Below are 824,446 nucleotides of genomic sequence, written 5' to 3'. Positions count from 1 at the left end.
CAATCAACCCTCCCGGCGATGCGCAACGCACTCCACGCGCAAGACAACATCAGGAAGATGCGCCGCCCAACGGAAACGCGACCGACCGAACCTCCGACCAGGAGCAAGAGCAAGAACAACAACAGCCACGACAACCGAGTCCCCCCAGCAGCGATGTCTTCGGATACACCCAAGCTACTGGCCCTGCCATCAACACTTTCGATGCTGGCGGCCCAATTGCCAGCGAAGCCAGTGACAGACTCCAAGCTAGAGTCCAGGTCTTCGCGACACTCTGCAAGGCAATTGACGAGGCCACCAAACAATTCACCACCGGACCGGCGTACCATGCCGCAAAGGAATTCTCTGAGACCTTCCTCGAACACTGGAACAATACATTGAATGGCGAGCCGAGCGCAACCGTCGCCGAAGCCCAGACTCGTCTTAAGTCCAACACCTACGCCGACTCCCTCAGACGCCTAGCGCATGGGGCCCAGCGAGACCCCGAAAATACCCAACCGCGCACGCGACAACCAAAACAAAAACAGCAGTGTGCCCCTGAAGTGCCAACTGACGATATCCGCGTTTTCATTCGTCTAGACCCGGACTCCCCTGCCTGGGGAAATGAACCATTTGCGATCCGTACCTTTGTCGCGGAACACTGCAACCTCACGATCGGAAAAATTCCGCAGGCGACTAGGACCAAGACCGGCTGGGCGGTACGGCCCGTCGACGCCACCACCCGGGACCATATCCTTGCAAAAGCCAGCACAATTGGAGCGAACCTCGGTGCCGACAAAGTCGAACCGATGGTCAAGTGGCACACCTATGTCGTGCAGGACTGCCCCACCGGCTTCCAATCCCTAGGAGGCGAGAGGGTAGACCTAATCGAGAGAATCCAAGAAGAGGTACAAGCCCAGACTGGACTTAAGCCAGTAAAATGCCACCCGACGAAGAAGTCCCTAACCGCCACTGGACTCGCCAACGTTGTCGTCGCGTTCGACCAGAAACCGAAAAGCCGCTTTTGCCTCTTTGGCACTAGCAAGCTCGCGCGACCAATCACTAAAGTGAGCAAACCGAAACAATGCGTCAATTGCTGGGACTTCCACACTCAACTGAACTGCACGAGAATCACCAAGTGCCGGATCTGTGGACGAAACGGACACGACGCTGAAACATGCCCCAACCCCGAGCGGATCCAGTGCGCCAATTGCGCTGCACCACACGCCGCCGACTACAATAAGTGCCCGGGGAGACCTAGGAGAACGCCCCAAGGCACTACTCGACGACTGACGAAGAGAGAGAAGACGCTGGTCCGCCGGGCCGGCGCGAAGCAGTACCGACAAGCCAACCCTCCGGAGCCACTATTGATTCCGAGTCGTGACCTAAGGCCATCCTCTCCATGCGAACAACAGACTGCCAGGCGTGCTGCCGGATGGCGCACCCAGCCGACCTCTTCTGGCAGTAGCGGATGGGAATAAACCGGCGCTCCCACACCAAACGAACAAACAAGCCCATCCGGATCTTCCAAGCGAACGTGGCGAAGACCCGGGAGGCGCACAACACCGCGCTTGCCCTCGCGGAAAGGAACGGCTTCGACCTGGTGATGATCCAGGAGCCACTGACCGAGATCATCAACGGAGAATGCAAAACAGTGAACAACCGAGCGTACGACACGTACGGGCCAGTGCACAAGTGGAAAGACACCGACACACGCCCCAGGGTCATGACCTACGTGCGGCGGGCAAGCTGCCTACCGGCAGAGCAGCTTGAGTATGACAAATGCCGGGACATCCTTATCCTGCGGGTCGCGCAGGTGACATACATCAACATCTACCGCCAACCACTGTTCGATGGCGCCCTCGAACTCCTTTTCGCCCGGAATATTGCTGGCCCACACGTGGTAGCAGGTGACTTCAACGCCTGCCATCACTCCTGGCAAGCGGATACCCAAAGACACAGAGGAGGTGAGATCGCCCGGTGGGCATCACGAAATGACCTACTGATACTGAATCCACCGAACCAACCAACCAATCCACACGGCAACACAATCGACCTCGCCTGGTCAAATATACCGGGTGCTGATGCCACAATCGAAGACCATCTAGCAACCAGCTCAGACCATTTTACGATCGCAATCTCGCTGCCGATCACACGACCGGAGCTTCCTGAGCCCACTAGGATCAGGATTACAAGCCCCGAGGACGTCCAGCGCTTTGCAGAAATCGTCGAGGAAGGCGCCCTCTGGCTTCCCGGGGCAGTAACGACCACAGACGAATTAGATGAAGCCGCAAGACAGCTCTCGGAGCTACTAGCGGACGCGATCAACACGGTGGGTCATCCACCAAAGAAGAGCTCCCCATCGACGAGATGGTGGAACGAGGAGTGCACCGAAGCCCACGAGCACCTGCTAGAAGTCCGGCGGAGACATCCGTTGGGCTTCTGCAAGGAAGTACAGTCCGCCCGACGAGAGTTCCGACGTGCCTGCCGACGGATCAAGCGAAGATCCCTCAACGGCTACATCGACAATATAAGTGAGCCCAAGGACATCTGGCCGATGTGCAGATGGGTTCATAGCCGCGGGGCTTTCCAGTCCCCGCCGATCGAGTTCAACGGGGAAGTCTTTGTGACGCAGGCCGAGAAGGCCAGGGCGCTACGGATGGCGACCCTCGAGCGAAGGACGGCGGCGGACGACATCGAAGACCCCTGGAGGGACATCACGCCCAAACGAAAATTGCAGTTCTGCACGACAGTTACGTACGAAGAGGCTCAGCACGCCGCCACCTCGACGGGAAACACCTCCCCAGGCTCTGACAATATCACGGTAGCGCTTATCAAAGCGTGCTGGCTCTCTATTGGAGAATACACTCGGCGACTCTACGAGGCCTGCCTCCGCCTCGGTCACCACCCTCCGGTGTTCAAGCAAGCAGAGGTCGTAATGATCCCCAAGCCGAACAAACGGGACCTGACATCCCCCCGGTCCTGGAGACCAATCTCACTCCTTTCCTGCCTTTCGAAGGGGCTGGAACGACTGATTGCGAGACGGCTGGCCTATGCTGCGATCGGGCAAGACGTCCTACACCCCCAACAAATTGGCGCACTGCCGAAAAGATCAGCGGTCGATCTTGTTGCCGCTCTGATACACGAAATTGAAGCCGCTCTGGATGCCGGACTGGTCGCGACCCTCGTGACGATGGACGTGCTAGGCGCCTTTGATGCGGTGATGCGGAACCGCCTCCTTCTCCGCCTAAGGGAACAAGGGTGGCCGCCATCTCTCGCGAGATGGGCCGGCTCCTTTATGACCGACAGAAGAGCCATGGTCCGGCTACAAGACACCGTAACAGAGATGGCGCCTCTCAGCTGCGGACTTCCACAGGGCTCACCTGCCTCCCCGATCCTCTTCTTGCTCTACACCGAGCCAATATACCGACTTGGTGCGCAAACCTTCTCCCACCCGAGTATAAAGGTCACTGCCCAGCCAGCCCGGCGCTTCGGCTACGCGGACGACACGGCGATGCTTAGGATCGGCCGCACGTTGAAGGACACAGCGACCGAGTCAGACGGCGATATCAGTGACCTAACGGGCTGGGGGAGAGAGAACGGAGTGACCTTTGACATTGAGAAAACCGAAGTAATGCACTTCTCGCGCAAGGGAAATAAAGATTCCCCCCGATCCACCACGACGGTACGGCGAAGTACGCCGAAGAAGCGATGAGGTGGCTAGGGGTCTGGCTCGACCGAAAACTCAGCTTCAAGACGCACGTCATGAAGTGGGCTGTTAAGGCGCGCAAAATCACTAACCTCCTACGAAGCTTCACGAGCACAACCAGAGGCCTAGGCCCTGCGGCGGTCCAGAAGGCGGTAAGAGCATGTGTTGAACCGACCCTCCTTTACGCTGCGGAAGCATGGTATGCCGGCCGTACGGTCCAGCGGATAATCCCCTCACAACCACAAGATACACGCACGGTCAGCACTTGCTCGGAGTCCCTCATTAGGTACATCGATAGTACTATCAAGACCTCGATCCGAGCTGTGCTTCCGGTCTGGAAGACCACGCCACTCGCCGCAATCCACCGCGAGAGCGGGATCCCACCAGCCGAGCAACTCCTTGAGTCTGTTCGTCAACGGTTTTCTGCCAGAATCCAGTCACTTGATCAAAAACATCCACTCACACAGAGGGCCACGGCGGAGGTCCTCCAAGGCGCTAGGCGACGAAGAGGCCCGACCAAACTACAGCGCACCGCGGCCCTCCTCCCGCGCGCCCCTAGACCAATCCTTCTACCGAAGAAAAACCTCCGCCTTCCACCGCTGAAAGGCGATTACACGAAGAGCCACGGGGCCCTGATCTTCCGCGCCTGGCTCCGGTCGACAAACGGGAAAGACCTAGTTGTGTACTCTGACGGGTCACAAGCACCTTCGGGGGCCACTAGCTACGGCTACGCCATCTACCGCCGGAAGCTTCTGGTCGACGAGGGTTGCGGCCGGCTAGGGCCAGCCGAAGTCTTCGACGGGGAAGCGGCAGGAGCGTTGGAGGGGCTCAAAGCCGCTGCGCGGTTTGCGGGTCCCACCGACCGAATCTGGGTCTGCCTGGACAACACGTCAGCGGCCGAGTGCCTGCGAGGCAATCCCTCAGACTCTTCACAATCTATATTCCTCGAATTCCAGGCCATCGCTGCGGCGCACGGCTGGGTTAGAGTGAAGTGGTGCCCTGGGCACGAGGGAATCGAAGGCAACGAACGAGCCGACGCCCTTGCAAAGGCTGGAAGCACACTACCAGAGCCACCTGGAGCCCAGCCTACGCTGGCCTTTGTACGCCGCCAAGCCAAGGCAAGACCGAGGGCCAAGTTCAGCACTTGGTGGGCAGCAAATACGCCAGAAGCCTACAAGCCGTTGAGGCTCAAGGCCCTGCTGAAATGCCCCAAGGAGCTTCAAGTGCCTAGAGGCGCCCTGCATCACCTTCTGGCCGCGCGATCGACACACGGAGACTTTGCCGGATATCATGAACGGTTCCAACACGAAGACGCCCGCCTCAACTGCTCCTGCGGCCGGCGGAAATCGCCCGACCACCTTTTCTACTGCCGTAAAATCATCCCTTCCAAGCGGCCGCGGTTGGCCCCCGCACCCAGGAAGGCGATTGAGCGCATAATAGGCCGAGACTTCGAGGACTATATCAAATTTACAAAGGCTACCGCGTTTTTCACCGTGGTCTGCCCACGCTATTGATAAGGACCTCCGCTTGCGCTGGAAGCAAGCTGACCACCCCCCCTAGGCCCTTTACTTTTACTTCTTCTTCTTTTATCAATATTTTCCCGTGGCGACGTCTGACGCGTTATCCTGCTACATGTTAGCGTGGAAAGAAGGCCGACGACGTACCGCCAACACAGGCTGCCGGCAGCTCCCTGATTCTGGTTTGCAACGATTTCATCGCCTTAAAAATCGGATGTCCCTGCGGCGAATGCTGTGTCTGACGCTCCCGCTGACGGAAGCCAGACCCACGAAAAACCGCGGCCCTGGTAGCCGAAGCTTTGCTAAATAACGGGGGAGAGAGTAGGAGGCGGGAGACTCGGTATACATCTGCGGATGGAGAAGGGAGACCACGCGACCTACCCTGTATCTCCAGCCGGAGAAGGAAGTTTGTGCTTAGCGACTTGCCGGAGTGGGAAGGAGCTGCCCTATACCTATGTATCTACCTACGTTAGCTTAGCACGTCTCTTTGCTCCCGCGCGGAGATTGGCTGGGGGAATCCCAGTGGGACGGAAAATAATACAACAACAACAACAACAACCCACCAACAATGCCGAGCCGACAACCCGGTCATGTGAAATAAAAGCTCAATACAAGAAGAAGTCCGTATCTTATAGGGAGTGCGGGCACTGTGCACGAGGCCCGCAGCCAGCCAATACCATACCAAAGGCAGCAAAACGGTTGAGCCAAAAGTATCAACGGGCGGGCGGATTTCAGACACAGTTACCAGGGGTATTCGATATCTAGTTGGTCGCGGTAACGAGAATCTAATGCCTGAGGTAGTAAGCCGCCTAGTGGTGTTTCCCGGGATTGGCATTGTTCATCGGTAGGCAGAGGAGCTTCGCTGGCGACACTCGTGAAGATGCATATTGAAGTCGATGAAACTGATCATGCTAGATGAATGCGACTAGCTCCGTGAAAAACTTATATTTGCTCTCGCCTGGCAGCCTAGGTAAGAAAAATATTAAGAGGCAGGCGTTGATCGCAATCTTAGTCACGATTGTAAGGAGCAGTGCGAGGCAGCATCTGCTCTGACGAACCATGGGATTCAGGATCCAATTGTGCCCCCCTGGTAAACATTTGTCATGTAAACACCTGGGATTGGTAACCAACTAAAGCACGTATGCTCTGACCATTGCAGTTATTACCTCTTGCCAGATCTCGCCTCTTTAATCCAGCATTGTGTTTGCATATTAACCCCCCTTGGACCAGCCTAACCATCTAGAATAACCCTCTATCTATTCTATCTCCACTTCCTAATTGGGGTTTGTATGTATGCTTCGAACCTGGCTGACCAATAGGGCGTTCCCCAAAATTCATAATGTGCTACCCACGCCAGGATCTCCGATCCCCTTGCTAAAGCTATCCCTTCTGTGTTTTAGTGCTCGAACGGCGCGTGCCGTTTTAGCCCGCGCGAGTGAATGCACGGATACTAGGCCTGACCGGTCGATGCTATTCCAGCGCCGCTATATTTCTGGCACCGCCCCTCCCGGCAAATTGCATGTGAGTCAGGCTGTGAGGAGTGATGGCCCTTGAATAGGATGCCAGGTCGAGGAATGCGGGTTCAAAGCCAAGCCACCTGTTTTCAAACGTGTGGTGAGTTCTGACCTTTTAAAGGTGCCTGTGAAACCCAACCACGGCCTCTGGTCCACGCACTTTGGTAGCCTTCAAGCTCTGTCTTCCTGCCACCCTCTGAGTTATAATATATATGAGCGGCTAAAAGAGCTCTCTTGCCGGCTCTTCTACGCCTTGCTTGTTAACTATACTATATACCATAAGTCTTTTCGTTTATATTAACTTACGAGAGTCAATATATTTTTTACCACCTCCGATCATCTCGAACTTCTCATTATAGGGTTTTCTATCAACCCAAAGCCACCATCGCCACCACAGAACTATAGCCAACGACCTATTTTAGGCTCTTAAAATAGTCAAAGCCCCCCACCCTCTTTTTTTTTTTTTTTTCGCTATTCTTCTTTTTTCTTCAACCTTGGTTGAATCTCTTGCAAGAGACATACCTCTCGATCCCTCTCCATTTTATGAGCGATAGAGCCTTAGGCGTGCTGAATCCCATGGAAGACGGCTTACCCTTTGGGACAGCATATATTTCTCAATCTTTCCAATGGGGGCGATGGTGGCCTGTGGATGAGTCAACGCTGCTACATTTGTCAGCAGACACCAGTAGCGCTGCAAACGGCGTCTATACGTGGGCTGGTCCTTCACTTAATGGCTTCGCCTATAACTTCTATGCCGACTCGACTGACCATTGCAATGATATTAACACTGTAACCCACTTTACCAGTTGGTGGAATGGCCCTGATCCTACTACGGAGGACACGACTCTATCTCTAACTTCTAGGCATATCGTTGCTAAGGAATTGCCTCTAGTCTAGGGCTTCGGATACTCGCTATTAACAGCAAAGAATCCGAGTTTGAAGCGGAATGGTGACTCTGACGTCCTTCCGACTCGCAAATCCGCTGGATAAAACTTAATAGGCGACGGAAAACTTGATCCACTGGCAGAGAAGGCGAAATATTTAACTGCTCGGGCCAAAAGAAATGCTGCCGGCACCGGCAATCCATCAGCCCCACAGCATATCGCCCAAATCAATAGGATTTAAGAACGGAATCGAATTGCATCCACCAAATTCTGTATCAAGAAGAGGGAAGACATATCGATTCTCGAGTCTAGCAATCAGAACTTAGAACGCATCTACCGCAATCTGTCCGCCTGCGTGGTCGACCTAATATTCGAGGTATATAAACTTAAGATGCAACTTCTACAGCACTCGGGATGTAATTGCACCCTCATTCAGAACTACCTCGCCTATGACTCCCGTCATTATATACAAAGCTAGGAAAAGTGCCAAGGCGCTATCACGGAGATTACTTTGAGGGATGCAGGGAGGAGGGATGTCAAAGCAATGTGAAATAATAGGAGGAGGGTGGCCGGTCTGATGTATTAAAATACGATAAGGGTCGGGCAGGTGAGGGCTCGACGAACAGCGGCATGGGAATATCTCAGAAGGTGGTCCGAGACCACTCCTCCGCAACTCCGCGGCTAGGAGGAGGGCTTTTATGGTACAGGCTAGAGGCAACGGCAGGGAGGTCCTCGACATGTCTGTAAGCTGATCGAGCCGAGTCGACGGATAAAGCAATAAACGCAATGGGATTGGTTCCGCGTTAAAGGCATCTTTTTCTCTTCGCCTATGTCTCCCTTACTTTCGAAATCGAAGTCCGGATAAAAACCAAACTATAGTCACGGTGGGGTAGGCAATGCATGTAAGGTTAATTACTACCATGCACAACCACTCTTTCGCCAACCCCACTCTTTCGCCAGGCGAAAAAAAAAGCACCACCAAAACTCGTCAACTTCACTTACACGAAAGTTGGCCAAAATAAATAGCTACGTAAAAGAAGTTACCTCTATTGATTATAGAAATGATTGGAGGTGATTGTTTTGACTCCGTAATGTTGTGTGGGGTACGCGATATATGCAGGCCGTGCTATTGAAATATTGTTAGTCCGATCACCAAGCCGCTCACCGCTCCTTCTCGTGTTTTTTGGTCTTTGTCTTTGACAGCGACAAAAAAATGCCTATCTCGCGACTTCGATGGGAATATACAGAGGACGACATGGCTGAGGCTATATTGGATATTACTGATAATGGCTTTTCACCCTCTCAAGCGGCTGAGAGACGGGGAGTGCCCCGAAGGACTCTAATCGACAGACTTAACGGCCGGGGAGCCGTGAAAGAGCAGATTCACCCTCGCCGACGTTTGTCCAAGGATCAAGAGGACAGATTGGCTTTCTGGATACTCCGTCAGGAATCCTTGGGCTATGCTCCGTCCCACGATCAGATCCGCGCTTGCGTCATGGGCTTGTTGAGACGGCAGGGCGAACATCCCGAGTTAGGACGCAATTGGGTGACCAGATTTATCAATCGCCGCACAGACCTCAAGACCAAGATGGGTAGACGCCAGGAAGCTAAAAGGTTCGACGCTTTCACGCCCAAGGCAGTTCACTGGTACTTTGATATCAGGGAGGGCCAGTATGGCTGGATTAAGCCTGAAAACACCGTCAACGTTGACGAAGGGGGTATTATGACTGGTTTCGGCAAGCATCTATCTGTATACCTTGTCAGTGCTTGAAATCTGACCGACTAATCCTTTTTATTTAGGCTTAGATGGCCTGGTTGTTGGAAGCGCGGACCCAAAGCGGAAGGCATTTCTCAAGGGACCACAGACTCGGAATTGGACTTCATTTATCGAGGCTATCACTGCTGACGGCCGCGCTTTAATCCCTGGCATAATCTTCAAGGGGAAGGAACTCCAGAAACAGTGGTTTCTTGAGGAATTCAAGACGATAGCAGACTGGTATTACATAACTTCGCCTAACGGGTGGACTGACGATCATATTGGCGTTGAATGGCTTGAAAGAGTCTATCTGCCCCAGACCACGCCTGCCGACGACTCCGACGCGAGACTGATCATTTTAGATGGTCATGGGAGTCATGCAACGGTATGTTCTTCATTCTCTTCAGCCCAAGATCACTACTGAGCGACGGAAGGATGAATGGATGGCCACGTGCTTTCTGAACAACGTTTACTGTTGCTATCTGCCAGCACACTGCTCTCATGGGCTCCAGCCGTTGGACAATGGAGTATTCAATGCCTCCAAAGCCGCATATCGACGAGAGTTGGAAAAGTTCGCTTCATTGACTGATTCCACTCCAATGGACAAGGTTAATTTCATCAGGGCCTACGCCAAGGCGCGTCGAGTTGGAATGACTAAGAAGAACATACTCTCCGGCTGGAGGGTTACTGGGAATTGGCCGATCTCACGTGCCAAAGCGCTGCGGCATCCAGAAATCCAACAGGATAGGCCAAATGGCAGCCCAAGAGCGACTCCCGAACCCAGGCCGTATTTTGACTCGGACGATACACCACAGACGAGCCGCCAAATTCGCGATCTTGGGCTAAACAAAACACCAAAGACACGAAGACGGTACAACGTAATAGCCAAGGGGTTTGAGGCTCAACAGCAGACGGTAGCGGCGCATACTGCGAGGATTGCTAGCCTAGAGGAGGAATTGGCTCGCCTGAAGAGAGGGAAGAAGAGGAAGGCGGTGCCGAATCCTAACAAGCGTTTTATGACTCTTGGCGAGACTCTAGCTGCTGGAGAGGCCATAGCCGAAGAGGAGACTCAAATTATGCCTGTTGTGGTGGAATGTGGCAGCTCAAGCGAGCCGGAGTCAGAATCGGAGGCTGGCTCGGTCATTGAAGTCAGAGAGGAAACCATACCCCATCAACCAACCACGCGATCAGGGCGGGTTATCAAAAGACCAAGGATTCAATAGATATGTGCATTTATTATTTATAAAACGAAAATTTTTGCGCATATCTATCATTTTGGTCAAGTTCTGTGTAAGTAAAGTTGTTGATTTTTGGTGGTGCTTTTTTTTTTTGCGTGGCGAAAGAGTGGGGTTGGCGAAAGAGTGGTTGTGCATGGTACCTTCGCATATGATATATTGCTTCTTGCAGAGGCATAGAGTGAGCTGATGTGGGTTGACCCTTGATGCCGCGAACTGACGTAGGGGAAGGGGAGGGTGCATGTGGCCCTAGCCCCTGCAGCGGCCTCGTTGCTCCCATCGCTTAGCCTCTCACCTCGGAAGACAGGTGACCGTCCAGACGCGAGCTGGCTAGATCTCCCCTCTCGAGGCGTTGGAGGGGAACCCGTGTATGAGAATACATTCCCCGTATGCAAGACGCTATCACCGACAGCTATGCGCCTGTGCGAGTCGGCGTACAGGATATCGCCCGACCCCTGGTGAGTCACCGATATGTACGTCCTGGATTCAGGCGGCCTCCTGAAGTGAAAATTTTCAATATAGGTAGATACCGCCTTGACGAGGCACCGGAATTTGTATCGCACGGGAGTCGGAATTTATCTGGAGTCCAGCCTTGTAGACCAGTGCGACTCGGTCTGCCAACTCCTAACCGGTAAGGCAAGACAACCGGCCGACTTACGGCAGGAGTACAATCGTAAGGAAGCTAGAGGGAGAGTGGATGTCGAGGTCCGGATGTGTCGTCGTATGTGGGGAGCCGTGTTAGAAGTGCCGCGACCCGTGAAGACTGACTAGGGGACGAACTTGGGCAGACGGCTTGATTAGCGGCCAAGCTAACGTACTCTCTGGAATCTTGGATGATGCAATGAAACGCTAATGCTTGGACTGTTGCGCCAGCGGGCCGGTCCGCAGACCGATCGCCGCAGGTTCGAAAATCATGCAGCAGTCGCCCAAGGCGTTTAGTGATTTTGGATGAGAAATGCTGCAAATTCTTCATTTCACCCGTCTTGGCTGCAGTATAAGCGTGTTGGCGCTGGAGCTGTCGATTCTAAGTCCGGAGGGGAGACACACTTGGTCTGATGATCGCCTAGAGCTTCAAGTTTCCGTTCTCTGTTGTCAAGCTCGAGATAGCAATGATTGCGATGCTGTGTAAGTAAGAATCCACTTTGTGGATGGACTATAGTTTTAGCCTCTCACGGAATTCGCATCAAGGCAGTGAATGGCAGCTTAAGCAGTTATTTATCACATTCCTTTGATTGCTATGGCCTTCATAGATTAAAGTCACTGTCTAGCTTCTCTTCCAAGTCGTAGTACGCCCGAAACTCGGCATAGCACGAATCCGAATCACTTTAGGCATCAAAGTGCTTCTTTGTCGCTAATGGGTTTCTTCATAACTTAGTTGGCCGCCGCCGCTCGTTTATCATCTATCTTTGCACGACACCAGTGCCTCGCCCATTGCAGTAAGCCTATTAACTCCGACTGCTTGACCCTCTTATTTCTCGTCCAAGCTTCGAACGTTGGGGTTCCTGCACCTTCCCCCCTGCGCCCGCCCACCCAATAGGTCATTTGGACCCGATTGCACCAATTTTGCAGAGGTGGACTCCGCGGTTCGTAAATAAAGAAGGGATAACTGTTGCTATTATTATGGAAAGACTTGCTAAGTGAGTAAAAAGTAAGAGAGTAGTTTAGTACTGTAGAGGCCGAAACCACTGCTACCTTAGTGTAAAAAAATCAGGCATGAACCATTTTCTGTAATGCATATGGCTTAGTATAATGTCTTTGCTCGTCGGTACGTTGAGGCTCATAACCTTGCGTGCTCTAAGAGGCCTCTGGGTTGACGGCGTACATCATGAGGCGCAGCAAGCCACAGCTGAGCTGTATACCCTCTGTCTCTGCGTTCTTGCAACTGCATCTTAGCGTCGTTGTCTCTGCGTTGCCTCCTGCAGCCAAATTCTGTAGATCGGTGCCAGTGGCGCTGACGCTATCGATCGCCATAGTCTGGTCGGGCCTGATGTGACCCCTCCTGTAGGTGTATTGTACATATTAAACCAGCCACTGTGATTTCCTGATGAATTCGGGGGCCGGACACTGGTCGGGATCTTGATCACAGCATCCCGGCTCGAAAGCGCTGGTGGTTGGCAGACGGGTGAAGAGCTAGGCATCGCGGTCGACAGACGATTTGCAGACGAGAGCTTGTCACTTGTGCAATGAGGGCCTCTGGTATATTGACACGATGAATCCGTTAATACCTGGATACTGCGTATCATGGTAAATTGGTGTCATTAGATGTTATTTATTGATCAGCAACCTTAGCACTGCGGCAGGCTCTAGGGCTCTCTGTGCTCGGATCTAGGCTCGGCCTTCTCCTCTCGTTGCATTCTATTTCTTCAGGTCACTGCTCCCTCTAATCTGCCGTCCTTGCCTATGTTCGCGGTGGGCGGTGGCGCTTTTACTGGCTTGCTGCCGTTCGAGGCAGGCGGCTGGCCAGGGATATTTATCAATACCTGACTTCGTGATACTGTTGTCTGAGAATTCACCATAGATGTCGTTACCCTGGAGGGCAGTTAGTTAACTGAAATGGCTAGGATGCACAACCTTCCCTTGTAATCACACTTTCTTGGCATGCAAGTGTTAAGAAAGTAGCCTTATCTACACCTTAGTCCTTAACAATCGCACACCAAACGTCCCAACCTGCGCGTTGCGCAGCCGCACGCGGCGGCGATGGCATCGTCTACGACGAACCCGCCCGCTGCTCCGGATCCCTTTGACCTGGGTATCCACACCCCCGCCAACCTGAACCGAGGAGCCCGTGCAGCTCTCTTGCAGAACAGCCCCGCGATCGTGAACGGCCCAATTGGCGTCTCACCCGATCCCCGGCGCATGGCTCAAACGCCGTCCTCGCCACTTAATGCCACCACCACCACTGCCGCAGCTACGGAAGGAGCTCGCCCTGACCCCCTCATCACCTCCTGGACAACGACCGGTCTCTATTATCGAGTCAGCCAATAGGCTCGCACACGAACGTGTAGAGGAGTATAACGCCAAACTGACGGTCTTCCAGGCTTTCTGTGCCAAGTTCGAAGAAGCTGCGCAACAATTCACCACTGGACCGGAACGACAATTCGCCCAACAATTCGCCAACAGCTTTCTAGACTCCTGGAGCCGCGAGCTCTCCGGTGCTGGACCAACCCCCAAGCCTACGTACAGCAGCGCCGCTACCTCACCTCCTGCGGCTGATCCCGGCCATCTGCCTCCCCAACGCCAACGACAACAACAACATCGACAACAATTCGACGCCCCGCGTCGCCAGGGACGACCGGCGACTATCGCCCCACCCCGCGAGGACCTCCGCGTCTTCATCCGCCTAGAAGCTAGCGCCCCGGCCCGGACCCAGAGTTGCTATGCGATCCGGACCCACATCTGCGAAAAACTCGGCGCCATCTCAAACAAGATCCGGCAGGTATTCCCCGTCAGATCGGGATGGGCCGTCCAGACTGCCGACCCTGAGACCCGCGACTACCTCGTAGAGAAGCAGTCCGAGTGGGCGGCGGACCTGGGCGCCACGGCCATAGAGACTAACAAGACATGGTTCACCTATGTGATCTCGGACTTTCCCCGAAGACTGACTGACTTCCACGGCAAGGAGGTTGACGTTGACAGTATTGTCAGCGATGAGATAGAGATCCAGACGGGGCTCAAGCCCGTCGACGTGCGCCTCTCGCGACAGGCCTCGGAAGACCCCTTGACCAAGACCCTGCTTGTGTCTTTCCTAAAGCCAATCAGGAAATATTGGTCTGTCTTTGGCAGCCGTCCGGCTAGATTTTTCGACAAGACCGACCGCCCCAGACAGTGCGAAACATGCTGGGACTACCATCCCATCCGGATGTGCCATAGACAGCCTCGCTGTCAACGATGCGGCAAGACGGGCCACGCCCTGGATGACTGTGTCGCAGCAGAGCAGTGCGCCAACTGCTCGGGCCCCCACCGGGCCAACTTCCACAAGTGTCCGGCTCGACCAAGGAAAGTGCACGGCGTCTTCCGCCGACTAAATAGGGAGCAAAGAGAACATATCCGGACGATAGGTGCCGAGACATACCGTCAGCGCAACCCAGAACCGCAACGCGACACCAATACACCGCAAGAACAGCTGGACGCTCACGCATCTAGCCCAACCGCATCAAGAGCGCCCTCATGCATAATGGTGGCTACAACCTCCGAAGTAGAGGAGGAACCGGAGCATCCCAGACCTGGCTCACCAAGGAAACGCCGCATAGTCCTTATCACCCGTCCTCATGACCAGGAATAGATATCAGCAAACACTAAAGAAGGATAGACAGCCACTCAGGATCTTTCAGGCTAACGTCGGTAAGATCCCCCGGCCCACGACTGCGCCCTGGCATTAGCCGATTCCGAACGATACGACGTCGTCCTCCTACAGGAACCATGGACGGCCTTCACAAGCTCGCAATGCATCACCAAAACACACCCGGCGTACGACACATTCGCGCCAGTCGACACATGGAACAGCAACGACACTCGGCCCAGAGTTATGACGTATGTCCGACGGGACCCAAGGCTCCTAGCGGACCAGATCCGGCCCTTTCAGACCCGAGACACTCTTTGGCTCAGGGTCAACGAAGTGACCATGGTCAACTTCTACCGCCAGAGCGACGAGAAAGACGCCCTGAACAATCTGCTACGATGGCCTGTGCCGGAGCGCTGTCTCGTTGCTGGCGACTTCAACGCCAGACATCATACCTGGCAGACCGGGCAGACTACCAACCGGGGACAAGACATCGCCTCCTGGGCCTCGGAAAACGACCTAAGCCTACTGAATACCCCAGATATCCCGACAAACCCACATGGAAACACCATCGACCTCGCCTTTACCAATATACCACTGGCTGAAGCCGCAATCGAGGACCATCTCGCGACCAGCTCTGATCACTTCACACTCAAACTCACCCTCCCCGATATAAAACCGGTCCCGATGCAACTAGGCCGGATACGCGTGACAACAGATGACGAGCTCAAACGCTTTGTCGAAATCGTAGAACTCGGAGCTGCACAAATCCCCCTCGCAGACTCGTCCCCATCAGAGCTTGACGAGCTCGCTTCGAGGCTTGTGAACCTCCTAACATCGGCGGCGAGAGCGGCCGGCCGACCTTCGCGGAAGGGGGCGCGTACTGCACCCTGGTGGACCGAAGAATGCGCCAGCGCCGCAACCGAATTTCGCGCCATAAGAAGACTCTACCCCCTCGGGTTTAACCAAGAAGTCCAATTTGCCAAACGAGACTTCCACCGTGTCGTCCGCCGAGCAAAAAGACTCTACTGGCGGAACCTCATCGACAGCTTCTCGGATAGTAGCTCTGTCTTCAAAGCAGTGCGATGGCTAAAGTCCCCAGGGGCCTTCCAACCACCACCACTGCAGGTTGGCGACGTCGTTTACGAAACCCAGATAGACAAGGCAAACGCACTCCGCAGGGCTGCGTTAGAGCGACGAACCGCAGAAGACGATATCCAGGACCCCTGGATCGAGGTGCACCCTCCTAGATCGATACCATTCCCACTAGCAATCTCCCTGGAAGAGGCACAGTACGCGACCCTCCATACGGGAAACACTTCCCCAGGAACAGACAACATCACAGTCAAACTCCTCGAGGCCGTGTGGCATATCATCGGGACGCACGTCCGCCGCCTATTTCAGGCATGCCTCACTATAGGCCATCACCCAGAACCATTTAGGGAGGCGGAGGTGGTCATGATTGCGAAGCCGGGACGAAGGGACCTCACGAAGCCGCGGGCGTGGCGGCCCATCTCACTGCTCTCCTGCCTCGGCAAAGGGCTAGAACGACTAATTACACGCCGGCTAGCATGGGCTGCCATCCACTACCAGGTCCTCCACCCGCAACAGGCCGGGGCACTTCCGAAGAGGTCTGCAACGGACCTAGTGACTGCCTTGATCCACGACATCGAAGAGGCATTCGCACGCAACAAGGTGGCCACATTGGTCACGATGGACATCCAAGGTGCGTTCGACACCGTCATGCGCAACAGGCTGGTTCTGCGCCTACGCGAACAAGGCTGGCCCGATCATCTGGCCAGATGGGCTGGATCTTTCATGGGCGGCCGATCTGCGCGTGTCAGGTACCAAGACACCGTCACCGCCTCCTCTCCCCTCCAGTGTGGCCTCCCTCAGGGGTCGCCGGTATCGCCGATACTGTTTCTGCTCTACACGGAGCCCATCTACCGTCTAAGCAACCCCCAAAGCCGCTTCGGCTACGCAGACGACACAGCCATCCTGGTCACAGGCGACACGGTAGACGAGACCGCCGCGGCGGCGTCCAAGTCCATCGAAGAAATGATCCGCTGGGGCACGGCAAATGGTATCTCCTTTGACCCCGAAAAGACCGAAGTCATGCACTTCTCTCGCAGCAAACTTAGGTCCTCGCCGGCGATACGCCACGGCGACGTCGTGAAACAGCCCGAATCGGCCCTGCGCTGGCTGGGCATTTGGCTTGACAGCAGACTATCATTCCGAGTCCACGTTGAGAAGTGGGCGGCGAAAGCAAAAGCGGTGGCCTACCACTTGCGGGGACTCGCCAACACGAAACACGGTCCGCTGCCGAGCGCCGTGCGAAGCGCCGTCAGAGCATGCGTCGAGCCGGTGCTGCTCCACGGCGCCGAGGCGTGGTACCCGGGCACAAGCCGGCCGCGGTGGAGCCAACCATCCAAGGACGTACCATCGAGCAACCAGCATCTCATCCAGAGAATGACCGAGGCCATGAACCAATCCATGAGAGCCATCCTACCTGTCTGGAAGACAACACCCATCGCCGCCCTCCACCGGGAAAGCGGAATACCACCAGTCGCCCAGCTTCTCGAAGCAAGGCGGCTCCGCTTCTCTGCACGACTCAAGTCGCTTGATGAGGCTCACCCCCTGGCGAGCCGAACATGCCTACCCCGCCAACCTACCTACCACGACCTTATTAAACGAAAATACCAAGCACTGCCAGAGGGCAACTCTAGGACACGTCTTCGACGCACTGATAAGCTTCTCGCACCCTGCGCACGACCAAAGCTCATCCAGCAACGCTTTAGCGATGAGCAAATGACGCCGCTGCAGATAGCATCGAAAGAAGAGACAGCTGGAGCCTTCCTTCATTGGGCCCAGACACTCGACCCGCTCACCCTGGTTGTATACTCAGATGGCTCTCTATCCTCAGATGGAGCCGCCAGCTATGGCTATACTATCCACCAAAATAGCCTCCCGATCCTTGATGGATCAGGACGACTCGGACCGGCTGAGGTCTTTGATGCCGAAGCCACAGGGGCATTAGAAGGCTTGAAAGCCGCCCTACACTTGCAAGAATCAGCAACCCGAGACATCTTCATCTGCCTAGACAACCTCGCTGCCGCTACATGCCTGCGGGGCACACCATCAGACTCCTCCCAGGAAGTCTTTCTCGAGTTCCAGTCCCTAGTAGTATCCCATGGGGCCACTCAAGTGCGCTGGGTACCCGGTCACACCAAAATCCCCGGTAACGAACAAGCCGATAAGCTAGCAAAAGCAGCATCCTCGCTGCCCGAGCCCGAGGGCGCGCGACCCACGCTGGCCTACCTGCGAAGAATCGCGAGGCAGAAACCAAAAGAAGCATTCAGAACCTGGTGGCCCTCCGCCTCCCCTGAGCAGTATAAGAGATTGAATCTCAAGGCGACAATAGCCTGCCCGCCGGAGCTCTCGCTCCCGCGTACAGTCTTGCACCACTTACTCGCTGCAAGGTCCCTTCACGGGGATTTTGCCGCATATCACGAGAGGTTCAATCATACTGAAGCACGAGTACTCTGCTCATGCAATCGACGCAAAACACCTGACCATATCTTCTACTGCAGAAAGGTACCGCCACGGAAGCGAGCGAGGCTCGCTCCATCGCCGAATACGGCAGTGAATCTGGCATTAGGAAAAGACTTTGATAAGTTCGTCAAGCTGGCCAAGACAAGCGCCTTCTTTGATAGGATCTGCCCTCGCTACTAGACAGGGGCCGACCTGAGATGCAGTGGCGTCTGCCCCCTCCTTTATTCTCCTTTCTCTTCTTTTGTCACCTCTTTCTATTACATAGGCTTGGCCAGACAGGGAGCCGCAACGCTCTCTGTCTGGCTGCGGCCATCCTTAACCACAACCCTCCACCATGACTATCCTAGTCATGAGCTGCCCCGCGGCTACTATTTACTAGCCGTGCCTGGACCGCCCGCTGACGGGTAACAGGCTCGATGTAATGCGCCATTTGTGCCGATGATATGCTGGATAGGGGACACTGTATGGTTAGATCATAGGTAGACTCCCGTAGCTCAGCACGTCCTGTGCTCCCTTAGGAGACTTCTGGGGCCTCACGGCCCCCCGGACGAAAAATATACATACATACATACATACATGGCTAGGATGCACACCTTCCTTTGTCATCACACTTTCTTGGCATACAAGTGTTAAGAAAGTGGCTCTGTCTACACCTAATTCCTTAAGTGCACAACAAACGTCCCAATCTGCGCTTTGCGCAGCTGCAAGCTGCGGCGATGGCTTCGTCAATGACGAACCCGCCTGCTGCCCCGGACCCCTTCGATCTGGGGGTCCACACTCCCGCCAATCTCAATCGAGGAGCCCGTGCAGCCCTCTTGCAGAACAGCCCGGCGGCCGTCAACGCCCCCGTCGGTGTTTCACCTAGACCCGGGCGGACGGCCCAGACACCGTCTTCACCACTCATCGCCGCCACCACTGCTGCAGCTACGGAAGGAACTGCACGCGAACACCCCTCATCGATCTTCGAACAACGACCAGTTTCTATCATCGAATCAGCCAATGATCTCGCGCGCGAGCGCGTTGAAGAATACAACGCCAAGTTGATGGTCTTCCAGGCCTTTTGCGCCAAGTTTGAAGAAGCCGCCCAGCAATTCACCACCGGACCGCAACGGCGTTTCGCTCAACAATTTGCCGACAGCTTCCTTGACTCCTGGAAGCGGGAGCTCTCCAGCCACGGATCTACCTCTAAGCCCACGTACAGCAGCGTCACTGCCGCCTCGCCTCCCGTTGCAGGCGACCGTCGGACCCACCCGCATCAGCAACATCGTCAGCAACAACAACAGCGCCAACAGATTCACCCACCTCATCGTCAGGGGCAACCGACGACCGCCGCCCCACCCCGACAGGATCTCCGTGTCTTCATCCGTCTAGAAGCCGAAGCTCCGGCCCGGGCTCAGAGTAGCTACGCGATCCGGACCCTAATTCGGGAGAAACTCGGTGCCGTTTCAGATAAGATTCGACAAGTATTCCAAGTCAGGTCTGGATGGGCCATCCAGACTGCCGACCCTGAGACTCGCGACTTCCTCGTAGAAAAGCAGGCCGAGTGGGCGGCTGAATTGGGGGCTACGACAGTAGAAACGAATAAGGAATGGTTCACCTATGTGGTCTCAGACTTTCCCACAAAACTGACTGACTTTCGTGGTAACGAGGTGGACAGCGACAGTATTGTCAGCGACGAGATAGAAATTCAGACCGGACTCAAGCCTGTTAGTGTACGTCCTGTGCGACAAGTTTCGGATAACCCCTGGACTAAGACCTTACTTGTGTCCTTCTTGAAGCCTACGAAGAGATACTGGTCTCTCTTTGGCAGCCGCGCGGCTAGACTTCTCGATAAGACTGACCGCCTCAGACAATGTGAAACATGCTGGGACTACCATTTAGCCCGCAACTGCCACAGACAGCCAGTCTGCCAACGCTGCGGTAAGACTGGACACAGTGCAGACGACTGCGCTGCATCAGAGCAGTGCATCAACTGCTTAGGTCCTCATCCGGCCTGCTTCCGAGGGTGCCCTGCTCGGCCGAGGAAAGTGCACGGCGTCTTCCGCCGGCTCACCAGAGAGCAACGAGAACACGTCCGGGCAGTGGGCGCACAGACATACCGACAACGTCACCTGGAATCACGACTAGAAACTCAACAAGACAACGCGACTATTCTACAAAGAAACGACAGCACATCATCTGAACAGCTGAGCGTTCGTGCTCCAAGTCCAGCGGCATCAGGCGCACCTTCGTGCATCATGGTGGCCACGACCCCCCAGGCCGGCTACGAAGGGGAGGAGGAGCCCGAGCAACCCAGACCAGGCTCACCAAGGAAACGTCGAATAGTACTTATCACCCGTACTCATGACCAGGAATAAGTACTCACGGACTCAAAAGAACGACAGGAAGCCGCTCAGGATCTTCCAGGCAAACGTCGGCAAGATCCCTCAGGCCCACGACTGCGCCCTGGCGCTGGCCGACTCTGAACGATACGACATCGTCCTTCTGCAGGAGCCATGGACGGCCCACACAGACAGCCTCTCCCTGACCAAAACCCACCCGGCATACGACGCATTCGCACCTGTCGAGATGTGGGATAGTAACGACACTCGGCCGAGGGTCATGACATATGTCCGAAGAGACCCAAGGCTCCTGGCTGATCAGATCAGGCCCTTCCAGACTCGAGACATTCTCTGGCTGGCGATCAACGGCATGACGATAGTCAACTTCTATCGTCAGAACGATGAGCATGACGCCCTGGAGACACTGCTGCAGTGGCCTGTCCCAGGACGCTGCCTCGTTGCTGGCGACTTCAATGCCAGACATCGTAGTTGGCAGACAGGCCCTACTACCAACCGCGGCCAGGAGATCGCAGCCTGGTCATCAGAAAACGATCTAAACCTACTCAACTCTCTGGACATCCCAACAAACCCATATGGCAATACGATCGATCTCGCCTTCACGAATATGCCATTGGCCGAGGCTATCGTCGAGGACCATCTCGCCACTAGCTCCGACCACTTCACGCTTAGCCTGACGCTGCCCGACGTCAGGCCAGCTCCGACTCAGCTGGGCAAGGTACGGGTGACAGCAGACGACGAGCTCAAACGATTTGTAGAGATCGTAGAGCTCGGGGCCGCAGAAATCCCCTCGCGGATTCGACTCCGGCGGACCTAGATGAGCTAGCCTCCGCACTCGTGAATCTCTTGATGTCGGCAGCGAAGGCAGCCGGACGGCCTTCACGGAAGAGCACGCGTTCTGCTCCGTGGTGGACCGAGGAGTGTGTCGGCGCCGCCGCAGCTTTTCGTGCCGTCAGAAGACTCTACCCTCGCGGCTTCAATCAGGATGTCCAGATCGCCAAGAGGGACCTCCATCGCGTGGTCCGCCGGGCTAAAAGACAGTATTGGCGAAACCTCATCGATAGTTTCTCCGACAGCAGTGCTGTTTTCAAAGCTGTCCGCTGGCTAAAATCTCCAGGACCTTTCCAGCCCCCACCGCTACAGGTCGACGATGTCGTATACGAGTCTCAGATGGATAAGGCCAACGCACTTCGGCAAGCCACACTGGAACGACGGACTGCTGAAGACGACATCACAAACCCCTGGATATCAGTCTCTTCTCCTAGATCGATCCCATTCCCGCTGGAGATTTCGCCGGACGAGGTTCAGTACGCGACTCTTCACACAGGCAATACATCTCCAGGATCAGATAGCATCACAGTGGATCTCCTCAAGGCTGTATGGCACATCATCGGGACGCACGTCTGCCGCTTGTTTAAAGGATGCCTGACGACAGGCCACCACCCGAAACCGTTCAAGGAGGCGGAAGTGGTCATGATCGCCAAACCCGGACGCCGCGACCTCACGTCGCCAAGGGCCTGGCGACCTGTCTCTCTGCTCTCCTGCCTCGGCAAAGGGCTGGAACGTCTGATCGCACGCCGTCTATCGTGGGCAGCTGTCCACTACAGCGTCCTTCACCCACAGCAAGCCGGGGCTCTCCCAAAAGGTCAGCAACAGACCTGGTGGCCGCCCTGATCCATGATATCGAAGAAGCGTTTGCACGCAAGAAGGTGGCCACCCTGGTCACGATGGACATCCAAGGTGCTTTCGACACCGTCATGTGCAACAGACTGGTCTTGCGTCTTCGCGAACAAGGCTGGCCTGACCATCTGGCTAGATGGGCCGAGTCCTTCATGAGGGATCGATCAGCCCGTGTCAGGTATCAAGACACCCTTACCCCCTTCACCCCTCTCCAGTGCGGCCTCCCCCAAGGCTCACCGGTATCGCCGATCCTCTTCCTGCTCTATACCGAACCAATCTACCGACTGGGCAACCCCCAAGGCCGCTTCGGCTACGCAGATGACACGGCCATCCTATCCATAGGCGACACAGTAGACGAGAGTGCTGCCATGGCATCCAGCGCCATCGCGGAGATGGTGCGTTGGGGCGCGGAAAATGGCGTGTCCTTCGACCCGAAGAAGACTGAAGTCATGCACTTCTCCCGCGGCAAACTCAGGACGGCACCGGCAGTAAGTCACGGCGATGTCGAGAAACACCCCGAGTCAGCTCTACGCTGGCTTGGCATCTGGCTCGATAGCAGGCTGTCGTTCCGGATCCATGTCGAAAAGTGGGCGGCGAAGGCACAGGCCGTCGCCTACCACCTGCGAGGACTGACCAACACGATACACGGTCCTCTCCCGAGCGCCGTGCGAAGCGCCGTCAGAGCGTGTGTCGAGCCAGTGCTACTGCACGGCTCCGAGGCGTGGTACCCGGGCAGGACTAGGCCGCGGTGGACTCAGCCAGCCAAGGACATGCCATCAAGTAATCAGCATCTCATACAAAGAATGACGAAAGCCATGAACCAGGCCATGAGAGCCATACTTCCCGTCTGGAGGACAACACCAATCGCTGCTCTCCACCGAGAAAGCGGGATACCGCCGGTTGATCAGCTACTCGAAGCAAGGCGACTCAGATTCTCGGCGCGACTCAAGTCGCTTGATGAGGCTCACCCTCTGGCGAGTCGGACTCGCCCGCCTAGCCAACCTACTTACCACGATCTCATCAAGCGGAAATATCAAGTACAGGTAGAAAGCAGCTTCAGGACACGTCTCTATCGCACAGACGAACTCTTTGCACCCTGCGCGCGGCCAAAGCTCGTTCAGCGACGCTTCCATCAAGAACAGATGGCGCCGCTGCAGACAGCGTCGAAAGAGCAATCGGCCAACACCTTCTCTCGCTGGGTCGAGACACTCGACTCGCACACCTTGGTTGTGTACTCGGATGGCTCTCTATCCTCGGAAGGAGCTGCGAGCTACGGCTTTACCATCCACCAGAATAACACCCCCATCCTCGACGGATCCGGCCGGCTTGGACCGGCCGAGGTCTTCGATGCCGAAGCGGCGGGAGCATTAGAGGGTTTGAAGGCCGCCCTGAATCTGCAAGAATCATCAGCCCGAGACATCTTCATCTGCCTAGATAACCTCGCTGCTGCTACATGCCTGCGAGGCACACCATCAGACTCCTCCCAGGAGGTCTTCCTCGAATTCCAAGCCTTGGCAGCATCGCATGGTGCTACGAAAGTACGCTGGGTACCGGGTCATACCAACATTCCCGGCAACGAACAAGCCGATAAACTGGCAAAAGCAGCATCCTCGCTGCCCGAGCCCGAGGGCGCTAGGCCAACGCTGGCCTACTTACGAAGACTCGCGAGGCAGAAACCAAGAGAAGCATTCGAAGCCTGGTGGTCTTCCGCCTCCCCCGAGCAGTACAAGAGATTGAATCTCAAGGCAACAGTAGCCTGCCCTCCGGAGCTATCGCTCCCGCGTACAGTCTTACACCACTTACTCGCCGCAAGGTCCCTCCACGGGGACTTTGCCGCATACCACGAGAAGTTCAATCACAGCGAAGCACGAGTGGTCTGCTCATGCAACCGACGCAAATCACCTGACCATATCTTCTACTGTAGAAAGGTGCCGCCACGGCATCGAGCGAGGCTCGCTCCCTCGCCAAACACGGCAGTGAGTCTAGCGTTAGGGAAAGACTTTGACAAGTTCGTCAAGTTGGCCAAGACAAGCGCCTTCTTTAATAGGATCTGCCCTCGCTACTGAGCGAGACCGACTCGAGACGTACTGGCGTCTGCTCCCTCCCTTATCTTCTCTTGTATTCCTTTGTTACCTCTTGCTATTATCTAGGCTCGGCCAGATAGAGAGCCGCAACGCTCTCCATCCGACTGTGGCCATCGGCGACCACGGCCTCCCGTCATGACTGCCCTAGTCATGAGCTGCCCCGCGGCTACTGTTTACTAGCCGTGCCTGGACCACCCGCTGACGGGTAACAGGCTCGATGTAATGCGCCATTTGTGCCGATGACATGCTGGATAGGGGACGCTATATGGTCAAATCACAGGTAGACTCCCGTAGCTCAGCACGTCCTGTGCTCCCTTAGGAGACTTCTGGGGCCTCACGGCCCCCCGGACGAAAAATATACATACATACATACATACATATGGCTAGGATGCCAAGTACGCTTACCAATATTGCCTGCTAACAATCGTCGGTAGGCACCTTCGCTCTGTCTCAACATATTTGGGGCACTATGATTCCACTAGGTAATAGTGGTGCTGACAGCTTAGCTCTTTCTGCGCGAGGCAGGTGTCAGCATGAAACGTGACAGCCGGAGCAGTTCTCACATAGATGTAATTGCACATCCTGCTATGGGTCCGACGTCGTGAAGACAAGCGTCAAATCAGCGTCCCCAAGAAAGAAGTCGTACTATCGCGTTGCATAACTATAGCTACAGAGGACTCAGTCGGAACAGATGGGGGATTCCTTTATATGTAGCGTCCCCACTGATTGAGACTGGAGGCCATTCTGTGGGAGAGAATTGAGGTCGTGGCAGCTGCGTCGCAAGGCGCGGGCGGTGCTGATTCGTGGTGTAGTCACAGAGGAAGAGCATCCGGGGCTCCTTAAGTCAAGGTTAATGAGCCGAGGGGCGCCAGGTGGGCTGGTCAAGGCAGATGCTATATCTCCCTCGCGCTTGTGCAGGGCGAGGATATAGATTCAGCAATGCAATGGTGAGGAATTTATGATATCGGAGGCGGCTTTCTTTAGAATACGATGCTAAGAAACTTTGAAAGGGTGGAACCTTTAGGTGGCTGCTGCCACGGATTATGCCGGATGTGTTTCTTAATTTATTGATACTGAGTGAAGAAAGGGGGTTACTAGTTATTGCGCAGCTTTGTCATAATTCTTGTCATAGCTGCCGTCTTATTGGAAAATTCGCAGTACGGCTTGAAGGGCTATTTTCTCAATTCGTGTCGCTGTCAACTAAACGCTTTCTTTACTTTGTGCAGGACCCAGCGTGTCGAGTACGGACCAATAACGCGTGCGTGAGTCTGGTCAACAAGGGTTGGCTTGAGGGAACTTGTGTTGCATGCCACAACTCAGGGGTGGCTGGGTGCGCCTGACGAAAACTCGACGTTGCAAACGCCACATTGCCCAACCCGCACCCAAAGAGGCAAGCCACGCAGAATTGTTGGCTGGAGAGAACCTTGTGTATGGACAACATCATCGCGCGGGGCCAGGGAATAGGAACAGGGACGTCGAATTCTGGGGTTTGTTGCTAGCCGGGATGTGGATGCACTTAGGTCTCCCAACGCTTGGCGTCACGTTTGGTGGTTGGCTGTTTTTAGTTTAGGCCTATTTTGTGATTCACCAGTGGGCCTCGGGTGATTGTGCTGCTTTGTGCTACCCTCTCTCGATGAATCTTGCTGACCGCTTTCTTGATCTCTCGTCGAGGAGAAATCGGGTGGGGGCGCATATTGCAGCACAGCCGCTGCCAGTGCCACATCTGCCACATCAACCTCTATGTCTGCACGTATTGTGCCAGGGCTCCGCGAATCGAGTCCTGGGTTTGAGATTCAATCCATCGCTATACCTTAGCATCTGAGACATCCATCCTGCCCGTCTGGAAGGCATCCATGAGCTGCTTTGCTGTGGTGGGCCTTTGGTTTGGGTATCTTGGAAGTGCCCCTGTCGTTTCATGTCTCCGCAGAAGGTAGAAGGAATAAAGATCGCCGAGAACACGGCTCGGCGCGTGCCGCCCTTCGTGATATGAGCGAGGTCGCTCCATGACTTGAACAACTTCAAGGTCGCGGCGCCCCGCGTACCACATTCCCTAGACGCAATCCCATGAACTGTTCCCATTGTCGCATCTACCCTCCACTGCCCCGGATAGGGCCCTGTGCATTCTAGACCGTCGCGCCCAGACGACGCACTTAGGGTTGTCCATATTAGGGTGGGTTGCAAACCGCTGGATCGCCAAGTCATAAATCCCCTGCAGGCTTAGTCCCAAAGCGCTAGCAATCAATAGCTCCCAGCCTCACCACTGCCGATCCCTAAATGTCGGGAAATGATCGGCTCAGCCCTCCTGAACTGGACATCGACGTCCATGACTTGCTTCTTCCTTTAAGCCACTGCTGTCCGAGCCGTGCCATGAGTTCAACTTCAGCCAATTAAATCCTGGGCTTGCAGCGCCCGTCTCCCACCAGCAGCCAACGCGACGAATAACACCTCCAGTACAAGCAATCACTCCACCAGGCCGTCAGCCCAAGTAATTCCACGCTTATCGGGTGTGTGGCGGGGGCGTGTGAAGTAGTCGACTGGTAATCAAATACCCTCCATATCTCGTGACGGGGCTGAGGCTATGATATGGTTCCCCATCTAAAGGAAGTCGTCAAGATGGGTGGTGAGCTCAATACCCATAAGCGGAAACTTCTCATAACTGCTTTTAAGAACATGGTCGGCACCGCCGTGTCAGGTGGCTCATTATCTCCCCGATCGAGCGAAAAAAGCTAAGGGGTAATGAAAAGCATATTGCTACTCTCCATGGAGACCGGAGAATGAGCTTGAGCAGGTCTGCCGGGACGTCTTTGGATCTGCTAGACGGAAATTTGATTCCCAATGGCAGGAATGCCGCACCAAGCCAGCGGGGTGGTCCGGCGCAGATGGTCATGACTAAGAGGCCCATCTTATCCACCACAATTAATGATTAGATTGCATACCACATCGCATTCATTAACGTCGTCCAGATACATTTGCCCCATTGCCCAGTCCTGCGGGAATTTCCCTGGCCATGCATTCATCTCTCGTGCTTGCTCTATCAGCACCATCTACAGCGTATTTCCAATCCTCGATGATTCATCGCCTCCCTTGCCATTCGTGATTGGCACCGCTAGAAGGGTTTCAACCCGTACCCCACGCCCCTTATTCATGAATCCTCGCTCCTCTAAACTCTGTCAAACGGTCATTGCAGCATCGTGTCTAACTAGGCACCCTTTTCTATCAACCAAACCCCCTCGGCCCCTACACTCACCCGTTCTCACCTGCCAAAAACAAAATAAATAAACCTCCCAAATCGCCTTCAATGAGGTTATTGTCCGCCTTTCGTGAGATTTTACCCTGATCGCTACTAGAAAGACCGACAATACAAAATAAAATGCGAAATAATATCAAGCGACCAAACAATGCGTATTACTATCAATGCCATGTGCTTGCACAGGTAGGGCCTCGAACAAACTGGAATAGTAATGCGTGAAATTAAAAAATAAAATAAAAATAAAAAAATAAAAAAAAATAAGAGAAAAAGAAAAAAGAAAAAAAAGGGGGGTCGTCAGAACACCGACAACTGCCCAAGGAGAGTTTGCTTAGCCCAGGCATAGTCATAGAAGAAACAGGAAAGCCGGCCCGTTCTCAAACGCTCTAGACCTGGGTAACAGCGCAAGAACGCCGAGAAATGCTTCCAAGTCGGGATTGTTATAAGTCCCATCCAATCCACAATGATTTCGGCGCCCCCTAGCATCGTCTGGGTTATCTGCTCGCATTAATTCCCGTATAGCTATCCCAAGTGATATATCCAATAAAATTAAAAACCGGGATAATATTTGCCTGGTCCATCCTGGGTACAATATAGATATAGAGATAGGCTCAATTAGGAACCAAGTCATGCAATTATGCCTAGGTAGCACGCTATCGAGGGGTTTTAAATGGTCTCGAGTCTGCTGCTAGGCAATTGCATGGTGGGATCGTCAAACTCGATCTTTAGACCACAAAAGTCATAGACAGCAGCGCCATAGGCGGGCAACTAGCCAATAGTGGTCACTTTAGTCGGGGAGTGGTATAGAGGCCAATATTCCTCCTGAGGCTGACAAGTCGGCTGAGGGTAGTTATTGGTCGCGGAAACTGGGCTTTGCTGCCGTGCCTGGGCAGTGACGGTCTGCTGAGCCTGAGACATGGCCTGGTGCATCGGTTGAGGGTAGGTGGGCAATCTCTGACGAGAGTCGACGTGGGAAGCAGCCTGAATGGTGTACGAAGGTGGGTGTTGCTTTTGGGGCGGATAGAAGCCGCTATCCTGCATCAGGGTGCTCTGCACAGAGGCAGCCGAAAAAGCACTAGGACTGCTTTGGATAAACGGCTTCGCCGCCATGCCTGGGGTCGAGTAAGGCATCTCGATGGGAGGTCGCTCAACCTGCTGCTGAGCAAGCTGGTACTGGGACGAGACAGGGTTGGTCGTCATGGTCGTGATTCCAGGGTTGCTCTGGTCAGTAACATAACGGGCTTGTCGAGGAATGCTCGCTGTTCGAGGGATCATATGCATGTCGACTTGCTGTTCACCAACCGTGTGCGACTGGAATTTGGGAGTAACATTGGAGCGGATTGTTTGGCGGCCAACGTATTGCTGGTGGTGCTGGAGAGGGTAATCATGCATTTGCTGTCCGAAGTCAGGGTAGGAACTGGCACGATGCAACGCGCCCTGGAGCATTGACGAGTTGGCGGCCATCAGAGGAGACCAAGTCATCGAGGAGGTCTGAGGAGTCAACGGGAATTCATCAGAGTCAGAGTCCGACGAGCAGTCGTCCAAAGGATTGTGGGGGTCCATTCCTTTCTGGTGCGATCTACGCTGATGCTTGGTCATCGTGGTCTTCCTGCAGAAACTGCCCCTTCGTTAGCTGGAGGGCTTTAGCAAGGGCTAAATTGCTGACCTCTTCAAGCAGCCATTGTGGCCACACTTGTAAGGGCGCTCTCTAGTGTGGATTCGGCGGTGTCGGGCGAGACTGGAAGACTGTTGAACTGGTTAATTGCGGCAGGGATTTCTAGCTCTACGAACTACTCACGTCGGAGAAGCGCTTTCCACAGCCAATATATTGACACTGGTGAGGCTTTTCACCAGTATGCGTTCGGACATGGACAGTCAGGGCACTTCGTTGAATGAAGCTCTTGCCACAACCAGGGATTGTGCAAGCGTAAGGACGCTCATTCGTGTGAATTCGGTAATGCCTCTGCAGGTCAGACTTGCGGTTGAAGCTCTGTATCCGAAGTGTCAGCTTCCAAAAGGCTCAAAGAGGAAGAAGTACACGAACCTTGATGCATTCTTCCCAGTTGCACCGGAATGGGTGGGCCGTAGGCTCGTCCTCAACAAGTTCTAGAAGTTCCATTATAAATTCATAGATACCGCTCTAAGAGCCGTGGTTGCAAGCGATTAAATGCGTTGAAGCTCTTAAATAGGTCGGTGAAGCGTCAAGTCTTCCAATAGGGGCATGCTTAGGTTCAGGAGGCGTGATGCAGGTCTCAAGGGGTCAGATAATAAGCCTGGCCCGTACCGGTGACAAAGAGACCAGGTCGAATTATACAGGGAGTAGTCCAGGGGGAGAGCCGCGGCCTTAGGACGGGGGAGTCGGAAATGATGTTTTGCTTCCGGACGATGGTGCCCTTAGCCGCTCTCGTTTCCAGACGAAGGATTTGAATGATCCCAGGCTACAGCAAATTAGAGCACAGGAACGCCGAGGCCGAGATCCGGCTGGCCAGAGTGCGATTGAATTAAGAGCTCGAATGTAAGGGAGATCTTGTAACTGGGACAGCCCTTGGCAGAGCGATGATTTGCAGAGCCGTTGATTCGCGACTTCGGTGGTGGTAGGATCTGTTGCAGAAGAATATCGAACCGACTCTGAGTGCGAGGACTTGTGGTGAGGAGTGACTCCACCAGGGTTTTTTTTATATCAACCAAGTCGGCAACTAGGTGGCTTGTGGTGGAGAGGGAAGTGAAGAATTAGAGAAACTAGAGAAGAGATGAAGGTGTATTAACTAGTTAAACAGGGCGATTATTGTGAAGTAGAAGTTGTTGAAGAAACATGGGGAGGATCAAGTCGAACTTGAAGAGGCGACCTAAGAGCCTGCAGAGGAGAAGTGGATGAAGTCGAGAGTTGAGGGCATGTGGTGCTTTAATACTGTATTAGAAGCCGCAGAGAAAGAGGTACAATAGAGTTGACCTGTGCTTAGGATGCGGTGGAGGGCCGATTTAGTCTATTGGAGACAATCCAGGATGAGTGTCGTGAACTGAGCTGGGGAAATCAGCGGAGATATCGATGAGCTGAGTGGGTGATGCGTCTTGATCAAGCTCGACAGGGATCGGGAGGGTAAGGGCTGGGAAACGTTGTGATGTCGGCCTAAGACCACGGCTGGGCGATGTAAAATACTAAAACTGAAGGGGGACAGGGAAGGAGGCGCAAGCGTGAATCTCTACCTTCCAAACCGGAGATTCAGCGACCTTTACGAGGTAAGCTGAGTACTTTACCATTGCGACCATCATTGGCCAGTCCAACTGCTGTTTCAGAATCCAAGCCACTTACGCTCTAAGCTTGGGGGTTTCTGATGAATCTTGCGTAACTGAGGATCATGAACACCAGTAACTGGGGAAAGGGGCGGCTTGCCTTCTCCGTAAAGTGCCTTGAGTTCTGAGTTGCATCCTACCTTCGTCTGAGCACAAGAAATTGCCTCACTTCATTGGTCCAAGGAGTTGGGATCAGCACAGAAACCGAGCATGTGTTAGCGCTCCGACCGCCATGTTGCCCATGATGCCCATGGCCTTACACTCACGTCCTTGAGCCTGGCCTGGCCGAGATCGTGACGTTGGGTTGGGAGCTTAGGTACACCACTAGCAGGCTGTCTGCAGTGACCCATTTTACGTCATCACATCATCGACCGCGACAGTTTTCAGGGAATCGGGCTTGTGAGGCATCAGCCAGCGAACCGCGGCAAACGACAATCTGTGGTCGATCTTACTACCCCGGCAACTTTTCGGTAGCGCCACTACTGGTGGCTTTTGCGTCTGTCGAGGCTCTGGGGGGATGTGCCCTTGAGGTGACGCGCACCTTGTTAAAGCTCCCCTCCCCGCTAGAGCACTCGAACAGTGCCCGAGACTCGAGTTCCACAGAGCTTTACTTGGTGCTTGGATTGGCTGGCGCCGGTAGTTGACGCTTCATTCGGGACGTTGATGTTGAAGATGTCTGGGATACGGCCGTCAGAGTGGACATCCCTTGGGCAAGGCCCGTTCGCGAGAAGCAGATGGAGCTTTGATGCCGATGGATGAACACCAACCTAAATAGTGCTTTCTTTCGAATGCAACCTACATCCACTGGGGACAGCAACCGCATGAGTCAACGATGGAAGGGGCCCACTATCCATCAATTCAGGGTGGAGCTAGTGCTGGCAAGCTGGAAGGAGGTGATGGTTGAGGGACCAGGGATGAGAGCTTATGCCTAACTTCGATCCACGTTCGCAGCCTCTACTAATCCAGCAAATGTCCAGAGAGCACATACAACTATCTGGCCAGCCCAGCCTCGCGCGCTGATTGTGCGATCGAGAATCCTTTTGATAGAGACCGAAGCATGCTTGGGCTGTTCATGCCCCCGCCCCCCGCTCTCCCCCTTCCCTCAAACACCTTCAAAAAAAAGAAGAAAAAAAAGAAAAAAAAAAGAAGCCATGAAAGTTTACGTAGTTATCGTATCAAACAATTGAATCCCACATCAAACATTACAACAACAATCATGAAAGGCGTCCTAGACGGTGCCAGTCGATTGATGAGAATTATCTAAAGGGCAAGAACTCAGGAACAAGGTGCACTGAGTCGTGCAGCTCTTTATACACAAATGAAAGCGTTGCCAGTTTAGGCAGCTGCTCTAGTGGGGCCAAGGCTTGATATGCGACATGTCGCTCTCGCCAACGATTGAGCGCTGCGCTCCATTGACTGCCTATGTGACGACTCTCAGTTGGGAGTCAGTATCGTTGCTGGCAGGATCAGCGGAGGGTGCGGGTATTTTGTACTCGGGCCAATCCCATCTTAGGAGTCGGGAGTTCCGCTGTCATCCCAAGTTTTGTTGTGTAAGGGAGGCGTTGCATCGAGGGGGATGTCTCTTATGAATGGCACTTGTCCCGGATAAAGCTTCCGCAGCACTCTGTTGCATGGAGGGGAGTTCTAGACTTCGCAGGACTGTTTGGGCCGTTGTGCGCAGCTTCTAGACTTATGCCAGTTGCCTGAGCTCCTCCTGCTCCAACAAGCATCTGACTGTCTTCAGTCCACGATCTTATGGTCTGGCACCGGGATCGGCACCAGAGGTTCTTCTCCTGGTCTCTTGCCCTAAAATTGGGCTCTTTAGCGCTCAAATCTGGCGTTTTGTCCCGGCGGGCCGGAGTTGAGAGATACACCAACGCGACGCGACATCACTCTGGGGTCCCCAACAACCCAGGACTAGGAGATTTCGGGACTAACTTCGCTGTGCCTTGAATAACGAAAGGACTTTGCCCCAGCCAGCTACCTCAACCCTCAATCTCCCGCTTTTTGGTCGTTGGTGCCTTTTTTTCCTTGTGTGTTGTCCACCCCCTCATCCCCTCTCCTGTGATGACCTCAATTGGTGAAAACCCGACTAGACTTGGGAGCAAAGGGTTGGCAAAAATTATTCGCACTGTATCACATCTACCTTATAAGTTCTTGGGACATAGAAATTTCCCTTTCCCCATTTTTTTCTGCCCTCATTGCGGTGTTATCATACTTGCAAGTTGTCAACCTCGTCGTCGCTCTGTCGTCTGCTGGCCAATCAGAATTTTGTATATCAATACTAAACCTCTTTTGGTTTTCATATTCAAAACTAAACTGTATCTGACCTAGCGCAATTACCCGTTGCGCTAAACGCTAATCAAGTCGCGCCCAATCGATCAGACCCTCAATCGAATCGGGATCGCGGAAAACCTGATTGAATTGCGATTGAATCGGACTCTCAATCGCCGAGCTCAGTCCCGACTGCCTCGGCCAGTTGGTCTGGGGACCACCCTGAAATGCACTAATCCTGCCAGAAGCTCGATCGATGACTGGGCCTTGTCGCTCTAGGCTCTCCCGATGAAATTGATCCCGACTCTTTTCGAAGTAGGGCTGTCCCGGAGAGATCCGGTGCTCCTATTTAACATCTACCAGTCCCCGAAGTTTGGGCGCGTTACCATTTTTGCCGGCAGCGGGCCCCAGCTCCCCCAGACGCTCAGACGGGGTCTTATCGCTAGCCCCTGCCCCGCCCATGCATGATATTGCCTTTCCATTGGCGGAGGGACTCGGACTGACATCTGTAGTCAAAGGCCTACCTACATACGGTTGGCCGTCAAAGGCTCTACCGATGGCGCCAACGCCACATCCCCCTACGTCCCTTTGATCAACAACAGCTGAGACCAAATGCCATAAAACGTTAGGGGCGTAGGGGGTTTCCTTTTTGGGAACCACTAGAGACTATGATACTCTATCTGCCGTTTAGCGGTACCGAATTGGACTCAAGTATCTCAGTACTCTTTATTTTACCGTAGTTGTGGCGTTGTTCTTGCTTTTTCATGAACCAAGGCTATTATTGACTCGGTCCTCCGTAAATTGGCGGCAGATCGATACGGAAAGCCCAGCAGTAGACCCTGGTATTCTCCCGACTTGTCACCCCTGGGGTTAATTTGTAGCTTAGACTAAGAACAGTGCTACGCGGGACTAGCAGTTACGTTGGGCTAACTAATTACTTAACATCGGCGGACTAAGTGATGAAATGACGGGTCGATGCCTGGCCATCGCTCTTCAGCGAAGCTTTGGGGCAGCCTGGATCGAGCGGCCCGGCCCTTGCCCACTAATCCAAGGATACTATTGAGCGGTGCGCGCACGTTCATACCACGCGACAACCTGGGAAACGCAGTTGGGAGAACCCCTGGTCTCGCGAATTGAGAGGTAACTCAGTTCGCGAACTCCACACGGCACACTTGGACACAAACGTGCAGTCAACAACGGCATTTTCAGGGCGAAGGAAAATATGGGCCGCAAGTAGGCCCAATCTGATTTCATCACTATATTGAGGCGCCTCAATGTTGTTTGATGGCGGAAGACGGGAGCTGTGGCATATTCGAATCACTCAAAGGAGCAACTTTGGCTGACAGGAGAAGGGTAAATAGCCCCCGTCAGTTGTCACATAACTGACTTAAAACCGAGAGCCTGTTCAATGAAAAATTTCGCCGTTATTCTCTATGCATGGCGCTATCGGAAAGGCCTCGGCGTTACTTCCACCAGACAAGCATCCGTGACATGGGAGCACGTCACATGTGTTGTGCTTTGTGTAACCTCTTGAGTATTTCTTTGCTGGTATGTTTCAGCCTTATGGAGACGGATGATTCCCCCGGCAGGAGATGCAGGTTGATGACGGTAGCTAAGAAGCCAAAGCTCATTCTAGCCTAGAAGGAAGGAGTTTTCAGTTGGGGCTTCGGGCACGGACCCATCACGCCTTTACCACCAACCCCGGTCTTCACACTGGCCCACCCTAACAATGCCTTCCGCTCCTTTGGGCAACGTTGACGGGGGGGTTCTAACGGCTCCGCTTTGTCAATGTGGCTATATGTTGGTGAAGGAAAGATCCGCAGAGTTCTGCAGCCTCTTCCTGATTAAGGGTCATCTTCATTTCCAGAGCTGTGGCCACAGATGGGCACAGACCCGCCAATGCTGCGGGTGGGTTTTATTGTCCTTGTTGGATTGTGCATGGAGGGTTATGAAGGGCGAGGCTTTGCAGAGGCTTTGAAAGGACCATATATGTGGCCCCTTGCAAGTCCAAAAACAACATGCTGCATGGTGAGGCTGAGCGACGGGAGCAGTAAGGTCGCTACAGGGGCCAGGGCACCATGCATCCTCCCTTTGCCCTGGGTGGGCTCGCGAAATCAAGGGTCAACGTGTAGAGGTAAGCTCTGTGTCTGCGAAAAGCGATGTGTCATACGCGGACGTGGTGATTAAACTTGCATGCATTGCCTCCTTCATCGGGCCTATGGCTTGGTTCTCATACGAACTTCGATTTCGATCGTAAGGGAGACATACACAAAGAGAAAAAGAAGCTCATTATCGTAGAATCAATCCCACTGCATTTATCCTTCCGTCAATCGATTCGGCTCGCTCAGCTTACATATTGAGAACTTCCCTGCCACTGCCTCTAGCCTGTACTACGAAAGTCCTACTCATAGACGCCGCGGAGATGCGGAGGACTTGTCTCAGACATCTTTGTGTGACAGTCCCACGCCGCCGTTCGTTACGCCTTAACTGGACCGGCGCCTATCACATGTTGATATATCATTCAGGCCATCCTCCCGAGGGATTAGCTTAGTCAACCGCCTCTAGAACCTGGGAGTGTCAGACAATTGGCTCCACAGGGATCATTGATGGCACCAGTCAATTGATGAGAATTATCTAAGGAGCAATTGTACTATACAAAAGAGAATGACGTTGTTGTCTTATATAGAAGACGGAAATCCGTGTGGAACGGAAATTCCGAGTGGAATTCCGGAAATAATCCGGTGGGCTATGCCGTGTGTGCGACGGGCTGATATGCGACAGGGAGCCCATAAGGCTAGGTTCTTCGCCCCGCGACACCGACCTAACGGCAGTTAAAGAGGGAAGGAAAGAGAAATTAGTATTCTGTAGCTCTCAAGCCTGCTGCCACCTATTGGTTTCACATTGCTTTGACATCCCTCGTCCCCCACAACCCTCAAACAACCGGACGGAGCTCCATGATGGTGTCTTCGCATCTTTCCGAGCCCCGTTTTAATCCCCGCATTAATTTTGCTTGCATCGCCCGGGGCTACACCTGCGAAAACAAGGCCGCTCACTGCGACTCCTCCATTATCGCTTGCACGTATCGCTGGGACTCATGGGCGAGGTAGTTCTGAATGAGGGTGCAATTGCATCCCGAGTGCTGTAGAAGTTGCATCTTAAGCTCATACACCTCGAACGTCAGGTCGGCCATGTAGGTGGAAAGATCGCGGTGGATGCGTTCCAAGTCCTGATTGCTAGACTCAAGTCTCAGCTGTTCTTCCCTCTGCTTGACACGGAGCTTCTTGGCAGCGATTCGGTTTCGTTTCTGGGTGTAGATGCCGTTTGCAGCTGTACCCTTGACTCCAGACAAACCAAGCGGGGCTGGATGATACGCCGACCACCATTGCTCCCATGGAAGAGGTTGAAATATGTATGTTGTCCCAGAGGGTAGGTTGTCTTCCATGACGTTCAGCACACCTGAGGCTCTGTCGCCCATGAGATGGAGGGGGATCAAAAGGTACGTCTCTTGCAAGATGTTCGGTCGATGGCCGAAGCAGTGGAAAGAATAGGTACAGAAATGCTTTAACTATTTTGAAACCCCTTAAATAGATCGGTGGCTATAGTTCTGTGCCAGTGATGATGGTTTTGTGTTGATGGAGAACCGTGTAGGGGGAGATAAGGATGATTGGAGGTGGAAGAAGATAACATGCTGTTGCTCATAAGTCGTTGCAAACGAAATGACTCCCGTTATATAACATAGTTAACAAGCAAGATGTGGAGAAACAGACAAGAGTATGCTTTTAACTGCTCATATATACCAGGACTCGAAGAGCGGCAGGAAAAGTGAGGTTGAAGGATATCAACGCGCGTGGACAAGAAGAGGCCATGGCTCAGCCTCATAGGCACCTTTAAACATAAGATTCACAGCAAGTTTGGAAAAGGTTGCTTGGCCCTAGAACCCAGATTCCTCGACCTAGCGCCCTATTCGAGGACCATCATCCGTCATAACCCGACTCAGCCATTTGCCGGGAGGGACGGTGCCAGAGGAATGACGGCGCTGGAACGGCATTTGGATCATCCACACTTGCAAGAGACTGATCAGGACTGCTATCCGTGCACTCGCTCGTGCTGGCTGAAACAGCGCGCACTTTTTTCTTACCAGCACAGAGAGGGGATAGTTTTGGCCAGGAGATTGGAGATCCTGGCGTGGATACCAAATCACCAATTTTGGAGACGATCCGAGAGTGTTTGGAGAACCTGCCCTATTAGACAGCCAAGTTCGAAGCATGCATGCAGATCCCAATTGGGCAGTTGAAAAGGAGTACCATGCAGTAGGCAAGATCGGCATGCGTGCCTATCTCTCTGGTATCAACAAAGCCGACACCGACAAGTGCCAATGCGGACATGGGCGCCAGATAGTGCGTCACATCCTGCTCGAATGCAGAAACTGGATGGACGCACGACACCGAATGTGGGCAGGCAAAACTCCTTGCATATCAAATGCATTCTCTGTAGCTCGTCAATGGCAGTACAAGCAGCCAAGATGATGTTGAGGACGGCACTACTGGAGCAATTCCGGGCCGTTTTGTCCACAGTACTCAAATACTTATAGCGTGGACGAGTGATTATCGGTATATAGAAGCAGGGGAGGGTCAGGAAAGGCCTGAAGAGTGCACAGATACAGAACAGTTACCAACACTGTGAGTTACGATATAACCGGCTGGAGCTGAAGGGGAAGCAATTCTGGAAGGAACGGCTTGGGCTCTGAAAGCGAGAGGCGGGGACACCAGTATTTATAGTCGAACGCTGCATAGCTGCCACTAGGGCGGCTGGGTCAGCCTATGAATAAACCAAACAAACAAGAGTACCGGTAGATGGGGGGTTGTTCTAGATGGTTTGGGATATTCCAAGGGGGTTTGTATACACAGCACAGTACTGGGATGAAGGGGTGAGATGGGACAAGAGGAAACAACCGCGATGGTCAGAGTATACCCGCGTTTGCTACAAATGCCAGGTATCTCCACAATCAATGTTTATCAAGGACGCGGAACTGGATCCTGGATCTCATGGTTCATCGGATCAGGTGCTGCCTCGCACTGCTCCTTACAGTTGTGACCGAGGCTGCGACTAAATGTTTCCTTTTTAAGGTTATTCTACGTTAGGCTGCTAGGTGATGACAACCCTGAGCTTTTTGTTGAGTTGCTTGCATTCCTTTAACATGAGCGGTTTCACTGTTTTTAATATGGAGATGCACGAGTGTCGCTGGGGAAGCCCCTCTGCCTACCGACGAACGATGTAAATCCCTAGAAAACATACTACCTCTAGGCATCAGATTCACGTGACTGCGACTAACCAAAATTCAATACGTCCAAGGTAACTGTTTTGGCACCCACATGGCCGGTGATGCTTCTGGCTCAACCGTTTTGCTGCCTCTGGTATGGTATTACCTGGTTGCTGGTCTCGCGCGCAGTGCCCACACTTACTATAAGACGCAAAGCTCTTGGGTTGAGCTTTTGTTGTATATGATGAGGTTTTCGGTGTTGGTAGTGTTGGCGAGCAGGTCGGGATCGTTATGGTGTGAGGGATCTTGGATGAGCATGTCGTCCGAGGCTGCGGCTTCGGTGTGAAGAAATTGCATAAGAGGGATAACTCAGGCTAAGTACATGGACCATCGACGACAGCCAGAGTTATAGCGAGGTCGCCAGCAGACTGCCCCTCGATAAGGTTGTCCCGGACCACACTAATTACAGTGCAACCGAGAATAATTCCATAGGTGCCCAAGCCAATGCATATCGGCAGTTGTTAGCTGCTGGTTATATATATCGACATAGTGTGACCGCAACGGAATCCAGCGCAGTCGATGCCGGACTCAATAAAATCATAAATGCAGGACACGGAGCGCGGCATCGCATATAGTAACGTAGTGAACTAAGATCTGGTTACCAGTTACGTTGTGCATACAAATGCCGATGAACCCGAGCCTCGTCGATGATAACGCGGTGTTATCAATGACTCGGTTATTAGTCGAGCCAACCATGAGAAACCCGTACCGTCCGCCGCCAGCGAGCCTGTTCTCAATCACTCGAGCGTTTGGACCACCGACTACCGCCCTGTTCGCACCGAGAAGTGGCTGAACTGTAAGTCGGTGATTAGCATGTCCTCTAATGGCTCTCCCACCGAGCTGACCAGAAACGGCGCTGTGTCAAATTTAGGCTATATTGTGTAGATACCGGAACCACTTAGGATAAAGGAGCAACTTATAATAGTAAGGGTAGTGGTACGAGAATGGCGTCGAGCCCGACCAAAGCAGTCTCGCCTTTCTTAATTGCCAGCTGCTTGGCGTAGGTGCCGCCTTTAAGAAGGATCTGATCCTAGCAACAGGCAGCGTCGATCGCATCCGGAATGGACTGGCAGAGTCGGACGTGTATGGTGCGACAGTCCTTGTTATGGTATTACTTGCTCGCTGCATGGTCTCTGGCACTGCGTTTCATGTCGGTACCGAGGTGTAGGCAACGCGGCTCATCCATCCTATTGCACTCTTACGCTTATGTTTGTCCCATAGATGATAGAAACGTCAATCTTTCCACTTGAATAGGGCACCGCCCCAGGACTATAAATGTTAGTAGCTAACACGTTGTGATGTCGAGGAAGTTGATAGACCTTTGAGGCCGGCGGAATGGCCAGAGCTTGTGAAGGGTGTAGCAGTGACGAGGTCAACCAAAAGGGTCTCGAGGACTACACAGTTGAGCTTTATGATGCCCAAGCTACGGAGAGAGATATGTGAGTAGAATTGGCAAAGTGCGGCAAGCTTTAAGGAAGAGAAGATAAGTAATAGTCGAATCAAATGATTGGACTTGAAAAATGGTTACCGGTACATATGATCATGAGATATACCGTAATATCACCTCTCTTGTAGGGAATGAAGGTGCCGCGTTGCGTGCAGGAGATGATAGTCAATAGTATATGTTTGCGTTCGTTTCTGGGTGTTTTAACCGCAAACGAGCAATTGAGATTTGAATGCAGGAAGTCGATGCGTCATGTACTCTCATTATACTATCATTGATGACAAACTTATGCAGTGAGCCAAGACTTCTGGGACTAACAGTAGATAGATCCTCAGCAGGTATGAGCCTCTCCAGGTTTCACGTGGATCGACCTCGCTTCAAGCTGTTGCTTCCTTAATTTGGCATAACGTAGGCCGCACGCATTGCACAACGTCCTCGCTCCATCAGGACCCCGTCGCCATTCGGGTGTGTCAACTCGGTTGCAATTATGACATTGGTCAAGGGGAGCCGCACGCTATCCACGTGTGAGTTTTTTTTTTTTCTTTTCTCCCTCAAATGATTGAACCTACCCTCAATCGCGTGCTGGCCTCTGTCATACCATGTTGGGGCTTCATCGCATCTCCGTGCATGGGCTCATCGTGATCCTCCTCGTACGGGCTCTTCATCTTGGCTGCTTCACGAGCCCGCTCGTTCTGGCTCAATGCTTGCAACAGACTCCTTACTTGCTCCAAATGCCGCTCGATGCGCTCGACGTTGCCGAGCATATCGCTGATATCCCGTTCTGTCGGTAGTCTACTCAGGATGGGGTGAGCTCCATGCTGCTCTTGAGTGATTCGGGTATATACTTCGGAGAAGTTAAGAATCTTGTGGGAGCAGGAACCGATCTAAAGTCAGTTAATATTGCCGCCCTTCTATGCGAGCTTATTTCGACATACTTGGCTTAAAGAATCTTGGTAGCTCCAGCTTTCAAAGTGCTTAGTCACGGTAGCATCATGTCTAGCTCGAGGAGCACACACTCCCTTTTCCGTATCGGGAGGTTCCCATGGATTATAGGGCTTTGAGACATGGGGCGGAACCGCGTGCTTGGGAGAGATCCGAGAAACGGGCAGACGCATTTGACTAGGAGGTTGTTGGCCAGGTTGATAAACACGCGTAGGAGGCGGCGGCGGATGAGGAAGCGTATACACCACGTTGAAGGGATAGTGAGCCCGCGGAGGCCTCTGCTGTTGAGGATGATGTTGCTGGGGAGGAATGTGTGGGCGGAGCGAAATTTTGGTTATCCATTAGGTGGTCCTGAATGGTATGTCGATGACCGCCGGGCATGAATTGAGAAGCGATACAACACCAAGAAAAGAGGGAAAAGAGCGAAGCCAGTAGGCGATTTCAGTCATAACGTTAGTCTGCAGGAGATTCGAGAACAACAGGAGGAGGGTATCGCCGAAACCCGGCAGAAGGAGGAGAAGGCACAGGTCCGGACCGCTCGCAGCCTCGTCATACAGGAGATGAAGAGAATGAAGGATCAATGGCGGCAGGATAAAGAGATCACTGTCAACGGCGTGAAAAGGAAGGCATCGTGGGCTCAGTGGCTGGAGCACACAGGGAAGGATGTTGAGTATTATTCTATGGAGACACAACGCTCGGCTATGCACCAGATGCTTACCCAAAAGCCTGACAGCTTTATGATAGATACGCAACTGCCGCGAGAAGTCAACGAAGCTATTCACAACGCTAGTTTTGCTCCGAAACCCCTCAGCTCGATGGACTGGACCGCTCTCGCAGGAAGTGACGATAGTGTCACTTTCCAGCTCGATCCGGCTCTTGCCGACGAAGAAGAAGAAGAAGAGGAAGAGGAAGATGACGATGAACTCCCTCTATTTGAACCTCTTCGACATCTACAGCAGATACCCTCGTCACCGCTGGTTACAGCCTCATCGCCGCGGCTGCCGTCTTTGCCACCTGAACCCCCCTCCACGCCGTGCCCGATACGGGCTCAACACCACATATCAGGAATACTGAGGATCAAGAGCATCGTCACGCAAGCAAGAGCCGCACGAGAAGCCAGCCCGAGGGGCTGAAGAGACGCTCTCACAGCCAAATTTGTATGGCGAACCGTCCAGAAAGGCGGCGGCCTTGGAGGCTTAGGCGGCGGCCTTGGAGGCTTAGGCGGCGGCTTCTATCATAGATGTTATCAATATCATCAATATCATCACATCAGGAATCGCCAATTGCTTCAACTGTTGGAAGAACTGAGAGTTCCCCCTAAGCTTCAGGATCAAGATTAAAGTTTGAAGTCCTACGATGAAGGTTCAAAGTCCTAGATGGGATCATTCAAAGATATAAGGCCCCAAAGGGCCTCTCATTGAGATTATAAAAAAAAAAACTTAACGAAGAACAATCACAATCACTACAACAAGAACTACCTTTTGTCAAGTGCACTCAGCATCCCTGCGCGACACAACAACAGTTGCCAGTTTGATTTGTCCTGGAGACCCCTTCTTGATGACACCTTTGAAGCGGGGATCATTTTCAGAGAGCCCTGACATTAGCATCACAACCGGCGCGACAAAGCGAGCTTGTACAGAGTCTGCGAGGCAAGTTTGGGTCCCTACTAGGCTCTTGAACTATCGACTAACCCAGACGGCGCGCTCTTGAGGCCGGGCTTTCCTGGCCACCTTCCGAGTCAGGGAATCCTCTCGAGTGCTGGTGGCCGAGTTTGTAGGTCTTGCCTTGGAAACCCGTTGGGAGCTGCTGAGCGCCAGATCACGTCGTGATCATGCCGAGTCCATACCGGGGATCGGGTTGCCGAAGCACTCGGTCAACCTCGGCGGGGCTGAAGACTTGCTCGAAGATGTGTCGATCGGTGGGAGCGCTGCCATCGTCCTTGCTTGAACTCGATGAACTCGAGGATCCAGCCCGAGGCTTGGCTTTGGAGCCACTCTCGTTCTTGGTGATCCCATCGAGAATATAGCGCGTCGTGCTTTGAAGGGGGTTCTCGAATACGAAAACCACATAGGCAAATTGACCGCGAAGATCCGGGTCAAATAGAAAGACATCCCGCCAAAGCTCCGCCAACTCTTGAGGTGGGTTGCGATAACCGCTGCCCAAGCCAAAGTCGCCAATGACCACACGATCATATCCATTGTAGAGGCAGATACGGAGCGCGCCACGGAGCTTGTCGCGAGTCATCTCGCGCTCCTCCGCAAAGGAATACTTATGGCCGTTGTTCTTGAGTTTCGGCCACCGGGTTGGTGGAACCGACACAACAGGTAGGTCAAACCAGCTGTCCAACCTATCGTAGCGGTCATGAGGCCCGCGACAAACTACGACAACATCGGACAGGATGCCGCCCTGCGATGGGATAGGGTAGTTGTTTGGTTCCGGCGAATTGGGCCAAGGTGTGTTGAGAGTGGCTGAGAGGTTACTTCGTCGGCAAAGCTTCTCTTCATATCCGACACGACCAATCTCCCAATCTCCCCCAGGTCTTCGTTCATTGGCGGCACAGATGAAAGGAATTCGCACACGGGGGCCACCGACTGCCTCGCTCGCTTGCGTATCCATTGCAGCGTAGGCAAGGGCCTTCATGACCGGATCGCCAACCTCGATTCTGAAGGAGGGCGGCCGGGTACTAGGTTTTGAACGCTGAATGGTGAGCTGTGCGATAGGTTGCCGATAAAGGTAGGAGTAAGGTGGAAAGATGTCGCCGTAGTTCTTCTTGACAAGTGGGATGAAATTCCTTTTGGTATCGGCTGCGACTTCGGAAGGCCGTACCCGGCTAGATCTGGGTGGAGCCATGGAGAGGGCAATTATCAACCAAGCTGGGATGGAAGTGACGTCGTTACGAGTAACAAAATCGTAGTTAGATACTTCGTGGTCAATGATTAATGATGAAGTGAGGCTATATAGAGAGGTTTCAAAGAAGCTTCGCCGGCCAAGAAAGAGAAGCTGAAAGTGAGCAACAGCGATTTGAGTGAGCACGGAAGAGCGGTGCATTGATTCATGCTGAAGGGTGGCGAGGCCCTTATATGCACATTGGGCAGTGAGGCTGAAAAAGCAACACGGTGGAGGAGTCTGTCACCAGACAAATTCAATGTCTCAGTCTGGTTAACTGGCTGCTCCAGCACAAGAGAGAGGGGAGGGATGGCACAGGCTGTGTGACCTACTATGTCTAAGTTCTGAACCACTTGTTTAGGACAGACTCGGCCAGAGGCGAGCCTGCAGGCCAAAAAACGGAGAGAGGAGAAAGAAACCAGCATGGCTTTTACGGTTACGAGAAGACGTAGGTACTGAGATGGGATCCGTCGCTTGACGACCGAGCCTAACAAAGATATACTCTGTACATACAACTCGGTACAAGCAACAAAGTGCACAGCGCAAAGCCAGACATGGCAACGCAAAGCAAATGCAAGGCCAGACGAATTAAGACAAGCCAAAAGCAGGGACAAGGACAGGACCAATCAGAAAGAGGGCCCAGGGACTAGGGACTATCAGTCGCCAGCCGCGGGTACCAGATCGTGACCACCGTAGACGTAGGGGCGCCGGCATCCAAGTTGACGGAACCAGGGTGGGATACACTGAGTGTCAACTGTCGGGAACCGTGGAGCAGCTGCAAGATCTCACGGGAACGCAGACGACGCCGCCATTTCAGACGGGGCGAGTAATCATGCTGGTTGGGTAGTTTGACGATCGGGGTCGGGAGCATTGCGATATCCATCGGCGGGCGTCAGACATGGTGGCCGGGATCTTATTGCGAATCAAGATCTGTGACACCCCTTCATCTCGCCTGCTCGAAGTGTCCAAGCGGACAGTCGGGGCTGCGGAGCAGTTGTGGAAGACAAGTGTGTGGGTGGGGGGATACGTGACGAGGAGGCTCGGCGATGAGTCCGAGCACACGGAAGAGTCGAGAGACTGTGCGTTAGGAAACTGAGGGTATAGGAAGCTCGAGGTCACAGTCAGCACTACTCGATCTCCACCTCGCCTGGCGCAAGAGGCGGAAAAGGTGAGGAGTGCGCAATCGATCGGTTCACGATGTGAGACATGGAAGACCGCATCGGGCCCAGTCACGATGCTAGGTTTAAGACAGTGACGTAGCCGGCGCTCGAAATGGTGAGGGAGATGCGATGTAGACTTTCTTTTTCCTCCCGAATAATGTCGGGGCTTGAAAACTTGGGAGGAAATCTACGGTCGCACATTACCACATGGGTGACAAAACCACGTACGAAAATGACTGGAGCTATTTCGCACATAGGCTTTAGGCGTTTTTATATAGGGCTACAGTATTGATATGGTAGCGCACTGTTTCTAATGTAGCAGAGCTGATGCCATACCAAGCGGTGCTGATGCCATTCCATCGGCGCCGAAGCTCCGATAATGCCGGTTCAGAGGGGCCGGGATGTTGCAGCTGGAAGCCTTGGAAGGAGGTATGAACTCCGACCTCTACCACGATCTCGACCCCCTGGTCTGCGTCTCGCACAATGCCGAGGCCCCGTAAGGACTTGGAGCGCGTCAAGGACTTGATCCTCGAGCAGCGGCGAGAAGGACTATCCATTGACACTATATGTGCCCATCTCCGCGACGATGGGCACGTACTCGACGTCAGAACCCTGAAAAGGAGGTTAGCGGAATGGGGTGCCCAGGAGTACTCCCCCCTTCACTTTAAGATTGATACCAACACCTTCGTCGAGCTGGTCAAAGGCTACTTCTACCGATACGGATATAGCGACACTTCCATCGTCCGTGATCTCAAGCGACGCGGCATCGAGATCTCCGAGCGGACTGTACAGGAGTATCGTCTGAAGCATGGCATGAAGCGGCGCTTCCGAGATCTGGCTGAACGACAGGAAGCTATTCAAAAAGCAAGAGAGTTCCTCTTCCAAGACGACCGTCAGTCTTCCAGCATCAGAGGATTTGGCAGGGGGTATCTATACCATTACGTCCGCATCCGTGCCGGCGTCCTTGTCGGCCAGAATACCTTATATCGCGAGTACCAAACGAACCCAGAGTGGAAGAAGCGGGCCGAACAAAGACGCCTTGCTGATTGGAAGCACCGGAAGGACTTCCAGGTTCCTGGGCCTAACTTTATGTGGTCTCTCGATGGGTACGAGAAGCTCAAGAACTTCGGCTTCTCTATCTACGCCTGTATCGACACGTACTCCAGAGCCATCATCTGGATATATGTCGGCAGGGGGAACATGACTGCGCTGAGTTCACTCAAACAATTTCTACGGACTGTGTCGTACTCAGGGGTCCGCCCCCTTTTCACCCGCTCGGATCATGGTATCGAGACTCCTCTTTGGGCCGGAGCCCAGGCGATTCTCGCCGACCTTGATCAGACAGAGCTTCGGTATACCACCGAGGATAACGACCAACGAGTCCACAGGCAGGGAGCGAGACTGAGCTCCTGTCATATCTGGGGCCCAAGCACATCTAACCAACGGATCGAGTCTTGGTGGGAAAAGCTCCTCAAAGGTGTCAGTCAGCGCTGGATCGCGTTCTCACACGAGCTGATTGATAGCGGCCTCTTCCAACCAAACCGTCTTGCTCACCAGATCGCGATGTATGCTCTCTATGGACCCATGATCCGTCAAGAGGTTGCGGACTTCACGGAGATGTGGAACGGCTATCGCATCTGGCCATAGAAGAATAGGGAGCATCTCGTCGCTGGGATCCCGATGGATCTGTATAATACAAGCGAAGTGGAGAACTGGGCAGTCCATCTAGGGCCTGCGGCTCGAGATGGGCTTGCCCAGATGATGACCGCTGTCGATTCTATCGATATAGACGATCTGCTTGACCCAATAACAACGGACTGGTGTGATCAACAGCTCCGGGATCTTCAGTTCGACGGCCAGCTAGATGGGGAGCTTGATCATAAGCGGCCACACCTCGCGGTCTACTTACGGCTTAGAGACAAGATTCAGGTTCATCTCGACTACGGGGCAAGTCCGGTGCTGAGCATCCCAGAGAGTCCAGTTGGAGGGCAAGAGAGATTCGTACGTAAAGAAGTACTACATCGCACTCAAAAGCTAGCTGACAATGCTTTAGCTTCAGCTCCTCGAGCAGAACTACCTTGAGCCTATTAACAATAGCCCCTCCGGAACTGAGCTACCCGGCGATATTATCAATAGTGTGGACGAGCTGATGGGGGACCTGGGTCACCTTGAGCTAGAGTAGCTACTATTTCCTCGTCTGTTTACGAGGATGCCGACTACTTGGCCTCCTCGTATCAATTCCTCGGGTTCCAGCAGCGGGACCATGGGCAGTGAAGGCAGGGTCAGCCGAGAGCTCCTCATCCTCTGCCTCTACCGAGAGTGCTGAGCTTATAGAGCCTCGAGCCCGTTTCTGACCCACGCGGGTCTCGTCCACGTCGCTAGTAATAACCTCGATCTGGTCTTCTGCGCTAGCTCTCGAAGGAGGTAGAACTGGGCTCAGAGAGGGGCTCAAGGAGGGCGAGTTGAACTCGCTCCCGATTAATAAGGCTGGCTGTACCTTCACCTCGGTCTTGACTAACTCTTTCTTGATTCCCTTCTCCTTTTTGAACGGCTTTACGGCTGACCTCGCCGTCTTGATATGACGAGGGGCCGGGACTTGTGGTCGAGGAGGCAATGGCTCATAGAAAACAAGGAAAAGGAGATATCTGCCCTCTGTTTTACTGAAACGAAAAGGGCAGTCCTCGCCGAAAAGCTCTGCGACTGTCTGTCTCTCCCAGTCGAGGTCGCTCAGCTCCGTGATACCCTCTTTAATATGGGCGTTCTGAACGAGTCTCTTGTCGAATTGAAGAACAGAAGAGAGGGCAGGCTTATCCTTGAACTGAGGGAAGAAGATGCTGTCGAACCAGGAGTGGACAGGTAAAGATGGTTCCTCGTCGACGAAGGGGCGCAAAGCGACCTTCAGCAGCTCTCTAGCCAAAGACCACTGGGGCTCCTCGTCTTCGTCTAGTATTTCCCATGGGTCAGGCCTCGCAAGGAAGACAGTGGGACGCATCGAGATCTTCCGTCTGCTCTTGTTTTGGCTCTGTTTAGCCACAGCCTCACTGAGTTGCGACGAGCTCGCCCTTATGCCCCTCGCGATCCGACTCTGGGTAAGTTTGGCATCTCGATACACGGCTGAGGGCCGCGATGCTGCGAGGATACGGCCAGGGCCGTCTCCAGAGCCGGTGAAGATCGTCTGTGAGGGCGTGGAACGATCAGAGGCTGTTAGGTCGATAGACTGTATAGCGGAGGAGGTGGAAGCTGTCCCAACGTCTCGAAACGGGACTGGCGAGCTGTCGAGGATGGAGATACTCGTGGGCCAACGTCTCCCGCAATATGGACAAAGATTCGACTCTGGGTAGCTATCGCGGATGAAATCGTGGCTCCGTTGGTACGATTTAGGGGCCACGGTCTTCGGAACATCGGGACATATCTGCGATAGGACGTGATCGGGCATATCTACGTACAAGACAAGGCCAGTCACACAATCTCATGATGGATAGACCCGAGCTTACTTGGGGAATGGATGGGGATAGCCCATGACTGCTACGAGGTGGCGATGGGCTGGGTATTGATGCTGGTGTGTATGTGTGAGTGAGTGAGTGAGTGAGTGAAAAAATTGTGACGCGTCACCAGGAATTATCACGACATATTCCCTAGTGGAGATGCCATCCAAATGGAGAGATACCTTCCGGATAGTGTGCAGTACTGTAGTCTTGCAAGGGTCCACAAAATTACTAAGTATTTTAACATGGTTGAGGCTTCCCAAAAGGGTTTTGTCACCCATGTGGTAATATGCAACCGTAGAAATCGGTGAGTTTGCGTTTTGGCTTTAGCCCAGTTGAGAGAAACACGCTTGTGTGTAGGTGGACGTCTCGCTCAGTGTCTGTGAGATGCAAAGGTCTTGGGCGTCTCAACGTCGTAATCTGCCATAAATCGTCGGGGCTTCTCGACTTGGATGTGAGATCGCGAAGAAGATGAATTGTTGTTGAGGATAAGTTGCAAGAGAAAAAGAGGACCTGCATTGGTAACTGTCCATGCCGTTGAATCAGCGCTCGCAGGTGCTATAGCCCTGTGCGCCTGCCTTGCAACTTTGGTGCCTTAGCTGTGGTAAGCTTTAAGCATGGAAGGTCCGTCCCGGTGCATTGGCTTGTGCACCTGCGCACACTAAGCCGTGATCTGTATCGGGAAGCGGCCTGTTAAACCAGCCACAGACGCAACACAAAACATTCAGATGTTATTTTCGGATACTTTAATGTAAGGCTTTGGCGAGATGGAAAAAGAAAAAAAGGTCAGTTGCCCCTGAATAAGGAATCACATAAAGTTAATATCTTTAATCAAACTAGTATAACTAGCCAAATAAGAAAAAAGAAAGATAAAAATGGAAAAGAAAAGGAAGAGCCCCAAACAGTCATGAGACATGGTAAGGCTGTAACTAATGGAGCACGACAGAATGAAAGTTTTCCGTTGCCGGTGCAGGTGACAGCTGCAGATGTTGCGCGTGAGAGAGAAGTGAAAATTCGGTGCGAGGCCCCAACCGTGGATGGATTGATTACATAACAAGATGCCTCGTGGATTGACGTTGACGTGGGATGGAAGTCAAGAGATGGGAAAAAGAGACAATGAATCAAGTAATTACCTGCCGGCGATTTCGGGTGACCTGGGTGAACCCCATGGCGCGGTGACTCCAATCACCTAGCTGGTGGGGCAGACCACTTAGTGCCACATCATTTCACAGGGGAAGGGGATGAGTCGGTCCTTGCTACAGGGACCCTGTCATGAACGTTATCTGATTGGTAGCTGGTGAGCGAGACCACCCATTGCATGACCATAACCCCCTCTCGTTCCAAGATACACATCGTACCCACGTCCACACCAATGACATCTTGGCACTGGACATCCGCCGACACTTCAATCCCGGGCAAGACTATCTTGCACAGTCTGAACCAGGAAGCAATGACGAGGTGATCGATCAGCATCATGACACGAAGGGCATGCAGACCGCCATACGTATCAATGGTACGGTATTGCTCTCACATTCGTAGCATCGCTCGAGTGCCCTGTAGCCAGCTTCCAAAGCTCTCAGGCCTTGGCTTCGACGCGGAGCGGGGGAACCAGGGACCCTGATGGGATGATCTACGTTATCTCCTCTCCGGGAAAAGAGAAAACTGCGTCGATCTATTGCCGTTTTTGGTCTTGATAGAAACCCTTGTCGAAGACCCCATTGACGGCTTGTTTGACCGGCCGCAACCACAACAGCCCCGTCGGAGGGGTCTTACAAGCAGGGCGGATATGAACACACGCCAGGTTGGTGCCTAATTGCAGGCGACTGATCAAGTCGTGGCGGGGACACATGGGTACCAGACCTTCGGTGGCGCTTGATCAACAGACAAATAGAGAGGTGAGCGACCCTAAAGCCAAGAAAGCGTTTATTAAGCTTGGCCGGTTACATACCGTGGTGTGAGGGGGCAAGATATAATTGTCTTGAAGGAAGGTGCACAAAGAAATCGTAGTGGGGCAGCGAGGGGAGAACCGTCGACGAAGCAACAAGTGCAGGTATTGGTTGTACCGAGCTTCCTGTCTTACCTCACCGGTCCGAAGACCCATGGGTTGCTTGTCTACCGGCAGCAGCCAAGGCGGCAGGATGCGGTGTTTTTCTCAGCCAACGTTGCCGGAAATGCATTGACCCATGGCTGCCTGATGCTCAAACCTGCAGCAACAGCAAAACAGTCATGCACTTTGCCGTCCGAAATGCACGTTGCCTTGGTCGAGCTGAGGTGGCTTACTGGGGGGTTGCGGGGGCGCCTGATCGGCCGTGCTACGTTTGAGGGAGGCCCGAGCGGTGCTCTGTGTTGTTCCAGACGTGCATCCGAGAGAGGCCGGACCGCCGAAATGGACAAGTGGGGTTTTAATAAAAATTTATCCCGCCCAGCAGAATTAACCTCATCTCCTGAGCTGTCCGAACCCTCCAAGCCGGTCACGGCGGTGGGTCCAGACCAACCAGAGCACTCGGTAGCCACGACACCTTTATCATCTGCGATATTCTACCCGAGACAAAGGTAGACCTATAATAACACCTTAACAGTCACGCGCCTTATGACACCCTATAGCAGGTGCTAATCTGTTAAGGATCTAACAATGGGGCGAGGTACGGCTTGGAGAGCTCGGACAGCTCAGGAGGTAGTGGGTTCTGATCAAAACAGCGCATCCGCGATTAAAGGTAATCGCGATTTTATAAAAAAAAAAAAAAGAAAAAAAAATCGTAAAGTTAACAAGCTAAGCGTAAAATGGATAATTGTCAAACAGTACGTGTATTCGGTTCATTGGTTAAATCAGTGTATTCGTGTTGTGTTCGTGTTCTCGTTAAGTATCTGCCCCTGAAGGACCTGCTTTTAATCTTAAGATCCTTGACCCACACGTGACACCCCACATATTCAACAATAATGGCCCCAGCCCGCTGAGGCGAGCCGGTGTTACATCCTATCACCAATCAAGCATGATCCGGTGGTCATCATCATCTGAGGTTTGTCCTCGGGGCGGAATAAATTTCATTCATTCATACATCTGACGTTCTCACTCGTCGACCTCTCCGTCTAAGCCTGAGCCATGGGGATCCTTACTCGACTCGGCCTCAGGCGCAGCAGCATCTGGGAGCCATACACTATTCTGGACTACCTGTTATCGTCGCCGCTTGTCTATTTCAGCATAAAGTTCTACTACTTCATTCTGTTCCTTCGAGCATGCCCAGTCTATCCTCCCAAGGATAAGCCCGCTCTCCGTGTTGAGATCCGTTGTTTTGACGGATCAATGGCTATTCCGATCCATTGGTGGCTGGGATGTGGACGTCTTGTCTATAGCTTCCGCTGGTTAGAGCTAGCCTTTCTTTAACAAAAAATACAACATGCTCATTTCAACAATTCTTCCTCTCTTATAAAGCTCTCTAACAATAACCACAGTATGCTATTAAGCAGGCACTCGATGCGATGCAAACCACTTCTCAGCAAACTTGACTGCCTGCGACAGGGAGAACAACCAACACTCTGCTCCACCAATCTTACCATTGGTGAGGCCGGTTTCAGCGACAAAATCCTTCCCTAGCTCGAGAAAATCGTCGTTACTCACAGCGACGTCCAACACCGTCATCCATGTCCGCTTTCCGTCCACCAGAGCCGCAAACGAGTTATCAGCCTTTCGTGAATTGATTCTATACTCGGCCAGATGAAAACACGTGCAAACGTCGAACCCAACTCCCAAGAGTAGAACTTTCGCATCCACGTCTTCCAATCGTGTTAGGGGGCTCTCGTCACCGAACAGGCTATCCAGTGCATGCGCCTCCGTAACAACTTTCGAATTCGCACCAATCGCACTGAACGATGTCTGAGGATGCATACTCCTCACTGCACCTGGCCAAGTTCGGACCGTTTCCGATACAACACCCATACACTCGGTTCGACTGGTTCGCACGTCGAATACAGGCATAGTATCTCGAATAGTCTGCCACCATGCTTGGGGAACAGGCGGGTTAACCCACCCTGCTGGGTCTGAGTTGCTACCGGTATGCGTGGGAACGACTAGAGTGCCTTGGGGAGCGAGGACATCGAGAAGAGAGTGGACAAGGGTTTCGGCTCCACCATTAATCCAGCCAATACGACTGAGAGAGGAATGGACGAGAACTGTCTCCCCTGGGCTGAGGCCGAGACTGCGAAGGTTGTTGGCCAGGGAGGACCTGGTGCAGAGCGGCCCTTTGGGGAGTGACGGATGCATGGCTACAACATGAGCTGGAGTTGCGTAATGAATATTTACAACCGTTATTAAACAATGTTGAATCTTCAGGCTAGATACATTTTCAGGACTGAAGCAGGTATCAACAGATAGGTAGTTGGACCAACGTCAAGAATATAAAGGGAGTAGTTTTATTGGGGTCGCCTCACGTGATGACCACACTGCACAATAGACTTCCCGGCTCGGAAGGTTCACTGAGGGGTTCTCTTCCCTCCTGCAACTGCCTCACGGGGAGTCAATTGCTCGCCTCGGCAGGTGTCTCGTCATCTCTCACGCAGTCAAGACTCGACTTTCAGTCTCCAAGTCATTCTCTCGCAACTATAGCACTAACAAGGCTGCATATACCCCCCTTTCCGCCCCCTCCCCCCCGCTGTGCGATGACGCCCTCCAGCGAGTCCATCACCGTCGCGCCCGCCCCACAGGACTCCGCATGGCCTCCACCCCACATCTGGGAGACCATGAGCGCCGCAGACCGCGCCAGCTGGCTAGGTCAAATACAGCGGGACAGGGCCAGGCGTCTGGAATTAGATATAGCCGAGACCGACCTCCGCCGGAGGAGGCCTCAGGGGGACCTGCAAATCGACGAGGATAACCAAGAGGAATACCGTGAGCCACCCCCTGAAGTGAAACCACTCATCGACATGTTCCCGGGTGTCTCCGCCGCCCTCCTTACTCGCATCTTCGAGAGGAAGCTGAAGGCAACCGAACTCATACGCCTTAAAGAAAAATCGGTCACCGATCTAGATCAGGAAGACAGGGTCTTCAAGATGACCGAGTCAGGAGGGGCAGTAGGCTTCAAGAAGACAGCGCCATCGCTCAAGGACTGGGGCCCCAACCCCCAAATATGGACCGGCTGCTTCCTCACCTACCTGGCAGCCATAGGATACCTCTTCGGCGACAAGTACCCTAAGGCGGTCCCCAATATGCTCATGTTCATGAGGCAGATCCTGGACTTTGCTCAGACCTATCACTGGTCGGAAGCGGTACTCCCGCTTGCTCTTAACTTTCATCAATATATACTGGATAAGGGAGAGCTGTCGACGGATAGCTACCTGGTCACGGCCCAATTCCGCGAGAAATACCTCCGCCACAACCTCACCCTGCCAGCCAAGTCACCACCGCATTCCCCAGCAGCCCGACCCCGACAGGCGAGACGGGCCAGATCTTCAAACAGTGAGACAGAGGTTTGCGACAAATTCAACACGACAGGGTGCCTCTGGGAAGGCTGCAAGAGACGTCACGAGTGCACGGTATGCGGTTTAGGCGACCACGGTGCCTCGTCCTGCCGCAAGAAGAAATAGCAAGCCAGCCGAGCGGTGAGGAGAGGCCCTAACGAAAACAACGGGATAGCCTCCTACCTACCAGCGACAGGCGCGATACCGTGTGGTCAGCCGGCGAGGCCTAACACAGCCACCCAGTACCCCGTCTTCAACCCAGAACTCCCGAAACTAGAGTTCTCTCCTTCACCACTACACACGCAAAGCTGGAGCAACTTCCTCCGCTACTACCCCGGAAACCTCGGGCCCACCCTCGTGGGCATCCTAACGCACGGTGTCCAGATAGGCTACAGAGGCAAGAGGCAGTCTTACCATTCCACCAACCACCACATACACGAACCCAACATTATCACGGAAAAGTTAGCAGAGGATCTTAGGCTCTGTCGGGTTAGATTGACCTCTGAACCTTCCTTCATCTCGCCGCTTGGGTTAGTTCCTAAACAGGATGGGGGATGGCGCCGCATCCACGACCTATCATGGCCCCCTGACCGAGGCGTCAACCAGGGTATACCAGACAGCTGGTCAACCATCGAGTATATGAATATCGACGATATATACGACCAGGTTGTGCAGGCCGGCCCAGGCTGCACAATCATCAAAAGGGACATCAAGGACGCTTTCCGAATAGTCCCCGTTGCTGAGGATAACCAGCACCTCCTAGCCTTTCGGTGGAACGATTCCACCTACGTCGAGTGCTGCCTCCCATTTGGCCTGGCAACAGCCCCATTTCTATTCAACCTCTTTGCGGAGGCTCTCCACTGGATACTCCAGTGCCTCCTCCCTGCATTCTACATGAACCATTACCTAGACGACTTCATCGCCATCACAAGATCGCCCTCAGTGTCCGACCCTGCGGGTGCCTTCGACGAGGTCTATAACATGGTAACCGACCGCCTAGGCATCCCTCGCAACACCAAAAAGGACGAGCAAGGGACATGCGTCGCGGTCCTAGGTATCCAAATCGACTCCATTGCGATGGAAGCTCGCCTGCCACCAGAGAAGTTGTGCCGCGCCACATTGGACGCCGCAGCTGCCCTGAACGCAGCGAGTCTCAGCCTCAAGCAAACCGAGAGTCTTACAGGCTTACTAGCCTTCTGCTCAAGAGTCGTCCGGCTAGGAAGAACAAGGCTGCAGTCTCTATACACCTTCCAAGCCGCCTTCCCACGTGGGAAGAGCGCGCGCCGCCGTATCCCCTACGAGGTACGTGACGATTTGGAATGGTGGAGGGACTCCTTGTCTCTCTTCAACGGCGTACTCCTAATCGACCCCTGCCGCCGCCACATCACGCATCTATACACAGATGCCTCCACCACAGGCCAGGGGCTCTTCTTCTTTTCTTCCAAGTCCACATCGGACTGCTGGCTGGCCCATTGCCACCAGCTTCATGCAAGCAATGCTGCCACATTGGCCCTTGCTCAAGACGCACATGCGCACATCAACACCAACGAAGTAGACGCCATCCTACAAGGCTTCCTACTCTTCAGCCAACATTGGCTTCATCACACCCTCGTGGTCCACACGGACAGCTCTACAGCGCACACAGGACTCAGTAAAGGCTTCCTTCATGGTCCGCCCAATGCACCTCTGAAGAGCCTGCTTATCCTAGCCGCGGCGAGGGACATCCAAATCGTGCCACATTGGCTACCCTCCGGGGAAAACACATTAGCAGACGCGCTCTCGCGTAGTAACCTTCAACAGATTGCTAACATTTGCCCTCACTGGCAGGACCTCTCGGTATTGAACCGCCCGCGTGGTTCTCCTCACGAGCTCATCAGCTCAACGCAGGCCACCTGAAGCTGCTCTGGAACGGGCTCGGCGCCAACACGCGCTCCGTGTACCTCTCTGCCCAGCGCAACTACGAGAGGCACTGCGCGCTACAAAACTTGCCAGCGTGGCCAGCTTCGAGGCACTCGCTGATCTCGTGGCTAACCTCACGACTCCTTGGCAATTCCGGCCAGAAATCAGTCAAGCCGGACACGGCCCTGGCAGACTTAGCCGCCCTCCGGGCCTACCACATTGATAACTTTCTTGATGATAACCTCTTTGATAACAAGCACTTCCGCCGTCTCATCGATGGCGCGAGAAGACTCAGCCCAACGGCCAAAGTACGAGTCAGAAAGCCGATTTCGCGTGAGGCCATCACAGCGCTATCCGCGGGCTTAGACACACTTCCGCTACAGCCCTCGCAGATGACCGCTGACCTCAGGGATGATCTGAACTTCGCAGCCGCCTGCCGGGTGGCATTTGCTGGATTCCTCCGCGTCGGAGAATTCACATACAAGAGAGAAGACGTTGGCACACCTTCCATCTTCTTAGCAACGAAACTGACGCGCTCAGACATCAGATTCTCGTCTTCGTCCGACCATGCCCAACTCACACTCAAGAGGAGTAAGACGGACCGCCGCCACGAAGGAGTGCAGATCATCCTCGCGAGAACAGGAGACGGAGCATGCCCAGTCGACGCGCTTCAAAAGCTGCTGCTCCTCGACCCCAAGGAGCACGACGCCCCGTTATTCTCCTTCCACGGAAGACCATTCAGTCGCAGCAACTTCCTATCTACCCTCTCTACCAAACCGAGAACTCTTGGGTTACAAACGGACGGGTACTCAGGCCACAGCTTTCGGAAAGGTGCAGCGCAACATGCGCACGATAGTGGGATTCTCAACGACCAGATTCAGATGCTCGGGAGATGGACCTCGGAGGCATTCAGAGTTTATTTCACGACGAACGCGTCAGTCTTGTATCAGCTCAACCACCAGTTCCAGACGGGCTCGCCGGCGCCGCTGTCTCTGGTTCAACCACCGTCCCCTCCACCATCCTAGTTTGGCCCGGGTCATTTGGGCCCTCTCTAACGCTGCGGTCTAACGCGCTTACGCATAAGACCGCAGTGACAGGTGACCCGTTGCGGCCAAACTACACACACTCTGTCCCTCTTGACTGCGTGAGGTCACCAATAAAGCTGTTAACTATTTGGGTATCTATTAAATGTAACTAATTTAGCTACCTATGTGACATAAGAAAAGTGGTCGCCGTCTGACTCATAGTAGCCACCGACCGACTCACTACCACCTGTACCCGTTGACCCTCGGGCCCCCATGAGTCAACGGGTAATAAAAAAAAAAAAAAAACACTGTATGCAGCTGATGGATGGAGCATCTTGTCGGAAAGCACGTGTGGCACCAAGATGACTACAATTGTGTTGTTGTTCTTGAGTTCAATCTGACTGTCTGAGGTCATCGCCGCTTATGATACGCAGCTCCCCCTCCTTCTTGCCTAATTGGGCCAATTTCCTTCTTCGGGTTCCACGTGAGCTTGTTGCGTACAGGGCCCAATTCAACACATCTACCAATCGGATAAATCCACCAACTAATCTTTCAAACACTAACAAGGTCCCCTTAATAATATTTTGATGTCTACTTAATAAGTCAATCAAAACGCGACTCACGAATTTACCATTAATTCTTAGCGCTTTTAAATAGTTCATGAGACCAAGGCCATACCGATGGAGATGTTGGCTTATGTTTCACTTGATGATGTGGTCTTGAACATTTCGATCTAAGGCTGAAACACCTCTGCAATTGCTACAATCGCAATTATGGCCCAATCTTTTGCCCTGTGGCTGAGCGGTTGGGTGCGACCGTTACATAGTTTGCTAGATATTCACTTAAGATTATTCCGCGCGATCTTGATGTGTAATATGTCGAGGCTTCTAGCTTATAATATCATTTCTAAGCTTGTAGTAGAACGTATTCCAAAAGCGAGCGGGCCACTATCCCCTCGATTGTGTTGAGGCTCCAGAAGGTATTCCGCCCCACATCACCCCTGTCACATGATTGGTACATGCGGGGAACCTAACGATGCATCATCAATCATTGTCGCACTGAGCGTGCTAAAAGGATCAAGGGTCAGGTAAACGATAATGAGCAGCAGCAGTGTGTTGATTGATTGTTGTCTGAAGTTGTCTCTTTGTGCGGGTACTCCATCCCGCAGAGCTACTTATAGCATACGGCTAGATTACTAACGCACTTGTTTCATGAGGCCGTGAAGATCATGCCTACCCTGCGACACAACCCCCCCCCCCCCAGATTTCACTCTGTATCAGATGAGGTCTGAATGTCATCTTCATCAGCATCTTCCCCTGAAGCATATTCTGGATCAACTCGCGATGAGATATCAACCAGACCTAGTTGCTTGACGAAGTGAGAATGCTTTTCTGCTGAATGAGGTTTTGTGAAGCCATCTGCGGGCATGTCTGTTGTTGGAACCCATTGTACTGTAAATTTGCCGTCTCGATGGACCTGTCTTAGCCAGAAGTTGTGGATGTCGACGTGTCTCAACTTCGATGTCAGTTGTGGTCTCTCTTTCTGGACCAGTCCCACTGTTTGTTGATTGTCACAGAGGATGCGTGATTGGTGTTCCGGATCGAACTGTATCTGTTCGAACAGTCGGTATAGAGCTATTGTCTCCCTCGCTGTATGAGATAGCGATAAGAGCTCCGCTTCAGTTGTTGACGTGGTTACAGTCTTCTGCTTCGAAGACTGCCACATGATAGCTCCGCTAAACAACTTCATGAGGTAGCCCTGGGTGGATTTTCGAGTCTCTGGATCATCCGCGAACGATGCGTCGCTTGACTGCTGTAGCACCTCATCATCGCCTGTCTCTATCTCTGCAGCTTTATCTACAGAGCCTGAGAAGTCGATGGCATAGTACTGTGTGGTCCGGAGATATGAGAGAACTCGGTTTGCATACCGCAGGTGCTCAGGTGAAGGGTTCATGGCTTGCTGGCTTAACTGGCTGGCTGCATAGGAGACATCTGGTCTTGATACCACTGCTGCGTACAGAATTGATCCTACCTTTTCTTGCATCTCCGTGATCTGTTGTATAGTGGCCTGTCCTTCGAAAGGTTGGGGACGATACGATGAAGTGAGAGGAGTTGCCGTTCTCATTGACTGATCAATCCCGAACTTGACACAGAGTTTGTCGATATATCCATCTTGGCAGATCCAGAACTTCTTGGCTTTGATGTCTCGAAGGATTCTGATGTTGAGGAAGGAGATTGCTTCGCCCAAATCCTTGATCCCGTATTTGCTGTGTACTGCTGCTTTGAATTCGTTGACTTGTTGAAGGTATTCAGGTTGTGCGATGATGAGGAGATCATCCACGTAAAGAAACAGAATGAGTTGAGTCTCATTGTTGATGAGGGTACAAGGTTCATCTGGGCAATATTCAAATCCCAGATCTTTGAGGAACGATACAAGCTCATTGAACCAGAGCTTTGGTGACTTACGCAGACCGTAGAGCGCTTTGAGCAGTCTCCAGACCTTTCCTGATTGACCATATGCCGGTGGGCATGTGGTGTAGACCTCCTCGTCCATGTCAGCGTTGACGAAGGCGTTCTTGAAGTCAACTCGATGACATATCAGCCCAAACGCACAGACGAGAGCCATCAGAATCCGGAAGCTTCGATAAGCACCGGTTGCTGCGTAGATATCTTCACCAGAGTGGTGTTGAAGATCACCTCTGACACAGATGCGGGCTTTGTGACGAATGAGATAACCTGCATCGTCCAGTTTGTAGGTAAAGACCCATTTGACTGGCAGGATTTGTTTGCCTTCTGGACAATCAACTAGCTGGAAGGATCCTTTCTCCTCGAGGGACTTGATCTCGGCACCTGCGGCTCGTTTGAAGCCTTGTCTCTCAGGATGTCGCTTCAGTTGATGCCAAAAATCAGGCGGTGGTAACAAGTCCCTCCGATGAGTTCGGATTGACCGCGCTGTTGCGAAAGCGTGGGCGATCTGTTGTCCCAGCTTAGCGCGTTCCAATCGTAGGGCGTATGCCTGTCTTCGCGCTCGCTTCTGAACTCGATGCAGAGTGGAGCGTGGTCTGAGTGTTTCGATTGTATCTTGACCTCTCTGAGACAGTTTGATGTTCCTCCCAGATGTTGTTCGAAGGTTCTGGAGCACTACAGCGTCCGTTATCTTTTCCTTTCTGGGTACCTCTGGCCTTGACACGTTTGTCTGAGGACGCGGTGATGCTTGATGGAGAGCTTCTGGGTTCGAAGGCTGTGGCGGTGGCGATTCGTCCACAGGCGCTTCGACCTGTATCTCCCCTACTGTTGCTCGTTCAGGCGATTCTTGCGGCGTAAGAAGAGGCCGTGGTGGAGGTGGCTCTGCTTCTGTTTGCATCGGAACAGGAACCGATGTTGCTGCATCTTCCATAATGAGCAATGGTTCGATATCATCTTCGTCTAGATCAACTTCATTGATCGTGATCGCGAGAGCCTGTCCTGATTCGGGGAGAGTTGTAGCAAGCTGTGGATCGTACATAACTTTCTCGTCAACTTGAACATCCCGAGATACAATGACACGATCAAGGTGTGGGATCCAAACTTTATGGATGTTGGTTGCGTCGAATCCGACAAGCCATCCCATGAGCGCGTTCTCTTGTAATTTTGCTCTGGCTGGACGAGCCTTCTTGTTCTTGATCAAGACATAGGCAAGAGAGCCAATGATTTTGAGATGAGAGATGTTTGGTTTTCGGCCGTGGACCATTTCGTATGGAGTTCGCCATTGTTTTCGTTGAACTGGGATGCGATTGAGGAGGCGAGTGGCATGAGCAACGATCTAGAGCCAGAGCTTCTGAGGTAGATTGCCCTGTATTCGTAGCTTGCGAGCGATCGTCATGATCACCCCCAGAACGTTCGGCAGGACCGTTCTGATCTGGCGTATCTGGCGGAGATGGGTTGAAGGTAATTCCCTTCATTGCGATGAAATTCTTCCACTTCTTCCCAGACCTTTCTCGCCATCTGATTGGATGTATCGCGTAGTGAAACCCCAGTTGTCATTTGTTATGGCCAAAAACTCCTGTGTTACAGACAGAAGTTCATCTTGATTCTTGTTTGGAAGATTGAAGGAGATATAATAAGCTGAGTAGTCGCAATAGAAGTGAGCGACCCAGGTGTTCGCGTTGAATGCCTCCTCAATGTCGATAAGATCAAGGTGTATCTTCTTGAAGGGGTAAGTTCCTCTCCACGTTGGCATGCGGGAGATTTGCTGATGCGCTTGTCCGAGTTGACATTCAGTGTTGGAATAATTGGGAGCTTCCCCCTCACTTCAGGGTCACATCACAGAGTCCTAGATTGAAAGTTGAAAGTCCTAGATGGAATCGCATGGGATATAAACCCCTAGGGAGCTCTCACCATGACAATAACAATAATAACCTTGATTTTATCAATCACACCCAGCATCACTGCGCAATTCAACAACAAAGGATCGCTCGATGCTCTCGGCCTTGATGGAAAGACCTGACGTCGGACCTCGCGGTCTAGGTCACGATCTTGTCCTCGGCAATAGCAGTACAGACAGTTCAGGAAAGGACGTCATTATCAGCCCAGCCGCAGATGAGCGAAAGATATCTGCCACCCTGGATATGTTCGATCGAGTGATGGATCGGTGCGAGGAGACAGCAAGAAAGACCAGCCGGGGCATCCTCTGCTGGTTGCGGAGCAATCGAGCGTTGTCGTGCTACCCAAAGCCATTTACGTTCGTGAGCAGCCCCTCGACCACGAAGGTGTATCGCCTTTGGTTCAAGAGATGCCTTGCTCTGACGCTGCGAGTCTATCGTATGGACTCAGCCAATCGAGTGAAGTTCATCGGGTCCCGCCTCAGCAAGAAGCAGCTACGACACTTGGAGCTAGTATGGAACCATGCCTACTGGGCGAGTCAATTGGCAGATGCAGGCGACGCTGGAGCAGTAGATGAACAAGCAGTTCTCAGCTCTGCTAGGGAGAATCGCGGTCCTCTTGAAATGGATGGTGACATGGCGAGTGTTAATGGCGACGGCGGTGAGGAAAGGTGGACAGATGATGACGATGATAGTGATGTTGACGAAGATGACGACTACGACTACGACTACGACATGACGAGGAGGAGGAGGAGGAGGATGCCGCCGAAGAGACCCAAGAAGATGCGGCAGACAATGCCGATGCATTGATCAGAAGTCGGACGGGAACCACGAATTCTTCGAAAGAGGACCAACTGGCAGAGCTGCTAGAATACTTATTTGGGCTGGCTATATCCCTCTGCACTCAGACTCTAATCAATAGCCAGCCGAGCTCGACAATCTTAATCTATGCTAGCGGAATCCTTGGCTTCTCTTCTACTTCGAAAGTCTTTCTCCCCACCCGATCTTTTACGAAATACTTATATGGATTGATATATATCCAGCGGCTCATCTTCCTCGAACTCGCTCTTCCTCTACGTCGTTATACAAGGCTCGGGATTGCTCAACGGCCGCGCATCAACCAGCTTCAGCGGCTTGAGGCCGTACGACGGTCCTATATGGTAAACGGCGCTCAGTCGCCTTTCGAGGAGATGATGAGTCTGCGGAACTACGGCCGCGTCTTGGCTCGAACAGACAGCCCTGCATTGCTCTTCCGCTGGAGTGACGATGCCCAAACCATATTCCACGCTATCATATTTTACCCGCCTCAAACTAGACGCTGAATCTGTAATAAAACTACTACGCATGGAACCCAAGCGTACAGTAGGGTATTTAAATTCATCTTACCTATACATTAATAAGTTTTTATTCCTTATTGTTGTTATATTCGTCTTGCAAGTTGTTGACCTTGTTGTCGACTTAATTACTGCAACCAATTAGAATTTAGCGGTCAAGATGTGGCCGTTTTTGGAAAGGTGGGACTGAAACTCAGCCAATCATGAATTTCGCGGTCACAATCCATCCATTTTCAGAAGCGTAGAGCTACTAACGTGGAGACCCCACCTTTGGCCAGCACCCCCCTTTAGCCACATCATCATAGACTTCATCCTTGGCGATGCGAATAATTGAGTCGGCCACAGAATTATCATTTTACGTCGTATGAAGCTCAAAAATATATCATTATAATCGGAAATGGATAAAGAACGTGAATATCGAATTTCTTGCGCTCTCAAAGACCTCAAACACGCTCCGCTCGTGCAAGTTGCTTCTACGCACGCCATCTCACGCGGGAGTCTTCGCAACCGCAAAAAAGGCGGCACCAACGCTCGCGATGCTCAAATTCCGGCTCAAAAGTTAAATCCGGACCAAGAGAAGAATCTAGTCAGTTGGATTCTGAACGAAGAAGCTGCTGGCCGTGGCCAAAGCAAGGCAAATATACGCAAGTTTGCGGACCTCATACCCAAGCACGATGGACGAGACGAACACGTCGGCCACAACTGGGTCAACCGCTTTATTGCGCGCCATAAGGACGTCAAAATGAAGCCATCACGACCTACAGACGCTGTACGAGCGAATGAGACTACGGAGGAGCAGTTACAGCGCTTTTTTCGACTCCTAGAGCACCAAATCGAGGATAAGGATATCGACTGGATCACGTTGCATAATATCGACGAACATGGAGTTGCTGAACGGGAGACTGAGGCCGGAAGAGTCGTAGGGACTTCCTTTACATCCTTTGCAACTGTCTCGACGAGCGATTCTCGTACCTGGGTCTCGATAATCGAGTGTATTTCAGCTTGTGGCACCAGTACGACGCCGGTGGTGATTTTCACCGGTCAGAACCTTCAGGGCCAGTGGTTTGACCCTCCGTGGCCGGATTGGAAGTACGACTGCACATCTACAGGCTGGTCGAATAGCCTAATCTTCAGGAAATGGTTCGTCGAGGTATTTCTGCCGGAAACAGAGCCTGCTCCCGGGAAATGGCGACTCCTTATTCTCGACGGCCACACCTCTCATGTGACAGTAGAGATAATGTTCCTGGCTTGGTTAAATAAGGTACAGCTTCTTTACTTACCGCCACACTCGTCTCATACCACACAACCTCTCGACGTTGGGATCTTTGCGGTTCTTAAGCGATTTTTTCACCAGGAGACCGAGAAGTATGCAACCTTCGCAGCCAGGTCTCCCATTCAGAAACGACGCTTCATACACTCTTATGAAATAGCTCGAAAGAAAGCCCTGACCGAGAGGAACATCCGGCACTCATTCCGGGGCTCAGGAATTTATCCTATCGACGTTGAGAAGCCGATGAAGCAGGTTGTCAGACTTGCGTATTGTGATATAACGTGCTAAAGTGATATTCATATTCATATTCACATATTCGCAAAAAGTGTGCTAGAATATCACCCTAGCACTTTAGCACGATTGATATCACTATAGCACTTTAGCACGATTGATATCACTATAGCACTTTAGCACGATTGATATCACTATAGCACTCTAGCACGATTGATATCACCCTAGCACTTTAGCACGATTGATATCACTATGGCACTCTAGCACGATTGATATCACTATAGCACTTTAGAACAATTGGTATCACTATAGCACTTTAGAACAATTGGTATCACTATAGTACTTTACCACCTATGCTGTCAGACATCCGCAAATCAATCAAAATTAACATCAGAGTCTTCATCGCCGCCACTGTCAAAACCCGTATCAGTAATTACACCCATACCACCATGAACAGTCTTCTGGATATGGCCTTCACGCAGCCAGTTACCTATACACTCAACCTTCTCAAGATTCTCGCAGGTCATTCGTTCTCTATCCCAGGAGAGAGTACGTCGACCACCAGAGAAAGCAGATTCCGGATCAGCTGATTCAGGCGCGATTGAGAGGATATCAATAGCCATTCGACTTAGCTGAGGATAAGTCTTCCGCTGATCCTTATGACACCACCATTGAAGTGGTGATCCACTTATTTTGATGGGTGTTGCCTTGATAAAGTCTTCAAGATCGTCCATACTATCACCCCGATCCTCGGTGACTTCCAACTCTTCAAGTAAAGCGTCCCACTCGTTCGGCTGCCACTTTTGCGAAGCAGATACCTCATCAACCGACTCTGCAGGTCCAGTCTCAGGCTGAGTTTTGTACTCTTCTTCCCAAATTGTACGGACACCAGCAATGGCGTTCTCGTGCCATGCCTCTGGCCAGTGGCGCTCAATGTACCTGATTCGCTTTGAAGGATCAAGAAGGAGGGCGGCAGCGTAAACAGGCGCATCTTCGGTCATAGTATAATACTTGTCGAGAATGAACCAGCCCATCTCAATTGAATGAAGGATACGGCGATCAAGCGTCTCTGGCTTCGAGTAATGTGCCTAAATTGGATAATTAGCCAAGTTAGGGTTTAGAGTCTCTCAAGTGACAGCAAACCTTGTTCTTTTCATAGTGGCGTAATAAACCATCCATAATTGTCAATATTTGCGACAAGGTAGAATTCTTACCCTCAGCCCATAAAGTTGCCGACGCGAATGGGTGGAGAAATCTATGTGTTTTTTCAAGGTAATCCCAATCTGATGAGTTGAGGATATTATCGTTGATCTCCTTATCGTAATCAAGCAAGAATTGCTTGATCTGTGATTGTCTTCGGATAAGATTATCGATCAGCTTATACCAAGAGTTCCATCGGGTGTCGTTATCGATCCCAAGCCGCAAGCTTACTCGATCCTCCCATAGATCACTGTGGATAGATGAATTTCGAAGCCAGACCGCAATGTTATGTAGTTTACGCATCGCCGGGATGGTTTGCCAGCCTCTGAATTTGTCATCCTTGAAATCGGGGGGCTTCCGAGCGGCCCTTTTAGCCTTTCCCTTCCATGTCTTACTGAAAGACTGTTCTTGCTGTCCCGAAGCTTCGGACCGCGATGTTGGCTCATTGGCGGATACATCATAGAGTGTAAAGTAGAATTGTTCGTACATCTCGGCGCCGGTTACGTCACTAGCAGCGGCAAGTGCTGCGCGTAAAGCTTCTTTCGAGGACGCAAGGAGAAAGGCTTGAAGGGAGAGATTTATGATATGAGCGATACATCGGATTCGACGCTGGTTGGGATGGAAAGATATCTAGATTCAGTTAACCAACTACCTATTAATCAACGTTCTAAATAACATACATCGTATTTATCCTGTAGCATCTGAGAGAGATGCTTTAAACAGGTATCGTTTGAAGTAGCATTATCGCCGGTATGATAGCCGATTTGCCTCGCAATACCGTATTCTTCGATTGCTTCCGCCATTAGAGTTGCTTGGCGCTCGCCACTGTGGCTGTATCGACATTCAGGCATGGCTAGCAGGGCCTTTTGAAGTCGATAGCCATTATCAACCCATCTAGCGCATACTGCTAAAATGCCATGCCGATGAGGCGATGTCCAGAGATCGGTCGAGAGATGGATCTTCGATACGGACGCCTGAAGCTTTGCTTTCAATTGGGATCGGTATAAGTCGAAAGTAGTGGTAATATGACGCATAGCTGCGTCGCGGGACGTGAGGAGAAGATCCTCAATAGCCGGATTGCATGCCAATATGATATCCTGCATCTCATCCCATTTCACCGCGGAGAATGGTAAACGACGGCGTGTGAGAAGACCGACAATCGATTCTATATATTGCTGTCGGTTAAAGACGCGGCGTAAAGTGGTATCTGATGGCCGACTCTGAAAAAAATTGTCCATCCGAGGCTGCTTTGACGGCCGGGTAATAATATCTGAGTCGTGCTCGTCTACGGTACTGGCCCCCGTCTGAAGAATAGAGGCATGCTTCCTTTTCGCGTGGTAAATAGCATTGCCACGCTTTCCATTTGACCATGGACTATCTGGGGGACAATGAAGGCATTCATACATAACACGACCAGACGTCTTTCGTTTGCCAGATGGGCCTAGTTTGGCCTTCTCTGGATGAGCGGTGCGGAAAATGACGTCGAAGCTAGATGATTCGAAGGGCAGATCATCGGGTGATGCTCTAGTCTGTGATCGAGTAAGGGCATCAGTGATAATTTTTGAAGATGAACTCATAATTCAATATTGAAAATCGAGGCAGCAGACTGTCGGACAGGGCGCTCTCACCAGGTAACTCATAATCTAAAGAGGATCGGAATGATTGTCTTCTGTCTCTTTCTCATCATGGTTGTTCTTGCTCTCCTCCTTCTTATAGGTAAAGAGGCGAGGCTATGATACTAGACCTGCTGACCCTGCAACAGACCTGCAACACTGTTCTGACGATTCACATGTAATCGTGAGACACCCGTTTCCTGTGGCTGCCTATGCAACACTATCATCTATGCCACTTCTCCAACACCAGGAATGGACATCTTACGAACGGGAATCGAATTGATAGATTCATTCGATGCCAAGTCTTACGAATATCGAATCGAATTTCTTGGCGTTCGATTCGATGTCGAATCGAACGGGCCCAAACGTTCGATCTCAATCGATCGATTCGGTCGAACGAGTGTGAACGCGTCAACCCACCCCTGACGCTACCTGACGCGATCGAGCTTGATTTGGTGTCTTGAATCTGTGGATGTGCTAAGATATGTTAGTGTATACATCTAAACCGCCGAGACTTACACGTCAGAATAGGTATCGTGCAACTGCAGCATTCATGCTTCCCCGCAACCCATAAACGACTGCTTTCCAAAATTTCAACGGTAATTTATTGAATGAGACCATTTCCCAATTCCCATGAGGACTATGTCCAGCGTGGGAGAGGTTGAAAAGCGAATCCTCGTGGCCATGAAATGCGACTAGTGCTGTTTAGGGGGTACTTGCGCAAGTATGGGGCAATACGTGAGCACCCTGGTATCTTTCTAGCACTGAGGTATAGGGTAGGTCCGTCTTGCAAAAACTCACACGATGAACTTCGACATATGCTGATTTGCCGTAGATTGGAGGCAATGCAAACAGAAACTGGTCCGTTTAGATATCTCCCGTCAGGAGCTTTCGATCGGTGCCAGTGTTCTCACGGTCAGAAGACCATTTCGACCTTGGAGTCTCACATGCCTCCTGTATCCTCAACCGTCCCGTACGAGGTTACTGACTTTGTTCAGAGGCAACGCGGAAGGAAATGTCCCGTTGTGCGCCTCGATGGTCTGTGCACGATGACACAAGCCAATAGGGGTGCTGCAAAAGCTTATTACAGTAGATCCAACAAAAGTAGATAAGATTAGATGGCGTTATCAGATAAGGGTGCTGCAGGGGTAGTCACGGGCGATAGCATTTTAGCTATCGTGATATCACATTTAGCTGAAAAAAAGTGTGATATATATTCACGGTGATATATATCACTTTAGCACTTTAGCACAGTGTGATATCACTTTAGCATATCACAATACGCAAGTCTGTACAGACATACCTTTGCTGGGTCTCCGCCTTCATTTTGGGGGTAGCATAGATGGAACCGGTCTTTTGCCGGGTGGTGTGTGGTGTGCATGTGTTGAAATATAAGACCCAACAGGCTCCTAGGTCCTAACCCTTTTTGTTTCAACAGCATGTAGGAATTGGCCCATGGTTCTTGGATGGCTAGGATGTCGAATTTTATTACCCTTGGATCCCGTATGAGGGTAGCTATGGTGATGTCTCTTGATTTCCTGACGTTGTATTGTAGTATTGAGAGCAATTCCATGTGTTTTATTCGCGTCGACGTCTATGTTGTCCGCTTGGTAGGTGCTGTGTAATCCTGCCGAGTTTGCATCGAGGACTTCTAGTGCCCTTCTAGATGGCGTTATGATTCTTTGGGGCCGTTGGCTGCCTGTATTGACTGTGTTTATGTTTTTGACCTCGTTTGGGGCGACTGCGTTGCCTCTAGGATTGGCTCTTTTTGCCCTCTCTTCGTCGGTGACCTACTTCTTCCTTGCCGGCTCTGCTGACTGCGGTCGGGTGAAAGAGATGGTGCTCCTTCCCGGATGATTTGTCCGGTTGGTTCCTCCTGAGCTCTCACAGTTGGGTTCGCCTAGCTGGCTGCCATGCTGCTTTGTGGCTCTAGGTGGTACCTAGGACGTGCTTCATAGGCGGCCTTGACCTTGGCCATCTCATCCTTCCTGATCGCACACTGATTGCTCCAGGCCTCATGTTGGCCTTTGCAGTTAGCGCATTTTCTGGGCTCGCTCTTGTCGGGCTTGACAGGGCATTCGCGGGACGCATGTTCTTGAGCGCAGTAGCCGCATCTCGTTGTTGCCTTGCACTGGGTTCCTATGTGGCCGTATGCTTGGCAGCCAAAGCATTGCCTCAGTCGGCACGACCTGTCGTACAGCTCGCACTGAAATGCTTCCCCTTGCCAGATCAGACCCTCGACTATGATCTTGTTGGCATCTTGGGGCCTCGTGAACTCAATGACAATAGAGGAGGCACTCTTTGTTGCAGAAGTTCTCGTGAGCCATCCGATATATTTTATCCCGGCGCTCGGGATGAACGGTCTGTTCTCCTGGACAATGATGTCTCTGATGTCCTCAAATTGGTTCACATCCATCAAGCTGGTACAGATGCCGTGTACAAGAACTCCGTATGTTGGAATGCGCACTGCGGCTCCATTGTCGAGCCTGCGCTCCCAGTCCTCAGCGAACTGTCGGAGTACCTTCCATGTCAGAGGTCGTAGCCGTCTTGATGCTAAGGTCACCGCTTTTGAATTGGCTAGTTGACACCGTCTTGATGTTCTCTATGTGCTCGTTTCCACTTTGTTCTATAGCACGGTCTACGTGTGCTTTCAGGCTACGGGGGTTCATCGCCCGTAGGCTAGCTATGGTGAGTGGGTTCCGAATGTTTACGATGATCTCACGGAGCACTTGCGCGGGCGGCGCCTTGAGCTGGTTCAATGGGTTATGTATGCTAGTGGCTAGCCCATTCCCGGCTGTTACAGATGCGTAAGTCCGTAGCGGGCTCGGTCGGTTATGCTGGTCCGCGTTCTTGATATCTCTCACCATCGTGATGACTGTTCTGCCAATATCGGTCGATTCTCTGGCTGCCGCTTTCGTCTCGTTCTGTGCTTCATGGCTCTCGCGTATTCCTTCCAATGCCTGTTGGCTCGTGTTCGTTACCTGTTTGAGTTCCGTCTTGATGTCGTTGAGAGCCTGCGTCGTGCTTTCCGCCGCGATCTTCGATTCGGTTCTCGCCATTTGGAGCGCGTCACGTACGGTGTCGAGGTCTGGGATATTGTGGATCTTGTTGACGAGGGATAGTGCGCCCATGGCCATGACTTTGACCAGGCCTTGGGGAACGGGTTGGTCTCTCGCGCGTTCGATGCACAGGAGGGCGTCCCTGAGGTATTTGCCGAGTTGTGTGGCGTGCTCGCGGAATTCGGCGGGCCAGGCCACCTCTTGGGGCCACGAGGTCGCCATGTGTCAGACAACTGGCTCCACAGGGATCATTGATGGCACCAGTCAATTGATGAGAATTATCTAAAGAACAAAAGAAATCGAACAGCCATGAGTTCGGGCACAGGTATTTAAGCTCATATCGTCAGGATTGGAACCCTTGATGCGACAAGCCGGATATGAAACCGGGTACACGACCCCAAAGTACGGGCCGCGTTTCATATCCCGTCGCACGAACTTAGTTGTATATACGACACTGTTACCAAGAGAAAGGCGATTGCACAAGCGGCAGCCGTACCAAGTCTGCTTACGAATCTTTACAATCTTTACAATCTTTTTGAGGGACGTAGAGGTCGGTGCGACCGTGGGCGCGGTGTCGCGAAATGGACGCGACTGCTGACGAGATCCTGGTGCGAGGCGGAGATTCAATCACCGTGGCGCGTCGGTCCTCGAGACCAGTGAAACCGACTGCAAAACTACAGGAAAGGCTACAGGCGATTGAGAAGAGGAATGATACAGTGAGGAGGAACGGGCCACAACAGCCGCGGGATGGTGAAAATGAAGGTGAGACTGGATTGGTCGACGGGGCCAGAGAAACGCAGACGACGGAAGGCGCGACGGGCAACCACGCGTCGCCCATGCAGATCATGTTCCGAGCGATGCTCCAGGAGACGTCGACCCATTTGATGAGTGAGCAGAGGAAGATGCTAGAGAGGCTCTGGGACGCGTTGATGGAGAACCAGCGAACGGCAACGCGGATGATGAGCGAACAGCTGGAGATGATACGCCAACTCCAGCAGGAAATCCAGACGATCAAGGCCCAGGCAGCCGAGGAATTGAAGAAGGCGGACGAGCTCAGACGCTCGCACGAACAAGCCACCAGGCAGCTCAAAGCCATGCGTGAACAGGCTGCAAGAGACCTTGAGCAGATGCGAGAGCAAGTTATGAAAGAGCTAGGGAGAACACAACCCCAGACGGCAGAGGAGTTGAAACAAGTGAAAGAAGAAATGAAACAGGTGAAGGAACAGCTAAACACGATGGCCGACAGCATCTCCAGCAGTGCTCAGATGAGCCCACAGCCATCGTATGCAGACGTAGCCCGCACCCCGCCTACGAGCCAGCCAAGCAATGTCCGCACACTATCGTCCATGCGCACGACCCCATCCTCATTCACGGATACCTTGTTCTGCACCATCGACACCTCGCGGGTCAGCGAAGAGGACAGAGGCAAGGCGCAAGTTGGAGAAGTTCGTCAAGCGATCGAAGAGAAGGTGCGGGCCAGGGAAGGCCAACAGAGCTGGCGGTGCGCAGCCGTGGTGAAAGACGCGAGGAACGCAGACCGCATCAAGGTGATCTGCCGGGATGAAGCAGAGATGCAGCTTGTCAGGGAGGTGGCAGAGAAGACGGTGGTCAAGGGCGCAAGAGTCCTCAGGGACCAACTGTACCCGGTCAAGGTCGACGGCGCAAATAGGACTGCGGTGCTGGACTCGTACGGCAATGTGCTGCCAGGTGCGGCGGAGGCACTAGGGAAGGAAAACGAGGTGACGATCGCCAAGATGCACTGGCTCAGCGACAAGGTAAATGGTAAGATGTACGGCTCGATGGTGATCTACGTCACCAAAGCGAGTGATGCGCGACGGCTGCTCGAAGAGAGGTATTTTCACCTTGCGGGAGAGTCGGCCAGCACCAACGTCTTTGAGCGGCGCCAAGGCCCGGCTCAGTGCTACAACTGCTGGGAGATTGGCCATAAAGCTTTCGCATGCAGCAAGGCGCAACGATGCGGCAAGTGCGCGGAGACGGGCCATCGACACCGAGACTGCCAGGCGGTCGAGCCAAAGTGCATTCTCTGTGGAGGGCCACACGAGTCGCTCAGCCGAAACTGTCGGATGCGACAACTGCATATGACTGATGGCCACTAACCTCCAGATCCTACAGCTCAACGTGCGGAAGAGAGATGTGGTGCAGCTGAGCATGATGAACGATAGGGACTTGCAGGACTATGCAGTACTGGCGGTGGCCGAGCCATACGCGCTGAACATCGATAGGACGCTGATGACGACACCGAACCACCACAGGAACTGGACGAGATTCGTACCATCAAAGAGACACGAGACGCAGTGGCCGATCCGGAGTATGCTCTGGATACGCAGCGATCTAGAGACTGAGCAGGTGCCCATCCCTTCGGCTGACCTGACCGGGGCGATACTTAGATGGCCCGACCGAGAAGTCTTGGTGGTGTCAGTGTACGTGGCAGGAAAAGATGAAGACGCTTTGCGCTCTACCATGAGACAGTTGCACACGACAATCACAAGTTTTCGCAACAGCACGGGGAAAAGAACGGACGTTATCCTGGCCGGCGACTTCAACCGCCACGACCAGCTCTGGGGAGGTGATGAGGTGACAGGCAGGAGGCAAGGCGAAGCGAGCCCGATCATCGACCTCATGGACGAGCATGGCTTGCTCAGCCTCCTACCACGAGGGACGAAGACGTGGGAAGGAGCGGACTGCGAGAGCACGATCGACCTGATGCTTGCATCGACCGAGCTAGCAGATGAGATGGTCCATTGCGGCATCCACCCGACCGAACACGGATCAGACCACAGGGCAATCCAAACCGAGTTTGACCTCACAACGCCTGAGAGGACAGCGAGCCCGAGGCTGCTGTTCAAAAACGCACCGTGGAATGCAATCAGGGAGAGAGTGAACGATAAGCTCGCACCACTCCCGTGGAACGGCGGAGTCCAGACGCAGACGGACAGGTTGATGGAGGTGGTCCTCGATGCGATCGACAAACTAGTTCCACGAGCAAAGCCGTCACCATACGCAAAGAGATGGTGGACAACCGATCTCACGAGGCTTCGTAGAACGTACACGCTCTGGAGGAACCTGGCAAGGGCCCGGCGTCGGGCCGGTCAGCGAAGCGAGAACCTAGAAAACCGAGCCAAGGAAGCGGCCAAAGAGTACCATGACGCCATTAGAAGACAAAAGAAGGCGCACTGGGAAGACTTCCTCGCCGATGGGACCACCATCTGGCAAGCTGCCAAGTACCTGAAACCCGGAGACGAAATGAACGGCGATAAAGTGCCTCCGCTGAGAAGAGCAGACGGGACGACGACGCAGGACAAGGCCGAACAAGCGGAAGAGCTCCTCAGCGTCTTCTTCCCACCACTACCGGCCAGCATAGAAGATGAAGGCCCACGACCGCGGCGCAGGGAAGTAGCCATGCCGAACCTGACGATGGAGGAGGTCGAGGAGAAGGTCATGGAAGCCAAAGCGTGGAAAGCCCCCGGACAAGACGGGCTGCCGGCTATGGTGTGGAAGCAGCTGTGGCCGGTGGTGAAGGAGCGGGTGCTGCATCTGTTCCGTACATCACTAGGCGAAGGACAACTACCGGACCAGTGGAGGGCTACCAAGATCATCCCGCTCAAGAAACCAGGTAAAGATGACTACAAGAAGGCAAAATCGTGGAGACCGATCTCGCTGCTGTCGACACTAGGCAAGATTCTCGAAGCAGTAGTGGCGGACCGCATCTCGTACGCCGTCGAAACGTACGGACTGTTGCCCACCAACCACTTTGGTGCAAGAAAGCGGCGGTCGGCAGAGCAGGCACTGCTGCTCTTCCAGGAACAGGTCTACAAAGCATGGCGGAACCGCAAAGTGGTCAGCTTGGTCAGCTTTGACGTCAAGGGAGCCTACAACGGTGTGTTCAAGGACAGGCTGATGCAGAGGCTGGAAGCACGAGGCATCCCCAAGGGGCTTGTGAAGTGGATAGATGCGTTTTGCTCGAACCGCACGGCCACCATCATGGTGAACGGCTACACTTCTGAGCGACGGGAGCTGCCACAGGCCGGCCTTCCGCAAGGGTCGCCACTGTCGCCTGTGCTCTTCCTCTTCTTCAACGCAGACCTAGTGCAGAGCAGGATCGACTCGAAGGGCGGCTCGATCGCGTTCGTTGACGACTACTCAGCCTGGGTCACAGGGCCGACGGCGGAGGCGAACAGGGACGGCATACAGGCCATCATTGACCGAGCACTAGCGTGGGAGAGACGCAGTGGAGCGACGTTTGAATGTGACAAGACGGCTATCATCCACTTCACACGCGTCGCTGAACGCACCAGTGATGCGCCGTTCATAATCAATGGTGAGGAAGTCAAGCCGAAGCAGAAGGTCAAGATCTTGGGAGTGGTTATGGACACGAAGCTCAGGTTCAAGCAACATATAGCCGAGGCCGCTTCCAAAGGTCTCTCGGCAGCTATGTGTCTGAGGAGACTCAAGATGCTTCCACCGCACACTGCCAGACAGCTCTTCGTCGCCACCGTTGCTCCGGCCATGGACTACGCTTCTGTCGTGTGGTCGCATGCACGCGGAGAAAGAGAACTAACCTGGCTCAACAGGGCACAGAAAACAGGGGCACAGGCGATCACGGGCGCCTTTCGAACGGTGTCGACGGCAGTGGCTGAAGCGGAGGCTAGCATCCAGCCAATATGCGAGCGGCATGCTCAGGCCGGTACAAGGCTATACATCAACGTCCGAACTCTACCAAATACACACCCGCTGGCAACATTAAAAGTGTCAGTAAGCCGAAGATACATATCGCCGATGAAGAGACTGGCACTTGCACATACCGAGAGCGGAATCGAGCGAATGGAAACGATCCAAGCCTATGCGGTACCACCGTGGCACGGCCGCATGTCGCTGGTGTGCGAGGCTGATCGGGAAGCGGCGGTGGCAGCAGCCGAGAGTGCCGACGATATTGTCATTGCGACTAGTGCTTCCGACAGGGGAGGACTAGTAAGCATGGGAGGCGTCATCTGCCACAAATCGCCTGGCCGGGCAGATAAGGTAGTCGCCAGGTACGCGGTCACTCTCGGTTCGCGAGACGACCAGAACCCATACACGGCCGAGCTGGAGGCGATAGCAATGGCACTTCGATGTATGCCCGACGGACTTCGATACCGAGAGCTTACGGTATTATCAAGCAGCCAGTCATCCCTAAAGGCGATTGCACGACCACGACAGCAGTCAGGTCAGGGCACCATTCGGCAGATCTATGATCACATCGAACGACTGGGAAAAGCAAATAACAGGGTCAAGATGATGTGGATACCGTCTCGAAGCGATGACTTCACCATGGGCCACATAGCAAAGAGGCAAGCCCGAAGAGCAATCGCGGCAGAGCGCACACCGGAGTCGTTACCATACCAGGCTCGCTCCACCCGGACCAGATTGGCGAGGTTGCAACTGCGGCAGCAACGGGCACTGCCCGACAGAGTAGGCGGCTACTCCAAGAGGATCGACAAAGCTTTGCCAGGCAAACACACGGAAGCGCTATACGATGGACTAAAAAGAGGAGAAGCAGACGTGCTCTCGCAGCTCCGTACGGGAATGGCGAGGATCAACAGTTACCTGTGCAAGATAGGCGCGGTGGAGTCGGACATGTGTGACTGTGGACAAGCAGCCGAGACGATGGAACATTTTCTGTTCCGGTGCACAAAGTGGGAGGCAGAGCGTGAAGGCATGCGACAGGTTGGACAAAACATGATGGGAAACCTTTCGTTCTTTCTGGGAGGCAAGTCGACGTCGGATGGGCAGAAATGGGCACCTAACCTACAGGCGGTGCGGGCGACGGTCAAGTTTGCAACGGAGACGGGAAGACTGGGAGCGAATCGAGGGATATAACATACTAATCATCGAACCTAGGAGATACTAACATCCAACAGCCTCAGGTTGACAGACCATGCTTCAGCTGCTGAAGATAGGATGCTGAACACTTGGAGAAATCGGCCTTCAAGCAGGCCTGTCAAACAGAGTCAAGCGAGGCTGGAACAAAAAGAATCGGAGATAGTTGGGCTTTCTTTTGTGGTCAGGATCAACACGACGGAAGTGTAAATGGCTTAGCGTATCTAGCGGCCCTATGAGATTAGTTCTCCCGGGCGTAATAAAACATACTAATACTAAGAGAAAGGCGCTGGGTTAGGGTCATGGTCTGTGCGTGATAATCCATTTTAAGTGTTACGGCATTTGTTTGGCTAGTTTCTGAGCCGGAAGAGTGAAACTGTGTTAAAATTGAGGAGACTTTTTGACTGCTTTCGTCAAGAGTGGATTAGAAAAATTTCAGCTATTGGTTCAATATGGAGAGTAAGAAAGTCAATTCATCGAATGATGAACAGTTTCAAAGTCGAGTCACCAGATAGAAATTGCACCTCACATGACTGATAGCCATCAAGGTCATTCCCAAGTACCAAAGCTATAGTGAAGTGGCATTCCCATCCTTGTCCATCTCTAGGAGGAATAACACAAAGTGGAGGTGCGTTCAATTCCTTCCTAATGATGCAAATAGTGGATCATTATATTTTTATTCAGCATCCGTCTGCTGAATTGTCATAAATGGAACGCTCCAAAAGGCCACCCAGGAACTCGTTGCCAGATTCCTCTACCCTTGAACTTGTCAATTAGAGGATGCCAAGAACCATAACGCGTACCATTGGTCCTTTGGAAAAACGAAAGAGAGTATCTCGCTGTCATTCCTGTGCAAAGCGACGCATCCTGGTCCGGAAAACTTCGCTTTTGGAGCCGTCAGGATGTTTACGGCTAACGCAAAGCAATTAGTGCGAAAGAAACTTCCCCTGCAAGTATTGTATTCGAATACACAAGACATGTCAGCCCCAACAGCCGGTCTCTCATGAGGTGAAGTTTGTCGCGGTCACCGCGGAGCTTGCACATGTCGCTAGCACGGATGGATAATGATCAAGCGAGTGCTTGATTTCCTATCTAAAGGAGCTACGAGGGTCGGTCTCTTATACCTATGTTTAGTCTACTGATCTCCTAGGCAGCAGGCTGTTGCCTGACGCCAGTTATGATGTAGCGTTCACGCTGACTGTGAAGCTATTCACGATGGTTGTGATCCTTGCCCATGACAGCACATGTCCCTGCGAGGGCGAAACTGCCTATACAAGTATAGATTCACCGTGATAACCTCTACTTGCATCACTCTGCAGTGTTCATGCAGCGTTGCCAATTCACGAGAGGGTTTACTGCTATAAGATCTCATCTCCTGCCGCTTATACATACATCGCCGCCGCTCCGAGACTTAACGCTGGCAATTGGTACACTTGAAGCTAGTAGAAGAGGTTCAGTCGAGTCGCTTGTTTACCGAGCCTTGCCTGAATATGTTGCATTCAGCATATCCGGCAAGTCGATCCAGACACTCCACAGCCGACTAAACTTGGCGGACGCGCCGCATGTTGTTGAATTGCGCAGTGATGCTGGGTGTGATTGATAAAATCAAGGTTGTTATTATTATTGTCATGGTGAGAGCTCCCTAGGGGTTTATATCCCATGCGATTCCATCTAGGACTTTGTGATGTGACCCTGAAGTGAGGGGGAAGCTCCCGATTATTCCAACAGCCGTCAAGGAGGCATGTATAGCATGACAATAAAGGAGAACTGGTGGCTCAGAAAAGGCATTGTACAGAGATTATTTCCACGGAATATTATTTTGATACCGCTTAGCATACAACCACAGACGCAGGTCTACCACCGCTAACTATCCAATCAATCACCACCTGCCACGATGACAGTAGCAGGGCGCCGTCACGGCAATACGATGTGGAAGATACGTGTATCTACATCTCTGCGCAGGGCGTCCCTCTCCTGTCCTACCCGCTGCCATGATATAAACATGCATTTCTTTATCAGCTGACCATTGGGCTTCTTGGATGTTCTCTGTCTACGTCTGTCCGGCCTCTTCTCTGCTGCTTTTGACTCCTGCTTCCGATCTTGATCTCGCCCCGATTTTCTCTCTTGCTTTGGCTTAGGCTTTTGTGTTTGTACCTCGGGATAAAGTGACGTGAGAAACCTCCCATCGCCTTGAGACAGTACACATGCATGGGGGACAGACATTACACTACTCTGAGTGTCCCCCGGGGCGACAGGATAGTGCATCATAGACTCTGGGTCATGGGGGGCAAGCTTCGCATCTCAAATAACACCTCGGTCGTAGTTGTTGTGTATCTGCTGGGTGTTCCACCCTGTCCTGGCTTGTGTGACTCAATAGTCCCAGAAGGCCGTGCAATCAGGGTGCTGATGTTCATGCTGCATGCCCAAGGCGTGTCCAAATTCGTGCAAGATATCAACCTGTCTCCGCTGGCGTCCTTCCTGGGACCCCTGATGCTATTATCCCGGTACATATTGAGCCACATGGTTGGTTGCTTTGGGTAGTTTTCAGCATCGCGTCCTATATAGGCCTTTGACTCGTTGTCGAAGGTTATCCAGATATCAGATGGGCCAGGGTCACCCGGCTTGAGGAACTCAAACCGCAACTGCATTGGGATGGAGTTGTAGTGTTTTCACGCAAGCCGTGACAGTCTCCCGATCGAAGGTATCCCCATTGAGGAAGCGTACTTTGAGGCCACGCTTCTCAGTAGGCCAGAGGAGGCTGTTTGCCGCCACTCCATTCAGTGTATCTTCAGACGCCGTGTTGTGTAGTGTCTGGGTATGTCCTACTGGCTCGATATCCTGGTTGTGGATGCTGTTCTGCCAGCCATGGTCGTCAGGAGTACTCTGTGCAAGGCCAACCCCTCCATAGTAGTGGCAAGGTGAGCTAGCATGGGGGTGGAGATTACGAAGCATCACCATCGGGCCGTGATGCTTCGTGATCAGAGCTGCTGGCGAGGCAGTCCATAATATCGGCATTGAGTCCATCGAAGTTATCGAGTTTCGGGACACGAGGCATAACCTTCCAGTTGGATAGTAGCGGCGTGTACTAGATCTTATCAAAATATAAAGAGCAGTCGCGTGTTGCTGCGAGATCTAGATCATTAAAGAAAATGAGGGACAAACCCTTCAGAGGGGTTCGTCTGGTCGTCCCATGCCTCGCCCGACGCCCAAAAGCTCGTTAGGCCAAAAAGAAAGTTGCGAGTGCCAGAGAAACCGTCTGCAAGGGTGGTTTTGCAGCCTCTAGGGCCAATAGGTGTTGGCAATTTGGACACCAGACTTGAAAGGCGAAGAAGGCGTCGACACAGCCTCCGGTAAGGGTTCTGCTTGTACACGTCGACTTGCATTGAAAGTCAAAATTACAAAGATTCAAGCTGCAATTGGTCAGTCTAGCCATCAGACACCGAGTGGTCACCGACTTACAGGTAAAGTAGTTCGCCCAGAAAAGGGAAATAACTTAGAACGGCCATTGAGAAGCTACGTACTGTGCCTGGCAATCCTCAGGCTTCCTTGAGGGTACTAACTTCATTGCCTTGGTTATCTGTCGTCCCATCGAGTCGTGATGCCCAGCGTTCCCAAAGCTGCATGCACGCATGGTGTAAGCAGAGAAATAACCCTCTATTTTACGCGGGGGAGTAACGTTCCCCGCTGGAGAGGCACGTTGCTTCGGCATTGCGGTAGGTTCAACGATGCCAAGAGCAGGCTGGATGCATTAGAACTCAACTCTGACCTCAGCCCGGCTGCAATTGTCCCAGCAACTGGCTCACTAGAGGGAAATCCTTGTTTTACTTTGCCTTGCTAGTGCTGATAATGGACATTCGTGTTACAGAGCCGGGTTTGGCGCGTAAGATGTCCTAGAATGTAGGTAAGTATGTCCGCTGATCTCCATCTCTCGAGTTCCGGACACCCATGCATACCTTGGCTTTGAGCCGGGGATTTCCTGCCCTCTCTTATTTTGGTGTAATGAATAAAATGGCCATGTAAAATTAGACATAGTCTAACTACCGTCCAGTGGATTTGGTGACATCAACTGGGACAACTTCCATTGCTGTTCTGCTGGTCGACTGTGTTGGAGTGAATAAAGGTCTAGGACCATTCATTGACCTTGTGTGAGGCGTTGAAGCCACTCGAGGGAAACTGATGCTTTTGCCATTGTTCCCCTTGAGTATACTCGAGCGGTATGGAGTGGGTTACGCTTCACCATCTACCGGTACTCTTGTTACAGTGCTGCCCTGAGTTTTGACATCTATGATTGACTTGGTATCAAGACATAATCTCCATGGTAATGTCGAGATATTGCCAAGCAGCAATCGTAGTCAAACCATACGCCCGCATCGTGAGAGTTTATATATATCAGGTATCTTTCCGTTTGACTCTTCCAACCCATGATCGTCCCAGAACCGTCACAGCTCTGACCAGACAGGTTCTGTTTTCCTTTGCTTTGTGGCTGACCTGCCAGACGGCTTCAGTCCCACAGATGAAACAGGTCTCAGAACTTCATCAAACGCGAGGGGCTCAACGGGGATGGGGGGTCGGGCTGCCGTAGGCATCATTGGGCGTCAAGTGACCCAACCGCTGACCAACCTCATTACCAGCATCATGCCGAATACAGGACAGCACAACGCAAGGCCAGACGCTGAGTAGGACTGTCTGAATCACGATCAGCTGCCAGAATAACGGCCACGGTATGCTGCACTGCGGCCATCCCAGTACTCCAAAGCATGACATGAATCCATCGTTCTAAATCGAATGCTTGACAAGCTGGTTTACATTCCCAACATGCAATAACTTCAGTTCCATTCTCCCAGCGGTATTCAGAAAACCATTGGAACTCCGGCAACATGTGGGCGCGCATGTTCTTATTTGCCGACCTTGGCCTTCTCCCTCAACATGACGATCGAATAGCTAAGGAGAATTAGCCATGAAACTGGTAACAGGGGAAGAAGGAATACTCACGCAATGATGCCAAGCAGAGCCATTAGCAGGCCAATGACACACTTGTCAGCCACAGTTCGTCCAGAGTAGACCCAGCCAAGAGCCACAATGATACACGTCTTGCTGTGGGCAACCACGGTACTCGTGACGGGGCCCATTTCAGCAACAATGAAGAACTGGGAAACGTTGATCAAGACGGCGAAGAAGCCAGACTAGCACGGAAAGTTAGCAAGGTTGCTATTTTCACACGTCAACTCGGTGTATGCTCACCATGAGGATCAACACCCAGCGGTTAAGTGAGACGTCGCCCCAGACCGGGAACCTATCGACAAAGGGAATGACGTAGAGAAGCATAAAGGCCGAGATAGGGGCCTGGTTGAAGAGCAGCTGCATGCTCGTCATGTTCAGGCGCCGTCGGAAGGCAGAGATCCAGACAGTGTAAAGGGACGAGAAGAAGACACCCAGAAAGGCAAACATGACGCCCAGCTCAGAGGTCGTCTTGATGGTGGTGTTGTTGGTCGGCCTCGAGTCATAATACGACACCATACCGACGCCGAGGCAAGCGGGAATCAAGGTGAGGCAAGCTCGAAGAGGCAGGGTGACCTTGTACATGACGTAGTCCATGGCCGCAACAGCAGGCGTCATGAGAATCCGGGCAATCTGGTAGAATGCGACGGATGAATAGGCAAGAGAGAGGTTAGGGAAGACGACGTTGAGGGCCATGGCGATAGACAGGGGCGCCGTGCGACCAAAGGAGGCGTTCTGAGGGGTGAAGAATCCAAAGCGCTCGTGTGAGAGGACATAGAGAGCGAGCCAGGTGATAGTAAAGTGAAAGGTAGCAAACGAGAGCTGTACATGCTTGAGCGATTTATCTGAGAAGATGGCTTTGTTGGTAAAGACCTGACGAGGTTAGCATCATGATGTCAAGATGGTAGAGAGAGAGCTTACGATCAAGACTGTGGCCAGCACGTTCACCAGCGTCCATACTACCGACTTGAGGGTTGAAGACTTCTTGACGGGCTCGGCCTCGGGCGTCTCAGGCTTATCGACCTTCTCCTGCTCATATGGGAGGAGAGATGCATCCTCCTCGTCATGGTACAGCTCATTCAGCTCAAACTCACTGGGCGACCTGGTCAAGTCGCGGTCATGATCCTTGTGATCAAACAAAGTCGTCTCCTCAATGACCCTGGGCGAGGCAGAAGACGACGAGGAGGACTCGGAGTCTGCATACAGCTTGTGGCCAGCTTCCTTGGACATGGTGAAGGAGATGCGCGCTGTTGAAGAGAAGGAGCGACTGTAGTTAGGGAACAGCAGTTACGAGCAGCAAGGTGAACGAGCAGTGAAACAGACAGCAAGCTCCTATCTGGTAAGGCAGAGGGGATGCTGAAGAGACAAGAGCGTGGGATAAAGCAGCACACTGAGGAGAACGGAAAGTCGCCAACCGATCGACCACCCCTCCCCCTGAGGTATTCGTATTGCTTACTGGTCTGCAGGAGCAATGGTCGTCTAATCAAGTCTCTAGGACATGCCCAATGATGGAAGTACCAGTGCTTGAGTCTACTGGTATGAAGGAATGCCTCTTGAGACCGCCACTAACGCCATAGACCCCTACAATAGGAGAAGGCTTGCTTTTCTCCTTTTCCTACCTCTCTTTTATTCTTCTGGCATAGCCTACAGGCAACTAGCCCATACGCCCGGCCATTGCAGATCTATTTGGTGCTAGTCTATCAGCCAGCTTGTGATAGACGAGCATAAATACGAGACTAGACTAACCGGATGCAATGGCAAAAACTTTTCCCCCTGGAGAAGGTTGTTTCTCGATTTTGTCTTTAAGGGGGTTCAGGGCTATGACGATGGCATGTGTGGGTGGCTGCACCAATGGGGCCATTGTGCATTGTGATCAACTAATGCAGCCACGCCGATCTGCTGGTAGGTAGGGTGGTAAGTTTGAGGAGTGTCCGAGGGGTTGAGGGGCGGGGGGGAGTTGAAGGGAGCCTGATGAAGCAAACACGCAGCGCCTTGGGTGAGCTGGTGTTTGCTTGCTGGGAGACAGCCTCACAAAAGAATTCATGTCATTATTCCGACCAGGGATATCTAGGTAATACAGACTGTCGTAGCTATTACACTCTCTGCTACTACCTACACGAGGGCAGTGGAACTGTATCAACCCCCCTCTCATTCCGTGCCTGCCACATTGCCAAATTCTATCGGCAGCGACGGAGCAACCATTAACCCTCGGGACATCTCTCCTTCTCCAGCTTCATATCCAATATCATGTGCATCTCGGGGCAATACTCGAGCGCCGCCTTCCGTGTCTCAACCTTACCCCAGACCTCCTTGTCCAGGCCCCTGCCGCGACCCAGAGCGTGGTAACCCATTGCGTTTGCCGAAATATTATTTTGAACAGCAAATACCTGGTTGGTGAGGTTGGCGAGCTTGGCGTCGGGGAGGATGTAGAGTCGCGTGCCGAACCATGTGTCCTCCTGGTCGGTGTCGTTGTAGCGCTTCTGGAAGCTGAGCACCCGCTGAATGGCCGAGACGCGTCGTAGCGAGAGACGTCCGTATCCTGCAAATTCCTTGACGTCGGATCTTTGAGAGTGTTAGCAGTCTAGCACTGAAGCAGCGCATGATGGGGTCTTACCTGGCAGCACCAGCCCAGGTGTAGTCCAGCCAGTCGTTCAAGCTTAACTGCGCGTTGGCGCATAGAATGCTCTCCGAGTTAAAAGTCAAGAGCCACTCGACTCCTGGCAAAAACTCATTATAGAACCTCGAGTCTGTATAGAGACGGTTCAGGTCCTCCTCCGTCTTGATAGACCAAGGGCTTGGCAACCTCATGAGGTCAATCTTGCCTAGACCCTGCTGAAGCTGGATACCATACTCGCGGCCGACGGTGAAGACGCTCTTCTTGGATCCGATAAATACGAATCGCCAGTCCGGCGGCACGACGGCGATCATATGCAGGATCAAGGGCACCAGGAGTGGAAGCGGCTCGGACTCGATGATAAGTGCTACCTTTGACGCGTTGTAGTTCTTGCGAGGGTCATTATTTGGCGACCAGTCGATTCTGACAGAGGGGAGTTTTTGCCGGGCTTCATCGATCTGGGAGGTGATGGTGGGTTTGTATTGAGGGACGAGGACGGTCGCAAAGATCCATCTGGAGACTGTCAGGTGAGAGGAGCCGTGATTGAGGCATCACTTACGTCGAGATGAGGGAGACGACGATGAGAATGGTAGACCTCGAGATTGTCATGGGAAGCCTCCCCTTGAGGTTCCTCGTTGCCATGACTGGCAAGTCGGCCCATTGCGACAAGTCAACATGCGGCCTGGCCATCTTGGCGACTTGGCTTGAAGATGAGAAGTTTGAAGTTGTACAGGTCGCAAAGACCTACGCTCTCATCAACTAGGTACCGTTGATAACCCCCGGCCAGCACGGGGTGTGTTATCAGCTCTATATGATGCGATCTGACTCCTCCAGCCCAAGTACAGTACCCCTTCGCTTGGGCCCCTCGTGTCCGTGTAGAGAACCCCCCGTAATTTTGTATTCCAGGCTCCGTCTCGAAGCGGCGGCGCCACGATCCACCCCACCCAGCGCTCAAAACGATAGTTTCCATCCCTAGCACACCTTGTGGAGAGGCGGTCTAGAGCTACTGCGGCAGAGGCAAGCCTCCAGTTCAGCCGAGTAGACGCTGCACTCCCTTGGGTACAGTGACAATCGAGAAGCAGGCAGTCAAAGACGCCGTGTACAATCTACATAATCAAGAGAAGCCCCATATGTTGGACGAGAGTCCCCCTGTCTCGTGCCCCTCGACTCTTCGCTGGATTCTCTCTCTCGCCGCAGGCTTTGACTTGGAGCTGGGCGATGATTTGACCTTTTTGCTTCTGTTAAGCTGCAGATGAAATAATTGACGACGGCAGCTTCATTGTCTCATTTTTCCGTCTTTTTCTGTCCTTCCTGTCACTCCTTCATCGTTGGGCATCATGTTCCCCTCAACGCAGCGACTCATGTCGCCGAAGTTTCTGCGCATCACGATCGCATTAGGAGTTACCATTGGGTGAGTGCGACTCTAGAGAAGATATGGTTATAGATAACCTGACCGTGATGGCTTCAGAATCATCATCTTTCTTTCAGTGACAGCGACTTTCCTCCCTCACCCGTTGCTCCCCAAAATCACCCTCACATACGCCAACCAGTCCATCTACAATGAATCCAAGGTGGCTCTCCTCATTGAGAGCCGACCGCAGCCCATCATCGTCCCTCTGATGCTCAAGTTCATGTACCAGATGCCTCCCGACTGGCGCTTCCGCTTCATGGGCTCCCCAGAGTCCGTGGCCTTTGTCAATCAATCAGCCGCCATGCGCGAGCACGTCAAGTCTGGCAAGGTTGATCTGACGTATATTCCCTCCAACATGAGCACCGCCGGTCAGGAGATGATCAGCCGTTTCTTGACGACGCTGCGGCTATACGATACTGTACTGCAGCCTGCCGAGATCCTCCTCGTATTCCAAACCGACTCGATGGTCTGCGCCAACAACAAGCGCTCCATGGATGACTTTATTGGTTACGACTGGGTCGGCGCACCTTGGAGTGTCGAAGGACGTTATGGTGGAAATGGAGGACTCTCTATCCGTCGCGTGAGCCGCATCATCGATATCCTCCGCAACCAGCGCCGCATCGCAGACAGCGACCCTGAAGATGTCTGGCTGTCGGAACGTCTTGGACATCACAACGCCGGCAGCGTCGCCAACGGATCTATATCATCGACCTTTTCCGGCGAGATGAACGGAGGCCCGGCTGAGATTGTGCCTGAGCCCGAATGTGATGCCGACCTCAATGATGATCAGGAGGAGTGCAAGCACGAGAACCTGAGGAAGAAGCTGGACGAGCAAGGTCGACCAGGCGAATGGGTCAAGGGCCTTGACGACTGGAGGAATGGATTCTATGAGCCCATGGGCTACCACATTGGCGGTGCCGGCCAGCTTCACGGCGCCGTCTGGGGAAAAAAGGAGAAGCGCGATCACATCTACAAGTACTGCCCCGAGGCGAAGATGATATTGAAGATGGACTGGGCAGAGTACATACCAGGTAACTGCGAAGAGTCCTGGTAAGATGTAATTATAGTGTAATATAGATGGTTTATGTGATTCATTTCAAGCTGAGCAATGTCGGTTACTCAAGAGACGGTTGGAACAAATTGGAGGCTCTTAGAATGGGTGTTAAAGTGGCGGCTTGGAGGGATGGATCTATGACGAAATGGCGTTGACACTGAATTAATTCGTTGATTGTTTTATCTAGACTTTACAGCTGTTCTTTTATAACTAGTGATGAAGAAAACACAACGAGACCACGTCAACAAAGAGCATCGAAGCTCTATTGAACGCCAGCAGCCTTCATCCGCTCAAAGCACTGCCTGTAGGCATCGTGAACCTCGGGAACCTCGTAGTTGTACTCCTTGAGCTTGTTGACCAGCTTGGTGGTGTCGAGCTTGCAGTTGCTGCGACCGGCCTTGATGACCTTGGACTGCTCCTCGAGGCTAAAGTTCTTCCACGTGTAGTCGGGGCGCACGATCTCCTTGAACAGGGCAAGCACCTCGTTGTGCGAGATGGCGCCCGGGTTGGTGAAGTTATAGACGCCCGTGTTGTTATGCTCGGCCAGCAGGATGGAGCTGGGGAGGAGGTCGTGGAGAATGGTGTTGCTGTTGGGGATGTCGACGACGCGATCGTACTTGGAGATCTTGGTGACAAAGTTGCGGGGGTGAAGATCGTCGCTGACAGGCATGCGGAGGCGGAGGATAAGGACTCCGTTGTAGCTGGCCAGGATCTATCGTCACATCAGAGGCGTCTTCACTCGATCAAGCTCTATAAATACTCACAGGCTCAACGTGGCCCTTGGTCATGGAGTAGAAGCTTCCGACAAAGTTGGGAGCATCCTCCTCCTTGAAGCCAGCACCACCCATGGAGTGCTTCTCGTCATACTGGTAGATGCACCCGGTCGCAAATATGGTGCAGTGAATACCTCGCTGGGCGCACTGATCGGCCAGCGTCAGAGTGCCAATGACGTTAGAGCGAACCGTCTGCTCCTTGTTGCCCTCGCACCAGTCGACGTTGGGTCGGCCGGTGCAGCCGGCAGCGTTGAGGACGTGGGTGGGCTTGATTTTGTCGAGCTCCTCAGCGACGCCGGCCGTGTTCTCCATGCGGACCGTGGTGGTGAAGACCTCCTTGCCCTGCTTCTCGAGGAGCTCCTTGAGGTGGCCAGCCACCCAGCCCTTGCCGCCCCAGATGAGGAAGCGGTTGCTTGAGTTGCCGTTGGAAGCCATGTTTGACGGTTGAGGTGGTGAGCTTGTATGAGAGGTTGGTCGAGGTGTAGTCAATTGGTTACGAGAAGCAAATGCCGATCGGGATGAGGTCAAGCAGGCCCAAAGATATACAGACGTAGCGGGTGATGTCCAGCTCTGAGACAGCTCAACGCACGCCAAAGTACCGGCCTACAAGCCTCTACGCTGTCACTCTGTGATTCAGGGGGCCTGTTAGCCGCATCGAGGCAAGACGAAGGCTCTGGAGAGAAGGCCTCACGGCAGCCACACACCGTAGTCTCCGGCGGACACACACCCCCGGCTCACTAGCCCACGCTGCCAATAATACATCCAGTAGCTCGGTTTGCGAGCGGCTGGTCCGTGATGTCTAATGCAGGTGAATCAAATGGTCTTGGGACCGCTTATCGCAGTTTTACGTGGTACTGCCGATCTGTCTAGATCGTCTCTCGCGTGGCAAAAGGAATCAGACACCGGACTTGATCTGGCTTTTGTCCCCCTTTTTCACTGTTTGCAAAGATACAGAACCTACAGTCTGCAGGCGTTTAAAGGAGTAAATGTGCAAATGCAGGTTGCCATCGTACAAGCTGACGGCAGGATGTTTGCTTCGTTTAGTACCCCGGTTCATCTGTCGATCCCAGCCGCAAAACAGCCCGCATTGACACTAATTAACCTTTCTACCCCTGTCGGTTGTACGAGCGGCAAGTTTCGTGTACTTTGCCAAAGCTGTCCCAAGCCTCAATTGTAAAGATTATATCACCGAACGACACGGCACAATTGGGCGAGCGGCGGAAGCAATCCAACTCCTGGAGCACGGCGAGGAGGCAAGGGGCCCTTTTGCACTGCTACAACGTCGCAGAATGGCTGAAGCATTTGGTCTCGCCCTTGGAATGTCTAGTCTCACACCCATTGCTTCTACGATGCCCCTGATTTTTTCTCCCTCTCTCATGTGGGTAGGCTAGCCGTTAGCCGTTGAATGGGCCGTTAGTTGGCTTGCGATAATAAAAGATGTCTTTTCTCTTCGGAGCCTTCCCTCCAGTTTAAACTGAGACTGCTTTGGTGTTTCTACTCCCGCCAGGTCTCATCAGGGCCAACATCCAAGACTGTAATTCTTTCTGCTCAGTCTCTTTGCCTGCTGTCCCCATTCTCCGGTAAACGGTGTCTTGTTGCAGTCCTTCAACTTCATCTTTAATAACTACGATCCTTCTCAGGTCGCATCGTCAGTGACAGACATCCACCTCAACTCAAGGCCTCAGCTAACATGGGCTCCAGCATCTCAGACCAAGCTATGCACTACAACTTCCTCCAGGACGCCGACGTCTGGCAAGGCGCGCCCGTCCTGACGGGCAGCACCAAGTTTGAGCCACACCCAGATGTCAAGAACATCATGATCACTGGTGGCGCCGGCTTCATGTGAGAACAAGCAGACACCTATTCTTCATGCGCCCATGCTAACACGACGCAACAGCGCTTCTTGGCTGGTGCGACACCTCACCCTCACCTATCCCAACGCCTACAATGTCGTGTCCTTCGACAAGCTCGACTACTGCGCCTCCCTCAACAACACGCGCGTCCTCAACGAGAAGCGCAACTTTAGCTTCTACCAGGGCGACATCACCAACCCCGTCGAGGTCGTCGACTGCCTCGAGCGCTACAACATCGACACCATCTTCCACTTTGCCGCCCAGTCCCATGTCGACCTAAGCTTTGGCAACTCGTACGGCTTCACCCATACCAACGTCTACGGCACCCACGTCCTCATCGAGAGCGCCAAGAAGGTCGGCATTAAGCGCCTGATCCACATCTCGACCGACGAGGTCTACGGAGAGGTCAATGATGACGACGATGATCTGCTCGAGGCGAGCATCCTTGCGCCTACGAACCCTTATGCCGCAAGCAAGGCGGCTGCCGAGATGCTTGTGAATTCTTATCAGCGCAGCTTCAAGCTTCCCGTTATTATCGTTCGGAGTAATAACGTCTACGGACCGCATCAGTTCCCAGAGAGTAAGTCATGTCAATTCCAACTTAATATGGACACCGAGCCGACTCGAACCTCTCTGTATAGAGATCATCCCCAAGTTCGCCTCATTGCTACACCGCGGCCAGCCCGTAGTCCTTCACGGAGACGGCAGCCCAACGCGCCGATATCTCTACGCCGGAGATGCCGCCGACGCCTTCGACACCATCCTCCACAAGGGCGAGATGGGCCAGATCTACAACGTCGGCTCCTACGACGAAATCTCCAATATCACACTCTGCCACAAGCTCCTCGCCGAGATGGGCATCGACGACAAGGACACGGCCGAGTTCAAGAAATGGGTCAAGTACACGCACGACCGCCCGTTCAACGACCACAGATACGCTGTCGATGCCACCAAGCTCAAGCAGCTGGGCTGGACGCAGAAGACGCCCTTCGAGAAGGGGCTCAAGGCCACCGTGGACTGGTATCAGCGCTACGGCAACAGGTGGTGGGGTGATATCTCCGCTGTGCTCAGTCCGTTCCCTCTTGTTGTTAACAAGAATGTGAAATCGGACAACGAACCCATCATGGATTCTCCATGAGTGGTGTTGCAGGGCGAAGGGAGGCGATATTTGCAATACTAGACGAGCACTGACATCCGTGGGTTATAGGTTTAATATGAGACAGCGTGCCACATGGCCCTTACAACTAGTTTCTTCTGCCGTGTAAGTTGGCATGATCTCCAAGACTGAGTCTTGGTAATGGACGGTGCTACTCTAGGGTACGATTCTGCCATCTTGAACCATTCTTAAAAACTCCATGTGATATCTAGTGATGATGGATTGACACGTGAGGTTCACTCTCATCGTACGAGGTTACATTTGCTCAGATGTTGTGGCTATAACTGTATCTGCAGAATCATGGGATGCTTCTTTTGGAAGTACCGTAGGATCTCCAGAAATTCGGACGCTCTAGCTCCTCCACTTTTCCACTTTTTAACCTCTAAACCGTTAAGTTACCGTTGGTTAATTGGCTGATACGGAGTTTTGTGGCGACGCTAGAGTGTCCGAATTTCTCGAGACCCTACGGTACTTGAGTCCCTCCTCCATGTATCTCGACCGACCGTAAAGTCTCTGAACTGTTCGCGTTCCGCTGTTGGTTTTTTTTCCTAGGTTTTTCCCCCTGGAACCAAGACGCCACAAACTCATTGGCCGTCTTCAATTTGGTCCTCTTGACTTTGTGGCTTATCGCCCGATTCGACATGGCAGTTGTGACGTGAAAATTCGGTAATTGGCTACGGTTGAGCCCCTGGCAAAGGCGTTAACCCTTCGTGGTTTGATTAACGGCAGCCACAGGAGAAGCCTCTCAGTTGAGGCCACGCAAGATAGGGTTTGAACTACCACATGCGAGTCCGTGAATCCAATTTCACGTCTTGAGATCTATCGTGTCTGTGATTTGCTCCGTCGTGGCTATGAGCCAGAGCCCATTCTACGCCACATGCACCAGGCATTGCCAGTTACCTTAGAGGTGGCTGAAAGTATGGATGGCTGTCAGACAATTGGCTCCACAGGGATCATTGATGGCACCAGTCAATTTATGAGAATTATCTGAAGAATAAAGGAAATTGAACAGCCATGTGTTCGGGCATAGCTATTTAAGCTCATGTCGTTAGGATTGGAATCCTTGATGCGACAAGTGGGATGTGAAACCGGATACACGACGCCAAAGCACGGGCCGCGTTTCATATCCAGTCGCACGAACCTAGTGGTGATATGCGACAATGGCCTCATCAGCGACAGTTTGCGGCAGCTTGCTAAAGACAGTAGAGTTGTGAAACAAATGTAGTGCTTGCAGAGGTACTAGGAGCTATTTGAAATTGACCGTAATAGTTTTCCCACCTGAAATCGCCCATGAAACCATAGTGACTGCTGGGCCATGCGTGCATGGCCTGTACAGTACGGTTCCTCTTGCAACCGGCCTAGTCCAAAGCATGTTCCATTCAAGAGCATCCAGTTCTGAATGTGGCAGACCATCACTTGCTCAGACTCTATCCAAGTACTGAACAACAGCCTCTCTCATCAGTGATCACAAATCTACACCGTTGTGAATAACTTGCTGATTGGCTCTATATATACGGAGCTTCCCGACAAGCAGGAACTTTGATAGCGGCGAGTTACACTATTGCAAACATCAGCAGCCTTGCAAATCCTCAACTGAATCTGACCTGACTTAGCACTGCAACCATGCCCAAGCCCGCACCCACCACCAAGGTCCGCGATGACCACAAGTACCGGAGGTGCAACCAATCCTTCGGAGATGGCAAGGTCTGCGGCGATGAGAACGAAATGACGGACAAGCAGTGTGTGGAATGCAAGAGCAAACGGAATGTCAACTATGACGCGCTTGACATATACTCAAGGAAGCTTGGAACTCTCATCAAGGTCGATGACAAAGGAACCGAGTGGTGGCAGTATTCCTGGTGATATCTGGTATGCCTGCTTATGCGAGTTGCCATCGACAACTTGGACTTTCCCATCTATGGAAATGATTCGCCAGTAATAGCTTAAACCTTATGAATAATTTATAGACTGCAGAATAGCAATTGACTTTGGATACCTCGCGAAACCTACAAGCCACAACTAGGATGGCACTCTACCATTGACGCCGTGTTTCGCCGTGGGCAAAAAGCTTCGCGGGTCTATCTGAGACTTTTTGGTTTGAGACATTTGCGTCATCATGTCGTTGTCGGTGGGTGAGTGGTGGTGGTGGTGGTGGCTGTTACAGTAGCAATGAGTGTCTCAAGATGATGCCGCTCGTTTCGAGACACTTGCGTTGCAGTGATTTGTCATGATTGCACGGCGAAACTCATGTTGATCACTGGCTATATGCATGTGCTTTGACCCTTGATAACTGTTTTGCATAGTCATTGTCGATAACATTTCCGAGGCACGCGCTGGGCGCTCACGCGCTCTGCCACTTTGCCTGACCGCCATCAACAAGGACAAGCACGGCCTGAGGGCGCCGGTTACGGCATCTTTGTCAACATCACCAGGCCGTTTTCTTACTGGCGCATAATCGTCGACTTGTCCAAGGACCCACCAACGGCGCAGCTGGAGAGGTTCATCGCGACCTACTGAAAGAGGCGAAAGTGCCGGCCATCATGGCGCTGGCAAGCGACAAGAACAAGGCCACAGAAGAGATTAGTATCGTATTTGCCACACTACAGCATGTAGACGCTACTAGGGCCTTAGCTAGATATCGGACTAGGAGAAAAGCAAGATTGTGGGTTAATTATTGAGAGGAAACCGTGCTGAATCTGATTAGGCTAGCCGGGTCTACCTATGGTCTATGTAACATGTCTCGATAGGTTCCCCAACCCTTACCTCTTGGGGTTGAGAGCATCATTGCAGACACCCTGGCCGCAGTTGTTGGTAACATAGTTGACGGTCAACTCTCCCTTGTCAACATCGTTGTCAATAAAGGGGTACGACCCGCAAGCCTTGCATCCGTGGTTTCTGAGCTTGACGATGCCGCCCGTGACTTCTTGTCCCCAGGCACCGTTGGAGGCTTTCTGCAAGAAAGCGCCGATGTGTCCGGCGCAAGCGATTTGCTCGCCGTTGGAGAAGTGGTAGTTGGGATCGACTCCGTTGATGTTGTCGGTGACGATGTCAGTGAGCTTCTCCAGGAAGCCCTTCTGGTCACCGCAGAGGGTGCTGTCATCGCAGTTGATTCCCTTGGCCGCTGCTGACTGGATCGGGGCCAAGCAGGCGAGAGCTGACACCATGGAGAACTTCATCTAGTCTCTATATGGAGTTAGCAGCGTTCTGAACAGGAACCCAGACCTGATTCCATCAGAACTTACGTGGCTGTTGATAAATGTGATAGAACGAGCTTATCAGCTAAGTAGAGGGTGGTCGAAGATTTAATGGATAGAGGATGGAGAACTGTTGTTATTCGAGATGGGTTCCTGACTTTGCGTCTGCAGACTCTGCCGTTTCTTATACCTCTTCGACCTGATGGCAACTTGGAAGCAATATTCTTGATCTGTCAACTCACCGCCGACGACCCGGCGACTTCTAAGGATGAGTTCCTTGAATGAGCTCCTTGAGTGTAGATCCGTCAGCGCTAATACCAAGTTCCTGGCCTATATGGCATGGAAAGTGCGGGCTCAAGCCGACCATCGCGATCATAACAACGCTGTATGGGTTCCCCGGATGTAGTGTTGATGCAGCGCGGAAACTTGTTGTGCCCATTCGGATGTCTTGCTCTGTCGAGCGATCCACTGTCTTGACTGGAGGAGTCTATGTTCAATGCTTACAAGCCGGTTAAGACGGAGACGACGTCTAACATAGCAGGTAACGTTGGTGACCAGCGAGTAGAGTCGTCAGTTCTACTGGATCTGAACCCTTGTTGTGATGGATTTTCATTAGTCACGAGGCAACCCTTACTAGGGCAACTATAGACACTTTCAGTTTAAAAATGTCTTGAGAGATAACATGGGTTGTTTTGGGCTCGCAGTATCTCATTGCTGCGCTCAAGGCATGTCCGCTGTTGCTTGGTTCAGCGCAAAACTGCAATACTCAGTTGCTTGGGAGCACTCTGGGGATATGACAGGTCAGCAATCAAATAAGACTCGGGCTGTCCATTTGCGCGGGACACACAATCGACCTGTAATAGAGAAATGCATTGCAGTGTTACGCAACAGCGCGCAGTACCGATCACCAAAGTTCATGGCCGCGGCGGGTCGCGGTAGTTACAATCTCCCGCTATCCGCCCAGCGCTTACCTGGCATGTTTGAGGCTCAGTCAATGCCGTCCGTCCAGCGGCAATAAAACATCCGCGGCAACTGCGAATTGCGGGAGATTAAGCATGATCAAAAGCTTTGGCCCGTAGAAGTGTCGCGGAGGAATCATTCGAGTCCCGTAGTCCGAAACGGCCAGCATCAACGCCAGCAAGGCGGAAGCTGAGTATCATACGCTGTAGACCTATGTGATGAGTAGAAAGGGTGACACAGCAGATGCTATGGCGGTTTGATAACATTGTTGGACCTAAGTCGCAAGTGAATTGTTACTAAAACTTGGAGTCTCAACATGTCGACAGCGCTGACCTCAATTCAAGTATCAAGTCAAGTATTTCAAGTAAGTCAAGTAAGTTGACGGCCCAATATATTTCAAGTAAGTAAGTTCATAATGCCTTAAACTTGATTTACTTGAAATACTATATTTTATGGGTTTTCCTGTGCGACGGTCCTGGGAGTGCCGAGGCTATTTGGGGCTCGTCGGGCCCAAGGCGTAGGGTAATGAATTTGGTGTGGTACGGAATGTGGCCATAGGCTGATTGCACCAATAATAATCCAGGGACGCAGTAGGGGTGGCGCGGATTTATTGTTTTGTTCGCCCGCGTGTTCGAGACGTGTCGCACTTGACTCAGAACCTAAGTCTTTGTGAGAAGTATCTACGATCCGCAATTCGCCAATGATCCGCTATGGCAGCACAACAGCAGTCGCTAGAAACGCTCCTGGGCATTAGCAGTCAGCGCAAATCACTGAAACAGCAACTTGACGCTGCGTCCATCAAGGCCGAATCTGGGAGAACGACTCTTGCTGACCTCCCAACGGTCCAGATCGGCTGCAAGAGGTATATACCAGAGGAGTATATTGCCAACAAGAATCGCAAAGGCCGGCGGAGCTAGATTTAAGCCCACGGATTCTTCCTCACGGAAGTCAGCCCTGATTTGCGGATGTTATAGACCTACTAGGCTTGCTCGAAATGTGATGAACGCGGGAAGAGCTCGGTATTCGTCGCGATAAACACCACGTCGCTAATTGAACATCTCCGAAGGTATACGACATGCATATAAGTCCGACACTTATTCTTTTTCAGCGTCTTACTAGATATAGGCCATATATGATCACTGAGGCGGATAGCAATGCAGATGAAGATTTGTCTCGCGCTAATAGTTAACCCCCTTCGAAACAGCGCTGCCTAGAGCTTCCTACTACAAGATCCAATATTAATAAAGCAAAGGAGCTAATGGTCGGCTAGATCGTTACTACTAATCTTCCTTTCACGGCGCCGTTAAATCTATACTTGCGACGAATGCTCGACTTATACGATGCGTCATTGGCGAAAGAGGTGCCATAGAGCCAGCAGTTAGTGCGTGATACTATGCGGAAATTATTCAAGGTAAAGAAAGGAGTAATATCGAGTTAATTAGAGAAGGTAGTTATAAAGATTAGCTTTAGCTTTGATATATGGACTTCTCTAAACTTGTATGCTTTCCTTAGCCTCCATGCTCACTATCTCGACGCCTCCTATCAAGTCCAATCGCGACTTCTTGCCCTGCGCCGTATATAGGGAGCTCATTCCGGAGATAACTAAGCAACGACAATATATGACATCTTCGGCGAGTATGGGATATAAGATTAGATTAACGCGGGTATCTGCGACAATATCTCGTCCAATGACACATGCTTAGCGAGCCTCTATCGTCAACTTTCTCCTGCGATGGCCGAGGAGGATATTAGAAACAATCAAACACGTGCTTTGGGCATATTGTCAACCTTGCAGCTCAAGCGTTCCTCTGGGGGAAAAACCCTAACTCGTTTGAGCGAGAAGCCTTCACTGAGGCGGCTTTCCAAGTTGAAGAGCGTGAGCTTCGACTTTGGCGGAAACGGGGAGCAGTGGGCAAGCTGCATAACATCGTCCGGCTCGTCAGGGCTTCTACGCAACGGCGAGAGTTGATGAAATCTCTGGCATGCAGCCAGCGCAATGAAGACGATTATCACCTCTTTGAGGAGGACCGAGCTGCCATCGATCTCGAACTGATGTAGAACAATGAAACCAGATGGAATTCGACGTTTCTGATGATCCAGCGTGCAATTCGAAAACGGGAGCAGATTAACCATTTCATCACATATCTCGACACGAAGGCAGCAGAGCCCCGACAACGGGTGCCTGTCCAAGATCATCTTTCACAGCAGGACTAGCCTCTCTTAGCGGAGATCTAGAGTCTACTAAAACCACTCTATAAGATCACCATGAGGTGCCAGGGTTGGGCTAAAGAAGGCCGTTACGGCGCCTTGTGGGAAGTGATGATCGGAATGGAATATTTACTCAACTTCTTCGAGGAGCAAAAGCTGATATTCTCGCCTCCGGATGGCACTGCTGATGAGCTACAGATTGCCAGAGCCTCGGTAACGACGAGTACGGCTTTCCAGTTCATATTCGTTCTTCTTATGTCTATTTTACTAAGACTTTCGCAGGATGTAGTCCTCCACGAGCTGACCAGGGTCGCGGACGCGAGAAACACTTGCCACAGCACACTCGAGACGAATATACCGGTGCATTCTCGCAAGCTGAGAGTCTTGATGATGACCACCGACGATGCATACAAATCTCTATCAATAACTGTTGGGTAAAACTTGACGAGTATTACAGTCTACTTGGCCAATCGCCACTTTACCCGGCTGCCGTTATTCTTCACCCGCGCTGGAACGTGTCCTGGCTTGAGGCTAACTGGACTAGTCACGAGCAACTAGTGTGGCTACGGGATGCTAAGAACAGTGTCCGGGAATTCTTTGAACAACAGTATCCCCGTAAGGAGCAGTCTGAGGCAGCGAGAACCGTGATAGGAAAAGCGATGCGGCAAGACGAGCCCAGCCAATTCGACCAGTGGATGCAGAGCTACGATCGGTACATGATGGAGGAAGAAGATGAGCTTGGAGTTTATATGAGGCAAGGTCCAGTCCGGCGAGAGAACTTGAACCCCATTCTATGGTGGAAGGGACACCAAGAAGAATATCCACGTTTGAGCAAGTTTGCCCTCGACATCCTGGCAATTCCTGCTATGTCTGTCGATCCTGAGCGGACGTTTAGTGTCACGAAGTTGACAATAAGCTCGCAAAGGCACAGCGTAAGCCCCAAGATAATAGAGGAAATACAGTGCCTACGGAATTGGCTAGGCCATCAAGCGATCACTGTGGGCGAGGTCGTCAGCTTTGGTGGGGCCTGATGGGGTGGGATGGAGGGGAGGCGTGAGAGTACCAATAGCTTCATCCTGGCCTCAGGTCAGCGCTTTCAATTCGAGTATATCAATTCAATTCAAGTTAAGTAAGTTCACGGACGATTTTATTTCAAGTAATCAAGTTACGCCCCCGAACTTGACTTACTTGAATTGAAGTCAGCGCTGGTTCTCCATGCGAAAGGAATCAATTTTCCAGTACCAAAGCCCTCTTTAGACGAAGACCACAAAACGAGCGATGACAAGACCGATGAGAGCTCCCTTGAGTTTCGATATACCAGTCCGTCTACCGAAGATGCAAGCGTTGATGGGGAGAGTAATGGAGGAAGTACCCCAGGTGGGCGAGTGATTCCTGAGGAAATTGACATCCACAGTTCATACGTCACGGAAGTCCTCGAGCTACTATTGCAAACCAAACAGAGACAAAAGGAGATTGGTGCGAAAACCATCATGGATATGGCAAAACGCCGCTGGGCAATGCCATTGGACTGGCGAAGAGAACACCATGTATTGGCAAGTGCATTCCTTAACAGGTATGCTCGCCATTTGCCGATGGACACCAACAACTCAGACGCATCTCAAGCGTCTAGAGGCGAGCTTTGGAAGGAGCTGGAGTGGGATCTGATGGGTTATCAGTTGCTGGGCATTTGATCCAAAGTGATGGTGTTTCGTCATATAGGATGAGATATATTGTGATGCTGAAGGATTGCAATACATATTTTTCATTTGCGCGCTCTGGAGGTTCGTGGAACCCTTATCACTCTCCTATTTCTTCATCGCTACTTGATCAAGAACGCTCGATAGGAGGGGTCTTCAGGGCAGCCCAACAGAAATAACACAGCAGCAACTGATGTTTCATGGCATTAAGCCTTAGGCCTCTTTATATCAGACTTTCTAAGCCATATATAAAATCCTTTTATCAAGTTACTTTTTATACTCTTTACTATAAGAGACTATTAAGATATTTATTATGTCCCAAGTTGAGTTTGTTACTCTATACCTCTTATTTAATAACTTACGTGATAAGCGAGTGGATCAAACAAGCGAGTGGATCAGCCATACTGTGCACCTAAAAATCATAAACCTTAAATTTCTAAAAACTTCTATGAAATAGCTATAGATCTAAAAAGAGTAATTCTATAAATCTAACTAAAATAGCTATAAGCTTATAATTTTCTTAGATTTTTAAAAAATCTCTTTAATTTTTTAAAAATAAAAAACTATAAAAAAACAGTGCGAATAAGGAATTCTTAAATAACTTATTAATAAATTATTTTAAAAGTCTAAAAAAATTACTAAGATAATTTAGATTTTTTAATAAACCTTATTTTATATTCTTAGCATATATAGATTTTAATTAGATTATTTAGAAACTTTTTAACTTGTTTTAGATTTAGGTGAGATTTACACTATCCCTTGAGTTGTGTTGAACCTCCCGGCCGTACCAGGCCCCACATACCCACCATCTTCTAGGAGGTACATGGGTGGAACCTCGTGATAGAATGGGAACGTGAGCAGTGTGAAGTAGTGATTTGTAACTCGAGAGATTGCTGGTACTTCTATCACAGGCTGAAATAGGGGGGCGACAGGTATCTTTTGATTGACGCATTTTAATTGGCTACACCTCCTTGCCGCGACCTGGCGGGAGGTTCAACACAACTCAAGGGATAGGGTAAAAGTGATCCACTCGCTTGTTTGATCCACTCGCTTATCACGTACGTTATCTTTCAATTAGGCTAATACCCTGGTCGTGCCCTTACTATCCCTTCAATTGTCGAAAGCCTCCGTCATGTACCTCGCCCCACACCACCCCTGTCACATGACCAGTACATGAGGGGAACCTAAGACGCATCATCAATGATTCTCACTAAAATCATCATATGAATCATTCTGCAGCCGTCAATGAGCCCTCAATCAATCCCTGCAGAGGCAATAAATGCCTATGACGACCGTAGCTTTATCAATGAAGCTAACAGCCGCCGCGAGCATGAGTGCGACAGCACCCGGCGCCCCGTTTTCCCCCTTCTGACACCCGAGGCTTCAATTTTCAACCTTTCGCTATAGAAAGGCGCGATCTCAAGGTCAAAGAGCTGCCCCAGGGGCCGCTACAGCTATTCCAATACTTTGTGCCTCTATCCCTAGTTGAAAGCTGGGCTCAATACACCAACAAATGGGTCGATAGCCTGTTAGAGAGAGGCGTTATTGATAGCGCTAACCATGAACTAAAAGACGGCTCACGACTGCGAGAGTGGAAGCCAACTACCGCGGCAGAAGTATATATCTGGCTTGCAATCCTGATTTACCTAGGAATACATAAGGAAATCGCGATTGAGGACCATTGGAAGACCCCTGAGCTACAGGATCAGCGCCCTGAGCACTCTATCATTAAGTTCATGACATATAACAGGTTTCAACTCCTTCACCGCCACCTTCGCCCTTTTGACCATACTAAATTCGAAGATGACGAATGCTTCCCTGAGGTCTTCCAATGCGCGCAACCGTGGTCTGAGCATATACAACAAGCTACAACGCAGCTCTGTGAGCCGGGCTCTCATCTAGCTGTAGATGAGGGCATGATCCGTTATACAGGGAGGAACTCAGAGGTCACATATATACCGGGCAAGCCTACTGACCAGGGATGGACATCTTACGAACGGGAATCGAATCGATAGATTCATTCGATGCCAAGTCTTACGAATATCGAATCGAATTTCTTGGCGTTCGATTCGATGTCGAATCTGCCACAGGCCCGTTCGATTCGATGCGAATCGAACGTGGAATGTCTCATTCGATATTCGATTGCGTCGAATCGAATGTGGTGGTTCTCATTCGACATACGAATCGAACAGGGCACATTTTATTCGCTCTCGAATCGAATGGGCCCAAGCGTTCGATCGAAAATCGATCGATTCGGTCGAACGAGTGACGCGGTTCGCTGAAACTCACGCGCGGCTCGTTTTAGCGTCACTTCTTGAACGCGTCAACCGGCCCCTGGCGGTACCTGACGCGACCGAGCGTGATTTGTCGAAGGCCCAGGGTCCGTGTAGGTGCTAAGATGTGTTAGTGTATACATCTAAACCCCCGAGATTTACAGGTCAGAATAGGTATCGTGCAACTGCAGTAATCATGCTTGGCCGCAACCCACAAACGACTGCTTTCTAAAATATCAAAAGTAATTTATTGAATGGGACCATTTCATAATTTCCACGAGGACTATGTCAAGCGTGGGCGAGGTTGAAAAGCGAATCCTCGCGGCCATGAAATGCGACTAGTGCTGTTTAGGGGTTACTTGCGTAGCTGTGGGAGAATACGTGAGTACCCTGGTATCTTTCTAGCACATTGGTATAGGGTAGGCCCGTCTTGCAATTACTCCCACCATGAACATCTAAACACATGCCGATTTTCTGTAGATTGGAAGTAATGCAAACAAAAACTGCTCCATTTAGACATCTCCCTCAAGAGCTTTCTATCGGCGCCAGTGTTCTCACGCTCAGAAGACCATTTCGACCTTGAAGTCTCACATGTCTGTTGCATCTTCAACCTGTATTGGTCGACTAACTGTCCAGACCCAACATAGTTATTCCCCGCTTTGGTCAAAGGAACTTGCGGCCAAACCCAGCCAGCCCCTAGGTGGATATACTAGCGACTTCATAATCCTCCCGCAGCTGCGACCACTTACAGCATTAAAATTACGCCCTCACCGCTACACCTCACGTGGCAACACGACGAGCTCCGGCCAGCTCAAACGAGCTTAAGAGCCCATTCAGAGGCGACGCCAGGATGGAACGAGACGGGCCAGCGCGGAAGGAAAGTTCCAGTTGTGTGCCTCGGCGGTCTGTGCACGACGACATGAGCCAATAGGGGCACTTGAAACGAGATGACCAGGGACCATACCAGACTGGGCTGTCAGAGTCTGCCGACTTGAGTGACAAGACCTTCGATTTAATTGGTTGCTAGCGCAGGTGTATATAGCACCTGGAGAACCGTCGAGCACCAGTGGTTGAGCCAAGAGGCGTCTTCGCGTGGGCCGTCGGACATGGTGCGCGAGGTCATCATTCTCATTGCTGGCGGATGCCCCTTTCATTCGTACAAGACTTAGCCAATGTAACGGAGATGGCGACCTGGGATTTTTTTTTCGTTTTCGCGTCGACAACGTGCGTACATACGCGTTATGCTGGCCTCACTGAGTTTTGCTGTCATGGAAGCGGTATAAGTTGGGCACCGGCGAAGCCTCGATGACTCCAACCTTCCTCTACAAGCTGGCTCGATTCGCGCGACCGACCTAACGTCACGATGTCCGAACCATTCTCTTCAAGCCGTCCCCCATCGATTGGGTCAGGCGCAATGGAGTGCGTCGAGTACTCGTCTTCGCCGCCTGTGTCTTCTCCAGGAATCTCGTTACCAGCGACACCATCACCCCGTTCTCGCGGAACGGCTGCCGACTTTATTCAGGTTGATTGGACACTTTGGGGCCGCCAAGAGTGGGCCAAATGGCCCGGATTCGAGCGCTATACTGGCGGTCAGGACACGAGGGCGTGGTGGCAGCAATATGGGTATCGTGTTGAGGACCGTTCCACCTCGCGGCAGGGCAATAAGCTCAAGTGGATCTGTGCCGACTGCTTCGCCCGAGGCTTCAAAAAGAAGTCAGACTTCTGCTTCGTCTGCTCGACCGGAGCCGCTATCAAGAACCACCTTCGCAACGCCCACGGGATTTTGGTAAGTACGTGCCTTTCGTGGATAGCTCAGCAACATGCGTGTTCATTTGGCAGGCCCCAAACGACGTTGCCCGGGGCGTGCGAGCCTCATCTCTGGGCGGCCAGACTATCACCCACTTCATCGATGCCGACTTGAATAATCCTCACGACCAGTTTCTTGTCAGCAAGCTGCGTGGAAGATTCAGCAGCAAAGGCCTCCGAATACTCCTCCTCGACTGGATTACCTACCATAATCTGCCGTTCAACATTGTCAATACCGAGCGGTTCCAGCGGATCCTTCTCTACGGCAATCCCCTCATTGATGTGACCCACATTCCCTCTGCGAAGACGCTGCTTCGCATGCTCGAATCCGAGTATAGGGGTGCCGTTGGGCCGGTAACCGAAGTATTGCGCAGCGCTCGATCCCAGATCCATTTCTCCTTCGACGGTTGGACATCCAAGTCGTACACTTCGTTTCTTGGGATCAACGCTCAATTCATTGATAACCACTTTGTCCAACACCGAATCCTCCTTGGGCTTCGACCTCTCTCGGGCAGACACAATGGTGCTTCACTTGCTGATGAGGTCGCTGATACGCTCGCATTCTGGCAAATCAACGACCCGGACAAGATTGGCTACTTCACGCTGGACAATGCTGCCAACAATGACACCTGCATGGACGATCTTGCCTTTGAACACGGCTTCTCACCTGAAGAGCGACGGATTCGCTGCGCTGCGCATATCTTCAACCTCTGCGTGCGGGCAATACTATACGGTTCGAAGCGAGAGAACTTCGCGGCAATCATCGCTGCCGATGGTGACGATCAAGATGACGATGAGGAGCTTGTTGATCAAGCTATCGACGAGGCCCTGGATGTAGAGATGGAAGACGGCACGGACGAAGACTTTGAAGCGAACACTGCCGTTGGTATCCCAGAAGAGGACCTCCTATCATCCCACCCAGCTCCGGAGGAGATCAATGGAGCCACTTTCAGGGAGTACAGCCAGAACGGCGCCCCAGGAATGCTTCACAACACCGGGATTCAGCTGCGAGCGAGTCAACAGCTGTACGAGCAGTTTCTTCAGTCTCAGCGCAAGGAATCCGGCCATGAATCAACACTACACTGGGTCTTCAACAATGCCACCAGATGGAACTCGGACATGCGGATGATGGAGAGGGCACTTCGTCTCCGCCCGGCTCTCAATACCTTCTTCAATGACGTTCAGAACCGTTGGGAAACTGAGGGCCTTGGTGACAAACCGAAACCGGCAGTTCTGCAATACCGCTTAAGTGCGTACGACTGGAAGGTTATCGAGGTACTTGTCAAGCTTCTGAAGCCTTTTGAAATCGCCACCAAGCAACTTCAGGGCGACGGTATTCCCGGCGCGAGGTTGACGTGTGGTAGTTTCGATGAATACTTCCCTGTCTTCGAGATCCTACTTGACCACCTCGAAGGTGCTATCGAAGGTACAATCTTTGAAGAAGTTGAGGATCCGGTGAGCAAGGAGAAGAAGGACGTCGAAGTCGCCATCTACGACGGGCTCGATAGCAGAACCCGTAGATTGCTCAAGGTCTTTATCAAGCTCGGATGGAAGAAGCTGCACAAGTACTACAACCGTCTGACTAGCGCAGCTTATGTCGGCGCTGTTGTCTTCAACCCGGCGAAGAAGTGGCGCCTTCTCGATCAACTGTGGTCTCGAGTGCCTTCTCGTAAGGCTAAGAGTTGGCGATTAGAGTACGAAGCCAAGCTCAGAGAGATCTGGGAGAGTTACAGGGAACGCGACGTTGGCTGCGAAGTCTTCGCTACGTCTGACGAGGCCTCAATGGATTACATTGAGCGGAGACTTGCTAGGAGTGTAGCTGGGTCGCCATGCGCCCAGGGTTCGTCCTTGGCAGCGTCCAGTGCCCGCAAGAGCACCCGGAAGACGAAACACACGACGGCGGGAGCGACTGCTGATGACGAATATGCTCGGTACTGTGCTGAGGATGTTGTCAACAGTCACTACTACAGGAGTAGACCGATTGACTGGTGGAAAATCAACAGGAATCGGTACCCGCGGCTGTCTCTGATGGCGGTTGATATGCTCACCATCCCATCGTCGTCTGCGGAGAGCGAGAGGACGTTTAGCAGTGCAGGGCGTATGACAGCACCATTGAGAAGCCGGCTGAGGAGGGAGATAGTAGCGATGGCTCAGTGCATTCGATCGTGGAGTAAAGCTGGAATCTACACGCCTTCACTGCCGCTGGTTAGCCTTAGTGATGATCAATGGGTTGACGCACTTGCGTCGCTGAAGGGGACGAGTGACATTTAATCTGCCTATTACCTGCCTTTGCACAATTGAAAATGTTCTGCGACGCCTCATCTACAGCCGTGACGTTCTCTAAAACCCCTCTGCATCTCTTACCCTTCGTACGTCGGGGTATGAAGTCACGAATGCCTGGTGATGATGACAACGATCCATTTGGTCCTAGGTCCTATTGGTGTTTCGGTCTCCGCCGGGATTAGGTTTACGTTCGATCGAGTTCGAATCGAATTCGATCGAATCTTGGCATTCGATAGATATCGAATCTACGGAGGACACATTCGATTCGATGCGAATCTACTGGAGGCACGTTCGATTCGAGTCGAATCTACAGGACAAGAATTTCTTGGCGTTCGATTCGATGCGAATCTACGGGAGGCACATTCGATTCGATACGAATCTGCGGGAGATGCGTTCGATTCGATTCGAATCAACGGGGGTCACATTCGATTCGAACGCCAAGGCTTGGCGTTCGATTCGATAGATTCGTAAGATGTCCCTGCCTGCCTATGGTACACTTGCCCGATGATCTGGAGCAGAAAAGGTGGCAGATGCTGGTGAAACTTGGCGCACACGCTAATACGCAGGTTTCCCTCTAAATCGAGTCACATGAGCACCGTTGGAGGCTGTGTACCTAGTAGAAGCGGGAACGAAGTGGATCATAACCTGCACAGTGATTTTCTCCGTTTTCGGTCCCGCAAAACCACCGAGAAAAAGATATTTTTGGCGCTCTTCCCGTCGGTGTAGGAAGGAAGTCGTTCCGGCTTCTGTTTGTTTCCTTTTTTTCCTTCTCATATGATCGAAATCTCAACATTACCATGGACCACTCATACTGCTTCTCTAGCCCTCAGCCCTACCATGACTTTATACAGATTCCACCCATCTCCAGCTTAGATGATCTTGGCACCTCCTTGGCGGTGAGTTTATGGTGCGACGGCTATTTCCTTCCCAATAGGAAGATAGAAACCTGTTCTCACGCTCCTAGACTTGGGCTACTTGACTGACTGTTTCCCGCCTTTGCCCACGACTAGGGATTCAGTACCAGCCTTCATCAGACCACTCACAGTTTTCCCAATTCTCCTATTTCTCCTATACACGTTCCCCTGAGCCCTCAGCAATCTCAATATTCTCACCAGCCTCATGACGGAATAACGGTGAAGCCCGTGAGGGGTGATAGCGGAACCAGCGAAGTGGACGATGACCTCATCTCATCTCAGTCACGGCAAAGGGCCCAGAGAAAGGCCCAGAACCGCGCCGCGTAGGTCTCCTTCCAACCACTCAACCCAGCTAATTCACATTTGCTTCAAGCTACTTCAAGCCAGTCCGCAGGAACCCCGTTTTATAGGCAGTCGAGTTTTCATCGGGCCTCGGTAGCTCCTAGCTATTCCCGATCAACATCTTTTGTCTACCTTATTAACGTTCCTCTTTGACAGCCAACAAGCCTTCCGTAAGAGAAAGGAGATGCACGTCAAGGACCTCGAAACGAAAATTGCAAGCTTAGAAGCCGCGCAACAACAAATCCTGGTTGAGAACGAGCACCTCAAGCAAAAGCTCCAAAATATCGCAGAAAGCTCCCCCTTCCCAGATAAGCCAAATACCTCTACTCCTTGGACCTGCCTACCTTCAACGCTGCCAAGTTTTACCCCAATTTTCTCGCAGATCAACATGCTAAGAACCCTTCACGTTCCATCATCACCAGGGACGGTGAGCGTCTTCTCGACGCTGGTGCTGCGTGGGACTTTATCATCAACCACCAGCTGTTCAAGAAGGGTCTCGTGGACATCGGAGATTTAAGCGAACGACTGAAACTCTGTGCCCGCTACGACAACCATAGCCTTGCCCTTTCAGAGCGCTCCATTATCGCAGCAATAGAGCAGAGCGTTGCGAGTAGAACTGATGATCTGCTCTAAGGATTGGGGCGGCAGGAGCGAAAAGCAGCGCTACTGTCAGATCAATCAAACCAGGTCAGGGCCCAAGTCTCATCTGAACTGATAATTTACCCTCTATATCTGATCTGATTGATTGACTGATAGATATCTGATACTTCATAGGTCAGGTGAAGCTATCCCCAGCTTCGGCATCCTCTCCTAGGTTCTAACTGGCTTATTGCTCAAGCATAAGCACCCCTAGAGTAACACGCCCTCCCCTAATCCAGTTCTTCAGTAATTGGACCGACTCAATGCTCGATCCAAGTAGGGAAGGCCTCTGTGAGGTGACTGTAAGCTTCGCAAGACTGAATGCTCTCTCACAGTCAGTTGCCATGGCCGGAATAGCAAGGACGTCCAATGCAAATCTGCTTAGACACGGAAAAGCGTTCCTATGATCGGTCCACCACTGAATGGGATCATCCACTTGCTCCGGCTCAAGCCTGTAGTATCGCTCAAGCTCACTGCCCGTTGCTGAAAGCTTAGGCTGCAGGCTTTTACCCACTGCTCGAACTTGATTTGCTCAGGTCGGGGCGTTAACGAGGGCATGGCCACAATGCTCTCCTCGGACGCGTCATCGTCGTTTGAGTACCAACGCTCAAAGTAGCCTTTGATGCCATCCCTTGCATCCCGAAGCCACTGTAGCTGCTCTGGAGAGGTCCAATTAGCCTCGAGCCATCGGAGACCCAGGTCCGGGTTCAAAACAACGGAGGCCGCAAACAGAGGCGACTGCCCGAGGAGGGTATAGTACTCGTTAAGCTTAATCCAAGCATTATTGATGCTCGCCTTGATGCTTACACGCTCTTGACCCTCCATACTAGCAATAGTACTTATAGAGCGAGCATCGCCCTGTAGGTAGTCGTTTCGAGATTGCGCGGGGAGGGCATCTTCGTTAAACTGTGGGCTGGCATGTGGATGAGCCGGACGACCTGTGTCGCGACGGCGGCGTAACGGCGTGATCTCACACCCTTGAAGCCTTGATGGTAGTCGCGGCTGGCGTGATGGCCGCTCTCGGGTTTGGCCGACTGCCGGTGACCGCGCAGATGTCGATTTCACACCCATAGCTAGCTCAGGCTCCTCTCCCTGGCTTCTTTGTCCCACTTCCGCAGCTAGATGAGCGGATTTCCCGTCGTAGAGAGCCCGCCAGTCTTCGAGATGTTCCAGAATAAACTCCATCCCTGTCATGACTTCCCAGAGCCGGCCGTGACTCCCACTTGTTGTTGGAAGAACTGAGAGTTCCCCCTAAGCTTCAGGATCAAGATTAAAGTTTGAAGTCCTACGATTAAGGTTCAAAGTCCTAGATGGGATCATTCAAGGATATAAGGCCCCAAAGGGCCTCTCATTGAGATAATGGAAACTTAACGAAGAATAATTACAATCACGACAACAAGAACTACCTTTTGTCAAGTGCACTCAGCATCCCTGCGTGACACAGCAACATCTCCCCATCAACCTATCTTTGCTAATCGTTTCTAGTAGAACCGTGACCGTATATACACTTTGCATCAGAACAGCCATCACATCGATCCTTGAAACAACGGCCCTGGCGGGCGATATACCACAGAGCATCAAACTCAACGTCGCTCAATGGTGGGTGACGATGATTCCTTGGGCAACCCCTACATTCTCCCCGCAGAAAAAGCCAGCTGCAAAGGTTGAGTCGTTTCATCCTTTCAACCGGCTGTTGTTCAACACTTAGAGGCGGATCCGCACGCCTCCCATTGTTTGCTGATATCGGCCCTAGGTGTGCGATGTACCAATTTGTAATAACCAGAATTGTTGGGACTTTTGGCATAACCAAATTTAGGTAGGGCACTGCGTTGACGAGATAGTGTAATTTTGAGGTTCTGCCTGGTGTCGGTGGACGGCATGTTCTGACAAAACAGTCTCTCTAGAGTTCACGTAGAGACCGTCGCCTCCAATGTATAGGTGGGCAACGAGGTTTCCTGTGGGATCATAGAGATCGTTGCCGTCTATCCAACCACCATGCTCGAACCGGGAAGGGGGCCATTCCGAGCCTCAAAAAGAATTTACAGTTCGTAGAGCTGTGATTGGTCCAAAGTTGGAATGAAACCCTTCCGAGCATCAATATTAGAGTAGGCAAAGCAGCCTCACGACGCCGTCTCCATCATGTCCATGCTCCATTTCCACAACGTCTCCATTAGCTCGTCATTCCTAGCGGCATCTGAGAGTTTGGCCTCGGTGGCGTCCCAGCTATACCCATACCAGAACTTCCCCGACAGTGGACCAACGTCAAAATACCTGCCGCTCAACTTCCGTGACGCGATCTCTGGGTCCGTAGCAAGTAGGAGCGTGGTGCGGGCGCCGTCCTGGATGGGGATGCTTGTCATTCGCACGACCGACGACGTGAGGAAGGCGATCCAGGACGGGATGGCAGCGGAGTCGGTGGCGGCGGACGTGCCTATAGTACCTGGACATTGGAGCAGTTAGCGGCGGAAGAGGTGGAGGAAGTGGAGGGTAATGACCTGGGTTGAGGCAGTTGACGACGATTTTACCCTGTCCTGTTTCCTGGAGATGTTTGTGAAGAGCGCGAGCGAAGAGGATATTTGCGAGTTTCGAGCGGGCGTATCTGAGTTCTTTGTTAGTATCAAATCCTTGTCATATGTAGTTCAACTTTTCAGTATTAACAGCGCATACCTTTGCAAGCTTGCTTGAACATCCGCTATTGTCTGGAGGCTTGTTACCCCTTCAACACGCAAGTCCTGAAAGTCGATGACGTCGCCTGGTACGGGTTTATACATTGCATGAGCGTGAGATGCGACAACGACGACCCTGGCGTCGCCGAAGCGTTTGGACGTTTCCTTGATGAGATGCTTCATTTCGTCCTTGTGAGTACGATTCTAGCAACGAATAGAGTAGGATAGCCCACCAGGCACCTACCAAGAGGTTGTAAATAAATACAAAGTGTCCGAGATGCTAGAGTTTGTAATGATTAGCGTCTGCCCATCGAGATCGGCAATTCCGCCACTCTCACGTTGGTCTAATGTCGAGTTAGCCATATATCACACATGCAGCAGTATTATAAGCCTACACCAAACTGGATCTCAAACCCGTCCATCGTCAGAGTCTGAGGCTATAGAGTGTTAGTAGCCGTGCCTGTCAGAGCTATAAAAGGAATTTTCTTTTTCAGGCTTAGTCCTACCATCACAGAGAGAGCGGCGTTAGCGACCACGACGTCAAGCCTCGTCTCGAGCTTCTTAAACTGCTCCGCCGCGTGAATGCAGCTCTTCATGTCTGACAAGTCCAGTTCCAGGAATCTCAAAGAAGTCTCGTATTTATCGGGAACTGATGAGTCTTCTAACAACTCTTGAAATTTCTTCTTTGACCGGGATGCCACGTATACTCGAGCATTACGTCGCAGAAGTTGGGTCACCGTTTCCTTGCCGATTCCAGTTGCGCCTCTGTAGCCACACGGCCATTAGTCAGGTCCAATGCAGTTGGTTTGTACTTGCCCTGTCACAATAATGACTTTTCCTGATAGATCAGGAACGTCTTCTGGTGAAAATTGCTTCCTGAATGGCTCCATATTGCAAGCCCTCCACTGTTCTGGGTTAATCGAGCGTCACAACCCAAAGTCGAATTAACTGACGCTTCTTATATACTGAAAGGTCAAGTGTGCCAAAGGTCAAAGCCCCCTACTGGGTGGGGATGTCCTGGGCACCTTGATTCGTTAAGCCGAAGAAGCTTGTGGAACCAGGCCGGACATAGGGAGTAGCAGCTTCCCGACCCTGGGTATAGATATCTTAGGTCCGGTATCTCCTCAAACAACTGCTTTACTCTAGAAACGTTAGCGGCGCCGTCTAGGCGCACAGGACCCGTGTGCTCGAGGCACAGCCCCCCCTGTCAGCGGGCTAGGGGCACAGTCCCTTGACTAAGCATTTCTCGTTGAATGGGAGCCCATGTATGTATGTATGTTTTATTACGCCCGGGAGAACTAATCTCATAGGGCCGCTAGATACGCTAAGCCAATTACACTTCCGTCGTGTTGATCCTGACCACAAAAGAAAGCCCAACTTCTCTCTCCGATTCTTTTTGTTCCAGCCTCGCTTGACTCTGTTTGACAGGCCTGCTTGAAGGCCGGTTTCTCCAAGTGTTCAGCATCCTATCCCTAGCAGCTGAAGCATGGTCTGTCAACTTGAGGCTGTTCAATATTAGTAGTCAGCTGTGGTGTTAGTGTTTAGCATATTCTGTTTCCCTTTTCACCTCAGTCTTCCTGTCGCCATTGCAAACTTGACTGCCGCTCGCACCGCCTCTAGGTTAGGTGCCCATTTGGACCCATCCGCCGCCGACTTTCCACCCAGAAAGAAGGAAAGGTTTCCCATCATGCCTTGTCCCGCTTGTCGCATGCCTTCATGTTCGGTGTCCCATCTCGAGCATCGGAAAAGGAAGTGCTCCATCGTCTCAGGTGCGCGTCCGCACTCACACACGTCCGACTCCGCGGCTCCTATCTTGCTCAGGTAACTGTTGATCCTCGCCATTCCTGTACGAAGCTGCGAGAGCACGTCGGCTTCTTGCCTCTTCAGGATATCGTACAGCGCTTTCGTGTGCTTGCCTGGTAGGGCTCGGTCGATCCGCTTAGAGTAGCCGCCCACTCTGTCGGGTAGTCTCTGTTGCTGACGCAGCTGCGCCGCCACCAGTCTGGTCCGAGTGGAGCGGGCCTGGTACGGCAGCGATTGTGGCGTGCATTCTGCTCTGGTTGCTCTCTGCGCCTGTCTCTTCGCCTTGCGGCCGATGATGAGGTCGTCGTCCCGGGATGGTATCCATATCATCTTGACCCTGTTATTTCCCTTTCCCAGTCGTTCGGTGTGCTCATGGATCTGTCGGATGGTGATCTGACCGGATTGCTGTCGTGGCCGTGCGATCGCTTTCAGTGACGGCTGGCTGCTTGACAGCACCGTGAGTTCTCGATGCTGCAGACCATCGGGCATGCATCGCAACGCCATCGCCATCGCCATCGCCTCCAGCTCGGCCGTGTATGGTTTCTGGTCGTCTCGTGAACCGAGAGTGACCGAGTACCTGGCTACTACCTTATCTGCCCGGCCAGGCGATTTGTGGCAGATGACGCCTCCCATGCCTACTAGTCCTCCCCTGTCGGAAGCACTAGTCGCAATGACAATATCGTCGGCACTCTCGGCTGCTGCCACCGCCGCTTCCCGATCAGCCTCGCACACCAGCGACATGCGGCCGTGCCATGGTGGTACCGCATAGGCTTGGATCGTTTCCATTCGCTCGATTCCGCTCTCGGTATGTGCAAGTGCCAGTCTCTTCATCGGCGATATGTATCTTCGGCTTACTGTCACTTTTAATGTTGCCAGCGGGTGTGTCTTTGGTAGAGTCCGGACGTTGATGTATAGCCTTATACCGGCCTGAGCATGCCGCTCGCATACTGTCTGGATGCTGGCCTCCGCTTCAGCCACTGCCGTCGACACCGTTCGAAAGACGCCGGTGATCGCCTGTGCCCCTGTTTTCTGTGCCCTGTTGAGCCAGGTTAGTTCTCTTTCTCCGCGTGCATGCGACCACGCGACAGAAGCGTAGTCCATGGCCGGAGCAACGGTGGCGACGAAGAGCTGTCTGGCAGTGTGCGGTGGAAGCATCTTGAGTCTCCTCAGACACATAGCTGCCGAGAGACCTTTGGAAGCGGCCTCGGCTATATGTTGCTTGAACCTGAGCTTCGTGTCCATAACCACTCCCAAGACCTTGACCTTCTGCTTCGGCTTGACTTCCTCTCCCTTGATCGTGAACGGCGCATCACTGGAGCGTTCAGCGACACGTGTGAAGTGGATGACGGTTGTCTTGTCGCATTCAAACGTCGCTCCACTGCGTCTCTCCCACGCTAGTGCTCGGTCAATGATGGCCTGTATGCCGTCCCTGTTCGCCTCCGCCGTCGGCCCTGTGACCTAGGCTGAGTAGTCGTCAACGAACGCGATCGAGCCGCCCTTCGAGTTGATCCTGCTCTGCACCAGGTCTGCGTTGAAGAAGAGGAAGAGCACAGGCGACAGTGGCGACCCTTGCGGAAGGCCGGCCTGTGGCAGCTCCCGTCGCTCAGAAGTGTAGCCGTTCACGACGATGGTGGCCGTGCGGTTTGAGCAAAACGCATCTATCCACTTCACAAGCCCCTTGGGGATGCCTCTTGCTTCGAGTCTTTGCAGTAATCTGTCCTTGAACACTCCGTTGTAGGCACCCTTGACGTCGAAGCTAACCAGACTGACCACTTGGCGGTTCCGCCATGCTTTGTAGACCTGTTCCTGGAAGAGCAGCAGTGCCTGCTCTGCCGACCGCCGTTTTCTCGCCCCAAAATGGTTTGTGGGTAAGAGTCCGAACCTCTCGACGACGTACGAAATTCTGTCAGCTACTACTGCTTCGAGGATCTTGCCCAGCGTCGACAAAAGCGAGATCGGCCTCCATGCCTTTGCGATCCTGTAGTTTCCCTTGTCCGGTTTCTTGAGCGGAATGATCTTGGCGCTCCTCCACTGGTCCGGTAGTTGTCCTTCGCCCAGTGAAGTGTAGAACAGATGCATAACGCGCTCCTTCACCACCGGCCACAGCTGTTTCCACACCATTGCCGGCAGCCCGTCTTCCCCGGGCGCTTTCCACGCCTTGGCTTCCATGATCTTCTCCTCCACTTCCTCCATCGTCAAGTTCGGCATGGCCACTTCTCTCCGCCGCGGTCGCGGGCCTTCGTCTTCTATGGTTGCCGGCAGCGGTGGGAAGAATGCACTGAGCAATTCTTCCGCCTGCTCGGCCTTGTCCTGCGTCGTCGTCCCGTCCGCTCTTTTCAATGGGGGAATCTTGTCACTGGCCATCCCACCTCCGGGTTTGAGGTACGTGGCGGCTTGCCAGATGTTGGTCCCGTCTGCGAGGAAATCATCCCAATGGGCCTTCTTCTGCCTTTTGATGGTGTCGTGATACTCCTTGGCTGCTTCCTTGGCTCTGTTTTCTAGGTTGTCGATCCGGCGGCCTACACGGCGCTGGGACCTCGCCAGGTTCCTCCAGAACGTATACGCCCTTCGAAGCCTCGTAAGATCTGTTGTCCACCACCTCTTCGCGTACGGCGATGGTTTAGCCCGTGGAACCAGTTCGTGGACCGCATCGAGAACCACCTCCATCAGCCTGTCCGTCTGTGCCTGAACTCCGCCGTCCCACGGAAGTGGTGCGAGCTTGTCTTTCACCCTCTCCCTGATCGCATTCCACGGTGCATTCTTGAAAAGTAATCTTGGCTCAACCGTCCTTTCAGGCGTCGAGAGGTCAAACTCTGTTCGGATTGCCCTGTGATCTGACCCGTGTTCGGTCGGGTGGATGCCGCAGTGGACCACCTCTTCTGCCAACTCGGACGATGCAAGCATCAGGTCGATCGTGCTTTCGCAATCTGGCCCTTCCCAAGTCTTCGTCCCTCGCGGGAGAAGACTGAGTAGGCCATGTTCGTCCATGAGGTCGATGATCGGGCCCGCCTCGCCTTGCCTCCTGCCTGTCACCTCATCGCCTCCCCAGAGTTGGTCATGTCGGTTGAAGTCGCCGGCCAGAACGACATCCGTTCTTCTGCCGGTGCCGTTGCGGAAGTCCACTATCGTCGTGTGCAGTTGTCTCACGGCCGTGCGTAAAGCATTCTCGTCCCTCCCTTCCACGTACACAGATACCACCAAGACTTCCCGGTCGGGCAACCGGAGTACTGCTCCGGTTAGGTCAGCCGAGGGTATCGGTACCTGCTCCGCTTCTAGATCACCGCGGATCCAAAGCATGCTGCGAACCGCCCATTGCATCTCATGTCTCTTTGTCGGTAGGAATCTCGTCCAGTTTCTGTGATTGTTCGGTACTGTCACCAACGCTCCATCAATGCTCAAAGCGTATGGTTCGGCTACCGCCAGCACCGAATAGTCCCGCAAGTCTCTGTCGTTCATCATGCTCAGCTGTACCACATCCCTCTTCCGCACGTTGAGCTGGAAGATTTTCAGATTAGTGCACATCACCATGTAGTCGCCGCACTCGGCAGTGTCGACTGAACGACTCGTGCGGCCCTCCGCATAGAACGCACTTCGGCTCGACCGCCTGGCACTGCCCGTGGTGATGTCCCGTCTCCGCGCACTTGCCGCACCGCTGTGCTTTCTTGCAAGCGAACGCCTTGTGACCGGCATCCCAGCAGTTATAGCACTGGGCCGGACCCTGGCGTCGCTCAAAGACGTTGGTGCTGGCTGACTCTCCGGCAAGATGGAAGTACCTCTCCTCCAGTAGACGTCGCGCATCGCCCGCCTTCGTAATGTAGATCACCATCGAACCGTACATTTTCCCATTCTCCTTGTCACTGAGCCAGTGCATCTTGGCGATTGTCACCTCATTCTCCTTTCCTAGTGCCTCCGCCGCACCTGGCAGCACGTTGCCGGATGGATCCAGCACCGCAGTCCTGTTTGCGCCGTCAACCTTAACCGGGTACAGTTGGTCCCTGAGGACTCTGGCGCCCTTGACCACCGTCTTCTCTGCCACCTCCCTGACAAGCTGCATCTCTGCTTCATCCCGGCAGATCACCTTGATGCGGTCTGCGTTCCTCGCGTCTTTCACCACGGCTGCACACCTCCAGCTTTGTCGGCCGTCTATTGTCCGCACCTTCTCTTCGATCGCTTGACGGACTTCCCCGACTTGCGCCTTGCCTTTGTCCTCTTCGCTGACTCGAGATGTGTCAATGGTACAAAACAGAGTATCCGTGAATGATGATGGTGTTGTGCGCATGGATGAGAGAGTTTGGACGTTGCTCGGCTGGCTCGTTGGCGGGGTGCGGGCTACATCTGCATACGATGGTTGTGGGCTCGCCTGGGCACCGCTGGTGATACCGTCGGCCATCGCATTTAGTTGTTCCCTCATCTGTTTCATTTCTTCCGCCGCCTGGTTGCGCGCCTGTTCTAGCTGCTCCATCATCTGTTGCCGCATTTGCTCAAGGTCTTTTGCTGCCTGTTCTCGCATGGTTCTAAGCTGCTCAGCCGTCTGTTCTCGCATTATTCTCAGTTGCCTGGTGGTCTGTTCGTGCATGCGTCTAAACTCTTCTGCCTTCTTCAGCTCTTCGGCTGCCTGCATCTTGATCGTCTGGATTTCCTGCTGGAGTTGTCGAATCATCTCCAGCTGATCACTCATCATCTGAGTTGCTGTTCGCTGGTTCTCCATCAACGCGTCCCACAGCCTCTCCAGCATTTGCTTCTGTTCGCTCATGAGATGGGTTGATGTTTCCTGGAGCATTGTGCGGAGCATCATCTGTGCCTGTGATGCTCCGGCCCCGTCGCCAAACTCACCCGCTCCTTCTCGCATTTGCCCCGAACCGGCCTTCTTTGACGCACCCATCTTTCTCGCAGCCGCCTACGGGTTTTCCTGCAGTTTTGCTGTCGGTTTCGCGGGTCTTGAGGACCGACGCGTCGCGGCGACCGAACCTCCACCTTCGACCAGGATCTCAACGGTCGCGTCCATTTCGCGGGGCAACGCTCCCGGCAGCACCGGCGTCTACGCCTACGCCCACTAGCTAGTGTAAAGAGTGTAAAGAGTGTAAAGAGTGTAAAGAGTGTAAAGAGTGTAAAGAGTGTAAAGAGTGTAAAGAGTGTAAAGAGTGTAAAGAGTGTAAAGAGTGTAAAGAGTGTAAAGAGTGTAAAGAGTGTAAAGAGTGTAAAGAGTGTAAAGAGTGTAAAGAGTGTAAAGAGTGTAAAGAGTGTAAAGAGTGTAAAGAGTGTAAAGAGTGTAAAGAGTGTAAAGATTGTAAAGATTCCGCAATTGACATTGTGCAGGTGTTCACGCACTCAGGAGATGGTAGAGAAGGGAAATAAGCCTTCTCAGTTTATTCCCGGCTGCCGGAGCCGGGATGATGTGGGTGTTTGTGCCAAAAAGGCGTTGCCCCGCGCGATGAGGCTAAATTCATGCCATCACATGTCCGCCCACTTCTCCAGATCATCATCAAAACCCAGCCGACGATGGAATCAACAGCAACCCCAGCCGCCTCGTATTCACTTGCTCTCCTCTTCTGAACATGGACTACAGCCATATTGAAGCTTGGATTGCAGAAGCCTCCGCGTTCTTCCCCTTGCACGAGCCATCATCTCCATTGTTATCATCACCGAACCTCACGACACCGACCAAGCGCAAGCAATCACACGAGACGACTACCATCATGTCGCCGCCTTTCAGTGAAGACCTTCCCTTTCCTGTTGATCCGAGAGACATACCGCGACCGGAATCTCCGCCGAAGAAGCGCCGTTTAGATCAACCTGCCGCACCCAAGCCGACTCCAGTCACCGCCGCCCCGAAACCGTCCATCCCCTTCCGATCACCAGGCTTGTCTGCCGACACTCGCTCAGAACAATCTATCGGAGGTACGAATTCATTCACGGGCGATGGCGATGGCGATGACGGTACCTCGATGACGGAATCGGCGCCGGCCGTAACAATTCCTCCAGCCACCTCGACAAGCAAAAAGTCGGGCCGTCGCAGCCCTGTTAGAGGCATGGCCGACCTTGCACTCGCTGAGAAGGAAATAAAGCACACGATCTTGAAGAGGCTCGACCAGCTCTCACTGGATGTTCTGCCGCTCTTCCGCAAGTCCAAGGATGCATCCGAGCTTCGCGAGATTGTGCCACGCGAAGTCCACGATGCCATCCTGGCTGACCGCGGCCCGTTAGAGAAAACTCTCGCACCGGATACATTTTATGATGCGGAGGCATGGGCAAAGGAGCACAGAGCTAGCCCGTGGAACGCTTTCGACGAATTACGCGAACTCAGGCTCGTGTGCGATCGGACCCAAGAAGCTATCGAACTTGACCTCCCCGAGCCCTGTTGGAACGCGCGCATCCACGAGCGGCTCCTCGACGTGGCCTTGAAACCATTCGAAAACCTTTCGCACTGGGATGTGACGCGGGCTACCATCAATAAGCTGTATCTCGGCAAGCACCGTTCCGGCGTAGACCTCCAGGCTAAGCTCGTCGACTTCTGCATCACCCTCAGCGGCCCAACCGTCCGCGACGTCCACAACCGCCTCGCAACAGCCAACGACCCCTACTCCATCAACCATTCCTCAACTTCACCTCTGCGCTACCAACCCATCGCCATCAGCATCGAGACAAAGGTGCGAGCCGGCTCGGAACAGGAGAGCAAGGCGCAGCTCGCCGTGTGGGCGACCTCGCACCTCAAGCGGCTGCGGCTGCTCTCCGTCACATCGACGACGCACATCACGGTCGACACGACGCTGCCGCTGGTGCAGGTCAACGGCGGCGTGTGGATGCTGCTGTTCCTGCGGGACGGGGACGGGGACGAGGTGCACCTTTTTGAGACGGTCATGATTGGCGATACCAAGACGGTGCTGGGGTGTTATCAGGTGGTTGCTTTTCTACGGCACTTAGGGCATTGGGCTCAGACGGTTTATAAGAAGTGGTTATACGATAATTGTTTGAAGGTTTGAGAATTTAGTTAATACATGATACCCTAGTAGCCAATGACAAGATTAACTAGCTGATCCAAGTGAATCCACCACTTTCTCCATGGAAGTTGGAATAATGTCCAACCTCGAGGCTGCTTCACATTGACGGTGTCAGTTCCTGGCTCGTGCCGGTGTGGAGTGCTACACCTACATACGACTTTGAGAGACAGTAACTCCTGCCCAAAAGAAAAAGGCTGGCAGGGATGTCATTGGGGTTTTCAAAATAACGCCTTCTCCTGCGCCGGCTTCAACGTCGCCGTCAAACACACCACCGGCACCCCGAAATCCTGCAACGTCTCCCCTAACCGCCCCATCTGTGGCCGGAACGTCTTGCGGTACTGCAATGTCGCGTGACACTCGTCTACCACGATCCAGTCCAACTTCTGCTACCCGTGCATCCGCTCCACGAACGTCCGGAACCCCTTGCTGACGGCTGACTCCGGCGTCACAAACACCAACGAAGCTGCTCGCTGGACCCCGCCGCTCCTCCACACGTATGCGTTGATGCCCATCTTGGCGCACCGCACCGCCATATCGTCCTGCAACGACACCAACGGCGTGACCACCACGATGGACTGGAATGCTTCGTGCACCGGGTAATAAGGTCGCCATACTCCTCGCAAACACGCCCTTATGGCATACGTGTTCCTGCGTCAGAATATCCATCATTGCCTCATTTGGAAACCGAGGCTTCAGATCGTCTGCTCCACTACAGTAAACTCATAAATGATTCATGCACTATTTATAGAGGCCTTCTCAAGTATATGAGGATGATGCCAGGGTGCCAAGATGGCAAGACGATCCAGCAGTTTATCAATCCACGATCCAGCAATCACCATCATGGTACGACTCAGCCCTATCGTTCTGGCCCTGGCAGCCAACAGAGCCTTTGCCGCCCTTGCCCCTGCTCCTGACTCTGAGCTTGTTCTAACACTTATTCCGCGTGACAACACGACTGAGACCTCTCTGAAAGCCGTCGGCAACACTTGGATGCTGTCTCCTACCCGATGTGCGGAAGATACCTCTACAACCGATAGTGTCCAAGCCATCATGGACGATGTCAACCCTCCTGCCCGGTTTGACATCATGCTGACGACGTTCCCTAACGGAGAGTCGGACTGGCTCAACAAACTGTGGACTACCGTCTTCCCCAACCAAGGGTTTCCGCCTCATACAGTTGGAAATTAGGTAGATTCTTGGCTACCTAGGATAGAATGATAGCTCCATGGTTTCCAGCGTTGCATTTGTCCAGATAAAGCGAATCATAGATATTCCGCTCAAGCTGCTCATCTAGCAATGAAATCCACATGAACGAGTTCAGTGTCTTGTGCATCTCTTTCCATCTTTTTACTCCGCATTTCTCGGCGTACTCTCGCAAATCATTCTTCAGCCATTCTTCGTCGCCAAACACCGAAATAGCCCCAGCCATCAATAGCCAAAGAATCAGCTGGGGAGACACCGCATCGACAGCCTTGAGGTACTGGATGCACTCCCGGTAGACTGTTGGAAAGTAGTGATATGGTAGCTTAATATCCTGCCACTGCAAAAAGACGTGATGGCAAAAGGCCAATAAGCCGTGCCGTATCGCTTCATCCGTTGACGCACTGGCAAGTTTCATGCGAAGTAGGCGATACGTCACTGCAGTCATGGATTCGTGGATGAGATCTAGACGCATCAGCCGTTGAGTTTGTGCCCCGAGATTTACCAGCAGGCAGAATCTTCTCATAGCTCGCCATGCTGTCGCCAGTTCGCTGTCCATGTTTTGAAGGAATTCGGAACTATTCTGCAGACTCAGACTATCGTCAGAGGTAGGCATGAGCTTGGCGGGATAGTCAGGCAGTTTTTCTGACGGCTGACAGTAGAAGACAGGGTCTGAGCCGTTGAGTAATGCAATATCGAGATCATACCTGCCAGGATTAATATTTCATACCAATCAATGTGAGCACTCATCATCACGTACCTCAGCATCTCCAACAGAAGCCGTGTGCCGTTAAAGACATCCAGACCTCCCCTCAAATCCACCATCTTTCGCAGACCATCCATGTGTTGCTTAGAGGCCTCATAATCTCCATTGAAGTGTGCCGCACTAGCCAGTTTCAACACCACTCCGATCGTAGAGTCTGAAATTTTCGGCTCGTCGTCTTCTCCCACTAGCCTCTCGCGGAGAAGCCTCAGCCCTGTGTGGAGATGCAGGATTGCCGTCGGATTGGTGCCGTCTTCCCAGCGACGCAAGACCCTGTCGATGAAGATCTCCACTGCAAATGCTGTGATATGCAAGGCTGCTGCATCTTTCCCAACGAGGTATAGCCACTCCTTGTTTTCTGCCTGGAAGCCAATGGCTGCGAGGAGAGGGAAGATGACCTTGGTCGCCACTGTTGACACTGGGATTATCGAGTTAACCATCGCAACTTCAAAGCCCGCAACGCCAACCTTTTGTGATATTTAGAAGCATAGAGAACTCGATGTCTTCGGCAAAGTCGATGAAAGAGAGATCCCCACCAATGCGGGTGGGTATTTGAGGCGTGTACGTCTGGATCACCTCGTCCAGGTTGATTCGTTCAACCTGAGTGCAGCTGGTAAGCTTACCCCCTTTCGGACCGTGTGAAACCTTTTCGGGGTATCGTTTTCTCTTCTTTTTCCCTCGCATTACATGACTTCTGATAAGCTTCCGGGTGGCTGGATCGGCTTTGTCAACGCTGGATGATACAATGAAAGGCATCCTGGTTGACGGAGCAGGAAACCCTCCGAATTCGTGCCGTGTTGTCATCTCGTGAGACTTGTCGTTTGGATTTGTTTGCCTGACTTGGTAAAGATTGAAATGGTCCAAGATGAAGGTAGGTAGGTAGGTAGGTTTTTATTCGCCCGGGGGGACACACCCCAGAGGGCCTTTCGCACTAAGCTGTTTCCGTTTCGTACAGAGCTTCCACAATCACCCGAAGCCCCACAATTCAAGATGAAGCGCTCGAGGCCAAGGATGATGGGAGGTGATGCTTACAAACCATAAGACGGCTTGCCATCCGTGCAAAATGCCAAGACCGTTTTTTGTTTGCCGTTTTTGGTTTAGTGGATGAGATTGACAGGGATGAAGCTTCTTGTTGCGGACGGAGCCATCTGGACCGACGCGCTCTTTGGTCTATCCAGTGACAACGGCTTTTCTATAAAGCCTGAAGAAATATCATGTTAAATCATGGAAGTTGTTCACAGTTGTCACGCATCCAACACAGCGACGACATATCTCTTACAATGGCTTCTCTTCGCAAATCTGTCTTAATCACCGGCTGCTCCAAAGGCGGCATCGGCTCAGCTTTGGCTGAGGTATTCCAGGAGAAGGGATACCATGTCTTTGCAACAGTCAGAAACCCTTCAAAAATCTCACCAAATCTCTCCAGAGCAAAGAATGTTACAGTGTTGAATCTGGACGTGTTATCCTCCGGGTCCATTGCTGCTGCTGTCCAGAGTGTCGAAACAGCAACTGACGGCAAACTGGATGTTCTTGTCAACAACAGCGGCAGCACAATGTTAGTTCCAGCCTTGGATGCCTCGATTGATGAGAGTAAGAAGCTGTTTGACCTCAACTTCTGGGCTCCGATGGCCATGCTTCAGGCCTTTGCCCCTCTCCTGATCAATGCTAAAGGCTGCGTTGTGAACAACACATCCGTCAACGCACAAGTCCCAATGGGTTTTATGAGTGTGTTCTCTGCAACTACTACCGTCTATCGCTAAAAGTTGGTTTAGGTATATACAATTCATCGAAAGCCGCTCTTGCAGCAGCCAGCGAGACTTGGCGTCACGAGCTCCAACCTCTTGGAGTTCGCACCATCACTCTCCTCACCTCCGGCGTCAAGACCGGGTCGTTCGCTGATTATGAGGACATCCCGTTACCTGAGACTTCTCACTACTATAAGGTCCGTCAGTTCATTCATGATATTGCGGATGGCCGCCTGCAAGAAGGTGCCATCACACCGAGACAGTACGCCACAAAGGTAGTGCGAGAGGTCGAGAAGGGCACAGCAGGAACGGTTTGGGCGGGTACAAGCGCTTTCATGATTCGCTTGGCATGCTGGCTCTCGCCGCAGTCAGTAATGGTGAGTTTTAGAACTCTCAAACCCAGATGGTCATCTAATAGACTTAGGATATGCTGGTGGAGAGTATTGTTCCTGTTGGCAAAGAAATGTCCCAGGCCGCCCAGAAAAAAAGCGCCTGATCGTTGGCTCATTGAATATGATCTAAGAACTTCATTGGTATCAATGTAGTTCTAGGCTCTAGGGAGGAGGCCTCTTTGATTGACAATCATCACCGTCGGGTATTGATTTCCTTTTATAGGGTTTGGGTCCTCGCGGAGGGAGAATGGTCAGCACACTTCTTGGATCGTCCTTTATCTTGTCTTTTTGTCGGATTCAGAATGGATATTCATTGCCCTGGCTCCAATTCAAGGTGTTTTATCCGAGGCCTCACTATGATTCCATCTCTTTCACTAAGAAGTTGTTCGCATATTTGGTCATGGCAGAAGCAAGCCAGCCAGCCTGCATAGGTAGAGACAACACACCAGCAACTTGCTTGACTTCGTATCTACCTGAGAGACTGGCTCAATAGTGTTGTGCTTGGAGTTCCAGGCAAGGAGCGTTTCCGCCGGCGATCTAGTGTCTTCTTGGCTCATATTTCGGCACCCCGCCCATGTGCTCTTCCTGCAGTGGGTGGGTGATTGCCGGCAACACCAGCGGGCTGATACTTTCATAAACCTCCGAAGAAACACGTCGACAATCTGGATGCATTATTAGCATATCCGTGAAGCCATTCTCGGTCAGAACGATATTCTTGAATGCCACCTTCCTACGTCATGTATCAACACATAGCCCTTCTTACAGCTTGATGAACGTGGCCAAGATCAGGCGTGCTCTGTAATTTGACAATGAGGGAAAGCGCCCCGATGAGCGCGATTTTAACCCCATGAGGCGCGAGGGGTTGGTCGTTTCCATTGTCGATGCTTGACAGCGCTCTCTGAAGGTATTGCTCAGATTTGTGGCGTGCTCTCTGTAGTCGGTGGGCCAGACTTCGTCCCCGGGCCACGGGGTCGCCATGATGCCTAAATCGCACTGGGCGACGCGACTGGCACTGGGCTATCCAATTGACCTTCATGATTGCTTACCGGCATGAGAGTATTTCAGTCATGCTAGGGCAGCGACCGGGTTGGCCAGCGCCCTTGAAGCCACAGCTGGGCTTCCAGCACGAAGAAAATTCGAGCTCAAAGGATCGGCCATAGAAGCCCAAGCCGAGTACAGTGATGGAAGGCTCAACGCCAACCTGCTAGAACTGCAAGGGCTTTGTGTGCCAGTCAAAGGTGCTGTATAGATGCCAAGTGGTCTAGTGATACCTGCCAGGTCCCAGGCAGTGTGGCTAACAGACCGACCGACCCAGACCGGCCGCTTCGGTCTGTCGGTCTGGGTTTGTCGAGGCTCCCGGTCTGTCGGTCTAGGTCTGTCTGGGTTAGCAACCTGGTCGGTCTAGGTCTGATTTTCTGATGCCCTCATTGGCTACCCTTGCCATGCCCCACTTAATTTGGCGCTGCGAACTCGAACCCGCAAAAAGAGTGGGACTGGTACGGGTGCGCCAAGGCTGAGTCGGCCAATGGGAGCCCTGGAAACCCCTAACCCAGACCAAATCAGACCACCCAATCCGACCAGCAGCTCCGGTCTGTCGGTCTGATGACAATTGCCGGTCGGTCGGTCTGCGGTCTGAAGATGGTCTGTCAGACGGTCTGTCAGACGGTCGGTCTGTTAGCCACACTGGTCCCAGGAGTAGTCAATTTCGAACAGGTTGGTATGCGACAAAACCCGGTTTCCGATATTTCCGATAGCCGTAGTTGTCGCCATCCCAGCCGTAGTACAACTCATAAGACATGAGATTAATCCAATCAATATGGGCCTCGATGCCCTTAAAATTGAAATGGCCAAGAGCTAGTATAAAGCAGGATTTAAAATGCCTCGGTAGCCCTCTTCGCCGCCGCTTGCGGCTGCGCAGAGCGCAGGTTGGAACGTCTGTTGTGCACTTGTTAAGGAATAGTGTAGATAAAGCCACCTTCTTAACACTTGCATGCCAAGAAAGTGAGATGGCAAAGGAAGATGTAATGATGTATCGCTATGTATGTATGTATGTATGTATTTTTTCGTCCGGGAGGCCGTGAGGCCTCAGAAGTCTCCTAAGGGAGCACAGGACGTGCTGAGCTACGGGAGTCTATATATGATCTAACTATATAGTGTCCCCTATCCAGCATATAATCGGCACAAATGGCGCTTTATATCGAGCCTGTTACCCGTCAGCGGGCGGTCCAGGCACGGCTAGTGAATAGTAGCCGCGGGGCAGCTCATGACTAGGATAGTCATGGTGGAGGGCCGTGGTTGAGGATGGCCGCAGCCAGACGGAGAACGTTATGGCTCCCTGCCTGGCCGAGCCTGTGCAATAGAAAGAGGTAACAAAAGAAGAGAAGAGAGAATAAAGGAGGGAGCGGACGTAACTGCGTCTCGGGGCGGTCCCGTCTAGTAGCGAGGGCAGATCCTATCAAAGAAGGCGCTTATCTTGGCCAGTTTGACGAACTTGTCAAAGTCTTTTCCCAAAGCTAGATTCACTGCCGTATTCGGCGAGGGAGCGAGCCTCGCTCGCTTCCGTGGCGGTACCTTTCTGCAGTAGAAGATATGGTCAGGTGTTTTGCGTCGATTGCATGAGCAGAGTACTCGTGCTTCAGTGTGATTGAACCTCTCGTGATATGCGGCAAAATCCCCGTGAAGGGACCTTGCAGCGAGTAAGTGGTGCAAGACTGTACGCGGGAGCGAGAGCTCCCGCGGGCAGGCTATTGTCGCCTTGAGATTGAATCTCTTATACTGCTCAGGGGAGGCGGAGGGCCACCAGGTTCTGAATGCTTCTTTTGGTTTCTGCCTCGCGATTCTTCGCAGCTAGGCCAGCGTGGGTCGGGCGCCCTCGGGCTCGGGCAGCGAGGACGCTGCTTTTGCTAGTTTATCGGCTTGTTCGTTACCGGGGATTTGGGTGTGACCGGGTACCCAGCGCACTTGAGTGGCCCCGTGCGATGCTACTAGGGACTGGAACTCGAGAAAGACTTCCTGGGAGGAGTCTGATAGTGTGCCCCGCAGGCATGTAGCGGCAGCGAGGTTGTCTAGGCAGATGAAGATGTCTCGGGTTGCTGATTCCTGCAGGTGTAGGGCGGCGTTCAAGCCTTCTAATGCCCCTGTGGCTTCGGCATCAAAGACCTCAGCCGGTCCGAGTCGTCCTGATCCATCAAGGATCGGGAGGCTATTTTGGTGGATAGTATAGCCATAGCTGGCGGCTCCATCTGAGTATACGACCAGGGTGAGCGGGTCGAGTGTCTGGACCCAGTGAAGGAAGGCCTCAGCCGTCTTCTCTTTCGATGCTGTCTGTAGCGGTGTCGTTTGCTCATCGCCAAAGCGTTGCTGGATGAGCTTTGGTCGTGCGCAGGGTGCGAGGAGCTCGTCGGTGCGTCGAAGACGTGCCCTGAAGCTGCTCTCTGGCGGTGCTTGGTATTTTCGCTTGATAAGGTCGTGGTAAGTAGGTTGGCGGGGTAGGCATGTTCGGCTCGCCAGGGGGTGAGCCACATCAAGCGACTTAAGTCGTGCTGAGAAGCGGAGCTGCCGTGCTTCAAGAAGCTGGGCGACTGGTGGTATCCCGCATTCTCGGTGGAGGGCGGCAATAGGTGTTGTCTTCCAGACAGGTAGGATAGCTCTCATGGATTGGTTCATGGCCTCGGTCATTCTCTGGATAAGATGCTGGTTGCTCGATGGTACGTCTTTGGATGGTTGGTTCCACCGCGGCCGGCTTGTGCCCGGGTACCACGCCTCGGCGCCGTGGAGCAGCACCGGCTCGACGCATGCTCTGACGGCGCTTCGCACGGCGCTCGGAAGCGGACCGTGTTTCGTGTTGGCGAGTCCCCGCAAGTGGTAGGCCACCGCCTTTGCTTTCGCCGCCCACTTTTCAACGTGGACTCGGAATGACAGTCTACTGTCAAGCCAGATGCCCAGCCAGCGCAGGGCCGATTCGGGCTGTTTCACGACGTCACCGTGGCGTATCGCCGGGGAGGACCTGAGTTTGCTGCGAGAGAAGTGCATGACTTCGGTCTTTTCGGGGTCGAAGGAGACCCCGTTTGCCGCGCCCCAGCGGATCACATCTTCGATGGACGCAGACGCCGCAGCGGTGGTCTCGTCTACCGTGTCGCCTGTGAACAGGATGGCTGTGTCGTCTGCGTAGCCGAAGCGGCCTTGGGGGTTGCTTAGACGGTAGATGGGCTCCGTGTAGAGCAGAAACAGTATCGGCGATACCGGCGACCCCTGAGGGAGGCCACACTGGAGGGCAGAGGAGGCGGTGACGGTGTCTTGGTACCTGACACGCGCAGATCGGCCGCCCATGAAAGATCCAGCCCATCTGGCCAGATGATCGGGCCAGCCTTGTTCGCGTAGGCGCAGAACCAGCCTGTTGCGCATGACGGTGTCGAACGCGCCTTGGATGTCCATCGTGACCAATGTGGCCACCTTGTTTCGTGCGAATGCTTCTTCGATGTCGTGGATCAAGGCAGTCACCAGGTCCGTCGCAGACCTCTTCGGGAGTGCCCCGGCCTGTTGCGGGTGGAGGACTTGGTAGTGGATGGCTGCCCATGCTAGCCGGCGTGCAATTAGTCGTTCTAGCCCTTTGCCGAGGCAGGAGAGCAGTGAGATGGGCCGCCACGCCCGCGGCTTCGTGAGGTCCCTTCGTCCCGGTTTCGCAATCATGACCACCTCCGCCTCCCTAAATGGTTCTGGGTGATGGCCTACAGTGAGGCATGCCTGAAATAGGCGGCGGACGTGCGTCCCGATGATATGCCACACGGCCTCGAGGAGTTTGACTGTGATGTTGTCTGATCCTGGGGAAGTGTTTCCCGTATGGAGGGTCGCGTACTGCGCCTCTTCCAGGGAGATTTCTAGTGGGAATGGTATCGATCTAGGAGGGTGCACCTCGATCCAGGGGTCCTGGATATCGTCTTCTGCGGTTCGTCGCTCTAACGCAGCCCTGCGGAGTGCGTTTGCCTTGTCTATCTGGGTTTCGTAAACGACGTCGCCAACCTGCAGTGGTGGTGGTTGGAAGGCCCCTGGGGACTTTAGCCATCGCACTGCTTTGAAGACAGAGCTACTATCCGAGAAGCTATCGATGAGGTTCCGCCAGTAGAGTCTTTTTGCTCGGCGCACGACACGGTGGAAGCCTCGTTTGGCAAATTGGACTTCTTGGTTAAACCCGAGGGGGTAGCGTCTTCTTATGGCGCGGAATTCGGCCGCGGCGCTGGCGCATTCTTCGGTCCGCCAGGGTGCAGTACGCGCTCCCTTCCGCGAAGGTCGGCCGGCCGCTCTCGCCGCCGATGTTAGGAGGTTCACAAGCCTCGAGGCGAGCTCGTCAAGCTCTGATGGGGACGAGTCTGCGAGGGGATTTGTGCAGCTCCAAGCTCTACGATTTCGACAAAGCGTTTGAGCTCGTCTTCTGTTGTCACGCGGATCCGGCCCGGTTGCATCGGGACCGGTGTTATGTCGGGGAGGGTGAGCTTGAGTGTGAAGTGATCAGAGCTGGTCGCGAGATGGTCCTCGATTGCGGCTTCAGCCAGTGGTATATTAGTAAAGGCGAGGTCGATGGTGTTTCCATGCGGGTTTGTTGGGATATCTGGGGTATTCAGTAGGGTTAGATCGTTTTCCGAGGCCCAGGAGGCGATGTCTTGTCCCCGGTTAGTAGCCTGCCCGGTCTGCCAGGTATGATGTCTGGCGTTAAAGTCGCCAGCAACGAGACAACGCTCCGGGACAGGCCATCGTAGCAGATTGTTCAGTGCGTCCTTCTCGTCGCTCTGGCGGTAGAAGTTGACCATGATCACTTCGTTAACCCTGAGCCAAAGAGTGTCTCGGGTCTGAAAGGGCCGGATCTGGTCCGCTAGGAGCCTTGGGTCCCGTCGGACATACGTCATAACTCTGGGCCGAGTGTCGTTGCTGTTCCATGTGTCGACTGGCGCGAATGTGTCGTACGCCGGGTGTGTTTTGGTGATGCATTGCAAGCTTGTGAAGGCCGTCCATGGTTCCTGTAGGAGGACGACGTCGTATCGTTCGGAATCGGCTAGTGCCAGGGCGCAATCGTGGGCCGGGGGGATCTTACCGACGTTGGCCTGAAAGATCCTGAGTGGCTGTCTATCCTTCTTTAGTGTTTGCAGATATCTATTCCTGGTCATGAGGACGGGTGATAAGGACTATGCGGCGTTTCCTTGGTGAGCCAGGTCTGGGATGCTCCGGTTCCTCCTCTACTTCGGAGGTTGTAGCCACCATTATGCATGAGGGCGCTCTTGATGCGGTTGGGCTAGATGCGTGGGCGTCCAGCTGTTCTTGCGGTGTATTGGTGTCGCGTTGCGGTTCTGGGTTGCGCTGACGGTACGTCTCAGCACCTATCGTCCGGATATGTTCTCTCTGCTCCCTATTTAGTCGGCGAAAGACGCCGTGCACTTTCCTCGGTCGAGCCGGACACTTGTGGAAGTTGGCCTGGTGGGGGCCCGAGCAGTTGGCGCACTGCTCTGCTGCGACACAGTCATCCAGGGCGTGGCCCGTCTTGCCGCATCGTTGACAGCGAGGCTGTCTATGGCACATCCGGATGGGATGGTAGTCCCAGCATGTTTCGCACTGCCTGGGGCGGTCGGTTTTGTCGAAAAATCTAGCCGGACGGCTGCCAAAGACAGACCAATATTTCCTGATTGGCTTTAGGAAAGACACAAGCAGGGTCTTGGTCAGGGGGTCTTCCGAGGCCTGTCGCGAGGGGCGCACGTCGACGGGCTTGAGCCCCGTCTGGATCTCTATCTCATCGCTGACAATACTGTCAACGTCAACCTCCTTGCCGTGGAAGTCAGTCAGTCTTCGGGGAAAGTCCGAGATCACATAGGTGAACCATGTCTTGTTAGTCTCTATGGCCGTGGCGCCCAGGTCCGCCGCCCACTCGGACTGCTTCCCCACGAGGAAGTCGCGGGTCTCAGGGTCGGCGGCCTGGACGGCCCATCCCGATCTGACGGGGAATACCTGCCGGATCTTGTTTGAGATGGCGCCCAGTTTTTCGCAGATGTGGGTCCGGATCGCGTAGCAACTCTGGGTCCGGGCCGGGGCGCTAGCTTCTAGGCGGATGAAGACGCGGAGGTCCTCGCGGGGTGGGGCGATAGTCGCCGGTTGTCCCTGGCGACGCGGGGCGTCAGATTGTTGTCGATGTTGTTGTTGTCGTTGGCGTTGGGGAGGCAGATGACCGGGATCAGCCGCAGGAGGTGAGGCAGCGACGCTGCTGTACGTAGGCTTGGGGGTTGGTCCAGCACCGGAGAGCTCGCGGCTCCAGGAGTCTAGAAAGCTGTTGGCGAACTGTTGGGCGAATTGTTGTTCCGGTCCAGTGGTAAATTGTTGCGCAGCTTCTTCGAACTTGGCACAGAAGGTCTGGAAGACCGTCAGTTTGGCGTTATACTCCTCTACACGTTCGCGTGCGAGCCTATTGGCTGGCTCGACAATAGAGACTGGTCGTTGTCCAGGAGGTGATGAGGGGGGTCAGGGCGAGCTCCTTCCGTAGCTGCGGCAGTGGTGGTGGTGGCATTGAGTGGCGAGGACGGCGTTTGAGCCATGCGCCCGGGATCGGGTGAGACACCATTTGGGCCGTTCACGATCGCGGGGCTGTTCTGCAAGAGAGCTGGACGGGCTCCTCGGTTCAGGTTGGCGGGGGTGTGGATACCCAGGTCAAAGGGATCCGGAGCAGCGGGCGGGTTCGTCGTAGACGATGCCATCGCCGCCGCGTGCGGCTGCGCAACGCGCAGGTTGGGACGTTTGGTGTGCGATTGTTAAGGATTAAGGTGTAGATAAGGCCACTTTCTTAACACTTGCATGCCAAGAAAGTGTGATTACAAGGGAAGGTGCGGAGTCGGAGCATATAAATGATCCGGCAGTTCTAGGGTAACCGCTCTCTGTGCAAGGGATATCAGACATATCAGATGTATAGACACTTGTATCTGAATTGATTGATCTGATGAAATTCCATATCTGATTTGAATTGATTGATCTGATTGATATATCTGATTGTTAATCTGATCTGACGGCAGCCCTGTTTCAACTCCTTCACCGCCACCTTCGCCCTTTTGACCATACTAAATTCGAAGATGACGAATGCTTCCCTGAGGTCTTCCAATGCGCGCAACCGTGGTCTGAGCATATACAACAAGCTACAACGCAGCTCTGTGAGCCGGGCTCTCATCTAGCTGTAGATGAGGGCATGATCCGTTATACAGGGAGGAACTCAGAGGTCACATATATACCGGGCAAGCCTACTGACACAGGGTTCAGGGTATGGGTTGTGGCCCAACTTGGTATCTTCTTGCGTTGGATTTGGCACCAACCTGGCGCAAAATACGGTCCAGTTGGTGTTGAGAGGAAGAAGCCGGCATCACAACGAAGGAGGAGGAAAGGCAAGGGAAAAGGCAGCCAACGGAGGGCTCCTAACGAGGTTGACGAGGTCAAGGAAGTTATCCACGTCATCACAGAAGCTGGGAATAAGATCATAGCGTTGAACTCGACTCAAAGCGTCGTTATTGCCCTTATTAAACTGTTGCTGGAGTCGACATATCACGTCTTCGTGGATAACCTCTTCTCGTCGCCAGACTTCTTCCGCTCCCTTCGTCAGCACGGCCACGGTGCAACCGGCACAGCTCGGCCTAATTGTGGCATCTACAAAGGTCTTGCAGACGCCAAAAAGGCCGATAAGGCAGGGAAGTCAGGGTTCCAATTTAATGAGATCAAGGTCATCCCAACGGCCGATAATCAGGTAGGAAGACTCGACACTCTTCCTTACAATTCGGCTGATAACTTATCGTCTTCTTCTCTAGGCCAGTCAGATCGCTTGGAAGGATATTGCCCTCGTATTGCTCCTTTCAACCGTCTTTACTGGCGATGAGAGATGTGATCGTTGGAGGAAGAGACCGTCAACGAAGACCCCAATGGCACGGCCAATACAGCGCTTTTTTAGTGGCGAGCCGGTCAAGCTTATATCGATCCCTACTATCGCCGCTTCCTACAACGACGAAATGAATCATGTTGACCGAGGCGACCAAAGGAGGTCATATCTAGGCTATGATCATCCTATCCGCCGGGGCGCTTGGCAGGCTATTGCTTGGACCTTCTTATTGGATATAGTCCTAGTGAATAGCTTCCTCTTACAGCTGCACGGGGAGCCGGCTTGGGTGCGTTATACAAGCCAGAAGAAGTGGAGGGAATGCTTATATAACGCGGTCTTCAAGACCTTCCATCCGCAAAGCTAGTCAAGGCGGACTTTTCGAGCCGGAGACGAATTTACGCCCGTGACACAACATAAACACGTCCGAAGAGGTAAAAAGTCGGATTGCCTTGCTTGTAAGGGACTTCAATTAGGGCAGCCGAGGTCAAGAAGTGCAAGGAGGCCCTTGGCCCCGGTCAGCTACAACAAAAGAAGGCGTCAATCGATTTGGGGATGTGAGCAGTGTGATGTAGCGATTTGTAACTCGAGAGATTGCTGGTACTTCTATCATAGGCTAAAATAGGGGGGGTCCAACAGGTATCTTTGATATGGCGCATTTTAATTGGCTGCACCCCCCGCCGTGACCTGGCGGGAGGTTTTCCACAGCTCAAGGGATACGAGATGGCGTCGACAACGCCGCAGTCTCTCCTTTTCCCCCGATCGTCGATTCTTCGCGCATCTAGGTGTTCCCACGGAATCTGACCGTTACTATAGAGCCTTGTCGAAATTGGACAGTCATATAATTAATTGATTATATATTAGACCTGTGTTTATCATACTTTCGAGGTGAACTTCCACCTTGCTCTCGTCGAACCTATTCTCCCTCACACCTGGATCCATTGTGACCATATCCAAGCCATGAAGTACATTCTCATTTGCTTGATTTACCTCTTTGGCGGCACCTCCATGGCATCCTTGTGCCCGGGCTCACGGCATCACGCAGGAGCACAGCTGGTTGGTCACTCCACATCATATGAATCCATACATCTTGTCATCTCTGATCTAGCATGTAAATATAGGCCTGTGTGGAAGTTGCCGTCTCACTGCATGATTACGAGACGCGATATTGGTGGCTGCAGACTTTGTGAGAACTACGAGTTTCAGTGTGGCCTGCAGGTATTTACGTAATGGTAGGATTAGTTAAGACACCCTTAGATACGCTATTGAGTTGGACAGCTCAAGGCTTAGCCTCCGGTCAGTGTCGTCTTGACAGATTCTGCCTTGATATGTCCGGAGCTACTCTGAGCATTTGCTTAGACAGCTGTGACTCGGCGCTATAAAGCTGGGCTGCCGCAGGTGCCCATTTCCGACTCTTTTTTCCTCAAGCAGTCCAAAGAAGGCCGTCTTTTCCAATTTCGAGTGGCAACCATCTATGTGTACCATAATCTATTCCCAATGGCACCTCGGATAGTTGTCCTCTGCGATGGCACTTGGTGTGGTCGCGAGACTAACACCGAAACCAACATCTATCGCCTGGCCCAGCTTTTTCAAGTCCCTATCGCCAACCCCAATTCCACGGATACGTATATTCGGCAAGTCAATCCGGCCGATCCGGCTGGAAGTCGGATCGTCGCACGGTATCGTCATGGCGTCGGCCTCGGCGCTGGCTTCCTGGACTACCTGTTTGACGGAGCAACGGCTTCTGACCTCAAAGAGGAAGTCATCTTGGCGTACCAATTCATCGTCGATCACTATACTCCAAACCATGAGATCTGGATGTTCGGTCTAAGTCGCGGTGCATACACCGTCCGCTCGGTTGCCGGGCTAATCAACTACGGCATACTCCGCCCGTTTGGGTTTGAATACCAATCGAGATCTGGATGTTCGAATAACAAGTCTCGAGATCTTATCAACGCGCCGCACGCGCCTGACTCCGTCAACTTTCGGCAGATGAACTCCTGCGTATTGATCGGTGACCCTGTTCCCAATGGAGCGGCGCCCCCCCAACCACCGGTGAGGTTCATGGGCCTGTTTGATACCGTTGGATCGCTGGGGATTCCAACGTTTACGGGTGGTCTGGGACTGGACTACCCCCAATTCTACGACGATGTGGTATCTTCCGTGGTAATGAATGTCTGTCATTTAGTCTCGGTTCACGACCGTCTTTGGGCTTTTCAACCATGTCTGGCGAAGAGGGGGGACGGTGGCGCAGTAGGCATCTATGAGGAATGGCTTCCTGGTTGTCATTACGATCTGGGCCGGCAGAAATTCCGGTTCTGGAGAAGCGGAGGAGGCGTGCTTGAGAAATTGGTGAGCATTGCCAGCTATATCCCCATTATTGGACAAGGGAGAACGGTCTATCCAAACCTGGTTCTGTCGGATTTTGCTCTGCTGAAGATGCTCGAGCAGATTTGGAATAACGACACGGGCAACATACTACTCCTGCAACCGCCTCCGATTGTGTTGGCTACTCTTAATTCCCCCATCACGCCAGGACCGATTCCCCTCATCCCGAGCTCCCACTTAGGCAATGGTGATGTGTACGCAAACATCTTGGACTACGGCCCGTTCGGCAGTCTGTTTGGGAGCCTGGTGACTCAACTTCTTGGGGGACTGGCCATATGGAAAGTGCTTTTTGAGTTGCGCGAGAGAGTAATTCCCACAGAAAACGCCACTGTCTATCGCTATGGCTGGGCTGACATGAGCCTGCCGGGTGGGCAGGATCTAGATGGACTCGGTAACATTACCGGAGGTGGGCACAGAAGATATCCATCCAGGACGGCGGAATCCTGGGCACTGCGGAGCGGCCAGCCATGGCCTTGAATTCGCAGTCTTACAGTCCGCGGAGGGGAGGGTGGTGTCAAGCTCCGGAGACCTTCACTTACTGTTGGAGGAAACTTGTCAAGATCAGGTTGTTGGAATGAGGCCAGAATTAGGCAAAGATTACGTTCATCGTGAACAAGTTCACGATGAACGTGAACGATCTCAACTAGCATCAGGCAGCAGCCTGCTGCCTATGAGATCAACAGATTGAACACGAGTATAAGAGACCAACCTTCGTCGCTCCTTAAATATCGGGGGAGAGCAATACAATCTACACACTGATCTTTTATTTCAATGTCCGCATTCGTGTATCAGTGCTAGGTTGACATAAACCACGTGTAACTGGGATCCGCTTGGTTCATCAGCGGTTGCGCTGAAAAGGAACGGTTCGAAAATGGTGGTTGGCGGTGCAGATTCTGCCCCTGTGATGCTGCCTAAGGGGTATGCTTGCATATGTCAGGAATCAAAGTCTAAGGATGCTAAAGGCATCAAGGCAATTGGCCACCGCACGACTGACCCTCTCTTGAAACCTGAGAAGATCCAGTGCCATATCAACTCCTCTCCTTGAGTCTGCCTTATCCATTGATGAATAACGTACATGATAAGCAGAACTTATCAGGCGTCGCGCACACGATTTCACGGGCCGCCTTTTGCGGGGGATAAGTTGTCACGTGGTCTAAGCGAATTACGACGTAATTGCGGGCACCATCGATAAGCATGTGTCCCAGACAAGCATGTCTTTTTCATTCTACACCTTAAAGCAGGGTTTTTAACAATTATTCTAAAATTCGTTTTACCTCCAAAATAGCCAAAACTCTGATAGAAGATTTATTATATAGTAAATGTCCAGCATGAATTTTCCTGTATTTTACAAGAAATGTCTTTATAACTTTGTAGAGAAACCCCGTATTCGCACTGTATACTTGCCAGTTTCTATATCCCTTCAAATGTGTTAAGGCTCCCGCCAGGTCACTGCAAGGATGTCTGCCCAATTAAAAAGCAAGGGTGAAAGGTACATGATTCGCCACCTAATTTAGCCTATGTCACTTGTCCCAACAATTTTTAGAGTTACAAATCGCGACATCACACTGCTCACATCCCCAAATTGATTGATGCCTCTTCTTATTATTGCTGACCGGCGCCAAAGGCTTCCTTGAGCTTCTTGACCTTGGCTGCCCAACCCAGTGGCCCTGACAAGCAACGCAATTAGCTTTTTTCCCCCTTCGGACAAGTTTATGCTGTCCCATAGGCGTAAATTCGTCTCCGGTCAGAAACCTCTCTCTTGACTGACTTTCATTATCCCTTCAATTGTGATAAGCCTCCCGCCAGGTCACTACAGGGGTGTCTGACCAATTAAAATGTGAGCATAAAAGATACATCTATTCTAACGTAAATTAGCCCGTGGTCTTTGTCCCAGCAATTCTTCTTGTTACAAAGTGCGACTTCGCATTGATAATGATTGATGACGCGTCGCGAGGTTTCTCTGATGTACTAGTCATGGGACAGAGTTATGTGGGGCGAGTTACATCCGGGAGGCTTATCACAATTGAAGGGATAGAACGCCCTAAATAACCCGTTATGAATGCGTCGGCGCCATTCTTTCTGGCTCGTATATCGCTTCCAATGAGGCTGGCCGTGGAGTTGAAGAAGATAACTATTCACAAGGACCACATCGAGTAGGAAGGTCAAAGTGAGAGCCTGCCAAGCGCCGCGGCGAATAGCATGATCGTAGCCCTGATATGCCATCCTCTGGTCTCCTCGATCCACATGATTCATCTCATCATTATAAGAAGCAGCCACTGTAGGGATTGATATAAGCTTGACTGGCTCGTCACCAAAAAATCGCTGTATTGGCCGTGCTGTAGAAGTCGTTGTTGATGGCCGCTTCCTCCAACGCTCACATCTTTCATCGCCCTTAAATAGGTGGATCACGTAAATGGACGTATCCACCCAAGCCCCAAGGCCCCGTTGAACTCGGTCGCAGGTGATAAAGTGCGGCCTGGAGAGCGGTGGCGAACGCGACAGCATGAGCGCGCGCTCCACGCCTCCGCCTTCCTCCCCCTTCATATCCCCACATCAGGCTGGAGGGCGGTGGGCGAAGAGGACGACGTGGGCGACTGGTTATCTGTGCTCTCACTGCACGAATCTGGCGGCCCCGAAGCTTAGAGCGATATGGTCCCGCGCGCGTGGCTGACGGCAAATGCACCGGCCTGATCCATTTACTCGATCCTCATCGAGGAGGCTAGGTACGACACAGGCAAACATCATCAAGAGGCAGCGAGACGGAGTGCTAGCGTCGTGGCCCGCGGGGACGGGAAGTAAGGAGGCAGATTCGAGCTGAGCTCTCACCATATATGGCTTTCTGAATCAAGGGGTCTCCAGCTCCAAGGCCTGACTGGTAGAAGACAACCTGCTTCACGAGATTGCCACTGGCGTCGAGACCAGTCTTGGAAATTGCTCGGGTAATCTTGGCGACGTTAGAAGGCACCGACTTGTTGCCTTGGTCGGACGAAAGCCACATGCCGTCTGCGCAGAGAATGATGCGCTTGTAGCCTGCGACTTTACATGTCTCCTGCGCCATGGTAGAAGAAGTCTTGATAACTACTACACAGTGGAGAAGTAGACACTGTTCGCCTGCGAGGCCGCCTTTTATCGTCTTCAAGCCTAGGAAAATGCGGCAGAACTGCTTACGATAAATCACGCTGACGCATGGGAAATCAAACTTTTTAAGAACAATCTCGACTAAATCAGTTGCTTGATAGCATTTACGATAGATCCGAGCACGACGTGCAAGTTGATGGCATAAACAAAATGAACGAATAGGAGAGTCAAGTAGCAATCAAGTTGGATTCGAACCTTAACGCCGTGAAGGTTCCCGAATTATGTCGATATCTCGAAATAATCCATTACACTGGATGGCCTGTGATCGGAGGATGACGATAGAGAGACGTGTGAGGTCAGAGTTACCTTGGATTAAGGTTCAGTTACACGACGTGGCCTCATCTCCGGAGGGCCGCACAGACAGTTCATGTTTGCTAAGATTAGTGCTGATGTAGATGATATAGAGTCTTACGCATATATTAAGTTTGTTGGCACCAATTGCGTTGTGGGGTTGAAGTCATTGTGGACGATTGTTGTCACACACCATGGCCATTCACGATCGGTATTGGCTAGAAGGAGTTCGAAGAAAACAACATCCTTCCCCTTTATGCTCTGAATTCTCTTGCCTTTACTCTAGGAAAAATTCGATTCACATGTCTGCCGAGGCGACCTTCATATAACATTTTGACTCTCGACTTTCATCAACGCATGTACTGTAACCACGGCAATGCAATACGGGGAATAGACTTTAGGCATACGATGGCCCTCAACTTTGTGAGTCGAAGTTGAGATGATACGCGGCTCGGATCACAGTCAGCCTTATAAAAAGGCTACACAATGTCGGGTTCTGGAAGTATCATCATCAGTCGGACAGAAAGTTAGACCATGGCGTAGTGAATCTCCCTGAGATTATGTTTGGCCAAGCCTGGACAGATGCCCTAAAATCCATTATATTGGTCAATTTAGAGGGCATTTCCTTCCGCTGAAAGATTAGATTTGACATGTGAAACAAAAACAAGTCTGGTAGGGAGGTATGATGATTTCATGATGGAGACCTCAGCCGGCATCTCCACTGCCGCGCATCGCGTGCTCGTGAGTTCATGTGAATTTATGTATTTATCTATCCCGGAGCTTTCGCACCTGGGATAAAAAACACACCTTGGACTTGAACCACGATATTCTATCATCTGAATAGCAACCCTAAAAAGCAACTAATATCGACATCATGGCCGCAAACAAAAGCGAGCCCGGCAACGCAAGAGACGTACAGGCGAACTTGGCCGATCTCCTCAGTGAAGTTCGCCGTGATATCCTCAGCCAGGCTGGCCGCCTCGTGCCGGATTTGCGTATTCTTCATGGCGGGACGGAGGCAGCCTTAGCCGGTGGCATAGTAGATGATCGCGAGTACTTCGTACGTGTCGCTGGTCTAGTTATGTCGTTGAACTAAAGAGTACTGACCTTTTGTAACAAGGTTGAAAACATCATGCAGCTTGCAGCGTCGCTACCCAATGGCTCTAGAGTTAGGAATGACCTCAACGCCGCGTTTATTAACAGGTTGTGGAACAACCTTCGACACCCGCCCCTTTCGTACTTGGGCGACGAGTTTAGGTACCGCACCGCTGACGGGTCGAATAACGTAAGGCTAAGCCACCCTTCGGCTTATACATCCAAAACTTGACTGATTAACTCTGTAGAACATTTTATACCCTCACCTCGGCGCGGCGGGAAGCCACTACGCCCGAAGCGTGGTGTCCAAGCACAAACGGACTTCTATCCTTCCTGACCCATCTCTTATTTTTGATAGTCAGCCGTGTTCCCCAGGTAAATATATTTTCTGAACGGAGACTTACGTGTCGTAGGTCTCCTGGCCCGAAACGGCACTGTAAGGGAGAGTCCCAGCAAAGTATCAAGCTGTCTCTTCTACCTTGCAACCGTCATAATCCACGGTACGTACAAACATGAAACTATTGGTGAGTTTAATAAACGACAGGCTGACCGACTCACATATCTCTTCCACACCGATGAGGGAGACATGAACAAGTTAAGAAACTCATCATATCTTGATCTGTCACCTCTCTACGGAAAAAACGCGGAAGAGCAAACCAAGGTCCGGACTTTCAAGGATGGGCGCCTAAAGAATGATGCCTTTTCCGAGGACAGGCTCCTTACGCAACCTCCTGGTGTTTGCGCTCTGATAATCGCCTTCAATCGTTTCCACAACTACATAGTTGGAGAATTGGCAACCATCAACGAGGACGGGCGTTTCAGCCTTGCTGACGGCGTGACACCTGGCCATGCAGACTACGACGAAGCACAGCGGAAGCGCGACAATGATCTGTTCCAGACAGGGAGACTGTAGGTTCTCCACTCCGAACTAAAGGATGTATTCAGCTAATGTCTCTGCAGTGTCACATGTGGTCTCTACGTGAATATGATCCTGTCAGACTACCTCCGCACTATTCTCAATCTCAACCGCAATCCCGTTCCTTCTGATTGGAAACTGGACCCTCGAGAGGATTCCAGTCAAGTCTTCGATTCACAGGGGACTCCACGGGGAATCGGGAACCAGGTAAGCGTCGAATTTAACATGATATACAGGTGGCACAGCGCTGTGAGCAGGCAAGACGAAGCGTGGGCGAATGACTTTTTCAAAGAAGTATTCGGTCCCCATACTAATCCTGGTAAAGCATTTGCAGCTCCACAAAGAATCCTCGCTATAATACTGACCACATACATCCTTAAGATACCATGTCCACCGACGAATTCCTGCAAGGCATCCGCAAATGGGGCTCTAGTCTGCCAGGGGATCCGGAGAAGTGGACCTTTGGTGGCCTTACGCGGCTAGAAGATGGGACATTTCCGGATGCCGAGTTGGTTCGGCTCCTGCAAGAAGGAACTGAGAATGTTGCCGGCATGTATTCCCGCAATGAGCTTTATTGCCGCCGACCAGTCAAGCGTACTTACAAATATCTCTTTTCATTCTAGGAGCCTTTGGAGCTAGAAATATTCCCCGTGTTCTCAAGGCCGTGGAAGTCTACGGGATACAGCAAGGACGTCAATGGGGTTTGGCGACGTTGAACGAATTCAGGCTGTTCTTCAAGCTGAAGCCATACACCACTTTTAGTAAGTCCGCAACTATGCGTATACTGGCGATAACTCGTGCTGACTCTCCTTAGCGGACATTAACCCGGATCCGTCTGTGGCTGAAGCGCGTAAGACAACGATCTGTAGGCCGTGTGGTTGGTGGGACGGTGCTAATTTCACGAAACAGTCGAGGCGATGTATGGACACCCAGACAATGTCGAACTCTATCCAGGGCTTCTAGCCGAAGAGACCAAGAAACCCATGGTTCCGGGCTCTGGATTGTGTCCAGGATTCACTACCTCCTTTGCAATCCTGTCCGATGCTGTTGCACTCGTCCGCGGAGATAGGTTTTTCACGGTTGACTACAGCCCCTCAAACCTAACCAGCTTTGGGTAAGACACCTCGTTTGAACTTATCATGTGCACTGCCCTGAAATCGAAACAGCTATACAGAAGTTAGCTCTGACTTTGATGTTGCTGGCGGCGGAGTGATGTACAAGCTCTTGATGCGGGCATTTCCTGGGTGGTACCGCTCAAACAGCGTCTACGCTCTGTATCCCTTCACTGTACCTGAAGCAAACCTTGAAGCCTTCAAGAAGCTCGGTACGTCACAGAACTTTGACTACAGCAAGCCTTCGTTCATTGAGCAGCCGACTCCAATAACTACGTGGCAGGGGGTGGTGGATGTCCTCAGTGACCAGGAGCGCTTTCATGTACCATGTGAGATATCCCCACGCAACTCTAACCTTTCTGGCAAGACTCACAATTCATAAGGGGGAAATCACACTTTCCAACTGACCCACCATGACTACATGCTCAGCGGAGACGCCCTAGCGAACGCCGAACAAAGACAATTTGTCAAACAGTGCCTCTACAGCCCAGAGAAGGGCCTAGAGGAAGTAAGACAGTTTTACGAGTCCATTACTGCCACACTGTTACGCCAGCATGGCCGCAAGATTGGCGAATCCTACCAGGTGGACATAGTAAGGGAGTAAGCATGAGAGTCAGAAGCATCCCGGCCGTTGGGCTAATATTTTCTATAGCATTGGAAACCTTGCCCATGCCCATTTTGTCTCGAGATTCTTTGACATTCCTCTCCAGGAAGATGGGGCAGCACCCGATAGCTACACAGCTAGGGCGCTAAGCGATACGCTCGCTGATCTCTTCGGTTACGTCTTCCTCGACTTAGACACTGCGGCGTCATTTAAGAACCGCCTTATAGCTGCAGCAGGAACCAAAAAGCTTGGTGAGAAGATGCAAAGAACGGTTGGGGGGATCAAAGCGCAAAGCTTCCCTTCCCTACGTCATGTGCTGCGAACGGCCTCCAGTGACGGAGTCCTAGAAAGCTACGGCGAGGAGCTGGTTGAAAGACTGCTCGGGCCCGGAAAAGGCATCGATGAGGCTGTGTGGGCAATTATTCCTACTGCTGCAGCAGCATGTGCTACCCAGGCTCAGGGTGTAAGTAAATGGCTTCTGTGATGAATGTTCGCGGATCTAACTAGATGCCCAGTGGGCTCAGATGATTGATCTGTACTTGTCTGACAAGTACTGCTCTCATTGGCCTGCGATTCAGAAGCTTGCCATGTCGGACGAGCTGGAAGCCTTCGAGAAGCTGAAGAAGTACGCCCTGGAAGGGTACGTGTCTCATTCCTACTTCCCCATACAACATGAACAATGCTTACACGCATCAGCTTCCGCCTCTCGACTCCCGCCTTCGGGGTTCTCCGAACCGTGGTTGCAGACAAAGTTGACGTACGAGATGGTGCTCGCGTTGTACCTTTGAAGAAGGGCGACTCCATATTCACAGATTTTGTGACCGCCGGTTTGGACCCATCCAAGTTTCCTGATCCATACGACATCAAGTTGGACCGGCCGGATGACCTGTACATCCACCACGGCTGGGGTCCTCATGCATGTCTCGGTCGTCCGATTGTGACCGTTGCCGGTGCTAGTATGCTACGTGTGTGCGCTCGGTTGAGCAATTTGAGAAGAGCGCCAGGCCCCGCTGGGGAGATGAAGAGCAAAACGGTAAATGGCGCGTTTAAGATGTACTTGGCTGAAGATGGGAGCAAGTGGACGCCGTTTCCTCTTTGTGAGTTATCTTGAACCCCTGGAGCGTGATTGGCGTATACTGACACGCTGTTAGCCAAAAAGGTCATCTTCGACAAGACCGCTAAGATGTGAGACGGGGTTAGGAGGTTCCAGCAGTTCCGAACTAGTATAGTAGCACAGCAGCTGGTTTTGCTTGACACGCGGCGAACTGGTTTCTTTCTGCCCTGTCGCACTCTGCCATGAACTAAAGTCGGATGATTCGTGGCTTTTCGAGTGTATTTCTCTTTATGATCTTAGATTGAATAGTATATCTTTCTCTTGGACCCCAGGATGGAGTAAAATCTTACGCAAAAAGTTTGGAATCACCCCACCCCCATTATACGGCCTCATTTTTCACCCTTCAACAACACTCTGCAATTACTCGATAATTAATTATTATATAAAGTCAAAAGCTATATCAATTTGAAGCCCTGATTCCGTAAATTAATATTTGGTATACCAACCGCGCGCAAATAACTGCGCGTAGCCGACGTTCCATTGAGTTAGTCAGCTTCTCAATCAGGTCTGTAGATAACGCCTCCCGCGCTTCCTGTATCCATTTTATCATCAAGGCCGTATCGGCCTCGCTTTTCCCTAGCCTAGTAAACTGAGGGTATAATCTTCTTAATTTGACCTTTAATGCCTTCCAAAGATGCTCGATGGGGTTTAAATCGGGTGAGTGTGCGGGCCAGTGGATGATGGGCCGGATGCCATGGAGAAGAAGCCAATCAGGGGACTGCTTTGATATATGAATACGGGCATTATATTGCTGAAATTGGCCAAATTCATCGAGGAAGGGAAGAAGACCTTCTGTCTATGCCCTGCAATAGCCGCAGCTTGAAAATCCGTTCCGTTTTGCCGTTGGATCCCTCGTCATGACGATGAGATGAGACTTCTTCCTTCCAACGATACCAGCCCACACCACAATTGACTGACGGGGCTTTCCGTGTGATTGAATATTAACAAGTTCCTTCCGATACTTCTCATCGGGTCGGCGAAAGACCCAGCCGTCAGGGTTATTCGGGGCGTTTTGGATTATACACTCATCGCCGAAGCAAATCTACGTGGAGAGGTCAGCAAGAACCCCATAACTTTGAGGGTTCCTACCTTGATATAATCACCAGGATGACGGATCCAAAATCGAGCGTATTCTAGTCTCTCTTTCGCATCTTCTTCTGATAGCTTGATTCGTCTTTTTGACCGCCATTTACGACGCCAATGGCTATGAAGACGGTTCTTGAGGGTCTTGATACTAACATCTAATTGAAGCTCAATTAATATATCATTCCATGTAAGAGAACGGTGTCGGTTAATATACGAATTGATACGTATAATCTGCAAAGGCGTAAGCTTCTTTGGACGCCCTTTTCTTGGCCTAGAAGGGTTGTTGTGGTCTTGATCCCATCGTCTCTTTGTCTTGGATACCGTTTCTTATGATGTGTGATGCCAAAGGCAAGGATCACAACCATCGTGAATAGCCCCACGGTTAGCGTGAACGCTACACTATAACTAGCACTAGGCAATAGCCTGCTGCCTATGAGATCGGTAGACTGAACATAGGTATAAGAGACCGGCTCTCGTCACTCCTTTAGATAGAAAATCAAGCGCTCATTTGATCCTCATAGCCCATCAGTACCTGCGACAACAAATCTCCGGAACGAGCCTTACTGTAGCAGTTAGGCAATTATTGCATTCAATGGTGGGTGGCTGGGCCCAAGGACCCTTACTGAGCTACGCAGGAGTGCCGCAAGGACTCAACTGCCGGGCTCCTAGCCGCCGGACGACTCCCCATCCGCCCAACGGCGCACTCAACTGATACAGCAGCGAGTGCCGTGCTATTACGCTGAACGTGGATGTTGGGTCAAGAACTGCCGAGATGAGGAATGTTGTTGCATGGAGCCGGTTGCAGTGACATTCCTGGACCCCAGGCCACCCGGTGGTGGGGAACCAGTTGTTAACAACCGAGCTAAGCTGCTGAACCAATCCCCAACCTTCAGCTAATAGCCGTGGTAGGTCCTTGCTTCGGAAGGTTCGCTATTGCCATGTCATGCCGTTGCAACGCCGTATAAGTGATAGCGGGCTGACCAAATCGTGCATATGGAAAGTTCCGTGCACCCCCGCTCAAGCCTGCGGTAACAGGTAGGAGGGACTAGTCTAGCTGAAGCAACCCATGTGTGACCAGGTAAAATGAGCCTCCCGCAGGACAACTAATCTTGGCTAGGAAATTCCCGAGCCGTAAAGGGATCCGGCTCCTGACCCCGTCCAGGGCTACATGTCGAGGGCCAGGGGCGGTCGCAAACTCAACGTCGTAGGATTATGTCTGTACAGGTTGTCCACTCCGCAGGGCTAGGCCTGGAAGAGTTATACGGAACGTATAGACGTAAGCTTCCGTGATGTCCTACTGTCCACCCTCTCCCCCCACTTTTTTGTATTTCGACAAAATGCACACAAACGGGCCCGTGCGTATAGTCTTTTTCCCCGAGTTCTCCATGCTTCTTGCCACGATGCGACAAGATTCAAGTACTTTATACCTCTACTATTTTTTGTAAATTTGTTTAAACTATAGCAGGTAGCTTGAATAAACTTTAACGAAAATATTGCTGTAATGTTTTTATCAATGTATATTAACATCTAGACTCTCGAAAAGTTATATTCAAAAGCATGAGTTAAAAGGGAAGACTATTATTAATTTCAAACTTCGTCGATTGTCAAGGTAGGGCATGCTATTATCACCTTTTCCGCAAACCTTTTAACTTGACGACTTGAATCGTGGCGCCTAGCTCTAATAGCCTCTCGATACAGAGCTAACTGACTCTTTTATTGAAGACAGAATTTAATGGCCAACGTACTCCACTACCTCGAGACCCTACAGGGTGTGTGTAGTGCGTGGACAGTGCCAATGCCCACCCCCTTTTCCTGGAAATGTCCGTGCGCCGAAAGTATGACAGTGGAGAATGGACAACCTATTCGAATACCTATTACTGTACTACCGTAAAGAGCGGAAGCCAAAAGGGCCGTAGTAGTGGAATGGTGACACAGCCTATGTAAATCTTGCCTAAGAAGCAAACGCCAGTTTTGGACTTTTTGCTCCCTGGTTGTGGATACTTTAGGGAAGTAAAGGCTATTTTTAGCAATTGTACTGTGGGGTAAGCAACCTGGCACCTTATCTAGCCCTACACGCTCCGGGCGGCCCAATTTGTCTCCACCTGCTCAAGAGCCTCAACCCTGTCTCAACGACATCCACTGACGAAGCATCAACGCAAGGAAAAGGGATGAGCTAGGCCTTACAATATTGGCCTGCTCAACCATGGAATATGAAATGGGATAAGTTTCTTGTTTTTGACTAATACTCTTCTATCCTTATTTAACTCTTCAATAATTCTTCAATGAAGCAGAGATTTTATACCCAGTGTAATTTTTGTGGCTGATCACTGACATTATTTTCGAACGCATGTAAGCCAATGCGAACGAGCCATCCTACATATTTTTTTCGTCAGACGATTCGATTGTAGCGTCATGGCTGCATATGGCTTCGGTTACCGGCATTTTGCGGCGTGAGTGGTCAGCAACATCTGCTTGTAGTGCAGTGCACCCACCAATTAAATAACCAGAATCTGTGGCTTGAATCTTGGAAATCCTAATAGCAGCTCGAGCTCGCAGTTTAAAGACAGTCCAATTGAATCTGCAGCCTCCAAGGCTATCCATGCAGGTGTTGACGCAACGGGTACACCATAAAACAAGAAGACTTTTGGTGGTTCGGCGATATAGAAGCCGAGAGAAGCCATGTAGGCCCACTTTATATTTAATGTGCCACCACCAGCTGGCGTAAGCTGTGTCACCGCTCAGAGTGACGCTTCGCTGAGCCATAGCAAACCTTACTATTTCTGGTCAAGATACAACATGTGAATGCAAAGAAGAGCCTATGTACTTGAAGCGCTATACTTTTTGAGACCTTCATGTCCATGATTGGAGTCCAGATGTCTTCCACTCCCAAAGCATCGTCTCTTGCTACCGCTAGGTATCCATCATCCCATTCCACTCCCGCCGCGCTGCCCTGAACTCAATGTTTGGGTTCACTAGGGACATAGTCCAAGGTTTCGTGACTGTTGTCGCAGAAGTTGCGTGTAATATTGCCGGGATAGTTCACAAGGTGACAACTGACACGCGCACTACTGCGGAGAAAATCTGCAGGCGATAGTGCCAGCATAGCCCTAAAGGTGGCGGGAGATATCACCTTCACCGGGGTGAAGATCATGCGTAATTCAGTCAGTACCTCTGCTAAGGTTGGATCCGACGTCGCGGCACCGTACATAAGATTGCGAACGATGCCAGCGATAGCCTCCTAGACACGTATATCACTAGCATCCCGAATAAGGCGCTTAGAGGGTGAATTTTACGAGTTTATACAGTAGTCATAGGGCTCTATTAGCTTGCGAAGTCTTCCCCTATTCCAATAGCATAGACAGCATAAAAGCTAACACTCAGGCCATCATTAGATGGAGAAATCAAGAGTCCTTCTTTGCCTATATTCATCCGCAAAGTGTGATAGGTTTTCGCCACACGTTATCACATGTTTGAGATTAAGAATGTGAAAAGTAAAAAACCGAATAGAAGGGCCCGACCAGTGTCTTTTCCCCGCAGTGGCTTGGAACTCAAAGAATGCTTCCGCGGCCCGTATTGAGCTGATCCAACTTCATGTGGAGGCTGGAGGGGGCTAGCTGAATGGCTTTTGGCACACTTGTAAATCTACTGGCGGCCAGAGTTTACGTGCATTACAGTCACAGTAGGAAAGAAGCTTAGTACTTGATGCAGCTCTAATGTCGGAGGGGGTCGTGAGGCCCTTAACAGGTTCCGTGGTCATAAGCTGCGGCAGTATCAATGCCTAATATCCTGACGATCCTGACGGTGTGACAAAACCAAAAGCGTAAGACACGGGAACATAGTCATTCTCTTAAATGTGTCCAATGATGATCAACAGCGTGAGACACGGCTCGCATTGGATGGAGATTGGGACAACGAGGCTGGCTGAGATAACGATGGCGCTGTAAGCTGACTCTGCTACAGGCCTCAAGCTCGAGGAATGTGCACCAAATCAATGTTACACTTGAGCTTACAGATGTCACGTCAGAATCACCGTGGTGGCTGAGAGCCTCAAAACTAGCTCGTGTCTTTAAGCACTCCTGAAAAGTATAAAATTGGGTGTCGCTCGCGTCTTAAGCCTGTCCACCAGAGACTTCAACCAAGACTTCTGCCAATTGCGTATTTGGCTTCTTTCAGAAAGCAATCATGGTCCGAATTCAAGATTTTGAGGGGATGCAATACTCCCGCGATGGCACTCCAGCTCAGAAACAGGACTACGCCTACTTCAACCAGCAATATGCGACCTCAACTCACCAGGATGATCACAACATGTACCCAGATCTCATCGTTCAGCCGAAACGAGACGAAGACGTCATCAGGGCTGTGATCTGGGCCAGAGAGAACAAAGTCGCTATCGCTGTCAAGAGCGGCGGTCACCAGTACAGTGGTGCGTCGTCTACCAGTGGAAAGAACATTCAGGTCGACCTTAGCAACACGTACAAGGACTTGATGGTTCTGAATCCCCGCGACCCCATTGACAAAGATAGAGCACTGGTGTACGTTGGCGTCAGCAATCAACTCAAGGAGTTGAACGCATATCTCAAGCACAACCAACTGTTTGTCCCCCACGGAGATTGCGCTTATGTATGCGTGGGTGGGCATGGCCAAACTGGTGGTTATGGCCAGCTTGGCCGTAGCTTTGGCCTTTTTAGCGATCACATCAGAACCATTCGCATGGTCTGTCACGACGGTGTCATTCGAGATATCTCTATGAAGAACGACGCCGAGCTTTTCTACGCCATACTCGGGGGCAGTCCAGGTAATTTTGGCATTATCACACACTATATCGTTGAGGTGTACCAGGCCAAGAGCTACATGGGGACCGTTGCCGGCCCAAACGGATTCAAGGGACCGCATGGCATCAAAGGACTTTGGATCTACTCCCCTAAAGTCCTCAAAAAGCTGCTTACCGCCGTCGCACAAATGGCCGACAATGCCAAGGTCCCGCGAGGCTTTGACCTCACTGTTAATGTCCTCAGCACCGACTTTCCCATCGCGATGCTATTTCCCACATTGAATAATGCTGGTATTTGGGAACACATTCAAAACAAGATCAAGAGCACACTTGCGGATGAATTTCTTGAGTGGCTTAATGGTCGCTTCCCCGCCGTCATCATCGTCAATGCGCAATGGTGCCCGACCAGCAGAGATGATAAGTATGACGAGAGTGTTGATCAATGGTTCAACAAGTTCCGGGCCCTCAAGGGTTTCTTCGAAAATGAGACTCTCTCCATCGACGAGTTCGAAGAGGACATGTCCCAGATGACTGGAAGATGGATCCTCCCCAGGCGGCGAGAGTTTGATCTCCCTTACGTCAAGCGCACCCACTCTACCAACTCGAAGACTCTCGAAAAGGACGGCTGGGTCGACTCTATAATTGATCGCATCGACTTGATCTATAGTCCGAACCAGTTGCTCGATAATAACCCAGGGGATAAGGAGTACGAGGTCTACACCCATTGCAAGCTTGTAACGCAGATCCAATGCTTTGGAGGCGCCAATTCGCGTTTCTATCTAAACAAGGATAACGGCACTTCCTACAGCTGGAGGGACACCTCGGTTGTCCAGACGCTGGACTGTTTTCATGAAGTGGGTGACAAGTATAAGGAGTATGCCGAAAAGTGGCAGGCCAAGAATGACTCTATTATGGCTGGTCCCTCGAGCCCGTTTAGTAAGCAGGACAGACGTTTGCTCTGGGGCTCTTATGGTGACTGGGACTTGGGGAAGCAGGAGGTTTGGAAATGTTATTATGAGGATGCGGAGAAGTACCAGAGATTGGGTAGGGCAAGGGGGAAGGCTGATCCTAACGGTACCTTCACTGCAAACCCGTTCGCTGTTTCCGCTGTTCGAGAAACTTAAAATACAATACTGATTCGGTGGACAGTCTGATGAGAGGACTGCTACGGCAGAGAAACATACGGCGGGAGGGGTTTGAGGTCTTTTAAGTCTGGAAAATAAAGTGTTTACTTCAGCTACTCTAACTCACTATGGGAAAACAGTTCCTTCCAATATTACACACCATCTCATTCCCAGGATGCTACAAGTAACTTAGGGATCTTTCCACCGATCGTGTTGCTTGGCTCGGGATTCATGCCTGAGCCACGACGCAAACACCAGTCCCTGTTATATCAATCTTGATTCGTGTGCGACGGCAGATTTAACCAGAGTGACGGTATTATTAATACATTTTGTGGCGATCTCCCCGGCGGACATTTAAAGTGATATGAACTATTTAATAAGATGATAAGATGGCGTCCCCAATGTCTAGGTGGTAGTCAGATTGCCCGGATGGTTGTGAGAGATGACGAACGTTTGAACATGCGAGAAAGCATCCACAGAACGTAGAGCTCACTAGTCTCGCCCTCCTCCAAGGTGCCATTTTTCCTGGCATCAATCATTTTAAATTTCACGGACCTCCGTGTCAGAAACGGGGCGCGATTCGCGTTTTTGTTACACGTCCCGAGAGCGGAAACGTGGCCCGTTTCTGTCTTTTATACTTGAGTAGGGATTGTCTGGGATTGTGGGATAGAGGGTCACTGTCCAAACACAAAGCTCCCAAAGAAGTTGAAGGGGACGCTGCTTGCTATCTGTAGGAGGGGGCTAAAGCCTGGGAGTGGGCCAGGTCCCGGAATAGGATCCAGGCTGCCCAACACACCCCGCTAGACAAGGCGACCATCCCGTTTAACTAGGGTCAAGGATTCCATAGCTGTGCCGTCTCACACAACCTCCAAGATGCGGTGCTCCAAGGTCTGGTCAAACTTCCCGGTCTTTCCTCGTTCCGGCAGACACTAGTGGAGTCCCGGGCCTTCCATAAGGACGTCGAAGATACCAAGGGCCTTCAACTGTGCGAGTTTTTGCGTGCTCGGAGTGGTAGCTGTGGCGATTGCCCCGCTTCAACAGCAAGGTTGACAGCGGCCCTCCGCTTCGTCCCCCAGACTACCTGCGTCCTACTTGTCACTTATGGCTCATTCCGATTGCGAAGAACGTAAAAGGCTAGAATGGCACGACAGCTCGCAAACAATATGACATGTTCTTGGGTTCATTCAACGGCAAACTAAATCATCATGCCCCGTCCTAAAACCGATGCCCACTTGTAAGTTTGAGATACTCTTTAGCAGTTCATGCTCTCATGCAGGCATTGGCATGCCGTCAGCACATGCGAACAACCTCGAGCTGTTTCCATCCACATACTCTTGTGCTCTGAGGCTGTATTGGGTCCCGAACAGGTGACCTATCCAGTCTCCGCCGCGGTTGATGAAGAGCGACGATTTTGCGTGTAGGTAGCCGCGATCTCGTAGGACGTCCTTCTTATCCGTCCTCAGCACTCCAAGCCGTGCCACGAAATCCCTCTCATTTGCGAAATGCTCAGTGTAGTTGACGTGTTCGCACAGAGGGATCCTGTTTCCCCCGACATCCGTACCCATCCAGTCGATGCTCGGATTCCCGAACGTGAAGACCTTTAGTCGAGCCTCCATCGCATCTCGATACATGTTTTTCCTTACAAAATTTTGCAAAACAAGCCTCAACAAGAGACACCCCTGGGAGTAAGCAATCATCACGATATAGCCTTTGGACCCCTTATTTCGAAGCGCAGCCGACAATTCATGGCTCAGGGCCTCCTGGGCGGCCATGCTGCTCGCTGTCCTTTCAATGAGAGTCTTTTTTTGCTTTCTGTCGATGTCTCTCTCTCCCGCACACTCGATCAAGTCCCAAAGGATACCGTCGCTCCTGTTGAAGACGCCCCGGATATCTCTCTTGAAAGTGTCTCGCAACTTTTCGCAGTACAATCGAAGCCAGAAGTATTCTCCAGCAATCCCATTAACAAAAAGCCATTGCTCGCCGTGATTGGGGGTGTTGTCGGGAGCTCTGATCGTGAGTGCTGGTGGAAGTATGACGGTTCCATTGTTGTCAAAGTCGCTCCTCAGAGTTGTGTTCATGAGGAGCTTGTCGAGAGGCCTGTCTTGCTCGCCCGTCGGGGGGATTTGAGAAAGCGATTTACCTAGGCGTTGTAGCTGACAAATCAAAGTATGCCTGTTCATCGCCCTCGTCAGGTCCAACTCGTTGTAGGCGTTGTATCTCCCGTGCGAGTTTTCGCCGTTCGGACTGCCATCTATCGAAAGTGCCGTGGCATAGAGTTTTGCTGGCTCTATTAGGTCGATCAGAAATAAGGCCAAATCGGATTTGTGTCCCAGTATGAATGCCAGGGTCTCTGTATTGGCATCATTGGTGAATATTCCTTTCCATATCAGGAGGGCCTGCGCAAAGTCTTTCTGGCCAATTGCGTCGAGGGTGTGCCTCGTGACTTCGAAGACTACACTCTTCACAACAGTCCCCGTCCCTTTGCAGAAGATTGTGCTTGCTGCGTTCAGGATTTTGTCCGCCTGTATCCCGCCAACTGCCCGTTGAATGCGACACGCCACTTGAGACAGCACGCTTCGCAACGTGCCATCCTTCGCGTCGCAGAATATACGTCCGGCGGTTTCCACGTTCACGTCCGAATCAGACAGCACTCGAAAAGTGGTGTCAACGACTGGGGTAACAATTGCGGACGCCTGGCGAAATGCAACAACAGCAGCACCAGGGATTCCGAGACCGTTCCCAAACATACTTCTCGATCTCATCACAGGATAGTGGCAAATGAAAAAAAAGTAATAGCCTTTGGAGAGCGTCGATGAAGAAGGGAGCTGAAGTGAGAAACTTATAGAAGTTGGTTTGGTAAGAATCTCTATGCTGACTTTAATATCATGACAGAATATATTGAGCGGATTAGGGTAGGGCGGGAGCGCGTTGAATCTTATATCTCTATTAAGACCAAATAGCCTGAGAGATGAAGCTTCGCATGTCATGTCAATAGCAATAGATCTGTCGCTACTATGTATACTGATAGGCCCGAAGACGTGCACACACCAGAATTGCGTTTAGCATGTGAAAGACATCTTATACGACGATGTCGCCTTACTTGCGAGGATACATAAGCTCCTTCCAGCTGAGTGGGCGCCGCATCACAATGACACATCGAACCAGTTCAAGAGGAGAGGGTAAGCTACCTGAGCGGTCCAATGGTGAGGAGGATAAGGACTACCACACACCTAAAGTTGCCGAGAGCGTTCAGAGCACCCTACTATCCGTTTTAATGCTAATAAAGTAAGTTAACCAAAAATAACATATGACGCACCTCTTATGACATAGATCTAGATGGTCCTCGTGTTGGCTGACGGGAGATGCATAAATTTCGCCAATGACGACGCTATGAGACTGCGGGCAGAAGCTCATTTCGGTTAAGGTGCCTTGCCCGTCGCATTTGATCATTTCCTCACTAATTATCACGGATATTACCTTAACGTTACGTGAATTAAGTGTCTCCTATAGAGACTAGCTGGACTGGTAGGCGATTCTGACTGGGATAGTCAGCCCCAAGGCAGATGAAGCGAAACCAATGAATGCAAATCGAAGTAAGAGTCGTTAGACCCAAAGTCATGAATATTTGAATCCTAAGGCGGGTGGTCAGAATCTACCGCACCCAGTGGTGCGTCGTCCTTAATGGCGTGCCGAGTTCCGTGTAGGGATATAGAAATGTACACGATGCCTGGTAGAGCAGGCGCTCGACGACATTGATTATAATTGTTGGAGGAACCATGAGCTGCCATTATAACTAATCTTATAAACATAACTCCATTCCCTTACCACACGATGTACAAAATACTGCATATGAAGGATTGGATGTATCCGTGTATTGATAAATGAGAGGGTTCAGCGAGCCATATTCAAGCCCGCCTGATTACTCTCAGTGCCTACACGGGCTGACGGACCATGTTTTTGGCACTATAGGCCCTGATGGTTATACATTAATAGATGATATGTCTCGAGGTTTATCCTGAGCTGGAAACTTTTATACGGGGGGTTAGCTAGAAACATGACAATATGGGCGAATTTGGTCTTCGAAATAGAGTTAACCCCACTATAGCCTTGTAAATCAGTATTACGGTGGGGTGCGTACCTGCCGGTAAGCTTAGCCTCAAAAGATTTAAGGTTCGGGGCGACCGTCAGCGTCAAGTCAGCGGCGATCAGAACGAATGGATCCGATTGGATGCGATCAAGGACGCCTGCGAGGTCTTGGCTTAGACCCATGAGCAAGTGCCGGCCCTTGGGATGTTAGCGAGTCCCCAGCCCGTAGCAGGGGTCAGAAAAGGTCACTTTTCAGCCTCGCAGTATGTCTAACATGGGTCAATTTAAACCTACCGTAGAAACTCGAAAAATTGAGCCTCTTGGCAAAGTGGAACCGGGCCAATTTCCCCGCCCACCTTTCCTGATTAGGAATAGTGTGTCTATCATCATCCGACCTCAATCCCTCTGATCATAGCTTCTCAAAATACCCTCACAACAGCTCCTCACGAGGCCCTCAAAAACACTCTTCTAATATGACTCTCAACCCGGCCGGCTTCATTGATATCATCTGTATGTGGCCTCTCATTGGTCAGATTGCATAATCAATATCGGCAGATGTGACGGATGATTTCGCCAACGCGGCCTGCTTTGAAGTCGGACAGACTTGCCGCCTCACGTACAGAGATCCCTCCAGCCCAGGTATAAAACCGGCATTTCCCTTACAAATGAAGGCATCCACTACGCTTGGTTAAGAGAGTTAAGTCGGCGAGGCTTTGACGATATCTTGGAAGCAGGAAAGGTGGTGTTATGTAAGGTTGAGAGCCGGGGTCGGCGATGGACGAAGTGGGACTTCAGGCTAGGGGTCGAGAGGGAGTGGCAAGAAGGAATTGCGTTCTATTGGATCGAGGATGGGGTCCCCAATGACAAAGTGACTTCTTCCTCCATAGTAATTTCGCCCTGAGAGAAGGTACTAAAGTCCACAAGCCGATTTATTAGTTCTTCCCTGACATCTGACCTTGTGAAGTTGACCGTGACTCCTTTCTCCACAGCTATCCGTGCCAACTCTTCTGTAGAAAGAGAGGTCAGAGACTCAATAAGGTCATCTTCTGGGAGGCCTAGTTGTTCATCATCAAATGTAGAAGCTATTTCTTGGTGTTGATCCTCTCCTTCTTCCGGATTTGAAGCTATTTCCCAGTTGCTGAAGTCAATCTCTTCTTTCTTCATGTCTTCGATGCTGATCCTTTCTTCTTCACTTCTATCAGGCCGTAAGCCAATTCCACAGGTGGAAAAGGACTTCTGAATCAACTCAGGTCGCTCTAGAAGTCGCTCCCAAGCCCGGCCGACGATGTGGGTTGTCATGACTCGCTTCTCAGTAGGGGTCCACTGCTTGGAATTGCGATCCGGGTCATTCTCTCTCTCTATGATCCACTCATCGGCATACTGCTGTAACCACGCTTTGAAGACCTTGTTGATAGATACGTCAAGCGGTTGAAGAAGGCTCGTACAGCCCGGGGGTATCATCGCCGGCAGGATCTTCGACTCCTTCAGTAACGCGTTCACGTCGTCAGTCTTATGAAAACTCGCTACATCCATAACGAGCATAAATTCCCTGTGTTCTCTCTTGCAGGGGATAACCTCCTCGTTCAGCCACTTCAGGAATAACTTCTCGTTATTGTAGGCCGTCGGGTTGAACTCTACGGTAACCCCCGGATGATATAGATGACCTTCTCGCTGCATGATCTTCCCCTTCGGTGGTTCAGCGCCCTCGAATATGAGCTTTGGTTTGAGACGTCCCAGTCCATTAGCGAAAATAGATAGTAGAAGAGTCGCTTTTCTCTTGCTCCAGCCGCTTCTGTCGGTCTTCCCGGAGACAGTCTTATCACCCTCGAGGGCGTAGGTTGATCCATCAAGGTATTCAAAAGGAATTGGTGTTTCATCAACGTTGAGGATACAGTTATTGTGAAACCGGCGTTTTGGGGAGTCGAGAAGATCAGGGATCTTTTCCCCTAGCTGGTAGGGGTATTTGGGAGGGTCCATAGGGACTGGTGATGCCCTCCTTTGAGAGTTGCGTAAGACGAAGCGAAGGAAACTATTGACAATGCGACGGTACTCTGCCGGGGTCTTCTGGGCTTGGTTGGTGACTCGCCGCTTCACGATACGGTGCCGCTTCTTAAAGTTCAAGAACCATCCATTAGAGAATGCGAATAGCTGCTTATGTTCTGGATAGACCTCTTTGAAGAGGGATTTAGCTGTAGACCGGAACCAAGAGACTGTAATGATTTTCTTCTCTGATCGCCGCTGAACGAACTGTCTGAATAGCTCTTCTTCAAGCTTCGGCCAAAAGGGTCTCCACGAGGGATCTGAGGCGATGATACCGAGGATCTTGTCTCGCCGCTTCCACCACCCGCGAACGGTCTTTTCCTTGACCTTGAACCACGTTGCCGCCTCAGAAATATACGGTTGACGATATCCATCAATAACTTGAACCCGCCTTGAACCCCTAGTATTCGCTTTTGGGTCATAAATGCGGTGGTTAATGAGAAACTGAAGAACCCGGACCTGCTTGGCGGGAGAGTGTGTTTCTTCCTTCCTTTGCAGTGGGGCGAATGGCCGTGATTTGCGCTCAGAAATTGGCTTGGGCTTTGGACCACGCTTACGCCTCGGCGTCACTTGTAAATTGGGCTCGCACTGTTCGAGGACCATGATGACTCTCTGAAGATATATCAGAATGCTTCATTCCATGAAAAAGAGTGAATTTTGATCCCTTCATCAAGGGATTACTCTGATATCCGATTCATGAAGAGCCTCACGAGGCTTGACCCGAGAGGGCATAGCGGGCGGGAAATTGGCCCGGTTCCACTTTGCCAAGAGGCTCAATTTTTCGAGTTTCTACGGTATACGCGTCTCTCATTTCCCGGGGTGGGGAATCTCCGAGCGGGCCGGCCTATGGGGATTTGCTCCACGCATGCATGTTCGGGGTCCACCGGTAAGACAGGGGAGGCAGGGGCAGCAGCGGCGCCGTCGATCGGTATCGGATCGGAGAGAAAGAGGGGGAAAAGTAGTTTACAGTGAAAAAGCAGGTCCCTGTAGTGGCAATGGCTTCATGTGATTGGCTAGGACAGCATGGCGGCGAATAGCAGGGTCGGGGAGCGACAGGGGGGACTGGGGAAGGCAGGGGCTCAGGGGCCAGGGGTCTGACTTTTCGCCGGAAGAGCCGAGCGGAATACAGACAGTAGTAGTAGTAGTAGGATTAAAATGAGAATTGAATGACCGAGCATACGAAGCGACTCTCTTTCTACTTAAAAATATTTTTTTTCGTGTGAAATAAGCTTTTTCGGATTTTTAATGGATTTAAATGTCGATTTTTTACCGAGTATGTGATTTCACTGTCCCACGCGACCTCGCCAACCCGACCACACTTCTATGCGCGGATATCACGGGGTGTAGAATATATATATTGATGTCCTATGTCCTATGTCCTATGTCCTATGGGGCCGCGGAAGCATTGTGGCTCGAACGGAAGCGAGCTTCATTAGTCTGGATGTAGCGTTCCAGAATTGCCTTGGACGCCGACGCCGCCGTCGCCGCCGCAAAGTTCTGCCACCCTTTGTGCTTGTGGCTGTCCGCATAGTCGCACACTCCCTTGACCACGATGCACGGCACGTCGTCCCAGACCTCAGCGCTCTCCATCTCGAACGCAATCACGCCTGCTTCCCTCGAGAGCCTGTCCCGGTCCGCAGCCGACTTCATCACCCTATCTCCCGACGCGACAACTCCCACATGCACCGCAGGCTGCGGAGACGTATCGCCACCCTCGTGTTCTGACTGTGGTTGTGCCTGAAGCCGTTTCCTCGCAATAAGATGTTTGTCGTCGCATCCGAGACTCGCGCATGACGAGCTGAGCGCCTCGTCGCAAACGGGGTCGAAGTCGCTGAAGCAATCGCGGCAGATACAGGTCGGCGACAGGTGGTGCTTGTGGCGATAAGTCGGCTCGAAAAGCTTGTCTTCCGCCCTTCCGGGGTAGTCGTACTTGCCCCGTCGCCTTGTCTGGGCAACGCTAGCCTGGAGCTGCCGAAGAAAATCGGCAGTCCGTTGTTCGAGCCGGTCGAGGCCCCGATCGGTCTCGAATGTGGCGACCAGGTTGCGGGCGTCTTTATTCGGCCGGCCAAGATTGTCCTCGACAGTGTTCTTGCGTACAAACTTGTCTGGATACTTCCGGCCGAAATCGTACTGGATGACGGTCTTGCTGATGACAACGTCGCCCAGCAAGATTTCGCCGTCTCGGCCGCGAGGCATACCACCACACACTCCGACAAGGAGGGCTAGTCGCAAGCCGCCATAGCTCGATCGCATGCTGGCGGCCGCGCTCGCCGCGGTTGCCTTGCCCATATGCGGTAGGAGGGCCAGAACGACATTGCACTTGCCCACACGGCCAGTCGTATAACTATTTGGGTCTCCCGTCGCTCGTCCGTACTGGTCGCCATTTTCGTCCCAGAACTCGTCAAAGATGTAGGTAACGGCGTCGTACTCGAGTGGCAGCGCGCAGATGATTGCAATCTCGAAATCAGCCCGGCTAGCAGGAGGGGACGCCTGCTCGAATCTGCCCTGGTCAGCATCATCCACAAAGCTGAGCTCCACTCCCAAGTCCTCCGCTCGGGAACCGTCCGAATCGAAATTAGCGACAGCGGATCTAACATCTTTGCCGTCATCGACCCATCGTGGCATGGAAAACAACGCGAATCGCTCCAGATGCAGCGCGATGTGGCTCTGCATCTTCTCTGCGGTCTCCACTGCCAGAGAACAGACCGGGCAGCACCGGTCCGCCTCCGCCAGCGTCGACTCGCTGACTTGAGTGAGGATGCTCTCGTCGGACAGGGAGCCGCCGCCATGCTGCTCGTGGGTGTGCTCCTGATACGACGCGAGGGTGGTGAAGATGCGGTCCTCGTGCTCCGGGCATCGGAAGATCCTTCGGTGGGAGGCGTTCTCGTGCTGAATCCAGTCCCGTTGGGTGTCGTATAGCTGGTCTGGATTCCGACAATGTTCGTAAGTGCAGATGTACGGACGCAGATCGTGTATCAGATGAGCTCTGTGTATAACCGCCATCAGCTCAACATCCATTTTGCTTTTCCAGCGATACCTCTCTTCTTCATCAGGGCTCCGCTTACTTCCACGCTTTCTCAGCCAGGAGGGCCTTGGAACAGAGAGTGAAGCAGTAAGGACACTCGAAAAACTGCTCGGTAGGGTCTATACTAGGCGGCGGAGGGAAGTCGACGACGTCTTTGCTAGGCTGCCAGGCTGATGGCGCATACTCGGACACGGAAACATTGGACATGTTCTCCCTCATGGGTGCCTGAGGAAGGTTCAGACGACTAGCGGTTGTCACTGACAGGTTGCCTGGGGCGTCAGCAGGTAGGGCACTGCCATCGATTATAGGCTCGGTGCTGGCTTGGATGGGGTCCTGGGCCAGGCCGCTTGTTGAGACCTGTTGTATCGCGGCTGTGGCATGCTGATGAAGTTTGTCTCGATGTTTCCTCCAGTACGCGAATTGCTGTCGTCTGCGGCCGTTTGCTCTGGCTATCCGGCGTACCAGGTATGACTCAGTGCCATCGGCGATATTGTTCTCGTGCTGCAAAAGAACCGTCCGTATAGGCTCCCACACGTAATCGTTGCCCTCGTCCTCTTCATCTTCGTCATACTTTCCCTCTTTCTCTTCGACAGGAGGAAGCGTCGGCTTCTCCTGGAGCGCCGCGTGCTTCCTGTACTGCAAGAAAAGGGATCTGACATGGTCGAGGTCAAACGCCTCAAATACATCGAGGAGGTTGACGTTGGTCTCTTCGTCGATCTGCCGGAAATGCTGGGCCTTCGAGGATGCTAGCCGGGTAGCCGGGTTACGAATCCAGATGGACAGTTTGAACAGTCGGTCGATGGGATCCCTTACGCCGCTGAGGAGGAGGCCCATGTCAGATTCAGGCTCTGACTCCGTGTCAGAAGCATCATCCTCTTCCATGAATAGTTGAGCCTCTCCATTGAGATATTCGAGGGCTAACGGGTCTGGGGTTAGCTGTGCTTGAGGATGTAGCAAAGTGCAGCCAGCGGAGAGCTCAAGAGGCAAGAGTAAGATGATAGGCAAGGCAAATCGAGAAATATTGCACCTTCTTTCAAGGATTCGATGAGACTTTTCGTAAATCTGTACAGGGTATCTCTTATGCTGCCGGCATCTCTGATCCGATAGTCGAGGGACCCATGCCCTGATACGAAGACACCAAGATTTACTGCCCACAGCTCGAACCGATCGGCCTCGGCTGCGAACTTAGCCTTTGGCCATTCGTCTGATTTTTGGTCAACACCGAGCTGCCTTGGGTTATTGACGTTGTTGATCTGCCTGAAAAGTTTCAATGCTTCCAGGCAGAGAGGAGCAAGGGACTCCATGACTGTCGTTCCTGGGCCACAGGGGTGTAATATGACCGTATGATTTAGTATCGATTAGAATAGAGATTAGTCTAGTCGAGGAATAACTAGCGTTGGTCTATCGCAAACGTTCAGGGAGGATACCCCATCTTTTGAGGGAATAAAGCAAACCGGCTGTCAACCCGGAGTGGTATTATTGCGGGGTTCCGGGATAACGCCATGGTTTTACCCCGCTCAGGCAGGGCTAGCCGTGACAGCCCAAGTGGAGATCAGCTTTGACACCTAACCTTTCTCCAACTACTAAGAAAACACCAGATCGAGCTTCATGTCAGGAATCGAGATAGCAGGTCTTGTTCTCGGCGCCGCGCCTATCATCATCTCCGCGTTGTCAGGGAGAGAGAACATCGTCATTCCGTTCCGCAAGCGGAGCCATGTTACCAAGCTCACCCAGTGATCGGAATGGTCTGGTATGAGTTGGTATTGGTATGGTATATACCGCCAAGACTTGGTATGGTTTGAAGAAATCTCAATACCATGGTATTACCGGTATACCAAGTCATACCGGTAAGGCTAAAATAGACTAAAAATAGGCCGAGTTGGTGGCGCTAGGCGGCTGGGTTATGGACTAAACTGGCTAGCGCCTCCTTAAGGTCAACATTTTCTCGGCTTAGAACTTATAATCCTACGACACATAACCTATTTACAATATTAAGGTATTACCTATGGAATCTCTAGTTCCAACCTCGCTGTCACGAACTCATTTGATCACGTGCTATCGCACGTGATACTGAAGATTTTCCCTGAACCAGGGACAGATTGATCTTGTTTTCCCTTTTACTTCTCTTTTACGCTACGTCTTGTATCTAGAACCCAACCCTTACTGCCAATTGAACTCGATTGACCTCGAATCCTCACAGTCTTAACAGTCTTGGCATCCTTAATGGTATTATTGGTCTTACCGGTAATACCATACCGGTTATTATATAAGCAGCTGGTATGGTGTGGGGCCCCATAGGGACACGCCTAGGCGCGCCTCCACTCGCAAACGCGTAGGCGTGCAGATTATGTCAGCCCTCAATTTGGCCCAAACTGTCACGGCCCATGCCGCGATCGAATGCGTGTCGCCACACGGCACGGATCAACGTATTCCGCTCACTCGCACCGAGTGAGCGGGACCCATTTTCTCACTCCGGGCAAGTGAGAATGTAACACTATCTCACGATGGGCATCGTGAGATGCTCCCCAGACCCTGCCTATAAAAAACCACACAATATCCCTTAGACAGACACTCTCGCTACCTCAGCTTTCAATACAACTTGATTACTCAAGAATACTTCTTGACATTATCAGACGTGATTCGCCACCCTACGCTCAGTACTACGCCCCGTTACAACTGCCAACATAAACCAATTAGGTTACGGTTTACTACGTTGGGAACCTTGACCGTCACACAAACCCCACAGTCGCAGTTTCAGGGGCTCCGTCTGTTGCTGCCACTGCTGAACACAACTACAGTCTCCAGGAGCGGGCTTCCGCTATGGCCCAAGCAACATTTCCTGATGATGTGCTCCCGCCGGAGGGTACATACGATTCACGAGAGGCTCTACTCGCAGCTATCAACGAATGGGCAGCACCCAGAGGATACGCATTCATAACTGGGAGATCTTCGCGATCAACTAGTGGCAGGCAGATTGTTACATACGCATGTGATCGGTGGTGTCGTCCACCTAGCGCCTCAAAAGATCGCCAGCGCAAGACTACTACACGAGGAACCAATTGTCGGTTCTCAATCATTGCGAAGGAATCCCTGGATAAGGCGACCTGGTCTTTAAGGCATCGTCCGGACAGCCGATTTTCCTTACACAACCACGAGCCAAGCTGGCACAAATCGGCTCATCCAGTCCATCGGCAGCTCTCTGATGCGGACAAGTCAACAATCAGCCGCCTTACGAATGCCGGGGTAGCGCCAAAGGATATCAGGACATATATCCGTCAGAACTCGAACACCATTGCAACCCAGCAAGATATCTATAATCGTATCGCAGATAGCAAACGAGAGCTGTGTGAGGGACAGAGCACTATACACGCCTTTGCTAACCAGATGGATAAGGAAGGGTTCTGGAGCCGGATGCGGCTCGATTCAGATGACCGAGTCACGGCTGTGTTATTCGCCCACCCAGAGTCATTGGCGTACCTCCAGGCTTATCCAGACCTACTTTTCCTCGACTGCACATACAAGACGAACAAATATGGGATGCCACTGCTTGATATGATTGGCGTCGACGCCTGCCAGCGATCATTCTGTATCGCCTTTGCATTTCTTAGTGGCGAGACTGAGCAGGACTACCTATGGGCCTTGGACCGGCTCAGGTCCCTGTATGAACTCTGCAATACAAGGCTTCCATCTGTTATCCTAACAGACCGCGATAAGGCTTGTATGAATGCCGCAGAGATCTGCTTCCCATCTTCAATTTCTCTCTTATGCCTATGGCACGCGAACAAGGCAGTCCTCCGCTATTGCCAGCCGACATTCGTGCGCCACCAACAAGGATCGGAGGCCTATCAGCAGGGTCTGAGCGATTGGAGTGAGTTTTTCAACCACTGGCACTCAATTATGAAGTCACCAGACGAAGAGGCCTTTGATCAGCGCGTACAGGAGCTTGAAAGGTGCTACCTACCGCAATACATTGAAGAGGTTGGCTATATCAAGGCCAATTGGCTCGATCCGTACAAGGAAAAGCTGGTGAAGGCTTGGGTTGATCAGCACCCTCATTTTGGTAATGTAGTTACCTCGCGGGTTGAGGGTATCCATGGGCTCCTTAAGAGCCACCTCAAGAAATCTACGCTGGATCTCTTCGAGGCTTGGAGGGCTATGAAGCATGCGCTCCTTAATCAATTAGCCGAACTGCGATCCAACCAAGCGAGCCAGCAAATGAGAATACCGATTGAGCTCTCTGGATCACTATATAGTGCCATACGTGGCTGGGTATCTCACGAAGCTTTACGCAAAGTTGAAGAACAGCGGAAGCTGCTCTTGAAAGAAAACCTGCCTGGTTGCACCGGCGCATTCTCTCGATCTCACGGCCTCCCTTGCGCCCATACTCTCAAGGCTCTACAAGAACAAGGTCAAGCCCTTCGCCTGGAGCATTTTCACACGCATTGGCACCTCAATCGCCATGGTGTTCATCAGTTACTACTAGAGCCTCGGCATCGACCTGATCGAATAGCCGCCGGCTCGACTACTGGTAGACCGCAATCAAGCACCCAGAGAGAGCCAAGTGCATTCGAGGCAGTTCAGGCAACAGTACGGCCAAAGGCACAACCCAAATGCAGCAGATGCCACCAAGTAGGTCATAGAATGACTTCAAAGGCATGCCCTCAGCGATACGAGGAACTTTTGCAGTCGTCAGCATCGTCGGCGCACGTAGGGGCAATGCCAGCGGCGTTGCCGTCGGCATTATCAGGGCAGGTACGACCAGTGCCGACGACATTTTCATCAGCACCATCTTTGGAGGCAGGGGAAGCTCTAAGACCAATGTCTTCAGGGTCATCAGGGCAGGAAAGGCCAATTAGGGATAGTGCTAGCTGCATTGTTGTTAGTATCGACGACACAGATAGTACAATGCCGGCAGCATCATCATCAGCACCGTCGGCTCAGGCAAGGATGGTGCCGGCACCTAGGTATGATGACCCGCGGGCTATCTATCAGAAATATGTTGCTGCTCGAGATGCTTGGTATAAGGCGCAGCCTCGTGGCAGTATTAAAACCAACCAGCAATATCGGAGGGCGCTAGGTCTACCTCTGCGGTATGATAAATCAAGCTATCAGTGGTGTCTCGATTGGAAACAGATGGGCAAGCGCTGCGATACGCCAACTGGCTCTAGAGATTGGACTAAAGAGGAGATGATGGCCTACCTAGATTGGAGCAAAGCAGAAGATGACCGGGTCGAGGCTCAGGTAGCTACGGAGATGGAACGCATCCCTTTTTCTAGTAGAAGAGGTATGTGTGATATTTGGGAGGCGGCAGCGGCAGATGGCGAGGCCCAGCAGGCTATTTATTCAGGTAGATAATCAATTATGCCTCACCGTTCGGGATCATAGGATTTTAGTACTCAGTAGTAGTAGTAGAGTTGATAGGATTTTAAGAACCACCTCAGAACTCGGAATTACAGCTGTGCGGGGTTTGGGCCAAATTGAGTGCGGCAGCCTATAGAGGTCACTGTTGCAAAACCCAAAAAGCACGTTCCAACTGACAAAATGGGTTAGCGCGAATGCATTGACGGCCCCACAGTACATTGAGACATGTACCTTAGAACCGTGATTCCTTTAGTTTGACACGCAAGAGTAGGTTCGGCAACAGCAGCGGGGTCGCAGCGGACCAGCGAAGAGCAGCTTCGTTGTACGATGGATATAAAGACCCCCTGTTATGGCCCCCGCCCCGTAACGACCCTCCACATCGGACAATAATCAAGACTTAGTTATCTTCGTCCTCTCCATCTTCATCCTCCTCCACGCTCTCCTCGTCTAGCTTGTTAAGTTGCTAGGCGTTAAGTTAATAGTGGAACTTAGCTGGCGAGTTTGATTCACCTACAGTCCAGAGCCGAGCAGCCTCAGCAATAGCCTCCAACGCTGCAACCTTTCGCTGCTCGAGAGTCTTTTCATCTGCTTCACCACGTGGAGCCAGAGCCGGAGCTGAAGCGGCACTGCAGGCACGAAGCTGCTGTGCTGCACGCTGCGCGGCGGAGCGCCAGGCATCGCCAGGATCATCGCCAGGATCCTCGCTCATGTCGTCAATCTGCCGGTTCAGCTCCCAAAAGGCACGCACAGTAGCGACTGCACCAGCAGGGACCTAGATAGCAGCTAATTAGCAGCTCACTAACCGAGAGCTGGAGAAGACTACTTACAGGCCTACAGGTATGACCATTCTTTGCGCAGGCCCAGCAAGCGGCACCAGTATCTATCCCATATATGTTGGCCTGGCAAGCTTAAATAGCAAAACAAGCTACTTACTGTCCTGGGAGGCGCACTCATACCCTGGGCTCTTGGTAGCGCGAGTAACGCAGGGGCGGCAGGGGAAGTCACGCGCAGAGCCAATGGGAGGGGCCTTCTTCTTTTGCTTCTTCTTCTTCTGCTCAAACAGAGTGTTAGTAGCGGTCTCTTGGCTGTATAGCAGCTGACTGGATTTACCATAATTCTGCCCGCGAATTTGCGGCCACTAGGCTGAACCTTTCCTTTTTCCTTGCTGTTTTGGTTCTGGGAGGGATCCCCACCCGCTGAGACAGAGGCCGCCGCTCCAGACATCGGGGATCGGCAGCGATGACGCTGCTGATTATCAGCTTATTCGCTACGAGAGCGGTGCTCGCGGGAGGCCGCTCAATGTATTTGGCGATGATAATAGCGCAGGGGGTCCAAGCTAAATAAGTATATTAAAGTTGTACTTTGAAGGCGAGGAGCCAAGCACACTTCTTAGCCACATGGTGGAGAAGGAGAGGGAGGAAAGAGGTTGGAAGGGATTTGATGTTTTTTTAAAAACTTGCAGTCACTTCCAAAGGTGGGGTCCTAATTGTTCCCATTCCCCAATAGTGGCATTGCATTTCGTCTGATTCACTGGTTGCCCAGTCCGCACCGGGCCAGCTATTGAGCCGCTGCGGGGTAGTGCAAATTAGCCAATTCGCCCTGCTTAAATAGGGGCTCCGTCCTAACAGTCCACCTTTTCCAACACCAAGAGATCACCCCTACCTACATACTCACCTCCAACGCCATGGCACGGCCACCCAGTCCCATCGATCAGTACCGTGACTATATCACCTTTCTGTACCTCAATGGCGCCTCGCGAAGCAAGATCAGGCATAAGCTTCGGAAGCGTCACCATATCGCTGTCGACCTCAGCACAATCTCCCGGCGGATAGCCAGCTGGGGACTTCCGCGTCAGCAATCACGTACCATTGAGACGCCTGAGCTTGTAGAAGCTATCCGCGACCTTATCTTCCGCGTTGGCCTTACCGAGAAGCAGACCTTGAGTGTCCTTCAGAGGCAAGGCTGGCCCATCACCAAAAGAGGTTTAAAACGGATCAGACTTCACCCGGACCGCCGCTGGGTTCGTCGCATCAATAGCGATGAAGAACGCCTTGCCTTATTGGAGAAGACAGAGCAGGTTATTGTCGAGATGGCGCAGCGGTCCAATGCCATTGCAGGATACGGCAGAAGGTTTCTCCAGCCATATCTGCGCCAGCAACAGCAGCTCTGGGTACCAAGAGATCCCCTCTTTGAGATGTACAAAATTATGTTCCCAAACGAGGTTGAGATGCGCAAAAGGATGATGCGGAGGAAAAAAGGGCAGTTCCTTGTCCCGGGGCCAAACTACCAGTGGTGTATTGACGGCCACGATAAGCTCAAGGCGTATGGATTCGAGATATACGCCGCAATCGATGCCTACTCACGCAACATTATCTGGTTCTATGTTGGCCACTCTGCTACAACCGCCTTGAGTGTGTTGAAGCAGTATTTGGCTGCATGCGACACCTATGGCTTCCGCCCGTGGTTTCTGCAAGCAGACAGGGGCAGTGAAACGCCATTAGTCGCAGCAGCCCACTGGAACTTTGCTTTGGCTGCAGGCGGATGCGTGGAATGGAATGGACAGGTCTTCCAACGGGGCAAACGATTGAAGGATTCCTACAAGGCGGCACCGAGTACGAAGAATGTCAAAATCGAGGGTTGGTGGGAACGCATGCTTCACGTCTGTTCCCGACAGTGGGTAGACTACTTTGGAGAGCTTGCTAGGGATGGGGATTTTGACGGCAGCATGCTTGAGGACCAGATTGCTATCTACGCTGTCTTCGAAGGTGTACTGCGTCAAGAGCTCTTCGACTTCGTCGAAGCGTGGAATCTACACAAAATACGCCTCCAGAAGAACCGTCCCCACGTTGTCCACGGCCAGCCCTGGATGAATTATCATTACCCTGACCCAGACAAGGCCTGCAATTGGGGGATCCCTATCGACCGCCCGGTTCTAGGCGAAATGCTACGACCCCTGGCTGGCATCGATATCAGCACATGTCTAGAGCCAGAGACGAAGGAGTGGTGCCGCGGTGTCCTCACAGAAATGGGCTACGATGACGTAGTCCTTGGCAATCACCAGGACCCTGATAAGCTGCGTCCATTCAAGCGCTTCTACCTTGCCCTTCGCGACAGGATCATTCAACACATCGAAAGTAGACAGCCACCTGTGCTGGCGTACCGTAGGGCTCCAACTGGGGGAGTTGCTGAATATGTAAGCTACCGCGTCTGTCTGCGCATTAAATTGTCTAACTACATATAGGAAGGATTACTTGCACGAGCAGATCAAGCCCGACAAGACGAATTGGAAGATGGGGAACCAGCAGAACAACCACTTGTTGAGTTTAGTGTTGAAGACGAAGAAGGAAATGACATCGAGGAAATAAGTGATGATGGGGAGGATGGTGACCGGTCTGATGGGGAACCTGAGTAGTCAATCCTTCCTTTTTCTGGGTCGAGAGGCAAAGGTCATGGGAATCTTTGTGCCTCTAAAACGTGTAGACTGGGCGGGGGGGAGTCCTTCAACAGCACCATCCGCGTATTGTTGGGTTTGGGCTCCTTCGATGGAGTCAGGGATGATTGCCGAGTTGAACTTGATCACCGTATCTTTTAGAGGCAGCACTGTCTCTGGGACCTCTACCGCAAGACCATTGAAGTACCTGGTCTCCAAGCTCATGAGTAGGAGACTGATGTGGACCCATTGGTAGCCAGTACGCTGCCTCGTAGGCTTTCTGGTGCTGCTTTTAGTGTTCTGAATGGCTTGACTAGCCGCCGAGGCAATCGCCATGAACTGCGGATGGGGAGGACCGCTTGACGGCTTGAAAGGATGTTGGCGTGCCCGTGTATTCGCAGTCACCCCGTTGGGGACAGACACTGCGTTGGGGAGTAGTTGTGCATACCCAATACCGGCAGATGACACTGGTTTTGGTTTGTTGCGCATAAGCTGACTTGCCGGGCTGACTGGGTGTGGCGGAGAGTCATCCACCTCAACCACCTCATCATACGGGCCAGGAAGGGCTGGAGTCCTAGACCTGGCCCGGCGTTGGGATTGAAAGGGGTTGGCTAAGCCGCAACGGCCACAATAGTTTTCGCCAGCGTATATGGTGGTAAAGAGATCATGATGCTTCTTCCCAGCTTTGACGCAGTAGACGTACTCAGGGGGGATGTCTGGGGGTGCCATTCTGTTTGAAGAGAGACGTTGAGAAAATGGAGGCAAAAAAAAGAACCAAACTGACGTTGGGAACGAGATTTAATGTTTACAAACCATAACAATGTTGCCCTTTGCTACGGTGGATGATGATCACTAGACTGTCCTGAGCATGAGATCGCCGCGCTAGTCCGCTGCTGACCCGGCGCGGGGAACACTGCGCTAAGCCGCTGCTGGCATATCACGCTGTGTGCTCACACATAGATGTTGGCACCTGGAGTGAAAATCGCTTATGCAAGAATTGTGCCTGTTACTCAAATGGAGTTCGCAACGCGAGTCTCTGAATTGAAATTTGAGGCTATAGAAAAGGGGACGCTAGCATATACACGTCCACAGCTTTTGAAGCTGGACAAAGTGATTATCATCCGGCACAGCGCCGTTCGACTTGCAACCACAGCCAATGAAAATCAGGTTGATTACAATACCGTATCGCTCGCTAAGCCAATTGCTTGATATACACGTCCACAGCTTTTGAACACATTGTGTAGATCGAGGTTCTAGAACGTCGCGCGGGCCCGTTGCTACTTCGCAGTATTTGCGATGGGGGTTGCTTGGGCGGGACGGATATGTACCGCGCGGGCCCGCTGCTGGTCCGCAGTACCTGCTCTACTACTCATGCCTAAGTATCTGGACTAATAAGGTGTGGGGTGATTTCTGGCTTAAGAGTGGGGAAGGGACCCAAAAGACAACTGACAGGGGGGTTTTGCAACAGTGTTCCCTATCGGCCTCCGTAGCCTCCCGCCAGGTCACGGCGGGGGGGTGCAGCCAATTAAAATGCATCGGATCAACGATACCTAATCCCCCCTTATTTTAGCCTATGATAGAAGTACCAGCAATCTCTCGAGTTACAAATCGCTACATCACACTGCTCACATCCCCAAATTGACTGGCGCCTTCTTTTGTTGTAGCTCACCGGCGCCAAAGGCTTCCTTGCACTTCTTGACCTTGGCTGCCCTAATTGAAGCCCTTTGCAAGTAAGGCAGTTTGATTTTTTCCCTCTTTGGACGTGCTTATGTTGTGCCACGGGCGTAAATTCGTCTCCGGCTCGAAAAGTCCGCCTTGACTGGCTCTGTGGATGGAAGGTCTTGAAGACCGCGTTGTATAGGCATTCCCTCCACTTCTTCTGGCTTGTATAACGCTCCCAAGCCGGCTCCCCGTGCAGCTGTAAGAGGAAGCTATTCACTAGGACTATATCCAATAAGAAGGTCCAAGCAATAGCCTGCCAAGCGCCCCGGCGGATAGGATGATCATAGCCTAGATATGACCTCCTTTGGTCGCCTCGGTCAACATGATTCATTTCGTCGTTGTAGGAAGCGGCGATAGTAGGGATCGATATGAGCTTGACCGGCTCGCCACTAAAAAAGCGTTGTATTGGCCGTGCCATTGGGGTCTTCGTTGACGGTCTCTTCCTCCAACGATCACACCTCTCATCGCCAGTAAAGACGGTTGAAAGGAGCAATACGAGGGCATTATCCTTCCAAGCGATCTGATTGACCTAGAGAAGAAGAAGATAAGTTATTAGCCGAATTGTCAGGAAGAATGTCGAGTCTTCCTACCTGATTATCGGCCGATGGGATGACATTTATCTCATTAAATTGGAAGCCTGACTTCCCTGCCTTATCGGCCTTTTTGGCGTCTGCAAGACCTTTGTAGATGCCACAATTAGGCCTGGCTGTGCCGGTTGCACCGTGGCCGTGCTGACGAAGGGAGCGGAAGAGGTCTGGCGACGAGAAGAGGTTATCCACGAAGACGTGATATGTCGACTCCGGCAATAGGTTAATAAGGGCAATAACGACGCTTTGGGTCGAGTTCAACGCCATGATCTTATCCCCAGCTTCTGTGATGACGTGGATAACTTCCTTGACCTCGTCAACCTCGTTAGGAGCCCTCCGTTGGCTACCTCGTCCCTTGCCTTTCCTCCTCCCTCGTTGTGATGCCGGCTTCTTCCTCTTAACGCCAACTGGGCCGTATTTTGCGCTAGGTTGGTGCCAAATCCACCTCATGAAGAGGCCTAGCTGGGCAGCTATCTAGACTTTGAGGCCTGTGTCGATAGGCTTATTGGGGACGTATGTAACTTGCTTATTCCTTCCGGAATATCGGATTATTGTTACAACCCCCATCACACGAGAACTCGCCACTGCCCTTGCACGTGACCCCCAGGAAAGCAACCAATCACGAAAGGAGCGACCACCCATTTCGCTCCAACACCCCAGGAGCGACTTTCTGATGTCGCTCCCTCGAAGAAGGAGCGACTTTTCAATGTCGCTCCCGTACAAAGAGATGTAGTATATAAAGTCCCTCATTCGCACATTTCCTGTCAATCTAGTTCTCTAGCTTTCAATACAACTTGATTACTCAAGAATACTTCTTGATATTATCAGACGTGATTCGCCACCCTACGCTCAGTACGTTACGCCCCGTTACAACTGCCAACACAAACCTATTCGGTTACGGTTTACTACGTTGGGAACCTTGACCGTCACAATTATGCCCTCGTCTACGGCAAGATGTGAGCCTGGATCACAAAGCTCTGTTGTTGTGAGTTGAATATGTTGAGACCACCGCTTAACGCACTGGAAGACGATAGGAAAATCGTTATCGTTAGTGAATTTGGTGTGATTAAAGAGCCGGAGATGACGATGAAGGAGTTGAAATCGGTCATAAGTCATGAACTTAATTATCGAGTGTTCAGGCCGCTGATCCTCTAGCTGAGAGGTCTTCCAATGGTCTTCGACTGATATTTCGCTGTGGACTCCTATATAAATAAGGATCCCAAGCCAGATATATATCTCCGCAGCCGTAGTTGGCTTCTAGGCGCGGAGGCGGGTCTTTTCTGTTATTTCGTGTTCTTGGCTATTAATAACGCTGCTCTGGAGTAGGCTATTGACCTAGTTATTAGTGTATTTGACCTAGCTATTGACTAGGGAAATAGGTATAAAGTGTTGGAAAAGGAATAGCGGGTTCTGGGGCAGCTGCTTGATAATAAGCTCTCGTCGCGGCACTTGGAAGGGTTGAAAATCGAAGCCTCGGTCTTCGGCAGGCAGAAAAGCCGGTCTCCGGGTGCTATCACCCTCATGCTCTTGAAGGCTATTATCTTCATTGATAAAGCTGCTGTCATCATACGCGTTGAGAGCCTCCGCCGAGATCTCCATAGGTACCGATTGGGAAGTCATTGATCAATCCGAAAGAATTTCTATGAGGATGTAGGTGGAATCAATCAATGACGCATCATAAGGTTCCCCTATGTACCTCTCAGAAGTTGGGGCGGATGTGGGGCTCGGTACGGCCGGGAGGTTTTCCACAGCTCAAGGGATAGTGATATCAATCGTGCTAAAGTGCTAGGGTGATATTCTAGCACACTTTTTGCGAATATGTGAATATGAATATGAATATCACTTTAGCACGTTATATCACAATACGCAAGTCTGAGTCGTGATAATGTCAAAGTTGGGTAATGTTGGTGATGTTAGGGCGGGGTTGTTGAGACGCGTGTGCAAAATGCGGGTTTATTCTTAAAAACGAGGTATATAGGATTTGGTGGGGATGCCTCCTATTCAGAGGTATCTTTTTTCTTTTGCGAATCAAGGGCCCCTTTTGCTAGTCAGTGAACCCCCCGTGGGAGCGGCAGCTCCCACGGGGGAGCCGAGATACAGGCCCCCACAAGTAGTAGGGCACAAAAATCAACTCTAGTACAATTGTAATAGTCATTGTGCAGTAGGCCACGGTCAGGAAGCCGGCTTTTTCACACACAATTAAGAGATTACATAGGAATTCAACTGATCGATTGAAACTGGTGATAATTATAGATCCTCTTCGTTGTCTTCACCCTTGCACGAACTGGGGACCAAAGTCGGAGCTCCGACAACAGCCGTAGGGTCCTTCTCGAGTGTGCCGTACGAGACCGAACCCACCCCCTTGATTGCCAATGAAGACATAGCGATTATCCTCGCTTGAGTTCATCATGCGAGGAACAAGACCTTCAGCAGAAACACTGCTAGCGAAGCTCAGTCTGAGGGAGCTACAGGTAGGCGTAGAAATCTTGAAATGTGCTATAGAATCGGTCCTGTTCCCTGTAAAACGATTCGAGATGTATAGGTCTTTATCATCAGGCGGGACGAAATTTTCAAAGGAGCTTTCTCAATAACTAGGTGAAGATTTCCGGATATACAAAGACGCTTAAATTTTAGAATGTGTTCTCTGAGTTATGGTAAAGGAATAACGTAATGGTTGAATCGAACATGATCTAGCAGTCTCCTTACGCCATTATACCCCAAGACATCGACTAGCGCTATACCAAGCTTCCCTTTCTCCCAAGAGGACCATTTAGCTCAACTGTTTGAATAAAGTAAGGAGGACTTAAAGGCGGGAAGAGGGTCTGAGCTACATGAAGTCTCATTCTCACCTGTGTTGCGATGCGAAGCCTGATGCCATTGTGAATGGATAACCACACTGCAGTCCAGGATGTAGCACTGCCGAGGCGGAACCTCCTGGCTTTGAAACAGGGTAGTTGCGTCGATTGGAAGATATGAAGTGTCCGTATCAAGTTGAAAGTTCATACCGCCGCTGTGATGAATTAGGTAACCATCAAGTCATTCACTGGCATGGTTCACGGCTTACCTCATGGTAATTTCAGATCCCAACCAGGGAGGTGAAGCCGGTGTGCCTTGAAGCTGCGCAAGACTCTGCCAAACATACCAGGATACTCCCTGGAGATGGTGGGACGGAATCGTAGCCTGAGATGCTGCTGAAGGAAATGTGACTACACTCCTCGTCATCCGCCGAACTCCCAAGGGATGCCTGTTTTATGGTTTCAACTGCTGGTCAATGTGATTTCCCAGCGTCTTGAGTTCGAATAATTCTTTTCGAGCGTCTTAGCAAGCTTTAAGCGAGTGATATAATATCTGTATCGTGGGTTATGTCGTTAGGGGAGCCGTTAATAGTTGAATCGTTGGTGGTGTTGTCGGCGGCATCAGATTTCTTCTTGTTGTCCCTCTTATCCTCTTTCGATTCAGCCACATCCTTTTAGTCATAAGCGTCGGCCTTAGGAGTATCGTATTCATCCTTATTCTCCTTCTTATCCTTCTTATCCTTCTTCTTGCTACTTTGTTTTTCCACGTCATTTTACGGGGCCGACCCATTTTAGTTATGGATCTACAATATATTGGAGGGCTGTAGGATACCTCGTGGGCATATGTGCCCAAATATTCCAAAGCAACCACAAACCCCTGAAAACAGCATAAAGAATGATGCCCCCCCAACGCAGTCCGAGGTCAACTATTGGGTGAAGGTCCAAAGCAGTCTCTTCATAACCTATGTAAGGGGGGTTCGTCGTAAGAAGTTGGAATTGTCCCCCCTGTTTGTGTAGCCAAATCGGTGTTCCCACATGTCGGTATCTTGTAGTAGTGCGGCACACTCTGAAGTACGGACTGATAGTTGAAATCCGGATCGGAAAGGTCTCCGTATATCTGTTTGGTAAGGTTGGAATTGGGTCAGAATCCGCCATGACTCGATAGCAGCATATCTGGCGTCTTCGAAATTCGTCGACGAAGCGTGCATCTCCAACCCTGGGTGAGCCAATTGTGACGCAAGTGACGTCTGCATCTGACCAGCGTGTTTTGCACCATAAGGCACACAATGTCGCCAACGCTCCGCCGAGGCTGTGACCACAGACTTCGATGTGCCTCGGTTGCTGCTGTTCCATCAGCGCGTTAATCCGCCAAGCCAACCTGTCCCGCAGGTTGTTGAAAGCAATCAGGAAGCCTCTGTGCACAAGCACATCTTGAAGGCTTGCAGCACCATCCCATTCAATGCTACTTGTCCCGAAGCTCAAGTCTGTCAGGACGTTACCACAGAGTCCTCGCCATCTTTTTATCTTTGCCCAGTTCTCCACGGTCAAGGGGAAATCGGTTCCTCTGAATGCTAGTACTAGAATGTTGCCATCGCGAATACCCAAGTGCACGTGCGTATTCCACCTGATGACGTTCCACAAGATTGAGCCCTTGTCTTGAAAGTATCGGGCCCCAATAGGTCCACCCTCTAGTTCATATGCGTGGTATCTGAACTGCCTGTCGTTGTGGTATGCCCACTCGGCGTATGCCACAGGACGCTTAATGCGATTCGCAATATCGATCTCCAATTGGGCTGCCATTGCTGTTGTTGTAGTCCTTTGCGTCCTCGTCTTTTAGCTTTCGACAAGAATATCAGAGTTTGTGTGCGAATAGACGTACGCGTTGATCTTGTGCTAAGTTATCGAGATTGTGAGAATGGTCGTCGAAGTTGGGGCTGAGATCGCTAATTACAATCGTCCTTAAGTCCACGCGGAGAGAATATCCGTTGAATTGCACGTCTGATTTTTGGGAAAGGTTTTTATGGAAATTGTACGAGACCCCTGCTGGTATACTTTATCTGCTCAAGCTCAGTAAGTGGATCCGAACCTGGCAAAACGTCAACATGTCAGAACAATCGTCATAGGTACGTATCATGACGTTAGGTAATTTTCACATGGTTCTTATGATGTTGAGTTCGGTAAGTTACTAGATGCAGCTTTACTAAAAGCTTCTTCGAACGGCCAAGGCATCCCTTGACCGAACCGATTCTCGCAATACTATTGAACGATGGTATCAGTTGTGGCGCAAATACGCCTCCGCTCGGCGGGAAGGTTGATGAAGTGCGTAATCGCCGCGTAATGTGGCGCATGAAAGCTAACGCTCTTCGGCGGGTAGATGCTCCAGAACCTTCAGCCGCATGGCGGTGTTGCATGTCCTCGATACTTGCCAAGGACTGATGATGTTCGAGCTGGGAAGCAAGCAAGATTTGGGGATAGAGAGGGCATCCCTGCGATCCCATCAAGGGCCTGGCTGACGGGTAGACTGTGCGTAACCAGTCGCTCGGGGCGCTGAAATTGCAGGAACATAGCGCGAATTTGGTAGAAAAGTCGTTGTCGGTTGAGCAGTTAGGACAGATGTGGTGACTCGAAGAGTCACGCACATGCTGCTGCAGGCTCGAGAGAGAGCCAAATGGGCGTTCACACCTTATGCAATAGGTACGGCGGCTTGAACCGCGCCTGTGTTGCTCAAGCGCCCCCTCAGACACGAAACCTCTATCACAACTTTCGCAGTAACTCATCATGGGGAGTAGAAGCAAAGGTGACCGCTCGCGATGTGCACGGATGAAGGGTGAATGCTGTGGGGTGCAGGGAACAAGTTGGGCGGTACTCTGTTCACTGGGTGAAAAGGATAGTGATCGGGCGCGTAATAAGCGAATGCCGTTGGTTCTGGTAACCAGGTGTTTGCTACAACCAACTTTTCGGTCATTAGCCGTTAAACCACAATACACGCCCTGAAGCCGAGATAGTAAAAGGCCAATAAATGCCTGAAATATAAAATTCTAGATATATTACGAGCTTGGAGTAAGCTCCGGGCCACTAATAGTATGCTAAGGTCCCTCGGCACTTCGGCTTCTTGCGGTAACGCACTTGAAGAGGCCCGCGCGATCGTCGCCCCGGAAATCTTTCATTAAACAGCGGATGGATCTCCAGCCACGTGAGCTGCTGTTGACAAGGCCGGCCGCCCTCTCCGTTCTTCAATTCGATGAGGAAGCCATCTTCTTCTGGTGTGAACTTGGCTTTCATACCTGCGCCTCCTCGTGGACGGTATCGCCTAAGTTGTCATGCTTCGAGCACAAGTCCCAGTCAAACTGTAACTGAAAGGTTGCTACATCGTCCAGAACAACCCGCTTCAATGTGACATTCTCAAGTTACCAATCCTGAAATGTCACAACATCAGGCCCAGTACCTGAATCGTCGGATGTGGTGTATGACAATGACGGGCTGAGGATGCGAGGCGCCGGCGTCCGATCCCTTGCTACTGATCGTGTGGCGTTCGTTGAGTGTTGGCGAGGGGTGTGCCCATAGCGACGGCGCTTGATGCTAGCCGAGGGCTCGTGGGAACGACGGCGTTTGCGTCGACGTTGTCATGAGCATCATCATCATCCTCATCGTCATCCTTATCCCGCTTGCTGTCCTCGGCGCTTTCAGCAGGACGGCATTCTGCATCGTCACGCATGGCCTCAAGAGGGGCGACCACTGCGCCGCTTCGACCTACCAGTTCCATCGAGCGCTGGAGACTTTTGAGACCTTCGCTAACTTGTCTCCGAAGTCGTTGAGTTTCTGTTTCAGCGGCGTCTGGTCCAAGATTTGGGCAGTGATGCCGCCATTCTTAGGATTACGATATATGTGTTGCCGTCTGGTGGTGGTTGATTCCTATAGTGACGTAGGCTCGGGCATAATGAGTGGAAGTAAACGGTGACCAGAGGTAGGATGAGAGAATCTCGGCAAACAAATAATATATATTTTGCAGCTATCAGTTCTAATATTCAGGCAAGCCATTGAGTGAACCACTCAATCGCCTGCTGCTCTGCCTTCTCTGCACACTCCATTTCGTGCTCATTATCTGGGCGTGCCCGAACAGCGAATCCGTGCCTTGCGCCTGGGAAGATCGTAACTTCATGGTTGCCTTCATTTTCGGTCTCGAGCACCTCCTTCATTTGTTGGGCCGACGATAGCTTCATGAATGTATCCTCATCACCAATAGCCACACTTGTCGGAGTTGCTATGCCATTAATGTCGCGAGGGATTTTGATTGGTGCGGGGTGGGCAGTGAAAGCACAATCTACCAACTTCTCGGGGCTTGTAGAATTAATCTGAGAATTATGTCGGCACACTCGAGAGGATGGATCGTCTTGCGCGAGAAGGAGGGTGTGTTTACCCCCATAACAGAAGCCTGCAACACCGATCTTGAGATTATCTGTTGGAAATGGAGGCGCAGATGTTCTCAGGGCTTGAATGAAGGAGAAGACTCGGCATTTGGTGACCGGGAGGCGAGTCGTGATCATCCAAGGGGCGGCTATGGATAACCATTTGAACGCGTTGATGGGTTTGTAGAAAAGAGTGTCAAACCAGGGAGCTGGTTCCATGATATTGTCCAGGAGACCAATTGCTCGAGGATCCATGGACCGGCCTGTCAAGGTATTAGGAATGTGTGTGAAGGGAAGAAAGAGCAATTGAAGGATATACCATTCATGAAATCTGGACAATACACTAGAAATCCACCTCTCTTTGCGTAGCGATCGCATAGGGCTCTATTATTTACGAATTTCCACCCAAAGGCATCAGTGATAACGACGATTATACCTTTCGGTATGGCTCCATTTTCAGGTTCAGCAACATAAGTAGGGTCGCCGCGAATAGTTGTTTCTATGCCCTTTGTCTGCGTGTTGGAGACAGGTCCTCGAGAGCAGTCTGGACAAGACATTTTACGGGATGATTGCCCTAAATAGAGTACAGTTGTGGCAGAGAGCCAAGATATTTCAATCGAGAATGATGGCTCAAGGTACGAATAACAAATGTGCGGCCATCTTGGCATGTGATTCGGTACCCACGATAGGCAAAATGGCCTAAATATTGCGCCGGATGAAGCAAAAGAGCAGTTAGGACGAAAGCAGCTGACCTTCAGTGGCGTCCGGTGTCACTAGCTGCAGTGTGCGCGCGTTGCTCGGTGGCTGCGTCAAATCATGGTTGTGGGCTGTCATGAACTTTCTCGACACCATCGAACCCACAAACAGACCGCGCAGGGCAACCACCACCACGAGTGTCTCACCGGGCAGCAAGCTAACAAGCTGTAAGAGGGATACTGGGATACGAAAACCACCCGACTTGAAACCGTTCTGGCAACGAGACAGGGCACCCTCGAACCAGTCTGACTCGGGGAGTCGATGCGTGAGGTGGCATAAGTGGGGTTGAAGCGACGGCGGCCCGAGGGCTTAGAAGAAGCCTAAGTGCTTGATTCGGACGTAATGGAAGTTGTTAAGACTGACGGGGGCAGGTGGTTGTCGCATCTGTTAAGGAAGTGATCAAATGTGATTGCAATGACTACAGGGTTTAGATTAGAATCTCGCCGTTATATTCAGACTTTACATCAGAATAACTCAGGAATGACTTCAAAAAATAAGGAGTATAATACATCGTTGGAAAGCTTGGAGTTTATGCTTATAATGATATTCCTTACTATCCGATTGGCCTCAAAGAGCCTCCCTGCAGTGCTAGATAGCCACACGTATTGTTTTATACTAGTTCATATAAAACTAAAATAGTCCCTAGACCCGGTTTCATATAAAACTATAACTCCCCTAGTTTTATATATTTCAGTCGGTTTTATATATTTCATATATACCCGATAATGTGACGATCGTGTGTATTCCCAAGGGATAAACCGGTCGTGCTGGGTTTATGTTGGCAGAGGATTATTGGCGCTGTGCTTGAACAAGGGGGTGTCACGTCTGGTAATGTGCTCAAAGGTATTGAGTGTAACCAAGTTGTATTGATAGCTGAGGTAGCTACTACATAAGAAAGTGTAATGAGTGTGTTCTATATACTTGTGATGCCTTGCTGGATCAGTGGCCTTGTGGTTGGGTCAGTACTGATTGCTCACGATCAGTCCTGATCATGATGTCTTGGCACTGATCGTGCTGTGATAGGCGGGGGTTTTGTGGGGCGGTGTGGCATGTGCGTGCCACGTGACCCGCGCCTTACCTTGGCCGTGACAATAGTGGCTCACTCGCTTGTCTGGCTCACTCGCTTATCATATACGTTATATTAACGCCCGGTTTCATAAAACTAAAACTCCCCCTAGTTTCAGTTTCATAGCGTGGCTATCCAGCATTGCTTCCCTGCATTTTCAGCGGGAGAACCTGGCCTTCACATCTGTCAGCCACACTTGCTGAGGTGGCGCTTCTGATATCCTCCTTTCTGAGTTTCCCAGCCTGGAATTGGGCATCTATCACATGTGTTTTGGCCCGGACAGACATGACAGGACTGCATTGTGTCGATGGCCTCTGGGCAGGAACGCTCAGTCCGACAGGCTCCAACTCTAATTCTACGGCCGCGGAGGACCACCAAATTTCAAAATCCGCTAACTAATGAAGACAGGGGGTCTTTACCGTTGAAACAGGTGAACGTAACTTCCGTAGACTTGTTTTGCTGCAAAACTAGAAAGCAAGATACCAATGGAAAGCGACAAGCTAAGTGAGCTCAGACATCTATTTTCACGTCGTCTACTCCCCGGGAAGTGTTTATTTTATCAATTTTCTTTTGTAGTGCTTGATAAGGTGAGGTTGGGCTTTGGGCGGGGAAGTGGGGTTAGGCTAAGAGGCGCGAGCCTTTAATAGCACTAGCAAATTAATGAGATGCAAGCGATGAGACAGGGAATGAAGAGATTAATAGAGGCAGGCAATTGAGACAGGAGTGTGCAAGGAACAGTCACATCGCCGCTGCCGCCACCTGTGCAGGGGATGACGTTATGCAAACTGGTGTAATAGGCGGCTTTCTTAACAATCCAATGCTAGGAGAGTAAGAAAGCGGAGGGAGGTGAGTCCTACCAAGTGGGAGTTACTAGTAGTAAGGGCTTAGTCCCAGCTGGCAATGCGAACGAGAAGTCGAACCGAATCCCCTACGGCGTCCCAATCCCCACCCCTCGGAGAGGGTTTCTGTTTGGGAGGGTCTGAATTTTGTGCAAAGCTTTGTTGCTCTCGGTATTACTAGGGGGCCCTTCAAGTCGGCCGTCCCCGCCATTCCTACGTCATGGACCGGGGGTCCGCTGACCTACAAAAACGCTCTTGATATGGTGTTTTATGAATGGTGTGGCAGGAGGCTTAAGCCATGTTTGCAGGCTTGATGTTACGGTAGCTCCTGCTGCCAGCCAACCATCATGATCAATGTTGGCGCTCGACTAGCATCGTGCACTTTTCTGTATCCTTACACAGCCAAGCCTGGAGTTCGGCAGATCCCGACCACGAGGATTTCCACCCAAGTCGACTAGCAGCGGGAGTAGTATTCCTTTGTAACACAATGAGAACACAAGGGCGAGCGAAAGACGAGGACAAAGAGAAACATGACCTTTTCCGTTGTTTGATTCCTCCTTGTGCACGTCCTACTATGTTCTTCTACCCCCATTTAACTATTTGATGAATTCTTCAGGAAGCTTTTGTGGCTTATGACTGGCCCTCTTTTTCAGACGCATGTAAATCGATGTAACCGACAAGTCCTATATTTTCAGTCGGGCGATACGATGATAGCTTTGTGGCTACTTATGTTTTCTGTTACTGAAACATGTACTGTCAAGGGCAAGGTTCACTACCATCGTGAATAGCTTCACGGTCAGCGTGAACGCTGCACCATAACTAGCATCAGGCAACAGCCTGCTGCCTATGAGATCGGCAGACTGAACACAGGGATAAGAGACTGACTCTCGTCACTCCTTTAGATAGAAAATCAAGCGCTCATTTGATCCTCATGGCCCATCAGTACCTGCGACATGTACCATGAGTGGAACTTCCCACTCCCAGGCCATCACATGTCGGCAACATCCACTTGTGGCGCAGTACACCCACCAATTGAATAACCAGAATCTGCGGCCTGAAATCTGAAAATATGAACAGCGGTTTAAGCTCACGGTTCAAAGGCAGTCCAATTGAACCTGCAGCCTCCAATGCAACCCTTGCAGATGTTTGACGCAACTGGCAAACCATAAAACAAGAAGGCTTTTTGTGGTTGGGAAATATAGAAGAGGAGGCAAGGCCTGTCAGCCCACTTCACGTTTAATGTGCCACCGCCTGCTGCCGTAAGACGCGTCACCGCTCAGAGTGATGCTTCGCTGACCTATGGCAAACCTTACCATTTCTGGTCAAGATACAACATGTGAATGAAAAGAAGAGTCTATGTGCCGCGCCGCAAACCTGCGCTTTGAGTACATTGCCACGGAATGGCTACTATGAGCCTCAACCCCTCCGGGCCAGCGACAGTATGGGCAGATCCAACATTCGAGATGCCATCGGACGACGGAATACCGAGTAGAGACGTAGGCGGCGTTCTCCACGTTCTTACTACCGACGGGGCAACTGGTCCTGCCTTTCGCTATCATCCGACATTCAGCATAGGACTCTTTCTCTCCTCGAGCTTAGCATCACATGATCGTTCTAATAGTATCACATGCCTTCTCAAGTTTAAGGTTTAGTTCCTCATGTTCTTCCATCTTCCTGGCTTGCTCCCCACTTGAGATGCATATAGTTGCATATTGCCTTCGACTGGGGGTAGTTCCGGATTCACACGATCGGGCAGTTTCGTATTCGTTGATTTAGTGCTTGGTGTGACAGTCGTTTGATTCGAGACGGCCCTATCAACTCCGAACAATGACAAGGTTAGGGAAAGTTCCACTTCAACGACGGCTTAGTGGTGTTAGTTTAAGGTCGTATGGCGTGTTATGAGGCGACTCGTATTCCTATAAGTAGCTTTGAAGGAGCGTAAGGAGTAGCAGTAACTTGGGCTCTCTTTTTCACTTATTTCGCGCTTCCATAAGGTTTGGGCGCATGCCACGCACGTTCACCACTGAGGTTGAAGTGTACTCATTATATCTTGCCCTTCCATAATGTCCGACACATCGGTGTTAGCAACGGCGCAAGCCGAGCCCAGACCACTCGTCCTCCTCGGCGATGGCAGCTGGTGTGGCCGCGAGGCGGACACACGGTCGAACATCTACCTACTGGCCAGGATGATCGGAATCGATATAGAAAGCACCACAGACACAGACGTGCACGTGATGGACGGCAAGGCGTGGTATATCCACGGTGTTGGTCTTGGAAGTACGTTCCTTGAGTATGTCGCCAACAATCATTCAAAGATTGGCCATACATCAACCTACATCAATCGCTAAAAATGATGTAGTTATGTTTTCAACGGAATAACAGCGCAAGACATTGCCATGCAATGCATAGCAGCTTACAAATTCATTGTTGATCATTACAGCTATCCCGATCACCAGATCTGGATGTTTGGCCTTTCCAGGGGCGCATTCATGGTACGGTCGGTTGCCGGTATGATCAACAATTGCGGAATCGTCAAGCGTATAATGAACTCCGACGGCACCGTCAACGACGTCGAGACCGATCTGCTGTGCCACCTAGTCTACAGAATTTACCGCTCCGACGATCCCATCAACCGCCCGCGTTCACCCCAGTCCGTACAGTTCCGTCGAAGGGCCAGCTGGCCACTGATAGGCGACGAAGAACCCGGAGCCCCGAAGCTGCTACCGCCCGTGAAATTCTTGGGCCTTCTCGACACTGTAGGCAGCCTAGGGATTCCGGACTTCGTTGGTGGCGTGGGGCTGGACTGGCCTCAATTCCATGACCAAAAGGTCTCAAGTGTAGTCGAGCTCGTGTACCACGCAGTGTCGTTGCACGATGATCTGTACGTTTTCCCTCCCTGTCTCGCCGAACGGAACCCACACCCCGGGAGGCCAAAAGACTTCGGCATCGCCCAGTGTTGGTTCCCCGGCGTACACTATGACCTGGGGCGGCAGCGCTTCCGGTTCTTACGCATGTTCGGTGGTGGGCGGTTAGAACGCCTCTTGGCGAGGTGGAACTGGGCGAGCAAGGTGATTCAGCCAAACGAGGTAGTTTCGGACCTCGTGTTGAAGTGGATCCTTGAGGCTGTGAAGGCAAACGACCCAGGCGGGCAGGTTATCTCGACTCCAAAAGTTGACAAGGAGATCAAGGCCGCGAATCAGAGAATGGTCTCCCAAAACCGGCAGCTTGGCGATGGAGATGTATACCAGAATATCGTCGCATATGCCCCGTTTGGCACCGCGATTGTGGGGTTGTTAACGACATTGTATGGGACAAGATGGCAGACGAATCAGATCTACCAGCTTTTCTTTGCGCTGCGGGATCGTCTTGTGGCTGACCTAGATTCGCGGGTCTATAACTACACGGCGGTCGATGGATCCATCCCGAACTCCCAAGGGCAGACCATTCACGAGTTGGCAGGAATAAACAGGTCAAGATATCCGTCGCAAACCTACGAAGCTTGGAGATTATCCCGCTAAGATACTCTTGAAGCATTTCGAAACTTTCCATAGCCGTACAGCTAGGTGTTTCCTCATTCCTTTTTCAGGTTGATTGGCAGTATCTATCCCTTGAGTTGTGTTGAGCCTCCCGGCCGTACCGAGCCCCACATCCCCCGATTTGTCAGGAGGTACATGAGGGGGGTCTCATACGTTCGCAGCCCCGTACACGCACAGCTGGTTTGATTAGTCAGCAATAGCTCCTAAAAATCTCCCCCAAGTGCCCTAAGGGTCCTATAACAGTAACTGTTTTATGAGCTATCTTGACTATGTAAAATACAGCTTTTTGCACCCCTTCTATGGCCTTCTATATGACATTTGCTACAGGTAGGCAATTTCTTCTCTAGCGGCTCGGGCTCTCGGGGCTGCTGGGGCCCATGGTTGTGGTAGGAAAATCCGGCTCTAGTGCGATGTTTGAGATGCCATAAGCTGTAAGAGTCTTCTTTGGGATAGGATTGAAAATTGGCAGCCTTGATGCCAGCGATTGCAAGCGTATAAGATAGTAGGCCGCTCAGAGCCATGCCAAAATGAACGTGAGCGTCGAATAATAAATTTTTAGCTACCAATTGCTGCGTAAATTGCAAGATCTAATACAAGGTCTTCTTGTGAATTATAAAGCTGTTGAGGTGGGAGGTCCGTCATGGGTGCTAGCTCAGAGCCCTTAGGGCACTTGGGGGAGATTTTTAGGAGCTATTGCTGACTAATCAAACCAGCTGTGCGTGAACGTATGAGACCCGGGGCTGCGAACGTATGAGACCCCGGGCCAAATTGAGGGCTGACATAATCTGCACGCCTACGCGTTCGCGAGTGGAGGCGCGCCTAGGCGTGTCCCTATCTCATGAGTGCCCACAAGCCTGCATCGAGGTATTTGCAGGGGGGTGGGGCCAATTAAAATGCGCCAAAGAAGAGATACATTAGCTTCCACCTATTTCTCTATGGTGATAAATGTACCAACACTTCTGATTGTTACAAAGTGCGACTTTGCACACACTACACCAAAATCTCGTCTGTGATCTCGTGATGTCGTTGTTGACCGTCCCGAGAGGCTTCCTTTTGCCCTTTGACCTTATTTCGCCTTGCCGATATCCTTGACAAGCGAGGCAATCTGAATTTGTCTTCCGGCGGATAAGATTATGTTCTTTTTGCTGTATTTCAGGGTCAGATTCGTCGCCAGCTCGATACCTCTGCCTTGACTGGCTTTCTCTATGATATTCATTAAATAAGGCGTTGAAAATGCACTCTCGCCACTCTCTGTGATTCGTATATCTCTCCCAATTTGGCTGTGGCCCGTGAAGCTGAGCAAGATAGCTGTTAATAAGCACTACATCAAGAAGGAAGGTCCAACAGAGAGCCTGCCAAGGGCCCCGGCGTAAGGGATGATCGTATGCATAATATGACCTCAACTGGTCACCCCGATCAACGTGATTCATCTCGTCGTTATAAGCAGCAGCGACTGTCGGGATCGAGATGACTTTGACAGCTTCGTCACCAAAAAAGCGGCGTATTGGCTTGGCCTCGGGCTTCTGTGAGGACGGCTTCTTCCTCTTCCGGCAGACACGCTCCTCGCCTGTGAAAACGGTTGTAAGGAATAATATAAGGCGATTGTCTTTCCAAGCGATCTGATTGACCTAATTAGATGGCGCAAGGACATATTAGTAAGGAATTCACATAGAAAAGTGTCTTAGATTAATACCTTATTGTCAGGGGTTGGGATTATCTTGACCTGGTTGAAGTCATAGCTGGTCTTAGCTCCCCCCATCAGCCTTCTTATCCTGTTGAAGTTCCTTGTGTATGCCACAGTTAGGCCGGGCTGTGCCTGTGGCCCCGTGGCCATGTGTGCGGAGGCTGTGGAAGAGGTCTGCCGACGAGAAGAGGTTATCCACAAAGACGTGATATGTCGCTTTTGGCAGTGTATTTGCTAGGGCAACAACGACGCCTTGGGTCGAGTTTAAGGCGATAGGCTTGTCTTCTTCTTTAGGCTCCTTCTTTGGTGCTTGTGATGCCCTCTTGCCGCGACCTCGTGAGGATGACTCCGGCTTTGGAAGCTCAACACCAACGGCACCGTATTTTTCGCCCTTGATGTGCCACAGCCAGTGAATAAAGAAGCCCTGTTGTGCTATGACCCAGATCTTGAACCCTAGGGGGATAGGCTTGCCCTTGACGACTGTTGTCTCGTTCGATCTACCCGTATAGCGGATCATACACTCATCCACAGCCAGATGAGAGCCCGGGAAGAAGATCTCCGCAGACGCGGCCTGTATATGATCAGACCACTCATCACAAGCTTGGAATACCTTCGGAAGAGGCCCGGTCTCATCGATCTTGGTGTGGTCAAAGGGGCGAAGGTGACGATGAAGGATCTGAAACTTCCAATACGGCATGAATTTGATGATTGAGTGTTCAGGGCGTTGCTGCCCCGGCTTCGGGGTACTCCAGTGGCTCTTAATCGTCTTTTCCTTGTGTATACCCATATAAATTAGCATTCCAAGCCAGACATATACTTCTGCAACAGAGGTCCCTTGCCAAACTCGTAGCCTCGCGTTCTTCGTCATCGGGTGCTTGCAGCTATCAACAACGTCATTTTCCTTCAGCCACGAGATCCAGCTTTTGGTGTATTGGACCCATTTCTCAACGAGGGAAATAGGAAGGAAAAGCTGGAATAGCTGCAGAGGTGTTGGCGGCAGTGTGATGATGCGAAAGTTGCGTGTTTCTACGTGGAAAGGCTCGAAGTTGGTGCCGCGGTCAGTTTCGGCCGGAAAAACAGCTATCCGGGTAGGGTCATTTGGGTGCAGCTGGTGACTATGATCCTCCTTGATAAAGCTCTTGTCATCATAGGCATTGAATGCCTGACTCTCTTCTAGAATTGATTGGGAATTCATTGTTGACTTCAAAATGATTTGTATGGTGTTTTGGCGGGAATTGCTTCATTGAACTAACTTTCCGTACCCCGCTTGTACCCTCGTGATGTCAGGGGTGGTGTGGGGCGAGGTACGCGGTGCAGGCTTGTGGGCACTCATGAGATGGGGCCCCCAATTAGGGTGCAGGCTTAGTAATCGGTTTCTTATTCGCACAGCCAGCTGTGCAAAAGATCACGTGATATTAAACGCACAGTACACGCACAGCCCGGCTGTGCGTGTATGAGGACCCCAGGCAGACGTGCTTGACACTGTCAGCCTGCATGAAGTGGAGTCGTCCGTCGTGTCGCGTCGCGTCACGCCACCCGAAGGCAGCAGCTTCTTGCTTGATCATCATCGTGCTGGATCGCCTATTGCGCCTTTTTACGGCACCAAAGCAACAGCCATCGCTGAACAGACTGACGTCGCCGGGTTTTAGGCCTCGACGACTCTTGTAATCCGGCTGGAACCCACTGTTGAATCACCACTCACCTTTCGACAATCGACATGGTGAGCAAAGCGAATCATTCTGCACCCTCAGCAGCAGTCACTCTGAGCACACCTGCAGTTCATTCTTGCGCCCACTGTCCTTTAATTTCTATAAAAGCAGAGCCGTTTTATATGCCTAGCACTTATGTAACTTTGTACCAGGCTTTAGTAGCCGCCAACGACGGGTGTCAATTCTTTCAAAAGCAAATGCAGCAACTCATAAATGTCGTTCACGAGCAACCCATAAATGTCATTCACGAGTCCCCTGGGCGAGGTCTCGTGCTTCGGGTTCGAGCAAACATGCTTGACTCTGACGTTTGCATCGTGGATTGCAACTGGTTGGAAGACGGAATCGAGCTGGGGAGCGACGGCGATGGAGATAAGTTGCTCGCTTATGCAGAAAAAGGAAAGCTGTCTCTATTCGACTCACATATGTAGACGCTGACTATATAATCAGACAGTCTAGCAGCCCGTTACATCCGAACTCGTCCGCCGACCCTAGAACCAGGCTCGCCAGCCAACATGCGGAAACTGAGAAAGTTACTACGCGAATGTTACAAGGATCATGCTACCTGCAGGAGCCGTCGACAAGAGTCGGCGGCAAATACCTTGCCTAAATACCTGCTGTATCTAGGGTCCAGCAGTCCTAATCGACTCTACTTAGTTGATACCGCAAACCTTAAGGAGGTGGACATGCGGTTCGCCGCGTTGACTTACTGCTGGGGGAAGGCCCAAGCTGTGTAACCACCTCAGTAAACGTTCGAGAACGAATTGCCGGTTTTTTTCTACCTGAACTACCAAAGACTGTCCGTGATGCTGTGGCTGTTGCCCGGCAAGCCGGTGTGCAGTATCTCTTCGTAGATGCTCTTTGCATCTTGCAAGACCAAGGACAGAGTATAGAGGCAGATCTAGCGGACTTACCGGCTCTCTATGCAAAAGCAGACTTGGTCATCGATGCGGCAAGTGCTGCACATAGCGACGCAGGGTTCCTCCAGACTCGTCATCCACACAGAGAGTACGAAATTCCTGTCGTCCTGACAACAAAGAACGCAGCCGAGCGAGATCGCATTCGACTGATTGAACGGGTTGCGAATGGGGACGAGCCTACTGACACGAGATGCTGGACCTTTCAAGAACAGCACAACGCCATAGCTACAGCCCGTTTCACAACAGACTACTTTGAGTGGAGATGTCAAGAGAAGGAATATCAGGATAGCGATATTCACGAGTTATGGGACGATGACGAATGGGTATTTCCGGCGTCCTATTTCGATGGCTCAATTGTCTTGTGCCGGATGGCTCAAGACCAAGAGCTCGACGCCAGCGATCATCTGACGGCCTGGTTGAACATGACATGCAAGTATTCTCGTCGTGATATACGAAGTCGGGATGACAAGCTCTACGCCTTAGCCTCCGCTGCGGAGACATTCGCCAGTGTAGTAGGATATGGGCCATCGGAATACAAAGCGGGTTGTTGGATGCAGGATTTGCACCGACAGATCCTTTGGAAACGTGACGTGTACCGGTACAGAGATCGTGCAGCCCGGCCTCTGGCGGAAACGGAAACGTCTTTGCCATCTTGGGCTTGGCCCTCGAGCCAGTCAGCCATATCATGGTTTGACGATGATCTTGCGTTGGACTGGAAGGATTATACTTTAGATATCATGCAGTGCGAGGTGGCACTTGTGGATCCGACAAAACCTTTTGAGCATGTGCGGGGCGGAAAGTTGACGGTAAACGGGTATTTTCGAGATGCATACTGGGATGGCGACGTTGTAGTCGAGATCGCCAGGCATGTAAGCCCAGTCCCAATCCCCACATCACACTCGCGCTACGTCAGGTTCAGGAGGATACAGAAGCAAAGATTTCGGGCTTTTGCTGCAAGTGGTCAACAACACCGGAGCATGACTGCAACACTGGACTTCGGGATAACGTGGGATACTCGGCAAAAGCCAAAGCCGCAACGCATCAAGTGCTTGGAGGTCCGCGCGGCGATGGCAACCCATCGTAAGTCCTATGGAATCATCCTCAGCTGCGATGAGGAGCCCAGGAGGCTCGGCTACTTTGTGTTTTATCATCAGAGGGAACATAGGTCGCGAGGAGACGAGGAATGGGTCTGGGCTAGTCCGGAGGTTGAAGCAGCGTTTGATAGATGGCGGGAAGGGGCAAAGAGGAACTGGCTACATCAGGAGAAACGAAGAATAATCTGTATAGTTTAGGCAGGATGCTTGTATCGGAAAATTAATACTTTTCATTGTCATGCCTCTATTTTAGAAGCTGTATGCACGGGTTGGCAAGGTCGTCAGAGAGATGTGTTGGGGGCTGACCCGTGCTTATCTCGAGAATTTCACCAGCAGCTCGTCACCTCTCAACCTTCCTGAGGTTGGCGTTTATCAGCAATACCCTCGCCCTGGAGCTGCTTTGACGCGACCTTGAATGGTTAAAGGATCTTCTGAACCGCAGAAACAACCTTCCATTCCTCAAGGGAAAGGTTTTCTTTCAATATCGCTGGTTTGTCTTGTTCTTTGCCGCCTTGACTAACCCAACGTTCCTCGATGATGGAAAACATCCTGTTTAGAGCCGTACGTTTCAGCAGAGCGCGCGAGGCCATGGCCTCATCGTACTGCCAGCGAGTACAGACGTTTTGAACCCATGTAAGGACAGGTTCAGCTGGGCCAGTTTGTCGTTGAGCTTCATAAAAGTCCTCGACAAGTTGACTGCTCGTTCTAAGAGCAATGCCAATATTGTGAAGCTTTCCAAATGGCCCAAACTTGCGGTACTTGTCCACTTCCTCGGCGTTAATGGTCTGGGGTGGGTACTCATCTGACTCCCTTCTGGGACTGTCTCAAGATCGGAGCTTTCTTCCATGCTCGGCGCACCGAAGTCCTCATCGGTCGCCAGCGCATTAATAGTGTCGGACAACTGGCGCTGCTCATCTTCTTCCCTCATGAAGTCCTTATCGCCCCAGTGAGCGAGTAGTTCGTCGAAATTGTCACTTTTGCTGCCATACATCATAGCCCTGACTACCAGGTTCAGAAAATGAGGTGCATAGCGAATGTGACGCTCATCCTTGTCGAAATCGAACTCAGCGGCAAGCGCTTCCATAGCCGTATCATTATTCGTAGCGTTGTCAAGCGTGTAGTACCCGATTCTGAACCCGAATAACGGTTAACATTGTCAGTTTACTAACCCAAGACGTGTTGACCATGGGTCTATACCTCTCTTGAAGACCAAACGCGCATATTGTATCTGCAACTTCATCTGCAAGTGCTGCCCCAGTATGACGCTTCCTGAGAGCTGGCAAAGCCAAAAGGATTCTCCATTGTTTCCAATCTCGGTCGATAAAGTGGGCGTTGATACCAAGGAATGATGTGTTTTTTCGGGAAGTCCAGCCGTCGAAAGTAAAATGAATCATGCTTCTCGCTCAGTGAAGCAGCATTTGAATCGGGCCAAGAGCTCGGTTGTACTCTTTTGTTAGCAGATTTACAAGCGTCTTGCCGGTTGGTATCTGCCCTTCCTGAAGAGGCGGGTTGTTGTAGAGAAGGAGTCGTTTGAAACGCTCAGAGTTTACGAGATTGAAGGGGAGGTTATGGTATGTAAGCCAGTCGAGCAGCAGCAGTTGATTCATCTTCGGATCGAATAACGTCTGTAGATTGCCGAGAAGGGTTTGATCTCGAGGGTTCGTTGGGTCGGCGTGAAGCATACCTATCAGGTATGTTTCGGTCTGCACCTTCACTCCTGGGAACTGGTCCTGCACGCTGTCTAGAGGATGGCTGACTAGTTAGCAGGCTAATCGAACGACGTGGACAGAGGGCACGGAGGGATGGCACAAACCACGACCTTGTGCTCCTTTCTCAGATGTCGGACAATGCTCCCGGCAGTCGAAGCGATAAAGACGTAATGTGTAGTCTTCACCCTGTTGCGAAGGAAACACCTCTCGCATATCCATACGATCTTATGCGGCTAAGACCTGTTATCCTTCATCCTAAATCCGAATTACCACCGCCATGTCCGCTCTCAAGAAGAGTCGTGACATATCGTGAATCCGGGGAACCGCTCGAATTTATCAGTTGTCCGAGTGCCATAATCCGGAAACCTGCTGGGTACATAGTTCGTTGAGGCTGAACTGGTTGACGGCTCAGAAGGCGGCGGCGTTGAGGAGATATCCTCGATCTCGTCATCAAACGGGTCCATGGCGATTGGAAATGCCCACAAACAGTCCAGAGGTCAAATCCCAGGTTGCGACGCCGGCAAGGGTCGAATCTATGAGGTCTCGTTGGGCAAAGTTGATTCGTGTTTGCGAACGGTCAGAGTCCATTGACCATGCATTGGCGGACCTGTAAGCGTGGAGAGAAAAGGAGACCATGGCGCGGTATAAGGTAGAGAATCCTCTGCCCCATCAAATTAACTGCCCAGCCCCTTTTCTTCGAGTCATATCACGTTCCGCAGGTTCCGTTGTGGCTGCTTGGTGGCTTACAAGGGTGTTTTTGCAGACGCGTCCAGCGATGGAACCGTCGCGTCCGAACCGCCCTCCGCAACCTACCCGGGACACCTTCAAAGTATGTGGCGATCGACGATCAAATCGATCGATTGAGGGCTGGATCGATACGATTTCGGACAGGTTGGTATGCGACAAAGCCCGGTTTCCGATAGAATTGTCGCTGTTCCAGACGCCGTGCAGGTCGTAGGACATGAGGTTAATCCAATCGACATGGGCACTCGATGCCCTTGAGGTCGAAATGGCGAAGGTACCATATGAAGAGGGTGCAGTAAAGGTGACAACGTAGTCGCGATCGCTCGCGATAATGGCCTCCCGCAGCTCTTCATGAGAGCCCCGTAGTTCTTGCCATCCCGTCTTAGCCGCCGCGGTCATCAGCGCTGGGACGTTCCCAGTCTGTGACAATGCCGGTAATCTTTCTGCGTAGAATACTGTTAAAACAAAAATGGGGTTACCCCCAGAAGACTGTTGAGACTTATACTTCAACAAATACTCATAGGCTTAATTCGATCTCCAGAGACGTCACTCTTGGCACACGGCTAGAATGAAAGACTTTAGACAAGACCGCCAGGGGCAGGATATGCATAGCGCGCAAATGCAGCACTCACCGAAATCTGCGAAGAGCAATCAATTAGCATCAGGTCTGAATCACCTGTGGCATGATAATATATGATACTTACCAACACCGTCATCGCCATACTGGGAAAGAAATCCCAAAAGGTTATTTGTCAGGGTGGCCCTGTTCTCCTTCTTGGAGGCGTGCGAAGGGGAGATAATCTTGCCAAGGGCCGGGGTCGCTGAAAGTCCAACCACGGAGGGCAATGACAATCTTGAGATCCGGGTTCCTGGCCTTGACTTTCGATGGTCTTGTAAATGTTAGGGTCGATGACCGATGATGATCAGGGGTTGAATTGACGGAAAACCCTGGCGGACAAACTTTTCTGTCATATCCGTATGTTCTTATAGATCACTGTAGGTATCTTGATCACTTTCGCGTCCCGCCCGAACAACTAGGGACTTACCCGAGAGTGCGTAGGCTTGCTGGCCTCGCTGTCTCATTACTACGTCCACCACCAGTTGCCTGATAAGTCCTCGATTGATGCCCTACTCTCACTTTCAGAAACCTCGCCACATGGTTTGGAGGTACGTTACATTTGTAGCGAGGTGGCCAAGCGGCTTTGATCGACTACCCGATCCCCAGGTGAGGGATTGCTCAATAAAAACTGCATCGGCCATGCCAAAGGATTCAGGAAATCGTCCCTGAATGATCTTTCTTTGTTCCACCAAGGGTAGTATGCTGGGACAAATGTAAGTCTGTCGGCTTCTCAAAGCTCAGTCGTATATACTTCACCTCATATCGATATTAACATAAATATCCAACGGGTACTCAACCTGACTCGCACGTGCACTTCAAGACTTAGATAGCCTTTTGCTTACGATTAGCTATGCATGTGTTTTCCTTTCTTCGAAAATGCATTCTGCAGCTTTCTGTCAGCCAAGGGACTTGGGACTATCACAATGACGATCTACGTGATTGTCGGCAATAGCCCTACAATCATCTGTGGGTACTGAGTCATCAGCACGCAGAAATACCGAACTGACTACGCTTCCAGCGTGGGCAAATCCAAAATCGAGCTTCGGACGGTACGTCTCGCAAGCTGCTGAAAGTTATTAGAATCGTACTTTCCCATCGACTGATCGCCGCGTGATGGAGGGGAGACCCTCTTTGTCGCTACGTAAGCACGTAAGCCTTTTGAAAGGTGATGCAGAAGATAAATGCCGTCACTACCGGGTCGTGAGTTCTCTGTGCCTTCTAGACGAAAAGAGGGAGTTCAGGCGAACAACCTCACGTTACTACCGGTAGCCCTTAGCCCTTCCAGAAGAATTCAATCGGTTACAAATTTCTGTCTACATGGACGCCGATTGGTTAGGTATCTCTCGTTTCCGCCTTTGAGAAGGAGAAATACAAGTTGCGCGCCTCCTCTGAGGGCCTGCGGCTTTGCGGTCAGGGCGAGGACGACGGTCTCTTCCTCGAGCTTTATGACAAGGAATTGGTCGAGAAGAATGGATTATCTGGAAGCCTGGGTCGTCTGCAGCTCGTTATCAACTCAACGACGTTGGTACATGACATGGAGGCAAGCTGTTTGCGTTTCCCAGAGCTAACTCTACGACGCAAGTACATGATCCTGCCCCGTCCTAACGGTACCGTCCATGAGAGCGTCTTGAAGTACGAGGATGTCCTATAGTCCTTTTTGTCTTGTTGACGTGCGCAACGTGATTACGGATGATGGATTGCCCTCCAACACGTCTAATTGTTCCGAGTCATGGCACTGGCCACTAACTGAGAGAAAGGGAGCGTCCTCTTGGTTACGTCTCTCGTCTCGCTTTCGCAAATGATGGCAATGAAAGCTGAGATGCTGTATGAGAGGGCCTAGAGGATAGTTTCTTTTTCCAACGATCAAAGGGGAAAGAAAAAAAAAAAAATACGGCATATACAAAGGCGTCCAGGAAGTCAAAAGATCAACCTAATTAGATCCCTCCCAAGCAGAAGTAAACATATTCCAAACCTCGTATCGCTTGATCCGAAGCCTTGGCTGGTGAGAGTGAAAGAATACAAGGCGTATGCTTCTTGAAGATAAAGCAAGTGATTCCCTCAGTCCCCTCCCCAACCGCGCAAGGGGTAAGCACAAGACCTTACCTGTGTAGTGAGTGAGCTGGATGGCTCGTTGTCTAACCTCAATCAACAGGAGGAACTAAGCCAGGAGTGTGTACTCCTGACAAGAGAGAATCAAGGTAGACTTCGCGTATTGTTGATTTTCATTGTTTCCATCATTCAGCTTGCCAAACTCGTGAAAAGTCATTCGACATGCCTTGAATTCGAAATCACGACGAATTCGCATTCATCCTCGGATACACTCTAAGGAGAGGCAGCGAATGTTAGGGACCAAGCCCGAGGAGGTATATATAGTGAGATGGCGAGCCATTTTAGGACACTTGACAATGAGGCGGAAAGGACAGTGGTGCTTGACTAGGTATCTTGTAGGGCGGTGTAAATTGGACTTCGGCGGCGGTGTATCCTCATTTCAGACGACGGCCTAAAAATGACCTTCGGCCTACTTGTCTAAAGCAGCCGCCGTGCTGGGACTGCGATTCGAGACCACCCAATCCGTTCGCCCCAATAAGCTTCCACTTTTTCTCTCTCCGTTCGCTGGAAAAACAATCTATTTTGGCCGTTCGTGGCCATGACCTTGACACGCGTAAATGGTATCACGTGCGCCAGCACGTGATGCATCTATTTACCCCTTGGGGCAGACTGATTTTGATCTCTTCGCGCTACTGTACGTGCTGTATCTAGTTGACCTTCCATTGACCATGGTCGCTCACAATGAGACATGCTACATTTTTGCCACTTTGGGTCTTCTGGGCCATCCATCGATTTCTGCTCCGTATTGGCCACATTCACAGTCGCACCCTCGGAAATGCTGCCGCGGCTTGGCACAGCGTAGTATGAAGACTCGCCCGTCTATTTGGCTGGAGTTCCAACATTCAAAGAACGTTTGTTGGCTGCGGGGGGTTCCTTTCATGAAATGATCTGTCACTCCATTTCTGCACTCCGGCCTGCGAACGAAGCTGATACGCGCGTTCCCGCTCAAACGACAACTCAGCACCCCGCTCCTCATACAGAAACTAGCGTCATTCCTCCCCAACATCGGGGACAACTGACGCGCTGTGGAGCCCGGCCCAGGGTGTGTGAATGCCGATCGCCTGTGGGACAAGCTTCAAGGCCTGGTGTCCGTCCGGGGTGGGGGGTGGGGAGAGTACCAGGCCCTACAGGAGAATTATTCCACGACGATAATCCTCCACATTGGCGGCTCCCTCGTCGCGCTCACGGCCGAAGCAGACAAGACAAGAGAGCCGAGCGGTTCAGCCGCAGCAGATCGAGTCTCAGCAACGGAAGGGGGCACAGGAAGCGGCGATCCGCGGGCCATGCTAAGGCCAAATAGTGGACCGAAGAGACATGCTGCCAGCGACAGGTCTTAAATCCTGTGAATACTGCACGCCATGGAGACCAAACGGGACGACTTCAGACCACCCAACTTGAGTGGACCAGTTAGGTGCCTTCCTTGCCCCACACACCCTTCGCCAGCACTGTCATATGAAACGTGGCGCAGAGCGGCATGGCCCGTGCCGCACGAAAGACCCCTTTGTTCGGCGGCATCCCATGGCATTCCCGAGTTCAGTGTGACTCTCTTGAAAGCGTGCCTCGAGATGTGATGGGCGGTACTCCCATACGTCTCGTACGTCTTATCTCTCTTCCGCCTCACACGCTCGAGTTGCGCCCGATTGGCCGCCACGGATGCGGGCCAGCTGTCTTTGCGTCCGAAGGTGCCATATCCATCATCGCTCTCCGTCACTCGCCAACGCCCTTCTGTGACTGCTCCGTGGACGAAGCCATTGATGATTTGCTCAATGTAGCTCGCGCCATCCAGTCGCAGGGCGAAATCGCGCCAAGAAACGCGGTTCGATGCGTGCTACCTCTGCTCGGTGAGGCGGAGCAAACCTTTGAGGGAGGCCCGAAGCGGAGCTGACCCACTTTGTGTTGTTCAAGACGTGCATCCTAGTGGGGGTCGCAATGAAATTTATCCGTCCGGGAGGACTAACCTCATAGGGCCAGTGTGGGGTTCTGATCAAAACTGCGCGTCCGTGATTACCTAGCTAGGAAATGAGAGGGACTTCATGCGTGTACGGGCCAAGTTGTAGGTAATTTCGGACCATGGTCAAGACGAAATCCCCTTGACTGTGTTAAGGCGGGGCGAAGGCATAAGACGGCGGATCAGTTACGATTTTTAAACGCACCAAAAGGGAATCAGAAGACCGTGGTTGGTTCGACCAGAAAGTGTGTGTGGAGGTTGGTTAGCCGACCGTCATGGCGGATCCAGTGGGGGCCGAGATCGTGGTGGAGCAGGACACCCCCTTTTCGACGCCAAAGCGATCGAGTCGCGTGGTGAAGCCCACGAGCAAAGTCCGAGACACGGCACGACAACTTGAAGACACCGCGAAAGAAACGAAAAAGAGCACCCGATATGCGACGCGAACGACACCTGCCGAAGAGCAGATCGACCGACCGACCGAAGCACGAAGGAGCAGCAGCAACAGCAGCAGCAACGATGGAAGGGCAATGCTTCAGAAGGCCTTGGACCTCCTGGGCGAGTCGCGTAGGGAGACCAAATGGCTGAAGGAAGCGCTAAAGGAACAGATGGAAAAGACCAGGGAACTCAAGGAAATTGTTAAGAGGCAGGAAGAGATGGTGCAGGAAATGGGTAGACAGGTGGTTGAGATCAAGAAGCAGATGACCGAGGAGCTACAGCAAGCCCGCGAGCAGCTCGAAACCATCGCGACGAACGCGACAGATGGACCCCAACGATCATACGCCGACATCACGCGATCGACGCCATTTCCTGAGCACAACAGTGCCAGGGTCTCGGCCCCAACCGCTTCACCGAATCCCATAGACGCGCTCTACTGCACGATTGACGTATCGCGAACAGATGGAGATGACGACAGATCCTCAGCCGGGGCGATCCGGACGATGGTAGAAAGTGGAGTCCGTTCCGAGCTAGACAACCCGACGTGGCGATGCCGAGCGGTCACCAAGGACCCAAAGAACCCCCACCGTATCAGGATCACCTGCAGGGACGAAAGCGAGTATGAAGTCGTGAAGCGGACAGCGGAAGGAAGGCTGGCTCGAGGAGCCCGTATCCTGCGAGACGATCTCTACCCCATCAGGGTGGACAACGTCAATCGAACCGCTGTGCTAGACGAGATGGACGAAGTCCGATCAGGAGCCGCTGAAGCCTTTAGCCAAGAGAACGACACCCAGGTTGCAAAGATAGCGTGGCTCAGCAGAAGAGACATTCCCAAGGCGTATGGTTCAATGGTTGTGTACCTACAAAGACGCTCGGAAGCAAGACGACTCATCGACGAAGGGTTCTTCTTTGCCGGGGGAGAGTCCGGAACCACCAAGACGTTTGAACGCCGGGACCGCCCAAAACAGTGCTATAATTGCCAACAAATCACGGATCATAAAGCCTATCAATGCGACAGACCACAAGTTTGTGGCAGATGTGCTAAAGAAGGCCATCACCACAGCGGATGCATGGAAACGATCCCAAGATGTGTCCCGTGCGGAGGCCCCCACGAGTCGTTCAGCAGAAACTGCCGGAAACTCTACCCGGTCCAGCATGAGTAGAACGTTTCAGCTGTTCCAACTGAATGTGAGGAAGCAAGGCGCAGTGCATGATTCAGCCCGAAGGGCGTTTGCCTTGAGGAACGAAAGGTCTATGCCCCGCCTCCGATGCCAAAAGAACCCCTCTCATTGGTCGGTTTCCTCGCCTCTCATTGGTTCCGTAGGATCGGGATCCGCGGCCTCCGGTGCACCACGTTCTCTCGGTAACGAGGGCCTTTGAAACTGACTCGGTGGCTGATGCTGCGCGGAACCTCCGGTAGCTGACAACGAGCAGGCTCCCACATGGCCAACCGCTTCATGCTGCTGCCTTCTCGACATCGATGACTCCAGGCGGACGGTAGATCACAAGGCTTCCGCGTCGGACTCTCTTTAGTTGCACGATTTCGCTTCTCGACGATGATGATTATGCTCCTTAATACGGCATTGGTTCCTGCAGTATCCGAGCGGTCCACTAATGGTCCCCTTAACCAACCCACAACCCTTCCTGTATGCCTACAACCCAGACTCTTGCTCAACTGCCGACGTTGCCCTTTGTGGCGCCGCAACTCCCATCCTTCAAGTCGGTGCCACACTCAAGCCGAAACCGTTGCTACCCCGATATTAGCTGATTCCATGTCGGCACTTCGCTTTTCATTCACAAGCTTCACAGGAAAAGAACACTACTCCATCCCCTACAGTCACATCTCACTTGTGACATTTGACATACATCACTTTCAATGACGTCTCTGCCGCCAATCGACCTTGCCCATGACCCAAACCCCGCATTCTTCATCTATCCCTTCGAGTGTCGAGGAGCTCGTGGGGGCGCGCTCAACCCAATGAACGATTGACGATAAAGAGTGACTTGATAAGAGACCTAAGTTGCGGCGAAATTTCTCAATAACTAAAGTACTTTGTACCTTTTATGGGGACAGGTTGCCCCACGAGCTCCTCGACACTCGAAGGGATTTGAAACCTGAAGCTTTCCCGGACCGTCGTCCGTCTGGGCTCTGATCTGCCGAACCCCGCACCCCAGATGCTGCGGCCCGCGAGAAACTACCCCTGCATTCTATATCCATAGAGACCAAGCCATCGTCACCTCGCCCACTTCCTATTCTGCTCTCCCTACCGCGGCATCTACCATCCCGTTACTTCTAGCGTTCGTCCAGGGTATCCCTAGTTCTTATCCGACACCCACCACTCCCGCGTGTCCATGTCTACCCCCGCTCCCGTCAGCAATGGCCCATCGAATCCTCGCAAGCCCCTCGAGACCAGACGAACACGGGCAGTGATATGTCCATGATGTTTTTCGTCCAGGCAAATTGCCCGTCCGAGTTCGCCTATCAGGACCGGCGTCGCGTCAAGGGGCTCAACGCAGAAACCTGCCATTACCTGTCGTCCAGATGCGCCTGAGTCCGATTCAATCACGGCCCTCGCGTCAGACTCGCCCCGACCGCATCGCAACCGTCATCTCCCAAAAAATTATTAGGAAGTTGTCTAAGAACCCATTGGAACATACCTTACAGAGCATGTCTTCCATCATGCATGCTAGATGCATGATTCTGCAGATGCAAGATTGCGTCTCCATTGCATGACATTTTCACTCTTGCATTTTCATGACCCCTCACTTCCTACACTACCTCGAGGATGCTGCCGGGATTACCCCTGAGAGGGTTCTGGTCTCCCAGCGTGTATATTTATGGCCAACACCAACTCAAAACCAAGGTTTGAACTTGGCTTTTCCTTTTCCAACATATCTCATCTCAATTACCGAACAAACTCCCACAGCCATCTTTCGTTCCTCAAGGCCTTTGCGCAACCCGTGGTCGGGTTACTCAGTCAGAAAAAAAGAGCATAAAACCTTTTCTGATTGGCTAATTGGCATGGTCTGTGCTCAACTCGTGCTTGAATTGGTCAGTTGTCAACGCTAACGACGCCACTACATGGGAAAGCCCGTGATCGTTGACTAGGTAACGCTTTTGGCAAGCTCTCCAGGAGCTTTAAGGTTGTCCTTCAATCAACTCCGGCCTCCAAGCGCGATTCTGGCCGAAGCACCGACATGGCATCTGCTTTCCCCTTTCCCGTCAAAACTATTATCCACCAAACCTTACGAGGTTGCTAACGACGTCTCGGCTCACGTATCACCTGCCTCCGGTCGAGCGGTGAAGTGTCCCCTCCTTCCCTGATCGTTCGAACCTAATCAAAACACCCTACAGACAACCTCCCATATCGAGATCTGTCACGCTACGGTACATCTAAGCAAACCCTCGCTGCCCAAGCGGTACCTACCCGGTCGTCTGCATGGGTAAGAGGCGGATAACAATATATGCAGCCGGATGGAGAATGATATACCCCAGGCAGTTCGGAACTGCCATACTTGCAAGCAAGACCTGCCCGAGGTCGAGTTTCGAAGCGTCAAGGACCCTGCGAGGCTTACGAGACAGTGTAGTAGCTGTAGGGCACGCCAAAAGGAGCGAGTGGCCGAATCCCGAGCCGCCGTTGCCGCCATGCGGAACATCGCCTCGAGGCTATCGCCGCGCAGAACGACGAAGAGGACCGATTCTCAGGCTCAATTGACGCCTCCACGGCGAAACGTGCAAGCGCTCGTGTCCATCAATAGCTCACAACCCCCTGCAACGCCTGCTGTATTCCGTGGTCTGGCGCCCGTCCTCCAGGGACTGCCTAGACCTCTGCTGGGCCCATCTACCCCAAGCGCAGCGGAAGGAGCCCTCCCTATCCCTCCCACCTTAAGCCCGCCAAGAGTAGTTCTGGGCACGCCGATTCCTAGTGACACGGCCACAACGGCTCCTATTGTGCTAGGCACGCCTGTGCCACAGGAATCGTTCCCTACCACTGCTTCATTACTGCCACAGGGTCATCGCCGCGGCCGCTATACACGTCAAGGCATCGTGAACCGACGGCCACGGCCACAGCTTCAAGAACGACAGTTTGATCAGATAGTTGATCCACCTTTTACAGGGGACCTTGATTTGCCTGCCCTTAGTGAGAGGAGGATCGGGCGCTTGTGCGGGAGTTCTATACTGCCCTGAATGACGACAAGATGCATAGTTGCATTCGCTGCCGGGAGCATTGGTTCGATATGAAGAAAAACAGCTTAGGAGTCTGCAGCCGCTGCATTAGTCGAGATAGGGGAGAGAAACCGCTGACGAGCCCTACTTCTTTAGCGCTGCGAATAACCTTGACTTCGGGGAAGTCCCCGGTAATCTACCTAGCCTAACGATGGTTGAGGAGATGCTGATTGCTAGGGTTCACGTACACGTGAAGGTCCTACAGGTACGTGGCTCTCAGTATAAATACCGCGGCCATGTTGTCCACTTCCTTCGCAATGTTGGTAGGCTATTTGAAGAGCTCCCGGTCCTACCTGAAGAGCTAGATATCGTGCTCCTGCGGCCTCCTAATATGGAGGGCGACCCTCACTTCCAGCAGCAGTTTGCTCGCGATTTCCGGGTACGCCGCTCATGCCTGTTGACCTGGCTGCATTACCTACAGCGCCACCACCCGGGCTATCGCGATATCGTTGTGAGGCAGGATCGCTTGCAACGGCTTCCTCTTGACGGCAGCATAGTTGCTTCCGTTGCTAACCAAGTGGCTGACATACCTGACGGCGAGGCCCCCCAAGGTCCCGTTGAGGAGGATGTAGAAGAGGACCCAGCAGATGCAGATGCATCGGCGATCCCCGATTTGCAGGTTACAGACACCGAATTAAACGCCCTGCAGTCCCGATTGCTTCATGGTACCCCTGACCCTGAGCGTATGGCCGATCTTGAGCATATACCGCCTAACGCGCAGGCTCAACACCAGATGCCACTACCTTCCATTCGCAGGACTCCTATCAACGAATTCAACCGTTCCCAGCCGCTGTTGACGCTCGCGTTCCCCACCCTCTACCCCGACGGCAAGGCCGACTTCGTGGAGCCTCGCCTACGGAGCGTCACGTACCAGGACTACCTTGCCCATGCGATGAGATGGCAAGACGGACGTTTTGCCCGCCATAAGACGTGGCCTTTCGTCGCCCTCAACACGCTGTTACGTGCGCAGGTCAGAAAGCGAAGCAACTACTCAGTCAAGCAACACGAAGGCCGCCGTCAACCCCTTACGCGCGCTGACATAGAGGAAGCGATGGCTAAGCCTGACGAGCCAGAGGCTCAGGCCCTGATCCAGTCGATCACGCGCCAAGCGGCCGTAATCAGGGGCACCCGTCCATATTGGTATAAGCAAAGGAAGGAATTGGAGGCATGTGCCTACAATCTAGGCAGGCCTGGCCTTTTCGTTACAGCAAGTGCGGCTGATTACCACTGGGAGTCCCTATATCGTCATATGCCTCGATTCCAAGAGTGGAAAGCAGCTCCTGAGGCGGCGCGAATGGCTCTATCCCGGCAACTGCTGCGAGACAACGCCCACATTGCCGCTTATCACTTCCATAAGCGATATACGCTCTTTAGGACTATTGTCCTGAGGCAGAAGTTCAACCTAACGGACTTTTGGGGTCGCTACGAGTGGCAGGGCAGGGGTTCCAGTCACCACCACGGCCTATATTGGCTAAGTGGCCACCCGGACTTGGATCCCGATGACAGCCAGTCCCGGGAGCGATTTGCCCGAATCTGGGGATATCACGTATCCGCTGTCAACCCAGAGCCTCAGAGGGTGCAGGCACCTGGGGAAGGGAATCCCTTGATCAGTAATCTATTGGAACATCCCCTTACCGTCCAGTTCCTGTCGATGGTGGTAAACCGCGTGCAGCGCCATCGCTGCAACAACTACTGTATGCAGCTCAGCAAGCATACCAAGCAGGTGGAGTGCCGCTTTGGATTTCCTCACGCGCAGCGCCTGCTAGCCTCCCTTGAAAAGGTTCCTCATTCTAAGCACTGGAGCTTTAGGGGCGAGCGGAACGATAACCAGATGAACCACTACAACCGCTTACTTGCCGTTGCGTGGCTAGCCAATACAGATGTCTCACCCTGCACGAGCCTGCAGCAGGTGATCGATTACGCAGCTAAATACTGCTCCAAGTCGGAGAAGAAGAGTGAGTCTTTTGCCCAGATTGGGAAGGCCCTGATGCCCCGGGTCAAGGACCACAACCCGCTGATTTCCTTCACGTCAAAGCTCCTAAATCAGCTAGTTGCTGAGCGAGACTACTCGAAGCAGGAGGTTAGCCACTTGCTCCTCGGTCTGCCGTTACAAGAGGGCTCACGAACCTGCTTACACATTGATTGCCGTAATCCTGACATGCATTCCCGCTCTTTACGGATTGACGCCGATGAGGTTGACGAGGCGCCGAACGTCTACGAAAAGTACTGTCAACGCCCCGAATCCCTAGAGGACCTGACCTATGTTTCCTTTCTCAAATACTGGAATTTCCACTCTAGGGACCCTTCCAAGTGGAAGCAATGGCAGCCAGGCAACGTCAACGGCAGGCCGCGTGTATTGGTCTACTTTCCTCGCTATCAGGCTGATCCAGAAGGCCAACAGTGGCCAGATTACTGCCGCGTAAAGCTGACATTGAACCACCCACATCGTCGGCATGATGAGCTCCTCATGTTTGACGGCCATCGTTTTAATTCTCACGCTCAGGCCTTCTCCTATTGTTGGCAGCACCACAGTCATGGTGATGACCATTACGGCCGGCCAAAAGAGGTTCGATTACAACCTCAAGAGGATCAGTACGAGGCTTTGCCGGTGGAGGAGGAAATTTGATGACGAAGACTGGATCCGTCTCGCCGCCCTTTTACCTGACAACCCCCTTACCCAGGAAGGTCTTGACCTACTTGGCCGCCGCGATATCGATGTCAATTACGACTGGACACGGCATGTGGGCACTTATCCAGAGTTTCGAGACAGCTACTGGAAAGACCTCATCGCTAGCAACCCTATAGCCAACGATGTGGAGGTCCTTGGCCCTAACTGGCGTGACCAGCTCAACCCGCAACAGCGGTTAGTGTACGATACCTTCATGGGTCACTTCCAGGCGCAAAATCCTACTCAAATCCTTCTCCACGTTGACGGCGGCGGTGGCACGGGCAAGTCCTTCCTTATCAAGGTGCTTTCCTCCCACCTTCAGGCGGCTGCCCTGCCCAATCCTAGCCCTATTTGCCGCGTAGCGCCAACAGGCGTTGCGAGTAACCAGATACAGGGCAGCACCATACATTCGCTGCTCCGTCTCCCAGTAGGCGGTGCCTTTACCGACCTTCGCCCAGCTGACGCTGCTGCCCTTCAGTCCCGCCTACGGCACGTCAGGTACCTCGTCATCGATGAAAAGAGCATGCTAGGACTTGAGCAGCTCGGGCGAATTGATTCTCGCCTGCGACAGGCCTTTCCACAGCGTAGCCTCGAGTTCTTTGGTGGTGTGAGCGTCTTGCTTGTGGGCGATTTCTTCCAGCTACCACCCGTCCGACAAAAGCCGCTGTATTCAACCGCCAGCACTGGCCTGTCTTCGTTGGAAAGGAGAGGACAGGTGGCCTACCGGCTGTTTGACCGCACCGTCTTCCTGACCACGGTACAGCGCCAGGCTGGTGATGACCAGGCCCGGTTCCGTCAGGCCTTGCAAGAACTGCGTGAAGTCAAGTTATCTATACCCTCCTGGGACCTCCTTAGCAGTCGGGTGCAGGCCAAGCTAACACAGAGCGAGGTTGACAGATTCAAGGCCGCTATGCGGGTGTATTCTACAAAGGCCCGCGTTAACGAATACAATTACGAGCATATGGTGCACCTTAACGCCCCGGCAATACAGGTGGAGGCAAAGAACCAGGGCAAAGGCGCGGGGCAGGCGGCAAGCGACAACGCTGGCAATCTATCCAACAAGTTTGCTGTTGCTAGAGGCGCCAGGGTAATGCTCACAACTAATTTGTGGCAACCAGCTGGCCTGGTTAATGGCGCCCAGGGTACGATATATGATGTCGCTTGGAATGAAGGCGCCAACCCGTGGCAAGATCCCCCGGACGTTATCATGGTGGACTTCGATAACTACGACGGACCGCCGTATCTGACAACTGACGAGGGCAGGAAAATCATACCCATCCTTCCCGTCACGCGTGATTTCCTAGTGGGCAACGAGACCTGCTCTCGCACCCAGTTTCCCCTGATCGTGGCATTTGCCATCACTGTTCACAAAATGCCAGAGCCTAACGAAGGATCAGATAGTTACTGACCTCGCTACACGCGACTTCCAGGCCGGTATCAGTTATGTTGCAGTGTCACGAGTTACCTCGTTGCAAGGCCTACTCCTCGAGGCGCCATTCGACCGTCAGAACCTCTATAACCACACGCCCACGGAAGGTTTATACGCCTGCGTTTCCTACGTACTGCGATTATGGCTCACTACAACGTAGGGATGAAGATGCGCCTTGCTGACCAACAACGCCGTCAGGCTCAGCAGCTGATCGATCCGCCATATCCACCACGGTACATTGACTAAATGACGTTTTCCTATAAGCTACAGGGAAGGGGGAACTCGATATACGGTATATAGTTGATTGGGCCTGGAAGGAAGTGGTAGAGGGACCCCTATGTCTATCAGTCAACTCCCTTACTACAGGTTTGAAGTGGTTCTGATAGCTGGTTATCGCCACAGTCGAAAGGGGGCCTCCCAGAAGAGTTTAATAGCAGGTAGACGGTATTTACCCTTCGGGCTGAATATTCAGCCGTTAAGCCCCTTGCCTTGGCAACTTAACGGGTGTTCGAAGTATTTTATCTGGGCACTCGATTGGGGGTGGATATACGTATCCTTCCACGTCCGAGAGGTCCGCTTGACATGGGGGCGGGAAGAAGGACTGGCGCAGCACCTCAGCCTTTTCTTCGGGCTGCTGGACAAGCTCTCCGTCTGGTTTAACTAGCGCCGGGGTGCATGCTGCCGCCGTGTTGTGCCTGTTCTTGGCCCATTTGACTAGGTTCCATAGACCCTGCTGTGATGAGGATGCCTCCTCTACTCTTTCGCGGTGAATGTCGCGGAGGAGTTTTTGAATATGTCGACCTTTCCTGTTGCGTGCCTGGCGGTACACCTCGTAGTCGTCTTCTTGCCTTGTCCGCTGCCACGTTCGTCGGAGTTGCTGAACTTCTGTACAGATCTGTTTGCACTCCTGGTTGAACCCTGCAATGGATCGGGGGGATGGGTTGGACCACGGGGTTGATGCCTCGATACCTGCCTCCAGTGCATTGACGATCGATGAGACAAGTCCATCCATGCTTTCCTTGTCGTTCAACTCTGTGCTATCACCCAGCTGCTGAAGGCGCTGTTCGACGGTGTGTCGGAGTTTTGTTACGTCAGTCTTCGCCCATAGGCGCTTCCTCACTACGGTTGCCGGTTTCCAGTTCCAATCAATCACCAGGGAAATTGGGAGGTGATCAGAGTCGCAATCCAGGTTCCTGTCGATCCTGCAGTGGATCACATGGGATGCCACGACCCCCGTGGCAAAGGTCAGGTCGATCGTTGTTTCCCCACCGTTCCACCGGTGGGTCGGGGTGCCTGGTACTGTGAGCAGCTGTAGGCCAAATTCCTCTATGACTGCGAGCAAGGGCTGAGTACTCGGTCCATATCCTGGACGTCGGTGTTCTGCAGACCATAGGGGGTGATGTATGTTAAAGTCCCCAAGCACGATAGTTCCGTCGTGCGAGGTCTGCGCATTCATGGCTTCGGCTAGTGTTGAGAGCGTGTCTGTGCCCACTTCATTGTAGACATTGAAGATATGGATGGTCTTGTCGATGTGGGGATTGGAGAGTTTTAATAATATGATGTCCTTGGAAATGTATGAAACACACCAAGTACCGGAATCGATTCGTTTGTTGATGTAGAAGCAAACCCGCGTTTCCGCGTTGTCGAGGTAGGTTAGTTGGAAATGCGTTTTCAAGGGGTGATAGGACGTGGCGATGACTGGGTTTCGCCAGGGTTCCTGGATGGCTAGGATGTCGTATTCTAGGGTCCTGTTGTCTTGGAACAGGCTGGCCATGACGACGTCTCTCGACTTCTGAACGTTGTACTGTAAGATTCGTAGTTCCCGGTGTTCCGCCATTAACGTGAGGCGGTTGTGGCACTGTGTGTGAGAGCTTGACTCCGAGTCGTCCTGGCGTTCGGTTGATGTCCCAGAGGCTCTGTTGCCGGCTGAGAGGACCCAGTCTCGGGTTCTCTGTGGGTCCAGCCAGGAGTGGTGGCGGAACCTCGTCCCCGGCTTCCCGGCAATTATCTCCAGGTTTCTGTGGCTGCATTCCGACCTGATCATGTGCTTCCGGAGGTTTGTCGTTGATGTGCAGTCCCTGCCACAGTAGGTGCATATCTTCATGCAGGTGGCGATGACCAGGTTGGCGTTGCGTGTCGGCCAGGTGTCATAGATGTCTTGGTGCCGAGGGCATCTGCATACTTTGTAGATCTTTCCTTGAGCCGTGCGAGTGTCAGTCGCCATGGAGGTTGGTGGAGATATCTCAGTCTCTATTGCATCGGTTTCTGCTGTGTCAGGCAGCCAGTCGTTGCCGTCATTGATTGTTATGTTGGCCAGCCAGGCGTCTGCGTCGTCCATACTGAACTCTTCCTGTATTCCAGCAATGGGATATAGAGATGGCTGAGCTGACTCTGCATCTGCTGGCGTTATTTCATTGGTCTCTAGGGCCGGGACGTCGTCCTCTGTGAGAATGATTGCGGGCGGTTGTTCTGTTGCCAGTATCTGTGGGTCGGTGAGCGGGTGTTGCTCTGTATCCTCTTGTTGGGTCGCCGGTGTCGCCCATTCCTCTACACTGGGCAAATCGATAGGTGCTGGTATCTCTGTGGTTTCCGGGGATGCATGAGGTTCCTGGAAGGTATGTCTTGCCTGTCTCATCGGTGGCTCTAGGGTGTTGGTTGCTTGACCTGGGGGTTCCGCCGTAGGGGTATCCAGTATCGTGACGGTTTGGTTGCTGTCAGGGTTGCGCGTGCATCGACGGGTTGTCTGTGTATTGTCATGTTTGGGTGGTTCCTCTTTGGAGAAGACGGGCCAGTAGGTGTTCCGGATCTGCTTGGCTTGCTCTACTCTACCCATCTTTTTCTTCCTTTCCGGGCAGGCATTGCTCCATGCTGTGTGGACACCTTTGCAGACTGTGCACTTGGGAGTAAAGCCTTCTACTCCCTTCTGGCCGCAGTTCTTGGTCTCGTGTAGTTCGGCGCAATAGCCGCATGTCTGAGCTGCGTCGCATTGAGCGCCGATGTGACCGCAATTGTAACAGCGGAAGCATTGCTTTATTCTGCAGGCGCGGTCATAGAGTTGGCATACGTGGATCTGTCCCTCCCATGCCATTCCTGTGTAGATGATGGTGTTGGCCATTTCGGGGTCCTTGAATTCTACCACAATCGAGGATGCGCGCTTGAGGGGGGATTCCCGAGTTAACCACCCTACGTATGAGATTTCGGCCTGAGGGATGACTGTATGGTTGTCTGCGAGTATGTGTTGGATGGTTGCTTTCTGGTCTTTAACGTTGATGGAATTCGTGGAGATGCCGTGGACGATGACTCCGTAGGTCGGTACAATCAGTTCTGCGTGTTCTCCAAGACCGCTGATCCACCCTCTGTGTTCCCTGAGTTTCGTGGCTTCCGCTGTGGAGGATGTAAAGATCTGTATGTCGCCGCTCTTGAGCTGGTGCGCAGCTACTATCTTTACTGACTTGGTGTCTGTATTTTCCCGGATTGACGCTTCTACTTTGTGATTTATCATGACTGCAGATAGCGTTCGGAATCTCTGAGAGATCCCGTGATCCTTGAGCTTGACGGTTACTGCTCTGTCTTTGTATGCTGTAACTGTGGGCGGAGTCTTGGTGGAACGCGCGTTTTGTGGGATTGGTGGCGGTATGGGATGAGGGCCATTGACCTGCGCTGCCACCTGCGCCCAGGTTGCAGCTGCGGCTCTGTCGCCGCTGAAGTTGGCTGAGTTCAGCGGGGTGGTACCTGTTCCCACGGAGTTTTTGATGACCGAGACGTCTCGTTGGATGTTCTGCGTGCATTTGGCGGTATCCTGGATGTGGTGGAGGATCTCGCTCATTGCAGGCTGCTGGAGCACCTTGCCTGCGAGCTCTATGGTGGATGCGATGAATGAGTGCACTATGTTCCATGGCACTTGGTTCTGCCTGCCTCTATCTACGGCCTGCAATTGGTTGCATGCATCTCTGAAGTATGCGGCGTGCTCGTTGATGTGTTCAGGGCCATTGTTTACCTGTGGCCACTTAGGCGCCATCACGACAGATAGACGCGTTTTAGACGCGTTATCCGTAGTAATTGCCTAGTAGGATACAGGTAAACTGTAGGGAATACAAAAATGGACGTGTTTTCAAAAATGTGTTCTGAGCTGGTGGTGGTGTTTTTTTGAGAGAACGGATCTCATAGGGCCGGTGGCTACGCTAAGCTGTTCTTCGCTTCCCCGCTATTCGTCCGGACCACCCAAGAGAGCCCCACTCTTCTTGCCAGCTCGTCTCTTTTCCAGCCCCGCTTGCTTGACTCTGCTCGACAGGCCTGCTTGAAGGCCGATTTCTCCAAGTGTTCAGCATCCTATCCCAGCAGCTGAAGCATGGTCTGTCAACTTGAGGCTGTTCAATGTTAGTAGCCAGCTGTGGTGTTAGTGTTTAGCATGTTCTGTTTCCCCTTTTCACCTCAGTCTTCCCGTCGCCTTTGCAAACTTGACTGCCGCTCGCACCGCCTCTAGGTTAGGTGCCCATTTGGGCCCGTCCGACGCCGACTTTCCACCCAGAAAGAAGGAAAGGTTTCCCAACATGCTTTGTCCCGCTTGTCGCATGACTTCACGTTCGGTATCCCATCTCGAGCATCGGAAAAGGAAGTGCTCCATCGTCTCTGGTGCGCGTCCGCACTCACATACGTCCGACTCTGCGGCTCCTATCTTGCTCAGGTAACTGTTGATCCTTGCCATTCCTGTGCGAAGTTGCGAGAGCACGTCGGCTTCTCGTCTTTTTAGGTTACCGTAAAGCGCTTTCGTATGCTTGCCCGGTAGGGCTCGGTCGACCCGCTTGGAGTAGCCGCCCACTCTGTCGGGTAGTCTTCGTTGCTGGTGCAGCTGCGCTGCTACTAGCCTGGTCCGAGTGGAGCGAGCCTGGTATGGCAGCGATTGCGGCGTGCATTCTGCTCTGGCTGCTTTCTGCGCTTGTCTCTTCGCCTTGCGGCCGATGGCGAGGCCATCGTCCCGGGATGGTATCCATACCATTCTGACCCTGTTACTTCCCTTTCCCAGTCGTTTAATGTGCTCATAGATCTGTCGGATGGTGATCTGACCGGATTGCTGCCGTGGTCGTGCGATCGCTTTCAGTGACGACTGGCTGCTTGACAGCACCGTGAGTTCTCGATGTTGCAGCTCATCGGGCATGCAACGCAATGCCATCGCTATCGCCTCCAGCTCGGCCGTGTATGGGTTCTAGTCGTCTCGCGACCCGAGGGTGACCGAGTATCTGGCCACTATCTTGACTGTCCGGTCCGGCGATCTGTATGCTACGATGCCACCTATACCTACGAGCCCTTCTCTGTCGGAAGCACTGGTCGCAATGACGATGTCGTTGGCGCTTTTGGCTGCTGTTATCGCCGCGTCACGATCGGCCTCGCATACTGTCGACACACGGCTGTGCCACGGTGGTACCGTATAAGCCTGGATCGTTTCCATCCGCTCGATATCGCTCCCTTCGTGCGCAAGCGCCAGTCGCTTCAACGGTGACATGTATCTTCGACTCACTGACACCCGGAGTGTTGCGAGCGGATGCGTCTTTGGCAGGGTCTGGATGTTGATGTATGATCTCGAACCTGCCTGGGCATGTCGCTCGCCTACCGTCTGAATGCTAGCTTCCGCTTCCGCCACTGCTGTCGCGACCGTTCGAAAGGCGCCTGTGATGGCTCGTGCCCCCATCTTCTGAGCCCTGTTGAGCCAGGTCAGCTCTCTTTCACCTCGTGCATGCGACCAGACGGTGGAGGCGTAGTCCATGGTCGGCGCAACGGTCGCCACGAAGAGCTGTCTAGCCGTACGCGGGGATAGCATCTTCAGCCTCCTCAGGCACATGGCCGCCGAGAGACCCTTGGTGGCGGCCTCGGCCATGTGCTTCTTGAACCTGAGCTTCGTGTCCATGACCACTCCTAAGATCTTGGCCTTCTGCTTCGGTTTGACTTCTTCCCCTTTGATCGTAAACGGTGTGTGGCTGGTGCGCTCGGCGACACGTGTGAAGTGCACGATGGTTGTCTTGTCGCACTCAAACGTCGCTCCGCTACGCCTCTCCCACGCCAGTGCACGGTCAATGATGGTCTGTATGCCGTCTCTGTTCGCTTCTGCCGTTGGACCTGTGACCCAGGCTGAGTAGTCGTCGACGAACGCGATCGAGCCTCCCCTTGAGTCTATCCTACTCTGCACCAGCTCTGCATTGAAGAAAAGGAAGAGAACTGGCGACAGTGGTGAGCCTTGCGGGAGGCCCGCCTGCGGCAGCTCCTGTAACCCAGAGGTGTAGCCGTTCACCGTGATGGTGGCCCTGCGGTCCGAGCAGAACGCATCTATCGACTTGACCAGTTTCTTGGGTATACGTCGTGCTTGCAGCCTCTGCATCAGCCTGTCTTGAACACGCCGTTGTAGGCTCCCTTGACGTCAAAGCTGACCAAGCTGACCACTTTGCGGTTCCGCCATGCTTTGTAGACCTGTTCCTGGAAGAGCAGCAGTGCCTGCTCTGCCGACCGCCGCTTTCTTGCACCAAAGTGGTTGGTGGGCAACAGTCCGTACGTTTCGACGGCGTACGAGATGCGGTCCGCCACTACTGCTTCGAGAATCTTGCCTAGTGTCGACAGCAGCGAGATCGGTCTCCACGATTTTGCCTTCTTGTAGTCATCTTTACCTGGTTTCTTGAGCGGGATGATCTTGGCAGTCCTCCACTGGTCCGGTAGTTGTCCGTCGTCTAGTGATGTACGGAACAGGTGCAGCACCCGTTCCTTCACCACCGGCCACAGCTGCTTCCACACCATGGCCGGCAGCCCGTCTTGTCCGGGGCTTTCCACGCTTTGGCTTCCATGACCTTCTCCTCGACCTCCCCCATCGTCAGGTTCGGCATGGCTACTTCCCTGCGCCGCGGTCGCGGGCTTTCGTCTTCTATGCTGGCCGGTAGTGGTGGGAAGAAGACGCTGAGGAGCTCTTCTGCTTGTTCGGCCTTACCCTGCGTCGTCGTCCCGTCTGCTCTTCTCAGCGGAGGCACTTTATCGCCGTTCGTTTCGTCTCCGGGTTTCAGGTACTTGGCAGCTTGCCAGATGTTGGTCCCGTCGGCGAGGAAGTCTTCCCAGTGCGCCTTCTTTTGCCTTCTGATGGCGTCATGGTACTCTTTGGCTGTTTCCATGGCTCGGTTTTCTAGGTTGTCGATTCGCTGGCCGGCCCGACGCCGGGCCCTCGCCAGGTTCCTCCAGAACGTGTATGTTCTGCGAAGCCTCGTGAGATCGGTTGTCCACCATCTCTTCGCGTATGGCGATGGTTTTGCCCGTGGAACTAGTTTGTCGATCGCATCGAGGATCACCCCCATCAACCTGTCCGTCTGCTCCTGGACTCCGCCGTCCCACGGAAGAGGTGCGAGCTTGTCGCTCACCCTATCCCTGATTGCAATCCATGGAGCGTTCTTGAACAGCAGCCTCGGGTTTGCTGTCCTCTCAGGTGTTGTGAGATCAAACTCGGTTCGGATCGCCCTATGGTCTGATCCGTGTTCGGTCGGGTGGATGCCGCAATGGACCATCTCATCTGCTAGTTCGGTCGATGCAAGCATCAGGTCGATCGTGCTCTCGCAGTCCGCTCCTTCCCACGTCTTCGTCCCTCGTGGTAGGAGGCTGAGCAAGCCATGCTCGTCCATGAGGTCGATGATCAGGCTCGCTTCGCCTTGCCTCCTGCCTATCACCTCATCGCCTCCCCAGAGCTGGTCGTGGCGGTTAAAGTCACCGGCCAGGATAACGTCCGTTCTTTTCCCCGTGCTATTGCGAAAACTTGTGATTGCCGTGTGCAACTGTCTCATGGTAGTGTGCAAAGCGTCTTCATCTTTTCCTACCACGTACACCGACACCACCAAGACTTCTCGGTCGGGCCATCTAAGTATCGCCCCGGTCAGGTCAGCCGAAGGGATGGGCACCTGCTCAGTCTCTAGATCGCTGCGTATCCAGAGCATACTCCGGATCGGCCACTGCGTCTCGTGTCTCTTTGATGGTACGAATCTCGTCCAGTTCCTGTGGTGGCTCGGCGTCGTCATCAGCGTCCCATCGATGTTCAGCGCGTATGGCTCGGCCATCGCCAGTACTGCATAGTCCTGCAAGTCCCTATCGTTCATCATGCTCAGCTGCACCACATCTCTCTTCCGCACGTTGAGCTGTAGGATCTGGAGGTTAGTGGCCATCGGTCATATGCAGTTGTCGCATCCGACAGTTTCGGCTGAGCGACTCGTGTGGCCCTCCACAGAGAATGCACTTTGGCTCGACCGCCTGGCAGTCTCGGTGTCGATGGCCCGTCTCCGCGCACTTGCCGCATCGTTGCGCCTTGCTGCATGCGAAAGCTTTATGGCCAATCTCCCAGCAGTTGTAGCACTGAGCCGGGCCTTGGCGCCGCTCAAAGACGTTGGTGCTGGCCGACTCTCCCGCAAGGTGGAAATACCTCTCTTCAAGCAGCCGTCGCGCATCACTCGCTTTGGTGACTTAGCTCACCATCGAGCCGTACATCTTATCATTTACCTTGTCGCTGAGCCAGTGCATCTTGGCAATTGTCACCTCGTTTCCCTTCCCTAGTGCCTCCGCTGCACCTGGCAGCACATTACTGGACGAGTCTGGCACCGCAGTCCTGTTTGCGCCGTCGACCTTGACCGGGTATAGCTGGTCTCTGAGCACTCTGGCGCCCTTCACCACCGTCTTCTCCGCCGCCTCTCTGATAAGCTGCATCTCTGCTTCGTCTCGGCACGCCACCTTGATGCGGTCTGCGTTCCTCGCGTCTTTCACCACGGCTGCGCACCGCCAGCTCTGTTGGCCTTCCCTGGCCCGCACCTTCTCTTCGATCGCTTGACGAACTTCTCCGACTTGCGCCTTGCCTCTGTCCTCTTCGCTGACCCGCGAGGTGTCGATGGTGCAGAACAAGGTATCCGTGAATGAGGATGGGGTCGTGCGCATGGACGATAGTGTGCGGACATTGCTTGGCTGGCTCGTAGGCGGGGTGCGGGCTACATCTGCATACGATGGCTGTGGGCTCGTCTGAGCACTGCTGGAGATGCTGTCGGCCATCGTGTTTAGCTGTTCCTTCACCTGTTTCATTTCTTCTTTCACTTGCTTCAACCCCTCTGCCGTCTGTGGTTGTGTTCTCCCTAGCTCTTTCATAACTTGCTCTCGCATCTGCTCAAGGTCTCTTGCAGCCTGTTCACGCATGGCTTTGAGCTGCTCGTCCGCCTTCTTCAATTCCTCGGCTGCCTGGGCCTTGATCGTCCGGATTTCCTGCTGGAGTTGGCGTATCATCTCCAGCTGTTCGCTCATCATCCGCGTTGCCGTTCGCTGGTTCTCCATCAACGCGTCCCAGAGCCTCTCTAGCATCTTCCTCTGCCCACTCATCAAATGGGTCGACGTCTCCTGGAGCATCGCTCGGAACATGATCTGCATGGGCGACGCGTGGTTGCCCGTCGCGCCTTCCGTCATCTGCGATTCTCTGGTCCCGTCGACCAATGCAGTCTCGCCTACATTTTCACCATCCCGCGGCTGTTGTGGCCCGTTCCTCCTCACTGTATCATTCCTCTTCTCAATCGCCTGCAACCTTTCTTGTAGTTTTTCAGTCGGCTTCACGGGTCTCGATGTTGAAGCAATACTGCGGGAGTAGAAGGTGTTATGTTGTTGAAAGGTCTAAGTTACATACCGGTATTGGCTCTGAGGAAGAAGGTTGATGAGGGCAGGAACGACGCTCTGCGTGGGGTTGAGAGCTATCTTCTCTGACTTTTTCTTGGTGTTTTCCTTCCCCTTCTTCTTCCTGATCTTCTCATATCGCTCTTGGCCGTGGCCATAGTCGATGAAGCTTCTGTCGATGTGTGTTCTTCTTGATATACCAACTGGACCGTTCTTCTTGCCGGGACGGTGCCAAATCCACCGTAAGAGGATTCCCTGCTGCGCAACGCTCCAGACTTTGAAACCCTGCTTTATCGGCTTATTCTTCATCTTGGTCTTCTGTTTGGATCGTCCTGTATATCGTATCATAGCCTCGTCGACGGAAAGGTGGGAACCAAGGTCAAGAAATTGCGCCGTGACGATCTGGAGGAGGTCAGACCAGTTATTCACAGCTTGGAACGTTCGAGGAAGCTTGTCATAAGGATCAAGAAGTGGGAAGATGCGGATATGGCGAAAGAGCAGCCACCAGCGGTTGAAAGTCATATATTTAATAATGCTGTGATCTGGCCGTTGGTGCCCATCGCCAGAGGTCTTCCAGAAGTCCTGAACCTTGCTCTGTTGAAAGATTCCTATGTATATAAGAATCGCCAGGAAGACGTAGATCTCAGGAGCCGTGGTGGGTTTCCACTTGCGCAGGCGAGCCCGGGCACGGAGAGGGCGCTCATGAAGGAGGCTGGTGACCCAGCTATTGGTGTATTGAACCCATCTCTCGACGAGGGAATAAGGAATAAAGGATAAGAAGAAGTCAATAGGCGCGTTGGGCAGCTCCTTGACCCGTAAGGCACGAGTGTTGATGTGAAGAAGTTGGAAGTGGTAGCCTCGCTCGTTGGTGGCGGGCAGGCTCGGTGCGCACGTGACATCCGCGGGCTGCAGCGGGCTGCAATTGCGGTCTTCAATAAAGCTATTATCATCGTATTCATTGAAAGCCGGTAGTTCCTCTGGTACCGAAGGCATAGTTGATGCTTCAATTTGACCTAAATGGACGATATTCCCTAGTAAATTCTATGGTGTTGTGTCAAAGGGCAACTCGAAGGTTGCATGAGGTACCTTCTCAATGACGCCGCAAAGTGGGGCCCGAGACCTGCTGTAGTCTTGTGACACCCCAGGAGATACGGGCATGACTTTTGTAACATCTGATTGGATAGGACCCTCTTTTGTTAGCACATCTCGGTTCTGCCGACAGCTCTAATTTGTACCTAGAGTTTTTTTCATCCCTTGGTGACTGACGCGACGCTCTCCATCAGATAATTAGTTATCCATTGCTAGTCTCCCAGCCCTTAACGATAAAAACTTTCATGATGTCCCAATCCGAGCCTCCTCATAGCTCAGCAATTCAAGACGCCGAACCCGAAGGCCTAGCCCGAGCGATCGATCACATCCTCGAAAACGACAGCGACAGACCCGACCGGCCAGGTTCGGCCCACCACTACTTCCGGATAGACCAGTCAGCTACCAGCACCGCGACAAGTATCGACGCAACCAAGCACCCGGAGGCGAAGGAGTCAGTGGGAGCTGGTTGAGAGCGACGAGGAGGTTCTTTCTTGTATAACAGTTAGGAAATAGAGGTGTAGATAGCTGCCTTCGAGGGCGTAATAGAGTTGGCCTTGTTCTGTATAGAAAACCAGACCTTATTTTGACACCTGTGCAAGACCTGTTCAAGGGGGCTGGCCCGACCTAATTGCTTCTACACTGAAAAGGAGATCTTGTTAGCGAAACTGGTTTCACCGCCTTTGCGGGGATGTATCTATGGGTCGACGGAAATCTAGCGAATCAGATGTTACGAAACTCATGCCCGTGTAAGAGTCATGCCCGTGTAGCCAAAATGTCATGCCCGTATAGCAATTCCCATCAATAATGCCCCTTTCTTGCAAGCTGTTGACCCAGCTATTGGTATACTCGGCCCAGCTGCTAACTAGGGAAAGTGGCACGAAGTGTTGGAAGAGGTATAGGGGCTCTTGGGGCAGTTGGTTGACCTTAAGATCGCGCCTTTCCACCCTGAAAGGTTGAAAATTGAAGCCTCGGTGTGTGGCGGGAGGAAAATCCGGCTGCCGCGTGCTATCCCCTTCTTGCTCGCGGCGGCTGCCATCTTCTCTGATGAAGCTGCTATCATCATATGCATTGAGGGCCTCGCCCGGTATTGATTGAGAATTCATATATGACTTTGAAATGATTTGTATGACGATTTTGGCGAGAATGGTTAATGATGCATCTTGAGGTTCCCCTCATGTACCTGTCATGTGACAGGGGTCATGTGGGGCAAGGTACTTTCGGAAGTGTCGCACTGAGCGTGCTAAAAGGACCAAGGGTCAGGTAATCGATAATGAGCAGCAGCAGTGTGTTGATTGATTGTTGTCTAAGGTTGTCTCTTGTGCGGGGTACTCCATCCCGCAGAGTTACTTAAAGCATACGGCTAGATTACTAACGCAGTTGTTTCCTGAGGCCGTGAAGATCATGCCTACCCTGCGACAGGAAGCCTTTCGACAATTGAGGGGATGATGCATTCGTGCCAAAGGGCAGCTTTCCCCGCATTCTACCAGCCTCGAGTAGGCAAAAAAGTGTCTATGAAATTTACCTCGAGGCTAATGTGATGACTCACTTTTAGGCATACAATCGCGACCAGGCCCGACAAAGCATTCGCTAGGGCTAAAAGGAAGAGGTAAAAGAACGGGAATAGCACAAATACTTGTTCATGACTACAAATCCTCTACTGTGCGAAGACTACAGCAGGTCACTCGCCCCGCAGTTAGTATCTTAACTGATCTTAGAGTGTCGACTCGATATTAAGATAGAGCATTAACTTCCCGGTACTCGCCACCCCTCCTGAGAGCAGTGCTTCACGAAGTCACGGAAAACACGCTGGTCTCAATTGGGCTAGATCCTTGCGGGTGACTCAGCTGTAGTCTTCGCACAGTAGAGGAGATACGTCCTGGGCCATTTTTTGCCCTCCACTTTTCCTCATCCCTTGAGCCAAATGATTGACTTTGTCTCTAGATGGATCATTCCAAGGACAATGATGTGCCCGTGACGAAGGCCTGAGAGAACCGCTCTCCTCGCAGAATCGGGTCCTCAGAGCCGGTGCATCGGCGAACCAAGTGAGATAGGGCATTGCAAGGAAGGAATGTGTGATCGTTGAACCGAATCTTTGCGCTCAAGCGTCCGTTGACGGGTCCTAAATTTTGTTGGTATGAGCGCTGGATGCTGATGCCAAATGCTTGGGGCTGCCGAACTTGACCATTTAGTTGTTTTCGTTCATTATTATTCTACTATTGTAGAAAGGAGCGCAAGCACCATACTAGGAAAGCAAGGCAAGTCATCAATATTCCATGCGTTGACCAATCTCACCAAAGACCAATTCCATGCCAGAAATCTGAGCTGTTAAACAGCCTTCGTCATGAGAAGAGCAAAAAATAGCGCCGGGCTGTCATAATTCGGAAGCTGCCGTTGATCGCTTAACTAATAGCAATGCGTCTCGACTCGTGCTTCTTGGCCTTGGGGACCATAATGTTGAGGATGCCATCCTTGAAGTTTGCGCTTACAGATTCTTGATCGACCTGAGTAGGGAAGTTGAAGCTGCGAGAGAACTCGCCGACGCTGCGCTCGGTGAGCCAGTACTTGGCCTTGTCGACGGGCTTCTTGGCCTTGGGCTTTTCCTTCTCAGTAGTCTCGGTGCCGGTCTCGTGTGAGACAGACTCGTATTCCTTCTCAGTAGCCTTCTTGCTCTCCTCGCCACCTTCGGTAATGGCACCGCTCATGGTAGTGCCCTCGACAAGGCCTGCAGGGGGGGTACCAGCAGTGTAGGTGCGCTCAGCCTTGCCGCGTATGAGCATGGTCTGGGGCTCGGTGAACTCGATGTGTACATTCTCCTTGTCGATGCCAGGGAGTTCGCCATGGAGTTCATATGCTTCCCCGGTCTCGCGGACGTCGAACTTGGGCTGCCAGCTGGGTATACTAGTGCGGCGGCCGCTCATTCCCTGACGAGAGTAGTTGTCGAAGTCGTCAAGGAGACGGAAGAGGGGAGCGAAAGAGGCGTCGGAGTCGTAGAGGTTTCGCGGGAAGAAAGCCATTGTGCGTGTTTGGTTGAGGGTAAGCTTGAGAGCTAGGTGCTTCAGGTTTCGTGTAAGTGTTCGAGAAAGGCTTGATTTGCAGCCGTGCATAAAATGCTTTGCAGGTTTGGTTGTTGTTTCCTGTTCTGTGGGTGTTCTGATGATGAAAGGATCCGAGGACAAGGACGTGAAGCATTGTTTTATACTCGGTCGGTGGAAGGGAAATCGAGACCAAAGGTCTCCATCTTCGCGAAGGATCATGAAACCTGCCGATCGAGAGCTCAGTTCAGGCAGAAGCAAGGAATAAACAGATACTGACGTGTTTTGTCATAATGATGACATTTGCAGTCGCAAATGGTCTCTCGTTTCCTGCTGGTGGTTGCGAGAAACCGCCAGATAGCTCTCGAAGATTCTGGCAGTTGCCACCGCTGCGAAAGGGATTTCGAGTACCTCCGTACTCGCCTTGCCTGCAACTCAGCACCAAAAATGGCTGTAGTGTGCACAATCACATGGGAAACTTCGACTAATACTTGTCGCCTCCTTCGCACCCATGTTTGCATCACTTCGAAATCTATTGGATTGATCAGAACCATACTAAGCAGATGGTCGGGCAACTTGCACCTGGCATGTACACCAAACTGCAGAGCATATAATCCCTCACACCACGCGCTTCGTGCATTTCGGTAAGCTAGAACAGGTGGATGTTATTGATCGATCGCGAACTAATCATGACGATATCAAATACTTCCCCAAGTAGCCTCGACGACCAAACATCGATGCGGCCAATCGAGAGATGGCTCTTCACACTTATCTTGTTCGGCGTTATGTGTGTCTTTTATATCATTCCTGCCATGTAAGTATATTCGTCCGCAAACCGACGAGTACCGGTCTGTATTTCTAGGCCTAACGATAGGAAAGATACAGATATAAAATCGCCAGAAGTAACCAGCTCGCAAGCCCAGAGGATCTCGAGGACGCACAGTCGTCAAGCAGCATAAACTCCGAGACTAGCGATCTGAAGCAGCTAGACTTAATAGCTCCGCCGAGGACGTATCCCTTGAGTTGTGTTGAACCTCCCGCCAGGTCGCGGCAAGGAGGTGTAGCCAATTAAAATGCGTCAATCAAAAGATACCTGTCGCCCCCATATTTCAGCCTGTGATAGAAGTACCAGCAATCTCTCGAGTTACAAATCGCTACATCACACTGCTCACGTTCCCATTCTATCACAAGGTTCCATTCATGTACCTCCTAGAAGGTGGTGGGTATGTGGGGCCTGGTACGGCCGGGAGGTTCAACACAACTCAAGGGATAAGCAAGTGAAAAAGGAGGCACAACTTCAAGGCACAGGAGGGTATTTGGCCTGGCCCGACTCGTTTGTCACCTGGTAAGTTAATCTCCAAACGAGATGATGCATTCGTGATCTCGAACTAACCGCTCCCTTATTATATACAGTGTTATATGCTTGGAGGCGATGCTAGATAGCGATACCGTCCGCCGCTTATCATGTGGGCATAGCTTCCATTCGAGTTGCATTGTTTTATGGTATCTAAGGCATCATTACACTTGTCCTCTATGTATGTCATGCTACATCCCAAATGCGACAGCGAGTTCATAGTCATTACATTCATGAAAGCGATTCGGTCCAAATACAGGAGCAATAGAGTATATGCGTCCATCTCAGGCTCGTCCTCGCCCTTGAGCGACGAAACCGCGTGAGAGTCGCCGATGACGAGGACGGAACCAAATCCAGTTCTGGTTGGGACTGATCTCACCGGCACTGGCATTGCCGTCGAAGTTGATGTAAGCGTAGTTGACCGCATCCGCCCGGGGGGGGGGCCATTTCAGCGGGGAAGATCCGCTCGAGGCCGACCAGCGAGCCACCCCAATATGCTCGCCCTATTAGAGAATATGTGTCATAGGTGGTGAAAAATTCACCGCTCGCTTAACTGACGATCCACTGGGCGAATTCTCTAAGCTGCTCATACGTCGGAGCTAAGCCACGAGCGCGCTATGCGAGAGCCCAGTCGGCGAGGCGTTGTTCTTAAGGGAAAGGCATTGCCTATGACTTTGTGCCTCAGCGCGCGTGTCTGCGCCCCTTAAGGCGGCCGCGTAGTGTTGAACATTGTAGTTCCAGCTTCTCCGCAGCGGCTTATATGTTTCCCATGAAATAGCTTTGTCAATTGCTTGCTACTGTAAAGTTAATATTCACATATTTCGACATCACTGATTCTAAATTTCAACAGGATTAAAACTGCGCCTTGTGGCATGAGAAATCGCTGTGTTCATTCCGTGTGAAAATTATGTGTCGCACTGAGCGTGCTAAAAGGATCAAGGGTCAGGTAAACGATAAGGAGCAGCAGCAGTGTCTTGATTGATTGTAGTCTGAGGTTGTCTCTGGTAGTAGTAGTAGTAGTAGTAGGCTTTATTACGCCCGGGAGAACTAGTCTCATAGGGCCGTTAGATACGCTTTGCCATTTACACTTCCGCCATCTTGATCCTGACCACAAAAGAAAACCCCACTTCTCTCTCCGATTCTTTTCCAGCCTCGCTTGACTCTGTTTGACAGACCTGCTTGGAGGCCGATTTCTCCGAGTGTTCAGCATCCTATCTTCAGCAGCTGAAGCATGGACTGTCCACCTGAGGCTGTTGGATGTTAGTACCATGCAGTACCCACCTGCCGTACGTACCCACCTGCCGTACAGCAAAAAAAAAAAATTTCCCCATACAAAATGCCTAATTTTACTTGTAGAGTACGTTATTAAAATGAAAGATATTTCCATGAGAAAATGTCTGTTATGTTAAGAATTGCATGGAATTTAATATTTTAACTTTGCTTCCACAGTGACGCATGCGGTATGGTCGCACGGAACTAATATAAAATATCTCAAAATGCCTCCCTTATTAACCAGCCTCCTCGAAGCTTCATCCAAAGTTTTCTCTTCCCCATCCTTCCTTGGTCGCCTCAAACATGCCTCAAACATCTTATACGGAGGACGATGTTATTCAGGACATACTAGATGTCACAGAAAATGGCCTCTCCCAGAACCAGGCCGCCCAGAAGAATGGCGTGCCTCAAACCACGCTCTCTGACCGATTAAGAGGCCTACCGTCAAAATCCGAGGTCACCCAGCCTGCTCAGCTGCTATCCAAGTCGGAAGAGTCCAGATTGGTTATCTGGATACTTCGACAAGAGGCCTTGGGCTATGCTCCTTCTCACAGTCAAGTTCGCGCCACCGTCGCTGCCCTCTTGAGACAGCAAGGACGGGAAAGGCCTATCGGTGTACACTGGCTAGCCAGGTTCATTAAACGCCATGAAGATATCAAGACGAAGGTGGGAAAACGCCAGGAAGCTGCAAGGTTCAATTCCTTTACCCCAATGGCGGTCAATTGGTACTTTGATATCCGCGAGAGCGAATATGGCTGGATCAAACCGGAGAACACGGTTAATGTTGACGAGGGCGGTATCATGGCTGGATTTGGTGAGTATTGATTATTTTTGCTACCAAACTCACTAATCCACTGAAAAATATAGGCTTGGATTCCTTGGTCATTGGCAGTAGCGATCCTAGGAGGAAGGCCTTCCTCAAGGGCTCGCAGTCCCGCACTTGGACTACCTTTATCGAAGCCGTCACCGCAGATGGTCGTCTTCTGAAGCCGGGGATTATCTTCAAAGGTAAAGAGCTTCAGCAACAGTGGTTTATCGACGAGCTCCGGGGGATCGCCGACTGGTATTATATCACGTCCGACAATGGCTGGACGGACAACCATATCGCAGTCGAGTGGCTCAAGGAGGTCTATCTGCCTCAAACGCAACCGGCGGATGAGTCTGATGCAAGACTCATCATATTAGATGGCCATGGAAGCCATGTATCTGTGAGTATCTACCTGTTCTAGATCGGAAATGCCGCTGACGGCGCTGACTGAAAATCCAGGATGAGTGGATGGCTACGTGCTTTTTGAACAACGTATATTGCTGTTACCTGCCTGCACACTGCTCTCATGGGCTGCAGCCGCTGGATAATGGCGTCTTCAATGTATCTAAGGCTGCCTACCGAAAAGAACTGCAGAAACTCGCCAGCCTGACCGATTCTGCGCCGGTAGACAAGGTAAACTTCATCAAGGCCTATGCCAAGGCCAGGGAAGTGGGTATGACGAAGAAAAATATACTCTCAGGCTGGAGAGTGACTGGAAACTGGCCGATTTCACGGCGGAAAGCGCTCATACATCCTGAGATTCAGCCGGACAAGAAGGAAACGACGCCCGGGTCGGACGGCCACCGAGACGGGCAAGTCGACTCTGATAATACGCCAAAGACCAGCCGCCACATCCGAGATCTGGGGAAGAACAAGAGCCCGTCAACAAGAAGGCGCTATTCTGTGATATCGAAAGGGTTTGAAGCTCAAGAGTCAAAGATCGCCTCTCTGAGCACCAGAATAGCCAGTCTGGAGGAGGAAGTTGGCCGGTTGAGCAGAGGCAAGAAGAGGAAGGCGATACCGAATCCCAACAAAAGATTCATGACATTGGCAGAAGCTCTGGTAACTGGTGAGACTATTTCCGAGGCAAACGAAGCAATTGAAGAGGCGGATGCTGTTGAGGATGTGATCGAGGTGGGAGGGATGGAAGAAGTTGAGAGTTCAAATTCGGAGGAGGAAGAATTAGCTGTGGTACGCACACGCGCAGGGCGTGAAGTCAAAATACCGCGAAAATATTAAAATCCACTTGATTCTAAAACGAAATTCGAAAATCATTTCACGGGTTTTATTTTTGGTGAAATTTCAACATATGGTTGAAAAATAGCATTTTGTATGGGGGAATTTTTTTTTTGCTGTACGGTAGGTGGGTACGTACGGCAGGTGGGTACTGCATGGTAGCCGTAAGTCTTCCGCATGTTATGGAAGACTTTGTCTTCGAAATGAATTGATCTGCCGGCTTCACCTGCTTGCAGTTCCTGCAAACCTTCGTTGAAGGGGTAGAATCAGCCATGAGTATGTTAGATTGGAGGGACGGTTTGATGAGGAAGGAGCTTGCATCATTACCCTCTTGTCCGTTCCCAGCTGACGACGAGCAGGCTCCCACATGAGCAACCGCCTCATGTGGCTTCGCCGCTGGACTATCCATCCTGCTGCTGCCTTGACATCGCTGACTCTAGGCGGACGGTAGACCACAAGGCTTCCGCGTCGGACTCTCTGTAGTTGCACGATTTCGCTTCTGGATGATGATTATGCTCCTTAATACGACATTGCGCATCCAAGAGATCCGCTAATAGTCCCCTTAACCACCTACGGCCCAACGCTGCGCTCTCCTCCGCGTCCCTCCGTAATTTTGAGGAGGCCGGTGCGCATCGTTGCCTTTTCGCCCACCACACTGCTGCTGTCAAGAATAGATAGCTCGGGAGCCATTACGTCACCCTCCATCTCAACATGAGAACAGTCCGATATCGAACGGATATCGTCTAGTATATATATAGAACAGCCTAATTTTACCTCTCGTTTTGGTACAAACCAAGAAGTCATGATGCACCCATTTCCATTATTCTTCCCATCTAATCAGTGCCTGAGTATAATACCCTGAAACCTCACTGCACCCGTCACCCTCCAAGGGAATAGCTAGAAGTTGACTAAGAACAGATCCGAAGGAATTGTCGTTTGTAAGCTAGAATGGCCATCTCTCCAAAAGATGAAAAAGTTGACACTATCTCTTTCCCGCTGGTCAGCATCAGCAGTGACCCTCGATGTCTCCAAAGGACGGGGACAAGCATACCTTTTCAGCCACTTTACCCGCCCTTGTAAATACAAATCTTCTTGTGAATCTTCCAGTCAGCCTTCTGGTGCTCCTTCCCACAATATCCAACAACTTTACACCGACCACATCTCTTGATCCCTTCCGTTGTCCCACATACTTTGCACGGCAAAATTTCCATACAAGTACTCCGCCTTCGGTGCGGGTCCTCTTGAACAATTCCAGCCATTGTATCCTGGATTTCCTGCCGTATCCGCGTCTCACATCCCCCTTTCCCACACACGGGACTGACCCAGATGCCAACGAAGGGATCCTCCCCCACGTGAAGCCAAGACATAGGGCTTTGCAAGATGTTCATTGCAAATAACCCACAGTTTTCACAAAATGGACTCGAAGCAGCACGGCACGCCGCCTCATGCTCCTTCATGAAAGGCTGCACTGCTGTCACAAACAGATGGTTATACCCGGCATTTTGCCCTGCAGTCTGAGCCTCACTGACAAGACTGCGGGGAAGGTCGTGGGTGTATTTGAGCTCTTGAGTCTCGCCGCAGTAGAACTCAAAGCGAACTGGGCAGCTGGCCATAGTGCAATGACAAAAGGATTCTGGGAACACAATAGGTCTTCTGTTTGAAGGAAGGCCTCGGATGATTTCTGGTTCTTATAATAAAACTCTCTGAAAGTTTCATCATGCTTATCTCACCATCCCCTCATTTTCTCACCCTTTCAAACTGTCATTAGACTTTATTTTGATGTCACAGTGCATAGCGTGCCGTGCGCCACCAGGATACCCGGATACCCCTGGACAGATGCAAGCCACCAAAGACAATTTGGGACGGAAAATATAAGACGACCCCACGCAACCTTGGGAGTAGCATGGCTGAAAATCTCCACACCAGGCTCTTGGCTTTCAATGGCGCCCTAGCCATTTTCTTCGTTCCTCAAGGCTCTATGCGCAAGCCGCTCGCGGCTTGCCTCTCCTGTTTCAGGAAATCACTGTGGAGCAAACAAGGATACCGTCCGGTCCAAGCCCTCCTTTCATTGGTTTGAGGTCTAGGCCAAGCGACCAGGGTGTAACGATATTCCGTAAGCAGCCTCTGAGCTCAGACCATGCTTTCGTCTCGACACCGAGTTAGATGCTTTCTTCTGCGTATTTGTTAGCCAACGATAAAATAAAAAATGACTCTATAGAGATTGATCAATCAATTGCTTTCTTCTCTATCGTTCTATATACATATCGCTAGATGCATCGTTGTGGTTGAATTTTGACAAAATAAAATGCCTTTGTTGACTACCCGCGCGAATTCCATCGAGTCCCCCAGGACTCAAGCCTGGGGGGAGCCCGATTCGCATGTCCTATATATAGATAGGCCAAAGAGGCATAACTTTTAACCCTAACCGGGACCTATTCGGGGTGTTTTTTGACTGCAATAAGCTCGCATCGGTGATATACCAAGCCGGTGTGTCGCAATATGGTCATGCATTCTTAGTCGACGAATAGTAAAGAAACGGCAGAGATTGCATCGGAAGGCTTCCTGTATTTGGAGGCCGGGGACGGCGGTAACCTTCTCCCCTGGGACGTCGAGCTCTTCAAATGGCCGAAGGGGGAACTTGTTCAGCCTCTCAAGTAAGTCTTTACATATTTGGCCGGTGATGCGATGCTGGCTGTTCAGGTGTTTATAGAGAGATGCTCGCCCGGGTTGGATCATAGACTTGCATGGCACGCATATGAGGATCCCATATTGGCGATTAAAGATGAAACCGTTTATCGCGTCTGCTCCGGGGTAGGCCCCCCTCGACTGGTCTGTATTTTGCACCTTCCTCCTCTTCTGTATCCGCACGTCCTCGGAATGACTGCCTTGCCTCTTCTGTTTCCCAGCAGACGGCATGGTAGACGGAGGCGCGGACGGCTCTGCGGCGGCGACTCCTCGGTCTATGCAGTAGTCTCGAAAGTACCGCCAGTTCCAATCCTGCCAGAGGGTAGAGAGCTGGCGATACATCTCAAGTAGCTCCGGCTGCAGCCGTGCGGGCAAGGCTGTGTCGATGGCGTAGGCCGTAAGCAGTGTGCGTGGGTGGTGACCGACGCCTGCGGCGATCATGCGAATCGGCGTGCTAGCATCGGAAGGATAGTAGAAGTTCCTCTTCGTTATAAGGTCGCTTATATACCGCTTGGCGATTGCAAGCGCCGCCTGCCGATAGAGCGATAGCGTCCACGGTGTCCGCAAATGTCGGGTCAGGCTCTGGAGGGCTTTCGTCGCCTGCATAGGAGTTAGGTGCCTCTTTGCATGCTTCGGATTCGGATCCGGGTCCGGGAAGAAAAACTCGGTGCTAAGGTACTGTGATAGCTGAAGCTGATTCGCCAGGAAATCGAGGAATGGCCGGATATAGGCGAGGTAGGCGAATACATATAAGCCTAGACTGTTCGGAAGGTAACGCACGGTATAAAAGGCGTAGTTATTCGAGGCCCGAGCTTTGTTGTAACTGATGACAATAAGAACCTGTCCCTCGCGGATGAAGAGGTTCCTGATCGCCAGCTTCGTGTTTCGAAGCCGGATGCTCGTTACCTCGGTGCCCCGGCCGGGCAGCCCTGCGGTTAAGTGGAACGCGGCGAAGATCATCGTGGTAAGCTCGGCACCCGCTTCTAAGTACGCCTGGCAGGAGCCGGGCAACCAGTGGCCGCTCTTAGCAAGGGCCTGGCCGCGGAAGGAGGATGACCACGCACGGCGCGCCATCGCCTTGTAGAAGCCCATCAGCCCATTCTCCGGCTTCTCGAGGAAGCACCAACCGGGTAGCCGGCAGGTCAGGTCGTCACGGATCGCGGAAAGATCCACCGCCGGCTTCCACCCCAGCATCATCTCGTCGACTCGCTCCTGCACTCGCGTGATGGCGGCGTGGTGGGCTACGCAGAAGTCAGAGAGCTCTACCACCTTATCGTTGCCGATGGTGAATGATCGGCCGTCTTGGGCCCAGGTCAGGTTGCCCGCGGACCCTTCCTGCTTGATGATGCTCTTTGCGAAAGCTTTTAGCTCTAGAATCTCGCCGAGAGGTGAATGACAACCTCTGAGCATATGCTTTGTCCGGATCGCCTCGAGACGTTCTGGCTGCGAGGGGTAGATATCTCGGGCTGGCCAGATCTGCACGAGGGTAGTGTAGCTATATAGCGGCAGGCTGTACTCGAGGAAGAATAGCCGCCCTATCCACACGAGAGCAGCGAAACCCGGCGTTGAGGAATATGCGCTTCGGTAGGCGAGAGAGCGCGGGTGGATCCCCATGACGGCTGTGAAGTGTATCAGTGCCGAGGAGGCCATAACCCCAGCTTGGCATTGGTGCGTCCAAAACATCATCGAGAGCTGGAATAGAGCCTCGGAGAGCTTGAGCTTAGTGCCGCGGGAGATGCGGAAAGTATGCTGTCCCTGGGCGCAGTCTTGCTCGTCTTTTCCTCCGTTGCCATCTTCCTCTCCGGCCCCATCGTGGTCATGATTCTCTCCTTCGCCATCGCTCTCATCGTAGCCATCTGCCTCTGCCTCATCTTCTTCTTCGCCCTCGCTGCCTTCCCCCTGGTCGCTCCAATCGCCGTAGGCCTCTTCCTCTTCCTCTTCCTCTTCCTCTTCCTCTTCCTCTTCCTCTTCTTCCTCTTCTTCCTCCTCCTCCTCCTCCTCCTCCCCCTTCAGTTGTGATACAAGGTCTAGGATGTGCCGCATCATCGCAATCTCATCTGCACGTAGCGGCACATTGTAGATCTCTCGGCGCTGCCGTGGCTTTAGCGTAAAGGCCCGGAAGAGGTAGCAGGTAAAGTGCTTCCATCTCGACTTATACTTCTCCCTGGTACGTCGTGGCAGAATACGGAGCGGGCGGTTGCAGAACGTCTCCTGCCAGTAGCTCGATAGCCAGCAGCGTGACCGATAGGACGTGCATGCAAGGGTAGCCTCGGCTCGATCAAATATATCATCGACAGCTCGCATCAGCAGCCGCAGCCGCGCCTCTGCGGCAGCGGGACTCCGAAGCGGGACGCCCCGCCAGACCCCTAGTACATAGTCCTCATTGTTTTGGTTAGGACCTTGCGCAGGCTGCCGCGTAGAGGCCGCAATGATGTCGACCGGTCGGTTCCGGAAAAGCTCTGGCCATTTTGTGTGCTGGAGCCATGGCGTCGTCTCGTTGTCTTCTGCGCATGAGTATTCTTGACTATCCCGCCATATCTGCTCCGCCTGAGCGCGTAAACGACGGTCTTCGGCCGCCTCCTGCGCAAGCAGGATATGTTCGTGGTGCGGTTGGGGCGTTTGCGTTGACTCTCCGAATGGGCCTTCCTTATGCGGCGAAGAGGCAGGGCTCGTGGGAGGTGGAGTCGTCGGATAGGTAGGCGGCGGCGGCGGCGGCAGTAGGCCAGGCCGAAGGGTAGGTAGGGACATATCAGTAGTTGAGGGATAGATAGGATATAGTTGGAGGGAGTGAGAGCCAGAGCGTGTCGTATCGTATCATATCGTACCTATCTAGATAGTAGAGAGAATAGTAGATAGAGAGAGAGGCTTAAGCTGGGTGGATAACCCCTAGAACTCCCCTTCTTCTTCTTCTTTCCGTACATACGCGTTTCTCATTTCCCGGGGTGGGGATCTCCAGGCGGGCCGGCCTATGGGGATTTGCTCCACGCATGCATGTTCAGGGTCCGGTAAGTCAGGGGCAGCAGCGGCGCCGTCGATCGGGGGATCGGATCGGGGGAGGGGGGAAAGAAAAGTAAAAGAGGGGGCACCTACCATTTGACGGTGAAAAAGCAGTCCCCTGTAAGGGTAAGGGCTTCATGCGATTGGCTGGGACGGCATGGTGGCGAATAGCAGCGTCGGGAAGCGACAGGGGACAGGGGCCAGGGTACGCTTTTTCGGGCAAAGAGGGTCGGTCTATACAAACAGTAGGGTCAAATCTGGGATATTTGCTAGCCCTCGACGCTGGATTTGTTGTTTGAAATATTTAGTCAAATATTTCAAATATTTCAAATCTCAGCATCGTGCTCTCCATACCGCTATTTCCAATCTTCCACTGGAGCTCATCTCTCCCACGTGCTGTCGGGCCCAGCATCACCGCACCATGCCCGACCCAGTTCTTGAGGCACTGCAACTTCTCCAATGTTTCTGTCGTCATTGAAAGCCTCTGCGACGTCAACTGCAACTTGGCCAGGCTGAACGACCTTTCGCAATCAGTCGCCATCGCCGGTATGGCAAGTATATCAAGAGCCAACTGGCTGACCATTGGGAACTGCCCCTGGCGAGCCATCCACCACTCAATTGGATCCTCGATTTCTTGTGGTTCTAACCGCAGATACCGCTCGAGCTCGCTGCCCATCACCGTAGTCTTCGCTGTCTTGTTTTTGACCCACTGCTTGAACACACTGTCTTTAGGTGTTTTCCGTAGCACGCTTGGGGATGCCATAGTCTCCGCAATCGCCTTTCGCTGCTCATCCACCGGCCGCTTGCAGCGGTACCAGCGGTCGAGGTAGTCAGAGAGTCTAATTTTGGCGTCTCTTACCTACACAAGTTCAAGATACGTCCGTAGCAGCGCATACGTCTGGCCCGGATGTCCGCCGGTCCCATCTCTACGTTGAGGCTTCCATAGAAGTTTTAGAGACAGTTATCGTTCGAGGATACGTTGTCCGAGATCACTGTCCCAACTCGACCCTCTATCTCGAATTCCCGTACAACTCATGCAAGTGTTACGGCGAGGTTTTCACCGCTATGGCACCCGAGCTGGCGTCGGAGTGCCAATAGGCGCGACTGGTGCTTGCCTTGGCGGTCAAGAAAGTGAGCAGTAGCCGCCATGATAGTGTGCCGATTGGGCGAGGTCCACATGTCAAACCCGAGATGGATTTTGGTGAGGGCATCTAAGAGCTCCTGCTTGACCCTATCCTTCTTGGGCTTGTACATGTCATCCAGCAGACTCATCGATTGCCGGCTCCATGGTACCTGGCCAGACAGATGAGGGTCGAGCTGCCAGGCCAGCTGTTCGAAAAATGGATCGGTAAAGAAAGAAAAGGGAACATCGGTGTTAATCAGAAGCCCCAGGTTCAGTTCCCGGATCATCTTGACATTGGCCCACGGCACGGCGCTGTACTACAAGCGCGGTCGCTTAGGACGGTCGAAATCGTCGGTTGATAGGTCTGTGTCGGCACTTTGACTGCTTTCGAAGATTCAGTGTGACCCGCATATGGTTAATGTTGCTCAAGCTCGCGATATCTCATTCTCATACTTGCGGAGGTGGTCAGCTACTGAACTGGTAGCAGCAGCGGCGAAGAACTCGGGCTGGCCCTTCGCGTCGCACAAACGACAGGCCCAGTAAGGGTTCAACGGGCTGTCGTTAGCGTCAATTTCAACAAGAAAAAAAATCCATGCCGCTTGATCAGAGCTCCTAATAGTCCAAACTGCAGTCCAGACTAATAGTCCACAGACTATTGGTCCAGTTTGCGTCTCTCGGGCTAAACTGACGGTCCAGTCCGCGTCTCTCGGACTTGGCTGACAGTCCAGTCTACGTCTCTCGGACTGGACGGATGGTTCAGTCTGACTTCTACCAGACCGACCAGTAGTCCAGTCCGAGGGTCGCAGACTAACGGTCTGACTATTAGTCCGTCCCAAGATTCGGGGTGACTCAGGCAACGTCTTTCTAAATCTGTGGCCTGCTGCAGAGTGCCAATTCAACAACTACGCGATCCAACGCGTCCAACGTGTGACACGCGTTTGGTAAAAACTTCGACGCAGTGCTAAGACATATTAGCCGGTACAGCCCAGCACAGCGTTAATCTATGGCATACCAAGTACCTTGCAACTGAAACCATCGGCCGAACAAGATCCCAGAATTACATGTTTCGACCTGTTCAACAGCATCCTAATTTTATTGCTTTGAAATGGCTACCTGGACCTGCGCCAAGGCCAAAATACACCCCTGGACCGATGTGCCAGCGACCGCAGATCCCCCGCATACCTTCTCGTGGATGCTCAACTTCCGAGCCCCCGTCAACCATACGTGCGCAAGCCGAATAACGAACTCAAGAATCAATTCTAATCAGACACCAAGCTGTCGCGAGAAGAGCGCGAAACCGGTGCGGGTGGAACAGTGCAACGACGATCCAAGGTTTTTCGTGAAGCATGACGGGATGGCGCCAGGTGGGCAGTTTCACGGTGGCCCCCAGACGGAGGAATCGGTTGGTTGCTGAGCGCAGGGAGTGAGATCTCAGACGAGTTGGGCCACAGATGGAGGATCCAACGCCTCCAACGATTGGAAGTAGTTCGTTGATTACGCACCCTGCGGCTTCGCCCGAATGGCTACCGAAAGTCATGTCTGGCTATTTATACTCATTCACTCTCTCGTGTCCAGAATGGTCTGAGAGAAAGTCGTCTGCTACATAATCTCTGTGCGCACCACCATCGAAGTCGCCAGATAATTCTCTCCCACGGTGTTCTGTCATCACCACCCTTGTTGTCTACTTGCCATCTCCTGAATCATGTCTTCTATCCTGGATTTCTCTGAGACTGCCAGTGCTATTGGCAGCGTCAGCCACCTGGATGATTCTGAACTTACAGTAGCCACCCGTGCGCTGACACCATCGTCTTCGTCAACTCCTAGCATCTGCCGCCCAAAGACATCTCCTGTTTGGGAGTATTGTCGAATAGAAGAAGGCAAGAGCACTCCAGCAGCCTGGGTCAATTCCAACGGAACGAAATGGTGGCATTGCCAGCCCTGCTTCGACAAGAAAAGAGAGAAGAAATACAATTACTCAGGTGGATCGTCCACCATCGTCAATCATTTGCGCAAGCAGCATAACATTCTGATCTCTGGAAGACAAGAAATCCGGCGGGAAGTCACGCAAAATCGTCTTGGAGACATCACTGCATTCCTGGCCAATGAAACTCTACACTCCGCCAAGAAACGCAAGGCGACGGCAGAGGCAGATGCACTTGACCAAGCCACCCTGCGCGAGCTGTACTGCCGCTACACCGTCGCCTGCAGTCTCCCCTTTGCTCACGTCGAACAGCCGGCCTTTCGCGACTTTATCCGGTACATTTGTCCGGCTGCGGATGACTTCCTCCCGAGGTCTGGTGATACGGTTAAAAACGACTTACAATGGGGCTACGACAACAAAAAGGAGTTTGTGAAGCGCGCTCTCCAAAATGCCCTTTCCTCGATCCACATTGTTCCGGACAATTGGACATCGCCAAATTGTTTGGGCGTAATAGGATTCACAGTCCAATTCGTTACCGAAGATCATGGCCTGCAGTCCCTTGTGGTGAGGATTAAAGAATTGGAAGGGCAGCACAGCGGCGAGAACATGGCAGAAGCCATCATGGAGTTCATACGAGAATATGGAATCGCATCGAAAGTTGGATACTTCATGATGGATAATGCCACCAACATGAACACCATGATCGACAAAGTCTCCGACGACTTGGAACACGAGTTCGATGTTTTCTACGACCCTCTTCCACATCGACTTCGTTGTTTCGGCCACATCATTAATCTGGCTGTGATGGAGTTTCTCATAGGAAAGCGACCACCGACGACAGATTCCTACCGTGGGCCGTCCGACGAGGAAGTTGAACAATGGAGAAAGCGAGGAGCGATAGGGAAACTTCACAATATCGTGGTCTACATCATGTGGACCCCTCAGCGGCTTCAAACGTTTACTGGTCTCAGCGACGGTCTGAGGTTACGTCGCGACAACGAGACTCGTTGGAATTCGTGGTACAAAATGGTTGAGTGGGTACTCAGGCCTAAAGTCCGGCAAGCCATCACCATATTTTGTGCGCAAGAGCCGGCCCTGCAGGGGGATGTGCTGACGTCCTCTGACTGGGTAACTTTGGCTGAGACACACAAATTTCTTGAGCCATTTCACGATGCTACAATGGCCAACGAAGGCATGGGAGACTCCATATCTGACGTTCTGCCTACCATGGATTACCTCCTGCATCACATCGAGGCCGCCAAGAAGGCCACCACCCTACCCCACTTGGCTACAATGATGGAGACGGCCTGGGCCAAACTGGCCGACTACTATGAACTGACGGAAGATTCACCAGTCTATTCAGCAGCAACAGTATTACATCCTTCTCTCAAGTGGGCTTACATGGAAAAGACGTGGGAGGACAGGAATGAGTGGATTGAGAAAGCTAAAGCTCGTGTGGGGGAACTGTGGAGGGAGATATACAAGTCAACCACCTCCTCCTGCCCTGTTTTTCGACCAAGCTCGGCACAAGGACCATCTACCGGACGACCAAATGGTTACAAAGTGTGGATGAAAGAGCAAAAGGCTACGATCTTCAACATGGATGATGACGAGTACGAAGTGTACTGCCGCGAGCCTGTGCTGATGGTATCGGATCCGTTGAAATGGTGGCTAGAACCGGCCCAGCGAAGGCGATTCCCTAACTTATCTATGATGGCCATCGACATTCTATCGATTGCGCCTATGTCTACTGAGACAGAGCGACTCTTCTCCAAAGCCAAACTTACGGTAACTGACCAGCGAGGATCTATGAATATTGAAACTTTGAATCTCTTGGAATGTTTGCGGTCCTGGGACAGGAGCACTCTGATAGTCCCTTCAGAAGTAAGCATTCCGCTTCGTGAGGTGTTCGATTGTCTAATTATGGGCTCTAGTATTGCTATGTCGATCCGGCAACCACGGCTGCTATCTCCGATGCCTATGATTCAGAACGTGAGAAGGAGAGTGGCCGAGGAGACATTTCGACGATGTCATTGGAGGGCTTGGACGTCACACACGAGGGAGGATAATTGAGGGCCATCGAGCGCCCGATTCCATGTAGAAGAGTATAGGAAGCTCATTCTTTATATCATGCCAGCTTCCGTTTAGCGACGGAATTGCGTTGTGTGGTTACGGAGGTATTCCGTGATGCCTTGGACCATTATCATGTGATGTGTCACATTCAGGCCATAAGGCATGATTAACGACCGCACTAATGGTGTGCGCATTCCCTTTTGCCTCAGTTGGTAAAGCGACATGATGCCTTCAACATTGGAGGCCGGTATGGAGAAGGGCCACCAGTTACGTGTCTAGACTAATAGTCTAGACCGCAGTTTGCACTGCAGTCTGGTCTGACGGTGACGGACGGACCGATAGTTCAGTGTGCACATCTCGGTCAAACTGCCAGTCCAGTCTGCACACCTCAGCCAGACTGCTAGTCCCGTCTGACCAAAGTCAGACGGACTGCTGGTTTAGTTTAGCCAAGTCAAACGGACTAAATGGGCAGTCTGAGGCATCCAGACGGACTGATTGGACTATTAGGAGCGCTGACCCCCCTGCGGCATCTCTTCCCGAGATAGAAAACACATTGCTGAGTCGATGCTCAATGCCACGCCCTAGCCCCTGGCAACACGGTCGTCAATAGCCGGAATCCCCCGAAGACCCATCAAAGGAGGAAACGGACTAGTCGCACTGTTATCACCTCCGTGCACTTATGAGCAGATGTATAACATACCTCAACCTCAGTAAGGATGTGAACGGAGACTATATGGAAGATTGAGCTGAAATCTTTTGTTGGAACGGGCATAAATACCTTGGCTATTGTTGGAATTCTCCTGTGGGGTGCAAGTTAGACATTGTCCTGTCGACCAAACACTTGTAATAAGTGCTTACCTTGATGTGAAATACCTCAGCAACCGCAACCATTCTGCGAAAGTCGGAAAGGAAGAGAGCCTTCACAATCATATTTACTCATCCGCGTTCGCCGACCCGAGGATGCAAGGAGAATTTATCATAAGGCACCAGTGGACTGTAAGACTGGTTAATGACGATTCTTCCTTGGTTGGTCGTAGACATGTACGTACAGTGTATATATATTATTTTGGCCCTGCAGTGCTGGACTTGCGGCATGTTGGGTAGCCCATGCTTTAAAAAAAAAATTATGATTGCGACCAGGCTGAGCGACACAATCGCATTTTCCATCTGGAGAGCTGTACAATGCGGCCAGCATCGACGGTGCCTTGGGTTGCTCGGCGTAAGCCACCGACGCAGGCACTGGGAGAAGCGCGGGCGCCTCTGACATCTTGAAACATGGTGTGGTCGTCAGGGTTAACGATACCTGCCTGTCGAATGTAACGGGAACATCGGCGAGCATACAGCATACTTACATTTTTACGAGCAGCTATTATGAAACAGCTTACTGTGTAAAATATCATCCTGTGGAGACACGAAGATATGTCTACATAACCAAGGAGCAAGCGAATTGCGAGACTACAAGCATAGCTAAAGTGTTAGGGCTCGCATGATGTACACAAAACTGCTTCGGCTGCAATAGGGTGGTGCATGGGTTTAGCATGTGAGCCTTCCATCTAGCCAGCTAAGCATGAATGAATGAATGAAATTTATTCCGCCCGGGAGGACTAACCTCATAGGGCCAAGTACGTTGGGCTATTTACAGTTCCAAGCTTTCCTGCTCGCATGAGCCAGTGTGCACGGATCTTTCCATATGCACGATTTGGTCAGCAAGCTGTCACTCATACCCCTGTACAACGACGTGACATGGTAACGGCGAACTCTCTGAAACAAGAGGCTACCGCCACAATTAGCGGAAGGTTTGGGATTGGTTCAGGATCTTGGCTCGGCTGTTGAGAACTGATTCCCCACCATCAGGTAGACACAGAATTATCACTACAACCGGCTCCATGAAGCAAGATTATTCTTCGCCTCGGCAGTTTTGACCCAACACCCACGTTCCGCGTAAGTAGCACGCATACCTCCCCTAACGCCACACCTGAGTTGCCCCACCAACACGACGGCCATCCTCAACAACAAAACCTCTTTGTCACTCATGCCATTTCTTGGCCTTCTACATCCCTTTTTACGTCTTGTTCAGATCACTCCCAGGCCACTGTTTTCAGACTATTTCTAACTCACTCGTTTTTCAATCCCGGTCTCTTCCACTCAATCCTAAAGTCACTGCAACGTCACTCATTTAACCAGTCTCTGGCCCCTCTGTCAATCCTCTCTCCAACCACTCATCTCAAACGCCCCAGGCCATCCGGTTTAACGTTAATAGCAATGTGCCTTTCAACCACGCAGAAGCCGCATTCTGGTCAATTCCCTACGAACCCGCAGAATCTACCCTTCCCTTCCGTAGCTGTTTGCTTAGAGGTAGAAGAGTATAAACCTACCATAATTATGGGGATAATTATAAACAGTAGCTAACCATATTTCGGCAGAATTTCCTTCCCCATGCCGACCTCGAAAGACGCGTCTTTGTCGGGGACTCGTTGTGGATACAGGACGCCGACGAACTGAATGAAGGTGAACACTATGAGTTATTCCTACCCATTCGTGTTTATGTAAGGTTCCTTGACACGCCGACTTCTTCCCCCATTCCTGCACCTGTCCCTTCACTATCGGCCTATATGAGACTCTGAGATCTTCACTCCTTATTCAAGTCACTCTCATGTTTGGGACGTGGATTTGACCTCGTCTTGGGCACTACGAAGAATCTTTGATGTGTAGAGAGAGATCGGCCGGTTGAATGATGGCAAGCCCAGGCAAGCTATGACGAGAAATCGGAAGGCTTTTTATCCTCTTCAGCTCAAGGCGCCATACTCCAAATTCATTCATCTTTTGGGCCTATGTGTTGCAGCGACATAGTTCCTCCAACGCTTTGCTCTGACCTCGAACCTTTATCTGTAGGGTACTCACCCCAACATTTGCCACACTGGGTATCAAAACTGCGTCTGGGTTTACATTGCTTGCCAATCTCGAAGTTAGGAAGCTCGTGGACTTGGCTCGTTGAGGCTTTAATCCGGCTCTACGAGTATTGGGTTATCGTTTGGTAGCACATCAACATTCAACACTGGTACAGCGGCATGCTAAGACGAAGCTAATCGTTATATAATCAGGCAAAGAAGAGACGGGTTGTTTTTGTTTGGACATGTTGCTTGTGTCCTTGTTCAGGAATGCGCGCCTCAGTAGAGCACTGTCCTGGTTGCGGGAATGCTCGCTGTCCGAATTGCGAAGTGCGAAAGACTACTGTCAGAGAATGATCTTTTCCGCGCAGCAATTCGTACCGTTTCCGTTCTCTACAAGAAAAAGAGGCAAATACGATGCGCTCTTGCATATGCGCTGTCGCTTGAAGGCCCACCATGAGAGAGGGACTTCTGGATGCGTTTGTCCATCTTGACCTTTCCACTTGCATTTGGATACCCCACTAATTCGATAATCTCTAATGTACTCCGTACCTCCGATATAGTTTTCTTGATGGGAGGAAGGGATAAAGGTCTGTCTGGGAACAGCCTTCTAGGAGGCAATTGTTGGGTCTATTTTTTGTCACAGTGGTCGAGGAGTAATACTGAATCGCCAGACTGCGGTATTTCATTTGTACTCTAAAAGTTTATCACTCTAGAATTCGTCCGTTCGCGGGAAGGATTTACATTTAAATTGACTGATCGCGATATGTGGAATTGCTGCAGGAACTGCCATTAGTCAATATCCGTGTTAATTTATCTCACACTCAAGATATTTGTCTTTTATTTTAGGGCCAAGTATCCTGAATCTCCAGACTACACCATAAGTTACGCAATGCTAAACTATTACAATAGTTAATAAGTTTCTCTAACTGCTAGGCTTTCTACTCTTATCATTCGCTGGCCTGTAATTAGATCCAAGTTGTCCCTGTATCTTGAGTATTTTCATTTTCCCTCACTCAGGCTAGGCTTATTTAGCTCATCATTAGCTAGTACTCTGATGCAATCTTGTCCCAGACATCGTCGTCTGCACGTATCAGGGTAGCCTTTATATACCTTCGCCTACGTACTATCGACCAGGAACATCCAGCTATCCCCCGCATCCCACAGCAACGAGGCAGAGCGAGTTGGGAGCTACAACCCGTGCGCACAAAACTTCAACCTGCTGCTCGGCTGCTTCCAGAGCTCCCGAGACTACAGCTGCAGACCAAGCGTCACATACCAAACTCCCAGGTGCCGATCGCACAACACTCCAAAGCCGACACGGCAACCTCCTTCCGAGAATGGCAGCGATCGCTTCCAGCAGGCCACCTCGTGGTCTTCTCGGACGGATCAAAAACCAGCTCTGGCAACGTGGGTAGGGGCTACGCGATTTATGTTAAGCGCAAGAACGTTGCCTAAGGGAAAGGCCGGCTCGGAATTGCAGAAGTCTTTGATGAAGAAGCCGCCCAAACGGCAACATACATTTCTGCTTAGACAACACAGCGGTCGTACAAGGGCTTAGAGGCGAAATGCCAAAAAGGTCGCAGGCAGCCTTCCAAGAGTTCCACGACGCTTGCATAATTGCAGACGTTCACACACATTGGGTTCCAGGGCACGAGGGAATCAAAGGAAACAAGGAAGCTGACCGTCTAGCAAAAGAAGGCAGAGCACTTGACACACCACCGAACTGCCAGCCGACCTTTGCAGGCGCTCTTGGTTTAGTCCGCGCACGCACGAGGAACCAGTTCTCCGCGTGGTGGGATTCAGAGAAAACTCCGCACGAGCGATTTCACACGCTAGGCCTTACCACTGCTTCCCTCCGATGCCCGCGGGAGCTAGAGTTACCACGCCCTATCATACATCGGCTGCTTGCCTGTGGACCAGACACAGCGACTTTGACTAGTATCACAAGATGTATAATCACGACAACACAAGGAACTGCACATGCGGAGGTATTAAGACCATAGAACACCCCGTATACTGCCGCAAGGCTCGGAAATTCAGAGCGCTTCGGCCGAAGTACAAACCTGAGCCTCAAAAGCTTAGGGAATATTAGCAACATCTGATTGCTAGCCCAAAGGATTCCGCCGCTTTCCTGGAGATTACAAGCTTTTACGAAAAGATATGCCCCCGCTAGCCCGATATGTAGGGACTATCTAGTCGCTTACTCTCATCTCATTCTCTTTATTCTCTTTGTCTTCTTTTCACTACGAACTATGAGCCTCTACTAGCTAGGACTCGACGCCAACCGCAGGACATATAGCCCCTACTGAAGCAGGACTGGGCGTATCGAAAGGTATTCCAGCTCCAAACGCCCAATAGCCGGATACAAACTCGAATAGCGGAGCCTGGGAACGGTATGACTTTCAAGTGCGCCACTGGGTTTGATTTGCAGTTTGTTCTAGATAGCCAAGGAATTTGTACAGGAACTAGCTCTCTAGACCTAAAATAATCTGCTTAATAACTAATGCAGATATTACAAGAATCAACAATATGGAATTAAATAGTGCCGGTTACGTCCACAACCAGACAAAGCATAGGTCATGTTTGCTGCACAACTAAGCCACGACCATCCATGAACAAGTTCGATCCCGCAAAATTACAGTGACATGTGTGGAAAGAGGGGACGTATTTCACACACAATAACGAGTTTGGGAAGACTGGGACAGATGGGTGAGTCACGATGCAACATGCCGAGTTCTACGCCCACCTCTCGAAGAAGCACCTCCAATTATAAGATGTATATAATTTCTCGGCATTTTCCGATGCCACACTTCGCAGGCTGTGTCTGAGGACCCCAGTCTCACATTCGGTGAGCGCAGCCCAATGGCCCGATGATGTCAATTGTTGGTACCCAAAATCGCACATGTTGGCATCCTGCGCCTGGAGGCTTGCTAAGCCCCGCCTTTGATCACGGGAACTGTATAAGTAGGCACATTCCGCCTCTCTTAGAAAAGACTGGTGGAGGTTGGGCAACATTTGAGGTGACTGTCCCGGTGAATTCGAATAAGGACTTGCCACGTCGTTATCGGACTCGGCCTGAAAAGCCATATGTAAGCCTTATGTTGTCGGGCCTCATTGTGGCAAGAAGGCAACCGTCGGCTTGTGTGCGCCTCTGTAAATATGCGAGGCAACTGATTTGAACCTCATCATGGACATTCCAGCAGGTTTGTCAGATATGGAGTTAACCATGATGGGAATTATTGAAGGAGCCCGAAACGCAAAACGTATATTTTTGAGATTAGTGCAATACTTATCCTAAGGACCTCCCCCACCTCCCCTTTACGCCGCAAGTCATTTTTCCCATCTACAGCACTCGAGATGTATTGCCTCGACCTCGTATTATTTGTGACGATGTTTATCTTTTCTCATCTTGTCTCTGCTTTCAGCTAGATCCAAGGTGCTACCAACTCCAACATCCTCAGCTGCCCAGCCAGGGGCCCAAAGGGTACGCTTTCAGTTCGCATCGATGCGCTGAAGCTAGATCGAGATATTTTCAGAATGAGGCCGATCAAGGGTGGAATAAAGCTCGGGATCATATGGGCATATCCTCAAGGACCAAGTCGAAATGCTAAGTACACTTCTCAAGTTCGGAGTTATCCTTTCAGAAGACGCCCGAAGAAAAAGAAGAGAAGATGGCAACAAAAACAGTCAAATAGAAAAGAACGAGAACAACAACTAAGTAACCCAACACTAGGGCATGGAACTTCGGATGGAAGTCGTCGCGGTGATTTGGGAACCAGTGGGCCTGTCTCGGAAGCGCAACCCTATCGACGCGATTTTCGACCAGAATACCAGTTCTCTCAATTTTGTCGATTGGCAAATACTCCCTGGTATAGACTCTCAGACTATGAATTCGATGGTCAAGACGAGGAGGACGATGATGGCGACGACTGCGACGACAAGAGCGACAACGAAAAAAGCAACGAAGATGATGGCTTAGTTGAAGAGTTCATGCAGAACCCTTTGTCTTTTTCTCAGTCCGAGGATCAGGTTACCTTACTGCTTTCGTTTTGTCCAGAAAAGACACGGCAAGAGCTAGAGCATGGTTCCTTAGCAGCCCTGTCTGAGAAGGTCTGCCTTTTCGATGATCGATCAAGTGACGGCACCCGGTGGCAAACGAGAACTTGTCTTCGACCCTTAACTGTGCTTGAACTCTGGTCAGAGCTTTCGAAAGAGGTAAGTAGGATCCACTAGAACTGAATAATCAAAGCTAATTAAGTGGAAAGAGATTTATTCCGGACGACCCACCTCTCATCAGTAGTAATTCCGATGCTGGCAACAACCATCCGTCGAATACACAGCAAAGAATCAGCGCAGATCGGCGCTTGATGTGAATCACCTCGTTGACCCGTGACAACTAATACTGATGTCTCCTTAGATTCGTTACCAACCTCAACCGTTGGGGAGTGATGGCCCTCATTACCACAGCATCTAGGATCGAGGCTGATGCACTCCGAGGCTCACTCTACCGGCATTTATCCTTCCAAACTTACATTGGAGTTTGCCTGAATGCTGTAAGTTCCTATTAACCAGGTCAAGGATTCTTAGCTCTGACTAGGAGTTAGTCAATGGGCTTCCCGTTTCTTCGATTCGCATTTGATTTGCCATTCTTTGTGTGGAGGGCTACACGGCCTAGCCAGAAACCATATGATGTTCGAGAAAATCGCCACGGACAATCTTTAAGGGCGATAAAAGATTTATCGTTTCTGAAAAGGCAGGAAAGTACCACAAACGACTCTGCCGGAATCGACTCGGTGGAAGTCGACTATCTCTGCCAAGCTCACATATCGATTGTTATTTCAATAATTGACAACCGAAGATGGACGGCATACGGATTTATCGATACGTATTTTCGCACCAATAGTGAAGACAGCGTCGAGGCGTACTGCTCTGATCAATGCAATGGACCCATCAAGCCTGACCCCCTAACTAAAGGGTCTCGCGATGCCGACAAGCCAGTCTTGGACCCTAGGGCGTACGCCTGGGCCGTTATGGAAGCAAGGATAGGGCAAGTCAATGGCGAATGGCAGTCTGTTGTAAATAAACTGCAAGATCGGGTACAATCATACGTAAGATACCTTGTTTTTGAGGCCCTGTTCTCTGCTCTTTCACTTACTCGGTTCGTTATGAACTTGACAGCATGCTGAAGACGCTCTAGATTAATACATGTCCCTCCAACACTGCGTCGTTTTCAAGCATCGTCTCGCAGCAATGCTTGACTTGGATTGGGGCTACTCGTAAATTGCTGAGCGATTTGACGGAGACTATCAAGCCCCTGATCAGAGAATGGGATTCATTTGACGGAACCGAGTTCTTTCCCTTGGATGATGTGATCCTGACGCGAATTCGTTTCAGAATCCAAGGGTCTTTTAGGGAGTTGGGGAAGTGCCTGGACAAGCTCGAGTCCCTTCAAAGACGTTGTGAATGCTATGCTGATAATGTAAGTCGGAATTCGCAACCCCTCTCGCAAATAACTGATAAAAGCTCTCTTGTAGATCGATCTTTACATGAGCGGCGCAGGTCATCAAGACGCGCGGCGCCAAACAGAGACGACCCAGTCAATGCACAGCCTGACGAATGTTATGCTATATGTAAGTCCGACCTTCCCAATAATTATGCCTTTAACATAAAGGATCACTAAGCTTGTTCGGTTCGGGCAGTTCGTCTACCCTACAACCTTAGCGGCCACATTGCTATCTATGCAAGCGGATGCGATACCTAGATTGTTCGGACCAACCAAACTGTCATTTCCCGTTCTTGCCACTGTCCTGACAGTTCTGGTCTTCGTGTTACTGAAATTGTTCAGTCAATGGGAGCACATTCAAACATTTCTTTTGCAACAATATGCAGTCATGTCTAAAAGTCACTTGAGTCACTTGAGTCACTTTTTGCTGAATTCTCGAGAACACAGACCCCATACCGAGGATGTAGAACTAGGTAGCAACGAGAATCAAACCTCAGGGGATTTAGATTGAGTGACCATATGATTTAATTCTCCCCCTCAAACCTCTTTCAATCGAGAGCTACAGCGGATGTATTAACGGACTGCGATATTAATGACGGGGATGCGGATGCAAGCCACATCAAGAGCAACCGTACCCTACTATACAGACAGACAAGTCTATTACGCCCGTTAGGCCATGCCCAAAGGGCTCTGAAGCTAAAAATACATACACCACTCTAGTTCTTGCCTTGATCTCGCCAAGCCCTTACGGATCTTGCCTTATTCTTTTGGTCTAGTCATCGCTTTCTTCTTGGTCCTCGTGAAGGTTAGTAGCAAGTCAACTTAAAGCCCAATTCCTCCAAGTGTTCAGTTTCCTATTTTCGGCGGCTAAAGCAATGCCTGCTTTTAATTATACGAGGGGTTTATAATTAACGTACTCCACCAGCGAGTGCAACAAACCTACATCTCTATCGTTCCTTCCACTTTCACTGAAAGAGGAGACCCCGGTCTGGGTTGGGTTGTACCTAGCGCACTGAAATTTGCGGGGGAAATGACATGGCGTCGAGAGCCCGTAAGCAGGTGTGAAAGGGTATGAGCTGATTGGTTCCAAATCGCCAGAGGGACCCGGGGGGAGGCCTGTGCGAACTAAATTCCTGATAAGTGTCATGGAACAACATACGAGAGCGTCGGTAGAAGCCACGTGCCATTGGCAATTCGTATATGCCGCTCTGAGTCCTCGAGGTTTTTGATCTGTTCCTCGGTGTCATCGATATGGACGCCGATTCGGTGACGATGACGTCTGTCATGTCATTAGGTGGCAGGTAGATTTCCTTGGGCGCCATTTGACCAAGAAAGGCAGAGCGAGAACAGTGTCGAAGATTCTCAGCTTGGATGTCGAGCCGTGCTCTTCCGCCTACAAGACACGTTCGTAGAGACTCTTAACAATGTCCCAGCACTTGGAGTGGATGGGCTCGCTGGTTGGCAAGGCATTGTAGGCGTGGAGATGGTGGAACATGGTTCAAATGGTCAGGATCGTATAGAAGAGGATTGGTTCGTAAACGGCCAGGAGCTCGTGGGTTTACGGGTCGCAGAAGTTCGAGGTGATGGGGGGTCAGGGAAGCAGTGTTTATGAAGAATCCGCCGGAAAATGTCAAGCACTCCTTGTACGAAGGGCTATGATCACCTGATCCAGGAGTATTGGTGGTACTCACTCATCATCATACCAGGCTGCATCTTCAGGACGTAGGCATTTCTTACGGACAAGCTAGCACATCTTTGGTTCAGGAATCTCCAAGAACCACTCCCTCTAGCCATTCCCGATACGTGGTCGCAATCCAATTGGCAATCTTTCGAAGGACGGCATTCAGCTGATATATCCCCATGAGGGTTGTTGTGTTCCCGATGACATGTTCCCCCACAATCTCGATGCGGTCTCCACGATGGACTGCAAACGACAACGTCCAGCTGTGACCCACTACCTGGATAAGCGGGAGCGTCACTATTGCACTCCCCTGTGGGAGGATTATTCGCATGCGCTGATACCAAGCTGCAGTCCATACAGAAAGTTGCAATTGGCCGTCTCGGCTCGAGGTTGCTATCTTGGTTTCGATGCTGCATGCAATGGGGGCAAATTGGAGTGGGCTGTAGACTGTCTGGTTGAAAGTCTGACTATCACCTGGTTGTGCCCAGACTCTGTTTGCAATGGCTTTCATGAGTCGAGCATCAGCCTCCGGTACATTCTCCTGGATGGGATCCGGTGTCCCCTGATTAAGCCGAAGAACCAGAGAGAAATCGATCATTTTGCTCTCGATGACATTACCACCTCCTCGGCCACCAGTGGAAGGAACGAACTGAGGTGCGATTCTCGCTGACATTGACGGTTCGACATGAACAGTTGGATGTCCAGAAAGAGCATGCTGCAGCAGAGGCAGGTGCACCAACATGTTCCAAGCCAACTCAGAACACTCACGGAGTTTGCAGCCTTGGGCCTCGACTTCGATGTCGCGCAAAGTATCCAGCTCTGCAATGGCAATATCGGTCGGCAACCTCGGTTTGCGTGTCCGTGGACGAGCGTCGTCATTGTCAGGAGTAGACACGTCGTCGCGTGGAAGAAACCAGCCGTTTTTGGCGCGGGGAATTATGGCCCTAATGTCCTCCTTGATCTCTGACGGAATGAAGCATTCATGGTCGTCGGTAATGTCCTGTATGCTTTGGAATAAACCGTGGACGTCCGGAGGCAAGGTATTGGCAGGATCGTTCCCCAAAGCCACGGAAATAACAGGCAGTTCCATGGCGCGAAGGCTGTTGGCATTCTTGACTGGGCTCTTCTGGCGTTTTCCCCTAGTTGGGGAACCCTCTGGCCTGGGTGGCGAGGCCTCGGATGGTGGAACAGATGTCGTTGCATGCGAGGCATTGGACGATTGAGAAGGCGGAAGGCTGGGAACATTGCTCAGACCTCGAATCGGGATAGGCCGATGGTCTAGAGAAGCGTTTCCCGGGCCCGGGTTTGATCGAGGGGTGCGCTGCGTGTCCTCGCCACAGGTCATGTCGTTGTCTTCGGCCTCGGGAGAATCAAGTCTTGGCCTTTTCGGGGAACCCCGGGGCGTCCTCTGCTGGAGTTACTTGGACCCGATGGAGGAGGAGTCATTTGAGCCCAGTAGTCGTCGGTACTGGCGCGATGGTATGGCTTTGACTGCGTCGCTTCTCGAGCAGTTGCAGGATTGGGAATGGCGTCAAGCCAATGTTCAATCCACCTCAGTTCCGTAAAATTCATGGAGCTGAATTGGCGGGTGCTTGAGAGAAGGTCTGTCAAGTTGGCTGAACGTTATATGTGGTGGTCACTGAGCAGGTTTGTAGGTGAAATGAATTTGCGAATGAGAATGCGACGATGGAATTGGGCCGTTGAATTTATTGTCGAAGTGGGACTTGTTTATATTTGATGTGGAGATGAAGTTGGCCGGGCGATTATCGTGCCTCTGTGGTGATAATGCCCGCTTTAGACAATCGTGGTTTCAAAGCCAATCAGCGCCAACACATATGCCCCACAGCTCTAGATCCCTGGATGACCGTGGATATTCGCGAAAAATCCAGCGCTGACCTCAATTCAAGTATCAAGACAAGTATTTCAAGTAAGTCAAGTAAGTTGACGGCCCAATATATTTTAAGTAAGTAAGCTCATAATGCCTCAAACTTGATTTACTTGAAATACTATATTTTATGGGTTTTCCTGTGCGACGGTCCTGGGAGTGCCGAGGCTATTCGGGGCTCGTCGGGCCCAAGGTGTAGGGTAATGAATTTGGTGTGGTACGGAATGTGGCCACAAGCTGATTGCACCAATGATAATCCAGGGACGCGGTAAGGGTGGCGCGGATTTGTTGTTTTGTTGGCCCGCGTGTTCGAGACGTGTCGCACCTGACTCCGAACCCAAGTCTGTGAGAAGCATCCACGATCCGCGATTCGCAAATGATCCGCTATGGCAGCACAACAGCAGTCGCTAGAAACGCTCCTGGGCATTAGCAGTCAGCGCAAATCACTGAAACAGCAGCTTGACGCTGCGTCCATCAAGGCTGAATCTGGGAGAACGACTCTTGTTGACCTCCCAACGGTCCAGATCGGCTGCAAGAGGTATATACCAGAGGTGTATATTGCCAACAAGAATCGCAAAGGCCGGCGGAGCTGGATTAAAGCCCACGGATTCTTCCTCACGGAAGTCAGCCCTGATTTGCGGGCGTTGCAGACCTACTGGGCTTGCTCGAAATGTGATGAACGCGGGAAGAGCTCGTTATTCGTCGCGACAAACACCACGTCGTCAATTGAACATCTCCGAAGGTATATGACATGCGTATGAGTCCGACATTTATTCTTTTTTCCAGCGCCTTACTGGATATAGGTCACATATGATCACTGAGGCGGACGGCAATGCGGCGCGCTGACAGTCAATCCCCTTCGAAACGGCGCTGCCTAGAGCTTCCTACTACAAGATCCAATGTTAATAAAGCGAAGGAGCTGACGGTCGGCTGGATCGTTACAGCCAATCTTCCTTTCACGGCGCCGTCGAATCCGTACTTGCGACGAATGCTCGACTTACATGATGCGTCATTGGCGAAAGAGGTGCCGTGGAGCCGGCAGTCGGTGCGTGATACCATGCGGAAATTATTCGAGGTGAAGAAGGGAGCAATATCGAGTCAATTGGAGAAGGCAGTCACAAAGATTAGCTTCAGCTTTGACATGTGGACTTCTCCCAACCGGTACGCTTTCCTTGGCCTCCACGCTCACTATCTCGACGCCTCCTATCAAGTCCAATCGCGACTTCTTGCCCTGCGCCGTGTGTAGGGAGCTCATTCCGGAGATAACCAAGCAACGACAATATATGACATCTTCGGCGAGTACGGAATACGAGATCGGATTGGCGCGGGTGTCTGCGACAATGTCTCGTCCAATGACACATGCTTAGCGAGCCTCTATCGTCAACTTTCTCCTGCGATGGCCGAGGAGGATATTAGAAACAATCGAAGACGGTGCTTTGGGCATATTGTCAACCTTGCAGCTCGAGCGTTCCTCTGGGGGAAAGACCCTGACTCGTTTGAGCGAGAAGCCTTCACCGAGGCGGCTTTCCAAGTTTAAGAGCGTGAGCTTCGACTTTGGCGGAAACGGGGAGCAGTGGGCAAGCTGCATAACATCGTCCGGCTCGTCAGGGCTTCTACGCAACGGCGAGAGTTGATGAAATCTCTGGCATGCAGCCAGCGCAATGAAGACGATTATCACCTCTTTGAGGAGGACCGAGCTGCCATCGATCTCGAACTGATGTAGAACAATGAAACCAGATGGAATTCGACGTTTCTGATGATCCAGCGTGCAATTCGAAAACGGGAGCAGATTAACCATTTCATCACATATCTCGACACGAAGGCAGCAGAGCCCCGACAACGGGTGCCTGTCCAAGATCATCTTTCACAGCAGGACTAGCCTCTCTTAGCGGAGATCTAGAGTCTACTAAAACCACTCTATAAGATCACCATGAGGTGCCAGGGTTGGGCTAAAGAAGGCCGTTACGGCGCCTTGTGGGAAGTGATGATCGGAATGGAATATTTACTCAACTTCTTCGAGGAGCAAAAGCTGATATTCTCGCCTCCGGATGGCACTGCTGATGAGCTACAGATTGCCAGAGCCTCGGTAACGACGAGTACGGCTTTCCAGTTCATATTCGTTCTTCTTATGTCTATTTTACTAAGACTTTCGCAGGATGTAGTCCTCCACGAGCTGACCAGGGTCGCGGACGCGAGAAACACTTGCCACAGCACACTCGAGACGAATATACCGGTGCATTCTCGCAAGCTGAGAGTCTTGATGATGACCACCGACGATGCATACAAATCTCTATCAATAACTGTTGGGTAAAACTTGACGAGTATTACAGTCTACTTGGCCAATCGCCACTTTACCCGGCTGCCGTTATTCTTCACCCGCGCTGGAACGTGTCCTGGCTTGAGGCTAACTGGACTAGTCACGAGCAACTAGTGTGGCTACGGGATGCTAAGAACAGTGTCCGGGAATTCTTTGAACAACAGTATCCCCGTAAGGAGCAGTCTGAGGCAGCGAGAACCGTGATAGGAAAAGCGATGCGGCAAGACGAGCCCAGCCAATTCGACCAGTGGATGCAGAGCTACGATCGGTACATGATGGAGGAAGAAGATGAGCTTGGAGTTTATATGAGGCAAGGGCCAGTCCGGCGAGAGAACTTGAACCCCATTCTATGGTGGAAGGGACACCAAGAAGAATATCCACGTTTGAGCAAGTTTGCCCTCGACATCCTGGCAATTCCTGCTATGTCTGTCGATCCTGAGCGGACGTTTAGTGTCACGAAGTTGACAATAAGCTCGCAAAGGCACAGCGTAAGCCCCAAGATAATAGAGGAAATACAGTGCCTACGGAATTGGCTAGGCCATCAAGCGATCACTGTGGGCGAGGTCGTCAGCTTTGGTGGGGCCTGATGGGGTGGGATGGAGGGGAGGCGTGAGAGTACCAATAGCTTCATCCTGGCCTCAGGTCAGCGCTTTCAATTCGAGTATATCAATTCAATTCAAGTTAAGTAAGTTCACGGACGATTTTATTTCAAGTAATCAAGTTACACCCCCGAACTTGACTTACTTGAATTGAAGTCAGCGCTGAGGAGTAGAGGGAGCTCTAGAGACGCGACGTACGGTTGCATATTACCACATGGGTGACAAAACCCTTTTGGGAAGCCTCAACCATGTTAAAATACTTAGTAATTTTGTGGACCCTTGCAAGACTACAGTACTGCACACTATCCGGAAGGTACCTCTCCATTTGGATGGCATCTCCACTAGGGAATATGTCGTGATAATTCCTGGTGACGCGTCACAATTTTTTCACTCACTCACTCACTCACTCACACATACACACCAGCATCAATACCCAGCCCATCGCCACCTCGTAGCAGTCATGGGCTATCCCCATCCATTCCCCAAGTAAGCTCGGGTCTATCCATCATGAGATTGTGTGACTGACCTTGTCTTGCACGTAGATATGCCCGATCACGTCCTATCGCAGATATGTCCCGATGTTCCGAAGACCGTGGCCCCTAAATCGTACCAACGGAGCCACGATTTCATCCGCGATAGCTACCCAGGGTCCAGTCTTTGTCCATCTTGCGGCAGACGTTGGCCCACGAGCATCCCCATCCTCGACAGCTCGCCAGTCCCGTTTCGAGACGTTGAGACAGCCTCCACCTCCTCCGCTATACAGTCTATCGACCTAACAGCCTCTGATCGTTCCACGCCCTCACAGACGATCTTCACCGGCTCTGGAGACGGCCCTGGCCGTATCCTCGCAGCATCGCGGCCCTCAGCCGTGTATCGAGATGCCAAACTTACCCAGAGTCGGATCGCGAGGGGCATGAGGGCGAGCTCGTCGCAACTCAGTGAGGCTGTGGCTAAACAGAGCCAAAACAAGAGCAGACGGAAGATCTCGATGCGTCTCACTGTCTTCCTTGCGAGGCCTGACCCATGGGAAATACTAGACGAAGACGAGGAGCCCCAGTGGTCTTTGGCTAGAGAGCTGCTGAAGGTCGCTTTGCGCCCCTTCGTCGATGAGGAACCATCTTTACCTGTCCACTTCTGGTTCGACAGCATCTTCTTCCCTCAGTTCAAGGACAAGCCTGCCCTCTCTTCTGTTCTTCAATTCGACAAGAGACTCGTTCAGAACGCCCATATTAAAGAGGGTATCACGGAGCTGAGCGACCTCGACTGGGAGAGACAGACAGTCGCAGAGCTTTTCGGCGAGGACTGCCCTTTTCGTTTCAGTAAAACAGAGGGCAGATATCTCCTTTTCCTTGTTTTCTATGAGCCATTGCCTCCTCGACCACAAGTCCCGGCCCCTCGTCATATCAAGACGGCGAGGTCAGCCGTAAAGCCGTTCAAAAAGGAGAAGGGAATCAAGAAAGAGTTAGTCAAGACCGAGGTGAAGGTACAGCCAGCCTTATTAATCGGGAGCGAGTTCAACTCGCCCTCCTTGAGCCCCTCTCTGAGCCCAGTTCTACCTCCTTCGAGAGCTAGCGCAGAAGACCAGATCGAGGTTATTACTAGCGACGTGGACGAGACCCGCGTGGGTCAGAAACGGGCTCGAGGCTCTATAAGCTCAGCACTCTCGGTAGAGGCAGAGGATGAGGAGCTCTCGGCTGACCCTGCCTTCACTGCCCATGGTCCCGCTGCTGGAACCCGAGGAATTGATACGAGGAGGCCAAGTAGTCGGCATCCTCGTAAACAGACGAGGAAATAGTAGCTACTCTAGCTCAAGGTGACCCAGGTCCCCCATCAGCTCGTCCACACTATTGATAATATCGCCGGGTAGCTCAGTTCCGGAGGGGCTATTGTTAATAGGCTCAAGGTAGTTCTGCTCGAGGAGCTGAAGCTAAAGCATTGTCAGCTAGCTTTTGAGTGCGATGTAGTACTTCTTTACGTACGAATCTCTCTTGCCCTCCAACTGGACTCTCTGGGATGCTCAGCACCGGACTTGCCCCGTAGTCGAGATGAACCTGAATCTTGTCTCTAAGCCGTAAGTAGACCGCGAGGTGTGGCCGCTTATGATCAAGCTCCCCATCTAGCTGGCCGTCGAACTGAAGATCCCGGAGCTGTTGATCACACCAGTCCGTTGTTATTGGGTCAAGCAGATCGTCTATATCGATAGAATCGACAGCGGTCATCATCTGGGCAAGCCCATCTCGAGCCGCAGGCCCTAGATGGACTGCCCAGTTCTCCACTTCGCTTGTATTATACAGATCCATCGGGATCCCAGCGACGAGATGCTCCCTATTCTTCTATGGCCAGATGCGATAGCCGTTCCACATCTCCGTGAAGTCCGCAACCTCTTGACGGATCATGGGTCCATAGAGAGCATACATCGCGATCTGGTGAGCAAGACGGTTTGGTTGGAAGAGGCCGCTATCAATCAGCTCGTGTGAGAACGCGATCCAGCGCTGACTGACACCTTTGAGGAGCTTTTCCCACCAAGACTCGATCCGTTGGTTAGATGTGCTTGGGCCCCAGATATGACAGGAGCTCAGTCTCGCTCCCTGCCTGTGGACTCGTTGGTCGTTATCCTCGGTGGTATACCGAAGCTCTGTCTGATCAAGGTCGGCGAGAATCGCCTGGGCTCCGGCCCAAAGAGGAGTCTCGATACCATGATCCGAGCGGGTGAAAAGGGGGCGGACCCCTGAGTACGACACAGTCCGTAGAAACTGTTTGAGTGAACTCAGCGCAGTCATGTTCCCCCTGCCGACATATATCCAGATGATGGCTCTCGAGTACGTGTCGATACAGGCGTAGATAGAGAAGCCGAAGTTCTTGAGCTTCTCGTACCCATCGAGAGACCACATAAAGTTAGGCCCAGGAACCTGGAAGTCCTTCCGGTGCTTCCAGTCAGCAAGGCGTCTTTGTTCGGCCCGCTTCTTCCACTCTGGGTTCGTTTGGTACTCGCGATATAAGGTATTCTGGCCGATAAGGACGCCGGCACGGATGCGGACGTAATGGTATAGATACCCCCTGCCAAATCCTCTGATGCTTGAAGACTGACGGTCGTCTTGGAAGAGGAACTCTCTCGCTTTTTGAATAGCTTCCTGTCGTTCAGCCAGATCTCGGAAGCGCCGCTTCATGCCATGCTTCAGACGATACTCCTGTACAGTCCGCTCGGAGATCTCGATGCCGCGTCGCTTGAGATCACGGACGATGGAAGTGTCGCTATATCCGTATCGGTAGAAGTAGCCTTTGACCAGCTCGACGAAGGTGTTGGTATTAATCTTTGAGTGAAGGGGGGAGTACTCCTGGGCACTCTATTCCGCTAACCTCCTTTTCAGGGTTCTGACGTCGAGTACGTGGCCATCGTCGCGGAGATGGGCACATATAGTGTCAATAGATAGTCCTTCTCGCCGCTGCTCGAGGATCAAGTCCTTGACGCGCTCCAAGTCCTTGCGGGGCCTCGGCATTGTGCGAGACGCAGACCAGGGGGTCGAGATCGTGGTAGAGGTCGGAGTTCATACCTCCTTCCAAGGCTTCCAGCTGCAATATCCCGCCCCCTCTGAACCGGCATTATCGGAGCTTCGGCGCCGATGGAATAGCATCAGCACCGTTTGGTATGGCATCAGCTCTGCTACATTAGAAACAGTGCGCTATCATATCAATACTATAGCCCTATATAAAAACGCCTAAAGCCTATGTGCGAAATAGCTCCAGTCATTTTCGTACGTGGTTTTGTCACCCATGTGGTAATGTGCGACCGTAGCGACGCGTGCACGGGCCAGTTCCTGTGTAATTGAATGAAATACAAGATGCGACGCGTGCACGGACGAACCAGCAACGTGCACCGACCAGTTTCTGTGTAATTGAACGAATTACCAGCACGACTGCGTACAGTAGGCTGAAGCAAGCCGTAAGCCTTGGCGCAAACCCTGTTTTTCTCGGGCATGATCTTGTCAGCTTCTTTAACGGTGCCGACTCTCCTATGAATCTTGCCTTGATATCTATGGAATTTACTGGCGACCTTCACTACTCAGAACTTCTTAGATCTCTCAAAGAACCAAAACACTTCAACGAAGAGCTGGCCGAATACTCTCTTAAAGAGTCAAACGTCACCTTATATATCTGGGAAGCTCTCAAACGGGCCGACCATACACAGATTCCCAGCTTCGAAAAGCTATTCAAGCAAGATTCAACGAGTCTTAGAACGGCTGTCCTATATTATAACGAAGGGGCCGGAAACCTTCAGAGCCTATCGATAAAGAACCATTCACTGCCCTGGAAGAAACGGTATAGGGTGCCTCTTCCGCTATGCAGAGATATCGATGATCCTGCAAGGAGTCTCGATTGGGTGTTCACCCTGTATGTGGACGAACGGTCCGGCAAGGATTTCCAGCATATGGATTCCCGACTGCTGTTAGGGAACGAAGACATATTTCTCCCCGGAGGGCCACTAGACCCGGATTTCGTAAAACTTGCTCAGCCGTTATTTCAAGGACTGAGGCCTCTCTGCAACGCGAGTGAATTGTCCGGTGAATATGGGGCCTAGGGCTGTATGTGAAGTTTAACTATATAGTTATATAGAATAAAGAGACTAGTTTATTAGGCGCAAAGTTGTCGCTCTCTAGAACCAAGTTCCCAATAATAGTATTAAACTGGGGATCGGTGTACTCGATGCAAGGAATAGAAATGTAAACAATATTCTCAAAGACAGTCAGGGGGGTTGCCACCTCTCAGATCCTTAACAACGATTTTATTCGCCCCGTATTCTTGCTGTTATGAGCTCGACGCGTTCAATCTAATTTCGACGCCCTCCATGCCCTATCCGTATATCCCTTATTGCCCGATTCCGTCTCCACAGTAAGTATCTCTTTCAAGTCTTCCAGAATATCTTGAAAACTGTATCCAAACTCCGACGGAATCTTAACTACAATATTATCAGAGTTGCTGACTGTGGCGTACTTCAAATCCCACCCCTTGTTGAACATCTCATCCTTGATATCATCAATTGACTGCAAAGAGGTGCCAATAAGAATCGTATACTTCTCCTCTCGAACAAGTCTCTCTTCCCGCGTGATTTTCAATGGCCCTTCAACATAAGAGTCTACCTTCCATGGAGTAGGCAGTGAGTCTTTAAAGGGCCCTCCTTTGAAGCGCTTTACTGGTGAGGACGTTAGATCCATTACCATAAGGAAAGGGCACCGGTACCTTCTTGTCTTTCTTCACTTTCTCTCTGCCTCTTTCTTATGTTTGGTGCTTTGTCGGAGGCACCCACGTCTTGTATTTGCCGAACACCAGGAAGAATCTTATTTGCCAATTCCTTTTCATCGATGAATGATTCCTGCAAGACTGACTTGGAAACAGGCAAGGTGGCAATAAGATGCTGTTGAGCGCTCATGATGCTGATCTGTCGAGTATCAGGTGGGAAGTATGGCGGGCGACTGTTAAGTGTTCAGAGCAGTTGGAGAGGTCGTGCAGTTTATAGTTGCACTCCCACTCTGCCAATGTGTGGCAATTTCAAGTTGAGAGCCACTGACTGATAACTGATGGTAAGGCACAATCGCTTGCTGTGGTTGTAAGAACCATGGGTGCCAAGTCGTCAGGGACTGGGACACCACCAGTGAGCCGCAGGCATCACAGTCAGGATTCAGAATTAAGAGATCTCGCCCAGCCCCTTTTGCAAAAGAATACTGGCGGCAGTCAGGAGTGGAGCCCAGCATGGAGCCCAAAAACAGGAACAGCTCATGGCCGCGACACGCCATTTAGGTAAGAATCCGTCACCAGGCGGCGTGGAGGAGAGAAGCCTCCTGATATCCATATGCAACCATAACCCCGTGCCCTCGAAACCTTGCAGCATCTTGCCGAAACCTCCTACCTATTCTTTAATCCTTGGAAGGGATCCAATCTCCCATGTCATAGAATCCTCTAGATGATTATGCCTTGCGTGAATCCTTTGGGTCACTCGGCCAGTCCATTGCCGCAAAGATATCTCAGATACACGCAATAGTATATGAATGTTAAGTGAGTGATAACGGCAGTATATCTCCTTCTCTTCTGCATCCATTACCAACCTCTCTCTGTTCTTCCCTTTACCTCACCGGCCCTAAGTATCAAGACCTCAGGGTAACCCAGGAGGGCCAGAAAGGATTAGGTCTTAGGGCTACAACACGTCTTGAGCCGTCCCAGCTCGTGGTGGTTTACAAGGGAGAGGTTCTTAATGACAGCAAATCTTCTATCGCACACGGGTAGACCGCACATACTCGATCCAACGAGGCAGCTTCACGAACAGGTTTTTTTTATCCACATGAAGGACAAAGAGCTGGCACAAAGAACTCGTGTTGGGTGAATGATGCAAGCACAAATGCACTAGTTGGTCTTATTTGTAATTTCTGCCTCAATGTAATCAGGCTGCGACGCCGCAATCTGTCACGGAGGCGGCCGAAGGGCCCTGCTCACCTTCGATACTTGCATCATCACCATATTTAGGAGATATAAGGTGCACCTCGGTACGCTTAGATAGCCGGGGATTTGGGATCCAAATTGAATCTACAATGAAACAGTGCAGCCAGGCCGATCATGGCCTTCAACCCCCCCCAAGTGCCGTGATCTACCATAGCGACGGACATAGGTCTCAGAGTCGCGCTCATGCCTCTTCCTCTTACCAGTTAACTTCGATACCTGCTTATGTCGCGCCGGGCGCAATAGGGTCGCCAAGTTGAAATCGATGAGCATGATGCGGTCATGTTCGTCGTTCCAGAGGAGGTTCCCCTGCCGTATGTCGTTGTGTACAACGCCTTGCTTGCGAAGCAGCTCCCGTAGTCGTGTCTTCTCTTCTTGGATACTATCGTTCATTACAACCGTATCCCCTACCCATGACATCAGCAACATGTGAACTATGTCAGCCAATACCAACGGGTAGGGCGTCTCCAAATCGATGCTGCCCAAGCAAACAGGGACAAAGTGACCCTGCATTGGTTCCAGATGCGAGTAGACATCCGCTTCGTGTTGCAACCTTGTGACAGCCGCGGCGAATGTTCCTTTCCCAACAAATGTATACCCGTAGCAGCCGAGTGTCAGCTTAAAGAGCGCCCCTGTATCACCGTATTTGCCATCGCTGTCCAAGGGTTTCAAATAGCGAAGGCGGTAGACGGGACGAGCTAGTTTCTTGCATAATAGCTCTCTGAGACGAGTGGCATTGATGGGATGCGACAAGTCGCCTTTGGCACGGCGATGTAGAGCCACATTCGGACATTTCTCATCGAGAAGCCCATCCCCTTTGAGGCCCAGCAGACATCTTTGCGTGCAATACGGTCGAGCCTCGAGTTCCGACGCTTCGCTGCCTGTGGACCCGTCGTTTCCCGATGTCATGTCTTTTCGCTTTTTCGAACTGAGGGCTGACACTTGTGGTGATGACCGCGCACCTTGAGTCCGTCTACCTTCATTAACCAGAGGCTCGTCATCGCCACTACTGCTATCGCTGGCATCAATTTTCGGCAGGGGTTCAGAGTCCTTGCATGATGCCCTTGTCGTTTGTCGCAGCTCTACTGTGAGTTTCTGAGCAGCAACTATAGACCCAGCATAAGACGAGACAGAGCGTGTTGACTCTGGCGATGCTTCCTCCTCCGTTGTTCCACCGCACATCTCAGCATATGGCTGTGGCCATTTGTTGAGCAGTGAGATTGCCTTCTCTCTCCACTGATCAGACTTCCCAGAGCACCGGCAGGTCCGCAAGCAGAATGCAGCGAGTTGCGCAACGGCGGTGTAGAAAGGATCGACTGTCCCGTCCTCACCCTCGGCATCATTCTCTGGCTGGGCCATATGGTAATACAGCACTGTGGGATCGTCTCCAATGTGCAAGAAGATCAGCGACTTTCCAGCGGTAAGGTATCCATAGCTACTGCCGAGTCGAATCATGTAGTGGAATGTCTGTGCCAATGCTTTGGCAACCGTTTCCTCAATCTGTTCTTGTAGATGACTCTCCCCGTCAGTGCTAGCTTTCCCGCTGGAGATTCTTGAGATGACGCGGATAAATAGGTCCTCTCTATGCATGGCCGCCTGAAAACTTTCGACCGGGATTTTATGTGCTGCTTTGTACTCGCTGGGAAATGCGGTATTCTTTTCCCCGAATTCCTGGCTCGAATACACCATCTATCTGGCCCTTTTCTTCTTGAGGCTCTGCGTTGCCGTGCCACCCTTTTCTTTGACCCGGATTGCACTTGTACGGTCTCGAAGACTACCTCGTCATCGTTGCGATCGATCTCGTCGGTTTCCGTCAGGCTGAGAGGGTGGTTCTCGAATGTGATCGCTTTGCAGTCGAGTTCCCGTCCGATCGGGTGGTTTTGGGATCGAGGACCAAGCGCGGCAAAAACGTTCTCCACGGGATCTTCTACAGCTAGATGCTCAAAAGTCCTGAGGTCGTCCTCACTGGCCACCGGCCTTTTGCTTGTAGCTTGCGCTATCGCGCGGACAGCTAGTCGTGAGGGCAGATGGAAGCCTTGTAGTATTGCCTTAATGATGAGGTGACACGATTTCTGCTCGTCGAGAAATCCATCCCAAGGTCGCAACCATAAAGGGTAGTGTTTACCCGTTACATCGGTTGTGCCGCCGCCAGATGACTTCGACTTGTCCTGCACTTTGAGGGTCGTGAAGAGCTCTTCGTGGCAAAGTCGCAGGTACTCGTCGTATGAGGTGTCTCGTTGATCGCGTCTAAGATTTTCCTCTCGTGCCCTTGCCAATTCTTCACGTTCTCTTGCTGCCGCTTCTCGTTCTCTTGCTGCTGCTTCTCGTTCTCTTGCTGCCGCTTCGCGTTCTTTCGTCTCCTTCAGCTCACGCCGGAGGTTTTGAATCTCGTCATCGCGGTCGGTCATCGTGGTTGGTCTTCGTCTGCAAAGTTGATGTTCAGGAAGCAAGCAAGCTCGGCTCTACGTATCACCGTTCGGATAAACAACGGCAATAGTACCGATCAATCCGATTGGTGGGGCTCACTCTTGAGAGGGAAGCACTCAGCTCGCGTCTTCACGTGCTTCCGGGTAAACGGGGGCTTAATTCTCTGGCGTGGAACGGGTCAACTTCACAGACGTTTGAGGAACGAGATCGAAGCCGGGTAACTGGCGTAGCAAAGGACAGGACGGGAGCTGGTGGAAACAGGCGTCATGCAGCACAAGCAAGCGTGAATGGAGCTCGCCAGCCAGCTATATCTCCCCCTCGGCCATTGAACCAATGGACCCTTCGATCAGTTGTTGACGGACCTCGCTTCGCCCTGTCGACTTGACATGTTTTGATACGGTCGACTGTATATTACCTGTTGATGTGATGTCAGCTCTAAGACTATAAACAGGCCAGGATTTGTGCCTCGATAAGAGCGATTGACTTCTACCCGATGGCGGAAACGTCCTGCCTCGTCAAAAAAGCCATATACCTGCCCGTTGGAGTCTCTTGCACGACCTATCCGAACATTCTGGTTTCTTATCGACACTGATATCATTGTGCAACCTGAGCTTTTGCCCCCTTGGTTGATTTGGTTTCTCTGCCAGGATCCTTGTGGTGGAGCCGGCTGGGCCTATTCTCCTTGGGTTTGTGGATTCTGCTAGTGGTTGTGGTGATGTCTCCCGCTCAGACCTATCGCTGACAACGAGACCCGCTGGAACTCTCGCCATCGTATGATGGTCCGCGCGCTGCTTCTCCGTACATACTTTTATTGGTGACCTCACGCAGTCAAGAAGGACAGAGTGTGTGTAGTTTGGCCGCAACGGGTCACCTGTCACTGCGGTCTTATGCGTAAGCGTGTTAGACCGCAGCGTCAGAGAGGGCCCGTCCGCGCTCCCTCGTAGGGAGGCAAGTGTCTGTATATTGTAGTAGTGCTATATACAGAGGGAAGGTGGGGGGGTGAAAGTCGAGTCTTGACTGCGTGAGAGATGACGAGACACCTGCCGAGGCGAGCAATTGACTCCCCGTGAGGCAGTTGCAGGAGGGAAGAAAAACCCCTCAGTGAACCTTCCGAGCCGGGAAGTCTGTTGTGCAGTGTGGTCATCACGTGAGGCAACCCCAATAAAACTACTCCCTCAATCGGATTGTCGAAAAGGCGGAAAGGACGTGGGAAAGGAGCAAGAGAAAACCAATGAAGCCTTCTATAATTGACGACAAGCTGTCAGAAGAGGATTGGGACGTGGTTGAGGTTTTTATTCAGGTCTTGCGGCCGTTTGATGAGATCTCCGTTCGTCTACAAGGCAACCCGAAGACTAGCGAGGATGATCATGTTAACACTGGCTCCTTTTGGGAATATTTTCCCTCCTTTGAGTATCTCTTGACGCATTTAGAGGAGCTCAAGCAGAATCATGACCTCCTTGATGGCTTGGGAGAGGACAGCGCTGATATGGTTGCTACCCACATCAACCTTGCGTGGATGAAGCTTAACGAGTATTACGATAAGCTCTGGCCTGTTGCATATATTGGTGCTGTAGTCCTTCACCCTTGCTTTGGGTGGCCGGCGCTTCAATACCACTGGGAAGGATATGCGGATGCGACGCAGTGGGAAGAGGATTACTCGACGAGACTCCAGAAGATGTGGAAGGAGGAGTACGCTAATCGCGAGGTTCCTGGCTTAGCGATGCTGCCGACAGCGGGCAGCCGAACGGGGCTCTCTGGATACGACGCGTTCCTGGCACAGTCGCTCGGCAAACGCAAAAGGGCGCATCCAGATGGCAGAGCGAAATATCCTTCGCAACGGCGCCCAGCGCTTGATGAGTACGAACGTTATATCCACACTTTTACCCCCGCCGACGACAAATACCAATTCAGCCCTCTTTCTTAGTGGCAGGAGCACGAAATGGAGTATCCGAACCTCTCTCGAATGGCCTCTGACTTGCTGTCTATCCCTACAATGTCAGCAGAAACTGACAGGTCGTTCAGTAGCGCGGGAAAGATGGTTTCACCTTTACGAACTCGTCTTGATCGACACACTATTGGGATGGCGCAGAGTATGCGATCATGGAGTAGGGAGGGTATTGTCCTGCCCTCGTGGTAGTGATAAGTGGGATTGGTGTTAGGACGTGAAGATCGGAGATATCCGTTGGTCCGAAACAACCAACTGCAATCCAACTGAGAGCAGCCTCGTCCAACTCCAATCCAACTGAAACATACTTGCCCGGATGTCAATCCAACTGCGAGGAGGTACCAGTTGAGTTGAATTGGTTGATTACGCACTCTGCGATGGCCACGGTAAGAGAATAATAACAACCAGTTTATTCTACGCCCTATTGCCAATAACCAGCAAGCAGCCCCCCTTTCCCTCGCCATCGGCAGGCTCCGGAGCAGGAACTGGACCACTGGGTCCGGCAGGCGAGGGATGATGCTGCTCGGTCGACACAGTGACCTCCGTATGGCAGGGCTCGTCGGCGGGATGGGGGTGTACAGAGGTAAGGAGTTCTTCAATACTTGTGAACCGGTTGTCTTCCAAACCTCGATCGGTATCTGGGACTATGTGGTCCGTCTGCGTCTTCTCAGCAGCAGACGGCTCCTCCCTCCGCATGCTATCCATGATGAGGATTGGGACATTGGAACCGTCTGCATACCGCCAGCCGTCTATCTCGCCGTGGTCGATCGTGACGTGCTCGTAAAGGGGGTTGTTCCTTTGGAGCCATGACAAGGCAGTCCGTACGCGGGATTTGCGCACCTGAAGAAGATGCCCAACGTCTGCAGGGCCGGGCTTGCTCGAGCCGCTCCAAGAGACGTGGATGTTCTCGATGGTCTCCAGAAGGGAGTGGGGGAGAACCGTAGTAACGAGGTGTTCCACTTTGTTTGGAAATATGACGATATGGCCCTTCACGTGCTTCCGGTAAATGAGTCCCGATGGGGTCTTGTTGTCAACGGTAAACTTTGTGATGTAGCCGAAAGGGGCCTGGAGAGCAATCAGCCTCTCCTCAACAGGAGAGAGGCCATCAAGCTCTTCTGGGTACCGATGCTCACATCCGATGTCCATATTGTTGACCGAGCAGGCTTTGGGCAGCTTTCCGCCCTCCAAGCCGGTGCGGCACTCGCGGCACACGTGAACTCCAGCACCGTCGTCCTGTGGCAGGCACTTTCGCACTGCTGAAGAGTCCTCGTTGCCTGCAGCAAGGAGGGCGTCAACTGGCCCTTCCACTGGATGGTAGTGAGTTCGCGAGGACTTTGCTTTCTGTAGCAAAAGATGCAATGCGAAATTGGCAACATCTTTTCATCTGTAAACGCCTGGTAGAACGACTTGGAAACCTCTACCTGCAGGGCGAGCGGGACCTCCTTGCACCATGATCTTGTTGTTGATGCCTCATCCTTGTCGCGGAAGCAAGATTCATGGTATTGTAGAATAGATTTGAGAGACTCCTGCTGAAGTTGGACAGTTCCCAGCATCGGCCGCCGCCGCCTCTTCGGGGAGCGGTTTTGTTGAGTTGCCAGCGGAGTCGGAAGCGCTTCCTGTGCCCTGGGGCGCTTTGGCGAAGAAAGGGTATGTGGAGGGCGGTACAACCGGTTGGGAGTCGTCGGTCGCCGTATCTGTTCGGCCTCTTCAGCCCTTAGCCGGGCTCGGTCTTCGGCGTGCTGGCGGTCCAGATGCTGCAACATGCGGAGGATCTCCTCATGAGGGACTCTAACAAGCTCTTGCCGGCGCTGGGCGGCTGTCTGAAATGTCGAGGAATTCGGAACATTCGATGGAGAAGTCCGCTGCGTCTCTCGGGCACTGTTCTGGATGCGTCGCCGATCCAGAGCTTCCAGTGTACGGCGGATCTCATCAGTTGAGACTCTGACTGGCTCTTCCCAGGGTATGATAATAAGTAGGTGTCAGCCACGGGTGCGGCGAGGAGGGAAGAGAGCAAATGCCTGCCATCGAAGCTAGAAATTACGAGACAACGACAGAGACTCACGGGAAAGGGCCTTAACTTAATTGCCGACAATGTCAAAGTAGGAGAAGCTCAGCGCAACTGGTGGCTTTGCAGGACGAAAAGCAGGCGTTGGGTCGCCCCTCCAGTTGGAAGTTGACATGGTACATAGCGACAAGAAAGATGCAGCAGAGACAGGCTTCGCGGCGAGAGTAGGTCGTGATCAGGCCTTGGAAACGGGCCGTGTTTCAGACCCCGCAATGATAGAAACGGTGATTGGAGACAGCCATCAAATGAAACGACTGACATCCACGCTGGGGAGGAGAGGACGTTGTTCCGTGCCACCGAGGACTAATTGCCACCATTTTCTGCGTAAGGCCAGGTCGAATAGGGTAGGAAAGGCGCGGAAGGAAGAACCTTAAGAACCTTTCGTTCCTCAAGGCACACTGATTCGGGATCAATGGACCGAACACACGTACTGTCTGACAATAATCAGCTCTCGGAGTAACTACCGACCGGCTCATGCCTCTTTGGAGTAAAGAACAAGCAGGAAACATGGCCTTAATTTAGGCTATGAACCCCTGCTTCCCCATCGCGAGGCACTTTCGGGTGACCCGCCGAGCTGAAAAATGCAAATTTTCCAGGGTCCCTTAACTTCAAGCCGTCTCAGAACCCTGATGACGCCTCGTGACATTGTCTCATTGCACTCGTTACCTATTTTGCTTGCATGTCACACCCTGGGACAGTTTTTTCAACAAAGTCGGTAGAATTTATGACCCATTTCAGCGAATATTATAAGCGTCGGCTTTTCTTTCGGCAAGTCCTTTAGCTGCAAAATGGCTTTAATCTCTGATGACTGGATGGCCTGTACTCGCTGAAGCGGTCGGTCAAGCCACGATTCTAAAAGCAGATGAAGGGCAGCCCGAGATTGCTTTAGGTCATGCTTAGAGACCCGAGTTAGTCCAAGTACGGTAGAGTCTAAAAACAAGCATCTTCTGATCTGCATAGGCCCCACTGACCAACATGTAAGCAAATTTAAGCGTATTGCTCGGGTCTTGATGGCGATCTGGGCTTGATCCATGTGCTCTATTTTAGCCGAGCAAGGCAGATTTTTCGTCGTTACAGAGATCCAACGAGCCAGCGAATGTTGACCGTTCGTTAGAAGTATAAAGACCCTGGCACCTCGCCGGCTGAGTCGAGCTACGGAGTCTTGTTCTGCCATCTCTCTTATTTGCGTCGAGTTATACCGGATCCGTTTCTCCATTTCTCTCATTCACTCAACAACATGGCACGGTTTCTCTTCTTTCTCGCCCTTTTGGGGCTTACAACGGCGAACCTGACTGGCTTCTCTGGCCGAAAGGGCGCATTAAACCGCGACTTCGCAGGCATGGGCGGCATCTCGTTGGCTTTATCCGCCTCCTGCTCTTCTTCCGAGATCGACTGCGGCGGATCCTGCATTGCTGGCTCAGGAGAATGCTGCTCTGCGAGCGAGGGGTCCTACTGCGAATCGGGAAAATACTGTACCGACGATGGATGCTGCCCCAAGGGCGAAATCTGCACTGGAGAGGCTGCTGGTTGCGACGCCGGTAGACAGCTTTGCGGCGAATATTGCATACCAAATAGCGCTGTTTGTTGCAGCGATGGCAGCTATTGCAATAGCGGCGAAACCTGCACCAGCGACGGATTCTGCTCCAAGGGCAAGGGCAGCGGCAGTAACGACGATAACGACGAACCTACCGAGACAGACGACAACGACAGTCCCACCGAGACAGACGACGATAGCGACACACCTATCGAGACAGACAATGATAACGACGATCCCACAGAGACATTCCAACCGCAACCAACAATCACCTCCGCAAGTGAAGACAGCGATCAGGGAAACACGCTTTGCAAGCGTAAGAGTCGAAGTGGAGGCAGTGACGGCGATGATGGTGACGACGGTGACGATGACGGCTGCAGCGATAATGGTGCTGGGTCGATGCTTGCGCCGAGTTTCGCAAGTGTCCTGTTGGCAGTCTTTGTTTTCATGCTGTAATTAATAAGGACGGTTTACTTAAGAGTAGTATCCATATCTTGATCAATAATACTCCTTGATAGTGGAATCCCTGCCCAGCTCCCAATTCCTCTAAGTTCCAAGCAGGTGCAAATGTTTTACCTGAAGGTGATGAGTTACCATGCAGTACCCCTCCACCGGTAAGACCCCTCTACCGGTAAGCAAAAACAAAATTTCCCCATACAAAATTCACTCTTTCAACCTCATGGGAAAAACTTAAAAAAGCAGTGAAAATAAATTTATTTCCAGAATTTGGGTTAGAATCGAATGAATTTTAATATTTTCTCGGTCTTTTTACTTCACGGCCTGTGCGGGTGCATACGACGGGTAACTCTTCCGCCTCCGGATTGGAACTTCCATCCTCTTGCATCCCTCCCACCTCAATCATATCCTCAACAACCCGTGTCTGTTCAATTGCCTGGTTTGGCTCGGAAATAGTTTCACCAGTCACTAGAGCCTCGGCCAATGTCATGAACTTCTTGTTGGGATTGGGTATCGCCTTCCTCCTCTTGCCTCTACTCAACCGGCCGACTTCCTCCTCCAGACTGGTGATTCTTGCGCTCAGGGAGGCTATCTTTGACTCCTGGGCTTCAAACCCTTTCGATATCACAGAATACCGTCTTCTGGTTGAAGGGCTCTTGTTCTTTCCTAGATCTCTGATATGACAGCTGGTCTTTGGCGTATTATCAGAGTTGCGTTGTCCGTCACTGAGGCCCTCTGATGCAGGCGTCGTTTCCTTCTTGTCTGGCTGAATCTCTGGATGTATGAGTGCTTTCCGTCGTGAAATTGGCCAATTTCCAGTTACTCTCCAGCCTGAGAGGATATTCTTCTTCGTCATACCCACTTCCCTGGCTTTGGCATATGCCTTAATAAAGTTGACATTATCCACCGGCGCAGAATCAGTCAGGCTTGCCAGTTTTTGCAGTTCTTTGCGATATGCAGCTATGGAGGCATTAAAAACGCCATTGTCCAGCGGCTGGAGGCCATGAGATCAATGAGCCGACAGGTAACAACAATATACGTTGTTCAGAAAACAGGTAGCCATCCACTCATCCTGGATTTCGAGTCAGCGGCGTGGATGATTCAGACCAGCTAGATACTCACAGATACGTGGCTTCCATGACCATCTAATATAATAATCCTAGCATCAGACTCATATTCTGGCCGGGTTTGAGGTAGATAGACCTCTTTGAGCCACTCGACTGCGATATGGTTGTCCGTCCAGCCGTTTTCAGAGGTGATATAATACCAGTCGGCTATCTTCTTGAACTCATCGATAAACCACTGCTGCTGAAGTTCTTTGCCCTTGAAAATAATCCCAGGTTTCAGAAGACGGCCATCTGCAGTCACGGCTTCGATAAAGCTAGTCCAAGCGCGGGACTGAAAGCCTTTGAGGAAGGCCTTCCTCTTGGGATCGCTACTGCCAATAACCAAGGAATCCAAGCCTAGATTCGGAGCGTATTAGTGAGTTTTATAACAAAAACGATAAAAACTCACCAAATCCAGCCATGATGCCGCCCTCGTCGACATTAACGGTGTTCTCAGGCTTGATCCAGCCATACTCGCTCTCCCGGATATCAAAGTACCAATTGACGGCCATTGGGGTGAAAGAATTGAACCTTGACGCCTCCTGACGATTTTCGATCTTCGTCTTTATGGATGGATGTCGTTTCATGAACCTGGCTAGCCAGTGTATACCGATAGGCCTTTCCCTGCTCTGTTGTCGTAGGAGGGCAGTGACGGTGGCGCGAACTTGACTGTGAGAAGGAGCATAGCCCAAGGCCTCTTGTCGAAGTACCCAGGCAACCAATCTAGGCTCCTGAGGCTTAGATAACAGCTGGACAGGCTGGGTGGCCTCGGACCTTGACGGTACGCCTCTTAATCGGTCAGAGAGGGTGGTCGGAGGCATGCCATTCTTCTGGGCGGCCTGGTTCTGCGAGAGGCCATTACCTGTGACATCTAGTATGGCACCAATAACATTATTCTCTGTATAAGATGTCTGAGGCATTTTCGAGGCGATTAAGGAAGGCTGGTGTAGAGAAAAATTCGATGAAGCTTCGGGGAGGCTGGGTGATGAGGGAGGCATTTTGAGACGTTTTATATTAGTGCCATGCGACCATACCGTATACGTCATCGAAAAAGCAATCTAATAATATCAAACTTCATGAAATTCTCAATAAAACAGACATTGTTTCATGTTAATAGATTCAATTTTGGGCAAGCATCGTGTAAGTGAAAATGAGCATTTTGTATGGGGGAAAAGTTTTTTGTTGTACGGCAGGTGGGTACTGCATGGTAACCGACAGGCGGTGGGGGCGGCGATTAGGTTCGCCATGGACACGAAGAGACTTGATGCAAACCAGACTGGATGACGTACTAACCAACAGCATTTAACGGCCAAAACTGGCGATACTAACACCAAACAGCCTCAAGCTGGCAGACCATGCTTCAGCTGCTGAAGATAGGATGCTGAACATTGGAGAAATTGGCCTCCAAGCAGGCCTCAGAGTCAAGCGAGGCGAGACCAACCAGCGGATGAGGAAGAACGTGGGGCTTCTGGGAGACGTGAACGATAAACTTAGGACTGTAAATAGCCTAGCGCACCTGGCCCTATGAGGTTAGTCCTCCCGGGCGGAATAAATTTCATTCATTCGTTAATTCATATATTAGTGGATCTCAACTCGATGTAAAAACATGGCTATTCCTATTTAGATCTTAGTTCAAGGAACGGTGTCCTTTAACCCTTGCTTAGCGCATTAATCCCTGTCACTTGACTGTCCCAGCCTGACTTTCCCGGCCTGACTGTCCCGAGCCATTCCGGTCTCGCCATCTCAACCTAGTCTCGCGATTGCGTTGAGGTCCTTGGTCTGGATGACGTTTCCATTGACGGACCCGAGTTAGATGTCGAGTAATATGAGGATGAGATATGAGAAGAAGACTCTTCGTCCGGCTGATTTCCAGGTGGACTCGATCGCCTAGCTAGCCAGCGGAAAAATCGTTGTCCACGTTTCTTCTCCCCTTGAGGTGCGTCAGCATCTAGTAGCGTTGCTCTATGTGCATTCCTGGACCCACTTGGCTTGGCATCTCGTTTCTCTCTCGAGGCCTATGTTCTTCAAAGACCGCAGGAATGTAGGAAGTGCCTCTCGCCGCTCTGCCTTGCTCACCCACCATAGGGCGATACCAGATAGGATCCAAGTAACAATGGCAATGAGAACGATTGATTTGAAGAATGCAACCCGAGTCTTGGCTATGTCTTTATCATCAAAGAGATGCATCCCGAAGAGTGTCTGCCCACACGTGTTAACCTAATAGTACCAACAATAGTTTCCAGGAAAGTAATCGGGGTCATACAGCCACAAAGCTCAACGGCAGATAGAAGATCGTGGCGACCGTGAAGACGAATATGTAGTGGTTGAGCTTGCCGCTCCTCGTCGCTTCTGACACTGACGTTGCGTTAAAGAGCTGTAAGGGTGACGCTGGTGAGTGTCAAAAATTCCCGACCAGTGCCGAAGGTTGAGTATAAACCTACCGTGTCACGGAGGCTACTGATGTCATCGGTCTGGCGGTCGATACTGTCGATCAAAGCCTTCACCTGCTTAGCATGAAAAGCTATCAAGGCATCCCAGTTTGAGTTGATTGCAGCTTCGTCCATTTCCTGAACCCTAGGAGTTTGCCCAAAATACTTTCCACGGTCACTATCCCATTCGTGTCGTAACTTCTCAAGATCGCTGACACTATCGTTAATCCAATTTCTCATCACACGAAGCAGGTGAAGAACTGTAAAGTAGAATTCAGATCTATCCAACGAACTGTTATCGAGCATGACACTTCGTCTCTCTTTACGATCAAAGACCGCAGCAAACTTAAGCAAACCGTTAGCTTGGGTCCGAATTGACACAATCATAAAACGTGCCTGAATTTGTACGATCTGCTCGATTCGTTGGAGTGAACGTGTCCATTCACTTCCCCATAAATCGATAGTGTGGTGTAACGCGAGCTGGAAGACCGCAATGCCCTTGTAATGTCTTCCAGGTAGGGGTCGAAACCTCTTCCTATTCAAAGATGGCTCTGAGAAACCTCCAAACAATGATGATGAGGAGCGGTCTGCGATGATAACTACGGAAAATAGCGGCCGTGGCGATGTAACGTCCGCATTTACCGCTACGGACAGCCGTCGTTCTTTGATCCAGAACTCAGTGGACTGCCAGGCCTTGGGCAGAGCAAGTAAATGAAGTAGGCGATCGCACTGGAGGCCTTCCGAGACAGTGACAGAGGTGCGATCATCCCACTCCCATCCTAGGGGACTCTTAGAATCCACAAACTCAAGGACACGAAAGTGATGTTGAATATGGATCCATCCTTTCAAAACCTCTTGCCACAGGGCGGCTGACCCTGATTCCGGCCATGCCCCCGCGAATGCCATGGCAAAGATTATGGACATCTTGCCCATTGTTGTAAGCTTGCCCGGTGGAACAGGGTCCGCACTGTCGTATGACTTGAGTATATTTCCCGTGAGATCTGCAGACTCAGGATCTTCAGTTGGACCCGGCAATCTGGGGTCATCGAGTAGGAGAAGGAGACAGGCTAGATCCTCCATCCGTATCGTCCGGCCGACACACTCGTGAATCCTGTTTATAAAGTCACTAGGCAGCCCAAGTCACATATTTCGAGAGATACAGCATTAGGCATCCGTACCTAAGACCTCCATATACTGCCTCCGATGTCTTTCCGGTATTGAATTCCGGTGCGGGATTGTGAATCTGGGTGGGTGTCCTGTTGACAGCACCTAGTGGACCCGGTAATTCCGATAGGTAACCACTCTCATCGTAGCCGAATCTTATGGGATGTCGGCTGCCAAATGAGACGTGGGCAAGCGCAGGCATCATTGGTTTGGTGTCTGATCCCTCCCCTTGGTTCTTCAGCCAAGCTTGTCGTATTTTGTCTATATCTGGTATTGTCATTTTCGCTGAGGTTTCCGGTTCCTTCAAGGGAACCCATGCAAAGCGAGTGTTGTCCTGTAAGGTTTCTGGTATTTTGGTAGGGCCCCATTCCATTTCATACAATCCATTGTTGTTATCCAAGTCATTGTTGTTATCCAAGTCATTGTTGTTATCCAAGTCTGCAATGACGAACCGTGGCTTAGCCAGGCCTTTCATGTGGAAGTCTGGAAACGAGTCCATCCCGATGATGTAGGCACCCACACCATCTATATGGAAAGCTGCAAGGAACAGCTCTAAAGCCGCTGTTAACGTTTCCTCATGTAACGGATTTAGGGTCTTCGAGAACAGCTTGGCTCTTTCCATGGCCCTCTCCAGCTCGACGTCGGTCATGTCGTCAAACCCGAGATCTGGTTCCTCATCAATGCCGGGCCTGTCATTAATCTTCAGTACCTTTGCTACCAATTGAACAAGGCAGTCTTGTCGTTTGTTGAGCTCACGAATCTCGAACGCTAGAGTCGCGAGATCACCTGAGTCCTGCTTCACCGTCTGGCACACCTGGTTGATTCTCTTGGACTCCTCGCACTCGCCGTTCTTCACCTCCTCAATCGTAGGATGTGTGTCGTTCATGCTGACGGATGGATTCGACTCGGCCCTTGTGTCGTCGATGGGATGAACTTCTCGGGGTCCCTCCTGCCATCGGGGGATCAAGTGGGAAGGTGGCAGCGGTACATATTTTCTCCAGCAAGTCTTGTCGCAGACGCGTTCTGGTCATCGGACCATGGACACGTGGAGCGGACTGATTGGCAGGAATTTCCTTCAGGACCATTGCTATCCTGCATCCTGAGGGTGATGAGCATCAGCATCCTGCAGGTAGGCACATTTGCACCCAATCGGTCGCTGTTGCAGGTTTTGCACTATCCCTTCGGCTATGTGAAGCCTCCAGCAGCGTACCCCCGCCCCAACGACCCGGTCATGACGAAGGTACATAAGGGGTACCCGACCGAGTGCCATATAAGGGTTGCTCACCTCTACATTTGTCGGTTGATCGAGCGCTTCCGGATGTCTGATGCCCACGTGTCCTCGCCACGACCTAATCAGCTGCCTGCAATAAGGCGCCGCGTGTGCTCACATCTGCCCTGCTTGTAACTAGGGTTATCGAAACCCTATGACGGGGCTGTTGTGGCTGCAGCCGGTCAAACAAGCCATTTATGGGGTCTTCGACAGGGGTTTCCATCAAAACCAAAAACGGTAATAGATCGACCCAGTTTACTCTTTCCCGGGAGGAAAGAACGTGGATCTTCCCATCAGGGTCCCTGGCCTGCCCGCTCCGCGTCAGAGCCTCCGGCATATTGTAATCGTGGACGCGCTGTTTTGACCAGAACCTCACTTGTCCATTAGAGTACCGTATCGACTCAGCAAATTGACCCAAGTCGGTGGGGCCATATACCCTTGCAAAGCCTCAGTCGTGATTTATTGGTTAGCTCTTTGGCTAGCTAATGCAGCCATTGCCGCGAACCAAGCTGCCAGTCAGAGCCTTTGCTGCGGGATAACGAATCAAGAGCTCTGAAGTCAGGGCTTGCAAGGGTATGTAGCCCAACCGGCTTGGGTCAATTTGCTGAGTCGATACGGTAATCGCGGACACGCTGTTGAGATCTGAGCCCCACTTGCGTCTGGCCTCATTCCTCCCCCTGGACCACAGAGAGCGGTCCACAATAATGATCTACAAAACAAGACCTATTAGGCTGCAACGACGGAATGGTCTCCCCTACCGGATCCAATGTCTCGTCAGGATGCGCGTCTTGAGCAACACAAGGAGGGGGGTCGTTTGTTCACTGACCACCGCTCAGGCCCCCTCAAATGTAGCACGGCCGATCACGCGGCCCCCAGTAAGCCACTTCAGCTCAACCAAAGCAATATGCAGTTCGGATGACAAAGCGCATGTCTGTTTTGGTCTTGCTGCAGGTTTGACCATCAGGCAGCAATGGGTCAATGCATTTCCGGCGACGTTGGCCGGGAAAACACCGCATCCTGGCGGTTTTATCTGCCTTGGCTGGCGCCGGCAGACAAGCAACTCATGGGTCTCCTCTATCCAGAGCCTTGTCGAAATTCCCTGTCGGCAAGTTAATATAGAAGTCGCGTCCATCTGCCCACTCGCATCAATACTGCTCTCATTGTCCCTTCACACCAAGTCTCATTTTCGCATCCATAAATCCCGTTCCAATATGTTGCTTTTTAAACTTTTGGCTTTCAGCGCCATGTCTCTCCTTAGTGGCATCTCTGCTCAGGGGAGTAGTACTTGTCCTGAGGATTGGGATGGAATTGCTATGAACGGCGTGTTCTGCTGTCCAGGCTTCGCTATTTTCCCGATCCCGAGTGGCACTGCACAGCTGCAGACGGATGCTTACTGCTGTGTCTGCGACTACTCGGATAAAACACGCTGCGGTTGGGACTGCACTGACACCGGAATATGCAAGACCACCGTGCCATTTTCTGCTACGGACTATGACAGACTCGTCACCTCCGCGGCCAATAGTATTCATTATGGTGGTGCTATAGCCTCGAACACCGTATCGGCAACGGCTGCAGCGACTGCAGCTTCCTCGGCGGCCCCAAAAACCGGTTCGTCAGACAACGCGGCCGGTCCCCAGGCGACACAGATGCCGTTAAAGTACGTTGCGGCGGCTATTCTCGCCGCTCTCTAGAGGGTTTGCCAACTCATGGTGTTTGGCAACGATCGTCCTATCGAACGAGATATTATTGTGGGAAAGTTACATAGGAGGCATAGGGAGGTTGGGTCTCGCGACCTCCCCACGTCGCCAATCCAGGGGGATCTTGCTTAGGAGGTATGCCTTGCTTCGAGGGAAGGAACAGTCGAGGGAAGGAATGTGTTGAAATGAGCATATTATGTTGTATTAAAGAAGAAGAAAGACTGGTGTTAACCACCGGAAACTATTGACAAGAAGACATCCACATCCTCGCCACCAATGGATCGGAATAGCCATTAATCCGTTAAACAATGGATCTCAACAGAGTGAACTGCAATGAGCTGGTGGATCAGAGCTCATCGAGCCAAGCCCCGAGCCTTACATTGGTACATTGTAAAGCCAGGCAGCGTCTGTAGAATTGTTATTGCGGGGAGAGAAAGGAGAGGTGTCGCACTGAGCGTGCTGAAAGGATCAAGGATCAGGTAAAGAATAATGGGCAGCAGCAGTGTGTTGATTGATTGTTGTCTGAGGTTATCTCTTGTGCGGGGTATTCCATCCCGCAGAGTTACTTAAAGCATACGGCTAGATTACTAACGCAGTTGTTTCATGAGGCCGCGAAGATCATGCCTACCCTGCGACAAGAGGATAGGAGAGAGCCTGTGAAAAGGGTGTTGGTGTGCCATAACGTATGACCCATCCACCATCGGGTGCAGAGAGGCTTGGCGGAGAGGAGTACGCAACACCAAGGCCTTGTCCGAGGCAGAATTGACGAACACGGGAAATGGTAAGGCTGGCATAGGCAGAAGCATAGGACACAAGATCAAGCGTCTGAGATTTGCGAGAGAAGAAGAAAGGGAAACGAAGTCGAGGATTAAAATCATGGGGGAGTATAGGCGCTTGCCCTTTTATACGTGCTGGCAGGTAGGGCATTGGTCTGATAGAGAGCGGTGAGAATGCCTTACTTAACTGTATAGTTACAGTACCTAGTAGTAACTTATTTTTTATATAAATCTTTTTTTATAATTTTACTTTTTTTTTTTTTTTTTTTTTTTTTTCATCAGCTGTAATGGGGTTTTCCTTACTATCTGTTTTATCCAAGTTTAATCCTTCTTGGTCAAACAGCCTGTGTGTCGGAGCAGCCTTAGTACGTGATACGATGTGACCCGGAAACTGTCAGTAGCTGGTCAAACCAGATATCCACCACCACCACACGGAGTCGCGTAACGCCAACCTGAAACCTGCGAATCTGACCAGGGGGTGCAGCTACACGCCCCTAGCTACTGGGAGAGTGCCCATACGGCCCAGCCTAGATAGAGGGGTCTGGGGTCTGGGGTCTTTTGCAGTGAGGCTCAAATGGTGGCGTTCAAGGGGGGACACGGTCGGTCTCGTAGATAGCAACCTTGACAGGGACGCAGCGCAAACTTTCCGCACCAGCCCATCACTTTTTTATTATCCTTTATCAAGTTCGGCAAGGACAGTTGGACAGTTGATCACAAATCCCCAGCCTTTTCATCATGGCATTTTGTCAACACGACGAGTCAACCTTTGCCCTCTCCCATACTTCTTGGGTGGCATATTTTCACCTTTCTTCTGCCCGGTCATTGCTCAAGTGGTTGCCAGCACCTTGCTTGGTGACGGCGGTGACGACTTCTCGTCGTGAGGATGCGAAGACTTAGGTCGTGAAGGTGGCATATTGGTTCATGTTTGAAGAGGACTACCCTCGGGTTGTGCCTGGGCCTGTTCTTATTGACTTGGCTCCGTCAACTCCGGTGGCTCTTCTGATGCCTCCTCTGGGCCGCCTGCCTCGGCATGTTCTCCCCAGTAACTCAAGAGCTGAGGGGCATCGTTGTCGTCACTTTATCAAAAAGGCTGGATTCTTCTGAGGTGTCCTGTTCTTCATGTCATCATATAATGGCCATCCTTTTCATACCATCTCTTGATGAGGGGGATGAATATGCGTTATGGCAGCTCCTGGTCTCTAGTTCTTCGTTTTGTCTTTCAATTTGACTTCTGTGAGTGGGTCTACGTCGTAACTAAAACATGCACTGCAACATCGTATAACTAACCTTCATCCCTCTAACATCTTCGCCTGTCTCGCCCCTTAGCTCTTCAATGACACGAGTGGCGCCGCATGAAAATGGATCACGAAGGGACACATGGGAGACACTGGAAGATACTGGACTGGAGAGTTTGTTAGGTTCTAAATTGAAGGATAGCAAATAAGCCAAGGCACGGGGGCCCAACGAGATCTAGCGCATATCAGGGCCACCTGTCCTGGAGGTCTCTGAAAATCCAGGAATGCAGCTCGCGTTCCAAACTGAATGTGATGATATATGCTTTCTGAGTTTTAAAGAAGATCCTTAGCAAAAACCTTTCGTCAGTATTCAGTCACCCTGCATACTCATATATGAGCAACAGTCATGCTTACTCGTCTATACGAACTACGTCATCTGCTTGCATAATATGAGACCCAGCAATCTGTCCTGCTAGAATCGCTCATTATCATGCAGGTGGCTGAAAGATCATGACGAAGTCTACGGATGGGCTGCTAATATGCCGTCTGGAGGCGTATATAAGGATGCCGTTGTTCCTCCCGCAACGAAGACTTCTGTTTCATCACTGACCCTCGCTCAACACCATAACCAACAAAGCAATCCCCATAAGCCTCTCATTTCGCTCAACAACAACCAAGCAAGCCATTTTGGCTCCATTTCTACCTCCAAACAGCCACCATCACCAAAATGAAGTTCACCATCACTCTCATGGCCGCCTTCGCTTCCATCGCTGCTGCCGCCTCCAAGGAATGCACGCCCGGAACCTATGCTTGCACTAGCGATGCCAAAGGCTGGCAGGTCTGTGACGTCTCTGGCAAGTTTGTGGTAAGTAGTTCCATGCCTTATCGTCTTGCTACAAAGAGATACCTATGCTAATAACACACAATTCTAGCTCGCTGGCTCTTGCCCTCCCAGCACCTCGTGCAAGTTCTTTCAAGCTAGCAAGAGCCCCTATTGCGTTCCCCCTGACTTTAAGTTCCCTTAATGGAGCCATTTATGAAGTTACATTGGCCGATCGAAAGAAGTGTATTAGGTAGAGCGCGCCTTATCAAGGGAGCCTTTGCCCTTCCTATCGCTTCTTTGTTATATTCTTGTTTCTCCGTACCTGTCCTAGCCTTTAATCGACGCGTCTTGTATGACGATAACGATAGTAGCCATCGGATGATGGATGGAGGTTGATTGATTGGTTGATTGATTTTGTCAAGGGCAAGGACCACAACCATCGTGAATAGCCTCACGGTCAGCGTGAACGCTACACCATAACTAGCATCAGGCAACAGCCTGCTGCCTATGAGATCGGCAGACTGAACACAGGTATAAGAGACTGACTTTCGTCACTCCTTTAGATAGAAAATCAAGCGCTCATTTGATCCTCGATTCCTCGTGGCCCATCAGTACCTGCGATAGATTGTATCCTCGGCGGTTGTAATCGTCTAAACGATTATGCCCGGATAGCGGGGTCCGGCGAACAGCCGAAGCCCTTCGGATCAGTGTTGATCCGCGGTGCCCCACTTCGCCAACGTCAACGACGCTGACCAGCTGTAAGCTGCCATAGCACGATCACCGAGAATGAAATTTTTGAACAATACGATATAAAACAGTACAAAAGCCCTCGTCAGTAAGGCTTTGAGAAGTACTTTGACGTCCTGTCACATAGCCCTGTGTGATAGAGACATTATGGCGACCTCGTGGCCAGACAACGTGGCTTTGTTGGAATCTCTTTGCTTGCGCGAAGACATCCAATGCGTACTCGCCCCACTGCTAACGCACTATCTAGGTGTCTCGAAAGTTCAGTAGAGGGCTGTTATTATCATATTGCAGCCAAAGTGAGCTAAATGAGCCGCTAACTATAATTGGTTTAGATCCTTGCGAAGTACGCGTTGGATGTCTTCGCGCAAGCAAAGAGATAATTGGGAGCTTCCCCCTCACTTCAGGGTCACATCACAAAGTCCTAGATTGAAAGTTGAAAGTCCTAGATGGAATCGCATGGGATATAAACCCCTAGGGAGCTCTCACCATGACAATAATAATAACAACCTTGATTTTATCAATCACACCCAGCATCACTGCGCAATTCGACAACAGGCTTGGGCCACCGGATACCAAGAGCACGCCACTCAACTGGGCACGTATCTAAGGCAGGCCCTACTCTACCTCAATGCAGACGGAAGCCGACCTATGACGCCTGAACAAGCCAAGAATGCCATCATCGGTTCCCTATCCCTTGTCACAAAGCTACAGAATATCCCGGATATGTCTGGTTTCCACACCGCCCTCCAGACTATTCATCCTGATGTAAAAGCGGGGTTAGCAACAACCCAACAGATAGCTCAAGCGGTCTATATTGAGATACAGAATGCCACAAGCGCAACGACCCGGGCCATGGCAGAGACACATACAGCAACTAAGGAAGCTATTGAGCTAGGAAAAACAACAGTCAAACTAGCCCGGGACCTCAGGGCCTCAGAGCCACAGAGGACATACGCAAGCATCGCAGCAAGAGGAATAACGCAGGCAACGACTACTCCGCCCAACCTGAACCCAAGAGTATCCCCATCCCAGACCCTCCGAGAGGTTATCGTAAACATTAGGGACCCAACCACTATAACTAGCCTCAGGGCCATGAACCCTAGAAACCTCAAAGCACACGTAGACCGGGCTATTGAACAGAGCGGCAACGAGCATATCCAGAAGATCAAGATCGCCTCCTCTAACCAGCTCAAGAGTGGAGACCTGAGCATCAAGACCACCAATACCACAGATACAGCAGCTCTAAAGGAATTTGCTGAGGACTGGGAGCATCGGCTGGGTCAGGGGGCCTCTGTCAGGATCCCCACGTACGGAGTACTAGCCCACGGCATCCGCATTAGCTCTATGCATATGGAGAAGTTCGAGGACAACAAGAGGAGCCTACTGCAAGAGAACAAACCATTCATCTCGACGCTCTAAAGCGGAATCTTAGGCAAAAGGCCACAGCAACGGCATCGTCCCTAGCGCAGCCGTTGTCCGACGCACAGTACGACGCTGGCTTCGGCATCTTCATACGGGACTCAGGATGGGTGACGTACAGAGACTTCATCATCCCTCAACTATCTCTGTTGTTAGCCCCTCTCTTCAACTCGCGTACCCATACCTCGGTGCTAGAAATCGGACCCGGCCCGAAGAGCGTACTTGGATATCTGCCCGGCTACCTGAGACGGAAGGTCAGCAGATACGCTACATTTGAGCCCAACGACTTGTTTGCTACAAGGTTGGAAGAATGGCTTTGCTCTGCCTCGGACACGGAGTCATCGCTGCCCTGTCTACAAAGCTCACCGGGCGTTCATCGAAGCCCATTCGTTCTAAACAGCAACATAAAGAGCTGTACCGGCACAGGGACAAGTGATGGCGTCGAAAAATTCGATGTCATTCTATTCTGCCACAGCATGTATGGCATGAAATCCAAACGCAGGTTCATCGAACAGGCGCTGGAAATGCTCGTTGAGCGACCAGAAGGCGGAATGGTGGTGGTTTTCCATCGCGACGGGGCCCTACATTTTGACGGGTTAGAGTGCCATCGAACGGCTTCTTTCCCTACCGGAGTCATTCGCGTCGCAAATGACGACGAGGTACTGGACTGTTTTGCTCCTTTCGTCGCGGGATTTTTCATGCAGGATGTGGACGTGAACAAGGCTATCCGAGTCGAGTGGCGTAAGATATGCCGCGCCTTGGGCCGTCGCGAGGAAGCCCACCCAGACCATCTCTTGTTCAGCTCTCCCAACGTTATGGCGGCCTTTACTCAACATGCGACCACGTTGCCGGAGCTGACGGCGCAGGTGCCATTGGTGAATGGGGACTGTCGCGGGTGCTGATGGGCCATGAGGATCAGATGAGCGCTTGATCTTCTATCTAAAGGAGCGACGAGAGTCGGTCTCTTATACCTGTGTTCAGTCTGCCGATCTCATAGACAGCAGGCTGTTGCCTGATGCTAGTTATGGTGTAGCGTTCACGCTGACCGTGAGGCTATTCACGATGGTTGTGATCCTTGCCCTTGACAGAATCGACAGGGCAATACCAGGCACACACACACGCCCCCTGTACGATGGACTGAAGAGACGCGAATCAGATATGCTCTCACAGCTGCGCACGGGAATGGCTAGGATCAACAGCTACCTGCACAGAATTGGAGCAGTGGAATCGGACATATGCAACTGTGGACAAGCAGCAGAGACGATAAAATATTTCCTATTCCGGTGTACGAAATGGGACGCGCAGCGAGAAGGCATGCGACGAGTCGGACAAACAATGATGGGAAACCTCTCGTTCTTTTTGGGAGGAAAGGCGGCATCGGATGGAACCGAGTGGGCACCTAACTTACGGGCGGTGCGGGCGGCGATTAGGTTCGCCATGAATACGAAGAGGCGATGCAAACCAGACTGGATGGTTTACTAACCAATAGCATTTAGCGGCCAAACCTAGCGATACTAACACCAAACAGCCCCAAGCTAGCAGACCACGCTTCAGCTGCTGAAGATAGGATGCTGAACACTTGGAGAAATTGGCCTTCAAGCAGGCCTGTCACATAGAGTCAAGCGAGGCGAGACCAACTACCGGTAGCGGATGAGGAAGAACGTGGAGCTTCTGGGAGACGCGAGCAGGAAAGTTTGGAACTGTAAATAGCCTAACGTACTTGGCCCTATAAAGTTAGTCCTCCTGGGCGGAATAAATTTCATTGGCCACCCCACGGATCTCACTGCGTGCACGGGCCAGATTTGTTATATTTCACGCAGCCTGTCGCATAACACCCGTGCGACCGGGTGTAACTATCCGATTTCACATCTGGCCTGTCGCATAATCCTAACGACATGAACTTGAATAGCTGTGCCCGAACACATGGCTGTTCGATTTCTTTTGTTCTTTAGATAATTCTCATCAATCGACTGGTGCCAACAATGATCCCTGCGGAACTAATTGTCTGACAGAAAGGCCATAGAGTAAATACTCAACTATCCGAAATGGTCGAAGGGGAGGTCATATCCTCGCAGCTCTGGGCCGGAGTTGGTAGGTAAATGTAAACTTCGCCCAAGGGCGTTGAAGTACAATCTTGATCGCTGTCCGCTGCTAGAGAAGGAGCCGAAAGTGATGCGACAGTGGGGTTAGAATGCTAGTACGTGACTGGCGACTTTTGTCGGCGTGCCTCCAGAAGAGACGAGAGTATCAGACAGACAGTCGGTGAGGTTGTGTCGACAGAAAGGGGCTTGCAGGACCTCCAGGTTCATTTAAAAACAGCAACACCTTTACTGCTTGAGTTGAATTGTGTGTGCGTGTGCGTGAACGAGAGTGTGTGTTGTAGAGTTCAGGGGGGTGTCGCAACAAAGGTGGATCCCTCGACAGCTCCGCCGGGGGCGTGCTTATCTCATGAGTGCCCACAAGCCTGCACCGAGGTATTTGCAAGGGGGTGGGGCCAATTAAAATGCGCCAAAGAAGAGATACATTAGCTTCCACCTATTTCTCTATGGTGATAAATGTACCAACACTTCTGATTGTTACAAAGTGCGACTTTGCACACACTACACCAAAATCTCGTCTGTGATCTCGTGATGTTGTTGTTGACCGTCCCGAGAGGCTTCCTTTTGCCCTTTGACCTTATTTCGCCTTGCCGATATCCTTGACAAGCGAGGCAATCTGAATTTGTCTTCCGGCGGACAAGATTATGTTCTTTTTGCTGTATTTCAGGGTCAGATTCGTCGCCAGCTCGATACCTCTGCCTTGACTGGCTTTCTCCATGATATTCATTAAATAAGGCGTTGAAAATGCACTCTCGCCACTCTCTGTGATTCGTATATCTCTCCCAATTTGGCTGTGGCCCGTGAAGCTGAGCAAGATAGCTGTTAATAAGCACTACATCAAGAAGGAAGGTCCAACAGAGAGCCTGCCAAGGGCCCCGGCGTAAGGGATGATTGTATGCATAATATGACCTCAACTGGTCACCCCGATCAACGTGATTCATCTCGTCGTTATAAGCAGCAGCGACTGTCGGGATCGAGATGACTTTGACAGCTTCGTCACCAAAAAAGCGGCGTATTGGCTTGGCCTCGGGCTTCTGTGAGGACGGCTTCTTCCTCTTCCGGCAGACACGCTCCTCGCCTGTGAAAACGGTTGTAAGGAATAATATAAGGCGATTGTCTTTCCAAGCGATCTGATTGACCTAATTAGATGGCGCAAGGACATATTAGTAAGGAATTCACATAGAAAAGCGCCTTAGATTAATACCTTATTGTCAGGGGTTGGGATTATCTTGACCTGGTTGAAGTCATAGCTGGTCTTAGCCCCCCCATCAGCCTTCTTATCCCGTTGAAGTTCCTTGTGTATGCCACAGTTAGGCCGGGCTGTGCCTGTGGCCCCGTGGCCATGTGTGCGGAGGCTGCGGAAGAGGTCTGCCGACGAGAAGAGGTTATCGACAAAGACGTGATATGTCGCTTTTGGCAGTGTATTTGCTAGGGCAACAACGACGCCTTGGGTCGAGTTTAAGGCGATAGCATACTTGGGCATTGTAGAGTAGAGTGGAGCCCGGGTAGAGTGGGTAGAGTGGTGGGTAGAGTGGGTAGAGTGGTGGATAGAGTAGTGGGTAGAGTAGTGGGTAGAGACCCACTCTACTCTACAATGCCCAAGTATGGGCGATAGGCTTCTCTTCTTCTTTAGGCTCCTTCTTTGGTGCTTGTGATGCCCTCTTGCCGCGACCTCGTGAGGATGACTCCGGCTTTGGAAGCTCAACACCAACGGCACCGTATTTTTCGCCCTTGATGTGCCACAGCCAGTGAATAAAGAAGCCCTGTTGTGCTATGACCCAGATCTTGAACCCTAGGGGATAGGCTTGCCCTTGACGACTGTTGTCTCGTTCGATCTACCCGTATAGCGGATCATACACTCATCCACAGCCAGATGAGAGCCCGGGAAGAAGATCTCCGCAGACGCGGCCTGTATATGATCAGACCACTCATCACAAGCTTGGAATACCTTCGGAAGAGGCCCGGTCTCATCGATCTTGGTGTGGTCAAAGGGGCGAAGGTGACGATGAAGGATCTGAAACTTCCAATACGGCATGAACTTGATGATTGAGTGTTCAGGGCGTTGCTGCCCCGGCTTCGGGGTACTCCAGTGGCTCTTAATCGTCTTTTCCTTATGTATACCCATATAACTTAGCATTCCAAGCCAGACATATACTTCTGCAATAGAGGTCCCTTGCCAAACTCGTAGCCTTGCGTTCTTCGTCATCGGGTGCTTCCAGCTATCAACAACGTCATTTTCCTTCAGCCACGAGATCCAGCTTTTGGTGTATTGGACCCATTTCTCAACGAGGGAAATAGGAAGGAAAAGCTGGAATAGCTGCAGAGGTGTTGGCGGCAGTGTGCTGATGCGAAAGTTGCGTGTTTCTACATAGAAAGGCTCGAAGTTGGTGCCGCGGTCAGTTTCGGCCGGAAAAACAGCTATCCGGGTAGGGTCATTTGGGTGCAGCTGATGACTATGATCCTCCTTGATAAAGCTCTTGTCATCATAGGCATTGAATGCCTGACTCTCTTCTAGAATTGATTGGGAATTCATTGTTGACTTCAAAATGATTTGTATGGTGTTTTGGCGGGAATTGCTTCATTGAACTAACTTTCCGTACCCCGCTTGTACCCTCGTGATGTCAGGGGTGGTGTGTACGGTCGCACATTACCACATGGGTGACAAAACCACGTACGAAAATGACTGGAGCTATTTCGCACATAGGCTTTAGGCGTTTTTATATAGGGCTACAGTATTGATATGGTAGCGCACTGTTTCTAATGTAGCAGAGCTGATGCCATACCAAGCGGTGCTGATGCCATTCCATCGGCGCCGAAGCTCCGATAATGCCGGTTCAGAGGGGCCGGGATGTTGCAGCTGGAAGCCTTGGAAGGAGGTATGAACTCCGACCCAGCGCTCCTAATAGTCCAGACCGTTTGGACTATTAGTCCAGACTGCAGATCAGGGCAGGGGAATACAGACGCCCGGTGTGGACGCTAAGTACGCTAAATCCAGGGTACCCATGTTTGTTGCTGTGCCAACCATTTTGTTGTGGATATTTCCGATCAATTTACTGGTGCGATCCAGATCAACAAGGCCCGTTTCAAGGGACGCGTCATCCTAGTCGTCAATCCACGAACGCCCGTCGTGGATTGATTATTGATCTTGGATTGCAGTCTGGACTAATAGTCCAAACGGTCTGGACTATTAGGAGCGCTGCTCCGACCTCTACCACGATCTCGACCCCCTGGTCTGCGTCTCGCACAATGCCGAGGCCCCGTAAGGACTTGGAGCGCGTCAAGGACTTGATCCTCGAGCAGCGGCGAGAAGGACTATCCATTGACACTATATGTGCCCATCTCCGCGACGATGGGCACGTACTCGACGTCAGAACCCTGAAAAGGAGGTTAGCGGAATGGGGTGCCCAGGAGTACTCCCCCTTCACTTTAAGATTGATACCAACACCTTCGTCGAGCTGGTCAAAGGCTACTTCTACCGATACGGATATAGCGACACTTCCATCGTCCGTGATCTCAAGCGACGCGGCATCGAGATCTCCGAGCGGACTGTACAGGAGTATCGTCTGAAGCATGGCATGAAGCGGCGCTTCCGAGATCTGGCTGAACGACAGGAAGCTATTCAAAAAGCAAGAGAGTTCCTCTTCCAAGACGACCGTCAGTCTTCCAGCATCAGAGGATTTGGCAGGGGGTATCTATACCATTACGTCCGCATCCGTGCCGGCGTCCTTGTCGGCCAGAATACCTTATATCGCGAGTACCAAACGAACCCAGAGTGGAAGAAGCGGGCCGAACAAAGACGCCTTGCTGATTGGAAGCACCGGAAGGACTTCCAGGTTCCTGGGCCTAACTTTATGTGGTCTCTCGATGGGTACGAGAAGCTCAAGAACTTCGGCTTCTCTATCTACGCCTGTATCGACACGTACTCCAGAGCCATCATCTGGATATATGTCGGCAGGGGGAACATGACTGCGCTGAGTTCACTCAAACAATTTCTACGGACTGTGTCGTACTCAGGGGTCCGCCCCCTTTTCACCCGCTCGGATCATGGTATCGAGACTCCTCTTTGGGCCGGAGCCCAGGCGATTCTCGCCGACCTTGATCAGACAGAGCTTCGGTATACCACCGAGGATAACGACCAACGAGTCCACAGGCAGGGAGCGAGACTGAGCTCCTGTCATATCTGGGGCCCAAGCACATCTAACCAACGGATCGAGTCTTGGTGGGAAAAGCTCCTCAAAGGTGTCAGTCAGCGCTGGATCGCGTTCTCACACGAGCTGATTGATAGCGGCCTCTTCCAACCAAACCGTCTTGCTCACCAGATCGCGATGTATGCTCTCTATGGACCCATGATCCGTCAAGAGGTTGCGGACTTCACGGAGATGTGGAACGGCTATCGCATCTGGCCATAGAAGAATAGGGAGCATCTCGTCGCTGGGATCCCGATGGATCTGTATAATACAAGCGAAGTGGAGAACTGGGCAGTCCATCTAGGGCCTGCGGCTCGAGATGGGCTTGCCCAGATGATGACCGCTGTCGATTCTATCGATATAGACGATCTGCTTGACCCAATAACAACGGACTGGTGTGATCAACAGCTCCGGGATCTTCAGTTCGACGGCCAGCTAGATGGGGAGCTTGATCATAAGCGGCCACACCTCGCGGTCTACTTACGGCTTAGAGACAAGATTCAGGTTCATCTCGACTACGGGGCAAGTCCGGTGCTGAGCATCCCAGAGAGTCCAGTTGGAGGGCAAGAGAGATTCGTACGTAAAGAAGTACTACATCGCACTCAAAAGCTAGCTGACAATGCTTTAGCTTCAGCTCCTCGAGCAGAACTACCTTGAGCCTATTAACAATAGCCCCTCCGGAACTGAGCTACCCGGCGATATTATCAATAGTGTGGACGAGCTGATGGGGGACCTGGGTCACCTTGAGCTAGAGTAGCTACTATTTCCTCGTCTGTTTACGAGGATGCCGACTACTTGGCCTCCTCGTATCAATTCCTCGGGTTCCAGCAGCGGGACCATGGGCAGTGAAGGCAGGGTCAGCCGAGAGCTCCTCATCCTCTGCCTCTACCGAGAGTGCTGAGCTTATAGAGCCTCGAGCCCGTTTCTGACCCACGCGGGTCTCGTCCACGTCGCTAGTAATAACCTCGATCTGGTCTTCTGCGCTAGCTCTCGAAGGAGGTAGAACTGGGCTCAGAGAGGGGCTCAAGGAGGGCGAGTTGAACTCGCTCCCGATTAATAAGGCTGGCTGTACCTTCACCTCGGTCTTGACTAACTCTTTTTCTTGATTCCCTTCTCCTTTTTGAACGGCTTTACGGCTGACCTCGCCGTCTTGATATGACGAGGGGCCGGGACTTGTGGTCGAGGAGGCAATGGCTCATAGAAAACAAGGAAAAGGAGATATCTGCCCTCTGTTTTACTGAAACGAAAAGGGCAGTCCTCGCCGAAAAGCTCTGCGACTGTCTGTCTCTCCCAGTCGAGGTCGCTCAGCTCCGTGATACCCTCTTTAATATGGGCGTTCTGAACGAGTCTCTTGTCGAATTGAAGAACAGAAGAGAGGGCAGGCTTGTCCTTGAACTGAGGGAAGAAGATGCTGTCGAACCAGAAGTGGACAGGTAAAGATGGTTCCTCATCGACGAAGGGGCGCAAAGCGACCTTCAGCAGCTCTCTAGCCAAAGACCACTGGGGCTCCTCGTCTTCGTCTAGTATTTCCCATGGGTCAGGCCTCGCAAGGAAGACAGTGAGACGCATCGAGATCTTCCGTCTGCTCTTGTTTTGGCTCTGTTTAGCCACAGCCTCACTGAGTTGCGACGAGCTCGCCCTCATGCCCCTCGCGATCCGACTCTGGGTAAGTTTGGCATCTCGATACACGGCTGAGGGCCGCGATGCTGCGAGGATACGGCCAGGGCCGTCTCCAGAGCCGGTGAAGATCGTCTGTGAGGGCGTGGAACGATCAGAGGCTGTTAGGTCGATAGACTGTATAGCGGAGGAGGTGGAGGCTGTCTCAACGTCTCGAAACGGGACTGGCGAGCTGTCGAGGATGGGGATGCTCGTGGGCCAACGTCTGCCGCAAGATGGACAAAGACTGGACCCTGGGTAGCTATCGCGGATGAAATCGTGGCTCCGTTGGTACGATTTAGGGGCCACGGTCTTCGGAACATCGGGACATATCTGCGATAGGACGTGATCGGGCATATCTACGTGCAAGACAAGGTCAGTCACACAATCTCATGATGGATAGACCCGAGCTTACTTGGGGAATGGATGGGGATAGCCCATGACTGCTACGAGGTGGCGATGGGCTGGGTATTGATGCTGGTGTGTATGTGTGAGTGAGTGAGTGAGTGAGTGAAAAAATTGTGACGCGTCACCAGGAATTATCACGACATATTCCCTAGTGGAGATGCCATCCAAATGGAGAGATACCTTCCGGATAGTGTGCAGTACTGTAGTCTTGCAAGGGTCCACAAAATTACTAAGTATTTTAACATGGTTGAGGCTTCCCAAAAGGGTTTTGTCACCCATGTGGTAATATGCGACCGTAAACCTGTCCAGGGGCCTTGACACTGCATTAGTCTACCGAGGACGGCGCCTTGATGTATGTAGCAGGTGAAGAGGGTCAGTGCTACAACGTCCAGGGTTCATATTTGCTGACAGCCAGACTACAATTGCTTTTTTTACGTCTCTCGGCTATCCAGCACAAGGATCTCTACAGAAACTTTCAAGGTGGTTTCTTAGACACTCAACTTGGCCTATAGAGCTGCGCAATTCGGCTTCATCGGAAGGAGCACTACTTCCCACCCTGACTCAAGGAGACGGTTGCCTCGGGCACCGGAGAGATCATCAAGCAATTGAGCGGCGACGTCATACGGCATTATGAGGCGCTTTGGGAAGACGCCACATGGAAAGTTGACATCCTTCATGCTCCATTCCAGGTCAAAGCGCCCCCTTGTCCGATCTAATACCCAATCCGCCCTTTCCTATCCAGTCACGTTGCCAAGTTGGCACCACCTCCGTTTTCACCCAGCCCCTGTCATGTCCGTGCTACTATGTATACAAGCATTCTCTTAAATGGCTGCCATCCCGAACTACTCCTGTGGCTAGCATGCGGCAAACATGTACAAAACCTGTTCCCCTATGAATTGAATTACCTCTGCCATGGCTCATCAACATGTTGGATCCTCGCTTTGGCCCCCTGCAGAGTGGTGCATCATCTTGATGCCTCTTCACGCCCTCAGCTTCCCGGATGATTTCGCTCTTGTCAAGATTGAGGATTCAAGCTGTCCGACCCCTTGATCGATTTCCATTCACGACGCTGGTCTACAATGTTTCCCTGTGCGTGAGATCCAAAGCGCTGTGCCTCCTTTAGCGGGGAAAGAGAAATTCTCTTCAATCTTCCCCAAGGGCTCTTTCGTGCATGCTCCGCACTTCCACTTGTCATGTCTGGAGGATGAGGATTGACTGACTTGAGTGGCTCGTGCGGCGGCTTTGCCCCTCCGAAGCAGCACCCTGCTGCTCCGTCGTCGTTTTTACAGCCCCTCGTGAGTTTGACTTAGAGAAGTCAGCCAACTCGAATACTTGGCTATGCTGTGGTTCAATCGTGACAGGCTCCTCGATCAACCTGAACGGCCGTGACCCAGTGCCTAGAGGGGGGCTCCGGCTTGACTTGTTTCCACTGTACCCCGGCCTCCCACTCGGGTAGCCGTTGGTGCTAGTCTTGCCCTGTCGCCGAAGGTCATCCATACGGATCTGGCCGGATTCCACGCTGTCGAGAAAGGGCTTGAAGCTGGGAATGCAAACGGTGAGGATGGAGAGACACTGGACTAGCTGTAAAGCGATAGCGGCTTTCCAGATCGAGAAAGTGAAATCGGTGGCACCAAAGGCCTTGTTGGAAAAATAGATTTGAACCGCAATTGCGGGCATAACACTTTTCCGTCTTTGTTAGCGTTTTTCTATTGCACAAATTCTAGATAGATTAATCGCAATTGCGTGATTGAAACGTACAGGATACGGCTGCCAAAAACACCCATCACCAAAGCCTTCTTGGACCATGATGTTTGGATTTTCAGAACGCTTTCACACATGATGACAACAATAGCAATGTCCGAGGCAATATTCGTGATGGAATAGTAAGTCCAGAAAGCAGTTCGGTCGATGCAGTCTGTGTCGTCAGCGTACCTCCACGGCGTAGGTAGTCGGCACTGGAAGAGGTTGACAACGAGCGCAGAGAATCCCCACCCGCCGACGACAGCCTCACAGCCAAAAATGATCCATTTCTGGCCTTCCCGGCTCATAATCCGGAGACCGACGATGCCTGATAGCTTGCAACAGAAAAGGGAGGTGATGAACATGATGTTGGCCGCGTATTGGCTCTACAATCGGAATACTCGATCAGTCCTTCTGTCCATGATTCTGCGGGTTGCGGTCAACGCATCTACCTTGAAGAATGTGTCGATTTCGCGGGAGTTCAATGTGTGTTGAAATGCCGCCCCAGTCCATTATCACATCCCGCGAACACAGCGATGGACTGGCCGATTGCAAGGACCTGCGGGTACGGGCGTGAGCACACAGCGGTTGGATGTTTCGCTAGGTGAATCGCGTTGACAGGTCTATCTATGTTGAGACCGTATGACTAAGATGGTCCGATCAGCTGGTGGCTGGGATGTGGATACTATGTGAGGAGCTGTGCTCCTCTGAGACATATGTAACTTAGACCTTTCAACAACATAACACCTTCTACTCCCGCAGTATTGCTTCAACAATCTACTTACACTTGCAACAATGGTGAGGATATCATCGGCCCTCAGGGTTTTGATCATGCGGATCTTGGTTCCCGTGCGGACAGAGCATGCGAGAAGAGCGATGACGAGGAACATCAAGGTTAAGACCTGGACTAGCGGAGACTTGTTGGTGTCGGTGATAACCTTTTGTGTAGGATTCATGTCAGGCGAAGCAGCGGTTGTTACGGTTACAATGGTGGGAGTAACGGAAGAATCGAGTGAAAAGGATGGAGGGGAACCATGACGATTGAGGAAAAGCACGACGGTTGGGGGAGAACAAATAGAAACAATAGCTGCCCGCAGGAAAGGTGAGGAAGAAAGTCAAGGGCCTCAACACCCGAGGTTGGGGAACGTTGATTGTGTGAAAAATCCCAGAGCCGCTTCTTGGAAGCGGCGCGGGAAGAGGGCAGGGCGGCATTGTTGACCTAGATAGCAGTTGAGATTGCCAGGATCGCCTTCACTTACTTGGCTTGGCACAGTTTGTCGTTAGTGTCTGGGCTGAGCCTTGTGGGTGCAAACGAGACTTGGCTAGATTCAATCACTGCTCCTCCCCAGCCCAAAACACGAAACAGGAGCACGGTCCGCCGACGACGGAACACCTTCGGCACCCGGCCGAGGTCTGGAACAGCCCCCTGGAAAGGACGTAGCTGAGTGGTTCCATGATGCATCGTGATGAATTGAAAAACCTGCCCGTGACTTGATTACTCAGGACCAGTTCATAAGGGTGTAATGTTGATGGATGTCTAAGCTTCCAGTTCGAATTAAGGTATCTTGGCATAGAAAGTGTGCGGAGAAGATACTTCGCCACCAATCTGTAAGCTTGGCCGAAAACAGGCAAGCTTCACCAAGACTGAGTTCAGGCACAGTGATAAGAGCCACATTTCAAGGGCTCATATCCTTCTGACATGTGCATTGACACTCCATTCGACCAGGATGTGAGATATGAGATATGATATCACCAAATTGCCCCGTGCGTGCCTTTGCGGCTGTCGATCAATCGGTCCGCGGAGAACTATCCGGGAGGGCCCGCGCACCATGTAACCTTCATGATTGGTCCTAAACCCCGGCCCTCAAGTTTGGCTCAGGAATTCACTCACCTTAGTTCAAGGTTAGATGTCAGAGAACACAGTTCCCGTTGGTTATACTCCGTTCAAAAGGCACAACCACCGTCCTGCCGTGTGCTTGGACGCAGGAGAAACTTCATGGGGGTAATTCCCGTCAGGCGTGGCGCACCATCCTCTCGATCCATTTGTGGAACCAGCACCGTGAGAAAAATGGTAGAAACTTTTGAGGCTTGAGAGGTAATCAGTCGATCTTTCGGAGTCTCGGCATGCATTGACTTTGGCCCTGTCTGGACTCAAAATGAACCCATCTTCGTATGCGATTCTGCGCATCAACAAGCTCCTATGTCTCAACCCACAAGATCAGCATCATGCCTTTCAAGTTGCTCGAGGTGGACACCGCCACTGACTTTGAAGAAGTCATCGAGTGCCAATGGGCCGCATATGAGAATCCCTTTCAAAGTTTCTTCCGCCTCTTCTGTCCAGTTCATGGCGACGGCCCTACTGCCCGAGCAGAGTCAATTAAGGAATGCATAGCTCGCCAGCTAGACTGGCACAATTCGGATCCAACGAGTTACTGGGGAAGGTCATTGATGACAACGGCAAGATTGTTGGCGCTTGTCTATGGAAGATCTGTCCAACCAACCCTTTCGAAAAGCACGATGGCTATTCTGAAGCCTATTGGTACCCGGAAGGAGAGACGCGGGAATATGTTAGCAAGTGTTTGGAGCAGTTCGACGCACCAAGACGCAAGATGGGGGCAAGACCGCAACTTTGTAAGTCAAAGCCCAAATATTCCTTTCGATCCTCTCTGTCGTCGAGCTTCAAATTGGCCGCTACTTAGTAATTTGGAAAGTTTGCTGATGGTGCAAGACCTCAATATCATCTATACACACCCAGACTTCCGACGTCAGGGCGTGGCAGACTTGATAATGGACTGGGGTAAGCAGAAAGCTGACGAGATGGGCGTTGAGATGTGGCTGGATGCCACCGAGTATGGTGTACCTGTCTACAAGAAGCACGGGTTCACTATTGTCAACGTTAACCGACTGCAACCGACAAAGACGGCCCCTGGCGAGGCGTGGAGGAAGATTGACGAGGAGTTGCAACCCATGACCTTCTGGCAGATGTGGAGACCCGCTGGTGGCAGCTACGACGAGGGTAAAAGTGTAAAGCCGTGGGAGTGAGCCGCATTCGCAGATGACATACCAGGCTATATCGCTCAAGCTATCTCTATTCCATTCACGGCTTTCAATAGCTATGAATTCTCCCCACCGTAATAAGCATTAACCCCGAGAGAATAATATATACCGAATAGATGCGCCTTTCCCGCCTTGTTATAGAAAACCAAGTTTGGGTCATAACCCTAGTCCTAGTCGTCGCGGTGCATCACAACGCCTAGCATGGCCACAAAGTCGGCCTCGTTCGCAAAATGCTCTGTAGTGTTGACGTATTTGCTCAAAGGGTGTTCTGTCCCATTTTTCACCTTCCAGTCGACACTTGGGTTCCCAAAGGTGAATATTCTTAGCCTTTCCTTAATGATTCGTCTCTGAGGGGAGCCTTTCGGAATCTCTGTTACCAGCGTCTGTAGCGCTAGGCGCAAGACCAGGCAAGCCTGAGAGTGCGCGATCATAACGATTTTATCGGGGACCTTACCAGCGGCGGGCCATAGAGCACCCCTAGGCTCTTGCTCGAGGGCCTTCTGACCAGCCTTGCTACTCTGCGTGTTTTCGATAAGAGTATTTGGCTCAGCGGCCCTGCGTTCACCGCAACACTCGATAAAGTTCCAGAGGATGCCGTCACTTCTGTTGTATACTCCTGTGACTTCTCTGTTGAAGGCATCACGGATCTTGTCGCACAACCGTTAAAACCAGAAGAATTTGTTTGCAATTCCGTTGATGAAGAGCCATTTCTCATTTGGTGAAGACGGCGGCCCGCCGTGAAGCGCTGAAATGTACGTTGGTGATGGAGGGTTGGCATTTGCATCAAAGTCGCTGCGTAGACTGGCGTTTAGTTGAAGGTCGTCGAGCCTGTTTGGCATTTTGCCTCTGCCCATCTTCAGAATGTCAACAATGGTCAAAGCTACTCTCTGTGCTTGGGAAACCACAACATTTCTGTTCTCCGGTAGCTGTAAGACGAGTTCATTGTACGGATTGTCCATGCCTGGGAACTCGGCATCTGGGGTTTTGGTCGCACCGTCAGTGGCCGGAAATCTACCCAAGACGCTCCCAGGTTTGACGAGGTCGTATAACCACTGGCCCAATTCGGGCAGATCGTTCAATATGAAGTTTAGGAAGGGCTTGTTGACGCCTTTGGTAAAGATAGCCCTCTAAATGAGGGCTGCGCCGCTGAGGCTTTGCGTCATGGCTTCGATACCATGTAGTACCCACCCGCCGTATATACCCACCTAATATATAGCAAAAATAAAAATTCCCTATATAAAATATCTACTTTTACTTATATAATACTTAGCTAAAATTAAAGCTATTACTATTAAATAATATTTGCTTTATTAAGAATTTTATAATATTTAATATTCTTACCTTAATTTTTTAATTATATAAGTGGTATAACGTACATGATAAGCGAGTGCACCGGACAAGTGAGTGCACCAAAAATCCCTCAACCTACATCACTTCCATTTGATCAATTAATTCTGAACGACCAAACATGCCTCAATCAAATAAAGAAGCTAGATTGCTTCTTGCACTTCAAGCCCTTCAAAATAACCCAAAATTAAAGCTGCGACCTACTGCAAGACTCTATCAGGTTGACTATTATGCCTTGCGTCGTCGGCACAATGGCATTCAGTCTCAGCGCGATACTACTCCCAAATCACGCAAATTATCCGATCTAGAGGAACAGATCATAGTTCAGTTCATTCTCGACCTAGATTCGCGAGGGTTTCCCCCGCGACTACGTGGTGTGGAAGAAATGGCCAACCAACTGCTCGCTGACCGCGACGCGCCACCCGTCGGCAAGCGCTGGGCTTCCAACTTCGTCAAGCGACACGATGAGCTCAAGACGCGGTTTTTTCGTAGATACGACTACCAGAGGGCCAAATGCGAAGATCCAGCCGAGATTCGAAAGTGGTTCAAGCTCGTGGAGAACACAATCGCGAATTATGGTATCGACCTTGCCGATATCTACAACTTTGATGAGGTTGGCTTTCTAATGGGCGTCATTGCAAGCGGAATGGTCGTCACGGGCTCCGAAAGACGTGAAAAACCGAAATCAGTGCAGCCTGGAAACAGGGAATGGATTACTGTCATCCAGGCGATCAATGCGGAAGGCCGAGCGATCCCGCCGTTCATCATAGGTGCGGGCCAATATCACCTCGTCAACTGGTACCGAGACAGCAACCTCCCGGACGACTGGGTTATTGCAACGTCTCCCAATGGCTGGACCGATAATGAGCTAGGGCTTGAGTGGCTGAAGCACTTTGACCGGTGCACAAAGACGCGATCAGTTGGTCGCTATCGTCTTCTGATCCTCGATGGTCACGAAAGTCACCATTCTCTCGAGTTTGAGAAATATTGCCAGGCAAACAAGATTGTTACACTCTGTATGCCGCCTCATTCGTCTCACCTGCTTCAGCCCCTTGATGTCGGGTACTTTAGCCTACTCAAGAAGGCATATGGTCGAGAAATCGAATATCTGATCCGATGCTCGATAACCCACGTTTCCAAGACCGAGTTCTTTCCCGCCTTTTACGCCGCATTCCAGGCCACTATGACGGAGAAAGACATCAAGGCGGCTTTTAGAGGGGCCGGGCTTGTTCCACTTGACGCGGAAAGCGTGATTTCGAAGCTTGATGTGCAGCTACGGACGCCGACGCCGGTTGAGGAGGAGGCCGGCCCCCCTACCACATGGGTTTCAAAGACGCCAAAGACCGTCCTTGAGGCCGAATCTCAGTCTGAATACCTCGATAGACGAATCAGAAGGCATAAAAGTAGCTCTCCAGAGTCAATTCTGGAGGCATTAAAGTCTCTTTCTAAGGGAACAAAGACAATGATGCATGAGAATGCCTTATTGAGGGCAGAGAACCGCGACCTTCGACAAGCAAATGACCTACTAAGTCGACGCCGGAGGGCAAAAAGGACCCGATTACAAAAAGGAGGAGTGATGACAGTAGGGGAAGCAAGGGGAGCAATTGATCAGATTAGTGTAGATGGGCGGGTAGAGGGCGAATCGTCGAGAAGTGGTGGTCAAGGAGGGTCAGCGAGACCGAGGGAAAGGCGCTGTGGAGGATGCGGAAAGACAGGACATAATGCAAGAACATGTCAGATAGTTGTGGAAATATCTGAAGAAGAGTGCAGCGATTAATTTTAATTAATTAGGTGACTTGTTGTGTTTTTCTGGTGATTCCTATTTTAAAGGTTAAGATTTTTGGTGCACTCACTTGTCCGGTGCACTCGCTTATCATGTACGTTAATTGCATAATACTAATATAAATTATCTTAAACTGCCTCCCTTATTACCTAGCCCTATTATCTATAAAAACCGTCGGTTAAGCTATTAATAGTTTTTTTCTATAAGAGGATTTTTTTTATATTAGTAGACTATAGGGTAGCTAATGGTTTTTTTCTTAATTAGCTAATAATTTCTAAAAAATAGGGTTCTAATAAGGTTAAGGTTCTATAAAAAAGATATATATAACTTTAAGTTATAAGGATTTTAGAAATTAAGTCCTTTTTATTATATTTTATTTCCTTATTTTTTTAAGAATTATTTAAAGATAAAAGAAAGAAATTTTAATAAGATAATTAATGCAACTAATATAATACTAAAAACCAATTAGTGATACGTAGAGGGTGCGGGTTAAGGCGGCGTCGGTTGAGTCTTAGTTAAATCTAAAGGTCGGCTAAGTAGTAGGATAAAATTTCATGATAAATTAATTATACTAATATATATAATAAAAAGTATATTAATTAATAGCAATAAGTATATTTAATTCGATTAAGCTATATATAAGAATTTAAATATAATATATTATAATTTACTTTTAATTAAAGAGAGAATTTATCACGGCCTAATAGAGACGCTTATTACGTGCTAGGGAATCTGTGACGGTCAAGGTTCCCAACGTAGTAAACCGTAACCTGATTTGGTTTATGTTGGCAGTTGCAACGGGGCGTAACGTACTGAGCGTAGGGTGGCAAATCACGTCTGATAATATCAAGAAGTATTCTTGAGTAATCAAGTTGTATTGAAAGCTGGAGAGCTATCCAGACATAGGAAAGTGGGAATGAGCGAGACTATATATACTTATTCTGATTTACTTGGTCGATCGTGGTCGAACGCGCTCTTGTTCGACCTGTTCGACCATTTAAGGTTAAGGTTTCACTTTTGGTCGAACGTGGTCGAACTCGTTCCCGTTCGACCAGTTCGACCACACACCACTTCCACCGGGGCCTGTTTGTTCCATTCCGAGCTCCGACGTTTTCCGTTCGTATCCTGGTTGATCTTCCTACTCGTAACACAACTGCGCAAAGCGTGGCCCGTCAAGATCAGGTAGATCAGGCCGCTCATTCAATTCATAGTGTCACACGGATAGGACCTATCCGAGCCGGATAGAGACTAACGTACATGATAAGCGAGTCGGAAATACAAGCGAGTCGGAAATACAAGCGAGTCGGAAATTAGAATTTATACCTTAAATCGCGATTTTAAAATAATTCTTAAAAATTCAAGCTTAGCCTAAAATAGCTATAAATCTTAGACTAGCTCTATTAGGTAAGTCCTTATATATAAAATTTTTTCTAAATTTTATATATATTTTTAAATAGTTATTAAGAAAAAGCATATTCGCACTGTTTTTTTTTTAAAAACTTTTAATATTAATTAGCTTAATAGTTTTTTTAAAAAATCTAAAAAAAAATTATTGTATGACTTTTTTCTTAAGAAGTCTAAAAGTAATTTTTTTTCAGTTTTTATTAATTATATAGCTAGTTTTAGAAAATCTAATATTTGTACTTTTAGCTGTACAGTATAATTTCCGACTCGCTTGTATTTCCGACTCGCTTATCATGTACGTTATCCGAAGGATCAAAACACATAGCAGTCTCAGCTCTGGCAGGCAGCGGCTCGGCTCGCGTGGTGGCACAAATTGTGGCTCAACCCCCAAAGATGGCGCATGGGTTGTGGTGTAGAAAGGGGAGGATCTGTGGAGCAGCTCGCACGGATCGTTTAGCGGCCCGAGTTTACGAAGGAGGGCGCGGAAGAAAGAACCTTTCTCCTCTTCGTTCCGAAAGGCATATTAGAGACTTCTTCGACTTCACCCATGCCTTACGTGACAAAAATGCCCTCAAATCGAAGTAGCTCCTTTAGGACCCAACCGCCGCCAACCGGTCGTCCTCTTCACCGATGCAATTCGTCCGAGAAGCCTGTTGATTACTGTTTGGCTTGCGAGGCCTCGCTTGGAGCCAGTCCTCGCCGCAACTCTTCCAGCAACAGTCATGGGACCGGGCAAAGCGACCCCCAGAAGTGGTTTGACCACTCGAACCAGAACCCGACCGCCACTATCGGCAACAATCCCATAGACAGTATGGACTGCCTGTACTGGGACTGAGGGTTATTTCGGAAGATACTGATGCGATGCTGTAGTTGACCCCCCTTCTTCCAGCCAGAATCTAGTTCGTCGAATTCGGAGAATCCATACTCCCAAAATCAATACCAGCTCGCCTCTCCGAATCTCAGCACGGCGCATAGCAGTAGCGCTGATGACTAGGTATCGCAGTGTTATTGACGACCTAACGATTGAGATTCAACAGCTTAAGGAGGAATTGAAGCGCTATAGGCAAACAGGTCCGGACATCCTTCGTAAAGACACGCTCTTTGAGATCAGGATCCATGGGCTGCCCGAAAAGAAGAAGAGAGAGCTCGAGGCTATTCTAAGAGACTTTGCCGCCAATCTCGATAGGCCCCCAGATGCATCATCGTTGAGGAGGAAAAAGTCATCTCGACACAACCGCGATCACATACACTCGGGATCTGGAACCCGGCCGAAACATGCTTCTTCTTCTCCACCATCCAACTTCCGGCCAGCCGACTCCGCCTACGCCTCCATGTCAACTGGTACCAAGTCTGCGAGCACGTGTCTTAGCGGTCCTATCATGAGTTCAAACAAATCATCGAAGCAAAAGGTGGAGGATTATCTGCGAAACATTCCCGATGGCCTATACCCGCGACACATGATCATGACAGACAAGGAGCGGAAGAATCTCGTTGTTCGTCGTCTTGAACAGCTTTTCACGTGTAAGGTCAGTACTCGCCGCATGTCGAAGAAGCAGTCTATGGAGCCGGGTGACAGCTTCGCTTTTGCACGCGTTGTAGGGGATGCACAGACGACGGGCTTATCAACAGCCCTTGAACCACCCACTCTTGGAGCCGAGCCTATCCGGGAGGCAAGAATTCTCCCTCTGGAGCAACAATCCCGGCGCTTGAGAAACATGAGCCGTTTTGGAGGCCATGGGTCGGCTTCTAATCCCGATGAGGATCACACGGGCACCGGAGGCAATGGTAACAGCACCGGTTCTGGTATCAAGCCGTCTCCCCCAGTGCCGCCTCTGCCGGAGCAGCGGCGACCCTGTGATTTGGACCCCGATCGTGCTCAAATTTCGTCCGAGATTATGAACTACATCCGGCATATGGGTCTTGTGCCGTCGCCCGAGTTACTGCCCGATCAGGACAACATCCATCCTGACGCTGAGGGCTGGGTGTACCTGAACCTGCTCTGCAACTTGCCCCAACTCCAGATAATGAACATGACACCAGAATTCGTTCGCTCTGCCGTCTCAGAAATCAGCACCAACTTTCAGTTGTCCCCTGACGGGCGCAAGATTCGATGGCGATGTGGATCCGAAGGTACCAAATTCAGTAGAGACAGCTCTGATTACAACTCACAAAAAAATCCTTTTGTCGATGACATCGCAGGTTCGGAGAAGAAACGCAGGCGTCCGAAGACTAGCCGTTCCACCGGCAACAAGCTCCAATCTGGCGGTTCAAGTAAGGATACGCCTAAATTTGATCCGCGACTTTACGCTCCATTCGACAACTTTCACTACAAACCACCGCTCGTTCAGCAGGATTCATCCGGCGGGCACACTCCAATGGATGAGACGGATTGTCCTGTTGGACCAGCGAAGGGCGACAATCTCGGCGAGCCGGGATTGGACTTGAATTGCACCGGCGGGTCAACTCGCGAAAAGCAACGTCATGAAGGTGCTATCATCTACTACAGCGGCGCACCTTTCTGCATCGATTTATCGGGTGACCCAGTTGATATGTCACCGGCCACTCACATGGTCTCGCGCGGTCAAACCCACAAGAATTACCAGCAGGCATCAGACGTCACTCCGTCTCCCTCCACGGCGAACAGCGTCTGGCTCCTTCATCAACCACAGACCGTTGACTGATCGAGGCCAGATCCTACGTCAGCAGAGTTCAGCCATGGATGAGGATAATAATGGACTTCGGGGTCTGACATATGATGACAGCGAACCAGTAAGCGATATCGAGCTGGATTTGATTTGGCCCGACGATCAGCAGTACATAGAGTACCCGCCCTTGGAACCCTCCGGACTTTGGCGGCGTTTTCCCCGAAGATCACTTTATGGTGGTTATTGCTACTAAGCGGCCGAAGCAAGATACCCTCCCATCGACTTCTGAGTCCCCAAGTTCAGGGGTTGAACGAAAGCACAGAAGGGATCATTCATCGGCTGGCGACGGTGTCAACTTCTTGCCCTGTCCTTGGCGGCTTAAAAACAAGACCAAGCGAAGAACTACCGCCCATCGAATTTGAGTATCTGTCGGGGCGCATCAAGAGGCTAGCGCCGGTCCAACTGCCATCTCCGGCTATTTTCTTCCCGCCGTTTAGCACTGACGACTCCACGTCTGACGAAGATGACGGCGTACCTGCAGATATAGACAATACTGGATCTTCAGAGGAGCGTGTGAGCCGATGGGAGAACCCATATCATTCCGATAGCTATCCCGATGGCCTCGATGTCAGCAGTGGTGTTGAGGAAGGTGGCGATCCAGACGAATCGTCCCAAGATCAGAAGATTGACCATGTCAATAGAGATACTGAGACAAAAATGTTACCTAACCGCACTCGGCAGGCCACTCGCCGCACCAGCAGCGTCGCAGCTACAGGAAGGAAGGGTACCGCCGCAGGTATCCCGCAAGCAGACGATAGCAGTGGTGAGGACACTTCCTGAACAGCTTATGCCGCTGGTATACCATACTTCTTTCCCTAAGGGCAAGAGACATTTTTAGCACGGAGATTCTAAGGACAAATTGGCTATTAAGATTGATTGACACCTTCTATATCTGGCAAGTTGGTGCTATATCTTGAGTATTTCCGGCTGCAGTCTTGCGGGTAGCGCTTAACGTCGCGCCCCACCTTTCCACGCAAATTGATGAACACAACGTTCAACTTTGCGATTGAATTCCTCCCACCAAAACAACGTAAATTAACTAGCTACTCCTGGGATTGATTCCTCATATTGTTTACAACCGCAACAGTTATTTCTTCTGCAGCCAGCTCAATTGGTTCCTTCCCAGTTCAACGTTTTCTCTTCTTGGTCTGTTCCTTCCATTTCTTCTTGGTTCCCGGATCTCTTCCCTCGTCGGATAACCTAGTAGGGGGTTATAGTTAACTGCCTTCTTCGCAGTTGGCTTCTGTCAGTAGCTTGTGAAAGTGTTACCATGCACAACCACCCTTTCGCCAACCCCACCCTTTCGCCAGGCCAAAAAAAAAAAAAAAAAAAAAAACCACCACCACCACCACCACCAAAAATCAACAAGTTTACTTACACAGAACTTGGCCAAATTGATAGATGCGTGCAAAAATTTGCGTCTTATGGATAATAATTGCATCTCTCTATTGAATCCTGGGTCTTTTGATAAGCCGCCCTGATCGCGTGGTTGGTTGATGGGGCATGGTTTCATCTTTGACCTCAATGACCGAGGCAGCCTCCGATTCTGACTCCGGCTCGCCTGAACAGCCATATTCCACCGCAACAGGCATATTTTGAGTCTCTTCTCCGGCTATGGCTTCTCCAGCAGCTAGAGTCTCACCAAGAGTCATAAAACGTTTGTTAGGATTCGGCACGGCCTTCCTCTTCTTCCCCCCTTTGGGCGACCTAATTCCTCCTTGGTACAATGTAGAACACCAACCAAGAGCGATCGGCCCCCATGATGTGCCTTCGGCGCGTGCCTACGTGGTAACGAGATGTATCACGCAATGGCTGTTAAGCTGACCTAAGAATAACCTATCTCCTGAGTGCGCAAACACCTCCAAGGCGTACCTCGCCCCACATGATCACGGGCACCTCGGAAGTACGTGAGGGGTACGAAAAGTTTAATCCGATAAGAAATTGTCGCACTGAGCGTGCTAAAAAGATCAAGGGTCAGGTAAAGAATAATGAGCAGCAGCAGTGTGTTGATTGATTGTTGTCTGAGGTTATCTCTTGTGCGGGGTATTCCATCCCGCAGAGTTACTTAAAGCATACGGCTAGATTACTAACGCAGTTGTTTCATGAGGCCGCGAAGATCATGCCTACCCTGCGACACACCCCCCCAGATTTCACTCTGTATCAGATGAGGTCTGAATGTCATCTTCATCAGCATCCTCTCCTGAAGCATATTCTGGATCAATCCGCGATGAGATATCAACCAGACCTAATTGCTTGACGAAGTGAGAATGCTTTTCTGCTGAAAGAGGTTTTGTGAAGCCATCTGCAGGCATGTCTGTTGTTGGAACCCATTGTACTGTAATTTCGCCGTCTCGATGGACCTGTCTTAGCCAGAAGTTGTGGATGTCGACGTGTCTCAACTTCGATGTCAGTTGTGGTCTCTTTTCTGGACCAGTCCCACTGTTTGTTGATTGTCACAGAGGATGCGTGGTTGGTGTTCCGGATCGAACTGTATCTGTTCGAACAGTCGGTATAGAGCTATTGTTTCCCTCGCTGTATGAGATAGCGATAAGAGCTCCGCTTCAGTTGTTGACGTGGTTACAGTCTTCTGCTTCGAAGACTGCCACATGATAGCTCCGCTAAACAACTTCATGAGGTAGCCCTGGGTGGATTTTCGAGTCTCTGGATCATCCGCGAACGATGCGTCGCTTGACTGCTGTAGCACTTCATCATCGCCTGTCTCTATCTCTGCAGCTTTATCTACAGAGCCTGAGAACTCGATGGCATAGTACTGTGTGGTCTGGAGATATGAGAGAACTCGGTTTGCATACCGCAGGTGTTCAGATGAAGGGTTCATGGCGTGCTGGCTTAACTGGCTGGCTGCATAGGAGACATCTGGTCTTGATACCACTGCTGCGTACAGAATTGATCCTACCTTTTCTTGCATCTCCGTGATCTGTTGTATAGTGGCCTGTCCTTCGAAAGGTTGGGGACGATACGATGAAGTGAGAGGAGTTGCCGTTCTCATTGACTGATCAATCCCGAACTTGACACAGAGTTTGTCGATATATCCATCTTGGCAGATCCAGAGCTTCTTGGCTTTGATGTCTCGAAGGATTCTGATGTTGAGGAAGGAGATTGCTTCGCCCAAATCCTTGATCCCGTATTTGCTGTGTACTGCTGCTTTGAATTCGTTGACTTGTTGAAGGTATTCAGGTTGTGCGATGATGAGAAGATCATCCACGTAAAGAAATAGAATGAGTTGAGTTTCATTGTTGATGAGGATGCAGGGTTCATCTGGGCAATATTCAAATCCCAGATCTTTGAGGAACGATACAAGCTCATTGAACCAGAGCTTTGGTGACTTACGCAGACCGTAGAGCGCTTTGAGCAGTCTCCAGACCTTTCCTGATTGACCATATCCCGGTGGGCATGTGGTGTAGACCTCCTCGTCCATGTCAGCGTTGACGAAGGCGTTCTTGAAGTCAACTTGATGACATATCAGCCCAAACGCACAGACGAGAGCCATCAGAATCCGGAAGCTTCGATAAGCACCGGTTGCTGCGTAGATATCTTCACCAGAGTGGTGTTGAAGATCACCTCTGACACAGACGCGAGCTTTGTGACGAATGAGATAACCTGCATCGTCCAGTTTGTAGGTAAAGACCCATTTGAGTGGCAGGATTTGTTTGCCTTCTGGACAATCAACTAGCTGGAAGGATCCTTTCTCCTCGAGTGACTTGATCTCGGCACCTGCGGCTCGTTTGAAGCCTTGTCTCTCAGGATGTCGCTTCAGTTGATGCCAAAAATCAGGCGGTGGTAACAAGTCCCTCCGATGAGTTCGGATTGACTGCGCTGTTGCGAAAGCGTGGGCGATCTGTTGTCCCAGCTTAGCGCGTTCCAATCGTAGGGCGTATGCCTGTCTCCGCGCTCGCTTCTGAACTCGATGCAGAGTGGAGCGTGGTCTGAGTGTTTCGATTGTATCTTGACCTCTCTGAGACAGTTTGATGTTCCTCCCAGATGTTGTTCGAAGGTTCTGGAGCACTACAGCGTCCGTTATCTTTTCCTTTCTGGGTGCCTCTGGTCTTGACAAGTTTGTCTGAGGACGCGGTGATACTTGATGGAGAGCTTCTGGGTTCGAAGGCCGTGGCGGTGGCGATTCGTCCACAGGTGCTTCGACCTGTATCTCCCCTGCTATTGCTCGTTCAGGCGATTCTTGCGGCGTAAGAAGAGGCCGTGGTGGAGGTGGCTCTGCTTCTGCTTGCATCGGAACAGGAACCGATGTTGCTGCATCTTCCATAATGAGCAATGGTTCGATATCATCTTCGTCTAGATCAACTTCATTGATCGTGATCGCGAGAGCCTGTCCTGATTCGGGGAGAGTTGTAGCAAGCTGTGGATCGTACATAACTTTCTCGTCAACTTGAACATCCCGAGATACAATGACACGATCAAGGTGTGGGATCCAAACTTTATGGATGTTGGTTGCGTCGAATCCGACAAGCCATCCCATGAGCGCGTTCTCTTGTAATTTTGCTCTGGCTGGACGAGCCTTCTTGTTCTTGATCAAGACATAGGCAAGAGAGCCAATGATTTTGAGATGAGAGATGTTGGGTTTTCGGTCGTGGACCATTTCGTATGGAGTTTGCCATTGTTTTCGTTGAACTGGGATGCGATTGAGGAGGCGAGTAGCATGAGCTACGATGTAGGGCCAGAGCTTTTGAGGTAGATTACCCTGTATTCGTAGCTTGCGAGCGATAGTCATGATCACCCCCCCCCAGAACGTTCGGCAGGACCGTTCTGATCTGGCGTATCTGGCGGAGATGGGTTGAAAGTAATTCCCTTCATTGCGATGAAATGCTTCCACTTCTTCCCCAGACCTTTTCTCGCCATCTGATTGGATGTATCGCGTAGTGAAACCCCAGTTGTCATTTGTTATGGCCAGAAACTCCCGTGTTACAGACAGAAGTTCATCTTGATTCTTATTTGGAAGATTGAAGGAGACATGGTAAGCTGAGTAGTCGCAATAGAAGTGAGCGACCCAGGAGTTAGCGTTGAATGCTTCCTCCATGTCGATAAGATCAAGGTGTATCTTCTCGAAGGGGTAAGTTCCTCTCCACGTTGGTATGCGGGAGATTTGCTGATGCGCTTGTCCGAGTTGACATTCAGGACATAGTTCTGACTTTCGCTCGAAGTCGCGAGTGCCAAGTGCGACTCCTTCGACTACTTGAGGCACATGTTCAAGAGCTTCTTTTCGGATATGACCCAGCCTTGCATGCCAGGTGTCCATAGAAGCTGTGGCCACTCGAGGCGTTCTCGATTTGGTAGCCATCGCAAAGGACTGCGCTGCCTCTTCATGAGATTCGGCCTTCAAGACAGCGTCCTTAATGTGAGGTTCAACCACTCGAAAAGCACCATGTTTGGTTGCTTTGAAGGCATTTGATCCATCCGAGTATTCCATCCAACAGGTTCTGGTATTGAAGTAGAGGCCTTGTTGTTCGAGAGAGAGTGTGTGTTGATGAGGTTCCAGTGGAATCCAGGAACATGAGCAACGTTCTCGATCTGAATTAGACCTGGGCCCGATGGAGTGTCGACATGGACCGTGACATTGCCGATGCCTGCGATGTACGTGCCTGAGTCGCCAAACTCTATGATTTCACCATCCAGAGGTTTGTAGTTAGTGAAGCGAGACAGGTCGTTGCAGACATGTGTATCCGCGCAGTTGTCAAGTCGGAAACAGTCGCCGTACTCGTCTTTTGCAGTTGTGCCAAACGCGAACCTTGACGTAATAAATGCAGCTCTTGATCTGGATGGCGATGTAGCAGTGTTTGAAGTCTCGTCTTCTGCTTGATTCTTAGGTTGATTCTGCCAGAACTTAGGCAGGTCGATGTTGTTTCTCTTGAAGTTCTTTTCAATGTTTGCCCGAAGCCGCCTGCTCCCTTTGACTGCAGTGATGACTTTCGATTGGACTTGAATGATTGGTGACCATCCCTCCGGTGCATTCGAAGGATTGAGGTAGTAGCAATCAGCGTATTTGTGAGACATGCCACAGACGCAGTCTCGAAGGTTTGTGTTCGAGGATGAAGGTTCTGTTCGGTGTCTTTTCTCTGTTGAGGCTGATTCTCCTCGTTGTGCGAGTCTGAATCATTGCCATGCTTCCTGCCTTGAAGAGTGGCGTGGGCTGCTCGTCCTCTGGTAGCGTTCTCCTTCGGTGGTGCCATTGTCCTGAACTGCCTAATGCAGAATCCGATCGTGATCTTCTTCTCGGAGAGGGTTGGATTGAGCTTGCGAAAGGTCTTGAGAGCTCTATTAACTGTATTCTGAGCTTTCTGAACAATGGTGACATCGTCATCTTCATCGTTTTCGTCCCCTTCAGAATCAGTCGAGCTTGCGATGGTGACAGAACCGTTACTGGCGTGATCAGGGTTAATCTCGTTGAGCGCAGTGAGGAATGCGTTTGAGATCTTCTCCATGGTTCTTGCAGCCTCCTTGACGAGATTCTTCTCATTCTCGACCTGAGCTTCCTTGGACTTCATATAGTTGTAGAACGGTGGGTTGGCTTCGCGAGATGCTTCAATGAACGCATCACAGATCTGCGACTCGCTGAGGTTCTCAATCTTGTAACGCTTGGCGTTGTTAACGAGCGCTGGCCAGCGGCTGAGCCATTTGTCGAGACTGGTGTTGCTAGGGCCTTTCTTAAGCTTTTCAAACTCGGCCCTGACATTGTGCTTCTGATCCTTCGCGGTGGGCTGGATGCTGTCAGCCAGCGCGATGAGTTTGCCGCGGACGTCATGGATTCCGAGGTAGTGTTGCTTGTACTCCTGGCACACCGTGAGGTCGATGCGATCGGAGACCTTGTCATATTTCTTCTTCTCGGTGTCATGGATGGCCTGGAGGCTGTGATATTTCTGGATTGTGTCTTTGCTTGCTGAGTCCGATGGTTTGGTCGCAGTGAAGACCAAGGTTTCAGTCCCTTCTGGATCACAGTAGCTCCAGACGTCGTTGCGAACAGCCAGGTCCTCAATAGAGTTGATCCAGTTCGTCCAGTCCTCACGGGCGTTGAGCATGGTGAGATTATGGTCTCTGATCGACATTTTGATGATTTTCAGTCAAAAGACGATGACTTCGTTTTCAGTTGACTTCTGATCAATGCGTTAGCAATTTTTGTTAAGTTGAAGAGATCATGCAAAAATGTTAGTTATTCTTGTTTTTAAAGTCTTCTCTGTCAAATCTGTTGCGGGTTTCAAGTTGCTGTTTCGCATCGCTTCATCTGACACATCCGACAATGATCCGGAAGTCAGTATTGCGCGGTCGGCCTAACTTCGTGCCGGTTCCCCTGAGGAGGTTTCCACGTTGAAAGAATGAGCTCATTGCGACGGACTTGACAGCAGAAGGTGTTGGTGGTGATAGATCTGGCGTGCGACGCAGCGGAAGAGTCTCCGGGCTCATAACTGTCGCACTGAGCGTGCTAAAAAGATCAAGGGTCAGGTAAAGAATAATGAGCAGCAGCAGTGTGTTGATTGATTGTTGTCTGAGGTTATCTCTCTTGTGCGGGGTATTCCATCCCGCAGAGTTACTTAAAGCATACGGCTAGATTACTAACGCAGTTGTTTCATGAGGCCGCGAAGATCATGCCTACCCTGCGACAGAAATTAATGCTATTTCCTACCTTAAACACCATCAAATTATTTTGATTTCATCAATGACTTCCCCTCCGATTCTAGAAGAGATACAGGTCATCAACCCCTATGATGACAGGAGCTTTATCAGGGAGGAGCACAGTCGCCGCCTGTGGCCAAATGACCCTACGCGCGCCGTTGATTTTCCGGCTGAAAATGGTCGAGGCACCAACTTTGAGCCTTTCCACGTAGAAACACGCTCTTTTCACATTAACACACTGCCTCCAACGCCTCTACAACTATTCCAGCTTTTTCTACCCATATCACTCGTTGAGAAATGGGTATCTTACACAAATTCCTGGATCACGTGGCTTAAAGAAAACGGCGTTATTGACAGCTGGAATACCCCGATGGAGCGGACTTCAAAACTACACAAATGGGAAGGAACAACGGTCTCAGAGGTGTTAACGACGATTGGTGCGCTAATTTATATGGGTGTGCATAAAGAAAAGACGATACGAAGCTATTGGAAACCCCCCAAGCCCGGTGATCAACGTCCTGCGCACTCATTTATCAAGTTCATCTCATATAACAAGTTTCAGCTTATCCACAGGCACCTTCGTCCCTTTGACCACACCAAATATGACGAAACTGCACCTATTCCGAAGGTATTCCAATGCGTTGAAGAGTGGTCTGACCATATGCAAGCCGTATCCATGCAGATATTCCGGCCCGGGTCTCACCTTGCCGTCGATGAGTGTATGATTCGTTATACCGGCAAAAGCGACGACATAACGGTTATCAAAAGCAAGCCTGACCCCGTGGGCTTCAAGATATGGGTTATCGCTCAATGCGGCTTCTTTTTTCGGTGGATTTGGTACGTCAAGGAGAAACCACATGGTGCCGTTGGCGATGAAATTTCAACGCAGAAGTCATCATCACGAGGTCGGCCAAGCAAGCGAAGAAAAGTCACAGCCAAAGCCCCTAGTACAGAAGACAAGTCTTTCACACCGAATTCGACTCAGGCTGTCGTCGTTGCCCTTACAAATATGCTGCCAGAAGCGACATATCACGTATTTGTGGATAACCTTTTCTCATCGTCTCCCCTCTTCCGCAACCTCCGCAGCCACGGCTTCGGTGCCACAGGCACGGCTCGTACAAATAGCGGCATCAACCAGGAACTAGTGGATGATAAGAATAATGACGGCAAGGTCAAAAAAAATGTACGAATTCAATACCGTCAAGGCGATCCCAACTCCTGACAACCAGGTACTAGCTTCAGACACTTTTGGCTGAGAAATTCCTACTAATTCGTCTTCGTTCTGTATCTATAGGTCAACCAAATCGCTTGGAAAGACAACAAGCTTGTGTTATTTTTAACTACCGTGTTTACCGGCGCCGATGATGAGCGTGTCGTCCGGCAGAGGAAGAAGCCGTCATCACGGAAGTCAGAAGCCAAGCCAATACGGCGTTTTTTTGGTAACGAAGCTACCAAAGAGATCAACATACCGACAGTGGCTGCTACTTATAACGACGAGATGAACCAGGTTGACCGTGGTGACCAATTGAGGTCATATTATAAGTACGATCATCCCCTACGCCGTGGACCGTGGCAGGCACTTGCATGGACTTTCCTCCTTGACGTGGCCCTCGTTAACAGTTATATTGCTCAACTTCACGGACCGCAGCCAAATTGGAAGAGATATACGAATCAAAGGGAGTGGCGAGAGTGTATTTATAACGAATTATTTAATACCTACGGCCATAACAGTCAAGCAAGGAGGCATTACCGAGCCGGAGACGAGCGTGATCTACAACCACCCGAATTACAGAGGGAACACATCGATCGCAAGATCAATCATGTCAACCGCAAGGTAAAGTCAGACTGCCTAGCCTGTCAGGGCTGTCGGCAGGGGCAGCTAAGAGTAAGAGCCCCGGAATTGAGCCCTCTTACGGAGGTCAGCGGCAATGAGGAAAAGAAGAAGATGAAGAGGCCGGATGTGCGGAGTCAGACCTCTCACGGATGCCGTATTTGTGATGTTGCGATTTGTAATACGAAGCATTGTTGGGACTTCTATCACCACCTAATTTAGCAGAGGAATTATGTACCCTTTTTTGGCGCCTTCTGATTGGATCGAACCCCTCGTCGTGACCTGGTTGGAGGTGTTTGCGCACTCAGGAGATACGGGTTTAGCGTCCACAATCCATATGATGGGCTGGTGAAGTGGAAGCTTAATCCATGATCTGATGGGGTCGTGTGACCATGAACCGAGGTTTCCGAGACGCCTATAATAGGGTCTCATCTTGGCCAACAGCTTCTCGGCCTTGGCCAATGATTCTGTAACCACTGCCAACATTATTTCCCAAAAATCTTTCAAGACAAACAAACATTCCATCATGTCCACATACTCCGATCTTCTGTATCATACCACCCTCACCGTCATCGACTACCATGAGGACCCCTCTGGAGCCAAGCACTCGGCCTACGTCCTCGCAACGCATGCCAGCATTGAGGCGGCCAAAACTTTTGCCCGAGAGGCTCTACATCTCCTCAAATACGAGCCTGACGACTTTGAGGAGTACTCCGTCTACTCAAGCTCTCACGAGTGGAAGCATGGCGATGGGGTAGTTGTCTATGCTCGTGCACCCGCCGGGCAGGTCTTCCAAATTGGAGTCCGCACAACGCCGAACAATGAGTCTCTGCTGGCGAACCCCGACGGTACTGTCGTCCTCCCCAAGGGCGCAGACCTTCTGCACTATGTGGTGCAGACTACGATCGACTACAACAAGGACCGAACTGGCTGCGCGCAAGAAGTCGACATCGAAGGGTCATATGTCCTTCGTACCGATGCTCTTGCTGCCGCCAAAGCGTGCCTTGCGCAGGAAAATTTCACCGAGTATGATTTGCGCGACGAGTTCAAGAACGAGTGGCCGTTTGGTGAGGATGTCGTTGTGCATGCTGTATCTGAGACTGGGCAGAACTACACTGTGGCTGTGACAACAGTGCCAGGAGCACACAAGAGGCACAGCAAGAAGAACTGACTCGTATTATTGCGACCGAAGACTGTTAATTATTGGGATCAGGGTCAAGGCATCTGGTGGAGTGATATTGGGGGAGGAAGAGGTTCTGTGGTTGCACCCTATTGTGTATCTATCTCATGACGATCACTACTTTAAACTAAATGGCATAATGCAGTAGGCGTCTCTTTGGAGCCCTTTTTTCCCGTGTTGTTAAAAGACTATCCCTTCAATTGTCGAAAACCTCCGTAGTCACTACAGGGGTGTCTAGCCAATTAAAATCCAAACATGAAAGGTACATTACTTCCCACCTAAATTAGCCTATGATAGAAGTCCCAACAATAATCTGAGTTACAAAGCGCGACATCGCATTGCTTACATCCTTTCGTTGATTGTCGGCGCCGCTGCCCCCTTCTGTTATTACTGACCGGCGCCAACGGCCGCCTCGAGCTCCTCGATCTCGGCTGCCCAAGGCGATAACCCTGACAGGGTACGCAGTCCGATTTTTTCCCTCTCGCGATAAATTCATGCTGTACAATAGGCGTAAATTCGTCTCCGGTCCGAAACTTTCTCCTTGACTGACTGGTCGTATGGAACGCCTTGAAGAGCTCGTTATGAATGCATCCGCGCTACTCTTTCTGACTTGTATATCGCTTCCAACTTGGCTGTCCATGGAGTTGAAGAAGGTAACTATTCACAAGGGCCACGTCAAGAAGGAAGGTCCAAGTGAGAGCCAGCCAAGCGCCTCTGCGGATCGAGTGATCATAACCTTGATATGCCCTCATTTGGTCTCCTCGATCCACATGATTCATTTCATCATTATAGGAAGCAGCCACCGTAGGGATAGATATCAGCTTGACTGGCTCACCGCCAAAGAAATGCTGTATCGGCCGCGCTGTAGCCTTTTTCGTTGATGGTTTCTTCCTCCAACGGTCGGTCCTCTCATCGCCCTTGAACACAGTTGATAAGAATAATACGAGGGCATTATCTTTCCAGGCGATTTGATTCACCTGTTAGATAAGTAGATAAGTTAGTAAGGGAAATATAGCTAGAAGAGTCGAAGCTTCCTACCTGGTTATCAGGGGTAGGTACAACCTTGATCTCATTAAATTGGAAGCCTGATTTACCAGTCTGATCCCTTAACTTAGAGTTTGCGAGCTCTTTGTAAATGCCGCAGTTAGGGCGAGCTGTGCCTGTAGCCCCGTGGCCGTGCTGACGAAGGGAGCGGAAGAGATCCGGTGACGCGAAGAGGTTGTCCACAAAGACGTGATAGAGAGCTTTTGGTAGCAAATTTAGCAGGGCAATAACCACGCTCTGGGTCGAATTAAGGGCGATAGCCTGTCCTCCGTTTGTCGTAGCGACCTCAATGACTTCTTCGATCTTATCAGCCTCATTATCCTTCCTCTTTAAGCCGCCTCTCCCTCTGCCTCTGGCCCTGCCCCTGCCTCTCCCTCGTGTTGGTGACTTCTTCTTAGGACGTTCGACGCCGATAGGGCCATATTTCGCGCCGGGTTGGTGCCAAATCCAACGCAAAAAGATACCAAGTTGGGCCACAACCCATACCTTGAACCCTGTGTCAGTAGCAGGCAGGGACATCTTACGAATCTATCGAATCGAACGCCAAGCCTTGGCGTTCGAATCGAATGTGACCCCCATTGATTCGAATCGAATCGAACGCATCTCCCGCAGATTCGTATCGAATCGAATGTGCCTCCCGTAGATTCGCATCGAATCGAACGCCAAGAAATTCTTGTCCTGTAGATTCGACTCGAATCGAACGTGCCTCCAGTAGATTCGCATCGAATCGAATGTGTCCTCCGTAGATTCGATATCTATCGAATGCCAAGATTCGATCGAATTCGATTCGAACTCGATCGAACGTAGACCTAATCCCGGCGGAGACCGAAACACCAATAGGACCTAGGACCAAATGGATCGTTGTCATCATCACCAGGCATTCGTGACTTCATACCCCGACGTACGAAGGGTAAGAGATGCAGAGGGGTTTTAGAGAACATCACGGCTGTAGATGAGGCGTCGCAGAACATTTTCAATTGTGCAAAGGCAGGTAATAGGCAGATTAAATGTCACTCGTCCCCTTCAGCGACGCAAGTGCGTCAACCCATTGATCATCACTAAGGCTAACCAGCGGCAGTGAAGGCGTGTAGATTCCAGCTTTACTCCACGATCGAATGCACTGAGCCATCGCTACTATCTCCCTCCTCAGCCGGCTTCTCAATGGTGCTGTCATACGCCCTGCACTGCTAAACGTCCTCTCGCTCTCCGCAGACGACGATGGGATGGTGAGCATATCAACCGCCATCAGAGACAGCCGCGGGTACCGATTCCTGTTGATTTTCCACCAGTCAATCGGTCTACTCCTGTAGTAGTGACTGTTGACAACATCCTCAGCACAGTACCGAGCATATTCGTCATCAGCAGTCGCTCCCGCCGTCGTGTGTTTCGTCTTCCGGGTGCTCTTGCGGGCACTGGACGCTGCCAAGGACGAACCCTGGGCGCATGGCGACCCAGCTACACTCCTAGCAAGTCTCCGCTCAATGTAATCCATTGAGGCCTCGTCAGACGTAGCGAAGACTTCGCAGTCAACGTCGCGTTCCCTGTAACTCTCCCAGATCTCTCTGAGCTTGGCTTCGTACTCTAATCGCCAACTCTTAGCCTTACGAGAAGGCACTCGAGACCACAGTTGATCGAGAAGGCGCCACTTCTTCGCCGGGTTGAAGACAACAGCGCCGACATAAGCTGCGCTAGTCAGACGGTTGTAGTACTTGTGCAGCTTCTTCCATCCGAGCTTGATAAAGACCTTGAGCAATCTACGGGTTCTGCTATCGAGCCCGTCGTAGATGGCGACTTCGACGTCCTTCTTCTCCTTGCTCACCGGATCCTCAACTTCTTCAAAGATTGTACCTTCGATAGCACCTTCGAGGTGGTCAAGTAGGATCTCGAAGACAGGGAAGTATTCATCGAAACTACCACACGTCAACCTCGCGCCGGGAATACCGTCGCCCTGAAGTTGCTTGGTGGCGATTTCAAAAGGCTTCAGAAGCTTGACAAGTACCTCGATAACCTTCCAGTCGTACGCACTTAAGCGGTATTGCAGAACTGCCGGTTTCGGTTTGTCACCAAGGCCCTCAGTTTCCCAACGGTTCTGAACGTCATTGAAGAAGGTATTGAGAGCCGGGCGGAGACGAAGTGCCCTCTCCATCATCCGCATGTCCGAGTTCCATCTGGTGGCATTGTTGAAGACCCAGTGTAGTGTTGATTCATGGCCGGATTCCTTGCGCTGAGACTGAAGAAACTGCTCGTACAGCTGTTGACTCGCTCGCAGCTGAATCCCGGTGTTGTGAAGCATTCCTGGGGCGCCGTTCTGGCTGTACTCCCTGAAAGTGGCTCCATTGATCTCCTCCGGAGCTGGGTGGGATGATAGGAGGTCCTCTTCTGGGATACCAACGGCAGTGTTCGCTTCAAAGTCTTCGTCCGTGCCGTCTTCCATCTCTACATCCAGGGCCTCGTCGATAGCTTGATCAACAAGCTCCTCATCGTCATCTTGATCGTCACCATCGGCAGCGATGATTGCCGCGAAGTTCTCTCGCTTCGAACCGTATAGTATTGCCCGCACGCAGAGGTTGAAGATATGCGCAGCGCAGCGAATCCGTCGCTCTTCAGGTGAGAAGCCGTGTTCAAAGGCAAGATCGTCCATGCAGGTGTCATTGTTGGCAGCATTGTCCAGCGTGAAGTAGCCAATCTTGTCCGGGTCGTTGATTTGCCAGAATGCGAGCGTATCAGCGACCTCATCAGCAAGTGAAGCACCATTGTGTCTGCCCGAGAGAGGTCGAAGCCCAAGGAGGATTCGGTGTTGGACAAAGTGGTTATCAATGAATTGAGCGTTGATCCCAAGAAACGAAGTGTACGACTTGGATGTCCAACCGTCGAAGGAGAAATGGATCTGGGATCGAGCGCTGCGCAATACTTCGGTTACCGGCCCAACGGCACCCCTATACTCGGATTCGAGCATGCGAAGCAGCGTCTTCGCAGAGGGAATGTGGGTCACATCAATGAGGGGATTGCCGTAGAGAAGGATCCGCTGGAACCGCTCGGTATTGACAATGTTGAACGGCAGATTATGGTAGGTAATCCAGTCGAGGAGGAGTATTCGGAGGCCTTTGCTGCTGAATCTTCCACGCAGCTTGCTGACAAGAAACTGGTCGTGAGGATTATTCAAGTCGGCATCGATGAAGTGGGTGATAGTCTGGCCGCCCAGAGATGAGGCTCGCACGCCCCGGGCAACGTCGTTTGGGGCCTGCCAAATGAACACGCATGTTGCTGAGCTATCCACGAAAGGCACGTACTTACCAAAATCCCGTGGGCGTTGCGAAGGTGGTTCTTGATAGCGGCTCCGGTCGAGCAGACGAAGCAGAAGTCTGACTTCTTTTTGAAGCCTCGGGCGAAGCAGTCGGCACAGATCCACTTGAGCTTATTGCCCTGCCGCGAGGTGGAACGGTCCTCAACACGATACCCATATTGCTGCCACCACGCCCTCGTGTCCTGACCGCCAGTATAGCGCTCGAATCCGGGCCATTTGGCCCACTCTTGGCGGCCCCAAAGTGTCCAATCAACCTGAATAAAGTCGGCAGCCGTTCCGCGAGAACGGGGTGATGGTGTCGCTGGTAACGAGATTCCTGGAGAAGACACAGGCGGCGAAGACGAGTACTCGACGCACTCCATTGCGCCTGACCCAATCGATGGGGGACGGCTTGAAGAGAATGGTTCGGACATCGTGACGTTAGGTCGGTCGCGCGAATCGAGCCAGCTTGTAGAGGAAGGTTGGAGTCATCGAGGCTTCGCCGGTGCCCAACTTATACCGCTTCCATGACAGCAAAACTCAGTGAGGCCAGCATAACGCGTATGTACGCACGTTGTCGACGCGAAAACGAAAAAAAAATCCCAGGTCGCCATCTCCGTTACATTGGCTAAGTCTTGTACGAATGAAAGGGGCATCCGCCAGCAATGAGAATGATGACCTCGCGCACCATGTCCGACGGCCCACGCGAAGACGCCTCTTGGCTCAACCACTGGTGCTCGACGGTTCTCCAGGTGCTATATACACCTGCGCTAGCAACCAATTAAATCGAAGGTCTTGTCACTCAAGTCGGCAGACTCTGACAGCCCAGTCTGGTATGGTCCCTGGTCATCTCGTTTCAAGTGCCCCTATTGGCTCATGTCGTCGTGCACAGACCGCCGAGGCACACAACTGGAACTTTCCTTCCGCGCTGGCCCGTCTCGTTCCATCCTGGCGTCGCCTCTGAATGGGCTCTTAAGCTCGTTTGAGCTGGCCGGAGCTCGTCGTGTTGCCACGTGAGGTGTAGCGGTGAGGGCGTAATTTTAATGCTGTAAGTGGTCGCAGCTGCGGGAGGATTATGAAGTCGCTAGTATATCCACCTAGGGGCTGGCTGGGTTTGGCCGCAAGTTCCTTTGACCAAAGCGGGGAATAACTATGTTGGGTCTGGACAGTTAGTCGACCAATACAGGTTGAAGATGCAACAGACATGTGAGACTTCAAGGTCGAAATGGTCTTCTGAGCGTGAGAACACTGGCGCCGATAGAAAGCTCTTGAGGGAGATGTCTAAATGGAGCAGTTTTTGTTTGCATTACTTCCAATCTACAGAAAATCGGCATGTGTTTAGATGTTCATGGTGGGAGTAATTGCAAGACGGGCCTACCCTATACCAATGTGCTAGAAAGATACCAGGGTACTCACGTATTCTCCCACAGCTACGCAAGTAACCCCTAAACAGCACTAGTCGCATTTCATGGCCGCGAGGATTCGCTTTTCAACCTCGCCCACGCTTGACATAGTCCTCGTGGAAATTATGAAATGGTCCCATTCAATAAATTACTTTTGATATTTTAGAAAGCAGTCGTTTGTGGGTTGCGGCCAAGCATGATTACTGCAGTTGCACGATACCTATTCTGACCTGTAAATCTCGGGGGTTTAGATGTATACACTAACACATCTTAGCACTTACACGGACCCTGGGCCTTCAAGACGACAAATCACGCTCGGTCGCGTCAGGTACCGCCAGGGGCCGGTTGACGCGTTCAAGAAGTGACGCTAAAACGAGCCGCGCGTGAGTTTCAGCGAACCGCGTCACTCGTTCGACCGAATCGATCGATTTTCGATCGAACGCTTGGGCCCATTCGATTCGATAGCGAATAAAATGTGCCCTGTTCGATTCGTATGTCGAATGAGAACCACCACATTCGATTCGACGCAATCGAATATCGAATGAGACATTCCACGTTCGATTCGCATCGAATCGAACGGGCCTGTGGCAGATTCGACATCGAATCGAACGCCAAGAAATTCGATTCGATATTCGTAAGACTTGGCATCGAATGAATCTATCGATTCGATTCCCGTTCGTAAGATGTCCATCCCTGACCATAGGTCAGCACTGTCTGATTTCAATTCTCCGTATAAAAAAAATAAAATAAAAAAAAGTCAGGCGACGAACTGGAGGAATGTTTGAGCCTCTTGTCTAACAGGCCTAGACGCTTGTCACAAAACATTACAAGGCCCCAGATGTCGGAGTCACGGATGGATACAGGATCAAATGAGCGCTTAATTTGCTATCTAAAGGAGCGACGAGAGTCGGTCTCTTATACCTATGTTCAGTCTGCCGATCTCATAGACAGCAGGCTGTTGCCTGACGCTAGGTATTTGTAGCGTTCACGCTTGCCGTGGAGCTATTTACGATGGTTGTGATCCGTGCTGCCCTTGACACCAGACTTATGAGAATTGTCCCAGCAACAGTTCCGACAGTCCCCCCAATAGCATGGCCGAGCGACTATTTCGAAAATGCCTTGTCCTTAATATTTATAGCGGGTTTGCTTGCTGCCACCTTCCCAGTAGGGTTGTGTTTGACTCACAGATAGAAAATGATTCCCTATTTTTAGGATCTCTGAGCGTGCAGTTCCAGGATACGGATTTCCCCGCCAGTGGAGCCTCATGTGTCACATGACGAACAAGTTCTGGCCGAGCTATCCCGGTAACAATTGCCTTAATCTCATCCCGGCTAAGTAGATGAGGGGCTGCTCGGAGCTATATCTGGATGAATAACGGCTAGGTTTCCTAGTCTAATAACCCTAACCGTACTGGGTTTATATTGGCCCTCAACGATATGGCACTCACGGAACAAATCTGAAGTATATCTATCGAGAATTATTTCATCCGAATGAGAAATTCCAGGATATTCGAATAGTGCTTCCTGTATTGTATGCATTTTAAAATTACGCTATTCAGAAGCTTCGTAGTGTTTTTGGCATAGGGTAGCAATATTGCAGAAATATAGGGGCACATTAGTATCTATTACCCCACTTCTAATCCACCCAATCCACCGAGATTTTGCCAGTGGAGCGGATAGTGGAATCCACGAGTGGATCCACTATGTGGATTGAGTGGAGTGGCTTTTAACCCTGCCTCTGCAATTAGCCGCCGTTGTTTGGGGGGCCTTGCACGCCCTCCAATACCTCGATCTGCCTTGGTTCCGAAGGCAGTTGCGAGGTCCGGCTGCGTGTCGAGACCAGCTTTGCAAAGGTAGGTGACCTCTCCCGAGGTCTTTGTGCTTGCTAGGCCCCGATAGGACCTTGAAGGCAAAAGCGTGGCCGGGTGGCTTGAAAAATGCCCCTCCGGTAGCACTGCTAACAGCTGCGGGAAAGAAATAATTTTTACAGGGAAGAGTTGCGTAGAATTAAGTATATGTTCCGTCCGGGCAGGTCCCCTGTTGGGTCACAGGGCGTGCTGGGCTAGTGTTTATCTACCGGTTGGTTAGAAACAGGTGAGTGGGGGGCGCCATATTACAAATGTGTCGTGGAGTGTCGTGGGTTTGAACCCTGCCAGTTGACGCTTTCGAGGACGTTGCAAGAGTAAGAACCTTCTTCTGCTTTGTGCATAGATCAAGTGCTCATACCTAGGAATGTAGTATTGTCGCCTTCAATATTGAAGCTTTCCCGCGTGATACCGTAAGAACTCGTTAAATTCGCGCTTTTTTGAGTTCAACTGGCGTCTCTTGGCAAGCCACACTGAGGGCGGGGATGGGCGGCAGAACGGATCCCCTACCAAAAATAGGTAGGCGGCTTGTTCCCACTTCCAACCTCCACCTTCTATTGAAGCTGCCCTCCGACATCGTGATAACGAAGATGGCCGCCGCAAAGGAAAGAGGTGGGGGAAGATGGACTGGAGGTTAAGAAAGGAACGTGAATAGCAAGAGGGAATAGCCTTCTTTTGGCAAGATAACAAGGTCAATAAGACTTCTGAAGGCGCTGATTCTGATGGTCTAGTCAGCTAATATATATCGTATCTCCTTCTCGAGGTTTCTGCGAGTCATCATCATCTCGCAGTCGTTGGATCAGATCCGCCTTCTTCCCTGATACCCTGAGGCCCCTCTTCCGTAGCCGCTCTTGCAGCTGCTTGACGACTTCTTCATGATATCGTGTACGCAGAAGAAGCTCGTCATCGTCAGCAACGAGGAATTCCTCGTCGTCGCATAGGGGATCCACGGGGTCCTCGTCTTTAACGATGACTTCCTCGGCTTCTTCCCACCCAGTGAAGTCAATCTGATCAGAAGGTATATCCTTGATCCGGATCAGCCAGTCCTCAGTCCCGTCAGGGCGTATGCTTATTCCGCAGTTCAAGAACGCTTTTTTAACCATCTCTGACTGTGCATTAAGACGCTTTAAAGCAGAAGCAACTACATAAGTAACCATAACTCTCTTATCACTAACTGACCACTTGAAATCCTCCCCTTTCTCTCTTTCCATTTGCTCAACATACTCGTCAGTTGCCTCCTGTAACCACCGCTTAAAAGGAGCGTTGATAGCGGTGTCAAGGGGTTGCAAAAGACTCGTACAACCGGGAGGGATAAGTGCAAGGGAGATACCGTTATCCCTCAGTTTCTTCTTGATCCCTTGAGTCTTGTGGAATGTGGCTGCATCCATCACGAGCAATAGATCCTCTTCTTCATCCTTAGTAAGGGGAAGACGCTTGTTGTTAATCCAGGAAGAAAAAAGCTCCTCGTTATTGTATGCTGTCTTATTGAACTCTACGTCGACGTCAGGGGAATAAAGATGCTGCTCCTTCTCGTAATTCTGGCCGCCTTCATCGGTAGGGGTACCATGAAATATGATAGTCGGTCGAAGCCTGAATTCGCCATCTGCGAATATATAAAGAATCAAGGTGGCCTGCCGTTTATTCCACCCGCTGCGGTCGCTTTTCCCGGAGACTGATTTTGCGCCGCGTATTTCCCAAGTGAAGCCATCGAGATACTCAAATGGTATTGGGGTCTCGTCTAGGTTGAGTATTAGGCGCCGATAAAACCGGCGTTTTGGCGAGTTCAAGATCATCGTGATGGCCCGAGATTGGAATCGTAATGTAGAGATGCGCCTGATGAATCGTAAGAACCTATTCACGACGTCGATATAATCCTCTGGCCTCTTGGTTGACTGCTTTGTCACTCGTCGCTTTACGATGTTGTGACGCCGAAGGAAGCCCCGCCACCAACCGGTGGAGAAAGGGAACCGGGAGCTTTGGTCCGGGTATAACTCCTTGTAAATAGCCTGTGCCTTCCGGCGGAACCAAGAGGTCGTAGCTACTTTCCCTTGGGCGCGGCGCTCTAAGAAAGAGAGGTACACTTGATCTTTGAGGCCTGGCCACTTGGGGCAGAGTTTCCGATGATATTCTTCGAGGAAAAACTCACGCTTTTGTCGCCATCCACGGATCGTTCCTTCCGGTATTTTGAAGTGCCTCGAGGCATCATAAACCGTAGGCTTCCTTTTCCAACCCTTCTTTATAACGTGGCCGTGGATCAACCACGCGAGGACTTCCGCCTTCTGCTCCGGTGAATAGCTTCTTTCCGGGCGTTGGATTGGCAGGATCCTCTTTGGCTTCCGCTCTGCAAGAGGCTTGGGCTTTGGGCCGGGCTTTTTCCTTGGTGTTGAGGCCACAGTCCAGCCGGCATTGGGATCAACCTCATCAAGCGGCGGCATCGTGTGAAAAACGCGGTGGTGATAGCTTCAGATCGGATGAAAGAGAAACTGCAAAAATCCTGGCCGGGGGGAACATCTGATCTTCTGATATTACCCCTCGAATGATCACTTCCACATACTAACTGTATGAGGAAGTGATCATCCGGGAAGTAATGCGCCAAGACCGACGGTTGAACTCAAAACAGCGCGAATTTAACGAGTTCTTACGGTAGTTACAATTGCTTAGTCTGCCGTCCGGATACTCGTCCCACCGCAACCCAAAGCGGCTATTGACTTGGCAAGAGGTGATGTCTTCATCCGTTTGGGGAATCTTTCCATCCCAGAGACAATTTCGAGAGCACTGGGGAGACTGCTAGAACAATTTTGGGGTTCGTCTGACGCTAGCTGACTCGTGAAGATTACCAACGCCTTCAATGTAACCATGATTCACAATATGCAGGCAACACTGACAGGTCCATCCCTGCAATACGGGGGGCATTTTCGGCATCAATATCCGTACTTTCAAAAAGGACCTTCTCTTTCCAGCCCAGAGTGGAGGATCCGTCATCCTGTCAAACCACGTGCTGTCGATCACGCCCACCTGCGACGCGATTGATGCCCACTCGACTCGCCCAGGAACCGGCTGCATTGGAAAAACTTTTCACAACAGCGAGAACAAATTTTTTGAAACAACAGCCCCAAAACAGAACTCATACGCCTCTCCGACGGGTCAATTGAATAGCCTGAAGTCTAGCGCATCGCCCAGTGCGTTTTTAGACCATCATGGCGACCTCGTGGCCCCAAGAGGTGGCCTGGCCCGCCGAATTCCGCGAGCACGCCACGCAACTTGGCAAATACCTCAGGGATGCCCTCCTGTGCATCGAACGCGCGAGAGACCAGCTCGTTCCCCAAGGCCTGGTCAAAGTCATGGCCATGGGCGCACTATCCCTCGTCAACAAGATCCACAATATCCCAGACCTCGACACCGTACGCGACGCGCTCCAAATGGCAAGAACCGAATCGAAGATCGCGGCGGAAAGCACGACGCAGGCTCTCAACGACATCAAGACGGAACTCAAACAGGTAGCGAACACAAGCCAACAGGCATTGGAAGGAATACGCGAGAGCCATGAAGCACAGAACGAGACGAAAGCGGCAGCCAGAGAATCGACCGATATTGGCAGAACAGTCATCATGATGGTGAGAGATATCAAGAACGCGGACCAGCGTAACCGACCGAGCCCGCTACGGACTTACGCATCTGTAGCAGCCGGGAATGGGCTAGCCACTAGTATACATAACCCATTGCAGCGCTCCTAATAGTCCAGACCGTTTGGACTATTAGTCCAGACTGCAGATCAGGGCAGGGGAATACAGACGCCCGGTGTGGACGCTAAGTACGCTAAATCCAGGGTACCCATGTTTGTTGCTGTGCCAACCATTTTGTTGTGGATATTTCCGATCAATTTACTGGTGCGATCCAGATCAACAAGGCCCGTTTCAAGGGACGCGTCATCCTAGTCGTCAATCCACGAACGCCCGTCGTGGATTGATTATTGATCTTGGATTGCAGTCTGGACTAATAGTCCAAACGGTCTGGACTATTAGGAGCGCTGGTAGAATCCAAGAAGCTTAGCCAGGTGTTCCAGGACTGCCCAGTCATTGACCGTAAGCTGGTTTTCCTCCAAGCAAATCCGGGGTTCCCTCGCAGACTTTCTGAGATTCCCTGTCCTCTTTGATCTGTTGTCCTGCTCCCACTGTTGACGATGCTTCAAGACGAGTTGTTCGATGAATGGTCGAAGAATGATGGCGCGTCTAATCATGTATAGTTGAGAAAGCCACCGGGTATCGTTGTCAATGACCAAATCGACCGGCTGCCTCGCTCTAATCCTGGGATCCGAGGATAGATCGAATTCGGAGCGTTGTATACTCCGTAGTAAATAAGTAAGCTGGTCCGACCTTCGGACGTCAACCACCAGATTGTGCAGCTTTCCGACAGGTCCTTTGCGCCGCCAAAGTGTGTGCTCCGCCTCAGACAGAGCAGCTTCCCCTGACAACTGCTCTTCGAAAGCCTCGACGTTGTGGCCAAACAGCAGTGCTTTGGCCGAGAGATTTAGCGTATGGCCGAAGCAGCGCCCACGCCTCGTCGACCCGACGAACCTGAGCTCGCCACCAATTATCTCCATGGCCTTGTCGTTGCTTTCCGCGTTGTCCAGTGTGAAGTACCCAATCTTATCCTGGATCCCATAGGCGTCAAGGACGTCCAGTATTTCGGCCGCAATGTTGTGTCCGAAATGGCGAGTCCGCAATTCCGGCACACCAAGCGTCAGCTTGCGTGGCTGGCTATTCTCATCCCGAAAGAAACAAGCAATCCCGTACATGCTGTGCCTGTTGCCTGACTTCCACCCGTCAAAGGAGACGTGAATCAGGCCGCATGACTGCTTCAGCGCTGCGATGACCTTATCCTTGTGCATTTCATAGGCCGAGAGAACTTTGCGGCGGATGGTTGTTCTGGTAATATTGGCATCCGTGATCTTGACAAGTGGGTTGAGGTATTCGAATATCTGGCGTAGTCTTCCTTGCTCACAGACGCTAAATGCGTGGTTTTCTTCGATGATCCATTCGAGTAGAAGGCGCTGGAGATGCTTGCGGTCGAAACCCTTGGCCAGACTGTTCGCAATGTCTTGTTCGCGCGGGAGTCGCGTATCGAGCTTCATCACTTCGGCGATGGACCTCTGATCCTTGGCCTTCAACTTTTCGGCTTTTTTCTCAGCGGCTGATTTCGTCTTGTCAGGGGGAGCGCGTATTCCATGGCCCTTGAATAAATGGGCGTTCGCATTCTGGATTCCCTTCTCCGCGAAGCTTCTGGGTTTGGGATTCTTGTTCTGGATGCAGCGCCTGCAGACCCACCGCCGACTACCAGAAGAATCCTCAACATCGTACCCAAAACCCCATACCCACGATGGCGTATCTCGGACGCGTTGGGACCACACGTAATCCGGGAAGCATCGCCAGAGGTACTGATGCTCTACTTCTTCATGTGGTGTTTCCTCTCGCAGGCTGGGAGCTGGCGTCGCTAAAGAAGCCACTGCAAGTGTTGCGGAAGATAACACGTCAACGTCGTTCGTGGAGGGCGCTGTAGACTCCATTCCTTCTGGTTCAGAGCGTCCAGCCGGATCAAGGTCGCGGAGGAACGCGATCATGGAACGCGTCGGCACTGATCCAATAGGGAAAGAAAACCAAGGTGGTGAACTAAACCATATTAAGGCTAGTGTGACGGGAAGGGTAGATCGCAAGGACTAAACCTATTCAAGATGCCCAAAACCACTTCAGGAATCACGAGTCCTATTACCAGCTACCCTAAATCCACCACCTTCAATCCATTCAATCAATGATAACTCAAAATGGATTGATGTTTATGTAACCCGTATTCGATGTTGATTGACGTTGAGTTGACGTTGATCGTCAATCCATTCAACATATTGAAATACGTTGAGTTGAGCACACCCTTGTGCCCGCCCACAACGAGCAACTCTTCTGGAGAACGATGTGGATGAACCATCATCAATTTAACACGGCAGAAGTCGTTAAACTGGGAAGAGGCCTCCATAGACTTGTATCGAGGGAAGTAAGACAGGACTCTCTTCTTCGCTTGAGCAGCGAGTCTCCTCCACGTGTTGAGATTGTACGATTGCAGGTATTCGAGATAGGTTATATCCTCATGCTGGTCCTTTCTCTCTAGATATTTCCTGTAGCTGCCGATGGCCTCGTTGACATCTCCGTCCACACGATACGAACGTGCCTGTCGCTCTAACGGACGGCAGTCCACGGTGACAACCATACGGGTGCCTTCTTGCAGAGGGATGTTAAGTAGAAGGTGGGAAATCTCCTGCGCCGAATAATCTCTCTCGGCAATCAGCTTATTCATGAGGCGAGAGGAGAAGGACAATAGGGGCTGAAGATGTGCCGTATGCGGCAAAACTTGATCTGCAAGCTTGCAGTAAGGCTCCGTCTTCTTCTCAGATTTGCTGCAGTACTTCGCAGCGTACGTGATTACCGCCTGTAAGCTGGTGCAAGGAGATATGTCGATATTGGCTAGCCACCCTAGGATAATAGCCGGATTGAAGTGGTTCATGAGGCTGTCGTTCCGGGCCGCCTCGAAGACGTAGTATGACATTCCTTCCTTCCTGATGACTGCGGCCAGCTCCCGTAAGGCACGAGGGAAGTCAAAACGACACTCCCTCTCTGGATTGGCAACGTTGGCCGCCTCGATATCTGCAGCAGCGCCTTCCATATCCCTCGCTAGGTCACCGGTTCTCTTCCTCACCCGCAAGCAGTACGTGGTATTGCACTTGTGGCGCTGGCAACGGTTCACGATTTGTGAGAGCCGCAAGAATGTCATCTCTATGCTCAGGGGATCCACGCTCAGGGGATTACCTTCGCCCTGCGGCATTGCCCTACTCGGCTCGGGGTTAATCGCCGTGACGTGGAACCCCCACGTTCGTGCAAATACATCACGAGCGGCTTCGTCGTCCATGTCGGTTCCGGGGCAATTATCCATCCAGTACAGGCCGTGGTTGTGTGGGCTACCACGGCCTTGCCATTCGTACCGATCCCAGTAATCCGTGATGTTGAACTTCTTGCTTAGCACGATATCCCGAAAGAGGCAGTATCGGCGGTAGAAGTGGAAGGCAGCAATGTGAGGGTTCTGCCGCAATAGACGGTGCGATAGAGCCATCCTCTCCGGCTCGGAGGCGGCTAGCCAGTCTTCATACCGGGGCATGTGCTGGTAGAGACTCCGCCAGTGTAAATCTGCTGGGCTAAACGTGATGAATGCGCCAGGACATCCAAGGTTATAGGCATAAGCTTCGAGGTCCTGTCAACCTAGCACCGATACATGAATGCAGACATCAAACAAAAGATTAGTGTAGATTGAGGATTAAAAGGAGCGTCTGATTTTTTTATCTAAAGGAGCGACGAGAGTCGGTCTCTTTATACCCGTGTTCAGTCTGCCGATTCATAGACAGCAGGCTGTTGCCTGACACTAGTTGTGGTCGTTCACTCTCATCGTGATCCTTGCCTCCAACAGTAAGCGAAGGTCTCCGGAGCTTGACAGGTCCTGCCTCTTTTTGTTCCAGAAGGGACGCGTACCGCGAATAGAGACTGCATGTCTCGCGATCGAGTTGATCAGCGCCTGTGCCTCGGGTTCCTCATTGTGGTCGAGCGCCTGAATAAGCTGCTCTCGCGTGAGCGGCTGATGCATCCCATCATGTTGCTTCACGAAGAATTTGGACCGTGTACGTGCTTGTGACCGCATTAGAGTATTGAATGCGACGAAGCGGAAGGTCTACGGTTGCATATTACCACATGGGTGACAAAACCCTTTTGGGAAGTCTCAACCATGTTAAAATACTTAGTAATTTTGTGGACCCTTGCAAGACTACAGTACTGCACACTATCCGGAAGGTATCTCTCCATTTGGATGGCATCTCCACTAGGGAATATGTCGTGATAATTCCTGGTGACGCGTCACAATTTTTTCACTCACTCACTCACTCACACATACACACCAGCATCAATACCCAGCCCATCGCCACCTCGTAGCAGTCATGGGCCATCCCCATCCATTCCCAAAGTAAGCTCGGGTCTATCCATCATGAGATTGTGTGACTGACCTTGTCTTGTACGTAGATATTCCCGATCACGTCCTATCGCAGACGTGTCCCGATGTTCCGAAGACCGTGGCCCCTAAATCGTACCAACGGAGCCACGATTTCATCCGCGATAGCTACCCAGGGTCCAATCTTTGTCCATATTGCGGCAGACGTTGGCCCACGAGCATCCCCATCCTCGACAGCTCGCCAGTCCCGTTTCGAGACGTTGAGACAGCCTCCACCTCCTCCGCTATACAGTCTATCGACCTAACAGCCTCTGATCGTTCCACGCCCTGACAGACGATCTTCACCGGCTCTGGAGACGGCCCTGGCCGTATCCTCGCAGCATCGCGGCCCTCAGCCGTGTATCGAGATGCCAAACTTACCCAGAGTCGGATCGCGAGGGGCATGAGGGCGAGCTCGTCGCAACTCAGTGAGGCTGTGGCTAAACAGAGCCAAAACAAGAGCAGACGGAAGATCTCGATGCGTCTCACTGTCTTCCTTGCGAGGCCTGACCCATGGGAAATACTAGACGAAGACGAGGAGCCCCAGTGGTCTTTGGCTAGAGAGCTACTGAAGGTCGCTTTGCGCCCCTTCGTCGACGAGGAACCATCTTTACCTGTCCACTTCTGGTTCGACAGCATCTTCTTCCCTCAGTTCAAGGACAAGCCTGCCCTCTCTTCTGTTCTTCAATTCGACAAGAGACTCGTTCAGAACGCCCATATTAAAGAGGGTATCACGGAGCTGAGCGACCTCGACTGGGAGAGACAGACAGTCGCAGAGCTTTTCGGCGAGGACTGCCCTTTTCGTTTCAGTAAAACAGAGGGCAGATATCTCCTTTTCCTTGTTTTCTATGAGCCATTGCCTCCTCGACCACAAGTCCCGGCCCCTCGTCATATCAAGACGGCGAGGTCAGCCGTAAAGCCGTTCAAAAAGGAGAAGGGAATCAAGAAAAGAGTTAGTCAAGACCGAGGTGAAGGTACAGCCAGCCTTGTTAATCGGGAGCGAGTTCAACTCCCCCTCCTTGAGCCCCTCTCTGAGCCCAGTTCTACCTCCTTCGAGAGCTAGCGCAGAAGACCAGATCGAGGTTATTACTAGCGACGTGGACGAGACCCGCGCGGGTCAGAAACGGGCTCGAGACTCTATAAGCTCAGCACTCTCGGTAGAGGCAGAGGATGAGGAGCTCTCGGCTGACCCTGCCTTCACTGCCCATGGTCCCGCTGCTGGAACCCGAGGAGTTGATACGAGGAGGCCAAGTAGTCGGCATCCTCGTGAACAGACGAGGAAATAGTAGCTACTCTAGCTCAAGGTGACCCAGGTCCCCCATCAGCTCGTCCACACTATTGATAATATCGCCGGGTAGCTCAGTTCCGGAGAGGCTATTGTTAATCGGCTCAAGGTAGTTCAGCTCGAGGAGCTGAAGCTAAAGCATTGTCAGCTAGCTTTTGAGTGCGATGGAGTACTTCTTTACGTACGAATCTCTCTTGCCCTCCAACTGGACTCTCTGGGATGCTCAGCACCGGACTTGCCCCGCAGTCGAGATGAACCTGAATCTTGTCTCTAAGCCGTAAGTAGATCGCGAGGTGTGGCCGCTTATGATCAAGCTCCCCATCTAGCTGACCATCGAACTGAAGATCCCGGAGCTGTTGATCACACCAGTCCGTTGTTATTGGGTCAAGAAGATCGTCTATATCGATAGAATCGACAGCGGTCATCATCTGGGCAAGCCCATCTCGAGCCGCAGGCCCTAGATGGACTGCCCAGTTCTCCACTTCGCTTGTATTATACAGATCCATCGGGATCCCGGCGACGAGATGCTCCCTATTCTTCTGTGGCCGGATGCGATGGCCGTTCCACATCTCCGTGAAGTCCGCAACCTCTTGACGGATCATGGGTCCATAGAGAGCATACACCGCGATCTGGTGAGCAAGACGGTTTGGTTGGAAGAGGCCGCTATCAATCAGCTCGTGTGAGAACGCGATCCAGCGCTGACTGACACCTTTGAGTAGCTTTTCCCACCAAGACTCGATCCGTTGGTTAGATGTGCTTGGGCCCCAGATATGACAGGAGCTCAGTCTCGCTCCCTGCCTGTGGACTCGTTGGTCGTTATCCTCGGTGGTATACCGAAGCTCTGTCTGATCAAGGTCGGCGAGAATCGCCTGGGCTCCGGCCCAAAGAGGAGTCTCGATACCATGATCCGAGCGGGTGAAAAGGGGCGGACCCCTGAGTACGACACAGTCCGTAGAAACTGTTTGAGTGAACTCAGCGCAGTCATGTTCCCCCTGCCGACATATATCCAGATGATGGCTCTCGAGTACGTGTCGATACAGGCGTAGATAGAGAAGCCGAAGTTCTCGAGCTTCTCGTACCCATCGAGAGACCACATAAAGTTAGGCCCAGGAACATGGAAGTTCTTCCGGTGCTTCCAATCAGCAAGGCGTCTTTGCTCGGCCCGCTTCTTCCACTCTGGGTTCGTTTGGTACTCGCGATATAAGGTATTCTGGCCGACAAGGACGCCGGCACGGATGCGGAGGTAATGGTATAGATACCCCCTGCCAAATCCTCTGATGCTTGAAGACTGACGGTCGTCTTGGAAGAGGAACTCTCTCGCTTTTTGAATAGCTTCCTGTCGTTCAGCCAGATCTCGGAAGCGCCGCTTCATGCCATGCTTCAGACGATACTCCTGTACAGTCCGCTCGGAGATCTCGATGCCGCGTCGCTTGAGATCACGGACGATGGAAGTGTCGCTATATCCGTATCGGTAGAAGTAGCCTTTGACCAGCTCGACGAAGGTGTTGGTATCAATCTTTGAGTGAAGGGGAGTACTCCTGGGCACCCCATTCCGCTAGCCTCCTTTTCAGGGTTCTGATGTCGAGTACGTGCCCATCGTCGCGGAGATGGGCACATATAGTGTCAATGGACAGTCCTTCTCGCCGCTGCTCGAGGATCAAGTCCTTGACGCGCTCCAAGTCCTTACGGGGCCTCGGCATTGTGCGAGACGCAGACCAGGGGGTCGAGATCGTGGTAGAGGTCGGAGTTCATACCTCCTTCCAAGGCTTCCAGCTGTAATATCCGGCCCCCTCTGAAGCGGCATTATCGGAGCTTCGGCGCCGATAGAATGGCATCAGCACCGCTTGCTATGGCATCAGCTCTGCTACAATAAAAACAGTGCGCTATCATATCAATACTGTAACCCTGTATAAAAACGCCTAAAGCCTACGTGCGAAATAGCTCTGGTCATTTTCGTACATGGTTTTGTCACCCATGTGGTAATGTGCGACCGTAAAGGTCAGGTGACGTGCAAAACGCCCGTCGTGCCGGCGCATCGCGTGCTCGATGTAATCCTTGTAATCAATGGAGCGTAATCGAGGCTCAACAAAGTCGGCTCTACCGTCGGGAAAGAGACAGGGAAACGCTAAGGAGAGCAGGGCATGAGAGTGATTGAACTCATTAATGGGTGTGTGCCGTATATTCGGGAGTTGCAGCTCGTGTTGCGCCAGCGCCTGGGAGCATGTAGAAAGCGAAAGCCCTGGATCAGCTTCTGATTCTCCGGCGAGAATGGACCGCAGAGCATTGAGCTCCGTGTCCTTGGCCAAGAGGTCCGGTACCGCAGCCTCTTCCTCCAGGTCAGGTTCTGCCTCGTGATCTTCCTCGGGTCCAACATCGGCTGCCTCCACCTGACTCTGGGGGATAGCATCCAGGGCATTGCCGTCCTGGGGCAATTGGCTCAGCCGCTCTTCATCGATGACGACGCATCGATAGCCAGGATGATGACGTCGGAGGTAGTTTAGCCATATGGCAACCGGCTGGCGACGAACGCGGAACTGGTGGGTGAATTGTCGACGGAGCATTGCGTGGGACGACGTATTGGCAGGACGTAGCAATACAGTGTTCAACTCCTGCGGCAAAAGCGGGAGCTGGTTGTACACCAAGCCAACCTCGCGGAGAAAGTGAACCACGTGCCCGCGATACTTGTACTGCTGCCCTCGCACAAGCATAATGTTCACGTGGACGTGAACACGGGCAATCAAAGACTCCTCGGTAGGCGTAAGCTGCGGCAATCGGGCCGGTACAGGGCCAAAGTCGAGCTGATTATCCGCAGAGAAGAAATACGGCTCGTCGGGGCGGCGTTTCCTATCCTTTCGATAGCAACGCTCACAAATGCCATCAGAATCTATCTTCATCTGGAACCAACACTCTTGGCATCTAGTGCAGTATTCCATCTGGTCATTGTCGAGCGTGGTCCAGAACTCGCGGAGGGTGGCCTTGTCGCGGTCAGTCAAGGCGCAAGCGTCAAGGTCGCCATTCCACACCGGATCTTGTGCATGAAAGACCACCAATTCTTCGGGTGGAATTATCACCGGACTCCGAATACGTCGTGGCGGCATCGACGATTGAGCTTGCCTTGGAGATTTTCTCGGCCGCCCTCCTGTACCAGGGGCAGGACCACGGCGACCACGCCTTGGCCGTGCGGAAGGCTGCCGCAAGCGATGGCGAAGAGGGCTTCCATCCACGCAATCGTTATCGCTGTTCTCATCTTCGTCCCCTAGATCAGGATCGGACTCTACCCCTAATTGTTTGAGGTACCTCCGTGGTCGAGCAGGTGAAAGCAGCAAGTTAAAGTAGTCCTCAGCATCAATATCGGACTCAGAGAACTGGCCCCTGTCATCTCTTTCCTTCCTTATCTCATCCCCACCTAGGAGCTCACTCGGCTGTAGTCGGTCTTGACTCGCATCTACGTTTCGTGGTTAGCCCGGATAAACCACTGGGACCACAGGACAAGGATACCTTCTCCAGGACCCTCAAAATCTCCAAAGACGCCGAGTTGAGATATTGTGGGAGTCAGTGACACAGTCTCCCCTACACGGCGTCGTGAACGATGGTCGCGCTGGATAGCGGCCTGCTTGGCCCTCGCCACGGCCTTGGAGGGTTCATCTTGTGAGTCCTTCCCGCCCTTGTGGAACCTAGCAGCCAAGTAAGAGTAACCCAAACCAGTTGTGCTGCTTCGGATAGTAGATGGGTCAGAATGTGAGGCTATTGGATGGGCCGTGGGCTGCACGGGAGGTGAGGGAGCTAGAGCACGGAAACGTCGCGTGCTTTGTTGGGTTGGTGGAATTGGCGTCCCCAGCACTACGTGCGGCTGGCTAAGTGACTCTCTGAATAGCCTCCTAGCTGCATGACGTTGCCGTAGTTTCTCTGGCGACGTAGGCTGGGTTCCGGATCTCTCGTTAGGAGGCGGTAAGCCAGCATCCCCGTCGGTTCTCTTCGGGGCACATCTCTCAGCTGAGGCTAGGTTTCTCAGCGTCAAGGTCGCGTCTCTGGATCTGGAATACTTCATTTAGTTAGCATTGATATTACAGAGTGGGGAGACAGAGCTGACATGAGAATTGTTCTTATTACGACAATCAAGGCAGTTCTTCGTGTTCCCAGCAGATTTCCTTTTGCTGACGAAGTCGCCCGCCGGTCTCTCCTTGCCACAGCGGGCACAGACAATGGGAATTATGTCCATTATACAGCTACCGGGAAGTAGATTTAGGACCCATTGCCTAACGAAAAGAAGACACGCAGAAGCGTTGAAGCAGACGAAATGGCTGTCTTCAGCCAAGTGTAACGTAAACAAATTGTCAAGCTCCGGAGACCCTCGCTTACTGTTGGAGGCAAGGATCACGATCATCGTGAACTTGTTCACGATGAGAGTGAACGACCACAACTAGCGTCAGGCAACAGCCTGCTGTCTATGAATCGGCAGACTGAACACGGGTATAAGAGACAGACTCTTGTCGCTCCTTTAGATAAGAGAGGAGACGCTCATTTTTTAATCCTCAATCTACACTGATCTTTTGTTCGATATCTGCATTTATGTTTCGGTGCTAGGTTGACACAAATCATCTTTCTGAGTAAACAAACGGCGAGATGGTGCAGAGGGGCTGAGGCCCACTTCTCTAGAACCGACAGCCAATTGTCGAACGATTTGCGGCTGGCAATACAAAACTTGGGCCAATCAGAGCCCGAGAAACTTATTACCCTTGTCTGCACCAAACCCTCATTATTCTGGAAACTTATGGATTACTTGTGGGGGCCTCCAATTCGGCACCCCCGTGGTCGCTGCCGCTCCCACGGGGGGCGCGCTGACCAGCAAAAGGGGCCCTTGACTCGCAAAAAAAAGGTACTTCTGAACAGGAGGGGCTTCCACAAATTTGGAAGTTACTTCATTATGAGAATAATATGTGATATTTGCGACCGGGGGCATGTCATGTATTTACACCAGTCAACTTAATACTTCAACTTCCTCCTCCTTTGGCACCGTAAATACGCCCTGGCCGACTTCAATGCAGTCTTCAACTGTTATTTCCAAGCCGTCAGCCTCCAATGTAAGCACCTTGCGACCTGCACGGCGTTCCCGTTCCCCAAAGTGAGGAATTTGACTGCCGACGCAACGGTCTCGGCGTCATACGCAGGGGGCCAAGTTATCCCGGTCAACCGTTCCAACGGGGCTTGCAATTCCTGTGAGAACTCGCGAATGAGGGCATATCTATTACTCATATCTTCATTTGAAGATAGAAGCTGCCGGCGTGCCGCTTTCACCCACCAACCTCGCCTTGCGTCGACCCCTGATGCCTCGTTAAAGCTGGCTCGAACAATATTGCGTACATCTTTCATCCAACGATGTATATACTTCACTTCGTCAATTGCTTCTTTCTTCCTATATCGTCGTTCTTCTTCAGCCTGAGCAGCTCGTCGATGGTAATCATCCTTAGCAATGCGAAGTCTCGCATCACTAACGCGAATTGGGCCGTAGTTACTTACAATAGAAGTCCCTTCCTGTAGTGCCCGTCGACGCAAATTCTTCTCTTTCAAACGTTTCATCTCCTGAGTCGACGTAACGCCATTTATCATGAGAACTTCAGTTGCTTTCCTCGACTTCTCATGAACACGGGCAACCGAGGGAGTCAGCCGGATGCCGGAGACGATAGATGCCTCGATCCGCAGGGCAACATACTCCTGGTAACGCTGGATGACACGTATGTTGAAAGGTGGCGTGTCGACGGTGTTCCAGTTCATCATTTCTGGTGTTTTGGGTGTCTCTGGCTGTTCCTCCTCACTCTCATCGTCATTGCCGGCTTCGGTATGACTTCCGGTCTCGTCCCCGCCGTCAGAAGCGCTATCAGAAGTCTCTCCAAGTGTGATATAACCAGGGAGGTCTTGCTCGTTGACTTCTTGGCTCAGAGATGACAACGGATCGACAATCTGATCCAAAACCACTGACGGGTCGAAAGGATAGATACCGCACTTCCTCCAAGCAGAGACTATCGTCGACTTCTTAAAGGTTCGATTCCTCATCTCCTGAAAGTAGAAGAGGAAGTCAGCCTTATTAAAGTCGGTAGCACCATCACTGATTTCCCGATATAAGACATGCTGTTGCCAATGCTTGTAAGGGCTGAACACTCCGACATCCAAAGGCTGCATAAAATGCGTCAAATGGGCGGGAAAAGGGAAGAGGTCGATATTGTGCTGTTCACAATATACATAGAGTTCCTTGGTGAAGTGACTCTCGCATCCATCTAGGAGTATGACTCGTTTTTCGTTGGGATTTGAAGGTCTCGTCAGTTTCTCAAAGTGTTCAATCCATTCTAAGGCGAGCATATCAGTGATATAGCCCTTAGGGCTCGTGGCAACGACGGTATCGTCATGTAGGTCGTTGTCAAACCACTTGATCGGGAGCTGGACTCCGGGCATGATTTGGAATGGTGCAATCGTCTTCCCAGTTGCCGAGATAGCCTCTATGACTGTCATAGAGACGAGTTCATGAGCATCAGTGAGAATTGGCCGGTCAATCTCTGCGAAAGTCCATAGGAACGTGCCTTGCAGGAGGTATCCAATCATGAAGCCAATCTCATCGACGTTCCACACGTTCTCGGGCTTGACATAACGCATATACTCTCGCCAAGCGTGGAACCACTTCTCAACGAGGCCGCGGTCTTCCATTGACTTCCTTTTGGCATCTCGAGTAGTTGACTTCTTCCTATGAAAGGTGTGCTTCCAACGTCTCATAAATCGTCTTGCCCACTTCCGAGATGCAGTTGGCGACCGCCCCTTGGCCCTCAGAACTGAATTAGCATGTTGACGGAGGGCACGAATCGTGATATGATGTCCGTGAGTGACGCGGCGATGTGCCCAGATAACTATCGCACCCTCCTCTTCCTTTGAAAATAAGGTACGGTTGCCACCATTCCGACTGATTGGATGAGAGCCCTTGGACCGAGAATACAGTCTCCAATAACTGACTTTGAGCTCACGGCTTGCGGCAGCGAGACTCTTATAGTAACCGGCTCGAAATAGCTCGACACCGGCTACCGTGCGCAGTTTGAGGTTCTCATTAGTAAACCGCGGAAAGTTTGGCTTCCTAGTCTCTGAGTTGATCCAAAGGGGCACTACGTCTTCTCCTGATCTAGGGCTATCACATGATATAGTTTCCGTCGTCATTGGTGCAGGATTGCAATAGTTGTGGCCGTATTTGCGATAGTGGTGAGGACGGAATATTATCAAAGATGACCGAAGTTGGTGATATCATGAGCGGGGTTGCAGATAACAGGGTCATTTGTGCAACAATGCGGGATTATTCATGAAAAAGAGGTACTTCTATTTTGGCGGTATCAGCTCCGTTGTAGAGGTATCTTTTCTTTTTGCGAGTCAAGGGCCCCTTTTGCTGGTCAGCGCGCCCCCCGTGGGAGCGGCAGCGACCACGGGGGTGCCGAATTGGAGGCCCCCACAAGTAATGTAGAGTCAGCCTTCGGCTGAATCAAACGCCAAAGTGAACATAAGGAACCCAGAGCGGCTGTTTCGACTCCAAACCCTGGCTCAATTCAGCGTCCCTTTGCGCTTCTGACGTGGATGAATTTTCGCACCCGCCATCCTCGCCGTCCGCCCACTCGTCTCGGATCGTCCTCATCGCCCGGTGAAGCCCCCGGCTTACGCTCTTATCCTGGATACCCTCATCCCGCAGAACCTCATACGTCATTCTCGCCATGTCCACACATAACCCGTCATCGACGCTCCAAAGTGTGCCCACCACGTGACGGAACCCCGCTAGCTGACAAGCATTGGCAAGGTGGATGTTCTCATCAACCGACCCCTCATCTAGAATCTGACCAGTCCCGCATGCCGAGAGATAGGCGAGGAATGGCGGCTTCGCAGTGAGGTTGGTCTCCAGGAGACTCGCCACCGTGAATGGCTCCCGATCCCAGTCATCAAGGAGCAGCTGGCTCTGCAGCGGTTCTGTGAGATGCGTGCTGCCGTGGCCGGCAAAGTGGAACATCCTGCAGGCCTCCAAGGCCGACGAAACATCGGCCTTGAGCGGTCGAGGTCGGTCGTGCGGCAAACCCATCGACTCGCAAACAGCCACTACCGCATCAACCTCGTCGCTCGCATGTTTGAGTGGTTCCTGTTTTGGCGTGTTCTGCATGGCAACGACAACGGCATTCCGGGACTCTCCGGCTGCCGGCGCTTGCTGTGGCCGTCGCCGGCTATGTATGATCGCCTTGACGGACGAGGCGTAGGATGAGACGACCCGATCGACCGCCGTCTCGCCGGTGCGCCTTAGATGGTGTCCCGCTGCATGGAGTGGAAACCGGGTCAGTGTGCCGGTGGGGACCCACCACACGTGCGGCCACTGACTGTTCGACGGAGGCCCAGTAAAGCCTAAAGCATTAAGAACGGGACAGACGATGGCATCCCAGAGCCACCCAAGCGTGTCGAGAGATTTAAGTTCCCGGATATGGTCGTTAATGGCGTCTCGGGAAAGGTGTGGCAGCTCCAGCAGTCGGATGCCGGACTGCTCAATGAGCAAGGCATCGCAGCGATACGAGCTCACATTCAGGACGACGATCGGGCCGGGCCGTGCAGCCTCCAGCATATCGGCTTCCGACGCGGCGAGCAGGAAGCGCTCAAAACCGGACTTGGAACGGATTGTCTCAAGAAGACCGGTAAGCTGGGTTCCAGCATCGCGGCGCCGATCGCCTTCCGTCTCTGCGGCCGCAGTGGGGCGCTCGGCTGTATCAAGAGAGTCTGCCGGCGGCGGCGCGTCTAGTTGATCTCGCAGGTCGATAAAGGAACGCGTCAGGTCGGGATGCTCGCGTTCGAGAGCGGCAAGGTCGAATTGCTCGAAAAGAGCTCCCGCGATGACACCACGACCAGTCTCGAGCAGTTCGATAGCAGCAGCAGGGCCTCTGTTGGCATGAAGAGCAATGGCTGCCGTGTCCGACGACAGTCCGACAGCTGCGGAGAGGAGGTGCCGCTTGTCTGAGTTCTGCAGAGAACGGGGCGTCAATAAGGGAACCAAGTCAATTGTTGTTTTGGCAATGGCGTATGCTTGTTGATCTTGAAGTATGGCCGGGGATGATAGAAAATGACGTCCAGCTGTGACACGCGTGCTCACATCAGAGGTGGAGTGACGTAAGGCAGCGAGGAAGCATTCCTTGGCCTCCTTAAGGTCTGCTGTCGCTCTAGTTCGTGAGTATCTATAGACTAGACGAACTCCGAGGTTGTTCAGCCATCCAGCCCGGCTCGGATGGTCCCGGCTCGGATGGTCTGGCGGGGTGGCATCGATAACTTCTCGTCCTACCCGGATGGCTTCCTCGAGGTCTGCCATCGTTGCAGTCCGTGAGTATCTGTCGCAGAGACGAGTTCCGAGGTTGTTTAAGAACATAGCCCGGTCCGGACGATCTAGTGGGGTGGCATCGATGGCTTCGCGTGTCAGGCGAATGGCTTCCTCGAGGTCTGTCATCGCTCCAGTTCGTGAGTATCTATCACCTATATAATTTCCGAGATTGTTCAGCAATCCAGCCCGCTTCGGATGATTTAGGGGGTGGCATCGACGGCTTCTCGTCCCACTCGGATAGCTTCCTCGAGGTCTGCCATCGCTCCAGTCCGTGAGTATCTGACGCCTAGATGAATTCCAAGGCTATTCAAGAACATAGCCCGGTCCGGACGATCTAGTGGGGTGGCATCGACGGCTTCTCGTCCCACTCGGATAGCTTCCTCGAGGTCTGCCATCGCTCCAGTCCGTGAGTATCTGTCGCCTAGATGAATTCCAAGGCTATTCAAGAACATAGCCCGGTCCGGACGATCTAGTGGGGTGGCATCGACGGCTTCTCGTCCCACTCGGATAGCTTCCTCGAGGTCTGCCATCGCTCCAGTCTGTGAGTAGTGTCTGTCGCGTAGACGAAATCCAAGGTTGTTCAGCCATCCAGCCCGGCTCGGATGGTCTGGCGGGGTGGCGTCGATGGCTTCGCGTGTCAGGCGAATGGCTTCCTCGAGGTCTGCCATCTCTCCAGTCCGTGAGTGTCTGTCGCCTAGACGAATTCCGTATCTGTCGCCTAGACGAATTCCGTATCTGTCGCCTAGATATTTTCCAAGGTTGTTCAGCAATCCAGCCCGGTTCGGATGATCTAGGGGGGTGGCATCGATAACTTCTCGTCCTACCTGGATGGCTTCCTCGAGGTCTGCCATCTCTCCAGTCCGTGAGAATCTGTCGCCTAGACGAATTCCGAGGTTGTTCAGCCGCCCAGCCCGGCTCGGATGGTCTGGCGGGGTGGCATCGATGGCTTTGCGTATAAGGCGAATGGCTTCCTCGAGGTCTGCCATCTCTCCAGTCCGTGAGTATCTGTCGCCTAGACGAATTCCGAGGTTGCTTAAGAACATAGCCCGGTTCGGATGATCAAGAGGCGTGGCATCGATGGCATCTCGTCCTACCCGGATGGCTTCCTCGAGGTCTGCCATCTCTCCAGTCCGTGAGTATCTGTCGCCTAGATGACTTCCGAGGTTGCTTAAGAACATAGGCCGGGTCGAATGATCTGACGGGGTGGTATCAATGGCTTCCCGTGTCGCCCGAATGGCTTCCTCGAGGTCGACCACTGCGCCTGTGCGTGAGTATCGGTTTCTTAGATGATTTCCGAGGTTGTTCAGCCATCTAGCCCGGTTCCGATGATGTAGCGGGGTGACATCGATGGCTTCTCGTCCTACTTGGATCGCTTCCTCGAGGTCTGTCATCACCCCCGTCCGTGAGAATCTGTGGCCTAGATGGGCTCCAAGGTTGTTCAAGAACCCAGCCCGGTCCGGATGATCAAGAGGGTGGTATCAATGGCTTCCCGTGTCGCCCGAATGGCTTCCTCGAGGTCTGCCATCGCTCCAGTTCGTAAGTATCTGTCGCCTAGACGAAATCCAAGGTTGTTCAGCCATCCAGCCCGATCTGGATGATCATGAGGGGTGGCATCGATAGCCTCGCGTATCAGGCGAATGGATTCCTCGAGGTCTGCCATCGCTCCAGTTTGTAAGTATCTGTCGCCTAGACGAAGTCCAAGGTTGTTCAGCCGTCCAGCCCGATCTGGATGATCATGAGGGGTGGCATCGATAGCCTCGCGTATCAGGCGAATGGATTCCTCGAGGTCTGTCATGGCTCCAGTCCGTGAGTACCTGTCGCCTAGACTGTTTCCGAGGTTCTTCAAGAATGTAGCTCGGTTCGGATTATCAAGAGGAGTGGCGTCGACGGCTTCCCGTCCTACTTTGATGGCTTCGTCGAGGTCTGCTATCGCTCCGGTTCGTGAGAATCTATCGCCTAGATAAGCTCCGAAGTTGCTCAACCGTCCAGCCCGGTCCGGATGATCTAGAGGGACAGCATCGATGGCTTCCCGTGTCACGCGAATGGCTTCCTCGAGGTCTGCCATCGCTCCAGTCCGTGAGTATCTATCGCTTAGAAAAATTCCGAGGTTGTTCAACCGTCCAGCCCGGTCCGAATGATCAAGAGGAGTGGCATCGATGGCTTCCCGTATCAGGTGAATGGCTTCCTCGAGGTCTGCCATCGCTCCAGTCCGTGAGTACCTGTTGCCTAGACGAACTCCGAGGTTGTTCAACAACCTAGCTCGGTCTGGGTCGTCTGGCGCGAGAGCATCGACGGCTTCCCGCGCCATGCAAATACTTTCCTCGAGGTCTGCCATCGCTGTGGCCCGTGAGTACCTGCCGCCTAAAGAACTGGCTGTCCCGGTAATTCGAAGCGGCTCGTTAGTAGTCCGAAATCTTTGCAAGGGAGAAAACTTATCCCCCAGTCTTCGAAGCTTTAAAAAACAGAGGAGAATCGGTCTTGGTGTCGAATGATAGTGGAAGATGCATAATTCCCTTCGACCTGCGCCCCTGCCTAGAATCAAGGCCGAGCCACGCACCCACTGCGGCGAGCTATCACATGCTTCATTGCCATTGGCAACTGCTGACACTCAATTCTGACTTTACATCTTCGTGGCTTGGCGCACTCAGCTTTCAGCTGGCAGAAGCTGCGTTCGTTGTAACCACCCTTCGGAAAAACTGAGTTCTTGGGATGGAGGCCCTCTAATCATAAGCAGCGTCATGGCTCATCTCAAGACTTTCAGCTGACAGGTCAGCTCGCGGTATGTATTCCGGATGCTGACTGCACATCTCGGTGACTTGGCGCTGCATTGTGCTATGCGACAGCTTTCGGCTGGCAAAATCCGCGTCGTGGCTCGTCTCAAGTCTTTAAGTTGCCAGGTCAGCGCGTGCTATGCCGGAAGGTGCCCGCGAGGTTTTGTTGATTTGTGACTTCGCGAATCCATCAGTGAATGGTCTCCAATTTACTCTACCCTGCTGCATTTGTCATTCATTTATGCGAGCGCATTCGGGCTGGCCGAAGGCATGCGGGCGCCTCCGTGGAATATGTCTTTCGGAATGGTGTTCGGTGAAGCCGACCTCGCCAGACCTGGCAAGTTCGCCTGTACAGGTCCGAAACTCTTTGTGAAAGTAAGTTCCCGCGCGAATTGGACGAGGATCACAGGCGACGGCACGGTGATCAGACATGGTCAACAAAGTTTATGTACTTCCTCGTGTACGGCAAACTCCGTACGCCACTGAGGGACTGGCTCCCCCAGTGATCTCCCAGAAAATGGGGACTCAGTGTGCCGATGATCGTACGCTTCCTCCACAGCCTAGTGCGACAAAGGTTTAGGTACCTGCCTGCCTACGGCTCCACCTGCTCCCCCAGTCAACCCCCCTGTTGCGTTGTGTTTTATCACGCTAAGCGCAGCGGTACTTTGGACTTTATGCATATTGGCATTGTGTGCACCTCGCAACCCCACTCCTCGACCTGCAGGGCCAAATATATTCCAGCGCTCCTAATAGTCCAGACCGTTTGGACTATTAGTCCAGACTGCAATCCAAGATCAATAATCAATCCACGACGGGCGTTCGTGGATTGACGACTAGGATGACGCGTCCCTTGAAACGGGCCTTGTTGATCTGGATCGCACCAGTAAATTGATCGGAAATATCCACAACAAAATGGTTGGCACAGCAACAAACATGGGTACCCTGGATTTAGCGTACTTAGCGTCCACACCGGGCGTCTGTATTCCCCTGCCCTGATCTGCAGTCTGGACTAATAGTCCAAACGGTCTGGACTATTAGGAGCGCTGATTCGCGCCTCCGAACGGTGCAAGAGGCTGGAACTTCCGTCGGCAAACGGAGGCAAGAGAAGCGAAACATTGTCCCATTAATCAACTAAGTGTGACATCCAGTAGACCTTGTCTCCTCCACCTTGTTTTGTTGTTATTATTACATTGTCCTTGACCCACAGGCTACACTCGGACCGCAACCTCGCGTCCCTCCCCGAGCCACTGCGCTTGTGGGCCAGCTGATCAGCGTTCCAGATGTCAGGCAGTTCCAGGCTCTTCCAGGAAAGCCGCCTGCCTTCCGTGACAACTGTACGAACTATGTCTCGCTGCTCTCCATAACCGTTGAGCCGGTCAGGTATCGTCAGGTTAAAGGTGAACGAAACGTCGCGGCCCGGATCCACCGATTTTGGAAAATCCTCTGAAGGGTAAAGCTGCTTCACATGAAATCCAGGACTGAGCACCAAGACCGTGAAGTGGAGCTGAGATTTGGATGTGTTCCTGAACACGAAGTCTATTTCCTGGCCACCCGAGAGGTTGCCCCCAACCAGCTTTGGTTTCAGAGTAAGCTCGAATGGTCCAAGCTGTTGAGACGCGTTTCCACTGAGACTGAGGATTTGTCTGAACCGAGTCAAGTGAGCCAAAGCAATGGCAGACCTTGTGCCCAGCTGAGCGGTGTTGACGCCTTGGATGTCCAACCCGCGCACCGGACCTTCGTACCCAGTCAAAGACGGAGATCCGGCGATGTCAATGCCGTCATTGCCACGTTTTGTCACCATGAAAACGTCGGAGTCAGGTTCGTAACTGTCGTTGAGTTCGGTGATCTCGATATCTCCAACGATCCTATCCTGAAGAGTGGCACGAAGCGCCTGCTGGAATTCGCTCCCCAGAGGGGGATGGACAAGCACTTGGAGAATGTCGTCTCCTAAACTCCACCGACGCGGAACGATCTGACAGTGGTGCTGTTGCAAAGTCTGCGCGTGGGTGTCCGATGGCACCGAGGCGCTACATTCGAAGTCGTCGACTCGATCCACCGAAAACGTTGCGTGCGATGTAGGCGGATAAGTTGTGAATTCGGACCTCTCCCGAACACCGTGAACTTTTCCGATGGGAAGATGAATCTTCGCTCCTTCGAGTCGCACGACGAGGGGTGTTGCCGAGAATGGTTCCTCGTCTCCGAAGAATACCAGCCTGTCTCGACCGTACACCCGAGGAGTCTGTCCGTGGACCCGCTTGACTATCTGGTCGCGCAGATTCCGATAAGTCACAATTGTCTCGCTTGGCCGGTTCTGCTTGAGGCACGCCAAGAGTCCATGGGTGAATGCGCCGTAGGATATGCCGTTGAGAGTCTTCTCTGCGGCCAGCTCGTGACTTTCGCAGGCTGCCATCAGCGTGAATCCGTCCGGGTTGATGGACCAGGACCTTTCCAACTCCCCATCGCGGCTGCCCAATTCGGTAGCGGTCTCTGTGATGGCCTCTTCGTCGGCGGGAAGGTTGGAGATGCTCTTCCAGCCTTCTGGAGTTCGACAGCTTTTTTACCAGTCCTAAAGGCGCCGCCAGAGTGGCAGCTGTCGAGTATGACAATGGTCCGAATCTTCTTCTCGTTGAGCCTTTTCAGCCACTCGTTCAGCTGCCATCCTCTCACTGCAGGTTTTCCGCAGCAAAAGTCCATCGTCATCAGGGATGGGTCTGTCGGCCTCCCGGGGGGCGATTTGCTTGTCGGTTGCAGCCGTGCCCCATGCCCAGAGAAGTGAAAAAAGAAGAGGTCACCAGGACCAGCCTGCTCAGCCACGGTGTCGAATTCCCTCTTGATGTTGTCAAATGTAGGTCGACGATCTGACGGCTCAGTCGGCTCAGTGGGACACGTGAAGCTTGACGGGGTCAAGGGAGAAGTGAGGATGCGAGGCTCCTCCAGTTGGAATTCATTTCGAAGTAACTCCGCAACCCCCCGGACATCGTTGACACAGCCTCGAAGCTTTCCGAGAGAGAGTGGTTCTCCATTTTCATTCTTTCTTGAGCCGTTATTCAAGTACAGGTCGATGCCGACGAGCAAGGCAAATCGCTTTGGGGATATTGGGAAGGCCATGATGCACTGCTGGTTACTATTCAGATAGCAGTGGGCGTCCCTATTTATATGTATGTTTTCGGCGGCGGCGGAGCCTGAGTCCATCCATGGCTTGAAGGTGTCTGGGCTTGTGGGGTAGTGAGCCATTCCGCGCATCTAGCCAGGGATCCTTACAAACAGGACTTCGACGGACATATTCCACCGTGGCACCAGCATGCATGTCAGTCAGTCCGAATGATAATGAACAATCGCACCAGGTTCGAGCATCTAGCGACCATGCACTAGTGGATTTGCGAGGAGTCACATCTAACTTCGGAGCCTTGCGGACACATGACGACATAGCACGGGCTGACCTGTCAGCTGAAAGTCTCGAGACGAGCCATGACGCTGCGTATGACGAGAGGGCCTTCATCCCAAGAACTCATTTTTTCCAAAGCGTCAGCTGAAAACTAAGTGCGCCAAGCCACGAAGATGCCCAGCCAACATTGAGTGTCAGCAGTTCCCAATGGCAATTAAGCATGTGATAGCTCGCGAGCAGTGGTGCGTGGCTCGGCCGTGATTCTAGGCAGGGAATGAGGTGGAAGGGAATGATGCATCTTCCCCTATCATTCAACACGGGGACCGATTCTACTCTGGGTTTTAAAGCTTCGAAGACCGGGGGATAAGTTTCCTCCCTAGCAAAGACTTCAGGCTACTAACGAGCCGCTTCGAATTACCGGAACAACCAATTCTTTCGGTGACAGGTGCTCACGGACCACACTGATGGCAGACCTCGAGGAAAGTATTCGCATGGCGCGGGAAGCCGTCGATGCTCTCGCGCCGGACGACCCAAACCGAGCTGGGTTGTTAAACAACCTTGGACATCATCTAGGCGACAGATACTCACACACTGGAGCGATGGCAGACCTCGAGGAAGCCATTCGCGTGGCACGGGAGGCCATCGATGCCACCCCGTCAGACCATCCGGGCCGCGCTATGTTCTTAGGCAACCTCGTAATTCATCTAGGCAAGATATACTCACTGACTGGAGCGATGGCAGACCTCGAGGAAGCTATCCGGGTAGGACGAGAAGCTATCGATGCCATCCCACTAGACCATCCAGGCCGGGCTATATTCTTAAATAGCCTTGGATATCATTTAGGCGACAGATACTCACGGAGTGGAGCGATGGCAGACCTCGAGGAAGCCATTCGCGTGGCACGCGAAGCCATCAATGCCACCCCGTCAGACCATCCGAACCGGGCTATGTTCTTGCACAACTTTGGACTTCATCTAGGCAAGAGATCCTCACGCACTGGAGCGATGGCAGACCTCGAGGAAGCCATTCGCGTGACACGTAAAACCATCAATGCCACCCCGTCAGATCATCCAGACTGGGCTATGTTCTTGAACAACCTTGGATGTCATCTATTCAACAGATACTCGCGAACTGGAGCCCTGACAGACCTCGAGGAAGCAATCCAAGTAGGACGAGAAGCCATCGATGCCACCCCTCTAGATCATCCGAAGAGGGCTGGGTTCTTGAACAACCTTGGATTTCATCTAGGCGACAAATACTCACGGGCTGGAGCGATGACAGACCTCGAGGAAGCAATCCGAGTAGGACGAGAAGCCATCGATGCCACCCCTCTTGATCATCCGGACCGGGCTGGACGGTTGAACAACCTCGGAAATCGTCTAGGCGACAGGTACTCACGCACTGGCGCGATGGCAGACCTCGAGGAAGCCATTCGCGTGGCACGCGAAGCCATCAATGCCACCCCGTCAGACCATCCGAACCGGGCTATGTTCTTGCACAACTTTGGACTTCATCTAGGCAAGAGATCCTCACGCACTGGAGCGATGGCAGACCTCGAGGAAGCCATTCGCGTGACACGCAAAGCCATCGATGCCTCCCCTCTAGATCATCCGAACCGGGTTAAGTTCTTAAGCAACCTTGGACTTCGTCTAGGCGACAGATACTCACGGACTGGAGCGATGATAGACCTCGAGGAAGCTGTCCGAGTAGGACGAGAAGCCATCGATGCCACCCCTCTTGATCATCCGGACCGGGCTGGGTTCTTGAGCAACCTCGGAAATCGTCTAGGCGAGAGATACCCACGCACTGGAGCGATGGCAGACCTCGAGGAAGCCATCAAAGTAGGACGAGAAGCCATTGATGCCACCCCATTAGATCATCCGGACCGGGCTGGATGGCTGAACAACCTTGGGGCTCGTCTAGCCAACGGATACTTACGGACTGGAGCGATAACAGACCTCGAGGAAGCTATTAAAGTAGGACGAAAAGCCATTGATGCCACCCCGTCAGATCATCCGGGCCGGGCTAGACGGTTAAACAACCTCGGAGTTTATCTAGGCGACAAATACTCACGGACTGGAGCGATGGCAGACCTCGAGGAAGCAATCCGAGTAGGACGAGAAGCCATCGATGCCACCCCTCTTGATCATCTGGACCGGGCTGGATCGCTGAATAACCTCGGAACTCATCTAGGCGACAGATACTCACGCACAGGCGCGATGGCAGACCTCGAGGAAGCCATTCGCGTAGCACTTAAAGCCATCGATGCCACCCCTCTAGATCATCCGAACCGGGCTAAGTTCTTAAACAACCTTGGAAATCGTCTAGGAGAGAGATACTCACAGACCGGAGCGATGGCAGACCTCGAGGAAGCGATTCAGGCGGCACGGGAAGCCATCGATGCCGCCCGGTCAGGTGATCCGGACCGGGCTAGGTTCTTAAGCAACCTTGGAATTCGTCTTGGCGACAGATACTCGCGCACTCGAGCGATGGAAGACCTCGAGGAAGCCGTTCGCGTCACACGGGAAGCTGTCGATGCCACCCCGGTAGATCATGTGGACCGGGCTGCGTTCTTGAACAACCTCGGAGTTCGTCTAGCCAACAGATACTCACGGACTGGAGCGATGGCAGACCTCGAGGAAGCCAAGGAATGCTTCGTCACTGCCTTGCGTCACTCTGCCTCCGCCGTGAGCTTGCGTGTTGCAGCCGGCCGTCGTATTCTCTCATCCCCAGGCATACTTCAAGATCAACAAGCATACGCCATTGCCAAAACAACAATCGACTTGATTCCCTTATTGACGCCCCGCTCTCTGCAGAACTCGGACAAGCGGCACCTCCTCTCCGCCGCTGTCGGACTCTCGTCGGACGCCGCAGCCATTGCTCTTCATGCCAACAGAGGCCCTGCTGCTGCTATCGAACTGCTTGAGACTGGTCGTGGTGTCATCGCGGGAGCTCTTTTTGAGCAATCCGACCTTTCCGCTCTCGAACGCGAGCATCCCGACCTGGCGCGCTCCTTTATCGACCTGCGAGATCAACTAGACGCGCCGGCGCCGGCGGACTCCCTCGCTACAGCCGAGCGCCCCACTGCGGCCGCAGAGACGGATGGCTATCGGCGCCGCGATGCTGGACCCCAGCTTGCCGCTCTCCTTGAGAAAATCCGTGCCAAGTCCGGTTTTGAGCGATTCCTGCTCTCCGCGTCGGAAGCCGATATTCTGGAGGCTGCACGGCACGGCCCCATCGTCGTCCTGAATGTGAGCGTCGGATCGCTGCGATGCCTTGCTCATTGAGCAGTCCGGCATCCGACTGCTGGAGCTGCCACACCTCTCCCGAGATGCCATCAACGGCCATGTCCGGGAACTTGAAACTCTCGACACGCTTGGATGGCTCTGGGATGATATCGTCAGTCCCGTTCTTAATGCTCTAGACTTTACTAGGCCTCCGCCGGACGGTCAGTGGCCGCACGTGTGGTGGGTCCCCACCGGCACACTGACCCGGTTTCCACTCCATTCGGCGGGACACCATCTAAGGCGCACCGGCGAGACGGCGGTCGATCGGGTCGTCTCATCCTACGCCTCGTCCGTCAAGGCGATCATACATAGCCGGCGACGGCCACAGCAAGCGCTGGCAGCCGGAGAGTCCCGGAATGTCGTTGTCGTTGCCATGCAAGACACGCCAAAACAGACGCCGCTCAAACATGCGAGCAACGAGGTTGATGCGGTCGCGGCTGTTTGCAAGTCGATGGGATTGCCGCACGGCCAGCCTCGAGCGTGCAAGACCGACGTCTTGTCGGCCTTGGAGGCCTGCAGGATGTTCCACTTTGCCGGCCACGGCAGCACGCATCCCACAGAACCGCTGCAGAGCCAGCTGCTCCTCGATGACTGGGATCGGGAGCCATTCACGGTGAGGAGCCTCCTAGAGACCAACCTTACCTCGAAGCCGCCATTCCTCGCCTATCTCTCGGCATGTGGGACTGGTCAGATCCTGGATGAGGGGTCGGTTGATGAGAGCATCCATCTTGCCAATGCTTGCCAGCTGGCGGGGTTCCGTCACGTGGTGGGCACGCTTTGGAGCGTCGATGACGCGTTATGTGTGGACATGGCGAGAATGACGTATGAGTTTCTGCGGGATGAAGGGATAAGGGATGAGTGCGTGAGCCGGGGGCTTCACCAGGCGATGAGGACGGTCCGAGACCGGTGGGTGAACGGCGAGGATGGCGGACGCGGAAAGTCATGGCTGTCGGGACCGGAAAGGGACGCTAAATTGGGACGCGGGTCGGAGGCGAGGCGGCCGCTCTGGGTTCCTTATGTCCACTTTGGCGTTTGATATTGAAGTCATGTAATGCTTGCCCAGGGCTGCCGTCAGATCAGATTAACTATCAGATATATCAATCAGATCAATCAATTCAAATCAGATATGGAATTTCATCAGATCAATCAATTCAGATACAAGCGTCTATACATCTGATATATCTGATATCCCTTGCACAGAGAGCGGTTACCCTAGAACTGCCCGATCAGATATCTATATGCTCCGACTCCGGAGAGTAAGGCTCTCTCCGAAAAGCAACGGTGTTACAGGGGTCAGCCGAGCTGATTGGTCCTGGACCCCTGCTTGCCTGGGTCCTGGCCGGAGGCAAATCTGAAGGAAGATTCCCCCTTTTTCCTACAGTGTTGCTAATAATATGGCAATAAAGTAGTATATTGCAATATAACCCATATGATATGGACTTTCTCATATTGTGACAATATGATATGAAGTTTTTGATATTATGGCAATATAACATGAGGATGTCCATATTGGCAATATATTATTTATATTAGGTTATCGGTACTAGGGCGAAATTGCCTCTTGACAGTAGCCGGGCATGCCTTACCCTATACCCGCGCGGCAGGGATACTTGGCATTTTATTGGCGAGCATTCACCTCAACACGCGTCTTTATTGACAATCAGTCCTAACACGCGACCACGCGTTTCTTCCACGCGTCAGGGGAGGTACGATTGGTACGGACCATGTTGGGCTGGGCCTACCGGTGGTTGCCTGTCGACATTGGCCATCGTCACCTCTGCCCATTTTCTTTATCACTGTCGAGCCTAGACAACCGTAAGCTTGCGCGAGACAACGACACAAGATGGAGCTCGTGGTGTACCATGTTGAGAGCGGCCTTGAATCTTAGAGACGCAATTGACGGTTATTTCAACAAATGGATGGAAGCAGATTGCGCTGGAGACGAGCTCTCTTCGGAGGACTGGACCATCTTGGAGAAGATCAAGTCCTTCTTAGAGAAGCTGAAGATGACGACCAAGGCTCTCGAGTCATCGTTTGCAACACTTGACAATGTCCTCCTGGCTATGGACCAAGGATGCAAGCAACTCAATTCAATTCAACTTAATTCAACCCACATCAACATTTTGTCAAGGAGCCAATAGAATATGTGTATTTTAGCTCACCCCACATATAATCTACACATCCTATTGGCTCCTTGACAAAATGTTGATGTGGGTTGAATTAAGTTGAATTGAATCGAGTTGCTTGCATCCTTGCAGTATGGACTTCGTATTGGCACAATTCGAAGCCGGCAAGGAGGCGAATATCGACGATCCGGTGATGGCACCGATGTATAACTCGGGCTGGGCGAAGCTGGACAAGTATTATCGCCTTACTGATGAATCACCTGCCTACGTTGCAGCTATCGTGCTCCACCCTTCGCATAAATGGCACTACATCCAGGAGAACTGGAAAAAGGAGTGGGTTGAGTCGTCGAAGGAGTTGCTTGAGACGCTGTGGAACGAATATAAACCCGTGGAATCACCTCTTCCACTCTGCGAGGTCCCATCGGCGACCACGAACGAGTTCTTGAATTGGCGGAACAAGCACCTGCAGCCGTCACTCATCACGGACGAATACGAGCGCTATTGCAAGTCTGAACGGGTTTATGGTTTTACGAGCGCCCTTGCATGGTGGCTAGAGGAGACGCAGCAGAAAAACTACCCGAGTCTGTGTTGTTGTGTCGCGCAGGGATGCTGAGTGCACTTGACAAAAGGTAGGTCTTGTTGTAGTGATTGTAATTATTCTTGGTTAAGTTTTTTTTTTTTTTTTTTTTTTTATGATCTCAATGAGAGGCCCTTTGGGGCCTTATATCTTTAAATGATCCCATCTGGGACTTTGAACCTTAATCGTAGGACTTCAAACTTTAATCTTGATCCTGAAGCTTAGGGGGAACTCTCAGTTCTTCCAACAGAGCCTGCGCAGAATGCTTCCAAGACCACCGGTTGAACTCCCGTAACCACTCTAGTGAGATTTCCTTATTGCTAAAGCCTGATTCTGACTTAGCGAAACGCATACCAGGAATACAGTCGATTTCGGCCCATGACTCGCTTGGGAAGGACTTAAATATAAGCCACGGTGGAATAGAGTCTCCGACGGCATTCCCGGCGCCGATAAGAGTCATCGACTCACGGTTATTGGGATCCACGATCTCAGGGCGTTGACTGCGGGTTGTGCGAGTAACGAGGACTTCCGTACGCTCGGCGAGGCATCCTAAGCGGATTCCACACTCGTCTTCATTCCAAATCTCTGAGGGACCGATTCGATAGTTCAAAATGATATGTTGAAGATTCTCAAAGTAGGTCTTCACATCCTCAATATCAGAGGCTTCGAAGGACTTGCGAGCAGCGCTCCTAATAGTCCAATCAGTCCGTCTGGATGCCTCAGACTGCCCATTTAGTCCGTTTGACTTGGCTAAACTAAACCAGCAGTCCGTCTGACTTTGGTCAGACGGGACTAGCAGTCTGGCTGAGGTGTGCAGACTGGACTGGCAGTTTGACCGAGATGTGCACACTGAACTATCGGTCCGTCCGTCACCGTCAGACCAGACTGCAGTGCAAACTGCGGTCTAGACTATTAGTCTAGACACGTGACTGGTGGCCCTTCTCCATACCGGCCTCCAATGTTGAAGGCATCATGTCGCTTTACCAACTGAGGCAAAAGGGAATGCGCACACCATTAGTGCGGTCGTTAATCATGCCTTATGGCCTGAATGTGACACATCACATGATAATGGTCCAAGGCATCACGGAATACCTCCGTAACCACACAACGCAATTCCGTCGCTAAACGGAAGCTGGCATGATATAAAGAATGAGCTTCCTATACTCTTCTACATGGAATCGGGCACTCGATGGCCCTCAATTATCCTCCCTCGTGTGTGACGTCCAAGCCCTCCAATGACATCGTCGAAATGTCTCCTCGGCCACTCTCCTTCTCACGTTCTGAATCATAGGCATCGGAGATAGCAGCCGTGGTTGCCGGATCGACATAGCAATACTAGAGCCCATAATTAGACAATCGAACACCTCACGAAGCGGAATGCTTACTTCTGAAGGGACTATCAGAGTGCTCCTGTCCCAGGACCGCAAACATTCCAAGAGATTCAAAGTTTCAATATTCATAGATCCTCGCTGGTCAGTTACCGTAAGTTTGGCTTTGGAGAAGAGTCGCTCTGTCTCAGTAGACATAGGCGCAATCGATAGAATGTCGATGGCCATCATAGATAAGTTAGGGAATCGCCTTCGCTGGGCCGGTTCTAGCCACCATTTCAACGGATCCGATACCATCAGCACAGGCTCGCGGCAGTACACTTCGTACTCGTCATCATCCATGTTGAAGATCGTAGCCTTTTGCTCTTTCATCCACACTTTGTAACCATTTGGTCGTCCGGTAGATGGTCCTTGTGCCGAGCTTGGTCGAAAAACAGGGCAGGAGGAGGTGGTTGACTTGTATATCTCCCTCCACAGTTCCCCCACACGAGCTTTAGCTTTCTCAATCCACTCATTCCTGTCCTCCCACGTCTTTTCCATGTAAGCCCACTTGAGAGAAGGATGTAATACTGTTGCTGCTGAATAGACTGGTGAATCTTCCGTCAGTTCATAGTAGTCGGCCAGTTTGGCCCAGGCCGTCTCCATCATTGTAGCCAAGTGGGGTAGGGTGGTGGCCTTCTTGGCGGCCTCGATGTGATGCAGGAGGTAATCCATGGTAGGCAGAACGTCAGATATGGAGTCTCCCATGCCTTCGTTGGCCATTGTAGCATCGTGAAATGGCTCAAGAAATTTGTGTGTCTCAGCCAAAGTTACCCAGTCAGAGGACGTCAGCACATCCCCCTGCAGGGCCGGCTCTTGCGCACAAAATATGGTGATGGCTTGCCGGACTTTAGGCCTGAGTACCCACTCAACCATTTTGTACCACGAATTCCAACGAGTCTCGTTGTCGCGACGTAACCTCAGACCGTCGCTGAGACCAGTAAACGTTTGAAGCCGCTGAGGGGTCCACATGATGTAGACCACGATATTGTGAAGTTTCCCTATCGCTCCTCGCTTTCTCCATTGTTCAACTTCCTCGTCGGACGGCCCACGGTAGGAATCTGTCGTCGGTGGTCGCTTTCCTATGAGAAACTCCATCACAGCCAGATTAATGATGTGGCCGAAACAACGAAGTCGATGTGGAAGAGGGTCGTAGAAAACATCGAACTCGTGTTCCAAGTCGTCGGAGACTTTGTCGATCATGGTGTTCATGTTGGTGGCATTATCCATCATGAAGTATCCAACTTTCGATGCGATTCCATATTCTCGTATGAACTCCATGATGGCTTCTGCCATGTTCTCGCCGCTGTGCTGCCCTTCCAATTCTTTAATCCTCACCACAAGGGACTGCAGGCCATGATCTTCGGTAACGAATTGGACTGTGAATCCTATTACGCCCAAACAATTTGGCGATGTCCAATTGTCCGGAACAATGTGGATCGAGGAAAGGGCATTTTGGAGAGCGCGCTTCACAAACTCCTTTTTGTTGTCGTAGCCCCATTGTAAGTCGTTTTTAACCGTATCACCAGACCTCGGGAGGAAGTCATCCGCAGCCGGACAAATGTACCGGATAAAGTCGCGAAAGGCCGGCTGTTCGACGTGAGCAAAGGGGAGACTGCAGGCGACGGTGTAGCGGCAGTACAGCTCGCGCAGGGTGGCTTGGTCAAGTGCATCTGCCTCTGCCGTCGCCTTGCGTTTCTTGGCGGAGTGTAGAGTTTCATTGGCCAGGAATGCAGTGATGTCTCCAAGACGATTTTGCGTGACTTCCCGCCGGATTTCTTGTCTTCCAGAGATCAGAATGTTATGCTGCTTGCGCAAATGATTGACGATGGTGGACGATCCACCTGAGTAATTGTATTTCTTCTCTCTTTTCTTGTCGAAGCAGGGCTGGCAATGCCACCATTTCGTTCCGTTGGAATTGACCCAGGCTGCTGGAGTGCTCTTGCCTTCTTCTATTCGACAATACTCCCAAACAGGAGATGTCTTTGGGCGGCAGATGCTAGGAGTTGACGAAGACGATGGTGTCAGCGCACGGGTGGCTACTGTAAGTTCAGAATCATCCAGGTGGCTGACGCTGCCAATAGCACTGGCAGTCTCAGAGAAATCCAGGATAGAAGACATGATTCAGGAGATGGCAAGTAGACAACAAGGGTGGTGATGACAGAACACCGTGGGAGAGAATTATCTGGCGACTTCGATGGTGGTGCGCACAGAGATTATGTAGCAGACGACTTTCTCTCAGACCATTCTGGACACGAGAGAGTGAATGAGTACAAATAGCCAGACATGACTTTCGGTAGCCATTCGGGCGAAGCCGCAGGGTGCGTAATCAACGAACTACTTCCAATCGTTGGAGGCGTTGGATCCTCCATCTGTGGCCCAACTCGTCTGAGATCTCACTCCCTGCGCTCAGCAACCAACCGATTCCTCCGTCTGGGGGCCACCGTGAAACTGCCCGCCTGGCGCCATCCCGTCATGCTTCACGAAAAACCTTGGATCGTCGTTGCACTGTTCCACCCGCGCCGGTTTCGCGCTCTTCTCGCGGCAGCTTGGTGTCTGATTAGAATTGATTCTTGAGTTCGTTATTCGGCTTGCGCACGTATGGTTGACGGGGGCTCGGAAGTTGAGCATCCACGAGAAGGTATGCGGGGGATCTGCGGTCGCTGGCACATCGGTCCAGGGGTGTATTTTGGTCTTGGCGCAGGTCCAGGTAGCCATTTCAAAGCAATAAAATTAGGATGCTGTTGAACAGGTCGAAACATGTAATTCTGGGATCTTGTTCGGCCGATGGTTTCAGTTGCAAGGTACTTGGTATGCCATAGATTAACGCTGTGCTGGGCTGTACCGGCTAACATGTCTTAGCACTGCGTCGAAGTTTTTACCAAACGCGTGTCACACGTTGGACGCGTTGGATCGCGTAGTTGTTGAATTGGCACTCTGCAGCAGGCCACAGATTTGGAAAGACGTTGCCTGAGTCACCCCGAATCTTGGGACGGACTAATAGTCAGACCGTTAGTCTGCGACCCTCGGACTGGACTACTGGTCGGTCTGGTAGAAGTCAGACTGAACCATCCGTCCAGTCCGAGAGACGTAGACTGGACCAGTGTGGCTAACAGACCGACCGACCCAGACCGACCCCTCCGGTCTGTCGGTCTGGGTTTGTCGGGGCCCCCGGTCTGTCGGTCTAGGTCTGCCTGGCTTCAGTGGCCCGGTCGGTCTAGGTCTGGCAGTCTGATCACGTACTGCTTAAAAAAAAGGGGGGCTTGTCAAATGACTACAAAATGAAACCCTTTTGCTCTTCGTACCCAAGCATTAACTCCTACACTACTAGCCCTCTCATCAACCAGTGCTTTTGGAGTTGATCTGCCTCGACTATATCAGGTGCTAGCCTATTGCGCTCATCCGTGATCATCTTCTTTGTCTGGCTAAACACTCTCTCGCATTCAGCACTCATGCCAGGAATTGAGAACAGATCTAGCGCCATTCGATACAAGACTGGATATTCTAATTGATGTCGGCTCCACCATTCAAGAGGGTTTGCAACGTCTAGATCTTGGGGGTAGATTGGCCGTGCCTGGAACAAGTCAAGCTCGCTAACTGCCTTGGCCTTCTTTCGTTGTGTATGCAATGAGCGGATTGACCTCTTCCCAAATGAACTGTAGTCGTTAACATCAGCTTCGATCTCATCGGGTTCGTCTTCCCAAAGACCCGCTTGGGCTTGAGTTTCAACTTCATCCTGTCGAACGTATTCATCAAATAGGCCACCCACAGCGGACTCCATGTCGCTATACCACTGCGGTCTATTCATCGCGTTTTTCCAGTGCCGCTCAAAGTAGTCAAACCCATAAGATGGGTGAAGCGCTAGCGCTGCTCGGTAGACGGGTGTATGGTCCGTTTTGACGTAATAGTCTTCAAGCTTCGCCCATCCGCAGTCAATTCCTGACTTAAAGTGGGAGGCTTCCTCGAACCGAGTTTCCTCCGCGGCCTGCTTGAATTTGACGAACAAATAGTCCATGGTCTTGAGAGTTTCCCATATGGCACCATGCCCGCCCTCTGCGCCCGGTTTACTGGCGTTGCCCTCCATAGTCTTCGTAAGGATGTAAAACGGCTTCAGGAAGTCGTGGAAACGCTCCAGTTCAGCCCAGTCCGTGGCGTTCAGGAAATCTTTCGTCAAGTCACGGTGAACAGGATCACTTTTGGGCTTTTGCCAGCGAGATTGATAGAGCTCGATGGCGCTGCGCAGTTCGAGTGCTAGGATAAGCCGGTCCTACGTCAGCACAAACGTCCAGTAGAGGCGGATGACGGAAATTTACCGCGTCTGATCATAATGTAAATGGAATTCCAGCGTGTCTTGCCATCAACGACGACCTCCAATGTAAATATCACATCGTCCCCTGCGAGCTCGGTCTGTAAACGCCGCAGCGCCTGTCGTCGCTGGTCCGTCCGACGGATATAGGTAGCAAGGTTGTGGAGCCGACCAATGGCCCCCTTCTTAGCCCAAATATCGAAACTGAATTCATCCGTAGCCCCACGAAGCTCCGCCTCGAATTTAGCGACGTTTGAGCCGAAGATAACAGCCCGGACAACCAGATTGATAATGTGGCCTATGCAGCGTAAGCGACGGCGGCCGACGTCCATCGGGAACCATCTAGCCAGAGCCTCTAGGCAAGTATCGTTGCTTTCGGCGTTATCAAGCATGAAGTATCCAAGCTTTGACCCCATTTCATAGCGATCGATTACCTCCTTGACATACGGAGCCATATTCTCTCCAGAGTGTGGACCAACGAGGCGTGGCAGTCCAAGAAGGACATCCCGCTTTTCGCCCTCGCTGTCAACAAAGTGACCGACAATGCCGATATAGTGGAACCCGTTTGAAGCAGTCCAGAGATCAAAGCTTAGGTGAGTGGAGCTCTTTGCGCCCTGAACAAGATTGAAGATGATCTGTTGTCTGGATTCAAAGGTTTGACGGATCCACGAGCAGACCGTTGTGTGATGCTCAGGAAGCAGCCGACTCGCAAGCTCCCCACCGTTTGCTATCAGCCACCGAAGCCGCTCGCTTGATGCTTGCCGGAAGGTGATATCTTCGAGGATGACCCAATCCACGAAGCGAGATTTCCATGACCTTTCATCGAAGTGGGAGGCCAGCTGAAAGCCTAGGCTAGCCTGTCGCGACAAAGGACGCACAGAAGAGGGCGTTGACGTGGCTGCCAAGGTAAACGGAGTTGTCAAGCTGGGATTGATGCCACCAAATTCTGTGATCTGGTGCTGACGGAGTAGGTGCCTCGCGGCGTGGGCTGTCCCCGATGAGGCGTACAGAGCCGTCGAATAGCTCCTCTTTTCATGGCAGAGTCTGCAAAGCCAGTAACGTACCCCCTTGTGCTCTAAATTTGCACCATGTTGATATATCCATGACTCCTTCATCTTTGTGCCGACGACCCGTCTATGACGAGGTCTCTTTTTGACGCCCACAAGTCTTTTTCCACAGTGCCATATATTCTCCCAATCGATGTTGAATTCACACTGGGAAGCATCGCCTGCCGTGGTCCCCGGGGTGGTATCGGTCGAGGTTGAAGGCAAATAAGACGTAAGAGACTGTGGTATAGACGGCACGGGGCTCGAATTCCTGCTAGAAGATATCATGATGCGGGTATGGATATGGATGCGCACATACAGAACATGAGCGAGAATGTTTGCAATAGTTTGTTCGCAAGTGCCGACGCGCCAGGTGAGTAAACAAAAACCTACCCCTGATTCCTAGGGGCATAGGGGGCCAGTGGCGGCACTGAAACACACTAGCCCATTTCGGCCAACCCAGGCCGACTCAGACCACCCAGTCAGACCGGCCTGTCCGGTCTGACGGTCTGACGAGAATTGGCCGGTCTGTCGGTCTGCGGTCTGTCAGACGGACTCAGACGGTCTGCCAGACGGTCTGTCTGTTAGCCACACTGTCGGAAAGTCTGCCCCGTCGATTTACTCACAACAGCCTTCCGCAGGCTCTCCTGTAGAGTCCTCTGACTCTTCTGTGGGCGCGGATTCGCTTCAGAATCAGTCGAATCGCTTCCCTCTGCAGAAGAGGTACGAGAGCGAAGAAGTCTGTGATGCTGCCGCAAGTGGTCCAGCGGTCCAGAAGTCGTACCTCTAGGCAGGGAAAAAATCGTTGTTATACCCTGCTCATCACAGAGATCACAGAGCCAGTATTCGCCACGGTTTCGGTGTTCGCGATCGAGCTTCACGAAGCGTGAGCCGTACGGTTCGATCGGGGACCTTTTCTTCCGTTTTTTATCCACCCACTCCGACCGAATATAGGGCTTGCTGTTAATTAGGATCCTCGGCATATCGCATACTGCACTTGGGAGGTTTGCTTCGTCGACATCGTCAAGTTGGTTCTTTACGCTGCGAGCTCGGCGAAGAACTGAAAAGGCGCCACCACCGGCGTGCGGAATGTTTGTGAGAGAGCCGGAAGACTGACTGGCTGACTGGCTAGGCGTCAGGCTCGATACCGACGAGGAATCGTCGAAAAATGGATCGTTGGGGTTAGCCATCTTGACGATGTTGGCGATGGGCCCATGTCCAAAAATTTGACTGGAAAAGTGGATTTTTGGGCCTTCGGAAGCACTTACCCTATGGCCAACTGACAGGGGGGATGTTACCAAAGTATACCAAAACTACCAATACAAAACGGTAGGCTAGTATTGTTTTGAATAGCTTCAATTTTGCTTTGTTTTGTATTGATTTATATTGATTTGATTTGGTAGTGTTTTGTTTTGTTCGGAGCGCTGAGCATTAGGCAGGATACTCAAGAAAACCGGGCCAATATGAGTGCAGTTCAACAACTGCACAACACCTGCGCCAGTACAAGAAGAACAAGTTGGCTGACAGACGGTGCAACAAGCCGCAGGTGGGCATGGGCATGGGCAAGGGCCTGTGGGTAGACGGCCAGTGGACTTGATACGTACTTTGCCCCTAGACGAGCCTCCCCCTTTATTTTCCGCGGGAACAATATAGCGCCGATCCTGGGTCTAGACCAAGCCACATCACTCTAATGGCGCAACACTGTTGATTTACATTAAATTACCGATTTAGGTCATACTCTTTAGGTAGACAGCAGCCACCATGAGGAGAGTTCAGAAAATGCCGCGAATCTTGGTAGATCCTTGACTAAATAGAAGGTCCGTGGCACAATAGACTGATTTAGGCCTGCATCATTTAGGAGGCTTCTTGAGACATCATTCAACCACAGCGTACGGAGTATACTCCCACAAGTACCGGTAAAATCTAGCGGATGCTCGGGATAACTTCCTCCAGGGGCCCGTGCCCGTTATAGGTACAGACAAATGGAACTTCCGGCAAACAAAGACATCAAAATATAATGAGGAGGCGCCATCAGAGATCATTACTATCATCAATATTTAACGCCAAGGCGAATGATGCAGGCTAGGCCGCATGGAAATCCAGGGCGGTGGAATGATTTACCCGAACGACCACTTTATCAACAAAAATGACTGGTCACTGTACCATAGCATGGATTGCTTGAGGGGTCCTTGGTAGCCTTTCACACATGACTGGGGCCTCTCGTCTGCTAAAAATCCCTGGTAGAATGGCCAGGGCCGGCGTGGAGACAAGAGACAACAAGCAATACTGACGCTCAGGTCGGGGCGTGTGTGACAGCGGCAATGACCCCTGCATGTCTGGAATTGGATGTTATCCACGTTGGACTTCGCACCTCCAGTAATCACCACATAATAGCCGCTAGAGACAAGCCATCACATCGTTATCCTGACATGAAGCCCGTGCGTTCATATCCGTGACAGCCCAGCTTCGTCGAGGTCTAGAGAAAGCTGGCGAATAAACCTGCAACCCGACCTTAAGAGCCTCCCACACCTTAGGCGCAGGGCCCCCCTTTTTTTTTAATACGTTTCGGTAAATTTTTGGGGTTGGGTTAGAGTGCACCACCTTCACGGGTAAGGATCAAGGGATCCCAGGCTTATGAGACAGAAGGAAGAGGCTGCAGCAGGGTGCCACTATTGGATAGTTCTCATCCATTGACAGTAAAGGGGATCCAAAATGAGCGCGAAAAGACAGGAGAAAGGGATAACAAGGGGGGCCGGGCCTCATCGTTTCACCTATAACCTACACGGAGGCAATACTCTCACCACATCTCCTACGTAGGGTTGCACTACCAATATCGTCGCATATGAGTGGATTCACCACTTTGAGAAGCTTACACAGTCCTCTAATCTGATCGAAAAGAGAGGCATTCGTATGGGGAGGATGTAAAAAGAGAGGAAATACCCCGCGATCGGAAGACTCAGCTCGATTTTGGGTCTAGCATATTCGCTCACGACATCCTCGCCATCCAGGAACCATAGAAGAACCCATTCAGCACAATAACCCATCCTCCAACCAAGAACCAGCTCCACTTCTGCTATCCAGCTAATAATCAGGATGGCCGAGCAAGGTCTCCTTTTTCATTAACAAAACACTAGACCACTCCAAATGGCACTTCAACGAAGAGAGCAGGGACCTATGCTCACTAAAGCTGACAGCCAGTACGGATGATGATCGTTAAATTGTTATACACAACGTCTACAATCCTCTGATCATATAGCAAGCTCACCGTTGCAAGGCTGCTTACACATGGACAACTTTCGTATTTCATACCACGGATGGACCATAAGCCTCCCGCTGCTCCTAGGCAAGCCACTCGAGTTTCGTCATCATACTCCCTCCTATCACATTTGAACCAACCAAAATCATGGCGCACCGCAGCTCGTCAGGGCAGACGGCACAGTTACAATCCCAAACCCCTGATCGTCGTTCAGCCGTTTCTTCACCGCCGCGACCGTGATGGGTCTGTAATAGGCAGTGATGCGTTATATCAGGCCATGATTCCCCGTAAGTTGCATTCATCGACCCAGTCGGTTGGTCTGGGCCCCATTGATCGGCAAGCTGACACAGAACACATCCAATAATCGGCTAGAACCATAAAGCCTTTTTAAGTTTGCGTGGGGTAGTCAAAAGGTGGTGGCGCGACTGGGTACCACTTTGTACCGCCTGTTCTGTGTTAGTGGACAGGTCATATCGCTTTGCTAGGTCATGTCGAGAAAGAAACCTGCAGATACATCAAGGTGCAAAGTGTCGGGCGACATTTTTCGAGCCGTTGTTTCAGCGCACCCGAACTGAGTTTGAGGTGTTCATGGCGTTACAATACTACTATGGACTCAAGTGCCGCGGTGACCTAAGAATATATCCCATCCCTTTCTCGAAGCCAACTGTCTTCGCGCCGCACTTGACCATTCCTCGGGACCTTCCGACCTACAGAGACCGTATAGACCGACGCCATTGCCACTCTCCTCCAGCATGATAGTCAAGCCCGGGTCTTCTGCTGCACCGGCACGCAACTCCGGCCGTCACGAACCAACACCCCTTCCTCCCAGGCGCACAATCGAGAAGCGCGACGACACGGAGTTGAATGATACATTTACCAAACTACGGGATAGTGTCCCTAGCATGAGAGCTATAATGGGAAAGGAAGCAGAGGAAAATGCAACTACGGATCCGCAAAAAGGAACGCTTAAAACAATAGTGGATCAGGTTAGTTAGCACGCAACTCATGATGCAACGATTCTTACCTAGAATGCAGGAGGCAGTTATATGCAGGGCCATGGCGTATATCGCGCTCCTCGAGGAGAGAAATAGATCTCTTCTAAAAGAGCACCTAGCGCTGCAGTCGACAGTTGCTTCGCTTGAGATGTTGTTTTCACGTTACTGACCTTCCCACGTATGCTTTGTGAATCCATATGGTCGGTCTTCACTTGGATATCGGGCGGGTGTTGAGGGACCTCCGGGTCACCAGGCTATTGGTAACAGCCTGGGCAAGAAGGATTGGGAGACTAGATAATGTGTAATGGATACTAGCCCCAGAGCGACGGCCCCGTAAGACCAAATTCTTTGCATGTCGGGGCGTATATTATTCTGTAATTATCCGCAATGCAATGAATCCGCGGGCTTAGCTCGGCAATGAGACGCTTAAAGATGGGCCTTCTAGCTATTAGCCTAGTCTTTAAACCTTCTTAGCCCATCTTGGCACCAAATTTATACCAGTTGACCAGCTGCATGAGAGGGCGCCTATCTAGGTTTAACGAGGTGTCCAATCGTAGTTACAAGATTATTATAAACATCATAAAGATGCCAGCTCCATGCCAGTTGTTACAGGCTTGGTCCCCCTGTAAGCGATAGGCTTCATAAGCAGCTGAAGCACCTACTGTACTTGCTACAAGAGCGATTATAGCCCAATCTTTTGCCCTGTGGCGTAGCGGCTTAGGTGCCCGCAACTGTGACTGCCGTCACACTAGTAACCCTTTATCTTAGTATTTATATTCTTCTTCTTTCCTGCCTGACTAAGCACTTTCAGTATGGCTTTATAGCCATTTCTCTCCTAAGGTGTCTCAAGAGCTAGTATAATAACTAATCTAGCTAGTTCCATAAGTCTTATAAACTATTAAAGAGCTCGGGTCTAATATAGTCTTATATTATTATACCTATAGGTAGCTATATTATATAATTCTATACCTAATAAAAGTCATTGCAATATATCTAGAATTTAACAAAGTCAGTATATACCTATATTTTAAACAAAAATAAGTCTTTCTACACAGCTAACTATGTTGATTTTTTAAACTCCTTCTTAGTAAGGCAAAACCTGACTAGACCTCTCCTACAGCAATATCTCATGTAGCTACACCTGGTCGTTATACTGTAAGATCTTGAGAAATTCGGACACTCTAATATCTCCATAAATGCACACTAATGCCCGTCTTGGCCAACCAATAAATAATATCTTGACATTTTAGCGGTTAAAAGTGGAAAAGTGGAGTAGCTAGAGTGTTCGGATTTCTTGAGATCCTACGGTACTCATCAGACCTATAGGGCTCCCTAGTTGGCTTCTTCTGCAGGTCCCCTGCCTACATATAGATTCAGCTGCACTCCCTCTTAACCAGGTTAATAGATATTGTTAATCCTCTATTATCCTTTTCTACACCTTCAAAAGAAGACATCTTCGCATATCACAGTAATAGCTCTCAAGCAACCGCCCATATCTCGATGGAATATGCCCAAGCGCGTCCGTGCACACATCCGTGCCCCAAGCATTGCCGATATTTCATCAAAAATACACGCTTTTCGCCCGTGCACGCTTGCAGGGTTCTTCCCCTGGTAGGTACTGCGCCACCGGCGAGCTTCCAGCAGTCCCGGGCAAACACATCCGTACCATCCACATCCGATCCAATGCTTGGTGAGCCGGACTCAGAGGACCATGGACAGAGCCAAGCAAGATATAGAGTATAAGCGAACAATAATTATCGGCTTCATCGAGTGAGAGAGCTTGCCACCCGAAACTGAAGGTAATCTCTTTATCAACTCACCCATCTTTAATTTGACTTCAATTTGTCCTTGCGCTTCTGGTGTGGGCTGTATATGCACGCCGTTGGTTGGCTGATGCTGATCCGGCCAGATCGGATCCAGGCAGTTATCATCTAATGCAGATGAGAATGCTGCGCATCGTCTCTAAAGCATGCAGACATCTGTATAAAGTCCTCATTTCCTGATACAATTCATTCAAGCCGATATATTGATGTTCTGCACATCTCTCGGGTGCAGCAAAGTGTGGGCCTGCGCGTGCCGTTAGGACGCAACGTCAACCTTCAGTCAGCGGCTTGGTGCGCAACCCATTACATCTGCCCGACTATGGCGTAGCCCCGGGGTAGCCCTCCACATATCACTGGCGCCTCTCGCCCGCTGATCACCCCTGGTAGAATGGGGGCCGGAATGGAGACAAGAGACAACAAGCAGTAGTAAAGCTCAGACATCTGGGGAATGTGTAAACAACGGCAATGACCCCTGCAAGTCAGGAATTTAGATGTAATGTATACGATAAGTGAGTTGGTCAGACAAGTGAGTCGGTCAATTTGTACCTTTTAGCGGGGTATAGCGGGGTAAAAAATACCTAAAAATTGCGAGAAGGCGCTAACAATTTCCAGGTACCTTTTAGTTAAGCTTATCATGTACGTTATCCTAACATGGCTACTCTTGGCACACCGCGGCCTTGCGGTAGTTATCTTGGACACCTGTTCGACTCAGGAGGTCACGATCTGCCAGTGCCCTACGATCGAGAATAACCCCGCGCCACTTGTCCCCAGAGACAGTGACACATGCCCAGACAACTCGCCTCCTTGCTGCGTTGCAAAGGACCCTCCCGCTTTGAAAGTTTCTTCTTCGACCAGCCAAACCAATCTCCAGTGCGGCGACAAGTATGGAGACGATCAGCGGGATGTTAAGTTCCAGCGCCCTGGAGGAGTTTCTCAGGGGTTGGTCTGGAACATGCTGTTGGTCTTTCTGGTCGGGTATGTGCTTCCCATCTTTGTTTCAATGTCGAAGTACTGATTCGCCAGTACAGGGACGATGCTGCTTATGGGCGGCTGGAACGTCTACTTGGGCCTCGCTTATGGAAAATGTAAGCCAGGGATCTTGTTGCTACACTGCACAGACTGACGCTGCTTAGGGTCCTCGCGAACCCGGTCCGATTTTTACTCCCACAACAGGAGATGAGGCCTGTTCGTCAGTCGAGATGCAGGCCAAGATAGAAAGGGAATCGTATTTCTGGGAGAGACAATTTTACAACAGGCGGATCCAAGTCGAGAGTCATTCACCCATTCACCCCATCCTCGATGCAGTGCGCTGTCAGAGTAGTTCAATATTCCAGCTACAACTCTCACAGATATCTCACTCTCTCATCCCAGCCTCTCTACAAGCCCAGCCTCCTTGACAAGTTGGTAAAAAGCTCCCTTCTGTTGCATCAGCGTCGAAGGTGTGTCAAACTCAACAGTCTCGCCCTTTTCAAGAACCACGATGCGGTCTGAGTCAACAACGGTGTTGATCCGATGCGCAATTGTGATGACGGTCCGATTGCTGAAGATATTCTCTCGAAGTGTCTCCTGGAGATGCATGTCGGTTTGGGTATCTACGGCAGCCTGTAATCCCAAGTTAGCTTGTGTGCTGGGCGATTCTACGTCGCTGCTTACAGTCGCTTCGTCCAGCACAAGGATGGTCGACGGCTTGAGCATGGCGCGGGCCAATGATACGAGCTGTTTCTGGCCCTGGCTGAGATTGGATCCTAACAACTGTTAGCATCAGTGTAATCTATCTGCCTTGAAGAAGTAGCAGTAGCGCAAGTATTACCTCCTTCGTAGATCTTGGCATCCAATCCACCAGCCATGCTGGAGACATGTTCTTTGAGTCGTGCAAGCCCTTGTCTCACAGTTAACATGTAGATCCGAGAAGGGAAGCAGATAGGCCATACCAAGAGCAGTCCAAAGCTCTGTGTCGTCATGTTCCTCTCCGGGGTCAAGATTCTCCCGGACAGTCCCTTTAAACAACGCAGGATCTTGGGGGATGACGGTGAGTCGCTTCCGCAGATCCAAGAGGCCGATAGTCGAGATATCAACATCGTCGACGTGAATGCTTCCAGCCGACGGCTCAATGATTCTGAATAGTGCCAGAGCTAGTGAACTCTTCCCAGCACCAGTGCGGCCCACCACGCCAATCTTCTCGCCGGGCTTAAAAGTGAGGTTGAGGTTCCGTAGAACCAAGCCCAGCTCAGGTCGATAACGCGTGCTGTAGTCAACAAAATCCACAGAACCTCTAGCGGGCCAGCTGATCCCAGGGCGGCGGTGAGGTACAACATCTGGCGCCTCGCTAGGGAGATGGGTATACTCTAGCACACGCTCGGCTGAGACGATGTTTGTCTCGACCTCCCCGGTAGCTCGGACAAGAGAGCTGAAAGACTGAGTGATGTGTCTATGATAGAGTCAGTATGGAAAATAAACCAAGTTGGGACCTTGAGATGAAACCGACAGGGCATAAGATATCATCAAACCAACCATGCCTGCAGACAAGTGTTTGCCCAGGGACAACCGAGCAAGTGCAAGTCCGGCGGCAGAGAGAATAATGATCGATCCAATGAACTCCAAACGGATTCCAAGCCACCGATTCGCAGTGATAGAAGGGACATAGGCCTTCATGTTCGCATCCAACCGTTTTTCACTCTCAAGCGAGAACCGTTCCTGCTGAGAATATGCTCTGATAGTCGTGAGGCCGCCAAGGGACTCTTGGAAATGGGCGAATACTGGACTGCGACTAACTCCGTCGAGGCGCTTCAACTCTCGCTTTGCCCCCAGGTAGTACTGTTGCATGGAGCTGTACAAGAACACAAGAGGGATGGCTAGGATGATGAAGGCAGGCGTTCCAGAAGAGATGACGGCGAGGCTGAATATGGCTTTGACTGTGTTGATGAAGAGGGTGTTGAACTGGCGAGGCAGAGACTGGTCAATGCGGTAAATGTCGCTGAAAAGTATTGTCAGTATCTGAGAACTCCAGCTTCATGGACGAATAACGGCATGGTGGGTTGGCTCTCACCTGGAAAATCGATTGAGGATTTGACCTGTTGGGGTTGTCTCGAAGAAGGTCATTGGCGCTCTCAAGATAGCAATGATCATGCTTTCATGAAGTTTGCGAGAGGCCTATACCACCGAAGAGTATCAGCCACTGCCCCAAAGACAACCGTGGTACCGCTGAAACGTAAGATAATTACTTACCTTGATCGAACACCACAACCACAATGTCGACGACTGCAAAATCACCAAACCAGCTGAACCAAGCCCAAAGGCGACATATATGCCAAGATACTTCTTGACAGCGACATCAGGGTTTGGATCATCATTAGCCTCAGACCACTGCTTCAGCCAAACGTTTCCTCCTGGTAATTGCCAGCCATCACTCGTCATGATAAACAGGCTCTAGGACTTACTAATCTCAGTGACTTGAGCGCCTACCAATGTGACAGCGTACAAGGACACGGCCTAGAGACTGCTTGCCTTGGCGTAGTCGCCGTAGACCTTCCACTTGACACTTCCCTACTGGGTGAGTTCCTTGCGACGTTTGGGCTTCTTGATGGCGGCTTCAACATCGAGAATTTTCCTCCCAGCATCGGCGCTCCTGGGAGCGTTCGCACGACTCTCGACGGCGGAATCATGTCCTGTGGGTTTGGATGTTTTGTCCTTACCGGGTTCCTGTTGCCCATTGACGGTGCCCTCTCCAGCACCGGGTCTCGCAGTAGTCGACTCCTGGGTTTTGTCAGCTTGACCGATGAGGCCGGCAAAGTCTCTTCCCCTGACGACAAGCTGATCGTATGTTCCTTGCTCCGAGATCTTTCCCTCGCGAATCAGAACGATCGAGTTAGCCTCCAACAAAACTGGCGTCGAGTTCGTTGCCAAAATTCTGGTCCTGTCCTTGAGAAGACCCCCCGCCCGAAAACCTCTTCAATCAAATGCCTTCCGACATGCTGGTCCACCGCCGAAAGACAGTCATCCAGCAGATAGATATCCGCTCTGGCGTAGACAGCCCTAGCCAAGGTCAACCGCGCCTTCTGCCCCCCACTCAACGTGATGCCCTTGTCGCCAACCTCGGTCTGGTCTCCGTTTGGTAGTTGAGCGAGATCATCTACCAAGGCACATGCCTTGACCGTCTCGACGTAAAAGTCAGGGTCCCACGGCTTGCCGAAGGTGATGTTGTCTCTCACGCTCGCGTTCAGCACCCACGGCTGTTGTGCGACGTAGGCAACCGAGCCGCGAAGAGTGACGGTGCCGGTGGCTTTGTAGAGATCTCCAAGGAGGGCGTGGAGGATGGAGGACTTTCCGGCTCCGACGCGGCCGACGAGACAGACTAGCTCTCCTTTGTCGGCGGACAGGGTGATTTCTTCGAGTGCTGTTCCGGTTTCGTGCAAGCTCCATTTGAAGGTTGCGGTCTGAATACTGACAGATTCTTCACCTGATGCTGTGACAGCCTCTTCGTGAATGACCGCATCTGCCTGGAGCTCATCCGCAGTGAAGAAGGCCACCAGACGGCTCACAGCAACGCTAGCTTCAGTAATAGAAGAGATCGCCGCAGGAAGGATCGTCAGAGGCGAAGTCAACAGTTGAAACAAGGCAATAGCAGGAAAGACGATCTCGGTTGTCAATGGCTTCCTTTGGACTAGAACCCTCACTGCAAAGGCCGAGCAAGCCACCAAGAACGGAGTCACCGAGCCAACGAAACTGGACACAGCCTGTAGAGCACCAGTCTTTCGCAGAGTAACAAGTTCCCTATCGTTGCGAATATGCCCGATTCGGTTTGCAAATGCAGCGCCCCAAGCGAAAAGCTTGATGGATTTCATGTTGGCGATGACCTCGGCCGTGAGCTTCGACCTCGCATCTTTGTTTTTCATCTGCTGCTTTTGTAGAACCTTCATCGACTTGGTGATGCTCCCGTTGATAGGAATCGTGACGATCATCAGCGCGACGCCGGCGAACATGCTGTACCCCAAGAGACCGTAAAGGGAGACTGTGCATAGAACGATCTGCAGTGGCGCTGACAAGAGATGTTGGCTGAACTGCGTGACGTCTTGGAGGCGCTGGCTGTCCACGGCCATGAGGTTGACAATGTCACCGGTTGATTTCGTGCCACTGGCCTCGTTCGAGAGTCTGAGTGATTTCCTGTAAATTGTCGAGACGAGCGAGGACTTCAATTTGATTCCAGTCTGTGATAGGCGCTGGAAGCATTGGTGAAGACACAGGCTCTGCCCTACTGAGACAAAGAACATGCTCAAGGCGATGGCAGCACCGAGGGTCAAAGGCTGAGGCTGCTGACTTCGATATGAATCCACGAATGAGATGAAGAACCGCAGGAGTTGTGGCTGCAGGATTGCAAGAACGTCTGCAACAGCCTTAAACAAAGCACCCTGAGCATACGCTGCTCCAAAGCCACGGAACAGCGCAACCCACAAAGACGGCTTCTCCTTACACGCTTGCTCGTGAGCCCAGGCGCTTTGGAAGGTGTCGGCAGCGGCCCGGGCAGTATCTTGCTTGGCTAGGTCCCAAAGGTCGTCTTCGGTGATGTACTGCTTGTAGCCATGCCTCATCATCGGGGTCATCCAGTTGAAGGTAAGGGTTGAGATGATGGTTGCACGCTCGCTCGGGCACTCGTTTTCACTGCTTTCCAGTGGCTGATAGACCGCTTGTCTAGGGAGTGTCCAAGTGAGCAGGAATTGGATGCAGACGAGCCCGAAACTGATGCAAATGACGATGAAAACAGAAAGGTCTTGTTCGTACACGCGTCGGGTAACTGATGAGTGCAGTTTTGCGCCAGAGACAAGCAACAGCAGCAGCCAGTACGAAGCAACGAATGCTCCCACGCTACGGGAGCGTGCCTTTTCAAGGTATTGAAGGAAGCTGATGGTGAGCAGAGAGGCAATAAGGGCCGTAGACGCCAATATTCTCATATCATTGACCCAGACATGAGGATGTCTAGCCGTTTGAACGGCGACTTGCACAACTGTAAGGGAGAGTATAGCGACAGTGATAGGCTGGATTCGTCAGAGAATGTCAGTAAAACGCTTAATTAACTCATGCGAGAGAAAGGAGGCCATTGCTTACCAACTTCGCCCAGAACCGCCAGTTTGTCCGAATCGCCTCCTCATTCTTTCTCCTGGATAGCCACCATAGCGTGGGCACTCCGCCAACAATGCCAAAGGCAGAAACGAAAAGTATCAAGGAGCTCAGAAAACAGGGAGTAAAGTCATTCCGGCCGGGGTTCAGCGGCCCCCAGCCTTCAGAATCGCAACAGAGCAGCCGGGATGAGGCTGTTGTGACTTTAGTGAGATAATTCTCGTCCTCGTGATGAAAGCTGCTCAGTGTGGACGCAGATACCGGCTCGATTACGATTTGATGGGGTATCATCGCTACGACGACGACATTCGTGCGCTCTGAGTGTAAGGTCGGCTCAGTGCAGATGGTGTAAGGCAGAAAAGAAGGGATGACGCGGTCGGAGTGTCGGAGATAGTGTGGTTGGTTAGTTAGCGAATCACATCGCCTGTAATGACGCGTGGGAGAGTGGTGGCAGAAAGCAAGAGACTGCGTGAAGTCAAGATGGTGACTGGATATGGATAAATGGCAGCTGGACGATGACGACTTGGTGAATTTAGCGAAAACTGGTCAAAGAAGGTCTTGTATTGTGCGTCAGACTCGAGGGTAAGAATTTGGGGTCGGGAACAAGCAGTAAGCAGGGCCAGGTGAGACTGCTGAAAAGTCGCCAACCCAGATTATGATAACATCCCAAACCCAAGCGTTGAATCTTGCAAGGGTGAAAACGTCCCGGTAGCGTTTGCTCTCCCACCAACCAGTCATCCGCAGTGACATTAACCTAAGATAGACCCCCCGCTGTCAAAGTTATCCCCATCCTTCCCCACACTCAGGCCCTCGAGCAGTTCCCTTGTCACATGCGGCCACGGGTTATTTACCCGGCGTCGCTATTGCACCTCTAACCCAATGATGACTTCCCTTGTGGCAGCGAACCCGACACGCGGAGCTAGGAGAGATCCGGTGATGAGCCGCTTGAGCCCTTGGTTGAGGGAGTGTACTTACTTCCACATGCGTGGGCGTTAAAACAGTCACCGATAAGAAACTGCCTGAAACAAAGAGAAAGAGGGGCATGTCGGTGGTCGATGATAAGAGTCACCAAGATACCTTCCATTTGATGTTGCAGTGGCTGTACTAACAGGTCTAGGAAAGCTACCCTGGAGTACGCCCGCCGTATGCTTAATAACGATACTCGACGTAATCATGGCCTGACGGCCTCCGCGTCCCTCCTTTCCAGGTTCCAATCTTTTGACTTTCCAATCTCTCCGTGGCGATGTCGCCGCAAGCCCGAATCCGCTGTGACGCCAACCTACGCCATTCGATCGGGCGGAGTTAGAAGCAACGAGATATCACAATGATCTCGGATCTCCCTCTCGCGCCATGTTTTTCCGCTGCGGCTGATGCATCCTCCCCGGAGAGACAAACCATTTGCAGCGTCCTCTCCGCCGCTGCATAAGCCCCACCTCACCAAGGCGGGGCTCTAAAGCACCTCGAGGCAAGTTTATGGTACTGGTACCTTAGCGTAGCGCAAGAGGGTGGACGGATGGAATAGTGATATAATACCACGGAAACGGCTTCTTCCCGCCCACCTTCTTTGGCTCTGTCGCCTTCTAGACTATAAAGTGTGACTTGAAGTTGCCGTGGAATCAATCCTTGTCGTGAAATTCTCCAGGGTCAGCCTCAATTCCTTTGTGTTCTTAGCTAGACTGTAACCCTGTCTCCTCTCCGACCCACGAGCCTCTAGCTTCACCACAACGGCCAGCCCACGCTCACTGACTGAGGCCGCCCGCTTTCTTGCTTTCGAACCACACGCTTGTCCAACTCGTCCCCGTTTCATATTGAAATCCCGGGAACCTCGCTCTTACGACTTTTCTCTCCTCTTTCTACCCGTCGTCCTCTCGCCTGCTGCCTAATCCTCTTGCAGCACGGGGGACCGAGGGGCCGGCTTTAGAGTCTTCCACTCTTCCGTCCGTGCTGCAATTGGTGACTGAGGCCATTCGCAAAATATGAAATACGGCCAGCGGCTCAAGTACGAGTCCGTCCCAGAATGGAGTCTCCGTACGTTGCCTATATTCCCTTCTCTAGCCTCGGCGGCCGGCTACCTGCATCATGAAAGAAGGGGCCAAAACCGGCTGACAGGAATGACCTGCAGATAACCTCGACTACAACTCCCTCAAGCATGAGATTAAAGCCCATACGACCCGAGATCAGGTCACCGCCGTAGCCATCCCGGGACACCAGGATACCGCCCTTCAGCGGTTCGAGGACGATCTTCACGCCGAGCTGAATCACCAGCACGACCGACTCGGTCTCTTCGTTGCGAGCAAGGCCGATGAGATATCTCGTCGTTTAGGTGCGTCACCCCCCGCGACTTCCACGACGCCAATTATGCTGACGAGCACGATAGTAGACTCTCAAAGAGCATTGGTCGGTGGCTCTCTAAGTCTCACGATCAGTTGGACGCGGAACAGTCGATAAAGGACCAGAGGTTGTTCGTCAAATACGAGCGGGAGCTACTACGCTGCGGAAGAGATATTCAATCCCTCCCGCGGTTCGCCAATGCCCAAGTCGTCGCCTTCCGAAAAATCATCAAGAAATACAAGGTTAATGTTTTGCACCCACGACTTATCGCTCCTCTTGGCTCTAACTCTATGGATACAGAAATGGACCGGCTCGACAACCCTCGGTTCCCGCTTCAGCAAGAGCATCTTGTCCGACCCTCAGAGTTTCACAAGATGCGACTTCACTCCTCTCCAAAACCGATACGACGAAATCTCTTCAACTCTCCACGGCTCTATGCCCATTATGAGCGAACCCAGTTGTCCCGAATCCCTCGCGCGGCCCTCTACCTCCGATATACCAAGACCTAGGAGTAGCAGGAGTAGGCCGCAACCTACGTTTCAGCCTCTGTCTCCGCCGCAATTGGCCGGGCAAGTGAAGTATTGGAACGAGTACGATGATGTCAGCGAGTACCGGAGCTCTGATGAGGACTATGCCATTTACGTGAACCCCGGCGACAGTACGAGCTTCCCAGGACTCGGCTATGTACAGGGTATTTTCAGGGTCCCTCTAGAGAAGGCCAGGAAGTGGTTCAAGCTCGACAAATCCCCAGAACAACAACCCCTCCTTAGAGCTAATCACTTGTCGGTTGGATACTCGTCCATCGCCGTCGCCAGCGAGTCTAACGAAGAAGCCTACGCCAGCTCGGAATGCTATCCCTCGCATAGTTACCATATCCTTTACGCCCTCCCCAGCCTCGACCAGCAAAAGGTCAACCGCTACCGCGAAAACGTCCTCTTCTGGGGCACCATTAGCTGCTTTATTACATCCTTTATCCTCCTCGCCGTGGCCGGCATCTTGATGTCCACTGGCAGGCATAAACTCCGAGCCGAGGTCGACGCAGGCGTTACTGTTGGCGCCGTTGCCAGCTTGTTCTCCGCAGGTATAGCTCTAGGTATGAGTATATACCGGCGAGGTCCTCTCGCTCTATTCTACCAGCTGGTAGTCTGGAGTGCCTTCATAGCCTCATGCTTCCTAAACGGCATGCTATTGGTCCTCGTCGTGGGTAACGCCCCATAACCTTAACCACACCATATATCATTTTATCCCTAAATTGTGCCATGATAGTTGGCTTGACGAATCCTTCATGTGTCAAGCATTGGGAAATTTCACGTGTGGGCAGGAGGCAGTCGCTCCTAGAGCGACTGCGCTATAAAACCAAAGCAATTGAAGCTTAGATACGATCCGGGACGAAATCATCCAATATATACTCTACCAATTTTCTATGTAGAACACCACGCCCCTTATTAATTACAGTTTGGTTACTACAATCCACTTGTGCATATTAGACGTAACACTCACAACTCATCGCTCGGTATAACGTCCTGAGCTATCTGCCAATGTAAACCAGTCACAGCCCGGTTTACCATTGAGAATCAACGTGACCGTTGCGCAGCTAAATGAACATCTAAATAGTTTATGCATAGGTACAATTAAGTAAAGAGAATATAGTAGCTTTGATACTTGGAGGATACTTTATCTTTTATATTTCCCCGACTCTAGCAAGTATAATAGCACTTACCGTTTTGCACCTACTAGTAACACAAAGGTTTGGAGCGACGCATTGCTGCATCAGTGCAGCAGGCGTATCAAACTCAACGGCCTCGCCCTTTTTAATTACCACGATGCAGTCAGGGAGTTAATAATTATATTCATGCGATGCGCGATTGCGATGACTGTCCGATTACAGAAGCTGCTCTCGCGGAGTGTCTCCTGGAGGTGTGTATCTGTTTCCGCATCCACGGCCGACTGCAACTCTCAAGTGTGCTTGTTTAATTACTTCAGCGTTAAAAATGCCAAGAATGACGATACCGGCCATGCCAACAAGGTCAGATTCACATCCCCGGTAAGTATCGCTCACAGTTGCTTCGCCTAGCACAAGAATGGTTGTGGGCTTGAGCATCGCGCGGGCAAAGATACGAGCTGTTTTCGGCCCTGACTGATATTCGAACCTAAAGAATGTTGGCCTCGCATAGTGTAACTGCCTTAAAAAGGCAGATATCGCGCAGGCTTTACCTCCTTCGAAAGCCTTGGCATCCCATCCGTGTTCTTCGAGTCCTGCAATTTCTTGACACATGCTTGGCAATACTGACTAGCGAGCAACTTCGGCTTCTTCTAGCGTTATCGCATCTAGATCATGCCCTGAGCTCGCGAGGGTTACTGTGTTTGGAGATCTAGCCAAGATTGGAGGCTTGACGGATTTAGTTAGGCACAGTCCCTGTAGGCAGATTCCATCAAGTCTTTCCAGAAAAACAGTCAGCTAGTGATGGTAGTGTTTCGCTAGTTAATTAGGTTCTTTGATGGCCAGAGGCCAAAATCAACAATAGAACTATGCATTGGAAGAATTTTGGCCATATAATCATTGTGATTGATCCTGGCTAGATTCACGGAAGGATACGGCTCCAGTACCAAAGATGTCCACTCCGCAATAGACTCCTCAATATTGCATGTAATTCAAGTGCTGATACTATCGTTAGCCTGATCTCAACGAGTCGAAGTTCTTGCTAAGTAAAGATGCGTTATCGAGCTTAGATAGCTGTGGTATGAGTACATTATTGATTATTCACTCTGGCCAAATAGTAAGTCCGAGTACGATATAGAGGAAGCGATTACTAGGATGCTATTAAGATGATGGTATTCCCAGACCTAACTAAGCCCCAAACAACCGGGGAAAGACCAGTTCAACTGGATACCAGTGTTACGTGAAAAATCCGATTCTTCATCGAGGAGGCTGATTCCCTTTGCCAATACTGGCGAACTGAACGAAACGCTTGTCAGAACTCTTGACCAGGCTGAGGCCCGAGTAATTTGGCTTCTAGTTCTCTCCCATGTTTGTGTTTTGTTCGAATCCGATGAACGTGATGGCGGGATTTTCGGGCATGTTGTACCACACGTCAAGAGTGACGCGAAGGATGGCGATCGTGGACTCCGGGAGCGCTTGGAACATCTCCTTGATCTCGATTCTCCCAAGGTTGAGATTGACATTGTGATGAACCCATATCCTCAACTCTCCAAGGGTGTGTTTGTTTGCGTCCCGGAGGTATAGATGGAGGATGACATTGACGGGCTGCATGGATGTACTCAAGACTGGCCCGCAAATCCAGGTCTTGTGAGGGAACATGGGGGCTAGGAAGATTTGCCTCCGATCTTCATGGCGGTGATGGTAGTAGGGCAGAGTGCTGAGCTTGGCCATGCCCTCTTCCTTGATGACTGCGTTGGCCATGAGGCAGTTATAAAGCTGCGCAGTTGTCAAGACGTGCTGCTTCTTAACAGCCTCTTCCAGGATCTGGATTAGAACTATTGAGAAATCATGCTGGCTCCTGGGTTGGTCAAAAGCAGAGGCCGAGATGAGCTCCTTTCCGCGGCCGATAGACCCTCCGACAGCACTGGAGCAGTCCAGAAGCATCAGAACGTCGGGTGCAGCTGGATCAATGATGTCGCGACGAACCTGGTCGAAGTCGATGAGTGGCAGTAGACACCTATAACTAGTAGTCGGCCCCAGATAAAGATGGGTGTTACCCGTGATACCTACAACCGACTCGCTGTGTCCGACGTAGTAGACGATAGCCAAGTCATCTCGCTGAAGGCCTCTCATCAGGTGCTCAAGTTGTTCTTCCAAAATAGTCTTTTCGTGGCCACCTGACCGAAGGAGAAAGACGAGCACATCATATCGATAGGAACTGAAAATGCGCCCTACGCGAGCAGTCAAGCTTCTGATTTTGTCGTCTGCCTGATCTGCTGCCCAACCAAGGAGGAGAACATTGACAGTGCCATACCGACGGCCGTTATTTTGTCCGTAGAAGTTGCTGCAGGCCTGATCGAGGGTATGGCGGAACCCGTCAACCGTCGTGTGGCGATCTCGAGGTCGCCAGGCGTCCAAAAGGTGGGTAACCGGGTGTATGGGAGGGAAAGGATCGCTTGTTTCGTTGGATGCCATCTTGAACCGACAAAACAAATAGATATCAGTGTCAGATAAGGGCCCAGGGAAACTGGGGCGAAAGGAAACCAGACTAACCTTTGGATCTTTTCGAAACCTTTACAGGAATGTTCAGGTGTCCCAAAGACACATTTGTCGTCTGCAGTGTCAAAGAAGACGCTGTTTTGACTGCCTGGACCGTTTAGTGATTGCCTCGACGGGAAAAAAAGCATAAGGGAAGGCGAAAGGTCTTCTGATGCCTAGCAAACTTTTGGCCTAGCAATTTGCCCGACATTGTAAGTACCGTCTTGAAATTTAGGTAGCGAAGCATCAGAATTGGTAGTACAGTTGTGTCGAATCCGATGATGTATCCATTACGCTTGTTTGGCGTTGTGCGGATGTAGCCTAGGGGCGCCACCGCGTCGCGCAATGCGAATGGATTCGTGGCGATGTAGTGCCCGGTACATGGCGATGATTCGCTTGCTTGTGGTCTAGGCAAGCAGGTGCTCGCTCTAGCTGATAAGTGCTATCAGGGTATTTTGACGGGGAGGCAAGTTCAACTCTACCCAGGATGAGATAACGCCCTGATGAAGTTCCTACTGTACTTTTCCAGAGACAGCTCCAAAGACAGCTCCGATTTTCATGTCCAGCATGGCACGCGACTCCAGCTTCACAAGCTCATTGACGCGATGGCTGAATCTACAGGCATGCCTTACAGCCTTCATGAACTCGCTACATCCGCCTTTGGGTCTAGCAACAAGCTTTCCAGCACCAGGCAGGAATTTGGACCTCCTCCTCCTCCATCCACATTCTCGAAAAGGACCTCGCAGTTTTGAGTGTGATTCTAGGCGCGCTCACCAGCGCAGGCAATGCTAGTACTGGCTGCATACGCGTCTACTATCGAGGTTGCGCTCATTGCTGTAAACCTGCGAGTGTCCGTGATTCTATGAATACCTCAAACAGGCTCTAACACTTGGCCCGCGAAGTCCAAAATCATCCGCGACAGCTCAGAGCATCCAAGATCATGGAAAGCTGATAAAGAATGTCAATGATAATCTCGAAGCAACCCCACGTCTTGGTTAGGCGGTCAGGCACGGCAGAATACGAGGAGGACTGCATGGCTAAAACTACCAGGAACCAATGGGGAGGAGCGACCGTTCATCGGAGCAAAGTACCTCCAGTGAGCACACCGGATGCTGCTTAAGAGAGCAATAGGACGAAAGCAACCGACCTTCGTGTGGTCTCCAGGTGTCAGTGAACGGCTGGCCGCTACATCCGCAACTCTTCTGCTTATGCGCGATCGTATGATGGCATATGATTTTTCCTAGTTTAGGTTACCGATGAGTTTGGCCTCATTCCAAATCTATGTAACCGGGTCCCACGTCAGTCCTGATGGTGTGAACGAGGCAATGGGGGGAGGTCATGATGGTAAATTGACGTTACACCAGAAAGCACTTCTTCATACGTACCCCGCAACCCCCAAGAGGATCATCAATATGTAATGGATGGTATGAATTACTAAAAAAGGCGCTGGATACCAGGGCTTCAGTTGATCATTTTAGACCGTTCTTCCCCGGGGTGAAACTCGGCTCAAAGTTTCGCTCATTGCTCGTATCCACGCTCCTCTTACAGTGCTGCCACGCCTGCAAAATGATTGTAAATGCACATACAACCCGCACGGGGGTTGGTCCCATTCCAACCGCCGTCCGTACGTTTAGGGGATGACTGTTTACTTGGAACTGTCAGTGCTAATCAGCCTTAGCCACATCAACCACTTACCAAGTCGTCGGTCATGACGGCATGCGTGCATTCTGGATCGTCTTCGGGATTATGGTCATCGCGTCCGCTGCCTTCGCTCTACGGTCCTCTAACATTATCATCTCTCGTCGATTGTACCATGTTATTACTACCTTGATCATGACTATTTCTGCTCTTTCTTACTTCGCCATGGCATCAGGCCATGCTGCAGCCTTCAACTGCCAAACAGTAAGAGAAGGTCATAAGCATGTACCCGATATACATCGCTATGTTTGTCGTGAGGTATTTTGGGCTCGTTTTGTTGATTGGAGCTTGTCAACTCCTCTATTGTTTCTGGAGCTCTGCCTTCTCGCTGGGATTGATGGCGCTCACACCTTAATGGCTATTGTGGCTGTTCTTGTTATGGTCTTGTCGGGGCTCTTTGCGGCCTTCGGCCGTGATAATACCGCGCAGACATGGGGGTGGCTCGCGATTGCATGCTTTTCTTATCTCTTTGTCATCTGGTATGTTGCAGTTCATGGTTCTAAGACGGTGGACGCCAAGGGTGCCAAGGTCACCAAGCTTTTTAGTTCCATGGCCACCTTCATTCTGATTCTCTGGACGATTTACCCAATGTAGGTCCTCTATTTCTAGTTTATAACTGGCTGATTTGACCTGTCACCAGTGTCTGGGGTATCGCAGACGGCGCAAAGAAGATATCTGTGGACTCGGCAATTATCGCCTACGCCGTTCTAGATGTATTGACGAAACCAGTCTTTGGTGCTTGGCTCCTTATAGCCCATCATCAGATTCCGGAGATTAATTTCGAAGTAGGAGGGTATTGGTCGCAAGGTTTGAGTTCCGAGGGACGAATTCGCATTGGCGATGATGAAGAGGGTACTGAAAGGAGAGCTGGGATTGATTAAGTTCAAATCCAAGGGAGCAACTTATGGAGGAGACATTATGGGCGGATGCGGGAGTAATGCGCCTCATTATATTCACATAAGGTATGTCGTTGCAGCCGAAAACATCGGGGCTGCGTCTGGAGTTGAACCGTAAAAGTTGGGTAGTGATGGGTAGTTATTACCGACCCTTTCGAGTGTTATGAACTAAGGCAAACCATTGCGGCATATTATCTTGGGCTTCTGTTGACTGCCTTGGAGAATCATACCTGCACTGAAATTCCTCTTCAAGGTACCAGGCTTGTATGATCTTCTCGTGTTTCGGCCCGCTTATGCTAGAACCTGGCCAGATCGCCTCGTGAGTGATATTTGATCTGAAACCCTTAAGAACTACTTCCCTCGCATAAGGTTTTCCACGGCGTTGTAGATATGCCAGATCTCTTCCTGTCCCGATTATTGCCGGGATTGGCCGACTGTCAACGCTGCAGCCTTGTTGCTGGTGAAGACTGTGATGACCTGATAGCAGAGCTGGGTTGGTAGAGAGTCCAATGCTTTTGCTATTGCTACCAGCTCTGCCATGTATGGGTGTTGTTCAGCTCTCGTGCCGAGTGTGGCTGAGAACGTATGAAGTCCACCGCCCCGTCTGCACGACTCCGGGATTCGAATCGCCCCGCCTATGCCTACGGTGTCGTTCCTTGCAGAGCTACTCGTTGCGATTCGCACGGCCCAAGCCCGCATTGGCTGCCTCAGTCACCTTCTCCTCATCATCCTCAGCAAACAGTTGTACACGTTCTTCCCAAGGCCCCAGCGCAAACGGGTGAATGGCCTCCATCCTGTCTACAGGTACCCCCTGATGCGCGCTGGCGATCCGCTGTAAGGGTGAGACAAATCTTCTGAATGTCCGGCCTCCAACTCTTCGGAGGGGGTTACTATTCGGTAGCGTTTGGAGGTCTATCCACAGCTTGGTCGCCCTCTTAGCGAACCGTTCTCGAACTGGAAGTATGCTCGCCTCTGCCTCGGCCACGGCGGTCGCCACCGTGTGGAAGGTGCCGACTATCGCTTGTGCTCCTAGCCTCTGAACTCTATTGATGGCCCTTATAGACGTCTCCCTGCACGCATGCATCCAGATGTTGGAGGCGTAGTCTGTCACCGGAGCCACCATCGCCACAAATAGGTGTCTGGCGACCGACCGGGACAGCCCCTTAAGTCGTCTCAGTGCCATCGCTGCTTCGAGGCCTTTGGTTACTGCCATTGCAATGTGTTGTTTGTATAGAAGCTATGAGTCCATCACGACGCCTAGGATCTTGACCTGGTCTTTAGGTTAAACCGTCTCTCCTTTAATAGTGAACGGGATAGAGTCCACCCGACTTGCCTTTCTGGTAAAATGTATGATTGCCGTTTTCTCCGCCTCGAATGTAGCTCCACTCCGCCGTTCCTAGTCTAGAGCTTTCTGGATAATCGCCTGGATCCCTTCGCGGTTGGATTGAGCCGATGGTCCTGTGACCCATGCCGTGTAATCGTCTACGAATGCGACCGACCCTCCCCTCTTGTAGATGTGGTGCTGCACCAAGTCTGCATTGAAGAAGAGGAACAGGATGGGTGATAGGGGTGATCCTTGGAGGAGCCCGGCTTGTGGTAAGACGCGAGTTTCAGAGCTTTGGCCATTTACTTCGATAGTTGCTGTGCGCTTTGAGCAGAACGCATCGATCCAGCGTAGTAGCTTCTGCGGGATGCCACGTGCGTCCAACCTCTGGAGCAGTCTCTCCTTGCATACACCGTTGTACGCCCCCTTCACGTTGAAGCTGATCAGACTGACGACCTGCCGAGATCGCCAGGCCTTGTAGATATATTCTTGCAGTAGCATCAGCGCCTGCTCTGCGGATCGTTTCTTTCGAGCTCCGAAGTGATTCATGGGCAGCAGTCCGAACGCCTCAACCAAATATGATATCTTTTCTGCTACTACCGACTCCAGCACCTTACCGAGCGTCGATAGGAGCGAGATTGGTCTCCACGCTTTCGCAACCGTGTAATCTCCCTTATGTGGTTTCTTGAATGGTATGATCTTGGCGTGTCGCCATTGAGTGGGTAGTTCTCCTTTTTGCAGCGATGTACGAAATAGTGCCAGGACCCTGTGTTTTACCACCGGCCATGTTTGCCTCCATACCATTGCTGGCAGGCCATCCTCCCCAGGGGCCTTCCATGGCTTTGCAATAAAGAGCTATCGTTCCACTTCTTCCAATGTGATGTCTGGTGTTGGTACCGGCAGCAGCCGGGGTCGTGTCCCTTCGTCCGCAGCACGCATCGATATGAGTTACCAAAGTAACTGAACATGGCCACAGAAGCCATCCTGTCGCCAGCAGAGCCGCGCTGTTGCGGCCGATTGTCCGTGCGATTGTTCCTCGATACTTCCAAGGCCGTAGTACAGGCCCCTCCCTTCCCTTCCCATAGAGGGGCCTACACATCCCGTCCTTCTCCGACACCTAACTACGTATCACACGATTAACCAACATGAAGATCACCCTCTTTCTCCGAGACCAACATACTACACCGTCGAAAGACAACTGACGAATTGCACTCCTTCTGCTGCGCCAACAGCACTTCACTCAAAGCCTTTGATAGCGCCACACTCCGAGCGGGCCAAACTCTCGATAAGGGCGAGGAACTGTTCAGAGCGGACAGTCATATCCCCCAAATGGTCGGAGACTAGCCAGCAAGAACCCGCTGGAGGACAAACAGCTAGCTTTCGACATACTATGAAACGGCAATGGTCCTACCCCGCCGTAGTCAAGACGTACGACGTAATAGTGCTCATTCGCTCGCTGGTGAGCTTCAAGGATATTCTCAACAGCTCCCGCGCGACGTCAGGCTCCTTCGCCTGTATCTTGGCCCAATGTTCTCGATCCATAAGCCAGACCACACAATCTCTCAACACTACAGCTGTTGCCGTCCGATCTGTGTCCGAGAAGAAAGGCAGCTCGCCGCATGTCGTTCCTGCTACGATGGTCTCACACAGCCATCCCTGGGGAAGATCGTACTCAGCGCGGACGATGCCCCGTTCCACAAGATAAAACCCATTGGCTTGCTCTCCGCGCCGGAAGATGACGGTGTCGGCAGGATATTCCCGGCGGGTAAAGTATGTGGCCGCCGGAAACCAAAAGTTCTCGTTCTTGTCGCTCAGGCCCTGAAAGATCTGCAGCATAAGCCTGAGAGGCTGCTCGAAACTTTGCCACTTGATTGGGTGCTGGATATCGATACTGCTGAGAACATCGTAAGCCGCCTTGACGAGATGGTTCCGACGAGGCGAGTTGAACGGTGGGTCGAAGGACGACAGAACCGAGGACTTCGCTGCAGGGACATCCAGATTTTGGACGGAAAGCTGCTTCAGGGAATTCAATTCCTCCTGCCTAGCATAGAGAGTCTTGAGAAGCTCGTTTTCGCAGCTTTCCAATGCAGAATTGAGACTGGGGAGCATCAACACCTCGATCCCATCGCTCCCTAAGCCAACAGCCCTCAGACTTCGCCCAAGCTGGCTTTCGACGTCCACGCCGCTTAGGACTAGAAAAACGTCCTTATTATTGAGCAACCGGCTGATGGTATTGAAGGCCTCGGCGGCAGAGTAATCGAGCCCAGTGACGTGCCACAAATCCAAAATCAGAAACTTGATGAGCTGATCGGAAAAGGCGCTACCATCCAAAAGGCCTCGAATCTTCTCTTCCACTCTCACAATCGTACCAAAAAAGAGGTACCCCGTAAGTTTCACGATATAAATCTGCCGGCCGACTTCATGCAGATAATGGTGCTGCGAGGGATTGCGCCTCACTGTGGATGTGACAATGTCGCCGGAATGGACTGCACAGACAGCCGACACCCGGGACATCTGCGGGATTAGCGACACAAAGGCCAGTAGAATACCGACCCCGATTCCCACCACAAAGTCATAAATGCCCATGACAAGGACAATCACGACGACAGTAAGGTTCTCGGACAGCTTCAGCTTCTTGCGAGGGAGCCATAGCGACTCCAGCAACAGCTCAAAGCCTAGATCGAATATTAGGGTGCCCACCATCATTACAGGAATGAATCGAATAAGTGATGGACCCGCGACCATAACTCCGAAGGTTGCTGCTGCTAGCATGTAGCCTGCAAGCCGAGAATTCCCGCCTGATCGTATGAAGAGGACGGTGTTAGCGTAGACTAGGTAATTCTGAATGCTGCCGAAGCAACTAGACAGGACGTTAGAATAGCCGTGAAGCCTCAGCTCTTTATCGAGATCGGCATGGTCCTCGCCGCAATTGAGAGCCAAGGCAGGGACGTTGATCGGAACGTGGAGAATACCGAAGAAGGTCAAAGCGAGCATTGCGGGAATGGTCTCAATGACAGCATCCCAACGCACAAGATCGAACTCTGATGCAGTTAGCAGCAACGTCATTGAAGGAAACGTGATTCCCATGGGCCCGAGAGACTTACTGTAGAGCGTGTAGAAGTACCACCACGGCTCACCAGCGGGTGGGCCTTCAAAGATCCATCCATGGTCGCGCAGCACATCCACATCCAAGACGTCGAGTGCCAGTACAAAGAAGTAGAAGGTCAGGGGAACCGCCAGAATGTACAGAGACAAGAAGAACTTGGATGTGATCTTGGACTGGCCATAGAAGAGAATGATAGCCAACACAAGGGGAGTGACCCAGAGCGGCACGGTCGCCGAATCTGCCAGCTTCTTCAGCGTGTCGAGGTCGTACTGAAGACTACCGTCGAGACGGGCCGAAACCTCGAACCCAGTAGCGATCAAGAACCATCCAACACCGCCGATGCAGCCAATCAAGATGTGCCTGGGGATGAACCCTACCAGGTATCCAACCTTGAACCATCCCATGAGAAAGAAGACGAGACCGGTGATCATGGAGCTGACGGAATATGACACAATAGTGGTGGCAATCACTGCATCGGGGTTGTCTGCGCCAACAGTGTCGGTGATCGTCGCTGCCATGTTGTGGAAGAAGGGAATCACTTCGATCTGTGCCGTGTCAATCGACCGGGTTGTTGAATCCAGGGCCGAGGATACTGACAAGCTCAGAACCCACCGAGCCTTTGAAGGCGCTCCCAGATGAGAACGTGATTTGGGACACAATGGTGCTGACGTAGAAGACCGAGATTCCGGCGGAACCGAGATGAGCAAAAACCGGCTTCCCCAGAGGGAAAAGAATCATGCCTACAGCCGTCGGCGATGGATAAGAGCCTTTAGGAACAGGCAGACATACCGTAGGATAAAGCATCCAGGATGTTGAGCAGGAGGCCCACTGCCACGGCAGGCAGGCAAGAGGCGGGGGCGACCACAGCGCCGTGCCATAATGCCTTGCGATCCCAGCGACGAGGGTTGATGACCACTGCACCGCTATGGGTCATCCGCTCTTCCATCTTGTGGCCGGCTTCCACCAAACCACTTATCCATGGACGCTTTGTTCGAGACTTTTGTTGTCCCTCGAGGTCCCCTGTATAGGATCGCTTGCCGCCCGAATCCACTCTCAATAGCAATGGCATCTGCTCCGAGGCCGCGTCCGTGGGGTGGATGTCCCGCTGTTGTCCAACTCGTGTCTGGTCGTCGCCATCGACTTCGCCATTATCGGAGCCGTGGGGGTGATCTTGCGCAATCGACTGAGGAGATGGCCCCTTGAATAGATTTGCTCCCACTGAGGGGCCAGCTGGCGCTTCGGTTTCGGGCTCCTGGGCCTCTGGCGATGGGGGTTCAGAAGCCTCAACAGTCGTCACCGTGTTGCGGGCATGCTCGCCCGTGGACGTATCATCGCTGGGATCGGATCCCACACGTTCATGGCAAGAAGATCTCGCCCGTTGTAGGAATGCAAGACTCGACTGGGCCTGTCCGCCCAAGAGAAGGTAGCTCGCAAGCTCCGCCGTCTCTTCCCTCACACTTCGCGCATTCTGTTCCTTGTCGACAGGCACTGTCCCGGTGTTAATAGAGCTCAAGAAGCGCGGGCCTATATATGAATGCGGGGAAGCCCAGGGCGAAAGGCCTGAGGTCATGGATCATGGATGCACATACATAAGCTCTCTCGTACGGAGCCGTGGATGAAGGACCGGATCGGCTCCCGGTGGCAAGGGGCGGAGCTGATGGAGGATGGCCGTGCCGAAGCAATTGGGTGCTGGGATTCGTGGGAGGGACTGGAGCTGGAGACAGCATCCTCAGCTAGCGACTGCAGTTGGTCGCGCTGTGAATTCGAGCTCAAAGCCCTCCTCCTCCACGGAGTGAAGCCCAGCGGCGAAGACATGGCTGTAAACCTAATCCACAGGCCACAGAGCTCCTCGAGGGCGGATGTAGCCGGATGGATCTTATTACCGCATGAGAGCGATGAAGGGAGGCGACAAGAATTCCGGGTAATCGGATCGTGGGGTTGAAAGTAAATAAAGAAGCGTGTTAGCTTGAGGTTTTCTTCGCAGTCTAAAATTCGGGTTTCTTCACCTATTTAGGCCAGAGTTTCAAGGTGGCTATGTCACCCCAAACAGATATTATTTTGCTCTTGTGGAGACAAGGAAGGTTCGTTTACGTCTATTAACCAACCATCGAGGGAGCGTGCTACGAAGTACTTAATCACACCTCGGAAAATGTCGGCGGGAGCAAGCTGACGGAGTACGACTGTAGGTGTGCCTGTGCGCGAGGGTTTGAGCTAGGGATTTCCTTATCGCGCGACAACGATGCTCCTGCGATGGATTGGTGAGTCGGTGGGTTTTCCTCCGTGAGTTGGAGGACATGACGAAACAATGACTGGGCTTCTTTGTGGGGAAGGCAAGGCACAATGATGCCTTGCTCCGGTGTTTTGCATTTCGCGCTTTTCTGAGGGTAGCCCCAGCCTTTTTTTAGTCCAGACTAACCCAGGGAAGGCGTGCAGTGCACTTCGGGCACTCACTCCACGCTGGCCTTTCCAGTGAACAAACGGTACTGCTCTTCGCTTCGTAACATCACCCCCCGCTCACACCAAAATGCGTCGGAAATCACCCGGCGGGGGCAGGCCCCAAGAGCCTTTTCGTCTCTTCGTTTCACTTCGTTCCTCAAGGCATTAACGCGCTACGAATCTCGTCTCATTAAACCGCCTCTCGACAACATCGTCATGACAGACGAACACGAACCAATACCCAATGCGCCCGACTCTAGAGTGGGGCACCCAGGTCTCGCCACAACCCCAGTCTCGACATCCCGAAATCCCTCACCGGCGATCAACACCACAACATTCAATCGACGATTTCTCAACGAAATGACAATCAATTTAAATAGTTAAAGCTGGAAATTAATATACATAGATTCCTTTTCCATTCGTGCAATTTCCATCGCCTCATCATAAAGATTGGGACCGTGAGCTTCCTCGTAACGTGAAGCTGCTTGTATTGCTTCAAAATGCGCAACTGCAATTTCTGGGATGCGTGCGAAGGTCTTATTGGGGTCATAGTCGACAGCCTTGCGCCCGGTCGTCTCCTTTGACTTCAATTTCTCCTCGAGGAATGTCATACGGAACTGTAAGGCTGCAATCATGGTGTTCTTCCTATCTAATTCCCTTGCGTGTGAATTCATGATATCCCGTAGGTCCCGCGGGAAGGTATCACGACTCTGATCGAGGCGTTGAGCTTGCTCTTTCACGTCTTTTCCGCTCTTTGGCGTACGCCAAAGCTCGGTATCACCAACTTTCCTCTTCTTCGGTGTGTGCGGCGGCGCCAATGAAGATGGTGGCTCTTCGACGTCAACAGCTCGGTCTAGAAGTCTCTTCTTATCAAGAGGGAATATTCCTGCGGCCCGGAACCCTGATCGTATATTCCGGCTCGTAAAAGCTTGGTCTGACGCCTGTTTATAAGCTTCAATAAACCGCTGCTTCTGTATTGGGGCCGTGGTGTTGAATGACGCGAAGTCCCTAGTTGCGCGACGAAAATAGGACTTGACAGGCGAGAATAAACCCACATCCAGCGGCTGGGAGATGTGTGACGAGTGCGCCGGTAGGTATATGAGTTGAACCTTATTCACCCATGCCATGTACATAATTTCAATCGTAATATGCGTACGGTGGCCGTCTAAGATGAGCATACGCCAAGCCGTCGTGTCCTTCGGTCGGGTCTCCTGGAGGAAGATTTCGGTAAACCACTTCCTGAAGATGACAATGTTCGACCAACCCGTAGGAGAACAGTCAAAGAACCAATTTGGCGTGTTTTCCCCTGGAAACCACTGTCCTTGGAGGTTCGTGCCGGTCAGAATAAGGGCAGGGGTCAACCGTACGCCTGCTGCGCTGATACACTCGAGAATCGTGGCCCAGGTGCGAGAATCGCTATCCGTGACAATAGAGTATCTCGTGAGAGTAGATCCACACACTCTGCCGGCCCGGGTCTCCCCTTCTGCAAGCCCGTGTTCGTCGACATTGTAGGTATTGTCATTTTGAATCCCCAGAGACTGAACACCATAGGAAACTCGGTCTATGTGTTCTTCGAGCTTTTCTTTCGTCGTGGAATACGTACGGCAGGCCTCAATCGATCGTGATAGCTTCATTTTGACGTCCTCGTGGCGGTCTAGGAACCGGTCCACCCAGTTATGTCCAATGGGTTCTTCTTCCCCGGCTACACTCACAACTAACTGTGCGAATCCTTGGATGTGTGCTTTCGAGGGAGCCCGGCCAGTTGCTTCTTCTTGTAAAATCCATCGCACTAGGTCTTCTTCTTGCTCTTTTGACAGTCTTTGGAACGGTTCCATCGCCTTGTGGATATTCGTACATCCTTGAAGCCGACTGCGTAAGGTTGAACGCGGGATGCCGTGGGCTGCAGCTGACGAGTCGACTGTGTCCCATTCAGTCTGCGCAATCGCGCTTTCAATTAGATATTCACGATCTTCATCGATTCGAGAAGACATATTGAAGATTTCATTTAATTTGCTCAAGAATTGATAATGTTGTGGTTGATTTCCTCAACCCCTTCTTTAGTGAGGGGTAACATAATACCAATTATCACGATGACGAAAAGGGGGTTGTGGCGAAACCTGGGTGCCCCACTCTACTACTGGGACCTTTGAGCCCGAGGATTCGCAGAGTGATACCAAGAGCGCTGCAAGCAACCTAAGCACCAACACCTACTGTGTTGATCTTAAGGAAGAACTCCTCGCCGCTCTCTCGAACATCCAGGCCTTAGGATCGTTCGCATCGTTGCTGGAATATCCAATACCCCGCCGGCCCTGTTTGCAGGCTTTCTAACCATACGCCATACGCCATACGCCATACGGACCTATATGGTTTATGGTGTATGGTTTATTCTCGTATGGCGAACTAAACCATATATTGCCAATACGGCAAATGACGTCAAAGGCCCATATCTTCCTCTAGAGCGCTGGTGCTTCCCTCCTTTTCTATGTACTCGTATTGTTCGACCTCCTCTACTTGTAGCCCTGCCGTTATGCCGCTGCGAATCCAGCTCTTTAAACACTCCCCCTTTTCAATTGTCGATGCTCCAAGGAGCATTCGGTCCCATGAAATTGTACGCCGTGCTCCAGAGAATGTACGCTCGGGGTCAGCAGACATGGCGGGTATTGAGAGAATGTCTATTGCCATCTTTGATAATCGAGGAAAGCGCTCCTTCTGTTCATCGCGGAGCCACCAGGCAAGGGGGGAGCAGTCGATTGGAATGGGTGACTGGGAGGTGTAGGTTTCGTATTCGTCAACGTCGGGCTCTGTGCCTATGACATCAAGCTCCTGTGCAAGCAGATCATACTCATCCAGTTCCAGTACCGGAATAAGGGAAGGAGTAGTATAAACGGTTGGCAGGTTCTTGTATTCGTCTTCCCATAACTTCTTCACTCCTGTAAAGGTCTTCTTATGCCATGACTTTGGCCAATTTTTCTGTATATGAGCCTTTCCTCGGGATGGATGGAGAATAAGCGCTGCACCGTATGCCGGGCTCTCATCGGAGAGCTGGTAGTATTTGTCGAAGACATGCCAGCTCGCCAGCACTGGACCGAGTAGCTGTTGGTTCATCTTGTATTTGTTGAAAGCTTGCTGGTAGTGCTTGTGGAGGACGTCCATCGTAAATAACGTACGGTCAAGCGTTGAACGATAGCCCTCAGTAAGGAGAGTTATCTTCCAAAACGGCTGTAGGAAGTTCCGTGTCTCGCGGAGGTTTTGCCAGTCCTGTGGTGCTAAGTAGTCGTCCACAAGAGCGTCGTAGTACTTGCCCTGATACCACTTGATATGCTCTTCCTTATCAAGAGCGGTATCCAACAGGAGAAACCATGAGTTCCAACGTGTATCGTTGTCGAGCCCGAGGACTTTGCCGGCACGCCTCCGAAAGAGGCTGTACCTGTAATCGTTCGCTCTAATATGGATAGCAGTATTATGCAACTTGCCGAGCGGACCGAGTTGACTCCAGCGGCGCTCCTTTCGCTTCTTCCAACCCTGCATCATGTCCATGTTGAATGAAGCTTGGTCCATCTCTTCAATCTGCCTGCAGGCCTCAAGCACAGCCTCTTTGCTATCCATGAAGAGAAAGGCTTGGACGCAAAGGTTGACAACGTGGCCATGGCAACGAATTCGTCGGTGTTTTGCATTCCAGGCGATGCCTCGTCCCTCAAGGAAGTGGCTCAATAGACGACAGAGCGCGTCATTGGAACCGTGGTTATCTCCTGTATTATAGCCCAGCTGGCGTAAGATGCCGTACTCCTCAAGAACTGGCTGAAGGAGCTTCCATTGCTCAGCTCCGCTGTGGCTTCCAGGGCCGTCTATGCCAGGAAGTTCAGGTAAGGCCAGCAGTGCTTGGCAGGGATTTTTCGTGCCTTCCTGCATAAATTGCACACATATTCCAAGGAAGGCTTTATGGTTTGGTGCGCTCCATACGTCAGCGGAGAGGTGAAGCTTGGCAGGTGATGATTGCAGCTTTTTTCGAAGAATATCTTTGTGGATCGCGTATGAGTTTGAGCAGAGTTTTTGGACATGGCCGTGGGAGGTATTGATAAGCTCTTCTGCCGTATAGTTTGCTGCCATAAGCAGAGCGTGCAACTCTGGCCATGTGTTGCAATTGTATGGAAGATTGCGGACAGTAACCAGCTGGACTAAGGCTTCCATTGCAGCCTTTGGATTCAGTGCGTTCCGAAGCACTTGCTCCTCTTTTTCTTGAAGCTTAGCAACCTCAATCTCGCCAGCTTTGTTGAAAGCCTCTTTAATGAGGCTGGTCCGCGCTTTCTTGGTTGAATTTGGCTCTGAGCCAGCGGCTTCAACTGAGTGTATCTTAAGTAGGTGGTTGCGGAATGTGGTAGACACGTATGTGGAGTATGGTGGGTTGCTGCAGTATTTGCAGTAGAATACTAAGTCTTGTTTTGGCCCAGCGCGCTCGGGCTCGGATCCTTGAGGTTTTCGAGTGTGTTGCCACGTGGCATCCGCCGTAGTGATACGTTTGCGCTTTGGAGTTGTTGAGGCGGAAGATTCAACGGAGGGTAAGCTCCGCCCATCAGGTACTTCAGAAGCGGTCTCGACTGTTGCGGCTATTGAGGGCTCGCGGTCACTAGGCGTGCTGATGAGGAAGGAGTCCATCGCAAGCAATCAACGGCATAACCGCGTGGATTGAGATGGGTAGCTGGCAAATGGCAGGGCAGAAGGTCCCTCAGTGAATCGGGTAACGAATGACTCTTGATTTCTATCTAAAGGAGCGGAATCGTATGAGACTATATGCTCTGGAATACTGCTGCTGCCTGCAAGGCAGCAGCTGTTGCATACTAGGCAGGGTCGTACTGCCTGTTTGCTATAAGTGAGCGACTGGATCTTGACATGAAGTCTGACAATGTGACTCTGAGCGACGTTGATAGTTGCCCAGGGTCGGAGCGACGGAGACATTGAACAGCAGTCCAAGTTGCCCAGACCTAGCTTAAGCAACTGACTTGCCATTCAAGTATCCTCTCTGCCTAATGGATCTATCGGGAAGAGAGGCCTTTCAGGACTAGGAGGGTGGTCAAGTGTCGTGGCGCCGCCGATTTCCTTACGTGACCATTTTTTTACCTCGGACCAACTTCATCCCGCGTATGGCCATATATGGTCATACGCCTTAGGCCGTATGGTATAGGTGTATGGGCAATATATGGGCAATATATGGGCAATATATGGTTTAACTAAACCATACGCGTATGGTTAGAAAGCCTGATTCATCCTTCTGCAGGAACCATGGACGACTTTCACAGACACCTGCTTTCTCACCAAAACCCACCCGGCATACGACACATTCACACCTGTCGAGACATGGGATGGCAACGACACTCGGCCTAGAGTCATGACATATGTCCGACGAGACCCGAGGCTTCTAGCGGACCAGATTCGACCCTTTCAGACTCGAGATACTCTTTGGCTTACAATCAACGGCATGACGGTAGTCAACTTCTATCGTCAGAATGACGAGAGCGATGCCCTGAATATACTGCTACGATGGCCTGTTCCGGAACGCTGCCTCGTCGCCGGTGACTTTAACGCCAGACACCATGCTTGGCAGACGGGACATACCACCAACCGGGGACAAGACATTGTGGACTGGTCGTCAGAAAATGACCTTCACCTACTGAACACTCCAGGTATACCGACAAATACGCACGGAAACACCATTGACCTTGCCTTTACAAACATACCCCTCGCCGAGGCCGTTGTCGAAGATCACCTCGCGACAAGCTCTGACCACTTCACACTCAGCCTAACCCTCCCTGACGCAAGACCAGCCCCGATGCAACCAGGTCGGATACGTGTGACAACAGACGACGAGCTCAAACGATTCGTCAGAATCATAGAGCTCGGGGTCGCTGGACTTCCCACAGCTGGCTCCACCCCATCGGAGCTTGACGAGCTCGCCTCGGCGCTCGTGCGCCTCCTAGAATCAGCAGCGAAGGCAGCCGGCCGACCTACACGGAAGGGGGCACGTACTGCTCCCTGGTGGACGGAAGAGTGTGCCGGCACCGCTGCGGCATTTCGTGCAATCAGACGACTCTACCCTCTCGGCTTCAATCAGGAGGTCCAAATCGCCAAAAGGGACTTCCATCGCGTAGTCCGTCGGGCTAAAAGTGTTGGAGATCACAAGTGTGAGGCGACCAAGTCGGTGGCAAGGTGTGGAAGAAGGAGGAACATTCTACAAGAAATCGTGCCTGTACATAAATAGTGGTTCCCCTACTTCACTTTGAGATAGAATTAAGCAATTAGCATCTTCTCATTTCAACAGATTTCTGAGTGGCAAGACAAACCCAACAGCCAGTACCCTCAAGGAGGAACATACAGGGAAGCATCCTGGCGCACAGTAATGTGCGACATGTACAAGGGCCAGGGTTCTTACAGAAGGCTTACCCCAAGTGACTACTCCGAGAAAATAGTAAATAATGAGCTGGAGAAATTGCCGCACGAAGTCCTTCTCGGCGCCAGGAATAAGAAGGGGTTTTCCACGAATACAGGCATGATTGGGCTTGGAAACCGAGACATACGAGTCGGAGATTGCATTTGTATTCTAGGAGGAGGTAACATGCCATTCATACTGCGCCAGGTTGAGGGACATGGAGGCGACATTGCTTATCAGTACATCGGACAGGCCTACGTCCACGGAATCATGGATGGAGAGATTATGGAAGAGGGCCGAGACTTGGAGTGGATAAGCCTCGTTTGAGAAAGACCTGATTGCAGATAGATCTGGAGTACTGTACATGAGTCAAGTCGAAGGATTCTCCTACTCATCTAGCCTGCTGCGATCCACCTATGCAATCCAGTTCCAGATCTTCTACCAAATGTTATTGGGCTTGTCATCCTCCCAAATCTCGTCTAGAGCATCAATCCCCGCCTTTCCGGTGAAAAGATGCCGCTCTTGGGGTGGCAGCCATTGGGTACGACGGACAACCTTCCACCCGATAAAGAATACACTTTTTAGTGAGACTCTGAAACCAGGGGCGTTTCAGCATCAAATCGTAGTAGGGCAGACAGATGCGCTTCGTGAAGGTCGCTTAAAGCTGACTAAATGATCTGCGTTATCTGTTCGCCATCAGAGGAAGACAGTTGCGGCTGCATTGCAGACATTGGTTATAACCGAACCTCGTGTCTTACCCCCGAAATCGAGTGCAAGAACCCCAGCTCGGGTCAGATAATTGGACTGATGAGCCCCAGCCAGCGACATGACGCCATGTTACAACCGACGTCATGGTCGTTCGTTCCTGGAGGTGTTGTTTCACATGCCAAATTTTAACCGACTGTCGGTGCGTTGGAGAATGGAGAGATAAGCGGCCACACGCCGCGCAAGTCGGCAGTTTAACGTTCCTCAACAAACAACGGGTGCTGTGCTCAACAGAAATTCACATGCCCAACTTGTTCGATGGACATATCACTGATATAAACACTATTTTCATCGAGTTTCCTTCCGGGCGATATGACCACGCATTGAGTAACCAATCTACACGGACCTCAAGCTTCTACCATAGCGGTTGTACACCTGCCTTCGCCATGATAGGTATATCCGCCTGGGACTACATTTTCATTCGAACATGTATATTTGTCCTGCACCTCGTTGCACCTCTTAGCGTGCTCTATTCGCTGGTCAGCTGGCTGCTCCATCTTCCGTTCCGTATCCCACGTGTGCTGGAAGTCTGGCTCGCTCTCGAGGCAGTCTTCTACCTTCTCGTCTACCTCCCGCGCAGAACCTACCTCCAGGCAGTCGTGGCACATCCCGCCGGCGGCCGTGACGAGCGCCGGAGGTTGTTCTGGCGCTGCCACATAAACATTCCAGATCCGGAACGGTACTTGAAAAGATGGTTCAGGGACGCGCCGACAGCAGAGATTAAGCGGGAGAATGTCAAAGACTTCTTCCGGTGGGCGTTCCTGCACTCCGGCGAGCCTGATCCGGCGTACGACGAGGAACTGGAAGAGTATGTTGGAGAGATGGAGAAATTACTTGGGAGGAAGCTGGAACCTGGCCGCGGGAACGCGCAGAGCCTTAGATTGACACTTGATAAGGTCGAAATGCTGCATCGGAGCTTGACGTGGTATCTGGTAAGATTTCATGGTGGGCTCTGCAATGAACTTCTCGCCCACAGTCCCATCCATAGAGGTCTGCTAACTTGTTTCTATAGTGTGTGTTTGTTGTCGATACGTTGGCATCCATCTATTTGCGCTACTACTCCTTCTCCTTCTACCGCACGTCGTTATTTCGATTTCTCGCAGTCTTCCCCACGCGCCTGCTCACTCTGCTCACTACCTATCGTTCGCCTGCGAGAACTCTCACATACTGGTACCGGCCGCACACCTCCAGGACCAGGCTCCCTGTCTTGTTCATACACGGTATCGGTGTTGGACTCTACCCGTACATACCCTTCTTAGCCGACCTCAATGCCACAAATGGCGAGGACCTGTCCGATGGGCAGGTGGGGATCATCGCTATAGAGATTTTGCCAATCAGCTCTAGGATAACAGCTGAGGCTCTGTTGAAGGATGAGATGTGCGAGGAGGTTCATTGCATTCTAAAGGCACACGGGTGGGAAAGGTTTGTACTAGTGTCACACTCGTGAGTCGCCCCCCTGTACTCTCTAGATCTGTGTCTTGGCCAATGCCGCATATTGACTTCATCTCTGTGAAGCTACGGAAGCGTTGTGGCTACGCATCTCCTCCACACGCCACGGATCGCAGGCAAGATCGGGCCGATTTTGTTTGTCGATCCTGTGTCATTTCTGCTGCATCTCCCCGACGTAGCATACAACTTTGTAACGTTTCCCCTGCATGATTGCTAACCGTCTCCGCTGACCTCGACACTTCAGCTCTGGCGGAAGCCGACCCTTCCTAGCGAACACCTGCTCTCCTACTTCGGCTCCAAAGACATGGGCGTCGCGCATACACTATTCCGACGTTTCATCTGGTCTGATAATGCATTATGGAAAGAGGATGTCCAGGGCCATCACGTAGCTGTTGTGCTAGCCGGCAAGGACGTCATCGTGGACACGAAAGTAATTGGGGCGTATCTCACGGGCGCAGATTACTGGCCTCCTGATACTGGGAGCTGGGAGAATGGAATATGGAAAGGGGACGGGCTGGATGTACTGTGGTTTCAAGAGTTAGATCATGGAGAGGCCTTTAGCAGGAGGAGGACGAGAAAGAGGCTGGTGGATATTGTTAGGAGATTCGTTGTGGAGAGCTAGCTGTCTAATAACGGCCGCGAGCTGAAATCTTTCACAGCTGGTAGCTTCAACTCTTAGTCGCACACTGGTGGAGGCGAAACGAAATTGATGGTGATTCGATAATTTCGGCAGGAGCCGAAGCAAAGGCAAATTGCGGTCAGTCATTGAGAATCGAGGGTGGATAAGGGGAGAAGAGTTTATGAAGTAGAGTAATAACAAGGAAGCCAATACCTGCAGGGCGAAGGGCAGAAAGCACATGGCCCATGTAGATCAAGCGGAGAACTTCTGTCTCTGAAAAACAATCTGCTATTGGCTGGGATGTAGATACTATAGCACGGCGTAACTCTCTCACAGAAGCAGACAACTTATTAGACCTTTGATCATCAACAACATCCATTTCCTGCTTTAATGTGAACTGTAGTATAACTTCAACGCGTTTCAACCAAATCACACATAAAGTCCCTTCCCGCTGAGTTGTGAGTGCAGCCCAATCATAGCATAGGTGGTTGCAGGGAGGGCGTGTCCTTAGTGGAGGGTGAGTCACGAGGTCTTGCCCAAATACCGATTATCAAGTTAGAAGCTTGGAGCAATTGCTTCACCGCTCGCGGCTTGATTCAAAGGCCGAGTACTACATCTCGGGGCGCCGAGTGCTACCCTATGTAGTCCATGGTCATGAAGTCGTCCTTGAAGCAAGGCAGCCGCGCTCGAGGATGTTGCAGTATAGGCATTGAAACTGCATCTTAACATAGCGCGACATTCGGAGCGCGACATAGTAATCTACACAGGCTACGGAGCCGAGATGGCATTAATCTAGAGGTCCTTTTATCCTAGATAGAGTACTGTTCGACCCAAGCCCGTTGTCGCCACCCCACCCTCTCTCAAGGCTGGTGATGTCCTTGGTATGACGAAACAATTGGCAATTCTCCAGTTAATTCCAAACACAAGCCTGAGGTTCAAAAGGGGCGATATTACTGCGTCATTTTCTTTCTTCTACTAAAACGAATATCATCTGATAAATGAAAACTTGCCATACACACTCCCCTTTTACTTCTCACTTTGCTGAACTGGAACCTGCAGCAAGTCGGTCGCGATACCAACCATGACCATTCACACCATCACCAACGTCCCCATCTTCAACGGCCGCAAGGTTGACACTGCGGCTAATGTCACTTTCCGTGCCAGCCCTGGCGACATTGTCAGCATCGAGGCGGGAGCCAGGGATCTCGCCAGCGTCGACACTGTGATTGACGGGAGAGGCTGCACGCTCCTCCCAGCCTTCATTGATGCGAATGTTGACACTGCAGCAACGAATACGGACCTCCCCATATTTGCCTCTTACGGCATCGGCACAGTCTTCGACATGAGCAGCACCAAGGCCGAGATCCAGGCTATGCGAGCAGAGTCTCATGCCGAGGTCGGACTACCTACCTACCTAGCATCGGGCCCCATCGCCACTGCGCAGACCACGGATGGAGCACAGATTCATCCGCGGCGAGAAACTAAAGTTGTCCGGGTCCCCGCAGCGGCCGAAACGTGGGTTGCCTCTGTCATGGACGGTCCGGACAAGTCTGACTACATCAAGGTGCTCGTCGATCTACCTGGGATAGACGGCCCAACACTCATCGCTCTTGTTCATGCAGCACATGCCCATGGCAAGTTGGCCGTCGCATACTCGTTTCAAAAGGTCGGATACTCCCGGGCTCTTCAGGCGGGATTTGATGTCATCACTCTCGTGCCTATAGACGGCCTCATAGAAACCGAGATAGCCGAGGGCCTCGCCGCGCGCAACATAGCGTGCATCCCTACACTTTGCATGGCACGAGCCATGGTTCCCTTACTGCGCCGAGAGGCAAGGGACGATTTGGAGGATGTCAGCTTCGACTACGCGCTCGCCAACGTCAAGAAGCTGTATGACGCTGGCGTGCGCATCTGTGCCGGAACGGAGGCGAACCAGATATCCCATGTGCCTATACCGATCGGGGAGAGCCTTCACGAGGAGATGGAGCTGCTCGTGCGCGCAGGGCTGTCGAACCTCGACGCACTCAGGGCAGCTACGGTTGTTCCGACGATGGTGTTTGGGCTGAGAGACCGCGGTGAGATCTCGCTCGGGCAGAGAGCAGACATGGTATTGGTCGAAGGGGATCCATTGCAAGATATCACGGCTACGAGGAGGATTCGAAATGTATGGATCGGTGGGGTTGAGATGGACGGATGGGATGCACTTGCATCAACAGATCTATAGCTGCGACAGCGTATTTGAAGATTCTGTGGAAATTCTTTTGAATTGTTTTATTTCGAGCCTTGTGACCGTTCTTAGGTGACTGAGCGGTGTCTTGGCTGTTCCACGAGCCGTGCCTATCATGGTTCGGCGGAGCCAGCTCCGTACATCCAATCTTTATCAACCTGCACAAATAGTTACCCCTCGATGAAGCTCGTCGCCCTGACGCCACTATGAGCTAATTTATTGGTGACCTCACGCAGTCAAGAGGGACAGAGTGTGTGTAGTTTGGCCGCAACGGGTCACCTGTCACTGCGGTCTTATGCGTAAGCGTGTTAGACCGCAGCGTCAGAGAGGGCCCAAATGACCCGGGCCAAACTAGGATGGTGGAGGGGACGGTGGTTGAACCAGAGACAGCGGCGCCGGCGAGCCCGTCTGGAACTGGTGGTTGAGCTGATACAAGACTGACGCGTTCGTCGTGAAATAAACTCTGAATGCCTCCGAGGTCCATCTCCCGAGCATCTGAATCTGGTCGTTGAGGATCCCACTATCGTGCGCATGTTGCGCTGCACCTTTCCGAAAGCTGTGGCCTGAGTACCCGTCCGTTTGTAACCCAAGAGTTCTCAGTTTGGTAGAGAGGGTAGATAGGAAGTTGCTGCGACTGAATGGTCTTCTGTGGAAGGAGAATAACGGGGCGTCGTGCTCCTTGGGGTCGAGGAGCAGCAGCTTTTGAAGCGCGTCGATTGGGCATGCTCCGTCTCCTGTTCTCGCGAGGATGATCTGCACTCCTTCGTGGCGGCGGTCCGTCTTACTCCTCTTGAGTGTGAGTTGAGCATGGTCGGACGAAGACGAGAATCTGATGTCTGAGCGCGTCAGTTTCGTTGCTAAGAAGATGGAAGGTGTGCCAAGGTCTTCTCTCTTGTATGTGAATTCTCCGACGCGGAGGAATCCAGCAAATGCCACCCGGCAGGCGGCTGCGAAGTTCAGATCATCCCTGAGGTCAACGGTCATCTGCGAGGGCTGCAGCGGAAGTGTGTCTAAGCCCGCGGATAGCGCTGTGATGGCCTCACGCGAAATCGGCTTTCTGACTCGTACTTTGGCCGTTGGGCTGAGTCTTCTCGCGCCATCGATGAGACGGCGGAAGTGCTTGTTATCAAAGAGTTTATCATCAAGAAAGTTATCAATGTGGTAGGCCCGGAGGGCGGCTAAGTCTGCCAGGGCCGTGTCTGGCTTGACTGATTTCTGGCCGGAATTGCCAAGGAGTCGTGAGGTTAGCCACGAGATCAGCGAGCGCCTCGAAGCTGGCCACGCTGGCAAGTTTTGCAGCGCGCAGTGTCTCTCGTAGTTGCGCTGGGCAGAGAGGTACACGGAGCGCGTGTTGGCGCCGAGCCCGTTCCAGAGCAGCTTCAGGTGGCCTGCGTTGAGCTGATGAGCTCGTGAGGAGAACCACGCGGGCGGTTCAATACCGAGAGGTCCTGCCAGTGAGGGCAAATGTTAGCAATCTGTTGAAGGTTATTACGCGAGAGCGCGTCTGCTAATGTGTTTTCCCCGGAGGGTAGCCAATGTGGCACGATTTGGATGTCCCTCGCCGCGGCTAGGATAAGCAGGCTCTTCAGAGGTGCATTAGGCGGACCATGAAGGAAGCCTTTACTTAGTCCTGTGTGCGCTGTAGAGCTGTCCGTGTGGACCACGAGGGTGTGATGAAGCCAATGTTGGCTGAAGAGTAGGAAGCCTTGTAGGATGGCGTCTACTTCGTTGGTGTTGATGTGCGCATGTGCGTCTTGAGCAAGGGCCAATGTGGCAGCATTGCTTGCATGAAGCTGGTGGCAATGGGCCAGCCAGCAGTCCGATGTGGACTTGGAAGAAAAGAAGAAGAGCCCCTGGCCTGTGGTGGAGGCATCTGTGTATAGATGCGTGATGTGGCGGCGGCAGGGGTCGATTAGGAGTACGCCGTTGAAGAGAGACAAGGAGTCCCTCCACCATTCCAAATCGTCACGTACCTCGTAGGGGATACGGCGGCGCGCGCTCTTCCCACGTGGGAAGGCGGCTTGGAAGGTGTATAGAGACTGTAGCCTTGTTCTTCCTAGCCGGACGACTCTTGAGCAGAAGGCTAGTAAGCCTGTAAGACTCTCGGTTTGCTTGAGGCTGAGACTCGCTGCGTTCAGGGCAGCTGCGGCGTCCAATGTGGCGCGGCACAACTTCTCTGGTGGCAGGCGAGCTTCCATCGCAATGGAGTCGATTTGGATACCTAGGACCGCGACGCATGTCCCTTGCTCGTCCTTTTTGGTGTTGCGAGGGATGCCTAGGCGGTCGGTTACGATGTTGTAGACCTCGTCGAAGGCACCCGCAGGGTCGGACACTGAGGGCGATCTTGTGATGGCGATGAAGTCGTCTAGGTAATGGTTCATGTAGAATGCAGGGAGGAGGCACTGGAGTATCCAGTGGAGAGCCTCCGCAAAGAGGTTGAATAGAAATGGGGCTGTTGCCAGGCCAAATGGGAGGCAGCACTCGACGTAGGTGGAATCGTTCCACCGAAAGGCTAGGAGGTGCTGGTTATCCTCAGCAACGGGGACTATTCGGAAAGCGTCCTTGATGTCCCTTTTGATGATTGTACAGCCTGGGCCGGCCTGCACAACCTGGTCGTATATATCGTCGATATTCATATACTCGATGGTTGACCAGCTGTCTGGTATACCCTGGTTGACGCCTCGGTCAGGGGGCCATGATAGGTCGTGGATGCGGCGCCATCCCCCATCCTGTTTAGGAACTAACCCAAGCGGCGAGATGAAGGAAGGTTCAGAGGTCAATCTAACCCGACAGAGCCTAAGATCCTCTGCTAATTTTTCCGTGATAATGTTGGGTTCGTGTATGTGGTGGTTGGTGGAATGGTAAGACTGCCTCTTGCCTCTGTAGCCTATCTGGACACCGTGCGTTAGGATGCCCACGAGGGTGGGCCCAAGGTTTCCGGGATAGTAGCGGAGGAAGTTGCTCCAGCTTTGCGTGTGTAGTGGTGAAGGAGAGAACTCTAGTTTCGGGAGTTCTGGGTTGAAGACGGGGTACTGGGTGGCTGTGTTAGGCCTCGCCGGTTGACCACACGGTATCGCGCCTGTCGCTGGTATGTAGGAGGCTATCCCGTTGTTTTCGCTAGGGCCTCTCCTCACCGCTCGGCTGGCTTGCTATTTCTTCTTGCGGCAGGACGAGGCACCATGGTCGCCTAAACCGCATACCGTGCATTCGTGACGTCTCTTGCAGCCTTCCCAGAGGCACCCTGTCGTGTTGAACTTGTCGCAAACCTCTGTCTCACTGTTTGAAGATCTGGCCCGTCTCGCCTGTCGGGGTCGGGCTGCTGGGGAATGCGGTGGAGACTTGGCTGGCAGGGTGAGGTTGTGGCGGAGGTATTTTCTCGCGGAATTGGGCCGTGACCAGGTAGCTATCCGTCGACAGCTCTCCCTTATCCAGTATATATTGATGAAAGTTAAGAGCAAGCGGGAGTACCGCTTCCGACCAGTGATAGGTCTGAGCAAAGTCCAGGATCTGCCTCATAAACATGAGCAGGTTAGGGACCGCCTTAGGGTACTTGTCGCCGAAGAGGTATCCTATGGCTGCCAGGTAGGTGAGGAAGCAGCCGGTCCATATTTGGGGGTTGGGGCCCCAGTCCTTGAGCGATGGCGCTGTCTTCTTGAAGCCTACTGCCCCTCCTGACTCGGTCATCTTGAAGACCCTGTCTTCCTGATCTAGATCGGTGACCGATTTTTGGTATTCCTCTTGGTTATCCTCGTCGATTTGCAGGTCCCCCTGAGGCCTCCTCCGGCGGAGGTCGGTCTCGGCTATATCTAATTCCAGACGCCTGGCCCTGTCCCGCTGTATTTGACCTAGCCAGCTGGCGCGGTCTGCGGCGCTCATGGTCTCCCAGATGTGGGGTGGAGGCCATGCGGAGTCCTGTGGGGCGGGCGCGACGGTGATGGACTCGCTGGAGGGCGTCATCGTACAGCGGGGGGAGGGGGCGGAAAGGGGGGTATATGCAGCCTTGTTAGTGCTATAGTTGCGAGAGAATGACTTGGAGACTGAAAGTCGAGTCTTGACTGCGTGAGAGATGACGAGACACCTGCCGAGGCGAGCAATTGACTCCCCGTGAGGCAGTTGCAGGAGGGAAGAAAACCCCTCAGTGAACCTTCCGAGCCGGGAAGTCTATTGTGCAGTGTGGTCATCACGTGAGGCAACCCCAATAAAACTACTCCCTTATGCTTACGTCACACCCAACATTTGGCAACTCGAACTTCAACGTTGCACCTCAAATCAAGTTATACATGACACTAATCATTGCTCGCTGAATACGGTAATATTCTACCAACTTTGTTATTCTTCCCTCTCTGCCTCAGAGGAAGCCCTTGCGTACAGGCGAAATGCGGAAGCTCCTCCCAAAGTCTCCAGACCAGAACCCGCCGCCGGCAACGCCAGGCCTTGGGAAGCGCAAGCGTCCAATGGTTTCTATGGCTTGCGAATGTTAGTCCTGGCAATAGCTTGAGTCTAGGGTTTACTTGCTGACGACGCTATCCAGCCTGCCGAAAGCGCAAAATCAAAGTCCAACTTTCCCAAGCTCGCCGCGCAAGAGCAGGGTAACTAACTGCATCAGTGCGATAATCGACGCCCGGCCTGTTCACAATGTGTTCGCTCCTTGAGGGAATGCCGCTTCGCCATCAACGAGACCAAGACCGATAACGAGACGCTGAACCACCAGCTTCGAGCCGCTTCCCTAGCCGAAAGCTCCCTAAAGACGATTCTCGACCAGCTGCGCGGTGGCTCGCAAGACGAGTCCGTCGAGCTCCTGCATAGGATTCGACAGGAGCAGTCAGTTGATGACCTTGTCAAGACATTCTCTGATGCTAGCCTGCTGCTACCTCCTGCTCCACCACCATCTGGTTAGTTCCGATGGCCCTTGTCTCAGGTCGAATCTTGAATTTTCCGAGTTTGGATGGCTAACTATGGTGAATCATATGAGATCCTCAGAACTCACCTACTTTGCCTTTCAAGACTCCCATTCCCTTGAGCGTCGAAAACGTTTCCTCGTAAGTACTCTTCCTATCTCTCTTTCTTTCCATCGTCAAGATTGACGGGTACACTAGAGCGAACCCTTGGACAAGCAAGGACGGCTTGGAAGCAAAATACGTCTTGCCTCTCTCCCAGTGGACTACTCTGTCTACTGATGACAGCTACCTAACACATCTGCTAAACCTTTTCTTTGCCTGGGACCATACGCTTAGCCACGCCATCCCTCGATCTGGGTTTCTGCAAGGCCTCAAGGCCGGGCCAAAAGAAGGAGGAAAGTTTTGTTCGAAATTCCTCGTCAATTCTATCCTTGCCACTTCTCATGTACGTTTAATCTCGCGGGAGTTGGGGCAGTCATGGTTCGTTTTTGCTAATTGTGTAGCTTTTCATGTCGCAAGGAGAATCATCACGCAAGTGCGAGGAGTTGCGCTCCAGAGGTGCCATGTTCGCTGACGAGGCCCGACGAATGCTTGAAGATGAGCGAAAGCGTCCGTCAATATCTCTGCTCCAGGGCTTACTGGTTCTCTGGATTCATGAAATCAACTATGGGGTAAAAGCCGAGGCCGAAGTTCTGCTAGAACAGTTTTACCGCTTTCATGATGCTTTAGGACTCAGCGATCTAGCCGTGTCACCCGTCAACCATGCAATCCCCAACGAAACTTCAACTTTGCGTCTCATGGAGGAGGGACAGGTTCTATCTTGCATCGTCTGGGGCTTTTTCTGCTTGGAGGCGTAAGTGCCAAGTTCCTCAGATTCTTCCCTGAAACACGCCGATGCTAACAGGCTAATCTAACCAGTAAACTCTCCTTGACTTCCTCGCGTCCGATGAGAATCGCCAAACCCAAGATGGCCAAGACTTTCGAGGATGCCTATACATCTATATTCGCCAGGCCTGGCGCGCCCGAGTATTTCTGGTTCCCCTATCCCCGGCAGTCTGCACCGCGGCAATCGTTTTTTCGAGAAGTCATCTCACTCGAGTGCCAACTTGCCGAGATGATACATGAGTTTTCCGAGGTATTCGCGCCGACATACTCCGGAATACCGGCTTCAAGCTACAACGAGACGAGGGCGTTCTACGACAGGATCCTGAGATGGGGTACACGTGCTACACAGCGATTCCATACGAATGGCATCTTTCCCCCTTCGTTTCTTTTCCTTGAGTAAGTTCTGACTCCACGAGTACATAAACCGACTGGTTTGCTAGCATTGCTAACACAATAACAAGGACTACGTATGACATGATGCTCTTAAAAGTCTTGGACCACCTCTCTCGTTTTCCTCTCCATAATGGCACCCACAAATCGATACTGTCCAAGCGAGCGTCACACGGAGCCTCGATTATCTCCAACCTTTGGGTATACCGGGCCACCTTTGGGCTCCGTCACGAGTTCTGGCTCACGCAGGCGTGTTTGGCAGCAACCACAGCCGTCATCTTCAACCTTGGTGATACTCCAAGCTTGTCCAAGTCAGTGGTAATAGCCTGCCAGCTGCTCTATGGGATAGGAGAGTTTCTACCCGTGGCCAATCAGTGTCTCCTAGTCATTAAGGCGCTTTCCAGTCACCAGGATGCAGCGTTTCCGACATCTTATAAGATAATTTACTCTAAGTTAGCCATAAGAATGGGACGAATCATCATTAGAAGTGTTTCACTGCTGGACATTGAGCCCGGCGAGGATAATCGGGGTGTTAGACAATTTGGAGGTTCCTCCCACGATGTTGCGTTTTCCAGTCAAATTGAAGGTATTTCCGACCTTGCTAAAAGGAGTTCTTAGTCAAATACCATATCAAAGCTTCATGTTGAATAATGCCTCTACCAGTCTTCAAAGGCTCAGTGTTAATCCGGCTCTTTTCACCTAAATCAGGTTTCGAGGAAACTGTTCCCTCCGAAAGTTCTTCGTTTCAAGTAGCGAGATGTGAAAATAACATCAACCGTATTGAAATCTCCAAGCAAATAACTCCTCAGTTCCTCATCTTGGACCACAATTGGTCGCTACATCTGCATGCTTTTCTGCTCCTATTTCTTTGCCCTGCTATGCGAGCTGGCCCCCTCCTGGCGGACACGCAACAGTTTCTGAATGTAGACGCCAAAATGACTAACAAAAGTTCGTGGCAACTAAATCAGGGTCCAGTTCCCGCTCAATTCTTCTTTCTTGTCATCAATGACGTCTCCAAAAGAGGCCATCAGCCACAACAGCAAAAGACACAGTTATCGATTGTCACGGCCCATGCCGCGATCGAATGCGTGTCGCCACACGGCACGGATCAACGTATTCCGCTCACTCGGTGCGAGTGAGCGGGACCCATTTTCTCACTCCGGACAAGTGAGAATGTAACACTATCTCACGATGGGCATCGTGAGATGCTCCCCAGACCCTGCCTATAAAAAACCACACAACATCCCTTAGACAGACACTCTCGCTACCTCAGCTTTCAATACAATTTGATTACTCAAGAATACTTCTTGATATTATCAGACGTGATTCGCCACCCTACGCTCAGTACGACGCCCCGTCACAACTGCCAACATAAACCAATTGGGTTACGGTTTACTACGTTGGGAACCTTGACCGTCACACCTACCTACCATTATAATCGTCCCTTACTCAAGGGACATTTTATTTATATGGGACTTTAGCGCGGCACTAATATGCCCCCTATGAAGGAATATTTAATTTTATAAATAAGGGATATCTTCTTAAAAACTAGGTTCCTAATGTCATAGTCTTATAAAACTTACCTAACTATAATTTAAAAGAGTATTTAATTAGTTAGATAACGTACTTCATAAGCGAGTCAGATGCACAAGTGTATCAGTCTTAAGGTAACGTACATGATAAGCTTATGTCCCATATGTTACGAGTAGGAAGATCAACCAGGATACGAACGGAAAACGTCGGAGCTCGGAATGGAACAAACAAACCCCGGTGGAAGTGGTGTGTGGTCGAACGGGTCGAACGGGAACGAGTTCGACCACGTTCGACCAAAAGTGAAACCTTAACCTTAAAGGGTCGAACAGGTCGAACAAGAGCACGTTCGACCACGATCGACCAGGCAAATCAGAATAAGTATATATAGCCTCGCTCATTTCCACTTTCCTATGTCTAGATAGCTCTCCAGCTTTCAATACAACTTGATTACTCAAGAATACTTCTTGATATTATCAGACGTGATTCGCCACCCTATGCTCAGTACGTTACGCCCCGTTTCAACTGCCAACATAAACCCATCAGGTTACGGTTTACTACGTTGGGAACCTTGACCGTCACATTATAGAAGAATTATTCCTTTTTACCTTCTAATAATTTCTTTAATTTCTTAATTATTAGGTGGAAGGTTTAGGTTATGACTGCTAGAGTGAGTTAATCTATGGGAGGAAAGTTAGGTTAAGTAGCTAGAATATCCCTTCAATTGTGCGAAGCCTCCCTAATGTAACTTGGCCCAGTGTTACTGCGCTAGCAGGAACCTAGTTTTATCACCGCGATAACGTCTTATCTGTTATAATCTTACGCGCAGTCGACTCAAGGTGTCGTTGAAAATCAGTGCTGATACAGGTATAGGCTAGAGAGCTAGTTCTTATTGGGTTAGATCCTTGCCAGTGACCACTTGGGAGGCTTCGCACAATTGAAGGGATAATATCTCGGCAAATTGCTAAACTTTGATTAGCCACATAATAACTTTGAACATAATAGTAGATAGGCAGATAATCCAAGAGAGTGTCGAGGTTACGGTGTTTTATGGTATTGATGCCGTCATGTATCGATGTGACGGTCAAGGTTCCCAACGTAGTAAACCGTAACCCAATTGGTTTATGTTGGCAGTTGTGACGGGGCGTCGTACTGAGCGTAGGGTGGCGAATCACGTCTGATAATATCAAGAAGTATTCTTGAGTAATCAAATTGTATTGAAAGCTGAGGTAGCGAGAGTGTCTGTCTAAGGGATGTTGTGTGGTTTTTTATAGGCAGGGTCTGGGGAGCATCTCACGATGCCCATCGTGAGATAGTGTTACATTCTCACTTGTCCGGAGTGAGAAAATGGGTCCCGCTCACTCGCACCGAGTGAGCGGAATACGTTGATCCGTGCCGTGTGGCGACACGCATTCGATCGCGGCATGGGCCGTGACACCGGGCGCCGCGATAAGATTTTAGCGGGGCATCCTGTCTTCTGATTGGTCACCAGCTCCAGATTCAACCCCAGCAAAACAATTCATCGTTTATGTACTCCGCGGGCGGCCATGTAACAATGAATGGATTGGAATATTTACGCTACAGAATACCGCGCTTCTTGAACTCTTGTATCCTCTTCCGCCTCCCTAAAAATCTCCGCCATGCCGCGTCGAGACTTTTCTTTGCTATTGTTTCCCAGCTGCTGTTGGACCTGAGCATCCGTGCGTCGAATTTCTTCGTAGTCCCAGTCGATGTAGGCCATCATTTCTTCTCTCGTCCATTCTCTTCGTCCTCCTTGTGGCAAATAACAAAACCGTCCCATTTGTTTATAGTCTTGGCACCAAGCGTATGTTTCCTTGCTGTACCGTTGCGGAAGACCCATTGCCCCACGGTATGCCTGGTTGGTCTTTAGGCTCCCAGCAGGTTGGCTCTTGTACCATGCAGCCCTTGCAGCGACATATCGTTGATATACAGCCTCGGGCGCATAATACGGTAGCACTTGAGCTTTTCGGCTTGTCGGTAGTGTGGATGAAGGTAGTGGCGTTGACTGTGATGGCATGGGCAGTTCTGGTTCCTCTGAAGCCCGTGATGGCTGCGGCGATGTGCCCCCCACTACTACCCAGGGGATTAGGTGATGTACGCAACCCCTCTCTTCATCAGAGAGGGGCGTCAAAACCTGTAACTCCGTCACTCCTGTAACCACTGTCAACCTATAGAAAATTAGCTGTCGGACAAAAATAAGCGATCAAAAAAGAATAAGCTTTAGGCCCACTTTTAAAATAAATATTTTGCAGGGTTATTTTTGTCAAGCAGCTAATTTTATATGGGTTGACACGGTTACAGGAGCGACGGAGTTACAGGTTTTGACCCCCCCTCTCTGATGAAGAGAGGGGTTGCGTACATCATTTACCTAACCCCCTGGGTATCCCTTCAATTGTCGAGGAGCTCCGGCAAGTACCCCGCCCCACACCACCCCTGTCAACGAGGAGGTACATGAGGGGAACCACACGATGCGTCATTAATTATCACCACCTAAATCCTCATACAAACCATTCTCAATTAAATGATGACTTCCCAATCGGTACCTTCATCACTACCTATAGAGGCAGTCAACGCGTATGATGATAATAGCTTTATCAATGAAGATAATAGCCACCAAGAACATGAGGGTGATAGCACCCGGAGACCGGCTTTTCCGGCTACCGACGACCGAGGCTTCAATTTTCAACCTCTCGAGGTGCCACGACGAGAGCTTCTCGTCAATAAGCTGCCCCAGAACCCGCTGTTACTTTTCCAACACTTTATACCCATTTCCCTAGTTAATGACTGGGTTAAGTACACCAATAACTGGGTCAGCAGCCTCCTCCAAAGCGGCGTTATTGATAGCCAAGAACACGAAATAACAGAACAGTCACGCCTCCACGCCTGGAAGCCAACCACGGCTGCAGAGGTATATGTCTGGCTTGGAATCCTTATTTATATGGGAGTCCACAGCGAAATAACGGTTGAAGACCATTGGAAGACCTCTCAGCTAGAGGATCAGCGGGCTGAACACTCGATAATCAAGTTCATGACTTACAATCGATTCCAGCTTCTTTATCGTCATATCCGCCGTTTTGACCACACCAAATTCACTGATGATTACGACGACTTCCCTATCGTCTTCCAATGCGTTGAGTCATGGTCTCAGCACGTTCAACTTGCAACAACAGAGCTCTGTGAGCCGGGCTCGCATCTTGCCGTCGACGAGGCTATGATCCGATATACGGGAAGGAATAAGCAAGTTACGTATATCCCCAATAAGCCTATCGACACAGGCTTCAAGGTGTGGATAGCTGCCCAGCTAGGCCTCTTTATGAGGTGGATATGGCACCAGCCCGGCGCAAAATACGGCCCTGTTGGCATTCAGAAGAAGCCGGCATCACAAAAGAAGAAAAGCAAGGGAAAAGGCAAGGCCGATAAGGCTGACGAGGTTAAGGAGGTTATCTACGTGGCTACGGAAGCCGGAGCTAAGATCATAGCTCTCAACTCGACTCAAAGCGTCGTTATTGCCCTTATTAACCTATTGCCGATATCGATATATCACGTCTTCGTGGATAACCTCTTCTCGTCGCCGGACCTCTTCCGCTCCCTTCGTCAGCACGGCCACGGTGCTACCGGCACAGCCCGGCCTAACTGTGGCATCTACAAAGGTCTTGTAGAGGCCAAAAAGGCCGATAAGGCAGGGAAGTCAGGGTTCCAATTCAATGAGATCAAGGTCATCCCAACGGCTGATAATCAGGTAAGATAATTTGATCTTCTTCTTATCTATCTGCTGACTAGTCTTCTTCCTTAGGTCAACCAAATCGCGTGGAAGGATAATGCCCTCGTATTATTCCTTTCAACCGTCTTCACTGGCGATGAGATGACTGAGCGTTGGAGGAAGAGACCATTAACAAAGACCCCAATGGCACGGCCAATACAGCACTTTTTTGGTAGTGAGCCGGTCAAGCTTATATCGATCCCTACAATCGCTGCTTCTTATAACGACGAAATGAACCATGTTGACCGAGGCGACTAAAGAAGGTCATATCTAGGATACGATCATCCAATCCGCCGGGGCGCTTGGCAGGCTATTGCTTGGACCTTCTTATTAGATGTGGTCCTTGTGAACAGCTTCCTCTTACAGCTACACGGCCAGCCGGCTTGGAGCCGTTATACTAACCAGAAGAAGTGGAGGGAACGCCTTTACAACGAGGTCTTTAAAGCCTTCCATCCGAAAAGTCAATCGAGGCAGCTTTTTCAAGCTGGGGATGAATTTACGCCTGTTGCACAACATAAGCACGTCCGAAGAGGGAAAAAGTCGAATTGCCACGCTTGTCAGGGACTTCAATTAGGGCAGCCAAGGTCAAGAAGCTCATGGAGGCCGTTGGCGCCGGTCAGTCGTAATAAAAGGAGGCGCCAGACAGTTTGGGGATGTGAGCAGTGTGATGTAGCGATTTGTAACTCGAGAGATTGCTGGTACTTCTATCATAGGCTAAAATAGGTGAGAGGCTAGGTACCTTCAATCCGATGCATTTTTATTGGCTGCCAACCCCTGCTGTGACCCGACCGGAGCTCCTCGACAATTGAAGGGATACGAACACGCGTGCGTGTCTGACACGATTAGCACCAGACAGCAGGCTGCTGCCTAAACAGGCAATACTTTCATTTGTGTATAAAAGAGCTGACCAGTCTCGGTGCATCCTCTCGAGAAATTCTTGCTCTTTAGATAATTCTCATCAATTTACTGATGCCATCTCTGATCCCTGTGGAGCCAATTGTCTGACAAACCGCGAATATGAAGATCCAATGAAGCGGCGCGATTAGATTGGCGCTAGCAAACTCTCACGAAATGCCCGCCTCGCGCTCCGGATCAGTCGGGTGATATGATGAGACCACCTATGCCGTACCAGTGTGCTTAACGGGTTAAAGCGAATATGACGAGCAGCAGCAGTGTGTTGATTGATTGATGTCTCAAGTGTGGGGTGCTCTAGCCCGCAGGTTTTTACTTTAAGCACGTAGCTGGATTATCAAGTACAGTTGTTTTCTGAGGCTCGTTGAGATTATGCGTGGCCTACGTCAGATCATTTGCACCTGACATAACATACCAAGCCGCAAAGTACATAAAATGTAGACTCCACGCGTTTCGTGCATTTTCCTGAAGCCAGCCTCTCTAATATTACTGATTAACTGCCAAGTAATCATGACGATATCGAACAATTCCCTAAGTAGCCTCGACGACGACCAAACGCCGACGCAGCCGACGGAGGAATGGCTCCGATGGCTTCCCATAATGATCATATTCGGGGTTATTTTTGTCGTTTATTTCATTATTATGTACGCATGTGTCGTTCCCAAATAACGAGTCAGGGTCCCTGTAGGTCCCTGTATCTAGAGCTAACGATGGGAAAGGTCCAATTATCTAATCGTTAGAAGCATCAACCTCGCGAGACCAGATGATTCCGAAGATACATGGTCATCAGGTAGCGCAAGCTCCGAGACTAGCGATCTACAGATGCTAGACTCAGCAGCTCCGCCAAAGACGTATAAGCAAGTGAAAATGGAGATGAAACTCGAAGGCACAGGAGGGCATTTGGCCTGGCCCGACTCGTTTGTCACCTGGTACGCAACTCAATCGCTAAATGAGAGGGTTAAATGGTCATCTCAAACTAACCGCTCCCGTTACCATATATCAGTGCTATATGCTTGGAGGCGATGGGGGATAGCGATTCCGTCCGCCGCTTATCGTGTGGACATGGTTTCCATTCGGACTGTATCGCTTCATGGTATCGGAGGCGTCATTATACTTGTCCTCTGTGTATGTCGTGCTTCATCAACAGTAGAGTTCCTGAACCTCGGAGCTGAGTCGTGTTAAGGGCAAGGTGTACGGGGTCTTTGATACCTCGTGACCACGAACTTTATTCCCTGCTCCCTTGCAAACTGTCGTAGGCTAAAATCACGTGCCAAAAGTCTGACAACGCCCCGCCCCGACCCCGCTTCACGACGCGACTTCGCGACATAGGCTTCAATTTCAACACCAGAATAACCACCCAAAATAGCACCTAAGACACGCAGTTTTAGCACTAAAATAAGCGGAAATCGCGAAAGAAATCATAAATTTACTCCCGAGCAAAGATCTGCGATAGTAGCCGAGTTATACGGCAAATTGTACTGTGAACGGCCTCTAGTAACTGTATTCCAGCTATCTAGTCCAGGATGCTATTTACATCAAAGATGAAGAAGAAAGAAAGAAGTTCTCAAGTGCCTCTGAGCTATGGGACAATTTCCCATCCCTGGCGCGCACGAGCCCAGTACGTCTTGCGGCACAGCCGCAAGGATATGGGCCCTGGCCCGTGACATTACCAGGGCTGCCGTCAGATCAGATTAACAATCAGATATATCAATCAGATCAATCAATTCAAATCAGATCTGGAATTTCATTAGATCAATCAATTCAGATACAAGCGTCTATACATCTGATATATCTGATATCCCTTGCAAAGAGAGCGGTTACCCTAGAACTGCCAGATCATCTAACGTGTGGCCCGGGAAGTCCGTGCACCCCCCATCTCCGCACATCGTGATGCCCTCACGGTCGGAAGAAGCGGTTAGCGACAGTCATTGATTTCTCGGCCAATATAACTTCAAATTATTAATTAAATAGCAAATTAACTAAAGAAAGCACTATCAACAGTCTGGCTCTTTTTGCGCCTTTTTCTCGCCGGTTTACGTGTGCTAGTTGCCTTCCTTTTCTTAACCTGATTTTCAGCCTCATCACGAGCATCTATTATTTTATGGATCTGAGGGAACGCCTTATTGGGGTCAAATTGGACGGGTTTTCTTCCTGAAGGCTTCTCAGCCGCTGCTTTCGCCTTCAGGAGAGCGACTTCTTGCCTCAGATAGATAATTTCGTAATTATCACGATCTGCGCAGTCTTGTGCCTTTTTAAGGACCCTCCTTATGCCTCGAGTCGACTCATTTTCGCCCAGATTAAGCTGTTCAACTTGTCGTTCAATATCGCGGCCGCAATGAGGCGTATTCCACAGCCCGGGGGCATCGTCGATCTGGTTCTTTGGTGTTGAGGGCCCCGCCTTTTGTGCTTTGGGGACCTTTAGTTTCTTGACGCCGGCAAGAGCCTTCGTCACGTCAAGAGGATATATTCCAGAAGCCCGAAAACCAGCTCGGATATTCTTCTCGGTCATAGCTTTCATTGAAGCCCTTTTATAAGCTGATACGAAGAGTTGTTTTTGGCGTGGCGATGTGATACTGTAGATGGCCCACCCACGAGTCTCCTCATGATAAAAGACCTTCAACGGTCCAAAAACCGCAACGTCAAGCGGCTGCGTAAGGTGTGAAGAGTGTGACGGGAGCCAACTGAGCCAGACCTTGTTCTTCCAAGCTGTCTTCATAAGGTCTCCTGTTATATGCGTCTTATGTTGATCGAGGACCAAGATACGCCACTGGTCTGGCTTTTTTGGCTTTGTCTCAGGAAGAAAGACGAGTTCGAACCACTTGAGGAAGATATCTGCAGTTGACCAGCCGGAAGGGCTACAGTCATACTTCCAGTCCGGAATCTCCTTAGGAAACCACTGTCCTTGAAGGTTATGACCCGTAAAGACAACGCACGGCGTCAGGCGGCGACCATCAGCGCTCCCACACTCGAGAATCGTGATCCAAGCAGTTGAATCGCTCTCCATGGCTTCTGCCGCCGTCGTCAATGATGTTCCGGCTACTTTCCCGGCTTGGGTTTCCCCTTCTTTGACACCAGTCTCGTCGACATTATATAGACGATCCTCCTCGATGTCACAGTCGTCAAAAAGGTCGCCAAGGCCGCGCCAATGCTCCCTAAGTCCTTCTTCTGTGACAGCCTTCTTGCGAGCGGCATCAATAAGTCGAGATGGCTTCATTTTGACCTCCTCGTGGCGAGTAAAAAAGCGGTTAACCCAATGCTTGCCGACGGGTTTATCATCGCCGCCCTCCTTCGCTATCGCTGAGGCAAAAGCTCGTATCTCAGACTTATTGGCAGGCATATGAAAAGCCTCTCTTTGAAGTATCCGTTTGGCGATATCCTTCTCTTGCAAAGGACTCAACTTTTGAGTCTTTTCCTTGGCGGTGTGAATGTCGGTGGCTCCTTCGATCCGGTCTTTCAATGTCGAGGGCCCCAGACCGTGCTTGCGCGCCGAGCCGCGAATTCCGATGCTTTTCGCATCCTCGATAGCCATAGAAAGATTTACCTCTTTATCAGTGCTTTGAGAAGTCATATTAAAAATTTGGTATTGATTGAAGCAAAATTGCGCCCGTGAGAGCTATATTACATGATGTTGTGGTGATGCAATTGAGACATTCACGTGTGCGGAGATGGGGGGTGCACGGACTTCCCGGGTCACACGTTATATGCTCCGACTTCCTACTCTGCTCATGCAATCGACGCAAAACACCTGACCATATCTTCTACTGCAGAAAGGTACCGCCACGGAAGCGAGCGAGGCTCGCTCTATCGCCGAATACGGCAGTGAATCTGGCATTAGGAAAAGACTTTGATAAGTTCGTCAAGCTGGCCAAGACAAGCGCCTTCTTTGATAGGATCTGCCCTCGCTACTAGACAGGGGCCGACCTGAGATGCAGTGGCGTCTGCCCCCTCCTTTATTCTCTTTTCTCTTCTTTTGTTACCTCTTTCTATTACATAGGCTTGGCCAGACAGGGAGCCGCAACGCTCTCTGTCTGGCTGCGGCCATCCTCAACCACAGCCCTCCACCATGACTATCCTAGTCATGAGCTGCCCGCGGCTACTATTTACTTAGCCGTGCCTGGACCGCCCGCTGACGGGTAACAGGCTCGATGTAATGCGCCATTTGTGCCGATGATATGCTGGATAGGGGACACTGTATGGTTAGATCATAGGTAGACTCCCGTAGCTCAGCACGTCCTGTGCTCCCTTAGGAGACTTCTGGGGCCTCACAGCCCCCCAGACGAAAAATATACATACATACATACATATATTGCAGTGGTTCTATATACAGAGGGAAGGTGGGAGGGAAAATCGAGTCTTGACTGCGTGAGAGATGACGAGCTACTTACAGAGGCGAGCAATTGACTCCCGTGAGGCAGTTGCAGGAGGGAAGAAACCCCTCAGTAAGCCCTCCGAAGCCGGGAAGCCTATTCGGCAGTGTGGTCGTCCGTTCCCGCGATCTGCCGACCACTGACGCTGGTAGCGCACGCAGGGTTTTTCAGGGTTCTATTCAGCAGTTTGATCAAAGCTTTCCCAGCGTCCTTCTCGCGTCGAAACAGAATTGGATTGCTCCGTACTCGTGCTCCATAAAGCGCATAGACACAAACCCCGACGTCATGCTTTTGAAATCGATCAGCCACTTAAAAACCTAGCGCTCACACAGTGCAGCATGTAGGTGTGGTACCTGGGGAGCATGAAGGCAGGGGTAGCTTCCACGCACGAGCCTGGCCATGCGAGCAAGCACATCTGGTGATTGGAATTGCATGCAGGCTCTTGCACAGCTTCACACAATAAATCTGGGAGCTGGTGCCCACCCAATTGCTGCTCTCAGCTTGCAGTTTTGCCCAGCTATTACTTAACATATTTGAATCCATTCGCCCAGTTAGAGAGTACTGGTTCGGTATGGCGAGTCTCATCGTGTCTGGTGTGTGTGACATGTTGATGACACTCTGTCGGACGGAATGTTGAGAGGGCTGCGGAAAAGAACCTCGGAAATGAGCGAATGTTGCACACAAGAATTCGCCAAGGAGTCAATGGAGAAAAATGGTTCACATGCCATGAAGAAACGTCTCGTTCTCTCGCCACGCAACGACGTAGGGTCATCAATGACAGCTTCTAGGGCTGTTTCCAACAAACGCCAATCCCCAACAGCTTTTCCGTCCTGATTGCACAGTACATTCGAGACCAGCAAAGATTGTTGGAAGAACCAGGTCCTCTCCTAGCAACTCGGGTCCTGGACAGCCACATTGCACCGCCGATTATGTCACCAACGTGTTGGTGACGTCCGCGTCACCAGCTCCCTCCTCCAAGCGACCAAGCCTCCCCAATAACAAGCCCCAAGCCCCCACGAAACCAAACACACGCCCTTTGCCTCGTCACGATCCAGGTCTTGGTGTCGTCATTCCTAGCGCTTGAGGTGTTTTATAATGTACATCTGTGTACCCCTCCTAACCCCATCAATACTACAATACCTAACCAGATCAACATATTCGCCATGGCTTCCAACGCTACTGTTCACGTCAAGAACATCGCTTCTTCGACCGGCGACAGCGAGATCAAGGATTTCCTCAGCCTCTGGTAGGTTTACCTTACTCCGAGCTTCACTCCCCCGCCAGCTTGAAACGTATCGCTAACATCTCCCTCATAGCGGCAAGATCGCTGATATCAAGGTCACCGAAGAGGGCGAGACCAAGTCCGCCGAAGTCACCTTTGAGAAGGAGACGGCCAGGAAGACCGCTCTCCTCCTACACAACGCCCAGCTCGGCCCCAACCACCTCGAGGTCACCAGCGCCGGCGCCGATGTCGATGATGATGCCGCCCACCCCACTAAGAATGCGGACCGCGACTCCGACGAGATCACACAAGAGGAAAAGCCCCGTGCCCGCATCCTGGCCGAGTACCTCGCCTACGGCTACGTGATCGGAGACGCCGCCATCCAGCGCGGCCTTGAGCTCGACCACAAGCACAACGTCTCCCACCGCTTCCTGACCACCCTTCAGAACCTCGACCAGAAGTACCATGCTACCGACCGCGCCAAGGCCACCGACCAGAGGTACGGCATCACCCAGCGAGCCAACAGCTTCTGGCTCGGTCTGAACTCGTACTTTGAGAAGGCCGCCAACACGCCCACCGGCAAGAAGATCGCCCAGTTCTACACGGATAGCAGCCGACAAGTCCACGAGGTCCACGCCGAGGCTCGACGTCTGGCCGACTTGAAGGAGGAGGAGCACGGCGGAAGCCCTTATAAGGCCGCCGGTCTCGAGAAGGTCTTTGGTAAGGAGAAAACCGCTGGTGCCCCGGCGCCTGAGACTGGCCCAGGTAATGCCACTGAGACCTCCACTCAGCCCGCTCCTACGGACAATGTTCCCAGCTTCAGCGCTCCTGAGGGTGGAGAGAAGCACAAAGATTAATGAAAATTGATGAATGAGGGTTATTGGGCTTTGAGAAGATGGCTTTTATTGTGGCTTTTGTAACGAGTTATCACGACCTTCACGCATGGCGCACGTTGACGATGATTTCAAATTGCTTCCTCAATCATGATTTCTATCAATTCTTGCGCATCGTGAAGTTTCATTCTAGTATAGGTGTATTAGCACAAAGATCAAGAATCCAACGTTTTCTTGAGAACAACCATGTCGCACTGAGCGTGCTAAAAGGATCAAAGGTCAGGTAAACGATAAGCGCCCCTGGGATTCCGCGCATCTGGGGAAACCGCGCGCCTTCACTACTTGAAGGGGCCTTGAGTTCGACCCACCCTGGCGCCTGCACAACCAGGCTTGCACCAGCAAGCACGGGAGATTGTGACGGGACAAGAGCACGAACGAGGTCGAGTGCGACTTGAGCAAAATGATTGTTTACGAGGAGAGAAAGAGATTCCTAAGGAAAACTCTGACTTAAGCTATTTACACAATGTTTTTCATAAAGGGGGTAGTTTTATTAGGGATGGATTTAATACCGTATTATTAAATAAAATGCGCTTTTTGTATTAAATATTTAAAACAGGCGCGTTTTATATGTATTATATTCTATTCCATATTAGGCTTAGCTCCTTACAGAACTGGCTTAGTGTACAGGATCAATATAATCCCTGTTCCGACCTCCTTTTCTCCACAGCCTTCAACAGCCTTTCGCTGTATCTCCTGAAACTTCCCAATCCGACTTCCCACTACCTTCAGACCCTTCGTGCTTCTTCTACAATGCCTAGAACCTCTGGAAGGCCAGCCGACCACCAGGTCCACCGAGAATTTATCACGATTTCCTCGGACGCTAGCTCAGGGTTCAAGAACTCACGAGTCAAGTGCAAGCACTGCGGCCACGAGACAGCCAAGGGCACTACTCGTCAGAAGAAGCACTTACTTCGCCATTGCCCCAATTACAGAGGGCATCAACAGTCTGAGCAGTCTCAACTTACTCAGCACTTTCCTGTGGTAGACAAGACTTTTAAGCAGATGCTTGATGAGCTTGCTGCTAGAGCAATTTTCGCTGATGGCCGTCCATTTAACCTATTCGAGTCCAAACGAATGCGGATTCTGTTGGGCAGGCTAAATACTGCCTGGCAACCACCGTCTCGCCGCCGAGTACAGCGACTGCTAGCCCCGACTTATTCTGAGTACCATAACCAAGTCCAAGCTATCCTCGACCAAACAGAACGTATCAACGTGATCTTTGACGCCTCAGACAATATCACAAGTCATCGAATTATCAATATCTCGGTACAGGTGGCAAATAGTACGGCGTTCTACTGGAAGACGTTTGATACAGGACAGATTCAACACACGGCTGAGCACTACATCGATCTTTTGTATCCTGAGCTGGAGATAATTTGCAAGGGTAACTTCTTGCGAATTAACTCGTTTTGCACAGATACGGATAGCGTGATGAGGAAAGTTCATGTCCATTTGGCTGCAAGAAAGGAATTCCAGCATTGCTTCTTTTCCCTCTGCGATTCACATGGGTTACAGCTACTCATCAAGGACATCCTAGAGCTGCCGTTCTTTGAGGAGACATTCAAAAGCGCTACATTAATTGTCACCTTCTTCAAGAAGTCGAAACTGCAGTTGGCTCGATTGTGAGAGGCACAAAAGGCAGCTTGGGGCCACCATAAGGCGTTTTTATCTGCGTGGGTCTTTAAGTTTTTCTGACTCCTAGCTATAACTAACCGCTCGCTTTAGTGTAATCACACGCTGGGGCAGTCAGTTCAATGCTTTGCAGTCAGTTTTACGCTGTAAAGAGCCTCTCCAAACATACGCTCGCCGTCCTGACGTGAGGGCAGAGGTAGCCTCCGGCTCTCTCGAGCTTCTTCCAAAGGTGCTGGAGTCTGTCAATAACCCTCACTTCTGGATACGCCTAGAGACTGTTTTGGCTATAATTAAGCCTGTCAGCAGTCGTCAGCGTGCCTCAGAAGCTGATCGGGCTCATATCGGCCATGTGATTCCTCGTTGGCTAGAGATTAAAGCAGAATGGAAAGCACTTGACGAATCTCAGCAACATCAAGATGTGAATTTCAGCGACCTGTATTCTGTATGGTTAAACCGTATGGATAAACAGACATATGATATTCATTATGCGGGATTTGCATTACGGCCTGACACAGTCGGGACTAAGCTTGAAGAACAGCAGATGATGAAAGTGCTGCGGTTCTTTAAGTCAGCAGTTAATCCTGCTGACTACCTTCATATTGTTCGAGAATTTAACCACTTCCGAGCACAATCGGGGGGCCAGTTTGCTGCCGGGGGCTTAGTCTATTCAAAAGAATGGACGCCATTAGATGCTTGGATGTTTCTTGATAACCAGGGCAGCAAGCTGGCTGCACTTGCAGTCCGAATCTTTGGAACCATAGCCAATTCAGTTCCCTCAGAGAGATCATTCTCGGCGGTTAACTTCCTCCACAGCAAGGCACGCAACAGGCTCACACCAGCCAACGCTGACAAGTTGGCCTTCATCTACATGAACGAACGGGTGCTAGAGAGGATAACGCAGTCTCAGAATCAACCTCTTGATCATCGCAATGAGGTTGATTCTACAGTGGTTAGCTGGGAAGATTTGACAGAAGACGGTTGGCTTACTCTCGAAGATACGTATATGGAAATCCATTGCGCATCAAGTCTGGAAGTTGACGCTGTTATCGGCGAGTTCACTCGCCAACCCGCCTCCGACGGAGAGGAGACGATTGTGGAAAAATTTGAGGTCCAAGATGGGTCAGAGAGTGAAGGAACGGGGGAAAAATTGACCTAATTTGGCTTGGTTATTTGTATTATATGACCCTTGGGCACCTTCATATATGGGTAGTTATATTGCAATAAAAGCGCGCTTTTTATTCGGAATTAAAAACTGCTTCATTATAATTAAAAGCAGTTTAATACACATGTGTATTAAAGACGTGCCCATCCCTACAGTCATTGAGGCCAGCTGGGCTCAGCAGAGGTTTCAGAGGTGAATATGGTCAGATGAGAGCCAGTTGTTTGTGAGTTGGGAGACGCGAGTAACGAAACGCCAAGTAAAGCAACCATATCAGTTGATTCTACAAACTATCTGTTTTTGGGCTCCCACTTCCCTCAGTATTGTCAATCGAGAAGCGAGTTAGCGAGAATAGAAAAACAAGACAAGTTAAACCGGCCTTCGTGGCCAGATGACCAACTTTTCTTTATACCTCTCCTACCGAGGTATTGAAACCTAATACAACAGGTTCGTGCCACCGTTTTCGGCGTTTCGCGCGTCCTCCGAGTCCATAGAGGGCGACAGCATAGGGGAGTCGTTGGCGGGGACGTAGTTGCTGACAGAATATTCTCCCAAACATACTCTGCTAGGGAATCGGCAGTAGCCTTTGCCACCTCGGTGACGACAATCGGCCTTTTGGCAGATGTGCCCGTATACGCAGTTAGCCTTCCTGCACCCGCCGCGCCTAGAGCACGGGACCGAGCGCGCGAGGCACTCGAGGGCCGGCTTGAGCTCCTCGGCGATTGGGCTGTGCTCGTACTCGCAGTCGTCATTGCCGCAGGCGTCAAACAGCTGCTTATTGTTGCAGAACCTCTTCTCGGCGGATAACGCCTTGAGTCGCTTGATAGAGTCGGCGGAAGGGGTAGGCAGTAAGGCGTCGAGGCGGTCGTCGACGTGGTTGATGGCTACAAAGCCTTCTGGGACATCTTCCCTCTTGGGCAATGATTCGATATTGGCCTTGGAGAGGGAGTTGCTGGAGCCGCGGCGCCAGTCGCTGTTGAGGTTTCTATCCGGCTTTGAGCCATTACCGATAGAAGGTAGAAGGAGGTGACGGGGTGCTGTTCTGGCTCGTATGAGACGAAGTTTTGGTGTCGATATGGGCCAGTCGGCAGCTGTTTCCATATCGGCATTTGCCGAGGCTATAAAACTGACAGACGGCGTTGCCATCGTTGCTGGCGGTTCCCCCGTTAGACAGGTTCGTAGATGCCAGGTTGAGTTTGGTGGATGAGTTATTGGGCTTGATCTGAGACGAAGCAGCGTACGTGAGGGGAGTCTGGCGGAAGACGCCGTGTAGTTCCTCAATGTTCATGCCGAGCTTCTCAAACTCCTTGTGGAAGAGCAAGCTCGGAGTGCGGATCAGGGTAAACCTGTCTTGGTTACCCCTATAGGGGGTAAGGTCGGAGACATAGCCCACGTCGTGGCAGGCGGCAAAGTAGATGTGCTTGCACTGGGCATTGTCGGCGTAGAGGCGGAGGATAGCTTTGAGCTTGAAGTCGGCATTTTCTTTTAGTTCACCGGCGTCGATAAAGTCGGCGAGGCCATAAGATCTGTTGAAGCCTGCGACAAAGGACGAGAGGGAACGCTTTTCGGCGCCGCAAAGCCCGTTCTTACAGAGAGACTTGGACAAGCCCACGAGGTTAGCGTAGACGCGCACCATGACCTCGCAGCTTTCGAGTCCCTTGCGGCGGAGGCTGCTCTTGACGCTGTCGATGAGTTGCTTGACGGCTCTGCTGCCGCCCTCTTCTCCCACGCCGACAAAGTGTTCGTCAAAGACATAGCCGTCTCCGTCAATGACGACGAGGGCAAAAGGGTTGCGCTCCTGGCCGCGGGCGAGCTGCTTGTATCGCTCTCTTCCCTCGCGCTCCTCTTCGTAGTCGCTCTTCAGGCGGCGGTAGTTTTCAATGAGGGCCTGATACTGGTCTAGGATCTCGGAGAGGGCATCGTTGCTCCGATACGCGGCAAGCTTGTCAGCCGCCCTGTTGATTGTCTCATCAGGAAGCATGGTCGCGACAAAGGGCCCTTGGCGATCGGCCCCGCATCGCCGGTTGATGCGCAACCAATCTCGCAATCTCGACGAGATGAATGCTGTCGCAAGTATGCGCAGCTGATGATGCTCTGCTAGAAATGCTCAGGGAGAGAGACAAGATGACGCTGTCGTCGCTGCTGATGCAGTATGCGGGACAAAGGCTGCCTGACAATGAGGTGAGAAGAGCAGAGCCTGCCGGGAGCCCATAGGCTCGCGGTACCCGCGAATTTAAAATTTCGCGGCTACCGCGAAAATGACTAAGCATAAGTTTCATACGTAAGGATACTCTATTACGAGATAATCTTAACGCGTATACCGGTTTAATATATTGATAAAGTTGTAAAACGCACTTGACGGTATTGTGATTATTTTTAGTAAGTCTTAACCGTGATATAGGTAGAAGTTGTTGAATTGGGCCCTGTATGCAACAAGGTCACGTGGAACCCGAAGAAGGAAATTGGCCCCCCAATTAGGCAAGAAGGAGGGGGAGCTGCGTATATCATAAGTGGCGATGACCTCAGACAGTCAGATTGAACTCAACAAGAACAACAACACAATTGTAGTCATCTTGGTGCCACACGTGCTTTCCGACAGAAGTATCTTATCCAGCGATAGCCATCTCGGAGACAATAGCCTATACCCTTGCTGCTTTACTAGCCAATTTTGGAACTGGCAATGAGTAATCTATATGATGTGGGGTTTCTAGGAGTTGCTGCCTTTCAAGAGCTAAAATCGTAGCTTTGCAGGGGGTTTAAATTGCGTTGTAGAGTATTGGTTGAAGAGATGCTGGAAATGTCCGCATTAAATATAGAAATTCTGGCAAAAGGGCACCCGAAGAAGCAAAAAGAAGTGACGGAGTGAAAGGAGCCTGATGTCTTGTATTGGATTGATACACTTATAAAGCAGTGCCATGCAACCAGTCTCATGAGAGAAAACAGTGTGAAAAATGAGAAATCGCTAGTAACTTAGCTTATATACACTGTGCTTAGTCATTTTCGCGGTACCCGCGAAATTTTAAATTCGCGGGTACCGCGAGCCTATGGGCTCCCGAGCCTGCCTGATGGCTGAGCTGCCACAGGCTGGCCTTCCGCAAGGATCGCCACTGTCGCCCGTGCTCTTTCTCTTCTTCAACGCAGACCTGGTTCAGAGCAAGATAGACGCAAAGGGAGGCTCGATCGCATTCGTCGACGACTACTCAGCCTGGGTCACAGGCCCGACGGCGGAAGCGAACAGAGACGGAATACAGGCCATTATTGACCGCGCACTGGAATGGGAGAAGCGCAGCGGGGCGACATTTGAATGTGACAAGACGACCATCGTCCACTTCACACGCGTGGCCGAGCGTACCAGCTGCACGCCGTTCATGGTCAAAGGGAAGGAGATCAAGCCGAAGCAGGAGGCCAAGATCCTGGGAGTGGTCATGGACGCGAAGCTCAGGTTCAAGAAACACATGGCCGAGGCGGCCACCAAAGGCCTCTCGGTAGCCATGTGCCTGAGGAGACTCAAGATGCTGTCCCCACGCACGGCTAGGCAGCTCTTCATCACGGCTGTGGCGCCGGCCATGGACTACGCCTCGGTCGTCTGGTCGCACGCACGTGGCGAGAAGGAACTGACCTGGCTCAACAGGGCTCAGAAGATGGGAGCACAGGCCATCACGGGAGCCTTTCGGACAGTGTCGCGGGCGGTCGCGGAAGCGGAGGCCGGTATCCAGACAGTAGACGGACGACACGCCCAAGCCGGCATGAAGCTGTACATCAACGTCCGGACGTTGCCAAAGACGCATCCGCTCGCAACGCTCAAAGTATCAGTGAGCCGGAGATACTTGTCACCGCTCAAGAGGTTGGCACTTGCATTTGAGAAGAGCGGAATCGAGCGAATGGAAACGATCCAAGCCTATGCAGTACCGCCGTGGCACAGCCGAGTGTCACTGGTATGCGAGGCCGACCGTGAGGCGGCGATAGCAGCAGCTAACGATGCCAAAGATATCGTCATCGCGACCAGTGCCTCTGACAGAGAAGGGCTTGTAGCTATGGGAGGCCTCGTCACGCAAGAGTCAACTGGTCAAGTTGGTAGGATGGTGGCCAGGTACTCGGTCACCCTCGGGTCGCGAGACGACCAGAACCCGTACACGGCCGAACTGGAGGCAATAGCGATGGCGTTACGATGCATGCCTGACGGACTGCAATGTCGAGAGCTCACCGTGGTATCAAGCTGCCAGTCGTCACTGAAAGCGATCGCACGACCGCGACAGCAATCTGGCCAGACCACCATCCGACAGATCTACGAACACATCGAACGACTGGCGAGAGGAAACAACAGGGTCAAGATGATCTGGGCTCCGTCCCGAAACGACGGTTTCGCCATGGGCCGCAAGGCGAAGAGACAAGCCAAGAAAGCGACCAAAGCAGGATGCACCCCAGAGTCGCCGCCGTACCAGGCTCGGTCGACACGGACCAGGCTGGCGACGTCGCAATTGCGGCGGCAGCGGGCACTCCCCGACAAAGTAGGCGGCTACTCCAAGCGGATCGATCGAGCCCTACCAGGCGAACATACGAAAGCGCTATATGACGGCCTAAAGAGACGGGAAGCTGACGTGCTCTCGCAGCTCCGCACGGGAATGGCGAGGATCAACAGCTATCTGTGCAAGATAGGAACCGCCGAATCGGACATGTGTGAGTGCGGACGAGCACCAGAGACGGTGGAACACTTTCTGTTCCGATGCACGAGATGGGAGACGGAGCGTGAAGTCATGCGACAAGCTGGACAAAGCATGATGGGAAACCTTTCCTACTTCCTTGGTGGAAAGTCAGCGTCGGACGGACCGAAATGGACACCTAACCTGAAGGCGGTGCGAGCGGCGGTAAAGTTTGCAATGGCGACGGGAAGACTGAGGTGAAAAAAGGGAAACAGAACATACTAAACACCAACACTACAGCTGACTACTAACATTAAACAGCCTCATGTTGACAGACCATGCTTCAGCTGCTGGGGATAGGATGCTGAACACTTGGAGAAATCGGCCTTCGAGCAGGCCTGTCAAGCAGAGTCAAGCAAGCGGGGCTGGAAAAGAGACGAGCTGGCAAGAAGAGTGGGGGCTCTCTTAGGTGGTCAGGATCAACACGACGGAAGTGTAAATGGCTTAGCGTATCTAGCGGCCCTATGAGATTAGTTCTCCCGGGCGTAATAAAACATACAGACATACATTCTACTAACGTAAGTGGAATTATTGTGGGTCATGTGGCCGATTCGCCTTGTCTGGGAAGCACAGCACAGAAGCTCTGGGGAGGATCGGCACACACAAGCAAGGCCGGTTATGGCCGGGTGAAAAGGTCCGAGTTCATCCGTTTTGGCTTCAATCTGGTCGAAGCTTTCGAGCTATCGATTATTCATCGTATTCAGAAGGCATCTTTAGACTTCAGGGATGAAGTACCGTTTACGAAATGAAGACGTTCGAAGCATGAGCTGGAGGGATATTTCCATTGAATCCAACCGTTCGGAAGCAAAACTCTGCTCACGCTTCAACCATACATTTTGCGAGAGGAAAGTATTGTCTCCGTAGATGATAGCCCTGCTGAGTTCTAGGAAACGAAATGCCTCAAAAAAATTTCTGATTGGGCCGGGATAACTTCGTTGTTGGGCCCGTCAACTGAAGCATCTTGGCAATGCTATAGACCATGTGCTTGGACCATCGGTCTCGGGATGATTCAGAAAATTAACTATGAGAGAAAATCAGCATCGCATGTCTATGGAAGCGATGAAATCAAGACCGCTCAAATAGCCCGACCAAAAATATGATCCATAAGGTGTCTTCGCCGTGCGGCGCGTCCGCCAAGTTTAGTCGGCTGTGGGGCGTCTGGATCGACTTGCCGGATATGCTGAATGCAACATATTCAGGCAAGGCTCGTTAAACAAGCGACTCGAATGAACCTCTTCTACTAGCTTCAAGTGTACCAATTGCCAGCGTTAAGTCTCGAGCGGCGGCGATGTATGTATAAGCGGCAGGATATGAGAGCTTATAGCAGTAAACCCTCTCGTGAATTGGCAACGCTGCATGAACAATGCAGAGTGATGCAAGTAGATGTTATCACGGTGAATCTGTACTTGTATAGGCAGTTTCGCCCTCGCAGGGACGTGTGCTGTCATGGGCAAGGATCACAACCATCGTGAATAGCTTCATAGTCAGCGTGAACGCTACATCATAACTGGCGTCAGGCAACAGCCTGCTGCCTATGAGATCAGCAGACTAAACATAGGTATAAGAGACCGACCCTCGTCGCTCCTTTAGATAGGAAATCAAGCACTCGCTTGATCATTATCGATCGGTGCCAGCGACATGTGCAAGCTCCGCGGTGATCGCGACAAACTTCACCTCATGAGAGGCCGGCTGTTGGGGCTGACATGTCTTGTGTATTCGAATACAATACTTGCAGGGGAAGTTTCTTTCGCACTAATTGCTTTGCGTTAGCCGTAAACATCCTGACGGCTTCAAAAGCGAAGTTTTCCGGACCAGGATGCGGCGCTTTGCACAGGAATGACAGCGAGATACTCTCTTTCGTTTTTCCAAGGGACCAATGGTACGCGTTATGGTTCTTGGCATCCTCTAATTGACAATTTCAAGGGCAGAGGAATCTGGCAACGAGTTCCTTGGTGGCCTTTTGGAGCGTCCCATTTATGACAATTCAGCAGACGGATGCTGAATAAAAATATAATGATCCACTATTTGCATCATTAGGAAGTAATTGAACGCACCTCCACTTTGTGTTATTCCTCCTAGAGATGGACAAGGATGGGAATGCCACTTCACTGTAGCTTTGGTACTTGGGAATGACCTTGATGGCTATCAGTCATGTGAGGTGCAATTTCTATCTGGTGACTCGACTTTGAAACTGTTCATCATTCGATGAGTTGACTTTCTTAATCTCCATATTGAACCAATAGCTGAAATTTTTCTAATCCACTCTTGACGAAAGCAGTCACAAAGTCTCCTCAATTTTAACACAGTTTCACTCTTCCGGCTCAGAAACTAGCCAAACAAATGCCGTAACACTTAAAATGGATTATCACGCACAGACCAAGACCCTAACCCAGCGCCTTTCTCTTGGTAACAGTGAACGCGGCCCGTACTTTGGGGTCGCGTACCCGGTTTCATATCCGGCTTGTCGCATCAAGGGTTCCAATCCTGACGATATGAGCTTAAATAGCTGTGCCCGAACTCATGGCTGTTCAATTTCTTTTGTTCTTTAGATAATTCTCATCAATTGACTGGTACCATCAATGATCCCTGTGGAGCCAATTATCTGACAGAGTTGTCTTGGTCGAGGGGCTGTGGGGGCGCGTGATCGGCCGTGCTACGTTTGAGGGAGGCCCGAGCGTTGGTCAGTGATCAAACGACCCTCTTTGTGTTGCTCAAGACGTTCATCCTGACGAGACATTGGATCTGGGAGGGGAGATCGTTCCGTCGTTGCAGCCTGATGGCTCAGTGCTGTGGATCATTATTGTGGATCACTCTGTTGTTGCATATGCCTCTACCCAGATTGTCACACGAGTGCAACACAAGAGTCAGAGTGGTGTTACAGATCTGTTGCAGGTCCGGCAGGTCTCGTATCACAGCCTCGTCTCGTCGAATATAATGAGGACGAGGAAGGACGAAGACGAAGGGAGGGAGTTGAATCAAGGAATAATCTGTTCTTCTCCATCTTGAGATCATCATTCATCTTGACTGACCACCCTCGTATCCGACATCTGTGTGGTACGAGGGAATGTCAGACCGCAAGTGGGTCAGGTCAAAACAGCGTGTCCGCGATTACTATATAAATTTTAAAATAAAATTTTTTAATTTTTTATTAATTATATAGCTAGTTTTAGAAAATCTAATATTTTTACTTTTAGCTGTACAGTATGAGTGATCCGCTCACTGATTTGATCCTGTTGAATAGCTCGTATGGCACAAAGATGACAACTTGTGTTGTATTATGTTCTGTTCTGGAGGCTATCTCGAAGGCTGGTTTGACGCGTATGCCTTTTATCCCTTCCTGATTAGGCTTAGCCTCGCCGACCGGTTGCCGATGTGGCACCGACGACGGTCCCGTGACCTTCCTGCACCACAGGCTTCCACATGGTCCAATTCAACAGAAATGTGTTGCATACTTGAATGCGCGGCATGCTTATCATTTACGTTAATTACAATCACGACAACAAGAACTACCAGTTGTCAAGTGCACTCAGCATCCCTGCGTGACACAACAACAGGTGGACCGCTGCTGCTGGCGAGTCGATAGCGTGCCGATACAAACGCTTTAGTGGCTGGCTAGCATACTGTAGGCAGTCGTGCTGGTAATTCGTTCAGATTAAGAAAGGGTTGCGACACGACAGTGGATACCAGACCCTCTTAGCGCTCGGGACACATAGCGCCCAATGCTTTCCAGATCACACCTGTAGGCCGCGTTCCGAAAGGCGTTGGCGGGACCGGTCACCTGTTGAAATTTCTTTCCCGTCACTTATCACCGGGAACATCGCGCGCCACGGTCGTGCAACGTTTCACGCAACGCGTTGCGCGCTCTTCATTCAGTCTCTCCAGCCTAGGAATCTCCTTTTCTGTCGGCTTGTTGGTTTCACTACTTTTCTCGTTCACACGCCCTCCCTCTTTTCGTTTTCGCTCCCTTCGAGCAAGTTAGGAAAACGAGGTGCGCTCCAACCAGGGGGGCCGGCGCGACGGCGCGTGAAGTGTGGGCTCGTTTGCGCGACGGAGGTGGAAGGGATTTCGAAGTGACTGTGTTGAGGCCGGTTTTTCCCAAGCCACGCCATTGACGACGCCGGGAGAAAAAAAAAAGAGCTGGGTGCCAACCGGGACGACTAACGAGCGACAAGTGACGGGGATTTGACCGCTTTCGCAAAATTGCGCTTTGCGCGTGAGGGGATTGGAGGTGCCTATCGGCCGGTCCCCATCAATCGGATTACCAACTACGATTCCATTGTCAGGCTTTCGTCCTACGCGCCCTTCGGTTACTCATTTCCAACTTCCAATCTATCACCTCAGCTTGTCCTTTGGGTGGCTCGACCGATTCCCGCCCGCCTTGGAGCACGCGCCCCACGACTCTATTTCGGCCCTCGGACTATCGGACTGTAGCTGGAACCACAGCGATCTTCCAATTCCTCCGACTCGATCTGGCCTTTCTTCTCTTTTTCTGGCCTAGGTTGTGGGACTTGCTCGGCCACCAGCAGCTTGCCCACCCGAGCCGCACTTTTCTCCAGCTGGAGGCGGTCATGTGCGTCCCGCATTCGACATTGACTGAAACCATCACTTACGCCAACATCCGCCAACACATACGACATTTGATCTTTCTTTGGATCTCAATCATATTCGACGATTCTTCAAGGGCGACTTTCAGCCTCAACGCGGCCCAAAATGGCCACCGTGGATGATGCCGCGGCCTCGGAGGCGCTCCCAGTGGAGGAACACAAGTCCGTTTGGGACAAGACAGAACGGAATTTCTGGGCCAACCTTCATCGCCAACGAGACGCAGAAAACAACATGATCGAGCAAGAGTTTCAACAATCTACGGCCGAGCTCCGAATCAAACTTCGTGAGCTCACCGGACAACGAAGCCAGCTGAGCGAGTCGCAAGCGCGGCTAGCTCGAGAACTCGCTAAGGTCGAGGCCGAGCTAGCCCGCGTGACTGAGGAGTGTGAAGTGAAGACAGATCGACTGAAGCGCATTGAACAAGACTACCACGAGTCGCGACAGGCGAGGATCGAAACTCAGCAGAAGATCTGGAAGACGATGCGTCGGTTTTTCAAGGAGAAGAGGGGCGAGGACCCCGACGTCGAGGACTCCGAAGACCCCGACATGGAAGCCCTTGGCCTTCCTCACGAATTACCGGAACTCTCAAACGTCAGTGGAAATGTTACTCGGAGAGAGGTCGCCGATGATTCCATCCAAGTGAGAACCTATCAATCGGCTGCCCATGAAGAGAGCATGGAAGGTGTTGAGCATCACGACAACGAGAACGCCATTGACAAACCCGCATCTGATGTTATAGTGGACGTTGTCGATGCTGATGGCAATGTGATCGGACCGGTGGAACGCATCGAGCCGTGGAATCAATGGGTGGAAGGAATCCAGGAACTCGAAATTCGGAGACCCGTCAAGATCCGTCGCGGTCGCCGTTTCAACGACTCGCATCTTGCTAGCATTTATGAGCGAACCGAAGCCAAGGGCGTCAAGTGGCTATCCTGCATGATCCAGGCCACCGGAGAGATTCAGTCCAAGCGATGCTGGTCGTGCAATAAGAATCAGGGAGCTTTTGATGATTGTATTATTGTCGGTGGTGACCTCTTTCAGAGATGTGGCAACTGTGAGTGGAACCGTCAGCGTTGCCACGGCGCGTCTGGAGATACGATTGACATACTGGCTTCGAGGGAAAGGTCGCGACAGCAGAGGGAGGCCAAGGGGTCGCACACCAGACCTGAGCCTGCACCCGAACCACAACCCGAACAGGCACCTCGAACTGAGGAACCAGTCTGCGTGTCTTCGCATCATCCTTCGCCCCAGCCTGTGCATCAGCTTGTTCCCCCGCCGGCTCCTGAACGAGGTCCTGAGCAAGCTCCCGAACCAACTTACAGGCGTGCCTACGAGCCTCCTCCCGCACCAGTCAGCCGCCCTGCTCCCGTACCCAGGCCCGATCTTGCTCCAGAGCGTATGGTAGAGGCTGTGGTAACACCATCTCAGTCTCAACCTCAACCTAGGCCTGAAGCCCCACGTTCCGCCCTTCCTTCGCATGTGTCGCGACCTACACGGCCTGGCATCCTTCAGCCTACTACCGAGTTCGACACGCCCATGGAAGACATGCCGGCTCCCAATAGCACTCAACCAACGCGGGAGCCTGAGCAGACGCCGATACCGCAAGAGTATCGAGTTAACCCTGGATTCACGCCGGCCAACGTTCGCAGTAGATCCCCACCAGCCGAGCACGCGGAGCGACCAACACCGGCTTCCATCGAACTGTCGCCTCAGCCGACGGAATCTCCTTCTGAGGAGCCTCTGGAGGAGATCACCCGAGATAATCTGGTGCTCCGGCACAATGGAGAAGTCTACACTTACCCTGAGTGCGTTGAGGGTGTACCCCTGGTCAAGATCAACGAAAACCACCCCTATTGGGAGCCCAACTGGCCGAATGTGAGAACACTGATTGAGCCGCAGCTCGCTCGATGGCGCGAGAAACACCAGGCTGCAATCGATGCCGGTCCGAAACAAGAAAAGGGTGGCTCATCCAAGTATCAGATCGGTCAGCTGGTCAATCGGGGCGTCAAAATCCTTGAGTTTCACGAACAGGGCCCGATCAGCCCGTATCAGCTCCTCAATAAGAAGTACATCCAGTCAGGAAAGGGCAGCATCACGTCCTACGACGCGCTCTTCCGATTGTCTGAGACGATGTCGGAGTTGGAGAAGTTCAAGTTGGATATCCAGCCAATTGAGTGGATGCGACAGCGCCTGCACGAGCTAATCCTGGCCGAGGGCGCCAGCTTCAGCTTGACTCGAACGATCCATGACTTCTATCGCGACCCGAAGCTGACTGCCCTTCGATATAAGCATGGCTTCAAGAACATCGGCCGTCCCTTTAGATTGAAGGCGCGTCGGAGCCAGGGCAGTCCAGGAGACACGCCCAAGCCTCTGGAGAAGCGCAAGAGCATGCATTCAGTTGCTAGCACGCCTCGTGAAACGTCCTTTATCGACCAATCTCCCTTGGCTACTCAAGTTCCCATGGGGCCTGAGAGCCCATTTAACACTCATCTTCATAAGCGACCCAAGTTCTTGTCGCCCGCCTCCGGTCCGGTTCACGACGAGTTCCACATCGACGCATGGTCTGATACGGACTCACATAGTGGTGGCGAAATCACCAAGTATGACTGGCGCCTTTACCAGGTCAAAAACCGATTATTCACGAGCTCGACGGCAGTCACTCAGTATTGGACCTGGATTGAGCAAGCCGGTTGCTTCCAGCACCAAGTCCTTAAGAACGTCAGCCCTGCCTCGTGGGGTTTGTTTAAGGATCACATTGACTTCCATGTTAACCTCGACGAGATTGAGGAAGTGATCTGGAATATTGAGGCGCTTCGCATTCACATCATCATGCGCAAGGTCAACGTTACGATGGACAAGTCGGATGGAGCACCTCGTGGCGATGTGATGGCATCTTTCAAGCGGGATCGAACTATGCGGCGGTTCCTGTTCTTTTGTAGGGAGAAGGGAGTCAGGATGCTGAAGCAGACGACGTACGTACCAATCTTGCCTCCACAGCTCATTTGCATGGAGCCTCCAAGCATTGCATGTGGAAAGGTAACTAACAAGGTTGACAGGGAGGAGCTCGACCATCGCTGGCAGATGATGCAATCAGACCTGCTTCCAGACGTCGATGACCGCGGCGAGTCTAACAAACACCTGCTGGAATAGTTTTCTCACCTGGAACGAGAGCCGCCCCTATCGCCCGTGCACTGAATGCTTTCAATATCTCCAAGACTTGGGGATGGGATTGAAGCTCAGTTAATCCCTATCCCCTGAGTGCGCGTAGCCCTCCCAAGATGTCACGAGACCCACCCGACCGCGGTAACCCCGGAAGTACGTGAGGGGTACGAAAAGCTTAATCTCGGAAGGAATTCCTGCTAATTCCCCGCCAAAACACCATCAATTCATTTTGATATCATCAATGAATTCCCCTCCAATTCTAGAAGGGATACAGGTCATCAACCCCTATGATGACAACAGCTTTATCAAGGAAGAGCACAGTCATTGCTTGTGGCAGGGAGACCCCACCCGGGCCGTTGATCTTCCGGCCGAAAATGACCGAGGCACCAACTTCAGGCCTTTCCACGTAGAAACACGCCACTTTCGCATCAGCCCACTGCCTCCAACGCCTCTGCAACTATTCCAGCTTCTCCTACCCATATCACTCGTTGAAAAATGGGTATCTTACACCAATTCATGGATCACGTGGCTCAAAGAACACGGCGTCGTTGACAGCTGGAAGAACCCGATGGGGACGACCTCAAAACTGCACAAATGGGAAGGAACAACAGTCTCAGAGGTATTGACGACGATAGGTGTGCTAATATATATGGGTGTGCATAAGGAAAAGACGATACGAAGCTATTGGAATCCCCCTAAGCCCGGTGATCAACGCCCTGCGCACTCATTTACCATGCAGTACCCACCTGCCGTACGTACCCACCTACCGTACAGCAAAAAAAATTTTCCCCATACAAAATGCCCAATTTCACTTATAGAGTACGTTGTCAAAATGAAAGACATTTTGATGAGAAAATGTCTGTTATATTAAGAATTGCATGGAATTTAATATTTCCACTTTGCTTCCACAGTGACGCTTGCGGTGTGGTCGCACGGAACTAATATAAAATGTCTCAAAATGCCTCCCTTATCAACCAGCCTCCTCGAAGCTTCACAAGGATGCAAGCAACTCAATTCAATTCAACTTAATTCAACCCACATCAACATTTTGTCAAGGAGCCAATAGGATGTATAGATTATATGTGGGGTGAGCTAAAATACACATATTCTATTGGCTCCCTGACAAAATGTTGATGTGGGTTGAATTAAGTTGAATTGAATTGAGTTGCTTGCATCCTTGAAGCTTCATCCAAAACTTTCTCTTCCCCATCTTTCCTTGGTCACCTCAAACATGCCTCAGTCATCTTATACGGAGGGCGATGTTATCCAGGCCATACTGGATGTCACAGAAAATGGCCTCTCCCAGAACCAGGCCGCCCAGAAGAACGGCGTGCCTCCGACCACTCTCTCTGACCGATTAAGAGGCCTACCGTCAAAATCCGAGGTCACCCAGCCTGCTCAGCTGCTATCCAAGTCGGAAGAGTCCAGATTGGGTACCTGGATACTTCGACAAGAGGCCTTGGGCTATGCTCCTTCCCACAGTCAAGTTCGCGCCACCGTAGCTGCCCTCTTGAGACAGCAAGAACGGGAAAGGCCTATCGGTGTACACTGGCTAACCAGGTTCATTAAACGCCATGACGACATCAAGACGAAGGTGGGGAAACGCCAGGAAGCTGCAAGGTTTAATTCCTTTACCCCAATGGCCGTCAATTGGTACTTTGATATCCGGGAGAGCGAATATGGCTGGATCAAACCGGAGAACACGGTTAATGTTGACGAGGGCGGTATCATGGCTGGATTTGGTGAGTATTGATCATTTTTGGTACTAAACTCACTAATCCACTGAAAAATATAGGCTTGGATTCCTTGGTCATTGGCAGTAGCGATCCTAGGAGGAAGGCCTTCCTCAAGGGCTCACAGTCCCGCACTTGGACTACCTTTATCGAAGCCGTCACCGCAGATGGTCGTCTTCTGAAGCCGGGGATTATCTTCAAAGGTAAAGAGCTTCAGCAACAGTGGTTTATCGATGAGCTCCGGGGATCGCCGACTGGTATTATATCACGCTCGACAATGGCTGGACGGACAACCATATCGCAGTCGAGTGGCTCAAGGAGGTCTATCTGCCTCAAACGCAACCGGCGGATGAGTCTGATGCAAGGCTCATCATATTAGATGGCCATGGAAGCCATGTATCTGTGAGTACCTACCTGTTCTAGATCGGAAATGCCGCTGACGGCGCTGACTGAAAATCCAGGATGAGTGGATGGCTACGTGCTTTTTGAACAACGTATATTGCTGTTACCTGCCTGCACACTGCTCTCATGGGCTGCAGCCGCTGGATAATGGCGTCTTCAATGTATCCAAGGCTGCCTACCGAAAAGAACTGCAGAAACTCGCCAGCCTGACCGATTCTGCGCCGGTAGACAAGGTCAACTTCATCAAGGCCTATGCCAAGGCCAGGGAAGTGGGTATGACGAAGAAAAATATACTCTCAGGCTGGAGAGTGACTGGAAACTGGCCGATTTCACGGCGGAAAGCGCTCATACATCCTGAGATTCAGCCAGATAAGAAGGAAACCTCTCCTGAATCAGAGGGCCGCAGAGACGGGCAGGTCGACTCTGATAATACGCCAAAGACCAGCCGCCACATCCGAGATCTGGGAAAGAACAAGAGCCCGTCAACAAGAAGGCGCTATTCTGTGATATCGAAAGGGTTTGAAGCTCAAGAGTCAAAGATCGCCTCTCTGAGCACCAGAATAGCCAGTCTGGAGGAGGAAGTTGGCCGGTTGAGCAGAGGCAAGAAGAGGAAGGCGATACTGAATCCCAACAAAAGATTCATGACATTGGCAGAAGCTCTGGTAACTGGTGAGACTATTTCCGAGGCAAACGAAGCAATTGAAGGGGCGGATGCTGTTGAGGATGTGATCGAGGTGGGAGGGATGGAAGAAGTTGAGAGTTCAAATTCGGAGGAGGAAGAATTAGGTGTGGTACGCACACGCGCAGGGCGTGAAGTCAAAATACCGCGAAAATATTAAAATCCACTTGATTCTAAAACGAAATTCGAAAATCATTTCACGGGTTTTATTTTTGGTGAATTTTCAACATATGGTTGAAAAATTGCATTTTGTATGGGGGAATTTTTTTTTTGCTGTACGGTAGGTGGGTACGTACGGCAGGTGGGTACTGCATGGTATCAAGTGCATGCCATACAACCAGTTTCAGCTCGTCCACAGACACCTTCGTCCCTTTGACCGCACCAAATATGACGAAACCACACCTATTCCGAAGGTATTCCAATGCGTTGAAGAGTGGTCTGACCACATACAAGCCGTATCCATGCAGATATTCCGGCCCGGGTCTCACCCTGCCGTCGATGAGTGCATAATCCGCTATACGGGCAAAAGCGATGACATAACGGTCATCAAAGGCAAGCCTGACCCCATAGGCTTCAAGATATGGGTCATCTCCCAATGCGGCTTCTTTATTCGGTGGATTTGGCACGTTAAGGAGAAGCCACACGGTGCCGCTGGCGTTGAAATTTCAACGCAGGAGTCATCATCGCAATGTCGGTCAAGCAAGCGAAGAAAAGTCACAGTCGAAGCCCCTGATACAGAAGACGAGTCTTTCTTACCGAATTCGACTCAGGCTATTGTTGTTGCCCTTACAAATATGCTGCCAAAAGCGACATATCACGTCTTTGTGGATAACCTCTTCTCGTCGTCTCCCCTCTTCCGCAACCTCCGCAACCACGGCCTCGGGGCCACAGGCACGGCTCGCACGAATAGCGGCATCCATAAGGAACTCATACAAGATAAGAGCAATGACGGCAGAGTCAAGAAAATGTACGAATTTAATACGGTCAAGGCGATACCAACCCCTGACAACCAGGTACTGTCGACAGACTTCAGACACTTTTCACTGAGAAATCCTTACTAATTCGGCTTCGTGCTGTGACCCTAGGTCAACCAAATCGCTTGGAAAGACAACAAGCTTATGTTATTTTTGACCACCGTGTTCACTGGTGCCGACGATGAGCGTGTCATGCGGCAGAGGAAGAAGCCGTCATCACGGAAGTCAGAAGCCAAGCCAATACGCCGCTTTTTCGGTGACGAAGCTGTCAAGATGATCAAAATCCCGATAGTGGCTGCTGAGTATAACGACCAAATGAATCACGTTGACCGTGGTGACCAATTGAGGCCATATTATAAGTACGATCATCCCCTGCGCCGTGGACCGTGGCAGGCACTTGCATGGACTTTCCTCCTTGACGTGGCCCTCGTTAATAGCTATATTGCTCAACTTCACGGACCGCAGCCAAATTGGAAGAGATATACCAATCAGAGGGAATGGCGAGAGTGCATTTATAACGAATTATTCAACGCCTATGGTCATGACAGTCAGGCAAGGCAGCGATACCGACCAGGAGACGAGCGTGATCTACAAAAGCCCGAATTACAGAGGGAACACATTATCCGTGAGATCAATCATATCGACCGTCATATCAAATCAGACTGCCTAGCCTGTCAGGGCTGTCGACAGGGGCAGCTGAGAGCAAAAAGTGAGGCTTGGAGCCCTCTTACGGAGACCAGCGGTAATAAGAAGAAGAGGCCCAATGTACGGAGTCAGACCTCTCATGGCTGCCGTATTTGCAAGGTTGCGATTTGTAATGACCAATATTGTTGGGACTTCTATCACCACCTAATTTAGCAGAGGAATTGAGTATCCTTTGTTTGGCGCCTTCTGATTGGACCAGACCCCTCATCGTGACATCTTGGGAGGGCTACGCGCACTCAGGAGATGAGATCCGTTCTCCCGGGCGTAATAAATACTGATACTGATACTGATACATCCTTGGGCGCCTGGGCGCTCCCCCTGACTAAGCCCCCAAAATGGCGCTCAGATCCATCCATCCAACTTTCTTCGCTATTTGTCGCAGGGTAGGCATGATCTTCACGGCCTCATGAAACAACTGCGTTAGTAATCTAGCCGTATGCTTTAAGTAACTCTGCGGGATGGAGTACCCCGCACAAGAGACCACCTCAGACAACAATCAATCAACACACTGCTGCTGCTCATTATCGTTTACCTGACCCTTGATCCTTGATCCTTTTAGCACCCTCAGTGCGACAGATAACTACTGCCGCCGGCTGAAACCGAGAGATAACCAGGACGCCTCGATCATGTATCACGTAACCGCGCCCTAACGTCTGAAAGATAACAAGGTGGAGTGGGATGACCATGTGTCTAGCGTGCTCCCTACGCTCGACATAATGCCGTAATGTCCTATTACGTAACCACGCTCTCACGTCTGAAAGATAACAAGGTGGAGTGGAATGACCATCCATGTTTCTAGCGTGCTCCCTACGTTTGACATGACGCGAATGTGTATTACGTGATTAGCGGACCTTCACTTATAATCAACTCTCATCAGTTCTTTTATTCCAGTAGAACGAGCTACTGCGTCACTCATCGAAACCTGTTGCGGTTTTCGCCTTTTTCGTTTCTATTAAAACCGTCTCCTACTATGTCTAAGCCCACCGAGCCCAGACCTCAAGGTCAGGTCGCCTCCCCGACCGAGGACATGGTTGAAGAAGGCGAGTCCCGTGAGCCGCGTCGTGAGGAATGGCGTACAAGTATCATAGGTTTGTTCTCGCTTCTTGGTCTCATAAATAATTAATTAAGTATCTGGTAGTGGTTCTTTGTTCTCACTTCGTTGTCATGAATACCTGGGGCTTTACAAACTCCTTTGGAGCGTTCCAAACCTATTTCACTGACGCATTGGATCGTCCGCCATCAACGATTGCATGGATTGGCTCTATGCAAATATTTCTACTTTTCTTCCTCGGCACAATCACAGGGCGTCTCACAGATGCCGGGCACTTCAGAAAGGTATTCTTTATCGGATCACTTGCGACTGTTATTGGCATTTTTACATCCTCATTTTGTCATCGATTCGAGGAACATTTAGCCACTCTTGGCATTGCCGTGGGTGTGGGTAATGGATGCCTATTTTGCCCTATGCTTACTGTTATGTCCTCATATTTCGATAAGAGACGTGCGATAGCAATTGGAGTTGCTGCGTGCGGCTCAGCCTCGGGGGGGTTAGTTTATTCAGGGATGGCGCGTCAGCTTGTGCCATCTATTGGATATCCGTGGACGATGCGTGCGATCGCCCTGATCCAACTCGCTCTGCTCGCTGTCGCGAACCTCTATCTACGTCCGAGGATGGCCAGAAAAACCTCCGCTGAGTTGATCGACTGGTCGGCTTTTCGAAACACAAGTTATAATTTTTACGCCGCCGCTTCCTTCTTTGTGAGTGAGCTACTGACCCATAAAATTGCTCTATTTCTTAAGCCTATAAGGGCAGTGTTGACGCATCCAGTATTTGATCATGTCTTGCTAACTGTCACCAGTCTTTGCTCAGCTTATACTTCTCTTTCTTCTTTCTTGCTTCTTACTCTCGTACCGTTCTAACACCGCCATTGTCTTATGAGGATTCTCTCAACCTGCTCTTGATACTCAATGGCGTCAGTGTAGTTGGTCGTCTAGGTTCCAACTACGCTGCGGATCTGTTTGGAACGATATATGTCTTCACACCTGTAGCTGGTGCCACAGCCACCGTGTTGCTTGCATGGATTGCTGTTAAAAACGTGGCAGGAATATACTGCTGGGCAGTTGCATGCGGAATCTGTTCTGGCGGCGTTCAAAGTCTATTCCCTGCCGCTCTTGCTTCCCTTACAGCTGACCCTCAGAAACTTGGCATCCGAATTGGTATGATTTTTACCATAGTTAGCTTTTCTAGTTTGATAGGCCCCCCAATCGGTGGAGCTCTGATCAGTGCCCTAGGTGGAAGGTATCTCGGCGCCCAGGCTTTTGCTGGTGTTTCTATGTCTCTCAGTACATTGTTCCTCGTGGCTGCGCAGAGAGCAAGCCATCAAGCCAAACCAGGGCTCCCGGCTTGAGCCTTATATGTGACGGTCGGGTTGGGTCCAAGGGATAAACCTGGTCGTACTGGGTTTATGTTGGTAGAGGGGACGCTGGCGTTGTCTTGAACAAGGGGTTTGTCACGTCTGGTAATGTGCCCAAAGGTATTGAGTGTGACCAAGTTGCATTGATAGCTGAGGTAGCTGCTACATAGGGAAGTACAAATGAGTGCGTCCTATATACTTTGCGTATTTTCCGGGACCGAGGTATTTCTGCTTCGGTCCAAAGCAGGACTGGAGTGAACGAGTTTCGGTCCTTTCGGTCTCACGCAACCGGCATCAGAGCAGCAGTACAGCACCTTGCGCTCTTCGTCCCATGGGAAATGTTTCTATGCGAGACATCCGATGACATTAATAACATCTGGGAGAGGTATAAGGCGTGTCTTCCCAAGCGCATCGCGTGGCTAGCAGATAACATATAACTGCTGCGGCGATCCGCCGAGGACGTGGCGCTGGATGCCCGGCAGTGGGGGGTCTAGTCTAGCGAAAGCGATCTGATTGCCGATGCAACCGAATCGCGCAGCACCGAAAGTGACGGCTCGCAGAGCGTAGCAGTATACTGGCCGGATGACATCGGTATGGCGACCCGCCTGATTGATGTATTGAGGAATGCGATAACGGGAAAGGGGATAATGGCCGGGTCGAAAGAGATCTCTGCGATGGTTGGGCCAATGTACCGGTTCTAGGAGACCGCATTGGTCTCTGAGGAGGACCTTTATGCCGCGATCATCCTGGATAATGGCCCGAGCCCTCTTGAAGGGACGGCCCCGGGCACGGGGATGCCCGGGCAAGAGCAACTAAGGTCTATTAAGTCGCAGCAAATCAGCCTCTCCCGCGAGCGAGAAAAGGCGATTCAGGGTATGCAGAGTCGGCCGGGCGCTGCGATAGCCATCGACGGAGCCACGGAGCGCGGCGGGTCGGAAGGCTTAGGCTAGCAGAGCGACCGAGTCGCGACTGCCGACCGGATGGAGGGCACAGGACCATCCACGAGCATCATGTTCGGCCCGTCGACATCGTTTTGCGAGGTTGGGAGATAAGTGACTAAGTCCCTGACGCTCAATAGAAGATAGAGCATCGCCTTCTGGTTAATCTGCCGCCAACTTGACCAGGTGCGCCGAGATGAGCATCGCACCCCGTAGCTATGCCTATTTATCGGAGGCGAAGGAGGTACTGGTAAATCGCGGGTGATCGCCGCTATCGCCGAGCTATTCGCCCGTAGGGCATAGTCGTATCGCTTGCTAGTGACTATAATGTCTGGCATAGCAGCGGTAAATATTAATAAAATTATATCTATTAGCTTATAAGTTCTCTAAAGATATAGGCATAAGAGTAGGCCGCGTAAGAGAGCTAGATAGCTTTGCGTCGTCTAGCTTAGCAGCTCTATATATCGACAGGTAGACTAAGATAGACTAGCAAGAGAAATATATACTTATTATAGACGAGGTTAGTATATTAGTTACGCCGATGCTATATGCTATTAATAAGTAGCTCCGGGGGCTCTAGGAGTTGGCTGAAGATTTTAGCGGAATCCTAGTAGTTATCTTTTACGGGGACTTCCACTAGTTCCGCCTAGTATAAGAGAGGTCAATACTGCTCCCAAGCTTAAGCTTCCTATAGGAGCAAGGTCATGGCTTTGGCCCTGAGTAGCGCAGGTAATACCGGTATAACATTGCTTATGCCCTGTGGAGGAAGTTTACTATGGTGATGCTTAAGAAGCAAGTCCATGCAATATAAGATGAGAGAGGGGTTTAGCATTTCGATAAGCACACTAAACTGCGAACTACGGGCAGCTACCGTCTCCTCATCGTGGATGGCCATGAAAGTTACCTTTCTGTTGACTTCGAGCTTTACTGCAAGCAAAACAAGATCGTCACACTTTGTATGACTTCTCATTCATCCCAAATCCCTCAGCCTCTTGATGTCGGGTGTTTTGGCCCGCTCAAGCAAGCATACGGGCGACAAATCGAGAAGAAGATGCGGGCAGGTACAACGCATATCAACAAGGAGGATTTCTTTCCGGCATTTATGGCAGCGTTCCAAGAGTCTATGACAGAAAAGAACATCCGAGGAGGTTTTCGGGGGGCAGGCCTCGTCCCTCTGAGCCCAGTCAGCGTAATATCTAGGCTCGATGTGAAGCTATGTACGCCCACGCTAGTGGAGGAGGTTGACGAGCTACCCGCACCTTGGGTTTCTAAGACGCTAAATAGCCCGATAGAGGCGAGCTCGCAAACCGAATTTATTAAGCACCGGATCTCTCGATACTAAGGAAGCTCGCCGATATAGATTCTGGTTGCTGTTGACTAATTTGCCAAAGGGACTTAGGGAATCATGCACCAGATCGCCTTACTCAAGTCTGAGGTTCAGATCCTTCGACAAGAGAATGAGGTGCTTAGCCGGCGCCGACGGGCTAAAAAGAAGCTTTTGTGGAAAGGGGGAAGTCTGACTTTAGCTGAAGGGCAGGATTTGTAAGATCAGAAGGAAGTAAATGTGCAGTTAGAAGAAGAAAGCCATCGAAATGGGGGTCGGAAACGTAGGCCACAAACGAAGGAACGACGATGTGGCGTTTGCGGTAAGATAGGATATAACGCGTATAGATGCTAGATAGAAGTAGTAGTGTCTTAAGAATAGAGTGCTAATTGATTTGAGCAGATTTAGAGTGTTGTGGTTGATTTTGCAAGGTAGGGAGTCGCGAGCATGCGACTTAGTGCGACATTCGCTAATCTGCGACATTCGCTTATTAAGTACGTTATGGATTATTTTTTTTTTTTTTTTTTTTTTTTTTTACAGAAAAAAGGGTGGGGTTCACGAATAATAATACTAATAATGATGATAATGGAACTTCTAAAGTTACTAAAATTAATAGAATTGCAATTAATCTACGTAGGGGGACGCATTAGACTTATTTTAACACTATAAACTCAAATTAATTAATAAGTAATAGGGACTTCAGTTACCATACCCAAGTTATTAAGATACGGGTAGGGTGCGTCGTGCGGTATAAGAAGCCTGTGAACGGCCTCTAGTAACTGTATTCCAGCTATCTAGTCCAGGATGCTATTTACATCAAAGATGAAGAAGAAAGAAAGAAGTTCTCAAGTGCCCCTGAGCTGTGGGGTAACCCCCCACCCCCGGCGCGCACGAGCTCAGTACGCCCTGCGGCACAGCCGCAAGGATATGGGCCCTGGCCCGTGACAAAGCCTAGCTAATTAAGGAGCCAGAATCCCACTTTAATAAGATAGTTTAATCAGGGAGTCATATGGAGAATCTTTCTAGTGAAAGTAGACTATGGGGAATCACAGGGGTCATGGGCCAATAGCGACGCGTTCAAACCACTTTTAACAAAAGTGGGAGAGACAATAGGGATGTAGGGTGCCTTTGTAGACTATGCGGGCTCTAGAGTGGTAGAGTGAGACAATGATAAGTAGGACAATGGATCTACCTATGCAGATGCCGTACAGGTCAGTGTTCTCCATGATGGATAGTGTAAGAGTAAGGAAACAAAACGGCAGCGTCCCTTGGACGGGGGGCCATTCCAACTATAACCAGGTCAGTTACGGAACTGGCCCCGGCGCTAATGTGTCACAGGTTTACTTACATGATGTTAGACGTGGGAGGTGGGTGCCGAAACGTACCATCCGGAGATACATAAATTGCCGTGTAGTTCGCCGACCATCTGTAGTCAGACACAAGCGGCATTAAGCGTGCACCACGATGACAGCCAGAAGTGATCAGAAAGAAGATCGCGGGGACGGTTGTCTGAGGACCGCTAAGGTCTTTGGACCAGACGAATCGGTTTCATCGTATCATCAGATGATTGTGGAATCTCAGGATGTCCGCAAACGCTGGAATATTCTTGCCGCATTCTCCAACTGGATTCTCCTTGATGGCTTCGTTGTTTTCCCTGGAACCTTTACTTCAATGAGCCGTAGCGGGGCGCTCAATCGTTACCAGGCCGGCCGAATCATACAACACGCCGTTCGAAATGTACCCCTGCTGTACGTAGGGGGGTTCACCTGTCTCTCCGGTGTTTTAGGTGTTATCACTTAGAGATATAAAGGTCCAAAGGGCCTCCCAGTAAGATTATAATAACCGAGAATATTTACAATCATTTTTACAATGAACTGCCTTTTATCAAAGTGCACACCCTGCGCAATCCAACAACATGGATTGGATGGATCGGAGAAGAATTGTTGGGGTTGATACTGACAAACAACAAGCGCTACCAGGTCAGACACACGGTGATCGAGTTCAGGACCGAATCTAAGAGCTGGGTGAACCTAGATCATGAGACTGAGGGTTTTGGGTATGGCAGCAGTTATCCAAACAATGATTGGACTGAGCTTCTCAAACAACACCAAGGTAGGATCAATCACTTGAAGCACAGATATTAGCTACAACGCTTTCTTAGGTCGCTCTTCATCTATACCTCTCTATCCAGTCGCAATGCCATTATGATGCCTGTTCGAGTTCTGTATTTCTCCGACAACTCCCCTTTGGGGATCAACTCGCCGTCCCCATTTGCCTTCAAAGCCTCCTCCAGAGTGCAAAGTCCCGTCTCGTCGAATCCGAGTCGATTATACAGCCGAATAGTTGCAGTATTTTCGGGCTTGACCATAATGCGAACGATAACGCGAGGAGCCTTGGTTACCCGCCGACGCACCAAGAATTGGAATGCCTCCATACAGAGCCTTTGTGCCAATCCCTTTCCCCTGTGGCTAGGCAAGGAGTAGAGACTCAGCATTTGCCATTTCTCTTCTGTCTGATCATCTGCTGGTGAGGGCTGGCCCGACGCGGACGGAAGTGCGAATTCTTCAGCTGATACAGGTCCTCGTAAGGTGACCTGAGCGACCCATTCCGAGGTCCCATCACCTTCACGGACGCATACAAATGTCTCTTTTTCCGGGATTCGGAGCCGTGAGATCCAGACATCATCGGTAAATTGCGATTCCGTTTCCAAAGTCGACGAGAACGCGGTTGGTGATTGTCGTAGGCCCTCGAGTCGAAGGGCTTTGTACTTGGCAGCCATAGACGCCAGGTTGACATCGTCCCGGTCAATATGGAGGAAGGAGTAATTCATGAGGAGCGGTTTTGTTCGTGTGAGAGCTTTGCTGCTTCCTGGTACTGGTCTGAATGGTTTCTTGCTCAGTCTGCGGGTAGGCATTGATGAGTATTTATATCATCTTAGACAGTAGAATGGCGCCATAACTGGGTCCAGAGCATGCAACTTCACTTATCAATACGCTACCATCACCACCGTCGCCTGCTCCCTATCATTGACATGACCCATTGTTGAGTAATCTCTGCTGACTTAGTCTCGGAGTTCTTACATCAGGGCTCCGAGCCTGCATGATGGCTTTTCCGAAAGAGGCAAAGTGGCATGATCGGAGACGGGTCGATATAAATATTGCCACACTTGAGGTTGAAAACTGCCGTAAATTGTATGCTTTATTTTAGCAACTAGTATCCAGCTCCTCCCGGACTCGCATGTCGTAAGGCTAAACTTGACATGATTTTTGTGGGCCATCGCCTCTTCACTCATTCCAGTCTGAATGAAGCTGATGACTCGATTCTTGATACCAACTCCCACGATCGAGACAAGGCCTTCGTTATGGCAGAGCATTTTGAGTCGGAATTTCCGCGCTTTATTCCTGTTTCCTCTGCTCCCGATCTCCCTGGTGATGCCATCGACGACACCAACTCGACGCTCAATGACATCAACTGGGCCCTCGATCTAGATCCCTCTTGTCTTGTGGCCGAGGCTCACGCTTCCTCGGAGATGTTCTCTGTCGAACTTGACACTCCAAGTTGGGCTAGGAACCAGGGCCATGATGCTACGACGCAAATCTTGTCCCAGAACAATGAAGACCAAGACAGCTCGCTCCCAGGCAGATTATTCGGAAGCAAAGAGCGCGCAAGCGACCATCCCAACTCGTCAACTCCTGCGAATGATATGTCTACAGCTCCCAAGATCGGAAAGCGGTTTTCCTCTGGGTCAGTCAGAGTTTTGAACAACTGGCTCCTAAGTCACATCCACCGTCCATACCCTTCAGTGGGAGACGTTGAAAGACTCGAGAAACTATCTGGTCTCAACAAACAACAAATCCTAAACTGGTTCGCCAATGCTCGTCGGCGCAAGAAATTCCCCCTATGCCAGGTCCCAGCATCCGATCCACAACTCCCAGAGACTCCGCCACTCGAGATAACGCGTGGACGTCCAGCTACCCCTGTTCCCGAGCATATGAATCCTTTCGAGAGATGGCGCAATTCGCCGCCCGAGAACGAACCGGCCAATGTGGCTGCCATTGCTCGTGCAGTATCTGGGTTGCCCTTGGGCGAGATGGCTGGTACTCACTCAGCCGACGGTGGACCTTCACGCTCCCCGGACAATGCGTACTCCATCACCAGCACAGGCACATCAGACTCAAGCCGAAGCTCTCGTACTTCTGCTTACTCTTACACTTCGAAAGCTTCACAAAACTCCATTGGATACCTCAGGAAGGCTAGGAAGCGAAGGAAAAGGCCCAATGCCGGGGTGGAACGCAGCCGTTCGGGGGCTTTATTCCAGATCTGTCACCGATTCCAGTGCACGTTCTGCACGGAAACCTTCAAAACAAAACACAACTGGCAGCGCCATGAAAAATCATTGCACTTGTCACTGGAGCAGTGGCAGTGTTCGCCAAATGGCCCTACTTCCAAGAATGCCGATCAAGTCGATGAATGTGTCTATTGTGGCATTGTCAATCCAGATTCAGGCCACCTCGATAATCACAACCACGCCTCTTGCCTGGAACGTCAAAGTGAAGAACGCACATTCTACCGAAAAGATCATCTCATCCAGCACTTGAGGCTCATGCACGGTGCTCGATTCAGGAAGTGGCCGATGGGGGAGTGGAAGGTTACCAGCGGAGAGATACTGTCTCGATGCGGGTTCTGCAACCTCGATATGGATACATGGGCTGAAAGAGGCGATCATTTGGCTGAACACTTTAAAGAGGGCAAGACAATGGCTGATTGGAAGGGAGACTGGGGGTTTGAACCACATGTGCTCGAAATGGTCGAGAACTCTGTGCCTCCATGTGGGTGTTGGCCTCTTCTCCTAATGCAACCTGATTGACAGGTACTAATAGGATTGTAGATCTTATTCACTACGAGAGAAACTCACCTCTGCCATTCACCACACAGCAAGGAGCTCCAAATAGCCCATCCAGTGCATTTGAACTCATCCAGCTAGAGTTGGACTACTTCTCTACTAACCAGATCGAAGCTGGCCACAGCGCCCCTTCAAACAAGCTACTTCAATATGAGGCCTGCTGTATCATCTTTGGGGCCGAGATCATATTTCGGCATGATAGTGCGCCTACGCCGTCTTGGCTACGCGACCTGCTTCTGTCGTCAGAGAAGATTACCAGGGACGCTCGACTCCGGCCCATGAAGAATGCCGCCAAATCTCGATATACGCAGTTAAAGATTCACGGCAAGAGGGACATCTTTGAAGACTGCAAACTCGAGAGTCTCTTGCGTCAGCACGTCGACATGTTGCAGCTGCTCAACTTTGAGATTGGGAATGATGAGCTCCAACTCGAGGCATGCAATATCGTCAATCAAATGCCAAACTCTTCACCAATGTTTGTCAAGCTGTTATGCGACTTGGCCTATGACTCAAGTCATTGGTTAGAGCCATTTCGTCTCCGTGCCAGGCTGTCACCTACCACTACTGCAAGTCATACCGCGCCAAATCACTCTCCAACACAACATACCTTCACAACTAACACAACACTTGACTTGCCTCTTCCGGGAGTTCCGGGAGAGGGGGGCTCCTGGATGGGAGGTCGTAACAAATCTGCTGCCCTCTACACAACAAGTTTTGTCACCGGCGGATTTGGGACAGTTGCTGGCCCAAAAGCCACGAAGGTCGTTCTTCTCAACGACAGCAACATGTACAGGGCGCTCACTAGAGAGTTGTCTCGGTTTGTAGCGAGTGCTATATCCCCTCTAAATCCAAACAACCATGCTCCCACCGACGAGGAACTTCAGTACCAAGCGCGATGGATCATGTATGATGAGTGAGTTGGGTCCCAGTATTGCTGGAAACATTTCACGGCTTGCTAACTATTTCAGTGGCGACCCATGGAATCAGACGCCAGCTGATAACCCTGACTGGCTTCGAGAGTTTAAAAGAGACATTGGACTTTAAACACTGCATCTTCTCTTTTCCACTGTTGGAAAGGACTCAAGCCAGCACGTCTCGATTTCCCGCTAAGTATTCTCGGCATCGTTGCAGTGGATGAACGACACTTTGCAGCATATCCTTCTTCCACCGTTCAGGAGGTCTGGATTTACGCCTGTCTAAACGCCATCCAACCGCTTCGGCATAGTCAGGACCAGCCTCCTGGGGTACCTGGCACTGCCAGTCTCGTGCCGCTGGGAGATTAAAGCCGGCTATCTCCCTCGCATTTGTCCCCTTAGGGCACTGCTTTCTATAAGTATGCTACTTAAGTAGCTTTCCAAAGCAAAGCTCCAAGAGTATAATGCCGAGGTAGTCCAGCGCATTGGTGAACTCGGTAGCTCCTAGCGTTGAGTCGGATGCTGTCTTTTTGAGAGAGTTGTCGAAATCTCGACGTATATGCGGCTGATCTAGCTGGAAAATAGTCGAGTCGCGAGGGTCACTCTTGAAATTTCCGTCTTCTTGAGCGTAGTAGGGAGCCATTGGGAATCCAACAGTTGTTGAAAGGATGAAGCCAAGACCAGCGCAATCGTGTACCAATGCGGTCGAGTTGGTTGGGGGTGAACCTCGGCCCGGAGGATCTGTTGTTTGTATTGCGCAGCTGTGCTGGGTGAAGATGTTTTTTTTGAACTTGATTATATTATTATTATTGATATAAGAGTTCTTCTCAAGTTTATATCTCTGAATGATTCCATCTAGGACTTTGAACTCTAAATCTAGGACTTTCAGACTGCTAGTCTGAATCCTGAAAGGAAGGGGGATCCTCGGATTTCCAACAGGATCTAAGAGCGTCACGCATGGGGGAGAGGCTATCGTATTTTCCTGAGAGAGAGGATAGACATAGAATCTGCAGTCGTCTTCCCTTAAATACCCACAGCAAGTCCCTTCAGTTTTTCGGATAGCTGAGCAAAGAACAGATATCTCCTGGGTGATGCTGAATTGTATGTATGTATGTATGTATGTATGTATGTATGTATGTATGTATGTATGTATGTATGTATGTATGTATGTATATTTTTCGTCCGGGAGGCCGTGAGGCCTCAGAAGTCTCCTAAGGGAGCACAGGACGTGCTGAGCTACGGGAGTCTACCTATGATCTAACCGTATAGTGTCCCCTATCCAGCATATAATCGGCACAAATGGCGCTTTATATCGGGCCTGTTACCCGTCAGCGGGCGGTCCAGGCACGGCTAGTGAATAGTAGCCGCGGGGCAGCTCATGACTAGGATAGTCATGGTGGAGGGCCGTGGTTGAGGATGGCCGCAGCCAGACGGAGAGCGTTGCGGCTCCCTGCCTGGCCGAGCCTGTGCAATAGAAAGAGGTAACAAAAGAAGAGAAGAGAGAACAAAGGAGGGAGCAGACGCAACTGCGTCTCAGGTCAACCCCGTCTAGTAGCGAGGGCAGCTCCTATCAAAGAAGGGGCTTGTCTTGGCCAGCTTGACAAACTTGTCAAAGTCTTTTCCTAATGCTAGATTCACTGCCGTATCCGGCGAGGGAGCGAGCCTCTCTCGCTTCCGTGGCGGTACCTTTCTGCAGTAGAAGATATGGTCAGGTGTTTTGCGTCGGTTGCATGAGCAGACCACTCGTGCTTCGCTATGGTTGAACCTCTCGTGGTATGCGGCAAAATCCCCGTGAAGGGACCTTGCGGCGAGTAAGTGGTGCAAGACTGTACGCGGGAGCTCTCGCTCCCGCGGGCAGGCTATTGTCGCCTTCAGACCTGCGTATATCGATTTCCACCGAAATTCTGGCCATTATATCGATATCCAGATAAGTGGGAGAAATTATCTGGATATCGATATATCCAGGCAGATATCCATACAGCCACATAGCCACTTTAGCAAGGTTGATATCCAGATAAACCACATATAATTCTTGTAGGCTAGAAGAAAGAACAAGAAAGTGCCCTAATCTAGAAAGTCCTCTGCCTCTGTTTCAACGCTAAATTCAACAGCAACGCTGGAAATAACGCCCCTGCCACCGTGAGACTTGGGTACAATGATACCCTCGCGCATCCAGTTGCCCACACACTCAACCTTCGCCAGGTTCTCGCAGGTCATGCTCTCTCTATCCCATGATAGCGTACGCCGCGCCGATGAGAAGTGAGACTCAACATCAGATGATTCAGGAGGGATTGAGAGGATATCAATTGCCATGCGGGATAACCGCGGATATGCTTTCCTTTGATCTCGATGTAGCCACCACTGGAGAGGAGAGCCAGTTATCCGGGTCGGTGGTGCATCAATAAAGGTTTCGAAGTCATCGGCGTCGTCTAAGATAGGGCCAGTAACAGCAATATCGCTCAACAACTCATCCAGCTCGTTGTGCTGCCTCCCAGATGAAGAGGACACATCTAGAGGTACCCGCAAGGATTCTGGGATTGGCGCGGCATTATATTCATCTAGCCAAATTTGCTGGGCGGCGGCAATAGCAGGCGCGTGCCAGGATTCTTGCCAATTCCGCTCAATGTATTTTCTTCGTTTCGAGGGATCGAGAAGGAGTGCGGCGGCATACACAGGTGTCTGGTCTGATAAGGTGTAGTACTTATTAAGTACAAACCAGCCCATATCGATGCAGTGTACCATGTGGGGATCATGGTTTTCCTTTGAACTATAAAGCTCCTAAATAAGACAATTAGTTAGCCGATCAATTAGATAAAAGAAAAAACATCGCCACCGACCTTATACTTCTCGTACTGTCGCAATAAAACATCCATTATCGAGAGTGATTGGGAGAGTGTAGATCGCGCCCCTTCGGCCAACAACGTAGCTGAGGCAAACGGCTGTAGGAAACGATGCGTCCGTTCAATAAACTCCCACTCTGAAGCTAGCAGGATATCGTCTTGAAGCTCTCTATCATGGTCAATTAGGAACTGTTTTACACGGGATTGATACCGCAGAAAATTATCCAACAATCGATACCATGAATTCCAGCGTGTGGCATTATCTATGCCTAGTCGGAGCTTTATTTCATCGTCCCATATAGCCGAATGAAGCGTAGATTTACGTATCCAGACCGCGATGTTGTGTACTTTCCGTAGGGGCGCGATATGCTGCCATCCAGTGAAGTTCTCAAGTATACGATTGCCTCTTCGCGAAGCTGATGGGCCTCATCTGTTCTTGTTGTCTGTCCGGCGTCGTGCAAGGTGTCGTAGAACTGTGCAAACAACTGATCGTTTGAGGTATCATCGGTGGCATCAAGAGCGGCGATTAGTGCCTCTTTTGAAGACGCGAGAAGAAATGCTTGAAGGGATAGGTTAATAATGTGGGCGACGCAGCGGATACGGCGCTTAGAGGGATCAAACGTCAACTAGCAACCAATTAATCCTAATCCAGAGATAAGGGAAGGGTTATCGTACCCCATAGTCTTCTCGTAACCGCCGTGAGAGATAAGACAAGCAGGTATCATTTGAAGTGGCATTATCCCCTACATGGTAGCCCACTTTAGAAGCAATGCCGTACTTTGCCAGTGTATCGATAATTAGAGATGCCTGGGTTTCACCACTATGGCTATAGCGACATTCTGGCATCGCTAGCAGTGCCCTTCGTGGCTGATAATCCTGATCAACCCATCGCGCAGAGATGGCGAGTATCCCATGGCGATGGGGCGATGTCCAGAGATCAGAGAGGATATGGATCTTTGAGATGGAAGCTTCAAGAGTTGCCATGAGCTGAGAAGTGAGAAGAATATAACTCATATGTGGCATCAATTAGTCGCATTAGAGCACTTCGGTTGGTCACTAAAAGGTCCTCTATAGCAGGATTAGCTGCTAGCATAATCTCTTGCATCTCATCCCAGGTAATTGCTGAGAAGGCAAGCCGGCGGCGTGTGATTAGGCTGATTATTGCATCTAAATACCGATCGCGGTCGAACATACGGCGGAGAGAGACATCCGAGTAACGAGAGGGAAAGAAAGCATCAATCCGAGGACGTTTGGCTTCCCTTTCATCATCTAGAACATCAGAACTGCCCCCAATGAGCGTGCGATCGAGGGAAGAGATAATATCGGCATGGCACCGCCGGGCGTGATGCCATGCGTTGTCCCGCTTCCGATTCGCCCAGGGCTTATCGGCAGGGCAATGGAGACATCGATACATCACCATACCCCTAGATTTGCGCTTACGTGACCCGCCGGTGGCGTTCTGGGTGTCCTCATCAGGATACGTTGCTTTGAAGAAGAGGAAAAAGTCCAGAGACGTCCCAGTAATGGGCTGGTCCGAAATCGAGGGCGTAGAGGCGGCGGTGGTCTGAGATGATGCCATGGTCGATAAATCACCTGGATAAGCTAATTGTGCTAGAATACCTAGAGCCGTTTGAACGAGTACTGAGATGGTGGTGCTGATGTTGAAATTGAGAGAAGTTGTCAGACAATTGGCTCCACAGGAATCATTGATGGCACCAGTCAATTGATGAGAGTTATCTAAAGAACAAAAGAAATCGAACAGCCATGTGTTCGGGAACAGCTATTTGAGCTCATATTAGGATTATGCGACAGGCCAGATGTGAAACCGGATACGCGACCCCAAGGTACGCCCCGTGTTTCATATCCAGTCGCACGAACCTAGTGGTGATGTGCGACAGAAGCCTTTTCATCATCTGATCAATTGATAAGATCTTTTCAGCCAATCAGAGAGCGGTATTTAGGTGGATATCAATCTGGATATCCATTTAAGAAGCAGAGAGTTATATCGATATCGATATATATCAATATCGATATATCCAGATAGCACAGTTGATATCGATATATCATATCCAAATACGCAGGTCTGTTTTGCCCTGTGGCGTGACGGCTTAGGTGCACCGTTACAAGATCCATTCTTCACCATGGAATGTCTTAGCAACCCCTCATTTCTCCTCCCCCCTCACCATCCTTGATTGCTTTCCCAATGAGACAATACAGCGTGAGACACGGGATGACATCCCAGTTGAAACAATCACCCCCTCGTTTGGCCCAACAAAGGCTTGTTTTAGCCCTACTGCAAAGCCACGTTGATCGATTGTTACTTTATCTTGTTCTCAATTCCCAAGGTTAGTAACTCGCATATCTAGTACAGCCTCGGATTTGAAGCCAAATTCAAGGAAATTGAAATTGACCACTTCAAGCTTCGTTCCTCAAGGCTGCTTTGCGCAACCCGCGATCGGGTTGCCTCTCCTGTTATGCGACATTGAGCTTCCAAACGGGGGTAGATATCTATAGGCTGTGATTGGAGGAAAAGTCGAAACGGGGCGCGTTTTGAGCAGGAATACTTGAGTAGGGCGGCAATTCTCTCCCTCAGACCATGAACGTTCGAGATATACTCCCTATACGTCTCGGAAATAGACTTGTTAATGGCTTCTGACAAGTTGTTTATGGCTTTGTATCTCGTACGATAGTCATCCTTCTTTTGGTCAATGGAAGTTGCCAATCAGCCCAGATTTGGCGCTTGATCCTGTAGATTTCGAGGGCTTCTTTCTGGGCATCCTTTGGAAGGAATTCCCAGCCTTCCTACGGCTCCGGTGGTTCTTCCGGATCCCCAGGGTCTTCCAATTTAATCGTTGAATCTTGATTGACACATTCCCAGATTTCTCAGCTTTTGGCGATGCGGGCGATATCGTCGAACCAAGGTGTCCAGTCCGATCGTCCGTTTAGACGGGTAATTAGGGCTATTTCCTTCGTTTCCTTGGTTGGAGACATCATGGCGGGTTTAGGAAGGCGATTTCAGCAGTATCGAGAGTGTAAATTTGCTTTCCTGATGAGCAGGCCTCTCCTGACCACGGTTATTGCGCAGTTGCTTAGTGAGAGCTCCTGATCTCAACACCACAAATTCTCTCACAACCTCCTAACTAGGAAATCGGAACGGCGTCTCTCTGACGGCGTGATCTGGGATTGATGTGATTGAGCAGTTGGTTGGGTCACACAAGCCGGCAGACCGGGCTCATAACACTCAGAAGTTTGAGGTGTGCAACATAGGTGGGGGCAGAAGAGATGATTGACATTGCCCTGCTTGATCCTATCTAAGGAAGCGACGAAGGTCGGTCTCTTGTACCTATGTTCAAACTGCCGATATCATAGGCAGCAGCCTGCTGCCTGATGCGAGTTGTGGTCATTCACTCTCACCGTGAGCCTTGCCTCATTTCTATCCTCACCCCAACAGGTTGTGCTGCGTATAGCTGCTCGTGCTGACATCGGGTGGCGCCTGGCTATGGCTGAACTCAGCACCTCGGATCTCGTCATTCGAGTTGTCGCCCGTCGGGCCTGTGTACTGCCATGTTTTGATCGGAGGACCGGTAAAGCCGAGCTGAACATCGGGGAAGCTGGGATTCTCCGGCATCGTTGGACGCGAGCCTCTGGAAGACACGCTTGTAGAGCGGTCGGCAGACCGGAATACCAATGCATACCATTGTTACGACGATCTCGGCGGCAGACCAAACGATCGCGCGGACGGTGTCCTCTGCTCACAGGTGGGTTGGTCAGTAATACCTCTTGGCCACTTTTGTACCGCAATCCGTCGGTGATAATAAGGAGCTACACACTAAGGTAATTCTGCTTGGTCAGGTTGGGTAACTCCATTGTCCTCTTGATACCGCAGGCGCCGGCACTGTGGTTGTGCGTAAGTCAGCATAGCAATGACGATAAGCCTGGTCAAGAAGTGAATCGTGACCTACAAGACACCGAGGCTCATACTGCCGGCAATAATAACCTTTTCCCTCTTGTTCATGTTAAGGTTCCAGAGTAATACCCAGGGGAAAATGGCGAAGAAGAAGTCGACAATGATGCAGAAAACTTTATGGGCATCATGTTAGCAATTAGACAAGAAGCCTTCGACTGCCGCATGGTGGTACTTCCGACTTCCTCGGTAGGCACGTACGTACTGGAAAGTGTGAAAGCAGCCGGGACGGACTTGATGTGGCAGAAGCCCCCCCGAATTCGGTGATCCCAGAGGTACGCGGGTGGAGTACATTGCAGCCAATAGACGAAGACGACCGAGATGGAAGTCAACATAAGGCCTGCCATGGTAGCCCAGATTGCCATCCTGTGCCATATCATGTTGACGCTGACAAGGCGCAGGAGAAAAAGACCAAGAGAGCACTTCGCGACTGCCATACCAATAATGGCAAATGTTTGCCCGATTACCTCGAGCAGTACTGCCCGAACCGCATCCTCAACGTCTTCAATCTCGAACATGTTCTGGCCGAAGCCATAGTTTGCCGACAAATGTATGAACACTGTGTATAAGAGTAAGAGAATCTGGACAGACTCCATGAGCAAATGACTGCTTTGCAGCGATGGAGTTAAGGGCGGACTCGACTTACGAAGGCAAAGTTGTACACAAAGTCGTCGACACCAGAGGTTTTGACAATGACGACACGCGTGTAGACTCTAAGGATCACGAAGACGAGAGTGATGAATGTCAACGTCCACATAACACCTAACGCCCACGGTGCATCGCCCTCCATAGGCTTTCTCGAGTTGTCTTGCGACTTGTTCGACTGGGCTCAGAATTTCGATGGAAGTTGTCCAACCAAGATTAAAAATAATTAAACCCTCTATGATTTTCCTTGACCAATATATCACAGTTCTCTGGAGTTGCTGGGGCCCAACTGTAGCGTGCGAAAAAAGTTGGTAGATGACGTTCGGCTGACCTCATACCCGTGAATGTCAGTCGTCATCGCTGGCATAATTCCATACCTCCCTTCCGGCCGCCAATCAGGCGGCAGGCTGCCATGGATCACGTGTTACCATGAGCCATGCATCGCTATCCCTTGAGCTGTGGAAAACCTCCCGCCAGGTCACGGCGGGGGGGTGCAGCCAATTAAAATGCATCGCCGGGGCCAAGGGCCTCCTTGCACTTCTTGACCTCGGCTGCCCTACCGTAAGATCTCGCGAAATTCGAACACTTTTGACTTCGCTAGCGCCTCTTAGCCCGCCACAGCCGGGGCGGGGATGGGCGGCAGAACAAGCCCCCAACTAAAAATAGGTGGGCGGCTTGTTCCCATTTCCAACCTCATCCCTCCCTAGAAGCTGCTTCTCAGACATCCCAATAATGAATAAATACATAATAATGCCATATTCTTATGTATTCATAGCCGTGCCCTTATATTCTTATCTATTCTTAAGCTTATGAATTATTCCTAATATAACTTGAGGGCCCACTTATATCGTCGTCGTCGCTTGCGACTTCCATGACCTTGTCATCTACTGCCACGTAGACTTTGCGGATCAAGTCATTCTTCACCCAGTTGCTCAGGCATTGAAGCTTCTCGATAGTGTCAGCCGAGAGCCGTGCCCTGTCCCATGAAATTGTCCGCCTTGCGCAAGAGAATACCCGTTCCGGGTCGTCGGACATCGCCGGTACACTTAGTATGTCAATGGCCAATTGGTGTAAACGTGGATACTCGATCCTCTGTTCTTCTCGGCACCACCATTCCAGCGGTGTTTTTGTTGTCATAGGTCTTGGCGGAGAATTGACGAATTTTTCGAATTCATCCTCATCTCCGGGTTCATCCAAGACACTCATTGACTGCTTGATACGCTCGTACGGTGTTACTTCCCGTCGTTCGTCGTTCAGCCGAGCCGCGGACTCCGACGGGAGTGGCCGGTCCTTGTACTTCGCCCAAAGCTGCCGTGCACCAGCAATGGCGGTCTGTCTCCATTCCTCTGCCCAGTGGCGGTCAAGGTACCTCCGGCGCTTTTCTGGATGGAGCAACAATGCCGTGGCATATATTGGGTTTCTGTCACTCTCTTCATAATACTTCGAGAGAACCCACCAACCCATGTGAATGGAATGAACCTTACGCGCGTTGCTGGCGTATTTGACCTGCTCTAACATCAGTACAGGTCTGGTAATAGATCGTACTGGCCGTCTATAACTTACCTTGGCATTCTCAAACTGCATGAAAAGAATATCCATATTTTCTAGCACCTGATCTATTGATGCCCACTCCATTTGCTGCTCCAAGGTCGCTTGGTAAAACGGCTGCAAGAACTCGTGAGTCATTTTGAGTACTTGCCAATCATCATCCGTGAGGATGTCGTCTTCCAGCTCGTTGTGGTATTGGTTGAGGAATATTGACAATGGACCCTCTTGGCTGATAGCCGCATCAAGCAACTTGAACCATGAGTTCCAACGGGTGATATTGTCAATTCCAAGCGCCTTTCCTGCAATGTCATCCCATGCATCGTTGCGCACCGTGGAATTACGGATGAACACCGCAATGTTGTGGAGTTTACCCATTGGGCCGATGCTCCTCCAGCCGGCAGTGTCATGGCGTTTCTTGCGCCTGTCGTGACTCTTGTGGCAAGTATTCGACTGAATCTGGTCGTGTAGCGCGTCCGCAACTGTTACATCATTTGCTTCGTGTTGCGCCTGCGCAATTGCGGCCTGCAGAGCGTCCTCACTAGTTGCAAAGAGAAAGGCTTGAAGGGATAAGTTAATGATGTGGCCGGCACACCGCGTTCGAGAGGACACTGGATCAAGTGTAAGGCCGTACTCTTGCGACAGCTCAACAGCAAGTTGGCGGAGACAGGTGTCATTCTTTGCGTCATTGTCCCCAGTGAAGTAGCCGATTCGGTGCGCTAGGTTGTACTGTCGGATAATCGTCATCAAGTGAGGTGCCATAGCCGCTCCGGCGTGAGAGCGGCGGAGGTTTGGTAGCCCTAGCAATGCTTTCCGAGGTTTGTAGGCCTCGTCAACCCATTGGGCGTGAACAGCGATATAGGCCTTGCGCTGAGGAGAAGACCATACGTCCATGGCAATATGTACGAGGCTCCGGGCACGTTCTAGCCATTCCTTTACGGATTGTTGATGCGCATCGTAGGCCCTGTCCAAGTCTGCCGCAACTGTGCTACCGGAATCAGTCAGGAACTCTTCAACGGCAGGGTTTATCGCGGCTAGAAGTGCCTGGTATTCCGGCCACGTTACGAAGTTGAGCGGCAAATGTTTATGTGCGGATAGCAGCATCTGTGCCTCTCGAAAGGCATCGACATTGATTACACTCCGTAGAGTGTTCATCTCATTCTCCCTGACTTGCTGCAGCTGCTTGCTAGTTGTTCTTGCGAAGGCATTTTCGATGGCTAGTTGGCGCCTGTTTTGAGATTTTGAATCCTCTCGAATAAGTACGTGATGAGCCTTCTCGAGATGATAGCGGGCGTTGCCAGATATGTGGGTTGACCAGGATGGATTGCGACAACGCGTGCAGTAGTGGAGTAATTTCCCACTTATAGTGCGTGGCTCGTCGCCTTGAGCTTCTCGAAAGTGATCCCATGTTGATGTGGCTCTTAGTTTCCTTCTCTTGACCGTATGCTGAGCTGACGACGCCTCGGGTTCCGACAGTGTGCTGGCAACTTGTGAGGCACTGTCAGAGGGTAGCACGGAGGAAGAACTTGACGGGGCATTGAATTGGGGCAGTGAGGATATGTTGACGTCCATTGTCGTGTGTGGAGATATGTCGCTGATGTACTTCTAACAGCGTACTTGCAACGTGACGGGTATGGCGAAGCAGCAGTTTCGGTTGCTAGGAGTTACAAACATTGGAGGAGTTCACCTCCTACCTAGGGGCCTGATAGGCAGCAATATGCGTACAGGACTGCAATTTAACCTGAAACACGCTGGGGAAATTGGCCCTGGAAAATAGCGGGTCCATATTATTAAGAGTTAATAATATATATTTTTTGGCAGCGCCTATATTCTTATCCTTATGGATAAGCTTAATAATAAATATGCCCTTAACAATAAATATATATTCATTACTGGGATGTCTGGTGGAGGAAGATAGACTCGAGGTTAGGAAAGGAACGTGAATGGCAAGAGGGAACGGCCTTCTTTTGGCAAGCCGACGAGGTCGATAAGACTTCTGAACCTGCTGATTCTTCTAGTCTAATTGGATAACGTATATCGTATCTCCTTCTTGTGATCTTTGCGAGTGATGATGATCTTGCAGTCGTTGGATCAGATCTGCCTTCTTTCCTGAGACTTTGAGTCCCTTTTTTCTTCAGTCTTTCTTGTAGCTTCTTAACGGCTTCTTCGTGGTATCGTGTCCTCAGCAATAACTCGTCGTCATCAGCGGCCAGTAGCTCCTCGTCGTCATATAAGTTATCCACAGGGTCTTCATCATTGACTATGATTTCCTCAGCTTCTTCCCAACCTGTGAAGTCAATCTGATCAGATGGAATATCCTTGATCCGTATCAGCCAGTCCTCAGTCCCGTCAGAACGTATACTTATTCCGCAGTTTAGAAAAGCTTTCTAGACCATCTCTGACTGTGAATTTAGACGCTTTAAAGCAGCAGCAACTACATGAGTAACCATAACTCTCTTATCACTAACTGACCACTTAAAATCCTCTCCTTTCTCCTTCTCAATCCGCTCGACATACTCGTCAGTCGCCTCCTGTAGCCACTGTTTAAAAGGGGCGTTGATGGCGGTGTCCAGTGGTTGCAGAAGACTCGTACAGCCAGGGGGGATAAGGGCAAGGGAGACGCCGTTGTCCTTCAGTTTTTTCTTGATCCCTTCAGTCTTATGGAAGGTGGCTGCGTCCATCACGAGGAGCATATCTTCTTCTTCGTCTTTGATAAGCGGTAGAAGCAGGGATGGACATCTTACGAACGGGAATCGAATCGATAGATTCATTCGATGCCAAGTCTTACGAATATCGAATCGAATTTCTTGGCGTTCGATTCGATGTCGAATCTGCCACAGACCCGTTCGATTCGATGCGAATCGAACGTGGAATGTCTCATTCGATATTCGATTGCGTCGAATCGAATGTGGTGGTTCTCATTCGACATACGAATCGAACAGGGCACATTTTATTCGCTATCGAATCGAATGGGCCCAAGCGTTCGATCGAAAATCGATCGATTCGGTCGAACGAGTGACGCGGTTCGCTGAAACTCACGCGCGGCTCGTTTTAGCGTCACTTCTTGAACGCGTCAACCGGCCCCTGGCGGTACCTGACGCGACCGGGCGTGATTTGTCGTCTTGAAGGCCCAGGGTCCGTGTAAGTGCTAAGATGTGTTAGTGTATACATCTAAACCCCCGAGATTTACAGGTCAGAATAGGTATCGTGCAACTGCAGTAATCATGCTTGGCCGCAACCCACAAACGACTGCTTTCTAAAATATCAAAAGTAATTTATTGAATGGGACCATTTCATAATCTCCACGAGGACTATGTCAAGCGTGGGCGAGGTTGAAAAGCGAATCCTCGCGGCCATGAAATGCGACTAGTGCTGTTTAGGGGTTACTTGCGTAGCTGTGGGAGAATACGTGAGTACCCTGGTATCTTTCTAGCACATTGGTATAGGGTAGGCCCGTCTTGCAATTACTCCCACCATGAACATCTAAACACATGCCGATTTTCTGTAGATTGGAAGTAATGCAAACAAAAACTGCTCCATTTAGACATCTCCCTCAAGAGCTTTCTATCGGCGCCAGTGTTCTCACGCTCAGAAGACCATTTCGACCTTGAAGTCTCACATGTCTGTTGCATCTTCAACCTGTATTGGTCGACTAACTGTCCAGACCCAACATAGTTATTCCCCGCTTTGGTCAAAGGCACTTGCGGCCAAACCCAGCCAGCCCCTAGGTGGATATACTAGCGACTTCATAATCCTCCCGCAGCTGCGACCACTTACAGCATTAAAATTACGCCCTCACCGCTACACCTCACGTGGCAACACGACGAGCTCCGGCCAGCTCAAACGAGCTTAAGAGCCCATTCAGAGGCGACGCCAGGATGGAACGAGACGGGCCAGCGCGGAAGGAAAGTTCCAGTTGTGTGCCTCGGCGGTCTGTGCACGACGACATGAGCCAATAGGGGCACTTGAAACGAGATGACCAGGGACCATACCAGACTGGGCTGTCAGAGTCTGCCGACTTGAGTGACAAGACCTTCGATTTAATTGGTTGCTAGCGCAGGTGTATATAGCACCTGGAGAACCGTCGAGCACCAGTGGTTGAGCCAAGAGGCGTCTTCGCGTGGGCCGTCGGACATGGTGCGCGAGGTCATCATTCTCATTGCTGGCGGATGCCCCTTTCATTCGTACAAGACTTAGCCAATGTAACGGAGATGGCGACCTGGGATTTTTTTTTCGTTTTCGCGTCGACAACGTGCGTACATACGCGTTATGCTGGCCTCACTGAGTTTTGCTGTCATGGAAGCGGTATAAGTTGGGCACCGGCGAAGCCTCGATGACTCCAACCTTCCTCTACAAGCTGGCTCGATTCGCGCGACCGACCTAACGTCACGATGTCCGAACCATTCTCTTCAAGCCGTCCCCCATCGATTGGGTCAGGCGCAATGGAGTGCGTCGAGTACTCGTCTTCGCCGCCTGTGTCTTCTCCAGGAATCTCGTTACCAGCGACACCATCACCCCGTTCTCGCGGAACGGCTGCCGACTTTATTCAGGTTGATTGGACACTTTGGGGCCGCCAAGAGTGGGCCAAATGGCCCGGATTCGAGCGCTATACTGGCGGTCAGGACACGAGGGCGTGGTGGCAGCAATATGGGTATCGTGTTGAGGACCGTTCCACCTCGCGGCAGGGCAATAAGCTCAAGTGGATCTGTGCCGACTGCTTCGCCCGAGGCTTCAAAAAGAAGTCAGACTTCTGCTTCGTCTGCTCGACCGGAGCCGCTATCAAGAACCACCTTCGCAACGCCCACGGGATTTTGGTAAGTACGTGCCTTTCGTGGATAGCTCAGCAACATGCGTGTTCATTTGGCAGGCCCCAAACGACGTTGCCCGGGGCGTGCGAGCCTCATCTCTGGGCGGCCAGACTATCACCCACTTCATCGATGCCGACTTGAATAATCCTCACGACCAGTTTCTTGTCAGCAAGCTGCGTGGAAGATTCAGCAGCAAAGGCCTCCGAATACTCCTCCTCGACTGGATTACCTACCATAATCTGCCGTTCAACATTGTCAATACCGAGCGGTTCCAGCGGATCCTTCTCTACGGCAATCCCCTCATTGATGTGACCCACATTCCCTCTGCGAAGACGCTGCTTCGCATGCTCGAATCCGAGTATAGGGGTGCCGTTGGGCCGGTAACCGAAGTATTGCGCAGCGCTCGATCCCAGATCCATTTCTCCTTCGACGGTTGGACATCCAAGTCGTACACTTCGTTTCTTGGGATCAACGCTCAATTCATTGATAACCACTTTGTCCAACACCGAATCCTCCTTGGGCTTCGACCTCTCTCGGGCAGACACAATGGTGCTTCACTTGCTGATGAGGTCGCTGATACGCTCGCATTCTGGCAAATCAACGACCCGGACAAGATTGGCTACTTCACGCTGGACAATGCTGCCAACAATGACACCTGCATGGACGATCTTGCCTTTGAACACGGCTTCTCACCTGAAGAGCGACGGATTCGCTGCGCTGCGCATATCTTCAACCTCTGCGTGCGGGCAATACTATACGGTTCGAAGCGAGAGAACTTCGCGGCAATCATCGCTGCCGATGGTGACGATCAAGATGACGATGAGGAGCTTGTTGATCAAGCTATCGACGAGGCCCTGGATGTAGAGATGGAAGACGGCACGGACGAAGACTTTGAAGCGAACACTGCCGTTGGTATCCCAGAAGAGGACCTCCTATCATCCCACCCAGCTCCGGAGGAGATCAATGGAGCCACTTTCAGGGAGTACAGCCAGAACGGCGCCCCAGGAATGCTTCACAACACCGGGATTCAGCTGCGAGCGAGTCAACAGCTGTACGAGCAGTTTCTTCAGTCTCAGCGCAAGGAATCCGGCCATGAATCAACACTACACTGGGTCTTCAACAATGCCACCAGATGGAACTCGGACATGCGGATGATGGAGAGGGCACTTCGTCTCCGCCCGGCTCTCAATACCTTCTTCAATGACGTTCAGAACCGTTGGGAAACTGAGGGCCTTGGTGACAAACCGAAACCGGCAGTTCTGCAATACCGCTTAAGTGCGTACGACTGGAAGGTTATCGAGGTACTTGTCAAGCTTCTGAAGCCTTTTGAAATCGCCACCAAGCAACTTCAGGGCGACGGTATTCCCGGCGCGAGGTTGACGTGTGGTAGTTTCGATGAATACTTCCCTGTCTTCGAGATCCTACTTGACCACCTCGAAGGTGCTATCGAAGGTACAATCTTTGAAGAAGTTGAGGATCCGGTGAGCAAGGAGAAGAAGGACGTCGAAGTCGCCATCTACGACGGGCTCGATAGCAGAATCCGTAGATTGCTCAAGGTCTTTATCAAGCTCGGATGGAAGAAGCTGCACAAGTACTACAACCGTCTGACTAGCGCAGCTTATGTCGGCGCTGTTGTCTTCAACCCGACGAAGAAGTGGCGCCTTCTCGATCAACTGTGGTCTCGAGTGCCTTCTCGTAAGGCTAAGAGTTGGCGATTAGAGTACGAAGCCAAGCTCAGAGAGATCTGGGAGAGTTACAGGGAACGCGACGTTGGCTGCGAAGTCTTCGCTACGTCTGACGAGGCCTCAATGGATTACATTGAGCGGAGACTTGCTAGGAGTGTAGCTGGGTCGCCATGCGCCCAGGGTTCGTCCTTGGCAGCGTCTAGTGCCCGCAAGAGCACCCGGAAGACGAAACACACGACGGCGGGAGCGACTGCTGATGACGAATATGCTCGGTACTGTGCTGAGGATGTTGTCAACAGTCACTACTACAGGAGTAGACCGATTGACTGGTGGAAAATCAACAGGAATCGGTACCCGCGGCTGTCTCTGATGGCGGTTGATATGCTCACCATCCCATCGTCGTCTGCGGAGAGCGAGAGGACGTTTAGCAGTGCAGGGCGTATGACAGCACCATTGAGAAGCCGGCTGAGGAGGGAGATAGTAGCGATGGCTCAGTGCATTCGATCGTGGAGTAAAGCTGGAATCTACACGCCTTCACTGCCGCTGGTTAGCCTTAGTGATGATCAATGGGTTGACGCACTTGCGTCGCTGAAGGGGACGAGTGACATTTAATCTGCCTATTACCTGCCTTTGCACAATTGAAAATGTTCTGCGACGCCTCATCTACAGCCGTGATGTTCTCTAAAACCCCTCTGCATCTCTTACCCTTCGTACGTCGGGGTATGAAGTCACGAATGCCTGGTGATGATGACAACGATCCATTTGGTCCTAGGTCCTATTGGTGTTTCGGTCTCCGCCGGGATTAGGTCTACGTTCGATCGAGTTCGAATCGAATTCGATCGAATCTTGGCATTCGATAGATATCGAATCTACGGAGGACACATTCGATTCGATGCGAATCTACTGGAGGCACGTTCGATTCGAGTCGAATCTACAGGACAAGAATTTCTTGGCGTTCGATTCGATGCGAATCTACGGGAGGCACATTCGATTCGATACGAATCTGCGGGAGATGCGTTCGATTCGATTCGAATCAACGGGGGTCACATTCGATTCGAACGCCAAGGCTTGGCGTTCGATTCGATAGATTCGTAAGATGTCCCTGCCTGGGTAGAAGCTTCTCATCAATCCACGAAGAGAAAAGGTCCTCATTATTGTACGCGGTTTTGTTGAACTCCACGTCGACGTCAGGGGAATAAAGATGCTTCTCCTTTTCGTAATTCTGGCCGCCGTCATCGGTAGGGGTACCATGAAAGATTATAGTCGGACGAAGCCTGAACTTCCCGTCTGCGAATATATATAAAATCAGGGTGGCTTGCCGCTTATTCCATCCGCTACGGTCGCTTTTCCCGGGCACCGATTTTGCGCCGCGCATTTCCCAAGTGAAGCCATCGAGATACTCAAAGGGGATTGGGGTCTCGTCTAGGTTGAGTATCAGGCGCCGATAAAAGCGGCGTTTTGGCGAGTTCAGGATCATCGTGATGCCTCGAGACTGGAATCGTAATCAGAGTGGCGCGTCTATCATTATCAATCATTGTGACAAGGATAATGAAATGAAATGATTGCTGATTAAGCAAGACTATAATGACAATGATCATTGAGGGGCAATGAATGAAATGATAATGATTGAAACACCTCAATGAACGGAATTTCCCGGTGGACCGTACTGTATGTCCTATAACACTGCAAAACATCATGTTTGGTCCGGCTCTTCCGCCGCCAGATCCTTCAACAATCCGTCATAATCCTCCAGCAAGCCCGCTCTCAACCAGGATTTCACTGTTTGCGTAATTGCGATCGTTTCTGCTTGTAACCGGCAGCGTTTCGCTGACACCATATTCCCACAGGAAGAAAACACTCTCTCGCACTCAGCAGCCATTGGAGGCACAGAGAGTACGTCTATAGCCATCCGCGTTAAACGCGGATATTCAAACCTCTTGTTGAACCAGTATAAAAACGGATCGCAGTCCTTTTCAACAGGGTCGGCGAGGCGTAACCATCTATCGAGCTCATCGTCCATTTTATCCTCGCACGGTGCTGGCTGTGCTGTGCCTGTAGACTTGAAGCTATCCAAATAGGAAGAGAAGGAGTCGACTTCTACTTTCTTTGCTTTCTTCATTGGTCTCAGGTCGTCAGGGTCTTCCCGTTCGAATTGAACAGGAAACTGCTTGTATTCCTGCCATAGGCCGCTGATGAGCTCTTGAGATTTCTCAATCCAATCTGGCCTCTGTCGATAGGCACGATAAAGGAAATCCCATCGGATCGCTGGGTGAAGAACCGTAGCAGCATAGTAAGCAGGAGACTGGTCAATGGTGCTGTAATATTTGTTCAGCTTGACCCACGCGAGGTTGATGTTCGTCCTAAAATGAGCAGGTTCTGGTGTTTGATCTGCATAGAGCTTTGCTTCCTCCAAATGGCCCATCAGCCACTCATATGCAGGGCAAATGTCTTGCATTAAACCATACGCGGCTTCTTTTCCGCCGGTTCGGATCCGCTGTTTCCCATCACCTTCGAGCTTCTTGACACAGGTCTCGAAATGGCGCAGAAGATCCTGATAGAGTCCAATAGTCTGCCAATCTTCTTCTGTAAGCAAAGCATCGTCTTCGAGGCACCGTGGTAAAAGTTTCTGCCTGGCTCCCTTTCTCCTCGGCTTCGACACTTCGTAGCGCACATCCGAAATGACGGCTTCAATGTAAGGGCGTAGCTTGATCGCACGGCTCATCATGTAGAATTGGGAGAGCCATCGGGTATTGTTGTCGACGATGACGTCGAGTAAACCAGGCCAGCACTTCTCTCTGTCCTGTCTCTGAGCTTCCCGAAGCATCTCGGTGACTCTGTTGGAGCGGTTTATCCAGACCATTAGGTTGTGAAGCTTTCCGACTGGGCCGCGCTTCAGCCATGCGTCGTGCGCTTCGGTATCGATCTCATCCTCAATTACGCTGCTCGTATCGTCTTTCCCAAGAAGCATCGTCCTAGCTACCAAATGGACGACATGACCAAAGCAGCGAATTCTCCGCGCCATTGGGCAGGCCCACTGGAAGCCATGCGCTAGGCGTTCCATTGCTGCGTCATTATTGGAAGCATTGTCAAGGGTGAAGTAACCAATCTTATCCCGGCGGAGCTCGAAAGTCTCGAGAATGTTCTGGACACTCTCAGCAATGTTCTCACCTGTATGGCGATCTGTGAGATTGGGTAGTCCGAGCACAATCTTTTGTGGCCGGAAATTCCGATCGAGGAAAAATGCGACGATGCCAAATAACGGATGTCGGTTGCGGGAAGTCCATCCATCAAACGCGATGTGGATGGCGCTGGGACTTTGGTGCAGGGTCTTGATGATATGGAGACGGAAGAAGTGGTATTCCTCTATAACCCGGCGTCGGATTGCATCGTGAGAAAGGTGAGCGTTGGTCGCGCTGATTATTGGGTTGAGATAGTCAAGCATATTGCGAAAAGTCTCGTTCTCGGCCACTCTGAACGATTGATTGGTCTGCACGATCCACCTCACGAGCTTCCGTTGAAACACATCTTTGTCGAACTGCTTCTTTAAGCTGTTGCGGAACTGGAAGTCTGCAATTGTCGTCTCGCCCGTTTTGTGAGAAAGCATCTGCCCGATGCTTCTCTTCCTCCCCTGTCGTGGTTGGGTCTTTCCGCCGTATATGTTGTGCTGATTGCCAAGATGGGTTTCGATGTTGGCCGTCGCTGATGCAAGATGAGCAGTAATCTTTGGGTCTTTCTTCCGGACACACTCGAAGCAAACCCATCGGTGCCGTGTCTCATCCTTGACTTCCTGGAGGTCGTAGCCATGCCGCCAAATCCATGACTTAGGCCGCCCACGTCTCTCAGATAACGTGCATGATAAGCATGCGGCGCATCCAAGTATGCGGCGCATTTTTCCTAACCTTCAATACAAGACCTTAAATAAAAACACAACAAAGCATATAATTACTTAAAATCAATCACTCTACTATTCCTCAGATATCGCAATAACAATCTGACAGGTTCTTGAGTTATGGCCGGTCTTGCCACATGTTCCACAGCGCCTTTCCCTCGGCGGCGCCCACATTCCTTGACCACCACTTCTCGACGATTCGGCCACTATCTGCGCATCAATGCCCTTCTGATCAATTTCATCCCTTCCCTCATCTAGAGTCATCTTCCCTCCTTTACGAAGGCGGGTTTTTTTGACTCTGCGCCGTTTACTGAGCGTCTCATTTGCTTGTCGAAGGATCTGGTTCTCAGACTTCAATAATGCCATCTGATGCATTATTGCCTTTGTTCCCTTAGAAAATGACTCGAGCGCCTCGAGAATAGATGCTGGAGAGCTGCTTTGATGCCTTCTAACTCGTCTTTTAAGGTATTCGGACTGCGAGCTGGCCTCAAGCACCGTCTTTGGGGTCTTTGAGACCCAAGGGTCAGGGAGGCTGACCTCCTCCTCAACCGGTGTTGGAGTCCGTAGCTGCACATCAAGCTTTGATATGACATTTTCTGGGTCTAAAGGAACAAGTCCGGCCCCTCGAAAACCTCCCTCAATATTACTCTTTGTCATGGCGGCTTCGTGGGCGGCATAAAAGGCCGGAAAGAACTCAGTCTTGGAAACATGGGTTATAGAGCATCTGATCAACTGCTCAATTTCTCGACCGTAGGCCTTTTTGAGCGGACCAAAGCACCCGACGTCAAGAGGCTGAAGTAGATGAGACGAATGAGGCGGCATACAAAGCGTAATGATGTTGTTCTCTTCGCAATATTTCTCAAAGTCGGTCGAGTGGTGGCTTTCATGCCCATCGAGGATCAGAAGACGATAGCTACCGGTTGATCGGGCCTTTGTGTGTCGATCAAAGTGCTTTAGCCATTCGAGACCTGTATTGTTATCGGTCCAACCATTTTGAGTCGTCGCAATAGCCCAATCGCCCGGGAGGTTGCTTTCTTGGTACCAGCTGGCGAGGTGATATTGGCCCGCAACCACAATGAACGGCTGGATCGCCCAGCCTTCCGCATTGATCGCCTGGATGACTGTAACCTATTCCCGGTTTCCAGGCTGCACTGATTTCGGGTTTCCACGCCTTTCTGCGCCTGTGACAACCATTCCGCTTGCAATCAGGCCCATCATAAAGCCAGTCTCATCGAAGTTGTAGATATCTGCTAGTTGGATACCATATTTCGCGATTGTGTTCTCCACGAGCCTGAACCAATTGCGAATAATAGCCGTATCTTCGCATTTGGCCCTCTGATAGTCGTATTTCCGAAAAAAACGCGTCTTAAGCTTTGGGTGTCGCCTGACGAAGTTAGAAGCCCAGCGCTTGCCGACAGGTGACGCGTCGCGGTCAGCGAGGAGTCGGTTGGCCATTTCTTCAACACCACGCAGTCGCGGGGGAAATCCTCGCGAATCTAGGTCGAGAATGAACTGAACAATGATCTGTTCCTCTAGATCAGATAGGCGACGCGATTTCGGGATCCAATCGCGTCGAGATTGAATGCCATTCTGTCGGCGACGAAGCCTTTGCTCCTTGACCTCATAGATGCTAGCAGCGCGTCGGACACTTAATTTTGGGTCATTTTGAAGGGCTTGAAGGGCAAGAAGGGTCTTTGCCTCGGTATTTGACTGTGACATGTTGGGTGGTTGAGAAATGTGTGTTTGAATGAAAAGGTGAGAGTTTCTGGGGAAAATGCGCCGCATACTTGGATGCGCCGCATGCTTATCATGCACGTTACCGTGAGGTTGGGGAAACGATGCCAAGGGAAGATGTCCCAGTCACCGGACGGTCGGGGATGAATTGAACTGCCTGAGAGGCTTGACGAGGCTGGCGAAGAGGCGTTGAAGGGCGTCCTGGGCTCAGAGAAAGCATCTTCGATTTGGCCGGGAGACGATGTGGCCACTTCAGCAGACGCCAGGGAGATGGATTATTCTGACATCTTGCCAGTATAGCATTGTAGATGTCAAACGTGAAAAGGGGTCGGGAAACCAATATTTTCCCAAACCAGACCATGTTTGCTTTTTTCGAGAACAGCAGGGGTCCACCCTGCCCGTCATTTCATTATTGTCATTTCATTGCGGTGCTTTCAATGCAATGATCATTGTGTAGGGTAGGGCATCAATGAAATGATTGACAATGATAGCTATCAATCATTAACTTTCATTTCAATCATTATTAATGAAAGATGCGCCACTCTGATCGTAATGTAGATATGCGCCTGACGAATCGTAAGAACTTATTCACGACCTCGATATAGTCCTCTGGCCTCTTCGTAGCTTGCTTTGTCACTCGCCGCTTTACGATGTTATGACGCCGAAGGAATCCCCTCCACCAGCCGGTAGAAAAAGGGAACCGGGAGCTTTGGTCCGGATATAACTCCTTATAAATGGCCTGTGCCTTCCGGCGGAACCAGGAGGTCGTGACTACCTTCCCTTTGGTGCGGCGCTCTAAGAAATAGAAGTACACTTGAGCTTCTAATTCTGGCCATTTGGGGCATAATTTGCGGGTATGTTCTTCGATGAAGGACTCACGGTCAACGTTCCATCCCTGGATCGTGCTCAACGGTATCTGGAAGTGTTGCACGGCATCCCTTAGTGAAGGTAACTTCTCCCTTCCTTTCTTTGTGATACGGCCAAAAATCAACCGCTTGAGGACTTCTTCTTTCTTCTCTTTTGAGTACGTCCTTTCAGGGCGTTGGATTGGGTTTGACGGCTTGAACTTGCGATCTTTAAGAGGTTTTGGTCTTGGCCCTGGCTTCTTCCTTGGCCTAGGTGCCGCTGCCCAAGATATATTAGGGTCAACTTCTTGAAGAGGCGGCATGATGAGAAAAAACGCGAAGACGATAGCTTCAATAATGAGACAATGACGAAGAGGGAAAATCCCGGGCGGGGGGACATCTGATCCTCTGATATTACCCCTCAGATGTTCACTTTCACATACTAACTGTGTGTGGAAGTGATCAGCCGGAAGGCAATGCGCTTAGACCGCTAGTCGAAGTCAAAAGTGTTCGAATTTCGCGAGATCCTACGGTAATTGAAGCCCCTTGCAAGCAAGGCAATCTGATTTTTCCCTCTTCGGGACGTGCTTATGTTGTGCCACGGGCGTAAATTCGTCTCCGGCTCGAAAAGTCCGCCTTGACTGGCTTTGCGGATGGAAGGTCTTGAAGACCGCGTTATAGGCATTCCCTCCACTTCTTCTGGCTTGTATAACGCTCCCAAGCCGGCTCCCCGTGCAGCTGTAAGAGGAAGCTATTCACTAGGACTATATCCAATAAGAAGGTCCAAGCAATAGCCTGCTAAGCGCCCCGGCGGATAGGATGATCATAGCCTAGATATGACCTCCTTTGGTCGCCTCGGTCAACATGATTCATTTCGTCGTTGTAGGAAGCGGCGATAGTAGGGATCGATATGAGCTTGACCGGCTCGCCACTAAAAAAGCGCTGTATTGGCCGTGCCATTGGGGTCTTCGTTGACGGTCTCTTCCTCCAACGATCACACCTCTCATCGCTAGTAAAGACGGTTGAAAGGAGCAATACGAGGGCATTATCCTTCCAAGCGATCTGATTGACCTAGAGAAGAAGAAGATAAGTTATTAGCCGAATTGTCAGGAAAAATGTCGAGTCTTCCTACCTGATTATCGGACGTTGGGATGACCTTGATCTCATTAAATTGGAACCCTGACTTCCCTGCCTTATCGGCCTTTTTGGCGTCTGCAAGACCTTTGTAGATGCCACAATTAGGCCTGGCTGTGTCGGTTGCACCGTGGCCGTGCTGACGAAGGGAGCGGAAGAGGTCTGGCGACGAGAAGAGGTTATCCACAAAGACGTGAGATGTCGACTCCGGCAACAGGTTAATAAGGGCAATAACGACGCTTTGGGTCGAGTTCAACGCCATGATCTTATCCCCAGCTTCTGTGATGACGTGGATAACTTCCTTGACCTCGTCAACCTCGTCAGGAGCCCTCCGTTGGCTACCTCTTCCCTTGTCTTTCCTCCTCCCTCGTTGTGATGCCGGCTTCTTCCTCTCAACGCCAACTGGGCCGTATTTTGCGCCAGGTTGGTGCCAAATCCACCTCATAAAGAGGCCTAGCTGGGCAGCTATCCAGACTTTGAGGCCTGTGTCGATAGGCTTATTGGGGACGTATGTAACTTGCTTATTCCTTCCGGTATATCGGATCATGCCCTCGTCTACGGCAAGATGTGAGCCCGGATCACAAAGCTCTGTTGTCGCGAGTTGAATATGTTGAGACCACCGCTCAACGCACTGGAAGACGATAGGAAAATCGTCATCGTCAGTGAATTTGGTGTGATCAAAGAGCCGGAGATGACGATGAAGGAGTTGAAATCGGTCATAAGTCATGAACTTAATTATCGAGTGTTCAGGCCGCTGATCCTCTAGCTGAGAGGTCTTCCAATGGTCTTCGACTGATATTTCGCCGTGGACTCCTATATAAATAAGGATCCCAAGCCAGATATATATCTCTGCAGCCGTAGTTGGCTTCCAGGCGCGGAGGCGTGACTTTTCTGTTATTTCGTGTTCTTGGCTATCAATAACGCCGCTCTGGAGTAGGCTATTGACCCAGTCATTAGTGTATTTGACCCAGCTATTGACTAGGGAAATAGGTATAAAGTGTTGGAAAAGGGACAGCGGGTTCTGGGGCAGCTGCTTGACAACAAGCTCTCGTCGCGGCACTTGGAAGGGCTGAAAATCGAAGCCTCGGTCTTCGACAGGCAGAAAAGCCGGTCTCCGGGTGCTATCACCCTCATGCTCTTGAAGGCTATTATCTTCATTGATAAAGCTGCTGTCATCATACGCGTTGAGAGCCTCCGCCGAGATCTCTATAGGTACCGATTGGGAAGTCATTGATTAATCCGAAAGAATTTCTATGAGGATGTAGGTGGAATCATGTTGGAGATCACAAGTGTGAGGCGACCAAGTCGGTGGCAAGGTGTGGAAGAAGGAGGAACATTCTACAAGAAATCGTGCCTGTACATAAATAGTGGTTCCCCTACTTCACTTTGAGAGATGAATCAAGCAATTAGCATCTTCTCATTTCAACAGGTTATGAGCCCGGAAAGCTAAACCATACTCAAAAAAAAAAAAAAAAGCTGAGTCTCCTACCTACTTATTTGTCTCTTACTCACAAGGACTTCACAGTCCCCTTCCACTGCAGCGGAGACTCAAGGAGTCAAGGGCTTCCCGCAGATTCTACCAGCTTCTCGTTCACAGATTTCACTATACTCTCGCTGATTCTACTACCTTCTAGCTGACTACACTAACCCCTCGGTTTGTCAACGCTCTCTTTGCCACTGGGCTTCTATCACCTTCTGTGTTGGCAGGCACTGGCCATAAGAAGCACGCCCTGGACTCGCTCTTGCGATTCAGTTCACGAAACAACATCAGCACATTACACTACTTCAATATGTCAGACGGCAAAGACTCGAATCTGAGCGGAAATCTTTCCGGAGTTGCCAAGCTTGAATCCTCTGAAGGCTGGATCAACTGGAACGAGGAAATCCGAGATCTACTGGCCCTGTCCGGTTATGACGATCTCCTGGAGAGAAAACGAGACCCACCGGTTCAAGGCAATCTCTCGGACGTCGACTTCGAAGAAAAGCTAGATGCTTGGCACAGTAGACAAGCACGGGCGTGCGGAGCAATTCGATATCGGCTTGGTTTCCGTCCCAAACAGGAAGTCCAAGGTCTCAGCAACTTGGCGGACATCCTTAAAACGCTGGAGCAGCACTTCAAACCCAAGGGTAGCAGTGTATTCCACGACCTCCAGCAAAAGTTTGATTGGCTCACTCTTGACAACTGCGAAAGTGTATCCGATTTCTCTCGGCAATTACAGAAGACCCGAGACCAAATACTTCAACTAGACGAAACTAGTCAGATTGGACAACCACAACTGATAGACAAGTTTCTCAATGGACTTGGGCCCAAATATCAAGTGTTCCTTACTGCATTTCTTCAGAGCCACAGCCTGCTACCCGAACGGAACCTCGAAGGCATCATCATCAAGGCAGCTACTACTATTGAAGAAGCTACTAGAGCTGCGGAGCAGGAGGAACACAGTCAGCGGATGCAACAACAAAACCAAGACCAAGAGGCAATCAAGCACGCTGCTATGGTCGCTGCCATCAGGGAGCAAAATTTCACGACCTGCAGCGGCTGCAAGAAGCTTGGGCATACCTCAGATGCCTGCTGGTTACTTCATCCAGAGCTCAAGAAACGCCTGAACGACAAGCGATTCAGGAGAAAGCAGCGCCAAGATCATCCAAGAACCAACAACCGAGCCAGAGACGTGGACCAGGACGAAGTTACAAATGCTCTCGCCATCCATGCGGAACCCGTCATACAGCTGATGGCATACCAGGGCCAAAGGGTGAGCGATTTACTCGAGCAAGTACATGTGCTGGACAGCGGAGCTTCGATGCATACCTTTTGCAAAAGAGAAAACTTCAGTACCCTTCACCCCTGGAACGGCGGACAGACAGTTGGAATCGGCGAAACACAAATCACTCCTCAGGGTCTGGGAAACTACCATCCAGTACCCCTCTGCCGATAAGACCCCTCTACTGATAAGCAAAAAAAAAGTTTCCCCATACAAACTGCTAATTTTCAACCCCCCCACAAGGAGTCACCAGAAATACGAAAAACAAATTGGTTCCTATTTTTTAGCTTAGAATCGAATGTATTTTAATATTCTCTTGGTCTTTTAACTGCGCGGCCTGCGCGGGTCCGTATAACTAGTAACTCTTCCGCCTCCGAATTTGAGCCCTCATCCTCTTCCACTCCTCCCACCTCAATCACTTCCTCAACAGCCTCTATCTCTTTAATTGCTTCGTTTGGCTCGGAAATAGTATCACCAGCTACTAGAGCCTCGGCTAGTATTATGAACTTCCTATTGGGATTCAGTATCGCCTTTCTCTTCTTGCCTCTACTTAACCGCCCGACTTCCTCCTCTAAACTAGCTACTCTTAAACTTAGGGAGGCGATCTTTAACTCTTATGCTTCGAAACCTTTCGATATCACAGAATAGCGCCTTCTTATTAAAGGGCTTTTATTCTTCCTTAGATCCCTGATATGACGGCTGGTCTTTAGCGTATTATCAGAGTCGCGTTGCCCGTCGCTAAGGCCGTCTAATACGGGCGTCGTTTCCTTCTTATTAGGCTAGATCTTAGGATATATGAGCGCTTTCCGTCGTGAAATCGCCCAGTTTCTAGTCACTCTCTAACCAGAAAGGATATTTTTCTTCGTCATACCCACTTCTCTGCCTTTAGCATAGGCCTTGATGAAGTTAACCTTATCCACCGGCGCAGAATCGGTCAGGCTTATCAGCTTTTGGAGTTCTTTGCGATAGGCCGCCTTGGATGCATTAAATGGACCATTGTCGAGTGGTTGTAGGCCGTGGGAGCAGTGAGCCGGCAGGTAACAACAATACACGTTGTTCAAAAAGCACGTAGCCATCCACTCATCCTAGATTTACGGTCAGCGACATCCCCGGCCCAGGTGGCCCGGAAAAGGCGGATACAAACAGATACATGGCTTCGATGACCATCTAGTATGATAAGCCTCGCATCTGACTCATCTTCCGGTTGTGTTTGGGGAAGATAGACCTGTTTGAGCCACTCGACCGCGATATGGTTGTCTGTCCAGCCGTTGTCAGACGTGATGTAATACCAGTCAGCCACTTCCTTGAGCTTATCAATAAACCACTGTTGCTGAAGCCCTTTGCCTTTAAAGATAATCCCCGGCTTCAAAAGACGGCCAGTTGCAGTTGCGGCTTCGAGAAAGCTGGTCTAAGTGCGGGACTAGGAGCCTTTAAGGAAGGCTTTCTTCTTAGGGTCACTACTGCCAATAACTAAGGAATCTAAGCCTATATTAGCAGCTGGTTAGTTTATCTCATGAAAGAAACGACAAAATACTCACCAAATCCGGCTATGATGCCGCCCTCGTCAACATTAATAGTATTCTCAGGTTTAATCCAGCCATATTCGCTCTCGCGGATATCAAAGTACTAATTAACGGCGGTCAGGGTAAAATAATTAAACCTCGACGCCTCCTAGCGTTTTCCTATCTTGGTCTTTATAGACGGATATCATTTCATAAACCTAGCTAGCCAATGTACGCCAATAGGCTTTTCCCTGCCTTGCTATTATAAGAGGGCAGCGACGGTAGCGCGAACTTGACTATGAGAAGGAACATAGCCTAAGGCCTCTTGTCGAAGTATCTAGGAAACTAATCTAGACTCCTGAGACTTGAATAACAGCTGGGCGGGATAGGTGACCTCGGACTTTGGCGGTATACCTCTTAATCGGTTCGAAAGAGTCGGCTAAGGGATGCCGTGCTTCTGGGCGGATTGGTTCTACGAGAGACCGTTATCCGTGACATCCAATATTGCTTCAATAATGTCATCCTCTGTGTAAGAAGCTCGAGCCATTTTTCAAGGCGATTATGGAAGGCCGGCGCAGATAAAAGTCCTACAAGCTTTGGGGAGGAGTGTTCGTGGAGGAGGCATTGATAGAAATTTTGCGATAGTTCCATGCGGCCAAACCGCCCATATAGCGTAAGCAACAATAGCATAATACGAAACAGCATGAAACTCTCAATAAGACACAACTTGTTTCACGTAAATAACTTCAATTTTGGCCAAGCACCGTGTAAGTGAAATTGGGCATTTTGTATGGGGAAACTTTTTTTTTGCTTATCAGTAGAGGGGTCTTATCGGCAGAGGGGTACTGGATGGTACATCCTGCGGCTAAAAGGACTTGACGGTCCGCGACACCTGGCGCTCGACAACTCAGTATACTCCCCAGAAGGACGTGTCAACCTTGTTTCGATATCTGCCTTAACAAAGAAGGGCGCAAAAATCTCTTTCGACGACAACCAAGCCAGGGTGATACACAACAATCGAGTAATCCTGACAGCCACTGTACGATCAGGGATCTATGTTGTGGACCAACCAGACGAAGCGATCAACGCTGCCTTGGCGTCACTTGTTATTAGCGACCCCGAACTTCAAATATGGCACGAAAGACTTGGACATCTAAGCGAGAGCGGAATCAAGGCACTGAGGGGGATGGCACACGGCATTCACCCCATTCTACGCGGACAAAATTGCGAACCTTGCATAGCTGGAAAACAGAAAGAGAGACCACACCGAAAGTCAATCCGGAAAGGGACGTATCCGCTAGAATGCGTCCATGCAGACATTGCAGGACCATTTCCAGACACAGCATATGACGGCTCGCGATATTGGGTTGTCTTCGTGGACGATTTTACCCGCATGGGCTGGGCATACGCAGTCAAGGAAAAGTCTGAGTTCACAAGGCGTTTCAAACATCTCCTCGATACATACGAGAGACCGGAACGTCGATGCCATTACCTCCACGTCGACCAGGGTGGCGAAAACCGCAGTGATCAGCTATGCACCCTCTGCGATAGCAAGGGCATCACAATTTATTACACCGCGACCGATCAGCATGAGCAGAATGGGATTGCGGAGGCCTTCAACCGAGTGCTTCAAGAAAAGGTTACACCTACACTCGAACGATCAAACCTGCCGCGAAAACTCTGGCCGTATATCCTCTACGCGGCTGTGTATGTACGGAACAGGAGTCCTAGCAAGGCCCTGAACAAGACGCCATATGAGGCGTGGTTCGGAGACAAACCAGACCTCTCCCACCTCCGTGTTATTGGTGCGAATGGATGGGCAATATTGCCATCCGTCAAGAGACAAAAGCTGCGTGCAAAGACGATTCAATGCCGACTTCTTGGATATCAAGGCTCCAGTAACTACATTGTTGTGGACAATAACAACCGAGTCTTCATCGCCAACAATGTCATCTTCGACGAATCCAGCTTCCACAAGGTACCAGGAACACCTACTGGAACAAAGAGAACGAGAAACGAAGGACCTACCTTGTACCCAGAGTTAGAACTTCCACGCAAAAAGGCAGCTCTGCCACCACACGATACCAACCCACAGGCTGAGGAGATTATGTCGGAGAATGAAACAGACACTATTCATGTACGAACATCCGAGCCTCGCCATGACTCGACCGGGGTGACAGACCAGGACGAAGAGCTCCGAGTCTCACAGAGATCAACCAAAGCAAAACTTCCTTCGAGGTACCTGCTCCTAGGAACCAATACTCTCACTAACCTCATGTGCGCCCACGTTAATCTTGCGGCTTCCGTGGAAGACGAGGCGGAGCCCCGAACGATAAAAGAAGCCCGAGATTCTCTTCAGTGGGAGAACTGGTTCAAGGGAATGACTGCCGAGATAGACTCCATTAAGGAGAACGGAGTCTACACCTTGGCAAATCTGCCACCAGACCGAAAGGCACTGAGGGGCAAGTGGGTGTTCAAACTCAAAAGGGGAGCTAATGGAGAAATCCTGCGGTTCAAAGCACGCTATGTGGTCCGAGGCTTCGAGCAACAAGAAGGAATCGACTACAACGAGACGTTTGCCTCAGTCGTCAAGCCTATGACTTATAAGGCAATTTTTGCTATAGCCGCAGCGCTTGACCTCGAGCTCGAACAAATGGATGTCAAAACTGCCTTTCTCTATGGGAAAATCGACGAGGAAATCTACGTTGGGCAACCAGAGGGCTTCGATGACGGAACCGGAAGAGTCTGGAAACTGCGAAAAGCCTTATACGGGCTGAAGCAATCACCTAGAATATGGTACCAGACTCTCTCTTCTTTCCTCCAAGATCAGGGATTCCAGCCTCTCGTCTCCGACATGGGTGTCTTCGTTAAGAGCCAAACCTACATTGCCGTTTACGTTGATGACCTGCTCATCGCAGGACCATCAAAAGGGAACATCGAGATGATAAAACAAAGCCTCAACCGGCGGTTCAGCATGACAGACCTGGGGCCTTGCCACTTCTACCTAGGGATGTCCATCACTCGGAACCGCAGACAGCGAAGACTGAGCCTCTCGCAAAAAGGGTACATCGAGAAAGTCCTCAAGGAATTCGGACTATGGGACTCCAAACCGACTGCGACCCCAGTGGCAACAGCGAAGCTAGAACCCGCTCCTGACGATGACGAAGCTCACCCAGATCGCAAGCGCTGGTACGCTAAAGCGATCGGATGTCTGATGTACGCAATGCTAGGGACCAGACCAGACATTGCATTCGGCGTCTCCCTATGCAGCCGCCATCTCGCAAAGCCCACTAAGGCCCACGAAGCCGCAGTAAAGCGCATAATGAGGTACCTACGAGGAACCTGCGACTTCAAGCTCGAGTTCCGAGGAGATCTGCGCCCGTTGACCGGCTACACGGACTCGGACTGGGCCGGAGACACTGAGACTCGAAGGTCCACTGCGGGATATATCTTCAATGTTGGCAGCGGTGCGATAAGCTGGGCCGCAAAGCGACAACAATCAGTGGCGCTGTCTACCTGCGAAGCTGAATACATGGGGCAGACACAAGCAACCAAGGAAGCCATCTGGTTGCGAACCCTGCTAAAAGAACTACTGGGAGGTCTAAACGCCACAGACCAAATCGCTGCCACAATTATCTACGGAGACAACCAAGGGGCAATAGCAATGGCTAAGAACCCCCAATACCACTCCCGCACAAAGCACATTGCGATTCAGGAACACTTTGTGCGAGAAAAGACGGCCAGCGGAGAAGTTGAGATGAACTATATCCCAACCGACAAACAAGTGGCTGATGGACTTACAAAAGCACTTCCCAAGGACCGGTTCCAGTTGTTCCGGAAGGCTCTGGGAGTTGTCGGATCGGACGAGTAAAGCTATTCGGGCCAGAAAGGGGATCCACGCTACGAGGCTGTGCGATTTCTGGAACATATTCAACACATTGTTACCCCTAGCTCACTCCGCGAGGATCCAGTGGGAGTCTACTACCCGATTATCACATACAACGGCAGCTCGTCCGACTCACTCCAACCACCGCTAGAAGGCCAATAAATGGCCCGGCCGCATAGGTTGCAATTCCCGACCAGACCAAGACCCAGACATCTGGCAAAAGACGACTCGAAGGCTTTGGGGACTGTACACAGTGGACCGAAGCCGGGAAGGAAAGCTGCTTGGGTTGCAAGTCCCGAACTGGACCATGGACCTTGGTACTGCCAGCAGCCGCAGTGATTGCCAACGAGCACCAAGGACCCGAGGCTGCTAACACGGCCTGGTGCGCTGCTAACACGGCGTAATGGATCCGGCAAAAGACGACTCGAAGGCTCGGGGGCTGTATTCAGTGGACCGAAGCCGGGAAGTATAATGTATTAGAAGCGCATATAGCGCTCATTGAGGACGATACGGAGGTGGGCTGCAGTGGGAGCCTTGTCATATCTAAGACAATATTCCCCACGCGCCCAGGACTGTGTCGAGCCTTGACGGGTCCAACAGTACTCTTTCCTCTTTCACCCACGAAGGTGTTTTAAGGTTTTAATGAGACTGCTGAGATCTTAGATAGTCTAAGAACCCACCGCCTTGCTCGAGTGGGAGTGTTGGAGATCACAAGTGTGAGGCGACCAAGTCGGTGGCAAGGTGTGGAAGAAGGAGGAACATTCTACAAGAAATCGTGCCTGTACATAAATAGTGGTTCCCCTACTTCACTTTGAGAGATGAATCAAGCAATTAGCATCTTCTCATTTCAACAAATCAATCAATGACGCATCATAAGGTTCCCCTCATGTACCTCTCAGAAGTTGGGGCGGATGTGGGGCTAGGTACGGCTGGGAGGTTTTCCACAGCTCAAGGGATAGTACCATGTCGCATATCAGCCTGTCGCACACACGGCATAGCCCACCGGATTATTTCCGGAATTCCACTCGGAATTTCCGTTCCACACGGATTTCCGTCTTCTATATAAGACAGCAACGTCTTTCTCTTTTGTATAGTACAATTGCTCCTTAGATAATTCTCATCAATTGACTGGTGCCATCAATGATCCCTGTGGAGCCAATTGTCTGACACCCAGCAACGTGCACGGGCCAAAATGGTGAAAATTAGATGAATTACAGGAATCCACGACACGTGCACAGACGTTCTAGTAGCGTGCACAGACCAGTTTCTATGTAATTGAACGAGTTACTTCACGACTGCGTACAGTAGTAGGGCGACAACCAGGGTATCATCTAGTGCTTATATTCTGGTGGGCTACTTACCGAGCTCCGGGAAGGTTCTAGCCCTGAGTCTGCCGTCCATTAGATTGAAACAGTCAAATGTCTCAGGGCGTCTGCTTGCACTGCCCATTTACTGGAAGCGCGCCTGACCGACATTGGGGGATTCATTTTGTCGTATACATGCTAAGCCGTGCTAGGCTTGCTGTTCGCTGCCTAGTAGCCATTGACACGTTGGTCAGCTGAGTCTTCAAAGGCCATGGCCAAATCGATGGCATACCTCAGCACGAGCCTCGTACAAGAGGCGATCCAATGAACTGCATTGGTGTCAGGTACGTCCAAAGAGAGCTCCCGGAGATATTGGCGAAACGCTTGGAGTAATTCAGAGTGCCTTCGAACTCGTAGATTAGTCAGATTGGCACGACAAGCTGTGGAGATAATTACCTTCGCGGTTCACAGCTCCAAGTGTAACTCGGCGCAAATGCTGGCCATCTTTTTCGAGTGGTTGGTGGAAAGAGTTGACAACGTTGACCAGTCCTGGTTAGGCTTGACATGCATACGACAATGACCTCAAGGTCGGTTGCCCGCTTCCTGTCGCAGGGGTACCGGTAGTGCAGTCAGACGTCCTAGGCCGTTTGGCTGTTTCATCTAATTGATAGTACTCTCGGAGCTAAAACACGCTGGAGCTCTCGGTGAAGGAATATCCCACCTTGAGATTCGTAATGGATTTGGTTTCGTACAATAAATTCTCAATTCCCATTCTCTGTAATTGAGAACGGAGTAAAGGCTTCCCAGCTGCGATTCCTCATGGATGAAGCACGGACGGGGCACCACGCGACAAGTGGAGTAACGAGGCGAGTCGTATTCCCACTTTTGATTCCAGAAGGTATTTCAAGGGTTGACAACTATTTTCCATTCTAGGTAATAAAAATGAAGTAGAGTAAGCCAATCGGGGGAATTACACGTGAGACCTTCCCCACATTTCCAGGTAGAGTCGATGGAATCGCCACGACAAGGAGACATGACAGAACAAATTTCTCGTGCAGAACCATTCTGTCCAGATCGGGCATGCGGCATGACGATTATGACCGAACCAGCTGCCGCTCCCATGTCAGCATCCTAAGCATCACGCCGTCTCGCACTACGCGCCGCGCAGACTCTCCACAGGTCGAAATGATCGACATGGCCACAGCTGATGCGAACTGGGCCATTTGTCTCGGAAGGAGACACCTTCTGATCCTAGTCCGTTGCTCAGGCCGCATGACCAATCCTGCCAAATTGGGTTACGCGAGGAATATAGAAATGTCGCCATCATATGTAGGAGGTATTCCAGTCCACGGTTATTTCTTATGTACAAGCTACCTCGGATACGGTGGCAACACATGGCAGTCTCCATCCATGCCGCCCAACTGAGGTTTTAAACCGTGCACCTGCCCGCAACATGTGCTCACTTGGGAAAAGATGAGCTCGTTCAAGGACATTAATCGAGTGTCTGCCGTCACTGCAACCATGCTCAACTTCCTACGCCAGGTGCGGCCACCACCGCCCACCTTCACTGAGAAGGAGATCCCCGATCTCGCTGGGCGCGTCATTGTAGTTACAGGTGGTAATTCTGGCATCGGCAAGGAAGTCTGTGGTCTCTTGTACTCCAAAAATGCCACCGTCTACATGACCGCCCGTAACGCCGAGAAGGCCGAAGCCGCCGTCACCGCCCTCCGGAAAGCTCACCCGACATCCACCGGCTCCCTGGGCTACGTGATCCTCGACTTCGACGACCTCACATCCATACAGGCCTCCGCCAATGCGCTCAAAGGCAAGACTTCGAGCATCGACGTCCTGATCAACAACGCAGGCATAATGGTCCCGCCAGCGGGGAGTGTTTCAACGCAGGGCTACGAACTGCAACTCAGCACAAATTGCCTTGGACCTTTTCTCTTCACCAAACTGCTTACACCAGTACTCGTCCAGACGGCCAAGTACGCCCCACCGGGCAGGACGCGGGTCGTGTGGGTTAGCAGCTCGGCGGCAGACCTTCTCTCACCGACGGGTGGCATCGAGATGGACAACATTGACTACAAAAAAGACCAATCGCAGGCTTTAAAATATGGCGTCAGCAAGGCGGGAAACTACTTCCAGAGCACAGAGTTTGCGCGCCGATATCGTGAAGCGGGAATTGTTAGCGTGGTACGTCTTGGCATCAGGGTCAGCCAGGTCGAGGATGCGAGAGCCAGCTAAATGACGCGCAACAGTCTCTCAATCCCGGAAATCTCGAATCAGACTTGGACCGGCACACCACGGGCATGCAGCTCCTGCTGCGCAAGGCCTTGACACACCCAACCATATTTGGGGCATACACCGAGCTGTTCGCGGCGTTGTCGCTGGAGGTGACTTTGGAGAAGTCTGGGTCGTGGAGTAAGGACCCCGCCCTTTCTTCCTTCGACCGCAGCAGCTCACTGACTCTTCCTAGTTATCCCATGGGGGCGATTCGGTTCAATCAGGAAAGACGTGGAGAAGGCCGCAAAATCCCCTGAAGAGGGCGGCACTGGTATCGCCGAGCAGTTCTGGAACTGGTGCGAGGAGCAGGTCAAGCCGTATTGTTGAGGAATAATCGAGAGCCTTCACGAGAACTACGTAGTAAGGCAACACGACTGTGTAGACCCACAAAAGATAGCTGATATACCTTTGATTCGGCCATTCAATTATGAAAGGAAGCCACTGGTTGCTGACCCAGTCTATCGTGTTGCCACCTCTCCTCCCTCTGAGGCCCATCGATTGCCGACCTAATATTTCCCCTTTAGGAAAAAGGTTCTTGGGCTGACAGCACGCCGGGTCGCCAACCCAGGGAAGGATCATGTTCCGGACATCCCGAGCGTCTGCCATGTAACATGGCGGCTGTCTCCGAAAGTGCTGCGCTGATTAATCCACGATACGGCTCGCCTTCTCGGCAACAGCAATGGGGCAAGTCAGTTAGCATTTCATTTGTCAGCTGGCCGGAGATGTCTTCGTCCTGCGTAATTAATTGTCGTATTGGCATAATAGTGGCTGACACTTGCACCTGCCACATGCCATTCACCATCCTTCTTGAGGAATTTCCGCGCAGAGGGAGGGGCCGCCTCCACAATCGATTTCGCTCGAATCACAGGGATACCAAAAATGTGGTACACATCCCGAATTCACGCATTCGATGATTCGGGCAAGTATATGTACGTCACCGTCCATGACGGGAACATCAGCATCATCCAACATTCATGCACACAACAAAGGTCGGAGCCACGAAACCACTCTGATAGAATCAACACAACACCATGGCAGGACTCGATATTCCCTTCGGCATGTCTACCCCAACTACGGTGTATCATCGGCGAGCCTACCCAGCAATCGACCCAAAACGGCCGGAACTTTCCACCAAGGGCAAGAATGTCGTCGTAACCGGTAGCGGATCCGGCATAGGCGCGGAAATCGCCAAGGCGTTCGCCCGATCTGGGGCGGCCAATGTGGCCCTTGTCGGCCGCACCGCGGCGACCCTGCAATCAACGAAGATCGCCATAGAGAAAGAAAGCCCCGAGACAAGTGTGCACATAATCACCGCTGATCTCACCGATGCAGGGCATATCTCTGAGGCCCTGGCGACGTTCACCCAAGCCGTTCCAAGAGGAACGATTGATGTCCTTGTCGCCAACGCTGGCTATCTCCACGCTCTTGTCCAGTTGGCAGACCTGGAACACGACGACTTTTGGCGAACCTTCGAGATTAATGTCAAGGGCAACTTCAACTTGTTGCGGGCTTTCAGGACATATGCGGCAGTGAATGCCACTGTGATAAGCGTCAACTCGGCTGTCGCGCATGTAGGGTTCCTGCCAGGGCATTCGGGTTATGCAGCGGCCAAGGCAGCCTCGGCCAAAATGTTCGACTATTTCCGCGCCGAGAATCCTGGTATCCGGGTCGTGCAGTTCCATCCGGGTGTTGTTATGACAGAGATGGCGAGTAAGTCAGTGGATGCCGGCACGGACTTGCCGTTTGACGATGGTGAGTCTCTTCATGAAGTCAATGTTGTACGCTGTTCCTGATTGATACAAGTGAGTCTACCCGCGGCCTTCGCAGTCTGGTCTGCTAGCCCCGAGGCTGGCTTCTTGAATGGGAAGTATGTGTGGCCACACTGGGACGTAGATGAGTTGAAGGTTATGTCGTCTGAGATCGAAGAATCGGACAGGTTTACTATCGGACTTGGCCTTTCAGCAAGGCAGTAAGTCGGCAGCAGAGGACCGATCCTACTGTAAGCGATGAGGCTTACTGGTCAGGCAGTCAGCGCAAAGGAGTTTACAGAATGGGGTGTCTGTAACCACGTGGTGGAAGATCATGGACGGAGTGTCGTGGAAGCGGCCATCGAGTATGCCAAGATGATCGCAGACAACAGCCCGGATGCTGTGGTGGTATCCAGGAAAGGGCTCAAGCTTGGCTGGGAAGGCCTGGGTGTTGGAGACGTTAGTTCTTTGTATCTTGATGGATGGTCCAGGCGAATATATGAATGGCGCAGGCTTCGAAATCGATCGTATGATCGATTTGATCGATTCGATTAATCGATTCGATTTCGATTTCGATCATATCGATCGGACCTGTCAATCGATCGATATCGATCGAATAGACGCACCGCTCGATCGATATCGTATCGATCCAGCCCTCAATCGATCGATTTGATCGTCGATCGCCTCATACATTGAAGGAGTCCCGGGTAGGCTGCGAAGCGCAGTTCAAACGCGACGATTTTGTCGCCAGACGCGTCCGCCAAACATCCTTGTAAGCCACTAAGCAGCCAGTAAGCAACGCGCAACGCACGGCAGTGGAGAAAAGGGTCGGCCAGTTACTTTGAATGGGGAAAAGGGGTAGAGGACTCCATACTCTGTATACTGCATCACGGTACCTTTTTTCTTAACGCCTTCAGGTCCGCCACTACGCGGTCGCTGCTCTGTCCGAAGGCGAGCACCAGTTCTAGCCTGCCCGAGTAGGCCTATATAAGTGACCCTTCCGGCCTCACAGTATTCGATTCGACCTTTACGCTGTTTGTGGATGCTGCCTATCACCATGGACTCGTTTGACGAAGAGTTAGAGGATATCTCCTCAACACCGCCGCCTTCCGAGCCGTCCACCAGTTCTGCCTCAACTAAATATATACCCAGCAGGGTTCCAGATTATGAAGCTTGGACGACTGACAAATTCAAGCGGTTCCCCGGCTTCACGACATGCCACGACCCTTCTCGAGAGCGGACATGGTGGTGGCAATTCGGATTCAGAATGAAGGACAATACCTCCAAGTCCCACAAGATCGTATGGGTCTGCGAGAGATGCTTCCTCCGTGGCAAGCCGAAGGCTACATATTATACCTTCATCGCTTCAACTGCTGGAAGCATTGTCCGACATCTGAAAAAAGAGCACAAGATCATGGTTGGTGCCATCTCTCCCTGCCCTGTCTCCACGTCGTCCAAAATGCCTGCTAACTTGTCAGCCACCTTCTGGACGAGATTCCAGCCCGGTTGCCGGGAGTGGAGGTACAGAACGGAACCTGCTTGATATGCTTCGAGCCGATCCGACGAACCCTCGAGACCAAAGCCTTCTTAGCAATCTGCATACGTTATTCGATCCCGCGATGAATCAGCTGCTCCTCCTCGACTGGCTTACATACCATAACCTTCCCTTCAATCTCGTAAACTCCGAGCGCTTCAGACGACTCCTGCTCTATAATAACCCCTCTCTTCGGGAAGGGCAGATACCAAGCGACAGGACCCTCGTCAACCTCCTAACAAACGAGTATAATCGAGCACTTGGTCCTGTTCACGAGCTTCTTCAAAGAGCGAGAAGCATGATCCATTTTACTTTCGACGGCTGGACTTCCCGACAAAACGCATCATTCCTTGGCATCAACGCCCGCTTTATCGACCGAGATTGGAAACAATGGAGAATCCTTTTGGCGCTACCAGCTCTCAGGAAGCGCCATACTGGAGCGGCACTTGCAGATGAAGTTGCTGATACGATTTGTGCTTTTGGCCTTCAAGAAAAGTACAAAACCATGCCTAACAATTTCATGGGTCAGCAAACTGAGTATGCTAACTATTATTCGGCTTTAGAATCGGGTACTATACGCTTGATAATGCTACGAATAATGATACAGCTATGGAAGCACTTGCCAGTGAGTTCGATTTCGACAAGGACGAACGTCGCATTCGCTGCGCCCCTCATTTTCTGAATCTGGCAGTCAAGACCATGATGTACGGCAGCAAAAAGGATAATTTCAACGAGCTGCTTGCGCATTGGGGCGATACGGACTTTATGACTGAAGAAGACGAGCAGCGCCAGTTGTCCGACGCTATCAATGAGCTACGGACCGACGACGACTTTGGCGCGCCGAGCATGGAAGAAGATTTCGAGCTTGATATAGCCCCAGAAGAGAGCCAGGATCGGTACCCAGTCCCTGAGATCATCACCGCCGAGAAATTAGACAAGTACCGCAAGTTTGGACCATTTGGCAAGCTGCACAATATTGGCGTCGCTCTTCGAATGAGCAGTCAACTTCTCGAGGACTTTCATGAAGCTCAACGGCAAACCGCCCCTGCTGAACCCGTCCTCGCGTGGGCACAAAATGTCTGTACTCGCTGGCAATCCGATGAGGCAATGGCGTCGCGCGCTTTGCTTAAACGTTCAGCGTTAAGCAGGATGCTTTCCATCATCGAGGAGCGATGGGTTAGCCAAGGTGGCAAAGAACAAGACAGACCGGCGGTATTGAAGGAAAGGCTTTCCCTTGAGGAGTGGAAGGTTGTTGCTGCGGTCCAGAAGATCCTCCAGCCGTTCAAGGTCGCCTCGAAGCAACTCCAGGGCGAGGGAATTGCCGGTAAACGCTCAACCTCAGGAGGGTTCGATGAGTATTTCCAAGTAGTGGAGATGCTTCTTGACCACCTCGAGCTGGCCGTTCAAGGTGTGATAATAGAAGAGAATGACGACCAGATCATGGAAGAGGTTCATCTGTTCGATGATATGGATGCGAAGACCCGGAGGCTTTTGAAGCTTTACATCAAGCTCGGGTGGAAGAAGCTGAACGACTACTATGGCAAGCTGACCTCTACCGCCTACATAGCGGCAGTTGTATTCCACCCGTGCAAGAAATGGCGAGCTCTAGAGCAGCTTTGGAACCAGCTGCCGTCTCGTCAGACCTCGGAATGGAAGAAGACTTATGAGGGAAACTTGACGAGACTCTGGACAGAGAAGTACAAGAATATGGCTCACGAGGAAGCCTGCAATGCCGTTTCGGCGTCTGGGAGCAGTAGTGCCTTGGACTATATTGAGCGACGGTTGGCATTTAGTCGATCACTTGTCCGTCCTAACTCTCGAGGGCGACAAAGCACACAGCCAACGCAGCCAACCGCGATGCCAGCACAGGACGAGCTTGATCAGTATCTATCAGAACCACCGGTAGACAACATCGCATACAAAGCTGACCCGATTGCTTGGTGGAGGGATGTCGGCGTTGTGCGTTTTCCTCGGCTGTCTTATATGGCTGTTGACTTCCTCACTATCGCGTCGTCTTCCGCCGAAACGGAGAGAGATTTCAGCAGTTGCGGGAGGATGGTAACGCCACTTAGGTCTCGCCTGCGGCGCCATATAGTGGCTATGGCTCAGTGTCTTCGTTCATGGAGCAAGGCTGGCATTTATCAGCCGACTCTTCCTCTGAGTCTCCTTGAAGGGGACAATTGGAGGCAGGTACTTCAATTGGTAGGCAGGATCAGCGTAGATAGGGATAATGAAGACCAGCCCTGAATCCCCTGATCGATTTGATCGTCGATCGATTCGATTTCAATTTGTGATCGATCGATATCGATCGACTGAGAGGCCCGCTCGATCGATATCGATCCATTGAAGGTCACGATCGATATAAATCGATCGATCAGGGCTCGATAATCGATCGATTCGATCGATTTCGAAGCCTGGGCATGGCACCGCCGGGCGTGATGCCATGCGTTGTCCCGCTTCCGATTCGCCCAGGGCTTATCGGCAGGGCAATGGAGACATCGATACATCACCATACCCCTAGATTTGCGCTTACGTGACCCGCCGGTGGCGTTCTGGGTGTCCTCATCAGGATACGTTGCTTTGAAGAAGAGGAAAAAGTCCAGAGACGTCCCAGTAATGGGCTGGTCCGAAATCGAGGGCGTAGAGGCGGCGGTGGTCTGAGATGATGCCATGGTCGATAAATCACCTGGATAAGCTAATTGTGCTAGAATACCTAGAGCCGTTTGAACGAGTACTGAGATGGTGGTGCTGATGTTGAAATTGAGAGAAGTTGTCAGACAATTGGCTCCACAGGAATCATTGATGGCACCAGTCAATTGATGAGAGTTATCTAAAGAACAAAAGAAATCGAACAGCCATGTGTTCGGGAACAGCTATTTGAGCTCATATTAGGATTATGCGACAGGCCAGATGTGAAACCGGATACGCGACCCCAAGGTACGCCCCGTGTTTCATATCCAGTCGCACGAACCTAGTGGTGATGTGCGACAGAAGCCTTTTCATCATCTGATCAATTGATAAGATCTTTTCAGCCAATCAGAGAGCGGTATTTAGGTGGATATCAATCTGGATATCCATTTAAGAAGCAGAGAGTTATATCGATATCGATATATATCAATATCGATATATCCAGATAGCACAGTTGATATCGATATATCATATCCAAATACGCAGGTCTGCACACGAAGCTTTCAGCCGAAACTGCTGGGCACGAGAAGCACCGGGCGATGCATACTAAACTGCAAACATGCCAACTCAACTTAAGGAAGAGAGACGCGGTCCAACTAAGCGTGATAAACGATCAGGGCATTCAGCAATACGCAGTGCTGGCCGTTGCCGGACCTTACACACGAACCATTGACGATGCGGTGGTGACGACCCCAAACAGCCATAACAACTGGACCTAGATAATACCAACGCAGACGCATGATGCGCAGTGGCCGATCCACAGCATGCTATGGATTCGCCGAGACATAGAGGCGGAGCAGATACTGTTGGAAGAACTGAGAGTTCCCCCTTAACTTCAGGATCAAGATTAAAGTTTGAAGTCCTACGATTAAGGTTCAAAGTCCTAGATGGGATCATTCAAAGATATAAGGCCCCAAAGGGCCTCTTATTGAGATTAGGAAAAAAAACTTAACTAAGAATGATTACAATCTCGACCACAAGAACTGCCTGTTGTCAAGCGCACTCAGCATCCCTGCGTGATACAACAACAGATACCGATACCATCAGCAGACCTAACTGGGGGCGGTCCTGCGACTCCCTGACAGGGATGTGCTGGTGATCTCGGTGTATGTGGAGGGGAAAACGAGGAGACGCTGCTGAGCACAATGCAGATACTGCATACCCAAGCGCCGACGTTCCGCAACGCACCAGGGAGAAGAACGGACGTGATCTTAGTGGGCGACTTCAATCGTCACGACCATCTTTGGCGAGGAGAAGACGTGACAGGCAAGAGACAAGGCGAGGCAGCGCCGATTATCGGCCTCTGAGGAGCACAGCTTGCTCATCCTTCTCCACCGGAGGACGAAGGCGTGGGAGAACCCGGAGCACTCAAGCACGATAGACTTGGTACTGGCGTCTGCCAAGTAGGCTGAGGAGATGGTAGAATGCGGGATCCACCTGACGGAACATGGTTCAGATCGCAGAGCAATCCGAACCGAGTTCGACCTCGGTGTGTCGGAAAGGAGAATTGGCGAATGATGGCTGTTCAAGAACGCACCGTGGACAGTGATCAGAAAAGGAAAGGAGAAAAAGCTCCGGTGGCTGCCATGGGACGGCAGTGTCCAGAGCCAAATGGACGGGCTCATGGGAGTTTTGCTCGAAGCGATCGATACTGGAGAAACCAGACGAGATCACAACGCCGAAGAGGCCAAAGGTCGCCGGATCTGGAAAAGAGAGCCAAGAAAGCAGGCAAAGAATACCATGATGCGATCAGGAGGCAGAGGAAGGCACAGTGGGATGACTTTCTCGCGGACGGAGCCAATATTTGGCAGTCGGCAAGATATCTCAAACCGGCAGGCGATACCACGAGCGACAAGATCCCACCGCTCAAGAGGACGGATGGAACAAAGGCAAGGGACAAAGCAGAACAGGCAAAGGAGCTGCTCAGCGCATTCTTCCCACCACTGCTGGCCGTCATCGAAGACGAGGATACCCATTCCCGCCGGACGGAGGTGGAGATGCCGAACATAACCTTAGACGAAGTGGAGCAAAAGGTCAAGGCGGCCAAAGCATGGAAAGCACCCGGGGAAGACGGTGTACCAGCGATGGGATGGAAATAACTCTAGCCAGCGGTCCAATACCGGGTACGGTATTTATTCCGAACGTTGTTGGTGGATGGAGAACTGCTGGAACAGTGGAGAAGCGCCAAGCTCATCCCGCTCAAGAAAACCAGACAGGGTGACTATACGATCGCCAAGGCATGGAGACCTATCTCACTGCTGTCCACGCTGGGCAAGATCCTCTAGGCGGCCGTGGCGGATAGGATCTCAACGCCGCCGAGACGTTCGGACTTCTACCGACAAACCACTTTGGAGCAAGAAAACGGCTATCGACAGAGCAGGCCCTGCTGCTCCTGCAGGAACAAATCTACTGGCATGGAGAAACCGCAAGATGGTCAGCCTGATCGGCTGCGATGTCAAAGGCGCATACAGCGGCGTATTCAAGGATCGACTTTTGCAGAGACTGGAGGCTAGAGGCATACCACTGTGGCTGGTCAAATGGATCGATACATTCTGCTCAAATCGCACAGCAAGCATCGTAGTGAACGACCATAAATCGGAGCAACGGCCGCTACCACAAGCGGGCCTTCGGCAGGGTTCACCGCTGTCACCGGTCCTGTTCCAGTTTTTCAACGTGGAACTGGTACAGAGCAAAATCAATTCAACGGGCGGTTCGAGGGCATTCGTCGACGACTACTCGGCCTGGGCGACGGGGCCAACGGCGGAGGCAAATAGGTCAGGCATTCAGGCCATCATCGACAGAGCACTAGAATGGGAAAGGCGGAGCGGTGCAACATTCGAAGGCGACAAGATGACCATCATACACTTCACCCGCAATTCCGAGCCCACCAGCGATGCGCCATTCGTGATCAAGGGGAAGGAGGTTAATCCAATACAAAGCGCCAAAACCCTGGGATTGGTGATGGATGCAACGCTACGGTACAAGGAACACATGGACAGAGCAGCAGCCAAAGGGCTGTCGGCGGCCATGTGTCTGAGAACGCTCAAGATTCTATCGCCTCGGACAGCAGGGCAGTTTTTCATGGCAACGGTGGCACCAACCATGGAGTATTCCTCCACCGTACGGGCTCATGCATGCGGGATAGCGAACTGAGCTGGCTGAACAGAGCGCAGAAGGGAGGTGCGCAAGCGATCACAGGCGCCTTCCGAACGACAGCGACGGCGATGGCGAAAGCAGGGGCTAGCATTCCCCACGATTGGGGAATGTTATGCCCGAGCCTGTACTAGGCTCTACATTAACCTGCACACTCTACCAAAGACACATCCACTCGCGGGTCTCAAGATGTCAAGCAACTGGAGATATATGTCACCGATGAAGAAGCTCACGCTGGCACATGAAGGGAACACAGTTGAGCGAATGGAGACAATCTAGGCACATGCACTACTACTATGGTACAGCCGCCTGCCCGTCGGGTACGACCTCGACGGGGATATGGCGACAGAAATCGCCAGTAGGATGGAGGGCATCCTGGTGGCAACCAGTGCTTCTGAAAGGGCAGGAAGGGTAGGCATGCGCGGTATCGTTCGTGATACCCTGGGCAGCAGACCGGGAGAAGCGGTAGCTAGATACTCGATTACGATCGGCTCGGGAGACGACCAGAACGTGTATGCGGCAGAGCTGGAAGCTATAGCGATGGCATTGAGATGCATGCCGGATGCACTTCAACATCGACAGTTGACCGTTATGACAAGCAGCCGATCGACACTAGAAGTGATCGCGCGGCCGCAACAGCAGACTATTCGAAGCGAATCGATAAAGCGTTACCAGGCACACACACACGCTCCCTGTATGATGGACTGAAGAGACGCGAATCAGACATGCTCACCGAGTTGCGCACGGAAATGGCTAGGATCAACAGCTACATGCATAGGATAGGAGCAGTGGAATCGGTCATGTGCGACCGTGGACAAGCAGCAGAAACGATGGAACATTTTCTATTCCGGTGCACGAAATGAGACGCGCAGCTAGAAGTGATGAAACAAAAATGGGTTACCCCCAGAAGACTGTTGAGACTTATACTTCAACACTCCCGCGGGCTCAATAGGCTTCTGGCTCAGTGGCTCTCTGGCACTCTAGCGGGTCTCAGGTCTCTCTTCCGGGGCATTTTTGAATTTGGTGGCTTATTTCTCCGGCAGCAGAAGTGTGGCTTCGGTGTGAATCGAACTCGCAACCTCTGCGGGCTTAGCTTTCTTTTAGCTTTTACGCTCTATCCACTAGGCTAACCGGGCTCATAACCTGATGAAACAAAAATGGGTTATCCCCAGAAGACTGTTGAGACTTATACTTCAACAAGAAGGCATGCGACAAGTCGGACGAACAATGATAGGCAACCTCTCATTCTGTTTGTGCGGAAAGGCAGCATCGGATGGACCTAATAGTCCTCCCGGGGCGGATCAAATTTCATTCATTCATTCGAATCGGCGTATCGGCCGTGTCGGCCGGCGCCTCTAATCCATCTTACGATATACAAGCCTAGATCTAACGATAGTAATAGTAAAAGGCTACTAACTCAGTATGTGCTAGTCAAGCTTGCGATCAGATGTTCTCATTTCCTGCCTTTTTTGAGACCCCGGAATTCGGACAGTTCCTACCATGCAACCCTACAATAACATGCCATACGACAAGTCAGGGCTTACCCGACTTGGAAGCATTTCGCGAATGGTGGCTGAGCATCTACGATAACTCCCCGTAGTGGGGCTCTCTGAGGATCCTGTGGGGCATGTGTCGACCAGTACATCCGATGCATGCATCGGTCAAGATTAACCGGTTTCGGCGCTATTTCCCGAAGATCACAAGCAAGTCCGACTAAATGTACAAATACACCTAACGTACATGATAAACGAGCTTTACATGCATGTTGGACGATCGTGCTTGACCGAGGATGCTTACTTTGCAGATGTTACAGATTCGATTCCACGGGTAGTCTGCTCGATTCGTTAGTTATCGCGCCTAAGACAAAGTTCCAGGGAAAAAGAAGTTGTACGTGTGAAACGGTGTCTCGCCAGATCGCGTTTTTGCGCGAACCTTTTTGGGCAGTGATACTATGGACACTGGTAGCGCCGCTGTCTTCCTTGTTGATTTCTGACTGTATAAATATCTGACTCTTGTAGCTCGGTCGCAGGACCTACAGAGCCGCCAGGGCTCGCAGCCTTCATCGGGCTCTTGACAAAGTTCCTTGGCTAGGGAGACGACTTCGGACTGCGTTACGTCAAAGAGTCTCGAAGTGGATGGGAAGATATCTGTACTTGATGTCAAAGCACATGAACTCGAATGTCTCATCGTGGTATCGTCTGAGCAACAATGGTATTTCATGGGATAGCCTGTCATTCTGCGATGTTTGAAGACAGTGAAAACACTCCGACACCAGGACGGTGCCACGTCTTCGTCATAATCAGGGCGACTCTATCACCTGCACAGAAGGCGGTTATCTGAATATCGTTACTTATGACGTTCATAGCGCGAGCCCCTCCGGCGCCCCAGCTCTGTTATTGGTCGCCAACGGCAGAAGTACGGAGAGGTGGCCTGAGCTGTTATGGTTAAGCTACATACTCCTGCAGACCGGAATTTGGAAACCATCCCTTCTCCACCTTCCTGTGGCTACGCACACGCCCTATTGCCAAGTCCAGAAATCAGGGCACCTTGAGAGTTTCCTTCCCAGCATCACGTTGAGCGCCTGGAAGGTTAAGCGAAAAAGGACGATATGATGGGCGGAGTCCGAGTAAGCCAATGGCAATACAGGGAATCAGGCTAATGTTAGAATCTAAACTTCGTTGGGCAAATTCGCCGATGGGAAGGATGACATTGATTACTGTGTGACTCAAAGCGGCTCTAACCGTCAGCTGAGCAACCCTGTAAGAGGGCGGCGGATGAGTTCACGGCGCCCGAGCAATTCGATATTTGTCAGCGATTTCGTTGGACACCATTGTAACTGGCTTATAAATGAGGAGGGGTTGCCAAAGACCCAAGTAGCTTGTTGTTCTCTCCCGTTACACCTGGCATCTCTTCCAATACACAGTTTTTTATCCCATACACGCCTAATACAGATACTCAAAGATGGCAACGCTGGTTATTATCCCTGCATCTTTTGCTTCAGCCACGTCATACAAGAACTTCACTGATGCCTTGAGCCGACATGGCGTTGAGTCAGAAGTCATCGACACTCCTTCGGTCGGACGGCGGGAAAGCGGGCCGAAGACCATGAGCGACGATGTGGCTGAGATTACCAGAGTGGCCTCAACGCTGCTTAACCAAGGCAAGGAGGTCGTTTTGATGACACACTCTTACGGCGGTATTCCGGGAACACAGAGTCTAGAAAAGCTGTCCAAAAAGGCGCGAGAAGCCGAGGGCAAGGCAGGAGGCGTCGATAAAATCGTTTATCTAACATCTGTGGTTCTGCCAGTGGGCACAAGTAACTTGGAAACCTTCGGGTCTAATGCCCCTCATCTTCTTACTATCGGAGTAAGTGTTTGATAAGAATGAGTCTTATAGCTACTAACATATTCGCAGGATGACTATATGAGCCTCAATCCAGAAGGTAACGCCCCGCTGACCTTCTCTGATCTGCCTGTAGAGGAGGGCTTAGCATGGGCAAAGGAGATGCCTGACCACTCTACGGCAAGTTTCAGGGAGAAGTTGACATATCCTGGGTACAACGATGTTGATGTGCATTATATCGTATGTGAGGAGGACAGGATTATTCCACCTGAGCATCAATACGGAATGATCGAGTTTCTCAGATCTTCGACCGGAAACGAAGTCAAGGTTCATAAGCTCAACAGCGGTCATGCGCCAAATGCCAGTCAGCCCGACAACCTCGCACAGATTGTAAAGGGAATTATCTAGACTTCGTGCTCAGCAGACTTGCCTATCCTGATATAATACCTGATAGGATAAATTATCCTGATATGATATCAGCTTATCAGGATAGAAGAGATGATATCAGGCTAGCAGCTTAAGCAGCTTGAGCAGAGATTATATAACAATATATACCATGCAGTACCCCTCCACCGGTCATATCCCTCTACCGGTCAGCAAAACAAAAATTGCCTCATACAAAATATCCAATTTCATTTGCACAGTGCTTGGCCAAAATTGAAGCTATTGCCATGAAACAATATCTGTTTTATTAAGAGTTTCATGGCGTTTGATATTCTCACATTACTTTTTTGATCACATCAGCAGTATGGTCGCATGGCACTAATGTAAAATTTCTGCAAATGCCTGTTGTTGTGTCACGCAGGGATGCTGAGTGCACTTGACAAAAGGTAGTTCTTGTTGTCGTGATTGTAATTATTCTTGGTTAAGTTGTCCATAATCTCAATGAGAGGCCCTTTGGGGCCTTATATCTTTGAATGATCCCATCTAGGACTTCAAACTTTAATCTTGATCCTGAAGTTAAGGGGGAACTCTCAGTTCTTCCAACAATGCCTCCTTCATCACCCAGCGTCCCCGAAGCTTCATCGAATTTTTATCTACACCAACCTTCCATAATTGCCTTGAAAATGTCTCCAACGTCTTATATGGAGAACGGTGTTATTGAAGCCATGCTGGATGTCACAGATAATGACCTCTCGCAGCACCAGGCCGCCCAGAAGAATGGCATGCCTCAGACCACTCTTTCTGACAGATTAAGAGGCCTACCGTCAAAGTCCGAGGTCACCCATCCTGCCCAACTGTTATCTAAGTCTCAGGAGGCCAGATTAGTTACATGGATACATCGACAAGAGGCCTTAGGCTATGCTCCTTCTCACATTCAAGTTCGCGCCACCGTCGCTGCCCTCTTGAGGCAACAAGGCCGGGAAAGGACTATCGGTGTACACTGGGTAGCTAGGTTCATGAAACGGCATCCGTCCATAAAGACGAATATAGGGAAACGTCAGGAGGCGTCGAGATTCAATTCTTTTACCCCAATGGCTGTCAATTGGTACTTTGATATCTGGGAGAGCGAGTATGGCTGGATCAAGCCTGAGAACACAGTTAATGTTGACGAGGGCGGTATCATGGCGGGATTTGGTGGGTATTTATCGTTTTTGTCATAAACCTCACTAATCCATTCTGAATCTAGGCTTGGATTCCTTGGTTATCGGCAGTAGCGATCCCAAGAGGAGGGCCTTCCTCAAAGGCTCTCAATCCCGCGCTTGGACTAGCTTTATTGAAGCCGTGACTGCAGATGGCCGTCTTCTGAAACCGGGGATTATTTTCAAAGGCAAAGAACTGCAGCAGCAGTGGTTTATCGATGAGTTCAAGGAGATTGCCGACTGGTATTATATCACTTCTGAGAACGGCTGGACAGATAACCATATCGCAGTTGAGTGGCTCAAAGAGGTCTATCTACCTCAAACCCAACCGGCAGATGAGTCTGATGCCAGACTTATTATATTAGATGGCCATGGAAATCATGTATCTGCGAGTACCTGCCTGGTCTGAATCTTCTGGATCAAAAATGTCGCTGACTCATAATCCAGGATGAGTGGATGGCAACGTGCTTTTTGAACAACGTATATTGTTGTTACCTGCCGGCTCATTGCTCTCATGGCCTCCAACCGCTAGACAATGGCGTTTTCAATGCCTCCAAGGCTGCCTATCGCAAAGAACTCCAAAAACTGGCAAGCCTGACCGATTCTGCGCCGGTAGACAAGGTCAACTTCATCAAGGCCTATGCCAAAGCCAGGGAAGTGGGTATGACGAAGAAAAATATCCTCTCAGGCTGGCGAGTGACTGGAAACTGGCCGGTTTCTCGACGGAAAGCACTCATACATCCAGAGATTCAGCCAGATAAGAAGGAAACCTCTCCTGAATCAGAGGGCCGCAGAGACGGGCAACTCGACTCTGATAATACGCCAAAGGCCAGCCGTCATATCAGAGACCTCGGCAAAAACAAGAGCCCTTCAACCAGAAGACGGTATTCTGTGATATCGAAAGGGTTTGAAGCCCAAGAGTCAAAGATAGCCTCCCTGAGCACAAGAATAGCCAGTCTGGAGGAGGAAGTCGGCCGGTTGAGTAGAGGCAAGAAGAGGAAGGCGATACCCAATCCCAACAAGAAGTTCATGACATTAGACGAGGCTCTAGTGGCTGATGTAACTATTCCCGAGCCAATCCAAGCAAGTGAAGAGACGGGAGCTGTTGAGGATGTGATCGAGGTGGGAGGGATGCAGGAGGATGAAAGTTCGAATTCGGACGGGGAAGAGTTACCCGTCGTATACACTCGCACATGCCATGAGGTAAAAAGACCGAGAAAATATTAAAATATATTCAATTCTAATTTGAATTCTGGAAATAAACTTATTTTTATTATTTTTGTTAATTTTTTCCCGTGAGGTTGAAAAAGAGCATTTTGTATGGGGAAATTTTTTTTTGCTGACCGGTAGAGGGGTATGACTGGTGGAGGGGTACTGCATGGTACACAGCTTAAAGGGCAATATGTCATTCAATTCTAATCTAGGTCATTATCTGAATCAACCCAAAGACTACCGTTTATCTCACCATCCACGACAAGCCGCAGTGTGTCCAACAACCAAGTAAAGCAAAAATCGGACCCCTTACTTGACTTGGTTGACAGTACCCCCTTGCTTGACTTGGTTTACTCGACGAGAGTGCCATCCTTTACTTGATTGGTTGATATTACTCGACTATTTACCATCTATATTCGTTTTTCTCTTTCTGCTCCTGGTGGTAGATCTACGCCAACATGCCGCTTCGAAGCAGGTGCTTCTGGCATTCGATCGCTGCTACTGTGTCTGAACTGAGCCGGTTCCGTTCATCCGTGATGACCTTCTTTGTCTGTGAGAAAACACGCTCACACTCAGCGCTCATTGCTGGACAACTGAACAAGTCAAACGCCATCTTGGACAGGATAGGGTAGTCAGATGCATGGCGAACCCACCACTCCAGAGGATCCTCAACATCCAGATCAGCCTTATTAGTCCTCGCCATAAACTCATCCAGCTCAGACGTCAGTTTTGCTCGCTTCTTTCCTCGTGTAGCTGACATCGCAGTGACAGCAAGCCTCTGACGACGCTTACGAGCTTGCTGGAGTGGATCAAGAGTCACACTGTTGTCAGCAATAGCCTCCTCCTCCAGCTCCTCCAGCTCCTCCTCCTGTCGTGCTCCGTCCATTAGGTCCACTTCCGCAGCTGCTGCCTCGTATTGTGCAAAAACCTCCTGCACCACTCTCTTTGCCCCGCCGATCCATTGCTTATTGTGACTCCATTCAAGCTCGAAATAGGTAAACTTGTTGGCCGGATGCAGGGCAACTGCACACCGGTATGCAGGAGTGGCATCTGTGAGGTCAAAATATTCCTCAAGCTTGATACGAGCAGCATCAATAGCATGGGAATAGTATGTTGACACCACGTCAGGGTGATCATCTGCGAACTTCCCAGCCTCCTGGAGCTTCTTGAAGAGCACATCCAGCGACTCGAGAGTCTCGTGAAGTGAGCCATGTGATCCTTCCGAGCCAGCTTTGTTAGCTCGTCCCTCCATGCGTTTTGTTAGATCCTTGAAAGGCTTGAGGATATTGAGGAAGTGGTCGAGATCGGCCCAATCCTGCGGAGTCAGGATATCTTGTGAGATATCATATCCTTCGGCGCCGACGTGGCGATAGTTGAGAAAGAATAGATCAATGGCGTGGCGGAGTTTCAGAGCTCTTTCAATCATGGAATATACAGAGTTCCAGCGGATGCCACCATCGACCAGGACCCTGGTGTAGAGGTGTTCGATACTGCCTTCGTCGTAAGCCCGCAGGATGTACTGTTTCAGCCGCTCCCGTCGCTGGTCGCTTCTGTTGATCCACACGCAGAAGTTGTGGAGCTTGCCAATACAGCTTTGCTTCCTCCATATCTCAAACCGCTCGTCATCGGATGCAGCGCGGAGCTGTTTCTCCAGCTTGCTAACGCCCTGCCCAAAGAGTAGAGCTTTAACGATGAGGTTCAGCATATGGCCGACGCACCGAAGGCGATTTTCGCGTCGGATTGTAGGGTACTGTTCTGCTAGCTCCTGAATGCATACGTCGTTGCTTGCAGCGTTGTACATCATGAAGAAGCCAATGATTGGTGATACGTCGTAAAAGTCGATGACGGTCGACAACACTTTGGCAATGTTCTCACCGGAATGAGGACCCTTTAGAGGTGGGAGGTCTAGAAGAGCTGTTTGTAACTTGTGGCGCTCATCCAGGAAGTGAGCGACAACGGCAAGATAGTTTGTCCCTTCTTCAGATGTCCATGCATCCATCGAGATATGGACCTTGCTTTTGGCGGAATGGAGCTTTGCCCTTAGCCAAACGCGTCTCCCACCATCGCCAAGCCACTTCTCTTTGACCCAACTGCTAAGAGTAAACGGGCTTCTGGGAAGGATCTTGTCAATATCCTCCAGATAATTGATAAAAATCTCATTCGTGCGCTGATGAGTCGCCTGACGAAATGTGAGGCCAAGGTCAATCACCCAGTCAGTAAAATCGTCCTTGAATTTCAGGTCGTTGAACACCGCGCGCCGGCTTCCGAGGTATGGCGTGAGACTTGTTGTCCTCTTCGCTATGCTGAAAGGATCGGATCCAGTTGCTTTGTAACCGAATTCTTCCAGTCTATGCTGCTGTTTAAGGTGGTAAATGATACTGGTCGTGCTCTCACTGGCAAACAGCGCAGCATCGTGATGGCCACTAATACAGCAATACTTGCAGAGCCAAAACTTATTGTTCCCGTCTGTGGTAAGTTGTGCGCCGTGCCTGTAGATTGCCGAAGGCTAGGATTTGGAGTTGATGGCGCGCTTATGGGGCTGGCGGTATCGAATGGATGGTACTGGCTTCCTGTTGTAGCGGATTTTGTCCCAGTCGATTAGTGATGCAATTTCCTGTACACGTACGTACGTACGTACTGTATTTTAGCCGCTGTACGTACGTACAGAAAAGTTGTACGTACAAAGTTGTGCCATACAAACTTCCTCCTTCCCTTTTGGGTAATTCTGGTAGCTTAGCAGGCTTCTCACCGTTCTCGTCCTCTGCCATTCTAGCCTCAAACCTCTGTATCCACCTCAGTGCCAACCCCCAATACATCACCCGTTGACTGTAATACACCTTCCCACCCACAATCTTCATTGGTGGACACCATCGCGCCATCCATCCATACCTTCTTGCCCTGCGCATTCACAAATAACTCCAGATATGAATCTTCGAGTTCTAGCCAGTCCTTCTCCTCAAGATCCGCCCAGCGCTTTTTATGCGCGTACTTATGATCCTTAAGGCGATCTAACACGCGGTCGTTCATGAAAATGAAGGCCTGCATGTCAGCGTGCATGGGAGTAAGGCGATTCCGAGCTTTCGTATGTATGAAACTAATAGCAGAGAAACTTCGTTCTGAGGGTACCGAGTTCGCAAGTGTGCTCATGACCTTTACAGCTACTCTAGCCAGGATCGAGCCCTGGTTGAGGAGGCACTGCCACGCCATTGCTGGCGTGAAACCATCGTCGTACACAGCGCTGTGCTTATTAAATAAGCCGTCCGGGCCGCCTGTACGCATTCGGAAGTGGGTGAATTCGGAAAGGGCACGGCGATATTCGTCATCGTTCTTCAGCTGTTTCTTCAAATACTCTTGTACGCGCGCAAAGACGCTAGGCGGCAGCTTCGAATTTGGGCCGGTTGTGTCTGGCCGGAGGGCATCGGCGATCCAATGGATGTCGTACGTTTGCTTATCAAGCCGGGCTTTGAATATGGCGTCAACATCGTCCCACGGAATATCAGGGAACTGATCAGCCTCTCTCATCTCAGCCCATTTGCTTTTGATTTGCAGCCAGCGATTTATAACGTGTGCGATCCCCGCCCCATCAGCCTCGGAAGCGTGTTGAAATTCATTCACGGGCTTTAGTACCGCGATCGCAGCCTCGAGTTTTAGCCAGAAGCCGTTGTCTTTGATGATTCGAACCGTTTCGGGCAGGAGGACAGGGCAATCTTGAGATCGCAGCTCCTCGCGTACATCTTTCCGAACAGACCAGTCTTTGGCAGGGTCTCGAGAACGGAGGAGGGAGAAGAAAGAATTGTACTGAGAGCCCCAGCGTGTAATTACACTATTTGGGATGAGCAAGTCAGTGTAAGTTACTGACAATGATTTCCTAGTAACAGCTGGTGATTCACCGGTACCTTCTGATCAGCGCGCGAGTTACTCCGTTCCACCTTGTGCGCTGGCATATCCTCAACCTTTGCAACTGTAATTTAGAACGTGAGAAGAATGTGAGAAGGATGCCGGCGTTATTCAAGAGATCCTCAAGGAACGGAAGAAGAAGGATATCTTTAATGAGAAGCTGAAGGCCGTGGGAATCGAGAGAAGTTGATATGTGAGAGCTCGGGGTGTCTCCCTAGTAAGTCGTGTACGGAGCGCATCGTATTCTCGGTATCTGTACAGATAGAATTGATTCTGGAGAAATCATTTCCGCACAGTTTTTGCATTTCTCTCCATATCAACTCCACCCAATTCCCCGCTGTGTGCTGTGTATCTCCCGTGTCAAGAGTCTTCCAGTAGAAGGCTGGGCCATCTGGCAGTTGTACCGAGATATTGACGATTCTATGTCCCGAGACATTATCGGAGGCGTCAAATATGACATTGAACCATTCTGAGCTGGTGATGCGCTTGAAAACCTCATCATAGAGTTCCTGATAGAAGTCGGGAAGAATTCTTGTGATAACGGCACGGCTGGGAGGCTTCCAGCCAGGCTTGATACGAGTGAAGAAATAACGCCAACGACGGCTCTCGAAGAGGCTGAAGGGGCGGCCACCCGCGATTACAGCAGCAGCGGCATCATAGGCGAAGCTGTGACTCTCGTCTTGCGAGATATGCTGAATTCCGACCTCGGTTATCTTCTTTTGTGTAGCCTCAGAGTATGATGAAAGGCAACCAGTGTTATCTTGAGCCTGGCGCTCTTGTCGCTGCTTGGCTTGCCATTTCTCACACACAGCGAGATGCTCTTTCGGCCTCCCAATAGAAGTTGCAGCGAAATCCTTCTGGCAGTGGCGGCATCTGTACCGCTTGCTTTTCTTGGGGTTAGAGCGGCCGAGGTCGATAAACTGTCGCCAAATGAAGGCCGTGTTAGCTTTGGCAGGGGCCATGTTTTTGGTGGTACCTTCAATTGGGAGAGAATGGCAGAGTTACGTTGAGTTGTAAGGCCAGCAAAGTTTTGTACAGCTCCGTACTTGTACGACATGGCCCATAAATTACCTGATTTGGAATATAATGGGTCCAATTGTACGTACATCGTACACGTACGTACATTTTCTTTTTGTACGTACGTACGTACAACAAGGTTGTACATACTGTACAACATCACTAGTGATTAGGCTAGAGGGGACCTTGTGCCTGTAGGTGAGCGTCTTGGTCTCGCCGCAGAAGAAGTCGAAGCGAACCGTGCAAGCGGCCATGATAAAAAAAGGTTCTCGATAAATAGGCAAATGCTAATTCTGATCAAGCTAGATTATTGAGGGGAGGTGAAATAGACTGCCGCCAGAGGAGGCAGGTCGTTGTTTGACGATGAGATCCATTCTTCGCCGTGGAATGTCTTAGCAACCCCTCATTTCTCCCTTTCCCCACTTCACAATCCTTGATTGCTTCCTCAATGAGACAATACAGCGTGAGACACGGGACGACATCACAGTTGAAATAATCGCCCTCTCGTGTGGCCCGACAAAGGCTTGTTTTAGCCCTACTGCAAGCCACGTTGATCGATGGCTACTTTATCTTGTTCTCAATCTCCGAGGTTAGTAACCTGTAGGTCTAGTACAGCCTCGAATTTTGAAGCCAAATTTAAGAAAATTGAAATCGATCACTTCAAGCTTCGTTCCTCAAGGCTGTTTTGCGCAACCCGCGATCGGGTTGCCTCTCCTGTATGTGCGCTACTTGCCTATGAGGCATATTAAGAAGGTAAAGTTCCTAGAGCTGTGGTTGGTCTAAAAGGTTGGAACGAGTCCCGTTCTTAGTTATTATTTGAGTAAGAATGCTTGGGCACAATAAACTGATCGCCCTCACACCAAAGCACCTAATTACTTCTCTCCCAGAGCGTCTTACAATCTCAGTAAACAATAAGATGCTTACTCTTCCCCGAGTTACCTTTCCACTCTTCTATCTATAACCAATGATCACTTCGAAATCCCAAACCCAGGTTCGGGCTCTGGTTCTGAGAAATGTTATATTCCTGTCCCGTGCTGAGCTCCTGCACTGCCGTCGTCATGCCGTCCATCTCCTGGACTGGCGTCGTCTGCGCATTGCCATAGGTCTGTATATAGCCTCTGTTCTGGCCAGCGATAGAGCCGTTGCTTGAAAGGTTGTCGATGGGTTGGGAACGCACGAACTGAGACGCCTGGGGCGAGTACTTTTGCTGGTACAATTCACTAGAGGAGACGCCACTGGGATAGTATGGTGTGATGGTAGGCGTTAAAGTAAAGGATGCTGGAACATGTCAGTATTCAACGTTGCAGGACTGTCTCGAAAGGGGGGGACTTACCTTGATGGTTACTCATAGGTGATTGCTCAGGCATGCCACCAGGGGGAAGCGGGCAGGAATATCGGGTTGATGAGCCATCTCGTTGATAGCCTGGAATGGCTGTCCTTCTTGCTTTCTCTTGCGTGACTGCCACCAAAATTTCCTGATCAAGAACGCAAGGAGCAGGAGGCCAACTACGGTTGCGCCAGCAGCGACACCGGGGATAACCCCCGTACCCAAACCACCGTCATCGTTTTCGCTGCCTTTTGGTGATGATGAACTCGTGCTGCTGCTAGTGCTAGCAGCAGTGGAAGTTGAACCACTACTGTCAGGCTCGAGAAATCCAAGCCTGTGGTTCTCATTTTCAGACAACTTGGCCGGCACCAACCTGCTCCTGGAACAGCCACCGTTGGCACAGGCATTCTCGGCGCAACATCCCATGAACGGCGGGTTGTTGAACTTGCAACTGTACCAGATGTCCGTCCCTCGGGCGTCATCGCAGTCCTGGGTGGGAAGGTCCTCGTAGGCATCGGCGTTGAAGCTGGACGCTCGCAAGCTGCCGTCTGGACAAGTGCCATTCCCAGGACCACAAGGGTCACTAGTACAGCAACCTATAAATTGGGTCCCAGCATCCTCACAGATGTAGAATTTCCCGCCACTGGCGCAATTGAGGCCGAAATACCCGCGTGCCTCGGTATGGGACATGCGGTTGGTGGGTGAATTAAGCTCCCTACGCTGGGCTTGTTGCAACGAGACCAAGGCTGAGGAGAGATATTCGATTAAAGTTAAGTTCATAGATGGAAGGTAACGATAAGAGAAGCAACGAGGAAAAGAATAATGGGAGGGAAAGTCAAGCCTGGAGGCCAGGAGACGCGAGCGGGTGCGGCTCTTTCATTAATGCGCTGGCGGTTTTAGCTGTAAGGAGAAGTAAGGTACTCCATGTTCCCATGGTCAGCATGCAGCGGAATATCACCAATCGAGGGGGGCGTGGTTACCCGGAGGTGTGGCAATATTCATGGTGGCCTTGAAGGCCAACCTCTTTTGTGTCCGGGGCCTGTGAGGTGGTCGGGCTGAGCGCCTTTGTTCCAACGTGCCGGCGTCGATGCAGATGTGTTTTTTTTTTTGGCCCCCATTTCTCGTACAAGCACGCTCTCATATTGTGAAGTTTCATCTGGACCGTGGCAATGCTAGTGCTTATTACAAGCTGCTTATGGGGAATGCATATAGAACGTTTTCATGCTTCTTGGAATTCTCTTTGATTTGAGATTGTCATTAACGTTAGAAGAGCCGGGGCAATATGCGACTACCATTCATGAGTATCGTTATGCTAGGAGCTGTTGGTTCTCGCGAGAAGCGGATGCGAGGGTTGTATGCCATCCTGCCCATGCTCCTTGTCGTTATGGAAAACTATCAACAGCTACTGAAGTCACCTGGTCTGTCTTGCGATCTCCCCGGAGCCGACAAAGACATAGGTGGTGGTCTTATTCAGCTCACTTCCGTTACACGCTCTCAACATGGCTGGCCTTTGCTTAGACCTCGAACCCCTTGAGCTGTTGAATGGTTGACAAGTTGATACAGGATGTGCATGCGACTATCTCTGCCCCTTCAGCATCTTGTCCCTGAAAGTGCGAGCCTTGCCCAGTTTAGGAAGCTCGTTAAGTCGAGTTCGGCCCAGGAGAGAAGTTGCGAAAATATGCTCCCCGCGAGGTCATACCGATGTCGAATGTGCATTGACAACCTACTGCCCCAGATACGCGACATGTCTTCTAAGACAACAGAACGTAGGTCTCCACCTTGTACGCCACCATCTGCACCACGGTCCTGCATGTGCAGCTTGACTGGCGGTAGAAGCAGCCCAACCCGAAACAAGGCGACAAAAGTCCTTATCTGGGATGCCTCGTCATCTTGTCGGGATCTTTGTCATACAACTGGCTATGCGGCTATACCGTTGTAGGTGTTACCTCCGCGCCGAGCGCACAGCTTGCGGAATCCTTCGGTGTGTCACATATCATGGACAGGCACTCGGCTAACCACGAGGGGAGAACTCATTTCACTAGGGGCCATATGAGGCTATGCTCGTTGCTGCTGACCCAGCTGAGGATCAGAACCTTGTCGGGAAGGTTTTGGCATGGAAGCACAGGGAGCGGGGGGAGCATCTCTCTACGATGTGTACTAGGGCTGGCATTAGTCTTCGAATGGGTGGATTCTTTACCCAGTACTTGGATGATTATCTGCACCCTGATAACCAGAAATTCACGCATCAGGTGTGGTAGGGCCACCTAGAAGACGCCTCGGTGACAGGGAGTCGATAAAGCTACTGTTGGTACAAAGCTTGGGTGGCCTGACAAAGCTGCAGGAGGCCTGTGACATTCTCCACCAGGGAAATTGAGTAGTCAGAGGCTGGTGATATTCGTTGATCTAGAACAAAGCAATGGTTCAAACTCCGATGACGGGAAATAGCTTCGCGGCGTTTGTGCGTCTGTCTTAACCTTTACCAGAACGCTGTGCATGAATAGCCCCACATAGATCGGCAGGGACAAGGCTACTTTGGCAACCATCCCCTGCTCCTTAGATATGCCAAGAAAAAACTAGCCTATTTTAGGTGCATTCTGCGAAACTTTGGGTTATCGCCCATCTCTCTATGTCGGCTGCGCCCATAGGACTTTACAGCCGCGGTCGACACCAGCCGGCATCAAGGTGGCATGCCGTAGTTTCGTAGTCGACAAGAGCGCATATAATTCGCCACTGTTGTCCTCGCTAACTTATGGTCACTCCCCGGTGCCATACCGCTACCGTTTTGCACCTTAACATCGTTTGGCTGCTCCCTACCAACATTGAAAGTCGTTAAGTCATATGATAATGGCTGGCACAAGCCCTGTCTGGTTCATCACAGCAGCGAGCTCAGGCTTCGGATACGAGATCGCCTTCTCGGCGCTCAGGCGCGGCCACAGAGTTATCGCAACAGCGCGCAACCCTGAAAAGATCCAGGACCTCCAAATCGCCGGGGCGGACACGATCGCTTTCGACGTGACATCACCACTCTCCAACATTGAAGCAATCGCGTCTTCCGTCGAAGAAAAGTATGGGCGGGTCGACTATCTCATCAATGCGGCTGGCTACATTTTAGAGGCCGCCGTTGAGGAAGCTACTCCGGACGAGGTGTATCAACAATTCCACACAAATGTGTTCGGAACCATCAACACCATTCGCGCCTTCCTGCCCCTGCTTCGCAAACAGGCATTAGCCCCGTCGGGCACAAGGTCTACCATTGCGACATTTGGTAGCCTAGGTTCCTGGCAAGGCGGCGCGAGCTTTTCAATCTACGCAATGACAAAGATATGTGCGTCATCGTTGGCCGAGTCCTTGCGTGAAGAGCTCGCTCCGTTTGCCATCGCTGTCACCGTCATCGAGCCAGGGTATTTTCGCACCGGATTCCTGAACCCTGGCGCTAAGATATCCGCAGCAAAAAGGATTGCCGTATATGAAGATGAAGCCACGCCGTCGGGTCGCATCCGGGGAGCGCTGATGCAAACGGACGGTAAGCAGCTGGGAGATGTCAAGAAGGGGGCGGAGGTATGTGTTGACGTGTTGACGGGGACCGCGCCTGGAGCTGGGAAGCCTTTGCCCCCTAGGGTTGTTCTTGGGAGTGATTGCGAGGTGGTAATCAGGGAGAAATGCCGTAGCGTTCTCAAGTTGATAGATGAGTGGGCGCCAATAGCGAGGAGCACGGATTATCGCGAGGGCGACTAGGGATGAGGTAGATTGCTCTATCCAGTTCTATGCGAGACCATACCACCTGTGTAAAGTTGCCCCGCGATGCATTCTCTCGTTGATTAAACCTCGATTTTAAACCTCGATTCTCATGGATTGTGTGCTTTGGGCGTGTTCACAAAAACCGTTCCGGTGACTTTGGGGGGACTCACTCACTACTTGCTACTTTTGAGGGGGAATAAATAGATTGGAAGATCATTTCATGATCGACGAGGATTGTTGTCGATTCTATGTATTGCAGCAAGTTTGAACCGCATCCTTCGTCGAGAGGTTGATAAGCACGCCAGATATTTGCATTCCACGACCAGCTAATTCCTTCAACACTTCGACACAGTATGATTCCTTTGGACGAGAAAGGCCAGAGTCGTCGTTCGCGTATGTGTCTTTCGCAATCCAGAGAGGAAATAGCAGCATGATAGGACCAGCCATGCCTTTGTCATGATCACTACTGTAAGCCGCCGAGTGACAGATGTTATCCGCGAAGTGTGACGCAACGGCGCTTGGCTCTGAAAGTGCGATATCGCCAGTGAGATGCGGGCTATAGACGAGCTTCTGGTAGTCGTATGCGAACGTCTGGGCTGAACGGGTAACACCTGCGCTACTGCTCTGACAGACCATGATACACCTCATCAAGATGACCATGGCCGCCCAATAATGAATCAGGGACTGTGCCGCTAGTAAATTCGGGAACTGGAAACGCAGCGGAAACACGCTGCTATTAGCGGGGCATGGGGAGGCTGTCTCCGAGGCTGGGATAGTCCATGTGTACGGCAAGACGTATTTTGATGAGAAGCCAGCGAGCCAGTTGCGTAGCTTCTCCGCAATAGTCACTGCCCTTAAGAAAACCTGTCGAGCGATGGCCCCCAGCCGCAACGCATCACCGCGAAGCGCGGATAGGACGTTAACGTCATGCAGCAACCCGGGTATATCCACCATTCCGTCGATCAGCATATCGTAGTGAGAGTTCTGGCTCGCTATTTGGGAGATGCTCCGTAAGCTCGGGTCGGCAAATGGGAAGGGCTTCCTTTTGCCGGCCGGGATGCTGGTTTGAAATTTAAGCAGAATTGATGCCTCAAAGACAAGTTGAGTCCACAGACCAGTTACTCGGAAGCGGAGAAAGAGGCCCTTGCCGAGTTGGCTCTGTAGAATGCTCGCTCCGCGAGTTTTGAGCAGCTCGCCGCCGCCCTTGTTATGGCTGACCCAGCCGTGATCTACCGCAGCCCGCGAAGGTGGAGAGTAAATCTAGATTTCCAGTCATGTTAGTCCTTGCTGAGTTCTCCATCCTTTAACCAAATGATAGCTGGCCCGGGCATTCAAATACCACTTACTTCGGACATTCCCAGACACATGATTGCTGCCAGAACGGCGTCATTGGGGCAAAAGTTCGCTACCGACATGACTCTGGACAAATCACTGATGGTGTGCCCGTACATAACCATGGATAGCTTCTGCAAACGCTCATCACCCACCATTCGCCCGAGAAACGCGGCCGAAAGGGTCAACATGGCCCGGTCAAGCAAGTCGACGGTGCCATGAATCTGCGGCAGAACGTAGACCCAGTAGTGATGCAGGCGTTCGCATGCGTTAAGGGTTGGATCTAGCTTGGGGCAAAAGTCGTCTATGAATCGAGCGATGAGCTGTCTCTGCTCGTGTATCTTCAAGTCTGGTGACTTCGGGATAGGGGCTGGATCGTCCTCGGGAGGCGGCACATAGAACTTCCAGCGACGTGGCCTCCCCGAAACTGCAGCTGGCGGCGGCGACGACGCCTGTGTCGGTGTGCCGGCCTCTTGGAACCGATGGACAAAGACACGCGGCCGTTCATAGCCGCCACATGCTCGACCGTTCCTTGTGCATCGGGCACAATACGGCTTCTCGAGCCCACACTTGTACGGGCTGTCGTCAGTGGCGTTGGAGCAAGGTTTCTGCTGTATCGCTCACCTTAATTTTCCTCTCGCGGCAATTAACGCAGGCCTTTGATCTGCCAGGCACTCCAACCATCCTGGCGCGGTTGCGGACGTAATCAGTTGATGCTCGTGATGCGTTGAGGTATTATGTTCCTTTCCTGACTCGTATACATTTCGCGCATCTTGGGTGGCTGAGCATTCCCGATAAGTTTATGGCTCAACACTAACCTGTTTCGGCGCCATTTCCCGAAGATCACCCATGCGAATCCGGCTAAATGCGGAATTTTACCATCGGACTTAGGGTATTGGCGTTTTGGATCGTTTCGGCGATATCCTCAGTCGCTTCCCTCTCCGGTCGTCAGTCGGTAGGATCGGACTGACTACGCCAAGAATGTCCTAGTCAACCGTCGGTTTCTTGATTTCGGATTTAATTGATCACGTTTCATGTCGTGGCCAAGGCAAATTCAATCTTGAGCAATAGGGATCTACGTCATTCCACTGGTAAATTCTGTCCTTGATTTAAGGTGATGCGAATCTCTTCGGGTATATAAATGACTTGGCTTCATCACCAATGATGTGAGGCACTGGTAACTTCAGTGAAGAACCAAGATCATCAAAGCAGCCTACCAACTCGTCAAAATTCTCTGACTGTTAGGCAATATTGATATACCGATCGCTGTTGCCAATCGCCTCGACTTCAAATTCTAACCCAAGCTTGGGCGACATGGCAGCTCCTTCGAGTCTTCCACCTAACCACCCGACTCTTTCGGGCAAAGTGGCAATAGTTACCGGCGCATCTAGGGGGATTGGAGCTGGAATTGCGCTAGAACTGGCGCGGCGGGGTGCAAAGGTACGTTATTCGTTCCCCATCAATGTGTTAAGCCACGGACAAACTCGCTAATATCTAGAAGATAGCTGCCACATACACCTCGCCAAGTAGTGAAGAAGCGGTGGACTCCCTGGTCGAACGGATTGCCGGCCTCGGGAATGGCTCCAGTGCTATCAAGATCAAGGCCGACCTCCGACATCCGTCCGCAGCTAAAGAAATCGTCGAAATGGCCACCCACGCCCTCGGCAGCCACGTCGACATCCTCGTCAACAACGCCGGTGCCGAGCTTGTGAAGCCCTTACAAGACATATCGACGGAGGATTTTGCCTACATCTATGACTTGAACGTGAGGGGGCCTCTGCTCATGGTCCAAGCTGTGCTACCCCACCTTCGCGCTCCTGGCCGCATCATCAACATCAGCTCTGTCGGCGCACGGTATGGCTTCAAGGATCTTTCAGTCTACTGCTCTTCAAAGGCTGCTCTGGAAGGCCTTACGCGGTGCTGGGCTGCTGAGTTGGGCATTGCCGGACACACAGTCAACGCGGTGAACCCGGGACCGGTGCAGACCCAGTTGATGGATAATATCCCGAAAGAGATCATTGAAATGCAGAAGTCGCAAACACCGATCGAGAACCGCATAGGTACCGTGGATGATATCGTACAGGTCGTTGCCTGGTTAGCCAGTGAAGAGAGTCGATGGATCACTGGACAGGTCGTATCCGCAAGTGGTGGATTTGCCATGTACTAGCATGCTAGCTGGATCGTGTTGGAATAATTGGGAGCTTCCCCCTCACTTCAGGGTCACATCACAAACTCCTAGATTGAAAGTTGAAAGTCCTAGATGGAATCGCATGGGATATAAACCCCTAGGGAGCTCTCACCATGACAATAACAATAACAACCTTGATTTTATCAATCACACCCAGCATCACTGCGCAATTCAACAACAGATCGTTGATATCTAGAATACTATCATTAGGCTGCTTATTATATGTTGTCATACTTTGCGATCGTTCATGCGTCTGTGAGATCCCGGTGCCAGTGGATATTGGGAAATCTGGGCTACACTAGTTCAATGGTTGGGATTGAGGTGATGAAGCAATACTGCGGGAGTAGAAGGTGTTGTTCTTGAAAGGTCTAAGTTACATGTATCTGAGAGGAGCACAGCTCCTCACGTAGTATCCACATCCCAGCCATCAGCAGATCGGACCACCTTAGTCATACGGTCTCAACATGAGGTCAGCCCCCGACAAAGCGTTCGTGGTTTTCATGTGCAAAATTTGGTGGGAAATCGGGCAGGGTCGCGGAATGTCTCCTGAACAGGCTAAAGTGCATTTAGCGCCCCACATAGCATACAAAGCTCAGTCCTTGTGTCGCACTGAGCGTGCTAAAAGGATCAAGGGTCAGGTAAACGATAATGAGCAGCAGCAGTGTGTTGATTGATTGTTGTCTGAGGTTGTCTCTTGTGCGGGGTATTCCATCCCGCAGAGTTACTTAAAGTATACGGCTAGATTACTAACGCAGTTGTTTCATGAGGCCGTGAAGATCATGCCTACCCTGCGACACCTTGTTACGGAACAGGATGGACAGCTTGCAAGCGAGCCAGCGTACCAGGGATTGCAGATTGCCGAACATCTGCGCGTCTGGGTGGTCGACAAGCGCTGCCCTCAAATCAAACAAATCAAACCCGGGGTCATATTTGGGATATTTGATAGCCCTCGACGCTTGATTTGTTGTTTGAAATATTTAATCAAATATTTCAAATCAGCATCCGCGCTCTCCATACCGCTATTTCCAATCTCCCACTGGAGCTCATCTCTCCCACCTGCTGTCGGGCCCAGCTTCACCGCACCATGCCTCACCCAGTTCTTGAGGCATTGCAACTTCTCCAGTGTTTCCGCCGTCATTGAAAGCCTCTGCGACGTCAACGTCAACTTGGCCAGGCTGAACGACCTCTCACAATCAGTCGCCATCGCCGGTATGGCAAGTATATCAAGAGCCAACTGGCTGACCATTGGGAACTGCCCCTGGCGAGCCATCCACCACTCAATTGGATCCTCGATTTCTTGTGGTTCTAACCGCAGATACCGCTCGAGCTCGCTGCCCATCACCGTAGTCTTCGCTGTCCTGTTTTTGACCCACTGCTTGAACACACTGTCTTCAGGTGTTTTCCGTAGCACGCTTGGGGATGCCACAGTCTCCGCAATCGCCTTTCGCTGCTCATCCACCGGCCGGTTGCAGCGGTACCAGCGGTCGAGGTAGTCAGAGAGTCCAATTTTGGCGTCCCTCACCCACACAAGCTGCTCCTCCGAGGCCCAATTCACCTCCAGGTAGCTCATGCCGAGTGATGGATGGAGGATGATGGATGCGGCAAACAACGGCGACTCTCCAAGCTTGGTGTAGTACTCATTGAGTTTCTGCCAGGCGGTGATGATTGAGAGTCTCAGATAGCGTCGATGATCCTTTCCGATGTCGTTAATTCCCGATAATTCTGATGGCTTGTCCGATCCATCACATTGTGCCAAGCCACGACCCGGCAAAGAGCTTTCCGTTGACTTTCGCGAATGTATAATGTCCATCTCGCAGTCCCTGAACCGAGCAGGAAGCTGCCGATTTCGGTCTGGTCGCCCTCGGGGCAGCTGAACCTGCGAGTTGGTGTTCTCCCCTGCTGCCTCGTCTGGGGCAGCCTGATAGAACAGCTTCCGGTCTTCCAAGTGTTCCAGCAAGTATTCCATGCCTGTCATCACCTCCCAAAGCCGTCCATTACCTCCCTCACTGCCCCACCCCTGCGTTCTCATGATCTGCAGATAGAATGGCTCCAGGATATGTTTCACTTCTTCCAAAAGCCTCCAGTCATCTCCCTTCAACGTGTCGGCCTCGGGTAGCCATCTCTCCACGTCTGGATGGACCAAGAACGCCCTAATGTCTCCCTGCTTGACGAGTGCTCGAGAGATCATAAGATAAATGGAATTCCATCTCGTGTCGTTGTTCATGACGACCTCTAGCTCCGCCGTCGACTCACCCGCCAGGAGGTATCCCTGTGCTTCGTCCTTCTCGCGTGAGATCCTCTTGAAGAGTTCGCACCTCTGAGGGGATGATCTGATGAACTTGACAACATTGTGCAGCTTTCCCACCGGCCCTTTCTTTCTCCAGTGTCGTAGGTCATCCTCGTGGCGGCCGAGAAGGTTGAAAACCTGCGATTCAGCCTCGAAAGCCTCGAAATCTTCGCCGTAGAGGAACGCACGAGCCACCAGGTTCAAGATATGTCCGTAGCAGCGCATACGTCTGGCCCGGATATCCGCCGGTCCCATCTCTACGTTGAGGCTTCCGTAGAAGTTTTGGAGACAGTTATCGTTCGAGGATACGTTGTCCGAAATCACTGTCCCAACTCGACCCTCTATCACGAATTCCCGTACAACTCGTGAAAGCGTTACGGCGAGGTTTTCACCGCTATGGCACCCGAGCTGGCGTCGGAGTGCCAATAGGCGCGACTGGTGCTTGCCTTGGCGGTCAAGAAAGTGAGCAGTAACCGCCATGGTAGCGTGCCGATTGGGCGAGGTCCACAGGTCAAACCCGAGATGGATTTTGGTGAGGGCATCTAAGAGCTCCTGCTTGACCCTATCCTTCTTGGACTTGTACATGTCATCCAGCAGACGGCTCATCGATTGCCGGCTCCACGGTACCTGGCCAGACAGATGAGGGTCGAGCTGCCAGGCCAGCTGTTCGAAAAATGGATCGGTAAAGAAAGAAAAGGGAACATCGGTGTTGATCAGAAGCCCCAGGCTCAGTTCTCGGATCATCTTGACCTTAGCCCGCGGCACGGCGCTGTACTGCAAGCGCGGTCGCTTGGGACGGTCAAAATCGTCGGTTGATGGGTCTATGTCGGCGCTTTGACTGCTCTCGAAGATCCTGTGGGACCTGCACATGGTCAATGTTGCTCAAGCTCGCGATATCTCATTCTCATACTTGCGGAGGTGGTCAGTTGCTCAACTGGTAGCAGCAGCGGTGAAGAACTCGTGCTGGCCCTTCGCGTCGCACAAACGACAGGCCCAGTAAGGGTTCAACGGGCTGTCGTTAGCGTCAACTTCAACAAGAAAAAATCCATGGCGCTTGATCCAGCTCTTCCGTCCCTTCGAGCCCTTTCGAGACAAGGACTCTTCCAAAACATATCGTTTGTTCCTCCATACAGCTTGCGGGAGATCTGCAACGGTAGGATGACCCGGCAATGCCGTTCTGCGTCGTCGATTCAAACTGACTCGCCAAGTTCCTCGGCCGTCGGAGAAGAGCAAAGGCGGAGGGTGGAGAAGGAAGCATGATGCTGTGGGGTTCCGTTGGGTTGGGTGCGGTCTGATGATGTGGGGGCGAACAGCAGGGAAATTAAGGAGCTACTTTATCTCTAGCGCATTTAGAGTGATGTCTGAAGGTAGCTCACTAATAGCGACTGTGGGCAATGGCTCTGATTGGCCAGGCCACTAACCGGATTCTGCCTCTCGCCAGGTTCCGGGTAAGCTCACTCGGCAGCCCAGCCAGTTGGACGTCAACCTCATATCACGTATCAAATATATCAAATGGCATTTCAAATTCGGGATTTTGTATTTGTTTGATTTGAAATAAGATTTTGGCATATTTGGTTGATTTATTTGGCAGTTTGTTTGATTGCATTTGATATATGGGCAGCGCGCTGTGGTCGACCTGTTGGCCATGCATCATTTAGCATATCTTGACGACATGCACCGGAGGCTCCGGTATTTCCCATTGCAACTCCACTTTCCGAACCTGTTGGCGGCCCAGGGGCTGATTCACTCTTGAGCGGCAATAGCGATCTAGCCAGATGCTTTGTAATGCGCCAGAGCGTCCATATGGGCATACCCAACTCAACGCGCAGCTCTATTTACGATATCAGGGATTTGGTAGACGACATGGGCGAACTTTATCTTCTGGGTTTCCCATCGGATATTTCAGTTCCGCTGGGACTCGAAGAGCTTGCCCTATATTTCTGACAAGATATGCTGTTCGGCTACGTATTGTACTTGACACGACAAAAGGATGGTGGGACGCCTGGTGCTCCTGTTCCCGCTTTAAATAGCCAAAGACACGTACGCCAATGGGCAACATGCACCGTCGAGTCAAAAAGAAGCGTTCTGCACTGATCGTTTCAGAGGTTTCGCTAGGCGTGGGATGCAGTTCTCAGGGGTACTTGAGAAACTATCCACCAAGGGTGATGTTTGATTTGAACTGATATTTGCTGCAATGGGTTCCTTAACCAGTAATGCAGGCGAGGCTAATGCGGATATTTGATAATGGTCTTGGACCTTGCTGCAAATTGTGTTGGAAGAACTGAGGGTTCCCCCTCAACTTCAGGATCAAGATTAAAGTTTGAAGTCCTACAATTAAGGTTCAAAGTCCTAGATGGGATCATTCAAAGATATAAGACCCCAAAGGGCCTCTCATTGAGATAAAAAAAAAAAACTTAACCAAGAATAATTACAATCACTACAACAAGAACTACCCTTTGTCAAGTGCACTCAGCATCCCTGCGCGACACAACAACAAATTTCATAGTCCAAATCAGCAACCTTTTACAGAGCAGATGGAATATGAAACACCGCATGCTCTGTCGAGCACTCCTCTAGGTGCCTTCTGCCCTCAGCGATAACATCATATCTGGGATATCCTTAGCATTCCGGGTCCCGAAGGATAACCAGGACTGGGGTAGTGATACTGACGCGTTTGTAAACTCAAGGGTCTCCAGTGGCCCAGAGAAGGGTTTTCCTCCGGGCAAGAGCCGAGCCCTCTTCTCGTCCATTCCGCTTTCCTGGCCAAGCAGGATCCCTGATGTGGCATGCACAGGTATTACCCTTTGCCGTCGGAAGACTTGGAACATTTGCAGACGGACTGAGAGATCCGCTTGGCTGCTGAGATTGCCCAGGAATACACCAAGGGCAGCCGCGTCTTCAAGGCACTGGCATGCACCTTGTCCTGTCGTTGGAAACATCTTTACACGTACGATGAGAATGGTTGGTCAACGGGTACAGATGGAAACACCTACAGAGTGGACAGCGTCGCCAATTAACACAGCTTTTCCTTTCGTCCAGCATAATGGAGGGGTGCTGAAATTGATATCCCAGCTCGAAACCTGCTTGGCTTTGCTGGCAGAATGAGAGGCATTAGCCAAGAGCATGAAGCAACTTGTTCTAGGGCAACACAAACCTCAAAGCTCGACCTAAGATAGGGTGAAAACCCTTGTACTCAGATAATAACGCTTCTGAGAAACATCCTTCCTTGTAGTCTAGATTCTCCCACGTTAGAAAATCTTGTCGGAGGATAGGAGAAGCAGTGAAACCACCTTTCAGAAACCCTGTTGAGTCACGCCTAAGGTAGCTTGCTTCTAAGTCTTGCATCTCGCCGCTAAGAGGGTCAGCGATTGACAATATAATAGCAATCCGCAGCGGATACGGAAGTATAACCTTACCCTCTGCATCCCCACCACGTCAGAATCTTAATCCCGTCGGTATATGCTGTAAGAGAATGTCGCTTCTGCTCCAAGTACGGCCGAAGGACTTCATCCTCTTCAAACTCCTTCGTGGGGATCATGCATCGGAAAATCTTGAAGGGACTTTCGCGAACTATGGAAGTGCCGTTGAGCCCTTCAGCTGTCCGTACAATGGACTGCGACACTTATAAGTCAATGAGCTAAAGAACTCCTAGCACACGTAACATACATTCTCGCCGTCGGCTCCCACCACCAGGTCGGCAGTATATTTCATACCGTCTTCTAGCGTGATGGTTGCTGATTCGATGTCCTTGGGCCGATTAATGGAACTCTGCTTTGGCCTTCCAAATATGCAACATACCACGGAGACGATTTTGGCGCCGAGCTTAAGCTCCGGCACTATGCTTCGGCCATCAATCTCAAAAGCGAGCCGCTGCAATTCCTCGTGGAGATCTGGCCGGAAAAGAACTACCCACGGAGCTTGCATTTGCTGGTACACGGACATGTTAGGCAAGCAAAACGGTTTTGGGGGAGCTTATACCTTGAGGTGATCGTCAAGTCCAATCTCAATCATGCTTTCTAGGTTGGGGCCACCATATACCTCGACCTAAAGACACAATCAATCCCCAAGCCAGCGTGGGAGGTGCTTTAATGTCGCTACCTTAGTGCAGCCCAAAGCCCGGGCACGGTCATAGTTAAATCCTTCCGAATACTGTTAGCTCTCATGAGTACTGTGACATTGTGGCCTCCGGAAGAGAATTTTAAACCAGAGGGGTCAGTACCAAAGGAATTCAACACCCTCGTGCCATTGGGGGCTATTGAGACAGCAAAGCCCGCCTCACGGGAGAACGCCGACTTTTCAAAGATCTTTGCTCAATTAGTTCTTCAGGAACTTCAATAGGAGTCTGGGACGTCTTCACCGTAACCACGTGGCCAGCTCTTCTCAAAGCAATCGCTGCAGACAAGCCTGCGATGCCAGCGCCAACAATGCTGACCTTCAAGCTCTTTTGACCAGACATGACAATACACAAGAGCAGAAAATGTGAATGGGGGACCAGGCATTAACGACGCGGTTGCTTGGGCGCCGCAAGGTATGGTCGCCGCGGTCAGCATTTATACGTGTGAAGAAATAATGACAGTAGGGGAGGTTTCCAAGGTGTATTGCAGGGAGAAACAATGTTTGAGGAGAGCATGGCTCTTGCTGTCAAGGCGCCAGTCCACCAGGCAGCGAGGTGCCGAAAGAGACCGACGATTCTTTATCCGAACTTACCGCTCCATCATCCAGAATGCCTGACGTCGAAGTAAAATTGAAAGACAGGGTCGCAGAATGTTTCCCATTAAGGCAAAGTTTCGGATAATGCATGAAGCCCGCGCTTACGAGATGGCCTAGTGTTGGCTGACAAAGATAAGGCCCCTCCGCACAGAGACAGCTGAGTAAGTCTTGAAGACCGAGTGCGGGGTTTAAAAGGGCCAGTCGTTCGACATGGGCCATAAACGTGTTTTACCGCCCGAGTGACTCGTACAAGTCTCACTGGAATACAACTTTATCTATTATTCATCCGCCGAAGGTCCAAATGATTTCCACCCAGAACACTGCAGCATGGCTTCCAGGCGTTGGAAAGCTGTTAGAAGTTCGTCCAGCAGAAACCCCTTTCCCAGCGAAGGGTGAACTGTTGGTTGAAGTAAGTGAACGATTGCCAAATTTTCCCAAGTATGGCGCTTGCAAAATCTGGATGATAAATATTCTTGGTCTAAGCTCGACTCTATTGGAGCTCTATGCTTAAAGTCTGTTATGAGCGGTTGGGAACTGACGCTGTTCATGGTGCAGGTCAAGGCTGTTGCCGTCCAGCCAGCAGAGTACAAGATCCAAGATGGTCTGCTGCCGTTTCAGCTGGAATACCCTACAATCATCGGGCGTCAGTTACATTTCCTCCTCAACGTGACTGTCGAGCACATGCTAAAGCCTAAGGATTCGCAGTGTCATTTTCAGGAATAGTTGTCAAAGTTGGTTCCGCCGTAACCAGATTCAAAGTCGGCGACCGTGTGGTCACAAACAGTAGCGGAACGATCCGGAACGACTCAAGATTTGGAGCTTACCAAAGATATGCCCTGACCACGCAGGAGCTCACAGCCAAGGTAAGCAACTCTCGCCCGCTAAAAGCATACTTCCGGCACCAGTATTTACACATGTGGGCTTAAGATAGGAGATCTACCTTTCGAAACCGCGAGCTCGGTCTCCAATCTGTACGGTGCCGCCAGCGCCCTGTTCCTCCATCTTCAACTTGAAAAGCCATCAGGGGAGCCCAAGTCTGGCAAAAAGGCCGAGAAAGTCCTCATTTGGGGCGCCTCGTCGTCTTTTGGAGCGTATGCAACGCAGTTGGCTGCGGAAGCTGGCTACACTGTTGTGGGAGTTGCATCCGCACGGAACGCAGAACTGGTCCAATCTTTTGGCGCCGCACACTTCGTCGACCGAGAATCGCCCGGAACCTTGCAAGAACTGATTGCGCTGGGACCTTTCAAGGCGGTCCTTGCAGCTGCTGACTCAGCACTAGATCAGGGAGTGATCGCGGCGATTTTGGCCGCGCATGGGGGCGGTTCGTTCTTATCAACGATGGGCTTGAGACCAGGCGTAACGCTTCCGCCAGGAGTAAGTGGGCATTTTGCACAGTTCATAGATGATTACTTGGACCCCAAGAACGGGGAGTTCACCAAGTGGCTGTGGTGGCAGTACCTGGAGAATGCACTCCAGTCCGAGAAGCTAAAGCTCCTTCCCGTTCGAGTTATCGGTGGCCTATCACAGGTGCAGGCCGCATGGGACCTTCTCAAGCAAGGGAAAGTTAGTGGCCAGAGACTAGTGATAGTTCCGAACTTGGAATAGGGCCATTCGGAGGCGAGTTTGGATCCGTATGGATTGATGTAAAGCGTACCCCTGCGGGAATGGATGCCTCGGGGGGGTTACGAAATAAGACAGAGTAGGAGAACTTTTGTTATAACTGCCAATTTTGGAGAAGCTAGTTTCTGGTTCACTATTCATCTTGCCCTTTGGAAAAACTGGGAAATAAAATCACGTTGAAGTTGCCCTTAGCTCTCTGGGTGTCACAGAGTAGGAAGGTTCCCCATAACTGGACGGCGAGAATTCATGGGTTCCTAGAATCAAATCAATTATCCTCGGGATACATTGCTACATCTAGTTAGCGTCTCCACAGAACATCTTACTCATGTAGCGCAGGTAGTATTGATTATCGTGCATGGTATGGAAGTGCATTCAACGGCGCATCCAGGCCCCTCCGATGCCCTCTGTCATTCTTCGGAATGCTGATTACGCGTAATTTTAAAGCGTCCCAACACCTTTGCTGGCTGATTAGTTCGTGACCGGCATGCACATGACTTGGAAAATTGTTGGGATGATTGTTGGGATGACGTATATAAGCGTTGACGAACATGAAGGTTGCCTGGTCCTCGGATGCCACTTTTAGTATCCCATCTCAACTTTATCCTGAACACCAGAGAGTCAGCAATCCTAACTAACTTACCCCACGATTGTCGTCGATTTCTACGATGGAACTTAAGCTACAAAATTTTCACCAACTGGAAGCTGTCTATAAAATTATGAACGGGGTCCCATTTGGCGTAAACATTTTGGTACCGAAGCATTTAACATCTTCCGAGGAGGCTAAGTGCCCATTGCTCGTCCACTTTCACGGCGGCGGCCTTGTCATCGGCGCACGCCTGGATGCGCCAATAATGCCGCTGTGGTATGTACCATACCCTCCACTAGTACGACTCTGACAGGCTTGAGTAAGGGAAACCCAATTTGCCAATTATCAGAGTGCCGTTCTGGTTTCGCCCTCTTATCGCCTGTTACCGGAAGCGACTGGCACGGACATTCTGTGCGACATCTCGGAGTTCTGGGCTTGGGTCCACAGCGGCCTCCCTGCGGCTGTGTCTGCAAAGTTGCCTAATATTGTCATAGATCTAACGCGCATTGCCGCAGGTGGCGAAAGTGCAGGTGGCTATCTCGCAATACAGTCTGCCTTTCTCTTCCCAGAGATGGCTATCCGTCTTGTCATGGCCCAGTACCCTACCCTGGACATATCCCATCCCAGATTCCATTCAGACGCCTTCCAAGCACCTTCGAAAGCATCTGTAGTGGATGAGTATTTGAAGGGTCTGAAACCAGGAGCTATAAGACTGTCATCCCCGTTCCCAGAGAAGTGGGAATTAATGATGGCAATTTTAGACGAAGGCCGCTTGCCTGAGATCATGGGACCAGATGAACGAATGGTTCTCTCTACGAGCATGGAAAGGAGCAAGAGTTTACCTGCCATCTGGATTGCTCAAGGGGAGAGTGACCACCTGGTAAGTTCTGAGCTTTCCCTCGTGCACATAATTCAGACAGTTGACATGGGGCGTCGGGAGTAGATCCCCAAAGAAGTTACAGACAGCTTTGTAGCTAAGATGCGAAGGAAACATCCTACAGCTCAGGTCCATTACAGTGTGCAGCCAGGGGGGCATGGGTTCGATGTGGGGATTTCGATTGATGAGCCCTGGGTTCAGATGGGTATTAAGTTCAGTCAGACATTCTGGTAACGAACACATGTGAGCCGCAATCTCAACGTGAGTAGAACGTATCTTGATAGAGAGTTTTGGGGTCTGCTAGCAAAACCGTCACCGTCGTCTCTAGCCGAGAAGTATGCGCGCTTAGTCGTAACCGTAGATATTTCTGGGTGCGTCATGTTGGTACGAATACCTCGCTGCAGGGAACTTTGTGAGATTACAACACTAATTTTGCGCAGGAGAACATCAGCTACTCCGTACACTCGAGTGATTATAATTTGACGGAGTGTCTCGATAGCCTAGGGTCTAGAACCATCCGGAGAACGAATTGGTTCGGCCAAGGCGCTTAGTAATGCCAATTCTTGTTCATTGGGCAAGAGTGCCGATCCGCCATGAGGGCGCAAGTTGTTAGCTAGGCTAAAAATGACTTGCACTTATTTGAACACACTGTCCGGGCTAGACAATCTAGCCGTTTCGGGTGCCATTGTGCGGCCCTGTCAACCAACACATTGTATCAGTGGAAGGGTCGCTTAACGGCAGGTTCCACTCCTGTAGATGACAATGGCTTACGTCTGAAATGCTACTGATGGTTGCAGATACTTTCCTTGGGAGGATATTCAACTAGAGTCGAGGGGCTTTTCCCATCTCTATCGCCTCGCCGGCTTGGCTGTTCGTCTAGTAACCCCAAGCTGGTTTATTTTTAGCAATACATGAGGCATTTGTAACGGTGTCGCACAACGGAGAAAGGTTCAGATGCATGTGCCGCTGAGCATGAGAGGGATGACACATACTTTCCGTTCCATAGCCGACATATTTGTAAGGGTCACACTTAAGTTAGATTCTTGAAATGGGAGAGCAAAATTAGCTCTAAAATTGATCAACGGCATTGAACACATGGCAAGCCCCGCCTTTTGTTAACCACTCGTGAGCCATGTCGCCATAACCAGGTTGCGCCACCTACAGTGGTCAAGTTCGTGTAATTAGTCGTTGCTGCAGGCGGATGTACAATCTGGGCGACATCTGCTAACTAAGAATAGCCAAGCAGCGGTCATTGCCTCGGCTTGACTTAGCAAGCATGAAAGGATCCATAGGCGAAAAGAATGAGGTGAGCGGAGAGGATAAGGACTTGGGTGGCATAGGAGGGGATGACTTTCGATGAGTCTTACTCTGTCAGTAACTCTACAAAGGAACGAGGTTATGATGGCACTAGACTAGAGAATGAACACTTTTAAAGGTAAAAATGGCAATATGAGTTACTTCCCCTGCCTTGTCAAGCTGTTGTTAATGAGGCTTGTTGGAGATTCCCCGATGGACGGGGCGAGCGGAAGATGGAGATCCTGAGAGTGATTGTAGCCAATAATATCATGCCTACCTAGGTACCTTGTCCATCGCTTTGTAATACTTTTTGGAAAGATAAGCAAGCTTCAAAGTGGAGCGTGAAAAGCTCGCAGCTATAAGACGATCGAGTCCTCGCTCTCGTTCCGAGACTCTTTAGGTTCCCACAAGTCCTGTTACCTAGTCCTTACTTTCTTTTGGCAGCATTCATCTGGACGCCCAGATAAATATACTCACAATGGCCCCCAAGATTGCCATCGTTTATGTATGTTTCTCTTCCCCACCTCTCAAGATTCTTGCCGTCCTCCCCGCCAGGCCGTCAATAATAACCTCACTTCAACATGCACCCAGCGACCTCAGCAAGAATATCACCGCCATTTCAAGCTATTGTAATGATACTGACTCTTTCTTCTCTCCCCAGTACTCCATGTATGGCCACATCAAGCAGCTGGCTGAGGCCGAGAAGGCCGGCATCGAGAAGGCTGGTGGCTCAGCCGACGTCTTCCAGATCCCGGAAACGCTATCCGAAGACGTCCTCGCAAAGATGCATGCCCCCCAAAAGGACACCGCCATCTCCGTCCTCGAGGATCCCGCCAGCCTTGAGTCCTACGACGCATTCCTTATTGGAATCCCCACCCGCTACGGCAACTTCCCCGCCCAGTGGAAGGCCTTCTGGGATAAGACCGGCAAACAGTGGGCTGCCGGTAGCTTCTGGGGCAAGATGGCTGGTGTGTTCGTCTCCACCGCCTCCATGGGTGGTGGCCAGGAGAGCACTGCTCTCGCTGCCATGTCTACCTTCGCCCACCACGGTATTATCTACGTTCCCTTCGGCTATGCCAAGGCTTTCGGCCAGTTGACCGACCTATCTGAGGTCCGCGGTGGCAGCGCCTGGGGTGCCGGCACTTTCGCCGGCGGTGATGGCTCCCGACAGCCCTCGGCCAAGGAGCTCGAGATCGCATCCATCCAGGGCGAGCACTTTTACCAGACCGCTGCAAAGTACACTGGTTGACTGCATGGCAGCAGTCCTGCGCCTGTGAAGAAACTTGCTGCGGGTGAGTCCGTGAGCAAGGCGCTTGAGGCGGCAAAGGAGGCGTCCAGGAAGGTGGAGGATGTCAAGGAACTCAGAGAGCGGAAGAAGTACAAGGAGGGTCCGTGTGGACTTTTGGCGAAATGCACTGTTCAATAGGAGAGTGAAATGATTAAACAGCTGCCTAGAAATATATTATGATCAAGTAAACCGCTTTTCCTTTAGAATATCTGCTGCCTTGGTATCTGAAAACCCATCAACACCGGTTGCCCCTCTCATACGGGGTCTACTGTTGGAAGAACCGAGAGTTCCCCCTAAGCTTCAGGATCAAGATTAAAGTTTGAAGTCCTACGATTAAGATTCAAAGTCCTAGATGGGATCATTCAAAGATACAAGGCCCCAAAGGACCTCTCATTGAGATCATAAAAACCTTAACTAAGAATAATTACAATCACTACAACAAGAACTACCAGTACCTTTTGTCAAGTGCACTCAGCATCCCTGCGCGACACAACAACAGACTGTGGGCCTTTGAGGAAGGCCTTCCTCTTGGGATCGCTACTGCCGATAACCAAGGAATCCAAGCCTAAGTTGGGCATAAATTAGTGAGTTTTATGACAAAAACGATAAATGCTTACCAAATCCAGCCATGATACCGCCCTCGTCAACATTAACTGTGTTCTCAGGCTTGATCCAGCCATACTCGCTCTCCCGGATATCAAAGTACCAATTGACGGCCATTGGGGCAAAAGAATTGAATCTCGACGCCTCCTGACGTTTCCCTATCTTCGTCTTTATGGACGGATGCCGTTTCATGAACCTGGCTACCCAGTGTACACCGATAGTCCTTTCCCGGCCTTGTTGCCTCAAGAGGGCAGCGACGGTGGCGCGAACTTGACTGTGAGAAGGAGCATAGCCCAAGGCCTCTTGTCGAAGTATCCAGGTGACTAATCTAGACCCCTGAGACTTAGATAACAGCTGGGCAGGCTGGGTGACCTCGGACCTTGACGGTACGCCTCTTAATCGGTCAGAGAGGGTGGTCTGAGGCATGCCATTCTTCTGGGCGGCCTGGTTCTGCAAGAGGCCATTATCTGTGACATCTAGTATGGCATCAATAACATTATCCTCTGTATAAGATGTCTGAGGCATTTTCGAGGCGATTAAGGAAGGCTGGTGTAGAAAAGAATTCGATGAAGCTTCGGGGAGGCTGGGTGATGAGGGGGGCATTTTGAGACTTGTTATATTAGTGCCATGCGACCATACCGCATAAGTCATCGAAAAATCAATATCATAATATCAAACTTCATGAAATTCTCAATAAAACAGACATTGTTTCATGTCAATAGCTTCAATTTTGGGCAAGCACCGTGTAAGTGAAAATGAGCATTTTGTATGGGGGAAAATTTTTTGCTGTACGGTAGGTGGGTACGTACGGCAGGTGGGGGTACTGCATGGTAGGTCGAGACAACGGCGATTCCATTCTGCTCTGCAGTGAGAAATCAGGCGACAGAGGCTCTGCATTATCCACCCGATATCGCCGGGAGACCAGGACTGAAAGCGCATTGATTCTTCTTGGAAAGGGCGAAGCAGATCAATAATCTCTTGTGATACCTTCCGATCGTCAGTGTTCAGTTCTCCGTCGGCAGGCGACAGTCTTTCTTCTCCATCGAATTTGCTACAACCCATAGCTGCAGAGGCTCCCTCAGGCGAAGGGCTCGTTCAGTCATATAAAAAGTTGAGTTCCACCGTGCGTTATTGTTATTGCAAAGCTGCAGGCTGAGGTGGGCATGGAAAAGGGGATTTGTTGAAATGAGAAGATGCAGATTGCTTGATTCATCCTAAAAGTGCAGTAGGGGAACCACTGTTTATGTACAGGCACGATCTCTTGTAGAATATTCCTCCTTCTTCCACACCTTGCCACCGCCTTGGTCGCCTCACACTTGTGATCTCCAACAGGATTATCTTCATCAGAAGAAGAGATAAGGCCGGGGCCGGCAAGCTGACGAGAAAACTTGTAGAGAAAAAGCTTCCCGACGCGGTGGAGAGCGGCGGAAGAAAGATGCAAAATCTGAGAGCTTGGCCACGGGGCCACTATTGAGCCATCTAGTCATAAGCTCTTTTTCGAAACCAAGTAAAGCTGCTTGTCGATATTCATGCGAATTTGTATGGGGAGTTCATCATTTATTGCGTTTTCTGTACTTATCTAATGGCAGCGTGTTAATTGGTAGCGAGTATATTCATATCTACTTTTGCAGCTAACTATCATATTGGATCATATGCTTTCTATTTCGCGTCTGATCAAACTTTCAGTTTCTTATTTAATCAATCTATTTCCTTCATCCAAGGAGGAACAAAGTAGTAACATATGCCATGGGTGATACACGCAATTCCGTCCGCAACCCTACAAAGGTCGGTCAGCTTCAAATTTGTTATTATTGTCACAATATTTCACGTACCAGTGGATCCAGTGCCAGCTTGGGAATCTGCTTCCAACAAACACACCCATGCATCTAGCAGGGTTGAAAGATGGACCGCCATATCCGTACCTCGTATACGCTGTGGCGAAACTCAGGGTTCCAAAACTGAGTCCGACGAGGAACGGAGCCAATGTTGGTCCGACGACCTGGGCTTGTCGTGGGTCGAGACCTAGGCCGAATGCGAGAAATAGAAGGATGGTAGTCGAGACGAGTTCAACGACAAAAGCTTCCCTCGCGGGGACGGCATCGAGATATAGCCAGCATCCTCCGACTTTGAAGTCTCTGTTTCCGTAGCTGGCTCTGATTAACAGGCCAGCTAACACACTGCCTCCGATTTGGGCGGAGATGTAAAGTATCAGTCGAGGTAGTGAGCAAAGTCTGGCGCAGAAAGTCGCAAAGGTAATGAGTGGATTGAAGTGCGCTCCGGTGACTGCTCCAAAGGAGGTAATAAATAACGAAAGAAAGATGAAGCTGGTGATGCCGCCTATAAGAGGACCGAGAAAGGTGGAATTGTTGAAATTACCTAGCGGCGTATTCGGTTTGACGGGGATCTCGGCTGATGAAAGGCTGGCCCAGGTAGTAATGTATACTAACAATAATGAACCTGACGCGGATTAGAGCCAGTTCGATTCATCGTATATTAGAAAAGAAGGGGCTTACCGATTCCCTCGATGAGAGCTGCTTTCCACAAATGAGTATTGGTGATTGGCCGCAAATCCACCAACTCCCGGAATGGCATATGGGGAGTTGCATCCGGCTCTCGTTCCAGCAGCTTTTCATCTTCTGAAGTTCTCCCTTCGATTGTAAATGCCTGATTGGCTCCGAGTCGGCCCGCAAACGGATGGCTAGAGCTGCGATATCGTGGGATTGTAGGCTCGGGATTTGGTACCAATTCAACCGGTCGACTGGACTCCACATCGCCATCGTAACTCGACGTCCCATGAACGGGACTTTGCATTCTCTTTTATGTCAGCAGAGCGGTTTATGTCCTCTGAAAAGGCTAGCTGACCAGTGCATTGGAACAGCTTTAGATAGCGAAATGTCTTATATATGAGCACCCCCGGGCCGCCGTCTTTACTAATCATCACGAAGACAGATGTGCTGACGTTGCCGATGCTGGATTAGTTGGGACTTGCTTGGTGGTCTTCGGGAAATAGCGCCGAAACCGGTTAATCTTGACCGATGCATGTATCGAATGTACTGGTCGACACATGCCCCACAGGATCCTCTCAGAGTCCCACTACGGGGAGTTATCGTCGATGCTCAGCCACCATTCGCGAAATGCTTCCAAGTCGGGTAAGCCCTGACCTGTCGTATGGCATGTTATTGTAGGGTTGCATGGTAGGAACTGTCCGAATTCCGGTGTCTCAAAAAGGCAGGAAATGAGAACATCTGATCGCAAGCTTGACTAGCACATACTGAGTTGGTAGCCTTTTAGTATTACTATCGTTAGATCTAGGCTTGTATATCGTAAGATGGATTAGAGGCGCCGGCCGACACGGCCGATACGCCGACAGTGCTGACTTAAGAAGGGCTCCCCTAAAGTGGACCTTGCTGACCGAGATTTGAAGGGGTTTAATGACTTGAGTCCTAAGAACATGTCCTTCATTAACTTGCAGTCAGTAGAGCGTAATCTAGAATTTAAGAGGCAAGTCAAGAAGTGAGGCATGATCTTGTACAGCTCGTACTTAGACATTTAATATTGCACGACTACTAAGAGTTATGGCTGAGGAAAACGGTGCGCAACCATTATAACCGGGTATGATTTTGAAACCTATCTTTCATCAGTGACTGCATTAGGTTCTCAACTTGAAAATCTGTGCGAGTTAGCGAACCGCCTGGCAGCAATAGCCAATGCCCACGTCCACCGCGATATATAGGCAAACTAAGCCACGACTGGCCACATAATCGACTCTCTTCTGCGCCTTAGGGTTGACCTATGCTCTCCATCATGGCTAAGGAATGACCGACACTCCCGAAGCTTGATCCAGTATATTTTCTAACGGGCCGGCGTTAGAACGCTTACTCATGGCCATTGCCGAGACGCTTCACATTTCACGGGACGATATCCTCCTGTGTGATTCATTCTGGGGCCTCGGAGGCGATAAAGAAGCTGCTGAAGCGTTGAGGCTTGCTTGCAAGAGGAAAGGAATTGAGGCTAAGGCACAGGACACCATGGACTGTTCCACACTGTCCCAGCTTCAGAGGCGAATAACACCATTTCCATCCTATGCTCCCCTCAGTGCATCCAGTGTTGGAACCCGAGGCTCTGAGGCTTCCATTGAAGAGTCAGGACCGTCAAGTCTACGCACAAACGCAGAAACAGACAATGTCTTTTATGAATTAAGCAGAACGGACCCATTCCGTGTTCAGCTACGGGCCGTTGTCAATTCAATCGAGCAGTGGCGATACTTGCACTTATCTACAAAGTTGGCTAGCCAAGATTTGGAGCGTTTACTTATGGCAGCTCCAAGAGTCAGCTCTGCCTGCTTGTTGACTGCCAGAGGGGGTCCTTTCGACGAGCATCTTGTTACCCTCATCAACTTCTCCGAAACATCGCCACCTAAGACCAAGGACGTTTTGCTGCCATCGCGGTCCGAATATGATATTCTAAGAACGGAGATTGCTTTACTGTGACTGGCTGTGAAGGAATGGGCAACCGACTCATGGCAACCCCTGGTATAGGTTCCCCTACAGTGGATACCAGAGAATGACGACGGGCACCTGACACGCGACGCTTGTAGACCTGGGTCAAGAATATCAACGAGATAATTTATGGGGAGGTTATGAAGTTCCAAATCCCCGAGCCTCGAGGGCGGGCCATGAACCGCTTCCCCAAAAGAAGCAGTTCGAGCCAACTCCAGAGTCTCCGAAATTACTTTGGCAAAATGATGAGTAAAATTCGATTGACTGCAATGAAATGGAATACTTCCCTCTTGCGCCTATGCAGCTCCTCTACTCCCAGGTGAAGCTCCAGTGCAATCAACGAATCAGGCTATCAGTATAGCCAAATCATCATGTTCCGAGCCCCGAGAGAAGTTGATGAGTTCGATATAGAGGTTGCTGTGGAAGCCATCGTTGCCCGCCATGCCATGCTCCGCGCCCGGTTTAGGTCGGTCTGTGACAACTTGGTATAACTGATCCTTTTCCAAGCTTCGAAGTCATACCTATTTGGATATCATACCGATGTCGACTATGAGGAGATTGTGGTCCTCGTCGAGAATGCTGAGGCAGCCACCAATCCGATACAAGGCCGTGTCATTGCAGCAGTGCGCGTGAAGAACGACAATAAACAACTGCTCTAACTTATCGCGCACCAACTTGTAGTCGATACGATATCATGGCGCATCATGATATACGACCTTGTTGGGCTACCCCAGGAAGGAACTCTCCTTTCTGAGAGCTCCATTCTGTTCCCTCGTTGGGTTGAGTACCAGAGTTATGTATGAACGAGATGCTTTTTGAACCCACACTTCCATTCGAGGCCCTGCCAGCTGACTTGAACGACGGGGTTTTAAAGGAAAACCAGAACTTTCATAGCAACTCTCAACAAACAAGCTGCTCCTTAACTACGGAGCAATCGTTGGAGTCACGGAAGTCGTGCAAAGAGGTGGTACGAATGGACACCGTAGATGCCTTCCTAGCAACCTTATCACTCTCATACTACCAGGTGTTTCCCGATCGCAGGTCGCCAACCCTATGGAAACAGGAACATGGACGGGATACAGTTCAAGCTGAGTTCAGCTTGATGGAGAGATTTGGATGGTTTACAACTTTATACCCGGTTGACATTGGACTAAATGACACGAAGGTCTTGATTGAGGCCATTAAACTGGCAAAGGGCACTTGTCATGCGATTCCACGCGACGTAACCCACTTTACCTCCGCGCTCTCGAATTTGGAGTGTGCCTCTGCCACTGTCCTCGTGAAGGTAATAATACTTAACTGGGTCGATAGCTTTCAACAGATCCAATGGCAGTGCGGCATTCTGGATCCAGTGCCTATTTCTTGACAAAATTTCGGTTTGATAAGGTCCGATATTGGTGGAAAAGTGGGAAGACTTGGTCTCTTCAAGGTATCGGTGAGGACTAACGATTCAGGAACTCTTGTGGAATTCATCTATCAGACGAACTGTGACGGTACAAGGGCACGAACGAGGCCGGGTGCGACTTGGGTAAAATGATTGTTTACAAGGAGAGAAAGAGATTCCTAAGGAAAACTCTGACTTAAGCTATTTACACAATATTCATAAGCGAGACTATTCATAAAGTATGAAAGTCACATGATCGTTCCCTCACACGAACTGCAACGATCAGGGTAACATCCAAGTATGATGCATGGCTTTGAGAATTTGGTCCTTCAGACTATTAGCAGGCCCAGGAAGCGCGAGTTCGAGTTCACCCGACCTGACGTTTCCCTTCTGAGGACCTCCTACTGGGCGTTTCAGAGGCTTTTCGAGGGTTCACTTCCCCGGCTCTCGCCTTCCGAGTGTTAAGAATATTGAGTCAATCTATCCCGTGACACCGGTACAGCAGGAAATTTGATGGGCCAGAGTGAAGACATCCACAGTTTCTATATCCACGCGATTTACGAGTTACATGTGCCCAACGCCAGGCTGTTGAGGCGACCCGTCTTGATAAGGCATTGGCGACTATCGTTGCCAGGAATCCCGCCTTGCAGAGCATCTTCATCGACAGTATGTCTGGAGGGGGCGTCTTTAACGAGGTAGTGTTGGGGAGGATGCCGCCAACCATGCTATTCATTGACTCCTGGGGGGAAGAAGCGTTGTCGCAGTTGTTAATAGCTCAGATGTCATTGATAGAGCCGTGCCATCGGCTTTCTTTGTGTCATACGCCCGCAAAAATGTTGGTGAGAATAGATGTTCGCCAAGCAAGCTGTGAATACAGGGGTTCTTGTACCTTTTTTTAATAGCTTCTGTTCATCAAACAGATTACGAAGTGTCTTTCATGATCATTTTCATCCACAATCACCTTCACGCTAATCTAAGCTCTCGTCTTCTCTCTCGCAATCAGATCGAGAGGATGATGAACAGCTTTTCGCGAGCCATCAACAGCATCATTGAGCACCAACTCACTCAGTCTCGGCTATCGACCTCCTCACTGATCAAGATCATGCCCAACTTGCCGTTCGGAACTGGAAAATTGACCAAGAATTTGAGAAAATGTCACCATGCCTTTACGAGGTGATTCTTTATTACAGCCATGGTCGCCCTGAGGCTCCAGCCATTCACTCCTGGGACGGTGAATGACCTATCTCCAACTGGCTACGCCCGCGATGAGACTCGGAACTCACCTCGTGCACCTTCGGTAGGGTCCGGAATGACTATACCTATCGTTCTTGAGAAGAGTCGCTGGGTTCCAGTTATGATTCTTGGTGTGATACAGGCCGGCGCAAGCTTTGTCATGCTCGATTACCAGCACCGAATCACCATAATATCGACTATTGTTTATCTTAAGCCCTCATTTATTCTTGCTATAGCGTCGGCATGGAATCGACTAGGCACGATCGTCCCTGATGCAGTTATCAGCAGTAATGCCTTTTTGTTATGCTGTCAACTCAAGTGCCCTGTCCCGCTCGTAAGTCAAGCCCCCAACACGCGGCATGCGTTTTCATTTCCCCGAAGGAGATAACGATAGTAGCTTCGAGGAGCGTCTGCTTCACACACTCGTCGCTATGTTCCGCCTTCACTCGGCGTTAAAGCTCAACAGCGAGAGCCGGGTTCTGCAACGCTCATCTTCTAATGTCGACATGTCCTTGTTCGAGAGTCTCGGGACAATGTTTCATGGCGGCTGTATTTGCATCTCATCACCTGAAGAGCGGACGAATAATTTGGCCGGAGCAATTTCAAGGACGGCGACATGAACATACATGACAGGCGAGCTAGCCCGTAGAATCAACGCGAAAGCAGCGCCCACTCTTAGGACTCTCTGCTTCCGCACACGCAATCTCGATTCTGACACCTACAGCCCTTTGTGGGAAAACAGGAACATCCTGCATACATATGGCGCACCTGATACTCTGCATCATCCGCCGCCTCTAACGGGCCGCTTTTTGGTTCTTAACCCTCACGATCCCCGAAAACTGGTGCCCAAAGTAGTAATCGGCGAGCTGACATCGATAGTCCGACTGTTGCATCCCACACGTTTGCTACAGATCTACCCCTTGTCGCTCAGGTGCCGCGCCACAGCCACATTGAGAAGCAGATGCGGGAGTACAGAAATACAGGCCATCGTGTGCGATATTTGTACAATGGTGAAGTTCAATTTATTCCAAGTGTCCAGTAAGAGGCTATTGTCGATGACTTTCTTGTCGATATTCCAGAGGTAGAATGGCAAATTCGACGATGTCTTGGAGATGGCCTCGAAGTTGTTGTTGATAAGATCACCACTAGGGACTCGCTCAGAGTTCTTTTCGCTTTCAGAGAACTTGGAGAGGCGTTCTTTCAAAGCCTGAATGGGTTCAAAAATGTTAGCTCCCAGTCAAGGAGGGCACCTTCCTCTTCAAGCAGCTCTTCGAAGCGTCAATCATGAATCTCGAGGCTCGCGCAACTATGTTCCCAAAACAATCCATCCCCGCCGTCTTCATCCCGATCAAAACCTTTTCGATATCAACATATCTCAAGATCAACCGCAAGAAGCTCCAGCGCATTGCCGCAGAGCTAACCTAATCGAACTCCTCCAGATGGCGAACGATCTGAACCCACAAGAAGTCCAGCGTGTGGTCCTAGCCCAGAAGCCCTTGTCGTTAACTCGCCCTAAAGAAAAGAAATGAGGGCAATTCGGGCGCGTTCTTAGCACCTCACCTTCTGAAACCGAGAGCACAAGCAAAAAGGGCGTTCAAAGAAGCTCTCAGGAGTACAGGTTATATACATCAATTCGTATATCAACCGAAACCGTCACCTTACCTGGCATGATGTGTTAATCGAGCTCAATATGGATATCAGTACCGGTATCAAATGACGAAGTTGCACTCACTCAGCCCCTCGAGACAATAGTTCCGCCCACAAAAATAGGCTGTTCCGTGCTAAATTTCGGAATGTCCCCGAAGATTTCCTGCGTCCCCTCCAGTGCAAGGGCAGCTTCACAGCTGGCCTGATCCTTCCAAGTCAAGATGGCCGCCACGTTGAAGGCTGGCTTGGCCCCTTGGGGCGCGAGGTTCATCTCGACCACTTCCCACTTCTGTAGACCGGCAGGCTTCCAGTGCTTGGCCACCAGTGGCATGTGGGTGTCAAGGTAATACTTCATCTTGAACGTTGCGCCGTCGCGTTGGGGGTAGAGGACATTCGAGACGTAACACATGGTGATTTGGGTGGAGGATAGCTGCAAAGGTTGGTGCCTGGCGCTTGGATGATTGTGTGCTTGACAAATGTTGTGTTTGAGAATATGGGATAGACCAAAAAAGTCCAAGACGATGGTTTTCTAGGCTATTTATAGGAGGCTCGTCTCCTTTCAATGAGATGGAGCGGGAGAGCCGGTAAACAGGTCGGGCTTCACTTCGTACCGAGCCTTAGTTGAGCAGCGCTCCGCAGCTCCAACCGGACCTATCTGCCCCACGGCGTGAGCTGGCGTCAGCTCCAATCACATCGCCAGGAATCCGAACTTATCATACCGAAGGGCTCCGAAATTCTGGGCGGGGAATCGTGCCTTGGCCCCTCATTCCTTGAAGTTCCGGATCTACGTGTGTGTGTAGTTACTGTAATCATGCGACCGAGCACCGGAAGTTAGGCCGCACGTACGGCCGCACGTCCGCGGACAGGCATCCAAGCTTTGAAATACCCACTCCTCCGCAACTTCCGTTGCGGTATACACTATCATGGTTCGCATTGCCTCATACCTCGCGCATTCAGCTCATTCCATGGCTGGTCCAGAGCAGCAGCCGCACCAGGCTTGCCAGTTTTGTCGTAGGCAGAAGCAGCGATGCGACAAACGATTCCCCCAATGCATGACCTACCGCTGCAGCGGCCGGGACTGCGAGTACTCGTACGCGGCCAAGAAGAACGACGAGGTTAATTAGCTGCGGACACGGGTGGTGTCCTTGGAAGCAGCCCTCCGGGGTGCCTCTTCGGCAGGGTTCAAAGCCACTACGCTCCACTACACATCCGAGGATATGGGATTGATGTGGAAGATGACTAAGACTATGGATGGATATGGATCCATTACGGAGAGGGTTGCAAACAAATAAATCAAATCAAATCGAGCCTTTAAGTTGAGTTGATTTGATTTGATTTGATTTGATTTGATTTGATTTGGATCGATGTGATTATTTTGGATAACCCCACTTGATTCCCCGCGATGAGATGCCTTGATTGGCTGCTATGTCCGCCTGGGAGTCGGCCTCCCTGAGCTGTAACCATCTGCCCTGCGAGACTGAATATTCACTTTAACCCGGAAGATATCGCAGGAATTGAACAGAGCTCAATCGCCATTCGTGACAGACGTGGATACTTGGCCATTTCCCGGAGTCTTCACCGTGCAATGGGCGGCACCAAGGCCAAAACTATGGCATGAAAATTGGGGAGGTACGAGCCCGGTTACCAAAATAGGCAGGAACTCGACGTAAATGTGGAGCTACCAGCCCTCCTCACACGAGCGCTGATTGGACAATACGTTTTCCAAATGAATTCAAATATCCAAATAAATCTGGGCGTCCCGATTTGATTTGATTTGGGACAAATTTGGTTTGATTTGAATAGATTTAAATTTTATTTCTTTGTTTGCAACCCTCATTATGGATGTGAATCCACAGTGTGGAAAGGATTTCCGCATAGAGAGAGAGGCGATTGTCTAGAGGTTCGCAGAATGCGTCCGGAATAGGCTAGCTTTTCTTGGCACATGGGAGGAGCAGGAGGATGGAGCATAGCTTGCTACCTACATGGCTGACTGTTGCAAAAGCAGCCCTGTCGGCGCCGAGCTATGTGGGGATATTCATGCGTAGCATCCTGGTAAAAACTAAGATACAGACGCACAAACGCCGCCGAAGCGTCCTTGGAGCTTGAGCCGTTGCTTAGCCTAGATTCACTAACATCATCTGCCTCTGACCGCTCAATTTTCCCTAGTGGAGAATGTCCCAGGCCTCCTGCAGCTTTGTCAGGCCACCGAAGACTTACACCGGCAGTAGCTTTATCGACCCCGTCGCCAAGACGACTTCTAGGCAGTCCCAGCACACCTAATGCGCGAATTGCGGGTTACTAAGATCCAGGTAATCCTCCAAGGAATGCGCCAAAACTCACCCAACCCCGGCAGAACGGCCGACGCCAACCCTGACGCCTATCGTAAGCACCGAGATCGAATACGATGGTGACAATGGTACATTACGCCCATGATTAGAGAGGGGCAACCACGTAAGATTCGCTAAGCCTATTCTAGAAGCGCCCAATACTCGAGATGCAATACGTCCGCCAAGCCCTAGTAACTGCTCGGCCAAACTTAGAATCAATTGGCCATCGTATCGTATGGATGTTTCTTTCGATTTTGAGTGTGCCGAGTACAAGTAAGGGGCCGGACTCTCCACAGCCACGAACGACCGAGATTCCTGAATTCTCAATTTTCCGCTGTTCCAGCACAACTACCCCCGCGCGGGATTTCGACCTTCAAGCGTCCAGTATGCGGGCTCAGCTCAAGCATGGCCGACTCTACCCCGTCAAGCAGCTTGCTCTCGGTAAGTTCCAGCCCTTCCGCATCCGGCATTAATGATCCCCACATACTGCCAAGGTGACTGGCATGCTCCAGATGCACAACGGTTGATGGATCTCGGTAGTGTAGGACATGTAAGCTAAAAAGGTATGCTTTTGCGTTTTTACCCTCGGTTGTAAACTTGTTCACCACTGGCAGGTCCGTTGCAATCGGATTATTCCCACCTGTGACAGGTGTAAGGCCCACGGGCTCGAGTGTAGCTATCCTGAGCGGGCCAAAAGGAGATCTAGAACAGGGGCCGTCGCCCGCCTAGTGTAAGGTTGCCGCTTCGAGTCCGACTTCCAAGATTCTGACGGTCAATCTGAGCTCAGGCCATTTAACAGCTCCCTGTCAGTAATACTCGAGCGGCTGAAAAAGCTTGAGCAGCATGTCATCAGCTTCGATGGTTTGCCGCGTGGGCAGAATATCGAGTCAGGAGCATCGCGGGTTGATGAATCATCATCGCAAACAAGAGCTGAGTTGCTGCATGAAGCTCTATGTTCTGATATTGTCTCAGCTTCAAGTCCATCATTTTCCACAGCTGCGAGTATTCCAACCCCAGGCATTAATATGCCCCAGACATATGACTTGACAAATCCATTCGCAAACAATGACATCACAAAAGCGCTCATGGATGCTATCTCTCAAGTCCAGAAGTTCAGACTTCAAGACATTGCGAAGTCTGCTATAACGGCCCGAATCACCTTACCAACTCCGCTACTGAGAAGTTGGATTCACAGTACGTCTCACATCTTTCCCGTGGGGCCGTTTCACTATCATCCGCGAAAGGTTCGCTGACAATAGCATGACTTGTCTAGACTACTTCGCACATGTGCGCACCGAGTCATTCCTCACTCTCGTGGATTCGAGGTTGATCAAGATGCTTCCCGACATCATCGACATGCCTCATGTGCACCTGGATGCGGGTATAATCGTTGTCTATCATACCATTCTATATCATGGTTGTGTGTTACCTGCAGCCTTCGTCGATGCTAATGATGCCAAATACGCTCGGCAAATCTATCTATGCTGTCTGCGGGCGCTCCCAAACTGGCAACGAGAAGCAAGGGGCACCATGACTGATTTTGTCGCTGCTACCTTAATGGTGTGTATATCGCGCTACCTCGTGGAAGATTTCCGACTTAACTGTTTCCTCAGGCCCGGGCGGCAGCAGAGTGCTTCGACTATGAGATGAGTTGGCAAATGTATAAGTTGGCGTGCGAGTACGCCACTGGACTCAACATGCATAAGCTTGACAGTGAAGATGATCTCCCAGACTCAGACCAGTCCAAGGTTGATGAAGATAGAAAGGGTTTGTGGGAGCTGATCCAACTAGATCTATTCTTCCGATTACTCTACAACAAGCCGCCAACCCTCACTTCTTCCATGAGCAACTGGCGTGTCAATTTTCCATGGCTATCAGCCAACTCTCAACCAAACATGCACGCAATACCAACAATGACGTTTTTAGTGGGCTCTCGAATTACGCTCACCCTTATCCAGTTTTTCAAGCTGCTGGAAGAGGAGGGACATGATGCGCATGTCCTTCCTAAGGTTCAAAAACTGTGCGAGGATATTAACCATTTGTTCCAAGATTGGCAGCTCGTAAGCACCTTGGACTAGCCAATCCTAATCCTGAAGAGTTATTGACAACATACAGGAACAGTGGCTTCAACAGGACCAAGACAATGACATCTATTGGTGGATGGTTGCCGACGTCTTTTTGATGGGATATACGTGCATCATCTTTATGCTCCGAAAGCTTAACAATCACCCGCACACCTCTCCCAGCGCCTCATGTTTCAAAAGCTATTCCCCACCATCGACTCTGATAATCAACGCATCGCGAAAGATTCTAGACATCATCTACCGGCTTCTGACTAGGTATCCAGTTGCGGAAACCATGTCTATGATGGTGGGCTTTTTCCAGGCTTTTATCCCCTACGGTTTCGTGGCCAATAATGTCTTGAGATCACCCAATCCTAGAGATTTTGTCTCTGACTTGGAGTTGCTAGAGCGGGTTGCTGAGAGGATCATTGCACTTTCTGAAGTTGAGACGGATTTTAAACCTATTGCACGAGCTCTGCAGCGTTCAAACAACGAGGTACGGGAATGGGTAAACGTGAGGGGAGTTGCCTAGTCGCAATGCAACATAGGTGGAATAAAATTGTATAAAAAAAGACAAAATAACTATCACTCTTCAAGGTGTACTGTAGGTCATCGATACCAAGGGTATAAGGATTGGTGGCGGGTCAAGCACCAGAAGAACGAATGTTACCTATTGGCCCGCAACCACGATGAACGGCTGGATCGCCCTGCCTTCCGCATTGATCGCCTGAATGACTGTAACCCATTCCCGGTTTCCAGGCTGCACTGATTTCGGATTTCCACGCCTTTCTGCGCCTGTAACAACCATTCCGCTTGCAATGAGGCCCATCATAAAGCCAGTCTCATCAAAGTTATAGATGTCGGCTAGGTTGATACCATACTTCGCGATTGTGTTCTCCACAAGCCTGAACCAATCGCGAATAATGGTTGGATCTTCGCATTTAGCTCTTTGGTAGTCGTATTTACGAAAAAAAACGCGTCTTGAGCTCCTCGTGCCGCTTGACGAAGTTGGAAGCCCAGCGCTTGCCGACAGGTGACGCGTCGCAGTCAGCGAGCAGCCGGTTGGCCATTTCTTCAACACCACGCAGTCGCGGGGGAAATCCTCGCGAATCCAGGTCGAGAATGAACTGAACAATGATCTGTTCCTCTAGATCAGACAGTCGACGCGATGGGTTGATCCAATCGCGTCGAGATTGAATGCCCTTCCGCCGGCGACGTAGCCTATGCTCATTGACTTCATAGATGCCAGCAGCGCCTCGGACACTTAGTTTTGGGTCATTTTGAAGGGCTTGAAGGGCAAGGAGGGTTTTTGCCTCAGTATTTGATTGTGACATGCTTGGTGGTAGAGATTTGATTAATGAAGTGAAAAGTTAGGTGGAAGAGGGAAAAGTGCGACGCATGGTTGGATGCGACGCATGGGTGACATATACGTTAAAGAAGATATAAAAAAGATGAATGAGATTTCCCTGATGACCTAGGTCCCGTCTCCCGAGTCAAGAGGGCTGCTCAAAGCAAGGGTCTTTTCAGGGACCTGTTAGGCCCTAGCAGCATGTGGCTGCCATTTTGGCGCAGAGAAAAATTTTCCTTAACGTGGGGCTAACAGCCCGTGTCAAGGAAAATTTTTTACAGGAGAGAGTTGGAAGGATTTAAGTGTCTGGATACCTACGCTCTCCAGGTTGCATCTTCACTCAACTCTTACAAGAGCTTTCGAATAGTCAATATGACTTGGTCAGATGCTGTAGGCCGCTTGGCCTTTGCAAAGAAACATGACAGGACTCCAGAGGAGCGTGCCTTTGTTCGCAGGCTGGACTTGTTCCTCATGACATTCGGATGCATTTCCCAGGGTAAACCAACCCGTTTTCAACCTTATATTCTACCCCCCAACTCATGCTTCGTGTCCAGTCATCAAGTTCTTGGATCAGACAAACATCACATCCGCGTATGTGAGCGGCATGAAGGAAGATCTTGAACTGTTTGGGAATGAGCTGAATTTGTGAGTGAAACAAGCGCGATACTGGAGCATCCACTGACCACAGCCAGCTTCACGACCTACTTCAACATCGGCTACTGCATCATGCTCATTCCCTCTCAAATCATACTGACCTACGTGCGGCCAAGCCTGTGGCTTTCGACCCTCGAGATAGCTTGGGGCGTCATCACTGGTCTCATTGCAATTGTCCACAATGAGAAGCAGATTTATGCACTCCGGTTTGTCCTCGGTCTACTGGAGAGCAGCGCGTGGCCGGGAATGATCACCTTGCTGAGTGAGTGGCCCTTCCTTCTGGCCTTATATGCGACATAAGCTGACTATTAGTTCTCAGTGCTCTGGTATACTCCCTCTGAACTGGCAAAACGAATGGGATTCTACCACTCTGCGCGGGCAGTTGGTGGTATGATGTCTGGGGCGCTTCAGGTTGCAATCTTGAACACTCTTGACGGGCACAGCGGTCTCCCAGGTTGGAGGTAAGGAAGCCTTCTCCACGGTTCAGACAGCAACTAATGGCAATATCCACAGATGGCTTTTCATCATCAACGCCATCATGACCATCGTGCTTGGATTCTTCGGCTACGTCATGCTTCCTGATACGCCCAAGAGTCCGAACCCTTGGGCAAAGTGGTGGTTCAATGATACCCATGCTCAAATCGCCATGAAAAGACTTGAGCGACACGGTCGAGTTGAATCCAGAAGGATCACTTGGGCAGCGTCCAAGTAAGCATGGCCCACATACGACAAACTCAGTCCACCACTAACAGATGCGTCTAGGCGAGCGGCTCGGATGTGGATTACTTATTATATCCCCGTCTACTGGGTCGTCAGCGGAATGAGCGCTGGAGCATTGGGATACTTCAATGTCTTCCTCCGATTATTGGTTAATGGCCAAGGCCAGCCTGTCTGGACAAAGACGCAGGTCAATGCAATCCCCATTGGTGGAGGTGCTATCCAAGTCGTTTGCAGTACGTCTATCCCTTCACCCGGGTAACTTCTTCTGACTCTTGATCAAGTTTGGTTTTGGTGCATTCTGTCAGATCTGCTGCAGGTTCGATGGCAGCTTATCGTCACTCAGAGTGAGATATCCGCTCCTACACTCGTAACTGGCCTGTATTAACACAGTCAGGTTGCATCGGTCTGATCCCAGCCATCATTATGACGATTTGGACGAGGAACGCCGACAGTGTGCCTATCAGCGCAGCTTATGCGAGCTACTTCATGACTTACATGGTCCAAGCCTCGGGTCTCATCCTTCTGGCCTGGTTTACCGACATGTGAGTCCCTTAGTCTGGATATGCGTCCTTGAGGTTGATGATGAGTCTAATCTGCGTACATAATAGGTTCCCAGGGGAGCCCGAGGCTCGGGCCCTGATCGTTGGAATCTCGGTTGTCGCCATTTACGCTGTTGACGCTGGCAGCCAAGTATCTGTTTGGCCAGCAACCCAAGCACCGTACTGTATGTATTATCAAACACCCTTTCTGGCTAAGAGAGGCCATGAACGAACTCTAACTGTCTCTCTTACCAGATAAAACGGGTTGGGTTGTCATGCTCTCAATGTGGACTGCAGGCATTATCCTTATCATCACTCTGCATTTGATCGACAAACGATATGTTACGTTCGTACTTCCCTCCTCAATGGCCGGTTGTAAATGTTTTCTAACAAATCATCCCATACCTAGACCGAAGCGAATCGCCGCTTCCGAGCCCATCCAGACCGTGGAGTCTGAGAATGACTTGGATGGATCTGATAAGAACGAGAAGCGTGTTCAAGTCAGTAGCTTGGCGTAGCGGAGTTGGAAGACCTCCTGGAATAACCTAAGCTTGTTCGAGACACGGTCTTCGCTGAAGTGGCGATATCAGGGAGGTGATGGCAAATAACACACTGCACAACAAGAGTAGATGATCAACCCGTGCAGTAGCCGGAAAAATCTGTCATTTGCAGTCGCAATTACATCCAGGCTCCCTTCCATCAATCTTTTAGTCCAGGCCATGTCTCAGACAGCCACCTATTCGCGCTCACGATCCTAGACCAATAAACGTCACAGACCGACTCTTCGCGGAGCTAACATCAGCACTTGTGAGATAACATAGAGCAAGGGCACATAGATATTATTGGTAGCCACTGCCTGGAGACAATTCACAGTTTGTAGCTACAAACTACCCACAATGCCATACCCAACTCCCTATCCTCCACCCATCTTCCTCCTGAAATGACTGGTAAAGTCTGGTCTTGCCGTTTGCAGGATGTCAACGCAGTTGGCAAGCGCGATGTTGATCAGAGTGCCCTGCTCATATTAGATAAGGACTACTTGAGGCGTGAAGAAGAGTCACTTACGGTAGCAGCTCCAGTGTTGCAGCGGTAAGCATTGCCGCCCTTGCATTCCTCTCCGAGAACCTGGACAGCGCAGGCGAGAAGACCAGTGCAGCAGACCTGCTGGTTCTCAACAGAGCAAACCTTGTTGGTGGTGGTGGTGGTGGTGTTACCGTTGTTGGAACCGCCGGGGATGCCGGCACGGCCACTGCCTTCATCACCACCAAGGATGAGCAGACCAAGAGCAGGTGCTGCGGTGACGGCAGCGGCCATGGCGAGGACGGAAGCGAGAGTGAAGAACTGCATGGTGAAGATGGGTGGTAAAGATTGGATAAGACGAGCGAGTCGTATCATATATAACTGTGGTAGCCATCTGGTATCGTTGTCCAAAATAACATCCAATGGCTTTCTGGCTTTGAGTTTGGGGTCAGTTGACTTGAAGGCTTCTTGTTGAATATTGCGAAGCATGCCAGTCAACAAGTCAGATCTGTGGATAGCTACCACAAGATTGTGCAATTTGCCTGCTGGCCCCTTCTTGCGCCAAATCAAGTGTTCTGCTTCAGTAAGAGGCTCTGCCCCTGATATCCGCCGCTCAAAAGCGTCAGCATCGTGCCCAAATAGAACGGCTTTGGCGGAGAGGTTCAAGGTATGCCCAAAACAGCGTCCTCGCCTGCGGGCCCTTACGAAGCCGAGCTCTCCACCAATAATCTCCATGGCGGTATCATTGTTTTTCGCGTTGTCAAGCGTGAAATAGCCAACCTTGTCTTGGATCTGATATGATTCAATTATGTCGAGGATTTCGGCGGCGATATTAGGCAGTGTGCCTGGCGCTAACTTCGGGGAGCCCAAGCGTAATCTTGCAAGGCTTGTTGTTTTCGTCCCTAAAGAAGCAACAGATACCATATAAGGCATATCGGTTTCCAGACCGCCAGCCGTCGAAGGACATGTGGACAAGGCCAGGCGCCTTGCTCAAGGCCTCTATGACCTTCTGCTTGTGTTGTTCGAATGTGGCGACGATCTTTTCTCGAACTGTTGTGTGGGTAATATTGGCTTTACGTGCCGAAACTGACGGGTTTAAGTAATCGAAGATAGCATGGAGTCAGGGTGGTCATCAATTCCACCTTCCACTCCACATTTTCAATTTTGTGGAAGTTGAAGTCACGTGCGTCAATTCCATCAACTCCATTTCACCTTCAGGTTGATGGGCTCAATTCCATCTAGATGCCTTCAACGTTGACCACTGGTTGAAACCGTCAAGGAATGGCGGTGGTTCCGGGTAGCATCTGCAGCCCCCACGAGACACGTCGGCTAGACTTTGTCGCTGGTACTTCTTGCCCCTCAACTTTTGTGCACGTGCCAACTGTACCCAGTACTAGGGGCTCGCGAACGCGTCTCGACTCGTCGTCGTCGCGCCTTAGGTCCTCCAGCAAAAACATTATGTGCGTCCCGTTCCTTCCTGGGATCCAAATGGACGCCAACGTACCTATCAAGCGCCGGCAGCCTTCGGACTGCAACGCATCCAGTGCCACGCTTATCAACTTGGATGCTTTGCCAGACGATTGGAAAATCTTCCCATGGAACAAGTTCCCGGGTTTTTCGATTTCTGAACGTGTTGGCAGGCAGACCTCGTGGGTCTGGCAGCATGGCTTTGACATTCAAGCCCGCGATTCTCCCACAAAGCGGAAATGGGTTTGCGGACCTTGCCTCCAGAAGCCTAAGCCCAAGACAACGGACTTCTCTGCTGTTGGCACACAGAATATCGAGAAGCATCTATTCAGGGAGCACGGACTTGTCGACGAGTCCGGGAAGAGGAAGCCGCCCGCTCTTTGGAAGGGAATGCAGGAGAAGACTCCCTCAAGGAACATCGTGGAGATGCTGAATCTTGACACTTCAGACCCCAAAGAGCAAGCTATCGCGAACGCTCTTATCCAACGTTTCGATAGGGACCACTTCCAGAGACTGCTACTCGAGTGAGTGGTCGACGCCAACATCTCCTTTCGCCAGCCCGAGCGCTGTCGACTTCGACGCATATTCGAATACCTGAATCCATCGGTCGCAGCGACGAATGCCCATATTTCCCACAACACTGTGCGAAAGCGAATTGTCGACCTTCATCTCCAACACAAGGCGCACATAATTGACTACCTGAGGAAGGTCCCAGGTCAAATCCATATTGCGTTCGATGGCTGGCGCTCCAGGAACCGGCACGCTCTATATGGCATAGTCTGTTTTTACATCGATAACAACGGAGCACCGTCGAAGCTGGTCCTTGGCCTGCCGGAGCTGAAGATTTCGCACTCTGGGGAGAACATTGCAGCGCAGATCCTGGAGATCCTAGAGAGCTACGAGATTCTTGACAGGGTGGGGTATATCACACTGGACAACGCTGCCAATATGGACACAGCCGCGGAGGAGATTGCGGAAGCGCTGGGCTTGGATCCGAAGAAACGGAGAGTGCGATGCTTCGGCCACGTGCTGAACTTGGTGGTTAAAGTCCTGTTATTTGGGCATAAGGCTGAGGCTTTCGAAGCCGAGGTTGATGGGGAGCCTGGTTTTGATGCCATCCAGCACGAAATCTGGCGAAAGAAAGGCCCCGTCGGCAAGCTTCACAATCTGGTTCACTGGATCCATCGGTCCGACAAGCTGACGTATCGACTTCGTGCTCTTCAGGAAGAGTTCTTTCAACACTCTGACAGTCCGAAGACTCGAGCAAGGAAACCTTTGGACGTTGTCCGCGATAACCAGACTCGCTGGTTGTCGACGCTCTACATGATGCGGCGCGGCCTTAAGCAGAGCTCCTAATAGTCCAGACCAAAAACTGTACTATTAGTCCAAACTGCAGTCCAGACTAATAGTCCACAGACTATTGGTCCAGTTTGCGTCTCTCGGGCTAAACTGACGGTCCAGTCCGCGTCTCTCGGACTTGGCTGACAGTCCAGTCTACGTCTCTCGGACTGGACGGATGGTTCAGTCTGACTTCTACCAGACCGACCAGTAGTCCAGTCCGAGGGTCGCAGACTAACGGTCTGACTATTAGTCCGTCCCAAGATTCGGGGTGACTCAGGCAACGTCTTTCCAAATCTGTGGCCTGCTGCAGAGTGCCAATTCAACAACTACGCGATCCAACGCGTCCAACGTGTGACACGCGTTTGGTAAAAACTTCGACGCAGTGCAACGACATGTTAGCCGGTACAGCCCAGCACAGCGTTAATCTATGGCATACCAAGTACCTTGCAACTGAAACCATCGGCCGAACAAGATCCCAGAATTACATGTTTCGACCTGTTCAACAGCATCCTAATTTTATTGCTTTGAAATGGCTACCTGGACCTGCGCCAAGGCCAAAATACACCCCTGGACCGATGTGCCAGCGACCGCAGATCCCCCGCATACCTTCTCGTGGATGCTCAACTTCCGAGCCCCCGTCAACCATACGTGCGCAAGCCGAATAACGAACTCAAGAATCAATTCTAATCAGACACCAAGCTGCCGCGAGAAGAGCGCGAAACCGGCGCGGGTGGAACAGTGCAACGACGATCCAAGGTTTTTCGTGAAGCATGACGGGATGGCGCCAGGCGGGCAGTTTCACGGTGGCCCCCAGACGGAGGAATCGGTTGGTTGCTGAGCGCAGGGAGTGAGATCTCAGACGAGTTGGGCCACAGATGGAGGATCCAACGCCTCCAACGATTGGAAGTAGTTCGTTGATTACGCACCCTGCGGCTTCGCCCGAATGGCTACCGAAAGTCATGTCTGGCTATTTGTACTCATTCACTCTCTCGTGTCCAGAATGGTCTGAGAGAAAGTCGTCTGCTACATAATCTCTGTGCGCACCACCATCGAAGTCGCCAGATAATTCTCTCCCACGGTGTTCTGTCATCACCACCCTTGTTGTCTACTTGCCATCTCCTGAATCATGTCTTCTATCCTGGATTTCTCTGAGACTGCCAGTGCTATTGGCAGCGTCAGCCACCTGGATGATTCTGAACTTACAGTAGCCACCCGTGCGCTGACACCATCGTCTTCGTCAACTCCTACTGCTACATACCAAAATCAACTTTAGTAGAGTTGATTTATTTTGCCCCACTTCACAGGGGGTAGAGTTGATTTATGCCGGGGGGTAGAGTTGAATTTCAGAAAATCACTCTACAGGTCAACAGGGGGGGTAGAGTTGATATTTACCAGGGGTAGAGTTCATTTAAGCAAGGGGTAGAGTTGAATTTATGATTGGCCATAAACCTTGCCATCCAATTGAGGCGCGTCATACGCGAGGAACGCTGGTACGCGTCGCCTGGGGCTCGTCGTGATTATTTAAGGGGAGGAACCGCAATCTGAAAGAAATTGGAATTTTTAACTGTGGCACTTTAACTTTTCGATCACCACTGCGCCACGACGATGAGTTTTATCATAGAACGAGGCTCGTCTAGTGCCATCTACCCGTTCATTCTACTTCTTGAATACAAACTCCTTGTGTGCCAGTTGTGCCAGTTTGGGTGTGTTGCAGATGAAGTTGCCACGCACTTGCGAACACGACATGACGACATAGACCCGGAAAGTCGGCGCAAGCTGGTGGAAACCATACAAAAATTGCCCCATGTGTTACAAAATCAGTCTCAGCTGGATCAGCTGCAGTATCCACCACCGACAATCGAGCCCATTGCTTGTCTCGGCGCACCGAAGCCGGATGGACTAAAGTGTCGAGCATGCGGCCTCATCTTACGTCAGGTTCAGAAAATTCAAGCTCATTGTGCCAAAGCCCATCAATGGGTCAATCCAAGGTGCAGAGGACGACCATCAAAGGGATGCCCAATACCTCCCACTGAATTGCCGTGGATCGAAAACATCACATGCCAACGCTTTTTCCCTTCCAGGGCGGGCAGCAGATGGTTTGAAGTCAGTCAAAATACCAGTCGGCAGAGAAAGAAGAAGAAGAAGTCGCAAGCGAAGGCAGCTTCCTCAAAGCCGCAGGCGACGATTCAAAGTCTTCCCCTAGAAGCGTCCGTCCACCTGAGACAGATATTGGAACGAGAAGAGGGATACCGGGACGCCATGAATCAGCCACGTATAACCAGCAAGGATTCAGGCAGTGAAACTTTCGCAGCTACAAGTCTCTGGTTGGAGAGAACTCAATGGCCCTCTACGTACCAAAACGCTCGGCGAGACATATTACGGGTGTTGACCAGACTACCAAACCGGCAATCCCTGACGACAGATTATATTTTGGGTCAGGGAACCCTTGAGGGCGACGCCGACTTTACAAGCCCACACGAGGACGAACAGAAGATATCATGTATTATGGGAGCATTGGACTCGGTCATAGATCGTTGCGAGGATACGGTTCGCCACACCAGCCGTACCCTTCTCTGCTGGCTGCTCAGCTCACGACTTCAAACCCCCCGGGAAATACCCTTCGGTCTCGTGGCAGAGAGGAATACCGAGCTCAGATACAGGCAGATTGAGAAAAAACTCTTGGCCTTCACTTTTCGGACGTACCGAATGCCAAGCAATGCTCGACAAGAAATTGCAGACATCAGGCTGAATTCGACACTCTCCGGTCGACTAGAGCAGATCTGGAACCATAGAGTCTGGGACCTATTTGACACGTCGAAGGGGCTCTGGCCTAGACGTGCAAAGGGCGGATTTTGGACTCGAACGTCAGTTAGGGTTAGCTAGCTAGGCTAGGGAAAAGAAAAAGAAAGGAAAGAAAAGAAAGAGGAAAGAAATAAGAATTAAAAACATTCAAAATTAAATTTTAAAAGACAAATGTTGAGGGTTAAATGATGTTTCGTATGCTTCATTTCCACAAGACATCGTTGGCGTAGAACAACCCTACTCAAGAATGTACGCCAGAAACGCAGTGTGTTTCCCCTTTCTGACCAATTAGCGTCTAGAATTTCCGCCCCGTATTTCCCCCTCTAGAAACGCACTGCGTTTCTCACAGAGCGCCAATAAAATCAGAAAACCTAAAACGCGAAACGCGTCGCGTTTCCGTCTTCTGACCCCTGTTGAATTTAATGACTTCGCTACTCCAGAACTAAACAACAACATTCATCATCATCCACTATATTCGCATACCTATCCTCTCTATATATAATATCTCCTTAGCTTCTACCTATTCATTCTATCTATCATATAGGTCTAGTGGTAATGGCCCGCTTCTCTATCGACGAGAATGGGAATGACCAGCAAGAACAACATAGCTATCCCACTCTACCCCTGGCAAAGCTGCAGAAGCTCGAGACGCTCAGTCTTTATTACAACCTGCCGGAAGCAGCCATCATATGTACCAAGTGCGGCTTTGCTCTCAGTCCTAAACGTGCATCGGAGCATCCGGGCAAGAAGCACGGCATTGCTAGGTCTGCTCGGCATGGTCTCAAGCCCTTCCTATCGTCGTTGAATCTCCCAGATCCAGACGCCTTGGCCCTACTGTACACACACAAGTCTATTACGCCCGGTAGGCCAGGCCCAAAGGGCTCTGAAGCTAAAAATACATACGCCACTCTAGTTCTTGCCTTGATCTCGCCAAGCCCTTGTGGATCTCGCCTTGTTCTTTTGGTCTAGTCATCGCTCTTCTTCTTGGTCCTCGTGAAGGTTAGTAGCAAGTCAACTTGAAGCCCAATTCCTCCAAGTGTTCAGTTTCCTATTTTCGGCGGCTGAAGCAGTGCCTGCTTTTGATTGTGCGAGGGGTTTATTAAGTCCGAAGGACTTCTATTACGACGATAACTTCTTACCACGACAACTTGAATTGAAAAAGCTCCACTCGACGTGGATTGGTCAGATGCGTCTCCACTCAACATGGACTGGTGTCATGGCGGGTGCACGGTCTTTGCTGTCGGCCTGCCAACGAACGCGTGTCGCCAACGCGCAGTCCTTCCTCATTCTCATTCTTCCTCATCAAAACGTCCCTCCAATCTAACATCCTCATGGCTGATTCTATCCCATTACCGAAGGTTTGCAGGAATTGCAAGCAGATGAAACCGGCAGATCAATTCATTTCGAAGACGAAGTCCTCCATAACATGTGGAAGACTTACGGCTAACTGTCTCGACTGCAGGAATCGGCAAGCCTCACTCGCCTCTAAGCGTACTGCGGAACAAGCTGAGTTATCCCCAATACGTCGAGAAGGACTGCCATTGATAGACTTGCAACTATGCACACCAATTCACTCACAAGGGTCTATTTTGCTGGGGACACCAATTGCGACGTCAACACGAGCAGGCGCGCCGGTGACTTCCCGACCAGGTTCCTTGATTGCTTCTCAAGAAGGCGTACGACTTGGAACTCCGATCGAATCTCCGATGTCGAGCCCTTCTATTTGGCCAAGACCAGCCCGGGAAAGACACTCCCGCCCACCTGTGCAGCTGCAGCAGTCGGCTATTGAACGCCCGGGCATGGAACCTCGAGATTTCGAGCTCGCAGATCCTAATTGGACGCGTGATCTGTCGCATTGCCCGTTGTCTGACAGAGATAAGGAGCTATTGGAGAAGTTCTGGACGGAGCTGGAAAACGACCGGATGGAAAACTGCGTCCGCTGTCAGGAGACATGGTTCGACATGGGCTTGAAAGACGGCGTTTGCAAGCGTTGCATAGCCAAGGATAAGACCAAACAGGAGGATGAGCCTCTGTTTTTTTCGGCCGAAAATCAGTTGGATTTTGGCTCGATCCCCGCATTCCTCCCTCAGTTGACAAGAATAGAAGAGATGCTAATCGCTCGAGTTCATGTGTTCGTGAACGTCATGCAGGTCCGGGGCCAGCAATACAAGTATCGTGGCCATATCGTGCACTTTCTCCGCGATGTTGGCAAGGTGTATCGCCAACTTCCTCTTCTACCCTCTGAACTAGATGTTATCCTGCTACGCCCTCCGAATGCAAGCGAGCATGCCCACCTTGACCGCCAATTCAGACGCCAGTTCCGCGTACGCCGTCGCTGTCTACAGGCGTGGCTGGATTTCCTGCGTCATAGCCACCCGGGTTACCGAGATATTACCGTCTGCCAGAAGCGGATATTAGTGCTACCCGAAGACGGTGATGTGCTTGATGAGGTTGCTGCTGTAGATGTTACTGATCCTCTTTCAACTGATTTGGGTGTCACGGAGAATGACGACGTTGAGCCGGATGAGGTTGACCAGTCTGCAGTGCCAGATCTGCTACCAGAGGATACCGAGATGGAAGCACTACATTCGCACATTCTCGGCGAAGAGCGCGATGAACCGATCCCTGTACGACCGTCAACACAACATCAGCTTGAAATGCCAGATATTCGGAGGACACCAATCAATGAGTTTAACCGATCACAAGCGCTCCTGTCCCTGGCCTTTCCCACACTATTCCCTCGTGGTCAAGCCGATTTCGTCGAGCCGAGGTTGCGGCCCATCAAGTATGCAGACTACATACAGCATGCCCTACGATGGCATGATGGCAGATTTGCCCGCCATCCCACTTTCCGGTTTGTGGTTTTCAACACGCTGATGCGAGCACAGGCGCGGGCCAAAAGCAGCTATTTCGTCAAGCAACACCAGCAAAGGCAGGGTCCAATAACGCGGGATGATCTACTGAGGGCTTTCCAGGACGCTGAATCGGCAGAAGCGCAGCAGTTGCTCAATTCGATCAACCGCCAGACAGCGCAGCTTCGCGGGACACGGCCTTATTGGTACCAAAAGCGTCGAGAGCTTGAATCTTATGCCTACAACCTCGACTGTCCTGGAGCCTTTATTACTTTCACCCCGGCAGACTTACATTGGAGGAGCCTCTATCAGCATCTGCCCCAGTTCCGAGACTGGCAAGAGTTGCCCGAGCAACAACGAATGGGCATGTCCAGCAAGCTTCTTAGGGACAATCCACATATTGCAGCTTGGCACTTCTACAGGCGGTTTGGTCTATTCAGGGATATTGTTCTGAAGCGGAAATTCAACGTGACTGATTATTGGAACAGGTATGAATGGCAGGGCCGCGGAAGTAGCCATTGCCATGGCCTATTCTGGATGGACGGTGCGCCCAGTGTTGAGCTGGGGAACGAGCATACACGTAAGGAGTTTGTCCGTATCTGGGGGTCCCATGTGACAGCTCTCAATCCCGAGCCAGCTCGAGTGCAGCAGCAAGGAGAAGGCAACCCCCTGGCCATAAATCCCTTGCGGTATCCCCTGACGTTCCAATGGCTCTCGCAGGTTTTGAACCGTTGCCAACGCCACCATTGCAGTGAGACATACTGCCTACGGAAGAAGAAGGATTCAGGGGAGATCTCTTGCCGCTTTTTCTTTCCACGGGATACGAGAGATACGGCCGACGTTGTTCGGCGACAGGGACAGTCTTACTTTTCCTTCGAGGCGGCCAGGAACGACAGCCTGATGAATCACTACAACCGGTGCCTCAGTCTTGGCTGGTTAGCCAACATTGATATATCCCCCTGCACCAGCCTTCAGGCTGTGATCAATTATGCAGCCAAGTATTGCAGTAAGATGGAGAAGCGGACCGACAGCTATGCCAGCCTCGGGCGGCAAATCTTGCCCCACGTCTCGCACCATAACCCTCTTCTATCTTTTGCCTCGCGTCTAATGAACAAATTGCTTGCGGAGAGGGATTTCTCGGGGCAAGAGATCTGTCACATCTTGCTCAACTGCGAGTTGCAGGAGGGCACTCGTGTTGTCAGAGCTGTTGATTGCCGTCCATACGAGCAGCAGGGACGGTCTCTCCGCCTCCAGGGTGATCATGACGACGGTGAGGTCGTTGGGGTATATGACAAGTATCTTTCTCGCCCTAACCTTCATGAAGAACTCACCTATCTTGACTTTCTAGCCAACTGGAATACAAGCAAGAGGGACGGGACAAAGTGGACACGTTGGGGTCGTCAAGCCAAGCCTCGTGTTCTATACTGCTTCCCGCGGTATAACTCTAGCCGTCAGCATGACCAATACGGTGATTTTTGCCGCGTCAAGCTGATGCTGGCCCATCCACATCGCGATCCCAACCAACTGCGCAAGATCAACGGCGTTGAGTACGCCTCTTACGCATCTGCCGCCGAATTCTGTTACGGAAACCACCAACACCCTGACGATTACTACGGCACACCTGACGCGGAGGAACGCCGGCCGGATCCGGATGAGTTCGAGCAAGAATATCACGAACCTGACCTTGTGGAGGAGGACTGGCTCGAGCTTGCCCGCCAGCTCCCCGACTGCCCACCAAGCCAGGAGGCAATAGATCTTCTTGGCAGACGGGATATCGACATCCAATACGATTGGACACCCCACATCGGCCGCTATGGTGACCCAGCAATCATTCAAGGCGACTATTGGCGCCGTCAGATTGAGCAACATCGTCTCGATATGGATGTTGAAGACCTGCTTTTAGAGGTCCGCGATACGCTCAACCCAGAGCAGCGGATAGTATACGATACCTTTATTGGACACTTCCAAAGCGGCAGCGAAGAGCAGATTCTGCTCCAAGTTGACGGTGGTGGCGGGACAGGCAAGTCCTACATGATCAAGGTTCTGTCTTCGCATCTTCAGAGGCTCGCTGGTGGGCGGCCCAGTCCGATCTGGAGAGCTGCACCCACGGGTGTTGCAAGCAACCAGATCATGGGGACGACCCTACACTCTCTCCTCCGGCTACCTGTTGATAGGGCTTTTGCAGAGCTATCGCCAGCAGATGCTAATGCTATCCAGAAGAAGCTGCGGGACGTTCGGTATCTCGTAATCGATGAAAAGAGTATGCTGGGTCTGCGCCAACTTTCGTGGGTTGACAAACGCCTCCGCCAAGTCTTTCCCGACAGAGCAGCCGACTTATTTGGTGGCATGAGCATCATCCTCGTTGGTGACTTCTTCCAGCTGCCGCCGGTTGCGAACAAGCCCCTCTACTTTGATGGGCCACTCAAGGACCTGCATGAGATCTCTGGCCAGATAGCGTATAGGGCATTCAGCCACACCGTCTTCTTGAAGAAGATCGAGAGGCAGCAGGGCGATGACCAGACTGGTTTTCGTCTCGCGCTTGAAGAACTGCGCGGTCTGAAGTTATCCGTCGAATCATGGAAACTTCTGAGCCAGCGCGTGCAGGTCAAGCTAAGCCAGTGCGAGGTAGATAAGTTCGATGCTGCTCTCCGGATCTACAGCAAGAAAGCTCGTGTCAATGAGTACAACTACGAGCACCTCATCCATCTGAAGCAGCCAGCAATCCAGGCCATGGCCGAGAACATCGGTAATGGTGCTGATAAGGCAACATCTGAACAGGCTGGCAACCTGGTTGGCCAGTTTCCGGTATGTATCGGTGCTCGTCTCATGCTGACCCAGAACATCTGGCAGCCAGCCGGTCTGGTTAACGGGGCACAGGGGACAGTGTATGATATCGGTTGGGCCCCCGGCGCTGATACACTTCGTGACCCGCCGTGTGTCATTATGATGGTGATGGATAAGTATACCGGGCCGCCTTATCTAACCACCGGTGACGGGCGTGAGGTAGTACCCATAACCCCCGTGAGGCGAGACTTCTTTCTTGGGACATCTGCCTGCACACGAAAACAGTTTCCGCTTATAGTATCGTATGCCATTACGGTTCACAAGTCACAGAGCATCACGGTGGACAAGATGGTGACGGATCTGTCTGAACGGGACTTTCAGACAGGGCTTAGCTATGTTGCGGTGTCGAGGGTCAAGATGCTAGAGGGGTTAATGATCGATGCCCCATTTGAACGGGCATCTCTCTGCTATGAGAAGCTACCTGATGGCAAGAATAGTTCCACGAGGCTAACACGCCTGAGGCTATATAAGTCCTAACCGATTAGTAGGTGTTTTGATGAAGGTCCGCGACTAGGACCGGCGGAGGCAACAGCAACTTGATCAGCCCCTTTTCCATCCTCTTTTTTCTTAAAATCTTAACGATATCCAGAGTTAGCAACATTAGCAGTACAGCATGAAATTTCATCCTAGGCAATCCTCCACAACATAGAGATACATCCTTCGGACTTTATTACGCCCTCCCCACCTCCGGTGAGGGTGTCACCATATTTTAGTTAGTATTGGTAGATTGGTGGGTTAGTACCATGCACAACCACTCTTTCGCCATACCCACTCTTTCGCCACGCAAAAAAAAAAAACACCACCAAAACTCATCAACTTTACTTACACAGAACTTGACCAAAATGAGGGATGTGTGTAAAATCTTTAATCTCATAAATAATAATAAAATTCCTACATCAAATCCTGAGTTTTTTGATAACCCTTCCTGATCGCGTGGTTGGTTGATGGGACATGGTTTCTTCTCTGACTTCGATGACCGAGCCAGCCTCCGATTCTGACTCCTCCTCGCCTGAACAGACAGATTCCACCACAACAGGCATGTTTTGGGTCTCTTCTCCGGCTATGGCTTCTCCACCAGCTAGAGTCTCACCAAGAGTCATAAAACGTTTGTTAGGATTCGGCACCGCCTTCCTCTTCTTCCCTCTCTTCAGGCGAGCCAATTCCTCCTCTAGGCTAGCAATCCTCGCAGTATGCGCCGCTACCGTCTGCTGTTGAGCCTCAAAGCCCTTGGCTATTACGTTATACCGTCTTCGTGTCTTTGGTGATTTGTTCAGCCCAAGATCGCGAATTTGGCGGCTCGTCTGTGGTGTATCGTCCAAGTCAAAATACGGCCTGGGTTCGGGAGTCGCTCTTGGGCTGCCATTTGGCCTATCTTGTTGGATTTCTGGGTGTCGCAGCGCTTTGGTACGTGAGATCGGCCAATTCCCAGTAACCCTCCAGCCGGAGAGTATGTTCTTCTCAGTCATTCCAACTCGACGAGCCTTGGCGTAGGCCCTGATGAAATTGACCTTATCCATTGGAGTGGAATCAGTCAGTGAAGCGAACTTTTCCAACTCTCGTCGATATGCGGCTTTGGAGGCATTGAATACTCCATTGTCCAGCGGCTGGAGCCCATGAGAGCAGTGTGCTAGCAGATAGCAACAATAAACGTTGTTCAAAAAGCACGTGGCCATCCATTCATCCTTCCGTCGCTCAGTAGTGATCTTGAGCTGAAGAAAACGAAGAACATACCGTTGCATGACTCCCATGACCATCTAAAATGATCAGTCTCGCGTCAGAGTCGTCGGCAGGCCTGGTCTGGGGCAGATAGACTCTTTCAAGCCATTCAACGCCAATGTGGTCGTCAGTCCACCCGTTAGGCGAAGTTATGTAATACCAGTCTGCTATCTTCTTGAATTCCTCAAGAAACCACTGTTTCTGGAGTTCTTTCCCCTTGAAGATTATGCCAGGGATTAAGGCGCGGCCGTCAGCAGTGACAGCTTCGATAAATGAAGTCCAGTTTCGAGTTTGTGGTCCCTTGAGAAATGCCTTCCGCCTTGGGTCCGCGCTTCCAACAACCAGGCTATCTAAGCCTAAATAAAAAGGATTAGTAAGTCAAATTTCAAGCACTGACAAGGTATACAGATAGATGCTTACCGAAACCAGTCATAATACCCCCTTCGTCAACGTTGACGGTGTTTTCAGGCTTGATCCAGCCATACTGGCCCTCCCTGATATCAAAGTACCAGTGAACTGCCTTGGGTGTGAAAGAGTCGAACCTTTTAGCTTCTTGGCGTCTACCCATCTTGGTCTTGAGGTCTGCACGGCGATTGATAAATCTGGCCACCCAATTGCGTCCTAACTCGGGATGTTCGCCCTGCTGTCTCAACAAGCCCATGACGCAAGCGCGGATCTGATCGTGGGACGGAGCATAGCCTAAGGATTCCTGACGGAGTATCCAGAAAGTCAGTCTGTCCTCTTGATTCTTGGATAAACGCCGGCGAGGCTGAATCTGCTCTTTCACGGCTCCCCGGCCGTTAAGTCTGTCGATGAGAGTCCCTCGGGGCACTCCCCGTCTCTGAGCGGCTTGAGAGGGTGAAAAGCCATTATCAGTAATATCCAATATAGCCTCAGCCATGTCGTCCTCTGTATATTCCCATCGAGGCCGCGAGATAGGCATTTTTTTGTCGCTGTCAAAGACAAAGACCAAAAAACACGAGAAAGAGCGGTGAGGAGCTTGGTGATTAAACTGACAATATTTCAATAGCATGGCCTGCTTATATCGCGTACCCCGCACAGCCTTACAGAGTCAAAACAATTACCTCCAATCATTTCTATAATCAATAGAGGTAACTTCTTTTAGGCAAATATTTATTTTGGCTAACTTTCGTGTAAGTGAAATTGACGAGTTTTGGTGGTGCTTTTTTTGTTTTGCGTGGCGAAAGAGTGGGGGTGTCGAAAGGGTGGTTGTGCATGGTACTGGGTGTCCTCCCAAGCATTCTTGTGAGAACCCAACCTCAGCCTCTCACCAGTCCCAACATAATCTTCGCTTGGCCTCCCTTCCATCTTCATCGAAATCAAGTGTTCCGCTTCGCTTCAGACAAAGTGCAGGGACACTGTCACCTGGCGGTGGCTCTTCGTCGCGTAGGGCTCGATCAATCAGATGTTGATACCTGTCCAGTGGCCACGATGCCTTGTGGGCGCATGCCAAGATCTTTTTGAGCAATTTGGCGAGAAAGAGACGCTGTGGCTTCTGGTCAAAGGCATCAACTAGATCCAGCTTTGCCTCGAGACGGCCAAAGATAACCTCGTGGTGTCCCTGGGCAGGTTCCGCGGCAGTTGTACGCGTGAAGGAATCAAACCCAGCAAAGTCGATCGTGGAGAATTCAACGAGAGTCTGGTCCAAGCCAGAGGGTCGAGACTCATTACGAGAATTCTCACTGCTATCAAAACTAGCCCCTCCTTGGATGAACGAGTCCAGTGCTTTGAAGTACATTTCTTCAGCTCGGTCGTGCCATTCCATGTCGAAAGCAGCGGCCACGAACAAAGTGAAGGCAGGGGCAACGTTAACAGAGTCCAACCAGATCCTAGCCTGGGGATTGGCACCAAAATCCAGGAATACCTGCACCAACCCGTGTTCGATCGCGTCTTGGAACTTGGGGCCGGCTCTTGTCCATCGCGTTGAAGATCCTTTTGGGAGAATCTCCGACAGGAACTTCTCCCATATCGTGATCATGTGCATCGAGCCCGCGGTCAGTTCGTTTGGGCTCGACCCAGCTTTGAGCACGTACTCGAGCTTTTGACGACTTGCAATCGGCCATGTTGTGTGTGACAGGGTTGGAGTCCATAGCACCATGGATATCGGTGACTGGCTGAAGATAGAGAGAAAGCTTGGTTCTGCCATAAGCTTCCTGGAAAGATAACCCATCAAAGGCAGGTCAAGGGCAATTATCCGAATCAGTCCAGAAACGTTTTCAGATGTCTCCAGAAGATGCCCAACAAGTGTTGGTTTAATATCCCTGGCCATGTCGGCCAGTCTAAGGTCCATCTCATTGACAAGCGAGTCCAAGGTCGTTTTGGGAACTTCAGCGTCCAGTTCAAGGTATGAAGCATATCTGAGGGCTGTGCGAACTCCCAGGTAGAGCGGGCTTTCGCAGAAAGCGAGATCTTGTAGCCCGCTCTCTTCAAACAGCATAAAGTTTCCGCCTTCAAGATTGGATAGCTTGAGCCACGCTACATAGGCTTTTAGTATCGACAATCCAGTATTGAAATATCTTGGACGTTTTGATTCGAGAAAATCTGACATTTCTCGAGTTCTGAGAAACTCCCCTACTGTTCGGTGGAGGAACTGAATCTTTCCCAGTTGCTCCTCCAGAAGTCCACGACACCACCCCCTGAGTCGACGGACAATTTGTTTGTGTCGCGCTTTCAACTGATCCTGGTGGTCATCTGGATTCGTGTTGTTTTCTTGGTCCAAGGGATGTCGGAAGTAGTCTGGATCTTCGTATTCGTCACCAATAAAGCTGTATATCATGGAATCCAGCGGTTCTCTTGCATAGAGTGCCACTTGGAGTGCGCCCGCCATTTTCTCATGGTAGAAGCTTGAAACAGACTCCAAAATTTGCTTGAAGAATGCTTCTAGCTCCATCGGTAAGCCCAAAAGCCTCTTCTCCAGGTCAGTGAAGCTATCATCGTTGGCCAGACCCTCCCTGAGGAGCCTTGTCACGAGGAAAACCCAAAGAAAGACCCCTTGGGCTCTCGTCACAACTGTTGTAGCTAGGGAGCCGGCTTTCTTTGTCTGTGATTCCAATGACTTCCAGCGTGGGTGCCGATGAAGCCTATATTGAGTGTAGAGCAATATGTCGTCCCATGTTAGCTCATGAATGAAGATTCTTGACGCTGGATCTTGGCCAAATGCGTCGTTGAACTCATTCCATGGCCTGCTCGACAAGCAGAGCTTGATGTCTCGACTCGAGATTGTCGTGAGATATTCGCAGAAATCGCTGTGGTCGCCGTTGGCGCTGTCGTATTCGTCCAGTCCGTCGATGAAGAAGCAGAACCTGAAAGGTGTGTCGGGCTGCTCCGAGATTCGTGATAGAGTAGCTCGTAGCTCACTCTTTGTCCATTTCTCTCCATGTGGTACCTCTCCTGACCATCGAGAAGGACAAACACTCTGAATTAACTGTGGACAACATCTGAACACATCGTACAGGAGCGTCTGTAGAAGCCCGACCAGTGACTTCTGCATCTCGGACCCTGAGCTCCAGAAGTAGCAACTGGAAATAATGACTCGACGTGGATGAGCCCATCGTGAAAGTGCTTCTACTGTCCTCTGGTGATCTGCAACAAATTTCATAAAGGTCGACTTGCCCGACCCAGGCTTCCCGGAAACCCAGAATACTCCGCTGCCGTGCTCAAGCCACTTTAGAAGCTTCGTCTGAGACTCTCGCTGCTTTGTACTTAGGTGCGTTTCCTGATCGCTTGGGGGTGTAAAGACCCATTGGAAGGTTTCATGGTGCGCGTCACAGATGGCGTTGTGGCGGAATTGTCTCGTCTTGAAGCTCAGTGATCGTATGATATCAAGCTCCTTACGCACCCTAGCCTCAGACAGTGAAGACTGGCGCATCATTTTCTCCAGAGTGTCGATCTCATCTTTGAACGCTTCGGCACTCGGAGAGAATTTTCTCCCCTTTTCGATATTTCTCAGTGTGTTTTGCATGTCCGAGAGCTGCTCCGAGTATCTCGCGCCCAAAAGTTGACTCTCTCTCCGCAGCGCAGCCAACTCTCGAGATGCTGAGTGTGGTAGATACTACGACACGTTAGAATTTTGCATGTATGTGGGCAACGTGGTCGTTACATACTTGGATATGCGAGCCATGGTGGCAATCAAAATAGCCTGAGACCGCTTGAGCCTCTCGTCTACTCTCTGGATTTCATCCTTCTTCCAGATCATTTTGATTGCCACTTTGAAGCTTTTGGTTAAAGATCCGACACCACTCTCTGGCTTTAGCTTTGAGAGGAGGGAGAGAATGAGGGCGGAGTCCTGTTCGCAACTCTTGACGACATCCTGAAGAGTAGAGTACACGTTTTGCAATTCCGGCAAGGTATTGCCCATGCGTAATTCGACTTCACTTGTACCATCAAGAACGCCTGTATGACCTCCTTGCGCAAGTGGATTGAAGGTGGGTGCAGCGTGATATGTGTCGGTGGTGGTTGTTTGAGAACTTGTTGCGGCTTGATCTCTGGACACTTTCTGGGATGCTTGGTTCAGATTCTGGCAAAGTCTTTGTAGCTGGGAATAAACAGTGCCCAAGTTGGAGATGTATGCGGAGGCGTCGCTTGCTGAGTCGTAGATGTCTGCGGTGGCGGATATCAATTGTGAGGCAAAGGTAACAAACTGGGCACTGGCACTCGCGATGCCAAGAGCCGAAACGGGGTCCATGGTGAGTTAAAGCTTGGTATGGGACGAAATATTCAACAAAGGCGGACAAGACTGGGCTCCTGGATGGGTATTATGAGCCACGGTAAAGATCGGGGAAGACGCATTTTCAAGCCGGTAGTCTGCCTTGCGAGTGCCCATGTGTCCGATATCCCGCCTTGAAAAACCATTGGAGCTGATTGATGCATTGCCCAACGACCACCTGCACGTTGAATGCAGCCCGTCGCCTGCCTGTCACATTATAGGTACTCAGCCACTCTGCCTCAGCTGATCACCTCATAACGGTAAAAGTGGCAGTACCGAAAATGCGCCTGTAGTAGCAAAATAGCCGATTTTGACAGGCCGGCTTCGTGGCCGCTGGGTCTCCTCTTGACGATCTCAACATTCTTGTTGAGTAAACCGGACTGAGAGGGTGTCGGACGCGTCGTCTGCTCGAAGTGACGTCGTAACGATTCCAGTTTCTCGCGGCGACGATCCTTGGGGCGTGCCTGTTCACCTTCGTAACTGGGCTCCATTTATAGCACCAGGAAAAGTAGTGCGGAAGAGGGAGAACAGAAGTAAAAGGGCAGAGGGAGGGAGGGAGGGAGGGAGGGAGAGGAAGGGAGGGGGTCAGCCGAACCCCTCACCTTCTGTCGTTAGCACTGGTTACATCACAGAGGACCAACAGGGGTGAAAGCGCGAACTGGATTATTGACCCCGCACTATCGCAACCCCTCGGGCTGACTTTCAAGGCAGCAACACTGGGCTGGCATAATCTGACCTGTGCGGGGTGAATGAGTCACTGAGCCAACAAACTAATTACAGGTTATCCCCGTATCGCCGAGAAGCTCATGATGTGGCAACCAATCTAGGTATTTGTGTTAGAGTTCGTCTTGGTTGGTCTTCGTCCAGCCATTGCTGAGTTTCTTTTTCTATAGCTAGTTGACCCTACTGTACGCAGTCGTGCTAGTAATTCGCTCAATTACACAGAAACCAGTCCGTGCACGTTACCGGGTCGACCATGCACGCGTCGCGTCTTCCTGTATTTCATTTAATTACAACACTGGCGAGTTTGGCGACAGTGGCGCTCGGGCCAGCCGCCACGCTCTGCCGTAGAGCACGTAAGATACATCACGTGCAACTCAGAATTACCCCGCCAACTGCAGGGTAAGATAACGAAACTGCGGAAACAAACATTCTCATCCATCGCAGACTGCCCATCGCGCGTTTGGACATGGACATTCATGCCTGGCTAGAGAATGTCGGAGTCAGTCGCCATTGCGCAGTTGCAGGTTCTCGGACCATCAAGCGACGACGCCTCAATCCGCCGACACCCGAAACTTCCATTACATCTGGTAGCAAGGCTTCACCAAACATGCCCAATACACCCATCTTAGGAGTGTGAAAGCGTGCTAACCTGATTAGGAAATTGTAACACTCGCACCAATAGTATACTAACCCAGAATAGGAAAATGTAACGCTCAACCGCACTTTGTTCCCGATGGCCTTCGAGGTCATCAAGTTTAACCGTGTAATACAACAGCAACATAGATCTGAAACAGAAAAGAATGCATTTCCATGTTATTGAGGCATTTAACTACCCACTTAAGCTATACAAGACGGGGAATTCTGGTTGTGGCCTTGAAGACCTAAGTCGCAATTGCCTACTAGAGTAAAGGGGAAAGACAAAAAAAAAATACGGCATATACAAAGGCGTCTAGGAAGTCAAAAGATCAACCTAATTAGATCCCTCCCAAGCAGAAGTAAACATATTCCAAACCTCGTATCGCTTGATCCGAAGCCTTGACTGGTGAGAGTGAGAGAATACAAGGCGTATGCTTCTTGAAGATAAAGCAAGTGATTCCCTCACTCCCCTCCCCAACCGCGCCAAGGGGTAAGCACAAGACCTTACCTGTGTAGTGAGTGAGCTGGATGGCTCGTTGTCTAACCTCAATCAACAGGAGGAACTAAGCGAGGAGTGTGTACTCCTGACAAGGGAATCAAGGTAGATTTCGCGTATTGTTGATTTTCATTGCTTCCATCATTCAGCTAGTCAAACTCGTGAAGAGTCATTCGACATGCCTTGAATTCGAAATCACGACGAATTCGCATTCATCCTCGGATACACTCTAAGGAGAGGCAGCGAATGTTAGGGACCAAGCCCGAGGAGGTATATATAGTGAGATCGCGAGCCATTTTAGGACACTTGACAATGAGGCGGAAAGGACAGTGGTGCTTGACTAGGTATCTTGTAGGGCGGTGTAAATTGGACTTCGGCGGCGGTGTATCTGTCAAATGTAAACACACGAAACGGAGTCTTATTGGCATTAATCACTGCTTAAGTCAAGAGGACGAAGGTCCCAGTTATATACACAACAATGGTGCCCAAGTGGATCGGGACGCCTCCTCGGCTGGGGCGGAATATCGTTGACAGTATCCTCATTTCAGACGACGGCCTAAAAATGACCTTCGGCCTACTTGTCTAAAGCAGCCGCCGTGCTGAGACTGCGATTCGAGACCACTCAATCCGTTCGCCCCAATAAGCTTCCACTTTTCTCTCTCTCCGTTCGCTGGAAAAACAGTCTATTTTGGCCGTTCGTGACCATGACTTTGACACGTGTAAAGGGTATCACGTGCGCCTGGCGCACGTGACACTGTATATTTACCCCTGAAATTGGGGCAGACTGATTTTGATCTCTTCGCGCTACGTCTTGTATCTAGTGGACCTTCAATTGACCATGATCGCTCACAATGAGACATGCTACATTTTTGCTACTTTTGGGTCTTTGTGGGCCATCCATCGATTTCTGCTCCGGATTGGCCACATTCACACTGTCGCACTCCAGGGATGCTGCCGATCGTAGCATGAAGGCTCGCCCGTCGATTGGCTGGATTTCCAACATTCAAAGAACGTTGTTGGCTGCGGGGGTGTGAAACGGCTCAGCGGGATCTAGCCCCTCTCTGGGGAAAGAGAAAACTGCGTCGATCCATTGCCGTCTTTGGTTTTGATGGAAACCCTTGTCGAAGACCCCATTGACGGCTTGTTTGGCCACAACAGCCCCGTCGCAGGGGTCGAATCTTACGAGCAGGGCGGACATGAGCACACGCTAGACAGGTGCCTAATTGCAGGCGGCTAATCAAGTCGTGGCGGGGACACATGCGTATACCACCAATCAGAGGGTGTGATGGGAGCTTCAAAAAGCTGCGCAGTGGTCCAATCAGGAAGAGGATCTAGGCGGCGGAATGATTGGCCCAGGGAACCAGGAGAAGGGGGAAACGGAAGGAGGCCCTAAGAGCCTTTCGTCACCTCGTTCCTCGTTCCTCAAGGCACGTTCCTCAAGGCATGAATGCCATCATTTGGGAATGAAAACAAAACATCGCCCAGTGGTTACCAGGATTGGCCACTGGGAGAGCGGATCCTTTTGACACAACGAACCAATCGGTCGATGTTTTTCAAGCGGGGAAATTAGTGGCGCAGGGAGACGTGTCTTGGCCAAACCCTTGTTTTTCTTTGCCCGCCTCCGTTTTTCGTTTTTTTATTTTCATTTATTTTCATTTAAGGGCATGCAGCGCATGGCTCTTGCGTTGGCGACCTTGACCTTCACTCATCCTGCGGCCTTACTAGACCCCGCTTGTCATTGATTTCTTGTTTTCATTCGCCTATTGATCTTTGACGCAAATCATGCCTCCTTCGAATATGAGTTCCAATGAGACGCTAGTCATTTCGCCGAGCCCTCGAGGCCAGCTCTCGCCTTATAAACGCAAACAGGAAAAATGCAAGACGACATTGACTCAACTTTGGGGCGATCAGGAGTGGTACCCGGAAAGAGTGCGGTCGCAACACAAGCACAGAGAAATTCAGCCTGTCGTCCTGGAAAAGCTAATAGCTGTCACGAACTTGGCATTGCGGAAGGGCATCGAGAAGGAAGATCTGCCAACCCTATGGGATGAGGATGGCGCTTTATCCTGGGCTATGGCCCAGCAGGATAGCCGGTTACTGACTGTCGATGTCTGTAATAAAGCTATGGAATACCTGAAGAACCATCGTGAGGCCGATGAAGCCGGCAACCAAGCCAAGAGCCCAACAGCACTGCATCATCGCCAGGACATCGAGCAAGAAGTCCTGGTCAAGGTTGAACCAAGCAATAGTAGCGGTGCGGACGAGGACTTGCTAGCAGATTCAGAGCCAACTCAACACAGTTCGCCGACGAAGAAGCGTAAGGCTTCTTCTGATCCCATCGACCTTACCAACCGCACGCCGCCTCCAGAGCGAGACCGCTTGACCAAAGAACGGCAACAAAATGCGCGCCTCGCGGCCGAAGAACTTTATTCACAGTTACACAGCAATGCTCGGCTTGAAGACGAACCGATATTTCACATGTGTGAAGTCTCGTTCGCCCTATATCACACAGAAAAACAGTACCTGTTGGACTGCCTGTGGTTCGAAGTTGACTCTGGCTCGCTGCCTGCGAAGCTGCAGGATTTCCCCCAACTGGAAGGAGAGCATTATCTTCCGTTGCATCACCGGGACCCCGAGCATTGGACGCTCTGTGTCTTGGTGGTCACGGAGGGCCGCGTGCACTGCGCCTTCTACGACCCCTTAGAAGGGGGAAGTACCTGGCGTGCTAAAGTAACCGAAAGCCGATTGAAAGAGTGGATAGACGAGCATTACCCCAGCCTCACATTTGCATTCGAGAAAAAGGTCTGTGTGCTATACCAAATTCTGGGAGCCCTGCTAACCGGAACAGACATGCGTTGAACAAGATGATGGTGTGAGCTGCGGAGTCTTTGTGTTGGTTTACCTTCGACGTCTGTTGATGTCGGAATCTGTCAACAAGACGCTGGATCCAATCAAGGCTCGGGCGGAGCTGTGGGATGACGTGCTTCGGGCGGATGCGTCGTCCTTGCTGCTGAAAGAAGGGACTCGTTCACTCCTGCGAGAAATACAAGCACTCGAGAAGGAGAAAAACGATAGCGATGCTGTTGCCCAGGTTTCTGCACCCGGAGACATCACGGGTGAACCACTAAACAGCTACCCTCTTTTTGAGAAACTCACCAGGCCGGGTAACCTTGACGTTTTTCGGGAGGAATGTCAAAAGAAGATGCAAGCTCTTGAGACTGCCCAGTCCAACCTCCAGGCTGCACGACGAGCCCATCTAAACGCAGCCGAGAAAGCAGCGTGGACGCAAGAGGCGTTCGATGATGTCTTTCATTCCCTCGCTAAAATAGGGGAAAGCTGCAGCACCGGTGGTGTCCCCTCCCGGGCACCAGAGAAGGATTTGACCGTCACTCTTGAGGATTCTCATCCCGCAGATCCGATGAGATCTTCCGACACTCCGGTTAGGGACATGTCCGTCATCATCTCGAAGGCGGTCACAGACTGCGAACGCGTAGCCCAGGAGATGCAAAGGGAAAGGTTCAACCGCGTCATAGAAAAGAAGATTGCTGCTGGTCGCCAGAGGGTCAAAATAGAGGAGCAGAGGGAGTCCGAGCTATCGAAAGAGATGAAGACGGCGACGAACGAGGTAGCTGCGTTACAACGCGTTATCAAAGTAGCTGAGGGGCGATTGGAGCTCGAGAACGAGGAATCTCGTGCCTATCTTGAACGGTTTTATACTAGCATGTAGTGTTCTGGCTAAAGATTATTCGACCGCCGTTATGGTTGCATAAAACAAATAACGTACATGATAAGCGAGTCGATCAGACAAGTGAGTCGATCAAAAATCCCTCAACCCCCTCTCTTTCCATTTGATTAATTATTTCTCAACCACCCAACATGTCACAATTAAGCAAAGAGGCAAATATTATTCTTGCCATTCAGGCTCTTCAAAAAATGACCCAAATTACGGATCCGACCCGCTGCAAGGATGTATAAAGTACCTTTTACTACCCTCTATGACCGATATCAGGCTTGTCAATAAATAAATTCAAATCAAATTGACCCTAGTTGGATTTGATTTGGATACAGACGACTCGATTTGAATTTGATTTGAATTGATTTGGGCACATTTGGATTTATTTGGATTTATTTGGATATAATGGCCCCACTTTTCTCCCACGATGAGATGCACCGCGCTGCTTCGACAATATCTGCTTGCAGCCGTCTTCTCGGAGGCGTGACCATCTGCCCTGCAAGACTAAATATCCGTTCTGGCTCAGAAGACATCGCGGGAACTGAAAACAGGTCAATTGCCATTCGTGGCAAGCGCGGATACTGCCGTCGTCGGAGAAGCCAGTATTGAATCGGACTATCCACCAAGCAATCGCTAGGGTCGGAAGTGGACAACCATTCGGTGTACTCATCTCGTGTAGGCGAGGGCGCACGCTGAGTACTGAGCTTCCTGACTGGCGCCATAAAATCATCCAGGTCTGTTGGTTTTCTCTCAGCAGCCGGTTGTTCCGGTATCGTATCCTGCTCGACGGGCAATTTTCGATACTCCGGCCGTGGTGTCGAGATCGCTGTTGGCTGTAGAAGGAGTTGTTGAAAGCAGCGCTGCTGAGATGTTGGTATTCGTAGACGGCGCCATTGTAAGCGAGAATGGACACAATTCTGAATGTTGCAGGTAGCAACGCGTGTACGTCAGGCAACACGAAACGCGACGGACGGGTGGGTCAACCTGTCATGGGTTACCAGCTGTGATTGGCCAGTACTTTTATCCAAATGAATCCAGATATCCAAATAAATTGACCCTGCGATTTGATTTGAGTTGAATTCGTTCCGACTCGATTTGATTTGATTTGGATTTGGATTTATTTGAATTTATTTGAACTCATTTATTTGTTGACAAGCCTGGTCAATGACCGATATCACGGCAAACCTTCTCGAAGCGATACTATCCCTAAATCACGCAAACTATCTGATCTAGAGGAACAGATTATTCTTGACTATATTCTCGACCTAGACTCACGAGGGTTTCCTCCGCGACTTCGTGATGTGGAAGAAATGGCTAACCGACTGCTTGCCGACCGCGACGCGTCACCTGTTGGCAAGCGCTGGGCTTCCAACTTCGTCAAGCGACACTCAGAACTTAAGACGCGTTTTAATCGTAAATATGACTATCAGAGGGCCAAATGCGAAGATCCGACTATTATTCGCGATTGGTTTACGCTCGTGGCGAACACAATCGCGAAATATGGTATCACCCTTGCTGATATCTATAACTTTGATGAGACCGGCTTTATGATGGGCATGATTGCAAGCGGAATGGTCGTCACAGGCGCAGAAAGGCGTGGAAAACCGAAATCAGTCCAGCCTGGGAACCGGGAATGGGTTACAGTCATTCAGGCTATCAATGCCGAAGGCTGGGCGATCCAGCCATTTATCGTGGTTGCGGGCCAATATCACCTCTCTAGCTGGTACCAAGAAAGCAACCTTCCGGGCGATTGGGCTATCGCCACGACTCAAAATGGCTGGACCGATAATGAGACGGGCCTTGAGTGGATCAAGCACTTCAACCGGCATACAAAGACCAGATATCCCAGTAATGAATATATATCCATTCTTAAGAGCATATTCATTCTTAAGCTTATGCATAAGGATAAGAATATAGAGGCTGCCAATGAATACATAATTCTTATATTCTTAAGAATATGGATCCACCACCCCCCCACAGGGATGCCCCAACCACCCTTGCTTACACGAGCGTGTTTCATGTTGATTGCAGCCGTGACGCGCATTGCTGCCGACGAAGCCTCTAGAAGGATTTGGACGAGCTCCTCCAATGTTTCGTGCTTGGCCATCGACCCACTCAGCGCACCAGCGACGTCAGACGACCTGGAACCGGTATTCTCTTGCGCACGACGGACAATTTCATGGGACAGGGCACGGCTCTCGGCTGATACTGTCGAGAAACTTCAATGCCTGAGCAATTGGGTGAAGAACGACTTGATCCGCAAAGTCTATGTGGCAGTAGATGACGAGGTCATGGAAGTCGCCAGTGACGACGACGATAAAAGTGGGCCCTCAAGCTTATATTACGAATACTTCATAAGCTTAAGAATAGATAAGAATATAAAGGTACGACTATGAATACATAAGAATAAGGCAATATTATGTATTTATTCATTATTGGGATGTCTGATCTTGGGATATGAGCAGAGAAACCGCAAGGAATAAGCTTAATAATTATTAGGAAAACCTAAAACCCAAATGATCTAATTTGCGAATCAATGCAGAGCACTCTAAGGTAGTATTCAATTTCAATAAACGCCCGCAACTGCGAAAGGACAGGGGAAGAGACGGTGGCTTATCAACATTTGTAATAAGAATAAGTTACCGATATACTAAAATTAAGCATACTTTGATTTAACAAACTAGAATCCTCGTCTACCAAACTGTACCCGGTATGGCTGGGTAGCATCTGCGTCTCCTTTGTGTTCAAACTAGGCGCGTGGCCGCCACTAGGCGTCAGAGAATGGACGTCGAGACAACCTGCAACCGGAGCGGTTTCTTGGAGCTCCTTAAGGGGGCTTATGAAGACAATGTTTTCGCGCGCAAAAGCGGTTATCGCTGTCGTGGCTAGCTGTTTCACATCTAACCCGGTGCCAAGTGTCAGAGAACTGTTTTGGACTCCCCTGGTGGGACACCACCGAACCCCTGCACAATCGACCAAACCATGTGCCGCGCGTGCAATTTTCAGCGTCTCCGTGTCCGAGATTCTGCCCGTTTAGCTTCCCCGGATACTGAGTTTATCGTGTTTAGGCGCGTCTTGACACGTCGCAATGTCGTTTTAACCTGAGATCCAGTGACGCACGAATCGATGAGCTCCAACCTTAAACCCAAGAGGCAACGTAGACGAATAATGCTATTCCTGGAATCAAGGGGCTCGATTGTTTGGTGGTTTGCGTCTACTACCACGTAGTCGATATCCGCAATGCGACGCTGGAACATCATAAGAATCGCCCACGCTGCCCATCAACGCTGTTTTGTCTTTCTTGACCTCTTCATTCTTCTTCGCTTCGAGGCCTGTTCCTTGCTTCCTTTTACTCTATACTTGATTCCTTCGTTCCAGTTCCCCATTTGCGCCGGCGCATTACCCTTCGTTTTCTCCCATTGGGTTTTTATCTTGCATCTAATCAACGCACCAATGGCTGGCTTCGTGTCCCTGACGGCATGGCTTCTGATTGCCTTTGCTCCCAATGCTTGGGCGTCTTGCGCGTATGGAACTCTGCTACACCCAAGAGCAGAGGGGGGCACCGTTGAAGTCAATGACTTTGGATACACCGGCAAAACTGTAGGTTCCTACCAGTCCTCTCCCCTATCTGGACTATAAAATGGTCAAACGTGATGTATGTACGACAATCTACACGAATAAATGGTAACCATGATCATCCTTACAGGGTCCGACGAACTGGGTGGCCCTCGACCCCGAAGCCAACGCGCTCTGCTCGACCGGCAAGAACCAATCTCCCATCGACATGGTCTCTGGATCTTTCACTACCATCCCTGCTGCTGAACTTGCGCTCTCCATCCCCGACGTTACCGAAGGCACCGAATTCGAAAATCTGGGTACCACAGTCGAGGTAGTTGCCAGACAGGGCAATATGACTTTCGACGGCGTCAGCTATACCCTTCAACAGTTCCATTTCCATCTGCCGAGTGAGCACTTGGACAATGGAACAAGCATGGCAATGGAGATGCACATGGTCTGGGAGGGCCCTAATGCAGAGGTTGCTGTTGTTGGTGTCTTTGTTGACCTTGAGGACGGGGCTGGAGGTGCAGGCGGAGAGGCTGCTCCTGCGGCGCCAGGCGGAGGAAACGCTACCACGCTAGAGCCCTTGCCAGCCTCTACTCCAGAGGCTCGCCAAGTAAAGGCCAAGGACGGTTTTGTGAAGAAGCTTCGGAAGAGGGCAGTCGAGAAGCAGGACAAGCGGCAACTCCCCGGCATTGAAGGCAGCTTTTTCCACATCAACGCTCCGTCAACAGCTGCCGTGTCGTCTTCTGCCCTCCTTGAAACTGTTCTGGGCTCAGTTGGGGAGATTTCGCAGCCTGGAACGGTAACCAAGACAAAGCCTCTCGTCATGTCCGAGTTGGTCAACATCTTGGCTGCAGGGTCGTTCCAAACGTGAGTTCACCCTCCAAGTCGTAATATCTATTTTAACAGAACGGAAATGCTGATTTTAAAACCAGATACGAAGGGTCTTTGACTACTCCTCCCTGCAGTGAAGGTGTCAGATGGCTGGTATCGGATCAGAAGCTCTCCATCCAGACATCGACGTTCACTCAGGTTCGGTCTGTGATAGGATTCAACTCTAGGTTTCCGCAGGGAGAACTTGGTGAGGCCAATCTCCTCTCGCTGTAAACTGTTCCCGGGATGATTTTGCTCGAAGAACCGGAGGCCAACCGGCGCGGACAACAGACTCCGTCCGGTCTCCCATAAGCCCATGTGATACCTTGGGACCGTCGAGGTATTGGATATTATGTCAGAGATTTGGTTACTCAAGTCTTTGTAAAGCAATATCCATTGTAGTGTGTCACGTATGGATTAGCAATGTACTATCGATAGCTATGTTCACCTGATCCTAGAAGAACGGCAAGTTATGGAGAAAATCGTCGGAATCTACCAAAGAGTGACACGCAATCATGAATTTGAAAATTGTATAAGATAGAAACTAAGAAAAACCTTGTGAATTTAATGCAATTTCCTATCCCATCAGATGTAAACAAAACATGCTCGGACAATGAGTTGCCATCGAAATGGTATGAAGTTTGGTTTCTCTCCTTATTTTTAGCTAAGAGGCTACTTGAAACTCGCTCAAGTCATAGCTAAGACTAAGGCATCTTGGCTAACAGCACTTCATATCTTGTTATCATCGGCATTCGAATATCTGGATCTTAGTGCCGACAAATATTTTCCTCCAGTCCACTCCCCAACTGGTGATAGTGTCCATCGTACTTTGTCAACCCAATATATCTGCGAGCCAGAAATTCCAATACTCTCTCATCCTTGTCCTTGTCCTCTGACAGAAAAATGACATCTTGAAGCTCACTGAGGATGGAATCATGAAGCACCAGTTGTACCTGCTGGTGTTGCCGCCTCGAGGTCCTGGCTCGCTCATTTTGCGTGATGGCACCTCCCATGGCGATGATGAGGAGTATGACTGAAAAAACCCCATTGGAAGCGTATATAGGCTCCTGACGCATGGTCTTGTAGTGCCCGGTCATACCAGCTGGCGTGAGGTCCTGGGCGGCCGATGGGTATGAGTTGGAGGTCGGCCATCCCGATCGGGAATTCGTCATACCTGGCTCGACAGAGGGACGCTTGAAAGCCTAGCCAACATTGTAATAATCATACATCTTCCGTTTGCTTTGATCGCTGAGAAGCTCGTGGGCGGCGACAATGAGATGGTATCGCTCCAAGCGAGTTGTACGCGGGAGAGAGTTGATGGCAGAGTTTTGGCCATGCACGTCAGGGTGATAGAGCTTGACAAGGCTTCGAAAGTTTGCTTTGTTGTAGGCTTTGCCAGCTTCAATGCCAAGGACTTCGTAAGGTGACGGACAAGGATTTCGAGGCCACGGCGGAAGACGATTGCATGTCGAAGGACCATCCAACGAATGCAGTCTTTTGGCAACACAGGGTCTATTTCCAGAGCGGAGAGATTCTGTTCGAAGCAGATTCTTGGAAAAGAAGGGCATGGCGGAAGGATTCAGTTGTGGGCTGGGGTAAGGGTCAAACGCTACAGAGCGAGGAGAAGGGCTAGCAAACTCGGTGAGGTCGGTAGCCTTTTAATTGACAAAACACGTCTCTGCAAATTACTCGGGAAACAGCATATACGCGCAGTCTGGAATGCGAATCGGAATACCTAGGTAGGTATCCTGCTCGGCCTAGGCGGGGTTATGAGATCAACCAGGTGGCTTAACTGGCTCATACTTGCTCACGCAGAAACTGAGTGTCGCACAATCGGGTGAGGCGTGAGGTTGATGACGCCGTCGCCAACTAACTCCTGCAAACATCAAACGTTATTTGCGTTGGGATTGATTGTCCTAGAACCATGCCCTTTGTTAACCGCTGAGGTCGGGAGAGCCGTGCTTACAGCTCGGCACTCAAACTGAAACACCACGTAACCCTGGCATGCGGGGAGAGGTCTCTTGTACGACATCAGCTCTGCATATATCAACAGACGTCGGGGTTAAATCGAACGAAGCCCCGACTTCATCATACCATATTTTGTCCATCCAGATTACTTGACCTGACTGATAGCCGCTTCGCTGACCCTGCTGTCCCGTCTCTGCATGGTGACGACGCGCAACGACCACGTCCCAGCGCGTACCAAATATGCCACACCAATACCAACTCATACCAGACCATTCCGATCACTGAGACCATCCCACATGGCCCTCTGTACTACGCAATAAAACTGCACTTGACGGACGCGGCAATTTCCCTGATCACTGAACAAAACGTGAATGAGACTAGCAGCCTGGGAAGGTCGGCTCTTGGCATTACCTGCACCAACGGGTCCATAGAAGTTGTTAAACTTTTTTTTTTTTTTCCCAACTTAAAAGGAGAATACCGACCTAACTTAGGTATTACAACACAATATCCCGCCTATTGTGACGAATTAAGCAACCATTTAGAAGGGTAAGGCGTAAAGAACAAGTAGCAATAAGTTAGCTGAAAGATTAATAACTGTCGCAGGTACTGATGGGCCATGAGGATCAAATGAGCGCTTGATTTTCTATCTAAAGGAGTGACGAGAGTCGGTCTCTTATACCTGTGTTCAGTCTGCCGATCTCATAGGCAGCAGGCTGTTGCCTGATGCTAGTTATGGTGTAGCGTTCACGCTGACCGTGAAGCTATTCACGATGGTTGTGATCCTTGCCCTTGATACCTCCAACAGTAAGCGAAGGTCTCCAGAGCTTGACAACAGCCAACTTTCGGGGCAGGCTTCGCACCCCTCAGTTGGTCACAAAATTCTCAGACAGCAGATTTACTAACGTATGTGATAAGCGAGTGAATCAGACAAGTGAGTGCAACAGTTATACTGTACAGCTAAAAGTAACTAAGCGTTGAGTGATCAACGCTGCTTGAAGCTACCAGTATCACAACCATCCAGATGATCATCATCTTCCCATCTCATTGCTTTCTCGTCCAAGTTTACCTCCCTCTTGATATCGGTCAAGTTCAGCATCGACCGGAAGTGCTCAAACTTCGATCTTGACAGGTTGTAACAGAACTGCTAAGATATGTCGTTGGATGAGACCTTGTCACCGCGATTCAATACAGCGGCAGCTTTTGGTCTCCTGCTACCATACAATCTGTCCGCCCACGTGTTCGACATCGGTATTCCTCCTGAAATTACATAGACCCCTCCCTCTAACTGTGGTGAGTGATGTTCCCCGTCGTGTTGTCGATCGTGGACATCTTCATATCTCCCAAGTTTCCCTGCTCCCTAGCAACCATCAACTTTCTCATGGGCGTTCCGCTCTGACCTCCCGGCCCGCGCTGAAGAGCAGCTTCGGCAAACATGCGCAGCTGCATGGGGAATTGAGGATCACCGTAATGTTCGATAATGTCGCTCTTCTCAATAGCGCACTTGAGGTTCTGCCACACATCCTCGTCCATACCAAACATCTCGCAGTTCCTTCGCTTCTCCGCGTTCCACCATTCAGGAAGTAGACCAGAGCGACGTTCAGCAGCGCTCAAAAACCGCCGAAAGCCAGGGAGTCCATCGGGGTTCCCAGCGTACAAACTATCAAAGTCCACATCGCCTTCCACGGTGTAGTCATCCTCCGTCCTGAGACGATATGCTTCGAGGAGCAGTCTGTACACGTCCGTTTCCGAGCGGCCATGCAGCCAGGTATTGTTGTCGAGGCGCGTGAATGGGTCAGGGATGCCTTTGTCGAGACCTTTGGGTGGGGATAATACCGGTCGTGAAGGGCCCGGTGGAGAGTCGGACAGAGGAGATTGGGGAGTGGTGGATTTTCCGCAGATTTTTTTATGGACTTTCCAATCAGCCTTTTGGCATTCTCGAGAGCAGTACGGCGTGTCGGTGCATTTGCCGCAGCGTTTGATGCTTGTTTCCGCTGAGGTTTTCTTGCAAACAGTGCAGGCGAGGGCCATGATGGACAGATGTCGAGATGAGACCGGGTGTGGCGATGGGCTTCGAACTGGGGGTCTGAGCTTTGACGCGATATCTCGATGCTGCTACCTGGGACGCAGGGTTGTTTTGCACGGCGATATCGTACCCCAAAGCAGAACTTGGCACTCTTTGATCCCTTCTAATGTTGAAGAGAAAAAAAAAAGGTAGATGTGGATGTTTGGCTGCGAATTGAGATGTCGCGTCACGTTTGGGAGATGTGTGCCCAATGAACGGCATTCTCAATCTTTGAGTGCCTCAGGCACAAAGTCGCTTCGACATCGCCTCGACATCGCCTGAGACCAAATCACTGAACCAATGATTGGCTCCACTTACCTCAGCGAGCTCAGACCATTTCCAAGAGAAGTTTAGCAATTCTGAGAATGACGATGCTTTTTGCTTTTTCGGGTTCAACGTCGGCCCGGAGTGACGGTGTGGTGTTTCAACATTGATACGGACCTCGCACTTTGACAATTACCTCTCATTGAACATCATCGAAGTCTTCTTTTAATGCCAACTGGCATCTAATTCTGTCACGATGCTGCCGATCCAACTCTTGGGCATCTACAGGCAGTACAAGCAGGACACTGACTCGGTCGCTTCATGGCTCGCCTCAACTGCCAAGGCCTGCGGCTACCCCGCTGATCTGCTCACCACTACGGGTTCCAAGTCGGGAGAAACACAGGCACCAAAAAGCGGACGATTGAAGGGCAAGCAGAGAAGCAAGGCTCGCGGTGGCGGCAGGGCAAAGCCGAAGCCAAAGCCAGCGGAGAAGAAGACGGCCAAGCACGTCATTGCCATCAAGGACTTCCTACCACTCGCCAACTTCATCGCTGGTCGCCGAGATCCGGCCGTGTCGGTGCCAGATGTCTTCTCTACCACAATTGATCGGCTCATCACTCTTCGGTCTGGGTTTGGTAGCAAATTGAGCGATAATGGAGTTCAGCCAGATCCCAAGTCCGACGAAAAGCATGGATATTTCGTTGGCGTTCTCGAGGCGGTCAGAGAGGCGTTGCGACCGGGAATGACTTCTACGACAGCAACTGTGGCGGTAGATGCAGCCATAGACGCTAGCAATGATGCCTCTAGAGATGCGACCAAGGATCTCGGCAGCAGGTTCGCTGCTTTGTCTGTCGACGAGCCGTCTCAGGTCTTCCTCGACGCGTTCCGCAACGCGCTCCATGAGAGACCAAAACCACGCGATGATGACCATGTCTCTTACGAAGCAGAGCCCCAGACTTCCCTGGAGGATGTCTTGTTTGCCTTTACAGCTCTGATCAACGATCTGAACAGAATCAGGTCATGCATCGAATGGATCTGGTCCAACCATTGTGATGGTAGGTTCGACCTCGCTGCTGCTGCCGTTGCCACCAATACGGCCATTTCCCTTGCTCGCGGTTTGATCGAAGAAGTAGCTCCTCTTTTGAACAAGCAAGACGGAGGCGCTTGGGGGGTTCTGAATAAGTTCTACCTCATGATCTGCCTGAGGAAGGGATACAAACCAGAACAAGTCTACCTCAACAACAGTAAAGACAACTTCAATTACGACTTGTACGACACGGCCAACGAATGCTACGTCGTTGCCTTCCGGCTCTTGAACAGCTTTGTCGACGTCCTCGATCCTAGAGACCTTCCCTTGATCAAGGAAGGCATGTTTGGCAAATACGACCCCAACAGCAACCCTGCCTCCAAGACGGGTCGGGAGAAGTTCCAGGAAGACCAAATCCTCCTCATGGAATTTTTCACGGAGCTCATTACCGTGATTCGATTGATCCCCAACTACCCAGTCGAAGACGAGTTCCTGCGCGAAATGAAAGTGCTTGAAAAGTCGTCTACCGTTCCCTTTTCGCTCGTGTTCGCTGCCCAGATCTTTCTTGACATTCATCACACCATGCGTGCTGTGACGCGACAAAGCTTCGTGACCATGGTTGATGAAGTTACCATAATGGACAATTCGCTGGGACGACATCTTGAGTTTCACGAGAACCTGAAGATCCAGAATTGGCCTGCTTCCAACGACCACCAGCTGCGAGAACTGAGTCGGTTGATGAAATGGATGGGCAAGGATCCTGTGCACGGTGCAAAGGCGAGGGTGTACACGCGAGCAGGCTTGCCTATACCCTCGGAGATGGAGGCTCATCGTATCTTGATCTACTCCCCTGTTCTGTCTGGTCTGTACCTCTTCCGTCTTCGTACAGAGGTGTACGACGTGGGTCTTGCCGTCGCAAATGCTTGGGGCTCAATCACTTACACTGCTCACCTCTACAATGCCCTGCTCAAAGAGAGGTTGTTGGAAAGTCAGTGGCCGGATATGGATGTTGTGCTCACTATGCTTGGCGATTCCAACATCTGGGTTGGAGGTGAGCGGCCAAGGACGACTGGAGATTACTTCCAGAAATTCTGTCTTCAGATGGGCATCTCAGCTGCCGCCTTCACAGCAAACCGCCGATGCAAGACTGCCATCGCCTCGCGCGCTGGTCCGCGAGGCATTAATGAGGGCGCGCCCGTGTCGTCCATGTTCAAGACCCAGATTTGCTCGGGAGCCGAAATGAACTGGACGCCTGAGCTGATCGATGACATTGTCGCGCGCAGCGCCTATCAGTGGGAGGGCTCGGTCGACAACGGAGACTTGATCATGACACAAATTGACGATCCACAAGAATTGAGAGCGAAAGATCGACTTCGGCAGCAAAAGGCCAAGGCTAGGGCTGCCGGGAAAGACACGGCCACCGATGGTCTTGTGCCCGAGGAACTTGCCAAAACACTCGTTTTGGCACTCAACTCCGAGTCCCTCGAAATGGCATTCCCGTACTTGTTGATGCATCGCTGGTGCTGGATCTTGCTGCGATCGGTCAAAGACAATTGCGACCCCGTCCTGAGAGAGCTTTACACACCTGCTTACATGGAGAAGGAGAGCGAGCTGCCCTGGGTGGTCGGGTACATTCTCACGGCTGCAAGTGGCGTTGATGGAGTACGTGACTTGAGACTGCTGAATCTCGCAGCGGAGCCTTTCAATGGCATGATTAGTTCGGGGGCTGGCCAGATAGCGATTGAGATTGCTCGTAAGATCGGCAAGGATATTCAGTTTGAGAACGACTCCGAGGATGAGACAGAGGAGCTGGAGGGAGCAGAAGAAGTGTACTAAGAAACGGGACTTGTGCTACGGTAAGGCATTACCATGCACAACCACTCTTTCGCCAACCCCACTCTTTCGCCACGCAAAAAAAAAAAGCACCACCAAAACTCGTCAACTTCACTCACACGAAAGTCGGCCAAAATAAATAGCTACGTAAAAGAAGTTACCTCTATTGATTATAGAAATGATTGGAGGTTATTGTTTTGACTCCGTAATGTTGTGTGGGGTACGCGATATATGCAGGCCGTGCTATTGAAATATTGTTAGTCCGATCACCAAGCCGCTCACCGCTCCTTCTCGTGTTTTTTGGTCTTTGTCTTTGACAGCGACAAAAAAATGCCTATCTCGCGACTTCGATGGGAATATACAGAGGACGACATGGCTGAGGCTATATTAGATATTACTGATAATGGCTTTTCGCCCTCTCAAGCGACTGAGAGACGGGGAGTGCCTCGAAGGACTCTAATCGACAGACTTAACGGCCGGGGAGCCGTTAAAGAGCAGATTCACCCTCGCCGACGTTTGTCCAAGGATCAAGAGGACAGATTGGCTTTCTGGATCCTCCGTCAGGAATCTCTGGGCTATGCTCCGTCCCACAATCAGATCCGCGCTTGCGTCACGGGCTTGTTGAGACAGGAGGGCGAACATCTCGAGTTAGGACGCAATTGGGTGACTAGATTTATCAAGCGCCGCACAGACCTGACGACCAAGATGGGTAGACACCAAGAAGCCAAAAGGTTCGACTCTTTCACGCCTAAGGCAGTTCATTGGTACTTTGATATCAGGGAGGGCCAGTATGGCTAGATCAAGCCTAAAAACACCGTCAACGTTGGCGAAGGGGGTTATTATGACTGGTTTCGGTAAGCATCTATCTGTATACCTTGTCAGTGCTTGAAATTTGACCGACTAATCCTTTTTATTTAGGCTTAGATAGCCTGGTTGTTGGAAGCGCGGACCCGAAGCGGAAGGCATTTCTCAAGGGACCACAGACTCGAAACTGGACTTCATTTATCGAAGCTGTCACTACTGACGGCCGCGCTTTGATTCCAGGCATAATCTTCAAGGGGAAAGAACTGCAGAAACAGTGGTTTCTTGAGGAATTCAAGAAGATAGCAGACTGGTATTACATAACTTCGCCTAACGGGTGGACTGACGATCATATTGGCGTTGAATGGCTTGAAAGAGTCTATCTGCCCCAGACCACGCCTGCCGACGACTCAGACGCGAGACTGATCATTTTAGATGGTCATGGGAGTCATGCAACGGTATGTTCTTCGTCCTCTTCAGCCCAAGATCACTACTGAGCGACGGAAGGATGAATGGATGGCCGCGTGCTTTCTGAACAACGTTTACTGTTGCTATCTGCCAGCACACTGCTCTCATGGGCTCCAGCCGTTGGACAATGGAGTATTCAATGCCTCCAAAGCCGCATATCGACGAGAGTTGGAAAAGTTCGCTTCATTGACTGATTCCACTCCAATGGACAAGGTTAATTTCATCAGGGCCTACGCCAAGGCGCGTCGAGTTGGAATGACTAAGAAGAACATACTCTCCGGCTGGAGGGTTACTGGGAACTGGCCGATCTCACGTGCCAAAGCGCTGCGGCATCCAGAAATCCAACAAGATAGGCCAAAGGGCAGCCCAAGAGCGACTCCCGAACCCAGGCCGTATTTTGACTCGGACGATACACCACAGACGAGCCGCCAAATTCGCGATCTTGGGCTAAACAAAACACCAAAGACACGAAGACGGTACAACGTAATAGCCAAGGGGTTTGAGGCTCAACAGCAGACAGTAGCGGCGCATACGCTGAGGATTGCTAGCCTAGAGGAAGAATTGGCTCGCTTGAAAAGAGGGAAGAAGAGGAAGGCGGTACCGAAACTTAACAAACGTTTTATGACTCTTGGGGAGACCCTATCCGGTGGAGAAGCTATAATAGAAGAGGAGACCCAAAATATGGCTGTTGGACTGGAATCGGTCTGTTCAAGCGAGCAGGAGTCAGAATCGGAGGCTGGCTCGGTCATTGAAGTCAGAGAGGAAACCATACCCCATCAACCAACCACGCGATCAGGGAGAGTTATCAAAAGACCCAGGATTCAATAGATATGTGCATTTATTATTTATAAAACGAAAATTTTTGCGCATATCTATCATTTTGGTCAAGTTCTGTATAAGTAAAGTTGTTGATTTTTGGTGGTGCTTTTTTTTTTTTGCGTGGCGAAAGAGTGGGGTTGGCGAAAGAGTGGTTGTGCATGGTAGCTTGAGCATTGGAGATTGGTAGCGTGGGGAGTGGTTCAATGGTAAAAGATCCAATCACTAGCCTCTCTCCCTAACGTACATGATAAGCAGAACTTATTGTCGCATATCACCACTAGGTTCGTGCGACTGGATATGAAACGCGGCCCATACTTTGGAGTCGTGTATCCGGTTTCACATCCGGCTTGTCGCATCAAGGATTCCAATCCTAACGACATGAGCTTAAATAGTGTTGAAGTGGCATGCATGATGATGTTACACAGGCATGCCACCACCAGAAGTGTCAGAACGGGCGTTACAGATCTGTTGCAGGATCAGCAGGTCTAGTAACTTGGCCTGCTTCCTCAGATAAAGAGACGAGGAGGGAGAGCGAAGAAGAAGGACAACACATCCACAGATCAGACACAGGTCATTCTTGGTTCTCTATATTCCATATACACTTCTCCATCTTCTGATCATCTATCTCTGTCATTATATGAACACGCGTGTCTAACAAATAGCTGTGCCCGAACAAATGGCTGTTCAGTTTCTTTTGTTCTTTAGATAATTCTCATCAATTGACTGGTGCCATCAATGATCCCTGTGAAGCCAGCTGTCTGACAGTCTGCCTACGTGCCTTCTGACAATCAGTTATCAGCCACGTCCCTTTCCACTACCATGACAGATCCTCCAGGCCTTTCCGAGTTGCAGCGACCGTCAGGCCACAGCAGTAATGTGCCTATTGACAACACGCCACCCCCACCGTACGATGATGCATATAGGGATGGGTACTTGTTTAATACACATGTGTATTAAACCGCTTTTTATAATAATGAAGCAGCTTTTTATTGCAATATAACTACCCATATATGAAGCTGCCCAAGGGTCATATAATACAAATAACCAAGCCAAATTAGGTCAATTTTTTCCCTGTTCCTTCGCTCTCTGACACATCTTGGACCTCAAATTTGTCCACAATTGTCTCTTCTCCGTCGGAGGCGGGTTGGTGAGTGAACTCGCCGATAACAGCGTCAACTTCCAGACTTGATGCGCAATGGATTTCCATATACGTATCTTCGAGAGTAAGCCAGCTGTCTTCTGTCAAATCTTCCCAGCTAACCACTGTAGAATCAACCTCATTGCGATGATGTTGTTGTATCACGCAGGGATGCTGGGTGTACTTGACAAAAGGTAGTTCTTGTTGTAGTGATTGTTATTATTCTTTGTTAAGTTTTCATAATCTCAATGAGAGGCCCTTTGGGGCCTTATATCTTTGAATGATCCCATCTAGGACTTTAAACCTTAATCGTAGGACTTCAAACTTTAATCTTGATCCTGAAGCTTAGGGGGAACTCTCAGTTCTTCCAACAGATGATCAAGAGGTTGATTCTGAGACTGCGTTATCCTCTCTAGCGCCCGTTCGTCCATGTAGATGAAGACCAACTTGTCAGCGTTGGCTGGTGCGAGCCTGTTGCGTGCCTTGCTGTGGAGGAAGTTAACCGCCGAGAATGATCTCTCTGAGGGAACTGAATTGGCTATGGTTCCAAAGGTTCGGACTGCAAGTGCAGCCAGCTTGCTGCCCTGGTTATCAAGAAGCATCCAAGCATCTAATGGCGTCCATTCTTTTGAATAGACTAAGCCCCCTGTAGCAAACTGGCCGCCCGATTGTGCTCGGAAGTGGTTAAATTCTCGAACAATATGAAGGTAGTCAGCAGGATTGACTGCTGACTTAAAGAACTGAAGCACTTTCATCATCAGCTGTTCTTCAAGCTTAGTCCCGACTGTGTCAGGCCTTAATGCAAATCCTGCATAATGAATATCATATGTCTGTTTACCCATACGGTTTAACCATACGGAATACAGCTCGCTGAAATTCACGTCTTTATGTTGCTGAGAATCGTCAAGTGCTTTCCATTCTGCTTTAATCTCCAGCCAACGAGGAATCACATGGCCGATGTGAGCCCGATCGGCTTCTGAGGCGTGCTGACGGCTGCTGACAGGCTTAATTATAGCCAAAACAGTCTCTAGGCGTATCCAGAAGTGAGGGTTATTGACAGACTCCAGCACCTTTGGAAGAAGCTCGAGAGAACCGGAGGCTACCTCTGCCCTCACGTCAGGACGGCGAGCGTATGTTTGGAGAGGCTCTTTACAGCGTAAAACTGACTGCAAAGCATTGAACTGGCTGCCCCAGCGTGTGATTACACTAAAGCGAGCGTTAGTTATAGCCAGGAGTCAGAAAAAATTAAAGACCCACGCGGATAAAAACGCCTTATGGTGGCCCCAAGCTGCCTTTTGTGCCTCTCTCAATCGAGCCAACTGCAGTTTCGACTTCTTGAAGAAGGTGACAATTAATGTAGCGCTTTTGAATGTCTCCTCAAAGAACGGCAGCTCTAGGATGTCCTTGATGAGTAGCTGTAACCCATGTGAATCGCGGAGGGAAAAGAAGCAATGCTGGAATTCCTTTCTTGCAGCCAAATGCACATGAGCTTTCCTCATCATGCTATCCGTATCTGTGCAAAACGAGTTAATTCGCAAGAAGTTACCCTTGCGAATTATCTCTAGCTCAGGATACAAAAGATCGATGTAGTGCTCAGCCGTGTGTTGAATCTGTCCTGTATCAAACGTCTTCCAATAGAACGCCGGACCATTTGCCACCTGTATCGAGATATTGATAATTCGATGACTTGTGATATTGTCTGAGCCGTCAAAGATCACGTTGATACGTTCTGTCTGGTCGAGGATATCTTGGACTTGGTTGTGGTACTCAGAATAAGTCGGGGCTAGCAGCCGCTGCACTCGGCGACGAGGCGGTGGTTGCCAGGCAGTATTCAGCTTGCTCAACAGAATCCGCATTCGTTTGGACTCGAAGAGGTTAAATGGACTGCCATCAGCAAAAATTGCTCTAGCAGCAAGCTCATCAAGCATCTGCTTAAAGGTCTTGTCCACCACAGGAAAGTGCTGAGTAAGTTGAGACTGCTGAGACTGTTGCTGCCCTCTGTAATTGGGGCAATAGCGAAGTACCTATTCATATATTCATGCCGTTGCTAACGCTCACCCGAGCGCTCTTCGCCCACAAACTTTCGGTAAGTTTAAGTGGCTCAAACGAACCGCCACCAGACGGCGCTAACGGGACGAGAATGTCGTTCCCCCTCTGAAAACGCCCAGGCACGAACTGGCACTCTGGATTGTCCTGTTCAATGCACGGACTTGAAAGGATGTTGTTTTCACGAATTAATACCCATGGTCCTTGCTTGTTGCGCTAGTGTAGCTCAGCTGGAGCTCAACTGTTCGCGCTCTTATGATCAATGCTAAGCTGAGAAACATTCAGCGCTTGTCAACATCGTCGCGCTTAGATCGTTGCCGGAGACAGCTAGGTACTATGTATCAGGGCTAATCTCAGTGTCAACCAGAGATTTAATAGTCACTATTTCTCATCAAGGTCCTCTATCCTAACAGTTACTTCACCGGGCTCAGAACCTCGAGCCCGAAAAGACATCGGCATTGGTAAAATGGCGGTGATTGACCGATGATGTCGTCATGCTCTCGTAGCTTTGGTGACTCCCAGCGTCTCACGCGTGTGCTGCCAGCTCTGAAACAAAGCGTGAACTTTCGTTCTCTCGCGCTTTGGCCTCCGCTTGGTCCCACTAGGTCAAAGCGGTCCAGTCTTGGCCTACGGAGGCCGATAGGGAACACTGTTGCAAAACCCCCCTGTCAGTTGTCTTTTGGGCCCCTTCCCCACTCTTAAGCCAGAAATCACCCCACACCTTATTAGTCCAGATACTTGGGCATGAGTAGTAGAGCAGGTACTGCGGACCAGCAGCGGGCCCGCGTGGTACATATCCGTCCAGCCCAAGCAACCCCCATCGCAAATACTGCGAAGTAGCAACGGGCCCGCGCGACGTTCTAGAACCTCGATCTACATAATGTGGTCTAAGCAGTTTAGTTCTTTTCAAGCAATTCTTAGCGAGCGATACGGTATTATAATCAACCTGATTTTCATTGGCTGTGGTTGCAAGTCGAACGGCGCTGTGCCGGATGATAATCACTTTGTCCAGCTTCAAAAGCTGTGGACGTGCATATGCTAGCGTCCCCTTTTCCATAGCCTCAAATTTCAATTCAGAGACTCGCATCGAACCCCATTTGAGTAACAGGCACAATTCTTGCATAAGCGATTTTCACTCCAGGTGCCAACATCTATGTGTGAGCACACAGCGTGATATGCCAGCAGCGGCTTAGCGCAGTGTTCCCCGCGCCGGGTCAGCAGCGGACTAGCGCGGCGATCTCATGCTCAGGAGAGTCTAGTGATCATCATCCACCGTAGCAAAGGGCAATATTGTTATGGTTTGTAAAATATTAAATCTCGTTCCCAACGTCAGTTTGGTTCTTTTTTTGCCTCCATTTTCTCAACGTCTCTCTTCAAACAGAATGGCACCCCCAGACATCCCCCCTGAGTACGTCTACTGCGTCAAAGCTGGGAAGAAGCATCATGATCTCTTTACCACCATATATGCTGGCGAAAACTATTGTGGCCGTTGCGGCTTAGCCAACCCCTTTCAATCCCAATGCCGGGCCAGGTCTAGGACTCCAGCCCTTCCTGGCCCGTATGATGAGGTGGTTGAGGTGGATGACTCTCCGCCACACCCAGTCAGCCCGGCAAGTCAGCTTATGCGCGACAAACCAAAACCAGTGTCATCTGCCGGTATTGGGTATGCACAACTACTCCCCAACGCAGTGTCTGTCCCCAACGGGGTGACTGCGAATACACGGGCACGCCAACATCCTTTCAAGCCGTCAAGCGGTCCTCCCCATCCGCAGTTCATGGCGATTGCCTCGGCGGCTAGTCAAGCCATTCAGAACACTAAAAGCAGCACCAGAAAGCCTACGAGGCAGCGTACTGGCTACCAATGGGTCCACATCAGTCTCCTACTCATGAGCTTGGAGACAAGGTACTTCAATGGTCTTGCGGTAGAGGTCCCAGAGACAGTGCTGCCTCTAAAAGATACGGTGATCAAGTTCAGCTCGGCAGACCTCCTTACCTGGCCCTCGTTCACTCAGACCTTATTTGAACACCTACATCCGCTCCCGAGCACCATAGACCCCACCAACCAAGAGCTTTGGAAGCTTTCTTACGCTTCGTCTTTCTCCGGAAAGAAAATCGTCACCGTTCCCAATACCGATAAGTTCACGACGCCCTCAAGCATGCTCACTTCTGGGCACTTTTCGAACAACCAAGCAGGCCAGTTAAAGGTGCTCGTCGTCCTGACATCGACAGACGTGGGTGACAAGCAGGAGCCAATCACACCGCTAAGGCCAGATGAATATTCAACACCGGCCAAGGACGGCAAGAAACGGAAGGTCAAACAGGAGGATTCGAGCCCAGCTCCTGGGCTCAAGAAACGTATCAAGCAAGAGAGGCAGATCAATCAGGACAATGGTACGAAGAATAGGGAACAGGTCAAGCAGGAAAAGGCAGTTCTAGCTTCCACCTACCTGAACTTGGCGTATGAGGACCGTAACGATATCCTCGACAACATCGTTGTGAAGGGGGATGTGGTTGACCTCAGCGAATCCGAAGACGCGGTCACCGAGCTAATGCTTGATAGCGTCTCTGATGGGGAGGGAGATGAGCGTGATGCAGACCAAGAGGACGAGGTCGACTGTGAGAGCGAGACAAGTCTTTTCAAGGAGTTCGTATGCAACCAGACTAAGCTCTTGCCTATAGAAATACTGATCTCAGCAGGTAAGCCCGCAGTCGGCAGTCATCCCTGACTCCATCGAAGGAGCCCAAACCCAACAATACGCGGATGGTGCTGTTGAAGGACTTCCCCCCGCCCAGTCTACACGTTTTAGAGGCGCAAAGATTCCCATGACCTTTGCCTCTCGACCCAGAAAAAGGAAGGATTGACTACTCAGGTTCCCCATCAGACCGGTCACCATCCTCCCCATCATCACTTATTTCCTCGATGTCATTTCCTTCTTCGTCTTCAACACTAAACTCAACAAGTGGTTATTCTGCTAGTTCCCCATCTTCCAATTCGTCTTGTCGGGCTTGATCTGCTCGTGCAAGTAATGCTTCCTATATGTAGTTAGACAATTTAATGCGCAGACAGACGCGGTAGCTTACATATTCAGCAACTCCCCCAGTTGGAGCCCTACGGTACGCCAGCACAGGTGGCTGCCTACTTTCGATGTGTTGAATGATCCTGTCCCGAAGGGCAAGGTAGAAGCGCTTGAATGGACGCAGCTTATCAGGGTCCTGGTGATTGCCAAGGACTACGTCATCGTAGCCCATTTCTGTGAGGACACCGCGGCACCACTCCTTCGTCTCTGGCTCTAGACATGTGCTGATATCGATACCAGCCAGGGGTCGTAGCATTTCGCCTAGAACCGGGCGGTCGATAGGGATCCCCCAATTGCAGGCCTTGTCTGGGTCAGGGTAATGATAATTCATCCAGGGCTGGCCGTGGACAACGTGGGGACGGTTCTTCTGGAGGCGTATTTTGTGTAGATTCCACGCTTCGACGAAGTCGAAGAGCTCTTGACGCAGTACACCTTCGAAGACAGCGTAGATAGCAATCTGGTCCTCAAGCATGCTGCCGTCAAAATCCCCATCCCTAGCAAGCTCTCCAAAGTAGTCTACCCACTGTCGGGAACAGACGTGAAGCATGCGTTCCCACCAACCCTCGATTTTGACATTCTTCGTACTCGGTGCCGCCTTGTAGGAATCCTTCAATCGTTTGCCCTGTTGGAAGACCTGTCCATTCCATTCCACGCATCCGCCTGCAGCCAAAGCAAAGTTCCAGTGGGCTGCTGCGACTAATGGCGTTTCACTGCCCCTGTCTGCTTGCAGAAACCACGGGCGGAAGCCATAGGTGTCGCATGCAGCCAAATACTGCTTCAACACACTCAAGGCGGTTGTAGCAGAGTGGCCAACATAGAACCAGATAATGTTGCGTGAGTAGGCATCGATTGCGGCGTATATCTCGAATCCATACGCCTTGAGCTTATCGTGGCCGTCAATACACCACTGGTAGTTTGGCCCCGGGACAAGGAACTGCCCTTTCTTCCTCCGCATCATCCTTTTGCGCATCTCAACCTCGTTTGGGAACATAATTTTGTACATCTCAAAGAGGGGATCTCTTGGTACCCAGAGCTGCTATTGCTGGCGCAGATATGGCTAGAGAAACCTTCTGCCGTATCCTGCAATGGCATTGGACCGCTGCGCCATCTCGACAATAACCTACTCTGTCTTCTCCAATAAGGCAAGGCATTCTTCATCGCTATTGATGCGACGAACCCAGCGGCGGTCCGGGTAAAGTCTGATCCGTTTTAAACCTCTTTTAGTGATAGGCCAGCCTTGCCTCTAAAGGACACTCAAGGTCTGCTTCTCGGTAAGGCCAACGCGGAAGATAAGGTCGCGGATAGCTTCTACAAGCTCAGGCGTCTCAATGGTACGTGATTACTGACGCGGAAGTCCCCAGCTGGCTATCCGCCGGGAGATTGTGCTGAGGTCGACAGCGATATAGTGACGCTTCCGAAGCTTATGCCTGATCTTACTTCGCGAGGCGCCATTGAGGTACAGAAAGGTGATATAGTCACGGTACTGATCGATGGGACTGGGTGGCCGTGCCATGGCGTTGGAGGTGAGTATGTAGGTAGGGGTGATCTCTTGGTGTTGGAAAAGGTGGACTGTTAGGACGGAGCCCCTATTTAAGCAGGGCGAATTAGCTAATTTGCACTACCCCGCAGCGGCTCAATAGCTGGCCCGGTGCGGACTAGGCAACCAGTGAATCAGACGAAATGCAATGCCACTATTGGGGAATGGGAACAATTAGGACCCCACCTTTGGAAGTGACTGCAAGTTTTTAAAAAAACATCAAATCCCTTCCAACCTCTTTCCTCCCTCTCCTTCTCCACCATGTGGCTAAGAAGTGTGCTTGGCTCCTCGCCTTCAAAGTACAACTTTAATATACTTATTTAGCTTGGACCCCCTGCGCTATTATCATCGCCAAATACATTAAGCGGCCTCCCACGAGCACCGCTCTCGTAGCGAATAAGCTGATAATCAGCAGCGTCATCGCTGCCGATCCCCAATGTCTGGAGCGGCGGCCTCTGTCTCAGCGGGTGGGGATCCCTCCCAGAACCAAAACAGCAAGGACAAAGGAAAGGTTCAGCCTAGTGGCCGCAAATTCGCGGGCAGAATTATGGTAAATCCAGTCAGCTGCTATACAGCCAAGAGACCGCTACTAACACTCTGTTTGAGCAGAAGAAGAAGAAGCAAAAGAAGAAGGCCCCTCCCATTGGCTCTGCGCGTGACTTCCCCTGCCGCCCCTGCGTTACTCGCGCTACCAAGAGCCCAGGGTATGAGTGCGCCTCCCAGGACAGTAAGTAGCTTGTTTTGCTATTTAAGCTTGCCAGGCCAACATATATGGGATAGATACTGGTGCCGCTTGCTGGGCCTGCGCAAAGAATGGTCATACCTGTAGGCCTGTAAGTAGTCTTCTCCAGCTCTCGGTTAGTGAGCTGCTAATTAGCTGCTATCTAGGTCCCTGCTGGTGCAGTCGCTACTGTGCGTGCCTTTTGGGAGCTGAACCGGCAGATTGACGACATGAGCGAGGATCCTGGCGATGCCTGGCGCTCCGCCGCGCAGCGTGCAGCACAGCAGCTTCGTGCCTGCAGTGCCGCTCCAGCTCCGGCTCTGGCTCCACGTGGTGAAGCAGATGAAAAGACTCTCGAGGAGCGAAAGGTTGCAGCGTTGGAGGCTATTGCTGAGGCTGCTCGGCTCTGGACTGTAGGTGAATCAAACTCGCCAGCTAAGTTCCACTATTAACTTAACGCCTAGCAACTTAACAAGCTAGACGAGGAGAGCGTGGAGGAGGATGAAGATGGAGAGGACGAAGATAACTAAGTCTTGATTATTGTCCGATGTGGAGGGTGGTTACGGGGCGGGGGCCATGACAGGGGGTCTTTATATCCATCGTACAACGAAGCTGCTCTTCGCTGGTCCGCTGCGACCCCGCTGCTGTTGCCGAACCTACTCTTGCGTGTCAAACTAAAGGAATCACGGTTCTAAGGTACATGTCTCAATGTACTGTGGGGCCGTCAATGCATTCGCGCTAACCTATTTTGTCAGTTGGAACGTGCTTTTTGGGTTTTGCAACAGTGACCTCTATAGGCTGCCGCAGACGAGGTTGAGCAGCAAGCGAAGAGACGACGATCCGTGGGGCTTGGGGTATCAGGTACCAAATGTACTGAAATGTGAACTAGATTGTGCCAAGGCCCTATAGGGACTTCCCTCCGGGCGAAATAAAATCCATCCATCCAACCGTAGTACATAACGTGGGGACCCTAGCTTTGGCCACCACCCCCCTCTGGCCAGTGGAAATTGCCTCAACACCAAAATGCACACATCACGTAAACCAGCTATTTCTCAACGAAAAATAATGCAATCAATTCAGTTGAACCTGGAATACACTCTGCAGACCCTGCTCTTTCTTTTCTGCTACTTTGATGGAATTCTCTTGTAATTTGGGCGCCTCACGGTCGCGGTATTCCGTAGGTGCCTTCGCCGCCTCATAATGAGCGTACGCAATTTCCTCGATGCGCGCAAACCTCTCGTTAGGGTCATAATCAACGGCCTTCCTGCCGGTGGGCTTCTGCGACTCCAGCTTGTCCTCTAGGAACTCAATTCTCTGCTTCTGGCTGGCGATAATGCTGTTTAAATGAGTGATCTGCTTGCCGTTCTGGTTAATCAGATGTCGGGCTTCACGCTTGACGCCGCCATCGCCATTCCGGGCCCGATCCAGCCGTCTTTTGACATCCCTCTCGTTCTTCGGCTTACGGAGATTATCACGAACTAGCGACTTCTGCTTTTTTGGTGTTGATGGTATCAAATCCGGCGGGGGAGGGCGCTTGGTATTAACAACCTGCTTCATCGGCTTCTCAACATCGACAGGATAAATTCCTGAGCCCCGGAATGAGTGTCGGATGCTCCTCTCGGTCAGGGCTTTCTTTCGAGCTATTTCATAAGAGTGTACGAAGCGTCGTTTCTGAATGGGAGATCTGGCTGCGAAGGTTGCATACTTCTCAGTCTCCTGGTGAAAAAATCGCTTAAGAACCGCAAAGATCCCAACGTCGAGAGGTTGTGTGGTATGAGACGAGTGTGGCGGTAAGTAAAGAAGCTGTACCTTATTTAACCAAGCCAGGAACATTATCTCTACTGTCACATGAGAGGTGTGGCCGTCGAGAATAAGGAGTCGCCATTTCCCGGGAGCAGGCTCTGTTTCCGGCAGAAATACCTCGACGAACCATTTCCTGAAGATTAGGCTATTCGACCAGCCTGTAGATGTGCAGTCGTACTTCCAATCCGGCCACGGAGGGTCAAACCACTGGCCCTGAAGGTTCTGACCGGTGAAAATCACCACCGGCGTCGTACTGGTGCCACAAGCTGAAATACACTCGATTATCGAGACCCAGGTACGAGAATCGCTCGTCGAGACAGTTGCAAAGGATGTAAGGGAAGTCCCTACGACTCTTCCGGCCTCAGTCTCCCCTTCAGCAACTCCATGTTCGTCGATATTATGCAACGTGGTCCAGTCGATATCCTTATCCTCGATTTGGTGCTCCAGGAGTCGAAAAAAGCGCTGTAACTGCTCCTCCGTAGTCTCATTCTCTCGTACAGCGTCTGTAGGTCGTGATGGTTTCATTTTGACGTCCTTATGGCGCGCAATAAAGCGGTTGACCCAGTTGTGGCCGACGTGTTCGTCTCGTCCATCGTGCTTGAGTATGAGGTCCGCAAACTTGCGTATATTTGCCTTGCTTTGGCCGCGGCCAGCAGCTTCTTCGTTCAGAATCCAACTGACTAGATTCTTCTCTTGGTCCGGATTTAACTTTTGAGCCGGAATTTGAGCATCGCGAGCGTTGGTGCCGCCTTTTTTGCGGTTGCGAAGACTCCCGCGTGAGATGGCGTGCGTAGAAGCAACTTGCACGAGCGGAGCGTGTTTGAGGTCTTTGAGAGCGCAAGAAATTCGATATTCACGTTCTTTATCCATTTCCGATTATAATGATATATTTTTGAGCTTCATACGACGTAAAATGATAATTCTGTGGCCGACTCAATTATTCGCATCGCCAAGGATGAAGTCTATGATGATGTGGCTAAAGGGGGGTGCTGGCCAAAGGTGGGGTCTCCACGTTATGTGACGAAATAGGAAACTTAAAGAATTAACGTTACGAAGCAACCCCACCCCAAAACAGCATAAACACTAATTTGAGTTGTCCACCATGCATGGTTGATTACTCTTCACACCTCATGACATAACCACCATCCTCTTAGCCCGGGCTTTGCAAGTCCAATAACTGTAGTGGCTGCTTCAAGATGGCCACCACGAAAGGTATACTTCAAAAGACAGATACCGTTATTGGTGCGCAATTCCAACCTTCATTTTGCTATCCATGATGCCATCCTTTACGGCTCCTTGAACCATCGAAACTGCCATATGCGCTAGAGGATGCTTCTTTGGATCAGTATCTAGCAATAAGTCGATGGTTGCTGACGCCATGGCCGCACTGGCAACTTTGATCCCCTTCTCACCAACCCAGGATCCTGAACCATTTCGAATTCGGAATGCTACTTCCGCCGCCGTACCGATAGCATTTCTAATGGCGTGCTCGCTCTTGCTGCGCTTTTTGGGGGCGCGGTCAACCCTGTGGCAGCTCGTCCGACTCGCCCGACTCGCCCGACTCGCCCCAGCTGGTGAGGTGCTGTGCGAGCGTCGATGGTGAGACAATTTAGTTTGTAAATGTGCCTCACTAATTAGCCTCTCCCCACTCCGCCGGTTACCGATGCATTCCCACCCTCTTGGCCGTCGGTGTTTACCAGTCGCGTTGTCGCCCGGTGGACCCCCATGAGTACGATGATGATTAGACTCGTCTTCATCATCGGGGGAAGGGTGGGATCGCCAACCTTGCTTGGGGTGACGACCTCGGTCACATTGATAATTGTGGTATTCCATGTTGATGGAGGTGAAGCAAGACTCTGAAGAGACAAGTCCCAATTTATATATCCTTGCTGCAACCCAGGTGGGCTAAAGACATTCACTGATGCTATCGCAGCAGACACGTGTACCTAGCTGGTGGTGTGATACCAAACTAGCAAGAAACTTCAGAAAATTGGCACTTGCTTGTACGTTGATACGTGCCGCCTTAGGGATCTGTGTGAATATTGACGCTAACTCGTAGTGATCCTTGTCCCAAGTGATGCTAGCAAAAATGTTCGGTGTTGAAAGTCGTTCTCTTATAAATGACCAATCGCGGAGATGTCTAGGGGGTGTTGAGTCACTAGACGGGAATACTTCACAAGTATGATTGGATTGATACAAGAATGTCAGAGCTCATCGGTTTATTTGCTCCGCTTCCTCGTACTTTCCCTGGTCTCGCAGCACCGGCGCAGATTTAACCTTTCCCGGGCACCTGGTGTTAGTGCCCACAGCTACGGTACAAGCTGCCAGTGCCAGCATGAACACCCTCACGCAAATGTTAAGCACTATATCAGGCCAACGATTCTTTTCACCACATTTCCTTTAAGAAATCATTTCAAAGTTGGCCTCCTCTCTTTTGTTCACTGCTGATTAATTGCGCACTTCGCATTAGCACTATCAGTCGAGCAATTTATGCCCTAAATCAACAGCAGCATGGCCACCAGGGAGCTCTTAGTGGTAATCCTAAATCATACCAACGAGGAGCTCAACCTCGAGCCCGAATCCCCCAGTCTCGACCATGGTCATTGGATGGACACGCCAGATTCACGGCCACCGCCGGAGATCCTGGCGGGAGAGAGCGGCATGTTGCGCTGCAAGTCGAGCCACGTGGGCGCCGGGGTTGGAGGGTCTGTGACATACGGAGTCGTTGGCTATGGAGCGAACAACAAGGTGACATTCGTATGGAATGTACCGTATGTCGGACCAAATAAATTCGACTGCAGTTGCGCGGTAGACGGTTTTACGGTCAGAGTCTTGGGTGGGCGGGGAACCCAGGCTGTTGTTGTCTTCGTATTCGGTAGGTTGACCCAGGATGGTAAAACCTGATATCTGAAAGGCTCATAGCTCCAATAAGAACCAGCGCAGACTCCGAAGTGGGGTTATCTCTTAGACTGCGCGAAGGCATCCAACAGGTACTCGCCCCACTGCTAGAGCACTATTAGTTGTTGCTGGCGCTTTGCTGTTATCCTGATCTCATCTTATTGCATTCCTAGTGGGAGAAATCAGATGCTAGCCATGATTGGCCTAGATCCCTGTCTGGTACCCGTTGGATGCCTTCGCGCAGTCTAAGAGATAGTGTGGTTGGGGCTGTCACCGAGAGTCCCGTGGAGGGCGCCGAGGCTCCAATAAGTAGTTTGTCCCAGAGTTAGATCAGTATCAAATCAAGTCCCGGTCTGGCAGCCGGAATTCTTATCAATTATGGTCGTCTTATGCGTAGTGAACTTGCCAGTGGTCCAGCGACCCTACCGGAGTCCCGGCGAATGGTAGACCCCAACTGCAGGCGATAACATTACAAAAAAGTTTGCTCTAACTCCCCTTAATCCATTGGCCAGTATAGAGGTTCTCTCGGTCTCGTATTCATGAGCCGCGGCGGCCGCAACAAACTGTGTGCCATGTCTAGCCTAAAGAGGATGCGGAAGCCAGGCCATCAAAGATAACTCTAACCTTAGGAAGCAGTTGTGGCACAAGCCATCGTTAACCTTGGGCAGGTCTAGCAAGCCTCAGATGTAACAATGATCTAAGGCAAAAAGAACGATCCCACAGCTGCCCGCTCTCCTGACTGCTTTTGAAATTCAATTCATCAAGTTTCCCGTCATCATCCACTCGAGATAATCATCGCACACAAAAAAGATTGAGCGGGATTTTATCAGGCTTCATCAATAATCCACGATGTTGGCTTGCGATCGGTTAATCCTCCTGGCAGTTCTTTTGTTCTGGCCCACTGGTAAGTTAATGCTGCGCCGTCAAAAAATGAAATCATGCTTAATCTTGAACTCAGCGGCACAGGGCAGGTCCATGAACCATGGAGTCTTGCCTTTTCTTGGGCTAAGAGCCGTTCCAAATGCCCCGGATGGTTATGCCCCAGGCCGAGTCTCATGCCCTTCCAGACCGCCAGTCATCCGCAAGGCGACGACGCTGTCGACTGACGAAACAGCATGGCTGCAGCGTCGTGGTAACAACACCATCTCAGCGTTGAAGGACGTTCTCAATCGAGCCGACATCGGTAACATTGACACGGATGCTTATATAAATAGCATCGTCAGTGAGGGCGGCGAGTTGCCGCGTATCGGCATAGCCATCTCGGGCGGAGGTTATCGAGCCATGATCAACGGCGCCGGCGCCATCGCCGCGTTTGACAACCGGACCACGAGTTCCACGGACAAGGGCCATCTAGGTGGCATTCTTCAGGCTGCAACGTACCTCAGTGGGCTGTCTGGCGGTAGTTGGCTTGTTGGAAGTCTCTATGTGCAGAATTTCACCTCGGTAGAGTCCATCATCGACGCGTCGGGTAGCTTCCTTGATACCCTTTGGCAGTTTGATGAGTCAGTCATCGAAGGTTTGTTAGAGCCAAGTTTCTGGTTGATAGAGCCGATGGTGTTTGCTAATTTCTACAAAAACTAGGCCCAGCAAACTTGTCCGTAACACGGTACTATCGCGGGCTGTACCAAGATGTCAAGGATAAAGCCGACGCTGGCTATAACAAGACCATAACCGATTATTGGGGAAGGGCTTTGTCGTACCAGCTCGTCAATGCCAGCGATGGAGGGCCGGGTTTGGGACTTTTTCAGCCATTGTCGGAATAGCAGGCTAACAATTGCCTTAGCATACACCTTCTCATCGATTGCGAATGACACCGAGTTCGCCGAGGCAAGGGCACCGATGCCCATCATCGTTGCGGTGGAGCGGACGTCGGGACAACTTCAGATAGCGAACAATTCCACCATTGTGGAGTTCAACCCATGAGAAATGGGGTCCTACGATCCGGGACTCGTCGCCTTCGCACCTCTGAAATATGTCGGCTCTGACTTCGACAACGGCACCATCAAACGGGATGGAGACTGCATCGCTGGGGTCGATAACGCCGGATTTGTCATGGGGACCTCTTCGTCACTGTTTAACCAAGCATTCCTACAGATTGGTAAAGCTGAGAATGTTCCAGAGTTCTTGCTTGAGGCCATAAACGACACGCTGGCGGATATTGGCGAAGAGAATAGGGACATCGCCAGCTGGCCTAACCCGTTCTACAAATACAATCCCAGTAACAACTCAAACGCGGAAAGCACAGTCCTAACGCTCGTCGACGGTGGCGAGGACTTGCAAAACATTCCCTTGCATCCATTGATCTTATCTGACCGCCAAGTCGATGCCATCTTCGCCGTTGACGGCTCCGCTGATACACAGACTCGCTGGCCGAACGGCACAGCCCTCATGGCAATGTATCAGAGGTCCAAGGAGGGCATCTCGACACAGAATAGCGAGTTCCCAAAGGTCCCGGATCAAAACACGTTTATCAATCTGGGCCTAAACAAGCGTCCGACCTTCTTCGGGTGCGACAGAGACACCAACAACTCGTCAGGACCGTTGATTGTCTACCTCCCCAACGCGCCGTATACATATCAGTCCAACTTCACAACCTTCGACCTCGAATACAGTAATACTGAGCGGGACGAGATCATTCGTAACGGGTACAACGTCGCAACTATGGGCAACGGCACAGTAGACTCCGACTGGCCCGCCTGTATAGGCTGCGCGATGTTGGCACGCAGCCTGGTCCGCACAAACACGGAATTTCCCGCCAAATGTGTAGACTGCTTTGCGAGGTACTGTTGGAACGGCACGACGAACTCGACAATGCCGGGTACATACGAGCCGGAGCAGATCATCACCAGTGGCGTAGGGCACCCGGGGCCGTGTATGAGGGCGATAGGACCTACTGTGTTGATCATTTTCATGGTGCTGTACCTGTGATTTGTGTAACTGGAAATGGGAGAATGTGATGAACACTGTCACGATGGCTCTGGTGGACTGTATGATCTCTCTGATGGGCAAGACGAAATCTGATACATTAGGTACATGTCCGTGTCACCTTCCGTTTTATTCCTGGTTCAGTCTGCTTCACCCTTCGTTCCTTGGGAATTCTCAAAGTACAAATAGGTTACCTCGGACCTCGTTAAACACAAAATAGACTTGGGTGTTGCCAATTGTTGCCTTTTTCCTCAGATAATTCCTCAGTATTCTAGTCCAGGTTAGACTGTAGTAGTAGGCACTGTAGGCTGGGTGTTTGCCACGCTATTCTGCCCTTCATGTCCCTGCTCGTAGCCGTGCGCCTGGGGATGAGTTCTTAAGTGCAAGAGTAATTAGTTTAGAGTCTGAATCATGCAATATCTTATGCCTAAAGGAACTTACTTGGTGAGTTTTTCCGCATGATGCTTGATGTCGCGCTTTGTCTCGTCGAGTTTGATGTAAGTATGGAAGACATATATCCCCTAGAGGTAGTTGCGTCAATTTCTTCCGTTTTCTTGAATGTCGAAGACGGATACAGGTAAATGACTCACGAGAATGCCACTCGTAAAGTGGAGGAACCAGGCGATGAATGAGAAGGCCAGGACCGTCCTCCACTGCGCGCATCCCGCCCTGTCGATGGTAACCGTCCCAATGGGGCCTACTCGCCAGAAACGACCCCAGTAGTAGCCCCAATAGTCGTAATACCAGCGTGAAGAGCAGGTGTGGCTACCCGTTCTCTGCTCAGCGTGAATTGTGCGGTTAATATCAGTTGGTGGTCTTTGCCAAGGAACAACAGAAAAATGGGGGGAGAGCCATACAGTCTGAAGCAAGCAGTATGCCACAAGCCACATCACGAACAGTACAAAGTCAAACGGGAAGCCCAAAAAGAGAGATTTGAATGGCGGACAAAAAAAGAACGAGTAGATAATACCGATGCCCGCGACGACCATGGTATAGATGATCCGGCCATCGGCATCCGCCTGCGCGATACTAATGAGATAGCAGAAGCGACAGAGAATTCCCAGGACAATCACAGCGCAGGCAAATTCCCCAAGACGGAGGAGTGCAGATACAACTTTATGCGCAGTACCGGTTTTTGCCATTTCGGAGTGGAGCAGGAGTGATTGATTAGAAATAAGAGGTTAACAGGTTACTTCAAGGTTCGAAACCGTTATGTAGTGGGTGTAGCAGAGTGTTTTTGCTGCCGAATTGAAATGAAATATGAGGCAAACCCTGGTATATATATGCCTGAGACGACTGGTTGATTTCTGCATCCAATGCCCTCATTACGCAAGGGTGTCGCCAGTGTCGCCAGCGTCTGCATGAGGTTCAGTCCATGTGCTCATGCAAGAAACTCAATAGCATCTGGTAGGTGAGATTGGCGGCCACATAACCGCCACAGAGCTATACTTCACCAGTAAGCGAGGTAAATGAAACTTGATGTTCACAATAATAGTCTAGACCGGCCCTGAATTAACAACTTTTTTGAAAGAAACCAGTCTTATGACGTTTGGCCACTTGCCGCTAGCCAGGCACATGTCAGCTTGAGTTTATTTCGCCCGTTGGTACGTACGAAACCTTAATTGGTGTGCCGGGCGAAGCCACTTCCGTAGCTTCGTGCAACACCATGCGTCCAGCTTACTACGAGGGATAGCACCAACAAGTATAACCCAATTACCTGGCGCGGAGGGCTCCGTAGCAGTAGCAGTTCGATGGTGCAGCCGGTCAAAAGTGCAGGGCCCTATCGTCCCCGTTGAAAGGGCAAGGCCGTCGTTCTCAAATGTCAAGTCTTTAGCACACTGCACGAATACATCAGGCCTTGGCAATATGCTCGCTCCACCATCGAAGTTTCAGTGCTGATCGGACGAGCAGCTAAGTCACGCTAATCCCTTTAGTGCTGCGAGGGCCACCACCCACTCGACAAACTACTGCCTAGAATATCAAGATTCTACAAGCGCTGCTCCGGTAACAAGGCGGCCAATAAGCAGGACTAAACGACTTTGATCCTTATTACCGGACTAAGGCGTGAACAATCGAAGGTTAAAATCGAGCTAGCTGACCCGATCGCCTTCACGCCGCCGATTCCAACGGTTTATACTCCGACATGAATCATTCCCAGCTACACAAGGTTGGTTCAATCTCTCTTCCAAAATTTCCACTTCTGCTTCGTCAGACATGAAGACGGGCATAGGTAGCGGTTCAACATGTCCCTCCCCTCGTCCGGAAGGTCAACGACAGACTCGTTGAGAGTATCAATGATAAATCGGTTGGCTGCTCTCAATCAACGCCAAACCCCCTGCCATAATGGAGAAAAACGGAACGCTCTAGAAGAGAAACTTACGCATAAGGCCAAGCCCATCATCACTAGCATTCAACGCCATATCCATCCTCGCAGAAGTATAGCACCCATACCGCTGCTGCACCTCAAGCATGCAAATCCATAATCCTCGTGTCTCATCGGCCGTCATGCCCTTGCAGCTGCGTTCGGAGCAGGTACTTTCCTGGCGCGAGCGCTCCATGAGTCGGTCTTCTTTGGTGGTACAGTTATGTTTGGCGTGACGCATCGTGCTGTCGCTGGGAGAATTCCAGTCCGATGTGAGAGAAAGCGGCTAGGCGGTTTTCGCGATACATTACGTGGAGGTTTATGTGAAGTGGTTGTGTTTAAGGTGGTGTAAGCCCATGGCGATTGTGGGCTTGGGTAAGTAATCGGGGATATGTGTTTTAAAAAAGACCGGGAAAGTTCGTGCGACAGTAATAGGTAAGGCTTCGAGATAATAATTGGCTTAATTACCGTCAATTAGAGTAGCCGCGCAGTGCTTGTTTGTCCCTGCTTGCCCCCCCTTTTTTTTTTTCCTTCTTGTCGCTTAGCCTTCTCACCGTCATGGTGTTGATGCGTTATCTGTTATGGTGGGTCGGATCATCACAAGCCGCTTTACCCAGAATGATTCTGGCAAAGACCCTGCTTACGACCACAGTCAGACCACGGAATTCTAAAGCAAAGCATTGTCATCAGTGTGACGCAAGATATCGCATTGGGGTTAAGTTCGAGCCCTGGCAGAGACGCCACCCACATGGTGATGCGCAGTCGGAAAGCCAGACCAGGGAAGGTTCACGTCGCGTGGTTGGGGCTGATGAAAATGCGGCTGGTAGGTAGGTAGGTAGGTTTTATTACGCCCGGGAGAACTAATCTCATCTCCCGAGTGCGTGAAGCCCTCCAGTCCGTACCTCGCCCCAGTCGGCAGAGCAGGCACTGCTGCTCTTCCAGGAACAGGTCTACAAAGCATGGCGGAACCGCAAAGTGGTCAGTCTGGTTAGCTTCGACGTCAAGGGTGCCTACAATGGCGGGTTCAAGGACAGACTGCTGCAGACTCGACGCAAGAGGCATCCCCAAGGGGCTGGTGAAGTGGATAGATGCGTTTTGCTCGAACCGCATGGCCACCATCGTGGTGAACGGCTACACTTCTGAGCGACGGGAGCTGCCACAGGCCGGCCTTCCGCAAGGGTCGCCACTGTCGCCTGTGCTCATCCTCTTCTTCAACGCAGACCTAGTGCAGAGCAGGATCGACTCGAAAGGCGGCTCGATCGCGTTCGTTGACGACTACTCAGCCTGGGTCACAGGGCCGACGGCGGAGGCGAACAGGGACGGCATACAGGCCATCATTGACCGAGCACTAGCGTGAGAGAGACGCAGTGGAGCGACGTTTGAATGCGACAAGACAACCGTCATCCACTTCACACGTGTCGCTGAACGCTCCAGTGATGCGCCGTTCACGATCAAGGGAGAGGAAGTCAAGCCGAAGCAGAAGGCCAAGATCTTGGGAGTGGTCATGGACACGAAGCTCAGGTTCAAGGAACACATGGCCAAGGCCGCTTCTAAAGGTCTTTCAGCAGCCATGTGTCTGAGGAGACTCAAGATGCTTTCACCGCACACTGCCAGACAGCTCTTCGTCGCGACAGTTGCCCCGGCCATGGACTACGCCTCCGTCGTGTGGTCGCACGCACGTGGCGAGAAGGAACTGACCTGGCTCAACAGGGCTCAGAAGATGGGAGCACAGGCCATCACGGGAGCCTTTCGGACAGTGTCGCGGGCGGTCGCGGAAGCGGAGGCCGGTATCCAGACAGTAGACGGACGACACGCCCAAGCCGGCATGAAGCTGTACATCAACGTCCGGACGTTGCCAAAGACGCATCCGCTCGCAACGCTCAAAGTATCAGTGAGCCGGAGATACTTGTCACCGCTCAAGAGGTTGGCACTTGCATTTGAGAAGAGCGGAATCGAGCGAATGGAAACGATCCAAGCCTATGCAGTACCGCCGTGGCACAGCCGAGTGTCACTGGTATGCGAGGCCGACCGTGAGGCGGCGATAGCAGCAGCTAACGATGCCAAAGATATCGTCATCGCGACCAGTGCCTCTGACAGAGAAGGGCTTGTAGCTATGGGAGGCCTCGTCACGCAAGAGTCAACTGGTCAAGTTGGTAGGATGGTGGCCAGGTACTCGGTCACCCTCGGGTCGCGAGACGACCAGAACCCGTACACGGCCGAACTGGAGGCAATAGCGATGGCGTTACGATGCATGCCTGACGGACTGCAATGTCGAGAGCTCACCGTGGTATCAAGCTGCCAGTCGTCACTGAAAGCGATCGCACGACCGCGACAGCAATCTGGCCAGACCACCATCCGACAGATCTACGAACACATCGAACGACTGGCGAGAGGAAACAACAGGGTCAAGATGATCTGGGCTCCGTCCCGAAACGACGGTTTCGCCATGGGCCGCAAGGCGAAGAGACAAGCCAAGAAAGCGACCAAAGCAGGATGCACCCCAGAGTCGCCGCCGTACCAGGCTCGGTCGACACGGACCAGGCTGGCGACGTCGCAATTGCGGCGGCAGCGGGCACTCCCCGACAAAGTAGGCGGCTACTCCAAGCGGATCGATCGAGCCCTACCAGGCGAACATACGAAAGCGCTATATGACGGCCTAAAGAGACGGGAAGCTGACGTGCTCTCGCAGCTCCGCACGGGAATGGCGAGGATCAACAGCTATCTGTGCAAGATAGGAACCGCCGAATCGGACATGTGTGAGTGCGGACGAGCACCAGAGACGGTGGAACACTTTCTGTTCCGATGCACGAGATGGGAGACGGAGCGTGAAGTCATGCGACAAGCTGGACAAAGCATGATGGGAAACCTTTCCTACTTCCTTGGTGGAAAGTCAGCGTCGGACGGACCGAAATGGACACCTAACCTGAAGGCGGTGCGAGCGGCGGTAAAGTTTGCAATGGCGACGGGAAGACTGAGGTGAAAAAAGGGAAACAGAACATACTAAACACCAACACTACAGCTGACTACTAACATTAAACAGCCTCATGTTGACAGACCATGCTTCAGCTGCTGGGGATAGGATGCTGAACACTTGGAGAAATCGGCCTTCGAGCAGGCCTGTCAAGCAGAGTCAAGCAAGCGGGGCTGGAAAAGAGACGGGCTGGAAGGAAGAGTGGGGCTCTTTTGGGTGGTCTGGAGGAATAGCGGAGAAGCGAAGACGGCTTAGCGTAGCCACTGGCCCTATGAGATCCGTTCTCCCGGGTGTAATAAAAATACTAATACTACTGATGGCTGAGTCATCACATCACGTGATGGGCCGCAGCGCGTCAGAGGAAACCGCCCTGATCAGGCTCTGTGTGCGACAAACGGATGCACAAAAAGCAAAAAAGATGTCAGACAGTTGGCTCTGCAGGGATCATTGATGGCACCAGTCAGTTTATGGGAATTATCTGAAGAACAAAGGAAATTGAACAGCCATGTGTTCGGGCACAGCTATTTAAGCTCATGTCGTTAGGATTGGAATCCTTGATGTGACAAGCTGGATGTGAAACCGGATACACGACCCCAAAGTACGGGCCGCGTTTCATATCCGGTCGCATGAACCGAGTTGTGATATGCGACACCACCCGAGCAGCGAGATGGTGGGTGTGTGGCAGGCAGCAACCCCCCATCCTCGCGTGAGCAAATGAGTGGCCACCCGCCCAAGGAGAGGACCTCGAGCAACTCGTCACAGGGGCTCTCGAAACGTTTCCGGCGAATCACGTGGCTCGGGTAGCTCGGGTGGCTCCCGGCCCAATCGATGGAAATTCGGTCGATCCCTGTGGATGGCCCGATCCCCGAGTATGGTTCGATCCCCGAGAATCGTTATTCGCATCGAAATCGAACGCCAAGACATGCGATTCGAGATTCGTAAGACTTAGCGTCTCATGAGTCTATTGACTCGACTCGCATGTTCCCCTCATGTACTCCCGTGAGGACGGGGATAGCGTGGGGCAATGTAGGTAGTAGAGACTTACCACAGTTACAGTTGAAGGGAGATGGTGCCATCCAAATGCAAGTGGTGTTTTGCAGGCATGTGAATGTCGCAGTTGTAAACATTGGGAACAAAAATTGCATTGGAAATTTGACATCTCCTGAGTGCCCTTTGCGGCGGCGGTCGTATCGCCGAGCGCTGCTTTGTAATTCTCTCATTGATAACCGTCGAAAACTGAGAATACACCAGAACCCACAGAAATGGCGATGGACATGTCAAATATCCCCTCGACTGTGTGTAAGCCTCCCTCTTCGCTGAGCCCTCATGTCCACTTATCATAAGAGCATAACAGATAAGATCTTATCGCAGCGATAAACTGAGAACCTTGCTAGTATCATAACACTGGGACAAGGTACCTTCGGGAGGCTTACCACAATTGACTGGTTAACATCGTCTCCAAGCCGCATGCCGGTTGGCAGCTGCTGCATTCTGTGACATCCCATTTTCGTGGTCCTGAGGAGCCAGCTGAAGACTTTTTTCTGGCCACTTACGTATGCTGTATCGATTGCAAAAGTCAGTTTGGTGATAGTTTTTTTTTTTTTTTTTTTTGGCGCGAGAAATCGCGGGTTGAATGTGAGCTGTCATGATGTTGCAGGTGGGAAAAGGGTACCTGACGTTAGTAAGAATGAGAGGGATGAATGTCAGCTCCTGGAATCACACGCACAGTGGAAACCAATCAGATAACTCCCGTGACAGGATCCCGATAAGCAGAACTGGCCCACCCGAGAATCACAACGTACGGAGTACCACGTACAACTTTAAGGTCAATCTTCGGACACCGCCGCCGATGGGCTTGGAGCTGGGCGATCTTTTAAGTGGGCCCACTGGGCCCGTGTACCCCTGGACGGCGAAAGAAGGCATGTTCCCCCACAAACAATCAACTCTTAATTTTTCCCTCTAGAGACCTATTTATGCTGTTCAATCGGCGTGAATTCATCTCCAGACCGAGACCTCTGCCTTGACTGACTGGCGATATGGAAGGACAAAAAAAGGTTGTCGATGACGCGTTGCCGCCACTTGAGCTTGTGCTTGTGTATCGCTTCCACTTGGGCTGCCCTCAAAGCTACAGATAGCGGTTGATAAGGGCTGTTTCAAGCAGGTACGCCCATATTCTGGGACCAGGTTGGTGCCAAATTCACCGCCAAAAGGAGCCCTGTTGAGCCGCATGGTATAAAGGGATGGTAATCGTAGATCGTGGCGTCCAATATCGGATACCCGGTGGGTAGACTTGAAAGTGGGCCCACCGGGCGAGTCGCCCTAGGGCGATTTCCTGGGTGTAAACCGTGTACACAGATATGCAGAGCGACTTGCTTTGCCCATGCCCGTGAAGGTGCACGTTGAAGGCAGTGGGGCCGATAAATTACTGGAAAATGTGAGCTACTCGGTGCAAGGGCTAAGATTTCCCTTGGCAGAATGGTCTATCCCAGAACAACATCAAATAAGATCCTTTGCTCGCAGCCTCTGTCACACCTTTGATGAGTTGGAGGCCACAAACATGCATCAACCTTGGCTGCCTATTGGGCGGGTTTCCAAACTCTCGCACGGTCCAACACTAAAAGGTTGGGCCCTGTGCTGGTCTCACTGATTCCTAGTCCCCCTAACTATCTCTTTTCTGGACTAGCGAGAATGAAAAGTGCGCGCAGGTACCATCCTAGCTCCATCCGTCCCGCGCCGTCCCTCCCAGCAAGTCGCGAGTCAGGCTGTGTGGCCTCTAAACCGAATGCTAGATCAAGGATCTTGGCTTTGAAGCCTGGCCACATTTTCCGGGGAATTTCTTCCGAGCCTAGGGTTTCAATGATACTGAGATGGTTTCTTATCCATGCGTTTTCACATCCTTAAATTTGGCTTTTCCCTTCCCGCCACTCGTCGAGATCTGATCGGTCTGGGAAATTGAACGAGCTTCCTTGTCGGCCGTTCCACGTCCTGTTTTCGATTTCTGTTCATATATTGCAGGTCATTTCGTTCGCAGAGACTTGTATGAGCGTCAGCACAGTAGCTTCTTTTACCCCTAGTCATCCCGAGCTTCCAGTGCGCGGTTGTTCACCTGCTCGAAATCACCGTCACTAGCACAGAAATAGCCCAACAGGTCTTCAAGACGGATCTAGATGGTTAGGGTCTCCCTCTAGCTCTTCCCCCGCTGCTTTGGCCATCAGCTGAACTTCTTGTATAGAGATATACCCTGTGATCTCTCTTTATCTCACGGAGGATAGAGGCCTAGGTGAGCCGAGAGACATGGGGGACGACTCAACCTTTGGGACATCCTACATCCCCGAATCTCTTCTATGGGAGCAATGGTGGTCGTCAAACCAGCTAGTCCCGTTTGGTACATCAGAAGGCAAGAGCAGCACGTCAAACGGCGTTTATACGCAGACTAGTCCTCTACTCGATGGCTTCTTCTATCACTATAACACCAACTCGACAGACCATTGGCATGTTATCAGCCATGAGACCGATTATATGAATTCGTGGAACGGCCTTGATCCTGTCATAGCGGATACGCCCCTGTTTTCGGTGCCTGAACATAGGATTTCTAAGGAATCACCTCCTGCCCAGGGCCATTGGGACTCACCCTCGACGACAAAGAAACCAAATCGAAAGCAAAATTGCTACTCTGACGATCTTATGTCTCGCAAATCCACTGGAAGAACTCCGCTGGGTGACAGAGACGTCAATCCACAAGCAAAGAACAAGACAAACCATTCAACTTTTCGCCGCACGAGAAATGCCAGCGGCAACGGCGCTCATCCAGCCCAACATGGCAACAATCGCATTAAAAGAATCCAGGAACGAAACCGAATCGCATCCAACAAGCTCCGTGTTAAGCAGAGGGAAGAACAGCTGAAACTTGAGTCAAGCCAGCAGGACCTGGAGCGTATCCACCGCGATCTTTCCACCTGCGTGGCCGACCTGACATTCGAGGTGTATGAACTTAAGATGCAAATTCTACAGCACTCGGGATGCAATTGTACCCTCATTCAGAACTACCTCGTCCATGAGTCTAGTCGATATGTACAAGCATGCGAAGAGAAGTTGCAGCAAGAGGCCTCATATTGACGGTAGTAGCACCCGGTGCGACCTGAGCAAGGATGAAGATGGGATTGAAACGGGACGAGAATGGCAAGGATGATAAGATGCCATTGTAGGGACCTCCAGGGTGGACGCGTTATCTGAAAGCTTGTGTAGTGCTATTGTTTGGGGACTTGGGGACGGGGACTTGACCGGCTTATCAGCCACAGAATGTTCCTATTTCCTTTTCTACTTATTTATCTCGAGGTCTGCACCACAGAGAGGTCATCTCGATCTCATTTTCCAGGGCCCCTGCCTTTGTCACCGCGCCGTCCTGGGCCCGGTTCCCGTGGGTAGCTAGCGTTCGTTCTTGACGCGGTTGACTAACGAAAGGCGGCTGATATGATGCCTCGACATGTGATAGCGTTGCATTAGGCCAGTGTGACGAGAATGGCTTCGAGTGTTACACAAGTGTGGCTCGAACCCCATGTGCTGGGCATCTCGGAGGAGGACTTGCGTAGTACAAGCTGCAAGCAGGGGCCGGAAATTTCTCGGGGGGTTGCAAGCTAAGCGGGCCGCATCAAAGAAACAAAGGATAATCACAATGGGTTTGGCTCAGTGGCAAAGGCGTCTCTTCTTTTTATTACGTCCTCGACGTCCACCGTCTAGCATGCCTGGCCCCCGACTTGCCACTTCGGCTTCATTGGCCTTCGGCCCCCTCAACGGTTGGCTATCCGGATGAGAATTGGACCATGGCGACAATGAAGTAGGGGATGCATCCAAGTTTGATCACCGCGCTAGCATAGGGCTAGTCGGATCTTGGGAGGGGTTACAGAGCCTGAACTGTTGCGCATTGATCGCTGACTACATGATCTCAAGGACTTTGAATGTTACCCTAACCCGTGCGGCCACATTGCTGCTACCATTCAGTGTGTCCATCAATCAAGTTACTTGGCTTGGTTGGTTGAGATGGGAGCACACCTATCAGTCGCCGGGTACCCGTGGCCCTATTGGGCCCCTGTTCCTGAGGCTCTTTGAGTTCATACCTGGCCTGCGACACATTACCACCAAAATCATCATACAAATCATATGAAAGTCAGCTATGAGCTCTCAATCAATCCCTAGAAAACCTCGATTTAAGGTATAAATCCTAATGCGGCTCTCGCTTGTTTGCGGCGCTCGCTTATCAAGTACGTTAGTTGAAGAGAGCATTTTTAGTCAATTCTCATTTCGATTTGAAATTAGCAGCTATTTTCGCTAATAAATCATTGAGTATTGTCGACCGCGCATTCTGAATGTGATAAAGTAATGAGGGCGGGTGAAGTTAGGGGCTGCGTCGAGTTCCCGTGGATTACATTAGAAGGAGCAGATGGAGGCCAAAGCGCGAGAAAACGAAGGTTCACGCTGCGTTTCAGAGAGATGGTAGCTCACGCCTGGGACGCTGGGAGACGCCAAAGCTACGAGAGCATGACATCATCGGTCAATCAGCCCGTTCTACTATTAACTCATTTAAGAAATTATTTAGGTACTCACCATCGCCTCTTTCCAGCTTGTGCTTCCTTGTAATATATCTGGCGTCACTTAACTCTCTCATACTACTACTATCCCGACTGCTCGATACTACTCGACACTCAACACTACCAACCGTCACGGACTTAGCCAATTGTACTTGGCTCTCTTGACAACTATTCGAATCTAGTCAAGCGGCACGCACCATAATCAATATGCCTGCTCAGCGACCTTCGAAACTCCCTCCTTGTCCCGGCCCGCCTCCTAGTCTCCCTCTGCCTCCCCTGCCCAAACGAGGCTAAGCAAACGGACAACTCCAGCGACGGCCGAACAACAAACTTCTCTCGTCAGCCTGACCTCTGGGAATCATCGGCTTCAGCCTCCGCCTCTTACCATGCACAACCACTCTTTCGCCAACCCCACTCTTTCGCCACGCAAAAAAAAAAAAGCACCACCAAAAATCAACAACTTTACTTACGCAGAACTTGACCAAAATGATAGATATGCGCAAAATTTTTCGTTTTATAAATAATAAATGCGCATATCTATTAAATCCTGGGTCTTTTGATAACCCGCCCTGATCGCGTGGTTAGTTGATGGGGTATGGTTTCCTCTCTGACTTCAATGACCGAGCCAGCCTCCGATTCTGACTCCGGCTCGCTTGAGTTGCCACATTCCACCACAACAGGCATAATTTGAGTCTCCTCTTCGGCTATGGCCTCTCCAGCAGCTAGAGTCTCGCCAAGAGTCATAAAACGCTTGTTAGGATTTGGCACCGCCTTCCTCTTCTTCCCTCTCTTCAGGCGAGCCAATTCCTCCTCTAGGCTAGCAATCCTCGCAGTATGCGCCGCTACCGTCTGCTATTAAGCCTCAAACCCCTTGGCTATTACGTTATAACGTCTTCGTGTCTTTGGTGATTTATTTAGCCCAAGATCGCGAATTTGGCGGCTCGTCTGTGGTGTATCGTCCGAGTCAAAATACGGCCTAGGTTTGGGAGTCGCTCTTGGGCTGCCATTTGGCCTATCTTATTGGATTTCTAGATGCCGCAGCGCTTTGGCACGTAAGATCGGCCAATTCCCAGTAACCCTCCAGCCAGAGAGTATATTCTTCTTAGTCATTCCAACTCGACGCGCCTTGGCGTAGGCCCTGATGAAATTAACCTTGTCCATTAGAGTGGAATCAGTCAACGAAGCGAACTTTTCCAACTCTCGTCGATATGCGGCTTTGGAGGCATTGGATACTCCATTGTCCAACGGCTAGAGCCCATGAGAGCAGTGTGCTAGCAGATAACAACAGTAAACGTTGTTCAGAAAGCACGTAGCCATCCATTCATCCTTCCGTCGCTCAGCAGTGATCTTGGGCTAAAGAGAACAAAGAACATACCATTGCATAACTCCCATAACCATCTAAAATAATCAGTCTCGCGTCAAAGTCATCGGCAGGCGTGGTCTGGGGCAGATAGACTCTTTCAAGCCATTCAACGCCAATATAATCGTCAGTCCACCCGTTAGGCAAAGTTATATAATACCAGTCTACTATCGTCTTGAATTCCTCAAGAAACCACTATTTCTGGAGTTCTTTCCCCTTGAAGATTATGCCAGGGATTAAAGCGCGGCCGTCAGCAGTAATAGCCTCGATAAATGAAGTCCAATTCCGAGTCTGTGGTCCCTTGAGAAATGCCTTCCGCTTTGGGTCCGCGCTTCCAACAACCAGGCCATCTAAGCCTAAATAAAAAGGATTAGTCGGTCAAATTTTAAGCACTGACAAGGTATATAGATAGATGCTTGCCGAAACCAGTCATAATACCCCCTTCGTCAACGTTGACGGTGTTTTCTAGCTTGATCCAGCCATACTGGCCCTCCCTGATATCAAAGTACCAGTGAACTGCCTTGGGCGTGAAAGCGTCGAATCTTTTAGCTTCCTGGCGTCTACCTATCTTGGTCTTGAGGTCTATGCGGCGATTAATAAATCTGGCCACCCAATTGCGTCCTAACTCGGGATGTTCGCCCTGCCGTCTCAACAAGCCCATGACGCAAGCGCGGATCTAATCGTGGGACAGAGCATAGCCCAAGGATTCCTAACGGAGTATCCAGAAAGCCAATCTATCCTCTTGATCCTTAGACAAACGTCGGCGAGGGTAAATCTGCTCTTTCACGGCTCCCCGGCCGTTAAGTCTGTCGATTAGAGTCCTTCGGGGCACTCCCCGTCTCTCAGCCGCTTGAGAGGGTGGAAAGCCATTATCAGTAATATCCAATATAGCCTCAGCTATGTCGTCCTTTGTATATTCCCATCGAAGTCGCGAGATAGGCATTTTTTCTCGCTGTCAAAGATAAAGACCAAAAAACACGAGAAGGAGCGGTGAGCGGCTTGGTGATCGGACTAATAATATTTCAATAGCACGGCCTGCATATATCGCGTACCCCACATAACATTACGGAGTCAAAACAATCACCTCCAATTATTTCTATAATCAATAGAGGTAACTTCTTTTACGTAGCTATTTATTTTGGCCAACTTTCGTGTAAGTGAAGTTGACGAGTTTTGGTGGTGCTTTTTTTTTTTTGCGTGGCGAAAGAGTGGGGTTGGCGAAAGAGTGGTTGTGCATGGTACAACATGACTCTTGGCTTTGACTGGTTCCAGCGGGTGCAGCAACCTCTGGTCCTCGGTTACGGAGGCAATGTATAAGGTTCGCTCGGGCCTTGCCAGGCCTTCGCGATGGCGCGCGTGAGCATATGCACGTGCCAGTCCCGAAACTCCAGCACAATCCCCCACCCGTTTCCGCATGCACCTCACTAATCGCAACCATATTGGGTTCTCGTGAGCTGGCCTTGACCCGGTTAATCATCTGCCAATACGACCGCCCCTTCATCTCATCGATTCAGCCGTCGAATCAATCTACCCGCCTCTATAGGATCTTCACAAAACCGCCCTGGGCCGCTCACCCAACCCAGAGCTAACGGCCCGGCCCTTGGCAGGTCTTTTACAGCCACACACATCTCTTAGACTGCGCGAAGGCATCCAACGGGTACCAGACAGGGATCTAGGCCAATCATGGCTAGCATCTGATTTCTCCCACTAGGAATGCAATAAGATGAGATCAGGATAACAGCAAAGCGCCAGCAACAACTAATAGTGCTCTAGCAGTGGGGCGAGTACCTGTTGGATGCCTTCGCGCAGTCTAAGAGATCTTTCGTCCTTTCTAGCTAGACCGACGGGACTCTTTCAACTTCACTTTGGTGCTCCTTTCATCACTAGCGCTTCACGGTTTCAATTACCCCTAGTCACTATCTAATCATCTCTCACTTTTCCCACTTCTCTACTTCGTTTGATCAATATTTGGGAGGGATTTGTTTTACGGGTTTTAGGAACTGTATAAATAGAGAGGTATTATCATTGTGACGATTATGTGCTTCCCAAGGGATAAACTGGCCGTGCTGGTTTATGTTGGCAGGAGTGTAGAGGCGTAGTTTGAGCAAGGGGGTGTAAGTCATGTTTGGTAATGTGTTTAAGGGTATTGACTGTAACTAAGTTGTATTGATAGCTGAGGTAGCTGTTATATAGGGAAGTGTAAATGAGTGTGTGCTATATATTTTGTGGTGTTCTTAGGGAGCGCTGGGAGCGTTGGGAGCGTTGGCGATTCAAGCTGTCGCTCCTGATCGCTTCTTGTCGCATAACATTCGTGTGACCGGATGTAACTACCATGCAGTACCCACCTGCCGGTAATACCCACCTACCGGTAAGCAAAAAAAAAATTTCCCCATACAAAATGCAATTTTTCAACCATACGTGGAAAATTCACCAAAAATAAAAACCGTGAAATGATTTTCGAATTTCGTTTTAGAATCAAGTGGATTTTAATATTTTCGCGGTATTTTGACTTCACGCCCTGCGCGTGTGTGTACCACAGCTAACTCTTCCTCCTCCGAATTTGACCTCTCATCTTCTTCCATCCCTCCCACCTCGATCACATCCTCAACAGCATCCGCCCCTTCAATTGCTTCATTTGGCTCGGAAATAGTCTCACCAGCCAATAGAGCCTCTGCCAACGTCATGAATCTTTTGTTGGGATTCGGTATCGCCTTCCTCTTCTTGCCTCTGCTCAACCGGCCAACTTCCTCCTCCAGACTGGCTATTCTGGTGCTCAGAGAGGCGATCTTTGACTCTTGAGCTTCAAACCCTCTCGATATCACAGAATAGCGCCTTCTTGTTGACGGACTCTTGTTCTTCCCCAGATCTCGGATGTGGCGGCTGGTCTTTGGCGTATTATCAGAGTCGACTTGCCCGTCTTGGTGGCCGTCCGACCCGGGCGTTGTTTCCTTCTTGTCCGGCTGAATCTCAGGATGTATGAGCGCTTTCCGCCGTGAAATCGGCCAGTTTCCAGTCACCCTCCAGCCTGAGAGTATATTTTTCTTCGTCATACCCACTTCCCTGGCTTTGGCATAGGCCTTGATGAAGTTGACCTTGTCTACCGGCGCAGAATCGGTCAGGCTGGTCAGTTTCTGCAGTTCTTTTCGATAGGCAGCCTTGGATGCATTGAATGGGCCATTATCAAGCGGTTGTAGACCGTGAGAGCAGTGTGCAGGCAGGTAACAGCAATATACGTTGTTCAAAAAGCACGTAGCCATCCACTCATCCTGGAGTTTTAGTCAGCGCCGTCAGTGGTATTTCCGATCTAGAACAGGTAGATACTCACAGATACATGGCTCCCATGGCCATCTAATATGATGAGCCTTGCATCAGACTCATCCGCCGGTTGCGTTTGTGGCAGATAGACCTCCTTGAGCCACTCGACTGCGATATGGTTGTCCGTCCAACCATTGTCGGACGTGATATAATACCAGTCGGCGACCCCCCGGAGCTCATCGATAAACCACTGTTGCTGAAGGTCTTTACCTTTGAAGATAATCCCCGGCTTCAAAAGACGGCCATCTGCGGTGACGGCTTCGATAAAGGTAGTCCAAGTGCGGGACTGCGAGCCCTTGAGGAAGGCCTTCCTCCTAGGATCGCTACTGCCAATGACCAAGGAATCCAAGCCTATTTTTTCAGTGGATTAGAGAGTTTCGTAGCAAAAATGATCAATACTCACCAAATCCAGCCATGATACCGCCCTCGTCAACATTAACCGTGTTCTCCGGTTTGATCCAGCCATATTCGCTCTCGCGGATATCAAAGTACCAATTGACGGCCATTGGGGTAAAGGAATTGAACCTTGCCGCTTCCTGGCGTTTTCCCACCTTCGTCTTGATATCGTCATGACGTTTAATGAACCTGGCTAGCCAGTGTATACCGATAGGCCTTTCCCGTCCTTGCTGTCTCAAGAGGGCAGCGACGGTGGCGCGAACTTGACTGTGGGAAGGAGCATAGCCCGAGGCCTCTTGTCGAAGTATCCAGGTAACCAATCTAGACTCCTCCGACTTGGATAAAAGCTGAGCAGGCTGGGTGACCTCGGATCTTGACGGTAGGCCTCTTAATCGATCAGAGAGCGTGGTTTGAGGCACGCCATTCTTCTGGGCAGCCTGGTTCTGGGAGAGGCCATTATCTGTGACATCCAGTATGGCCTGGATAACATCGTCCTCCGTATAAGATGATTGAGGCATGTTTGAGGCGATTGAGGAAAGATGGGAAAGAGAAAATTCTAGATGAAGCTTCGGGGAGGCTGGGTGATAAGGGAGGCATTTTGAGACATTTTACATTAGTGCCGTGCGACCACGCCGCATGCGTCACTAAAGAAACAATGCTGGAATATTAAATTCTATATAATTCTTAATACAGCAGACATTTTCTCATGAAAAAATCTTTCCTTTTGACAAAGTACTATGCAAGTGAAATTGGGAATTTTGTATGGGGAAATTTTTTTTTGCTTACCGGTAGGTGGGTATTACCGGCAGGTGGGTACTGCATGGTATATGGTTTCACATTCGGCTTGTCGCATAATCTTAACGACATGAACTTAAATAGCTGTGCTTGAACACATGGCTGTTTGATTTCTTTTGTTCTTTAGATAATTTTCATTAATTGACTGGTGTCATTAATGATCTTAGTGGAACTAATTGTTTGACACGGAACTATGAATTGAAAGACTGGTCACGGTTGCAAAGCTGGAAGCTTAAATGCGCTGTAGAAGTATATATCTGGCTTGGGATCCTAATTTATATAGGAATTTATAAGTAAATTGCGATTGAAGATTATTGGAAGACTCCTAAGCCGGGGGAGCAACGTCCTGAACAATCTATCATCAAGTTCATGACCTATGGCCGGTTTCAACTCCTTCATCGTCACCTTCGCCCCTTCGATTATACCAAATTTACTGACGATGAGAGCTTCCCTGAGGTCTTTCAATGCGCACAACCATGGTCTAACCACATACAATATGCCACAACGCAGCTCTGTGAGCCGGGCTCTCGTCTCACTGTAGATGAGGGCATGATCCGCTATACAGGGAGGAACTCAGAGGTCACATATGTGCCCGGCAAGCCTACTGATACAGGCTTCAAGGTATGGGTTGTGGCCCAGTTAGGTATCTTTTTACGGTGGATTTGGCACCAGCCCGGTGCAGAACACGGTCCTGTTGGCGTTGAACGTCCAAAGAGGAAGAAGTCGGTATCTCAAAGAGGGAGAGGCGGCCGCCGCGGCCGCGGCCGAGGAGGAAGAAGAGGAAAAGCCAGCCGAGAGAGGGAAGCTAGCGAGGCTGATAAGGTTGAAGAAGTTATCCACGTCCTCACAAACGACGGGGATAAAGTCATCACATTGAACTCGACTCAGAGCGTCATTATTGCCCTCATGAACCTACTACCACAATTGACATATCACGTCTTTGTGGATAGCCTCTTCTCATCGCCTGACCTCTTCCTCTCTTCGTCAGCACGGCCACGGTGCTACAGGCACAGCCCGTCTTAACTGTGGCATTTATAAGGAGCTTGCAGATTACAAAATGAAGGATCAATCAGGGAAATCAGGGTTCAAATTCAATGAGATCAGGGTTGTGCCAACCCCTGATATCCAGGTATGAACCCTTGATACTCTTGGCTATGTTTCCCTTACTAATATGCCTACTTATCCAATAGGTGAACCAAATCGCATGGAAGGATAATGCCCTCGTGGTATTCCTATCAACCGTGTTTAAGGGCGATGAGAGATGTGAGCGATGGAGGAAGCGACCGTCAACAACGACTTCTACAGCACGGCCAATACAGCGATTTTTTAGTGACGAGCCAGTCAAGCTTATATCAATCCCTACCGTGGCTGCTGCATATAATGATGAGATGAATCATGTGGATCGAGGAGACCAGAGGAGGGCATATCAGGGCTACGATCATGCTATTCGCCGCGGCGCTTCGCGGGCTCTCACTTGGACCTTCCTGTTAGATGTGGTCCTTGTGAATAGCTTCCTTTTGCAACTCCACGGCCAGCCTCATTGGAAGCGATATACAAATCAGAAAGACTGGCGCCGGCGCATTCATAACGACCTATCTCCTGAGTGCGTGTAGACCTCCGCAAAGTAACTCGCCCCAGTGTTAGTCCTTTAACAATTAGCGTCGATTTTAGGTGGTCACGGGCAGCTTATCGCTAAGATCTTATCATGAGTATACTTTATTCTTAACCAAAACGTAGGCTAGAGGAAGGTACTGCGGTTGTCAAGCCCTCCGATTGGCCTACTACCCCTGCAGTAACCACAGTGGAGGTCTACACGCACTCAGGAGATTCAAGGCGTTCCACAATGAAAGTCAGTCCAGACGGAGGTTTCGGACCGGGGACGAATTTACGCCTGTGGCACAGCATAAATTTGTCCGTAGGGGGAAAATCCGACTGCCTCGCTTGTCAGGGCCATCAGCTTGGGTAGCCAAGATCAAAAAGCTCAAGGAGGCCTTTGGAGCCGGTCAGTAATAACACCACGAAGGTCAAGAGAGAATCAATTTGGGGATGTCAGCAATGTGATGTCGCACTTTGTAACAAGAAGAATTATTGGGACAAGTATCACGGGCTAATTTAGGTGGGAATGGATGTATCTTTTATGCTCACATTTTAATTGGTCAGACACCCCTGTAGTGACCTGGCGGGAGGCTTATCACAATTGAAGGGATAGTCGAAGAGTGGCAATTAAGATTTAAAAGAGTAGCTGGGGGTGAGGAGCACGAGCATGTGGCAAGGGATATATTGGCGCAAGGAGTTTAGGCTGCGGCGAATTGAAAAGCCGGTGGGGGTGGGGGGGTCATTGGGGGTATTAGAGCGAACCGTGATGGAGAGAATGCTATTTTTGCCATTTGGTGAGGAGAGCAGATCCATCAGCCAAAGCAAGCCAAGGGCAGGCCAGAAACCCAAGGCAGCCAGCGGTGCCCTACGTTATTGGTCAAGCCTGCTGTTTGTGACGTGTATGGACTCATGAATGTCTACGTAGTTGACGCTCTGGGCACAGACTGGGCGGCGAACAACAACTAGAAGCGGGGTCGCAAGAAAAAAGCAAGTACGTCGACTAAGAGGTTGCAAACGGAAACCGGCATAAAGATAACGATACCGTTCGGCTGCGGCAACGGAGATTATCACAATGCCAATTCAGGAACCGAAACCACATGTTCTACGCAATTACGTCAAGAGCTTACTTGATAAGTCCGTCATTGGAAAGGGACATCGGCAGTTGTGCACAAAAGAACGTTGAAATTGTACCCCCCTTTTTATCGCCAATGGTGCTACGTCCGTCCTTCGCTTGGGATCCGGCATCTGTCTTGATACGGACACTATCACATGGAGAACGCCTTCCACGATTACGATAGTATCGAGCCATCGATGTATTCGTGCATAGGCTCCGAGACCAAGCGCACATTGACACGCGATGATGTTCATCTGCCCGTCTAGAAATAACGGGACACAATTGATAACAGATATCAGTCCAGACCGCCTATGAAGCTGGTGACGTTTCCAACGCCAGCGGACGGGGCAATAGCATTAGCTCTTAAGAACATCACGAGCACAAGTAGGTTAAACCAGCTTGTTTTTCCTGAACGTCGGAAACATCTTGGAATCTGAGTGAGAATTGATGCTGATGGGGATGGCGAAACTGGGGGGTGACGAACCTCTGGTGCTGGGCGGGAAGAGGTAACCACCGATGTACCCTTCTCTCGTAACCGTTAGGTACAATGGTTGACTTATAGCCAGTAGGAAGCAACCCCGGCGACAGCGGCGGTAGTTGGTCAGCAAACAAGTGACAGCGATCAGCGCTCACTGGCTGAGCGCTCCATAATGACGACCGGTGACGTTTGACTGAGCTATTCTGCCGTATTGAAAACCATGATTGCAGTGGGTGCAGAAGTGATAGACCATTTCCCGGTGCCCCTCTAACTCGCCACTGATTAAGAGGGTCGTCATCGATTGAGCAGTCGAGATAGATGTGGTGGCTCTCAGAGTCCCGCACGTGCTGCTGCAGGCTGCCAAATGGCCTTTCACGCCTTGTGAAATAGGCATGGCGGCTTGAATTGCGTATATTGCTCAAACGCCGCAGATACGAAACCCTACCATAACTTTGGCAGTACTATCACGATAAGTAAAAGCAAATAGCAAATGTAACCGTTCACAAATGCACACAGATAATGGGCGAATGCTATGACATATGCCTATGTATACAAATACTCTGCCTTCGCTTTCAATCTATTTTCACAAAATCCAACCCAACCAGCCGCCTCTGTGGACGACCAATATTGCAACCGCCCGAGCCACACCCTTAATCTTTCCCTCATCCTCGGGCTTTTCCTCTTTTCCCTCCTTTCCTCCCTCTCCATGGATACAACGACAATTTTATTATCGCCATGGCTGAGTTCGTCCGCACCCAGATCCTGGGCACGACATTTGAGATAACGTCGAGGTAGCGAGCCTGAGAAATGGCACGCTGTTGCGGTGGTTAATTCGACCCTAGATATTCGGAACCACAACCTGTGGGGTTGGGAGCATTTGGGCTCGTCTGGTACGTGACTGATTTATTGATTGCGAACAGCGACTTCTGGGGAGTGTGATAATGGTTTAAACCCTCACTTAGCTCCGCGCGAGACCAGCTTACGAATCAAAACGTCGCCATCAAGAAGGTCACGCAGCCTTTCACCACGCCCTTCTTGGCTAAGCAGACATACCGAGAACTGAAGTTGCTGAAGCGCCTCAAGCACGAAAATGTACGCTCCAGTCTCCCACCACCCGCTGGCGCTTGCTGCTGACTCCCCCCTGGGTGATCTCTCTCAGCGACGTTTTCATCTCCCCAGTCGAGGATATGTATGTCCAGCGGCGGCATTGCTTGGCCAGCCTACTAATTGTTCAATAGCTACTTTGTTACAGAGCTTCTCGCTACGGATCTGCATCGGTTATTAACATCAAAACCGCTCGAGAAACCGTACATCCAGTACTTCCTCTATCAGATCATGGTATGCATGCCTTGCAGAGGCTTATCCAACCAATCGTGCAACCTCGCTGATAATGGCGGCAGCGGGGCCTGAAGTATGTGCACTCCGCTGGTGTTGTCCATCGAGACCTCAAACCCAGCAATATCCTCATCAACGAGAACTGTGATTGAAAATCTGCGATTTTGGGTCTGCGCGGACAGAGAATCCCCTAATGACCGGCTACGTCTCGACGCGATATTATCGGGCCCCAGAGGTCATGCTTACATGGCGAAGCTATAACGCAGAGATCGACATTTGGAGCGCGGGATGCATCTTTGCCGAAATGCTTGAGGGGAAGCCCCTCTTCCCCGGCAAGGACCACTTGCACCAGTACTCAATTATCACAGAGCTTCTGGGAACTCCTCCTAAAGATTTCATCAGCACCATCGCAGCCGAGTCTGTAGGTATTCCCAAGAACCAGTGCAGCGGTATAGTATTCAGGTTGAGGCAGACGCTGCGGTTTGTCGAGTCCTTACCGAAGCGCGAGCGGCACCCCCCCCCTCAAAAACAAATTCAAGAACGCCGAATTTTCGGGTGAGATTCAGGAGTTATCCATCCTCTCTCCAGCGTCTGACGGTCTGACTGAACATCCCAGCCCTGGAACTCCTTGATAAGATGCTCGTCTTCGACCCCAAAAAGCGAATAACAGCCACCGAAGCTTTAGCCCACCAATACCTCGTCTCCTACCACGATCCCACCGACGAGCCTGTTGCGCACGCGAAGTTCGACTGGAGCTTTGACGAGGCTGGCCTGCCTGTGGATACATGGAAGATTATGATGTGACCCTAATAGCCACCAAACTCGCCGACACCCTGGTTGACTGACGAGATTCATAGATACTCGGAGATGCTTGATCGTCGCCATGTCACATGACAATTAGAGATCAAGGGCATCGTTTGCCGAAATTGAGGGAGTTCGCCAGCTGGTTCTGAGTATGTCTCAACATCAATAAAGGAAACCCAATGCACGACTTCAACGTAATTGATCAATATATTGACCTCAATCAATCTGCATCTCAATCCACGAGCGCTTCGATTATATAATCCATCAATCCACAGAACCTGCCCGTTGATTGAGAATCTGCCTACCAGTTCACACATCGACCAACAGCGCTGCTGTCAGATCAATCAAATCAGATCAGGACCCAAATCTGATCTGAACTGATAGTTTACCCTCTATATCTGATCTGATTGATTGATTGATAGATATTTGATATATTATAAGTCACGTGAAGCTATCCCCGGCTTCGGCACCCTGCCCTTGGCTCTAACTGGCCTTGTTGCTCAAGCATAGCCCCCCTAGAGTAATACGCCCTCCCCTGATCCAGTTCTTCAGTAATTGGACCGACTCAATGCTCGATCCAAGCAGTGAATGCCTCTGCGAGGTGATTGTAAGCTTCGCAAGACTGAATGCTCTCTCACAGTCAGTTGCCATGGCCGGAATAGCAAGGATATCCAACGCAAATCTGCTCAGACGTGGAAAAGCGTTCCTATGATCGATCCACCACTGAATAGGGTCATTCACTTGCTCCGGTTCAAGCCTATAGTATCGTTCAAGCTCACTGCCTGTTGCCCTCTACCGCACGACTGGGTTCTTGCCACGACCGAAAATGGCTGGACGACGAACGAGAGAGGTCTGGAATTGGTTCGGCATTTCGATAAACACACCAAACCTCGCATGACTGGTGAATATCGCCTCCTCATCCTGGATAGCCACGAAAGTCACCTCTCAGTCGACTTCCAGCTCTACTGCAAAGAAAATAAGATTATCACGCTCTGTATGCCTTCTCATTCATCTCACATCCTTCAGCCTCTGGATATCGGGTGTTTTGGCCCGCTCAAGCAAGCATACGGGCGGCAAATTGAGAAGAAAATGCGGGCGGGTACAACGCACATCTCTAAGGAGGATTTCTTTCCGGCATTTTTAGCCGCATTCCAAGAGTCGGACGGAAAAAAACATCCGGGGGGGTTTTCGAGGAGCAGGCCTTGTGCCTCTAGACCCTGAAAGTGTAATTTCTCGAGTGGATGTGAATCTGCGTACGCCGACACCGGTTGAAGGGGTTGACGAGCTACCGGCACCTTGGGTCTCTCAGACGCCACACAATCCGACAGAGGCGAGCTCGCAATCCGAATTCATCAAGAGCCGAATATCTCGACATCAAGGAAGCTCCCCAACATCGATTCTGCATGCTGTGGACCAGTTTGCAAAGGGGACGCAAGGAATCATGCATCAGATCGCTTCGCTGAGGTCCGAAAACCAGATCCTTCGGCAGGAGAATGAGATACTTAGCCGACGTCGACGGAGGAAAAAGAAACGTTTGCGAGACGGAGGGAGTCTAACTCTAGGTGAAGGGCAAGATTTGCACAGTCAGCAACAGGTAATGGGGACGCCGACCAGGGTATTTAGAACGGTAAGATGGTCAATTAAGCTGAGTACAGCCTCCGGCTTTGTGTTGATAATACATGTTCCAGCATAACTAACATTATAGCTCAATAACAACCCCTCAAGATACCTCATCGTCTGCATATCTTGTTCTGCTAAACCAACTCAAGGATTGGATCGCTGAACCGAGACGCTGCAGTAGCACCACCGTCGATAACAAAGTCTGCGCCATTAATAAAGGCTGCATCTGGGCCTGACAAGAAAGCCACAAGACTTGCAATCTCATCCGCGCAGCCGGCTCTGGGGATTGGGGTCTCCGGAATCATCTTCTTTATCCGATCTCCCAACTCTGATTCTAGCTCTTTTCGTATCATTGTCGTCATAATCACGCCCGGACTGATTGTGTTTAGTCTCACTCCTTTCTTTTGTCCTTGTCGAACTGCAGCCTGCATGCGAACGATGATTCCCCACTTGGCAATGCCGTATGCCAGCTCAGGTGAGTCCTCCAGATCAGCAGCATCGTGACCTAGTAGTTGTTCTCTTGGGGATGTCGCAAGATGCTTCTCTAGCTCAGGACTAACCGCCTTCTGGACCAAATGGCCAGCTATGCTCGCAATGGAGGTCAACGAGGAACCAGGAGGCATAACCTCAAGGAAGGCATCAATGACATTCGCTGTTCCGAGCAAATTCACCTCGAAGATCCTTCGAGCGGTACCCATTCCGGGGAAATACCAGCGGTGTTGATTACTGTGTTTAGCCTAGCCGCCCCAGAAGCGACCTTGGAGAGGTTTTCGACAGATTCGTGGCTTGACACGTCAACGATTTGAGTTTCAACTTCGTGCCCATCATCTTGGAGTGAGGATGCAGCAGAATCGAGAACTTTCTGCGAGGAATCGGCAAGAATCACGAGCTGCCCTGCCCCAAGACGTCGGGCAATGGCGAGGCCCATGCCGCCAGCTCCGATCACAAGTAGTCCTCTTCGAGATGAAGCCATTGCAGGTTGGTCTGTAAACCTATAGTGGCGAGTCGGCTGAGGTTCATTTATTCACGCCACTAGAAAGTGGTGTTCATTCGCAATAAATACAATTCATGTCCCTCTGCTCACGTGGGAATACGCCAGTTAATAGATCAGATCATGAGTGGTAGTGACTCGACAGCCTGACCCCTTCGACTCGTTAAAGTTATGAAGAAATGGGCTTGTTATTAAATCAGATCATGGCTTGCGACACACCAGCTCCAACTCCCTCAGCAAGGTTAAACCGTGCAGAAATAGAGTTTCCGGATCAGATCATGACTGCGACAAGGCCCATTGAAGTATGCGATGCGGGGTTTTAACGTTACCATTGACCTCACTACATCGTGCAATAGCTGGTAAGGGTGTATCACGCGGGGTGGTTAACACCGGAATCTAGAACTTTAACGGCCCGAGAAATTGCGGAGGGCCGAGGCTGATGCTCTGAACCTAGCACAAATATCACTTGGATGGGTCAGAAAACTTACAAGTAGCATATGAAGGGAAAATTGATTGGTCCTCGTGAACGAGTCAGAACCGCAGCCATACACGAACTCGTAATCTTTCGGGAGCCAAACACCAAGGCAACATGTTATGATGTCCACCGTGGACCTAGGTTGCTAGATTGACGAAGCCTTGATGCTTCCCCGCGCCTTATTTCACTAGTGATTTGGGGGTTATTCTCTGACCTTGGCTCCCGCGTTTCCTTGCGTTTCCTTGATCGTCCGGTTCCGTCCGAAGCTCGAGTCCGACTCGAACAACGGCCAAGCTCTCATTGCACCATGCACCAGCCTTCAATCGTCCTATCTAAGCACCTTGATGAGCTTCCTCTCCTGAAGTCTGGCGGCCGCCTCGTCTATCGCAAAGCCCTCGGCAATAACAATCATAATCTAATCCCGTACTTCGACTCCAACGGAAGCCCCACATGTCCACATGATGTGAAACCAGCAGAGTACATGGTCAACGCCATCGGCGCTGGCAATTGACTATAACGGCCAAGATTGGGCCGCTTGTAAGCGCAATCCTCAGAACGTAGAACCCAGGCTCGCGGAATCGAGGAAATTATCAAATGACAACGCGATGTCGAACCATTTTATGGCGCCAAGGATGATCGCAAGTACGCATACCTCTCTCCATGCAAAATTGAGTTTTGTGGTGCTTTGTCATCGTCTCCTCGCGCTCTCTCGACTCTAGTACTCCAGTCGCTGGGTGAGGGCCGAAACACAGAACCCCTCAAGTAAGTTTGGGGCACGCGTCACTATGACACCGAGCATCACATCACACAGTTCGCAGCTCTTCCATTCGCCTGCAAAGAAGCCCTGAGCGGAGGTGTGCTTCAGGATTGCCAGCCATCTTTTGCAAGGCCATCATCCCCACGTTCTGCTTCCACAGGTATAAAGCGATGGTTTCCATCCCCCAGTCCTAGAGTTCTTGACAGAGAACCCGAACAACCACTTTCATGTCATGTTCTCTTGCAGATCAACTGTTTGCAGACAGACGAGCACCCTTGCAGGTCAACTATTTATCAACAAACGCGTCTTTCTAAAGCCCACCGCCAACCTCACGCACAATGGCTCTTTTCCCTCGCCATTTCTACAACTCTGACTCCTCCTTTACTCCCCTGTTCCGGCTTCTTGACGACTACGACAGCTATACTCGGCAGGGCCAGAGCGGTCGAGATACCTCATTGCGCCGTTGGCAGCCTAAGTTTGATATCTGCGAGACCAGTCAAGCCTACGAACTCCATGGCGAGCTCCCTGGCATGGACAAAAAGGAGGTTCACATTGAGTTCACTGAGCCTCAGACAATGGTCATCCGTGGAAAATCGGAACGGACCTATACTTCTGGCAACCCTCCTGCGGGGTTTATCGAAGGCACCACTATGCGCGGTGCCATGGTAGGTGATGACGGGGAGCCCGATACATCGCAGCCCGCTCAACGCACGGAGGAGACCGATAAGAAGGGTGACAAGACGAAGTACTGGCTCGCTGAGCGCAGCGTCGGGGAGTTTTCTCGCACCTTTAGCTTTCCCTCTATGGTGGATCAGGATAGCGTCAGCGCGAAGTTCCAAGACGGTATCCTCAGCATTGTCGTTCCCAAGGTTAAGAAGCACGAATCGCGCCGAATCCATGTTTCTTAAAAAAAGCAAATCAGAATCAACACTTGACATGGCATCAAAACCGGGAGCTGGTTGCATTGTGCTTCGCCTGCTTTTATTATCTGTAATGTATTTCGCGAAATTCAGAGCACGACTCGGGCACTACTTGTCTATTTTAAATTATACATTCCCTGTATCTAATCTGCGATATTAATACAGAGACGGTAGGATTGAAAACTCTTTTAGCATCAATGAGAACAATGTAACACTCGGTCGGAATTACTAATCTATGAAATCTGTTGGATATAAAAAGAGTGTGTGCATGCACGAGCCACTCCGCCTCGTGAGAGAAAGCCGGGATCCTCCGTTGTATTTGCTTGATGTTCCGTTTACAGGCTGTGGAGCTCTGTGCTGACTTGTAGAGATGGCTCAGTGATACCGGTGCGTGACTGGCTGGTCCTGCAAACCTCTCCAGAGACCAGGCAATAAGTAAAGGCGTGTCACCTAGATCTGCTTAACCAAGCTGGTTATGCAGCTTTGGCCCTTGACATATGGGTGCCGGGGGGGTTTTTAGTCCCCCCAAGTAATGTGCGAATTGATCGCATCCGTTGCAAGGCAGCGGAATTTGGGTATGATTGCCTAGATTAGAGACAAGAACGGGCAATTACATTGTTATTGTTACATCGAAAGAGTTGCCTCGTGAAGCCAACACATTAGCAGGTTGTTTTGTCACTTTTCGAGTATTGCGAGACGGCACTCATAAGTTTCCAAACCCAAGCGCTTAACCTCCTCTAGCGATGTTCTAGAATGGGTTGTCATTGGAACTTGAAAATTGACGAGAAGGTTTTCATGCGCACTCGACCGAACATTTCTTATTTGTTTTAAGTGACATCATATATCATTGGTAAGCAATTCAGCTATTGTATGTGACTTGGTTGTAAGTTGAGAAATGATTGACTGAAAAAGTCCAGGTTCCGTTTTCCTCGCTGTAACTCTCAAATGTGGTTCCTTCAACGCTCTTAAGACGCTCAATATGGCTCGCCACCTGGCGCTTGGTCTCCGCCTCTGACGGACCCTTTCCTTTCGTCATTCTTCGAGGCCACGAATGTTCCAAGGAAATTGAGGCAGGAACATTCAAGCCCTCACCAATACTTGAGGGGGCCTAGAGACCGGCCCGGTCCCCCGTGCTTGGTTTCGGTTGCACTTGGAAGACCAAGCACGGGGGGTACGTTGACTAAGGAAATGGTCGGTTGATTAGGGAAACTAAGAAAGATACTTCTATTTCTATAGAGATTCTTAATAAAAATAAGTACCTAAGTTAATTAAGAAAACTTACAAAGTCTAAAATTATCTAAGTAACTTAAGATAAAAAAGATATAACGTACATGATAAGCGAGTGCACCGGACAAGTGAGTGCACCAAAAATCTTAACCTTTAAAATAGGAATCACCAGAAAAACACAACAAGTCACCTAATTAATTAAAATTAATCGCTGCACTCTTCTTCAGATATTTCCACAACTATCTGACATGTTCTTGCATTATGTCCTGTCTTTCCGCATCCTCCACAGCGCCTTTCCCTCGGTCTCGCTGACCCTCCTTGACCACCACTTCTCGACGATTCGCCCTCTACCCGCCCATCTACACTAATCTGATCAATTGCTCCCCTTGCTTCCCCTACTGTCATGACTCCTCCTTTTTGTAATCGGGTCCTTTTTGCCCTCCGGCGTCGACTTAGTAGGTCATTTGCCTGTCGAAGGTCGCGGTTCTCTGCCCTCAATAAGGCATTCTCATGCATCATTGTCTTTGTTCCCTTAGAAAGAGACTTTAATGCCTCCAGAATTGACTCTGGAGAGCTACTTTTATGCCTTCTGATTCGTCTATCGAGGTATTCAGACTGAGATTCGGCCTCAAGGACGGTCTTTGGCGTCTTTGAAACCCATGTGGTAGGGGGGCCGGCCTCCTCCTCAACCGGCGTCGGCGTCCGTAGCTGCACATCAAGCTTCGAAATCACGCTTTCCGCGTCAAGTGGAACAAGCCCGGCCCCTCTAAAAGCCGCCTTGATGTCTTTCTCCGTCATAGTGGCCTGGAATGCGGCGTAAAAGGCGGGAAAGAACTCGGTCTTGGAAACGTGGGTTATCGAGCATCGGATCAGATATTCGATTTCTCGACCATATGCCTTCTTGAGTAGGCTAAAGTACCCGACATCAAGGGGCTGAAGCAGGTGAGACGAATGAGGCGGCATACAGAGTGTAACAATCTTGTTTGCCTGGCAATATTTCTCAAACTCGAGAGAATGGTGACTTTCGTGACCATCGAGGATCAGAAGACGATAGCGACCAACTGATCGCGTCTTTGTGCACCGGTCAAAGTGCTTCAGCCACTCAAGCCCTAGCTCATTATCGGTCCAGCCATTGGGAGACGTTGCAATAACCCAGTCGTCCGGGAGGTTGCTGTCTCGGTACCAGTTGGCGAGGTGATATTGGCCCGCACCTATGATGAACGGCGGGATCGCTCGGCCTTCCGCATTGATCGCCTGGATGACAGTAATCCATTCCCTGTTTCCAGGCTGCACTGATTTCGGTTTTTCACGTCTTTCGGAGCCCGTGACGACCATTCCGCTTGCAATGACGCCCATTAGAAAGCCAACCTCATCAAAGTTGTAGATATCGGCAAGGTCGATACCATAATTCGCGATTGTGTTCTCTACGAGCTTGAACTACTTTCGAATCTCGACTGGATCTTCGCATTTGGCCCTCTGGTAGTCGTATCTACGAAAAAACCGCGTCTTGAGCTCATCGTGTCGCTTGACGAAGTTGGAAGCCCAGCGCTTGCCGACGGGTGGCGCGTCGCGGTCAGCGAGCAGTCGGTTGGCCATTTCTTCCACACCACGTAGTCGCGGGGGAAACCCTCGCGAATCTAGGTCGAGAATGAACTGAACTATGATCTGTTCCTCTAGATCGGATAATTTGCGTGATTTGGGAGTAGTATCGCGCTGAGACTGAATGCCATTGTGCCGACGACGCAAGGCATAATAGTCAACCTGATAGAGTCTTGCAGTAGGTCGCAGCTTTAATTTTGGGTTACTTTGAAGGGCTTGAAGTGCAAGAAGCAATCTAGCTTCTTTATTTGATTGAGGCATGTTTGGTCGTTCAGAATTAATTGATCAAATGGAAGTGATGTAGGTTGAGGGATTTTTGGTGCACTCACTTGTCCGGTGCACTCGCTTATCATGTACGTTAATTACTTATTAAAAGATATTAGATAATAAAGTCTTGAGTTATTTAAGAAGATATATTATATATAGGAAAAAGTGACTTCTTTCTCTATATAAAAATATATAGAAAAAGAAGTATCTTTTTCCTCAATCAACCGGCCATTTCCTGAGTCAACGTACCCCCCGTGCTTGGTCTTCCGAGCACAACGGAGTTGCGGAAGACCGAGTCACGGGAATAGGCCGGACTATAGGCCCCCTCAAGTATTTATTTGGCAGTCTGTTTGTTTGGATTTGATTTGTGGGCAGCGCTGCATTTGACACCTGGTGTAGGTCTGCTATGATGACATGATGACGGGTCCTCCGCACAGCGGAGAGTCGGCCGCTCGGCTTCCCGCCACAAGTACACGTGCCCCATTGTGTTATACAAAGTGTCCGCACGTTGATTCAGCCCGAAGGGCGTTTTACTCAGTCAGAAAAAAAGAGCATAAAACTTTTTCTGATTGGCTAATTGGCATGGTCTATGCTCAACTCGTGCTTGAATTGGTCAGTTGTCAACGCTAACGACGCCACTACATGGGAAAGCCCGCGATCGTTGACTAGGTAACGCTTTTGGCAAGCTCTCCAGGAGCTTTAAGGTTGTCCTTCAATCAACTCCGGCCTCCAAGCGCGATTCTGGCTGGAGCACCGACATGGCGTCTGCTTTCCCTTTGCCGTCAAAACTATTATCCACCAAACCTTACGAGGTTGCTAACGACGTCTCGGCTCACGTATCACCTGCCTCCGGTCGAGCGGTGCAGTGTCCCCTCCTTCCCTGATCGTTCGAACCTAATCAAAACACCCTACAGACAACCTCCCATATCGAGATCTGTCACGCTACGGGACATCTAAGCAAACCCTCGCTGCCAAAGCGGTACCTACCCGGTCGTCTGCATGGGTAAGAGGCGGATAATAATATATGCAGCCGGATGGAGAATGATATACCCCAGGCAGTTCGGAACTGCCATACTTGCAAGCAAGACCTGCCCGAGGTCGAGTTTCGAAGCGTCAAGGACCCTGCGAGGCTTACGAGACAGTGTAGTAGCTGTAGGGCACGCCAAAAGGAGCGAGTGGCCGAATCCCGAGCCGCCGTTGCCGCCATGCGGAACATCGCCTCGAGGCTATCGCCGCGCAGAACGACGAAGAGGACCGATTCTCAGGCTCAATTGACGCCTCCACGGCGAAACGCGCAAGCGCTCGTGCCCATCAATAGCTCACAACCCCCTGCAACGCCTGCTGTATTCCGTGGTCTGGCGCCCGTCCTCCAGGGACTGCCCAGACCTCTGCTGGGCCCATCTACCTCAAGCGCAGCGGAAGGAGCCCTCCCTATCCCTCCCACCTTAAGCCCGCCAAGAGTAGTCCTGGGCACGCCGATTCCTAGTGACACGGCCACAACGGCTCCTATTGTGCTAGGCACGCCTGTACCACAGGAATCGTTCCCTACCACTGCTTCATTACTGCCACAGGGTCATCGCCGCGGCCGCTATACACGTCAAGGCATCGTGAACCGACGGCCACGGCCACAGCTTCAAGAACGACAGTTTGATCAGATAGTTAATCCACCTTTTACAGGGGACCTTGATTTGCCTGCCCTTAGTGAGGAGGATCGGGCGCTTGTGCGGGAGTTCTATACTGCCCTGAATGACGACAAGATGCATAGTTGCATTCGCTGCCGGGAGCATTGGTTCGACATGAAGAAAAACAGCTTAGGAGTCTGCAGCCGCTGCATTAGTCGAGATAGGGAGAGAACCGCTGATGAGCCCTACTTCTTTAGCGCTGCGAATAGCCTTGACTTCGGGGAAGTCCCCGGTAATCTACCTAGCCTAACGATGGTTGAGGAGATGCTGATTGCTAGGGTTCACGTACACGTGAAGGTCCTACAGGTACGTGGCTCTCAGTATAAATACCGCGGCCATGTTGTCCACTTCCTTCGCAATGTTGGTAGGCTATTTGAAGAGCTCCCGGTCCTACCTGAAGAGCTAGATATCGTGCTCCTGCGGCCTCCTGATATGGAGGGCGACCCTCACTTCCAGCAGCAGTTTGCTCGCGATTTCCGGGTACGCCGCTCATGCCTGTTGACCTGGCTGCATTACCTACAGCGCCACCACCCGGGCTATCGCGATATCGTTGTGAGGCAGGATCGCTTGCAACGGCTTCCTCTTGACGGCAGCATAGTTGCTTCCGTTGCTAGCCAAGTGGCTGACATACCTGACGGCGAGGCCCCTCAAGGTCCCGTTGAGGAGGATGTAGAAGAGGATCCAGCAGATGCAGATGCATCGGTGATCCCCGATTTGCAGGTTACAGACACCGAATTAAACGCCCTGCAGTCCCGATTGCTTCATGGTACCCCTGGCCCTGAGCGTATGGCCGATCTTGAGCATATACCGCCTAACGCGCAGGCTCAACACCAGATGCCACTGCCTTCCGTTCGCAGGACTCCTATCAACGAATTCAACCGTTCCCAGCCGCTGTTGACGCTCGCGTTCCCCACCCTCTACCCTGACGGCAAGGCCGACTTCGTGGAGCCTCGCTTACGGAGCGTCACGTACCAGGACTACCTTGCCCATGCGATGAGATGGCAAGACGGACGTTTTGCCCGGCATAAGACGTGGCCTTTTGTCGCCCTCAACACGCTATTACGTGCGCAGGTCAGAAAGAGGAGCAACTACTCGGTCAAGCAACACGAAGGCCGCCGCCGTCAACCCCTTACGCGCGCTGATATAGAGGAAGCGATGGCTAGGCCTGACGAGCCAGAGGCTCAGGCCCTGATCCAGTCGATCACGCGCCAAGCGGCCGTGATCAGGGGCACCCGTCCATATTGGTATAAGCAAAGGAAGGAATTGGAGGCATACGCCTACAATCTAGGCAGGCCTGGCCTTTTCGTCACAGCAAGTGCGGCTGATTACCACTGGGAGTCCCTATATCGTCATATGCCTCGATTCCAGGAGTGGAAAGCAGCTCCTGAGGCGGCGCGGATGGCTCTGTCCCGGCAACTGCTGCGAGACAACGCCCACATTGCCGCTTATCACTTCCATAAGCGTTATACGCTCTTCAGGACTATTGTCCTGAAGAAGAAGTTCAACCTAACGGACTTTTGGGGTCGCTACGAGTGGCAGGGCAGGGGTTCCAGTCACCACCACGGCCTATATTGGCTAAGTGGCCACCCGGACTTGGATCCCGATGACAGCCAGTCCCGGGAGCGATTTGCCCGAATCTGGGGATATCACGTATCCGCTGTCAACCCAGAGCCTCAGAGGGTGCAGGCACCTGGGGAAGGGAATCCCTTGATCAGTAATCTATTGGAACATCCCCTTACCGTCCAGTTCCTGTCGATGGTGGTAAACCGCGTGCAGCGCCATCGCTGCAACAACTACTGTATGCAGCTCAGCAAGCATACCAAGCAGGTGGAGTGTCGCTTTGGATTTCCTCACGGGCAGCGCCTGCTAGCCTCCCTTGAAAAGGTTCCTCATTCTAAGCACTGGAGCTTCAGGGGCGAGCGGAACGATAGCCAGATGAACCACTACAACCGCTTACTTGCCGTCGCGTAGCTAGCCAATACAGATGTCTCACCCTGCACGAGCCTGCAGCAGGTGATCGATTACGCAGCTAAATACTGCTCCAAGTCAGAGAAGAAGAGTGAGTCTTTTGCCCAGATTAGGAAGGCCCTGATGCCCCGGGTCAAGGACCACAACCCGCTGATTTCCTTCACGTCAAAGCTCCTAAATCAGCTAGTTGCTGAGCGAGACTACTCGAAGCAGGAGGTTAGCCACTTGCTCCTCGGTCTGCCGTTACAAGAGGGCTCACGAACCTGCTTACACATTGATTGCCGTAATCCTGACATGCATTCCCGCTCTTTACGGATTGACGCCGATGAGGTTGACGAGGCCCCCAACGTTTACGAAAAGTACTGTCAACGCCCCGAATCCCTAGAGGACCTGACCTATGTTTCCTTTCTCAAATACTGGAATTTCCACTCTAGGGACCCTTCCAAGTGGAAGCAATGGCAGCCAGCCAACGTCAACGGCAGGCCGCGTGTATTGGTCTACTTTCCTCGCTATCAGGCTGATCCAGAAGGCCAACAGTGGCCAGAGTACTGCCGCGTAAAGCTGGCATTGAACCACCCACATCGTCGGCATGATGAGCTCCTCATGTTTGACGGCCATCGTTTTAATTCTCACGCTCAGGCCTTCTCCTATTGTTGGCAGCACCACAGTCATGGTGATGACCATTACGGCCGGCCAAAAGAGGTTCGATTACAACCTCAAGAGGATCAGTACGAGGCTCTGCCAGTGGAGGAGGAATTTGATGATGAAGACTGGATCCGTCTCGCCGCCCTTTTACCTGACAACCCCCTTACCCAGGAAGGTCTTGACCTACTTGGCCGCCGCGATATCGATGTCAATTACGACTGGACACGGCATGTGGGCACTTATCCAGAGTTTCGAGACAGCTACTGGAAAGACCTCATCGCTAGCAACCCTATAGCCAACGATGTGGAGGTCCTTGGCCCTCACTGGCGTGACCAGCTCAACCCGCAACAGCGGTTAGTGTACGATACCTTCATGGGTCACTTCCAGGCGCAAAATCCTACTCAAATCCTTCTCCACGTCGACGGCGGCGGTGGCACGGGCAAGTCCTTCCTTATCAAGGTGCTTTCCTCCCACCTTCAGGCGGCTGCCCTGCCCAATCCTAGCCCTATTTGCCGCGTAGCGCCAACGGGTGTTGCGAGTAACCAGATACAGGGCAGCACCATACATTCCTTGCTACGTCTCCCAGTAGGCGGTGCCTTTACCGACCTTCGCCCAGCTGACGCAGCCGCCCTTCAGTCCCGCCTACGGCACGTCAGGTACCTCGTCATTGATGAGAAGAGCATGCTAGGACTTGAGCAGCTCGGGCGAATTGATTCTCGCCTGCGACAGGCCTTTCCACAGCGTAGCCTCGAGTTCTTTGGTGGTGTGAGCGTCTTGCTTGTGGGCGATTTCTTCCAGCTACCACCCGTCCGACAAAAGCCGCTGTATTCAACCGCCAGCACTGGCCTGTCTTCGTTGGAAAGGAGAGGACAGGTGGCCTACCGGCTGTTTGACCGCACCGTCTTCCTGACCACGGTGCAGCGCCAGACTGGTGATGATCAGGCCCGGTTCCGCCAGGCCTTGCAAGAACTGCGTGAAGTCAAGTTATCTATACCCTCCTGGGACCTCCTTAGCAGTCGGGTGCAGGCCAAGCTAACGCAGAGCGAGGTTGACAGATTCAAGGCCGCTATGCGGGTGTATTCTACAAAGGCCCGCGTTAACGAATACAATTACGAGCATATGGTGCACCTGAACGCCCCGGCAATACAGGTGGAGGCAAAGAACCAGGGCAAAGGCGCGGGGCAGGCGGCAAGCGACAACGCTGGCAATCTATCCAACAAGTTTGCTGTTGCTAGAGGCGCCAGGGTAATGCTCACAACTAATTTGTGGCAACCAGCTGGCCTGGTTAATGGCGCCCAGGGTACGATATATGATGTCGCTTGGAATGAAGGCGCCAACCCGTGGCAAGATCCCCCGGACGTTATCATGGTGGACTTGGATAACTACGACGGACCGCCGTATCTGACAACTGACGAGGGCAGGAAAATCGTACCCATCCTTCCCGTCACGCGTGATTTCCTAGTGGGCAACGAGACCTGCTCTCGCACCCAGTTTCCCCTGATCGTGGCATTTGCCATCACTGTTCACAAATGCCAGAGCTTAACGAAGGATCAGATAGTTACTGACCTCGCTACACGCGACTTCCAGGCCGGTATCAGTTATGTTGCAGTGTCACGAGTTACCTCGTTGCAAGGCCTACTCCTCGAGGCGCCTTTCGACCGTCAGAACCTCTATAACCACACGCCCACGGAAGGTTTATACGCCTACGTTTTCTACGTACTGCGATTATGGCTGACTACAACGTAGGGATGAAGATGCGCCTTGCTGACCAACAACGCCGTCAGGCTCAGCAGCTGATCGATCCGCCGTATCCACCACGGTACATTGACTAAATGACGTTTTCCTATAAGCTACAGGGAAAGGGGAACTCAATATACGGTATATAGTTGATTAGACTTGACAGGAAGTGGTAGAGGGACCCCTATGTCTATCAGTCAATTCCCTTACTACAGGTTTGAAGTGGTTTTAATAGCTGGTTACCGCCGCAGTCGAAAGGGGGTTCTAGGGGGTTCCTCCAGAAGAGTTTGATAGCAGGTATACGGTATTTACCCTTTGGGCTGAATATTCAGCCGTTAAGCCCTTGCCTTGGCAACTTAACGGGTGTTCGAAGTATTTTATTCCATACACATAAATGGTGATCGCTTTCCGTATCCTGGCTTGACTGAAGCCATGTCAATCACCTTTCCCTCGCGCCAGAAACCGGCGTGTCAAAAGTCGTACAGGCCATGTCAACAACTACGATGGGCGACGCCAACGGCACTCGACACGAACAAAAGCCGCCCAAGATCCTCGAACATCAAGAGCTGCAGAATCTAGTTCGCATCGCTTCGAACCTACGAGAACGACAAAGCGTCCCGATCCAGGCCAACTCTGATCTGTCCGACAATGACGACGATCCTCGCCTCGATCCTTCAAACAAAAGCTTTGACCATTATAGATGGGCACAGCGGACACTGGCATCCCTCAACGACTCGGGCATTACGCTGGAGCGGCAAGGGGTGGTCTTTTCAGGCCTGTCGGTGTCCGGGTCTGGTTCGTCGTTGCAGTTCCAGGAAACCGTCCTCTCCAGCTTGATGGTTCCGTTCCGCCTTGCTGCAAGGGTTCTTCTTAGTTCTGTCTTGGTTCCTCGTCGACGCATTCTTCGGAGCTTTGGCGGCTTCCTTCAAAGCGGCGAGCTGCTCCTCGTATTGGGTTGCCCAGGCAGTGGCTGCTCAACATTCCTCAAAACGCTCTGCGGACACCTCGAAGGCCTCACCCTGGAGCCCGAAAGCAAGATCCATTTCCAGGGCATCGGCTTCGAGCAAATGACTAAACAATACCGTGGAGAGGTTGCATATAATCAAGAAGTGGACGAACACTTTCCGCATCTCACGGTCGGGGAGACGCTCTCCTTTGCTGCAGCCGCACGCGCGCCGCAGCAGCGCCCTCCAGGTCTGACGAGAAAAGACTTCGTCGACACGATCGTCAAGGTTGTTATGGCTGTTTTCGGCCTATCACACACCTACCACACTAAGGTTGGCGACAATTTTGTTCGAGGTGTTAGCGGCGGCGAGCGCAAGAGGGTGAGCATAGCGGAAATGTTCCTCTCCAGGGCTCGCATCGGAGCATGGGATAACAGCACCCGAGGACTTGATGCGGTAACGGCACTTCAATTCATCAAGTCGTTGCGCCTATCAGCCGACCTTGGCAGATCTTGCCACGCCATTGCGGCATATCAGTCCTCGCAATCCATGTACGATCTGTTCGATAAAGTGGTTATTCTGTACGAAGGCCACGAGATATTCTACGGACCCTGCAGGCGTGCGGTCGAGTACTTTCAGGACATGGGCTGGCATCGGGATCCCCGGCAGGTCTCACCAGACTTCCTTACCGCCGTCACCAATCCTGGTGAGCGCAAGCCGCGGCCAGGCATGGAGAAAAAAGTGCCTCGCACCGCGGCGGAGTTTGCGGAGTATTGGAGACGCAGCCAGGATTACGAGAAGCTCAAGGCTGACATTAGCGCCTATGAGCGCGAACATCCACTCGGCAAAGATACTGGAAAGCAGTTTCAAGAGAGTCACGAGAAGCAGCAAGCCAGACACACGCGGCCGACAAGTCCTTACCTCCTGTCGATCCCTATGCAAATTCGCCTATGCCTGCGGCGGGCCTTTCAGCGGATGCGCAACGACATCCCGACGACAATGTCTACGATCATAATCCAACTAGTCCTGTCTTTTATCATCGGTTCGATCTTCTACAATTCTCCCAACACGAGCAACGCCTTCTTTCAGAAAGGAGCCGTTATCTTCTTCGCGGTGCTCATGAACGCCTTGATCACAATCAACGAGATCATGCAGCTGTACAGCCAGAGGCCTATCATGGAGAAGCAAGCCAGATATGCATTTGTCCACCCCTTTACCGAGGCACTGGCAAGCGTCCTTATTGACTTGCCTGTCAAGCTCTTCCGATGCTCTTTGTTCAGCATCGTGCTCTACTTCCTCGTGAATCTACGCAGGGAGCCAGCTCAGTTCTTCATCTTCTATCTCTTTCTCATCACCACGGTTCTCATCATGTCAGGTATCTTCCGTTCGATTGCCTCCACTACTAGGACAATCGGCCAAGCCATGGGCATCGCTGGCATCCTGATACTCGCAACTATCGTGTACAGCGGCTTCATGGTACCGCAGGCATACATGCACCCTTGGTTTGCCTGGATTCGATGGGTCAACCCTCTATTTTACGCTTTTCAGGGCCTTCTTAGCAACGAGTTTCACGGACGCGAGTTTGACTGTGCCCATTTGGTCCCCCCTATGGAACTGGAGACTCAGTCATATGCGCTGCCGTCGGTGCGGTGCCAGGACAACGTTCCATCTCAGGGGATGCCTTCCTTGAAGCAAATTATAGGTACACGTATGCCCATCTCTGGCCGAACTATGGAATCCTGGTCGCTTTCCTGGTATTCTTCCACCTAGTCTATCTGGCTGCCACTGAGTTCAACAAGGGGCGAAGGCCCAAGGCGGAAGCCCTGGTATTCCGTCCTGGTCATGCCCCCCACTACCTTCAAGAGGTGGATGTTGAAGGAACAGGGAAGGAGAATCATCCGATTGCCCCATCTCCTGGCGGCGACAAGATGGTTCACTTGCCGCAGCACAATGATGTCCTTACGTGGAGGGGCGTCAACTACGACATCCCTGTCAAAGAAGGCAGGCGACGGCTGCTAAAAGACGTGAATGGCTGGGTCAAGCCAGGTACGCTGACGGCCCTGATGGGGGTTTCTGGTGCAGGAAAAACTACGCTCCTGGACGTACTAGCTCAGAGGACTTCGATCGGAGTGGTCACCGGCGACATCCTGGTCAACGGACAGGTGACCACGTCAGGCTTCCCCCGAAGAGCCGGGTATGTCCAGCAGCAAGATCTCCACCTGGAAACAACCACGGTTCGAGAGGCGCTTCGCTTTAGTGCCGTGTTGCGTCAGCCCCGGTCCGTCTCCAAGAAAGGGAAGTACCAATACGTCGAAGAGGTCATCCAAATGCTAGGCATGGAAGACTTTGCCGAAGCTGTGGTTGGCTCCTTAGGCGAGGGTCTGAACGTGGAACAGAGGAAGCTATTGAGTATCGGGGTGGAACTCGCGGCAAAGCCATCTCTTCTCATCTTCCTCGACGAGCCTACTAGCGGTCTCGATTCCCAGAGTTCTTGGACTATTTGCGCATTCCTTCGACGGCTAGCAGACAATAGCCAGGCAGTGTTGGCGACCATTCACCAGCCAAATGCTCTCCTGTTCCAAACGTTCGACCACTTGCTCTTCTTGGCACAGGGAGGTAAAACAGTATACTTTGGGGACATTGGTCCACAGTCCCGCATCCTCCTTGACTATTTTGCCCGAGCCGGGGGCAGACCCTGTGGTGGGCAGGAAAACCCCGCCGAGTACATTCTCGAAATGGTATCTGGAGATGGTGCGTCAGGAGTGGACTGGGTCGAACAATGGAATAACAGCTCGGAGCGGGACAGAGTCCTCGCTGAGTTCGATCGCCCCAACAGTCGCCCGGAACAGGCTTCCGGCGAAGGCGCGGAAAACGACGAGTTCTCCCACGAGTTTGCCCTACCTCTGTACGCCCAGTTTGTCCACGTCGCCGGTCGCGCCTTTAAGCAGTATTTCCGTCAACCCGAATATATTTTTACCAAGTTCCTTTTGGGAATCGCTTCTGGTTTGTTCATCGGATTCTCTTTTTGGAAAGCCGGTGACACCCAGCAAGGGTTTCAGAACGCTCTATTCGGCATCTTTCTGCTGGCCACAATTTTCCCTCCGCTCGTCAACCAGATCATGCCTAAGTTCGTCATCCAACGCTCTCTATACGAAGTCCGCGAGCGGCCATCAAGAGTCTACTCTTGGAAGGTGTTCATTCTATCGCAGATGCTCGTTGAAGTGCCCTGGCAGATTCTTCTAGGTATCTGCGCGTGGGCGTGTTTCTACTTTCCCGTGTTCGGTGTCAGCGGGTCTGCAGACAGCCAAGGTCTGGTACTCCTTCTCGTCATTCAGTTCTACATATACGCTGCCACTATTGCGCAGATGGTGGTGGCAGCTATTCCGGATCCTGCGCTGGGCGCCATGCTGGCGGTCCTCATATTCGGTCTCTCGCTCATCTTCAACGGCGTCATGCAACCGCCTGATGCTCTCCCGGGTTTCTGGATCTTCATGTGGCGCGTCTCCCCGTTCACATATTATGTGAGTGGTCTCGCCAGCGCAGCACTTCACGGGCGCAAGGTTGTCTGCTCCGACAGCGAGATGAGCACGTTTGATCCGCCGTCTGGTCAGACATGCGGCGCGTACCTGGCCGTGTTTCTTCAAAAGGCGCCCAGTACACTCTATAACCCTGACGCGACGTCTGGGTGCCAGTATTGCTCTCTCTTCCGCAGACCAGTATCTAGCGACACGCCGAATCAACTGGGACGAACGCTGGCGCAACTATGCCATTTTTTGCTGTTACATGGCCTTCAACGTCTTTGGGACAGTTATGTTATATTATTTGTTCCGAGTGCGCACTTGGCAGACCCGGAAAGTTGCGAAGTAAAGATTGGGGGAGGGCTGGCGACTGATAGGTGGGCTGTCGCATAACATATAGGGAGTAGTTTTATTGGGGTTGCCTCACGTGATGACCACACTGCACAATAGACTTCCCGGCTCGGAAGGTTCACTGAGGGGTTTTCTTCCCTCCTGCAACTGCCTCACGGGGAGTCAATTGCTCGCCTCGGCAGTTGTCTCGTCATCTCTCACGCAGTCAAGACTCGACTTTCAGTCTCCAAGTCATTCTCTCGCAACTATAGCACTAACAAGGCTGCATATACCCCCCTTTTCCGCCCCCTTCCCCCGCTGTACGATGACGCCCTCCCGAGTCCATCACCGTCGCGCCCGCCCCACAGGACTCCGCATGGCCTCCACCCCACATCTGGGAGACCATGAGCGCCGCAGACCGCGCCAGCTGGCTAGGTCAAATACAGCGGGACAGGGCCAGGCGTCTGGAATTAGATATAGCCGAGACCGACCTCCGCCGAAGGAGGCCTCAGGGGGACCTGCAAATCGACGAGGATAACCAAGAGGAAAACCGTGAGCCACCCCCTGAAGTGAAACCACTCATCGACATGTTCCCGGGTGTCTCCGCCGCCCTCCTTACTCGTGTCAAGCTCCGGAGACCTTCGCTTACTGTTGGAGGCAAGGATCACGATCATCGTGAACAAGTTCACGATGAGAGTGAACGACCACAACTAGCGTCAGGCAACAGCCTGCTGTCTATGAATCGGCAGACTAAACACGGGTATAAGAGACCGACTCTCGTCGCTCCTTTAGATAAGAAAACACACGCTCCTTTTGATCCTCAATCTACACTGATCTTTTGTTCGATGTCTGCATTCATGTATCGGTGCTAGGTTGACAACTCGCATCTTCGAGGGGAAGCTGAAGGCAACCGAACTCATACGCCTTAAAGAAAAATCGGTCACCAATCTAGATCAGGAAGACAGGGTCTTCAAGATGACCGAGTCAGGAGGTACAGTAGGCTTCAAGAAGACAGCGTCATCGCTCAAGGACTGGGGCCCCAACCCCCAAATATGGACCGGCTGCTTCCTCACCTACCTGGCAGCCATAGGATACCTCTTCGGCGATAAGCACCCTAGGGCGGTCCCCAATATGCTCATGTTCATGAGGCAGATCCTGGACTTTGCTCAGACCTATCACTGGTCGGAAGCGGTACTCCCGCTTGCTCTTAACTTTCATCAATATATACTGGATAAGGGAGAGCTGTCGACGGATAGCTACCTGGTCACGGCCCAATTCCGCGAGAAATACCTCCGCCACAACCTCACCCTGCCAGCCAAGTCACCACCGCATTCCCCAGCAGCCCGGCCCCGACAGGCGAGACGGGCCAGATCTTCAAACAATGAGACAGAGGTTTGTGACAAGTTCAACACGACAGGGTGCCTCTGGGAAGGCTGCAAGAGACGTCACGAGTGCACGGTATGCGGTTTAGGCGACCACGGTGCCTCGTCCTGCCGCAAGAAGAAATAGCAAGCCAGCCGAGCGGTGAGGAGAGGCCCTAGCGAAAACAACGAGGTAGCCTCCTACCTACCAGCGACAGGCGCGATACCGTGTGGTCAACCGGCGAGGCCTAACACAGCCACCCAGTACCCCGTCTTCAACCTAGAACTCCCGAAACTAGAGTTCTCTCCTTCACCACTACACACGCAAAGCTAGAGCAACTTCCTCCGCTACTATCCCGGAAACCTCGGGCCCACCCTCGTGGGCATCCTAACGCACGGTGTCCAGATAGGCTACAGAGGCAAGAGGCAGTCTTACCATTCCACCAACCACCACATACACGAACCCAACATTATCACGGAAAAATTAGCAGAGGATCTTAGGCTCTGTCGGGTTAGATTGACCTCTGAACCTTCCTTCATCTCGCCGCTTGGGTTAGTTCCTAAACAGGATGGGGGATGGCGCCGCATCCACGACCTATCATGGCCCCCTGACCGAGGCGTCAACCAGGGTATACCAGACAGCTGGTCAACCATCGAGTATATGAATATCGACGATATATACGACCAGGTTGTGCAGGCCGGCCCAGGCTGCACAATCATCAAAAGGGACATCAAGGACGCTTTCCGAATAGTCCCCGTTGCTGAGGATAACCAGCACCTCCTAGCCTTTCGGTGGAACGACTCCACCTACGTCGAGTGCTGCCTCCCATTTGGCCTGGCAACAGCCCCATTTCTATTCAACCTCTTTGCGGAGGCTCTCCACTGGATACTCCAGTGCCTCCTCCCTGCATTCTACATGAGCCATTACCTAGACGACTTCATCGCCATCACAAGATCGCCCTCAGTGTCCGACCCTGCGGGTGCCTTCGACGAGGTCTACAACATGGTAACCGACCGCCTAGGCATCCCTCGCAACACCAAAAAGGACGAGCAAGGGACATGCGTCGCGGTCCTAGGTATCCAAATCGACTCCATTGCGATGGAAGCTCGCCTGCCACCAGAGAAGTTGTGCCGCGCCACATTGGACGCCGCAGCTGCCCTGAACGCAGCGAGTCTCAGCCTCAAGCAAACCGAGAGTCTTACAGGCTTACTAGCCTTCTGCTCAAGAGTCGTCCGGCTAGGAAGAACAAGGCTGCAGTCTCTATACACCTTCCAAGCCGCCTTCCCACGTGGGAAGAGCGCGCGCCGCCGTATCCCCTACGAGGTACGTGACGATTTGGAATGGTGGAGGGACTCCTTGTCTCTCTTCAACGGCGTACTCCTAATCGACCCCTGCCGCCGCCACATCACGCATCTATACACAGATGCCTCCACCACAGGCCAGGGGCTCTTCTTCTTTTCTTCCAAGTCCACATCGGACTGCTGGCTGGCCCATTGCCACCAGCTTCATGCAAGCAATGCTGCCACATTGGCCCTTGCTCAAGACGCACATGCGCACATCAACACCAACGAAGTAGACGCCATCCTACAAGGCTTCCTACTCTTCAGCCAACATTGGCTTCATCACACCCTCGTGGTCCACACGGACAGCTCTACAGCGTACACAGGACTAAGTAAAGGCTTCCTTCATGGTCCGCCCAATGCACCTCTGAAGAGCCTGCTTATCCTAGCCGCGGCGAGGGACATCCAAATCGTGCCACATTGGCTACCCTCCGGGGAAAACACATTAGCAGACGCGCTCTCGCGTAATAACCTTCAACAGATTGCTAACATTTGCCCTCACTGGCAGGATCTCTCGGTATTGAACCGCCCGCGTGGTTCTCCTCACGAGCTCATCAGCTCAACGCAGGCCACCTGAAGCTGCTCTGGAACGGGCTCGGCGCCAACACGCGCTCCGTGTACCTCTCTGCCCAGCGCAACTACGAGAGGCACTGCGCGCTGCAAAACTTGCCAGCGTGGCCAGCTTCGAGGCACTCACTGATCTCGTGGCTAACCTCACGACTCCTTGGCAATTCCGGCCAGAAATCAGTCAAGCCAGACACGGCCCTGGCAGACTTAGCCGCCCTCCGGGCCTACCACATTGATAACTTTCTTGATGATAAACTCTTTGATAACAAGCACTTCCGCCGTCTCATCGATGGCGCGAGAAGACTCAGCACAACGGCCAAAGTACGAGTCAGAAAGCCGATTTCGCGTGAGGCCATCACAGCGCTATCCGCGGGCTTAGACACACTTCCGCTACAGCCCTCGCAGATGACCGTTGACCTCAGGGATGATCTGAACTTCGCAGCCGCCTGCCGGGTGGCATTTGCTGGATTCCTCCGCGTCGGAGAATTCACATACAAGAGAGAAGACCTTGGCACACCTTCCATCTTCTTAGCAACGAAACTGACGCGCTCAGACATCAGACTCTCGTCTTCGTCCGACCATGCTCAACTCACACTCAAGAGGAGTAAGACGGACCGCCGCCACGAAGGAGTGCAGATCATCCTCGCGAGAACAGGAGACGGAGCATGCCCAGTCGACGCGCTTCAAAAGCTGCTGCTCCTCGACCCCAAGGAGCACGACGCCCCGTTATTCTCCTTCCACAGAAGACCATTCAGTCGCAGCAACTTCCTATCTACCCTCTCTACCAAACTGAGAACTCTTGGGTTACAAACAGACGGGTACTCAGGCCACAGCTTTCGGAAAGGTGCAGCGCAACATGCGCACGATAGTGGGATTCTCAACGACCAGATTCGGATGCTCGGGAGATGGACCTCGGAGGCATTCAGAGTTTATTTCACGACGAACGCGTCAGTCTTGTATCAGCTCAACCACCAGTTCCAGACGGGCTCGCCGGCGCCGCTGTCTCTGGTTCAACCACCGTCCCCTCCACCATCCTAGTTTGGCCCGGGTCATTTGGGCCCTCTCTGACGCTGCGGTCTAACACGCTTACGCATAAGACCGCAGTGACAGGTGACCCGTTGCGGCCAAACTACACACACTCTGTCCCTCTTGACTGCGTGAGGTCACCAATAAAGGGTACTATTATTCCACACTAAGTGTGGGCCTACACTTTTGCTAGTGGCGTAACAGTTATCTAACATGGGCGCCTGGGCGGGCAGCCAATACAGACACCGCCGGCGCTGCAAATAATATCACGTGACTCATGCACCGCCGGCGGTGCAAATAAGTGTTGAATATGTGGGGTGTCACGTGTGGGTCAAGGATCTTAAGATGAAAAGCAGGTCCTTCAGGGGCAGATACTGAACCACAACACGAACACAACACGAATACACTGATTCAACCAATGGACCGAATACACGTACTGTCTGACAATAAGATCTGTTATGTAAGAGGCACAGGAGACCGGGCGCCGTCTAGGCGCACAGGTCCTGTGTGCTCGGGGCACAGTCCCCCCTGTCGGCAGGCTAGGGGCACAGTCCCCTGACTAAGCATCCATCTTGACGCAATTCCAAGGGAGCAATTTTCAGGGGTTAAGCATCTTTATCCTGACCTCTGCATCATGTCATCAATCAACCTCAATGGATCAATTTCTGGAAGACTGCTTACCTCCTGAGCATACATATGCATCCAGAGATGATCTATTCCAAGCGATCAATGACTGGGCATCGCCACGAGGCTATGCTTTTGTTACTGGAAGGTCCAACAAAAGCAAGTCTGGGAGGCTTACAGTATACTTCACTTGCGATCGTGCCCGTCGGCCTCCAAGCGCCTCAAGAAGCCGTGTTCGGGCAACCTGCACTCGAAGTACTCTCTGCCCATTCTCTGTCATCGCAAAGGAACTACCGGACGCATCTGGCTGGGTTGTACGACATCGATCGGATAGTCAATATGCTGTACATAACCATACGCCAAGCACCCACCCGACTGCCCATCCTGTTCTACGAAGGCTCTCAAAAGACGACAAATCAACAATTAGCAATCTTACAAAGGCTGGAATCAGCTCAAAGGAGATCAGGACCTATATGCGGCAACATTCAAATTCCATTGCAACCCAGAAGGATATCTCGAACAGTATCGCAGAAGCTCGACGATCATCTCGCTTTGGCGAAAATACAATGCATGCTCTTATTAACCAACTAGACCAAGAGGGTTTTTGGAATCGTATGCAGGTGGATAGTGAAGGCAGGGTTACGGCGGTTTTATTTGCTCATCCTGACTCACTTGCGTATCTGCAAGCGTACTCCGACCTTCTTCTTTTAGACTGCACATATAAGACGAACCGATATGGCATGCCGCTTCTGGACATCATCGGCGTTGATGCCTGTCAACGATCATTCTGCGTTGCCTTTGCATTCCTCAGCGGCGAAGAGGAACAAGACTACCTATGGGCTCTCGAACGACTGAAGTCGTTATATGAGATCTGCAATACAAGCTTTCCATCTGTCATTATTACAGACTGCGCTTTAGCTTGTATAAATGCAGTTGCTATCTGCTTTCCTTCTGCAGTCCTTCTGCTGTGCCTTTGGCATGCCAATAAGGCAGTCCTTGCTTATTGTCGACCAGCCTTTATTCAATACCGGACGGACCCAAAGATAATGGAGGCAGGGCTTCTTAGGTGGCAGGAGTTCTATAACCAGTGGCATTCGATCATTCAATCAGCTGATCAGATAACCTTCGATCAGCGGGTTCAGCAGCTTGAGCAGCGGTATCTACCCGCCTACACCAATGAGATTGCATATTTGCATGCAACGTGGCTAAACCCTCACAAGGAGAAGCTTGTAAAAGCTTGGGTTGATCAACATCTCCACTTTGGTACTGTTGTTACCTCCCGTGTGGAAGGTATTCATAGCCTGCTTAAAAGCTATTTGAATACGTCTACACTAGATTTATTTGAGGCTTGGGGTGCCATTACACGAGCTGTTACCAACCAAGTCCATCAGCTACAGTCAAACCAAGCCCAGCAGCAACTTCGACAACCAATTGAGCTTCGTATAGCTCTATATAGCGCTGTTCAAGGCTGGGTATCTTTTGAGGCGTTGAGGAAGGTTGAAGAGCAACGAAAGCGGCTTTTGGATAAAAACTTCCCCCTGCCCCGCTGCACTGGCGTTTTTATGCGAACACTGGGATTGCCTTGCGCTCACTTACTTCAGACTCTGCAAGAACAAGGCAAAGTTCTTCTTCTTGAGCACTTCCACAAGCATTGGCACCTCAAGCGCTCAGGGCAGCAATAATTGCTTCTTGAGCCTCGCGCTCGAATAGATGCAAGGCCCACCGTATCGAACTTGCCAAAATCAAGCACAAGAAGACTACCGAGCTCCTTTGAGGCCGCTGAGGCTATAGGAAAGGCAAGAGCGAAGGCCCCGTCAAAATGTAGTAGATGCCATGAAGTTGGTCACCAAATGAATTCGAAGGCATGTCCCTTGCGGCATCAAGAGCTTTTGGAAAGGGTAGCAGCAGAGGCAAAGGCACTGGCAGTAACAGAAGCATCGGCAATGACAACGGCACCGACAGCCCTCGCTGATCAGCCAGAGACTATGACCGGGATCCTGCAAGACTCGACCGGCGGCGCCTCTCGGCGGCCAGGATCCCCTGTTCATGAACCATCTCCTTTGCCTGGCCCGCCATCGCCATCGCCACCGAGGTACGATTCGCCACAGGCCATATATGGACGATATGTCGCCGCAAGGAGCGCGTGGTACGCAGCGCAGCCGGCTGGCAGCATCAAGACGAACCAACAATATCGCAGGGCAATGGGACTCCCACTAAGGTATGACAAGCCGAGCTACGAGTGGTGCTTGGACTACAAGCAGATGTCCAAGCGCTGTGTCACGTCAACAGGATCAAGAGATTGGACGAAAGAAGAGATGATGGCGTATTTGGACTGGAGTAAAGCGGAGGATGAGCGAGTTGAAGCACAGGTTGCCGAGGAGATGGGAGACGATCCTTTAGCGAATAGAAGAAGGGGAGTCAAAGATATTTGGGGAGAATCGAAGCGGACAGTAGGGAACAAGATGCTTTGCACTTAGCTCGTGGGCGCACAGAAGACTGTATCATTGTTGGAAGTAATGGGTATTAGACGATCACTTGGTACAAAAGCTGTCGAGTATCCTCTAGTTGCCGTAGCTGTGTAAGTTTGGATTGGATAACTCTCCCCACCTCCATTTCAGCAATCATATTTGAAAGGTAGTAATCGACTCTGTTAAATGCGTTGGTGTATTCAGTCAGTTCCTGATTCAACGGAAGGAAATGCTTAGTCAGGGGACTGTGCCCCTAGCCTGCCGACAGGGGGGGCTGTGCCCCGAGCACACAGGACCTGTGCGCCTAGACGGCGCCTATTTGTACGACCGGCCGTATGATATATCACGTGATCTTATTTGTACGGCCGGTCGTTACCTCAGCAGGCTCAGACCCACTCACTAAGCGCACAGACGTACCGATCACGTGCTTCTGTGAGAGGGCCTGAGTGGTTTCCGACGCGTTTTGGTGCGAGTGCGACTGAATTCATTCCATCGACGCGTCCCCGCCACCCCGCACCATCGCTAGCTTGTCCAGGCGAATGCCACAGGCATTTCCATCAGACCGTGGGCAAAAATACGACACAGGACGATTCTTCAACATCGAAGCGCACGATGCATGAACCCGCCACATCATTGTCATCCCTCAGCTCGATAGGCAGCCCGCAATCTATGAGCAGTCCGTCATCTCCTCCGCCATCTCCATCGCAGCGCAATACGGATGCACGAAAACAGAAGCGAGATAGCACCGAGAAGCTTGATCTGATATGGAAATACATACGTGACGACTTGAACTGGTCGATTGGCGACTTTGTTCGAGCTCTGGCAACCTCTGAGGGCCAGCGGAATACTCAGAGGAGGACTGCATTTGCCAAAGCAACGTTCCAAGATGCTACAGTCCTGGATGCATACGTGGGCCGGTCTGAGAATAGGGTTGTAGCATCCTCTCGAGGTTACTTGATCCAGTACCTAAACATCGGTGCTATGGAGCTGCGGCAGGAGATTGAGCAACTTGGCAAGATAACGCCATTTCTCTATGCTCAGGGTCAAGAGGTGGTTGATTTTGAGCGACTGGACAGCAATCAGATCATCGAGGCCGCTCAGCAGAAGTGCCCACTGCTTATGCAGACTCTGCGGAGTGTTTTGAGGCCACATAACCACCTCAGGAGAGGCTATGAGGGCCATGAAGATAACGGATATCTCATTAACGTCCTGGCAGTAATATGTAGATCGCACCAGCGGAATCGATCGTCGGGTTTCCAGATACAACTGAGCGTATATCTCCACTCCAAAGGCGTTAAAAGACGGCAGTTAGAAGCCCTACAACGACTCGGGCTTTGCTGCTCTTATCACAAGACATTGCAGGTGATCAAGAGGCAGTCAGAGCACGCTGCGAAAGCAGTAGCTGCAAAAGGGCAACAACCAACTGTCGTTACTGCATACGATAATTTCGAGCAGATGGAGCACGTCAAAGAACAACGTGTTGATAATCAGGGCTCGTTCCATTCAGTCACGACTGGACTGCTTATCCAAGGCATTGAGATGCCGGAAGGAGGCCTGATGCAAAGCATGCTGAATCCAGCAGCAAGGCTGCAACTGGAGGATATATTCTTATCCCCAGGGAATCAAAGAGATACCATTGAAGTAGAGGTGAGATTCATTTCCATATCACCCATCCACCTTACGGTTAGCTGATCTTGTAAAGAGGTAGATATCCCGTCATTTCGTGTACGAGTCAATCAGGGCTGCTTTTTCGGACTGCATGTCAATGCCACCGCAACATCCTATGCCGGTGATAGATATCCTACCACGACGGAAGACGGCTCACCTATCGCTTGGTCCTATCCCATACGACGAGAGCACGAATGCAGGCAATCTGGATGTATTATCCAATATCTTCCGGGAGCAATACCAGTTGCCGGATGAGGCATTCAAGGAGCGGTTACTTCTCGTATACGGTGACCAGAAGACAACCCAGCGCATCCGCATGATCAAGAGTCGCCGATCTAGGGCCGCCCAAGCAGTTGATAGCTTAAGATGGGTATTGCCTGTGCCAGCTCTCTTTCACGTGAGAATGAACTACCTGTATATGCTAAGCCGGACGCATTTCGGCGCAGCAGGTGATGGCAGCAAGGCCACACTCTATGACGCTATGAACTTCTGGGTTCGCAAAGGAATCCAGTCGAAGAAGGCCGACTTCTACGCTCTTGAACAGCTCGTTATCCACAGCTTTCAGGCCAGGATCTGTGCTCTTATGTGGTCTAGACTCGGTATTCTGGGTCTAGGTGATACAGAGTTGGATATCGCCCGCATTTTGCAGTCATACGGCCCGAACGAACTCAGCCAACTCATTGAGAGCATCGTACAGTCTTACGACGTCGACTGTCGATACACGAAGAATCCCGAGCTTAGAAACCACATCTTGTTCTTACAACATACCCAAAATTACCTGGTTATGAAGCATGCCATCAAGCACGCCGATCTTGGTCTCCTCCATCGAGGTATTGCCCGCAGCTGTGTTTATTTCCATGCATCGGGACAGCACAAATACGCGTTTGAGATGCTCTATCTTAAGCGTCTTATTTCAACCACGGCCGCAGCGCCTGAACTACAGAGAGCCATCTTGGCAAACGGTCTAGTGAATACCACTGGCGTTGACGACGGTTGGTTTGAGACCGATAGATTGGTTGAGTTCCATAATGGCAAGCTGAAGACTATATTGAGGAACCGCCGCGGCTCAGCCATTACCGTCAAATATCTCATGGAGAACTGTGCTCTAAACACAGACTTCTTCAAGTCAGTGGAAGAGAATACGGAGTCGCTCCTTGGCATGAGTCATAACGGGAACCATCCCGAGAAGAAGGCAACCAAAGATCTCAGAATGATGGCAGAAGTACTCGTTGGGAGTGGATCTATCACTGGCACTCAGCGCCGCCCAGTCACACATGAAGCGATCGATCTCTTTGATGCTGCGATCTCGAAACTAGCCGGAGGAGGTCTATGCAAATTCAATAGGAAGGAGTGCTTAGATCGACTGGATCTCACCGCAGATGACCTCAACGCAGAAGAAGAGGATGCTGGAGACGAGATAGGTGAGTTCTTCACCGTCGATGCGGAAGACGAGGTAACGGGCTAAGCCCTGCGGGACAAGGCACTGCCTTGTCCTCTTGCTAGTCTGAGCACTGTTGCTCCGGTGAGTGGTGACGACTTCGTCTATCTTGTCGAAGGATTTTCTGTCATCTTCTCTTTCTTTCTTTCTTTCTTTCTTTCTTTCTTTCTTTCTTCTTTCTTCTTTCCTCAGCTCGGATGTAAAAATGCATGAGGACTATATAGCTGTAATTTACACTATTAGAATCCATCACAGACGCGCTGTGATGCTCATTGCTCGGCTTATACTTTATATGGCTTTGTGGCCCTCTGTGCCTTCTTACTCGTCCCTTGACTGTTGCTCTCAATCTCTTGCAAAGCACGACGCTTCCTTGGTCTAAATTCGGTGGCCTTTGCCACCTTGGCTTCCGAACATGCAGCTCGTAGGAGGTCTACTACTTCAGTTGCATAAGTCTCCCGAGCGGCCCAAATAGTACCAACTAGCAGCCCTAGCGTGTCAACAGTATCGATGGAAGACGCTGCTTGTGATAGCTTGCGTAATACAGTATCGGGGAGCACTAAATCCTCTCCGCCCCGAGACAATACAGAGGACCACCGTTGGGCAGCCTCTTTCCTCCACTTCAACAGAGCGGCTCTTGCAGCAGCAACGATATGCTTCTGTGATACCATCGTATTCGGTAGGCCTCGTGCAACTCTGACTTGTAAGGACGGTGGATCTCCTCGACAAAGAGCGCAGCAAGACTGTGGGCCGGAAGGGTGCAAGTATGAAGCAGTATCTTCGAAGAACTGGAGGATACTCTTTCTGGTGCAGTGCTTGCTGTTGATCACGTCACTCAGTTCCTGAGATAGAGATCGATTGCGCGCCATGCTTGACTGTAAAGCTCCTTGAGATCCCTTCTCGGGCATCGCCACTTCGAAGCACCAAGGTTCCACGAGCCAGATGAACTCTCCTGTGATACCAGCACCTCTGGCTGCCCGACCTGCCCGCTGCCACAGAGAGCATAGTGTGGCCGGTTGTCTCCACTGTACCACGAGTTGGATATCTGGATTGTTGATGCCCATTCCCATGGCATCAGTAGCCATGATAATGCGATGCCTGGAGCTCTCCCGGGCAGTTTCTCTGTCAGGCTTCGCAAATTCCCTCGAGATGCTCTCTTTATCGAAGGTTGCGAGCTCGGCGTGATACGGCTGGATCGCGTTCGATGCAGCCGTCTTTGAGCAACCAGTGTTGATTAGTGCTACAGTTAATAACGCTGCGGCAGCCTCAAGAGTCGCAATGGAGTCGAAATACACCACTGTCTTGCGGATTTTCATGCACCATGTCCGGCTGTCCACTCCCTGAAGGACCTGGCTGCTCCGTGGCTCTCGTGCGGCGAGGGATATAAGCTGCGTTGCACTGTGCATGTCGCCAACTGCTATTGCTGCTCGCGCTTGGTTTTCGCAGTCCTGGGCAACTGCATCCTTTATGGCCTTCCTCACTGGCTGAATGAGGAACTCAAGGTCTCGGAACGTGGTAAGCGGATGTGCCATCCGCTTCACATCAATGAAGATGTCCGGGCGATCAACAGAGTTGCGCTGGATGAAGACCTTCGAATCAAAACCACACAACTCCTTCACTTTGGCTAGTGTTTGAGGATCAAGTGTTGCAGAACATGCTAGCCATGGCACCGTTCCGCGAATGAAGCTTCTCAGTACAACTAGTTGACTGTAGTGCATTCGGAATGACGCTCCCCACTCCCAAACTACGTGAGCTTCATCTATAGCAACAAGAGCCAGCTTTTGTTGGAACGACGGGTCTCTAAGCACCTTTGTTTTAAAGGTTTCAGACAATGCAAGCTCCGGACCGAGAAGAACTACAGAATCAGAACGTAGTTCGTAGATATCTAAGGCTCTCACTAACCATGGGTGTACACACCTTTCCTGATGCTTTCAAGCAATGCCAGTGAGTTCGTCCCTGCATTGAGTACACATGGACTGCAGCCTGGGACCCTAGATATTGATCTTGCCTAGTTAAGGCGACTCAGATAAGCCGTACTCGTAGTCATGTATCAAGAGCGGATGACTAACCTGATCTTCCTCTAGAAGCGTCAGCGGCATGATCATGAGGCAAATTCCACCAGCCAGGGCTGGAACTGTTTGAAAGACGAGGCTTTTCCCCCAACCCGTCGGTGCAATCAATATCATATCTTTCTGATCAACCACGAGTTTGCGTATCGCCTCTACCTGCCCAACTCGCGGCCGGAAACCCACCAAACCCTCAATCTTAGAAGTCAATTGCGCGTCATCCATATTAGTGGCGGCAATCTCAGCCATGCTCGACGATCCGTCAAATCGGCAGCCTCTCCTGAATATCCGTTTCAATTCGGTTGAGTGAGGAAAGGCGGATGCCTTGAGTCTGGGACTATCCGACTATCGCTATTGCATGAAATCTGGGAGCCGTTGATGTTCGTGTCGGTTTCACAACAGAGGACTGTAGAGTACCAAGTCCAAGGCTGCCCGAAGGTCGTACTAGCTTGGGAGAGCCTCTCTTAATAATGGAGTCTTTGTTGCACAGGAGATGGTGGAGTTGCCGGTCGTTGTCGAGTGAATTAGCTGGCGGATTTTCCGACGCGAAGGCCGTTCGTAGTGATATTGCACAAGAACCGGATCCAATTGAACAAAAACAAGATGAGCAGGTACCTGGTGTTTGTAGGATTTTCGGAAATACTAATTATAATGAAAAGTGTCGAATTGAAGGCGCTATGCCGCGTGGGAGTTGATGGCGTTCACGTCGCGTTTGCAAAGCGGCACTCACTGTACCCATTTTGTATGGTAGATAGTCGCACTCACACCAAAACGCGTCGGAAACCACTCAGGCCCTCTCACAGAAGCACGTGATCGGTACGTCTGTGCGCTTAGTGAGTGGGTCTGAGCCTGCTGAGGTAAAACCTGATCCAACTATTTGTTCACGTGACCATTTAACGCGTGAAGGCCTCAAGGGAGCCCGCATCGCGTCTCCGGTTGCGCACCAGCAACGTTGGCTATGCAATGACCTCATCTGTCCGACAATCTCGATTCAATTGACGGCCAGGTACCCTATCCCATATATCCACATGCCATTCCAGGGGCCGTGCTTGTATGGTATCTAACGTCCAACAGTTTCCTCCCTCTCGCTGCTCTCGGTACTGCTCATGGGCCTCAGTACATGACGGTCACCCACCGCCTCCAGTGGCCATGGCACAACCAACCCCCAGCCCCAGGATCCCCTCATTGTCTTTCGCCAAGGATGAAATCCATTTCTCACCACAAGCGCCCATCACGCCCGCGACTCCCTCCCCCCGCTCAAGCATGGCTGGCACCAAGAGGAAGCGACCGTATGGAGCCAGCATGACGCCGTCTCGTCCGCCGCCCGAGGCTATCATTGACATCTCATCTGACTCAGACTCGGACAGTGAGCCCACCCCCAAAGCGCAACGATCCCAGTTACCCGATCAGATTGAGCGTGATGACGATGGCTTCCTGTCAATCTCATCCCTCAGCGATGACGAGGAAGATGAGTCACCGTCTCAAGCAAAACCTCGCGTCCAAGGAATTTCGGCGAATCCCATGGACAAGCCGGATACCGAGCCGACGCTGTGCAAGGAGCAGCAAGATGTCGTCGACCTAATCCTGCGCGGCCGCAACGTGTTCTACACCGGCTCTGCCGGCTGCGGCAAATCCACCGTCCTCAAGGCCGTCGTCAAGAAGCTGGAAGACATGGGCAAGATCGTCAATATCGTTGCACCCACTGGAAGAGCCGCCCTGCAAGTCAACGGCATGTCGACGTGGTCGTACATGGGCTGGACACCCGATCACTTCAAGTACGACCTCAACAGGCTCATCAAGGAAGGCTTCCGCAAGCACATCAGGAAGCGCATCAAGGACACGGACGTGCTCATCATTGACGAGATCAGCATGGTCGAGAACCACCACCTCGAGCGCATGAACCACTGCATCACCGCCGTTAGGTGCTGGAATGACTACGAGAACAGGATGGAGAGAGACCCGCCCGCATTTGGAGGCCTGCAGTTGATCGTGACGGGCGATTTCTGCCAGCTGCCGCCAGTGAAGCCGTTCCAATTCTGCTACTTGTGCGGAGGAGAGATGCTCCCTAACGAGGACCTTACCGAGTTCGATTGCGAAGAATGTCACGGCCCATTCGAAGAGACGGACAAATGGGCATTCAAGAGCATGGCCTGGAAGAAGGCCAAATTTGAGCATGTCCACCTCCGAGAGATCCATCGCCAGAAGGACCAGACCTTCATTCGAATGCTGCAGAAATGCCGACTTGGCATTCCCTTTTCACGAGACGAGACAAAGACCCTCATGGACCATCCCTGCAAGGTCGGTGGGGCAGCCCAACTACTCTGCATGAAGCATGAGGTCAACAAGGTGAACCGGGAGAACTTCAACAAACTAAGGACGCCCACAGTCGACTACCAGGCGATAGACGAGTTCGAATGGAACCCAAAACACGAGCACCTATATCACTACAACAAGCGGAACTCGGACGGAACACTGGCCGCCTGCAGGGACCACCGGTTACAACCAGAGGTTATCCTGCGGGTGGGTATGCTGGTCGTGCTGCAGGTCAACCTGAGCATCTCGGCAGGGCTGTGCAACGGGAGCCAGGGCATAATCTGCGGGTTTGAAGACTACGATCCCAAAGTTTTGCCAAGGGCCAGACGCAAGGATGACATATCTCCGCCCTGGCAGATCATCAACGGGGAGCACGCGAAGCTCAGGGAAGTCCAGATCGCCAAGTTCAAGGCGACGAAATGGCCGGTGGTGAAATTTCAAAATGGCAAGACACGTACCATCTTTGCCAACTGCATGGTCAACTCGTACGGCAAAGAGCCGTATTCTCTGCTTCACCGGACGCAGATTCCGCTTCTGCCGGGATGGGCTATCAGCGTTCACATGAGCCAGGGCATGACTCTGAACCGCGTTATCGTCAACTTGTCTAGGGCTTTTGCCGAGGGTCAGGTCTACGTCGCTTTGTCGAGAGCTACGAGCCTTGAGGGCCTCAAGATTGTTGGAGACTCGGATGGGTTAGTTGTAGGAAATGGAGGGAATGAGGATGTGCGGAAGTTTCTGTTGGAAAAGTTTGGCAAGGGACTATTTGATTCTGCGTCATCCCAGCGCAGCCTAGATGCACCGTCACCGAGTAGTTGTTCAGTAGTTGAGCTAGATGACTGAGGCCTTGGATGATGAAATGTATAACGTACATGATAAGCGAGTGCACCGGACAAGTGTGACGGTCAAGGTTCCCAACGTAGTAAACCGTAACCCAATTGGTTTATGTTGGCAGTTGTGACGGGGCGTCGTACTGAGCGTGGGGTGGCGAATCACGTCTGATAATGTCAAGAAGTATTCTTGAGTAATCAAATTGTATTGAAAGCTGAGGTAGCGAGAGTGTCTGTCTAAGGGATGTTGTGTGGTTTTTTATAGGCAGGGTCTGGGGAGCATCTCACGATGCCCATCGTGAGATAGTGTTACATTCTCACTTGTCCGGAGTGAGAAAATGGGTCCCGCTCACTCGCACCGAGTGAGCGGAATACGTTGATCCGTGCCGTGTGGCGACACGCATTCGATCGCGGCATGGGCCGTGACACTTATCATGTACGTTATTAAAACAAATAGAGTACATGTCTCTGTTGTTGAATTGCGCAGTGATGCTGGGTGTAATTGATAAAATTAAGGTTGTTATTGTTATTGTCATGGTGAGAGCTCCCTAGGGGTTTATATCCCATGCGATTCCATCTAGGACTTTCAACTTTCAATCTAGGACTTTGTGATGTGACCCTGAAGTGAGGGGGAAGCTCCCAATTATTCCAACACCTGAACAGGGCTATTATTGGCCAAATGGGGCGTCAGTTTCTTCGGTAAACCACCAACAAAGTCAGTGCGCTGACTATGGCAACCATGACACTGGTGAAAGCGTATCAGGCCCCTTGGGAGTATAAAGAACAAGGAATGCCCCGCGATCAAACTCAACTAGATTTTTGGCCCAGCATCTTCACTTACGGGAATAAGAGGTAAGCGGGTTTACCAAAGACACCCGTGGCGTAGATGGCACTGTCGCACAGAACGGTAATGAGACTGACTACACCAGCTCAAGCCACTGTTTTTCTGACTTCACGCCTTGGAAAGCGACGATCTGGGTGAATTAGGGTTGATTTATTAGGAATGATGACATCGGAGAAGCAGGAGGTCGCAGGGTTACTTCGTGCACAGATTGGGAGGGAGAAGTCGAGCTTCGCATCGGAGCCCCGGCGGGCCGAGGGATGTGACAATGCTGAGGGAGCGTCGAGACAAGTCGGAGTGATGAAGCAACACTGCGGGAGTAGAAGGTGTTTTTCTTGAAAGGTCTAAGTTACATGTATCTGAGAGGAGCACAGCTCTTTACATAGTATCCACATCCCGGCCATCACCAGATCGGACCACCTTAGTCATACGGTCTCAACATGGCGGACCCCGTAGGGGACCGGCCTCCTGTGGAATAAGCTTCCATACGAAGAGAAATTGGTAATCCAGGCAAGAGTGGTTCCATTCCATATGGAGTATGGAATATGGATAGAAACCCTGCGTGCTCGCAGAGAAAATGAATTGTCAGCTTCTGCCTAAAACCCATGTGGCTATTAATGCCAATATTTGCGCGGACGAGTCGTATATTGTTAAACTATCCAAAAGCAATAGAGATTGTGTGTTACTAGTACCAGTATTGTTTAGGTGCGCCTTGGTAAATCCGGCAAGTCTGGGACGAGCTAATATAGAACCATAGGCCGGCCTTAAAATGACGAAAAGAAGAGACCCAAGAGACAAACTAGAGCTACCACATAATGAGTTGACCCAGAAACATGTTGTGTCCTACTGCTATCGCCAGGCCCGCTTAGCACGCAGCCACGTTGAACCCGCTCAGCCTCTTAGCACTCTTGAGGATCTCCTGCAACTGCTCCGAGTCATACCCATTCTCGTTGAATGACTGGGAGTTAGTGTTCCCGTTTCCATTGACCTGCTCGATGCCGTGGAGCTTTCCCTGTCCATTGGAGTCACAGTTCTGGTTCTCGGCAAAGCTGCCATTGATGGTCTTGGGGTCGGTTGCTATCAACCCCAGCGAATGAACAGCATCCGCCCAGGCATTTCTGACAACGCCGATAGTGTTGTTCGACCTGATACCAAAAACGGCAGGGGTGTAGGTCGGTCCAGATGGCTGGGCTGTGACAGTGTAACCAAGCCCAAGCATTGTAGCTGCCACGGTGTTGACTGCAGTAGCCTTCTCCGCTTGGGTGGCTCTGTCAGCCCAAGTGAACTTGCATAAATACAGAGTAGCCATATCCAGGTTCTTCTGCAAAAGCTGGCTATAATTTTTTTGGAAGGAACACATTAGCATATGCTTAATGATTCCTTGAGAAGAAATTTCCCAAGCAAGTGCTATTGGGATTGGGCGAAAGCGGCATGAAAGGACTTACATGAGCTTGGCCATCTCCTGGTACTGAGCGTTGGACAACCCTCCGTTCGGCTTGGCGGCACAAGCCCGCGACTGCTCAAGCATGTCCTTGGCAGATCCATAGCTAATGTTGAAGGAGCCTCCCGAGCTTTGCGTGACAAAAGCGGCGTTGGTCGCCTTGCCCGTGAAGTCGATTGGAGCAGCCTGCTTGGACAAGATCGATACATCGATGATAGTACCCTGCGTGGCCGAGTACTGAGCGATGTAGAATTTGACCTTCGGCGTGATGGTCGCGACTGTGTTGGGCTGCGCTGCGAACTATTGGAAATTACCAACGGTTAGCTCAAATTCTCACTCATCTTTCCACTCTTAGCTGGCAGGAGTGGCAAAGAGACAGCTTCTTACCGTCGCAACAGGGATTCTCTGGCCATTTCCATCAACAGAACCCAGACCGCAAATAAAATTTTGGTCTGGCATAAAGGCATTTGCGTCAGCAGAAATCTGGAACGATCCGTCAGGAGCTTCGTAAGTGGTCGAACTGCCATCGAAGGTAGGATTGCCACCGTTGTCGATCAGCTTGAAGGTGCCTGCGGCAATGAAAGGTTAGCTAAAACAGGCAAGCCCAAAAGTGGATGCTAGGACTTCATTACTTCCTGGCGAGCCGGGCGTTCCCAACGTGGCAAGTTTCGAGTTGCTGATTTTTGTCTCGACGTTCCTTCCAGGCAATGTCGAGGTGTCGACTTTACAGATGCTGGTCCCTGGAAAGATATGTGAATTAGTGGGGCTGAAAGCGAAGAAAAAAGATGATGAGCTCCTACAGGCATAGTAGGTCTTGGTTACGTCGATCTCGAAGGTGGTGTCCCCATTGTCAGCCGGAACATACTGGCTCGCAACAACAATGTTGCCATAAACAGGGCTTCCGCCGTTGTTTACGACAATAGGGGAATCGCTGAAGAAGGCGAAGTTGTTGTTGAACCCGGAGAAGTTGGAGAAGTAGATTTTGTATGTGGTAGGCATGATGGACGGTGAGTGAACACAATAGAGTGGATAAAAACGGATGGATGACTTGTCCGAAGGTGCTGATGCTGATCTTGATGGTTTGACTTGCTTGTTCAGTCTGACTGCTGCAAGGGAAGGGAGGAGGACTGAGGCTTTATACAAGTCTCTTTCTGAACAAAACATGGCCCTCCCTCTACTTAGTGTGATTAAATATCGTCGCTTGCACTCGTTCCCACGTCGTCTCCAGCTTGAAGGGCTAGCTGATCTCAGCTGCTAGTGATTTCAGAACGCCAATCTGCAAGCCCCCGGGCTACTCTATAGATTGGGAACCTTCGGCAAGTCACACTATCAGCAGCCCCTCAGCACGAACCTACAAAAGCATCTTAGGCGCGTAGGACACGGGCGGGAGTCACAAGCCAGTGCGCAGGATAGACAGAAAGCTCAACGTCGATATGATTTCTTCTACCCAAACTCGAGGAATTGTCGTTGCTGGGGTCTATGTTACCCACCAGTGGCCTCATGGCATGTCAGAGTACTTCGGCGAATCCCACGATCGGTCCATCAAGGACAAGAGCGAACATCATAGGTACTGTAGCAGTACAGCCAAGAAATGTTCTTGTCTGCGTCCTGCGAAGCGTTGAAAGGTCTGGACCAGAGTCAGTGCCCGGCTTGCGGCGAACCGTGTCTCACGCGGCGCCACTATGTGAGTGGCATGGCCGGGTTATATTCTACTGAGACACTTACTAGCTACCTTTGGGCTGTGCGAAAGCCCTGAAATGTGTGTGCAGCCCCTATTGGACCGTGGTGAACTCGGCCGAGGTCAGCCGCAGTCAGCCGCAGTCTGAAAAAGCTAGAATGTCGGACAATGTCGGTGAAAAGAGATGTCTAGGTTAGCTTCCCTACCAGTCTAGATAACAAACTAATCTTCTATTTATTTACGTAGTCCATTAACCGTTTCCCCGCTCCCAGGGCCCAGCGGTCTCTAGAATAGGGAGCTGAATACCGATAAACAATAGCCGTTGAGTTATGCGTTAGGTGTAGCTCTTGTTAGAAAGAACCTCGTTAGATGTAGGTGTAAGTCTTTGCTACTGCGTTTTCAGTTTGTTCTGATAATGCGGCTGGCTGAAATGAAGAGCATACATACCTTTCGGTATGGCCGAGTGGCACTATGATGGTTTCACAGAGGCTGCATACAAACTGCGCTCGAAGCGTGTAGGTGGGGACGAGTGGCTGGCTGAGCAAAGCGTCACCTCCGGGCTGCGGTTGATTTAGCCCTGGACACTGTGATGCCCAACCTGCCAGTCTTGTAGCCCGTCCGGCCCAACCAAAGGGCTAAGGCCAGCCGCCAATCAAATACTCCAATTTGGTCACATTGGCGAACGCGCTTAACGTTCTGTAGCGAGCAGCGGAAAGCCCTGCGACACGATAAGCTTCCTGCAAATGAGCGCTAGGCACTTTTCTGGCATGTATTCCGGTCAGGAGATAGCTTGGAACAGAGTCTTTCGACCTTATGGCTGGCTGAGATTCTACTTTGAGACATCATGGGCGGAGCTGCGTCCTTGTCTTTCGTTTGTGGCGCATTGTCCTCGTCCTTCTAGGATTGCCGAGAGTAAATCTGGGCAGTGTCTCGGTTTGAAGGCTGGCTGAGCCCGAGGTGGAGGAGGAGCGAGGAGAGAAGTTAATTAAAATACATCGGGTTGCGGGGTAATTGTCCTAGCCGGGTAGTGAAACTGTGCAGGGAGAGAGCCCTTTGTCTTCATTACAACCCGAGTAGCTAGCAAGTATTGGCGTCCCCGGCCAAAGTGACTCGCTGGCAAGCTGAAGGCATCAGAAAACATGATCTATCATCTCTAGTATGTGAATTGTTCTCTTTTATTGCATAGCACATAAGCAGCTGTCACTCATTTGCAGTCACAACCCTGCAGTATCTTCTCCGTCGACGTGCATTAGTTCGTAGAAGCTATTCTGATATCAGGCGGATATCGCAGGGGCTTTTGGGTGCGTGATCGGTGGATGACCCCGCATATGACGGCCCAGGCCGTAATATCCCGGGTATGTACCTTCTCATCTCTAGGGACAACCAATCCCTATCGCCCTACCTCAAGATGATCTCCGTATCTTTATCTGGCTGGAAGCCGAAGCCCTGTCTAGGAATAGCATCAGCTATGCGGTCCGGATCTACATTTCCCGGAAACTTGGGATTGACGTGAGCCGAATCTCGCAGCCGGTCCAAGTCTACAACGGATGGGTCATTGGGACGGCCGACTTAGCCACAAGTTGGTGTAACGAGTTGGTTCGTAGATGGGTTGTCAGAAACTGGTGGAGAGATTTTGGATTGAAATATAGCAGGTGAGGGTTCAAAGAAGCCTTCGCCTTGGGCTCACTTCATTCTGGTCTCATTTGGAATCTGCTTTCCGAGTCAAAAACGAGAAATGGATCTTCCAGTTAGCTGCGTTCAGATAACGCGAAAGCCTCAATTCTGATATAGGATGAAAAACAGCGGAATGGGTTCTCAATCATATAAGCGAAGAGTATGCGTCTCAAGTGCCCGCCGCCCTTCACGACCCGCGCCTCAATGTGGTGTCCCTCCGGTCATTATTCGGTATCACCATTACCCTGCCCACGACAGCACGCTCCTTTTTTTTTCCCCTCGCTCGATGTCCCTACGAGGTCTCCCTATCAGTTATCTATTGTGGCAGCCGGAAAATGCATGTATGGCGGAAGGCACGGCACCACCATCTTTAATGCAACTCATATGCTTGCTCATACTTACCCAATCTATCCAGCACATTTGCTAGTTGTTAATGCTCCTAAGTGTAAACAGATTCTCTTGGCTCAACAACTCCTCCCTCAGCTCCACCGTCTGTCGATGAGACTACTATTGTGTTACGATAGGGAGGTCCCCAGCCCGGGACCTCGTCACGAGGACCTGGCTGGGCTACAGAGTGAGTCCAAGTAGGCATCGCCTGCAGCTCGACTTCCCAGGAAATGGAATTCGGCGACACGCTGCCGAAAGACATGGATCGCAACAATGACGCATAATTTCCCCAAGCCACATCGTCGTGAGAGCCCGGCCCTGAACTTCCAGATGTCCAATTTGGGGGTATAGGGGCAAATGGGGGAATCTGCGCACTGATCGGAGACCCTGATGGATGCGATCCCCATATGGTTTTGAGCTCGGCCATTTCGGAGCCAGGACATTGGACGGTTCCTGTCGCGTTCTCTTAGTAATTGGCTAGTTACCAAACTCGGGTGGAGGGATCGCGATTGGGCTGGTGATGGCTCTCGTGATGGGGATCGGACCAAGATCAAAGCATAGGTAACACTCAACATAACTCACCTCTTTCCCTGGATGTAAACCCTTCTGTATTGGTAGTTGGTTTACCAGTAGGGACCATGCTTGGTGCCTGTAATGTTGCCAGGGGGGTGAAGGGCTGACTTGGTGGTTCCGCCGGTTTTCTACTCGAAGTTGCGGGTGACGATGGGGTTGGTGACCCTTTTGGTCCGGAGGATGGCTGGGATGACTTCTTCGCATGCGACGTATGTGGCGGCTGGTCTGTCGGATAAAAACTGCACTCCTTCTTCAGGCGGATGCAGGCGATACACCGCCCCCGAGAGTCAGATGAGGATATGATACATCTGATCTTGCGACGACGACAAGGGTCTAGAAAGAGGTCAGGCCTACATAGATTCAAGGGGCCTTGAGGGTATCTTACCGCAAGCGACAGAAGTTCGACGATAGTCAAGCTTTTTCCTCCCCTTCCTCCCCTTCCTCCCCCCCAACCTGCACTGCTGCTGTTGCTGCGATTCTGGATCTGAAGAGCGTGAAGGAGACTTAGTTATTACTGAAAAGGAATCCCCAAAGATCGGGTTGAGTCCATGGGCTGGCAACGAAACTGTTCGAGCATTGTCCGAGTCAATAGTAGATGTTTGCTGTGAGAGAAAAGGATGGACGGTCATGTAACTTTTGTTCGTTGTGCCCATATTAGCGCTGAGAGGGGTTGGCAGCAGGTATTGGGGTAATCTAAAACCGGGCTCATGGGCTTTAGCGATATCAGGGAGTTCATTCAGAGACTGCGAAAAGGGTGCTGCTCAGAGCGTAGAGAGAAAAATGGTGAAAGATGTGGAAGAAAGCGGGGCACCTTAAACCTAGGTAGAAAATACCCACATCGTAGATGATAAAGATTTCGGGTGAGTGATACTGAGAAAGGTTTCAACTTGGATGAGGAGTGCTCTCATAGTAGAGACCATGAGCTGGTGATCAATGTCGGGCGACGACGTAAAAACCATCGAATGAGCATTATATTTATTCCGGAGAGAGCTCATTGTTTGGGCTGCGACACATAAAGTGATGAGTAACAAATGAGTCGGAGGCAATGGGCCGACAGTGATGCGACACAGGAGAACATCAATCCAGTTGACGGTCAGTCCTCTGGCCTCCCTGTTTATTATTTTTTTTTTATTATTTTTTTTCTTTTTTTGTTATATATATATATTTTTTTTTTCCCCGTTGAGATACCTGGTGCATGCTTGCAGAGTCGTCGCACTTGATCCGATTGTTCAACAGCGAGGAAGGAACATGTTGGTACCGCGGACTTCTCTAAGTACATCGTCGCCTCGCCTCGTATTCTACACCCTGTCGGATCATGCCCTATACAATTTCCCGACTCAACAGAAGCAGAAGAGGCCGAACGTACATTGCAAGCGTGCAGCATCCGCGAAGGTGTTGGGCAAACCGTCGGTTCCAAGAATGCAGCCTTTCTTACTCAGAGCTCTGTTAAGGGCCCCTGAGCCTACTGAGGAGGCAGGGATTTCGTGAGTGCCACAACTGAATGAAATCACCGCGATCGGTACACAACTGTTTCCCCATTTGCAAGGTAGCGTATTATGAAATAGAGGGCCAAATAAAACTGGTGGAGATGGGTTTCTTTCCTGTGCGGACGCGGACGCAAAACGATACATGCAAGCCCACCAGGCGAAAGCCGTGGGGAAGGAGGGGCATGCTCGGCGCCCGCTACAGAGGCGCCCGGGCGCGCTTTTAGATTTTTTACGTTTTAAATTCTACAAAATTAGTAGAATTTATTTAAAAATTAAGGGAAAATATCTATTATATCTATTATATTATATCTATATATATATCCTACTTTAATCACTATATCTTCAATATTCAATTCGTTATAAGGTATTTAAACCTGGGCTTGGTCATCATTTATTAGATTCGCGCGCCCAGGTGCGTGATTAGTTTCATTCAACTTTCAATAATTATAATAAAATTAAAGAAAATTATGATAAGAAAATTAAGATCATAAGCATATTTATGATGCTATTACATATTACATACAGAGTTTTTATAATTTAATATAAATGAAATGTTAGGTTATTATAGAAAACGTAAAAAAATCTAAATGCGCGCCCGGGCGCGCGTGTAGCGGGCGCCGTACTGAACGAGTCCCAGGCCAGCAGTGTGATGGGGCAAGCCATCCGCCATAGTCCTCCTTTTGTCGTCGGAGGGAGCCTCTGTTGCCTCTTTTCACCACCAGCGAAGCAAAGCACCTTCTTTCCCGGTTTTCAAAGTCGAAGGCTCATGTTTTTTACCTTTTGCCTGAAGGTGACCCTCACGTCCCTCGCCATTTGGTCAAAATTTCTTCGTTTTGTGAGCGTAAACTGATCGGAAGTGTCGAGGTCGCTGATCCAATCGAGGAATGAGGCGAGTTGAATCCTGGCGCGCCGCCTCCCGGCTTTGTCCTTTTTTGGACTAACCTGCAGTTCACCGAGCTAGCGATTTTATGCCCGACGATGGATCCTGATGATCGTCTCGCGACCGCCCCGCCCCCGGCCACATTTGACCGTGGCCACAACGTAACGAAGACCGCTGACTGCGAACTTCAATACGTCGTAACTTAAGACCAGCTGTATGGAAAGTATTCTTGGGCCCACTTTCGCAATGAAGCGTCGCGTGATTCTCCGTATCCCTCACTTATCGCGAAGGCGTGTAGTCACTGCCGGCTTTGTCTCAGCCACCAGTGCCTTACAATGACTAGCAAAGTCCCAGCTCCAACCAGCCATGCATGCTCTTCATTCCTCTTGACTGCCATCCACGGCAAATACCCCTCCGACGCGAATTGCTCCCTTGCGCACCAACATGGTGGACCCCTTATCCGTCACTGGAAGCGCAGTCGGCGTCATATCGCTCGGCATCACAGTTGTTCAGGGATTGTTCAACTACTACTCAGCATTTCAAGGCCAGAAATCCGATGTTGCGCATACGACCAAGAAGCTCTCTCGCCTTCTCGAGTTTCTTGGGAGTTTACGTCAAGAGCTCGAACGCCGCCAATCCCAAGTTGACTACCGTGAACATGCACTCCCATGAAGTCTTACATGTGAGATTGCAAGGAGCTCTCAGGTTCAACCAAGCGCCGCACCAGGGTACCATGGTGCCATTGGCCGCCCCGAGCCTAGCGTTGCCGATCACAGAATCCAGACTGGTCTCTCGAATGACATACCGGGCCAATGACCGAGTGCGTTGGTGTCTTTTTCTTTTTTCTTTTTTTTTCTTTTGGTAACTGACTGCTAAAAAGTGGACAGGTCTACGAGCACGCTTTCAGCTGGAATGACATTGGAAGAAGCGTGCCGTTACTTGATCAGTGTGGCGACAAGTTTGTCCGAGAAAATAGTGGAGACCTGGCCACATTAGGGTTCAGGTTCAGGTTCTATTCCTACTGGTTTTAGCCGCCATTTCTCGGCAGCCATACCCGGTAAGTGGTGTTTGGCCGACGGCCGAGGCGCTCCCGAATGTTTATCCGCTACACCCCACCTCGCCAACGCCATTTGGCTGATCCTTTGGGGGCCTCTGGGTTGGAGAGCACAGGGGGTCGGACCGAGGGCAGACCCACCACCAGAGCTCTGATCACTACGATCAACCATCAAAATGTGGGCACACAAGCAGGCACAGGCCAGCTGGGAGGCCAAGTGGCATCAAGAGAGACAACGCAGGGCAACCTATCGATATACACCAAAGCCGACAGCCAAGGTCCTACGGCTCCACGATCAACTTACCAAGAGGCAGAGCGCCTTGCCGGTCAAGCTCCGGACCGAAAAAAATCGGACTACGGGACTTTTTCTTCAACAGAAAGGTTCCTCAGGTAACAGACTCAGACTGCAGTTGTGGCGAGGGACGTCAGACTGTTACCCACATCCTGCTACGGTGTCGGAGGCACCGAGAGCTCCGGCAGCAGGAACTAGGACAACACCCAGGACGCAACAACCTCCGGATACTATTGATGTTGAAATGAGCATATTGTGTTGTATTGAAGAAGAAAGACTGGTGTTAACCACCGGAAACTATTGACAAGAAGACATCCACATCCTCGCCACCAATGGATCGGAATAGCCATTGATCCGTTAAACAATGGATCTCAACATGCTCGTCCATGAGGTCGATGATCGGGCTCGCTTCGCCTTGCCTCCTGCCTGTCACCTCATCGCCTCCCCAGAGCTGGTCGTGGCGGTTGAAGTCACCGGCCAGGATGACGTCCGTCCTTTTCCCCGTGCTGTTGCGAAAACTTGTGATTGTCGTGTGCAACTGTCTCATGGCCGTGTGCAGAGCGTCTTCATCTTTTCCTGCCACGTACACCGACACCACCAAGACTTCTCGGTCGGGCCATCTAAGTATCGCCCCGGTCAGGTCAGCCGAAGGGATGGGCACCTGCTCGGTCTCCAGATCGCTGCGTATCCAGAGCATACTCCGGGTCGGCCACTGCGTCTCGTGTCTCTTTGATGGTAGGAATTTCGTCCAGTTCCTGTGGTGGTTCGGTGTCGTCATCAGCGTCCCCTCGACCTTCAGCGCGTATGGCTCGGCCACCGCCAGTACTGCATAGTCCTGCAAGTCCCTATCGTTCATCATGCTCAGCTGCACCACATCTCTCTTCCGCACGTTGAGCTGTAGGATCTGGAGGTTAGTGGCCATCGGTCATATGCAGTTGTCGCATCCGACAGTTTCGGCTGAGCGACTCGTGTAGCCCTCCACAGAGAATGCACTTTGGCTCGGCCGCCTGGCAGTCTCGGTGTCGATGGCCCGTCTCCGCGCACTTGCCGCATCGTTGCGCCTTGCTGCATGCGAAGGCCTTATGGCCAATCTCCCAGCAGTTGTAGCACTGAGCCGGGCCTTGGCGCCTCTCAAAGACGTTGGTGCTGGCCGACTCTCCCGCAAGGTGGAAATACCCCTCTTCAAGCAGCCGTCGCGCATCGCTCGCTTTGGTGACGTAGATCACCATCGAGCCGTACATCTTACCATTCGCCTTGTCGCTGAGCCAGTGCATCTTGGCGATCGTCACCTCATTTTCCTTCCCTAGTGCCTCCGCCGCACCTGGCAGCACATTACCGGGCGAGTCCAGCACCGCAGTCCTGTTTGCGCCGTCGACCTTGACCGGGTATAGCTGGTCCCTGAGCACTCTGGCGCCCTTGACCACCGTCTTCTCCGCCACCTCTCTGATGAGCTGCACCTCTGCTTCGTCTCGGCACACCACCTTGATGCGGTCTGGATTCCTCGCATCCTTCACCACGGCTGCGCACCGCCAGCTCTGTTGGCCTTCCCTGACCCGCACCTTCTCTTCGATCGCTTGACGAACTTCTCCAACTTGCGCCTTGCCTCTGTCCTCTTCGCTGACCCGCGAGGTGTCGATGGTGCAGAACAAGGTATCCGTGAACGAGGATGGGGTCGTGCGCATGGACGATAAGGTGCGGACGTTGCTTGGCTGGCTCGTAGGCGGGGTGCGGGCTACGTCTGCATACGATGGCTGTGGGCTCGTCTGAGCATTGCTAGAGATGCTGTCGGCCATCGTGTTCAGCTGTTCCTTCACCTGTTTCATTTCCTCCTTCACTTGTTTCAACTCCTCTGCCGTCTGGGGTTGTGTTCTCCCCAGCTCCTTCATAACTTGCTCTCGCATCTGCTCGAGGTCTCTTGCAGCCTGTTCACGCATGGATTTGAGCTGCTCGTTCGTCTGCTCTCGCATTATCCTCAGCTGCCTGGTGGCTTGTTCGTGCAAGCGTCTGAGCTCGTCCACCTTCTTCGATTCCTCGGCTGCCTGGGCCTTGATCGTCTGGATTTCCTGCTGGAGTTGGCGTATCATCTCCAGCTGCTCGCTCATCATCCGCGTTGCCGTTCGCTGGTTCTCCATCAACGCGTCCCAGAGCCTCTCTAGCATCTTCCTCTGCTCACTCATCAAATGGGCCGACGTCTCCTGGAGCATCGCTCGGAACATGATCTGCATGGGCGACGCGTGGTTGCCCGTCGCGCCTTCCGTCGTCTGCGATTCTCTGGCCCCGTCGGTCAATCCAGTCTCGCCTTCATTTTCACCATCCCGCGGCTGTTGTGACCCGTTCCTCTTCACTGTATCACTCCTCTTCTCAATCGCCTGTAGCCTTTCCTGTAGTTTTGCAGTCGGCTTCACAGGTCTTGAGGACTGACGCGCCACGGTGATTGAATCTCCACCTCGCACCAGGATCTCGTCGGCAGTCGCGTCCATTTCGCGGCACCGCGCCCACGGTCGCACCGGCCTCTACGTCCCTCAAAAGGATTGTAAAGATTGTAAAGATTGTAAAGATTGTAAAGATTGTAAAGATTGTAAAGATTGTAAAGATTGTAAAGATTGTAAAGATTGTAAAGATTGTAAAGATTCTCGTATGAGGAATAGAACGTGCAGGAAGGCAGGGATCCTACGACCCACCGGCTTTCCTAAATTTCGTGAGGTAATACGGTATTATCCCATTTCGGTTCGGTAAAGCAGGGTGCGTGCGCAACACCAATACGTACCTTTGACAAACATCGCTGTGCCAGGCCTGGCTTGGAGGGGCAGAAAGGAAGAAAGCTTTACTTTTATTTGCGTGGATACGTTCGTGGCAAAGCGATGCGCGACCGTTTTGTGACGCGCCAGACCTCGATGGCCACCTCCTGCCGCTGCCGGCCCGCCTGGTCTTGCATCCAATTGGCTTCTTTCCGGCGACAGTCACGTTCATGCGCAAGTCAACCTTCCTTGGCGATGACCGTTGCCAGTCAAATCTGCTTTGAGTCACAATAAGCCTTGTCTGCACCCGTCCAATTCAGGTGTCTTTTCGAGGTATGTAAGAGAAGGCAGAGCGAGTGGCGGCAAGATCGCCTACTACGGAGGCCGATAGGGAACGCTGTTGCAAAACCCCCCTGTCAGTTGTCTTTTGGGTCCCTTCCCCACTCTTAAGCCAGAAATCACCCCACACCTTATTAGTCCAGATACTTAGGCATGAGTAGTAGAGCAGGTACTGCGGACCAGCAGCGGGCCCGCGCGGTACATATCCGTCCCGCCCAAGCAACCCCCATCGCAAATACTGCGAAGTAGCAACGGGCCCGCGCGACGTTCTAGAATCTCGATCTACACAATGTGGTCTAAGCAGTTTAGTTCTTTTCAAGCAATTCTTAGCGAGCGATACGGTATTGTAATCAACCTGATTTTCATTGGCTGTGGTTGCAAGTCGAACGGCGCTGTGCCGGATGATAATCACTTTGTCCAGCTTCAAAAGCTGTGGACGTGTATATGCTAGCGTCCCCTTTTCTATAGCCTCAAATTTCAATTCAGAGACTCGCGTTGCGAACTCCATTTGAGTAACAGGCACAATTCTTGCATAAGCGATTTTCACTCCAGGTGCCAACATCTATGTGTGAGCACACAGCGTGATATGCCAGCAGCGGCTTAGCGCAGTGTTCCCCGCGCCGGGTCAGCAGCGGACTAGCGCGGCGATCTCATGCTCAGGAGAGTCTAGTGATCATCATCCACCGTAGCAAAGGGCAACATTGTTATGGTTTGTAAAACATTAAATCTCGTTCCCAATGTCAGTTTGATTATTTTTTTGCTTCCATTTTCTCAACGTCTCTCTTCAAACAGAATGGCACCCCCAGACATCCCCCCTGAGTACGTCTACTGCGTCAAAGCTGGGAAGAAGCATCATGATCTCTTTACCACCATATATGCTGGCGAAAACTATTGTGGCCGTTGCGGCTTAGCCAACCCCTTTCAATCCCAATGCCGGGCCAGGTCTAGGACTCCAGCCCTTCCTGGCCCGTATGATGAGGTGGTTGAGGTGGATGACTCTCCGCCACACCCAGTCAGCCCGGCAAGTCAGCTTATGCGCGACAAACCAAAACCAGTGTCATCTGCCGGTATTGGGTATGCACAACTACTCCCCAACGCAGTGTCTGTCCCCAACAGGGTGACTGCGAATACACGGGCACGCCAACATCCTTTCAAGCCGTCAAGCGGTCCTCCCCATCCGCAGTTCATGGCGATTGCCTCGGCGGCTAGTCAAGCCATTCAGAACACTAAAAGCAGCACCAGAAAGCCTACGAGGCAGCGTACTGGCTACCAATGGGTCCACATCAGTCTCCTACTCATGAGCTTGGAGACAAGGTACTTCAATGGTCTTGCGGTAGAGGTCCCAGAGACAGTGCTGCCTCTAAAAGATACGGTGATCAAGTTCAGCTCGGCAGACCTCCTTACCTGGCCCTCGTTCACTCAGACCTTATTTGAACACCTACATCCGCTCCCGAGCACCATAGACCCCACCAACCAAGAGCTTTGGAAGCTTTCTTACGCTTCGTCTTTCTCCGGAAAGAAAATCGTCACCGTTCCCAATACCGATAAGTTCACGACGCCCTCAAGCATGCTCACTTCTGGGCACTTTTCGAACAACCAAGCAGGCCAGTTAAAGGTGCTCGTCGTCCTGACATCGACAGACGTGGGTGACAAGCAGGAGCCAATCACACCGCTAAGGCCAGATGAATATTCAACACCGGCCAAGGACGGCAAGAAACGGAAGGTCAAACAGGAGGATTCGAGCCCAGCTCCTGGGCTCAAGAAACGTATCAAGCAAGAGAGGCAGATCAATCAGGACAATGGTACGAAGAATAGGGAACAGGTCAAGCAGGAAAAGGCAGTTCCAGCTTCCACCTACCTGAACTTGGCGTATGAGGACCGTAACGATATCCTCGACAACATCGTTGTGAAGGGGGATGTGGTTGACCTCAGCGAATCCGAAGACGCGGTCACCGAGCTAATGCTTGATAGCGTCTCTGATGGGGAGGGAGATGAGCGTGATGCAGACCAAGAGGACGAGGTCGACTGTGAGAGCGAGACAAGTCTTTTCAAGGAGTTCGTATGCAACCAGACTAAGCTCTTGCCTATCGAAATACTGATCTCAGCAGGTAAGCCCGCAGTCGGCAGTCATCCCTGACTCCATCGAAGGAGCCCAAACCCAACAATACGCGGATGGTGCTGTTGAAGGACTTCCCCCCGCCCAGTCTACACGTTTTAGAGGCACAAAGATTCCCATGACCTTTGCCTCTCGACCCAGAAAAAGGAAGGATTGACTACTCAGGTTCCCCATCAGACCGGTCACCATCCTCCCCATCATCACTTATTTCCTCGATGTCATTTCCTTCTTCGTCTTCAACACTAAACTCAACAAGTGGTTGTTCTGCTGGTTCCCCATCTTCCAATTCGTCTTGTCGGGCTTGATCTGCTCGTGCAAGTAATCCTTCCTATATGTAGTTAGACAATTTAATGCGCAGACAGACGCGGTAGCTTACATATTCAGTAACTCCCCCAGTTGGAGCCCTACGGTACGCTAGCACAGGTGGCTGTCTACTTTCGATGTGTTGAATGATCCTGTCCCGAAGGGCAAGGTAGAAGCGCTTGAATGGACGCAGCTTATCAGGGTCCTGGTGATTGCCAAGGACTACGTCATCGTAGCCCATTTCTGTGAGGACACCGCGGCACCACTCCTTCGTCTCTGGCTCTAGACATGTGCTGATATCGATACCAGCCAGGGGTCGTAGCATTTCGCCTAGAACCGGGCGGTCGATAGGGATCCCCCAATTGCAGGCCTTGTCTGGGTCAGGGTAATGATAATTCATCCAGGGCTGGCCGTGGACAACGTGGGGACGGTTCTTCTGGAGGCGTATTTTGTGTAGATTCCACGCTTCGACGAAGTCGAAGAGCTCTTGACGCAGTACACCTTCGAAGACAGCGTAGATAGCAATCTGGTCCTCAAGCATGCTGCCGTCAAAATCCCCATCCCTAGCAAGCTCTCCAAAGTAGTCTACCCACTGTCGGGAACAGACGTGAAGCATGCGTTCCCACCAACCCTCGATTTTGACATTCTTCGTACTCGGTGCCGCCTTGTAGGAATCCTTCAATCGTTTGCCCTGTTGGAAGACCTGTCCATTCCATTCCACGCATCCGCCTGCAGCCAAAGCAAAGTTCCAGTGGGCTGCTGCGACTAATGGCGTTTCACTGCCCCTGTCTGCTTGCAGAAACCACGGGCGGAAGCCATAGGTGTCGCATGCAGCCAAATACTGCTTCAACACACTCAAGGCGGTTGTAGCAGAGTGGCCAACATAGAACCAGATAATGTTGCGTGAGTAGGCATCGATTGCGGCGTATATCTCGAATCCATACGCCTTGAGCTTATCGTGGCCGTCAATACACCACTGGTAGTTTGGCCCCGGGACAAGGAACTGCCCTTTCTTCCTCCGCATCATCCTTTTGCGCATCTCAACCTCGTTTGGGAACATAATTTTGTACATCTCAAAGAGGGGATCTCTTGGTACCCAGAGCTGCTATTGCTGGCGCAGATATGGCTAGAGAAACCTTCTGCCGTATCCTGCAATGGCATTGGACCGCTGCGCCATCTCGACAATAACCTACTCTGTCTTCTCCAATAAGGCAAGGCATTCTTCATCGCTATTGATGCGACGAACCCAGCGGCGGTCCGGGTAAAGTCTGATCCGTTTTAAACCTCTTTTAGTGATAGGCCAGCCTTGCCTCTAAAGGACACTCAAGGTCTGCTTCTCGGTAAGGCCAACGCGGAAGATAAGGTCGCGGATAGCTTCTACAAGCTCAGGCGTCTCAATGGTACGTGATTACTGACGCGGAAGTCCCCAGCTGGCTATCCGCCGGGAGATTGTGCTGAGGTCGACAGCGATATAGTGACGCTTCCGAAGCTTATGCCTGATCTTACTTCGCGAGGCGCCATTGAGGTACAGAAAGGTGATATAGTCACGGTACTGATCGATGGGACTGGGTGGCCGTGCCATGGCGTTGGAGGTGAGTATGTAGGTAGGGGTGATCTCTTGGTGTTGGAAAAGGTGGACTGTTAGGACGGAGCCCCTATTTAAGCAGGGCGAATTAGCTAATTTGCACTACCCCGCAGCGGCTCAATAGCTGGCCCGGTGCGGACTAGGCAACCAGTGAATCAGACGAAATGCAATGCCACTATTGGGGAATGGGAACAATTAGGACCCCACCTTTGGAAGTGACTGCAAGTTTTTAAAAAAACATCAAATCCCTTCCAACCTCTTTCCTCCCTCTCCTTCTCCACCATGTGGCTAAGAAGTGTGCTTGGCTCCTCGCCTTCAAAGTACAACTTTAAGATACTTATTTAGCTTGGACCCCCTGCGCTATTATCATCGCCAAATACATTAAGCGGCCTCCCACGAGCACCGCTCTCGTAGCGAATAAGCTGATAATCAGCAGCGTCATCGCTGCCGATCCCCGATGTCTGGAGCGGCGGCCTCTGTCTCAGCGGGTGGGGATCCCTCCAGAACCAAAACAGCAAGGACAAAGGAAAGGTTCAGCCTAGTGGCCGCAAATTCGCGGGCAGAATTATGGTAAATCCAGTCAGCTGCTATACAGCCAAGAGACCGCTACTAACACTCTGTTTAAGCAGAAGAAGAAGAAGCAAAAAAAGAAGGCCCCTCCCATTGGCTCTGCGCGTGACTTCCCCTGCCGCCCCTGCATTACTCGCGCTACCAAGAGCCCAGGGTATGAGTGCGCCTCCCAGGACAGTAAGTAGCTTATTTTGCTATTTAAGCTTGCCAGGCCAACATATATGGGATAGATACTGGTGCCGCTTGCTAGGCCTGCGCAAAGAATGGTCATACCTATAGGCCTATAAGTAGTCTTCTCCAGCTCTCGGTTAGTAAGCTGCTAATTAGCTACTATCTAGGTCCCTGCTGGTGCAGTCGCTACTATGCGTGCCTTTTGGGAGCTAAACCGGCAGATTAACGACATGAGCGAGGATCCTGGCGATGCCTGGCGCTCCGCCGCGCAGCGTGCAGCACAGCAGCTTCGTGCCTACAGTGCCGCTCCAGCTCCGGCTCTGGCTCCACGTGGTAAAGCAGATGAAAAGACTCTCGAGGAGCAAAAGGTTGCAGCGTTGGAGGCTATTGCTAAGGCTGCTCGGCTCTAGACTATAGGTGAATCAAACTCGCCAGCTAAGTTCCACTATTAACTTAACGCCTAGCAACTTAACAAGCTAGACGAGGAGAGCGTGGAGGAGGATAAAGATGGAGAGGACGAAGATAACTAAGTCTTGATTATTGTCCGATGTGGAGGGTGGTTACAGGGCGGGGGCCATAACAGGGGGTCTCTATATCCATCGTACAACGAAGCTACTCTTCGCTGGTCCGCTGCGACCCCGCTGCTGTTGCCGAACCTACTCTTGCGTATCAAACTAAAGGAATCACGGTTCTAAGGTACATGTCTCAATGTACTGTGGGGCCGTCAATGCATTCGCGCTAACCCATTTTGTCAGTTGGAACGTGCTTTTTGGGTTTTGCAACAGTGACCTCTATAGGCTGCCGCAGCCTACCGCAAGAGATACCGGAATTTAGGGTTTAATTAAATAGAGAGTTGGTCATACTAGTCAGTAGTAACATCAATTAAGTAAAAGCAAAAATTAGGGATTGGTCGGGACTACGAAGAGTCAATGTGGCTACTCCAGTCAGGGGCTGGGATAGCAAACCTGGCATTTCGCTGTATCTTGCTTTTTTCAGGGCTACTGGCCTAGGGGAGGATCCTTTTTAGCCCATCACAAGATTCGAATGACGACATGACGGAAGCACTTTTCGAACTACCGAACGATCTTGAAGACCAGTCCGCGGGTATCAAGTCAAGTCTCAACACTTTAGTGATCCTTCGGGAGCAACTGGACAATCCGAACCAACTATTCAAGTGCGAAAGCCACGCCAAGTTACCACACAAGGACGAAGGTCGTGGACTCTACGAGCAAGTTCGGAGACAGGCTTCATTGCGACACCCACCATGCTAATATACGGTCGAGATCCTGACAGGGTAGGGGCGAGAGATTTCCAAGGTTGGTTCTCGACGACCTTCCCGAGGCTTGCAGCGCTCGCCAAGAAATCGGCTCCGTCTGCTAATCGCGTTCCTTGTGTTGGAAACCACATCATATTACTGTTGGAGATCACAAGTGTGAGGCGACCAAGGCGGTGGCAAAGTATGGAAGAAGGAGGAACATTCTACAAGAGATCGTGCCTGTACATAAACAGCGGCTCCCTATTGCACTTGTAGTATGAATCAAGTAACCTGCATCTTTTCATTTCAACAGACCACCCCCTACCGGAGGCACGGAGGTCAGGGGATGGTCGATTTAGAGGCCTCCACAGTAGATACGCTGCCAATTACACTTCCGCCGTCTTGATCCTGACCACAAAAGAAAGCCCAACTTCTCTAACGGCATAAGACATCTCGTCACTTCGTTTCTCAAGGCATATATCATAACAGAATGACAACTCGAACAAACAAGGCCTAACACATGCGAAATGCACACCTCGCCGCTATCATATAGCCTAGTCCACCTTGCTAGGACCATTCGTAGGTACCATCATCGTTCTGATGGTACCATCTCTGGTATTGTCTACTCCAGTACCAATATCCATCCCGCGTTTCTCCGTCTCCGGGCCCAGAACTCCCACTCGGCCCGGTTGCATAGCCCCCTGCACTGGAGCTCCCCATGGTATAGCCCCCTGCGTAGGAGCTCTCGCCGGCACTTGTCGAACCGGCGGCACCAGAGACACTGCGATCCAGAAGAACGCCTTCGGCCTGAAGATACCCAATGGTCTCACGTGTCCACTCCTGGCAGCGTCGAAGAGGCTGGTTCTTGTTGATTCGTTTGGGCCCGTTGAATTGCTTGGCGGGTGGAGGATTGGCGCGGCAGATGGAGTCAACGCGAGGCAGGTCGTTGACCTCGACCTATCCTAACTGCGACATTGATATGAAGGTAGTCGACAACGAGGGACTCTTAGATGTTTGTCTGGTTTCGTAAGTCATACCCCTCTGTATATCGCCTGTGACGTGGAAGAGAGTTCCTCGCCCATCATCTTGGGTTTGGACGAAGATAGCATGATGATTCCGCGGCATTCCCGCGTATTCAATAAGGTAGACGGCATGGTATGACATATTGAAATTGGGGTTTCCGAAAAGCTGGGCCTTCGTTTTCTTCTTGCGAGATGAGAGGGGGAGAAAAAGAAAAAGAAAAAGGAGATAGATTGTCTTAAGGTCTTGCGGTGGCTGCGGCAACTATTGCGGATCGGGAGGTTAAACTCTGACTTGGAGGGAATGGTTAAGAAGCCGCCTGCGTTTATATTCTACATATATGCTACCTTCACGGGTAGGTAGGCCCAGGGCTGGTGTTGGTAAGAACTATCTTTAGCAATATTTCAGCCCGAAGGGCGTTTGCCTTTCGGTACGAAAGGTCTTCTTAAGCTCTGGGATTTCCAACCCCAAAATTTAGCCCCCCCCGAAAATTACCCGATTCGGAAGCGCAACTGCACCTCCTAATTGGTCCAATCCTCCCACTCTCATTGGCACATGTGGATGAGCTTCGAATTCACCCTCCCCCGAGATCAAATGTAGAGAAGTCTTCATTGGCTGGATTTTTCTGTTAAGATTCACGTGAGATTCACGTGAGCTTCTAATTTATAATAATGACGTTGCTCTTGTCGTTTGCATTTGGTGAGATTCCTGCTTCTGCTTGAACTAGGTGAAATCTATTACATTAGATCGGATTTTTAATATATAATATATATAGAGGAAACAGTGGATTGATTTTTCTCGAAATCTCATTATTGATCTCCTTTATACCTTTTGGAATACCTGGTACCCGTTGGCGAAGATTTTTAGTTTATGGCGGATGTCTGGTGCTGCGAACCCCGCTTCAGACGTCATCATCGTCATAGAACGCGAACCGGACGTTCCGAGCGGGGAACATCATCGTCTACTGCGTAAATGAGCCAGAACGACGAGGGCAATGGAATCGGAACAACAAGAACGTGATAGGGAATGGGAGGAGGAGCAGGAGAGCAGTGAGGGAGCGTCGAGCCGTAACCGACCTAAGAAAAGGACCACGCCCAAGGCCGCTGGCAGCATGATCGAGGCAATCCAGAGCCTGAAACAACTCCAACAGCAAGACTTCAATAAGAAAATGGAAATTATAAAGGCCGAGTTTCAGCTCGAGTTTACAAAGCTTCACGACCGTATGGCTGAAGTCGTCACGAGGACCACGGCCCAGATGGCACAAGAGTTATCCCAAGTCCGTAAGCTTACCCAGGTTTGCGGCGAGCCGGAACAAACCCAGCTACAGTTAGATATCATGAACAATGCTCATGCAGCACGATCGCCTAGCCAGACATATGCGGATGCTGCCCGAATGACACCTGTTAGTATTACCACTCCAATTCCATCCACGGTTCTATCGGCAACCCCGAAACCGGTGTTCTGCACAGCAGACACATCCAAGGGTGCCCGAGGATCATATGGGAGATACTACACCAGCAGTGCTTCACAGGACCATTGAACAGGAATGCGAACGTCTAGCGACTAACCTCATTAGCGATGCGTTGCAGTGACCAGAGATGGACGAAATACTAACCGCCTGAGGACTATCGGTAGGAACGAGGAAGAACTAAAGGGGATCAAGGCGATCACCGTGGCCAAGAACATTGTGGCTAACAGATGTTGTTGAATTGCGCAGCGATGCTGGGTGTGTTTTATAAAATCAAGGTTGTTATTATTATTGTCATGGTGAGAGCTCCCTAGGGGTTTATATCCCATGCGATTTCATCTAGGACTTTCAACTTTCAATCTAGGACTTTGTGATGTGACCCTGAAGTGAGGGGGAAGCTCCCAATTATTCCAACAACAGACAGACCGTCTGCCAGACCGCAGGCCGACAGACCGGCCGTTCTCGTCAGACCGGTCGGTCTAGGGTAGTCTGGATCGGTCGGTTGGCCTAAATGGGCTACTGTTTCAGTGCCCCCATTGGTCCACTTCGCCCTTAGGAAGACGGGGAAGGTCTGTTTACTCAACCTGGCGCATCTGCACTTGCCAGAAAACTATTGAAAAAATTCGCGTCGTGCTCCGTACGTGCGCATCCATACCTGCATCTTGATATCTTGTAGCAGGACTTCGAGCCCCGTGCCGTCTCTACCGCAGTCTCTTGATCCCGTTTCAATCCTTGATTCTGACCCTATTGGCTAGCTCTTAGTTTCGCATTAAACTCTTCAAATCGTGCCACTCAAAATCGTGCCTGCTCCCTAAAGCCTGCTGCATAGGTCTTATTGGCTACGCAAAACAAAAGTAACACACACACGCGCCCTATTGGCCAAATCTCTTCGTCCACCCACCCAGAGCCGACCACTTAAAACCGCGCCCTCTTCTCAACACGTGCAGCAACCGACTATTAAAACAGGCCCTAGTTTTGCAAGCTTCGTACCGAAAGGCTACTCAGCGCAAGGGAGCCGCCAACTTGCCCAATCACGCCCAGCTTCCAACTTCCCCCGGCGGACGTGCGCCTTCCCCTGTGCCTTGAGGAACGAAAGGTCTATGCCCCGCCTCCGATGCCAAAAGAACCCCTCTCATTGGTCGGTTTCCTCGCCTCTCATTGGTTCCGTAGGATCGGGATCCGCGGCCTCCGGTGCACCACGTTCTCTCGGTAACGAGGGCCTTTGAAACTGACTCGGTGGCTGATGCTGCGCGGAACCTCCGGTAGCTGACAACGAGCAGGCTCCCACATGGCCAACCGCTTCATGCTGCTGCCTTCTCGACATCGATGACTCCAGGCGGACGGTAGATCACAAGGCTTCCGCGTCGGACTCTCTTTAGTTGCACGATTTCGCTTCTCGACGATGATGATTATGCTCCTTAATACGGCATTGGTTCCTGCAGTATCCGAGCGGTCCACTAATGGTCCCCTTAACCAACCCACAACCCTTCCTGTATGCCTACAACCCAGACTCTTGCTCAACTGCCGACGTTGCCCTTTGTGGCGCCGCAACTCCCATCCTTCAAGTCGGTGCCACACTCAAGCCGAAACCGTTGCTACCCCGATATTAGCTGATTCCATGTCGGCACTTCGCTTTCATTCACAAGCTTCACAGGAAAAGAACACTACTCCATCCCCTACAGTCACATCTCACTTGTGACATTTGACATACATCACTTTCAATGACGTCTCTGCCGCCAATCGACCTTGCCCATGACCCAAACCCCGCATTCTTCATCTATCCCTTCGAGTGTCGAGGAGCTCGTGGGGGCGCGCTCAACCCAATGAACGATTGACGATAAAGAGTGACTTGATAAGAGACCTAAGTTGCGGCGAAATTTCTCAATAACTAAAGTACTTTGTACCTTTTATGGGGACAGGTTGCCCCACGAGCTCCTCGACACTCGAAGGGATTTGAAACCTGAAGCTTTCCCGGACCGTCGTCCGTCTGGGCTCTGATCTGCCGAACCCCGCACCCCAGATGCTGCGGCCCGCGAGAACTACCCCTGCATTCTATATCCATAGAGACCAAGCCATCGTCACCTCGCCCACTTCCTATTCTGCTCTCCCTACCGCGGCATCTACCATCCCGTTACTTCTAGCGTTCGTCCAGGGTATCCCTAGTTCTTATCCGACACCCACCACTCCCGCGTGTCCATGTCTACCCCCGCTCCCGTCAGCAATGGCCCATCGAATCCTCGCAAGCCCCTCGAGACCAGACGAACACGGGCAGTGATATGTCCATGATGTTTTTCGTCCAGGCAAATTGCCCGTCCGAGTTCGCCTATCAGGACCGGCGTCGCGTCAAGGGGCTCAACGCAGAAACCTGCCATTACCTGTCGTCCAGATGCGCCTGAGTCCGATTCAATCACGGCCCTCGCGTCAGACTCGCCCCGACCGCATCGCAACCGTCATCTCCCAAAAAATTATTAGGAAGTTGTCTAAGAACCCATTGGAACATACCTTACAGAGCATGTCTTCCATCATGCATGCTAGATGCATGATTCTGCAGATGCAAGATTGCGTCTCCATTGCATGACATTTTCACTCTTGCATTTTCATGACCCCTCACTTCCTACACTACCTCGAGGATGCTGCCGGGATTACCCCTGAGAGGGTTCTGGTCTCCCAGCGTGTATATTTATGGCCAACACCAACTCAAAACCAAGGTTTGAACTTGGCTTTTCCTTTTCCAACATATCTCATCTCAATTACCGAACAAACTCCCACAGCCATCTTTCGTTCCTCAAGGCCTTTGCGCAACCCGTGGTCGGGTTGCCTCTCCTGTTACTCAGTCAGAAAGAAGACCATAAAACCTCTTCTGATTGGCCAATTGGCCTGGCCTGTGCTCAACTCGTGCACGAATTGGTCGGCCACCAAAATGAAGGCCCACAAACCCCTGAGCGTTGACTAGGTAACTAGCTTGGCAAGCTCTCCAAGAGCTTTCAGGTTCTTCTTTTCTTCAATGCAATCAATATGTTGGGTTTCTAAGCACGATTAAGCCCCGTGACTGCTCCTTAATAAGCCCGTGGCGTGCCCCTTGCTCCTTACACTAACCTACGTGGCGGCTGCTTCCCTTTCCGTCGAATCTATCAAATCAAACCCATCAGGTTGCTAACGGTATCTAGGTTCACATATTACCTCCGCAGCCGGCCTACCTCTCAAGATTCCTCGGTTACCCTGCCTCCGGGAAGCAGTGCAGTTTCCTCCCTGATCATTCAGACCTGATCTAACTACCTCAAAGACAACCTCTCTATCGAGATCTATCATGGTATTGGACGTAAGCCGTCGCAAAGCCTCTCTGCCCGAGTGATATCTAGCAGTCTAGGTGGGTATGAGGTGGATATATATACGGTCAGATGGAGGATGATATACCCCAGGCGGTTCGGAACTGCCGTACCTGCAAGCAAGACCTGCCCGAAGTCGAATTTCGAAGCGTCAAGGACCCTGCGAAGCTTACAGGAGAGTGTGCTAGCTGTAGGGCACGCCGAAGGGAACGGGAAACCGGATCCCGAGCTGCCGTTGCCGCCATGCGGAATATCGCCTCAAGGCTATCGCCACGCCGAGCCACGAAAAGGACCGATTCTCTAGCTAACCTGACGCCTCCAAGGCGGGCTGCGCCAACGCCTGCGTCTGTGCACGGCTTACAACCTCCTGCCGCACCTGCTTTATTCCGTGGCCTGGCGCCCGCTCTCCAGGGACCGCCTAGACCTCTGCTGGGGCCATCTACCCCAAGCGCGGTAGAGGGACCTTCCCCTATCCCTCCTACCCTTTGCCTGCCAACAGTAGTTCTGGGCACGCCGATTCCTCAAACGCCAATTCCTCAAGGCACTCTTCCAACGCCTCCTGTTGTGCTAGGAACGCCTATACCACAGGAATCGTTCCCTACCACTCCTTCATTATTGCCACAGGGTCATCGTCGCGGCCGCTATACACGTCAAAGCGCACATGCTGAAGAGCGACAGTTTGATCAGATAGTTGATCCACCTTTTACAGGGGACCTTGACTTGCCTGCCCTTAGTGAGGAGGATCGGGCGCTTGTGCGGGAGTTCTATACTGCCCTGAATGACGACAAGATGCATAGTTGCATTCGCTGCCGGGAGCATTGGTTCGATATGAAGAGAAATAGCTTGAAAATCTGCAGCCGCTGCATTAGTCGAGACAAGGAAAGAGCCTCTAACGAGCCCTACTTCTTTAGCGCTGCGAATAACCTTGACTTCGGGGAAGTCCCCGGCAATCTACCTGATCTAACGATGGCTGAGGAGATGCTGATTGCTAGGGTTCACGTACACGTGAAGGTCCTACAGGTACGTGGCTCTCAGTATAAATACCGCGGCCATGTTGTCCACTTCCTTCGCAATGTTGGTAGGCTATTTGAAGAGCTCCCGGTCCTACCTGAAGATCTAGATATCGTACTCCTGCGGCCTCCTAATATGGAGGGCGACCCTCACTTCCAGCAGCAGTTTGCTCGCGATTTCCGGGTACGCCGCTCATGCCTGTTGACCTGGCTGCATTACCTACAGCGCCACCACCCGGGCTATCGCGATATCGTCGTGAGGCAGGATCGCTTGCAACGGCTTCCTCTTGACGGCAGCATAGTTGCTTCCATTGCTAGCCAAGTGGCCGACGTACCCGACGGCGAGGTCCCCCAAGGCCCTGTTGAGGAGGCTGTAGAAGAGGATCCTAGCGATGCAGACGCATCGGCGATCCCGAATTTGCAGGTTACCGATGTCGAATTCAACGCCCTGCAGTCCCGATTCCTTCATGGTACCCCTGACCCTGAGCGTATGGCCGATCTTGAGCATATGCCGCCCGGCGCGCAGGCTCAACACCAGATGCCACTACCTTCCATTCGTAGGACTCCTATCAACGAATTCAACCGTTCCCAGCCACTGTTAACGCTCGCGTTCCCTACTCTCTACCCTGACGGCAAGGCGGACTTCGTGGAGCCTCGCCTACGGAGCGTCACGTACCAGGACTACCTTGCCCATGCGATGAGATGGCAAGACGGACGTTTTGCCCGCCATAAGACGTGGCCTTTCGTCGCCCTCAACACGCTGTTACGTGCGCAGGTCAGAAAGCGAAGCAACTACTTAGTCAAGCAACACGAAGGCCGCCGTCAACCCCTTACGCGCGCTGACATAGAGGAAGCGATGGCTAAGCCTGACGAGCCAGAGGCTCAGGCCCTGATCCAGTCGATCACGCGCCAAGCGGCCGTAATCAGGGGCACCCGTCCATATTGGTATAAGCAAAGGAAAGAATTGGAGGCATATGCCTACAATCTAGGCAGGCCTGGCCTTTTCGTTACAGCAAGTGCGGCTGATTACCACTGGGAGTCCCTATATCGTCATATGCCTCGATTCCAAGAGTGGAAAGCAGCTCCTGAGGCGGCGCGGATGGCTCTGTCCCGGCAATTACTGCGAGACAACGCCCACATTGCCGCTTATCACTTCCATAAGCGTTATACGCTCTTCAGGACTATTGTCCTGAAGCAGAAGTTTAACCTAACGGACTTTTGGGGTCGCTATGAGTGGCAGGGCAGGGGTTCCAGTCACCACCACGGCCTATATTGGTTAAATGGCCACCCTGACTTAGATCCTGATGATGGTCAGTCCCGAGAGCAATTCGCCCGAATCTGGGGATATCACGTATCTGCTGTTAACCCAGAGCCTCAGCGGGTACAGGCGCCTGGGGAAGGGAATCCCCTGACCAGTAATCTATTGGGGCATGCCCTTACAGTTCAGTTCCTATCAATGGTAGTCAACCGCGTGCAACGCCACCGCTGCAACAACTACTGTATGCAGCTCAACAAGCATACCAAGCAGGTAGAGTGCCGCTTTGGATTTCCTCACGGGCAGCGCCTACTAGCCTCCCTTGAAAAGGTTCCTCATTCTAAGCACTGGAGCTTCAGGGGCGAGCGGAACGATAGCCAGATGAACCACTACAACCGCTTACTTACCGTTGCGTGGCTAGCCAATACAGATGTCTCGCCCTGCACGAGCCTACAGCAGGTGATCGATTACGCAGCCAAATACTGCTCCAAGTCGGAAAAGAAGAGCGAGTCGTTTGCTCAGATTGGGAAGGCCTTGATGCCCCGGGTCAAGGACCACAACCCGCTGATCTCCTTCACGTCAAAGCTCTTGAATCAGCTAGTTGCCGAGCGAGACTACTCGAAGCAGGAGGTCAGCCACTTGCTCCTCAGCCTGCCGTTACAGGAGGGCTCACGAACCTGTCTATACGTTGACTGCCGTAATCCTGACATGCATTCCCGCTCCCTACGGATTGACGCCGATGAGGTTGACGAGGCCCCCAACGTCTACGAAAAGTACTGTCGACGCCTAGAAGCCCTAGAGGACCTGACCTATGTTTCCTTTCTCAAATACTGGAATTTCCGCTCTAGGGACCCTTCCAAGTGGAAGCCATGGCAGCCAGGCAACGTCAACGGCAGGCCTCGTGTATTGGTCTACTTTCCTCGCTATCAGGCTGATCCAGAAGGTCAACAGTGGCCAGATTACTGCCGCGTAAAGCTAACATTGAACCACCCACATCGTCGGCATGATGAGCTCCTCACATTTGACGGCCAGCGTTTTAATTCTCACGCTCAGGCCTTCTCCTATTGTTGGCAGCACCACAGTCATGGTGATGACCATTACGGCCGGCCAAAAGAGGCTCGATTACAACCTCAAGAGGATCAGTACGAGGCTTTGCCGGTGGAGGAGGAATTTGATGACGAAGACTGGATCCGTCTCGCCGCCCTTTTACCTGACAACCCCCTTACCCAGGAAGGCCTTGACCTACTTGGCCGCCGCGATATCGACGTCAATTACGACTGGACACGACATGTGGGCACTTATCCGAAATTTCGAGACAGCTACTGGAAAGACCTCATCGCTAGCAACCCTATAGCCAACGATGTGGAGGTTCTTGGCCCTCACTGGCGTGACCATCTCAACCCGCAACAACGGTTAGTGTACGATACCTTCATGGGTCACTTCCAGGTGCAAAATCCTACTCAAATCCTTCTCCACGTTGACGGTGGTGGTGGCACGGGCAAGTCCTTCCTTATCAAGGTGCTTTCCTCCCACCTTCAGGCAGCTGCCCTGCCGAATCCTAGCCCTATTTGCCGCGTAGCGCCAACAGGCGTTGCGAGTAACCAGATACAGGGCAGCACCATACATTCGCTGCTCCGTCTCCCAGTAGGCGGTGCCTTTACCGACCTTCGCCCAGCTGACGCAGCCGCCCTTCAGTCCCGCCTACGGCACGTCAAATACCTCGTCATTGATGAGAAGAGCATGCTAGGACTTGAACAGCTCGGGCGAATTGATTCTCGCCTGCGACAGGCCTTTCCACAGCGTAGCCTCGAGTTCTTTGCTGGTGTGAGCGTCTTGCTTGTGGGCGATTTCTTCCAGCTACCACCCGTCCGACAAAAGCCCCTGTATTCAACCACCAGCACTGGCTTGTCTTCGTTGGAAAGGAGAGGACAGGTGGCCTACCGGTTATTTGACCGCACCGTCTCCCTGACCACGGTACAGCGCCAGACTGGTGACGATCAGGCCCGGTTCCGTCAGGCCTTGCAAGAACTGCGTGAAGTCAAGTTATCTATACCCTCCTGGAACCTCCTTAGCAGTCGTGTGCAGGCCAAGCTAACGCACAGCGAGGTTGACAGATTCAAGGCCGCTATGCGGGTGTATTCTACAAAGGCCCGGGTCAACGAATACAATTACGAGCATATGGTGCACCTCAACGCCCCGGCAATACAGGTGGAGGCCAAGAATCAGGGCAGAGGCGCGGGGCAGGCGCCAAGCGACAACGCTGGCAATCTATCCAACAAGTTTCCTGTTGCTAGAGGCGCCAGGGTAATGCTCACAACCAATTTATGGCAACCAGCTGGCCTGGTTAATGGCGCCCAGGGTACGATATATGATGTCGCCTGGAATGAAGGCGCCAACCCATGGGAAGACCCCCCGGCCGTTATCATGGTGGACTTCGATAGCTACGACGGACCGCCGTATCTAACAACTAACGAGGGCAGGAAAATCGTACCCATCCTTCCAGTCACGCGTGATTTCCTAGTGGGCAACGAGACCTGCGCCCGCACGCAGTTTCCCCTGATCGTGGCATTTGCCATCACTGTTCACAAATGCCAGAGCCTAACGAAGGATCAGATAGTTACTGACCTCGCTACACGCGACTTCCAGGCCGGTATTAGTTATGTTGCAGTCTCACGAGTTACCTCGCTGAAAGGCCTACTCCTCGAGGCGCCTTTCGATCGTCAGAACCTCTATAACCACACGCCCACGGAAGGTTTATACGCCTGCGTTTCCTACGTACTGCGTTTATGGCTAACTACAAGGCAGGGATGAAAATGCGCCTTGCTGACCAACAACGCCGTCAAGCTCAACAGCTGATCGATCCGCCGTATCCACCACGTTACACTGACTAAATGACGTTTTCCTATAAGTTACAGGGAAAGGGGAACTCGATATACGGTATATAGTTGATTGGGCCTGACAGGAAGTGGTAGAGGGACCCCTATGTCTATCAGTCAACTCCCTTACTACAGGTTTGAAGTGGTTTTAATAGCTGGTTACCGCCGCAGTCGAAAGGGGGTTCCCCCAGAAGAGTTTAATAGCAGGTATACGGTATTTACCCTTCGGGCTGAATATTCAGCCGTTAAGTCCCTTGCCTTGGCAACTTAACGGGTGTTCGAAGTATTTTAGTTCTAAGAATATCCTTCCTTTCTTTCGGCCAATTGAAAATTGAAGATCGGGACCAAGCGGCTGCGTTGGTTCTCAAAAGATCCTGAATTGCCCAGTTCGTGAGGGTGATTGGTAGTTACCCTGGAACACAGCGGTTTCAGGGCAGGCGTCGTAGAGGGGCCAGGGTTTGAGTGTTGGATCCAAAAAGATTCATGTGTTCGTTGAATATCTCTGACTGGGCTTCCTCGCATTGGTATTGGTTGACGAGGAGTTCAGGGTGATATGCGCCGGCCTGGAAGCCACCACCATGGCCGGCGCTTAAGAGGATGGCTGTGCCTCGACCAGGGAAAAAAAAAAACTCAGCCCTGTTTCGGCATTTGGCAGGGTTCAAGCTGCGCGATTAATAGTAATTTCATGATCTTTTGATAAGACTTTTGTGAGAGTGGAGGTGCATCCCCCTGCAAATCTGGTCTGGTGTTTGCTCTCCTCGAATTAGGTTCATTTCTTAGCGACTCGGCGGGTAGGCTACCTCAGGCGCCAAAAATCCAGCCCAGTAATTAATGACCAGCACCCCTCCTTTCTTTCTTCTACTTTTATTTCTCGTTCAGTAGATGACCAACAACAACAAGTGCTTCCTTAGTCGCCAACAACGTCATTGTCACCCGGTACAAAATCCGCCATGTCTGAGCCAATATCATACGATGTCTTGTTCATAGACCGGTCTCAGAACTATCCTATTCCGCTGCCGACTCCAAATGACATAGACGGCTCTGAAATCTTACCCAGTAAACCTGGCGGCGCTCGCCTCGTGAGAATGCAGCAGAGATTTGTCATGAAGTTCGGTGTTGATGTTCAACCCGTCGAGGCCTATAACATGCTGTACGTCGCAAAATCTACGACGGTGCCAGTCCCTAAGGTCTACGCCATCTACCAACGTCGAGAGAAGCAGAGCATCGTCACATATATTGTCATGCAATATGTGAAGGGCACGACGCTCTTGAACTTGTGGGGTAGCCTCGACCAGGCTCGCAAAACCTCCATCGCCAAGACTCTTCGGGCATACTTCGATCAGCTTCGGCAGCTGAAGCACCCGGGCTTTTTCGGCAACATCAACGGCGGGCCGCCACTCGACGATATATTTTCGGCGACGCGGGGTACCAACGAGATCAAGACATCATTTGCAACCGAGGATGAACTGATAGACTGGATCATTCGAATATACTCCCTCGAAACCGGCGAGCGTATGGCCCACAAGGCTCGGTATTACCAACATGTCCTGCCAACTGTCCTTCGTGGCGATGGCACTCCCATCTTCACCCATAATGACCTTCAGAGAAAGAACATCATCATACAGGATAACGGAGTTCTAGTCATTATCGACTGGGAGTTTGCGTCCTGGTATCCCACCTACTGGGAATACTCGACGGCTACGTTTGCCAACGGTTGTTGGAACGACGATTGGCATGACTATCTACGCATAGTCTTGGATGAATATCCAAATCAGTCTCTTTGGTTGTCAAGTATGAAGCTTGAAATGTGGTCTTAAGATGCTCAGAGGCAGGCTTGCTACTCAATCAATTCAATTCAATTCTGGCCAAATTGCAGTTGATTGATGCGGCTCCGCGGAGGAGCAGGTTGATATTGATTACTATTGATCAATTTAGGGGTGGATTGACATTGATTGCAATTGATTGACAGATAACGTTCTCCACAAGCGAGTGTCCCAAAAATCCCTGAATCTCTCTTCTTTTCAATTGATCAATTGATTCTCAACCACCAAAGATGTCTCAATCAAATAGTGAGGCAAATATTCTTCTTGCACTTCGTGCTTTTCAAAATGACCCAAAATTACGCGTCCGACGCGCCGCATCAAACTATCAAGTCTGTCCTAAGAAGCTAGGTTGCCGGCAGAAAGGCATACAGTCTTAACGCGATACTATCCCTAAATCACGCAAGCCATCTGAGCTAGAGGAACAGATGTTGGAAATCCGAGGATCCCCCTTCCCTTTCGGAGTTAGACCAGCAATCTGAAAGTCCTTGATTTAGAGTTCAAAGTCCTAGATGGAATCATTTAGAGATATAAACCCGACAAGAACTCTCATCTCAAAAATTAACAATCAAGTTCAATTAAATACCTGCACTCAGCACCCCTGCGCAATATTTCCAACAGGCCGTCGGCGGCGGGAGGAAGACCCAGCAGCCTCGGCGGAGGCAGCAGAGGATTGATTCCCCGCCGACAACGGAGTAGAATGGTGGTTGCCGGGTACGTTGGCGTGGGCAATCGGCTGATACATGCCTCTCTAAGGTTGCGAAGGAGGAAGAGCCGACAGCTGTGCGTCTGCGTCCATGAGAGAGGATGACTGAACAGTAGACAGAGGTGAAGCAATAGCAGGTGCGTGAGCGTGGGCATGACCATGTCGCCAAGGACCTCTACGCTGGCTGACCTCTAGAGTGGAGGGAACGGTAGCAGGCGCTTCTGGTACAGACTCGAAGTCGAAGCACAGATGGGAGGCGGAGATTCTATCTACGCCTTCTTCAAAGCCGTGGGCGGGTTGAGGGCCACTAGTCACTGGCTGTGACGGAGCCGCCGGTGCTGGAGGTTGGTTGGCATACTGCCATGGAGCCGAACCCGGAGTTTGAGTTGAAGGAAGTGTAGATGGATCAGCCACGAACTGTGGCCCCCATAGTTCCTGGCTCTGAGCCTCGCCGATGCGCTTGGCCGTAATGTACTTTTTCGCATCTTCGACGGTCGCCATATCGTTCAAGATGAAACCGACTCTCCACTGGAAGAGGTTCTCATCTCTCCCGTTTTCGACTTTGAAGATGGCTTCCCACGCGATCGCATCCGAAAGAATTCCCTTGGCTTGCGCAGCCAAGCCGCCTGTATATGTCGTCAATAAGCTGTGGGCACCGAGGGTCGCACGGAAGTACATACGGAAAACAACATTATGAAGACGAGCTGTGTATTTGAAGTCCAAATCTATGTCGTCAATCAACTGGTGAAGCAGCGGACCTTTGGGAAGATTGTTTGGGTCGATGAATTCCATCGATGCACCTCTCAGCCGTTTCGACAGAGCCATCATCAGCTTCGCCTCGAGACCCGAGCAGAACTTGAGCGTCCAGGGCTGTCTGTTGGAATCTGCTTCGAGATAGGTGAAGAGGTTGACGCCAGCTATCATCTGGCAGTGAAGCTGGTTAGGCCTCGTCTTTCCACAAGTGCAAGGATGGACTTACCGTGCAGCCATTATGCACGCAATCTTGGCACATGGCGGGCACGAGGTTGACCCAGAGAGACTCAAGCGGGCAGGATAGGGACAGAAGAGGATGGGTAGAAGTTGAAATCAAAGATGATCAGCCTGCGAGGCAAGTGTATCCGGTGAAAAAGATTCGCAAGGCGGGAGATGAGTTAGATTTAATCGCAGCGTTCAAGCCTTTGAACCCAAGAAGAAAGGCATCAAAATTTCTTTAGGGCTTCCAAACAGGTCAAAAGCATATTAAAGGGGGTATGGTCTCGTTTGTGAGGCCGTTTGTCCAAGGGGTGACTCTGGAAAGCCTGTGTTCAAGCTTGCTGTTCTGCCATGCATGCATCCGACAATGTTAGTGGAGCTCCTGAGGGCCCGTCTAGGACGCTATAACGGCCTCCATTTTCTGTTTGCACAGTGTTGATCCAGTGTCGTCAATGTCAAACGAACGGGTGCATGTTGTATTGACAAAATGATGCATCAAGTTTGGTGATAAATTGCAGTCTCGGAGACGAAGGAAGTTCGCGGTGGCTGCGCTAGCACTCGGGTAACCCCTCGCAACGTAATCGGGATCCACTTTAATTAGGCCGAGCTTCAAAACACATGTTTGCGATGCAAATTTCCACCCTTCGAAATAGATCCTCACCGAGACATCAATCCCACGCATCATGGATGGATCAAGGAGTGTAGAAGAGCTGACGAGGCGCCTACGGGAAGCTGAGCAACGCGCCGAAGAAGCGGAGAGAGAACGACAAGAGGAGCGACAACGCGCCGAGAGGGAACAGCAACGCGCCGAGAGGGAACAGCAACGCGCCGAGGAAGCGGAGAGAGAACGACAAGAGGAGCGACAACGCGCCGAGAGGGAACAGCAACGCGCCGAGAGGGAACAGCAACGCGCTGAGCGGGAACAGCAACGCGCCGAAGCGTCAGAGGAACAAACACGACTCACGACACTTGACGAGTACATCGCAGCCTGCCATACCTCCGTTTTCTCCCGATTTGCTATCGAAACAGATCCAAATCTAACCTCGAGGGGTTCTATTACAAATCCGCGTGACAAGTGGTGTCCCAAAAATCTGAGGCCATGGTCCGACTTCCTTGATCAACAAAAGCTCATCTTCGGCACGCTCTACGATTCATTCCCTACCGACCGCCGGGTTTTCGAGAACCGAACTTTCCTGGCCGGCTTGGGAAACAGGATCTCTCAACGGCCGATAGCAGACGAGAAGACGCTCGAATATTTCCTGCATAATAGCGTGGAGGATCCGGTCAGAGCCATCATACAACAGCTCAAACTGGTGGAAGAGGTCAGAAGGGCCTTTCAGATCGGAGATGGTGTCATCTTTGAGAACCATCCCCATGCCCTCAGCGACGTCGCCGAGGAAGTCGTGGACAGGGAGACCCAGACCCCAGCGACACCACCGCGGACGCCGGACCATCGAAGAAACCTCAACCAGCTGCGACCGGACCAAATCTGCGTCTATCGATCCGACAATACCCTGTCTTCCCGGCGCACTATGGTTTACGTTTCCGAGTATAAGCCGCCTCACAAGTTGACCGCTCCGCATCTTCGTCTCGGTCTCCGCGCCATGGACATCCACAAGGAAGTTGTGAACCGAAAGACGATTCCAACTTCTGTAGACCCTGACGCGCGTTTCCAGTACCACGCAGAGAAGCTGACGGCATCTGCCATCACGCAGACATACCATTACATGATTGAAAGTGGACTTGAATATGGGCTTTTGACTACTGGCGAGACCATCGTGTTTCTCAAGATTGACTGGGACGAACCTGAGACGCTGTACTATCATCTAGCGGAGCCTGGTCCGGAGGTGTCAGCTCATCCGAACAACCTCCATATCTGCTCGGCTGTCGGTCAATATCTTGCCTTCACCCTCATGGCTCTCGGTTCGCCAGGAGAACGACGGGAGAATGGGCAGGAGGAACGCCAAAGAGCTATGGGGAACTTGAAGACATGGGCCGAGGACTTCGAATCGACATTACGCTCTATCCCAGAAAATGAACGATCGGCGTCATCGGACTACTCACCTGGTCATGAACCTACCACCTACAAGGGCGTCGATCGGACGCCACACTTGCCCCGCAGAAGGAAACGTCGAACCGCTAAGAGCCAGATTGGTGAGGGGTCGTTGAGGAAGGACGACAGGCGGGAACCATCTGATGACGAGTCGGCGCCCAAGCCACCGGACACACCTACGCCAACTGGACGAAACACAAGACAAGGAACTAGGCGGAGCCAGCGGCTGGCGCGACGGCCGCGCGGAGGAGGTAGCGAGCAAGGCCGGCAGTACTGTACGCAGAAATGCCTTCTTGGGATGGTCAGGGGAGGTTTTCTCGACCCAAAGTGCCCGAACGTGGCACTTCACTGCAAGAGCTGTGCTCCCGCCCGCGCACGTCATCCCGTCAATCATGAGGAATGGCTTCGCCTGCTCTGGAAGCAGCTGGAACAGTCTCTTGATGACGGGATCAGGCCATTGGGGGAGGGTGGTGCGCGGGGTGTGCTCTTCCAAGTGACCCTACTTGCGCATGGCTACACCTTTGTCAGCAAGGGCACGGTGCGGGCTTTCATCAAAGATCTCGAGCACGAGGCTGCTGTTTACGAGCGTCTCAAGCCTATCCAAGGCGTCTACGTGCCTGTCTTCCTGGGTGCCATTGACCTCCGATCGATGAACAAGATTTACTACTATGACCATCGGGTCTACGTGGTGCACATGACATTTTTGTCCTGGGGAGGGTGCAGCATCGACAAAGCACAGAAGGTTGGCGACATAAACAGGTCACTCGAAGACAAGGCCATTCGGTCCTTGAGAGCCATGCATCGAGAGGGGGTGATCCACGAAGATGTGCGGCTTGCGAACATGTTATTTAACTCTGAGACCAACGGGGTTATGGTGATCGACTTTGAACGGGCTTTGCTACTCGAGCCGCCTCGGCGTCCGTTGGCGCAGCTGGTGCCGAACAAGCGAGCGTGGAAGTCGGAGGCGATGGATGTCAAGAAGGTGACTGGTGATTCAAGCGAGCGAAGTCGGTCACATCGAAGCTTTTCAGAGGATATTTGGTTGGCAAAGACAGCGTTCTTAGAGCGGAATACTCACCGTGGAATATGAGTAGCGAGCGCTCCTTGTTAGCAAATCTGAGAACAGCCAAAACGCATCATTTTCAGTCTATCGGGTAATTACCATACCGTACAGTAACGTACTAATCAACTTTACCATCAATCACCCTTTGCATACATCTTCCTCTGGACTATTACATGCGAGTAATGCTTGCTCTTCTCACCTTCCTTGTCGACAATGATTGTTTTGCCCTACATTACATCAGACTTTCACGATCGATTTTCCTACGCCAGATGGTTTCGGTAATGCGATAAATCCATTATAACATTGCCGGATTGACCCGCAAAAGTGAACGCGCACTCCGCTTGTGTCTCGTACTGTTCTAGCGTATATCCTCACGATCCATCAGATGCCCGTACTTATTTATACGTTCTTCGCACCAGCATTCCGGACACTGGTATGAGGACGAGTGCTTTTTGCTCCATGAGTCGACAATCGAGTCGTGACCTACCAGAATTCCAGAAGCGGACTCCCTAGGGTAACGCTTTTCCACACCTTTCCAGTAGCTCTTCCGCTTGGGCCGATACCGATAACAATCGCAGCATGGCGCCAAAGATTTCTTGAAGCGACCGCGAGCGTCTAATGGCCGTACGACATGTAGAAGTGCGAGCATTGCAGAGCAATTCAGGCGAGAAGAACGATGCTTGGATGTGCAGGGGATCATTGTGACTGTCATCGAGGAAATATTAAGCAGCCGCTTGCACGTGAGTGCCAGGAAGAGTTGGTCGACCGAGCCGGCATGCATAAATATTTGAAGCAGCAGCTCATTCGGCAGCGCCAGGAGTCCTGATGACTGAGTTGCCTGTGGCTGTTCGAGAAGCTGCTTTACTCAGCAAAAAAGGTCAAACACTCTAAGACGCAGATGTAGCCTACTGTTTGTGGGATCTTGAATGCATTCCACTGGGTAGGAGCGTGCTCGCTCTCGCAATCCGCGAGGTCATAGGGCCACAGTCCGTACATTGTGAATGGCGAATACGGAGTACCGGTAGTTCCTGAGCGGGTTCTGGAAGATGTCGCTGCTGACGTGAGTCGTCCTGTTGGACCTGTTAGCCAGACGGAAGTAAATAAACAAATAGTTGATGAATAAACAAAGTAGCCTAGTTAACGTGGGCTATTTACCTAGTTATGCCTGAAAGTGTGGATAAAGATTTCGTTGCAGTTCATGTGGCTCCTCATCTCGGACTTCTGCCCCGCAAAATTGCCAACTGTTTTCGTTGGTAACCCAGGCAACTGTAGCTGAATGAATGAAGGAATGAATGAAATTTATTCCGTCCGGAAGGACTAACCCCATAGGGCCAAGACCACTGGGCTATTTACAGTTCTAAGCTTTTCTGCTCGCGTCTCCCAGAAGCCCTGCATTCTTCCTCATCCGCTGGTTGGTCTCGCCTTGCTTGACTCTACGTGATAGGCCTGCTTCAAGGCCAATTTCTCCAAGTGTTCAGCATCCTATCTTCAGCAGCTGAAGCATGGTCTGCCAGCTTGAGGCTGTTTGGTGTTAGTATCGCCAGGTTTGGCGGCTAAATGCTGTTGGTTAGTGTTGAGACCGTAGGACTGGGATGTAGATACTATGGAAGGAGCTGTGCTCCTCTCAGACACATGTAACTTAGACCTTTCAAGAACAACACATCATCTTCCACTCCCGCAATATTGTTTTATCAGTTAGTAAGTCATCCAACCTGGTTTGCATCAAGTCTCTTCGTGTCCATGGCGAACCTAATCGCTGCCCGCACCGTCTATAGGCTAAGTGCCCATTTGGGTCCATCCGATGCTGCCTTTCCGCCCAAAATCAAATCAACCACTAACTTGGTACTTGTTGAAGCACAACTTAGCAGCAATCCAAAGGCCATATGAATCGTGAGCGATGCAAGGTACATTTCTCACCACTAATCGAAAGTATAACAGCGCCCTATTCGCTCAACAAGACATACCATCGGCCTCTCCAGCCTTGCCCCTGGGTCCGTTACAGTTCTTCGCTCTCCTCCTCTCCATGGACTTGGGAAAATAGCCATTACCAACGGCTGCGCCGTGCGTTGAGCTAACCATTGACCGACAAGGAAGTTCAAGCCATTCTTTCGGTCGTCCTTTCAATCCGATTTTCCTTCTTCGTCACTTGATCGCATACTTTGCATTTTTTTTTGCTTCGTCCTGCCGCTCATACACGAGCTTCAATCCGCAGGTCTCTCCAATGCGGTACTCTTTGTTGCATTGTTGACGAAACCTACCCCACTTCCAATTGCCGCATGCCCAGACAACCTGGTCGAAGTAACACATCATGAAACTGGGTGAGGTAAATTGAACAGAAGAAGATTTTAGCCTGGAATGGGAGTCTTTTGAGCCTGGCTGCTGGGGCTCTTTGCTTATCTACTCAACCAAAAGCTATTGATTAAGTCTTTTCGAAATCTCATGGTGACTCCGTTCAGTGGGCGCGAAAGTCAATTTCGAACTCTTTAGCCGATCAACAGGGAATGCTGTTCCTGGCTGCCTGTCGTATGAGAAATCACACGCAGACCCGCCAATCACCAACGATGTCTTCGCCAACCGACGAGCAGGGGGACCAACAGAACGTAGCAGCAGGGTTCAAAGCCACTCCACGAAAATCCACATATGGATTCACATATGGATCCATATCAAATACACTCCATTCCATCAGACCCTCTTGTGGATTTACTACCACTCCATGCGAGCCGGGCCACATATGGAAATTGTGGAATGCAGTGGATATTCCATAATCTTAGGGAGGTTTACAAATACCACAGAACCCCTAGTTAATAGGTTGAGTCTGAAGTATATGCTAACTAATATGCCAGGTCTAAGACAACGCATGCCTGTCCCCTCAAGCACCTGGAATGCTGTTCAGCTGTTCCCGTGATGCTGCTCGCGACCGCAGCTGCCTGGCTGGCAGAATAAAGAGCTGCACGATCCCGTGCATTAGTGCATGGAGGACGCGTCCCTCAGATAATTCTCATCAATTCGCTGATGCTACTATATCTTCGACTATGTGGACTTTAATTGTCTGATAAAGCCACTGCGTCTGCCTACCTTGGCTCATTTTCGCCACATGGTGGCCTTTTTGGTCTGGCTGGCGTCAAATCTTCAGATGCAAATATCGGGTCACGATGGCCGACTATCAGCCCGATTCTCGGCCACCTACTCTCGAGCGCTCTCCGCAAGGGAAATCGACTGCGGCGATCCCAGAACGAACAGAAGAAGACGAACAACGGCTATTTCGCTTGTTCAAAGGATGGACTTTGTCCGAAAGAGATGGCCAAACGCGTCAATGGGTCTACCGGTTTGGATACGACATTCAGAATATCGCAACGAAGGAACGCCGCTGGGTCTGTTGTCTGTGTATCAAACGGAAGGATCCGAGGCCGAAGAATTACAACTACAAGGGCCTGCAGAACGCTGAGAGTCACTTGTTCAAGGATCACAACGGCATAGTCGATCCTTCAGGTAAAAGGCAGGCCCTGAAATCTACAGTTGCAACACCCGCCCGCTCAATGGCTACGCTACTGCGATTGAATCCAGAGGTCCCCCGCGATCAAGAAATAACGAACCTACTGATCAAGCGGTTTAATAAAGCCACGTTTCAACAGATGGTCGTCAACTGGATCGTCAACACAAATCGATCGTTCACCACCGCGAAGGACCCTGACCTGCGAGCAATCTTCGAATATCTCAACCCCTCTGTTTCCATTACGGAGGCTCACATATCCGATGTAACAGTGCGCGCGATCGCCGAAAGAGAGTTCAACGCGAATAAATTGGCTGTACGAGAGACGCTTCGAAAGAGCCCAGGCCAGATCCATATGCAGTTTGACGGATGGCGATCCGGGAACAGGCATGCTCTTTACGGCGTTACTTGTATATTCAGGAATCTCGACAACAGGCCCCAGAAGTGCGCTCTCGGCCTTCCGGAGCTACTAGACCGCCACACAGGCGAGAACATCGCTGAGCAGATACTCGACATCGTCCGGGAGTTCGACATTGGGGATAAGCTGGGCTACTTTACGCTGGACAACGCCTCGAATAACAAAACAACGATGGAAGAGCTGGGCCGTGAGCTAGGATTCGACTGGAAAAAGCGCTGGGTTCGCTGCATTGGCCACGTTGTCAATAGAGTGGTGAAACACATGCTATTTGGCCAAGATCCGGACGCGTTCGAGCAACAGATCTACGATGGCCAATTTACGGCGGCGAGGGAACATGAGCAATGGCGCAAAAAGGGCCCAGTGGGTAAATGGCATAACTTCGCCGTGGTAAGCCGATCTTGTTCTTATTTTTACTACATTTTGTTTCCTAACTCTCCTCTTTTCGGGCTTATTTTAACTGGATTTGCAGGAGGTTAACAGATCCGATATCTGGACCGACATCCTTAAAAAAGTCCAGCAGGTCGAATCCCAACTATCCGACGATCCAGCGATCCAAAATCATGGCCCTGTTGGCGTTGTATTAGATAACGCTACCCGTTGGCTTTCACAGCTGGCCATGATCGACCGGGATCTTGTTTTGCAGCCGTTTTACGACCCTTTTATCCAACGAGCGTTGAGTGAGTGGAACAAAGCGAACCTTACGAAAAGTGGCTCCGTTAGGAAGGGTGCCAGGATGCCGTTCTTTTTGAAGGAAGAGAACCGGATTTCAAGCAGCGACTGGCGTGTGCTCCAGGCGCTCCGCGATATCCTACTAGACTTTCAGCTACCATCCAGGACCACCTAATGGATAACCCCACCTAATGGATAACCAAAATTTCGCTCCGCCCACACAAAATCCAAATTTTGATGCGTGCACAAAACACCAGGTCGTCAATTAAAAAGCGAAGCCTTGGAGAGAGACTCTAGAAAATTGATCAATTTTTACTCTCTGCGTGGTTTTTTGACCTCCCGACCGCTCCGTGTGCGCTGGCAGTGCTTTGTTACGACCATAAAGTCGTCACTTTCGTCCTCTGACCTGACACCCACCTCGATCACCGACTCGACCTCCTCGTCCACATCCACCTCTATTTCTGCCTCTTTTGAGTCAGGAAGAGCTTCTCCAGCCGCCAGAGCCTCCGCCAGAGCCATGAATCGTCGGTTCGGGTTCGGTACCGCCTTTCTTTTCTTCCCTCGCCGCAGCTGGGACACCTGCTCCTCCAGCCCAGTAATCCGCGCATTCTGAACGGCCACCTTCATCTCTAAAGCTTCCAGCCCCTTCGCGATCTTACTGTACTTCTGCCTGGTTGGACGACTTCGGTGTTTGGCCAAATCTCTCACCTGGCGGCTCGTTTTCGGCGTATCATCTGAGTGCAACTGAGGAGGGCTCGGCGTCTTGAACTGTTCCGGCACCTTTTCTTTGTCCGGTTGAATTTCCGGGTGTGTTAGAGCTTTGCGACGATTTATTGGCCAATTTCCAGTAAGTCTCCAGCCGGATAAGATAATCTCCTTCCTCATGCCCGCCTCTCTGGCTTTCGTATATGCCCGAATAAAGTTGACTTTGTCAACCGGCGCAGAATCGATCAAACTAGCCAGCTTTTGGAGTTCTTTCCGATACGCACCTTTGATGACATTAAAAACTCCATTATCCAGCGGTTGCAAACCATGGGAGCAGTGTGCGGGGAGGTAACAGCAGTAGACATTGTTCAGAAAGCACGTCGCCATCTACTCATCCTGGCTGCTCGTCAACGACCCTATAGCCGATATTGTGCGGCAAAAACACCCAAAAGACTCACCTTTGCATGGCTTCCGTGACCGTCAAGGATAATAAGTCTCGCATCTGATGCATCACGAGGCTCTGTTTGAGGTAGATAGACGTCTTTCAGCCACTCGAGAGCTATGTGGTTGTCGGTCCAGCCGTTGGGCGATGTGATGTAGTGCCAGTCGGCTATCAATTTGAACTCGTCCAGAAACCACTGTTTCTGTAGCTCCTTTCCTTTAAAGATAATCCCGGGTTTTAAAGCGCGGCCAGTTGCGGTGACGGCCTCGATAAATGAGGTCCACTTGCGCGACTGGGAGCCCTTCAACATCGCCTTCTTCTTCGGGTCAGAGCTCCCGATTACGAGGCTATCCAAGCCTGGTTGACAGCAATTTAGCTACGGCCTATACAAACCCGTTGGGGACTTGTAGACAACGTACCGAAACCCGCCATTATGCCACCCTCGTCCACATTAACTGTGTTCTCAGGCTTGATCCAGCCGTACTCGGTCTCCCGAATATCAAAGTACCAATTGACCGCTTTTGGTGTAAATCCTTCAAATCTGGCGGCTTCCTGACGTTTTCCCAGCTTGGTAGATAGTTGTAGGTGACGTTTGACGAACCTCGTGGTCCAGTGCTTGCCCAGAGGCTTGTTATCGCCTTGTTGTTGAAGGATGGCTTCGACACAGGCGCGGAGCTGGCTGTGCGAGGGAGCATAGCCCAGAGACTCTTGTCGCAGCACCCAACGAACGAGAGTTTCCTCCTGGCTCTTGGAAATACGCTGTTGGGCCTGGATACGTTCATTCCTGCTCGCTTGACCGGAAAGTCGTCCAGAAAGGGTCGACTGAGGCACTCCACGTTTCTGAGCCGCCTCATTCTGTGAGAGGCCTCTATCCGTGGTATCTAATATGGCCTCAGCTACGTCGTCTTCGGTATAATTACGACGAACCATTGCGGAGGGAGTTCCGTCGAGTAAATTAGGTGAAAACTCGGCTTGAGTGGATGGAGTCGCCTAGGGTACATGAGGTGAAATGCAAAAAAATTCAAAGGGCTAGAGAACCAGGCCACGAGGCGGAATGGGGAAAATTTAAGCCGATATGGAAATTATACGAAAAAAGCAATATAGTATAGGTCTTAGTTTGCAAGTACCTTCATTCCTGGCCGAATACGGTGCAGCTGAAAATTTGGATTTTGTATGGGAGGAGCAAAAATTTGGTTATCCATTAGGTGGGGTTATCCATTAGGTGGTCCTGGATGGTAGTAGTCAAAGCCTTGGAGGGTGATGGACAGGGGAAACACCAAAAGCAAGCTCAAGAAGATGAGGTTGAGCCTCCATTATCCGGTAAGCCCTGGCTGGATTGAATTAGTCTGTAAATTGGCATGGGCCGCATGGCTAACCAAGACACGGCTTGAAGGTACAAGCTGGGATCTTCTTCACGCGTACGAATATCTTCTCGAGTCCCTCGAATCCGCCAAAAAGATAGCCGTTGGCCTCCCTGACTCCGGGCATCTCGCCGTTAATATTAACCTAGGCTGGATAAAGCTGGATGAGTATTATCAATACCTCAACGATAGCCCTGTGATTTACGGCGCGGCGGCTCTCCATCCTGCTTACCGCTGGGCATTATTCGACGATCTGTGGGGCGATGATGCTAAGCGGTGCACGTGGATTGTCAAAGCCAAGGCAATTATTCAGGATCTGTGGGAATGCGAATACAAGAGCCTATTTTCTGAGGATCAAGACTCTGATTTACCTGCAAGTAAACGTCTTAAATCCTCGAGGAATAAATTTACAGCCTGGCGTAATAGCAAACGAGGGCTAACTCTTCAGAATCAGGCTGTTGACGAGTCTCCCGGGACATCTCCTTCGTCACCGTATAGTGGGTTGGATCTCGATGAGTACGATCAGTGGCAACGCAATATCGACGATTCTGACGCCCTCGTTACTGATCCATACGAGTACTGGCACACTAGGCGGCTCAGGTACCCCAAATTGAGTAGGATGGCCCTGGATTTACTGACTGTGGCCCCTATGTCAGCAGAGTGTGAGAGGTTATTTTCAGTGGCCGGGCAGATGGTTATGAGGCTTAGGAATCGGCTAGATGCTTCAACTATCGGCCTGTGCCAGACTTTACGCAGTTGGCTACGTGCAGGATTGATCGGGCAGTTGGATCAGATACTGGCAGAATCTTCGAGGGAATGATGGCGATATGTCAGGGGCTGAGTTATGCAACAGATTTATTCCCTTGCTCGTTATGTGGAAATCCTTTCCACATTGTGGATTCACATCCATAATGGATACATATCCATCCATACCACCGTCGTGATCTTAGTCATCATCCACATCAATTCCATATCCTCAGATGTGTAGTGGAGTGTAGTGGCTTTGAACCCTGGTGTCACCAGACAAAGGCTGGCATCACCCACATGTACGATGCTGCGTCTACGAGCCAAGCCAACAGCCACATGGAAGATGTCCACCGCATCAATAGAGGCGGCGAAATGTCACCCCGGAGGAAGAAACAGCGCACTCTCTTCGACATGGTTGGCCTGGACGCTCGCCAAGGGAAGGATCAAGCTGTAATGAACGCCTTGATGGCCTCCTTCGACCCTCTGCACTTTCAGCGGTTGCTTATTCGCTGGGTGGCCTGCGACAACGTCCCATTTCACAAGCTTGAAAGCCCTTATTTCCGGGAGCTTATGGAATACGCAAACAGCGCCATTATTGAGTCAGGAAGTCTCCCGACCCATAACACAATGCGCGAGTGGATTGTACGGACTTTCAATCGTCACAAAGGCGTTGTAACTGAGCTTCTCGGCCGCTCACTTAGCCGCGTTAATGTCTCCTTTGACGTGTGGACGTCCCGCAAGTTCACGTCTCTACTCGGGCTCACCGTACACTTTGTTGACGACGAAGGGAAGTTTCGCACGTTTCTGCTCGGCTTGCCGCAGATCGAGGGCCGTCATAGTGGTGAAAACCTTGCAGGTCGAGTTAGTGAAATCATCCACGACTATGGCTTCGAAGATCGCGTCGGATATTTTGTCACAGACAACGCAGAAAGCAACGACACATGTCTTGACGAGCTCGCTACTGAGCTTGGCTTCAATAAGCAGCACCGCCGGCTTCGGTGCTGCGGGCATATCATTAATCTCGTCGCCCGATCCATCCTGTTTGGGACAGATGCCGACGCCTTTGAAGAGGACTGCCAAGCCAACAAGGAACTCCAAGACGAAATGAGGCTGTGGAGGGCGAAAGGACCCGTTGGCAAGCTGCATAACATTGTTCATTGGGTGCAGCGATCTGGTCAGCGCATCGATAAGCTGCACAAGCTCCAGAGTATTGAGAACACAGCTTTAGGTCTAGAAGATAGACCAACCTACGATGTGGTCATGGATAACGCAACCCGCTGGAACTCGTCCGAGGCGATGATGGAGCGAGGCTATCATCTTCGGAATCCTCTTGATTCCCTGGTCCAGGCGGAGGTCACGGAGTGGGACCAGTACGTTGCCACGAGGACTGGGGGTGGGACAAGGCTGATGCCGAAGAGGAGCCGGAAGAAGCCTGCAATTGTTGACGATAAGATGTCGAGTGAGGATTGGGCAGTGATTGCAGAGTATCTGGCCATACTGAAGCCGCTAAAAATAGCCACGAAGCGTCTAGAGGGGAGACCCGAAGATGGTATGGTAAGCCGACTCTAGCATATATTTACACTCCTGCTCACAGGTTATAGGGAAATATGGGGCGATCTGGGAAGTTCTACTAACTATGGAGTGGCTTCTGCAGCATTTGGAAGACTCAAAGCTACAACACGAACACGATGAAGAGCCCTACCTACGGATTGGATGTAACCTCGGCTGGATGAAATTGGATAAGTACTACACCCTCACTGAAGATAGCCCGGTTTATCTGGCCGCCCTTGTCCTCCATCCTGCTTTCCGTTGGCCCACCGTCGAGTCCCAATGGGCCGATCGTCCTGATTGGTTAGAGAGAGGAAAGGCTGCGGTACGGGAGCTGTGGGAAGAGTATCGAAAATTGCCCGTCGAGCAGGATACGATACCGGAACAGCCGACTGCTGCGAGAAAAACAACAGACCTGGATGATTTTATGGCGTCAGTCAGGAAGCTCAACACTCGGCGTGCGCCCTCGGCACCACCTACACGAGATGAGTACGCCGAGTGGTTGTCCACTTCCGACCCTGGCGATTGCTCGGTGGATAATCCGATTCAATACTGGCTTCTCCGACGACGGCAGTATCCGCGCTTGTCACGAATGGCAATTGACCTGTTTTCAGTTCCCGCGATGTCTTCTGAGCCAGAACGGATATTCAGTCTTGCAGGGCAGATGGTCACGCCTCCGAGAAGACGGCTGCAAGCAGATATTGTCGGAGCAGCGCGGTGCATCTCATCGTGGGAGAAGAGTGGGGCCATTGAGATATCCAAATAAATACAAATAAATCCAAATGTGCCCAAATCAATTCAAATCAAATTCAAATCGAGTCGTCTGTATCCAAATCAAATCCAACGAGGGTCAATTTGATTTGAATTTATTTATTGACAAGCCTGCATGCGCATGCCGCACCCCAACGACGCACCACTCTTGCAAGCTGCCTCACCTTACATACGTCGATCGAATCAAAAATCGTGTCGCAGAGACAGGGCATCGTCAGCGAGAGATCGTCATCGCTCACCCTCAGTCCCCCTCCTTGCCCCCCAAATCTTGCAATCTTCCGCCAATCGCCGTCGTCGGAGGCAATTTGAGCATTTTGACTGGCCCTCGTGCTGTTGACTCCTGGATGTTCATCTGGAGTGGAGCCCCTCAATTACTACGCACCACAAGGACCTGACATAAAAGTTAGACCACCCTTAGTGTAAGACTTCCAATAAGGTGCCCACTTTATTTAGTAGAGCTTTTACGTTACCAACCCCCCTTTCCCCCAAAGGTTTAGGTCCAGTTGCCAATCACTCCAGTCAAGAGTAAGGATTGTCCTGTGCATTGGGCGTGCGTCCTGCATTGCTGTGCCCTGTTGCTTGAAAGGCTCCCCTTCTTGTACCACCCTGGTCGCCTTCCATCATCTCCATCATCGTGCCTACAATCATCACCTCTTGGCCTTCTCTCCCTCCCACAAGCACAAGCCTCTTCCCCTAGTCTCGTTAGCCTCCGCCTCTGTACCACCCACCCTTTGCCTCATATCCCGTCATTAATCCTCTCGTCGGCCGTGCTAGCCGCCGCCTCTTTGTCTGAGCTTGAAGCTCCCGGAGCTTGACAGACGCCGGGTTGCATTGGCACTCATAAACTCCCGGGGATATTCTCCTAGCGCACCACTGTCTTGCTTTCTTTTTCCTCCATCACCATCAACGTCCGAGCACCTCGACGTTCCCAAGCGTCACAATCGTCTCGGGTGTCCTTTTCCACCTTGCCGCAATTCGCCGCCTTTTCGCCGCAAGACCCTCGCAATCAGAACGTGGGCGTTATCTGTTGGTGCTGCTGGGTACTCTTCCCGGTAGCTCCCACGCTCTCAGAGCTCCAAGCCCGTGCTCTATCGCTAGGCCATACGCTAGGCCATCGCACCCGCTGGCCACCCGCTGTCAATCGTCTCCGTTCTCTGTTCTAAAATCCCTAGCCCCTGTTGTCACCCCTGTCTCAATCCTTGCAGTGACCCCGGTGCCCCATCAAGGATTGAACGCGGCCAGCACCTAGAGCACGATAGCACCAGGCCTGGGCCTTTGAATAGAGCATTGAGTGTTCGACAAGTGGCCCGTCCGCCAACATCTGCGACTCTCAGCACCTAAAATCACACCTACTCCTCACTCTTCCTCTTCCTCCCCCCTCGAGATCTGCCTTAATTTCGCTCTCCTCTCCACCCTCTCTTTCTCTTCTCCTCCTCCTCCCCATTCACGAATTCACGAGGCATGTTCCAGCCTCAGCCCACACCCTTAACCCCCTTGCCTCGCGTCTTATGGTCTAGCTTCCGAACTGGACTTTGCTTTTCCCGTGTCAGCTGGAGGCGGAGGCGCTGGAATCGTCTACGGCTCACCACCGCCGCCGCCGCAATCTCAGTCGCATTTGCTTCAGCAAATTCCCCGGCAGCAGCTCTCGTCCTCGACTTCCCCCTCCGCGTCATCGCCCTTTTCCTCTGCACAAGCTTCGACTTCGAATTCCTCTCCCCGCCGACCGTCGGAACTCGAGACAATCGCCCACTGCGCCATCAGCATCAGCACCAGCAGCTTCAACATCGTCATCAGCGACAGCCGCCGCATCAGCCGCAACAACAACCCTACTCTGCCCCGCCCGCTTTTGTCGTTCCTAAGATGGAGGACCAGGACCAGCATGACATGGCCGCGCAGAAAGTCGCTGCCAAGGATTATCAGCCTGTTCTCGAGGCAAGTCGCATTTCCTGGAGCTCCATCCCAACTCCGGCGCCTCTTTCGTTGCTAACCTTTGGTTTCGCAGGGGCTCAAGGTTGGAAATAAGGTGCCGAGCGATGCCATCACCCACGAGTACGCTAAAGCCGATCCGGTCTACGTCGAGAAGACAACTGTACGTTCAATCCCTGTGGCACTTCTCTCCCGATCGCTCTCGATACTGACATCGTATGACTACAGGCTCTTCCCCAGACATACTCCTACTATCGCCCCATCCAAGGTGATGGTAACTGTGGCTGGCGAGGTAAGTCAAACTCCCCGTTTCCTGCTTTCCTGTCCCACGGCTCGCGGCCGGCCCAAACCATGTTTGACACATGCGCAGTCCTTGCACGTCGCCTCCGCTTCTTCAACGGGTGCACATTGCTTTGCCTGCCGTTACTGTTTTGTGTCTCGGCACCATAAGTGACATGTCGAATTTGCGCTAACGGTCTCATCTCACCTTTAGCAATTGGATTCAGCTACTTCGAGAAACTCATAGAGTCAGGCGATCAAGCCAAGGTCGAGGGCGAGGTTGCCCGACTCCTTAGCATGAGCCAGATGCTGGCCAGTGTTGGAGGCTACTCCTACTTTGAGGACTGGGCTGATGAAATGATTGGGCTCCTGCGCGAAGTCGCTCAGAATATCAACAACCCCCCGCTGGCACACATGTTAGTTCAAGAGAGGTGGAACGACCCCAACGCTGCGGGTGGCATCATTTACTACCTCCGCCTGCTTGCTGCTACATACCTCAAGGCCAATGCCACCACATACGATGCCTTCGTTGAAGGCGGTATCGGCATCCAAGCCTACTGCAGTCAGGCCATCGAGCTGCTCGATCGCGAGATTGAGCATCTCGGCATTATCGCTCTCGTCAACGTCCTTCTCAAGCCCGTCAACTTTGTCCTTGAGATTGCCTACCTCGATCGCAGCCCGGGCACACAAGTCAGCCGGTACCGATTCCCTGACGAGGCCAACGGCCAAGATCTTGCCAATCTGGGTCCCCGACCCGACCACTACGACATCCTGTACCGAACGCCTGCAGTCCCTGCTCCTGCTGCACTCATCTCGATGCAGGTGAACCGTGTCAGCGGCTTTTCCCACAGCACCGACATCACGCCTAGTCAAACGGGTCTCGGTCAGTATTCGACCATTAACTTTGATGCCTTAGCTATGATTCCCGGGTTCAACGCCAATCCCGCGATGGGAGGACTCGCGCCTCTGGCGCCTCCTCCGCCAACCAGCTCAGCCCCCGAAGCCTTCGAGCCCGTGCAACTGAGCCCGTGGATGTCGTCATTCCCGGAAGCATTGCCAGCCTCGACACCGCAAGCAGCGCCGCCGCAGCCACCTCCGATTATGGCATCTCAGCCTCCGACGCCGCCGGCTTCGTTGCCGGGCACTTCAACAATGGGCCCTAGTCCCCCAATGGTTGTGACGTCTGGACTGGGTTCCCAGACCTCCCTAATGCCGCCGCCAATGCGCACAACTCCGGGCTATCACATTCGATTCAGCCCGGTTCAACTCGAGTACGAAGAAAGCAAGAATAATTTCCCTGAGCCAACATTCCAGGTGACAACCAATACCTTCAAGAACAGCGTGTGGAATCGAGCCCACTATGGAAACCCAGACTTTCACCCCGAGGAATGGAGTCCTGATGACGAGCATACGGATGGTAGGGTTGGAGGCAAGCGGAAGCCGAAGAAGGAGTCGTCCTAGCACGAGGATACAGGCGACAGCATGAAGCACATCGCAACTAAACATGGGAAGCGCAAAACCGCGTCGCTTTCACCAAAACTCGACGCCACGCAGTAACACGATTTATGAACAATGTGCTATGAGAGGAACGGGTTGGGTCACGAGTCTAGTGGAATTGGTGGCCAATTCGAATTACAGATCGTCTAAGGAAGCAGAAATTTGAGGATGAGGAGGCTCCTTTGTTATACCCCCGGAAGTTTGGAGGGGCTGGGAAAACTGGATCATTCACGGGGCGGTTGGGCAGGCTAGCGATGCTTAGCGAAAAATCCTTGTTTTCTTTCTGCATGGGTCAACGGACCGGGCAAGATGGAGGCAGCGAGTTCCTTTTGTATGCATGCTCATCGTGTTGAAAGAGTGTATAGAGGGATGCTGGACCGGATCGATACTCGTCTTTGATGGAGTAGGGGTTTCTAATGGATACCACGCGACTTTACGATGAATATGCAAGAGGAGGGAATTTTTAGGAATTGGATTTGACGGGTCACTACTGGGGAAATGGCTAGGAATTCGCATTGGGTTATGGTATGGGTGGTGATTGTAGGCTCTGTTGAGCCAGGGCTTCAACACGCGCAACACACAAAAGGGCATTCATTCGAAGGGACATCGATGTCCCTGGCAATGTTTTAGGACTTTGATCCTCTGGGTCGGTACTCGTGGAAGCTGTTTTTTTTTTTTTTTTTTTTTCTGGTTAACGTACATGATAAGCGAGTCAGCCTCACGGGCGAATCAGGGAAGGAGCGATGGGAACGAGGGAGCAACGCTCCTCGCGCTCCCAGTAAAACCTTAACCTTAAAATGGTCGAACAGGTCGAACGAGAGCGCGTTCGACCACGATCGACCAAGCAAACCAGAATAGTATATATAGCTTCACTCATTCCCACTTCCCTATGTCTAGAGAACCCTCTAGCTTTCAATACAACTTGATTACTCAAGAATACTTCTTGATATTATCAGACGTGATTCGCCACCCTACGCTCAGTACGTTACGCCCCGTTACAACTGCCAACATAAACCAATTCGGTTACGGTTTACTACGTTGGGAACCTCGACCGTCACAGCTTATCATGTACGTTACCGCATATCCTAAATTTATCGTAAACAACAAAGATAGACCGCTGCTGGGCTGCAGAGACAGTATGATAAATATAGGACTACAGCATATGGAGAAAGCAAGAGGTACCGAAACACCAAAACTGAATTTAAGGGTAGAACTAGATAAATGCTACTGGCTCTGTTCCCGCGTTTTGGTCCGGAAGGATACATGGCAGATACGTAGACCAAGAACCGAGTGTGCTAGGGCCGATCCTATCACTCGCTCTCAAAGCCTACCAGCTCGTTCGATGCCTTCCAAAGCTTGCTTGCAGACTCCTCGTCGTAAATCCACGGGGCATATCCAACCTCGTTATTCAACCAGTCTCCCGTAGTATCCGCCGGTCCCTCGTCGACGAGGTTGCTGAGGTACTTGCCGCCTCGACCTTCCCATTCCCTACTCAGCCCAGCATAAACAGCCGCGGCCGCTCCCTGGGGTTCGCTCGTTATGGTCTTGTGCCTTGTTTCATCCTTCAACATCCCCTCTACTATCTCCTGGCTGAGATACTGAGAGAGATTGGTGGCGACAATACCCGGGTGCACAGCGAGGGCGTGCAGTCCCTTGGACCCGTACCGTCTTTCGATCTCGTTGGCGAGATAGATAGTGGCCGTCTTGGATTGGCCATATGACGCCCAGGGGTCGTAAGGGTCCTTTTGGAAGTTGAAGTCATGGAAGCGGACCTTGCCGTAACGATGGCCGGCGGAGGCCACAACAACTACCCGCGATTGGAACTCAGGCGTGGAGGCTGCGAGCAGATCGGGCTTTAACAGTTGGAAGAGGAGGAAGTGGCCCAAGTGGTTCGTGCCAAACTGTGTCTCGAAGCCATCCTCGGTCCTCCCTTCGGGCGTGGCCATAACGCCCGCGTTGAGGATGAGCAGATTAAGCTTGTCGCTCTTCTCGTGGAAGGCCTTGGCAGCTGCTCGCACCGAGGCGAGGGAATCCAGCCGCAGCTCTATGCCGTGGACGGGCGCATCAGATTTGGGGCCGGGTCCGTTCTTGACTTTGTCGACGGCCTGCTGGGCCTTGACGGCGTCTCTGGCAGTGAGGTAGAGAGTGGCACCGGCGGCGTGGAGAGCTCGCGCTGTTTCGACACCGATACCAGAGTTTGCGCCCGTCACAAGGGCAACCTTGCCGGTGAGCTTGCCGATGAGGCCTTCGTCCTCAACGACCTGAAGAGCCGTGGGCCGCGCATCTCCAGGACCCTGGGGGTTAGCGTGGGAGGCGGTGTATCTAGACATTGCGATGGATTTCTTATGGAGTCTGGCTTGTGCAGTAAGAGGATGGGATGGTGTTGTTGTGGTGGGTTGATGATGTGTGACTGTCAGTTTGAGAGAGGAAGCAAGTCGTTTTATACCAGCAGTGTGTGTGAGCTCCCACAGAGCGGTTCCACTAAATGCCGGATTTATAAGCTCAAGCTCACACATGCCTGGAACCGGAAGCCTCGAAGCGCATGAAGTGTCTGTGTAATGTCTATGACCCGTAAATTATGGGGGTGGATAACTCAAATCCCACTGCCATGGCGTGTTCTCATCAACAGCCACTGGTGTGGGGCGCATGGGGCGGTGACGCTCTGCTCTTGACGCAATCCTGAGAAAATGCAACGACACGATGGAGCTGTCGGTGTTAGATAAGTGGGTATGGAAATCTTGGAGCACGTCGTTCTGAGGCACTACTAGATTGAACGGAGAAGCTGAGGTCTGCACTCTGCAGACACGATTGTGTTCAGGCTCCCATGGTTGAGAACTTGAGACAGCTGGCCGTACCTTTGCCCACAATTTATCACAGTTGGCGCTCTGCCACAGCTCAGTCAAAGTTGAACAAATTAACGACGAAACAGAGTGATTAAGTCGTACTAGAAAGACATCATCTAATTGCCGAATTTACATTACTGCGAGATACTTTTCAGTATAAGAGGGTTCGAAACCGGCCGCCTGCTCAATATTTACAAGGTGAAAAACAACATGGACCTTCGGCTCTTGCATGCTTCTATGCCTGGATTAGACTAACTTAGTTTTGCCTTAGCTTGCACCGAATATCCTATCCTCATTAAGTAAACAATCCAAAAACTCTACCTGCGACTAGCATTTTGCACTAAGCCATGGCACTGCTTTATAAGCCCAGTTGATTGTTTCCCTAAAACGGTAAGAAGCTATTAATAAAGCGACGGTGCCCAAGATCTACGTAGTAGCTGCGTCGCGGGCTGCGACAGACCTGTCACATGCAAAGATATGTTTGATCTGCCATTAGATCCTCCACCCCTACAATACCTTGAAAGGTAAGTTGTGAAGTACCCACAGTGGAATGTCGAGGAGATACTGCAGCAGAAGTTCGAATCCTCTACCATAACCTCGTAGACAGTCGTTGGATCCAGGACATGTACTATAGGAAGCCTTTACACCATAATTAAGAGAAGGGCTTTGCATAGCCGGCACCAGAGAGTAAGACTTGAAAAGTTTCGAGTACGAATAGTGACAGCTAAAGAGCCTTGCTGGAGAACAGCTCTGACATAAGGTACCTACTAGCTTCGCAGGGAGGAGGATCCGAAACCGTCGGGTGGTGGCATAGCGTTTACGCTAAGGCCACAAAAGGGAAACAATCTGAATCTTGGCACGCCGGTGTTGAAGTGTCTTATCTCTTATCTCCGGGGCTAACTAAATATCCCAGCAAGGATCTTCTGAATTTCTCTGCAACTTACCTCCTTCAATTGTTTCCCTAATTCGGACGACAACCAGCCGAACATACCGCCACCCATTCCATCGCCATTTTTATGCCGATATTTGGCACCATATACATTCTCCATACGGACAGGAGCACGCTTGCAGCCCCACCTGGGCAGATACCCGTGGTTTAGCTTCCATCTGAGTGATACTGGCACCTTGGCAAACTTACTTCTTGCCGGCAAACAGCCTTGCAAGGGTGTGCCCGGGTAGATTCTGTCCCCGTCCAAAGGTACCGATACATTCCAACGGAACGATGCTCAAGGGGCCACGAGCGGCTAAGGGGTTTGTCTTTGTCACCGCCGACGCCCATGGTCAGACGGCTGCTGGAGATCGTAAGCTCATACGGAGTCACGTCATGCGGGGAAGAATACCCGTACACGAGCTCTTCCTGGTCGAGTGAAGGGCCGTTCCCCGGCTACCGCTGTGGGAATACAACGGCCGCAGCATGCTGCAGGAGACAGTGATTCTTCTGAAGAGTCCCACGGAGCTCGGACACGAAGTGAGCTGCTCGACTCTGACGAGGTTGCTCTGGCCCGCATCAGACATGCAGAAATGGTCCCCGGTGCTGCCGACATGTTCACTTTCATCAAGTTCCCTGAAGACATCGATAGTAGTTCGCGCAGCTTGCTATGCGCATGTACGTCTCTCCCCTCCGACCATGAGCACGCCCTGCCCCTGACGCCTTCTGTCCTCCAGATTTTTCGTACATGAAAGATGAAATGTACCCGATCGTGAGGTACTCTCGCCCTGACACTCCCAAGACATACTGGTTTCACTGGGCCCATCTCGACTTGGCCTACCTGCACTCCATCCTTTACATGACGTCTTTTTCTTTGGATAGTTTGAGGGGGCAGAAGAGTAAGAGGACGGAGTTTCACGCCTACAGGATGATTCACGAGCTTAACAAGCAACTATCTGATCCGAACACTGCACTGACCGACTCGACAACCATTGTCGTCATGGCCTTGGCCTTGATCGCCGAGTCCTTTGGAGACGTAGAGTCCGCCCACATGCACGTGATGGGTCTCAAGAAAATCGTCGACCTGCGTGGTGGCATAGAATCGTTTGCAAGTCACCCTCTGCTTCAATCCAAACTTCACCGGTAAGTCGCTAGTTCTCTCTTATACTCAGCTTCTCAGGCTCCGGCCAATCGCTGACCTGCCAACGCCGGAAGAACTGGTCTAGTCCACAGCATCTGCACCGGCGCGAATCTAGCCTTTCACCAAGATGCTGTGTCGTTCGACTCAGCTTTCGACAGTTCATCTGAACTTGCCCGGCTCAAGCCATCGGATGCGTCCTGCTTCTCCCGCTCGCGCTCTGTGGTACGGACTTTAGAAAGGAGGCTCTATGCCATCTTGAAGGATGTCCAGGACCTCTCACAGCTTATCAACGATAGCCACGATTCCGGTCACAAGATACGGGAGATGTCTCTCGAGGATCTCATAACATACATTCAATCCCGGCTGCTCATGCTCGAATTTGAGGACAACGACATTTTCCCCGAGCTTCTCCGGTTATCACTCCTCGCTTTCTTGACAACTATCTTCTGGGGTTTTCCTGGTGTCAAATTCGAGTACCCGCGTCTGGCCAACCAACTCCGACAAGCTTGCATGGCCTTTACGCCCAGCACCGCTGGAGAGAGCTATCTCTTCGCCTGGGCCTTGATGGTGGGGGCAACGTCTGTGTTCCGAGGCCCTGATCAGACCTGGCTTCTGCAAAGACTGCGCCCTCTGATCCGGGACAGTCTAGGGAGGACGTGGTTCGAAGTAAAGAATAATTTGAGGCAAGTCATGTGGATCGATAGCATTCATGACGGCCCGGGGATAGAGGTCTTCAACCAATGTCTTGGGGAAACAGGGGACAGAAGTATTGTTCCGGTATAGTAATGGACGAGATCTATCTAGCACTCTGTTGACCTCTATGCCTACCCCTAGGCTTGATCATGGGTACTCTGCACTGACGCCCTTGTCGAGGTACAGATGTCCTTGCATGACCGAAGCCAAAGGTCTAGTCGTTGATTCTGTGACGGAGACGAGAAGTAGACTAGGCACCGATTTGCCACCGCAAAAGCGATCATGTACGGTAGAAATAAGGTTTATGCTGTATGAAACTATGATACGGCCGAAAAGCTAGGTTTTAGCTTTCCACTCTGACTCACCTTGATCTTCCTATTGTGACATCCCGCAGAAACTGGCCGGCGTACTCCACACAGCTCTGCCAGGCTGAGAATACAATATGGCGGAAAGCAAATGAGAAGATAACGCTGTATAGTCATTGCTATGCAACACTAGAATTCAGGTATCCCAGTAATCCCCTCTACTTTAAAATTGACGGCTTAGTTTTACCATGATATTTGTTCTCGATGGAGATGATCAGATATGAGTTCTGTCAGCTTCCCACGCAGATGGCTATTCAGACCGACAGGAACATGATGCTGAAAATGTTGCCGAGCAAACCAAAGGTAGCCATACTTGGTCATGCATGCGAAGATATCGCCGATGTGGTCGTTTTCTATAGACTTAGCTTTGTGGAATGCGTATTCGGGTGTGAACATGACGTCGCCTTGTTGAAGTCGTGGGTTCGATGAGTTAAGGATGTTTAGAAGGTTGGTCGAGACAATTGACCGGAATGCCAATGCCATTACGTGAACACCACCCACTGAAGCGTTGATGTATCTTCGTTCCATCTCTTGAAGCACTTGCTCTAAGTCTGGAAATTTTTTACTCGTCCAAGTCTGATCGTCTGCACCAGCTTGCCTTGAATCCATCACGTATTCCATCACACGATTGATGATAAGGATAAAGCCCATTTCCGTCGGCCCATCACGAGGTTTGATCGGTCTGGTAGAGCCCGGAAAGATATCGACGTCGTTGAAGTTTTGTGGTTGCTTGGTATCGAAGGTGCGCGGGAATGCCATCTGGTCCATGCCGGTGAAGCTGGCGTCTTGAAGAAGTATCTGCCACCATATCCGCCTTCGCATCTCGGTTTCAAAGGGAGTTAGATTGAAATGCTCGCCGTCTCGATGATATCCCATGTTGGTCGCGATACGTAGGACAGTCCCACTAAAGATCCAGGCTGTCTGTCTGTCGCAATGCTCTTGGAGCGACATCTATGGATGCCTAGTCAGTATTGACAAGACTATCCAAGTACGGGTTAAGACGTTACCTGAAAGAGGACTAGGGCCTGCAAAACTACCATATCGTGGTTGTTGAATAAGTCAAATTGAAGTAGAGAATGTCTTGTATGCGCAACCAGCTCTTGAAGCAAGGTCCCACGAGACGTGCCAAGTAGTTCGCGACATTCCAGCTCATCCAGAGACACGGTAGCCATAACCGATACAGCGAAAAGGAGGCATCGATAGTTCTGGGGGATGTTATCGAGATTAGTTGCAGCCTCTGTCACATATGGCTGAAGTGTAGGGATATGAACGATTTTAGTCAAGGGATTGACGCGCTCCAAATAGATTTGCCATAGCCTGAATGCCTGTACAGGATCGTGTTGACGGCTCCTCAAAGGATAGGGTGAACTGGCGTGCGGCAGGAGAAACAGCGTGTTGTCTTCATTTGACGAAATTTCATGATGCAGGGCTTGCGACCCTCTGGAATCCTCGCCATCCGTAAGATGCCTCATGGCTTTGAGCTACCAGGAACCATCAGAGAAAATCTTTTTCGATAATCTACGCCACTTACCGCATTATCATACGATAGATTGTTATTGAAGAGGCCAGTGTGGTTCTTGATCTGTGCAATGTGATCCATCGAAAGCTCCCCAAACGATTCCGGCGCTATCGGCAGTATCGAACTTGATGTTGGTAGATACTGGGTTGGGCGCATATCTAATTCGGACGGCGATGCGTTGACAACCAATTTTGTGAGAAGTGCTTCAGAACGGCCGAGGCGTTCTACAAGACCACTGCTTTCTTTCAGACGCTTTCGAGGTGGTGCTGGGATGGAGGGCGTACACTTTGCACCGGCCTACGATCATGTAAGAATTCCAGAGGAATACACAAGAAAGGCTATATCCCGATGAGAACGCACCTTGAGGCATCTGGTACATGGGATATTGTGGTCGCATCTGACTTTGCGACGACGACACTGAGCACAAGCCAACTTGGAAAACTTCCCAGTCACTTTGGGCCCCTCGGCAACTGACGACATGGCTTTGGCCTATTGGGTAGTGATGACCCAAGACAGGTAAGACTCAGGTAATATAATGCCTGCCGGTGAAGAACACAGCTCTTCTCGATCCGAGGACATGTAATGCTTGCTGCTGTAAACTTATTTTACAAGCACGTGTGAGATATTGTGTTTGGAAATTCTCCATTTTACTTGGATGCACCTGGGGGTCTCATACGTTCACAGCCGGCTTTACCTCAGGCACTCAGACCCACTCACTAAGCGAACAGACGCGCGGATCACGTGGTTCTTGTGAGAGGGCCTGAGACCAAAACTTGGCAGTTGGGTGGGATGATGCTTCGCTCCCATACAATTTTGCGGTAATCATAATGTTTCGCTGGGTCGACCCCCAACCCTACCAATTACACCACGTCATAAAGGCCTCAATTCAACACAAATCAATAAGATAAATATATTAGGAGGACCCCACAAGCCCCAAATATCCATTGATCGGATTTTTTTTTCCCTCGCGAGGCGTTGTTGTTGAGTGGTGGCCGTCTAGGGCAGTCGCCTCGCCAAATCTCCAGCATCACCAAGCGACCACGACCCGTTGGTACCTCAATTTCCTTGCGAGGACGACTCCCACTAGACATGTGATCACGAGATCCAGATCATCCTTCTGGTAAGCTTCATTCCAATGTCCCCCCATCCGCGTTGGTTTGATTGACACCAATGCTGACTGAAAGACTAGAAGTCAGCCGACAACGAGCGCATGCGTTTCATTCCTCCTTCCAACCTTGTTCGAGTCGACATTCACGTATTGATGGTGCTGGAAATCTTGTGTATTGCAGGATGTTGGAAACTGCTGCCAAACACATGGATGACGTGCAGTTGAGTTCCAAAATTGAGTGCATCGTGGGATTCAGACCCCGCGCGGGTCAGGTCCAGGCAATTCGCAGGCTTGTAGTCGAAAAGGATGACTTGATTTTGATTGCACCCACTGGATGGGGCAAGAGCGTTGTCTTTCAGGCTGTGCCAGCACTGACTGGAGGGATCTGCATCATGATCATGCCGTTGATGCTTCTGCAAGAAGACCAGGTCAGTGACATGCCATCTGCCACAGGAAGCTGCTCATATCATTTATGTAGGCTGCCGCAATATCTCGCATTACAGGCTGCAAGCCATGCATCCTGAATGCAGGCACAAACTCAAAAACGTTGCTTGACAGTATCAAGAGAGGCGACTATACTCACGTCCTCGTCGGTCCTGAGATTGTACTGTCTGCAAGATTCAAAGCCATACTCAACGATCCAACCTTTCGAAGCAAGCTTGTACTTGTAGCCATAGATGAGGCACATGTTGTGTGGGAATGGGGTGAGTCATTCAGGAAGCATTACAGCCAGCTGGTTGTGCTGAGGAGCCTCATTCCTGGCACTGTGCCGTGGTTAGCATGCTCTGCAACTCTGGATCCTCAAACCTTGGCCAAGGTGCGTGAGTTGTGTGGATTTGACGCAAACGTCTACATCCAGCGTAGCTCTGTTGATCGCCCTGATATTTTTATTTCGTTGAAGCAGGTAGAGCATCCTCCTGCCACTTTCAAAGATCTTGAGTTCCTGATCAAGCCGGTAGAGCAGGCTGTGAAGGATGCAGTTGTAGAGTATAGCTCGAACCAGGCTCGTGCTGCTCTTGCTCTTGGTGACATTCAGGGTGCAGCACGGTTGATCTCTCTCGGTATCAGGGAGCCGTCGAACGGTCAGCTCGGCCACGGATTCAACAGCAGGCAGTGCTGCATGAAGATCTGCAAAACTGTGGTGTATTTTGACTCCATTGCAGAGCTGGAGGCGGCAGGAGCTCTGTTGACGGCAGCTTTGATGAGGGCCGGTTGTTCCAAGACGGCAGCAAGGAATGCAATCCAGGCATATCACTCAGAGCTTGCAGACTTTGATAAGACCTCAATCTCGCAGGAATTTGTGAAGCCTGACTGTCAAAGAGCCCAAGATAGCTCAAGACACCGCATTATCTTGGCTACAGATGCCATGGGTATGGGCATCAATAATCCTGACATCAGACTTGTCGTTCAGTGGAAGCAACCAGCCACACTCTGCTCCCTATGGCAGCGGGCCGGTCGAGCTGCTAGAGGGGCTGACATCAGAGGGGAGTTTATCTGGTTCGTGGAGCCGTGGTGCACTGCAGCATCATCCATACCCAGAAATGAAGTTCAAGGGCCTCTGCAGCCGAATACGCCGAAGAGCCGGCTCTCTCAAGAGCTGCTGGGCGTAATCAATAATCAGAGCTGTATTCGAAAGAGCATCCTCACCTTCTTCGGTGAAGATGCAACCTCATATTTGCACCCGGTCGGGGCATCGTCATGCTGCTCTCTCTGTCGAGGTGACAAGACAGTCTCCCAGGGTACAGTGACCTTTCAGCAGCCGAAGATTCTGATGTCGCAGAAACATATTGTCGATGCTGTGAGAGTTGCTCTTCTGAAGTGGAGGAAAGAGACTGCTAGGACCTTGTTATCCTCAACGGACTCAAGGGAGAAGGAAGACTGGATCATGCCAATGCCAGCGGTACGCCAACTATCACAAGCAGCATCTTCGGTAGACTCTGTCGACACTCTAGGGTTGCTGGTTTGTTCCCGTTGGTCGGAGTGGGAGGTGCACGCAGTTTCAGTTGTAGAATTGATGAAGAAAACGTGTTCTGAAGCTGTCGCTGCGAAGAACGCAAGATATCCACCAAGGCGTCGTCGTCTGGCTGAGATTGATGGCAACAACCAGGAATGGATGAACAGACAGCAGAAGAGGATGAAAGTCTTCAGATCGTAGAATACGCGTCACGGATCCCCATACCCATCAAAGAACTGATCGGCTTCATCGAATGCTTCTTCCTCGGCGTCAAAGTCGTCTGCCGTGACAGTCTGCGTAGCCATGCACTCCTTCTGGTTGAATTTGCCCAGTGCTGGACCAGCCAACCTCGGAGCTGCAGCATCAAACAAATCTATAGCTTCATGATTGACTGGCCTGCGCTGCGTGCCAGAAATGGAGCCACTGTCTGTTAGTGCTTCTGCCATGATGATGATGTCACGAGCAACACTCTTGTCTGGATGTTTGCCGTTGTGGCCCATGTCCAGGAAAGACTCCATATTCTCTGCCAGAGACCTGAAAAACTCGGTGTTCAGGGCACAGTTCTCTATGAGATATTTGACGGTGATGGCCGAACCACGGCGGTCCTTAAATATCGTTTTCAACGTGCCGTTGTGGAACTCAACCAGTCTATCGGTCTCATACCAGCTGTCATCTGCGCCAACCGTGTTCACAAGACTATTTGCCATTATGGCTCTCTGAAGCTCTGGCGACGCAGCTTCCGTGGTGGTCAGACGCAAGAAATAGAGCATTTCATATGCGTACTTGTGCTGGCCGGATCCATGAAAATAGACTGCACTTCGTCGGATGGAACGCAGAAGCAAACCAAGGTCAGCATGCTTGATAGCATGTTTCATAGTCAGGTAGTTCTGAGACTGCTGGAGGAAGAGTATGTGATTCCTGACCTCTAGATTTTTAGTGTATCGCGCGTCGAAGATGTAAGACTCGACAATTTTATCCACGAGCTCGTTAATTTGTACTGTATCATAGCTTCTGAGGATATTCCTGATATCTGACTCCGTACGGCCAAGGTCAAGCGCTGCAAGGGTTGACCACATGATGGCACAGATTCTGGCTTGAAAACTGTGGATGACGAGCTGCTCCAGCGAGTAAAAGTCCGCTTTCTTCTTCTGTATGCCCTTGCGGATCCAGAGATTTGCGGCATAATAGAGTGTTGCTTTGCTGCCGTCACCTGCTGCACCGAAGTGCACTCGGCTCAACATGTAGAGGTAGTTCATTCTCAAATGAAAGAGAGCTGGCACCGGTAGTGCCCATCGCAAGCCGTCGACGGCCCGGGCAGATCTGGATCGACGCGACTTGACTGTTCTGATTCGTTGAGTCGTCTTCTGGTCGCCATAAATGAGGAAAAGCCGCTCCTGGAATACGTCTTCTGGCAGCTTGTATTGCTCTTCGAAGATGTTCGCTAGAACATTCAGGTTGCCCACGTTTGTGCTCTCGTCGTGTGGAATAGGCCCTAGAGAGGCATGACTCGTCTTCTGTCTTTGCTAGGATATCAATCGCTGGCATTGAAGGAGGATTCGACATGGCAATGCAATCCGGAAATGCACTTTTTATAGCGTCATAGACAAGATATCGGGAAGCCTATGACTTTATGGTATCAGCCACTTGAACAGAATACAGGCAACTGGATTCTTACCTCCAATTCCATGGCATCTCTCTCATTTCCCGGTGCGCAGATGATATCCGTCAGTCTCAGCTTTATCGACTGGTTCAGCATGCTCTGCTTCAGTCCACCTTCTGGCATTTCGATGCCAGAAATAAGCTGACCAGTAGTTACTGATCGAAACGAGTCTTCATTGTCAACTCGCTGCTCCTTGACATGTTCCATCTGCTCGAAGTTGTCGTATGCAGTGACGACTGTTGGCTGCTGTCCTCTCGAGGTCACTTCTCCGGCGGCTACATCTGACTGTCTCTTTACGGCGCGCAAAACCGTCTGGTAAGAGCTGCAGAGCCCAAGCCGGCACAGAGCTTCCAGTTGTCTTCTTTTGACACCTTTGGAGTGTAGATATAGACCCATTTGTAACTGGAAACCTGATGCCTCTTTCAGATGCATTGAGCGGCACATCACTGCCAGTATAGTGATGAGACATCCTTGTTGTGGGCTATACTGCTCTTCATTGCCAGCCGAATTGACATGCCATGGCAACATTGCGGGACGGAGAATGCTCATGAGTAACGGACAACTATCATCTGCAGCCTTGATGACTTTGCCCATGTTCAGTCGTGTGAAGGCGCCGGCTTCTGCTTGCTGTGTTGCTCGAAAGGGTGGCATCTCGCATAGCTTCTTCACCTCCCGCCGCAAGTTGACACGCCCGACATCAAGGTGAGAGATGAGGCGATAGCGGGCACATACCTGGCTATCGTCCGCCGAGTCATTGTCTCCCATATATATCTTCAAGACCGCCGGATCCTCATATGCCGCCTTAGAAAATGCAGCTCTTCTCTTGCCACTGGCTGCGCCTTTAGCTGTCGACAGTGCTTTGACAAAATCGCCAATGCTGAAGTATAGGTCATCTCGCATATATTTGATAGCCAGCTCCAGCTTTTCGTCATTGCTACGTGCAGACTGTCGGGCAGATGTATTGGGTTCGACGAAGGCAGGCGGACTGCTCATCGCCGGGAGGGAGGAAAGAGGTGACGTGGGCGGCTCTATGTCGATATCCATGTCGATATCCATGTCAAGAACTACCATCTGGTACCCCTCACCCGGTCATACCCCTCACTCGGTCAGCAAAAAAAATATTCCCCCCATACAAAATGCGATTTTTCATTTGAACAGTTCTTGAACAAAAGCGAAGCTATCAGCATGGAAAAATGTCTATTCTATTGAAAATTGCATGGAATTTAACATTTCAACGTTGCTTCCCCAGTGACGCATGCGGTATAGCCGTATGGCACTAATATAAACTGTCTTGAAACGCCTCCCTCATCACCCTCCCTCCGCCAGGTCTCATCGGATTTTTCTCTACACCAGCCTCCCAAAACGACGCTCAAAATGCCCCAGACGCCTTATACAGAGGATAATGTTATTGAAGCCATGCTGGATGTCACAGATAATGGACTCTCGCAGCATGAGGCCGCCCCAGAAGCATGGCATGCCCCAGACCACCCTCTCTGACCGACTAAGAGGCATACCGCCTAAACCTGAAGTCACCCATCCTGCCCAGCTGTTATCCAAGTCCCAAGAGACCAGGTTGGTAACCTGGATACTCCGGCAAGAGGCCCTGGGCTATGCTCCGTCCCACAGTCAAGTCCGTGCCACCGTCGCTGCCCTCCTACGACAACAAGGCAGGGAACGGCCTATCGGTGTACATTGGCTAGCCAGGTTCATGAAACGGCATCCGTCCATAAAGACGAAGATCGGAAAACGCCAGGAGGCGTCGAGATTCAATTGTTTTACCCCGACCGCCGTCAATTGGTACTTTGATATCCGGGAGAAGGAATATGGCTGGATCAAACCCGAGAACACTGTCAACGTTGACGAGGGCGGTATCATGGCCGGATTTGGTGAGCATCAGTCGTTCTGGCCATTGAATGAGCTAATCCATTGGGAACATAGGCTTGGATTCCTTGGTTATTGGCAGTAGCGACCCCCAGGAGGAAGACCTTCCTCAAGGGCTCTCAGTCCCGCACTTGGACTAGCTTTATCGAAGCCGCGACTGCAACTGGCCGTCTTCTGAAACCGGGGATTATATTCAAAGGCAAAGAGCTTCAGCAACAGTGGTTTATCGATGAGCTCAGGGAGGTGGCCGACTGGTATTACATCACGTCCGACAACGGCTGGACAGACAACCACATCGCAGTCGAGTGGCTCAGAGAGGTCTATCTTCCCCAAACGCAACCGGAAGATGAGTCTGATGCGAGGCTTATCATACTGGATGGCCATCGAAGCCACGTATCTGTGCGTATCTGCCTGTTCCGAACTTTCTGAACCAAAAATGTCGCTGACTCCCAATCTAGGATGAGTGGATGGCTACGTGCTTTTTGAACAACGTGTATTGCTGTTACCTACCAGCTCACTGCTCCCACGGCCTACAGCCACTCGACAATGGCCCATTCAATGCATCTAAGGCTGCCTATCGCAAAGAACTCCAAAAGCTGACAAGCCTGACCGACTCTGCGCCGGTGGATAAGGTCAACTTCATCAGGGCCTATGCCAAAGCCAGGGAGGTGGGTATGACGAAGAAGAATATCCTCTCGGGCTGGCGAGTGACTGGAAACTGGCCGGTTTCACGACGGAAAGCACTCATACATCCAGAGATTCAGCCAGACAAGAAGGAAACTACACCTGCATCAGATGGCCCGAGCGACGGGCAACGCGACTCTGATAACACGCCAAAGACCAGCCGTCATATCAGGGATCTGGGGAAGAACAAGAGCCCCTCAACAAGAAGGCGCTATTCTGTGATATCGAAGGGTTTCGAAGCACAAGAGTCAAAGATCGCCTCGCTGAGCGCAAGAGTAGCCAGTTTAGAGGAGGAAGTCGGGCGGTTGAGCAGAGGCAAGAAGAGAAGAGCGATACCGAATCCCAACAGGAAGTTCATGACATTGGCTGAGGCTCTAGTGGCTGGTGAGACTATTTCCAAGTCAAACGAAGCAATTGAAGAGGCAGAATCTGTTGAGGAGGTGATCGAGGTGGGAGGGGTGGAAGAGGATGAGGGCTCAGATTCGGAGGCGGAAGAATTACCAGTTGTACGGACCCGCGCAGGCCGCGCAGTTAAAAGACCAAGAGGATATTAAAATACATTCAATTCTGATCTTGATCCTAAACATGAATTTATTTTTGCTATTTTTGTCAGGTTCTTGCCAGCATGATGAAAAATCGCATTTTGTATGGAGGAATATTTTTTTGGCTGACCGGGTGAGGGGTATGACCGGGTGAGGGGTACTAGATGGTAGTGACTAGGGGTAATTGAAACCGTGAAGCGCTAGTGATGAAAGGAGCACCAAAGTGAAGTTAAACGAATCCCGTCGGTCTAGCTAGAAAGGACGAAAGATGTGTGTGGCTGTAAAAGACCTGCCAAGGGCCGGGCCGTTAGCTCTGGGTTGGGTGAGCGGCCCAGGGCGGTTTTGTGAAGATCCTATAGAGGCGGGTAGATTGATTCGACGGCTGAATCGATGAGATGAAGGGGCGGTCGTATTGGCAGCTGATTAACCGGGTCAAGGCCAGCTCACGAGAACCCAATATGGTTGCGATTAGTGAGGTGCATGCGGAAACGAGTGGGGGATTGTGCTGGAGTTTCGGGACTGGCACGTGCATATGCTCACGCGCGCCATCGCGAAGGCCTGGCAAGGCCCGAGCGAACCTTATACATTGCCTCCGTAACCGAAGACCAGAGGTTGCTGCACCCGCTGGAACCAGTCAAAGCCAAGAGTCATGTTGTAAGAGGCGGAGGCTGAAGCCGATGATTCCCAGAGGTCAGGCTGACTAGAGAAGTTTGTTGTTCGGCCGTCGCTGGAGTTGTCCGTTTGCTTAGCCTCGTTTGGGCAGGGGAGGCAGAGGGAGACTAGGAGGCGGGCCGGGACAAGGAGGGAGTTTCGAAGGTCGCTGAGTAGGCATATTGATTATGGTGCGTGCCGCTTGACTAGATTCGAATAGTTGTCAAGAGAGCCAAGTACAATTGGCTAAGTCCGCGACGGTTGGTAGTGTTGAGTGTCGAGTAGTATCGAGCAGTCGGGATAGTAGTAGTATGAGAGAGTTAAGTGACGCGAGATATATTGCAAGGAAGCACAAGCTGGAAAGAGGCGATGGTGAGTGCCTAAATAATTTCTTAAATGAGTTAATAGTAGAACGGGCTGATTGACCGATGATGTCATGCTCTCGTAGCTTTGCCGTCTCCCAGCGTCCCAGGCGTGAACTACCGTCTCTCTGAAACGTAGCGTGAACCTTCGTTTTCTCGCGCTTTGGCCTCCTTCTAATGTAATCCACGGGAACTCGACGCAGCCCCTAACTTCACCCGCCCTCATTACTTTATCACATTCAGAATGCGCGGTCGACAACACTCAATGATTTCTTAGCGAAAATGGCTGCTAATTTCAAATCGAAATGAGAATTGACTAAAAATGCTCTCTTCAACTAACGTACTTGATAAGCGAGCGCCGCAAACAAGCGAGAGCCGCATTAGGGATTTATACCTTAAATCGAGGTTTTCTAGGGGATTGATTGAGAGCTCATAGATGACTTTCATATGATTTGTATGATGATTTTGGTGGCACTGTGTCGCAGGCCAGGTATGAACTCAAAGAGCCTCAGGAACAGGGGCCCAATAGGGCCACGGGTACCCGGCGACTGATAGGTGTGCTCCCATCTCAACCAACCAAGCCAAGTAACTTGATTGATGGACACACTTAATGGTAGCAGCAATGTGGCCGCACGGGTTAGGGTAACATTCAAAGTCCTTGAGATCATGTAGTCAGCGATCAATGCGCAACAGTTCAGGCTCTATAACCCCTCCCAGAATCCGACTAGCCCTATGCTACCGCGGTGATCAAACTTGGATGCATCCCCTACTTCATTGACGCCATGGTCCAATTCTCATCCGGATAGCCAACCGTTGAGGGGGCCGAAGGCCAATGAAGCCGAAGTGGCAAGCCGGGGGCCAGGCATGCTAGACGGTGGACGTCGAGGACGTAATAAAAAGAAGAGACGCCTTTGCCACTGAACCAAACCCATTGTGATTATCCTTTGTTTCTTTGATGCGGCCCGCTTAGTTTGCAACCCCCGAGAAAATTTCCCGCCCCTGCCTGCAGCTTGTACTACGCAAGTCCTCCTCCGAGATGCCCAGCATATGGGGTCCGAGCCACACTTGTGTAACACTCGAAGCCATTCTCGTCACACGGGCCTACTGCAACGCCATCACATGTCGAGACATCATATCAACCGCCTTTCGTTAGTCAACCGCGTCAAGAACGAACGTTAGCTACCCACGGGAACCGGGTCCAGGACGGTGCGGTGACGAAGGCAGGGACCCTGGAAAATGAGATTGAGATGACTTCTCTGTGGTGCAGACCTCGAGATAAATAAGTCGAAAAGGAAATAGGAACATTCTGTGGCTGATAAGCCGGTCAAGTCCCCGTCCCCAAGTCCCCAAACAATAGCACTACACAAGCTTTCAGATAATGCGTCCACCCTGGAGGTCCCTACAATGGCATCTTATCATCCCTGCCATTCTTGTCCCGTTTCAATCCCATCTTCATCCTTGCTCGGGTCGCACCGGGTGCTACTACCGTCAATATGAGGCCTCTTGCTGCAACTTCTCTTCGCATGCTTGTACATATCGACTAGACTCATGGACGAGGTAGTTCTGAATGAGGGTACAATTACATCCCGAGTGCTGTAGAATTTGCATCTTAAGTTCATGCACCTCGAATGTCAGGTCGGCCACGCAGGTGGAAAGATCGCGGTGGATACGCTCCAGGTCCTGCTGGCTTGACTCGAGTTTCAGCTGTTCTTCCCTCTGCTTAACACGGAGCTTGTTGGATGCGATTCGGTTTCGTTCCTGGATTCTTTTAATGCGATTGTTGCCATGTTGGGCTGAATGAGCGCCGTTTCTGCTAGCATTTCCCGTGCGGTGAAAAGTTGAATGGTTTGTCTTGTTCTTTGCTTCTGGGTTGACGTCTCTGTCACCCAGCGGAGTTCTTCCAGTGGATTTGCGAGACATAAGATTGTCAGAGTAGCAATTTTGCTTTCGATTTGGTTTCTTTGTCGTCGAGGGTGAGTCCCAATGGCCCTGGGCAGGAGGTGATTCCTTAGAAATCCTATGCTCAGGCACCGAAAAACAGGGGCGCATCCGCTATGACAGGATCAAGGCCGTTCCACGAATTCATATAATCGGTCTCATGGCTGATAACATGCCAATGGTCTTTCGAGTTGGTGTTATAGTGATAGAAGAAGCCATCGAGTAGAGGACTAGTCTGCGTATAAACGCCGTTTGACGTGCTGTTCTTGCCTTCTGATGTACCAAACGGGACTAGCTGGTTTGACGACCACCATTGCTCCCATAGAAGAGATTCGGGGATGTAGGATGTCCCAAAGGTTGAGTCGTCCCCCATGTCTCTCGGCTCACCTAGGCCTCTATCCTCCGTGAGATAAAGAGAGATCACAGGGTATATCTCTATACAAGAAGTTCAGCTGATGGTCAAAGCAGCGGGGAAGAGCTAGAGGGAGACCCTAACCATCTAGATCCGTCTTGAAGACCTGTTGGGCTATTTCTGTGCTAGTGACGGTGATTTCGAGCAGGTGAACAACCGCGCACTGGAAGCTCGGGATGACTAGGGGTAAAAGAAGCTACTGTGCTGACGCTCATACAAGTCGCTGCGAACGAAATGACCTGCAATATATTAACAGAAATCGAAAAAACAGGACGTGGAACGGCCGACAAGGAAGCTCGTTCAATTTCCCAGACCGATCAGATCTCGACGAGTGGCGGGAAGGGAAAAGTCAAATTTAAGGATGTGAAAACGCATGGATAAGAAACCATCTCAGTATCATTGAAACCCTAGGTTCGGAAGAAACTCCCCGGAAAATGTGGCCCGGCTTCAAAGCTAAGATCCTTGATCTACGTAGTAGCATCCGGTTTAGAGGCCACACAGCCTGACTCGCGACTTGCTGGGAGGGACGGGGCGGGACGGATGGAGCTAGGATGGTACCTGTGCGCACTTTTCATTCTCACTAGCCCAGAAAAGAGATAGTTAGGTGGACTAGGGAATCCGTGAGACCAGCACAGGGCCCAACCTTTTAGTGTTGGACCGTGCGAGAGTTTGGAAACCCGCCCAATAGGCAGCCAAGGTTGATGCATGTTTGTGGCCTCCAACTGCGGAATTGAAAAAGAGTACTCGGTAGTGGAGGTTTATTCAAGATGATTCGGCATACTTCGTAGTCCATGGGCTCAATGTGCAAACACCTCTAGGATAAGACGGCGAGATAGGACAAGAGGAAACAACGGCGATAGTCAGTCTACCTATTTTGTTTATCGGATGTCACGTATTCCTACAACCAGTGTTTGTTTGAGAAACATACTTGGATCCTGGTTCGCCAGATCAGGTGCTGCCTCGCACAGCTCATCAAAGGTGTGACAGAGGCTGCGAGCAAAGGATCTTATTTGATGTTGTTCTGGGATAGACCATTCTGCCAAGGGAAATCTTAGCCCTTGCACCGAGTAGCTCACATTTTCCAGTAAATATCGGCTCCACTGCCTTCAACGTGCACCTTCACGGGCATGGGCAAAGCAAGTCGCTCTGCATCCCTGTGTACACGGTTTACACCCAGGAAACCACCCTAGGGCGACTCGCCCGGTGGGCCCACTTTTTCAAGTCTACCCACCGGGTATCCGATATTGGACGCCACGATCTACGATTACCATCCCTTTATACCATGCGGCTCAACAGGGCTCCTTTTGACGGTGAATTTGGCACCAACCTGATCCCAGAATATGGGCGAACCTGCTTGAAACAGCCCTTATCGACCGCTATCTGTAGCCTTGAGGGCAGCCCAAGTGGAAGCGATACACAAGCGCAAGCTCAAGTGGCGGCAACGCGTCATCGACAACCTTTTTTTGTCCTTCCATATCGCCAGTCAGTCAAGGCAGAGGTCTCGGTCTGGAGATGAATTCACGCCGATTGAACAGCATAAATAGGTCTCTAGGGGGAAAAATTAGGAGTAGATTGTTTATGGGGGAGCATGCCTTCTTTCGCCGTCCAGGGGTACACGGGCCCAGTGGGCCCAATTAAAAGATCGCCCAGCTCCAAGCCCATCGGCGGCGGTGTCCGAAGATTGACCTTAAAGTCGTACGTGGTACGTTGTGATTCTCGGGTGGGCCAGTTCTGCTTATCGGGATCCTGTGACGGGAGTTATCTGATTGGTTTCCACTGTGCGTGTGATTCCAGGAGCTGACATTCATCCCTGTCATTCTTACTAAGGTCGGGTACCCTTTTCCCACCTGCAACATCATGACAGCTCACATTCAACCGGCGATTTCTCGCGCCAAAAAAAAAAAAAAAAAAATCACCAAACTGACTTTTGCAATCGATACAGCATGCATAAGTGGCCAGAAAACAGTCTTCAGCTGGCTCTTCAGGACCACGAAAATGGGATGTCAGAATGCAGCAGCTGCCAACCGGCATGCGGCTTGGAGAAGACGTTAACCAGACTAATCCCCTCAATTGTGGTAAGCCTCCCGAAAGTACCTTGTCCCAGTGTTATGATACTAGCAAGGTTCTCAGTTTATCGCTGCGATAAGATCTTATCTGTTATGCTCTTATGATAAGTGGACATGAGGGCTCAGCGAAGAGGGAGGCTTACACTCAGTCGAGGGGATATTTGACATGTCCATCGCCATTTCTGTGGGTTCTGGCGTATTCTCGGTTTTCGAGGGTTGTCAATGCGAGAATTAAAAAGCAGTGCTCGGCGATACTACCGCCGCCGCAAAGGGCACTCAGGAGATGTCAAATTTCCAATGCAATTTTTGTTCCCAATGTTTACAACTGCGACATTCACATGCCTGCAAAACACCACTTGCATTTGGATAGCACCATCTCCCTTCAATTGTAACTGTGGTAAACCTACATTGCCCCACACTATCCCAATCCTCACGAGAGTACATGAGGGGAACATGCGAGTCGAGTCAATAGACTCATGAGACGCCAAGTCTTACGAATCTCGAATCGCATGTCTTGGCGTTCGATTTCGATGCGAATAACGATTCTCGGGGATCGAACCATACTCGGGGATCGGGCCATCCACAGGGATCGACCGAATTTCCATCGATTGGGCCGGGAGCCACCCGAGCTACCCGAGCCACGTGATTCGCCGGAAACGTTTCGAGAGCCCCTGTGACGAGTTGCTCGAGGTCCTCTCCTTGGGCGGGTGGCCACTCATTTGCTCACGCGAGGATGGGGCTTGCTGCCTGCCACACACCCACCATCTCATGGTGTCGCAGATCACCACTCGGTTCATGCGACCGGATATGAAACGCGGCCCGTACTTTGGGGTCGTGTATCCGGTTTCACATCCAGCTTGTCGCATCAAGGATTCCAATCCTAACGACATGAGCTTAAATAGCTCTGCCCGAACACATGGCTGTTCAATTTCCTTTGTTCTTCAGATAATTCCCATAAATTGACTGGTGCCATCAATGATCCCTGTGGAGCCAACTGTCTGACATCTTTTTTGCTTTTTGTGCATCCGTTTGTCGCACACAGAGCCTGATCAGGGCGGTTTCCTCTGACGCGCTGCGGCCCATCACGTGATGTGATGACTCAGCCATCAGGCAGGCTCTGCTCTTCTCACCTCATTGTCAGGCAGCCTTTGTCCCGCATACTGCATCAGCAGCGACGACAGCGTCATCTTGTCTCTCTCCCTGAGCATTTCTAGCAGAGCATCATCAGCTGCGCATACTTGCGACAGCATTCATCTCGTCGAGATTGCGAGATTGGTTGCGCATCAACCGGCGATGCGGGGCCGATCGCCAAGGGCCCTTTGTCGCGACCATGCTTCCTGATGAGACAATCAACAGGGCGGCTGACAAGCTTGCCGCGTATCGGAGCAACGATGCCCTCTCCGAGATCCTGGACCAGTATCAGGTCCTCATTGAAAACTACCGCCGCCTGAAGAGCGACTACGAAGAGGAGCGCGAGGGGAGAGAGCGATACAAGCAGCTCGCCCGCGGCCAGGAGCGCAACCCTTTTGCCCTCGTCGTCATTGACGGAGACGGCTATGTCTTTGACGAACACTTTGTCGGCGTGGGAGAAGAGGGTGGCAGCAGAGCCGTCAAGCAACTCATCGACAGCGTCAAGCGCAGCCTCCGCCGCAAGGGACTCGAAAGCTGCGAGGTCATGGTGCGTGTCTACGCTAACCTCGTGGGCTTGTCCAAGTCGCTCTGTAAGAATGGGCTTTGCGGCGCCGAAAAGCGTTCCCTCTCGTCCTTTGTCGCAGGCTTCAACAGATCTTATGGCCTCGCCGACTTTATCGACGCCGGTGAACTAAAAGAAAATGCCGACTTCAAGCTCAAAGCTATCCTCCGCCTCTACGCCGACAATGCCCAGTGCAAGCACATCTACTTTGCCGCCTGCCACGACGTGGGCTATGTCTCCGACCTTACCCCCTATAGGGGTAACCAAGACAGGTTTACCCTGATCCGCACTCCGAGCTTGCTCTTCCACAAGGAGTTTGAGAAGCTCGGCATGAACATTGAGGAACTACACGGCGTCTTCCGCCAGACTCCCCTCACGTACGCTGCTTCGTCTCAGATCAAGCCCAATAACTCATCCACCAAACTCAACCTGGCATCTACGAACCTGTCTAACGGGGGAACCGCCAGCAACGATGGCAACGCCGTCTGTCAGTTTTATAGCCTCGGCAAATGCCGATATGGAAACAGCTGCCGACTGGCCCATATCGACACCAAAACTTCGTCTCATACGAGCCAGAACAGCACCCCGTCACCTCCTTCTATCGGTAATGGCTCAAAGCCGGATAGAAACCTCAACAGCGACTGGCGCCGCGGCTCCAGCAACTCCCTCTCCAAGGCCAATATCGAATCATTGCCTAAGAGGGAAGATATCCCAGAAGGCTATGTAGCCATCAACCACGTCGACGACCGCCTCGACGCCTTACTGCCTACCCCTTCCGCCGACTCTATCAAGCGACTCAAGGCGTTATCCGCCGAGAAGAGGTTCTGCAACAATAAGCAGCTGTTTGACGCCTGCGACAATGACGACTGCGAGTACGAGCACAACCCAATCGCCGAGGAGCTCAAGCCGGCCCTCGAGTGCCTCGCGCGCTCGGTCCCGTGCTCTAGGCGCGGCGGGTGCAGGAAGGCTAACTGCGTATACGGGCACGTCTGCCAAAAGGCCGATTGTCGTCACCGAGGTGGCAAGGGCTACTGCCGATTCCCTAGCAGAGTATGTTTGGGAGAATATTCTGTCAGCAACTACGTCCCCGCCAACGACTCTCCTATGCTGTCGCCCTCTATGGACTCGGAGGACGCGCGAAACGCCGAAAACGGTGGCACGAACCTGTTGTATTAGGTTTCAATACCTCGTTAGGAGAGGTATAAAGAAAAAGTTGGTCATCTGGCCACGAAGGCCGGTTTAACTTGTCTTGTTTTTCTATTCTCGCTAACTCGCTTCTCGATTGACAATACTGAGGGAAGTGGGAGCCCAAAAACAGATAGTTTGTAGAATCAACTGATATGGTTGCTTTACTTGGTGTTTCGTTACTCGCGTCTCCCAACTCACAAACAACTGGCTCTTATCTGACCATATTCACCTCTGAAACCTCTGCTGAGCCCAGCTGGCCTCAATGACTGTAGGGATGGGCACGTGTTTAATACACATGTGTCTTAAACTGCTTTTTATTATAATGAAGCAGTTTTTAATTCCGAATAAAAAGCGCGCTTTTATTGCAATAAAATATGGCGACACCCTCACCGGAGGTGGGGAGGGCGTAATAAAGTCCGAAGGATGTATCTCTATGTTGTGGAGGATTGCCTAGGATGAAATTTCATGCTGTATTGCTAATGTTGCTAACTCTGGATATCGTTAAGATTTTAAGAAGAAAGAGGATGGGAAAGGGGCTGATCAAGTTGCTGTTGCCTCCGCCGGTCCTGGTCGCGGACCTTCATCAAAACACCTACTAATCGGTTAGGACTTATATAGCCTCAGGCGTATTAGCCTCGTGGAACTATTCTTGCCATCAGGTAGCTTCTCATAGCAGAGAGATGCCCGTTCAAATGGGGCATCGATCATTAACCCCTCCAGCGTCTTGACCCTCGACACTGCAACATAGCTAAGCCCTGTCTGAAAGTCCCGTTCAGACAGATCCGTCACCATCTTGTCCACCGTGATGCTCTGTGACTTATGAACCGTGATGGCATACGACACTGTAAGTGGAAACTGTTTTCGTGTACACGCAGATGTCCCAAGAAAGAAGTCTCGCCTCACGGGGAGTATGGGTACTACCTCACGCCTGTCATCGGTGGTTAGATAAGGTGGCCCGGTATACTTATCCATCACCATCATAATGACACACGGCGGGTCACGAAGTGTATCAGCGCCAGGGGCCCAACCGATATCATATACTGTCCCCTGTGCCCCATACATGGGCAACCTGTATAACATGTTAAGAAATCCCTTAACATGTTAAACAGAACAAGATAAGAAAAAATACAGATTACAGGATAACAGGATAAGATAACCGGATAACAGGATAAGAAACACGATAGTAAGCCAATGGGGCGATGAAATCAAACAATTAATTTAATGTCGCATATCACCACTAGGTTCGTGCGACTGGATATGAAACGCGGCCCGTACTTTAGGGTTGTGTATCCAGTTTCACATCCAACTTGTCGCATCAAGGATTCCAATCCTAACGACATGAGCTTAAATAGCTATGCCCGAACACATGGCTATTCAATTTCTTTTGTTCTTTAGATAATTCTCATCAATTGACTGGTGCCATCAATGATCCCTGTGGAGCCAATTGTCTGACATTTAACGGCTCTATTCTATATCAATCAATATCCTCTCTGTCTTCTAAATCGTCATCTGAATCAGCAAGATCATCTTTTAATGCGGAGAACACCATCGGTAACCCAAATCCACCGCGGGATGTAGGTATGATATGACCTTCGCGCAGCCAGCTGCCTATACACTCTACCCTCTCAATGTTTGCACATTTAATCCGCAGCCTATCCCATGAGCATGTCCTGCGGGCCCCAGAGAAGGCTCTCTCTGGCTCGGATGACTCTGGTGAGATAGAGAGTATCGCGATGGCCATGCGGCTAAGTCGTGGATATCTTCTCCGCTGCTCAGATGCGCACCACCATTGAAGCGGCGTAGAATCGATCTCTATCGGCTGAGCGGTAATATAGGTCATGAAATCATCCTCAGAACGCAACACGACGGTCTTTACCTTCATATTCCTCGCCAACTGAGCTAGTTTATTACTCTCGTGTTCCACAAAGTCCGCGACAGCGCTCGGAGCGGCCGGAGGCTTAGTAGGGAGCTCAATATTGTATTCTTCCTCCCAAATCGCTTGTGCTCCGTCAATTGCGTTGTCGTACCACTCATCCGGCCAGTTCTGCTAATGTAGGCGTCTCGTTTCGAAGGGTCGAGAAGGAGAGCGGCGGAATAAACGGGAACGTCCTCGGTCATGCTATAGTATTTATCCATAATGAACCAGCCCATATCGATGGCATGTAGCATGCGTTCATCGCGTGTCTCGGGTGCGCTGTAGTGCCTCTATAATCGTATTAGCATCTATCTTAGCTGTTGAGACCAGCGATGAGATGTCCGCACGGGTCCCGGCCGCACCACGCATGCGAGAGATATCTCAGATGTGGGATTAACGCTGAGATGTCCTCGCTACCTCGCAATGAATGACTCACTTTCTCGTTTTCATAATGGGAAAGAAGGCAGTCCATTAGAAATAATGACTGTGAAAGAGATGCTTTATTGCCCTCAGCGCACAATGTGGCCCCATCAAAGGGTTGGAGAAATAGGTACGCTTTCTGAAGCAAATCCCAATCAGCCGCCATCAATCGATTGTCTCCGAGTGTCTTCTCGTGTTCATGCATGAATTGAACGATATGCGCCTTCTTTTTGAAAAGCTTATCGAGGACATGATACCATGAAGACCACCGCGTCTCATTATCGATCCCTAGTCGCAAACCGACTTCATCGTCCCACAGCTGGCTATTAAGCGATGAGCAGCGTGTCCAAACAGCCAGACCGTGCAGTTTACGTAGCGCAGGTATGCCCTCAATGCCTAGATAGTCCTCATCGACGTCCGATCTCGAGAGACGTCTACGTCCTCTACGTCTTCTGGTGGTGATGGCCTGAGAGAAGCGAATTAACAGGTCTTCACTAGTGGCTTCAGATGCGGCTTCAAGTGCGGCGATGAGGGCTTCATTCGATGACCCGAGAAGGAAGGCTTGAAGGGAGAGATTGATGATGTGGCCGATGCAGCGGATGCGGCGTTTTTTAGGGTCATAGTCGATCTACTGCTCATCATTAGATTAGTCCATCAAAAACGGCCGCCAACTTACATTAAGATTCTCTTTCAATCGACGTGCTATAGACTCCAGACAAGTGTCGTTTGACGTAGCGTTATCCCCGGTGTGATAGCCGAGTTTCGACATGATGCCGAAGGTCTCGAGAATACTCATAATGAGATCAGCTTGCCGCTCTCCAGAGTGGTTGTCGCGACATTCCGGTAGTCCTAGAAGTGCCTTCTGCAGCTGATAATCCTGATCAACCCATTGAGCACAAACAGCCAGTAGAGCATGACGATGTGGCGATGTCCAGAGATCGGTGGAGATGTGAATAGGTGAAGACGCGGTTGCGAGTTTGTCTTTGATCTGATCTCTATAGAATACGTGATTTTCCGCAATATGACGCATGGCCTGACGTCTGGACGTGATTAGTTGATCACCGATGGTCGGATTGCATGCCAAAGCGAGATCCTTCAACTCGTTCCATTCAACAGCTGAAAAAGGAGCTCTCCGCTGTGTGAGCAGTCCTATAACAGCTTCATTATATGCCTGCCGATTGAAAACCTGCCGAAGGCTATCAGGTGTAGGGATAGATGCAAACATGGCGGGTAGTGAGCGTTGATTCGATGATATCGGCGAAGGCGGCGGCGGCGGCGGTCGAGGCTGTGCAGCATGGCGGTTTTTGATATGATGTACAGCTGTTGTTCGATGCCCATGGCTCCATCTAGGGCATAATCGGCACACATAAAGCACAGTGCCTTTGGTCTTTCGTTTGCGGCCGGCGGCAAGCGGTTTATTCTTATCTGGATACTGCCGATCCATAATAGAGAAGAAGTTTGAAGGTAACTGATCAGATGTTTGAGAATTAGAGTCGCCGATCGACGATAAAATATCGCTTTCTGAAGCCATAATGATGGGTATGAGATGAAAACTATCTTAATGTAAAAATTTTCCGGTATTTGTGGTGTCTGCGGCGATAAAAAGCTGTCACGTTCAGCGATGAATTGATTGTCATAGAAGCTCTTGGTTCTCTATCTAATGAGTGGAAAATAGGTCGGTTTCTTATACCTAGGGTGAAGGGCCTCCGGAGCCGTTGTGTTGAAGAACTTGCTTTTTGGGAAACATAGATGACACCAACTGCTAACCGGAAGTTCGGACTTCCGACCTGCCAGTCAGCAGCCTTTCTGAACAGGTGAGAGACCTTCCTTCCGGTTTGATCAATGTATGACCTTTTGGTCCGTTTGATGTGACAAAAGCAATGAAAAAAGCTTATTTCAGTTATCCTGTTTATTCTGTTATTCCGTTATAACAGATTAGTGTGAGAGCCTTAACATGATAACAGAATAACAGAATAAAAAAAATTAACATGTTATACAGAACAAGCAACAGAATAACAGAACAAGTTGCCCATGTATGTGGAGGGCCACACGAGTCGCTCAGCCGAAACTGTCGGATGCGACAACTGCATATGACCGATGGCCACTAACCTCCAGATCCTACAGCTCAACGTGCGGAAGAGAGATGTGGTGCAGCTGAGCATGATGAACGATAGGGACTTGCAGGACTATGCAGTACTGGCGGTGGCCGAGCCATACGCGCTGAAGGTCGAGGGGACGCTGATGACGACACCGAACCACCACAGGAACTGGACGAAATTCCTACCATCAAAGAGACACGAGACGCAGTGGCCGATCCGGAGTATGCTCTGGATACGCAGCGATCTGGAGACTGAGCAGGTGCCCATCCCTTCGGCTGACCTGACCGGGGCGATACTTAGATGGCCCGACCGAGAAGTCTTGGTGGTGTCAGTGTACGTGGCAGGAAAAGATGAAGACGCTCTGCACACGGCCATGAGACAGTTGCACACGACAATCACAAGTTTTCGCAACAGCACGGGGAAAAGGACGGACGTCATCCTGGCCGGCGACTTCAACCGCCACGACCAGCTCTGGGGAGGCGATGAGGTGACAGGCAGGAGGCAAGGCGAAGCGAGCCCGATCATCGACCTCATGGACGAGCACGGCCTACTCAGTCTCCTCCCGCGGGGGACGAAGACGTGGGAAGGACCCGGTGGGGAGAGTACGATCGACCTGATGCTCGCATCGGCTGAACTGGCAGACGAGATGGTTCACTGCGGGATCCATCCGACTGAACATGGATCAGACCACAGGGCCATCGAGACGGAATTTGATCTCACGACACCAGAGAGGATGGCGGGCTCGAGGCTGCTGTTCAAGAACGCACCATGGAACGCGATCAGGGCGAAAGTGCAGGACAAGCTGGCACCACTCCCGTGGGGCGGTGGAGTTCAAGAACAGACTGACAGGTTGATGGACGTGGTCCTAGACACGATCCACGAACTTGTCCCAAGAGCAAAGCCATCGCCGTACGCGAAGCGATGGTGGACGACAGATCTCACAAGGCTCCGAAGAAGTTACACGTTTTGGAGGAACCTAGCGAGGACCCGGCGTCGGGCTGGTCAGCGAATCGACAATTTGGAAACCCGAGCCAAAGAAGCAGCCAAGGAGTACCACGACGCCATCCGAAGGCAGAAGAAGGCACACTGGGAAGACTTCCTCGCCGACGGGACCAACATCTGGCAAGCTGCCAAGTACCTGAAGCCTGGAGACGAAACAAACGGCGACAAAGTGCCTCCGCTGAAAAGAACAAACGGAGCAACAACACAAGACAAGGCTGAACAGGCGGAGGAACTGCTCAACGCGTTCTTCCCACCACTACCGACCGACATAGAAGATGAAGGCCCACGGCCGCATCGCAGAGAAGTGGCCATGCCGAACCTGACGATGGGGGAGGTGGAGGAGAAAGTCATGGAGGCCAAGGCTTGGAAGGCACCCGGAGAGGACGGATTGCCGGCGATGGTGTGGAAGCAGCTGTGGCCGGTGGTGAAGGAGCGGGTACTACATCTGTTCCATACATCACTGGGTGAAGGACGACTGCCGGACCAGTGGCGGACTGCCAAGATCATTCCGCTCAAGAAGCCGGGCAAGGCTGACTACAGAATTGCAAAAGCGTGGAGGCCGATCTCGCTATTGTCGACGCTAGGGCAAGATCCTCGAAGCAGTAGTGGCGGATCGCATCTCACACGCCGTCGAAACATACGGACTCCTGCCTACCAACCACTTCGGTGCGAGAAAGCGGCGGTCGGCAGAGCAGGCGCTGCTGCTCTTCCAGGAACAGGTCTACAAAGCATGGCGGAACCGCAAAGTGGTCAGCCTGGTCAGCTTCGACGTCAAGGGGGCCTATAACGGGGTGTTCAAGGACAGACTGTTGCAAAGATTGGAAGCACGGGGCATCCCTAAGGGGCTGGTGAGATGGATAGACGCATTCTGCTCGAGTCGCACGGCCACCATCACGGTAAACGGCTACACCTCTGCGCTACGGGAGCTGCCACAGGCTGGCCTTCCGCAAGGATCGCCACTGTCGCCCGTGCTCTTTCTCTTCTTCAACGCAGACCTGGTTCAGAGCAAGATAGACGCAAAGGGAAGCTCGATCGCATTCGTCGACGACTACTCAGCCTGGGTCACAGGCCCGACGGCGGAAGCGAACAGAGACGGAATACAGGCCATTATTGACCGCGCACTGGAATGGGAGAAGCGCAGCGGGGCGACATTTGAATGTGACAAGACGACCATCGTCCACTTCACACGCGTGGCCGAACGTACCAGCTGCACGCCGTTCATGGTCAAAGGGAAGGAGATCAAGCCGAAGCAGGAGGCCAAGATCCTGGGAGTGGTCATGGACGCGAAGCTCAGGTTCAAGAAACACATGGCCGAGGCGGCCACCAAAGGCCTCTCGGTAGCCATGTGCCTGAGGAGACTCAAGATGCTGTCCCCACGCACGGCTAGGCAGCTCTTCATCACGGCTGTGGCGCCGGCCATGGACTACGCCTCGGTCGTCTGGTCGCACGCACGTGGCGAGAAGGAACTGACCTGGCTCAACAGGGCTCAGAAGATGGGAGCACAGGCCATCACGGGAGCCTTTCGGACAGTGTCGCGGGCGGTCGCGGAAGCGGAGGCCGGTATCCAGACAGTAGACGGACGACACGCCCAAGCCGGCATGAAGCTGTACATCAACGTCCGGACGTTGCCAAAGACGCATCCGCTCGCAACGCTCAAAGTATCAGTGAGCCGGAGATACTTGTCACCGCTCAAGAGGTTGGCACTTGCATTTGAGAAGAGCGGAATCGAGCGAATGGAAACGATCCAAGCCTATGCAGTACCGCCGTGGCACAGCCGAGTGTCACTGGTATGCGAGGCCGACCGTGAGGCGGCGATAGCAGCAGCTAACGATGCCAAAGATATCGTCATCGCGACCAGTGCCTCTGACAGAGAAGGGCTTGTAGCTATGGGAGGCCTCGTCACGCAAGAGTCAACTGGTCAAGTTGGTAGGATGGTGGCCAGGTACTCGGTCACCCTCGGGTCGCGAGACGACCAGAACCCGTACACGGCCGAACTGGAGGCAATAGCGATGGCGTTACGATGCATGCCTGACGGACTGCAATGTCGAGAGCTCACCGTGGTATCAAGCTGCCAGTCGTCACTGAAAGCGATCGCACGACCGCGACAGCAATCTGGCCAGACCACCATCCGACAGATCTACGAACACATCGAACGACTGGCGAGAGGAAACAACAGGGTCAAGATGATCTGGGCTCCGTCCCGAAACGACGGTTTCGCCATGGGCCGCAAGGCGAAGAGACAAGCCAAGAAAGCGACCAAAGCAGGATGCACCCCAGAGTCGCCGCCGTACCAGGCTCGGTCGACACGGACCAGGCTGGCGACGTCGCAATTGCGGCGGCAGCGGGCACTCCCCGACAAAGTAGGCGGCTACTCCAAGCGGATCGATCGAGCCCTACCAGGCGAACATACGAAAGCGCTATATGACGGCCTAAAGAGACGGGAAGCTGACGTGCTCTCGCAGCTCCGCACGGGAATGGCGAGGATCAACAGCTACCTGTGCAAGATAGGAACCGCCGAATCGGACATGTGTGAGTGCGGACGAGCACCAGAGACGATGGAACACTTTCTGTTCCGATGCACGAGATGGGAGACGGAGCGTGAAGTCATGCGACAAGCTGGACAAAGCATGATGGGAAACCTTTCCTACTTCCTTGGTGGAAAGTCAGGGTCGGACGGACCGAAATGGACACCTAACCTGAAGGCGGTGCGAGCGGCGGTAAAGTTTGCAATGGCGACGGGAAGACTGAGGTGAAAAAGGGAAACAGAACATACTAAACACCAACACTACAGCTGACTACTAACATTAAACAGCCTCATGTTGACAGACCATGCTTCAGCTGCTGGGGATAGGATGCTGAACACTTGGAGAAATCGGCCTTCGAGCAGGCCTGTCAAGCAGAGTCAAGCAAGCGGGGCTGGAAAAGAGACGGGCTGGAAGGAAGAGTGGGGCTCTTTTGGGTGGTCTGGAGGAATAGCGGAGAAGCGAAGACGGCTTAGCGTAGCCACTGGCCCTATGAGATCCGTTCTCCCGGGCGTAATAAAAATACTACTACTACTAGCTCCAGTCATTTTCGTACGTGGTTCTTCCCCCATGTAGTAATGTGCGACCGCACGCATGTGTCACGTGCCGGATGATTCACAACGGTCAACGTAGGGCCGGAGACGGCGCTTTAATAACCCAGTCACTCCATAAATTGAAAGACCCTTTGCCTGTGCCCGCTCCCGGGGTGTGATTACCAACACAAGGACAGCCAATACCAAAGTTGGTAATAACCCAGCCTGGTACGTTTTTCTACAATGTCCACCCAAAAGGCATTACCGCCGCGTCGGCGACGAAGGACTCAACTAGCGTGCAATCCCTGCCGTGCTCGCAAGACTGGCTGCGATGGGCGCCGGCCAGTCTGTACTTCGTGCAGCATGAAAGCATTGGGAGACCAGTGCGCCTACCAGGAGAGAGCCTCAAGCTCAAAAACCCTGTGAGTCTCTGCTGTTTGGATGGCCCCTTCCTGACCTCTCGCAGAACTCTTTCCGACGTCAACAGCCGACTTCAAAGCTTAGAAGTAAAAGTCCGAGGGGATCCGAACCTGCGCCAGAATGTCGCTGGTGCCTCCCTAGCGTCTGGCAGTATTTAGTTCCTGTATTTGGCCAATGTCTCGACGAGGCTGACCTGAGCTGTAGCCGCAATTCCAGTTCCTTCGGAGCAAAGCGTGATGTATCAATCGCATCACGCGGAGGAGGGGATTGTATACGGCCCATCCTCGAACATTTCCTTCCTTCAGGAGGTAATCCAACTACAAGACCCTGAGATGGACACGGCACAACCTTCCCAGTCAACAACTTGCCCCAAGGAAAGAACCATGCCAGACCTCCTAGGCTTCACTGTAGTCCAGTCGCCTAGCCTCGCTCATGGTGTGGATCCTGTCTCACTTCCGGAGCGTCAATTTGCAGACGCGCTTTTTCGTTGTTTCTGGGATTTTATACACCCAGTCTTCCCTATATTACACCGACCGTCCTTTGCTACCATGTACGACCATTTATGGCAGCAAGTCATGCCTTCAGCTTACCATTACAAGCAAACGAATGATGACGTCGTCTTTCACGCGACACTCAACATGGTCTTGGCCCTTGGATGCCAACGCAGCGAACAAATTCCTTCAGTGCAGAGAAACCAGTTTGCCGATTCATTTTACAGACAATCTCATCGGCTGATTTCTATCGAGACCCTTGATTTCTCATCATTACAAATAGTGCAACTGCTTCTTCTACGAGCGATCTATCTGCATTACACGACATATGCCGATCGTTGTTGGAACATGGTTGGTGTTGCTCTGAGAGTGGCGCAGGGCCTCGGCTTGCACTTGGAGCAGACCGCCTCGTCTAAAAACCAACTAAAACGAGAAATGAGGCGCAGAGTTTGGCACAACTGTGTTGCTTTGGATCGGTACCTTCCATGGCATCCATGGACCTTCATAATCCACTGACTGTTTTCAGGCTCTCAGCTACGACTTTTGGTCGGCCCGTCCTTCATTGCAGGCCGCATGCTATTCCATTGCCTGAGCCTATTGATGACGAATACCTATCAGAATTCGACGAAGGCCGTCAACCTGAGAACTCTCCATCTCGCATAGCCTTCTTCATATACAACATGAAGCTATTCGACGTTCTGGACGAGATTCTGCGCATATTCTACTCGCATGGGTACCAAAACCTAGCCCAGGATGGAACAGTCACACCTTCTCAGTATCTGAGCGATGTTCCTAGGTTATGCTCGGAATTAGACCAATTTGTCGAGGGTTTGCCTGGTCATCTTAAGGCTGACCGTGACATGGGAGCTGTTGAAGATGAATCTGCAAGTTGCTTCCATATGCAAGCCATGATTTTGAAATCGAGGTATAATATAACCTGAGCCGTAGTGGAGCAGCTCTCACTATGGATAGGGTTTTGTACATACGGCTTCTACTACTACGGCCCTCGCTTCTCATCGAAACACGACGAAGCGTTTCGAATCAACGTTCAATCAACAACAATACGACTCGTTCTCTTCAAAGGTCCTATCTCAGGGAAATAAATCGCTTATGCGTATCGACTTGCCATGAAGTCCTCGAGGAGGTCCATCGAAACCTGGGTAGCTTAAGACAGACTTCAGCATGGCACACGTTGCTGTGTAATGCCCCTCCCACCCTTCGGGCGCAGAGCTCTACGTACAATCGGAAGCTTACATGTGTATAGTTACTTTCGGAGCTGCATCAACCCTTCTCGCCGCCAGTCTCTGCCCCCGATTTGGAAGTCAACCTGGATCTTGACCCCGCTAAAACGTCCTGGGAGAGAGCCTTGCAAATATTCGAGTTTCACAAGTCACACGTTGAATCCGCAGCAAAGGGCATAGAAGCACTGGGAAGATATCGCCTGCGATTTTCCACATTTGCGACAAAAGGTAAGTCAAGAGATTCGCGGTAAAATAAGATAAGCTAGGCGCAAATTACACAAGGTCCTGATGGTTTTATAGATCAGTCTGTCGACTCCAACGACGGCCAAATCGCTGGTCCTATACCCTTCGATGCTGCTTCCGCTGTCGATGAAAGTTGGCTGACGGGAATGGCAGAGGACTTCAATGAATTTTTCACCTCAGACTCGCTTGAGCAAAGCTGGCTCAGCTCTCAAGGCATTGATTGGGTCATGCAATAGTGTAGCATAAATCAGGCACAACTTTTTGAAGGGCGGGTTTCATCAACAATACCACGTAATTGCTTCGTTGGAACATGTCCTTAGTATCCTTCTACTGGCTAAGCAACTCCAATAGTTTCTTCACAAACACTTCGGGAGCAATCATATAGCCTAGGTGGCCGCCAGGAATCCTCAGAACTTCCTTGCCTGTCTGTCCGGCGATGGCCTTGATTGGTCCCACACCTGGCCCATCGCCGCTATCCTCCCCCGCGACGAGGATCAATTTCTCTTTCGCTTTGACAAGGGCTTCAACATCAATTGGGGCGCCGGTGTACTGTCTCAGCTCAAATTCAAACCAAAAGAGGCAATTTGCGCGGATCTCGTCGCCGCGTTTTGCATCCATGCAGTAACGCATCATATTCGAATCAGGCCCCTCGGACAGACTCGAGGTGAAGGCCTCCATGGCTGCATCGGGACCATGAGCTCTAAATATGCTATAGACGTGGTTGATGAGTCCGTGGGCCTGCATCTGGAACTGCTGGGGAAGAACGGAGAAGGCGGGGGGCTCGTGTGCAATGAGCGTTGCCACACACTTGGGATGACTGGCCAGCAGCTGTTGGGCAACGACGGCGCCGGACGAAGTTCCGAAGACAATGGCGGTCCCATTGCGAGAAAGGTGCACGATCAGTCGCTGGGCATCGTCGGCGTCGGTCTGCAGGCGGTGTTGGAAGTCTTGCTGGCCGACGAGAAAGCTTTGCGAGTATCCGCGGCGGTCCCAGCACACAACAGTGAAGTGGGCGGCGAGAAATCGGGCAGAGGGGTGGAAGACGCTGCCCCGGCCGTCGGCACCGGGTACGAAGAGGAGAAGGGGGCCGTCCGAGCCGAATGTCTCGTAGTGGAGAATGGCGCCGGGAACGATGAGCTCGGGCATGGTTGCTGTGAGGGACGAAGGATAGAGGGAGAAGAATGATGGAGAGACACAAAGGGCACTGGTAGCGTTCTTGCCGAGCGGAGCAGTTCTGCCCTCTGGCAGTGGTCAGCCCGCCCATGATATATGTCAAATACGGCAAACTGAACTTTTCTCCCCGAGATGCTGGGGAGATAAATCGTCATTCACCTATCTGGAACTTGGTTCCTTGGAGCGTCGGGGAGATAAGGAGCGATTCCTATTGGCTGGAATGATCTTTCCATTTTGCCCTCCCAGCCCTAGAGCCGAGCCCTCCGAGGAGGCCTGACCCTAGTCATAGGACATGCGAATCGGGCTCCCCCAGATTTAAGTCCTGGGGGGTCTTAGTGGAATTCGCGCGGGCAATCGACAGAGGCATTTTATTTTGTCAAAATTCAACCACAATGAATCCAGCGATATGTAGATAAGACGATAGAGAAGAAAGCAATCAGTGGATCAGTACCCATGAAATTATTTTTTTCCTTCATCATCGGCTAAGAACATGCAAAGGAAAGCATCTAACTCGTTGTCGAGACGAAAACAGCGTTCAACATGAGTAAATCAATTGCAGGTAAGTAACCAAGTAAGTAGGTAATAAGTAAGCAAGTAAGCTCGGCAGCCAAGCAAGTAAATAAGCGTCCAAGAAGCAAGTAAGATCCAAGTAAGTGGGGCAAAACCGCAAGCGCCTCCCATCACGCTCTGGAGGTTTTACAGGAGTAAGTTAAGGTTGCTTCATGTGAGGAAAAGATAATCGAATGCCAATGACCAAAGAAGCTCTTCCAGGCAGCATCATCAGTAGAGCGGCGTAAAGTTCTCTCTGATGGAATAAATGTTGGCCGACAATTAGTAACAACCGCCTTGTTAGCATGCCAAGGGCAAGGTAATGAGATTGAAGACGGAAAGCAGATATCAACTGCATTCATGCATGCCTTTACACAGTCTGTCACGATAACAGATGGAAATCTGACTTGGCCGGTCTCAGAGCGATTTAAGCCTTTCAAGAGCCCAAAGGTAGTCATCTTGATCCTCGCCCCTAAGTAATGCAAATGCAATGCAGAAAGACCGATTGGCAGCATCAATGCCGATAATATCAAGCAGTGGTATACCATATTTGTTAGTTTTGTATGTACAATCCAGTAATAGGAGATCTGGATATGCCCGAATATAGGCAAGCGAGTCAGGATGAGCAAATAGGATAGCTTCTACCCGATTATCTGCATCAAGCGGTATTCAACTCCAAAAGCCTTCTTTGTCAAGCTGATTTGAAAGCGCATGGATAGAATTCTCGCCCTGGCAGGCGTTCGGCGGCTCTGCATGATCTGATTTGAAATGTCCTTTTGCGTTGCAAGCGTTGTTGAATTTTGCCGTAGGTAGGTTCTCATCTCCTTGGGAGCGACTCCAGTACTAGTCAGACTGCTTATTGTTGTTTTATCTTCAGCATTGAGTTTCCGATGTATAGGATGAGCAGTTGGGTGACTCCTTGGCTCGTGGCTGTGTGTAGCAAAGCGGCTATCTTGGCGATGGCAGATAGCCCAACCAGCTTCATCTGGTAGCTGCTTTCCAAGAATTAAGAAAGGGCAGCCACAGCCTCGTGTAGTGATATTCCGAATTCGTTGATTTGAGGCACTTGAAGGTTACCGCACGCGGTCACAGGCGTAAATAACGATGATCCTTCTGTTCCTATGCGTTGTCGACTTCCCTGTGACAAAGGCGTAGCCTCGTGGCAAGGCCCAATTGTTGATAGCCTGATGTAGAGCATCTCGAGTTGGGTAAATGCCTTCAGGAGGCAAGCAATCGGGAGGAAATTGGTCCATCTTGGAATTCGTTGCATTCTAGATCTTTGGATTTGGATGTAGATAGATTCCCCACCCTGATTCCGGCTTTGAAAGGTTTCTCGCAGTTGTCGCAGTAGTGGGTCCGGAGGTTCCCTAGCTTCACATTCAACATGGTCAACCATGGATCCAGATGAAGGGCCCCTCACCTTTGGTGCAGTGGAAAGCGCCGCATGAGTAGACACAAAGGTCATAGGTAATGGAGGGGAAGCGTGTATACTGCAGAGTACTGCTTCTATGCGCAGTGGCGCCGATGCTATACGAGTCGATCTAGACGAGTTGTGCTTGAGATCTGCAGGGTGCGTCCATGTGTGCGTCTCGAGAGCTCGATGGCGACAAGTATTTAAGGCGGCCGATCTCCTACCTAACGTACTTGTACAGGATTCACTCAAATCCCTCCCAAACCACTCCAACGCCTCAACACGCCCTCCTCAGAAGAAAGCACTCTGAGTATCTTTTCAGAATGGTTCGCCTCGCCATCTCAGTCCTCGCCATCTTGGCATCGCTACGCTCATTGCGGGCTTCCCCTGGTTTCGAAGAGACGACGGACCGCCGCCATAAAACGCAAGCAACCGCAGATATCCGGAAAATCATTGGAGACGTCGTCAATGAGCCACACAAATACGGCGACCCCGGTCGTATTGGCAATTAAGGGAGAATCCCGAGAGCTCTTGGCGGCGAGGGTGTGGGACCAGATGATTGTGACAAGGAAGCACGGAAGCAAGTCTCCGAAAAGGGGAGAGATGTGCTTGGTGCTAGTGAGACGATAAGATAGCTGGGCTTTGGGGATTCGTATCTTCATTCTCGCACAAAGGGTATTGAGTTGTGGCTTGCATCACGCCAAAGTGGCAATCAGCTAGACCGTCTGACAGCCGTTCTGATATCTTCTCGGTCTTTTTTTGTTATTCTTTCCGCCAGCGAGTAAACCAGAGAGAGAACATTATCGTGCAGCCTGGTGGGTAAGTATGAATCAAGGTACGTTGCTCTGAATGTTTTTGTCTACTGCCTAAGTGGCCTTGCAAGCACAAAAATTCGTCCAGCCCCAAGACTTACAGTCGTGCATCATGTTTCCAGCCTGGCATGTCTGCAAGATCTTTGGCTGGAGCTGCACGTCGAGACTTGAGCGCGTCGTCCCAGGGCCTCCACCTCCAAGACTCGGCAAGCTGCTGCGGCAGTGTACCTTCCAGTAACTCGACAACATGCTTCCCAATGTTGGGCAGCAGTTTGAAGGTGTGACTACAGAAGAAAGTTAGAAAAGTAGTCATAGTTGCTGCGTAAACGTACCCGCTGTCTCCCGTCGCCAGGATCAGGTTCTTCCACTTGGGATGCTCGCAGATGAGAAGGCTGGCATCAGCAGTGTCTGTACACCAACACATAGCACGATCTACGATCTTCCTGTCTCGAAGATCTGGCAAGAACCGACCCATGGCCTTTCGAATGCTTGCCTCAGAGGCGTCTGGGTAGCTATCGGTGGGATGGCTGGCGTGAGACCGAGGAACCGAGATGAGCTTGGGATGTGCGGCGCCAAATGGCTGATGTTTCTTGAAGTGGGTGAATCCTGGAAACTCATCGCAGATCTTGATGATACCATCTCTGTAGGAATATTCTTAGCATGTGTTTTCAGCCTTTGGCCGCGCGACTTACTCGTTGGGCTCAAAGACGAATCCGTACTCGCCATCGTACACGACGGGAATGTTCTTGTATTGAGCTGCCTCCTCAGGGGTCAACTGGATATGGGCCAAGACCCAGGCCTAGTGCCAGACCAGTCAACACCGACGTTGGAAACCTCCTGATAAGAGGATACGGGTTATATGACTGCACTGACCTTGGACACACACTGATCCTCTACATCTACCAGCGACGGCGTCCACGCTCCAGCGGCCAGAATGATCCTATCAGCATAATATTGAGTGCCATCGACAGTCTCAACGCCAATACATGTCGATCCGTCGGCGGCGAAGAGAGGTTGCTTGAAAGTACCGGCCCTATGACGGTGTAAGCGCAAAATACAGTCGCGACGATGGCAAAAGCCTGCCCTCCAAATCCGAATTGTACGCCTTGGCTTTTGAGAAAGCGCCCGATTGCGTTGATAGCCTTGGCCGCAGCGAGCCATCCGCCGTCAGTGGTGAACAAGCCCTTCCATCCCTGTATTAGTCTGTCAGCCTTGATCGCTCAAAATCTTCAAGGCATTTACCTTTACATGCTCCTTTGTGAACCAGGGCATTTTCGCCAAAAGTTCATCCTCGCTTTCAAGCCAGGTGTTGGCCTGGACAAGGCCAACACCTGCGTCGATGAGAGTCTGGTGTTTTCTTCTGAGATTCGCAATACCCTCTTTGGATGATGAGCAGTCAATCTGACGAGTCGTTAACCCGAATTCGACTTGAGATTTGCCCAATAGCTTACCATGCCGACATTGTGGAAGAAGGGCTTGAACAATGGGTCGTTCCTCCACATATCCAACGCCTCAAGCGACAGCTGCAAATCAGGCTTGTTGCGTAGTCGAATGCTCATAATCTTATTCAAGTCGAACCCAGCCGATTGCGCTGAAGGGATCGGGTAAACATCCAGGACGGTGATATTTGAGGGCGAGTATCCAGAGCGTATAAGGTGCAGTGCCGTGGAGGAGCCCATGGTGCCGCCTCCACCGACAATCACCACCTTTGTCGTGTCTCGTGATGGCGTCATTTGTCGTTCTGTTAATCTCGAAGTGTCGGGGCGCAAAGCTAAAGGCAATCAAGGATCGGGTCGAGGCTGGTAGGGACTTGTCCAGCAATTAAGGCGACAACAAGACCCCACAATTCCAGCTCTAAGCGATTTTATCAAGGCGATTTCAACGACTTTGCTCTTCCTGATCTACTCCGATCAGCAGGTCGGCTGACAAACTCGGGGGTTGCGGGGAGAAGCTCGCCAAACCCCATGGGGATAAGGATAGAAATCACCGTGTTCTTGAAGCCCATTGGCTCAAGACGACGTGATGGGCAATCTAACAGTTGATTTCCCCGCTGGCTGCTCGCTTGGACCTTCATGCTCTGACTCGCTCGCTCCACCCAAGATAACCCTCCTGGCCACTCGCCTGGACCTTCCACTCTCGAGAGGGGTTATCTCGACAGGGTTGTTGTACATGTATTCGGATGTGTATAAAGAGACATCTTGTACAACCTCCCTTCTGTCATTGAAACCTACAACTGAACATACTTGCAATAACAACTCGTCCACAATGGCCAACTCAAAGACTACAGTCTCTGGTCTCCCTGACCATGGAACGGCAACCACTGAAGAGATTTCCATTCCTCGGTGGAAACGAGTATGGCAGCACAGTCTGACGCAGATGACGCTGCTGAGCATCCAGGCATTCTGCGGACCAGCCATGTCAGATGCGATTGCAGGTGAGTGGCATCTATACCGAATTTCATCCTCGAGTGCCACCGGCTAATGCGAACATGTTCTAGGCCTTGGCGGCGGCGGCCTTGCGACTCCTCAAGTGTCAAACACCGCCACTGCTCTGAGATATGCCATGCTCGCTTGCAGTACGTATCCAGGCACAGGGAGTTCTCACTTGGCTAACAATGGCCATTAGCCTGCTTCATGGGAGGCCCCATCGTGAACAAGCTTGGCGTCAAGTGGGCTCTAGTTATCGGTTCCATGTCCTTCCCCGTCCAAGGATCCGCCTACTACTGCAACAGCAAGTTTGGCAACCAATGGGTGAGCGAGCTTGATTTTATTCTTCAGGGCCGATGCACTGACAAGACTCGAATCATTAGTATCTCATTCTGAGCGGTGTAATCGGCGGCATTGGCACTGGATGTTGGTACGTGGCTGAGGCCGGTGCAATCATGACGCTTGCACCGTCTGGTGCGCGTGGCAAGTATCTCGCTCTCTGGATCGTGTCTCGGAATCTCGGCCAGCTTGTTGGCGGTGCAATCAAGTAAGTATCTTGAAGTTTGGTGAGTATGACTTTGGCTAACAATATTCTTTTCCAAGCCTGTCAAAGAACCACGAGAAAGGTGTCAGCGGTGGAGTAACGCCCGACACATACATCGCCTTCTTGATTATTGAGTGCATGGCGTGAGTATATTTCCATCCTGAATCTTTGCCTCCGCTGATCGAGTCCTAGTCTGCCATTCGCCTTCATGATCACGCCGTTTGAACGCGTCATTCGATCTGATGGCACGCACATCGTCACCGCCGAGGCTCTCTCCACCAAGCAGGAGGTCAGGCGGATCGCAAAGACCATGACCTCGAGGCTCATCGTGCTCTCGTCTCTCTGGGCACTCTGGTCCTTCTTCTACAGGTACCATGAAGCTCTGCCGACCCCATGACAGGCATCAGAAACTAACAAAGGGACAGCGGCTCTTGGTCCACATATCTGGGAATCTACTTTTCAGTCCGTGCCCGCGCCCTTTCATCACTAATCTCGCCATTCTTCTGCATGCAAGTCCAGGCTCTTCCTTGTCCTCTGCCGACTGCCTACTAATACCTCTTCAGTGTTGGCTGCTTCGGCCTTGGATTCATCCTCGACGCCAAGTACCTTTCACAACGCCGCCGCGCCCAGGTCGGTCTCTATACCGTGGTAATTCTCAACATCGGCGTCTACATTTGGTCGATTATCATGCAGGTCAGATTTCGGCGCAATGATCCAGGTGCTATCGACTGGGACCACAGCCTATACGCTTCCTCCTTCCTGCCCTACTTCTTTATCCAGACCACCGGTCCGTTGTCGCAGTCATACATGTACTGGCTTCTGTCTTCGTTTGCAATGAATGCTCAAGGTCAGTTTATCATGTGTGCCACTGGTTCCCAGCGCTAACGGCCATGCCAGAAAACGTCCGCAACGGAGCTGCCTTTAGGTGCATTGAGGCTATTGGCCAAGCCATCGCCTATGGTATGAACACTCAGACAAAGAGTGACCCTCTTATTGGGTTGTAAGTTCTCCCCTTTGGTATACACTCATGAAAGGGTACTTTCTGACAACTCCTTTAGCTGCGTGACATTTGCCCTGCTTGGTGCTGCTCTTCTCCCAATGATCATGCTGGTAAATACAACGCCCGACAGGATCCCTGCAGATGAGATCGCCGAGCAACAGTTGAATGCACTGGGAGAGAAGACTAGGGATATAGAGACAGCTCACCCGGATGTCGAGAGCAAGAGTTAAAGGAAGCAGATATCCAAATCACCGACTTGGCTACTTAGGCACATATTCATACCTAGGTAGCTCATCCCAGCGCACCTAGGCAAGTATGGAGTAGATAGTGAGAAGGGACTCTATAAAAACTTTAATCTTGGATCTTTTTCTTATTCCTTCAGATAACATTTTTATTCTAAAGTATAAGTACAACCACAAGGATTTGCTCAAAATAGCCTCAGCGGTGTGCTAATATGCGTCCCTAAAAACTCGTGCTTCCTTGATTAAGTATCTATTGACCAACTCATCGGTATTCATAATGAGGCGAGACAGGAAGCTTGGTTACGGTCACCACCTGCAATGCAGCAGGAGGTTCTTTTCTGAGGGCGAATCGATAATACAAGTCATCTGGTCGGGCCTAAGCGATCTCCGCGGGGCGGGCCGGTCTGCCCAACCACGACTTCATGCTGACATGGTGTGCCAGGTCATCATCCCCATCAGCGACCCTAACCCCCACTCCACGGCGAAGCCATGCCTTGAAAGTTTTGGAAACCGGGTAAATGGCAGTGGACCGATGCTACACATGTGGGAGCGATGATCCAAACCAAGGCCATTTTTAGCTTCTGTCTTTCCAGGAGAAACAGCAGGCATCTAGGCCGTGTTGAATTTGATCATCTGCTCGTAGGGTCATCATCCAGTATTTTCTCTTCTTTTTTAAAACTGAGCCCATCAAGCCGCTTCCTAATTATTTGCGGCGACAGGGAATACCGGTAATTCGCGCAGGGCAGCGCTGCCCTCAAATCAAACAAATCAAATCCGGGGTCATATTTGATTTATTTGATAGCCCTCAACGTTGGATTTGTTGTTTGAAATATTTATTCAAATATTTCAAATATTTCAAATCTCAGCTTCCGTGCTCTCCATACTACTACCATTTCCAATCTCCCACTAGAGTTCATCCCTCCCTCCCGCTGCCGTGCCGAGCTTCACTGCGCCATGCCTCATCCAGTTCTTGAGGCATTGCAGCTTCCCTAGTGTTTCCATCGTCATTGAAAGCCTCTGGGACGTCAACGTCAACTTGGCCAGGCTAAACGACCTCTCGCAATCAGTCGCCATCGCCGGTATCGCAAGTATATCCAGAGCCAACTGGCTGACCATGGGAAACTGCCCCTGCCGAGCCATCCACCACTCAATTGGATCCTCGGTTTCCTGCGGCTCCAGCCGCAGATACCGCTCCAGCTCGCTACCCATCGCCGTAGCCTTCGCTGTCCTGCTTTTGACCCACTGCTTGAACACACTGCCTTTAGATGTTTTCCCTGGCACGCTTGGGGGTGCCGCTGTCTCCACAGTTGCCTTTTGCTGCTCATCCACCGGCCCGTCGCAACGGTACCAGCGGTCGAGGTAGTCAGAGAGTCCGATTTTAGCATCCCTTACCCACACGAGCTGCTCCTCCGACGCCCAGTTCACCTCTAGATAGCTCATGCCGAGCGACGGATGGAGGATAATGGATGCGGCGAACAACGGCGACTCTCCAAGCTTGGTGTAGTACTCGTTGAGTTTCTGCCCGGCAGTGATGATTGAGAGTCTCAGATAGCGTCGGTGGTCCTTTCCCATGTCGTCAGTTCCCAATGATCCCGATCGCTTGCCCGATCCACCATCACATTGTCCCGAGCCGCGACCTGGCAAGGAGCTTTCCATTGACTTTCGTGGATACAGATCCATCTCGCAATCCCTTAATCGAGCAGGAAGCTGCCGATTTCGGTCTGGTCGCCCTCGGCGTAGTTCGACCTGCGAATCGGTGTTCTCTCCTGCTGCCTCGTCTGGGGCAGCCTGATAGAACAGCTTCCGATCTTCCAGGTGTTCCAGCAAGTATTCCATGCCTGTCATCACCTCCCAAAGTCGTCCATTACCTCCCTCGCTACCCCACCCCTGCGTTCTCATAGTCTGCAGATGGAACGGCTCAAGGATATGCTTGATTTCTGCCAAGAGCCTCCAGTCATTCCCCTTTTAACATGTCGGCCTCGGGTAGCCATTTCTCCACTTCTGGATGAACTAAGAATGCCCTAATGTCTCCCTGCTTGACGAGCGCTCGAGATCATAAGGTAAGTGGAGTTCCATCTCGTGTCATTGTTCATGACGACCTCGAGCTCCGCCGTCGACTCACTCGCCAAGAGATATTCTTGTGCTTCATCGTTCTCGCGCGAGATCCTCTTAAAGAGCTCACACCTCTGAGGGGACGACCTGATGAACTTGACAACATTGTGGAGTTTTCCCACCGGCCCTTTCTTTCTCCAATGGCGCAGGTCATCTTCGTGCCGGCCGAGGAGGTCAAAGACCTGCGATTCGGCCTCGAAAGCCTCGAAATCTTCGCCGTAGAGGAACGCACGAGCAACCAGGTTCAAGATATGTCCATAGCAGCGCATACGTCTCGCCCGAATATCCGCCGGGCCCATTTCTGCGTCAAGATCTCCGTAGAAGTTCAGAAGGCAGTTGTCGTTCGAAGATGCGTTGTCTGAGATCACTGTTCCGACTCGATCCTCTATCTTCCATTCACGCACAACTCGCCCAAGCGTCACAGCAAGATTTTCCCCGCTGTGACACCCGAGCTGGCGTCGAAGTGCTAGTAGACGCGGTCAAGAAAATGAGCTGTAACCGCCATGACAGCGTGCCGATTGGGTGAGGTCCATAGGTCGAACCCCAGATGAATTTTGCTAAGGGCATATGAGAGCTCCTGCTTGACCTCATCCTTCTTGCACCTGTACGTGTCATCCAGCAGACGGCTCATCGATTGCCGGCTCCATGATATCTGGTCAGATAGGTGAGGGTCAAGTCGCCAGGCGAGTTGTTGAAAGAACGCATCGCTAAAGAAAGAAAAGGGAGCATTGGTGTTGATCAGAAGTCCCAGGCTCAGTTCTCGGATCACCTTGACCCTGGCACGCGGCACGGTGCTGTACTGCAAGCGCCGTCGCTTGGGCCGGTCAGATTCCTCGGTTGACGGGTCTGTATCGGCACCTTGACTGCTCTCGAAGATCCTGTGAGACCTATATGTGGTTAACAATGCTCAAGCTCGCGACGTCGTATTCTCATACTTGCGGAGGTGGTCAGCTGCTGAACTCGTAACAGCAGCGGCGAAGAACTCGGGCTGGCCCTTCGCGTCGCACAAACGACAGGCCCAGTAAGGACTCAACGGAATGTCGTTAGTGTCAATCTCAACGAGAAAGAATCCATGGCGCTTGATCCAGCTCTTCCGGCCCTTCGAACCCTTCCGGGATAAGGACTCTTCAAAAACATATCCTTTGTTCCTCCATATTGCTCGCGGAAGATCTGCAACGGTAGGGTAGTCAGGTAAAGCCACCTGCGTCGTCAGCTCAAATTGACTCGCCAAATTTCGCGGTGGCCGGAGAAGGGCAAAGGCAGAGGGTGGGGAAGGGAGCATGATGTTGTTAGATTCCATCAGGTTAGGCGTCGATTGTGAAGGGATGGCACGCGTCGGGGAGAAGTAAACAGACTGGCACCGACGCGGTTTAATATTGTGGGGGCGACGGACGGGAAGGGTAAGAAGCTACTTTCTCCTTGGCTGATTTATGTGTTGTCATCAAGCGTACCTCACTAATAGATGTCGCGAAAAATAGCTCTGATTGGTCGGGTCCACTCTCTGGCATCCATCAGTAAGTAGCAAAGACACGCTCACCAGCCTGGCAGGTTATACTCTCAACCTTATACCCTGTATCAAATATATCAAATGTCATTTCAAATCCGGTGTTTTCCATTTGTTTGATTTGATATAAGATTCTGGCATATTTGATTGATTTGTTTGGCTGTTTGTTTGATTGCATTTGATTTGTGGGCAGCGCTGCTCCTGTTTTAAAATGGCGCCCAGGCGCCAGTGTATCAGTCGCCTTGAATACCATGATTGCTACAACTATTCCAGAGGATGCTTCAGAACCAGCTTTTCCATGCTCATCTCGCCTCCGGCCACACGGCGGATTGCCTCTATACCCGCCTCAGCAGCAGTTACAACCGTAACAACAGGCAGTCTCAAGCCTCCCTCCGTGGCAGCCAGCAGATGTTCCATAATCTTGCGTACCCGTACAGGTGCCTCCGGATCTTGAGGTGCTCCCATAGCATTGAGATTACCCTTTGGTCGGTAAGAGGTGCAAAACCCGAAAGCGGAGTCTGCGGGAACCGGGAGCGTGCAAGCCAGACGAAGATCCTCAATAGAAGTGCTTGAGCACAATGCACTCTTTGTAAGCGCAGCAGTGCTTGGGCTACTGGTAGCAGCATGATTCATGGTCCCTTTGCCGACAGTATCGAAGGCCATGGTCAAATCAATCTCGAGAGTCTTCTGGGCTTTTTGAATATCATCGACCACGCTGGAGCTCTTGTAGTCGAAACAGTGCGTGGCTCCCAACTGTCGAAGGACGCTATGATTTTTGGCTGATGCGGTGGTGAAGATATACCGAAAGCCAGCAGCCCTGGCCATTTGAAGGGCCATATTGCCAACACTGCTAGCACCGCCCCAGATGAGAACTCCCTGCCCCGCCGGGTCGATGCCAGTCACACCAGCGGCTGGAAATCCGAGGCCGATGACATTGAACAAGGCATCTGCCGCTGTGTGTGCTGCCATGCAAATGGCACTAGCATCCTTTGATGACACGCTGCTTGGAATCTTGTAGAGCAATTCAGACCTTGCGACAGCCAAGTCCTGGTGCGTTCCGTGTGAGGATGGCATTGGGATGATGACGGGCGAGATGCCACAGACAGCGTCTCCAACTTGAAATGGTGAGTCTGGGCCCGTTTGTTCGACGATGCCTGACAGCTCGAATCCGGTGACGAAAGATTTGAGTCCCATGAAGTAGAAGTTGAGATCGCAGGGATTGACGGCTGAATAGTCGACCCGAACGAGACATTGGGAGCCTTCAATGCTGTATTTATCCGTCACTGGCTGAACGACGAGTTCGCCGTCGGCGGACAGAAAGATTGACTTGGATGTTTGAGCAGACATCTTTTGTGGTTCTTGATTGGATCTTGGGTTCTGTTGAGCCAGGTTGATTGAGAATAATGGGAAGAAGGCGAGGTAAAAGTAGTCCATTTATTGGTGACCTCACGCAGTCAAGAGGGACAGAGTGTGTGTAGTTTGGCTGCAACGGGTCACCTGTCACTGCGGTCTTATGCGTAAGCGTGTTAGACCGCAGCGTCAGAGAGGGCCCGTCCGCGCTCCCTCGTAGGGAGGCAAGTGTCTGTATATTGTAGTAGTGCTATATACAGAGGGAAGGTGGGGGGGTCAAAGTCGAGTCTTGACTGCGTGAGAGATGACGAGACACCTGCCGAGGCGAGCAATTGACTCCCCGTGAGGCAGTTGCAGGAGGGAAGAAAACCCCTCAGTGAACCTTCCGAGCCGGGAAGTCTATTGTGCAGTGTGGTCATCACGTGAGGCAACCCCAATAAAACTACTCCCTTTATATGGTCGCAAACTACCGTAGGATCTCGAGAAATCCGGACACTCTAGCGTCGCCACAAATGCCCGTATGGGCCAATCAATTCACGGTATTTTGACTGTTTAGCGGTTAAAAGTGGAAAAGTGGAGGAGCTAGAGTGTCCGGATTTCTCGAGGTATAATGCCCGACCTGTGTGGCAAGCGAAACAAGGAGTACCGAGGTCTCGCCGACGGGCCAGAGTGGACACTACCTAACACCAACGGGCTAATTCATACGCTTGATGTACATATGCTGAGACAATGGCCGTTGCTGTTCGATTTCTCGCCTTGCTTGGGCAGCAGTCGGGCTCAATGTCGACAATGAAACCCCTGCACGGAAATAAACGGATAGAGTTCAAGTCGAATTAAGGTTTGTTCAGCGGACATAAGACCCCCCGGAAAGCCCCGACGCCGACTGGTCGGAGATCGGTTGTCGCGCGTCGTTATCTCCGAATAGTGAAAATTGACCTGCCCCCATCGGCCAGGCCGAGGGGTGGTATTAGATGCTGAGACGTTCAATAGGGTTAAGGTCAGTCGTATTTTTTGGGTCTACTCGCGTTAGTATAAATTAATAATAGAGTGTTACTGTCAGACAGTACGTGTATTCGGTCCATTGATCCCAAACCAGCATGAATGAATGAATGAGTTTATTACGCCCGGGAGGATACGCCTCATAGGGCCCACAACGTTGTATCTCGTTATATTGTTTTTCATTATCTCACGCCTTAGGCCCTTAACCTCGCCAGTCCTTGCATCTTGCCACGTTCCCCAGCCTCGTTTGTCCCTGCGACAGGCCTGCTTGAAGGCCAACTTCTCCAAGTGTTCAGCGTCCCATCTTCAGCAGCTGAAGCCTGGTCTGTCTACCAGAGGCTGTGCTATGTTGGTTCTTACTATCTTATTTGATTTGTTAGTGTGTTTTTCCTGTCTGTTTAGCATCCAAACGGCCTGTGCTTATTGCAAACTTGATCGCTGCTCGCACCGCTCTAATCAGATGGGTGTGGATTCGCTTTTCATATAAGCTTAAGTCCGCTCGGGTCGTGACCTAATCTAGTGCCGGGCTTACGGAGTTAAGTTTCATCTCGCACCGCGGGGTGGAACTAGTATGTTCCTAATTTATCGCCGGTTATAGTGTCACGGTGTGTATTTTGGATAATTGGGCGTGTGATTGCATGCTTATATAAGTCATCCATTCCCATCTGCTTTCTAACCTCCAGACTTGACCAACTTCCTATCCTTCTCATTACTCAAACATCTTTCTCTCTATCTATCACCAAACAAACCATGGACAGCAAGAAAATTGTTCTCATCACTGGTGCCAATACCGGTCTCGGGTACCAGATTATCCGGGCCCTTGCCGGCTCGGACCAAGCCTATGAGATTCTGCTTGGAGGCCGATCTATCGACAAGGCCCAGGCTGCTGCCGAAAGCGCTAGGACAGAGTTCCCTAACTGTAAGAGCAACATTCGTCCTGTGCAAATCGACATTTCGGACGACAAATCTATTGATGCCCTGTTCAATCTCATCAAGGGAGACTATGGCAAGCTCGATGCCATGATCAACAATGCTGGTATTTATCTATCCCCAGTCCTGGCTTATAGCGGATGGCTCGAGGAGGCTAACTATTATATCAGGAACCCAGCTCGATCAGCAGTGGATGGCTGGTAAAATGTCAATGCGTGACATGTGGTCTGAAAGCTGGAACGTGAATGTTGTGAGCACCAATGTGATCACTCATCAGTTCGTGCCCCTACTTTTGAACTCTGACGACCCCCGTCTTGTTTTCATGGCGAGCGGCACTAGCTCTCTGGCCAACAGCATGGGTCCTGCATTGGCTATCAACAAGTCGCCACCCAAGGGCTGGCCTAAGGACCAGTTCAGCTTGCCTGCCTACAGAAGTGCCAAGACAGGCATGAACATGATGATGCGGTATGTCCTCTCCTTCGACGTAAGAATAGTAAAGATTCGTACTAATTCTGTAACAGTGAGTGGGACAGAACCCTCAAGGAGGACGGTGTCAAGGTCTGGTGCATTTCTCCCGGTTTCCTTGCTACAGGCTTGGTTGGTAATGCCGAAGCCATGAAGAAGATGGGCGGCATGGATCCTTCCATTGGAGGAAACTTTGTCAAGGATGTGATTGAAGGAAAGCGGGATGCAGATGTCGGCAGGGTCATCGTCAAGGACGGCATTCAAGCCTGGTAAATGGATACAGCAGTCTTCTAAAAAGACATCACTATAGATAGAAAGCATCACTCCATATAAATGACAACAGCCTATCACTCATTATAACCTGTCACTTCGGAATATCATAAAGTTGCATGTAAACAATGGATGTGTCTCGGGACCGGGATGGGAGTTTCGGACTTTGGGTGAGAATGCAGTCACACAGGCTACTCTGCATCAGCCAATCTAATAGAAGTACTTTCGTTTTCTTCTCTGATTTATTTCAACTATCTGTATTAGCATATACCCTGCAAGAATAAACTGCTTTTAAGATTCCCTAGGCTGCTTTCCTTTTCGAAGGGTATAAATCACTGTTCTCGCACTGAAAAGCGCCGTGATAGGTTTCAGTGACACCTCTTCTTTGGCTTCTTATTATTATCACTGGTATAAAGACTTGGGAGTATAATAGAACGAGTAGGCGCAAGGCTGTTGGCCTGATCAACAAGGCGCGCAGTAGCTAGTTTGATAGCATTAAGCTTATTGATCAACTGCTAATTAGACCTAGATGCAATTAATGTATTGTAAAATCAGTACCTAGGGTTCCGGGCCAAAGCGATATCAATTACTAGCACTCAACAGTACGAAGATATACCAAGTAAGAGAGAGAGTGTATATGAATCTATATAGCTAGGCATTTTAGGTTATAAACAGTGCCATGGGATAACTTCAGCCTTGACATTGGCTAAGCCGGAACTCTGCAGCTGGTTTGTTTCGACTTATTTCAAAGCTCCAGACTCGCGCCAGTACCTCTCGGCAGCAGGGTGAAGAGGAATAGGTGTAATACACATCTTCTCTGGCTCAAATGGATATCCCAGAGGACTCTTGTGCTGGGGAATATGCTGATACTGGCTATTGATCACCCACTTAGTATGGTCTAGGAGCCAAGTGATCAGATAGACAACATCATCGGGAAGGTCGTCACGGACAAACATGATTCTACACCCCGTGATGTGCCTTGTGTACGAAGCCATAGGGTCAGTCGAAATTACCCTTTTGAGTTTCGCGGTCACTACGCTAGCCTATTCGGGACTTAGCGCCCATAGCCTCTAGCCAACCAGAATTTAGCGGTCACACACTAACTTCATTCGATTTTCGCGGTCACCCACTAGCCTAATTAGGATTTCGCGGTCAACTCAGGGGGCACGCTCATTTCATCAAGCTGTAGGAACTTCAAGACAGTCCAAGTCAAGCATTGTAACACTGCATCTTGATCAATATGCCCGAAGCACCCAAGAAGCGTGGGCGACCTCGAAAGTACGATACCCCAGGGGAGAAAGCAAGGCAAGATGTTATTGCTAAACGCGCCCGACGGCGGCTTCGGAACTCCTCGGTGCATGGAGATATCCGATTTCAAGTCTATGTCCCCCAACCGATAGAAGGTTTGCCACCTTCATCCTCGCTGCAACGTCGCCCAGAGTCAACAAGCAGCCTTGACGTACTGGTGGATGCCGCTAGCAGGTCAAATCGAACTGAGATGCCACTCACCAGCCTCGAACCACACAGAACTAGGGAGACTGGCTTAAATTCGCCTAGCCCGTTAGGAGACGCGGCGTCGAGATCGTGCGAGATGGGACCATATGGTGACCAGTATCACTCGATCGAAGATGATGACATTTGCGAAACTTCGGACTCACGGTTGCACAATGCTACTATATCGGGTTCCTCACAGAGAGACAGCACGCTGAGGTTGTTGCCTGAGAGAACAAGCACCCTACCCGACCCAGATGCACATGAAGCAGTCGAAAACGACGCGAGTAGAATACGGGACGATGAGAACGCAACCGACCAAGAAGACGGAACTGGCGGTGGATTGCTGTCCGACGTCGAGTCTCAGTTAGAAGACGCTTTTGAAACAGACTCCAGCTCCGAATCGAATGTCTCAGATGCTGAAAGTGAGATGGACATGGATGACGCCAGTGTTCCTTCCGAGTCGGATCACTACTTGGCAAAACGTTTCTTAGAAAGGACCTGGGGGCGTTTGTGCGATTGCCAAGGGGAAGAGGAGGAGGAGGAGGAAGAAGAAGAGGAAAATGCCGACGAGGGTGCACGGCCAGGCTTGCTAATCAATCAATTCAATTCAATTCTGGCCAAATTGCAGTTGATTGATGCGGCTCTGCGGAGGAGCAGATTGATATTGATTACTATTGATCAATTTAGGGGTCGATTGACATTGATTGCAATTGATTGACAGATAGCGTTATTACTAAACAGAAACCTTCAGCGCTGACTGCCCATCAGTTACCAAGCACGGTGATATATGTTACGGAGGAGCCGACTTACCACTACTTTAACAAATCTATCACCCCCCGCCTGTCCCAATCCGCAAGGCACAAAGACGCTCCAATTATATTGCCTCCCAGCCTCGCACGGTGCGCCGGCGTCAGGAGTCCCGTAAGGCTGAAAATTCGTTCTGGTTCATCTGACATACAAGGTATCGATAGGATATCAAGGGCCATCTGTGAGAGATGAGGCCACACACTACGCTTGCTAATCCAGTACGTGATTGGATCTGTACAAGCTAAATCCTCTGGATCATCTGTCCGTGCAAGATAGTGGTCGTATTCATCCCGGTCTTCTTCTAGTTGGGCTACAGGACATGTTAGGTTATCAAGGAAGTCGTTGAGGCCCGATGCCACCACAATTCTGCGCCGCTCCGGAGGTCGCTCTGGTTGAATGAGAATAACACGATGCTTGTACTCAGCTTCCCATAGCTGTCTGACGTCGCGCCTAGCCTTATCACGCCAGTCTGGCCTGTCGTTCCAGAACTTGTCAACGAAGCTCCACTTCATGCGAGGGTGTAGCACAACAGCTGCCACATATATGGGCGAATCGTCCGTCAATCCATAGTACTTGTCAAGCTTCATCCAGGCCTGGTTGATATTGTAACGGAAGTGTTGTTCCTTATGATCTTTGTATCGCGTCTTGAACTCTTCCAGATGTTGAAGTAGGAACTCGTACGTAGGGAGTATGTCCCATACTCGACTCCCTGACGCAGTGCCAGGATTGCCTTGCATACGGGTTGTAGCCTCTTCAAAGTGTTTGAGGACTTCAAGATAGATTGTAAGAGTGTGCCAATCGTCATCATCAAGTGCATCATCCACAATATGAGGCTTCTCTCGTCGCCTCGCTGGAGGTTCTTGGGTGCTGTTGTGTGTGATCTTGTTCCAGTACTGCTGCCAGGCTTGGACCTCTGCGCCGATCATGATATCAATAGGTTTCCGAAGCAGCAGTCCCCGCTCTATCTCAGCTTTGTTGGAGTTCCAGCGGGTATCGTTGGCGAGAACTGGATCATATGTGAGCTTCCTTTCCGCATCTGGATCGCTAGCAGTGATATATACGGCGCGCTGGTGGGCGTGTAATTGTTTGAGTCTCTCACTAGAGCTCCTTAGCCACACCACGATATTGTGAAGCTTTCCAACTGGGCCTGCCTTGCGCCACTGCTTCATCTTCCTTAGAAGATCATCAGCAATCTCCTCTGTATCCTCGGCAAAGCCGTCGGGATCTTTGCCAAAAAGAAGCGCCCGTGCGACAAGATTGATCACATGGCCCATACAGCGAAGACGGCGCCATGCTTTATCGAAGCTGAATTCAGCAGACAGGTCCTCAAGACACGTATCATTCTCCGTTGCGTTATCTGCAACAAAATATCCGATCTGGTCCTCAGTGATTGCAAACTCGGCAAGGACCGCCTTTACCCGTTCTGCAATCCCAATACCGGTGTGGCCGGTAGACTGCTCAGGTAGGTCAAGTAGGAATGTGCGGAACGTGTTGTCGGCGTCAATAAAGTGTACAACAAGCCCTATTGCACATTAGCTTCTTATTAAAGTGTGGATCGATCCTCGCATTCTGAGATGGTCCCATGGATAAAATATCTCAGAGGCTGGGACATGAAATATATAATTACCTGCAAAGCATTTCATAGACCTGCTTGTCCAGAGGTCAAACGCCACATGAATCTTCGTCTGAGCCGCATGGAGCAACTCCGTGATAATTCCTTTATTACTCGCGTACTCCTCAATTATCCATGCCCGGATTGTTGTATGGTGTGGGAGGCAGTGATTTGAAGCCGTTAGGGGGTTAGCGTACTGGCAGAGATCTCGGAAATGTTCGCTTTCGAGCTTGTGAAACGGAATTTGATCACGGACAACCCAGCGAAGAAGACGCTTCTTCCACTGATCCGGTTCAAAGGCTGAGTTATAGTGATTCATAATCCGCTGATCGCGTAGATTGTTCGCGTTAAGGCCAACGGGCTCGAAAAAAGCGTGCCTAGGCCGCTTCACCGCTGGCTCACCATCCTTATCAAGGTGGTGATATTTGAGCATGTGGTTCTTGATGTTCTCAACACCCCTGGAAGCGAATAAGTACGACTTATGCGGCTTCTTTTGATGGCAGCTCTTGCACAACCAGAAGCGATTCTTCTCATCTGTCCCCTTCTGGACCTCGAAGCCGTGCTCCCAGTACCAGCCGCGTCGATCTGACGTGGTATTTGGTCGAATATAGCCAGGTATGCGACCCCAATTGAGCCCTGCATATGCGTCATCGTATGGTGGGGGCGGCGTGTTGTCAATAGGCACATCACTGCTGTGGCCTGACGGTCGCTGCAACTCGGAAAGGGCTGGAGGATCTGTCATGGCAGTGGAAAGGGACGTGGCTGATAACTGATTGTCAAAAGGCACGTAGGCAGACATTTGGACATCTTGTGTGGATAGTAAACAAACAAGGTAAACAATCGTCTCTGCTGTTGAGGCGGGGCAGGTCTCCTAGACGAGCCATTCAGGGGCCGCATTTGTCTTGCAGGGGCCTCCAGATTGGCCAATCCGATGCAAGCAACCCCGATCCTCACGGACGCTCACCTACCCTAGACCAAAACTAGGTATATGGTAACGAATCAACCGGAATCAATCAACGGGCACCTACATTGAATTGTATTGCATTGACTTATGTAATCTGGAATTCAGGATTGAATTGCATTGAATTGAATTGATTCAATAATATTGCATCAATATTGAAAGCCGTTGATTGATTAGCAAGCCTGTCGGCAGTTGTTAGCTGCTGGTTATATATATCGACATAGTGTGACCGCAACGGAATCCAGCGCAGTCGATGCCGGACTCAATAAAATCATAAATGCAGGACAAGGAGCGCGGCATCGTATATAGCAACGTAGTGAACTAAGATCTGGTTACCAGTTACGTTGTGCATACAAATGCCGATGAACCCGAGCCTCGTCGATGACAACGCGGTGTTATCAGTGACTCGGCTATTAGTCGAGCCAACCATGAGAAACCCGTACCGTCCGCCGCCAGCGAGCCTGTTCCCAATCACTCGAGCGTTTTGACCACCGACTACCGCCCTGTTCGCGCCGAGAAGTGGCTGAACTGTAAGTCGGTGATTAACACGTCCTCTAATGGCTCTCCCACCGAGAGAACCTTCCGGTGCTGACCAGAAACGGCGCTATGTCAAATTTAGGCTATATTGTGTAAATACCGGAACCACTTAGGATAAAAGAGCACCTTATAACAGTAAGGGTAGTGGTACGAGAATGGCGTCGAGCCCGACCAGAGCAATCTCGCCTTCCTTAATTGCCAGCTGCTTGGCGTAGGTGCCGCCTTTAAGAAGGATCTGATCCCGGCAACAGGCAGCGTCGATCGCATCCTGAATGGACTGGCAGAGTCGGACGTGTATGGTGCGACAGTCCTTGTTGTTATGGTATTACTTGCTCGCTGCATGGTCTCCGGCACTGCGTTTCATGCCGGTACCGAGGTGTGGGCAACGCGACTCATCCATCCTATTGCACTCTTACGCTTATTTTTGTCCCATAGATGATAGAAACGTCAATCTTTCCACTTGAATAGGGCACCGCCCCAGGACTATAAATGTTAGTAGCTACCATACGCCACCACCCTTTCGACAACCCCACCCTTTCGTCAAGCAAAAAAAAAATTCCCCCACCAAAACTCAACACTTTCATTTACACGCAGCTTGACCAGAATAGAAGTTATTTGCAAATGGTTGCTTGGTGTAAACTTACAATTGATGTACCTATTGATATTTAGGCCTTTTTACCAGCCTCCCCGACCGGGTGGTGCGCTGAGGTGGTACGATCTCTTCTCTGACTTCAATTACCGAAGCAGCCTCCGATTCTGACCCTGACTCCCCCGAAGAGCTATAATTCGCCACAATATCCTTCCTTTCGCTTCCCTTTTCGGTAATCGCTTCTCCAGAGGCTAGAGCCTCGCTAAGAGTCATGAACCGTTTATTGGGATTCGGAAGTGCCTTCCTCTTCTTCCCTCTCTTCAGACGGGCCAGTTCCTCCTCCAGACTAGCAATCTTCACGGTATGCGCCATTAACGTCTGCTGTTGAGTCTCAAAGCCTTTGGCTATCACGTTGTATCGTCTCCGTGTCTTTGGTGTTTTGTTTAGCCCAAGATCGCGGATTTGGCGGCTGGTTTTTGGTGTATCGTCCGAACCAAAATACGGCGCCCGCTCTGGAGTCCCCCTCGGGCTGTCATTCGGCTTATCCCCTTGGATTTCTGGGTGCCGCAGAGCTTTGGCACGTGAAATCGGCCAATTGCCAGTAACTCTCCAGCCGGAGAGTATATTCTTCTTCGTCATTCCCGCTTCACGAGCCTTGGCGTAGGCTCTGATGAAATTGACCTTATCCATCGGAGCTGAATCGGTCAGGGAAGCGAAATTCTCCAACTCTCGACGATATGCAGCTTTGGAGGCGTTAAATACTCCATTATCTAATGGCTGGAGTCCATGGGAGCAATGTGCTGGAAGGTAGCAACAGTAAACGTTGTTCAAAAAGCACGTAGCCATCCATTCGTCCTTGGCTCGGTTAGCAGCAACCTTCGGCTAAATAAACAAAGAAAGTACCGTTGCATGACTCCCATGGCCGTCTAGAATGATTAATCTGGCATCAGACTCGTCGTCAGGCTTGGTCTGTGGCAAATAGACCCGGTCAAGCCATTCAACCCCAATGTGGTTGTCGGTCCACCCGTTAGGTGAAGTTATGTAATGCCAGTCGGCGATTTTCTTGAATTCATCAAGAAACCACTGTTTTTGGAGTTCTTTCCCCTTGAAGATTATGCCAGGAGTTAAGGCGCGGCCATCAGCAGTGATGGCTTCGATGAACGAGGTCCAATTTCGAGTTTGTGGTCCCTTGAGAAGAGCCTTCCGCTTTGGCTCCGCGCTTCCGACCACCAAGCTATCTAAGCCTAACGAAGAAAGTCTAGTCAGCCGAATTTCAAAACTATGGAGAAAATAGAAATGGAGGCTTGCCAAAACCAATCATGATACCCCCTTCGTCAACGTTAACAGTGTTCTCAGGCTTAATCCAGCCGTACTGGCCCTCCCTGATATCGAAGTACCAATGAACCGCTTTAGGCGTGAAGGAGTCAAACCTATTAGCTTCTTGACGTCTACCCATCTTAACCTTAAGGTCTGGGCGGCGCTCAATGAATCTGGCTACCCAGTTGCGCCCTAATTCCGGTTGGTCGCCTTGTTGTCTTAGCAAGCCCATGACGCAAGCGCGAATCTGTCTGTGGGACGGAGCATATCCCAGAGACTCCTGACGAAGAACCCAGAAAGCCAATTTGTCTTCCTGATTCTTGGATAACCGTTGGCCAGGCTGAATTTGCTCTTTTACGGCTGTCTGGCCGTTAAGTCTGTCGATTAGAGTGGTTCGAGGCACTCCCCGTCGCTGAGCCGCCTGAGGGGTGAAAAGCCATTATCGGTGACATCCAGTATAGCCTCAGCCATGTCGTCTTCCGTATATTTCCAACGAGGCCGCGATGAAGGCATTTTGATCGTGTTTTGAGAGACTAGCAGGAGAAATGTTGGGAAAGAGCGGTGAGGAAATTGGGGATTGAAGTAGTGATATTTCCTTACAACGGCCTACATATATCACGTGCCCCACTCAACCGCATGAGACCAGAAACAAAAATTTCTATCAATTCTATACTTGATAGAAGCAACCGCATTCAAATAACTTTTATCCTGGTCAAGCTGCGTGTAAATGAAAGTGTTGAGTGTTGGTGGGGGAATTTTTTTTTTGCTTGACGAAAGGGTGGGGTTGTCGAAAGGGTGGTGGCGTATGGTAACACGTTGCGATGTCGAGGAAGTTGATAGGCCTTTGAGACCGGCGGAATGGCCAGAGCTTGTGAAGGGTGTAGCAGCAACGAGGTCAACCAAAAGGGTCTCGAAGACTACACAGTTGAGCTCTATGATGCCCAAGCTACGGAGAGATATGTATGAGTGGAATTGGCCAAGTGTGGCAAGCCTTCAGGAAGAGAAGATAAGTAATAGTCGTACCGAATGATTGGCCTTGAAAAATGGTTGCATATGATCATGAGATATACCGTAATATCACCTCTCTTGTAGGGAATGAAGGTGCCGCGTTGCGTGCAGGAGATGATAGTCAATAGTATATATTTGCGTTCGTTTCTGGGTGTTTTAACCGGAAACGAGCAATTGAGATTTCATAGCAGGAAGTCGATGCGTCATGTACTCTCATTATACTATCATTGATGACAAACTTATGCAGTGACCCAAGACTTCTGGGACTAACAGTAAATAGATCCTCAGTGGCTATGGGCCTCTCCATGTTTCACGTGGATCGATCTCGCTTCAAGCTGTTGCTTCCTTAATTTGGCATAACGTAGGCCGCACGCATTGCACAACGTCCTCGCTCCATCAGGACCCCGTCGCCATTCGGGTGTGTCAACTCGGTTGCAACTATGACACCGGTCAAGGGGAGCCGCACGCTATCAACGTGTGAGCTTTTTTTTTTTTTTTTTTGGTCTCAAATGATTGAACCTACCCTCAATCGCGTGTTGGCCTCTGTCATACCATGTTGGGGCTTCGTCGCATCTCCGTGCATGGGCTCATCGTGATCCTCCTCGTACGGGCTCTTCATCTTGGCTGCTTCACGAGCCCACTCGTTCTGGCTCGATGCTTGCAACAGACTCCTTACTTGCTCCAAATGCCGCTTGATGCGCTCGATGTTGCCGAGCATATCGCTGATATCCTGCTCTGTCGGTAGTCTGCTCGGGATGGGGTGAGCTCCGTGCTGCTCTTGAGTGATTCGGGTATATACTTCGGAGAAGTTAAGAATGTTGTGGGAGCAGGAGCCGATCTAAAGTCAGTTAATATTGCCACCCTTCTATGCTAGCTTATTCCGACATACTTGACTTAAAGAATCTTGGTAGCTCCAGCTTTCAAAGTGCTTAGTCACGGTAGCATCATGTCTAGCTCGAGGAGCACACACTCCCTTTTCCGTATCGGGAGGTTCCCATGGATTATAGGGCTTTGAGACATGGGGCGGAACCGCGTGCTTGGGAGAGATCCGAGAAACGGGCAGACGCATCTGACTAGGAGGTTGTTGGCCAGGTTGATAAACACGCGTAGGAGGCGGCGGATGAGGATGTGTATACACCGCGTTGAAGGGATAGTGAGACCGCGGAGGCCTCTGCTCTTGAGGATGATGTTGCCGGGGAGGAATGTCCGGCTTGGCTGAAAGGTCCGCCTGGCAGTCCGAGAGAGGCAGTAGCGGTCGGCTAGTGAGTGCTAGCCGATGAGAACTTGCGAAGGAGGTAATAGCATCTTGCTGAGGGGGAAAAGACGAAGCAGGGTGTAGCGGCTGTGGTGAGGAATGCTTCCCAGCCTTTGAGAACGATTGAGGAATGGGCTCGAAAGATGACGAAAGTTTGGAGCCTGGCTGGGTGCTAGAAGGAGGTCCAGGAAGAGGAGGACCCAGCTTGGTGTCCTGAATGAGTTCCGAGATCGAGGGCAATGGCCGACGATCCGAAGAATTATTACCGTTGGCCGGCTTCTGGGGCCCAACAGAAGAGATCATGTTAGAGATGCTGGCACTGAATGAGGAATGATGATAGTCCGAGGAGACTGACGGTCGAAGCGCGTGGTGAGTGGACGGCATAATGAGCATTGTCATGGCCATGGCAGGAGGTTCCCTATGCGAGGTTTCCATATCATCTCAAGAGATGGATAGGCGCTGCCGGTGATGGTGGTGAGAATGGTAGGTTGCAGTAGGTGGTGTAGTTGTTGGAGGATGGAGGCAGAGCGAAAGCGGGAAGAGTGAGGGAGTTGTTGATGTGGGAGGACCAGCCAAAAACAAGAGAGGATGCTGCGGCAGCTCTCGTATTGGAAGCAAACAGACCACTTCCTGATAGAGTTAGGGGTGTGGCAAATACAAAAGATGGCCTGGGGCAATTTGATGTCGTAGATGCATCTGATCTGGCTACATTCGGCTGGGGAGTGCTTGATGAATGAAGGAAGAAATAGACAGGCAGAGGAATGATAAAGGAAGAGCTTCCGTGACTTGACTAGCCAAGAAGGGTATCGAGATATGGAGCTAGCACTAGATGTGATGGCCTACTTAGGCGAGGGAAGGGGCTATACACATAGGAGGACTCACGAGGTGAAAAAAAAAAAAAAAAGGGTAGACGAAGAAGTAAAAGGCAAAGAAATAGATAATGTCAGAAGAGCCACGGGTATAGATAGTTCTGAAGGTTGATAGGAAAGATGATTTGTGACAGCACTAAGGCGGGAGATCGACAGGGAGGCGGCCTGGGACTTAGGCTTCTTGGGTGGACAGACGCATGCAGACCAAATGAGCGCGGCTTACTTGCTGGCTTTCAAGGCTGGCTGGGGGGCGCCAAATCCACCGCCACAAGTAAGAGTGCTGGGGGATCGGTGTTGGCCCGCTGGATCACAGACCAGACAAAGTGTAGCGCAAACTACTTAAGGCGGCGGCAAATCGTGAAACTGGCCTAAGGACCGGGGCTAAGGGACGTGGCGCTTAAGTCGGTTCAAGACAGAGAGATAGACGAGTGGAGCGAAACCCATGGCACCGGGTTATAATCCTCTCGCGCGTTGGGGGCGGGCAAGAAGGTCGATGTTTGCGGACGTTTGGCGTTGCGGGCTCTTGGTGCCGGGTGGTCGTGAGCTAGAGGAAGAAAACTTATGTCGGAATGAACTAGTTAGTTAACTGAACCTTGCCTTGACGACATTCTCCCGTGTTGATGTCATTGACTCGATCTGAGGTGATTGGGGCGTGCGGTCTGTAGTTTGTAGATGGTTGGAGCTGGCCTTGGTTGCGCACTGGCGGGTTGGCGACTAGCAACGGAGCAGTAGTGGACGACACCGGACCCAAAGCCGGGCAGTGCTGGGCCACTAATATGGCGGGCAAGGACGAAGCCTGCTGCTGCGGCCGGTGGCGTGTGGAAGGCACCAGAGCGGGTGAACACACTGCGGCGAAAGGAAGAAGAGGAAGAAGGCAAATAAAGGAGGAGAAGAAAAAGAGAGAGTAGGAGAAGGGGCGAGGAGCGTGAGCAGAGGTAACAACTCGAAAGTTGATGGTATCGTATTGTGAGACATGTGGAGGTGGTTGGATGCAAGGGAGAGAGAGCGAATGTTCAGGGGCAGGTGAGCGTGGGCCTCCTACAACTCTGAATCTCGGTTCAGGCGGCGTTGACAGATCTTCGGCAGCCCGTACCATCGCCTCGGGGATTGGATGAGATTTGAGTTCTTAGGGCATCTTACTTTACCGCTGAAGTCGGCCAACAAATACGGAGGCATTAAGCAATGTCCTCCGTCCTCATTCCCGCAGCAGCACAAAGCCGGCCTCCAATATTATAAGGGTAACTACACTGCTGCGAACTCGGGCACTTTAAGGAAACCGGCCTTATGTGACTGCAGTTCAACAGCAGCTTAACACATGCGGCAGTGCGCAGTTTGCATAGGAAGAACAAGTTGGCCGACAGACGGTGCAACAAGTTGCCGATGGATTCGGGCATGGCCAAGGGCCTGTGGATGGACAGTGCTCGAAAATGTGAACCAGTCGAAGAGGTACGTGGCTTGCACCCAGGCGAGCCTCCACCTTCCTTTTGTCTGTTTATGTATCTCCGGATATGGATACGCTCTTCCCTGACCCCTGTAGAAAGGCGCCGCCTCCATTGGACTCGATCAGTGAACAGATATCCTGCCCGATCGAAACCACTGATGACATGGTTGCCTGCCCATCCTGTCAAGCACCATCAGCTTGTCCCTCATTGCACTCTCGTTGCCTTCCGGGGTTAGGACGCTCTGCAATGCCAGCGGCTTGCATTCCCCTAATAGAGGGAAAGAACCGTAGCTTAAAGCGAGGTCAATCCGCCTACCATCTAAAGAAGGCTTTGGATCAGGAAGCCCACACTGGTCTGGGACCAACTATAGACGCAAACGGAAGGTCTCGAGTAAGACAGCACCAACGAGAATGTCTTTTTCCGTGGTGAGCTGAGTCGCTGGAAATGGGGTCTATCATATTTTAGCGCCGACTCTGGTCTGGACCAAATCTTATCACATCGGTGGCGCAACACTATTGGTTACGCTACCGATTTAGGCCATGATCGTGGGTGGAGAGTAGCCACCTTGAGGATAGGTCAGAAAATGAAAGAGAACGTCCGTGGCTGAGAATAATGGACTGATTTAGGCCTGCGGCATTTCGGAGTTATTGAGACATAGTTCAACGACTGAGTATATTCCCATAAGTGGGGTCCAACGGATCCGGCATGAGATTTCCTCAAGGGTCCGTGCCCGCCTTAGGCAGAGACCAATAGAACTTCCAGCAAACAAAGACAGCAAGATACAATGAGTGGGCTCCGTCGGGGATCAGTATTGACCATCGATGTTTATCTCGGAAGAAGTATGATGCACGCCAGGCCGCATGGGAATCCAGGGTGGTGAAATGGTTGACCCAGCGACCCATATACAAAGAAAAAAAAAAAAAATAGTTGGCCAAGACGAAATCCCCTCGACTGTGTTAAGGCTCCAGTCGGGTCACTACAGGGATGTCTGACCAATGAAACTGCACAATATGAATGGTACATTATTTCCCACCTAAATTAACCTGTGATAGAAGTCCTAACAATATTTTGAGTTACAAATCGCGACATCACACTGCTTACATCCCCACCTTGATTGATGCCTCCTTTTATTGCTGCTGACCAGCCTCAAAGGCTCCCTTGAGCTCCTTGACTTAGGCCTCCCAAGCTGACAACCTTGGCAAGCAACGCAATTACTTTTTCCTCTTCGGACATATTTATGCTGTGCCACGGCGTAAATTCATCCCCAGCCCGAAATCTCCGCCTTGGCTGACTTTCCTTGTAGAATGCTTTGAATAGCTCGTTATAATGCGCCGGCGCCAATCTTTCTGATTGGTATATTGCTTCCAATGAGGCTGGCCGTGGAGTTGCAAAAGGAAGCTATTCACAAGGACAACATCCAACAGGAAGGCCCAAGTGAGAGCATGCCAAGCGCCGCGGCGAATAGCATGATCGTAGCCCTGATATGCCCTCCTCTGGTCTCCTCGATCCACATGATTCATCTCATCATTATATGCAGCAGCCACGGTAGGGACTGATATGAGCTTGACCAGCTCGTCACCAGAAAATCGCTGTATTGGCCGTGCTGTAGAAGTCGTTGTTGACGGTCGCTTCCTCCACCGCTCACATCTCTCATCGCCCTTAAACACGGTTGATAGGAATAACACGAGGGCATTATCCTTCCATGCGATTTGGTTCACCTATTGGATAAGTAGGCATATTAGTAAGGGAAACATAGCCAAGAGTATCAAGGGTTCATACCTGGATATCAGGGGTTGGCACAACCCTGATCTCATTGAATTTGAACCCTGATTTCCCTGATTGATCCTTCATTTTGTAATCTGAAAGCTCCTTATAGATGCCACAGTTAAGACGGGCTGTGCCTGTAGCACCGTGGTCGTGTTGATGAAGAGAGAGGAAGAGGTCGGGCGATGAGAAGAGGCTATCCACAAAGACGTGATATATCAATTGTGGTAGTAGGTTCATGAGGGCAATAACGACGCTCTGAGTCGAGTTCAATGCGATGACTTTATCCCCGTCGTCTGTGAGGACGTGGATAACTTCTTCAACCTTATCAGCCTCGCTAGCTTCCCTCTCTCGGCTGGCTTTTCCTCTTCTTCCTCCTCGGCCGCGGCCGCGGCGGCCGCCTCTCCCTCTTTGAGATACCTACTTCTTCCTCTTTGGACGTTCAACGCCAACAGGACCGTGTTCTGCACCGGGCTGATGCCAAATCCACCGTAAAAAGATACCTAACTGGGCCACAACCCATACCTTGAAGCCTGTAACAGTAGGCTTGCCGGGCACATATGTGACCTCTGAGTTCCTCCCTGTATAGCGGATCATGCCCTCATCTACAGCGAGATGAGAGCCCGGCTCACAGAGCTGCGTTGTGGCATATTGTATGTGGTTAGACCATGGTTGTGCGCATTGAAAGACCTCAGGGAAGCTCTCATCGTCAGTAAATTTGGTATAATAGAAGGGGCGAAGGTGACGATGAAGGAGTTGAAACCGGCCATATGTCATGAACTTGATGACAGATTGTTCCGGGCGTTGCTCCCCGGCTTAGGAGTCTTCCAATAATCTTCAATCGCAATTTACTTATAAATTCCTATATAAATTAGGATCCCAAGCCAGATATATACTTCTACAGCGCATTTAAGCTTCCAGCTTTGCAACCGTGACCAGTCTTTCAATTCATGGTTCCGTGTCAAACAATTGGCTCCACTAAGATCATTAATGACACCAGTCAATTAATGAAAATTATCTAAAGAACAAAAGAAATCAAACAGCCATGTGTTCAAGCACAGCTATTTAAGTTCATGTCGTTAAGATTATGCGACAAGCCAAATGTGAAACCATATAGTTACATCCGGTCACACGAATGTTATGCGACAAGAAGCGATCAGGAGCGACAGCTTGAATCGCCAACGCTCCCAACGCTCCCAGCGCTCCCTAAGAACACCACAAAATATATAGCACACACTCATTTACACTTCCCTATATAACAGCTACCTCAGCTATCAATACAACTTAGTTACACTCAATACCCTTAAACGCATTACCAAACATGACTTACACCCCCTTGCTCAAACTACGCCTCTACACTCCTGCCAACATAAACCAGCACGGCCAGTTTATCCCTTGGGAAACACATAATCGTCACAATGATAATACCTCTCTATTTATACAGTTCCTAAAACCCGTAAAACAAATCCCTCCCAAATATTGATTAAACGAAGTAGAGAAGTGGGAAAAGTGAGAGATGATTAGATACCATCTGGTACCCCTCACCCGGTCATACCCCTCACTCGGTCAGCAAAAAAATATTCCCCCATACAAAATGCGATTTTTCATTTGAACAGTTCTTGAACAAAAGCGAAGCTATCAGCATGGAAAAATGTCTATTCTATTGAAAATTGCATGGAATTTAACATTTCAACGTTGCTTCCCCAGTGACGCATGCGGTATAGCCGTATGGCACTAATATAAACTGTCTTGAAACGCCTCCCTCATCACCCTCCCTCCGCCAGGTCTCATCGGATTTTTTCTCTACACCAGCCTCCCAAAACGACGCTCAAAATGCCCCAGACGCCTTATACAGAGGATAATGTTATTGAAGCCATGCTGGATGTCACAGATAATGGACTCTCGCAGCATGAGGCCGCCCAGAAGCATGGCATGCCCCAGACCACCCTCTCTGACCGACTAAGAGGCATACCGCCTAAACCTGAAGTCACCCATCCTGCCCAGCTGTTATCCAAGTCCCAAGAGACCAGGTTGGTAACCTGGATACTCCGGCAAGAGGCCCTGGGCTATGCTCCGTCCCACAGTCAAGTCCGTGCCACCGTCGCTGCCCTCCTACGACAACAAGGCAGGGAACGGCCTATCGGTGTACATTGGCTAGCCAGGTTCATGAAACGGCATCCGTCCATAAAGACGAAGATCGGAAAACGCCAGGAGGCGTCGAGATTCAATTGTTTTACCCCGACCGCCGTCAATTGGTACTTTGATATCCGGGAGAAGGAATATGGCTGGATCAAACCCGAGAACACTGTCAACGTTGACGAGGGCGGTATCATGGCCGGATTTGGTGAGCATCAGTCGTTCTGGCCATTGAATGAGCTAATCCATTGGGAACATAGGCTTGGATTCCTTGGTTATTGGCAGTAGCGACCCCAGGAGGAAGACCTTCCTCAAGGGCTCTCAGTCCCGCACTTGGACTAGCTTTATCGAAGCCGCGACTGCAACTGGCCGTCTTCTGAAACCGGGGATTATATTCAAAGGCAAAGAGCTTCAGCAACAGTGGTTTATCGATGAGCTCAGGGAGGTGGCCGACTGGTATTACATCACGTCCGACAACGGCTGGACAGACAACCACATCGCAGTCGAGTGGCTCAGAGAGGTCTATCTTCCCCAAACGCAACCGGAAGATGAGTCTGATGCGAGGCTTATCATACTGGATGGCCATCGAAGCCATGTATCTGTGCGTATCTGCCTGTTCCGAACTTTCTGGACCAAAAATGTCGCTGACTCCCAATCCAGGATGAGTGGATGGCTACGTGCTTTTTGAACAACGTGTATTGCTGTTACCTACCAGCTCACTGCTCCCACGGCCTACAGCCACTCGACAATGGCCCATTCAATGCATCCAAGGCTGCCTATCGCAAAGAACTCCAAAAGCTGACAAGCCTGACCGACTCTGCGCCGGTGGATAAGGTCAACTTCATCAGGGCCTATGCCAAAGCCAGGGAGGTGGGTATGACGAAGAAGAACATCCTCTCGGGCTGGCGAGTGACTGGAAACTGGCCGGTTTCACGACGGAAAGCACTCATACATCCAGAGATTCAGCCAGACAAGAAGGAAACTACACCTGCATCAGATGGCCCGAGCGACGGGCAACGCGACTCTGATAACACGCCAAAGACCAGCCGTCATATCAGGGATCTGGGGAAGAACAAGAGCCCCTCAACGAGAAGGCGCTATTCTGTGATATCGAAGGGTTTCGAAGCACAAGAGTCAAAGATCGCCTCGCTGAGCACAAGAGTAGCCAGTTTAGAGGAGGAAGTCAGGCGGTTGAGCAGAGGCAAGAAGAGAAGAGCGATACCGAATCCCAACAGGAAGTTCATGACACTAGCCGAGGCTCTAGTGGCTGGTGAGACTATTTCCAAGTCAAACGAAGCAATTGAAGAGGCAGAATCTGTTGAGGAGGTGATCGAGGTGGGAGGGGTGGAAGAGGATGAGGGCTCAGATTCGGAGGCGGAAGAATTACCAGTTGTACGGACCCGCGCAGGCCGCGCAGTTAAAAGACCAAGAGGATATTAAAATACATTCAATTCTGATCTTGATCCTAAACATGAATTTATTTTTGCTATTTTTGTCAGGTTCTTGCCAGCATGATGAAAAATCGCATTTTGTATGGAGGAATATTTTTTTGGCTGACCGGGTGAGGGGTATGACCGGGTGAGGGGTACTAGATGGTAACTTGTCGCGGCGTCGTGAAGGCGAATTGACGGCTTCAACAGGCGGCGTGTCACGTTCTCAATAATACGCAGTGATGTAGATGTAGTCACGGTGACGAAGCATTATTCCATACAAATTTACAGTTGTGGGCTCAGGCCCTCTGGGAGCCATTACCCCTTTAGGGAAGGCGTCGCGCTGTTAAGCGCGCCCAGTGGGTCTGAGTGCCTGAGGTAAAGCCGGCTGTGAATTTAATATCACGTGACTTACGCACACAGCCGGCTGTGAAAATAAGATTCGTTATGTAAGCCCAAAAAGGGGTAACATACTGCAAATTAGTGCAAATTAGGACCCCAATTCAACGATCAACAGCTTCTGCGACATCAATTCAACGTGCCGCACCTTCTTTCAGCTACTATGAACCTAATTGGCGTCCCCACTGCCTTCCCTGATGATGCTATGCCTCCTGAAGGCCAATACAGCTCACGGCAGGAACTAGTCACCGCAATCAATGCTTGGGCAGCGCCTCGAGGCTATGCCTTTTCAGTTACGACCTCTTGGAAGACTCCCAATGGAAGAACCGGGGTTATCTACGGATGTGACCGCTCAGGGATAACGAAGACCAAGCCAACGAAGAAACGAAAACGGAAGACTACAACACGTCGTACAGGATGCCTCTTCTCTATTACGGCAAAGGAAAGCCTGTGTGGGACTATTTGGAAGCTCACACATCGCCCCGGGCCTGGCTTTCATCAACATAACCACGAGCCAAGCTTCAGTGAGCAAGCATATCCAGCACATCGTCATCTATCATCCCCAGATAGATCAACAATCCACAGACTCACCGATGCCGGCATTGAGCCAAAGAAGATCCAATCCTATCTACGCTTGAACTCAGATACACTTGCTACACAACAAGATATCTACAATTGCATTGCACAAGGGAAGCGGGAGCTTGCCAAAGGTCAAAGCAGCATGCATGCCCTTGCCAATGAGCTTGAGAACGAAGGCTTCTGGAGTCAGATACGCCTTGACGAGAGTAGCAGAGTCACATCAGTGTTTTTTGCACATCCAAGCTCATTGAGATACCTCAAGTTATACCCTGAAGTGCTCATATTAGACTGTACGTACAAGGTCAACAAGTACAGCATGCCTCTTCTCGATATAGTTGGTGTTGATGCTTGTCAACGATCCTTCTGTATTGCATTTGCCTTTCTCAGTGGCGAGGAAGAAGGGGACTTCATCTGGGTTCTTGAGCGGTTACGGTATATATATGAGCATTATGGGGTAACCCTTCCGTCTGTAATACTCACAGATCGCTGCCTTGCTTGTATGAATGCTCTTTCTTCTCCCTCTTGCTTCCCTGAGTCACCTTTGTTGTTATGCCTATGGCATATCAACAGAGCGGTCTTAAGCTATTGCAAGCCCGGATTCACTCGAGATAAAGACGATACTCAAGGGCAGGAAGAGTGGGATACATTCTACAAGTCTTGGCATGAGATCGTGGCCTCAACGACCGAGGATATCTACAAGGAGAGGCTTGAGAAGTTCAAGCAACGCTACAGCTCTAGCCACCTCAACGAGGTTGGCTACATCATGGAGACTTGGCTAGACCTCCACAAGGAGAGGTTTGTGAAGGCCTGGGTTCATCAACACCTTCATTTCCAGCAATTCGTTACGTCACGAGCCGAAGGCATCCATCAGCTCGTCAAATCTTACATGAAGACCTCGAAAATTGACCTTTTTGGGGCCTGGAATATCATCAAGCTCGTTCTATTGAACCAACTCAACCAGCTCGAGGTTAACCAAGCTCAGCAGCAGGTCAGCACACCAATTGATATATCTGGGCCGCTGTATAGTAATATCCGTGGTTGGCTATCACATGAAGCACTGCGGCAACTTGATGCTCAACGGCAACGGCTATTGAGAGAGTATCCTGCATGTACAGGAGTCACTACGAGGACCCTTGGTCTGCCTTGTGCTCATACGCTTCAGCCTTTGGTACAGCTCGATGAGCCCCTTCTGCTAGAGCAGATCCACCCACACTGGCTTCTCCATCGCCCAGGAACCCCTCGGCTTATTGTTGAGCCTCGCAAGCAATTTGATCGCCTAGCAGCCAGTTCAATGCTTCCACCAACAAGCACACGGCGTGAGCATTGTGCATTTGAAGCCATTGAGGAAGCAGTACGGCCAAAGGCGCCACCAAAGTGCTCCAAATGTGGCACGCTGGGCCATACATTAAGGTCTAAGGTGTGCCCCTTACGCTACGAATATCTCGTAGAGGCTCCAACAGGATCCTCTACAACAACAGATCTGGTACAGACTCCTATTGAAGCCTCTACAACTACGCACACAACAGCACATACAACCACTCGCTCTGAAACCCGCTCAGTATCACCGGCATCTCTGTCAGGAACCTCTATAGTATCTGAGATTATAGCCTACACAACAACGCACATAACAACACACACAAAAACTCGTATAGTATCTCCTCCAACACCTACACCAGCAGCTGCGGCTCCTACATTACGAGCTGATGACCCGCGTGCTATCTACCAACGGTACAAAGAAGCACGAGAGGCCTGGTATGCTACAGTGCCCCGGGGAGGGTTGAGGACCAATCAACAATACCGGAAGGCTATGGGTTGCCGGCACGCTATAGCAACGCAGAGCTCGAATGGTGTATTGACTATAAGCAAATGGGGAGCCATTGCAGGGGGAATCCGGTATGAGACAGTGGACTAAGGAGGAGAAGATGAGTTATCTTGACTGGGATAAGGCAGAGAACGAGCGGGTTGAAGCGGAGGTAGGAGAAGAGATGGCAGAGAAGCCTTTCTTGCAGCGGCGAGGAATGAAACACATCTGGGATGCTGCTGAGAGAGATGTTATGCAGCAGCGGGGAGGGGCCTAGTGGGAACGCCCCCCGCTAACATTTGCAAAGTTGATACGAAATGTGATAAAAAATATATCATTTAAATGAGAAAGAAAGGGTAAAACTCCGAGTATAGGATTGGTGATCTGATGGCTTAATTTGAGGAGGTTGCTCATTCACATACGGATTGGGCTTACATAACGAATCTTATTTTCACAGCCGGCTGTGTGCGTAAGTCACGTGATGTTAAATTCACAGCCGGCTGTGAACGTATGAGACCCCATGCACCTGACCATACTTACGTAATCTGATATGGCCTCGTGACCATGATAACTTATCCCAATTTGAAAGGCACTGTGGTGCGAAGTAAGTCAAACTTTACTTTCATAGCTGACACATCAAGATGGAGCGTTTAACGCTGTATGTATATGAGTAAGCTCAGCCCACGGCTACAAAAACAGGGTTAATCCACCGTATGGAAAGTAGAGTTCAGGACTGTGGGTGGCTAGCGGTCGAATTAACCCGAAGTAGTGAATCCCGAAGGCCGAGGCATGGGAACCCTAATACCAAGGAAGACAAGCTCCCGCCTATAGCCGACTTCCAATAAGAGGAGCGTGACATGTTCCGACATATCCGTACATAGTTATTATACAGGTATCGGTGGCTCACATAAGCCAAGTGATATTTATTAATACCTATTAACGTGCTTGATAAGCGAGCGACGCAGTCAGGTAAGCGACGCACTTTTCTTGACCCAGCAGCCAATGAAGACTTCTCTACACTGGAGATCTCGGGGGAGGGTGAATTCGAAGTTCATCCACATGTGCCAAATGAGAGTGGGAGGATTAGCAGCGCTCCTAATAGTCCAATCAGTCCGTCTGGATGCCTCAGACTGCCCATTTAGTCCGTTTGACTTGGCTAAACTAAACCAGCAGTCCGTCTGACTTTGGTCAGACGGGACTAGCAGTCTGGCTGAGGTGTGCAGACTGGACTGGCAGTTTGACCGAGATGTGCACACTGAACTATCGGTCCGTCCGTCACCGTCAGACCAGACTGCAGTGCAAACTGCGGTCTAGACTATTAGTCTAGACACGTAACTGGTGGCCCTTCTCCATACCGGCCTCCAATGTTGAAGGCATCATGTCGCTTTACCAACTGAGGCAAAAGGGAATGCGCACACCATTAGTGCGGTCGTTAATCATGCCTTATGGCCTAAATGTGACACATCACATGATAATGGTCCAAGGCATCACGGAATACCTCCGTAACCACACAACGCAATTCCGTCGCTAAACAGAAGCTGGCATGATATAAAGAATGAGCTTCCTATACTCTTCTACATGGAATCGGGCACTCGATGGCCCTCAATTATCCTCCCTCGTGTGTGACGTCCAAGCCCTCCAATGACATCGTCGAAATGTCTCCTCGGCCACTCTCCTTCTCACGTTCTGAATCATAGGCATCGGAGATAGCAGCCGTGGTTGCCGGATCGACATAGCAATACTAGAGCCCATAATTAGACAATCGAACACCTCACGAAGCGGAATGCTTACTTCTGAAGGGACTATCAGAGTGCTCCTGTCCCAGGACCGCAAACATTCCAAGAGATTCAAAGTTTCAATATTCATAGATCCTCGCTGGTCAGTTACCGTAAGTTTGGCTTTGGAGAAGAGTCGCTCTGTCTCAGTAGACATAGGCGCAATCGATAGAATGTCGATGGCCATCATAGATAAGTTAGGGAATCGCCTTCGCTGGGCCGGTTCTAGCCACCATTTCAACGGATCCGATACCATCAGCACAGGCTCGCGGCAGTACACTTCGTACTCGTCATCATCCATGTTGAAGATCGTAGCCCTTTGCTCTTTCATCCACACTTTGTAACCATTTGGTCGTCCGGTAGATGGTCCTTGTGCCGAGCTTGGTCGAAAAACAGGGCAGGAGGAGGTGGTTGACTTGTATATCTCCCTCCACAGTTCCCCCACACGAGCTTTAGCTTTCTCAATCCACTCATTCCTGTCCTCCCACGTCTTTTCCATGTAAGCCCACTTGAGAGAAGGATGTAATACTGTTGCTGCTGAATAGACTGGTGAATCTTCCGTCAGTTCATAGTAGTCGGCCAGTTTGGCCCAGGCCGTCTCCATCATTGTAGCCAAGTGGGGTAGGGTGGTGGCCTTCTTGGCGGCCTCGATGTGATGCAGGAGGTAATCCATGGTAGGCAGAACGTCAGATATGGAGTCTCCCATGCCTTCGTTGGCCATTGTAGCATCGTGAAATGGCTCAAGAAATTTGTGTGTCTCAGCCAAAGTTACCCAGTCAGAGGACGTCAGCACATCCCCCTGCAGGGCCGGCTCTTGCGCACAAAAATATGGTGATGGCTTGCCGGACTTTAGGCCTGAGTACCCACTCAACCATTTTGTACCACGAATTCCAACGAGTCTCGTTGTCGCGACGTAACCTCAGACCGTCGCTGAGACCAGTAAACGTTTGAAGCCGCTGAGGGGTCCACATGATGTAGACCACGATATTGTGAAGTTTCCCTATCGCTCCTCGCTTTCTCCATTGTTCAACTTCCTCGTCGGACGGCCCACGGTAGGAATCTGTCGTCGGTGGTCGCTTTCCTATGAGAAACTCCATCACAGCCAGATTAATGATGTAGCCGAAACAACGAAGTCGATGTGGAAGAGGGTCGTAGAAAACATCGAACTCGTGTTCCAAGTCGTCGGAGACTTTGTCGATCATGGTGTTCATGTTGGTGGCATTATCCATCATGAAGTATCCAACTTTCGATGCGATTCCATATTCTCGTATGAACTCCATGATGGCTTCTGCCATGTTCTCGCCGCTGTGCTGCCCTTCCAATTCTTTAATCCTCACCACAAGGGACTGCAGGCCATGATCTTCGGTAACGAATTGGACTGTGAATCCTATTACGCCCAAACAATTTGGCGATGTCCAATTGTCCGGAACAATGTGGATCGAGGAAAGGGCATTTTGGAGAGCGCGCTTCACAAACTCCTTTTTGTTGTCGTAGCCCCATTGTAAGTCGTTTTTAACCGTATCACCAGACCTCGGGAGGAAGTCATCCGCAGCCGGACAAATGTACCGGATAAAGTCGCGAAAGGCCGGCTGTTCGACGTGAGCAAAGGGGAGACTGCAGGCGACGGTGTAGCGGCAGTACAGCTCGCGCAGGGTGGCTTGGTCAAGTGCATCTGCCTCTGCCGTCGCCTTGCGTTTCTTGGCGGAGTGTAGAGTTTCATTGGCCAGGAATGCAGTGATGTCTCCAAGACGATTTTGCGTGACTTCCCGCCGGATTTCTTGTCTTCCAGAGATCAGAATGTTATGCTGCTTGCGCAAATGATTGACGATGGTGGACGATCCACCTGAGTAATTGTATTTCTTCTCTTTTCTTGTCGAAGCAGGGCTGGCAATGCCACCATTTCGTTCCGTTGGAATCGACCCAGGCTGCTGGAGTGCTCTTGCCTTCTTCTATTCGACAATACTCCCAAACAGGAGATGTCTTTGGGCGGCAGATGCTAGGAGTTGACGAAGACGATGGTGTCAGCGCACGGGTGGCTACTGTAAGTTCAGAATCATCCAGGTGGCTGACGCTGCCAATAGCACTGGCAGTCTCAGAGAAATCCAGGATAGAAGACATGATTCAGGAGATGGCAAGTAGACAACAAGGGTGGTGATGACAGAACACCGTGGGAGAGAATTATCTGGCGACTTCGATGGTGGTGCGCACAGAGATTATGTAGCAGACGACTTTCTCTCAGACCATTCTGGACACGAGAGAGTGAATGAGTACAAATAGCCAGACATGACTTTCGGTAGCCATTCGGGCGAAGCCGCAGGGTGCGTAATCAACGAACTACTTCCAATCGTTGGAGGCGTTGGATCCTCCATCTGTGGCCCAACTCGTCTGAGATCTCACTCCCTGCGCTCAACAACCAACCGATTCCTCCGTCTGGGGGCCACCGTGAAACTGCCCGCCTGGCGCCATCCCGTCATGCTTCACGAAAAACCTTGGATCGTCGTTGCACTGTTCCACCCGCGCCGGTTTCGCGCTCTTCTCGCGGCAGCTTGGTGTCTGATTAGAATTGATTCTTGAGTTCGTTATTCGGCTTGCGCACGTATGGTTGACGGGGGCTCGGAAGTTGAGCATCCACGAGAAGGTATGCGGGGGATCTGCGGTCGCTGGCACATCGGTCCAGGGGTGTATTTTAGCCTTGGCGCAGGTCCAGGTAGCCATTTCAAAGCAATAAAATTAGGATGCTGTTGAACAGGTCGAAACATGTAATTCTGGGATCTTGTTCGGCCGATGGTTTCAGTTGCAAGGTACTTGGTATGCCATAGATTAACGCTGTGCTGGGCTGTACCGGCTAACATGTCTTAGCACTGCGTCGAAATTTTTACCAAACGCGTGTCACACGTTGGACGCGTTGGATCGCGTAGTTGTTGAATTGGCACTCTGCAGCAGGCCACAGATTTGGAATGACGTTGCCTGAGTCACCCCGAATCTTGGGACGGACTAATAGTCAGACCGTTAGTCTGCGACCCTCGGACTGGACTACTGGTCGGTCTGGTAGAAGTCAGACTGAACCATCCGTCCAGTCCGAGAGACGTAGACTGGACTGTCAGCCAAGTCCGAGAGACGCGGACTGGACCGTCAGTTTAGCCCGAGAGACGCAAACTGGACCAATAGTCTGTGGACTATTAGTCTGGACTGCAGTTTGGACTAATAGTACAGTTTCTGGTCTGGACTATTAGGAGCTCTGGTGATTCCTCTTGCCGTACGCGTGAAGCGTGACGCGTTGCTGTGGGCGGCGGCGATGGCTTTTCTGGCCCGAAGTTGATCCGTTTGACCGGGCATAATTGCGCTTGACAATTGAAGAAAGTCTTATTACTTGGGTTGAACTAAAAATGCCGAAATTTGGGTGTATTTTTGGCTATCTGATGTTTGGCTGCGGTATTTTTGGTGTCCACGAATTTTGGGGCTGTCCACGAATTTTGGCCCCAACTAAGAGGGAAAAGCGAAGCGCCTCTTAACGTTAGTTGGGCCCCACAGGGCCGACCAACGGGTACTGGACTCTTTGTCAGACAATTGGCTCCACAGGGATCATTGATGGCACCAGTCAATTGATTACCTCAGCAGGCTCAGACCCACTCACTAAGCGCACAGACGTACCGATCACGTGCTTCTGTGAGAGGGCCTGAGTGGTTTCCGACGCGTTTTGGTGCGAGTGCGACTGAATTCATTCCATCGACGCGTCCCCGCCACCCCGCACCATCGCTAGCTTGTCCAGGCGAATGCCACAGGCATTTCCATCAGACCGTGGGCAAAAATACGACACAGGACGATTCTTCAACATCGAAGCGCACGATGCATGAACCCGCCACATCATTGTCATCCCTCAGCTCGATAGGCAGCCCGCAATCTATCAGCAGTCCGTCATCTCCTCCGCCATCTCCATCGCAGCGCAATACGGATGCACGAAAACAGAAGCGAGATAGCACCGAGAAGCTTGATCTGATATGGAAATACATACGTGACGACTTGAACTGGTCGATTGGCGACTTTGTTCGAGCTCTGGCAACCTCTGAGGGCCAGCGGAATACTCAGAGGAGGACTGCATTTGCCAAAGCAACGTTCCAAGATGCTACAGTCCTGGATGCATACGTGGGCCGGTCTGAGAATAGGGTTGTAGCATCCTCTCGAGGTTACTTGATCCAGTACCTAAACATCGGTGCTATGGAGCTGCGGCAGGAGATTGAGCAACTTGGCAAGATAACGCCATTTCTCTATGCTCAGGGTCAAGAGGTGGTTGATTTTGAGCGACTGGACAGCAATCAGATCATCGAGGCCGCTCAGCAGAAGTGCCCACTGCTTATGCAGACTCTGCGGAGTGTTTTGAGGCCACATAACCACCTCAGGAGAGGCTATGAGGGCCATGAAGATAACGGATATCTCATTAACGTCCTGGCAGTAATATGTAGATCGCACCAGCGGAATCGATCGTCGGGTTTCCAGATACAACTGAGCGTATATCTCCACTCCAAAGGCGTTAAAAGACGGCAGTTAGAAGCCCTACAACGACTCGGGCTTTGCTGCTCTTATCACAAGACATTGCAGGTGATCAAGAGGCAGTCAGAGCACGCTGCGAAAGCAGTAGCTGCAAAAGGGCAACAACCAACTGTCGTTACTGCATACGATAATTTCGAGCAGATGGAGCACGTCAAAGAACAACGTGTTGATAATCAGGGCTCGTTCCATTCAGTCACGACTGGACTGCTTATCCAAGGCATTGAGATGCCGGAAGGAGGCCTGATGCAAAGCATGCTGAATCCAGCAGCAAGGCTGCAACTGGAGGATATATTCTTATCCCCAGGGAATCAAAGAGATACCATTGAAGTAGAGGTGAGATTCATTTCCATATCACCCATCCACCTTACGGTTAGCTGATCTTGTAAAGAGGTAGATATCCCGTCATTTCGTGTACGAGTCAATCAGGGCTGCTTTTTCGGACTGCATGTCAATGCCACCGCAACATCCTATGCCGGTGATAGATATCCTACCACGACGGAAGACGGCTCACCTATCGCTTGGTCCTATCCCATACGACGAGAGCACGAATGCAGGCAATCTGGATGTATTATCCAATATCTTCCGGGAGCAATACCAGTTGCCGGATGAGGCATTCAAGGAGCGGTTACTTCTCGTATACGGTGACCAGAAGACAACCCAGCGCATCCGCATGATCAAGAGTCGCCGATCTAGGGCCGCCCAAGCAGTTGATAGCTTAAGATGGGTATTGCCTGTGCCAGCTCTCTTTCACGTGAGAATGAACTACCTGTATATGCTAAGCCGGACGCATTTCGGCGCAGCAGGTGATGGCAGCAAGGCCACACTCTATGACGCTATGAACTTCTGGGTTCGCAAAGGAATCCAGTCGAAGAAGGCCGACTTCTACGCTCTTGAACAGCTCGTTATCCACAGCTTTCAGGCCAGGATCTGTGCTCTTATGTGGTCTAGACTCGGTATTCTGGGTCTAGGTGATACAGAGTTGGATATCGCCCGCATTTTGCAGTCATACGGCCCGAACGAACTCAGCCAACTCATTGAGAGCATCGTACAGTCTTACGACGTCGACTGTCGATACACGAAGAATCCCGAGCTTAGAAACCACATCTTGTTCTTACAACATACCCAAAATTACCTGGTTATGAAGCATGCCATCAAGCACGCCGATCTTGGTCTCCTCCATCGAGGTATTGCCCGCAGCTGTGTTTATTTCCATGCATCGGGACAGCACAAATACGCGTTTGAGATGCTCTATCTTAAGCGTCTTATTTCAACCACGGCCGCAGCGCCTGAACTACAGAGAGCCATCTTGGCAAACGGTCTAGTGAATACCACTGGCGTTGACGACGGTTGGTTTGAGACCGATAGATTGGTTGAGTTCCATAATGGCAAGCTGAAGACTATATTGAGGAACCGCCGCGGCTCAGCCATTACCGTCAAATATCTCATGGAGAACTGTGCTCTAAACACAGACTTCTTCAAGTCAGTGGAAGAGAATACGGAGTCGCTCCTTGGCATGAGTCATAACGGGAACCATCCCGAGAAGAAGGCAACCAAAGATCTCAGAATGATGGCAGAAGTACTCGTTGGGAGTGGATCTATCACTGGCACTCAGCGCCGCCCAGTCACACATGAAGCGATCGATCTCTTTGATGCTGCGATCTCGAAACTAGCCGGAGGAGGTCTATGCAAATTCAATAGGAAGGAGTGCTTAGATCGACTGGATCTCACCGCAGATGACCTCAACGCAGAAGAAGAGGATGCTGGAGACGAGATAGGTGAGTTCTTCACCGTCGATGCGGAAGACGAGGTAACGGGCTAAGCCCTGCGGGACAAGGCACTGCCTTGTCCTCTTGCTAGTCTGAGCACTGTTGCTCCGGTGAGTGGTGACGACTTCGTCTATCTTGTCGAAGGATTTTCTGTCATCTTCTCTTTCTTTCTTTCTTTCTTTCTTTCTTTCTTTCTTTCTTTCTTTCTTTCTTCTTTCTTCTTTCCTCAGCTCGGATGTAAAAATGCATGAGGACTATATAGCTGTAATTTACACTATTAGAATCCATCACAGACGCGCTGTGATGCTCATTGCTCGGCTTATACTTTATATGGCTTTGTGGCCCTCTGTGCCTTCTTACTCGTCCCTTGACTGTTGCTCTCAATCTCTTGCAAAGCACGACGCTTCCTTGGTCTAAATTCGGTGGCCTTTGCCACCTTGGCTTCCGAACATGCAGCTCGTAGGAGGTCTACTACTTCAGTTGCATAAGTCTCCCGAGCGGCCCAAATAGTACCAACTAGCAGCCCTAGCGTGTCAACAGTATCGATGGAAGACGCTGCTTGTGATAGCTTGCGTAATACAGTATCGGGGAGCACTAAATCCTCTCCGCCCCGAGACAATACAGAGGACCACCGTTGGGCAGCCTCTTTCCTCCACTTCAACAGAGCGGCTCTTGCAGCAGCAACGATATGCTTCTGTGATACCATCGTATTCGGTAGGCCTCGTGCAACTCTGACTTGTAAGGACGGTGGATCTCCTCGACAAAGAGCGCAGCAAGACTGTGGGCCGGAAGGGTGCAAGTATGAAGCAGTATCTTCGAAGAACTGGAGGATACTCTTTCTGGTGCAGTGCTTGCTGTTGATCACGTCACTCAGTTCCTGAGATAGAGATCGATTGCGCGCCATGCTTGACTGTAAAGCTCCTTGAGATCCCTTCTCGGGCATCGCCACTTCGAAGCACCAAGGTTCCACGAGCCAGATGAACTCTCCTGTGATACCAGCACCTCTGGCTGCCCGACCTGCCCGCTGCCACAGAGAGCATAGTGTGGCCGGTTGTCTCCACTGTACCACGAGTTGGATATCTGGATTGTTGATGCCCATTCCCATGGCATCAGTAGCCATGATAATGCGATGCCTGGAGCTCTCCCGGGCAGTTTCTCTGTCAGGCTTCGCAAATTCCCTCGAGATGCTCTCTTTATCGAAGGTTGCGAGCTCGGCGTGATACGGCTGGATCGCGTTCGATGCAGCCGTCTTTGAGCAACCAGTGTTGATTAGTGCTACAGTTAATAACGCTGCGGCAGCCTCAAGAGTCGCAATGGAGTCGAAATACACCACTGTCTTGCGGATTTTCATGCACCATGTCCGGCTGTCCACTCCCTGAAGGACCTGGCTGCTCCGTGGCTCTCGTGCGGCGAGGGATATAAGCTGCGTTGCACTGTGCATGTCGCCAACTGCTATTGCTGCTCGCGCTTGGTTTTCGCAGTCCTGGGCAACTGCATCCTTTATGGCCTTCCTCACTGGCTGAATGAGGAACTCAAGGTCTCGGAACGTGGTAAGCGGATGTGCCATCCGCTTCACATCAATGAAGATGTCCGGGCGATCAACAGAGTTGCGCTGGATGAAGACCTTCGAATCAAAACCACACAACTCCTTCACTTTGGCTAGTGTTTGAGGATCAAGTGTTGCAGAACATGCTAGCCATGGCACCGTTCCGCGAATGAAGCTTCTCAGTACAACTAGTTGACTGTAGTGCATTCGGAATGACGCTCCCCACTCCCAAACTACGTGAGCTTCATCTATAGCAACAAGAGCCAGCTTTTGTTGGAACGACGGGTCTCTAAGCACCTTTGTTTTAAAGGTTTCAGACAATGCAAGCTCCGGACCGAGAAGAACTACAGAATCAGAACGTAGTTCGTAGATATCTAAGGCTCTCACTAACCATGGGTGTACACACCTTTCCTGATGCTTTCAAGCAATGCCAGTGAGTTCGTCCCTGCATTGAGTACACATGGACTGCAGCCTGGGACCCTAGATATTGATCTTGCCTAGTTAAGGCGACTCAGATAAGCCGTACTCGTAGTCATGTATCAAGAGCGGATGACTAACCTGATCTTCCTCTAGAAGCGTCAGCGGCATGATCATGAGGCAAATTCCACCAGCCAGGGCTGGAACTGTTTGAAAGACGAGGCTTTTCCCCCAACCCGTCGGTGCAATCAATATCATATCTTTCTGATCAACCACGAGTTTGCGTATCGCCTCTACCTGCCCAACTCGCGGCCGGAAACCCACCAAACCCTCAATCTTAGAAGTCAATTGCGCGTCATCCATATTAGTGGCGGCAATCTCAGCCATGCTCGACGATCCGTCAAATCGGCAGCCTCTCCTGAATATCCGTTTCAATTCGGTTGAGTGAGGAAAGGCGGATGCCTTGAGTCTGGGACTATCCGACTATCGCTATTGCATGAAATCTGGGAGCCGTTGATGTTCGTGTCGGTTTCACAACAGAGGACTGTAGAGTACCAAGTCCAAGGCTGCCCGAAGGTCGTACTAGCTTGGGAGAGCCTCTCTTAATAATGGAGTCTTTGTTGCACAGGAGATGGTGGAGTTGCCGGTCGTTGTCGAGTGAATTAGCTGGCGGATTTTCCGACGCGAAGGCCGTTCGTAGTGATATTGCACAAGAACCGGATCCAATTGAACAAAAACAAGATGAGCAGGTACCTGGTGTTTGTAGGATTTTCGGAAATACTAATTATAATGAAAAGTGTCGAATTGAAGGCGCTATGCCGCGTGGGAGTTGATGGCGTTCACGTCGCGTTTGCAAAGCGGCACTCACTGTACCCATTTTGTATGGTAGATAGTCGCACTCACACCAAAACGCGTCGGAAACCACTCAGGCCCTCTCACAGAAGCACGTGATCGGTACGTCTGTGCGCTTAGTGAGTGGGTCTGAGCCTGCTGAGGTAAGTCAATTGATGAGAATTAAAATCACGTGCCAAAAGTCTGACAACACCCCCCCCACCCCGACCCCGCTTCACGATGCGACTTCGCGACACAGGCTTCAATTTCAACACGAGAATAACCACCCAAAATGGCACCTGAGACACGCAATTTTGGCACTGAAATAAGCGGAAATCGCCAAAGAAATCATGAATTTACTCCTGAGCAAAGATCTGCGATGGTGGCTGAGATATACGCCGGCAAATCGTATCGGGATGTCGCAGATGATGTCAACCTAGCACCGATACATGAATGCAGACATCGAACAAAAGATCAGTGTAGATTGAGGATTAAAAATGAGCGTGTCCCTTCTTATCTAAAGGAGCGACAAGAGTCGGTCTCTTATACCCGTGTTCAGTCTGCCGATTCATAGACAGCAGGCTGTTGCCTGACGCTAGTTGTGGTCGTTCACTCTCATCGTGATCCTTGCCTCCAACAGTAAGCGAGGGTCTCCGGAGCTTGACAGATGACTACGGCACGGATCCGGGCACCGTCTATCGCACAAAGCGGCGCTGGGAACAACACCATTACAACCACTCGAGACCTCGTGGAGGGCGGCCAAAGAAACTCACGGCTATATAGATTGTGAGGATGAATTCTTTTATTAACCAGCATCGGCACCTGACGTGGAACGACCTGATTCTAGAGCTCGATTTGAATATAAGCAAGAGGACCCTCCAGCGACGGCTTCAGAGCTATTGGCGCCGTAAATGGCGGTCCAAAAGACGTATCGCACTATCAGAGGACGATGCAAAGGAGCGGCTTGAATTTGCTGAGTATTGGATCCCTCAGATTGACGAGCTTTTGCTAGTAAATTGGCCCTGAAAGACAGAGGGTTCTACCGCTGACTTTCCCGCAGGCCTGCTTCACAGACGAGTGCACAGTTCAAAACGCTCCGAATAACCCAGACGGCTGGGTCTTTCGCCGGCCTAATGAAAAGCTTCGTAAGGACTTAGTCAATGTTCAACAACACGGAAAAGCTCGTCAGTCTATTATGGTGTGGGCTGGCATAGCTGGAAAGAAGAAGACTATTCTCATCGTCATGACGAGGGATCCTGAGGCCAAGAGGAACGGTTACACAAGCTGGAGCTATATCAAGGCACTGTCAGAAGGTCTTCTTCCTTTCATCGACGAATTTGGGCTTTTCCAGCAAGACAACGCCCGGATTCACACTTCAGAGAAGTCCAAAGACTGGCTGCTTCTCCATGGGATCAGGCCCATAAATTGGCCGACTAACTCGCCTGATCTCAACCCCATAGAGCACCTTTGGAAAGCTTTGAAGTCCAAATTACGAAGATTACACCCTGAATTTACTAGACTAGGCAAAAGTCAGGCTGATACAGCAAAAATGGTGTCGTGGATCAAGGAAGCGTGGGATGCATTGGATCCAGGCCTCGTCGAGAAGCTAACGCAGTCAATGGAGCGCCGGCTTCAAGCCGTGCGTCGGGCAGGGGGTTGGTATACAAAATATTAATCTACGGATCAAGTGCTTTAAATTGATATACTTTTCGGCTTCATTGGACTTCTTATTATTGTGTAATTAAAGGATGAAGATGATGTGTGAAGACGGGGGGTGGTGATGTGGGTCTGGTGTTGTCAGACTTTTGGCGTAACATTTTATCTACCATGCAGTACCCACGTACCCACCAACCGTACAGCAAAAAAAAATTTCCCCATACAAAATGCAATTTTTCAACCATATGTGGAAAATTCACCAAAAATAAAAACTGTGAAATGATTTTCGAATTTCGTTGTAGAATCGAGTGGATTTTAATATTTTCGCGGCATTTTGACTTCACGCCCTGCGCGTGTGCGTACCACAGCTAACTCTTCCTCCTCCGAATTTGACCTCTCATCTTCTTCCATCCCTCCCACCTCAATCACATCCTCAACAGCATCCGCCCCTTCAATTGCTTCATTTGGCTCAGAAATAGTCTCACCAGCCACTAGAGTCTCCGCCAATGTCATGAACCTTTTGTTAGGATTCGGTATTGCCTTTCTCTTCTTGCCTCTACTCAACCGGCCAACTTCCTCCTCTAGACTGGCTATTCTGGTGCTTAGAGAGGCGATCTTTGACTCTTGCGCTTCAAACCCTCTCGATATCACAGAATAGCGCATTCTTGTTGACGGGCTCTTGTTCTTCCCCAGATCTCGGATGTGGCGGCTGGTCTTTGGCGTATTATCAGAGTCGACTTGCCCGTCTCTGTGACCCTCTGACGCAGGTGTAGTTTCCTTCTTGTCTGGCTGGATCTCTGGATGTATGAGCGCTTTCCGTCGTGAAATCGGCCAGTTTCCAGTCAGTCGCCAGCCCGATAGGATGTTCTTCTTCGTCATATCCACCTCCCTGGCTTTGGCATAGGCCCTGATGAAGTTGACCTTGTCCACCGGCGCAGAATCGGTCAGGCTTGTCAGCTTTTGGAGCTCTTTGCGATAGGCAGCCTTGGATGCATTGAATGGGCCATTATCAAGTGGTTGTAGACCGTGAGAGCAGTGAGCGGGTAGGTAACAGCAATATACGTTGTTCAAAAAGCACGTAGCCATCCACTCATCCTGGATTTGGAGTCAGCGATATTTTTGGCTCCCAAGATTCAGAACAGACAGATACTAACAGACACATGGCTTCGATGACCATCTAGTATGATAAGCCTCGCATCAGACTCATCTTCCGGTTGCGTTTGAGGCAGATAGACCTCCTTGAGCCACTCGACTGCGATATGGTTGTCTGTCCAGCCGTTGTCGGACGTGATATACCATCCAGGACCACCTAATGGATAACCCCACCTAATGGATAACCAAATTTTTGCTCCTCCCATACAAAATCCAAATTTTCAGTTGCACCGTATTCGGCCAGGAATGAAGGTACTTGCAAACTAAGACCTGTACTATATTGCTTTTTTCGTATAATTTTCATATCGGCTTAAATTTTCCCCATTCCGCCTCGTGGCCTGGTTCTCTAGCCCTTTGAATTTTTTTGCATTTCACCTCATGTACCCTAGGCGACTCCATCCACTCAAGCCGAGTTTTCACCTAATTTACTCGACGGAACTCCCTCCGCAATGGTTCGTCGTAATTATACCGAAGACGACGTAGCTGAGGCCATATTAGATACCACTGATAGAGGCCTCTCACAGAATGAGGCGGCTCAGAAACGTGGAGTGCCTCAGTCGACCCTTTCTGGACGACTTTCCGGTCAAGCGAGCAGGAATGAACGTATCCAGGCCCAACAGCGTATTTCCAAGAGCCAGGAGAAGACCCTCGTTCGTTGGGTGCTGCGACAAGAGTCTCTGGGCTATGCTCCCTCGCACAGCCAGCTCCGCGCCTGTGTCGAGGCCATCCTCAAACAACAAGGCGATAACAAGCCTCTGGGCAAGCACTGGACCACGAGGTTCGTCAAACGTCACCTACAACTATCTACCAAGCTGGGAAAACGTCAGGAAGCCGCCAGATTTGACGGATTTACACCAAAAGCGGTCAATTGGTACTTTGATATTCGGGAGACCGAGTACGGCTGGATCAAGCCTGAGAACACAGTTAATGTTGACGAGGGTGGCATAATGGCGGGTTTCGGTACGTTGTCTACAAGTCCCCAACGGGTTTGTATAGGCCATAGCTAATTGGCTGCCAACCAGGCTTGGATAGCCTCGTAATCGGGAGCTCTGACCCGAAAAAGAAGGCGATGTTGAAGGGCTCCCAGTCGCGCAAGTGGACCTCATTTATCGAGGCCGTCACCGCAACTGGCCGCGCTTTAAAACCCGGGATTATCTTTAAAGGAAAGGAGCTACAGAAACAGTGGTTTCTAGACGAGTTCAAATTGATAGCCGACTGGCACTACATCACATCGCCCAACGGCTGGACCGACAACCACATAGCTCTCGAGTGGCTGAAAGACGTCTATCTTCCTCAAACAGAGCCTCGTGATGCATCGGATGCGAGACTCATTATCCTTGACGGTCACGGAAGCCATGCACAGGTGAGTCTTTTGGGGTTTTCACCGCAAAGTCTCCGGCTATAAGATCGCTGACGAGCATCCAGGATGAGTGGATGGCTACGTGCTTTCTAAACAACGTCTACTGCTGTTACCTGCCAGCACATTGTTCTCATGGTTTGCAGCCGTTAGATAATGGAATTTTTAACGTCATCAAAGGTGCGTATCGGAAAGAACTCCAAAAGCTGGCTAGTTTGACCGATTCTGCGCCGGTTGACAAAGTCAACTTTATTCGGGCATACGCGAAAGCCAGAGAGGCGGGCATGAGGAAGGAGATTATCTTATCCGGCTGGAGATTTACTGGAAATTGGCCTATAAATCGTCACAAGGCTCTAACACATCCTGAAATTCAACCGGACAAAGAAAAGGTGGTGGAACGGTTCAAGACGCCGAGCCCTCCTCAGTTGCACTCAGATGATACGCCGAAAACGAGCCGCCAGGTGAGAGATTTGGCCAAACACCGAAGTCGTCCGACCAGGCAGAAGTACAGTAAGATCGCGAAGGGGCTGGAAGCTTTAGAGATGAAGGTGGCCGTTCAGAATGCGCGGATTACTGGGCTGGAGGAGCAGGTGTCCCAGCTGCGGCGAGGGAAGAAAAGAAAGGCGGTACCGAACCCGAACCGACGATTCATGGCTCTGTCGGAGGCTCTAGCGGCTGGAGAAGCTCTTCTTGACTCAAAGGAGGCAGAAATAGAGGTGGATGTGGATGAGGAGGTCGAGTCGGTGATTGAGGTGGGTGTCAGATCAGAGGATGAAAGTGACGACTTTAGGGTCGTAACAAAGCACTGCCAGCGCACACGGAGCGGTCGGGAGGTCAAAAAACCACGCGGAGAGTAAAAATTGACCAATTTTCTAGAGTCTCTCTCCAAGGCTTCGCTTTTTAATTGACGACCTGGTGTTTTGTGCACGCATCAAAATTTGGATTTTGTGTGGGCGGAGCGAAATTTTGGTTATCCATTAGGTGGGGTTATCCATTAGGTGGTCCTGGATGGTAATACCAGTCGGCGATCTTTCTGAACTCATCGATAAACCACTGCTGCTGAAGTTCTTTACCTTTGAAGATAATCCCCGGCTTCAGAAGACTGCCAGTTGCAGTGACGGCTTCGAGAAAGCTAGTCCAAGTGCGGGACTGCGAGCCCTTGAGGAAGGTCTTCCTCCTGGGATCGCTACTGCCAATGACTAAGGAATCTAAGCCTAGATTCGCAATGGATTAGTTATATTCATGGCCAAAATGACAAATACTCACCAAATCCAGCCATGATACCGCCCTCGTCAACATTAACCGTGTTCTCCGGCTTGATCCAGCCAAATTCGCTCTCTCGGATATCAAAGTACCAATTGACGGCCATTGGGGTAAAAGAATTGAACCTCGATGCCTCCTGACGTTTTCCTACCTTCGTCTTGATATTGGGATGGCGTTTAATGAACCTGGCTACCCAGTGTACACCGATAGGCCTTTCCCGACCTTGCTGTCTCAACAGGGCAGCTACGGTGGCGCGAACTTGACTGTGAGACGGAGCATAGCCCAAGGCCTCTTGTCGAAGTATCCAGGTAACCAATCTGGACTCCTCCGACTTGGATAAAAGCTGAGCAGGCTGGGTGACCTCGGATCTTGACGGTAGGCCTCTTAATCGGTCGGAGAGAGTGGTCGGAGGCACGACATTCTTCTGGGCGGCCTGGTTCTGGGAGAGGCCATTTTCTGTGATATCTAGCATGGCCTGAATAACATCGTCCTCCGTATAAGATGATTGAGGCATGTTTGAGGCGACCAAGGAAGGATGGGGAAGAGAAAACTTTGGATGAAGCTTCGGGGAGGCTGGTTGATGAGGGAGGCATTCTGAGACATTTTACATTACTGCCGTGCGACCATACCGCATGCGTCACTGGAGAAACAATGTTTAGAATATTAAATTCCATGCAATTCTTAATACAACAGACATTTTCTCATGAAAATATCTTTCCTTTTGACAAAGCACTGTACAAGTGAAATTGGGCATTTTGTATGGGGAAATATTTTTTTGGCTGTACGACAGGTGGGTACGTACGGCAGGTGGGTACTGCATGGTAAAGAACAAAAGAAATTGAACAGCCATGTGTTCGGGCAGAGCTATTTAAGCTCATGTCATTAGAATTGGAATCCTTGATGCGACAAGTTGGATGTGAAACCGGATACACAACCCCAAAGTACGGGCCGCGTTTCATATCCAGTCGTACGAACCTAGTGGTGATATGCGACACTCTTAGTACAATCAAAGCTATGTTCTCCGTGATGACGTCCCCGTCCCCGTCCCAAAGACGGGAGAGGTCCTCGTGAGAATGGCGGCATCCAGCTTCTGCCACACTGACTTCCAGGTTATCCAAGGCGTCTACAAGACCAAGCTGCCAGTCACTGGATCGCATGAGCCAGCTGGGACGGTTGCGGCACTCGGCGAGGGCGTCAGGGGAGACTGGAAGGTTGGAGATCGAGTGGGTGTGCTGAACTTTAGAAGCCCTTGTGGTTCGTGCAGCGGCTGCAAGTGGGCGCGAGAAGACCTTGGGTCCCTTGATCCTCGATTCTGCAAGGATATTACCATGGCTGGGATTCTGGGCGCAGACGGAGGGTTCGCGCAGTATATGGTGGCTCCTGAGGATACCCTGGTCACAATCCCGGATACCGTATCCTTTGAGCAGGCAGCGCCATTGATGTGCGCGGGAGTAAGTCAGATTGAGCAGATTGCTCGAAGTGTGCTTACCATGTTCTCACCAGGCGACGGTATGGAACGCCATTAGGCAGACGGGCCTGAAGAAGGGGGACTGGATTGGGATCGTGGACATCGGCGGTCTAGGGGTTCTTGCAATCCAGTTCGTAAAGGCGTTGGGGTATCAGGTCCTTGCCGTCGACAACCGTGATAGCGGCCTGAAATTGGCCTCCGACGTGCCTTCTCATCTCAAGCCTGATGCAATCGCCAAGTTTGGCGACGAAGAGGCGGCCAAGCGGATATCGGAATTGACTCGAGACATCGGCCTACACGGCGCCGTTGTATGCACCGACGACGTAGAGGCAAGTGATTGGGCCCTCCATCAGCTGCGGCCCAGGGGCGTTTGCGTCATGCTGGGTCTGCCCGAGCAGGGCTACAAGTTTGACGCGTTCAACCTTGTGTTTCGAGAGATCGTGGTCAAGGGATCCATCTTCACAAGCGCAGACGAGGCTCGGAAGATGCTCGAGGTTGTTGGACAAGAGGGCGTGCGTAGCCACCTTACAGTGCTCAAGCTGGAGGAGGGAGAGGCCATCCATGATAAGGTGGCAGCAGACGACTTTGTTGGGCGGCTGGTTGTTGCCATAGATTGAAGACGGAGGCTAGAAGCAACTCAGTTTTCTATCACTGCAAGAAAAAGGAATCGAAGCTTGTGTCAAACCTGTTTCCTTCATGGGAGCCCAAGTCAAACTCGAATCAGTCACAGGAGGGTTTGCGATAATGAAGTGAGATAATCTCGACGTCAAGGTTTATGGACTGGTTCCAGGGATTCGGTTTTGACCAGGCTCGCAGCAATAGGCTGAGACGGAGTGGAGAAGAAACTCCAGGAGGTGGCCGGTTCAAGACACCTACTCCATTCTGCTCCAATACTGCCTACCCCAATTTCGAGTATATGAAGGTTCCTCTACTTTGCGTTTGGAGCCTCACTTTGATCTTCTACTACCAAATACTATCCTAGATTCAACTGAGAATGGCCAATGCCCAGAGATCCAGCAACATGAAGGCAATCCAAATCAAGCAGTTCAATGCGCCGTATTCTTTGTCCGAGGTCCCAGTACCAAGCCCACATCCCCATCAACCGTTAGTCAAAATCAAGGCAGGTGGCTTTTGCCACACGGATTGCATGGCCCTCGAGAACGCGTTCAACTCGAAACTGCCTTTTATTGGCTCACATGAACCTGCCGGGGTCGTTGTCGAGGTTGGCTCAGAGGTCAGTGGGTTTGCGGAGGGGGATCGCATTGGCTGTATCAACTTTGAGAGCTGTTGCGGTGAGTGAGCTTCACCTTTCAGATTCTCTCTCCCAGTGAATATCGCTGATATCAATACAAGGCGTATGTCCCGACTGCAAGGCAGGGATGCCCATCTATTGTGACAACCCACTGATGAAGGGTTTAACAACTGACGGCGCATGGGCCGAGTACATGGTAGCGTGAGTTGGTGACACCGCATTGCTAGATGCAACTCTTGTCTAACGCCGTAACCATAACCAGAGACGCTCGATTTGCCGTGAAACTGCCAGACTCGTTGGGTTTCTCTACTGCAGCTTGTCTGATGTGTGCTGGCATCAGCATCTATGGGGCCATCAAGCGTGCCCGGGTACCAGTCGGAGGATCAATTGGCATTATTGGCATTGGTGGACTCGGCCACATTGGAACCCAGATTGCCAAGGCAATGGTGTGTGATCGTCTCTCGCCTCGAGCTGCCCATACTAATTACGCGTGTTTAGGGCTATCAAGTTGCTGCGATTGATGTTAAACAGGACGCCTTGGATCTAGTTTCAGCTTACGATTTGAAACCGGATGTGACCATCCTCGCGACACAGCCCGTTGAGGCCTCTATTAAGCAGATCACCGCCGTAATCAAGGGCCCTTACCCCGGCCTCGATGCAACTATCCTTGCAACAGATGCGCCCGCTGCCTTCGACCTCGCTGCTGAGCTAACACGTAAGCACGGGACGATGGTTCTTTTAGGGCAACCAGAGAAGGGGATCACGCTATCTTATAGGAATGTTATCTTTCGGGACATTAAGCTGATAGGTTCGCTGGTCGCTGAACGCGAAGAAGCTGAGGAACTTGTTTCCTTGGTCGCGAAGCACCAGATCAAGGTCCACATTAAGGAGTGGGCACCTGAAGATGCAGAGGAGATGAGGCAAGAGTACCTGGCAGGGAAGAGCAGTGGAAAGAATGTTGTAGTGTTCTAAGTAAGCAAGTATATTAACAATTGGGTTGTGTGGAGGAAAGCACAGCGGCCATGAACAGAGAATGGTCCTTATTGTGCATCTGGGCTTGTACGAGACGGGCATCAGTCGTATTTTGTGTTGTCTCCTCTAAGTCAAGCACTGAAGTTATCAATCTAAGCTTTCCAACGTCAAGGTCCCAGTCTTGGATACAAGGTACTCCTCCACAGCCACATCTTTGCCAGATTCCTTGCCATACCCGGACATCTTCATGCCACCGAAAGGCGACTCGGCTGCAGAAGAGTTGCCAGAGTTCATTCCAATCATGCCAGCTTCAAGGTCTTCCAGGAGCCTCCACGTACGGTCCACGTTCTTTGTGAAGAAGTAGCTGGCGAGTCCCATGCTCGTGTCGTTGGCATATTGTACCGCCTCTTGCTCTGTTTCGAAAGGATAAACGGCGAGGACGGGGGCAAAGGTCTCTTCGCGACTGATGAGCATGGCTTGTGTCGCATCCCGAAGGATCGTGGGCTGGAAAAAGAACCCCTTTCCAGGGCCTAGAGCGGGCTTGCCTCCCAGTATGACCTTTGCCCCAGCCGCGACGGCGTCATCAACATGCTGTTGAGCTTTGATCACTCCACGTGCCGTCGTCATAGGGCCGATCGTTGTGTTCACGTCTAGGCCATGACCCTGTTTCAGCAGTTTGGTCCTCGTCACCAACTTGTCAAGAAACTCTTCATAAATGCCATTCTGAACGTAGACCCGATTTGCGGTAATGCATGCTTGCCCGGCATGTCGCCACTTGAGTGCCAGAAGCGCGTCTAGAGCCTGGTCTTGATTGCAGTCATCGAAAACCAGAAACGGGCAATTGCCGCCCAGTTCAAGGGATACTTTCTTCAAACCTTCGGAGCAATGTCTGGCGATGAGGCTTCCAATGGCGGTAGATCCGGTGAAAGAAACTTTCTTCACTAGAGGATGCTTGCAAAGAGCCTCAGCAACCCCGGGGGTATTCGCCAGGGATGTAGGGACTACGTTGAAAACACCAGGCGAAAAGCCAGCCTCCGATGCCAGTCTCGCCAGTGCCAGGCATGACAGAGGCGTCTCTGGAGACGGTTTGGCGATAAAGGTGCACCCGGCAGCCAGAGCAGCTCCCGCCTTTCGAAGAATCATGCTGTGATGGTCACTCATTAGAAAAGCCCTGGGCGGTGGATCATAACAAACTCACGCGACAGGAAAGTTCCAAGGAACAAGGGCAACACAAACGCCAATCGGTTGCTTAATGACAAAGACGCGACGGTTTGGCGCCGAAGGGACGCTCACGTTGCCGCGGATCCTCTCGGCCTCACCGGCGAACCACCAAGTAAAGCCCAAGGCATAGTCGAGCTCTCCATGGGCTTCAGCGAGGGGCTTACCGGATTCATAAGTCAGGAGGAGAGCGAGATCATCCTTGTTCCGGCGGATGAGACGATCCCATTCGAGCAATTTCTTTGCGCGAGAACGTGGGTTCTCCTTGCCAAAGTCCTTGAAAGCCTTGGCACTTGATTGGACGACCTTATCAACATCCGACGTATCGAAGTCGGCACAAGAGGTGAAGGTTTCGCCGGTTCCAGGGTCTGATTTTGAGTCAGTCAATGGTCATCTAAGTGAAAGTGCCTGGTACCTTTGATATCGAAGCGTTTGCCATTCTTCGACGCTTGCCAGTTCCCATGAACGTAGCCCTCTGTCCTTAAAAGGTTGGGATTTGCAAGCTGTTACCCGGGAATGTCAGCATCCTTGACCATGGATTTACGCAGATACGAGAGCACAAACTTGGAATGGGGCGTTCATTTCTGTTATTGAAAATGGCCTGGCTTGATTCGAACTGAGTCCTTTCTTGGTTGAGCCTTTCAGCAGTGTATCACAGTCGAGCAGCAGCTTTCCAGTCCACGCAATGGCAGTGGAAAGATCCAGGTATGACTGTCAGCACCTTATGACTGATGGAGAGCGAGCACGCAAGTCCCAATGTATGGCCAAGGCAAAGTATCATGTGATGCCCGACATATGGGGTAGAATCAGGCGGGCCACGAGTTTTGGGGTACTTACTCCATAACAGCGCTCGTCGGAGCAGCAATCCATGCCAGATCTGGTTGACAGTCCACAAGTGATGAGCTGTTGCAAGCGTTGCCTCAGTCTTTCAACTCACCGAAAATATCATTCAATCAAGCGCTCTGGCACTCTATGGCAAGCTGTTAGTGTTCAAATGCCCAATTCTTACGGGGATTTATGAGCAATTGTTACTCCCAGCATTGGCCGAGGTCCAAAATGAAGGCACCAACTGTTGGTGGCAAGGATTGATCCCTGTTGAATACGTAGTTGGAGCACATTCCATCTTCTTTTCTTCTCCACGTCTTCCCCAGTTTCCCCAGACTACCGAGGCTGAACAGTCCGGGGTAGCCCCTAACAACCTTGATCGCCTAGCCACGCTCGTGGGTGCCTTGATGTCCTGCCTCAAAGCCAAAGTTTTGTGTTGAACTACTGGAATGAGTCCTAATGTCGATGCTCGACTGTGGTGATCTCAATCTCAGTTATAATCCACAAGTGCCTCTCAGAACCTAGAGATTGATGGGAGTTAAGAACCATTTTTAAGACCGACCACCGACCAAGATCCACATGGAGTCAGTCAACTTGGGGCAATAACAAGTTGTGGTGGAGGGAAAGAAGATCACGCGGGCGAGAACAAATCTGGTTTCCTCTTATATATAACGATCCTCTTTGCACTCAGTCATTAAATCGTTCATCATCACAAGCTTCTCTCTCACTCCACGTCTGATATCACCCACGTTCGCAATGTCGAAGACCACCATGCGCGCCGTTGTATTCAAGGAGGTTGGTCGGGTTGTTGTTGAAGACCGGCCAACACCCCGTATTCAGGATCCTCGGGACGCCATCGTCAAGGTAACGGCGGCGGGACTTTGTGGTAGCGATCTGCATTGGTTCCGTGGCCACCAGAAAATCCCGGCCGACTTCATTCCAGGCCATGAGATTGTTGGCCTGGTAGAGGCTGTGGGCGACAGCGTCTCCAAGTTCAAAGTTGGCCAGCCAGTTGTGGTGTGTATCATTTCTCATTCTTTCTTAGCCGGGGTCAATGGCTAAGTTAAGCTCGCAGGCTTCGTTCTCAAGCCAATGTGGACAATGTTTTTATTGTGAAAAGGGACAAACAAGTCGCTGCCCCGAGTACTATCTCTTCGGTTAGTTGCCAGATCGCAAAGGCGCGTCGGTTTCTAATCTGGATGAATACAGGAAATAGGTCAACCGAGAGGGATATCGACGGCGGCCAGGCCGAGTATGTCCGCATTCCGTATGCCGACACAACTCTCACACTGGCCCCCAAGTCTATCCCTGAGCGGCTTCTGGTTCTCATGGGTGATATCTTTCCCACGGGTTATTTTTGCGCCTCCAGGTTTCTCAAACGCATGAAGCCGGAGGAGGCTAAGAAGACGGCTGTGGCGGTGGTAGGCTGCGGTCCGGTTGGCATCTGCGCCATTGCATCAGCCTTGACTTGGTCCGACACGGTGTATGCCATTGATATGATCCCAGACCGCCTTGCTGAAGCAGAGAAGATCGGTGCAAAGCCTCTTCTGCTCTCGGAAAACCCGGCTGAGACTATCAGAGCTGCGACCCAGGGTCGGGGAGCTGACTTGGCGCTCGAGGTTGTTGGAGGTCAGGAGCCTTTCAACCTTTGCATGGACCTGATTCGACCGTTTGGTATCATCAGCAGCGTCGGCGTGCAGACCAGCGACCTCACATTCAGAGGGCCGACACTCCACGGGAAGAATGTCACCATCGAATGGGGACGTTGTCCTGTGTACGGCATCTTCGACGAAGCATTGGACTGTCTCGTCAAAGTACAAGACAAGGTCTCTTTCCTCTGCGACAAGAAGATGAAGCTAGAAGACGCGGTTGAGGCCTATGAGATCTTTGACAGTCGCCGAGCTCATAAGATCATTCTTGTTCCCTAGGGTAGCAGCATAAACCATGCGTTGGATATAGTAAATGCAATTCTTCTGTAACCCATTGTGATCGTTATGGCTTGAGCAAGGGGTCTTCCAGTAATATGACTCCTTCTGCATATGTGCATCTGATGGGTAATTTCCCAGGTATGACCCCCGCAACGTTAAATTCGGTTGATAATACATTGAATTGGAATCTAAAGAGTAGTCATTTGGGTGGGTTTGGGTATCTTCCAAAAACAACCTGTTCGAAAAGGGGCTGCATTGTTCTTTGGCGTCTCACAGAACGGCTGGCTTGCCGTTGGCACAGCTGCAATCAAGCTCCCTTGCCGCCAACTTGGACCCTGAGCACCATTCCAGGGGAGACCTAGTAATTGGGGTCAAAATGATCTTCGGTGGCGGAAGAGCTGGAATTGGAGCAGATTTGGCCATGGATCTTGTTTCAACATGCATAGGCAGAGACTTGGCCAGGCTGATCCAGTTCACGTGGACTGATACCTCGTCCTCATGGCACGATCTACCATCTCGGTTGAACGGTGTATGAATGAATCATGCTAGGTTCTCCGCCTCCGGGGAAAGACACAAGCCATTGGAGGGGTTTCTACTCCAGATTCTCCAGTTCCCCGGATTTGTTAAGACTTAAGCGATGGCACGGGCACTGTCTTGAGCATTTAAATAGAGCTCATTGTCCTCTAGAGTAACTTATCTCTACAACTACCTCACCAAACACATTCAACATGGCCGTTCCACAGCTCACAGGAAGACCGCTGCAGGCCCTGGTGTACGCGACTGCTGGAGCGGCCTTCCTCCTTTTTGGATAGTAAGTGTATCCACATTCCATCTCATACCAAAGCTCACCAGTAGCCTGTAGTGACCAGGGCGTTATGGGTGGGCTGGTCAGTCTCGAATCCTTCACCCAGCGTTTCAATTCTCCGTCTCCAGGCCTCCTCGGCTTCATGGTTGCATCTTACGACGTAAGAGTCCGATGATAAAATACATATGCGAGGCAATATGGCTAACGTGGCATGCTTCAAGGTCGGCTGCCTCTTAGGCGCCGTCTTTGCCTTTCTCCGTGGCGACAAGCTTGGGAGACGATGGAGCATCATTTACTCGTGCATTGTCGTTCTCATCGGTGCTACGCTACAGACGGCGGCATATTCCAGATCTCAATACATAGGTACGGAGCGTGCAGTGAGCCTCTAGCTGACTTGCTACTGACACTACTTCTTAACCCTCAGTCGGCCGAATTGTAGCTGGAGTCGGCGTCGGATGCATATCGGTGACAGTCCCCATCTACGCCTCAGAGTGTGCCAGTGCCTCATCGAGAGGCAAGCTTGTCGTGGTTGAGACGACGATTGTTATCATCGTAAGGCAATTCGCTTTTGACAACTTGTCCTGTCCGACAGACTAACTCTGGTAGGGCATCACAATTTCTAACTTTACCAATTTTGGCTTTGTCTTTGGCAGGCCCGAATTGAATGGTAAAGAAGCTCAATGGCGCATTCCCCTCGGCCGTAAGTGCAGCATCACACCCTTGCTCTCCCGTCACTTGCAGCTGACCATGGTCGACTTGATAGTCCAAATGATATTTCCCCCTTTCGTCTTCCTTCTCATGCCGTTCGTCGTTGAGAGTCCTCGCTGGCTTGCCGCCGTTGGCAGGTCGGATGAGGTAGCAGATGTCCTGGCCAAGCTTCGTGGAGGCGGAGCAACTGCCGATAGCCCTCAGATCCAGCAGCAAGCCCAGCGCATCATCGAGACCGCCGCTCATGAAGCAGAGCTTGAGTCTTCATGGAAAGAAGTAAGTATATGTTGGTCTTGCCGAAACTCGAGGACATTCGTTAACTCTTTCACTACAGTCCTTTGCCGGCGGTGAACTCCAGAACCTCCGTCGACTCATCCTCGCCGGCTCTACAGGCTTCCTACACCAGGCTACAGGTATCAATGTCGTGATATATTATGCTCCCGTCATCTTTCGCCAGGTAGGGCTCGACGACAAGATGTCCTACATCATGAGCTGCGTGGGTTCCATTTGCTTCCTTGTCGGCTCCATCCTCCCGGTACTATACATCGAGAGCATTGGCCGACGAAAGACCATGATGCTCGGAGCCTGGACCTGTGGCATCTGCATGGGCATGATCGCATGCACTGGTGCCGTGGGACGATACTACCCTGCGAGAGCTTTTGCCACGGGCTGGGCTGGGTCAGCATTCGTGCTGCTTTTTCAGTTCTCCTTCGGGATAGGGTGAGTCGGTCTAGTGGTATTCTTACTCCTGTTAACCGAATATCACAGCTGGAACTCTATGAACTGGCTCTACGCGAGCGAGATCGGGTCGCTCAGGATGCGCAACAAGACAGCTGCAGTGCAATGCTTCTGTCATTGGGGGACCAACTTTCTGACAGTCATGGTGGCTCCCACAGGATTTGCCTCTCTGGGCTGGTAAGCTCATGGCTTGGGATCAGCCTACCTGGTGCGTTGCTAATCGGCGTTGCAGGAGATTCTATCTGGTCTGGATGAGCGTGACACTAGCAGCGCTTCCTTACTTATACTTTTGCTTTCCAGAGACGGTAAGACAGGCCCAGCCCAGCCATAGACATAAAAGCTAACTTCCATAGGCTGGCCGTAGCCTCGAGCAGATGGACGATTTCTTCAAGACTTACCCTCAGTGGAACATTGGAAAGGTGGCTAATGTCTGGGTTGACCTTGGTTCTACCAACGGGCAAGACAGTTGCAAGGAGGAAGCTGGAGCAGTTCACCAAGAGCACTGAGCAATGGCCGAACCCTGCAGATTGGCCAAATGGCGAGAATCCTTGATCTTTTCAGCTTGTGGCTCAGGAAGAACTGCCTCAAGCTTATGCTTTCTTCTATCGCTTCTCTTGTCGGTATTGGTAGTTTGATAGATTCTCAATCCAAACCTATCAACTTCCTCACGGCAGGGTACGTTCCTTGGTGGGAAAGTCAAGATATTTGGCACGATGTGAAGTAGCACATTCTTGAGGACAACGGGATTAAATCTTGCGCAGTATAACCGACCACCAGATTGTACTACAATTTATTGTCTTTCTGGCTGAAGGAGTAGGGCTCTCTCGAAAGAATAAGCAAAATATATTGATACCCCAGTGTTCAAGCCAGCCCCTTTCTGGTGCATGCTGATGCATGCCAAAAGCTACCCCACAGGCATCTTTCTTCTCCAACTCATCTACACCTGATTCTCCCTCAACCGTCTTCATCACCCCTTCTCCATCCCACATGGTCCTGCAAGACAATGCGCCCCAAGGTCTACGTCCCCCCATGCAGATTCTGCGCAAGGAAGTTTCGGCGCAGCGAGCATTTACGCCGCCATGAGCGCACACGTGAGTTAACAAACTTAATCGCTGTGAAATGCTGGATAGGATTGGCTGACGCGGAACGATATCCAGACACCCAGGAGAAGCCATATCATTGTCATTGTGGCCGAGCATTCTCCAGAAGGTTTGTTGTTGGGCATAGCCATGTTCTTTCAGCTTAATGAATTGTACAGAGACCTGCTTTCACGGCATGATCGACTTACCCATGACCAAGATGCTGCCCCGCGAGCGGCACCTCCATCCGAAAGAAGCAACACTTCGAGTGATGCATCTCACGACGGTCCGGCCGAGCCAATAAATCTTGTTCAGCTATCCTCCCTCGATCACACCGCTACAGAGCCAGTCATGGCACTCCAAAGCCCTCCTCCTGTCTTACTGCGCTCCAGTCAAGCGAGCAGCTCTGAGTCTCGTCCAGCAAGCTATTGTCCAGGCATTGAAACATTCCCACACATAGTAGAGAATGTCGAAGCTATTGGCGAGAGCAACGGAGCCGGCCATGAACTCCTGGACGTCTCCAATACACCTCACGAACCTTCAATTCCAGCTCAGATGGTACAACACGAAGCGCATATCCAGCAAAACACCTATGACATGTCGCTTGGAGACGATCTGGATCTTCTATGGAGCGACTTTGATATACACTCGTCCCTCGTCATGTCGCAGTCGGCTCCTCTAAATGTCGCCATTTTGAGCCAGGTGGGATTTCCGGGATTCGAATCTAGAACAAATACAAGCAGCAAACAGCGAGACGGCAGCGACGAGGGATGCCTACTGCTACATACCAAAATCAACTTTAGTAGAGTTGATTTATTTTGCCCCACTTCACAGGGGGTAGAGTTGATTTATGCCGGGGGGTAGAGTTGAATTTCAGAAAATCACTCTACAGGTCAACAGGGGGGTAGAGTTGATATTTACCAGGGGTAGAGTTCATTTAAGCAAGGGGTAGAGTTGAATTTATGATTGGCCATAATCCTTGCCATCCAATTGAGGCGCGTCATACGCGAGGAACGCTGGTACGCGTCGCCTGGGGCTCGTCGTGATTAGCATTTAAGGGGAGGAACCGCAATCCGAAAGAAGTTGGAATTTTTAACTGTGGCACTTCAACTTTTCGATCACCACTGCGCCACGACGATGAGTTTTATCATAGAACGAGGCTCATCTAGTGCCATCTACCCGTTCGTTCTACTTCTTGAATACAAACTTCTTGTGTGCCAGTTGTGCCAGTTTGGGTGTGTTGCAGATGAAGTTGCCACGCACTTGCGAACACGACATCACGACATAGACCCGGAAAGTCGGCGCAAGCTGGTGGAAACCATACAAAAATTGCCCTATGTGTTACGAAATCAGTCTCAGCTGGATCAGCTGCAGTATCCACCACCGACAATCGAGCCCATTGCTTGTCTCGGCGCACCGAAGCCGGATGGACTAAAGTGTCGAGCATGCGGCCTCATCCTACGTCAGGTTCAGAAAATTCAAGCTCATTGTGCCAAAGCCCATCAATGGGTCAATCCAAGGTGCAGAGGACGACCATCAAAGGGATGCCCAATACCTCCCACTGAACTGCCGTGGATCGAAAACATCACATGCCAACGCTTTTTCCCTTCCAGGGCGGGCAGCAGATGGTTTGAAGTCAGTCAAAATACCAGTCGGCAGAGAAAGAAGAAGAAGAAGTCGCAAGCGAAGGCAGCTTCCTCAAAGCCGCAGGCGGCGATTCAAAGTCTTCCCCCAGAAGCGTCCGTCCACCTGAGACAGATATTGGAACGAGAAGAGGGATACCGGGACGCCATGAATCAGCCACGTATAACCAGCAAGGATTCAGGCAGTGAAACTTTCGCAGCTACAAGTCTCTGGTTGGAGAGAACTCAATGGCCCTCTACGTACCAAAACGCTCGGCGAGACATATTACGGGCGTTGACCAGACTACCAAACCGGCAATCCCTGACGACAGATTATATTTTGGGTCAAGGGACCCTTGAAGACGACGCAGACTTTACAAGCCCACACGAGGACGAACAGAAGATATCGTGTATTATGGGAGCATTGGACTCGGTCATAGATCGTTGCGAGGATACGGTTCGCCACACCAGCCGTACCCTTCTCTGCTGGCTGCTCAGCTCACGACTTCAAAGCCCCCGGGAAATACCCTTCGGTCTCGTGGCAGAGAGGAATACCGAGCTCAGATACAGGCAGATTGAGAAAAAACTCTTGGCCTTCACTTTTCGGACGTACCGAATGCCAAGCAATGCTCGACAAGAAATTGCAGACATCAGGCTGAATTCGAAACTCTCCGGCCAACTAGAGCAGATCTGGAACCATAGAGTCTGGGACCTATTTGACACGTCGAAGGGGCTCTGGCCTAGGATGGAAAGTCAGAGTTGCTATGGTGGCATTGGAGAAACACTTGATGATGCTCCTATCAGCGACGATCGATCAAACAGGGACGCATGCGATGTGTTGCAGGATGGAGAAGGGATACACGGTGATAGACAAGATGAAGAGGAGGATGACGGGGATGATGATGATGACGACGTGGAGGACTGGGAGCTCGAAGACGACGAGGATGACTACGATGATGATGATCCTGGATATGATAGCGACCTTATCGGAACCAACAAAGAGCCCAACTCAGAACCGCTTATCAGAGTGGAGGGCAAGTCTGCCAAGCCAGCATTCGACGAGTTCCATGAGCTTCTATTCCAACTATGTCTCACGCTATGCACCGAGACATTCATCGATGGACAACCGGGCTCTACGTTGTTGGTATACTTCAGTGGGGTTCTTGGATTCTCTGGAGACTGTCGCAAGTTCCTACTCGCCCGGCAGTACTGCCCCCAACTGTCAGCAATCATCCATATCCAGCGCATATTGCTTCTGGAGCGTGCGTTACCGCTACGTCCATATCCCATTGTCGGCATTCCGCAGCGGCCGCGGACGGAGCAGCTCGAGACCTTGAATAAAATTCGAGAAAAGTACATGGTTTTAGGCTCGCAATCCCCAGTCGCAGAGCTGGTGAGCCTTCGAGACTTTGGCCGCAATGCTGCCCGCACCGAGCCACCATCGACCCTCTTCCACTGGAGCAGTGACGGCGAAACAGTCTCTGACGGAACTCTCAAGCTGACAATGAGGGAATTTCGTAAACTCCCAGAATACTTCATCTCACGGGCGGAAGCACTATGTGATAGTCTTATGTTCGGTATGAAACCCGATGTCGACCTCTCAAAGATCAAAGACGACATGGCTAGTTCAGAAAGCGGCTACTGCTTCGTAGAGCACCCGGGGAATGGCCTTAAATCAGCATACCTAGATCTACTCGTCCAAGCTTACACTTCGAGCAAGAATGGACTTGCTAGGGCGGCACCTGGAAGTGGCATGCCGTCGTATCATACTTGAAACGAGTGGCCGAGATGGAGGAGCAGCTCGCCGGTGGTCTTCACACCGCATGCGGTCAGACTCCGCGAGTGCGCGAACTCTTCAGTCTTGAATGTGAGAATGGTCCAAGCACGACTTGTGGGATATACGTCTGGGCATGTTATATGGTATACGTCATCCGCCATCACAAAGTGAAGCGGCTGACGAATCGCGAGTTCTATGTGGTCCGCTTTCTGCCGGTCAGGCTGGGCCGTGTTTTATACTTGTATCTTGTTTACATCCGAAAGCTGGCCAATTTGCTGCGACGGGAGCAGGTCGGGTATATCGAAAGCCACCAGGAACGCACACAAACGCGACTGCTCTTTCACAGTAACGGAAAAGCATGGCCCACTTCTCGCCTCACAGGTATTCTTACCAAGGCCACTTTGGAAGTTTGGAAGCAGGCGGTCCATGTTCGTCTGTATCGCCAACTAGCAGTAGCAGTCACCGAGAAGCACGTCCGTGAAGTATACACCCCATTCAACAGATAAGATGACTATAGCAGCGATGCTGATGTCAACGTCGTATTTGCTTGGCAAAGTGGACATCGCCCACTACAGCGTGGGACCACATACGGACTTGATGGGGCGTACCCTTTCCGGCTTCAACCACCGCTGCTGCGTGCTTACGAGTGGGCCTCGACCCGTTGGCACGAATTCATTCGTCAAGCAAGCAAGAAGCTATCTTTGTCACCTCAACACGCGCTTACCACCCTTGAATCGCTCACCACATGCCACAAGCGAACAATCACCGATGCTTCACTGGACTCTGTGTCTGCCATAGACCAAATTTATCCAACCAAGCGACCAAGAGGATGGGAAATTGTCGGATCACTAGTAGAGCGGAGTTCAGGATCTATGCCGGCACTGGAACTAGAAGACGAGGGTGGTGAAGTCTTATTTCCGCCAGATGACAAATCCTCCCATGCTACTCCACGACTTCTTGAAAGAGAAAATCCCGCATGGATAGACCGCGTTCTCTGCGTTCTTGATGAGCACCAGATCCTCATTTGTCTCCTCTGCAAGTTTGCAATCGGGCCGGGCAAGAGCATTGTCCAGCACTTCCGCAAAATGCACCGATTCAAAGGCGACGAGCTTCAGCGAGTAATCTCTTTCTGCAGTGGCAGATCTTTCCAAGATCCGACTACGGTGCCGCTGCCAAATCACCAAAGCAAGCCCATCCCTGAGCTACCAATATTGAGAGGGCACAGCTGCGAGAGTTGCGAGTATTTGACTATGAACCGTAAAAATATCCTTAGCCACTGTAGTCAACTTAAGCATGGAGCTCAACAGGCTGGTGAAAGAGGATGGAAGGATGTTACTATTCAAACATTTGCAAAGGGTAAATATGCGCGCTATTGGATTGTGGAAGAGTAGAGGAATTTATATGTTTGGATGGAATATGAAGAGGGTAAAATTGCCATCGGCCTTTTTCATAGTAAATTTATATTTATCTTATATTCTCATTATATATAGTAGGGGCCCCTGATGATTAGATGACTGGCTGAACTTGTGCGGCATGGTTCAGGGGTTTTAGCTCGGGGTTAACTTGAGGTTTCAGTTGGTGAAGAGAAAAAGGGGATATCATGACCATCATTAATTATATCTATTTAAATTTAAATTTAATTCGGCATATATATATGGTATGGGTAGTATGCATTTAAAAAGGGGTGGTGTTGACATTGCTTTGCAGAACCTCCACCACCACTATCATTAATATTATCATTAATCACCATCCACCTCCTGGCAATGGCAGTGGCAAAGGCAAAGGCAAGGGTAAAGGCAAAGGTAAAGGCAATGACAACGGTGGGAGAAAACGAGGACCAAGAGGGGGGATATTAACACGCAGCGCCGAGTAAGGTTCGATACGCAACATAAGGTATGCATATGCCTGACGTGTAGAGCGGCGGTGCCTCCAGGAAGGGACCGCATCAGCGGGATTGTCAGCCACTTCCGCAAGCAGCACCAGCTCAAAGGAGAAGAGCTGGCCCAGGTGACCGCATACTGCTCGGGATTGCCGCTACGGGATCCACACAAGATCCAGCTGCCAGCCGACGGCAGCGCACCGATCGAGGATCTCGCCGTGCTAGGGGGCTGCAGGTGCACCATATGCGGGTACCTGACGATCAACCGAAAGAATATACTCGCCCATCCGAGGAAATCGGACCACGCAGACATCGGGGGCGACTGGGAGGCGGTGGAGCTCCAGACCTTCTCGCAGGGACGCTTCGCGAGGTACTGGGTCATCGAGAGGCCGGTGCCGCGGGACGCTGCGGTTGAAAGGGATGCAAGCCGGTGCTCGGACGAATCGGAGCCGGGCTCGGATGCCGGCGGGTATTATTACGGGGACGAGGCCGATGGGGGGGATTGGGGAGGGATGCTGACCCAGTATGGCCGTGTACTCAAGAAAGAGGAAGACGAGAGGCGACGGATCGCGCAGAAGCCCGGCGGTATCGACCACGACTCGACATGGATCAACAAGACGGGCTGGGCCAAGCACTTCCAGGGGCGAGATCTCAAGAGGATCTACCAGCTAGGACTAGGGCCCAAGTCCAAGGCCGTGCGGAGAGGCATGCGAGACGGCGCCGAACGCGAGGAGCAGGAGACGCTGGCGCGGCTTGTCGAGAGCTTCGATCGAGAGATGTCGAGGTGCGTCGGTCGGCTGGAACGGGTGCCGAACGAGACGCTTCGCTGGCTGAACAGCATCAACCCGGAAACTCCGGTAGGGCAGCCGTTCAAGCTGAAGGAGCATGAGAGCTCCAACGAGAAATATTGGGCGTACGGGGGGCGGTATCTATGCCACTGCTGGCGGGTGTGGAAGCTTGGGCGGGATAAGGCACAGACCGAGGTCGGGATACGCTTCACGGACGAGCAGTGGGGCCGTTTATGTGCCGTTGTGGAGGCTCTCGATAAGGTTGGCGGGGGGGTGCCGGGGCCGTTGGGGCCGTCGGGGCCCACCATAGGACGGAGCGGATGCGGATCCACAGTCAACGACCAGCGCGGGCGCCGCGACGACAGCGGCAATGACCCCAACGGCGACAGGGAACCGGCCAGCGATGAAGGTGGCGAGGACGAGGACGAGGACGACGATGAAGAGGAAGAAGAAGCGAGACAGCAGCAGGAGGAGGAGAGGAGGAGGGCGGTGCTCGACCGAAGGGTCTTCGAATTCCTCATCAGCTCGATCAAGCACAAGGTAGCATACGACGTTCATCGCAACCCGCTCGTACACTTCACGGCGGTGCTAGGCATTGGCGATGAGAGAACAGGGCACTCGTACAAGCGACCAGCCGGCTATACGGGGCAGCTGGCAGGGCTTGTCTGGTGCGTACGTATGCTGATGTTGGAGCACATCTTCGAGGAGGAGCCAGAGGAGCCGGAGGAGATGCGGTTCGAGGTCGTTGAGAAATTTCAGAAGGAGCACCGAGAGTGGCTCGTCGACGGATCTTACTCACCATTCAGCACCATGATCGGGTTAATGGCATACGGCAAGGGCCACCGGAAGAAGGACGGCGGCATGCCGAACGTGATGTGGGAAGAGAACGGCGAGGCTCTGCGATACTTGGGGGAGCGGGTGACGATCGACGAGTTCCGGACGGCGGCTCAGGTGGCGGTCAGGGAGGCCGAAAAGCTGCTCGACCGGCTGATGTACGGCCAATGGGCGAGGGTGAAAGCGACGATCGAACTGGGACGGATCGTCGACAGCTTGACGTTCGAGGGTGCCGGGCGGTCGTTTGCGACGAACGGCAGGAACCAGTGGCTCCGGCCGGGCCACCGCAGAGTGGCCGAGCTGGGGAAGGCCAAGCTCTGGCAGCAGGGCCGGGGCTGGAGACGCAAGGCCGTGAAGCAGTTTCTCTCAACCTTCCGGCTCTTCGCAATGGCGATGGTCGTCGTCACACACATCTGGTGGGGGATGCCCGGGCGAGGCCCGGAGCTCTTGACGATGCGGCACTGTGACTCACAGCAGCTCATCCGCAGCGCGTTCATCTTTGACGGACAGATGATGATCATCACCGACCGGGACAAGAGCCGGGCAATCCGCGGCATCGGCAGGAAGGTGGCACGGTTCCTCCCCGAGCTGCCGACGAAGATGATGGTCGCGTACATCGCGTGGCTCATCCCCACGGCGAGGATGCTGCATGAGCAAGCGGGAATCCAGGGGCCCGGACCGTCTCTCGAAGGCTTTCTCTGGGCAGACGCGAGGAAAGGCCGATGGGACACCGAGCTACTCACCCAGCGGCTGAGGCTTCTGACTGCCGAGCATACGGGTCTTACCATGGGTGTTCGGGAGTATCGACACGTCGGGATCGAGATGGGCAGGAAGGTCAGAGGATTGGCGGTGAGGCAGGTGGAAGCGGGCATCGGCGACGAGGCCGACGGCGAGGAGAACATGATGGCTGAGGTGGACCCGGTGACCGGAGAAGCACGGGGCAAGCGACGGTTTGAGTACGTCTTTGACTTGCAATCAACGCACGGCAGCGTGCTGGCGCGGCGTTATGCGGTAAACATCCAGTTCCCAGACCAGCTGCAGCCGCAGATGGTGGCCACTTATCGAGAGGTTAGCCGGTTGTGGCACTGGTTTCTCGCGAGCTCGACAGGGAATGATGATGCCGGTGATCAAGGCTGCTGCTCTGACGTTTTGGAGGCAACGGCAAGCAAGGGTGCTGCCAAGCGGAAGGCTGTTGAGATTGAGGCGGCGGGCATGGGAGAGGAAAGCAAAAGAAGGAGGAAGGTCGGGATAGCCGAAGCAGGGACGCCACCAGTAGGGGGAGGAGGAGGAGGAGGAGGAGGAGGGGTAGTGGTCGGAGGACCAGGCGCTCCGCTTCAACAAGGACTACAACGGCTTCTAGGAGAGGGCGCAAGTTGGAAGTCTGACGAGCAGCACGAATGCATGGTGAGAATCATGGACATGAGGAGGGGTGAGGTGCTGATCTGTGTGCTTCCAACCGGTGGTGGCAAAAGCATATTCTTCATGCTCCCCGCGGTTGCGGAAGAGACCGGCACCAGCATCGTGGTGGTCCCGTTCGTGGCGCTGATGGACGACATCTTGGATCGGGCTCGCGACGATTTCGGTATCGACTGTCTGAAGTGGGAACCGGCCATGACTGCGGGAAGAGACGAGGCTCAGCCGGATGCGCGTCTCGTCGTCGTCAGCGCCGATCTGGCAAACTCGCCCGAGTTCATCAGCTACGTGGACAACCGACGAGCGCGAGGCTTACTCCGCCGGATCTTCTTCGATGAGAGCCACACCGCCATCGTCGACGCCAGCTACCGGGAGCGGCTCGAGTCGCTGAAAGGGCTGCATCGATACGACTGCCCAGTGGTGCTGCTGACGGCTACGCTGCCGGTGAAGATGGAGAAGTGGTTCCGCAGGCTGATGCTGGCAGAGGACGCAGCCATAGTCCGAGCTATCACTGCTAAGCTTAATATCCGGTACCGCATCCGGAAGGTCAAGGGTGGAGCGGCCGCGGTTGAGAAGGAGGTCATCAAGGCGAAGCTCCGGATCGAAGAGCGGATGCAGAGCGGTCAGAGAGGGGTGATATATTGCCGAACGAAGAAACAATGCGAGGCGTTGGCCGGCAAGCTGGGATGCTCGTTCTACCACGCCGGAATCGAGGATAAAGGCAGGCGGCGAGCGATCTTACAGGAGTGGGCTAGGGCTACTGGCGAGGGACCCAGTCGGTGGATCGTGGCGACGACCGGACTCGGGACGGGTATCGATATCGGCGGCATCGTCGCTGTCATCCACATGGAACAACCGTACGGGCTCGTTGACTTTGTACAGCAGACCGGGCGCGGCGGGCGGCGGAGCGGAGAGGCGGTGGACTCGGTGATTGTGCTGGGCAGCGGACGAGTGCCGCGCGACCAGCACAGCAGTGACATCGAACATCTCAACCGCCAGGCGATGGAGGAATTCATCCATACTTCCGGCTGTCGACGAGTGGCACTAGGCGTGTTCATGGACGGCAAGGGATTGCAATGCGACGAGATGATAGGGGCAGAACGGTGTGATCGATGTGAAGAGCGGGCAGGTGAGGAAGGGGCTATGGGTTTGACGAGCAACCGGCTAAAGGAGCATATCAAGAGGGAAGCTCGGGGGCGTCGAGCGCTAGAGCGATGGCTCGACGAGGCAGACGGCAATTGTGGGGTATGTCTGGTGAAGTGGCACAAGGACGGGCGGCGGGGGGTAGAGAAGAGGAGTATCAACACCGGCTCGACCGGTGTCCGATCGTGAAGGCGGAAGATTATTTCGCGTGGCGAGGACGGCTCGACTTTGCGGTTCACAGTTGTTGCTGGGGCTGCGGGCTCCCGGAAGGATGGTGCGCCAAGCTGGTTACATGGAAGGGGCAGGAGAGGTGTCAATATCGTGATCAGGTGATGCCGGTATTAATGGTTGTGGGGAGAAGCGCGAGGCTTCGCAGGATGGTGATGGAGGAATTTGATATTGATGCGGCGGAAGATGAGGATAAGTATATCGAGTGGATTTGCAGGACTAGGCGGTTGTACGGGGCGGAGATGACGAACGGAATCGCGGTTTGGGATTTGATTGTTCGGCAGCTTTGCACGCGAGGTGAGTGCTGACGATGGGGGTTGTCTTTGAGACGTGTCACGGGCATAGGTGGATCCGGATGATGAAGATGACGGTTACTGGAAGCCGTAATTAAAAGCAGGCCCGTATTTGCAATTGGTGTTAATTGGTTTTTTATTTTATTATTATTATTGTTATTAAACTAAAGAGATTAAGCTAAAGAGATAGATTAGATTAGATTAGATCTAAGGCGAGAAGTGAAGCATAAGCGGTGATGATTGATTGATGCAGGGTAATCGAGGTAAGCATTTCGGTGTGGCGTAAGTGATTGTTTTAAGGCGCGGGTTGGCGAAGACGACGGAATGAAAATGATAAAGCGGGTGGTTTTGGAGAGTGGTTTACTATTATGGTTCGAGTGAGGAAATGCCACATTATGTCACGTCGTGTCATCATCATGTAGTGGCATAATAATTGGGGTATAAATAGGGGAGGTGAGGATGGTTATTAGTGAGGCACGGAGAGAGATATTAATGGGTGTAGGGTAGGTGAGTGGAGGAGTAAAGGCCGCTTCTTTTTTTTTTTTTTTTTTCCGCTGCATTGGCCGGGAGTGGTTTGAGCGGGGTTAAGGACGGATAAGAAGACGAAGGAAGGAAAGGGGGCAAAAAGGAGAACAGGGAGTCATTAAGGGGAGAAGTGCGAGAGGGAAGGCGGCTCATCGAGCGTTCGTTGAAAAGGGAGAGTGAACGGGAAGGGAAGAAGGAAGGGGCGGGGAGAGTCAGGGTCAAAATGGTCAAAAAAGCGAAGTTAAGGGACAAACGGACAAAGGAGGTCAAGCGTCGAATAGACGAGTAAAGTCAAGGGAGTAAACGCGGTTGTGTTGGAGAGGGTAAGTCAAAGAGGCGTTAGTAGACGAAGAGCACGGTTGGTTGCGGGTTTCACGTTGTTCAATGATAATAATGATGATGTGAGGTCGAATAAGGAGATAGGCGGGGCGGGCCAAGTCAAAGAAGTAGCAAAGTTTTTGCGGGTAGGGTTATAAGGTAGATGATAAAAGAGAGTATGGTTATAGTTTGGCATTACTGGGAGTTTATGGGTTCGGATGGTTTCGGTGGGGTAGAGGTGTATAGAGGTGTGTTCGAGGACGGTCACAAGGCAGAGGAAGAGTAGGCAGGGGAGAAAGCGAGGCCGGGACAAATAAGCAAGGTGGCAGAGTTAGGAGTTCGCCGTGGGCATAGGCGAGAAGGTTAGAGCAGCTAAGGATAGGTAAAGCGTAGGGAGCGGGTAGGTAGGGGAGTAAGAGAGGACAAGGCGAGTCGGCAGCAAAGGGGGTCGTAGAGATGGGGATGTAGGAGGAGGAGGGAGAGGCAGATTATCAGAGGAGCCAGCGGTTGATTCAACAAGTGGAGGCAGAGCGGAGGTTATAGGTGATGCAGGAGGCAGAGGAAGTAGGCATGTTTGAGGATATGTTGGCAGAGTGGGCGGGGGTGTTGTGGTGCATGCAAGATAGATAGAGAGGTCAGAGGAGGTATATCACGAGATAGAGATAAGGTGAGTAGTTTACGCAGGGATGCCGCAGAGGTTAGGGGATTTCATGCGAGAGAGCGGGCATGGAGGGCGAGATAGAAAGAGAAGCGAGGTAATTATTTATTTATGGTACGTAGAACATGGATATAGGAGCAGCGGGTCGTACGGACGAAGGGGAGGAGAGAGAGAGAGAGATTTGAGTAATAATAGGGATAGCGGGGATAATAAGGGGGAGGGGGCAAGCAATGGATGCGAACAGTTGGGGTGAAGAGGTTATGAAATTTATAGAGGGTAGGGAGTGCCGACGGGAGGAATTGGACCGAGAGATAGATGGGTTCATGGGGCGAGTAAGGTGCGAGGTAGGAGAAGAAGAGTATTGCGATGTTTGTAGCGAGCGAGCGTTAAGTATAAAGATATAGGCATTGGTAAGGGACGCATGATGGGCCGGTGGAGAAGGTAAAGACAAAGAGGATATAGCGAGGGCGGCCGAGATTGAGGCGGATTATGAGGGAAGCAGGAGGTTGATCCGGCAGACAGAGAGGGAGCGAGCGTTGAATATGATGAAGGAGGCGCAAGATGCGGCGGATTTTGAGGCAGAGTTGGACGAGTGGAGTAGGTGTCGCATCGTGTATAAGGAGGGAGGGTATGATGATGACGAGGAGGATGTTGAGCAGGGAATAGATGCGTGCGCGAAGAAAGGGTCGCGGATGTGGCAATTGTTCACGGAGAAAGGCAATGAGGTCAGGGAAGGAATGTTTAAGAAGAAGAGGTTTATGAGTTGAGCCGCGGTGCGATGAGGCATAAGGGGTCGAGGTATGAAAGTGAGTTTTAGTGGGTTGTAGTCGCATTAGATTTGTGATATTGGTATGATTGAGCGAGTAAGTAGGGTGAAGAGGGAAAATGAAGCAGCGTATGACGAATCGAGGCATGGGTTGAGAGATACAACGGGGTTGAGTGAAGAGAGTAAGGCAAAGAGAGATATGTATAGGCGTAGAAGAAAAACACATTGGCAGGTGAGGTGGAGGTCAATGGTTATATAGGATAGGTTTCGATCATAGGTGCAATGGGTTAGAGGGAAAACACGGTGCGAGTTACAGAGGGTAAGGATTGTAATTTTGAGGATGGATGGATGTAATATAAGGAAGGCGTTGGCAGAGCAGTAGCGACACGATAATAGTGGATGGATTGTGTGTAGACGCATGGGTTAGGGGTTAGGCAGGGTTTAGAGCGGGGTTACATGCAAGGTAATCAAGTAATCAAGGAGATGCGAGGTAATCAAGTCATTATAACGAGACGAGGTAATCAAGTCATCAAGACAGTGCACGGTAAGCATGTCATCAGGGAGAGGCGGTGTAATCAAGCAATGTAATCAAGCAATCAGGTAGATGGAAGTAATCGAGGAAACACGGCAGGATAGGGTTAGCAAGTAATCAGGTAGATCAAAAGACAAGGAGTGGTGGAGTGGTTATATAGTAAGACACATGAAAGAGGAACAGGGGTCAGAGATTAGGGTTAGCCACTATTGCTCGACGACCTTTCAGTGAAAGGTCAGACCCCGGTCAGGTTCGTAGGTACCTCGCAGAGCGTAATTTGCGTGGGAAATGACATGGCTTGATAGCGTGCGGTCGTTGAGTGAAGTGAAAGGTGATTCAAGTGAAAGGGCATAAGCTGATTGGACCAAAACTGGTGCCAGGGTCGCAATGAACAAAAGCAAAAACCAATACGAAACGCCGAGCCACTACAACGACGACGAGGACGAGGATATGATATGCATATACTTGTAGAATAACGAATTCGAAGTATAATTCTAAAAAACGAAGGGTGAAAAGAGACATCCGTCAGAAGGAGAAGAGTGTATTCCTACCCTTGTGAGTTATCTAACTCAAAAGCCTCACCGTCAGCCTCGTGTTTGCTTACGTATAGAGCGAAGGAGGGTGAATAACTAGCCTTTGCGCTTCTGGAGGGTTTGTGAAAAAAGGGGGTAAGGTCTCTAGATTATAAAATGAAGAACTGGCGTTCCCTTCCCTCCTTCCTTACTCTTTGCATCCTCATCATCCTCATTATCCTCGTCAAATATTTATATACTATTTATGATCATCATATACATATATTCATGCCGCGTATTCATAGCATGGGGTTAGATATTCTCCGCTATGACCCTGATCACCGGGTTGTTGTCTGCCGGCTATGCCGGACGTGTCTAGTCCCCAAGGCGGCAAGCTGGAGGAGCCACCTGCGGGCCGAGCCGCACCGAATGAGGGGTGAGGAGCTAAGGACGACCATTGAGCTCTTATCGAGTTACGACCTGCGCCCAGTAGAGGAGCTCCGTCAGTGGAGGCCAGATAGGACGAGACCTTGCCGGCCGATCGAAGGCCTCGCTATCTTTACCGGGTATTACTGCTGCACGCGCGATGGCTGCAACTACTGCACACGGAGGCTCGCCAAGATGCACCAGCACATGCCAGCACATGGTATGAAGGCCTCGCAGCACCGAGAGGCCGTCCCCCTCTGGAGAGGCTGCATGCTCCAGACGTATTTCACGGCAAAGGGACGCATCGATTACTTCATCGTTGAAGAACCCTCGTTATCGTCATCGCCATCGGGGGAGGTATCGGCCCTTAGATTCCTTCTGCCGCCGTCACAGGAGGAGGGGAAGCTATTCAATGAGCTAAAAGCGGATCTGGCCCAGGCATCCCGCGACCTAGAGGAGCAGGCCGGGGTTATGCAGGACGTCGGGGAGTCACGAGCGGACCGAGTCCCGTGGCTCGTCCATACCGGGTTCCCTGCCCACATGCGGGGGCTCCGGGATGCCGAGATCCAGTCGTCGTACTCGCTGCCGCCGAAGAAGCTCCCAGGCGGGGACTGTGGCGGCGAAGGGGAGGACAACTCGGACCTCATCCGCATCCTTGTCGCGGCCGAGACCGTCCTCAGGGACGCCTACAAGCTCTGCAGCGATAAGTCACTCGAGCGGAAGATGACGCAGCAGCGGGCCAAGAGGTTGAATGAGTTCCGTGATGCCGGCGGCTCGAGCAGCGGCAAGCCCGGCGGGTTCCGCAGTTTTAAGAACGAATCCTCGCTGACCTCGTACTTCCGAAGGATGAAGCAGCTTCTCGTCTACTATTATCGGGTCGTATTCTGCGAGGACGGTCACTTCACGAGGGAGAATGAGGACCAAGTGTTGCCGCGGGACGTCATCGAACCAACACCTCAGCAGCAGCGAGCCATAGAAGGCATCATCGATGCCCTGCGGGAACAAGACGAGATGGCGAAGGAAAAATCAGCCGATGAGGAAGATAACGAGGAGCGCGACGCTGAGCTAAAGCATGTCATTCGCAACTTCTACGTATCCCTGATCTGCCAGACAGTCGGGAGCAGGCCGTTCCGGTCCGCGGTACTAAGCTTCTGCGCCATGCTCAGCCGGAAGAAGGCCTTTACACGGCGAGAGGCGAATGATGACGAGCAGCGCAAACGGTGCGTCTGGAACGAACCAGGCAACTTCAACAGCAACTTATCCGCACTCACGTGGACTGCTCAGCTCATCCTGTTCGACTTCGTGTGCTTCCACAAGCAGGACGACGAGGACGGGATACCCGAACTGCTGGAGAAGATGTGCAAAAAGTACTTCCAGCAGATGGCAGAGACACCCTTCGGTCATATCCTGCAGTGGCGGCTCTACCTTTTCGCAGCATCTCGAACGGCTTTCGCCAAGAACCAGGCACGCTGGTCTCTCGACGGCCAGACGATCGACTACATGGGAACCAAGCTACACATGGAACAGGTGTCGCAGCTGGTCGTATCAGAGTTTCGCCAGGCGCATTCGCTTCTGTATGATGAGCTGTTGTTCGGTGCGAATGATATTGCACCAATCGAAGCGTGGAGACTACAGGACGACCTGGACCTCGACGACTACGGCGGCTCATAGCTGACGGACGAGAGGAATGCCGAGATCCTAAAGGGAACGCAGGACGCCCTGCTCCGGCAGATCGAGCATAGGGCTGAGCTGCGAGGGGTCTATATGCGGACCGATCAGGCCGGCGGGTTGAGCCTATGTCCGAAGGCAATGGCCTGCTACGAGGCGCACGTGCAAGAGTTCCTGAAGCGGATGGTGACGCTCATCCATATTCCGCCGGCTCCTCCGTTGCGGGCGCCGGAGCTGCTTTCCGTCACCTACACCAACACAGGTCGTCGTCGATGCATATTAATCTGGGAGAAGATGGTCATGGTGTACGTGCGGTATCACAAGAGCCAGGAACAGGTTGGTGCCGAGACGGAGAACATCCGCTTCTTGCCCCGCGCGATTAGAGATCTGCTCTTAACATATCTGGCTCTAGTGCCGCCGCTGCGCCAGGTCTTCCTTCGTCAGAGAAAGCCCGGCGCTCTGCTGTCGCCGTACCTGTGGTCGAGCCTGGACGGCGAGGTCTGGAGGGACACCACGATCTCTTCTTGCCTTCGCAGGGCCTGCGCACGCGCCGAGGTACCGCAGTTCCAGGTGGCGTAGTAGCGCCAGGCTGCTGCTTCTATCACCAAGGAGAAGTTCAGCGCCAAGGAGCGGGCCAACTTTGACCTAGAGGAGATCGCGGCAGCTGAGGAAGTCGAGGATGAGGCGGCCCTCGCGGACCTGGCCGGAATGAGCAACCACAGCTACCGCACGTTCAACCATGCCTATGCTGGCAGCACGACGCTGACGATGAGCACGCTGCTCCATCGCGCCTACCGTGCATCGCAGAGCTGGCGCTCCCTGTTCCGGGTCGATCAACTTCTCCAGGGGAAGCGGCCGCATACGGTATCAGGGACGCAGGCGCAGGGGTTGCTCAATGCTTGCAAGAAGGCGCGGTTTCGCACAAGGCCGGCCCAGAAGGAGGACGGCCTGCTGAAGGTGGCTCGCAGGCTATACAACGACCCGGGGCTGCAATTACGTCGCCCAGGTCAGCGAGATGGCATGCTGGCGACATTGGGCCCGCGACCAGCCGAGCAGGTCATCGTTGTCCTTGCGACCGGATCAGGCAAGACACTAATAGTGATGGTTGGTGCTGCGCTCGAAGGCGCTGCGACGACCATCTTGATATTACCTACGGTGGCCCTCCGCGGTAACATGCTCGTTCGCCTCGGCAAGGTGGCGTTGAAACACTACGTGTGGTCGCCAGGGTCGTCCAAGTCGGCGCCGCTGGTCATCATGTCGGCCGAGGCCGCCTGCACAGAAAGCTTCCTGGAGTATGCCAACCGACTTGCGGACCGACAGCGGCTGGACCGGATCGTGATTGACGAGTGCCACCTGACCATCACGGCGAACGACTATCGGCGGTGCATGTCGCAGCTGGGCTGGTACGTGCGGCGGGTTCAGACGCAGACAGTCTGGCTGACGGCGACGCTCCCGCCAGACTACCAAGAGCTCTTTATAGAGCATAATAAGCTCGTTCGGCCGCATATAGTCAGGGAGTCGACGAATCGGCCGAACATCCGGTACATCGTACGGCGTGAGCGAGGCTTGGGCACCTTGTGCCAGAGGGCGGCTCGTCTTGTCCAAACCTGCTGGACCCGGAAGGACCTCTTCGAGAGCGAACGGGATAAGATCATCTTATACTGTCAGACGAAAGAGCTCGTGGCGGAGCTCGCCGACCTGCTGGGGTGCCCGTCATACACGGCTGACTCTGGTACGGAGGAGGAGAGGAGGGCGGTCATCGAGCAGTGGCTCAGTGCTACGGACCCGCCTGCTGTTGTAGCCACATCTGCGCTGGGCCCCGGCTTCGACCATCCGCACGTCCGGTGGGTCATCCACGTCGGCGCCCCAAATCTAATGACAGAATTCTCGCAGGAGTCAGGCAGAGCCGGTCGGGATGGCAAAGTAGCAGAATCCATCGTCTTACTTAGCGCGGCCTGGCAACCGCAGCTAGACCGGCAGCTGGGGGCAGACCAGGAGGCCATGCAGCTATACCTCACGCAGCAGCAGTGTTCGCGCGGCATCATGAGCCAATTCCTCGATGTGCGGTCGGACTGGAGGTGGTGCATGGAAGGCGATGAGCTTTGCGGCGTCTGTCCCAACCACCACATCGAACGCCGGCCGACCGATCTTGAGTTCCATCTACCGCAGCCCCAGGCGGAAGAAGTAGCGAGCGGGGGTGAGGGTGAGGGTGAACAGTGCTCCATGGCCAGCGAGATGGTTTTTACTGGGCCCAGTGAGGTTCTTCGCCAGGCCCGAGTTTGCAATGAGGTGCTGAGCCGATACGAGAGGGATCTTGAGACAATGATGGGCTGCTGTCTATATTGTCGGGTGGAGGGGAAGCCGTTTGAGCATGCAGCGGCAGCGTGCGCGCGACGCCATGATTGGATACGAGCGAAGCAGAAGGCACTTCGGGACTGCAAAAGCCGGGGTAAGGAGTGGATGGATCTATATGCCGTCTGTTGGATGTGCTATCAGCCACAGGAGATCTGTCGGGCGGCGGACCCGGACTATGACGGAGATGGTTCATGTCGATTCCCAGACATGGTCATACCTCTGTGTTTTGGGGCTTATAGCCGGCCACGCCGTACCGATTGGTTCCTGAAGCATTTTAACCAGACATTCAGGACGTGTCAAGAGTATATGTTGTGGCTTGGTAAAAGTGCCTCGCTGGGAGACAGTAGATGTACGCAGGCGAACTGCGTAGCAGCGCTTTTGTTGGCCGAGCTTGGGTGAAACCCGCCGCTAATAATAGATAGATAGTAGTTAGTTATAGAGCCTCTAGTTAAAATTTAAGAAAAAATAAAGAAAGGGATAGAAAAGATAAAAACGCAATATATAGGGGTAAGTTAAGGTCTAGGGTAGGACTAACCTATATTAATATAATTAAGGGGGAAAAATAAGGCTCTATATGGTAAAGAATAAAACCTATAAAGGCTATACTAGGAATTAAATCTTGATTATCTGGTTTATGAGTTAGAAATTCTATTATTAAACTATATAGCTTATTTCTCTCGACTAGGTTACCTAGTCTAATATTCATAATAGTTAAGCAAGTCTCTAACGCGATACTTATAACTATACCTCCTTACTATAATAATTGCCTTTCTAATAATGGAGATAGAAATATATATAGATTACTATATAAAAAGTTAAGCTCTGCAGCAGAATTTAGCTATATATAAGGTAGTAAAGAAAGAATATATCATAGACCTAACCCCACTTGCAGAGGTATAAAAGTGGGTAGGAAACTAACTGCTGGTGTCTAGGAGAGTTAGTAGTAATAATTACTAACCGCTAATATAGGAGTTAGTAAGAGTAGGTAGCAGGGAGAGTTAGAAGTAGTAATTGCTAACCGCTAATATTTAGGGTAATATAAAGCGCTATTTAGGTTAAGCACTATTGAGGTTAAGCGCTATTTAGGTTAAGCATAGTTTAAGGTTAGGGTTAAGTAATTAAGATAATAATTAAGGATATATAGTTATATTAATTATTAAGAGCAGTAACTAAGTTAATAATTAGGGCGAATATAGGTATAAAAAGTAAAAGTAGTAAGAAAGAAAAAAAATTAGTAAAAAAAAAGAAAGGAGAAGTAAAAAGAGGCAAAAAAAAAAAAAAGTAACATATAATAGGGGAAAGGAAAGGAAATATAAGTAAAAAAAAAAAAGGGAGGTAAGAGGGAGAGGGATTTAAGAGAGTAAAAGATTATAAGAAAGGGGGGGGGGGGGGGGTTATAAGTATTAAGAAGAAGAAAAGTAAAAAGAAGATTAAGGTAAAGAAAAGAGTAAAAGAAAAGCAGTTTAGAAAGAGTAAAAAGAGAAAAGGGAAAAATAAAGAGGGAAAAGAGAGTAATAGAGAGGAGGTAATAAGAGAGGTATTAGAGAGGTTTATAGAGAGGATATAGTAAGAGTAGTTTTAATAAGGTTAATAGAGATAAGGTAGTATAAGTAATTTTAGAGACATAAATTAATTATAAGAAGGTAAGGGGAATAATAAGTAAAAGAGTAAGTATTAAGTTAAGGGAAAAGGATAATAAAAGTTAGCGTATATAAGTAAGAGTAATTAAGTTAGGTTAAAGAAAGAGGTAGAATAAAATATATAGACTTAAAGAGAGAGTAAAATAATAAGAAAAGAAAGAGGGTTATAGAAGAGGAATAAGAGTTTAGTGGGTGAGTATATAGGAGAAGAAAAGGGGAGAATAGGAGAAAGGAAAGAGGGGAGGAGAGAAGGGGAAGTATATATAGAGGAAGAAAAGAGGAAGAGGAGGGAAGAGAGAGAGTAAGGAAAGAGGGAAGAAAGAGGAGGAAAAGAGGAAGAAGAGTGAAGATAAGGGGGAAAAAGAGAAAGAGAAGTAAAGAGAAAGAGGAAGGAAGAGAAGGGGATATAAAAAAGGCATATAAGAGAGAGAGAGGAGAGGAAGAGAAGAGAGGAGAAAGAGTAAAAAAAAAAGAATAAGAGGGAAGGAAAGATAAAAATGTTAAGAGAAAAGAGAGGGAAGAGAAGGAAGAAGAAAGAGGAAGGGGAGTTAAAAATATGGGAAGTTAGGAGAGGTAAAGGTTAAGAGGAGTAATTAAATTAATAATTAGGGGGAGATATTAAGATTATAATTAGGGTTAATAGGTTATAGTAGAGGTTAGGGGGGTAATTAAATTAATAATAAGGGGGAGTTATTAAGGTAATAGTTAGGGTTAATAAATTATAATAAAGGTTAAGGAGAGTAATTAAAGTAATAATTAGGGTGAGTAATAGAGAGAGAGAGAGTTAAGTAGAGTAGAGGGAAAAGTTAAAGAAAGTAAAAGAAAGAAAGGTAGTAAGCAAGAGAGTAAAGAGGTAAGATAAGTTATATTAGTTTAGGAGAGAGGGAAAGTATAGAGTAAAGTAGGAGGAAGAATTAAAAAGATAAGTAAGAAATTAAAATAGGGGAGAAAAGAGATAAAGAAGAAAGGTAATTAGGTAAGGTAGAGAGAAGGTAATAAGTAATAAGTAAAGGAAGAGTAAAAGGTAATTAAAAGAAGTAAAAGAAGAGAAGGAATAAAGAGTAATTAAAAAGGGAAAGTAGAAGAAAAAAGAAAGAGTTAATTAAAGATAAATAAGGAGGAGAGGAAAGAAAGAGGGAGAAAGGAGAAGTAAAAAAAAAAAAAAAAAGAGCAAGAGGTAAAAATAGAGGAATAAAAAGTAAAAGAGAGAGAAGAAGAGAAGAAGAGAGGTAATAAATAGAGAGGAAAATAAAGAAAAGAAGGAAATATAGTAAGTAAGTATAGGGTAGTTAAAGGTTAGGTAGAGTTAGAAGTAAGAGTAATAGAAAAAGAAAGAGTAAGATATATAGAGAGAAATAAGGATAGGTAAAAGGTAAAAGGGTAAGGGTAGTTTAAAGAAGAAGAAAAGTAAAAGAAAGAAGAAGAGAAAAAAAGGAAAAAGAAGAAAAAAGAATAGAAGTAAAGAGAGAGGGTTATATAAAGAAGAGAAAATAAATAAGAGTTAAATAAAGAAAAGAGAAAGTAATAGAAGAAAGAGTATATAGTAAGAGTAAATAGAAGGAATAAGGGGAGGAGAGAGGAAGAGGAGTAAGGAGTAAGAGAGGAGAGGAAGAAGGGGTAAAAGGAGGGGAGAAATAAGAGTAAAAAGAAAGGAAGAAAGAGTATAAATATAAGATAGGTAGTATAAATTAAGGAGAGAAAAAAAGTATAAAATAAAGGAAAAGAAAAAGTAATAGGGATAAAAGAAAGAAAAAAGATTAAGGTTAAGAGGGGGGGGGGGGGGGGAGGGAGGTAATTATGGTAAGAAGTTATAATAAGAGGTGAAAAAAAAAAAAAAAGGTATAAAAGAGTAATTAGTAAGTTAAGGTAAAGTAAGAGAAAGAGTAAAGGTAAAAGGAAGGTAAAAGGAGAAATAGGAAGGAAGTTAAAATAAGAAAGAAGATAAAAAATAAGTAATTTAAAGAGAAATAAAAGAAAAGAAATAATAAAAAGTAATTAAAAAGAAAGATTAAAAATAAAGAGAAATAAAAAAAGAGAGGAAAGTAAAAAGAAAGTAATAAGAATAGTTTTAAAAGAAATAAGTTAATTAGAAATAAATAAAAAAAAGAGAGAAAGAAGAGATAAAAGGAAGGTTAATTATAAGAAAAGAAAAGAAAAAGTAAAAAGAAAGATAATAAAGAAGGAAAAATTAATTAAAAAGAAATAAATAAAGGTAAAAGTAAAAATTAAGATAAAAATAAAGGTAAAGATATAAGAAAAAATAAAAATAAGGATATAAGTAAAAGTAAAAATAAGAATTATAATAGGATAAAGTAAGTAAAGGATAGGGAAGATAAAATAAGAGAAGTAGAAAAGAGGGAAAAAAATAGAAATAAGTAAAAGTAAGGATATAGGTGATTTAGAAGTATTTTTTAGGGTTAGGGTAAAAGAGTTTAAGAAAGGAAGAAAAAGAGAAGAAAAAAGAAAGAGGGGGAAAGAAAAGAGAGAAAAAAAGAGGGGAGTAATTAAGGTAAAGGTTAGGGGGGATAATTAAGTAGAGGGTTAGGGTTAAGTAAGTAAGTAAGTTAATTTAAAAAAGAAAAGAAAGGGTTAAGTAAAGAGGTAAAGGTTAGAGGAGAAATAAGAGGTAAAAAAAAAAGAGTAATTAAAGAAAAAATGAATATAAAATTTAAAGTATATTTAAGTAGAAAGTAAGAGATAAAAAATAAAAATAATAAAGTAAGAATAAGTAAGGGTATTAAGTTATTATATTTAAAAAAAATAAAAAAATAAAAGAAGTTATTAATTAGAAAGATATATATAGTAATAAATAAGAAAATAGGTATAAGAGTAGAAGTAATAATAAAATAAAAGTAATAATAAAAAAGTAAAAAAAAGAAAAGAAAAAAAAATAAGATAAAGGATAAATAAAATGAAAAAGAAAGAAAAAAAGGGTTAAGTAAAAAGGTAAAGTTAAGAGAGTTATAAGAGAGATTATAATAAAGATTAAATAAATTATGAGGGTTTTATAAATATTAAGTAAAATGAATAAAAAATAGGTTAAGGGAGGGTTAAAAAAAAAAAAAAAAAGTAATAAAAGAAAAGATTTAAGGTAAAAGTAAATAAAAAAAAGAGAGGAAAAAATAATAAGTAAAAAGATTAATAAGGGTTAGGGTTATGGTTGGGGTTAGTATTTACTATCTAAGCTATTTTGCCCAGAGGGTTTCTTCTAGCTAAAGATATAGCTTATAGACTAAAGAGAGAGGAGATTTTTCTAAAATATATAAAGAGATAAGAAAAAAGTAATAAGAGTATAAAAGAGATATAAGAGATATAGCTAAGAAAGAGAGATATAACTAAGAAAGAGAAAGAAATAAGAGATAAGAGATAAGAAATAAGAGATAAGAGATAAGAGATAAGAAATAAGAGATAAGAGATAAGAGATAAGAGATAAGAGATAAGAGATAAGAGATAAAAATAAATAGCCTTAAGAAGACCTTCTAGAGGTATTCCAAATTGACCTAGCTAGGTTACTAGGGTATCTCGGGCTATAGAAGCCGCAGAAGTAGCCCTAGTCCTCATGAGAGCAAGGCTAATAGAGGAGTCTAGCTGGTTAGCCGCAAGGGGGCCAATAAGGTCCTGGAGCTTCTGATAGGTCTTAGCGGTCTCTAGGTCCATAAGGCCACCTGCTGAGATGATAAGAGGCTGAAAGAAGGCCCCGAGAGACCTATATTTTCTGCGTTTTCTTCTGCAGCCTCTTTCAAGGTGCTATAAGGGTCTTCCTTAGCAGAATCCTTTGAAATAGCTACGATTTGGATATCATAGTAATAGCGGCTATTTCCTAGGGTAACTGCGAAGTCGGCCCTTAGGTTGCCTAACTATACATCAACGCGAGTTCGGGGGCGAACTTATGAAAATCACCATACTGGGGGAAAATGCGCTATTGAAGACAGGGGGGCGAACTCATGATAAATAGAGGGGGTGAACTCTTGAAAACTATAAGAGAAAAAAATATAAAAAAGAGAGGGATCTAAAGATAACTTATATGCAATACTATATATATGATTATAAGGTATTATATCTTAAATTGCTTAAGCAGTAAGTGATTTAAGTTATGCTGGAGTTTTTGATGTGGTTGAAAGAGAGGGGAGAATCAGAGGGCAGCATGTAATATTATTGGGTGAATTACGTGGTCTGTGCGCAGCAGCACATCACAGAGGCAAGTCGCCCAGCTTGTCAGTAAAATACTAATAGTAGGAGAGAGAGACTACATAGCAGATAGCAGAAGCTATGCGCAGGCAAGAGGCAATTTAGTGATAAAGTCAAACGTGGCACGCGTGCAGCAGGAGGGTAACAGCAGCGTTGAATTTCGTTGTCAAGTAGTAGCTATAATGCCAGATCCAGCGCAGTTGCATCCAGTTTGCAGGGTGAAGAAGAAAGGCGACGTTGAAAGGCCGGGCCGCAGGGGGAAGCCGATGCTGATGTAGACGATGGCATAGAAGCCCGGAAAGCCGAGGCCGAAGCGCAGAGTGAGAGTGCCGTGGTCAAAGGTGGCGGCCACGGCGAGAGGGCCGATAGGTACAAGGGCAGGCATTTCGACAGACGACTTGAGCAGAAGTTAGCGCTAATTGCCGCATAGTAGACAAGAGGTTATTACCCGTTGCAAGAGAGTTGATGTTGGATCGAAAGGGGTGACTATGGAGACGGGTGAAATGGATTATGGTTGAGGTTGCTAGTATTAAGCCGGGCTGGTCGATGTGAGTATGACGATGAGGGAGGGAAGAAGAAGAAGGCAAGAGGTGAGAGATAAGAGAAGTTTTTATAGGCGACATGTGAACAAAGAGTCATGCGAACAAAAAATATGCCATCAAGAGAGATGCAATCAAGAGATACGCGATCAAGAGATATATAACCGAGCGATATGCGACCAAGGGGTAATATACTAGAAAGCATAAGGCAGAAATATAGTCAAGTTTACTATAAAGAAGCTTTATTAATATATAACTATATGCTATATTTAATAGGTGATTAGTAGGCTTAGTATAGGTAGTAAGCATGGTTCTATAGCAACCAGCAAAAGCAACTTCAAGTCGAGTTTCATAAACGCCACAAATATATAAACCCAAATAAAAAATAAGACCAGCTTCCATTTTATTCTTACCCCATAAAACATTATATCTACAGTTTATAACATATCAACACGGCAATCATTTACTTAGGAGCCAGCTATAAGACACCATGACGAACCAGCAAGGCAACTTAGGCAGCTCTATGCCCAGCATCCGGCCATTTATCTACTTGGACGAGTACCCGTTCGTCATCTGTAAGAGTTGCAGCATTGGCATCATCGCCAGCGAGGTTATGAACCATCTGAAGTCCAAGCATTCGCAGATTGATCGCAAGGACCGGAAGAGGATCAATGCAGCCATCATGACGATGGACGGTGTTGCCAAGGATCAGGCCGAGTTACGCTGTTGGGCTCTGCCGCCGCCCACGACCGGCCCGATTGTATATATCAAGCCGCCAAAGAACGACGGCTTAGGTTGCCAACATTGCCCATACGTCGTCCGAGATACAGTTCAGATAAGGAAGCATTATCGGGAGCAGCATGGTTTAACCAATGGCCCAAAGAGGACCGGCAGCACGCGGCGGGGTACTCGGCGAGAGCAGGATCCCGTGCCATGGAGGGTTGGGGTTCAGTGCCAACGGATTTGTCATTGGGGGTACGGCAACCGATGGTTCGAAGTTGGCCGGGTCGACGAGGGGGGCACGAAGACCATCATGACAGTCAAGGTCACGATGAGAACCCGGCCGCCGACATAGATCGAATGTACCACGAAGATACGCAGGCATTCACCACAGAGGCCAGAGAGGACATCCAGGGCATACACGACAAGTGGGAGGCCAACAGCTGGATAATGCGATGCGGTTGGGCCCACCATCTCGAAGGCATCAACCCCGACCATATGCTCGAGGTCATGCAGCCGATCCGACCCGACGAGCCCGTGCTGCAGAAGATGTGGGAGGTTTTCGAACGCGTGCTGGACAGTGCGTACGCCGCTGCGAGTCGTTGTCATCCCGGCACGGCCGAGTTGTTTGAGGTCCAGCGCAAGGAAGGTTCCATCACGACGAACGACCCGTTCCAGGGGCTGATGGAGCCAGACGCGTGGCAGCGTTACAAGGCGTGGTGGATGACGTTGATGATCATCTGGCGGCGGCTAGAGGGCCCGGGTTGGAGTGTTGCCGGCGACGAGGAGGAAGGCGACGAGGAGCAGCAGCAGCAGCAGCAGCAGCAGCAGCAGCAGCAGCAGCAGCAGCAGCAGCAGCGTGGTCCGTTCAGTGACGGAGAGAGCGACGGCGGCAGCAGTAACCACAGTCGCAGGTCCAGCGAGACGCCATCCGTCGAGCGAAAGAGGCCACCATACCGCATGACCATCCGGCAGGAGGAGCTGTGGAAGGAGTTCAGCCGAGCCGTGACGTACGCCACTAGGCACGGGGTTCAGCCCACGGGACAGTACAGCGATGCCCAGCTGCAGCGTGGCTGTCTCGATTTGGTTGTGCAGTTTCTCGATCATCCGTTCAAGACCGGCAACCACTACGAGAATATTATTATTAGTGCGTTGGCCGTCATGGGGATAGACCGAGAGGGTCGTGGCTGGGTGCCGGTGGGGAAGTACACGCCGATATACTCGGCCGTCATCAAGGTGGCCAGGTATCTGGTGCTGTACCAATCCATGCTGGAGCGGGAGGCGCAGGTGACACAGCTGCGGCAGTACATGACTGCCCGCCAGGCGAGGGAGGAGGCCGAGGGACTGTTCAGGATCGTGCGGCACAAGATGTTGCAGTTCATGATCCGGACTCCAGAGGGGGTAGCCGCTGACCCGACACCGATGAATTGGATCTTGAACACGCGCGCATACGGCATGCACATCCACTTCACGACTCCGGGCAGAGAGACGATCGACTGGAGGGGTGATCAGATCATCCACGGCAGCATCAAGTTCAGGATGTATGAGATATCGGACATGCTGCACAATTTGCTGTTGCACACGCGGCAGACATTGGCCCAGCTGGTCGTGGGCAAGGTGGGGTGCCAGAGGAAGATGCAGGGCAGGGCAAGGACGAGAGAGCTGAGGCAGGTGACGGCAGGTGAAGGGGGGAGCATGAGGTGATGGGAGGAGGAGGAGAGTATGATGTGATGGCTGAAGAGGAGGGTGAAGGTTTACCCCGGTCACTGCCGCGCATACCATGGTCGAGGATAGAGGACCGGCACGGCGAGACCATGCTAGATCATTCATTCTTGAGCAACGAGGATAACGCGGATTGGGTCAGGCGAGGGGAGGGTTGGGTCAAGGACCAGATCAAGGGTTCGCCGGCCGCCCGGGAGGCGTGGACGACCATGTCGGAAGCCGGCCAGAGCGTATACCGAGAAGCTGCAGTGCGCGAGTATGGACGGCTGGTCGAGCAGTTCCGGGGGCAGTTGCTGATGCTGATGCATATGCTCGGGGGCCAGCCGGCACGGTCAACCGAGCTCATGGGGATCCGGATGTGGAACACGGCCAACGGCGGCGTCAGGAACATATTCATCCACGAGGGGATGGTGTGCTTCGTGACCATGTACCACAAGGGCTACCGCAGGTCGGGCACCGTCAAGGTCATCCACCGGTACTTGCCACGCGAGGTCGGAGAGCTGCTGGTGTGGTATATGTGGCTGGTGCTGCCGTGGTGGCAGGCGGTGCAGGGCAGGGTGAAGCAGCAGCGCCGGCGGAGTGCGTTCTTGTGGGCCGACCAAGTGGTCAGTGAAGACGGGCGGAAGGATAAGAAGCGGGTGTGGAATGTGAAGAGGGTGAACCGAGAGCCCGGGGGGTTAACGGTGGAGGAGGAGGAGAGCGAGAACGAGATGATGATGGAGGAGGAGGCCGCATTCATGGACTGGTTCAGCGAGCGCAAGTGGGGGAACGACCGTGCCCGACGGGTGATACAGCGCTACAGCTCACAGTTCTCCGGCCAAGAGCTCAACATCAGTGGCTGGCGGCACATCGCGATCGGCATCAGCAACCGGTACTTCAACAAGGCGTTCAAGCCGGACGGGGACGAATGGTTTGACGACAACAACGATGAGGGCAGTGGCTTTGCCGACAGCATGTATGATATGCAGGCCGGGCACGGGTCACACATCGCCGGGTTGGCATACGCGAGGTTGTACGGGCAGGGAGATCTGGGGACGATGAAGCGGCGGGAGGGGTTCCGGATGATCAGCATGCAGTGGCACCGGTTCTTCGGCTTCGGGGCGGAGGACCGGACGGAGTTGGGCATCGGGGATAAGCGGGGCCGATACGCCATCGACGACGAGCGGGACGGCATGCGGCGGAGGCGCTTCGACCGGCTGCACCGGGCCGACATGCGGGGGCAGCTCAAGCAGATGATGGGACCGGGGGCCGAGTTCAGGGGGTTACAGGAGGCGGTGATCCACGCCGTCACCCGTGGTTACTGGCCCATCGTGCAGGTGACGCCGACGGGGGGTGGCAAGAGCTTGACGTTCATGCTCCCGGCGTACTGCACGCCGGATGGGGTGACGGTGGTGGTGTCGCCGCTGGTGTCGCTGCAGGATGACATGGTGTCGAGGTGTATGAGGTCGGGCATCGACGCGTACGTGTGGAAGAGCCGCGGTGTCGTCCAGCGAGCGGCGGCGTTGGTGTTTATCACGCCCGAGTCGGCCGTCACCAAGGGGTTCCGGACGTTTGTGGAGCGAATGCACGGGCAGCACAAGCTTGACCGGGTCGTCGTGGACGAGTGTCACACGGTGTTGCGGTGCAGCAAGAAGTTCCGGCCAAAGATAAAGCGACTAGGCCAGACGCTCCGTGACTTTGGCGTGCCCGTGATATGCTTGACGGCAACGTTGAAGCCGACGGACGAGAGTGCGTTGTTCAAAGCGATGGAGTTCACGCTGGATCGGGTGCACATATTCAGGGAGCGAACAACGCGGCGAAACATACGGTATAGCGTCGACGTCGTGGAGGGCAAGGAGCAGGAGACGAGGAGGAACTCGATGAATACCGGCCGCAGGAGGATGATAAAGAGCAGCGGCGGCGGTGGTGGTGGTAGTAGTGTTGTTGTCAGGGTTAACCGGGAGGGCGAGGAGGAAGGAGGGGATGGGGATGATGGTGAAGACGAAGAGGCAGTGGAGCGTGCGTGCGAGATTGTCCGGCAGTGGACAGAGGCACACGGCGAGGGCAAGGTGATTGTGTACGGGGGAACCATCCGGCGAGTGCAAATGGTTTCAGAGAGGCTGGGTTGCATAGCGTACTGGCGCGGAGCCGGTGACTCGGCAGAGAAGGCTCGGCGGTTGCAGGAGTGGATGAGCAGCAGCGGGGGTGAGGAGGGATGGATCACGGCGACGAATGCGTTGGGGTTGGGCATCGACGATGGCAAGGTGCGATTAGTCGTGCACGTGGGGATGCCGCGGACGCTGGAGAACTTTGTGCAGGAGAGTGGACGAGGAGGGCGAGACGGGCAGAGGAGCGAGTCAGTGGTGGTCATACGGCGGGCGTGGCTCGAGCAGGAGGCAGAGAAGAAGAGGTGGGAACAGCAGCGGCAGGGGAAGAAGGACGAGTGGGAGTGGGATAGGGATGCGGTCGAGTTCGTCGAGGGCAAGTGTTGTCGACGAGAAGTGCTTGATCGGGAGATGGATGGCAATATTGACAGGTTTGGGTGCGTGGATGAGGAGGAGATGTGTGATATATGCGAGGCGGAGCAGGTGGAAAGAGAGATCGCGGATCGTCGCGACATGATGGGGATCACGGACGTTGACGAGGGGTCAAGTGCAGAGGCAGAGGCAGAGGCAGCGCTGGATTATGAGAGGAGTCAGCGGTTGGTGCAGCAGCGAGAGGTGGAGAGGAGGTCAAAGGCAATGCGGGAGGCAGGGGAGGTCATCATGTTCGAGAACATGCTGGCAGATTGGAGTGGAAGCTGCAGTGTATGCAGGTGCGAGGGTGTAGAGGATGTGTATCATGAGATGGAGGCATGTAGATGGAAGGGGTCAGAGGAGTGGCGGAAGGTGAGGGCGAGCATAACGCGGGCAGAGGAGGCGATGATGGAGTTGAAGCGATTCGCGGATTACTCGGCGTGTTTCAACTGCGGGTTACCACAAGATATATGCGAGCAGTGGGAAGCGGCGGGTGATGATGAGAGGTTATTTAGGAGGGCAAGGGGCAAGACATGTCAGTATAAGGGGGTATTATTTGAGATCATGGCAGTGCAGTGGGTGCGGGATATAGACTGGTGGTTAAGGGAGGTAGGGCGGAAGATAGGTGAGGTGATTGATGAGGTAGATAGCGAGCAGATGGGTAGATTATTCGAGTGGTTGGGGGAGTTGATTGAATGGGGTGGAGGCATAGGCGGCGGGATTCAAGCAAGTAGGGTATGTCAAGTAGTAGTGAGTTTGGAGAGGCAGTGGCAAGAGAAGGAGGGATAAGAAGCTAAGAGGTAAATAAGGAAATATAAATAAGAGAGTTTTTTAAAAGAAATATATATAATTAGATAGTAAGGGCAATAAAAGAAAAAATAAAAAGGTTTTATATAAAAGGGGTTAAATAAATAAATTAATAAATATAATAAAGGAATAGTTATATAAAACATAAATAAAATAGAAAAATTAAATAAAAATAAAAATAAAAATAAAAATAAAAATAAAAATAAAAATAAAAATAAAAATAAAAATAAAAATAAAAGAATAATTATAAATATAAGTAGAGAGATAGATTTAAGAATAAAATTAGGGTAAGGGTTTAAAGAGAAGGATAGGGGGAGTAGTTTATGAATATAGTTAGGGGGAGTGAGGTCCAGATACGGCCATAGAGAGCCGAGGCAAGGGATAGAGGTGAAATACCGAGTTTCGAGAGTGAGGTGGTTTTAAACGGAGGGGCGACGGCCGAGGGGTTGCGGTCGAGATGTCGAAAGTCCGAGCGTAGGCAATGGTTTCGGTCGGTGGTGGAGGGAGAAAGGAAGAATTGAGGTGAGAGTTTGAGAAGAGAGGGGAGGCGGATTTATAGACGAGATGCAACCAAAGAGGCATGCGACTAAGAGATATATGACGCATGCGATGTATGTGACCAAGGGATATTTGAGGAGGAGATGAGGTAAGAGAAAGAGAAAGAGATGAGGCAAGTGAGGCAATAATAAGCGGGGAGATAAACAAGGGGAAAGGAGGCGAGGAGGGGAAGTAAAGTAGAGGGAAGAGAAGAGGGTAAGGCGAGCAAGGTGCGAGGTAGGCGAAGAAGAGCATTGCGATGTTTATAGCGAGCGGGCGTTGAGGATTAGATGAAGACATAGGCATAGGTGAGGGATATATCATGGGCCGATGGAGAAGGTGAAGACGAAGAGAAGATAGCGAGGGCGAGGGTGGCGATATCGAGGCGAATTATGAGAGAAGCAGGAGGTTGATCCGGCAGATAGAGACGGGGCGAGCGTTGGATGTGATAAAGGAGGCGCAAGATGCGACGGATTTTGAGGCAGAGTTGGACGAGTGAAGTAGGTGTTGCAATGTATGTAAGGAGGGAGGATATGATGACGACGAGGATGTTGAGCAGGGAATAGATGCGTGTGCGAAGAAAAGGTCGGGGGTGTGGCAATTGTTCACGGAGAAAGGCAGTGAAGTTGGGGAAGGAATGATTAAGAAGGAGAGGTTTATGGGTTGAGCCGCGGTGCGATGAGGCGTAAGGGGTCGAGGTATAAAGGTGAGTTTTAGTGGGTTGTAGTCGCATTAGATTTGTGATATTGGTGTGATTGAGCGAGTAGGTAGGGTTAAGAGGGAAAATGAAGCAGCGTATAACGAATCGAGGCATGGGTTGAGAGATATAACGGGGTTGAGTGAAGGGAGTAGAGCAAAGAGAGAGATATGTATAGGCGTAGAAGAAAAACATATTGGCAGGTGAGGTGGAGGTTAATGGTTATATAAGATAGGGGTTGATCATAGGTGCAATAGGTTAGACGGAAAACACGGTGCGAGTTATAGAGGGTAAGCATTGTAATTTTGAGGATGGATGGATGTAATATAAGGAAGGCGTTAGCAGAGCAGTAGCGACACGATAATAGTGGATCGATTGTGTGTAGACGCATGGGTTGAGGGTTAGGCAGGGTTTAGAGCGGGGTTACATACAAGGTAATCAAGTAATCAAGGAGATATAAGGTAATCAAGTCATTATAAAGAGACGAGGTAATCAAGTCATCATACAGAGGCGAGGTAATCAAGTCATCATACAGAGACAAGGTAATCAAGTCATTAAGATAGTGCATGGTTAAGCATGTAATCAGGGAGAGGCGGTGTAATCAAGCAATATAATCAAGCAATGTAATCAAGCAATCAGATAGATGGAAGTAATCGGGGAAATATGGCAGGATAGGGTTAGCGGGTAATCAGGTAGATCGGGGGATAAGAAGTGGTGGAGTGGGTTATATAGGAAGACATATAAAGGAGGAATAGGGGTCAGAGATCAGGGTTAGGGGCAGGAGCAAGCGTTAAGGTTAGGGTTAGCGGTGTTTTTAAGGGTTAGGGTTAGGGTTAGAAGCGTCAGGGTCAGGGTTATGTTTTTAGGATTAAAGAAAAGAGTAGTTTTTAGAGGTAAGTAAGAAGTAGGTTAGGTTAGGATAGGGGTTAAGGGGATAGAGTAGTAAGGGGTTTAAGATAGATAATATAAAGTAAATAAATAGTAAGTAAAAAATTAGAGTATTAAGAGTTATAGGTTAGTAGGGGAGTAGGTATAAGGTTTAAATATTATTTTAAGTTAGGTTTAATATAATAAAGCAGGGGAAAATAGTAGGGAGAGAATAGGGGAAGGTTTAGTTAGAGTAAGAAGTAAAATAAAAGGAGAGTATTAAAGTAGGGCGAGGAAGGAGCAAATAGTTTAGGTATAGGGATATATATATATATAGTAAAGGTTAGTAAAA

General features: G+C 51.2%; 252 protein-coding genes across 252 annotated transcripts; 133 read left to right on the top strand and 119 right to left on the bottom strand.

Moving 5' to 3' along the window:
• Positions 1–8,813: 8,813 nt before the first annotated feature.
• On the top strand, positions 8,814–10,579 carry MRS44_013322 (uncharacterized protein; the record flags this gene model as incomplete). Its single annotated transcript, XM_065616799.1, has 3 exons — positions 8,814–9,318; positions 9,401–9,741; positions 9,869–10,579. 3 exons carry the CDS (start codon positions 8,814–8,816, stop codon positions 10,577–10,579), a joined length of 1,557 nt encoding a protein of 518 aa, XP_065472871.1.
• Positions 10,580–13,288: 2,709 nt separating this feature from the next.
• MRS44_013321 (uncharacterized protein) lies at positions 13,289–24,664 on the top strand (the record flags this gene model as incomplete). Its single annotated transcript, XM_065616798.1, has 10 exons — positions 13,289–13,564; positions 13,629–14,853; positions 14,938–18,318; positions 19,089–20,746; positions 20,799–21,479; positions 21,584–22,325; positions 22,385–24,315; positions 24,366–24,417; positions 24,489–24,525; positions 24,592–24,664. The coding sequence occupies 10 exons, from the start codon at positions 13,289–13,291 to the stop codon at positions 24,662–24,664; spliced, it is 10,056 nt and encodes a 3,351-aa protein (XP_065472870.1).
• Positions 24,665–28,540: 3,876 nt separating this feature from the next.
• On the bottom strand, positions 28,541–29,891 carry MRS44_013320 (uncharacterized protein; the record flags this gene model as incomplete). Its single annotated transcript, XM_065616797.1, has 4 exons — positions 28,541–29,390; positions 29,439–29,518; positions 29,571–29,762; positions 29,817–29,891. The coding sequence occupies 4 exons, from the start codon at positions 29,889–29,891 to the stop codon at positions 28,541–28,543; spliced, it is 1,197 nt and encodes a 398-aa protein (XP_065472869.1).
• A 6,495-nt stretch (positions 29,892–36,386) lies between these two features.
• Positions 36,387–36,779, bottom strand: MRS44_013319 (uncharacterized protein; the record flags this gene model as incomplete). The annotated part of the gene is made up of 1 exon (XM_065616796.1): positions 36,387–36,779. The coding sequence occupies one exon, from the start codon at positions 36,777–36,779 to the stop codon at positions 36,387–36,389; it is 393 nt and encodes a 130-aa protein (XP_065472868.1).
• Positions 36,780–39,890: 3,111 nt separating this feature from the next.
• MRS44_013318 (uncharacterized protein) lies at positions 39,891–41,216 on the bottom strand (the record flags this gene model as incomplete). Its single annotated transcript, XM_065616795.1, has 3 exons — positions 39,891–39,926; positions 40,671–40,985; positions 41,037–41,216. The coding sequence occupies 3 exons, from the start codon at positions 41,214–41,216 to the stop codon at positions 39,891–39,893; spliced, it is 531 nt and encodes a 176-aa protein (XP_065472867.1).
• A 182-nt stretch (positions 41,217–41,398) lies between these two features.
• MRS44_013317 (uncharacterized protein) lies at positions 41,399–42,176 on the top strand (the record flags this gene model as incomplete). The annotated part of the gene is made up of 2 exons (XM_065616794.1): positions 41,399–41,401; positions 41,508–42,176. The coding sequence occupies 2 exons, from the start codon at positions 41,399–41,401 to the stop codon at positions 42,174–42,176; spliced, it is 672 nt and encodes a 223-aa protein (XP_065472866.1).
• Positions 42,177–42,861: 685 nt separating this feature from the next.
• Positions 42,862–44,091, bottom strand: MRS44_013316 (uncharacterized protein; the record flags this gene model as incomplete). The annotated part of the gene is made up of 1 exon (XM_046277905.2): positions 42,862–44,091. The coding sequence occupies one exon, from the start codon at positions 44,089–44,091 to the stop codon at positions 42,862–42,864; it is 1,230 nt and encodes a 409-aa protein (XP_046124398.2).
• Positions 44,092–45,572: 1,481 nt separating this feature from the next.
• Positions 45,573–46,736, top strand: MRS44_013315 (uncharacterized protein; the record flags this gene model as incomplete). The annotated part of the gene is made up of 1 exon (XM_065616793.1): positions 45,573–46,736. The coding sequence occupies one exon, from the start codon at positions 45,573–45,575 to the stop codon at positions 46,734–46,736; it is 1,164 nt and encodes a 387-aa protein (XP_065472865.1).
• A 33-nt stretch (positions 46,737–46,769) lies between these two features.
• On the top strand, positions 46,770–47,271 carry MRS44_013314 (uncharacterized protein; the record flags this gene model as incomplete). The annotated part of the gene is made up of 2 exons (XM_065616792.1): positions 46,770–47,090; positions 47,143–47,271. The coding sequence occupies 2 exons, from the start codon at positions 46,770–46,772 to the stop codon at positions 47,269–47,271; spliced, it is 450 nt and encodes a 149-aa protein (XP_065472864.1).
• Positions 47,272–47,274: 3 nt separating this feature from the next.
• Positions 47,275–48,525, bottom strand: MRS44_013313 (uncharacterized protein; the record flags this gene model as incomplete). The annotated part of the gene is made up of 1 exon (XM_065616791.1): positions 47,275–48,525. The coding sequence occupies one exon, from the start codon at positions 48,523–48,525 to the stop codon at positions 47,275–47,277; it is 1,251 nt and encodes a 416-aa protein (XP_065472863.1).
• Positions 48,526–52,031: 3,506 nt separating this feature from the next.
• On the bottom strand, positions 52,032–52,832 carry MRS44_013312 (uncharacterized protein; the record flags this gene model as incomplete). The annotated part of the gene is made up of 1 exon (XM_065616790.1): positions 52,032–52,832. One exon carries the CDS (start codon positions 52,830–52,832, stop codon positions 52,032–52,034), a length of 801 nt encoding a protein of 266 aa, XP_065472862.1.
• A 395-nt stretch (positions 52,833–53,227) lies between these two features.
• MRS44_013311 (uncharacterized protein) lies at positions 53,228–56,949 on the top strand (the record flags this gene model as incomplete). Its single annotated transcript, XM_065616789.1, has 3 exons — positions 53,228–54,100; positions 54,269–55,811; positions 55,853–56,949. 3 exons carry the CDS (start codon positions 53,228–53,230, stop codon positions 56,947–56,949), a joined length of 3,513 nt encoding a protein of 1,170 aa, XP_065472861.1.
• A 1,266-nt stretch (positions 56,950–58,215) lies between these two features.
• On the bottom strand, positions 58,216–60,678 carry MRS44_013310 (uncharacterized protein; the record flags this gene model as incomplete). The annotated part of the gene is made up of 1 exon (XM_065616788.1): positions 58,216–60,678. The coding sequence occupies one exon, from the start codon at positions 60,676–60,678 to the stop codon at positions 58,216–58,218; it is 2,463 nt and encodes an 820-aa protein (XP_065472860.1).
• A 727-nt stretch (positions 60,679–61,405) lies between these two features.
• On the top strand, positions 61,406–62,119 carry MRS44_013309 (uncharacterized protein; the record flags this gene model as incomplete). The annotated part of the gene is made up of 1 exon (XM_065616787.1): positions 61,406–62,119. One exon carries the CDS (start codon positions 61,406–61,408, stop codon positions 62,117–62,119), a length of 714 nt encoding a protein of 237 aa, XP_065472859.1.
• Positions 62,120–63,040: 921 nt separating this feature from the next.
• On the top strand, positions 63,041–64,201 carry MRS44_013308 (uncharacterized protein; the record flags this gene model as incomplete). The annotated part of the gene is made up of 1 exon (XM_065616786.1): positions 63,041–64,201. One exon carries the CDS (start codon positions 63,041–63,043, stop codon positions 64,199–64,201), a length of 1,161 nt encoding a protein of 386 aa, XP_065472858.1.
• Positions 64,202–64,518: 317 nt separating this feature from the next.
• On the bottom strand, positions 64,519–66,921 carry MRS44_013307 (uncharacterized protein; the record flags this gene model as incomplete). The annotated part of the gene is made up of 3 exons (XM_065616785.1): positions 64,519–65,232; positions 65,288–65,974; positions 66,025–66,921. The coding sequence occupies 3 exons, from the start codon at positions 66,919–66,921 to the stop codon at positions 64,519–64,521; spliced, it is 2,298 nt and encodes a 765-aa protein (XP_065472857.1).
• A 1,936-nt stretch (positions 66,922–68,857) lies between these two features.
• On the bottom strand, positions 68,858–70,238 carry MRS44_013306 (uncharacterized protein; the record flags this gene model as incomplete). The annotated part of the gene is made up of 2 exons (XM_046284483.2): positions 68,858–69,423; positions 69,479–70,238. 2 exons carry the CDS (start codon positions 70,236–70,238, stop codon positions 68,858–68,860), a joined length of 1,326 nt encoding a protein of 441 aa, XP_046128896.2.
• Positions 70,239–70,597: 359 nt separating this feature from the next.
• MRS44_013305 (uncharacterized protein) lies at positions 70,598–75,893 on the top strand (the record flags this gene model as incomplete). Its single annotated transcript, XM_065616784.1, has 3 exons — positions 70,598–71,791; positions 71,838–72,095; positions 72,141–75,893. 3 exons carry the CDS (start codon positions 70,598–70,600, stop codon positions 75,891–75,893), a joined length of 5,205 nt encoding a protein of 1,734 aa, XP_065472856.1.
• Positions 75,894–78,157: 2,264 nt separating this feature from the next.
• MRS44_013304 (uncharacterized protein) lies at positions 78,158–78,908 on the bottom strand (the record flags this gene model as incomplete). Its single annotated transcript, XM_065616783.1, has 2 exons — positions 78,158–78,535; positions 78,618–78,908. 2 exons carry the CDS (start codon positions 78,906–78,908, stop codon positions 78,158–78,160), a joined length of 669 nt encoding a protein of 222 aa, XP_065472855.1.
• Positions 78,909–80,788: 1,880 nt separating this feature from the next.
• Positions 80,789–82,121, bottom strand: MRS44_013303 (uncharacterized protein; the record flags this gene model as incomplete). The annotated part of the gene is made up of 4 exons (XM_046271911.2): positions 80,789–80,834; positions 80,886–81,076; positions 81,135–81,764; positions 81,813–82,121. The coding sequence occupies 4 exons, from the start codon at positions 82,119–82,121 to the stop codon at positions 80,789–80,791; spliced, it is 1,176 nt and encodes a 391-aa protein (XP_046123612.2).
• A 971-nt stretch (positions 82,122–83,092) lies between these two features.
• Positions 83,093–84,195, bottom strand: MRS44_013302 (uncharacterized protein; the record flags this gene model as incomplete). Its single annotated transcript, XM_046271908.2, has 3 exons — positions 83,093–83,453; positions 83,506–84,018; positions 84,065–84,195. The coding sequence occupies 3 exons, from the start codon at positions 84,193–84,195 to the stop codon at positions 83,093–83,095; spliced, it is 1,005 nt and encodes a 334-aa protein (XP_046123611.2).
• A 647-nt stretch (positions 84,196–84,842) lies between these two features.
• Positions 84,843–85,970, top strand: MRS44_013301 (uncharacterized protein; the record flags this gene model as incomplete). The annotated part of the gene is made up of 2 exons (XM_046283156.2): positions 84,843–84,916; positions 84,974–85,970. 2 exons carry the CDS (start codon positions 84,843–84,845, stop codon positions 85,968–85,970), a joined length of 1,071 nt encoding a protein of 356 aa, XP_046123610.2.
• Positions 85,971–86,232: 262 nt separating this feature from the next.
• Positions 86,233–87,178, bottom strand: MRS44_013300 (uncharacterized protein; the record flags this gene model as incomplete). Its single annotated transcript, XM_046283155.2, has 2 exons — positions 86,233–86,682; positions 86,735–87,178. The coding sequence occupies 2 exons, from the start codon at positions 87,176–87,178 to the stop codon at positions 86,233–86,235; spliced, it is 894 nt and encodes a 297-aa protein (XP_046123609.2).
• Positions 87,179–88,433: 1,255 nt separating this feature from the next.
• MRS44_013299 (uncharacterized protein) lies at positions 88,434–89,734 on the top strand (the record flags this gene model as incomplete). Its single annotated transcript, XM_046278043.2, has 3 exons — positions 88,434–88,585; positions 88,641–89,176; positions 89,238–89,734. The coding sequence occupies 3 exons, from the start codon at positions 88,434–88,436 to the stop codon at positions 89,732–89,734; spliced, it is 1,185 nt and encodes a 394-aa protein (XP_046123608.2).
• A 2,723-nt stretch (positions 89,735–92,457) lies between these two features.
• On the bottom strand, positions 92,458–92,928 carry MRS44_013298 (uncharacterized protein; the record flags this gene model as incomplete). The annotated part of the gene is made up of 2 exons (XM_046271346.2): positions 92,458–92,467; positions 92,516–92,928. 2 exons carry the CDS (start codon positions 92,926–92,928, stop codon positions 92,458–92,460), a joined length of 423 nt encoding a protein of 140 aa, XP_046128691.2.
• Positions 92,929–96,171: 3,243 nt separating this feature from the next.
• MRS44_013297 (uncharacterized protein) lies at positions 96,172–97,805 on the top strand (the record flags this gene model as incomplete). The annotated part of the gene is made up of 4 exons (XM_065616782.1): positions 96,172–96,337; positions 96,397–97,046; positions 97,096–97,243; positions 97,318–97,805. The coding sequence occupies 4 exons, from the start codon at positions 96,172–96,174 to the stop codon at positions 97,803–97,805; spliced, it is 1,452 nt and encodes a 483-aa protein (XP_065472854.1).
• Positions 97,806–101,447: 3,642 nt separating this feature from the next.
• Positions 101,448–106,062, top strand: MRS44_013296 (uncharacterized protein; the record flags this gene model as incomplete). Its single annotated transcript, XM_065616781.1, has 6 exons — positions 101,448–101,870; positions 101,924–103,988; positions 104,322–104,640; positions 104,997–105,069; positions 105,289–105,410; positions 105,852–106,062. 6 exons carry the CDS (start codon positions 101,448–101,450, stop codon positions 106,060–106,062), a joined length of 3,213 nt encoding a protein of 1,070 aa, XP_065472853.1.
• Positions 106,063–106,449: 387 nt separating this feature from the next.
• MRS44_013295 (uncharacterized protein) lies at positions 106,450–107,262 on the bottom strand (the record flags this gene model as incomplete). Its single annotated transcript, XM_065616780.1, has 1 exon — positions 106,450–107,262. One exon carries the CDS (start codon positions 107,260–107,262, stop codon positions 106,450–106,452), a length of 813 nt encoding a protein of 270 aa, XP_065472852.1.
• Positions 107,263–108,188: 926 nt separating this feature from the next.
• MRS44_013294 (uncharacterized protein) lies at positions 108,189–115,419 on the bottom strand (the record flags this gene model as incomplete). The annotated part of the gene is made up of 11 exons (XM_065616779.1): positions 108,189–108,508; positions 108,564–108,667; positions 108,736–108,938; positions 108,979–109,014; positions 109,073–109,078; positions 109,130–109,171; positions 109,241–109,499; positions 110,072–110,239; positions 110,302–111,966; positions 112,021–114,147; positions 114,188–115,419. 11 exons carry the CDS (start codon positions 115,417–115,419, stop codon positions 108,189–108,191), a joined length of 6,162 nt encoding a protein of 2,053 aa, XP_065472851.1.
• Positions 115,420–116,092: 673 nt separating this feature from the next.
• Positions 116,093–117,517, top strand: MRS44_013293 (uncharacterized protein; the record flags this gene model as incomplete). The annotated part of the gene is made up of 1 exon (XM_065616778.1): positions 116,093–117,517. The coding sequence occupies one exon, from the start codon at positions 116,093–116,095 to the stop codon at positions 117,515–117,517; it is 1,425 nt and encodes a 474-aa protein (XP_065472850.1).
• A 165-nt stretch (positions 117,518–117,682) lies between these two features.
• On the bottom strand, positions 117,683–118,201 carry MRS44_013292 (uncharacterized protein; the record flags this gene model as incomplete). Its single annotated transcript, XM_065616777.1, has 1 exon — positions 117,683–118,201. One exon carries the CDS (start codon positions 118,199–118,201, stop codon positions 117,683–117,685), a length of 519 nt encoding a protein of 172 aa, XP_065472849.1.
• A 174-nt stretch (positions 118,202–118,375) lies between these two features.
• MRS44_013291 (uncharacterized protein) lies at positions 118,376–118,723 on the top strand (the record flags this gene model as incomplete). Its single annotated transcript, XM_065616776.1, has 1 exon — positions 118,376–118,723. The coding sequence occupies one exon, from the start codon at positions 118,376–118,378 to the stop codon at positions 118,721–118,723; it is 348 nt and encodes a 115-aa protein (XP_065472848.1).
• A 16-nt stretch (positions 118,724–118,739) lies between these two features.
• MRS44_013290 (uncharacterized protein) lies at positions 118,740–120,254 on the bottom strand (the record flags this gene model as incomplete). Its single annotated transcript, XM_065616775.1, has 4 exons — positions 118,740–119,035; positions 119,141–119,442; positions 119,496–119,916; positions 119,966–120,254. 4 exons carry the CDS (start codon positions 120,252–120,254, stop codon positions 118,740–118,742), a joined length of 1,308 nt encoding a protein of 435 aa, XP_065472847.1.
• A 524-nt stretch (positions 120,255–120,778) lies between these two features.
• Positions 120,779–121,739, top strand: MRS44_013289 (uncharacterized protein; the record flags this gene model as incomplete). Its single annotated transcript, XM_065616774.1, has 3 exons — positions 120,779–121,223; positions 121,271–121,620; positions 121,668–121,739. 3 exons carry the CDS (start codon positions 120,779–120,781, stop codon positions 121,737–121,739), a joined length of 867 nt encoding a protein of 288 aa, XP_065472846.1.
• Positions 121,740–124,482: 2,743 nt separating this feature from the next.
• MRS44_013288 (uncharacterized protein) lies at positions 124,483–129,365 on the bottom strand (the record flags this gene model as incomplete). The annotated part of the gene is made up of 4 exons (XM_065616773.1): positions 124,483–126,984; positions 127,035–127,811; positions 127,867–129,024; positions 129,063–129,365. The coding sequence occupies 4 exons, from the start codon at positions 129,363–129,365 to the stop codon at positions 124,483–124,485; spliced, it is 4,740 nt and encodes a 1,579-aa protein (XP_065472845.1).
• Positions 129,366–129,847: 482 nt separating this feature from the next.
• Positions 129,848–130,525, top strand: MRS44_013287 (uncharacterized protein; the record flags this gene model as incomplete). The annotated part of the gene is made up of 1 exon (XM_065616772.1): positions 129,848–130,525. The coding sequence occupies one exon, from the start codon at positions 129,848–129,850 to the stop codon at positions 130,523–130,525; it is 678 nt and encodes a 225-aa protein (XP_065472844.1).
• A 1,494-nt stretch (positions 130,526–132,019) lies between these two features.
• On the top strand, positions 132,020–133,387 carry MRS44_013286 (uncharacterized protein; the record flags this gene model as incomplete). Its single annotated transcript, XM_065616771.1, has 1 exon — positions 132,020–133,387. One exon carries the CDS (start codon positions 132,020–132,022, stop codon positions 133,385–133,387), a length of 1,368 nt encoding a protein of 455 aa, XP_065472843.1.
• A 2,290-nt stretch (positions 133,388–135,677) lies between these two features.
• On the bottom strand, positions 135,678–135,968 carry MRS44_013285 (uncharacterized protein; the record flags this gene model as incomplete). The annotated part of the gene is made up of 1 exon (XM_065616770.1): positions 135,678–135,968. One exon carries the CDS (start codon positions 135,966–135,968, stop codon positions 135,678–135,680), a length of 291 nt encoding a protein of 96 aa, XP_065472842.1.
• A 1,245-nt stretch (positions 135,969–137,213) lies between these two features.
• MRS44_013284 (uncharacterized protein) lies at positions 137,214–141,255 on the top strand (the record flags this gene model as incomplete). Its single annotated transcript, XM_065616769.1, has 15 exons — positions 137,214–137,399; positions 137,460–137,624; positions 137,683–137,791; positions 137,848–138,343; positions 138,395–138,669; positions 138,732–138,944; positions 138,986–139,111; positions 139,165–139,200; positions 139,260–139,464; positions 139,517–139,791; positions 139,846–140,062; positions 140,115–140,529; positions 140,582–140,706; positions 140,763–141,163; positions 141,218–141,255. The coding sequence occupies 15 exons, from the start codon at positions 137,214–137,216 to the stop codon at positions 141,253–141,255; spliced, it is 3,282 nt and encodes a 1,093-aa protein (XP_065472841.1).
• A 5,193-nt stretch (positions 141,256–146,448) lies between these two features.
• Positions 146,449–148,161, top strand: MRS44_013283 (uncharacterized protein; the record flags this gene model as incomplete). Its single annotated transcript, XM_065616768.1, has 1 exon — positions 146,449–148,161. The coding sequence occupies one exon, from the start codon at positions 146,449–146,451 to the stop codon at positions 148,159–148,161; it is 1,713 nt and encodes a 570-aa protein (XP_065472840.1).
• A 1,268-nt stretch (positions 148,162–149,429) lies between these two features.
• MRS44_013282 (uncharacterized protein) lies at positions 149,430–150,908 on the bottom strand (the record flags this gene model as incomplete). The annotated part of the gene is made up of 1 exon (XM_065616767.1): positions 149,430–150,908. The coding sequence occupies one exon, from the start codon at positions 150,906–150,908 to the stop codon at positions 149,430–149,432; it is 1,479 nt and encodes a 492-aa protein (XP_065472839.1).
• Positions 150,909–153,081: 2,173 nt separating this feature from the next.
• MRS44_013281 (uncharacterized protein) lies at positions 153,082–154,890 on the bottom strand (the record flags this gene model as incomplete). Its single annotated transcript, XM_065616766.1, has 1 exon — positions 153,082–154,890. One exon carries the CDS (start codon positions 154,888–154,890, stop codon positions 153,082–153,084), a length of 1,809 nt encoding a protein of 602 aa, XP_065472838.1.
• Positions 154,891–155,673: 783 nt separating this feature from the next.
• MRS44_013280 (uncharacterized protein) lies at positions 155,674–158,616 on the bottom strand (the record flags this gene model as incomplete). The annotated part of the gene is made up of 3 exons (XM_065616765.1): positions 155,674–157,273; positions 157,353–158,248; positions 158,461–158,616. The coding sequence occupies 3 exons, from the start codon at positions 158,614–158,616 to the stop codon at positions 155,674–155,676; spliced, it is 2,652 nt and encodes an 883-aa protein (XP_065472837.1).
• Positions 158,617–159,816: 1,200 nt separating this feature from the next.
• Positions 159,817–162,168, top strand: MRS44_013279 (uncharacterized protein; the record flags this gene model as incomplete). The annotated part of the gene is made up of 3 exons (XM_065616764.1): positions 159,817–159,825; positions 160,010–161,899; positions 161,953–162,168. 3 exons carry the CDS (start codon positions 159,817–159,819, stop codon positions 162,166–162,168), a joined length of 2,115 nt encoding a protein of 704 aa, XP_065472836.1.
• A 902-nt stretch (positions 162,169–163,070) lies between these two features.
• Positions 163,071–163,897, bottom strand: MRS44_013278 (uncharacterized protein; the record flags this gene model as incomplete). Its single annotated transcript, XM_065616763.1, has 5 exons — positions 163,071–163,136; positions 163,188–163,445; positions 163,501–163,553; positions 163,607–163,724; positions 163,784–163,897. The coding sequence occupies 5 exons, from the start codon at positions 163,895–163,897 to the stop codon at positions 163,071–163,073; spliced, it is 609 nt and encodes a 202-aa protein (XP_065472835.1).
• Positions 163,898–164,357: 460 nt separating this feature from the next.
• MRS44_013277 (uncharacterized protein) lies at positions 164,358–166,038 on the top strand (the record flags this gene model as incomplete). The annotated part of the gene is made up of 2 exons (XM_065616762.1): positions 164,358–165,866; positions 165,919–166,038. 2 exons carry the CDS (start codon positions 164,358–164,360, stop codon positions 166,036–166,038), a joined length of 1,629 nt encoding a protein of 542 aa, XP_065472834.1.
• Positions 166,039–166,085: 47 nt separating this feature from the next.
• On the bottom strand, positions 166,086–166,832 carry MRS44_013276 (uncharacterized protein; the record flags this gene model as incomplete). The annotated part of the gene is made up of 1 exon (XM_065616761.1): positions 166,086–166,832. One exon carries the CDS (start codon positions 166,830–166,832, stop codon positions 166,086–166,088), a length of 747 nt encoding a protein of 248 aa, XP_065472833.1.
• Positions 166,833–167,728: 896 nt separating this feature from the next.
• MRS44_013275 (uncharacterized protein) lies at positions 167,729–168,862 on the bottom strand (the record flags this gene model as incomplete). The annotated part of the gene is made up of 4 exons (XM_065616760.1): positions 167,729–167,825; positions 168,125–168,214; positions 168,284–168,354; positions 168,416–168,862. 4 exons carry the CDS (start codon positions 168,860–168,862, stop codon positions 167,729–167,731), a joined length of 705 nt encoding a protein of 234 aa, XP_065472832.1.
• Positions 168,863–172,169: 3,307 nt separating this feature from the next.
• Positions 172,170–173,007, bottom strand: MRS44_013274 (uncharacterized protein; the record flags this gene model as incomplete). Its single annotated transcript, XM_065616759.1, has 2 exons — positions 172,170–172,548; positions 172,586–173,007. 2 exons carry the CDS (start codon positions 173,005–173,007, stop codon positions 172,170–172,172), a joined length of 801 nt encoding a protein of 266 aa, XP_065472831.1.
• Positions 173,008–174,721: 1,714 nt separating this feature from the next.
• On the bottom strand, positions 174,722–176,170 carry MRS44_013273 (uncharacterized protein; the record flags this gene model as incomplete). The annotated part of the gene is made up of 3 exons (XM_065616758.1): positions 174,722–174,983; positions 175,255–175,876; positions 175,933–176,170. The coding sequence occupies 3 exons, from the start codon at positions 176,168–176,170 to the stop codon at positions 174,722–174,724; spliced, it is 1,122 nt and encodes a 373-aa protein (XP_065472830.1).
• A 4,167-nt stretch (positions 176,171–180,337) lies between these two features.
• On the top strand, positions 180,338–181,792 carry MRS44_013272 (uncharacterized protein; the record flags this gene model as incomplete). Its single annotated transcript, XM_065616757.1, has 2 exons — positions 180,338–180,564; positions 180,634–181,792. The coding sequence occupies 2 exons, from the start codon at positions 180,338–180,340 to the stop codon at positions 181,790–181,792; spliced, it is 1,386 nt and encodes a 461-aa protein (XP_065472829.1).
• A 1,763-nt stretch (positions 181,793–183,555) lies between these two features.
• Positions 183,556–184,689, bottom strand: MRS44_013271 (uncharacterized protein; the record flags this gene model as incomplete). The annotated part of the gene is made up of 1 exon (XM_065616756.1): positions 183,556–184,689. One exon carries the CDS (start codon positions 184,687–184,689, stop codon positions 183,556–183,558), a length of 1,134 nt encoding a protein of 377 aa, XP_065472828.1.
• An 804-nt stretch (positions 184,690–185,493) lies between these two features.
• Positions 185,494–187,204, top strand: MRS44_013270 (uncharacterized protein; the record flags this gene model as incomplete). Its single annotated transcript, XM_065616755.1, has 4 exons — positions 185,494–185,576; positions 185,655–185,880; positions 185,997–186,989; positions 187,040–187,204. 4 exons carry the CDS (start codon positions 185,494–185,496, stop codon positions 187,202–187,204), a joined length of 1,467 nt encoding a protein of 488 aa, XP_065472827.1.
• A 429-nt stretch (positions 187,205–187,633) lies between these two features.
• MRS44_013269 (uncharacterized protein) lies at positions 187,634–190,750 on the bottom strand (the record flags this gene model as incomplete). Its single annotated transcript, XM_065616754.1, has 8 exons — positions 187,634–188,016; positions 188,073–188,344; positions 188,412–188,609; positions 188,661–188,944; positions 189,737–190,071; positions 190,300–190,305; positions 190,372–190,557; positions 190,714–190,750. 8 exons carry the CDS (start codon positions 190,748–190,750, stop codon positions 187,634–187,636), a joined length of 1,701 nt encoding a protein of 566 aa, XP_065472826.1.
• Positions 190,751–191,209: 459 nt separating this feature from the next.
• Positions 191,210–191,937, top strand: MRS44_013268 (uncharacterized protein; the record flags this gene model as incomplete). Its single annotated transcript, XM_065616753.1, has 3 exons — positions 191,210–191,256; positions 191,305–191,335; positions 191,623–191,937. 3 exons carry the CDS (start codon positions 191,210–191,212, stop codon positions 191,935–191,937), a joined length of 393 nt encoding a protein of 130 aa, XP_065472825.1.
• Positions 191,938–193,753: 1,816 nt separating this feature from the next.
• Positions 193,754–194,280, top strand: MRS44_013267 (uncharacterized protein; the record flags this gene model as incomplete). The annotated part of the gene is made up of 2 exons (XM_065616752.1): positions 193,754–193,801; positions 193,864–194,280. 2 exons carry the CDS (start codon positions 193,754–193,756, stop codon positions 194,278–194,280), a joined length of 465 nt encoding a protein of 154 aa, XP_065472824.1.
• A 338-nt stretch (positions 194,281–194,618) lies between these two features.
• On the top strand, positions 194,619–196,158 carry MRS44_013266 (uncharacterized protein; the record flags this gene model as incomplete). The annotated part of the gene is made up of 2 exons (XM_065616751.1): positions 194,619–195,679; positions 195,747–196,158. The coding sequence occupies 2 exons, from the start codon at positions 194,619–194,621 to the stop codon at positions 196,156–196,158; spliced, it is 1,473 nt and encodes a 490-aa protein (XP_065472823.1).
• A 2,266-nt stretch (positions 196,159–198,424) lies between these two features.
• MRS44_013265 (uncharacterized protein) lies at positions 198,425–203,082 on the top strand (the record flags this gene model as incomplete). The annotated part of the gene is made up of 4 exons (XM_065616750.1): positions 198,425–198,877; positions 199,068–199,385; positions 199,428–201,475; positions 201,531–203,082. The coding sequence occupies 4 exons, from the start codon at positions 198,425–198,427 to the stop codon at positions 203,080–203,082; spliced, it is 4,371 nt and encodes a 1,456-aa protein (XP_065472822.1).
• Positions 203,083–203,578: 496 nt separating this feature from the next.
• Positions 203,579–207,121, bottom strand: MRS44_013264 (uncharacterized protein; the record flags this gene model as incomplete). Its single annotated transcript, XM_065616749.1, has 1 exon — positions 203,579–207,121. One exon carries the CDS (start codon positions 207,119–207,121, stop codon positions 203,579–203,581), a length of 3,543 nt encoding a protein of 1,180 aa, XP_065472821.1.
• Positions 207,122–207,424: 303 nt separating this feature from the next.
• On the bottom strand, positions 207,425–213,753 carry MRS44_013263 (uncharacterized protein; the record flags this gene model as incomplete). The annotated part of the gene is made up of 8 exons (XM_065616748.1): positions 207,425–207,470; positions 207,534–208,174; positions 208,403–209,467; positions 209,533–209,816; positions 209,867–211,265; positions 211,311–211,568; positions 211,615–212,725; positions 212,774–213,753. 8 exons carry the CDS (start codon positions 213,751–213,753, stop codon positions 207,425–207,427), a joined length of 5,784 nt encoding a protein of 1,927 aa, XP_065472820.1.
• Positions 213,754–214,097: 344 nt separating this feature from the next.
• On the top strand, positions 214,098–214,319 carry MRS44_013262 (uncharacterized protein; the record flags this gene model as incomplete). The annotated part of the gene is made up of 1 exon (XM_065616747.1): positions 214,098–214,319. The coding sequence occupies one exon, from the start codon at positions 214,098–214,100 to the stop codon at positions 214,317–214,319; it is 222 nt and encodes a 73-aa protein (XP_065472819.1).
• A 1,476-nt stretch (positions 214,320–215,795) lies between these two features.
• Positions 215,796–216,863, bottom strand: MRS44_013261 (uncharacterized protein; the record flags this gene model as incomplete). The annotated part of the gene is made up of 2 exons (XM_065616746.1): positions 215,796–215,968; positions 216,254–216,863. 2 exons carry the CDS (start codon positions 216,861–216,863, stop codon positions 215,796–215,798), a joined length of 783 nt encoding a protein of 260 aa, XP_065472818.1.
• Positions 216,864–219,810: 2,947 nt separating this feature from the next.
• Positions 219,811–221,554, top strand: MRS44_013260 (uncharacterized protein; the record flags this gene model as incomplete). The annotated part of the gene is made up of 4 exons (XM_065616745.1): positions 219,811–220,321; positions 220,375–220,715; positions 220,775–220,807; positions 220,853–221,554. The coding sequence occupies 4 exons, from the start codon at positions 219,811–219,813 to the stop codon at positions 221,552–221,554; spliced, it is 1,587 nt and encodes a 528-aa protein (XP_065472817.1).
• Positions 221,555–223,972: 2,418 nt separating this feature from the next.
• On the bottom strand, positions 223,973–226,984 carry MRS44_013259 (uncharacterized protein; the record flags this gene model as incomplete). The annotated part of the gene is made up of 1 exon (XM_046273119.2): positions 223,973–226,984. One exon carries the CDS (start codon positions 226,982–226,984, stop codon positions 223,973–223,975), a length of 3,012 nt encoding a protein of 1,003 aa, XP_046126001.2.
• Positions 226,985–227,613: 629 nt separating this feature from the next.
• On the bottom strand, positions 227,614–228,643 carry MRS44_013258 (uncharacterized protein; the record flags this gene model as incomplete). Its single annotated transcript, XM_065616744.1, has 3 exons — positions 227,614–227,754; positions 227,814–228,092; positions 228,281–228,643. The coding sequence occupies 3 exons, from the start codon at positions 228,641–228,643 to the stop codon at positions 227,614–227,616; spliced, it is 783 nt and encodes a 260-aa protein (XP_065472816.1).
• A 1,415-nt stretch (positions 228,644–230,058) lies between these two features.
• MRS44_013257 (uncharacterized protein) lies at positions 230,059–232,346 on the top strand (the record flags this gene model as incomplete). The annotated part of the gene is made up of 2 exons (XM_065616743.1): positions 230,059–232,161; positions 232,212–232,346. 2 exons carry the CDS (start codon positions 230,059–230,061, stop codon positions 232,344–232,346), a joined length of 2,238 nt encoding a protein of 745 aa, XP_065472815.1.
• A 6,082-nt stretch (positions 232,347–238,428) lies between these two features.
• MRS44_013256 (uncharacterized protein) lies at positions 238,429–240,921 on the top strand (the record flags this gene model as incomplete). The annotated part of the gene is made up of 8 exons (XM_065616742.1): positions 238,429–238,444; positions 238,975–239,456; positions 239,507–239,610; positions 239,659–239,794; positions 239,846–240,316; positions 240,439–240,720; positions 240,776–240,871; positions 240,913–240,921. The coding sequence occupies 8 exons, from the start codon at positions 238,429–238,431 to the stop codon at positions 240,919–240,921; spliced, it is 1,596 nt and encodes a 531-aa protein (XP_065472814.1).
• A 1,583-nt stretch (positions 240,922–242,504) lies between these two features.
• On the bottom strand, positions 242,505–243,770 carry MRS44_013255 (uncharacterized protein; the record flags this gene model as incomplete). The annotated part of the gene is made up of 1 exon (XM_065616741.1): positions 242,505–243,770. One exon carries the CDS (start codon positions 243,768–243,770, stop codon positions 242,505–242,507), a length of 1,266 nt encoding a protein of 421 aa, XP_065472813.1.
• Positions 243,771–246,240: 2,470 nt separating this feature from the next.
• MRS44_013254 (uncharacterized protein) lies at positions 246,241–249,021 on the top strand (the record flags this gene model as incomplete). The annotated part of the gene is made up of 4 exons (XM_065616740.1): positions 246,241–246,406; positions 246,466–247,115; positions 247,165–247,312; positions 247,769–249,021. The coding sequence occupies 4 exons, from the start codon at positions 246,241–246,243 to the stop codon at positions 249,019–249,021; spliced, it is 2,217 nt and encodes a 738-aa protein (XP_065472812.1).
• Positions 249,022–249,024: 3 nt separating this feature from the next.
• Positions 249,025–249,526, bottom strand: MRS44_013253 (uncharacterized protein; the record flags this gene model as incomplete). The annotated part of the gene is made up of 2 exons (XM_065616739.1): positions 249,025–249,153; positions 249,206–249,526. The coding sequence occupies 2 exons, from the start codon at positions 249,524–249,526 to the stop codon at positions 249,025–249,027; spliced, it is 450 nt and encodes a 149-aa protein (XP_065472811.1).
• Positions 249,527–249,559: 33 nt separating this feature from the next.
• MRS44_013252 (uncharacterized protein) lies at positions 249,560–250,723 on the bottom strand (the record flags this gene model as incomplete). Its single annotated transcript, XM_065616738.1, has 2 exons — positions 249,560–250,478; positions 250,584–250,723. 2 exons carry the CDS (start codon positions 250,721–250,723, stop codon positions 249,560–249,562), a joined length of 1,059 nt encoding a protein of 352 aa, XP_065472810.1.
• Positions 250,724–252,046: 1,323 nt separating this feature from the next.
• On the bottom strand, positions 252,047–252,651 carry MRS44_013251 (uncharacterized protein; the record flags this gene model as incomplete). The annotated part of the gene is made up of 2 exons (XM_065616737.1): positions 252,047–252,414; positions 252,462–252,651. 2 exons carry the CDS (start codon positions 252,649–252,651, stop codon positions 252,047–252,049), a joined length of 558 nt encoding a protein of 185 aa, XP_065472809.1.
• Positions 252,652–253,656: 1,005 nt separating this feature from the next.
• MRS44_013250 (uncharacterized protein) lies at positions 253,657–256,120 on the bottom strand (the record flags this gene model as incomplete). Its single annotated transcript, XM_065616736.1, has 3 exons — positions 253,657–253,799; positions 253,865–255,308; positions 255,491–256,120. 3 exons carry the CDS (start codon positions 256,118–256,120, stop codon positions 253,657–253,659), a joined length of 2,217 nt encoding a protein of 738 aa, XP_065472808.1.
• Positions 256,121–257,370: 1,250 nt separating this feature from the next.
• On the top strand, positions 257,371–258,063 carry MRS44_013249 (uncharacterized protein; the record flags this gene model as incomplete). The annotated part of the gene is made up of 1 exon (XM_065616735.1): positions 257,371–258,063. One exon carries the CDS (start codon positions 257,371–257,373, stop codon positions 258,061–258,063), a length of 693 nt encoding a protein of 230 aa, XP_065472807.1.
• A 435-nt stretch (positions 258,064–258,498) lies between these two features.
• On the bottom strand, positions 258,499–260,466 carry MRS44_013248 (uncharacterized protein; the record flags this gene model as incomplete). Its single annotated transcript, XM_065616734.1, has 3 exons — positions 258,499–259,425; positions 259,506–260,029; positions 260,409–260,466. 3 exons carry the CDS (start codon positions 260,464–260,466, stop codon positions 258,499–258,501), a joined length of 1,509 nt encoding a protein of 502 aa, XP_065472806.1.
• Positions 260,467–261,386: 920 nt separating this feature from the next.
• On the top strand, positions 261,387–262,139 carry MRS44_013247 (uncharacterized protein; the record flags this gene model as incomplete). Its single annotated transcript, XM_065616733.1, has 1 exon — positions 261,387–262,139. The coding sequence occupies one exon, from the start codon at positions 261,387–261,389 to the stop codon at positions 262,137–262,139; it is 753 nt and encodes a 250-aa protein (XP_065472805.1).
• Positions 262,140–262,431: 292 nt separating this feature from the next.
• On the bottom strand, positions 262,432–264,243 carry MRS44_013246 (uncharacterized protein; the record flags this gene model as incomplete). Its single annotated transcript, XM_065616732.1, has 3 exons — positions 262,432–263,133; positions 263,262–263,602; positions 263,655–264,243. 3 exons carry the CDS (start codon positions 264,241–264,243, stop codon positions 262,432–262,434), a joined length of 1,632 nt encoding a protein of 543 aa, XP_065472804.1.
• Positions 264,244–265,611: 1,368 nt separating this feature from the next.
• MRS44_013245 (uncharacterized protein) lies at positions 265,612–267,724 on the bottom strand (the record flags this gene model as incomplete). Its single annotated transcript, XM_065616731.1, has 2 exons — positions 265,612–266,785; positions 266,853–267,724. The coding sequence occupies 2 exons, from the start codon at positions 267,722–267,724 to the stop codon at positions 265,612–265,614; spliced, it is 2,046 nt and encodes a 681-aa protein (XP_065472803.1).
• A 1,595-nt stretch (positions 267,725–269,319) lies between these two features.
• On the top strand, positions 269,320–269,799 carry MRS44_013244 (uncharacterized protein; the record flags this gene model as incomplete). Its single annotated transcript, XM_065616730.1, has 1 exon — positions 269,320–269,799. One exon carries the CDS (start codon positions 269,320–269,322, stop codon positions 269,797–269,799), a length of 480 nt encoding a protein of 159 aa, XP_065472802.1.
• A 2,744-nt stretch (positions 269,800–272,543) lies between these two features.
• Positions 272,544–272,841, top strand: MRS44_013243 (uncharacterized protein; the record flags this gene model as incomplete). Its single annotated transcript, XM_065616729.1, has 2 exons — positions 272,544–272,681; positions 272,749–272,841. 2 exons carry the CDS (start codon positions 272,544–272,546, stop codon positions 272,839–272,841), a joined length of 231 nt encoding a protein of 76 aa, XP_065472801.1.
• Positions 272,842–273,533: 692 nt separating this feature from the next.
• On the top strand, positions 273,534–275,707 carry MRS44_013242 (uncharacterized protein; the record flags this gene model as incomplete). Its single annotated transcript, XM_065616728.1, has 4 exons — positions 273,534–273,633; positions 273,719–273,729; positions 273,942–274,744; positions 274,819–275,707. The coding sequence occupies 4 exons, from the start codon at positions 273,534–273,536 to the stop codon at positions 275,705–275,707; spliced, it is 1,803 nt and encodes a 600-aa protein (XP_065472800.1).
• Positions 275,708–277,481: 1,774 nt separating this feature from the next.
• MRS44_013241 (uncharacterized protein) lies at positions 277,482–278,387 on the bottom strand (the record flags this gene model as incomplete). The annotated part of the gene is made up of 3 exons (XM_065616727.1): positions 277,482–277,710; positions 277,814–278,043; positions 278,109–278,387. 3 exons carry the CDS (start codon positions 278,385–278,387, stop codon positions 277,482–277,484), a joined length of 738 nt encoding a protein of 245 aa, XP_065472799.1.
• Positions 278,388–278,493: 106 nt separating this feature from the next.
• Positions 278,494–279,437, bottom strand: MRS44_013240 (uncharacterized protein; the record flags this gene model as incomplete). The annotated part of the gene is made up of 2 exons (XM_065616726.1): positions 278,494–278,714; positions 278,762–279,437. The coding sequence occupies 2 exons, from the start codon at positions 279,435–279,437 to the stop codon at positions 278,494–278,496; spliced, it is 897 nt and encodes a 298-aa protein (XP_065472798.1).
• Positions 279,438–280,233: 796 nt separating this feature from the next.
• Positions 280,234–281,313, top strand: MRS44_013239 (uncharacterized protein; the record flags this gene model as incomplete). Its single annotated transcript, XM_065616725.1, has 1 exon — positions 280,234–281,313. The coding sequence occupies one exon, from the start codon at positions 280,234–280,236 to the stop codon at positions 281,311–281,313; it is 1,080 nt and encodes a 359-aa protein (XP_065472797.1).
• A 33-nt stretch (positions 281,314–281,346) lies between these two features.
• Positions 281,347–281,848, top strand: MRS44_013238 (uncharacterized protein; the record flags this gene model as incomplete). Its single annotated transcript, XM_065616724.1, has 2 exons — positions 281,347–281,667; positions 281,720–281,848. The coding sequence occupies 2 exons, from the start codon at positions 281,347–281,349 to the stop codon at positions 281,846–281,848; spliced, it is 450 nt and encodes a 149-aa protein (XP_065472796.1).
• Positions 281,849–282,180: 332 nt separating this feature from the next.
• Positions 282,181–283,104, bottom strand: MRS44_013237 (uncharacterized protein; the record flags this gene model as incomplete). Its single annotated transcript, XM_065616723.1, has 1 exon — positions 282,181–283,104. The coding sequence occupies one exon, from the start codon at positions 283,102–283,104 to the stop codon at positions 282,181–282,183; it is 924 nt and encodes a 307-aa protein (XP_065472795.1).
• A 1,242-nt stretch (positions 283,105–284,346) lies between these two features.
• MRS44_013236 (uncharacterized protein) lies at positions 284,347–285,851 on the bottom strand (the record flags this gene model as incomplete). Its single annotated transcript, XM_065616722.1, has 3 exons — positions 284,347–284,845; positions 284,914–285,281; positions 285,681–285,851. The coding sequence occupies 3 exons, from the start codon at positions 285,849–285,851 to the stop codon at positions 284,347–284,349; spliced, it is 1,038 nt and encodes a 345-aa protein (XP_065472794.1).
• A 1,270-nt stretch (positions 285,852–287,121) lies between these two features.
• Positions 287,122–287,937, top strand: MRS44_013235 (uncharacterized protein; the record flags this gene model as incomplete). The annotated part of the gene is made up of 3 exons (XM_065616721.1): positions 287,122–287,177; positions 287,288–287,526; positions 287,651–287,937. The coding sequence occupies 3 exons, from the start codon at positions 287,122–287,124 to the stop codon at positions 287,935–287,937; spliced, it is 582 nt and encodes a 193-aa protein (XP_065472793.1).
• A 185-nt stretch (positions 287,938–288,122) lies between these two features.
• MRS44_013234 (uncharacterized protein) lies at positions 288,123–288,791 on the bottom strand (the record flags this gene model as incomplete). Its single annotated transcript, XM_065616720.1, has 2 exons — positions 288,123–288,579; positions 288,709–288,791. The coding sequence occupies 2 exons, from the start codon at positions 288,789–288,791 to the stop codon at positions 288,123–288,125; spliced, it is 540 nt and encodes a 179-aa protein (XP_065472792.1).
• Positions 288,792–289,420: 629 nt separating this feature from the next.
• Positions 289,421–291,076, top strand: MRS44_013233 (uncharacterized protein; the record flags this gene model as incomplete). The annotated part of the gene is made up of 2 exons (XM_065616719.1): positions 289,421–290,702; positions 291,042–291,076. The coding sequence occupies 2 exons, from the start codon at positions 289,421–289,423 to the stop codon at positions 291,074–291,076; spliced, it is 1,317 nt and encodes a 438-aa protein (XP_065472791.1).
• A 1,975-nt stretch (positions 291,077–293,051) lies between these two features.
• MRS44_013232 (uncharacterized protein) lies at positions 293,052–295,167 on the top strand (the record flags this gene model as incomplete). Its single annotated transcript, XM_065616718.1, has 2 exons — positions 293,052–293,295; positions 293,357–295,167. 2 exons carry the CDS (start codon positions 293,052–293,054, stop codon positions 295,165–295,167), a joined length of 2,055 nt encoding a protein of 684 aa, XP_065472790.1.
• A 34-nt stretch (positions 295,168–295,201) lies between these two features.
• Positions 295,202–295,971, top strand: MRS44_013231 (uncharacterized protein; the record flags this gene model as incomplete). The annotated part of the gene is made up of 2 exons (XM_065616717.1): positions 295,202–295,370; positions 295,430–295,971. The coding sequence occupies 2 exons, from the start codon at positions 295,202–295,204 to the stop codon at positions 295,969–295,971; spliced, it is 711 nt and encodes a 236-aa protein (XP_065472789.1).
• Positions 295,972–297,341: 1,370 nt separating this feature from the next.
• Positions 297,342–302,264, bottom strand: MRS44_013230 (uncharacterized protein; the record flags this gene model as incomplete). The annotated part of the gene is made up of 4 exons (XM_046270194.2): positions 297,342–297,630; positions 297,681–300,553; positions 300,637–301,109; positions 301,157–302,264. 4 exons carry the CDS (start codon positions 302,262–302,264, stop codon positions 297,342–297,344), a joined length of 4,743 nt encoding a protein of 1,580 aa, XP_046123982.2.
• A 608-nt stretch (positions 302,265–302,872) lies between these two features.
• Positions 302,873–304,051, top strand: MRS44_013229 (uncharacterized protein; the record flags this gene model as incomplete). The annotated part of the gene is made up of 1 exon (XM_065616716.1): positions 302,873–304,051. The coding sequence occupies one exon, from the start codon at positions 302,873–302,875 to the stop codon at positions 304,049–304,051; it is 1,179 nt and encodes a 392-aa protein (XP_065472788.1).
• Positions 304,052–305,186: 1,135 nt separating this feature from the next.
• On the top strand, positions 305,187–305,831 carry MRS44_013228 (uncharacterized protein; the record flags this gene model as incomplete). Its single annotated transcript, XM_065616715.1, has 1 exon — positions 305,187–305,831. One exon carries the CDS (start codon positions 305,187–305,189, stop codon positions 305,829–305,831), a length of 645 nt encoding a protein of 214 aa, XP_065472787.1.
• Positions 305,832–306,436: 605 nt separating this feature from the next.
• MRS44_013227 (uncharacterized protein) lies at positions 306,437–310,601 on the bottom strand (the record flags this gene model as incomplete). Its single annotated transcript, XM_065616714.1, has 5 exons — positions 306,437–306,817; positions 306,879–307,378; positions 307,427–307,639; positions 308,061–310,125; positions 310,179–310,601. 5 exons carry the CDS (start codon positions 310,599–310,601, stop codon positions 306,437–306,439), a joined length of 3,582 nt encoding a protein of 1,193 aa, XP_065472786.1.
• Positions 310,602–314,165: 3,564 nt separating this feature from the next.
• On the bottom strand, positions 314,166–315,869 carry MRS44_013226 (uncharacterized protein; the record flags this gene model as incomplete). Its single annotated transcript, XM_065616713.1, has 1 exon — positions 314,166–315,869. The coding sequence occupies one exon, from the start codon at positions 315,867–315,869 to the stop codon at positions 314,166–314,168; it is 1,704 nt and encodes a 567-aa protein (XP_065472785.1).
• A 762-nt stretch (positions 315,870–316,631) lies between these two features.
• MRS44_013225 (uncharacterized protein) lies at positions 316,632–317,168 on the top strand (the record flags this gene model as incomplete). Its single annotated transcript, XM_065616712.1, has 1 exon — positions 316,632–317,168. One exon carries the CDS (start codon positions 316,632–316,634, stop codon positions 317,166–317,168), a length of 537 nt encoding a protein of 178 aa, XP_065472784.1.
• Positions 317,169–317,452: 284 nt separating this feature from the next.
• MRS44_013224 (uncharacterized protein) lies at positions 317,453–320,631 on the bottom strand (the record flags this gene model as incomplete). The annotated part of the gene is made up of 2 exons (XM_065616711.1): positions 317,453–319,100; positions 319,340–320,631. 2 exons carry the CDS (start codon positions 320,629–320,631, stop codon positions 317,453–317,455), a joined length of 2,940 nt encoding a protein of 979 aa, XP_065472783.1.
• Positions 320,632–321,910: 1,279 nt separating this feature from the next.
• MRS44_013223 (uncharacterized protein) lies at positions 321,911–322,570 on the top strand (the record flags this gene model as incomplete). The annotated part of the gene is made up of 1 exon (XM_065616710.1): positions 321,911–322,570. One exon carries the CDS (start codon positions 321,911–321,913, stop codon positions 322,568–322,570), a length of 660 nt encoding a protein of 219 aa, XP_065472782.1.
• Positions 322,571–322,796: 226 nt separating this feature from the next.
• MRS44_013222 (uncharacterized protein) lies at positions 322,797–329,986 on the bottom strand (the record flags this gene model as incomplete). Its single annotated transcript, XM_065616709.1, has 7 exons — positions 322,797–322,925; positions 322,978–323,725; positions 323,821–324,330; positions 324,480–324,584; positions 324,752–326,237; positions 326,291–326,826; positions 327,882–329,986. 7 exons carry the CDS (start codon positions 329,984–329,986, stop codon positions 322,797–322,799), a joined length of 5,619 nt encoding a protein of 1,872 aa, XP_065472781.1.
• A 316-nt stretch (positions 329,987–330,302) lies between these two features.
• MRS44_013221 (uncharacterized protein) lies at positions 330,303–332,285 on the bottom strand (the record flags this gene model as incomplete). Its single annotated transcript, XM_065616708.1, has 1 exon — positions 330,303–332,285. One exon carries the CDS (start codon positions 332,283–332,285, stop codon positions 330,303–330,305), a length of 1,983 nt encoding a protein of 660 aa, XP_065472780.1.
• A 74-nt stretch (positions 332,286–332,359) lies between these two features.
• Positions 332,360–334,494, bottom strand: MRS44_013220 (uncharacterized protein; the record flags this gene model as incomplete). The annotated part of the gene is made up of 2 exons (XM_065616707.1): positions 332,360–333,543; positions 333,606–334,494. The coding sequence occupies 2 exons, from the start codon at positions 334,492–334,494 to the stop codon at positions 332,360–332,362; spliced, it is 2,073 nt and encodes a 690-aa protein (XP_065472779.1).
• A 1,559-nt stretch (positions 334,495–336,053) lies between these two features.
• On the bottom strand, positions 336,054–338,038 carry MRS44_013219 (uncharacterized protein; the record flags this gene model as incomplete). The annotated part of the gene is made up of 2 exons (XM_065616706.1): positions 336,054–337,468; positions 337,729–338,038. The coding sequence occupies 2 exons, from the start codon at positions 338,036–338,038 to the stop codon at positions 336,054–336,056; spliced, it is 1,725 nt and encodes a 574-aa protein (XP_065472778.1).
• Positions 338,039–338,779: 741 nt separating this feature from the next.
• MRS44_013218 (uncharacterized protein) lies at positions 338,780–342,638 on the top strand (the record flags this gene model as incomplete). Its single annotated transcript, XM_065616705.1, has 2 exons — positions 338,780–341,566; positions 341,607–342,638. The coding sequence occupies 2 exons, from the start codon at positions 338,780–338,782 to the stop codon at positions 342,636–342,638; spliced, it is 3,819 nt and encodes a 1,272-aa protein (XP_065472777.1).
• An 826-nt stretch (positions 342,639–343,464) lies between these two features.
• MRS44_013217 (uncharacterized protein) lies at positions 343,465–344,341 on the top strand (the record flags this gene model as incomplete). The annotated part of the gene is made up of 2 exons (XM_065616704.1): positions 343,465–343,727; positions 343,861–344,341. The coding sequence occupies 2 exons, from the start codon at positions 343,465–343,467 to the stop codon at positions 344,339–344,341; spliced, it is 744 nt and encodes a 247-aa protein (XP_065472776.1).
• Positions 344,342–344,507: 166 nt separating this feature from the next.
• On the bottom strand, positions 344,508–347,793 carry MRS44_013216 (uncharacterized protein; the record flags this gene model as incomplete). Its single annotated transcript, XM_065616703.1, has 3 exons — positions 344,508–344,994; positions 345,546–345,640; positions 345,691–347,793. 3 exons carry the CDS (start codon positions 347,791–347,793, stop codon positions 344,508–344,510), a joined length of 2,685 nt encoding a protein of 894 aa, XP_065472775.1.
• A 1,198-nt stretch (positions 347,794–348,991) lies between these two features.
• On the bottom strand, positions 348,992–352,214 carry MRS44_013215 (uncharacterized protein; the record flags this gene model as incomplete). The annotated part of the gene is made up of 4 exons (XM_065616702.1): positions 348,992–349,923; positions 349,986–351,006; positions 351,466–351,567; positions 351,651–352,214. 4 exons carry the CDS (start codon positions 352,212–352,214, stop codon positions 348,992–348,994), a joined length of 2,619 nt encoding a protein of 872 aa, XP_065472774.1.
• A 5,518-nt stretch (positions 352,215–357,732) lies between these two features.
• MRS44_013214 (uncharacterized protein) lies at positions 357,733–358,278 on the top strand (the record flags this gene model as incomplete). Its single annotated transcript, XM_065616701.1, has 3 exons — positions 357,733–358,073; positions 358,122–358,183; positions 358,232–358,278. 3 exons carry the CDS (start codon positions 357,733–357,735, stop codon positions 358,276–358,278), a joined length of 450 nt encoding a protein of 149 aa, XP_065472773.1.
• A 182-nt stretch (positions 358,279–358,460) lies between these two features.
• On the bottom strand, positions 358,461–360,512 carry MRS44_013213 (uncharacterized protein; the record flags this gene model as incomplete). Its single annotated transcript, XM_065616700.1, has 7 exons — positions 358,461–358,700; positions 358,752–358,843; positions 358,909–358,977; positions 359,030–359,526; positions 359,584–360,072; positions 360,145–360,248; positions 360,324–360,512. 7 exons carry the CDS (start codon positions 360,510–360,512, stop codon positions 358,461–358,463), a joined length of 1,680 nt encoding a protein of 559 aa, XP_065472772.1.
• Positions 360,513–360,641: 129 nt separating this feature from the next.
• On the bottom strand, positions 360,642–363,500 carry MRS44_013212 (uncharacterized protein; the record flags this gene model as incomplete). The annotated part of the gene is made up of 3 exons (XM_065616699.1): positions 360,642–360,968; positions 361,028–363,127; positions 363,198–363,500. 3 exons carry the CDS (start codon positions 363,498–363,500, stop codon positions 360,642–360,644), a joined length of 2,730 nt encoding a protein of 909 aa, XP_065472771.1.
• A 1,685-nt stretch (positions 363,501–365,185) lies between these two features.
• On the top strand, positions 365,186–366,758 carry MRS44_013211 (uncharacterized protein; the record flags this gene model as incomplete). The annotated part of the gene is made up of 4 exons (XM_065616698.1): positions 365,186–365,237; positions 365,332–365,606; positions 365,651–365,782; positions 365,841–366,758. 4 exons carry the CDS (start codon positions 365,186–365,188, stop codon positions 366,756–366,758), a joined length of 1,377 nt encoding a protein of 458 aa, XP_065472770.1.
• A 1,795-nt stretch (positions 366,759–368,553) lies between these two features.
• MRS44_013210 (uncharacterized protein) lies at positions 368,554–369,675 on the bottom strand (the record flags this gene model as incomplete). The annotated part of the gene is made up of 1 exon (XM_065616697.1): positions 368,554–369,675. The coding sequence occupies one exon, from the start codon at positions 369,673–369,675 to the stop codon at positions 368,554–368,556; it is 1,122 nt and encodes a 373-aa protein (XP_065472769.1).
• A 1,629-nt stretch (positions 369,676–371,304) lies between these two features.
• On the top strand, positions 371,305–372,317 carry MRS44_013209 (uncharacterized protein; the record flags this gene model as incomplete). Its single annotated transcript, XM_065616696.1, has 4 exons — positions 371,305–371,362; positions 371,417–371,640; positions 371,752–372,026; positions 372,077–372,317. The coding sequence occupies 4 exons, from the start codon at positions 371,305–371,307 to the stop codon at positions 372,315–372,317; spliced, it is 798 nt and encodes a 265-aa protein (XP_065472768.1).
• Positions 372,318–372,996: 679 nt separating this feature from the next.
• On the bottom strand, positions 372,997–373,455 carry MRS44_013208 (uncharacterized protein; the record flags this gene model as incomplete). The annotated part of the gene is made up of 1 exon (XM_065616695.1): positions 372,997–373,455. One exon carries the CDS (start codon positions 373,453–373,455, stop codon positions 372,997–372,999), a length of 459 nt encoding a protein of 152 aa, XP_065472767.1.
• A 273-nt stretch (positions 373,456–373,728) lies between these two features.
• MRS44_013207 (uncharacterized protein) lies at positions 373,729–378,577 on the bottom strand (the record flags this gene model as incomplete). The annotated part of the gene is made up of 7 exons (XM_065616694.1): positions 373,729–374,387; positions 374,434–374,747; positions 375,089–376,697; positions 376,761–377,307; positions 377,360–377,502; positions 377,552–378,250; positions 378,352–378,577. The coding sequence occupies 7 exons, from the start codon at positions 378,575–378,577 to the stop codon at positions 373,729–373,731; spliced, it is 4,197 nt and encodes a 1,398-aa protein (XP_065472766.1).
• A 1,001-nt stretch (positions 378,578–379,578) lies between these two features.
• MRS44_013206 (uncharacterized protein) lies at positions 379,579–381,189 on the bottom strand (the record flags this gene model as incomplete). The annotated part of the gene is made up of 1 exon (XM_065616693.1): positions 379,579–381,189. One exon carries the CDS (start codon positions 381,187–381,189, stop codon positions 379,579–379,581), a length of 1,611 nt encoding a protein of 536 aa, XP_065472765.1.
• Positions 381,190–381,631: 442 nt separating this feature from the next.
• Positions 381,632–383,851, bottom strand: MRS44_013205 (uncharacterized protein; the record flags this gene model as incomplete). Its single annotated transcript, XM_065616692.1, has 1 exon — positions 381,632–383,851. The coding sequence occupies one exon, from the start codon at positions 383,849–383,851 to the stop codon at positions 381,632–381,634; it is 2,220 nt and encodes a 739-aa protein (XP_065472764.1).
• A 730-nt stretch (positions 383,852–384,581) lies between these two features.
• On the top strand, positions 384,582–385,946 carry MRS44_013204 (uncharacterized protein; the record flags this gene model as incomplete). Its single annotated transcript, XM_065616691.1, has 2 exons — positions 384,582–385,340; positions 385,512–385,946. 2 exons carry the CDS (start codon positions 384,582–384,584, stop codon positions 385,944–385,946), a joined length of 1,194 nt encoding a protein of 397 aa, XP_065472763.1.
• An 824-nt stretch (positions 385,947–386,770) lies between these two features.
• MRS44_013203 (uncharacterized protein) lies at positions 386,771–388,455 on the top strand (the record flags this gene model as incomplete). The annotated part of the gene is made up of 4 exons (XM_065616690.1): positions 386,771–387,316; positions 387,397–387,806; positions 387,900–388,023; positions 388,078–388,455. 4 exons carry the CDS (start codon positions 386,771–386,773, stop codon positions 388,453–388,455), a joined length of 1,458 nt encoding a protein of 485 aa, XP_065472762.1.
• A 1,078-nt stretch (positions 388,456–389,533) lies between these two features.
• Positions 389,534–390,676, top strand: MRS44_013202 (uncharacterized protein; the record flags this gene model as incomplete). Its single annotated transcript, XM_065616689.1, has 1 exon — positions 389,534–390,676. The coding sequence occupies one exon, from the start codon at positions 389,534–389,536 to the stop codon at positions 390,674–390,676; it is 1,143 nt and encodes a 380-aa protein (XP_065472761.1).
• A 354-nt stretch (positions 390,677–391,030) lies between these two features.
• MRS44_013201 (uncharacterized protein) lies at positions 391,031–394,636 on the bottom strand (the record flags this gene model as incomplete). The annotated part of the gene is made up of 3 exons (XM_065616688.1): positions 391,031–392,127; positions 392,286–393,646; positions 393,957–394,636. 3 exons carry the CDS (start codon positions 394,634–394,636, stop codon positions 391,031–391,033), a joined length of 3,138 nt encoding a protein of 1,045 aa, XP_065472760.1.
• A 419-nt stretch (positions 394,637–395,055) lies between these two features.
• On the top strand, positions 395,056–397,470 carry MRS44_013200 (uncharacterized protein; the record flags this gene model as incomplete). Its single annotated transcript, XM_065616687.1, has 8 exons — positions 395,056–395,155; positions 395,211–395,233; positions 395,286–395,571; positions 395,684–395,718; positions 395,759–396,022; positions 396,081–396,430; positions 396,496–396,858; positions 396,924–397,470. The coding sequence occupies 8 exons, from the start codon at positions 395,056–395,058 to the stop codon at positions 397,468–397,470; spliced, it is 1,968 nt and encodes a 655-aa protein (XP_065472759.1).
• Positions 397,471–400,927: 3,457 nt separating this feature from the next.
• MRS44_013199 (uncharacterized protein) lies at positions 400,928–402,421 on the top strand (the record flags this gene model as incomplete). Its single annotated transcript, XM_065616686.1, has 2 exons — positions 400,928–402,142; positions 402,197–402,421. 2 exons carry the CDS (start codon positions 400,928–400,930, stop codon positions 402,419–402,421), a joined length of 1,440 nt encoding a protein of 479 aa, XP_065472758.1.
• Positions 402,422–405,050: 2,629 nt separating this feature from the next.
• On the bottom strand, positions 405,051–406,643 carry MRS44_013198 (uncharacterized protein; the record flags this gene model as incomplete). Its single annotated transcript, XM_065616685.1, has 1 exon — positions 405,051–406,643. The coding sequence occupies one exon, from the start codon at positions 406,641–406,643 to the stop codon at positions 405,051–405,053; it is 1,593 nt and encodes a 530-aa protein (XP_065472757.1).
• Positions 406,644–408,605: 1,962 nt separating this feature from the next.
• Positions 408,606–409,521, top strand: MRS44_013197 (uncharacterized protein; the record flags this gene model as incomplete). Its single annotated transcript, XM_065616684.1, has 2 exons — positions 408,606–408,688; positions 408,759–409,521. 2 exons carry the CDS (start codon positions 408,606–408,608, stop codon positions 409,519–409,521), a joined length of 846 nt encoding a protein of 281 aa, XP_065472756.1.
• A 786-nt stretch (positions 409,522–410,307) lies between these two features.
• Positions 410,308–412,345, top strand: MRS44_013196 (uncharacterized protein; the record flags this gene model as incomplete). The annotated part of the gene is made up of 2 exons (XM_065616683.1): positions 410,308–411,179; positions 411,283–412,345. 2 exons carry the CDS (start codon positions 410,308–410,310, stop codon positions 412,343–412,345), a joined length of 1,935 nt encoding a protein of 644 aa, XP_065472755.1.
• Positions 412,346–412,783: 438 nt separating this feature from the next.
• MRS44_013195 (uncharacterized protein) lies at positions 412,784–414,329 on the bottom strand (the record flags this gene model as incomplete). Its single annotated transcript, XM_065616682.1, has 2 exons — positions 412,784–413,439; positions 413,480–414,329. 2 exons carry the CDS (start codon positions 414,327–414,329, stop codon positions 412,784–412,786), a joined length of 1,506 nt encoding a protein of 501 aa, XP_065472754.1.
• A 1,084-nt stretch (positions 414,330–415,413) lies between these two features.
• On the top strand, positions 415,414–417,457 carry MRS44_013194 (uncharacterized protein; the record flags this gene model as incomplete). The annotated part of the gene is made up of 2 exons (XM_065616681.1): positions 415,414–417,245; positions 417,310–417,457. The coding sequence occupies 2 exons, from the start codon at positions 415,414–415,416 to the stop codon at positions 417,455–417,457; spliced, it is 1,980 nt and encodes a 659-aa protein (XP_065472753.1).
• A 4,301-nt stretch (positions 417,458–421,758) lies between these two features.
• Positions 421,759–424,803, top strand: MRS44_013193 (uncharacterized protein; the record flags this gene model as incomplete). The annotated part of the gene is made up of 1 exon (XM_065616680.1): positions 421,759–424,803. The coding sequence occupies one exon, from the start codon at positions 421,759–421,761 to the stop codon at positions 424,801–424,803; it is 3,045 nt and encodes a 1,014-aa protein (XP_065472752.1).
• A 1,243-nt stretch (positions 424,804–426,046) lies between these two features.
• On the top strand, positions 426,047–429,316 carry MRS44_013192 (uncharacterized protein; the record flags this gene model as incomplete). The annotated part of the gene is made up of 8 exons (XM_065616679.1): positions 426,047–426,557; positions 426,611–426,805; positions 426,853–426,950; positions 427,010–427,042; positions 427,088–427,741; positions 427,977–428,642; positions 428,715–429,228; positions 429,282–429,316. The coding sequence occupies 8 exons, from the start codon at positions 426,047–426,049 to the stop codon at positions 429,314–429,316; spliced, it is 2,706 nt and encodes a 901-aa protein (XP_065472751.1).
• A 962-nt stretch (positions 429,317–430,278) lies between these two features.
• On the top strand, positions 430,279–431,716 carry MRS44_013191 (uncharacterized protein; the record flags this gene model as incomplete). Its single annotated transcript, XM_065616678.1, has 4 exons — positions 430,279–430,396; positions 430,447–430,745; positions 431,168–431,525; positions 431,565–431,716. The coding sequence occupies 4 exons, from the start codon at positions 430,279–430,281 to the stop codon at positions 431,714–431,716; spliced, it is 927 nt and encodes a 308-aa protein (XP_065472750.1).
• A 4,441-nt stretch (positions 431,717–436,157) lies between these two features.
• Positions 436,158–436,898, bottom strand: MRS44_013190 (uncharacterized protein; the record flags this gene model as incomplete). Its single annotated transcript, XM_065616677.1, has 1 exon — positions 436,158–436,898. The coding sequence occupies one exon, from the start codon at positions 436,896–436,898 to the stop codon at positions 436,158–436,160; it is 741 nt and encodes a 246-aa protein (XP_065472749.1).
• A 345-nt stretch (positions 436,899–437,243) lies between these two features.
• On the top strand, positions 437,244–439,931 carry MRS44_013189 (uncharacterized protein; the record flags this gene model as incomplete). Its single annotated transcript, XM_065616676.1, has 3 exons — positions 437,244–438,813; positions 438,873–439,800; positions 439,856–439,931. 3 exons carry the CDS (start codon positions 437,244–437,246, stop codon positions 439,929–439,931), a joined length of 2,574 nt encoding a protein of 857 aa, XP_065472748.1.
• A 294-nt stretch (positions 439,932–440,225) lies between these two features.
• MRS44_013188 (uncharacterized protein) lies at positions 440,226–440,444 on the bottom strand (the record flags this gene model as incomplete). Its single annotated transcript, XM_065616675.1, has 1 exon — positions 440,226–440,444. One exon carries the CDS (start codon positions 440,442–440,444, stop codon positions 440,226–440,228), a length of 219 nt encoding a protein of 72 aa, XP_065472747.1.
• A 1,421-nt stretch (positions 440,445–441,865) lies between these two features.
• On the bottom strand, positions 441,866–444,220 carry MRS44_013187 (uncharacterized protein; the record flags this gene model as incomplete). The annotated part of the gene is made up of 5 exons (XM_065616674.1): positions 441,866–442,485; positions 442,880–442,904; positions 442,965–443,267; positions 443,317–443,628; positions 443,699–444,220. The coding sequence occupies 5 exons, from the start codon at positions 444,218–444,220 to the stop codon at positions 441,866–441,868; spliced, it is 1,782 nt and encodes a 593-aa protein (XP_065472746.1).
• A 1,732-nt stretch (positions 444,221–445,952) lies between these two features.
• Positions 445,953–450,367, bottom strand: MRS44_013186 (uncharacterized protein; the record flags this gene model as incomplete). Its single annotated transcript, XM_065616673.1, has 8 exons — positions 445,953–446,025; positions 446,085–446,283; positions 446,472–446,536; positions 446,604–446,721; positions 446,811–447,126; positions 447,252–447,412; positions 448,093–448,756; positions 448,814–450,367. 8 exons carry the CDS (start codon positions 450,365–450,367, stop codon positions 445,953–445,955), a joined length of 3,150 nt encoding a protein of 1,049 aa, XP_065472745.1.
• A 317-nt stretch (positions 450,368–450,684) lies between these two features.
• MRS44_013185 (uncharacterized protein) lies at positions 450,685–451,488 on the bottom strand (the record flags this gene model as incomplete). The annotated part of the gene is made up of 2 exons (XM_065616672.1): positions 450,685–451,156; positions 451,268–451,488. 2 exons carry the CDS (start codon positions 451,486–451,488, stop codon positions 450,685–450,687), a joined length of 693 nt encoding a protein of 230 aa, XP_065472744.1.
• A 1,698-nt stretch (positions 451,489–453,186) lies between these two features.
• Positions 453,187–455,900, top strand: MRS44_013184 (uncharacterized protein; the record flags this gene model as incomplete). The annotated part of the gene is made up of 2 exons (XM_065616671.1): positions 453,187–453,609; positions 453,663–455,900. The coding sequence occupies 2 exons, from the start codon at positions 453,187–453,189 to the stop codon at positions 455,898–455,900; spliced, it is 2,661 nt and encodes an 886-aa protein (XP_065472743.1).
• A 421-nt stretch (positions 455,901–456,321) lies between these two features.
• Positions 456,322–460,896, bottom strand: MRS44_013183 (uncharacterized protein; the record flags this gene model as incomplete). Its single annotated transcript, XM_065616670.1, has 5 exons — positions 456,322–456,780; positions 456,956–456,971; positions 457,223–459,075; positions 459,277–460,305; positions 460,366–460,896. The coding sequence occupies 5 exons, from the start codon at positions 460,894–460,896 to the stop codon at positions 456,322–456,324; spliced, it is 3,888 nt and encodes a 1,295-aa protein (XP_065472742.1).
• Positions 460,897–462,554: 1,658 nt separating this feature from the next.
• MRS44_013182 (uncharacterized protein) lies at positions 462,555–464,121 on the bottom strand (the record flags this gene model as incomplete). Its single annotated transcript, XM_065616669.1, has 3 exons — positions 462,555–462,687; positions 462,757–462,827; positions 462,889–464,121. The coding sequence occupies 3 exons, from the start codon at positions 464,119–464,121 to the stop codon at positions 462,555–462,557; spliced, it is 1,437 nt and encodes a 478-aa protein (XP_065472741.1).
• A 559-nt stretch (positions 464,122–464,680) lies between these two features.
• Positions 464,681–465,826, top strand: MRS44_013181 (uncharacterized protein; the record flags this gene model as incomplete). Its single annotated transcript, XM_065616668.1, has 1 exon — positions 464,681–465,826. The coding sequence occupies one exon, from the start codon at positions 464,681–464,683 to the stop codon at positions 465,824–465,826; it is 1,146 nt and encodes a 381-aa protein (XP_065472740.1).
• Positions 465,827–473,865: 8,039 nt separating this feature from the next.
• Positions 473,866–474,957, top strand: MRS44_013180 (uncharacterized protein; the record flags this gene model as incomplete). Its single annotated transcript, XM_065616667.1, has 3 exons — positions 473,866–474,540; positions 474,606–474,768; positions 474,824–474,957. The coding sequence occupies 3 exons, from the start codon at positions 473,866–473,868 to the stop codon at positions 474,955–474,957; spliced, it is 972 nt and encodes a 323-aa protein (XP_065472739.1).
• Positions 474,958–475,661: 704 nt separating this feature from the next.
• On the top strand, positions 475,662–477,346 carry MRS44_013179 (uncharacterized protein; the record flags this gene model as incomplete). The annotated part of the gene is made up of 4 exons (XM_065616666.1): positions 475,662–476,382; positions 476,434–476,599; positions 476,663–476,837; positions 477,296–477,346. 4 exons carry the CDS (start codon positions 475,662–475,664, stop codon positions 477,344–477,346), a joined length of 1,113 nt encoding a protein of 370 aa, XP_065472738.1.
• An 89-nt stretch (positions 477,347–477,435) lies between these two features.
• Positions 477,436–480,083, top strand: MRS44_013178 (uncharacterized protein; the record flags this gene model as incomplete). The annotated part of the gene is made up of 4 exons (XM_065616665.1): positions 477,436–477,827; positions 477,880–478,407; positions 478,476–479,871; positions 479,985–480,083. The coding sequence occupies 4 exons, from the start codon at positions 477,436–477,438 to the stop codon at positions 480,081–480,083; spliced, it is 2,415 nt and encodes an 804-aa protein (XP_065472737.1).
• A 24-nt stretch (positions 480,084–480,107) lies between these two features.
• Positions 480,108–480,584, bottom strand: MRS44_013177 (uncharacterized protein; the record flags this gene model as incomplete). The annotated part of the gene is made up of 1 exon (XM_065616664.1): positions 480,108–480,584. One exon carries the CDS (start codon positions 480,582–480,584, stop codon positions 480,108–480,110), a length of 477 nt encoding a protein of 158 aa, XP_065472736.1.
• Positions 480,585–482,024: 1,440 nt separating this feature from the next.
• On the top strand, positions 482,025–482,699 carry MRS44_013176 (uncharacterized protein; the record flags this gene model as incomplete). The annotated part of the gene is made up of 1 exon (XM_065616663.1): positions 482,025–482,699. One exon carries the CDS (start codon positions 482,025–482,027, stop codon positions 482,697–482,699), a length of 675 nt encoding a protein of 224 aa, XP_065472735.1.
• Positions 482,700–483,030: 331 nt separating this feature from the next.
• Positions 483,031–484,461, top strand: MRS44_013175 (uncharacterized protein; the record flags this gene model as incomplete). Its single annotated transcript, XM_065616662.1, has 3 exons — positions 483,031–483,720; positions 483,774–483,880; positions 484,059–484,461. The coding sequence occupies 3 exons, from the start codon at positions 483,031–483,033 to the stop codon at positions 484,459–484,461; spliced, it is 1,200 nt and encodes a 399-aa protein (XP_065472734.1).
• Positions 484,462–486,714: 2,253 nt separating this feature from the next.
• On the top strand, positions 486,715–487,503 carry MRS44_013174 (uncharacterized protein; the record flags this gene model as incomplete). Its single annotated transcript, XM_065616661.1, has 2 exons — positions 486,715–487,119; positions 487,168–487,503. 2 exons carry the CDS (start codon positions 486,715–486,717, stop codon positions 487,501–487,503), a joined length of 741 nt encoding a protein of 246 aa, XP_065472733.1.
• A 581-nt stretch (positions 487,504–488,084) lies between these two features.
• Positions 488,085–489,905, top strand: MRS44_013173 (uncharacterized protein; the record flags this gene model as incomplete). Its single annotated transcript, XM_065616660.1, has 4 exons — positions 488,085–488,673; positions 488,726–488,985; positions 489,044–489,070; positions 489,126–489,905. 4 exons carry the CDS (start codon positions 488,085–488,087, stop codon positions 489,903–489,905), a joined length of 1,656 nt encoding a protein of 551 aa, XP_065472732.1.
• Positions 489,906–490,338: 433 nt separating this feature from the next.
• MRS44_013172 (uncharacterized protein) lies at positions 490,339–494,749 on the bottom strand (the record flags this gene model as incomplete). The annotated part of the gene is made up of 4 exons (XM_065616659.1): positions 490,339–492,379; positions 492,573–492,673; positions 492,780–493,713; positions 494,109–494,749. The coding sequence occupies 4 exons, from the start codon at positions 494,747–494,749 to the stop codon at positions 490,339–490,341; spliced, it is 3,717 nt and encodes a 1,238-aa protein (XP_065472731.1).
• Positions 494,750–495,759: 1,010 nt separating this feature from the next.
• MRS44_013171 (uncharacterized protein) lies at positions 495,760–497,133 on the bottom strand (the record flags this gene model as incomplete). The annotated part of the gene is made up of 4 exons (XM_065616658.1): positions 495,760–496,082; positions 496,138–496,227; positions 496,353–496,727; positions 497,112–497,133. The coding sequence occupies 4 exons, from the start codon at positions 497,131–497,133 to the stop codon at positions 495,760–495,762; spliced, it is 810 nt and encodes a 269-aa protein (XP_065472730.1).
• Positions 497,134–498,975: 1,842 nt separating this feature from the next.
• Positions 498,976–499,866, top strand: MRS44_013170 (uncharacterized protein; the record flags this gene model as incomplete). Its single annotated transcript, XM_065616657.1, has 1 exon — positions 498,976–499,866. One exon carries the CDS (start codon positions 498,976–498,978, stop codon positions 499,864–499,866), a length of 891 nt encoding a protein of 296 aa, XP_065472729.1.
• Positions 499,867–500,115: 249 nt separating this feature from the next.
• Positions 500,116–501,885, bottom strand: MRS44_013169 (uncharacterized protein; the record flags this gene model as incomplete). The annotated part of the gene is made up of 3 exons (XM_065616656.1): positions 500,116–501,129; positions 501,216–501,770; positions 501,826–501,885. The coding sequence occupies 3 exons, from the start codon at positions 501,883–501,885 to the stop codon at positions 500,116–500,118; spliced, it is 1,629 nt and encodes a 542-aa protein (XP_065472728.1).
• A 630-nt stretch (positions 501,886–502,515) lies between these two features.
• On the top strand, positions 502,516–503,368 carry MRS44_013168 (uncharacterized protein; the record flags this gene model as incomplete). The annotated part of the gene is made up of 2 exons (XM_065616655.1): positions 502,516–502,641; positions 502,703–503,368. 2 exons carry the CDS (start codon positions 502,516–502,518, stop codon positions 503,366–503,368), a joined length of 792 nt encoding a protein of 263 aa, XP_065472727.1.
• A 919-nt stretch (positions 503,369–504,287) lies between these two features.
• On the bottom strand, positions 504,288–506,546 carry MRS44_013167 (uncharacterized protein; the record flags this gene model as incomplete). Its single annotated transcript, XM_065616654.1, has 1 exon — positions 504,288–506,546. The coding sequence occupies one exon, from the start codon at positions 506,544–506,546 to the stop codon at positions 504,288–504,290; it is 2,259 nt and encodes a 752-aa protein (XP_065472726.1).
• Positions 506,547–508,199: 1,653 nt separating this feature from the next.
• On the bottom strand, positions 508,200–509,618 carry MRS44_013166 (uncharacterized protein; the record flags this gene model as incomplete). Its single annotated transcript, XM_065616653.1, has 7 exons — positions 508,200–508,284; positions 508,347–508,615; positions 508,670–508,769; positions 508,831–509,028; positions 509,093–509,289; positions 509,343–509,423; positions 509,475–509,618. 7 exons carry the CDS (start codon positions 509,616–509,618, stop codon positions 508,200–508,202), a joined length of 1,074 nt encoding a protein of 357 aa, XP_065472725.1.
• A 1,069-nt stretch (positions 509,619–510,687) lies between these two features.
• Positions 510,688–513,535, top strand: MRS44_013165 (uncharacterized protein; the record flags this gene model as incomplete). The annotated part of the gene is made up of 6 exons (XM_065616652.1): positions 510,688–510,795; positions 510,900–511,029; positions 511,092–511,249; positions 511,314–511,949; positions 512,765–512,890; positions 512,942–513,535. The coding sequence occupies 6 exons, from the start codon at positions 510,688–510,690 to the stop codon at positions 513,533–513,535; spliced, it is 1,752 nt and encodes a 583-aa protein (XP_065472724.1).
• Positions 513,536–515,243: 1,708 nt separating this feature from the next.
• Positions 515,244–516,014, top strand: MRS44_013164 (uncharacterized protein; the record flags this gene model as incomplete). Its single annotated transcript, XM_065616651.1, has 1 exon — positions 515,244–516,014. One exon carries the CDS (start codon positions 515,244–515,246, stop codon positions 516,012–516,014), a length of 771 nt encoding a protein of 256 aa, XP_065472723.1.
• Positions 516,015–516,514: 500 nt separating this feature from the next.
• Positions 516,515–517,259, bottom strand: MRS44_013163 (uncharacterized protein; the record flags this gene model as incomplete). The annotated part of the gene is made up of 2 exons (XM_065616650.1): positions 516,515–516,618; positions 516,671–517,259. The coding sequence occupies 2 exons, from the start codon at positions 517,257–517,259 to the stop codon at positions 516,515–516,517; spliced, it is 693 nt and encodes a 230-aa protein (XP_065472722.1).
• Positions 517,260–518,354: 1,095 nt separating this feature from the next.
• On the bottom strand, positions 518,355–519,467 carry MRS44_013162 (uncharacterized protein; the record flags this gene model as incomplete). Its single annotated transcript, XM_065616649.1, has 3 exons — positions 518,355–518,433; positions 518,489–519,113; positions 519,170–519,467. The coding sequence occupies 3 exons, from the start codon at positions 519,465–519,467 to the stop codon at positions 518,355–518,357; spliced, it is 1,002 nt and encodes a 333-aa protein (XP_065472721.1).
• Positions 519,468–520,537: 1,070 nt separating this feature from the next.
• Positions 520,538–521,146, top strand: MRS44_013161 (uncharacterized protein; the record flags this gene model as incomplete). The annotated part of the gene is made up of 1 exon (XM_065616648.1): positions 520,538–521,146. One exon carries the CDS (start codon positions 520,538–520,540, stop codon positions 521,144–521,146), a length of 609 nt encoding a protein of 202 aa, XP_065472720.1.
• Positions 521,147–525,504: 4,358 nt separating this feature from the next.
• MRS44_013160 (uncharacterized protein) lies at positions 525,505–525,828 on the bottom strand (the record flags this gene model as incomplete). The annotated part of the gene is made up of 1 exon (XM_065616647.1): positions 525,505–525,828. The coding sequence occupies one exon, from the start codon at positions 525,826–525,828 to the stop codon at positions 525,505–525,507; it is 324 nt and encodes a 107-aa protein (XP_065472719.1).
• A 2,304-nt stretch (positions 525,829–528,132) lies between these two features.
• Positions 528,133–530,341, top strand: MRS44_013159 (uncharacterized protein; the record flags this gene model as incomplete). Its single annotated transcript, XM_065616646.1, has 5 exons — positions 528,133–528,187; positions 528,719–528,940; positions 529,020–529,306; positions 529,360–529,806; positions 529,862–530,341. 5 exons carry the CDS (start codon positions 528,133–528,135, stop codon positions 530,339–530,341), a joined length of 1,491 nt encoding a protein of 496 aa, XP_065472718.1.
• A 138-nt stretch (positions 530,342–530,479) lies between these two features.
• MRS44_013158 (uncharacterized protein) lies at positions 530,480–531,143 on the bottom strand (the record flags this gene model as incomplete). The annotated part of the gene is made up of 2 exons (XM_065616645.1): positions 530,480–530,714; positions 530,776–531,143. 2 exons carry the CDS (start codon positions 531,141–531,143, stop codon positions 530,480–530,482), a joined length of 603 nt encoding a protein of 200 aa, XP_065472717.1.
• A 386-nt stretch (positions 531,144–531,529) lies between these two features.
• On the top strand, positions 531,530–533,588 carry MRS44_013157 (uncharacterized protein; the record flags this gene model as incomplete). The annotated part of the gene is made up of 11 exons (XM_065616644.1): positions 531,530–531,653; positions 531,712–531,802; positions 531,850–532,073; positions 532,131–532,272; positions 532,325–532,519; positions 532,574–532,764; positions 532,813–532,875; positions 532,926–533,073; positions 533,140–533,255; positions 533,326–533,416; positions 533,480–533,588. 11 exons carry the CDS (start codon positions 531,530–531,532, stop codon positions 533,586–533,588), a joined length of 1,494 nt encoding a protein of 497 aa, XP_065472716.1.
• Positions 533,589–533,983: 395 nt separating this feature from the next.
• Positions 533,984–535,547, bottom strand: MRS44_013156 (uncharacterized protein; the record flags this gene model as incomplete). Its single annotated transcript, XM_065616643.1, has 4 exons — positions 533,984–534,085; positions 534,136–534,941; positions 535,012–535,140; positions 535,478–535,547. 4 exons carry the CDS (start codon positions 535,545–535,547, stop codon positions 533,984–533,986), a joined length of 1,107 nt encoding a protein of 368 aa, XP_065472715.1.
• Positions 535,548–535,578: 31 nt separating this feature from the next.
• Positions 535,579–536,913, top strand: MRS44_013155 (uncharacterized protein; the record flags this gene model as incomplete). The annotated part of the gene is made up of 2 exons (XM_065616642.1): positions 535,579–536,081; positions 536,262–536,913. The coding sequence occupies 2 exons, from the start codon at positions 535,579–535,581 to the stop codon at positions 536,911–536,913; spliced, it is 1,155 nt and encodes a 384-aa protein (XP_065472714.1).
• Positions 536,914–540,255: 3,342 nt separating this feature from the next.
• On the top strand, positions 540,256–540,669 carry MRS44_013154 (uncharacterized protein; the record flags this gene model as incomplete). Its single annotated transcript, XM_065616641.1, has 1 exon — positions 540,256–540,669. The coding sequence occupies one exon, from the start codon at positions 540,256–540,258 to the stop codon at positions 540,667–540,669; it is 414 nt and encodes a 137-aa protein (XP_065472713.1).
• A 737-nt stretch (positions 540,670–541,406) lies between these two features.
• On the top strand, positions 541,407–545,873 carry MRS44_013153 (uncharacterized protein; the record flags this gene model as incomplete). Its single annotated transcript, XM_065616640.1, has 1 exon — positions 541,407–545,873. One exon carries the CDS (start codon positions 541,407–541,409, stop codon positions 545,871–545,873), a length of 4,467 nt encoding a protein of 1,488 aa, XP_065472712.1.
• Positions 545,874–546,292: 419 nt separating this feature from the next.
• On the bottom strand, positions 546,293–551,817 carry MRS44_013152 (uncharacterized protein; the record flags this gene model as incomplete). The annotated part of the gene is made up of 5 exons (XM_065616639.1): positions 546,293–547,000; positions 547,128–547,468; positions 547,533–548,065; positions 548,405–551,184; positions 551,233–551,817. The coding sequence occupies 5 exons, from the start codon at positions 551,815–551,817 to the stop codon at positions 546,293–546,295; spliced, it is 4,947 nt and encodes a 1,648-aa protein (XP_065472711.1).
• A 3,658-nt stretch (positions 551,818–555,475) lies between these two features.
• Positions 555,476–557,420, top strand: MRS44_013151 (uncharacterized protein; the record flags this gene model as incomplete). The annotated part of the gene is made up of 2 exons (XM_065616638.1): positions 555,476–556,495; positions 556,542–557,420. The coding sequence occupies 2 exons, from the start codon at positions 555,476–555,478 to the stop codon at positions 557,418–557,420; spliced, it is 1,899 nt and encodes a 632-aa protein (XP_065472710.1).
• Positions 557,421–560,666: 3,246 nt separating this feature from the next.
• On the top strand, positions 560,667–562,094 carry MRS44_013150 (uncharacterized protein; the record flags this gene model as incomplete). The annotated part of the gene is made up of 3 exons (XM_065616637.1): positions 560,667–561,026; positions 561,133–561,857; positions 561,923–562,094. The coding sequence occupies 3 exons, from the start codon at positions 560,667–560,669 to the stop codon at positions 562,092–562,094; spliced, it is 1,257 nt and encodes a 418-aa protein (XP_065472709.1).
• Positions 562,095–563,062: 968 nt separating this feature from the next.
• On the bottom strand, positions 563,063–563,428 carry MRS44_013149 (uncharacterized protein; the record flags this gene model as incomplete). Its single annotated transcript, XM_065616636.1, has 1 exon — positions 563,063–563,428. The coding sequence occupies one exon, from the start codon at positions 563,426–563,428 to the stop codon at positions 563,063–563,065; it is 366 nt and encodes a 121-aa protein (XP_065472708.1).
• A 1,681-nt stretch (positions 563,429–565,109) lies between these two features.
• Positions 565,110–565,856, bottom strand: MRS44_013148 (uncharacterized protein; the record flags this gene model as incomplete). Its single annotated transcript, XM_065616635.1, has 1 exon — positions 565,110–565,856. The coding sequence occupies one exon, from the start codon at positions 565,854–565,856 to the stop codon at positions 565,110–565,112; it is 747 nt and encodes a 248-aa protein (XP_065472707.1).
• A 554-nt stretch (positions 565,857–566,410) lies between these two features.
• MRS44_013147 (uncharacterized protein) lies at positions 566,411–569,017 on the top strand (the record flags this gene model as incomplete). Its single annotated transcript, XM_065616634.1, has 1 exon — positions 566,411–569,017. The coding sequence occupies one exon, from the start codon at positions 566,411–566,413 to the stop codon at positions 569,015–569,017; it is 2,607 nt and encodes an 868-aa protein (XP_065472706.1).
• A 327-nt stretch (positions 569,018–569,344) lies between these two features.
• Positions 569,345–571,111, top strand: MRS44_013146 (uncharacterized protein; the record flags this gene model as incomplete). The annotated part of the gene is made up of 3 exons (XM_065616633.1): positions 569,345–569,802; positions 569,943–570,273; positions 570,401–571,111. 3 exons carry the CDS (start codon positions 569,345–569,347, stop codon positions 571,109–571,111), a joined length of 1,500 nt encoding a protein of 499 aa, XP_065472705.1.
• A 4,557-nt stretch (positions 571,112–575,668) lies between these two features.
• MRS44_013145 (uncharacterized protein) lies at positions 575,669–577,148 on the top strand (the record flags this gene model as incomplete). Its single annotated transcript, XM_065616632.1, has 2 exons — positions 575,669–576,934; positions 576,984–577,148. The coding sequence occupies 2 exons, from the start codon at positions 575,669–575,671 to the stop codon at positions 577,146–577,148; spliced, it is 1,431 nt and encodes a 476-aa protein (XP_065472704.1).
• A 110-nt stretch (positions 577,149–577,258) lies between these two features.
• Positions 577,259–578,366, bottom strand: MRS44_013144 (uncharacterized protein; the record flags this gene model as incomplete). The annotated part of the gene is made up of 2 exons (XM_065616631.1): positions 577,259–577,315; positions 577,368–578,366. 2 exons carry the CDS (start codon positions 578,364–578,366, stop codon positions 577,259–577,261), a joined length of 1,056 nt encoding a protein of 351 aa, XP_065472703.1.
• A 970-nt stretch (positions 578,367–579,336) lies between these two features.
• MRS44_013143 (uncharacterized protein) lies at positions 579,337–580,151 on the top strand (the record flags this gene model as incomplete). Its single annotated transcript, XM_065616630.1, has 5 exons — positions 579,337–579,450; positions 579,510–579,627; positions 579,681–579,733; positions 579,789–580,034; positions 580,086–580,151. The coding sequence occupies 5 exons, from the start codon at positions 579,337–579,339 to the stop codon at positions 580,149–580,151; spliced, it is 597 nt and encodes a 198-aa protein (XP_065472702.1).
• Positions 580,152–580,692: 541 nt separating this feature from the next.
• MRS44_013142 (uncharacterized protein) lies at positions 580,693–582,294 on the bottom strand (the record flags this gene model as incomplete). The annotated part of the gene is made up of 1 exon (XM_065616629.1): positions 580,693–582,294. One exon carries the CDS (start codon positions 582,292–582,294, stop codon positions 580,693–580,695), a length of 1,602 nt encoding a protein of 533 aa, XP_065472701.1.
• A 2,877-nt stretch (positions 582,295–585,171) lies between these two features.
• MRS44_013141 (uncharacterized protein) lies at positions 585,172–586,085 on the top strand (the record flags this gene model as incomplete). The annotated part of the gene is made up of 3 exons (XM_065616628.1): positions 585,172–585,226; positions 585,281–585,838; positions 585,904–586,085. The coding sequence occupies 3 exons, from the start codon at positions 585,172–585,174 to the stop codon at positions 586,083–586,085; spliced, it is 795 nt and encodes a 264-aa protein (XP_065472700.1).
• Positions 586,086–586,248: 163 nt separating this feature from the next.
• On the top strand, positions 586,249–587,250 carry MRS44_013140 (uncharacterized protein; the record flags this gene model as incomplete). Its single annotated transcript, XM_065616627.1, has 1 exon — positions 586,249–587,250. One exon carries the CDS (start codon positions 586,249–586,251, stop codon positions 587,248–587,250), a length of 1,002 nt encoding a protein of 333 aa, XP_065472699.1.
• A 3,467-nt stretch (positions 587,251–590,717) lies between these two features.
• Positions 590,718–592,589, top strand: MRS44_013139 (uncharacterized protein; the record flags this gene model as incomplete). The annotated part of the gene is made up of 2 exons (XM_065616626.1): positions 590,718–590,962; positions 591,044–592,589. 2 exons carry the CDS (start codon positions 590,718–590,720, stop codon positions 592,587–592,589), a joined length of 1,791 nt encoding a protein of 596 aa, XP_065472698.1.
• Positions 592,590–595,874: 3,285 nt separating this feature from the next.
• On the top strand, positions 595,875–596,696 carry MRS44_013138 (uncharacterized protein; the record flags this gene model as incomplete). Its single annotated transcript, XM_046267830.2, has 1 exon — positions 595,875–596,696. The coding sequence occupies one exon, from the start codon at positions 595,875–595,877 to the stop codon at positions 596,694–596,696; it is 822 nt and encodes a 273-aa protein (XP_046125870.2).
• A 5,315-nt stretch (positions 596,697–602,011) lies between these two features.
• On the bottom strand, positions 602,012–603,754 carry MRS44_013137 (uncharacterized protein; the record flags this gene model as incomplete). The annotated part of the gene is made up of 3 exons (XM_065616625.1): positions 602,012–602,791; positions 602,851–603,191; positions 603,244–603,754. 3 exons carry the CDS (start codon positions 603,752–603,754, stop codon positions 602,012–602,014), a joined length of 1,632 nt encoding a protein of 543 aa, XP_065472697.1.
• Positions 603,755–604,400: 646 nt separating this feature from the next.
• On the top strand, positions 604,401–605,054 carry MRS44_013136 (uncharacterized protein; the record flags this gene model as incomplete). The annotated part of the gene is made up of 1 exon (XM_065616624.1): positions 604,401–605,054. The coding sequence occupies one exon, from the start codon at positions 604,401–604,403 to the stop codon at positions 605,052–605,054; it is 654 nt and encodes a 217-aa protein (XP_065472696.1).
• Positions 605,055–605,088: 34 nt separating this feature from the next.
• On the top strand, positions 605,089–606,041 carry MRS44_013135 (uncharacterized protein; the record flags this gene model as incomplete). Its single annotated transcript, XM_065616623.1, has 4 exons — positions 605,089–605,160; positions 605,222–605,634; positions 605,769–605,880; positions 605,934–606,041. The coding sequence occupies 4 exons, from the start codon at positions 605,089–605,091 to the stop codon at positions 606,039–606,041; spliced, it is 705 nt and encodes a 234-aa protein (XP_065472695.1).
• A 5,071-nt stretch (positions 606,042–611,112) lies between these two features.
• On the bottom strand, positions 611,113–611,951 carry MRS44_013134 (uncharacterized protein; the record flags this gene model as incomplete). Its single annotated transcript, XM_065616622.1, has 2 exons — positions 611,113–611,630; positions 611,690–611,951. 2 exons carry the CDS (start codon positions 611,949–611,951, stop codon positions 611,113–611,115), a joined length of 780 nt encoding a protein of 259 aa, XP_065472694.1.
• Positions 611,952–612,751: 800 nt separating this feature from the next.
• MRS44_013133 (uncharacterized protein) lies at positions 612,752–612,955 on the top strand (the record flags this gene model as incomplete). Its single annotated transcript, XM_065616621.1, has 1 exon — positions 612,752–612,955. One exon carries the CDS (start codon positions 612,752–612,754, stop codon positions 612,953–612,955), a length of 204 nt encoding a protein of 67 aa, XP_065472693.1.
• A 584-nt stretch (positions 612,956–613,539) lies between these two features.
• MRS44_013132 (uncharacterized protein) lies at positions 613,540–614,109 on the top strand (the record flags this gene model as incomplete). Its single annotated transcript, XM_065616620.1, has 1 exon — positions 613,540–614,109. The coding sequence occupies one exon, from the start codon at positions 613,540–613,542 to the stop codon at positions 614,107–614,109; it is 570 nt and encodes a 189-aa protein (XP_065472692.1).
• Positions 614,110–615,552: 1,443 nt separating this feature from the next.
• Positions 615,553–617,208, bottom strand: MRS44_013131 (uncharacterized protein; the record flags this gene model as incomplete). The annotated part of the gene is made up of 3 exons (XM_065616619.1): positions 615,553–615,587; positions 615,927–616,772; positions 616,842–617,208. The coding sequence occupies 3 exons, from the start codon at positions 617,206–617,208 to the stop codon at positions 615,553–615,555; spliced, it is 1,248 nt and encodes a 415-aa protein (XP_065472691.1).
• A 1,211-nt stretch (positions 617,209–618,419) lies between these two features.
• MRS44_013130 (uncharacterized protein) lies at positions 618,420–623,341 on the top strand (the record flags this gene model as incomplete). The annotated part of the gene is made up of 3 exons (XM_065616618.1): positions 618,420–620,780; positions 620,868–623,202; positions 623,256–623,341. 3 exons carry the CDS (start codon positions 618,420–618,422, stop codon positions 623,339–623,341), a joined length of 4,782 nt encoding a protein of 1,593 aa, XP_065472690.1.
• A 408-nt stretch (positions 623,342–623,749) lies between these two features.
• Positions 623,750–628,057, top strand: MRS44_013129 (uncharacterized protein; the record flags this gene model as incomplete). The annotated part of the gene is made up of 4 exons (XM_065616617.1): positions 623,750–625,839; positions 625,893–626,236; positions 626,300–627,844; positions 627,903–628,057. The coding sequence occupies 4 exons, from the start codon at positions 623,750–623,752 to the stop codon at positions 628,055–628,057; spliced, it is 4,134 nt and encodes a 1,377-aa protein (XP_065472689.1).
• Positions 628,058–628,442: 385 nt separating this feature from the next.
• On the top strand, positions 628,443–632,345 carry MRS44_013128 (uncharacterized protein; the record flags this gene model as incomplete). The annotated part of the gene is made up of 4 exons (XM_065616616.1): positions 628,443–628,753; positions 628,911–629,496; positions 629,734–631,072; positions 631,249–632,345. 4 exons carry the CDS (start codon positions 628,443–628,445, stop codon positions 632,343–632,345), a joined length of 3,333 nt encoding a protein of 1,110 aa, XP_065472688.1.
• A 641-nt stretch (positions 632,346–632,986) lies between these two features.
• On the top strand, positions 632,987–634,639 carry MRS44_013127 (uncharacterized protein; the record flags this gene model as incomplete). Its single annotated transcript, XM_065616615.1, has 1 exon — positions 632,987–634,639. One exon carries the CDS (start codon positions 632,987–632,989, stop codon positions 634,637–634,639), a length of 1,653 nt encoding a protein of 550 aa, XP_065472687.1.
• Positions 634,640–634,900: 261 nt separating this feature from the next.
• On the top strand, positions 634,901–635,434 carry MRS44_013126 (uncharacterized protein; the record flags this gene model as incomplete). The annotated part of the gene is made up of 1 exon (XM_065616614.1): positions 634,901–635,434. The coding sequence occupies one exon, from the start codon at positions 634,901–634,903 to the stop codon at positions 635,432–635,434; it is 534 nt and encodes a 177-aa protein (XP_065472686.1).
• Positions 635,435–636,037: 603 nt separating this feature from the next.
• On the top strand, positions 636,038–638,558 carry MRS44_013125 (uncharacterized protein; the record flags this gene model as incomplete). The annotated part of the gene is made up of 3 exons (XM_065616613.1): positions 636,038–636,640; positions 636,788–637,072; positions 637,242–638,558. The coding sequence occupies 3 exons, from the start codon at positions 636,038–636,040 to the stop codon at positions 638,556–638,558; spliced, it is 2,205 nt and encodes a 734-aa protein (XP_065472685.1).
• A 254-nt stretch (positions 638,559–638,812) lies between these two features.
• MRS44_013124 (uncharacterized protein) lies at positions 638,813–640,843 on the bottom strand (the record flags this gene model as incomplete). Its single annotated transcript, XM_065616612.1, has 2 exons — positions 638,813–640,336; positions 640,598–640,843. 2 exons carry the CDS (start codon positions 640,841–640,843, stop codon positions 638,813–638,815), a joined length of 1,770 nt encoding a protein of 589 aa, XP_065472684.1.
• Positions 640,844–641,743: 900 nt separating this feature from the next.
• Positions 641,744–643,747, top strand: MRS44_013123 (uncharacterized protein; the record flags this gene model as incomplete). Its single annotated transcript, XM_065616611.1, has 1 exon — positions 641,744–643,747. The coding sequence occupies one exon, from the start codon at positions 641,744–641,746 to the stop codon at positions 643,745–643,747; it is 2,004 nt and encodes a 667-aa protein (XP_065472683.1).
• Positions 643,748–645,440: 1,693 nt separating this feature from the next.
• MRS44_013122 (uncharacterized protein) lies at positions 645,441–647,015 on the bottom strand (the record flags this gene model as incomplete). The annotated part of the gene is made up of 5 exons (XM_065616610.1): positions 645,441–645,909; positions 646,021–646,316; positions 646,404–646,585; positions 646,649–646,756; positions 646,817–647,015. The coding sequence occupies 5 exons, from the start codon at positions 647,013–647,015 to the stop codon at positions 645,441–645,443; spliced, it is 1,254 nt and encodes a 417-aa protein (XP_065472682.1).
• A 7,309-nt stretch (positions 647,016–654,324) lies between these two features.
• Positions 654,325–654,897, bottom strand: MRS44_013121 (uncharacterized protein; the record flags this gene model as incomplete). The annotated part of the gene is made up of 1 exon (XM_065616609.1): positions 654,325–654,897. One exon carries the CDS (start codon positions 654,895–654,897, stop codon positions 654,325–654,327), a length of 573 nt encoding a protein of 190 aa, XP_065472681.1.
• A 55-nt stretch (positions 654,898–654,952) lies between these two features.
• On the bottom strand, positions 654,953–656,521 carry MRS44_013120 (uncharacterized protein; the record flags this gene model as incomplete). The annotated part of the gene is made up of 1 exon (XM_065616608.1): positions 654,953–656,521. The coding sequence occupies one exon, from the start codon at positions 656,519–656,521 to the stop codon at positions 654,953–654,955; it is 1,569 nt and encodes a 522-aa protein (XP_065472680.1).
• A 1,390-nt stretch (positions 656,522–657,911) lies between these two features.
• MRS44_013119 (uncharacterized protein) lies at positions 657,912–659,255 on the top strand (the record flags this gene model as incomplete). The annotated part of the gene is made up of 1 exon (XM_065616607.1): positions 657,912–659,255. The coding sequence occupies one exon, from the start codon at positions 657,912–657,914 to the stop codon at positions 659,253–659,255; it is 1,344 nt and encodes a 447-aa protein (XP_065472679.1).
• Positions 659,256–659,391: 136 nt separating this feature from the next.
• Positions 659,392–660,609, bottom strand: MRS44_013118 (uncharacterized protein; the record flags this gene model as incomplete). The annotated part of the gene is made up of 2 exons (XM_065616606.1): positions 659,392–659,562; positions 659,611–660,609. 2 exons carry the CDS (start codon positions 660,607–660,609, stop codon positions 659,392–659,394), a joined length of 1,170 nt encoding a protein of 389 aa, XP_065472678.1.
• A 1,445-nt stretch (positions 660,610–662,054) lies between these two features.
• MRS44_013117 (uncharacterized protein) lies at positions 662,055–662,393 on the top strand (the record flags this gene model as incomplete). Its single annotated transcript, XM_065616605.1, has 2 exons — positions 662,055–662,231; positions 662,328–662,393. The coding sequence occupies 2 exons, from the start codon at positions 662,055–662,057 to the stop codon at positions 662,391–662,393; spliced, it is 243 nt and encodes an 80-aa protein (XP_065472677.1).
• Positions 662,394–663,685: 1,292 nt separating this feature from the next.
• On the bottom strand, positions 663,686–664,227 carry MRS44_013116 (uncharacterized protein; the record flags this gene model as incomplete). Its single annotated transcript, XM_065616604.1, has 2 exons — positions 663,686–664,075; positions 664,156–664,227. The coding sequence occupies 2 exons, from the start codon at positions 664,225–664,227 to the stop codon at positions 663,686–663,688; spliced, it is 462 nt and encodes a 153-aa protein (XP_065472676.1).
• A 905-nt stretch (positions 664,228–665,132) lies between these two features.
• Positions 665,133–665,678, top strand: MRS44_013115 (uncharacterized protein; the record flags this gene model as incomplete). Its single annotated transcript, XM_046270256.2, has 1 exon — positions 665,133–665,678. One exon carries the CDS (start codon positions 665,133–665,135, stop codon positions 665,676–665,678), a length of 546 nt encoding a protein of 181 aa, XP_046123269.2.
• A 3,497-nt stretch (positions 665,679–669,175) lies between these two features.
• On the top strand, positions 669,176–674,088 carry MRS44_013114 (uncharacterized protein; the record flags this gene model as incomplete). Its single annotated transcript, XM_065616603.1, has 2 exons — positions 669,176–673,949; positions 674,003–674,088. The coding sequence occupies 2 exons, from the start codon at positions 669,176–669,178 to the stop codon at positions 674,086–674,088; spliced, it is 4,860 nt and encodes a 1,619-aa protein (XP_065472675.1).
• A 935-nt stretch (positions 674,089–675,023) lies between these two features.
• Positions 675,024–675,890, top strand: MRS44_013113 (uncharacterized protein; the record flags this gene model as incomplete). The annotated part of the gene is made up of 1 exon (XM_065616602.1): positions 675,024–675,890. One exon carries the CDS (start codon positions 675,024–675,026, stop codon positions 675,888–675,890), a length of 867 nt encoding a protein of 288 aa, XP_065472674.1.
• Positions 675,891–676,644: 754 nt separating this feature from the next.
• On the bottom strand, positions 676,645–677,523 carry MRS44_013112 (uncharacterized protein; the record flags this gene model as incomplete). Its single annotated transcript, XM_065616601.1, has 1 exon — positions 676,645–677,523. The coding sequence occupies one exon, from the start codon at positions 677,521–677,523 to the stop codon at positions 676,645–676,647; it is 879 nt and encodes a 292-aa protein (XP_065472673.1).
• Positions 677,524–678,254: 731 nt separating this feature from the next.
• MRS44_013111 (uncharacterized protein) lies at positions 678,255–680,714 on the top strand (the record flags this gene model as incomplete). The annotated part of the gene is made up of 1 exon (XM_065616600.1): positions 678,255–680,714. The coding sequence occupies one exon, from the start codon at positions 678,255–678,257 to the stop codon at positions 680,712–680,714; it is 2,460 nt and encodes an 819-aa protein (XP_065472672.1).
• A 3,125-nt stretch (positions 680,715–683,839) lies between these two features.
• MRS44_013110 (uncharacterized protein) lies at positions 683,840–685,439 on the top strand (the record flags this gene model as incomplete). Its single annotated transcript, XM_065616599.1, has 2 exons — positions 683,840–684,982; positions 685,065–685,439. The coding sequence occupies 2 exons, from the start codon at positions 683,840–683,842 to the stop codon at positions 685,437–685,439; spliced, it is 1,518 nt and encodes a 505-aa protein (XP_065472671.1).
• Positions 685,440–685,576: 137 nt separating this feature from the next.
• On the bottom strand, positions 685,577–687,341 carry MRS44_013109 (uncharacterized protein; the record flags this gene model as incomplete). Its single annotated transcript, XM_065616598.1, has 3 exons — positions 685,577–686,227; positions 686,428–686,768; positions 686,831–687,341. 3 exons carry the CDS (start codon positions 687,339–687,341, stop codon positions 685,577–685,579), a joined length of 1,503 nt encoding a protein of 500 aa, XP_065472670.1.
• A 330-nt stretch (positions 687,342–687,671) lies between these two features.
• On the top strand, positions 687,672–690,833 carry MRS44_013108 (uncharacterized protein; the record flags this gene model as incomplete). The annotated part of the gene is made up of 3 exons (XM_065616597.1): positions 687,672–688,372; positions 688,771–690,068; positions 690,121–690,833. The coding sequence occupies 3 exons, from the start codon at positions 687,672–687,674 to the stop codon at positions 690,831–690,833; spliced, it is 2,712 nt and encodes a 903-aa protein (XP_065472669.1).
• Positions 690,834–692,299: 1,466 nt separating this feature from the next.
• Positions 692,300–694,504, top strand: MRS44_013107 (uncharacterized protein; the record flags this gene model as incomplete). Its single annotated transcript, XM_065616596.1, has 4 exons — positions 692,300–692,761; positions 692,841–692,927; positions 692,993–693,056; positions 693,258–694,504. 4 exons carry the CDS (start codon positions 692,300–692,302, stop codon positions 694,502–694,504), a joined length of 1,860 nt encoding a protein of 619 aa, XP_065472668.1.
• A 1,346-nt stretch (positions 694,505–695,850) lies between these two features.
• MRS44_013106 (uncharacterized protein) lies at positions 695,851–696,870 on the bottom strand (the record flags this gene model as incomplete). The annotated part of the gene is made up of 1 exon (XM_065616595.1): positions 695,851–696,870. One exon carries the CDS (start codon positions 696,868–696,870, stop codon positions 695,851–695,853), a length of 1,020 nt encoding a protein of 339 aa, XP_065472667.1.
• A 1,735-nt stretch (positions 696,871–698,605) lies between these two features.
• On the top strand, positions 698,606–700,235 carry MRS44_013105 (uncharacterized protein; the record flags this gene model as incomplete). Its single annotated transcript, XM_065616594.1, has 4 exons — positions 698,606–698,684; positions 698,735–698,989; positions 699,049–699,454; positions 699,545–700,235. The coding sequence occupies 4 exons, from the start codon at positions 698,606–698,608 to the stop codon at positions 700,233–700,235; spliced, it is 1,431 nt and encodes a 476-aa protein (XP_065472666.1).
• A 57-nt stretch (positions 700,236–700,292) lies between these two features.
• Positions 700,293–702,509, bottom strand: MRS44_013104 (uncharacterized protein; the record flags this gene model as incomplete). The annotated part of the gene is made up of 6 exons (XM_065616593.1): positions 700,293–700,452; positions 700,511–700,615; positions 700,809–701,461; positions 701,518–701,991; positions 702,042–702,326; positions 702,390–702,509. 6 exons carry the CDS (start codon positions 702,507–702,509, stop codon positions 700,293–700,295), a joined length of 1,797 nt encoding a protein of 598 aa, XP_065472665.1.
• An 810-nt stretch (positions 702,510–703,319) lies between these two features.
• Positions 703,320–705,292, top strand: MRS44_013103 (uncharacterized protein; the record flags this gene model as incomplete). Its single annotated transcript, XM_065616592.1, has 2 exons — positions 703,320–703,565; positions 703,616–705,292. 2 exons carry the CDS (start codon positions 703,320–703,322, stop codon positions 705,290–705,292), a joined length of 1,923 nt encoding a protein of 640 aa, XP_065472664.1.
• Positions 705,293–705,300: 8 nt separating this feature from the next.
• Positions 705,301–707,795, bottom strand: MRS44_013102 (uncharacterized protein; the record flags this gene model as incomplete). The annotated part of the gene is made up of 2 exons (XM_065616591.1): positions 705,301–706,614; positions 706,767–707,795. 2 exons carry the CDS (start codon positions 707,793–707,795, stop codon positions 705,301–705,303), a joined length of 2,343 nt encoding a protein of 780 aa, XP_065472663.1.
• Positions 707,796–708,186: 391 nt separating this feature from the next.
• MRS44_013101 (uncharacterized protein) lies at positions 708,187–709,870 on the top strand (the record flags this gene model as incomplete). The annotated part of the gene is made up of 3 exons (XM_065616590.1): positions 708,187–708,637; positions 708,715–709,031; positions 709,091–709,870. The coding sequence occupies 3 exons, from the start codon at positions 708,187–708,189 to the stop codon at positions 709,868–709,870; spliced, it is 1,548 nt and encodes a 515-aa protein (XP_065472662.1).
• A 2,489-nt stretch (positions 709,871–712,359) lies between these two features.
• On the bottom strand, positions 712,360–713,182 carry MRS44_013100 (uncharacterized protein; the record flags this gene model as incomplete). The annotated part of the gene is made up of 2 exons (XM_065616589.1): positions 712,360–712,878; positions 712,931–713,182. The coding sequence occupies 2 exons, from the start codon at positions 713,180–713,182 to the stop codon at positions 712,360–712,362; spliced, it is 771 nt and encodes a 256-aa protein (XP_065472661.1).
• Positions 713,183–716,617: 3,435 nt separating this feature from the next.
• On the top strand, positions 716,618–718,156 carry MRS44_013099 (uncharacterized protein; the record flags this gene model as incomplete). The annotated part of the gene is made up of 1 exon (XM_065616588.1): positions 716,618–718,156. One exon carries the CDS (start codon positions 716,618–716,620, stop codon positions 718,154–718,156), a length of 1,539 nt encoding a protein of 512 aa, XP_065472660.1.
• A 1,486-nt stretch (positions 718,157–719,642) lies between these two features.
• Positions 719,643–722,034, bottom strand: MRS44_013098 (uncharacterized protein; the record flags this gene model as incomplete). The annotated part of the gene is made up of 4 exons (XM_065616587.1): positions 719,643–720,151; positions 720,196–720,373; positions 720,520–721,131; positions 721,180–722,034. 4 exons carry the CDS (start codon positions 722,032–722,034, stop codon positions 719,643–719,645), a joined length of 2,154 nt encoding a protein of 717 aa, XP_065472659.1.
• Positions 722,035–722,491: 457 nt separating this feature from the next.
• MRS44_013097 (uncharacterized protein) lies at positions 722,492–729,290 on the top strand (the record flags this gene model as incomplete). Its single annotated transcript, XM_065616586.1, has 12 exons — positions 722,492–722,536; positions 722,619–724,040; positions 724,189–726,353; positions 726,417–726,627; positions 726,671–726,678; positions 727,022–727,081; positions 727,126–727,229; positions 727,284–728,046; positions 728,097–728,458; positions 728,519–728,640; positions 728,835–729,039; positions 729,112–729,290. The coding sequence occupies 12 exons, from the start codon at positions 722,492–722,494 to the stop codon at positions 729,288–729,290; spliced, it is 5,646 nt and encodes a 1,881-aa protein (XP_065472658.1).
• Positions 729,291–729,381: 91 nt separating this feature from the next.
• On the bottom strand, positions 729,382–730,200 carry MRS44_013096 (uncharacterized protein; the record flags this gene model as incomplete). The annotated part of the gene is made up of 1 exon (XM_065616585.1): positions 729,382–730,200. The coding sequence occupies one exon, from the start codon at positions 730,198–730,200 to the stop codon at positions 729,382–729,384; it is 819 nt and encodes a 272-aa protein (XP_065472657.1).
• Positions 730,201–733,096: 2,896 nt separating this feature from the next.
• Positions 733,097–734,965, bottom strand: MRS44_013095 (uncharacterized protein; the record flags this gene model as incomplete). The annotated part of the gene is made up of 8 exons (XM_065616584.1): positions 733,097–733,283; positions 733,332–733,640; positions 733,692–733,798; positions 733,873–733,971; positions 734,028–734,192; positions 734,242–734,400; positions 734,451–734,740; positions 734,905–734,965. 8 exons carry the CDS (start codon positions 734,963–734,965, stop codon positions 733,097–733,099), a joined length of 1,377 nt encoding a protein of 458 aa, XP_065472656.1.
• Positions 734,966–735,264: 299 nt separating this feature from the next.
• On the top strand, positions 735,265–737,199 carry MRS44_013094 (uncharacterized protein; the record flags this gene model as incomplete). The annotated part of the gene is made up of 9 exons (XM_065616583.1): positions 735,265–735,433; positions 735,497–735,574; positions 735,625–735,749; positions 735,809–735,972; positions 736,029–736,112; positions 736,162–736,338; positions 736,533–736,816; positions 736,867–736,969; positions 737,028–737,199. 9 exons carry the CDS (start codon positions 735,265–735,267, stop codon positions 737,197–737,199), a joined length of 1,356 nt encoding a protein of 451 aa, XP_065472655.1.
• A 918-nt stretch (positions 737,200–738,117) lies between these two features.
• Positions 738,118–740,605, bottom strand: MRS44_013093 (uncharacterized protein; the record flags this gene model as incomplete). Its single annotated transcript, XM_065616582.1, has 4 exons — positions 738,118–739,148; positions 739,334–739,775; positions 739,823–740,201; positions 740,259–740,605. 4 exons carry the CDS (start codon positions 740,603–740,605, stop codon positions 738,118–738,120), a joined length of 2,199 nt encoding a protein of 732 aa, XP_065472654.1.
• Positions 740,606–741,091: 486 nt separating this feature from the next.
• On the bottom strand, positions 741,092–742,174 carry MRS44_013092 (uncharacterized protein; the record flags this gene model as incomplete). Its single annotated transcript, XM_065616581.1, has 1 exon — positions 741,092–742,174. The coding sequence occupies one exon, from the start codon at positions 742,172–742,174 to the stop codon at positions 741,092–741,094; it is 1,083 nt and encodes a 360-aa protein (XP_065472653.1).
• A 1,752-nt stretch (positions 742,175–743,926) lies between these two features.
• MRS44_013091 (uncharacterized protein) lies at positions 743,927–744,844 on the top strand (the record flags this gene model as incomplete). Its single annotated transcript, XM_065616580.1, has 3 exons — positions 743,927–744,212; positions 744,277–744,571; positions 744,628–744,844. 3 exons carry the CDS (start codon positions 743,927–743,929, stop codon positions 744,842–744,844), a joined length of 798 nt encoding a protein of 265 aa, XP_065472652.1.
• Positions 744,845–746,081: 1,237 nt separating this feature from the next.
• On the top strand, positions 746,082–747,053 carry MRS44_013090 (uncharacterized protein; the record flags this gene model as incomplete). Its single annotated transcript, XM_065616579.1, has 1 exon — positions 746,082–747,053. The coding sequence occupies one exon, from the start codon at positions 746,082–746,084 to the stop codon at positions 747,051–747,053; it is 972 nt and encodes a 323-aa protein (XP_065472651.1).
• Positions 747,054–747,245: 192 nt separating this feature from the next.
• MRS44_013089 (uncharacterized protein) lies at positions 747,246–749,496 on the bottom strand (the record flags this gene model as incomplete). Its single annotated transcript, XM_065616578.1, has 3 exons — positions 747,246–747,262; positions 747,345–748,664; positions 748,770–749,496. 3 exons carry the CDS (start codon positions 749,494–749,496, stop codon positions 747,246–747,248), a joined length of 2,064 nt encoding a protein of 687 aa, XP_065472650.1.
• A 1,203-nt stretch (positions 749,497–750,699) lies between these two features.
• On the bottom strand, positions 750,700–754,826 carry MRS44_013088 (uncharacterized protein; the record flags this gene model as incomplete). The annotated part of the gene is made up of 7 exons (XM_065616577.1): positions 750,700–750,735; positions 750,932–751,696; positions 751,745–752,085; positions 752,168–752,518; positions 752,860–753,075; positions 753,719–754,004; positions 754,056–754,826. 7 exons carry the CDS (start codon positions 754,824–754,826, stop codon positions 750,700–750,702), a joined length of 2,766 nt encoding a protein of 921 aa, XP_065472649.1.
• Positions 754,827–757,967: 3,141 nt separating this feature from the next.
• Positions 757,968–759,273, bottom strand: MRS44_013087 (uncharacterized protein; the record flags this gene model as incomplete). The annotated part of the gene is made up of 3 exons (XM_065616576.1): positions 757,968–758,450; positions 758,512–758,820; positions 759,022–759,273. The coding sequence occupies 3 exons, from the start codon at positions 759,271–759,273 to the stop codon at positions 757,968–757,970; spliced, it is 1,044 nt and encodes a 347-aa protein (XP_065472648.1).
• Positions 759,274–760,329: 1,056 nt separating this feature from the next.
• Positions 760,330–764,952, top strand: MRS44_013086 (uncharacterized protein; the record flags this gene model as incomplete). Its single annotated transcript, XM_065616575.1, has 5 exons — positions 760,330–760,840; positions 760,893–761,233; positions 761,293–762,024; positions 762,547–763,472; positions 763,611–764,952. 5 exons carry the CDS (start codon positions 760,330–760,332, stop codon positions 764,950–764,952), a joined length of 3,852 nt encoding a protein of 1,283 aa, XP_065472647.1.
• Positions 764,953–770,462: 5,510 nt separating this feature from the next.
• Positions 770,463–772,983, top strand: MRS44_013085 (uncharacterized protein; the record flags this gene model as incomplete). The annotated part of the gene is made up of 3 exons (XM_065616574.1): positions 770,463–771,065; positions 771,213–771,497; positions 771,667–772,983. 3 exons carry the CDS (start codon positions 770,463–770,465, stop codon positions 772,981–772,983), a joined length of 2,205 nt encoding a protein of 734 aa, XP_065472646.1.
• Positions 772,984–773,249: 266 nt separating this feature from the next.
• MRS44_013084 (uncharacterized protein) lies at positions 773,250–775,280 on the bottom strand (the record flags this gene model as incomplete). The annotated part of the gene is made up of 2 exons (XM_065616573.1): positions 773,250–774,773; positions 775,035–775,280. 2 exons carry the CDS (start codon positions 775,278–775,280, stop codon positions 773,250–773,252), a joined length of 1,770 nt encoding a protein of 589 aa, XP_065472645.1.
• Positions 775,281–776,516: 1,236 nt separating this feature from the next.
• On the top strand, positions 776,517–777,399 carry MRS44_013083 (uncharacterized protein; the record flags this gene model as incomplete). Its single annotated transcript, XM_065616572.1, has 2 exons — positions 776,517–776,735; positions 776,785–777,399. The coding sequence occupies 2 exons, from the start codon at positions 776,517–776,519 to the stop codon at positions 777,397–777,399; spliced, it is 834 nt and encodes a 277-aa protein (XP_065472644.1).
• A 296-nt stretch (positions 777,400–777,695) lies between these two features.
• On the bottom strand, positions 777,696–778,542 carry MRS44_013082 (uncharacterized protein; the record flags this gene model as incomplete). The annotated part of the gene is made up of 2 exons (XM_065616571.1): positions 777,696–778,475; positions 778,531–778,542. The coding sequence occupies 2 exons, from the start codon at positions 778,540–778,542 to the stop codon at positions 777,696–777,698; spliced, it is 792 nt and encodes a 263-aa protein (XP_065472643.1).
• Positions 778,543–778,981: 439 nt separating this feature from the next.
• On the top strand, positions 778,982–780,746 carry MRS44_013081 (uncharacterized protein; the record flags this gene model as incomplete). The annotated part of the gene is made up of 3 exons (XM_065616570.1): positions 778,982–779,492; positions 779,555–779,895; positions 779,958–780,746. 3 exons carry the CDS (start codon positions 778,982–778,984, stop codon positions 780,744–780,746), a joined length of 1,641 nt encoding a protein of 546 aa, XP_065472642.1.
• A 130-nt stretch (positions 780,747–780,876) lies between these two features.
• On the bottom strand, positions 780,877–781,666 carry MRS44_013080 (uncharacterized protein; the record flags this gene model as incomplete). Its single annotated transcript, XM_065616569.1, has 2 exons — positions 780,877–781,088; positions 781,156–781,666. The coding sequence occupies 2 exons, from the start codon at positions 781,664–781,666 to the stop codon at positions 780,877–780,879; spliced, it is 723 nt and encodes a 240-aa protein (XP_065472641.1).
• A 559-nt stretch (positions 781,667–782,225) lies between these two features.
• On the top strand, positions 782,226–784,844 carry MRS44_013079 (uncharacterized protein; the record flags this gene model as incomplete). Its single annotated transcript, XM_065616568.1, has 7 exons — positions 782,226–782,603; positions 782,656–783,189; positions 783,411–783,542; positions 783,603–783,912; positions 783,974–784,073; positions 784,135–784,318; positions 784,371–784,844. 7 exons carry the CDS (start codon positions 782,226–782,228, stop codon positions 784,842–784,844), a joined length of 2,112 nt encoding a protein of 703 aa, XP_065472640.1.
• Positions 784,845–784,991: 147 nt separating this feature from the next.
• MRS44_013078 (uncharacterized protein) lies at positions 784,992–786,644 on the bottom strand (the record flags this gene model as incomplete). Its single annotated transcript, XM_065616567.1, has 4 exons — positions 784,992–785,988; positions 786,043–786,430; positions 786,478–786,565; positions 786,627–786,644. 4 exons carry the CDS (start codon positions 786,642–786,644, stop codon positions 784,992–784,994), a joined length of 1,491 nt encoding a protein of 496 aa, XP_065472639.1.
• Positions 786,645–787,643: 999 nt separating this feature from the next.
• MRS44_013077 (uncharacterized protein) lies at positions 787,644–788,815 on the top strand (the record flags this gene model as incomplete). The annotated part of the gene is made up of 3 exons (XM_065616566.1): positions 787,644–787,904; positions 788,008–788,044; positions 788,097–788,815. 3 exons carry the CDS (start codon positions 787,644–787,646, stop codon positions 788,813–788,815), a joined length of 1,017 nt encoding a protein of 338 aa, XP_065472638.1.
• Positions 788,816–789,543: 728 nt separating this feature from the next.
• On the top strand, positions 789,544–791,572 carry MRS44_013076 (uncharacterized protein; the record flags this gene model as incomplete). The annotated part of the gene is made up of 9 exons (XM_065616565.1): positions 789,544–789,626; positions 789,678–789,780; positions 789,842–789,983; positions 790,045–790,172; positions 790,227–790,604; positions 790,663–791,048; positions 791,097–791,243; positions 791,299–791,371; positions 791,420–791,572. 9 exons carry the CDS (start codon positions 789,544–789,546, stop codon positions 791,570–791,572), a joined length of 1,593 nt encoding a protein of 530 aa, XP_065472637.1.
• Positions 791,573–792,069: 497 nt separating this feature from the next.
• Positions 792,070–801,790, top strand: MRS44_013075 (uncharacterized protein; the record flags this gene model as incomplete). The annotated part of the gene is made up of 8 exons (XM_065616564.1): positions 792,070–792,157; positions 792,197–792,275; positions 792,325–792,847; positions 793,499–795,415; positions 795,502–795,839; positions 795,891–796,017; positions 796,120–796,900; positions 797,478–801,790. 8 exons carry the CDS (start codon positions 792,070–792,072, stop codon positions 801,788–801,790), a joined length of 8,166 nt encoding a protein of 2,721 aa, XP_065472636.1.
• A 4,264-nt stretch (positions 801,791–806,054) lies between these two features.
• On the top strand, positions 806,055–807,530 carry MRS44_013074 (uncharacterized protein; the record flags this gene model as incomplete). Its single annotated transcript, XM_065616563.1, has 1 exon — positions 806,055–807,530. One exon carries the CDS (start codon positions 806,055–806,057, stop codon positions 807,528–807,530), a length of 1,476 nt encoding a protein of 491 aa, XP_065472635.1.
• A 138-nt stretch (positions 807,531–807,668) lies between these two features.
• Positions 807,669–810,061, top strand: MRS44_013073 (uncharacterized protein; the record flags this gene model as incomplete). Its single annotated transcript, XM_065616562.1, has 3 exons — positions 807,669–808,082; positions 808,137–809,976; positions 810,024–810,061. 3 exons carry the CDS (start codon positions 807,669–807,671, stop codon positions 810,059–810,061), a joined length of 2,292 nt encoding a protein of 763 aa, XP_065472634.1.
• Positions 810,062–815,876: 5,815 nt separating this feature from the next.
• Positions 815,877–816,095, bottom strand: MRS44_013072 (uncharacterized protein; the record flags this gene model as incomplete). Its single annotated transcript, XM_065616561.1, has 1 exon — positions 815,877–816,095. The coding sequence occupies one exon, from the start codon at positions 816,093–816,095 to the stop codon at positions 815,877–815,879; it is 219 nt and encodes a 72-aa protein (XP_065472633.1).
• Positions 816,096–816,739: 644 nt separating this feature from the next.
• Positions 816,740–821,683, top strand: MRS44_013071 (uncharacterized protein; the record flags this gene model as incomplete). The annotated part of the gene is made up of 4 exons (XM_065616560.1): positions 816,740–817,224; positions 817,290–818,510; positions 818,657–821,477; positions 821,531–821,683. 4 exons carry the CDS (start codon positions 816,740–816,742, stop codon positions 821,681–821,683), a joined length of 4,680 nt encoding a protein of 1,559 aa, XP_065472632.1.
• Positions 821,684–824,446: the final 2,763 nt, after the last annotated feature.

The sequence above is a fragment of the Fusarium solani genome, assembly GCF_023522795.1.
Source record: "Fusarium solani strain SB1 chromosome Unknown bctg00000009, whole genome shotgun sequence".
Taxonomy (NCBI): Eukaryota; Fungi; Ascomycota; class Sordariomycetes; order Hypocreales; family Nectriaceae; genus Fusarium; species Fusarium solani.
This window is presented reverse-complemented; position numbering and strand designations above follow the sequence as displayed.